This window comes from Planococcus citri, chromosome 2, assembly GCF_950023065.1.
Source record: "Planococcus citri chromosome 2, ihPlaCitr1.1, whole genome shotgun sequence".
NCBI lineage: Eukaryota > Metazoa > Arthropoda > Insecta > Hemiptera > Pseudococcidae > Planococcus > Planococcus citri.
In genome coordinates, this window is record NC_088678.1 from 45,084,076 (window position 1) to 46,093,932 (window position 1,009,857).

The 1,009,857-nt window shown below is 33.2% G+C and overlaps 79 protein-coding genes and 3 long non-coding RNA genes across 141 annotated transcripts; 44 read left to right on the forward strand and 38 right to left on the reverse strand.

Moving 5' to 3' along the window:
• Positions 1-6,028: 6,028 nt before the first annotated feature.
• On the forward strand, positions 6,029-7,318 carry LOC135834082 (uncharacterized). Its single transcript, XM_065347919.1, has one exon. It carries the CDS (start codon positions 6,029-6,031, stop codon positions 7,316-7,318), a length of 1,290 nt encoding a protein of 429 aa, XP_065203991.1.
• A 6,301-nt stretch (positions 7,319-13,619) lies between these two features.
• LOC135836018 (serine/arginine repetitive matrix protein 2-like) lies at positions 13,620-18,404 on the forward strand. Its single transcript, XM_065350582.1, has 2 exons — positions 13,620-15,370; positions 16,596-18,404. Exon 1 carries the CDS (start codon positions 13,671-13,673, stop codon positions 15,366-15,368), a length of 1,698 nt encoding a protein of 565 aa, XP_065206654.1. The 5' UTR covers positions 13,620-13,670; the 3' UTR covers positions 15,369-15,370; positions 16,596-18,404.
• Positions 18,405-28,872: 10,468 nt separating this feature from the next.
• On the forward strand, positions 28,873-45,328 carry LOC135836029 (atrial natriuretic peptide receptor 1). Of its 2 annotated transcripts, XM_065350597.1 has the most exons (23): positions 28,873-29,139; positions 34,865-35,030; positions 37,672-37,749; positions 38,548-38,704; positions 38,797-38,919; positions 38,984-39,093; positions 39,165-39,353; positions 39,425-39,560; positions 39,758-39,994; positions 40,077-40,161; positions 40,274-40,391; positions 40,739-40,846; positions 41,344-41,421; positions 42,102-42,278; positions 42,851-43,007; positions 43,130-43,288; positions 43,355-43,523; positions 43,642-43,788; positions 43,873-43,996; positions 44,082-44,150; positions 44,236-44,410; positions 44,497-44,595; positions 44,876-45,328. In XM_065350597.1, exons 1-23 carry the CDS (start codon positions 28,931-28,933, stop codon positions 45,109-45,111), a joined length of 3,306 nt encoding a protein of 1,101 aa, XP_065206669.1. In that variant the 5' UTR covers positions 28,873-28,930; the 3' UTR covers positions 45,112-45,328. The 2 variants fall into 2 exon arrangements, with proteins under 2 accessions (XP_065206669.1, XP_065206670.1); XM_065350598.1 differs by lacking the exons at positions 28,873-29,139; positions 34,865-35,030; positions 37,672-37,749 and adding an exon at positions 38,319-38,454.
• A 391-nt stretch (positions 45,329-45,719) lies between these two features.
• LOC135834083 (uncharacterized) lies at positions 45,720-46,451 on the reverse strand. The gene has a single exon (XM_065347920.1). It carries the CDS (start codon positions 46,449-46,451, stop codon positions 45,720-45,722), a length of 732 nt encoding a protein of 243 aa, XP_065203992.1.
• A 6,198-nt stretch (positions 46,452-52,649) lies between these two features.
• Positions 52,650-53,784, forward strand: LOC135836033 (histone H1-like). The gene has a single exon (XM_065350607.1). It carries the CDS (start codon positions 52,755-52,757, stop codon positions 53,415-53,417), a length of 663 nt encoding a protein of 220 aa, XP_065206679.1. The 5' UTR covers positions 52,650-52,754; the 3' UTR covers positions 53,418-53,784.
• A 2,817-nt stretch (positions 53,785-56,601) lies between these two features.
• LOC135836034 (histone H3) lies at positions 56,602-57,471 on the reverse strand. The gene has a single exon (XM_065350608.1). The coding sequence runs from the start codon at positions 57,062-57,064 to the stop codon at positions 56,654-56,656; it is 411 nt and encodes a 136-aa protein (XP_065206680.1). The 5' UTR covers positions 57,065-57,471; the 3' UTR covers positions 56,602-56,653.
• Positions 57,472-57,904: 433 nt separating this feature from the next.
• Positions 57,905-58,700, forward strand: LOC135836038 (histone H4). Its single transcript, XM_065350611.1, has one exon. The coding sequence runs from the start codon at positions 58,247-58,249 to the stop codon at positions 58,556-58,558; it is 312 nt and encodes a 103-aa protein (XP_065206683.1). The 5' UTR covers positions 57,905-58,246; the 3' UTR covers positions 58,559-58,700.
• Positions 58,701-59,755: 1,055 nt separating this feature from the next.
• On the reverse strand, positions 59,756-60,828 carry LOC135836037 (histone H2A). Its single transcript, XM_065350610.1, has one exon. It carries the CDS (start codon positions 60,765-60,767, stop codon positions 60,393-60,395), a length of 375 nt encoding a protein of 124 aa, XP_065206682.1. The 5' UTR covers positions 60,768-60,828; the 3' UTR covers positions 59,756-60,392.
• Positions 60,829-60,854: 26 nt separating this feature from the next.
• LOC135836036 (histone H2B) lies at positions 60,855-61,739 on the forward strand. The gene has a single exon (XM_065350609.1). The coding sequence runs from the start codon at positions 61,222-61,224 to the stop codon at positions 61,594-61,596; it is 375 nt and encodes a 124-aa protein (XP_065206681.1). The 5' UTR covers positions 60,855-61,221; the 3' UTR covers positions 61,597-61,739.
• Positions 61,740-62,135: 396 nt separating this feature from the next.
• LOC135836032 (large ribosomal subunit protein mL62) lies at positions 62,136-64,006 on the forward strand. 2 transcript variants are annotated; one of them, XM_065350606.1, is made up of 6 exons: positions 62,136-62,272; positions 63,098-63,179; positions 63,256-63,301; positions 63,367-63,509; positions 63,595-63,770; positions 63,859-64,006. In XM_065350606.1, the coding sequence occupies exons 1-6, from the start codon at positions 62,166-62,168 to the stop codon at positions 63,938-63,940; spliced, it is 636 nt and encodes a 211-aa protein (XP_065206678.1). In that variant the 5' UTR covers positions 62,136-62,165; the 3' UTR covers positions 63,941-64,006. The 2 variants fall into 2 exon arrangements, with proteins under 2 accessions (XP_065206678.1, XP_065206677.1); XM_065350605.1 differs by lacking the exon at positions 62,136-62,272 and having other exon boundaries at positions 62,918-63,179.
• Positions 64,007-64,151: 145 nt separating this feature from the next.
• Positions 64,152-66,802, forward strand: LOC135836031 (multiple inositol polyphosphate phosphatase 1-like). Its single transcript, XM_065350604.1, has 9 exons — positions 64,152-64,586; positions 64,678-64,794; positions 64,868-65,049; positions 65,120-65,233; positions 65,402-65,546; positions 65,641-65,741; positions 65,821-65,930; positions 66,026-66,241; positions 66,341-66,802. The coding sequence occupies exons 1-9, from the start codon at positions 64,400-64,402 to the stop codon at positions 66,564-66,566; spliced, it is 1,398 nt and encodes a 465-aa protein (XP_065206676.1). The 5' UTR covers positions 64,152-64,399; the 3' UTR covers positions 66,567-66,802.
• On the reverse strand, positions 66,419-74,036 carry LOC135836030 (uncharacterized). 4 transcript variants are annotated; one of them, XM_065350599.1, is made up of 25 exons: positions 73,802-74,036; positions 73,417-73,680; positions 73,104-73,174; positions 72,785-73,015; positions 72,418-72,689; positions 72,148-72,316; positions 71,800-72,039; positions 71,504-71,691; positions 71,170-71,374; positions 70,843-71,090; positions 70,584-70,728; positions 70,278-70,415; positions 70,041-70,188; positions 69,771-69,950; positions 69,362-69,477; positions 69,094-69,270; positions 68,722-68,970; positions 68,452-68,639; positions 68,131-68,295; positions 67,867-68,034; positions 67,614-67,781; positions 67,412-67,535; positions 67,173-67,331; positions 66,860-67,096; positions 66,419-66,774 (listed from the first exon to the last, which is right to left on the reverse strand). In XM_065350599.1, the coding sequence occupies exons 1-25, from the start codon at positions 74,034-74,036 to the stop codon at positions 66,619-66,621; spliced, it is 4,641 nt and encodes a 1,546-aa protein (XP_065206671.1). In that variant the 3' UTR covers positions 66,419-66,618. The 4 variants fall into 4 exon arrangements, with proteins under 4 accessions (XP_065206671.1, XP_065206673.1, XP_065206674.1 ...); XM_065350601.1 differs by lacking the exon at positions 70,278-70,415; XM_065350602.1 differs by lacking the exons at positions 73,104-73,174; positions 73,802-74,036 and having other exon boundaries at positions 73,417-73,644.
• Positions 74,037-82,629: 8,593 nt separating this feature from the next.
• LOC135836055 (transcription factor Jun-like) lies at positions 82,630-85,004 on the reverse strand. Its single transcript, XM_065350635.1, has one exon. The coding sequence runs from the start codon at positions 84,672-84,674 to the stop codon at positions 83,922-83,924; it is 753 nt and encodes a 250-aa protein (XP_065206707.1). The 5' UTR covers positions 84,675-85,004; the 3' UTR covers positions 82,630-83,921.
• A 748-nt stretch (positions 85,005-85,752) lies between these two features.
• Positions 85,753-88,973, reverse strand: LOC135836042 (peptidylprolyl isomerase domain and WD repeat-containing protein 1). The gene is made up of 14 exons (XM_065350617.1): positions 88,832-88,973; positions 88,638-88,743; positions 88,445-88,547; positions 88,177-88,373; positions 88,014-88,101; positions 87,825-87,930; positions 87,527-87,745; positions 87,319-87,437; positions 87,037-87,229; positions 86,827-86,963; positions 86,670-86,755; positions 86,408-86,593; positions 86,177-86,328; positions 85,753-86,080 (listed from the first exon to the last, which is right to left on the reverse strand). The coding sequence occupies exons 2-14, from the start codon at positions 88,729-88,731 to the stop codon at positions 85,937-85,939; spliced, it is 1,824 nt and encodes a 607-aa protein (XP_065206689.1). The 5' UTR covers positions 88,732-88,743; positions 88,832-88,973; the 3' UTR covers positions 85,753-85,936.
• Positions 88,974-89,255: 282 nt separating this feature from the next.
• On the forward strand, positions 89,256-90,700 carry LOC135836049 (deoxyribonuclease TATDN1). The gene is made up of 6 exons (XM_065350623.1): positions 89,256-89,412; positions 89,498-89,683; positions 89,771-89,957; positions 90,015-90,215; positions 90,295-90,498; positions 90,578-90,700. Exons 1-6 carry the CDS (start codon positions 89,256-89,258, stop codon positions 90,678-90,680), a joined length of 1,038 nt encoding a protein of 345 aa, XP_065206695.1. The 3' UTR covers positions 90,681-90,700.
• Positions 90,701-90,837: 137 nt separating this feature from the next.
• Positions 90,838-92,918, reverse strand: LOC135836059 (uncharacterized). The gene is made up of 5 exons (XM_065350640.1): positions 92,585-92,918; positions 92,390-92,486; positions 92,164-92,314; positions 91,951-92,093; positions 90,838-91,696 (listed from the first exon to the last, which is right to left on the reverse strand). The coding sequence occupies exons 1-5, from the start codon at positions 92,673-92,675 to the stop codon at positions 91,573-91,575; spliced, it is 606 nt and encodes a 201-aa protein (XP_065206712.1). The 5' UTR covers positions 92,676-92,918; the 3' UTR covers positions 90,838-91,572.
• Positions 92,919-93,108: 190 nt separating this feature from the next.
• Positions 93,109-94,161, forward strand: LOC135836058 (proteasome subunit beta type-2-like). The gene is made up of 4 exons (XM_065350639.1): positions 93,109-93,346; positions 93,427-93,620; positions 93,693-93,855; positions 93,929-94,161. The coding sequence occupies exons 1-4, from the start codon at positions 93,256-93,258 to the stop codon at positions 94,090-94,092; spliced, it is 612 nt and encodes a 203-aa protein (XP_065206711.1). The 5' UTR covers positions 93,109-93,255; the 3' UTR covers positions 94,093-94,161.
• An 85-nt stretch (positions 94,162-94,246) lies between these two features.
• Positions 94,247-98,469, reverse strand: Eb1 (microtubule-associated protein RP/EB family member 1). Of its 5 annotated transcripts, none has more exons than XM_065350630.1 (7): positions 98,271-98,469; positions 97,826-98,003; positions 97,638-97,744; positions 97,209-97,443; positions 95,528-95,652; positions 95,193-95,339; positions 94,247-95,109 (listed from the first exon to the last, which is right to left on the reverse strand). In XM_065350630.1, exons 2-7 carry the CDS (start codon positions 97,983-97,985, stop codon positions 95,044-95,046), a joined length of 840 nt encoding a protein of 279 aa, XP_065206702.1. In that variant the 5' UTR covers positions 97,986-98,003; positions 98,271-98,469; the 3' UTR covers positions 94,247-95,043. The 5 variants fall into 5 exon arrangements, with proteins under 5 accessions (XP_065206702.1, XP_065206699.1, XP_065206703.1 ...); XM_065350627.1 differs by lacking the exon at positions 97,209-97,443 and adding an exon at positions 96,550-96,790 and having other exon boundaries at positions 98,271-98,452; XM_065350631.1 differs by lacking the exon at positions 97,209-97,443 and adding an exon at positions 96,559-96,790 and having other exon boundaries at positions 98,271-98,451.
• Positions 98,470-98,869: 400 nt separating this feature from the next.
• On the forward strand, positions 98,870-102,728 carry homer (protein). Its single transcript, XM_065350621.1, has 8 exons — positions 98,870-99,091; positions 99,235-99,391; positions 99,466-99,597; positions 99,671-99,955; positions 100,034-100,182; positions 100,271-100,452; positions 100,526-100,671; positions 100,744-102,728. The coding sequence occupies exons 1-8, from the start codon at positions 99,066-99,068 to the stop codon at positions 100,927-100,929; spliced, it is 1,263 nt and encodes a 420-aa protein (XP_065206693.1). The 5' UTR covers positions 98,870-99,065; the 3' UTR covers positions 100,930-102,728.
• A 255-nt stretch (positions 102,729-102,983) lies between these two features.
• MED20 (Mediator complex subunit 20) lies at positions 102,984-160,884 on the reverse strand. Its single transcript, XM_065350638.1, has 5 exons — positions 160,675-160,884; positions 160,304-160,449; positions 103,781-104,034; positions 103,580-103,690; positions 102,984-103,503 (listed from the first exon to the last, which is right to left on the reverse strand). The coding sequence occupies exons 1-5, from the start codon at positions 160,686-160,688 to the stop codon at positions 103,402-103,404; spliced, it is 627 nt and encodes a 208-aa protein (XP_065206710.1). The 5' UTR covers positions 160,689-160,884; the 3' UTR covers positions 102,984-103,401.
• LOC135836044 (facilitated trehalose transporter Tret1-like) lies at positions 109,694-158,339 on the forward strand. Its single transcript, XM_065350619.1, has 4 exons — positions 109,694-110,052; positions 135,157-135,261; positions 152,137-152,565; positions 155,875-158,339. The coding sequence occupies exons 1-4, from the start codon at positions 109,972-109,974 to the stop codon at positions 156,910-156,912; spliced, it is 1,653 nt and encodes a 550-aa protein (XP_065206691.1). The 5' UTR covers positions 109,694-109,971; the 3' UTR covers positions 156,913-158,339.
• Positions 160,885-161,062: 178 nt separating the features above from the next.
• On the forward strand, positions 161,063-161,882 carry LOC135836061 (nuclear receptor 2C2-associated protein). The gene is made up of 3 exons (XM_065350644.1): positions 161,063-161,244; positions 161,333-161,423; positions 161,543-161,882. Exons 1-3 carry the CDS (start codon positions 161,216-161,218, stop codon positions 161,843-161,845), a joined length of 423 nt encoding a protein of 140 aa, XP_065206716.1. The 5' UTR covers positions 161,063-161,215; the 3' UTR covers positions 161,846-161,882.
• A 703-nt stretch (positions 161,883-162,585) lies between these two features.
• Positions 162,586-170,711, reverse strand: LOC135836039 (dystroglycan 1-like). Its single transcript, XM_065350613.1, has 16 exons — positions 170,384-170,711; positions 169,842-170,076; positions 168,438-168,638; positions 167,913-168,041; positions 167,676-167,792; positions 167,424-167,579; positions 167,114-167,338; positions 166,917-167,033; positions 166,615-166,841; positions 166,394-166,534; positions 165,959-166,301; positions 165,490-165,723; positions 165,235-165,405; positions 164,827-165,156; positions 164,488-164,759; positions 162,586-164,417 (listed from the first exon to the last, which is right to left on the reverse strand). Coding segments are annotated over exons 1-16 (3,231 nt in total). The 5' UTR covers positions 170,386-170,711; the 3' UTR covers positions 162,586-164,086.
• Positions 170,712-170,948: 237 nt separating this feature from the next.
• On the forward strand, positions 170,949-171,645 carry JTBR (jumping translocation breakpoint protein JTBR). The gene is made up of 4 exons (XM_065347921.1): positions 170,949-171,004; positions 171,081-171,223; positions 171,304-171,397; positions 171,483-171,645. Exons 1-4 carry the CDS (start codon positions 170,949-170,951, stop codon positions 171,643-171,645), a joined length of 456 nt encoding a protein of 151 aa, XP_065203993.1.
• LOC135836043 (glutathione S-transferase C-terminal domain-containing protein homolog) lies at positions 171,521-173,844 on the forward strand. Its single transcript, XM_065350618.1, has 6 exons — positions 171,521-171,661; positions 171,757-172,065; positions 172,139-172,915; positions 172,994-173,206; positions 173,279-173,389; positions 173,470-173,844. Exons 2-6 carry the CDS (start codon positions 171,760-171,762, stop codon positions 173,731-173,733), a joined length of 1,671 nt encoding a protein of 556 aa, XP_065206690.1. The 5' UTR covers positions 171,521-171,661; positions 171,757-171,759; the 3' UTR covers positions 173,734-173,844.
• LOC135836050 (acyl-coenzyme A diphosphatase NUDT19-like) lies at positions 173,832-176,395 on the reverse strand. Of its 2 annotated transcripts, XM_065350625.1 has the most exons (4): positions 176,224-176,395; positions 174,534-175,163; positions 174,257-174,455; positions 173,832-174,151 (listed from the first exon to the last, which is right to left on the reverse strand). In XM_065350625.1, exons 2-4 carry the CDS (start codon positions 175,146-175,148, stop codon positions 173,946-173,948), a joined length of 1,020 nt encoding a protein of 339 aa, XP_065206697.1. In that variant the 5' UTR covers positions 175,149-175,163; positions 176,224-176,395; the 3' UTR covers positions 173,832-173,945. The 2 variants fall into 2 exon arrangements, with proteins under 2 accessions (XP_065206697.1, XP_065206698.1); XM_065350626.1 differs by lacking the exons at positions 173,832-174,151; positions 174,257-174,455; positions 174,534-175,163 and adding an exon at positions 175,239-175,852 and having other exon boundaries at positions 176,224-176,378.
• Positions 176,396-176,714: 319 nt separating this feature from the next.
• On the forward strand, positions 176,715-180,922 carry Herp (Homocysteine-induced endoplasmic reticulum protein). The gene is made up of 7 exons (XM_065350620.1): positions 176,715-176,902; positions 177,236-177,420; positions 177,495-177,705; positions 177,778-178,030; positions 178,869-179,047; positions 179,148-179,319; positions 179,410-180,922. Exons 2-7 carry the CDS (start codon positions 177,268-177,270, stop codon positions 179,747-179,749), a joined length of 1,308 nt encoding a protein of 435 aa, XP_065206692.1. The 5' UTR covers positions 176,715-176,902; positions 177,236-177,267; the 3' UTR covers positions 179,750-180,922.
• Positions 180,923-181,959: 1,037 nt separating this feature from the next.
• Positions 181,960-185,070, reverse strand: LOC135836048 (cellular tumor antigen p53-like). Its single transcript, XM_065350622.1, has 7 exons — positions 184,766-185,070; positions 183,994-184,164; positions 183,715-183,919; positions 183,420-183,648; positions 183,087-183,342; positions 182,858-183,008; positions 181,960-182,382 (listed from the first exon to the last, which is right to left on the reverse strand). The coding sequence occupies exons 1-7, from the start codon at positions 184,799-184,801 to the stop codon at positions 182,375-182,377; spliced, it is 1,056 nt and encodes a 351-aa protein (XP_065206694.1). The 5' UTR covers positions 184,802-185,070; the 3' UTR covers positions 181,960-182,374.
• Positions 185,071-185,262: 192 nt separating this feature from the next.
• On the forward strand, positions 185,263-186,648 carry LOC135836056 (BOS complex subunit TMEM147). The gene is made up of 4 exons (XM_065350636.1): positions 185,263-185,763; positions 185,828-185,966; positions 186,049-186,270; positions 186,347-186,648. Exons 1-4 carry the CDS (start codon positions 185,687-185,689, stop codon positions 186,575-186,577), a joined length of 669 nt encoding a protein of 222 aa, XP_065206708.1. The 5' UTR covers positions 185,263-185,686; the 3' UTR covers positions 186,578-186,648.
• A 147-nt stretch (positions 186,649-186,795) lies between these two features.
• Positions 186,796-190,307, reverse strand: LOC135836040 (DDB1- and CUL4-associated factor 8). The gene is made up of 11 exons (XM_065350614.1): positions 190,132-190,307; positions 189,290-189,998; positions 189,104-189,211; positions 188,821-189,029; positions 188,486-188,747; positions 188,147-188,385; positions 187,856-188,051; positions 187,619-187,778; positions 187,409-187,536; positions 187,212-187,340; positions 186,796-187,121 (listed from the first exon to the last, which is right to left on the reverse strand). The coding sequence occupies exons 2-11, from the start codon at positions 189,953-189,955 to the stop codon at positions 187,017-187,019; spliced, it is 2,202 nt and encodes a 733-aa protein (XP_065206686.1). The 5' UTR covers positions 189,956-189,998; positions 190,132-190,307; the 3' UTR covers positions 186,796-187,016.
• Positions 190,308-191,072: 765 nt separating this feature from the next.
• Ak3 (Adenylate kinase 3) lies at positions 191,073-192,487 on the reverse strand. Of its 2 annotated transcripts, XM_065350633.1 has the most exons (2): positions 192,329-192,487; positions 191,073-192,206 (listed from the first exon to the last, which is right to left on the reverse strand). In XM_065350633.1, the coding sequence occupies exon 2, from the start codon at positions 192,117-192,119 to the stop codon at positions 191,463-191,465; it is 657 nt and encodes a 218-aa protein (XP_065206705.1). In that variant the 5' UTR covers positions 192,120-192,206; positions 192,329-192,487; the 3' UTR covers positions 191,073-191,462. The 2 variants fall into 2 exon arrangements, with proteins under 2 accessions (XP_065206705.1, XP_065206704.1); XM_065350632.1 differs by lacking the exon at positions 192,329-192,487 and having other exon boundaries at positions 191,073-192,322.
• Positions 192,488-192,877: 390 nt separating this feature from the next.
• On the forward strand, positions 192,878-194,701 carry LOC135836054 (palmitoyltransferase ZDHHC7-like). The gene is made up of 5 exons (XM_065350634.1): positions 192,878-193,253; positions 193,373-193,512; positions 193,588-193,717; positions 193,808-193,966; positions 194,084-194,701. Exons 1-5 carry the CDS (start codon positions 193,132-193,134, stop codon positions 194,307-194,309), a joined length of 777 nt encoding a protein of 258 aa, XP_065206706.1. The 5' UTR covers positions 192,878-193,131; the 3' UTR covers positions 194,310-194,701.
• On the reverse strand, positions 194,695-199,971 carry LOC135836060 (mediator of RNA polymerase II transcription subunit 29-like). Of its 3 annotated transcripts, none has more exons than XM_065350642.1 (5): positions 199,750-199,971; positions 195,459-195,589; positions 195,312-195,373; positions 195,147-195,231; positions 194,695-195,067 (listed from the first exon to the last, which is right to left on the reverse strand). In XM_065350642.1, exons 1-5 carry the CDS (start codon positions 199,787-199,789, stop codon positions 194,855-194,857), a joined length of 531 nt encoding a protein of 176 aa, XP_065206714.1. In that variant the 5' UTR covers positions 199,790-199,971; the 3' UTR covers positions 194,695-194,854. The 3 variants fall into 3 exon arrangements, with proteins under 3 accessions (XP_065206714.1, XP_065206715.1, XP_065206713.1); XM_065350643.1 differs by lacking the exon at positions 199,750-199,971 and adding an exon at positions 196,008-196,128; XM_065350641.1 differs by lacking the exon at positions 199,750-199,971 and adding an exon at positions 195,678-195,778.
• Positions 196,204-209,205, forward strand: LOC135836041 (ATP-binding cassette subfamily G member 4-like). 2 transcript variants are annotated; one of them, XM_065350616.1, is made up of 14 exons: positions 196,204-196,487; positions 200,428-200,555; positions 203,823-203,940; positions 205,765-205,954; positions 206,260-206,405; positions 206,496-206,734; positions 206,838-206,999; positions 207,325-207,354; positions 207,431-207,693; positions 207,781-207,949; positions 208,041-208,141; positions 208,226-208,381; positions 208,473-208,658; positions 208,747-209,205. In XM_065350616.1, the coding sequence occupies exons 1-14, from the start codon at positions 196,459-196,461 to the stop codon at positions 208,903-208,905; spliced, it is 2,076 nt and encodes a 691-aa protein (XP_065206688.1). In that variant the 5' UTR covers positions 196,204-196,458; the 3' UTR covers positions 208,906-209,205. The 2 variants fall into 2 exon arrangements, with proteins under 2 accessions (XP_065206688.1, XP_065206687.1); XM_065350615.1 differs by lacking the exon at positions 196,204-196,487 and having other exon boundaries at positions 200,102-200,555.
• Positions 209,206-212,091: 2,886 nt separating this feature from the next.
• LOC135836063 (ATP-binding cassette subfamily G member 4-like) lies at positions 212,092-249,455 on the forward strand. Of its 2 annotated transcripts, none has more exons than XM_065350645.1 (12): positions 212,092-212,510; positions 237,169-237,376; positions 244,746-244,863; positions 246,331-246,520; positions 246,986-247,131; positions 247,207-247,445; positions 247,702-247,827; positions 247,914-248,041; positions 248,125-248,293; positions 248,375-248,475; positions 248,594-248,749; positions 248,876-249,455. In XM_065350645.1, the coding sequence occupies exons 2-12, from the start codon at positions 237,172-237,174 to the stop codon at positions 249,290-249,292; spliced, it is 1,995 nt and encodes a 664-aa protein (XP_065206717.1). In that variant the 5' UTR covers positions 212,092-212,510; positions 237,169-237,171; the 3' UTR covers positions 249,293-249,455. The 2 variants fall into 2 exon arrangements, with proteins under 2 accessions (XP_065206717.1, XP_065206718.1); XM_065350646.1 differs by lacking the exon at positions 212,092-212,510 and adding an exon at positions 213,398-213,707.
• A 1,115-nt stretch (positions 249,456-250,570) lies between these two features.
• On the forward strand, positions 250,571-292,257 carry CdGAPr (GTPase-activating protein CdGAPr). Of its 5 annotated transcripts, XM_065350648.1 has the most exons (19): positions 250,571-250,881; positions 256,321-256,523; positions 279,997-280,161; positions 283,487-283,729; positions 283,828-284,052; positions 285,634-285,821; positions 285,945-286,087; positions 286,167-286,269; positions 286,347-286,577; positions 286,657-286,889; positions 286,966-287,091; positions 287,173-287,378; positions 287,624-287,873; positions 287,964-288,073; positions 288,147-288,362; positions 288,465-289,622; positions 289,849-290,263; positions 290,808-291,693; positions 291,795-292,257. In XM_065350648.1, exons 2-19 carry the CDS (start codon positions 256,437-256,439, stop codon positions 291,892-291,894), a joined length of 5,085 nt encoding a protein of 1,694 aa, XP_065206720.1. In that variant the 5' UTR covers positions 250,571-250,881; positions 256,321-256,436; the 3' UTR covers positions 291,895-292,257. The 5 variants fall into 5 exon arrangements, with proteins under 5 accessions (XP_065206720.1, XP_065206723.1, XP_065206722.1 ...); XM_065350651.1 differs by lacking the exons at positions 250,571-250,881; positions 256,321-256,523 and adding an exon at positions 272,758-273,222; XM_065350650.1 differs by lacking the exons at positions 250,571-250,881; positions 256,321-256,523 and adding an exon at positions 274,885-275,270.
• Positions 292,258-293,200: 943 nt separating this feature from the next.
• On the forward strand, positions 293,201-294,836 carry LOC135836065 (small RNA 2'-O-methyltransferase-like). The gene has a single exon (XM_065350653.1). The coding sequence runs from the start codon at positions 293,332-293,334 to the stop codon at positions 294,460-294,462; it is 1,131 nt and encodes a 376-aa protein (XP_065206725.1). The 5' UTR covers positions 293,201-293,331; the 3' UTR covers positions 294,463-294,836.
• On the reverse strand, positions 294,666-296,707 carry LOC135836066 (tubulin-specific chaperone C-like). Its single transcript, XM_065350654.1, has 4 exons — positions 296,464-296,707; positions 296,333-296,377; positions 295,564-296,242; positions 294,666-295,470 (listed from the first exon to the last, which is right to left on the reverse strand). Exons 3-4 carry the CDS (start codon positions 295,965-295,967, stop codon positions 294,840-294,842), a joined length of 1,035 nt encoding a protein of 344 aa, XP_065206726.1. The 5' UTR covers positions 295,968-296,242; positions 296,333-296,377; positions 296,464-296,707; the 3' UTR covers positions 294,666-294,839.
• Positions 296,708-298,223: 1,516 nt separating this feature from the next.
• On the forward strand, positions 298,224-387,897 carry LOC135836067 (uncharacterized). The gene is made up of 8 exons (XM_065350655.1): positions 298,224-298,422; positions 345,415-345,487; positions 375,291-375,376; positions 375,933-377,211; positions 378,003-378,325; positions 379,536-379,736; positions 379,848-379,979; positions 385,069-387,897. The coding sequence occupies exons 4-8, from the start codon at positions 376,009-376,011 to the stop codon at positions 385,865-385,867; spliced, it is 2,658 nt and encodes an 885-aa protein (XP_065206727.1). The 5' UTR covers positions 298,224-298,422; positions 345,415-345,487; positions 375,291-375,376; positions 375,933-376,008; the 3' UTR covers positions 385,868-387,897.
• Positions 387,898-392,602: 4,705 nt separating this feature from the next.
• Positions 392,603-420,831, forward strand: LOC135836075 (synaptotagmin 1-like). 2 transcript variants are annotated; one of them, XM_065350668.1, is made up of 11 exons: positions 392,603-392,847; positions 406,534-406,701; positions 408,892-408,990; positions 409,088-409,230; positions 409,314-409,412; positions 409,507-409,701; positions 410,258-410,434; positions 418,281-418,389; positions 418,474-418,607; positions 418,705-418,907; positions 419,000-420,831. In XM_065350668.1, exons 2-10 carry the CDS (start codon positions 406,545-406,547, stop codon positions 418,894-418,896), a joined length of 1,305 nt encoding a protein of 434 aa, XP_065206740.1. In that variant the 5' UTR covers positions 392,603-392,847; positions 406,534-406,544; the 3' UTR covers positions 418,897-418,907; positions 419,000-420,831. The 2 variants fall into 2 exon arrangements, with proteins under 2 accessions (XP_065206740.1, XP_065206739.1); XM_065350667.1 differs by having other exon boundaries at positions 392,604-392,847; positions 418,272-418,389.
• Positions 419,074-430,957, reverse strand: LOC135836072 (multidrug resistance-associated protein 1-like). The gene is made up of 32 exons (XM_065350664.1): positions 430,774-430,957; positions 430,016-430,192; positions 429,446-429,571; positions 428,860-428,997; positions 428,592-428,717; positions 428,315-428,505; positions 428,022-428,228; positions 427,762-427,936; positions 427,470-427,638; positions 427,210-427,361; positions 426,978-427,115; positions 426,764-426,910; positions 426,576-426,660; positions 426,291-426,487; positions 425,902-426,078; positions 425,620-425,787; positions 425,357-425,531; positions 425,183-425,264; positions 424,988-425,078; positions 424,680-424,893; positions 424,394-424,614; positions 424,210-424,299; positions 424,019-424,109; positions 423,783-423,891; positions 423,305-423,431; positions 423,132-423,230; positions 422,858-423,007; positions 422,604-422,762; positions 422,362-422,528; positions 422,081-422,275; positions 421,833-421,982; positions 419,074-421,644 (listed from the first exon to the last, which is right to left on the reverse strand). Exons 1-31 carry the CDS (start codon positions 430,801-430,803, stop codon positions 421,868-421,870), a joined length of 4,488 nt encoding a protein of 1,495 aa, XP_065206736.1. The 5' UTR covers positions 430,804-430,957; the 3' UTR covers positions 419,074-421,644; positions 421,833-421,867.
• Positions 421,071-422,096, forward strand: LOC135836077 (uncharacterized). Its single transcript, XM_065350671.1, has 2 exons — positions 421,071-421,182; positions 421,277-422,096. Exons 1-2 carry the CDS (start codon positions 421,132-421,134, stop codon positions 421,673-421,675), a joined length of 450 nt encoding a protein of 149 aa, XP_065206743.1. The 5' UTR covers positions 421,071-421,131; the 3' UTR covers positions 421,676-422,096.
• A 297-nt stretch (positions 430,958-431,254) lies between the features above and the next one.
• LOC135836068 (multidrug resistance-associated protein 1-like) lies at positions 431,255-456,251 on the forward strand. 3 transcript variants are annotated; one of them, XM_065350656.1, is made up of 30 exons: positions 431,255-431,632; positions 431,999-432,175; positions 432,560-432,685; positions 432,760-432,897; positions 434,596-434,721; positions 434,892-435,085; positions 436,076-436,294; positions 436,566-436,740; positions 436,820-436,988; positions 437,071-437,222; positions 437,294-437,431; positions 437,508-437,654; positions 437,742-437,823; positions 437,899-438,095; positions 438,179-438,355; positions 438,434-438,601; positions 438,695-438,872; positions 438,953-439,061; positions 439,224-439,332; positions 439,408-439,630; positions 439,861-440,081; positions 451,828-451,917; positions 452,716-452,806; positions 452,884-452,992; positions 453,083-453,209; positions 453,309-453,557; positions 453,657-453,815; positions 454,070-454,236; positions 454,320-454,514; positions 454,612-456,251. In XM_065350656.1, the coding sequence occupies exons 1-30, from the start codon at positions 431,597-431,599 to the stop codon at positions 454,721-454,723; spliced, it is 4,560 nt and encodes a 1,519-aa protein (XP_065206728.1). In that variant the 5' UTR covers positions 431,255-431,596; the 3' UTR covers positions 454,724-456,251. The 3 variants fall into 3 exon arrangements, with proteins under 3 accessions (XP_065206728.1, XP_065206730.1, XP_065206729.1); XM_065350658.1 differs by lacking the exon at positions 439,861-440,081 and adding an exon at positions 442,934-443,154; XM_065350657.1 differs by lacking the exon at positions 439,861-440,081 and adding an exon at positions 450,520-450,740.
• A 1,449-nt stretch (positions 456,252-457,700) lies between these two features.
• On the reverse strand, positions 457,701-496,789 carry LOC135836079 (uncharacterized). Its single transcript, XR_010556993.1, has 3 exons — positions 496,707-496,789; positions 467,404-467,642; positions 457,701-459,729 (listed from the first exon to the last, which is right to left on the reverse strand). It is a non-coding gene; the product is annotated as an uncharacterized LOC135836079 (long non-coding RNA).
• On the forward strand, positions 458,153-478,198 carry LOC135836070 (multidrug resistance-associated protein 1-like). Its single transcript, XM_065350659.1, has 30 exons — positions 458,153-458,288; positions 461,129-461,305; positions 461,499-461,615; positions 465,903-466,040; positions 466,147-466,269; positions 466,445-466,623; positions 466,715-466,903; positions 467,194-467,371; positions 467,449-467,617; positions 467,697-467,848; positions 468,065-468,202; positions 471,390-471,536; positions 471,637-471,718; positions 471,811-472,007; positions 472,088-472,264; positions 472,359-472,526; positions 472,601-472,799; positions 472,878-472,977; positions 473,077-473,158; positions 473,252-473,486; positions 473,578-473,798; positions 473,903-473,992; positions 474,111-474,201; positions 476,347-476,455; positions 476,530-476,656; positions 476,722-476,961; positions 477,066-477,224; positions 477,347-477,513; positions 477,612-477,806; positions 477,893-478,198. The coding sequence occupies exons 1-30, from the start codon at positions 458,259-458,261 to the stop codon at positions 478,035-478,037; spliced, it is 4,521 nt and encodes a 1,506-aa protein (XP_065206731.1). The 5' UTR covers positions 458,153-458,258; the 3' UTR covers positions 478,038-478,198.
• On the forward strand, positions 479,869-489,259 carry LOC135836073 (multidrug resistance-associated protein 1-like). The gene is made up of 31 exons (XM_065350665.1): positions 479,869-480,006; positions 480,525-480,652; positions 480,771-480,947; positions 481,044-481,157; positions 481,253-481,390; positions 481,712-481,843; positions 481,949-482,139; positions 482,223-482,399; positions 482,838-483,012; positions 483,086-483,254; positions 483,324-483,475; positions 483,563-483,700; positions 483,768-483,914; positions 483,981-484,062; positions 484,131-484,327; positions 484,405-484,581; positions 484,671-484,838; positions 484,914-485,082; positions 485,279-485,342; positions 485,425-485,509; positions 485,601-485,814; positions 485,885-486,105; positions 486,177-486,266; positions 486,374-486,464; positions 486,987-487,095; positions 487,183-487,309; positions 487,423-487,668; positions 487,768-487,926; positions 488,002-488,168; positions 488,255-488,449; positions 488,578-489,259. Exons 2-31 carry the CDS (start codon positions 480,617-480,619, stop codon positions 488,687-488,689), a joined length of 4,419 nt encoding a protein of 1,472 aa, XP_065206737.1. The 5' UTR covers positions 479,869-480,006; positions 480,525-480,616; the 3' UTR covers positions 488,690-489,259.
• Positions 490,284-498,373, forward strand: LOC135836071 (ATP-binding cassette sub-family C member 3-like). 3 transcript variants are annotated; one of them, XM_065350660.1, is made up of 30 exons: positions 490,284-490,498; positions 490,860-491,036; positions 491,158-491,280; positions 491,375-491,512; positions 491,776-491,901; positions 492,298-492,488; positions 492,559-492,750; positions 492,845-493,019; positions 493,106-493,274; positions 493,371-493,522; positions 493,601-493,738; positions 493,833-493,979; positions 494,068-494,149; positions 494,228-494,424; positions 494,506-494,682; positions 494,764-494,931; positions 495,014-495,188; positions 495,277-495,355; positions 495,446-495,518; positions 495,599-495,821; positions 495,891-496,111; positions 496,190-496,279; positions 496,359-496,449; positions 496,533-496,641; positions 496,722-496,848; positions 496,950-497,198; positions 497,278-497,436; positions 497,529-497,695; positions 497,768-497,962; positions 498,030-498,373. In XM_065350660.1, exons 1-30 carry the CDS (start codon positions 490,454-490,456, stop codon positions 498,160-498,162), a joined length of 4,488 nt encoding a protein of 1,495 aa, XP_065206732.1. In that variant the 5' UTR covers positions 490,284-490,453; the 3' UTR covers positions 498,163-498,373. The 3 variants fall into 3 exon arrangements, with proteins under 3 accessions (XP_065206732.1, XP_065206733.1, XP_065206735.1); XM_065350661.1 differs by having other exon boundaries at positions 495,014-495,158; XM_065350663.1 differs by having other exon boundaries at positions 495,014-495,128.
• A 721-nt stretch (positions 498,374-499,094) lies between these two features.
• On the forward strand, positions 499,095-500,691 carry LOC135836076 (uncharacterized). The gene has a single exon (XM_065350669.1). It carries the CDS (start codon positions 499,287-499,289, stop codon positions 500,562-500,564), a length of 1,278 nt encoding a protein of 425 aa, XP_065206741.1. The 5' UTR covers positions 499,095-499,286; the 3' UTR covers positions 500,565-500,691.
• On the reverse strand, positions 500,678-503,122 carry LOC135836074 (spliceosome-associated protein CWC27 homolog). The gene is made up of 9 exons (XM_065350666.1): positions 502,950-503,122; positions 502,607-502,816; positions 502,319-502,519; positions 502,088-502,236; positions 501,794-502,006; positions 501,590-501,718; positions 501,329-501,507; positions 501,105-501,237; positions 500,678-501,033 (listed from the first exon to the last, which is right to left on the reverse strand). Exons 1-9 carry the CDS (start codon positions 502,989-502,991, stop codon positions 500,853-500,855), a joined length of 1,437 nt encoding a protein of 478 aa, XP_065206738.1. The 5' UTR covers positions 502,992-503,122; the 3' UTR covers positions 500,678-500,852.
• A 1,119-nt stretch (positions 503,123-504,241) lies between these two features.
• Positions 504,242-504,868, reverse strand: LOC135834085 (uncharacterized). Its single transcript, XM_065347922.1, has one exon. The coding sequence runs from the start codon at positions 504,866-504,868 to the stop codon at positions 504,242-504,244; it is 627 nt and encodes a 208-aa protein (XP_065203994.1).
• A 4,088-nt stretch (positions 504,869-508,956) lies between these two features.
• Positions 508,957-509,379, reverse strand: LOC135834086 (lipopolysaccharide-induced tumor necrosis factor-alpha factor homolog). The gene has a single exon (XM_065347923.1). The coding sequence runs from the start codon at positions 509,377-509,379 to the stop codon at positions 508,957-508,959; it is 423 nt and encodes a 140-aa protein (XP_065203995.1).
• A 6,564-nt stretch (positions 509,380-515,943) lies between these two features.
• On the forward strand, positions 515,944-521,386 carry LOC135836090 (serine/threonine-protein kinase NIM1-like). Of its 3 annotated transcripts, none has more exons than XM_065350689.1 (7): positions 515,944-516,041; positions 519,141-519,300; positions 519,757-519,868; positions 519,963-520,119; positions 520,355-520,463; positions 520,557-520,799; positions 520,869-521,386. In XM_065350689.1, exons 2-7 carry the CDS (start codon positions 519,150-519,152, stop codon positions 521,228-521,230), a joined length of 1,134 nt encoding a protein of 377 aa, XP_065206761.1. In that variant the 5' UTR covers positions 515,944-516,041; positions 519,141-519,149; the 3' UTR covers positions 521,231-521,386. The 3 variants fall into 3 exon arrangements, with proteins under 3 accessions (XP_065206761.1, XP_065206760.1, XP_065206759.1); XM_065350688.1 differs by lacking the exon at positions 515,944-516,041 and adding an exon at positions 516,048-516,381; XM_065350687.1 differs by lacking the exon at positions 515,944-516,041 and adding an exon at positions 517,817-518,816.
• Positions 521,387-522,151: 765 nt separating this feature from the next.
• LOC135836091 (7SK snRNA methylphosphate capping enzyme-like) lies at positions 522,152-523,668 on the reverse strand. The gene is made up of 4 exons (XM_065350690.1): positions 523,289-523,668; positions 522,808-523,213; positions 522,522-522,737; positions 522,152-522,449 (listed from the first exon to the last, which is right to left on the reverse strand). The coding sequence occupies exons 1-4, from the start codon at positions 523,402-523,404 to the stop codon at positions 522,288-522,290; spliced, it is 900 nt and encodes a 299-aa protein (XP_065206762.1). The 5' UTR covers positions 523,405-523,668; the 3' UTR covers positions 522,152-522,287.
• A 154-nt stretch (positions 523,669-523,822) lies between these two features.
• On the forward strand, positions 523,823-531,694 carry LOC135836081 (lysine-specific demethylase 4A-like). Its single transcript, XM_065350675.1, has 17 exons — positions 523,823-524,131; positions 524,339-524,489; positions 524,556-524,642; positions 524,719-524,937; positions 525,017-525,201; positions 525,274-525,424; positions 525,500-525,813; positions 525,889-526,121; positions 526,198-527,628; positions 527,701-527,825; positions 527,908-528,141; positions 528,798-528,947; positions 529,039-529,203; positions 529,282-529,434; positions 529,522-529,626; positions 529,964-530,141; positions 530,222-531,694. Exons 2-17 carry the CDS (start codon positions 524,346-524,348, stop codon positions 530,233-530,235), a joined length of 3,888 nt encoding a protein of 1,295 aa, XP_065206747.1. The 5' UTR covers positions 523,823-524,131; positions 524,339-524,345; the 3' UTR covers positions 530,236-531,694.
• Positions 531,695-532,246: 552 nt separating this feature from the next.
• On the forward strand, positions 532,247-538,070 carry LKRSDH (lysine ketoglutarate reductase/saccharopine dehydrogenase). Its single transcript, XM_065350676.1, has 18 exons — positions 532,247-532,567; positions 532,653-532,799; positions 532,879-533,055; positions 533,138-533,290; positions 533,394-533,521; positions 533,651-533,748; positions 534,270-534,397; positions 534,498-534,775; positions 534,891-535,062; positions 535,202-535,272; positions 535,354-535,484; positions 535,566-535,806; positions 536,311-536,560; positions 536,636-536,807; positions 536,891-536,985; positions 537,066-537,261; positions 537,355-537,531; positions 537,659-538,070. Exons 1-18 carry the CDS (start codon positions 532,514-532,516, stop codon positions 537,772-537,774), a joined length of 2,784 nt encoding a protein of 927 aa, XP_065206748.1. The 5' UTR covers positions 532,247-532,513; the 3' UTR covers positions 537,775-538,070.
• Positions 538,071-538,195: 125 nt separating this feature from the next.
• Positions 538,196-555,000, reverse strand: LOC135836085 (uncharacterized). Of its 2 annotated transcripts, none has more exons than XM_065350681.1 (7): positions 554,657-555,000; positions 550,404-550,654; positions 549,109-549,227; positions 548,336-548,590; positions 541,245-541,382; positions 540,403-540,679; positions 538,196-539,318 (listed from the first exon to the last, which is right to left on the reverse strand). In XM_065350681.1, the coding sequence occupies exons 2-7, from the start codon at positions 550,594-550,596 to the stop codon at positions 538,477-538,479; spliced, it is 1,824 nt and encodes a 607-aa protein (XP_065206753.1). In that variant the 5' UTR covers positions 550,597-550,654; positions 554,657-555,000; the 3' UTR covers positions 538,196-538,476. The 2 variants fall into 2 exon arrangements, with proteins under 2 accessions (XP_065206753.1, XP_065206752.1); XM_065350680.1 differs by having other exon boundaries at positions 541,245-541,387; positions 548,332-548,590.
• A 5,124-nt stretch (positions 555,001-560,124) lies between these two features.
• On the forward strand, positions 560,125-579,099 carry LOC135836083 (tyrosine-protein kinase transmembrane receptor Ror-like). The gene is made up of 15 exons (XM_065350677.1): positions 560,125-560,422; positions 573,141-573,231; positions 573,789-573,829; positions 573,942-574,259; positions 574,390-574,462; positions 575,369-575,480; positions 575,568-575,692; positions 575,766-575,874; positions 575,943-576,099; positions 576,167-576,394; positions 576,474-576,616; positions 576,689-577,223; positions 577,291-577,426; positions 577,514-577,646; positions 577,720-579,099. Exons 1-15 carry the CDS (start codon positions 560,353-560,355, stop codon positions 578,020-578,022), a joined length of 2,574 nt encoding a protein of 857 aa, XP_065206749.1. The 5' UTR covers positions 560,125-560,352; the 3' UTR covers positions 578,023-579,099.
• Positions 579,100-579,177: 78 nt separating this feature from the next.
• D1 (D1 chromosomal protein) lies at positions 579,178-581,166 on the reverse strand. Of its 2 annotated transcripts, none has more exons than XM_065350697.1 (4): positions 580,968-581,166; positions 580,376-580,483; positions 580,175-580,300; positions 579,178-580,108 (listed from the first exon to the last, which is right to left on the reverse strand). In XM_065350697.1, the coding sequence occupies exons 2-4, from the start codon at positions 580,439-580,441 to the stop codon at positions 580,004-580,006; spliced, it is 297 nt and encodes a 98-aa protein (XP_065206769.1). In that variant the 5' UTR covers positions 580,442-580,483; positions 580,968-581,166; the 3' UTR covers positions 579,178-580,003. The 2 variants fall into 2 exon arrangements, with proteins under 2 accessions (XP_065206769.1, XP_065206770.1); XM_065350698.1 differs by lacking the exon at positions 580,968-581,166 and adding an exon at positions 580,742-580,887.
• Positions 581,167-583,999: 2,833 nt separating this feature from the next.
• On the reverse strand, positions 584,000-587,450 carry LOC135836093 (histone-lysine N-methyltransferase trithorax-like). The gene is made up of 5 exons (XM_065350692.1): positions 587,128-587,450; positions 586,684-586,884; positions 586,398-586,613; positions 586,168-586,317; positions 584,000-586,080 (listed from the first exon to the last, which is right to left on the reverse strand). The coding sequence occupies exons 1-5, from the start codon at positions 587,225-587,227 to the stop codon at positions 586,073-586,075; spliced, it is 675 nt and encodes a 224-aa protein (XP_065206764.1). The 5' UTR covers positions 587,228-587,450; the 3' UTR covers positions 584,000-586,072.
• A 1,158-nt stretch (positions 587,451-588,608) lies between these two features.
• LOC135836095 (uncharacterized) lies at positions 588,609-590,052 on the reverse strand. 3 transcript variants are annotated; one of them, XM_065350695.1, is made up of 5 exons: positions 589,915-590,052; positions 589,708-589,751; positions 589,423-589,585; positions 589,184-589,327; positions 588,609-589,070 (listed from the first exon to the last, which is right to left on the reverse strand). In XM_065350695.1, the coding sequence occupies exons 3-5, from the start codon at positions 589,573-589,575 to the stop codon at positions 589,011-589,013; spliced, it is 357 nt and encodes a 118-aa protein (XP_065206767.1). In that variant the 5' UTR covers positions 589,576-589,585; positions 589,708-589,751; positions 589,915-590,052; the 3' UTR covers positions 588,609-589,010. The 3 variants fall into 3 exon arrangements, with proteins under 3 accessions (XP_065206767.1, XP_065206768.1, XP_065206766.1); XM_065350696.1 differs by having other exon boundaries at positions 589,921-590,044; XM_065350694.1 differs by having other exon boundaries at positions 589,708-589,999.
• Positions 590,053-590,173: 121 nt separating this feature from the next.
• Positions 590,174-593,253, forward strand: LOC135836086 (uncharacterized). Its single transcript, XM_065350682.1, has 9 exons — positions 590,174-590,379; positions 590,501-590,597; positions 590,673-590,729; positions 590,808-590,908; positions 591,068-591,337; positions 591,611-591,747; positions 591,814-591,862; positions 591,943-592,571; positions 592,657-593,253. Exons 2-9 carry the CDS (start codon positions 590,529-590,531, stop codon positions 592,902-592,904), a joined length of 1,560 nt encoding a protein of 519 aa, XP_065206754.1. The 5' UTR covers positions 590,174-590,379; positions 590,501-590,528; the 3' UTR covers positions 592,905-593,253.
• Positions 593,032-597,664, forward strand: LOC135836084 (uncharacterized). 2 transcript variants are annotated; one of them, XM_065350678.1, is made up of 9 exons: positions 593,032-593,290; positions 594,058-594,231; positions 594,296-594,463; positions 594,553-594,735; positions 594,816-594,983; positions 595,124-595,236; positions 595,426-595,528; positions 595,650-596,486; positions 596,569-597,664. In XM_065350678.1, exons 1-9 carry the CDS (start codon positions 593,032-593,034, stop codon positions 596,799-596,801), a joined length of 2,238 nt encoding a protein of 745 aa, XP_065206750.1. In that variant the 3' UTR covers positions 596,802-597,664. The 2 variants fall into 2 exon arrangements, with proteins under 2 accessions (XP_065206750.1, XP_065206751.1); XM_065350679.1 differs by having other exon boundaries at positions 594,061-594,231.
• On the reverse strand, positions 596,888-601,934 carry LOC135834088 (sodium channel protein Nach-like). Its single transcript, XM_065347924.1, has 11 exons — positions 601,801-601,934; positions 601,515-601,709; positions 601,282-601,426; positions 601,076-601,209; positions 600,507-600,591; positions 600,322-600,420; positions 600,029-600,221; positions 599,095-599,180; positions 598,074-598,222; positions 597,875-597,987; positions 596,888-597,791 (listed from the first exon to the last, which is right to left on the reverse strand). Exons 1-11 carry the CDS (start codon positions 601,884-601,886, stop codon positions 597,553-597,555), a joined length of 1,524 nt encoding a protein of 507 aa, XP_065203996.1. The 5' UTR covers positions 601,887-601,934; the 3' UTR covers positions 596,888-597,552.
• A 254-nt stretch (positions 601,935-602,188) lies between these two features.
• LOC135836088 (sodium channel protein Nach-like) lies at positions 602,189-606,019 on the reverse strand. The gene is made up of 9 exons (XM_065350683.1): positions 605,417-606,019; positions 605,112-605,315; positions 604,598-604,876; positions 603,999-604,110; positions 603,595-603,871; positions 603,413-603,466; positions 603,000-603,111; positions 602,431-602,522; positions 602,189-602,329 (listed from the first exon to the last, which is right to left on the reverse strand). The coding sequence occupies exons 1-9, from the start codon at positions 605,590-605,592 to the stop codon at positions 602,217-602,219; spliced, it is 1,419 nt and encodes a 472-aa protein (XP_065206755.1). The 5' UTR covers positions 605,593-606,019; the 3' UTR covers positions 602,189-602,216.
• LOC135834089 (ninjurin-2-like) lies at positions 606,019-606,652 on the reverse strand. Its single transcript, XM_065347925.1, has 3 exons — positions 606,439-606,652; positions 606,327-606,385; positions 606,019-606,243 (listed from the first exon to the last, which is right to left on the reverse strand). Exons 1-3 carry the CDS (start codon positions 606,650-606,652, stop codon positions 606,019-606,021), a joined length of 498 nt encoding a protein of 165 aa, XP_065203997.1.
• Positions 606,653-607,474: 822 nt separating this feature from the next.
• Positions 607,475-612,889, forward strand: LOC135836094 (ninjurin-2-like). The gene is made up of 3 exons (XM_065350693.1): positions 607,475-607,987; positions 609,842-610,024; positions 612,361-612,889. The coding sequence occupies exons 1-3, from the start codon at positions 607,895-607,897 to the stop codon at positions 612,526-612,528; spliced, it is 444 nt and encodes a 147-aa protein (XP_065206765.1). The 5' UTR covers positions 607,475-607,894; the 3' UTR covers positions 612,529-612,889.
• A 1,034-nt stretch (positions 612,890-613,923) lies between these two features.
• LOC135836098 (uncharacterized) lies at positions 613,924-663,995 on the forward strand. 5 transcript variants are annotated; one of them, XR_010556997.1, is made up of 7 exons: positions 613,924-614,477; positions 614,769-614,923; positions 615,985-616,204; positions 616,290-616,439; positions 617,791-617,902; positions 617,993-618,090; positions 663,323-663,995. It is a non-coding gene; the product is annotated as an uncharacterized LOC135836098 (long non-coding RNA). The 5 variants fall into 5 exon arrangements; XR_010556998.1 differs by having other exon boundaries at positions 663,607-663,995; XR_010556995.1 differs by lacking the exons at positions 617,791-617,902; positions 617,993-618,090; positions 663,323-663,995 and adding an exon at positions 616,530-616,763 and having other exon boundaries at positions 613,932-614,629.
• On the reverse strand, positions 616,489-663,114 carry LOC135836080 (uncharacterized). 2 transcript variants are annotated; one of them, XM_065350672.1, is made up of 6 exons: positions 662,782-663,114; positions 659,886-661,992; positions 627,981-628,217; positions 626,244-627,349; positions 624,676-624,881; positions 616,489-624,576 (listed from the first exon to the last, which is right to left on the reverse strand). In XM_065350672.1, the coding sequence occupies exons 1-6, from the start codon at positions 662,810-662,812 to the stop codon at positions 618,685-618,687; spliced, it is 9,579 nt and encodes a 3,192-aa protein (XP_065206744.1). In that variant the 5' UTR covers positions 662,813-663,114; the 3' UTR covers positions 616,489-618,684. The 2 variants fall into 2 exon arrangements, with proteins under 2 accessions (XP_065206744.1, XP_065206745.1); XM_065350673.1 differs by lacking the exons at positions 659,886-661,992; positions 662,782-663,114 and adding an exon at positions 658,660-658,880.
• A 1,260-nt stretch (positions 663,996-665,255) lies between the features above and the next one.
• LOC135836092 (ubiquitin-conjugating enzyme E2 R2) lies at positions 665,256-670,241 on the forward strand. Its single transcript, XM_065350691.1, has 5 exons — positions 665,256-665,658; positions 666,237-666,323; positions 666,394-666,491; positions 666,576-666,710; positions 669,003-670,241. The coding sequence occupies exons 1-5, from the start codon at positions 665,479-665,481 to the stop codon at positions 669,223-669,225; spliced, it is 723 nt and encodes a 240-aa protein (XP_065206763.1). The 5' UTR covers positions 665,256-665,478; the 3' UTR covers positions 669,226-670,241.
• Positions 669,910-682,157, reverse strand: LOC135836089 (lachesin-like). Of its 2 annotated transcripts, none has more exons than XM_065350684.1 (10): positions 681,981-682,157; positions 677,091-677,209; positions 675,455-675,662; positions 673,074-673,238; positions 672,324-672,452; positions 671,955-672,239; positions 671,811-671,882; positions 671,576-671,746; positions 670,949-671,017; positions 669,910-670,304 (listed from the first exon to the last, which is right to left on the reverse strand). In XM_065350684.1, the coding sequence occupies exons 1-9, from the start codon at positions 682,150-682,152 to the stop codon at positions 670,950-670,952; spliced, it is 1,389 nt and encodes a 462-aa protein (XP_065206756.1). In that variant the 5' UTR covers positions 682,153-682,157; the 3' UTR covers positions 669,910-670,304; position 670,949. The 2 variants fall into 2 exon arrangements, with proteins under 2 accessions (XP_065206756.1, XP_065206757.1); XM_065350685.1 differs by having other exon boundaries at positions 671,576-671,734; positions 681,981-682,140.
• Positions 682,158-701,020: 18,863 nt separating this feature from the next.
• okr (DNA repair and recombination protein RAD54-like okr) lies at positions 701,021-704,751 on the forward strand. The gene is made up of 14 exons (XM_065350700.1): positions 701,021-701,317; positions 701,408-701,581; positions 701,658-701,854; positions 701,927-701,996; positions 702,076-702,270; positions 702,338-702,556; positions 702,631-702,792; positions 702,870-703,131; positions 703,208-703,370; positions 703,445-703,646; positions 703,717-703,920; positions 703,991-704,154; positions 704,229-704,418; positions 704,488-704,751. Exons 1-14 carry the CDS (start codon positions 701,315-701,317, stop codon positions 704,557-704,559), a joined length of 2,277 nt encoding a protein of 758 aa, XP_065206772.1. The 5' UTR covers positions 701,021-701,314; the 3' UTR covers positions 704,560-704,751.
• A 1,264-nt stretch (positions 704,752-706,015) lies between these two features.
• On the forward strand, positions 706,016-724,986 carry su(sable) (suppressor of sable). Of its 16 annotated transcripts, none has more exons than XM_065350711.1 (13): positions 706,016-706,322; positions 719,892-720,240; positions 720,328-720,502; positions 720,739-721,085; positions 721,207-721,431; positions 721,512-721,689; positions 721,764-721,833; positions 721,938-722,284; positions 722,418-722,590; positions 722,668-722,916; positions 722,992-723,155; positions 723,238-723,565; positions 723,635-724,986. In XM_065350711.1, the coding sequence occupies exons 2-13, from the start codon at positions 719,899-719,901 to the stop codon at positions 724,094-724,096; spliced, it is 3,060 nt and encodes a 1,019-aa protein (XP_065206783.1). In that variant the 5' UTR covers positions 706,016-706,322; positions 719,892-719,898; the 3' UTR covers positions 724,097-724,986. The 16 variants fall into 16 exon arrangements, with proteins under 16 accessions (XP_065206783.1, XP_065206787.1, XP_065206785.1 ...); XM_065350715.1 differs by having other exon boundaries at positions 706,016-706,318; XM_065350713.1 differs by having other exon boundaries at positions 706,016-706,294.
• On the reverse strand, positions 724,221-730,586 carry LOC135836105 (zinc finger protein 610-like). Of its 2 annotated transcripts, none has more exons than XM_065350728.1 (11): positions 730,143-730,586; positions 729,712-729,867; positions 729,255-729,605; positions 729,061-729,180; positions 728,791-728,993; positions 728,464-728,723; positions 728,184-728,381; positions 727,906-728,111; positions 726,299-727,815; positions 725,718-726,200; positions 724,221-725,646 (listed from the first exon to the last, which is right to left on the reverse strand). In XM_065350728.1, exons 1-9 carry the CDS (start codon positions 730,281-730,283, stop codon positions 727,576-727,578), a joined length of 1,875 nt encoding a protein of 624 aa, XP_065206800.1. In that variant the 5' UTR covers positions 730,284-730,586; the 3' UTR covers positions 724,221-725,646; positions 725,718-726,200; positions 726,299-727,575. The 2 variants fall into 2 exon arrangements, with proteins under 2 accessions (XP_065206800.1, XP_065206799.1); XM_065350727.1 differs by having other exon boundaries at positions 726,271-727,815.
• Positions 730,587-732,234: 1,648 nt separating this feature from the next.
• Positions 732,235-734,847, reverse strand: Mtpbeta (mitochondrial trifunctional protein beta subunit). The gene is made up of 11 exons (XM_065350729.1): positions 734,646-734,847; positions 734,304-734,475; positions 734,045-734,232; positions 733,777-733,964; positions 733,520-733,694; positions 733,317-733,447; positions 733,116-733,243; positions 732,945-733,032; positions 732,710-732,860; positions 732,555-732,643; positions 732,235-732,476 (listed from the first exon to the last, which is right to left on the reverse strand). The coding sequence occupies exons 1-11, from the start codon at positions 734,710-734,712 to the stop codon at positions 732,429-732,431; spliced, it is 1,425 nt and encodes a 474-aa protein (XP_065206801.1). The 5' UTR covers positions 734,713-734,847; the 3' UTR covers positions 732,235-732,428.
• A 2,379-nt stretch (positions 734,848-737,226) lies between these two features.
• Positions 737,227-757,095, reverse strand: LOC135836104 (phosphoenolpyruvate carboxykinase, cytosolic [GTP]-like). 2 transcript variants are annotated; one of them, XM_065350726.1, is made up of 12 exons: positions 756,941-757,095; positions 744,207-744,336; positions 743,971-744,116; positions 739,641-739,825; positions 739,274-739,535; positions 739,046-739,178; positions 738,743-738,956; positions 738,460-738,661; positions 738,175-738,373; positions 737,933-738,085; positions 737,643-737,846; positions 737,227-737,560 (listed from the first exon to the last, which is right to left on the reverse strand). In XM_065350726.1, the coding sequence occupies exons 1-12, from the start codon at positions 756,967-756,969 to the stop codon at positions 737,444-737,446; spliced, it is 1,974 nt and encodes a 657-aa protein (XP_065206798.1). In that variant the 5' UTR covers positions 756,970-757,095; the 3' UTR covers positions 737,227-737,443. The 2 variants fall into 2 exon arrangements, with proteins under 2 accessions (XP_065206798.1, XP_065206796.1); XM_065350724.1 differs by lacking the exon at positions 756,941-757,095 and adding an exon at positions 748,549-748,859.
• Positions 757,096-807,795: 50,700 nt separating this feature from the next.
• Positions 807,796-848,067, forward strand: LOC135836100 (uncharacterized). 4 transcript variants are annotated; one of them, XM_065350702.1, is made up of 7 exons: positions 807,796-808,004; positions 808,930-809,047; positions 809,287-809,400; positions 831,801-832,063; positions 838,956-842,235; positions 843,134-844,067; positions 846,080-848,067. In XM_065350702.1, exons 5-7 carry the CDS (start codon positions 839,069-839,071, stop codon positions 846,629-846,631), a joined length of 4,653 nt encoding a protein of 1,550 aa, XP_065206774.1. In that variant the 5' UTR covers positions 807,796-808,004; positions 808,930-809,047; positions 809,287-809,400; positions 831,801-832,063; positions 838,956-839,068; the 3' UTR covers positions 846,632-848,067. The 4 variants fall into 4 exon arrangements, with proteins under 4 accessions (XP_065206774.1, XP_065206775.1, XP_065206773.1 ...); XM_065350701.1 differs by lacking the exon at positions 807,796-808,004 and adding an exon at positions 808,030-808,535; XM_065350703.1 differs by lacking the exon at positions 808,930-809,047.
• Positions 848,068-848,099: 32 nt separating this feature from the next.
• On the reverse strand, positions 848,100-849,972 carry LOC135836108 (uncharacterized). The gene is made up of 3 exons (XR_010556999.1): positions 849,715-849,972; positions 849,384-849,609; positions 848,100-849,296 (listed from the first exon to the last, which is right to left on the reverse strand). It is a non-coding gene; the product is annotated as an uncharacterized LOC135836108 (long non-coding RNA).
• An 89-nt stretch (positions 849,973-850,061) lies between these two features.
• LOC135836107 (histone H3.3A) lies at positions 850,062-851,445 on the forward strand. Its single transcript, XM_065350730.1, has 4 exons — positions 850,062-850,205; positions 850,457-850,600; positions 850,692-850,845; positions 850,923-851,445. The coding sequence occupies exons 2-4, from the start codon at positions 850,473-850,475 to the stop codon at positions 851,049-851,051; spliced, it is 411 nt and encodes a 136-aa protein (XP_065206802.1). The 5' UTR covers positions 850,062-850,205; positions 850,457-850,472; the 3' UTR covers positions 851,052-851,445.
• Positions 851,446-851,597: 152 nt separating this feature from the next.
• On the reverse strand, positions 851,598-956,420 carry LOC135836103 (protein O-linked-mannose beta-1,2-N-acetylglucosaminyltransferase 1-like). 3 transcript variants are annotated; one of them, XM_065350721.1, is made up of 18 exons: positions 956,253-956,420; positions 919,082-919,198; positions 891,285-891,357; positions 857,274-857,346; positions 855,162-855,379; positions 854,993-855,083; positions 854,797-854,897; positions 854,543-854,722; positions 854,258-854,474; positions 853,807-853,934; positions 853,660-853,730; positions 853,278-853,538; positions 852,974-853,175; positions 852,712-852,902; positions 852,527-852,635; positions 852,381-852,452; positions 852,175-852,284; positions 851,598-852,083 (listed from the first exon to the last, which is right to left on the reverse strand). In XM_065350721.1, the coding sequence occupies exons 4-18, from the start codon at positions 857,287-857,289 to the stop codon at positions 852,017-852,019; spliced, it is 2,034 nt and encodes a 677-aa protein (XP_065206793.1). In that variant the 5' UTR covers positions 857,290-857,346; positions 891,285-891,357; positions 919,082-919,198; positions 956,253-956,420; the 3' UTR covers positions 851,598-852,016. The 3 variants fall into 3 exon arrangements, with proteins under 3 accessions (XP_065206793.1, XP_065206794.1, XP_065206795.1); XM_065350722.1 differs by lacking the exons at positions 891,285-891,357; positions 919,082-919,198; positions 956,253-956,420 and adding an exon at positions 861,634-862,074; XM_065350723.1 differs by lacking the exons at positions 857,274-857,346; positions 891,285-891,357; positions 919,082-919,198; positions 956,253-956,420 and adding an exon at positions 855,446-855,680.
• LOC135834090 (uncharacterized protein K02A2.6-like) lies at positions 938,822-942,811 on the reverse strand. Its single transcript, XM_065347926.1, has one exon. The coding sequence runs from the start codon at positions 942,809-942,811 to the stop codon at positions 938,822-938,824; it is 3,990 nt and encodes a 1,329-aa protein (XP_065203998.1).
• A 4,182-nt stretch (positions 956,421-960,602) lies between the features above and the next one.
• LOC135836110 (inactive hydroxysteroid dehydrogenase-like protein 1) lies at positions 960,603-1,003,675 on the reverse strand. The gene is made up of 6 exons (XM_065350732.1): positions 1,003,178-1,003,675; positions 968,549-968,671; positions 965,258-965,368; positions 964,946-965,166; positions 961,034-961,261; positions 960,603-960,955 (listed from the first exon to the last, which is right to left on the reverse strand). The coding sequence occupies exons 1-6, from the start codon at positions 1,003,341-1,003,343 to the stop codon at positions 960,836-960,838; spliced, it is 969 nt and encodes a 322-aa protein (XP_065206804.1). The 5' UTR covers positions 1,003,344-1,003,675; the 3' UTR covers positions 960,603-960,835.
• On the forward strand, positions 974,587-981,346 carry LOC135836109 (uncharacterized). Its single transcript, XM_065350731.1, has 2 exons — positions 974,587-976,445; positions 981,069-981,346. Exons 1-2 carry the CDS (start codon positions 974,840-974,842, stop codon positions 981,077-981,079), a joined length of 1,617 nt encoding a protein of 538 aa, XP_065206803.1. The 5' UTR covers positions 974,587-974,839; the 3' UTR covers positions 981,080-981,346.
• Positions 1,003,676-1,009,857: the final 6,182 nt, after the last annotated feature.

Below are 1,009,857 nucleotides of genomic sequence, written 5' to 3' on the forward strand. Positions count from 1 at the left end.
TTTATTGAACTTCCTCGAGGCATGAGAATAACTCGTCTTCGTAATTTAATTATAAAATGCGTAATATTAAAAAATATATAGCACCGATTGTAATAAATACAAAATTAAGAATAATTATATTATTGAAAATGAAAAAACAGCACGCGAGCATCTTTCGATATCCAAATCCACCTCCAACTATGTAGTTCAATTTCAAATATCAATAAGTTGGATTTTCAATTTTTTTTATAAATTTATTATTGTTACCTATACAGACTTAGGTACTTTTTTAAAAATTTATTTTGCATGCTTTTTTTGAAGTGAGTTCAAATATACTTGATTAATGTTCGAAGTTGGTTGAAAATTTTTCCGCTTCGCTCGTTTTTGTTTTTGTTTTTAAATTGTCCTTTGGATTATTCTTAAAATTTTCACACAACGGTTACTATCAAATTATGAGACTCCCAGCATGTCTATTCTTTTGAACGAAGACTCGGCGTAGTGTATTCTCAATTTTGTTCCATACCTAGGTAAATTTTTACGTAAAAAAAAACACGAACTAATTTCATAAATCCTTTATAAATTGGTTTAAAAGATGACATTCACAACGTATAGTTGTATGTATGTACTTACCTAAAGTTCAATCTTGAACAATCATTTTTCTCGTCTTATTTTGACAGTTATTTTTCAAATTCAACAATCAAGCTTATCGCAAACCTAATTTGGTCTTTTACTTTTCAGAAGAAATGTTACATATAACAATTTGCCAAATCAACAATTTACGCTAGCTGCGGGCAATTTTTTCGTATTCGATAAAAATGTAGGTTTGAATTAAATTTGAAAACCAGTTCGAATAATACGATTCTGTTCTTGCTTGCCGCATCGTTAGATTAGGTAAAGGTACTTGGAGGGGGGGGGATTTCTCTTTTGCAGTTTTTTTGCATCGTGATTCAAACGATGCAAAATTATCTCCGTTAAAAAATAGCCGCAGGCGTATTATATGTACAACTCTCAGATAAGCCATCAGATAGGTACTCATGGTACCTACTCGTTTTGTTAGCAATAATAACCCTTCATAGCAGAAATCAAAATCGAAAAATAAGCACATTTTGTCAATTTCCGTTCAATCATCTCCACTTGAATAAGAAAAGACGCAATACTGGAGATTATTAAAGGTTTCATTTGACCTATATCAAATAAAAGAAGCTTTTCATCCTTAGTAAAACCAATTTTTCCAATTCTCTTTTCCCACCTACACTTGTACAACTTCTTACACCTAACCGAATGCTTACCTATAGCTACTTCAAAGAGATCGTTTCATTGTCAAATTTTATCTAGCGTTTCATTCGTTGAAGACTTTTTTCCCTTTCAAAAATTAGAGAACAGAAGCAACCGGTGTTACTTATAAGTAGCGTAAAGTAGCATGTTACTCGAGTGAGGTGTAGATGAATCAATAAATTTTCAGCTTCCAGGATACTTAGTTTAGAACGTGCTCAGTTGCTTATAGGGTGGGTCGCCATCGACATTTTTTTGTTGGAAAATTGTAGCGAAGATGAGATTTGATAAAAAGTTGTGAGGGTGGCCTCAAAAGATTGCAGGAAAAATTTACCATTACTTTTCTACCGGGATTTTAAAATTTAGTATTGAAAATCTAAAAAACATCAATTTTTGTTGATAATTGATAATTATGGTCATACCTACTGGCTATTCATACTTAGAAGTGAGAAAACCTTTTTTTGATTTTTTTTCACCTTTCCAGGAGTTTTATAAAAATACCTACAATTTTGTACATCTCCAAAATGTTGTATAAAATAACCTCAAAAAGATGAAAAAATTTCAAAAACGGCATTCTCTTTTTCAAGTCGACGTATATCATTACCAAGAATTGATTTTCAATACAAATTTCAAAATCTGAAATCCCCAGTAGAAAATAATTTATAGCCTAGTCCAAGTAAGTCAAGGATCCAAAGTTTTTCAGGCAGTCTTTTGATGTCTCCTCACAACTTTTCATCAAAAAAACCACAAAAGAATCCAGTTCTTTGCAGGAAAGAGCTGTTTTTTTGCTCGCAAATCCGATTCATAAAATCAAAAAATCACTCCCATTTCTGATTAGAAGAAAACCCCGGCAAGCGACATAAGCACAACCATAACACCCTGAGCATAACTAAAGGTTCATAGAATAGTTTGAAACTTTAGAACGTTGCGATTAGTATAAGCTTTAAATTGAGTTAACTTATCAGTTCGCGAAACTACAACAATAGTTATCTTACAAAAACAAACTTTTATGACTGCCGTACGATTAGGCGAAAATTTTCTAATTAAAAATTTAATCACTGTCTTAACTAGTTGTGTTTGTAACAGTGTGGGTATAAAATTTGGTGAAATTTCAATGTGAAAATTTTTTACTTATCTCAGTTTTTGAAATCTGTACCCAAGTATTTTGGAACGTTTTCTGTTCGATACACAAATATTGAAAATTAAATTTCCAACAAATTGGAAAATTATATCATCAAACATTAATTTTTAAAATGGTCACATTTCAGAAAAATTCAATTTAGGGCTTTGTTATAGTTATCTACTCATTATAACGACGAGTTTTGTATCGAGTAGCTGTAGATTATGAGTAGGTAGGTAGAGGTACCTATGTTGGCTAAGTGCTGTCGCTCGTCTCTATCAACATTACCTACCCCTTCTCACCCTTCTTACCCTTCTCACATATAGCAGCAAATTTTGATTAAAAATGATGACGAAACGGTTAATTAGCGAAAGAGTTACCCTTCATATGGAGAGATTATAGCGATTTATGTTTATTTCATTATAACGATTCTCGAGTTGATATATCCAGCTTCGCATGGGACCCCTAAACTTTATAATGGACATCTACCAGCACGAGGTAGTACAATATATATTATCTGCGAAATACATCTACGAAAATTCCGATAAAATACGTTGTAAAGAGAGCACCTTTTCGTAAACTATACACCAGTATAGGTATAGGTAAACGTCCGATTTTAATATCTACACAAAGTTGAACTTTTGCTTTGCTGCTACTTACTGTTATGTCCGCACCACTAATATATTATACTACCTAGTATCTACCTATATAAATACTCATATTAACCTTCTTCTTAATTACCTATATTTTTTAATCACCTATTTTTTAATCATTTTGTTGTGGCTTTGCCACTATTATATAATACCTAATACATACATACCTGCCCTAGACTAATTACCTATCAATATTTTTTAACCTTGCTATCTTCTTCCAAAATCCACTTTTTGTTTTCCTTTTCCTCTTAATTTCATCCTTAATGATCCTTGTTCTTCTCCTTCTCACTAATACTGGTGGTTTGTACTTTTCCTTTTTTTTAATATAAATATCGATACATTTTACTGTAAAAATCAGTCTTAAGTTATGAGACAAAAGAATACACATGTTATTTCTTATATGTTTGTTTTCGTTGTGATGTCGGTTCGTAACAATGGCGCAGTCGGTAGGACTGTGGTTCAAGTTCGTTGAATTTTTCGAATCACAGTTTCTTTTTTTCGAATCGATTTCGTTCGCAAGCAAAATGTTCAATTTTTACTACTGAAATTCATTGTGCCGTATCCAGTCGGACTCCAAATCAACCTTATTGTGCCGTATCCAGTCGGACCCAAAATCAACCTCATTGTGCCGTATCCAGTCGGACCCCAATCTCATTGTGCCGTAACCATTCGGACATCTATAATACGCCGTAACCATTCGGATCCAGCAACTCTTCAATTCTCAAATACAGAAACTCCAATTCTAATACGCCGTAACCATTCGGATCTGATCCACGCAACTCTCCAATTCTCTAAGAAACTCAAATTCTAATAAGCCGTAACCATTCGGATCCAGCAAACTCTCCAATTCTCAAATCTACTCAACTCATCTAGCATAAATCAATAATCAATACGTAAGTCCATTCTACTTCTTTCTTACTTCCCTAAATCTTAAATCATGGTATTAGACGAAACTCCAAACCAAGAACTTACAAACGAAATAACTGAACTTAAAGAGAGATTAAAACTACTTGAAGAGAACAACTCCCAACATAACTATGACAATAATACTGACACCGATAGTGATGGTAGTGAGTTTGAAGAAGAAGAACTCACTAAAGACATGAACTTTTTAAGTAGGGAGCTATCAGTTGAATTCTCTGGTCAAAATTTAGATACATTTTTGGACAAAATCCATAATGCACGCATCCAATGCCACAAAACAAAATATCGAGCTCTTTTCACTATAATTATTAATCGCATAACAGGCGAACCAAGAGAAAAATTAAGAGAACACCCAGAAGTGAATACATACAAAAAACTTGTAAAATTTTTAACAGACCATTATCGTAATAAAATACCATTTTCGCAAGCCTATCTTGAACTCACTACTATAGAGCAGAAAGGTAATCAATCAGTCAGAGAATACGCCGATAAAATCACACAGCTTGCCTACAGAGCTAAGCTAGCAGCCAAAAATGAAGTTCATTTACCAACCCAACATACATCATTCATGATCGAGTATTCTGCTATAGAACGTTTTAGATTAGGAACTAAAACAGAAATCTCTAGATTTCTCCGTGGTTTACCTACCTCTTATAAATTCACACAATTCCTAGATGCTGCCTTAAAATTTGAGCTCGAAGATAAGAACAAATCTAACAAAACTTCCAAATATTGCACCTACTGTAAAACCCAAACACATAACACTGAAGTTTGCAGGTTTAAAAACCCAAAAGAATGTACATATTGCAAAATCCAGGGTCACACTGAAGACCAATGCAGAAAAAAGAAATTAGATGAAAATCCTGATAATAAAACTATTAATTCAATCACATGCAACTACTGTAAGAAAGTTGGTCATGTTGTAAATGATTGTCGAAAGTTAAAATGGAAAAAAGAGAATGAAAATAATGTAAATGCTGACACATCAGAAGTTAGAAAAATCAATATTTTGGATTCAAAAAAAAGAGCCATAATTCAGCTTGATTCACCTGATTCATTAAAAAGTCATTTCAACACATTGATTGATACAGGTGCCGAAGTTTCTCTCATTAAATTTGAAATACTGACAGAAAAGGCTAAAGAAAAAATTGATAAGAGTAAAATAATTCCAATTTCTGGAATAGACAACATTACTAATTACAGTTATGGGAAAATTCTGAAGTGGTAACGCCCGGTGCTCCGACTCGATCGGCTAAACTACGCTATTTCTGCTACTCGCAGATTAGCTGTGTCGCCGAGTGTTTATATACTCGGTGGCACAGCATCCAAAGCAGCTATCTACCTACAGCTTCAGTTGTATGATTTGTATGTCTTCGACTTCTCTTAAAATTCATCGAAATAAAATAAATAAAAAATAAATATTTCCTCGAAATTACCTATTTATATAGGAAAAAGCTATATGTATAAAGTACCATCGAAATGTTTAAATTATTCCAACGAAGATAAATTTTGTATATTGATTATTCACTCTGTGATATTTCTTGTACAATATACACGTCTCCCACGAACCAAACCCCGAGTTTTTATTGAGTTTCTCATTATTCTACGAAAGATCTTAGTCTCTCTGAGACAATGCAAGTATATTAATTACTCTCCGACTGAGCTAATACTGGATGTACACGAGCCTAGCACGCTAAAAACGCTGTCAACCGTACACCAGTGCCTGGTACTTCATTGGCGCCTGACTCGTGCTTGAAAAAATTTATCTTCGAAAAATTTGAGCATTATTTTTTCTAAAAAATTGTTCAAAAAATAAACCATCGAATCCAGTATTAAAATAAAAAATAAATGCGACTCGGCAGCCGCTACTACGAATCAAAATAAAATAAAAATAAAATCCACGAACTCTCAGTTGTATTTTTTTCAAAAAATAAAATTACAAAAAATCTTCAAAATACCTAAAACAACAGTAAAATCTTCATCACCAGCGCGAGTATTTCCTCAGGGTATTAAACTTCGTAATCGAATTGCTCCACCACCAATTCCAAAAGTAACCAAACCTAGAAAAAGAAAGATCAAAATGATTACTCAAGAAAATCTCAACGAATTAGAAAATAAATTACAAAATGACTTAGGTCTAGCAAAATCCGAATTAAAAAACGATTTAAAAGCCGAATTAAAAGAAGAATTAAAAAATCTGGTAAAAGAAGAACTTAAAGAGGAATTAAAAGAAAACATAAAAACCGAAATAATTGCCCAAATAAACGTAGATATTAAAAAAGACATCAAAATTTACTTCGACCAATTAAAATTAAGTATGGAAGATAGCCTGGATAAAATTGAATCAGATGCACACGATAAATTTATGGGCATAGTCGATGCAAACGTTAAAACAATTGTTGAAGGAGCGAAGATGGCTTTAAATAATACGATGAAAAATGTGCAAGTCGCTACAGTTCCAGCTAGCGGATCAGATAAAATTTTCATCGACTTATTTTACAAAAATGTGACTAATTTTGAGCAAAAAAATCGATTTTTTCCCCACAAATTCTTAGCTCAATTTACAACACCGTCTGTAATGCAAAATATCGACCCAGATAATCGTAGAATGCTGCTAGCTTCCTGTGTGAAAATCGAATCAACTGCCTGGAGTGAAAAAGTCCAAAAAGCCAAGACTTTTGAAGAACTCCAGGAATACTTCTTAGATATATTCTGGGACGACAACGTGAAAACTGCAGCCGTCGTTGCTTTTGAAAAAGAAATCCCAAAACACATCACAAAAATCATCGATTTTATGGAATATATCTCTAATTGGTACGACACCTTGTTAAAAACCGATACAAGAGAAAAATTGATCATCTCCAAGGTGTACAAAAAATTCCCGAAGTGCATTAAACAACAAACCAACAGTGAAGGACTGACCAATAAAGAGTCACTGATGGCTAAATTGGAGACTGTCAAGAACATGGATACAGATGACATGACCATAGTTTGGGATGAAGAGGAAGATCAATCTAGAATAAATGTTAATTATCGTTACTATGACAGAGACAATTATCGACGAAATAATTATGACAGAAGAGATTATCGTCGAGAAGAACCATACAATAGAGACCGTAGATACCAAGAAAATAGGGAAGAAAGAAATAAGAATTACGAAGATAGAGGTAGAAATTATGACCACCAAGAAGATAGACAGCAAAATCAAGATGAAGATAGAAATCCAAGATATCTGGGTAGAAACTACGATCCCAACTACCGAAGAAATCGTTATAGACAATATGATCAGCGCGAACCTCAAGGAAACCCCCCACCCCCTCGAAACGATAAGCCAGAGGGGCAGAAAACGGACCCAAAAAACGCCAAGTGACGATGTGTGCAGAAATATCTGCAACGAGGGGGGAAATCCGGACGATAAAAATTGATAAAAAAATTTATGACATATTGGGAGAAGGCCTAGTTAATGGGCGTTTATATAATAATAGATCGATCACCGAACATTTTGAGGAAATCAAAAAAATGAAAAAATTTAATAAAAATATAATTTTAGCGATTGGCGAAAATGAACTCAACGAAAGAGACATCGATTTTAAGTATGTTGAGTATTATCTTCGAAAAACAATCGAGTATATTAAAGAAAATGGAGCCGAGCAAATTTGTGTAATTTTCCCGACCCTCCTACCCTATGTGAGAGGTCGAAAAAACGCAAAAAGCCTAAGGAGATACTTATCATTCGTCGAACTGTATAAAAAGACAACAAAACAGACTGGTACCTACCTAATTACCAGAATTGCAGACCTATTTATCGATAAAACGAAGTATCGTCAAATTTTAACAGACAGAGGGAATGTTCGAGTCCATTATGACCGTTTTCAACGATACCACAAGACTAGAAAACCCCCAGTAATCCCTAGTTTCCATAAAACCGCTCTCCGAACGCTTACAAGCGCAGTTCAACGACTAAATTCAGGAGATACCGGCCGTTGGATATTTGAGGAGGTTTATGAATTGAAAAAGTCTGCAAAAAACAACAACAAAAACAGAACATCGAAAAAACAAAACAATTTTTCACCTACTTCTACTCGATACATAGAAAATCGGTTCGACACGAATGATAAGCAAGATCCAAAAACCCTACCTACGACAAATTTAGACACGCATACCAACCCAAAATTGCGCAAAATAAAATGGAAAACTGCCTGGATGGAGAAAAAAAGAGAAGAAATCGCCAGCAATAAAACCAGCTTGGCAAATTCCAAAAATCGAATAAAAAGTAGTATCGACGAAAAAGATAAGCAAATCGCGAGCGATCGAGATACGATAAAAGTGGCGATGCAGATCGATAACAAAGGCTTGAAAAACGATAAAATTAAGTGCATCGATAAAATTGACCCAAAGGCCACTGACTTTTGGTCAAATTGGTACGCGAAATTACGAATATACGAACAACAAGCAAAGCAAAACAGGGATGCAAAAGTACAAGCGAAAAATAATAAAAATAACAACGAAAATTTTTACAAAAATAGTATACCATCCAGCAGTAATGCCTTCGAATCTGCAAAACCAAATTTCTCCTTCGCTGATTGGATGAATTCACTCGATCCGCACCTGAAAAAAGAAGAAAAGCCTATAGCAAAACATCAAGAAATAGGTAGGAACGATAAAATAAATGTCTCACCTCCGGAAATTAAGCAAATCTTCGCCATCGAGTACCCAGCAAAACGTTGGCCAAAAATTGAAGTAAAAAAAGATGTCCATCCAGTAATACCACTGCCGCCACCTGTAAAAGAAAAAAATACATCTTGCGTTAATTTCGGGATTGAAAAAGAAGATTACTATGGACTATTGGATAGTGGTGCAGAAATTAATCTAATAAGTGAAAGATTATTGAAAAAAATTGAACGTAGACATAAAAATTCAGTCACCTACGCAACACCAAAAAATAAAATTATTGTTCGAGTCGCCAATGGGATGAGCGAAGGTACCCTCCCATACATTGTAAAAATAAAAATGAAATTTGGAAAAGTAGACATGGAGATTCCATTTTATATCGTTCGAAGATTACCTTGTGGATTTTTGGTAGGAAGAGAAACTATAATGGAGGAGTATATCGATCTGCAGTTCAGAAAACAGCGAGCAAAATGTACAAAAATTCCTGGTCAAAAAGAATATGTGAATTTCCTAAAAGACAACCTCCATTTTATTCACCATGTACGTGTTTGTAAAATTGAAACTGTAATTCAAGAATTAAATGTATTTTATAATAAAACTTTTGAAGATAAATCCATCGATGAAAATTTTTCAATTATTTTAAATAACCTACGAAAAACAAATTTAGAACCAGAGCAACAATGGAAAGTTATCGACGAAATAATTCCATTTAAACATCTTTGGCGAAGTCAAATTGGGCAGTACAATGGCAAACAATACAAATTCGAATTTTCTATCGATCCTGATGCTGAAGAATGGGTAGCTAGGAATTACAAACCTAGTCAACACCAAAAAGAACAACTCGATAAAGAATTTCAAAAATTAATTAAACTTGGACATGTCAGACCATCAGAGTCCAAATATTTGAATAATATGCTGGCCAGAGAAAAATCAGATGGAAGCCTACGTATATGTTTAGACCCCCCACATTTAAATAAAATTTTAATCGACGACCAAGAAGAAGCCTCCACTATGGAACGAATTGTACACGATAATCATGGAGTGCAATGGGTATCTGTTTTTGATTTTGCAGCAGGATACCACCAAATGCTTTTACACCCTGATTTTTGGAAGTATACCGCTTTCAAATATGAAGGACGTGTCTACGAATGGACTGTAATGCCCTTTGGGGTCAAAACAGCAGCAGCATGCTTCATACGTATGTTAAGGACAGCTATTCAAGATATCTTGGGGCTAGATATATACGTCGACGATGCTAAAATAAAAAGTAAAACCTTCGAAGATCACTTAAAATCAATAGTACAATTTTTGGAACAAATAGACAAAGCAGGATTGACCCTAAATGCAAAGAAAACGAAATTATTTCAAACAAAAATTGACCATTTAGGTCACGTATTAAATAAAAATAAAATTGGAAAACAACAAGATAAATTAAAAAAATTGGAAAAATTCAAAAACAAACACTGGCAGAAGAAGAAAAATGGAGTCGTATTGAAAAATGTTCGACAGGTACAGCAGTTGATAGGGTTGACCATCCTATATTCCAAATTCATCAAAAATTTCCAAACAATTATTCGACCACTTACAAAATTATTGCTCGATGGAGGAAAAAATTTCGAATGGACTCAAGAACACATCGACACATTTAATATTTTATACGAAGAATATTGTAAAGAATTTGAATTGGTGTCTCCAGACCCCAAGAGAGAATTTTTCATCGAAATTACCAGTGACATGGATACTGTAAATGGTGTAATTTATCAACAAGACGACGACAAAAACGACAATGTAATTTTATTTATAAGTGCAACACTTAAAAAACATCAAAAAAATTACACCTACATCGAAAAAAGGGTTTTAGCCCTAGTTACAGTATTGAAAAAAGCCCAAATGTGGTTAATTGGCAAAAAATTAATGGTTCCAGAATCGATAAAAACTCCTATCGCTAAGTTGCGAGATGTAGCTCAAATCCATTTGAAAGCAGCGTATTGGATTACAATTTTAAATTCGTTCAACATTTTTTACGAAATAAAAAAAGATAAAAAGAAATATTTTGAAGCTATGCCCCCCGAAATTAAAATGGATGTAAATTTCATCGAACACAAACAATTTACAAGAAAAGACCCAAGTGAGCAATTGACAAATGCAATTTTAAATATGGAAACGATGCAAGACAAAGATGACCAGCTTAGAAAAATAAAAAGAATGATTGTATATAAAGAAGTCGACGAAAAAACAAAATTAAGAGGACCAAAAGCAATAGAGAAAAAAATGGCAAATTTAAAATCAAGATACATCGTAGAAAATGGAATTTTGTACAGAAAATTAAAAAATTTAAATTTAATTAGACTTCCTGACGACCTACTCTTCGAAATTACTACCTACTTGCACGAATTTTATGGACATCTTGGGGCAAAGAGGCTTGAAACGATATTTAATCGAACATATTACTACCCAAATTCGTCGAAACATATCCAAAATATAACGAACGCCTGTATTCAATGCAAACAAAACAAAGTATATGGCTATAAAAAACATCCTACCTACAATAAAATAACTGCTAAAGAAATAGGCCAATTGGTCACCATGGATATTTTTGGGCCCCTACCCAGTAAAGAAAATGGTCCAAAATCCATCATCGTTGGAAAAGAAATTTTTTCCCATTACACCTGGTTCCATATAGCCGACGATTCGACGACTCAACGATGTGTAGACCTACTTTTCCGAATAAAATCAGATTTGGAAAAATGGGGACATAAATTATCGACAATAACAACAGATAATGGGCCCCAATTTGGATCCGACGAATGGAAAACCGCCTGTAAAAAATATGGAGTTCGAGCAACCCACATTGCTCCATATAATGCTCCTGCAAATTCGTGTGAAAGGACAATGAGAGAACTAGGTACCCTGTTACGCCTAGCATTAAACCATCCAGAAAAAGAAGGTACCTACTCCCATGAAGGATGGCACCAATACGTGGCTGATGCCGAACGAGCAATGAATAATCGACCAACAGAATTTAAATTTTCGCCGAATGAAATTATGGGACTTAGAAATGATGAACCTCCATCGGCTCTATTTCCTATAAATGAAATAAATATAGACGAAGAATTAATTAAAATAAAAAATAAATTAATAAAAGACAAAGATTACATCACTTTGGAAGAGGCAGAAAAATCAGAAATATCTCACAAAGATTTGTTGCTCAACAAGGAGTTGGTAACAGTGTACGTGGATGGGGCATGCACCAGAAATGGTGAAGATGATGCTGTAGCAGGCATTGGAATAATTCTACGACCCTATGGAAAGAAAAATATCAGTCAAAAATTACAAAATATGCCTAAATATACCAACAATATTGCTGAACTCGTAGCAATTCAAAAAACAATGGATTTAATTTTGTCAAAAACTAAGTATCGTCGACTTGAAATATGCACAGACTCGAAATATGCCATCGAAACGATAAGCAGAGTCGAAAAATATAAAGAAAAAAACTGGAAAGTGGCTGGAAAAGAAATAGCCAACAGAGACCTACTTGAAACGATATACCTACTTAAAAAAGAATTCGAAGAAATTGAAATTAAATACGTTGAGGGGCATGGCTATGATTTTGCAAATATACTAGCAGATAAATTAGCCAAGGCGGCTGTATACGACGATGAATTGGTCGATATATTAATCGAAGAGCCTGAAGAAAGAATGGAAAAAATTAACAAATTCATCCGGTTAAAAAATTTTGAAAAAATAGTCCACGACGAAAAAGAATTTAATAAAAATGATGACCCTGAAAAAAGGGTCCAAATTGGAGACCTAGTAATGATACAAAATCACAATCAATCATCTGGACCAAAATATTTAAATAAAAAATTATTCCCAAAAAGAAAAGGTCCCTATATAATAACGAAGCAAATTGAGACCAACTGCTACCGACTAGCAGACTACAAAAATTTGAACTCGGATGATAAGCCTATCTCGAACATTAGGCAAATGACACCCTACCTATCTAAAGAACAGCTAAGAATTTTGCAAGACGAAGCTAGGTACAAATCCCCATGGGACGATCGACCATTCCACGAACGTATCACAGCCCAAAAGGCAATTTTAGACGAGAAAAAAAGAAAAGGCGACGAAGAGGCAGTATACAAAATGCTAGAAAATGAAGAAAGAAGATTAAAAGAGATAAGCGAAAGATATAGCGAATTGGAAAATCAAGAAATAAAACAGAGACAAGAATTTTTAAAAACTGGCAAATTTACAAAAAAATTACCTACGAAACAGGGCGATGAATGGCTCCAAGACCAACTAAATAGATTAAGGGAGTCAAGAAAATTAGTCAGAAAGCAAAGACAGCAAGAAAAAGCCAAAATTTTGCAAGAAAATAAAAAGAAAAAAATTTCCAAACAAGTTCAAATGGTATGCATTGCCCTACACATAAAATCTATCGATAAAATGCACCAATTCCAACTCGTAGCAGATAAAATAGGCGAAGAAAAATTATCTGACATTGCCTTCGGGGTAATAGCATCGTCGGAAAAACCAACCAGCGACTTGCTACGTAAAATCGAAGAGCAAGAGCTCACCAGCGAAGATTACCATAAAATATTCCTTTCAATTGCCTAAAAATATCGTTGAAATAATTGATAGCGAAGGTAGAAATAAATTAGACAAAAGAAAAACGCTACAGAAATGAACCAGATAGGTACCTAGCTATCGAAACTTTCCCCCATCAACGACCTACTCGAACAATAACCGAGCAAACGAACGAGGCACGTCTGATATCGAGATGCGGCAACGTATCATTCGTTTAACGTTTCTCGGTTGTGTATGGTCGTACTACCTCCTAGCGTATATAGCATCGTGTAGCAGAGTGCTTCAGTTTTGAAAATTTTTTTTTGTTTTTTTTGTAAGAAAATATATCTCCGAATTAATTTCGACATCGCCGTATAAATTTCTTGTTCGAAATAAACTGCTGTTTTGTGTTACTTGCTTCGAAATAAACCGTCGAATCTTCGAAATATCATACCTATCTTCGAAATATTCGTGAAAGCATGGCCGATGAACTCGAAGCCTTTATGAGGGCTGAAAGTAACGAACCATTTTTCGAACCTACCGAAGAACAAGAAGAAATGTTATTACTCGCTGAACGTGGCGAATCGATGGAATTTCCAGACAGTCCAGACGATCTCGACTATGAACCGATGTCATCGCCGAAGCCAAAATCTCCTCGAAAGAATTCGCCGAAACCAAAATCTCCTCGTACTCCACCGCCAAAGTCTCCGGCCAAATCGCCAAGCAAATCTCCAAACTCGACAAAGAAACGCATCGATAAAGCAGTAGGCGAAATCGCCGAAGCGGTGTTATCTCCATCACGAAACGTAGAGCCAACTCCATCTGGCTCGGGTTATGTATTTCCCGAACAAGGTAGCAAACCAACGCGACCCGCTAAAGTTACCATCGACCGTACTAGAGCTCGAAAGTCATCGCCGAAAAAGAAGGTGAGTTCGACAATTCAACCCGTCGACAATATCGAATTGAAAGGCCGCAATAAAAAGCCCCTAAAACCAGCAATAAAATCACCATCGAAGTCGCCAAAATATAAATCGCCAACGTATAAGCCACAATCTCCAAAAAAGGCAGTCTCGTTCAAAAGTTCATCGTCATCGTTGTCGTCGTCGGCGTCGTCGTTTTCGTCGTCATCAGTATCGACGTCATCGTCGTCGTATTCGTCATCATCGTCGTCGGCGAGCAGTGTCCCTAAGAGAAGAAGCAGATCCCCAAATCGTTCGCCGAGAAAATCTAAATCTCCGTCTCCTCGCCGATCGGTCTTCGAACGCCTATCGACCAACGAAGAAAATCTAAAGAAGGAGATAAGAGGGAACAAGATCACGATTACCGATCTACGATCTCAATTGAAATCGAGGAAAAATGAGATTCGCAATTTCGAGGAGGCGATTCTGGATGAGAAAAGGCGAAGGGAAGAAGACAGGCGACAAATTCAGAATTTAAATAGAAGAATAACCGAAAAAAACCGAACGATCGACGAAAACCTAATTCAAATTCAACGCCTAAGCGAGCAGGTTGGTGAGCAGGCGACGACAATCAATAATCAGACGAACACAATCTCCAACTTACAAGCCCAACTATTGAGAGCACCTCAACACGATTCTGCTCGAGTATTTTTAATCGCTTCGGATGATGCGCCATGCCAATATGTCTACTATAAAACGACCACGTTGATGGGCACTGGCCTATTCGGGGCTGTTAATCGACGCCTTTTGAAAAACTTATCGACTGCGGCGGCACCGAAGCAGTATCTGGACAAATACAGAAAGAAACTCATCCATCCTCGAGACGAGTACCTTTATATTGAGGTCGGTATGGAGGACTCGCAAAATTTATCGATTCCAGTATTCGACATAAAAAAAGAAATAGACAAGCTCGTCGCGATACTAACAGACGACGAAAGAACGACGGTGATTTTTTCGTATTTAGCTGATACCAAGAAGCCAAAGGTCGACGGACGAATCTCGGAAATCAACCATTACTTTAAGTACCTCTCGGAACGCGACGAAACCAAACGAATCCGCGTATCAAATCAGATCAGAAGACTCACGGAAATGTATGGACCTCGAAGACCATACTTCGTCCAAAATGATGGGAAGCTGGTACCGGAGTTCGAGTATATTACGTACATCGTACAGAAACTCGAGGCCGATAAAAATTGGTCACCGGACAGCCCTAATTAAAGGTAAGAGTAATTTTAAAATTTGTCATCGAAAGTAACACCAAAAAAGAACGCGAAACTAATAATAATTTTAAAACCATCGAACAAAACAAAAAACTGACAAAAAATTCGGATTCGTCGCGAAAAATTAGTACAGAAAAGATTTTTCAAAAATTTTTTATCGATAAAAATCGATTTTTAAAAAATAAAACGTCGTTGTTGAATTGGTGTATACCACTATTTAGTTTACCGAAATTTGGAAAAATTTACCACCCCTCCAACCCATCGAAATTTCAAAACCAAAAAATCTAAACATCAAACGAGAAAAAATTTCGTCAAAATGCGTAAAAAATCGTCGAAGGATAAAAATCACGCGAAATCACGAAAGTACCTCCGAAAGTTAGGGACAACGATTATCGATTATCGATTATCGACTCGATAGTCGATAAATTTATCGACCACGATACGACGAAAAAATGGACGTTATCGACTCGATAAATTGTCGACTCGATAAATTTATCGAGGATAAGCCCTACGAAAAATCAAAGGCCACATACATTCGTCGAAATAAGACCGGCAAATTCCAGCAGCCAGAGCACATTCAGCAAATTCGTAGTGGTAGAGGCAATGAATGCCAGTGATGTCGCCAAAACAAATTCAAAATTCCAAATTGCGCATTCCAAAATTAATAACACCATCGCAGTAAGTGCGAGTAAATTCAAGGGGCAAAAAATCCAAATCCATTATCCGTCAACGTGTATGTCCATCTTTAGTCTAAACCGTCACCAAAGTAGTCAAGGAAAAGTCATTCTTACCTACGATAACAAAACATCGAATTTTTTTTAATCAAAAAATAAAAATACAGAATTGAAATTAAAAATTTAAAACACACTTCGGAAAAATAGCATACCTGTTCAGCAAACGCAGGAAGTAAGAAACGAACAAATCGACGAACAAAAATATATCCAATTTTGAAAAATTCACCGAACACTTGAGACTGAAAGTACCTGTGAAAACAGAAAAATTAAATTACAAATCAAAATTAAAATCAAAAATTTAGTGGATTGAAAATAACGTCACATTTTCAAAATAAGTCAGCAGTATCCATTAAGAAATATGGGGCAAGTGTTCGAAAAAGAGAAATTTTACGTGCAAAAATCCAAATTCAAAATTGATACGACGAAAAAGGGAAAATAAAATGAAATATAAAAAATACGACGAAAAGTAATCCGAATTTAAAATTTCACAGATACATACCACCGAAGATCATCGAAGATACCGAACAGCAAAGCCGAAGAAACCGTTTCCAAAAACACCAACGACAAACAATAACAATCAACACCGGTCAATGGACGAGCAATTCCATGCGATAAAACACCTACGTAGAACGAGAGATTGAAAAATAACGCAACAAAGATGGAAAAAATGAAAAGATAATTACCTGTCATCGAAGTATCCAGCTTCCAACATACTAGCTCGGTAAATCAAAAGAAAATTATCGTGTAAAGTCGTATTTCATCCGTTCGGATAGTTTTTCCAAAAGCGCCTTCAGCGCAAAAAGTTCTCGTACTACGAAAAATCCAAAATTAAACTCGTCGAATAAAATCAAAATTATAGGAAAACAAATTACCTATTTCGTATTGATGAATCCAAGTAGTAAAAGCATCGAACGATTACGCTGGCAACATGGCCACTCTTTTTCTATCATCCAAATTCGGTGAACGCTTCAACAAATCATTTCGAACCGAACGATATCATCGTGGAAATTTATCGAAACAGCCTACGAAGGGCAGAAAAAAATTAATAATTCGAAGACAAATCAGTTTTCAAAAACGGAACTCACCTTTCATGGGTAATTCGGTATCACCGGACAAATTTGAAAAGCCTCGGGGCAAACCAAACGTTATTCTAGTCATCCATTATATCAAAATCATCGTATCTACGAACAAAATCACGAAATAAATGTAACAACAAAATTTCATCGAAATTTAATTTATTAATATCATCGAAAAATACTCACATCGAATGGTTCGGTCATTAAAAATCCAAATTTGGAAATGGTTGTTAAACTGATTACTCATTGAACAAAAACATGGCGGCCGATTGTTATATTCATCGTTTGATCTTCGAAATCTGAAATGTAAATAAAGAAGAAAAATTATTAGTATCTACGAATAAAAAGCGTTCAAGCAGTCGAAGCAGTTGTTCGAGTGTTAATTAGAAATAAGCTATTAATTAGTAATGATGTTACTCTTACCTTATATTGTTGTTCTTTTTCTTTTGAAATGTAAATGAAGATCGGTGATCGATCATAAAGTAACGGGCTTCTCCCGATAAAAGTATATAAAAACACTACGGTGTTGTTTTAACCGTTTGAAAGTTTTAAACTATTTATATTGTTACGTTTTTATCACGTTTTAATTAGTATTAAGTTTTAATTAGTTCGTTTTAAACCATTTTTAATGTAAAGAGAAGTCGAAACACAGAAACAAGCCATTTTGTCAAAAGTAAATATTTTGATCAGCGACAGTGCAGCCAGTCGAACGAGGCCGAAAAAAGCCAGCTTGCTGGAATTTTTCGTGCATCGTCCGAGGGGCACCGGGCTACCACGAAGTTGTACTTGTCGATTCGCAGTGTTGCCACACTGTGTTTCGACGGGGCAATGAAGTGGTAACGCCCGGTGCTCCGACTCGATCGGCTAAACTACGCTATTTCTGCTACTCGCAGATTAGCTGTGTCGCCGAGTGTTTATATACTCGGTGGCACAGCATCCAAAGCAGCTATCTACCTACAGCTTCAGTTGTATGATTTGTATGTCTTCGACTTCTCTTAAAATTCATCGAAATAAAATAAATAAAAAATAAATATTTCCTCGAAATTACCTATTTATATAGGAAAAAGCTATATGTATAAAGTACCATCGAAATGTTTAAATTATTCCAACGAAGATAAATTTTGTATATTGATTATTCACTCTGTGATATTTCTTGTACAATATACACGTCTCCCACGAACCAAACCCTGAGTTTTTATTGAGTTTCTCATTATTCTACGAAAGATCTTAGTCTCTCTGAGACAATGCAAGTATATTAATTACTCTCCGACTGAGCTAATACTGGATGTACACGAGCCTAGCACGCTAAAAACGCTGTCAACCGTACACCAGTGCCTGGTACTTCAATTCCCTTACGTATTCACAAAGGTCAGAATATCTATGAAATTGACTTTCATGTAGTGAAAGGAAAAGAAAATTTTGAAATTCCCTATGATGGAATCTTTGGACTTAATCTAATGGAAAATGTTCAAGGGGTTATTGATACCCATGCCCGAAAATTTACTGCAAAGAAATTCGACGAACATTTCCCCCTTCTCCAACATTATGACATACCAGCCAAAACATGTCAAGTGGTACAGGTTGAAGTTTCTAAAGACTCTGATAAAGAAGGTATACTTGAAAGGGATAACATTCCCCTGCATCAAGGTATTTCAATCAACGAAGGATTCTATCAACAAAATAATAACAAAGTTAATGTTCTCATCAAAAATATTTCTGAAAAGAACATAACCTGCTTACTTCCCATCTTTGAATTAAAAGAACCCAAATCTGTCCTACAAATTGTCCATGAATTTGACAAAAAAGAAAGATTATCTAAACTAAATGAAAATTTGCAGCTTGATCATCTATCTGAAAACGAAAGAAACCAAATTTTAAAACTAATTCACGAATTCTCTGATATCTTTTTCTTGAAAGGTGATTTATTACAATCAAAGATTCAAACCTATCATGAAATCAAAATAAAAGAAAATACACCAATTTTTGTGAAGAATTATAGGTTTCCAAATGTACATAAAATTGAAGTTGAAAAACAGATGAATGAACTTTTAAAACAAGGAGTTATTCAACCATCATCTTCACCTTGGAATGCACCTATATGGATAGTTCCAAAAAAGAAAGACAAATCTGGTGTTCAAAAATGGCGAATTGTGGTAGATTACCGCAAATTAAATGAAAAAACCCTTCCGGATAAATATCCAATACCTAATATTGACGACATATTTGATTCTTTAGGTAACGCCAAATTTTTCACTACTCTAGATCTTGCCTCTGGCTTCCACCAAATCCCAATAAAGCCAGAGGATAAAGAAAAAACTGCCTTTAGTACTCCTCAAGGACATTTTGAGTTTAACAAAATGCCATTTGGATTAATTAATGCACCTGCAACGTTTCAAAGAATCATGAATCAAAGCCTAAATGGCTTAATTGGGTCAGAATGCTTCGTCTATCTTGATGACATTATTATTTATTCATCCGATTTCAACACCCATTTGAGAAAATTACGCACCATTTTTACTCGTCTCAGAGAACATCATTTACTAGTTCAACTTGACAAAACTGAATTTTTAAAAACCTCAATTCCATATCTCGGACATATTATAACTGATAAAGGTATTTTGCCAAACAAAGAAAAACTGGAAAAGATTTGTAACTTCCCTATACCTAATAACGTGAAAGAACTCCAACAATTTCTTGGAGTTGCTGGGTATTATAGGAAATTCATATCAAATTATTCTGCAAAAATCAAACCTCTCACTGCTTTACTCAAGAAAAATAAACAATTCATTTGGGAAAATGAAGAAAACAATTCATTTCAAACCATAAAAAATGAACTCACCTCAGATAGCCTAATTTTGCAATTCCCAAATTTTGAAAAAGAATTTTACCTACATACAGATGCATCTGCTTTTGCAATTGGAGCCATGTTATCCCAGCTGGATGACAATAATGTACAAAGACCATTATCTTTTGCAAGTAGAACTTTGAATAAAGCCGAATTAAATTATGCAACGATTGAGAAAGAGTTATTAGCCATAGTATGGTCAGTGAAATATTTTAGACCATACCTATATGGTCAAAAATTTACAATTTTATCTGATCACAAGCCTCTGCAATGGCTATTTAATGTAAATGACCCTGGATCTCGACTTCTTCGTTGGAGATTGAAATTGGAGGAATATAGATATGAAATCAAACACATATCAGGGACACAAAATGTTGTAGCTGATGCTTTGTCAAGAATTCATTCAATTAAATTGACAATTATAATAAATAACTCTCCCCTACCTGAAATTAAACGTGAAGAACTTTCATATGAAGTAATTTTCACTACCACAGAAGAAAAACCCTACTTACGTAGGAAGGAAATCCAAGTTACCAAATTAGCAAACAAAACTTTCATTTACTGCTGTTTCAAAACTTACAATAATGAAAACTTCAATAAACTGGAATTTTCAGAATTATTACATACTCTCTACAATATACTCCTAAACCTAAAAATCAATTCTATTGGTATGATTGATGAAACTGATAGTGGAACTTTGAATAATAAACAGAGAAAACAGACAGAGAAATTATTAATTTCTCATCTACCAAATATTAAATTGCAGTGGATTTCCACAACAGAAAAACGAATGGAATTGATCGAAAATCTCCATTATCACAAATTGGCAATGCACCCCGGTATCAACCGAATATTTCAACAATTAAAACAAAATAATCACTTCTGGACTGGTATGAAAAAGGATATTGAAAAAGTAATTTCACAGTGTACAGCATGCCAATTAGTTAAACCTTCTCACCAAACCAATAAGCTTCCTCTAATTATCACGGATACTGCCAAAGTGCCCTTTGAAAAGATATCTTTGGACTATGTTGGTCCACTACCTCTTACTATTAATGGTAATCAGCATATCTCATCAGTTCAAGATAATTTGACAAAATTTATCTTTCTCACTGGTACACCTACTACTGATGCAGGACTAACTGTGAAAGTGCTCTTAAAAATCATTTGTCAGTATGGAATTCCCTCTAGAATTTTATCGGACCAAGGTTCAGCGTTCAATTCCAATTTAATGAAAGAACTCACGGCAGTTCTTGGAATAGAAAAATTGGAATGCAGTCCATACCATCCTGAGACAAATGGAGCACTTGAGAGAAGTCATGGAACCATAAAAACCAATCTAAAATTCTATATAAATTTGGATCGCAACAATTGGGATGAATACCTAGACATGGCAGTTTATGCTTTTAATACAGCCATCCATTCATCAACTAATTTCTCCCCTTATGAACTTCTCTTTGGTAGAAAACCTGTGATACCCTATCTCAAGACTAATGCATCTTATCAAGATTACATCACTGATTTGAAAATCAAATTTCAAAACATTCATGAAAAAGCTATTAAAGCTCAACAAATTTCTAAAGAAAAATCAAAAAATAAATATGATAAGAAAACGAATGATAAATTCCCTTATGCTGTTGGAGACACCGTAAAACTGAAGACTAGAAACACTCAAAAACAACGTGGAGCCTTAAGCAAACCCTTTGAAGGACCTTTCAAAGTGATTAAAACAAATTACCCAAATGTAACCATCGATATGGATGGAAAAGAAAAAACCTATCACGCTAATTTATTACAACCATTTAAAGTACTCTTCTTATTCAGCCTTATATTCACCAACGTATTTTCATTTGATATTATCAGAAATATTAACGACAATACAGGTCTATATCTTAACAACTTAGGGACAGTAGGTAATCATAATGCCAACTGGCACTTAATTTCATCTGTTAATATAAGTTCACTTGAACTTCAAATCACATACATTAGAGACCGTTTGTATTATTTAGATCAAATGGCTCAAAAACTTAATAAAACCTCAAAACTGAATTCCTGGAGTGGTATGTACTCAAGTCTCGAAGTTGAACTTGAAAATATAAAAACCACAACAGAAAAATTATCTAGAATACAAGAAAAAAGAAGTATTCTTCTAGCTACAGGAGCTGTCGCCTTAAGTTTCCTCATTGGTTTAGTTGCAGCTAAGTCATCACTCTCTAGTGTATCAACTGATACTGCTTCATTAATCGAATTACAGCGTAGAAATATCCAATTGATTGGAAATACTATTAAAAATTTTGAAGCTTCAACTGAAATTTTTGAAAAAAATCAACAAATATTATACAATGCAACTGAACAAATCAATTTAGAACTAAATAAACTCAGTAACACAACAGACAAACTACTTATTGAGTCCCAATACCAACAAATTGAAATAGCTGTCAATACATTATATGATGTCGCCTTTGCTGATATGAGTTCTCTACAAAACGCTATTCTTATGTCAAAACAACACACTCTTCACCCTACTATAGTAACAACTAATGACTTGAAAAAATACTTACTAACTATCAAAACTCCTTCAGATCAAATGTTCCCTATAGACATCAATAAAAACACAAAAACATCAACAATTCGAAAATTAACTGATCTTTGCACAATTGAAACGGAGTTCGCTAATGATACCATTTATTTTGCCATTTCTATTCCCTTAATAGAAAATGAACAATATTTCCTATATGAAAGTATTCCTTTTCCCTTCTCCTCATCTGTTGAACCTAACCTATATCATTTTATTATTCCTACTAAACCGTATGTACTTGTTGATTTTAAAACCACAAAATATGGATTTCTGGACAACTTATCCCAATGTAAAGAAATTGAACCTTTATTTCAAATATGTTACATCCCACAAACTCAAATTGCCATTGATACACCATGCGAAGTAAGCATTCAAATGGGAACTTCAAGAAATTGTAACCTTACTCAGATGATAGCTGATACAGAAATTTGGCACTCCCTTGGAAACAACCGATGGTTATTTTCATTAACCCAAGAAACAATTTTGAAACTTTACTGTGATAGACAAATAACTCAATATGTCATCTCAAAAAATGGAATCCTGACCATTCCAGCAGGTTGCAAAGGTCAAAGTAAGGAATATTACTTTCATGCAATATCTGACTACCATGGACATATTGCTCAAGAGCTTCGTACCTTAAACCTTTCTATTCCTGACATAGTATTGCATAAACAAAAAATCTTGACCATTCCAAAACTACAACAATTCAATGCTATGAATTTTAAAACCCTATCAACACTACAACAAGAAGAAGAAAAATTATTCGATCAAAACTTCATTAATCGTCATCAAACAACTGTTAATTGGACAGTAGTTGTCATCACTATCATCATTTGTACTTTTTTGTTTATATACTTCTACTGCAAGTGTAGAACAAGACGTATAGCCATTCCTACACGCGAAGTACATTCCCCATTAATGCTACAGTCAATTCCAGTCAACATTGAGGAAATTCCATTGAATGTTAGAGCCTCAAATCGAATGCGAAGAAGCGCAAGACCCCGCTCCGATTTATAGTCGTTTCTTCATCAGGGGGTGTTATGTCCGCACCACTAATATATTATACTACCTAGTATCTACCTATATAAATACTCATATTAACCTTCTTCTTAATTACCTATATTTTTTAATCACCTATTTTTTAATCATTTTGTTGTGGCTTTGCCACTATTATATAATACCTAATACATACATACCTGCCCTAGACTAATTACCTATCAATATTTTTTAACCTTGCTATCTTCTTCCAAAATCCACTTTTTGTTTTCCTTTTCCTCTTAATTTCATCCTTAATGATCCTTGTTCTTCTCCTTCTCACTAATACTGGTGGTTTGTACTTTTCCTTTTTTTTAATATAAATATCGATACATTTTACTGTAAAAATCAGTCTTAAGTTATGAGACAAAAGAATACACATGTTATTTCTTATATGTTTGTTTTCGTTGTGATGTCGGTTCGTAACATTACGCGATGCCTAGTACAAATAAATACAGGATAGGTTCCTTTCCTACAACAACTAGATACGTATTTACTGAACTCTAACAATCTTTAAATTAAATTTTTGTTCTCTTTTTTTCTTCTTGAATTTTATAACTGCGAGAGAAAACTTTTCAGTTGTGTGGAAATTTTGCCAAGAGAAAAGTTTGCTAGAAAAACATGTCGCTTGTACGCGCTTTACCTTGACAGTTAATTATAAGCTTTGGTGCGAGTGGTTAATTTTTCAACGGAATATACCTACGCGTTGATTTTCTTTCAACGAACAGCAGCGAAATATAAATGCTACACACAGAATGGAGTTTTCAGACGTCCATTCGCATAATGTATTCAGGTGAAAAGAATCCCGCGAGGAGTTTACTCACGCTTGAAAACTATAATGTAAAAATGTGGTCGTTGGAATGACTATAAAGAATTTTTATATCGATTTTCACGTTTTTAAGTAACATGATACGTGATTTTATTACCTTTTTAAATTGTTTTTAATTGTCGTTTTATGAACCTATTCGATGGTACTCAATGGCTATATTTTCGATTAATATAATATCGTGTTTACTTTTACCTTATACGTAATGCACGTACAAATAAGTATACCTACTTATGTTAATATTTGGTTATGTGTGTGTAGGAATTACTGTAGGTCCAGCATTGAGGATGCCATCATTATGAGGTGTCGGAAATTATCACCCTAGTATCGTCCACTGAATTTTAATCATCTTGTATAAACAAATGTGAGTGGTTTCAGGCCGTATTTTACTACATATTAGGCCTATTCTACTCTAGCTGGTAATTTATTGCGGATGAGTCCAACAGTGCAGTGTAGAAGTAGATAGGTAGGTACATAAATATGCACACGTTTGGTGCCTCCTTGCACAATGCTCATTATGTCCTATGCCCTATGTTCAATGGCCAAGTACCTACATCAAATTATGTCATAAGTAGGTATATATCTATATATGTACTTAGGTACTAATTTAAAGTCAACCAAAAAAAGGTGATTTTGAAAGTCATGTCTTTCGATTTTGCTCAATTTTTTTTACAATATCTACCCACCCAATAAGTAAGAAACCCGCAATCAGTTTGGTGCCAACTCCCCCAGGAGGAGGGGAAGGGCTTCAATTATTTCAACATTTTCTCGAGGTAGGTACTCAACTTCAGCAGCGGATATCACCAAAGCTATGATACATTGATCAAAACTGATTTCATAGTTCGAAAGGGCATTGCATTTTAAACTTTTTAAGCACTTTGAAATTTTCAAAAGTTGAATGTTGAACTTTCAAATTAAAAGTTCAAATTTCAAAATGGCGCTGTATAAGTGGCAGCTACTATTTAAAATTCTGAAAAAATTTCCATAGATGTACATTTTGATGCTTTTTCGAAATATTCAATTTTTGAGATGGGATCTTTTAATGAAGGGAAAGCATCCCCCCCCCCTAAATTTGAGCAAAACTTTCAAAAAAAATATGGGGCATGTGATATATCGAATTGTATGTTTTTGGTGACGCTGAACACGAATATGACGTCCGATTTTTGATAGACCCCCATCTACGGCCCCCAGCACCTCCTCAAATGGTGTAAAAGTTCAAAAGTGTTTTGTTCGTACGACACATGAAATAGTATGTTTTTGGTAACGCTGAACACGAATATGACGTCAAGTTTTTGATTGAACTCCATCCACGGCCCCCAAAGTGAGGCCCTAAAAAAATGGTTACATTCGTGTGACACATGAAATAGTATGTTTTTGATATCGCTGAACTCGAATATAGCTATAGTTTTTCAAATTGACCACACCTGTGGCCTCCCGAACCTTCCCCAATAGATAAAAGTCAAAAAAAATTGTTGGGGGCCGTGGACGAGGTCCAATCAAAAATCTGACGTCATATTCGTGTTCAGCGTCTCCAAAAACATACTATCCCATGTGTCGCACGAACAAAACACTTTTTCAAACTTTCAACTCCTTTGGGGAGGTGCTGGGGACCGTGGATGGAGTCCTATCAAAAATCTGATGTCATATTCGTGTTCAGCGTCAACAAAAACATACAATTCGATACGTCACATGCCCCAAATTTTCTTTCGAAAGTTTCGCCCAAAATTGGTGGTGGGGTGCTCCCCTCCATTAAGAGATCCCATCTCGAAACTTGAATATTTCAAAAAAACATCAAAAGGTACATCAATGGAAATTTTTTCAAAATTTTAAATGGTATATAGCTCCCACTTACAGCGCCATTTTGAAACTTGAACTTTCAATTTGAAAGTTTAACTTTCAATTTGAAAGTTTAACTTTCAACTTTTGAAAATTTCAAAATGCTTAAAAAGTTTTAAATTCAATGCCCTTTTGAACTGTGAAATCAGTTTTGATCAAAGTATCATAGTTTTGGAGGAATGCGCTGCTGAAGTTGAGTACCTCGAGACAATGCGAAAATAATGGGAGCCCCCCCCCACCCGCCACCTGTGGGGGCTGGGACCAAACTGATTGCGGATTTCTCACTTACTGGGCGAGTAGACATTGTAAAGAAACTTTGAGCGAAATTGAAGTACATGACTCAAAAACGTTGGTTGAGTTAAGGTGGAATGACCCTTATTTGGATGCAATTGTCAAGATTAAAAAAACAACTTTTTTAGGTTAAAAATTTTGAATGATGGTTTTCGATTTCTGAACCAAGAAAGTAGACAAAACTTTGAGAAAAATGAGCCCAACATGGGACACATATTTTTTCAATTTTTTGAAATTAGGTAAGTAGAGATACCTACATAATTAATGACCAAAAAATTGGCTCCACTGTATTCCAAAATATTTACCCTGTTTCAGAAATGAAAATATTTTCACATAGATGTACATAGTTAATTTTAATATGAAATCTTGTAGAAAAAAATCTCAAAACACAAGTTTATTCAAAAATAAACGAGATTTGCACAATTTTTCAATCGCTCAGCATTCAGCAGAACCCTAAAGTGATATTCGATTTTTATGGAAATGGCCAACATAGAATATCTTTTGTAAATGGACCGTTTCTCTCAAAACAGGTTAGGTATAGACGAAAAACCACGATGTTTGAACTCAATTAAGTAATCAAATTTCTTCGACTTTTTTTCAGAAGATGCTGAACAGGAAGTATGACTTTATTTTCCCAACCCCACCCTTTCCCAGAGCTTCCGGAACTGTAGAGAAATGTTTGTTTAACTGCCTACTAAATAATTAATGAATGTGACGCAAATAATAATGCACAAATTCTTCCAATATAGACTGTAAAAATAAAAATGGCACTTTAAATAACCACATGGTTAACAGCATAGATACAATTTTTGAATTTGCGCCGCAGGTCATGGAGAATACACCTACCGTGACATCAATTTCAGTCGCAGGCTACCCCACAATATGCGTAAGCAAGTGCATCTCCTGACGCGATGATAAATTACTCAATTTCAATTAAAACCTCGAAGAAATTAGAGCAACGGGGATCGTTACCTACAGCCTAGCACCTAAACCTATCTACTGAGAAAATAAAATGTGTGTCTTAATTAAAGGAGCGAAATTGGCAAATTATATCAACTCACGACTTGCAAGAAGGCCGCAAAAATTTTCAACAACTTCTTTAGGGAACTGTGATATTTAATTTTTCAAGTGTTCCCCGCCAAATGTAATTACAGTTGTCAGGTCTGAAAGATTAAAAAAAAAAAAAACTCGCCTTCTTCAATTCGAAAAAATTTTAGAAACAGAGAAATGAAAATTCTTGCAATTACGTAGATAAGGTATCTACACATATTTTTGAGGCTTGAGCAGTTTTAATCATTTATACAAGAGTACCTAAGTATTTAGGTAGATTCCGGAGTTGTCCTAAATAAATTATATTTAACTTGCACTGGTCGTTGCTGAATGTTTTTTTAATTTGACGTAACTACATCCACGTATAGCTCACCGCAGTACAGTACTTAATTGAAACTCACTACAGGTACCTTTGCATCTGTGTCAAATAGACAAACCATCAAAGATAGACATTTTTAAAAGAAATGTCGATCTCTCAAAAGCATTAAACAGAAACGTTCGAAGAAAAATATAATATAGACCTCTTTAACTCAATAATAGTTAGGTAGGTACCTAATCAATTCAAAAATTAAAAAATGTTTTAAATTGCAAAACATGTTGGGTGAATATGCTTACCCAACATAAAAATATTTGAAGCAAAACCAACATTTTAAAAGAAATCAATACCAAAAAAAAAAAAAAAAAAAAAAAACAGTGAAGAAAATAGAAAAATTAGAAACTAACTTACTGAAGTACAATAATCAAAACAACGTACTTGTTCAGTATATCGGTGCCTACTTTTACTACGTAGTACCAGAGTGTTTTTTCCCCTCCTAATTTAATAACAAAAATTCACCCAAGATTCAAAATAACCCCTTTCGAGGAAAACTTACTTCACTTTTAAACACATTTATTTTTCATTTCTTCAACCTCCAAAGAGACACGTCTGCTATGTAACTGCTATACACTCATCGTTGCTCAAATAGGCAGGTAAAATAAAACCCCCAATCAATTAAATATAAATCCGAAACCGTTACATCATTTTTTTTTTTTAGGTACCTAGTACCTACCTCCTTCAATTCAAGTCAACGTTATACCTAAAAAAAAAAAAATAAATATAACTCAACAAACTCCACCGTATGAACGTAAAAATTACCGAGCAACAAGTGGATTGCTTTTTTGCAACAGTATTACGAGCCCTGCGCAAGTTCCTAGCATTTCAAAACTCTTATATACCAATCACCAAAAACTCGAAATTTCAGTACATTTCCAACACATGGCAAACTCGGCACCGCAACGTCAGTCAGAAAATGCTAATTTCCACATTTGTAGTTCTCAGTGCGGTATCTTTCGCCGAAATATTTCCGGTTTATTATAACGTCGGCGTTTTGATGACTACAAAATTAGATTCACCCTTTGATCTCGAACGATGTGGTCCAGCCGTAGACTTGGCGCTTCGTGATGTTAATGAAAAATTCTTAAAATTGCATAACGTGCAGTTGAAAAAAGTGCAATCTAGGTGAATTTACATATCATTACAATTTTTATTCACTTTAAAACGTACTATATTATAAATGTAGGCTTTTAATAATCTTAGAGCTTTTACTTTTGAATTCAGGCCAAGTAGATTTTTACAGCAGCCGTTTAATCGAAATTAGAATATTAAATTATATGATACGTGCATATTACGTATAAGCTTAATAGGCATACTTTCTTTACTGCTTATGAAATAGCACAAAGCTCATTATTCATTTTTATTTTTTCTGTCGGCTCGATCTAGGTGTATAATTCATTTCTAAATAATGTCCAAATTTTCGCCACACTTTCCGTATAGTTATTAATTTTAATTTGGCAAAAAATATATACCTAACTAGGTATAGGTGTAATTTGACCTCGTTAAGACGAGCATGCTACGATACCTTACTTTTTTGAAATCACTGTTGTAAGTATTTACTTAATTCCAGGTCATAGTCGAAATTTAGACATTGTTCTTCTTTAATAATTAATCCAGTAGACGTGCTTTCTTTAAGAATTGATTTATTTCCAAAAGGATAAAGCCGTAGGATTTAAGGTTACTTTGCCAATACGATATTTTACCATTATCTTTGAAACTTTGATGCTCAACAGTTTTGTTTCACCCTTAAACTTTTTTTTTCACGTAGGTAGGTATACTCGTAGGTACATCGTGGCCTATATGTGTCACTTTTTGTTGTCACACGTAAGTCGTATAAATTAAAATGAAAAAGTAAACGAAACTGATCACTTACCGCACACAAACAAAACGAATGTTGATAAGGATTATATTTGAGTTTAAGGAATTAGTTTCGAAACTTTTTTCTGGCCGAAACCGTGGGTAGGTTGGTATTAAAAAACAAATTATGTTTATCTTTCAAACAAATAATCAAGATTTAATTCGTTACCTAGTTTTTTTTGGGGTCGGTGAAATTAATTTTTGAAAATGACGTCGAGAGACCATTTGTTTTGCAAACTAAAACGTAAAACGTTATATTCAAAAATGAAATTAGAGTACTTATTCTTCCGCTAATGAACATTAACACTATGAAAATGTGAGAGGTACCTACGGCAAACAATGATATTTTTGGGACCATTAAGTTGATAATGTTAACATTTTAGGCGTTTAAGTTTAACTGATGTAAACAAAATACCATACGGTACCCTCTACGTTCTTCTCATGCTCGAAACGCTGCTTTTCATACGGTAATGCTTGAATAATTGCATAACCGGCTGCGTCTAGGTATCACTCAAATCGCAGCATGCCAACGGATTTTTCTCCAAGTGGATTGTTGATAGAAAATTACGATTCGCTAGTAGAGTGGAAGGAAAAATGGAAAATTTACGAGGCTAAAATAAAATCGCGCGTAGCATATATTTTTGAAAACCCAACGTTCAAAAAAAAAGCTGAACTTGAAAGCCGTTCGATGTTTTGTGTGAATTTATTGTTCAGGGTACTCGACTACTTCAGAGCTTTAGAAAAAAATTTGGAGGATGTTGTGCGAAAAAAGATGAACGAATTGATCTAGAAAATTTCAAAAATTTAGACACGATGAGTACCTAGGTAAAGTAAAGTAAGATACGCAAATCCGCTTCGAGTGTTTTTTTATTTAAAAAAAAAAAAAAAAAAAAAAAAATACTCAACAGCGTTGATGACTAAAATGATAATGTCTTCGTGATAAGTTTCACTAAGAATAATGTAACAAATTAGGGGGAAAACGTAAAATCTTAAGTAATTCATTTTTGTACATCGTTCGTAACACATCTCGAGAGGCAAAGGCTAATGCGTACTTACGTTCTTTAGAACGATGACATCACGAAAAAATCATGTCAAATGAGAGTTGAGAATTTTTCAGAAGAACGCTTTAAAAATTAGGCTACACATTTGTGTGGTTGTGTATGAGAAGGATAATAAATGAGGTTGGGTATTTTCCATTTGCTTTTATCAAAAAAAAAGTCGTATTTTTTTCAATACCTAAACCAACGTAAGTTAATTATCACCCATTTGTCGTGCGGCGATTTCATTCATTCGTGTTAGTTCGAGTTTTTATTCAAAAATAGTTTATTTCATGTTGTTATAAGGAGAAAAGAATTAAAATACAAAAACACTCTACAGACTTTTTCTGTATCAAATCTTCAATTATTGTTTACCCATTATAAAATTAGATTAGTAACCCGAGGAAACAGATGCTATTACGTAATCTCGATCGAATTTCAATTTATTCTCCCATAGCTGCGGTTTTCGTACACGATGGAGAAGTTTATTCGCATTCGCATGCTGCATTTAAAATGCGCGTACGAAAGCATAGATTCAGAGAGGGTGGTTTTACACTTTTTTGTTTTGTACATCGATCAAGACTGAAATTGAGATCAAATAGAAAACGTAGGTATTGAAAATAAAAATAAAAATTCTCAGTATAGGTTAAAAAAAAAAAAAAAAAAAAATTAAAAAGGATAGGTACTTTTATTACTTGGGTATCTATCGTCGAATCACAAAATTAGCAATAAATGAAAATAGATTGTAATTTGAATACAAATTTCAACAAAGTATGCGTAATCTTTAAAATATATTTTAAAAAAAAGAAACCGTCAAAAATTTTGAAACGAAATGGATAGGTGAATACCTTTACTGCCTTGTAAATTTTAGGAAACTTGTTCTTTTCATTTTTGTATTTTTTTCGGTACTTTGCTCCTTTTCTCTTCCCTTATCTGACCCAAAATTCAAACATTTTAAAATGGATCTATTCAGATTTATTTGGATCGTGTTTAGATTTGATTAAAGTATATTCTGATCCAAATTGCGTTACATAGATCAACATATGAACTAAAAATTATTCTTTGACTAAGTAATTAGAGTTGTACAATCTCCATTTGAGTAAAAATTTTCTTTAAAAAATCTCTCGCGTTTCTTTTTATTAAGTAGGTACCTATAATGAAATATGTATGAAACTATGACTGATGCTTGCCCACATTCTTTGAAAGAAAAGCACATAAATGAAAAATCTTTAAATGAAATAATCCTTTTTACTCACGTCTTACATCCTAATTTTTGAAAACAGCTTTATGTAGGTAGGTACCTAATATAGGTATTAGCCACCTAATTACTTCGTTACTTTTTCCAATTTTAATTTCAATTTGTTAGAAGTTTTCGAAGATAGTTTCAAATGTAGGTAACCTATTTGTACAATCTATACCTACTCATCAGTTTTGATATTTTTATTTGGATAAAAGGATTACAAACATTTTATACTAAGCCCGCAGCGTCAAGTTTTATATGATTTAAAATTCAGTTTCGAATTTTCTTGGAAATAATACACACCGATATTTTCATTTCAATATTTTTATCAGTCGACTATGATCGTATTTTAATGATAACTTAAAAGGAAGAAAGCACAAAGCGAGTTATTCTTTTCACTAATATCAAACACTTTTAAACCGTTACACTTCACCGGATAGTTTTGTGTCCTGTACGAAAAAAAAATTAACAATATTCTTCAAACATTGGAATAGGAAAACATTACATTTGAGGGCCTGCTTTAAGTCTATAAGTAACAGATTACATTCACGCGGGAAATTATTGAAGGAATTTTAATATTATTTTAAAGTATTCCTGCTGCAGTGGCAGTCGAAAATTTCAAAGTTTTTTTTGGTCTATTTTATGGAGAGATTTTTTTAAAATTTGGTTAGTCAAGTTCCTTGTTATTTTTTAGTAGGGGAAATAATTTTTATGTGCCAAATTACAAAAATAAAATATCACACCTGCCTATCATATTTCTTATTATTTTTTCAAAATATAAAAGATTTTGAAAGATAGTTCAGTTTTTTTTCATAATCTTATCAAGACCATTGAACGAAGGAAAATATTTTAATAAAAGAGGGGTCAAGCATTTTATTAACGTCTTCTTTTTGAAGTCTTGACATAATAGGTAGCTTTTACATCCTGCCATACTTCTTTCGAAAAAAAAAAAAAAAAAAAAAAGTGAAAAACGATCACCGCTGGTACCTACGTTAAGTATGTTTGGTAAACAGATATTCAATCAACATTATTCATTCCTACGGCCGACAAGAAGTGAAAATGTACATAAAAATATATTATAAGTACCTAGTAGGTACCTCTACCTACCGCTGTAGGATGAAATAAGTCGAGCATTTTTCAACTCATTCTATCCCGTTGACAAATAAAAAAAACGTCGGTCAGTTTTACCTTTTAGAAAAAATTAAATTAAAACGCCCTTTTTAAATAAACTTATTTTAAATAACTCTAGGTCCTTTTTTAGTTGAAATTCTCGAGCATTCGATATTTCACAATGCTTACGCCAATTTCTAAATCAAATAGGTCGATACACTCGCATACATATAGGAATATTGAAAAAAATATAAAATAGTATTTGCATTACGCTTTCGGCTTTCACCCTTACACTCGAAGAATTTCAGCCGAGAATTACTCGCTAAAGCGAATATTTACCATTCTACAGAAACACAACTAAAAAAATCTAATTTTCTCGCCTAATGTGTTGCAAATATCGAATCGAAGACCTATACCCCATGTTCAGTGTGGCGAACAAATTGAATTGTAAATGACGTAATTAACCTGGTATTTCGTTTAACGTTGATTTTTAAATAATACGTTCAAATCGACGCCATTGTAATGTTCGTCGGACGCCAAACATAATAGCACTCTTTGATTGCAGCATTTGTCTCCTAAAACGATGCTTCCTTTCAATTTGTCCTAACGCTGGTGACGGAGGTATTTCCATGTTATGGCTTTTGGCCTATCTTTTCGATGGTGTAAAAAAAAACTCAGACGCCAAAAACAAAAAACACATCGATTGTCCACATTACTGACATTCTTAAGCGAAATTTCTTACTGTGAGTTGGTGATGCGTTGTATTACGTATTTGTATTGGGTATTGATATGGTTTACTCGAAAAGCTTGTGATGATTTGTGTCAGCTTTCAGGCACGTGTAAATTCACCTACAACGTGTTGTGTAATGTATTGTATTGTATTGGATTAATTTAAGTATAGGTGCCTATTTAAAATGTAGGTACATATACATCTGTAACATAATATTCAGTCAATCTCATATCTATTATTTACCTACCTATCTTTATTTCTATAATGCAACTTGTGCCAATGCATTTCCCTACAAAAAAAGAATTATTTTGAGCAAATCCCTACGTATATCTCTACCAAGGTATATGACGAATAATACACAAAGGCAGGCCTTTCAGATATTATTATTTTCTTTGTTTGCGAATTAACTAACATTTATCTGGAAGTTTTTCACCTCATTAAGTTTACCTCAATCGTCGTATCTACATTATATTTTACGTAAATACACCTATACCAAGCATACTATTAAATTACGAAATATTCATCGACTATTGAAGTGTATAGTGAAGGCAGATACGGAATACGAATAGGCTAATTTACATATCTACGCCTATGGAACTCTTGAGAAAAATCGCTACTGGCGAAATGTAAACGATCAAAGTTTTAATTTTTTAGAAGATTTGCTTTCGACAATCATTTTCATTTTGAATTTTGTTAATTTTAAAACACGTCGTTATACGAATTCAGTTTCGTATTTAAATTTTATACGTATAATATATGTGCATGCATCGATTTTTCCACGTTGTCTATGGGAAAATTGTACACACCGAGTAATCTGTAGTAGGTACCTACTGGCAACTTTTCCTCAACTTTTTACTAACGATAAACTTTTTGCAGCTATACTACGTGTTCAGGTAAATATGCTCCAGGTCTAGCAGCAGATATGTATTTTAGGGATAACGTTCTGGCTTTTATCGGACCAGCTTGCGCATTTGCTCTGGAACCGGTTGCTAGGCTGGCAGATTTTTGGAATCGGCCTATTATCACTGGTATGGGAGATCAGGTAATTTTTTCGTTTATTAGTTGAAATTTTAATGCTACAATTGTGCACACATGTGTCTAATTTTATGCCTGAACCTGCAAAATTCTCTAATTAAAAAGTCTATCCTCACAAAATACGTAAAATTAAGCTGGAGATTGAAACCTATATTTGAGCTGAATAATTAGGTTGAGAGACACAATTAGGTAGGTAGTAGGTACTTTAATGATACAACTAAGTCCCTTTAAAAATCTGGTACAAGGTGCTACTTAGATAAGTATTTACTTTAATTGAGTAAAAAAAAAATAAAATATCAACATTAGATAAGTACTTACCTATTTAATATTGAATTCACTAGTCTTTCATTAAAAAAAAAAATTTCACCCAAAAATTTAAAGTAATATTTTACCTAGTTCAAGGTAATTTTTTTCTGATTTTTTCATTTAATTTTCTTTAATTTTTTTCTTTTTAGATTTGAGCTATTTTATTTCATATGTTGGATCAAGTTGAAAATAATACTTAAAAATTCCAAGTTTTTCAAGTTTTCAAATTTTTTTTAGTCGAATTAGTTCCGAATTAATTAATTTTTATTTATTAAATTTTTGCAACCAAGGTGTAAGTATCCGATTTCACACTGTTGAGCAAAGTTATTTTATCTACTTGAAAAATATTTTCTTTTTTTAAAAGTTTTACTTGCATTGGTTTGGATTTTTGTTCCTGTAAATTGGAGGTTAGATTAACAAATTCGCATGAGTTCAATAAGTGCCGTATTTCATTCATTGACAGGCATTTCTTTTCTCAGGATGAATACGTATAATTTTTCGAAAAAATTTCCACTTTCTTGAGAAAATTGAATCTTTGTTCAAAATATCATTTTGATAACTATAATGGCATCGCATTATTTGCAATATCATTTATTTTCTAGTAAAAATTCTAAATATAACGCGAAAACCTATAGATTTTTACAAATTTAATTTTAATAAACACTTTTGTACGTAGATTCATTTCCTTAAAAAACCTTTCATTCATTGTATATTGATTATTATCATCAAGTAATTAGAATTAAACACTCATGCACAAAAAAAAACGAAGTTTGAAAAGGAAACCCAATAACTATCTACTTACAAAGTAGAGGTATTTTCATACTTTACGAGAAAAAATTACAAAACACACTTCACTCCGCGGTGAACTGAATAGCTTATTGAGTTTTTTAAAATGTCTTTTCGCAAAAATCCACTCTATTATTCGAGATTTCAATTACACGTATAATGAGTGGCATTCATTTGGCATAACTTTCAAAACCACACAAATGAATTTTTGATTAAAATCAAAACAAAACCATTGATACATACAATGAGAGTTAATTAGAGATTAGTTTGAAAACGGAATACCTAAAATTTCAATATCGGTGGAAATTTCATTTTACTTTCGTAAAAACACAACGTGCGCCTACGACGACGTCAATATAACAATTCCTGTATAATTTTAACACGTTACGAGATACTGCATACGTTTGAGAAATTCAAACATGCTTCGAGAGAAAAAAAGAAAAAAAAACAAGGGAAACTCTTTTTATAAATGGATTTTCTATATAAAAAGGTAAACGTCAGCTAGATAAAATAATGAAGTCTGAAATTCGCTCAACGATGTTGAATGTGACTATTTAAAATGCAGCTATAGCTTGAATGTAAATGTAGGTAAATTTAATTTTCAACGCGATTTTCGTTTGTGTATTCAATATTCATGGTGGTTAACAAGGTATATAGAAAAGTACACGAAGCCGAAAATAAATCGAGCTTAGGTTCATCTAGATGTCATCGAATCTCTATAATACCATTTTATATTATATAGGTACTTTTGTATTTGCAAATAATTTCGTTATAATCTTTAGAAATCATGATAATATTATCGATCAGGTATATAGTTGATGAAGGTAAAAAGTTGAATAGAGATTCTTTTAAAAAGTTTTTTTTTTCAAACAGAGCGGCGGATAAAATGTTTTCATTTAGGTTTTCTCGCTAATGTAATAAGCATTGAATTTAATTTATAAAATAGGTTCCCGTTGAAAGAAATTTTACATTACAAGATGCAAGAAAAATGCTATCTACCTACTTAGATGATGAAAAAATTGAAATAAATTCAACTATATTAGGCCTAGAGACCTTACGTACATCAACTATGAAAATCAAAATAGATGAAAATTTTTATAAAATCTATTTTGTGGTGGAGCTTTGCTGCTGTCACTAAACATTTCGCTATAATAATTTTTCCGTGTAAGTTAACGCGACTAAAAATACCCTTTGATTCGTTCACGCTGTGAAAATTTTTTAAATGAAAATAGGATTTTGTGTTATCATGCAGGCAAGTGTATATAAAAATACAGAAAGATTCCTGTGTGACAAAGTAGGATCTTGTTATGACTTGTGAGCTTTTATTGGTTGGTGAATGAATAAATCTAATAAAAATGCTCTTTCGTCTTTCCTCCTGACATATAAATATGAAGCGTGATGAGTGAAACTTTGTGAAAAATCTTTTTGAACTTGATAAGGCAAGATTTTCTCATTCTCGCAGTTTTCAAAACTCATATAGGTACCTACACGTCTTAGGTTCCTAATGAGAATGTTGACCAATATTAGAAAAAAGTTTTTTATTTATTTTGTTTAAGCCTCCGACAGAGGGTCAAGTTTCGTTTACCTCTGGCGCTTTGGGTAAACTTCCAAAATGGAAGAATGTATCAAATTCGGTAAGTACAAAAAATAAATAAATAAAAATAGTTTAGGTATCTAGACTTTTACGTAATTAATTATGTACCTATACCTATGTATTTTCAAAGTTGGATTTTTTTAATATCAGTTTGGACACCTTATGAAAAATTTCCATGGTAATAATTTTATTTCGGTATTAAAAAAGGGTCTACAGTAGGCTCTCGATTATCCGACTCCGAATTATCCTACTTTCGGGTTATCCGGTACAAATTTATCCGACTTCCTTTTCGCATTATCCGACCCAACAAGGCCGGATAATCCAAAATTTTAAATAAAACCCCTAATTTTCGATTTTGGAAATTTGGAATAATGTATAATAATTCGAAGAACAGCTCATAAGGCTTCTATCAAGTAGATAACCAAAAAGCAAAATGCGTTTAAACTAGACTTTTTCAATGCTGTAATCACGCGTGCTTTTTCATCTTGACGAGAGAGACGAGTGGCAATCTTTGACGCGATTGGTTAGTGATAAAAAATTGACCAATTGTGTTGAAGATGTACATAAACATTGATTGATTGCGTTATGATGAGATAAGAAATTGATTGTCGAAATTTTCATTATTTTATTTTTAATTTTTAATTTAATTTAATTTAATAGGTAAGGTAATTAGGTACTTTCAATTATTTCTATTTCATGTTCGATGTCTTTCGAGTTGTTAGTGATTATTTTACTAACTCTATAGGTACGTTAGTCTTGAGTAAGCAAAAACATTAGGTGAATTGATAACCCTTTCACCTTCAGTAATTTCTAACAATGTTTCTATTTTCAATTTCAGGTTTTATTCAAAGACAAAAGTGAATACCCTACTCTTACACGAATGTCATATTGTCAATGTCGACTGAAATTGGTGTTCTTCAGCATTTTTAGGCAATTTGGATGGAATCACGTTGCTCTGATCTTAGACAAATCAGATTTATTTTCGTTAACAGTAGGTAAGACCTATTTCGATTCAAAAATACCTGTATACTACGTATTTCAAAAATGCAATTCGTTTGTTGTAATTGCATTCATATTGCTCTAATAGGTAAAAATTTAGAGATAGGATTACGTAAAACCGGCGTGTTGAGCCATGTCAAAGAATTGGATGGTAATAACGAGGAAGAGCTATGCGAATCATATTTGGTGGAAGCCGGTAGACATTCCAGAGGTAAGTTATCTCGATTTCCTTACGATTTCCATTACAGTTGAAAATAATGAGGGAAAATTCATAGTGATTATTCTCAGCGTGCGAGGACAGCTGGTACGAAAATTTATGCTAGTTGCCCACGATCTAGGAATGACCAAAGGTGATTGGACTTTCCTTGACGTAGAAATTGTGCGGGTATGCTTACGATTTTACTATAGATTATCAGCTGTTCTTGTAAACTTTTTTGACAATTGATCAATGTTAAGGGCAAATTTTGGGATGACCATACGTGGAAAGCGAACGACGAAAATGATAGTAAAGCTCGAACAGCGTACGAAGCGTTACTTCGAGTATCGTTGCTGGAACCTACCAGTCCTTTATTTTATAATTTTTCCCAGAGAGTTAAACAAACGGCGAAAGAACAATACAACTACACGTTTGCCACCGGTGAAGAGGTAACTATCGAACGCGGGAATAAAATACGAATGTTTCTCCCAAATGATTCAGTCCGCGGTGTGACTTTCAGGTTAATTTTTTCATCGGTGCATTTTACGATGGTGTTTATCTGCTTGGAATGGTAATGAACGAAACGCTTACAGCTGGAGGTAATATTTCCGATGGTAAAGCTATTACAGAATTGATGTGGAATAGAACTTTTCAAGGTAATATTTTTCATTTTTATTCACATTTTTTACGAGCTCCTTAGCCGCGCGATACGTAAGTGTGTAGACTTGCTCATCTTTATCACTAGCAGTCGCGTCGATTGAAATGCATCTCGTAACTCTCATTACATTACGGACAATTTTCTCAAGTTCACACACTTACTGATTATCGCATCATCGTTTTGTTGTTTCAATAGGAGTGACTGGACTTGTCAGAATCGATGAAAATGGAGACAGGGATGCCGACTATTCGATCTTAGATTTAGACCCAATTACCGGAGAGTTCGAAGTTGTCGCTCATTATTACGGAGAAACTAGAGCATACAGTCCAATACCAGGAAAAAGAATACATTGGCCCGGTGGTAGAGATGGGCCTCCTGATGATGTTCCTAGATGTGGTTTCATGGGTAATCATCCAACCTGCATGGAAAGTGGTACGTTTCTCGACACGAAATAACTGATGTTTTATTTTTTCGCTATGATATTTCTTTAATTGAATTTAAAATTTTTCTACAGGTCAATACGCGTTATTTTTTTATGGTTTTGTCATAGTCTGTGCCTTGGCAGCTTGTGGAACAGCCGTCACGTGTTACACGAAAAAGTAAGCAACCAAACTTTTACCTCATGTTTACCCGGCTTAAATAAAAATAATCGAAAATATACGCTATATATGATGGTTAAAAATTTAATGCATTGGTTCAAATTTTTTTCAGGCAAATGAAAATGTCAGCCGATTTACACAACATGAATTGGAGAGTTCGGCCTGAAGAAGTATTATTAGAGGTTGGAAAACCATACACGTCGCGTTTAGCGCTACAAAAACCAGCCGAGGTATTTTCATTATTTTTATTGTAGGTAGTTGATATTTTTTACTTTTCAGTATTTTTTTCCCGCCTATACATATTAAAGTACACGCTGTTTAGTTCAAAATCGGGTACTATTACATACAATTAAGTCTTGCTCGGGTAAAATCAATAAATTTTTAGTCGAGGTTCTCGGCTTTAAATTTTCTATTGAAATGCAATACGTATGAATAGGTATAATATTTCGAAATTTTGTATTGGAGTAGCATCATGTAAATTATTAAATATTAATATTATATAATTTGACGAGACGCGAAAATAGGTATAAGCTACCTACCAATTATTTTCATTTTCTGTTGATTTTTTTTCCAACAGATTTTTGAACCAGCGTTACAAGAACGATTAGTGTGTAGACGTAGGTCAGATAATTCCAACGGATCTTACCCTTCAGCTCAAGTTTACACAACAGTTGGTATTTATAAGGTAGGTACATAAATAGGCATACGTATTGTTATAATCGAAGAATTTTCCCTAACTAAGAGTCAAGTATGCTTTACTACGTTCAATTATAATCTCTTCATTTCTGAATTCGAGATCAAACTCGCCATGAAATTATATTTTCTTAGACAGTATGTTTAAATTCGAAATTAAAATTCATTTGCAAAAGCATAGATGGTAAAATGACTGCGTTGAAATTAAAAAATACATAATTTATAAAGCTCGCCGGCAGTTATCTAACGTTTAACACGGTTTGTGTGTGTGTAAAAAAAAAGGGGGAAAATGGGAAGGAAAAAATTGGCGAATAATTTACATTCACAATACTTCTCTTTTCTATTCCTACTTCGCTGAAAACAGGTGATGAATTAATACGATTCCTTGGGGAGTGCTTTAACAAATAAATTTCAGAAATACGATGCCGTACTGTTTTATTCAAGCTTTGTTTTACTAGTATGTATTTATATTACTGTGAAATTTTTCAGGGATCCAGAGTTGCTATTAAAAAAATTCTCAAGAAGAAAGTCGACATAAATAAAAAACTTCTGTTGGAAGTCAAGCAAGTAAATCCTACTTTGAGTATATATAAAACGAAATAAGCGAGGATATGATATCGACTTTTTAACATTACGATAACGCTGCTGAAATTTTAGTGCCTATTTTAAAATATACTACCACCGAGATAATATGTACTCACAGAAACGAACAACAAATCTTTTGAATGATTGATAAGTGAAAAAAATCTGACGTAGGTATATAGTTCAAATTTTCTAATATCCGTTCACTCAACGATGAAAAAGGAAAAAAGAAATCGAAAATAATAGGTATACCTATATAATACATACGCTGAAATCATACTTTTTTTACAGTTAAATTGGTCAGACAAAATCAAAATTTCCACTTATTATTTCCAGTTTACCAAGTACCTACGTAATATAAAATGCGTATCATTCGAAAAAAATTTACCATTGATCAATAAAAGGGTCATACGATGAAGTAAGACATACACTAGCATCTAATCAATATACAGCTTATGCACCCATCAAGTAGGTTGCATTGCATTATAACAAAGTTTTATTCAAATAAATTCGTCAACGCGTTTATACCTTCAAATAGATTCACCTGCAACTTATTCAGCATGCGTTACCATTGAAACGCCATATCCGACAACTGCACGGCATTTCCTTTCAGAATATTACAAAACGGACTGATAACGAGTTGCTTTCTGTATTTGAATTTATAGGTCAGAGATGTATCGCACGAAAACACTGTCAGATTCATCGGTGCTTGCATAGAATGTCCCACGGTATTAATTTTAATGGAATATTGTCCGAAAGGAAGTCTCAAAGACGTACTCGAAAACGAAGAATTAAAATTAGACTGGAATTTCAGAATGTCTTTGATACACGATATTGTTAAGGTAATAATATTTTGCGTTTCGAAGTAAATTAAAAATCAGGTTTAATTGAAATTAGCCCAAAAAAAAAAAGAAAATGCAATTAGGGAAATGTAATTGGAATTTTAATTTAAAATTTTTCAAAAAGAAAAGAAAAAATCTGATGAAAACTATTGTAAAGTAATTTTAATGAAAAGTTTGCTCAGTCTTCGAGACGTAATGTAGGTACCTAGTTACCTACAAAGCGTTTCAGTTTTCCATTTTTTTGGTTTTGATACGAAAAAAAATTAATAATTATAAAGTAATAGAAATATGATGTACTTCAAATTTTTTTCTAAAGAAACTAATTTTCCTAATTATCTATCTTTTCTACCTTTTTTTTTTTTTTTTTTTTTTTGAATCAATTTAGGTATCTATAATCTTTCACTCAATCACGTCAGAATTTCTCTCCAAGACCCACAGGTTTCTCTAAATAAAATTGGAAAGTTTTCACTTGAAAAATGTTTAATAACCTATTTTTTCATTAGTAAGGTATAGGTACATATAAATTATTTCTTAGCGAGCAAAAATATAATTTGTAAAATTTTAATTCACAGGGCATGGCTTACCTTCATAGCTGTGAAATAGTTCATGGAAAATTAAGATCGAGAAATTGCTTGATAGACGGACGTTTTGTTCTAAAAATCTCCGATTTCGGTTTACAAAATCTAACCACACCAACCGAAATCATTAAAGATCTCAATTATTTTAATAGTAAGTTAACGATGGTAAAAGATTACCAGTTTAAAATGCGTTTTGCATTTCAACGATCCTTTTTTCAAATATGTATTGCAGTCCACTTATATTTATACGAAAATTGATACACGTATGTGCAGAATTACTTTGGGTAGCACCTGAATTGCTCTCAGAATACAAGCAGAATAGCTACGCTGCTTCTTGCAAAGGAGACGTGTATAGTTTTGCTATTATTTTAGAAGAAATTGTTGTGAGAGGAGGTCCTTACGAAAACGTGAAAGATACATTAACTACCGAAGGTATCTTTTGTTTTAAAAGCCGCGCGGAATCGAGAATAAGTAAATATTTACTTTTTTCGTTTTCAGAAATACTAGATTTAGTGGAAAAGCAAACAAACCCGGCTTTCCGGCCCGATGTTAGTGGATACGATTGCCCCGAAGATTTATTAGAATTGATGAATAAATGTTGGGCTGATAATTTCGAAGAAAGACCTTCTTTTGAGAATATTCGTGATTTAATTAGACGGACCATGAAGTGAGCAGTGTACTTAATTTTAACCAGGAAAAATAAAGATCGAATTATATTTAAATAAACAAAATGGGACGCTTCGAGTGATTTTTTTTTTTAATGTGTTTCGTTTATTTTTTTGCAGAGGTTATTGCGAAAATTTAATGGACGATTTGCTTAAACGAATGGAACAATATGCCAATAATTTAGAAGTTTTAGTAGAAGAAAAAACAGACCAACTTAGCCAAGAGAAGAGAAGATCCGAAGAATTACTTTTTCAAGTTTTACCAAGGTACCCATTTTAAATTTACTGTTTAAAAAAAAAAACAAAAAAAACGAATATGAATTATTCACTTGATATTTGCATGTTCCACAGACCTGTTGCTCAACAGCTGATGGCCGGCGAAATGGTAAAACCAGAACAATTCGAATGCGTCACGGTGTATTTTAGTGATATTGTAGGATTTACTGCGTTATGCGCTCAAAGTTCACCGATGCAAGTAAGTGAAAGGATTAAAAATTGAAAGTATTCATCTGTCATGTTGTATTGTATCTCATCTTACTGTGTAATTCATCGTTTCGTAGGTGGTGAATTTATTGAACGATTTATACAGCACATTCGATCGAGTTATTGGTTTCTATGACGTATATAAGGTACCAAAAATAAAATTCATAAAAAGCTATAAAATTGTTGTAAAAATTCAAGTACTTTGACGAGGATTTATTTTTCCTTATACAGGTGGAAACGATAGGAGATGCATACATGGTGGTCTCAGGTTTACCAGAAAGAAATGGAGATAATCACGCTAGAGAAATATGTTTAATGGCATTGGCGATCTTGGATGCAGTTCAATCGTTCAGTATACAACACCGACCTGATGCTCAACTCAAAGTTCGCATCGGAATACATTCTGGTAATTTGGGATTTTTTTCTTCGAAAATGTATGCGACATGAATAGGTACTTTATAATTACCTACTTTTTAAAAATCCGTTTGTTAGGTCCTGTATGTGCTGGAGTCGTTGGTCAAAAGATGCCTCATTACTGTTTATTTGGTGATACTGTGAATACTGCTTCGAGAATGGAATCTACTGGACAACGTAAGATGATACGATAGTCATTCGTGTTATACCATTTTTAAATGTATTGAAAATTGAGGGTGCACAACTTGCAAATTACCATTTTCGAGTAGATGAACCGTAGCTGGTGTGAGAATACCTCATTCAAATTTTGATAAGCTGACTCAAGTCTCTCATTCAACGAGTCAACGATATTGACTAATTTTTCCATCACTAATGTATTCTCAGATTACTCTTCAATTTATTCATCTGTAGTGTAGGTACCTACTGGGAGATTAATCGTGTGGTATTTCATTTACAGCATTACGTATACACGTAACACATACTACAAAAGATATCCTGGACACATTCAACTCGTTTCAATTAGAACTTCGAGGTGAGGTCGAGCTCAAAGGAAAAGGCACAATGATAACGTATTGGTTACTCGGATGCAACGAATATGATCCGAGACCCCCAACTCCGCATCATTGTAGTGATACTACAGATACAAATCCTTATCCTCTCATTTTTCCCGAATTAAGCTTAGCTCCTAAATAATGTAGTGTTAATTAATTATTGATCTTCACTTTTGTATTTTGTACAAATAAGATGCCTGCATCTGCGAGGTTACCTTTTAAATGCGTTTATTGTTTTGTATTTAAATATTTTACTGATTTTCTTGTGTGTACCTACTTATTTTTCAATTATTCGAACCATGACTTTGTTACTCGTTTTCAATTTTCTTCGACGTCTAATAAATGTTTGTAATTCTGTTTTCGTATGTAGTTCATTATATTTTGTTTTGTGAACTGATAATAGTATCACCTTTCCAAGGTTGTTTAAATATTTATGATAAAATCCAATACTACTCATCAGGTTTCAATTATCTTTCAACATCAACGCTGAGAAGATTATTCAAAAAGAGTTTTTCTTTAAAAATGAAATAACAAACAACAACAGAGTTACAAAAGTATTGTAAATAAAACGTAATCAATTTATTCAAATAAACACACACGGAAACAGTAGATATTACGTACCGTTTTGGTAATATAACTTAAAAACGTATAGGTATCAAAAAATTTATAGAAAAAATATTATCGAAATTCGTGAAAATTCAAGCGACAAAACGCCAACATATAGTACATACATACATATACATAACACAATTATTTTTCAAACATTTTTAATAACGTAAAATCTCGCGTCATAAGAGTAACGCGATGGGCATGTACCGCGCACAACTGACCATTCTCGAACTTTCGAACCAGATGCATTTCCGCAGCTTCTTGCAAAGCTCTCAACGCTTCACTTTGAATACGATAATCGATCGGCGAGTAATCGTGAAGAACTTCTTTTACGAGTCGTTGAAAGCTTAATTTTGGGATCAACATACCAGTTTCTTTTTGATAATGTCGGATTTGCTGCAAAGCTAGAACGCCTGGCTTACGACGACGATGCACACGTGTTGCAGCAAATGAACGCGAACGGACTGATTTCTTAGATTTTTTAATAACTTTATTCGCATTAGTCTTGCTTTTTGAAAGTACGGTAGTGCTGGGCGTTTTTTCAGTTTTTTTGTCACCATCAATACCTGATTGTCGGGTGCTTCTACGTAATGGTCCGCTAGAAGGTGTCTTTTTTGGTAGTGATCTTCGTTCCTCTTCGTAAAAACTTTTTCTAGCGTAAAATTTACCCTCAAGGTCTCCGCTATTTTCTCTGGAAGCGTGAGAATTTTGGAAAGATGCATTCCCATTTACAATACTTTTTCGCGCAGCATGAGCCGTAAACGCCGGTAGACTTTGCCTTTGTGAAACATCGCCACTTTGATTCAAGTTACCGGCATTCCTGATGGAATCTCGTTTCGCGGATAATCGTTGCTTCTGCGTGTATCGCGGCATGTTCGCAAATATCAGTATTTACTCACTCGAATTCGCAAATGTCATCAACAAATTAATAAAAACACCGCCGCGCCGCGCAATCGATGAATCGAATAAAATTAATCAAGCGCACTATACAGTAAAATAATATTTTACACTTGTGCAATAAAAAAAAATAACGGACAGAGGAGATCGTTTGGTTTTTTAAAACATCACAGTCGAATCACATGTATCGCAAACCACAACACCAGCACCAGCACATGCCTTGCTTCGGCTCTCCGCTCTCGAACTCAAACAAAACTCGAATTAAAAATTAACGTTACGAACGTCATTGGCCAAAGTAAGAAAATGCGCACCTATCACAAACAACAATCTCTGAAATCTCGTCTAAAAGGTCCTATCACAACATGTGTATATTACAATTGCAAAGGTGCAAAGCATTTGTGTGTGGAAGGGGAAGAGGAAGGACAAGGGGCTACCTTGAAAAAGACTAGACTGTGGGAATGTGTACCGCGTGCCTGAAATGGTACATTGGTTCCTATGTATTTGGACAGCGTGCACAACCGACGGCGACGACGGCAACGTGTCGACACGCTAGGGGATAGGGGATAGGGGTAGGCGACACCATGGGCGATACAGAACACGCAGAACATCTACTACAGACCTACGATATTGTTGTTAACAAAAGCTAACTAAAACTATACATTAATGTTTCTATAACACTTAACCTAACTAATGCATCTTCCTACCTAAGTTCCTATATTTTAGATTTAGCAATATTTAAAGCAAAGCGAAGAGCGAACAGCGAAGATCTCCTAGCTGATTTGTGAATTGCCAATTCCGCTTCAGAATTAGACAAATTCAATTCATTTTACAATTTCAAAAGATCATTTTGTGGTACTTAAGTACCTAATAACTTGCATAACAGTGGCTGGAGTATAAAAATTTATTACAGCTTGTTGTTAGTAAGCACTAAGCAGTAGCGTAACTTGACACCCCTTGGGGGGGGGGGGGTATGTCAAAGTTGAAATCAAGATACAAGATATCGTACAGAAAAAAGTGTATTTTTTACGCAATGGTGCGGCCTTTGCGAGCGAAAAATTAATATTTTCAGGGTTTCGGGGGGGGAGGTTTGCCCCCCCCCCTACTTAAGCTATTGTTAGTAAGTAAGTATAGAGTGTTCTGGGAATCTTGTGCCGAAATTCGAGTAATTCAAACAATATTCTACTCGAGGAGCTGAACAAAATACGTCATCATGACTGGTTGCCTGTCTGGTAAGTTGAAGGAGTTACGACATCTACATACCTACATAAATCAAAATATGCCAAGTTTGAAAAATTCGTCAAAAATGTAAAAAAAGTTGAATCATTCAAATAAATAGTAGCACTACTAATCGTAACCGATTGTATTCGAGTGAACTATCAAAGATTATGACAAATTGCCCATTTTCAAAATTGTGAGGAGAGGGGGCTTGATTCAAAATTTCTAAATTGGACTGGAATTAATTTTGAAAATTTTAAATTTTCAAATTCTGTTTGCCCTATTAATTTTCAAGATGGGTAATTAATTTGTCATAATGATACTTTTTGTTCGTTTGCTCGAGCATTTTTTATAAATGAGGACCGAAGTCATTTAAATGATCCAAGAATTTTCTTATTTTTTGCGAATTTCTCAAAATCGTTGAATTTTAGCTCAAAAAAAATGATGCGATCTGTTTAAAATTCTCAGAAGGTGGCCGGATAATGTTTGGTTAATTGAAATGGCTTACTTTAAAAATGGAAAGGGCGAACACAATTTGAAAATTTACGCGACACCGCAAATGTACATATTGATGAACAATTTGTCATTATAACATATTTAAATGGTTGAAACATTTATTTATTTTTGACGAATGGATTTTGATTTTTGTAGATGACGCGTGACGTAACTCCTTCAACTTACCAGATAGGCAACCAAACATGATAACGGTTGGGACTTCTCGACATTTTATTTCGAGGTAAGTTGAAGGTATTTCTATCTAGGGGTAACGGTCCTATATTTTTACCCTCCTAAAGACTTATCTTGAAATTTCTTTTGACCTAATGAAGGAAGCTAGAGAAAAACTGAAAAGTGCATTGAAATCAGCAAACATTCGTTGACAAGATTCAGTATTTGCCAAAAGTTTATTTTCATATAGGTTCGCCAAAAAAATTATTTTTTGCAAAAAAACGAGTTCGCAATTTTTTTACCCTCATTCGCTATTTTTTTTTACCGTCCAATTTTTTCTGTGTTTTCAGGTAACAACATAGATTCAACGTTTCCTAACAAATTATTAATTAATCATGCCAAAAAGCGCCCTTTCCGTTATCATTAGTGTATTCATTGCTTGAAAACATAATTGAGAATAAAATTGAGAATTTATAAAGATTATTTGTGCAAATTTTCTTTTTGGAAATTTTTTGCGGATATCTGGTGGTGAAAAATTGCTGTGAAAGTTCCTGCTCCAATTTTCTGTTTTCATGTTACTGCTATAAAGTCTTCAATTTTGTACCCGTTTTTGTTTCATTTGCTTTCATAGAAAACCTATATTAGAGGGGTACCTATCAATCATTTATTCCATTTTTTTGGTTGATTGTTTACATTGATGTAACCAACAGTATTAGAAAGTGTTTTTTGGACAATATTATTTACAAAAGTTCAGAGCTGTACATTCAAATTCTTCCCCTAAAATGAATAAAATTGATATCACACCTTTAAATGGTCGTCAGCGAGCAAAAATTCTGAAAATAGGGGGGGAGGGGGGTAAAAAAATTAGAGAACAAAAATTAATATGGATTTTCTATTTTTTTTACCCGGTAAAAAAAAAAATAGAAAACTGCACTGGGCTTGATTCGTTCCCTATTTTTTACCCCCTCTAAAAATTTTTAGAAAACAATTTTGATGAAAAATGAATAGGTAGCTCATCTAATAGACCACAGTGTGTAGAATTCAGTGATGTACTCATGAACTCATTTTTATGGAAATTAGTGCGACCCATTCGTAAAATCAAAACTCACTTTTTAAAAACTTTGTTAAGAAAATTGACTAAAATTCACATCGCATTTTTCAAAGTCTCCTGAACCATGAACATTGAATGGAAAATGCAGCTTTTCAAGGGCATTGTGTTCCAAAAGAGGTACAAAACATGTTAATATGGTTTTCAAATCGATTCATGACTTTGGTGGCTTATTTTTCAAAAAATTCTGGGGGGGGGGTAAAAAAAACTAGAGAGGGTAAAAAAAAACTGGGCCGTTACCCCTTTAGCTACAGCCAGGTAATGCAAACTTACTTTCATAAATTCAAAAAAAAAGAACACGTAAAAAAATGTTGAACTGGACATCGCTATAGATCAAAAGATCATGCAAAAACACATCACTAAACGAGCTAAAATTCTGGGAGCTATAATAAGTACATTCTTCGATTTTTGGCGAATTTTTAAAAATCAAATTTGGATAAAAAATGAGAAAAAAGTCAAAATTTCACCATATTGACTTAAAAAGCTGAAATTTTGAATAGATGTAAGTATCCTTGGGGTCTGCATGTAGATTTTTGAAACTTGAAATTCCACAACATTTCTCCAAATAAAGTTGGAAAGCCGAAATTCGTGGTGCAGCATAGCTTCAACATGCTGAGTCAACTGCAGGTGATTTCAAGTTGTTTTGGAACGCAACTTGTCGGAAATTCCAATTTTCCAAAAAAAGTAATAAAATTATTGTAAATCATCTTTAGCACGTAGGTGCGCTCAAATGCTCAATATTGGTCCCCACTTGTTCGATCATGCCCCGATTTTTAAAAAGTGCAGAGTAAATTCTGCCTGTTACGCTTTTATGAACATTTTGAAGAAGTTTCAAGTTTCAAAAATCTTCTAGAAACCCCAAAACAGCTCAAAACGGTTCGAAACCATTACCGATCGATTCGGATGGATCGAAAATAGGACACGATCCCAAATTTCAGTTTTCTAGGTCAATTTGGTAACATTTTGATTTTTTTCTCATTTTTTTAATCCAAATTTAATTTTTAAAAATTCGTCAAAAATTGAGAAATTAATGCACTTTAGTACCTGAAACTTTGTCTATACTGATATACTCGTATTTTTGTATGCTCTTTCGATCTAGCTTGTCCAGTTCAAAAATTTATATGAACTGACAATGAGCTAAAAAAGTGAACCAATAGGTAGCTGGTAGGTACCTATCTATCAAATCAAAGTTACGATCCATTCGCAAAATTAGATTTTAAAAAATTCAAAAACCAATGTATAAACATCAAAATCAAGTTACAGAAAATTTCCCATTTCAGTCATCCTATGGCCTCTGTAAAAATGGCATAATCGTACAACTAGGTAGTAGGTACCTTTCAAAGTCTAGGCATCGTCCTCAGTCGAAAGAGGACCTATAGAAATTAATCGTTTTTCTTCATCCACTCTAATCGGTGGCGTTGCCAAGATTTTTTTAAGGAGGGGCAGCAAAGCCAGATTTTTATTTAGTCATGTAAAATCAATATTAAAGGTAATTTTCTGAAAACCTTTGGTAATGCATGATGATTTTATCATTTTTCGAAAAAATGGCTCCCAAAAATGAAAAAAGTCCATTTCTGCATGTTTTATTTCAAATTTTTGCTCGCAAGCGGGGGGGGGGGCAATGGCAAATTTATGGATCATTCGTTTATATCTTAATCTGACGTGAATAACTATTTGGACTTTTTATGTTGATACTCATCATGCTTGAAGTTTTAGTTCTCGATTTGTACGTTCGTATTCGTATCGTAATTTTAAATAGATAATATTATAGTTAATACCAATACGTTGAGAATGGACCAAACTGACCAAAGGCTAACATTGTAATGCTTCAAATTACATATAGGTACATTAAATACCTACATTAATAAAATGACATTGCTCGAGAATTTTCAAATAGGTAAACAAAATATTTTTCGATGATGTCACTTTTCTATTTGAACTCGCCAATGTAATTTAAAGCATTTTTTGAGAGAGTAGAACTAATTCTATTAAAAAACATCAATTTTAAAATTTTAAAATTAAATGATTAGTTTTATATTCGATATTTTAATGCAAAACTTCAAACAAAAATAATTTCAGGTGATTTATAGGGTTGTCTTGATTGATAGGCCTAAACAGTGAACAAGAAACATTTTCGAAATCTGGCTTTTCGAATTTAACCATGGTTTACACTTTCACGTATATACCTACTTAGGTAGGTACTATAAGTATTTATCAACAAAAGTCTAATTCAGTCTAAGTAGGTACGTGATATTTTAAAAAAACATTCCTTTTTAAAAATAAACAAACGTGAAGTCCGAAAGTATCATTCATTGAATGTTCCAACTAAATGCGTGTATAGGCTAAAACTGCATTGATAAAAAATATCCAGGTAATTAAAATACCACTTGCAAATTTATCTAGATTAAATTACGTACGAAACGAAATCAAAAATATAATTTTGTTGAATTTTCGAAATCAGAAAAAAAATGATTTTGAAATAACTAATGCGATGTTGCGTTTAACATTGAGCAATTAAGGATCGCGCCTACTGCACTAGGTAGTATGAAACATTTCACTTATTCAAAGGATAAAGATGTGAAGCTTATGTAGTTATGTATTTTAATGTTATTTCGAGTATATTGGGATTAAATGTGATGATAATTTTTCAAAAATTTATAAATTTTCGGCGCAAAATTATTTGCAAAATGTAGGACAAACAATCACGTATACGTCGGAATGTTGAAAAATTTGTGCTAAGATGGCTTTGAAAAACTCGGATTTTTTCAACCTCTGTTGGACGAGGATACATTATAAATGTAATTTCACGAACAGTAATGTTCTATTTTTAAATTACGCTGCTCGGAATTATTAATTTTTAACGGTTTAATATATTTTTAATGGTTTTTTCATAAGTGAGATAGTAATTTTGTAACAGTCGCTCTGAAAAATAGCTTATTTTATCGATTTAAACGAAGTTCAGTCGATGAAACGAATTGTATGTATGTGATGGAAGGTTTCAAGAGTCTAAAACCAGAAAAATATTTCCAAAAAAATCATCAAATACATGACAATTTGTAATCAATTCGATGAAAGAAACACGAAAAGAGATATTTGTCGTTTACAAGTTCGCCGCAGCAGACCCGTTTCTTCAATACGGTATTACTTTCGAGTATATGAAACAACGTTGGCCCACCATACGGTATTACTTCGTCACATATATAGTCAGGCAACGTTCCGTCATCTATTCACTACTTTTATTTACGTGTTACTGTGCGTTATTGTGTTCGCTACTTTGTACGTGGTCCATTATGACTGAATCCGAAGCTCAAGAAACATCTGCCGCCCCTGCACCGGCTTCCGCTACCCCAGCGAAAAAGAAGAAGTCTACTGCAGCTGCGAAGCCGAAATCTGGTTCCAAAAAGGCATCGCCTTCTCATCCACCGACCGCTTCGATGGTAAACAATGCCATCAAAAGTTTGAAAGAACGAGGTGGTTCGTCGTTACAAGCCATCAAGAAGTACATCACCGCTACTTACAAAATCGATGCTGAGAAATTAGCTCCTTTCATCAAAAAGTATTTGAAAACCGCCGTCGAAAAAGGTACCTTGGTTCGCACGAAAGGTAAAGGCGCTTCTGGCTCTTTCAAATTGGCTGCTACCGCCAAGAGCGAAGCTCCCAAGAAGAAGAAGGCTGCCCCTAAGAAGAAGAAACCAGCAGCAGAAAAGAAGGAAAAGAAAGCCGCGGAGCCTAAGAAACCAAAGGCCGCTGCCAAGAAACCAGCCGCTGCTAAAAAAGCACCAGCTAAACCGAAAGCCGCCAAGCCGAAACCAGCTGCTGCCAAAAAGGCACCGAAATCTCCGAAAGCGAAGAAACCCGCCAAAGCCCCAGCTGCCAAGAAACCAAAATCCCCCAAACCGAAGAAGGCCGCAGTCAAGAAAACCGTGACCAAAAAAGCTGCACCCAAGAAGTAAATCAACTAAATTGACTGGAAGTTGTACTTAAAACGGCCCTTTTCAGGGCCACCATTTCTATTTCTTCTACAATATTGATACACGGAGTGTTCTTTCGATAATTTGAAGTTGAACTTGTCGAATTTATGCATTTCGAATTCGAAATGTAGATAATACCTACATTGTTCGAACTCGTCATTCAAGGTGAACGTGGTAATGATCTGAAATGCATCGAATCGATTGGTTTGATCGAGGAAAGTGGATTAAATGAAAATCAAAAAATCGCAATTTCAAAGTTTTATTTGGTACCTATATTATCTATTAACTACCTTGATCCTTGATAATGTTTACTGATTAAAAACGAAAAAGTATCGATACTTCTGGCAAATTGGTATTGCAAATTTCTGAAAATATACATCGGTGCAATCTTTGAGTATATAATATACATCATGTATATTATATACTCAAAGGGTGCAATGCGAATTGTCGCTTAAAAACACGTACAAACATATGTACGTAGGTACCTACGTGTTATTATTCAATTGGAATCTTGAAAGAACAGCTGAGTATAGTCCAAAAAAAAAAAATTGCAGGTTTCACGAAAACAACGATGAAGTGATCAATTTTTTTAAGTTATATTATTTTTCTTCATTGCTTTTTTTCTGCAATTACATAAATTAGGCACCACAAATTTTTAGGATTTTGTTTCAAGAACAGTTATATAGTTCTCAAATTTTGAAATATTTTTTCGCCTTTTTTTGAATAAATACTTATTTAGAAGATTTTGAAAACGAATATATTAATATGAGAACAACCGAATATAATTTTCAACTGTCAAATGTGTTTGGGTTCCGGGGTAGTTTCGTTTTTTTCGTGAAAACCACCGCAAAAAGGCTGGAGGCGGTCGCACTAGGTTCATCGGTGAGGACTTTCATGTTATTAAGAAGAGTCAATAAAACATACCTATGAAAAAATCGCTGAGATGGGAATTTTTTTGACCTACTGGACTATTTTGAATAAAAAAACAAATAAATGAGCTCTGCCATCCGTTCAGAGCTGGTATTCAAAACTGTCTTTGATTGTCTATCTACCTCTTTTTTTTTCAAAAGAACAATCCAACCAACATGAGGCTTAAAGGAGTACCAATCATATTAAGACCAGCTAAATAAAAATCACTAGCAATCATTCTTATCACAATACAAAAACAAGTATTATAATGTAAGTAAAAAAAATTTAAAAAAATTAAATAGGTAGTTTTAAAAAAGTTTTTGACTTATTCCTCAGTTTTTTGGGCACTCTCCGTGCTGAAACAACACAATTTTTGGAGGAAAAAGCATCGCTAGGTACTTATTATTCGAAAAAAGAAGTCAGTATCGATGTTAGATTTTTTCGTGATCAAATTAGAGATCACAAAAAATACAAAAACTGACCTACGATTGACTTTAGATACTCGTAATCAGATTTTCCGAACTTTTCTGGGCTTCAACGATCCCTACCTTGAACATGATCGATATTATCAAAGGCGCCACCGACGTAAAAAGTAGAAACTCGGTTTAAAAAAACAACCACAGTCTCAGAAAATTAATTCTAAGTGATAGGTGAAATTTTACATTCGGGCAGTGAAAATTAAATTTAGGGTAGGTAAGTACATATGTCAAATTATTTACAAAAATGTTGAACATGAACGAAAATTTTGAAGAAAAAAAAACAGACTACCTACCTACACGAAAAATTGAAAATAGGTACTCATTTACTCCACTAATTTTAAATGAAAAAAAATCTGACAAAGAACGACCATATTACAATGTGTCGTAGATGCGTTTAAGTTGTTTTAAAAAATTACTCTCTGCATACTTTCCCTTCCAAGTTTGTCTTTAAAAAATATGTAAGCTACCGCCAATGGTTGCTTTATAAAGATCATTAAATATTACGTAATTGTATTCAAAAAAATGATTTGAAAATCAATATTTCTTCTGAAATTTCAACTGAAGATTTTTCGGTTGGAACTATTTACTTGCTTCTGATTGGGTAAAGCTAATTGAAATTTTCTTGCTGAAGAATTTTCAACGCTTTCTTTTCCACGAAATCTCATCAGAGCTCAAAAATCCCAAAATAGATTTCTAGGGTTTCACTTTCGAAATTTCGAGTGGATAAAAATTGTACATCCGCCGATTTGAAATCTTATTTACTCAACACTCCTTTTTGATTGGTCAATGAATAATTTACGATGTTTTTTTTGTCATGCACTTTTCCAACATTGAAAAAATGTTATTAACCCTTAAATGCCACACTTATATTTTTTTCAAGATTTTCTTGCACTGGACTGACGAGAGACTTGATATCATGGCTACCTGATACATGTGCGTAAATGTTCACCCTTTCATTTGGCATGTTTGACACATTGCCTACTTTCATATTTTAAGGGGCACAATTTTTTGAAAAAAAAATAAAATTTTTTCATATTTTTTGATAGTTTTTTGTAGCCAATCGACAGCGACTGGAATGAAACTACCGCCTGTTAAATATTTATGTATCCATGCTCTACTAATTTATGTACAACAACTTGCCTATTTTTCTCATTTAAGGGGCAAAAAATTCAAAAATAATTATTATTTCACTCGTTTTAAAAAATTTCTGCCCCTTAAAATAAAAAAGTATGCAATATGCTCAACAGCGGAATTGAAGCGCAAGACATACACACACATGTACCAATAGTCGTTCCCACCCGAGCACTCTTTCCTGCCAGCGTAACGCATCGAAAAAACTGGTGTGGTGAAATTCACCACCTTGTGGCATTTAAGGGTTAAATTCTTCAACCCTGAGTACAAAATGTCAAAATAGCAAACCGAAGTTCATTTTTTCAAATAATAAGAATAAATACACATCAAATTTAATATCAGCGTTATCGTCAATTTTTCATCACAGATCATTCGTGATTTCGTGAATTCATTCACTTCAATTCTAGGGCTGAAATTATGACAAGTTGATCACATCTGCAATTGTAACTAAGTACTTAAACTTAATTATTCAGGTATAGGTAGTAATTCTGATTAGTAGAAAAGCCTTTTTTTCTTCAGCTGTAAAAAAAAAATCAAGATAGACAGACAGTGGCGGTTTTGCAATATGCAGGCAAACAATTCAGTTTAGCATTTTATCAAAAATACGCAACAATCAACATGAACCACATACATTGAAGAAATAAATATTTTGGCCCTGAAAAGGGCCGTTTTATTAAAACAATCGAAGAAGAATTCAACTTAAGCTCTTTCTCCACGAATTCTACGAGCGAGTTGAATATCCTTAGGCATGATGGTTACACGTTTGGCATGGATAGCGCACAAGTTAGTGTCTTCGAAAAGACCTACCAAGTAAGCTTCGCTAGCCTCTTGCAGAGCCATAACAGCCGAACTTTGGAATCGTAAATCAGTCTTGAAATCTTGAGCGATTTCACGAACTAACCGTTGGAATGGCAATTTACGGATCAGTAGTTCAGTACTTTTCTGGTAACGACGGATTTCTCTCAAGGCGACAGTTCCAGGACGATATCTGTGGGGTTTTTTCACTCCTCCGGTAGCTGGCGCGCTTTTACGGGCGGCTTTGGTGGCAAGTTGCTTTCTCGGGGCTTTTCCACCAGTGGATTTACGGGCAGTTTGCTTGGTACGAGCCATTACGAATGATTTCGTTAAAGTCAAGACACGAACGTATCGTTTAGGTGCAGGATACAACAATACTAGTTTCGATCAGTCGCGTTGTATTTATACTATTTCCATAGCACTCCTGCAATTCTATTGGTTGGTGAGGTACTATGTTTCCTTCCAATGAGGGTTATCGTTTTTATGAACGTGGTTCGCGCGTTTTTATAATGATTGAGAAGGATTTATTTTTTAATTTTAAGTAACGGTTTTTCTAATACGAATGAATTGGGAATTTATAAATTATGATTAAAAAAGGAGCCATTTATTCAATTATTTGAATTATTGATTGGTACATTACTGTATAATTGTAATAATCAGGGCAATGCATTTGCATTTTTTTTCGCCATTCTAGATAGCACATATTACCTATTCAAAAGTTTGATAACATGGCATGAATTGAAATAAATTTAGAAAGTATTACTTAGTTTCAGGGGAGAATTTATAGAGGTCAAATCCATTGGTAATGATCATGATGAATCTTGAACCTATTTTTTCAAGTAAGAAATTTTCAAACTTGAAGTCAACTTTTTAAGGTAATGAAAAAAAAACAAACTGGTAGCAACCATCGATCTCAAAAAAATTTCTGGGAAATCTAAAACAGCAATTTTGAATAGCTCAACTCCAGAACAATTGAGTGATTTTTAATAAATTGATGGTAAATGAATCTACAGCTCGTGATAGATTTACCTACTTTAGAAAAACTTCATTTTATTTTCAAATTCTGAATTCTCTCAAATCTTGTTAATATTTCAGGTTTGGTGCTAAGTTCAATAAAATGATGAAAATTTTAATTTGATTTATGAGAATGAGATTTATTTCCAGTTCAACTTCAGGTGAATTCGAATTCGAGTAAGGTTAGTAGTCTGAAACAAGATGAAAAAATTATTTCGCGCATTTTCTATTTTCATCATGCCCTGATAAATTAGCATTTTTTTCAATAACACGAAAGCAACAATTCTATTGGTTCAACATAACTAAGAAATCGACCAATGAAATGTATTCTTTCGTTTTATTTCCATACCGAAGCTCTCGTCCAATGAAAATCGTTTATTCTGGCTGAAAAATTGTATATAAATAACGTTCTCGAACATATCGGAATCATTGTGTAATTTAGTTTCTACTTGAAGTCGTGTTAAAAAAAATCATCAGTTCAAAATGACTGGTCGCGGTAAAGGAGGTAAAGGACTCGGAAAAGGAGGCGCTAAACGTCATCGTAAAGTCTTACGTGATAACATCCAAGGTATCACGAAACCAGCTATCCGTCGTTTAGCCAGACGTGGTGGTGTGAAACGTATTTCTGGATTAATTTACGAAGAAACCCGTGGTGTCTTGAAAGTCTTTTTGGAAAACGTTATCCGTGATGCTGTTACCTACACCGAACACGCCAAGAGGAAAACCGTCACAGCTATGGATGTTGTGTATGCTTTGAAACGTCAAGGAAGAACTTTGTACGGTTTCGGCGGTTAAATTTGGATAATCATCTTGTTACTAAAACGGCCCTTTTCAGGGCCACCAATTTCAATTTCTTCTCAATGTGTTGAAAGTGTTGTTGAATGTGTATCAGTCTGATATCTGATATGAAAACGAACATTATAAATGATTATATGGGCGAGTGTGAGTATTGATTTATTGATTGAATATTGCAATATTGAGGTAGGATTAGGATTGTACAATAATTCCAATATACCTCATGTTGAAATTTGAATACGTTATACGTTCATTTTCATTGACATGCAAGTTCATTCTTCCATTTTATTTTATTTATTTATTCCTAATTTCTTTTCATTCATTTCAAAATTTAGTATGTAGGTACGTGACTATTTACGCAAGACAGAAAATATTTCATTCAGGACGACAATATCGATTTTCTTTATTTTCTTTCTTCATTAGTTCGAAACAAAAAAAAACCAAATACATGAATAATTCATGGTCATGAATGTATACATCCTTAAACGCCAGCTCTATAGCATTGCATAGCGCTGTTTCACCATATGGAGTTATAATTACTCATTTCATATCAACTAGACAGAAATTACGAACGAATATATGCCGGTCGTTTCAAGAATACCGATAAGGTGTATCAAAACCGATTTTTTTTTAGTATAATGCCAATAACACATAATAAATGATAATATATAATGCAATGTACGTAACATTCAGAACAACTCTGTGTGCACTGTATAATGTCTTCATCGATTAGAATCTACGGGCCAATGGCTAAAATATATTTTGTTATACTCGCACATAATCATAATTTTAATAGAAAAAATAATACTATAAAAGCTGAAATATAGATAATGAAATCAAAACAACACATTTTTCACCAAAAGGCAAAAGCATGTAGCAGTTTTGAGACGAAACTGAAAGTGAACTGTCTTGATATTGATTGGTGTATAATATTTATCAAATCAACCAATCAGAGGCTTTCAATATGTAAATGAAGTAGTGAACGTGAACCTTTGAAAATGTCAAAAATCAAAATGAAATAAAGCTGTTTTTCGATAAAGATTTGGTGTTGATTTCAAAATTCAGTAGTTAATTTAAGGATTGACAACTCCATTTATCAACTTGCTGCTGTTTTCAAATATTCAGCAAATACATAAGTCAAGAGTGTTTCTCTATAGTCCTAATGATTGATCACCAAAAATGAGAATTTTCAATACAAACGCAGTGGATAATTAATTTCATAATATTCGTAAAATTCAAAAATTACATAAATGCAAATGAAATAATAATATGCATGTTATATAAATAGATTACAGAATGGCCGGATCGAGGATAGAATGAGAGGATAGGGGATCGGATGATCGGAATCGGATAGTTTTTCAAATTTTCATAGCAAGATCAAAAATTTCAGGTAATACCTATTTCATACGGGATGTCAAGTCTTAATAAAATTAATAAATTGAATTTTGAAGTTGGACTGTGAACCTTGATCAAAATTCAAATTTGAGAAAAATTTGGGACTTACCAAGATATATGATATACATAGAGGAATAACCTCCCTAGAGCCGGACAGTATCAGTATTGTCCAGCTCTAGAGCCGGACAGTATTAATGTTGTCCAGCTCTAGAGCTAGACAATACAGTATGCTGTTAATGGCATTCCTACGTCCCTAAAATTACGTCAGTTATGGTACACTTACGGGACGAATGCAATGTAAATTATTATTACGTGCTATTTGATACACCGATACGGTTTTATTCAACGTATTAAGCTGTTAGTTGTACACACATACTGTAGAAGAAATTAAATTGGTGGCCCTGAAAAGGGCCGTTTTATTGTAGATGAGTGAAGGCGCTTAAGCTTTCTTTTCGGTTTTTTTTGGCAACAATACAGCTTGAATGTTGGGTAAAACACCACCTTGAGCAATGGTAACTCCAGACAAGAGTTTGTTCAACTCTTCGTCGTTACGGATGGCCAATTGCAAATGACGTGGAATGATACGAGTCTTCTTGTTGTCACGAGCGGCATTACCTGCCAACTCCAACACTTCAGCAGCCAAATATTCCATCACGGCGGCGAGGTACACTGGGGCACCACCTCCAACACGTTCGGCATAGTTGCCTTTTCTCAACAAACGATGGATACGACCAACAGGGAACTGAAGTCCAGCTCTTGAAGAACGAGTCTTTGATTTACCTTTAACTTTGCCACCTTTACCACGACCAGACATGATGAATATAGATAGTAACACAGGAACTCAACACAGAAAACGAAGTAAGAATGATTGAAGAATAGAGCAAATTCAAGTATATATTCAAAAACTTCGAAATTCGATAACCAATGAGAATTACAGATTATAGTAACGCGTTTTGATTGGATAAAACATCTGCATCGCAAAACCGCGTTACGATAATGCAAGTTCACATTACGTAAAGTAACCTGATGATTATACTTCAAGTCAAACGAGTTTCGAAACCGAGCTCTGTGATTGGTCGATAGAAATACAACGCGAAACAACGTTAAGTACCCATGAATATGATAGTTTAGCAACATTCAATTTATTCTGACAATACTGAAACCTGATTGGTAGTTCTTTTTTTGGTGATTTCGTATATATATTGATTTTACTATTTACGGACATCATTTGTGTTTATTGCGTGTACTAGTAGTACGTACTATTCACGATGGCTCCTCCGAAAAGTACCGGTAAAGCTGTGAAGAAAGCGGGTAAAGCCCAGAAAAATATTAAAAAGGACGACAAAAAGAAACACAAGAAAAGGAAAGAATCCTACGCTATCTACATCTACAAAGTGTTGAAGCAGGTTCATCCTGATACCGGTGTTTCTTCTAAGGCGATGAGTATCATGAACAGTTTTGTTAATGATATTTTCGAACGTATTGCCGCTGAAGCTAGCAGATTAGCTCATTACAATAAGCGTTCTACCATCACTAGTCGGGAAGTTCAAACTGCCGTCCGTTTATTATTACCTGGAGAATTGGCGAAACACGCTGTATCCGAAGGTACTAAAGCAGTTACCAAGTACACTAGTTCGAAGTAAACTGCTAACTTCAAGCAACTACTTAAAACGGCCCTTTTCAGGGCCATCAATTGAATTTCTTCTCAATATGATGTACCTACACAGGATTGAATGGAACCAACGCTGTTAAGTGGGTAAATAAATAATTAGTAAACTTTTCAGAAGTCATCACTTCAGTCTACAGTCCTCAAAACCCAAGACTCAGTTCAATCTGTAATATCTAAAACGAAAGAGATAATAGATAAACATATCGCTCATTCTAGCTTATTATTGCGTCATTTAGCTTTCTAATTCTCAAAAATGAGCGCATTTATCCATTTTCCTAATCTATCAATCCAACATCAATTACGTAAATTGATTCAAAAATTATCACTTTCAATTATTACTACAGTTCAAGTATTTTTATATGTACATACATACATATGTGTTCAAGTTGTAGGTACCTATTTTAATTTTTAACAGTGAACAAGTGGGCTAAGAAACCGAATGATTCGAGGTGGCTTGAAGAAATCATAAAATGATAAAATAGGCGTGCGTGATGTAATCATTTATTCATTCAATATTTTCAATCATCATTAAAATGAAATAAAATGACAGAATCCAGCAAATTTTCATTCAAAATTACCCTTGTAATTTTGAATAAATTTAGCATAAAACTTTTAAATGCTATGTTTCTATGTATTTACTTCGAACGAACGTAAGTGGTTTCAGTCTTTTGAATAGATTAATATGCTACACTTATTAATTTTATATCTACCTAATCATACAGAATACAGCTGTCTTTGCCAAGTTCATTAGAAAATCACGTATCTCATTCTCATCTCATACATTCGTTTGAGTTTGAAACTTTGAACTGCTCCATGAAAAATACTTCAATAATTTCAAAATTTGTATTTGTTTTCGTAGCTTGAGTATAAACATGAATAATGATGAGGATATTTACTTAGGTACATAAGGTACCTACATTCGATTCGAAATATCATGTTTTTTGTTGTACTAACTCATAACACTGTGCTACTGCGAATTTGTAACGTTTCATGAATACGAATATCTCAGTTAAGTACTTGGATTATTACAAAATTTTCAGAGCTTGCTCGTTCACTTTACCTGCTTCTGTAACAAATTAACAATCAAAATTCAAAAGTTCATTAGAAAATATGAAAAATATGTGAGAAAAAAAATGAAAAATTTTTGCTGTCTGTTTTCGTAATGACGTGATCAATTTTGTTGATTGGCTGATTACTGTTTATTGCAAAAAACCTTAACCAATCAAAACGCAGTAACGAAGAATTTTTTGCCAGTCGCCATACCGCATTCCAACAAAAATATTTCAGTAGCTTATCAATATTATCAAAACAGATTTCATGCGATTTGCGAATTATAGAATTTTACTAATTTTTACTCAACATTCGTTAATTCAATTCAATTATATCATTATTATCTCCATAATGTTTCCTGTTAAACTTGTTAATCGTTTATCAATCTTGAGCAATAATCTAACTCGTCTGGTAATTTCCCAAAGAACTGAATATTCCAGCGCTCACAGTTTGAAAAATCTATACCCGGAAAGCTCTTTAAAAATCACTACACCGAACGAATCATCGGTAAGTTAAATTTTCAACATGAACCTTCACTTCATAATTTACTGAGGTTAATTATATTTGATGAATATAATTTCAGGTCGTTGAAAAATGCTCGCAAGTATACTCTGGATATATACCATTAGGTAAACACTTTTCCTGTAGTTTCACATTAGCACGATTCTTGACTAATAATTTGTTCTTTATTTAGATAAAATAACATTCAAATATTCCCGTAGTCAAGGACCAGGTGGTCAAAATAGAGATCATACTTACTCAAAAGTGCAATTACGAGTCAAGTTGTCCGACGCCGATTGGATTCCAGAAAATGTGCGACTTAAATTGCTCGAAATGGTAAAACAATGGACATTCGTCTTCTCGAGTGAGTTTAATGTTCGGTAGTTTAAGTTTTTGTTTTTATTTTATGTTTTTCGAATAGAAAAAAAATCAGTTATCCAAGGACGGATATTTCATAATTAAATCGGATAAAACGCGTTCTCAGCAACTAAACAGAGCAGATGTGATGCAAAGACTTCGATGTATTATTTATCATGCTGTAGAACAATCCACTTCTACTGAACCTTCTCCGGAAACCATCGATAAAATTAGAAAGAGGTGAGTTTTTTTTCATGTATGATGAATTATTTTCAAAATGAAACAACCATCCAAGAAATTATAGCATTTTTCACGTATCTTACTTCAGACAAGAGAAAGCTAATCGTGAAAGGCTACAATCAAAACGACTCCGTTCACTGATCAAGGAAAATAGAAGAATTGTAGAATAAGTCGATTTAACATTAAATATTCATGTGATTGTTGTAAATATTCAGAATGAAGTTGCTGTATTCGTTTCCTTTTATTTTCATTTCGATTAATGTACCTACTTCACACAGCAGACAGATTTCGTATGAAGCTTTTTGAAATATTGAAAATTACCGTTTGATTTGCTGATTGTACTTCGAATTACTTTTCAATTTTGTAAAACCGACAATTTAGTTACCAACGTACTAATGTTACTCTTGACGCAAATGTTGTCTGGTTGTATCGAATAAATTTTTGATTTAGTAATTTGAACAACTGCGAAAATATATTTTGATGGTGAATGTACGCAAGACTAATCACCGAGTGAATTTTCGAATTTTAACATCGTAAGTGCGTAGCTGAGTGCGTGTAAGTATTGTCTTCTCAAAAAAGATACTTCAGAGTTGGTATTTTAATTATTTTTTCGATCGAGTTACTTGAAAATGAGCTGTAATATTATTTATTTCATTCTTACGATATGTTTAAATATTTTGGGATACTGGTGTCAGTCACAAGGGCAGAATAATAATTATTGTTACGCTAAGGACGATGTCATTCATGCGCTGTTCAACAAGTACACTCCTTACGAGTTTGTTTATTATAAAAACAAGCTTGGAAAAATGATCGACGGTATGAAACTTCCAATTTTCTTGTATCGATCCTATGTGAATTGGGTAAACAATTTTCATAGTAATGTACCTATCTATTTTATTTCTTTTAGGATGCATTCCTATACATTTGACGATGATCTCTCGGTCTGGAAATCACTATCCTGGTGCAAAAACAATGAAAAAAATCAACGACATTATTCCAACAATTAGAAGTAATTTGCAGAAAGGTAAGCGCTTGGATTTTTTAGCATAAAAGTTGCAGAGTTGCAGTTTATTACCATTGTACCATGTAATCCGCAGATACCGATCACCTATGCCCTGAAGATGCCAGTTTAATGAGTGATTACGATTATGAGATGGATGAAAATAACGCTAAAAAATTAACTCCTCAAGGAATTAAAGATTTCGTCAATATGGCCGAGCGCAAGATACGAGATTTTCCCGAAATTTTCAATCGTCCGTATTCTCCTGAATTATTCAAGGTGAGCTAAGTTTGCATCCATGTTCTGTATGATTACGATGAAACTCTTCTCTTAATTGATTGTTTTGTAGTTTTATGATGGTGGATCTAGAAGTACCAAAGAAAGTGCTCTTGCGTTGGCTTTAGGATTTTGGAAGTCTTCTGATATTATTATAGAAGAATCTGATTCGCTCCGATTAAAGGAAGTAAGTACCTATGTACAATAACTATGCTTCCAGAAGCAGAAGAATGAATCAGGTTTTATTCTAGTGTTGTACATGTGATCTGTGTTTTTGGATCCTGATTTACACTCGATTAATATTAATATGTCAAAGTAATCTAATTTGGAGTTCTTTAAAATATGATTTCTCCAGTTGAAGGAAACGTGCCGCGGTTTTAAACATTCCGACGATGTGATGAAACAGTACAAGGATTTTTTCAACAGTGATATTGTAGCGCAATCTGTTTCAAATATCAATATAAGACTGGGATATAGTCAGAATAATGGCCTCACTAAAGGTAAATTAGTACATACGTACATGCGGAATTTTCTGAATTCGTGTTCATTGATTATCATATATTTTTTTCGCTGTCGCTGTCTTCATCAACATAGAGGAAGTCAATACACTTTTCAAGGCGTGTGGATTTGACACTGCTAGAAATTTGAATGGAAAAAGTCCTTATTGCGTTCCGTTTACGCCACAAGATTTAGAAGTGAGATTTTGAAATTACCCTCATGATTGAATATACTTAGTAAACTTCTACATTCGCTCACTTCTGATATAAATTATAGATATTCGATTATCTGCAAGACTTGCTGAGATATTACAGATACGTTCGTGGCAAACAAGAAAGTCGTACCCTAGCTTACCCTTTGCTATCAAAAATTTACAACTGTTTTCAGTAATAGGCTATTCAAATATTCATTGTTTAATTTATCTGATACCATTCGTTATAATTTCTACTTATCTGAATTTACATTTTTTGATTATACGCAGAAAAATCGTATCGCAAAATGGCGCTGACTCGAATAATCCGATCGCAGAATTCTATTTTCCATTTTGGGGCGTGAGAAATTCAATATTGGCCACTTTGGGCCTCATAAATACAGACACTGCGATAAATTCCTCCGGTTACGCTAATGAAGTGCAAAGAGAATTTAAATCATCTCAATTGGATCCGTATTCGTCTAATATTGATGTCATCCTATACCAGTGCGTACCTGCCAAGCTACCTACTTTAGTTTCATATTTTTATTAAAATTTAAATCTGATTCTTTTTTGATAATTTTGCTGAATTTATTTCCCTACCAGATGTGAAAATGGCGAAAAATACAGGGTTATGATTCGCCTACAAGAAAAGCCCATCTCCCTGATCATTGACAAAGGAGCTGCGAATAGTAATGGTTTATATGGTTGGCAAGAATTCAGTACATTTATTCAATCATTAACCTATTCCGGTTCAAATCAGATAGCTTCATATGTTTCTACTGGTTCCAGTCAACTTGTTACTTACCGTAAATACTTATTGAAATTCTAATTTCAACAATTCTGCGCAGCAGTAAGAAAATATTTTTAGGTATCTTATTAATTTATTCAACTAATTTAAATTCTTCTTGCAATGTCTTCAAATTGTTTTTGATTGTTAAAAAGAAGTCGAAATCAAACGGTGCTATTTCGTAGCAACTTTGCACAATTTCTAGTTGTTGTTTTTCTTCGAATAATTCTTCGCATTTTCCGTTATAATCCTATAAAATATACCATGATTTACCCTTAGTGAATTTTCAATATACATTCAAGTGTTCCGCATCCATTCTTGAAAATTTCTCTTACCAATATAAAATTCACTGATGAATCAAAATCCACAGTTTCGAAGTCTGGTTTCTCTTTCGCATATCGATCAGCAAATTTTCGACACGTTTCAATAAACTGTAAAATTTTTTGCTTCATCGATTCGGTTATTGAATTTTTAACCGATTCTAAAGAAAATTTTTTGTATAGCGATTTATTGAAGAGTTCTTGCCAATCGAGATAAACTTTTTGAAAAAACTGTCCGTCGGCTTGGCTCAACTGAAAAATAATAGGCACCTTTTAGCTTAATACTTTCGCGTTTAATTTTCTTACAGCGAACATTTTATACGCTTACGGTGAAATCTTGCATGACTAACTCGTGGTAATGTTCTTCAATTTTATAAAATTGCAATTCCATGTCGAACGCTGTACTTTGAATTTCGTTGATTGTTCGCAGTACTTCGGTTAAATGGGATTCCGTTTTAATTTCTTGTATTAAAGATAAATTCAATTTCTGGGGGTAAAAAATTGACAAAATTATTCGAGTGTAATTTGTAAAAAAAAAAAAGGGAAATAGGTACAATGTTTTTCTACTTGGATTGTTCTGTGAATTTGATGAACGCAGTGGCGCGTATCCAAAGTTAATTGAGCGCCAAGATTATGTTTCCATTCCAGGCAATGATTTTTAAGTTGTTGGATTAATTCGTCGGTTTCCACGCTACATGTACAAATATTCAACGTAAACTTTCTTATTGAACGCAAGAAATATTATGTTTATTCGGAAAAGCTCTCGTACTTCACGCAAAACACATTTACTATAAGTCGTTCTTGTTCGATTTTACTCGCGACATTCTGGTAAAAATCAAACCGCATTTCGTAATCGCCAAGTTGAGGGTTTTCATCCGCGAACTGCTTGATGGTAATTTTTTTATCGTATTCCCATAGAATTGAATAGATCAACCATCTGATTTTTTGAAACGAATTGTTATTAGACGTGCTACCTACTTACCTATGTGTTCTTTTCATCTCACCTCAACCATCAAACTTACTTCGCCGTGGATGTTTTTAATGCATCACATAAGTTTTGAATATTTTGTAATAACAGTTCACATTTTACTTTGACATCTTGATCTAATATTACACGCACATAGAACATTTCTGCTGAATTTTTTCCAACTAAACAGCTTCCCGGTTCCCACTGTTTCAGATTTCTTAATCTGAAAAAGTATACAATGCAAAAAAAACTATAGGTAGTCAATTCACAATTGATTTAATTTTATATTTTAGACCTGAAAAAGCCGCGAACATATTACCGAGAAAATGCTCTTGTTAATGCAATTTTCATATACTGAAAAAGTTCAGCGCAATTCGGACTCAGCTTTACGTCGTTGTTTCTCAAAAATATTTTTACGTGAAAGTATGTTGGCAATTCTCCGCATATTAGACTATTCAGATCGAAAATACTGTTTAAAACTGACCTATACATAAAGATGAAGAAATATTTTCAATTTCAATTACACAAGTAAATTCATGAATTTGGAACAATTATTTTGCATTTTTTAAAACACATCCCGCTTTTTAGGGATTTTCTGGGTTTTTGCGCGAAGTGCGGAAACCCCGATTGTTTTCATTACTTTATCAAAACTGAAACAATTTTATCGCTGTAACTCGCGTAATAATACGTCATCAATTCTGATTTGCCTGTGCTCGTGAACAGTATCAAGCTTTCTATTTGAATTAACGTCATCGATATGGTATTGTAAATAGTAACACATTTGTTTGCTTCTCTTTTTTGTAAACTGTCTATTTCGTGGAAAAAATTCTGTAAAAACAAGAGGCGTGTGATAATCTGCTGTATGAAATTCGTCGTAATATTTACTTCCGTTTTAGGTTTTCGAGTCTACCTCGCATTTGATATTCTTGGTAGTGATTTGTTTAACGGGCAGGAAGTTCAAATTTTCTATTGTTTCGATAAACGTGTCCAATTTTTTGAAAATTTTGTTCGTCTGATATAATAAACACGAGAGTTCTTCCAGCGTCGTTGTAATTTTTTGAACATATTTGTCCAAAACTGTACATTTCCAAGTGTACAATCCTAAACCTGGTTGTATTGTCATTTCTACCTCCAATAAGTATCTCTTCATTAAAAGGGTCTGATAAAAATGTGCAAAATATACATAATAAATGTAGAATATAGGTAACTAAATCACGTTTATATTTTGTACCTATCTATTAAACTGTCCAGACTCCAGACACGAATCAACTGTGCGTCTTACTTTAGCAGGTTGTAACTTGTCCAAGATGTCGTTATATCGCGTCAGTATTCCATTGATGGATTCTGTGTGCTGATGAAGATCATTCTTAATGATTAATAACTCGGTGATTTCGTTTGGTAAACCGAATCCGTAATTTCTCAAGTTTTCTGATTCTTTTAAAATTTCAAAAATATCGTTCTGTCGTAAAAAAATAAATCGAATTGTGATATTTTATAAATTAATGATTAATTAGGTAGGCCTACATTAAAAAATATTCGTGTTTAATTACTCGAAATTTCATTCTAAATCTGAACCCTTTTTCGATTAGTAATGAATCGCCAACGAACTCTAACCAAGAAATTTTATGTGCTTGCTCAATTTGTTTTAACACCTCTAACCTTTGTTCTGCAATTCAACATTATGTAATTAGTATATAGAATCATGGTAGAACTACACGAATAAGCTAGGTATTTTATTAAGTGTCAACAACATATTTTTTCAAGCTAAGTTTCCTGTGGCTTGATGAATAATCTTGGAAAGAGGAAGGCGGATTGGCTACAAACCTCAAGCCTGATTTTCATATTTGAAAAACCTTTTCAGAATTTAGGTGTCACCCTCCTCTCTTCCCTTAGTCGATTGACCGTAAAAATGTCCAACACAAAAATTTTAGTTAAATATTTAAGTAGATAGGTACGAACTCTTCAAAGCAGTTTCAGCCATTATTTTACTTCTTGCGATCCATTTTAAAGTTATACTGAGAGCTCCAAAACCTACATCTCTATCTGTTGATAATGCTTCATTTCCGGTAAAAATTTCAGAATTTTTTTCTTCTGTTGTACATTCATTTATTTTAGGTTTTTCGATAAGTTTATTCAAATCTAAAAAATAAATAGGTATATTTTCTAACGGGCGATGCCATTTGATATTTATATTTAGCTTCTTTTAGATTGAACCTGATTGGACCTTACCTACAACTTTTTCAGCCTCTTCTATTTCGATGACGTTCTCATTTAAAATATTCTTAATTAGTGAAACAACTATACTACACCATTCTTTAAAAATTTTCTTTTTATAATTCTTAGCTTTGGTTAAAAAGTTCTCTAATAACTCTGAAACCTGAAAAAATGCCAATAGGTAAACTTTTTTGTGGAAATCTACGTTCGAATAAGATAGGTAATTAATTCCTATTTGTAAATTATAATAACCTCTTGAAATTGTCCCATCGCGGATAAACAATCAACTGTTTGTAGTGATTCTGTAGTTTTCTGGAGGTTCTGGGATAAACTATTCACCCACGTAATCGAATCATAAATCTTCACCGTGGCGTGCACTAATTTATTTTTCTAATGGAATTCGTTCGATGATGAAAAATGTTCGAGCATGGACAAGTTAGCCATTTTTCATATAATATAGATACTTCGTACTTCTCTCATTTTTACTCAAGTAGGTAGGTAGGTTGGTAGGTAAGGTTGCCAAACTGTTTTTCTTAATAATTTTACGTAGGTACTTACTTCGAAAAGCTTATCAGTTAGTTTGATTTCTTTAACGAATTGCGCTATAATTTTATTACACATGTATGACACACTTTCGTGAACCGTGGGTCTCGTTTGAATTTCGGAAATATTTTGAACTACTTCGATTCCCTCTTTAATCGATCTAAAATAAAATTCACCCAACTTGTAAATTTTTCAAACCCTATTCTACTGTGGATTGGTAAATTGCAGTATGAATAAAATAATCGTCATCTGAATAATGCACGCATCTACATACTTGATTTGTGAAAACGTTTTGATAATGAGTATTTTTAGTCGCTGGTCAACTTCGATTACATCTTGTTGAAAAATTTCCAGAATTTCATTCCATTCGTCTCTGAATATTTCTAAATAGATATCAAAGTCGACTTTTTCAATTGGAAGCGTCAAGTTTGAAACTTTTTGTTCTAAATTTTTGAATTCGACGGTTTTTTCTGCCATTTTACGAAATTTTGAACTGAATAAACAATGGAAGCTTTGAACTACCTGTAATAATTTGGCATTTTGTGAGCGATTAATCCAAATGATGAAAAATTGAGCATAGGTATAAGTATTCAATACGAACTTCAAAGATGACTTTGATATCTTCAATCACTGTGCTAATATAGTCTGTTTCAGAAAACAGTTTTTGTTTGTTGAATTCCCATCTAGAAACGAAATGGTCTCTGGTTGATTCAATTCGAGTTCTCACTTCTAAATACGAATTTTTCCATATTTGTAACATTGAGACAGCATAACCTACATCATCTTTCATATCGGACCACAATTTTCTAAGGAAGTTACATACAATTTTAATTTTTTCACTTGTAAGTAAGTACTAGGTAGAAGTGTAGGTACTAGGTACCTATCTAGTAGATAGGTAGATACTGTTTTATCAGCAACGAATTACTTATACGTACTTGAATAAAGTTGTCACATCAAATGCTTCTTTAGTTCTTCGACAAAGGGTGTTTTTTATATTATTGAGTATCCTTTCCATATTTTTTTCCTGGCCATAATAATCAGATAAAATCCAGATTGATTGAAGAGAATCCATCAGCGTTGGAATACGGTTAGAAATGCTTTCAAAATTACTGTACATTAAAATCTGTTAAAATTAGGTATTAGATAGATTTAGTCTTATTTATAATTTATACGACCAAGGTACCTATCTAGAAAATTAAATTAACGTTGCATTAATTGACGATATGATTACTTTGAAAAAATACTGCAAAGTTTGTAATAAGCTGGCATTTTCTTTCACCGATAAATAATCATTGTACAGTGTCGAACGTTTCGTTTCAAATGAATCAAACAAAGATGCGTGGTGAATTTTCACTATTTCACTGATTTTATTCATCAAAGGTGAATTCAATTCATCGAGTACCGTGCTCAAATTTATTTCCATGTTTTTCCAGTGTTCGTACTCATTCATTAAATTATCATTTACTGGATCCTAAAAAAAATTTAATAAAATGCGCTGCTAAATAAATTGGTCTAAAAGTAGGTGATTCAACTTGAGAAAAAATAGGCCTAGGTAAATAAAAACCTAAAAGATACCTACGTAACGAAGATTATCACTATATTGAGATTCAATTTCATCTATGCAATTCTGTAAAGTGATTTTAGCATTTTTTATGATTTCTTCCGTGACATCCAAAGTATCCCAATCAAACTCATAAAATATTTCAGGTATTTCGAACAATTTTCCAGCGTATAATTGGGTTTGTGCCCTGAATGAAGAAAATATTTTCCTCCGATGAAATACTTTTTTACAAGGCAATTACATATTTATCAAATACTTATTAATGAGCATTTGTGACTATATATTTACCATTTCACAACATCGAGTAACTTCACCAACTGATTATAAGATTCTTTCCATTCTTGTTCTGGCTCAGGTTTCATGAAATTTTGGAGCTGGTTGTATAGTACAGAATCACTCGGGGTGATTGATAATTCATCCTTCATTATGTTGAAATTATCGACGTGCTTTTGCAAGTAAAAATAAGACGGTCTTTTTTGCAAACCAATTTCATCGTATTCTACGCTTTTTACGTCTTCGTTTGATGATGAGCAGTGGTGATGAAACAAAGGAATAAATACCTGTAATAATTATGGCGTATAAAACGTAATAGGTATCAGCTTACATGATACAGGTGTCACGAATACGCGCATAAATAAACAGATAATAAACTTACTAGATTGATTATTTTCTCCAAATTTTGAAATATATTACCAGTGATACTACCAAACGTGATGTATGTGGGCATTTCCTCGTTGGCTTCTTCCATTGAAGAGAAGAGTGGTATTTTACAATTCATTTTTTTAACAAAATATACGTAGTAATTCGTTGATTCAAACTTATCGCCATTAAAAATTCCAAAATGACCTTGAAATTGTGGAACTTGGATAACTTTTTCAACTTTTCTCTGTAAATATAGATGATAACGTAATAAAATTAAATTCATATAGGTGTTCAAATTCGAGTGAAACTTCGTAATATACAGATAACCGTACTTTAACAGTTATGTAGGCAAGTGCTCCCTTAGGTTTGACGCTTTGTTCTTCCAATGGTAAATTTTCCACCACTTGAATGAACATTTTGAAGAAAAAAAACGCATTAAACTGGTACTTCTACTACAGTAAATAAATAAAATACTTAAATGATCGATAAACAAATTAAGCATTGCATAATTTTAACAGCAAAAAAATTGTTCTGGCTGCGACCACGTAAAAAAAATAGGTATTCAATTGCCTAATTCCGATGTTAGATGACAAAATTTCAAGTTTATAAGATAAACTATAAAAAGTAGGTACATAAAATACTCACTCGTGTACGGGCTAATTCTTCCACCAGACTTGCCAGTTTTTTTACTTTTTTTCTTTTTCTGTTTATCATCTTCATCGATATCGTCGAACTTGACACCATCAACATTATAACTTGTTTCGTCGTCGGGTTTAATGTATTCTTCAACTTCGTCGTCTTCTTCTTCTTTGATATCTTTTGATTTTTTACTTTTCTTTTTTTTCTTCCCTCGCTTATCTTTTCTCTTATCATCTTGCGAAAGAAATGACGCCGTTCTTTGTTTGGTAACTGCAACAGTTGACCCAAATATTACACCAGGAAAACCCCCGAGAAAAACAAATTGTGGAAAGGAAAAATAGTTGAGTTGAGTGGGTGCCTATATACTTAAAAACGTGCGAAAATTCATTACCTTCTTCCTGTACTTCAATTTCTTCGTTAACAATTTTACTGTAATATGTTTTGTAAACGATGAATACTTGAGTGTTGATGTTCACTGCATTGTTCGTTTCGTTATCTAAGAATTGATGTAGTTGATTCGGCACCGAATTATTATCATTTTTTAGAAAAATGTCGAATAAATCCGACTGGCTTTCTTCGAAATAACTCAAAATTCTGTGTTTGAACCATTCTTTTCGGAAATCCATGCTGGATGGGGTGATATAGATTGAGAATGAAAACTGAATGTTATGTAGGTAAGTTGATAAAGGGAGGAGAGGGGGATTTGAGTTGCTATGGTATAATAATAAATAAAGTACCTATACCTACCCATGCGTTTGTTTTACGCGGATTCTCAAAAATCTGGTTTTTGGACGTTCATTGCATCTCTTTTTTAAACCCTTTTTAGATCCCATATAATTTTACTAATTGGGCCTCATATTGTTTTATTTCATATTTCATTGCATTTGCATTCATGGGTCCATATAACCTTACCTCAACAGATGAGCAGGTTTTCTTATCATCTTTCACGAAACTAACTGATCGAAGCAAATTTGGTAGAAAAAAATTGTAACCCCGTTGAAGTACCTACCTACTTATCAGTATGTACTTCTCAAAATGCTACCTAACAATTATTTACATAGGTACATGAAGCGCTGAAATCAGCGAAATCACGGCGTGGGTGAATTGATTAGAAATTAAAATTTTAAATTACAAGTGAGCCTATTATATGTACCTACCTGGATCAATTTTTCCACATTTGTCGTCGTATCATTTGCGCGCAATAAAAAATAGTATGGTTATGTTTGCATCGTCAGGGCTCGGGGATTCAGAGTAGGTAAAGGTGCACTACAGTACGTCGTACATTACCTACATAATTTTTACATGTGTATTGTAAGAACAGCTGTTACCTACACGATTGTAGCCTAAAATCTACGTCAAACAACGTAATCATTTCAACAATATCTGGCCTGTATTCAAAATTTGAGCTGCAATTTCTGTAACCGACAATCATCGAAATAATGGAGGCAGCATTAAATCAGACACACACGTGCGATTATTATACATACATACAAAGAAGAAGAAAATGATTCATTCAATGTGCCTTGAACGCTGAACGTACTCTATCCACAGATGAACAGCCAATCTAAGATCCTCTTTCGTTTGCCAACATCAAGTTAACGAACGAGCGTAAAATGTGTTTCATTTTTGATTTCGTATAGTGGTAGTAGAATATTTACCAATTAACTTATTATCTCAATATTTCAACTCATCAAAGTCTTTTTAAATATTCACAGGGATGATTTCTTCTTATTCTCAGATGAGTCAGAGCTTAGTCAGAAGCTGCATAATATCGAAGATTGCAGTAAGTAAAGTAAAAAGTAAAAAACTCACTCCGTAATTTAAGAACAAATGAAATTTTAATTCGAGATTTGACTGAACGACTTAACTTCCTTTCTGAAGTCTGAACGGAAGTAATCACGCTGCTACTATAGAGGAAGCAATAGCATTGAGTAAGTGTTTTTTAAAGTGAATTATTTTCAATGGTAGATCAAGTATAAAATTATTATTTTAGTGAAATTGAGTAAGTACTCGTACATGAAATGAATCGTTGGTATGCTTTATAGATTGTATAGCATAGTTATTGGCGTGTTTCAAACATTACAAGTGCGATGCAGCTTACCTACCCACAAGTAAACATCCATACGTAAGTACTCGTACATAGTAGGTACTACGATTACCACGAAATTTCAAGGTCGCGATAAATTTTGTAGGTGTTGTAATTTGTAATCTCTACAATTTCGTATAGGTACTCTATATGATTGAACGCTTGACTATCGATGAGCTGTTTTTCTATACACTAGTATATGTATCGGAAGTACCTAATTATTCATTACATTTCATATCATAATTTAATAAGAATTACTGATAACACGGGGGGGGGGAGGCACTAAAGCTTGATCGGCTGAAGAAAGATCTACTCTCAACAAGACGTGACCGAAGAAAGCTTCGTCAGCGAAATTCTTTTACGTCTACGACTGCAACTCACTAGGTAGTAGGTAGAGGTACTCAAGCAACAAGTCACCAGATGTGTATAAAAATGCTTACTTGCATCAGCGAACCGCACAACGTGTACCTACCTATACCTATACGTACACGTAATCGTAGAGATTAATGTACTGCGTATAATAACAACAATGCCAATAACCTAAACATATATAGAAGGCTTTTTTAAAAGATATACCTAATTAAAAGAATTTTATTTGGTAGGTATTTTTAACGATAATCGATGCCTTCTGAGTATGAAGTCACCAAACCAGATCACTGTACATATATATACTACGAGTACGTAGGGAATACCCATTCATGCGAAATCTACACAGGTATCTGAACGTGTTCAAACTTGGATTCTTGGATGCTGATTCTGTGTTGGTAAATCCAACCGATTGTTGACCTCCTTCACGCTCTGTAGTATTACGTGTATGTTTGTATAGGTGCTTAATTCTTACGATTTGCTACAAAAAATTATAAAATTTACCAAAGCAACTTGTCTTTATTTATAGCAGTAGGTATCTTATATACTTCATTCGTGGGAACAAAAGAAAGATTTCTTCACTGCAGAGAGCTTTCGATTCGAAAAACCAGTTTACTTACACTAGACAGTCACAAAGACATTAAAAATATAAATTAGGATTTTAAGTCCGCTCAACTAACTGTTCACAAAAAAATATATGTTTTTACAAGGAAATAATACGCGTATATGCGAGATGACTCATTCGATTATAGCAAAGAGAAGTGAGAACTGTGAAGTGTGAACGAGTGGTAAGTTATGATAACCGAGTAGGTATATGGCGGTGGCGCGGTATGCGGTGTTTCGTCTTCAATATACATACGTTCAAGTTAGGTACTTTTGTAGACATTGTACATGTACATGTTTATCGGGTTTTCGATGAAGATGAATTTTAAAAAAATCGATGTTAGCGTAATTAGGGAATAAGTTTTCTTGGTGGTTGAATAGGTGCAGTCAGTAGCAAGTTAAAGGTATAGTAAAGTGAGATATTTCTGAGAAAAATAGGTACCTAAATAGTTCAGAATTGAGGGAAAGTTGAAGTGTAATTTCAGCCCTTCAACGTCGGAAAATTTTATCCTTCGACTGAAAAAAATTTCAAAAACGTGATTTCTCCTCACAAATTTTGAAAAAATTGGCCACAATATCTAAACTTTGAGAACATTTAATTATTACCAATTTGCAAAACTGAAACTGGCTTCTGAAATCCACATTACGACAGCTCCTTCTCTGCCTACCCCTTCAATAATACCCAAGCCTATGATGTACGTACATTATTTTTCCTTCGCGAATATTCGGCCATGTGGTTGGCTCGGTTGTAACTTGTAGTTCAACATCTGCGATATTAGAAAAAAGTTGTGAAAATCAAAACTAAAAAAACTCAGCTACTTACAATATTAGATAACCCAAATTATGTACTGCATATCGCTCAAAAAATTTAATAAAGTGCTAAAATTATCTAATTCCAAACTAATGACGCCAATGATGGACTGGGATTAGGGATTTACGGGTAAACCCTAAAAGATTATCTGTATAATAAAAATGTTATCGTATTTTCTTTATCATCGAAAAGTTGTTTCCGGACCACATGTGAGTAAATGTTGTAGGTACCATACTCTGTACTTATTAGACTGTATGTACATTACATACTTACTTAAAACTGTTTGGTAGGTATAGGTACATACTCGTACATTACATCTGAAATAGTGAGAAGGATTTCCGTATTCAATTTATTTCGTACAGGCGACTATCATCCCTAATTACCTAAATTAGGTACCTACTACGTACTATTAAGCACAATATGTATGCGTATTTATCGTTCGAAGATTTTTCGACAATTTTTCTTCCATTTGAGAATGAAAAAAAAGAAGAAAAACATTTTTAATCGTTCAGTAAATAAACGCAGTTTCAAAAAAAAGAACATACCTGTGAGAATTATACGTGTACAAAAAGCCTAATTTTTACTTCCCAAGTATTAAGAATCGTTTTGTTTATTATGCAACAGGTTTCATATGCCATGCAATTTCTCTTCTACCCGGATCTAGAGTTCTCTTGAGTTCTTGATGACTAATGTTTAAAAACTTATTTACATTTATTTATTATATTGGATTTACTTGGTCTGAATAAGTAAAAGGGTAACAGACATTCGTCGATATAACCTCGACATAATACACCTAATATTATATCTACATAGGTACGTATTTACGTACGTAACATGAAACATTATTAATTAATAATTTTTTTTGAGAAATTCATTTTCAAGTGAAGTAGGTACCTTAACTTCAAGTAAGTACCTATACTTAGGTACCTATCTAGACCTACGTAAGTATGAAGTATGAACCATAAATATTTTATTCCTGTGTCTATTGTGAAAAATTAATTTATCATCAACGGTTCATTTTTTAAATGAATTTTGAAAGTAACATATGTTTATACGATTGATAGGTATGTATTTCAGGCCTTTCATTTCTCAATCCTTCTTTAGAATCGAGGCACGGGGAAGTTGCCTTTGTTTTCTTCATAAATTCCTAATATAGGTATGTACATAGGTAGGTAGAGGTACCTACTCTATCTAAGTGATGAGTGGATTTTTTGTACAAAAAATAACGTTATCAGTCTCGTGAAACATAAACTAACTAGCATTTTGAATTTTGATCAAGTTGGAAAAAATTATTTTTAAAAAAAATTGATGCACCTATTTCGACTTTTAGTTTTTGAAGGGCTTGCAGATTATGTACTGCTAAAGGAAGCTCAGATTTTTTCAGTATACGTACTGTCTTCAATTCGAAACTCTCAAAGGTAAACTTTTTTGTTAAAGTTCGTTAAAATTCAAGTCAACCATACTTCTGTATTGTGTGTGTGTGTTTTTTTTGCTCCTCAAGTATGTACTTCTTACGTCAGTAGGTATGTGTAAATACACCTGTATCATTTATTATCATATTAGGTATTTAAAAACTGCGACTGGAATAATTCAAAAAATTGGTAGGTAGGTAGGTACCTAAGAAATTAAAATATAAATCTAATTGTAAGTAAGTGAAAACGTTTTTACATTTCATTAAACATGACCTTGCTCGGTACTGCTAAGAAAAAATTACGTTAATTTTTTTGTTGGATTTTTTTCACTCAAGTACTTATTTAACAAAGGTGTAACGTTGAGTGAACTTCGTTAGTATGAATGATGTCTTGAAAATCGTTTATTGTTTGACTTAAAAAAAAAAAAAAAAAAAAAAAACTTATTAGGTTAGATGTTGTTTATTTATTCATAATGAATGTTTCCTCCCTATCTAATATCTATACAGAAATTTTGCACCATGTGCTTTGTTAAAAAATTCCATTCACGAAAATCTGGAAAATTTTTAATGAAGTTTAGCGCTTAGATAAGGAAAATAAAGCCTATTTAAATAGGTTTTACGTGTGCTTAGTTATCATCGGAATAATTTTATCAAAAATTGAGTTCATCTTATATTCCAATGCAACTTGTTATAATAGAATGCATACTTAACTTACCTAGGTACCATATAGCTAGGTGGTAGATTAGATAGATAACAGGTAAGTAGAGGTAAGTGCCACCGCCACTTTCACTGCCGAACGCATTGATCACCTGTACCCCGAAACTCTAAACTAGATGTATCGGATCGGAATTCCCAGAAATATTCATACGTAAGCGTACCTCAGTCTATGTAGTGTACCATGTACCTTACCACCTTATCTATATACTTAGCTATTAGCTAGGTAGGTACTAGGTACCGTACACTTTTGGCACGAACGTGGTTTCGAACATATAAGTATTATTCTCGTTCATTGGTATTTCCGTTTTGAGAAATAACTCTTATGGTACGAGACAATAAGCATGTTAATTCAGTAAGCATGTCAAGACCGACGACTACATCACATCTTCGGTAGTCGCTGTACGGTTTTTCAACGACCGGCGACGGTACATTAGAGAAATTTATTACGATAATTAACACTCCTACGAATTATTTGCCTATATTAAATGGGTTCTTCTGAGATACACTATATTATTTTTGATAAGAGGTGGCCCTACATAGAAACTATTACGATACTCATAGGATGCATACAATATACATACATACCTACATATATAAGTACCTATTGGTTGGTTTATGCAGTTAACTTAAGAAGGAATTTTTTTCAGATGGTTTTGGCCTACATATTAAACCAATTTGATGACTAATATTGAAGGATTTACATAGTTTAGTTACCAATATTGAAATGTAAAATACATCGAAACTTAAATAAGAAGTACCATCCGAAATTTTATTTCAATCAGGAAAATAGTCAATAAGTTATACCTACCTAGTGAAAAACTTTGGGTGGGTTAGGTGCATGCATGGTACTCGTAGTAATAATTTATGCCTATTTATAGATCCTTTCTAGGAGAATTTTGATTACGTTACTTCGTTCCTGCTAACCGTAACAGATGGGTAAATAATGAAGAAAAAATTCGACATAAATGAAATACCTATTACACGAATCGCTTCCATCAAACTTACATAAAGCTGAACAAATAAAACACGTTCTGTGTTACACGAGTGCCCATACAACACCTAGGTAGGTAAAGTATCTTTTTCTCGAATTTAAAAACAATAAAAGACATCAAATTTGCAGGTACTTACTTTAATGATTTTCTATTCAAGTTCTCACCGCTAGCGATAAAAAAGGTAATGGAAAAAGAATGTCAATGCTTTAAAGAAACACATAAAAAGAATGTAATACTTATATCAATTACGAAAACAAAGCTTAATTGCTAGGAAGAAAATCGGTAATTATTGAAACGATCGTTTAATTGTGCCCACCTATTATAATAATTTTGAACTTCAATTCATTTATTTAAAATTTACGTAAATATGTATGTTCTATAAGCACAAGCATATTGAGCAATCTAAACGAAAAGGGAAATTAAGGAGTATTACGCCTACACATTTTAAAACGTAGCAATGCTTCGGTCAAGTCATACATCACGATCGAAGATCAAGATTATACTGTTGACTCGTATGTAAAAGATGATTGCCGATAATTGAAGGTTATGAGTTGGGTATTTTAAAAATAACATTTCCATGGCCGACCGGCTTCTTTGAAAATTGAAAAAGATACCTTACATTTTATACCCACCCAACCCAAAGTTCAAAACTGCAGGTAGGTATAAAAACCGAGCTTTATTTTCGACTTTATGGTTAGTTACATATTCTCGTTGGTTGACAAATTTTTCAACGTAAAGTATTCTACCTAAATCGTAATCGATAGGATAAATCGTTCAGTAGGTACGAAAGCTTGTAAGAAGCTTTTGGAAGACGTCTCCACTTGCTTAATTCTAACAAAATTAAACAATGAGGTATCATCCAATCCAATAATTACTTTGTAAAATTTCGAACACATATCAATCAAAAGAACATAGCTTCACATATATGTGTAAATGTAATTAAAATGATCTTAAAAATATTCGAATATGCACTACAAATGTGCATAGAATAGCAATGAGAGATCCATTCGTATTAATTGCATCGACCTTCAAAATAAAAGCTAAAAGAACTTTAATGTGGAAATTAATTATTTTTATTTTTCGACGGAGCAGTAGGTACGTTGTGACTGTGAGATCTATCACAAGAATTGTGAATAATGTGCAGAATGCAGAATTAATGATTGCATTCAGGAAGAAGGTTATAAGGAATTTTTCAAAACGTGATCAACTCTTTATCACCTGTTCATTAACTCACTTCATACGAAAAAATAAACGTATGCGTAGAAAACTCAGCATTTTACCGCAGATGATTGCGATTTTATACAGAAGACTGTTGACATTCTTTGCTGCTTCTGCAATTCATCGTAGTTTTTCAAAATGTGTATAGGTAAGGTACCTACTTACTTCAGCGTCTGGAAAAATGAACAACGATGTACGAATTCTCTAATCGTGACAGAGTTTGCAAACCTTCAAAAATTATGTATTTAGGACACGAACAAATATTAAGTGGAAGGTCGCCTAAGGTTTACATTTTCAAACGTATAATATTCTTCACTCATCATTAGAATATAAGTAACACCGCATAGCATTGAATGCAAAAAAAAATCTTACACTACTCGATGAACCATTTAAATAAAATGCCTGCAACCATATAGCCAAACCTTTTCTGTCCTATCAAACATTACACTACACCCACGACATTAGAAAATTTTAAAAACTGTTTTATATGCAAATTTAAGCAACAGTGTGAAATTTGAGCAGCGTGATTTAATTTTTGAACTGGAAATTCGTGTCAAATTGTTGATGCTTCTTCATGTTCATATTCACAACACTTGCGGTATACCTATGGAATATTAACTCGAAAATTTGTTTATATTTTCAATCTACGCTCACTCCAGCTTTATGAATAATTCAACTTTGGCTGTACAACGATTATCATAATTTCTGTTACTCTTTCATTAACGAATAGTGGTGCCGAAATCTTACTCTTATAATTGAAATATTTCATCATAACGAAACCTAGTTTAATACAGCTTTAATCAGCCAATTGTGCTGACTTATTTTTAATTTGAGAAACGGTTGCTCTAAATTCACTTCAATCAATCAAATTGTTTCAAATTCGAAAAAATACTGTTTCGGTCGAAAATAATCGAATATGTTTAATCAGTCTTCATTCATACAGTTCTAGGCTAGAGCAAAACCAGGATTTCGTACCAATAGGTAAGTAGGAAAAAAGAGATACTATTACAAAAAATTTTCTAAAAAAAGTTTATTAGAAGAAATAAAATCTATGATTGTTTTGAAAAAACTTATCAAATACACACAAGCTTACGACGTAATGCGTCAACATTACAATAAAAGATCACAATAAATAAATTATAGCTAAAGAAAAATAAAAAAAAAGTCATTGTATCACAATACTCTGGCACTTTTTATTCCAATACAAAATCTTCACGTTGATGAGCTGATTGAATAAAAAACAATAATGCTACAAAAGCAATTGAAAAAAAATTCGTCACACAAAATAAAAATATATCTTATCCTCAAAATGAAAATACAATCGAAATAAAATTACATCATCGACTCAATTTATAATCATATTTACAAAAAAACCGAATATAAAAATTGAAATTTATAAATTTTTCAAATATTTCACAGGAAGAAATCAGGCTTCATCTCAAACAGTTTACAAAATAACACATTTTAATATTAATTCAAAATAAATTGACATTCAAATATAATTAATTTAAAATAGTAGGTAACTAAATCTTTCTCCTTTGTTCGAAACTAACTCACGGAAATAAACTCATGATCGAAAAATTAAAATTAGCCAATTGATGTTACAATATATTATGGTAACGATTTCTTGTTTGTTTATTTTTGGTAAAAGTTTACGGCAAACAATTAAAATATAATTTGTACTATTCCTTTCAAGTTAAAAGAAAACAAAAATAAATACCCTGTACTAGAACTTAATTATTCATATTTTCGGTTTCGATAAGAAAATAAATACATATAACCCGTTTGGAAAAGATCTTCGTAAAACTCATGACTTTCTTCAACTGTTTGGAGATCTGTTTTCATACTGAAGTAAGGAAAACAATAGTGGTCTAAATACAGAGATTTAAAAAACCCAAACGTAATGATTCATCTTGGTCAAAAATCATCATTATAGCTTAAATTTAAATGCAATTTCAATATCAAAAGTTGAACAGAATAAATGCTACTTTCAATACGAGTTACCAGCCACATGGCTTCTGACATTGATAAAATTATCAGCTTGATCTAATTACTGTATAAATGCAATACACAAAAATGAGAAGGTAACCCCGGCAGTTGAATACAAAGTAATTAGCTGGACGGTATTGTTGAGCGAATAGCTCTCAAAATGAGACAAATAAACTTCAACTATATGAAAAATGTTACTTGAAGGCTCACTCTTCAATATTACATTGATAATCAAAACATACATACAAAAGAAGAGGGAAAAATCACTCAATTATTAAAAAATCAGGAAAAATACGCACATATAAAAGAATAAATACTTCAAAAGTTTGCTAAACCGTTCACCTTACATCCATTCTCAACGTGTTTCATTACACGTTGTTTTAAGGAACACACTTCTTCTCTTAATCTGATAACTATTTGGCCAAGTTCACCATTTTCACCTTTCAACAATTTGACTTTATCTTCCAATTTGGCTATTCTTTCGAGTTTCCTTTTACGACATTTTGAGGCAGCGACACGATTCCTCATACGTTTTCTTTCTAATTTGATACGTTCTTGAGATTCCATGTTGATTGGTGATAGAGGCGGCGTAGAACCCAGACTTGGTACGGTTTGAGGTTCTTCTTTAACCACAATGCTACCGTCTGAAGGAGACATCGTCATTGAATAACTACCCGACGATACGGCCGGATACGAATCCAAATTCATAAAATTGTTAATTGAGGAATTACTGCTACTGCTGCTTTTAGGCAATTCAACTTGTAAACGACCGGAGTCATTATATTCATTGAGGTCGACGAATTCCGTAGGATATAACTCTTGATCTTCAGGCAATGATTTCGGGAACAAAATTGGATTGGCTGCATTTGCAGTTGGTGTTTGGAGTATACTGGGATGATGATTCAGGATGAAATTCTCGATTTCTGGAGTAGTCAATTGGAACTTCTTCACGTCCGGAGATGATAATATCGCTGTGCCCAATACTCCGGGGCTAAATTTTGTCCGTTTGTTATCATCCGAATGTAAGTTCAAAGTTAGAGAACTCCGTTTCGAATGATTAATGCTCGTCATTTTGATAATCTTCTTATTCGTAATAAAACTGTATTATTCACTAAACGGAATCACTACGTACCGTTTGAGAAAACAAATATCAATGATTCAGAATATATTTCGCGTTACTAAAGTCTTATCACTACTCAGTACTTATCTTTCGAACTTTCGACACAAAGATAACACAAATGTTCAGAGAACACAACACACATATCTCGTTACTCGAAACACACGATCAAGAAGAGTACGCCACTTCACAACCGTCTAACCGAATAACAGACACACTTCTTTACTTTACAATCGCGAAATCACAACAGGCGGACACGAATTTTGAATGATTATGAGAAACTTCGCGAGACTGCTGTTTGCTTGTTTTGTTTATATTCCGATGAGTCATCGAGTTATTTTTAGGAAATTATGTCACATTTGAGCTCACCTATTGGTTCATTATGACATCATTTACTTGGAACGTGATTGGTTCATTTTTTTCGAGGAATGAAGACTTCGTAGTTTAATCTTTGACTATATATACATGGACTACTATCTTCATTGTTGCCGATGAAGCCGAAGTAATAGAGGTACTAGATCGGGAGCATCGGGAATTTTCATGCGCGCGCAGGAATCCGAACCACCCTCGCACCTTCCAATCACGATGAACCACGGAGCGACGAACACCCTCCTACGTCCCAACGACCACTACGCTCGTTGCAACGAAATCTCGCGCATGCTCAGAGCCCATGTCCCGATCTAGTACCTCTATTGCTTTGGCTTCACGATTCCCGTTCAACAACAATAGGAGATAGCAGTCCATGTATATATAGTCAAAGAGTTTAATAGTGATGCCGCGTGAAACAAAAAATTTCGACCACGAAGTTTATTTTTAATTTTTTTTCCGCAGCTTTTTTTTGGAGCAGTATTTGTTTTCAATTTAATAATGTGAAAGAAAAATAAATTCGTTTCTTTTTTGTTTTTCTCCATACCCGTAACTATTACTAGTTTTACTCCTACAGTCCTACTCCACATATTGCCTGAAAAATTCAAAATTGAAAATAATAAAACGACTGAACAGTGAACACCAACCAAAATAATATCCTTCAAATTTTCACTAATGTTTTATTAAAATATCAATGCACGAATTTCAAAAGAAAATACAAAACACATACTAATACTTAACCACAGTACTTACACGCATTTTCTCCATCGAGACATTCGAGACGTCTAAAGAAAAAAAAAATCAGAAAATTGAGGATCTGCTCAAAATACAAGGTCTTTTTCAGTTTCGGTTACTTGACTGTAACGCTAATTATTTGAACTTCGTCATACGGTTTATCATTTTTAGGGTTGGTTTTTAGATTGCTGATGTTCTGGACCACTTCCATACCTTTAACAACTCTTCCGAATATTGTATGTTTATTATCCAACCATGGCTGTAAAAGAATGCATACATTAATGAGAATAATACTCACTAAATGAGAGTAATGAAATGTACATAGGTCTAACAGTCTTATTCGAAATTCACTTACCGAAGGCATCACAGTAATGAAAAATTGACTACCATTTGTGTTTGGACCTGCATTAGCCATGCTTACTGTATACGGCCGATCGTGCTTCAAATTTGGCCGGAATTCATCCTCAAATTCTCCTCCCCAAATACTTTCACCGCCAGTTCCAGTCCCTGTTTTCAAAAAGAATTATGATTCATCTTTATTTTCAGATAAGTAGGTACAGTAAATTCGCTTTTTTGCAAAAAGTACCGGTAGGATCTCCAGTTTGTATCATAAATCCTTTAATAACACGATGGAATATGTGCCCATTGTAATAACCATTTTTACTATGAACGCAAAAGTTTTCCACAGCACGAGGACATTCTTTGAACAAACTGATATGAACATCTCCCATTGTAGTGTGTAAGATAGCAGTGTCATATAAACGTTGAATTCCTGTGTACAGAAGATTTTGTGATTTTAGAATGAAAGAAACACGAACGAATATCGCTAATAGATGAAGTTCTATTACCAGATGCTTCTGTTGCAGAAATGATGTCTTCTTTTTTGGGTTTTTCGTTGAATATATCACGATCAACATCTTCATCTGGTTCTCTTCTACAAACGTATCAAGACGATTGATAAAAATTAATTAATTAATTAATTAATAAAAAAATCTATATACATACTTCGTAAACATATAAAATCGATCCTTTTTGAATGCTGTACAATATAATGTAGGGTCTGGAAAAGACGATTCTAATGTCGGATTTTCAGAAGCTTTCATTTCGATGGTAACAGCAGCTTTAACTTTATTAATACACCCCTGCGAATGAATTTAAAGGAAAACTTATGAATATTCTGCCTAAAAGAAAGCTAGCAGAAGAAAAATTACAAACCTGAAATAGGGCTACTCTTAGAATTCGTAAGTTTTCGGTTTTTCCAATAATTTTTACGAGCTGATTAGTGTACAAATTCACAATTTTAACACCTAGCATAGTCGGAAATAGTAGGAAATATCCGCTTTCATCAAATAAGATATTACTTAGACTCAAAGTACCAGTTCGGTCTATTTCTCTTTCACGGTCCATTCTGTAAATTGAAAAAAAAAAAAAAATAGTGAAAATTGATATACCTACTAAATTTTACAATTAAAAATAAAAAAAAATTTCAAATTTTACCTTCTCGAAAATTCTGCACTTGGGATTTGTTCTTTTACTTTTTGCAATTCCGCGTACACCGGTAACGTTTCATCTAATACTCGCAGAAGTTTTCCGGTCAAAAATTGAAAAACTCTAACCTACCGAAATAAAATTTTGTTTACTCGTATGAAAGTTGCATCTAAATTTATGTTCAAAGTATTTTTCAAATTATTGAACTGCTACGTACTTTTCGATCTAATGAAATAGTGGCAAATTTGCTGCCTTGTTTGTTGAAACATAATCCAGTTATGCGAGTCTTACACTTGAAAAATTCGTACAAGTCCGTGTCTAATTTGGACTCAAATTTCACTTTTTTGGGAAATTGAAAATCAAATCTGACTCCAGTCCAATACTCCAAAATTCCGGATTCGTCCGAAGAAATGGCAATATCATGTACAGGGTTAAACTATCGATAGCAAAATTTTAATAAATAGAGCTAATTTGAATTCATCATTATTCATTGATAATTAGGTGTTTGAACTCACTTTCATTAATACAACAGGTTTAGAATGTAATTTCTGGAAAACGTGAATTGGTTCTTCTTTGCCAGTTCCATTAAAAACATAAATTTTATTACTTTCACTATCAGATCTGTAAAAAGCAGTGGATTTTTAGATCTTTCTAATTTGCATTCGTGAAAATATTTTATAATAGGTAATATCACCACTTCTTACACGGCAACGGAGGATATTGCATCTCCAGAAGAATGTATCCAACAAGCACATTTTGGCATAAAATCCAATTTAATCATATTTATCATATCTAAAACACACATAAATAACACATCAACTGTATGCAGTAATGTCAAACAGTGAATGAAAAAATAAATGCGCTTACCAAAGTTAATAACATCGAAAACTTTCATAGCTTTATCGGATGCAACGGTGCACAGTAAGGTACCGTTGTAATTACTCGCCATGTCATGCAAAGCTCCTAAATGGCAACGAAAATGTTTAACAAACTCTATGGAATCTTCTGTTTTCTTCCAAAATTTTACGTGACCATCGCAACTTCCAGTAATGACAAATTCAGTCCTAAATTACAAATTCGAATTAATTTTTTCAAACTGATTGCGAGTTTTGGAAGTGAACACTTGAATACGTACTGAGTCACCAAAACATGAGTGATTACATCTCTATGCATCAAACTTTTTTCATAACACTCGGCAGTTGGTAGATTATCCAGGTATAATTCTTCATTTTCTAATACTGAAACATGTTCAATAAAGTATTAGTAATATGCGAGATATTATGACTCCTGAAATAATGAAAATTGAGGTAAGTAATGAAACGACCAACCTTTAATCTTCTTACGAGGAGGTTCATCTTTTGGAGGTAGAGGTCCAATACAATCGTCGTCATTTGAGGCATCTTCAGATTTACTGCTTGCCATGGTTTCTTAACGCTAAAAAGATACGATTATTCCGAAATATTCCATCATAAAACTATATATTCTGTACTCGCGATACGAGTGATGCCGACTGTTAACTTACCGTATTCTACAGGGATGAAACTTCCACAAATGTTCAAGAATCCCGAGTATTGAATGAAGACTACTTACGTCACAATCAAGTCCGGGATCTGGGTCTGAAAAAACTCAGTTTCCACTCACATTTGCAACTAAATTATCCTCAAACCAAACACCAAGTCCGGCTTTTGTTTTCTGTTATCACTCATTATCAATGTGCAGCAAAGACAACAAACATCAAAGCATGAAGGCGGGAAAAAAATACGAATTTTGAAAGTTCAAGTTTGGATGCTTTATTAATTATTTTATTGCTTAGCTTTCTTTTATCAGCGATAAAATCTGATAAAATTCAAATAAAATTGTAGAGGCTGATCAAATTAAGCAAATTGGAGCAAAGAGGCAGACCGCTGACGGCGCTGACCGTGAATGGTTCTAGTGGTTCCACTTCCATGTTGATGAAAATGTTGATGACCACTGTGGTTACCGGTTCCTCCATTTTTTCAGTTGTTTTATCAGTCCTCATTACTGATAAGAATTGTGATGAAGCTGTTCTTGGTTTTGAGTATAGTTTTGAGGATAAAATGAGTGTAAGACGAAAATTCATAGGTACGAACTGATGGTTGTATTTCATTCATATCGTTGGTAAAACCTTTTTCCATCTTCTTGATGTATATTTCAAATTTTATTGCAGATATCGGAGCCAATTTGGCTGATCCTGTTTTTCACGGCTTCTATCATCAATCAGCAAAACCCAAACATCCTCCAGATCTGAAACATGTATTAACTCGAGCTTTCAATAATGGTTTAACAAGAATCATAATTACCGGAACCAGTTTAGAAAGCAGTAAAACAGCTATAGAAATCGCCAAAACTGACGGTATTATGTTTATTAATATCGTAAGCAAAACGTTTCTCATAACGTACTCGACGAGTAAAATTTTCATTTTCCCTTTTACAATTTCAGAACGATTATTTGCCACAGTTGGTGTTCATCCTACTCACTGTAAAGAGTTTTGCGAAAATGATCCCGATGAATACACAGAATCGTTAAAAGAGCTGATTAGAAATAACAGTGACAAAGTAGTTGCCTTCGGCGAATTTGGTCTAGATTATGATCGGCTAGAATTCTGCCCTGCGGAGATACAAAAAAAGTAACACGTGAACTAGATTTTGTACTTTGAATCGTTTTATAATTTGAGTATTTCTAGGTATTTCTTGCACCAGTTGAACATTAGTAAAGAATTCAATTTACCGTTATTCTTACACATGCGAGCGTGTGACGAAGATTTTATTCAATATTTAGAGAATGAAGATGGAAATATCCGAGGAGTCGTTCATTCTTTTGATGGCGACGTCAATGCTTTAAATCGTCTTCTGAAAATTGGACTTCACATCGGTATTAATGGTTGGTAAGTAGCAACTTCACATTTTTTAGCTACGGTATCGAATTATGACAAGAATTAATGTAAATTGTTTTCCGTGTTACAGCTCAATGAAAAAAGATGACAATTTATCAGTAATTAAACAAATTCCCAAAGATAAATTATTAATTGAAACTGATAGTCCTTGGTGTGATATTAGACCATCTCACGCAAGTTTCACTCATGTTAAAACAACATTTCCATCAGTGAAAAGAGAAAAATGGAATGAAAATTCAATGGTGAAAAGTCGAAATGAACCTTGTAATATTGTGTAAGTTATATTTCATGTATTTTATTACTTTGCTATTGAAAATCCAATTTCGCCTATTAACACTTGCAAAAAATTTCAGACAAGTTTTAGAAGTGATTGCTGCAATTCGTGAAGAAGATCCAGATGAACTGGCGAAACAGATACATGAAAATACTGAAATATTGTTCTTTAATTCTAAATAAAAATGATTGCTTTGTTTTCATCTGCTTAAAAGATACTTCACTTGCTCCTCTAAATTTCACTCATCGTAGAATGGATATTCACGTATTTTTGGAATATTCGTAAGCAGAATCGGGTAAATTGGGGGTGAAATTACGAATGAAACTTGAAACACAAACATTCCATACGCATCCATATATTGCTCAAAATATAACAACTATATCCTAAAATACACAATTATGATACCGATATTTACCATTGATTATATTAACTAATTTCATGATACAGTCATTCCAAATGAAATACGAGCACAATCAACACTTCAAATAAAAAGAACATTAATCACAACATAAAATAATATACAAAAACTGTAATTTAAAAATGAAGTATAATAGAAAAAATAAATAAAAAGCTACCAAAATAATATAAAATAAAAATAAAAGCGAACACAAATTATACAAAGGTACCGAAAAATAAGTACAACTTTAAGCTACATTATGTATACAAAACCACTTAATCTAATCTTGCTTAGATTTTTGTGATGAAAATGAGATACTCATCATTCGTAGAAAACAATAATGTATAAAAGACAAAGACACGTAGAAATGACATTCTAGCGACGGCGGACTAAGAAATTATAAATACATCACCGTGTACTACCAATCTAAAGAGTATGAGGTCGATGGTAGCATTTTCATGCAGTTAGACATGGTTCGTACACAATGGAATGATTGATAATTAAAGCTATCATTACTTACAGTTGGAATGCCCTTTTCCTATCAGGTTATCGTATCGCACAAGCGATAAACAATTAAGAGTAAAGCAATTAAACTGACTATAGTTTTAGTTCATGATACAGTTTCTAAAAAATACTCGAACAATAATATAGGTATGAAGCGAAAATCCGAATAAATTTTAAGAATTAATCAAACAAGTGACTTTTCTTCCGACCCAACTTGAAACATTGGTGTAGTATAATTTAACTTGCTGAGCGAAACTGAAATACGCTTTCTCAAAATTCTCCCAGGTAATATTTTCGCTGAAAATGAAAATTATAAAATGAGTTTTATGAATTAGATTTCTAAGTCATAAATTTCTACACAAGCAATGATTCGAAACGTATCGAATAATGATTGGTCTAACCATTTGCTCAACACATGTGTTTTGAATAAACACACGTCATTGTGAAACTTGCACTTCGATAAGCAATCATGCGTCCGTCAATAAATTTGTTAGAAAACTTGTCAACAACATGCCATAGGAAAAATTCGACACTACTCCTCAAACGCTTACCGTTTAATATTTTGCGCGCACCATTTTGATGCTTTCGTTGTCGATTGGCCTATTTTGTTAAGTGCATCGGCAACAGCATTATATCCATTGTTCAGAAATTTAAGCACACCTTCCGAAAGATATGGTTTAACATTATGTGAAACCTGGAAAATTTCAAATATTACATAAGAAATCTGTTCACAACAATACGAAATTTCTAAGTAAAATGTTTACCCATTCAAAGACAAATGTACTATATTTTTTGATGTTTGCTGAGCTGTCTTTGGTAAAGACTACTACTTGATTGGTCACCTTTTTTGAAATTTCAATGGTTTTATTTTTAACTGCGCCGTATTCTTCGTACGGGAAATTCTTCTGGCCCCACCTGAAATGAGATAGAACTACAATAACAGACAGAATCACACATAATATCAATTAAATACAGTAAAATTTTACATACTTGTATACTGAAATAGTCTGTTCCTCGATTACAGAATAATACGGTTTTACGTGAATTAATAATCCAGCTCCTTTCAAGTAACGACCAAAATAGGAAGCTGAAATTCGAGTAAATAATTAACATGAAATATTTGAATACAATTACTAATAGAATAAAGATTGATTTATAATCTTTGAAAAGTGATGAAGTACTTACATTCTAGACTGCCATGAGATGTGACATCATATCCTATGACGGCAAATGCGGCAAAAGTTACCAAAAAGAAATTTAATATTACTCTTCCCATATTTACAAACTATTATAGTTATGATTAGGTATTAAATTTATCACAAGAGCTACTCTCATGAGCAAACACGAACGAAATGGAAATGCTCTCTTTGAGGGCGAATTATTGCGTCACAGGGGAATTAACAGAGCACCCCGAATCAAAATTTGAAACGCATTTAATTAAAACTTTTCCACCTAATCTAAATCTAATTCAAATAATAATTACATGCAGTTGACACTTTGAAATTTTCTAATCTAAACAAAACACAAAGAATTGAGAAACAATCAGCATTTTGATTGGTTCTTTAGGTTGGAGTGGGAGAAAATCGTTGAAGAAAGTTTTTTTGACTTTATGAACTTTCAAAGACGTTTTTACCAAAAAATTTGTGTTTTTCTGTTTCTAGTTATTTTTCTGTGCTTTTTTGTTTGAACTTCGAAAGTTCTTTCGGTTTCAAGACTTCAAGTCAACAAAATTTATGGATGACAAGAAAAAAATAAATAATGAGCGAAGTGATACGGTATTTTTATTTTATGGAATAACTTGTTAAAAATTGAATTCAAACGTTAATTTTGCGTAGCTATTCTCAAATAATTTCAAAATGGAAACTTTAATCGGCATCGCTTGTAATGATTTCGTTATTTTGGCCTCTGATATGACCCATGTCAACAGTTTATTCGTATTGAAAAACGGTAAGAAACACTTGTTCATTCATTACTGTATGTAAATGTATCAATTCTAAAAAGAGAATAACACTGAATTATTAATTTAGACGAAGACAAACTGTATAGAATTTCTAAAAAACTCATAATGACTGTAACCGGAGAAGCAGGAGATACCGTACAGTTTGCCGAATACATAGCAAAAAACATTCAGCTCTACAAGATGAGAAATGGCTATGAATTGTCTCCGAAAGCCGCCGCTACTTATACCCGCCGTAATTTAGCTGAATATCTTCGTAGTAGAGTAAGCATGTACATGAAAATTCATATTCTATTTCTTTAAACTTCGAGCCTAATGTCGATTTTGTTCCCGTAGACTCCGTATAATGTAAATTTAATGTTGGGAGGATACGATGAAAAAGAAGGAGCTTCGTTGTATTTAATCGATTACTTAGCATCAATGATACAAGTTCCCTTTACGACTAATGGTTATGGTGGATTAATCACGCTCAGTATCCTCGATCGCTATTACAAACCAGGTATGATTATTTTTTCGTATTCTCATCGTTCGTATGCTTGCTAGTATCAATTGCATCGCTGAATATGTTACAGATTTAACGGAAGATGGCGCGTATAATCTAATTTTGAAGTGCGTTCAAGAAATCCATAAGAGATTAGTGCTGAATTTGCCCAATTTTAAAGTCACAGTTGTGAACAAAGATGGCATTAAGAACCTGCCAGATATAACTCCTAGAACAGAACCAATTTGCAACTAAGTTAATTCGGTTTTCGGTTATTTTCTTTTATTCTACATTTGTATCGTCAATAAATATATTTAATTTTCACATCGTTGTCAATTCACCAATTACTAAGAGATGATGAGATGAACACCCAGCTGATCTGAATCAATTAATTCAGAATATAGAACAATAAAAATTCAATACCGTATATTTGAACAACACTACAAACATTTCACTGTACTTAAATAAAAAAAGAGGAATTAAAAGTAATATTCTGTAATGAAATATGATTTAATATGTAAATTAATTATGTTAAGTGAAGGTTATTTTGATGAATTTCATGACGACAATAAGTGCGAATGCGAAATTCCTTCTTTTTTCTGGTCATTTTCAAATCTCAATTCTTGATTTCAACACGTTCAAAGTCTTCTCATCAATTTGATATTCGAATAAAAAATAATTTTTGGTAAAAATCACCGTAAATACAAAGCCTAATATAATTTGATAATTCACATTTTAAACAAACATCGTAATGAACCGGAACTTTAAAAAAAATATACATTACATCAACAACTTTTTAAAAATTACAAAATACATCAATACTAGTTTTTTTTTTCTATCCTTTACATACTAAAAACAGAAAGAGCGGAGTTGAATGAGCATTTTAATATCGCCTTTTGATTGTAAAAATCGACGTCAATTTTTTACTACATCATTTTCAGCAAATAATTACAAACCCAGCCACCGAAAAATTTGGCGTAACACGATAAGAAATATCGTGTTACATTTTAAAGGTTTATAATATTTTATTTTAACATGTAGTGAAAATTAATTCATCTTATATTTTAATAACTATAAATATATATATACGTAAACATATCATATTAATACAGTTTTTTGCAGGTAAAAAAGTAATAAATAAACGAACATCACAACGTTAAGAAGCATATAATTTAAGTTTCGTAAAAACTTCCTCAGAACCAGGTCTTAATATTCTTCCGCATCGTGATTGTTATTACCAGTTTCCAATTCTTCGGGCGGAGCGAATCCTTCCTGTAATTCAATCATTAATTTCAGAGATCAGCACAGATGGTTATACTTTTATTCAAAATTTAATTATGGAGGAAAAAATCTACCTCCGTCGCGTAAAGAATTTCCAAAATTTTTTGTATACACGGATTAGCTTCTTCTTCTTGGCAAAGAACTTCGATGTCCCGCAGCTTTCCAAAATAAAAATCTCTTTCTTTTTCTAATCCATCGAGAGTAGTTTTCAACTCCATTAGCTGACATAATGCAACAAAAAACGAAATTATTACCACACTTCGTTATAAAAAATTGAAAAACTTGTCATTTCAAATTCTAAAAAAAAAAAGTCGAATAGGCCAAATTTGGAAATACAAAAAAAAAAATTCAGATAATACTCAACATAGGTATTGGCTTTTCATTATTTTTTATGACAAGCATACATTACCTGCTGCGTTAATTCGTCAGTTTTAGCATCTCCTCGACCAGCATGTTGATTAGGAGGATGTCTAGTAATGGACGATGACGTAGTTGAAGCAGCCGGTCGCCCTGCTGGCGTTGCTCTAGCCATGCCTATGTACGTTAATACTGTTTATTAGTTTCGTCATAGCAACATACATTCCCAACATACGGCAAATATGTACGTGATTTACCATACATTGCAAATTCAACGATCGTAAATCCCCAACAACTTTCTAGGTTCACCAAGCACCTACTTGTTGTATTCATTTTATTCAAATGTCTCATCAAGATTTCTATCTTGAATGAAAATCCAACATTAGTTGAAAAATCGAATATTTCCAATTACGGAACCTACTTGGAACTCGAAGTAGGCCGGTCCGAGTAGTCGTGCTAAATTACTAGCAATGTTTCAACTTACCTCCGAAGTTCAAGGTCATTAAGTAACCATAAAACGACGAACGTAAATTTTTAACGAATTCGGCAAGTATACTCAGATTTACGAACGTTGAATGACTTAATTAATTAAAAAATATGAAAAATAATTACGTATTAATATAATCGCATTCTAATTATTAACTACGCACTCAAGCACTCAAGCAACTATGATTAAAAAGTCATCTACCGCAACAATTACATATAAATTCATCCATTGAAACAAAAAGAACGAAAATTCATGTTATGTTCATTAAATTAAAAGAAAATTCAACAAGCTAACATGCGATTTTAAATTTTATAAAAAAAAAAAAAAAAAAAGAAAGAAAGGTAGGTAGGTTAATGAAATCTTAGGACTAAAAATGCGACCTAACGAAGATCTTTCCTTACATTTCCCAAAAACATACGTCTGGTTTGAAAAACACAGTGATTTTTCGTTAAAATTATAGCAGGCAAAATAGTATGCGGAAAGTTACAACCTCCCAGACTCAAACAGCATTCCAAGTTTCCACTTTCCGCAAACATTCGGTTAAGTTTAACTTATGACAAAACAAACAAAACATTAAAAAACTTCACCAGTTCTACCAGTGGGTTTGGTCGCATGAGGAGCATCCAATTTAGAAGCGGAAAGTTTTTTAGCAAGATTGCTCGTGGATTTGGATGAACCGTCACCGCCGCCTAATGGTTCTCTATTTCGCGCAGCAAGTGCGTCATAATCCTCAAAATTGGTGTTAACATCGTAAAACTTTTTAAACCATTGCAGAAATTCGAAATTATCTTGAAATCGACCTTTAATGAGTCTGTCTATAGGAATTATCTGAAATACGCAAATTGTTTTACATAAAATCTGGCTACAAAATAGCAAAAACACAAAATAGATAGGTATGCACTTCCATTTCTATAAAATACGCCATTACGTAAAATAAAAATTGAAACGAAATTGGTAAATGCAAAAATCTTCAATCATGTTAAACTACTGCCCATTTTTTTTCTAATAGCTAGTTCAATACGACCGTAAAATTCCGAAAATACCGATAAACCATGCAACAAGTAACTACAAAAGATTATTAAATTAACGATTTATAACGTAGGTTATGACGCTTGTGATGGTATTTTTCTTAACGAAGCTCCAAGACACTGACCTACAAATCAACTACGAAGTGCAAGCCTGAGTACAAAAAAAAGAAGCATCAAAAAAGCTACAGTTTTTCACCTATGATTGATTACAAATTTACCAGATGGTCTCGTCGCTGGTGGTCGCATACTTTTGACGGGGGGTTTCGGCACAGGGGGTGCATGAAACCCTGCTTCCATGACAATACCTTCAGAACCTAATAAAATTCCGTCTCTCGCTTCTAACGCGTCATATTCTCTTCCGTCGTAATTGACATCAAAAAATTTTTTAAACCATTGTAAAAATTCAAAATTATCCTGAAATCTACCTTTTATCAATCTGTCCACAGGTATTTCCTATAATAAAAGCGAAATGATTTTCAGATTGATTTCATCAACGTATTTCGCTTCGGTGTTATCAATGTTGTTGTATATTCTCGGAATACAATACGTATCAACATACAATTGCGATAAAAATGGGCTCGTTATAACTACATTACGTTATTATCATTATCAAGGTAAAACATGCGTCTTAGACGCAGTTCACTTACTTTATCAACATTCATTTTTTTAAATGCCGCTTGTAAAATCTTAAAATTCTGAATGTACTCGTGTTCTAAGTTCGTCCTAAATTTAACTCTTTTCAAAGCAATGCTACCTGTAATCAAAAACGCCACCGTACATCAATAAAAATATTACTATCGAAGAACATCACAAACGAAGCGTAACTTCAGCGTACCTGGGAATAACATGTCCATAAATTGGCAATACGCAGCTCCGGTACATAATTCTTCAATTTTAGTAAAATTCGACTGTAAAGCGTTATTGACCCACGCAAGCATCTCGTGCCTGCTGAGATTTTCTACGGTGACATTAGTGGAATATACGTTAATAGCCATAATGTGAACTAGAGAGACCTGAAATCAAATTAGATAGTGGCCTAAATTAACCGGCAATGAACCTTCAAGATAAAGTACAATTATAATTTTCTTATAATTACACACGTTGGAGTAAAGAGAAGAAACGAAAACACAATTTTACACGATATTTTGATCGAATAATCGAATGACTAGCGATGAAGTGTATTACTCACAAATTTACAGGGAAATGGAAACACAGAAATACACGATGGTGCTTACAATGAGTACAGAGTTGAATTCCTCTAGAGAATGTCATTAACTTACTTCTTGAGATGATAACCGATTAAATAATCAACACACGCATTTACAATTCAACATTGGTTAAACATAATCTCAAATTAATAATTAATTATTACAATTTCTAGCAAGATCTGAATTCTACAAAAATAATCGACATCGACAATGTTCGTTGTCGCTTGTCGAAAAAAATCCTTGTTTCGCCTTTCACAGATCACAAGATGAACGAACGAACCTTTTTAATTTGGCAAAAGACACGACTACGCCACGAAATAAAAACGAATTCAAGTCGAAAACTTTAAAAACCATTAATCGTTTTCATTTTCAATTTTGAAACGACAAAAAAGCTGAGCTTTAATTACGCGAACTGAAAATTTCAACTTGAATTTTATTGGAAAAATAAGCTTAACACTTTTTCAACACTTTTGAACAATTTTGGTTGTTTTTCAAAAATGGAATGTTTGCGTTACACGTTACGTTACATTGGGAAATTATCAAATCATTTGGCGCCTTGTTGCCTATTTGGGTCATAAGGTCGACTTGTGTTTATTTCGGTCGTTGTAATGCAAACCGAGCATTCCGTTCACTCCATAAATTTATGTCGAATCCCCGGTCAGGTGCCAATTGGTAATTTGTTTGCTAAATAATAATTTTAGATAATTTCAAAATAAGTTTATAAATTTAAAATTATTTTAGATGGCTGTTTTGTGTTAAATTAGAGTTATTAATTAATCCATCGTTGGTGTAATTATTCATCTTGTTTGTCTACTAGTACGAAATTTCACTCAATTTAGCAGTAATAATTCGTTTATTTTCACAAAAATGACGTCTGGAAAAGAAGCTGTTGGGTAAGTTTGTTTGATAAAAGCTCTACTTTCACGTTATTAATTGTGAAATCTCCCATTTTATAAACCAATGCTTCGCCGTGTTCTACCGGAAGGTGTTTCATTCATCAAATCTCATCAACACAATTGTATTTCTTCTGTTACAGGGAACAGCCTATATTTACGTGTAAGGCTCATGTATTTCATATCGATCCGAAAACTAAAAGATCGTGGTTACCGGCGTCTACAGCTTCGATAAATGTGTCATTTTTCTACGACTCAACCCGTAGTTTGTATCGTATCATCAGTGTAGAAGGAACCAAGGTGAAGAACAAGTGTTTTGTAAACACATGCCAAATAATACATGCGATGTTTTTAACCAATTCGTACGATTTCAGGCGATCATAAATAGTACCGTTACACCAAATATGACTTTTACTAAAACATCGCAAAAATTTGGTCAATGGTCAGATCTTAGAGCTAACACAATTTACGGACTCGGATTCAATTCGGAGTTCGAACTGAACAAGGTGCACTATTGGCTCAAATTATCGTTGAATCGCTTCATTGAATTTGTATTTAATCTTCGCCTGTACATTTTAGTTCATTGAGAAATTCCAAGAAGTAAAAGAAGCCACTCGTATTGCCGCTAATGCCGCTACCAGCAATGGAACTGCCACATCTAGTTCAGGAGGCGCCGTAAATAATGCCAATGCTAGCCCCGTTACCTCTCGATCCGTGACGTTTTCCGATCCAGGACTTATAGATCCGCCAAACATGCAGCCAACAACGCCAGGTACCACTCCACCAAGCACTACGATTCCAGAAGATGCTACAGATGGGAGTAAAATTCCACATCAAAGAAATACTTCGCTCTCTGCTACTCAGGTTTGGCTTTGGCAAATCTACTCGCCCAGTATTCTGAATTGTGCGATTTGAAAATACATATTTTTACGTTTCAATCAGGTTGAAAGTCCCAAACATCATGCCACAAATGAACATAAACAATCTCAGTCTCCAGCACAAAACCAGAATACTTTAGTTACCACTATCGCAAATACTGATTCTCAATTAAAATACGAAAACGATCGTTTGAAATTGGCATTAGCTCATAGGTAAAGAGTAATACTAAAATCAGAAGTAATATCAAATTGATCTTTTTTTTTCTAATGCGTTTTATTTTATTGTACCTGTAATTTTCAGTTCTGCTAACGCCAAAAAATGGGAAATTGAGCTTCAAACATTGAAAAATAATAATCTCAGGCTAACAAGCGCTTTACAGGAAAGTACTGCCAATGTGGACGAATGGAAACGTCAATTGCAATCGTATAAAGAAGAAAACCAACGATTAAAAAATAGATATATTGAATTGGAAGCCACCAAAGGTATTTCTTGTTTTGTGCATTTTCGAATATTATTCTACACGAATATATTCAATTTTTTTTTTTTTTTGCGAAGGTGGTACCGAAGGAGCAGTTGAATTACGGAAAGAATTGGCCATGTTACGCCTCAGAGTCGAAACTTTGGAAATCGAGTTGAAAACAAAAGACGAAGATATTAAAAAATTAACTGGCCCAAAAACACCTCACGAAGAACGATGCAAAGTAAATATTCAAGATTACTTGTAATGCATATGAAGAAATATTCTTCGTAACTAAAATTATTTCTTTTCGTAGATTTTGATGCAAGAAAATGCAGAACTACAAGCTGGTATCAGTTTGGCACAAACTCAATTGGAAACAGCTCTGGCAGCTCAAGAAACGCAAAGAAGAGTGATTGACACGTTAAACGCTCAGTTGGCAGCTCGTATTCAAGAATTAGTTGGAATTCATAAAGAAATCACGATGGCACTGCAGACATGAGGTCATCGACAGCCGGAATGGCTTTAAATAATTTTCAGTATTTACGTTGTGTATATTGGTCTGCGGATGTTATGCGAACGCAGCTTATAATCCGTACTGTAAATTCTTATCTTCCAAAGTTAGAGGCGAAGTTAACGCAAGATTCGAAAAGTGAAACCCCGATGAAATTTGTGCATTTTTTTATTCCGTGTGTAGATTAAAGCAATACGCTCTTTGGATTAATTTTAAAATTACATACCGCATGTCATATTTCATTTTACCGAATCTACGTATTATTTTTTTTCTGCGTTTCTTACGAACAAATTTTTACGCTTAATTATTTTTATTTGGTTAATTTGGTCTCGAAATTACTCATTTTTACGCTTGCTTGAAAGTATGTATTAGCTTTTTTTCTTTTTTCATATTTCTTCATAGAACTTCGCCTGTTTTATTTGGTAAAATATGTATCGTACTGCCCAATTTGACTGAATTTCGTGTGAAAAAAAATCTGCTAAACATTTAGGTTGAATGTTGATATTCCCTTTACAAAGATAGAGGCATTGGTAATGTCGTGTTTTTATAATCTGTGATGGTGTAACGTGTAACATTATTCTCTTAATTTTTCATTCGCTGGTGACGATTTATATTTTATTATTTTTCCCCCGTTATCATGTGATATATTCAACGAATTAATTGTTAAGAAATTTGCATTTATTAGATCTTCATTTCTTAAGAATTACGAATTACAAACAAAACTTGGCGTTATTTCGTTCGTATGAAAATTTCATCAAAATTATCTGTTTACTGATGACGTTACGTGTAGTAATATTGTATTTTTTTGTTCAGCTCATGCTCGACTAAAGAAAATTTAATGGTAGAAAAATTTTCATTTATACAAAATAACCGCACAAAAGTGTATTTGTAGGTCTTCCAGTTAATTTGTCGAATTTCACTTGTTATGATTCTTTGAAATACTTTTTTATATAAGAAAAAAAAAATTAGAATAGAATGTTGTTTATATCTAAGTTAATTTTACCATCTTTTCGCACATTCGATATGTTACATGAGTTGGATTGAACTTCAGGCAGCTTTTTAAAACGCACACCGATCGAAATACTTAAATACTCAGAGATTCAAATCCAAATGATGTGTTGAACTAGTCAATGCCAGTATTTTATGCTTAACTTTCTTATACTTAGCTTTTGCGTATACCATGGGGCAGCATTGGTTGTTTTTTGTAGCATCAATAGGCTCGTCGTAATTACGTAAAACATTAATATATAGTTTTTTTTTACATTATTTTAAAGCAAAACGGTTGTACATTTTATTTTTTTTTATACTCAATTTTTTTCATTAGCTTTTACAATTTTAAAATGCTAAATATGGCCACTAATACGTAATTTTTCTATCTTAATTCTCCGACTCTTTTCGTTACCTTTTTTTTTTTGTTTTTTATACTTTTTCTTACAATTGATTTGTTTTTTGATTTTATTTATTCAACATCACAACTTCATTCTTGCATTTAATTTTTTTGCCTTTTCTTTTCTAATAACCGTAGCAGCTAAGTGTAATTTTTAAAGAATTTTATATACAGTAACACGCTTGTAGTTGATAAGTGATTTTTTCTTGCCATATTTGTAGTTATTATTTGTAATTTAAACGGATACGTGTAGTTTTTGTTAACAGCTTGTATTAACTATTTTTTTTCTATCTAATTTTGTTTTTCGATACTTGAATATTTACGCGCTAGAAAAATGAAGTCTTACGTTGCTTTAGGTGCTTGTATTTTTCTACGCGAATAAAACATGGCGTGTGAGAAATTGTGTTTAGTTAATTGTTTTTTTCTTCTTTTTTACGAGTTGTTTGGAATACATGTTTGGAGGTGTTTTTTTTTTAACCTAGTTTCGATGAATTTTGTTGAAATAAGAAGAATTTACCCAGTTTCTAGTGAAATTTTGACACTTCGTAATATTCAAATCTGATGTTAAAAATTGTGATTACCTATGCATGTTTGAAAACCCCTGAATGAAAATTAGAATATTTCACATATCGATACAATTGAATGCTTATCGAGATCGAGAATAAAAGCCACATTTATTGGAATTTATCGCATGTTACTTTTTTACATAATTTTCAACTTAAAATAGATAAAAATAGTGTAGAAAATTTATAGTAAACACCTCTGAATGATTAAAATTAAATTTTAACCTATAAAGGATTTTTAAAAAATCATAAATAAAAGATTTTTCATTATATTACTGTAATAACGAGATCTCTAAAACATTCCATTATATTTTTTTTTTTTTATAATTCGAAGATGGATTCTTCATCAAAGGAATGTTGTTATAATATTGCAATATATATTATACGATTGTATTTTTCTTCAAATATACCACTTATACCGTAATGCTCTTTCTTCAGTATGAAGCGTTCGCAATAAAGCGAAGTAGGTAAAAATATAAACACCGATGATACAAAATGTAATATACGAATTCATTGGTATTGTAAAATTCCAGTAGTTTTCCTAAACATATTGAAATGTTCTAAGTATTGTTGAATAGTGTCAATTGGTTGATAAACTTGATCCATTCGATTCTACGAAGAAATAAAATGTAGTTAATTTATTAGGTAGGCAGATGCGCATAGTTCGAATAGTTAAAATGAAAATTACCTGGAGGTATTGTGGGACAATGTTTAAAGCTGTGTTACCCAAAAATCCTTGAATAAATTCTTTCATAAAATCCCAGCAACTGCCCGGAATTACGCTTGGTTTATATTCCACCTAGAACAAATTCACATTATCAAATCTATCCAGCAAGCATTTTTCAGCTTATATTACTTCTAACGCACGTGTAATTATTTTACTATTTACCTCTAATAAAACACCTTTGAAATTCTGCCCCATCGTAACGCTACCAATTTTGATACAAAAGTCGCAAAGTTCATATCTGGGACCTCTGGTTTCAATCCTCTGTCGTTTAACTAACACGGTATTCAACTTGACGATAAGAAAATCGAATAGAGTATCAGCCACCACAGGTATGGTTTTTGTTCCGGTGTCCAAAATCGAAAACACTGAAGCCGGTTGCTCCGAGTTGTGTAGCACGTGAACAGTACGTTGAGTACCTGAAAAAACAAACAAAATCATGAAATTAGCAAATTAGTAGCTAATTGGGTTGAATGATGTTGACTAATTAATAGTAACGTATGCGGGTATGCATTTAGCTATATGCGTAATTTCACGTGTAATTCATCTATGTACACATTGTCCGATGTACAATAATATTGATTCAAATAAATAAATTCTCAAGTTTGTAGCGATTAATCAGAATGAAAAAAAATCAATAGTCGAGTGACATTTTTAAATGTGTACCTATTATTCTTTTTCCGAATCGAATACGAATTAACCGATCTCGTTACACCATAATAAATCTATGAAGTAGGTAAAATACGTATTATATGTGTAAAAAGAACACAGTCCTATGAAATCTGTTTCAAACAATAGACTTAACTTCAATATGATTTTATTGTTGAGTAAGCTCGTTACAATCAGCTGTTCTGTTCGTCGCATAAGACCCATAAATATCTATACTTACAGGGTGTTTTAAGTTTCAACAAAAGAGTGAAGTATTCCAACTAATAACTACACAGCGTAAGTACACTGAACAGCGAGTTGATTGCCCAACTCCTACAAACGCCCCTAAGGCGAAACAGTTCTTATTGAGAATATTTTTTTGAATTTTCAAATCGGTTTTCTCGATTTTTGAATTTTATGAATCAATTTCTTTCAAAATTAGAGTGGCTAGAAAGGGCACTGAAAGGTCCAATCCAAATAAGTTATGAGTTAGCTTTATTTAATAATCAGTGCCTTCGAAAACTTTTTCCAATTTTTTGGTGTTTTGACCGCTTCTAAGACACTGTAAATGGAGAAAGGAGATCAATGCGGATGAATCTAAAAATAAACCAATAATTAAACTTAGGACCACCGAATTTAAAAATAAGTCCTGTAAAGATGGTTTAAAATTTTTTGAATTTTCAAATGGGGTTTCTCGATTTTTGAATTTACTTATTATAACAAATTGAGCTTTCACTGCGAAAGTTTTCAAACTTTTCAAATGTTGATTATTGATTCTGAATCTACCATGTTTGTTGTCTTCGAAACTCGAGAAAAGATTTGCTCTCAGTTTAATCAGTCTCGAGATACATATGAGCTTCAAAAATTTGGCAACTTCGAAAAAAAAATCAAAAAATACGTGAAAATTACAAGGCTCTCCCCCCTTATGATCTTGAATAGGGGGAGAGGGTAGGACGGAAATGAAGGAGGTTATTTTATAGATAAATCATTTTTAAAATGAATGAAATTAGTACATACATAATTTCAGACGTCAACTCACGTATTTGCGGCAAACTGGTTATGCAATTCTATTAACATGTTTGATCTCGTACCACGCTTTGCATGTAATGGGGATTCGAAGGCAAAACAACATTTCATTGTTATGTTGGCTGAACACGATTTTGAAGCAACGTAACATACTAATAATAAATTTTCACGTAAGTTTGTAATGTCGTCGGTACGGCGTACTTTAAAAATCGACATTCGCAACGGAAAGGAGCATCACAGTGATTCAGATGAAAGATTTAATTGGACATGAAAAAATTACCTCAGCACTTTGCAAAGAAAATAAAACGTTTTGTGCCAAATATGAAGGTACTTTTCTTCCAATTTGTCAGTTTTCGTCCATTTTTGTCCGTCTTCGGGAAAATAGGGGGGATTGTTTTCAAAAATGACCTACTATAGAAGTAGATTGTTAAAGATTCAATGTGTGTGGGTATCGAATTACAGGTTTTTAAGAACGCTGATTTAAATTCCATCAGCTATTTGTCTCGTATAGACTAAAAATAACCCTACTAAGGTGAGAGGAGGAGGTACAAAATTCAAAAATTTTTAAAAATGCAAAACAGTATCGAATACTTCATAGGTTTTTGAGGACGCTAATTTTAAATTGGGATCAAATGGTTTTCTAAAATGAATTCTTCGCACATAAAAACTCAAATTTTGATGACGATAATTGCTGCACTTCTTGAAAATTTTTAATTTTGAACCTTGCCTTTCGACCCGTTTTGGGGTTTAAGGTCAAAAATATTCTACAAAAAAAAAAAAAAAACGCTAGTAATTTTGAATATTCCCTTTTGGAACCATTTTGAGGTTTGGAATGGTCTTCAAAAATGAATTCCGCGTCCTTAAAAATCCAGATATGTATATGCTCACATCATATTGTACTTTTTGTTGGAAATTTTTTTTTGCACTTTCTTCTTCAGGCAAATTTTGAGTTTTGGAGCCAAACGGCAATCAAAAATCAAATGGACTATGGATTTCATGAGCTGCACACATTTCTCACGTCTCCCCTCTGTCAACCCACGGAAAATTCTACATCACTTGTAAATCAGCATAAACTACCAGTTGTTAAATCCCTATTTTAGGCAATAAAATTGCTTCATTTTCCAAAGAAGGAGAATGAACTAGGGAACCTAAAAAAAAAGAAAAAGAAAAAAACACTTTAGACCTCAACCTCCTACCTATTACAATGGCTTACACAGAACTACCTACCATCGTTATGTTAAAAATGTCAACAGTAATAAGGAAAAAATTTTCTACGATGGCAGTTCTGCCTCTGCCGTTAGCAAATTAGAATGTAGATCGACTCACCAACACAGATATAGGTTATTTAGTTACTTAAAATGCTTCATCTTCGAGTCAGAACACCCTGTATAATGGCATGGTTGGTATATCGTATCACATCGAGTATAGTTTCGCATTGAAAACGAATTTCACACTCCGCTCGCCTGCATATTGATCAAATGGCAATGTGCCATACGCTAGTATTAAATAAGACACATACTCGCAATGATGCGGGCTGTATATTCATACCTACTATAAGGTAGGTAGTAGGTAGGTACCCGTTTTGGATAAAATGCGGGTTTTCATTCAGTTTACGCGAACGTCTGTCTTTGCATTTCACCAAATTAAATAAACTTATGGGGAGTTACGCTATTATACTGTATAAGAGAATTTTCTCCCAGAATTACACCAAAGTTATCTAAGTTATTTTCAAGTTGGCCGAATTCGTTTCTTCCATCAAAATTACGCGCCAAAGATTATAAATTACTGTAATACTTATTACTCTACTCAGCGGTTAAAAATAACAAAACCACGATGAATATACTCGCAGACAAGCTTTGAAAGATGCGATGTTGTTGAACTTTGAATCGATACACAACTCAACTTTCCTTTCTCGCGCTATAAAGATATACGAGTAGTAGTACATACCTTCTTCGCCAAAGTTTAACGTTATATATTATTATAACTGCGCTTTAAAATATCATCGTTGAGTTTTCCTAAATCTTATTTACAAAATAGTCAACCGAGTAATGAAATTTACCTAGATACTTGAAAAGGAAATGTTGACGGAAGTGCAACCGTTACAACAAGTTTATCAGCTTGTCTCAATAGTCAACGTGGATAGGTAGAAAGATTGAGAAATTCTTATACTGTAATCCCCCTCCCTCTCAAAAAAAAAAACAATAAAAACAAAGAAATGCAGAACTAGGTAATTTTAATAATTATTATTTTTCAGGGTCATGCGAATAAGGGTCTAACTCTTAAGCATATAATTGCCCATTATGTAAGTCAATACTGACAGACTAATAGAAAAGCCAACAGGCTAAGGCTAACTTGAAGCTGAACAAAAACTAAGCCATAGAAAAATCATGTAAGTACATACATTAGGGTTGATCATCCCTCAAAAAAAGTCGACAGATTTTGACCAAATTTAGCGAAGACTTTCATTTCAAGTTGAAAGTTACTAGAGGAAATATATGGGGCCCTCAGGCCCAAAGAGGGGATATTTTTAAAAATTCGTCTTTTTTCATTCTAGCTGATAAATTACTACCAGCCTAATAATTTTTGATAAATTACCTGTAATTTTTTGGAAAATTACCTGTAATTTTTGGTATATTACCTGTAATTTTTGGTAAATCACCTGGTAAATTACTTGTAATTTTTGGTAAATTACTTGTAATTTTTGGTAAATTACTTGTAATTTTTGGTAAATTACTTGTAATTTTTGGTAAATTACTTGTAATTTTTGGTAAATTACTTGTAATTTTTGGTAAATTACTTGTAATTTTTGGTAAATTACTTATAATTTTTGGTAAATTTCTGGTAATTTTGAATAAATTGTTGATACTAGTATGTAACATTTTGAAATATTACTGGTAATTAAGTAATTTTAGGTAAATCACAACTTACAAGTAATTTTTTATAAATTGTTGGTAATTTTTTGGGGGAATTGCTGGTAATTTTTGGTAAATTATAAATAAGTAATTTTTGATAAATTACTGGAAATTTTTAGTAAATTACTGGTAACTTTTTGCCAAATTACTGGTAATTTATGGATAACTACATACTTACAATTGTTGGTAAATTTCTAGAAAATTTTTAGAAAAGTGTTGGTAAATTAAAATTACTGGAAATTTTTGGTCACGCACTGGTACATAGGTAATCTTAGGAAAATCACCGGTAATTAGTTTTAAATTAGGGGCATTTTTCAGTAAATTACATAAATGTACAAATGATTTTTGGTAAATTGAATTTCTGGTAATTTACTAATAACTTTTAGCAAATTATTGACGATTTTTGATAAAATTTTAACGCTAATTTTTAAATTATAGGTAACCTAATGTAATATACTAATAAATAACTTCAAGAAGATAAGTACATAAAGTATTGGAAAATCTTGGCAAATTAGATACTCGTAATTTTTGGTAACTTATTGGTCGGTGGTCGTCGGTGTGACGCTAAATTTGGAATACGAAGAAAAAATCGTTGAATTTTTAATTTTATGTAGACTTTGAGATACTTGGCGGATAAAATCTGACCAAATTCTAATATTTTTAGTATTTATAAATTTACAATATTTTATCTAATTTTCAAGAACTTGGTAAAAATTACCAATATCTGACACTTTGAGTATAAAAAATCCTGTAAGAGTTCCTAGCAAGTTCCAAGCAATCCATGATAAATGATTTAAAACTTTCTTCGGAGAAGAGACTTTACCCCATTCTCTTGAAGAATGTCTCAAAATTCCTATATACCTGCCTACGCTACCTAACTACGTTCGGGTAAGTCAAGCGATCCGATGGATGACGCTTTGGATAATCATATATTTAAAAATTTGAAGTTCAGCTCCAAAGCGGGTAGGTATAGATATGTAGGTATAACGCCGAATCAGCGTTCTATCGCCCAATTTAACAAATATAAATCCATATAACACTTCTGAAAACGCCTTCGGGGATACAAAAAACATTTAAAATTCGTAATAAATCTTTCGAATAGAAAATTTAATTCGAAAATTGAACAAGTATTCATCGACATTAAAATTTATCCCGCGCGCATGCTATAATATAGGTATATAGATAGGTAGGTGAGCTTTTCAAGTAAATTGAAAACAATAAAAGACTCTCTCGTCAAAAGCTCGAAATTTCCAAAACGTATATTCGTGCGTTAGGAATATAGCATAATAGGTACTATAAAAAAGCACCATAAACATATTTTGCGAAATTTAACAAAATCAATTTCATTTAAAATACTATAACTCAAAATACTGGCATGGCACACGATTCAGCCTGTCCCCGTAGTCGCGGCGCAAGTACAGACAAAAAGGTACGCCTATAGTTACTGGAAGGGTAAAGAGATGGAATCACCGTCTCCGAAAACGCGAATATCAATTGAAACCAACTTTCAGTGTATACGTGTGGTGCACTGAAACGCACGTGGTTTTCAATATTTCGCTGCTTCTTGATTTTAATTTTTTTTATCATTTCGTTGCACGTTTTGTATACTTGATTTCTATGATTTTAAATTTTTTTTTGTTATGTTATTGAGCACGCGTTCGACATATTGCACACTTTCGTTGTATTATTTTTTCGTCAATTTTATTCCATCATTTTTTTATTTATTCGTATTTGATTTTCAAACGCAAATAATTTAGCTATCACCAATGCATGTCACTTAAAAAGTCTGCACATTGCGATAAAACTAAAAAAAATTCTAAATCCAACATGCATTCTCCTCCACAATACATAGTGAGTAATTTTTTGCAAAATAAGACGAATATGTACATTGTACGTATTCGTCTTTATGGATTTTTAAGTACATACGTTATATGGAAGATATTTCTAATGTGGTTTATTAATCGAGGATGTTTTTATTTATTTTTTTAAAATTAAGTAATAATAAGTAATAAGTAGGTAGGTATTTTTTATGTATACTATCATCGTATTGCACCGCTCTGATTTTTTTCCCGCTTTTTTTTATCATTCTCATACATATTTTTGCTACTTTTTTTTTTGTCTTCAAAGTACGAATCAAACTTAATTTTTATGATCTGTTTTACAGAGGATTTGTTTTTCTCGTCATCAAATATTTTCGGATTTTTGGTACTTGCAATTTTTTTAAACCGGTTTATTTTACCATTAGGTACTTAATTGAAATTATTTATACTGCCTACTTACAATTTCAAATACCTAATTCAATTTAGACTGATACTAGAAATGTTACCAAATGATTTTTGTTTTTGTTTTTCTACATAAGCAATGCAGGACGAAAATTAAGTTTATCAGAAAAATTCGTCGAAAAATCATCATAGATCGCAGTTGATTATTATTTGATGACGACAGACTTGTGTCTCTAGAGCTAGATTCATAATTTCAAGCAGATGTAAAAATTGTAGTGATCAAATTGAACCCCAGTTAGAAAAATTGAAGAACGAAACACTAAGAATCCAAGATACAAATATGATTCAGGAGAAAAGGTAAAAATATTGAATCACAAAAATTGTAAAGAACTGCAGCACTAGAAAATCTAGATTAGGGAGTTCCTTGGTTAAATGTTTTTTCCCCTTTGATCATTTATGGAAAAAGTTTATGAGATCCAGATCGATTTATTTTCTTGGCGGTCTTTTCCTTGGTTGGATAAGCACGAGGACGACATGTCATCAACGTTTTCCTACTGATAAATATGAGAAATGAAGCACCAAACGACATGCTCGTATAGTATAAGTTCCTTCCTCGCAATCTATAAGAGGAGGGGGAGGGGGGTTCAAAGCTCCACATCATTCTACCGACTATTCGCGTATAATTTCTTTGACCTAAAACTTTTCTTTTTTTTGCTCTGTCCTTTAATTCATTACATTTTGAGCTAATGAAAGTATCACTTTTGAGTTTATAGATGGTTTTGACCATTTTGTTTTTTCTAACTTATTTTCAAAAGAAACGAGACCCACAAGACATTTATCGCCCAATTTATGAATTATGAACTTTCGCATCAAAAAATCAAGGATTCCATACAATTTTAAAGGCTACAAAATAAGACTTTTATGGGATAACGATCATCAATGTGTTGTAAGTAGGAACCTATCAAATTTGAAATTTAAAATAAGTCAGCTCATAGTAAGTACAAGTACATATAATTTGAAAAAAATTGAAATACGTTTATCAACATAAATTTCAATACTTGAAAATTTTGAGTTCTCTATATTATACGAGAATTAAAATTCGGTTTTTAGAAATTCAGATAACGTTGCCCTTTTGATATCCAGAATTTGGGCAATTTTTCTAAACGAGAATGATCTTGACCCAAAATTTAATTATGCCCAAATTTTCAAGAAAAGCCCTGGTGTTAAACAAACAATATACCTAATGATACAAACGTAGGACAAAACAATTTTGCCGACATTTTTTTTCGGATCCCTACGCAAATTTTAAAGCTCCCCTCCCCCACAAAATTGACGTATTCGAAATTTATTTAAGACACATTTTCAAGTCAACATTTTTCCATTTTCAAAGTACACTAAAAAATAAAGAAAAATCAAAATTCTATAAATGGAAAATTTTATGGATTTAAAATGGAAAGAAGTAATTCGCAAGTTTGGCTAAAAATTCGTTTTTTTTTTTGAAAGTTTAAGCGAAGAAACATTTTTTTTTACTTTTTTTTGCAAGTTTGCCAAAAAAAACTTATTTTAGCAAAAAATGTAAGATTTTTTGTCCATTTTGTGCAAAAAAACCTTTTTGTAAGTTATAGCAAAATTCAGTTTTTTTTGTCAGTTTATCGTAAAAAAGTAAGATTTTTTTTGTTAAGCCAAAAAACAATTTTTTTAAAAATAGGATTTTGAATTTTTGCAAATTGGACAAAAAATTGTTTGTTTTTTTTTTGGACGAGTGTACCAAAAAACAATTTTTTTTGTAATTTTGACGAAAAAGAAAGACTTTTTGGTACATTTCCTCGAGAAGGAAAATGTTTTTCAGTTTTAACAAAAACATAGTATTTTGTAAGTTCAAGGTGAGAAAACATAATTTTTTGTCAATTAAAATTTCGGAAAAGAATCCAGAGTTTTTTAATAATTTTTTCCAAAGAGTTGTATTTTTAAAATTCTGACAAGAAGTAGAGTTTTTGCCAAACCTAAAATTACCTTTTTTGGCGAGTATGCCGAAAAAAGTTTTTAGCGTCATTTTATCAAAAAAGTAGGATTTTTTGTTCATTTTGTCAAGAACCAAAACATTTTGTAACTTAATTTTTAACAAAAGAGCAGAATTTTTTGCAGGAGGAAAAATTTTTTCATTTTTGCAAGTTTATGGCTAGAAATCAGGATTATTTGCAACCTAAACAAAAAAGCAGGGTTTTTGCAATCTTAGCAAGAAAACTGGACTTTGGCCATTTCGTCCAAAAAAAGTTGGACTAGATATACAGTTTGGCAATCATGACGAAAAAGCAGTCAGCAGCACGACAAAATTAGTGAAAACAGTATAAGCAGAAATTTTAAGCAGCCTGCAAGAACAGTTCAAAATGGTCAAAAAAAAAGTCTAAATAAGAATTGATAGAAAAGAAGTTCAAAGTTGTACATGTAACATGTCCATTTTTTGCATCTCTGTTAACAGATTTTGATTTTGTCATCGTTTGAGCCTACCCAAATTCACCTTTAGGATTAAAAAAAAAATCATTGTGAGTGAATTTTTCTAGTCAACCTGTGCAATTATTCCGTGTATCATTCTGCAGTGTGTACACCCTGATTACTTGAAGTAGAGTTTTAAAAAAAGGAATTTCTTCATATCTCCGCTAGTTTCTACCAACTCATAAGTAACAGAAAAAAAACCCTCATTGTAGTATTTTCAGAACATCTCACGAATACGCTTACTCGTACTCAACCATACGTATACGAGTATGTTCCAAGACAACCATTAGAAGAAAATACAAAACTCACTCGCACAATTTAATTCTAAACGATTTCGTCTGGGGGATATGGCTGACATAGCACACCATATAACCTCTGACCTAAAGAAAATGCCCTATTGTCGACAATGGGAAAGTTACCCGGAAAAAGTTTTCTTTACCTACGTATCTCAATGTATAATGATTCGCGTTGAAAACGGTGAAAACTTTTCTTCGGTGGAAATGAACGGTGACGTTTCTAGGTTAAAATGCTTTAATGCCAATATACTCGTCGTATATGTGTACGTTACGTATAATATTTTACTTTATAACTCCGTATAGTATTGCACGAGTTTAACGCACTCTTCAAAACATCTATACGTATAATGTACACAGTTTTAAATATCAAATTGAAAATGATAAGGAAACAGACGAGTAGGCTACTGTTTTATCTAATGGTTAAACACCACAGCTGACAGTTTAACCGCGGGTCATTCGATCAAATTATCACAGCCATGCGTGTAATTTCGCAATTAAAAAGCCGGACTGAAGATACCGATGGCCCCTTACTAGTTGTTCTTGTCTAATGTTTTGTACTCGTGTAACATTCCTCACAGTCGCAAGCTAAACAATTTTTTAAAAATAGAATAAAATATCATTCGATCTAGTTACGTAGATATGTATGTACAAAATAAGTCGATCGATTGGCTCACATTCGTGTCTTTATAAAATTGGAGATTTTTTCGGACGAAACGTTTTTATGACTTTTTTTTTCTTTTTTTTTTAGTATACTAATAAAAAAAATGTGCGAAATGGATTTACGATACTGCCGGTATCAAGTTTTCATAGAGTTTTGCAAACTTTCTAACTACGTGATTTGAAAATATAGCCATAGCGGCTTAAACATTCAGCCCGTTGGCTCGACACGAGTTTCGTATAAAAAAAAATGGTCGCGTTTAATCTTTTGCGAAAATGCTAGGCTATCATATTACGCGATAATGCCAGACATGAATTTACTTTTTCAAAGTGTAGGTATATAGCTAATTCTAAAATCACATCTCATTAACATAATACAGCATTTTAAGAAGCATTAAAAGTGTACACTGTGCACGAATGTAAAGGTAGAGAAGAGATATACTTTACCTATAGCTATTCGTATTAGTACTTAGGTAGTATAAGAATATAAAGGCAACGCTAGAGTATAGGTAGCGGCTGCTTGGGATACAGATGAAATAAATAAAAGCTTTTTCGGTCAACTTTATACGTAATAGCGATAGGTACCTAGCGTATATAGATTTAGAAGTAAAATTTTGGCTTTTCGTTGAGTTATAATGATGTTGTAGCAGGCAGCAACGTAATAAGACCATTTTGCGAAAACTTAAATGCCGCCAAAATGAGCGTATCCATACTCTTTTCTCTCGTCTCTGTGTATATCGACCCCTGCGCTTCGTGTGCTTCGACAGAACTTAATTGTTTTAACCAACGATATTAAACTTATCGAACGTTTTCAAGGAAACGTTTATGTAGGTCGTAAAAGCATTTAAAGTCGAAATCCAATTTAACCGCAGTACCATTAAAATCAAGTAACATTACCAAACTTTCAAATACGCCTCAATATTCAAATTAAAAGGTTCAAATCGATCGCGCTGTTATGACATTATAATGGTCGACTTGGTTTCTCTCTGTTTCTAGTTGTTGTTTAATTATTAAGGCTACTTAAACTCGTGTTTCCTATACTCGTATAGATACATATCATCTGCTGTACGACTAGGTACAGTGAAACGAATACTATCCATACTCATCATCATCGTTATCCATGGATGGAAATATTCTTCCGTTAACCGTGACATATTTAAATTGTCCCACTAGCGCCAAATTCCAACAATTTGACGCATAGTACTTTATTCGTTTGATTGATAACGCCAATTAAACATTCGCGTAGATTTCTGCGAGAAAACAAATTTACGCTGGACGGGATAATTGCCGATGAAGTTTTATTATTCCTCCGTCAGATGATGGAATATATTTCACAATTGAGATCCATAAATGGATATTAGGTAGAGAGTTTCTGTTCTGATGCGTAAAATATCTAGGTACTTATTTTGATTATTTGAACAACTGCTCAACGATGAAAAGCAGCCAATTCAAAATTTTGTCAAGGAAACAAATTTCTCAAATTGATCTACCTATTAATTATTGATACACACAGCGACGGAAAATTATTTGGGACCGTTGAAACGCTCAGGTTTAAATTATAAATCTAAAAAAATTGAGATCCAAAACAATTTTTAGAAGTACCTAACTAAGAGTAAGAATTCAAGGTTTCATTTTCCAATACTTCTAATACATAGAATTTCTATAACAGATTGTTTCCTTCTTTTCAATTCAAAGCATTAACAAAGGAAACATCCCAACCAGCAGAAAATGTTTGGTCCAAACGAGGAAAATTGAAACGAGCATTCAAGAATTCAGGTACAACGTGAAAAATATGAAAATTTGATGAAATTAAAGCAGACAACTAAAATTTGATTCAAAAAATGAAACATTTTATCATACACTTAAGACCGCATGTTGAATTTCAAGTGATGTGCCGGGGGGGGGAGAGACTGAGGGTTATCCAACTTTTCTCGACAGATTTTCTATTTGCCTTACTGCATCTAGGTGAATTTCAGGCTTATTTTAGTATTCTCCCTGGACCTTTCAACTCAAGCTGGACTCTTCACTAACAATAAGCGTAATTTGTGAACAGAAAAGTGTGTCAAAACAGATGGTGTGAGAAGAGAGTATAAACTTTGTAAACTTCGGCCCTTAGTGGATAATCTCTTTGCAACAACATACCTAGCTATTACCTACAGTCTAGATATTGCACTACAAATGAGGAGCTCATTGCAAAAATAGCCCTTGTCCAAAATGAAAATAAAAACCAAGCAAGACAAAAAACCACTGTAAAGTCCTGATGAATTGGTATAGTGTATTCAAAGTGATTTTTTTATCAACTTTAGTAATTCCTGTTACTCTCAGAAAAACTTTTAGAGGGCTATCATACTGATGCATACATACAATGCAGTGGAGAAAAGAACCTCCCCAATTTTTTTCCAAGTGACGAGGGCTATTTTTGCAATGAGCTCCTCAAATGCTTAGCGAAATTGTATTTTTTTAATTAGGCTACTGATGTAAGGTGCACCGAGGAAGTCAGAACACCTGCTCTAGCGTCTAGAGGTTTATATCTGCCGAAGTGCTACTTAAGGTGACTTGAGGGTACTACACCTACTTCATCTCCGCATGAAAATTTTTGCAGTCCTGTTTAATTTTGCATGTCTTTTTAGTTCAATTGTATTTTGTTGTTATTTTGAATTTGCTTTCAAATACATACAGACTTTCTATCTTTTAGTTTTTCACATATAGCGGACGAACCGTGCGTCCTAGTATAAATCTGATGGCAGTAATCTGAAAGAGAATTGAGGAGCTGGATATCAAAACGCCGTAAGTCCATTTTTATGAAAATTGAGATAAGAGTGTTTTCCTATGTAAAATTCAACGGGGAATCGATTGCAGCTATCGTCGTAAATCCATCTGCCATGCTTCACCTCGAAAATCCCACTCAAAGTTGAGATTTACTTCAAAACGCAGTAAAAACCAGCAATTTTACTTCAAAACGCAGTAACTACACTATTTTTAGCGTTTTTTGTGTTTTAAGGTTGGTAAACATTGATTTCAGAAGGTGGTTACTGTTAGTAATGAAACGACAGACTTTTAAAAAATTTCCAACATATTGTTCAATCATAATCACACTTGGCCTGAACATAAAAAACAAAATCTTGTGTCATGACTCACTCACTATGGCAAACGGCGCTTCAATTTTGAATATTTTTTTTACTATTTAATAGATAATAATCATTAAAATGGTTCTCTACCCATGTGTTTTTATTTCAGTAAGAGAGTGCCGGTGTATTTACTGCGTTTTGATATACTAAAATGTGCGTGATTTTTGTAGCAAGTTTCAGATCAAAACGCAGTAACTGTCTTTTTTCAGATCAAAACGCAGTAACTTTTTTTCTCCTCCTTCCCACGTTCCCCCCGGTTCTCAAAAATTTGGGCACTTTCATGTTTTGAGGTCATGGTGACTTCCCCTTTCCTCTGATACCACATTTGACCCCCTTTGACTCCCCCCGACCCCCCCACAGTTTTTCCTCATTTCTGAAAATTTTGCAAAATGGACTTACGGCGTTTTGATATCCAGCTCCTCAATTCAATTCTCTACAATTTTGTTTACATGCAATTTTTCTAGGATGCTCTGTTTGTGAACTAAGTACACCTCTGAAAGTCGAGCCTGTTCTAACTTCCCCCAAATTGGGGGAACTCAGAACAATTTATAAGCTATTTTATTCCACTGTGCGAAATCTATTGAGACAAATCACGCTCAAACTTTTACCATAGGTAAACAACCCTTATGGGAACCTACATAATAAATTTGATTCATATAGGAGAGTAACAGCAGGTCAAAGTTGAAATTGTGAAAAACCCATTCTGACTTACCCTGGTGCACCTTTACACCTTTAGTATTGTCAAAAATTTTTGAGTGTCTGTTTCAAACATAGGTCCTAACTTGGGTCTGAACACATCGCCCGAATGAAACAGTGTCTGTCTGAAACACAGGTCTTAAATTGGGTCTGAACACACCCACTGATTGAAACAGTGTCTGTTTCAAACACAGGTCCTAACTCTCAACCACAGTTGTTTTTAATTCTGATTGTTTGATTTTGGCCAGAATGTAGAGTAGGTTTCTTCTTCGTTTTTTGAAATTTTTGGAAATATTGAATTTGAAACTCTCACTGTGTTTGTCTCAACCACAAATCCATACTTTGGTCTGAAAACACCCACTGATTGAAATCATGTCTGTTTCAAACACAGGTCCTAACTTGTGTCTGAACACACCCACTGATTAAAACAGTGTCTGTCTCAATTGATTTTGAAACTCTCGCTGTGTTCGTCTCAACCACAGATCCATACTTAGGTTTGAACACACCCACTGATTGAAACCATGTCTGTTTCAAACACAGGTCCTAACTTGGGTCCGAACATACTCACTGATTGAAACAGTTTTGAATGATCATTCTGACATTTTGACTTTCTTGAAAAATATGCTAGTTCTATAATTTCATTCCTGTACAGCGTACAATAATGTTCTTGTTCTTACATTTCAACATAAATATTCAGTTCATATGAGCTTCCCCATCTCTTCTGCATCTTTGTTGAACTACATGATACAATATTCTGCATTTTGCACCATTCCCTTTGCATTTTGCACATCTGTACTCCTTAGTCTGCTTTAGTGTATCCTCCATCACAATACCATCTGACTGAAGTTTTTTCCACTTCGTTTTTCTTTGATCAGCAACAATGCCTCAAACTCTCTCCGTCGCAGCCTGCTTCCATATGACATCAAGGTCTTAGTTTTCCATATCTAGCAGTTCCACGTTGACCTTTTTCACAAACTCTTTCAGTTCACTTGTCAGTGTGGTCAGAGGTGCCATGCCTCTCCTTTTTTGACATCTTTTTGGCAAGTAGTCTTACTTTGAGCCTAGCTACTTAGGGCTAATGACGTGGTTCTGCATCCGCACCAGAATATGTTTTTACACCGCTGATTGGTGCTTCCATCTATGTAATGTATGTATTATCATCAGTGATGTAAACAGCTGAAACTTTTCCCAACTACATTTATCCAGAAAATACCAGCTAGATTCTCGGAGTTTGATACTTTGGCTGGATTTAAGATTTCAAAAAGGTTTCAATAATAAGGATGAATAAATTCCTATGGCCATCTATTCTTGACTCCCTTTTATTATTAATTCTCTGAATCCGAATATCCTCACATTCAACCTTTCTCAAGTCTCTCCCTTGTGGGATTTTGATTTTCTGCATTAATTTTCAAAATCCTACCAAAGACGTAGAAATTAATAATGGTCAGTTTGAAATTTAATACTCTCAATAAACTGAAATCTTGCATAGAGGCTTCATATCTGCGTGCTTTTGCCTGATGATGGAAAGTTGTAACTTTTTGAAAAGTACTTTGCAAATAAAAGTTTGAATAAGGAGAGAGTCTTTCTGTATCAATATTATTGGACTATAGTTAAGGTTCACTTTTACCTATAGATTTTCAAATTATTCATTGGATTTCTGTTCGACTATTGAGGCCTAATAAGAATTACGTAAGAATTGATAAAAGCTGTGCCAGCGATGTGCTCACGTACGTACATAGCTAGGAAGGCAATCGTTCATCAACCAGAATAGACGAAAGAGAAAAGCAAAGTCGATAGCGTATGGAAAAAATTCATAAATAAGGATAATTTCGCATCATTAAGAATAGCTTTCAGACACATCAGTACGATAGTACCTATATCGTATAGCAGAAGCATAGAAGAAAGTCATATAGAAATAAATGGCTTGCATAGAGTAAGAGCATAGCACTGTATGCGCTATGCCAGATTGAGACGTAAATACCAGAGAAACGTGATAGCGCTTTAATTTTCTCAGGCGTAACAGCGCGAATCTCTAGCTCTACCACGCGACTCATTTAAGCTGTGAGAAAATTCCGCGCGCCGGAATTCTAAAATGACGACGGGATACGCCACGCCATCCACGCCGCTCCATATAAACTGTAAAACAACAACAGAACAGACAAGGTGATTTCGCCGTCCTAATCCGTTATACTACATAACATAACTTATTTATCGGAGGCAAAGGACCGTATTTTAGGAGTCGTATCCAGAAATTAAAGGATTTTTGCGCGCGTTCCCGTTATTATCTTTTAACCTATTTTCTCTTTTGTTCGTGTATACGTTATCTTTTTGAGATTTTTTCCTCCTTTTTTTTCGCCTCGTTTTAATAGCCTTTACACTGCGAGTGTAGTTTGTCGCAGTGTGCTTTTATAAGCGTTTTTTTTCATTCTATTGCGCTAGTTTGCAGTAAATTTCACACGTTTTGAAAAAAAAAATGAACAGCTTCCGTCGTCGTCGGCGACGATTAAACGAACTCTTCTTAATAATAATATATCCTAGGTATAGAACATCTAAAAATTAAATATTGTCGACAAATTTGAATAACGAATCGATCACGCGGTATTTATAGGCCGAGACTAAGAAACGTAGGTAGGAAATTTTATCTCCGGTCTCGTGCCTTTTTTCCCGCTTTGGTTTTCTATACAAAAGCTCGGCCATGTTCTTCTTATATATAAATGAAAGTAGAAATTTCACTCGTCGTTGAAACGTTGATAGTGTCAGGGGATTCCACCGGATATTTTTTTCGTTGCTCAATTTTAAAAGCTGCCAGCTTCTTAATTTGAAAGGGTCAACGACTTATTAAAAATAAAAGCAGCGCTTTCCGGATTTTATCAACTTTTATTATTAGTGTTGCGCTATATTCGCGTGAGTCTTATATATTGTGAAAATCTGTTAGGTTTATATAATTCTACTGTTTTATTGTAGGATACTAACGTTAGAATAAGAGAAATATGATGGGAGAGTCTGAAATCCATAATGCACATCTGCAAAAAGGAAATAACTGACAAAGGAATGGTCAGCAAAAGCGACAGAAGGGGCCTATCGCATGTAGAGGTATTCGAAAGGGTAGCAATGGTAGCAATAACAGACCACGAGTACCTTATATTCAGTTTGATTGGAAATTGAAAGGATTACTATTCCATTGTTAATAAATGACCATTTATTCATAAATATCCAAAATCTTAATGTGTGATTGGGCAGCTTTAGTCGCAAAATCTGATAATCTTCTATTCATGCCATCACCTCAAGGAGAGAGACGAATCTCTCCCAAAATTCAAAAGAGCAATTTTATTTCAAGTGCGGGATTTATTTAACGTGTACAAACACTAAATGCAGTTCTATCGAAAAACTAGGATAAAATCAAAAAATTTTCAGAAACGATAACCCTTTTTCTAGAAAATGGTTCTCTTGTCCCCTTCTTCGCAACGACGAAGCCAGGATTTCAACACGGTGAGGGCAGAGAGAGAGAGAGAGAGAGGAAACAAATTCGCAACATTATTCGGTATTTATATTCACGCATTCATCTTCCAAAAGTCAAGCAACGAAACAAAATCGCTTAATTCAAAATAAAAATGAAAAATGACCCGAATACAATATAAGTAATTTATGAACGAGTTATTACGGTTAATTTGTTTACATTGTACGCATAATACAACACAGTACTCCTCGTATACCGCACACAGAGAAGAAAATTCGTACAACGAATGTGTGCTCTAATTTTCAACGTTGACATGAAAAAGAATTCCTCATCTCGAAGCATTTTTATAAAATTGGTAATATTTTCAACTCGATAATAATACGGTGGTCTCGGCGAAGGTCGAATAGCAGCTTAAAGGGGTCATTTCAACGAGCATATATTTTTTGCAAATGCTTATTGGCTATACACACTGTCATAAAATGTACCCCCCTTTTGCGATGAAAGTTGTTGTTTTTCTTCGCCTTATATATATACTTATGTACTATAAATATATGGCATACGAACAAATGTGCCGTTGCGTGTGGGGGTATGACAACGCAGGACTTGTACGCAAATTTCTGGCGCGTTAGATTTTATCGCATTTATGATTTAAATACCGCGAAACGACGACGCATATATATGTTAGCTTGTTTAATTTTATTGAAGTCGTTATAATTTTCAAAGGCGTTCCAAATGACTGCGTGTTTTTGCCTAATGGAATCCCGTAGTAATTTTCAAATAAGGCGGAATCCGAATACCAAATGAATTTTTACGTGATTTAATTTCCAATTTCACCGCCTCACTAACTTCGTAGTATGTCCGCCAATTTCCACCTAGATTCTTACGATATAGTTTCAGCGCTGCTTTAACACTACGATAAGGGAGGTTTTCGACGTAAAAAAACGAAAAAAACGCCCCCGGCATTTCTTTTCTCATTTGCAAAACTCGACCAAAAAGTTGCCAGAGGTTTTTTAATGCAACAGTTCTCAATTATTTTTTTCTTAGGTATTTTTATAGTAGGTATTATTGCGAGAGTTATCAACATTTTGCGTGTTTAACGAATTATCAACTCGCAAAAATGCTCACCAAAAGAGAAATCCCTTTTTGTTGCGGGCTCGCTTCGAATCGTCTGAAGTAATTCTTTTTTCAATACTAAAATACCGAGATTTACTCTCGAAAAGTGTACGTACAACGGCGTATGTATTATCTTCATAGTGAATTTATTTTCAATTTTCGTCTTTCTCTTTATCGCGAAAAAAAAGACGTTCATTGACGTTAATCTTATAGCTGCAGTATACGTACCATTCGACTCGAAGGCGCGCATTTTCAGATTTTTCAGATGGAAATAATCATTCGTGAAGTGAAAACGATTCTGAGAAAAGAAACTAAATTTGTAACCTTTTTAATTAATCATATTTTTGCCAACCAACGACATTTTTAATGTAGAATTTCCCTTGTTGTTTCGATAGTTTTCATCGCTGGATTTTGAAACTTAATCCGTCGAAGGATCGTTTATTATTCAGCGAGAAAACCCATCACGAAAAACTGATGAAATAACACATTCATTTAGTTATAGTTTTTACTCTCTAGTTTTGATTTTGATGTTAATTTTGACAATAAAATGCCTTTCTTTTTTTTCAAACGCTAAATGTAGCTTATTATGAAAACCTCTCAGTTATTTAGTCATCGATTATGCTCATTTTTTTCAATACAAAATGACAATTTAGAGGGTTCTTTTAAAAAAATGAAAAAAATTCTAGTTTAATCAAAAATTGAGGATCCTAGGAGAGGGGGGGAGGTTGCAATTTTTAAAATAGGCAGCCCAAAAATTCCATACAAACATAATGATGAAAAAATCAAACAATAACCGCTAACTAGCGACTTTGGAAAACGTTATTTCTTGTCCCATTTCAACCACAACCACATTTTGAAGCCTTTTAACATTACCTAGGGTTTAAAAAATAATTTTATGGGATGGAGGCAATGTGTAAAATGATGAAAAATTTTATTACTCATTAGTCATTAGGTAGATAGTTGAAAGTGTGAAAATGATGTTTTTCATATTTTACCTACGTATGTACAAAGGACGTAGGTAGTCTAGGTACCATTACATTTTATAGCCAACTTTGGACATGGGTTAATAAAAAGGGGGAATATAATAATTATCATTGGCACAACAGAAAAAGTGATTTGAACGACAAAATAGGGTATTTCAACGACAATTGTTGACTACGGTTCAGCACAAAAATTTAGGTAATACAAAGACAATTCGATTTCATATAACGACAAATGAAATGTACCTAATCCACGTCCAAATAAAATTTTGATCGCCAAAAAAAATTTTCCAGAAAAATAATTCATTTTGTAATAAAGAATTTTTTTGTAAAAATGAACAAATAAATTTTACGAATGAGAAGTCCTTCATTTTTTTGAAAAACTTCTTTTTCAAGTGTAATTTGAAAAAGTTTGCTTTTCAAAAAAATTTGAGTTCTTGCAAAAATTGCTAAAAATTATGAAAAAAACTGTGGTTTTTCAAGTTGCTGAAACTGTGTGTTTTTTTTAAATTATTTATTTACGGAACTGATACAGAAATCAACAACCTAAAATTATCAGAGCTATTTACAATACTATTTAAAAATTATATTTAGTTTATGGTAATTGCGTAGTGCACTTAGAGGCTGATAAGGTCCAATGTGTGGAGTCTGCTCAGCCTCCTTGTGTCATCACTTTGGTCTAAAAGAATCACAGCCTCACAATTCGGGTGTTTATGGAGCCAGTTCACTTATGCATTTGCTTTTCAGTGAATAATTATGTCTACTGGTTCGAGCTGGAGATCACTGCGAAGTTGCTCATTTGAGACAAACCAAGGAGCCTTAGTTATGGCTCTCATGAACTTATTTTGGAAATGCTCAATGACAAGGCGATTTGACTTTTTAGTAATGCCCCAAATTTCACATCAATATCACCACCCAGGAAGAAATATGGTTTTGTAAATTAGCCTCTAGTCAGCTAAGCTCAATTTTGAATGGCTTCCAATTAACCATTAAAATTTTTGAAATTGTAGGTTCATATGAGGAGCGATATTCCAAAACGCCCTTAGTGCATTTTTTTCGAATTGCGTTTTTAAAAATAAAAAGTGTTCCAAAACGCACTTTGTCCATTTTTATTGAATTTTTTTAGCGGTATCTGGTGGATGAAGTGTATAGCTACACTCCTAACATCATAAATCCACACAAATAAAGTTTTAAACCCGCCTAAATGGCCAATTTACCAGACTAAAAATTAATTTTTTAAAATGGACATAGGGCGTTGTGGAATATCGCTCCTTATAGTCACATTTCTTTCCAACACCCTACTAACAAGAAATATGTGGTGCTGCATGGCGCAAAAATGACTGTGTATTTCATGCAATTATATGGGACTACTCGGTGTTTACGCCTTCGCGTAAGTGTGTAAACGCGGTCTTTACGCGGTGACAGTGTCGCAGCGTAATCACGGATTTGCCCTTATCCGCGATCATTTGCTTACTTTACTGCGTAAACCTGACAGTAAAACACATTTTCAGGGGCATTTACGCCCGCATAATCGCGGATTCCTTGTCAGTAGGGCATGTTCTTGCCAATTCAGCTTACAATCTAGGTGTAAGTCCAAGTAGCAGGTATGCTGTGCCACAGGGACTGGTTTGCTGTTGATGATAGTAGGAACATATCCATGCTTGCAGAGCGCAAAATCTACCCATGCTGATTTATTTTCATTCAGCTGGATCTTCCATTTTCTGGCCCATTTGACAATATAATTTACAGCTGTTTGAAGACAACTTACAGCTTTCTCATAATTATCATTACATGCAATGACATCAGAGTCATCTGCAAACAGCATGGCGACAGTATTTTCAGTAACTGGGAATTCACTTGTGAAAAAAAGAAAGAGTATAGGTCCCAGCACACTGCCTTGCAGAACACCAGCGGCAATTGCTGTATCTTGTGATGAGCCACAGCCCCATTGAACTCTAAAGGTGCGATGCTTCAGATAAGATATTGCTAAAATTGTGAAAAAGTTTTGTTTTCTGGCCAAAATTTTCAAAAAGTCTTTCTTTTTTTCAGAATTTTAAAAACATTTTGCTTTTTACAAATCTGCCAAAAATCCAGTTTTTTTTTTTGAAAAACTGCCATAAGTTTTCTATTTTTTAAAAACCTTTCCTTTCATGTTTTTTTTGTAAAATTTCAAAAAAATAGTGCAAATCGCTAAAAATTGATAAGAAGTTCTATACTGTTTTGTTTTATTTTTTTTTTCTACTAAAATTGCGAACAAGTTTTGCTTTTTTGATTAAAACCACCAAAAAAATCTTGCTTTTCATCTTCTAAACTATCAAAAAATCTTACTTTTCGTTAAAACTGCCCCAAAGTGTGTTTAAAAACTCTCATAGTGAAATTTTTAATCCTCCAAATTACTCCAATCTCCTCCTGTTGCCCAAAAAAGCAAAAAAAGCACTACTTGTGCTGTAGATGAACTCTGAACTGTTTTTTTTGACGTACTACTCGTATTTATCAATTTTTGAGTGTGTAATTCGTATTTTTTGATGTCGTCCATCATTTCATTTCTTTGGCGCGTACAATTTGTTGTTAAATGTATTGCTATAAAAGTGCATTAAATTATTCTGTCAGGCAATACCTTATATCGTCTTTCAAAAACTTTTTTTTGTCGTAAAATGATTCTTTTCCCAAGCAATATCATTTTTTGTCGTTAAAACACTAATTTCTGTCGTGCCGATAAATGGTACACCCAATAAAAGGTATTTTTGAGGCCCAAGATTTATTTGAACTTTCAAAAATCTGCTATAGGCTCCAGAACTGCTCGAAACGATTCAAACCCGTCTTCAATCGATTGCTGTGATTGAAAATGGCGTGTTTACCAAACTTCAGCTTTCAAAGTCAATTTAGCGAAATTTTGATTTTTTTCCTATTTTTGGTTTGAAGATTTTCAGAAATTCATTAAAAAACGAAAATGCACTTTAGCGCCTAAAATTGCGACTGGTAATGTATTTTTTGTAAAATTTTTCAATTTAGCGTTATCCAGTTTTAAATTAGTATTTCTACCAGTTGAGATACCTCGCTTCTGACTCATCTGAGGGCGAAATTAGGCTGAAAAGTAGTTTTTGCAGGATTAATATACCTACATACATAAAATGAAACTCGAATCAAACCAAACAAGACCTTCAAATTGATGTACGAGCACAAAAGCAATATTCAGCACACGGAATGGAAATTTCGCCGTAGCGAAAATTCGGTTCGATAATTTTTTCGCTTTTGTACAGGGTAAATTCTGGTCGAATTTCGATACGTGCACTGTACTTCCCACTTCGCTAGTCGCTATACCTTCGAATAACGCGAACAAAAACAAACAAACCTTTTATCACACGTTAAACGCAGTTAATCTAGCGTAGAAGTAAATTTACGAGGCGTCTTTTGATGACGTAATAAGCGAACTTGGCATATAAAGTTCAAAGAATCAGTAAAGTTACATCAAATGTTACAGGTACAAACACATCGTTCACTCTAACGAACGAACGCACACGGAGCTTCGCACATGAAACAGTCATAAAATTTAAACTTGGACCGCGAAAGTTTAAACATTTATCAAACACGAAAACGGATGTAGGCGCTTAGGTGTCAGGTGAAGCTTGCATATTATCACGGTGAAGCTTTGAAAACGGACACGGTTAGAAAGGCAGGGCAGGGTATGGAAATAGTATAGCTGTTATATTAATCATTCGAGGTTAAACGGTTTGCATAAGTACTTCGGATGTTGACTTCTTTTGCAGAAAATTGTGTACGAGCTTCGGTCATCGCCTATGTTCGTATAATACCTAGACCTACGTAGACGTACGTTTGCCCTATATTTTTCCTGCTGTACTGTACCAAGTTAACCCGTCGCGTCCTTTTTATATCGACGACGAAATGAAATGGAGAAAAAAAACGGAAAAAATTCAATCGTATCTCGACATCTGTTAAAGTTGAAAACTTTTTTGTCAATTTTCAACATCGCGTCAAGTTTAACGTACTAAGCTTCTCGCTCGGAAATTAATTTTTATCGCGAGAAAAAAGATTTTTCAAACGTTTTTCGTAATTATTTCGCAGGTACCTATATACAGAGACAGACTGCAAAAGATGTACGTGATAAACGGATTAATTTTGCCTTTTTTCTCGCAAACTGATCTGAATTATAAAACAGCGAGACGAACTAATGAAATAAAATTATAATAAATACACCTGATTCGAAACGAATATCTGTAATAAAAATTGCATTCATTTGCCACAACAAAAGCAAAGAAATACGAGTAAAAGAAAACCTTTTCATCGAGCTATACGCACAAACGTATTATCGCCAATCAAACCTAATGGTTCGTTAAATGTATAAAAAATCGTATGTATTTATAAAGGAAACCCTCGAGTAATTTTTTTTTACTCCATGCGTCATTAATTTTCCACTACTGAAGAAATCTTTTTAGATTCGTCACCACCTTTTTTAACACCTTTCTTTTCAATTTGAAAATTCTCCTCGAGATGTTTTCTCTACAGTTCGGTACGTTTCAGTCTAGAAAAAACAAAGAAATCGTTTTTATTTGTTATAACAACTCTCGGTCCTCCAAAAACATCGTATAGAAAGCGAATGAATCTTTACGGCTTTAAAAGTACGATAGTAGATTTTGTTATTATTTAAAGAAGAAGCTGAGCAGCATAATTGGTTTCTTTTTCGTTATAGGCATTGGCGTTCCGTTATACTCGTATTATTAAATATTTTTTCAAAAGCTATCGTGTATCTTAATATACGGTTTAAATAAATACATCCACGTAGAATATTTTATTTAACAAAATTTCTATTCGTGCAGTATAAAAAGCTCGAGTAGCAAAAATTCAAAACGTACGGATACTGTTATCATACCCGCGAGCTCGGTTTGTATGTTTGTACAAGAAAATTATTCTTGTAATTTAGAGCAAAGAAAATATGAAAAAATAAACCGACGTTTAATTAAATCCGTAATACCGTTACATCATTTTAGATGAGCTTTCCGAAACTTAAAAGGACATAATATGTCTTCTTAACACAGATCCAAATTAAAGCAACGAGTAAACAAAGCCGCGCAATACGGTTTCCATGCATAATATTAATAAAACCTACGCCACCACAGGGGTATCACAAAGTATCGCTGTCGACGTGTAACAGTCTTCTTTTCTTCTGCTCGGTCAAATTTTCTCTTCATGAAGTTACGGCACGCCGCGCCGCGCCGTCTGCTTAAAAGGGGACTTTGAAATTTGGCCTTGTTTGCGGGATTTTCTTTATCGTTATTTCGCCAAAAAGAACAGATAAGCAATTACCACCTGTCACTCTGAAGGATAAAGAGGGATGAAGAATATAGAATCCATTTTCACTTTCATGTTCTTACAAACAACCCTTTTCAAGCATTACGGATAATTTTTTAGAATTCGGATTCCACAAAATTTAAATCTCAAAGGAAAAAAATGTATTGCTCCAGAATGACTCCTTTTCATTCTATTATTTTCATAAAAACTCGTCAATTGATAGTTTTGATCTGTCCCAGTCACTGAATTATTGACAATCCATTTTATCGGTTCATGCAACAATTTAAAAAATTATATCTCAAAGGCATAAATTCCAACAAAAAGTTGAATTGTGTTACAAGCTCAGAGTATTAGGTACATTTTTTTCACTATTTGATATTTCATTTTATTTTTTCCAATTTATTTGGTCAAGTACTTATTTTAATGATTTTTTTTTTTTTGTTAGCCCACGCGAGAAGAATTATTTGATTTTTTCATCGAAGTCGGACTGCCGGGAGCTCCTGCTAATTGAAAAATGTGTATTTTAAAAACTTTTTAAATTAAAAATTACCCAACTATTTATGCGTTAAAATCCTTCTAAATGACCTGCTCTTCAATAAAAACGCATCTTCAATCCTCCGAGCAATTTTTGACCCACCTATACAAATAAGCCTTCAACATTAAAAAATTATAAAAATAAAATGAGTAAAAAAAAGTTGACGAAACTTTTCAATTTTTTTTTCAATTTCTGCATCAGAATTCCTTTAAACAATAATCCACTTTTCATGAAAAAATATTTCCCAGTTCAGGGGTAATTTTTGTCTCTCTCTAAAGTCCCACAGTTGAAAAAAAAATGAAAAAATGAAATGAAAAATACTTTTACCAATAGTTAACCTCTTTTCAAGGCGAAAAAAACTTTCCTGATGGTCTCTGACAATATTGATCTTCCTGTATGGAGCGCATAAAAATCAAAAAATCAACAAAGAAAAAAAAATTAAACAGAATTTTTAAAAAAAAATTTTGGAGAAGCGAGAAAGGATTTTTTCTTTGCAAAAGAAGTTATAAAATGTACTCGTATTTACTTAGAGCAGTCTCAATTGAAAATTTCTACTTCTTTTTTTCAATTTTTTGGAAGGGAAAGGAGGGATCCACATGTGGGAGACCAATTAGGTTATTACTTGGGAAATGAGGCGAAATTTTTTCAAATTTTTGAAAAATTTGCCTTTCCCAATTTGTTTTGAACAAACCAGCAAGCTTTCGAAAAAAAAACAAGCATACTCGATTTTCCTTTGAATTTCGCTGAAAATTTCAATACCCGACATCCTTATCAGATTCCAGATGATGAGTTATTTAAGCAAAGAAATCAGAAATTTTCAAGTTTCCTTAACATTATGCTACAACTTCAACAACTTTCAAAATTGATCAAAACACATCTCACTGTATTAAATATTTCAAGGTGAAAAAGTTTCATTCCAATCACGAAGAAATGCCTATTCGTTGACACTTCAGATGATTATTTACACAAACGTGAAGAAATTTCATTCGAGGTTTCAACCTGATTTCACACCTGAACTAAAACTCGAAATAAATTAATAATACAACTTGTCAGGAAATTTTCAACAAAAAAAATGTCACGTTATTTTGTAATGAACAGCTGCTATCTACGAGTAAGCCCAAAGAATATTAAAATACGTAAGTAGATATTTTAATTCGAGATTTTACGCGGATTGGCGGATTAAAACGTATACAGCTTTGCGATCTATTTCGTGTTTGTGAGATTATAGTTATACAAACCGAGGGAAAAAAAGAAGTCCGTTTTATAAAAATGAATGGGTTTGTTCGACGACGAAGCAATATGCGATTAATACATTAACACGTAGAATGATAATTTCAAAATTACTCGTATACGGATGGTATTTCGTACGTATTTACCTAAAAATAGCTGAAAAGCGTCGAAGTCTTTCAAAATTACAATCGATGACCGAGTTACGACGTATTGAATTTAAACGATACAAGATACTCGTAAAAGCAGCCTATCTGCCAAGATAGGTACCAGCATGAAAATCGAGTGGAAAATAATTACAATTGTATCTCGACGATATGAGAGAAAAGGGTTTTCGGGGAGTTTGCTCGTACTCGCGAGAGGTAGAAAATTCGAAATGATTTCGGCGGCGCAAAAGGGAACACGTATCAAAATATGTAGTAGGTAGGTAAGGTACTATACATTATACTACTCGTACATATAAGATGCGTATGGGTTTGAAAAATGACGAACATCAGGAATTCATTTCATGTTCGCCGTTGTAATATAATCCGTGTGTACTGATGGTGTATAGTAAAGCGTACTACTCGTATACCGAAGACCTATCCAATCTTCTAATTATACAGAAACGCTGATCTAACCTAACTCGCCTTTGTTTTGTACTCGTAGTCGTACTATACGAACGCATAATGAATACAAAATGCTGCGTGTAGTATATCTATTTTCATTAAATTACACGTAGCACATAGATAGATATATACTCGAAACTCATATATCTGCTTTGCGCCAGTACAGTTGTTCCTATCCTATCCTATCTATGCACATACATACATACATACAATTCGAACACACAATTCGGATCGAATTTAATGGCCAACGATTGTTAAAGTGATTTATGCGTTTGACATAGAAATTATTCGAAATGTTGGCTTTTAAACTAGTTGTAGCCTAGCCTAAATGCACTATTGGTATAGAGAGGCGATCACTTTGACTAATTTTATGCTCGGTGTCGGTAGTGTCGAAGAGTCACGACTTTATGGTGGCGAGATGGCATCGATGGCATGGCGTCTTCTCCTTTATGAAATATTGGTTGGAGTATTTTTGTCGGCTATCACGGCTATACGATAATGAAGAATCGTAATTCGTACACTAACTCTCTGCAGGATTAGAAAATTTTCCAAGTCACGTGAAACAATCCGAGCCACTTATCTGCTATGGTCTATTTTTTGAAAAGATATTTGAAGCACGTGTCGATGTACATAAGTTGCTTTGTAATTCAACGGTTGTATATGTGTATGTACTTTAATAACCGCATCACATCCGTCTGTTGCTTCGAAGACGTCCAGACGTTTGAAAAGTTTTCTTTTTTTTCTTCCTCTTTTTTTTATCTTACCACTACCACCTTTCTCGCACGAGGAATTATTTTTAGATTTATCTAATATGTTTAGTCGCAAGTCGCTTCTCTATAATGTACGAGTACGAGTGCAATCGCTATCCACAAAAACGATAAATTATTCATCGGCCAGCCAAAATATTATCGTCTGCTTTGCAGTCTCGATATACGTGTATTTTTATATAACATTCCATTTATGCAATTCAACATTCAAGTCATTGTCTTTTACAAGAATTTGCTTACTATACGTATTACGAATAAGTTTTGTCGACGAATCTCTGTTCGTCAGCAATTGTATCGAATTACGTACCTACTACGTGTCTCTTGAGTTGTTAGATTTGTAGAACATTTCATGCAATCTGTCATTTCGCATCATCAAGAAGTGCCCATGCCAAGATAAAATTGCCAGAAAAGTAACCTTTCAAGTTCAATGTGCAGTTCGAGACCTATATTTTTAAGGGTCAGACGTTTAACCTCCTTTTCAAATGTTCATGAATATGGCATAAAATCTTATAGGCATAAATATTTTTTGGGAAAAAAAAGTTTTCTCATTTCCATCAACTTACGAGTGTATTGTTTGATTGCTCTCAACATTTTTTCAATGAGTTCTCTTCGATGATTTCCAATTTTGAAATTAAGCAACCTTGTTTGTGAAATTTCAACGAGAAATTTGAAAAACTCGAATTTAAACTTTCAAGATAAAAGTTCAAGTATTTATGAATAATTGAATAGTATACGAAAAATGAAAGCTCGCTCTTAAAAATCTGACAAATTACAATGAGGGCATATTTTTTTTGCAAAGAACAAATTTTCAAAATGGGATTTTAGCACTCTTCGGAGGGACAAGGGCTTCTAAATTTGAACAATATTCGAAACAATTTTGAAAATGAAATGACATATTGATTGTTATAGATTTAAAGACGCTTAATTCGACTGTTGGCTTATTTTTTCGATCCAACTTTTCTAAACCCTTACCCCTCTCTCATCAGATGCCTTTAACGTTTGAACATACTTCGAGTTTCAAAAATTGCAGAATGACGTGCGACGCATTGTTTACTAAATTATTGATGACGTGAAGTTCGAATTTTTAAATCTATTTTTCGGATATAGCCGTCCTTCAGCCCCCTCAATTTCGAAAAAAATGATTTGTTTTAAGCTTTGAACCCTCGGCATCCTCCACCTTCAATTTTTTCTCAAAATTGAGAGGCTAGACGCACTTTGAATTTTTTTCCATTTTTTTTCAAAAAATTTTGACCTCTTTTCTTTTCATCTCAATAAATACTTCAATTTACCAGTTATTTACCAAAAATAAAAAATAAAACATTACGAATTGTACAATCATTTTTTCAAGTTTTTGAAAGTCTGACACAAAAAATTCAAAAAAAATCCATGTAATTAATAGTCAACGTATCGTGGATCCGCGTTACAAAAATTTCGGACACCCCCCCCCCTCCTGCCACAAAAAACACACCCATGCAAACAGCTAATTTGGTACACATTCTTCAAAAAACAATTATACTATAACGCTAGAATAGATAACGTTTTTGTTCTGTTTCCAACGTCCCTAATCAATTTACAGTGTTTTCGAATCATTCTCCAGCCTCAAGAAAATTTTTGTGCTTTCCAGTTCTGGAAAAATGGTGTTAGATGGGCTACAATGTAATTCAGAACAGCTCAAAAAGACCACCAATACATTATGGAGATGGAAAAAGAGTGTAAAGCGAATTTTAGCTTATTACGTTGAAATTATCATAAAAATAGTCAATCTACGATAATAGGTGCTCAATTTCACTTTGACCTCTTTTTATGCTAATTTTTCCGGAACTTGAAAAAAGCAGAAACCCGCTGAAGGTTCTAGAATGACTTTAAAGTTTAAACCGCATGCCAATCGATTCGGGAGGTCAAAAGTAGAGTAAAAATCAAATTTCAGCTATGGACCGCAACTTTATCAAAATTTAGATCTTTTTTTTCATGGAAAGTCGTCAAATTACTCGAATGTTTAACAATTTGCCGACACGAAAAATGAAATTTAACGAAGGAAATTTGCCCCAGAGATGTGCTTTTCAATGCTCTCTAAATTTTTCCGAGTCCGGTTCAAGAATTTTTCTGCAAAATGGAATACTGGAAAAATATTTAATTTTTCAATAACGATTTTCTCCAAGTTCTGATAAGCTTCTTTACCAGAAAAAATTGGCTAAAAAACCACTGCTTTCGTATTTAAAATTTCAAAGTCGTTTTTGTCCCAACGGAGCGATTCTGCTCGACACTGAATAGGTATTTAAGTGATCTCAAGAAAAGGAACACGTATTGACTAAAACATGCAACCTTTCTCCATTGAAAAAAAAAAATCCCGCTATTCGTCAACGTTAAAATCGTGGTACATTTTGAAAAAATAATAATTTTCAATAAAATATTCCATTGTAAATATACCACAAAATCACCAGAAAAGACACGTTCATAAATCGCTTCAGCTGCAAACACCATTTATCAGCCTTTTGAAATACGAAAATCGTTGACACAAAATCAGCCCATCAACTCGAACATTTAATAACGAATAAACATACATACGAGCCATGCAAAGGCGATAATTGAATTTCAAACTGATTCGCTTTTAATTATATAAACGAAACCGCATCCGCACACGCCAAGGTACATACATGCACGAGTATATATAATTTTTCAAGTACACTTCAATCAACCATTTATCTCGTATTTCATGGAAAATCCCATCAAGTGGAACGGAAAAGCTAACTGCAACAGGGTGCGGTGCAGCGGGGTTGGCACTAGGGGAAAAAGCTCGAAACAGATAAATACTCTAGAAGGAAAAATTACGATACCCGAGCGAGCATTTCCGCGCGTATTATCAACAATACACAACTGAATAGAACCCGGAAACACTTAAATACGAAACATATGCGTCCAGTTTTTAATATTACAATAAGTCCGTTGCTTCGCTTTGCCTTGCCTCGCCTTGCCACGTATAGACTTAATGCCAAGTTTCTCCAAAAGTACGACGATTACAGCGAGTATTGTATTCTCGTTGTGTATTAAAAACGGCATTTTGTAAAAGCCGACCACATGTCAAAACGCATTTTGGTCTTAAACTTATTCACCTGTGCGCCGCGCTGCACGTTTAATTGGCACCATTTGTATGGTTTAAATCGCGCTCCTCAGAGACACATAGTCAAAAGTCACTTATAAAAACTACCACGTTTAAAATTTTAATGTACCACATCCGGCTTTTTTTCCCATTACGAGAATACGTCTATCTCTATAATGTAGGTAGGTCTAGGTACATATATTTTGTCTACTTGCCCTCTCGTACACTGATACCATAGTACTGGAAAATGAATCCAGATGCGAGCCAAAGGTAAAATTCGTATAGCATGAAGTAGAATAAAACGCGTATCTTACCCATAGCTATGTATTTCATTATGGTAATTTCTCGACTTTTTTTTTCTCTGTTGTGTAGGTGAGAACTCATGCCATAAGTGGTCTTCAGAGTACCGAACCTAGGGCAACTGTTGTTCACATACAACACACATCTGCATCAGATAGACACAAGTATCTATCTCAGGTAAATCGTTAATTATTTTTACCTTTTATTTTTATTTACTCGCTACCTATCTATGTATGTAATTTAATAAGGTACATTTTTTAAACCAGAAAACAATCTGGTAGGGGTATTACGAAAATTCCTGATACAGTAAAAACTTTAATCTTACATGGTTAGTATCATTTTTTTCTTTTGATGAAACCCAGTACCATGAACAAAATCATGGTGAAATGACCTTAGAAAATCAAGATAAAAATTTCAGATCTTCAAGTCAACTCTGACCCTACCTCAATTTGATAAAAGCTCAAACAAAATTCTATGAAAAAAATGTCAAGAAGAGCAGTTCATGAAGTAAACTCGAAAATTGTTTCTAATTTATTTTAATTTTAACCCTTTTTGCGAAATGGAGGGAGCACTGAAACTGGCATAGGTAGGTACCTATCTTTTAAAGAAACATTTTACACGATGAAAAAAATGTTTCGTTTTTGGTAAATTTCCTTCATTTTTCGTTGAATTTTCATGAGAAAAATGTCTTCTATTTGTTTCCTCAAAAAGGGAAGTGAAGTTGAATCAGCTTGACTCAACCTAACTTTTTTTGGGGATCAGGGGAGGAGAGAAAAAGGGGTTTCTAATTTCAAACGTCAAAGTTAGAAAAGGGTGCATTTGATTCTAGTTTCAAACTAATTCAGTAAAAAAAATTTCATCGCACGGAAAATTTAATTTAGTATGCAATATGCACTTAAATTCTTCGTTAATATCGAAGGCACGAAGTATACGAAATTTCTCCATATTATTGAATACGAAAAGTTTAAGTTGGAAAGCCAATCTTATATATCTACGAATTACTTGGCGTGCTGAGAGAACTTATACAACATACGAACGTAAACTGATGAATGAAATTTAATATAACGATGATGAGATAGAAAACCAACAGGCAAACTTCAAACAAAGATGATGCAAAAATATGTTTTTAATTTTTCGAAATTAAAATTGTTTCCCGACGAATTTCTTTCAAAGTATACAAATATTATACATAGGTATCCAATCCAAGTTAGTTTGTTATTAAAGTAAACACGGTAAAGTTATATTTGAAAACTCTAACACAGCCTTATATACCACGTATCTTTTTATTTAATCGTATAATTAAAAACAGTTCGTATAAATACAGCGAGTTTACTTTAGGTAGGTACTGAAAACGCTCAGATGCGAGGGCGTTCACCGCGCCACTATTTCACAAATAAACATTTGAAGAGTGATATTCCAAAACTCGCTTTGTCCATTTTTATCAAAGTTGGGTTTTCAGTGGTACCTGGTAGATGAAGTATTAACTCACATTCCTACATCATCAACCTACCAAAATGAGGTGTTAAATTCACCTAAATAGCCAATTCACTAAAAATTTTAAAAAAAATAATGTTCCAAAACGTGCTTTGTCCATTTTTATTGAAATTTTTTTCAGCAGTATTTAGTGGATGAAATGTATACCTACACTCCTACATCATAAATCCACCCAAATAAAGTGCTAAACTCGCCTAAAATGCCAATTTACCCGTTTAAAGGGAAACTGTTTTTCCTCTCTCCTGAAAAGTTGTGAAAATGGACAAAGCGAGTTTTGGAATATCACTCTTCATTTGGAAAATACTATTTCCGATTAATATGAAAAAATTTCCAATATGAGTACGTGTCAACGAATAAATTATAGAATATAAAATAAACTCGGAGTTTACTTTTCGTGGGCGTCTGGGCGGAAGTCCATTTACACAAAAAAGTTTATCAACGGGGGCGAAAATTTGCAGATTGGTGAACGGAGACAGTGGACCAGGAAATATAAAATTTTGAGGTAATCGTACACCGAAGAAAAGGTGTAATGTAGTAAGGCAGATATTCAATTTCCTTGTTCGATAAGGAATATAATAATGGAAATCGCCAAGTAAGCTTATCGACTTGTTTCAATGTTTCAGCAAGTTTTGTGCAGCGACAGACAAGGTATGAAAGTTATTCGATAACAATTTTGAGGAAGCAGGCTTTAAACAATACAACTTGATGTGCTTCGAGCATGAGTTGAAAAATAAAGAAAAGTAAAAAAACGTACCTATTATTGAAAATTCTGACCATTGTTTCAATAGTAGCCCATAGATTGACCAAGAGAAGCTGCAGGGATATCCGTGAGTTTGAAAATAATGCAAAAAATAAATCAAAATAGGACAGTTTTTTAAGAGCAGGAATCAAAAAAATTTACAGTTTAGAAGGAATTATTTTCAAAATCGTTGTACATACTTAATGATTTTTCTTCTAAGTAAAAAACACTCCATTTCTATCTCAGGTTTGAAAAAAAATGGTTAGAAATTCGTGTTACATTAGCTTTGAGTTTTGAATAATTTCAATGCCAATAAAAATTTACTTGGTTAAATCTTTTTATAGTCCCTTCAATTCAATTTGCAAGATGGCCAAAATTTTTTCTGACTGATCAGCACACCACGAAAATACGAAAAAAAAAATCTGAAATGACACATTTCTGCCTGAGAAATCAGTCAAATGAGTTCAAAATCAGGCTTGTTAACCGGTTTTTAACCATTAACCGTAACCGCAAATTAACCGGTAAATTAACCGAGAAAAAAATTAACCATAACCAAAAACCTTTTTTTTTTTGAAATATCTTTAACCATAACCGTAACCGTAACCGTTTTCTGAGATCAAAATAAACCGTAACCATAACCTTAACCGGAAAATGTTTAGAAAGAAACCGGTTACAAAATTTTAAAATTCATTTCTTTTTATCTGAGTTTTTTTTCAATGTGATTTGAAATTTTAATCAAAAAAATGATCAGAAGATAAAATATTACCAGTTTTCCAATTTTTTAAACTTCAAAATTTCGAACTCCGAAAGAATTTTTGGAAATTTTCAAATTTTCAACTATAATTTTAACCATTAACCGAAATTTTCAGCTCAACTGGAAAAATTACCACCAAAAACTGTAACCTTAACCTTAACCATTAACCGAAAAAAATGGTCATCAATAACCATAACCTGAACCTTAACCGTAACTTTAAAAAATGAATAACCTTAACCATAACCTTTAACCGAAATTTTGAATTTCTTGTTTAATTTTTAACCGTAACCTTAACCGGAAATATTTTTTTTTCGGTTAACAAGCCTGGTTCAAAATGCCAAACCATCCCTTTTACCAGTCATAACTTGAGACTCTAAAAAGGGGCTCCAATAATCAATATTACGAAGCATCATTCTCTTCAGAGTTCAGATCTACAACAATCTTAAATTTTTACGCATCAAACATTTTAAAACATTGAATAATACTCCCCCTTTTCAGTTTTCGATGTTGAACTTGAACTCGTACAATTAATTATCATTTTTGTCTATCAAAATCATTCGATTTAAATCAATCAACTTCGTATACTCGTATATAGACAAAACGAAGGCATCTGGGCATGTTGATAGAAGAAAGACTTTAATTACAATTGTAGCATTCAGCTTACGCATCGTAACAATTCATTTTATGACTCATTACTTGAGTTAGAATAGTACGGATAATGTTACCCACTTTTATACTCTTTTTTTTTTATTGGTGAAATTTATTAAATTCATTACAAATGCATTAGCCACAAACATCCCTCTCGTTATCCGTTTCTCGGAAAGAACCACGTGCAAGAGGAGCTAGAGAGAGAGTTGGTTTTCGTTTTACACAAAACAAAAACATAAACGATGAAATTTAATTTCCGTTTTTCTAATCAATATATACCAACATTACTACATAATACACAGTGGTACTCTAGATTATCTCTACTGAAATGTAAATACAAACGTAGCTGTAACTTTAGTCTGCATTTTTATCCACATAAAACCAGCAAACCTTGATTCTGATTAAAGTCTTGCCTTCATTAAAAGTTATACGTTTAACCTTTGTACGAGAAAATAAAAAATAAAAAAAAGGTTTTTAACTAGGTTAGGTATATATGTATAGAAGAAAACGGCAACTGCCAAGTTTTTTTTTCAATTTATACGGAATAAAAATAAAAAAAAAAGCTGCTAAAAAGTTCAATCTTTTATTTGAAACCTCGGTACCTATTTCGAGTTCAACTTGGAACGGAAATAAAAAGATCACTTTGGTAAATAAACAAAAGGGCTGGGTAATTTTCGCTTTTGAAAGAGGTGTTTTGGAATTCGTTAATTTTTCATAATTACGCCGACGATGATTTCTCTCGCTCTCTACTCTTTGCATGCGCCGAGGAGGTATTTGTATTATAAATACGTATTCCGCGTACCGATGCCTTTGTGCATAGATATAGTGGTATTTTCTTTTAAAACGTTCAGCATTCTAATAATACCTCGAGTGATGTTTCAGACATAACAGAAATGTACTATTTCAACTTCCCAAAACGATATATCATATTTTTAATGAATTACATGCTCCAAGTGCCAAAATGCTCTGCTAGAGTCGTGTAAAGGATTACGATTTGTTTGTAATAAAATATATATATTGTTCAGTGAGTAAAGATAGATAACCACCATACGATAGCATGAGGCCTGCGAGTATAAATGAACTTGTTTGAAACCAAATAATGCACCTACCTAATCGTTTTTTGAATAGAAGCTTTAGGTTTTTGGAGTGCTGTTTCCAGTCATAATGAAAGATTAATTCCTACAAGCTAATTAAATTGATTTTTTGTAACAATAGCAAACAATAATTATTTTTATAAAAATTTGCCTTTCTATAAAAATCTGCTTGTACCAAATGGAGTAGGTAATTCTCTTGGTCCAGACTGTCTTAAAATATCTGGAATGTTTACAATGAATTGAATTTTCAAAAATTTACCAAAAATTCAAAAATGAATTTTAGCTTTTAAAATTCATTGTTAATACAAAGGAAAAATTCTGAAAAATTATCAAGGTTAGAACACTGAAAAACTTGAACGTGATTTTTTAGTCTTTTTCCAGAATTTGTACAACCTCTCCAAAAAAAAGTTGGAAAAAATTCAGATAGAAAAAACATTTTGGAAATATTACCCCCTCCTCCTCGAGTGGTGCATGGAGACAAGATAAAAATACCCCATAATGCTCGAGTGATGAACAAAATTCCATCCTAATCAGCGACTATCACTTCTGGAATTCCTTCGCAAGATCTTTCAAAAGTTTATTTCTTGTCCCCCTTCTACCATCTTTCTCACATTAATTAATCATAACTGAAATATGAATAAACTTTATAATGATTTAAAATTTTAAAACAGGGACATAAAAATTTTTCAACTTTTTCTTCAGAAATCAACTCGAACTTCGCGATTTAAAAATTCAAATTTTTCAACGGAAATCTTTGAATACCTACACCTCGAACCATCATACCAGATCAATATTGAAAAATTTTAATATTCAACCCAACTAGAAAAGAGTTACAATAAAACCTAATTATTATTTTTTTTAAAATGCGAAATATGTACGACAGTATTTTCACAAATTTCCTTTGTAATTTCATCCGAGCCATTTACATTTGACCTGTTTGGCGTTTAAAATTTTTGGCCATTTCTCAACTGCGACGTTGGTGAAATTTGCATCGCATCGAGCGTTAATTTCACCCCAACTATGGCGAGAGCTTCAGCTAATAACGTTTCATAGTCGCACGAACGTCGAAATTTTTTCAAATTTAGTTAACGAGTAAAAAATTGAACGGTAATTAGTTAACTTGTTTTCGATGCAGCGTTACAAATTAACTAATTAGCAGATTCTCTTCCCGAAGTGACCCTTTTGGTGGGTATAAAAAAAAAGAACAGGCTCGGTGTAATTAATACGTTTTCATGGCGGACGTACTATAACACTACCCTTATTTATCCGCTGGCTTTTTTTTTCGCTCTTCGAATTGAAATGAGAGAGTTTTGGACTTTTTAACTATGAACATACAGAACTAGCGGAAAAAAGGCTAGCCAGTCTACCTAATCGATATTGATTTTCTTTATGGAAAAGTTTAAAATTTGCGACGCTAACGCTCCGTATAACGGCGTTAGTTTTGACGTTTTAATTTTTCTATACAACTCGCGTGTAATTAAAGGCTTTAATTGTACACGAGTTTGTTTTATATTCGAAGTATTCTTATTTGAAAAAAAAAATCGAAAGAAATTTCATTTTACGAAGATATTCATTATACAAGCCACCAAGCAAGTAGAAATTTTAACACAAATGTTTGAGAAAATTTTATCTAATCAATTTTAAAGAACATTAGAAAATATAATAACGCGTGTTTTTATTTTAGCTCTATTATAAAAATTACGATAAAGATTTAATAATTATTATAAGATTAAAAATTTACGAGATACTTTTACGTTGGGGGAAAAAAATCATCGTTTAATCGTTCAAATTATGTATTGTTTTTGCAAGCTAGTTAATCGAATTTCAGTGAAATTCCTTTACCCTTCGAGTCGGTTGCACTCGTACCCATTAAAACATTTACCACACCATTCCCGCGCTTTCTGGCGACCATAATCGGTTGAGTTTTCCGCACGGTCAGCATTTTAATCCCTTCGTATTATTATTTCGTTCCATTATCGCGAAAGATAACGCAGAATACATTTGATCTACAATGCAGTGCATTATTTAGTCAGCTTTCAGTATATATATATCGGCTTTTGAGAGACACAAGTTTCCAAAATGTGTGTGATTTTCTCGTATTAAAGGCGTCATTTGATTTGAAAATTAGTTTCAAACTCAGCACGCTTGTATGGTTTGATATAAAAGGACAATTTAGTTCGAACAAATGTATTTAATCGTTTGTTTCACCATTGACGCGTAATCTTCACCAACCTACACCTATTTCAAAACAAAAAACCACCCCGAAAGTTTTGTTTTCTCGATTTTCGTATTAATTAATAATTTTTACCCTGCCATTTTCATTAATTTTCAACGTATGTTTATAACGTACACACTTATATGTAGGATAAATGTTTGCCATCATTTTAGAAAAATCTAATAAATCATTCGAGCCTGGTTGTGGTTGAAAAATAAGATATCAGCTTTCATTCGGGTTTTCGCAAACAAAATAATCTTCCAAAAATTAAATGGCCAAGCGTTTTTTTTTATTCGTTGTATTTTTTATCCGCACCATCTAACCCAAATTTCAGCGCTTGTTTTTACTCCATTGTAATCTGATCAAAGTGTGAGAAAATTTTTAATTTGAATTTTGGCGCTTTTATTAAATCCATCAAACTAAAATGATGTTTTTTAATGAGATTTTTAATTAGAGTGTCACATGAGACGTGTCTGTTATGTATTCCAAATTCGTGGGCATTGCTCGGTATATTAGGTACCTACTTGAAATAGTAAATGAAAAAGTGTTTGCCAGGATTGAGAATTGAAGTGATATGTCATACTATAATTTTATAATTTTTCGAGATTTTCTTTAAAATGGGGGTGCAGCTAGAGGAGGATTGAGAAGTCAAATCCAAAAAATAAGCGGATAAGTATTCGAATTCAGCATCTTTGAAACTTTAACGAACGGCACGGCACGTCATTTCCAATTTTTTTGCCATATATTTGAGAGAAGAGGCGCGGAAGGAGGATTAATTTTTTAAAAAATGGTGAAAATGATTCATTTTTGAAACTATGAATAAATCCAAGTCGGATAAATCAGAAGTTCGAGGTCAAGAAACATCTCGTGCAAATGTTTACAAATTGTATAAAAATCATATTCAGTCTAAACAAATAACGGATAAACTGATCAACGACCAACATTTTTACACTTGTTTTAAAATTCTTTGAAACCAAAACGAAACGTGACCATTTCGACGACAGCGTCAAGTGTGTTCAGTTCAATACCAAAGGAAAATACACACAAATGTTTGTATATAGAATCGAAATAAAATCTTTCCAGTATATTTCTTGTGCGAAAAAGAACATCGTATATAAGATAAACAAATACACGAATAACACCGTCGGTCGTCGTCGAAATGGTAAAAGGAAAATCGCGAGTAAAAACACATTTCATAAATCCAACACATAAAACACGAAGATGTTCGGAATTATTATTGATGTAAAGAAAAAACCCAACGTAAAAAAATTCCAATTTGGTCATAATACATTTTTGATTCAATTTTGTTATTTCAACAGATTTTTGACGGTTAGGATTTGGCCTTTGTTGCTTTTTATCATGTTTTGATTCCTCGTTGTTTCGAAAGAATTGATTTTTATTGTACGGGATTCGTTTTGTCGTTGTTTCTCGGCGCGGTTTCGTAAGATATGAAAAATTTCTACGGTATCGCAGACGACCGCGACGAAGACTCCCTTAAAGTGAAATTTATTATTACCACGTTGGACGCTCGATATTATTTTTTATCGATTTTTCCAAGAATTTTTAATCCAATTAAATTTGCTTTATGGAGTTTGAAACCGCGTATACGCGTGTTTCAATTAGGTAGACCACACGGACTTTGGAAGAAGAAATTTCGCGTTTTGGTTTTGCAATATAGATACAGGGTGTTCAGTGAGACGTACGTTTGCGAAGAAGTTGAAATGAATTTTTGATCACAAAGGTAGAAAGGGAAGAAATGTGAGCTAAGAGAATTTTCTACTCTATTCTAAAATTTAGGAAATCGTGAAAATTCTTTCCATCGATATTAACCCATACATGTCCGATGATTTTGCGCTACTGGTCTCTAAAATATCAAGTTTTTACGGGAAGGGGAGCTGAAAATTTTAGTACCTCAACTGAAAATCAAGTAGTGTCAGAAGTCTTCCTCTTCCTACTTCAAAAAAAATTTTAAAAATGCAAAAAACAGCCTTTTATTAAACATTTTTAATAATTAATATCTCAAGCAGATTAATTCTTCAAAATTACCTCTCTTTCAAGAAAAAATCAACCCCAGTCCTTCAAACAATGTTGGCTCTTCTATAACTATAACATCTTTCAAAATTAAAAACAAAACAAAATAAACAAATAAATAAAAGAGAATTCGGGGAACATTTTTTAAAAAATTTACAATTTCTGTCCCAGAACTCCACTACGTAAATACCCTCATTTTTGAGAAAAACCCTTAAGACACCCAAGTAGTTTTCTTTCCTTGGCACAAACGCCTCCTTTTCCAATGTTGAAAAAAAAATTTTTTTCAACAATATTCAACTTCAGCTTAAAAAATTTTCCACCTCTTTTTCAGAAAAAAACATCCTTGTTTTCTGAAACAACAATGTTGGCTTGGGCTTCACTGAACGAAAACCTCACTTCATAGTTTCAAAAAATTAGGCAACGTGAAGGAGGTTTTTTCGTGAAAAGGCGAGAACTTAGAGAAAATTTTAAAACAGAAATTGAATTAAACTTTTAAAAAAATGTCCACTGAATTTTCCGGAGGGGGGGGGGGTTCATATTAATATTTCATTGGAGAGTTTGCAGCGTTTTTTTTTTTTTTTTTTTTTTTTGGAATGAGGTTGTAAATTTTAGAAAGAATGCTTACTGACTTCATTTTTACATTTTTTTTTGAGGGGTTTTGTGCAAGAAAATCACTATTCGTCAATCTTTGGAGGACTAAAGGAAGTTTTTCCTTGAAAAATAAATGCTTCAGAAGTATTTTGACGTATGGAATCACTTCATTTTCAGTTGAGCGAGGAAGCTAATTTTTTCAGTTTTTCCCCCATTTTTGGAAAGATTTGACAGGGGAACCATCATTGCTTTGATGGAAGATCGGGGAAAGCTTTTTTTGAAAAAGGTGGTACTTGGAAAAGTTTTATCCCAAATACTGAAAATATTCAATGAAAACTTTTTAAATGTTTTTTCTGGTCAATGGGCTCCCAGCATCATTTTTTTTTGGTCTAGGAGAAAATAAATGAAATAAATAGAGAACTGTTTTCTCATTAAATCCAACATCTTTCGAGGGCAGGAGCATAAAAAAGTGAAACCTCAAAATCAAAAATTAAGTAGGAATTTTTTGAAATTTATTCTCACTTTAAGTCTTTCTTGAAGGGGAAGAAAGGTACACGGAAAATTTCACTTGTAGTGTTTTTACGTAATAAAAATTCTTTTTGTGAATTTTTCTTTCATCTCTTTTATGCGAATACAAAAAAGTCGTTCCTCCTAAAAATTTATGAAATATGAAAATTTGAAGAAAATAATTTTCAAATTCAAATACGAGTATTTGACATTTTTGAAACGGTGAACTTTATGTTGTGAAAATCTGTCAAGTGAAATTACGTCGAGTGATGTATTATGGAAATTTCAATTTTTTGGAGTAGTATTTTCTTTATTTTTCAAAAGAAATTTTATGCTCGATAAGCATTGCGGGAATAGATAAAAGATGATAATGTGTAAGCATTGCATCGCTTTGAAGTCTAAGAAACACAGCTATAGAGCTAATCTCATACTGGTTAAAATCGGGATACCTGTTTATCAATTTTGAATCATCAGATTTAATTTAAATTATTTTTCAACCACGATCCTGAAATTGTTTGATGAATTATCATTTCTCAATCAAGTATTCATTCGCAAGATATTTGACCTCTACTTTGAAACACTTTCCACCGCATTGGCTGTAAAAAATTTGTATTTTTTCGGCCGAGAAATTCCAGACGTTCGTTTGCTGGGAAATTGAAGGAAATACACGAATTCTCTAAATTTCGCGTAAGTATAAAAAGCATTATTTGCAAGTTTCAAAAGTGTACGAATATTTTAGTAGATAAATATTTCTCTCATCTTATCCATTACGGTTTTTAAAGAAAATCGCGCGTACTTGAATAAAACTTTCTACTTGAAGTAAAACAGAACAAAGAAGAAGTTGATAAATTTCGAATTTCACAGCTCCTTTAATTTGTAATCCGCGTAAATTTATACTTTTAAATATTCCGACGGCGTTGTATTATTATTTTATACGTTTAAACAAAATCTAACGAAATTTTTTTAGTCGAATTTCCATCATTATTTATGAAGGTAGGTATCTCTTCCTACATCGTATACGTATTACGTACAGTGAGACTGAGAATATAATTGAAAAGGAAATCCAAAACTGCTCGTGCTTGTAGCGTATTCTTTAAAAATTCCTAATGCAATATTGTTAGTTACAAAGATTCGAGTAAGTATAAGATATGATTTGTACGATGCGCGGAGAGGATGAGGAAAGGGGACCGGGATGGGGGGGGGTGTGGGGAAGGAAAAGTGGAATATAAGTTTTCCGTATCGATGAAACTCGCTTTTTTCTTTCGTATATAGGTATTCAACGAAAAGAGCGGATACGAATTATTTTAGCAAAATTGCACGACTATAGTAAATAGTAACTCTTTATATACGCTATATAGCTGTAAGCCCCCTTCTTTTTTACGAATAAAAGAAGACGAGTAGAAAAAAAATAAAGAGGAAAAGAAATTACGTATTATTATAGAAGATTGCATAATAAAGGCAGTTCGCCGTAAGTAATTACATTCCAGAAGATTTCACGCAAACTACATATAATAACGACTTTGGCTGAACACAAAATTGAACTTACAAACCGGCAAATGTTCTCTGTTGGTGTACAGAAATGCCTGGTGTACGTACATTTGAAGCGCAAATGCTGGCGAATTAAAATATTCCAACGACGAATAGGAGGTACCTAGAGTGAGCTAGAACGACGTACGAATATGGGATATTTTTTCGAATTTCAAGCAATCAATTGGAACTTTCACCGTTGCGCGATGGTTAGAAACCATTAGGCATTGTTTCGCGAGAGCATGTTGCTACCTTTGGGAAAATTTATGTTGTACGATTTTGGTTTTTGAGAGGACGAAAGGACAAGCAGGCAGGCAGACGGCGCACACGAATTTCATGTCAAAAGTACTCGTACCTATTACTACCACTACCACTACTACTACTACTACGAGACACGAGTACCAACTTAATTGGAAATATGTACGAACGATATAGCGCGGCGACTTAATTTATGACACTGGTATCGGTTTTCAAAGTATATTACCTCCCTGGCGTTTAGTATAGTTTCGGTGTATACTGTACGAGATATATCTAGGTATACATTCATTATACATTATCGAACGTCGTTCGAATACTGTTATTGTAAAAATATATAGACAGCAGAGTAGGTATTCTGAGTGAGGTGTTATTTGTTAGGTATAGATAGATACCTACTCGCGTTATCGAACGAACACGCGAGACTCGGAGAGTTTAAGATGTTAAAATTCAAGACCATTGGACCAGAGAGACGGCCGCTGATAATTTAAACCCCTGTAAAGACCTCCTGCGAACCTATAATTTAAAAATGTTCTACATTTAAACAAGTTGTTAATCTTATTTAGGTATATTTATACCTACTGATGAAGAACGAGCAAAAATGATATACTATCTCGAGGCCAGGCCTCGACTTGCAAGTAATTTCTAACTCGGAAAAATACTCTCGTTGGTAATAAAGAGTCGTTTACAATGCCACGAAAATCATTTACAACTTTAATAAATTTCTAGCGATAAATTTACTCTCGAGAATAAGTTCACACGCATGCTCTGGGGGTACTATTTTCTCATATACTCGTATACGTAGGTAATACTTACGAGTACCACACATTGATAAAATCTCGGCAAATCTTACGTTATTTACAAAGCGTTTCTTTGTAACGCTCGAATGACGTAAATCTGGAGACATTATTTCACTCGAAGAACCGCAAAAAACATTCCCGAATATGCGAATCAAATAAGTATAAAATGTTGAAGGGAGTAAAGAAAGAAAGAAAGACAGAGAGAGCGAGGCAAAAAAAGAAAAAAGAAAACAGTCGATAAACGTAAGTATATAGCGGAGGAGAAAGCGTATAAAAAGTTACATAAAATCCATTTTACATTCAAAATACCAAAACGCGAATTCATCCTCAGACCTTGAGCAAGGATTAGAGGTTACATGACCGAAAATATTTCTTTTAAAAACCTTTTCCATTTTGTATCTCTTATAAACAATTTAGCAGATTTTTCCAATATATCATTCGTATCTTGATGACTTCATATTTAACGAAGAAATTTCGCCTTGTCTGTGTAGCAAATTCATCTTCGGGATTAGATTTTCAAAAGGTTAGAAAAATATCGAGGCAATTTTCTATCGTAAATGACGCCTTTCTTGCCGCTTAAGGTGTAGGTATCTGCAAAAATGATGCAAAAAAATTGAAATGAGGGATGTTCATTTTTTTCGCTTGAAAAACACCTCGAATGGTTTTAGTGTTTTTTCTTCTTCTTGTTACTTTTTTTTCTTTCAACTTCATTTTTGGTTCGAAGTTACGTAGACGTCTCGTGGAATTTCACAAAAACTACAAAATCCAAAAATAAACGCTAGTGGCTCTGATAGGGCTGGAAATTGGCAACATTTGATTTAGAAGGTCAGAACTGTGGTATAAACTAGATTTAGGTTCTCTTCTGATCCAATATTATATATTTTAAAAGCTGAAAAAATATTCAAAATTCGAGTATTTTAGGACGTTTTTCAATTTTATTGAGTCTTGGCTCGAAATGAATTTTCTAAATTTGAACCAGACAAGTCAATAATTTTCAAGGTCGAATTAAATTCAACCGAGGAGTAAAAAAATGTGGTCAATTTAGATTTTGAAAAAAACTGATTTTTTGTTGTAAAAATGGCCTTTAAAATAGAGGAGGGGAGAGAAATGAGCCGAGACCAAATCTGAGGCAAAAGGAAGAAAATTTCAACATTAATAAGTATTTAGAATGCGAAAATTTTTGATTATGTCATCATGATGATCGATTTTCATCGAATTCAAGTTGTTGCAAAACACTAATTTTTCGGTTTTTGCTTGATTTTTTCAAGAAAAGAGTGACTTTTCAACTCCCAAGTTGCGTACCTATCTCTTTATTTTTTTCTATTACGCCTCGATATGTGTTTGTGAGATGTTGTGTGATATATTTCCAGTCATTACTTTCATGAAATTCTAATTCATTACAAAATTAGAATCTAACGGTTTTTTTTTGGAAAAATCACTACTTTTTTCACTGTTTTTTTTTCAACCAAATTTTCAGAAAGCTATCCACTCGACTTCCCCCCCCCCTCCCCTACAAAACACAAAAAAAATAACAAAGTCAAATTTTTCACAGGAAAATTGTAAAAAAATTGAAATTGGAAGAAAATTTGTATACAAACAAAGTATTTTTTAATTTCAAACAAAATTATTTTTAAAAAACAATACCTACAAATCGCACCTCGGGAGTAATAAGGTTACATCTTAAAAAAATCGATTTTGACATTTTTGGGGTTTGTATCACTCCCCCCCTCAACCAAAAATAACACTTCGAGTTGGGTACATTATGTAGATCTGGTAAAAAACGCAAATAACCTAACTCAAAATCCCAACAACATTGCAAGTTGTTTGGAATTATAAGGGTAAGTACATCTCAAAAAACTCCACCTTTTTTGAGCAAATTTCATACATACTTACAAAGTGTTAACAAACAGTTCTGATTGTTTTGAATGTTTGTCAGATAGAAATAAACACAAGAAGTGCATTTTTCATTGGTTTGCACCAAATGGAAAAAATTTTTAAATTGATCACTTTTCAGAAAAATGAATTTGCATATATAATGAAATTTTAGTTTTTTGAGAATTACTCAAAAACTAAGCACTCTAGAAAAAAACTAACGACATTATGTCGATTAGAAATTTAATTCTCTACAACTTTGTAAACATGAAATTTTGTTTGGACGCTTCCTTCGCCTCCGCATCAACTTTAATGAAAGGTCATAACTCAAAATGTTTTCCAAACATTGAAATATTTCCTGTTTAGGATTTTATTTTTCAAAGTATTCTTATGCTAAATGAAGATAAGATACCCAATCTTTAAAATGAGATGCTATTCATTCCTCACAATCAATTATAAGTTGATGAAAATAATGTATCAAATTTAAAAAAAAAAAAGAAAATCGCTCTCCTGTAAAATTTCACTTTTTTGAGATGTAATCTTATTACTCCCAAGGTGCGAAATGAACGCATTACATATACGTTATAAAACAGGGTGTCTAACAAAATTTCAAAATAAGAAAGCAGGACTTTAGCAGGACATTTTTTAAAACACTTGAGATTTTACAACAAAGGGGAACCGGGGGGGGGGGCGAGGCAACATTTTACATTGGGATTTTTCGCTTTTCCAATGTCTTCAAACATCCCAAGATTTTTTGCGGATGTCAAAAATATAATTTTATCATTTCAATTTTTGGTTTTATTTTCACCTTTAAATTGAGCGAATAAAAGTACAATTTTTCCTAATATTTATACAACGTATAAAAATTTTTACTTCTCCTTCAAGTCTGGAATTTTTCAATAACGGAAAAGAGAAACAAACTGACGCTGGCAAAGCAATTTTTGAGAGGAATACAAAAGGCTATTTTTTGTATGATGAGTTAATTATAGGAAGTTTATTACTTTGCTTCAAAATTTTAAGATTCAAACCATGATTTTCTTTTAAAAACTTCAAAATTTAAAAAAAAGCAAACGAGCACGAGCGAAGCGAGGTCAAAAGATTTCAAAAATTCATGTTTTAAGAAGTAAAAAAAAAGAGTTTCTTCATGCAGACAGGAGTTTATTTTTCTGAGTAAAACTTTGAATATTTCTTGAATTTGAACAATACGTTTTTCATTTGGAAAAAGAGCAAATAGCCCGAGCGGCGAAGCGAGGTCAAAAGCTCTCAAAAATGTGTAATTCAAGTTCTAAAAAAGTCGACAAATTACGGAAAGAAGATCGAGAAAGAGGAACGTATTTGAATTTTTGCATTTTTTCACTACCTTTTTAACAAAATTCACTACTTTCACTACTTGTTACCTGTTCACAGCTCAGAAAAATCCCAAGTTTTTCTTTCACTTCACGAATGAGAAAAAATAATCAAGAATTACAAACTCGTATTGCGCTTCGTATAATTAATAGCTATACTAAATTGAAAGATATGTACCATAACCCTCAAAAATAATTCATTATCAATTATCTTCATCCATTCTTAAAGCATGCTTCGGATTTTAAAACCATCAACTTGCACAGCCTTCCAACCAAAACTGACATCTTATCAATTCATTTTATGAACGCTCTTAACTAACTTGAAAAGGTTGAAAATGAAACTTGACGAAAATAAACAAACTCAAAGAACAAACGTAAACATAGGCGGTGAAAAAGTAAGACAGTAAAGCCTCTAGGTTCGACACTCGACACACCTTAGCTAAGGTAGCAGGCTACGTATATAGTATTGTAATTATAATAATCTAATCATAAACGCCTTCCATTAAGCACATTCTCACCGCCATGCATAATAATTTTAATCCTTTCTATAAAGTCAGATATACCTACATTTGATTCGTACAATACTGCCAAATGAACCGCCGCTGACGCGTTAAATGAGTCTAAAATATATCAACCATCGATGATAAACGACAGACGAGATCTACGTAAAACAGGTACCTAGAAAAATGAAGGAAAAGGTACAGCAGCGTGTTTCTTTTTCTCACTCTTTCGCTTCTTTTTTTTCCACGGAGCACTTTCATTTAGAAAATATAATTCGTGTCTTTGACGCGATACGATACGATAACGTACCATACGCCGTCACGTTGAAAAGCCAAGTTTTTGCAACTTTATTTCATCTGTCGACAGAAACTACCGGCACATTTGTAATAATATTACCGTCATTGAAAATCGATTACTCGTTTCTTTTCACCAATTTTCGCGCAATCCTTACACAGAATCTAAATTGAAATTTTAACAATAAAAAGCCAATTTATTGGAAATTCCAATACGCGCACGATGCAAAAATATCACTCAAATATACTCGCGTTCTTTCGCCAAAGGCATCAGCGTGCTAAAACCCTCCTTTAAAAATGAAACCTACGATATGTGTTGTTTGAACGTGTGACTGTGCGCGTGATTTTCCACACTGACCGATGGTTTTTCATATTAATTTTACAGATTCTAGCTACTTTGGCAGTATCATTGGGACCTTTCGCAGCGGGCTTGGGAAAAGGATACAGTTCGCCGGCTGTAGCCTCGCTTCAGGACCAGTTACCAGTATCGTCGACCACTTCGTCGTTACCTCAGACTTACAAAATGACATCGTCGAATTTCAGCGCAGCTCACGATACGATGAATGTGAAAATTTTCACGGTGACAGATCAAGAAGCTTCGTGGGTAGCCAGCTTATCGCTACTTGGCGCTTTGTTCGGAGCCATTTTCGGTGGTCTGGCTATGAAATTCGGTCGACGAAACGTTTTGTTGGCCACCGCTGTACCTTTTTCTGTATCTTGGATATTGACCGTTTTCGCTGTGAATGTACAAATGATGTACGCTACCAGTTTCATAGCTGGATTTTGCTGCGCCATTATCCTCACTGTTTCGCAGGTTTGTTGAGAGCTCGTATTGTTTTTTTTTTCAATCACTCAACCCCCCCCCCTCCACACCCACTGAATTTTTCACATATCTTTTTGAGCCGAGCAATTTTTCCTTTTCCTAAAACAGGTTGGGTAGGAGATAGAGCTTAAAAACTACGATTTTTTCAAAAATGTTCCCTCTTTGAGGACCCATAATCTTCCCTTCAGCGGCACATCCACAGCTAGAATTTTTTCTGAGACGTGATTTTCAACTAAAAATGAAGATCTTGGCGCACCCTGTCTGATAAGTGTTCGACTTTCTTAAATTAATACAAACGAATACTTCAAGTAGTAATTTTCTAATTGAAATTCCAAAAAATTCAACGTTCTTATTCGAAAAATAATTTCATTTCACTAAAAACCTAATTTCTAATCGAAGCCAGCTAAATTGTAAGATAATTTCTTCAAAGGATCAGTTAACAACTTGAGCAGCCAGAGAAACGCCCTGAATTCAAAATGTTGATTGGCTTAAATTTTGCTAAAGCTACTTTTTCACGAGCAGAAGAGCCTTTCCAAAAAGAAAAAAAAACTCATCTTAACCAAAAGAAAGAAGAAACTAACAAGAAAGAAAATAGAAGAGATTACGTAAAAATAAAGCTCGTAATGTAAATTTTATTTTACTTTCTTTGGTGGTTGAAAAATAACGAAACATTTTTCTGAAGAAGGAAATTTCAAAATAAAACCGACAAATTTTTCTAATTGATGTCAGCCATTTTTGTTAAACTGCAAGCGACACTAGTCCTCTTCTTGGTATAACGATACTTTCACGATATTTCATAACTTTGAATGTAAATTCAAGTCGACGCTGATTTTATATTCGTGTCACAGCTTTAGTTTAAAGTTTTGTTGGTGGATGTTCTTTTTTTTTTTTGTGTGTGTGTAAAAAATTTCTTTCGCATCATACACTCGATATCAGTCGTCGTTGTGTAACTAGAACACTTATACACTAACTGTGCTACCTAGTTTGGCCTTTTCTAAAAACTAACGCATCTGAACTGCTGTATAGTTATACACGTAAAAAAATCAAACAAAATGCGAATACGATATTATAGATAGTACAAGATACTGATTTTGAAACAGATACGATTTTGATTTTGGTCGGTTGCGGTTTCGTGTTTTAAATTATGCTATAATGAAGCGCTATACGAAAGTATATTACAAACTCCGTATAATATTTTGACGTGATGTTTGAAAATCATTTCAAAAGATTGTGTATTAATTTCCCGCGCCTAAAATAATCTATCCTTACGAAGCTGTCTTACACGTATACGAAGATTAATGAATCATATATACAGAAATCGTGTTCTTTTAGAAAACCATTTACGTGCAGCTGGTGATTCTTTCATCTAAATACATTCAAGACATTCGAGAGTACAGTATGTATATTTAAATTGTACGAAATGAACTCGTATTACGTTGTTTATTTTGGAAAATAATCCAAAAACTGAGCAACTTTTGTTTTTTTTTTTAATTTTTTGTTTGTTGCAAATTACTACAGGTAGGTACATTTTGATGTTGGGTAACAAAAAACAAAAATGCCATAAACCACACATGAAGAGAAAATCGTAAAAATCACATGAGCCTGGTTAAAATTAAGAAAGGTTTTCAAATCAGCTTTCAAAGTAAAAAATTCAGGGTCCTACAAGGTTTTGATTTTTTTTTAAATGATCCAAAAATTACGTAAACAGGAAGAAACAAGTAAATCGCCAGATATTATCACAGAAAATGTATTACTGGTCACTTTTCGGTCCATTTTCGAAACGAGAAGAAAAAATTGTACTTTTCGAAATTGAAATATTTACCACGTTTTTTGAAAAATGAAGACACTAGACACCAAAAAATATTATCCCCCCCCCCCACTCGCGTCAAAATCGGCGCTCTAAATGTTATTTACACATTATAATTTTACTGTAACTAGAAAATGTGAGGTTGAATTTTAAAATTTCCAATTTTTTGTAAACATCATCATAGTTTACCCCCAGCTCCATTAAAAGAGGGGAAAGTTTTGTAGGTTTTCATAATGTAATATCTCCTAATGCTCACCTTTGAGAAAAGTTTAATTTACAAAACTACGGTTTTATTAAAAATACTATTTTTTAAAATAGAAAATAATAATCGTTAAAATACGAGTAGCTTTAAAAGGTATAACATCAAAACTGAAATTCATTTTTTGATTTTTGGCGAATTTTTGAAAAATCAAATTAGCTTCGAGTTTAGGTAGGTACCTATTTCTTATGAAGGAAACTTAAATTTTTATCAAATTGACAAATAAGGCTGAAATTTAGGTTGTATACTATTTTCGACTTCTCGAGTCGATTAGTGATGATTTTAAGCCATTCTGGAGTCGCCAGCGAATTTTCGGATTTTTCAGTTTTCGAAAAAACGCTGTAAGTAAGCACATACATAGGGTGAAAATGGAATTCAGCACGTATTACCTCGGATTTACCATCTATGAAACTCTTTCGATCGATTTTAAGCACATATTTTCAAAATCTTTTGAGTCGGTTCAAATTCAAAATTTTTTCCAACAATTATTTTTTTTTAATAAAAAAAAATATAAAAAATTTTGGATTTCAAATAACACTAAAAAAACTTTGGAAATATGAGCCCAAATCGATGAAAAGAACCACAAAGATAGTAAATACAAGTTTATAGGTGTTACATTTCATTTTATCCTAGGTACTTATAAAATTTTTTCGATAATAGGAAAATCTAAAAATTCATTGAAAACTTCAGAAGGGCTTGGAACCATCACCAATCGACTCGGAAGATCTAAAATAGAGCACAAATCAAATTCCAGCTTTTCATGTCAATTTGATCAAAAAATTTTTATGAGAAATAAGCCAAATTAAATTTTTAAAAATTCGCCCATAATCAAAAAATGAATTTATAGCTGCTGAAATTTTCACTCGTGGTGTCCCTTTTATTTGGTTCAAAATTTTTCGTGCAGATTTAGCTGGTTTTGAGGAAATGGGAAAAAATGAAAATGACAGAACGTGACGTTGGAGGAAAAAAAAAATCATCGAAATTTTAAAATACCATTCACTCTCGTGGCCAAAAACTCGTTAAAAATTGATGTTTCATCAGTTTCAGTGGCCATAATAGTTCCTTTCGGTGTCACAGATAGGCAACATATGTAATCATCACACGTTCATTGTGAGCCCATCTGTTATCCAAATATTGCAGCTGGAATTCACCAATCTGTCATTTTCCATCTGAAACTCTCAATCGAGAGAATTCGATCATTACTTTTATTGAATTTCTACTGTCGTTTTTTCAGGTATACATCAGTGAAATATCAGATCCTAGTATACGAGGATGTTTAAGCGCGGTTCTAAAAATTTTCGGCCAAGTAGGCGTATTGATTAGCTTCATCATGGGGGCATACTTGAACTGGCGTCAACTAGCCATGGCCATAAGTGTCGCCCCTATAGCTCTATTTTTCACTATTCTGTACTTGCCGGAAACTCCAAGCTACCTGGTGCTAACTGGACGAATCGAGGAAGCTGCCAAATCATTGCAATGGCTCAAAGGAGGCACTTACTACGAAATACAAAAGGAACTGGCCACCATCAAGAACAACGTGATGAAAAGTCGTCTATCGTCGTGTCGTCGAAGACCCGGGCAGTACGGTAATCTGGGCGACATTGTCGATAAACTTTGGCATCCGATAGCCATAACTTGCGGTCTGATGTTTTTCCAACGATTCTCCGGCGCTAATTCGTTCAACTTTTACGCCGTGTCCATATTTCGACAAACTTTCGGCGACATGAATCCTCACGGCGGTGCGATAGCCGTCAGCTTCGTCCAGTTACTCGCCTCGTTGCTGTCGGGTTTGCTAATCGATAGCATCGGTAGGTTACCTTTGCTGATCACTAGCAGTATGTTTATGTCGATCGCTTTAGCAGCTTTTGGATCTTACGCGTATTTCGAAGAAGTCAACGAATCGCTCAGAAGGTACCATACACATACGCAGGATTCGTCCATCCAATACGACTGGATACCTTTACTTTGCGTGTTGATTTTCACAATAGCTTTCTCTTTGGGTATAAGTCCCATATCGTGGTTACTCGTAGGCGAATTATTCCCCCTAGAATATCGTGGTTTGGGCAGCGCCCTGGCTATGTCTTTCAGCTACGGATGTGCCTTCGTCGGAGTCAAAACGTTTATCGATTTCAAAGAAGCTCTCGGGTTGCACGGAGCGTTTTGGCTTTACTCGGCGGTCGCTGTAGCTGGACTCTGCTTCGTCGTCTGTTTCGTTCCGGAGACCAAAGGCAGAGATTTGCAAGAAATGGACCATAATTTTCTAAGATCGTGATATCTAGTGAGCATTAACACCATCGTCGCCACCGCTGCCAGTGCCACCTCCTCCTCATCCGATATGCTGAAAGTCGAAGCTGTCAAATTGTCGATTATTTCTCGAACTTCTTGCTGAGCACTAGCTTGGTAGGTACCTATCGCCATTCACAATGGCCTCGAAGAGAAGAGGATAACATATCGCGAAGAAATATCGAAATATATATACAAACGACATATCTGTTATATCAAATTCAGACGTGTTACATATGAAAGAATGTCAATTTTAAACAATCAGTAATGTTTTATTATTATTTTCGGCTGCATCGATAAGCGTGTATCGTAAATTCACTGCCCCAATGCTCGAAATTAGCTCGTACAATTATAAATTTTCGAAATTTAGAAAATAATAATACTCGTAATTAGGTCGAATATTTTTCGCCATCCTAAACACCAGTACAATATAGGTTGACATCAAACCTCTTTTTTTCGTTTATTTTTTTTGACATTTTACATGCTTCGTTGACAATAATTTTATAACCATTATTTTTTTTCTCTTTTTGTTTTTTATATAATAAAATAAAACCATTATTTTTAGTTCTAAAAAAGTCTTCCAGTTTCCTAAAAAAATTCTTTTACTTTACCGCAGCGATATTTTCAATCACTCGTGCCTTGCCTAAGATTCGAAATAAGTATCGCAAAAAAAATTCTTAGATGAAAAAAAATTAAAGATCTTTGATTAGAAATTGGTGTACTATAAATATTAAATTTTAGAAGACTGAAAAAAAAATGTAGAAAGTTGAAAACTTTTAACCCTTTTCTAAAAGATATTGCTACGTATAAACTTCTTTTTAATTTTAATACTTTTTCGTATTAGTACAAATTTTATTTTAAGGTTGATTTTTTTTACTGATTTTTATAGAAGCTTATATTTTTTTATACTTTTTTCTTAATTAGTGCATTCTTGACATTTATCACTGATAATGTTTCTTGTATAAGGATTACCTAAGGATGACAAGGTCGCGTATATCTGTATGTGGAAATACCTATTGATTTAAAAGCTCTTATACCGAGTGATTACCTATTAACATTTTTCTTCTCAACACTTGATCTACCCCGCTGTTATCCAAATCCTATATGTACGTATACGTAATACGTATTCTCTCTGTTAACCATTCTAACGTTAATTTCGCTATTATACGATTTCTCTGTCTCTCTATCTCTTTCCCCCTCTCGATAGCAAATGTACGTCTTATAATAAATGTACTATTTTATTAGTATTCCGCTGTACCTATTCCGTAAAACATGATTTTCTTTGTTACCTAACAATTTGTTGACAATATTGACAATACGCTTTATCGAGTGAATATTATAAGTTCAAAGCTGATTAAATATCTCTGTTAATGTCGGAAAATTTAAAAGAAAAATATTAAATGTATTTTTCAGGTTGTTTGTACATTTTTTACTCAACTTTTTTTTTGGAAAAAATGAATGGAGTTGAAATTTTCCACTTTTTTTCCAAATATCTCAAAAACAAGGCCTTACAAAAATGAACTTATCGATCGTTCTCTACAGGTGAGAAATTTTGTACTCAACAATTTTGCTGCAGTTCGTTTTCAGTGTTTTGTAATAAAAAACTGAAAGAAATTCCAAGTTTTTCTTCACAAAAAATTAATTTGGGAAAAAGCTTAAGGGTCTCCCACAAAAAAAAATGGGAAATCCCGTCAACTCTGTAGTTAGGTAAATTTAAAAATCAAATAGGCATGAGGATCTCATTTCAGTTGACGACTATCATTTTTGAACACATCTTTCTGATTCTACGAGTAAAAGAAAAACTCAAAAAACCAAACCCGTTGTTATGAAACGAACACAAAGAATTATTTTTCCATAGGATTAGCAACAACTTTAAACGGCATCTTAGGCCTAGATAATACCTATTTCATATCAGAAAATCACCTCATTCGTAACAAGCAAAACGTGTTTTTTTTTGTTTTTTTTTTTTAAGCTCGCCCCTCTAATTCCTGATTAAATATTTATGGTTCAAACATTTCTAGATTCCCTTCGCCACCCTTATAGGAAATTATTAACTTTTCTTCCAAGTTAACAAGTCGTAGGCGTAATCGTAATCTTCAGTTTTGTAAGTAAGGATTATGTATTTTGAGATAAGAAAATTATAACCATTTTCAGCAACCAAACTTGAAAAGTTTATTTTCACGAAACTTTTTCACGATAAGGAAGAAAATATACCATTTTTTCAGCGTTTCATTCTCATTTCATCAATTTATCAACATAGCAGAAGAGAATTTTATTTTAGAAACGAACGCGTTGAATTTGAAGACGTTAAATGAAAATCAAATGGAAAATTCGAGGGAAAAAAATGAATTCGATAACATTAACATGATTGATAAAGTAAGTAACCTATAAATTCGGCGAAAAAAACGTACCTTCGCATTGAGTAACAGATATTTATACGAAAAGTAAGAGAGAAAAATGCATGTTTTTTTCCTTCTCTTTGAAGCAATAACGATAAAAGATTACAAGGGACAAATTTCCAATAAATGCATATACTAAATACAGGTTGGTGAACTATTCAAGGTTAAATTACACTTTCCTGACCTAGTTTCTACTTTAAACAGTTTTTTTTTCTTTTTTTTTTGGCTCGAAATTTAGCTTGCAATTTAGAAGGCTGGTTGTTTCTTATACATTCGTCGAGTGGGCGGAAAAACTATGACCTGGCTTTTCTCTTTTTACCCACTTCTTTAGATTTTCCACGTTGCATGCCGCGAAGCTTGGGGATGGAAATAGTGTTCTCGACGTACTCACTCTCTCATTTCACGAGCTGATGTGCATACTGCTTTTGCACGCCAAACTGACGTTGAATTACGATGTTTGTACGTAATGTATTGATTGAGAAAATATACATACATAAATTTCGATTCTAATGCAATGCAATTGATAAAAGCGCAAAGCTTGGTAATTTATTGATATTCGATTCGAACTGTTAATTTGACTAGAGAATTAATTACATCGTCGCCTTGTATCCGTTCATTTTTTTTTTTTCAAATGTTTTCATGTGTCAATTATTTTACATTTCAAAAAGCAGAAATTAAAAAATGTATGTACGGGGATGTTTTCCAGCATTGTTCAGTATTATTCATCATTCTTTTTTAAAACGAATAATTGATGCAGACTCCCAAGTTGTAGCCTTTTTTTTTTACACCTGCCGAATTTTTTTTTGCCATTTTCATTTTCTTTTTATGTACCTACCTATTTTTTCATACATTTTTCTATTTTCTTCTGTTCTACTTATTCGACAAAAATCCCTCCTAAGTAACGTTAAAAAATCAATATTGTTCCAGTTGCATTATATACTTCACAATCAAGTCATAAAATAGGAATATTAATTTACTAACCTCCCATTTGAGGCGAAGATGCCACATGAGTTTCACAATCAACAATGAATTGTCCAGTTTGCTTGGCTCCTAAAGCTGTAATCCGTTTGGATAGTAACTCGATGGTTTGAGGACCCGTCTTATCTTTCACCGGATATTGCTGCAATCTAAAAGTATATAAAGTTTAGTTGACTGAAGCTTTGAAAGAAAGGTATTTTAAAATCAAGCATAATGCGGGTAAGAAATCGCCAGCCAATCGGAATATGATGCGCTTTCGATGATGAAAGCTCTCAGGCTGAACTCATCAAAATTTAAAACAAAAAGCCAAACTTATTCAGGAAACGATACTGTTTAAATATAATATTGAATATTGTAAATTTAACACAGCTTACATTGTTACTCCCATTTCGAAGCTTACAGGACAGAAGAAAAGTTCTAAAACAATGTTCGGACACACAACGAATCGAACAACCACCAGAATTTTCCGCGCGCACACAAAATGGGTTTTCCGATTACTCAAACGCGAAAAACTCCAAAATTTTGGAACTACCGGCTAAAAAATTTATCAACACTATTTTCTTATCATTTACTCATATACCGTTTTTTAGTTTTTTCATGTCGACGTGTGTGGTGAGCGGATATCGACTCGATACAGAGCAACTTTACGTGTTTTTGATTGGTTAATTACTACGAAAAGATTAGTTTTATTTTCTTAACGAAGAGTGCGTTTTGGTTTCATTTTGAATTTTATTTTTATCAAAAAATTTGCGCCGGTTGAATGTTGATAAGAAAGTTTCCAATTTTAATTTTAGTTCGTTTTTACCCTCTTTACTGCTAACGAGAACAACAGCTATAATATATGAATAAAAAATATAGAACATGAATGATAATTTATGTGAATGACGTTCATCAGAAGGTTTGAGTTTGATTTTGATGGCTATTTCAGTTCCGTTCAAATGCAGGTTAGTACTTTTTTCAACATACAAGTAATCTTCGAAAAATATCTTCTGCACTTTCTCACTTTTTTTCTACGTGTATTGATTGTTTCAGAGTGAGTTCCACTTTGAATGACGATGTTCAAAACTTCGGCAAGAACTACATGTTTGACGAGAATGAAGAAACATGTTGGAATTCAGCAGAGGTAGGTACTAGGTACTTGGGTAGTTATAGATCTGGAACAAATTTTAATACGTAATTTTGCGACTAACAAACGTCTAAGCTCAATCTAATACGAATATTTATTCTTTATTTTTTTATTAGGGCTCTCCTCAATGGATAGAAATACTGTTTAAGGAAAATCAACAGGTATCAGAATTTCAATTCCAATTTCAAGGAGGGTTCGTTGGTCAAGACGTCGAATTTAGGTTTTTTAAGGAAATACCGAGTAAAAGTACAAGTCCTGATATCATATTGAACGAATTTTATCCAGAAGATGTGAATAGTGTCCAAACGTACAATTTAAATGCGCCCGCTGATGCGCGATCAATTCGTATTCTTTTCAATTCTAGTACAGATACATACGGTCGTGTGATAATTTATAAACTCTCTATTTCAACGAAATGAAGTATACTTTTAAAAAAAGAAATTGAGAAGTTTTTAATTCGTGATATAAAATTAATCTAGAATAATTTTCGCAATCATCTAACCTAACTGAGATGTGTAAAGTGTTTTGTTCGAGTAGAGGAAGTGAAATCACTGATGTGTTTTTAATCTGAAAATTGATACCTAAGCACGATCGCCAGCTGTAACACATTTTACTCAGCTGAATGTATCAGTTTTGTAGATTGATGTACCACATACAGGAAATGAATAACATTTTTTAACGATGACGCACTTCCTTTGATAGTTGCAAATAGTTTATCATGAACGAAAAGGAAAATCGTCTGTCATAGACGTAATGGTTGGAAGCTAATTATCAGCATTTTATTATACTTGAATGAATCGAGACGAGAGATCATTCGTTCGTGACTGTGCTACAGATACGTTGTTCTTGCATATTATTGTGTCGAGAAGTCCATCGCTCTATCCGTCATTTTTGAACTTTTTTCGGTTTCGGTATCTCACATATTGTATGCCAAACTACTCAAATAGGTAGTGATTTTTTAGATACAGTTTTACTAGTGAAGTGAAGTGTCAATGAATCCTCCTCCTGAAAGAACAATAAACAGGTAAATGTGCCACAAGCATGATCTCGCCCGTCAAATTATACTCAGGTAGGTGACGAATAAAATACGATTTCTCCTGCACCATACTCTGATCTTTAGCGTTGTTGTGAGAATAGGTACTCAAAAATAATATGCAGATCATTTTTAAAAATATATTAGAAAAATCTACTTCCAAAGCTCCATTATTTGAGAAAAATTAAAATATACGCGACCATTAAATACAATATCCTTTGATCTTAAAAATCTTAACCTAATGACTTGTTTGGCTGCATTCACATATACTTTTTTTTCCCAACGCATAACGCATAAAAATTCGCCAAAAAGAAGAAGCAACAGAGCGACGAAATTTTAAAAGAATAATTTTTGATAGGTGATTCTCTTGTGGCCACATTTACTCAATTCTTAGATGTTGTGCGATGCGTTTGGAAAAAGTATGTGAATGGTTAATTTAGGTATCCGTTTTTTGAATTTGTGACGCAGTGTAAAAATTACAAGAAAAAAATAGAAATGAAACGCCAATCTTTTAAAAAGACTAGTTTACACTATACACCGATGTACATGATAAATAATATTCGATACTGATTGAGGATAGAATGTTAACATTAAAACTGGATATGAACGTAAAACTTTCACCTATGTTATAACTACATTTTAAATCACAACATGAAGATGAGTTTTGTGCAGTCAGCTGCGATTATACAATACAAAATTTAACAAAGGAAGACTTACTTAAACTCAGTTGCAACATAATTACATTGATCATCAACAATAAAAACATAAAATCAACCAGTGAATTACAGTATTGTTTCTTTAGAACTCTGATATGCCTTAGATATGTTCATAATACTTTTGACATTGGTAAAATAAATAAAATCCTTATTCCTCTTATAAATGCAACATGTACATATTTTAAATTGATTCATAAGCACATGAATTTTCAAGATATGTAACATTATTTGATAGATTACGTAAGAAATTGGAAAAATTATTGTTTTACAAATCACACTAACACAATAAAAGAAAACAACCTAAAAAAATATCCAAGTTGACTTAAAAATAAAAAATAAATGAAATGCAACAAAGTTCAATTATTGTTTACCATACCAAATTCCAAGAATAAGTCACTAAACTTGATAATATTTAACATCTATAAAACAAAAGAAAAATAATACCAACATTTCAACACGTAAGACTCACAAATAAAATTATAAAAATAACGAAACACCGATTCACAAATATAAAACGAAATGAACACGTAAAAAATCGTTAAAATTACAATAAGAGAAACTCGAGAAAGAAACAAAACACCTAACTACCAACCTAGGTACCTGGTACCTACTAAGTACCTATACAAATAACTACAAAAATTAAAATTGAAAAATCAGTAAAAAATGAAAAAAGTTGATAGAAAATAATTGAAATAAGAGGACCAATATAATACAACTGCAATCTTTGAAATACTGTGGTAAAATCAAGGAACGAATTGAATAACTGTTCGTATGTTGGAGAAAAAAAGTCTACATTTGAACGTTTTTCAAAAGGAATTTGTAAAGTTTATACATCTTAATCTATGGTTAAAAGAATGCAATAATCTAAGTACAGAATAGGAAACAAAAAAGCACAACAATTTAGATGAAAATTATTGTGGAACATAAGGAGGTGGTTTTCGGTAATTGGGCGTTGGTTTGGAGCGTCCATTACGTTCCATGCTACGGGAATAAGTTCCGCTTCCTTGTTGACGTGACGAGTCATCGAAATCAGATAACAAAGCTGTTGTGGCAACAGGAGGAACTTTCTGATAATCAGGAGGTGGAAGAGGTGGTTTTTCTCCTTTTAATATAATGGGGCTTTTATTGGTGGGTTCCAGACGTTCTTCCAGTTCGTCTTGGAATATAACAGGAATGCCTTTATTGCGATACGTCCTTTTTTCGTCATCGCCCAGAGTCCATTTTGCAGTACTGCGTTGACTTCTATAATTGAATAAAACGTTTAAATCTGATATAAAATTAGCAGAAAGAAGTTAGGTTGAAAATAGCATACCTGTACAATACGCAAGCGATCAAACTGGCAACCAATATCATAACGATGATAATGGCTATTGGAAGGACTGAGTTGATGAAATAAATGTTATCAAAAATGATAGCATGTATTTCTTGAGATCCAGTATTAACTTCAGGCGGTTCAATATGATGTTCTGTTAAGCTACCTTCACAAATACCAGTGGGAGAGATATCTATGGAAACAGCTTCGAAGTCTGGCTTCAAAACTTCATTCACATTATTTTCCAGTTTCATTTCATCTGTTAGAAGAACCTATAAAACAAAACAAATTACCGTACAAATTCAAATCATTTTTTAAAGATAAAATAAAATGACTCACTTTTCTCAAGTTGGTGATTTCTGGTTCATCACAGGCATTGAATGGTAACGATTTGTTATGCCACGTAATAATCAGAGAATTTGACGACAAAGAATCAGGAGAATAACCGCTAATCACAACAGATGAAGTGTTTTTATCATCAAATAATTTGGCCAGTTTTTCGACGAATGTCCTCTTTAAAAGTTGTGATTTAGCGAACTCATCGTATGATTTCTTAAGCTTCATTCTGAATTCTACGTTGAAATTATTTTTGGCACCTGGCTCCACAACTACTTCAATGACGTGCCTGACTTTCATAATTTCCGTGTCTTCTTTATTGTCATTGCACACCTATAAAAATGTTGAAAATTTTTAATATGTATCATTTCAGCCATTAATTTTGAGTTTGTGTTCGAAAAAGTACCGTACCAATTGATATTTAACAGATCCAACATTATTAGACATAGGTAAACCGTAGAATTCTTGATTAGTTGTATCAAACTGTAACCAATTATCAGCACTGATTGGTTGGTTGTCCACAGTGTACACATTCAACTTCAAATTACGACCATTTGGTTCGTCAGCATCGAAAAACGTATCCTTGAAAAGTGACATTTTCAAAATTAATACACTCAAAGTGGGTGTATCACTTAAGCTAAGAAAACAAAACAAAATATAAATTACCTCAGGAACTCTCAATACCATCAACTCGCCTACAGTTGCGGTAATATTATCAATTCTGTTGCGAAGAATTGGTAGGAAATTGTTCCTTTCTGTCATAGGAATCCGCGGAAGTGGTATTTCATTACAAAGTGTGATTCCCCGCCAAGTTAATTTTTCGACGATGATGCCATTTCTTTCGAAAGCAAGATAAACATGTTTTTGGACATCCATACTTGAAGCTTCCTTGTTTAACACCTGTAAAAATGATTCCAAAGTAAAGACATAGAAACAAAGAGCGTGAATTATTGTTTATAATGGCAGTAGGCGCATCAGAGGTAGAGGACTTTCAACCGAAATAAAAACGAAGCTGATGAATTCGGTTTCCAATAAACGGAGCATTAAAATTTTTAGGTAGAGTCCGCAGCTGTTCTACACCACATCCATTATAAACAATTTTTAAACAAATTTAAAAGAAATTTAGTTTACTAACATTAATTAAATTCATAATTGTTTTGTTATCACAGTGATCTCTGGGTAACGTTGTATTGGCCCAAGTGAGGACAAATGGATTGCAAGTGACATTGCGAATCGTAATTTTCCCATAGTCTGCATCGCTATAGAATCCAGCTACTATATTCAAAACATCAAATAGCATAGGCACTGTCAAGTTTTGATTTTCATGCAACTTGAAATGAAGGGAAATTTCAAAATTGATGGTGCGAGCATTTTGTGGGTGTTGCACGTTCACAATTATACTCGTATTAACGCTCATATTATCCGAATCTTTCGCTTCCAATGTTAGCTCGTGCTTCGAAATTGTATCCAAAGAGGTGCTGAAACAAACATTTAAAAAAATCATAAAATCGTCAGGCTCATTGATTACTTGATTAGATAGAAATACAGGGCAAATTACAACTCAACGCACAATATATGTAATTCTTGATTTTCAGTTAGATCAATCCACGGTGCATACACAACACATTCTTCCGGTTTATAGAGTTTTAAAGTAAGATTGCGTGTGTTTCCATCTTCAGAATCAATAAAAATATCCTCAGGAATTGAAACTCTGTAAAAATAACACAGAAATCAAGAAATCATTACTGCATTCCTTTTATCCATTTATGTCATCAGCAACGAAGCAATTACTTGAGAGGCTTTCCAGCTTCGACGAGGATTTGCTCAAAATTACGTTTAACCTGTGGCGGGTAACGTTTCGGTGATTGAGTTGTGCTTTTTTCATTGCTAATAACGTTTGTAGTTGAGCCATTAGAAATAGGAGAATCCAAGTTATCTTGCACTCCTCGCTCATCAACACCAGACGAATAGTTTTGTTTGGTCCAGTTGATTAGGTCGTCCAAATTCTCTATGGCTTCCTACAGTAAACATGAAATATTTAATGTAAATTGACTTCTGAAGCAATAAGTTGTTTCCAATCTATCTTCCATTACCGTCGTGTCTTCATCATTATCTGTTTGCTCAGATGATAACAAAAAACTCGTTGAGTTGGGACTGATTTTAAGTTTAGACAATGTTTGATTTGAAATAACGCTATCAATAATTGGTATCTGAAAATGAAAAATAATATCGAACTTATTTAACATTTCTTCTTTCTTCACAATATAAAATGTATTCAAGCAAATGTAACCTTATTTGAACGTGGATTAGATGTTTTAAGTCCGGGTTGATATAGTTGAGTATTAGTTACTTCGGGATACACAGGGGATGCCGAACTGGGTAAAATGTTTTCAGATTGAGAATCATCTTCATCCAATTCAGGTTCATCATCAACTTCATCGTCTTCATCTGCATCGTCATCTAAACCAGCATCGTCTTTATCATCGTCTTTCAGACGATTATTATTTTGTTCAGTCTACAATTGAGAAAAAAATCAATATCCTTTAAAGTAAACTCAAAAAATTAAGCTGACATTTTTTTTTTTTTTTTGAATTACTTACATGTCTTCGTGTTCTGAAAGGATTAAAGCTCGAAGCAATTTGCCAACGCAAGACAGGCAATTGTAATCGTTCAGCTAAGGTACCATCTTTCATGTAGTTCTCAACTATCTCTACGATCTGTAATTTTTCTGCCCAGATCTTCTCTTTGCAGCCAATCTAATAATTAAGAATTTAAACAAGAAAATTGAAAACAACGACAAATCACATATCAAAGGCTTAAAACTTACTAACTGAAACAAAAAATACACATACCTGCCAGGTAATGACTGATGTGTTTTGTTCCTCCTTTTCATTAACTTCATTACCAAACACTGACGTTTCAGAATTACTCCCCAAGTTTTCTTTTGAATTTAAAAATAGAAGCGTATTCTAAAAAAAAAGTATTTTTTACACTCAAAATATTTATGGGTAACTGTAAGAAGTATGTTTATTTATCTCGAAATAAAACAGTATCTACCTATCTTTGCCACAAATACCAATTTAACTTACCACAGGTAAATGCAAATATTTTGCTAAATTTCTCAACGCAAGTATTTTTTGCCTAGGCGTAATATTGTCAAAATTTTCATTAATGATGAGAGTTATCATCATTACTCCTTCTCCTTTTTTACATTTTCTCTACAAAACAGAATAAGTAAGAGAGCCCATATTAGTGAATTTAGAATTAAATTATTTGATTAGATAGGTACCTAATTCCTGATAAATATTTGCATGCATTTTAAACACTTATGATGAAGGATATAAAACCTAAAACTATATTAAAAAGCAATAAACAGAATCTATAAAATATCGTAAAATGATTAGATTTGCGTTTATATTTAGCAACCTTTATAAAAAGTCTCTCCGCAGACTTCACAGCAAAACAAATAGATCAAAAAATCAACAAAATAATTTTAAAAATAACAAACAATAAAAATAATTGTTTGTTCAAGAGCCAAATTTCCAAGTTGAAATTATTAGTACACAAATATGTGTAAGGAAGCCGATAAGTACTTCCTAAAGAATTTTAATTACCTTATTATTAGTGTTAGTTTCCCATAAAGGGTAAACTTCGACCACAAACATATCACTGACAGATTGTCCTTTATTATCATAGGCTTTAACATTTATTCTAGTATCTCCAACATCATTTACTGACGGTACTCCTTCAAGCACTGCGGTTTTTTTGTCATAAATCATCCATTTTGGTAATGTGGAATTTTCATCACCAACCACCTGTTAAACATTATACCAATATTATCTTTAGATATATTCAATATTACCTATAATTACACAATAACGCTGAACTGGTATCGATATTCGTGTAATTGACTTTTGAAATTAGGTAATTATAATTTTATTCGTCATTTCGTTAATTTTCCCGCATATACTTGATTTTCAAACTGCTGTTTCCGGTTAGACAACATTTTACAGCAGACGCCGAAACTGTTCTTTTTTTTGTAGGTACTAGGTAGGTAGTAGGTCTAGGTACTTGATATTTTTTCGATTCAAAATTGGTAAATCTACTATGATCTCCACCTCTTACAGTTATATGCAAGTAAAAATATAATTTAAGAGATAATTTCACTTCTTTAAAAAATAATGGGTAAGATTTACTAAGAAGAAACTTATCTACGTTCTGTAATTATCTGTACTCAGACCTACACCAGCGATATTAAGCATCCTATCATAAATTTATTCCAGGTACGCATACAACATACATTTTAAGAACATACAGAGTTATCAACATATCAATTATCTCTCATGTTAACTAATTCGATAGTGTGATAATCAGAAAATTATGAAAAGTGTAAATTTATGAACCTAACCAGAGATGGTTTGTAATCATGACCTTATGAGTCACCATATATTGCATGATAAAGAATTACTGAACATTTCTATAAAATTCAGTCAAATGGTTCAAGTTACTTTTCATGAGACTGAGAATGATAGACTTGAGCAAAGACACAAAACTGTCTTATAATTTCAATTTTACGAGTACACTGTAAACTTGAAAATTAGTATAAATATTCTGATTTCAAACAACAAAAACGTTTGGTGAAGAGATCAAAGAGTGAAACATTTCTCTACTAATATTGTATTTTGGGCAAATACAAGATACCTATTTTCCAATTCAATTTTCATGTACAACATACCTACATACAACGATAACAACGTGAATGGTGTTACTTTGGGAGTGATCAAACTTCGATTTACAAAATAATTATTTTCCGCTGAAGAGTATCGCAGAATTCAATTACTTATCTTTCATAATTTGATAATATTTTACGGTCAGTTGCATTACAGGTTCAGTGTTAATTTTCAAATTAATCAAGCAATATTGGAATGAGAAATTTTATCAGTGGAATGAACCATTATATTTGTGCAAATACATATAATGAGAAAGAAATATGAATAAGGGTGGTAGTTCAAACTCACATCGTAGTATAGAATGGTCCCTTTGAATGCATCATTGGGCACCTTGTAGTAAAAAAGTTTTCCAACTGAGGTGGTTACATCTTGAATACCCCAAAATTTACGTAGCATTTGATCAGATGATTGAAGAAATTCGTCATCGTATACATCTTCATGTTGAAACTGTCCTGGTTTCGCCAAATTAAGTAGAACGAAGATGATGGCAAATTTCAGCATTCTAAAGTTTAAGTATGCACACCTGAAATGCAATCATATAAAATATCAATAGGTAATTCATCGCTAAAGATGAACAAATAATAGATTATACCAATGCAGTAATATAACGTGCATTGCAGTTTGAATAAACATAATTGAACAATTATTGAAAAATACAAACGAAGTGCGATAAACACTTTTTGAAAATTCATGAAAACTGAAAAATGCAACTCCAGTAACTTTTATCAAGCCGGGCGTCAAGTTCTATTTTTATTTTAAAGGAAGGTAAAGTATATTAACTTACTATTTATTGTACTAGTAATAAAATAAAAAACAGTTATTGTACTCACATTATTCATTTGAAGAAATTCACAACTTTTTCAGACCATACCTCACAATTTTAACCGAACACCAAACCTGGAAACGAAAAGTTCGACCTCAACAACTGGCGTTACCTCATTCTGCCAAAAGAACACAGATGGTACTGAACATTGATACAGTACTGAATGAAAATTGAAATTTGTGATGGTGTTCGACGTTCGTACTTCACAATCACATTACGGAAAAGGAATAAAAGGATAGATGCCCTTTCCTGCTATTTCCTTCCCATCAGCTGATGAATTTATTTATCCGAATCAAATTCCAATTTTTTATCAGCGAATCCTTTCGAGGAAAAATGATTGGTGCGTTCGCTCCCTCCCACTTTTCTTTACTTTTCTTTGTGATAAAGGTTTATCAATCAACGCATTTGCATGTGCACAGTTCTTCCTTCGTAATTTTCTAAAAATCATCTCAAATTTCTTGAAAATTTGTGTGTTAGATCATAATTTAGGCGTCTGTTATGAAATTCTCGTAACTTCAAAAACATTTGTTCTATATAAGTAAATAATATGGGCTGTTGCATGTGCTTACAAAATGATTGAATCGTGTTCTGCCAAACGTATGTTAATCAGCATTGTGTTTTTAGGAGGGTGAGCATTTTACTATTATTATTAAAACCTATTTTAAAAAATACTATGTAATTCATCGATCTTCCCGTTATTTCAGTTTAACATTATTAGTTCTGATTATTGAAAGTCACTGGACGGATAATAATACTCATTTGGTTGCCACAATTAGCACTAACCAGACATCCAATTGTTGGCTGAAGGAATCATTCAGAATAATTGAACAGTGCCATCCATGTACAGGTAAAAACGAATTGAAAAAGTAAACGACTATTTGGTACATGTATTGTTTATTAGTCATGTAAATCCATAAAAATTATTAGATTTTGAAATCACAAGTCAAAGTAATCCAGCTTGTAAAGAAACACGTTATAAGGAAGCTGTAGAATGTGAAACGAGTGGCAAAGTTTATAGAAGGTATGCGTTTTTCATTCAAAAGACGAACTTTTTCCATTGAACGAACACGATTTAAGGATTATTTACACTGTTTTTCTGTTTTCAGTTGTGCCAAAGTTAGCTGGATCGAAGAAACCAAGTTTTGGAAATTCGAAAGTTGTATGTTTGGTTTAGCAGTTGTATCGACAGCAGTAGCCTATTTCAGAAAAGCTGTTCTAAATAGACGAGTTATGCTCAGAATTCAAAAACAATTATACAACTACGCGTAGAAATAATTATTAACCGGTGAGTGTTTTATTGGTTGTGAATTCAACAACTTCTGTTGAAACTTACGTGTTTTAGTTATTTTTTCATTTTTGCGTATATCTTTTCAATTTCAGATCATGACGACGATATACGTTAAAATATTGAAAATAGATGGTACCTGTGTAACCTGCTGCATAGAAACAGCGGTGTTACTTTTTATTTACAAATACCTGCAGTATGAAAACGATGGAATTCTACCATTATATTTCATCATTGATCCGGAATTGGAAGAACAAGAAACTGTCGTCGTTGACGTCAGCGATATTAATTTTCAATGTAAAACTGACGATTTTACTGATGTATCTTTGAAAAATTGTCACTTACCCATTTATTCTTTGAACGAGCATTACAGTATTTGTGGATTTTGTGCAGTGATACGCGAAGTAAGCCTATATTATTTTAATGAAATTTAAGAATGAAAAATACTGTATAATTTACTCAATGTGTTCATTTCAGATGATCAAAACATTCGAAGTCTATCAGTGGTTACTTGGTTTCAGAGGAGCTTGTCTTTCAGTTTGTGCGGAATTTTCCATTTGGACCAAATTCTGCGAAGTTGATTTAATAGAAGCAGTTAGAAGTATTCTAGTCCGTTCCAGTGCGACGATACCCAAAGATTTGATTCGATTGGAATATCACCTACTGCAGCCTGTGCGAACGCATAATATTCGAAAAATGGCATCTTTATACGCCAAGAAGAATGGGAATGTTGAGAAAGACGGCGCTACTATTGAGCATTGTTTTGTTGAGGGAGCGGAGTTGTTGATTTCTGATTTAATCGTATTTCCTCTAATTCACATTTCATTCGCGTTGTACGGTATCGAGAATTTGCGATCATTAATACCGTTAACGTGTAAGTGGTATGAATTGATGTGTTCGCAGGAAAAAATATCGCTGTGTGCGAAAATTTTATCAATACAAAAGTCGTTTGCTGTTCTACCGCTTAGTATACCAACTGTGAAAAAAGAAAGCATGTACAAATGTGATCCCAAACGATATAATCCTGACAGAAGATATTTCACGAAACAAGAAAAAATTGACAAAGTTTTAAAGATAGTTGATTCAATGGATGTTCTAAAAAATCGCGATTATCACGATAATTCGATATTGTATGAAAATTTTACGTGGAATGATGTACCACATGATGCGAATCCAAAAGGAGGCGATCTTCCCGATACTAGACTATCCAGAAAACAACATCAGATAGAAAATATCGTGAAAGCAGCTTTAAAGGTATATTTTCTTCTTTAGCTGTTCACTCTAACGATTGTAACGTATCATAAATAATCGTTTAATTTTTTTGTTATTTAGATTGTTGGAAAAAATGATATCGTAGTTGACTTCTGTTGTGGAGGAGGACACATAGGAATTTTACTAGCGTACTTATTGCCGAGCTGTTCAGTTATATTGCTAGACTATAAAGAATTTTCATTGAAGAAAGCATACGACAGAATAAAACGTCTGGAACTGAAAAATGTGCATATAATTCAGTCGAATATTGATTATTTCAAAGGAGATTTTCAGGTATTGATTTAGAGCTACAGTACTAGAAAATCTGATTTCTATGATGTGATTCTAAAATAGGCGTTTTTCTAGCTTGGAGTTAGTCTGCACGCTTGTGGTGTGGCTGCCGATCTTGTAATCAATAAATGCATTGAAAGTCGAAGTAAATTTGTGGTGGCTCCGTGCTGTTACGGAAAAGTACAGGTATGATGGAATTTAGTTTTGTGTACATCCAAGTGTCAGATGTCAGAAATGATTTTTATTAAATGAAGTTTTTTCCCTAGGAAAATCACGTACTTCATTACCCAAAAAGTAAACTCATGTATGATTCTGTATCACTTCAAGATTACTTGGTATTGGGACATAGCGCCGATCAGACTCATAAAGATGAATATTCAAAATCAGATCAGGGTGAAAAATGCATGAAAATAATAGACGCTGACCGTTGCTTTCACGCTGAAGAAAATAATTACCGCGTCTATCTTGCAAAAATGATTCCTGTAACGTGTTCTCCGAAGAATAATTTTATAGTTGGTATACCCGAGTGATATAGTTCATCTGTGATGTAAAATTTAATTAATGTCCTGTTGAGTTGTTTTGTTTTTGTACCACTATCAAATTCTGATTTTTCTCTAAATTAATACAATTTTTCTGCATAATGGTTAATTTATTTACCAATACAAACCCATTAATTAACGATAATACGGTGACATAGCATTCATGTCACGATTTAATTTGACCTAGTATACTATCACATTGTTCATAATTTACTTTGTAAATGTGTATCAGTCAAATTATCGGTGCCAACATTTTTTACGATGGCTTCAGCTTTAGTCGCTTTAGATCCATCTTGGTATTTGTATTCGACTCTGTTCATTATTTTTCCACGAAATCGAACAATCTCATATTCCAAATCGATTGTATTTCCAGTCAACATATTCAAAAATTCTTCATATTTTTCATCGCCTATAAACGTTGTTGGTAAAAATAAAAATAAATATCGAAATCATTAGTATCAAAATATAAATAATTTATATATGTACCTAAATTATAATACCCATTTTTTTTTACCTGGTAGTATCATAACAAATCCATCTGATGTATTTACATGGATTGGTAAGTAAGCTTCACAAATAGTATTGTCTAATTTTGTGAGGAATTTGCATAAGACATCGAAGTTGGCAAAATTCCGTAGTCGCATTAATTCATATACTTGAGGAGGTGGTAAAAAAATGTTTTCATCGTTTAGAAAGTAATTAACTGGGCCCCACTGGAAAAATAATCTCATCTGAAAATTTGTTTACGTATAACTACATACCTACTTTGAACGATGAAAAATCTGCATTACCTTAACCACTTGAATTTCTTTGTGATCAGCTTCACTTTCAATTTCATGATCTACAGCGGCAATGAAGAATATGCTGTTGAAGCGTTTCAAATACGTAATTGGTGTGATCCAGTTGCTCAAAAGATGCAAACATTTTAAATTGGGAAAACATTTATACGTTTGACAAAAATTGTAAAATTCAAATGGATCATTGCGTATTTTCTCTCTCCAGATGTCTTTATTTTCAAGCTCGTAATTTTTTGCCAAAAATTCTATCGAATTAGTTTCTTGTTTGCATAGGAGTATTCCACATTCTTCAAATGTTTCTCGAATCGCTGTTATTCTACGCGATACTGCTTTTGGTAGTACTGAGTTACTGGAGGACTCGGGAAGTTTTTCCTTCAAATTTAATTGAACATTTAATTCCGATTGTGGAAGGACTTTCAACCAGTCAGGATTTTCATCAGCTGGGTCGCAATATCCGCCGGGAAAAACATACGAGTCCGGAAAATGAGAAGCTTTTTGACTTCTCCTTAGAGCTACTGTACTTATGTCATTATTTTTGGCAATAGGATTTTTTACCAATCCATTCCTTGTAACCAGTATCAAAGAGGATGCGTGACGAAGTTTACTCATGATTATTTTCAATATCTGAAAACATAATTACCGACGCGTGAATTTTCTTAGTTTTTAATTTTACAAACAGAAGAAAAATTGAAAGTGTGATTTTTCACTTTGAAAGCTTTTATTGTAAATATTAAGGAATCAAAACTAAAATAAAGATACGAACATAACCATGATACAAAATTAATGAAAAAATAATGCAATATACAATTACCTTTAAAAACACAATATTGAAATCACAAAAAAAAAGAATACTTGAAAGCGCAAAGAATAAAATTATTGAGCAGTTCTATCAGCTCCTCTCGCTGCACGAAACATATGCGCTTCGGCCAAATTAGCGGCGCTTTCATAACACGAGGCTAACATAATAGGTCTTTCATCTTTAAATCCTAAAATACTTTCAACACACGGGTACATCCAGTCAGTTTCTTCGAGAAATTTAACTTCATTCAATATCGAAGTCATTCGTTTTTGATGTAATACTTCTTCGTAATCTTCTCGATCTCGCTCAACAGCTTCATTAAAGGTAGCTCGGTCTTGAAATTCAGCGAATAAGTTCTTGGTTTTGTCAGTTTTCTTTTGCCCGGCAGTTGATGGCGTAGCAGAACTGTGAGATAGCGATGGAGTGGAATACGCCGCAACGTTGGTAGATGGTGTTTTGGAATCTTTGGATTCTTGATCTTGATTCATCTTCTGCAGGTGTTCTTTTGATCAACCTTTTTTACGAATATAATTATCAATACTTTATAGAATGGCATAATGTTACCTACTGACAACTGTACATGGTTTACAAAAAATATGTCAAAATAGAAAATTTTCAGGAAAAATCACACTTCCATTTTTTAGAAGCCAATTTTTTTGAGTACTTTACCGAAGGAGATTTTTGATTTAAATTAAACGTATAGGTATGCACCTTGAGGCTTAATACGATAACTGCTGAAGATGAAGAGAAAGAAGAGTTTATACTCAGGTAAGTCTCCATTTGGTCAGTATGTACTCAAAAAATATCGTTCAAGGCAGAAATTCAAAATTAAGACTGGTATTTTGGTGTACCCAAAATATATAGTATAAAAATTTCTACACTTACTAGTCAATTAAAACGATAGCGGTTACGTTGAAATATTTCTTCACTGTTTAGAAAGACTGCATTTTCAATCAGATTTACGGCAAGAGTTTTTCTCCATGATCACTTCAAATTCTATTTTGAAAATGAAATTTTCCACTGATAAAAATTTTCTAGAGTTCAAAATCTGAATCAATGTAGCCTCTGCAACGTCAAAAAATTAATTTCATGTTGACTGAATGATCTTTGAATTTTCTAAAATTCACTACTAACTATAGTGATGCTGTTTCCTCTGGACACTTTTCAATTGACTAATAATTCATTAAAATAATTAGTTAATTACAATAATGATCCAAATACCAATTTTATTTAATATCAAAGCGTTAGAGGGATTTATAGTTTGCAATATTGCCAACATTACATTTCATTTACAACAACAACAGGCATTCCATTATGATTGGTGTTCGTAATCATTGGTAATTGAAAATAAACCAATGAAAAGCATCCAAATATTCTGCTCAATGACAACATTGCATGATGTCCGAGATAATTTAGAAAATCGAGAAACTACTTCTTTTAGCAGAAAAGTTTGAAGTCTCTTTGAATAAACGACGTTTTTAATTTGCGTGTAAATTTTCGTGAAACCTTATTACCTTTGGCACAAATTTGCTCGAGAGATACCGTTTCCCTAACAACTTTAAAGGTAATAATTTTCAATAATTTTAAAATGTCGCAGTTGATTTATTTAAACGTATGTTTGCTGCGTTTTAGTTCTTGATAAATTCTTATCAGTGATTTCATTTCAGTATTTCAGTATCTCCGCACATTTTGTTTTACAACATATTAAAGTTTCATCATTTTTTTCGTGTAGTGTTCGACACATTTTGTGTTGAGTTGAAGTTTATTTGATGTCGGAAGATTAATTTTTTCATCTCCAACGAACCGTTCGCGTCAATTTAATATCACCCACAATTAAAACGAACCAGTTAAGACGGTATTTGTGTATGATTTATAAAGACATCATTGTTATTCGCAGGTTTATGGTAGGAAGGATTTTCAATATTCATCATGGGAAGTGTGGACACTTCTTTATCGGATTTCGTTACCATAATTGTTAAAGCACCCAATCAACAAATAGCTGATCAAACCATAAAATGCCATTTGAATTGGTCCATCAAAAAGTTAAAAGATTACCTATCTCAAGTTTATCCTAGTAAACCAGTAAGTACTTTTAATCTCTATTACGTATGGTTAGAAATTCGAGTAATTAAATTCATGATTCAATTTTTCCCCAGAAACTCGAAGAACAGAAACTCATTTATTCGGGTAAATTACTCACGGATACAGCCATTCTTAAAGATGTATTGCGTACGTACGAAGGACAAGAAAATCACACAGTGCATTTAGTTTGTGCTTCGAAAATGAGTACGCAAAAAACGGTGAAAAAACCTACGCCTCGTTCTGATTCCACCGATTCGACTTCGTCTCACAGTTCTAATACTCAAGGTAAATGTCCTATACATATTTATGAGTACATTTAGACATCGCATATTTGAAAAAAATCAATTTCCGTCGCAGCTGTCAACCAAGAAAATGATCATACCCAGTCTCAGACGTCATCCCAGAATACACCAACTTTCCCTTTTAATGGATCAAGTGCGCCGTTCTTCGGATCAGTGAATCCAAATCAGTTACCCTCGATGAATAATTTTGATACGAGATTTATTTGGTCCGGTGCAAACGCTTTTGGTGGCGTTAATGATATTAACGCGAATCAATTAGCGATGATGCAGCAAGCTTATGCTCAGTATATTTCGCAGTATATGCAAATGTAAGTTTTCATATTTACAAAATAACATCTCCAATTTTATGTTAGTTTTTATATTGTGTTGAAGTGGTTTTGGAGAATAGGAATCTACAAGTTTTCAATGCTCGATTTTTAACAATGTTATTTGTTGCGATGTACTTCTACTTACGTAATTACTGTGTTTAGTAATTAGCGTAATGAAATTATAAAATCATTATTTGATTTCGTTTTTATGTGTAATTAATTTTTAAATTCTCATTGCTTGAGGTTATTTTCTTTCTAGAAGTTTTCTAGAATTATAAAATATGCAGCTAAACTACTAAACCATTCAACATACTAGATTTCATGTTCGAGTGATTTTGATTTTTTTTTTTTGAATGTTGACGGTGACCTTACACGCGATGAAATTAACTATCGGTCTTGACTTGGAGCAACGTTTAACCGTTAATTTTATATTAATGAATACTTTTTGAATAATCGATTAATCTTCAGTCTTCGCAAGTATTTAAAAATGAAAATTGAAAAAATTGAACGAAATGAAAGCAGTAATTTAATAAATCTAAAATCATAAAATTCAGTTTTAAATGATAAATTCAATACTCTTGTGGCTTATCAACGACTGCAACCGAAATACGTAATATGATACACAACTGAAGTGTAATTACTGTCAACGTCATCGCGAAAAAGTATTGCAAACTGTATTTATCTATTTATACGTATTTATTACCAATACAATGTACTTCATCAGCTTACATTGCATAATTTACCCACCATTCTTTTCGCATTACCTATACTTTGTTTTCAACTTTACGTTATTTAAAATGAGAAAACTTCGTAACTTTGTATTGTATGTTTTTTTCAGGATTGGTCAACCTGGTTTGGGATATATGACTACTATGTCAAATCCATTATCCAGAACGCCAAGTCAATCTGCAGGAATACTGTTTAATAATGCGAACAATAACGTTAATAATTTCAATAATTTACCGAGAGTTAGGCCTCCTCTTGTTGAGGAAGATGTACCTGATCCTCCGGCTCCAGGTACGGTTATTTTTTTCGTACGAATCTCTGGTGTTCTGGTATCAAATTGAAGTATTAAGGAAAATGTAGATAATGTTATGTTTTGTTGATACTTTTTCAGCGGTTGGTGCTGTAGGAAATGACCTCGATGATGATGAAAACCGAAATAACAGAGACTGGTTAGATTGGTTTTATGTACTGAGCCGTGTTGTGGTACTTTTCAGTGTAGTTTATTTCTATTCGACTCCGTTACGTCTTTTGGTTGTATTGGTACTTTTGTGTATGTTTTATTGGTAAGTTTTCATCGTGGAACAATTTTTTCTTATTTTAAATTCTACTTCGCTGTATTATTTTGTACTTGACGATTCATTTCTGATTTTTAGGCATCAAAATATGCGTCTACAAAACGATCAGTTCAACGCTAACAATAACAATAACGATAATAATATCGCCAACCATAACAATAATCAGAATAACGATAATGTGAATAATCAGCAAAACGATGACAGAGTAAATCCACCTCCTGCGACAACCCCACCATCAACACCGGAAGACGCTAATGGCGCAGCTAATGAACACCCACCTAACGAGACACCGGCAACCGCTACTACTCCACTAGAACCTACTCCTCCGATTCAAGAGCGTTTATCGCCAATCGCGGTTGCTGTGCTCGCAATACGTACATTTTTCTTGTCATTGGTACCTGATCAACCCGTTGTTTGAAGCAGTTAATTTATATGTTTTATTTCGCTTATGTATTTATCCTTCATTCCTCAAATTTTACGATCTGGAGTCATACCTCGTGTGATTTTAAGTTCGGAACAAAAGTTGGGAAATCATGTAGTTGTTCAGATATCTTGTATTGGCAAAGCCTACCTAATGTGTATCGATGGTATAAATATTTCTATATTTATACTGTACGGTAAAAGTTAGTGCCATTATGTCATTATAAACTACAATATCATCGTTGAAGTATTTTTTAAAAGTCGTCATTTTCCGGTTTTCATTTCTTGAAGAATTGCCGTCTGGCGTTTCATTTTACATAATCCAAAGATTAAGTTGTACTTTTAGTTGTCTTTTTTTCTTTTTACTTTTTTTTTGTATGTGTGTATGCGATTTATATAAGTCTAAATTCAATGTAAATATTCATTTGTTCGTTTTTTCTTCATATGTTACATTTTCACTCGAAATTTTACGGAATTTCATGAAATATGCGCGATAGATGATTGTATGGAATCGAAACAGTTCGATATTAGTTACCGTAAAAGGCATAATATTAGCAACACAACGCATTAAAAAATATTACATCTGTGTTTAATCTATATATTATTCATATCGAAGTTGACAGCTAACGCTTGTATTCGTTTTTAAAGCGTTTGTTGTTACAACAGTTTGTTATATTTTTGAAAATACCGTGAATTTATCATTTTTTTGTATCCGCTGCGGTGGCTTAAATGTTATCTTTTTTTGTGAATAATTCTCGAGCCAATGGACTAGTCAAACCAAATGACCTCTCAACGTGTTAATTACTCTTTCGATTGCTGGATCGTTCGTGGTTCTAGCTTCTTTAGTTGTTTGTAACTTCTTGTGATGTAAATTAGCTATGAGAATAAGAGCTGGTGAAGATATTTGTTCAAAATTTCAAATAATTGAGCCAATCTCTTTGCGAGCACTTATTGTGATTGAAATAACAGCCGAAGCTAGTACAATAAACATCCTCGCAATTACTGAAGGAGTAACGTTTTACTCTACTTGTCGAGAGGTTATTCAACTTGGTCGGCTTTCCGGTTCGAAAATAATTATTTACAAAAAATTCGTTACTTATTGAACCATCTTAGTATAAATCGTGTCTAATTAAAAATATTAAGACATTAAATTGTTTGAAAACTATTAAAATTGCTATTTTTATTATCAGTGTGTGTACATGCCTGTATGTTTTCTTGTACATATAAATTATTTACTACAAAAGATTGGTGTTTGTTTCGAGACTATCGAGTCTGATGTTGAGAAATTACTTCTTAAATGAAAAGACAAATTTTCAAGTTTAATTTTTATTACAAATAACATATATTACAAAGATCTCTCTCGTAAAGTAAAATTAATTCTTTACTCGGTGAAAAAACTAATAATTTACAAAAATAAAATTACATTATAAATCTAATATAGGAAGGTACTCGACCGTTTCAACTACGATTTCGCATATGTATTTCAAAAATAATCGATAGATACGTAGAAAAATGCAAAATATACGAGACGTATCTTAATTTCATTTCTCGATAAAAATCTAATTTAGTACATAACTTAACATGATCAGACACCGCCGAGATCACAACGACCAAAATGTTTAACATTAAGTGGTAACCAAAAGCAAGGAAAAAATTATCAGAAAAAACTATGTTGAAGATTCAAACAAAAACTCCAATTAGACTTCGTTTGGTATATTTTACATTTTCAAAACAAAAAAAAAAATAATTTATAGATAATGGTTAATTGATGTCATCCATAACCTATTTTGGTAAAGTGATCAAAAAAATGCTCAAGAAAAACTCCGAAGCATTAGAATTGCATTATCAACACGAGAACACAAATAACTAGAATTTAAACAATTCAACTCGTAAAACGCAAACGATAAAAATTCAATTTCGCTCAACTCGAAAACAATCGTTTAAAATAATCAAGAGGTAAACATCAAACTCACTGAAAAAAAATCGACAGAAAAATAAGGAAAGCTGTAGCTCAAAACTATTTTACAGCATATAAGACTACGTTTAGTAGCTTAACTAACACAAAAATATGGACATACGATACTTCAAACGAATAAAAGTAAACGCTTCTGTTAAATGAAAATAATTATAAATAACGAATGAAAAAAAAGAGAATCGAATAATTAAATTAAATGCAGAAATTAACTCGATACATAACTAAACTATATCTTAAAACAGATAAAAAAAATTCCATGAAAATATCGGGAATATTATACAAAAACAAAAAAAAAAGAAGAAAAATTAAAACTTGATTAACTTTTAAAAATGTCTCAGTAGTAAAACAGTAGTTAATAAAATAAAAATCTCGTTCATGAAAGTAATTCATAGCGTACGAAGTTATATATCCAAACGAAATATGAAAATGAAAGAAAAAGTGGAAGATCTAAAAATTACACGAAAAAAAAATGTTTTTTTTCCCAAGGTATCCGTATCCATAAAAATACCAATAACACTTCTGTTATCTCAAGGCATCTAGCCCAACCATAGTTGAAAAAAATCGAATTTAACAAATATTATAATTAATGGTGATTGTTTCGTTAGGGTTCACGTGTTCGCACTTACTGTCGAAAACTTCCATTTTTAATCAAGAACCTAAAAACAGAAATGAAAACCATGTTATTTGATGTTTACCAAAAAAAAAAAAACATCACACACATTTTAGAACAGAACATTGGCTTAAGCATCTTTCTATGCGAATGCTATACTAGTCAACAGTTCATTTAGATACAAATAAGCTCTTATCAGAGTTCATCGCGATAAAGAAACAATACACTCGTCGTCAATGGAACGTCGTCAAAAGCTGTTGTAGTTTTAAGTATTTGTTTCTTTTGAATAATCATACGATAAAAAATTCGTGAAAAAAAATGTGCCAACTGCACGTAAAAAATACATATGCTCTACTTGATGATAAAATTCTACCATTACGATTGAAAACGAAAAAATACATCTATCAATTAGTTATCAATCAAGCGATAATATACGTATTACGCATAGTGTTGATTTACTTTTTTTTTAAAAAAAAAAAAAACCTTATGAGGTTCAACATGAGAATATAAACATCACTTACTTTCATTCTTAATTTTATCGAGTAATTCTGAAATATGGCTAATGTTAGGATGTAAATCGATCAAAGCGTCATTGCGTACAGATAATCCTAGGAAGTGTCCATGTAAAAGTTCCAGAGTTGAAATATATTGTTGTTTTCCCATTACGGTGAACTGAAACCACAAAAAAAAACATAATAAAATTTTGAACGTTGAAATTTTCAAAAATAAATAATTAAATACAATACCAACCGATGGAATCGTATATGGCATATTATCATCTTCTACGGTTTCCTCTACATCGAGGTGTTCCATTTTGATTTCTTTCGTAGCTGGTGAATATATTTCCATTGATGAGTAAGCCATACTGTTATCTACTTCTTTGACTTTTCTTTTTCTACCATTTGCATCTATTTCAGTTTTAGATACTATTTCATCCCTATGTAAATCACGTTTCGGACAACTGCAAACTTTAACCAATAGTTTCCTCCTTCCAAGTATTTGACCTCTACACAAAAATTAAATAACATTATTAAAATAATTTTTCAAATTTCGAAATAAATAAATCACATGACGATGACTTACTGAGCATTCTCCAGTGTAAATACCACATGAACAGGTCTACGATTTAAACCAAAGGCGCAACTCGTTTTACACGTGAATTTATACATAATTGTGATGAATTCAGAACCCAAAGCTGGTGTATGCAAGGGTACAACCACACTGTGACGATTACTTTTACGGTTAATATGATAAACAGCTTCATGATGCTCAGCTCTAAGAACGTGGAATAACCATGGAACGTTCGAATGACCTGTAAAATTTCATCGTAGTTAGAAAAGGTAAATCAAAGTGTACAGTTGAGAGATTTTTTTAATACCATTTGCTTTATCTGTCATAACATGGACTGGACATCTAGTGACGGGTTCTTGTAAGAATTCAGGCGCTGCGTAAACAGGTAATGCTCTCACAAATAAGCTTTCTTTGCTACTGTTGATTTTACCACTCTCTGGTTGTTTCAAGCGAAATTGTACACAGACTACTTTGTTTATATCGATGTATAATTTCTTCAATACGGAGGAATACTGAAAATGAATATTCGTGGATAAAAAATAATATTAATTTAATCACCGTGATAACGAAGAGTAAAATAACTCACAAGCCACGATTTCTTTGATTTATCTTCATTATTCAAAAATAATTGAAAGTTTAAGCAGCCAGCGTGATCGTCAGTACCCGGTAATATCCCGGTTGGATGATTATAATCATCCCCATCTTCATACACTACTGAAGTGTAAGTCAGATCGCAATCGGAAAATGACGGCTCTTCCTGTGAAATGTAGGGAAGAATGATAGTAACATTACAGAAGGTTATTTACTGACAAAGCAAGAAATCATTTCCCACTAAGTAAATTATAACGGGTGATTTTTAAAAATTTGAATTTTATTCAAATTTAAACATTTTCTAAATAGTACAGAATTCAACATTGAAACATGACTAATCGTATTATCAGCATAATGCCGCTCCATGCGGTAACGCAATCTCACCGTATATTACACGTGATTACGCATCATCGAAAATAATTCGTCGAAGAAATGAAAAATTGTTGAAATTATTAGAATTTGGTTATCATTCATAATCAAAAAGATGGATATTTAATTGCAACGGAAATGAAACGCATTGAAATGAAATCCATTATGAAAAAATTAAACATTGTAATAACAATGCCACACACCATGTAAACATTAACATGATTATTAAAATATAGATGATAAAATATCAACTTGTATTATCGAGTCGTATATTCATTTTCAATAGACTCAAATTGCAAAAATCTTTTTTAATAAGACCATTATTACGGCAAATTTACTCATAACCACGTTCGCGTAACTAATATATAAACAAACGCAATTAATAATTGAACACTTACATTGGACACCGACGTTACCGAATTCTGATACTCCATTCTGCGCGAATAAACTTGGAAAACTTATTCAGCAACTAACTTTCGAGTAATATATAGATTATTTCACCAAAAAGAGAATAAATTATGAATATTCACAAAATGTACGCCGAAATTTATTATTATGAACGATAAACACGCCCAAACAAAGCACTGTAAACACGTTTTTGCAGTTTACACAAGACGAAGCAAAATATAACAGGATAAAACAAAGATTCTTTCAACGATTACCCCGAATGCCCGCTCGATTTTCAACGAACTCCGGTCCCTCGCGGGACCCTCCTCTCTTCCACCATTTTGTCACGCAAAACTAATTTTATTTTTTGTGGGGAGTGTTTTTGGCTTTTGAAGTAGAATATCACTGCTGCAGTCACAAAAAAAAGTGACGACAATTAAGCAAAAAAAAGGCGCACACAAAATGACAAACTATCGAATAACAAAAACACAGAACTAACACCTCAAAAGTGATGATAAGATAAAATTTTTTAGAAGGTTTATTGAAAAATTTGAGGTTTTGAGTTTTGATCATTTTTGTTGGAATAAATTTATTCGACTATTGTCATTGTCTAAATTTTTCACGTATTCTTGTTTGCAATATCTAAAAATTTATACCAAATTCATGCCCAAATTTTCTCAAATCTGCTGAATTTTGCGGCTTACTTTCTTATCAATTTTCGTGGGATCGGCTCGGCGTTTCTTACTCATTCTTTTAAAAATTGAAAATTGAAGCGTAAACGTTGCTATTTTATTGAAATTTAATTAAGCAGTCGCCTTTCAACAACGGTGATTCTGTATTTTTAATATGCTGCAATAATTCCATTTTGTCTTCTGTAAATACATTGTACTAGTCTATCGTATCACTTCCTAATAATATTCAAATAATTGATCATGACTTTGTATCATTTTGGAAATTGTGTAGCTTTGATCTATTTGCCGTATTATTTTGTGTACAAATACTCAAGTTTGTAAGTATTTCATTCAAAGTATGCTATTGAATTTCCAGCTTTTCAAGAATGTCTTTTATTGCAGATCTGAGTACGGTGCGTTTTGGAAATGTATTCAAGCAGGTGTGATTTACGCGATAACACAACTCTGCAAAATGTTAATCTTAGCCACCTTTTTCCCGGATGGTAGTGTTACTGGATTTGGCGGATTCGATGTTTTTGGCGTAAGTATGCAAAATAGAACTTGATGAATAAGAGATTTTACTAGTTTTGATAGTTTTTTTGTAACTTATCAATTTGTTTCAGGAATTCCTAAAGAGTAACGTCGACCTAATTGATTTGGTTGGCTTATACGTGGTACTCTGTGGTATACCAGGACGAGGACATATAAAGATATTGACTGCAGGTCTTGGATGGGCTGGAGCTGAAATTTTACTCACTAGGTTTTTCTTGTTATGGGTAGGCGCTCGCGGAGCGGAATTCGATTGGAAATACATTCAGAAATGCTTAGAATCCAATGTTAACGTGGTAAGCACTGATTTTAAATTAAGTATTGTATTTACCGTGTGTTCAAAATTCAAACGGTGAAATGGTATTGTTTTAGATTAATCATATCACTGTTGCCGCTCTAGTTTGGATGTGGTCTAGATTTGACGCCAAGAAAAACTACTCTCAATCTATTTCTGCCATGTTATTAGCGTGTTCTTATAAATCCTACGTTATTGATTTGATATCTTATTGGTTAAGAATTGATACCGTTACCAGTATTGCGTTCAAGACTTTCATAACTCTCATACTGGGATTAAGCACTTTACGGCTGTACGTTCAAATCTGATTCAAATGTAATGTATATTTATTTTGGCGTTATTATTCAATATAAATGTTTTTGGTTAATGTTTTTATAAATGTATGTGTCATTTTTGTAACTAAATTTGTTTTGGAATCAAAATTTGAAATTTTTTCATGAATATTTTGGAATGTAGGCTCCAGGATAGCGCTTTAAAATACTAATAAACATCGATTAAGTTGATGAAAACAAACATCATCTAGGTATTCAGTAACGATACATCTTTATTTTATACAAAAAAAAGTTGACATTTCAAACTTGACTACGACGAGTTGTTTGAAAAAACAGTATGCCAAGCTCTACGCGTGCTCGACAAAGCACATTTAATTTTTACAAAAAAACAACATAATACACGAATTACAAAAAAAAGAAGTAAAAATATTGGTATACGTAGATGAATACAGGTATGCTTTGGTACAGAAAGTAATCAAGCTCGCCTGGCACTAAACAGAAAATAAAAGAAATCAACTTGCGCTTGATCACTAGTAGTAAATGTGTTATTACGTTTATAATACAAATTCTTTTTCACGACCTGAAATTCAAAGGAAATATGAATATAAATCGTCATTACTTCGTAAGTAAAAACATATGTATTCGATAATAATTTCAGCATTCAAATTACTTTTTGAAATTCTTTCTTGCTAGGAATATCTTCACATTCCGTCGATAACGGCATCCATATTTTTACATCGGAATCTAATCCACTAGTAGCTAGTACAGGAAATGAAGGATGAGGTTCCAAACAATTGACCTGAAGAAGAACATAATGAACATACCTCTAAAATAACAAGATAACTATTAAAAAAATTCGAAACTCACAATATCTTTATCCCCTTTCATCCACTGTACAACCGCTTCAGATTTTTTATCCCAAATGTATATGTAACCACAGTCAGATCCTGAAACCACAAATTCGCTCCGAGGCCCAAAGAAATTCACTCCTTTAACTATAACAGAGAATACAGTATGTTTTACGATGTAATCTCGCATGGCACCCAAATGAAAATTTAGGCAAGAAATGCCACGTACTTGTGGTGATATTACGATGTCCGTCGTAACGGAATGCATATTTGGAAGGATCATTAGAATTGAATAAAAATACATCGTTATCGTTGTACGATGCAAGGATTTCTGTGCCATTGTGGTTATACACAGCACACGTTACTGTTGTCAACGTTTCTTCTTGATCCTGACAACAAAGTTAACAATAGAAATCGTCGATTATTTAGTTCGGCTTGCGCAAAAAAGCATTGCTACTATACTCACTGTGGAATCACAGCCCACGCGAAATTCTTTCACGGGTTTCTGTCTTTTCGATGAAATGTTTCTTTGGTCGTAAAGACGAACTTTATCGCAACTTCCACCTACGATGAATTCATAATTTTTAACTGGATTACAGTGTATACTATACAAACAGATGGTAGCCATCGGATTCAGGCGATGTCCGTGAACTTTTAAAAATCTGAAAAAAATCATGTTTCATGAAATGTGATCAATTTTCAGTCTCAGGTACGAAACATTGGAACATCTACTTCGCCATGATGGAAAAAACCGTACTTGGAATTAAACGTATCGCTGTCTCTGAGATCAATAGAATAAACAACTCCATCTTCTCCAGCAGTGAGAAATGAATCTGGCATTTGTGGTTGCATAGCTATCTTGTGAACCGGTTTCTCGTGTTTCGTTATCTTTGAGGTACTTTTCAGACCGCATCCATCGAGTAGACATTGTCTAACTTGCTTGTCTTGACCACAGCTAATTAACGTTCTATCATTGCTGTTTGGTACAAATTTTGCCTGTAAAAAATGAAAGTAAATTAGGAATATTCAAAACAAGTAATGAATATTAACTAAATTCTACACGGATAAACATTGTTAAGTTACGATAGATAATTACTTGAAAGACATTGGCGGTATGGCCACTATCAAAATGTAACAGATTTTTGTTTTCAGCCCAATTCCACAAACTAACGTGTTTATCGTCAGATGCACTGATCAATATATTTCCGATATCATTGAAGCTGAGAGTGTTTACGCAACCATGGTGTTTTTTCAAAGATTTGAACAATTCTAAACGCTGAACCATTCTTCGGGATCCATAAGCTTTACTCTCGAAATTTGAGCAATGCCTTCGTTTACCATCTCCACTATTGATTTGTCTACATTGACCAAAAAAACAGCGATATAATGATAATAATAATGAACGAATAAAACTATCTCAATTTTCCTCACCTGAGCAAGATTTCTTTTGGAAAAGAAAATTTATCAGCAGGCAGAGTTTTTTTTAGCACAGGTGGTGGTGTATCATCGTCAGTTTCAGAATTCTGTTCATCCTCACTATTGATTCCTTCGTGAGTTACTAAACCGAAATTATCATCATTCTCACTGAGAAAATCACTTGAGGAGCTTGAACTATCACAGCTACTAGTATCTTCTGAACTCTACAAAATGAAATTGGTAGATCAGTATTGGAAATAAACGAAACAAATACCAAGAAACAAGTACTACAACTTACATCATCATCGCTAAATTCTAGACTCATTCTTTTTTTCCTTCCGAGATTTAAATTAAAAGGATTCATTTTCTCCTTGCACGATTTGGATGCACTTGACGATGGCTTATTCTATGATTCAGATTTGAAAATAGGAGCATTAATCGACTACATAAACAGACGAGTTTACAAACCGAGACTGAAAATTACCTTAGATGATTTTTCACCTTCAGAAGTGCTCGGAACAGGTTCACAATCTACGGAAATTGAATCTCCTGAGACGACATTAGCGGTGGTTTGAGCACAACCATCAGTGGAAGATGACGCTTGTTCTTCGTTTTCTCCTTCAGATGAATTCCCATTCCTTTCCTCAGCTGAATTTTCATTATTTTCTTCGGCTGAATTTTCATTCTTTTCTTCAGATGAATTTTCTTTTTTTTCGTCGCATGAATTTTCACCTTTTTCTTCAGATAACATTTTCTCGTTTTCTTTTAATGAATCCTCGTTTTTTCCTTCAGATGAACTTCCAGCATTCATCTTCGATTCAAGAGAACATATATTATTTGAAGCATCATCAAAGTCAAATAATTTCATAACTTTATGGGATGTTTCCTCAGAGTTTGATTCCATTTCACCAGAAAATTCTCTCTTCTTCGTTTTACTCTCTGAATGCGAATGAGCAATACTTTCCACACAAGAAATAGATTTCTTTGTGTTTGATTTGACAAAGTGATTGAATTTTGGGAATTGATCAGGTTTTAAAGCACCAGTTCTCTCCAAAATATCAACTCCAGTTCTCGACAAGTTGTCCTTTTTATTTTCGTTGCCCTTGCTTTCATTCATACAATCAGCTTCCGAGTTCTCAGATAATTCCATATCTTAGAAACGTGACATATTACAGCTCAACAAAACAGTCATCCTGAAATTTGTTACGCAAAAGATCAGATAAACTTTTCGGCAACCACTATATAAAACATTAAACATCAACAAAGTAAATGCGTATATGAGAAGAAGTATCTATTTCTTCTTCTTGCTGTTTCAGTTTCACTCACTTGAATGTTTCAGAAAAATTTCATGAACTGAACAATTTTGAACAAATTAATCATAACCTATCGATAACTTTACTTTTCACCTTTCATCAAAACTTTCTGTTCGAAGTCGAACAACTTGAAAAAATTCCATCACAAAAAATAGTACAAACGTAAGAGACATTAGACAAAATTGGAACAGAAAACAACAAAAATAAACCAATCCGATTGTGTCGATTCAGTGTAAGTACATTCTTGAAATTAAAAAGTAATTTTTTGTCTTGCTGAAAATTTTGAATGAAAAAAAAAAAAAAAAAAAAAATATGGTCCGATTCAAACTTGAATGATCGTATGATTAATGGTACGATTAATTTAATAATCATAATGAATTTATAAAAATCAGGCAACATGCTAGAAATAAATATTCCGATAAGCTTCAATTGAAAATTCTTTAACGTTAGATGGGTTACCTCTCTGGACATCTAAATTCGTAGTGACAAACGTAAAAATTACGATTTACTGAATTGGATGAGCCAATTGAAGAAATTCAGACATATTAAAAGACAATAGGAGTGTTCAAGTGCTCTCCAGAAAGTTGGAAAAACCTCCAGCAATTACAGAAAACGTAAAATTTTTTTGCAGCAGTCTGTAGTCCATTTTGAGTCCATGAGCGCTCAAAACCCCTAATTTTTTACGGTTTCTCTTTTCTGTAAATTCTGTAGAGCGCTCGAAAACCCTTAATAATACGGAGTTATATTTTTGTAATTTTGAATTTCCTTCAGAGTCATCCCAGATTTTTTTCAATTGATATAAATAGGATACCTAATCAACTTTTGAAAAAGAGAGCACAATACAGATACGATACTTAAGCAGCACAGTTGCGGTTCATCAACATTTTTCTATTTTCTACACGTCGGTGATTTATTTGGTCTCAAGTTCCAGTGAAGTGAAAAAATAAACACTCATTTCATTTTACACGCATCAACGGAAAATGTATTTTATCGCATATAAATAACAAATATATATGAATAACTACCTATGTATAATTATGTTCTAAGTAGAGACGAACAAAATTTTTTTAAAATGAAGTCTTGAATAATCACATCATTATACTGATCACAAAACAACTGAAGGTTTTTGGAAGACATGAAGAATAAATCCGTAAACTAACATATAAAGTATTAACATATTTTTACAATAATAATAAGATATTTCCATGCATCAAAATTGAACGTTCAACCAAGTACCTCTACCTACCCAATAAAACGAAATTATTACTGAATAAATTTTAAACAAAAATCGATGATAAACGAATAATTCCACGTGAATTTTAAACTTCCAACATTCAAAATTTCTTAGTTAGGGTCGATTAATTTAATTTTTTTGAGTAAAAATTGAGATAATTCACTCCAAATTTCTTTAGACGTATTACCTTTAAATGTGTGTAATACATCATTTTTCTTGGAATAAAAATCTATCACTGGATTGATAGTGGCAGAATAGGTGTCTAACCGCTTTTTAACAACATCGGGTTTATCGTCTTCTCTTTGTGTCAGTGGTTCATTCGTTATATCATCGAATCCTGGGGTTTTTGGATCGTTGAAACCAATATTATACACTCTGCCACTCGGTAAATGAATCCATCGACTTTTCAGTCTTTCAATAATTACTTCGAAAGGCACTACCAAATTGAGGACTAAATTGATGTCAAAATCTCGCGACAGTTTCTCAGCTTGAGGTAGGGTACGAGGATATCCATCTAGAAGCCATGGTAACGAGGTTTTATTCAGTTCGCTTTTGATTAGATCATTCATCACATCATCCGACACTAATTGTCCCGACGAAACTTGGCTTTCGATTTTCTTTCCCAGCTCTGTTTTATTGGCTATATTGGTCCGCAAAATGTCTCCGCTAGAAATGTAATTAATTATGAAGTTTTTTCTAATTTTTTCTGAAATAGTACCTTTTCCAGAACCAGGAGCTCCAAGAATAATCGCTCTGATCGAAACCATAGCGGGATCAGCAGATGATATATTGACGAACGATGAATATTTAGCGAGTCGTGATGTATTGAAGTTGAAATCACTGAATTCTTCACACTGCACAGCAATGACACAACAACAGATTATAATATTTCTAATCATTGTGAAAACTTATTATTACGCGATTATTTAGGATACAAGCAACACGGGTAAACTTGATCTTTGAAGTTTGTACTTACAAGAATTTATTGCATTCCGTTTGGTGTTTTATATACGCTGGATTTAATCAAATTCAACTTAATTAAATCGATAACGAAATTGAAATAATGTGAAAATTGTGAAAATTAACAGAAGATGATAAGACAAGGATAAAAATGATAACGAAATTCCTTTTTCTTTCATTTCCTTTAGCACCATAAAAATGGCAATACTGTTTATGCAAAGTGATTTTAAAGCTCTTTAATACAAGTATGGAAATAGATTATGCTCTCAAGAAAGTCTTAGCATTTTACGTATGTATTACGTACTGCGCATGGCAGGTTGGTGTCGTCACGCGGTGGAGGTGGGTGGAGCAACCAATGGGGTGCAACGTTGTACGTGAACAGCTGATTTGATGCTTGCTCGCGCACTGCGCAGTACGTAAAACTTACGTAAAATCCTATGACTTTCTTAAGAGTATAATCTATTTCCATACTTGTATTAAAGAGCTTTAAGTGATTTTAAAGTGATTTGATTGGCTGTCGTGGAAGGAGTTGGGCCAGGGTGAAGAGGGGTGTTTTGTTAGTATTTTTGATAAAAAAAAAATATGGGAATAATGTATGATTACGTTTTTTAATATTTTATCCCGTTTTTGTATTACTTAGCTTCGAGAATTTGTGTCGTTTTAAATTATTTTTTGAAAATGAAATAAGTAACATTTTAAAATGAGATGCATTCGGTTGAATTCATTCGCGAAAATTCGTATTTTGCTGTTACTACCATGTAGCTCGTGAAAAATACATGAAAATAACCTGATGCATTTGATATTACATAATTACATAATATGTCTGTTTCCCTGAAAAAAGATCCTTGTGGCTATATTTGCATTTGTTTTACGTATATGTCTCTTATATACGCAGACTATGTTGTCATTAAATGGATAGTTCTTCAGACTATGCAAGACAGGTATCGTCATGTGTGTTAGATCATTTTTTGGGCTGAACAGCGGAACTTATTTCCATCTATATGTATCTTAAGACTTTACTCTTCGTATGAAATAATAATAAACTTTGTAATATTTTCAGTTTATGGGGACCATTCAACGTGGTATTATTCAATAGCTTAATACTCTTATTGACTCTATCACATTTCAGGGCTATGTGCTCTGATCCTGGTGTGATTCCTTTACCTCAGACTAAAATGGATTTTTCTGATATCTATGCTGGTAAGCTATTATTTTTAAGGGTACATTTATTGAGGTAATATCATCTGAATTTAATGAGCAATTTGCTCCGAATAGCTAGTAAAGAACCGTTGAATCAAGATGATTGGACGGTCTGTACCAGGTGTGAAACTTACCGTCCACCAAGAGCACATCATTGTCGAATTTGTCAAAGATGCATTCGTCGAATGGATCATCATTGTCCTTGGTAATTGGCAAATGTACATCATGTACATGTTGGTCGCATAGATTTAGTATTATTTCAGGTTACTTATTGTAATTGTTTGACGGTTTTCAGGATCAATAATTGCGTTGGCGAATTAAATCAGCGATTCTTTATTCAATTCCTAATGTATGCTGGTGTTTTAACTATCTACACATTGCTTTTGGTCACTGCTTCTTGGCTAAAAGAATGTCCTTCGTGTAGTCAAGAATATAGTATTAGAGAATTACGCGTGTAAGTGGGGGAAAAAATGAAAATTTCATTAATTTATTAAAAGTTATTATTTAAAATCATTACTGCAGCTTTTATTTTACGTGAGCCCTGTTTAATATAATGCTTGTAATTTTTCAGATTTCACAGTATTGCTTTGGTGCTGGAGAGTATTCTGTTTGGAATTTTTGTAATTCTGGTTCTGCATGATCAGCTTCAATCACTTTCCAATGACGAAACATTAATTGAAGAATTTTATTCTGAAAATCGAAGACATATCGCTAAACATAAACTACTTTTTTGGAAGTTATGCAAAAGCCCTAATATTACAAGAAACTTCATTGGAAAGCAGTTGCACAATGTGTGAACGATAAATAACCTCGAGGAATTTCACAAACCTGAAATTTATTGCTAAATCAAGCTTTTTGTTTCTATTTTTTATCGAATTTTCGCATCTTTGAAGCTTTTTCCTAAGAGTGATAAAGTTACCATACATATATTCCTGTATATGTAATTCCGAAAAATAATTTTTAAAACTTATGTGATCACTGATCAGTGTGCGAATTGTTAGCTTTTTTAAATTAATTTTTATTCGAGTTTTTATTTATCATTTGTGAAGCTTGTTTGATTTTTTTTCGTTGCGCGCACGATAACTGATGTTTCCTACTTACCTATATGCAATGAATTAAGATCACACATATCGATGTCTTCATTTTACTGCGGCATTATTTTTATAATAAAATTATCCCGTGTTTTTTATTTTTCTCATGTTTATTTCGAAATAATGAGCAATAACGAATTAAAACGCACAGAATATGTATAAAAAATAATTACAATGAACCCCTTATCATGCAGTAAATATCACAGAAGTACGGTCGGTGTAGAGATAATCAACCTCGAAGAAATTTCATCCTATTCGTTAGGACCGATATTTTGGGAAGCATTCAAAAGTAAGTCATGAACTTCTTTTAGGTATGAAATCTGAGAACGTATAGAAGTTACATATTGAGGATACGATAATGCGTTATTGTCTTGAGGATGCGGTTCAATCCTATTGGGCGCCACCGGCAGAGGCAAATACCGCTGATTACTAGCACTCTGTTGATAGCATTCCATAGCTGTTTTCTGAAATTTAAAAAAAACTATAGGTTAGTCATGAGTTCTTGTAAAATCCAAGTAAATGTAATACACAGTTGAATCTTACCAAATTGTATTCAATTTGATCGCAAATAGCAAAGAATTCTTCGATAGATTTATCAAGACGAGGTATCTGAGCATCGTTCGCTTTTCTAAAATACATTTACTAGTTTAATAAAATGATAAATAATGGAGAAATGAAATGTAAATTACCGCTAATCAATGAACGTACAAAGATCCCGAGTCTATCAAGTTGTTGGCTTGGATTGTTTGAGCAGCTGTTCTCAGTGTACTCTGAAAATAATTACAGAAAAATTATTTCTCAAGTCTGATTCGTAGCATTAATGAATGGATAATATGTACTATAAAAAATACTTACAGCTAAAATATCTCTCAGTTGAGGTGTGAGGATTTTTACTTTGCTTACGTTATCAATTTTATCTTGTTGTTGAACTGGATTAGCTTGCATGATGAAAGTTTTTCTGCAGGATAGGATGACTGAATTGAAATCTACAGAGTGACAGTTGAATAATTGAAAATAACAATGTAATACAATTTACATTCGAGCTAATTAGCCTAATTTTTTCAATATAATTACAATTTATAAAAATTCTTAAAATTCGATCTTGCGAATCTTGAGCCTGGGACTCAAAAAAAAAACGAAAACAAATGATCGAAATTTTATTGATAGTATTGTACATTCAAGTGATAAGTTTACGAGTCAGCATTATTTTGTATGGATTTCATTTTTTTTTTTTTTTTTTTGACAAAAAAGTGGCATGGAAATTGACAAAAAATATTAAATAATAGTTTTGTTACTTTTGTTCCGGCTGTTCCGGCATATTGCAATAAACAGTGCTTTTTAATTTCAATTAATTATTTAAATAATATCAGCTCTTCTTCTCTTCTACAACACAACTCAACTTACAAAGTTCACAAAATTACAATTTGGGAAGTCCTGCGCAAAACAGTGTTTCCAAATGCTACCGGTTTTCCTCGTGCCCGTTTCCCCCCCAAAACTGAAAAGTAGGGCAACGAACGATCAAAACAAAAACAATTGGTCATGTTCATGTATTTTTGAAGATGATTAAAATAAATCATTAGTGTTTTAGTGGTTGTTGAGTGAAGGTGGTCATAAACTCGTGCTGGACTGATTGTGATTTTACTGGTGAAGTGGAGATAATTTTGTCCATCGTGGTGCATTATTTCGTCCAATATTTCCTCTGAATTGAATAATTTTTTGCTAAATTAGAACATTTTTTTTTCATTCAACATGAGTACGTTTATTAATTGGTTGAATTTGGAAAACTGCGAATTGTGAATTAAAGGTTATTTGCTCGGTGATTTTCCATTGACGTTCGTCAATCTTTCTCTTAATCATGGATTCTTTCCTCTTGAATAACAATAAGTAAGTGTTTTTCGCTTTCCTCTCGTATCGAATCTCTTATCACTTAGGTATCACTTATCAGTGTGTTTGCGAACTTTCTGAGTTCATAAGTCGAAAATGGGAAGTTAGCCAGTATTACTCGTATTGCTAGGGTTCGTATTGCATACTTCGCATTTTTGTGCTTATTGTATGTCTGTGAGAACCAAGAGTACCAAGTGCCACTTGTTGGTTACGATCGAAAAATAGGGTCATTAACCTCTTGAACTAGGCATCCAACTATGGAATTGATGTTTCTAACAGTATCCTATAAGTTCAGTATGATTAATATTCCACTCCGGAATTCAACTTCAAAGTTGGTTATTTTGACTTGTAATATTTACACGAAAAGAAAATACTTCGAAGGTGGTTTTTTGATTTTTGAGCATTCGGTCATTAATAGGTAGGTACTTATCATCGCCAACTTTTCTCGCAGCAGAAAATGACTTTCCGATTTTAAAATCGCCACCTTGAACGATGGATGTACTATAGTAATGAATATAATCTAAAATTATAACCTGTGAAAGAAATAATTAACCTGAACATCAAACATACAACTAGGCCTATTCCTCATTTCGTAGTTCGCTGTTATTATACGATTTTCTTATGACATTGTCCGCGTTGTCAATGATTTCTAGATTTTTTTAGCTCACTAAAAAAATATTCGAGAATATTCAGCAAATATCTGAATTTGAAACGATATTATCTACTCGCATGATTTCAGTACCTACGAGTATTTCAAAAACTTTTTATGTGAAAAGTTCCATAAGGCAAGTTGTACTCGTGTCGTTTTCACATCATCTATGATCAAGTGTATTGTCTGTGTGGAAATTTTAGAATACTTAATGTTGTTTTTGAGCTACGAATTGTAATCTCAGTTAATTGACGATACCATGAAGCAATCAGATCATATCTTTGAAGGAAATAATGCCCATATGTACTACATAAATCCACTTCCATGAAATATTTTAATAACGAATAGAGCGTACAGTATTTATACTTTCGCTGTGATTAGAACAGTGGCTCTGTCTACTCTGTCGTAGTCTAGAAAGTAATTTTGCATGTTTTATATAACGATGGTCGTTGGATTTCGTAAGACATGTAGTCAAAACCAGTTCTGTAATATTACAACATCTGTAGGTACAAAAAATGCTGTGGTACAAATTCGCTACGATACCACGAAACAAATTATTTCTCAATTGGGAAACGACAAAATAAAAATTTGACGTTTGAGAAAATACTATAAATGTAGGTACCATTGTACCTAGGTAGGAATATTTTGGTGTGGTACCTAAGTTCATTTTTCCTGTCATCAATTTTCACTTGTGATGATAAAATACTTCAGAAAATGGGAATTCTTTGTTTAAGTTTAAAAATTTGAATTCAAAACCAGTAGGTAGTAGGTACTAGGTAACCTAGAGATATTTTAAAATATTGATTTCGTTCTTATTTGAATGTGTTTGTTAGTGAAAAGTAGAATACTATTGCTGACGTCAATCGAGTACCCAAAATTTCGTATAATCGTAGGTCCAATGCCAATTTTTAAAAGAAGTTTCTCAAGCGAAATGTTTTTGAACTCGTATTGAAATTTTGATCAGAAAAAATAACTAACAAGAGAACTTCTTGACTCCAAAATCTTCCATTTGAACGAAACTTGAATAGGTTGAAAAATAATCTCAATGAAAAACGATCTTCCAATTTTCTGCTGCAGCAGTTATTTTTTCGATTTTTGGTGAATTTTTGAAATTTTTGTTGTACGGACTGAATCCGGGATTCTAGCGAGCAAAAATTTTTTAGATTGAATTTACCGATTATGTATGTACATTATTAGAAAAGTAGAAAAATAAATTATTTGTCCAGAATCTCGGATCTGGCCATATAATGATATCGCAGTCGATACGATATCAGTAACACATCCTTTTGGCTAAAATTTCTGCTACCAAAGTACATGGTCGAGAGGTATGGCAATTTTTCCAATTCAACAATCCTATATGTGACGCCGCGTACGAAAAGGTGACCCCGAGCAAAAAAATTGATTTTTGGTTTATTTATTATTTTTATGTAAAATTAGCCGTACAATCCGATAAAACCATCGCCAGTTCGCTATCTTGACGTTTAACCTGTGAAAAATGGCTCTAAAGTGAGGTAGCTCCAAAAAAAAATCGGCAAAAAAATTTTTTTTTTGTTTTTTTTTTCAATATACGTTGAAAAATTGCTGATGAAAATACTTTTTGAAAAATGGAAAAAATGTTTCAAAAACTTTTAAACGCGTTTTTCTCAAAAACTACGTTTTTTCTCGGGGTAACCTTTTCGTACGCGGCGTCACATATATCATATAAGTATGTATAAGACAGCAGTAACTATGTGGAACAAAAACTTCAAAAATCGAAGAATTCACTTCAGCAGGATGAAAATTGAGGCATGGAGGTTTCTTGAGGTCCTCTTTCGACCTATTCAAGTTTCATTCCAATTGAAGATTCGAGTACATTTGAAAATTTGATTGCAATTTTTACTCATTTCAAATCGGTTTTACTCAAAGGGGAGGGGTGGCGATTCGTAAACAGTCCTCTATAAATTAAAAAAAAGGGTCTTCCAACGTGTTTTTTTTTTTTTTTTTTCATTGATATCTGATGAATTACAATGCTCGTCTTAGCTTCAGTTGAGCAATCAAACATGTGGATTGCGATATTAATGACTGTATGCACGAGGTACATAAAACGATATTTCTTTTGAGGTCAATATTGCCATTCACTTTTGCTCGCTCAGGCTGGATGAATGCAATTTTTCTTGTTAACTAATGTTAATGAATAACTGCAGGAAAAAAAAACTTAGCTGTAATTCTGTAAAACGAAAAAGTATGATTTTATTGCCTTTCGAAAAATTAAAAGTTTCCAGAAGAATTTTTATTAAAATTTTTGTCACATTTGAATTTTTGAACATTAATTCTGGTAGTATCACGTTTAAAAATGAATAGGCAAAAAAGCTGAAGAAGTCACATGCAATATCGTCTCTGAAATTTGTGTCTCACTTGAATTTAAGCTTTGGTAGGTATAGATATGGTATAGGTAGCTCTTTTTATTTTGAAGTACCTGCATATGTTTATTATTGTTTGGTCTACCTACCTACCTACCTACCTACCTACCTACCTACCTACCTACTTACATATGTAACATAAAGTCACAGGTATGCAATGTAACTGATTACGATAACAAAAGCATATTAGTTACGTGAAATTTATGCACCTTACCTTTCAACGAATTATAAATTCGTGTTTTTATTCTAGCCATTCACGTTAGGACAAAGTCCACTTCGAAAGCTCAAACACAATTGAAAAATTCAAACACAACACGTTCACTCTTCTATCACTTAGTTCAATTACTGGCGTTTGTTTTTTTTGCTTTTTGTTTTGAAAGTACATATAAAAAATGTGCAAGTATAGGAAGATGCAAGGATGGCAGCTTCTTCGCGGTGAACAATTTTTTCCTATCGTTGTACGAGGTTTTCCATAAGTAATAGTTGTTTTTTCGCGGTCATTTTTCAAGATCAACTCTTTTACATACATAAACACTAGGATTTTTGCCTTCCTGGTTAGCTCGTTGATTGGAAATGATTTTTAGTCTAGCTCCGACAGGCAAACGATTACCGTGAAATGTAGCGTTTAGTTTGTTTATTTATTTTATTTATTTATTTATTTATTTATTTATTTTTTCGTATCACGGAGCACTACCGAAATTTGAGTTTTTATTTTTCAATTACGGAGTGAATACGGTTTCCTGTAAAATTCTACGTCGGTTATTCCTTTCGAAGATTTAATTTTCTTTTCGTATACCTATACAAGTCGAGTCAGAAAAATGGTCTTAGAAATGCAGAACAACGTTAATGATGCCTCAAATGTCAACTTATTGTCGAATACCGTTGGTTCTAGGGGCAGTTCGGTCAAGATCACCATTACACCATGTCAACCGAAAACGTTGACCCATCTGCCGAAAAGGCCCCCGGTCGATATTGCCTTCTCAGATCTCAAATACACGGTCGCAGAAGGACGCAAAGAACGTGAGTATTTTGATATTTTGATTTGTTTTTCATCATTCTAGACTTGATTTATACGTATAAAATGAGAATACACATATGGGATACGAATGCGTGTATATAATTGATATAATCATTGCGAAGGTCGTTAAAGCAATTTTTGATGCGCTGCATGGATATTATTTAAGAATGTTGAAGCTTCGAGATTCGGGAAGATGGTTTTTTATATGTTTTGATAATTGGTCGACTAATGTACACGCCACTAATGAGTATTTTTGCTCTGATTATTCTTATATGTGGTTGTGGTGTCATATTATGGATACGAAGTGATAGCTATATAGGTGTTGTTATGGCGTCATTCGATTGTTTGGAATTACGTATTAGGTAGGTACATAACAAACTCTTCTGAATCACACAAAAAAAAATTGAAAGAGCATCCAACAATCTACCACCAGACCAAATTTCAAAAGCTGAATTTCATTTTTGAATTTTCAACAAAGTTTTAAATATGCCAATTTCCAAGGCAAAATCAAAATTTGATAAACTTCGAATGGAAAGTAGAAAATCAAGTGTAGCCTGTTGTCGATTTTTGTATTTCCCTCAGGGATAAGGCCCGGCCCAGGACCAAGACCCGAAACTCGAAAAAGCCCCGATTATTTCCTTGAAGCTCGAATGTCCAAGCCCCAAAACCTGAAAAACTGTAACCTACAAATCCCTAGCCCGAAGCCCGAATCCTTTTCTTCTGAAAACCAAGCCCAGAACGTAAGCCCTGAAACCCAAACTGTGATCACAAAAAAAAATTTACAACTTCGACAAAAAGTTTAATATTTCAACTTTCAAGGGGTTTTTGGTACATTATGTATACTCCCAAGCCCAGAAGGTGAGCCCCGAAACCCAAACTGTGATCAGTGTGATTTGAGCTTTTCGGGGCTTTGTGAATTTTGTAAATTTCTATTGTAATTACCGTTCAGTGCATCTCAGAACTTCAGCAAAAAGTTTAATATTTTAAGGGGTTTTTGGTACAATATTCTGTAGATAATTCAGTGTTCTTTGAAAAATGATACTTGAAAATATGAAAAATTTGGACATTAATTGAAAATTCCAAAAAAATTAAATTAAATTCTGATTAAATAATAATTAAAAAAAAATAAAAAAGAACAGTTCCAAAAAGCAATCGGAATCTGCCCAGAAAATCAAATACGATTTTACTTTATTCTTCAATAAAATTGCAATTTCAAGCCCCAAAGAGTCCCGGAAAGCCCTGAACACTTCATTCAAGCCCTGGACACTAAGCCCTGAAACTCAAACCCAAAGTTTCCTGGGCCCCAATCCAAGCCCAAGACCTAATAAATTTTTGATTGAAAGCCCAAGCCCCGGAACCCGAAAAAAAATCGTTCGGGGCCGCATCCCTGATTTTCCTGCGCTGAAAAGATTCTGAATTTTATTTTGGCCTTTTTTTGTGGCACTTTCTCCAAAACTAAAAATACATATAAAAATTTACTGAAGGCTCTAAATGGGCTGAGAGACACTATAAATTGATTTAGGAGATAAAAAATAAGGTATAGACCAAATTTCTGCTTTTGACTTTAATTTTAATCAATTTTGATGTTTCTTATGGGAAATGCATCACATAAATTTTTCAAAAATTCGCCAAAATTTGGAAAATAAAATTCAATAATTTGAAGTATGATTTCATGGTGTACCATATAATAGAGGTGATATAAAGACTCTTTGTTCTCTGCATGAACTACATACACGAGTAGCCAAGCTTTTCAAACACCAAGTATTCATCATCTTTTTTTAGAGGAATACGACGAGGATTTTTGTAGACTGCATTACTGCTGTCTGGGTATTAATGTCCTCCAGGTATGGAAATTACTTGCATCAGAGGTCAACTACCTTAGTTGTAGACCTTACTTTATGTTCAGCCTCTTGCTCTAGGTATTACTTCGGACTTTGTAAGTTATTTTTACTCCACGCTCGAAACCTTGAGAAGATGAAGGGCAAAAGCCATTTTTTTTAAATGGGAGGATAGGGAGGAGGTGCTAAAACTTCTTCTAAAGAAAGCAAATTTGAAGAAGAAGAACGAGATTATGATACTTGCATTTAGTAAGCTTTTGTGGAAATTTTAATTTTGATAATTTTTTTCTTTCATGAACGACGTAGCATTCAATTTCAAAAATTCGCAGTTGCCCCGATGAATTAAATTGTTATAAAAAATCTAAGATTTTCTAAATATAAGGTAATTAAATTACCTACCTATGTGGATTTCTGAAAAACAAATCTGAAATTTTAGACTACCTAAAGCAAAAAGTCTAGTTTTTTGTTATGAAATTGCATCAAACAAAAATTTTTCAATCCCACATCCATAAATTTCTTTAGGATCCTTGAAAGATAAAAATGCCCTAAAACATGGAATTCATTTCCCTGTGTTGATCACTTTAACAGTCGCAAGAATGAATTTTTACATTACCTATGTACTTGGGTAAGTCGAAATTGGGCCAAAACGCAATAAGATCTCGAAAGGCTTTTAATTTTGAAAAAAAATTATTTTAGAATTTGAGAAAAATTACGAAAGTCACATAAGTAATGAGTACATTAGATTGAGGCAGGCTTTCATTTATCAATCTATTCATGTTGATTTTTGTTTGACTCCAGTTTTGAAATGAAAAAAAATTGAAAAAATTTTCTTGCTTAGTGAAAGTTGGTTAAAATATGTCAGCTGTAAAATTCCATTCGTGCTTTGAGGCAGTTGAGCTCCTTTTTTGCAAAAATTTGAGGATCAAGAGAATGATGGATATTTTATGTATTATTTATATTCAAGTGGGTACCTACTACCAGAACCTTTCCTATAAGAAAAAGACCCTGTCGGTCATTTTGAAACCAATTTCAAATTTACAGTTTCTTTACTGTTTTATTCTACTCATACTTAATTACACATTGTTATTAATTCTTCGAAATTGTCCTCTGGGTGTGCGAGGCAAGTGAATTAACAAACTAGGTTATTGACACAGTTGTAGTTCGTAGTCCACTGGCTGTGCTGAGTACTTGTTTTGATGAAATTCAACATCTCTGGTTATTATGTAATCAATGTCGTCTCATTATATGGTTCTAAGATGAGAATGGAATTTTAGTTTTCACTGAACAAACGTCTAAATGCCATCTGGCAAAACACCATCTGCATAATGAATAAACTTGCTAATTTGATGGAAAATTCACGATAAAATTTATTTATGTTTTTACCATGTACGAATTTCAACATCTTTTTTTCTTTTTGACTTTTTTTCACAGGACAAAAAACAATCTTGAAGTCTGTAAGCGGTCGTTTACGTTCCGGCGAATTGACCGCTATTATGGGTCCTTCCGGAGCTGGAAAATCCACCTTGTTGAATATTCTTACTGGATACAAGTGAGTTTTACTTTTTACTAATCGAATCTATGACGTGGGACTTATAGATCCCTACGAGTACGACTACATAATACCTACGTTCCCATATACCTAGTCATAGACGTAGTCTACACACGTTCAAGTTCCCGAATAATTAATCAACATGTTATTACGTTAATGAAGTTCGGAATTATTTTGGCATGAGTCGTGTAGTTTGTATTTAAACACAATCATGAAATTTTTTAGGAAAACGTATCGAGGTACATACCTAAAAAAGTTGAAATAAATCAATGGTACATCACAAACTTATATTTATGAACCTACTTGATGTGGTATTTGTTAGAGAAACAAGGAGAAAACGTATAGACAACGATGCATCGTCGTGAAATAATGGTTTCTAAAAACATTTTGTTGCGACGTCTCTCCACGAGACTGATCACAACCTTGCATCAGGGGTAATTAGATCTCTATTGATAATGATTTTGGCGATGGCGATGAGGATAAACTCGGACGTGTGTGTTTGTGTGGAATGGAAGTAGGTACTAGGTAGCTGTGTATTTTTCCCTCTAACATTGACCCAATTAAATGTAAAAATTCAATGACCCAAAAATATATCTACTACCTGTATGAGAATCTATAACCAACGTAGATATACAGGTATAGGTTTATAGATATGAAACTGTCTTCAAGTTTTGTTATCACTGTACCGAGTACTTGGCGAGAAGATCTTCGTAATTATTTAGACGCTTGATGTAACGATAAAAATACATAGGTATCAGTTTTGAAAAGTTGTCGTACTTGTTAGTTCATTTGCGTACCTGCTAAGTTTATATTCCCTTCCGACCTATCGAATGTATATTTCCTTATTTAAATCTATGCACCTACTGTAGATATATCATGTCCGTAATTAAGGTACTAGACGAAAACTACTGCATTACAAAAATTCTTGTTTAATTTAATCGTCGCAGAATCGCAAATTCAATGACATTGACTGTTTTTTTCCTTTTTTTTTATATATATATATTACATATATCGAGGCCTCGTATTTATAAAATTCTTGCGATTTCCTCATCTTTTTTTCAAATTATATTGTAATTTTTTTTTTCTTCATTTTCATCAATCAGGAAAGAAAGATCACTTTTTGGTGAACATTCTCACTGCTACCTTATACTGATCATTTTTTCCCCTTCGAAACCTTGACGTTTTTTAGATTCTCACGAGTAGGTAGTAGGTACACTTGAATCTTAAATTAACAAAAAATTGTAGGTACCTACCGGTTGGTTCCTTAAAAATAGAAAATTAGTCAAATTTCAAATTTTACTTGGTAAAATTATTATTTATCCGTCATTGAAAATTATAATTCCTTTTCAATATTTGGCAGAGACGTTTCGAAAATTAACAATTTTTCCACTCATATGTATGTCTTAAGATGTAAATGGTAGTAAAAAAATACCTCAACCTTGAACCTACCAACTAAAAATAAATCAAAAGAGCGATCGAACTTCACGAAAAAAAATGTGAGTAGGTAAGTCTTCATAAATCTCAGATTTTGAGCGTTCATTTTTAAAATTCGACCCCTGGGATCCCCTAGTCTCCCAATTTTTGGAAAAAGTACTGAGCTAAGAAGATAACATTATCGAGTCGAATCTATAAAATAAATAGATAAGTATTTCTCCAGAATATTGGTAGGAATCAAAATGCCACACCATATTTTTCCAATTTTTTGAAACTTTTATATTTTTTCCGAAATTGCGGGGGAGTCATATCTGAAAAAATAATCTCATGCAAATTCATCACTTCAGTAATAGAAAAACAACTGAACTCGGCCTAAATTATAATTTTCAGAACCTCCGGCATGGAAGGATCTATCACGATTAACGGATTCGAAAGAAATTTGAGCCATTTCAGAAAATTATCATGCTATATCATGCAAGATAATCAATTACATGGAAACTTGACCGTTGAAGAAGCCATGAAAGTTGCCACATCTCTTAAGCTTAGTTCAAATTTGTCTAAAACACATAAAGAAGAAGTTGTAAGTATCTGTCTCTTTTTACGTATTAACATTTAATTTTTGTAGTAGGTACCTATTAGTACTCCGTATTACGAAGTGCCAATATAGGTATTTGGTGTTAAACGAGTAATCACGGTTTAAGGCCGACGTCCCCGTTACCGTACTCATTATTGCGAAGTAATTATCGTAAATAATGTTGTACCTACCTACGTCGAGCAAAATCAAATATTGTTATTGAAATTGGAATTATAATTATAAATCATCCAATCATTGAGTAATTTGTCAATAAACTTTCATTTTTCTCATTGTACCTACGCTTATTTCAGATTCAAGAGATATTGGAAACTTTGGGGCTACAAGATCATAAAAAAACGCTGACTAGTAATCTGTCTGGAGGTCAGAAAAAACGTTTATCGATTGCTTTGGAGCTAGTAAATAATCCTCCTATTATGTTCTTCGATGAGCCAACTAGGTAACGTACCTAGCTCTTTTGAATTTTCTCCGAACTATATCGAATGATGATACTGATGTACGAATACCTATGTCTTTTTACTTTACACAGCGGTTTAGATAGCTCATCGTGTTTTCAATGTATCTCATTACTGAAATCTCTTAGCTGCGGCGGACGTACCATTATCTGTACGATTCACCAGCCTAGTGCTCGTTTATTCGAAATGTTCGATCATTTATACACCTTAGCTGAAGGGCAATGCGTGTATCAAGGCTCGATCCAACAATTGGTACCATTTTTGGGTACTTTAGGTCTAAAATGTCCGAGTTACCATAATCCAGCTTCATTTTGTAAGTACACGCTTATCTGTCGAATTGAGAAATAAAACTATGTACGTAGGTACTTTAGGTAATTGCGAGCTCGTTTCGCGAATTCATTTTTTGTTTGTTGTAGTAATCGAAGTGGCGTGCGGAGAATACGGTGATAATGTGAAGACATTAGTTACTGCTATTGGAAATGGCAAATACGACGTTCAAAATGGTAAGCCATTCCCGAACCAAGAACCTAACACAGAAGCATTAAATAATCAAAATGTCAACGACACTCCGAAAAATGGTAACTATTGTTCTTACAGGTACCTACTTACTTACTACTCTAGCGAACCAATTTATAAATGATTTTTTTGCTTTGACTGTACTCGTACATACCTATCCAACTGCTACATTTTTATTGGATTTTTTTGAATATTATTCGATGCTAAGGGATCTATTTTACTAAATAAATGAAAGATGGATTAGATATTATAAAAAGTAAAATTCAATCAAGATTTTATTTATATGAAAAATTTTAAAAATTTTCTGTTTTGCCCGTATACCTATAGGTGTATATTATAGTAGAATACGTACCTATTAATGAAATCATTGTTTAAATTTTATTTCAGGGGAACTGATGAAATATAATAATGACAAAGGTATACGCTCATTATCATTTTTTTTCATAGCCGTACTTGCCAGTACTTAACTAATACCGAATTATTTTTCATTTAGCTAATGAAAAAGACATCTCAATCCTCATCGATTCTACAGGAAATGGCGACACCAAAAAAGAAAACAAAGTAAACGATAAAATAATCAAAAAAGAACAGAAAGAATTTGAAAAACAACAGAAGAAAGAACAAAAACAAAAAGACAAAGCTGATCAATCGTTACTTAAAACACAATCGGGTGTTAAACGAAGATACGCTATATCTGAATTTACCCAGATGTGGATTGTTTTGAAAAGAGCTTTACTGTTCAGTCGTCGTGACTGGGTGAGTACTAGTTTTCAAAAACAGAATATTTTCGAGTTCGTGTTCAAATGCAAATTATTTATTTTACTTTTTTCTTTTCTTTTTCAGACGCTTATGTACTTACGATTATTTGCTCACATTTTAGTCGGATTTTTAATCGGAGCTCTTTACTACGATATTGGTAACGATGGTGCAAAGGTTCTCAGTAACTTAGGATTCCTGTTTTTCAATATGTTATTTTTAATGTACACCTCCATGACAATTACGATTTTATCTTGTAATTATTATTTTTTCGCTACCTATTCATTTCGATTAGAATCACTTTAGAACAGAATTAATTTTTGCGCATTTTTCATTTTTTTTTCAAGTTCCCTTGGAAATGCCAGTCTTGGTAAAAGAACATTTCAACAGATGGTACTCATTAAGAGCTTACTATTTGGCTATCACCATTTCTGATATACCGTTCCAAGTAAGTATAAGTAGTACCTATCAGAAAATACCCCAAAAATGAAATAATTTCTCATATTTTATTTTACATTTTTTATGTTTACAGACTATATTTTGCGTGATGTACGCAAGTATCGTATATTGGTTGACTTCTCAACCGATGGAAATGTTCAGATTTGGTATGTTCATATCAACTTGTTTACTTATATCATTCGTCGCTCAAAGCGTTGGTTTGGTGGTTGGAGCTGCCATGAACGTACAAGTGAGTTGGCGCAATATTTTGTGCGAAGTTATTTGAAATTGGACAAGATTTCATTAAAGATGCTCATTGTTTTATACTTACGTGTTTACAGAATGGAGTGTTTTTGGCACCAGTTATGTCTGTTCCCTTCTTACTTTTCTCTGGATTCTTCGTCAGTTTTGATGCAATTCCAGTGTATCTGCGATGGATAACATATCTCAGTTACATTAGATACGGTTTTGAGGGTACCGCGATCGCTACCTACGGATATAATAGAACAAAACTGAATTGCTTCCAGGTACATATTAAGAAAAAATATGTTTCGTTTGATTAGGTATACTGCGTTCTAATTTTGGAATTGTTCATTTTTTTATTCTTATTCGCAGGAATATTGCCATTTCCGTAATCCGACGACCACATTGAAAGAATTAGACATGGTTGACGCGAAATTCGAATTAGACATCATCGCCCTGATAATCATTTTCTTAGTACTGCGAATTGCAGCTTTCATCTTCCTCAGATGGAAACTGATCTCTGTACGATGAAGATCAACATTATTTTAAGATCTCATTCATAACTTCACGAAGTGATATGTACCTATTGTATATTTTTTAGTTTCTCGTTTTGGTATTGTTTTAACCTTTGCCTTGAGGTTTATTTATTTATTCATTTTTTAAAAATATTTATGTGTGTTTGTGGAAAAATTTTTATATTTGTTATGATCGAAAACTTTTCCTACGTTTCATGTGTGTCGTATTAGTACACTCCAATCATTGCAATGAATTTTTACGACAAATACAAGGAATACTTTTATGGTTACCGCGGAATAAATTTCGTTTTCTTAACGTGTTATTCAATTTATTCTTATTTTTGTATGTACTTATTCTTATAGGGTGTTCCGCCACAGAATGACTTTTTTTTTCACCAGTGACATGGACGACGCGACCCATTCTGAACACAAGTATACATGTTTGCCTTCCCTCGGATTTGAAGGGGCTGCGCTATGCTCTCATATATTTTTTTGTTGTTTTTGATGTTTCAGGGGCAATTTTGACTTTGCACCGTTCAAGAACAATGATAAATCGTAAACCGAAAGTTGCGCTTTGTGACGCTTAATTTCTAAATTTGTTTAAAATTAGGGCTATCTAACAACAAAAAAAGGTGTTCAAAATTCGATTATTATTTTCACTATTTTTCTCAATTAGGCTTAATGTTTCTGGAAGAAAATAGTTTTTTCTTTATAAAGAGACCATCTTTACTCCTCTATTTTGATTAAATGAAAGCTACGATTGTTTGAATTCTGAGAAATTATTTCCAAAAGAGTTCAGAAAATACTTTATTCCTTGAAAATAGGGCAAAATTCATAAAACTGCTGGGAGTACTAATATTTTACTGTCAGTAATGTGTTGATGTTGTTTTATTTCCAATCAAGAAAGTTTTCCTGCATTTTTTTGGAAGTACCTAATTCTACTTGTTTTTTTTTTATTTTAAAAAGTTCATAAAAATATAAATTAGTCACTTGAAGTAAAAAAATTTCATTGCAGGTACCTATATAAATTTTTAATACAGAGGCAAAAATAATGACTCGCTTCAAATGCTATTTTTGTATAAAAATACTTATCTTAAAGCGTAGCTCAATTTAAAATTTCAATAGAAGTTTCCCTAAAAGAATAGGCGAGTGAGTGTTTTCCAATCACATACTTATCGCACCTCGGGAGTAGTACGGCTATATCTAAAAAAAAATCGATTTTGACATTTTTGCATTTTTGGGGTTTGTATGACTCCCCTGCAACCAAAAATAACACTTTGAGTTGGGTACATTATCTAGATCTTGTAAAAAACGCAAATGGCCTAACTAAAAATCCCTACAACATTGCAAGTCGTTTGGAGTTATAAGAGTACATCACTCAAAAAACTCCACCTTTTTTGAGCAAATTTCGTACATACAAAGTGTTAACAAACAGTTTTGATTGTTTTGAATGTTTGTCACGTAGAAATAGTCACAAGAAGTGCATTTTTTATTGGTTTGTATCAAATGGAAATTTTTTTTTAATTGATCACTTTTCAAAAAAATGAATTTGCACATAATGAAATTTTATTTTTTTGAGAAAAATTCAAAAACAAATCACTCTAGAAAAAAACTAACGACATTATGTCGATTGGAAATTTAATTCTCTGCAACTTTGATAACTAGAAATTTTTCGGAAGCTTTCTTTTCGCCTCCACATCAACTTTAATGAAAGGTTATAACTCAAAATGTTTTCCATACATTGAAATATTTCCTCTTTAAAATTTTATTTTTCAAAGTGTTCTTATGCTAGACGAAGGTAGGATACCAAATCTTTAAAATGAGGTGCTATTCATTCCTCACAATTAATTATAAGTTGATAAAAATAATAAAACAAGTTTTTAAAAATTTCACTTTTTTGAGATGTAAACTTATTACTCCCAAGGTGCGATATGGAGCTCAAACTTTTTACTAGATTTTTTTTACGTCATTCTGAAAATTTTCTCTGATACTTCCTCTCAAATTTCTTTGATTTTTCATTTGTACCCAGGGAACAGTCAAATTATCAAAAAAAAATATATATTATTTTAGTTTTGACAGAGTGGATGGCGAACTGCTGATTGATTTTGTTGGTGCTTAAAAATTCAACTTCATAGGGAAAAATTTGAAGACAAACCGTAATTGTTTGCTCATTCATTGTTGAAAACAGCTCAACTTGCGACTTATGTACATTCAATTTGTCCAAAAATGAAAATTCAATGAGATATTGTTTCCGACGTAAGAATGATATACAAATAGGTCTACGAAAATTCATCCTGCGAAATTCATCCCGCGAAATTCATCCTGTGAAAATTAATATTGCCGAAAATTCATATTGGGGAAAATTAATATCGCGAAATTCATCGTGTGAAAATTAATATTGCGGAAAATTCATAGTGGGGAAAAATACGAGTGAGGCGGGTTCATTTCATTCATATCCCCAAGAGCGATCGAACTCAAATAAGTTGCATACTCTAGACAATGGAGGCAAAAATCTGAATGAATTTGTTGACATTAACTGGACGATGTAAACCAAACCACAAATAATAGGTTCTTTCTGTCTTTCTGTTACAGGTGCGATAAATTATTTTACTCCTGTTTTTTGACACTTGACAGATGTACCTACTACCTACTTTTGACTCGATAATGAAAGATGATTTTGTTTTGTAACCTTATCTTATTACATAGGTAATATGTGTTTGTTTCTTCTTTCAATTTTGGAAATGTTCGATAGAATAATGAATTTGAAATATTTACTAAACAAAACAGATGTGTTCATTTTTGAGTGAGCTAAAAGGTAGACTGGTATGGCGAATATTCACAATCAGAAAGGCGTTCATATAAATACCTCGAGTGCTTTTTTATTCTTCTTTTACTAATTAACCTAAATCAGCCTGCCTGCCACCGTTTTCTGTTATTTACTTCATTTATGAAAGATCAAAGTTGTATTCAAAGGGCGCCATACGAATTTTAAATCGACAGCATTTCATATTCGCAAATTACATTGGTTTCTCTCATTCTCTGGTTTTATTTTTATTATTTTTTACCCAGAAAATGTCCATTAAAAGTTCATTTAATTTAGCCTATAATTTTTTTTTTCGTTTAAAATTCTTTCATATAGGCAACACTGCTTTATATCAACAGGGTCTCGAACGGCTGTAAACAAAACATCATGCGTTCGCGACTGTGTAGTAACCGCTAAACCCGTTAGGAGGGGTGTTGAAAAGGTGAGCGAACTTCGTCGATTCAACTTCAAGCGACCATACCCTACAATTGGGGAAGTAAAGCGTAGGATGGATTTGTGCCATTTCGCCGGTTCAACTGTTTAGCGAGCGTGTGTGTGCGGTTTTTTTTTATCAGCAACTGCAGTTTTATCGTGTGTTCGAGTGTGATGCATTGATTGAATTAACTCTGACCAATTGTTTAAACTTTTATTACAAAGTTTTTTAAAAACAAAACGTATTTTTAAATTTTAATTTATCGCAAATTTTTTTTTCATCGCACCTTATGGACTTGTTAATCTACTTTGTTTCCCAGAAGAAGATGTAAGAACATTGAATCCTGTTTGCTTTTTATCATTGATAACGGTATTCTTCAATTGTGGTAAGTTCAAGTACCTAGTTATTACTTAATAGGTGCTGGTAAAATGTATCAGTACTACACTGTTTGCAGTGGGAAAAGTAGCTCAATACCGGCGAGTTTTACCATACAGTATTTTAGTTCTTTACCACACAGTTTTAAGACTTTACCCCACAGTTTTGACACTTTACCTCACAGTTTCACTCTGTACCACAGAACAGAAGTAAATCATGTGCCAATCTGCTAAATACCGAACATCTTACTGTTTTGCATTTAGCGCGTTCAAAATTTCGATTATGTTGAGAAAATGTTGAATCAGTGTAGCACTGATACTTTTACCAGCATCTATTAAGTAAAGTATCTTACTTAACTGTTCGGCAAAGTGCAAGAACACCGACTCGTGTACATTACAGCGCTCGCCTTCGGCTCGCTCTGCAATCTGTACACTCGTCGGTATTCACGCACTTTACCTAACAGTTAAGTAATATACTATTACTTAGTTTATTCAGTTAATTCATAATTGTAGTGTTGGTCGTAATGTGTGATAGCGTGATAGTTTTCAATATTTTCTTGTCGTGTAATAATTGTAATATCAATTAAAACTTCGAGTCGTACAGATTGTTCTTCGTGAACTAAACGGACAGTGATAACGAAATCGAGAGTAGAACGTGCTCGAATATCTAAACAATTATTTATTTTTATCCTACTAGTAGAATAAAACACTACTTTATTCACTCTCGCTAGTCGCTCGAGTGATCAAATGCGCGTTTTCTTCCCACGTTTGGATAAAATATGTTATTCAACTAGTGAAATAAAGTGATTTTCGACGATTTTTAATTACTTCCCTCGCTCTGCTCGGGAAATAAACCTCAAAAATTCTCAAAAATCACTTTATTTTACTAGTAGGATAAAATACCATTAAAGATTCATGTGACGTTGGTGTTGTTGGTGTTTCCTATCGAACTAATGTACACAAAATACGCATTGGATTATTATGTGAAATCACACATGTGTTCTTGGTTGATTTGATAGTGATGAAAAATATGCTTGGGTTCTGTTCGTAGAAACACTTCATCCACCATTCATTCGTATTATTTTGAAATTCGGAAAAAGGTTCGCGAATTTACGATGTGTTAGTTTAATTTAAATTTTTCTTACGAAGAGGACCTAGTACCCTACCTACCTACCTAAGTTGCCTTTCGTGAAACACGAAAACACTGTGTGAGTATTAAACTGCATCTTTTCAATAAGAATATTTTTACAGCATTTTTTAATTCGAATCAATTTTCTCAACGATTCTGTTCATTCAATCTAAATATTATGATGACTCATACATTTCAACCCAAAGAAGGGCAATAGCCTCTTATTCATACGCACGACGATAAGCTGTATAATATTCTTCTAAATATCACCTAGTACCTATGTAACTATAACGACATTGTTCATAATCTCTGAAACAAAGAAGAAAAGTTGTTAAATTATTTATTATTCGTGCAGTGTTTTCTTTTTTGGAAATGAGCTGAAAGAATAAATGTACTCGAACGTACTTGAAATGCGTTAATTATTCCTGTTCAACATTTTAAAATCATGAACTAACCTACTGACGATTACTTTAATGACTTGAGACTTTCCGTTTTCAATTTAATTTCCGTAATGAAAACCTTAAACAATAGGTTCCCCTTTAAAAAAGCTGTCCTGTACGTAGGTTAGGTAGGTAAGGTGCATAGTAGTTAGGTACCTTACCCTCCTCCTACAATGATTATTGCGTTTTATAGTCCTATTAATCACGAGTTAGTGAAGGAATACCTGTGTGCGCTATGCCGAATTGAATTATTTTTTGATAAATTTGTACACATATCAAATCATAAATATGATATTGTAACAAGAGTTTAAATAGTGTTCATAAATATACGAAATGATATTGCGGCGAAATGTTTGTGTTGATGAAAATTGTTTTCAAGATGAGCATTCCTTATCCTTTGATATAGTCTGCTTTCTTTAATCACAGTGCTAAGTAAATTAATTTCAAAAGTTTAGCGATAAGATTGGTTTAAGTAGGTACCTCTAGATAAGTTAATTTACTTTTGTGTGATGTAAAATTACTCGATAATTGTTATAGATTTGAATCGGATTTTAGTCAATATTTGGATTAGACATTCTAGGGTAACTCACTATTAAGGTCTTGCAACAGTTAGGTACCAAAAGTGAGGGAAAAGTTCAAAGTAGGTACTGGGTGTAGCTATATTTTTTAAGAAAGTGGTGTCGAAAAAAAGGTGCAACATTTTATTGAAATTCATTTCTTCAAGTACTCAAGTTCAGATCATTTTTACTTTTTTTTTGCCTGGATGTAATTATTTGCGAAACGGAAATGAAAAGAAAAAGAGACTTTGAAAATATCTCGCCAAAAATTTCATGAAAATTTGTTATTCAAGTACCTAGGAACTACTTTTACCGTCTCGATAGAAAAATTTCAATTACGTAAAAAAAAGATTTTCGAAAAAACTTGCTCCATCCAAATCCACTGTAACCTGTAACCAACATTTCCGTCATCAAAGTCAATTTTTTTATTTTTTCAAAATTTTGTAACTTTGACTTCTGCTGTCTCCGTAAAATTTTGAAACTCTTCTTATGGTGAAAAAATTCATATAGACAGCTAAAAATTACATGTTTCCGTCCACATTCGAAATTCCTCATTAAAAAAAAAACAAAAAACACAGTTTCAGAAAATTCCACCATTTGCGTATCTCAATTCCGATTTTGAAGACGAAATTATTGAAAATTATCAAAGGCTTATCGTCTTTTTTACTGGAAACTTCAAATCTTCTGGAAATGGTGACATTTGGTTTTAGTCAGTCTACAAAACGAAAACTTTTTCTTTTCGTCTTTACTCGTATTTTCATAATTTTGTTTTTGTTTTTGTTTTTTTTTTGAAATTTCGAATCTGTCGGGATATGTATAGGGTTGAGAATTTAGATATTTGTCTGGGATTCGATAGAATAGTGGATTTTGTGTTGGACGCTGGAAAGTAATCAGAGTCGAAATTTCCAGTTTCTTGAATCAATTTTTAAGCATAGGTAGGATTTTGTAAATTTATAAGAAAAATCGAAGTCTATGATGGAAGCTTTAAGTTAGCTGGAAATTTGAAAATTTGTGTTTAGAGTGCGATGTTGGCGTATAGAAAAACATTTTCGTTGAACTTACTTTAAAATTTTTCAACTTTCAAAAATTCACCAAAAATTAAATTGAGTAAATGAGTAAAATTGATTTTGTGTAAGGGGTTTTGAAACATGTTTTTTCTGACGATTAAATTTTTGTTGACATTTGGAGTCCTATCGAATGAAGTATTCCAACTAGCAAACAAAAAATTGTGGACCAAACAAAGTGAAACCAAAAAAGCATTCAAAAATAAATTTTGCTCATTTCCTGTTTTAAAAAAGGAAATTTGTGTTCACTCTTGTTTTTCAATTTCCAAAACGATGTTAAAATTTGCATAAAATCCAAAAATGAAGTTTTTTTTCTCCTGTTTGTGGTTCTGGACTCGTACATAATTCCTTCGAATTTTTCTTTGAAAATTTAATTCGGAATAAATTAATGTTTTTATTGCTAGAATTATTCAAGTAAAATAATTTATACTACAATTACTTGTATTTTAATGATTGCAAGCAATGTATACTTATATGTACTATACCTAGCCCTACTCAGTAAGTACTCATAAGCATTTCATTAGTCGGTTGAATACCCACAAGATGGGTACGAAAAATTTTACAAAAATAGCTAATTTTAACGCGAGCTTCAGATTAATAACCAAATAACCACAACATAAATTGTTTTTTCCTCTCTTTTTAACGGCCATTAATTTAATTTGCTTTCTTAATCTAACCAAATTTTAAGGATACATATAGATGGAAAATGCTCGAGCTTTCAATTCGGAGCAGAAGGGACTTTTGTTCTCTTTTTGAAATAGTATAGTGAAAAAAAATCATTTTTAAATCAGACAATACAATGATATAGCCATGAACTTGGAATGCACTATTTTTAATACATTTCAATTTTTACTTTCGATGAAATGATGATAAAAATTTTAGCGGGGGACAAAAATTAGTTACCTAGGTACCCTGTACGTATTTTTACCTACCTACTTGATTATCTGAATCATCAGTGGTTCATTCATGTCCGCATAATAATGTCAATATAACGGCAACAAACGTGTTTTTCATTCATCATAAAATTTCCCCCTGATAATTGTTCACACGTGTACTGTACTTGCATTTATTTTATTTTTTATTCGTAAGAAATACCCGCAATTCGAGTAAAATAACCGCGATTTTCGTTTATTTTACACACATTATTTTTATTTGATAATTTATTAATACGAGTACACGTAGGTTAGGTACTTAAATCATCGGTTAAAATTTACGTAAATTGGTTAATAGAAGAATGAGATTGAAGTTTGAATAATTGCGAGTTTAAGGAGTACTTACCTCACCTAACCTAACCTTGAATTATTCAATGATTCGGTATACGATTGCTCGATGAATAGATTCAACTATGTATCTGGATAACTGGTTTGCGGTCGTGAGCTGAGTAAATTGCAATTTTGCGGTAATTTTTTCTAGATTATTATGTCTGTGAAGAGGAGCCAGTTTTTTCGCGAACGAACGTATACTAGGCACATTGACTTCAAATTAGTATTATGAACTTTTTTCTCGAAAGTTGACCTTGAAACAACAAATTCGCTGTTTTATTATTACCTATGTGTAGGTATATATTCGTATTTTCGTTCTCGATCGTAAGTAATTACGTAAATTTTTCCGATGGAAAATTGTATACTGTATGAGGACTTACGTATATCCAAGTTCGTCATTTTCTCATCATTAGATTAAATTTCGTCATTCTTTGCTAAGGTATCGTATTAAGATTAGAATGTCTTTTCATCAAATAATGACAATTTCATCTTAGCCTAATGCTTACCTATACGTTTACGGTTGATCTTACGTGTTGTACACGTGTTACCGGTTTTCAGTTTACGAGCTATGCAGTGCGGTTTAAATCCCGTTTTTTTTTTCTCCTGCTCTGTCTATGCGTTTGATTCCTTGCAATTCTACCTAAAGTAATTCCGTTCTGTTTCAAGGTCTCCTACTTGTCAGAATTTTTACGAAATATGCATCATCGTGCAGATGTGCTAAGAAAGGATATCAGTTTCCAATGTCCAGTTTGTATAACATACTTTCAATGTATTATTGGAACTATCATACATAAGAATTCTGAATATTTGTATTTTAGTTCGTTTTTATTTACTTTTGACTGAGAATTTTGTAATTGAAAATTTTTTTTATTTAGTTTAGTAACATTTTTTGTTTTTTTCGACAGCAGAACTAGATTTTTTCCAAGTCATTTCACTTTTTTCGAATCTCCCCTGCAATAGTATAAGTATACTTATTCAAAAAATTAAAACATAAAAAGCAACCCATCTTCAATTGCACTTTTATGATTTCTTGAAGGAAGCGCCAGATTCAGCTAGCAGGGAGGGCAATTTGTTGCCTGTAGGACTTGAGAAATGAAAGGTTGAGATACAGATGTAAAACTCTCAAAATTGAGTGAAACATTTCAGTTTTTATATTTTTTAGGCGACTTATAAGTGGGTAGCTACTTCAAATTTTCCATTTTATCATTTTTTTTTCCTGGAACTCTTTTACTCAAAGTATGGATTTTATACTTTCCATAACCTTCGAGAGCAAAGGCAGGTTAAATGGACTGCGTGTTTAATTTGCAATATTCGTACCTCGTATAAATGCATTCTGCAGTTCGTAGGTATACCTGCATTATGCAGTAAGCAAATCTACACCATACACGAACTATCATCAGGACTTGTGATCGCGAGTTGGACAGGAAAAAAGTAAAAGTAATAATTATTGTAATTATGCATCGTTCATTTGATTCATGTAAATAAACCGCGTGCTGTATAAGTTTCGCATTATTCACAGCGTAATTGATGACGACGTGTTGGAATAGGTACGCTTTTGAAATTTAAGCTGTATACGTATTGGAAATACGAGGAAAATCTAATTTCACTTTTTATCGACTTGTTTATATCGTTTATTGATTTTCGTACTTCGGATAAGTTTGCTTAATCGTCTTCGTCAATAACTATATTTTTTTATAAATCAAGGTTACTATATGTACTATTTCGACCCGAGTACCTGGAGTCTATATTTGAGTATGTTTGACGAGGATCATTTTTACGTCAATTCCATCTGTTTTTTTCCTTATTCAATTCACGAACGTATTTAAATGTTTATTGCCGACTTTAGACGCGTGATCAACTTCGAATTTATATACTCGTATATTTTTTTACCTCTGCAGTACAATATTTCAAACATTTTCGTTATTGTATGTGTGCGGACATCCTTCTGTATTTTTACGATGCCTTAAAGCGACATTCTTTTTTACGGAAATTTAAAGTACATACTTTTACTTTGACATCGATTAGCTACAATGTCAACGAGTTGAATACTCGCTACGTTTAAGGATTATTGAAAAAAATATTCTAGCTTGTATTGATTTGCCTAAAGTAGATGTGGAAGTGTACCCGGGTAATTTGTTTCAATGGTAAACATACATTATTATGCCTTCTCGTACTGCGAATTATGGTTTTGTAATCGTGTCAAGCGAGGTTGGTCACATCAAATGTGATGTGATGAGATGATGTGATGTTTTAGTAACATATTTTACTGCATTTGTTAATTTGTGGTGTTAGATATCGTATCGTAAATGTCACAAGGTAGAAAGCACATTCGTGTTTGTTTATATTATGTACATTGTTAGGATGAGAAAATTATGTAAAATGTTCCTATGTTTGTATTTTACATTGTTTTTTGTGTCTACCTGTTGATGCAATGACTTGAATGGAATATAATTATTTCTGCTGTCTAGAGTCTTTAAACTCTTTAAGCTCAGGTGTTGTTATAGTACTGTGCCTATACTTACTTCTTACAATGTGAATGTTTTTTCCTAATTTACCAATAGTATACCTATCATGATTGGTAAACAGGTGCATTGACCACACCTGTCTATTGTTTTCATTTCGACCTCAAAATCAGATTTTCCAAGTTGAGCAGAAAAAATGAATTGATCTGTCATGTTCCTTGAACTTTTCCCCCTTCCTGTGTTTTTTATGGAAATAACTTTTGGAAGTCAAAAATAGAGGATAATTTTCAGGCACAATACTATAATTTTGGCTATTTTTAACTTTTAAAGATGATTTTTGACGACAAAAATACGTCATTACTCATTGTTAAAGTTTCGCTATTTCATTTTTCGATTTTACGTGAGAGCTCATATGAACAGACAAAAACCGATATTGAAAAACTGCTGTGTAATCGATTAAGTTGGGTCACTAATGAGCACCAATCGAGCTTTTCAAAGTATACTCGCTAAAATTAATTTTTGACAGTTTTGTGGCACTTTTTGAAAATCTGGAATTTCCAACCTACGCCTGGAGACTCCAGAACGAATTGAAACCATCTTCAATCGACTAAGAAATAAATTTTAGCTTTTCAACTTCATCTTTCAAAAATTTTCTAGAGGCTTCAGAACCATTCAAAACGGTTCGAGACTGTTTCCAATAGATTCAGAAAGGGGGAGTTGTTACATTTCAAAATTCAGCTTTGTAGGTTAATTTGGTAAAATTGTGTTTTTTTCACATTTTTTGGCCAAATTTGTTTTTTGAAAATTCAGCAAAATTTGAAAAATGCATGTAAGCAACTGAAATTTGTGATTTCAGAGTTCAGTTCAGTATGAAAGAAATACATATTATTATGAACTTTTTGGAAGCCTAAGGAATGAAAGATTCAGGCAAACAAGGAAGAGCCTCTCAAAAATGACCAGTGATTTTTAAAGGCGGTAGTAAAATAAGTGAAAAATTAGTGATTTTCAGCAATTTTGCTGAAAAGATAGTGAAAAATGAAAAGAAGCGGAAAATCCAATTTTCCACACATAAAAAATATAAAAATCACTGCTAAAAATGAAAAAAATCCTCAAATTTTCATATTTTAAAAAATGCTATTCAGTTTCTTCCCTCTCTTCAACCGTGAAAATTACAAAGCCAAGCCAAAAAAAAATGAAAAAATTGGTGGGAGGGGGGTTGATAATATTTTAGAAGGTAGTGATTTTTTTTTTTGAAAGGTGGGTAGTAAAAAGTGAAATAGTAGTAATTTTCGGTCAACAAATTCCTGTAGACACCCCGCAATCCCACTTGAGGACCTAAGAAATGGAAGATTTGAATGAATAAGTACATACTTAAATCTAGCCTCATGATGGAATATTGCAAAATGAAAATTTCCCCCTATTTAGGGATTTGTCTTTAGTCTAAACCGAGAAGATGAAATGAAAGTGCCAATACACCTATTTTTCAAAAACTATCAATTTTTGTCTCATTGGGGCAAATTCGGGGTATCTTTCTTGAACTTTTGAAAATCATGTTAGGAGAATACTTAATTATGTTATCACCCTTCCTTGATGAAATCTTCAGTTGTTATTAGTCATTATCATTAATAAAAAATTTACTGAATTTTTTTATCAAAAATGTTATGAGTACATAATTTGTTACAAATACTTCACCCAACTTTATTCTTGCTGAAATTGGGTGGAAATCTCGTCCGAAATCCATTAATAAAGTAATTTACATACGTTAACTTATTTGTGTAGTGCAGGTGCCAGGCATGTGCGTAAATGAATAAGTAGGTACTGTACTTACAATTAGTAATATGTTATGTGAAGCAAAACATAAAAAATTCAAGTGCTAGATACCGATGGTTTGTTTACGAGTTTTTAACCATTTAATTAGTAAGTAGTAAGTACACGAAGCTATGCTGTAGCCGGATTAAGTATATTTATTAACGTCATTAAAAATATACCCATGTAAAATCCATGTACCCTGCGGAATGAAATCTACCTCGATTCTAGGTATTTTTTCTTCAATGTAGGTACCTCTACCTACTATTGCAAAAATTATATTTTTAAAGGTACATAGAATTTTTAAAAATTATGTTCATTTGTATATAAATCAGCGCTAAATTTGTTCTTATTCTTGCCCGTTTTGAAGGTCAAGACTGCGCTTCTCTGTAAGTGTTTATTAACATTCTTGTAGGAGTACCTAGATGAAAGAGCTGCTAAAGTTGCGAAGAAAAGCATTATATTTTGATAGCTTACTTATAGACCTAATTACAGTTGAGAAAAACCTTGATCGATGTTGTTTTAAAATAATATTTTTATGAAATGTTGTATGGAAATTCCAAGGCTGGATTATACGTAAACTACCTATTCAGTTGAGTTTTAAGTGAAAAAATTGGTGTAATATCTCCTGCCCTTTAATGTAGAAATAGTGTTCTTCCGTATAAATTGATAAACTCAACCGGTTCGTGAAAGATTTTCTGTGAGAGGTGTTTATATTTACAGGTGTTGAAGTAACACGTGTTGTAATTGTAATCGATAAACATACTGAATACAATGTTGGATTTAAAGGTGGTAATGCATGGATTGATGTTGCTGTAGGTATATACTTTTCCGAAAAGCAAAACCAGTGGAATAGAGAACATCGAAGTTGTTTCTTGCTGCAGGATAAATTGAGCAATTATCACGAACAATAAGGAAACACCATTGAAATTTTAATAAACAGAAGTTGAATTCAGTGAAGAAATCACAAAAATTTCCGTGGTAGAAGACAATAAACTGAAAATGAAGTTGTGAGATTAAAAAAAATGGATTCCATTCTCAGTTTAGGAAGAATGATTCTTTTAAAAAATGATTTCTTTATTGTTATTTTCTTTCGATTTTGGAAATTTTCTTAGCAAATGAATTTCCTATAAGTGCAGTATAAATGGTGAAATATTCGATTATTTTTTTTATTCGAAAAAATTGGTTCAGGTGTACCTGTTTCTTATCAAGGCAAATTCTTCAAAGAATTCGATAATGAGACCTAGTTTTAAAATGTTTTCAAATTCATGTACATATGTACACGAGCTGAAGCATGGCATTCGAATTTATCTGTATCTTTTCTCGCTCCGCATCTATCAGACTGCTGAACAAAAAACAAACCATTCAAAGTTCATGTATCGGGCTTGGCTTATACTTCATCTCAGCGTTTAATTTTTTAATCAGAGAGGTGAAGATTGTAATGAGGGCAATGGAACATAACGTTCATGTAGGTACAAGAAACTATCGATGATGTCATGGTTAGATTTATAACATATAATTATTCTTATACTCATAGATAGGTCTGAGGTACTGCAGTTGCTAGTTGCTACATAGTTGTAATTCCACGTTTTTTCTTCTAAATCGGCGATAGAAAAGATGCCTACGACAACACGAAAGATTCTGTTTTAAAAAAAATCGGTATATGCGGTAATTTTTGAAAAAAAAAAAGTCGATAGATAAAATACTCAGTGATAGTTATTTGAAATGATTCAGTGAAATACTACATATTAACAATTGATAACTAGATTTAAGCAAAGACATAGTAAACGAGTTTAGTAAAAGGCATCTACAGCTGGACGTTGAATGTAAAAGTACCTACCTACCTATTAGCCAACTTGCTGCTATTGCTACTGATTGTCGTGCACATTTCATATTAGATAACAAGTAAATGGGTGAACTTACATACTAATCGTGCTTTCTGCGGGGTTCAGTTTTCTAGTTTTTTTCCTCTTTTTTTGATAGCCATTAAGAAAAATTAGAATTTAAATGAAATTTTATACGATAAAATCTAAAAATCTACGTAAGTTGGTTAATTGAGGTCAAGTTTAACGTAACAGGTCCCGGAAAATACAAGTTACTTATACTTACATGTCATGGTCCAGGGAGTTGGCCAAAATTGCGATGAACTTTCGTTAATTAGTTTGTCAATATTAGCTTCTGTTGATAGGACGCCTATTTTAACGCGGAAGGTGTACGAAACCTGTTACGAGTGTCTTGCAAAATGGAAAAAATTCGGCCACTAAATGCATAACACGATGAGGCACCTATGGTGTTGAAGAATATTCTACCTATAAATGATACCTTTCTATTATTATTACATTACGTGCTTAATGAAAAGGTATGAAAAATAATGCCAAAGAGGAGCTTGTTATAGTTGAGAATTCGGTTTGAGTAAGCATCACGATGAATATAATATTATTGCGAAATCATGTGTGTGTAATTTTTTTCGGTTTAAATTCTGATCTGTCATTACTCAGATGAAGAGATACAGATACAGAAAGCGTTGAAGTACAGGTACTAGTATGTAGTATGAAGAGAGGTGCAGAGGATTATGATTGAAAATCATTTGTTACGAAAATAAGTTTTGCTGAAAGAACAAAAAATTGTCGAAAAGTTACTATTTTTTAAAGCTAAGCTAAAAATTTCAATTTCGAGGTCAAAATGAAAATAACCGTTATTTTTGGGTTCAGCATGGAATTCTAACTCATTTTGATAGATTACAAGGATAATTTTTGTTGCGATTAGGAAAATTTATGTACAGTTTTTTATTTTTGGCATCAAAAGTTGAAATCATTATCATTTTTGAATTCCGCGCGAAATTTGATCATATTTTGATGAGTCGGAAGTGTATTTTATTTCAAATACCTAGTTCAAAAATTTTTGAAAACTAATAAAATCCACTCAAAAAATACTGCAAAAAATTTGAACGTCCCAAGTTAATATTTGCCTCTCTTCTTTTCTTCTCCTCTCTTCACAACATCTCACAATTCCAGAAATTTTACTGATCCAAATTTTGAAAAAACTAAAAATAACGGATTTTATGCTTGAGCATTTTCTTTTCAATTCTATCCTTTTTGTAATGGGATGACTAAAAAATTGGATTTTTTAGCACTTTTTCAAAGGAGGAGTCCCGATAAGGCCATTTTTTGGCCCCAGACAGTTGTCGACGAGACCACTCTTAAAATGTTGTAATAAATCTCCAAAACACTGCAGAAATACATTACACGCAAATTTTTTTAATTGATTAAGAAATACACCGAACGTTTCGGCAAAACTTCTACTTCTTGTATAAATATTCAAAATACGAATCCGTGGTTAGTTAACCTAAAATGTCCATTTTTGGGCTCCAGGGGTTCCCAAAGTTGTGGATTACAGAAAAAATTTTAGGAACCATATTATTTTCAAAACCTTTTTTAGCGTAAAATATCTGTTTGAACCCGATAAACGTTATGCGATGTGATTTTCCTTTTTTCGACCCTCGGGGGCAGTAATGAGGGGGGGTTATTTTTGAAAAATGTTGGACCCATAATTTTGATCCTACCCCTTTGAACCCCGCTAAAAAGCTTTTTACAGTTTATTAGTATCTAAAAGGGCTTTCATCCTACCAAATTTTGAGCTCAATAAAATTTTCCGCTAGTACTCAAAAATCCGCGATTTTCCAATTTTTCGTAATTTCGATATTTTGGTAACTCCTGGAAAACTAGAAATCTGCGATTTGCGCCAAATGTAACGTTTTGAGGTATATATTCAATTATCCACAAGAAAAGTTTAGTTAAGCTTCCTTTATGTTCGTGATTTTGAACACTTTTTTTTAGAGCCCCCCCCCCCACTTTAGGCACCCCTAAAAAAGGCGTTTGTGCATATTTTTTCAAATAAATTGAAGAATTTGCATTTGAAACACACTAGCAAGTGCTCGATAATTTTTCATATGATTTTTCGTGTAACTTTCAAAATTCAGCTTTTTTGGGTCAAATTCCGGAATTTTACTTCGTTGAAATCATGAAAACGTGATTTTAACGTTTTTTCAAAGAGAAAAATTTCAAAACTACTCTGTTAGGTATAGTAAGTAGGTACCTACCATGCTTAGTAAAACCTATTTTTTCAAAATCGTTTTAAACTACGTAAACTAGATAGAATTTCCTTCCTTATTCCCTTCCCTACCCATGTGGATCGTTCCGTATACAATGTTCGGAGTGGCGGATCACGGTTCTATCCCTTAGAAAACGTGACGGTTTTAATTGGCGAGTATTTCTATTTCCTTCGTCTTACAAATTGTTTTTGTCTAATGCAATTTCCATTGAATGCAAATTTTCATGTGCCATATTCGAACGTTACAACTCGACGCGACCAAAGTATACTCGTAGTTGATTGACTTGAGGAATAAACTAACACATGGCATTAATTATAAGTTGGTACTCTACGAATCAGACTAGTGAACACGAGAATTTTATTAATGGCGTGCTATGTTTCGGAGAAACCTGCGGTGCAGTATTTGTATTCGTATGAATTATAATTGATTCTGTACCTTGACCAGTATGTCTGTATTATTTGGTGACATGTTTATCAACTTGATAAATGTGACCTATTGACTCGTGTATATCTTCGCTAATGTCTTGACAAAATTTTCCTTTCGCGAATTATTTCGTAATTACATTTTTTTGGGAAAGGGAAGAAGACTGTTTTATTTTTTACGAATAATGCAGCTTGCACATTAGCGAAAAGGACTAGGCATCTGATATCGTGCTGGAATTAAGTGCAGAAAACAAGATCGTAAAAGTTGTCTATTGGCGCGCATCTTTCAACATTTTACTTTGATAACTGTTTAAGTAGGTTGGACGGCGTGTAGGAAAACCAGTGGTTACTAAGTTGGCGAATTTATGTAAAATTTTCTTCATTGAAATTGATTGATGCAGATTGCACATACTCACCTATAAATAAACTACCAATAAGCTACTCGACTTGATGAATCGATGAGGAACTGCTGTGAATTGTTTGTTGCTTCAACGAAGGTGTAGATGGAATTTTTTTAATAGTATGTTTTCACGAAATGGTATTCGGCAAATTTGTAAGTATTAAACGAATTGGAGGAAAAAAGTAATTACTTACCTAGGTTATTTTTTTTCTCTTCGGTTATCTAACAAACTGGTTGCATCTACCTACCTAGTATTCATATCTATACCAAGTATAAGTATTTGTGTAAGAAATCGACTTCAGTCTGGACTTCAAAAAATACTACTTGTACCCGCTAAGTATTTCAGAACATACCGCTTATATCACAAAATGCGAATACGAGCACAAATCTTAGCCTAGGTATATGGTAAATTTTATCCAAACTTGGATCACGCTGCAGGGAGGGTTTAACTGGCGATGAATGGCGTTGAGTTTAATATTTCAGGAAGTGCTCGAGTGCATCGAAATGCATAAATTAACCCGATCGGCTTGAGGTGTAGCATATGGTGAGAAAAAATGTTCCCTGATATCTTTGAGGATTTTTTTTTTGGAATCGATGATCTAGTTTTGAATGTTTTATTTGAAAAAATGGCCTACAAACGATCGTTATGTAAGAAAGGTGATGAGAGTCTTTCTCTGAAGCGTGCCTAGTTCGCCTGTTCGGCTATTAAACCATATAAAGCTACCGATAGTTGCAAAACTGGATATCTAATTAAAATTTAATTTATCAATTCGTAAACCATCGTGTACACAGCACGTAAAACGGTTATATTTACCTTATTAATAAATAGGTCAAATATTCGGTGTAATATTTGTACGTATTATTTATCATCATCCCGCGAATTATCCGGCCATACTATACTTGGCAGAGTTTTAGGTGCACACGTCGTCGTCGCGCGTCGCGTCTTTACACCTGAAGCGATTTGGCAGAATTTACCTTGTTGCATATTGTTTATGGTTCTGTGAAAACTGGATGGTCATCGTGTCTTCATAAACGCCTAGCATCGAGTTACCAATGAACTCGCCGATCAATTAGTTGCTCGGTGAATTTCTGCGAATTACGAGTACAGGGATCCGGCCGGCGATGACGTCATGTTCGAGTGTTTTCTCCTATATGTTGCGGTTGCAACATTGTTGAGAATATTGAACTTGAAATTTTCCGCTGTTGTGGGTACTTATAATTTTTTATTATTAGGTACGTAGATTTTATTTGTGCATTTGGACGATTGTCGTTTAGGTAGGTACGTAGTTTGAATTAATTGTTTCTTTTCAAATGTTTTCGAGTTAAATTTTACTGATGATTATCAACTCGGAGAGTTGTTATGCTCGGCTGGTTGAAAAGTTATAAACACAAGTACTTCAAACTACCAGTACATTTTTTCGTTGTAACTTTTGAGCTCGCGCTCCCGCAATTTTGCAATTACAACCTAAAACAGTATAGAGGATACCTATAATACTTGAGGAACTAAAGTTAAATTTTGTCCTCTTCAGAGTGATGATTTCTGGAGAAAGAAAACTCCCTAAAGGCTTCAAAAAAGTCAAATTGTGATTCTTTTCGAATCGGATGATATATGTATATCTTGCTGAAAAATTCGCTCTTTATGTAATATGTAGGTACCTTCTTTAAGAATTTGGCTTTTCCCCATTTTCTGGAATTTATTGGTCAAAAATTCCCTTTTGAACTTACATTCCTGGAATTTCCCGGTTACCACTTGGAAACTGTCGAGATGGTTCCCAATAAGCATCGATCTGAGTTATCGCTGCTAAAGTTCATTTTTGGCCTTTCCAGACTGATTTGAAATTTCTAAAGCAAATTGAAAAATCGCCGGAGGCTTCAGAATGCCCCAAAATTAGTAGTTGTTAATGAGTGGCAGTTGAATTGCAGGAAGTAGGTATTCATTCACATTGGTTCTTTTTGCTCAAAAATTTGTATTTTTGATGATAAAGTTCAAAAATCGCACTCGAAACACCTCTCATTGAATTTTTAAAATTTTCAAAAATTCCTCAAAAATCCAAAAATGGACTTTAGCGCCTGAAATTTTGGTTATTAGTAGGTACATATTACGGAGTGGGGGTTTAAAACAAGCTCTTTGGATCTGACCAGATTTCGTTCAAATTAGGCAGTGCTACATAGTTCAAAGAGTTCACTTGTAAGAAAAAAATGGGGAGGGGGGCGGACACGAAATTCTAGAACATGGCATTTTTCACCGATAAAGTGTAATTTTTTCCTGGGAAGCTTGTTTTTTTGAATATTTTCAAATTCAGCACTGAGAATTATTTATAGTGTTGAAAATTTAGATTTTTATAAAAAGCTCAACTTTCAACGAAAAAGTTTGGAAGTATTGATTGGAAGAAATCGATAATGAGAAAAAAATTAATCCACTTTCGCATTTCTCTTTTAAGGGGAAAATTGATGTGATTTCTGAATTGATAGATAGGGTGACATGACTCCATAAAAATATAATTTGCTGAGCAATACTTATAGGAGAACCCAGTGCTTGGGACACCTTGTATAAATGTGATGTGCTCTGACCAAAGGGACCTAGTGTGCGAAAAAAAAAATTGAGAAAAACGCGTTTAAAGTTTTACTACTGTGAATACACGTTTAGATCCACTCTTAAGTCAAAACTCATTTTTTGACGCACTAGGTCCCTTTGGTCAGAGCACATCACAAATCCTGAAATCTGTTTTCATTGTGTTGTGTGTGGAGATTCGTGTAGGTAAGTACATAATTCAAGTTTGTTTATTTTGACTGAAGTAGGTAGAGGTAGGTATTATTTTTATTTTTCGTCGAATTTGAAAAGTGTGAATTGAATCTGAAATAATTTTCAACTTTACGAGTGTCTAATTCTAATTGTTCAATCGGTATTCATGTAGTGTTCTTCAAACGATTACAAAATCTGAACGACGTTCATTCGATTGTTTTTTTTTTACAATTCTACATTACGAGCATCATGTAGAAGTGTTTATTGCTGACCAAGACCCCGACGTCTAGCACGCAAAATTTCCTGCCAATTGGATAGTTCAAGTAGTATTTTTCTGGGAAGCTTTGCATCGTCATAATTCTTTTCAAGACGAAAAACTACTTACAGGGATATTTTCTTCACTCGAGTCCCCTGATTCTAATACAAAATTCGCTGTGCACGATTTTTCGTTTTCTCTAGGTAGAGTAGATGTACCTATCTATCATTTTTAGTGTCGGTATTGGAAATTCATCTTCTATACGAAATCCTACACCATTTCGCGAACAGATTTTAGTATCACATCGTACTTGAGTTGGGTTTCGAAAATTTTTAGGTTAGGTATTCAGTACATCATCTTGTAACATAATATGAGATGCTGAGATGTAAGTAGGTGTGGATTCTGTGTAGTAAGTAGGTATCTATTTGACGCCATTATAGTACAATTTAGAAGATACCTACGTCAGAATTCTTCCATCTTCAGTCGCGAATATTTTAGCGCAGTCAAGTTACGCCTGAAGCTATATAAACTAATTTTTTCAATAGATATAAAATCGAGCTTACTTTTTAATGAAGTATCTATGCATGACTAACCTGAACGAGTCAATAGACGAATTGCCTTATTACTTCAACGCAAACACTACACCTATATGTATGATACATATAATTAACAATATGTGTACCTAAACGTGATGGCATTATGATATACATTTATGTAGTATGAAGCCAAAGGATATATCTATACCTAAGTTTAAGTTTTTAGAAAAATTGCAAATAAGCGTGCGTCATTCATCGCATCAGGTTCCTGGACTACCTAACTCGTATTTAAGGATGTGGATCTAACTATGTACTATTTACTGAATATCGTATAATGAAGTGTTATTCGGGGGGGGGGGGGAGAGAGAAGTATTACAAAATCTTTGGGGTGTTTTGTACATTGAAAATTTTTCATAATACATACCTATTCAATTTTTCTTGTAATTTTTTTCAAAAACGTATCATTTTTTCGTTCTATAGTAAACTGAATAAATTATGAAATACGTTTATGCATCTGGATAGTTATTTGTAATACCATAAATATAAATATAGAGTAAGCTATTTTATTCAAGGGTACACATTCGTATAACCTTCCGGTTAACTTCATCACATTCTGAATGCGCTAATATGGTCCTATGCTACTTAAAGTCACATCTAGTGTTTCCCATAAACGTCTACTTGTTAAGTTTAAATGAATAGATAGATCTTTGAACAGTTTTCTCAACGAACGTTTACTATTCTCGAATATTTTCGTATAGTTGGGAGAGATTAATTTTTTTCATAAACGTTCGGCGCTCACGTGTGTTGTTTCAGTGGTACATAAAAGTGTGTTATGTCACTATAGATGCGATTCCTATGGAATGTTTTATAATTAGAATCTGCTGGCGTCCTACTATCGCAATACCTTCGAACTAGTTTTTTTTTCATTTCGTGCGGTTTTGTGTACGCACGCTTGATTCGACAATCGAGGTCCATGTAATTGTTTTAATTCAAATTTTCAAGTTGAAATGAAATTTATACCTACTAGGTAAAATGTAGTAGGAAGGTCTCCTAACGAAAAATTACATATCGTCAGGTAGGTATTTTGAAACTGATAGCATGTACTTATGGAATTGAGTTACTAAGAATTTTTCAATGTGGTTGTTGCCACTTGGATACTTACGTCAATTATTAAACCAGCTGTAGCAAGCAAGTGTTTTCGAATGATAATTTCGTAAAATGATTCATGCCTATTATCATTTGAACTATTGGACCTAAATGGATGGAACTTGTTATTGATTTCTGAAGTAACGAATGTTCTCGATAGGTATACGTCTCTTTATTTGGATGGAAAATTTTCTTTGTCAGTATTTTTTTGACTATTTAAAAAAAAATAAATTAAGTAGATATTTACTTGTCTACTTATTACATTAAAATACTTTTCTTTATGGAAATTATTTCACCCTAACGTCAGCAGTGACGTCAGAGGATTCTCCAATCTAACTGTAAGATAAAAAGACGATGAGGTGAGTAAAAAATTAATTTCAAGCTGCATTTTGTGACGATAATGGGAATTGACAGTGTTTGGAAATTGACGCAAGATATACACGTATGTGATGGTTTTTTACTCGGTAAACATGAAATCCAATTGAGTCACATAATGATTTCAAATTACATAGTTGTTCTGGAAATTTATTCATTTGGTATGTTTTTTTGTAACTACAATTTTTTTAGACCGATGAGGCTAGCAGAGCATAACAAAAATCTAAAATGCAAGGGAAATTTTCAAGTGCTGAATTTCTTTTTTTTTTTTTTTTGATTTTCAGAGAGTTTTTAAATACATATTGTTTTTAATTTAGGATTTTTTCCACGAGATAAAAATCGAATGTTTGAAAGTAAGGATTTTGGCTAAACATATTTGCTAGTGGTTTTCGGTTTTTTTAAATTCAAGCAAATCCTGGATCTTCCATGCTTTTAAAAAATGTCTCGAAGTAACAAATGAACCTCTCGATCAGTTCGTCGCCGATTTTGAGGGATTTTAAAGTTTTTCTAAACAATCAAAAACTGCATAAATTGGTGAAAAAAATCAAACATCCTATCCTGTTATTATTTCAAATAACCACATTTCTGATCATATCTAAAGATTGAACCATTTAGATGCTCAATTTTTGACATGCATATATGTAAGTGGAGATGGCAATAAGTTATTTTTTAAAGAGTTCAATTTTACGAAGAAATTCCTTAAAACTCCAAAGTAATTCTGTACTCCAGAGCCAAAAGAGCTTTCCAATGATGTGAAAATCGAAAAATTGAAAAAAATGGACTTCCGAAAATCTTTTCAAGAGGTCGTAGTTACGTTTATAAAAAAAAATCATGTATGTATGTATGTACTTGTACTATCATTATTGTTATTCATTGTGACCAACCAAAATATTCAACACTAATTTTTTTTTGGAATTACTCGATATTTCTCTGCATGCTGTATATGTAGATGTACTTACCTACTTATCTATTTTTATTCGCAAAACATGAGAATTTTTTCCTTATTTTTTCTGTACGTATTCCATTATTAATCATGTAGATAGGTACTTGATACGTAAATAACAATTACGTATTATTAGACGAGGTAATTTTCAAAATTCAAAACTGTAAATTAAATATTCGTTTGGGTGTGCGAATTAAATTTTTCTTATCAAATAAATAAGTACACAGGTCTACTAACATATAATGTGTAGGTACTTATATGTATGTAGAGTTCCTAAAATCAGACAAGCTGTCAAAAAAAACATTTAATTTCTCTAAATACGTATAATTTGAAAATAGTGATAAAAATGCCCACCCATTGGTTAGTTTGTATCGTTAGCAATCTATGAGCAATATCTATACCTACCTGATAAACACAAAAGAACTACGTATTACGAAGTTGTCGAATAAACATGTAGTGATTATACGCGTGATTATGATTTAGTTAAAGCTTGTGAATATTATCATTTATGCCGTTCATTTAAGGTAATTAACCTCTTGACGTACTAGGTTCCTGAATCGATAGTAAGTTATCAGGTCATTTCGTTTAGGTTTTAAATAAGTACGTGTACGAGTGCGTTTTTTTTCCTTTTCTTTTTGATGTAGGTACTGTTGTGCAAGCCTAGGAGATAGCGATTAGTGATTATGATTTCTCTGACTTGGTTATTTACTTAATTATAGGATTTCGCTGAAAATGAAAATTATTACGTGTGTTATCACCAGATTACCACGTCTATGAACTACATCATGTTGTAGTTGTTTGAAGAATACTGATTGATTTGGATTCGTATGTATTGAAACAAAAAACTCTTGTTTGAATAGGGTAGGTGATGGTGAGCCTTGCTCAAATTCGTGGTTCTCTACGAAAGATTGGTTCCTTAAGTTTATGGAAAATTAATGTGCTTGTAGTGGTATATGTAGTTGCTGTTCTAGGCGAATAGGATATTTTGTGGAGAAAAATCTCCTATAAACTAAGTATATGGAAAGATAAACATTGAAAACTAGTCGAATGGAAATCCCCTACATTCGTAGAATTGATATAATATATGTTACAATAAATTCCGATAAAATGATACCCAGACTCATCAGTCATCACCTTATTGACCTTTTATTTGCATTTGAAAGATGGTTTGGTCTAAAAATTCTCAAATATCGTCGTGCGTGATAATGGATTAAGCTGAAGCACTTTAATGCGAGGAAACTCAAATTTCCAAAGTTTCGCTTCACCCAGTTGGAAAATATGCTTACATTAGGTTAAATTATTCCAGCAACGGAACTCGTTCTATTTGACTAAATATACCTGTTGTTATGGTAATCTAGGTAAAGGTTAATAATGAGCAGATTAGTGGAGGTTATTAACTAGGTACCTATAAGTTTAATTACATTTTTGATTGTTCCATAATCTCGTGTTAACAGCAGGTGAATCGTAGACGTTTATCGTTTTGTAATGACCCAAATGAGCGCCATGTATTCGTGTCGTCTTATTGGCGAGAACTCTCGCGAGTTGAGATTTTAATCTTTCATCGTTGTGATTTACGAGATTTATTTAAGCGAATTTGTATTTTAAAAAAGTGCAATGTACATAATGTACGTTTAGTGACGTAATCGAACCGGTGTGGATTTTGATAACGAATCAACTAGTTGAATGACCGTAATAATTACTCCAAGTAAATCAGCATTAAAAATAAATCCCATATCTTGTTAAATGAGCATTCGCGTGTAGGTACCTAAATCTATGTGTTTCTTTTTCTTTGATACGAACATGTGTAATTACATTGCTCGAGTAAAGGTCAGTTTTATTTGAGAAGTTGGTATCATTAAAATGTTGGTATTCGAAGAAGTTATTGCAATTTTTTCGACATCGTAATTCTTAAGACGTTTATCTTTGTAATATTTAGAAGAAAAAAATATGGAATCGTTGAACACGCTGAGCAAGCATATTAGTGAAGTCGAGGTAGGGATCCTAGGTAAGATACATGTGCTTTGTATGACGTAATGATGTAAATAACTCGTATTGACGTCCGACGACCAAAGGTCAAATGTAAATTTTTTATTTGAAAAAAAATAGTCTTGAAATTTTTAAAAAAAGTAAAAAAAGGTAGTGACGTTAGACGTAAACCTTACCTTACATTTCATACCCTCATCCCCCCGCCAAATTTTTTTTTGATGAATTCGTGTACATATGTATAGTAGGTTAGGTACATGTACTTGTATACCTTCTTTTCTTAATTTGAGGTGATATACCTATGCATCATAAATAAATACAATTTTTACGCAATGTAATTATCTTACAACACGCGAGTGATTTATTATTTTCATACATAACGCGTGCAAGTTGCAATGCCCTTCAAGAAATTTGAATTTTTTCAAATATGTGTGATTTTCCAAGATTAAATGTGCTTTTAACAACTATGTACTATTTTTGTTTTGTTTTAATTATACCTACCACTATGCACTTTTTTAAAAATTTTAATAATCAATTGTGTCAAGTTTAATTAGCATAATATATGTGCATACTATTATATGTATGTGTATCTCTCTTACCGGTGATTTAGATAAATAAGTACATTTTGTAAGAGTGCGAATTCTTGAAAAAATTCTGTCATTATGCTTTTTTGCAACCTGGAAAGCGTGTTGTACGAACTACGAAGTGTCTAGCTATCTACGTTTGAATCGCATCGGTGGTTTTAATTTTAGCACGAACTAATAATTATTAAATCCGATGGAATTGTTGGGTGCATTTTTGCCTTAAATACGAAGTTGAGGTGTTTATTTTGAGAATGTTTTAATTATGTAGTAAAATATTGAGTAGTGATCACTAATTACGTATTTATTTTAAATTAACACCCACTAGTCGTTGAATTAATTTTTGGAAAAGTTGTCAGATATTGATATGACATGGACCCTTGAGTGGGTTTACCAATGCTTTTAGGGACAAAAATTGAGATCCTGAAAATTTGTATTTTTAACTGATTGTAGGTTGCTCTTCAGAGCAGGGATGGAAAGCTGAAATTTTTGGCTTTAGCCTTTAGCTTTCAAAAATCCTAAACTTCTTCAGCTTTCAGCTTTTCAAATTTTTTTAATGAGGTGAATGGAAAAGAAAATGGAAACTCACAACCACAACAAAAAAAAAACATGAGAAAACTGAAACTTGAGAGGTAAAATGTGAAAATCAAAAAAGAACTCAAACAGAAACTGAACCAGATGAATTTTTAAAAAAGCTGAAAGAAAACTGAATAAATAAATCTTCTGGCTAGAGCTTTTAGCTTTCAAAAATCCCAAACTTTCTCAGCTTTTAGCTTTTAGCTTTCAGCTAGCTTTCCATCCCTGCTTCAGAGTCTCTTTTTGAAAAATTTTTAGTCGACCAATCAGTAGGTACTCAATATTTTAAAATTGATACCTACACTTGAAGTACAAATGGCTCAAAATTTGAAAAACTGATAAATGCCAAAATGTATCCAAAGATTATTTGAATTATGATGAAAATTTATAGAACATTAAGAAAAGTTTCATAAAATATTGCAAAAGTATTGGAAAAAAAACGCTTAAAATTGTCAAAAAATTCAAAAAAATCAATTCGTAAGTGAATGGTCGAAAATTTCAAAAAATATAATAAAATGATAATTATCGAAAACCACGAAAATTGGTTGAGTGAACGACCAAAAAAATTGAAATATCATCAAAATTCATAAAAAATCAGATTTATTTACATAAAAATAATTGAAAAAATTCACTTGTATTTACTGTTTTTAATTTTTACGGATTTTCAAACATTCTTATTATTTCAGTTTTACAGATTTTTTCACACTTTAACACAAAGTTCATAGGTATTCTATGAAATCTTTGCAATATTTGACAAAACTCATGCATTACTTCACAACTTTTCTTGTGTAAATTTAGGTACAAATTTTCTGTGCGAAGAATAATTTTCTTATTTTAATGTCGAATCGTAACATTTTAAAAATCATTGACAATTGAAGATGATTCGTTTGTGAATGATTTACTCAGAGGTGAAAAAATCGTTTGCGAATACAAATAATTTGAAATTTTGTAAAATTGTTCTGGACATGTAGGGAAAACTATTCCTAAATGTTTAGAAATTTTGGAAAAATTTGGGAATGGTGACAACTTCTTCAATTTTTCCAAAATTCATCTGGTTACATGGCAAGTTTTTTTTTCATTTTCAAGATTTTGTTTGGAAAAGCTAGCAAATTTTTGTTTTCTTTTTTGCCACAAGCGATTTTATATTGTTTGGAATTTTCTGAACTGTTGCTGAAATTTTGAACTTTCAGATATTGCCAACATTCATTTACAAAAATTTTTTCAGTTTTCTGTTTTTCTCAAATTTTGGAAAATGAGCCATAATGATTTACTCAGAGGTGAAAAAATCGTTTGCGAATACAAATAATTTGAAATTTTGTAAAATTGTTCTGGACACGTAGGGTAAACTATTCCTAAATGTTTAGAAATTTTGGAAAAATTTGGGAATGGTGACAATTTCTTCAATTTTTCCAAAATTCATCTGATTACATGACAAGTTTTTTTTTTCATTTTCAAGATTTTGTTTGGAAAGGCTAGCAAATTTTTGTTTTTTTTTTTGCCACAAGCGATTTTATATTGTTTAGAATTTTCTGAACTGTTGCTGAAATTTTGAACTTTCAGATATTGCCAACATTCATTCACAAAAATTTCTTCAGTTTTCTGTTTTTTTTTCAAATTTTGGAAAATGAGCCATACGAGGATCGTTTCAAAAGCACAATGCCTTTAGCTTCAACGTTAATTCGGCAACACTGCAGTTTAGAGATTTGAAATTGGGAGGGATTTTCCCAAGTTTTAATCATCGCAAATTTTTAAATTTTTTTATTCCGATCAACTTTTAAGCACTATAGATATCATAGCTTAGTTACCTACTCATTCTATATTTTGAATCGTTAATGAAATAAGGTTTTGCTAATTCAATATCTCTGATTGTGTTACAGATCATGGGGTTGATAACGACCACCACGACGACCACGACGACCATAAATGACACTGCGATATCACTGCAGGAAAAACAATACTTGAATGAAAAAAATTGCAGTGCTCATGACATGGATCAGCATGAATCATTGGTTACATATCAAGGGTGCCCTCCGATCGACATTGAATTCGTTGATCTTACGTATACGGTGCCTGTCGGAAGAAACGGTCAGTGAAAGTTATTGCATGTGATGATAATTAAACTACGAGTAACATTCGCATAGTTCGCTGGAACATTAAACAGCGAGCTGCGCGGCCGCGACTGGTGTTCCAACGAGTTCGACATTCATGTGCGCTGTCGCGTGCCAAATGTCAATGTACTATAGTTGCTGCAGTTTTGCTTGTGATGTGATCACTGATCAGCAGTTCGAATTGCCGAATCACGCGAATTGGCAATTCTGGGTCAGGTTGAGAGGTTGAGGTAGCTTTTCTAATTCGTGGAAAATGTGTGCACTCCGAATTTTCGTCATCGTGTCGGCGGTGTTTCCCGAAACTTTTGATATTCTGTCGCACGATTTCGATTTGTTATCTCGTTACGAACGAGCTTAGGTACTATGATGTTCTTTTTATTCACGTACGCTTGTGAACCTTGCTCTTGATCTAAAGGTTACATCGCAATGATAATCGCAATGCCGAAATTTTTTTTTGGACCTCCTGCTGGAATATAAATTAACAAATTACTCGTGATTTATTGAATTTAGCTTGCTTTTTTTCACTCCTTACAATGTCAGCGGTTTTACTATTTTTAATACGACGAACCGTCGCATACTTAATTAAACCGACTTCGCTGTAAATTTGTGTTTCATATGCACTAAATAACTTAACGAGATGGCATGTCTTTGGCTATGGTTTATTGGTAGTTATGGGTACTCAAACGACCAAAAGCACTATGTCAGGGTTATGCGTCTAACATAAACTTGTTCCTTTTACTGATTCGATGATCTGATAGGTATAATTTACTCGAATGTTTTTGACCGAATTCAAATACAGAGTAAGTACTTATTTTTTGTGTACCATGCCTAATAATGATGAACGAGATTTCTGCCAATTTTATTAGTACTCGTAGTCATAACTGTAGGGATGGTCGGTACTCATTATAGGATTTATTTTAAAATTATGTGCATCGATGCTAAGTTTTTCGGCTTGCTCGTAATCCATCAATAGATCTATAAAAACTTTGAATATAAAATTTTTAAAAATATATCCAATTACAAAAATACAAGTCCCACCCTTTAAATTTTGAAGGTCAAGATTATCATACTTTTTAACAAAATAATTATGTTGAATTTACGGTTGCGTAAATTGTAAGATAGGTACATACATAGGTGAGTCGTCAAATGAAGTGGAAATTTTCATTTCCGAGACTCAAGTTTTTCAACATTGTGAAATAAGAAGCTTTACTTTTTTTAGACTTTATGTACGTATTATAATATCTAATTCTTCTGTCTTCTTAAAATAGAGTAAATCTCAGTATTTTTGATAATCTTCGAATACAAAATTATTAATTAATCGGCAGGTAGGTAAGTAATAAAATGGGTACCTCTCATAAATTTGGAATTATTCCTTTTGAAAGATATTCAAATGAGAATTTTGGTCAGATTGGTAATTAAGTGATTCCTGTTGTAATTCACTTTTTGGTGCAAAAAAAAAACAGATTTAGGTGAAAAACCGATTCGAATTGTATTTTTTAATAAACATCTAATTTTCCAACTAAAAAAAATCCTTACGGAGCCTGTTTGATAGAATAAGCTTCGATTTATAGAAAGAGTTTCTTAAAATACCATCTTAACAAGCATCTGACCGAATAAATATGATGAAATTGGTCCCTGCTCTGATTTTCTTCCAAATACTTAATAGCATAAAATAATGCCCTTTGATAAGAAAAAATTCTCCTCAAAATTTTTGATTCCTCACTACCACTTGTTTTTGCATTTTTAGCCATTTTATTGTGTTATTTTGAAACAATTTTCATTTTGGTAAAAATTATGGGATTTCAAAGGACATTTTTCGATCTTTGGCGAATTTTTAAAAAATGAATCAAAGTCTGACCAAAAGCGGGGTGGAGGAATCAAAATTTCACCAAACTAACTTAAAAAGGTGAAATTTAGTATAAGGTAATTCTATCCTATTTTCGTCCCGCTGAAACGATTGGAAACAGTTTTGAACCGTTTAGGGCAGTTCTGGAGCCGCCAGCAGATTTTTCAAAGTTGAAATTTTCGAAAAATTTACCAGAGTATAAAGTAGTACTTGAACGAAATCGATGCACGTTAGTCTTTTTTTTTGATTCCAAATCGTTCCAGAATTTCAGATAAATTTTCCATTCACCCAGTAACTTATTTTATCACGTGTTGGACTGGAGAAAAGAGGTGATGGTTGAAAGCTTAGTATAGGTACCCCAAACCTGAACAATTTGAGCAAACTGTGAGCGGAGTGTTTCAAAACGTTGTACGTAGATACGTAAGGGGGAAAAGCAAAAAAAAAGATATCAGTTTTTAAATTTTTGAATCGTGAAATCAGAATGAATTTTTTATATGTTTTTATCGCTCGTTTTCTTGTTGAAAGCTACAGCTACTCGAGAAATGACTCATTTGAAAAAAATTGACCTCATTTCGCTCACGCGATTAACTCGTATCTACTTTGTATTCACAACTCTGTCAAAGTTTCGAAGCATAATAACAGGTCATGCCAAGACACAATCGAAGAGACTGATATAAACGGGAAAAGGTTTAAAAGACTGAAATATCTCCCATTTTATGAGTTTTCTATACTGTAGGGGAGTGAAAGGGAAGGGAAACGTTCAGCTTGAGATGTCCTTAAAATTGCCAAGTTTCAAAAATTGAAAAACTAATGACTTATCTACTTGACAGAAAAGAAAATGTAATTGTTCTCGGAAACGATTGCATAAGTATTTATCGTCTTCGATGTATCGAGTTGCGGAGAAGTTAAGATTGACGGGCCATAAATGGAATGACAGAAATTCATTTTCTAAATTTTTTTTCGATACACAAAATCTTGTTTGGATAATAAAACGTAACTTGGGTTAAAAAAAAAAGAGAAAAGAAAAATATTGTAAAATCTTCAAATTCGTAGTGTACTATGCAGACGTTGATACATAATTTAGGAATTTGATAAAATGATCATAGAAAGGAAGGAGATTCGCTGGATCGATCAGGATGATGTAATTCAAATATGCACGAGGAAATATTCTTAAAAATTTGGTAAAAGAGAAATTACATTTTTGGAATTGTATAGTTCAAAATCAATAACCTCTCTCCCTCGGCCACTTACCGAGTAGATATTTGTACAAATAAAAATGTTATCTGATGTATGTAACTCCGGGAAAAAGTTTTGTACCTAATTCATCGTTTTTTTAAAATAGGTACCCCCCCCCACATATGTGTGAGTACTTGAGTACCTATATGATTCAAAATTTTAATACCACAGTGGCTAAAAATGAATTAAAATATGGTTTTTTAAAGTAAAAAAAGGTGTAATTACATCGCAGAAAAACTAGGTAATTAACATCAAAATATATGACAGCATGCCAGCCGTCAGGTGATTGATACTTATTTTTTTCTAAGCTAATTGGTAAATACTTATTAAATAAACGAAATGAAAATCAGGCAAAAATGAGCGTTTTTTTCCATCTTCAAGGTGATCTAATGATCTAAGTAAATCAAAATGTGAGTTATCAAGCCAATATTTGATTCGTACTACGAACTACATACATACGTAGCTAGGTCAATGTATAATTATATTGAGAATCGGGATCAATGTTCTGCTGTAGGTATTACAAAATATCAAATTGAAAACGACCACGTGATGCGGGATTAAGTTTTTATTCGAAAGTTCTATAATACCTATACCTGAACCTAAAAACCTATCACCGATGGAGAATATTATAATTTCCAAAGTATTTCCATTCGCGTTGTGCTAGTTTATAGTGCATATTTAAATGATGTGAAAAATTAGATAATACGACCCAGACGAACGAGAAAAAATGAGACTCTGTTTCGCAATTGAAAGTTGAACGAACTATCGTAAACTTGTCCGAATCGAACATAACCTTATCTCTTGTTGTGTTTTGATGTTATAATTACGAGAGAACAACTGTACCTATTTACCTGAAGTACGTTTGTGTGCGTTAAGCGTGTGAAAATCTAGTAAAATATGGGTGAACGCTTCGATAACTGATTATAGAAGAGAAATATAGGACCAAATATTCGCATTTTTAGCACAAATTAATCTGGGTTGTGTAATTCAAAACACTACATATAAGCAGGAACTTGATTAGATTTGTCGGAAATTTCTTTATATTATTCATCGTACGTAGAAATGAAAAATTGACCTATTTAATTGAGCGATAACGAGGCGTGTTTTTTTTTTGAAATTTTATCTCAAATGTTCACAATACGGTTATCAATACCTACCTCATTTAATGAGTCAATATGGAGCGTAGCAAAACCATCGAACATATTAAACTTTCGTTTGTCGTCACCTTGGAATCGCGAGTTAATAATCCTAGTCACGAATACCGTTCATTTGCTCGCTTTGAAAATGGAATTTTTTTAATATAAAAAACTCTCGATTATTCGTATTACATCTTCTACATGTACATGCATATATATGCTGGGTGAATTCATTGTCATTCAGCGGAGTTCACGAGGCGTTATATGAAATCGTTCATGATCATGAATGATTTCCAGATTACGTTTATGTAATATTGCAGACGAGCGTATTGTAGAGATAGGTACAGTAAGTAACAGTACATTGATGTCTGTGGTGTGTAAATTGGTTCAAAGTCAGCGGTTACGTTGTAGGTTTTTTGTGGAGTTTGAAAATGCAATTTTCAAAATTTTCATCGAGACGAATTTTCTACTGTATTTATTGAGGCCTTTCAAAGGCAGCAAAAACAATTTGGCTCAAAAATACTTTTAAAATTTATAAAATTTTCGGTATCTAATCAGACCTTTAAAAGTCAAGAAATATTCAATTAGGCATTATTAATTCACTAAAATGATGTCAAACTATCAGAAATTGAGATAAAATTGAAAACTGGTAAATTTGCGAAATTACAAGAAAAAGGATGGGTAGGTAAATAGGTACAGGTAGGTAGGTACCTATTGGGTTATACAAAAAAATTTGTCTGTTTTTTTGTACGTAGTACGTACCTACTACGTACCTACCTTTCAACGATTTCATGTCTGGCTTATTCTCAAAAATGTGAATTTTTTTAAATTCGTACGTGTAGGTACACTTTTAACGATAGATGCCAATTTACAAAATTTCAGTCATACCTGGACAACTTTTTTTTTTGGTGAAGAGGGGGGAGGGTCAAATCTTTTAGACTGTTTTTTTTTTTGGTAAATTTTGAACAATTTTTTTCATTATCAATTTTAATGAAAGATCTAAGTACAGGATTTTTTCACTTTTGCTAGTTTCAATAATTTCAAGTCAATTGTATGCAATTATAACCTATTTTTTTTACTAACATCAGGCAACTTTGTAAAAAATTCAGAGTAGGTATTTGTGAAGAATTTTCGATTTTTGTTTGGTCATTTTCTACGAACTGAATGCAATTTTACTGTTTTCTTATTTATTTTGAACAATTTAATCAATTTGTACTTCATATCTAGAAAAAATTGAACTTCAGTCTTCTCCAATAATGTTTGGAGGTGAATAAATTTAATGTTCTTTTTTAGGGTGGGGGGGGGGGTGAGTTTTCCTCAAGCAGAAAAACTTTTTACTCTTCGTGTTACTTAGAATTTTTAATTTTTTTTTTTTTCAACCACCAGAACTTCTTGGCAAAAGAAATTTGATGTTTTCCAAAATGAATTGGTGATTCTCGCCATCTTTTTGTCGAAGGTTCGAGATTAGGATATTTGAAAATCAGACAGATATTCAAGTTTTTACTGATTTTCAATGACGCGTTGAATAATTTTCATGAAATTAGGTGGTTTTTGAAATCAACTCAATTCTTACAGTATTGTAAAAAATTTCATTTGAAGAGCATCACGATGTGGCTTCTGCCTCAAATTTTGAAAGTTCCTGATTGAAGTTGATCCTTAAGGGCTGAAACTTTCCTGATGAAATTTTTGGCCCTCTATGTGCATTACACACACCTTCTTAGTCGTTCAAGAACTGATTTCTCGTAAAAATTTCCACCTACGAGTATTTTTTGTGATTTCCAACTAAACCTTTTGAAATTTAAAAATCTGTTGGACCCTTTCAATGGGCATTGGCATTATGTAGGTGAAAAATCATAAGAAAGACAGAGAATTGAAAAGTGTTGACTCCAAATTTTTTATTTTCCCTGTTTCAAATTAAATTGTTACCAATTTTTTTGTCTGATGCTGTGATGAGAACCAACGAATTAAAGCTCTGTATTAAAAAATTTAGTTCTTCGTGTACTCGTCTTATAAACCACTTTAGCTTAAGGAACCCCGATTTATATGGATCAAATTAATCAATTTTACAAATATGTATGTACATACTTGGTGTTATCCGGTTACTCAAGTACAGCACACTTTGTGGTATATTTTTCCCATTTCCATTTCCACTGAAAAAAATCCGGTATTAAAAAACCTGAAACTGCGGAAATTTACGATGACTCTTGTTGAAAAAGAAAATTTACATTCCAGTAGCCCATGGCAATGATACTTGATGGGTTAGTGTACGCGATGTATGTTTTCTCATCCATGAATCATATTATACTTATTTATTTAGGTCCATACTTTTTCCTTGATGCGTTCTGTTCTGTTCTGTTCTTAAAAAAGTCCCATCCAAACGCTGGAAATTTTCCATCATTATTTCAGAGTACCTACCTATACCTATTACCTACGTGGTATATTACCTGTGTCTCCAATTTAGTGCACAAAATTCCCCATGCGCATTTTCACGTATATTTATACGCAGGTATATGGGAAAGCAAGTGTAAGTACTGTACTTAAGTACTTACATATACGTCGTACATTCGAACCTATTTGATTGAAATGTGTACCTACTCGTGACACAACTGATTAGCAATTCCAATAAGAAAGATGCTTCGTGTAGTACATACATACCTACTCGTTGTATATTCGCGAAATTACGAGATCTGTTTGGAATTGTTTTAAGAAATCGTTTGCGCAATGAGACAGAGACACTTAGTTTTTTGTGGTGCGGAATATTTAATTAACAGTCGATAAATCCGGCCTTACATAATATCTTCAAGTACTGGATAAAAGCCAAACAATTGCCAATTGTTGGTACTTGTACTTTTCGATTTATATGGTCTGCTGCTTAGGATAATTACAGGACGTTCGATATCCGAATTTAAATTATAGGTGTATCGAGTGAACCCACGCGAGAATCATGTCTTTATTTTTGGAAACTTCACGTTTACTTGTTAATAAAATTATGAAATGAAAATGTCATGAGTCTATCTGCAGATTCTTCTCTCAAATTACCGTGAAAATGACCTAAATTAAAAACTTACGAAAACAATTGTACAATACATAAATATTAATTCTATTATTACTTATGTTTATGATTACAGACTCGAAAGTACTTTTAAGAAGTGTCAGTGGCTTATTCAAGTCGAATCAGTTGACCGCTATCATGGGTTCATCAGGAGCTGGCAAAAGTACACTACTAAATGTTCTAGCTGGATATAAGTAAGCATACCTATAATTGCTTATTTAAATATTGCGATAAAAATAAGCACCTCTTGCCTCTTCCCTAAAAATAATGGCAATTATATGGTCAGAAGGTGATAAATGTGTTTACCGGAAAAAATCGATTACTACATTAGTCGTGAATTTTTTTATTTTTTTTTCACAAAGAGTCTATTAATTGCATAAATAAATACTTTACCATAACGTATTTGATTGATACACAATCAAGGATAAATAAATAGAATTATTTCCGGTTTGTTGGTCTTTGTAGAATTGCAGATATTAGGTAGTAATTAGTGAAATAAGAAAAGGTGAAAAAACTCGCATTTAAATTCAGATTCGTGGCCAAGAAATTCGAAAATTTTCCACGCCAAAGATTAAACTATACGATAAACCATGTGAGGTGTCAAAGTTGAAAAATTATACTAAAATATTTGTTGAATTAGTTCGGATTATCTCGTTTGATTTTTTTGTCGGTTTACTTCACTGTTCGAGTACCTATACTACCTGCCTGGTACCTATGACGTTTTTCTAGCACGTTGATGACGAAATACTTAATCTTAGAAACCAGCCTCTAAAGATTTATTCGCGATATGCAACCGGTTAAATGCATCCAATGAACAAATCCGCATCTGTCCAGTTCGCAAGCATTCTCTTGCGCAGCTACATTTTTTTGGTGATGGTGTTTTTGAAATAAATACTGTGTTTGATTTACGTAATATAGGATGATTGTGTGAAGCGATCTCCTCGATTTGTTTGCATCCTCTGAATCTATACGTTCATATGTAGGTACAAAATATTGTGTTGCAATTTGTAAGTAATACTCAACTGTTCCTTGTATGTACGTGTAGGTTTGACGAAGAATACACGATTGGTGATTTAGGTATAATTTTTATACGTGATTGGTGTTGGATCTCTGCCCGATTGGTGGGTAAGCTGCGTTTATGGCATCCGAAATAGACGTAAATAAACGATTCCAAAAGAAATTCAGTGTCTAAAAATATTTCAATATCCCACTTTATGTATTTGTTCAGATTAGCGGTGCTCATTGCTCACCGCAGTTGTGGGTTTGAAGCAGCAGTGTTGTAGGAACTCGACGTATGAAAATTCTTATTCATGTGTGGATATGACTTGTGCTAAAGTGCCTTCAGTTTCTTACTATGCAACTATTCGTACATACAGATGATCAGATCATCTGCAACAGGTTTTTTCGCACTAGCATTAATCAAACTTGCATTGCGTTATCGAGATGCTAGATAGAGAAAGATGCAATTTAGGTAAACCAATTTTTTGGATGTACATAGAACAACCGTGAAAAATTAATATTTTTCATCCTAAGAAAGCAATTTTGGAAGTTTTTGTGTGGTTAGGTGAGGTTAGGAGGCTTTCATTTTTACTCGGAACAAATTATTTGTGCCAATAAACAACAAAAAAATAAAAAAAATGATAACGATTTTTCATTTTCAGAACCGGCCAATCAAACGGTACGATATTAATCAACGGAGAATCTAGGGACTTGAATAAATTTCGTAAACTTTCGCGTTACATTATGCAAGAAGATTTATTACAACCAAAGATGACAGTATTTGAAAATATGAAAATAGCAGCCCACCTGAAACTAGGTACAACCGTATCATCCAAAGAGAAGTACAGAAAAGTAATGAATCCACGATTTCTTGCGTTAATTATCGCATGTAGAACGTATGACAGCGTAACTGTTTGCTATTTGAGTGAATTACCTAATTAATAACCTACGTGTTGCTCGAATCAATGGAAATATACGCTAGAAATGTTCACATTGCACATAGTTTACTCAGGTAGTAACAGTGTGTAGTCTTCAGAGAATTTCATATTTTGAGCAGGTATAATATCGATGCATATGTCGAAGTAAGTTCTGTTTTTAATTTAGCCGATTGAAACAGAATTAACAACACATTTGTATAGTGGAAAAAGTACCTACCTATTATGAAGACTAACATCGCTGTAAATTTGTGTAAATATTGTAATATATGATCGTATATTATGTACATACATAGGTAAAGGTATATTTGTAAAAAATGTAGATAGTGTGTAGGTTTATGGGTGTTGGATATACGATACTAAATTTACTTTTATCACGCAGATTGAAGAAATAATGACTATGTTAAGATTAACCAAAACCAAAAATACGATGACCCATTGTCTTTCGGGTGGTGAAAGAAAACGACTGTCAATTGCTTTAGAATTGGTTAACGATCCACCGGTGTTATTTTTAGACGAGCCTACTACGTAAGTATAGTAAACAATTAACTCGGCAACGTAACGTATTTTAACGAAAATATCCTACGCTTTTTACTATTTCAGAGGTTTAGACGATGTTGCCAGTGTGCAATGTATATCGTTGCTGCAAATGATCGCTAAAGGAGGCAGAACCGTGATTTGTTCTATACATACGCCAAGTGCCAGGATATTTTCTACCTTCGATCATGTTTATATTATGGCTGAAGGGCAGTGTGTATATGCTGGCCTAGGAGATGACGTTGTTCCTTTCTTGGCCACATTAGGATTGAATTGTCCAATTCATTATAATCCTGCTGATTTTGGTAATTAATTTTTAGTATATCGTATCAGCTTGGTAACTCTTCGTTTAATCTAAATCGATGACGAGTTTGAATTTTGTCGATGCCTTGTAACGTTCAAGGTATGCAAATCATTCGACGTATTCGTCGAGTCATTGTCTTTGGACAGTTTTACGGTGCTATGCATTTCACGCTGTATTTTATGTCTTTCTTAATGTCGTGCTGTTTCTTGAAAATTAATTCGAGAATAATTACGATGGCTGGTATGTTTTTTATACAGTGATTGAAGCTATTAATAGAGAATATGGAGACCATACTGAAAGAATGATAATGGCTGTTGAAAATGGTCGTTGCTATAGATGGAATAAACCTATATCAAGCTACAAAAGTGCTCTTTGTGATAATGGTGAGCTACTGATGATTCTTCTCTTCCAAAATTGAAATACATACAATATACATTGATTAATATTTTTTTTTTTTTTTGCTCGATAGATTCAAAATCATCAGCTGAGATGTTGAATGATAATTTTTCAAAGCATTTATATGATTTTAACAGTTCTGGGTGGTTGCAATTTAACATCCTCGTATATAGGATGTTTTTACAAATGTGGCATGATAGAGTGAGTAGAGTTTATTCATGAAAATGATCTATTAAAAATGTCTACATGTAGGATTACATGGTGTGTGTGTGTTTTTTTTACAGGCTTTCATTTTACTTAAAGTGATAATGTACATATTTGTCGGTGTTGCTATCGGTGGTATGTATTTTCAATTCGGAAATGATGCCTCGAAAACAATTTTCAATTTTGGTTTCTTTTTTGTCACTAATATTGTATTTTTGTACGTTCCAATCCTACCCATACTTTTAAACTGTGAGTATTTTATTGCTTGAAATTGAAAAACAAAATCATAAAAAAATGTATTGATATATCGAATCACGTTTTAATTTTTAGTTCCTATGGAAGTTCAGCTTCTAAAAAGAGAATACTTCAATAGATGGTATGGCCTGAATGCTTATTTTTGTGCACTCACTTTTTCAAGAACAGCATTACAGGTATCTTGAGATATTTTTCCTTTATTCAAAAGTTTGAATAAGTACCTCTACCTACTACCTATTATATCAATATACTTACATAGTACATACCTAATGTTGATTTTCCAATTTTTTTTAGGTATTATTATCATCATTTTACATTGTTATCACGTATATAATGACTGACCAGCCGTTAGAATTTGGTAGATGGGTAAAATTTTGTATAATCTGTATTCAAATTGCTGTCATATCCGAAAGTCTTGGTTTTGCTATATCAGCTCAATTGAACGTGGTGGTTAGTATGATTGATTAGCTTACCTACTTAGTACATATATTTTGTACTTTTACCTATTGTTCTTATTATTCAAGCATATTTAATTTGAACAATTAAAACTGATCTTTTCCTATTTTTATCTCACAGAACAGTATATTCGTTGGACCAGCGTTATCAGTTCCTTTCATGTTACTAGCAGTTTATGGCTTAGGAACCGGTTCGGAGCATATACCAATTTTTATCCGAATAGCGATGTACTTTAGTTACCTGAGATACGGCTTAGAAGGCTTAGTTATGGCCGTTTATGGTAACGGCAGGAAAAAGATGATATGTCCACCAACGAAATCGTTTTGCGAATTAACGTATCCAGACGAATTACTTCGTCAAGTTGGCATGGAACATGTTAGTTATTGGATCGATGTTATTGCTTTGACCGGTATCTTTATCGGATTTAAATTACTGTGTTATGTTTTATTGAGAATGAGGTTATCGACCACTCCGTCCAAAATTGCATTGAGCTTTATCGGTCGATTTGTTAAAACACATTTTACATTGACTAGATAAATAATTTTTGTTACTTATTTATTTTATAAATACGATCTGTTTGCGTTAATGTTGATCTTGTTTACCATTTAAATTTTTATTTTCTTTTGTCAATTTTATGTTATTTGAAGAATACATTTTATCTTGTGTACTACCAATAATAAACGAAGAATCATTTGTGTGATTCGATGTTTCAAGCGTTTATTATTGAAAGAGGTTTCTCAAACAGGAGTCTTATATGTAGCTGGAGTTGGCCGCTGGGACACCTACCTACTTAATATCTATTTGTAGTTCTGAAAGCAGAAATGCCATATTTTAGTAGGATACGAGTTTCTTTATTTTTGACTTGAAGTTAAAGACTCGTTCATAAAAAATCAAGTTTTGGAGCAAAATAAGCTTTTGGAGATTTGTTGTTTATTATTCTACGATAGCGAAGGATTCATCTTACATTTATGGGATAAACATTTTGTAGCTTCACTTGTCTTTTGCATGGTTAAAATTAGTTTCAGCCATTTGATTTGAGTTACAGTTCGTCCAAAAGTGATAGACTCTAAATCTGATAAATAAATAATTTCAAAATCAAAGTTGATTTTCTTTTTTCTTCGAAAGATGCTATAGTAGGATAATATTGATTGAAGTAATTATTATTGACGACTTGATTACAAAAGTAGCCCTTGTGAATGATGAAAATATAAAACAAGGAGAACAAAACAAACACTGCAAGGTTCTGCTGAATTGGTATATCGCGTCCAAAGTGATTTTTCTATAAACTTGAGTAGTTCCTAATACTCTCATGGTTAGAAAAAAGGTTGGTTGGAGGGCTACATACTGATACTGATGTATCTATACCATACAGTGGAGAATGCATACCATAGCACTTTCTCAATTTTTTTAAAAACTGACTAGACCGACCAGGGCTATTTTTGTTTTCAAGTTGTCAGTTGATTAGTCAATTTGTATGGAGATTCTATTGATAATTTAATAATTAATAATGTTGAAAGAACGGTAATAATTCATTTAAAAAAATGAAACACCAAATTTGAATCAAACAAGTTGATGAAAAAGAAATAAAAACAAAAACACAACTGTTGAATTTTTCGAATAAAAGTCACATAAGTGGTAGCACTGATTTAATGAAAACGACCAATCAGAATCGCGGAAACCACCTATCAAAATGTCCTACATTGTGTTACGATATTCGATTCGATGTTGATAATCGACTGTTCATGTTCATAAAATCGAAACCTCGAAACGGTGGTCGAGTTTTTCGTTTACGCCTTTTGCATTGCATGCAACTTCAGTTTACATCATTACATTACATACAATTGTATGATTTCATTGATTTCGGTCGGTTCCTGTTGTGCATCCGACTTCCAAGTGACCGTTTGAATTTTTAATTTATTCTATTTATGTGACATTTGTGCGAGTTTTTTTTACATGTTGATCGTGTATTTTTTCTAGTACGTAGTTTAATTGAGCGTATTATACATTTTATGTGATTGTGTTTGAGTGAATCAAGAAACCTTTATGCCATCGTTTCCTGTTTGATAAAATCAAATGATAAATTCTCCAGATGTAAACAACATGGTTAAATTAGAACGGAATTTATGGTTAGTTTTGTTTTACTTTGTTTTATTATTTTAACGTGTAGTATATTTTATCGACGAAATTACCATTTAGTTGTGAAGATGTACATAAATCTACAGTTTTTTTTAAGACGACGATGAATTACTCATCTCACGAGTTGACTTCACCACTTAGTCATATGCACGAAGTTTCATCAATTTGTTCGATTGCTAATGATCACCTGGGTTAGTTGGAATAATTATTCACAAGTTGAAGATATTTACGGTATGAGCTGAGCATAGAATACGAATGTTAAAATAGTGTTTCGTCGATGATTATCTTTTGCATTTATGCATTCGTTCAAGTAGCTTGTCCTGTACTTTCACTTACGTTATGGTTTTATGATTGTGTTAAATGTGCATTACACATTCATAATGCGGTGAATTATGTACATCCCCCGTTGGTTGATTTTTTTTCCTACAGTGTTTCGTTTCAGGTTCGAAATTTGACGCAGATCGGTGTTGACTGTCGAGGTTCCAATTTCGAGTATGCTAATGTTATTAAAGTGGAGCTTTTCTGCTTTTTGTTTGTGTTTGAAGAGTATTACTTTATCGAGAAGCTTATCTACGTTATTATTATGAAATGGGTAAATCGTAATAAACTATGCCGTTGCAATAACACTGCTGCGAAGTAGAATAATAAAAATATCCTCGTTTTTATGAACCATTCGTCGAACGATGTGTATAGAAAAAAGTAATTATGCATAACGATGTATTGGAAAATCAGCTTTTTAGAATTCTTTCTTTTGCGAGAAAACTAAGGTAGAACGACGTCGTCGATGGGATTGGTGTTTGTAAAACGATCGTTATTGTCGCCGGCTCAGGATGTTGAAAAATCATGATTGGAATCTGGCCTCTATCCATCGAACACGTTTTTAAAATGTTAAACATGATCGTATATTCTACTCTCTTGATGAAAATTATTATCGACGTATTAATTCACGTGTAATTAATATTTCTTACTCGCGTTCGGTAATCACATTGCCCGCATGTGCTTTTTTAAAAAGATAACTGTGTGTATTTTTTTTCTCTGTTTACTCGAGCAATCCCAGTAATAACATTGTTGAACGGTGAATGATTTCAGCAAGTAAACGGGTTTTAACGGTCGAACTAACCCTTTTATGCAGCAGGGTGGTCACGAACGCGTGAAAAATTGCATTCTCGACCAATAAAACTGTCGTATAAAGTTGGGTCGTTTCGTTGGCGAAAATTTTTTGTCTCGAGAGAACGAAAACAGGTCAACTTGAGCGTCAGAAATACTGGAACCTTGTGATACAGCCACGGTTGCGATGTTCGACTTTTCAACTTATACCAATGTAGATGAGTTTTCATAGTTTTATACACTCCTGTTGATATCGATTTTCGAATTATCTCCCCGGATAGGAAAAAAAATTGGCGCCAAATTGTGTAATTTCCAAACGTAAGGAGTTCTTTGAAGATTCCCATTCGGAATTAAAAGCGGAGCACTTTTTTTCGAACGGATGTTTGTTATAGGAAACAATAAACTAGACGTTCGGTTCATTTATTCGTTATGGTCAGTTCATAAAACCTTTTGTGATATTATCGGCCTTATTGCAGGGGCACAATGTAGACGTGGAATGTGGTCTTTTGCACATCGTGGGGTCATGGGGTGTATCACTACAAGTTGGGGAAAAAATCACAAAAGAGACCGGTTACATGAGGTAACACAAGGTGCAAATTGTACGCATCGAACTGTTAACAGAATCCGAATACTTATTCAAAAAGTTACATCTTCTTGTCGTTGCAAAAATCTCACTCGTCATTGGTCCATCGTCGAAGGAAAATCAGCATTACTTGGCGGAATATTATCGCGTAACTACTTGTACCTATTTTAATCGTCGAATGGCAAATTTAGAATGCAATCTGATCGGAATTCGTCTATTTACGTAACCTCTCGAGTTGAACAAAAGTATTTTAAGAAAAAAAAAGACACAATCGTGGCGAAACTGTTATAGGCATTAGGTATATTGTTACGATTCGAATGTATTGCTCATTCTTCAGGAACGTAATCCCGTTGTAAAGACGTTGCTCTTTTATCGATGGTCTTGTCGAACGGTAATGCTCACAAAAGCTCGACCATCTAATTGATTAAAAGGGTTTAAATGTAATAAAAAAAAAGTGTTTTTTCTTCCTCTTTTTTTCATAAGGGCGGCGTTATATGGAGCATCTCTATGGTCGACTTGATTTTTATAGTATGTGTACGATGACGTGCTATGTATGGTCTCTTTCTATACGCGTACACGATTCATAAATGAGTTGTATTATTTACGAGATACACTTTTACGTCGCCTGCAGTTATGTATTCTCGCAGAGTGTTTTTAATTAAGAAGTACACAGTACACAAAACGCTTTACGCGTAATTTATGCATGTTCCATTATGTTCGGTTATCAAATATTAAACCGGCCATTTAAACGAGTAGATTAGCCGCCGATAAAGTAGAATTTTTTACTTTGTAATTAATATGTACTTTTAATTCGCAGCTCTGGGACTTGGTCGAGATTTTTCGCTTGTCAGTTTCAAATTTACCGTATGCATTAATAAGTATCATATTGTCCTACGTGTTTCTACTACTATACATACAATGAGAAAAATTTAGAGCAAAAAAATTGCCTCTTTAATGTTGTAATATGCTACAGTAAACTGGAAAACATGCGAATGTACCTAAAAGATAGCAAATTAATTAACGTAATAGCCACCGTATTGAAAAGTAGTATAAAAATTGTAACTATGGCAAACATTTTTTTACGTGTTGTTTTTTCATGTTTTTTTATTTATTTTTATTACAATCGCGTATGCGCGTTTAGTATCTTATCGCCAATTTTCCGACAAAAAAATTAATTATTTTTTTTTACAACGAGGTTATAATTATAGGAATATTTGTCCTTCTATACAACGTACCTATCATATAGCTACCCTAACTTGTTTCATGCTGTTGCGGAAAATTTAATTAATTTACAATCATTTTTTTATCGATTAGTGTTACGAAATATCTACTAGTCCAGATTGTGCGTGTAAATAACTAGATTTTGTGAGTTGAAAATTTCTCAATCGTGATTTTCTTAAAGACTGAAAATGTGCTAGTTTTTATTGAGGATTCCTCTGGGCTAAGAGTGAATTAATTTTTTTTTTCACCTGATATTTCAAACAAAGAAATTGACTGTTGATTTACTCCGCCCCCTCTCGGTATCCGTCCTTTTCCAGTTCTATCCTGTTTATAATTTTTTGTTTGATTGTTTCTTATTCGATTGATTGATTGATTGATTGACTATTGAATTGAAGTAAATTTTGAGTTCAAATTCTGAACATCAATTGATGTCCAGAAAATTTCTAGAAAATTTCTATGTATTTTAATTAGGTACTCGATGCGGAAATCGCATATTATTTAAGTGAATAATTTAATTGTTGGAGTTATTAAAGACTTACACGCGATAATTTAGAATCCATAAACTCCACCAATTGACCTGAAATTGGGGTTATTAGAATAGCATATCACCCCAGAACAAAATTTTGAACTGTCAAAGTTAATTTTTCGATTTTTGGTAAATTTTTGAAAAATTTTGAAAAATTGGTAAAGTTATTGTGAAAAAATAATTAAAAATTGATTCATGCACCAAAGTGGACCCCTATCCATAAATCGATTGACATCACTATCTAGTCGACCTATCTCTCCAACAAATAGTCCAAGAGCTGTACCTACTGCGATTGCACCCAAATAACTGAAAGCTGGGACTGGTCTCAAAAGTCAGTATATATAAATAGACATACCCCTATTTTAAAAGTACTCGGTCTGCCAATCCGCAGCTGCTGCTTTAAAGCTCAGCGAAAGCTCGAAAGTTCACAAATGGCTCGAATTGGTGCCAAATTATAGCATTTTTCACGCTGAATCCGAATACACAGGTCTGCCGACCCGTAAGTGCTGCCAAAGCCCCGCCAGACTGAGTGAAAGAGAGGGCAAATTTCGCAAATTTCATGTTTTTGGGCTAAATTCTCATTAAAAGCTATAAAATCGGGTTAAAAATTATTTTCAAGCAGATTAACGAAATGCTCTATAGCTAAAATGATTTTTAGGGGCGAAATTTTTAAAAATTTTCATTTTTTGTGGGGTGGGGCGTTAGGGGAGTATTCATAAATTCACCAAATATGGCTTTGTGATACATCAAAATAATGTTTTTTAGGCCGCAGAATTCAATTATAGCAATATTTTTCACATTGGAAGACAATACGGTTAAAAAACATATATTTTGATATACCTAGATCACAAGGTCATATTTGGTGAATTATTGATACACCCCTTAGCCCCCCCTCCCAATGAAATTTTTTTAAAATTTCGGCGCCTGAAAATCATCTTAGCCATAGAGCATCAGACTTCAATTGTGTGAAGTTGAAATGTATTATTTTGAATTTTATTTCAAAGGGTCATTTTTTCCCCTTAAAAAAATTCAAAAATATCACAATAATGTTTACGTATCTTCTAGCATAAAATTATTAGACATTTTTTTGCAACTTTTGAATTTTAAAAACAAGATCAACATTTTCTTTAAATGAGGTTTTTTGTGTATCAATTCTTTCTATTGTGATTATTTCATCATCTAAAAAATACATATATTTGAGGAAGAGGGGAGCACGTACGTGTTCAAAAGTTCTACTCTGATGAAAATTCATTTGGAGTTGAAAAATGTCGCATATTTTTTACTATTTTCCACTTCAATAAATTACAAACATTTTTTCATTTTTTGATGATTTACCTTATTGTTGAAAAATTGAAAATTGAATGTAAATGCTCAAAAATTCAAGAAAAAGCCTGGGGGTTGTGAACATTTTGAGAAATTGTGGAAAGGAGGAAGATAGAATCCTTACTTAAAGAGCTACTACGTAGTAGAAATTACTGAAAAATTTAGTAAAGTTGTCCCTTAGTCACCTTTTTGGTATCATTTACTAAATTTTATGAACCATGCTGCTAAATGTTGTAGATAATTTGTGTTTACCACGTTTCTTCCAGAGAAATTTGCAGTCGTGTTAATTTTATTCGATTGAAATTCGTATTTTTTTGCTCTTTTTATGTGTACCGGTTGAGTGATATGATGAGCTTTGCTATCAACATTATTTTATCGTTATCGTTCTGTCCATATGAAATTCTACGCCGAAAAGTCATATCAGAATAGTGTTTTGTTATCTCATAGTTGAACGATATCAACGAACTATTTCCGCGTATAAATAGGAGAAAAAAAGTCTCTCGCAAATGTATAAATCCGTCATTGTACTGTGCGTTGTTAATAATTACAGATTAATTATACAAGTGTACGTATACTGTACACAATATCTAATGTAAGATTTCCTGCACAGCAGACTAAAAAAAAATAATAATAATAAACGTTCGTGTTTGTTTGTTTTTTTTTTCGCAGAAAATGCCGACCAGATGTCTGGTGGCTGGATTGAAATCATGAGCCGGAGCCATGGGGTACTTTGGTAGAACAATTGGCAAATATCTTGACGCTGTGCTGACGATCAAATCGATGTTATGACATCGTCACTGGGAGGAAGTATCAGACGTTGCAGAGGATTAACGGATATCGTTCCGCAGTACGATGACAGCCAGAGTGATAAGGTAAGTAGGTCGATACCGACGTATTGTTTTATATTTTATATGCCGGTGTTTTTCCTACAAGCGTTTGCACTTTTCTAATGATAATTGATATGATTTTTAATAAAACGAATGCATCAAAAAGAAACATACGAGTGGGTTGGTACCCGTCTATTTATATTTTAGGGTGGGGGGGGGGAGGCACGTGGAACTACGTATTAAAACGTAAAATGGTGTTATTGGGTGAAGTTGAAAAAATTTGAAAAATGTGTTACAAGTCTTACCTACAGACAGTGCAGATGTTGAAAATTCGAAATGCCTCTCCAAAATCCCATTTCAGTAATGAATTTTAGCTACATAGACACCTCCATTTTGAGGTTTTTTGACCTGATTTGAATTTAAATTTCGATTTTAGGTAAACAAACCAAAGTAATCATTCGAATTATTTTTTTATTGTGGCGGACACTGGACACAACCGAGAAGAGAGGGAATGTAGCGAAGAAAGATTAGAAAGACTTTCGTTTCACGTTTCAAAGAAACACATCTTCAACCGTCAAAAATGATGCCAATAACATCTCTTATCAATCTCGAATTTCATTCCATTTATGAATAAGGATTTGAAAACGTCGATGATGGAAAAAAAAACGATTTAATTTATCGTATTTTAACTGCCAAACATTTCGAAAATTGAGAATTTTTTATTTCGTATCTGTAGATAGATGTTACAAAAATTCATTATTGTAAAATTCATGACACATGATCATTTCGTCAAAAAGGAAAGTGTGAGAGGTAGAAAATATGTAACTACGGTATTTTTTTCTTTCAATTTGTTGTGTTCTTTTCAAAGAATTGTGATCGATTTTGAAAATTTTTCAATCAGAGTGCAATTTTCTGTCTACTTTAGAGGAATGATCTGCTTTCTACTTTCATAGTCCTTTTCTGAATCCAGCACTCTTTCCTTCCTTCGAACTATTGAATTGTCCATCTAAATCACTTTCAAGTCGAATAAATCTATGCCCAAGTATCAAATCGAAGGATTACGTGAAAAGAAACAAAACACCAATACAATATTTTCAATTGATTGTCTATAAGGCGTGTAAAATGATTGATTTGCTTTCGAAAAGACCGCCTTAATTGGTAGAGTTTAACTTAGGTGGCCGTGTAGCTTCTATCGCTTCGGATGAGTATTAAAATTGAAAAATGATACCAAAAATAAGAGCTACGAGTCGAGTAGGTATAATAACGACGGATAGAGTAGGTAGATGGTCATGATTCATCGACCAAGGTAATTTTATAAAAATATTCCGCTTTTTTGCCTCTGGTATTACTTGTTGAATGACGAACGTGCACGACGTATTACAGAGAAAGTGTGACTTATTACATGAATTTTTAAACATCTTACGGAAACATTTTCAAAGAAAGCATTGTTTTGGGTAGTAAAAAGAGGAACTGTCTGGGTACTCGTTGTTTCTATCTGTCAAGTTATTTGTTTAGTTAGGTTATCCACTTGATCGTTGTTACCTTCTTAGATGGTTTTTAGCTCTGTAATTGGGTCAAATTACTACAAGTAATACATTTCAAGTAGTACTATGGCAATGTACATAAATTATGCACTATTATTTTCCTGTCGTATTTTTAAAAAAATATTGCCGAAAGGAAAAAATTATGAAAAAAAAGATTCGAACAAAATTGCATAGTCAGAGACTTTATTTTCCGATCCAAACGAAACGTATCGTATCGCGTCTGTTTTAGAAAATTCTGCACACCCGGTAGACCTTGATGATTAGACATTAGTTTACTTACTATATAGATACGGTCGTTGACCTATTAAATGCGGTATCAGTGTTTTTATTTTACGCTAATTTCAGTTGCCCGCGTATACCGTTGTTATATTGTTCGGTATTTTTATTTTTTCTTCTGTCATCTTCGAATTCCCTTTGTATTAACTAGCCTATGTATCGAACTATGTACCTCTCGTATTTGGTATCCGGTTTTCGTTAGGTAGGTACAAATATTGTCCCGTTGTTAATTGAAACAGGTTCGGTTTTTTTTGCGCGTATAACCAAAAATTAGTTTTTAAAAAAATCAACGCGTAACAAAAAAATTAAGATAACGCGTATTCCAGTCGAAATTGATTTTAACGATGTAGTATTATTATTATGATTACGGATTTAAACGTTGTTATACTAATAATAACACACAAGCTGCGACATAATAATAATTGTGAATAATTCAATGTTAAGCTCGTTAACAAGTTCAAGCGTTTTGGTTTTGTCGACTCTGCCCTTCTCGCTTCCCATCACCATCGTGGCTTTTTTTTCACTTTGCTTTATAATCACATCACTTCGATATGTGCGAGTCGAATAACCGGTAAAATAAAATCGTAGCGATTTTAGAATTGTATAAGGAAAATCGTTATGTAATCTTTGCTGTCGAGCATTCTGGTTGGAAGTCGAGAGGCGCCATCGTCCTATTTCTATTACTCATTGTAACTTATATGTACTTATTTCTTTCCGCGCTCTGCAACAAATGAAGAATTTATTTGTTAAATGTATTTCGAGCTTATTGTTATCCTCATTACTGTTAGTACGCATGCCATTATCACGTTGTCGGCCTATTCATCGACAAGCCGAAGGCAACGACTCCGTGACAAATATTAGCAAACATCTAGTTAAGTTTTTAATTTGAAATTTTACACATTCTTTTTATGGTCGATCGATCGATATACTATATTATACCTAATACCTATGTAATGTACGTGTGGGTACGGATATCAGGATAATCGAGCTTGGAGAATGATTGTTTCTCGATGTACTACAAGGTTTCCATCGTATATACCTAGACCTACCTGTAATGCACTCGGATCGGGTAAAGGGTTAAATATACATGTATAGAGTGGAATGTACGCGATACTGTATGAGATACTCTGGTGCTGTAGAAGAATTTTTTCTGTATTTATACGAGGTGTTCTTTCGAATGCATCTGTTATGCTAAAGATTTGTGTGTAATTTGGTAAGCAAGAAGGCTATGAAAAATTGAAAATTGCGGGAATGGATTTGTGGAAAAGCTATTCAAGATGAACAGAAATTCTTTCACAAAAAAATTGAAGAATCCCTTGATTGTTTCTTTTATTCATTTTTTTTTCATTTTTCAACTTGAAGACTGATTTTTATTCCTTAGTTTCTCAATTTTTTTAACTGAAAGAAGTTGGATTTTGCACCTAGAATCCACAATAAAGTTTTCAAGTTGAAAAACAAAATAAGAAACGGAAAGAATTACGCTATTTTGCGAAAAATTTCCGAAAGTTGTAATTGTTTTTCAAAGAGTTACCCAAAAATCTTACTCGTTTACCTAAAAATTGAGAAAGCCTCGCTTATCCGAAAAAAATTGCGAAAAAGTATTATTTTTTTGCCAATAATTGCCAAAAAAAATCGTGCTTTTTGCTCAACTTATCAAAGTTTTGCTTTTTTTGCCAAAAATGACTGCGTATTAGCAAAATTACTGAAAAATCTCACCCCTTGTATAAAAATCGTTCATCGACAAAAATTGTGAAAAATATTTTTTTTCTTGTATCTGCAAGAAAGTTCTGATTTTTTCTAAAATTGGCACCGTTTTGCTTTTTTAGCCGTAGTTGTCAAAGATGAGCAAAACGTATCGGTTTCTTACCATCAAGTTGCAAAAAAACCTTCATTTTTTTGACAGTAATCTTCAAAAATTGCTACTTTTTGCTAAAAGTCAAACTCTTGCCTTTTGACTAAAAATCTCACTTTTTAGCAGAATTTACTCAAAAGTACATATCACTTTTTTGTCAATATTTTTCAAAAAGTACTGCTGTTTGCTAAAATTGTCAAAGTCTTGCTTTTTGCCAAAAATTGCTCAGAATTTTTATTTTTTCAAAAAAACAAAAATTTTTAATATTTAGCAAAATCGTTGAAAATTGTTGATTTTTTTTGAAAAAAAAAAATTCCAAAAAAATTTTACTTTTTTTTAAGAATGGTTCAGAAGTGTTGCTTATTTGCCAGAAATTGCCATAAAACGCTTTCTTCTGCTAAAATTGTCGAACTGAAATAATAAAAAAAAACATGAAAATGAAAAAGTGATTAATTGCCATAGAGTTTTTCTATGAACTGTGAATTTTTCCTTCACTTACCTTTCATCAAAATTTGTATGATCCAAACTGAATGAAATATCATCTGGAATGACGATTTTTTTAAATGGCATAGAGAAAGGAATCCGTCATGTACTCCAAAATTTTTACAGTGGTCTGTAATAATAATAAACTTTACTAATCAAAAAAAAAAGAAGAGAAAATTAAAACTTTTTCATCACTTTGAAAAATTGTTTTCCCCTTCAATGTTTGTTAGGACATCTTGTATAGTGTCCTTGTACTAGTTCTTATAAAATGACAAAAATATCGACTACATATTTATTGCTGAAATTCGACCTTGACAACACTAGTTAATAATGAAAAGAGATATAAATATTTTCCGGAAAATTTTAGTCGCATTTATGCCTTCATTAAGAGAAAATATGATAATTAACGCTGGAACTTTTTTATAATTATCAACAAATATTAAAAAAATCCTATTTAAAGTTTTTTAAAAAAAATTTCAACAAATTTTTAACGAATTATTCGATATGGTTTGAATTCAATTGCCTGTATTTCCTGAAACGAAAAAAATAAATTAAAACGGTAAAAAAATAAATTCTTTATTAATTTTGGTCTGTTGGAAATTTTCATGCTGTGTTGGAGTTTTGTTAATTAGCAGTTCGTACCATCAATGAATAAATACGAAATAGTGGAAAAGTTGCTTATTTTATCTCTCTACAATATTCTTTCACCCTTTTTTGTTAGTACGGCAGACTCAATGCTTTGAGTTTTAAAAGTATATCGCATGACTTTAGGTCCAGTGAAAAATGTATTTTACTGAAATTTACTTTCAGCTTGTTTTCATTTTTCTTCTGAATTCATTTTTAAAAAGTTTGAAATTATCTACCTACCTATTTCTTTATTTCAATCACACATGTTGGTACTTACAATTTTCATTCAATATGAACGAAAGAGGAAAATTTTTGAAAAAAAAAATGTTGAACCACTCGTGAAAAATTTAGAAGGCTTCTATGTAATTATAAAGCTTATTTGTCATTAGTTATTTCAGAAGTGATTATTTCACTGTTTATCACGACCCTTTTCACTCGATCGTATTTTCGAATAATTTACATCCAGCTGAGGTGTGGTGATGCTAGACTCTTATTCGTTTGAAATTTAGCCAAATTAGGGATCATGATTTCAAAAATTGTAACGAATGAAACGCTTCAGAATTTTAGTGAATGTGGGCTTTTAATGATTTTATGTATGTAACTTATCATCATTCAACTATTTCTATTCAGGTTTTGTTTGGTGAAAAAAATGAGATTGAAGAATCATTTTTCACAAATTTAATGAGCTTAAAAGTGTCGACTGACTACTCCACGTGTGTTCATAACTTCAGATCCGATATGGATGTATAACATTGATAGTTAAAGTGATAGAATTACCGCGAATTATCCAACAATAGATCTACAAGTATACCTAACATATCACACATACTCGTACACATTAATAACACTCACTCCGGCTCTTTGAATTCGCCTTTCGTGGTAGTGGAAGAATAGAAACGAGTTTACTCTCTTAATTGCGTGTACCATTTTGAAAAGAATTTTCTACAGTACGTACGGAGCTTTTTTTCCACAAAGTACATAACTTTCATCAACGGTTTTTTTTTTGCGCCAAACGTAAACACTCGAGACCGTGCACTTTTTTTCCTCTTTAAGACCCAGCTGTGATATAGAGCGACGATAAATTTAATTTAATGAGCGGTAGGTTTCGTATTAGCTTTTATTAAACGCCCTTTATTCATTGATTTAGTCCGGGGATAAAATACCAATGGAAAAAAATGAACTCATCCCAAGTTGACGCCCTGTTTGAGGGCTGCGGTACCTTTTGATTCCGTATACTATTTATAAATGTGTGCTCGAAATGCACTTTACGTGAAGGTATCTAGGTTAAGCGCAATACTCGACGATATATTGAGTTTTCGAGCTCTGCATCGACATACTTATGTACCTATGTACGAGTATAGTTTCATTTTTACTGAGAATCGTTGGTTTTCGTATCTTCAAAGTAGCAGGAGAAATCTTTCGTATGCTGTGTGTGTGTGTGTCGACTGTAGAGTAGTCTAATCCATATAAATGCATTATGGTATGTGTGGAATAAGTTTTGCGAGTATCGAAAAAAAAAACAATAACAAGAGCATTCTGTACCTATAACGAAATCAAAAGGATGTATTTTTCATGGTATTTTTAGAGATATAGGTCACGCCCGCAGCATCCATATACATATTGTAGGGATAAATGTTTATTGCTCGTAAAAAGATATACGACGAAATATAAATGGTCTATCGATATTTACCCGATCTTACCTTATGTATATCATCTAAAATGTATACCAACTATATATCATTATGAAGATGAAAGAAATGCTTTCAAAAGAGCCAAGCGAATTTGAGCTTAACAAGGTAAGAGAAACAAAACACCGACGACGACGCGACGGTGGATTGATCGTCTATGAGTTGAAAGTGCAAATTTGGCTCACGATTGATTTTAGAAATTGATCCACTTGATACATATAGATATGTAGTTGGAATTCATTTTTGGCTTTCCGAATTTGATTGTTAAAGTTTAGAATCGTTCTGAAATTTTCAAAAGAACATGTTAGAAATACTCCAGTATCAAATTTTCAGCTGCTCAGATTGATTTTTAGATTTTCGGCGAGATCATTTTTTTTGAGAATTTTAAAGCTCATAGATATCTGTAAAATTTCAAAATAGGTTAACGCTTTAGGAACTCCGGTGACATCTAACAATAAATCTAAAGCATATCAGACGTCTGATGAGACGCCCTGTAGTTGGTCTAGGGACATCAACCGGAGCACCGCAAATGTTAACCAGCCATGTTTGACACTGGTTAAGGTCAAACGATTATAGCATCTGATACAATTGAAAAATGGAACAGGGCGTTTTGAAATTTCACCGCATCGTTTTTATTTTCCATCGTGTAAATTTTGATCAAATTATTTTCTCGAATCGATGTTGGTAAATTGTATTTTCAAGTGTTCGGATGCGAGGTCGAGTGATTAGATTTTGTTTCGAAATTGATACACGTTCGATTAGCAAGTAAATGACCTAGATTTTTGAAAAAAATTATCCTTTTTCAAAACGTGCTTCTGCTTTTCACGAAAACTCGTGTATTGGAAGAAGATAGTAAAAGTGTAATGCATAATTTGTGGTAGCTCCCTTAGACTACATAATAAGGTTTCATCTTACCGATGAAAATTTTATCATACGTGAACGAAATTTGATTCTAGTCGTTTGATATTTACCTACGAAGACGAAGAGTGTTTTTTTGAAACGACGATATTAGGCCGATAATTACGGTGTTTTCAATACGTTCACGATATAGTTGAACTGAATAATGAGACGTGTGATATATTAGGTTTTGTAATAAGCTGAAACGTGAATGATACCCGAGTTACATAAGTGAAAGAATTCATAGAGCACGATGTATTTGTCATTGATGGATGTATTACGTTTCATTTTTCTCTTTTTGTTTCGTGATTGTTCGAGTGTAATTTAATTTGTATCGGTGGATGACGCACACAAGTGTAAAAATTTAATTCACTTATATGTGAAAATTAGTCGACGAACATGCCCGTATCCGGCGTGCGGTAATGGAGTCTGTTTTATTATGATTTTGATCAGATTTTATCCGCGATTAATCGACTAAATACCTAAGAACTTGTATGTGCTTGGGAGAACTGGAATTGGAGCCGGTGGGTGGAAGTACCAGGAGAGTTGATGCGACTTTTTCTTTTCTTTAGATGTACAACGTTTGCTATTATTTTTCGACGTGTTTGCGTATAGTTTTAATTTTATTTTGAAAAATTGTAGGAGTTCGGTTGAGTGAGATTTTATGGGGTTAGAATACTCGTAGCTTGAATTTTGAGTTTGAAGAAATACGATGCCTATCTTATTTTTTAAGTAGGTACAAATAATTTTTCTTTTTTTTTCCTGAAGAGCAATTATCGATCGATTACCATTGACAAGGTTATCGATGAACACTTGAAAAAAAAAATAATAATCATTGTCAGTGTATTGCGATTAAAAATTCTTGAAAAATTGCGAAGAAATGAAAGTTTCTGAAAAAAAAAACTGAAATGAATTTGACTAATAAAAGTTTGTATATTGTTAGATAATTTTGCTCTCGCTTCGCGATTGGTTCATTTTTTTTGTGCTCAAAATATGATCTTATGTTTCCAGAATTTTAAACAAAATTTCCTCGCGTAGTTCGAATCGACCAACACGCAGAAAGCAGTTCTATAAATTTTTTCATTCCAAGGGAGGGGAAAAGGATATATTTTTACTCCTTGTACAAAAGTAACCATGATATTGTCATTTCACTAATCAAAGATTTGTTTTGATTTTTGTTTCAGGTGAGCATAAATTTTTGTCATGATAGTGGAAGGAAGGTCATGGTGATGAGTAAGTTGATGGTCGATAATTTATGCAAGAATTTATTATTCATAAATGAAAATTTACCTAATCATCCAAGTATCTATCTATTCTCCCTTAAAATTAGCTGGCCATGCCACCTCTTTAAAATGTGCACCGATTCCCAGTAAATTCTAACTACGTACGTAAAAGGTGACTCATTTTGCTGAGGGTTTCAGTCTTTTGCAAATCGAATCATTTTTAATTTATATGTACTTCACTTTCAATTTTTATTTTCATGAAAAAATCATCAATGTATTACATATATTTTGAAAACTATATTTTTCAGGATACTCGTACATACTTTTAATCTGTTTGAGTCGGGAATGATTTGAGAAAGACGAACTCCAAGCCTGAGTGAAATGAAAATTGATGAATTTCAAAATTTTCAGTCTTTTGCAAAATATTTTGAAAACAGAGCATCTTAGAAGAAAACTAATGGCATTTGGACAGTTGAAAATTTTACTTTTTTCATAAATTCTTTATGCACTTATGGTCAAAGGAAAGAATCATTTGACCATTTTTCTCATTTATGAGTGATGGAAATTTTTCAACCATAGTTGTTTGGCTTGATTGCTTGAATTTCTACTAGGTCATTCCTAGCTTCTTTCCGAAAGCCTTCCCGTCCCATCCCGCCTCTCCCTCCTGTATTTATGATATATGATACGGATATAGTTCATCTGTTATTCGGAAGTTCAGAATTCGCCTTTTTGCAAGTGAATTTTCATCAGGAGTGGTTTTAAAAAGCATTGTATCTTCTTAATTAATTAACGTCAATTTCAGCTATGGCATATGAATGCATGATATTCGAAATTGTCAAAAAAAAAACCAAACGAACAAACATAAAAATCCATTTTTTTCAGAGCAGGAAAGGAGTGGAAAGGATGGGTGCTGGAAAAATAAAATTCTTATGAGGGACGTGTTTGAGTTACGTTTCTAAAAGGCTTTTCAAGGTCAAAAAACTGAGCTTATTTCCTCCCGATTGCTCAAAAACAAGATTGTTTTTTAACAATTTTTTTTACTCCTCGTTCATTCCATTTTGTTACTATGGATCCGAATCCGACTGAACAATAAACTGACAAAAAAATTTTGACTCTATGAAAAAAAATCAGTAGAGCATCCAAAAATACTTGAAGCACCAGATCCAATTTTAGTTGCCGAATATAATTTTTAGACGTAGGTATTAAAAATTTTCAAAAATTTTAATTTGGGAGATTTTTTGTAAAATTAGGAAAAAAGGTAGAAATTCAGTAAAATTAAGGTAGAGAGTTGAAATTCCATTATATGTACTGACTCAATTTTTTTATGAAAAAAGAGCCAAAGACTGTCGTTGAATTCGTCAAAAACCGACAAAATGAAATTTTTTTGACAGACTTGAACCTTTTTTTCGCTGTTTAGGAAACCATCCCCGTAAGTATGGAGAAAAAAGTTGTATAAAAATGATGGAAAATACCTAAAATTTGATGAAAATAGACTGAGATCATAAAACTGATTTCACGCACGTCTCTATCGAAAACTCTTGCTAGTAAACAGAGCAAAATCTAATTTTGATTGGGCAAAAAATGATGCAACAATAACAAACCCCTAGAAGAAGTTTATTATTCGACTCCATTCTGCATAAATAATACGCAATTTAAAATGTGCCATGCCTGATGAGAAAAAAATTATTCGTTTTTTGAATTGCGAAATCTGAATCGTTCAGTTATTAGAGTACCTGCAATGTACGTACTTGGTATAGTTTGTAGATCGTATCGTAAAATAGCTCATTTCACTTTTTCATGTTCCTTTATGGTTTTCAATCATGTGGTAATTACTTGGTAACATTGAACGAATTTTTTATTTAAAAATCAATACACGAGCAATTCATACTCTGCGGATTAGTCATTCATACGTGCAACATAAATTTCGTAATCCTTCAGCTCGCCATTTTTCTTTTCAAATTCTACATTTACGAGTTTTTTGCCCTATTTAACAGCGCTACGCGCCGAAAAAAATATTTTCAGCCGCGTTTATTACTCTTGTTTTCTTCTCTTTTTCTTTAAGAAATCGAAAGGAAACGTAGCTAGGGTAATACCCTGTAATACTTTGAAAATTAACTTTCTCGTTTTGCGAGATTTGAATCGTCGCCTATAGTATAGAATTCATCGAGATAGAAAACACACCTTGAGAGTACAGTGTATATATATAAAAAAAAGATAGAAAGAAGAAGACAGGAAAGGGGCTCACTTATGTTTTACACGAATGTAATATATGTTGGTAAGCGTCGAGCCAGCCGGGGTAAAAAGAATTTACGAGTTGAAATGTTTCGCTACTGGAGAAATCCCCAAAATGTTCATTCGTTCTTTTACGCCTTGAATTACCTTATGGCAAATTTATTAATTGTGTTGTGGGGTTTCAAGTTTTATTACCTAGTCGATCTTCGTGTCGAAGAATTTATTCATCCATACGGTATACGAGTACGGCAATAATTATTGCGTTCATCAAAATTCTAAAATTTACCTAGGTTCGTGTGCACTGTGCAATAGGTCGATGTTAAGTTTGCTATTCATGTGGGATATACGAACTGGTTTTATTCTTATCACGAGTTTACTTCTACGTACACATACGTGTAAAGCACGTAAAAATTTTGCTCAGCTTATTTCGATATTTTATGGTTAGCTTTTGGTATTCATTTGCAACCCTTACGTGTACTCGTACGAGACTCGACTGGGGTTTCTGTTACAACCTCTTGCGATTATGGTTGCGTTACGGTTACGGTGTCTGGAATTTTATTCAACGTCGTAAAATTTATACGGTTTTATTTTTCTCGTCCTATTTTTTTCATATTCGAACTTAGGTATGCGGTAGGCTATGTAGTATGTATACGTATTTGTTTGAGAATTTTTCCGAATGCCTGGTTGTATTCTTCGTTTGTATGTACTACGATGGACCGTGCCATTAACCGAAGAAGACTAATTTGCGAGGTTATTACTCCCGGTTATGTTTTAGTCTATTAAAATCATTCGCGAACGGTAAGAAATTAGAGATTTCCCAAGGGTGTCAAGCTGCGGTGTATCTGATTAATATCAATGGGCCGGTGCGGCGTTATTTGCGTGTTGAATAGGTTAAATTAAGTTCCGGTAAATGTTGGCTGGTCGACAAGTCTATTTGCATCGGTTTCATACGCACACATTGTACTGTACCTCTACCTACATAGACGTGTACAGTGCCTAGCTACCTTTTTGGTGCGCATTTGTCGCCATAAAGGGTTATTCATTCCCCTTCTTGCTGTCTTTGAAGCGAACGCGTGGCTTTGATCATTTTCACGAAAGCTTTTGCGAAATGGTCGCATTGAAATATGGGAAATCCGGCGAAATGAAAGTGCACGGGCGTACTTTTTTTCTAAATGAGGTTTCGCGAGTAGGTACGTATACTTTACCTATATGGTAGCTTTGAGAATTGTCTAATGTGTGGCAGTTGAACACGCAGGCATCACGTGTATTCTCCAATCTGATACGTTTAATCGGTAATTAATATTTACCGAAGAGAGTTGGAGTTTTTTTTCTTCTATTTCAATCAATCGTTTGGCAGGTACGAAATTTAAATAAAAAGAGGCGCGATCGTGAAAGTACCTAACACGTTTACGTAACCGGATTTTGAATTCGACTTTCTTGCTAATTGTCGTCGTCGTCGTCCACTATGACTACATTGCTGAGTACAATTTATAGAAAAGTTGCTTTACTTGAGGATCGTACTGTATGCAGTATAGAGGTACTATACAGTATACTGGATCAAACACGCGACGGCCTTTCAGATAAAAATAAATTACTTCGAGGTACCTTACCTGCCTGTAGAGAAGTCTATTTGTAGTGTGCAGCACATTTCGCATATCGAATTTGCCGCATTATGGTTAATGGTTATCTCGTGTTGGAGAGATGATTCATTCGAGTGTGCTGCTTTTCTATGTGTAGTTCGTTGATTACATAGGAGTGTCTTCGAGACTTATACGGTCGAAATGTAAAACAAAAGACAATTTACGAATTGAAATTGATGTTTATGATATCCAAATTGATTTGAAAATGTCATTTTTTTTCGTTTGTGTTACGAAATCTGGTTGTTAAAATTGATGAATTTTACGTTGGAGTATTGGTCTTGTTTGTGGGAGCTCTAATCGCAGGGGTTTTTGATACAGGAGTTCGATTGATTCCGATTTTAATATCGACCTACCTGGAATATCTTTTAGCTTGCAAAAAGTAACTTGTGATTTGTTGGAAAAAACATGTGTTTTTTTTTCAAATCTGCGTTATTTTCATAATCAATGTTACATTATATTTTTTTATTTTGGATCACAGAATTCTTATGTTCCAAAAATTGAAAAAAAATGCAAAATTTGAGAGATTTTTACAAATTTTTAATACATTAACAATTATATTTTACTATAATTTTGCTGCAAAATTCATTAATTTCCTCCATAGAGAGCACCTACTAATTCTTATCGATTTTGCCCCTTCAGCCTTTTCCTATCGTATATTTCCTTCTCAAAAAAGCATTCAAAATCCTTTTTGTTAGATGTTTTGCTTTTTTTTCTGATGTTGAAAAAAGTGGTTGAGTATTGCAAATAGAATGGCTATAAAACGAGTTGATTTCATTAACGCTATTACAGAACTGAAGTGAAAAGGCTTGAAAGTTTAGTTCATGCCAAATAAACAAAACTCTTGTAAAAAATTTCTGCAGAAGCCAATGCCAAATTAATCAGTGTAGGTTGTGCTTTTACTTATCCCTTTCAAACTTACCAGCCCTTCATTTCCTCACTACCTCTTTCTAAAAAAGAATTAATTTACGTTAACTTCTCCAAAAATTAATACTTATTGATCCTTTCTGAAACCTTCAAGTACCTACCTCCAAACAAAAGAAAACTCTTAATAAAGAAACAATCATTCGGTGCGAAGTAAACAGCACATGTTGTGTTGAGCGTCATTTTAAATTAATGACGAATTATAAAACGTGCAAAAATTTTAACAAACCTAAATTCTCTTCAACTTCTACGAATAAGTCAGTCCAGCTGTTCACGTATTCATGATTCGTATTATGCTTCGACTTCGGCTAAATACGAGTACAATATACTCGTACTACGTACCACAGGAATGGAAACAACATAGCCTATAATGTAGGTACTCATAGCATCGTTCAAGGAAGTTGAAGGAATCCACCAGTCTCATGTTGAAATGTCAATTTTTGACGATTGTAATAAACTTTTACCCCTTGTTTTTAATTTACGTGGTACGTTCGCGAAGATCATAAATTAAAAAAGAAAGTTATTTTTAATTCGTTCTTTTGCTCTGTACTTTTTTTTTTCGGTGGAACAACTAAGTAAACGTGTTTCTAATATGTAGTTATGATTATCGTGTTATTTTGTAGAAAAATTCTTGTAGACATGTCGTTTCCTGCCATGCGATATGGTTCTCGTTTAAATTAATATTTTTACGTAAGTTGGTCTGCGGTATTTATAGTGCTCGTCTTCTTGTGATATACTTTTTAATTGTAATTTTAAACAACGTAGGTTGTTTGACGTGTAAATGACTCAAATTTGTAGGAGGGATTTTTTTTTGATGTGTTGAAAAGGAGTAATATTCGATTCGAATAACAAATTTCAAAAAAAAAGAACAAAAACGGTTGAAAATTCAATGATAAGATAATCGACTGTGAAAATCGGTGTTCATTGGAAAGTCCTTCATTGTTTTTTTTTTGTTTTGCTAAAATTATGGTGGAGAATTCCTACTTTTTTCAATTTTTAAAAATTAAACTTTAAAGTTTTTTATTCATTATCATTTATCTTATTTTGAAATTTAAATTTTGTTCCTTACTTTTTCTGTTTGCTTTTAAAAGTATTAATTGACTGAAATAAATTTTAAACTCTGCCGTTTTCCTCCTTCAGATTGAAATATTTTTTTAAAAAATCCAAGCTCAAAATCTTGTTTCTGGCTAATGTTGAAGAATTTTTTTTCTTTTTTCTTTTCTGCCAAAATTGCAAAAAAGACACTGTTTTGGTATTTTTGAAATCAAATTTTGAAAATGTTGATTTATTCTTTTCTTTTTTTTTTAGAATTGTACATAAGTTTTTGTTCTTCATTTTTTCTAGTCTTTTAGAAAATGTGAATGTTGACTCAAATTTAAGCTACTAAAAAAATTCCTGCTGTGAGGCCTATTCTTTTTCCTAAATTAGCAAAAAGTCTTTGTTTTTTCAATTTCTTCAATCAAATTTTGACATTTATTATTCATCTACCTACATCGTCTTTCAAAATTTTGAAATTGAGTTTTTTTTTTAGAATTTGAAAACATTTTCCTATTTCTGCATTTTTTTCTGTTATTTAGACACCTTGTAGATGTACCACCGCAGAACGCATTAGCGGTTTTCTATCCACACTCTGGCGGTAGTTCCTTCTAAAGTACGTGATTTTTCTGGGTTTTACATCTCAAACTGTTTTGAACGGGACTGGGTATGAAGTAAATGGCAATGATCCTGAATTTTTTCAAATTTTTTTAACCTCGACGATGACCTTGAAATTCTATCCCCTCCCTCTTTCTAAGTGGGAATCGATTATTCTGGAGCTTCCAGTAAGTTAAAAAATTCACTCCAGGAATGTCAAATTGTGTTGAAGTGGCCAAAAATGGTTGGGACTTGATTGGCAATCCTTCCGCGGTTGTAGCGGTTATCACTGAATTCCATATGCACAGTTCGAAATTAAGAACAAATTCCAGCAGTTAAATTCTGGTAAAAATTTTGAAAATCTTTTTTTTGGAAAAAAACGTCGGCTGTGTTCATACAGCCATCAAACTCGAATACAACTAATTATTGTAAACTAGTTTTAAGACATTCCAGAGCCTCCAGCGATCGAGTGTTTTAACAAAAATTTTCTGCCAAAGTACAAGTACTTCAGTTCTGCTTTTCCATGTTATCCTGCTTGTTGGGCACAGACGAATGAAAGTTTCTCTCCAGCTCTCAGAAAAGTCGAAAGAGCCGGAAAACTAGAAGAAAACTGCATTCATCGAGAATAATTTACAAACCCAAATACTTACTCATAATTTGAAAATGATTTTTTAAATTTGAAAAAATTACCATAGTTCTTCAAATTTTAACCGTCAAATCCAGCTGGATCATGAGTCCGAAATTTTCGACGCGTTCATTTAAGTCCGTTTCGTCACCTTTGAGTTTCTACTTTTTTGAAATTGAAAAAGAAATATGCAAAAACGACTCAAGTAAAAGTGATTATCAATGTTTTCAATTTACTAAGTAGACAAGTTTTAAAAAAACTGAAGATAAAGTACAAGTCTCCCGGCTTCCCCTCAAAAGTAGGTCATGTTGTCTAGTGGTTTCTCGATGAGGAATTTCCCCACTGACCATGTTTTTCGTAAAGTTAGTTACTAGGTACCGATTGATAAGGCTTTAATTTCAGTATGGTTTTTGTTATTTCTTTTTTCTTTATCTATCTGATAAAAGTGGAACTTGATTACGATATCAATCGATAATAAATGTCGATTGGATAGATAAATGACTGGTTGTGTGGTTGAGTAGTTCGATTGATCGCTAAGATGACAGATGTTTTTTATTTGTAAACGCTGACTCAATGAAATTCTTATCGATTATCTGTCGATTGCTGCTCATTTCTTAGTACAGTAAGATGACTTATGCAGTCTCTCGCGTATTAAATGAATGGATAATTTTAACCTTTGCTATTGGGTATTTTTTGTGGACGTTTTATCAACACTAGGCGGTTATTACTTTGAGATGATTTTATTCGTTATCGAAACACATTCATGGGTTTAGTTGTATGCTCGTGTTTATTTAGTGGTGTTGTGTTCTTGTTTTGTTTCATGGTGTACTGTATATCTACATCTACATACGAGTATTAAATGCTAATGAATGATTTGGCGTTTTTCCACATTATATGGGTACTTATACTTAGTGATAGGTATGATGTGTAGTTGCACGTTTTAGAGCGACAAATGACCCGTACTCGTATACGATCAAAGTATTGTAGCACCAAAGTTTGAATGAAAATTTTCATTAGTTTTTGAAATGTGGCCAAATTGAAAAAAATTCACTCGTACCACGTATATCAAATCGAATGGAGGAAATTCCATTATCACTTTTTGTAGTAAGTACTTTTTTCGTACCGTATGATAATCGTAATCATGTTTATAACAAATTTACTTTAAAAAAAAATTAATTATCGTTATATGTATTTTCAATTTATATCGCATCTGTTATCGTATGCTATCAAAGTTGCATACAGAGGAAGTGTTAAGAGTAGATACATAATGTAATATCATTGTGAATCTCGACTAGTATACGCTGCGAGAGTCGTACATCTACATATAATTATTCATGATACCGAGCTCTTGGCGACCATATTTGGAATAATTTTCTAGCCTGCTGGTATTCGGCGAGAGATGGTATATCGACGACTGCACCGGCATCGGCACAGCATAAGAGCGACTGCGCTCCAAATGGTAATACAGCTGCGAAGGAGAGCAAGAGAGATAGAAACAGAGAGAAGCTAAAGCTAAATGTTTCCCAACTTAGCGGACGTGCCATTTTCTAGGTAGAGAGCTTTCTTCATGCCGGTGTTCGAGCTTTCGTGTTCTGTATTACAGCTGTGGAAAAATCAATGTGTTTTTGTATCGTTCGTGGCTGATGCTGATGATGGTATTGTACTCTACCTGGTCTATGATGCCGGAAAATTTGCTCGCTTATTAGATCTTGTGTCGCGTTGGCTGCGAGGAAGTGTGCTCGGTTCGGTATTTTTTTGCTGTAATTTTTTAGACGAGTGTGCGGTGTTTTTCTTTTTCATCTTCTTAATTTATTCGATACGTGATTAACGTAGTAGATATTACGTAAGCATTTCAAATTCACGTAGGTCGCGAGAGATTTGTGTGTAGGTTAATAGGACGAAACTGAAACTGCCTGCGATGATGTTGACGACGATGGTGTCTTTGTCCAGTTGAAAATTTCGTATTGATGTCTCATCATCGTCGTGTACTGTTCTGTTCGAAATAACCTAGTAGCATAAGTATTGTCTTTATGTACGCTACTAGTACACATAGTGAAATTTTCACGTTTCATTTACCGGCCGGTTAAACTACACGTAATTAATACTAATTTGAAAAATTTCAAACTCAATATGGAAGCTTGTTTGTAATTATAATTACTCTAATCGTTAACGTCGTAAATTATATACGAGCTTTTCTAATTAATTAACGCGACCGCGTGAAAATTATCGTACGTATGTGGAAGTGAAGTGAATATGCGGTGCACGTTGTTTTTTTTAGTGTTGTTGTTGTTGTTGATTGGCCTGACTAATATTTTGGAATTTTAAACCGTGTTAATTTTATTTACTTTGCTTGAAAACTTGCCTTACTTGTTGGTTGGTGTGGTTGTCGTTACTACAGGTGGTCAATGAATTTTACGTTGAGCAATCGTTTATAGTAATGTGCAGTAGTATATGTACATTATGTAGATAGGTACTGTATAGTATTTTGTTATAAACATAGACCTACCCACGTCTACGAAACCACCATTTATATTTTTAAAATAGAAGAATTTTTTATTTTATTTTTTCTATTTCATCGAATGGGTGCGCGTACTGTACGACTATATCACGTGTATCAGTGCTTATTTTGTATCGGCTTGTTGTTGAATTTGTTTTAAAAATAAATTTGTCCTTCTTCGCTGAACTATACACATAGTTATACATTCGCCGCGTTCAGACTGTTTTTTCCTCTTCGTATAGTTTGTTATTACAGAGTTAATTTATATACCCTCGAGAGTCGAATGATTAATTCGACCGATGTTTTCCAAGATAATTTTCTGCCAGTCGATAAGATTCGAGTGTGCATTGTTTGCTTTATGTTCGTCGTCGTCGTCGAACATTTTGCAGACAAATTTTTCTTTTCGATCATGTAAACTTTTTGTGCTTTTCTTTTATGGTGATGTGTTTTGATAACGAAGATTCGAAAAATTACCTTCGTGTTTTTCTTACAGAGGAAGTAAAATTTTCACGAAGTTGTTTGTATTGTTGTCGATGGTAATTTTGAAAATTTTAAATTGATTAGACTCGATGTTCTGTTTTATGCTCAGTTCTTTCTTTGAAATGACCAATTACTGGAAGAAATGACCGAAAATATTAATTTTTGGTGTATTAAGGTTAGCAAGGCTGATTTTTTATGTATGTACTTTATTCTTTCATTCTTTCATCCTTTCGTTGGTGTTGGTGAAAAAAAGTATTTCGGTGCAGGGATCAAAATTGCAATTTTTCTCTAATTTTTTCTGCTTTAGTGTACAGTACCTTCCACTTTTTTTCTGGAAGAAATGTCTTCATTTTTGAGGGATAGTTTTGACTCGTCTACCTCTCCAATCGTATTTGGAACGTAGTGATGCCAATTTTTTGATCATTGTTTTGTCAATTTCAAAAATTGAAAAAATGTCATTGGCTTTTAGCTACTTTTTCGATTTTTTAAATTGGCAATGAAGATGAAAAAAATCAAAAATGGCATCACTGCGTTCCAAAATATTTCCCAAGTTTCAAGAATAATATCTGTAAATATGTACCTATTTCGGCATAATTAATGCGAAACATTTGTTGAGAAAAAATTTTCAAAACACAAATTTATCCAAAAATAAGCGATTTTTTTTGTAAATTTACAACCGCTCAGTAGAACTCTGAAAGTGGGCTTGGATTTTGACAGAATATCATAGATCGACTCCGAATCTCAAATACTTTTATTTGAGACTGTACCATTTTTCTCAAAACATGTTGGATAGGAGCTAAAGTGAAAAAACTTTGGTGATTTTTTTAAAAATGCCCTTTCTTTGAGGGCCCGAATCTCCCCTCCAGGAATACCTCTGGGGCTGAAATTTTTTGTTGGTAACTTTTGACTCAAAATGGAAGTCTCTGCTGAATTTGGTCAGAATCCGTCGACTTTTTTTCGCAGTTGAAGTATATTTTGAAAAAACTTGGATTTTTTCGTTTTTTGAAAATGCAGGAAGAATTTTGGGATATAAACTTTTTTAAAAATTCTAATTTCTCTTAGGTATTTTCATTACACTTTTTTGAAAACTTCATCAATAGTACCTTCTGTACACATTAAAATTCATTTTTATACTGCTTTATTTTTTTTCTGTTCCTCCAGCTGTGTACGATTTTTTAAGAATTATCGGTCATCATTTGTATTCATTTTTAATTGTTTCCACTGCTTTTTATTTAAAAACATGTCTATCAAAATAAATTTCTATAGGTACATGTTTCACATCGTTAAAAAAACGCCGTAATTCCTGTAAAACTTGACCTAATTGATGGTAAGGTGGGGGTAGGGAACGATGATCAAAGGTATCAAATAGGTATCGATTACGTAACCATCTTATGATAATATTTACGTTTCATGAAGATTTTTTTTCCTCGAGTCGATAAATATTTCTTATTCGTGGATTCTGATTTTAATTTCACAATTGAAAATAAACGAAGAATTTAGGTACTTTTAATTTCTTTTCTTCTTAAAGTGTAGAATAATATGCATGATATATACGTTTCACGAACTTATAGGAAGTTCGTTGAGTCATAGTGATTAAATTTTATACAGGGTGTCCATTTTCTGTTGAATGTCTGCCAGTAAGTAAATTGGATAAATAATTCAAATAGTTTGTGGCTTTTGCGAACGAAGGGAGCAAGTTATTTTTCAATTGTTTTTTCATCTGTACGTCGTTTTAAAAGTAGAATAGAAAACCAAATCAACTATAAATTTGCTAATGTTTTCGTTTGATAAAAAAGTTGATAATTATTTTTTGAAAAAGTGAATTTTATATGAGTCTAATTTTGCAGATTGTAAGTAAGTATCTCTACCTACTCAAAAAAATTATTTTATTTTTGAAACGTCATTTTGGGCATTTTATTACGTATGGTTTTGCCTATTTTTCTTGTGACACCCTGTATGTGTGTAAGTGTATGCACAGCTGATTTATATTACTTGCATTTCAAATACCGATTACATGATTTTCTAAAAGAAATGTGTTATCTTTGAAACACGACCAATTAATTTTAGCTTAATTGCTGATGAGATTATTCAAAAAACCATTTCCTTGAAATTCTATTGATAGGTACACGAATAACCTGGAAAACTCGAAAAAATATAACATTTGACCGTTGCTAACGATATAATATAACTTTTGCACGTAGGATGACTACAAACAGATAATCTCCAAAGAAATGAAGAAGAAAATAAACGAAGTTGATTTACGATAAATAAAAACCACAAGCACCTTCAATCTTTTACCCAACTGTATATAAAAATTTAATCCGAAGTGAAACGTGCCAATGGATTAAACGCTCGTTTCCACTTTCCAGGAATGGGGAAAAAATCGGCGAAAAACTTTTTCACCCTTTTGCCCTTAAGGTCACTGATGATTGAAAAATTCCACTTCGTTGCTGCTTAAGTGAAATTCTAGACACTTTCGTGTAACTCAGAAACAACTACGAGGAAGGTACCAAGTATTTTTCGCAAATCTTTTGTGAATTGATTTTTTTCCCTAATGTAATAACAAAAAGGTGCGATTGGTACGTATTTTAACTCTTTCGTTTATTTTCCCTCTGTCTTTTCTATACTTAGTTGTTTTTTTTTTGTTTGTTTCGAGAAAATCATGTGAACTAAACGTGTTACGAGTAGAGTGAGATTGAGAAAAGATTTAAAGCTGCGGCGATGCTGGCGAAACCATACGCAGTAGATTTTTCTTTTTCGTAATTAGATCAAAAGGAAATTTTTCGAGCTCGTAAAAACGCCGCATTATCGTTCAACGATTTCAGCTTTTTTTTCCTTATTGTAGATAATAATTATACTTCTATTTCATCGTGTGTAAGAGAATTTATATAGGAAATCTCGAAGTGTATGATAAACGAATAATATAGGCCATTTCGTTTGCATAGGCTGAGCTGCGTCGTTGTTCCTCGAGAGAGAGAAAAAAATGAATACTCGTAGTATCTATTCGCTTACAAGAGCTGCAGCGTGATTTTCGGACCATATCTTGACGCGTGTGCTCTGGTTAATTGAAATAATCACGTGGGATGCGTAAAATTAAAGAATATTTTGATCGCGAACTTTCACCGAAATCGTAAGAAGTGGCGTTAAGAGATTAACACGTCTCGTAGGCGATTTGATTGACTTTGACCTATCTCAAATCTTACATTATTAGCTTCGTATGCTTGTACTACATTATATACTTACGTGTGATAATCTCTCGTTAATTTTATACCTACTTAACCGGTGTACTGCGTGGTGTGTGGTGGCTGTTTTTTTTTCGTATGGCAATTTGCGAGATTATTTTAAGCGCACTACCGAGCCATTGTGTCCTGTAATATTCCGAACACGTTAGAGAAAGTTTTATCGTACTAAAAGAACCTTATACCTTATAGTAAGGTATACCTTTTTAGCCGAAATTAACTCGACATTCAATGAGCTTAGATGCAGGCTTGTGTGTGTGTTTTTTAATGGCTGCCATTTATCTCGGACTCTGTCGTGACGAGGGTTCTTCGTCCATGTTAAAAAATTTACGACCTTTTTCACGCATTTTATGCACGTTATAACCAGAGCATTGGTAATTTAGTAAATGTCGCTGTTAAAAATCGAAAGGTCGAGTACATGGAGTGTTTTTATACATACAGGGTGTCCTAACTATATCTGGGTCGCTTCATATTTGGATGTAAATGATAAGTTTAGAAAACAGGATGCCCGAAGAGTAAGTGACTGTACTCAAGATTTGAATGCAACTAGGCATGCCTTGGAAAAGAATAGTTACATAGATGAAAGTGTTGCCGATTTTCAAAATTGAAGGGGAAGAATAGCGAGAAGGGAAGGGATGGGTTAGCTTTTGAAAGTACAATAGGTTCTCGTGTGTTTTTTCTTTCACCACTTACTTTTCAGTAGACTGAATCATGTTGTGAAATTCATTTTCTCTCCGGGCAGATTCAAGTTGACTAAAGTATAGTCTGTTTTATAGCATTCGTTTTATAAATAGGGCTGGTATCATATCGTCATACTGTGGTGGAAAAATATATTCAAATTAGGCTGGGCAAAAATTAAGCTCACCGTACCTTCGTAAAACGAACTTCGAATCATTCTGATTCGTTCGTAGTTTCGTACTTAACATGTGATCGAACGTTCTGGTTTTGTTTTCATAGTTACGGGACGAGATGACTCATTCTATAGGTAATTGAATTTGATCCTTGCGATGCAATATAATGAAACTTTCATTTTAATACGTACTCGAGTGTACGAATTTTCAACAATTCTCTTCTGTCTGTACTGTAGTACTACCACAACAACAACAACACTAAAAATGAGTTTTTTTTTTTTTTTTTTTTTGAGATTACACCGCGTGTAGTGTTGCGATGATAAATTACTCGCTATTGTTTCAATGGTCGAGTGATTGTTTTAACTAATAACGTTGGTTGTTTTGGTTTTTTATCCTAGATGATATTCGTTTATGTATTCGGATCATGTAGTAGTAAACTTAGAGACGTACTGTGCTTTTCGTGGCTACCACAAGCGCGGCACGCCGACCATAGCGGCGGTGGCGGAGGCTGCATCGCGTAAAAAATGTACTCGTATTTTTGATGCTATTTTCTCGCGATTCGATAAAATGTTTACATCGGTGCCGGATTTATGCTCGTACTTGTTATCGTGTTGCGAACACGAGAAATCGGTGGTGGCGGTGGTGACCAGTGATAGCGAACCATGGGTAGTTTTTATTAATAACTTAGTACTAGTTGTACATGTTAGATGAGCTGTATTCATTCTAAACCTATAGAGCAGTGTATAGTGATGTATTCGAACAATATGTGAAAATAGAAGCTGATTGTTTTTTTTCCTTTTATTTGTTGCAGTCTCAAATTAGCAGCGGGTCTGGCGAATCCGATCATAAAAATGGATCTGGTAGCATCAAGATACAACACTTGACGGGGTCGTGCGCTCTTGGACGGTCCCGGTTTCCCAAGTTGGAAGAATGCGCTCACTTTCACTACGAGCATGTGGAGTTGGGCTCGTTACAGGTAATGAATATGAGGCAGCACTTTTGCATGCGTTTAAAATTATTTTTAAATTTTTTTTTATCGGTGCAAGTGAACTGTGACCGCGATGAAAGGTCTTCTTTTGATGCGATTTTTTTTTCATAATGAGTGATGAGGAAAATTTTTCGAGGGAAATTTATTCATGTACCAACGTGACTCATATGGGAAGATGTGCTTATTTAAAAATGGTCGATTATTTTGAAATTAGTGTAAGTTGTTCTTGTTCTTGGTTTAAATTATTGAGGGGCAAGGGAAGAGGAAGGGGAAAATGATGTAGATTTGTGTATTAGGTAGGTACTGTAGGTAGGTTTAGGTACGCCACTTACATGTATATTATACATATGTGGATAATTCACAGTTTGAGTATGAGTTGCCTTTAGAGAAATAAGGCTCGCATTTTAGTTTCGATTTCTGCCTAAATCTCAAAAGAAACTGCAGACATATTTCGACAAAATAAGGGTATATTCAATTATTCATTTTCTGTTAAGGTAGAAATTTTGATTTTTTTCTGAGAGATTTTTATATTTAATATGTGCTTTCGATGGACTCGTGAAATTCGAAAAGTGCCACTTCAAAATTGAATTTTTAACCACTTTGTAAATTCCAGAAAAAAAATGAAAGAAATATAAAAAAATGGTTTTTAAATTATTTTCGAACCTTTCTAGATCAGCTGGAGATTTGTAGAGAAAATTGAAAACTCGTTAGCGAGGTGTTTAATCGGCTTTCCAAGTCCTGCCTTTTTTTACCGTCATCAAACTTTGAACTTCCATTTTTATATCTCCCTGTGTAGAATTTTGAGAAAATTTCATTGCAAAATTTACGATTTTTAAGATTTTTCGAACTTCCCATTTTAACGAATGGAAAATCACAAAAATTTTCAAAAAAAATGTTTCGCACTTGCTTCATTAGGACAAAAGCACATTGATCTACGAAAAACAAATAAGTAATTGAAATGGTAAAGGTGTTTTTTTGATGCATCCTCCACCACCACTTCGAGAAAAATCTTCAAATATCCGATGAATTTGAAAACCCGAGACATATTGACCCCCCTCCCCCTCCCCTCGATTCCTCAAAAAATCAGGACCTGTTAAAAATAACTTGCAAAAAGTTCTGCTTTTTCATTTTGAAATTTTGTTGAAACGTCGTATTGGAGACAGCGGTGAATCAGAGGAGAGGCATTATGAATATTGCTGAAATAATACTGAATTTTCTTTTTGGAACTCTGTCTGTATACTTGAATTTCTCGGTTGAGTCGATTTTCAACTTTCTTTGAAAAATTTTATTGATTGGAATTTTGTCAAGTATGAAATATTCGACGACCTTTGAAAGACGTAGTACAAATTAAGAATTTTCAAGACCGTATTTCAATTCTTTCATTTCTTTAACGAAGAAAGCTTAGTTACGTACAAAACTAGATTTGAAAATATTTTGCAAAAAATCTCAGTAAAGTGAATCTACGTAATTACTTGTAGATATTTTTATGTGTGTATGTTTTTCAAAGTTCGAGAATTTTTTTTCATTCAATTTATCATCAATTATCTCCTAACAAGATGTTTTTCGAATCAACTTCACTATCTAACATTTTTTAAAAGTGACTTTTTTATAAATCGTAAAAATCCCATGAAAGTTGAATAAATTGGAAAAAAAATGATCATAAATAAAAAATGAAAAGGGGAGGAGAGGGTCGTTCAGAATGAGCTCATTGGTCGAAAACAGATTTACAACGATAATAATACATTTATGTAGGTATACTTGGCAGTAATTAAAAAATTAATAAATAAATCAGTTATTTTTGGAATAAGGAAAAATATCATTTTCATTTTTCAAGCAAATTGTAAAACTGGAAATGAATCGAGAAAAATTTCAGAATAAAATACCCACAATTTTATTCAAATCTATTTTAGTCATTTTTTTTCAAGGTTGTGAAAGGCTAAGGGGGTAGAAATGGCTCAGCATTTACTAAAAAATCCAATAATTTTCACCGCGTTTTCCTGAAGTTATTCTACCTACAACAATTTTCTGCTAGATTTTGTTTAATCTGAGTTGACAATTCACTCAGCTTGCTAGTCACCCTGTTGGTTAATCATTTCAGTGCTCGAAAGGTTCACCAAAATGAGGGATTATAATTTTTATATTCGATTTGTTGTATTTAAAACTTGAAAGGTTCGTAATACACCTTCAACCTTTTTGATTTAGTTTTAAAATTACTTTTTTAAGGAATAGATTCTTTTTACCCTCCGAAGCAGCTGATTATAATTATGCTAAATGCTATTACCTAAATGTCCTAACAATCGTAACAGTCGAAAATGAATTCATAAATTACACGAACTCCCTCTCATAATAAACCTTCATCACCTACATGTATGTAAAAGGCTAATATCTTCGTCTTATTATGCAAACGTCAAATTGCTGGTGGTAATTGTTAAAATTCGTATTGTATAATGAGAAAATACGAGTGTTTCGTCGTATATATAGTTATATGTTGTGGTGCTTATCTCACACACATACGAGTATGCATAAAATAATGAAACAACGAATGATTTCTTATTTAATTATATGAAACGTATAAATGAGACCTTGTTGCGTGTAAAAATCGTATTTTAGTTTAAAATTTGAGGTGGGTGCCTATTCGCTTTTATGTTGCGTAACTACAAATACGTTATGAGAATTGTTAAAACGATTTTTGAATTTGTTTGCTCACCTTTCTAGATCGTATCTAATATGTAATTTGGTGACATTCGGCGTGAATTAAAGAAAAAACTTATCAAAACATTGAAGTACACGTGTTTCAATTGTACTCATGATGTCTAGTCCATGGTCTAATATACCTACCTATTTATGCATGTAGTAAAGTATGGTTGTATTTGGTACGATAACTGAACACGATGCAAGTACTCAAGTACATACAGTACACATACGAGTATTGAGAATAGGAGTTGTTTATTTATGTATGTATTTTGCGGTCGTCGCACGATATCACGAGTTAGAAATTAGAGCCGGCTAGGCAGAGGTTATTTTATGAAAAAATATTGGTCAAAAGATAAGCTGCAGTCTGCGACTCTATTTGCATACACATTGCGTAAGGTTAAATTTTTCAAGAAAACGTTTATTTTTATTTGGCGTAATAAATTTGAAAGTGCATACGACCAACGGAGGTAGACTATAATTCAAAAAATTTATTGCTACCAGTTTTGACAAGGCGACGCGGTTTTGCTAATTTATAAGCGAAAAAAGAATAAGAGAAATTCTAACAGTACTCTTTTCACGTTTTATACTAACGGGTGCATTTTTTTATATTTTTGCGTAGATCTCGTTATACGAAGAAGAAGACTTGAAATCTTTATCTAGTCTAGAATATAACGAAAATTCGGAAAACAAATGGCTGACGGTGAAAGTGTCCTCGCAAGGGCAAAGCTGGCTGCTGCGAAGAACGTACGAAAATTTTCGTATGCTAGATCAACAGCTTCATCAGTGCATTTACGATAGGAAATTCAGCTCGTTGCCGGAATTACCTCCTTTGGAAAATTTACCCGATAAAGAAAATCCTCAGGTATGACTGAATTATATCATTTTTTGTACGTGGAAACTTGCATTATTTTACGATTAGGTACGTTTCCTATTAACACGTGTGTGTTTTTTGTGTTACAGGCGTATATTAAAAATCATCTGAGTAAATACTGCGAACGATTTTCAGAAATTGCCGGTAGTCTAATCAATTGTGGTCCGGTGCTGAGCTGGTTGCAATTAGATAATCGAGGTAGACGGATATTGGTCACCGATGGTGACAATTGTCCGATTAATACTCCGGCTGTTGCAGCTGCCTATGCTGTGAAAAAATACCAAGCTGTGGCCGCTGATGAAATATCATTCGACGTGAGTGTAAAATTACCTTGTAATATAGGTAACAATTATTAGTAAACGATTAAACCATCGTTTAGATTCGTTATCTGCCAAGTTTTTCTCGAAATTGGAAAAACATAGAGATTACTTGTTCTTTCTTTCTAGGAATTGAATATTATTTTTATGCTGCGTATTCTATGAATTTTTTCTCTTCTGGTGGCAGTTTTTTTTCATGATGACTTCGAATGATTACTAGTGTTGTTACTGTTATTGTTTTACTACCGCTCCCTCTCCTCTTTGAGAAGGCTGCATTCGTTGAAAAGGTCGCAAAAAGACGTCTCATTCGAAATATCTTGGTTAAAATTGAACGCCCCCGCCCCCGCCCCCACAGGCTTCGAATTCGAAACGCCTAGTAAAAAATATTTATCAAAACTTACTAAACTAGGGTTTCAAGCTACCTATTAAAAATTTTCTACCATTATGTTTTTGAATTCTGAAACTTGAAGTCTTTCGCAAATGATGAGAGAGGTCAATTTGGAGATTTAGTTGGACGTTCTGCTTAATTTTGCTATCGAAGTAGTTTGGAGGAATTCAAATTTTCGTAACAATATGATGAGAGATTTTTTAAAACAAGAGCAGGTAGAGACTAGAGAGAAACTCTTTAGAATGAATTGAAATTTGGGGAAAATTGATTTTTAAATTCGAAAAATGCAGCATTTTTTTTTATATGATAGGGACTCCAACAGAATGTTTGGTAGGTTTAAATCGTTCGGAAATTTTGAAAAAGTTCATATTTCTCAAAAATGTAAACGAGAACCTTCCTCTATCGGGTTTCAAAGCCCAATTTTTATGTACTCAAGATTTTTAAATTATGTTTCTTATTTTCGGATATGAGTTTTGAGCGATCTCAATAATACATATATTGAATTTGGTTTGAGTATTCATTTAATTTTTTATTTAACAATGTTCAAAACATGCTTTGTAGTGAGAGTTTTGAGCAAATGTTTTCATTTCTTATGGAAAATTTATATCTTAATACCTATGATAAATTATTGACCCTAAGCAATATTATAGATACGGTTTTGTTAAATTAATCGTGTACATATTGACGATTCGTACTATCGGTTCTCTTTTGTTTACATTTCAATTTTCTTTCGCAAATTAAATTAATAAATGAAGTGCAAACATAGGTGATTTCTTATCTCGAATAATTGAATTTTAAAAGCTCGATTTTAAATGAATTGCGAATAGCTCAGACGAAACACTGATTAGGAATTTTTGGATACGTGACCGAGTGATCGCTTGATGGCGATAGTGTAATTTTATTTCGCTTATGACTTGAAAAATTTGATGCGCTCATTCATAAATTTATTTCACCGAGCTATTTCGTATTCTATTTAGTCGTGTGTCGAGAAATGTGTGTTGAAGTCCACAAAAATCTATTTTTTTTCGAGTAGTGAATTTTCATTATTTTTTTTCAAGTCTCATGGATAACGAGGTATACTACGTATTCGTATTTGTTTTTTTTTTTAAAATGTGTAAAATCCTAAACATTTCTTGTATAAAATAGTTTTTTTGCTTAAATACTTAATTTCTGAAATTTCTGTTTTACAGATCGGAGATATGATATCTGTGATTGATATGCCGCCTCCTGAAGACAGCATTTGGTGGCGAGGAAAACGTGGCTTTATGGTAGGATTTTTTCCTTCTCAATGCGTGGCTGTTATTACCGATAAAGTTCCTCGTAATTTACAACTTAATCAACCTTCAACCATAATCGAACCTTCCAAACCAGTGCTCAGGTAATATTATCATTATTATCACTCGATTGAGTTTCGAGGTGAATAATTAATACTCAAGTATGTGCTTACGTACTCGAGCAAATTGCCAACTCATTTCGTAATTTCGATTTTCTGCTTATACAGGAAACACGGCAAGTTGATAGCATTTTTTCGGGCATTTATCCTGTCCAGACCTTCGAAAAGGCACTTGAAACAATCGGGTATCTTGAAAGAGCGTGTTTTTGGTTGCGATTTGGGCGAGCATTTGTTGAACAGCGGACGAGATGGTAAATAAATTATCTTCCGAGTCGAAATCGCGAGGATTAAAACGATAATTCAACAAATTATTTATTTACCGTTCTCTAGTACCGATGGTGTTGAAATGTTGTTCGGATTTTATCGAAAGGTACGGAATCGTCGATGGGATTTATAGGCTTTCAGGAGCTACGTCTAATATTCAAAAATTAAGGTAAGAAAATCGATTTTTTTCCTACTGTACGTGTATTTTGAAAATTTTAATGGAGTAAGTATGTATTTTTGTTTCAGGACTACTTTCGATGAAGATCGAATACCAACATTATACAACGACGATTCTATTTTACAAGATATCCACAGCGTAGCGTCTTTGTTGAAAATGTATTTTAGAGAATTACCTAATCCATTGTGTACTTACCAGCTGTATAAACATTTCGTCAACGCTGTTCAGAACGCCGATCCAGCCGAAAGAGTAGCCTCGATGCGAGAAGTAGTACAAAAATTACCTCCCCCTCATTTCAGGTACGTCTATCCTGGTTCAGCGGTCTCATTTCAGCATAGGATTGTATTTATATCGCGAATGTTTTCACTTTTGTTGTAGAACTTTGGAATTTTTGATGAGACATTTATCTAAAGTAGCCGAGCACGGTACCAGAACAGGAATGACTGCGAGAAATATCGCCATTGTGTGGGCTCCGAATTTATTGCGATGCAAAGAATTGGAATTCGGTGGCGTCGCAGCCCTTCAAGGTGTTGGTGTTCAAGCTGTCGTTACTGAGTTCTTAATCTCGAATGTTGACTTGGTGTTTTGTAACGATCATATTTCGTTTCATGGTACGGGTTTTCGAGTACGTTGTTTATTTATGTGTTTTCGACGTGATACTAATTTTTATTTACTATCGATTGATAGGAACTGCGAAACGAATACGTCCCAAATCACTGTCACTGGGAACGCCTACAAAATTATTATCACTGGAAGAAGCTCAAAGTAAAAGATTAGGATTAGAGCATTCGCACGAAAATTATATTGAAGTTGGTTAGTATTTTGAATGATTGTTTGCTCGAACGAACTGGGTACAGAATACTTTTTTTATGAATTCGTTTTTGTCTCTTATAGGAGGTGGACCGTCGTGTTTGCCGAAAATTTACCATACCGTTATCGAGCTACCTACACGTAAAAGAATACCCTTGAAAAGATCACCGATGGGTTGGAAATCGTTTTTTTCGCGAAGTAGCGGCGGTACTAGTCTGAGAAAAAGTTCTTCTACGAATTCCGGCAAAAGAAAAACCTCCATTCCGAACGAAATCACCTATAAAATGACGGTAATTGGGAAAATTTTATTCTGCATCAATTCGAATCAAAAATGAAGTTCAATTTTTTTCGCGAGTTCCTTCGACGGTTTCAATAAAATAACCATCTTCAATATCCAAAAAGTAGAAGGCGTCACACTTCGTTTTCAATTTTTCCGAATTTTGAATGTGTTTACGAGAAAAACTCGTTGAAAAAATAGTGAAGTCTAATTAAAAAATACGAGTAGAATAACTGAAAATAATTTTTGAATTCGCAGGATTCGCTTAAGAAGAAAGACACTGAAGCTAAAACTCGCCTAAGAACTGTTAAAAGTGCAGAATCATTGACTTCCGGTGTAGGTAATGGGTCATCAGTACGTAATTCAATGTGTTTGGAATATTTATCACCGCCATCTCCAAAACATTGCGGTACGTCTGGTCACAGCAGGTCTGTGTCCCATGATTCGTATTTCGATCATCTATCTGAGAATACTCCAATGCATTCGACGTTACGTGACGACGATAAAGGTTTGTTAAAACTTTTCATCTTCAGAGAATTAATTTTTCAACTCTGCTAATTCTTGCGGTAATAAAAATTCTTCTTTTGTGACTTTACAGGGTTGAGTGATCTTCAAGTGAATTTTGATTTAGACGAATCAGAAATGAAAATATTTTCCGAAGAATCGTCTCAATTGTTTAGCAACACTTCGAGCTCGGAGCAGTTGCAGGTAAATTTTTGAATTTTTTCGAATGTAAATACCTACAGATTTATTTTTAATACGTCTTATATTCGAATTTCAGCCTAACATGAAGAAAGTTCCGATTTTGGCTAGTGCTGAAAACACCATCATCGTTGATCCATCGCCCAAAAAGCATAAAACCAGTTGCGACAATAGCTCGTGCAGTTCGGCTACTCTATCTGATGATATGACGGCTGTATCGAATAAACGTTCACGTCTCGAAGAACGTTTATTCGACGAAGACCTGGCTTATATCGATAGTCAATGCACGGATCGCGTAAGTTTGCTGAAATATTTCGTCGTAATTTAACGCAGAACACTGTATCGTCGAAACGTGATTTTAATGGAATTTTTCCTCGTGTTTACCGATTTTTCATAGTTGGTGGTTGAAGTAGACGTGCATCATCGCGAAACATCACAAATCTCTTCACCGATGACCGATACAGCATATTCGGAGAATGAAAATGGTTGTACTGTATCCGATACAACGATCACTAATATCAATGTTCCTTATACACCGTTGTCGGAATGCAGTTGTACGACCAGTTCGAATTTCGAATTTAGTTATCAGCGGTTGTCGTCGTCTATGTCGTCGTCGCAGTTGCCGCGCAGCTCGACCGATAGCATGAAAACGAACGATGGGAAAAAATACGAAAATATACCAGGAAACAGACTGAGTTACCAAGGTGAACTACGCACCGGTGTTCCGATTAAGAATAATAGGTTAAGCTTGCAAACGTTGACTCCAGGAGTGGAGGGTGATCATTTCGATTCGACTAAAACCACCGCCGTCGGCCAGAACGAAATAAAGTCCACCGATAAAGCGTTCAATAAAAACGTTTGCGAATCTAAAATGTATAGAAACTCCTGTGATTCAAATTATTCCAAAGATGTGTTCAACGATCAGGTGAACGGTACGTTGCACGAGGATGACGAATGGAAATCAGACAAATGCGATGAGAATCAAGCTGATTGCCACTCGTACGAAAACGTACAAAAGCCCAAACTAGTTTTAGACGATAGAGAAATGTTTAGCGATTCTAAGAATATAGAAGCGTGTAACGATTCCCCTTACGAACTGGTCACAATGGTCGGTAATCGTATGACATCCGTTTCGTCGAACGATATCATCGTGCCGAGAGATAACAACGTTATGACTGATTCGAATTACGAAGAAATTCAGCCGGTGTGTACAGCTCGTTGTCTCAATAACGTCGATCATCATTCCGAAGATGATAACTATGAAAAAATGTCATCTTCGGCGTACTCAGAAAACGATCTGTATAGTTACGAAGGAAGTGTCAGAGATAAAACGAAATCCAATTACGAAGAAATTTCCATCCTCGGTGATGATCTGGCCAGCATGCGAGATCTGTCGTCTTCGAACGAGTCTTTGGAGAGCTCCGCCGACGAAGCAATGGTGGAAAACAATTTATACGAATCATTGGTGGCTGATGATTCTAGTCCTGATCAAGCTGCCAAGAAATTCTCAGTCGCCAAAGAGACCGAAATCGTCGCTGATAATAAAGAAAACCAGGTAAAAGCAATTTTTCGAGTTGAATAAATACAAGTACAGTGTGCCTCGAAAGAATATCTCGGTTGTCATTTTCTGATCTGATGAAAAAAATGAAACCAATTTTGCTGACAAAAATATTCAGTCCGTTTATTTTTTATGCCATACTGTACTTGTAGGTAAAAGTAAATAATGTTTGATCTCAATTCGAATTTTTTATTTCTTTTTTCTTTTTTTTCATGTCATTTAGAATGTAAATGATTACAAGAATTTCGTCATGATTGTGGAATCCCCGGAAAAAGAAAACACTCAGGAAACGATCTCAAATGACGAACATCCCCTATTGATATCGGAAAATCCCTCTCCATACAGTGATTCGGAGCCTTTATTCGACAAGTCAGAGCCTTTAAACGACGAACAAAATTCCGAACAAATTTCTTCCAAAGAAAACGATCTCGATAAAAATGATATCCCCATGAAAAACGATAACCTGGAAACAAATAGCATCAGACCAAATACTCTAATTATACCAAATGAAAATGATAACTCGGAGTCAACCAAAGAGCCAGATTCGAACGAGAATTTTCCCAACAACGAAAACACGCCTGAAGAAATCAAAAGTAATAAAAATGGCGAGATTGAAATGAAGAATAATTTATCCTCCGGTAATTATTCACCATAACTTGGTTGATGGCTTAGTAGTTAGTTGATGAATGCATGCGTTATATTACATTTTTTTTTTAATTTGATAAAATATATTTATTCGAGTTTTGCGTTAGTTGTTAATAATTTTGTCACTCGACGACGCCTCGCTACAAAATACTCTCTTATCTTATCATCCATTACGTAAAAAAAACAACGAGGTGGTTAAAATTTCACGAATTCAAGTCCTGTTATTGCTTATTATGTGTCATCTTTGCTCTATGATTCAGCGATACTTGAATCGAACTGGTGATGGGGAATTTCTATACCTATTACCTATCCTCTTAATGACACTATCGATAGTACTGAAGTGGTCGTTTTTGCTATAGAATTGTTATTCATTCGTTCAAATTACTTTTGTTTCATTTAATAAAAATTTTGCTAAAACGTCTTTATTTTGAATTTTTTGTTCGCTGTTTGGTGTTTATATCGAGAAATGATTAGTAAATAATAATTGTATTTCGCGTATACTGAATTGAACCGTGTCGTTTTTTTTGTTCTGTGTAGGGTGCACGAAGAGCGTTCAAGATCTCGTATCAAGATTCGAATGGTCTGCCGAAAATGATTTTTTAAACGGACGCAAAGACGTAACGCAGAGAAATAAAAGTTTGTCTCCGGATTATCACGAAGATAAGTATCCTTCTTCTAGAAAAGAGTATTTCTCATTACCTCCCGTTCTCGTGAAACGAAAACCATCTGGTGATTCTTCGAGCACCATGCAACCGTCGGACGAGAAAGACGATCAAACGGTCAGAGATCGCATCGAGAAGTATAAAGAAGAACGACGATTAGCTTTAAGACAGAAGTATCAAGTAGACGGTGATATAAACGATCAAAAAGATGAGGAGATGATACGTAGAATTAAGCATAAAATCCAAAAAAATGACAGAAATAGTCACGATTTTGATTCTAGTCCTAGCGATGATGCCAGCAGCATAAACAGCGAATTAGTCGCCAAAGATAAACCGGCAGCTGTTACTACTATAAGTATTCTTTATACGTCGCGTAGAAAACGAGACTCCGTCGATGTTGATAAACTAGAAAAAAGCAACTCAGATACCAAAGATTTAAATAACGATGGGTCTCCGAAACGTACAGAAGATGTTTCTTTGAGATGCAAACTCATTACGAATAACATTTGCGGTAAAAATGATAAAAGTTTCAAACCTGGTTCGCTATCGAAATCCTACAGTACGGATAGAATCGAACCAGTGAGAGAGTGGTCTTTGAAACAAAATGCGTGCGATGTTAAAAAACCATTTACCGCTAGTTTGGAACGCAAAATAAAAAATAGCGGAAATGTAGAGAGCTTGGTGGCTAAACGTGTTAATCAACTTTCAGAAGCATCCGAATCTTCGGAAATTTCTCGTTTGAGAAGAAGCGGAGAAATTGGGTGAGTTATGCTTTTCCATTGTGATTTCTTGGTTTCATGTAAAATATAGTGTAGGTATTATAGATGTTCATTAATATTGGTTAAATTTTGTTTTACTGTAGGTCCATGCGTCAAAGAGCTCATAGCACTAGTGGTCCAGTTGCTCCTTATTGTATTCGAGATATTGCGGCGATTTTTGAAACTAAAGACAATAATAAATAATGAACTGTTTTTCAATTCAGCCGTTATGTTAAGTATTTGATCAAGTTTTCAGTGTTATTTAATTGAATGAATGCGCTTATTTTTCATGTTAGTTTATCGCTTTTTGTATAACTTTTTTTTTCTCTTCAAATGTACCTTTTGTAACTGGTTTACAAAAAAGAAATTGTTAACTACTAAAGTAATATTCATTGTGCTTTTTTTATTTGTATAAAATTTAATTTTGTTGATTTTATTTATAATTTTGTTGTAATTTACTAGATTTTTCATACATTTTGTACAATTATTTATAAACGTTTTCCAGCTAATGAATATTTTTAAACTGTTGTATTTAAACGAAGCTATTAAAATTTTTATTTCTTCGAATATTTTTTATCAAATTGAAAATGTGAATATCCAGGATCGATTAGTGAATTCATGTAAGTTTATTGGAATTTTTATTTTTGAAAAAATAGAAACTGCGGAGGACGAAAAATCTAAGAGAAAATGAAACAAAGTTGCAAATACATAGGTACATATAAACCTCTGGATGTGAATCTTTCTATTCCTCCAAATCTTTTCTCTATCTTTCGAAATTACAGTTTGGGTTTATGCAGAGTCCTTCACTCCCTCGAAATGTCTACCTCAGCCTGAATTCAATCAAAATGCAATATGCAGAAAGAGCTGGCAGAACTTATGAGATGGACCGAAACTCGAAAGTGCTTAGTAAATTTCAAGAGACGAATCATTTTATAAAATCCCTGCCAAAAAATTGATTATTAAAAGATGTTTGTGTAAAAAATGAAATGTTTATTACATTACGAAAACAACTAAACAAGTTGCTTATTTTATTTTCAAATATAATTGTAGGATACCTACCGATCTCACATGATCTGTGTCTGTACTCAGTGTTTTACTGTCGTATCTCATATCCAGTATTTGATTTGTATTAAAATACGTATTTTTTTTCGATTAGGTAACTAGAGCTTTTTGCTTTTTACGAAATTCAAAATTCAAACTTGACGGACAGGTTCAAACCAACTTCAAAGTTCAAACTAAAGCTCTTTAATACAAGTATGGAAATAGATTATGCTCTTAAGAAATTCTTAGAATTTTACGTAAGTTTTAGGTACTGCGCACGCATCAAATCTGTCACACTTTACAACGTTGCACCCCATTGGTTGCTTCACCGCGTGACGACACCAACGCGCCATGCGCAGTACGTATCACATACGTAAAATGCTATGACTTTCTTAAGAGCATAATCTTTTTCCATACTTCTTGTATTAAAGAGCTTTAGTTCAAACTAGAGCAAACCTGTCAGTTTTGCCGTCAACAACAACAAAAATGTGATAACAAACCAGTGATAAGAGAGGAAAATCAGATCGTTTTTTTTCATTTTTTTCCACCAGTTTTTAATTTTAATTTTTATAAGTTTAGTCAAAATGTGAACTGCAAAAAATGGAACAGATGAAGGATGAAGAATTGATGAAAAAATATCCTACAGATTGTTTTTTTTCTCCAACTACTCGGAATCTTTCTACAGTTATCAAATTTTCTCCTCGACTTAGTCTACAAAGATACATCACCGTTCTACAAGTAATCAGAGATATCAATGAACGACGCTCTATCAGCGATGTAACAGAATTTGGTTGCGGTTCTTTCGTATTTTTCGACAACTATTTATCCAGGTGTGATTTCATCAATCATGTCAATCAGATAGATATCAACAGAGAAAGACTAGCAGGAGCTCTGCATATGATACGAGCAAACGAGTGTAATAAACTGAGTAACACGGAACGCGAACCTCTGAAAATAGATATTTTCGAAGGAAACGTTGCTAAAAAAGATAGCAGAACTCAAAATACCGATGTAGTTGTTGCTATCGAAGTCATTGAACATTTATTCGAACAAGATCTTCGTTTATTTCCTGTAACCGTTTTTGAATTCATTAATCCGAAAGTAGTCATAGTAACAACACCGAATCACGATTTTAATATTTTATTCGATAACGGAAATAAGTTCCGCGATGATGATCATAAATTCGAGTTCACAAAGGCTCAATTTAAACAGTGGGCAACTGAAATCATTGACAGATACCCCGAATATGATGTCAAGTTTTTTGGAATCGGAGAACTACCCAGTGGATGCTCAGAAGAAATAGGTTATTGTACTCAAATGGCAATTTTTGAAAAAAAGGAAACCCACACTGCTCTTGAAACAAGTGTAAATGTACAAGAGTATGTTTTAATTGGCTCTTTTGCCTATTTCACTCAAATCGACGAGACAACTGACGAAGAAAAATTATGGCAACGAATCGATAATTTAATAATCAATTATACCGTCGACGAAGAAGATTTATTGTGTATTGATAATGAAGAGTGCCAATGGGGATATCGATTTCTATGTTTACCATTAGATTTGTTGTTGAAAAATTGTCAAATGAAAGATATTAATGAAGACGATCTAATAGCTGTTATAAAAAAATTCGGTAGAATGTATTCGATAAAATATTTTGAAAATTACGGAAATTTGTTGATAGTTACCGATGAGTGTGAGCAACAATGTGGTATTCATTGTAAAGAGATTTGACTTTTTTGTTTTTCCATCTGAATACTTAGTATTTGTATTTTGTACGAATTTTATTCATGCTTGTTTCTTATACTCGTTGTTACCTACTTAATTTTTTATACCTTTTTGTGTGTTAATTGCATTTTTCAACATGATTTTTTTTTTATTGAGTTGTTTGCCGTTTGATTACAACACTAGGAAAGTGTGTGGTAAAATCAAAAAAATTCTGCGAAATAGGAAAATTTTAATTTGTTAAAAACACATTCATTAATTTCATTTTCATTACATATTACGAATGTTAACGAGTTTTAAATAATAGTGGCAATTATGTTATATCAAGATTCAGTGTACTGTGGAAAAATAAATTACTGAGGTTGAAAAAGTGCTCTAAAATACGTTCAGCTCCATTCTGTTTTTCTTTCATTTTCTTCGATTATTTTCCAGTTCGGCGAAGGTACCGATGAAAGCCAATTGAAATCATTAACCAGATTCCAATTATTCACAGCCTTATCTAAATTTACTTTTTGGAAATGTTCATCTATGCCGTCATAATTCCAGTTATAAGGAGCGAAATAAACCGTTTTACAATCTTCAATTATAGCACGACTGGTAACGTGAACGTAAAATTTCGTATCAAATGTATGATGCACTCGGAGCTGTTGACAAGCAACGACGAATGTACAGTTTGTACATTTATCTACGAATATAGACGTGGAAACTGGTCCACAAAGAATCAAACAGTCGGTTAAAGAAACAAAATGAACTGTATTCGCTCCTCCATCAATTCTGATCTGGCAGGATTTCAAATCACGAAAAGTGACATCTTTCAGAAATACTTCTTCGTGTTTCAGCATTAAGTTCTCATTTTCTCGTTGAAAAAAGCCAAATTCGTCGTCCAATTTCAGGACGTACTTCTTGGCGGGTTTTTCAATAACGGGAGTAGCGTCGGGCTCGTCTTGAACATTACTTGGGAATAATTCCTTATCGCCGGTTTCATTTTTCGCATTCTTGGAACGTAGTTTCGTAAAGCTAAAAAGAAGGAGTTTCATTAGATTAGTTACATAGGTATAAAAAAATATAACTGAAACACGTGAACGATGTAACTACAAACGCAACACATACCTGAATTTTTTCTGAGGAATTAAACTTTGCTCCAGTTTTAACCGTTTATCATTCATCTCTTGGTATTTTACTTGAAACTGCTTCTTATGATAAATCCTTAATATGTGAGAAGTTAGTGAAATCATTTTCTGCCATTCTTCTAATTTACAATAGCTGGAATCGAATAATTCGGGTAACGATTCTTTGGGGACATTGGCATCTTCGATTTGGGTTAGACAAGATATTATTTCTTTCTCCAATTGTTCAAATTTATCCAATACGCAGTTGATATTTTCTTCTTGTAAGCTTTGCATCGCCTTGCTTTCTTTTCGTTTCTCCAATTTCTGTTTACGCTCTTCATTTTTCTGAGTTAATAATCGTATTTTGCGCTCTTTCATGGATTCCACTGAATCTTGATCACTCATTTTGAAAATATATAACTCTACAACTACCACTAAAATTTGTGAAAAAATTGAAAATATGACGATAATTTTACAATATTTACGTACAAACTATCTTTTATCACTAACTAGACTAATCACTTCAATCAAAACAGCCAATTTGCATAATATCGATTGATGGTATATAACCAAATATTATTTCAGTCATTTGATTTTGTTTTCAAGCTTCCACCGGCTCAAATCACTCTCGTATGTAATTGGAGGATCACACTTTGATAACTTATAAACTGAATAGAATGCTGGAAAATAAAATGAAAAAAAGTTAGATCAGCTGAATGTAAATGATGCAATGATGCATGCACCTTCTTCGAAGAAGCGGCTTAGCTTACCTTTTAAAACAGGCTGGCAACGGTTATGAACGGCAAGTCTAAAATCTGAAACATAAATAAGCCGGAAAATTACTATCAAATGAAATGACAAGCATTTCATTTACATCAACAGCAGGAAGAAACCAATTTACCTGAAGATCTTAGCATGTTCGTCCATATGTAGTAAGAAGTAATAAGCCCGCCAACATTTACAATCGTGTAATAACCGAATAATGTTTTACCTTTGATGAAGGAAGTCACTTTGATCGGTTTAGGATATTTTTTCATCCCGAAAATATGATCATTCGGTAATAAAATTGAAAAATTTTCAGAAAAACTCCCAAATTTTTGTTCATTTTCTTCTCCTCAGACCTTATCATTTGTTATCAATTTTTTCAACAAAAAAAAATCAAAAAATTTTCATCAGTTTTCGCTTGTATGTCGTTTCGATTTCAAAGGTGAACAAGATTTTTCGAAAAGTGTCGATTTCTAGTTGTATTTTTTTTCAGTATACTTTTTTGGGAGGAGGTGCCGACGGATGAATTCTGAATTTCTGTCTGATAAATTATTTAATTTTTTTTAAAAAATTATTAAATAATGTATATTAATTGATATGTATTTTCACTATTTTCAGCTAAAAAGTGAAAACTGCTTAGGAGCTGCATGAGAGCAGAAGGTAACGACTAACGAGTGATCAATTCCGATTATAGGTACAAACAAAAAGTAGATGACATCTACTTTTTGTTTTTCTATTTCTACTCATGTACTCAAGTTGGTAGAAACTATGTAGAAACCTAGAAATATGTAGAAAGTAGAATAGGTGATCAGGAGTTCAGGACATCACTGATGGGGCTGTACATTAAAACATTATTTTTTCCAAAAAAATTTCTCGTTGGGAGTTTTTTTGGGTTGGATTTTTTACTCGAGTAAAATACCCATGGAGAGGCTGGGTTTATTTCAAACTCAGTGACCTCCATTTAGTAGGGAGACCTTTTTCGTATTAATTTTCTGGTTGAATTCAGCTCACAAATCACAATCGATGAATTTTAATGGTGAAGGGTGGGGGGGGGGTGTGTGTTTGAACTTTGAAGCTTTGAAGAAATTTAGGGTTTGCAATTTAGATTGCCTACTCTCATCTGTTGATCTGTAGTCTGTAAACTGTTTACCCAACTTGCAGGTGATAGAGAAGATGGGTATGATCATATCAAACACCCTTTACTCCTTGAGAAACCACTTGAAATGTCCGCCTTTGATTTGACCGAGTCGACGATTTTTGGAAAAAACATGGTGTGAAACTCCAAAATTGACCATTTTTGGCGATTTATACCTAATCGTACTTACCTTGAGAAAAATAATAAAATCCAAGTCAAAAACCAGACCGCCATCTGTTCATTCTAGGTCTAGTACTGACTATACACAAAATGAAATTAGCAAATCGAGGTTGCGATCGAGTCTGAATAGTTGATATAAAATTTGTTCGGTAGGTATTAGATAAGTTTCAAGTGCGAAAAACTTGGGTGATTATTCTTATTTAGCCTAAGTATTTGAAATTTGTTCGATTTTTAAACTACCTATAATTTTTGTTGTTTGCCTATTACGAAATTCGAAAAAGGACCCCATTGCTAGTGAAAGTTGATAAAGCTTGGAGAATTAAAAGTAAAAAAGATTCTGGAATTATTTGACGGACTCTTGCGTAAAACACATTCAACGTTCGAATTCCATTATGAATAATTTTCAATTTTTTTTTACAGCCAAAGCTTCGAATGGTATTGCTCTTGCTACATGATAAAACTTGGCAGTAACTTTCAATGCTTCTCAATAGTTCGGCTGCGTAAAATGTACGTATTCGGGTAGTTCCGGCTTAATTCGGGTAAAAAGACAGGTATACACTTTGAGGTTATTGTAACCCTGGCAATTGAGCACTTTTGCTTATGCCTGTTTTAAGAAAGGTTGTGAGTGTTTAGTGGTGGAATTTCTGAAAATTTATTCTCGTAATTCAACTTTATTTACATATCGTTACTTTAACTTTTCGTTCGTTTATCGTCCTCTAATTAATGATAATTATTGTTGGAATATTCGTCGCAGTTTGTTGAAGTACCTATACTTACAGGGTGAGTTCATTTTTTTAAAATTAATAATTTGTAATCATACTCTTTAGCATCAAAGGTTACAATATCCAACTCGTATGTTATTACGAGTATAATGAAAATACCAAGTGGTATAAATTTCCAAGTAAAATATAAGCTTGTGTTCACGAAGAATGTATTTCGGAAAGTGTTGGCAGTAACACGAAGGGATTAAAATTACCCGATGTGAAAATATTTAGGCAGGAAATAGTCGCAGTTTATTATATCCTGTTCGCTATGTTTACCGCAAATTCTGGCCAAAATTGGCGAAATCTCAGCTTCGTATTCTGCGATTGGAAATTGGTATTCGAGTTTATTATTTCAGTATGCGTGCGAATCTACGTATGATTAATATAGGTAAATATTGTTTAAATAAATAGGTACTTGATAGGTTAGATTCGAGTTTTTTTTTTTTGAATTTAATTCTAAATTCAAGAAACACAATGTGCTACGTACCTAATTTTATCAACCCCCCCTTTTTTTTACTTTGATATAGGTAGGTATCTATAGTCGTATTATTCGGTTGGGAAAATAAAGTTTTTCGAGTTCGATACAACTACAAGAAGTGTTCATTTCTAGATGTTAGAAAGTTTTTAAATGTTAGATTTCTTAGTTTACAGTTTTGTGTTCTTCTCAGCACGCCGAAAGCTTTTTGGAAAGATACTCATGAGATAGATAGTGCTCGATAAAAGATGAATGTTGTTTTGTAAGGGGATTTTAAAATGTAGCAAAGTTTACAATTTCGGATGGCAAAAATGATTGCTTTTACGATGGGTTTTTATACTTGTGAATTATTGAATTAGTTTTTCTGTTTAATCTGCGTGTTTCCACATCTACCTAAGAGTTATCTTTCTTCTACTAGAGAAATACTCGCGTTTTATGTGAAGGAGTTTGTACTCTTTACCTTGCCTGATGTTCTTCGTCTATATATTTTCTAATCTGTAATGTTTTGTGTGTACCTAACTACCTAGAGCATTTCACTCATTTTACAGCGAAGAAGTAGCGAATGGTAAATAGTTTTAATAAAAGAGTAAAAAGATTCGTCGTCGTGTTTCGTAATGAAAATATTTTGTTACTATGCGGACTGACTAAACTCTCGTCATGTTGCATTTGCATATTAAAAGAAGTCTAATCTCGAAGACATTTAAGAGTATAGAGGCAGATTTGTCGTCTTTAAAAGTGTATTATCAAGTGCAGCGAAATGTGGTACACTGGGTATTACTCAACTATTATAGCTAGGTAATAATTAAGTAGGATTTCTGCTAATGAAATATTTCAAATTATTCACTCGTCAGACGAAATCCTACTAATTTTCTCATTTACCATTATTTCAGTTTCTATAGAGAATGCTTACCCACCTACCTACTCGTTAGTTTCAAATTAGTCGACTTTAAAGTAGGCAGCTTCCATTATAGGTAACCTTATTTCGATAGGATAAGTTTGAATATTTTTTCACTCATTTGAAAATTCGTCTCGCGGATCGATTACTTTGAATAGAATAGTTTCAATGAATTCCATTTGAAATTATTTGATCGTACCTACTATGTGAAAGTTTCGTCTGTTCGATGTTAACTTTTAGCTTGCATTTCGATGTTTAAGTATATTTATTCATTAAATATTAAAACGACATACCTAGAAGGATAACATTTGGTAAAAAGAAAAGAACGGAAATGAATTATTTTTTTAGTACCTATCTGTTTTACGATGCTACCTTTATAATAAAAAATGGAAAAGCTTTTGCGATGTATTTAAAGTATTAGTCTGTGTACCTAGGATACCATTATAGTCTAATGCTTATATTTCCTGCTTCTATATTTCACTTTTAAATATTATTTTGTATTTATTTTGAAAAATATCGTCTACGATGGGTACCTACTTATTCTTCGTTTACTGTCATTTTCAAAGTTAAAGGTACCAATATACCACTTACCTATTCAGGCGCTTTTTTTATATGAAAATAAAAGACGTCGGTCGTAATTAATGGAATCTTTCAGCTTTTTTGAAAGTGGTTAAATTCATCAACGTTAATTTCTGAAACCAGCATGTATAGTCAATGACTAGGTACCTTACCTACAAACTTTATTTTTTCACATTTTAAAGAATTTTTTTGATAACATCAAAAGATTGAATTAATTAAAAGCGTTGTCAAGTTGAATGCATCGGATTTTTTTTATTCGACGAAGAAAATTGCTAAAAAAGTTAAGAGGCTTATAAATTACAGAAAGCTATGTGCATATAGATTGGTGTATTTTTGTGGGTTTGTTTCATTTTTTTGTCATTTTGAAAAATTAAAATGAAGAGTTTAATTAAGTACATTTACCAACAACAATGGAGACATTTTTAGCTCAGCACTAGAAATTAATAGCTAGGTAATAGTTTATTCATCCGTAAATCGAAGTTAGTATATTTCAATAGGTAGATAGATGTTAATTTATCGAACGTCGTTGTTGGAAGTCAGTAAACGATATGAAGTTTACAAGCCACGATACCCGTCAATTTGTTTCCATATAATTATACACATGTTCTTGTTGTACCTACGTGTCGCGATGTTTCAATACCAAAGGCGTTTTATTGAACAATTTATGGGATTAGCTGCGATGATATTGCAAATTAATTGCGATAACTTATATACAGATAAATAAGGTACCTATCTCAAAATTACCTGGATAACTACATAGCTACTTACCTATCTTTGTTATAATCAGAATCTTATTTCATTTTGTTAATGATTTTTTTTTTCAATTAATATGTTGACTTTTTTTTATCTATGTGAAATTTGAAAATGAAAGATGTTGCTTGTTGCATAAAATTCATGTTTTGTTTTGAGTGAATTATGTATTAAATATTTTATCAAAAATATAGCAATCAAAGATTTCGTATTATAAAAAATATCATGATAGAACAATGCATTTTCAGATAAAAGCTGGTTTGTCATAAAACTATTTAAAATACTGTTTTAAAAACACCTAAGACAGAGTTGTATTAAAAAAATAGAAAAATTTGAAACTTTTTTCATTTAAAATGCCTTTTTTCAGCAATGCAAAAAAAATGTTTTTTTTTGTTGTTATTTTTTGTGCCTTTGAAAAAATATTAAAGAAAATTAATCATCTAATCGGCAAATTTCGCATATTTGTTACCATACAGCTGTTTTATAATTGTGATTTAAAACTTTTTTTTTGCTTACAAATTTTTTTCTAGTTATTTTTTTATTTTAAATCAAGAAAAAAACAATAAAAACACATTTTGAACAAGAAATTTGTTTTCTGTTCTTTAAAAAAAAAAAACATTAAAAAAACTTGAAAAATGAAAAAGTTTCATCATTACAACGTTATGCAGGTTCTATTAATAATGTTTTAATGATGTTTTATTATTTTTTTTACAATTTTTCATAGTAAAAGTAGATTTTATAAGCCAGATAAATAGAAACAAAATTTCAGGATGTGAAATTGCATTCAAGTACAGTTTCATTTTTTGTGGGGGGGGGGGGGGAGGGAGGGACTTAGTTCTGGGAATGAGAAGTTGATTCATCTTTACTTGGCTCTGGAGGAGAAAAAACTAATTGAATTTTATTTATAGCAAATTTCACCCTCTACTAAGTATTTAATTTTATTTCCATTTTTTTTTTTTTTTTTTTTAGTTGAAAAATAATAAGTAAACTTCTGCGCCTAATTTTATTTCTGAGATTTCGAAACGATAAATTTATTCACTCTTGTTACCTATATAAATTTATTTTAAAAGAAAAACACCGGTTTTACATACCAATAGGCCTACTTGGGTGGAACATTTGTTTGGAATTCACATAATTTATGTGCATAGAAAAAATATTTTAAAAAATTTGAATCAGAACATCTTATAGTATGATGAGATTTGACCTTTGATATATCTACATTTACAAGAATACGAATGCATAAGATACAAACAAAGTTCAAATAGGTAACATAAATTTATATCAAAGCATTACGTCCATCTCGGTGTAGGTGTATCCGTCTAAAGTAGCCTTTATACCTGCTTACTTGCTACATTCGTAGCACAAGTAAGGTCAAAATTTCTGTAGGAAATATACATACAAATGTATAATAAAAAAGCTTTCACACGTAAACTAATTTGATATATATCCTTACAGTGTATAGTATAGTTATAATAAAAAATACATGAGAACGATACAATATGGCGAACCTTTACATATATGTGTGTATGAGGAAATGTTAGGTATGCATAGAAAAAAAAAAAAAAATGTTAGAGGTAAATGTACTTCGGTCACTGATCCTTGCTGTCTTTTCAAGGAAACCTTATACTATACATACTATATGTATAGGTATGAAAATACGAACATTATACATGCCTTGTCGATCAAGTCGGTATTATTTCTGTTTGTTTTCAATATCTCTGGTCGAATAAAACTGTCACGAATACCAACTATTTAAATTATCCAAACGTGTTCTTCTATATTTTTTACCAACTGATCAATAACAAAAATAGAATATTAAATTAAATCCGACTTGGTAATTAACAGATTGAACTCCGTTGTTTGAATCAATAACACGCGAATAATGTTACGTTATTTTCGATAGGGGGAAAAAAAGCTTTCGAATAGGAAAAAAAGAACCTTAATCAAATCATTTTTATAGCGCATAATACGCGAATCTATTACGTAATATTTTTTCCCTTATTGCCTACAGCAGCGTGGAATTATTTGTAAATATTTTTTCATTCAATGAACGAATTAAGTTTTATACTCAATGGTGCTGTGGTCGTTGTATTTGATAGAAATGTGCTATCGACTAACTGATGGATTTACTTTGGTTTACCGAAGTAATTTTGTAGCTTTTGTATTGCTCGATGTTCTTCTAGATTTCTATCGGTTCGAAACAGCTGTTACTGAATTTTCTTTCAAATGTAAATTTTCTAAAGCAACAGACACAGATGATACATATAAGAAGGTGTTGTAGAATGTCTCGGACTACGAGTAGATTTATTATTGTTTAATGAGAAAATTTGGGAAACATTTGATTGGCCGAATGTTTGGATTTTCAACTAGAAGCCTATGGCGTTTACCTATAGACTCGTACATAGGCTACCTAAACCTATACCTATAATATTACTCGGTGAAGCAGAAAGATATAAAGATTTGTGGAATTTCCAGCGTACGAGAACGACAATGTAAACATACATAATAAAGTTTTCCGCTCACACATGCGATGGAACGAATGAAAATGCTAGGTAGGTATACGTTAGTTGGTGTTTAGACCTACAAGACAGCAATTCGCATCTCCGTATATATTGTACAAACTTTACGAGATATGCAGTCACTTTGTAAACGTTTCGTAACAAATATTACACTTAGAAAATGTGTTAAGTTGTCCGAGTGTAGAACGTGGATTCGTAATTTGCAAAATGTCACACTATACCTACCTACGTTTTACACGTGTGTGACGGTGCTTCGTCGTATAGTTGGTATATTTGTGGTTTGAAAATCTTGGTGTTTTTCTTCATCATCCTCTCGTACGCAGGATACTATCACTATGTATCTTATACGTACATAGTACGTACATACATACTGTATATAGACACACTAGACACGCGTTAAAATAAATAAAAAAAAGGGAAGTGAAACACTTTTTTTATTGGTTTCTCGTGATCGGAGGAGCTTTTTACGTGCATTTTGATACGCGAGGGTATAAAAAAAATAAAGAAGTTTAAGTAGGTGGAACAGAGTACGGTGGTATGTGATGAACAGAGGGGCCATGAGGGATGATGCTTTTCGAAGAATACTCATCTCGAGATGCCCTTTTGTAACCTTTTCTACTTCATCTTTACACTCTTTTGTTGAAATGCTAAAAATCGATTTCGTATACGACTGTGTCGTCTTGTTAGGCTCGTTAATTTTTTTATTATCGTTATTATTCGTGTGTAATGTAGGTACGTGGGTACTGGGTACCTACTACCTACTGGGTATCTGCTTAAATAGGTTGATACTAGTTATACGAGTATACGAGTGTACTTTTAATAGGATATCAGACCTAACAGTCACGTATAAAATTAGGTATAATCGAAGCAGCGTGGTTTTAGAACGCGATGCGTGCATTTGACGCACATGCAGAATATTTTACGATGATGATGATCGAATGTTTTTGTTTCAAATGCCATATATATACTAGGTATACATATTTACTCATTGTGCTGATTCTAGCCTTTGTTTCGATTGTGTTGTGTTGTGCTCCAGATACCAGATATTATGCTTATTGACGTACCTACTAGTTTACTCGCTATGTGTCTTGCAAGTTTCATAACCGTTGAAATTACCCTTGCAGGGAGTTCCATTTGGTTATAGACTGAATCGAAATGGTGGGTATCCAAATGATAGATGACAAGAACAATAATTACCTATTATTATAATTACTATTAGGTATATGTATATCTTTGTGATAAGACTGATAGGTAAATCGAGGATTATTGGAAATGCTAATAGTTTTGTACTAAAGTTCAGAGAAGTTCTTGTTCTGATGTTTCTTGAAGAAAAAAGTTTGGTCTTTCCAATGGTGCAATGGTCATTTTTCTATATCTAGGTTAGTTTGGAAATCATGCGTGGATTTGAAGTCAGTTCGGTTGAACAGAAATCGCAAATAATTTGTTCTTTAAAATTCTTGAAAAATACAAAATTTATAGGAGTTACCTAGGTAAAAATATCTCATTGTAAAATGCAATTTTTAGAAAATTTAAACAATTTTGAAGATGAAAAATTGTTTTTGAATTTTTTTGTGAATTTTTTGCAGACCTACTACTGAGCTTTTTTTTTGTCAAGAAATATTTATACAGGTGAGGGGTTCCATGGAAAAGGGGCCTTAGTCAATTTTTTCCTATTTATTTTATTTTTTTTTTTTATTAATTCCACCATATTTAGTGATACTTATTGAAGTGTTCTTCCATGAAAATAAAACGAATTGGAAAATGCTCATAGAAAAAAATTTTAAAGTCTATTTGAACTTGTAAAAATCAGCGGAAAAAAATTGACTAAGCCTCTTTTCCATGAAGCCTCTCATGTTGTTTTATACCTAACTGGTTTGACTTCCTTCCATCTAATAAGTAGGCAATTCATGCTGAATATAAGTCGGTATGTTTGCCCACCTTTTGCATTGACGTGGTTGGAGTTAATATGACCATTTGATGATTTTGATCACATGAAAAAATTTCATTCCTAAATTTTTTTAAGGCAATTCTAAAAGCTTTTATCATCATTATAGTTGATTAGGAAGGGAGGCATGTACAACAAAACATCTGAAAAAACGTGTTCAAAAGTCGAATATTTTAACCACTTTTCTTGAAGACCTCAAACATCGAGTTTTCCTCTTTACAATCTTCATTCTCGAAAACAAAATGAAAACTTCATTTCGTTTTTGAAGAGATACCTGCACAAACTTTTTATTTAAAGAGAAACTGTAGGTAGGTAAATAACTTCATTTTGAAAAAGAATATAACTTTCATATTAGAAGAAAAAAAATGAAAACTCCATTTTTGAACAGAAAATACACACAACCTTGATTTTTGATTTTTTTTTAAGAAAGTGAAATTACCATATTTTTTGGAGGAGGAGGGGGGAGGGGGGTTCCTTCGCACAGGAAAACTTGTGGAAAAATACTGTTTTGTAAACGACTCATTTTGGACTTGACTTTTCGGGAAAAAAACATACTTACTTACCTACTTTTGAGGAGGAAGGGGTGCAAAAAATTTTCAAAAGACCTTAATTTTTTTGCCCCTGGCCTATATTGACTCTCTGCGGCTCTATCAATGTTTCTTAAAGAAAAAGTTGGGTTTTTTCAACAGTACAGTCCCCATTTCTGTGCAGAAAAAAAATTCAAATTTTCTTTTCAGTTTCAAAATTGTTTAAATTTTATTTAAAAATACATAAATACCTAATAAAAATGAAAAAAATTCTTTGCAATAATTTTATTGGACGGTTTGAAGATATTTTTCTTAGGATAAAATCTGTACGTAGATTTTTCTACTTGCAAGTTGGACAAAAGGTGAAAAATAAATGTAATTTTGTTCATTTTTTGACGTGCTACCATGCAACTATAACCGTAGATTAGTTCTGAATGGTAAGCATGTAATATTTTCCCCCCTTAAAGGCAATTTATCCTTTCAATTTTGGCAAAAATTTGGGATCATGAGGTTCATATTGTGACTCTGAGGAAGAAATAAAGGCGGTTTTCCAAATTCATAAATAACAAAACAATTTGTAAATACATTTTTATCATCTCTGAAGACATCAGATGGAGTCACTGGTGAGGGGCAGAGAGAGTCATAAGGGGTCGGATGGAAAAAATTAGGTTATATTCGTTATACACACATTTGAAAGCAGCGATGGTGTTGAATGGAGAGGGCACTGGGAGTTTTGAGATAATTCGGATCTAAAAATCACTACCTCTAAAAACATATGTATGTATTATAGTCGATATAATGTATTGAATGATTCGATATTTTTTTTCATCTTGCCTCAAAATTGGGAAATGGGCGCTACTTTCTATTGAGAATGTTTATTTTGAAAAAACGATATTTCAAATCATCATGAAAAGCGATAATTTTGAATCAAAATGGTACTTCGCCTTCAAAATCACATGCAAACCGTAGTATTTTGAAGATGTTAATAAAATTGCATAACCAGTTTGCCGTAAATACGCGAATATTCTTTTCGTGGCTCATTTTCTTGTGAATTACATAGAATCCAAAAATAAAGTCTTGAAGTCTAGAATTTTAATTTCATCCGTTCTTTTCAGGATTTTTTTTTTGATAGTCCAGTTTCCACCACAACTTTTCTGGGTATGGGGATTGAGTCTCGGAATTTTCTCGCAATAGCGATGCTTTTTGCCGAACCTTGAAAGCTTGTACTTCAAAACTGATTAAACTTGGAGTAAATATGTTCGTGGGTTTTCAAAGAGTATAGATTGTGGTATGATCGTGGATTCAAAATCAACAATCAAAGTTTGATAAGTTTGAAATTGAACTTTTACTTTTAAACTCAATTTGATCCTTATTAAAGTGAGTTTTTAACAAACTCATTTCCAAAGTGAGATCTCAACGATTTAAATCCTTCGAAATAAGGACATACAAACTCTCCTCAATCTTTATCAATTTTCAGAAAAGAAAAAAAAAATGAAACATGAAGTAGGTAGCATGTAGCATATCTATTGATTGTTGCCAATTTAAACGTGCCATGTTCAAATAATATTTGCTCGTTTTTTCAATCCGACTTCATCATTTCTCCCTTCTGCCTCCTCTCTTTTTTCCAACGGTCTTCTAAACGTTGTCAAAATGTCTATAAATACTGAAAGAGGGGAAATTATAGTCTGTGAAGGTATAAGTATATTTAATTATCTACTTACTTTTCAAAATCGGAAAATATTACTTCGATGAAAATAAGTAGAACAATCTCGCTGAAATTGCGATAAAAATGTTCGGATTATGAGATGACACTTACAGGATGTGTAATTGAACCGGGACCATCGAGATGAAGAAATCCCCAAAAGATGTGAAATTGAAAATTTTAATCAATTGAAATTATTTGTGATTGAATGGTCGAATCATTTTTAAAATTTATTTGGATCAAGAAGATGTTTTCTAGAGCTAAGCAAAATACTCACATTATGGAATTATTTTTCATTCTCACCAATAAAAAATATATAGGTAATTTTTCCTGTATCTTGAGACATGAGTCCAGCAGGTCACCTGAAAAGATCGTTAAATGGTTCCCAAAATTATGAACTATTCCTTTTTTTTTCAACACGAAAATTATAAAACGAAGAAAAAACCGACGAGTTTGCAATTTTCGTCCATTTCCGACCTTCCTCTTTCCATTCAGGACAACCAAGCAGCAGCTTCACATAACACCCGAGTGAAGTGAAATCACGCCGATCCTCGTGAAATTCGACGATAGAATTTTGCAACCTCGTCAAACGACCACATATTGCAGACAAAAAGCCTCCGAATAACGATTTCACGCCGCGAATATGAAATTTATTGCGGTAGTTTCGTTTCGCATTCGAAAAGATATCCTGTTTTCGAAGGCGAGCTTTATCTGCAACATTTAACAATTAAGCGTAAAATGAAACTGTGGAAATTCTCGACAGCTTGACAGAATGCCACGTAATTAGGTAATTAGTTATTGACACTTGGTACAGAAACCGATAATGCCTCCGGTATTAACCCTTAAAATAACAGATACCGTAGCGAGCGTACGTATATGGTATATGGAGCCATTATTAAGTATATGTACCTATGTATACGAGTATTAGGTAGGTTTACAAGTACAAGTATTATACCAACGCTTTCATATTACGCAGGTATACTTTTTTTGTCGCCAAGTAAGGCATTATGGTGGTTCTATTTCGTTAAAAATGATTACCTACTCGTGGTAGGTAGGTATATAATTAGAATTTTTATCAACGCTTTGCTGTGATGAAGATAGACTTATGGTATGTTCTTGTTCACTGTAGATGAATGAAAATAGAAGGACATTGGAAATGAATAAATTTTGTCACCCTCATCGTGCTTATAAATCTCGGTATTTTCCGTTTAGGTATGCATTTTCCTTATCGCCAACTATATAAATCACGTTAACCACCCACCGACGAAGAAATTTTCACTCCATTACTTCGCGAATGCAGAGCATATACCTACCTAGCGCGAGCAAAGTATTCTCGAAAATTTTACGACTACCAGTTAAACACAGAAGAAAACGGTATCGTTGTAGTTTTCCTATACTTACCTACTCTGAAATTCGAGCGAAAGCGAAAAAATTGCGAAACGTTAACGAGAGACACGTAGAGAGACGTTTTGAAAATCGAACCGACAACTCGGCTAAAAATCAAAAAATATAAAGTGAGCAAACGACGTTAAATTAAAAACACCGCGATGAAAGAAGTTTAAAAAGGTTATAATGCTTTTGAAAATTCAATTAAAAATGACATTATATTAAACGGCCTCGTCGTATTCGAGATACGGTGAGTCGAGTCGGTGACATTAAACGAAATTATTTTCACCGCAATTTCCAGCACCAATTTTCCATCATTTGCGATTCTAAATCGAGTAAATATACTAAAGCCTGTTCGACTCGAGCGAAATTTGCACTAGATAGGCGAGAGAAAACTTGCCATAACCCGAAGACAATTATTATACCTCGTAAATATTACAGCATCGATGCGACAAAAAAGAAAGTCACATCGACTTAAATCCATCAACGATGGTCGATAATACTCTCGAGCTTTATACATATTATTTTTCTTCTTCCATATCTACCAACGATGCGATTTTTTTTCGCGAGCTTTGGCAGATTTTCGACGATACTATTTAAGTTCCTACCTATCGTAGAACTACACTCTTATCTGACCATTTTTTCGGCTTTCGTTTTTGACGTTTTTTTTTTTCCTTCTCTTCTTTACTTACTTCCTCGCTCATCTTGGGTTCGACTTTATTCTGTTTATTTCTTTTTTTATCCTCTTAACGATATTCCGGTCACGTGAATTTCTGCTGTACCGTTTACTCTTCGTTAGTTTGCGCCAATTTCTTCTTCTTCGATTGCTCTTGAATTCTTGTATAAGCTTCGCTTCATCGAAATTACAACGGCCCGTTGTTTTCGAATAACCGGCTCGAGTTTGATTTTATTTATTTTCAACACGTAAAATCACCATCTAACCTCCCATAATCTCGATTAAATGGCGATATCGCTTCGGCGGAAAAAAATTTTAAACTCGTAGATAACGGAAATATGTTCATTATTTTTACGCTAAATTGTCGAATTAATTTCGTAAAACCGCGGTGATTGCCTTTTTTTCATCATTTTTTTTGCTTTTCTGCTTTTTAGCTCGTTCGGGTGTTTTTTTTTTTTAGAATCGATTGCAGCTGAATTTCGTAATCGTACGTTTTCTTCCGACAACGTATAGATAAATTAGATTTCTAATGTTTTAAAAAAAGTTTTAAAAAAATGTTTTTTTATTCTTGAAAAAGCTACAATCGAGATGAATTTTTTATATGTGAGGGAATCAGCAAAGAATATTGATGCAATTAATTAGGTAGAGCTAAGATTGTGGTTATTTATTCCAATATAGGTATACCTACTTATCTGAAATAAAAAAGAAACAACAACTTGAGAATTTAGAACTAACTACAAGCACACCAACAAAAATAAAAAATAGCCAAATTTGCCCCACAAATACACAATTATGAGTCCTAAAATCACGAAGATTTCATCGGGTTTAAAATTAATAGAAAACGAAGCACATTTACCTCAAACCATTGTATAAGAAGCGACTGAAATTTGGAGCTTATAAGTATCTTTCAGTTAGCGAATTTCGATAAAATGACTTAACAGCTCACCATCTCGCAAAACAGAACGACATCCTAAAACGGAAAATTGCCGCAAAGATTTCGCTCGAAGAAATTAGAAAAGAGCAAGTTCAAAGTTCTCTTTAAATCTTGCCTGGTAGAAAGTACATCCTTTGAAATCACGCGATACGCCATAAAATACAGTAAATCTCGAAGCCCCAACATTCAATTAGCATCGAAATCGAAAAATACCCACTTCAGTTACCCCAGAACGTTGCCAGGTTCGTTTTGATAATTACTTAGATACGTTATTTTCATCCGGATTACCAATACGTTCGTTTTCTTTCCCTCAATATCCATTATGAAGAACGCATTACACGCGTCGACCTAACAGAACCTAGAAATGCCTACCGCAACAACTCAATATACCACTATTTTTGTATTATAAATATATGTACTTATGTGGTAGGTGAGGGTTGAGGGTACCTCTACCTATACCTATTGTTAGTCAGGATTACACGATATTAGAGCTTTGTTATAGAGCATTTTTTAATGATAAAACAAATCTAGTTTTTCATTTAAACAATTATGTACGTAGCATACCTAATAACTAAATGAAATAAATTCTATTGTTGATTGGATTTGAAAAAAAAAATGCAAACCCTGTGAAGTGTGTATAAAAACTTATCGATTTTTGATTTTTTAGTTATGTATAGTAAAATGAAACAAGATCATCTACAATTTAGAGACCCATTCATAAGGCAGATGAATCGATCGGAATGAAATTTTAATAACTTTTTGAGCAACTGTTATGTCTACGTTTTCATTGAAAGGGATGCTGGGTCACCTCAAAATTTATTTATCAGGTACGCATAGAATGTTTCGATGTACCTCTTGCAAGAAAATCTAAAGATCAAGTTCATTTTGGAGGTGTTCGATTCATATGAAAACGACACCAATATTACGAAAATAGCTCAACTTTACATATAGTAAAAATATTAAGTGGTCGCAGAGGCACCGGAGGGGTGTGGATAAGGGTAGCATAAAATATTTGACTTCATATTCGTGTTCGGGGTGTTTGATTCATATGAAAATGACACCAATACATTATGAAAATAGCTCAACTTTTAATATAACAGTAAAAATTTGAGGTGTGGCAGAGACACTGGAGGGGTGTGGTTGAGGGTAGCATAAAATTGGACGTCATATTAGTGTTCGGGGGGTTCGATTCATATGGAAACGACACCTCGTTTGTCGTTTACCAAAAACAATAATTTACACCAGAATCCATTTTTACCTCCCCCTGTAAGTTTTTTCAATTTTTGACCACGACCCACTACAATTTTTTTTTGTTGAAAAAATGTATGTTTTTTAGAGGTCAAAAACACACTTAAAAATGCTATTCCCATTTTTGTGCGGAATCATGGTCATCGCTAAAACAGGCAAACAAAGCTAAAAATCGCCATTTTGAGGGGAAAATATGGGGGAAGGGGGGGGGGTGAAAATGTTTGTGGGGATACCTCTTATAGATGTTTACAACATACCAAAAAATTAAAAAAATCGGTTCACATGGGGCTGAGAAAAAAAGTTGTATTGTAATTTCAAAAAAAGGAGGTTTCTCAAAAACGGGGGAGGGGGGTCTGGGGATCTGGAACTTTCAGGACGGAAGGTGCTCAATGGTACCCACCTTCCATGCAAATATCAACCCTGAAGCCCTCGGGGGCAAATTCGCCATACTTATCCACCTATAACCTTTGGTTTGTTCCTAAATTCGACCTCTCGAGTCGATTGGTAATGGTTTCGCAATTCCGCTGGAGGCTCCAGAACGGTTCTAAATCGTTACCAATTAACAATTGGGAGGTCAAAAATACAATTTTAGCTTTCCTCATTGGCACGTTCGCGAACGATGAATATCCAACTTTTTTTTGTGATTGCTGGAGAAAGTTTGGGTTTGAACTGACATAAAAAAATTTTGAAAGAAGTGTTTAAATCGATCAAAAGGGACATTGAAATGGTAAATCCAAGTTAATAGGTGCTGAATTTCATTTTTACATATACAGCGTTTTTTTTTGAAAACTGGAGAATCCGAAAACCTGCTGGAGGCTCCAGAACGGTTCGAAACCATCTCCAATCGACTCGGGAGGTCAAAAATAGGGTACAAACCAAATTTAAGCGTTTTATGGTAATGTGATTAAATTAAATTTTTTTTTTCATAAGAAATCGACCAAAGAATATTTTAAAATTCGTCAAGAATAGAAAAATAAATTTCGGTTCCTGAAATTTTTGCTAACGGTGTATTTTGAGAATTTCTTTCGAGCCTCCTTTGTCCAATTCAAAAATTTTGATGCAAAAATAAAATTATTGAATTGATGGTAAAAAAAAAGGAGATTGTGAATAAAAAACGAACAAAATAAAATGAAAAAAAACAGACTTAATTTTAGATTTTAAAGCGAAGAATATAAACACGAAAAAAGAATTCGTGTATTTGCGGCAAACTGATTATGCAATTTTATTAACATCTGCGAAATACTACAGTATGCATGTAATTTTGAAGGCAAAATATGATTTTGATCCAATTATTTAAATTATTTTAATGATTTTATTTTATTGAATTTCATTTACAAAATTTCAATTTGAAGTGTTATTTCTATTTATTAAAAAAATTCTGTCAGACGTATTTTAAATTATAATAATTATTTTGTTTTGTTGTTGTTGCTGTTGTTGTTGTTTTGAATATTAATTGTAAATAGGTAAGCAAAAGTAAAATTTGAAACGTTGGAAAATCAAAATAAATATCATTAACAAAAAACAAAAACAAAACAAACAGGCCTGAGCCAAAAATGTGTTTCAAGCTCCAAAAAGTTGGCAATTTAATCCCTTTATCAAGACTACAAAAACAACATAGAAAATTTTAATATAGCTTTAATCAATTTTTGGATTTTTTTTTGATACAATAGTACTGAGATTTTTAATGGGGAAAAAATCATCATATTCAAGGTGTCAATTATGGTTTTCGAAAATATGGACCTAGTATGCCTAAATCTTATAATACCTATTAAAATAAGCCTTGTGATGTAGTTGACTATCTTCCATACCACCTATGGCTGTAGCATTATCTTCATTTCTTCATGCGAATTACTCGATGCGGACTGCAAATTATCCCATCAAGTCTGCAGATACGAGTACTAAAATAGTTTATCCGAGTGTTAAGTGGAATTGGGTTTCACTAGCATTGCATTATTGATTAGTGTAAGTATCAAGCTTGAAGCATTAACGCGTTGAAGGTTATCCTCTTCACCAAATTTCCAAATACGAGGTAAAATTAAGAAATTTTTTCACTTACGTCGAAACTAAAAGTTTTGACTCGCAAATGGAGCAGCATTATCAATTTATTTCACCGAGTGAGATCGACTTAATTATTAATTTCAACAAGTTCAACGCGATAGCAAATAACCTGTATAATCTTTACCAAATGATGTGAAAATTGGTACTCCTATATCGCTATAAAATTCGAAATTTTGAGTACCTAGTTACCTTTATACATATCTACTTACTTCGTCAAAAGTTGCTTATTTCTTAATTCGCGATCTGCTGCGTGAGGTAGCTATATGTCGAAAAATAACTTACGTAGGCGAATTAATAAAATACTTACCTTCGCTTTTTTTCAAACTGCGTTTAGCGAATTTGCTTAATCTTAGCAGTTTTATAATCTGAAATTCTTCATCGTCTAAATTGCAAATTGTTATATTATAAAAGGGATAAACGTCGAATATCCGGAGATAATAAATGGTAATTTATGAGCTGTATTCTGGGAACGGACACAGCTTTGGATTTTCAAAAGTACCCTGAAATTTGAAATATTATACATTTGCCAGAGGAAATAATTGCTGGATTTCATAATTTATTTGCTAGCCTATAATTTTAGCTATTTTTACTGTTTTGTTGGATCCCATTCCCCCCCTCATCTTCATCTAAACAAACACGCGGGAGAATTTTTTTATTGATGTTTGAGAGAAGGGCAACAGATAATATGGGTCATATGAATTTCCCACCATTTTGAATCAAAAATGAAACGGAACGCTATTTTACTCTCGTAAAAAAGATCAAAGATTAAAAAAAAATAAATGTTGATAACTTTTGCGAAAGCAAAATAGTTAATTATAAAATTCAGCTCATTGAATTCTTACATTTATAATCAATCGAAAAACCTATATAGGCATTCAAAGTACATGCATCGAAAATAAATGAAAATTTTCTCAAAATAATACAATTTCACGCGAAATTGAATTATTATTTCGATCATTTCGATAATCGAGAACGCATTATCAGTAAAATATCGACAATCGGGCAATTCCACCTATTAAATATTTTCGTTTTACGGCGTAACATTAGGCAAAACATTAGTCGTATTCGTATTACACATAAACACTAACGCATTCTCTGGGGAAACATTAAAAAATCGTGCGTGCGATGCCTGTTTAAATTAAGTTTTATAGTTTTTTTTATTGGATTTAAGCCAGCACTTTGGTGTAAGATGTTTGCGTCGGTTCTTATATAGTTTTTTTTTCTTTCTAAAGGCATTTCACACCATCGAGCTGAAATTACCTACTCGGATTGGTGAAAATGGTGAAAAGTTGTGATCCTAACGACGATTTCTATAAGCATTTCAAGGTAGTACCTACAAAAATGATTTTATTAAGTGGGGTTGCTAAACATTTTAAAACAATTTAATTATTCGCTTCTATACCTACATAAGCTTATTATAAGAAAAATGTTTCTTCGTTATTGTTTTTTTTTTCTTAGTGATTTTTACTTTTTTTCTCCCTTTATCGAGCAGATCCGAGTTCGCTTTTTTATTTTATTTTTTATTTCAAAGCTATGCAAAAAAAGATCGTAAATTTTTATTTATAGAGTCGGTGTATATTTTAACGATTACATTTGGGGATAAAACGTCGCAAAAGCAGACCCTTTATGACGTATGTTTAAGGGTAATATTTCGTGTACAATGTATCCGGTGCTACGTCTGCAATATGCTAATCTACTCGTATGTACCTATAAGTATTTGAAGGTAGATCGAAGTATCTATTCGTTATAGGTGAAATCACTTGGCTGACAGTTTTTTAAAATTATAGATAATGAATCGCTTTTTACAGGAAGTAGGTAATCATTTTATGTGTGGGTAGAGTGTTCAAGAAATAATCTGTCAAATTTGAATCGAAGATATAGCTTAGAGAAAGCAAATAAACACACAAGAAAAATAAGTTGTCCATCTCGTGAACAAAATGAGATATTGCTGGAGGAAGAGTCCACACTATCTAGTAGAAATTTTTTGGATCGAACGAAGAAAAAATTGAAAGAAAGGAACATAAAAACATAACACCACGCTGAATTTTATTTTTCAATTTTTGGCGAATTTTTGGTTTAAATATGACCTAATTTCTTATAAAAAATTCGAATAAAATTTAGTAGTGTAAAGAGGAGAGTGAGAAAGATCAGAGTTGGTAAAAATTATTATAAGTACTGGGTAGGGATTTTCCAAGAATTATTTCCTAAAGAGGGAATATTTTTCTTCTACCTGCCAATCCCAGAGAGTAGACTTTTAGATCCTTAACACTCTACATCAGAAAGAAGTAGTACTAACTAGATTACGAATTGGACATTCTGCCTACACCCACTCTCCACTTTTCAAAGATAAGAAACTAGAACAATGTGACCCTTGTGGAGTGCCAATCACCATCATGCACTTGATAAATTGCTGTTCCAAATATGAGGAAGACAGAGAGCAGATTTTAAGGGGGCTTACTTATGAAGACATTCATACAGATGATGAAGATATTTGTCAAAAATTTTTCACCTTCTTAAGACATATTGAAATTTATGACCTTATTTAATGAAACTTTATTTATTCATTTATTTATTTATTTATTTATTATTTTCAATGTTATTGGTTTGTGAATTGTTCTTCTTTTTACTTTTGTTATCTTTTTCATTTATTATTTGTTTATTCGCCTACTTATTTAATTGGTATCTGATTGTCTATTGGTGGTTTATACATTTTGCTCTTTTGAGCCACTATATTACTATTATATGTAAAAAAATTTTGTGAACAAACTGTGGACGCTAAAAGGCCTAGATTCTAAGGCGTCCTTAAATAAAGATTTATTCAGTTCAAGGTCTCAAAGTGAAATAAAACACCTTGACAGAACAGTTTATACACATTTAATGATGTAATTATTAATTACTTATAAGTAGTTCAGCAAAATTAAACTAAATCAATACTATAATAATAAATATTTATCTCGCGTGTGAGCAAGGTGAATACTACCTTGCTTCTATGGTCAGATGCCAATCTGACTAGATCAATTAAAACATTCACAGGAAAACCTGGCAATTGCACAAAAAAGGTATGGCAGATCAATCAGAGATACGTTAAAATCATATCCTCACCTAAATATCGAATTAATGACTGTTAAACACTCACCATTTCAATATTTACCTGATAGATTAAGGATGGGCAAACGCAACTCGTAGGAAAGGTATCTCAACCTCCCCCTAACACTGTACACGCTGACTGCTGCTCCCTTGCATCCCTTAATACTAGGTGCGGTGGCAGCTATTGGTAGAAAGGCGAACATAAATATTGGGTACATCTTCTTCGTGTCCGGATAATGGATAGATGATCCAAGAAGCCATAAATTAAATCGAAATCACGTTAAGTAATTTATGTTAATTCAAACACACATTGACCAATAAATGGAAACATCACTATTAGGGTCCGGGGGGGGGGGTAGCTTTCGCCTGCCTTTGTATTTTCTCAGTTGATAAAAAGCATTAGCTTACTCGAGTCGCTAAAGTAGAAGTGGTTCTCGTTTGTTTTAGATCTTCGCATTGGACCGAAGATCTAAAGAATTTAACACATATAGGTACGTACTTACCTGTTTTTCCCACTCTTATGGAAGAATTACACTAATATTTCCCATAGAGGAATTACGTCACAAACTGCCTATGGTGGTTAAGGCACTCCTGCTGTCCTGCTCATCTCAGTAGGTATTTGCAGAGTGTTTCATAGTGACCATGCCTCCTTCCCCCTGAGGGGTAGGCAACTCATGCTGAGCAGAAGTTTGCATGCTTGTTTACGTTTTGGATTGAAGGAACTAAGTTATGCTTTATCGCCATTAAAAATTAAATTTTTATATTGTCTTGGAAAACTTTAATCTTAATCACCATTGAGAAAATTCATTCATTGAGATATCGCTCATTCTAAATTGGCACAAGAAATTCATTTGGAAGCAAGCACTACGAAAAAATTCATTTTGAAATCACAAAAAAGTTCGAAAATTAAATTTTGAAAATGAAATTTTAAATCATCCTCTTTAAGTTTGTTCTGAAAATCGTCAAAAAAATCAACGAAATCACCTACAAAAAATTTATTTGAAATCACAAATTCCAAACTAAATTGTCCCCAAAAAATGCATCCAAAATCAACTCGAAAAAAAAACACGAAATCATTTTGAAAAATTTGTCAGGTACTGCAAAATAATCAATTTGAAATTACAAAAAAAAAAAAAAAAAAAAAAAAAATGGAATCACGACACAAAAAATCTATTAAATTCTAAATCACTGTCAAAAACTTTATTTGTGAATTACCGTGGAAAAAAATCATTTAAAATTCACACAAAAAAAATCATTCTGAATCACTACGCAAAAGTTCTTTACTAACCTGATTAAATTCTAAATCACAGTAAAAACTGTACTCCAATTCACCATGGAAACATTCATTGAAAATTTCCACGAAAAAAATTATTAGGAATTGCTACAAAAAATGCATAAATGATAGGTACCTCCTATTAAAAATTTTCACCAATTTTTAATTTTTTAAAAAAATTCTAAAACTACATAGTATGTATTTACCAGATTTACCTACCTAAATTGGATGGGAACAAATCCAGAAAATACTGTCGGAGATTTTTTCATTTTATTTTTTCAACTTAGGAATTTGTTTAAAAATAATATGGGAGAACTTTCGATTTTATAGATCAATCTTTCTATTCTGTTTTTCGTTTCAGAAGTGATTTTAAACCAATGCATGAAAAAAATGGCAACGGGTTTCATTCATTGAACAATGAAAAAAAAAACTTTTGAGCATTAAACAAACTGGAAAACCTCAAGCACAAATCCTGCATTGTAAAATTAATGTTTTTTACGTAAAAAAAATTCAAGCGCGGAAGATTTTTTCTCTACGGTAAAAAATAGTTCGGCTCTTTGTGTAAAAATATATATCGTAGGTAGGTATATAGCTATATGGAAAATAAAAGGGTCATAGAAATAACCGGAAAAGCAATTAAATTACATTCTATTCCTTTCCGGATAGGACTTCAAACGGGGTACCTTTCGACCGGAAATTACGCAATAGTGAATACAAGAAATCCCCTATGCGAAGAAATTAACCATATTTAAAGCCATATTAGTCTCATATATCATCCTAAATCCTTCTTGAAAATTTTTCATTTTCAAAACAAACACTACCTAACGCTACCTACCTATAGTCGCAGGTAGGTATTATTTTTTCCTATTTTGTAGGTATATTATTCGATCGCGGAATCGAAAGTATGCATTATTTTCTCAAATATTAGGTAGTTACATGTGCATCTGATAGGTACGGAAATATTCGTTAAATAGTTACCGGAGGCGTTTAACAAACTTGGTAAAATTTTCGTCTATTTTAATAGCCGGAATATCGCATTTAATAGCTGTTCGTTTTATACTCCAAAGGCACAGCTGCAAAAAAAGCTACATTATAACGAAGCGCAGTTCTTTTATTTCGTTAAAAAAAAAATGAATCGATATAAAGAAAGTAAGAACAATCGAGCCTATTACGTTGTTCTTTTCTTCGATGTTTCTTTCATAATTTATCGATGCTTAAAGTATAAGTTTTTCTATAGGAATTATTATTTTCAAGTTTTTAAGTACGAGTTGTGTAAAGTTATAAAAAAAACAAATAATATTTCCAATATCGAATTAGTATGCTCGATATTGTCGGCTAAAATCTGCACCGCCATCGCCATCACCATTGTATAGGGTATTTCCACCGCAAAAGCATATAGTTTTTTAAAAGCTCGCCGAATATTCGACGTAAAATATTCACGGTATGTGGTTTTCTAGCCGAGATTCTATTAAGATATTACTATCGCCGTGCAAAACATATATTATGTTAGGTATTTAATTGGAGAATGCGCGCGGTTCTTGGCACCTACGTCAACATCTTAATTACATCGAAGCTTGTTAAATTAATAACCACTTTGCCAGCGCAGACTTTACACGCCGAAATTTAACACACGTAAATGAAAATCCCTCTAATAACCAAGTGACGTTTTTCACAGTTGCAAAACAATTCGAAAATTTAATGAAGCTAGTATTAAATTCTTAGCGTACAAATTGCAAATACCGAATCGCGTAATCTGGACTCGAACCACTTGTAACGTATCCTATCCAGACATCCGGTCTTAAATTTAATTACTGAAATTCATCTACGGTACATGGTGTAAGGGGGGGGGCGGTGGACTGTCACATTTCAACCGTGCGCAGTGCTGCCAAAATTGAACAAAAATGTCATTAAGAAGGATAGGAAGATGGTATATTTTGAGAATTGAAGGAGTTATGGGAACCTTTTTGGATGTAATAGCTATATTTTGAAGATCCATACCTATTTTAAGACTGATTGACCTTGGAGGAAACTTCGCAAAATTTTTAAAAAGATTTCAAAAATGTTCTTTTCACTTTTTCTAGATTAATTTTCAAAATGGGATTCAAACCCCTTGAATAAGGCAATACAGGCCTTAAAAAGGTAAAGATGGGAAAATCTTTTTTAAAGGGACTATTGAAGATCCAAAATGATGCTTCACTAGAATTTTAGAGAATGTATCAAAATTGGGGTTCCTGGACATTTCTCCGAATACATGTTCTTAAATGGAAAAAAACTTCGAATCGCTAGTTTTTCGAATGATCAATTTTCCGAACCCACTTTCCTTGAATCCCATAGTCTCGAATGCAGAAAAGTAACCAAAGGTTCAGTTTTTACCAAAATAGCAAGAAAATCCTGGTTTTAAAATCAAAATTCCAAAAAGTCTAGTTTTTGCTAAAATTGCTGAAAAAAAACTTTTCGATCAGCATTTCTAAAAACTCTTGCTGTTCTGTCAAAATTGCAAAAAAATCACATTTTTTCAAATCAAATAAAGCAAACATTTTTGCCACAAAATTGCCAAAAAATCTTGTTTTTCTTGCCAAAATTGCAAAAAAATGTTCTCCTCAAAATTTGCAAAAACTCGTGTTTTTTTGTTTTTTAAAAAAAAACACTGTAAGGTAAAAAAAACAATCCTGCATATTGAAATTCGTTTTTCAATAATGCAATAAATCCTATACGCCTCGAAATTAGACAAGTAAGTAATTTTTAATTAAATACCCCAGCAAGGTACATATCTACCAACTAAAATACATAATCTCAACGAATAAAAATTCCTTCGAGTGAAAACGTTTACTACATTTTTTCCATTCCATTGGTCCGCTACTCGGTATCTACGTGAGCTGCTTATCTTTCACAGCCGCGTATGAAAATCCATTCGCAGGCAAAAATTGGCGTCCATGTGCCTAATTTAAAACCACCCCGTATTAGAAAGAAAAAGTAATTTCCAACGCATGAGAATTCCGCTAATCTCTTTTATAATTAAATCGACTTTATTATTGAATTGTCATCTCGGGGAAGTATATGGCCATAGTACCAATTGCATTTTCAGCCATAGGGTACTACAAGTACATACACTACGAGTATTTATGGTAATATTTCAAACCTGCGTGTGCAATATACTTCGGGGGGTTGAAATGTGCAAACGGAAATTATTCGTAAATACGATTTACTTCGATAGAAACACGAATAACGTTTGTACTTTCGATTGACTGTGAGAGGATGCGAAATGGATTTTTTTACAAATACCAAAGCGAGTAATATGAAAGTTGGTAATTTAATGAGAACAAGAAAATATGATTCGAGAGAGAAAAATTCACCTCACAGGAAAATAACATATACGAAAAATACTTTCGTCGCAATATTTCACCAATGCAATGTCGAGTAGGTAATCAGTGATGCTTTTACATCATTTCAAAATACAAATTCAATGTAGGTAGGTATCCACTTTTTTCGTTCTATAAATCATATTTTGAAGAAGAATTTCTATCCGTAATATTTTTATATGATACGAAAATATCTCGTGAATTTTTTTTTCAGTACCTACCTAATTTTCTTCTTTAATTCCTAACATTTTACTGAAACCATTGTTGGGTTTTATTCGTGCTGATGAAAAAAATTTATGTTTTTTACACCGGAAATATTTTTTGAGAATGATTTTTCCACCGAACAGATTTTTTTGTAGTAGTTCCATTTACCCTCCTATTAATTATTTGAGTTAGGTACCTATTCATTTTTTATTTAAAAAATAAAAATAAATGCATGAAAACTTACACAAAACTTTATCCGTATTTATTTTAGAAAAAAAATGGGAATAGTTACGTAGACACGTTGTCCATCTTATACAGTTGAAAGAAGTCATCCTTGCAGTAGAAAAATTTCTATATAATTTTAAGTAAAAACAAACACAAGCTTCGCGTGTCATTCAAAATGTACCTACTTGTAACTGTTCAACATTCTCAATGATATGAATTAAAATTTATAAGAGAAGATAATTACATGTAGAAAGTACGTCAATTCTTTTCATTTTATCATCGTTCAATTCTAAAGAATTTTTTTAGCTACCCTTCCTGAAGAAGGTTCTTAAATTTCCCAAGTTGGATTTTTTTCTTTTCCACTGCGATATCAATTCAATTTTGATAAAATACCCGATTCTTCGAAGAATAAAAATACTCGCGATTTAAACACCCTACACAATACCGTTCTAAACTGACCTCCATAATTAAAAAAAAAAAAGAGTCCCCGTGAAAAAGGTTTACTCTCGAATGTCGAACAAGATCAGACTACCTACTTCATTTCTTCGAAATCAAACACAAAGCACGAAAAAATCAAGAACAATATTCCCAGGGCGAATTACGTTAAACTAAATAACAAAACCGTAACGGACGATAGACGATAAATAATAACTATGCATGCCATTCAACTATTCGTTGAGCTTATTCAAGTCACACTTTTATAACACAGCTTTTACATCAGCCTTTCTTTTCCCTTTCGCAGCAACGTTTTCCATGTATTTTCTATGTTCCAAGTAAAATACCGTAAATCTAGCGAGTAAATCGTTCATTTGTCAATGATTTCGATTAATTTTTTATTTACGTTTCGTTCAATCGGTAGAAAATAACTCCGAATTGTGGAGTCGATCGTTTGGAAGACCATATTTCAAACGTATGTACTGTACGGTTTCGTTTTGCATTCACTTGAAAAGAATTCAATTGGATGACTATTAAATGAAGAATTACTAGGTATGGTGGGTATGGTCGGGTATACATTGTACATGAATAGCAAATCGAGGCTTTTTTTTTCGGAGTGATTCAATTTTCATATTGTAGATGCCAAGCATTCTTACGTCTGCTTGATATTTTTTATTGTCAATGTAACGTATGTACTTACCTATTTACTTTGTATTTTGTGGTGTCCAAAAAGTGTTCTATAAATGGAAATTAAAAAAAAAAAAATTGTAGACATTTTCATGGAGTTTCTATCACATTCCTTTTCTTTGTACGATTGCCTAATAGTTTACTCATACGTACTCTTCACACAGATATGTTGGCAATGAGACAATAAAGAACCTAGCTGAGGGCCCCTTTCAGGACCCCTTTCCTTTTTTGGGAAAAAATCCAATAAACCCTTGAATTGAATTGTCTCTATTATTTCCGGAGCATCATGGTTAAAAGTACCAACATGCCAATTTTGGACCTTTTCCAGCACACTCTGGTCAAGAGTACTAAAATTGGAGGTTTCCCGCAAAATTTTTCAGATTTCATGATACAATTGAAGCATACATTTCCAAAACACACTAAGTCCAAAAAAATATTGATAAGAAATTCATGGTACTTAGTACAATTTGGAAACGTAGAAATGGCCCAAATTGGCTGATTTTTAGATATGTTGTAGCCAAAACCCTTGCGCACAACATATCAAAAAATCAGCCATTTTGGCCCGCAACATCATGCTAGATGGCCTTGCAACCTCAGAACCTTTAAAAATGGACTTTGGAAACGTATGCTTCAATTATACATTTGAAGAAAACATAAATAAAAAACTTCTGGATTTGACTAAAATGGTCTAAAAATAAAATTTTAAATATTTTTTTTGGAACTATTGACCATCATCAATCATCATCATAACATATCACCCTGCACACGTGTATTGTGACCATTCCAGTTACGTAAACCTGCGGGTAAGCGCACGTCACTGCTCTCTGTCCTGTGTGCTTCTCACACATTTGGCAAAGCTGCAGCCTGTTGCTTTGCAAATAGAGTCAGTCCACCAGGTCGACTATCATCCTTTAGCTCTGGCTCCTTCTACTCTGCCTTGCACAAATATAGTCTTCATAGCATCTGCTCTTGTGAGCTGTCCAAAGTACTTGAGTGAGTATCTGACGAAGGACCACTGCAGATGGCTGTTTGGTCCATTGATTTTTCAGATATGGACTGCTAGTGGTGCATAAGCCAATGGTCTTGAACATAGTTAGTTCATCAGTTGGTCGAGGTTTGGCTTCCACAAATGCCCAAATCTGAAAAATGTGCAGAGTCACGTTATATCTACCTCCTTCCATCCGTCAAACCATACCACAGAGGTATACCATCATAACAGCAGAGCTGGCGCATGCGCAGATTGCAACCCTCCACTCTCTATGTTCAAGACAATGGCTGTACATTAGGCTTATGGGCCGCTAGCAGTCCATATCTGAAAAGTCAATGGTTTTGTCACACCAATTTCACTCAAAATTGAGGCGTTCATTAGTTCTTTTGGCCATCTTAAGAAACTCTCAGCAGACACCTTCAGCACCACATTTTTATTGCGTCAATCCATCACCAATCCCCTTCACAAATGGTCCAAGTCTCTGATGCATACAGGAATACAGAAAAGACCAGCGCATTGACCAGTCAAATTTTAAGGGTCCTGCTTATCGCTAAATCACCCCATATTTGTTTCAAACAAGTCATAGCAGTTTTGGTGAACTGACAGTTATGATGTATCGCACCAGAAATCCCCCTTCTTTTAATTTTTTTCTTATGGGAAGACCCTATTGACAAGAAATATGCGTTTTAGTCTCACTTTTCAGCTATTATGCCCATGTTTTTTCAATTCCGCTACCTTTTTTCAAATCCGCTGTTACTCTGTTCTACCTGAAACCGGTTTTGTTGAATTAGACCACGTTTTTTCACTGCATCCGCACTGCGTTTATACCATTCACACTCCAGGGGGTCTTTCATAAAAGCAATTACACACTGCGTTTACGCGATAATGCCGGGCGTAAACACACCAAAAAACACAGTCTCAGTTTTACCCGTTTAACTGCGTTTTTCTTGTCAGTAGGGGACAAGCTTTTTCAGACCCATTCTAGCCACATCAACATACCCTAAAGCTCTTTAATACAAGTATGGAAATAGATTATGCTCTTAAGATAGTCAATGAATTTTACGTGCATCAAATATGATCTGTCACAAGAAAACCAGGTTAGTGTCCAATATGTAAATATAGGATGGGCATTTGAAGTTTTGAATCTACGTGTTCGGCGATCTATGATTTGTAGGTCAGTGAAACTTAGACCACTTTTGACCACAAGGGGTGCCAACATAACCTGCCATTTTTTTTTTCAAAATTAGGGTTGCCAAAGGCCGATAATCAAAATTTCCTCAAATTAATTTTTCTTGTTTTTTTTTTAATTTTGCGCCAAAAATGTTGCGAAAACTACTAAGAATGAATAATTAATATAAAATAAAGTTATTTATTGAGTTTTTCAATTTTTTCAAAAATTTTGTTTAAGGTGAAAAGAGTTGATTTTTCCAGCTTAAGCCTCATTCAAATTTTAATAAAATGGCACTAATCCTCCAAAGTCCAAATGTGGGCCGATTGCCCCAAAAATTTGCATATCGGCTCCCCAGAACGTACTTTTCAAGAAAATCACAAAAAAAAGTTCAAACTTTTTTTGTAGTTGCTCTATTTTATTAACCTTGAATTTAGGGTCAAAAGAATCGTTCGCAAACGTTTTAACCACCACAGGCGAATTCTGCACACTGAGTACTACCAAAATTCATAAAAAAAACCAAATCAATTTTTTGGACGCTAACGTGGTTTTCTCGTGACAAATCACAAATCTGTTACATTGTACAACGTTGCACCCCATTGGTTGCCCTACCGCGTGACGCCACTGACCTGCCATGCGCAGTACGTGAAACATACGTAAAATGCTTTGACTATCTTAAGAGCATAACTATTTCCATACTTGTATTAAAGAGCTTTAAGAGACCCTGAGCTCCTCAGTGTTGCCCTCTATAGTCGCTAAAACCAGTTTAGCTTATTGATTCTGTTAATAGATGGTGTGCATGATCTTTTGTCCAGTTTGCACCTACAGGGCGGTTAAAACATGAATTAAAATTTAAATTGCTCAGCAATTACCCTAAAAAATTAGTTCTCTCAGATCAAGACCAATAATACCTACATACTACACACACTGAAAATATTCACCAAAACTTTTAAAAGTTTTGTGCTGGTTTCAAAAAATCTTTTCATTCTTCCTTTCAAAAATCTAAAATCCTTTTAGCAATCAGAAATAGAAATAAATTTTTACCAATTTTAAACATTTTACCTTTAAAAAAAATATATGTTACCTACTTATACAGATGAAAAGTGGCATTACGCAGCCCATACTAGATAAACCTCAGACTTTTTGCGGCCCATCTGGACTTTTTGCAGCCCAGTACCGGGCTGCAAAAAGTCTATTCTGTTTTCACTCGCTACAGACATTTAAAAACAAGCCAACCTAGAGTGTATATGAGGCAGAATACCACTAAAGACCTGCATTATCCGATTTTATGAACTTGGCGTCACATGCGCGAGCTATTCGAGTTCCTCACCTCTCCGGAAATGAATGAGAACATTTTTTTGATGGTGGAAAAAGTCTGGGGAATATCTAAAAAACATACACTTGAGTGGGGAGCCCTCCTTAAAAATTGAAAATTGAATTACAAGCCTAAATATAAGTCTTTCTCCAACCTGATGGAGTATATACCTTCTTTTCATGGCCCAGCAGTGAGCTGCTTTGAGAACACATGGAAAAAATCAAGCGCGCCCCTGCTAGTGCAAACCAAACGTTGGTCCGCAAAAAGTCAGTGAAATGTCATGGGCTGCGTAATGTATGGGGGCAATCTATATATACATATACATATTTTTCTACCCTAAAATCTCTTAAGGGAAAACTTGCTGAAATTTTTTCAGTCAGCAAACAATTTTTATGTAATTTCTACAACAATTTAAACAAAACCCCACCTTTTAAACACTTTATAGCGAATTTTCGCCATTCTGTATTTATAGTGCAGCGTTAATTAAAATTTTTCCAAATAAAATTTGCGTGAAAAAATTCAAAAATAATTAGTTGCGGCGCGAATCGAGCAATTATTTCAAATTATTTTCTCTTTTTCGCGATATAGTCTACGTAATACAAAGCACGTTGAAGATTTAAAAGAACAGCCTGTTAGTGGCGTTTTTATTATCAAACTTGGTGTTCGCAATCAAGATAAAAACAAACGAGTTTTTCGTAATCCGGCATGGCACCCGGGACGCGTACACTACGTATAGTTTAAAACTCACATTCGTCGAATGTGGTAAAAAAAAAATTACCACTATAATTAGCCAAGCTTGACTGAAAAAGGTCCAGTATAAACACGTACACTCTTCCAAGTTGATTTTACTTTCCGAATTAAACAAAAAAAAAAAAAAAAAAAAAAATGAAACTTTAAAAGAGACACGATGCGATTAGTTTATAGGTAGGTGTGCTACTTATAGGTAAGTAAGTAGTTAACAAAGTTATATTGTCATGATGGCGAACTAGGCCAGGCCACCATCGCCATGTACTCGTATTTAGGTATGATATTAAAGCGAAGCTCAAGTTATTCCGTCTCTGACAAAGGTATAGTAACTAACTGCATTGTTATTAAGGTAGCTGCTTGATTTTCACTAAGAAAATTTATTATATAAATTACAAACCCCAGTAACAATCAACCCTACAAAGTAAATATAATTACCATAACGGCGAATAGGTTTCCACAAAGCTCGGTACAATATACGTACCTACTATATCTATATGTATACGTTAAATTATACTGTAGAATTTGTTAAACGTTCGCGAGCAAATATTCAACCTAGCTACCTATTCTGCCAACGCTGTACGAGTTATATACCTACTATAAGTGTAAGTATATATGTAAAAAAGCACCCAACAAAACTTTCACCATCGCCAGCGTCGTCGTCGTCGTCCTCGCTTGATTCGCATGTACGTAGGTATATAAGGTAACTAACCTAGCAGGCTCGACGAGCTTTTTCACCTACTAAAACGAAATCGAAAACTTCATACGCCCGTTTTACACAATCTCTTTTCTGGTGCAAAAATTTTGTTTACTTAGGAAATTTAAACGCCTGTCACATAAGAAAGATAAACACAAAGTTTGTAGGTACAATTCTTAAATGTTGCTCTACGAAATGTTTCGTATACATTTTTAATATTATCGCGTAAATGTATTCGCATAATAAATAACATTAGAAAACACCCATTTACGTTTGACGTAAAATCCGACATCACCTTTTAAAAAAATTAGCTCTTACATATATTATGGGACTATACAACCCGGCCGCGTATATGCATACGAAAGTACTACGACGACAGCGAGCAATGGTAATAAATGTATCAATGCGGAAATACCCTACAACAGTCGAATTACCATCAAACCTTCCGCGATAGATAGATACTTATTTTTCATCAAAAGCTCGATACTTCGCTTTTTTACGCGTACGTCGTACTTATCGAACCAGCTGCGTTGATGCGAATTCTTTTATCATTCTTTTCACTTTGAAATACGCGTACATCTCGACACGCGTGAATCCCCAAATTGGGAATAAATGAAAATTTCCGCCTACGTTTTACGCTTTTTCGCTTTTTGTTCTCACGGCGAGAGGGAAATGCAGCTCTGTGAAGAAAAACGAGATAGCGAAATTTTCTCTGACGAAACGATAAAATTCACGTATTACAATATCGCCTAGTGTATGCGCAATTTGGTTCATTATTCATGAAGCGAACAACACTTATATACATATTCCCCAACAGGGATTCGGATACTAAACTTGAACATTTTAATTGAAAAGCCGCAGAAAGTCAACTACTTCGGTTGAATTTTACACCTCAGTGGAATCGTCTCCGACGAGGAAATTTTTATAAATAGATATTTTCTCAGCTACAATGTAAAATGATTCGGTGTTTTGTAGGTAAATTAAAGTCATCACTCGTTTCACCGCAGATGACTATAGTACACATATGCTTTCAAAAAACAATATACGTACGTATGTAAGTCAAATCGAAGGTGAATGGAAATTCAACCTCTATAAGAATAACCATCTTTATAACACAATCACGTATTTTCCATCAGTACCTTGTATTATTTGGATTTCACTTGAATTGTTTCTAGAATTAGATTCACTTGGAATATGATGTAGGTACCTACTCGCATACGTGTATTGTGTGGTATCTACGAATAAGGTTGAATCAAAATTTCTTATCAAAGGGATCATTAGGCACATCTTATTTTAATTTTATATAAAAGTAAATAGGTATGGATCCGGATTTAATGAAGTTTCCTGTTATACCGAGACGAGCTTCATTTTATTTACTGGTATACGATAAAAATATCTATTATTTAAATGTCGTTTAAAAATACCTACCTACTTACCATGGGCCTACGGAAAATCTGACAGCAAATATGGATGATTTTAAATTCGATTTTATAAGACTTAAGTCGCTATAGATTTTTGTACAAAAGGCTTAATTTTTGCGTGAAATCCCAAAAACACTTGTTACAAAAAAATGAAGCTGTTCTGCAAACATTCGTGAACTTGCAGGGTGGGTTAGCGGGGTAACAATCAGAAAACTAATCGTACGTACAAAAACCTTCAGTGTATCAAGTTCAAATCGTACCGTTTCAAGAATGAGCCTGTCAAAAATAATAGGAACTTTGATGTCTAAAATAATAATGTTTTTTCTCAAGTGGGGTATTATGGATGTAGGATACCGTGGTCCTTGACTTTACCCCATCCCCCTCAAAGCTTCACCGAGGACTTGGAAATTTTTGTGGTGAGTTTAAACTACAAATTAACTGATCCATGATAAACATTTATTCCTTATCAATGAGCATGGTAATCGCGGTGTTAATAAAATTGCCTACCCAGTTCGCCGTAAATACATACATACATACATACATCTTACGAATAATGAATTCCTGCTTTTCTAACCATATTAGTTCGTTCAGCTTCTGATGATGGTTTATTCTCGACCTTCAGGTAATTGAAGAGTGTGAAAGGTGATGGGAGAGGAGGGATTCGTAATTTTTGCTATAGTTATTTCATGTAAATTCAAACAAAGTTTTGAACTCGTGTCTATCGATTTATTAATTATTTTTTCATTTTACATATTTTTTTCAACATCTACTCACTCATCAACTCAGAAAAACAACACGAGTTTGCACTTAGCTTCTTCAGAAAGAGAGGGGCGAGCCAAGTTGTTTGTTTTTACTGATTCTATGACGTTTTCTCTAATGTATTTTCTCTAATAACAAATTTTTCTATTGTCATTTTTTCGAAAACTGTATTCACTAATGATGAATTTCCTAACGCCACTTTCTCTAACGCATTTTCTCTATAACACAATTTCTTTTAAAAAACAAAATTTGCAATATAATTTTGTATTGCCAAGCAGAGAGGAATTTTGGTTTTTTAAACATGTTTTTCAATTTTGGGGATCTTTACACAAGAGGACCAAAATTACGGGCAGGGGTCCGAAAGAAGCTGTTTATTGAAAATGCGAAAGGGGGGGTACTCAGAAATGTTTTGACCAGAAAATGAAAAATTTTCAAAAATTTTTATCAACCTGAATTTTGTATTTTTAGGTACCTTACCTACATTTATTTTATTCTTGTTTTTCTTAGGGGGGAGGGGAGTGTTTGGGATTGGGATTGTTACACACATGCAGAGAAGGTTTTTGATTTGATTTATCAGGTTGATATTTTGGATTTCAAAACGGTTGTTCTTTATTTATTCTAATTTTGGAGACCTCTGCGAGAGACCAAGGGAGGGGGTTTTCTTAAAAAAAGAAATTATATTTTGAAAAAACGGTAAATTTTCATACTTTAAAATGCATGTGTTTTGGAGGAATTGATGTTTTAGAGAAAAAATAACGTTAGCAAAATTTTTAGTAGAAAATATGTGTTTTAGAGAAATTGACATGGTCAGTTTCCAAACAGTAGGGCAGTAGGTATCATCTTTACAAGGGAGGTATTCCAATCCAACTGGCAGAAAAATTTTTGAACTGAACAAAGATAAATCGAAAGAGCACCCAAAATTACAACACTAGCCAAAATTTCAGAAGATACTTACGATTCATCAATTTTTGGTGAATTTTAAAATTTGATTGGTCTACTAAATCAAATTTTAATGCATTTCAGAACGGCGAAATCATGAGTTATTCCAACTGGAAGAAAAATTTTTGAACTGAATGAAACTATATAAATTTTACAAAGCATGGAAAAAACATCACTAGCCAAAAATTTTAGGTGTTGAAGTTTAGTTCATTTAACGATTTATTGGTGAATTTTTATAAATCAAATTTTAACCAAAATTGAAAAAAATCAAAATTTTACCTAATTCATTCAAGAAGGTAAAATTTCGTTATGTATTCTTTCTTCGACCCGCCTGAATCAATTACGAGTAAAAACAATTTCAAACATCAAACTACATATTTTGAGTTGTTGCTAAATGCGTCCAGTGTCCAGTAGTGTTTTGAAAAGTGAATCTTTGAGCAAACCAATGGAATTGTTCCTGATTCTTATGTCGATGAATGATCTGGATGTCAAATATTGCTAATTGTTTTCTAGGACATAAGAGGTTATAGATAATAATAAAATATAGTCATTATTTGGTAGGTACCTCTGATCAAAATTGTATTCAATTTTTTTGTAATTCTAATTAGTTATTATTATTTTTAAATAATTCAATTTTTAAAAATGCCAATTTTTTCATTATATTAAGTACAGAAATGCTTTGGTTTTTAGACACTCCGAAAAAATACCGAATTAAAAAAAAATATGTAGGTAATTTTTTCAACTTCATTTTGCGAGGTCTTTCGAAAAAATAACTAAAATAATTATTATTGTATGTACATTTTTCAGTCTTCAAAAAAGCTCATATTTCAATTTTAAATGTGATAAAATTATGTTTGGTTCTGTTTTTTCCGCATTTTTTTAAAGGCTACATTTCAAATTTTTCTTTCAAACTACTCTCAACCCCCCCCCCTCCCACAAACAGAAAAACGATATCTAAAAGTATGTTCCTGCTTCGAAAAAAATATTCTGATACCTACCTACATCAGAACCATATCATTACTCTCGTTCTCAGATTTATTAAATATTTCTAGTTTGTTATACTTTAGTGTCATCGTCGTTACATTTTTCAAATCACCATTTTCCGCCACTTGAAAAAACAAAAAAACAAAAAAAAACTCGACGTTACAACCGGAATTTTTAAACATTCGAAAGGGATATTTTGAATAATCGTGGGCCTTTTCCTGTTATTTAATTTCCACGACGAGACCGGCAAATTAATTTCTTTGTTGTGGTAAATCTTGTAATGTCTTGATCTGCATAGGCCGTACTCTTAACGACTTTATGGTACTTTTGAATGTAACTCGAACAACAATTAAAAAACTACTTAGTCTAATGACCACGTAACTCGATCGTAATTAAATTGCTGCAATTTTGAAAACGCTGCGGTAAATTTAATTAAGATCTAAGGTAATAACAGTTTACTTTAGAAACGAAACACAGTTAAAATAGGCAAATGAATGGGAATGGGATTGATTTTACAAAATGCAGTTCGTAAGTAAGTAGGCAAGTATAAGTCGATGCCTATCTAAATTTGTTTGATTCATGTTTCCAGATCTTCCAACGTAGGTACGTACGTTTGCATAAGGCTTATATATTTGTATAGTCTATATTATCATATGGATAAGTAGGTAGGAAGATAGGTATAGGCTATTTCAGGAAAGCTGGGGAACAATGCAAAACGTAATAGAGTCGGTTTACAATAAGCAATGTTGTACAGATTATCTCGCAGTGTATTTGTACAAATTCGATGGTGTATATGAAACAAAACGATGGAGAGCCGATTGCATCATAGGGTTGAAAATACATAATGAAAACATACATATATATATAGACAATCGACTAGAATAAAATGAAATTTTACACTTTACACGTATATGTGTATGTAGCTATTTTATGCATACAAACATGAACGCTTGTTAGCGGAGAGAGAACAAATCGATGGCGAACAGCTGCCCTTACGATAGTATTTGCCAAAACTTTCAATCGACTTATTATTCACACGAGCCTGAAATTTTCACTATCTATCGATTAGGCTGAAAAAAAATTCCTAATTTCGTCGTATGCTCAACCACAACCAGAGTAATTATGCGGCAAAGCTTATTATATTCCGTCGAGTAAGTATTTCAAAAGCGGTGGGACGCGAATAAGGATTATCAACTTTGAAAATATTTGCAAACTTGTAAAATATCTTAACCGAGTGTTGAAATATTAAAAAGTTTACGCCGCGCCGCGGCTAAAAAGTTACACAAGTTTTTGGAAATCTTGAAAGCTTTACCGGCGCGGTGGAATGATTAAAAATATGACAATCGTCGTCGTCGTCGTTGCGTTGTTCGAGCTTGGAAGTTTACTCGCCATCGGATATTGAAGCGTGCCACAAAATTGAGAATCACTGCGTTCAACGTGGTTATGACAAACAATGAAACCTTTGTGGAAATCGTAAAGCTGGTACTTTCGGCATTCGTGTTCTTATATTAAAATATACGACGCGGAGACCAACATTTAACCGGGTACTCTTTGAAGATCGTAAGTTAGGCCTATACTCTACTATCTTCTACACTTTGAGTTTGGAAAATGTGCAAAACTGGGTTATGTGGAATAGCGTGAAGTGAACGTATAACGTAGTGTATTTGGTGGTGGGTAGCTGGGGTACATGGGTATACTCGAAATTCGGATAAATTTCTCGATGGCAATAAACCAACGCGTGGCGGTCGCGTTTGTTATTCGGCCAGTATTTAATTATCCGCGTATAATTAGGTAGGTACCTGGGTATAACTTCACATCGCAACTGTAAGCTCTCGACATTTTTCTCGGCTTCTTCGCGTAAATAATGCCTTGCGTCCGACGTATGGAAAAAAGGTCGCCATTGTCTGTTCCGCGTAATCAATTTTCCTTTTACACAAGGGTTCGAGCTGTTTGATACAGAAACACGTGTGATGTTATTATTTCACACCTCTCTCTACTTTTGGTATATCGTCGTCTCGTCTACACTTACCTTTTCGTCGTACGTATAGTACGAACTTAGGTTCAAGTTTCAGTCCTCGGTTTAGCAAACGCGAATCAAACGTTTCCACTTGAACCATTCCATCGATAGTGCTGCTGTATGTGTGACACAAGTTTATGAAAGCGCGAAAATAATGTGCTATATTTAACGTGTAGGTACGACTCTCGAATCCTTTTGAAGATGTTTCATTTTTGATATAAAACGCAATCGAGGTAACCAGCCAGCTCAGCCAGCTCAGTACATTAAGCTTTGTAGGTACGTGTGCACGTAAGAAATAATTTTATAAAGGCTATGAACTTCATAGCTGATTTCGAAGTTTTCTGAAAAAAAAAAACAAAAAACAAAAAACAGTGGGCTAAGAAGGTAGGTACTTATTGGTTAAATCTGAAAAATAAATATTCAAACTCATCGACCTGACATTTATAAAAAATCAAAACGTCACAATAAAACACATTTTTCTATATTTTTTTGTTTTAGTAAAATTGCTAAGTATATTGGAAAGGCAATGAGGGGAATTATTTCAAAAATAAGGGAAATTTCGATCTTAGTATCCTCCACGTTTCATGTAATTAGAGCATCAAAGGGATCAAACTGAAAAAACAAGCCAATATTGAAACTCAGCGTTTCCAAATTCGCAATAATCAATATGACCTTGAGACTCAGACTTGAAAACTTGGAAAAAAATTAAGCACTGATTTTACAATATCACATCCAACTTTTCAGAACTTGGAAAAGATTTTAAAACATTCTTTACATACCTAATGTATCTGGGTAATTCTCAAAAAAAGGTAAAAATCGTGTCTTACATGGCACATTTCTCAAAGGTTTTAGCATGAATTTTTTTTTTTTGGTCCATTCAAGGATCATCCCCCACACATTTCACATATGGTATTGAGATTTTTAGCCCCTCCTTTCATTGGTGTACATTCGATTTTATACCCCAAATGTCCTTCGACTTGGCTGTCACACGCCATGTTTTTGAAAATGAATGTTATAAAGTGTCATGAACTTCATTTTTTTTTTTTGGGAAAAATTAACACATTCTCATTATCATAGAACATGAAGGTCCATTATTGTGCAAATTGCAATTGCAATAAGTCCATAGGAAGCTCACATTTCACATTTGAAAACTGTCACACACTTTTTGCGCAAATTTTAGAGCAATTTTCAATTATTTTTGCTAGCTTCCCAATCCAACATTTTTTTCTGGTGAGTGGCTGCACTGGTTCACTGTTCTCATGGAAATGTTACCCCGCACCGTTTTTTTAAAAAACTACATTACAGCTCGTTCTGATCGTACTTATCTGTGAAGTTTTGATATTTCGCAAAATCTGTGTCCTTCGGCTTGCCTTTTTATTTACCCTGATGAACCCGCCAAAAACGATAATTGAGAAAGGGAAGTTATTCTAGTACATGATAAGTACACATTTATTACGTGTTAAAAATCGAATAATGTCCAGTAGGTAAGGCTAGAAACGAAAAAACGTTGAGATTGTCCTTCGGCTTGTCCAGCGCCCATTTGTCCTTCGACTTGGCCAAATTTCAGAGAGCTGTACTTTTATCGCGCTAGTCGACATATTACACGATAATACAAGCAAAATTTTACATTTTCTCCCTCCCCACACTTCACCACTACCCCTACCAAAAAAATAAGTCCAGATTTGAACTCTGTGGCCTGAAAAACATAAATCGACATATTACACGATAATAAATAAGCAAAATTTGGCATTTTCCCCCTCCACCTCTACATAAAAATAACTCCAGATTCGAATTCTACGACCTCAAAAACATATCAATCGACATATTACACATCGATGAGGGTCGAATCCTAATTATCGCCGTTTTAGGGGGGCCGGGGTCCACAGTGGGGGGATTGAATTGAGGCCAACACTAGAAAAGGGATCTGGGACACATATACAAATGATTCCCACTTGAAATTTTCCAAAAAAATGATTTTTGTTTTTCAAAATTATGCACATCAAAATTGACCTTTTTTTTGAGAATTACCCACCTACCTAAGACTTTAAACTGAAAAATGACCTATTTCTGATAGATGAGTAGCTACCTAACGTTGAAGTTGACTTATTAATTTTGAGTCTAACCAGTAAGAAACTTTGAAAAAAAAGGTGTAAACTGCGAGGTCATTCAAGATTTCAAAAAGGATTGACTTTCTTGAGTAAATTTCTGGTATTTTTTTTTTGCCAAAAATGACTAGTAATTGAAGTTATAGTTTGTATTAGTGAATCTGATGGACTTTGTCATCATTTTTCGCAACTTTTTTCAAAAATCTGCACCTGAAAAACACCTTGATAAGTTGAAAATTCAGACGACAGATTCATGAAATGCAGCATCCCTCCCGAAAAGAAAGTCGGTCAGTTTCATGACTAATTATTGAAGAATCATCTAGGAAAAAATCCGAAAAATGAAACCTGAGCGAAGCGTTCTTATAATAGAGTGATTCAAGGTTAATTTTAGCAGTCGTTTGTTGAATGTCAAAAGATTATGTACTTTGAGTGCTTATGTTTGTTATACATACACGTTCTGACACGAATTAGAATGTCTTCATCCAGAAATTTCTACTTTGTAAACCTACTCTACCTACGGCGTGTTCTGAGCAAATTTTACCAAATTTCTCACACATAACGAGAATTTCTAAACTTACCTATACGTACTTACTTGTCATGGTAGTGCACATTTAAAAAAAAAAACAGTCTAGATGGCACATATACTAATTTGACATTTTTTAAAAATTGAACGTACTGACCTAGATTTTTTGTGGACTATTATAACAGAGCTTTCATCATAAAGGGCCTTTCAAGTGTGAGCTAAACACGATCCGTTGTGTGTTTTTAATTACTGTTACCTAAAATCTAATGTAATGAGACTTTTCATCGTCGATGCGAAGCCGTGAAAGTGCTTTGTATTTTTTTCTGAAAAAGGACCATGCTTGGTTGCTAGTTGCTTCTATAATGGCTATTCCTGTTAATGTAGGTGTGGATACCTTTGAATATTACCTATATGCTAAGTTAAGTAACTGATTTGTATGCTTGCTCCGAACTTCGATTTTCGAGGATTACCTAGACCTATGTATCTATACAAGTTGACCTGTATTTTTTGAATGTACCTTTAGTAGAGGCCGATGTGTAGTTGATACCCACTTATTTTTAATGCGAATTTTGGGCGCTCGTTAATGTGAAGTATTCTTGAAGCGGAAATAATAGGTAGGTAGGTATTTCAATTTGGAATTCACGTTTTGACCAACATTTCATTAAAGTCGGTGGGGGGGGGTGAACCGAAGCGTTTTAGGTATGTGAAAAATGCGTTGAACCCAAGTTGTAGACAATGTTTGTTTGTTTGTTTGTTTTCAGAATTCATAGGTTTTGAGTTGGTCATCTATTCACCTTCCTACTTGACTGTAAAAAAATTGAAATTTTTTGACAGTGACAAATTTCACTTTTCTAAACTGTGATAAGTTTTCATGTTTTTTTTTTTTGTTTTGTTAGTGCCTTTGTCATTTGTGTGTTGTATTGCGCGGGCATGTTTATGCAGCTTGGTGCGCATGCATTTTTACGCGTTGAGGTGCGCACGCATTAACGCACCAAGGTGCGCACGCATTAACGCACCAAGGTGCGCACGCATTTGCGCATCGAGGTGTGCACGCCTTTACGCATCGAGGTGCGCACGCATTTACGCAACAAGGTGTGCACGCATTCGCGCGTCGAGTTGCGTACGCATTTGCTCAAACGTATACGCGTTGTATCGCACAAATTATTTCAGGCATATACATACCTACACGCTCGTTTTTTTCTTCGAAAATTAGACTCACAAAAATTTAAAATCGAGAAATTAGTCATTTGCATTCTATTGTAAAAGGATTGGCATATGAAATGATTGCAAAGCTTTCCACGTGACTGAAATCAACGTTTCGCTTTATTTGACGCAAAGAAAAAAGTTAAATTAAATTAAATTAAACTCATTTTTAAAGAATGTGCGAATAAATTCTAGGGCAGCAGGCCACAAAATGACGACCTTGTTATACTTTACACATAAGAGTCGCATGCCCACATCTCACCAAAATTGAAAAATATGCTACTTAGCCGAGATGAATTCATATGTGACATGTGCGACAGCAGGTTTATGATGCGGCGGATGCCTTTATACTGCTCAGATATATTTCATCAGAGTAAACTGCAGCACGTGGTATGGTTTTCGACGAGTTGGAATTTTACTTTAACACCTGCGTTCCTATGTAGCACCGCAGCAATGAGCAAGAGTAATGTTAACGTTGTTGCTCAGCTCACTCAGCTCAATTCAACTTGTCTCGTCTCATCTCGCGTGTTGTTTAGAAAATGAGTTGCTCGAAGAAGGTGTATTTATTTGCGCAATATGTACATATAACTTGTAACTGCAACATTTAAAGCTCGACGAGAGACAATTTAACTGTGTAGCGTGTATAGGTATTTCTCGTTGTCGCGAGCTCCAAAAGAATTATTAAATAAATTGAGCTTGTCTAAAAACGTAACAAATTAAACGAGTCGTTGCCTCGCATGAGTACATTGTTCCGGTCTATACCTATAGTTATAACTCGAAGAGCTTTTTTTCTTATTTCTTATTTGGCTGCAAAAAGTTTTCTACACTTTCAATTGAGTTGGGAAAAATGGCACCATTTGCCGTTAAATTTCTTTCCAACAGTCTACAGTCAATAAGTGGTGAAAAAGTAAGTAGTGAAATAATTTTGAAAAATTGCCTTGTTCCGGTTAACTGGAGAATGCGTTTATTAACAGTCGCGTACAGACAACGACATCTCATAAATAATATACCTAGCTCAATATTTTCGTTTAAAATCGAATCTATTTTTTTTTTTTTTACAGAGGTGTAAAGACGACTCGTCCTACTATAAATAATTTGACGTGCAATAGAAAAATATCGTTTTTCAATACGTACGTCCGTCTAGGTATTAGGCTACCTACTCGTATATATAGTGTATATAATTACAAAAGCGTGTCAGAAAATCATTATGGTTTTTATCGCATATTTACTATATACTTTTTACAACCGGTGCAATTGAAATGGGTTCATGTACCCGCAGAAGAGGGCCAGGGTGGAGGTTACGTATCAGTAGAAAATATGGGTCATAATTTTAATCGTTGATACCGAGAATAGTACAACGTCAGTGATTGTAGGATTAATCAATATGGCAACGCTGCGTGTCTCGGAATAACCGGAAAATTACGATTGCGTGACGGTTATTGGTACTTTGAGTTTTCTTCTATGCTCAGGTGGGGATGAGGATCAATTTTTTATGCTGCCTTCAAAATTAAAGACGATTGGCCTTTCGCCTTCCATGACGAACACGTTTATTATAGGTCTCTAAAATGTTCAAAATAGAGTCGTATGTTACTGGTACATACTTACTGAATATAGTGTATATGTATTTAGTATTCCGTGTTGTCTTCGTGTTGTTACATACTTTTGACAATGTTGAATTATTAATAAATACGTATACAAAACTATACATAGTAGACATACTAAAATAGTGTTATAATTTTAGACCTTTACAAGCGCTCACGATGTATACTTAGACCTATCTACGACTATACGGTGTCTGGGTATTTCGGGTTTATAAATATTAACCGAGTAGATATACAAAATTCTTCTACGCACATATGTGCATTATTTTCACAAACCTAAGTCTTTTTTTATGTGCTCGTTCAATTTATTTTTGCGAAAAAGTAATATACGTGGAAAGCTCCGCTAGTACTGTTTTATATCTTCATACTCGTATAATACGTAGAGAGAACTTCTTTTATATGTTATCGGCATGGTTAAGCATTTTTACTCTAGTGAAAAAGCTTATATTTGAAACATCTTTACGTATATACTACGTACGTATAACTCGGTGTACATGGGAAATTTCAAAATACGAATTTAACGCTAGTGTTTTGCAACGAGATGGCAATTTATTTAACCTTGTTAACTTTTCTTTACTTCGAATAGTCCAGACTCCGGAACATGCTTTTGTATATTGTAAAATGGAATTTTTAATCAGAATTTCCTTCTGTCCTACGGTTCTATTTTGTCTTATTTAATATAGGTCTACTGCTAACTATGTTTACTACTTACCTATTATTTGAATGCGGAGTTTTAATTGAGCTTGGCAATCAACTAAAATTATTTCACTCGCAGCAGACTTTTTAATTATGCTAAAATTTAGTTCAATAAGAGAGGAGCAAATTTTGAGCTGTCAACGATTATTTTTTAATTTTTTGAGGGATTTTGTGGAGCATTTTCCAAAATTGAGGAAACAACTCATTGAAGTTCGAATGAGAAGAAGGCTCTTTTTCTATACCGACCCTAAAAGAATGCCTCCAATGAGCACAAGAACCCCTAAGTTTCAACAATCACAATGACTCCATGGATCGAACGAGCCCAAAAACTTCACGAGTTGATTTAAACAAAATACTACAACCGGTGCACTGACTCTAACGAGCCAATCCACTCTAATTAGTACTTTGAGCCTAACAAGCTCAATAAATTCCACGAACCCAACGCGACAGCTCTTATGAGTCTGTTAAATTCAATGATTCTAATGAGGTAAACAACTGCAGTGCACCTAAGAACTTCGGCAACAAGCTCAGTAGCTATAATGAGTCCAACAGAAGCCCCATAAGTCCAATTACTCCAATGACCCTCATGAGTTCAAAGAGTCCAATGATCCTAAGAAGCCCAAAAATCCTAAAGAGTACATCTAACTCAACGGCTTCGATAATCCCAACAAGTCTATGAGTTCACCAACACCAAGGACTCCAACAATCCTAATGAGCCTCACAAAAGCCCAATGGCACTTATGAGTTCAAATAGTCCAAGGATTCTATAGAGCCCAATAATTCAAATGAGTCTTTCAAACCCAATGGCTATAATAATGATCCCAACATCTCTAATGAATCCATCAACACCGAAGACTCCAATGATTTCATCGATCCTAGTAAGCCTCACAGAAGCTCAACGACTTTAACGAGACTAACAACTCTAATGCGTCCATCAAGCTCAACGACTCCAAAGATCCCAGCATCTCTAATGAGCCCGCAAACACCAAGAACTCTTAACAAGTCCAGTGGTTCTAATAAGCCCCACAAAAGTCCAATGACCGAGGTTCGATCATGCTACCCATACTATAAAAATCGGAATTTGCATAGGAATTAGTCTATTACTGAATGGAAATTAATCTCACATCTACATATGTACAACAGATTTAGTACAATTAAAAATTCCCGAAATGAATTCAAAAAATTCAAAATTGTATGACTGCTCATTTTGCAAACGGAGTACGGACCATTGAGACTACACGTTTTCCATAATTTTCGCAAATAGATTAAAATTAAAAATAAAAGAACTCGGATAAAATACTTAAGTACTTATTTAAATTTAAATATTCTCAGTAGGGAAATTCATTTTCAAGATTTGTATTCAATTCATATGTCAACAAACTGGAATTGTAAATTCTTTTTTTACTTTTTTGAAAATTCGTAAAAATTAAAAAGTTGAGAAAAAGTCTGACTGGAAAGAGCACGTGTTAGCGAGAATTTAAAAACACCCCGAGGGAGAGAAGATTGTATAAAAATCTTTTTCTTCAGTGTCTTGTACGGTTAAATTATACAGTTGCAGGTAGATAAGGTGAACCGAAGTTTGCCTAAAGTTGGGTGTTCGTCTTTTATCTCATTTTCATATCAAAGAAATTCGTCGTTCGGTCAACTACGCCTACGCTGCTACGAGTTGTTGAGTAAACTTTGCCAGGTAAGCAAAGATTAAAGAACAGCCGAAGAATTGTCGAAACGTAGATAACACCGAACTACCTCCCGTTACCACCTCATCGCTAGTCGTCGTTATACGCGGAAGAAGTTTACTTACCCTTTCGCTGGCTGCTACCCTTTAATCTTTATTCTAACATGCAATAAAGCATTTACCCAACTACCTAGTTAATAAAAAATAATGCTCCAAATGACCAGCACTCTCGCCTTGCCACTTTTCCAGTTGTAGTATGTTCCACGTGTCATATAAGCTAATAAATCTCTTCTTTTGCCGGCGGATTATTATTTTTCGAATATTAAGCAACGTGTTCAATCGTCTTAAAAGGTCTTACACGGAGTGTACGCGTTTTTACCTAATTTTCAGCCGAAGATTAATGTGAAAATGTATCGCGACAAGTGGTTTATATCTGACTTCAGTTCAATGAATTATACCTTCGTAGTCGGTAAACAGATTAAGATATAAATCCGCTTGATTTATCACCTTTCAAAGCTCGTCGCCTGGTTATCTGTTAGTCATTAGCGAAGGTATGAAGAATAAACGATTTATCGTCACCACATCCACATCCCAAATACTTGATATCACCTCATGATTAAAATTTTCATTTTGTTTTCCCCTCCTCGCGAAAAATTCGACCACTAGGTAAATGTAAATAGCGATTACTCTCCTCTACTTGTACAATGCAACGTACGTTTGTTGATAGGAAAAAATGTACCTACTCGGTCACGAGTACAATAAGTTGCCTACTTCATTCGCCGTAAATATTTCAACGCTTTGGAATGTTCGGTGTTACATAGAACGTGTGGTTGTGGTTATAGGACACGAGAATGTTCAAAAATTACTTTTTTTTTCTTGCAAAAAGCTCTGAAAATTATTTGACGCGTCACAGTTGTTGTTTTTTCAACTTGATTACAAAGTGCTTCATTCGATCGGTTTCGTGATAACACGCATGACATGTTTTTTAACCTTTTTACATGCAAAGTGTTCGAGATTTTAGTGAGTATACGAACGCAGAGTGTGGCATGTGTTACGATTGCGTGGACATAATATATTTCACTGCATTTCGTGGCGATCGCGATCTTGCCTTATTCGCAAGTAAACGATGCGGTATACTCTTTGGTTTTGTTAATTATATTTGATATGAAAAAGTTTAATTGATGGAGGACTGGTCGTAATTATCCAAAAAGTGATTATGTTAAGTATTGTGGTGGATTACGAAAAAAGTCAGGAAAATTGGATACCGAAACTTCACGGAGACCTCTATTTTGAATTGAACGTTACACATGAAAATTTGTGGACTTGAGGGTATCCCTAGGTGGAAGATATAGATCCTTAAAGATGATGATTTTTTTTTTAAATCGCGGTTTTTCAAATTGAAAGTCATTGGTTTTTTGATAGACAATCAGACGTTCAGATTTATGCCCAACTTCAGCGATGAGATGTAAAAATAAAATGAAGCCGGAAGAAGTTTTTCAAATATGTACATTCTACATGATGGATACTTGCATCAAAAAAGGCAAAAGGCCAGCAAGTAACCAAAACTTTGAAAAAATTTGTTTGAAAAAAAAACTTGTTATCACATTTCTAGTTCAATAAAATTTAAATAGGTATGGCACACTTTCAATGCCACTCAAACTTGCAACTTGGAAAAAAATTGAAGTTTTTTCCCTACAGAATTAATGAAAGAAAAAAATTCTAAAATTTTTTCGATTTCATTTCACGGTTCTATTCTGCACTGTTATTCGTGCAAATGGCCATTTTAACACGAGTTGATGCATAATTACACACGTATCAAGCGCCCAATCAAAAAACCAAAATGCATTCCTCGCCTAATTGGAATTGCAGTCGCGCGTGTGGTCGGAAATTGAGGAAATGAAAAGGGTTTATGGCATAGCGAAGTGATTATACAATGGTAATTGTGGTTCGGTATACAATTCAGTGGCTTAAAACTGCCATTATTTTGCGATATTACGGATTTTGAGATTACAAGTGAAAATACTAATTATCCTACGTTCCTGTACCTTGTATATCTTGTACCCTACGATATTCGATAATTACAGCTACGTGAATATGAATTTATGTAGGTATTGAGAATAAACTACAAGTGGGTACAACCTTACCTAGGCTACCTATCAGAGCTTACGTAGTGAAATCAAAACTTTGGGTTATAATGTACTTACCTCGTGGTTGAATTTTTTGCGCGGAAAATCACTTCCTTGTTTTTTTGTTTACTTCGAGCAACTTGGCCTGGAATAAATTACACGTTAAGCTGAAAAATCGAATACGCTCGCAGTTTTGATTTTTTTCCCTTGCCTCATCGTAACTCATACGTGAGGGTAGACTGCGCATTAAAAATTTTCACGTAAAAAAAAAGAGGACACGTAGCATGTTTTTCTAGTCACACACGTTGTGCGCGGTGTGTGATATTAATGTGATTTCTATATTCTGTATATTATACTTTTCACACATTTGGGGTTAAAATATTTACTAAAAATGTTTTCTCATTTATCAACGGTATTTTTTTTCTCGTCGCGCATCCCGAACATAATTAATCAAAGCTTTCTACAGTTGACACGATTTTGAAGTTTATTAAAAGTTAAACGTGTAATTGAAATATTGGCGCGAGAAATTCGAAACGCCGCAAATATCGAGTATAATTTAAATAACAACAGAGTATGCACTGTGAACTTTATCGTATGCAGATTAACGAAAGTCCTGTCGAATATGAATGAATCTTTTGTGATGATAAAATGCTCGAGGATCGATAATTATTTGCTATTCCGATAATGCATAAGCACGATAGCCTACTTTTTATAGGTACCTATGAAATGAACTTCAACACGAATCGTGAAAAAATTTACCACTTTTAAGAATCTCCGCTGCGCGAAAGTTGACGCATTATTAAATATTCATACAATTTGAAACGGCAAAGTTTTGTGAATTTAAAATTTATTTGGGTAAAAAACTTTTCTTTCGAATGGCTTATACGGATGAATTTATTTATTAAAACCTTTCCCGAGTAAAACGATTGTTTTCGAGTGACATGTCAGAACGAATGGACATCGTGATTAGTCTACAGACATGAAAACTTACATTATGAATTCATCTTTTTTTTTTTTTGCATGTACAGTAGTTGCTATAAACATTACCTAAGCATCTAATGTAGATTTTAATTTTTTTTTCAGGTGTGACTGCGATGAAATACTCATATTATGGAGAATTGAGTAGTTGAGAAAAATATCATTCTGAATTTTAACAGTAAGTTGATTTTAATATATATACTTATCTCTATACTTATAAAGCTGCAAGAAAAATAAATACCCAAAAAATCAGAAAAAATTCCCAGCCCGATCTATGCCCTATTGACAAGAAATACACGTTTTAGTCTCACTTTTCAGCTATTACGCCTTATGCCCACGTTTTTTCAAATCCGCTGTTACTCCCCGTACGGAAAAATACTATGGTTAACTGTATAGTATTTTCGCGACTATAGTTAACTATAGTAAACATGAATTTTTTTTCAATATTTTGGACAATTTATTGGCTTACAATGCCTGAAAACACACAATTTATCATTGCACTGATAAATTGTTCATTGTAAGCCAATAAATTGCCCAAAATATTGAAAAAAAATTCATGTTTACTATAGTTAACTATAGTTCGCGAAAATACTATAGTTAACCATAGTATTTTTCCATACGGGTCTGTTCTACCTGAAACTGGTTTTGTTGAAGTAGATCGCGTTTTTTTACTGCATCCGCACTGCCTTTATGCCATCTCACACTCCAGGGGGTCTGGCGTAAACGCACTAAAAAACGCGGTCTCAATATTATGCGTTTAACCGCGTTTTTCTTGTCAGTACAGTGGCACCTAGAGAGCTAATTTTTTTTAATCAACAGCTTAACGTCTTTAGAATATAGGAAAAATACGCGGAGGCAAACATTTTGGAATCAAAGGGGCCAAATTTTGAATTTAATTGGGCTGTTTTTGCCGTTTTTTTGATTATTCTCAAATATTTATCAAGAACGAAAAAAGCTAGAGAGGTGGTTAATATCTCATTTTAAAGAGCATTAAATTCTGAACATTTCCCTCGCTTACATTACCCTTCTAGGGTTTTTAGTTTTTGAGCTATTTTGAATCCCAATTTGAATTAAATCCAGGGATGGAAGAACAAGAAATTTTGTTCTTCGTTCTTTGTTCTTTTGTTCCTGAAATGAATTTCACATTTTTGTTCTTTTGTTTGTTCTCAAACCTCATTCAAAAACTTTGTTCGTTCGTTCGTTCTTTCGTTCTTTCGTTTTTTAATTTTTTGGTTCTCCGTTCCCAGTGTTCTTATTCTTTTGATCTTCATGTTATTTCCTGCATGTGGGCCAAATTATTGCACCTTTTTTTCAAGTTTTGACTCAAAATATCCCAAAATGATTGAAAAAAGTATAAAAAACCAATTTTTTTGTATGTTGGTCAAATTTTGGCCTTTTTTTCTCAAGTTTTGACCCAAAATATCCCAAAATGAGCGAAAAAAAAATTAAAAAACTAAAAAAACAATGAAAACATAGTGAAAAGAAGAAGAACGGGAACAAGGTAAAAAATCAGAAGAACGGTTCTTGTTCTTCTGTTCTTCAAAGGCAAATAAAAGTTTTCGTTCTTTGTTCCCAATGGTCTTTACTGGGATTTTTCCAAGTGTTCGTTCGTTTGTTTGTTTGTTCTTTCAAAAATTGGATGTTCTTTTGTTCTTTCGTTCTTCGTTCCTGTTCGTTCTTCCATCCCTGATTAAATCATCTCGAAAACTAAAAATGCTAAATGGGTACTGTAAGTGAGGGAAATGTTCAAGATTTCATGCTCTGTGAAATGGTGAAAACAGATCAGAAAAAAGTTGATTTGATTGTGCGATTTTGATAGTTGTTTGAGGCATTTTAAAACAAAAATCCGTTAAGAGAATGCACGCACTATCATACCCACACAAGCACACACACAACCACGAACGTACTGGACGACGCATCGCGATGCATGTCGTTATACCAGACGAGATATGCGCGCGCATGCAGGCATCCCACTCCTACAAAAAATAAATTCTTGCATATGCAAGATTATGCAAATGGATTACGGAATTCGGCCCTGTGAAGCTGGAAATTGATGATTAAAATTATCATAATTCGTGAATACTTCTTCAGTGCTCGGGTGAAGGTTGAGGAATGAGCAGGCGAGCGTCCAAGCGAAGCGAGGGCGTGAGCCGGGGGTTGCGGCCCAGGGGCTACAGCCCCCTAGTACTAAATAATGACATTATTAACATAAATATTTTGCATAAGATGACTTCTTGAGGACAGTGGAGTAAGTATGCGATCAATTCTCGTCATTCTCATTAAATAGGTAGGTAAGATATTGAACTTTTAAAAATAAAAATGACCAATTTCTGGCATTTTGAAATTTTGACATATCATCTGACATCGCCAGACAAACGGGTCAATGAGCTTAAAAGGACTGATAGACAGACTACCTTGAAAAGTCAAAGAAATGGTCCAATAACCTTTAAAGATCGAATAGGAAGACAGACAACTTTGGGAAGCCAGACAGATGGGTCAATGACCTTAAGAGGTCAGACAGACAATCTTCGGGACTAATTTTCATGACTTAAAATTTTAAAAATTTATATTATAGTACTTAATATTTTTTGAACAAAAGCATAAGTCACCGAGCGTAGCCAATTTTAAATTTTTTTAAACACACCAAAAATCAAAAAATTATTCTAAGCAACTGAAATTTTGATTACGGAAGTCTCAGGTCAGAAAATTGTGATCCTATTCAAATCGGAAACGGACACCTCAAGAGGTTTCCTTGCAAATACAAATCGAAAAAAAACTTTTCACCCATGCAACCCTGTACTCAATCAATTAGAAAAATCAGACACCTGAAGTTACTGTAGATGTATTTCTGATATGTTGGTAGAGTAAATAAAATTTTACAGATACTTGTCAACGTTGTTTGTCTCTCATGTCTGGTTTCCTCTTCATTCATCATTGGAATTCCTTGTTTTTGAAAATATAAAACTTCACGAAGTGCAAAACTCCAATATTCATCAATCTACCACGAACCATAGTAACCTTTTTCCTCTTCCAGTCTCTCTATAAAATAATGCAAAAGTCACGTTACAAATTTTTCCTTATTTCATTAGGTTCCCAGTTACATGAAACTGTTGTAAGTCTATTCAAAATCCATTAGTTCGTTCGGCGGCGGTGAAAACATCAATTCTCATTCCGAACGAATCAACGCTGCGATTGTTAATGTAATTGAATACAACCTTGATAGATATTCAAACATCTTTTGTTGGATGCTTGCCACTTTTTTATTTTTTTTCAACGCGATTCTGTTGTTATATAACATTTCTTTCGTACGTCTCTAATTGGCTCGTGGAAAGATGTAGACACAGAGACAAAAAAATACTTAAATAAAAATATCCTGCTTCACTTATTTGCTTCCAAAGTGTCACTGTACCTGTCTGTATAGGTACATTGTTCGATGTGTGGTTCGAAGTTCGTAGTACTCGAATCGCTTCGTTATAAAATTTATCGAAGAAGAAAAAAAGTGCTGTCGTATTCGTTTTTTTTTTCAATTTCTGTTCGACGGTTTGTTTCATGTTTGAAATTTATTGCGTTTGTTTTCCGGGAAAATGCCACTTACGAGGAAGCGAGGGATCGGGTGTCTTTAATCAATCATGGTTGTGTGAAATTATGATACGTAATAATTTTCTATGGTACATTTACCTGCTCGGCATAAATTACCTGGTTTTCGTGTTACGATCAAATGCGTGCGCAATGTGCTTAGAAGTGGTCAAAAGCTTGAAATAATTGGACTCACGAGGGAACGGTCAAAAAATGTACTCGTATATACGAGTATACTGTCAATCCTCGACCTATTCGCGTATACCAAATTTACTCGAAGAAATGACTTCGGAACCTCGTTTTTTTGAGATAATCTTTTGCAACAAACAAAAAAGACTTTGTGGAATAATAATTGGCTGATCTTCAAAATTTAAAAAGTTGTATACCTATTAAAATTTTACCAATAATGAGCCTTGATTTCTATTTCCTTTGACTGATTCCATGAATTTTAAAAATTATTGAACATATTGTGATTTTTTGACAGTTTTTTCCTCACTAAAAAGCAACACTTCTCTCTTCAAGATTGTATAGTACGTGAGCATATTCATAACACGTCTTCTCAATAAGGTAGTTATTTTCTTCGAACAAGTAGGCAACCCACTCAAACCCATCTATTTCACAATTCTCCCGAAAAAATTCGTCGAAAGATTTAATTTTTCAATAATTTAAAACGTTACGAAAAGAAAAATTTTTCAATTAAAAAAAGAGGAAAAAAATTTATGTTTTTCCTTATTGTAGTCGAGATTCGTTAAACGTGGAATGCTGAGAATGTTGAATTTATTCGTAATTTTTTAATAATATAACAAGGGAAAATCGACTTTACACGAAAACGACTCGAGCGAGTGAAAAAAAAATAACGAAACGGCCTTATCTAAGGAATAAACAGTTTATTTTCTCGTTTTACTTTTTCTGCGCAAATTACGAACAGAGCGTCGGTCACAAACTTTCTATATATATTTTTCCCCAAAGTACATCTTTAGACTTTCCAGGGATAAATACCATTTTGAAAAAAGGAATTATATTTTTTAAGTTAGCCGTGAGAAAGATTTCGAGAGAATTTTTTTGTACTTCCGAAGGGGTTTTCTTGGTGAAAATTCAGGCTTATTTGTTGCGGAAGCATAAAAACTAGATTTAATCAGCCTTTTAACAGCTGACGTTTAACGTTTTTGTAATTGGCTGTTGTCACGTTATGCGTTCAACATTAGTTGACCTAGTTTTTTTTTTTTTTTTTTTTTTTTTTTTTTTTTTCAAGATAAATTACGGTGTGCACTGGAAACTGTGCATTTTTTTCAAACGGATTTCTTAACTAGATTAAACCGGAATTGTATAAGTATTATAAATATTTTTTCAAAACATTTCACAAGTTGAAAAATTTTTGTTAGGTACAACCTTGATAAAGGAGAAATATTTTTTCAACATAGAAAAAAAAACTTTTTTCCAGCTGTGTACAAAAACAAGATACATATGAAAATACCTATACATATTATAATATACTTCGTGGTGATAATTTTATTAGGTAGGTATTTCTTATAAAGTAACCAGAAAGTTGGGATTAATGTGTTGCACATCGAATGAAGAAAAAAATCGCCTAAAAGAAAGTTTTCTCGAGTTGAACATGTTAGTCATTTCTCATACCGAACTTAAATATAGATTTTCACAAGTTTATTTATTCTGTCTGTCTGATTTATTCGTGCGTCGTTTTTCCTGTTTATGAAAAACTCATCCATTCGGTTGATATTTTTTTTCAACACCGTTTTTGGATTCAGCGAGTCAAATTATCCCAATTTTCACTCTTTTCGTCCGATGCAACCACATTTTCAATATTCTCTAAACTTTTTCACGAAAATTCCAGTCAAAAATCAAAGATCTTCTTTAGGCCATCCTCTGTTGAAACACAACATCGTATTTACGGCAAATTGGGTAGGCAACTTATTTCACATCGTTTTCTTGCAAATGATTTTTCATTAGAATGAATTCAACTTTTTCCCCAATCTTTCGATCGAATTCAACTGAAAATCCATTTTTATTAGCAAAAACGAACGTCTGGAAAAATAGCTAAAACTGATTCATCATCAACAGCAAAAGAAGGCCTGTATCAAACTCTGAAGTAGGTTGCTGGTTCTTGCAAATTGAACCTACACTGGTAAAAATTTGATTGATTAGAAAAAGTTGGCGAATTTTTTCACGATTTCGGTTTCACATTTTGTACGTAGGTGGGTATTACGTATGGGGCAGAATGAATAAAAAATCCCTTTGTGGGAGGTTTCTCTCTCTACACAGCACATATCCTTACTCGTAGTCATCTCTATTCCGACACAGTGTGAAAATAAAATTAATAAATCTTCATCAATCGTTGTTTATTTTGCACAAGATACTAGTTACAACAGCGTGCATTAGCGACTCGATGGGTTATACGACGTCGGCGTCGACGATAAATAAATTATAATCAAATAAAAATTCATTTATTCTGTAACAGTCGTGCATTGAGGTCACGTACAGTCTGCAAACAGAGCGTATTGCTGCTATCATATGTATCTCGTTGGTATTTCGAATACATTCTATTAGCGCAATAATTTCGCATTCAAAATATCAGCAAATTTCAACGTAGCAGCTAACCCAAAACGTAAACCCATTTACCGAGTAGATATCGTCGAGACCGGTATACGAGTGTTGGTACATAGAGCGAACAATTTTACACGGGTTTGTACCAGTGGGGAATATTAAGAGTGCAATAAAAGAATAGCTTTTCACTTTCCATTCGAGACCAATAGAGGTTTTCCAAACAGATATAAAAACTCAAACCGATACCAAAAATTTCGACGACAACGTAACTACTAGGTATACCTAAAGGTATTGGAAGAAAAAAAAAGTACCCGTCATAGAAAACGAAGTGGATTTTTCAAACATTCGAGTAAAAATCTTCGACTTTTCGAAATTAAATTATCATTCGAGTAATTGTTTATAAAGTTTTTATTTTTTTTTCTTCCAAGATAACATGTAAGAAACACGAAGAAATACAAAATTAAAAATTTCTATTCAAGTTCATTCTTCGTTCGAGTAATTTTTTTCGTTTTTTAAAATAACGAGCTTCGTAACAATAAAGCTGCAGATTTATCAGTTTAATTACACGCCGCGTATAGTCTCCCGAGGTACTACCTACTTTCTTTTTAAGTCAACAAATTTTTAATTCGGCTCGAAATTTATACAATACGTTATCTTCGAGCGTATCCTCTTAATTTAATCATAGACCAATTTTTTTCTTCTTCTTTTAAAAGTTAACCACGTTAGGAAATTGCGTGTTTGAAATGATAAGAGAAGCAACTTTCGTCACAATGGGGGTATTTTTTATTCTTTTTTTATATCGCACGCTCTGCATAATTACACGAATTAAGAAACGCTGTCATGGAGAGCATTTCTGGTTTAAAAATATTCTACTCGAATACCTATCTTTAATTATTACCTTTCTATTTTGCTTTAATCGTTTTAAATTTCGAGTAAAATTCTCACTTACTAAGAATAAGTTTTTAAAAAAAACACAGCAGAGAATTTTGATGGAAATTTCTTCGTTTAGTCAACTTTTCAAAAATATCTTTACTTAAGCTATATACGTATTCATTTAAATTTTTTAAGCTATAAATTTTTTTGAAATATTCATTTTTTTAAATGTGAAATTTTCTTTGTTATATTCTACATAAATACATTAATAATGATAATACTTCTTTATATATTAAAAAAAACTACACAATCTAAAATCTTGAAAAATGGAAATTCTGGCAATGAAAGCATTGTTTGAGAAAAAAAAACTGCTTGAGAAACCATCGAATAAGTATACATAAATAAATTCAAACGTCTTCATATTTTCAAACTCGAGAAAATTACCCCAGTGAAAAAATCTTACTTTCAAAAATTACCTACCTCTTTTTTGTTCATAAATATTATAAAAAGAAAACTTTATAATCCTCAACGTCAATCTACCCAGCTATGGAGCTTGGAAGGTAAAAAAATTCTGAAAAAATCAAGGTGAATTCGTCTTTCTTTTCTTTTCTTTTCTCCTTCATGCAAAACTAATTAAAAAATGATTTTAATCTGTTTAAAACGTATTGTTGGGTGTATGCAATAAGATTAAAAATTGAATGGTCGAATTGGAAGCGTTTACCCGAAATTAGCTTGTACCGGTAACATTTGTCATTATTTATTACTTTTTAGCCTTCGGGATAGATTTAAGTAATCCATGTTTCACTAAAAAAAAAAAGAGTTAATGATACTTAATGAAAATGAATAAAATTATTTTAGCCATTATCAATGCTCTCTTGCATCAACATTTTTTATCCTATAGTGTATCCGTATGCAGATACTTTTAGGGAATAGACTAAATAGGGTCGCTACGATAGAATAAAATGTCATTGTAAATCCCAACTGTCAAAAGCCAGTGGCTGAAGCTTATGGTAGGTACCTACATATAAAGTAGTGTGTATAATGCGCATACAATATCAGAAGATCACGATTCCAACTTTCTAACAAAATACATGAAAAATTATAGCATATAATGCTTAGACTCATGATTCAACTTATATTACTACCTATCATGCTAACAAAAATTTTTCACCATCATTTGGGGGCAATGACCCTGAATTTTCTCAAATTTTTTTGATACCAACAACAAACTCGAAATCAACTTTGAAAATTTAAAATCAGTACATGGAAAAAAATTCAAAATCTGGAAAAATCCCCAAAAAAAATTTATATTTTTTTCGATTTTTTACAACTAACTGGTCATTTTTTCAGAATTTTTTGAGTGGTAACCGCTGCTCCATGGCCGCATAAAACCATTTGGAAACGCGTTTTTCCTCTCCTAAATAGGTCAATAGGTCCTAACTTGGGTCTGAAAACACCCTCTGATTGAAACAGTGTCTGTCTCAAACACAGCTCTTTACTTGGGTCTGAAAGCACCTACTGATTTAAATAGCGTCTGTTTCAAACACAGGTCCTAACTTGGGTCTGAACACACCCACTGATTGAAACAGTGTGTCTCAAACACAGTTTTTTACTTGGGTCTGAACACACCCACTGATTGAAAGAGTGTCTGTCTCAAACGCAGGTCCTAATTTGGGTCTGAACACATCCACTGATTGAAATAGTGTCTGTCTCAAACACAGGTCCTAATTTGGGTCTGGACACACCCACTGATTGTCTCAAACACAGGTCTTTACTTGAGTCATAAAATATTCAATGATTGACATAGTGTCTGTCTCAAACACAGGTCCTAACTTGGGTCTGAACACCCACTTGAAAAGAGATTTGTCGTTTAAGCCGAAACGCCGCGCCGGGTGATTTTTGTAAATTTGGCATTAAATAGGCGCGCAAAAATGATAGTAAATTTGCCGTAGAAAAAACGCCGGTTAGAAACAACTACTTTTTATAAAAATAGCCATTTAAACAGCCGTTTTTGACCAGCAAATGGCAGAATTTTTTATTTGCGGAACTGCTGGTTCTCGCAAGTGAAAAGTCGCTCGGCTACTTTATTAAAATTATGTAGTTGTTTTAATCAGCTGTTTTTTATTCACTGATTATAGTGCACATGCGCAATGGGTATTCGCAACTTCTTTTTTTAAAAATTGAATAAAAGTACGAAGTGGGGTACATGTATACCGCTTGAAAACAAACATATTCATCTTGCAATGATAGCTGTGTGGTTAGGGAATTGGATCGGCAAGCGGGAGTCCTGGGTTTGATCCCCGCTCAGGCTAGAAATTTTTTGTAGATTTCAGGTTTTTATTCGGCGATTTAATGCATTAGGTATTTAAACAACCAGCTGATTTTTCCCTGGCGTTTTTTTAACGGCAAATTTACTGTCATTTTTGAGCCGGCTTTTTCACTGTTTTTTTTTTTTTTTATCGGCGAATCTATTGTCAAGTGGGCACACCCACTGATTGAAACAGTGTGTCTCAAACACAGTTTTTTTACTTGGGTCTGAACACACCCACTGATTGAAATAGTGTCTGTCTCAAACGCAGGTCCTAATTTGGGTCCAGACACACCCACTGATTGTCTCAAACACAGGTCTTTACTTGGGTCTGAAAATATTCACTGATTGACATAGTGTCTGTCTCAAACACAGGTCCTAACTTGGGTCTGAACACACCCACTGGTTGAAACAGTGTCCGACTCAACCACTGGTGTTTTCACCTCTGATTGTTTGATTTAGGCAAAGAATGAAAAGAAGACTGAATGGAAGAAAGAAAGAACAGACGAAACGACGAAAATATCATATCTAAGACACCGAACTACAACATCAACCTGAATTTCAAATTCGTCAATTTTTTCATGTTTCGTCATTTTTATTTGAAAAATTGGACTACGCCATTTTGGGACTCTTTGACATCCCTTCCGGATGACACACTCAGCTAAAATTCATGTCCGAACTGATATCAACTCGAAATATATCACTGATTTCAATGTTAACAAAATTAGAAGTACGTATTTGATTTTTTTCAAAAATAATTGCTGGAAAAAATTATGGATTTGAACGGGCACAACAAGATTCTGAAAAATATAGTAGGTACCTATACGCCTAAATCGAACGAAATGATGATAAATCCGAGTTTTTAGGCGCTGAATTTCATTTTTATCCTTAGCGTTTTTTCGAAAACTGGAGAATTCAAAAATTTACTGAAAGCTCCAGAAATCAAATTCCAGCCATTTATGTTAATTTGATATATTTTTTTTTTTTATTATTAAATGGAAAATATGAGCCAAATTTGAATTTTTGAAATTCTCCAAGAATTGAAAAATGAATTTCAGTACCTGAAATTTTCACTGGTCGTATATTTTTGGGTCCACTTTCGTTTTCCTTTTTGTCCAGTTCAAAAATTGCGTGCCAGTTGGAATATGTACTCCCTTTTTATCAGGAGAAAATTTTCAAATTTATGATTGTATTACTCTCATTGAGATTTTGTTCTCACATTTTCAAAATCTTTCAAAACTGTGCCTACCTTTGAGAAAAGGCTGAAGACCGCTACACTTGAACATACTATTTTCTCATCAATACACATCATCTGACGTCAACTTATTTACATTTTTTTTCTTCAACTCATTCTACAGCGAGAAAAAAAAACTAACGATATTCTCGAGGACCGTGTTATTAGTCGAAGGAATAAACGTGTTGTAATTTTCAACACCTGCCAAGTTTCGGGTTGGAAAAAAAATTACGTTGAAAAACTACGCTCAAGTACGCCTAGCAACACGATAAATTGGCAAAAAATAATCTGTTTTCAACTTTAAAAATACCTTTCAACCAATTAACCAATAATCAACTCGACTACGTGATAAATTCGAGCCGCTGTGAAAAACGTTTCAAAACTGATAAACGATAAACTTTCGGCGAAGTTGGAAAATGATGGAAAAATTGACGAGTCGGCAATTCGCCGATATAAATTAGCGCCGTATAAAAAATCTAACGAAGACGGCGTCTAGATAATAATAGGTGAAAAAAAGTCGTCGCTCGGTGAGACTTGACGAAGTCATCTTCAACTGCGGAAGCTTTAAGATTAAAGAAACGAACGGATGAGGAAGAAAAGGAAATTCTCTTTAATGGCGATCGTACCGATACATTTTTCAACAAGATTTTTCCCTGAAACAAGGTGAAAAAATAGGCTACGAGAAAGTATACCTATATACCCGAGAATGAAATCATTTCAAAGTGAAATGAATTTATAATTACCCAGAATGTATTCTCGTATGCATATTACGTAATTCTGCTGCTGTAGCTTACAAACTACGTACCTTCAAGTATTTTAATCATTTTAAAAATAGCTTTTTACATCTACTAATACCAACCTTAGGGCCTACTTGCTTTTTGGAAATAGGAGTACATAGATATCTCAGTTGGATTCCATAGGTAACGCATCAAATAAAATGAAATGCGGAAATATCTACCGCATTTTATCTTCCACCACTTTTAAATATTTTATTTCCAAGTAATTTTTGCCTGCTAAATCGTGCTCAGACCTAGGAAGTAAACATTTTTCACGAATTTCGCTATTGCTTTTCAAAAGCCCTACCTGCTACGTAAATACTCGCATTAAAAAGTCGAAAAAAACTCGCCTCTGCATTAATTTTTTCTTCTTTTTTTTCGTCGAGTGACGTGAAACTTCATACTTTAAAATCCATACTGAGAAAACGACATAAAGCAAACAAACTTCAGATGTCATCAACGAGATCAAGAACAAAAAAAAGTCTACGAGCGAGACCCCCTAATGGATGTAATGAAAGAGCGCCGATTTCAAAGTGCCTGTACTGCCTACCTTACTTACTATATGTATAGGTAGAGGTACGCAGGCTGCAAATGAAAAACACGGCAACGATTTAAAAGCAGTGTAAAAAGTAACGTATTACTAGGCCTACCTCGTATTACCTATTGACATTTCCGCCACCTTACGCGTATATGCGGTTAGATTAATGCTCTTTTTTCGCATCTAGAACGCATGGAGAAGGAATAGCTGAATTGGTTTTCGCTTTTCCGCAAATCCCAATGCCTTTTCTTCTCTGGATGTCTCGAACGAAGTATAAAAGAAATATCAGTTCGACTTTTAGATGTGAAAAAGGGAACATTTTTTAAATTAACGAAAATTTTTTCTCGTGTGGGTAGAGGTATAGGTAGGTACTTGCAAATGTTGCATTGCAGTAGTATGATCGTCGATTTCGCAGATGATGGAAGACATGGTGGTGGGGAGGGGCTTATTTTATACTCCAACCAGGTTTTTCGTTTTTGCAAGGGGTTCTTCGATTTTGCACAAAAACAGTTTTTATGAGGTCAAAAACCACCACAATTTTTTTTCTGATTCGCATAAGGGACATGGAGGAGAAGAATTTCATTCAGATTTTCGATTTCTAGTAAAACTTTCCAAAATTTAGGAGCCTGCGATTTCCAAGTCAATACTTGAGTACCTACACTGTAAATTCCCCAATCGACAGAAAAATGTTTAAAACGGACAAAGCTACATCGAAAGAGCGCGCAAAAATACATTACCAGACAAAATTTGAGGTGTAAAAAGTGCATTTTATTTTTGGTGAATTTTTCAAAACTAAATTTGGGCAAAAAAATGCTAAAAAATCACAAATTTTCCAAATTGACATAGAAAGCCGAAATTTGGAATTTTCCCTATTTTCGACCACTTGAATCGATTGAAGATGGTTTCGAACCATGTTTAGCAGTTCTGGAGTCTCTAAAGAATTTTTGAAAGTTGAAAATTTCCACAGAATTTTACCCAACGAAGAAGAGAAGCTAAAATTTACTTCATATCTTAAATTCAACATGCTGAGTTGATTGAATTTGGTTTCAAGCTGTTCAGAAGTTTCGTAACTATATTTTGGAAATTCCAAATTTTCAAACAGTACCATAAAAATTGTCTAAATTAAATTAGAATTGCCTATAAACACAATTAGTGCTGGTTAGTGAGCCACTTGATCAATTACACACCACTTTTTCAGTAAAAGCTTTTCAACTCCATTGGGTAAAATTTTGTGGAAATTTCAACTCTCAAAAATCTGCTGAAGGCTTTAGAACTGCTTAAAATAGTTCAAATCCATTTTCAATTAATTTAGCGGTTTTAAAATAGGATAGATAATTACTTACTTATTTTCTGCTCTCCAAGTCAATTTGGGGAAATTTTCATTTTTTTTTTGCATTTTTGGCCCAATTTTAATTTTGAAAAATTCACAAAAAATCGAAATACCTTTGTGGGATAAAACGCCTGCAACTTCTCTGAAAACCTTCGACTGACAATCCCCTCTCCCTGAACGTTAATATTATCAAAAAATGTTTTCCTCGAACGTGTTTTTTATTGAGCTCAACATTCGAGTTTCAGAATGTTACAAACCTTTGTTTTTTCCACAATAATTCTGAGATTTGAAAACCTACGACAATTTTTTTTTAGAAAAATATTTTTGGTTTCCAGTTTCGTTTACTTACTTATTTGATTGAAAATTTTGATAGGTAGTTTATCCGTTTAAGACTTACAATTAGGTAGGTAAGTACAACATTAAGCCTACATATTCTACAGAAAAATCGTATTATGGTATAAAATTGATGAGAATTTCTCTTCATTATTAGTACGTATAGCAGGCAAATTCGCCTCTACTGATACGTACATTAATGAATAACGAACCCTGCAGCAGATGAATTGTCAACTACAAGAAAACTGGATTTTCTTCCATTAAAACGTCATAATCTGATGTATGAGTCAAGCTGATGCACGATGTAAAAAAAAAAAATTAGGTAACGAAAAGCGAGAAAAGGCGAATTTTTTCATTTCATTCATCTCACAGGCTCGTTGAAATAACGCAGTGAAAACTCCAAAAGACTGCGAAATGTTCAAAATTCTTCCACAAAGGTTTTTGTTTTCTCTAAAACTCAAAAAAAAATCGAAACTTCATTAATTAAAGTGCCCTTTGAAAAATATTTTTAAAACATTTTACGCTACGTATGTTTCGCCTTTTTTTCATAAAAGGATCAATGTAAACAACTAAACACAACCTGAGCAAAATTATTAGTGTTTGTTTTTGGTGTAAAATAATTAGAGCGGCAAATTCTCGCCATTTTGTAATTTTTTACTAAGAGTAGCTTTTTTGTACACTTCATTTCATTTAGTTTAAATTTAAGCGTACCTATTCGTTTTTTGAAATGATTTCGTACTTGTATACGTAGGTACCTACTTACTCTTTGGTGCAGCGTCGAAAATGTCGTATAAATTATCCGAATGTAATAGCTTCTTTGTTATAGTTGAGAGCTTTGTGAGACTAGTTTCCCTTTTTTTTTTTTACCTCACTCATTCCTATGTGATGTGTGTATCCTTGAACAAAGCGCAAAAATACAAAAAGTGAAATTTTATCAAGATGAACATTTTTGAAGCGGAAGTTGGTTTCTAAAGCGAAAGCAGTTTCTAAGGTACCTATATGTACACTTCTATAAATGATTGCCGTTTTGTATAAGGAAACACATGCGTACAATGTCTATTTTTTTTTTTTTTTTTTTTTGAGGAAAAACTAAGAATAGCGTGTCTTAAGATATTGTCTGGTTCCAGGAAAGAGTTATATGCTTATAATAATATATATAGGTGAAGTTTTGCCTTTCTTTTTTTTACCCTTTGTGAGATACGGAAGTAACCTTTTACGTGTTTGATATAAATAGCAAAAAAAAAAGAACAGCTATTTAAACTTCTTAATTGGCTCTTGAAGTCTTGAACTAGAGAACTACCTATCAGTATCAACAATCGATTAGAGCGCGAACTCGCTCGCGGTTTTGTTTTACATTTTGTACTTATTTTTGACACTGTAAATTCATGTTTTCTAGTTTGATAATTATTGTAATTTTAATTAATATTTCGTCGCTAGATGTGTATAAAAGTTTTGCAACTCATTCAAAAATGATGATCACGTTTTATATCAGAAGAAAAAGAACAGGCGTACGAGACGTGCTTTATGTTTTATCTTTTGTATGCTTCATCTTATTTGAATGAAGTGAAACGTTATGCTCGAGGGAATTATATTCTCATTTTTTATACTCGTGATAATGTTACAACGTCGGTTGATTTTTCAAGAAAGTTCTACTCAAATTGAATTCAATCGTCTTTTCGCGATATAATCGATACGCGATGATGGCCTTTATGGGAAAATTTTATCTCGAGATCAGTTTTAGTGAAAATGGAATTTTTACCGAAATCTTTCTGCTATAAGTCAACAGATAAAAGTAGACTTGTGTGTGGGAAAATTGAAAAATTATAGGATTTTTGTCAGAAATTTTGTGCTTGTTTTCTTGAAATCTTTTTCAAAATTTTTTGTGAATCTTTGAAAATACAAATTCAATACCTATCTATACTTTTTGCACGAAAAAAATCAAAATTTGATTAAGTGGGCGTAGAAAGTAATACCTACCCTATTTTTGATCTCTTGAATCGATTGAAAATTTTTTTCAATATCTGATTTGAATTTCTTTCATGACCTTGTTGAGGAACATTTCTGTACAATAGTGGTTTTTTTTCCACAACGAATTTCTTTAGAAAATTGGCATTGGTGATAAAACACTAACCTAGTGCTGAATTTTAGTGTATGAATTTCGTTTTTTTTTAAATGTTGATAAAGTTTGAAAATTTTAATTTTGCTGATGAACAGAATCAAAATGCAGCCCAATCGAATTAAAAAGCTGATGTTTGAATTAACATTCATTTTTCAACCTTCTGATTTGAATGGGCGGTGGGGTTGGGCAACACTAGAGCATTTAGTAGATTTATTTCTGTATTCATTTAAGTATTTAGAAAAGTCTCTTCAGAGTGGCCCAAATAGAATTTTAATCAAACCTACACACTTAGATTGAGTACCTAATTTGAATCTATCATTTTAGGAACAATTTCCCAAATTCTGCTTCTACTAGAACGAGACTAAATTCATATTTTTCTCAAATACCCAATTAAATTTCTTGGGAAAAAATAAAAATATAAAGTATGCTATGTTACAATGGAAAGAAAGGGATTTGGAAAATTTTTTCAAATTAAATTTTAAAAGAAGTGGTCGCGAATACAGTTTGGTTGTCACCCAGAGTGTTTTTATAAATGGAGGGTAAATATCCGAATTTCATTTGTGTTTTTTTTTGCAACAAACGAACAATTTTTTTCAATTCCAGTTTGAAAATTGCAGGCATGGATTTTCAGAATCCTTTTTTGCAGGTCCAAATCCATTACTTTAGGTGATTGTTTTTTTTTTCTTGTGAACTAAAAAATCCACTGAATAAGCTCCAGAATATGGGTTGAACTGGACATTTCACCTAAGAAGATTTTTCATGTCTTGCAGTTATTTCATCTAGTAGATAACTATTTCATATGTAAAACTGGAAAATTCCACTCGAAATTAGTTTTATGTAAATTTTATTCGTCTGCAAGAGGTGATGTAGGAATTACAAAACGTGATTGAGTGACTATAAGCCTACTCTTTGAAACTGTAAAGTAGGCAAAAACATTTACATATGTGCAGCTCGGGTTGTTTTCTCACAAAACGGAAGGTGAGAAACTGAAGATCGAAATCAGAATACTAGGCACCTCTATACCTACGTATGTATGCTTTAGAAGCAAATCTAGCTAGGTAGGTACCTATATCTGCATTTCACTCATAAATCACTGCTTCGGATGAACTATTTGTAAGACTTAAGGTATACATCACCTTCCAAAAATCCCAAACAGACATGTGCGTTGCATTAAAGAGTCTCTGCGCAATCAAATTTACTTATAACGTACAGCGAGACAGTCTTTTTTTCCTTTTTTAGACAAAATAACCAGCACATACTTTTTCAACAGACGTTAACTTTTGAGCCGAGTTTAAACTTCGAATAGAAACACAATTTCCCAAGTCGATGCGCAAAAACGACGACGGTATTATGATCAGATAAAAGTAAACTTACCTATGCGTGCAAACTGTACTACCTATGTATATACCTCTGTACTTACCTTCTTGCTTTATGAAAAAAGAGAAACTCTAAAGAATGCTATTTGCCGCATAAACTTTGCAAAATTTCAAGCTGGTCGTATTTAATGAATTAATAGTAGGCACCTAGTATAGAGCGTTCATCGAGATTCGAGTCGCAAAAAATGAGAGAAAAAATTCGTCGAATAAATCTTTCAATAATGAAAGACGTCGGAAATTTCTCGAATATTTCGACCAACGAGTCAAAATTCGGTTGCGAGAACTCGGCCGAGCTGAGCCCAAGTATTTTGCGCAAAGTTTATTTCTTTTATGGCTTCGTAGAGCGTCAAGTTGTGAAACGTTATTGTGGATTAAGCAGACGTAATTTATTCCATCTTCCATCGTATAACTATACGTCTTTTTATCAGGCGGACGCGGACGCGGACGAGAAAAGTGCAATGCGAAATTAAAACGAATACGAAAAGTTTAAAAACATAAAATTAACCAACATTGAGCTCTCTTTTATTTGTCGAACGATATTTGAAAATTGTTCGAGTGGAAATGCTGATAAATTACGTTAACCTTTGGGAATCTGCGGCCTGGCGTGTCGCTTTCAAGATATTCAATTCGAAGGTTTTGTTTTGTTTTTTTTTTTTTTTTATTTTATTCTGTAAGTTCTCTTTTAGGCACGATTTAAGAATTTTTCATACTCGTGGCTCGTGGCCGCTGCGCCGCTTTCGCATTGAATAATGAAAACGCTTTGTTTTTTAGACGCCAACCGAGCCCAGAGCCGAGGAACAGGGGTAAAATTCAAACTAAGTTAATTATCAAAGTAGGCCGTTTTGGTTAAGTTTAACGGATTATTTGAGGAGAAGTAAATATGATAAATGGTTCTGTTCTACCTTGCGAGTTATTTTTCAGCTTATTTCGATGTGTAATATGAATTCTAAACTCGCCCTTTAACGATCATCTTCTTAAGAAACGCAAACTACGGAAGATTTTGTTTTCTCGACGATGACGTGCTTTCTCTTTGCCTACCTCTCTCTCTGTCTCTAGATGTTCGGTACCTTTTCTACTTACCTATTTACGTTTTTGCTCGTTCGTTTTGGTTTTATAAAACATGAAATTTTAATTTCCACGTAAAATTAATTGAAGCATTGTTATTTACCTTCTGGTCTCACTTTTTTCATCAAATTTCAACGAAATGACAACGGACAACCTGTCTTTTTTTCATTACACGTTAATATCTTATTTACGAGAAAACTTTTCCCAGCGGGTGGTTTTTTGCGTACTCGAGTTAGGTACGTCATATTTTCATAGTTTTCACTTTAGAAAAACTTGTTTTTTGCTCGGGTAGGTATTTGAAAAGTTGATAATTTTGTGCTCAGATAAGTAGATCAAAAAACTTCGCCACTATCAAGAGTTGAAAATAATGACCAACTTTCACCGAGATTATTTATCGTTCGAGGGTTTAGATTATTTTGTTGAATTTATCATGCAAAATATTGGAAATAATTCTCGTATCATTATAAAAAAGGTTTCTGTTTTTCGAATCGATGCGGTTATTCTGATGGCTCGAACTTGGATCAACAATTTTTTTGGGAGTTTCAATAAAGGTGCATTTTAAATATAATTTCAGCTTTTTATGTTAATGAGTTCGGGAAACGCGATTTTTTTCAGAAAAGTCACTAAAGAAAAATTTGAGTTTGAATCTATGGAGAAGGATTTTTAAAATTTACTACACAATTCAACATTTGAAGCATTTTTTTTTCTAAATGGGCGTAGGGCATTTTTTAAAAGAATGGGTACTAACAGAACTATAGTCTCAAAATTTCAACTAGGATGAGAAAAATTTTGAACTTTCTGCGCAATTATTTTTGGAGTGGGGGCCAAAATGTTATTTTATGAGTACTTTTTTTTTGTTCACCAAATTGAGATGAAGAATTTCTTTCTTCTGGGATGTGTTTTAGCAGTGATGGGAACCTATGGAATTTTTTTCAAACTTTTTTCATAATTTTTTAGCGACTTGTATTTTTAATTTTTTAAGCAGCCATTTTGTGAGGAAGTTTTGAAAATGCAGTTATCATTTTATTCACAGAATATTAGTGCTGACGTAATTTATCCTAAAATATCCCATGAAAATTCTGAGAGTTTCCAAGAGGTGCAACATTGTTTTATAAAAAATAAAAACCCTGAAATTCAGAAGAGCTTCTTGATCAATAAATAAATTTGGATGAAAAGAGAGCTAAAATTCCAAATTTGCTTGCTTTAAGAGTTTACTTTTCAAAGAGATTTTGAATTTCCTCATGTTGGCATTTCTTATTGACTTCCATGATGAAAAAATTTAGACAAACTTAAAGTTTCAGTGTTTACCTTATTTTATTATTTTTTTTAAGAAAGAGAAAGACTGGATAAAATTAAAGATCATTGAGAAAAAATTCAGAAAATTTTCAATTTTATTTATTAATTTTTTATGTGTTTGAAAATCATGTTTTTGTTTCTCTTCTCCTGTAAAATATGATTCCATCTTTTTTAAATTCATTCCAAACAGGAATCTCCTGAAACCAACTGGAATGAGAGGGAGGTGAAATGCCCTCAAAATTTTGATATCAATGATTGCTTCACGTTGACATCATCTTCAACGTTAAACCTATAAAATAAAACGATGGAGTAAAAAGATAGATATCACTTTCAGGGGAAAATATGGGAAAGGGGACTGTACATTTTTGATGGATGCCCACCACACAGATGTCCACAACATTTAAACTGAGTTTTTTTCCCTCGAACATATTGAAAATAAGGACGAAGGGCTCTTTTCTTGATCGTTTGCAAGTCTAATTTTTTATTCCTGACGCAGAACCCGCTGACTCTTTCTAGTCACAATTTCTCATCACTACTCTCTCTAGACACACATGCACTGGAACCAGTATTACCTACAAAGAAGGTTTCCATTGGTTTAGCAGCCCCAATCGCACATTTCAAGATTTTAAGCATTTTTTAAAAGAAACTTTGAGCCAAAGATACATGCATGTTTTTAGTTATCTTCTAAATCTCCAGCAAAAATAATTTTTTTCTCACAGTCAAATGTCAAATGTCTTCTCTCAAATCGTTGGTTTTTGAAACATGACCTAAAACGAAGATTCTTAGAATTCTTGTGGGAATTTTTTTGGACAAAAATCGTGCCCAAAAAGCAAATTTTTTCCACTCGTGTTGAAAGTTATTCTCAAGAAACGATGAGAATTGGTACAGTTATGATCCAGATAGGAGATTACATTTCTGCATTCAGGACATTTGTTTGGAAAAGTTACGTCTCCCCTCGCTCCAAAAAATACACGTGTCAAAATAAAATCTCCATTTATGAGATTGTACCTATAATTGAAATGTGATCAGAAATAAGCGTTTCTGTGATATAAAATTCAAACGCCTTTATACGTACCTATTTCTAATATTTCTTTTATCATACGCTCCAACACTCTGTAAGTAAAACGGAAAAATTATGGAATACCAGCTTAAGGAGTTGCTCACACGTTTTGTGAAAGCTTGTTACGTGTCGATAAAACGTTTTATTTTTATGGTACTATCCTTTTAGAAAAACGATTCGCAAAGATAGGATTATATCGATGTTTTATCAGAAAACAGCAGATTTCGAGTCGACAAACGGGGTTACTTACTTTTTATTTATTCGTATTAATATTCTTATATTAAATCAACACCACTTTTTACGATTTTAGTCGAGTTTGTTTTGTTTAAGAGACATAAAAATCGAATAAAGTACTCGTATACGTCGTCGTGGTGAAGAAACGTACGCTGCCAAGTAACGCGGCTAAGCAGTTGTTTCGTTTGTTCAGATTTGTGATCGTTTTTAGTTCTCAACGATTGTTTGGTTTTGTGCGTGAACATTATTTATGGTTTTGTTGCGGAATTTTGTTGTCTTATCTTTCATCTTTACTGCCTCTTTTTGTGTAAACGACATCTTTATAAGATTTTCCAGTAATCCCACACCTGCTACTCTATAAAGTAACATTTCCTCTTTTCATAAGTCTCATTTTTATATGGTACCTACCTTTTTCTTGCTTCGCCATTTTGGTATTTTTAGTTTCATTTCATTTGTATACTAGGTATTCGCTTTGTAGTAGAGAAAAATTCAAAAAATACTCTATACAATCATTCATTCTGCGTGAAAAAAATTTTCCATGAAAAAAAAACTACACTCCCTCGTGCATTCTGGTAATCTGACATATCGAAGAGCGCATTCTCACCTCGGGGACTACACGAGCGCGAAATTTACTGTACGTTTATTTTTACACATCCTCGCGTATATACCTTCGATGACGCTTTGTCGTCGTCGCCCGACGACGACGACGACGACGCTCTCGACTAAACAGAATATTTAAAGAAATTGAAGGGAAAAGAAGTCAAATCTAACACCGTTACAATTGACGATCGCGCGCTGAAAAATGAAAAAGCAGAAAATTGAATTCTATAAAGTTTTTATTATTTATCATGCTTGATGTCTTTAAAAGACAAACTCGTTATTCGCAATTTACCGTTGACCTCGTTCTTTTTTATCGCAAAGAAAAGCCATAAATGGAGCTACTATTGTATATTAGTACGCTTAAAACTAGTGTATTTTGTTTACAGAGTTCATTATTCTTTTGAAAATCACTCTTGCTTTTTTTCCAACTTTTTGTTCGTCGCATATATTTTTTTTTCCAAACCACACAAGTCAAACTTATACTTACATACCTACTCAAAAAAAAGGGGGAAAAATGAAAAACGAGTGGAACTGTTATAGTATTTTATGCGATATCTCTCGAAAAGGTAGACTTGCGTGAATTTTTTCATTTTTTTTTTCAAGATGTTGACACGAACCAAGTATACTCGTAGACGTGAGCACATCTCATTCGGCAAACAAATTAGTACGGCTCGAGTGTACGAATGCACCGAGATTCACCGTTTCAAGTGCAGACTAGAGTTTCCAAAACCACGTCTAGTGAGATGAATTTTCTCTATCATGTGAGAAAAAGAAAAGCATTAATTCGAAAGTAAAATTTTCAAACTGTCATAATATACAGGGTGCGTATAATGAGATTTAACTCATATACGTGCACGCTCGAAATACTCGAGTCTTGCTATCTGCAGCTTGATACCTACCTACACCTCTGGCAAAAAGTTAATCAAGATAATAGAAAATTTTTCGCATCGATTTAAAAACTTTTTTGCGAGAAAAAAGTTGAGTTGAATATTAATAAAAAAAAGAGAGCAAACGATTTAAAAATGTTGCAAAGCTGCGTAATGTCTTGTCATCGCGAACATAAAAGAAACTGTATAGGCTACTAGGCTTTTCAGTGTTTTTTTTTTCTGCTTTTCTCTTCTGAAGTTATACTTACTCGTATTTTTTTTTAAAAACGTAGGTACCTACCTAAAATACACGTTTAGAAAATGCTTTGACGGATTTCACAAAAATGTTGCTGTTAGGTACTGTTTTTTTTTTGTTTTTTTCCCCATTTTTTCATTGTGCTCTTACCAGTATACGAGAACGTATCTAAGTAGGTATGGTTTTTTAGATCGGTGGTTGAAAAATATTTGTTGATAAGTACATAAGCCGAAGTAATGAATATTGATATGACCATTGAAGTAAATACAAATGGTTTAAATGTTAAAAGTTAAAACATTGAAAAAAAAATTAATACGATTGTGTTGAAAAATGTACATCAAAAATACACTATAGGTATCACAAAACGACAAAATATCAAAGAAAAAACTTTTTTGGAAAGTGTGACGGTACAGAGAGAGGAGGGGGGGGGGTGTGTTGAAAAATTCAAATAAATCATACAAAAATTGACACATTTTTTACTCGTATTTTTTTGCACGCATGACCTTTGAACAAAATGACGATACCTAGTACCTATACCTATACTTTTTTTTAAATAACTACGACTAGAGAGATATGTACATACTTAAGTAAATCGTTTAGCAATTGGAAATGGATATGTAGTCATTGTCTTCGAATGACTAAAGGTACCTATGTGATGAGAAATTCTGACTAGAAATGCGAGCGGGTTCTGCGCCAGGAATGAAAAATTTGACCTCCCACTCACCTCAAAACGAACAGAAAATGAAAGCGAGTCGTTCGTTCTTCTTTTCCTTATGTTTAGAAAAGAGTCTTCAAGTTGAAATTTTGTAGTTGGTTTTTTACTACTCCTTCATCCCTTCCTTTGACGATTTTTTGCCTTTAAATACTGGTGTAGTTGCAAGTTACGGTTTCAAAATTGATAAACATATTATTTTTAAATGGTTTTCAGCCAATAGTTAACGTATTTCTGAAGAGTAGCAATAAGAAATTTTGACTAGAGGGTCATTCCACGTCAATTCGACCAAGAAGTGTTAAGGGGGGAATCGGCGGTTTTTTTTGAAATTTTTCCTGTGGAAAGTCTTTTCGAAGGGATTACCAATGGCGCAAATCGCAGCCATCTAGCCCTTTTTTAAAAGCTGCTAGGGGGTGTCAAAGTTTTCAATGAACTTGAAATAGCATCCATTTCAGCAGTGGATTACTCGATAACTGCGATACTTACCAAAATGGAACTTTTTCCAATAGTTAGAGGTTTTGAAAGGCTTTTTGAAAATATCATAAAAATCAGTATTGCCACTTTTTTTCGTACGAAAAATTTGCTCGAAAAGTTTCAAAACGTAGTTTTCGTATCGTTCTGACTCTCAAAAATTCTGAAAAAAGTACATTATGGACAACTTTTTATGCTGAACAACATATTAAAAAATTGGGCTGGCATTATTTCGTAAAGTCGATTTTAAAAAATTGAAAGTTTGCGAAAAAATACGATTTTTTAATTTTAAACATGAAAAAAAGTTTTGATTGGTGAAATTGACCTATTGGACCCCTTTTTTTACGTACCCGTTGAAAAAGTTGAAAAAACCCTTTCACTCGATGAAATGAACTCATTACAAAAAAATCAAAATTCTGAGTGAATTGAAAAAATAAACGAGTTTTAATTTTTTTGCTATGAGTGTAATTTTTATCAACTTTTTCATGAAATACGTCAGAAAGAGGTCAAAATAAAACAACTGAATAAATTTGAACTTTTCTGAATTATGTACTTTTCAAAAATTGAAAAAAAAAAACGAACATTGCGGGAGGACTAAAAACGGAGTTTCTCCAAAATGTTTAAAAATTTTAAGATCGCTGTATCACCCTGTATCGTGTTTTTTTGTTTCATGAAACCGTTTTGTAGCTTTTTAAAAAAATTACCAACACCTGTATTACCGAGCATGTCACTAATCCCAGTTGACCACATGCTAGCAAAAAGCTAGCGTTTTGTTCGCGTTTTGATAAGTTGCTAGCAATTTACTCGCTTTTTGTAGCCAGCAATAATTGTCTCGCTAAAAGTAAGCGATTTTCTTGCAGTTTTTCGCTAGCAAATTCAATTTTAGCAATTTTCGAGCTGTTTTCCAGCGACTCTCAGCTAGCTTTTACTTCACTTTAACATGCTCGCCTTATGCTAGCGTATTACTGGTGGATACTTGCTCGCAATTCTATGCTAGGACAGTTCAAGCAATATTCTCGAATATCTCAGCTAGCTTTTACTTCACTTCATACATGCTCGCCTGATGCTAGCATATCACTGACGGATACTTGCTTGCAATTCTATGCTAAGAAAGTTCAAGCAATATTCTCGCATATCTCAGCTAGCTTTTGCCTCACCCTATACCTGCTCGCTTAATGCCAGCGTATCACTGACTAATAAGTACTTGCTCACAGTTTTATGATAGGAAACTTCAGGTAATATTCTTGCATCTCTGAGCTAGCATTTACTTAGCCATCTGGCTACAGAAAAATGTAAGCATATCTCTAGTTTCTGCATCTGGTGACTTGGCGTTTTTTTCATAGTCAAATGATAGGAAAGTGCTACCAGATCTTACGCATTTCTCACCAATAAACCTTTTTCTGCGTTTTATTGTAGCAAAATGCGAGCAAGTATCTTCCATCCCTCGCGCGCATACAAAAATCATTAAAAATAGTCCGGCATATGACAATAGGAGCAATTGCACCCCCCCTTTCGCCAATCTTCCGGGGAAACTTTTTTCTTAAAGGGGACAACAAAATTTCATCAAATGGACATGGAAAGCTGTAATTTACTCTACACTCCAATTTTAACACCCCTGAAGACGACTTCAGGTGGGTTCAAGTCACTTTAGAGCCTCCAGTAGGTTTTTGAAACTTGAAATTCCCACAACATTAATTTATCAAATGGAGTTGGCAAGCTGAAATTTACTTTGCAGATTTCAAATGGTTTTGAAGCTTCCAGCTACCTTTAGGAAATTCCAATTTTCCAAAAAACGCCATATAACGTTCAAAAAGTCGCTGGAGGCTCCAAAACGACTTGAAATCCACAAGCAGTTGACTTCGTAGCGTATTAAAATTAGTTTGCAGAATGAATTTCGACTCTCCATCTCAGTTTGATGAAATGTTGTGAAAATTTAAAGTTTCAAAAATCTGCTGGAGGCTTCAGGAATTTTCAAAGAGTCGCTGGAGGCTCCAAAACGACTTGAAATTCACCTGCAGTACTTCGTAGCGTATTGAAATTAGTTTTCAGAATAAATTTGAGCTTTACAACTTCAATTTGATGAAATTTTGTGGGAATTTTGAGTTTCAAAAATCTGCTGGAGGCTCCAGAACTGCTCAAAACAGGTTGAAACCGTTTCCTATCGATTTGGCATGTCAAAAATAGGGTATATCCCAAATTTCAGCTTTCTTGGTCAATTTGGTAAAATTTTGATTTTTTTCCCTCATTCTTGGCCTAATAAATTGAATTTTCAAAAATTCACCAAAAATCGAAAAACGTACTTAAGCACTTGAAATTGTGACAAGTGATGAATTTTTGCATGATCTTTCGATCTACGTTTGTAAGGTTTGAAAAATTTCGTACACGTCCTATGTTGAAACGCAAAATCAGCGATTTCGGCTGACCTGTCAATCAAAATGGCCCCCATTTTGTAAGTAAGGCCAATTTTTTTTTGAGCAAGTTTGCTTTAAAATGTTCCTTAGGATGTCCCCTTTAAGAAAAAAGTTGTCCCGGAGGATCGGCAGGGAGGTGCAATTACTCCCATTCATTTTTTATTATTACTTAATAAAGAGATTTTTCAACCTAAGCGCTAGCTTTTTTTTCATTTTGGCTACCTTTAACTTTGAAAAATAATTTTGAAGAATATTCCATTACCTATTTAAAAATCATTCAAGTTGTTTAACTTCACTTTTTATAAAGTAATTTTATTGTTCATTAAAAATGTTGTTCAAATATTTTTGAAATTTTTTATTTTCAGTTTGTTTGATATTTAATTTAAAATTTTAAATTTTGGCAATTTTTCTATAAAAAAAAAAAAAAAAAAAAAACTATTTTTTATTTAATAAAGAGATTTTTTAACCCAAGTGCTAGCATAATGCTAGCAAATTGCTAGCGTCGATCTCTCTCATGGTATACTTTGCTACTCTTAGATAAAGAATGTCATCAATGTGAATATAAGCTCAAGGTGGTATCTTGTTGAAAAGTAAGAAGAGTGACATCACTCATCTTACACTATCCCAAGATGCTAGCGTTATGCTAGCTCTGAGATAGCATACTAGGCCAGTCGCCTAAATTTTGGAATTTCCTGAAAAACTACCACCTATTAAAGGTAAACACTCAGAATTTTCAAAAATTAACAAATAGTAATTACTTTACTGATCAAAGTTTTTCTACGCCAGCAAAATGCTAGCTTCTTGCTAGCATAATTTGCGCTAGCGTAAATGGTGCCTGAATATGAGACACTTTTTGCAAAAATTGCTAGCAAATCAGTCGCGATTTAGTCGCATGTACGTAGCAGAATGCAGAGCAAAGTGCCAACAAAATGCTAGCTTTTTGCTAGCTTTATGCCAGCTACGCGCTAGCTATTTGTGCGCAATTCTGCTACGCTAATGCGACCTAATCGCAACTGATTTGCTAGCATTTTTTTAAAAAAGTGTCTCAAATTCCGGCACCATTTGCGCTAGCGTAAAATTTGCTAGCTTTTTGCTAGCGTGTGGTCAACTGGGATTATTTGCCTCAGCTGCGTATTTAATTCACCTGTGAAATAATTTTTGGCCAACTTCGACCCAAATGTCTTCAACAGCTTGAGACGCTTATCAAAACCTCGTCATGTCATTCGCATCTTGCATTTACTAATTTTTTATACCGTTATTGTCGTAATTACTCTGGGAAAACAAACAGAAAAAATATGTAAATTACAATTTCATTTTAACCGTAACATTTCGCATTAAATAACAAAAAAGAGACTGCTGGAAAAAATATTACGTGCGTTTAGTAAGTACTAGTACGAAAGTGGTAATGTTAATCTGATACTTGGTTGGTTTTTTTGCGAATATATTTTAAAATGGGTACAGTGTAAATCACATTTTATAGTCAGATTACAGTTCGCATGCAGAATAAATGGCGGGGTACGAGATCGAAGAAATGCTCATTTGCTTCCATTGCTCTTCTATCTTTTACCCAGCACTATAAACTTTCAATGCGAGCGTACACTTATTTGCTTTGTAAATTTGAATATTTAAATGTGGCCATTTTTTTATATAACTTAGATATATGTATTTGAAAGAACATATTTTATGCATGAGCATATATTTCATTATTGCTTAAATGGTCTTCGAGGAATATTTCAGTGAAATGACACCACACGCTTGTGGTACTTTGGGTTATAAATTATGATCGAATAACATTTCTTTTTTTCTTATTTTTTTGAATAAACGTGATGTACGTTCTACATCTCTTTCTCTCTCTCTCTCACGCTATCTCTCTTACTCTTTTATAAAACCTACGCAGCTTTTTTTGCGGTATATTAAGTCTAGTGAAAAGTTTTGGTACATTTCTTTACACGTTTAAGTGCTTTCTGTTGTTGCTCAAGTTCATAGAATTGTATCAATGGAATTGGAATCTGGAGATTTTGCTTTCTTTTCTTGAAATTTCGCGTCTTTGAAATGAAAATAATTGTCTTAGAAATGTTGCATTGGTCTACTTTATGATTCATTAAAAAAAGCATATTAAACGAATGTCAATGCTGCGCAATCCCGGAGGATTATTCGTAGGAAGGTAGTTACTTTTTTGTATTAATGAAAAATCTTGTGTACAGCCTACCGACGTTTTGTATAAGGTTCGCATTGTGAAAATATTTCGAGTTTTAGTTCTTTTACGATGCGTTGATCCAACTAATAAAAATAATTACTGAACGAACTGCTTTTATAACTAAGTAATAATTCTCGCGAATAAAATGTATTTTAATGAAATGAAAACAACTCGCGGTAATTACGCAGGTATTGTCGATTTCTTGACGCAGAATTTCGGTCAGTTAAATATAAATACTTACCAAGTGAAATTTGAGCGTTGTTTGTCGAATGAGTCAAAGTGAGAAATTGCAATTGAAATTAGTAAAATAATTGTAACGATATAGCGTTCGTTTTGACGTAAGGAATTGAAATAGGTACCTAGTTGAAATGGAATAATAAAAATATTGCAAATTTAATTTATTTTCAATCGTAGTCTACTTGATGTTCTGGGTATCTTGGAAAAATATATCTATATGCAGGTAAGGGCATTAATTTCTCTTTTGAGATACAGAACCACTCTATTTTTAGTAGTACATATACCTACCAAAAAACTGATTGGAATCTATATTGAACAGTTTCGAGAACGAGCAAAAGACTTCATATTCAAGGATTAGGTAGCCTATTTTTTTCAGCTTTAATATTCTTCGTGATAAATTACGAGTACAAGTTTCAAAGCAAAAATATATCTAGATAGGTACCTTACCTATTTCAAAAATACCCCCAAAACATGAAAGGCTTGCTCGAAAACATTCCCTTATATTCGTAAAAGGACAACGTATAGGGCACTTTTAATATAAGTTTTAGGCAAAATAAATACTATAGGCTACATTCATTACGAGGGATATAAGAGAGAATTTCCAGTTCCATCGTTTTACTATCGTAAATATCGCCACCAAGTATCACATAATCGTACTTTCTGATCCGTCGCAGTCGGTAAATATTAAGCTTCCTCGTAATGGATTTCGATGGCGAATTTTTATGGGTTTATGCAAAATTGATTTTTTCTTTCACCTCGTAGAATACTGGCTAAGTCTAGGTTCATTCAAAGAGAACTATGACGTCACATCACCATGATGAACGAATAATTTTTTATTTTAATTCACGTACCTACCAAAGTATTTTATAATGCTTTTATTTCATAAAATGTGTAGCGACGAGTAATCGAAAATTACATTTCGAAAGATGTAGGTACCTATCTAACTTATTACATTATATCGTTGTCTGTGTGTTTGCTCTCATCTCATACTACTTGATGTGAACCTATTGTAAAACAAACAACGAATAAATATAGTTCGCCTGGCATTAAATCAAAACGAAAATGTCAAGTAATCGAAATTGGAAAATGGAGCATTGGTACTCGTTTGAAGGCGCCCGGCTTTCCTTTTTTTCTCTCATTTTCTTTTTTCGTAAATCCCGTACGCGTACGAAATATCAAAATGGAAAAACAACAAAATTTTTATGAAGCCAAAATTCACCATCCAAGTTTCATAAATACTTTCTTCGCGCGTACATTTTCTCAGTTATTGGCATTTTGGAAATAAATAATGCTTGTTATGGAAAATGTTCCTTTCGCTTCAAAATTTCGACAGAATGAGTAAATGGTGTCTGTGTAAGGTTTTCTCTGCTTCCTTCCTTGTTATAATAGGTCTGAAAAAAATAAAAGAAATATCGAGAAATGAACGTATACAATTGGAAATTTGTAATATTTAGATATTATATGTAGTAATACCTACCCAATTCCCATGTGTGTTTTTCTATCAACATTTTGAAACTAATGAAATAATTTTATGTTTTGTTTTATTTGCAGATATGAATGAACAAAAGTTTTGCTATTTCAAATCATGATTTTTAGCTCAAATGCTTGGATCTGTTCGTCATCGTTGTAAGCAATATGTAAGCAAGAATTCATTTTCTATAATTTCCATTTTTTTTTCTATGTAACACACATATTTTTAAGAGCTGCCTACACTTAGATAGAAATCGAATATCATTTGTACAATGATTTCAAATTTTATCATCATACTATTGTTCAATAAGTATTTCGAGTTTTTCGACTAATTTTTTGATCTATTAGATGACTTTTGATGCTACCCGAATGTACAAATATGAATTTCTTGATACCCATTTTGATTAAAAGTCTACAGAACTACAGCATTGATTCATATTGCAGCTATGAAAAAAAAATATCACATGAGAATAAAATTAACACCCCGTTTTGCTTTGATATTAATTGGTAGGTATTTTTTTCTCCCCTCAAATTTAAAATGCTGATGACATACTAATTATTCGAAAGAGATTAAACGCTTATGTATAGCATAATAGTTGGATAATAAAATGAGGTAGTTTATTAATACCGAAGACACCATTAAAATATAATTTACATAATTGGTTATTTTCATGGTGGCGATTGCTATAACGACGACGCTAACTTCTTTGAATGGTTTTGTAGGTGGTTTTACTCCGTTCTGATGTTTATCGATCATGGCTGAGATGAATGAACTAAAACGGATTGTGGCGATTGCGAGATGAAAATTTGGTTACCAAACCATCGCAATTTTAGTGTGAACCGGAATTTTTTATTAATAATTCATCATCTTCGAATAATTTGCATCATGTGTTTGGTTGTGAGCTTCTGCGAAGCCAGTTGTCCGGGTGCTTGCGATTGTAAATGGAAAGATGGGAAGGAGTCGGTTATGTGCGTAAATACAAATCTGACTACCATACCGTTGAACTTGGATGGCGGCATATTGGTGTTTAATTTCGTCGGTAATTCTTTGGTGAGACTGGATGACGACGTTTTCGAACGTGCCGGATTATTGAATTTGCAAAAATTGCATTTGGTACGTTGCAATATCAAAGTAATCGAAAGATACGCGTTTCGGAACCTCAATAATTTAGTCGATTTGGATTTGAGTTATAACGCTTTCAATGTCGTACCGTCTCAGTCATTCGCTCCCATTCCTGGCTTACGTGAGCTGAAGCTAAATGGCAATCCGATCTTGAAAATTGGCAAACAAGCCTTCGTTCACGTTCACGAACTTATTCGATTAGAAGTAGCCGAATGTCGGATCGGGTACATCGACGAGAACGGTTTCCAAGGCTTGGGTCAGACGCTGGAGTGGTTAAAATTGAGCAATAATCGTCTGGTGAACTTGAAACCTCAAACGTTCACAACGCTGCGAGCGTTACACGGTATCGAGCTGAACGATAACCCTTTGAATTGTTCTTGCGATGTGAGACCTCTTCGAGACTGGATGCTGGATCGTAGCTTATCGAGTAGTGCGTCGCCGGTGTGCCGATATCCGGCTCATAATTTTAATAAATCGTGGGAAAAATTGCAAGACGACGATTTCGCGTGTTTGCCATCGGTACACGCGCCGTTCAAGATAATCAACGCTTACGAAGGCGATAACGTAACCTTAGCGTGTAAAGTCGGCGGCACACCTACGCCGAATGTCAAGTGGACGTTGAGAAATCGAGTTCTGTTGAATGGCACGTTCGGCCATCCAGTAAAAAATAAAAGATCATATTTAATTCAATCCGTATCGAATAATTATAGTAATTTAACCATATTGTCTTTGGAAATGCAAGATACCGGAGAGTACGTTTGTATAGCGGAGAATAAAGCTGGTAAAGTGATCACCGATATCGTATTGACTATTGAGAAATCACCCATGGGCACTATTCTTTCGGAAAGAGTCGTCTTGATCGGCATTTTATTAACTGCAGTGAGTATCAAAGTAATTACCTATACTCATAATTTAAATATCCTATGTTTTATTGGATGAAGTAAAAAAAAAAATTCCTCTGTAAATTTTGGCCTTTTTTTGCAAAAGACTAGGTTCATTTTGAATTGAAGCTTCACCTTAATTTACTCTCATATACTCAAGTATCAAAGTGAATAACAAAAATTGCATACAGCATTGAATTGCTTTATCGCTATTCGCTATATTTTACTTTTTTGGAAGGAATATGAGAATGGGGAAAGAGTCAGGAAGAAAATATTTACTGGTAATTTTTTTTTGGTAAATTACTGGTACTTTTTTGATAAATTACTGGCAATTTGTTTTTGATAAATTACTAGTCATTTTTTTTTTGGTAAATTGGTAATATTTTTTGGTAAACTACTGGTAGTTTTTTTGGTGAATTACTGGTATTTTTTTTGGTAAATTACTGGTAATTTTTTGGTAAATTACTGGTAATTTTTTTGGTAAATTACTGGTAATTTTTTTGGTAAATTACTGGTAATTTTTTTGGTAAATTACTGGTAATTTTTTTGGTAAATTACTGGTAATTTTTTTAGGGTAATTACTGGTAATTTTTTTTAGTAAATTACTAGGAATTTTTTGGTAAAGTTGTCTCTTGTAAAAAAAAAAAGTAAAAATTCTAGTGGTGTTCCTCTTTTTTTCCTGCTCCTACCTCCCTCTCCCCCCACAGTCTGTCTGTCCATTTAACTAGCATTTTATTTACGTTATTTATAAGTTTACAAGTAATTGACTTCGATCATTTTATTTTACAGGTGATTATAATTTTTCTTTGTTCTGTGATACTATTCATTCGAGTAATGTACTGCAAACACGACACGCAAGCAGATATCGAAAGTAAACGTCGCATCATATCGGAGAAAATTGAAATGAAAAGGAATTCAGCCAATTTAAAAAGGTCATCTTCTATTCTACCGTATGCCAAAACTGCTGATAACGCTAACAAAATTTTAAACGAGGGAGAAAATCAAAAACAAAATAAATACGATCTAGATTCCGTTAATGAAGTAGATGGACAGAAACCAGCTCGCCCCAAAGATTTCAAAGAGTTGAAAAACAAGCCTAATGCAGAATCCAAGTAAGTCGTATACATAAATACAGAGCTTTTTGGCTCGTTTCGAATAAAATTATGTTTTGGCAATGATACCTAAACCTATTTTCGTACAGTTATGAGCATTGATTTGAAACCCATTCGGCGTGTAATTTTGATTGGAAAGGAGTGTTAGAAAATGTTTGTCAATGGTGTGGAGCGGATAAGGAACGAAATACGTCGTTGATGATTTTTCATTTGAGTCGAAATTATTACCTAAATTATGGAAAATTCCCATTTATTTATTCGCATTTCTGTGTACCTAATTTCTGATATTTGAAATTTCCCTTATTTTTTGCTACATTGATGTCAGGAAATGAGACAAAAACGCAATTTTTTTCTTCTACAACTTTTATGAAAAAGTTTTAAAAGTTTTAAAAAGTAATCCCAGCTTCTCACCCTGCTTCCAAAAAAAATCCTAAAACACTTTAAATTTGACCACTTAATTTTTTTAGAATAAAATAAATTGTTCAGCATTTTGGGGAAATAATTGGGAATTTACTCGAATATCGTCTCATTTTCGAAGCGGTGGAGGGGGAGGGGTTGGTGTTTTGAAATTTCGACCTACACACATTTACTCTGGCCGTACCAGCAATTTCCGTTGATTTTCTGTACTATCGTATCAGAAATTTTCAATGATTCAAAAAACCTGCATCGTATTTACGGCGAACTGGTTATGCAAATTTATTAACATCTAAGAATATCAATTGGAAAGAAGTTTATAGAAGGCGATTGTTTCATCCCCAATGTAAGTTTTTTGAAATATGTGTGGCAATGGAGTGCAAATGGCCTAGATACGACAATCTTCACTCGAATATTGAACTCCTACCCTCCTCTTCCCCACCAACATAAAAAGTTAATGCTCTAGACTTTTTTTTTTTTTTTTTATATTCTTCAATTACAAAGCAATGTATTTGAATGATCAAATTGAGCATTTTAAATCTCGAAATGAGTTTATTAAAATTCCTGGTGACATTTTCTGTCTGTTTATAAGGCTGCGATAAAACTCGAGCCCTTGAAAATTCCAACTTGTAACTAAAAATAGGACATGAAAATTTTTTTTATTTTTATCGTTATCGTTCGCGTATATTTTATATTTTATTTTAAAAATATTATAATTGCGTAGTTTAAAGCAGCGAGTAAAATTTTAACCAACAGGTATTTTAATAAAAACATGAAATAATTTTTCTCCATAAAGGGGCAGTCCAGGCTCGAGCATTTTTGAAAGTCACATCGGTGAAATAGCCTTACAACACCACGTGCTTCATAAAAAAGAATTACCCAGCGGAAAACTTTACACAACTGCTATGGCATTTATGACTGATGATAGTATGGTGAACTACCAAAACGAGCCGGAAAATAGTACAAAAAAGAAAACTCGTTACAATACAATGCCTAGGTAGGTAGTTTTAACGCGCTATATTATTCACTCTCACCGGTTGTCCTACAACCTACCTACAAGTACTCGTATCTCTCTACTATATTGTATTTTTATTTTATTTTCTTGCAGAAATTTCTCATCGTCCAATCACAATCGAAAAAATATGTCAACTTATCCTCGAGTATCGGAAAGTCAATCTCCGTTATTGAGGAGTAAATATTACGGAAGTAGTTCCGAGTCTGTGAATTCAAATAGTGAAAGGTGATTATTAAGCTTATCGATTTCTTTTTCACTGCTTTATATTTCGGAACATACCTACTCGTACGTGGTTGACTCGTTTGTGGAGAGTAACACGGTGTTTCATGAATGCTTGAATTCGAGAAACCGACGTGTTTTTTTGCTGGGTTTTTTTCTTTCGAAGAACTGCATTAAGTGGACTTGTCTACTTTATTTGTAATTTTCCACCACAATGATCAAAAAGTAGGTACATAGGTACCTACTCGTACTTTTTTTTCGTAAAAAAAAACGCATTTAGAAAGATAAATTTTTTCAAAAAAAAAATGAAAGGTTGACGTTTTTATTTTTATGAAAATTAATCCCTTGTGGCAGTTACACGATTTTTAATTAATTTTTAAAAATCGTTAATTTCCCATAAGATTAGGTACACGTATTTTTCGAATTTCATATTTTTTTGTCAGTCGCCATTTTTGCCATTAGATGAAGATTACTTTGATGTCAGGTGCCAATTGGACGAACGTAATAAATGCTGGTGCGCTACGCTTTCCATGCTGGCGTAGATTGTAGCCCATCTCTGCCTCCCTCAGTTGTGATATAAAAAATTAGAAATAATAGGTAGCAAGATCGATTTTTTTGTATGAACGTTCGTTTACCTCTAAAATTCTGAGTTCGTATTGTGTGTAGGTACTTGGGGCCGGATATCTGTTTACACTGGATCGAAACGTATAATTTTCTTTATATTTTCCTGAAGTTATCAAAGAGTACATTTATGGTTTTTTTTTTCAAATATGCATATGGCCGGTATTCAAGTTGTACTTGATTTTTTTTCAACTTGAACTGTCTGCTTACCATAAAATAAAAATAAAAATGGTTGAATAAAGATTTTGACTCCAATTTTCTTACATGAAATTTAAAATTTTGAAGTATCGAAACAATTTAAAGAGATTGCAGCTACTCGTAGGTATTAGAAAGTGTCTCAAAAATTTCTAGATATGTGTATCGAAATCGCATCCAGACAATTTGGAAGGTCAGGAATAGTGTCAGTTAAATTTCACCGTTTTACCGCAAGATCAACCTTCAATAATCTTCGTAGATTTTTGATTCGTCGAAATCACTAAAATCAAAAAATAAAGTTCAGAGCCCAAACTATCAAATGACGATATATTTTTCGACATTTCCAACTTTTTTTGGGAAACATATAATCAAACGACAGAAAAAAAATGCTCGATAGGCAAGCCTCACTACAAAGTGTAGCATATTAACGAAAGATTCAAACGACAACCCCATAACCTCATTTTTGAGTCCTGAGAATGACAAATACATTGCAGCTCGAACGAAAGAGGAAAAAAATTAGACAGAAAGTGACTAACACCCGTCATATGCGAATGAATGATAATTCATGAACAGATCTGGCCGTTCTGGGTCACCGAAGGTCTGATCAGATCTATTCAGGTCTAAGCAGATGATTTGACTACCTATCTATATGATTAGATCAGGTCAAATCTAACCAGGTTAAACTGGCAGCCCGTTCGATGAATTCTTTTGTCGTGAATTGATAATGTTCCCTGTTAAATTCCAGTTTTTTTGTCGTTGAAACATTCGTTTGTCGTGTATTAATTATTTTTCTGTGTATTTTTTGTTTCGTTGTAGTCACAACATATCTCTGTCATGTTACACCACTTTTTATTGTAACTGTAAACGTCATCCATTTTTTTCTCTTCGTACCATGTAATACGTACTTTTCCAGTCTAATTTATTCGGCAGGTCAAAAATGGAGTTGGAATCCAAATTGCAGCTTTCTAGGTATCTCAATTATGGGTCAAATTTTGATTATTTTTATACCTAGGAAATAGACCAAATTTAATTTCCAAAAATTCTTCAAAAAATTAAATTCTACTCGCAATTTTTTGAAAATGGGAGTAAAAAATTCGAAACAATTTTTATAAGCACAAAATCAGAGTCAGATTCCATCCTGTAGAAGTATCTAGTACTTCACTTATGAAACACCCTGTACTTTCCGTTCTCATAGCAAGTAGGATCGTAGCATAGCGTGTATTGAATGGAACATGTGTGTTAAATGAGTTGCGTAGCCAGATTTTTGTGTTTTCGTTTAAATCACAAGGGTGGTAGAGGCAACGTTGATTCTATTTTCAAGTGTTTTGTTTTTATTATTCGTGAAATTTTTACACCATCGTGTCGTAGGTCCTATTACTTATAACTTTGTTCAAACCGTTCTCTTCTCATTACGCCAGTTTGGAAGAAAAAAGTCACATACCTATTTGGATTTTTTAAACTAATATTGAAAGTTCTAAACTTGATTTTTTTTACATAGGTACGTAGGTAGGTAAGGCACTAAGGTAACTAGATACACGGTACATTTGGTATTTATGTATTTTTTACGTGAATGTAGGTAATTTTTTTATTTACCATTTCGATTTAAAAATGAAAGAAAGAGAAACAGAGAAAAAAGTAATATTTTAATGTCATAAACAAAACCCACTTCAGAATACTATGAAAAGTACAATTCAAAAAAGATCATACCCTCGCTTGTATTCGTGGTTTAAAATGAAAACAAAAAAAACCGCCTGCATTTTAAACAATGCGTTTGCGGTACATCGTTGTTTCCCTCTTTTTTTATTATTTTTTTTTAATAGAAAATTTATTCGTCGATTCGTTTTGAGAATTTTAAGAATAGCGCGGCTGGGGTTTTTTAAATTCATAGACTACCCCCGTGTAGCTGGCGAAAATGAGCATTTATACTCGTAAACGATGTACCTACTAGCAGCGTAAAGGAAAATGGCACCGCTTTTAACGCGTTTTTCTTCGTCATAGTTCGCGTTAACGGTTATGACTTTCACAGTTTCCAGCCATCGAATATCACCTCTTAGTTCGCAGTTATTGTACCAACAGTTTATCTTTACAAAACGCTGGTTAAATGACGTTAACGTCAGAAACATTTTCAACATTAATGTATCATCTTTTGTTTATCTTTATCTTTCTCGATTTACGCCGTTTCGCGATGTGTACTTTGTATGATGGTCAGCTTGTTCGCCCTCGTTCGTGGTAACTGGTCATTGGTCTATATATTTATTCGAATTAGATATCGAAGCGTGATTATGGCGTTTGTTGAAATACCATCATCCAAACTTATAAGTAGGTATCACACTTCATAGGACGGCATTTTCTCAAAAACTTAGATACTCGCCAACGAAACAAATGAGCGTTGATGAATAATGTATAAAATCTGCAAACGCACATAGATATAGCTACCTACCATACCTCAAACTGAAGGTAATTGTTTAAAAATTTATAAAAAAGCGCAAACTTTTCCAATTCTTTCGGTTGTTAAAAAATTAATGTACAAGTAAGTTTACAAAGAGAAAAAGAAACTAAAGTAAAACGTCGTATTCGAGGTAATTTAAAATCGAAAATTATATATAGGTAGGTAAGTATACAGTTAATAATGCGCGTTCTTCCAAGTTACTTGCTTAGTTCTTCAACGTCTCATGAGACTTGAGATAAATGTCTTTTTCGAGTTTTTTCTCTTCTTTTTTATCGTAATTTAATCGAATTCTCTCGGCGAATTAATCCTATAGCATTTTAAATGTCAACCAGCCATGAATCAATTCTGTTTTATAATGGTTTGTTTTCGACGCCATGCACCGCCAACCTGTACACTTTTATTTTTCTCAATGTTTACGTGGCCGAGTAAATTAAATTAGCGTTCATGTTGTCGATTCAAAGTTTATTGAACGTTGTGTAAACAACAAAAACTGTTGAACTTTTTTTCTTAGGAGTTAGGGTGAAGAATTATTTGAAAAGTTGACCGTAGAGTAACTATGTGCATTATGTACCTACTTTTATTGCACCGGGCGGAAAAAATGCTTTCGATATAGAATGTAAATCAGACAGTGCCATCGATTTAATTTTAATTTAACAACGGGGATTGAAAAGCAAAATTTCTATCAACCTTGAAATAGGATTTTTGAGGGTTTCTCTAGAAAGTCTTGTCTTCAGGTTCCGTAAGCTACTTTTTTTCAAATCAAACGAATTTTTCATCCCAATGGGCTCAAAAAATTCTGAACATTTGAAATAAGTACGTTTTTTTCGTTTTTTGGCTGATTTAAAAAAATAAAATTTCGGCTAAAAACGGAGAAAAATCAAAATCTTATCAAATTGACCTAGAAATCTGAAATTTGATATGTATCCTATTTTTGATCCACCAAATTGATTGGAAAAGATTTCGAACCGTTTTGAGTAGTTCTGGAGCCTCCAGCAGATTGAAGAAACTTGAAATTTCCACAAAATCTCACCAAATAAAATTGTTGAAAGTCAAAATTCGCACTGCGCCTTAATTTCAACATGCTGAGTTCGACTAGAGGTGATTCCAAGTCATTTTAGAGTCTCCAGCGTTATTACAAAAATTTAAATTTTCTAAAAAATAGAGGAAAAAAACATAAAATTTGTCCTATGCACTGATCTTGTAAAAATGGTGTGTAATCAATCAAGTGGGTCACCAACAAACACCAATCATGAGCATACGTATCAAAGTTGATTTTGACAGGTTTTATGGCGGTTTTTTTTGGAAAATTGGAATTTCCATAAAGTCACCGGAGGCTTCAAAACAACTCGAAACCACCTCCAGTCGACTCAGCGTGTTAAAATTAAGGTGCAAATGGGTGAATTTTGGCCTTTCAATTCCATTTGTGGAAATTTCATTTTTCAAAAAACTGCTGGAAGCTTCAGAAAAGCTCAAAACGGTTCAAAATCAGTTCTAATCAATTTGGTGGGCTGAAAATAAAGTATATCCCAAATTTCAGCTTTCTAGGTCAATTTGGTGAATTTTTGATTTTTTTTCTCACTTTCGGCCTGTACCTATAGCTATTTTAATTTTCAAAAATTTGCTAAAAATCGAGGGAAAAAACACGTATAAACACTCGAATTTTTTTCTGGTGCGATATATGTATGTACCTACTTATTTATGTTCATTCAAAGTTTGTACGTTAGTTGGGGTACTTTCCATGTTGGTGTAATAATTGTGTTCTTTATGTATTTGGTTATCAACTTTACTTATGATTAATTATAATACGTTCTCTTTTTTTATTCTTCGCAGAATATCCAGAAACGATTATCAACAGTCCGGTTTCCAAAAATCAGCCACACCGAGTTCGATACGTCGATCGAAGAATAACAGCAATTGGGCCTATCCTAGTCTTCCAACAACTCCAGATAAGGATAAATACTGGACGTATTCTGCAAACTGCAATTCAACCAAAGAAACGCCATTGCTCAATAATATTTATAAAAAAAGTAAAAATCCTCATGTCAATTACTCCACGTACTCTCAGCCTAAAAGTATAATCGAGCCGGTTCTATCGACCACATACGACTATCACGCCGCTCAACTGGAACGTTTTCTAGACGAATACAAAAAATTGCATTCAGAATTAACGAAAATGAAAGAAAGCTGCGTTAAATTCAGCCGCGAGGAAGACTTGAATAAATGCCTATACAGCTCGAGAAATTTTGACCGAAGGTATCGTTCGAGAACGTCCTTAGATCAGCCTTTCAGCGCGAGCTCATTCGAACGTAGATTCAGTTCGAGGAGCTCTTTACACAGATCATTGACCCCAAAAAGCACCTCCTCGTTTCATCAACCCCTTCAATCGAAAAGTTGCTCTTTCGAGAGATCGGTGAGTTTTGTGCCCACTTTGAAAGATGTCTCGTCCAAAACTACCGCTTCAGATGACGTTATTGTTCCAAAATCTATACTTAAAAAGAAAAACGAATCGTATTATGGATATGATCGTAAATACGACATAGACGTGCCTTATAATTCTAGTACATTACCATTAAAAAAAAGTAGATTTAGGAGGTTCAGTGATTCGTCTGTTGAAGGCTTTTTCGATTAGTTCTCGTTGTGCGAAAAGACTGCTATTGTTTAACTAAAAAAAAAAAATCAATCCTGTAGGCCTAAATTACATATTTCTTCTTCGATCTAAAAAAATTATTCTGTATTTTCAACTTAATCCAAGTTTTCCATTCTTTTTCACAGGCGAACACGTTTTTATTGCGATAAATGCCATTTTGTTATTTCGATTTTTCTACACACGTCCGTCATTGTCATCGTCGTGTTAATTCAAATTTTAAGGTTGACAAACATTTTAAAAGGTATCCAGTGATTTTTAAACGCTGAATCTGAATTTGAAACTATACCTCCGAGCAATCAAATAACTTACGAGCAAAAATTAGTAGTTAAGTATCTATCTACCTACCTACAGCGAAAAAAAATGATGCATTATATTTATTTCAAAAGTCATCTTCGCCTTTCGAATTTCTACCCGAAGATCTATCTATTTTTTTTTTCGAAAATTTTTTGGAACTATGACGATCAAATAATAATCCTCGTATTTGTTGTACGGCTGAAATATAGGTATGTTCATTTTATAACCTATTTTAATCATCAATGTTTGTACCTTTATCGAATGGTCTATAAACATAGGTACCCATCCTATTTGTGAAAGTGTTATTGTATTGAAACTCGAATATCCATATGAATGATGATTAAGGTGTAAAAATTAAAAGGAAAAAAATCTAAAATCATCATCAAGCTTAATTAAAGACTAAATACAGTATCATTATCGTCGAAGCATTTATCTTTTATACCTAAAATCTAAAAAATAATACTACGATTGTATTTATCTACTTAATTTTTCGAAACGAAACATATCTTGTGTTATTGCATAATTTTGTATAAAAATTTTTTATATTTTTCTGTACATTATTTCGATGTTGTAAAAATAATTTCGAGTAGTTTTCCATTTTATTTTTGAGCCTAAATTTTTTTCACTGTTTTACAAATCGTCGCTCGTCTGCACTTTGATTTCGTGTGTGATATCAATTAAAAAATTATTTAGCTCCAGATAACTTACCTAGCAAGTGTTTTTGTGCATTAGTTGATTTTTTCCAAATGCTTAAAAATTGTCTGATTTGTATCGATGAATTATTACCGATCATATCACATTTATTATTTTTTTCAAACTTGATTATTTTTCGTTTCATGTTCTTTTAAAGGTTTGAAAGACTCCTATTTATTTTGACCAAATTTTTTAAATAAAATTTTTTGATATTTTTCCAAAAAATAAATCAAATTGGAAAAATTCTTGAGTGAAATCGCAATACTTATACATATTTTAATTCACCTAAATCATATCTTATAATTTGTACGAATAATATTTCGTTTGATCTTTTTGTGTGTTTTTACCAAAAATCATTTTTCATAATACGATACAGTTGTCTACCTACTACCTACGTATGCATTTCAAATTTCAAAAAAATTAAAAAGTAATGACATATCTTCCAAAAGTGATCCTTCGAAACATATCTTCGTGCTTGGAAAATCTCTTACGTTTTCACTCGAAAGAAAAAATACCTCCTGCATGCTGCATTATACTTACTTACCTACTACATTTCAGAAGATACTCATAAAATGTGATAACGTGGTGATTATTCTACTATAATTCGAATCAATTTAAAATGATCGAGTGCAATCAGATATCATAATATAGGTATACTTTTAACGTTAGTAAGCTTTTGCTCATATGTTTGATTTGACTAATTTTAGAAGTTTTTTTTTTTTTAGTTGATATGTATTTGATCGACTTGTCAAACAATTCGATTTATAATGTTTCAAAGTTGATTAATATTAATTATAAATTTAATTATATTTATAGTAGTTACCATAGTAAAAATACATGTATCGCTGACTTAACGCAATATAATTCTGTTATGTGGTATTATTCATTTCGGAGAACTCCTGATGTGTTATGGTTATGTGATTTTATTAACACGACTCGATTTGCAAAACTGCGAGAGACCACGCGGTGTAATTTGTATAATAAACCTGAGGAGATTTGAGTTAATAAAGGAACATGATATTATAGTTGTTTTTATGTGCTTACATTTTTATTGGATTCCTAATTTTCGGACGGTTGCAATGAGAAATTTTCGCAGGTTTGCTTGACTAAAATGCTTACTATGGAAAAATATTTTCCAATTTAATTTCGTTTTGAAATTTATCGAGTAAAGATAAAATGACCTTTCGAAGTCAAACTATATATAAATGTGGACTCATACAGCATTATATATTCATTGAAATTGAAATTAAATAAGTATACCTACGAGAGTACGAGTATATCTACATGTTGTATCATCCCTTCAAAACTTTACTTATAGAAATAATATAGTTCATTTGCATTCATTTTAGGGAATTATGACGACTCACGTTCAATTAAAAGTAAAAATTAAATTCTCAAATTAAACCACTACCTACCTACCTACTGGAAAAAAACTTGCCAGTATTAAATGGGAATCGCGTGTACCTAATGGAATTTTTACAGAAAATTACAAAGATGGGTTAAAGTAATGGTATAATGATGTAATAGCACTTTAACGCAATTATCATTGAAACAGAATAAAATCAGGTACCTATATTATCAATACATAGCATATTCTACCGATACTTTTTTCAAATGCAAGCTTCGAGGTTGCCCGTTTCGTCAAATGATAGCGCTGCTGAGCTTGAAGTCTGAAAGTGGCGTTTGTTCTTTTATCAAAATGCTTTAACAAGAAAAAATTAATTTAAAAAATATAGTTAGTCTAGGTGTTTGAGAGCTGTCTCCATTTTGTATGAAAATTTAGAATAAAATCAGCAATGAAAATAGAATGTAACTTGGAAATTAAAAATATGGAAATTCCTGAAATTGAAAATAATATCTTACCAGTAAAGAGAGCTGTTGCACCGAAACGTTCGCAAGAAATGTTAAAAAAATTGACGTTGTGAGAGAATTTTGAAAAAAAATCAATATAAAACAAAAATGAATGCAACATGAAAATTGTTGAAAAAAAATTAGTAGGTAGGTAGGTACCTACCTCTATTATTTTTAATAAACTTACGTTTAGATAGGTACTTGAAAAATGATACAAAAAAGTGATTGCTTATTATCGAAAATTCTTATTTGATCTTGCTCAAAAAAAAAACAGCCGAATAAAGAAAATTACTTCCAATGACCTTAGATTCTGAAATAAGCAGGGATGAGCTGCGCAGATCCATTCAAATGAGGATTTTTTTCAAGAATAATTTACCAATAAGTTTTTTTTATTGGGTGTTTCGAGGCAGGTGTCGAATATTGGTAACGTGGATTCCAAAGTACTCAAATGTAAGTTTCATTGCCGACTATAAAACCTGAAAAGGTAATTATGAAGAATTTTATGTTGATTGATCGCTCTTTAAGATTGAATTATTCCTTAAATATACATGATAAATTGAATCTAATAGCACCATGGGGCAGAATTTTGAAAACATCATTAAAAGATCATCGATTTTAGCCTACTTTCAAGATGGGAGGAGCTAATACTGGCCCAAGAAAAAATATATGAACATGATATTTTTTGTAAAGCATTTCAAATTATAAGTTGGATTTCATTTATTTTGTCTAAACTAAAAATAGACGGCGCATGAAATAAGTCATGTGACAAAAGATAAAAAGATAAAATTTTCAAAGCATCCATTTCATGTGTTTTAGTTAACAGTGAGATCTATCAGATAAGTAGGTACGTTTTGAGTTTACAAAAAATAAGAACGAACAAAAAGCGCCCAACTCACTGAAGTATCTTAGTTGAATCGTTAAATCTACAAATATCTATACTCATTAAAAACCATTTTAATTTGATAGGTATTAATGAAAAAACATTTAAAAATATCATAAGAACATACCATCATACTTTTTTATAAGTATGTACTTTGAAATAGCCATACACTCGCATAAAAATCAAATTTATTAATTGTTTTCATTCATCAGCCCTCCCTTGAGCTTTCTAATGATCCTCGAACATTAAAAAATGAAACCCCCAGAAAAATGCTGAAGAGACGACTTGAAACGACCTTTCAAGTTTCAACGGACATACAAGAAAATGCGCAATCGAACAAACGAGCTTAAACGAGCCCATGAAAAATAATTCAGGTTAATTTTGTGAAGGTCAGTGAGAAGTTTATTGGACCGATTCCATGTGGTTTTATATTAGGTATACCAGTACTTTTATAATGTACACTTTTTATTCGTACCTCTACCTAGTACCTATATATACTCGTAAGTATTTTGTCAAAGGGAAAAATCGATGCGAATAATGACGGTGAAAGGATGTAAAAAAAGAATATGAGGTTTTTAATGTCCTAAACCGATATCTTTATTGTTTAATGACTACCTGTAGGTACACTGGTGAGGGTTTTCCCTTCGAAGATGTGTGTTTTTCCCTCGAGCTAGCTATTTTGTTGTCAACTCAGCATCATATGCACGAGACTCAGGGGCGCCGTTAGAATGCTCATCAGCTGGGTGCAAGTTGAGAGATATGAACCTGGATTTTATACTTTTCAGATTTGTTCAAAAACACTTCAGAGAAGCAAAGAAAATGGCTTGCGTGATCCGAAGTGAGGGCAAAAGTATTGGAAATTTGGTAAAAAAAAAAAAGTAACTTTTGAGATATAAAAATCCTTTCAACATAAGAATTGCTAACATTTTATCCCATGAATGAATTAAAAAAAATCAAAAAACCTAGATGGTGCAAGTGCACCCAGTTGATGTAAATTCAATGCATACAAAAATCATTAAATTTGATGTACATAATTTGATGATGTGAAATTCAATTCCTTCACTTTTTTTTGAAAAATAGAAATTTTAACCAAATTTCTTCGATTGATTTTATTTAGAAAACAATATCACAAAATTTTGTTTTTAAACAATGGGAACGAAAAATTTACCTACCTATCTATTTTCAGTGATTAAAGTGGTAGTGTGAGTTCTGAAGGGAAAGGGGTTAACTTGAAAAAAAAAATCACGTGAAAAACAGAAATTATTTTCTCGTATTAGGCCTAAGCGAAAATTTGGTTGATTGAGAAATGAAGAGAAAGCCACAACCCTAACAGGAATCTTATAGAGCAGATGAAGGGTCTATTCATAGTTTTAGGAAAGACTGGACTTTTATGAATTTATGACTTGTTATTTTGTCGAGATACCTACCTACCAACGAGAAAAAAAAACATTTTGAAAGACCAAAATTTTTCCAGAAACCGTCATTTTTATCTCACATGAAGAGTGAAGAGTCGCTTTCTAATAAGAAAGATAAGAAAGCATCCCTCCCATAATCCAAATTATGAGAAAAAATTTAGTTTTTCCGTTCATTTATCGCTTTTATCAGCTGAATTAAAATAACTGTTGTTGTTCGAAGTTATCTCCGTATCTGAAATTAGAACGATTGATATAACATAAATGTGTTATCAAAGAAACATTTCCTCTATTATTTTTTTATTGACTTGTTTTGTGACAATTCTTAACAATAACATATTATTTTCAAGCACACAAATTCTTATTGAAGGTTGAACGTCATTTTGGGAATTTAAAAATTTCATTCAAGAAGAGTACATCGTCTAACAAATTGGCATGAATAAGTTTTGACAAGTTCCATTCGAATTTTTCAATTACACTAGGGATGATATCATCTTTCCTAAGTATCAACCAATTCGACAAATAAAAGTTGGAATTTCGATCAGAAGCTTTGAAAAGTATTCGAGGAAAATTTGAGAGAAAACTCGATGTTCCAAATTTCCTATTTGATGTAAGAATCAAAAAAACACTCCACTTTGATATCGTAAGGAGGTAACTGTGAAATAAAACATTACATAAATTTTCCCTTTCAATTTGCAACTCATCGAAATACGAAGTGCCTACCTTTGAAGTACCTACGTTGGTATTTTACATAGAAACAAAAAAAAGAGAGAATCGAAGAAAAGAAAGGCAAATATAAACGTAAGAGAAATGTAAATAATTTTTTTATTTGAAATGATGAATTTGATATCAACAAAGATACAATAGCTATCTATTCTTTTGGTATTTTAATGTCTTCCCGTGTTATAAGTAGGTATCTACTTGATAGGTTGGTAGAAGTAGGCACCCAACTATTAATACTGCAGTATTTTCATTTCAAATACAGATGAAAAAATACAAACCGAAGATAATATTAGATACAAATCATCGCAAAAATTAAATTCCTTCCATATTTTAATAACTTTATTTTCCATAAACACGAACAAATTCTGGGAAATCAAGGTAAAAGAATGTAAATTCCACGCTCTCTCGTCGAGACGTATTTAATTAAGCAATTTCCTCTTATAGCAAACAAAAAATAATATTCGAAAAATTTTCCATCTTATAACATGCGTATATAAAATGAAACGAAAAGTGCTCCGGAGCAATTTTGAGCACTCGAAAAGTAATTAAGGCACGAGTCGGGTATGGTTTTCGATAATGCGCGTTTTTCTTCGTTTATTAATTTTGTTTACGCGCCATATACTGTATAACGTGACGTAATCTTATCAAATGTAGTAAAGGAAAAAAAACAAAAACAAAAAGACGAAAAGGCTACACGACACGATGTACATAAGCCGACGGGTTATTTTTTCGAATTACTATTTTAGTGGCCCCTGGAATACTGTTAGTGAAAAAGTGAGGGGGCCAATACGTTTTTCGAACGCATGCTCCCCAGTATTATCTCATTCAAGCTGGTATTTATTGATCCACAGTGTACGGTTTGACATTTTTACCCTAGATAGGCTGGTTGAGTATCAAGTGCTGTATTCACGCAGAAACGGACGCCATTATTTTGTTCTTCCTTGTGCTGCGGTTACGTGGGCGTTTTATTTTTTTACTCGCAGAAATACGATTAATTCGCGAATACTGTAACGATGGCTATATTCGAATTTCGAAGGCTTTCGTATGACTGAATAATTAGCGGGTGTTTTTTTCTCTGGTTGGATTTCACAAGTAACAGGAACGCGACGGTAAGAGAATTGATGTTTGTTTAAATGTAGGTCAAGTATAAAATAAAAATTATGTTACTAAACGTGCTATAGATATAAGCATATTTTATACTATTTCGAGACAACTTTCGATTCGTACAATATGTTTGAGAATTCCACCACAAGTTAGTCAATTAGAAGCAGGGTGGAGTAATATAAGAAAACTTGCAACACGATGTGAGTTTCTTAATTTTTAAGATAACATTGGGCGTTGTATGAGAATGCGTGGCCTTGTAGTTTTTTCTTTTTATGCGGGTGCTTAAAATTTACGTACAATTTGAACTTGATATTCGTCAAATACGCTTCATCACTTTACGCTGGAAAGGAAAGTTTATCCGAAGTAAGACATTTTCTCATTATACGAGTGTAGATAAGCATGTGGTATGGCATACCATCGAACAGGTAATTATTTATCAATCTTGTCTGGCGATATACGACGATCCTTCGTGATTATTAAGGAAATATTCGATTGACACATTCCTATAGTTTTGTGCGAATCGTCTGAGAATTTAATTTAAATCTTAGAAGAGCTTGTTACGATAGAAATATTCATCGATTTGAGTTTCATTACTGCTTCAGTTCGAAAGAGAAAATGAAAAGTCGTACTTACGCCATGCGTCTGTTCAACCTTGTGTGTTCTTCATAAATTCGCTGCTCTTTTAACAGAGGAAATCGTTTTACGAAAGAATTCTCGAATAATTTGAATTTTCACGTATTTTCTCTTTTTGTCATATTCTACTCTCGTAATATCTGTCCCACGTATTTTTTGATTCTTCGTGAATAAAAATGTAAATTTGTTCGATATATTTACAAGAACGTGAGTTACCAGCAGTAAATTCTCATATTCGTAATAGCTTATAACTATATATTGTATGTTGTAGGTATTGATCAAAGTAGACTAATTTTTGCTTTTGCAATTTTTTAAATTCAGTAGCTTTTGTTTCCTAAAGCATTTTTATTCGAGCAATGAAAAAATTAGTCGGTATAACTATCTGTGGGAAATTTTCATGATTCAGTTTTATAAAAACAAATTTAATTCTTCATTTTAACGATGCGCACGTTTACTCGTAAATTTACGACCTTATATATTGTAAATGAATGTGGGTAGATATGCAGTAAAACTCATCGTATAGGTATTATTCGAACCAACCTATCTGAATTTGAAACAAATTTTCATCGCCTACATCAGACCAAAACAGAAATCGTTTCAAATTTATGTAGTTCAAAAAGAATAAGGTACCTAATTTAATCGGTTGTCGTTCATTGATATTCGTTTTCGTTTTCTATTCCATTGAATGTATACCTTTAGTTAATTATTCATAAGTCGGTGCAATGTACCGATGTATAACGTGGTGTTATTTTTAGTCAAGGGAAATTCCGGTGGATTTATTGTACAAAAAAAAATACAAACATATGATCTACCTACTCGTGCTGCCTACTTAGATTCACCCAATCGTAGAAATGGAAATCATAGAATAAGTGTATGTACTTATCTAGATGTGTTTTTGGAGTTTACTTTTCTGAATCAATAGTGGACATTTTCGACAGGTGCCAATTATTATAATTTTTTTGAAATGTAATGATGAGTGAGCTCTCAACTACATAGGATATTATTTTTACTAAATTATTTAGAAAAAGTATCCTCAATTTTCATGAAATATTGCGAAATTCATGTGCAATTTCTTAGTGTAAAGTACGTCGTCAAAATAAAACCGTATTGTAGTATAATGCCATGAAATATCTCCATTAAAATCATTTCGGTAATAAAACTTAATTTTTGTTTTATGCCTTGTTTTTGATTGTAAAATCTTCATTATTGCTCTAAATTTATCAATTATGGCGAGATAATTTTTTATGGAGGTTTTTACAAAGATGACATTGAATATTGTATGTAGTTCTATTTTTCATCGATCGACACGTAAACAATGCATATCTACCTAGATAAAATGAAAATATAATTTCTAGATGCTTACAAATAAAGTATGAACATAAAAGTGAATTTTTTGCAATTACATACACCCCTTATACCCTCAGATAGAGAATCGTGCCTCTTCTTCCGAATTATTATGTACACTTCCTTCAGACAACAAGAACTTCAAGCCCAATTGGAGTAGCCAGCACACGTTGAAAAAAGTTGCATGATACGAAAATCAAAGGTTTTCTGGCTCAAAAATGGGAAAACTCGACTTTAAACACAAAAATTTCATCCATGGATTCCAAAAATTCGTGTTCAGCGAGTCAGAAACGATTAGGTACCTAATACCTACCTACTTATTTCGTAGGAATTTTCAGACTCACCAGTTCACACTTCGACCAAAGCTTTGAGCTGAACTTCGATCGGCTAAGTATGTTTTTTGTTATCGTTGGTTTTTCGACAGATTTTCATAGATTTAAAAATTTTTTAAATTCTTACTGACTACTTTGAAAAACATAGTATGAGGTTCAGCTCGAGACTCAGCCAAAGTACTTGCACTTACTACCTACATAATGAACTGAGTACATACAAAAGTGTGAAAAGGTGAACTCTAAAATTTTGACTTGCTCTGAATTAAATTTACAACCGCACAAATGCTTTCCGTTTTTTTGTTTGTTTTTTTTTTTGTGATAAGAGATTGTCCGTTTTAAAAATCTTGAAGAAAATGATTAGATCAGATTGACATTGGTACCCTCCTACCTATCTACCTACGCTGATCTGAAGATATGAAATCACATTATCTATTTGCCTGTCAAGAAGAGAATTATTGAATCGAATCAAGCCCGATTAGATCTGATAAGACCACAGCGAAAAATGATTGGATTTGATATGATCACATCAAGTCGGATTCTGACTTTCCATTGATCCAATTGTACCTCGATCAGATCTGGTCAGATCAAAGATTTGATCGAATTACATGTGTTCACATCATAACCAGATCCAATAGAGGAGACCTGATTGATCTGACCAAATCTGAATAGACCTGTTCAGATAGGATCAGATATTGAAAAATTTTGTATTTAAGATTTAAGATGCAAAAAAAAACACCAAGTTTGAAAACAATCCAAAATGTGGTGGTCTATGTTCTTGGACAAGTAATCTCTTCAACTCTCAAAATGAAAAACAATCACATCCAAAACATTTTAAAACGGGAAAAAAATCTGAAAAATTTGATTTAAAAAAATACGCGAGTATATGAGTGAAATTGCCAGAGCTCATTGCTATGTTTTTTTCTATAAATTTTTATTAGATAAAATCATATTGTCTTTCATTAAAATTTAATCAATGCGAGAAGAAAATATTTAATTTTAAACATTATTTTAAATGTAGGATTGCCCAGAAATTGAAATTGTCAGTACTTCCATTTTGAAAGAAATACCTGATCCAATAATTAACAACTGCAGTTGACAAATTTATAAAACCTACATATTCAGTGAATTTATGAATTTTTGCTGAATTGCAACGAACGTGATAAAATAGAAAAGACTTCTCAGGTGAAAGAGATTGATTCTAATCAGATGTGGACATTTCTGAAATCCACCTTATGACCTCAGTTGACAGTTCTATTCGGAGTAGGTACGTAATTCCTACGCACACACATTTGACCTCACAATTAGATCCAATCATTTCCGTCAAAGATCTGCAGATATGGACCATTTTGTTCCAAAGTAGCTTGAGTAGGATTTATCGATTTAAAGCCAAAATTCACGATTCCCCCCTCCTTAAAAATACACCTTCTGTGAGAGCCCTTATCACTTTTTGAAGTACATTTGTGGGGCTAAACAATCTTTAATGGCTGTCAAATCAAATCAACTTGAAATGAAAGTCTTCATGAAACTTAGTAGAAACCTCACGATTTTTTCATACACCTTATCCTCGACTCTCATCTACCCATCCACCAATCCATTTTCTTATTTCATAAATTATTTTCCATTCACAGAACAATTTCTCCCCATATTCATGCAGATATTGTCAATTAAGTAGGTACTTTGCCTGTATCTAAATTAATTACTGAGCTAAAAGTGTTATGATCATAACAAACATGTACGAGTATACCTATCACTTTATCAGAAAATTTCAAGAGTGTGTGGATGTTTGTTCCAAGTTTGACATGTGATCAGAACATCACGAAGTGTCAATACTGGTTTGAAGTATAGGTACCTATATTTAAAATCACTTTTAATCTGTTTTTTTGAATTTATTCTGAAATGTTTTTTTTTTCAATTTAACCCTTTTCTAATAAAGTTCCTATAGCTGATATTATATATTTCGTCATTCGTGCTCATAAAATTGGAAAAGTGACTTCTTCCAATTATGACTCAATATAGGTTCTTGAACAATTTGAGTTTGGAAAATGCAGACAATGAAACACTTGCACTGTCCTAATATTATTACAATATTTTTCAGACTTCAAAACATATAATACTTATGTACATACCTAATAATTTTTCAAGCTGTTTAAAATTTAGGTGGGGTAGTGGGTCTGAGAACATATGCTTATTAAACTATAAGCACGGACAGAAACGTTCATTATTGAGAAATTCGGGTACCTACCTAAAGCCCACGAAAAACAAGATTATGGTAAGATAACTTGAAAGTTTCAAGTTTCCACTTCATAAAAACTTTCATATAAGTACGAGCAGGTGCAGATATACGTAACTTACCAGCAACTTTGATATACGTAAAATGTCGCCATAAAGACGAATTTTATTGATGAAAATGATGAAATATGGAAAAGTTTTCCCATTTTTGGATTTTTACATAGTACCTACATACCAATAGAAGAGTACCTAATGCCAGTAATTTATCCTATTTCATTTGAAATATTTCACGTATGTATCAATAAATAGAGTGGAATCACACATCTGTAGATGGTGACTGTTGCCCTGACCTTATCGTGAGAGGGAGGGGGTCTGCTCCTAGATACCTAGTCTTATTTATTCAATCATAAATTTGTCAAATAACTACGAATGTGTTTTCTTTTTAATTCAATCATTAATTACTCACACCTAACCCTATACGCGATGCACGTGTTTGGTATTCAATCACGTTGGAAATTATTTCTCCTCACTCTAAAACCCTAAATATACGAGTAAGTACGGTAACGGGTAAAGCCAATCAAAACACCCGACATTCTGTTCGTAAATCTCATTAAATGACATTTTAGCCAGGTACTGAACAACGTTGTTTGGTGTGTTGTGCTGAAATAACATTAAGGTTTTCACGTTAATCGACACGAAAGCACGAGATAAATTTACCTTATTACCTTTGTTAGCACCTTACCGCGTAATGTCAACGATGCGATTAAACAACCAAGCTTTTGTAACGAATTTACAATTTATACCTACCCTTGTCAATAATGCGATAAGTAATATCTTTATCTATACCTATCTGTAGGTAGCCATTTGCGTTACGAAGCGTATAAATCCAGGAAAAATGTACGAAAAAGTAGGTAGGTACTAAAGTAATGAATACGATATGGGCTGTTTTAAAAGTTTAATATAACTACCTTTTTCATAGAAGGCTGGTCAATTCTGAGCCAGTGTGCTAAAAAAACAGCAGCTTTATCCGAGAAAAACTCGTACTTTTTTCGTTCTTGTTTTTTAGAAAACTAATGATGATTTTCTGAAACGGAAAATCACAATTAGCTATAGATATGTAATGAAAATTGAACTTTTTTGTATTTCCGTGCATGCAGCCATGTTCATGGGAGCTGATTTCATGGAACTAAAATTCGAAATACTGAATAGGTACTTTTAATGGGACACTCTGTATAATCGATCAAAAAGTGAAAATGAAACACAGCTATAGCCTTATTGCCAATTTAAGACCAAAAAAAAAGGCCTCCCTGTTCTATTTTTACTTCGTTAGGCACTTATCGCAACGCACGATAGAAATTTCTTCTCAGAAAAATAGTTTAAATGTCATTAATCATAAAATTGAACAATGTTTCGTCTTTCAACTTTTAGTTTAAAACCATAGAACTACCTTCTCGCAATAACTTCTTAATCACAAATGGCATTTTAAAACCTTTCGAACTTTCTTTAATTTAACCGAACAGCTCAAAAATTCGTACAATTCCAATACAACAAATCTCTCGGACGTCGTCGTCGAGTTGATTTTTATTTTTCAACGATTAAAACTCCGACGATAATACGAGAAAAGCTTTTCATTTCAAACATTATAAGCATATAAGAATAATCTGTTTAAAAACTTACCTTTGAAAATGTAGATACGTAGGTAGATATAAGTTAACGTTGCAATAACCTTTTTACCAAAGTTTACCAGACTGAAATGTTTTCTCGAAATTTCAATTCGCATGAGAGCAAATAATAGGTAAGATTTTGGAAAAGGTTGGTGAGTAGATTGTTTAACATTGTTGTAGGCATTTTGCGAAAAAGTTAGGTATGCTTCAAAAGTTGCTGTTCGAGTCTGGATAACTTATGGAATGAATTTTAAAATGAAATGTGATTTAATTAATTTTAAAGGTAGGTTTTCGAGAAATCAGATGTAATAGACAATTTACGAAGATTTATGAAATATTCACAAAAGACGAGATGTAAATACATATGTAGTACCTAGCTAGGTTGATATTTTCGTAAAATCGATGACAGTAACAAACAAAACTGAAAATAAAAGAGTTTCTTAAAAAAATGTTATAAAAAGGAAGAATTTAAGTATTTCAGTAGGTACCTACCTGGAATATGCCATAACATGCAAAAAGGGGGAAAAAGACAATATTATAATAAAATAATTTTCTAAAATTTTTCGACGAAAACTGTAATTTTTTTTACCTTATCTACATATTTTCAAACTCAAACGCGATGTTTCGAACTTGAAACGATGATTTTTTTTTTAAATTGAAAAATAAGACTACGTTCATCGCATTTGCTCTATCTTTAATTTTTTAATTTTCAAAACGAAAAAAATTGCTCATTATTTTTTAAAATTTGATGCTTTTCTAAAAATTTGTAGAACAATTGTCACCTAAAATCTTGCAGTTGACACCTGCGAGTAAATCTACCCTGTAATGAGTTACAAACGACAACCTAAGCACTGAGTGGGATAAAAGAACGAAAAAAAGTTAATTAGAGACGTCAAATGATTGACACGTGTTCTGTAATATTCTTTTAATGAAATTAACTGAGAACCCTAAAATCTTAAGGTAGGTAGGTATCTTTTTCAAGAAATTTGATTTTACACGTTTTGGAGTTTTGGCGCTTTCTTTTCTCGACGGAAAATTGAAAAAGAAATACCTACTATAACTGGAATCTTGTTTCTTTGAAAAGAAAATTGGAAAACGAGATTTGAAATGACTACCTACGAGATTTTAAATCACAGAGAAACTCATAACAAAATACTCTGGTAGGTTTCTTCGTCCAGTTTAGGTTCAATACACTTCTAGCATATTAATGTTTGATTATCTTACTTTATTTTTTATACTTACAGAAAAATCCATAAGGTTTTTTTTTACACCAGTAATGAGTTAATAATCTATGTATTGCAGGTATTAAAGAAAACATTGTTGGATAACATAAGGAGATAAGGAGGGAGGTTGAAGGAATTATATCCTAAAATAATGCTAAAAACTGTCCCAGGTACATAAATGGTTACTTGGCTATAAATTAGGTACTTACGAATATTATACTCAAAAAATGTTGAGTAATATGAGTTGATGGAGGGTGGAAAGTAAAGTTGTGGAAATGAAATTAAGCCATGATAATGCATAATTTATCGATATATTGTATGAAAATTCCTTCAACTCTGAACGCAAACAAAATTTGTCCACCATTAAATTTGTGGAAAATTCCTTCTTTTGTAAGAACAAAATTAATACCTACATCAACTCATTTTATGTAAGTATACTTACTTATTTTACAAATCACATGTTGAGATATTGACATTTGGAAACTCAAAAAATTGTTCCTACAATTTTGAGGATCTGCAAATCTTCATACATTGGTTTAGTTTAGGATACCCTAATATCAGGCAGAATATTCAGAACCTTGAGTGAGACACTCTATATACCTACCTACCTAATAGAAAAATGACTCGACACTGCTCAAATACGAATCTGCGTGCACCAAAATCCGTCTCCGACACGAGGCAGACGTTTGATGAGACAGACACCTTGTAAGTATATCGTAAATGACATCAACGACGATGTTAAAATTTCCATCTTTAAATTCACTTTAAATCACCTACCTACGTCACACATCGTGTAAGGTTTTTCATATTTAAAATTAGGTTACCTCTCTACGTCTTTTTATCATTCGCATGCCTGAAAATTTTAAAATAACGTCTTGTCAACTCGAGGTTTTTTCTCAGCAAAGGAATATGGATACACCTACTACCACAATTTTGGATTCTTTGGTTGTAACGAGGATTGAAAACGTTTCACATCTTGCCGGTTAAATTGCGAAATAATGTTTTCCCACGTGGTTTAAGCGAATGTGTGTTATAAATACCGTACTCTCTGTATCTTGCACCTTAAGCTTGACAAGATGAAGTGATTCTGTACTCGTGACTTCTTTCTTACTTAACCATGATAAAATGAAGACTTCACTTATGAAGCTACACGTTAAAAGGATACCTACCTATCAAGCTAGTGCGAGTAATTACTTTGATTAAGAGAACAAAAACTGATTTTTTAAAATAAAAAATCACGACTCGAGAGCGAGAAAACGAGAATGAACCGGGGACAGAGACAGAGAGAGAAAGAAAGTTCAGACTGTACCAACATTTTTCACATCGTACTCGTATATCAACCTACTTCATGAGAAGTGTCAACACACTACAGCTGTGTAAGTTTACCTACACATATATGTAGACTCAAAGCTCTTGTTTTTCCACCAAATAACCAATTGAAAAAAAAAAGGAAAAAAGAATTTTATCGTAACCGTAGGATGAAAATTTTGCCCTGCACGATGGGTTCAATTTAATGACGTCAATTTCAGATGTATCAATGGAAGGGTGGTTACTATAGTAACAGAAGATAGGGTTATGTGTGTTGGGTGCTGCACGGTTATTCATGTTTTAACTTCTCGTACACGTCATCCTTCGTCATGTACTGATACTCAAATTTTAACACGTATAGGTAAAGGTACAAATACCTAAACCTATCCTTTCTCTATCGTTTCCGTGAAATTATTCTCTTTGTTGTACCCACAATAACATATACATTTGAGATAACTCGATCGACTTCGACTTCTGTTTACCTGCCTTATTTTATTTTTTAACCAGACTGACTTTTGGTTTTGTCGAAGTTTGAGGTTTTACCTACATTTATTTTCAAATGCAGTGTTCAATACGAACGACGCATCAATTGTATGTACATACTACATATTCATGATGCTCCTAGGGTGATACATTCGGTGATAAATTATATTTAGTCTCGACTATAGACTGGCATAATAACTCTCGTCATAACCTTAGGTATTCGATCTTTTCGACTTGAATAATAATAACTTTATTTTTCTACCTATAAATACCTACAATACATTGCTAGGTACCACAAATTCATGTTTCGTTTGATTTGCTCTCTATGTACTTATACAACGTGTGCTTGATTTTTACTAAAAATACTCGTGTGTACGTTGTGATTTTTGTAGTGTTAAGCTTAAATAAAACACTCGGAACGAGCCATATTGTTGATATTGGAGGTATCTGTCGGTTGTTTGTAGATGAGATTTATACCTAACTGGTGAAACACTACAGATATAGGTAATGTTGACAATAACATAGACCTTCAAAATTTTATAGTCGGTGATCTCATGCAATATTGGCCAAATTGAAGATAGGATATTAAATTGAAAAATAATCAAATCGGTTTAAATTTTAAATTTTTTGTGAGATTTTTAAACGTGTGGAAAAAATGTGCAGAGATTTGCGTAGCTGAATGAATGTCCGGACTAACGTGGCGAAAACTGTAAATCATTATGGTGAAAATGGAAGAAAAAATAAAAATAAACAAGGAACTATTTTTAAAAATAATTTCAAAACAGATTTTCCAAGGTATAAATTAAAAGCAGAGTTTCGATGCTTCCGAGCTAAATATTCTACCCACCTTTGGTAAAAGTAGAATTGAAAAATGAGATTTTTAAAATTCAACATAGGTATGGAATTACGGTTTTTCATACCTAATGATGAAATGATGATGATCAACACCGAATTTTCATTAATGCGTAGGAATGTATCAAAGACGAAGATCTATATTAGTAGTTACCTATTTAATTTCAATCAATCAGCTTTTTTATACTGTGTTACTCATCTAATATTTCAACAAAAACAACTTATTGTGGTGAAATGTATTGCAGATTGGGTTTCTGCTTTGCTTGAATAATTTCAAAAATAGGTAAAATGATACGGGTGATTATATTTTTATGCAAAAAAATAATACTATTTACTGTGGATTAATGTAATGAAAATTCTACACCATTCAGTAGAAATTTTGTGGTTATTCTAAAAATTTATTTTTCAAGCATTCTGGTTTAATCAATTTTACATCTCCAAATTTATAATTTTAGTGATCAAATCAGAAAGTTAGAAATAAAAACTTTTGCGGTCAGACTTATTCATTTTCAAAAATTTTCAATTTTACTTACTCTTTCGTGATGACATTTTTTCGTAATTTTTTAATTTTGCTACTCCCTCCTCCTCCGCCGTAGCTATTCCTTTTTTTTTGTTACGGTGAATAATGTGAGTACAATTCTTTAAGTTAATTTTTTTCACTGTTTTTCTTTTACTCTTTTACTTTTTTTATTTGACGAATTTCTGAAATCAACAAAATTATTGACCTATCCCATTTTGATAGAAACATACTCATAAATAAGATACACATTGATTTTTTACAACAAAAAAAAACAGTATTTTTTTAATTAGTTTATTTTTGAAAAATTTTATTTACTTTCATTTTCAATTCAATTTTTATGATGAATATACATACTTATAAAAACTGAATTCAAAACTGGATTTAAAACTGAAGTCAATTATCATCCTCCTCCTCACTCCCTCAATCAATTGTAACTATTTTGAAGCCAATATATACATGGTCGCCAGAAAAAGCTGGATATTCTGGAATACCTACATTTAAATTGCTTTGAAAGCCAATATAATCGACTTTTTGGCAGCTGAAAATTTGTATCATGAATTCATGAGTTTGACTTTGAGCTGGATTTGACTTACTAGTTCTTTTCGTGTACACATCAAACAATTCAAAATACAGTGTGTGATGAACTGGTACCTAATAGGTACTGGTACATATAAGATGAAGATGGAGAATTGGAGACTCGAAAGCATAAAACACGGCAGAAGTTATGCAACTTTATTAACATTAATGTTTGAATATTTATTATTGCATAGAAAAACTTTCTTGGGCGTTTCTTTTTTTCAATAAGAATCTACGTTCAATTTCTTCTCACAGATTGTTGTATGTATTTGGTCATACTAGATCCCTTTCCTTCACCTGAAACATTCAAAAAATATTTTTAAAATGGACATAGGATAGGTATTTTTGCTATATTTTCATTCTTACTTCTCTTTATTCTCAATCAAAAAGTCTGTCAAGGGTAAAAAGTTATCCCAAATGGTGTTTTTCGAGTTGAAATGCCCACGTAGGCATAAGTATTACGCAAATAGGATCAAATCATAGACCTACGCTTTTGACTCAGTTGTTTTGACGTCATTTAATGAAACGCTGTCCACAAACTTCGTATGAATGTCCATTGTTCAGACCCGTGTTAAACTCTCGTACAATTCTGGATTAGTAAAAATATCCACAAACTTTTTTTTCGAGATGAACGATTTTAAAGCATAAAAGCGAAATTATCGAAGATAAACCGAATAAAAATTATTTTTGGGATAGAAAAGTAAAAATTAGCAGCAAAGCCCGGATTTTAGGCCAGAAATTCAATTTTTCAATTATAATTTTTTTTTTAATCTTGATCAATTTCCAAATAGAACTCAAATTTTCCAATTTGAAGACAGTTTTGCCAGTACCTACCTAAAAAGAAAAAAAGCTGTCCCTAGCCTCTGGCTCACGAAAACAATTAGTTATATTATACAACGTTTGTATGAAAATGTATCCATTTCTTATCGAATGAAACTATATATTTCGGAATTTTGAGGAAAAAATCTGCGTATACTTACGTAGGTACGTATTTTGATTCTTATAAACAACATTCGCGAAACATTCATCTTGAAATTCGACCTTTATCGCAGTAGTGAGTAACCGTGGGCGTTATTTTTTCGGACACATATCTAAAAAATTATGGCTTCCAGTAATTCACCAAAAAAAAAAAAAGGAAAAAGAAAGAAAGAATAGAAACAAGAAATACGTACACAATGTATGAAAAGGAACCACTGTAAGACACATTTTTCATTAAAAATTCTCTTCGAACGAAAATAATTTATTTGAAACTTCAGTACTTCTCAAGACTGGACTGAATTTGAAATTACTTACTTGGTGGATACAGCGTAGGTATAATGTAGCAAAATCAATAATTGCGTTGTTTTTCACGTACAATCGACTCTCGAGAGGCAATAATTTGGAAAAACTGAAAGAATGGAGAAGCGTTTTTTCCCTTGAACAACAATACCTAGGTACCTACTACCTACGCTGAAAAACTTTGGAATTCCGCTGGAAAATTATTTTTATATATTCTCCTGTAGATAACTGAATATTTTCTTGATTTTTAATTCTATAAATTGTCGACATTTTTAAACTTGGAAGAGCTTTTATTGAAATTTTTTACAACTTGTATCTACCTACTTGCGTTTCAAAAACTTTTTTTTTTCGTTATTCATTTTTTTGTTATCAGAACAGTGTACGATTTCGAAGATGTTACGCTCTTTTATATAAATTTTAGCCATTGTCTCACACGAATGTACTTTTATTTTCTCAATGACAATACGGATGTTCGTAAAATTTTTCGAGAACGAAAAGTAATATCTTTAAAGCCACCTCACCTTACGTTAGATTAAGTTTCAATTTGAAATGATTCGTAGGAAAAAAAAATCATCTAAAGGGATAAGATATCGCCGCGCGCGTTAGAATTAAGAATTTCTTTTACGTAGGTATTCGAACACCTCCGCTTGAAATCTAACGTAGGTAGGTAAGCAAAGGAATTTTAGAATCCAGATTGATTATAAAACGTTCTCATTTAAATGCTACAACAGATTATCTGGTGGGTACCGAGAATACCTATAGTAATGGAAGTAGAAACTGTAATCTATTCTTGAACAAACTAAACACCTTTAAACTGAAAAAGGTGTAAGAGAATTACCTTCATTTGATGTACCGCTTGTAAAAGTAGGTAAAACAGATCTTCTGCAAAGGTGTTACGTGCTAAAGTTATCCGTCGAGAGAAGTGTATATATGTGAGTTTTATGTGCTCGCGTTTATTGATTAATTATGTAAAATAACTTTACTACGGTCATGGTATTGCCTACCTTTTCCCCCTCGTGTCTACCAACCAACCTTTGCCGCCTTTACTTTTGAGCCGTAACATGTGGACATCGCACAGTGTGCTATTTTCTTTTCAATATGTTATTCGCCATACGCGTTGATTTTTTTTTCACCAACTTAGTCATGCTTCGGATGACCTTGAATAATTTACGAATAGCTTGTAATTATTCTTTACGCTTATATAGTGGGTAACGTTTAACATTACATATTTTTTTTGTGCGTTTTTCAGAAAGTAGAAAGATGGCCTCTAGCGGGTCCGATGATGCATCGAAAACCACCACTCCCCTTAGTGGGAGTACAAATTTGTCCTCCACAACCTCCGCGACTGTTATTACATCTACCACTCCGCTTACATCTACTAAAATACTTCCAACGACTGAACCATCTAAACCTATAAGTACGTATAGTGTTATTTTATGCATTCGTTAAAATATTATTTTATATTTAATTAATAATTAATAATTATGCTCGTATGTACCATGGAGTGATTGTCAAAAATGTTCATCGTGGATAGAATTTTTTGTCAATTATGATGAGGGTTGCTCATTCATTCAAAAAACTTCCAAAGTTTATTTCAGCTGACAAATAGGCTGTGTAAAAATTGAAATGGGTATAAAAAAGGGAAGAAAAACTTTGAAAATAATCATGTTGGATAACTATACAGGATTTGAATAATTTTGTTTAAAAAATAGCGACATTTTTGTACAAAGGAGGAGTCCCTATAAGGCCATTTTTTGGCCCCACGACAGTTATGGACTGGACCACTCTTAAAATATTGTAATAAATATCCAAAATACGAATCGGTGGTTGGTTAACCTAAAATGACCATTTTTTGGGCTCCAGGGGTTCCCAAAGTTGTGATTACAAAAAGAATTTTAGGAACCACTGAGTATTATTTTCAAAAACTTTTTTAGCGTAAAATATCTGTTTTGATTTTCCTATTTTCGACCCTCGTGGGCAGAAATTGGGGGGGGGTTGATTTTTGGAAAATTTTGGAACCACCATTTTGAACCTACCCCTTTGAGCCCCCCTAAAAAGCTTTTTAGAGTTTATTAGTATCTGAAAGACCTTCATCCTACCAAATTTTGAGCTCAATAAAATTTTCCGCTGGTACTCAAAAATCCAGTTTTCCATTTTTTCGCAATTTCAAAATTTTGGGAACCCCTGGAAAACTAGAAACCTGCGATTTGCGCCAAACGTAACGTTTTGAGGTATATACGTATTCAACTATCTTGATGAAAAAGTTGAATTAAGCTCCCTGTATATTCGTAATTTTAAACCCTTTTTTTTAAAGCCCCCCACTTTAGGGAACCCCTAAAGAAGGTTTTTAAGCAAATTTTTTCAAATGAATTGAAGAATTTACATTTGAACCACACTGGCAAGTGCTCGATAATTTTTCATTTGATTTTTCTTGTAACTTTCATATTTGAACCATTTTGTGCCGAATTTTGAGATTTTTACTCTTCCAAAAAACGTTAAAGTCACGTTTTCACTATTTCAATGGAGTAAAATCTCAGAATTTTGCCCAAAAAATCTTTAAGTTACGCATTTCCATCCAAAGCATCTCTCCTTCATTCAAATCCTTCAAAAACTATCTAGGGTGTTTTTTAAACATCTAGTAAATTTTGGTGCCCCTCCAAAAAAATTGAAAAATCTCAGTATGAAATGTTCAAAAATGAACTTTGAATCCAGGTATCAGTAAATTTTTTTTCAAAATGAAACATCGAATTCGAACTAGAGTTGGTTCTTTGTGTTAAGTACATATTTAAATTTTAAACTTCGAATTTCATTTTTTTTTTTTTTTTTTTTTTTTTTTGAAGAAACGAAAAACATTTATTGTAGTTGTAATTGAATCTGAATACATACCTACCTATTTCCCATCTTTTTTTGATACATAGTCGAATTGATTTCCAGCTCAAGTTTTTGACCAAGAAAACGAACATGCTGACACGTGAATTTTTTTTCCATTTGGTTTTTATTTGACAAAATTTCAAAAAATCTTGCCATTGTCGATTTTTTTTTATCAAATTTTGGAATGTCTCATTTATTTTATTTTTCATTCAAAATTCTGGATTTTGTTCTTCATTTCATTCTGCTTACTTCGAAAATAGAATTTCAACTTGAAAAAATGTTGACACTTTCTTTTCTCCAAAATTGGAAAAAAATAGGTACTTAACTCTTCCATTGGCGACTTTTGAATGTAATTTAGTTATTTCTTGGTGGAGTATTCACAGTATTTTTTTCTTCATTTTTGGTTCATATTTTGACGTATTTTCGGCGATTGAAATTTTCAAACATAAAAACCACAAGTAAGCCAAGGAACGACCACTTTTCAAAAAACTCCTTTTCAATTTAATTGGACACCAAAAATTCCAAAAAACTGTGCTGACCTCTATATTTGTATCTAGTATATTTGAAGTTCTACGAATTAAGTTCAGTCAAGTTAATTGTTTTATCTCATTTCAAAATTGAAGGAGCTAAGGCACTTGGAAAATTGTGATCCTTTTACCAGTCAAATTATTCGAAGCCTGTAGCAGAATACCTAGGAACTTACATTTAATTCGTTGTTTTTTTTCCTCCAATACAGGTACAACACCAGCTGAAAATGCCGTGATGGAAATTCTCAATAAGGGTCAGGATATATCAGGGGTAGAATCAAGATGGGTTTATATGACTATTGTAATAGGTGAGTGGAAAAATTACACACTTACCAGCCTACAATAAAATTGGTAAAACGTATATTTAATTATTCGATGTTACTAAACTTGCGAATTTTCATTTAGGAATCACGCTGGTTGTATTTGGAATATGTTTTTGCTGTATCAGAAGATGTTTCAGAAAGCGGAGAGCGAAAGATGCAAAGAAAGGCAAAGGTGTTGTAGATTTAAAATCAGTACAATTATTAGGGTCAGCGTACAAAGAAAAAGTATGTAAATAAGATCTCTTATTCGGTTACAGAATTAAAATCGGTGTGCATGTAGAATTAATTTGCAAAATTTGTGAATTTAGGTACAACCGGATATGGATGAATTAACGGAGAACGCCGAGGATATCGCAGAAGAAGGAGAGAAAAAAGAAGAAATAAAATTAGGAAGACTGCAATATAAAGTGCGTAATGCAGAATAGACGTTTTACCCAGTATTGATCCAAATTTCGGGTAGATATTTGGTTCCATTTTACATTCGGTTTATTTTTTCAAAAGATGGAGTACGACTTCAACGCAAACAGCTTATCAGTGACTGTTATTCAAGCGGAAGATTTACCAGCTCTTGATATGGGTGGGACTTCCGATCCTTACGTAAAAGTTTACCTGCTTCCAGATAAAAAGAAGAAATTTGAGACTAAAGTGCACAGAAAAACGTTAAACCCTGTATTTAATGAAACATTCGTCTTCAAAGTATGTATCATAACGAAAATCCCAATACTTATAGTTATACCTTAAGAAGGTTTAAAATATTGCCACCGATTCGCGAGCTATAGATTTACTCCAGATAGGTACCTTCTATTTATACGACCTATATACGTCGAGTTTAATAAAATGAACCCCCGTCACTTGAAATTTACGTCGAAAAGTATTTAAAAAATGGAAAACGTTTTGGTACTTTAATTCTGTCGACCGTCTGTTCGACAAAGTGATTAGTTATATACTTGTAGGTACAATATCGATCGAATATATGTATAGTCGAGTTACCTCCTCCTACGCGTATCCACAATTTTCATTTTCGTATAAAAGAAATATCGATGCTTGGTTAAGCCGTGTTTCGTCGATAAAACGATAATACAGCGAGTAAAAATCATTAATATTAGAACGGCTCTAGACAATACGTAATTTATCAATTTACTCGTCCGGTAATTAAAAAACAAATCGAGTTCAAAAAAAAAAGTTGACCCTTTTTAATATCTGTCTATGTTTGTATGATAGATGATATTTTGGAATCTTTTTTATTCAACAGGGTGTTCCATACGCCGAAGCTATGAATAAAACGTTAGTATTTGCAATTTTCGATTTCGATCGGTTTTCAAAACACGATCAAATTGGCGAAGTGAAAGTACCCCTGTGTCAAGTAGATTTAGCTCAAACTATCGAAGAATGGAAAGAATTGCAATCGGTGGAAGGTGAAGGCGGACAGGTTAGTTTGATTTTCATTCTTAAATTCATTCAAATTACAAAGGTTTTAGTATAATTTAATGCACACTTGGACATATATAATTTTGTCAAAAATACATAAGCCTCAAAAACACTTCACTATTTTTTCTTTAAGTAGGTACTTTGTACCTACTCAGTTATTAATTTACTAACGAGGTATAATGGAATCCTCGTAAAATGAAAAAATTCACTCGAAAATTTCGATACGAGTGGTTCTTATTTTTAGCAGAACTTTTTAATATCCGCCAAGTTTCTCAAAATTATTATAAATAAATTAAATGAAAGCTTTTCAGAAATTTTCCATTTTTTTAACACGAATCTATATTTGATTTTTGAGAAATTTGGTTGTATTATTAATTTATATATATTTTATTTTTAATTAATTTTACGCACAAAATTATTACCTATATTGCGTTTTTTTCAATTTATTACACCGAAAAAAAAAAAAAAATACCTATATTTTCACGGTTTTTATTTTTCTTGAAACATTCGAGCTTATAGTACCAATTTTTTTCCAACCATTTTCCCACCAACACGCATCACATTTATCATTGGTATTGCGGTATTTTTATTTATTTTTTTACAAATATTTACGATATTATTATTTAATTCATCAGAGCGCAATTGGCAGAAATTTTAATTCATTGCACAGCACCGCTAATTATTGATCTTACAATTAATTTATATTTCAGCTTTATTTTTTGGTAATTTTATTATGGTATTTAGTAATGTTGGCACCTTTTTTATATATCTTATTATACGTAAAAGCAGCTTGAACCGAAATTTTTTCCGAAAATTACCTGATCGCACATTATTTACCGCTAAATAGCATAAAAATTGCGCATAAATTTTTGAGCTTATAGCAATAATAATTTACTTTTGTGGCAAAATTATTTCAATTTTGAATAAAAATTCACCGAGGTACAAGTACGAGTCCATCAGCAGAGATTGGAGTTTCGAATTTTGATATTCGTATGTGCGGAAAAACGAAGTATATTTTAATTTATGTACCTAATGATTCTCTGCATTTAAGTAGGTTTAATACTTTATAAGATTAGTTATTTAAAAAAATAAAATACAAAAAAAGGACAATGATGGCATAAAACCACTATATTTTTACTCGTCCGCAAATCGTATCTACCTTCTACGTAGGTATTATGTGGAATTTTCCATTCAACGAGATAAAAGCAACTCTTAAATGTCAAATGCAGTCTTACTCAAGTTGATGATTTTTTTTTTCTGCGTAAAATTATGTTCGAGCTGCTAACTACCTATAACTATTTTTTAAAATATAAAAATGTTGAGATTTGGAAGGTTACCTGTCTACCTGGTAAACTTTGTCGAGCAGGTTAATCATATTTCAAAACAAAAGTTTAAAAGTTTGTAGCTACCTAACGAAACGAGAATAATCGAGCCTTTGAGTTATTTCGCGTCAACAATATTACTTCGAAAGTAGATAGGTATACCCTAAAATCGAGTGAAATGCTGAACAGCATAAAATCTGTCAGTTTTAGTGTTCCTTTATATAATTCGAAGACTACATCTACACTCCTCTCCCATCACATCGAAGCAGGTGTATTTATATGGCCGATAAATTGAATCCAAATCTGGAAAATTTTAGAGATATTTGTAACTAGGTAGGTGGGTATCATTTTTATCTTATCTCGAGTCAATTGAATGGAAAATTCACCTGAATTTTTTCGCCACATTTTTATTCGAAAAAATAAATTTGTTTCTTCGTTGAAATTTTAAAATAAGCATTTTAAAATTTCTATACGAAAATTTGGTCGATAATTTTTGTATAAAAATGTGTTAGATACTTTCGACGTTATCGTCACCCGGACGGTGTGAAATTATAGTGGTTTTACGATGATATTTTATTTTTTTCTGTGAACGATATCCACAGTTCTACAATGCTATTTTAATTTTTTTCCATTACGAATACAATTTTTTTAAATTGATGTTTTTCTTTTTTTGTGATTTCTTTTTACACCGAATTTTTCTTCGCTCCGCTTTTCGCCTATGTTCTATCTTGGATTCGAATTTGCATGTCATGTTCGCTTCCACTTCATGTAAGTATTAATATAAATGTCATACGCAGCACAAAATATAAAAAAATAAGTTGAGAATAGAAAACAAACCAACAAATATCGTGTGTTAATCGTGTTTCGTTCGTGTGTGCTATAATGCTGTTGCTGTTGCCGCTGTATTTTCTTCGCATTTAACAAATTTAAGTTAGGTGACTGGAAGAATAAATTAAAAGGTTTCTAAAACGATGCAATAATAATTTTTATAGGTAGAGTACATTATTATGTACTGCATGAACTATAGTAGTGATAGTCGTATTGTCAGAAATTCGTCATAGTCTAAAATTCTTCTTCTCCTTCTGACCGTATTGTTTTCTGCTGTTGAAAAGGTTTGTTTGTGTTTGATCGGGGGGAGGGGGAGAGAAAAAAGCGATGGAGGATTTATCTACAACTATTATATGTGTGCAGTGTGTATAAGTGAATTTCGATCTACTTTTTTTTAAATTCTGAAGCTGGAATTTTGTCTTGATTTGTCTCATTTGGCGTCGTGTAGTGAACTGACAGTTCTGTGCAGTACGAATGAAGTGAAAATTGAATGTTTGATCATCAGACACCATAATTTTTTTAACCTGAAGCAGTGAAGCTTCATCTCCAATTCTCCATCTTCGTGGAATGTTTTAATTGCAAATGTACCGGGTATTACGTTTTTTTTTTGTATGCTGATTTAATGTTCTCATGAGTTGAACTAGATACGAGTGAATAAGTTTGCCTACGTTTCAATCAGAAGGCTCTACGTACGTTTCAGTTCAAAAATTGTTTTTATCATTTTTGGTTTCCAGTTTCCGTTTTATTGTATACCCAGTAGCATAACGAGAAAATGATGAGAAAAATGCGAGGAAAAGTACATACTTAATAAGCTTGATTGATTGAACGCATAAGAGAGGAATGGTAAACTGAACCCTCATTTCGTACTGTCGAATCATTTTTGAATTCTATTATTTGATCTTGATTCAGCTCATGTGATTCATCCTGGTCTGTTTTGTTCTTGAACATTTATTTTCTCATTTGTTTCGAGGGTCTGTCCTAATTCATTGAGTTTTAACACAATTTCGTTCTATTTGTCTTGCTCAATAAGAAATCTGGTTCTAGAACAATTTCTTATTTGAATTCTTTGCCTCTGGTTTGGTTTGTTGTGATTCGTTCTGTTCTGTTGAGTTCCTTTGTAAATGCAAAAAATTCTGTTTCACTATTTGATAATTATTGTACACATTTCATTCAATCCGAATTATTTGACGACGATGAAGATTGAAATATTTTAAAGGTCACTGTCTCCTCAGTTTGCTGGCTTGAATTACTATTAATACCCGGTGTAGGGTGTTCCGGGACAGGTGTCAACCCCTGCGACTGATAATACTCCAACCCAAACTACACAGGTGTAAGTTGATTTGCCGATCCTTAAAAATTGAAGGGGCAAAGTTATGTGTCATGTATTGTAATTCCTCGACTATTATAGATAGCTTCAATCTGATTTCGCCATGTTATAGAACTCCTCAAGGAGTATAAAAAAAAGGTTATTTAAAATTTTTGCCTATCTTCAAAATTGAAGGAGCTGTGATCACTTCAAATTTTCAATGTGCTCTAGCACCTTCAATTTTAGATCTAGGCAAAATGTAGTTATGTTCTTTTTTGAAAAACAATGAATGTGCTACAACTTATACGTTGCATCAATTGTTGGCCTAAACTCAAAATTGAAGGCGCCAGAGCATTTCGAAAATTTTGAGCGATCGTAGCTCCTTCAATTTTGAAGATAGACCAACAAGTGATATAACTCAAGTTGTAGAACTTTGAATGTTCTTCAAAAAAGAACATAACTACATTTTGCCTAGATCTAAAATTGAAGGTGCTAGCGCACATTGAAAATTTGAAGCGATCACAGCTCCCTCAATTTTGAAGATAGGCAAAAAATGAAAATAATTTTTTTACGGTCGTTGAAGAGTTCTACAACATGGTGAAATCAATAGTTGAGGAATTGCACTACCTCAAAGAATTGACAATAAATGACCTGTAATTTTGTCCCTTCAATTTTTTGGGTCGGTAAACCAACTTACATCTGCGTGGTTTGGGTTGGTGTATTACCAGTCAAAGGGATTGACACCTCTCCCGGAACACCCTATATAATCATTTAAACGAGTAATTTAGAAAAGTTTCCAGTAGGTACGTTGAACGTACAGCTATTTCTTTTTCAATACCTACCTATTCTGATACAAGGGGAATGAATAAATCTACTGGAAGAAAAGTAGTATTAGGTTGAACCAAAACTGTCCCATAATAGGAATGAAGATAAATGAGATAGTAAATCAATCGAAAGTATTGAGAGCAGAAAGTATCTACATTTACCAAGCATTTATTTGATGAGTAAATACTTACTTTAAAAAATGAAATGTTATGGAGTGAACTAGTTGTAATAACCGAGAACATTCATTTCCAAGTACATATATCACTGATGAAAACAGTTGGTATATTTTTGAAAAAAATTTTCTGAGGAAAACGGTCGCAGGTTCTTTTGAAACAGCTGTTGATCTTGATATAGGTACCTAATAATTATGTAGGTAATTATAGGTAGGTAAAATACATAGAATAGATACCTACCTATAAATTATCTAAAAATAATAGGTCTACGTCTCCTTCAATAGGAATAATTCTATGCGTACATCTAGCCTAGAACTTTTAAATCTTAATCTAGGAGTTTATTTGATAAACTCTATAGAAATTGTGAATAGAATACAAAGCATTAGCGACAATAGGTTTTAAAAATTGTGCTTTCGTCATAAACGAAACAGTTTACATAGCTTTAGTTGTCCGAACGTTCAGTGTTATAATGTGTAAAAGATTGGTGTTTGTTTTGATATTTTTATTGTATATCGTACTCGTAGGTTAGGGGTCCAGATATATACATACATAGACTTAGTAGATTCTGTGGTTCTGTTTGATATAATTCTTTATACATAATAATTGGTATTGGAATTTATATAAAATATGAATTGACGATATTACATGCATGAAATTCGTTAGGTTTTCGAACAAAGTAGCGTATAAAAGCTTGAGTGTATGAATTATATACTACAAGAAACAAATCATCAACTGTGTAAATACTTACTGTGAACATCGCACCAAATGTTTTTTCCACGTAGAGAGATTTTTTTCGTTTTTGATTTTTTATACGATGAATTTTTTGAACGGTTTTTTTTTCCTCACGATCACTTTTATACATATTTTTTTTACGATTTTTTATGTTTTTTTGTTTCCATCGCAGGAATTTTTTCACCGTTTTAAAGATATTATAATTTTTTTGTTTGCGTTATATATACTTACTTATGTATGAGTTTCAAATTATATAATTTGGATTTTTCTTCATGTTCTTCGATGATCTGTAAGTTTGCATATATGTTTATTTATTTTCATTTTCTCCGTAGGCATTTTTATATCTCTACCTTTATAGAAAAAAGTACCTATTGGTGTGATTTGCTTGAAACGTTAAGCTTCGCTTTATGGTTGTGTTCTTTGTGCTTTGTATGAACAGCATGTACTTATAGTTTGTTATATAAATAGATAGGCATGTATTGTGCTATTTCAAAAAACCCTACAGTTTGCATGCGTGATAATTCGATCGAATATTTGTAACTTATTATACGTAAAAAATCAATCGCGTTCTAATTCTTCATACCTGTGTATCAATGCACGATTAAAAAACTGACCACAGATATACACAATTTACAATGACTTTTCTTTGATTAACAGCGATAAGCTATACCTAATAATGAAAATTTATAAATAAATCATATTTTAATATCTACACAATATAAATTAACCCAGAGACTGATTCGTTAATGCTCTTCTCAAAATATTTTTAAAAAAATGTAAATTGCATAGTCAGGATAGTCAGGGAGGTAATTTAAAAAAAAATAAAATAGATAGAATCCTAAATTTTTGGAGGTAAATCAACATGTCACACCTTTACGATTTTTTGAGACTTTTTTTCAAAATTGGAGTGGAGGAAATGAAAAATGGAACTGGGGATCTATTTTCAGAAATTCAGTGGATGAACTCAGCGCTTTTGAATTAAAAACAATCAATATGCCACTTCACTTTCAAAAAATTAGAGGTCTGTGCCTGCCCCATCCGTTTTAAAAATTTCTTTGTTGTAAGAGAGGGTGAAAATGACCTTGGATAAAAAATTTCAAATTTTTACTTACGGTATACAGCTTTCTATTTTTGACATCATTATGAAAAAAAGTCAAGCTTTTGTCTTGAAGGTTCAATTTTGAGTTTTTCAGAATGTGATGACTGAATTTGATTTTTCTATTATACGAGTTAAAACTTCACAAACAAAATTTGCTCTAAATGCAATCTATCTTAAAATTCGATTTCGATCCCTCATAGTTTGACAGTTTCTTATGCATCGCATAGGATGATATATTAAATGAATTGCATACTCAGTTTGTCGTATTAAATACTAGCGTGATATTATTTACGGCGGACTGAGTATGCAATTCTATTAACATCAACGACAGCTGATTATATTTAAATCCGTCCCATATTTGAAACTAACGATAAGATACATCGGATGGGTGGTATTTTTCGAACCGGATTGCTACATTATTTTTTCTTCAACATGTGAAGCCAATTCCAAAAAAAAAAAAAAAAAAAAACTAGGTATCTACAAATAAATGATTATTTTTACTAACCATTTTTTCTTTCAAAATGCATACTTATAAAATATTTCAAACTTTTTAGTTCTAAACTGCATTTTTTTTAGAAGGAAAAATCCTATCAAAAAAATCCCTCCATGTACAGGTACAAGGGTACACATGCTAATAATCTTTCTTATTTGAATTATAATAAGTCTTTGTAAGCAATAAATTCTCCTGGCATTTGAATTAATAATTTGATTAAATTACCTACCTTTATAAATTTGAAGGGTCCACGGAAAGAACCGTGTAAGTCCACTTTTTCAAGTTTGAAGTTATTGCATTTTAACAATTTAAAACGATGCCTTGCATATACAATTCGTATCATCTGTGATTGTAATTATTGGAAATTTAAGATGAAGTATTTAGATACATAAGGGCTATTTATTTGAAGAGTGAGGTGCACATGGTGCTCAATTCTTTGTGCCATCAAATTTTTGAATCCAAATTGATAAAATTATCGAGTTTTTTGATAAAATTGTAAGTCGTGGGGGTTTTCAGAGACAGAAAATCGTAAAGTCTTTCGTCAAGGCAAATCCAAAGACACCGATATCTCAATTTTGAAAAATTTGGACTGTCTCTGATTTTTTCCGTGGACCCTTCATTTGTATGTAGTCATAGGCTACGTATAACGTATATTGAAATAAAAGTACGAGTATGCCATTTAAAAACTTCGGCTTTTCTACGAAGCTTGCTATAAAAATTTGTGCTATTTAATTCTCTACCTTTAAATAACGTGAATTTAAACTTTCCAAAGCTTTGAAACATCCCGAAAACTTGAATAGCATGCTTATTCTGAAAACCGTGAAACCGGATTACAAATACAAATACTTAATTGATCAATTTAAACAAGACTTTGTTATTTAAACACATGCTTCTTAATTATAATAAGCACAATTGTAAATACTACATAGGAATTAAAGAAGCAAAAAAAAACCTTAATATGATGAGAATTTGACATACTACCTATTTAGCGGATAGATTCGTAAATAGATATTATTATTTTTAATGATCATTTACTCATTTGGGCTCTCTGTCGTCGTAGGATAATAAGTTGGGTGATATTTGCTTCTCATTGCGCTACGTACCAACCGCCGGTAAGCTGACTGTAGTCATTCTTGAAGCGAAGAATTTGAAGAAGATGGACGTCGGTGGTCTTTCTGGTAATATAATTGTGATTCGAGCGATTATTCCTCGTATTAAATCCGGCGTATATTTTCACATTAATCGGTGAATTTGAATTTCAGACCCTTATGTGAAGATAGCACTCATGCAAAATGGCAAACGATTGAAAAAGAAGAAAACCAGTATCAAGAAATGCACACTAAATCCCTACTATAACGAATCTTTCACTTTTGAAGTTCCATTTGAACAAATACAGGTAAGAATATTTTGCATTTCAAAAAGCCAAGTCTATACTTTCTAGTTCATTCGTTGACCAATTTCTTAAATAATTTTTTTTGTTTTTTGAATTGCAGAAAGTTAATTTAATGATCACTGTGGTTGATTACGATCGTATTGGAACATCAGAACCGATAGGAAAAGTTATATTGGGATATAATGCTCAAGGTACTGAATTACGCCATTGGTCTGATATGTTAGCTTCTCCACGTAGGCCTATTGCCCAATGGCACACACTTAAAGATCCAGAAGATGATAAGAAGGATTAAAGTATTACGAAGTGAGTTTCTTTTTTACTCCAAAATTAGGTACCTAATATGTACAAGTAAAATTTGAAATATTTCTTAAAAACCACACTTCTCTCACTTCTAGCTGAAATTATACTCATCTACCTAAAAAATTCGTGAAATTTATTGGTCTATAAAAAAATTCACACAATCCACGCATCAGCTGTGAAATGCTTGCTGACTTGAAATGCGCACAAAAACTATATATACATAATATAAAATGTACCTATTAATTTACCTCTGTACATTATTTGTTATACGTATTTACCTACCTACCTACCTACCTATTTACCTTACGTATGCATGTGAATATAAATACCTACCTACTTTTGCATACACGTTTTAAACGCAAAAAAAATGTTGTAGTTTAAATACACGTTACATTTATATTAATTTCTATCGATACTTATACGCTAAAACAGCTAAAAAAAAATCGCAGTACCTATTTAATACATAGAATGATCTTTTACAGCTTTCACGTGAGAGCTGATTATTTAAAATTAGCCTTTTTTTTGTAATTTCCTTATTATTTATTTCCTATTGTTTTATTTATTTACGATTTCGTGTTTCTTTTCTTGTTATATTTGTTATTGTTTTCCTCTTCTGTGTTGTTAATATTTTTTTTTAAGTTGTTACGAAAATGTTAAGATGTTGTTATTATCGATTCGCATATACCTACCTATGTATTATACCAGGTGTAATTTATATAGTTCTGAGAAGTAACCTATTAATTGTTATTTCATAACTTGAAAGAAAAAATTCACAATTTTCAGTCCAACTGGATTCGTATTGAAAGATTTTATTTCATAAAGTATGATATTTTCCTCCTCATTTTCAGCATTAAGTATGATTTTTAGCAGACATATATTTTTAATTTTTGTCTTTTTGTAATATTCTGTAGTCCTTGTTGACAATAAAAGCGAATGTAAATAAAAAAAATGTTCTGACTTGATATTGTAGAGGCGAGTGTTTTATATAGAAGATTATATATTATAATTTATAAAGTGTACATAATTACGAAGCTTTTTGAAAAAAAAACCACCTTATATTTATAACGAGTGATTTTTAAGGCATATGATGCAACATTTTTACATATATGACATCATGGATACTGTAATTATAAATTTTTATTAAAACGGTAGATGGCCGTCTAAAATTACCAAATAAGATGTTGCAGTAAGTGACATATCTATATCAATCTATAATATTACGCGTTGGACGAGTTTATGATATACTTAAACACGTACTTTTATACATAGTATTTTAATTTGATTTTTTTTTCAAATAATTTATAATTTGTTTATATTATTTTAATCGTTAATTTTTTTTGATACTATAAAATAGTCGGTTATGTAATGTCAACCAGTGATCAAAAAAAAAAAAAAAAAAAAAAAATACAAGCTCCTGAGGGTGTCGTCGACGCGTTTAAAAAAGCTGGTTCGTGATGAGAGGTTGAAATGAGAGAAATAATAGTGATATTAAAGCAATCAGGATGAAAACGAAAGTAGTGTATCAGCTTTTGCCATTCATTAAAAATGATATAATAATTTTTTTTTTATTTTAATATCTATTCTTTATGTACATACATTACATATATACTTTATAAAATCGGTACCTATGCTTTCATTAAAAAGAAAGAAGATTCTTACCTTTTCGTTTGGTTTAAGCACTGCGAACGGGACTCGAAGTTTCGATGTAGCATGTGATTTGACTCATTGGCTTATTTCCTATTATTTTTTATTGATATTTATTTTTTTTAAGCATTAGTTGATCTACCTATATTTCTTTGTGACTAGTCGCCCCGTTACTTCTTTATCTTTTAATTTTTAGCTAATTTCCTTGGACTTTACATGTAGATTGTTATTCGAAATTGGATAATCTATCTTATGAAAAATATAAACGATATGAATGTTTAAATTATGTGTTTCATTGCATTTTTCATTCCTTCACGGAGACGTTTATTCGTATTTTCTTAAATTCCTTATAAAGAGGGAACGTTTATAAGCCATCATTTACCTCGTCAATGAGGTAGTAGGTAGGTAATAAAATTTGCATAATTATCGACGGATGTGTCGAGTAAAGCAGAATCAAATTACTCCATTTCACTTTTTCTTATCAAATGGTAGCTTTCGAACCTATTCGTAATGACTATTCAACGCGTGTAAGTCTCAACTTCTCGTGATTTTTAACTTTTTTTTTTTTTTTTTGAATCGTAAAATGTTATTAATTTTATACGTGCCACTTTTACTTGCAGCATCATTTCAGACGGTGAGTTTTGTAATGTTTTTTCTGTTTAGGTGCTAAGAATACTTGAACAAAATTTACAAATGCTTGCTTTTTACACGTAGCTATTCATTTTTAGGCGACTGCAGATGAAATAGAAACAGTGGTGGCAAACATTAACAAAAATGGCTTTACGGAGTCGCTTTTATTCGATGTGATCAAAGTAGACAAAAAATCTTCCAAGAAAGATTTAATCAAACAATTAGAATCACCCAAAGTTCAAGAAAAACTAATTGCAACTGCTCTCAAGTACGCTACAGCGAATGTAAATGATGCAGCTAAGGGAAGCATAGGCAAAGAACGTAGTTCTTGGCGTGATTATTGTTCGTATAGTTGGGTACGATGGTTATCTTTTATGAATTGCAAAGATGATTCTTCTGGTTCTACGGCTGAACTCGATCGAGAAGAACATCACAGTTTTCAAGTGATGAAAGAAAGTCACCGATGCTATAAACCATCGTCTGATTTAGATTGGTAGAATTTACACAATATGAATTTTTAAAAAAATAGTTAGGTACCTCGTAATATAATCAAAATTAATAAGCTCAAATATTTTTTTTTTTTTGAAAATTTTAATACCAATACCTACAATTACATTACTAGGTTAGATACCCAGATTCACAACAAATAAATACCTGAATATTTGTGACGTTGGTAAATAGTCTACATTTTATACCACCAATCCTGCATCTTTCGCCATACCATAAAACGCAGAACTTCTGTCATTCAAAAGAATTTGAGGCGTATCAAACTCCTTCACTAAACCATTATCGAGCAATAAAATCCTGAAAGCAAATAAACGAAAATTAGAACTCTCCATCTAATGTACAAGTATACCTACTCAGCGACTAGGTAAGTAATTATTAAATAAAATAAAATTTACCTATCTGAATCCATAATAGTGTTTAATTTATGAGCGATGGTCAAAACAGTGCAATTTTTGAACTCCGAACGAATAGTTTTTTGTAAAATTTCATCAGTTTCAAGATCGATAGCTGCTGTGGCTTCGTCTAAAATCAGAATCTTTGTTTTTCTCAACAAAGCCCTAGCCAAACATATCAGCTGACGCTGCCCAATGCTGAAACAATATTAAACATGAAGTTTAAGAAAACGTCGAACCTTCATAAATATGTAGATACTCATCTGTACGAGGAGCATAGGTACCTGACGTTACCGCCATTTTCAGAAATAATGTGATATAATCCTCTTGGTAAAGTTGCTACAAATGTTTTCAAATGTGCTAGATCCAAAGCTCGCCATAGCTTTTGATCGGAGTACTCGTAGAATGGATCTAAATTCATTCTCAAGGTTCCAGAAAAAAGTACAGGATCCTGTACAGAAAAATATTAATTGCATTTCAAAAAATTTGATTCAAAATGAAGATCCAGTTAGGAGTTGGTATTCACTTGAGGAATGATTGTAATTCTTGATCTTAAGGTATGTAAATCAACAGATGCGATATCAATATCGTCTACAAATATTTTCCCTTCTGCAGCTTCGATTGTTCTGAATAAACAAGAGGTCAACGAAGATTTTCCTGCTCCGGTTCTTCCAACAATTCCAATCTATGAAATAAGTAAGTAATGATTTTGTATTAACAAAAAAAAAAAAAAAAAATGTTCATTAGGAAATGTTGGTTGTTTATATACGAGGTAATTACTTTTTCGCCTCCTTCAATATTTAAATTTATTCCTCGCAAAACTAAATCTAAGCCTTCACGATACCGGACTTTGAAATTATCAAAGACTATTTTTCCTTCATTTGGCCAGGAGTTTGGGACGCTGCGATACTTTTCGGACGAAATGGGTTCCTATAAAGAAGTAACAAAAAATACAGCGTTAATAGGTTTGTTAATAAAAATCAATAGTAACCTCTACTTGTTAAGAAGAAAAAAAATTCTGAAAAACAAGTAGGTATGTTGTATAGGTAGGTACTTCTGGAGATTCATTAAATTCTTCGATTCTTTCCACAGATACAATATTTGTCTCAATATCGGTTAAAGTACGTATAACCCAATTTAAAGCGCCGGTAATCTATTAAAAGAATATTTGATTTATTTCGTTTATCAAACATTTTGAGCTACTTATAAGTATTCCAAATTTTTTACCTGTAAGGCATAGCTCACAGATAATCCAATTAATCCCGAATTGATTGATCCTCTCTCCCATACTGCAAACAATGCTGCACTAAAGATGACAGCATTTCCTATATTGTCCAGTCTCAAAGAAACCCATCTGCGCACAATAGAAAAATGAAATCGTTTATTTTGCACAGAGTACCTATGGTAATGAACTTAATGCAATTAATTTTTAGTCATCAATCAACAAAGGCACCACTTAAGGTATTCTCGTACTTGAGTATCGAAAATTTTAACGCATTTCCTTTTCGAGAATATGTACAGATATCATTCAAACTCTGTCAAATGAACTTAGTGACATTTGTGTTGTTTGAGTTGCATACTAATTAGGCAGAAAATTGAAACCTAGAGCTGGAATATTGACGAGTGATTCTTCATCGAGTTCTCGCTCGTCATATTTCAACCGGTGCCTAAATCCTTGTACGCTTGGGTAAATATTTCAACCTACTTCATTCCTTGTACACTTGGGTAAGTGTATACTTGATTCAGGTATGTGCGTTTTTCTGATTCTGATATAAAAAGTTCTTCCATCCCAAATGCACGTATCATATGAGCCCCTGAAAAAATTACGTAGATATTAAGGAATTAACTTGAGGTACCTAGGTGTTCTTGTTACAAAACCGTCCCCCATAAATTCGTAATTACATAACTATTCAAAAGTAAAGGATTGTATTAGTATTTTACCTGTTACAGTTTCACTAAAATGAGAATATATTGGAGTTCTCGAGACTGCTTCGTTTCTTTTAAGTTGTCTCATCACCGCAACATAAATTTGCTGAGAAATAAATGTGATTTTAAATTTTTCAGCTATAATCATATATATATGATTGTTCGTAATCATACGAGTATAACTTAATGAAAATGCGTCGTATTACCTCGATAAATATATAAAGTACCGCGATCGGAATAAATACTACTACGAAAAGAGGACTGCTGAACACAATCACGTAGATAGTCGATGCCATCTGAAAAATATTTCCAATATTACCACATAAAATAAAAATCACGAGTTTATATTTTCCAGTCGCGAAATCACAATAATATGCATAGATGAATAACCTGTCCTCCTAGCGTGAGTAGTTGCCTAATTGTGAATGGGAAGGTATTATCAATGACGTCAATATCGTAAGAGAACCTATTCAACACCCTGCCTAAAGGAGTCACATCAAACATGTATGCGGGCCAGTTGAGTACTTTTTTCAATAAATTGTTATGAAGATATTCGGATGATCTGATAGTTGCCCAATACATGGCCCAAGTTCCAATCAAAATTGACAATACTGTAAGAATAAATACCGTAAGTAATACCTAAATGAAATGACGAAGGTATACGGACAATACCTACTCTGTCCTAAACCATATAGCGCGTATATTCCAAGATAATAATATTTTTTGAATGAATGTTCATTGTTATTAATCTCAGGATCGGTGGACCAATCGGTAAGCCACAAATTGGCAATAATAGATGCAGCTTGATAGAATAAATTGAATAGAATTGCAACTAACCAAAACACAACTCCTCCTGATTTCACGTACGACCAATACGTGGATAGTTTTATCTATATATGTACATATTAATACGCAAACGTTATAAATTTAATAGAATAATTAGGTACTTGAAATCAAAACATTACTGTTGTGTAGGTAACTAACATTTCCTTCGTTCACCAATTCATCTCCTGTAAGTCTTTCATTTCCGGTCAGCGTAGAAGGAGGCTCTTCCTCTGTTGCAGTTGATACAAAACTGCAAGAAAATATGAACGAAATTGTTAGGCACCTACCTACTTAATTGACTGTGTTTTGTGTAGCGTGAGAAGTACCTAACAGAAAACCAAGTTTGCTACTTACATGTTAGTCAAAGATGAATAGTTCACCTCCTCTGACAGTGATCGTTCATACTTTTGAGTTTGTTCAGGCAAATCTTCCTTATCTGCAAACATATTGTTAGCGCATCAACTGATAGGTACCTACTTCAATTTTTTCACTCAATGCCTATTCAATATTATTTCTGTCGTTAGCTACCTCTAATTGCAGTGTGGTCTTCTTGAGAATAGGTCATAATAAAATCGGAAAAGTCTCCTTGTTTTTTCATTAGTTCGTTGTAGGTTCCGTTTTCAGTAATACAGCCACCTTTCATTACAATGATGTAATCAACTTCTGATAAATAATTAGTTGCATGGGTCACTAAAAGACGTGTCTGCGAAAATTTGAACGTGTTAAAAAATCAGCCAAGTAAGTAACTAGCAACTATTCAATTCGCTCGATCGTGAAAATCCGACGCATACTTTTTTACGAAGCATTCCATGTGGTCCGATAACATTCTCGAAAATGTGTTTACCGACATGTGAGTCGACCGCACTGAGAGGATCATCAAGAAAATAAGTGTCAGCATTATTGTAGACAGCTCTCGCTAAACTTATTCGTTGTTTTTGACCGCCGCTCAAGTTGACCCCCTGATTTCAAATTAGTACCATAATTAGCTATATCAGAGTGGATGAAAAACTTGTAAGAGGTAGGTCTAGGTACCAAGAAGGAAAGTAAGTACCTAATGTGACAATTCAACGTACTTTTTCTCCTATTTCTGTCTGATCTCCTCCAGGTAATACGAGAAAATCTGGTCGAAGTGCACAAGCGTCTACAACTTTATTGTATAAAGGTTTTTTGTAAGGATTTGTAAATAATATATTTTCTCGTACAGTCGCATTTTGTAGCCATGCTTGTTGAGGAACATAGGCGATGGTTCCCTTGAGAACGATAAAAACAAATTAATACCTCCGGTATTTTTCCAAGTATTTCAGTAAGTGAGCAGACTAAAGATATTATTTTATCGCAGAGTACCAACATCGTTCTAGTTTATTTCTAAATCAGCAAAAATTAAATTTAGAAAGTCGAAGGTGCATATCATGACCTTCAGTTATCTGTGTTTAGTAGGTGAATATTGAAAATAGATAGGTACCTTGGTATTGACGCGACCTTGAACTTTATTCATTTCACCGAGAAACGCTGATAAAAGTGAAGATTTTCCACATCCAACTGGGCCAACAATTGCAACTAAATCACCGCTTTTGATTCGAACATTAATGTTAGTTAATGTAGGTCTATCGCGATCAGTGCCCCATGTGAAAGTTCCTTTTTCGGTGATTATAGGATCTCCTACAAATGAAAATAATTTATATGTAGGTAAATTTATGTGGCATGACTGTTAGTAGAACTAGGTGTGTAGGAACATATAGATTCATACTTTCAGTTGTATCATGCTCAACAGCATCAAAATCCAGTTCTCCTGAGTTGAGAAATTTATTGATTCGTTTCGTAGCCACCATTGCCTTAAATTTTTAAATAGGTAGGTATGTAGATGTACATAAAAAAGTCTACGGATTTTGTTCTGATTAAGTAGTTCAAAAAATCTAAAAATTGACAAACATTTACCTGAACGGTATTCGTTATCATTCTGGGAATTAAGGAAATCGGTAATTTTATAATGTTAAACAAAGATAAAGACACAAAAGCAATTTGGGCTGTTAAAACGTTATTCGGATCAGCAAACGTGAACACCGCGAAAGTAATCAAAGATACCTAAAAGTTATAAAAAATTTAATTTCGAAAACTATCGGTAGATGAATTTCCACAAAATATTATTTACCAAAAAAGGAGCAGATGTCCATAGAAATGAAACCGACGTGTTTATGTTGGCGATACTTTTCAGCAATTTGATCTCTTTTTCACGTATTTCCAATATTTTTCTTTCAAAACTCGTTTCCCAAGCGTACATTTTCAATGCCTACGTTAAATGTTTTACAAATAGGTAGGTATATAACGATTGATAAATCAGACCTTTAATATTTTTTGTCTAAAAATAAAACCACATTACTTACCTTTATTCCGCTTAAAACTTCGTTTGTAATTTTAACTCGTTCGTCTTTACATTTCATTTGTTCAGTTTGTAGGGATTTAATTCTTCCGGCAGCGAATCCATTAATGGGAATAATTACAAGCATTACGAACAGACCCGCAAATGCACTCCAGCCTACGAAAATTTATTCGTACAAATTTACCTAAATACCTAGGTATGTATAACATTTCTGCTGATGATAATACATATTTATTTAATCCAGTCAAACTTGCAAATATTTACCAACAGTTCTCCACAAGAAGTATAAGGAGGCGGAAATGGTAAATGGTGCGGATATCGCCATGTTCAGATATAGATGTACATCATAAAACCGCTGAGCATCGACTGACATTAAATTTGTTATGTCGCCCAAAGAAAATGATTTTTTGGCGTTATTTGAAATACGTAAGGCCTACAAAAGATCATACATTAACACTTTTAATAGGTACCTAGATAAGCTTTATGTAGGTATTGTCAAAATGTTGCTGAACATGTAATAAGTAATTATGTAGGTAATGTACATATCACCACTTACTTTCCTATAAATTACTGCCATTAATGTCGAACGCATTTGAAGGCCCATTCTGAATATCCTGAATACATAATTATTTAAGAATATCATTTGAAATATACCCAAAATTAACAACATGACCGCGTACAGAATTCCATGCCATAGTGGCTCGTTGCTGTCCTCAAATCCAATCAGCAAGCTGAAAAATGAATTCGTTAAAACACATCTAGGTACCTACCTATCACGAATTAAAAAGTTTTTTACCTAATTAAAATTGAACTTACTTTAAAATTTGCGGATTTGCAAACATCATTACATCAACGAGAGCTTTAAAAATTGTAGCCGAAATATACGTCCATCCAAAACATTTCCATAAAATAGGTATAATTGATACTGGTTTAGGATCTTGAATTTTTTTGTAAGGAATAACTGAACTTTGATATCCATTGAATTTTTCTCTGAGTTTTACCATATGTTGTTTTCTTTTTTTTCTGATCGAACCGTTCGAAATTTACTAGATGATTTTTAGGAAAACTTACGAAATACAATAGGAAATAAAGTAGTTAAAATTTATTACTCATTTTCATCTTCCGCTGCACTCCAGTAGCTGGAAAACATAGGCACTAAATAATCCAGTCTATCTTGGTTTTCCAAATTCCATAAATCCTTCAGTTCTATACTTTGTCTGAAAGCTCGAAAAGCAAAAGAATCGTACCAAAATCCGAACAAATTATTGAAGAACGACACTCTGGTATTTGGAGGTAAATTCTGCAACAAAAAGATGATTTACTCATAGGTAAATCCAACAGAAAGTTTTTTTTTTCAATTTAAATTTTTTGCAAATAAGTTCGTACTTTGATCGGTGGACAAGATAATAATTGAGGTGATGAGTCAATGAACAGTTCTAGAATAAACATCGACAGAATCATCGGGAAATAAAAAATATTGCTCACATATGGATACACTCTTAGACTTTCTCGCTGAAACAATAGAGATAGGTGAGCACATGACATTAGGTAATGAATGTAGGTACATATGTACCCTTTTTGATCTTAAAATAAAACTTATTAGTGCTTCGCTTTTCAATGATGTATGTACTTGATCCCTACCACCTATACCTACATCATATAACGCCGTCTTAATTTCAGTGATGTAATGTGGCCAACTACAGATAACCAAGGAAAGCCAAAAGAAGAACATGAATGGTGATGTTCGAAGTCCCCTTTTCTTATTCAATACAATCATTCCTCCGACCAATATCTATATAAAAAAAAAATATACGAATGCTTAGTGGTGAAATCATTCAGCACTTTGCACTATTTAATTAGTTAGAGGGCGGTACAATATTCAAATCCCAATCCCAAAATCGTTTCACCTACCGGCATCACACGGAGTCTATAAAACCTATTTTTGAAATTAAGAAAACAATCATATCATGCCATGCCCACAACCATCTCACACGTGCATATCTAGGCAGAAGTTATATGCTCGAATGTAGAGACAAATTATGTTATCGTAACTAGGCACATTTTATCTGTCACAAAAGCAAACATTGTTCAAAACTTTTGAACTATTGTTCATTTTGTTTACAGAGTAGGTACCTCGGGCATTCTTCATGAAAAGATAGGTAGGTAAGTGTAGAGCTGGCAAGTTGGTAAGTAAGAGTAAAGTACACAATATGTGTATAAATGTGATATGTAATGCTTACAAAATTAAGGTGCCTAATTATTGCATTGGAATAATCTACTGCATACATTTTCATATATGAAGGATGCCACGAAAACGCATAACCAGCATCTAAAAAAGTAATGAGCAGTAGAATTCCGATTCCAACCTAAAATCAAAAAAGAAAAATGTGAAACTTTAGAATTTAGGTCATCATATTCTTCAAGAAATTTTCCTCGACAAATTCTACACAGGTTCATAATCTAGAAAAAAAAATGAGGTGGGTAGTTATATTCAATGTACATAGGTATAATACACATCTAGAGTTTATCTCTTTGAGACAACTTTTTAAAAAAAAAATACCTAATAATTTTACTCGAGAGATAAAATCTAAGTTATGTGACGCAGTTTTATCGCTTGAAGTAATAAATTATAAGTCATGATACGGATTATTATTACAAAGTGTAACTATGATAATTTCATTTTAAAATCCTGCCAATTTTACATTGAAATTAAAAAAAAAAGTTAATTTTTATAAAAATATGATACCTAAAACGCATGAAAAACGAAGGCTTACACTTGTATAAAATATATTGGTTTTTTAAACACTTACCAATTTCCCAATATTCAGCCATCCCCAAGGAATATCTCTTGCTTTACTCTGAAATCCGCTAAGAATAGCTATTATACAAGATGCCCATAAAATACTGCTTGGGATCCATACCAGAACAGTTTCTTCAAAACAAGGAGTGAATTTTGGATTTTCTGTGAACCATGTAAGGTTCCAATCCTAAACAAAATGTTGAAAATGAGTAGCAGTAGCACTTTAATTGTCACTTACCTACTCGTATAGCTAATTGAACTTTTTCATAATTTGTGTTTTTCATCAAATTGAGAAAACGAAAATTCTTTCTAGTCGGAAACTCGGAGCTAAAGCAATATATTAGGTACCTATTTTAGAAATTAACCCTATTCAGTTCTTGAAAACAATAAAAACTCGTCAGAGTGAACGTCAAAAAGTTGAAAATCTCAAACAAAATTCTACAGTTGATGATACTTTTTTTACGATTTTTTGAAAAAGTAGATACATTCTATTAGATTTCCTTTATGATGAAATGTCGAAATACGGAAATATCACTGAGTGAAATGTGAATGGTAAATAACTAAATATGTAAATTTTGTAAGATCAGATTAAAGAAGATAGGTAAGTGCTACATATGAATGTGATGAATGGTTGAGCTACATATAATAGGCGTACAACATCATCAACATGTTGAGAAAATGAGAATTCTTCACTGTTGAATAAAATATTGAAAATTGATCAAATTATGATAGTATTATATAATTATAAAGTAAGATTTAAAAATTTACCCAAAATTTGGAGCCACAAAATTTGTCCATTGTATACTTGATCTTTTTTCAAATAAATCGGATTGAATCAGCTTTTAATGGTTGTTGACTGTTGAACATCTTCCTCCACACAACTTGAGGCACTGCACGGCAATGCAAGCAAAGCAACACCACAACCACAAGGCACAATACTGTTGAAAATGAATTGAAAATATATGAAGAAAATATTTACCTATCTGTATTCTGTACCCACGTTGCACATGAGATGATAACCCCCTCTCTTTCTACAGGTTTTAATTTTCTTATTTTTAAATTCGAAAAAAATTGCCGCCTTTTTTAAAATTCATCCTAGAAGTAGAAACGCCGCAACCACAATGCCTTGTCAAATTAAGAAAATCTTCTGGGAAAAATAAGTGCTGCGCAAAATAAATTTTCACCAAATCATTATCAGTGACAATGACATAATTTATCCCCTCCACGGACTACCACTGAATGCTTTTTGAAAGGCCGCTACAATAATTTTCTGTTCCGCTATTCCGCTAGAATATTTTCGTTGAGGTTTACCGAATAAAAAAATAATTATTATTGTATCTGTCATCACACTTATGCGTTGAAGAGTGTTCAGTGATTTATAATTCATTCATTACGATGCGCTACTATAACGAGAAATGGTTTTTCTATTTGCTATAATGTCGCAATTTGAAGCAATCTCTTATCTCGATGACATACCACTTCTGGTTCTGAGAAAAGAAGAAAATCATTATATTTGAAAATTGCCGTAGTTTGTGTTGCTGTCAGGTATTAGTTCGTGTGAGTGCAGTGTGCTGATATCTTCGCAAACACCATGGACTTGACTGAATTTTGTGGTTCTACATTTTGGGTAAGTGGATAAAATTTATGTAGGACGTATTATTTATAATTACACTACTCGATCAAAAGTGTTTCATCGAGTTCATCGAACCCTATTTAAAATTTTAATCATCTCTATTCATGGGCTGCAAGAATGCTAATTAGGTACGTGAACTGGAAGCTGTAAAATTACCGGTGGATTATTTACCGGTATCGTGAACGAGTGAAAGGTGAAACACTTCTTTTTTTCATTGATGAATATTTCAATTAATGAAGAAACATTTCAAGGAAATACATCCTACAGTCTTTCTAATATTTTTTTTTCACATTATTTGATTTATTTTCCGAACGAAATTGAAGAAAACTATTATCTGATGTTTGTTTTTTATTTTTTCAGGATAGCAATATTACTTGGGACACAGAGTATCCTGATTTAACGTTATGTTTCGAAAAAACCGTCCTTGTCTGGGTTCCTTGCGCATTTCTCTGGTTACTTTTACCTCTGGAATGGTATTACCTTCGCCATTCGAAAACATCCGATATACCCTTGAACATCTACAATGTCGCCAAATTGGTAATAATATTATTTCTATTGCATAGGTATCACGCTTAGTTCAGCGGAAATGCTATACCAAAAATTTACCTATTTTAAATCCTGAATGGTTGAAAAATTCTCCATATTTAGTCGTGCTTCGTATAATTACACTTGATATTTTTTTGTATCACTACTATGTAATTATACATTGGGACGCTATATCATTAACGATTCCAAGCTAACAAGTTAATTGTACGAAGGTTACAACGCGTACTAATTTGTTGAACTCGTATTCTTGTGATGCGTTTATTTATGTAGAGCACGTGGTTATTAAATCGTAACAGATATACAGAAAAATAACTGCAATAAGCATAGTTGCGTGTAATTTTCAATTATTGATCTCATCTTTGGAATATTTTACAGATAGCAATAGCCATTTTGGCAACCCTTGCCCTTACGGATATCGTACATCATGTATTCCTCGATTATTCCTACGATCCGCCTTCTCCGGTTAATTTTTGGACGCCGTCTCTTAAATTCGTTACATTTGTAAGTACACAACGAATGAAATAATTTGCTGGGAATAAACTTGTGATGATGTTCAAAAAATTATATTTTTTCAGGTTTTATTTTTTGCATTAACATATGCGAATATAAGACGTGGTATCCGATCTTCGGCAGTATTATTCGTATTCTCATTTCTTCTGGTGGCATTCGGAGCACCACAATATCGTACTGAATTTCGATTAAGATGGTCAGCGGTAAGTTCAAAGTGTGGCGAATACCTGAGTAATAATATGCAATAATTCAGATCTTGCTTATCTTGGGAAAAATTATGATGAAACTTCGTCTTAAGAAGTGACGTGTTGTATTAAAATTACACGCGAATGATGATGCATTAAAAATTGTTTCTCAACCTTTCGAGATAAACTCGTTATCTTTATCTTTTTAGTGCAAAAATGTATTTTTTGGTTGATTTTCTTTTCCAAAAAAAAGATGGTAATTTCATGTTTAATTCAAAGCAAGTGTTGTTGACACTTTTTTTCAAATTTAAATTTATTTGTTCAGAATGATAAGTAGAAGCTCATGATAACGTGATTTAATTCAATACTGCGTAAAACACCTGACTGCCAGAATTTACCTTAATACTATGTGTACAAACGGTTCATTTTTGAATTGCGGTTGTATAAAAAAAAAAACACAAATTTAATTATTAATGGCGTAAAATTTTGCCAATTATCGAATTGATTACATCAGAGTACTTAACGCGATAATGTTAGAAATGTACCATTAAATATTCCCACTTCATGAAACCACGTCGTGATTGAAGATCAATGGCCCGTATCGTACTTGAAAAATAGAAATTTTTTTATGAATCATTACTAGGTTCATTTCCAGTCTTTTGTGAAAAAAAAAATTTCAAAAAATCTTTGTTTTGATTTATTTTATGAGGTACGAATAGACATAGGTGAATTAGCGGTACGTAGTTGAAATTTCAAGGAAATCCGCCTCTCTTTTGATTTGATTTTTTGTTTTGTTTTTAAAAGTACTCCAGTAATTACTACCGTTCGGTCCTATTATAACATCGTAATTCATTAGTTTCAACAATATCGTTAATAGCTCGAAAGATTTTTCAAATTAATGATTAAACGAAAATGGAAATTTATATTCGTACGTTTCATCGTAAGTTTTTAAAATCAATAAAAAAAAGTTAGCTTAATTTTTTTCCTAGTATAACATATAATATCGATTAATTATACATTATTTAAACGACGTTCAACTCTTCGTATATCGGACAAGCTTCCTTGAGGCCTTGAGAGGGAAAATATTTGATACGAATGTGAAACTTTTGTTCTTCACACGCTATCGTACATTGCAATCGGTGTAAAAATTCAGATAAAATAATTCTAGCCTCTTTTCTGGTTGTGCTGGTACCTTGTCCTTGACTGTGAGTTTGATTCTATTTTTAAAATTTCTCATGGACATGTCAAACTCGAAGCGATTATTCTCGTAGGAATTAGTAGCGAGAAAAAATTTGCTAAGTCATCAAAATTAGCGAAATAATTTGCACGATCATCCGAACATGCGTTTCGTGTACCTATTTCAATCGAGCTAAGTCAATGACGCCTGTTTTTCTTTAATACGAGTGCCTACCTTCAATGAAATCTCATACGATTATGTTTACGTAGTTACGAGATGATTTTTTTTCGAGTTGTTTGGCCGATCGTTTTCAAAATTTTAGTCGTGGTATTTTTTTAATGATAATTTTTATTCTCCAAAAATGAATTAAAAGTATGAATGGAACTGAAACACTACGTAATCGTAATTTACTTCATTTTAGCCGACCAGGTACTCGACTTAGTGTTAGATGTTACCTTGATGACACTGGCGAACTTCCGAAAATATTAATAAAATTATATTCGACCATTCGGCGTTAATTATTGAATTTTATTTTACAGGAAAAAAGACACGAAACAATGGAATTCGTTTCCTACGTAATTTACTATCCTGTCGCAATCATGGTGCTTATAATGAATTGCTTCGCTGATTCACGTCCTCGAATCGTCACATATCCCATCGATAAAGTTAGTGATGTTTAGTTTTATTTATGAATCATTAGAACCGGCCATTCGGTCAAGTTGATAAAAATTTTTTGACAATTATCACGTGGCTGGTGTTGTTTGTAATTTCCACGAAAGCGGCCGCTGTTTTTAAATGAATTTGTTATGATTTATTTTATTTCCATTCTTCGCAGGATGTATGCCCGGAAAACCAGTGTTCATTTTTATCACGATTGCTCTTCGCATGGTTCGACGCTTTCGCTTGGAAGGGTTACAAGAAACCGTTGGAAGACTCAGATTGTTGGAGTTTGGATTATTCCAACTCATCGGCCAGTATTGTACCTAAATTCGAGAAACATTGGAACAAAGCGTTGGAAAAAGTGAAAAAGTAAATTATTTTGAAATATGTCTCTGACTTGTTGGTTTACCGTGAATTTATATCACGAACGTTACCTATATTAGTACAGCTCTGATTATGCTTATTTGGGATGTCCTTGGTGGTTTGGTCGACGAACTATCGATTACCTATATTATACTTAACGTTCAAACGCTTATTGGAAAAATGTTTCCTTTTGTTGAAAATTTCGTAATGCCAAGTGCCGATTCCAGAATTAGAATAAAGAGGTGCATATTGATTTTTCAAGGTTTCAAGCAAACAGTAGTTTTTCCTCTAATCTAATCACGAACATATTCTGTAGTGATCTGAACCGAGTTTTTCCTGAACGAAATTATGAAAAATCGATTTTCTAAAAAGGACTGGATGAAATTTAAAATTGGTTAAAAATGAATCGAATAACACATAGGTATCTTATTAGTAGGAGGGAGAGGAAGGACTTGTTACCATGTCGTCAAAGCAACGCGGAGGCATTGTTACCTGACAATAAGTACATAATAAAATGAAAACTGTTGCTTAATGAACGTTTTGTTTACTTTGAGATGGAAAAAAGTTGGGCATGTTTCTGCCAGATATGTCAATTCGATTGGTATTTTGAAGAAGTGGGGCTAAATTGATTTTTTTAAACACGATCTGGTTCTGATGTGAAAATTTGAGAGCAGTGTAGGCATTCATTTTTCGCTCCAACATTTCAGGAAGTTGGCCCGGAGCCAGTTCTCCCATTTCCGTACTCTCTGGCTTGAATAGCTTTTTGAAACCATCAAGGTGGTTTTTTTCGTATTTCTGTTCGGCGAGAGTTCTGGTCTTGATGACGATGATGTTTAAATCACATTTTTGTTTGCAATTTTCTCGTTGGAGAATACGTTTAGCTGTACGAATTATTATAAAAACTTCGTCATTTTTTCCCTAATAATTCAGAATACTTACTTATGAATGATATTTTTCTGAATTCATTATTTTGAATATCACGTTTTATATTTACAGGAGTCCTGATGTAGAAATCCGAGTCAGACGTGAAAACGGTGAATTACTAAGAAACGGAGGAGAAGATGTTGGCGGCATCTCGTATAAAGTCAATAAAAGCACTAAATACGCTTCCATTGTACCGGCTCTTTGTCGAACTTTTGGTGGCACTTTTGCATTGGGAACGATCCTTAAAGTATTTCAAGATGTACTAACCTTCGTTAGTCCGCAAATTTTAAGGTGAAAACAAGAGAAAAAATTACTCCAAAAAGACTTCTATAGTTTAGAATGACGAAAAGACATAATTTATGGTGGTGGAATTTCTGGAAAGTAGTGTCGAAAGTTGATAAGCAGAATTAATTTTCGGCACAGCTGCTCCTTCGAATTCGAAACACACAACATGCTGAGCTACTTTTTCGTTATTTCACTAGAATTCTATCACCTGACCTGAGTTTGTGGATATAAAATTGTGAGAATCCTAATTTTAGATTAATTTTATGTATTTTAACAGTTTATTAATTGACTTCACCGGTGGAAAAGAATACATGTGGAGAGGATATATGTACGCCATAGCTTTGTTCCTCGTTGCCTTTGTTCAAACGTTATTGCTGTCGCAATATTTCCACAGAATGTATATCGTCGGTCTCAGAGTTCGAACTTGCCTGGTTTCGATTATTTACAAAAAAGTAACTCCCACTTCATTTTAATATTTTACATATTAATGCGCTTGAAATCGTGTATTAATTCGCATGACCACTTTCACAGGCTCTTACCATATCGAATGGAGCTCGAAGAGATTTTACAATGGGTGAAATCGTTAACTTGATGTCGGTAGATGCTCAACGATTCGTCGATCTAATGGCATACTTGAATATGTTATGGTCTGCGCCGCTACAGATCGTATTGGCTTTGTTTTTCCTATGGCAAATTCTTGGTAACTTGACGAATCTACTTGACTATTGAGCCAAAGTCCGTGTACTAAAATTTTTTTCAATCATGATTTCTTTTTTCACCAGGTCCCAGCGTGCTAGCCGGTCTCGCCGTCATGATTATCTTGATCCCTGTCAATGGATGGGTCGCCTCTAAAATAAAATCTTTACAATTTAAGCAAATGAAAAACAAAGACAGTCGAGTTAAATTAATGAACGAAATATTATCCGGAATTAAAGTAATGATACTTCTTGCTATGATGGCAAAGGTTTTTAGAATTGGAAGTTTTCACAACTTATTTTTTTTCAGGTATTGAAATTGTACGCTTGGGAACCCAGTTTCGAAAAACAAGTTTTGTTTATTCGTAACAAGGAAATCAAAGTGTTGAAAGAACAAGCATACTTGAATGCCGGAACCTCTTTCATTTGGGCTTGTGCACCTTTCTTGGTGAATTGAATATTTGATGAATAAAAATGATTCAAAATTGGAAAGTTTTACTCAAATGTATGTTTTTTTTTTGCAGGTATCACTCGTTACTTTCGCTGTATACGTGTTGTCCAGTGAAAAAAATGTATTGGACGCAAAAACTGCCTTCGTATCTTTATCGTTATTCAATATTCTCAGATTCCCCTTGTCAATGTTACCAATGATGATATCTAATTTAGTCCAGGTATTTATTTTATAAAAATATGTACCTAACTAAATTCTGTTGAAATTTCCCGTTTTTCTGAAATACTAATTAATGATGTAATTACAGACAAGTGTTTCGGTAAAAAGAATAAACAAATTTTTGAATTCCGAAGATTTGAATTCTGGCGATGTCACTCACGAGAACAGACGTTAGTTTTCAAGTACATAATTGTGAATTTTTTGCAAAAGGTAGCGATAGTAATTTTGAATTTGAATTTTTCCAGCCGAAGCTTTGGTTATCGAAAACGGAACATTTTCGTGGGAAGGAACTAAAGGATCGCCTACTCTACATAATATATCGTTGAAAGTCAACCCAGGAGCTTTAGTAGCTGTCGTTGGACCTGTTGGTTCTGGTAAAAGTTCGCTGATTTCCGCATTTCTTGGTGAAATGTATAAATTATCCGGTGTTGTGAATACGAGAGTAAGATCATGCAGTGATACGTTTTGATTACGAGATGTATTATTTCAGAAAACTGATTAATAACCAAGTATTTTTTTCACCAGGGAAATATCGCGTATGTTCCGCAACAAGCTTGGATTCAAAATGCCACTCTTAGAGATAATATTACTTTCGGCGAAGGTGTTAATAACCTATATTACGATCAAGTTTTGGAAGCATGTGCTTTAAAACCAGATTTGGAAATATTACCCGCTGGTGATTTGACAGAAATCGGAGAAAAGGTAACAACCCAGTTTTTTTGTGCAACGTAATTAATTGAATCGTGCTTTTATTCATTCCATGGTGTGTATTTAATTTAGGGCATCAATCTAAGTGGAGGTCAAAAACAAAGAATCAGTTTAGCTCGAGCTGTTTACTACGGAGCCGATGTTTATTTTCTAGACGATCCCTTAAGTGCGGTTGATTCGCACGTAGGTAAACATATATTCGAACATGTCATCGGTCCTAACGGATTACTCAAAAAAAAGGTAGGTATCTAATATGTATTACGAAGAAATTAGTATTTATGGTTCAATTTCTATTTTTGTCTCGTTTAACGACAATTTACGTTTTATTCGTAGACTCGTGTATTGGTCACTCACAGCGTCACGTATTTATCTCAAGTTGATTTCATCGTTGTTGTAAAAGATGGATCGATATCCGAATCTGGCTCGTTCCAGCAACTTTTAGACAAAAAAGGAGATTTCTCTGAATTTTTGGTTACGTATTTGAAAGAAAGTTCCGAAACTGATGAAGAAGGTTTGTGTTAAAGAAATACATTGTGCAGAAATAATGTCTGTAATATTAGGTTTTTTAAATCATTTCTTGTTCGTTTGCAGACTTAGATAAACTAAAAGAGATTCTTGGAGAGAAAAAAGTAACTGGAGAACAACTGGTTAGACAGAAGTCCAGATCCAGCGAGAGTGATTCAGTTTCGTCATTTAGCAGGTACGATTATCCGCCTGTACCCTGCTGTAGATATGTTTTTAGACAGGAGGGGAGGGGAAGTTGAAATGTTGAATGACTTGACTTTTTTTTTGAAATGAAACATTGCTTCAATTTTTTTCACGGGTAATTTTCTCATTTAATTGTGCAACTTAATTTTTGTAGACAAAGATCAGCCACAAGTGACGAAGGATCGCTTAGAAAACGTACTAGTGCAAAAGAGAATGCTGTTGGACAGAAATTAATCGAAGTCGAACGCGCAGAAACTGGAAACGTAAGTAATTAAATCTACCTTTTGGTGTTCTGAATCGAAAATTGTATTTTTTTTATTAATTCAAACATATTGTAGGTCAAATGGAAAGTGTACGCGTATTATTTAGGATCAGTTGGAGTTTTCCTGACAGTTTCTACTATATTCATGAATTTCCTATTCCAAGGATTTTCAATAGCTTCGAATATGTGGCTGTCGAAATGGTCTAGTGATATGAATGCTACCACCGCAGAAGGAACTCAAGATACTGATAAGAGAAATATGTACCTTTCGGTATACGCTTTGTTGGGATTAAGTCAAGGTATGAAAATTAAAACTAACCGTTCATATGCTTACAATAATTTATATAGCTTCGATTACACGTGTAATGACTCTTGTCTCCCTGAAAACCAACCATTTAATATTGGCAGCGAACCAATTCTACACGAATACGACCCGTTCCAATATTTTTACGTAATAATCTAATTTACGACTTGTGTTTTTCCTTTTTTTTTTTTTTCGTTCTATCTATTCCACTTGCAAAAATATCAGCGATAACGACGCTGTTAGGATCGTTATTACAAGCACGCGGAATGATAGCCGCTTCCAAATATCTGCATTGGCTTATGTTGGCTCGTATCTTTAGAGCTCCTCTGAGCTTTTTCGATACGACGCCCAACGGAAGGATTGTCAATCGATTCGGAAAGGATATTGACACCTTAGATAATGTTCTACCTCAGATCATTCGTTCGTGGCTCATGTGTTTCTTCGGGGTAATGAGAAAACTAGTATTTTGTAGATTTTGAAATTTCTCTAATTTTTTTGTACATTTTTTCCTTCTAATTTGACCTTCTGTAGTCTTTTTTTTTTTTAATTTTGCGCGCCAAAGTGCCGTGTTCGTGTATTTTATTTAAAGATTATCGTCGTGTTTTTTGGTATCGGATTGTAAAACAGTAAGATAAATACAGGTGGTCAGATCTATATCTTGACGTAATGCTGTGAAGGTGTCGGAATCAAAAAGTGAAGTGAAAGGTGAAATGGATCCTATATCAAAAAACTCGACTAAAATTATTCTCTAAATAAAAATACGTTATCGGCGAAAAATTTCCATAGCATGCGCTTTTCGTTTTTCTTTTCTTTTTAGCTTTATATTTTGCCTATCACTTTTTCTAATCATTAGTCCAACTTTTGAATCGCAATCTATCCCACGCTGTAGAGTACGCTGAACTATTTCAATTGTCAGACTAACTTTTCCAATATTTTTTTTCTTCCTTCGCCGCATATCTTTCATTACAAAAGGTGTAGGAATATTCACTTCTAACGTACACGTTCTATTGATTGTGTATAATATGCCGGTGGAAGATCGTCGCATGTAAAATTAGGGGAATGGGTTAATTCATTTGTTTCGGACACTTTTTTGAAAAATTCATTTTTCATCTTCAGGTGGAAGTTTTGGGCTCCGTCAATGAATTCTCCCATTTTTGTGTTTCATTGGGCACTTGGTGTCCAATTATTTATAAAATGCTCCATTTTGTGTCCGAAACCATCATCACACAGGGGTTATGTTTCGAACAGCCCCCTAACAGTGCATTTTTTTTGAAATCCTAAACATCCATCTACGTCATTTTTTACGAAACTGGTAATTGCTACCGTGTGAGTGAATATTTTCAAGTCCGGTTTATGTAATTGGTTAAAGATGAGTAGCATTGATATCAACAAATTTTGTTCATCTTCGATATTTCAGTTCAGTTTGGTAGCCAATTGAATGGGGTTGATGACTCGAAATTCATTCATGTTCAAATCTTCAAGAAAAGGGTGAATGGAAGTCAAAATTTGAAAACAGTCGAAAAAGAAACCAAAAATCAGCGTTTTAGCGCATTTGCTCTCTCTGAAATTTGTCCGCTCTTGTTGACTTAAGAGACTGAAAGATAATGTACATTGGTAGGGTAAAAATTTTGAATTTGGAGAGAGCAGAAATGTATATTGTATAGTGCATATCTATTATCTTTATGGGTTCTCAGCTCCCAAGATTCGCAATTTAGTGTACCTAGATATTGACTTTACTTATTTACAATGATTTTACTCTTCTTTACAGCTATTACTAAATTCTGTTTTGGTCTGAGCATTTATCTCGGGGCAATAAAGGCGTCTTTATTGCTTCATAATAATTTATTATCCCACATACTACGCTGGTCAGTTGGTATGTTCGATATTACGCCAATTGGAAGAATTGTAAATAGATGTGGATATGATATAGATGTGGTCGATAATATAATAATTCGCAATTTCGAAAGCGTTCTCAATCATGTTGGAACGGTAGGTGTAAAAAATTGTATAAATTCTGTGGGAAAATCTAACGAACGGTGATTGGAGAAGCCAAATACTACACGGCGTGTTTATCAATTCCATTGATTTTTATTGATTCGTTTGGTATGTTTGTTTGCGTTGTAATTGACCAGTCAGATTGTGAGTAAAAATCACATTGCACCTATTTAATTTGGGAAGAGGAAACTTTATATATAGATACCAAAAGGCTGATTACTGAGATCAACCTAGAGCTTCGCCTTCAGAGATCCCTGCTGATTTCTGTTACTGCTTGATTTTAAATGTTTAAAACAATATGTATTGAGAGGATATCGTTCTTCCCAAATTAAGGAGGAAAGTTGCAATTTGATTGGTCAATGTTGTTTGATTATCTACTTCTTAACGGCGAATTCTACACGTATTTGTTTGATTAACACGAGGGTATTTGGTGATGTCTTCATACTATAAAGTTAGTTGAAATTCGATTTGGGAATTTGACGTTTGTCTTATGCCTGGTAGGTAATTCATCCGTAATTGGTCCATGAATTTAAAAAGAGATTCGCTTCTGATCGTGTAACCCGTAAATTTAATATTCAGGTGGGAGATCATCGCAAATGAAAATATCCAATTGTTTTTGATCTTCTGTTTTTGAAAAAAGAATGCAAAAAATGATTTTATTTATTTTTAATCATCCTACTTTACAGCATTAATCGTAGCATTGTATGAACTGACCAGTTTATTTGGTGGAATTAAAGCATCTATTAAGAAACATAATGAATTACTTAATCGACTTTTACATTGGCCTATTAGTATTTTCGATATGACTCCCGCTGGAAGAATTGTGAATCGTTTTGGATCTGATATAGATGTTCTCGATAATATTCTAGTACGACGAATCACCTTTTTCCTTGACGAATTCGGAACGGTTTGTAAAAGTTATATGTATTTGCACGGTATCGGTGGCCAGTTTGTCCTATTGTTCTTTTTTTCGCATTCCCGTCTTGCTTTTGTGAGAGTTCAATACGTGCAGTATGGAAATTGGGACCCTAAAATGTAGGAGCATTAGTTTAATTCGGAGAGTAAGATTACCCTTGATGAGCTTCTTGGAGATAATGACTTTTTAATTCCTCCTCACCTCTATTCAACTTTAAAAATTAAAAGAGTATAGGTTTGTCCGAAGTTTTGAATTTGAAGGAAACAGGAATGTATACTTACCTAGTATAAATTATCATGTGTACTTTGATCTTGAGATTCACGATTTATTCCTAGGTATCCATTTACTTTACGTATTTACCTACAATGATTTTACTCTTCTTTACAGCTGTTATTAAGTTCTTTTTTGGTCTGAGCATATATCTTGGAGCTATAAAAGCATCTCTATTTCTTCATAATAATTTATTGTCCCACATACTACGCTGGCCTGTTGGTATTTTTGATATCACGCCTATCGGAAGAATTGTAAATAGATTCGGATATGATATCGATGTGATCGATAACGTAATAATTCGAAATGTGGAAATGGTTCTCAATCATATTGGAACGGTAGGTTAAAAACGGATAAATTCTCTGGGAAAATCTAACATCGGTAATGAATAATGAATGGAAAAACTGAATGATATGACGTTTGTTATCATCTCTATTGATTTGTAATGTTTTATGGGTATGTCTGGCTATGCTGTAATACAGTCCAGCCAAATTGCGACCAAAAATCACGTTTTCCTGCCTAAATTTTCTGCAAATGAATCAATTTTCTTAGTTGTTGTACAAAAAAATATTTGTGTTAATTGGGTAAATAATCTGAGAAATCAGTTTTCTTTGATGAAGCGTACTGTTTTGGTGAATTTTTCAAATACTCTTCCTAAATGCTTCGCTCCACCAACGACAGTAATTCATGTAAACTTTTTTCGAAGTTCTGCTAAAATGTAAAAAAATGGATGTAATTATTTTATTGTTTTAAAAAAAATGAAACAGAGAATTTCTTTAAAAAACTGTTGAAAAGAGTTTTTTTGAGCGAAAAAAAACAATTCAATGTCAAAAAATTGGGGAAAAATGGAATGAATCAAAAAAAAAATTGAAAAAATTATGACTTTTTGACATTTTGATAATCCTCGCAACATTTTATAAAATTGAAGAACTATTCCAATATTTAAAAATACAATATGACAAACTATTAAAATTCAAAAAAATACAACATTTTGGCTTGGAAACTTTTTTTCATTAGGTACCCAAAAACTGTAAAAAAATGAAATCAAAGATGACAAATTGAAAATTTTAATGCAAAAAAAAAAAAAGAAATACCCAGTACCCACCTTCTGAAACACTTTTAGCATATGGCAAAATTTGATTGTGTCCATTCTGTTAAAGTTGAATGAAATTGTTGAAGCATTGTTCCGATATGAAAAAAAAATAACTGCAACTGTTACAAACAGAACAAAACTTTTGAAAAAAAATGAAAGTGATCTAAAAAAGGTTGAATTCAGGCAAAGTATTTTCTCACTTTTTCAAACAACGAGAAAATGAACCTCATTGGCAAAGGTTTTGTTCAATTTTTATTTTTTTATGCAAGCTAATACATATTTGCTAAGGATATTCTAAAAATCACAATTTGACTGGACGATGATATCAAAATAATATTATACATATTACCTACTTATTATATACCTACTTTTGAATGGGAAATTCCTCTACTAATTCTTTAATTTATACGAGGTTGTTTAATGTTGTGTTGTCTTCTTTACCATAAAGTGAGTGGTAGTTCCTTTTGAGAACTACAGTTTTTTTGTCTCATCTGAATGTTCACTGAGGAAGCTATTGTTTCATGAAGTTTCAATGGACTGTGTGGTGCCTTTTGTATTAATCCTTCATTTGTTTTACTTACCTACCTACCTACCTACCTACCTAGGTACCTACCTACCTACCTACCTACCCATAAAAATAATAACCCAATAATTTCAATAAATGAAGACGATGGTTGCTACACAGTTGTCTCTTTCAAATTTCAGATCAGATTATTCTTAGCTCCGGTATTTCTTTGATGTTATGACTGAGAAAACTGACGTTTAGTAAATGTAGAGAAATTTAATGGATGCATGACGATGATGAAAGAAATATTCTCACGATAGTGGTTTTTTTCGAATTAAAAGTCAGATTGCTCTTAGATCTCAGCTGTTGTCATTTTGTAGTATCCTACGATGAGAAAACCAGTATTTTGTAGATTTTGAGAAATTTTAAGTAGATGATAACTAAATTTTTATTTTAATAGTTTAGTCATTTGCGAAATTCCTGTGTCTATTGCCATTTAAATAATGTCACTCTTATTTACAGCTGTTTCTAATTTGTGTTTCGGTTTGATTGCATACCGAGCTGCAGTAAATGCGTCTTTCTTGCTTCATAATACTTTATTGTCCCATGTACTTCGATGGCCAGCTAGCGCTTTTGATATCACACCTATTGGAAGAGTTGTTAATAGATTCGGATATGATATAGATGTAGTCGATAATAGGATAATTCAGAATATAAAATCTTGTTTGTCGACTCTCGGAACGGTAGGTGAAGAATTATCTTTTATGCATCTGCATCTCATTCGCATGTCTGTCTATATTTTGTAAGTGAGAATTCAAATTGGCGGTGGGATACTTACCCTCGGATTGAAAAATGTATTGCCAGCTTTATCATTCGGCTCAAGATTATTCAAATATTAGCTGTTTTGGTGGGAATTTTACTGACCTAATACCTATACCTACTTATCCATTTCTTGTTAATTTTTTTAAAGCTCGAAATCAAGTTTGGTGTAAGCAAAGCCTACAAAATAGTCTATTTAGGTACCTAATGGAAATAGATAGAAATATTGCTAGGAAGCTTAATAATAATAATACCTACTTATCGTAGTGCTTGAATGAAATTGTAGTACCCAATGGATGAATGGATCCAATTTGACCTGACCATGATCTAGTCATGTCAGAATTTAGATTGGATTCTATCTGTTCAGACCTGATCTGATCTTGTTTTTTTCCCTTGGGTATGCCCTTGTATAATGTGTACTGTTGCGACTAAAAATTGTTTTGTAAAGCTCTTTCTGTAGCCGTAACTAATTTTTGCTTTGAAGTTCGATATTTTATTAGGTAACGCATGGCATCATTAATTAATGATTTGAAGGCTACTTATATGCAACTTTTTTCTGTGTGGTATTAATTATTATTGTTGCTAACCTACAGAATACAGTTTTCTTTGTTTACAAAAATATAAATTCAAAATCTTCTGTTTCAAATTGGAGATCAAATTATTCTGACCTTTTTTTAAATTTAAAATTGCGATTAGAAAACTTATATACTTAGGGGTATTGTCGTATGTGTAAAGGTAGAGAAATTTCCATCAGGTATCTTATCTTCATTTTCATTGTTTACCCAGCTGCAATGAAACTCCTATATGCCTAATGCATTCTGCCATCTAAACCGCTTCTCTTTACAGGCATTTCTAATTTCTGTTACAATTTGGCTGCATTTCAAGGAGGAATAAACGCATCTATATTGCTTCATAATAATTTATTATCTCATATACTTCGATGGGCAGTTGCCGCTTTTGAAGTCATGCCTATTGGAAGACTTGTAAATAGATTTGGATATGATGTTGAAGTGATCGATAGTAGGATAGCTCCGAATTTGAAAACGTGTGTGATGCACGTTATGAAGGTAGGTGAAGAGATTATTATCTCTCAAGCCTCTGTATTACATACAGATCTCAGATCCAATTTATTCAGTGTAACGGAATACGTACTTCCAAAATCCAAATAAATTCTTTAATGCTGTAAAATTGATGTACGGTGATACCAGCTGTTTTGTTTTTGGTTTTGGTTTTCCATGTTTTCTAACCTATGAATTGGTTTCTGGTTTTGGTTTGTTTTTTGTTCTCAACTAATATTGGTTTTGATTTCGGTATGGTTTCGTTTTTTCGTTTTCAACATGGATTACGTTTTTTGAAGCAGGGATCTGTCTAAAATGTTGACACTGATATGTAAGAAGTTGAATTTTTAAAACTCGAAAAAAATATTCAATTTTCAACCCATCAAAAGCTTAGATATTTGTAAAATTTTCAAAAAAATTACTGTATGTACGATATTTTATAAGAAAAATACAGTAAAATTCGCTTAATGTGATTGTGTTTGTCCAAAGCAATAATGATGACTTCAACTGAATGATAACAAAAAATAAAGAAACTAAAAAAATTGAATATCATATCATAATTTCAATTTTAAAAAAATATATGTATTTATAATCTGCCTCTTAGAAAGTGTGTAATTAGAATAGGTAAAGTGCACCAGGGTAAGTCCGAATTTGGGAAGTTCAAACACCTGCTCTAGTGCCAAGAGGTTTGCACATTCTGAGCTACCCAGCGGTGACTTGATGGTACTCCTCCTTCTTCACCATGACGTGAAAATTTTTGGAATTCAGTTCCATTTCACATGTTTTTGGTTCAATTGTATTTTGTTGTTGTTTTGAATTTGTTTTCAAATGCAGATTTTCTATCTTTTAATTTTTCGCATATACCGGACGAACCATAATATTATGTCCTAGTAAAAATCTGATGACAGTGATCCAATAGAGAATTGAATTCTCGACAATTTGTGTACATGAAATTTTTCTAGGACGCTCTGTTTTTCAACTATATATCTACAAAGTTGGGCCTGTTCAGACTTATCCTAATTTTGAGGAAGTCCAAACAATTTATATTAGAAATGGCAATTAGAATATACTTTCCCCACCTACAGAATGTTGGGATTGAGGTCCTCTGGGAAAAAAAAGGGTTAGGAACCCTTATGGGAACATTGGTCAAAGTTGAAATTGTGAAAAACCCGTTCGGACTTACCCAGCCCCGGTGCACTTTATAGTATTTGTAAATCATATTGCTAGTTAGATCATACTTTACCTACAGTACATATTTTACTTGCATAAAAATATTTTATGATGGAACTTTGTTTCATGTTGCTGTTTGCTACATTTTTATAAGCGTCTACCTAATTGACTTTTTAAATTTATGGTAACTATCAAAATCGCCATCCCCTTTACACTGTACAGTTCTTCTGAGAACTGCAAGATCATTAAGATTTCATTTTTCCACTAAAATTATCGTTGGCATTTTTGTTTTCGAGGCTCGTTTCTGTTTTGCTTGTGCATGGTTTTGCAGCCCTATAATTTTTATCTGCTTTGTAATTCAACTCCTAATGAATGATGACGGTTTCTAGAATACATTTTTCTTCTGATGCTATTTCTGTCGCCATATATTTAACTAGGTTACTCTGATTTTTGTTAATTATTGAAACGATTTGCCTGTTCTACTTCTTCACATTTTGCTATCTACAAATGACTATACCTACAGATGTTTATATAAAGTACCTGGATGACCAGTATAAGGCCATGTCACCACCCAGATTCTCTGTTGGTACCCAACCCGAGTAAACTGCAAAATTGTAATGGTTGACAGAAGACCACTCTAATTTGACCTCTCATTTCTGATTTTACCTTTGAACAAAATATTTGGTCAGGCAGTATTCAAGTTTTAGTACAGTACTTATTCAAAAAACACAACTGCTCAAGTGGTATTGTTGTTTTTGTGTAGGAAAAAAAATAGCCAAAGTAAATGCAAACATTTTATTAGTAAATGAATGTTGCAGAAAATGTTAACATTGTAAAACACATCCGGTGTAATAATTATAGTGTGTGTTCCTAATAAGGCCACTGTAAACAAATGGTGAAATGATTCCAAAAAACCATCTTCGAAGTCTTTCACGTCTCCAAAAGGAATTATGATTTTTTGTATTACGCAAAAAAGACTACCAAACTGGTATTCTACCTCAGCACTGAATTCGGATGTACCCATATGCAGGCCCGGACCTACCCACCGAGTTACCGAGAAAATCTCGGTGGGCCGCGACGTTTTTGGGCCGATAAGGTAAAAACTGGGCCACTTAAAAAAATTCTGAATGAATTTTTATGCTCAGTGTCTTGCACTTTAAAAAAGGGGAGAAAAAAATTTGGCAGATTAATTGAGGAACCCAAAATCAGGGGGCTGAAATGGGATATCTCGGTAGACCACGTGTTCAATGGGTCCGGCCCTGCCCATATGACGTGCCTTAAAATTTTCTCCAAATAAAGGTCCCTATTAGGCACTCCTACCTACTCGTATAACTCTTATTATGTTGCAAAAAAGCTATAATTGTTGCTGAAATCTGATACAGCTATGAAAGGGAAGATGAAAGATTCTTACTTATTCGAATTCATTCTCATGAAGTGTTGAGGTGGTTTACTTTTGAGTTGAAAGTGCCCCATGGAAAGTTCAGAACACTCTTCTCAAAAGAGAAACTCAAAGTTGAAGACATTAGGTACTCTCTAAATTTGAAACAGTCAAATTTCACTGCTTAGCAGTCACGACATTGGTTAATAAAAAATCATTTTAACTGACCAATTCAGTAGATTTTCTACTGTTTTGCAGTTAAAAACTACTGCTTTTAAAAAGGCAAAATGTCGTGACTGCTAAGCAGTGAAATTTGACTGTTTCAAATTTAGAGAGTACCTACTACTGAAAAGTTCCTCATAAAAACCTTTATTTCGTAGATTACCTAATAGAAGCTTCCAGTTGCTCTTTTTTTTAAATTTTTATTTTGTTTGTTGTCCCAGCTTCTGTACCTATAGTGTATACCTAGGTAATGTTTATGTTGTTTTAATGGTTTCGCTCTTCTTTACAGATATTTGTCATTTTTGTTACAATTTGACTGCGTTTCGAGCAGTAGTACACGCCTCTTTATTACTTCATAATAGATTGTTAGCCCACGTTCTTCAGTGGCCAGTTAGTGCTTTTGAAATGACACCTCTTGGAAGAATTGTAAATAGGTTTGGATATGATATCGATGTGATTGATAATAAAATTGTTCCCAATCTAAAATCTACATTGGGGAATTTCAGTAAGGTATGTGAAGAACCATCTGTCGTATCTGGGCTTTATCTACATTCCATAATTTATCGCCGCAAATTCCATCCGGCAATGCGATATTGACTTTCAAAATCCGAATGAGCAGCCGCCACCCATATTATTTCACTCCACTTGCTATTTATAAACATAAGAATCTACGACGTATTTGCAGGTTTTGCCGGAATTTAATTTCTTCTTATTTGCTATGATCTGTTGCTGCAATTGACTAATGCTGGGAATTTCTTTTTGGTGAGAAAAGCGATATGTGTGAGAATTCGTGCCATACTGCCATAAGCGATCTCTCTAGAATTTTTTTAGAAATAATTATTCACGCTTGTAGAAACAGATTTTAAATTTTATGATTTTTGAGCTATTTACAATTATGATAACTCACAATCAAATCAAATTTTGGTGCAAATTTTTTGATAAATTTGTATATGTAGGTATAACAATTGTAACACATTACCTTTTGAGCTCAATTTTTTCTGTTTGAGTAACATGTAGACCCGATTTAATATGTACCAAAATTAATTGGTCTTCAAACTGTCACTTAACTATTTTTGATAAAGGTTATAAAACGATTCTCGGACTTTACAAGTAATGTTTTTTAGCGTTTATCCAACTGTAAATTTGTATATAATACCTATTGCATCTAATCTGTTTGTTTATTCGTTTGTATTTAATACGAGAAATAATTTTGAGATAGCATTCCGAGCACTAATCTACAAAATACGGTTTTCTCCTAAAATAGAAACAAAGTTTTCCTTGAAAGAAAATTTACTCATAATCATAATTTTCTACACGGAATAAATAAAAATGAATTTCGCTATCGTAAATAAATGATTACAATATACGATTCGACATTTACTACCTTAATATTCGAGAAAATAAAGCAGGCAAAGTGCAATGCCATTCTCAAGAACTTGTGTAATGATTTTATTACAGGCATTTCTGAATTTTTCGCCGATGTCGCTGTTCGTCTGGGATGTTGGAACAGTGCTAAAATTTTACATGACATAATGCTATACAATGTCTTTCGTCTGCCGCTTTCATTCATGGATGTGACGCCCATTGGACGTATTTTATCTAGATTTTCTAAAGATATCGATGTCGTGGATAATTCGCTTCCTATGCAAATTAGCGATTCCATTTACTGTTTGGGTGATGTATGTAATTTCATACATTCAATATACCCAATAAGTACATTAGGTATAAGGATTAATGTTGGTTTTTGTATACTATTTTCTTCGGAACTGTTTGAGCATTTATGTTATTTTTGGGGGACTTTTCGTCTATAAGTAATATGGTCTAGTTTGAAGTTATGCATTATGATATTTTAGGGGTATTTTATTGCAATGAGATATGCTTTAGTAGGCGTATACCTAGAAAAATACTGTATGAGTTGTGCTAAAAAGTGGAAACTCAATGTTTTCACCGAAGTTATCTTTCAAGACGATAATACCTACTGAATATAATATATTTTATATTGAGACGGTATTCTCTAAACTTCCAATGCTCTTTTAAAATTCTAATCTATGGTCTGCTTAAATTGGTCACCTGTAGATACGTAGATATTCGTAATTAGTCATATTGGTAACAAAAAAAAAAAAATCACTAATTAATAACCACAAATGCGATGTAGTAAAATAACAATATTTTGGGCTCTCGTAATATTATATTGTTGTAAATCTAACCTTTACCTGTTTATTTCATTCTTGATCTATCGAATACTCTCAAAAGTACGAATAACACTAATTTTATCAAATGTACGAGTATATTGGGTATTCTGAATATGGAGTATAAGCTTCTTCTCGACATCATTACTTGGAAGTTCATTCTATTTGATGAGTTTTGTTGAATCTGCTTGAACTTTGCTTAATCGTCGATGTATTTTTCTTAATTATTTTCGATATAAATGGAAAAAGTAACGACAGATTGAATGGGACCCATCTGGTATTAAGTAAATGTGTGTGATGTAACAAACTAAAAATTGCTTGAATTGTTCATTGAATGTTGTTTGTGCTTGATTATCTTGCCTTAAATGGCTTTTGCTTTGGTGTTTTTTGTGAATTTGAAATGTGCTTACTTCATTACCTACATTGCTTTTTACAACTTCTTACCTATACTAATCCATAATCTTGCTTGTAATGGTACCTAACCTAACCTAGTTACGATTTTTAATAATTCATTCGAGTATATTTCATTTTCCATACAATCTTACTAGGAAATAATATTGAATTGATTTTCTTTCAGGTAATTTCCACCTTATTCATCATCAGTTACAGTACTCCGATTTTCGTCACAGTTATTCTGCCTGTGGGTGCTCTGTATTATTTCGTTCAGGTGAGTTTTAGAAGTAACTAATCATGTTTGTAGCAGAGTAGAATTCTGATTCATTATTTCCAAGTAATATCCAGTACCTGGAATGTGCCCAAAAAGTTGATTTCATAATGCCGATTCTAGTTCTTTGAGCTACACTCTCAAAAAGACCTAAGTTTGTGACATGTTGAAATGGGCCTTTGACTTACATTGAGCCAAAAATGGTTCAAAAGGTTACTTCTGATGTAAAAGCTCTCTCTACGATTTTTTGACCTTCTCTTTCAAATATTGCCCTCTCCTGGCTCTCCTCCAGATCAAATCAGCGTTTTGCAAATAACGAAACCCAAACTTTAAAATATTGAAAATTGATCGTGTCTCAAAAATCAAAATCACTATTACCATTCAGTTTGACCTATCAATTTTGTCAGACTTTTCCACCCCCCCCCCCCAATATCGGCGGATTTTGACTAAATTTCGCAAAGACCATCATTTTGAGTTGAAGGTTTACACATGAAAAATGTTAGCTCCGGAGGTGGCCCTGAAGGGGAGTAATGATCCTTCTTCGAGGGTCCATTTTTCCCGTTCAGGAGCATCTCCGGACCTAAAAAATTTTTTGAGTAATTTTCAACTCAAAGTGAACGTCAGAGGTCTCTACGGATTCGGTGAAAATCCGCTGAATTTTTTTTCGCAATCCACCCTAAAATCTGCATGCGATTTCGGCGTTTTCCCCTTTAATTGAATCATCAGGGTTTTACTGCTGTGAGTACTCAAGTCCCCACACTCAATTTTATTAACCCTGCTTGTTTTTTTCTGTTGAAATAGAGATTTTACGTTGCTACTTCGAGACAGCTAAAGCGATTGGAATCCGTATCAAGATCTCCTATTTATTCTCATTTTGGTGAAACTGTCGCTGGTACGATTCATATTACGTGAATGAAGGTACAGTTCAGCATGATATGAAAGTTTATCTTTACTATCCAATTTTTTCAGGTGCTCAATCTATTCGTGCGTACGGTCGTCAAGAAAAATTCATCAAACAATCCGAAGAAAAAGTAGACTTCAATCAGAAAAGTTATTACCCAAATATTGTATCTAATAGGTAAAAAAAGAACCATAAAGTACCTTGAAAACGTTGAATAAAATACGAATTTATTAATAAAAATGCGAAATTAATTTATATTTTCATCAGATGGCTCTCAGTACGTTTGGAAACCGTGGGAAATATCATTATATTTTTTGCCGCCCTGTTTGCTGTGTTAGGAAGAGATACCCTTAGTCCTGGTCTTGTTGGTTTATCTGTCAGTTATGCGTTACAAGTAAGTTTTTTCATTTCCTCATATTCAACTTCCTCAAACTCACGAATGCTTTTCTGTGTAACGTACAAGTAACTAATTCGGTCTTTTTTTGCTCTTTAGATCACTCAAACATTAAATTGGTTAGTACGTATGACATCGGAAGTAGAAACCAATATTGTAGCAGTAGAAAGAATCAAAGAATACGGCGAAACTCCTCAAGAAGCTGCTTGGCAAGTACATAATGAATCTGTACCAAACGATTGGCCTACAAAAGGCGATATCGCTTTCCAAGATTTCAAAGTTAGATATCGAGAAGGTCTAGACTTAGTTTTGAAAGGAATCACATTCTTCGTAAACGGCGGCGAAAAAGTAATGATTTCTGATTTTAATTCAAAAAACATCAATTTAGGTACATTCCAATATAAAGAAAATATTTTTTACGATTTTTATTTCATTTTATTTTCTTAGGTCGGTATTGTTGGTAGAACTGGCGCTGGAAAATCATCGTTGACTTTGAGCTTATTCAGAATAATCGAATCTGCCGGCGGTAAAATCTTGATCGATAATATCGATATTGGTACTTTAGGGTTACATACAGTTCGGTCGAGGTTAACTATTATCCCTCAGGTAAATTTACAAGCCATTTCTTTACTTGGATATTAATTTTAAAAGGATATTGTTGAGGAAAAAATTGATGATGTGCTTCCATAAAATTGCAAAATAGACATTTTTCTAATACTTAATTTCCTGGTTATTAATTTTGATCGATCGTCTTGTGTTGAAATTTTTTTTTTATTATCATTGATGCATTGTTCAATCTCCTAAACAATTTATGATTTCATTCGAATTATAAATCCTTTATTATTTATGTCGTGTTTTAGGATCCAGTACTATTCTCTGGCTCGTTACGAGTGAACTTAGACCCTGTAGGCGCATATTCCGATGAAGCCATTTGGCGTGCATTAGAACTAGCCCATCTAAAATCGTATATTGCCAGTTTGGCGGTTGGACTCCAATACGAAGTTACCGAAGGAGGTGAAAATTTCAGGTACTGAGCTCATTAGTGTTCGAATACATGCAAAATTATGTACCTACCTACGTTTCTAATCCTCGATGAATTTAAAATTACAGCGTCGGTCAAAGACAACTCATCTGCTTGGCCAGAGCTCTGCTACGTAAAACGAAGGTCCTAATATTGGACGAAGCTACAGCTGCTGTCGATTTAGAAACCGATGATCTGATTCAAACCACTATTCGTAACGAGTTCAAAGATTGTACGGTTTTAACCATTGCCCACAGATTGAATACTATAATGGATTACGACAAGTATGTGCCTGCTTTGGAATTCGACTCGCAGAATTAATAACTATCTATTAATTTTTGTCAAATAACTCACTCGATTTTTTTTTTAAATTTCGTACAGAATCATCGTCCTCGATAAAGGATATATCGTCGAATATGACTCACCTCAGGCTTTATTGAAATCGAAGACTTCAGTATTTTATGGAATGGCTGCAGATGCTGGTTTGCTGTAAAGATTCCGCATCTTGTCTGATTTTATCTTGCCAAACACGTTTTATAATTTTATACGATCTTAAGTTTTAATTAGAATGGATTTGTTGAATGGGGAAAATCCCTGCGTACAAGCTACAAGGTAATTTGTACGAAATTTTGTTTGTTAGAAAGGAAATTTCTTCTTCTGACGAAGAGGTCATTTTACGTAGACGTTTTATTCATCGAGTGCATTTTCTACGGCGATATGTATGGGAATACTATGTGTCGTACGTTCCCAGTTCACTCAATTTTTTACGTTGTGAATGGGAAAAAGCCATTGCAGCAATCAAATTTATATTATTATTATTTTTTATTTAATTTTTTTCATTTAAAGTTGAAAATATTTACTAAGTACTTATTTATTGTTGATTGATCGACGTATATGTTAATTACTAGGTAAACATACGCATTTATGCGATGCAATACAATCAATCATAAAACATAACGTTTATGTACTTAATTTAAAATAATGAATTGTGATAGTCATTGTGATATTGTAATTTAATGCGAAACGCATACGTGTGCGCATTTTTACCATATAAACAAAAAAGTGAACCGAAAAAAATCAACTTTTACTTTTACATTTTGAAACGATTCGAATAAGTTATCCGCGTATTATTCAATTATTTCGTTATATTCTAATCGATGACTATACATAATTTATCAACCGCTTAATCGGAGTCGAATTTTCATAATTTTCTTTTCAACTCGAGAAATGTTTTAATCGTTTATTTATCAGTAATCTAAGTTTTAGTCATTTTTATTCGTAATATTGCATTTTATTTCAATGTGTAGTAAAACTTATCGCGCCCAAGTTGCCTTATAATATATTTATTTATGTAGCAGAAAAACTGTATGGAAACTTTGTGTACCTTTTGCTTGAGCACTTCAGCAACGAACCCGTTTGGTTATCTTTAATGTGTTGTACTTACCTACTTACTAATGCATCATATTTTTTTCACATTTCATCGCTAAGTTCCTCTTTTTTTATTATTTTTTTTTCTAATAGAAAGTGTTGTATGGGGCAATACTCTATGATTTAGGATCATTTTCGTTTAAGATTATATTCTCGCTTTAAAGAATAATATTTTTTCGGACCAATTGTATAAAGATGCCTATGAATTAATATTGTTTTATTTCGATTCGTGTAACTTTCGAGATGAAAATCAAGTTTAATTTTTGTAACAATTTTGAAAATTCGCGTTTACCTATCGTACTTTTTTTAAAAAGAAATATTATGTTGTACTTATCGAGAAATTTATCTACCTATTTATGCGAGTTTCACTGTGAATAGTTTCCTTGATTTTGTCCTGTTTTTTTCCTTCTTTTTTTGTATAGTTTTAGTACTTGCAGTGATTTTAATAATATTTAGAATTTTATATCTCATTTGTTTTACCATTTTTTCCCTTCTTTTCTTTGTGAAACATTTTGTATCATTGAAGCGTTGATGATTTTTTGTGTTTTTAATTAATTTTTGTGAGGAATTTTAAATATACATTTTCGTTATGATTTGTGGGTACTTTAATTTTGATTTTGAATTGAAATGAAAATTCACCATACATATAAGTAAAAAGTCGTGAAAATTTGGCCCAGTTTAGTCGCGAATCAATCACGTCATAAAAATTAGGTCAACATTTTAATAAATTTTGAAGAAAAAAAATGTAATTTAATTTGAAAATAAAAAATCACTTGAAAAAATCAGTTGAAATTTGATTAGTTTGTATTAATAAAATCATCTGATTTGAAAACGAAAAAAAAATTGGCTCAAATCATATTCGATGCGGAATTTGAGCCATTCATTAAAATCAAACGCGAGATTTACGTTCAAGGACTAGAAAGTGCCTTCTAAAATCGCAGATATGCAACTTTAAAAGCAGAGAAGCTTTGATAGCAATTCGAACGATTCTGATTGGCAGTTCACATAATTAACGAATATCTTCGATTTTGTTAAAGAAAAGCATCCATAAAATCAGCGATGAGGCGATGACTACCGGAAGGCCTAGATTGGTCACAGCCCAGCAATCACTGATTTTTGACAAACCAGTTCCTGATTTTAAAAAAAACAACAACTTGATTAAGAAATGGATTGGATCGAAATTGCACCTAATGTGATTTTTTTTTATACAGCGATCTCATTTCTGCAAACATAACTTCAAAATAGCGAGCGATTCTTAGAACAAAATTTCTTTTTTTTTTTTGAGCTCAAAATTGAGCTGAACTGTGAAATATGTTTTCAGCGAAAATTTACATTACTCACTGAGCACAAAAATGACTTGGAGTTGGAAAATGAGACAATTTTTTGACTATGTATTTTTTTAGTGACATCGATCTGGTTTTTTGATTTTTTTTTTAAATATAATTTAATAAATCAAAAAAAAATGCGAAGACTATTTTTTTGAGAAAAATTTTAGTCGCTAAATGAGTCCAAATTTTGGACACGAAAGTTCCTCGACTCGGACACTCGGACAATATAGCAGTACCAGTACCCCCCCCCCCCATGTTAGGGTAAAGCTGTACCCGAAAATACCCAAAAAATTGTTCGGGTAAGGATACGGGTAGAGGTATTTCTTGTATCATTTTTTCGGGTACGTATACAAAAATTAGACAATTTTTGTTCGGGTATTCGGGTATGGGTTTGAAACCCTTGAAATCCGGGAGGGCCGGTATTTATTTGAATAAAGGGTCCATAAATTTTTTTTACACCGGGGCTAACGCTCGCTCTTGTTGGCCTTGTATCTTACCTACCACACTTGGGTACCTACTTCTGTTTTTTTCTTCCAAAAATAGGAAGTAATAATCAAGTAGGTATAGGTACCATAAAATAGTATTCGCGTCATGGAATTTTCTTAAACCATGTATTACTCAGCATCATACGCACTGTTAACCAAACCAACCTAATATTATAAATAGCTATAATTATATTAATGAAGGAGGGTAAACAAAAAAAAACAAGAAAACGATGCTAAAATATTAGTCTAATGTAATTATAATACGATACATTGTGTACATGGCCGCAAGTGAGAAGTTCTCGTATTTCGTTAACATAATGTCTACATTAATGCAGTCTACGCGGTATTACGTATGTACGAGTAATGAGTATAATAAACTCTACGTGATATAAACAATGATCGATTATTAGCGCACCACTTTTGATTTCAATATTCTCGAGCTAATGTACTTTTAATTTACACGATGCGTTATCATTTGAAATATTTGAAACGCACTTTAATTCGCCAATTTATAATTATACCTACAATACTTTCATTATAAAGAGATAAACGATAACTAACGCGAAAAAAAAACTGAAGCAAGTAGGTATAATCCCTTCTTATGGGTCACATGTTCGCGCGTTATCGTTTCAGTATATTACAAACAAGTTTTATAATTTTATATTTCAACTCAACGTCAGTAGAGTGAACGAAATTATTTAATAAACAAGTGTTCGCGAGTACCGGGTAAAATTTTAATCATAACTTCGTTCATCGATGAAATTTCTTAGCTCAAATCGCCGATATAATGAAGAATTTATGCGATTCTCCTTTCTGGGTGAGTGAACGAAGAATTGAATTTAGATCTCTACTTATTAATACGTAGATATTAAAATTATAATTACAAATTATATTCCAACAATTAGTTAGCAGCATTTTACATATCTTTGCATACGTACTTTTAAAATGTTTATTCTTTTTGGTCGTGAAATTATCAAAAATTAAATACTCGTTTTTCCTTGAAATTTGCAAAATTACGTTTAACGGTGTTTATTTATACTGTGATTTTTATGGTATCAACTGATTAACCCTCCCTTACCTCTACCTCTTGTCGACAAGCCAAAACGTGATTTCGTTTTGAGACAGTTATGATAGTGATATAAATAAAAAGCATTAAATAAGCAGAATGACTGTCGTTTCTCCTATCGTAAAACGAACGGTTCCACTTGTTTTTTTAAAAACTGTAGGTATCTACTTAGAGTGAGAAAAAAAATAAAAACTTGATCATTGTCTTTATTCAGGTGGTTTGATTGATCGACTTTGAATCATAAATAAGCAGGTGCCTCCCCCCCACCCCATATCGTATACGCAAGAGTAAAAATTATACTTAGGGTGTGTATGGTAATAATGTACTCGATTACGCACTAACTACGTAAGCTTATGGTCCATGTGTTTATCTTAATTAAAAAATCAATTCGTTATTGAAAATATTTATTTTTTGTAATCAAACTACGAGTATTTGAAAGGTAGGTATGTATCTTCCTACACAAAATTAAAAATTTCAAAATTTACTGTACCTAGTTGGAGACATAATTTTTGTAAAGAAACACTTTTTTTTTTAAAAAAAAACTTTCAAATTATTTAGGTACACATGATTTGAAATTTTTAGGATAACATTTTCATGCTGGGAAACTCGTATTCAAGTGATAACTGATGCCCAAACTCAAAGATACGGAATATAATTTAGATAGGAACTAAGAAGTATGCTTTGCTGGAATGCAATTAAGCAACAGCAACATTTTTCTTTTCATCAGGAAGTGTAAACTGAGAACTGTATCTTGTATAGATCAATCTTCTCCTCATCCTGACAACACGTGGTGGGTTAAAACATCTGGTGGAATCATAAGTGGAATGCTTTCCTTCATTATTATTGACTCTACTTTTCATTTCAATTTTGCTACATGTGCACCTATTTTATTTCAAATGTCAGATTCCTATCTAACTATTGTGACAAAATTCATGCAAAAAAAAAAAAAAAAAAAAAAAAAACTTGACTATGTACCATTGTACCAACCAATATGAGTCCACAATTTTAACACATTTTTTCAAAGCTAAAGATATCGCGAGTTGTAAACACGAGGTTGTACAAGCATTTTACTAGTTCCTATTCACATAAATAGGTACTTACGATAAGTAACTCTGTTCAACTCATGACCGACTTTTTAAAAAATCCGAAGTATTTTTCCATTGCGATAAAACTTTTGCAGCTAGCAACGAATCTGAAAAAAAAGTAAAAAGAATTAGTGACGTGAAAATATAAGCACATCAATTTCTTGACAAAGCAATGAAAAAACAATTTCAACTGCATGTTTTGTAAATCAACAAATTTTCAAATTTCTATTTAAATCCAAAAAATTTTACAAAAAATCGGTTCATTTGTCAACTTGAACAGAAGCAAAAAATTAGTCATTTTCAAGGTTACCATAAATTAATAAAAAATCAGATTTGTGAAAATTGCTCAAAAATTTGTTGAAATCTCATGAAAAAAGGTAAAAATGACTGAAATTGGATGAAATGTCTCAGATTTTGCGTGAAATATCGCAAAAATGTCCAAATATTGAACAAATTCTAGAAAATTACTAGACATTGATTGAGTATTATCAAAATCGTATAAAATGTTACAAAAATAGCATTATGTTCAGGAAAAAAAGCAAAATTTGCAATAAAGATGTTGAAAATCGCCAAAAATTGATTAAATTTTGACAAAAATTAGCAAAATTGCATAAAACAACGTTGAAATTTTTGAAAATAACATAAAGCAATTGAAAGTGATCAAAAGTTGATAAAATATCTCGGAATTTCAACTTTCGTGAAAATTGCAATGGTAAAATAATTTATGTAAAACATTACCAATAATGAAAAGAAATCGTACATGAGACAAAGTTCCAATTCTAATCAAGAAACCTAAACATTAATCCCTTTTCACACCTGTTTTTTTATGACCTCAGAGTTCAATCCGTGAATTTGGCACCCCCTGATTAAAGTATTGGTATTTTGCCAAATCCAGACTGGAATTCGTTTCTTTAATTTAATTTCTCAGAAATTTTGAAAAGTAGATTCATGAGACACGTTGGACTTAGTTTAGAATGATCCTCATTTCAACTTTTTTTTTTTCAATTTTCGGACGCGGCTTTAATTCATACCATATTGACAAAATATTCCCTCAGGCTCCTGATTTTGAGAATAGTGAAAGGCATCGGAGGTTGATGTCAATTCAAAAAAATCACCGATGCCCTCAAACTATAAAAAATTGACACATCGCATCTCATTTTCATAATTTTTTTCAAATAGGAAAGGGGAGGTTAAAGGGGCACTAAAATATCAATTTTGAGATTTTCAAATTTAATTAATTTTATTTTGAAACTCGTAAATATTTTATGTTGAACCAGTCTTGAGATATGAGTGAGCCTTCTAAGTGTGAAAGTTCTTTAAGAAATCATAAATGCATGAAAATATGTAGTAAGCCCCTTCATAGATGTAAATTATGGTCAGGGAGTGGTTACTTTACCAGCTCATCAAGAAAGAAAAAAAGAAAAAATGACTTTAACTTGACTCAATTTTTAATTCAAAGTATTTGTAGATGCAAAAAACCCATTTCAGCTGTGCTTTTTCTTGCAGGACACAAACATCACTTGGCACAGCAGCAATCCTGATTTCACCGAATGTTTCAAGAAGACTGCTCTACAATGGATACCATGCGCTTTCCTATGGATATTTTTACCATTGGAGTTGTACAATTTGAAAACAAGCAAAACACCAAACATTCCATACAACAAATTGAACCTAACGAAATTGGTAAACATATGTACCTATTTTGCGTCTAGATGTAGTCTACATAAATATGCACTACCTATAATTAACCACGTGAAACTATTTTTATTTCTTCTTCAAACAATGTGCACTTATGGTATTCTAAGTACCTCTACCTACGTAAGCAATATTTATTTGTTGGTAGGTATCTCATGATAATAATTGGTTAAAATTACAGATAGCAATAATATGTACCATCGGAACAAGTATCGTGGAGTTGGGTAATAATGTGTGGATACACAACATCGAAGAGCTAGCAGATATTATTACTCCAATGATAAAAATTTGCTCGTTCGTAAGTTGAAATCATCTCATTTTAATTTTATTCCACGTAAATAGGTACCTAATATCTACCTACCTATCTGTACCAACGAATAAAGAAACTTTCATAGAAATTTGAAGATATCAAATTTCGTCTGAATTTTATAACTGAGCAGTAAAATTTCATTTCTGAACACATAGGATAGTACAGTTTAGTTTTCTATTCCTACCTGTTTATATGTATGAAACGAAAGAAAACCTCGTAGGTAAATACGGATGCTTTACCGGATACTTCACCCATACGCTTATCTCGAGTCTGCGATTCATTTTGATTATAAATTCCATATCTCCGACAATATTGGATCTTGTCCAGGAATTTTTAATTGCTAATCAAATTTTTTTCGTCTAGTCCTCTAGTCCAGCATGTTACTTAATTATACTACACTGACGTGAGAAGCAGCGCCAAACACAAGGACGAGGTGATAGTGAGAGTGACTAATCTAACATCATACACATAGTGGTACAATATATTTATTAAGTAGGCAGTTAAACACACATAGATAAAGTCAATCATCTAAACAACTCGACTTTACGTACGGTAAAATGAATTGCAATTTTAAATGAAACGAAAAAATATTGAAAATTTGAATTGACTATGTCTGGATTTTTTTTTGAAATTTTTGCCACCATGATCATCACCATTCACTATAGGAACTTTTTAACCGGCTTCTGGATTCTTGCTGCGTAGTAAAAATTTATGAAGAATGTAAAAGTAGATACGTACATTAGCAACCTTTATTATTAGGAAAAAATACATAATTCATTTTTGATTAATTGGATGGAGTGAATAGATTATGTGATGTAACTTATGACTTGAAATGTTCCAAAGATGGATTCGGTTCGAATTAGGGGGTATTGACCTTTTACCTACATTTCTTATTTTTCTCGAACTCTTTCTATTTCGCGGAAGAATAAATAAATCAACAAAAAAAATTTGAGAAAAAAGTAAGTGAATACAAAAAAATAAATACAAACCAGTTTTCAAAATTTGTGAATTTTTAAAACTTCGAGAGTTTCTGCCGGAGGAAAGAAAGTTGAATGAACAAAAACAGTGAATTGTCGATAAATTTTTCACGAAAAAAAAATCAAAAATTTCATCTTTAGTTCTGTTAATACGTTGAATAAGAATTATTCTTTTTAAAATGACGCATACAAAGATGAATGTAGAGGTCATTATACGTATTCAACTTAAACCATGTTTAATGAAATGAAGTGCCTTACTCGCTAATTTGTTTCATACCAACATCTCAATATTCCTAATACATACTAATAGCAGATATCTACTAACTTAGTTGTATTTCGTTGAAGAATTAACCCGAATAAATTAGTAGGAGTAACATTTACATTGTTTCCCATTCCGCATACCAAAATATTCATCAACAGAAAGCTCGTTTCTTTGAATGACTTTTTTTTGAACTGGAAAATTCTGCAGAATTGGTCAAGTTGGGAAAGTTGTTTACTATACATACTCATACACACATTTTTTTGCCAATTTAGCTGTTTTATTCATGATTTCATGAATCTAAAAACTCAATTGAAGGTCTTGGTGGAATAAGGGCGTTAGACAAAAATCGATTGAAGATTTAAACCTACGTGACTTAGGCAATACTTCACTTAGAGCTTCGCGGTTACGTTTTTTTTAAAGCTTGAAGTGTTACCTTTCATTTCCGTTACTCAACTTTGGCACTCGGTTACGTTAACCCTTTCAAAAAAGCGATTTTCTCACATCGTCATTTTTGTCTAACGCCCTTATTCCACCAAGACCCTCATTCATGAAAATAAATAATAAATATCTCACTTCGAAAATTTTGAAAAATTCAATAGATACTTAGGGATAATAAAATATGTACATACCTATCAAATCAAATCACATTTTTGAAGACTTCCAACAGACAGAAAAATTTTCGAACCAGGCAAAGCTAAATCAAAGGCGTAGGTATGCCAAAACAATAACCAGCCAAAATTTCAGATGCTAATGTGCATTTCGATTTTTGAAGAAATCTTGTAACCTCAACCTAGGTAGTAGGCTAGGTACTGTATACCTACTTTTACCCAACTGATGACAAAAAAAATTCTCATTTATAGCACACAAAAAAAAATGCACAAAAAATTTGAAAATCACCACCCAAAAAAATAGTCTACGCATAAAAAATTACCTAAAAATGATTTTTCTGAAATTTTTTGCAAGGAAATTTTCAAACTTTCGATCGTTTTTGAATTTGAACAGATTATCAACTCGAATACATATTTTCAACTTGCAAATTCAGACTTGTGTAATATCCATCCGCCATCCTTCTTCAGAGCCCCTGAATTACAAAATTTCTGAAATAGTGATTCTATTAGGATTGATTGATCTAACCATGTCCTCTTAATTAAATCATAGGATAACCCACCTTTTTTTTTCTTAAAAAAGGAGGAGTATCGATAAGGTCATTTTTTGGCACCAGACAGTTATCGACTGAACCACTCTTAAAATGTTGTAATAAATGCCCCAAATACGAATCCGTGATTAGTTGAACCTTAAATGACCATTTTTTGGTCTCCAGGGGTCCCCAAAGTTGCGAATAAAAAAATAATTTTAGGAACCACTGAGTATTATTTTCAAAAACTGCTTTAGCATAAAATACCTGTTTGAACCCAATGAACGTTATGCGAGGAGATTTGTCTATTTCCGCCCCTTGGAGGCAGAAATGGAGGGTTTCAAATTTTTGAAAATTTTGGAACCACCATTTTGGACCTACCTCTTCGAACCCCGCTAAAAAGCTTTTTAGAGTTTATTAGTATCTGAAAGACCTCCATACTACCAAATTTTGAGCTCAATAACAATTTTCGCTGGTACTCAAAAATTCAATTTTTCAATTTTTCGTAATTTCGACATTTTGGGAACCCTTGAAAAACTAGAAACTTGAGATTTGCGCCAAACGTAACGTTTTGAGGTATATATTCAATAATATGAATGAAAAAGTTTAATGAAGCTCCCTGTATATTCGTAATTTTGAACCCTTTTTTTAGAGCCCCCCACTTTAGGCACTCCTAAAAAAAGTTTTGAGTACATTTTTTCAAATAAATTGAAAAATTTACATTTGAACCACACTAGCAATTAGTGCTCGATAATTTTTCATTTTATTTTTCCTGTAACATTCAAAATTGAGCTTTTTTGGGCCAAATTCTGAGATTTTACTTCGTTGAAAATTGAAATCATGAAAACGTGATTTTAACGTTTTTTCGAAGAGTAAAATCTAAGAATTTGACCCAAAATAGCTCAATTTTGAAAGTTACAGGAAAAATCGAATGAAAAATTATTGAGCTCGAGCTAGTGTGTATCAAATGTAAATTCTTCAATTTATTTGAAAAAATATGAATAATCGCTTTTTTCAGGGGTGCCCAAAGTGGAGGGCTCTAAAAAAAGGGTTCAAAATTACGAACATACAGGGAGCTTAATTAAATTTTTTCACCTAAATAATTGAATATATGCCTCTAAACGTGACGTTTGGGGCAAATATCGCAGGTTTACAGTTTTCTAGGTGTTCCCAAAAATATCGAAATTACGAAAAATTGGAAAATTGGATTTTTGAGGCGAAACTATCAAAGTTCAAATTTTTCAAAAATTGAATGACATCGTTGTGAGGGAATCCTCGACCATACAAAAAATGCTTCTTACAAAGTCTTCGAATCAACTTTTATAATCATGAAGTACAAAAATGAAGCTGTTCAGTGTTCAGGGAAAAACAAATCACTCTTTTCAAATGCGAACCTTAAAATTTCGTTTCTGTTCATTTTTTTCGCAAGACCGTGAGATTTTTCCAAAAAATCAATCTTTGAACAATAAAAAATTCTACTTAAAATACTTATTGAGAATTTTCAGTTTCTATAAAAAATCAAGTGTTCTACGAATACAATGAAGAGAAACAAATTTGTAGAATATAAAATTCTTCAAAAATTGTTGTGATTCATTTTTTCTAACTTTTTATCGCAATATGATATTGATACCGAAAAATTTCGTATCTAGATTCTAGATTAAATTTGACTTTTCTTTAAACAGTTCTATTTTTACGTTGAGAAAAAATTAGATCGCTCAACTTTATTGAACAATTGAACAATTATTTTTGATGATCATCCTGTAGGTATTTCCACAATTTTCCTCTTCAACTTTATAATATAATACGATGTACAGTACTACCTACTCTTTATTTTCAGAAGCTAATATTTATAGATCTTGAATAATATACCTACGTATTCCAATTTTGTCTCAATTTTTCAGACCTTATTTCTGCTACTGACATTGGGAAAGATCAAAGTGGGGATTAGAACATCAGGAGTTTCATTTTTCTTTTCTCTTTTGTCAGTCGTTTGTGCAATACCAGCAGTACGAGATATCTTCCAAATTAATTCGGAAAAGGTAAATAAAAAATTAGCTAGAAAATTTCTGGATTAATTGCCGCGGATTCTCGTTATTTCGTTAGGTATTTGTATTGAATTACTCTATAATATTTTTAATCACACAGATGGATACGAAAATAACGCTGGATTGCTATTTATTCGCTGTATACTACATATCGACTATTATAATATTCGTATTGAATTGTTTCGCGGATCGCAAACCTTCGTATTCATTAGCTGATAAAAAAGTTAGTACCTAAGTATCTACTAATTTACACATACCACTATACTTAGTATTATTGGGAGCGTCGATAAAAAAATACCAAGTAATGCACCTCCCATATAATATGTCTGTACAGTTCAACGTTTTACTAATTTAATTAGCCTACCTATCATTCTAACGAACGTTGGTACATTTCTTAGAAACAATGCCCGTCGCACGATTCGTCATTTTTATCCAATTTATATTTCCACTGGTTCACCCAATTCGTATGGATAGGATATAAAAATCCATTGAAAGATATTCTTTGGAATGTCGATTACGAAGATACAGCTGAGGGGATTTTACATAAATTTGACAAGATTTGGAACGATGCTACCAGGTTTGTGACACTCAATCACGTGCCTACTTGAATTCAGACGTTGATTACCAACACTATTTTTTTTTTTTGCAATTTTATATCATTTTTTCAGCACCAAAAAGCAAAAGAAAGTAAACGAAAATGAAGGAATTTCTTTAGAGGAATCTGATTCGTGTGAGAAGAAAACTGATCATTCGGTTGTCGGTCCGATTATCAAATTGGTTTGGTTTCAATTATTGCAAACCATGTTCTGGAGAGCTCTAGATATCTGCATGACTTTAAGCTCACCGTTGATCTTCAGGTAAATATGTTTTTCAGTACCCGCATTTTTATTTGTACAAAAAATCACCTGATCATAAATAACGGCGTGTTAATTACGATAATACGGAATTATCTACCAATTTTGACGATCGTTAATACATTTATAGAGATTACCTACTTCAAATGTTTGCCTCTATTATCGCTTTAATCAATTAGCAATTTAGGCGATTTTTCATTATCATTGATGTTGAATATTGAAAAAAAAGATACCTAATTAATTTATGCGATGAAAAGGCGAATAATTTCTAATCAAGCGTTAAAACATTACAGCCTGTTGATATCAACCATTAGAAAAGAAAAAGATCATATTTGGAAAGCATATCTATGCGTTTTTTTGTACTTCATCAGTCCTCTAATAGTAGTAGTAATTTCGAGGAAGTATTTTGAAACGGTTTTGAAAGTACAAATACGTACTAGAAACGTCATAATGTCTCTGGTATATAAAAAGGTTCGTGATTTTTCTACACTGAACTTACTTACTCATTTGTTTAAATTTGATCACCGAGTTGAAATTCGATCACACAGACGTTGAAATTATCCAATGAAGCTAGGAAACAATACAGCGGAGGTGATATAGTTAATTTCATGTCCGTTGACGTCACTCGAATATGCGAATTCATCAAACAACTCAATCATACTTGGTCAGCACCAACACAGATCATAATAACTCTCTTCATCTTGTGGGGTTACTTTGGTACGTTGATTTTCATTTCAAGTTTCTGAAAATATCAACCAAATAAAAAAAAGTTGTTTAATACGTTATTCTTCTACAGGAACCAGTATAATTGCGAGTATTATTACAATAGGAGTGATATTGATGACGAATAGTTACATAGTAAGGCTTTCAAAAAAGTTACGTATCCAAGAAATGCACGCAAAAGACAAACGTTCTCAATTTCTTCAAGAAATTTTATCTGGTATCAAAGTAAGTGGTATAATTTTGATCAAGCCCTTATAATATAGCTGATAATAAGTATACGATCAGCACACTCGTAAATTTTTTTCATAACATGATAACGGTGTAACGTGACTTACCCAACTACTCGTTATCAATCGCAGGCTAAATAAGTCTACTTTATTTTTGCAACGTTATTATTTTAATAGTACAAGTATGTACATATGCTTGATCCATTATTATTAGGTGTTGAAAATGTACGCGTGGGAATCAAGTTTCGAGAAAATTGCCAACAAAATGCGACACGTAGAGATGCAATATTTGAGGAAACTCGCTATCTACCAAGTGATCATGGCCTTATTTTTCAGCAGCACTCCTTTCGTGGTAATTGACTTAGTTTTTTATGTCAAATTCGAAAGAAAGTCATTAAAATGGGTATCTACAAATATGTTATAAATTTGTTGGGATCTTATCAAATCGAAAATACAACCTCATTAAATTCGCTGACCTTTCTCATGAACCAATACAGTCAAATTAAGAGAAGGAATTCCGCTGATGAGCGTATTGTTTTTAATGGAAAAACCGCCGTTGAAATTAGAAATAATCTCACAATGCATCGACATTTCTTTTTCGTCTTCACAAGCCAGGGAACCGCTTCAGAATTGATTTTTTGATTTTTGATTAGCCCTAAGTATTTTAAAATTGAAAACGAAAATGACCAAAAACTTACACTTTTTTTTGAGTTTTGGAAACCATATTGAAAAATAGATTGGGTAGCCACAAAAGCCAAAAATTAGGAATTTTCCAACGAAGGCACAAAAATTGAAAAAAATGGAATAAGCAGGGCTAGTACTCAATTTTTTTCAAAAAAAATGTACGTATAAGGCTTTGATGACCAAAACACTAAAGAAATCAAAAAATTAACTTAAAAGTGACAAAACTTGAGCAAATCATTCAAATTTTTAATTTTAAAAAGATGGACTAACAATAAGAATTTTTCAACTTTTTCAATTTTTGGCAATGAAGTAAGAATTTTTAAAAATTTAGGCAAAACCCCACGAATTGAACAATTTTGACAAAAGGGCGAAACTGTGGAGCAATTTTTGGGGAAAAATGGTTGAAAAGTCTCCTCTCCCGGAAAAGTTTTAAATCATGAATGAATATTTTTTGGTCAATTCGATTTAATGCTGAATCAAACGTGATCCACGCCTGAACTCTATGCTGAAATTTTCGACAGCCTGACGTCCGGCTCCGGTCAGATTTGTGTCTGTCTCTGTATGGACGCGGGTCATCTAATTAAAATTTGATCTGATCAGGTCAAGTCTGGTGTGATTATCCGTGCCGGGTTTTCTGGCTCTTCAAATGTCGTCTGTCTATCTGGCTTCTAAAGATCATTGCCCTGTCAATATGGCTTCCCAAGGTTCAGTCAGCCTGTGTGGCCTCCAGAGGTTGGCTGTCTCAGAGTGACGCAGATCAGCGTTACGCAAATTTCTAAAAGATCCTTGGCCCAAAAAATATATCCATGTCATTTGTCAGACGTAAGACTTATTAGAATCTTTCGCAAACAGAACAGCTAACATTTTCTGCAATTTTGGCAATAATAACGAGATTTTGACCATTTAGACGAAAGGCGGGACCTTTGATCCGTTCTTTTTGCACGCAACTGTTGTAAAAGTTGCGTTTTTTTGAGGGCCACTTGTACAATGTACAACCCTCGTTCAAATTCTTATCTAATTGTTTTTGATTAGTTAATCAGAGTTCAACGTCTTGACCGAAATTCGTACAATCCACCCTTTGTTGTACAACGTTGCGACAAAAAGAACGGACCACTTGTTATTTTTAGCAGAAAACGATATTTTGACAGTAATTTTGACAAAAGGCAAGGCTTTTTAGCAATTCTTGGCAAAAAAAACATTTTTTTGTCGATTATTGAAAAAATGTGAATTTTCAACAATTTTTGGCAAGAAGCGAGACTCCAACAATTTTAGCAGTAAACAGGAATTTTCAACAATTATTCCCATTACTGACAAAAAATGATGCTTTTTTGTAATTTTTATAGAAAAAACAAGACTTTTTGGCAATTTTGAGCAAAAAATAATGCTTAAAGAAATTTTTAAAAAAATTGACTTTTTGGAATTTTTAGCGAAACAGCAACAACTTTTTATGAAAAATTTTTAAAAAATTTTCACAAATCTGAATTTTATACCTATTTTTAGGTACCTTACATACATATTATGTTTTTTTTTGGGGGGGGGGAGGAGGGTGTTCGGAATTATTACACACGCGCAGAGAAGGTTTTAGATTTGATTTATCAGGTTGATATTTTGGATTTCAAAAGGGTTGTCTGTTATTTTTTTCAATTTTGGAGACCTCTGTAAAAGACCAAGGGAAGGGGTTTTCTTGAAAAAAATTAATTATTCAGAAAAATTCAGACACAATAATGGTAAATTTTCATACTTTGAAAATATATGTTTTAGAGAAAAAATAATGTTGGCAAAATTCTTAGTAGAAAATGAGTGTTTTAGAGAACTTGCAAATTGACGTTAGATATCCTATTAGAAAAAATTGTTTTAGAGAAAATGAGTTGGAGAAAAAGTCGCAGTACCAACCGGAGTCTTAAGTTGTACCTCATGGAGTACGAGCTCTGCATAATTGATTCTACATACATGCACCCTTCCAAAAAAATAATAACTTTAGAACATTTCTGAGAAATTTTTAAAATTAAAGAGCAAGGGTCTTCAAAAAGAAATGAAAAAATAATTCAGCTTCAAGGCCGCAATTTTTCAGTATCATTAACCGAGTTATCTGAGGACTCAATGTAGCCTAAAATTGCCTGCGATATTGCCATCAACGGTAGATAATTTACCAAAATATAGCATCTTGAAGATCTCCCATCAATATCCAATAATTTACATTCAAAATAACATGATAAAATTTTCTAGCAATAAATGATGTAAAATAGAGTTTAAGGAGTATTATCAATTAATTTTCGATATACCTAACATCGAAATTACTTTTTTTTTTTAGAAATTAGCGTATTTGATGCGTTATTTTTCTAGATAATTTGCGTATTTTATTTTTCAAAGAAACTACCTAAGTATTTATAAAGAAAGTTTCAACGCTACATCAGTAATAAACGAAATTTCCTACGACGAAATTACATAATATTCATGTATGTACATAGAAAATGATTTCATTCTGTATAAATCACAACAAAATTGAATAAGTTGTGTATGCAAGACGTGCATTTGTACACGACGGAATTTACAGATTAGGTAATGGGAAAACATGATCGACTCTTCATTTATGATTCACAATTTATTATCTGAAAATAAGTTTGTTTTTTTAACCGAAAAGCGATTCATTTACGTAGATACATTTAGTTTTACAATGGTTTTAAAGCCTTTCATATAGGTATTGATAACGTGAATACTGAGTACGTACTTTCAGGAACTTTATGTCAATTTTAATGAATTTCTTTCGAATCTAATTTTTCGTAACCAGTTTACGAAATTCAAATAGATACCTATTATGCATACAATATTGTTCACAAATTGAAATTTCCCCACAGCTACCTTTGATTACGATCGCAACTTACATTTTAAGCAACTCGAGTAATGTTTTGGATGTTGAAAAAGCCTTCATATGCATTTCATTTTTTAATACGTTTCGAATGCCAATGTATCATATGCCTAATTTATACAACATGGCTTTACAGGTAAAATCTTTTCGTAATCACGAGCTAGCTTTCAAGTACCTTGTTAAGCTTAATATCTAATCCATCTATTTAAATAAAATTTTATAATCTTTATAAATAGGCTTTTGTTTCCATTAAAAGAATAAATAAGTTCTTGAATTTGGAAGAAATCGACCCAAACGAAGTAACTCACGAAAAAGGAGGTAAAAAGCTATATCTCAAATCGGGACAATGCAGCGTAATAAAACCTCTAAAAATTTGACAATTACTACAGTTTAAAAGTGTATTTCAACAGAAGAAGCATTGGTGATTGAAAATGGAGAATTCGCGTGGGAAAAGAATCAAAAAACGCCAACGCTGAAAAATATCAATTTACGGATTAAACAAGGAAGTTTGGTAGCCATCGTTGGACAAGTTGGATCTGGGAAAAGTTCGCTGATATCCGCGTTTTTGGGAGAGCTGCCTAAAAAATCCGGACGTGTGAATGTAAACGTAAGTGAAGAACGAGATTTTAGGTACTTTTCAAAAAATATTTCCCAATAACGAGAATTTCCCCCTATCATTTCAAACAGGGTAGCACAGCCTACGTACCCCAACAAGCTTGGATATTGAATACAACAGTAAAAGAAAACATCACCATGGGCGAAATCGTGGACAACAAATTATACACGAAAGCATTACAAGCTTGTGCTTTGAAATCGGATCTTCAAATAATGCACGATGATGACCAAACTGAAATTGGAGAAAAGGTTCGATTTCTTAAACCACGTTCTTCGAATTCATTTTCATTTCACTCCTTTAAAAAAATAAAATAAAGATCAAATAGATGACGATATTTTTCAGGGCATTAATCTGAGCGGAGGTCAAAAGCAGAGAATTAGTTTGGCTCGAGCAGTTTGCAGCAACAAAGACATATATTTTTTCGACGACCCTCTCAGTGCTGTAGATTACACCGTTGCTGAACATATCTTTCAGTATGTCCTTGGTCCGCAGAGCATTTTAAATAATAAGGTGAATACATTAAATTTATCTTAATTAATTTTAATCGACAATTAACTGAAAATATTATCGATCACCTACCCCAGACTCGTATCTTAGTAACCCACAGTACAGATTTTCTACACAAAATGGATTTCATTGTAGTTATGAAAAATGGAAGCATAACGGAAAAGGGCACTTATGAGGAGATCATGCGAGATAACGGAAAGTTTGCCGAATTTCTCAAATGCTACGGTAAAGAAACGGATAAAAAAAACACCAATATTGAAGATGAACTCGATAGAGGTAAATTTATCTTTTGTTGCATAACGTTCTTAATATTAATGAATTTTATTACGTATAATCATCCTTTTTATTTTTCAGACATAAATAATCCCGTTTTGAGGAAGCAGATTTCTGAAGCAAAAATCGATTTGAAAAATTCAATCATCGATTCAAAAAATTCAATTAATAATCTCTTTAAGTTGGTGTTTTCAAGTATAATTACCTACTCGTATTTTCAGCCAGAGATCATTCTTATTATTTAAATCACAACCTGGATGGCATGTTTTAATTGTTTCAGGAGTAAAGAAAACGATTTAAACCTACGTTACAATTACGAACCGAAAAAACTCATTCAAAAGGAGCACGTGGAAGTTGGAAATGTAACTAAATTACCTACGAAATAATGATTCTTTTAAGTGTAATTTGTACCTGGATGACAATCTGCTAATATTCAAACGTTTGTTCATTTTCAGATTAAATTCGACGTTTACAAGTATTACTTCACAATAGCAGGACCATTTTTCGTATACAGTACTTTCTGCTTGTACTTAGCTTTCCAAACTTTTTCGGTTTTATCAAACTTGTGGTTAGCAAGCTGGTCAAATAAAGAGGAGGAAGAGGAGGCCATTTCTAAAGCTGATACAAGTCAGCTAAAAAAAGATAACCCGTTGAATTTGAGCGTTTTTCTAATTTTGGGGATTTGTCAAGGTTACATACTTTGGTTTTACGATAGAATAAATCACCGGATATTTTTTGGTAGGCAACTGAAATGTGAATTAAAATCTATTTTACTTTCCAGTACTGTCAATCGTATTGGCGAATATATCGATGCAGAAATTCCTGCTCAAATCATCTGTAACAATTTACAATAATTTGCTAGAGAATGTTCTTCGATGGCCAATGTCGATCTTCGATAGCACACCGGTGGGACGTATCATTAATCGATTTACTGTCGATATGGATGCCATTGATAATAACCTTGCAGGAAAGCTCGCTATGCTCTCACTGTTTTGCAGCAGGGTATGTTGATTCGATTTGTTGATATGATCATAATTATTTGATATGCCTACGTATAGAATACCTACTTAACGAATAATTAATTTCATTAAATTTTTTCAATCAAGTTGATTGCGGTATCGCTAGTTATTATGAGCCATACGCCAATATGCTCGATATTTCTCATACCTGCTGTATTTTTGATATTCGTGATTCAGGTAGGTATTTTTAATTCGTTCAAGTGACGACATTGATGACCTTTCTTTAACATTTTGATTTATATGTACGCGGAAAGGGAAACATTATCGAGTAAATTGTTACGTATTTTGTGTACAGAAATTTTACATGGTGATATCTCATCAGTTGAAGAGGATTGATTCCATTTACAGATCACCTCTGTATTCTCACTTTGTTGAAACAATGTCAGGTAAATTCAATAGGTGTAGCGATAGAAAATCACAATATGAAAGGGGTAGAGTTGAGAGGGAAGTACATAGTAATTTCCTATTTTATTTTGAAAATCAATTTTATTATATTGGTAATTTTTTCAACCTGTATAGCATATGATTTTCCCTCTCGATTTACCTATACCTTTTTTCATAAAAGAAATCTTCAATAAAAGGTTCTATTGCACCCCCTTCCCCCCGTCGATCCTCCGGGACGACTTTCTTTTTTCATAAAGGAGGAGTCCTAATGAACATTTCTAGCCCTTATCCTCAAAAAAAAGTGGCCCTACATACAAAATGGCGACCATTTTGATTGACAGGTCAGCCAAAATCGCACATTTTGCGTTCCAACATAGAACTTGCACGAAATTTTCCAAGCCGTACAAAGGTAGATCGAAAGATCAGGCAAAAATTTATCACCTGTCAAAATTTCAAGTGCTGAAGTGCCTTTTTCGATTTTTGGTGAATTTTTAAAAATCAAAAGGTCAAAAATGAGAGAAAAAAATCAAAATTTTACCAAATCGACCAAGAAAGCTGAAATTTGGGTATACCCTTTTTTCGACACGCCAAATCGATTGGAAACTGTTTCAAACCGTTTTGAGCAGTTCTGGAGCCTCCAGCAGATTTTTAAAACTCGAAATTCCCACAAAATTTCATCAAAAATGAAGTTGGAAAGCCGAAATTTATTCTGCAAACTAATTTTAATACGCTACGAAGTCGACTGCAGGGGAATTTCAAGTCGTTTTGGAGCCTCCAGTGATTTTTTGAAAATTACTGGAGCCTCCAGTAGATTTTTGAAACTTTAAATTTCCCAAAATTTCATTAAATGGAGATGGAAAGCCGAAATTCATTCTGCAAACTAATTTCAATATGCCACAAAGTCGACTGAAGGTGGATTTTAAGTCGTTTTGGAGCCTCCAGCGACTTTTTTAAAGGTTTTATAGCGTTTTTTTTTGGAAATTTGAAATTTCCAAAAAGTAGCTGGAAGCTTCAAAACCATTTGAAACCACCGGGTAGTCGGCTTCATATGTGACCGTGCATATTAAAACAGACCTTAAGCCAAAAAACTGTTTTTGAGAAAAATGGGTTTAAAGTTTTTGGATTATTTTTTTGCGCGGGGGGCTCCGCGGCTACCCGCGTAACATTCGGGTTGTCCTGGTGGTGGCAGAGATTCCAAAGTTGCTAACAATTATTGTTTTACTGTGTAAGTTGAAACCAACCTAACAGAAAAAAGTTTTTATGCATGAAAATGTTGTGCAAGTTAAAAGCGACCTAACGGAAAAACGTCAATGTTTTGCAAACGCAGCCAACAAACATGCATGTTTAAGGTACTAAACATGCTCCATTGTTCTTGAGACCAACTTTTTTGAAAAATTCTGCATTTTTTACATAATAATCCGTATTTAACTCAAAAGTGAAAAAAAAGTCGTAAGGTCTGTTTTAATATGCACGGTCACATATGGTATTGAAATTAGTTTGCGAAGTAAATTTCAGCTTGCTAACACCATTTGATAAAATGTTATGGGAATTTCAAGTTTCAAAAAGGTCACTGGAGGCTCCAAAACGATTTAAAATCCACCTGCAGTCGACTTCGTAGCGTATTGAAATTAGTTCGCAGAATGAATTTCGGCTTTCCATCTCCATTTGATAAAATTTTGGGAAATTTCGAGTTTCAAAAATCTGCTGAAGGCTCCAGAACTGCTCAAAACAGTTTGAAACAGTTTCCGATCAATTTGGCGTGTAGAAAATAGGGTATATCCCAAATTTCAGCTTTCTTGGTCAATTTGGTAAAATTTTGATTTTTTCCCTCATTTTTGGCCTTTTGATTTTCAAAAATTCACGAAAAATCGAAAAAAGGCAGTTTTCGTGCAAGTCCGATGTTGGAACGCAAAATCTGCGATTTTGGCTGAACTGTCAATTAATTCAATATGACGGCGACTATGTAAGTAGGGCCACTTTTTTTTTAGGACAAGGGCGCTAGAAATGTTCCTTAGGAATCTCCCTTTAAGAAAAAAGTTGTCTTGGAGGATCGACGGGGGTGGGGGTGCAATAGATTCTTATGCGGGCTGCCCGACTGTTATGCAGCACTTGTGATACAAATTATAATGGCAATTTATCGATGACAGGTTTGGAATCAATAAGAGCGTACAATTTTCAAGAGAAATTTATCAAAAATACGTACCATAAATATGACCTATGTTCTGCGACTGTGTATTCCATTTTTGTTTGTTCGAGGTCGGTAAAACAAAAGAAATATCGTTTTACTATTTTCATGCCTACTCATTACATGACTTGATTTTTTTATTCAGGTGGTTAAATACACGTTTGGAAATTCTCGTAGGAATCATCATTGCTTTGACATCATTTTTTGTGATATCCGGACGAGACATGTTCAATGAAGGCGTATTGGCTTTTATAATCACTTACACGATACAGGTAAAAATTACAATGTAAACTATTGACTACTATTACTTAATAATTGAAAAATTGATTATTTGCAGATATCAAAAGAAGTGAATTTGATGATAACAAATCTAACAGAGGTTGAAAACGTGATCGTATCCGTCGAAAGAATCAAAGAATTCATCGATAATCCCCGAGAACCTGATCAACGCTCAGAAATTCCACCAGATTGGCCGGCGAAAGGTGAAATTAAATTTGAAAGTTATAAATTGCGGTATAGACCTGGCTTAAACTTGGTTTTGAGAGATGTTAATTTTCATATCCGAAGTAAAGAAAAGGTGAATATTTGACTGATTGCAATTTACAATATACGATGTATGCATTTCGATAATTTCGAAAGAGGAATATTTGTAAACATATGTACAAACAAATCATATTTCAGGTGGGTATAATTGGAAGAACAGGGGCTGGAAAGACATCGATAATATCAGCTATTTTTAGAATCGTAGAACGCACCTCTGGAAAAATTTATATCGATGGAATAGATATATCTACACTAAACTTACGCAAATTACGATCAAAGTTGACGGTTATACCTCAGGTACCTACCTATTTTGCACTTTGTAGAACGTGTTTTGAAAATACACTCGCAAAATATAGCTTAGATATCTATTATATAGGTAGGTAATTTTAGCACTAATGAGTCTACACCGTGTTATACAGGATCCTGTGTTATTTGCGGGGACTTTACGTTTCAATCTCGATCCTTTTCAAGCTTATCATGACAGCACTTTATGGGATGTTTTAGAAAAAGCGCATTTGAAAGATTTTGTACGAAATTTGCCAGACCGTTTGGAATATCAAATTAAAGAAGGTGGAGGAAATTTGAGGTATTAACATCGAAATATAGGTTTTAGTAATTATTATACTTCATAGATAGGTACTTTTAAACATCCTGTTTTGTAATTAAACACCTATTATTTTTCAGCTTCGGGCAAAAACAGCTCATATGCTTAGCCAGAGCGCTATTACGTAAAACGAAAATATTAATATTGGACGAAGCGACGGCTTCTGTTGATCTAGAGACCGACGAACTGATTCAAAAAACAATTCGTAAAGAATTTTACCAATGTACTGTTATTACCATAGCTCATCGATTGAATACCGTTCAGGATTACGATAAGTAAATGCAATTCTAATATTTTTAAGTCATATGTACGCGTGAATATCTCATGAATACGTTTTCTTTTTTCAAATCGTCTCATATAGGATACTTGTAATGGAAAATGGCACCGTCAAAGAATTCGATACTGTGGAAAATTTACTCAACAGAAAGGATTCGATATTTTACAAGCTTGCTTTGGATTCCGGAATACTACCAAATGAGATCAGAAACACGAAAAAAGATTCGTGAAAGCGTTTTGCGTTTAGTATTTGTCTACTTATTTTAAAAATAATTTTTTCGTCTGTGATTTTTCGATTTACCAATTCATGTTCCTGTAATTTCAATTTTTCGATACTTAATTTTGATATAGAAATTAATGTTTTGTACAAATAAAGTTGATATTTTACCTACTTCAATTCAATTACTAAACGTTTACGTTTCAGTTCAACTCAACGAAAATACCCATTTTATTCCTCTTCACATCAACTTCGAACTTGGTGCCTTCCAGAAATACGAGTAGAATCGAACAGCTTTAAAAAATTTTGAGACTTTTGACTTCCGCTTCCCTCTTCTAGTATCTGCAAAACCTATAGAAAATTATATTGAAACTACCATTTTTGTAGTTGAAACGAGTCGTAAAAAATGATCTTGTTGTAATTTTTGTTTTCGATTTCCTGTATTCATCTTGATCATCTTGAAAAGTTGAGCTTTCACAGGGTGTCTAACAAAATTTCAAAATGAAAAGTAGGACTTTAGCAGGACTTTCAGCAAGTCATTTTTCGAGCACTTATGGAATTTTTTAAGGTGGGGGAAAGTCAAAATTTACATTCAAGTTTTTAGCCAAATTTTTGTAAAAAAATGTTTGCTTTTCTGATGTCTTCAAACACATTATGATTTTATTTAAACAAGTAGACGCCAAAAGTATGAAGTTTCAGTTCAATTTTTCGTTTTATTTTCTTCTTATCAATTTTAAAAATTGATGAATATACGTAACTCAAAAACTCAAATTCTTCAATTTCGATTGTAAATATTTCATATTAAGTATAATTTGCTTCAAAATTTTGAAATTCGAATACCTAGTTATTTTTTGTTGAAAAATTGAAAATGGAAAAAGAAAAGGAAACGGACTCGAGCGAAACGAGTACAAAAGCTCTCGAAAGTCAGTATGGTATAAAAAACGACTGAGTGAAGCGAGGCCAAATGCCAAAAGCTTTCAAAAATTCAATCATGTTTTGAGAAGTAAAAACAAAAGGTTTCTTTATGGAGAGAGGAGTTGATTTTTCTGATTCAAACTTTGAACAATTCTTGAATTTGAACTTGAACAATAAGTTTTACATGAAGGAAAAGAAGAGCAAATAGCCCATACTGGGAAATACATTTTCTTCGCTAATACATATTAAACACTTTTGTATTAATAACAGAATTTTCGTCCTAGATGATGGCAATATCATTGAATATGACACGGTTGAAAATTTATGAAGTGCAGAAGATTACATATTTTATCAGTTGATGCATAAATAAGGCCTAATAAAGAATAAAAATTAGATAAAAAACTCCTAGATTTTTTTAAACTTTTAAAAATATGTTTAGGTTTACAAATAGGTAAGTAGGTACCTACAACGCAAGTATGACATGTGCGTTACATGAAGGCAAAAATATGCAAATTGAATAATAAAGATTACGAGTAATTTTAATCGTTTTTGAGAAAAATAGATACTTAATTACGTTTCCGGTTATTGATGTTTTTGTTGATCATTGATACATTTATGCATAATACAAGAACGCGTGTTTGAAACTATGACGTTGTTTTCATCATGAAAATGTATCTATCTACTATGTATTGCTTGTCATAGTATAGTTATACGAGCCTATACATAGCACATGTAGATAGGTGTATTTCCTCTTAATGGATACATTTCAACTTTTAAGTACTTATGCACGTGATTTAAATTACTCTGAATTTCTCGATAATTCATCAACACATGCGAGGTAACTGAACTTGTCATTCGTACGATTAGATTATGAAATAAAGTACCTAATCACACACTTTGGTGATTTGCTTCTTTTTCTAAGACACGTTCCTGAGTATTGCTGAAAGTTTAGAATGTGCTAACGGAAAAATTCGGCCGTAAATATTTTGATTCGCTGATTATAATCTATGTATTCAACCCTAAAATTTAGATCACTTGAAGGAAACGTGTGTTTTGAACGAACGTAGGTAAGTATTATTTCAATTAAGGATATTTCGACTTGATGGTGGTCATTTTGAAATGATATAAAATCTTCAACTAACGCATTTGTACAAGCTTACTAATGAAAAAATTCATCAAAATGAAAATTAAATTTTGCATGGTTAAATTTTGATATCTTAAAAAATATGGCGATCACGTGCACTAAAAAACTTACACAGAAAATTATCTTCCAAAATTCTAATGCCTACAGTTCTATCAGATACCTACCAATTACCTACACGAGGAAATGTGTGACACTTTTTCAAATTTTGTTCAAATAATGTTTAATTGATGACTTCTATAAAAAAAATAAAATAACAAAAAAAAAGTAAATAAATAGTAATAACGTCCACTGCATCATTTGCACGTCAGTTACGATTACTTTGCAGTCTTTTTTCAGTCAAAATTTGTTCTGACTGATCAAGACTTTCGAATCACACTGTATTTTTTTTCAATTTAAAATTTCATTAGTTGCATATAGCAATCTCAAATTTATCGGTTTCAGATTATACCCTATCGATTTGATATTACAACCCATTCTATCTTCAAAAAATCCTTACGTTGACCAGACTGAAGTAGTACGAGTAATGTTCAGAAATGATGTTTAATATTACTTGCGGCTCACCTTTATGGGTAACTATTTCATTTTTACCTATTCTATAGATCTTTTTACATCAGGGTCAATCACTTCACGAAGTTTAACGTAATTTTCTTCTGTAAGATGAATGCTCATACTCATTTTGTTCGACAGGATTTAGATAAATTGTGGTACACCAACAATCCAGATTTCACGCAATGCTTCAAAGATACAGTGCTAATATGGATCCCTTCGATTTACTTATGGCTTCTAGCACCGCTGGAGTATCACTACCTCAGAAAGAGTGCATCTCCAAAAATCTCATTAAATGCGTACAACTGTTTCAAACTGGTAAAAATATGCCTAAATCAATTTTTCACGATGCTTATTTCGCAATGTTTGCGTATCATAATAAATTACCTATCAATAATTATGGTGTTTTTGCAGTCTGGAATTATTATGATGATTTTCATATCTCTAATTCAAATAGTTGGCAACGAAAATGAGAATCGACATAATTTAATAGCCAATCAAAAACCAACAGTACAATTCCTCTCCTACGTAAGTTCACGAGTTGATATCTCGATGAAATTAAAAGGTCAAATAGACATTTTCTGATAAATGAATTTACAATCTTATCGATTATTTCTCTCAAGGTATTATTTTTATCATTAACATGGGCGAACATAAGGATGGGAATAAGATCATCGGGGATCTTATTTGGATATTCTGCATTACTGGTGTTATGCGGATTTCCAGAATTCCGTTCCACTTTGAATCATAACCGCGTTCAAGTCAGTATAAAGAATACATTCATTGAAAGAACTTACCTATCGTCTTTTGGTTTTACTTGGGACATGGTGCATAAGTTTCTATTGATAGATGTCACCCAACGCAATATTTGTGCCCAAAATTCTACTCTTTCGTTTTCATTTTCCATGAAAAATCGTATAAATTTAGAAGCAGAATACCTCTACCTATCAAAAGTAAAAAGAGAAGGGAGAAAGTACAATTTTTTCAAGCTGCATTTATCTTGAATAAGATCAAAAGACGGTATAGTTAGGTAATATACTTTCTATTTATATTCATTTTTACAAAGAATACATCATCTATAGTACATGGAATACGTTCATCTGATCGTTTTGCAATTCAATTACCACACTTTACATTGGATAACAGCGGTCATCGTTTTATTAACGAATTGTTTCGCCGATAGAAGACCTGAAAATGTCAAACGTTCTGAAGAGGCGAGTATCGACATAAAATTTCAAAAATATACTCAATCATTTCCTTTCAAATACAGAGTCTTGATCATTTTCTTATTTCTAATTTATACCTATCTAATTCCATAGGATGTCTGTCCAGAAAAGCATGCCTCATTTCTATCCAAGCTATATCTTTGTTGGTTTAATAAATACATTTGGTGGAGTAATAAAACCCCGGTAACTGGAAATTTGTGGGACATGGATGAGGAATACACAGCGGCATACAATTCGCCAATGTTTGAAGAAACGTGGACAAAATGCCATCAGCCTAAAAAGAGGTATTTAAATTTCAAATTGAATTCCTTTATGTAAAATATGTCTCTCACGTGTACCTTTACCCATACTGATTTTAATTTTGTAGCTATTACGACATCGATGACGATATTGATTCTGAAAAATCAACGAAAATTAAACCAAAGGGAGCAACGAAATCTATCATCTCGCCTCTGATTAATCTTTACTATAAGCCATTTTTGGTTTGTGTGTTTTGGAGATTTGTTGACACTTTGTTGAATCTTTCATTTCCCATGATTTTCAGGTAAGCAATTCAGTACTTATACAGTAACTTGAATCACACAGGTGTCAATTGGTTTACCGACTATAGAAATTGAAGGAGCAAAGTTGCAGGGTGTTCGGTGTTGTTTCTTCAAAATTTTATAACATTTGAAATATTGTAAATAGATTTGGTAGTTATTTCCACGTCAATTTGACCTGAGTATGTGGGACATTCGAATTTTTTTAATCAAGTCACATTCATATTTGTCTCAAGTTCAAAATTCAATTAAAAATTACATTCGTTTATACGACACAGCTCCTTCAATTTCAAAGTTGGGTCAAAATTGAAAAAATCCTGTGTAACATAGTGCAATCGCATTCAACCCATCTGCAACAACAAAAATCACGTTGACTTGTTTTGGCCCCTTTCTCTCAAATGGCTAGTAATTTGAATAGTCTGATTTTATCTTGCTTTTTACAGTTGCTTCATCACATGTATTCAACAAAAAGATCCAGCCTGGAAAGCGTACCTTTTCGTACTACTTTTCATATTGAATAGTCTTACACAAACAGTCATTATGGCCAAATTCTTCTGCGGTATAACCCAAGTCCAGATGCGAGTGAAAAGTGCTTTAATGTCAACCATTTATAAAAAAGTACGAAGTCTCATGTCATGATAATTTTAATATCCAACTTGTAAAACCTTAACCACATTATTCTCTTCTACAGACTTTACGTTTATCGAGCAGAGCGAGAAGACAATATACATCGGGAGATCTCGTGAATTTAATGTTGATCGACGTTAACCGAGTAGTGAACATTATTTACTACATGAATAATATATGGGTTATCCCCCTACAAATCGTACTAACGTTTTATTTCGTCGGGAAATCTCTGGGTAATTGACGAAATTTTCCAAATAAATTGTTAGTTTTTACAATTTTTGACATTCTGTCTGTGTTCATAGGTCCGAGTATAATACCAGGGTTAATGGTCGTTTTAGCTTTGATTCCTATCAATTACTTAATAGCCAAACTGAAAAAGAAAATGCAACTTCAAGAAATGTTCCACAGAGATAAATGTGTGAAATTTATTCAAGATCTTCTTTCTGGAATAAAAGTATACCCATTGGCATTGGAATTGATAAATTGGAACCGTCATTTCATCAGTTATCAACTTTTTTATTAATATCATTTACAACCTTAGGTACTGAAAATGTATGGTTGGGAACCGAGTTTTGAAGAAGAAGCTTCTCGTTTACGCAGCTGTGAGATCAAATTATTGAAAATGTACGGATATTTACACGGAATTCTGCAATTTATATGCGCTTGCGTTCCAATTCTGGTGAGCTTCAACACCTCCTTCGTAATAAATCAGTTTAAAATCACGCTAATTGATTCTTTTCGAACAGGTATCTGCTGTGGTATTCGCCACTTATGTGATTTCCAGCGCAGATAATGTGCTCGATATTAAAAAAGCCTTTGTCACGATTTCGTTCTTCAACACTTTACGAATTCCGTTGGAAACAATTCCTTCGCTTTTGTCCAACATTATGCAGGTTCGTGCAGCTTCAATGGTTTTGATTTTTAGCATTCTTCAATCACTAAAGTGTTTTCTGTCGTAGGCCATAGTATCGGCGACTCGATTGAACGAATTCATGAATTTAGATGATCTCGATCCTAACGCCATCACTCACGAAGAATTAGGTAAACTTTTCATACACCTTTAACGCAATTTGTTTATCTGATTGATTATCAATCAATTGTACATGTAGGTAAAGCGATCATTGTAGAGAGGGGTGAGTTTTCATGGACCGAAGACGAGGGTTTATCTACTTTGAGAAACATCAACTTGAAAATCAACCCGGGAGAACTGGTTTCAGTTATCGGTTCTGTAGGTGCTGGGAAATCATCGTTAATTGCTGCTTTATTAGGAGAAATACACAAAGTTTCGGGTAACATCAACATACAGGTTCGTATTGAAAATTGGATCATTCTTCCTTTCTATAAATTTAGGGGCAAAAATCTCATAAATGTCGAAATTTGCAGGGTACAACAGCATATGTACCTCAGCAAGCATGGATCTTCAATTCGACCGTTAAAGAAAACATCACAATGGGAAGACCTGTCGACGAAACATTGTATCAGAAAGCTCTAAGAGCGTGTGCATTAAGAACCGATTTGGCAAACATGGCGTATGGTGATATGACCGAAATTGGAGAAAAGGTGAGAAACATACCTACCCTTTTCCAAAAATAAAAATTCGAGAAAATGTTTGAAGAAAGAATCAAAGCAATCATAGATTACAATTTTAGGGAGTTAATTTAAGCGGAGGACAAAAACAGAGAATAAGTTTAGCCAGAGCTGTTTGTTTCGATGCGGATATCTATTATTTGGATGATCCTTTAAGTGCTGTAGATTATAACGTCGCCAAACATATTTTCAACAACGTTCTTGGTCCTGAAGGATTGCTAAAAAATAAGGTAAATTTTAATAAAAATGGTGATTATGCGATTATTTAAGGTTGAAAAATTGAGACAGTGGTTATATTTTGACAGACTAGAATCATCGTGACTCATAACATCACATTTTTATCCCGATCTGATCTCATCCTATTGCTCGAAGATGGTAAAATAGCCGAATCCGGTAGTTATAAAGAGCTTATCGACAGGAATGACCGTTTTGCTGACTTTCTACGCACGTGTTCGAAAGATAATGAAATTAAAGGTGAGTTATTTCAGCAGAGTTGAGTAATTTTTCAACTTCTTATATAAAATCTGGTAGATCCTAGCAAACGATCAACTTCGCAAGAACTTCGCAAGAGTTGATAGAATTTCAAAAAAGCAAAAAAACGACCTAGTACCATTTTGAATAATTTTCTCAAATCGTGTATGCCTGCTTATACTTGTTATGTACTTCACAGATGACATTTCCGTGGAAAAATCTGAGAAAAGGAATCCAGAAATCAAAGAACCCAGCATGGATCGGTAATTATTAGTCTGCAAATATTCTTGTTAGACCAAATTGTTAATTTTTATCCAGTAATAACGCAAAGTTTTCCAATAACAGGGAACTGGGAACTACCAAAATTGACCCGGATGGCGATTCAAGTCGATCAAAATTAATTGAAAAAGAATACCTCCAAACTGGAACGGTAAAAGCATTCTCAAACTTCGAAAAATAGTTATTCATACTTTTAGCCACCACTATGAATTCTTAAAATACACCTGCAAAACTGTTTTCAGGTCAATAAGAAAATTTATGCATTCTATCTTACCGCTCTCGGGACCTCTTTAGCTTTCACGATAATGTTAATTTTCACAATTTATCAATGTTTCGCAATGTTAACCAACATATGGTTATCGTTATGGGCAAGAAAAAATCAAGATTGTGAAATAGATCAAAAACATGACAGATTTTTTTACCTATCGGTTTACGCAGCATTAGGTTTAGGAGAAGGTATTTTTATTTTTTCTCTCATTTCACATCTTCAAGAAATCAAATTTTGATACTAATATTTTTTTTTCAGCTATTTCCAGTTTAATTGGCAATGTAACTTTATTTGTTGGTATACTGAAAGCCTCGACAGTTCTTTACAATAAATTACTAACCAGCGTTCTGAAATGGCCGATGAGAATATTCGACTCGACACCAATTGGCAGAATCACCAACAGATTCACAATCGACATTTATTCTTTGGATTACGAAGTTGGGCCAAAAACAGCTTCGATTTTAGCTTTAATTCAACGAGTAAGGGGTTCAAAAAAATGAGTGAATTTTAATAAAAATTCCTGATTAAATAATTCTTGCAACTGTTTTAGTTCATCGCCATCTTCATCGTAATAATTTATACGACACCTGTGTGCGCCTTCATTATAGCTCCAGTGCTAAGTGCGATGTACATTGTACAGGTACAAAATCTAAGTATATTATTATCATAATCCAAATAATTATTTTAAAATTAAAATTATTGAAATTGAAAAATCTAATAATACGACCCTTTATAATTTTTCACCAGAAATTCTACGTTAAACTTTCGCTGCAATTGAAACGAATTGATTCCATCAATAAATCACCGATGAGTTCGCATTATTTGGAAACGATTTCAGGTAACACACCATAAAACTTATTAAGGGGCTTGACAAGAGGGGGAAAAAGTATTCCATTGATGGCACTATGGGTTTTATCAACTATGTTCACATTGTTCACCACTGAACTGCGAACAAATAACATTTCATTTCTGAGTACCTACCTACCTACCTACCGAACAGTTTTGCTTAAAATTTACTCAAAATCGACTACAGAAAATGAGCTCGAATTCAAAAATGTAATTCAAAATGACTGAGATTAGAGAGCGATAGTCAAGATTTGTTCAGTTTATTTCGCTAGCCATCGTTCAGATAATTTTAAAAATCGAGACAGCTAAAAAATTGTTACCTGTCTGACAGAAATAGTGGTGGGGGAGAGAAGGTGGGAGTACACAGGAATTTGAATTTTTCAAAATTCTTCAAAAAATGTTTCTCAACTCAATTTATACAGCGGTAGAAAAAATTTAGCAATGTCAGCAAAAAAAAAGGGTGAATGAAATCTGCATTTTTGTTCTAATAAAATGAACTGTTTTCGTAACGCAGGATTACAATCTATCCGAGCTTATGGACTACAAGACAAATTCATCGAACAATCGTACCATAAAATAGATTTACATTCGGCCACTCAATACATCATCATCGTGTGTTCCAGGTACCTATCTAAGTTATTTGAAAATTGAAACCCTATTTTATAATGTAGATTACCTAACACGATACTCATCTTTATTACATTTTTAAGATGGCTTTGCATCAGAGTAGATATTTTGGGCGGTATAATAGTATTTTTCGCTACATTTTTTATGGTGCAACAACGAGACATTTTACAAACCGGTTTAATCGCATTTGCAACGAGTTATGCAATTCAAGTAAGATTTTTCCAACCATAAGAAATATATTTACATGCGCTAAGTGTAAAAGCATACTCATTACTCACGCCTCTACTATGAAATTCGCACTAATCTGTGGTAAATGTTTCCAGATAACGAAAGAACTATCGTGGCTATTAATGTACTCGGTGGATGTGCAAAATAGCTTAGTTTCAGTAGAACGAGTGAAAGAATTCATGGAATACCCTCAAGAGTCACAATGCGACATAGAAAACATTATACCAACCGAATGGCCAGAAAAAGGTGAAATCGTATTCCAAGATTATAATTTACAATATCGCGAAGGCTTGGACTTGGTACTGAGAGGGTTAAATTTCACGATCAAAAGTGGAGAAAAAGTAATAAATATATACAATTTATTCATTGGTCTTATAAGTACAAAGTAAAATAGGTAGAGAAGGTAGGCTAATTGAGCATTGCAAATAATCATCTCACAGGTAGGCATTGTTGGAAGAACTGGAGCTGGAAAATCATCGTTAATTTCTGCCTTATTTAGAATAACGGAACCACATAGTGGAAAAATCCTGATAGACGATATTGATATTTGCACGATTGGTTTACATTCGCTACGATCTCGCTTAACTGTTATACCACAAGTAAGTTTTTCAAAATTGCATTAGGTATGTGTTTTGTGGATTTTACGAGTCAATCTAAACGATTAATTTCGACAGGATCCAGTTCTATTTATAAGCACCCTAAGATTTAATTTAGATCCAACCAACGATCATTCGGACGATGAAATATGGAATGCTTTGGAAAAAGCACATCTGAAACAATATGTGTCTTGCTTACCAAACGGATTATATTCAGATATTGAAGAAAGTGGTGGAAATCTAAGGTCATTTTTTAATTTATCTGCACTTTGATAATTTCTATTGAAAATGTAAATCGTGTGATTTAAATGAAAATATTATTACGTTATAGTTTTGGTCAAAGACAACTCATCTGCCTGGCTAGAGCGTTATTACGAAAAACGAAAATTTTAATACTTGACGAAGCAACTGCATCGGTTGATTTAGAAACCGATAAACTAATTCAGGAGACCATTTGCACCGAATTCGCTGACTGTACAGTGATGACTATTGCGCATCGACTGAATACCATTCAAAATTACGACAAGTATTATTTTTCGAAATATTTCTTTACATACTCGTACCCACGATACCTAATTAGTTTTAATCACCGATAAAATTTCTGATTTATTCATAAAATTAATTTTTACGTTATTTTTTTCGTTGTTTTTGCAGAATTATGGTTTTAGATAAAGGAAGTATAGTAGAATTCGACAGTCCTGATAACTTATTCAAATCTGATAATTCGATATTCCAACAAATGGCAAGCGATGCTGGACTAATCTAATGACTACGAACGTTTACCTACCTTCTTTCCAGCAAATGGGCATAAGCGAGTTGGCCAAAAGTGAAATATAAATCCGCTCAATTTTTTTGTATTATCGTCTGTCCTTTTAGAAATATTAATGATGTTTAAAGAAATGTAATTTACTGGGTAAATTTGCATCATGACCAAGTTTTATCTAATCTCAATTCAAATGAGCGTATTATCACTTCAATTAATTTACACAAGTACTATACTTATGTAATTGTTTGGTTGGCATTTTTATGATACGCTGTATGGTAACTAAGTAATTTATTCATTAGTTATCAAGAAATAAGCAGAATCGCAAAATAAGACGAAATTTTTGAATGCATCAAGAATTTTCCTGGAAAGCTTCTTTTTTTTCTTATATGAAAATATTTTATTGAAAAGCATACTAGGATGATGCTGACTGTATGTTAAGGGAGTTCTATTTCATTCATTTTTTTTTTTTACTAAAGCTTGGGAATTAATACTTGAAGTTATATACGAGAAGAAATTGTTGCAAGAAAATGTGTGTTTTTTTTTAAAATAAAAGTTGTCATGCTTTGAAGACCCCTGGCTTCGCCCATTTTGACACAAGGATCTTAATTTTGCCATAAGACATCCCTAAGACTAAAAAAAACTTACTGATATTTTGTAGTTGAATTTATATGTGAAGAAAAAGAAAATGCGTTTTAAAAAAATGATCATACTTTGAATACCCCTGGTTTCATGCTCCTTTCCCCTGGACGCTTGTTTGTCAGGGGACATCCTCATATCAAAGTAAACACTTCTGCAGAGTTTTGGAGGATGGAAAAAAATAAAATAATGAAAATTGATAAAATCTACAAATTTTTTCTTCGATCTGAAATTATGAATCCTTTGGATTTAGAGATGCAGAAACTCAAATTGCATATTTTCGAAGGTGTGTCCGTTTTCCTACCCAACGCTTTATGGGGTCAAATTGCAAAAAACTGCGTTTTTCTTTCAAAAATGACCTCACTTCCTGGCTGCACCCTCTTGCACCTAGGAGGCTAAGAAAGTTTATGGGACACTTTCAACTCGAAGTTAATTACCTCCGTGAATTTGGTCAATCCCCAAGGTATGTTTTTTCGACCCAGTTCGCCTATTAGTCAGGTCAATGCTCATATCATCAACATCAAATTTAAAATTGAGGAGCTCATTGCAAAAGTAGCCCTTGTCACATGAACTTTTCGACCCTTTTCACTCGATTGCACCTATTGCCAACTGCGGAGATCATGTTGTAATGATGAAATGACCGTCAAGTTGGTCTACCCTGAGTAGCCCTGAGAGGAATTTGCTTTATAGAGTTTACATTCTTGATACTGGGTACGCTCAAGGGAAAGCTTTGGAGATTGCATAGATTCATGTGACAAGGGCTACTTTTGCAATGAGCTCCTCAATTTAAAATCCGAATTATTTGTAAAAATTGCGATGATATTGCGACTCATGCTGAAATACTACGCTCCGAATGCTTCCGAAGTCCGAACGTCTTTCCGAAGTGACATCGAAGTTGGTCGAAAATTATCGAGTTGAATAGCCTGTGATAACAATCGTCGCGAAGGCGGCGTGAAGGCGAAATAACATTCCAAGTCGCGCGCGTGCTATCGCCGTGTGATAACACTTAACGCGTTCGAAAATCCGCTCGTAAACACATCAAAACACTCGTGAAACAGTTTTCGCTAAATTTTAACAAATCATTCTGCGTTTACTTCAATTATGTAAGATTTTTCTATATTTTTAAAAATGTCATTTGTTTCACTCGACGAATCATGCGGATCTCCATTTTGGGTAAGTAGGTACCTACGTTAATTGTGCTGAGTAAGCAAACAGATAAGCATAAGCTTTATTCAAGTTTTTCTTCGAAAAAAATATTTATAACATCAACTTTATTCTTCAATAAATCGAAGGTTCAAATGAACATCAACTTCGAAGTTTTTCAATGTAACAAGAGACTTTTTGTAAAAAGATAAGATAGGTATTCATTTTTGAAAGTTGAGTGTTTAAACTGTAGCCCGGTAGCGAAAGCTTTAATACCTAATATCAAATATTTAAAAAAGTGAAATATATTTTGAATTTTGAAACAATAATAACAACATGATTTTGCTTTAGCTTCATCAATTCACCTCGATACTTTGAATTTATTTTATAGGATTCGAACTTGACATGGTACGCCGAAAATCCAGATTTCACCGAATGTTTCAAAAAAACAGCACTGATATGGATCCCCTGTATTTACTTATGGATATGTATCCCCTTCGAATTCTATTTCCTGACAAAAAGCAACTATCGTGAGATACCTTGGAACAGATATAATATTACTAAACTGGTCAGCATTTACCTAATTCAGTCGAATCTATTTTCAATTTAAAATGGCAATTTCAATTCGTTACCTCGTTCAAAAAACGCAAATTAGATAAACGAGTATTTTAACTTGTAATTTTTTTCAGACATTCATATTCCTAATGATAGCTGAGATGTTAATTGAATACGTTGAGAGTGAAATAAACGAAACCTCTCAGTCTCAACCGCCCATTTACGTTTATTCTTCAGCTTCCAGGCTTTTATCTCTGGTATGTAATGTACTTGCAATTAACCAACACCCATAATAATTTTTCTTTTGAAACATAAAAAACACACGTTAATGGCAAATTAATTCATAATTAGATACTGTTCGCCATTCTTACTGTTGTGAATATTAAAATGGGAATAAGATCTTCGGGAATATTATTCGGATATTCTGTGATTTTGACGCTTTGCAGTATACCAGAAATTCGAACAATTGCATCGAACAGAGAACCATTTGTAAGTTCATTCAAGTACTATTATCTTTTTACGATTCGGATTTTACATCAATTAAAAGTTATCTTATCTATTTTGACAATGAACTAATGCGAGAGGCATTGACAATATTTCATATTTGTCACAACATTATTTTGTTTCGAGGAAAATATTTGAAAATAAAATTCAAAATATCTGTAATCATGTCCCGTTATCTCTCTAGTGACCTAAACGAATAAATTTAGAATATTACATAATGATATGTTCCCATGCTTTACCTATTTCAGAAGCAGAGCTCAATTTTTTTTCAATTTTTGCACTCGGCGTTTCGATGCATTCCACCGATAGTAATTGTCGTACTGAATTGTTTCGCGGACTCGAAACCAAAATATTCGTTATGTGAACAAGACGAAGTAAGTAGATAAAATAAAATGTCTATTGTTAATATTTTAAATTATCAAAAAAAAAAAAAAAACACACAAATTCCAAGGTTGATGTTATTAGTCAATGGATTACTACGTCAGAACAATTACATTGTCAACGAAATGTTATGAAGGTCGAGGTTAAAATAGTCACGTGCTCTTCGAATCTCATCAGTCTCTCGGTCTACGAACCTGTTCGACACTTGAAATGAAGCTAGTACATACAAAGTAGAAAATCTTCACAGAATTAAATTTTCGATCATATTTTACTCGGATTAACTAACAACAGTTCGAGGAAATCGACCACCTCATTCTACCTATTTATAAACCGCAGACCTGCCGACTTAGGTATAGGCAATTTTTCTGATTAAATTAACATGTTTTCAGAACCAGTGCCCTGATCATGAAGCACCTTTCATATCGAAGCTGTATTTACATTGGTTCGAATATTACGTATGGAGGAATTATAAAAAACCTATACAAGATGTACTGTGGAATGTAAAAGAAGAAGATAAAACATGCAATCTTTCGTTAAAATTTGAAAATTATTTTTACGGTTCCAGTGAACCGCAAAAGAAGTAGGTATTCTTAAAAGCGTGATTCATTTTTCAATTATTTTGAAATTTTCTGAACAATGTCGATTCCTAGTACTTACAGTAAGCTAAGCAAAAAAGAATTCGAACTGGTCGAACTGGATGAAAAAATCGCACACGAAACGAATGCCAGAAATCCGTCCATTGCAGTTCCTCTTTTCAAAATGTTTTGGTTTGATTTCCTCGAAGCGATGATGTGGAAATTTTTGGAAATGGTGTCTGTCATAGCATATCCGTTAATATTCAGGTAGGTACTTACAGACGTGATTTTTCCTAAAATATTATCGCATTACAAAAAAATATTTAAATGAGGAATGAAATTGAAAAAAAAATGTTTTCAGCTTATTTCTAACTTTAATGGCGGACAAAGTACCATCTTGGAAAGGATACGTGTGTTCTTTTTTATTTCTGCTCAACGGCTGCTTACAAGCTGTAGCATTGAATAAAATGTACATCAAGTTGACTGCAACTCAGGCAAAAACTAAAAGTACTCTCATGTCGGCTGTATACAAAAAAGTGAGTATTTCAGCTTATAGAATCGGTCTGGAGTAATTTTCGAATTCGCAGAATTAACTTAAATTCAGATCTTTTACATATTCTAGTCTTTAAAAATTTCCAATGATTCGCGAAGAAAGTACACCAGCGGTGAAATTGTGAATTTAATGGCAGTGGATACAGAGAAAGTATCATCTGCCCTCAAAGGTATAAATCAGTCTTGGACATCTCCGATTCAAGTGGTTTTGTCGATATACTTCATTTGGAATATTTTGGGTAAGCAACCATTTCAATTTTGTATCAACCCCAATAAAAAAAAATTTCAAAATATGAAGCCGAGCTCTCCCTCTGTTACACGTTTTATTTTTGAAGGACCCAGTGTACTCGCAAGTTTCGTCGTCATCATTATACTGTTACCGCTTATAAATCTACTGATCAAAAAAATGAAATTATTGCAAAGAATTGAAATGAAGAATAAAGACAAACGAGGTAAATTCATGCAAGAAGTTCTGGCTGGAATTAAAGTGAGTAGCAGACACGTAATTTCTATTGTAAACAATGTAAAAATCACGTACCTATCGAATGATTCGTGATATTTTCAGGTTTTGAAAATGTACGCTTGGGAATCATACTTTGAAAAAGAGGTTTCTAATCTGCGTAAAAAAGAGTTAAAGACGATAAAAACAAATTCATTTTTCAACGCGTTTCTAATATTCACTTTCACCTGTATTCCTTTCTTGGTAAGTTTTTATAAAAATTGGTCGACATCGAGATAGATTTAATTGAATTTAAGTTCGTAATAGAAATAAAAACTCTAATATCGCCATTTTTCAGATCTCAGCAGCAACATTTGCAACTTATTTAATTTCTGACGTGTATCACACTTTGGATGTACAAAAAGCTTTCGTGACGATATCATTTTTTAATGCTCTTCGAAATCCATTGCAAACATTACCAGATGCTATTTCAAACATGACTCAAGTAGGTACCTAAATGTATTATGCGCATTAAACATTTTTATCGAATATGATGATTTTTAAAACGTTATATTTTGTCCTATAAATCGTAGGCATTGATTTCAATAAAAAGAATAAACGTTTTTTTGAGCCTACAAGAACTCGATACAGACGTCATCTCACATGACAATACTGGTACGTATTTTCTATTATTTTTTTAAAAAAAGAAAGATTTTTTTTCGAACTTTACTGATTAAACGTATGAATTTACAGAAGAGGCAATCGTTATCAAAAACGGTTCGTTTTCTTGGACAGAAGATGCAGATGTACCCACCCTGAAAAATTTGAATATCAGAATTAAAGAAAGCAGTATTGTTTCTGTGATTGGATCTGTAGGATCGGGCAAAAGTTCATTAATATCAGCTTTATTAGGCGAAATGTACAAGATGGAAGGTTACGTAAACACCAAAGTAAATATTTCTCAATTATTCTACACTTTACGTTGGAATTCATTCAACGTTAAAAAATACTAATTGAGTGATTTTTCTCAGGGTAAAATAGCTTACGTATCTCAACAAGCATGGATACTCAACGCGACCATAAAAGACAACATAACTTTGGGAACTCCAGTAAATCAATCGTTATACGAAAAAGCTTTGGAAGCGTGCGCATTGGAAACAGATTTGGCAACAATGTCTGATTATGATCAGACAGAAATCGGAGAAAAAGTAATAAACTGCGTAAAAATTCCATTAAAATAAAGTTCGACGATGTTGAAACCATTGAAGCTATAAGAGGAACATTTTTAGGGTATCAATCTAAGTGGAGGGCAAAAACAACGCATCAGCTTAGCAAGAGCGATATGCTACGATGCTGATATTTATCTTCTAGACGATCCACTGAGCGCAGTAGATTCGCATATAGCGAAACATATTTTTCAAAATGTGTTCGGCTCAAATGGCGTATTGAAAAATAAGGTAAAAATCGTCATTTTACAGCGAACGAGGCAATTCACAGAATAAAAAATTATTCACGATGCTGTACGTTCTGTATTTTCAGACTAGACTATTGATCACTCATACAACAGCATTTCTTTCACTGACTGATTTCGTAATAATTTTGGAAAATGGCAGCATATTGGAAAGTGGAACATATCAGCAACTTTCAAAAGACAGTCAGCATTTCAATGAATTTTTAAGAGTTGGTTCGATCGATACCGATACAATAGATGAGGGCACTAATTTAAATAATGTCGAAGAGTAAATTATTTGTAAGTAAGTACACAATTGAATTAATTAACGACGAAAATCTTGTGTTCACAGATGAAGCAGAGATTATAGCTCCAAAAAGGAATGAAACCCAAATAATTAGACGATATGGAAAATATGGAGAACCATTCGAGTAATTATGAAACATTTTAATAATTGTTGACGAGTAAATAATCTGACCATAGAGCGTACCTCATTCAATAAACAAGTGAAAATTGTACAGAAATTCCAAACCAAAGCCAGCCGATGGAAATACGAAAAAACTAATAGAACGAGAGCACTTGGAATCAGGAAACGTATGTGTCTATTTCTCGGTTTGTTCTCGAAACACTTTCAAGTTTTTCAATTTTTTTTTTTTTTAAATCTGTATATTCAGGTTAAAAACGATGTTTACACTTTTTATCTTTCATCCATCGGAGTATTTTTCGTATCCGGTTCATTATTTATGTACGCTCTTTGCCAAGTACTTTCCATTTCATCAAATTTATGGCTTTTAAAATGGTCGAGAGATGGGAGCTCATTAGGAACGAATAACAGCCAGAGCACAGCTGATAAATATTTCTACTTCGAAATTTATTTAGCCCTGGGTATTTCAGAAGGTAATAAAATTTTTTTATTTTTGTTATTTTGAAGCGAAATGATATTAATTTTCCCTACTGTATCCACAGCTTTAACCGTTCTCATGGCAAATTTGATAGTATTCCATGGTCTTCTGAAAGCTTCTAGCCTTTTTCATGATACTTTAGTGGCAAGCATTTTGAAATGGCCGACGTGGTTATTAGATTCGACTCCGATTGGTAGAATTATTAATCGACTGACGGGTGACATATATAATCTCGACAGTAGGATGGGAGCAAAGATTGTCAATTTGATAATTTTTTTGAGCAGGGTAAGTACATGGTAAATTAGTAACAATTTCTAAACTGTCGTTCATCATCTAACTCTGTACTTCGATTTCTGATTCTAGCTTATTTCAATTTGTCTTGTAATTATTTACACAACCCCCATTTGTATGGTCGTTATGGTTCCGATTTTAATCGTTATGTATCTAATTCAGGTAATATCTCGTTTTAGTAGGTATGGATTTGCAATTTGAAAACAAATTTAAGTAAAACGTGAGTCATTTATGTCACCAGGTATTTTATTCACGTATGGCTCACCAAATTACCAGAATACAGGCTGCCCAGCAATCACCCTTATATTCTTGTTTGGTTGAAACAATCTCAGGTTCAATAAACTCGATATTACGTATTTTAATCGTAATTCTGAGCGGTAGAGGCGACTTTTTCATCAATATTTTTTTTCTTCAGGTTTACCGTCAGTAAGAGCTTATCAGTATGAAAATACATCAATCTTACGAGCTTTAGATAAAATGGATCGTTTTTCGGTAGCATATAGGTCTTACTTTATATGCTGTAGGTATGTACCTATCACTGCGAGGAAACAATTGCTACTAGGTAACAAATTAGTTTAATAAATTTTACCTTTTTTCTTTTCAGATGCATTGCAACTAAAATGGACATCCTTGGTGGGTGCATTGGATTTTTCGCCGCATACTTTATAGTCTCTGAAAAGAACAATTTAGACATCGGATTAATAGGATTCTCCATGAGTTACTCAATTCAAGTATGTATCATCAATTCATCATTCATCAGTACCTACAATGTAATTGTAAGATTAATGGCATGTGAGAAGCTAAACCATTCGTAAATTTTTTTTTTATTCAGATGACAAGAGAACTTACATGGCTACTACTTCGTTTGATAGAGATAGAAGACGGTATAATAGCGGTTGAACGTATCAAAGAATATTTGGAAAAGCCACAAGAAGCAGCTCAAAATTTACCAACAGATAACAAACTTGAAAGCTGGCCCGCTAGGGGGAAAATCAATTTACAAAATTACAACTTAAGATACCGCCAAGATCTCGACATTGTATTGAAAAACATATCTTTCGAAATCAAAAGCGGAGAAAAAGTAATTTTTGTAAAACTATAAGCAAATTATCTTTGAAAATAGACTATGTATTACAATTGAATAATGAATGAACGAACAGGTGGGAATCGTAGGAAGAACTGGTGCCGGAAAAACATCGCTCATTTTAGGATTGTTTCGATTGATAGAACCAGCCAGTGGTAAAATTCTTATCGATGATGTGGATATTTCGACCATCGGTTTACATTTATTACGATCTCGTTTGACATTAATACCTCAGGTACTTTGTATAAAAAGTGACGAAAATGGAAAATTTGATTCAAATTTCGATTGAAAATTATTAAAGCGGAATGACTGCACGTTTGTTTACAGGATCCAGTATTATTTTTGGGAACTTTACGTTTCAATATAGATCCAGTTGGAACCAGTGATGATGAAACTTTATGGAATATTCTTGAAAAATCGCATTTAAAGAATTTCGTACAAAATTTACCAGGAGGTCTTCAATATCTTATTGAAGAAGGAGGGGGAAACATCAGGTAAAGTGTCGACATTATTCTTAAGATCATAGTTTAATAATTTTCATTTCGTAATACTTAATCTTATTGCAGTTATGGGCAAAAACAATTGATATGTTTGGCGAGAGCTTTACTGAGGAAAACCAAAATATTAATTTTGGATGAAGCCACAGCTTCAGTTGACTTAGAAACAGATGAACTTGTCCAAAGGACTATTCGAACCGAATTCGTAAACTGCACCGTTTTAACGATTGCGCATCGATTAAATACAGTTCAAGATTACGATAAGTACGTAAACGGTAAATGTGAGTTTTTTCCTATTGGATGCATTTACGAGCCTTTAAAATTATTTCAGGATCCTTGTGATTAATGAAGGTCGAGTGGCAGAGTTTGACACCCCTGAAAATTTGATGAAATCAGAAAATTCAACATTTTATGGAATGGTTCATGAGCAAAACTCAGCACAAATACGTAAAAAGTACGCGTGATATCGCAAATCGTAGTACTGATGAGTGATTGCGATTATTTCTGACTTATGATAACAAATTTCAAGTCAATTTGGTCCCGTTGGAGTAGATACATGGGACATTATGTGATTTAAATTAACAGAAAAGAAAACAAAGAAAAATATGTGCACTTTTTTTTTCTTAATATACCGAGTTCAGGTTGATACTTTCATAATAAAAATGTACAGATACACGTGAGTTCCATTCATTTGAGATGAAAATATTATTTATGACTGATTGGTGATAGGAAAGAAGTTCATTGGTCAAGTCATATATATGTAGGTATACATTTGTAATTTTTTGCACAATGCATCATGATTTCAGAACGAAAAATTATCAATAACTAGGTACATCATTAATTGAATGAGAAATTGTTAGACTTGTAATTTTCCACCCAGGTGCTGAATTGCTGATCCTGTTTGGAACGATGGATTCAGACTTGGTAATACAGCTCACTCATGTAACATACAGGAGCTTCATGCAGCACTTCAATTCATAAATATTTCAGAGTACATGCTCTAACTTCATGCTAATTGCTAATAAAATAAAGTTCTTAATGAAAACGTTTAGACACTTACCAACACAACGTACGATGAATCGACCATCAGATGCTGATTACAGCAGCACAGAAATCACTTCAATCAACCGGTACCTGCTGATTTCACCGATAACCGAACGTATTGTTACTTCGGTTGATTTGGACCGTACAAATAAACACATTTTTATAACGAAATTTGAATTTTGGATTAAAAACCTCTTTGAATTTCCAATTGAAATGAGAAATGAGCTGCGATTTCCACGAGGAAGGAGCCGAAACGAACCGTTGCGTGTTGTGTGTTGTGATTTTTTTGGAAAAAAAAGTAAATAAGTCGTATCTCTCACCTGATTGGTTGACATTGTTGACAGACAAAATTGTTATCATTTTTCGGATTGTGATAACAAAGCGGCTAATTTTAGATTTTTTATTTAGATCGCCGTACACCGCCGTACTGTTTTTGCTCCTTTTAAAATGAAATTTTTATAAAATTCTTTTTAATTTTTGATCATGAGTTATCGGTTATGATGTCGTATTTAGTCGAGTTGAATCTTCCATCGAATTGCCCAATATGAGGAAATATCAACAGTTGTTATTGCTTATAATTTCAATCGTATGTATCGTCACACTACTTTTCTACAGACACGAATATCTGAAACTGAGATCGGTATTAAGCGTATTAGATTTTTTCGGTTCTGCTGCTATTAGCAATTCTAGTTGTTTAATATTCAGTAATAATCTAACGAAAGATATCACTTCGAAGTACCAGTTTTCAGAGCCAAGAAGTGTTTGGAAAACACTAAACAATCATTTTGTGTTCTCGTCCGTATGGGAAGATCACGATGATGGTGGTTTTATTCGTACCTTGGTAATCGGACCAAAATCAGCGTTTTATGATTACGAATGTCGAGTATGGTTCGAAGTAGGAGATATCATTGTATCAGAACAAGGCCTCGTGAAATACGAATTGGACGCACGTTCGTTGAATAACACAAGAGCTAATAAGTACTTTTTGAAATGCTTTGTACAGGATAAACCGAGTTATGGGGTACCATATGGAGTTCTCTGGTATACATCGCACTCGAATAATTCCGTGTTTTCTCCCATGTTTCGTAAACCTAAATCTCAACTGTTGGAGACGGCGGTTTGTGTTCTACCGGATTATTCCGGATTAGCGAAAACAAACATTATGGAATTTATAGCATTTTACAATACCATCGGCGTTTCTGATTTCATCATTTACGACTCGGGAATCCAGCACAGTGTTTTTCCTTTCTTGGAATCTGCATCCGGTCGCAATGGGATAGTTTCCAGTGTTTCTGTTATACAGTGGAATTTTCCTATGATCAATCCGGCAATAGAACGTTTGGCTATCGAAGACGATTGTTTATCGCGTACTTTAGGCAAAGTAAAATTTGTCGCCATCGTTTCGTGGGATGATTACATAATACCGAAAAAACGGAAACTTGATCAGATAGTATCACCAAATAACATAGTAGATCTGCTTCATTTATCAATGAAACGGCGATTATGTTGTACGAATTTACCAGATGATAAAAGTACGAGCAGCGCTTGGCCATTATTCTTGAGGAAAAGACAATGTGTCGAAGATAGCAACGTCGACAATATGCTTTATGTCAATTTTAAATCCTACGGGAGTATGAATAAGAATAGAATATATGAAATTTCCGAAGATTTAGCTGTTATTAATCGATACGTTCTTTGTGATGAAACGTTACAACGACGAGCTAAACCTACACCAGTGTCAGATTATTACTCTCGTGTTAATACTCATAAATTATTGACTTTGTGGAAATCTCATTTGAATACCACAAGTATTTTTAATTAGTAAAAAATTATCAGAGAGACTGTGCTCAGAGCTTACCATTTTCTAATCTTTTTTTTGTACAAATTGTTCTTGTGTTAGTGTACTTTTCATACCCGAATTTGTAAAAATACATCTTATTAGAAGGAAATTATACTTTATTTATTTACATTTGGCAGCACTAATATCATACACATGAAATTAATGATTAAGAAAATCGATGAATTCAGTATCTAAGCATGTAAATCAAATTAATTATTCATAACTCGGTCATTATCACAGATGAAATTTTAGATTACACACAAATTATTTTTATAAGTGATCTTTTGCTCTTCCTTTTTCAGATAGCTGCTTTTTACTCAATTCCCTTCTTCGTTTATTGATAGGATTTCTAGGATCGTAAATTTCGTACCAATCATCTGCTTTGGTATTGGCATCTTTTGCCAAAACGTCATTTGAATCACATTCTAAACGATGATTCAGTAGATCCGTCCTACAACAAACAAAATTTGAAATTAATACATTCGATGAAAAAAAATCATTTTAAAAAAATTATTCAGTCACCAATCGTCAGCAGGTTCACTTCCTTCGGCTTCTTTACTTTCGCTTGGATTTTCACACTCTTCATTCTCAACGGTGGCCAGTTTTTGATTGAACTTCTTGAGTAATTCAGCTGTAAGATCTTCCCTTGATTTTCCTATTCAATACAATTTCGAAAGCGATGAAAATAAAAGAACCCGCGCAGAACAAAGAAAAATATACGTAATATCAAAAATGTCAAAAGTTACCTTTCAATTTCACCGTTTTACTTAGTTGAGTGTACTTTTCTTTTTCCTTTTCGTAAGAATCGAGAATTTCACTTTTTTCCAATTTTTCTTTCTTTTCGGTTTCTTCTTTTTCAACTTTCTGTTTTTTTTCTCGGCGATTCTCTCGTTGAAGACTTTTGATTTCAGACCTAATTTCTTCTCTAAAGAAAATATTTTAAATTGATATTACACATTTTGTTGATACAAATCGCATAGAAATATTCAAAAAGCGAGAATTATTACAATTTTCTTTTTTTTTCTTTCTTCACACTTGACCATAATTCGTCTTCGTCAGATGATTCTTCCTTAGGTTTGGGAGTGTCTTTCTTTTTTGCACCTTTCAATTTATTCTTAATATCCTCTAAACGTAGTCTTGAAAATATGAAAGAAAAAAACAGTTGAATTCAATCAATCACGCTTAGATAATTAAAAATGGTAAATACTCACTGAGTTTCTGTCGTCTTTTCTTTTTCATCGTCATCGTCGGTATCATTAGAATCCTTTCCTTTTTCCTCGTCACTTAACGTTTTAGAACTTAATTTAGGATCATTTAACACATCGTGAGTAGATTTACTTTTTCCTTCAAATTTCTTATTTTCTATTGTTGTCTCCAGTTCATCTTCTTCCGCTTCGTCGCCGAATGATAATAATTTGAAATTCCTAATGAAAAAAATTACACGAAGCAATGATATTTACATTACGGAACAGCGAAAATACGATAGAATCATTCGTTATAGTTACTTTACTCCGCGTTCTTCTTTCTTCTTTTTTGAATCAGTTTTTTCTGATTTTTCTTTCTCTTTTTTAGTAACACGAGGAACAATATCATCGAACGGATTATTCAGTATTTTGGTTTTTATTATCTTTTGCTCATAAACAGGTCGATCACCCTGCAATCATCAACAATCTATTCAGTAATACGAAGAAAACTATGTAAATTTGAGTAACAAAATTTCGATCAATCTACAGTACCTCATCCACCATAGCTTTTTCCAGATGCAATAAGTTATATACAGTATCACCGGCAACTTTTCCAAATATAGTGTGTTTTCCTTGAAGTTCTGGTGTGGCTGCAAAAGTGAAAAAAAACTGCGACCCATTGTCATCTTTACCTGCATTGGCACAAGCAACCAAACCACGTCGAACAAACCTCAAACGAGAATGAATTTCGTCCTAAATAAAATCACAAATATGACAGTTGGGCACTTTGTTTATAATTACCTACGTAGTATTTAGCTGAAACAATAACTCAAACGTTACTTTAAAAGGTGTGCCGTAAATCGATTCGTTACAAGTGCCAGTGCCCGTTGGATCTCCTGTTTGAGCAATAAATCCTTTAACAACTCTATGGAATATGTTACCATCGTAAAACCCTTCCATGCATAGTTGCACGAAGTTTCGGCAAGCCTTTGGAGCTTCTCGAGACCATAATTCGATGTCGATGTCGCCGAAAGTGGTTTTCAGCAGAACCTATGGGAAAACAGTACAATAAGTAAAAGTGTTCTTATTTTCTAAGTCATTGTAAAAGAGGAAACTCTGTTAAGTTAGTTTATCATGAGAAAGATGTTTAATTCAGATTGAATAATGCGAACGAAAATATTACTTTGCCAGTGGTGGATGGTTCTTGAATGTATATATTACTCATCGCTGCGATTTAAAGTTGATGTAGAAAATATTTTAGAAAAAAGAAAGTTAATACCACAAAACAAGAACATTCAAAGTACTTTATTCTTACATTTCACCACATTATCAAAATTCAAAAGTTCAAATCACAAAACTATTCAAAACATAAATAAACTGATAGCGTCAACATCATTTTCATAGATGGCGCCACTTTCGGAATTTTCCAGTGTATGATGTATGATTGCCAGTGCCTGATTAGTAGCAACCATTACAATTGAAGGCAAAATTACAAATTATATAATTTACGATCACCGGTTCACTAGTCAGTGTCAGTAGTCACCAGTCACCACGTAAATATTATAGTCTACATAGAAAATAAAAATACATTATGTAATGCATTACCTACCTACGCAATTATGATTTACATAAATGTATGTATGTATGTATGTATGTATGTATGTAGGTAGAGGTACCTAACCTACCTGGCTATGAGTATGAACTGTATGAACACTCTGAACACTCGTAGAGTCGTAGTCTCGTAGATCTTTACAAGCTCCTCAGAAAATGTTTTCTTTCTCAATTTTTGAATTTCGGAGCTGAATAATTACTTCGTGAAACGTAAAGATTCAAATTGCAATTTTACAAAATTCGCTTGCTATCAGTATCATCTTACTAAGTACCATTCTATCAAAATTATTTTGGCGATGTTAGGTAGGCAGTAGCCCGAGTAGTCATATTCAAGCTGAAATAAAAACACGAACATGCTTTTTGCCTTTCAGTTGCAGTGCATGTAGCACTAGTAACGCGACTTCCGAACTGTCGAGATTCCAGTAGATAGGTTTAGGTTCCTCCTACCAACAACGTAAGAAAAATATCTATCTACGTAAATTACTGTCGATTAAAAAGAAAATAATTTCGTGAAAATATTGTTTTAATTCAATCTGCCTGCGGTAAAGACCTCCAAGTAAAAAAGGTACCGTTAGAATAAAATAAAATCAAAAAAATTCGAGATTCCATAAATCAACAAATGAAAATTAAACTCAAAATGCTATAAGAAAAAATGTTGTTTAAATTTCAACCATTGATAAGGTAATAATAATAAAGATCTCCAAAGTAAAAAAATATAAAACGTTAAAATAAAATCAAAAAAACTAAAAATTCTTAGAGAGTAGGTACACACGAATAAGAATTAAATTCAAAAATGCTCATTTTAAAACATACCATCACATTCATCCATGATTGCCACTAAATTCGTGTAAGTAATATAGGAATTCATGGGTAGTATGATCCAATATGCATGCGACATCTCGGACACGAATGTCTGTACCCGCAATCACCATAGCAGTATGGCAGGCAGGAGTAAAGCATACAAAAGCCAGCTGTGAAAAATCCGCTCACAAACAGGAGCAGAGCTATCGCGTGCTGCTTCTTTGTACACCGAGTTGACACTTTCGTCATTATTTCAGCGTGACAATGCGGACACGTCATACGAGCTGAACTTTTACCTAAGTAGGAGTAAGATGGAGCTAAAACATGCTGAACTTGCTGGGATTGATTATTCATCGTGATATTGACACAAGGTTGAGGCATCTGCTGAAAAGTTTGAGACACCTGCTGAATTGGTTGAGGCATCTGCTGAAAAGTTTGAGGCATCTGCTGAAGTGGTTGAGACATCTGCTGAATTGGTTGAGGCACCTGCTGAAGTGGTTGAGGCATCTGCTGAATTGGTTGAGGCACCTGCTGAATTGGTTGAGGCACCTGCTGAATTGGTTGAGGCATCTGCTGCTGAAGTGATTGAGGCATCTGCTGATTCAAATCCGAATAAGGTGGTGGAACATCGGGTTGATATGCTGAAGGGTTGAATGCCGGTTGAGAACTATACTCAAGTTGATTCTTCATTCTGGTATGTATGCAGATGTCTCACCTGCAAGGGGGAAAATACATTAAAATGACAAACTCTTTGTCGTATTTTTTGTTTTAAAATCAAGTGTAGGCGCGAGTACATTCAGGTGAATGGTGATAATTTCATTGTTGAATGTTGGTTGCAATCTGACTATCATTTACTTGATATTTGGACACGTAGAATAAAGTCAGAAAAGTTTAGATTCATCTTACCTATTTGCTCTAAGAATGATTGATTTGTCAAATCAAGAAAATGAACGACCATAGCACAAAACTGTGTCTGACAAATTAAGCTGATTTCAAATTATAGATTGGAAATTTAAAAAAATAAATAAGAGTATAAACCGAAAGACTCAATAATTCCTAAAAACACGGAAGTTCTAATGACAACCCCAGCTGCAGAAAAGCTTCACCTACAAACACCCAGAAATAAACCTCAGTTTCAATGAAAATTTCTCTATATGACTCATTTATTGGTCGGCATTGGTGGAAAATGAGCAATTGGGCTTATTTATTGCACTTTGAGACCAATGAGACCAATAATTAGAAACCACGTTGTATGTAAGTATTATTCCGTGTGTTGGTGAGTTCATACATAAATTGAAATTGCTTACCTACAACAAAAATTCATGGCACAAGTTTTTCATGGCTAATGGAATAAGATGAAAATATGAAACACGAAGTACGGAGTCGAGTAGAATGTATATACTATATACTTGGGTATCTTGTGACCAAATACTGAAATACTGCAAACTATGATTCAATTTCACGAAAAAAACTGTGTGCGGTGCGCTGCATCACAGGTATTCAGAACTCAACGGGGTCTAATAGTAATTCTTCATCGAAGAAAAATGTATTTTCAATAATTAATTTTTACGACAATATGACACATATGACATGTTCAGTTCAGACACATTCGCGCTTTCAGTCTACAGAAAGAGAACCGCGGATTACTGATTTCATTTTGAATAAGATTTTTGCAAGCTGTTGAGAAATTGAAAAAGTAGACCATTCAAATCTGCTAGCTCATATTTTCAGCTGATCACCATAACGCTAGTCGCGGGTTTCATGAAATGTTGAATGCGGTCATTGAGGTCTAGCTGTTGTAAAAATTATGGCAAAAAAATCAAAAATACGTATTTGGAAAGACTGACGAACAATCACACCAGCAAAGTAAACGTGGCCATTTCAAAGAATTTTGTTCCCTGAAAATTTTGTAGCTACCTACCTAACAAAAATTACCTAGAGCATTAGTGAATTCATAGTCAGGTGAGAACAATCACATAAGATGGATTGAAAAACGATGAGGAAAAAAAGGAATCGAAAAGCTAACTGCGAAGGTATAGGTCCCAAGACAACATTACTGAATAAGTAGGTACAATGCATTTACTTACGAAGTTGGATGATATGAATTATGATGAATCAAATCAAAAACAATCCAAGTCTCCCAAAAAAGTAAAAAAAAACCACACGTGTACAATTATTGCACACCGCAAAAATTATAAGGAAAATTTACACTTTACTGTTGAACACACGTCTATACTTCAATTAGTTCAATTGATCAAGATGAATCATAATTCATAATCAGTCGGTGAAAATTGTATCAGTTTCCAGGTACTTGATGATGAACGATGCTCCCCCACTATTGCAACGTAAATTAGGTACTGGATATAGGCTAAACCATTACCAACGCCACACCGCCTGCTGCGCCGCCATCCCCATGGGCAAGTAAAATTATAAAATTTTCACTCGAATGCAAATTTTAATTCTTCTCTTGGTACTTATTGGTGACAACAGTTTTCAGGAAGATACATGAATTTATTTGTCCTGTGTCTTGAAATATTCAATTACAGTCACCTATTACTTATTATACGATACTGCTGCGCAGGGCTTTTCAACTGTCAGAGTCAGACGGATTTTGCATGCCAGCGAGATGAGAACAAATCTGAAATTACTAAACAGAATTTAAAATTATGTAATTAATAAACTAAGTGAGCAAACGTTCCTCGCTGGCAGGCTAATCCGCCTGAAGCTATGCAATCTGAGTAGGTATTTATGGCGGTTACCTACTAATCGGCGTAAAGACGAAAAGACCAATCATTTCCATGATAGTGATGATAATGAACATTATGAGTAATCACTAATCTCATTAAGGCGATACCGATTCCGGCCGTCTGATTAATTACGGATTCCCTCTTGTTTTTTCATTATTAGCCAAATTTTGTTCAGCTTCGATTTTACGCAGAAGAAGCGAGTCATATTCAATGTAATATGTTTATTTCGACGAATTATTTCATAAACTATGAAAAAAAACCTGGTGTCATAATTTCTCCCATTCCCTTTTCTCCCCCCCCCCCCCAAAAAAAAGAAATTGAAGACTAGCTTGTTTTGCACAAGGTACTACCTAGGCTACACGTTTTGTTTATCAAAATTTATCATTTTTAAATTCACATTTACTCGTACGTTATCGAAATTTTCATTTCCGCTTCAAAGAAGAGCGAAATTGAGAGAAATGTGTTGTGTATGTTGTACATACATATGTCCACGTGAATCTATTGCTTGACTAATAAAACTTGTGGGGAAATTTGTTTAATTATGCTCTCATATTTCTATTACGTATCTCACGTTGATTTGATAACATCTGAAATGTTCCAAAAACAATTCACCATTAAATGAATTCGAATTGCGTCACAGTTTTCGAGAGCATTGAATACAAATGTATAGGTAGGTAGGTAAGTACGTAGGTAAAGGTGTACGTATTGTCTATTTTTTTTTTTTGGACTCGATGGCACAGTACTTCTTAAGCTCCATAATTTTGAAAAAAGTGAGTCACTAGAATGGCGCTTGCCATTGATACTTGATAGCATATTCGCCCACCTAATCATAAGGGTGGAAAATACTAGGGTAGATACTAGATAGGTAGCTAAAAAAATACTTGCATGCTAATTCAGCTTCCAAATTGCTGTTGACATTTCACAGTAAATAGGTCACTAGCATCTCTGAGATTATTATTTTCACTGCTGAAGATCCATACAAATCGATTTGGCTTAATGCTGAACGAAAAAGTAACCTGCGTACGTAGCTAGCTAGCTACCTACCAACCTACGTAGCACCTCATTATCAAATTCAGAAGTTCAAAACCACTTATTCAAAACATAAAAATATAAACTTATAGCATTTCCAAGTTTCAACAATCTACTCATGAATATGTAAGTGGCGTGGCGCAACTTTTGAAATTTATTTTCTAGATTCTCTAGTGTATGATTGGTAGTAACCATTACAATTGAAGGCAAAATTTACGATCACCTGTTTACTACGCGCAGCACATCCGAATAGAAATAATACATTGCCTACCTACGCAATCATGATTTATGTATCTGGCTATGAGCATGAACACTCGTAGATCTCATGAGCTTCTCAGAAAATATTTTCTTTCTCCGTTTTTTTTTTAAATTTCGGAGCTGAATAATAATTACTTCTCTATCGTAAAACGTGAGAATTCAAATTGCAATGTTACAAAATTCGCTTCCTATCTGTATCATCTTACCATCCTATCAAATGATTTTAACGATATTAGGTAGGCAAATTCAAGCTAAAATAAAAACACCAACATGTTACTGTCTGATGCTTTTTGCCTTTTGGTTGCAGTGCATGTAGCAGATAGCGCGACATCCGAACTGTCGATTCGATTCTATGACAATAACCAACAACGTAAGAAAAATATCTATCTAGGTACTGTTGATTAAAAACAAAATAATATCGTGAAATTATTTCAATTTAATTGGCGGGAAAGAGCATCAAATAAAAAAGGATATCGCTACAAATATGTACAATAGAATGAAACCAAAAAAATGCGAGATCCTAAAACAATAACTAAATCTACAAACTCACGACGCTCAATGAAAAAATATTAAATTTCAATTTTCAATTGATAATAAAGATCTCCGAGTAGAAAAAAATATATCAAAATAATTCAAAATTCTTAGAAAATATATACGAATAAGAATTAAATTCAAATGCTCATTTTAAAAAATACAATCGAATAAAATGCATAGATGATTACTAAATTCGTGCGATGTACGAAATCACGGGCTGTATGATCCAATATGCATGCGACAGCTCGGACAGGAATGTTTGTACAGACTGCAATCATTGCAGCAGTACGGCAGACATGAGCACAATGTGAGCATTCCACTCAAACACATGATCAGAGCTATTATGTGCTGCTTCGTCGAGCACTCAGTCGCCACATTCGTCATTATTTCCTTGCGGCAATTTGGACACACCATACGAACTGAACTTTCACCCAAGTGAAACGGTGCTAAAGTATACTGAGCCTGAGCTGCAGGTTGTTGATGGAAACCTGGTTGGGGTTGAGTACTCATCGTGACACTAGGTTGAGGCTGAGGCATCTGCTGATTCGAATACGGATAAGGTGGCGGAGCATTGGGATTATATGCTGATGGGTTGAATGCCGGTTGATAACTATCCTCAAGATGATTCTTCATTCTGGTATGCAGATGTCCTACCTGCAAGAGGAAAAATAAGTTTACATTAAAATGACGAACTCTCTGTCGTATTTCTTGTTTTAGAAGCAAGTGTAGGTTAGGGTGACAATGAAATACATGGGGAAAATTTTTTTCCATTATTTTTTTTACAGCACACCTGAAAAATGTGCTATGAGGTGTCAAAAAATGATCCCCAAAGTTTCATCTCTCTAAGTTGATTTTAACCCGTGCCTCAAGGGCCCCAAAGTTTGGAACGTAACGTCCGAGCACGACCTTCCGAGTTCCACCGCGACGCGTGGTGGAGAAATTGTTGAATGCGCGCTACATGTACAAAGTGCAATGAAGTAAGGATATACGGTATTTTTTGATTGTTTTTTTTTCTCAGTCGCACGTTGGCTTGAAAACAATTTATAAATTATATTTTCTTTGAAAAAGCACAATTTTTTCATTTTATTCCACTATGGAAAAAAATTGAGCTTTCAACACACTTCAGTTCACGTTTCTGTACGTTTCTCTGCACTTCTTCAACACCTGCATAAAATTCAAAACGTTACAAGGATATAAAATTCACTTATTATATTAATTCAATATTTTTTCACTCGCTATCATGTTCAATGTCCATCAATTACCTTATGAAAATCTGATTTTCATTAATAAAGTCATGTTCATTCAATGGAAGTAATTTTCAGCAAGGATATGAAGTAAATTATGGTCATTGGACATGGATAGTGAAAAAATATTGAATAAATACATATAATAAGTGAAATTTATGTACATACATATATCCTTTTAACCTTTTGAAATTTTTGCCGGTGGTGAAGAGTACAGAGAAATGTACAAAAACGAAAACAAAAGTGCGTTGATCGCTCAGTTCTTTTCCATAGCGGAATGAAACGAAAAAATTGTGTTTTTTCATAGAAAATATAATTTATAGGTAAATTGTTTTCAAGTCGACTTGTAATTGAGAAAAAAAATTGGATCAAAAAACACAGTATATTGTTACTCTTCTGCACTTCATATAGGTAGCGCGTACTCAACGATTTCTCCACCACGCGTCGCCGTGAGACTCGGAAGGTCGCGCTCCGGCGTTACGTTCCAAACTTTGGGGCCCTTGAGGCATGGGTTAAAATCAACTTAGAGGGATGAAACTTTGGGGATCATTTTTTGATACCTAATAGCACATTTTTTAGGTGTGCTGTATTCGAAAATCCAAAATTTTTATTTCATTGTCACCCTAGTGTAGGTGGGTACATTCGGGTATAAATGGTCATAATTATTCATTTTTGAATGTTGGTTGCAAAATGCAATTTGACTCTAATCTACGAGTACTTGATTTAAATTTGAACACGTAAAATAAAGTCAGAAAAGTTTCGATTCATCTTATTTGATCTGACGAGAATGATTGATTTATGTCAAATCAGGAAAATAAACGACCATATAGAACAAAACTGTGTACCTACTCAAATTAGGCTAATTTCAAATTATAGATTGGAATTTTAAAAAAAAAGTTAAAGAGTAAACGAAAAGACTCATCGTCACTTCAATAATTCATAAAAACACTGAAGTTCTTACGTCATCACCAGCTGCAGAAAAGCTTTACCAACAAAGCAACAAACACCCAGAAATAAACCTCAGTTTCAATGAAAATTCTCTATGACTCATTTTTCTTGGTCGTCATCGGAGGAAAATGAGCAATTGGGCTTATTTATTGCACTTTGAGACCAATAATTAAAAACCATACGTATCACGTGTGTAATTCATTGCACAAGTTTTTCATGGCTAGGTAATGGAATAAGATGAAATGAAACACGAAGTACCGAATCGAGTACCTAACATAATAGGTATTGTACATCGTATGACCAAAATACTGAAATACTACAACTAGATATTCAATTTCACGAAAAAAATGGTGTGCCGCATCACAGGTTTTCGGAACTCAACTAATATAGGTACAAGTAATGGTAATATTTCATTGAAGAAAATACACCTATTTGTCTTCAATAATTAATTTTGACAACAATTACACACTTGATACGTTTAGACAAACTCGCGCTTCAGTTCAGTCTATAGAAAGAGAACCGGATCACTGACTTCATTTTCAATAAGATTCCGACAAGTTTTTGAGAAATTGAACATGTGTGCTAGCTTATATTATCAGCTAATCACCATAACGTAGTATTTCTTTTACGGTGTCGGCTGTCCTGCTCCGACGTTTGACGTACTGATGATACTTATCGCTGTTGTAAAAACGGTGGCAAAAAATCAAAAATACGTATTCGGTGAGACAGATTTTTGTTACGAACGACCACACCAGCAGAGCAAACATGGTCATTTCAAGAATTTTGTTTCCTGAAAATTTTGTAGCTACCTAATTCACTGAAATTAGAGCATTCTAGTAAATTCATAGTTAGGTGGGAACAATCACATAAAATTTGATTGGAAAACGACGAGGAAAAATAAGAATCGAACAGCAAACTGCGAAGGTGTACCCTAAGAAATCATCACTGAATAAGTACAATGCATTTACTTACGAAGTTGGATGATATAAATTATGGATCAAATAAAAAATAAAAAAACTTCTAAAATAGTCTTCCGAAAAAGTAAAAAAAACACACGTACAATTGCACAACGCAAAAATTAAAAAGGATTTACACTTTACAGTTAAAAACACGTTTACACTTCAATTAGTTCGATCGATCAAGAAAAATCAAGAATCGTAACTCATAATTCATTTTCATCTGTCATCAGTCGATGAATGAATATTGAATGGATGAAAATTCAAAATTGCATCAGTCAGTGAGACGAGCCGATGAGCGATGCCACTCTGCCACGTTCCCCCACTACTGTAAATTACTGGATTATAAACCATTACCAACAATGTCTGCCTCTGCACCGCCAGCACCCAGCACCGTCGTGGGTAAGCAAAAGACATGTTCCAACCTGTATGTATATGCAGTATGCAGTGATTGTATTGTACATGTACAGGGTGCCCAGAAATATCGAGCACCCCTAAGAAAGTTTTTCATTAAAAAAATAGGTTGGCAACGTGAAATAGACGCATAATTATGATTGGTGGAACGTTATCTCTCCAGTCCAACAACCAATCATGTGCTATCATTATTATCATTCACTGTGACCAACCGAAGTATTTTAGTAGAAAACTTTTTTAGGGGTGCTCGATATTTCTGGGCACCCTGTACATCTTCTACATACTACATAACTTACAAAAATTAGTTATCAGGAAGATACATGAATTTATTTTGTCCTATGTCTTGAAATATTCAATTACTCGTACATTGCTGTATTGTAACATGTTACTTATTACGAATTACGTTACGATGCGGCTATGCAGAGAGTGCAGAGAGTCAGACGGATAAGAATTTTGCTTTTGCATGCCAGCGAGATCAGAACAAGTCCGGAATTGAACAGAATTTGAAATTAATCATTAAACTAAGTAAGCAAAGCAAACGTTCCTCGCTGGCAGGGTAATCTGCCTGAAGCTATGCAAATTGCAATCTACATAAAGTCGAAATTCACTTTTTTCACGAAAACAATAAAATTGAAAACAGAACTAGCGGTTTTGCACACGGTACTATAAGTAAGTTCTAGCCTACAGGGTGCCCAGAAATATCGAGTACCCCTAAAAAAGTTTTCTACTAAAATACTCGTACTTTGGTTGGTCCCAGTGAATGATAATAATGATAGCACATGATTGTTTGTTGGACTGGAGCAATAACATTCAACCAATCATATTATGCATCTATTTCACGTTGCCAACCTATATTTTCAACGAAAAACTTTCTTAGGGGTACTCGATATTTCTGGGCACCCTGTACCTAGTACCTACCTACATATATGTTTTGTTTATCAGAATTCATTATTATTAAATTCACATTTACGCTATCGAAATGTTCACTTTTATCAAATTTTTATCCGCTAATATCCGCTTTAAAGAAGAGCGAAATGGAGAGAAGGTTGGTGTGTCTGTGTGTGTATGTCGTAGGTCGACGTGAATCTAATGAATCTATTATCTATTGCTTGACTAATAAAACTTGTAGGGAAATTCGTTTAATTATGATCTCATTTGTCATTATTACGTATCTCACGTTGATTTGATAACATCTGAAATGTTACAAAAACAATTCGCCATTAAATGAAATGCACACACGTAGGTATAGGTAAAGGAATACTTTGTCTACTTATTTTTTTGAATTCGATGCCACAGTGTTTTCTCAGATCCATAATTTTGAAAAAAGTGAGTCATTAAAAAGGCACTGAAACTTGAGACGTTCGTTAAATCTCAACGATCAAAAATTGAGAAATTAGCTTAGAAATCGGCACGTCATTCACATCATATTTTCATTCTTGAATTAGAAACAATTGATATACTTAGTGTTTAGGTGTTTCCTCATCATTTGCACATTTTTTTTTTTTTTGGATTTCGATCAAGATGGGAAGGGCAATATGCCTCCCAAAATTTGTTTGTTGAAAAGAAAGTTAAAAAGGTTTTCATAATGATTTTTCCACATTTTTAAATGATAAGGTAGATTAAGTATGTTTCAAGTTTTGTACTTGTCATAAAAAATTGATCTTTTACCATGAAAGTTCTGCTTTGAGCTGCTCAAATTTCAACTACCAACTTTAAATCTTTAATTTATTAGCTTCAAAATCATGTGAACAGATTTGCCATAATTTCAACCAGCCATGAAGTGTTAGCATTCTCAAGTTGCCATTTTTGCAAAGATCTCCAATCCTGAACACTGGACTGATGGGTCAAAACGGAACAGGGGTTGTTATTTTACAAAGGAACTCGTAAAAAAAACTCGAGCGAAATCAAGGAGGCTTGAGTAAATCTTTTGTCGAGTTGATATGAAATAGGTCGCCTGCTTTTTAAAGGTTAGACAAACGTTATTAAATGGACTCAATATGTGTTGCATAGTTTGAACACCTTCATTCCTTTTCTCAAAAATTGATACAGATTCGTTGGATGAAAGATGAAAAATTATGTAACTTCTTTATTTTTTTTCGTTGCCTAAATGTTCTTAAAACTGCAAAAGTTGAATAACATAGCATGAAAAAAATAACTTTAAAAAATTAAAATAATAAACAGAAAACAAAAAATTAAATTAAAATTCGAGTAAATAAACTCAAAAAAAGATCAAATCGATTCATGAATGAATGAAATTGTTTGAAGTTGAAATGTTAACGAATCGATTCGATTTCAATTTGTAATTAAGACAATCTTGATGCCATTGAGACTTGGTAGCCTATTTATTAGCGCACCTAACTAATCATAAGGGTGGAAAATACCAGGGTAAATGCCGAAAAAAATACTCGCACGCCAATTCAGCTTGCAAATTGCTGTTTACATTTCAATGTAAATAGGCCACTAGCGTCTCTGAGATTGTTATTTTCACTGCTGAAGATACAAATCGATTTGGCTCAATGCTGAACAAAAAAGTAACCTACGTACTTAGTCCTACCTACGAAGCATTTTTTTCTTTTTTTTTGTTGAAAATGCCAATATGTGCCTGATTTTGTTTCAAATATGAAATTTTAAATATCCAGTTTCATTTTAAGCGTCAAAATTATTTTTAAAAAACTTATACTTACGTTCTACCTACTCCAATTTGAAAACGTTATTGTTAAAATAGGTTTAATAAAAATTAAGGAATGGTTACCTATATTTTAATTTTTTTTCTAAACTGCATTGGTGTTTCTTTAAACAGTTCGAAAAAGGTATTTTTAATCTAATTATGAATAAAGAGCTAAGTTGATTTCTCGACACATGTCTTTCCTGAAAAATAGAGTAGTCTATGTAGAGTGAAAAAATTATCAATGCTCGGTATTTTTCAATTAATATACCTGATTCATTATTTATTTTATCATTTCTAAAGCATTGAACCTACTTCAAATTAAAATATTTTGTTATTTTAGCGTAGGTAAGTTCTATTTATGAATCATGATGGCAGTCATTTTTATGAACGATACCTACCTAAAAAATCATACCAGATAAAAATATTAAAATCGATGGATTAAGGTGCCTTTTTCAATAATTGTCATTAGATTACGTTGACAATAAGAAGATTTCAACTACGACTATTCCATTGACTTGGTTTATTATGAAATATAATAAATGACATTGACCTATTAATAATCCATATTAACAGGAGGTAAATATCCGATAGGCTGAGCAACGAACCTCAGAGGTCTTCATTCGTTTATTACTTTCGCGTTTTAAAAATCAAATATTTTTTATCTATGCCCAAGCCAAATACAGTGAATCGTAAAAATACGCGCAGCTTTCAAAATGTACGAATCCGCGAAGTTGTACGATTATACGCCTATTTCAGTAACTACTAGGGTAAGTAAAAAAGAAAAGTAAATAGCAATCGCCGAAATGTGTGGAATTATTTGCGAAATATTCGTTCAAGCGCATCGCCACCTACGTGCAGGTATGGTAAAGGTATTTGACCCAAAAAAATTCGGGAGACGAAACTGCGAGATTTCGAACGGGGGTTGATCTCGATTTCGATGTAACAGGGTTACAGCTTACAGTTCTTTTTCGCGCACATCAATACCCTCTTCGAATTATTGCGTGTGCGTCAATTCCATGCTCTCCTACCCGAACATGTAAGATATGAGAGGTGCTTTGAAAAAAGGTAGACTATCATTCATATTTATTATCATTTCTTAAATTATTTTCATTTTCATCACGCAACTGTATTACTTGTAAACAGATATTACACTACGTTATTCGTGATAAGTATTCGTAAACTTTCACTCGCGAGGTAATTTCGTATCAACTTGAAAATAAAACGCGTTCTAGTCAAAATTCTAAGATGTTATACAACATATGTTTAACTATCCGCATTCTTACCCGTCGTGTCAATTAAAAATCTTAAAAGTTTGCGCGCTTAGATTTAAAATGATCTTTTTAACCAGTGTCTCGAATTAGTGAAACATATTCCCGTTGGCCTATCCGAATTTCAACATAAGCAGGTACGAATTCAGTTGATTTAGTTGCTTAAATGCTTAATTATTATCCCAACTTTAATTTCATTAATGCTGGAGTCGTCTGCCAAAATGTGATTTTTATTTAATTTTAATTTTGCTGAATTTATTGCTCCAGGGTTATGAAAAACCTCCGTTACAAATTCAATAGCAAATTACTTTCGATTAAGCGAAATACCGAAAATGATATACAAAATTTTTTTATAAAAATAAATATTATTTTTACAAAATCAATTGAGCATAAATTATGTCAAGTATTGCATCTCTATAATAGCGCAACATTTGTAAGTGTAATTTTAAATTTCAAAAATGCATTCCGATTTTAAGTATAGCTAAGTACAGCTAACTGGATAATTTTACTAACAACTACATTGCGCATCATGTTTAATTACCATCTAGACACACGTTAGCGCGTATGTCTCGAGGGTAGAAATCTACAGGTAAAAAACTACCTGATCAACTATTTAGAACGAATATCTATGGTACTTTATACCTGCTCCTTCATCAGTTTCTGGAATTTGTTAAGAATTTATTCGCAAAGAAAGTAGATTACTATGTGGTACATCAATCATAGTGTTCATACAGAAAAGTGTTTTGTTTTTTTTTCCTGCATAAAACAAATAACAATGGTTGTAATTTTATAAATAAGTAGATATGTACCTACTTTAATACTTTGCATACAGGCTAAACTTTCAAAGTGTGTCTTGAATGAAGTTAGGTATTAGTACACATTATTTAAAAGTATTGAATAATTTTTTTTACTTTCAAGAACGAGTAATTTTTTATTTACTATTTTACTGACGACTGGTTTTTTTGAAGAAGCGATTAATTTTCTATTATTTAACCGTTTGTCACAGCTACTAAAAAATAGATGCACTTGCACTGTGTTTCTAGGAAGTAATGGAACCCTTTAACGATTTCTCATCATCAATAATTAACTACAGTACCATCCAAACACATTTACAAAAAAAAATTAATTTTTTCCCCTTAAAATTCATGAAAACACGTATGACTTGAGACTAAACTGTTCCAACTATAAGGCAATGTTAGTCAAGTCATAAAATTATTTTTCCTGTAAAAAGAAATATATGTATAGGTAGGTAGTAGGTACCCAAAATTTATTAAGTGGGTACGTCTACTTGCAGTTGCAGCAGTACAGCGAGTTGAGGCTTTTTGAAAAATGTTGAAATCTTTTTTCTCCTGAATATGTTCTGTGTTGCGATTGAAAAGTTCTTTTGTAATCATGAAATAAAATCGTATTAAAAACACTAATTTAAAAAGTAGGTACCTTACCTACTTACGCTGCACTACAATTTCATCATTGAGAAAAATTATTTTTTTGATGTAAAAAACACTGCGGAGCTAAATTCAATTCCAGAAATATTTTCAATCATTTTGTGTTTTCTTTTGTCTTTATTTTTTTTTGACAAAAAAGAACAAAAAATGTCAATTGTGGAGTTATCTACGTTGAAATAAGTACATTCTGTCAAAATTTCGAGATGGAAATGAAACGAAGTAAGAATTTTCATCACAACATTGGAGGGTCGGAAAACTAAACCGATAGAACAATAAAACATGGAATTGGTTAATTTTTAACCCTCAAGTTAGGTACATCATATGTGAATAATAAATGAAAATTCGCGCCAAGAGAATGGACAAAAAACGAGGCAGATGTTACAATGAAATTCCAAAATATCTCACCTAAGTAAATATTCCTCAAAAAGTGAAAATAAAAATGATATTTTTTGGGATAAGATGGCTGCAAAAAGCTTTAAAATGGCGCACACAAAAGTACAATAAAGAGGCGGAAAATGTAGCAAAACGAGAAACATTGTTTTCGTCGTCGTCGTATTCTCAGTTTTTTTTTTCAAATAGTACATGGTCTCCCCCAGTAAATGTATTAACTTGACACACCCACGTAAAAATTTCGTTGGTGTCTTTGTAAAAGAATAATTTATTTTGATTACGTCATCAAGATGATTTCATAGTTTTCTACATACAAAAAAAATAAAATAAAAAAATAAAGCTCACCAACATTTTTTTTAAAAGCCACTTTCGACGGTGAAAAATTATTTCTGAAATAGGTACCTACCTACATACATATGTGTATAGATAGGTTGGGTACCTACCGTATAAAAAGGCGGCTATTTGGTAATATTTGTGTTTTTTGTGTAGATGTACGTATGCCATATCACAATACAATTCTCAGTTCTGATGAGGTAAACGACCACCAAATCCTGTTGTTGACATCTTATCGAACATTGTTCACTATTTACGTAATGTTTTTCAGTTTTTGGGGACAGATAAATCTCTAAGAATTAGCGTCGCTTGAAAACGTCGCCTTTTATAGCACCATGTTTAATTCACGTTAGGTACCTATTTGGTTCATGAAAGAAACAATAACGAAAACTGAAACTGGAAAGGTAATTTTTTAAATGTAAAATGAGTGGTATCTACACTTGTTTTCAAAAGAATTTTGCGCCTGTTTGCCATTTTTCGACCGTAAGGCTACCTATAAGTACACCTATACCTATGTTATTAAGTAGAAATGAGTCTGCACAGGAGAAGCAATTTGAGGATGGAAGAGCAATCCCTCGAAATATTAAACCAATGGGATGGTTGGGGTTTTACAAATGAAAAATATTGGACAAAACTTCAAATGATGGACAATTGATTAGAATAATTTTTCATTCGTTCATACTTCACAACAGTAAATACATTTTTTTGTGTACTTATTTGATTGACAGATTATTTTAATGTCCCCAAGTCAGTTTTCGGCTAAGGAACAAAAATGGTGTCAACAATCCACAATTTACAAAAGAAGTAAATCGTTGTACAGATTACAAACTCAAATCGGCCATGGAAGCTATTCTATTGTACATGTAGGATTTCATGAATTAACAAAAGGTAAATATTCATAGCTTAATTTTATTAAAAATTCAATTTTTTTCATACACGTTATTGCAAACACATATGTATGTAATTATATGTATGTAGGTACCTGAGTGGGTTATTCATTTTTAAACTAAATGATGAGGGCTCAGACTTTCTCCCAAAAATCGTATTTTATTTTATTAGATATGTTTTTACCCTGATTTTCTTTGGAAAATTTTGTGGAAAAAAATGAAGAATTGGCCAAATACAGCACAAAAAATTTAAATTAGATGAAATATATTCCCTAAAAACCCGAAACTCCAACGAATTAGGCTCATTTTTCTAGGAAATAAATAAATCGTGGAAATGATTGAAAAATGCCTTATCCCCTTTGCAAACAAAAAACATGCCGTAGCATAAAAATTAAAAATCTGAGCCCTATAAATAATTTATCTATCGATTTAACATTTTTTTTTTTTTCTATTGCAGAGAAAGTTGCCATAAAAACATGCAACAAACAAACCCTTACACCAAGAGCAAAGAAAATGCTGCTGAGAGAAATAGCAATCATGGAGACTGTTTTTCACCCGAATATCGTCAGGTTGGTACCCACTGAGCTATGTGAACGAACGTGAATTTTAAAAAATCCATTGATTATTAAGTTTATAAAAATAACACGAGTATTAATTTTGAAGGTTGTACGAAGTACTAGAAACACCAACCAAATTGCATTTGGTAATGGAATACATGTCCGGCGGCGGTCTGCATACAAGGCTACTGTCAGAAGGAAAAATGAAAGAAAGCGATGCAAAAATCATATTTGCGCAATTATTATCGGCTGTGAAGCATTTAGTAAGCATCGCGTAACATACCTACACTTACTTACTAAATATACAAAGTATTTATAGTTCTCCACGTGAGAATTAAACTTTTAACGTCACTGAACCTGTATGCCTATTATAATCGAAAGCATGCAATATCTGGCACACAAACATAATCTAGCTTACCTAATTAATTATAATTCTCCCAGCATTGATCACAGTCAATACACTATAAGCTATTTATTTTTATACCATCTTTTGTTTAGCACGAAAGAAACATTATTCATAGAGATATCAAAGCGGAAAATGTTTTTTGTGGAGAGAAAAACCACGTCAAATTAGGAGATTTCGGATTTAGTACAGTTTTGGTAAAAGGTAAGCACTAAGTACTAAGTAGGTACTTCATAAATGAAACAAAACACTTGAGAAACGTATGAGAATTAATTTGATTCATTTTTTAAAATTTAGGAAGTAACGAAGAACTCTTCACGTTATGTGGCTCACTACCTTATGCGGCTCCAGAACTTCTGCAAGAAAGAAGATACCAAGGACAGCCGGTGGATATTTGGGCTCTCGGAGTCTTACTTTACTTCATAACCACCGGTCAAATGCCATTTTCTGCTATTTCAGTGGCACATTTGAAACGTAGTATTTTATTAGGAGTAATTCCTATGCCGGCTCATTTGTCGCATTCTTGCATCACTTTAATAAGTGAGTACATTAGGTACCAAAAAAAAATTATATCTACTTCGGACATTTCTAAACTAAGTTGTATTTCAGGAGGAATGCTGAGAAGTACCCCGAGCAAACGATTTACTCTTCCAGAAGTCAGAAATTCTTTATGGATGTCTGATATTATGATCAGTGAAAATACCTACGATAGGTGGTGCATAATACCGACATTAGATAGAGACGAAAAATTAGCTGAAATCGAAATCAAAGCCAGGAAGCAGCTGTTAGCTTACGGTATTGATGATAAAATGTTGGAAGAGCACGCATTAAAAGGTATTAAAAGCGATGTAATCGCGACGTATCGAATAATTATTCATAAATTATTAACTTCGAATCATATCCCGGCGGTTACAAGAATTACTGCTAAAAAACTCAATCACGCTCGTTCACACCTTTGCGTTATTACATGAAGAGTAATTAACTTGAGGTGTGGGCGTGAAAAAACCTAATAAATTTTTTGTCTGATTTTACAGAATGTTGCATTTATTATATTAATGTTCTTCTACTGATAGAAATATTGAATCAATTTGTTAGTGAAATAAATATTACAAATTTTCTACTTTTCACGAATGTGTTTCGTTATTTACGCGAGGATGAAGAATTTCGAACCAACTTCATTTTGAATGATTATTTATGTAGGTTAAAGGTTTTTTTTACTAGTAGGTAACGTATGTAAATTTTTTTAGCCGTGAAATCGTCGTACCATTTCGATGCGTTATCTAGCATTTAATTGATCACACAACCCCCGGCTAATAAATAAATAATCGCAATCGTATAACGCAACGAATATTGGCTTGAAAGCATTTTCATTAGTAACGGGGTATGTACTCGTACTATACGTTTGAAGGGTAGAAAAATCAATTACTTCTGCAACCTTGATATTTCATCATGTAACTGTTTGGCGAGAGAATAAATTTTTCTTTACAGAGGTCAACATTTTTAATAATTTGATATTCTCCATTTTCGATTAAGGCACGCAAAAGGTAAATAGGAATGATACCTCTTATGATCATTATAGTTTTAAGGGTTCAATTTATGCGGAAATACTAAATTTCAAGATGGTTAGATTATCGTTCATAAACCTTAAATTCTCAAGTTTTCAGTGCCTCGAGATTGTTATCATCGAAATGCTATATGTTTACACTATGATAATGTTTTTAAATTACGTTTCCGAAACATAATGGCGAATTTCATTTGCATGAAATAGCGGTGGATGACCTATTCCATTATTTTACAATTCTGTATAATAAAACTGTTTTAACGATTATTCATATCTTCAACATGCTTTAGAAGAAAAGTGAAAATTTTCAACATCGAGGGAGTAATAGATAATTATTTCAATGTAAAAAAATATAATTATCACAATCGCATAATTTTACAATCTCCGTTTGAAACGTAATAAGAGGATTAGTACCTTGTACCAGATCCAATAGTTTTTATAACAATAAAACACAGGACTACAAACCATCATCTTTTATAATATAATCCAATCGGTCGTTGAAACCCTTTGGAATTGTGATTTGGAATTTCCAAGATTTCATTTCTAAGGAAACCGATCTCAGAAAGTAGATAGTCTTTGAACATGCGAGGGTAAAATGTTATATCACGACAATTCGATTTCAGTTTAGCCTGTAAATAAAATAAATTGTAATAAAATTCAAAAATGAATAGCTAAATTTGAATTTATTAAACGGAACTCACGCTTAATTTCTTTTTCCTGTACGATTCCCAAGGTTGCGCTTCCAAGATGAATACACCTCCAGGACGAAGCTGAGAGTAAACTCGCTTGAATACACGTTTTAGTCCATCATCTCCCCAGTTTAACTGTATCCATTTAGTGACACTCAAGCATAAAATTACATCATATTGTGGCTCTTCTAAGTCGAGAAGATTATCATGATCGAGAACGTAGTTACCCTGAAAATGAAAATGCATCATGTAAAGATATTCAACGATAGAGATGTTTAATGATAAAACACATACATACGTGAATGAAAGAAATATTATCAGGGAACTGTAAACATCGAATGGTACTCTCGTTAGAAAGAGCTGGAGTTGGTGAATCAGTTTCTTTTTTCATTAAAACGTTGCCATTTTCAGAAGATTTTTGAGAATTTTCAGATTCTGGCACACTATTAGGAACACATGTTGACGTTGATGACAAATTGTTGCAATAATGTCGACGATTTTTTCTCGCTATATTGATTAATGAATTATCTATGTCGATTCCGAGAACTGATTTAGGATTTAGATCCCGTGCTATAATGTAGGTAACATGACCAATATTACAACCGATGTCGAGAACGTCCTTATTCTCGAAGAGTTCCTTTCGTCGATGAAAAGCTGCTATTCTGGGATCAACGCATTCGTTAATATTACGGTAACCATAGTATCTGAAAACAGAATTTTTGAAATTATTTTACAATCAGCGATACATTTTTGATTGAAAATTAGATTGAATTACTCACTGGTTGTAATTTCCAAATTCAAAATTTGGTTTAGTTTTAGGTTTTTTACCATGGTGTTTTTCAGGAGCGGTGTTTTTTCTTTTTCCGTTCCTTTCTGAATTGGTTTCACCACTCATATCTGTATTTCGTACCGGTACTTGTGATTTAAATTCTAAAATATGGTAACTGAGTTACTTGATGTTTTTCTCCGTATACGGTGCTTTTCTTCTCTAAAAACAATCTAGTTATCGTAACCATTTAACTTTTCAGATTCAATTTCATTTCAAATTTTCATCATCATGCTTCGAAAAAAAATTCAAATTTCCCGAAAAAACTGATAAGAAATTTTGTTTGTAAACAAAAAAATTGTAAAAAGCTTCACGCAAAAGTGCACATAAGCAGTACTCGATCGATGATGTCTGTTGTAATTATCCAACTTTCAGTTTAGATCCATGCTTCTTGTTTGATCTTCACATTTTAGTTTGCTTGTGTGAGTGTGTAGGATACACATGTGGTGTTATTTTCTATTCTAATGTATACGCTGAAGTAAAACATTCGATAATGGCGTCAACTTTGGTTTGCACACAACAAACCTTTCTATATTAACCTGAATGACGATATATGTCATATAACTTTTAAACTTTGTCGCCGGTTGTGAATTTTATATCATCATTATGCGTTTTGAAAACTGCTGTGTTCGTCATTAGTAACGAACGTTCGATTTTAATTAAGTAATTCGCCGTGTATACTGTGTTTTCATTTTGTGAAGAACTCGATACAAATGTTATGAAGTTTTCCTCTGAAAACTATTGAAAACGTACTCGAAGAAGAGTTTCTTATTTTCAAATAAATGATCCTTGATTGGTATGCTCTTTTCACTAATAATATGCGGTTATTATAAGAAATCTTATGTATTTATTTCAAGAGATCAATTGAGGCTGTTTTGTGAAATGTAAAATCCACTGTACAGACTCGTATTGATTCGTGTTTATTGTTGCTTGACCGTATTTTTGTAGTCACGAAATTTTAATTGAAGCTATATTGTGAGTGCTTTTCATGGAACTGTTACAGATTAAAAATGGGTACCACAGATGATAACAATTCAGCCAATGGCACCCCGAAGATTATGGTATTTCATCCTACGTACGAAGAATTCAAAGATTTTTCAAAATATATCGCCTATATCGAATCTAAAGGAGCACATAAAGCTGGTCTTGCTAAAGTACGTTTGAATTTTGTACTTAGAGATATTCTGCGGTCATTTATTATCAAATTTGTGCTTGTTTAGATCATACCTCCGAAAGAATGGGTGCCCAGAAAAGCTGGTTATAATGTAGAGGACATAAAAGTTACGATCCCAGCTCCGATATGTCAAGTATGATTAATTAGAATTGTGCTATGTAAATTTTGTTAATGGTTGTTACATTTAATCTATTTTGAATTATAACTAGGTTGTTACCGGTAAACAAGGCTTTTATCAACAAATAAATATTCTGAAAAATGCGATGACAGTTCAGGAGTACAAACAGATGGCCGAAAGTAAAGACTACGCGACTCCTAGTTTTTTCAAGTACGAAGACTTGGAAAGGAAATATTGGAAAAACATAACTTACGCAGCTCCGATCTACGGCGCAGATGTATCTGGCTCTATTACCGATCCCGATTGTGATGTATGTTTGTTTTCGCGAATTTTTCGAATTTTTTATGTTTGCGTTACTACGGTAAAACCATTTGTTCTCTGTTTTGCAGGTTTGGAATATAAATCGTCTTGGAACCATTCTAGACTACGTTAATGAAGATTATGGTATCAGTATCGAAGGTGTAAATACCGCATATCTGTACTTCGGTATGTGGAAAACAAGTTTTGCGTGGCACACCGAAGATATGGATTTGTACTCGATTAATTACTTACATTTCGGAGCACCGAAGACTTGGTGATTACTTGCATTGCTTCGATTGTCATTTGATTTGAATTTTAGTCACTAATACGGTTTGTTTCTCAACAGGTACGCCATTCCACCGGAGCACGGACGCAGATTAGAACGACTTGCGCAAGGATTCTTCCCGTACGCGACATCATGCCCAGCCTTTTTACGACACAAGATGTTTATTATATCGCCTCATATTCTGCGACAGTATTCGATCCCTTTCAATAAAGTAAGCGTGTGATTTTGTAATCTTGAGAGTTTTGATGAGATGCTTTATTTATTCAAAAACCTTCTCCATTCACAGATCACTCAAGAAGCTGGTGAAATCATGATTACATTTCCTTACGGATATCACGCTGGGTTTAATCATGGTTTTAATTGCGCCGAATCGACGAATTTCGCTACTGAAAGATGGGTCGAGTATGGTAAAAGGGCAACTCAATGTAGCTGTCGCGACGATACGGTGAAAATCAGTATGGATACGTTCGTTAAACGATTTCAACCAGAAAAGTACGAATTATGGTTACGCGGATTAGATATCGGACCTCATCCCGAAGATCCTACGCGTCATTCTGCTGCCCCTGCGCCTTCAGAACTCGACATCCTTTGCAATAAAAAGTTCGTACCGGTTAGATTCATTCTTTTAATTGTATCACTCGAATATGTTACTAAACGTTTGTTGTATTTTAACAGCAACACAGGATTACCGGTCGATTACGCTGCGAACAAAAAACGAATTCCGCTAACCGAGAAGAGACAAGTATTGAAGTCGGGTATAATGGGTTCTACTGGTACAATAGATGTTCCTAATGAAGTGAAGAGAGCTCTGATGGAGCACTTTGATACAATCGAAATTTCAGAAGAAGAACCAGATGAGCAAATGTTGGAAGTTTTGGAAGATTTGTACGTGAAAGCTGGAGAAATTGGTGAGTGTTTTTCTTCACATGCCGCATCGTTGTAAAAAACATAGATTCTTATCGTTCGTTTTGATTTTTTCCGAAGATGCATCTCAAGCGTCGATTGCTGACGACGGAGCCATTGACGGAAGTAAAAAAGCTAGACGTAAGAAGAAATTGAAAACCAAGCCGATAGTTCGACTGGTCGATTGTTTGAGTAATCCAGAAGTAAAGGGCATGTACAACGCTCCGGCAAATATAGAAAACATAAAAACTGAACCTGATGAAGATGCAGATTCCAGTCCTCAGAACAATTATTATTCGAGTAGTGACGAAGAATACAGTTTATCGAGTAAGAAACGCAAGAAGAAGAAATCGAAAAAAAGTAAAACGTCCGGACCGAGAAATGCGAAAAACAAGGCGAAAGAAACTCCGAAATCAAACAACATCGTTTTATGGAATGCCAGCGATGAATCACCTATCAAAATTGAAGACGAATGTATGAATAATTTGCAGTCCTTTTCGGAAATATGCTGCAAGGCAGATCCGCTCGAGATAAAAGATGAGAAAGACTCCGACGGGCAGTGTTCGCAATCTCAGTTCCCTTTGAATAACGAATCAGTCGAAGTAAAGGAAGAAATCGAAAGCGTTGACGATGCCCGAAACATTGATAGCGAGCGAAGTAAAGAAATCTTGAAAATGAACTCATTCTATCAGAAATTTTACGCCAAAAACAGTAATTCGGATACTGCTACGCAGGAAGGTGCCCCTATTTCATCGCAACCCATTTCTAGTCATAAAGATAACACTTCCAAAACTAAAGATAAGAAACACAAACACAAAGATACCTGTCATAAAAGCAAAAAGATTCGAACCGATAATGGAAGCAAATTGAAAGATTTACTAACTCGTAACCAAAATATCCCCGAAGATCCACTTCAAGCTTCTGACAATTTATCCGTTTATAATAATAATATTTCGTCCAACGACGAATACAAGGTTAACAACATCAATGATATATTTCTAAGCAGTATAAGTGCCCCAGAATACGAAGTAGAGTTGGAAACGACGCCGTTGGATCATCTCACTAAGCAAGATCAAATTACAGTTTTGAAAGTCGAGTCTTCGGAACCGTGGAATCGTTATCCACCGCCGTTAAAGCAAGAAATTACGTTGGAGAGTAAAATGGATAATAAAGTTATCAACATAGATGTTGATAATTTGAAAGCCATCAAGGAGAAAATGTTCACAACCGACACAGGATCGAATTTCATTGAAATCGTGCATAGTCAGCCGTACAGACAATCTGTCGATCAGTCTAGTGCTTCGCAAATTTTGAGGAATAAATCGCAGAATAGGAATTATCTAGCAAGTGTTACGAATCAAAGTGATGATTCCGATTCAAGAATTGAAATTACTTCCGATGTTCGCGCTGCTGGTGATGATGAAGAGACGATTCTTTTAAGTGAACCAATTCCCTACAGACCGCCAGGTCTCTGTTCGACTTCCTCCCTCCCTGTACTGAGACGGAAAGAATGTATGTATTTTTGCTTTAAGTCAATTATGCGTTTGTTGAACTGTTGCTTATTGATCATTTGTCTTATTACAGTCATTAGAGACGCTGTCATCGGAGGCGAGAAAAAAATGAATTTCGAAACGGAAGTAGGGTTGAATTTATTTTGCAGTAGAAAAGAACCGTATTGCGCCCTATGCTCGGTATTTACTACAAAATCTGTAAGTTCGACATAACTTAGTGGAATTTCAATTGGCCTGATTTCGTTAAAATTAATATATTTTTTTTTCGTCTGATTCGCAGGAAGATAACGTTTTGATATCGACGTGGAAGCATCACGCGAAAATTAATCATAATTTACCAGAACAAAGTTTAGCCGTTTTTTATTCCAAATTTACTTTCAGCCAGCCGCAGTTGGCCACTTTATTAAAATGTAGTCAATGTTCCTTATGTGTTCATGATACCTGCTACAGTGTGAAAACAACCAATCCGTCGAATTGGTTGTGCGATAGATGCAAGGGAAATGAACTTACCAAAGTAAGTCTACTATAAATTCACGTTCATGACCCGAATCGATTTAGGTATTTTTTCATTTATTTTTATCGTCGAAAAGATAAGAAAGGAAGTATTTGATAAGGTGGCGAGAATTTTTTTTCTGTGTGACTTGTTTATAAATAGAACACCTGACGTGTTTGTAAACTATTTTTGAATAACGAGTATAGAATCATGGAAAGCATTAGTCAAAATCATTTGATTCAAATTATCGATGATACTAGACCAAAGCTGGGGTTTTTTGATAAAATGCGTCGTTTATGCAGCTCTCCCATTTCTTCGAGTTTTTAATGAATTATAAATGGTGATAAAATGATTCTAACGATTTTACTGCATACTGCATTTTTTCTGTTCGTTTAGACATCTTGTGGTTATCATAGTGCAGTATTTTCATCGTAAAATAAAAACTATCAATTATCCATTACAGAATGACATTTTTCACATCTGTTCTAATAAAAATAAACCATGACGTTACGATAAACCGCATGCCTTCTTTAAGCTTAAATCTTGAGCCATATCTAGATTATTTAATGCCAAGCATGTGAATTTCTCTTTCATGAATTCCTGCCATCTGTGTCAACATATTGTAGAGGTCTTTTGCGTCAAGATGGTTGGTTCAATGTCTTTCGTCTGTGTTTCAGAATTGCGTCCTATGTTCGATTCGTTGTGGCCCGTTGAAAAAACTCAAAGATGGTAATTGGGTTCACATTCTGTGTAACGCAATCAGTTGTAAATCCGCCGCATACCGTCCTAATTGTACCTTTCAAACCGTATATAAAGTTGCCAAAATAGTAAGCTAATTACATTGCCTCTTCCTTTTACAAAATGACGAATATGTTTCGAGCAAAAGTAAGTCTGCAACTCGTACTTTTTTTTTTACAGTGCCATATATGCAAATTGAGTATGGGTTCGTGTATCAAATGCACCCACGCAAATTGTAAAAAATGGTTCCACGCATCCTGCGGTGTTTTGGCTGGTTACAGATTCAACTTCGAGCAGAGGAAATTAGTATCTTTTTGTCGCATTCATCGACATGATGCGAAAAAAGTAGAATATTTGTTTCCTGAACGTAGTTTATTTTAGGAATATGGCAACGATTATTTAATAATTTACTAAATTTTTCAGCTCGATGATTTCGAGGAATTGAAATGGATCAAAAAAGGAGATAATAATAAATATTATCGCGGTCGTATTCTACAAGAGTATCGGCAACATTTCTTGGCCGTATGTTTTTCCGATGGTTCGATCAAATGCGATGTTAAACCAGATGAAATCAAAGTAAGATTTTCATGTGGTGGAATGACCTGTGTTTTTAACATTTTTATCTTGTCAATTTTTTATTTTATTTTATATTTTTTGGAACAGGCTTCGGAAAATGGCCAGCAGCTGAATATTAATGACGTAGTTGTCGTATCTAATGCCGGAGTGGGTAATTTAATCGGCAGTATTGAGAAAACTGTTTCGTGCAAGGTATGATTCTGTCGAACATTACTCTTATTTTGTAGAAGGAAGAGAAATAAACGTAATCGTATTCTTGTGCAATGCCTGGCGTTGAATTTTCACTGGAATAATTTGAAATTTTATTTTAAAACTAATCGTTGACTTATTTATTCATTTCAAAAAAAAATGGTAGTTCATACTTCTTTTTAGTGATGCTGATATTATTCTGGAAATAATTAAGAAATCTGAAATGATCACTGTGAAAAATTTTAAATCGGCAGTGCTTTCAAAATTCCTCAAATTTTACTCATTGCTCATGCTTTTTGTAACTCTTTTCTGATGATCTCATTTTTGTGTTTTCAAATAGGTGAAATTCGAAAGCGGAGAGGAAGCAGTTGTACCAGTTGGTTATATTTTAACCGATACCGTTAAAGAGGTAATACCGTGGTCGTCGGATGTAACCCAAGTGGTATCCCCGGAAACATCCCAAGAAGTATCCGAAATAATCAACTTAGATGATGATGACGACGACGACGATAATAGTGGTATGATTTATGAATCAAATCATCTTTCTACGGAATTTATACGTCGATGTGAAGCAACAATATGATTATTTTTTTTACAGATACCCAATCTTAAACAGGAGGAATAATCGTTTTAAAAATCGTTTACCAATGTAATATATGAGATCTCCTATAGTAACAAAAATACGAATAAGTGCAGTTGGCTGTGTATAATATGTTTGATTAATTAATTGTTTACCCGCGTAATTGAATCGGATATTCGATTTTACGCGTCATATATCTCGTAAGTTTTAGTTTTTATGTTTTTCATTTCGTCGTTGAAAAAAATACCCTCGCGCCAACCTCAATTTTTGAATAATGCGTTGACGTGTGACGTAAATCGTATGTTGTTTTAATCGCGATTATTTCAATAAAAATGTGTATCTTTAGAATAAATTTGCAGTATTTCCACTCATCGCAGACCTAATGCCACACGTATCCAAAAGGTAAATATTTTTTTTGATCCAAAGTTGTAATTTAATACCTTACTCATGAATTTCATTGTTTTTTGTTTATTGATTCTGAAAATCGATATTTTCAAACTCGCTGGCGACCACTGGCATATTATTCCTCCTGAATGATTTTTGTTGTTGTTTTTTTTAAACAATAATTCGCATTTTTCTACTTGAAATTTAAGTAATTTGTTATGGAGTGAAAATGGATGAAATTTTCGAATTCAGCATTCCTCTAGTAATTCGAAAACTATCCATTTTTTCTTTACTACAAAAGCTTACTGTCGGCCAGTCTTTAATATAATTTTTAAACTATCGTTTTGTTCAATTTTTAAAATTTTGTTTCTCGTTTCCGTGATATTTTAAACAATGAAGAATTATAATCCAGTAGTACCGTGTCATTTTATAATTCGTATGTTCGATTCGATTGCGCACCTTTGATTGATATAATATTCTTCTTTTTTTTTCACTTATCTTAAGGGATTTTCTCTTCGCATAACTTTTTATATTTTAGTAATTTTGTTTTCGGTTTTTAATTAATATTGACGTAATTATGCTTTCATTGTGTTCTTGATTTTTTTCATTTTTTTGTTTTCGTTTTTCTTTGTCACATTCTTTTTTTATTCTCAAGTTTTATGGAATGAAGTGGTTCGTATTGTGTGAAGTTTACTGGGATGTGAATTTTTTGATTTAATGGTGTCGGGGATTTATAGAAGCAAGCAATTTTTATTTGAGAAAGATTATTTTTCTCGTTTCGTGTTTTTCGTGTTTTAATTATAATTTATGTAATTCACTTATGAACAGTATTTTGTAATAATTTCGTCTTAGCAAATTACTAACTATACGTATTTTTTGATGTAGTAAGTTTCGTTAATTTGCATTATACCATATTTATTACGTAGGTAATGAAAAACCCTATTCGAATCTTATTTTTAAAAAATGCCATGTACGTGTATTATAATTTTTTTTAAGTTGGAATATTGTTTCTCTTGTAGGCAAGGTCTAGATTATGTTTCCCTTCCTGTAATTTATGAATAGCGTGAAGAATTTTACTAGTAATCAGAATAAATTTATTCAGTTGAATTGTTAGTTTTATTGTAGAAATTTAGAAGTTAGATTTTTTTCCAATTGGAGTTGACATGATGCTGTCAAGCTTCTAACTCAAAAACGAAAAAATATTAATGGAAAATTTAATAACCAATCTTTCCCCACCCTACGTTCCTCAGAATTTACGATAGTTTCTTATTTGTTCTAAAATGAAACTTGTTTGAGGGGGTTGTAAAAGTTATTTTAAAACTCACTATCAGCAAAAGAATAAATAAAGCCACCCTTTATTCAAGTAACGTATTTATTAATTGCTTCGGTTACCTTACATCGCATTTGGAATTATGTATAAATTTTACGAATAAGGTCAAGTTCAGTGGTGAATCTCGATTGTTTTTTTTTTTAATTTTTGAAAAAGTATGATGAAATTTATTTAAAATTTTAATTAGCTGTCTGGAGTACTTCATCTTACGTTTTTTTTTCTTCAAAATTTGCTTCCATTGACTGCATTCATGTACCACGTTCTGTTAATTTCAACACTAATAATCACGTGATCATCTTTTTGATGGTGAATAAACATCAATCGTACGTTATGGAAATGAACCATTTAGATAAACTCGTGTTAAAGGTCAAACAGCATATCTATTGTAGGTAATTAACCCATCATAGTTACCTACCTATAGTGTAACGCTAATTACTTTATAGTGTTCGGATCTAAATCGGATCTTCATTTATAATAAGTAAACCACAGCAGTGATGTTATTACATTGTTGAATCATTTTTATTAAAAGTGTACGAAAAATATGAAGAAGGTTTAGTGAATTTTTATGGTTTTGAATTTGATCGGTATAAGGGACCATGGGGCTCCAAATGAAAAATACGTTTGGATTCGTTAGTCGACGAAATAAACACGTAAGGTGTTTTTTTATCTTAATGATTTTTTTTTTCTATTCAATGTTGATATTTATAAGTATCTAGGTATGGACTTTTGTTATAGACTGGAAAAGTTATAGCGATAAGGCGCGAAGACCAATCAGTATGGGAAAGACGTGCACCACTTGCACCCTCCAATGTTTATCAATTAACGAAAAAAGGAGTAAAAGTGATCGTGCAACCATCTAACAGAAGAGCCTATCCCGTTCAAGTGAATAATATAATTTAATATATTGGACTGAATCCATGCAGTCCACGACAAAATTTCCATTCGTGATTCTATCTTATAGACTTATTTAAATGCTGGAGCGGTGATTCAAGAAGATATTTCTGAAGCTTCGGTTATTTTCGGTGTAAAGCAAGTTCCTATGGAATTATTAATACCAGATAAAACATATTGTATGTTTTCACATACGATAAAAGCCCAAGAAAGCAATATGGGATTGTTGGATGCAATTTTGCAAAAGGTTTCAATAGCCTAAGATTTATTACTCGATGAGATCATGAATTTTTAGAATTAATTTATTAAAAAAATTGTTTTTTTTTTAGAACATAAGATTGATTGATTACGAAAAATTAGTCGATGAATATGGACAGAGAGTCGTAGCATTCGGGAAATACGCTGGAGTTGCTGGGATGTTGAACATTCTCCATGGATTAGGTTTGAGACTGTTGGCGCTGGGACATCATACACCTTTTATGGTAAGCACTTTTGTGACAATTGAATAATTTTCATGATTGGTTAACATTTGCTTAGATGTTAATTATTGTAATAAATGCTTACCTATCGTGATTTTTATCGCAGCATTTAGGTCCGGCGCATAATTATCGCAATTCGATGATGGCTAGGCAAGCTATTCGAGATACTGGTTATGAGATCGCTTTGGGAATGATGCCTAAATCAATCGGTCCTTTGACTTTTATATTTACTGGGTATGAATGACATTTTTTTGTAGGTAACATTTTAGTAGGTAGGTATATTTATCTCCGTAGATATTCGAATTTAAATAAAAAGTGGTAAATGATTTAAATATTTCTCATCATTTGGTGATTTTTTTTCAGTTCTGGAAATGTTTCTCAAGGAGCCCAAGAACTTTTTCAAGATCTTCCTCACGAATACGTCCCGATTGAGATGTTGCAAAAAGTTGCTGAACACGGATGTGAGTATCATTCTCATCAACTTTCTAAATTAAATTTCTTTATTTTTTTCAACAGCTAAATAGGTAAATATTTTTCGTCAATTTATTATTTTATAATTTTGTTGTCAAGCGACGTTAAATAAAATCATTTTCAAAAAATCGGATTTTAGGGTTGGTTTTTCAAAATTAAAAGATTATAATCCAATTTTTTTTATGCTAAAAAATATGAAAATGAAAAATCTGGGTTTTCAACAAAAATAAAATAAGCATTAAATTTTAAAAAAATATCCTCTTCGCATTTTTTTCAAGTTTCTGACTATTTTCCTATTTTTTTTCAAACATTTTTTGTAATTTTTTAAATAATAATTTTCGACATCTGCCACCGCAAACTTGTGAAATTTAATACTGAAACTACTTCCTTATTTTTTATGAACACACGAACTGCAACTTGCCAACATCGCAAACATGCGGAATTCATTATTTTTATGCAGAAATAAAAACTTTCAACGACGGATATTTATTGCTGATTTTACGATTTTCAGCTCGAACAAAATTGTACGGCTGTGTCGTTCAGAGACATCATTATCTCGAACGCATTGATGGCGGTGGCTACAACCAAGAAGAATACGAACAATTTCCTAATCTTTATAAATCAAGTTTTAATAAAAAAGTAAGTAGGTAACCTGTCTGCAGAAATTTTCCAATAGGCTACCTAGTATACGAAATTGGAAAAAGAAAACTAGCTTTTGAGCTATGAATTTATGTTATAGATAGCACCTTATGCGTCAGTAATCATTAATGGAATATATTGGGCTGTCGGTTCACCAAAATTGTTGACTGTTCCGGATGCGAAAAATTTGCTCCGTCCTGTTCACATGCCATGGCTACCTACTTCTGAAGGTGCCCCAAAGTTACCTCACAGATTATTGGCAATTTGTGATATTTCAGCTGATCCTGGAGGATCGATTGAATTCATGGACGAGTGTACCACCATCGATAATCCATTTTATATATACGATGCTGAAAGACATACAACTGATTGTAATAGGTAGGTACCTATGCCTATCAGATGCAATCGAAAATACATACACCATCCATGCGCTGAAGTATTTTTGTATGAGTTATAGAACATTGAATTGACTTAAATATAAAATATGTTTCAGTTTCAAAGGAGACGGCATATTGATTTGTTCGATTGATAACATGCCAACTCAATTGCCCACCGAAGCAACGGATTTCTTTGGTAATCTCATGATGCCTTATGCTCTCGACATATTAAACTCCGATGCGACCAAACCTCTCGAAGAAAATGATTTTAAACCTTCTGTTTTTGGAGTACGTGTTTGTTTTCTGAATATCATCCTATTAATGCGTGTTTTTATCAAATATTCGACTAGATAGCCTAGGTGGTTTTAATCCGAGTTGAAATTAGATAATAAGGCGTTAAATTAACCTGTATGTGTTCTTAACACAGGCTATTATCGCGAGTAACGGTAAACTTACGTCGAATTTCGAATATATTCAAGAATTGAGGAATCTAAATAGGTAAGCTACCTACCTAATTACCTAATGTGTTATTGTTTACATTGTTTTTCGAAATCATTGTTTTTAATTTTTTCGCAAAAGCAATCGTAGTCGTCATAAAAGCGGAATTACAAGCAGCAGTATGCGTAAAGTTTTGGTACTCGGTGCTGGTTACGTATCTGGCCCCTTGGTCGAGTATTTGAATCGGGACGAAGCAGTGCAGCTTACAGTTTGTTAGTTTTTTGAAAAAAATTTCAATCTTTTTTAAAAAGTATTTGGACTAGGTAATAGTTTTTCAAATTGTTTATTTGTAGGTTCATCGATTGAAGAAGATTTAAGAAATATATCGAATAATCACGATGGCGTTGATACAGTTTTAGTGGACGTCATGAAAGATCCCGAACAATTAAAAATTTTGATTAAAAACAACGAGGTTGTTGTTTCATTATTACCTTATCAGCTGCATCCTTTTATCGCCAACTTGTGTATTGAACTTGGTGTAAACATGGTTACCGCGTCATATTGTACCGATGAAATGATGAAATTACATGATAGGTAAGTGATTTTAGATCAGAGCGACTTTAAAAATCTGACAGTAGTCAAAAAATGTGGAAAAATTTTGAAAAAAAATCATTGAATTTTATTTTAAAATTTTTCTCAATTTGGGTTATCATTTAGGCAAACTCATGAAAAAAAAGTGATCGAGTGTTGAAAACCACCACAAATTATATTTTTTGGTAAAAATATCTCTATAAAAACTATTTTTAGATTTTTTTTTTTTTTTTTTACCAATTTTCAATATTTTTTAAATAATAGATAGGTATAGTCAAGTCAGATTTTAAAGGTCATTTGTTGGGGTGAGGTGAGGAGTAATGTAGTAAGTTGGAAACTTAGGTAAATGATTTTGAAATCTAGGCAACCCCTGATTCAAGTTTTGTTAGATCTGCTGAAAAGAGAAGAAAACTAATCAGCCCAAAGAAACAGATACCTTCCTATGCTAAATATTATCCTCCTGATGAAATGTCTTTTGACTTTTACTAACACTTTATCTTCCTACAGAGCTGTTGAAGCAGACATAACAGTTATGAACGAAGTTGGATTAGATCCTGGCATTGATCATCTCCTTGCCATGGAATGCTTCGATAGTATCCACGAAGCTGGTGGTAAAGTCGATTCATTCGTATCCTATTGTGGAGGATTACCAGCGCCGGAATTTTCTAGCAATCCTTTGAGATATAAATTTTCATGGTCTCCAAAAAGTGTCTTATTAAATGTTACCGGATACGCGAAATATTTACGAGAATCGAAGGTAGGTATTATAATTTTGTTTTCAAAATTGAAAAATTCATTCACCTATTCTGTATCATTTGGATGGTCAACACAGATAACTGAAATTCCCATCGGAGGACAACTAATGAATCACGTAGAAAGTCTCGACTTCTTACCGGGTTTCGCTCTGGAGGGAATTCCAAACCGAGATAGTGTTAAATACGCCGATCTTTATGGAATATCTGCCGAAGTTCAAACTATTTTCAGAGGATCTTTGAGATATCGCGGTAAATACATTGTCTTTTTTCGTTAAAAAAACTGCGTTAATTTGATTGATTCAGTACTCATTTTTTTTTTTTTTTCAAAATAGGATTTATTGACATGATGAAAGCTTTGAAAGAAATAGGTTTAATTGATCCTAATCCACATCCTTCCCTTCACCCACAAGGACCCGAAATTACTTGGGTAGGTAAAAAATTTCTCACTGTGCAGTATTCAATATACATATAATTTGAATTAATCTTTATGGGATTTTTTTTTTGCAGAGACAATTCATTTGCACATTAATTAGCTCATCTTCCGATATATTTTTTGAAAACTTGAAAACAAAAGTCGCTGATCGAGTAGGATATTTGGTTAATGGTATTGACGAACTTGGCCTATTGGAAGACGACTTGATTGAAAAATGCAATACTCCACTGGATACATTATCGAATCATTTGCAGAAAAAATTGAAATTGGGTACGACTATAAATCTCAATTTATGATAAATTTAATGGATCCCAATAATACCTAAGTACCTACTACCTACCTAAAAATGTGAAAATTTTATAGCTAAAGAGGAAAGAGACGTTATTATTTTACATCACAGTATTGGAATTGCATGGCCCATCGGTCGAAAAGAAATGAAACACATTACATTAGTTGAATATGGACAACCTGAAGGTAAAACAGCTATGGCTCGAACTGTAGGTTTACCCGCTGCAATCGCCACAAATATGTTATTAAAAGGTAAATTACAATATATCAATGTACCTATTACCTACTCGTATGATATCCTGGCATTATACGGGTGCTTTGAATATGGTTTAAGTTTACATTTATATTTTCAAAATGTCCCTAAATGTTTTATTCGCAGGTGAAATACAGCAAAAAGGTATGGTATTGCCTCTTACACCCGATATATACAGACCGATGTTATCTCGACTTCGACTAGAAGGATTAAAAGCTATCGAAAACACATTAAACTTTTAATTAAGCCAGGGTGACCGAATGATTAAGCCTCGATGATGGAATAATACCTACCGTAATAACTTCTGTTTTGATTTACGAATATATTACTGATGAGTTTGCAGCAAAATCAAATTGAACTAAAAATGACAATTAATTAAAACAGCTCTTGAAATTTTTAAATTTTCTACAAGTTTTTTTTCTTGAAATCATTCAGGAAAAAAATCTGTGGTATTATGTCTTGGAAAATTGAATTTTAAGAATTGAAAATACCTATTTAATTAAGTACCTACTTACAATAAAGGTGCTTATTTGTTCAAGTTTTTTTTTTTTTTTGCTTCTGATTGGTATGTACGAGTAGGTAAGTTATTTTAACGTTGACATTGAATAAGTTTTCAACTTATAGTCACTGATAGTCCTGAATTGTTCAAAAATGTCGATAAAATAATAAAAACAATAATCATTTGTATATTTTAGAAAACACATCTAACATAAAAATTTTCCTATTTCTTAGATCTATTTTGTTTTATCAAGCAATTTTCACTTTTGTACTTTACCTATGCAGACGCAGTCTCTCATCAAAATTCGCTACCGCGATGGAGGTCATCATCCGTTGCACAAATCCATTTACTATTCACGCTTCATTTTCTACTCGAACGTGGCATTTACCGCATTTTAATTTAACCATCGCCTTCTTTGAGAAGGCTACAACAATAAAATCAAAATTCAACAACATCCGATCCCCCAACAACCACACCATGGGATTTTCGTACTCCCTTCGTGTCCTGTAACGCTTAATTTTCGCCTGCAAATACTTTGTCGACTACTCGCATCGCTCGCACTTCGTTCCCTGTTCAGGTAACCGGATCCGTATTCCGAGTACATTTCCGGAGACCTAATTCGAGAAGAGGCTTCTCCGTTATTCCGGAAATTCACCGAAGATTTTCGTACCATTCTTGGCGTACCTTGGCCTTGGAATGGTACCGGAGAAGGTGGTTGAGAAATATCGATGTTTTTACGCCCGCTGTTATTTCGTCTCTGTGAAAATTTTCTAAATGCTGAAGGAGATTCGTTGGACGATTTGCTCTCTTTGTTTACCGACGTCGGTGTACTCAGCGTTGATTTCTTTTTGGCTGAAGAATTATTATGATTTTGAGTAGGAGCTGGAGTGCTGGGCACCGGAGTCGAGGTTGGAAATTCGAATACGTTGGATTTTTTATCGACGTCTTCGACGCTTAAAGTGATACCGGTTGATTTAGAAAAAAACGATGGTTCCGGTTTAGGGGCATTTTCCACTTCTACGTTAGCGCTGATTGGTTGGTCGTCGGATTTTGTCGAAGGTGTTTCAGTTTCCGAATCGGGTGGTTTTAGGTTAATGTTTATTTGCGAACGGAATGATTTTCGGCGAGAGATGTTGTTGGCGATAGGAGTACTACGAGGGTATACTACGCTGAGATCCAGACACGTTGAACCGAATAGTAATTGGCCTGGAATGGCTTCTCGTGATTTAACCTGAATGAAACGTTCTCCTGTATCGAATCCTTTGTACGTTTGCCTTTCTATGTTACCTGAAATAGGGAAAAGTGTTGCTAAATTGTTTTTTTTTCTTCTAAAGGACAACAATTTTACATTAGGTACCCAATTTAATACATATTTAAAAATTTCAACATCAACATTTTTTAAAGTACCTACATAGATAACCCTAAGTGTTTTTACGTTTAAAATGTACACAATATTTTTTACAAATTACGGACAACTTTTCTGATATTCTAAGTTTTTTTTTTTTAAATTTCATTTGTCATTTTGAAATAATTTTCGTGATATTTTAGCATTATGTATTTTTGAAATTCAAATTGAATTTTACTAGAATTTTAAAAGTTTTTCTTATTTTTCAATTAGTTATTCGTCATTTTAAAATGATATTCATAAAAATTTAAACGTTCCACAAAATATGATATTGCTTCTGAGGTTAGAGGTTGGGGAGTGGAAGAACAGTGAGAGTCGAGGAGGCTGTATGTGTTTGCAATTTGTATGTCAATTCAAAGGAGTGCTCAAAAAATAATTTTTTTTTAGTGGACAGATTTTCAACTTTGATCTGTGACAAGACTGAATAAAATTAATAGGTATTAAAAAATATTTCATTTGAGGGTATTCGAATTTTTTGAAATTGTTATGAATTGCAAATTTATCAAAAATTTACTCCAATTTCATTTCAGCATTAATCTTTCAAAAAATAGATACCTTCTTACCTTATTTATTTTCTTAAACCTGCTTTCAATACTTAGTGAATAATTTCAACATCATTTCTAAAAAAAATTCCAATGTTATTAAACCTTAACTTTTTTTTTTTTTTTTGTAAAATTCCGGTTGAAAATAGTGAATGCATTTTTTAGCATAAAAATTGGATTGAAGAAAAACTTTATTTTTCATACGTACAACTCTCATTTAACTTCGTTTTTTTATAATCATTTTTTTAGAAAACTTTTTTATGCAGTCCATATAACAACAAAAAATCATCTTCAGTCTAATGAATGAATTTTAAGAATTATAGACTGTACATATCAATCACTAGGAAAAAAATTTACCCAATTTTATCGAAAAAAGGTGCAAAAGAATTCAAAAATCGAACAGAGTAAACAGACAGGTACTCACCAATAACATCAGCAAAACGTGAGATAGCTGCAATAATTTGCTCATCTGGAACATGCGGTGGTACAGCGGACAATTGCAATATGGAACTCTTTTCCCATATATTATCGAGCGTGATGGGTTTATTTCTTATTTTTAATCCAGAATTTACGAGTGTTTGACACTGATCCGAGCTATTAACCGTAATAAAAGCGTTTTTCGAAGTCAAACGAATCCCTTTGACAATATTTCGACAGTTTTCTTTCAGCTGTTGCTCCAATTCATCGATTATTTCTTGGACCTATGACGAAAATAAGCCAATAATATAACGATACTTCCACTCTAACACCTGGTAACCCATAAAAATTAAAAATTTGTGTGATAAAATCTGTCTATTTCCGTCACATTTATATTAGAATCGTTACATGCAAAAAAAATTATCATTTTATTTTAATCATTTTTTTTTTGTTTCTTGAAAAATTTGGTGTTTGTGGCTTATTACATGACGTGTTCGAATTGCTGGTATCGATAAGCAAGTTCTTATTATAATGAATCATCGAGATAAATGAAGTAAATTCTGTAAAAAGATTCACAAAGAAAGGAATCGTCATTACGTTTTAGTTTTTCGATAGTGACATTGGTCACGTCGCCAAACCACCCACAATAAAAAAAAAAAAAAAAAAAAAAAAAACGAAATAAAGTGTGGAATTACGTGTCACAATCTAATGTTTAAAAAGTACAAAGAAACTGTGAACTTTGCAAGTAAATATTTTATTTGATCGATGTTGTAGAAAAAACTTTCAATTTTCAAGTACCTCGGATAGGTAATAAAATCAACGAACTATTAAAGATAGGTAGGTACTTACAGTGAGATTTTCGAAAGCTTCGGTAGAAAAAACCAACGTGTGATATTCCTCGGTGTAATTTTTGAAAATACCTACGAAATCGTCGCACTTTTTCAACGAACACATTTTAGACGCTTCATTTTCGCAAGACGAGTTCAACTGTGCTGAAACAAGAATCGCGTACTTAATATCCGTTGAAATTTAAATTTTTCACCGTGAAGCCAAAATGTGCGCATTTTTGGCCACTTCTACACATACACACGAACGCACTGTAAGGTAGGTACGAATAGTATAGTTATACGTAGCGAATAAAGCACGCGGAATCGAAATTTAATTTTTTATATCGCGTGAAAAATAGCTTTCTCAGTGACACCTAACGATAACAATGAATAAATTGAGACACATAGACAGTAGCTAGCATCATCTCATCAACATTCTGCTAATTTTTGTGCCAATTATTATAACCACTCTAAAGATAGTATATGTAGCCTTATTACCTAGTGTTTCCCAAAATGCTTTTTTAAAACGTTTTCAATATTTTGAAAAAAGTCACTCATTTTCGGTCACTAGCGTGAACAATGTATCCGTGCCAAAAATATGATGCATTATTTATCGTCGTCATTTGCGTACCGTCGGTTCGTTATCAATTTTCTCATTACACGCTTCAACGGTAGGTATTAATATTCGAACGGAATGAAGGAAGTGCGAGCACACATTCTGTTCCGTTTGTTATACTCGTACGTAGGCATGTAAAGTACGTACTATTGGGGTAATTATGAAATTTTATTGTCTTTGGTAAATAATTTGCATTTTTAATGTGTTTTTGAAAAAAAAAGAGTACATGTGAAGAGTGAATCCAGCTGTAGAAATCAAATTGACATGCCCACTGCCCAGCACCTACCGATATTTTCAATCATCTGCGGTTTTTAAATTTAAAAAAAAAGGGAGAAAGTTCTTTTATACTGACGAATGAAAGTCAATATTATTATTACTTAATCAAAGTAGGTACAAACACTCGTGCATCGTCGAAATCGAAATGAGAAATTGAGTTCAAAAGGGTTCCGGAAACTCAATGAAGGATCGTAAATATCGCACACAACTTTTTCAAAATTTCTCGAATTTGAAAATTGAATGGAGTAATTGTTTGAATTTATTAAAATGAAAGTTTTGAGTTTGGTTTTTAGCTTGATTTTTCAAAACGAGCAAAAAAGTTTTCTCTTGTGATGATTTATCATCGAAATCAGAGGAGCTTTTAGCAATTTTTTTCAGACATTACGTAAAAAAAATTAAAAAGTTGTAAGATTTTGAAAATTTCCGAAATTGTAAATCTAAGTCTTCTCGAGAAAAACTAAGCATTCGTAAAATGTTTTTTGTAGGTAGTGAAATTCCTCAGGTTTTAATTTTCGAGAAATACAGGGTATGCTGTAAATATTAAAAGAACTAATCCATAAACTTTTGAGCATGAAACACCTGATACATTTGATTTTCAAAAAAGACTTGGGTATTGAACTTCATCTTATGCACTATTGAAATACTCCTTTCAAGCTGGGGGTTATGCAATTTCTTAAGCGTTTGTATACTGCATTGCATAAAATATTTTTACAAGGCACAGACCACAATTGAACGCTTTATGTCAAAGTACGGTGATCTTCGCAATTATTTTGGCTGACAACTAACAAGAGTGAGGTATTTACACTTTTTAACTGGACAAAGCTAAATCAAATTAAAAAACATGTAAAAATACGTCACCAGCTAAGACTTCAAGTGCTGAAGTGCGATTCTCAATCTTTGGTTAATTTTTGGAAATCGAAGGGCAAAAAATTCAAAAATTAGAAAAAAATCAAAATGTCACCAAATTAACCTAGAAAGCTAAAAATTGGTATGAAGCGTATTTTTGATATGCCGAGTCGACTGAAAAATGGTTTCGATCGTTTTGGAGCGTCCAGCAATTTTTTTGAAGATTCCAGTTTTCCAAAAAAATGTCATTAAAATCAGGCATAGCACAGTCAAATATGTAGCAGAAAAAAATAGGTGAACCCAAACATTATTGCGATCAACGATTTTTTGGTGAATATTGTGTAGGGTGGTACGCTGAACAACATACTAAAAGTCCCCGCCCCTACCCCACGAGCTAACCCCCCCCCCCACAGTGGATCAAAGCCCCCCAAAATCAGTTTTTCGTCAAAAACTCCTGAAATATTGAATTTTGAGTAAAATGAGCTCAATGATCGTTTCATCTCCTCTCCAATACCTATAAAATGAGCTATCGATCAACTCCCTAGCCTTAAGGGGGGTGGCGCTACGACCCCTCAAAGTGACGTGATTTTAATAATTTTACTTTTTATGACTTGGGACTCGTAACCTGTTCTAATTGATAAAATGAAGTCAAACTTGGAGAATGGGATTCTTTTGGAAGCTAGAGTTGACCTCTGGAGTGGGGAGGGTCAAAATTGAAAATTACAGAAAGGTAATTTTTTTTGAGGGGCATAACATGACCCCAAATGGATGATAAGAGTCCAAAATCATAACATCGGACAGTACCCCCATTGTGATCAACATATCCAAATTTCAGCTTCCTAGGTCACTCCCACTCCATTTAAAGCGGAATCAAGGTGAAAATCCCCTTATTTTGCCCCTATTTTCGGCTTTTTCCATCTTAAAAGGAGTGGGGATGACCTAGGAAGCCTTCATCCCATCCATTCACAGTTGCAAAGAGCGAAATGGCACTCTGTATTTACTTATTTTTGAATTTTCGTTTTTATGTCCATATAACTCCGAATGTTGCTTTCCACAAAAATCAACGCGTTCAATTTTGATTTAATGTTGGCGAAATGTCATATCATTAGTATCTAGGTAGGTAGGTAGGTAGGTAGGTAGGAAGGTAGGTTAGATACAGTCGTGAAATTTTTGTTCAGTTTCAATTTGAAAAATTAATTTATTTCATGATTATTAAATTATTTATCAGTCTCATTTTCAAAGGGACTGATCGTACACAAAATTTGTTCCATAGCCCAGGGTGGTATATGACATTATTTTTTTTTTACTTTCTCTTCTCCCCCCTCCAAAAAAAACCACAAAAAACTAAGAACCAATTGAATTTGGAGCCATATAAATTACGTATAAATTCCTTCTTGAAAATTGCAATTTGCATTCCCAGAATTGTATACAAAAAGAGGAAGTATAATAAGACAGTATGACAGTAAGTAAATAATTTTATCAATTTAAAAAAATTGATCAAATATTTTTTCCTCTCTACCCTTCATCATTATGACCCACATTTTGCACCAACTTGTATAGGTTCTATCTTTAAAAAATATAGGAAATTTTCTTCGTTTATTCATTGCATTTTTAATCTCTTTTTAAATGATTTTTACATCGTTTAATATCGTTTAATATTATTATTGCATCATGGCGCGAATGTACATTGTACATACGAAAGTATTCAAACTTCACCTTTATGGATACTTTTTTTTACTCATTTTTCAAAGCCAATTTAATGAGGGGAGGGTGCGTGAAACGCATAAGAAAATCAAAACGTTTTCCCGTCATTATACAAGTTTTTTTGGCACAGAACGTAAAATCATGACTCGTTCTCTGTGGCAATCTGGATATTTGGAGTTGACGTAATCGTAATAGTATGATCCAAAATGGTTAAAAATGATTCGCTATAGCAACTTATTGAAAAAAACCAACTCGTAGTTTTTATTATTTATGTGGTAACACTGTTGTTTTAGCATGAAGCACGTGCGTTCGGAAATGAAAAACTTTCAACAATTTAGCGTTGAGATATTTGCTCAAAATTTTTTCATCGCGAGAAGAATTTTTTCGAACTCTTATATGTACGTATTATGAGAATTCCATTCAGTACGTTGTATATGCTTACTTATTTTTATAAAAATCTTGAAAACATACACTCAGTTTCTAAACACTTGCAATATGTCAATACTTCGAAAATATGTCACTTCGCTTTCGAAATTTGTTTACTTTTTAAATACTCGAGGAAAGTATAGACAAAACAAGGCAGTAGCAACGGCGATGCCCATACATGTAATTTTGGCAAACGTTTGAGAAAAAAATACGTTTCAAAGGTAGGCAGGCAGTTTGTGATATGAAATATTATCAAAATATCAAAGTATCTGGAAGAAGGACGATCTTAAACTAGTTGAATTCTATACGTTCGTACTTCGTAGTATGGGTATTCGAAATGGTTCAACTATATATTTCAGCTTAAGAAATGAACAAGAGTACGTTAATGCGTAAAACGTGGTTTGTTGGCATTGGCACTGGTTCAATAAATTTGATGATTTAAAAAAATATATATCTGCATATATTATTATGAAACAATGGTCGTAGTATTTTCCATAAAAGGGATGGAAAAGTTGTATACTTACTTAATTATTCAGTGACAAACTTGTGAGATGCCCATTAAGTTACAAAGATACTATTTTTGGAGCAACAATTGATGGCACATGTCGCCCTTAAAGACGTATGAAATTCAATAGTAAAATATTTAGAAGCCTTTTATAATCGGTAGGTATATGCCTATGCCTATACTCGTCTACTCGAAAATATATTAATTGTAAGAGCACCCTGCATCCCAATGCCTGCATATGCTGTCAATGTACACAAATAACCCAAGTAGTGTACCTACCTTAAGAGGCAGCTCAAACCTCACCTAACAGTCAGAAAAAAAGCTTTTCAGATTATATACGTCACTTTATGGCGGCATTATGGGGGTGAAGGGTCCCGAGTTTTTACGCGTTTTTATATTTTTTATCCAATAAATAATTGTGACAGACGATTAAAATGTTTTGTTAAATTCGAGCACGCAATCAAGTGAAACGAAATGCGTGTCAAGTGGTTTTTCTACGGCTTGAGACGCAGACTTTTTTTCTCCTGCACGTAACCACGCGTTTTTTTTTTGTAGGTACCTATGTAATAAAAATCATCAGATTTATAGCTTTATTATTATCTGTGTTAGCGAGACTAACTTTTAAAATGTAACTATCGAATTTATACATTTACCTACTCAAGCATACACTTGACCGGGTTATTTGAATGATGGTGCCAACATGTGCTCGATCTTTCAAGTTTACTTTGCCTATACCTTCTATGGTACCGAAAAACTTTCTTGAAAATATGGTATAAAGGGGAAAGAAAAAAATGCCTGTCGAGTTTTCGAATAAACTTGAGGAACTGTACCTCTCTATACACTTCGTTAGTACCTAACTTTTTCTTTTATAATTGGCTAATGAGACTTGTCTCTGTGACGAAGAGATTAAAAAACACCCTCTTTTGAAACAGAAAAACTTTTTCTTTAGCCATAATATTTTCAAAAATTAATCTTCATTTTGATGTTTTTTGAAAATTTTCGAATATTTTGTTTAATTTATTAAATAGCAGAGAATCTTCGGGATCAACTTTGTTATTCTTTGTACCTATAAGACACTTAATTAGATAATGTTTCCGATTTTTTTTTTTTTTTTAAATTCAAGTTTTTGAATAAGGAATATAAATGAAATGAAAAATATGGTGAAAATCTTATCCTCCTCATTACAATTTCAAACTAAAATTGTCAAAAGGGTCATTCCACGTCAATTCGACCAAGATGTGGTAAGGGGGTCGGCGATTTTCGGAAATTTTTCCTGTGGAAATGACCTTTCGAAGGGATGACCAATGACGCAAATCGCAGCCCTCTACCCCCTTTTTTTAGAGGCTGCTAGGGGGTGTCAAAGTTCTCAGTGAACTTAAAATATCATCCATTTCAACAGTGGATTACTCGATAGCCGCGATACCTACTAAAATGCCACCTTTTCCAGTAGTTAGAGGTTTTTAAAGGCTTTTTGGTGATATCATAAAAATCAGTGTTGCCCCTTTTATTCGTACAAAAAATTAGCTCGAAAAGTTTCAAAATGTAGTTTTCATATCGTTCCGACTCGTAAAGTTGATTTAAAAAAATTGAATGTTTGAGAAAAAAATGCAATTTTTTAATTTAAAACACGAATAAGAGTTTTGATTGGTGAAGCTGACTCATTTGACCTCTATTTTTACGCATCCGTTGAAAAAGTTGAAAAAACCCTTTGACTCGATGAAATGAGCTCATCACAAAAAAATCAAAATTCTGAGAGTGAATTTTGAAAAAATAAACGAATTTTGATTTTTTGCTATGAAAGTAATTTTCATCAACTTTTTCATGAAATACATCAGAAAGAGGTCACAATAAGACAACTGAATAAATTTAAACTTTTTCTGATGTTTGGAATTGAAAATTGAATTTTTTCGTGATGAATTCATTTCATCAAGTCAAAGGGGGTTTTCAACTTCTTCAACGGATACGTAAAAACAGGGGTCAAATGGGCAAATTTCACCAATCAAAACTTTTTTTCATGTTTTAAATCAAACAATTTTTTTCCCCGCAAACTTTCAATTTTTTCAAAACGGTTTTACGAAATCACGGCAATCCCAATTTTTTAATATGTTGTTCAGCATAAAAAGTTGTCCATAATATATTTTTTTCAGAATTTTTGAGAGTCGGAACAATATGAAAACTACGTTTTGAAACTTTTCGAGCTAACTTTTCGTACGAAAAAAAGTGGCAACACTGATTTTTATGATATCACCAAAAAGCCTTTCAAAACCCCTATAACTATATTGGAAAAAATTTCATTTTAGTAGGTATCGCGGTTATCGAGTAATCCACTGCTGAAATGGATACGATATTTTAAGTTCACTGGAAACTTTAACACCTTCTAGCAGCCCCTAAAAAGGGTGATAGAGGGCTACAATTTGCACCATTGGTCATACCTTCGGAAGGTCTTTCCACAGGAAAAATTTCAAAAAATCACCTACCGTCCTTACCACTTCTTGGTCGAATTGACGACTGACGTGGAATGACCCAAAAATTATTTTCAGAAGAGGAAAGGTTGAGCTACAGGGGTAAAATTTTATTCTTTCATTCAACTATCTCACGCCTTCCCCCAAGCAAAACGATCACTCTGGATTTAATAAAGTCGCATTTTACCTATTCAAAATAGTATAGTAGCAAATGATTCAATAAAACTGAATGATGCTGTTAAATTGTAACAAGATAATACAGAAATGTACGTACTTACATCGTCGTTCTTCGGACGTGTAACAAGTTCTATGATGGTACCGACATTAACTTTATGAGGAAATTGTTTCAACATGTCTTCAATTTCAGAATTTGAGCAAGTATCTGTCATTATCTCGGTACAACAGTTTTCATTATTTTCATCTCCAATCTGACTGGTGATTTCACTTTCGTTTTCTTCTTCGACTATACTTAACGTTTCTTGTTCACCATCTTCTCTTTCTGAATCACCTCTTTCTAATTCTTCGATGATTACCTATAAGTGATCGGTATACAGAATAGAGATAAAGATATACAAACATGACACTGGTGTACGAGAACTAAGCTGTTTGAAATTATTGCAGGTGCAATTGCATTATAACGCGTTAGAACATGTTTGTGTTACACGGTGCGAAGAAACAGGTCAAATTAGAAATAACTTGGCAGTGACTCAAAAGGAGAAATTCGTATTCAAACAAAATAAACTTTGATAAAATATTTCCATCTTTACAATTTTGAGTAGTACCACCTATCCTACGCTCGAAATGGTAATAAATGAAGGTCGAAGAACGCGCTCGGGTGAAAATAATTGGGAAGGGATTGTCGCCTATATAAGTGAATGGTTGGTTGAAATTCCATGTAAGAAATAGTTTCATTAATTACGTTGGCGAAAAAAAAAACTTAAGTATGCCTATTTTGTAAGACCCTTTCAAATGTACGACGGAACGACCGCATTAGGGAGTGATTTTTATCGTAATTTTTAACGCATTTAATTTAATTAAATTCGCTATTTACCTGCTCTTGTTCGTGGGCTTTTAACACATTTTCCAATTTATCGTATTGATCACGGAGACTCCATATTTCTCGACGTAATTGATTGTTCTCACGACGCAGCTTCTTTATGTATTGTTGGCCTGTAACATTGAGATATTTTAAAATCTTGAACATTGAGAAGCAGATTGGCTTTATGCATTATTTTGAGTGGTTAGTAATTAAAGTCAAAATAACTGGGCACATTTAAGGCAAGAGAGAAAAACATAAGAGGTTCTGCGGCAGGAGTGGCAAAGAAGTTCCAACTATATTTCAACAGAATGACGAAAATAAGAGGGATTCTGTGCCAGGTGTGGTAAAAAAAATGGTCCAGATGCTTCAATATAAAAGATAAGAGTATGGGAGGTTCTGCGCCAGGAGTGGCAAAGAAGTTCCAACTATTTCAACAAGAAGTTGAAAATAGGAGGGATTCTGCACCAGGAGTGGTAAAAAAGGTCCAGATGCTTCAACAAAAAAGATAAGAGTATGGGAGGTTCTGCGCCAGGAGTAGCAAAAAAAGCTACCTGCTCGGACAAAAAATGAATATACGTTCGAACTCAGTATCCGGAAATTTTTATGCAGGAAACGTGAGACATCCTCCACCCCCTCCCTTTCCCACCACCGCCAAAAAATATGCGTTTTAAGTTATCGCATCTCCTCGGTTGTGAATTCGGGTTTTATAAAGTGAGAAAAATCTTTCTAAAAATCGAAAGTTCTATCTGAGGTATCTTTTCAAAATTCATATCCAGCGAGATCTTTGACATAATCAAACGATCATTTTGTTTCAATTTTCAGATTTAACTTTTTCTCTTTTTCAGTATGAATTGGAAACATTTTTACGAAGGAAGTATGCTCATAGCCCCCCCCCCCCCCCGGCTTGAGCGCGTAACATAATTCAGCAAACTATACGATTTTTTTATCACGTTGGAAATATCCCTCACCCAGTCACCCTTCTTTCTTTTCACGTCGTCATTCGAATTAAAATATGCTCAAGTGCTCACATTGATTCGATTCGTGCTTCGGATACACGACAGCAAAGGAAAGAAAAAATAAGGAATCAATCTTGAAAAAGATTGCACGACATCAAACAAATTGAATACTCCGACAAGGAAATCAAATTAAAGGTACATCATCGTAAGTAAAGCTTAGAGGTATTGCTTTTGAAAGACTCTTATACAAGACCATATCGACCGATTAAAATACGATAACGAACCCGGAAGTAAAACTACCCGTTAAAAGCCAACTATCGCATTTCAAAGTGGCGAATTTTACTTTCTTACCTTTTTCTAAATCCGCGTTGATATTAATTGTTCTCAATCGCAGGTCTTCGTTTTCGTACAGCATTCCTCTGGACGCCGTTCGATCCAGATGCCTATTCGGCTTGACATCTTTATCTTTGCGGCGTGCACGTAGCATACTATTGGACCCAGGCGTCATCATCAGGACGGAATTGATAAATTGTGCAGCTACCATTACCTTACAAAGCGATTCTGCACGTTTTTCCGATCGATACTAGAATATTCTGCGATTTCTGTATACGAAAAAATTAGCACTTTAGAATATTAATGAATCTTAATAATAAGCAAAACATTTTAAAAGGGTGAATTATTATTCCAAATGTTGCACGGATGCGGTAGAGGGGAGGAGGGGGATGAACGCGATTTGGTGTATTTATTCGTCAGATGAAAAAGTAAGTAGGTATAAGACGACGGACGTATTTTTCCTTTTCTCGTCAGATTATCAGATTTTCTCATAAAGAATCGCATCCATCATCGTCTAAAAAATGAGTAGGTATCTAAGTAAGTATAAAGATGTAATATTTCGTGCGAATATCGCGTCGAAACCCTTTAAATCAGACCGGTATGAGGACGATGTGATAACTGCAACGAGGGTGTTAATGGTGTGTAATACCGAACACCTTTTACCATTCTAATTTCGAAATACTTATCCTGAGAATCTGTCAAGCGAAAAATCTATTTAGGGGAGAAAATCATAAATACTTTGTAAAGGCGGCGAACTCGTGGTCGATATTGATTGATAACTTCGTCGAATTAACAAAAAACAAGAAGAAATAAGTATTTACTCGTGTATCAACTTCTATGTAAGTATAAATACGTCACCGAATATGTATGTTCTTATGGTACACAAGTGTTATAATTTTAATGTAAAAGTCTCTATTATTAACAACGTATAAACGAGAGCTCGATATAGAGCAGCCTATTAAATTCATCGTGCCGACTGGAATCTTAAAATAGTCGATAGTACATGAAAAAAAAAAGGGTTGAGAATGACCTCCGTTCGTCAATGTTCAAAAAAAGTATTCCTACTATAAGAGAGTTTTAGTTATAAATGATACCAACACATGTCAAGGTCATGAAACATTGGCAAATTTTAATTACCTACATCAATGGTAGCCCAACACTTTGTTTACGTAAATCGAGGAGATAAAATACTAAGTAGATGCTAGGTATGTATCATTCGGATTTGCTCATATGAACAAAAATATGCGTGTGTTTTTTTAAAATGATATGCAAAAAATACGTACAACAACACTATTATTAATGTCAAGAGCTTAGTTGAATTTATGGTGAAAAATTTTGATTATGGTCTTTTACTTATAAACTGAAGTGAAAAGAGTGGATCAAATGTGATGTTTTTATTTTTGAAATGTTTATTTATTTCGTTGATTTTTTTCATTTTTTTCGACATTTTTTACGTAGTTGAATATGTTTACATTAGTCAAGGTTGATAGTTTTACTGTATTTTGCACAAAACAAAAAATTAAATTAAGATCCACTCCCTCGAAACTTCTGCGCTTGTAAAAAGTTATTAGAAAATGATGCAAACGAGAAGGACGTATACAAGTAGAATGTGACAAAAATAAATAAATTGATGAACATCCTCCCTCCTACCTCCCAAATAGGTAACCTACCTGAAAATGTAATTTTTCTTTCAATTTTTCTCCAGACACCAACAAATAATTGAAAGAGGTGTCTGGCAGGGAGGCACGAACCTCATATCCATTAGAGACATTTTTCTTCATCACTTTTTTTTAAGGGGCCCTAAAATCTTCATATTACCTTACCTATTTTTATATTAAGTAGACTAGCCATTTCTTCAAGACTTTACATCCATCAAAAAAAAAATACAGCTGAAAAAATACGTTCTTTTAATCTAATTTTTTTATAATGCATTTTTTTGCATTTCTTCCACAATTTGAAGCACCTATCCCTACACGGGATGCCAAAGGTGAAAAATTACGCTAGAGGGGTTTCATACGAGGTGAAAAAAATTGTTGAAAATTTTAATCATCACCAGAATTCTGATTTCATCCTAAGGACAGTTTGGACGATGAAAGGGGGGGGGGGATCTTGAACGTGTAAAAAATTCTGCTCAAGATGGGTACCTTTAATTAAGTTGCTGTTCAATTAGTGTTATTATAGGTAGTTCAAATTTCAAAAAATGAATAGGAATCACCAATCTGAAAAGGTTGAAAAAATATATTTTATAGATCAGAAGTGGAGAAGAAGAAAAGGAAAGCCTCCTAAATTCATTGGATTGCTATTTTACCACGTGTTATTATGGAAATGATTTGACGACTTCTGCTTACTCAAACAAATTCGTCATTTTTTTACATTTTTCCCCTTTTTTTCAAAAAAAATTTAACCTTAGAAATACACATTTTTTGAACCTCAAAAACTTGAAAAAGATTATCTAGCTGTTCAATCAATGTTTCCGTTCTAATTTACAATTTTTCAGAAAAGTAGAACCTTAGAGAATTTTTTATAGGTTACTAAAAATAGACCTTAAAATTTTTTAAATGACGATTCCAAAGTTCTAAATTTTTACTGACGTTTTTCGCTGTTTTTTCAATTTATTTCAGAATAATTGAACCCCAAACTGCATTTTTGGTTTCCCAAATCAGAAAAAGGCATTGAACCCTTAAAAAAGACGATTTCTGAGCTGTATAGTTGTTTAGTGCTGATAATCTCGCACATATTTAAGATATACGTAGGTAGGTATAATCAAATTTTTCTTCATTTTCTGCAATATTTTAAGAATAGGTACCTACCTAACCACAGAAATAGTTCAAATTTTTTGTTTCTCATAAACTTAAAACTCTGGATCAAAATTTTAGCTTTTTAATCAAATTTGTTTATTTTCAACAATTTTTTTAACACAGTTGAATCTTAGAAATAGGTACCTATTTAGTTACACTTATGTAAAAAACGATCTCAACACTCAATAAATGTCATTCGAAAAGTTGTGCCCGTCAAGTAACTGCTCGTTTAATTTTTCGCGAAATTCGTGGATATTTTTCAAGGAAATCGAATCACTGAAATTTCTTCGTGAACTGACTTATATTAAAAATGACTTTCAAAAGACCGATGAAAATCCTCATTTCCAATTTTAAAATTCTTTTGAAATTTGGGCAAAGAATAAGGGAACCAATACCAAAATAGGTACTTGATATGAGCTTACAAACGGTACCTATTAAGATTCTCTTATCATTTCTATAGATTATTCATTGGGGGTTTATATTTTAATTTTAATGCAGCATTATCGGCATGCCCAGACTTCTTAAAACTGAGTCAGTTTGAAATACCTAACACAAAAAATGACCACAAATCTTGAGCGATGCAGAACTGAATTGAAAACTTGAGAATTGCATCTTTGATGCTCACTCACTGATCCAATTCCAGTGATTCTTCGTACTTGCACAAATCTAACGAGCCTATCTTCTTTTTTGAAGAGGAGGAACAATAAGTCTGTCAGTTCATTTTACACCTGCCTACCTTCAAAACTCATTCATACTTGGGAGAGATTCGTTCATGATACATTATTGGAAATGATTGAAAAAAAATTGTTATGATATCTAGATTGACCTTAAGCGAGCTCCAAAAAGTGAAATGAACTTGATAGCTACGTACTTGTGGGGGGGGGGGTATAAAAAATGAACTAGATAAGGAGATGATTAAAATTACTAGTAGAATGAAAAGTACCTATACAGAATGTTCAAGCAATAATTTTTCAATTGTATAGAATGGTTTATGCCCCTCTTGAATTCAAAATATTTGCCCTAATTTCAACTGTAAGCTTTTATTGATTGTTTTGATTTTGATTTTCACTTTCAGATATCTACTGCCTTTGGGCGACCAAAATTGGAGGAGCACTTTTAGATGCATTACAGCTTGATTTTCTCTAAGGAATTTTCATCTTGGCTTAACTTATTATGGACACCTACCTATGTGTTATCTAAACAAAATCCTAAAATGGGTTTACGCCTTTTTAATAAAAACTTCACCACACAGAAATGCAACAATATACTCGTATGTAAAAAATGCATTAGGTATCTGTACAATTATGATATGGTGGTAATCCAATAACCGAATGAAACAAGCTTTCGTTATATAACCTATTTTTATCACGGCGTACACCTACAGTAAAAAATTAACATTTTGGAACGCACGTAGACAGATTCGATGATAATTTTCGAATAAACTGATAACAAAAATAGAAATATAATACTTACACGTGAAGAAATGCAGTCGACGTCACATAATCAGAAATCAATTAGAAAAAATAACTAATAATTGTTAGTTGGCAATCACTTACAAACATATTAACGAAAATTTCAAAACAAGGTGTCGCGGCCAAAATAATAACAAGGTGCCAAAGACACGCATCTTACGTCCGCAGTTGATAATTTTAGGTTAATGAAAATAAAAACTTTCAGCGAAGCGATCAAATTAGTTTTCTTTTTCCACGTTAACGTTATACGCGTATTCTAATTTCTAATCAAATTTTTCACTCGAGACTTATCGAAAAATTATACGCTCAACGGCAACGCAACGTTATACAACTCCGAACGTTGCTAATGTTTCGACCATCTTTTCTCAGCATTTTATTTATATCTCCTACTCCTAGTTTTTTCTCTTTGACTTTTATTTACATCATAACCTTCATAATAAAAATTAGATGTGGGAGATTCGGGTGTATAATTCCGAATGAATTCTTTCATCGCGTGCATTACATCTGTCATCGGATAAATCTCTCGGAAGTAGGTATTGTAATTAAAAATTTGCGAATAAAATATTCGTCTTCATTTTTAATCAACGATTTGATAGATACGAGAGAACATACGTCGAGTAGGTATGCCATAGAACAATTTAATAAAAAATATACATATGAGCGTTGGTAAGATGCGTGTTTTGCGAATTGCAGCACGTTGTTTTTTTTAATCGAGGTCGGGATTTATGTCTGTTTTTTATTTACGTAGGTAGGTGAGGTATCTTGATCTATGTATATCTGCCACAATGTCTTTAAACCATGATATAATGTGAATTTTATGATAAAGATGCTAAAATAAGCGCCAATAAACTTATAGAAACTATTAAAGCTTCGTCACTTTGTCTCTATACTTTTGAGAACATTTATGAACTTGTAATATTAAGTACCTATCTACTTTTTAAGTAGTAGGTACATCATATTAGTGCAATTTTCGAACTAAAAAATTTATAATACATAGTAAGTAGGTACCTATGTGATGCGCAATAAAATACAGCTTACTTGTCATTTGTTGGAAAAATATAATGGGACAATCACCAAGTAATTAACTTACAAAATATGACTTTTGATGTTATTCGATTTTTAGGCAATAATTTTTCAGATTCTTAAGCGATTTTTGAAAGTTTCATCATTCATGTCAAATAGTTTCAATGTGTTGATTCTACTCAAAAGCATGCGCAAGATTTTCATCTTAGCCTCCCCTCCTCATTTTAGGGATTTCAGTCTCACATTTTATATGTAGTAGGTAGGTAGGTAGGTAGATAGATAGATAGGTAGGTACCTATTACCCACATTCATCATTACGTTATGAACGAGAGACTAAGGGAGAATTAAAGCCAAGAAAAAATTTTTATGCAAGTAGGTATTTTAAATATCAAAGAGAAAATTCGATAAATGAGTTTAAAAAATAAAGGCAGGCATTTCGCTGAAATGGTTTAAACAAAATTAAAAGAGACAAATCAGTTATAAAAAAACTTGGACCTTGATTTGTGCGATTTTCAATTTTTGTTCCTACCATTAAAAAAATGTAAGAAATGTTGGAAGAACCTAAGTATTAAGTAGGAAGAGCTACATATAAAAAAAGTTAAAATATGAAAAAACCATACCAGATAAGCTTTTGAGCTGGCACTCTTCGATTCAAACCAAATTGAAAGAATTCGTCCTAAAACCTTTATCATCAAAATTTCAAGTGCAAAAGTTCATTTTTGGACGAATTTTTTGAAAATTAAAAAAATTCCAAAAAGCTGTTTCAAGAGGAATTTTTAAACTTTCTCGTGAAATATAAAATTTTTTGGCCAATGTAATCATCATCAACGTCATAGTCGCAAGCGACTAGTGTGCCCCCAACAACAACCGCCACTCATCTCTGTCTTGAGCTAGCGTGGCCGCATTTGCAACTGAACCAGCTATTTTCCGGACTGTATCGGTCCACCTTGTTGGAGATCTCCCTCTCCCTCGTGTTCCGGGGACCTTGCCAACGAGAATTCCCTTTTTGATGTTTTCCAGTCCTCTTCTGGCTATGCGTCCGAAATAACTCATTATCCTGGTCTCACATATTTTATTCAGCCTGGTTGGTTCTTGCAGTTGTTCCACAATTGATGCGTTTGTTTGGTGCGCAGTGTATGGTGTCCTCAACATCCTGCGCCATACCCACATTTCAAAAGCATCAATTCTTCTTCGATCATCTTGCTTCAATGTCCAGGTCTCCGCTCCATACAAGAAAACTGGGAAAACTAGCGTCCTGATTAGTCTCTTCCTTATTTTTATGGAGATTTTCCAGTTGGTGGTGACTTTTCTCAACCAAGCCCGTATCCAGGATTTCCTCCTGGGGGTTGATGAATGACTCATAAGTAGGGAACAAAAATCACAAAATTCCCAACAGGCTCATAATGTATAAAAATTTCAATAGTAGGCACATTTCAGACATTTTCATGCTGAATTTCAGCTTGAAAAACGTGTTGATCAGAGTGAGGTTTTTGAAATATATCCAGTAAATTGTTTATACCTATTTATAATGAAATTCAGATAAGCACAAGCGAAGCGAGGGCAAAATTTTGGAAATTTGTCAATCCAAAGAGTAAAAAATACTACAAATTCTGATTGTAAAATTGATTTTTCTGGATTCAACTTGACACTCCTCACGTCCTCAGACTTGAATTAGTAGTTTGTTCAACTATAGGGAGCGATAATGATTTTTGAGGATTTTCGAGGTTTATTGCCCAAGCGTCGCGAGGAAAATAATTCAAAATTGTCGAAAATCATTTTTACTCCCGAGTCGGATAACATATTTTTCGTTATGAGGGAGAAAAATCCCAATACCTATTCAATTCCAATAATGATCAGTAAGCTGGAGCAAAAGGTGAGCACTTTTTCTCCAATAACGAAAAATATGCTTCCAGAAATTTCAATTTCAAAAAGGAAAGCAAACAAAAGCATTGGAAATTCATAATTCAAGAAACAAAAATAATTAGTACATAGATTATGCAACTACCTAGGGAGATTATGTGATTTTCAATGAATTTTGAAGTTTGTAGCAAATTATCTCCCTAGAAACGTAAAACAACATGATTTTTTCCTGTGATTCAATGCAAGAAATCGTAGGAAATTATATTAACCTAAGGATTTTTTGGCCCTGGGGGTGATTGTACCCCAAATCACCCCCCCCCTGAATACGCCCTTGTTCTCAACCAAGACATCGCTGCTTTCCCAAGAGCTATTCTTCTTCTAATTTCCTTGGCTGATCCTCCATCAGCATCCACCAGTGAACCCAAGTAAATAAATGAGTTCACTTTTTCGAATTCATTCGAGGCTTCAGATTCTGGAGTTTTTCAATTTGAGTTGTTTTTGTGGTCAGGAGAGACTGTCAAAGTTGATATCGGAGAAAGTAGTTTACTAAAAAGTGTGTAGAATCCGAAAATGACCTTGATTTTTTTTTCGCAAAACAATACGAATGTCACCACGAATTCTTGAAGTAGGGCCAAAATGGCCATTTTCGCAACTTTGACAGTCCCTTCTGACCACAAAAACAACTCAAATTTTAAAAACTCACTCTGTTTTTTGTTTTAGGGTCTAAACTATCGATTAAGCCCATTTTCAACCCAAACACAAAAAAAAGTCAAAGAAAGTTACCTAGTGTAATTATTCCTCAAATCAACTTTCACATATCAATTATGCTACTAACTTTGAGCCAATCTGCAGGAGCCTCCAGAAATTTTTCAGTTTTCTTTACAAAACTTCAAATCATTCTGGAAAGGCCAAAAATGGGCTTTAGTAGCCATTGGTCACCGCATAGTAGCTGAGAATCGAAAAATATTTGAATAAATATCTATCGAAATTGATTGAATCTACAATGACATAGAAAAGCAATATTGAAAACGTTTTGCAAAATTTGCACGGAAATTCATAAATTCTGTAGGTAATTAAGTTATACAAGTTTTGAAAAGTATAGAAAACACGGATGAAGTTTCTTAAAATAAGGTAGGGCGTACAATTTCAAGAAAACAAGCGAAATAAAAATAAAAACAATAGAAAGTTGAGAGAAAGTAGGTATACCTACCTAGATTAAATATCCTCAAAATATTTTCAAAATTTATGAGTTTATCAAATTTATGTTGAAATTATTGAAACTGCTTTAAATTTTACCTACCTACCTTCTTCAAAAATTGCACAAAAAAACCTCACAAAGCGACAAACATGTGCGTAACCAATTATTGAAAATTAGCTAAGTATAACCAACTTAATAATTGAAAAATTATAGTTTCATGATTCTTGAACAACATTTCGTTATTAATTGTCAAAAAGTAAAATCACAATCATGTTTACGAAGAGAACAGCCCCTTTATCATAGATTTAGCTGATTTCTTCACTGGAGCATGGCGAGATTTATTCGTGCTATAACTCAGAAAAATTTCAGCTGCTCTGCGAGAAATTGAGGGTCCTTATAGGATTTTAAATTCAAACGTCAATTTTTTTTTTCAACCCACCTTTTTTCGCTGAGAATAATATGGTCAGAATAAAACAGTAGCTGCTCAACTATTCTTTCAAACATTGGATTTAAAAAAAAAATCAGTTTCAATAATAGGTAAACCTACATTCTCAAAGCGATTCCAATAGCTACAGTTGCTCAATCAGTTACACTAGATAGGTACTTGAAATTTTACACAGTTTTTTGCGAAACTTTTCCCAAGTTTCTTTTTTTTTTCAAAATGATAAACGCTCTCAGCTCAAAATCATATCCGCATTAAAAAAATTAAAAGACAAGAACTTTCAGACAAAAGCTATCTTCGTACACGAAATCGAAAAAAAAACTCCAGTAAAAGTAAGTCTTCCAATATTATCCGAGTCTATAATCTAAGTCGTATAAAATCGGCTAAAATAGACCAAAAGTCATTCGTAAGATAGCAAAGTAAAAGCGTACCCCTAAGAATAAACTTTCTCCGTAAATTACGGATGCCTTCGTAGTCTCGTATATACGACCATTTCAACCTCTTGATTAACATTTCGAGACTTTCTAGACGTTATACATACGAGTAGTTCTACATTATATTCATTATCTTTTCGTAATTTGGTAAATTTTCGAAACAAACATGAACATCATCGAGCAATAAAAACACATTATAAAACATTCGGTTCATTTTAACGATATTTCCGCAGAACAATTATCCATTTACCTTTTAGTACGAGTAAATCATGAGACTTGAAAGTCGCTCTAGCAGACCTTTTAATGTACCTACTAACTATACACGAGTACGAGACAAGTACAACGCAGACATTATAGTTCGCACGTTACGTCTATTTTACGTCGAAAAGTGTAAACATAACTTGACACCGCATCGCAGACTTTTACACTTTCTCCGCCTTTTCAGTTTTCAAAAGCACAGCAAGCATACTGGAATAGTAGAAGCGAGAACTACCGGGACCGGGTAACTTGACGACGATGCGTGCATAGTGCACTAGCACTACTCGCGAACGTGGCAGTGGCAGTGAGTCATTGCTCCTCGTGCGTCAAGGTTTTGTCAGCTTTCGTGGTTAATTTCGATACCACACATTAACGCGTATAGTATACGTTCGTTCGATTTGTAATAATTGTGGTAATTAGGCCTACGTGCGTTACGTTTTTATTATTAATTTTATTTTTATCAATATGTAGAAGTTCGGAATATGTATCATTGGTTAATCATTATCGTTCATGTGGGTAGCATTTTGGCGCGAAATTTCCAATTACCAAATGGTAAGTACGATTTCAAGTCTGAGCACCTATACATTTACATGCGTAGGTATGGTTCGTTTCAAAAATATTCGTAATGGTATTTGTACACGCGTCGTCGTCGTCGAAGCACATGTTTGCATTTTTATTCTTAGTCACATCGTGTAATATGTGGGTTGGTTTATTGTTGGAGTTTATGGGTAACTATAGGTGTAGGTACCTTCTCAAATCGGTTGAATCTAATCGATTAACAATGAGATTTTTTTGAGAAAAAATATACTTAAGAACCTTTGAATTTTTCAGATTCTGAAGTGAAAACTGTGATTACTGATTTCAAATCATCCCTTTTTGTCTTTATCACTCATTTTTTTCAAAAAACGATCTTGGTGAGTTGGTTATAGAAACTGTTATTTCATTTTATGAAAATCCCTCCTTCTCCAGGACTCTTCTTCCAGCCATAAAATTACTTCAAATAAGTACAGAGACAGGATTGAAGTGCAGATTTAGCATTAATCGGGTCAAACAATTTGATTGAGGAGGATGGATTTCAGTATCTGAAGGTTTTTGTGGTTTAATTCTATGATAAATGGTTTAGAAAAGCGAAGAGAAATGTCTCACTTCGCCGCTCAATACAGAACCCTCTCCCTGTTAAAAAAAAAAATGGACTGATTATTGAAAAATTACCTAGGTACCATATCAGTTGTTACCATAGTCAATTTGCCATATTACATTTTAGACTTCAGGTTCACACTGATCAAGCTTTTAAAAAGTGGCGAGAAGCCCATTACTTACGTTGAAAAAAAAGATTTTTTGAACATGTTGGGCCATATATTTATTTAATTGTGGAAAAATCTCTCAATTTTATTGACCATCCATAACACAAATGAATTGATCGATTACTCTCTACACGATTATGTAAGATCTGAAAATCAGGATTCACTCTTCTGAATATACGTAGGTATAGTACATTTTTTAAAAGTAGGTAAGTAAATTGTTCATTATGGATAGGGTTTTCACCCCAGTCCTCATGTCTTAGATTAACAAAAAATAAGGAATTACTAATCGCTATATTTCAAAAATGTTCGAGTAATTTCAGTTTTTATGGGATTTTAAAATAAACTTCCAGCTTGTAATAATAACGTTTCCAAGCGCCAGTTTCTTTTTTTTTATGAGGGGGGGAGGCTCCAAGTTCATAGGGCTCTCAAATTCTGACATCGAGCTTTATTTTATTTAGGGAGATGTCTCAATTGACAGAAAATTTCTGGTGAAAGATGAGACTAAATTTAAAGAAGAAGGTATCCGGAAATCCGAATTAGGAACACCGTCGATCGAGCAGACGTTGAATCATATTTTTAAATTTTAGTGAATTTTTGAAAAAGTTCAGTGGCAAAATGTATTTTTTGGGCGATAAACGGCAAATTATGATAAAGCTTTGAAATTTGGTATGATAGACTCCCACTTCTCTGAGCCGGAACACTAAAGGTAATTGAGAGAAAAAGATTGATGTATGTACATGGCGACTTCTTGTGAAAAATTTCATCCCCCACCTCTCGAATGCTGTATCACCCCTTTGGATTCGACCCAAATGAAAAATCGATAGAATTTCTGAGATCAGCATCCTTGAAAACCTACATTTCGACATACATGTCCATTTTAGGTGAAAAATTTCATCCCCCACCCCTTGAATGCAGTATCATCCCCTTAGCTTCGACCAAAATGAAAAACTGATAGCATTTCTGAAATCAGCGTCCTTGGAAACCTACATTTCGATATACATGTCGATTTTTTGTGAAAGATAGACCTACTCCCCTATATGGTCTCACCCCCCCCCCCTTGAAATGGAAATTTTTTCGCAAATTTGGGTTCGACGATACAAAAAACATTGATACAACCATTACTATCTCGGTAGCAAGAAAATGTACACTTACGTTGATTACATTTCTAAAATTGATTCGACATAAGCAAGATAAGGGTCAAATTTAACCCCCTCTACTACCTTCCAGGAGGGGTGTTGAAAGTGCCTCCGAGTCTTATTCGATGGCATTTACTTTGTAGTACTCGAAAATCGACATTAGAACCTTCTTCCGCTAATTGTATCCGGTGCACAGTTCAAAAACACGATTTTTGCAAGAAAATGCCAAAAAAAAACGTCAATTTTTAACACTTTTAGACCCCTCTGGCTTCTGTACACCCAGGGTACAGGTATGCGAAAGTATTAATGGTCGATTCGCATTGTAGGTAATTGACCTGTAGAATCCGAAAATGACCATTAAAATTGTCGATGGAAGGTCAGCGTGTCGTCTAGGGTTGAAAAACTGTAATTTTGGGGTATTTTTGAGAAAAATGCAAAAACTTCACTCAGAAAATCTCAAATTTGAGGCATGCCTCTTCTTCAGATTTTGAAAGTAATGGTTTTTTCGAACTCAGCGGGGTTCAATCATGTCATCATGTGGAATTGACACCAATATCGCCCCGTTAGCTCCATTTGGAAAAATGGGGGGTTGAACCCTCCCCCCAATCACCCCCATTCCCCTCCTATGGAACTTGGCGATTGCCTCCCGGGCTTAAAAATTTTCTTTTGGTGTCCTTGTTTATCAAACCAAATTTCAAAGCTTTATCATAATTTGCCGCTTACTTACAGTTTGCCACTAAACTAAACGTAACTCTCTTCTACCTATGTCATGCTTCTTGAGTACTTGAATGACACAGCATCGAGGGTCATAGTTATTGGGTTAACCCTGAGTGGTGTATTTCTATTCGTTTTTCTAGCAAACCAGTTCTAATAATGGATTATTTTTCAAAAATTTCATTTCGCTTTCAAACACTGCTTTAAATCAAAATTTTCTGCTTAAGCAAGTGATTTTTAAATTATGTTCATGAATATGGCCCTAAAATTTCAAAGTGTGGTTGAAAATTTTGTTTTCATAGTTCCTTTATTTCTGAGATCTAATACGATCATTCCGTATACTAAATTTTTCATATTTAACGATACCAAATTTTAATTTTTTGAGAAAATTTAACGAAAACCAAGAAAAATTTTTAATAAGTCGAAAATTTGCTGAGAATAGGAGTGGAAACTTCATAAATGATTTTCTTTTAAATTGTGATTTTGCAGATGTGCCTTCTCTTACCGCAACTCCTCCATTTCGATTTTCAAAAAGTTGTTAAAATTCGTTTTAAATACAGTTTAGCATTTGAAGTTATGTGCAACGGCGTGTATTTTTGAAGTTATGTTTTTTTTTTTAAAATCATCACCCAACATTTTCTACTTGTGAGACAGATGCCTAACTTCCTTTATCAGAATTTTCTAACACAAATCATTTAATTACCTATGGAGGAAAATCAATCCAACCAAATCACAGCGAAAGGAAGTAGATGGGAAGGAAGGGAAGGAAAGGGCAACTGAAATGAAAAATTTAAATGTTGATTGTCAATACTTTCTTATCCTTACATCCATCACCATGTTTAACACCACTTCACAAAACAGATCCTGATCCTGAACTCAACATACTTATAAGACATTGGAGAAAAAAAACGGCCCCTGTTTGAAATTACATAAATATACATGTGGCAAGAACACGCTTCATAAATCATCTCAGTGGCGTATTTTTTCCTGCTATGATAAACTCTTAGCCTTTGAATAAAATTTATAAAGCTTATTGGGAAATATCCGCCGCGAAATGATGACCGGCTTAAAATTCCCTTTTGCTTGTTTTTACCCTTAACAAAGCTTTAAATTATTTCATCCTGACATTGCACTTTTCATTTCGTTAAGTCAGCGTTCGTAAACAATACCCGAGTTTAGAATTGAAATGGAACAACTCGAGTTTCGAATTGTGCACTTTGTCTGGGAAACATGACGATATAAAAAATAAAGTACGTATACATATAGGTAGGTAGAGGTACGCTCTACGAATATGAAAATTACCGTAAACACGACAGCGAATTCCCCCAACTTGAAGTGTTTGAAGTTGATTTTAACAAGGCGGACAAAAAAGTTACATTTTTATTGTATGTCATGCACCTTTTTCTATTTTTTTCTGTTCGAATTACAAAATAGAATAGAAGTAGGTACCTACCTACCTACCTACATATCTAAAGCGCAGGCATGCTTTCGTACATATAAGCAAAAAAGGAGTAGAACTTTTTCAACCTGCCATATTTGTATACTATAATATTTTTCTCGAAACATTTTACCAACATATAGGCGTATAAAGCTATAAGTATAATTATATTTGAAGAAAATTAAAAATACGTATACGTACCGAAATACAATACTTTTATCATGTTGCATACCTCATCAGCTAACATATCACGAATGAAGATTAAAAAGCACGAGAAAAATAAGTTTCATTCACATAAAGCCTTTCAAGTTCTCGAACTCAATCCATTTAAGTTATGAAAAAGAAAAAAAAAACTCATCATTTAGGTACCTATGTGGAAAATATAGCAAAGGTGTAGGAAGTTTCTACCCCTCTCTCATAAAAAAGAAAGAGAAAAAAACTTTCACCCGTACGAGATGGCGAATTTATACGTCGAAAACATTTGCTATTACTGCAAAAATAATACACTCCAATTCAACGACACATATCATAAACTTTGTTGACGTCTAAAGAAAGATCCCTTTTTAAAAACTTCGGTTAAGCTGTCGTATCGACGAATTTTTACATAGAGATGTGTTCTTTTAGATAAACAAAAACAGTCAATCACACTTTTTCCCCTTATAGAAAGTCGGATGTAAAATTTTAATAAAACAGAAGGTAGGTAGCTTATTTTATGCTTGTACCTACTTGTGTCGTATATTCATGTCGAAATATCACTTCAGGTATTATGTGTACTTTTTAGAAAATAATATTTAGATTTTAGAGAGCATCTTACAGTATATGTAGGAGTAGGTAGACTTGTATAGAAATATATTTGATCATTACTCTTTTGATTTTTTTCCTTAATATATATATTTTGCAATTGATATTACGGGTAGGCTTTGAAGCAAAAGCAACGATATACGTACGTATACATATTATATACCCCTATCATATTTTATAAGAAAAAAAAATTGTATCTCGTAACAGATTTCTTATTTAAAAAATCGTTATTTAAAATTGGATACCCGAGTAGACGAATATCATAAACGATATAATATTTTACACCCTTCATTCGTTACTAAATATGCTGCTCAAATAGGTATTGGCGTAAACTGACGAGAATTTTTATAACCTTAGGTCTCTGTTGGATTTTTTTACAACGTTAAGAGATTTACTGCTCGTTAAAAATTTTATACGGTCAAGTGGAGTAGATTTAATGATTCCTACGTTTATGCTTGGAGAATCCGAAACTTCCTCGGGCTTCAGGCTGATAATTCGAACGGTAGCAATAATAAATTTTTCAGCTTATATAGTACTCGTGAGGAGGTGAGTGAATATAATTGACCTTTTATCACGCCATGAATCTTATGCACCACGAACTTTAATCCCATGATCCCCTAACACTTGGGTTTATGGCTTAAAAGTTATATTTTGATAGGTTTTTATATTGCATATGAATTTCTTTATATTTTGTAGAACTTGGTATTTACCTAGTTCCTATACTTTATAGTTAGGTACGTTTTTTGAGAAAAAGTAGACGTGCGATGGTGCAGACTTTCGTTTTGAAACAGTGTTGTACATACATCATTTTTTGCAATTTTCGTAATTTTTAATTATTGAAAAGCAGATAAATACCGCGAAATTTCGGGAGTGACAGTTCAAACGCAAATTTTTGACCAACCTGTAAGTATACATCCCAGAATAAAAAGTAAAAAAAATCGAATTTTCAAATGGTGTGTAACGAACAGATTTTTCGGTACGATATCGTCTGATTCGTCTACACGATCGCTCGACTCGAAAATAATCTCAATTTGATGTTCATTGAAGCCTCCAGCGAGTTTTCTCTGGAATTTACAAATTGGTCAAAAATCCGCAAGAAACACCTAAGTAATCGAGAGGACGCCAAATATGAGCTTCAATCAAAGTTATAGATGATGAAGTTGATCATTTTTGGCCCTTCCAAAACAATTTGAAATATCTGGAGAAATTTGGAAACTCGCTGGAGGCTCCAAAAAAGTTGAATTCCGATTGTTTTCGAGTTGAATGATCTTGTATGAACCCCGCTCGTTATATTACTTCTTTGAAGATTTGATTTTTCACCTTTTCTGGAACTCACAAGTTGCCAGTTGGTCAAAAATTTACTTCTGAGCCGTCACTCCTGGAATTTCGCGGTATAGCCACCTAGCCACCTAAATGGTTAAAAAGGGGTCCCATAAGCGCTACTAATGTTCTTATAGGTGTCGAAATTCATGTTTGGCCTTTCGAGAGTGATTTGAAGTTTCGGGATACAATTATAAAAATTGCTGGAGGCTCCAGAACAGTTCAAAAGTGGTAGTATTTGATGTGTGGGAGTTGAATTGAAGAAATTATTCGCATTGATTCATTTCTCCAAAAGAAATACATGCCTCATGAAAAAATTTAAAAGTTACCTACCCTTTAAACAGCTTTTTAAAAAATTTTAAAATTTGGAAAAATTTCCCAAGAATTTAAAAATCTTACAATTTTAGTTGCGGGGGCTTTACGACATGCTCTTCTGATCCAACTGGATTTGTTTCAAATCATGGCCCCGTTTGGGGGAACAAGCAGTTATGTTAGGTTAGGTTAGTACTTACAGTTCGCTGAGAATTTGCAGTTTGAATAATGAAATTTTCGGAGTACCTACACTTACAGCAATGCATATCTATTCTGAAAACGTTTTAAACAGTGTTAAAAGCTATAGCTTATTTGATAGGTAATGTTTTTTCAACTTTAGGTATAGGTACCTACATGTTTTTCAATCTCAGTTGCAACTAGATAGCCTACACACTTTAATAGGTAATTACATTTGAACTTTTTGAAAATCTGTCCAAATATTTGAATACCTATACCTCAATGAATTTTTCTGAAAAAGTTCTTCGTTTATTTAAATAATTTTTCGTCTCATTTTTTTTTCTTTTGTATCATCACTGGTAACAGTGCTTCCAGATTTTGCCAAAGAATTTTTAAAAAACAGAAATTTCGGTCTCGGTCTACCCCACACTATGCAATCTTGCTTGAAAACGAGCCAAATCGATGTAAAGTGCAGCAGTAGCCTACATCTCACATCTTTCATTCGATTCTCCTTCTCGCACCAGTTGGTATATTCGATGATGGATGTACAGTAGACAATTAGACGCAATTAAAAATTTTCTTATAGTTTTGATTTTGACGTTAGATAAAGGTTCGTCTAATGCAGCACAGTAAGCCATGTATAGGGCACATATCAAGCCCATATATGTACTAACTCCCCCAATTGTTTTATTCCTTTGTGCTGTACGCGGTGATGCATTTTCGTGAAGATGTTTCAACCACATCATTAATCTTCTGCGATAGAATAAAATATATGGAGTTAGTTTTCCTCTCGTTTATTCGTATTGGCCAATGCCATCTTTGAACAAAGAACATAATCGCATTTTCGTGAATTCCATATTACATTTGTCAACTTTATGAAAAATGAAAGCATCCGAGTTTTTTCATTTTATTTTATTCGCTTTTTGATGTGTATTTATGTTTGAATATAACTTGAAAGGTGCATCGATACTTACTAAAAAATTGATGTATCAATTGCCCAAATATAGGGCTAACTGATTTTCCTTCGAGAAAAATACTAGGTAACTTATTTTTGACAGTTTCGCTTCAAGTTTGGAGAACATTTTTTTTAGACTTGCGCGTAGGGGATTCTTTGAGACTTTTTTCGGATGGATAGATAGGTAGGTAGGTAGGTAGGTACTAGGTAGATAGGTATACGTTACGTTTCTATAAGATATGTACACGAGATGCACAGGTAGTGGTAGATTCTAGATTAGGTATAACCCTTTGTAATAGACACCTACTTTATTCTATTCAAATGCAATATCTTCGTTTCTTCGAGAGTAATCGCATCATCTAAAAATCAAATTAACACTTCACAATAAAGGAGATATGCAGTCAGCTCCACACAAAACACGAACGCCCTAACTTTTTTAATATTCTATGAAGAATAATGCATCTGTCATACAATCTGATTTTTCACAGCCAGAGGAAAATTATGACACCCTCCCCCTCGTTACATATTGAAAAAAAAAACAACAACAGAAACTCGAGTGGTCGAATTCGATAAACTCACGGGCATTTTGTTAAATAGTAGACAATGCATCACACGTGAATTTGATATCTTTGATGTGTGTATTTATCCAAGTGTCCAATTCGCGGGCACTTTGTTTGCATTTCGAGATGAATGGCGAATTCGTTAAAATTGTGTGTACCTACTCGACTTGCGACCGAATAAAATGAAGCTTAATAAGGGTAGCGACAGCGAGGGAACTGTCAAGCGAAAGCATTATCAACATCCGACCGCGTCTTCTCGTTATTCTGTCGTAGTACTCGTAGTATTTTCTTCATGCGGACCATGGTGCAATGTGATGGATGAAGTTTTAATTTAGGCTTTATCTCATGCACCCGAAACACGCCAACCACCGCGCCGGTTAGAATGAAAATAGTCGATTCGTTGTTCGTTGTTAGGCAGCAAACAAGCGCCGTACTGCTATACCAAATCAACATGCCAGCGCTGAAGAAAAATCACCCACTAGTTGCTTAACGAGGCAATTGCACACGCTGTTGCAGAGAGTCTGAGAAAAATTTTATCGCAGTTAACCTTTTCGAAATTGATCGTTGTTGTTCTATGTCGAGGTACCTAATCGAGAAAGGTGGGTAGTTAATTGATGAAAAATTCAGCGATTGGTCAAGACTGAAAAATAGGTAGGTGGGTACCTAAAATGTTCTGAGATGGGACGGAAACTTTCAGAATTCAAGTTCCTCATTTTTCGATCTAAATTATACCTGCAGAGGGTGTTTCAAGGTAAATATATGTATTGCATTAGGGTGGATGGGGAGGGGGGAAGTTGGAAGATTTTGACGAAATTCAGTAGAGACGTTCATTTTAAGTTGAAAGTCAATCAGAAAAAAATTCAGCTCTAGAGGTGCCTATGAAGGGGAGATATTATGGAACTTGAAAGAGAAGGAAATTTTGAAAAAGACATGGTTTTTTCCCTCTAGTCCCTACTCAATCTGTTTTGAGAGAAACGGCCCATTCCCAAAAGATAGTTGAGATTCTGCGTTCGACCTAGGCCATTGTCATCAAAATCAAAGACCACTTTTAGGGTTCTACTGAGCTGTTGAGCAAATCGCTTGTTTTTGGGTAAATATTTTAAAATTTTGAGAAAAACAGCCAAAAAATTGTCAATCTTTTTCAGCTGCTGACAAGGGAACCCTCCCACATGATAATCTCGGATTTGAATGAAACTTGGTCTGGTGGAAAGAGGACCTCAAAAAACCCCCCTCATCCTTTGACTCGATAATATCCAAGTGAGCACCACAAGTGCACTTTTTCGACCAGTAATACCAACATAGGTATTTTCAATGATAATTATTTAGGTCAGAGATTGAAAGATGAAACTGCTTTTCAAATTCATAAAGTTTTCTAAGGGCTAGCTTTTAGCTTTCATAAAACCTTTGGCTTTTGCTTTTAGCTTTTGGCTTTCAGCTTTCGGCTTGACAACTTTTTTTTAAAAATGAGGTGAATTGAAAGGAAAATGGAAATTCACAACTACAACGGAAAAAAACGAAAAAACTGAAAGAGGAGGGGGAAAAAATGTGAAAATTGAAAAATAACTCGAAGAGAAACTGAACCAAATAAATTTGCAAAAAAAACTGAATAAATAAATCTTTTGGCTATAGTTTTTACCTTTCAAAAACCCCAAAACTTCCCCGGCTTTCAGTTTTTAACTTTCAGCCAGCTTTCCATCCCTGATTTAGGTACTTAACTGGAGAATTCTGGTCAAAAAACGCCCTTGAGGTGTTCATCATGAACTCAGCTCAAACTTGGATACTGGTTAACATCTCCCAAAACAGGTTGAGAATAAGCTACAACTCGATTTTCAGCTGCTCAAATTGATTTCCACGTATTCTGGAGAAATTTTAAAACTCTGGAGGAATTAAAAATTGCGCTTGAGGCTTCAGAGTGACCGTTAATGGTGAAATTCAATTCGAAAGAGTTGATATTAATTTTAGGACTCATTTTTACTATGTAGATAAATATTTAGGTTTTTTTTTTCTTCAAGCATATCTAATACCAAATATCGAAAAATCCATTTGGGCAACATGAAAAGGTGCGGACCATGCTCTTCTGAATTTTATTTGAGAACTTTTTATGAGATTTCTTGAAAGTGGAAAAATCCAAACATACGTTGAAGGCTCTAAAACGGATCGACGCCATCAACAATTTACTGATCGAGAGGTTATACTTGTACCTAATAATTTCAACTCAAAATTCTGTCTCATTCCAGTCTTGAAATCAACTCTACCTTCTTTTTTTTTAAAAGTTTGAACACGTTTAGCATATAAGTTTCAAACTACATAATTAAATTATTACCTGCGCTCGAGTACTCGTAAAATTATAATTTTGATCAATTGAAATATGAAGTCGTTAGAAATAGTCAAGAAGAGTTTTCCGAGATCATAAAGCGTATTTTATTCGTACCTTCTACATCCATAATAAATGTACTTTAATAGGCTGGTATCCTATAATCGTGGATTTAGTCTGCAGATTGCCTTGGTATTTCTCCCCCCTTACAATCGATACTCGAGGGGTATGCAACCTTACATACACTTGTGAGATTTAAGTTACCTAACCTATGGATTAGGGGTGAGTACAATTTGATACAAAATTTGCACTTTGTGTCTCCTCCAGGGACCCCAAGTGTTGGTACTATAGGCTGAAAAAAGCGTTTCTAAATAAGCGAATATAGAATAGACTTGATATAATTCTGTTTTTTGTTCAAAAAAAAAAAAAACTTTTTCAAGGGATGTAATTTTTTTAAAAGTACACCTTGGTACAAAACGTTTTTTAAAAACTCGGTAGAAAGTTTCTTTTAAAAAGTACATCAAGACATGGTTAATCTGGATTTCTTTTTTCCGTCTGCGTCGTTTCACGAATGACAGACATTTGCTGGCTTTTACAGTTCACACTTAAATATTAGGGGTTGCTGTTCCGACATAGGGAAGAGTTGGCTCGCGTATTTTCCCCCTATTCATCACTGTCATCGCGTGATTCACTTCCCCTGCGTAACGGCTACTTCCTACATATAATATGTACGCGTATAAGAACTGCGACGAAATTTAAGGGTTGGAGCTGATTGGCAAAAAGGTAGCAAGAGCAACTGACAGAAGACCGAAGGCAAACTTTATGTTCAAATTCTGATCGATAAGCAATTACAGCGGTGATAGAAGCTATTCCACAACAAATCTAATACCTACTACATGTATGAATCGAATTGGAAATACGATTCTTTTTTTGCTGAATTTTACCTACCATTTTAGAAGCGATGTAGACGTACATGTATATCGAATATCCACATCGAACGCTATATTCAATTCAGTTTCGTTCCGTTGACGGAAATTACTTTTCAGTTTAGGTACAGCGAAATGCAAATATGCCGGTATAATTTTTTTTTCTGTAAATTTGTATGTTTGGTAAACTTTATTATCGATGTATCGAGGATTAAAAGCTTCTGTTGAAGTAAAAATATAATTACGAATGGATATCTACAATTACCTACCTGCATTATTTAATGTATTTCAATCATTACGAATGCATATTCAAATACGTCTATCAACAAAGCCCGAAACACATAAAATCAATACACATACGTTAGATACATATCCTAATTATATACTTTTTTTTTATTTTTTTTTTACCTATGTTGGATACTTATATTATTAGGCTAAGGTTCATGCATCGTAGAAAACCTAAAAGGAAATTGAAAGTTCCCTCGAGAGTAATACGGAAGAATTTATCGTTATCACACTCGTACAAAATTTTATCATAACGCAACAATGCTCAATAAAGTGAAACACATTACGCTATGTTCATTAAGTTAATGCAAATTGGATTGATAGACATCTGGGGTAGGTGGTAATTTTCGATCAAAATTCACGATTCCAATTGCATCATGAACTTCACTCACTCTCGGGACGAGTAACGTACCTTTTTCTTCTACTTCACTCACGCTAGTTTTTTTTTATTTTTTTTATTAGACGGTTGACCCGAGAATAAAACTTTTGTGAATGGGAAACTTTAGTTTTAAAACTTGACATATTTTACTCTCCTAATGATTTAAGGTATGAAACGAAATTATGTAGGCAATTTTATAAACACAGCAAAGTGAGTGAACCTTTTTGCGAGGTTTAATCTTATTAATTCGTTAAAACTTTGTACTGAAAATATTGATTCGAAAATAAAATGAGAAGTTAAAAAGCCTGTTTCCCTAAATATTTTTATAACCCTCGTAAAAATGAAAAATTCATGGTACATTGTCATGATATTATTTTTATGTTACCCGTTTCCATTTTTGTTAATCAGTAACAATACACGAAATAAAGTCGTAAACTTCAAAGCTCGCGTAGCTTACCGTTGAAAAAATAAAATGGAAGAACCAACTGTGTAGTAAAATTTACTGGTATTTTGAAATTTTTATTACCTACCTGGTATTTTTCGATTCTTGCAGGTGCTTATTTTAAATTAAAATATGATTAAATATGCAAGATGAATGCATGCTCTGGATTAATTGTATGCAATCCTAATTACTTACCTTCTGTTTCAGATTTCTCAGATTCTGATGATGACGAAGTGGCTGCTAATATTGATGATTACGGGTCTGTGGATGAATCAGAAAATTATGATGATGATATTAGGTAAGCTCTATGAGGCAAAACAAAATTGAATGTGTAAAAAATACGTGACAAAATAAAAATGTGGAAAAGGTACACCTTAGGTTACTATCTTGTGATACATAGATGTAAATAGGTACTCGTATGAAATACGTGATAGAACGAGCTTGCATTACGTTAAAATATGTATGTTGAATGTTGAACTCCTTCTTTCGTGGTAGGTAAGCCTAAAAAAATAAATTCTTCAACAATACGTACCCTCGCTTTTTAAAATCGTTCTTATAAAATATTCACTAGTGAATTTTACCCTCACAATATTGAAATATTTAAATGAAAACGGATATTTATTGTTCCTTTATTAATCTTACAAAAAATATTCGAATTTTTGAACCTATATTTTTATAAATCGAACAAATGTGCAAAAAAAGTTCGCTGCAACCATAATTATATAGGTACCTACCTTACCTACTTACTTCGATACCTACCGACCTAATTGAATTTATGAATCTCTAACGAAATGAGTAAATACTAATTCGTAATAAAAAAATTCTTTGTTTAATATTTTGTTTCAATTTTTTCAGGCTACACAATAATGAAAATACCACATCACAAAATATCTCAGGTAAGCTTAATGCACCTTATTAATCTGAGCTATTCAATGAAGAATGGCATTTACCTATTGGATAATATAACCAAAATAGTAGGAATGATATAATTTGCTTTATTTCTCGTAGATTCATTACGATTTATTCGAGAGCTGAAGAATATTACCCGCACTTCTGGTGAAACGGTGAAATTAACCTGCGAAGTGCACACAGATCCATTATTAGTCGAAATCAGATGGTTCAAAAATGACGTACCAATATTAATTAAACGAAAATCGAGAATCACAGAGAAGAACACGATTGGAAAACAAAGGACATCTCTTATATCTCGTCTCAAAATTGCAAATTTAGAAGTTCACGATAGTGGTTTTTATAAATGTACTGCTACGAATAATGTTATTTCAAAATCTTCTACAGGGATTTTGAATGTTAAACCTGGTCAGTGGGGTGAGTACCAGATTCTCATTATTATATGGAGTGATGAATGATGATTTGGCAAATACATATTAACGTTTGATTACTTTGATTTGATCAACTATTTAAAAATGTACATCTACATAAGTATTTTATTTTTCAGGACAGAATTCTGGATCTCATGATTTACCGGACTTTGAACCGTCGATTCCAAATTTTCAAACAATCCTGAAATCGTAAGCATGTCAAAATTTTTGCATTTTCATTTTATTATTAATTAATTAACAATGGGAAATCAAGCTTTCTTTTAGTTTCAACTTTCAAGTTTCAACTTGTACGTAGGTAGGTCTGTAGCCCGCCCCGGGTCTAGGTACATTTATGTACTATAAAAAAAATTAAAATTTTGTAATAAGTTGACATATAACGTGAAACTGGATGGAAAAGTTGGTAACGAAATTTTTTTTTCTTTCAAAAATATGGCACTGGAATTACGTAGGTTCACTTTTTTGGTTCAATGAACCAAACAATGAACACTGAACAGTGAACACTGAACAGTGATAGTGAAGTTGAAGTGAAAAATAATTGACAAGATAACACACTTGAAAGAAAAAAGTTCTAATTACTACAGAGGAAACTAATTAATTTATTATAAACACAATGAACACCTATAAACACACAGTAGAATATTGACTGATATGGCGATTTTCGAGCTTCTCAGTTCTCTGTGATCAGCTGTGTGGCTGATGTTAGTGTATTGATTTTTCTCTGTAAATAATTTCAATTTGGACTATGGACTCTTGAGTGAATGAAAACTTCAAGTTTTGTTACAATAATCTTTCATTGGCATAAATCCTCATTCGAACAGCATCCATATTTTTCCGCCCGAGTGCTTCCATATCTAGTGAAACCTCAAGTTGTGAGGAACTAATTTCATCTGCCGGCTTCTCTACTGTAAGATTTTTCATTATGACTGTTAACATTGATACGTCTTGACCTTATTGTCACGAAACTAAGCTCTTCATAGTGATGAGAAACTTTCGAAACCATATTTTTAAATATCCATACAATTTAAACATGATTCTGATTTGGTCAGTTTCCATTTTGTATGTTAGTAATGTTTCTTAATTTTGATTTGATTACAGACCAAACATCAATATTATAAACAAGAACTTCAACTTGAACGGTAACATGGGTGCAAACGCAGCTCCTCCAAATTTCAATATTGGGCCCATCTATCCTTATCCTGTATGTGAAGTAAGTATACGATCATCTAACACATTGTAACACTTTTTTGTTACTTATTTGAAGAATTACTCAAATTTTAAATGTATCGTTTCGTAGCCGTATCGAGGAACATACTGTAAGAAATATCTCGGCGAAAATAACGTATTTATACCAGCCAATGTATCCCAAGTTCTTATAGAGGCGAAGATTGCAGATGCCTTCAAAGTCATCAACCACTCGGAGTAATTTTTCTCATTACCTAGAATCGCTAGTCGAAAATTTATCACCACTAATATATTTGAAATTAATTTACAGCGATTTATCAAAATCGTGCGAAATGTTCGCTATCCCAACGCTTTGTTATTTTGCTCTTCCTCTTTGTAAACATTCGAAAATACCAACGCCAGAATTCATATGTCAGCAGGTAAATGAATATTTTTATCTTAATTATGTAATGTTTTATGTTAGTTGTAATTCGAGTGATTATTTCAGGACTGTAAAATTTTGGAAGATGACATTTGTAAAATAGAATACGCTATAGCCAAGCGTCATAATTTAATTGGTAAAAGATTTGCTATGCCGGATTGCGTTGGACTTCCGTTATTTGATTGTCGAAGTTTAGGATTACCCCAACCAGAGCAAAATAAAAGTAACTATACGGAGTTTGAGTGTTTTATCATCCATAGTGTAAATTATTAAAATATGGTTGTTTGTAGACGATCATTGTTATTGGGGCGATGGTTCAAAATATCGAGGAGTCGTAGACGAAACTGAATCAGGAAATAAATGCATACCGTGGAATCAAGCTGCTCATCGTATTACAATCGAGACTCCTGAATTAATCGGTGGCCATAATTATTGTCGAAATCCGGGTCAGGAACGTAAAAGACCCTGGTGTTACACGGCGGATAAGAAAGAAGAAGCGTGTAACATTCCTGAATGCAGTATGTTCATTTTATCGCGTAACTCATCCTCGTATCATTATGAAGTTCTAATGGAATAAAAATCTGTGCATGATTTCAGTTGATAATACCAGTCTTCAAAATACGATAATAGCTGTCTGTGGGTTGGTGACTTTTCTATTTTTCATAATATGCTACGTGTGTTGTACTCGAAGACGAGCGCGTAGAAAGAAACGCGAACAAATTATCTCAAATAAATTCAAGGTACGTATTTCTCAACCGAATGTTTCCTCTTTATCACCATCGATTCTTTTAATTACCATTTTTATGTTGCAGATGTCTCCTGGCAAAACAAACATCGTTAAAATGAAACCCGGAAGCGATTGTAACGTCAACAGCAGTAAACTAGAGATGTCTTCTTTGATTCCTACATCTGCGAACTCTAGTCAAAAATCAGAACGTCGTCCTCCAGCTGCCAAAGTATTCGAGTTCGACTTCTCCGCCATTAAATTTGAAGAAGAGCTCGGCGAAGGAGCTTTTGGTAAAGTATACAAAGGAGAAGTAATCACACCAACTGGCGACAGGATGATGGTAGCGATTAAAACGCTTAAGGAGAACGCGAATTCTAAGACTGTTGGCGAATTCAAAAGAGAAGTCGAACTCATGTCTGAGTTACGTCATCCAAATATCATCAGCCTTTTGGGAGTTTGCATGTCGAAAAGACTCTGTATGTTGTTTGAATTCATGTCGTGTGGTGATCTACATGAATATCTTATTGGACATTCGCCTAATCAAGACGTACCTCGTAATAACATGGAACCTATTCTAGAACAGGAGGATTTACTCAATATTGCTATTCAAATAGCAGCTGGTAATTATATTTAATGGGCGCGATTTTCTTCTTGTGAAATTTATATTAATTGGTATTTTATTTTCAGGAATGGAGTACCTTTGTAATCAACATTTCGTGCATAGGGATCTGGCCACTCGTAATTGCCTAGTTGGTCATAATTTAATGGTAAAAATATCCGATTTTGGACTCTCCAGAGATGTGTACTCGTCTGACTATTACAGGTTTGTTGAGCAATCAACATTCATGCGTTGAATTTGAATTCATCTGTAGGTATAATTAATTACTTACATCAACATTCTTTATTTCAGAGTTCAAAAATCAGCATTGTTACCAATTAGATGGATGTCTCCGGAATCCATTTTATACGGTAAATTTACCGTAGAATCGGACATTTGGAGTTTCGGGGTTGTCCTATGGGAAATCTATAGCTACGGATTACAGGTATGTAAACACGCCTCAACTTACTCCCCTCATCGTGGCATCAGGTTTTTCTAAAGATCTGCTTCTTTTGCAGCCATACTTTGCGCATAATAATCAAGACGTTGTTGATATGATTCGATCTCATCAAGTCCTGTCTTCGCCAGAAGGTTGTCCGCCAAGAATGTATGCTCTTATGATTGAATGCTGGAATCAAGTACCTAGTCGAAGACCTCAGTTTGCTGAAATACATTCTCGACTTGTTCAATGGCGTGACACTTGCAGTAGCAGTGATAAAACTGATTCTACTCAGCTGTCTCATAATCCGCATAAGATTCAACATCACCATCATCACCATCATGGTTACCCAGCCTCTGTTCATGGTATGATAATGAAATAAATATGAGAGTGATTTTTAATTTTTTTTAATGTGTTGTGTAAAATCAGCGATAAGACTATTCTCGACGTATGATTTTTTTTTAATTCGATTGTGTTGATAAATTATGCCTATTAAGTTCCTTAATGATTGCATTTTAGTTTTTATTCGCCCTATCTGGTTATAGGTTACGATTTTTTATTTTAAAAAATTGGTGTTATTGCAAGCTTTTTGTCAACGTAATACGTAGATTTGTATATCATTTTTGATATTTTTCCAGACAGCTCGATTTTAAATGGTACCTACTCCGTAAATTGCACTATTTTTTAGTTTCAGTTACCTCATCTCTTTGTGTTTTTGCATTATTTTTTATCATTTTGTGAATATTTTTAACGGTTTTTATCTTTATATTTTTTTTATGTTTTCATATTCATTTTTTTATTCATCGGACGAATGAAATACTTCATTATTTATATACTCGTACTTTTGTGAAATACTTTCGTTGTTAATTCAACTTTCGAATGTGTTCGTTCTCGTAAAAACTCAATTCAAATCAATGCATCTTCATTTTTATACGTTTTTATATATTAGAAAATAATTAATACGTGTAGATCTTGTATCATGTTGCTGAAGTAACATTCGAACTTTCTAAAAAAAAGAAAAATCTTCTATACTGATTAATCATACCTTTAGTTCATAATACTCCGCAAAATTGAGTATCACTTTGTTTAGTTGTTCACTTTCACAGTTTTAATTTCAACATTTTTGTTTCCTGTGAACGTGATTTTCCTATAGGTTACCAAAGATGCATTTTTTAAATACCGAGTCCATCTCGTGAGATCATTATTGGAAATCGTCAAAATTTTTCTCATCAGTCGATGTGGCCAATTACAGAGTTTTTCTCTTTATGTTAATTGAATAAGCTAAGTATATTTTAAAGCAGAAACTCGATGGTTGAAATCATTTTTTTGTGTATTATTGGAATAGATTTTTTTGTTTTAATAGTTTTTTCGATAATACTAGTCAAGTGTGGCCATTTATACGATATTACCTATAATTATGTGTAAGCAATACTTTTTAAATAAAAATTGGACAGTTGTATTTCTTTCTATATGATCGATATTTCTGAATAGGTCCGCGTAATTCACAAAAATATGAAAAATAAAAACAACATTCACCTCAATGAAAATTATAATATTTAATCATCTTCGAATAAAACTCAATTTACATAATGAATTGAATAATACATGATTCATAGTACATATTATTGTTATTAATGTTAAAATGAGATTCTAAATAATAGGTATATGAAAAAGTAAGCATAAATATTCTCGAAGTGTACGTAGATTTACAGCAGACGTATTTTTGATTTTTTGAAACTAAAAGAAAAATGAATGAAGCTTTTTGTACTGGGTTCCTTATAATTAGAATTTATCTAGGTACAATAGAGATGGTTGAAAAGTATTAATTCACAAAAGCGGTTACAGAACATTGGTTCAATTAATCTTCATTATATAAATACACTCGATACAGTCAAACACAATCTAAAATTTTGTCACGATAATAAATATCGCGTCTACATTGAAGAACATAAATAGTGAAAAATGGATTACTTAAATCTAATATGGGATCTGCCAGGTATAAGAATGCGCATATTTTATAACAAATATGAGCAAACTAGAATATTTTCGTTTAGATGTCACACATAAAACAAAAATAATTTTGATCCGTAACACATTTTTTTCTTCTTCACAATTCAAATTCTAAACCTGGAAACCATTAGAGGAACCAGTTTTGGCAGTGCAAAACTATTCAAACTCGTAGAAAAAAAGAAAAACAAACGAGGAATTTCTCAAATTTACAAAAGAAGATAGGAAAAAATCGAAATCACTAATTTAAATTTGGAACTAGAATTGAAAACAAAATATTTTTAATAATAAGATTAACTATCATATAAAAAACATTCCCTCGAAATCTCTCTTACAGGCCAATAAATATACCGAAATTAATCGGTATCGTTATCATTTTCTTCGGCCGAAGATTCTTCAGCGGGTTTATCGGCTTTTTTGGGTCTGCCTCGGCCACGTGAGCCTGACGAACTAGATTTCGCCTACAAAAGTAAAATCATAATTAATACCGAATCCATTTTTTCCAAGCTGGACAGAAAACTACTAACCGCTTTTGGTTTATTTAGACCTTTGGGACGGCCACGACCACGTTTAGTTGCTGGTGCATCTTCATCAGTTTTGGTTTCTTTTTTTTCAACAGGGGCCTTCTTCTTTTTTGACTCTTTGACAGAAGTCTACAAATTTATAATCGGTTAATTGGCGGGAAATTACGTACGATTAAATTACTTTTAATTTGAAATTACACCAACATTATTCGTTTCGGCTGCAGCTTTTGCGGGCCTTCCTCGTTTCCTTGTACCTGCTGAGTCTGACATTGTGAATAGGGATTATATATATACCGGTGAAACGATGAACACCTGGAACAAAATCATACGAATTCATTAAAACATCGTTGATGCATATGTACGTCCCCGATTACTATTCTTTGAAAAAAAAAAAATTCATATATATTTATAGAACAATGCTCAAAATTCATTCAATTGTTCATTTCCGAAATTTAGGTGCAAATCATAGGCACTTCACTTTTCAAAATGAATACCTATTAATTCAAATGCATGCAAATTGAGGGTAAAATTTTAAATTCAGCATAAACAATTATTTTAGTTCTAACGTACAAGAAATCAACGTTAAATACGAGATATTCCAAATTGATTTCGAATATCGTAGCAATAATTCATAATGAAATTCAAAATTTTAATGAAAACCCTCATAATAATTGAAATCTAAGCCGGCAGACGCCATCTGTATAAACCATAAATAACAGTAAATTAATAATAGAACAAAATACAACGCAAAACCAGCAAACATACGATTAATGAGATAACAAAATGATTCAGTTACCTGAGAAAATATCTAATTAATTAAAAATACTGATGCAAAGAAGCTATTAATAAACAAAAATTCCACCAAAAGGACAAAAAACAAACGAAAAACGAATTAATGCGCGTTGGAACGATTGTTTGAAGCGTAAACACACAACAAAAAATAACGCAATGTGACCATGTGAGGTATTTTTATCTCCGAAATGACCATTCGGAATTTTTAAATCGCGAAGTTGACTCGTTAATTTCACAAAATTTTCGTTGGAAAAATAAAATTTTCAAAGGTGCGTATTATTAAATAGAAAGTTTTCAAGTTTGATGCAATTTGCTCATTAAATTCATTGAAAATATTCGTGATTCAAATTGCATCAGTGTTACCAAATATAAAGTAAAATCTCAGAATCGAACTTTTTATTAACCTTGAGGAAATTCAATAATATAACAACCATAAGCGTCATAAAAATCGAACAAATCGAGTTGAAAATCCTTATTATTAACAATCCCTGCAAATGGTTTTTAAAATCTTATATTTGAGGAAAGGTAGGACTTTTTGAGAGTTGAGACTTGAGATTGAGATTCATGGATTCATCGATCATTAAAAATGTAGGTACATACTTTTTTCGACCGGACGTACTTATTTCCATTGAAAAAATATTTAATTCGGATTTGTTAAGAAACTTTTTCGAGGTTACTTAGTACATAACGAATGTTCTAAATAAAATTTCTCATGTTCTTAGTTTGTTGAAAAATTTAAATTTAATTCTCATAATCAGAGCAACAAATCTATATGGCAATAATTGTACAGAAACAAAAATGTGCATGCAAAAGAAGTATTGAAAATGAAATAAGGAATCTAGATTAAAACTTGAATTACTTTTCACTTTTGACATTTCTTGGGAAATTATTTCTGATGAAAGGTCTTATGTGGGACATGGAATTCAACATACGAGATTACGAGTATTTTAATGAAAAAGAAAATGATTGTTGAAACGGTTAAAGGCTGTTTTCTACAGAAACTTGGCAAAATGTGTACCTATTTCACGAACAATTTATGAAAAAAGTTTTCCGAGTATGATTTTGAAATGCGATTTGAAGAAAAAACGATGCACGTGGTTGGTTCTCAAACATCAAATTCAAAATCATGTTCAAAATTTTCCATATGCCAATAGAGTTCATAGTAGATCTAGATCAAAATATTCACATTTTCTTTTCTGGTATTTTTTTTTTCAAATGTGAGTTACAATTTTACACTTAATGTTTGAAAAGAACATAACACCAGTTACTTCATCATTATACTTTCTCAACAAAATACAAGCACAGGAGCAAAACCAAAATTTTTTTCCAAGTCTTCAAATTTCAATTTCACATTTGCTTCATCTTGAAACGAAAATACATGACTTGAATTTTACGGAAAATGATTTTAAAAACATGAAATCGCTGAAACTGAAAAACCCAAATTACAGCATTTTTTTTTAGATATTATGCAGCAAAGGAACCAAATCAAAAGAATTTTATAACTTTGTAGACAAATACTCAGCTCCCTTTTCGACTTATTTAACATTTGTTTTATCTCTATCTCAACACGAAATATATATGACGTGAATTTTAATTGAAATTATATTTACTTAAAAAAACAGTACAAATATATTGCGTGTGCATTCAATGTTTACATTCAATCGAAAAAATTCACTCGCGCGAAATCTACCGCACAATAAATAATAATTTCAACAGTTAACAGGCACAACACAATCCACAATTCTAAGTGCTACATACGTTAATAGTAAAATTATAAATATAATTAACAAATTAGAAGGAAAGTATAAGATCTCAAGAATTTAGAAAACTGTCAAGCAACGCGAATTGCTTATATACATAAACATGGTTATAAGAAAATCGAGAGCAGAATTTACACATCAAAAAAAGGAAGTATTCAACGAAGACTAATTTAAAAATCAACAAAATATATAAAAAAAATTAGCGATCCCCAACACCGGCCGGCTAATTGAAAGCATCGACAATTTCATTTTAATTTCAAAAACTCGATATTCTATAAATCAATGAATAATACCTGTATTATGTTAACGCTAATAACAGCTTCCAGAACAAAACGAATAATAAATTAAATTAAAGGAATAAATACGCGTACAATTAATTAAAAAATATTACAAAAAAATTACAACGTAAAAATTTTTTAAATTAAAAACCTGTAAACATAAGTAAGGCACAAACTCAGTGCATCCGTATAATAAAAATTTTAAAATTTCAGCTATAACACAAGTCACTTATACACTAGGTATGACAAATAGTATACTCTGATTGGTGGATAACGAAAACTGCGTGCGCAACTTCTCCGCGGAGAAGTTGTGCACTCTGTTTCGTTTTTAGAAATTACTTTTGATAGGTATCTGTGTAAAATAATAAATAAATAAATAAATAATCGTATGAGTATTTCGTAATAATTATGTACTATACAAATATTATACAAAATTGTTCGTATATTTTAAAACAACCACGCTGTCAAAACTCAAGACCCGTAAGACAAAAATTTTAAAAGTTCGAGCGAGAATTTTTTTAAATAGGTAGGTATTATAATAAAATGAATTAAAAATAGTACCTACGTTCTGCAAAGCCAATAAATAAATAAACAAAACAGCTCAGCTGTCTGTTATCAAAATTTTTAACTGATTAGAGAGAGACTTGAAAATCTTGAAAATTTGGAAGGGAAAAATTCGAAAAAGTTCAAGTATTTCTCCGACGAGAAAAAAGTATACTTATGAAATTATATGTTAAAATCCTTAGTTCCCTTCAGAGCTCAAAACGAAGTATTTCAAGCAAGATATTCTACCAACATTTTTAAATTACGAGAAAAAATACTGATAGTGATAAGACGATTGAAAACCCTTCGCATACTCTCATAGTAACACTCTTGTAAAATATTATCCTCAAAGTAGATCTTGAATTCTAATGGATTCTCCAATTCCTGTTCAACTTATAAATAAACACCAATAATATTAGAACATAATTTGAAACATAACTTTAAATTGAAACAGATTACATAATTATTTTATTTATTTTGGAAATTTCAAACACAATCGTTAATTCGAAATCAAAATCCAACAATTATACAAGTTTGTTATCACAAAATGTTCACCATAACAAGAAAATCATCGTATGTACTTTAGGAAAAAAAATAGAAAATAAAGAACTATCATACTGTTACCAAATGTCGCTTCCTAATTTTTAAATTACAAAACGAAGAATTGACAGTTGTAACGTTTTCTTCTTTGTGAACGATATTCCATTGCGTAAAGTACTAATTCCATTTGGTAACAATATTTACTAAATAAAACCTTACACATAGAAAAAAAAAAAAAAAAAAAAGTACATATAACACTGACTCGCATAATTAAATAACTAAAATGGACCAGAATATTAAATAGTAAAGTGACCGTATTTTACGTAAACAAAAATGGCAAGAAATATTGCTTTCGATTTATAAGACGTTTTTAAATCGAAAATATTTTCCGAAGTGAAATTATGGTGTGTCTAGTTGATTGAATTTGCTTGCAAGACTAGAGTATCACATCCATCTATCTCAACATCGGATTTTTATGTAAAAGTTCACATGTGAACTTCAACTAAAAATGATTGGATCATTTGTAAAGTCATGCCATAAGATGTTAAAAAACAAAACATGATGTTCTTTTGAGATAATTCGTAACGAGAATTCTTTAAAGAACGTAATGTTTACGTAATAAAGTCACTATTCGCCCTCAATCTAAAAAAACACTAACAAATACATCTACTGAATAACTCGAAATTCCTATAGGCGTGTTTGCTTTCATTACTGTCAACACATTTTCGTTTCGTTAAATTTTTTAATAATTCAAAAAAAAATGAAAGACATTACAAAATAAGTGAAAAAGAAAGTTTTTTCTTTTTTCAACACAAAAAGCGACATTTATCGTGTAGACAGTAATTATCAAGCATTTTGAAAAATCCGATTGATATATATTCCGACATCTCAACCGAGACCGTAAAATAACGCGAAAAAAACCAAACGCACTCTCACTCTTCTCGGTGATAAAAATAATAATTTTTTGAACATGAACTTTCAATTCAAATCAAAGAACGAAAAAAAATTGCGGAACGAAATCCAGCCGCGATTTATTCTTAGCCCTGCTTTTCACGAAAGTTCACAATTTATATGTAATTTACAATTAATGACTTCAGTTAACGTTCAATTACACGACAAAAATTCATGCAAAGCTTTCAAATGTAAAATTATTATAAAACGATCCCTAAGTTCTTCCTATTTATAGAAAAATTATTACATACGGTATTTAAGAAACAACCCACTATTCACTTACAGAATTATTAAGCCTGACTGAAGATCGGTTCATGCCGCACTAAATTACGAAACTCGGTTAGACGATGGATTCGAACGTATCAATAGATTGAAAAACTTCGGTATAAAATCTTTTACGAACATAAGAAAAAAATAACAAAAAAAAAAAAGTACAAAAAGCAGCGTATATAAGGATAAAATAAAAATTTGTTAAATTAGACACGTCGCGATGTCTAATCAAACGCAGTCTGTTATAGATTTTGATATATTAAAAATGACCTCTTGACCTTTTGAAAAAATCAGGTTTGTCCGTATAACATAAAATACAAATAAAAATATTCGTTTGGTAACGCAACAAATAATCGAAAAATTCGTATGAAAGCATATTCTGCAATCATTGGATTTTTTTTTTGATCACATATTCTTGAAGTTTATATGATCGCGTTTCAAATTACATCCTATCAGTCAGTTGCCACAGGGGTAAGGTAAAATTTCACTACCTCGGGAACACTTCGATATTGGTTCTACGCTTTAAAAAAATACTATAACTAACATGCTAATTACAATAAAACTGACAACCAAACTTCCAATTATCCACACCCTCGACATTCACCATCGAACCTAAATTTTCCTTCTGAAATTGTTTTCGTTACGATTACGAAGTTCCTAAAATGTAATGATATTCTTAAAATTAAGCGAATAAGTTGATTTTAATATTATCTAGTTTACAACTGAACAGGAAATCCATATGTTTTATCCGAAGGAACTATTTTCTGTTAACATTCTGTAAAAAAGGTAAAAAAAAACAAAACATAAACGTGTCAATATTCCGAGTATAAATAATATTTCTTGTACTATATTAGCTACATACTGATTCGAAGGATGACAATTTTCTTAGAATCTTCTGATTCGTCTATACCCACACTCTTGATATAATTCTCTGATAAGACTTGCATACACGATTTTACTGGGTCTTCTCTATAGCTTTGATGAGATCTTCGTTTGGATATGTTTTTAAAATCTGCAGAATACGAATTTTAATAATTACTTGATCGAAATATGACGTAGAATATACATTAACTCGATGTATCAAAACTTTACCTAATTCGCAGCCGTCTGAATTGATCAAATCGGATGGTCTAAAATCCTCGGTAAGAAATTGAGCAAGAGATTTCTTCAGACCAAGCGGCATCTCGTATTTTTTTAAGCATAGTAACAGCCAACATGCCTTACATCGGAGATTGGAAAGTGCATCTTTTTTTGACCTTGGAGTTCCATTTTTTGGAACTGTTTCTGATATAACGCAATTTTCCGCACCTAAACTCAATAATAGCACGTTAGATACGAACATCAGAAACCGGGTGCACCGGAACAAACGTAAGTTTACCTTTTTTAGCACACTTCAGAAGTACATGTTCTCTATTTTTAACATATAATATCATTGAACTAATGAATTTACGACACGGTTCGCAGCTATGCAGACCGAATTTACGTGTCTGTTTGATGAATTTATAATGTCGTTTTATTCCACATATAGCGCAAGTTATTACGCCGGATTCTGAAGCGTTTTTTATGGGATTTCCTCCATCTGTACATAAATAATACCGAACGTTAACCAGTTACGCCGCATCGACGATACGTATGTATCGCTTCGTTCAACTACAAGTTACGAGAAAACCTTTGAAGGATGGAAATAGTATCTATTTTTGCAAAACCATATGTAAGAACGTTGCGAAATTCGCGCGGAAAGAATCACCACAAAAGCATCTTACAGTGAGCGGGCTAAATGAAGACAGATTAATTGCACGTATACATAAAGATAACTTCGTACCTGAGTTATAATTTTTTTTCCAGCAGCTCCTTTTACGCCCAAATGACATTTTACTCATTTTGTTAGATTTATTGACGTTTTTGGATTTATTTGGTTGCATTGGTTCAGTGAAAATTATCAATGGGTAGCGAATGGTCGCAGAGTCACACAGTGTCCGGCAAAGTTATATTATTCATTTTGAAGAAAAATCGTCATTAGTTCGCGATCACTAATTTAACAACGAGCCATTGTAAAATAAAATAATGGAAACGCAAGAATTTCAACACAATTTACCTATAAACAATGTTGGGGATTTCTCCGACTCTCCGCCCATTCGTTTCGTTTCGTTGTTGGCCAGTGTTGCCAGATAATAGGGCAATAACCGCTGTGATAAAATTGCATACTCTTTGCCTTACAGGTCAATCGTCTTATCAGTGTCAAACATTCAAAATTTATACTTTTTAATTTTTAAAACGTGTTGAAAACGCAAATTTAGATATTCGAAATTGTGAGTACTTCAAAAAAGGGTGAAAAATCATCATCAATAGAACCTTACCCTTCAGTTTTGAGCAACAGACTTATAAAATCATTTTTTAACATCGACGTTATCAGTCATCAAATAAAAGTGTAACCGTAACTGTAACCGAACTCAAAAATAAAAATAAAAAAAAAATTTCGTTGTTATTGCGCGCAGAACTCGCAGAATTTCAAATATTTTTTAATATCCGATCATTCATGCATAAAAATTAAAATAATTTCTCATGCAGTCATCCTCATCCTGAGCTCATCTGATCTGACGATCTGAGAATCTGATTTACTAACGTAAATGAAGTGCAGTCACCTATGATGTCGGGAAAACATTGGTAAATTTCTGAGAAGACTTTCTTTCTCTAAGAATTCACTAGATAGAAAAATATAATTCATACGCATGATATTAGTAACTTCTTCAAAGACTCTATTTTCAACTCGCAACAAGACTACGACTACGATGAGCACAAAGTATGAATCACAATTTTGTTTGCTTTTGTGGCGAACATTATTCAAAATGATTTCAAAAATATTTCGGCATCACTTTTATACACACTTTTTTTGAACAGGTAGTAGTTGATGAAAGATCAATTATCGTAATTCCTGGATCAAATGTTCATCAAATGATTTTTCTTCAACGTTCGTCTGTCGCTATGTCTAGTTGCGCAAAGACCCAACTATACTATATTCAATTCTTCTGAAATTGATCCTAAAAACGAACTGAAAAAACTATTTACCATTTTCACTTTTTAAATCTTATTTTACTTTAGTTAGAAATTAATTTTGTTTTGATTCACATTTAAAAAATACGCGCGATTCAAAACGTTTCCTAATTATGAATTTTTCAAGGTAAGGTAATCGGTTTCACTATTATCGTTAAAAAATACATTGTTGATTGTTTTTCAAAATTACAAATCATTTAGGTATAAAATGTAGGTACATTTTTGGAAAACGAGTGAATTAAATACGAATAATCATCACTATACTACGATATTATATTTAACCATTCCATAGTACTTGAAAAATTAATTCTATTTTAATGACATGATAATTACAACCATTCAGTGTTATACTTCTGACAAAGTAGAAAGATTTACAGCCATAGAAAGACTTTGAGATGAAATTTAAATAAAAATAAAAATAACAAAAAATAAGGCACTTTATGCTAAACTTAATTTAATGAATGACTAGTAAAAATTAATTCATAATCCTTCATTTGGAAAAGGAAAAATGAACACATGTAAAATTTGTGATACGCAGCTTAGTTTTCAAAGTCATCTCAAATAATGCATCAGCATCGCCGAAATTACTTCGAATATTCTTTTTTGGAAGACAAAATGATAAGAAAAAAATAATCCAAGGGGTTACCAACTTGACTATCTCAATCTGTTCATCAATGAATCGTTGTCTTCGTTAGTACTGATCGAATTATAATCCTAAAACAAAGGTTATGATTATAATTATACAGCTGTTGATTTTTTTTCGACCAGTAACACAGCATCACAGAAAGCAAACCTATTCAACATTAATGTATTTACATTTTCTTTACCTGAGACTTTTGAGAGATGTCACTTTGATCTGGGTTCAATAATTCAGATTCCCAATCATCTTCATCATTTGGATCAAAAGTATATAATGGTATCAAACGATGTCGTAACTCCCTCAATCTTCTTTCTTTGATGAACCATTTGATCTGAAAATAGTTTCAATTATCAGATACAATTCGTAGAGCAAAAACATAAAAAATCAACAGTGATAATATTTTGAAAAAATAATAAAACACATTACCACGCTCATAATTATTATCATTAGAAGGACTACCACAATGATAATAACAATTACGAGGAAGAAGCTGGACGAATTTTGATTTTTCTCAGTGTTAATATCATCCGTGCCATTTCGATTAGCATTTCGGGGGGTAAATGATGGCATTGATGGCATAGTACAGAAACTGAAAACATTTCCAACCATTATGGAGTATGAACATATGATGCATTAAGCTAAACTATGCATGTAAAATATAATATAATCGATTGACTGTAGCAAAGCTGTAGTTCATCTGATTATATTTACCTTGAATAAAAGCTGCATCAGTTGTTCTTGTTACTCAATCAACACTTTGATATTCAACGGTGAAAGGACGGCATAAAATACGTTTGAATGGCATGGAACGGAAAAATAAAACGATGCGAATATAATTAGTATGTTTTCACGCTTCAACTCATAAACTTTCAATTTTAACTAAACTTGCACTACTTGCACTTATTTTTACTTTTTTACCTTTACCATGAGATATTATCATCAAGTCAAAATGAAATCGCAATTATGTGTGTGTGTAGTCAGGTCACATGTGTGCTCTACAACTTCAACTACAACTACTACAGTCTACATACGTAATTTGTGATAAGAAAAAAAAACAAGCTTCGGGCATCGGGAATCGAGTTGGATTCGGAACTGTTCGGTTTGATCATGTAAACGCCGACTGGCGAGTGGCGATAATTTTCGTCTGTCAAAACACTAGTTTGAATTTTCCTATCAGATTTTTGATTTTTCACTTAATTTAGTTAATTTAAGTTATTCCAGTTTCTAAATTGACAAATGTTCAGTACGGTTCAGTTTCCTTTTTTGCATAAATAATCATTTTGTAATAAGTATTCAATTTTTGCATGTGAGAATCGCCTCGCGCTAATGGTCGAGAAAAGTTCATAAAAACTGCAAACATAGTTCATCTACAATAGTGAAGAAGTAACGCACATTTTCGAACAGTAATACATACATAACTTGCATAAGTATTTGATGAGAATATCAATTGTTCCACAGTAATTGTTATTACTGCAGTTTTCATACCTATTCGTCATTTTTGTAGAGAATATAGGTACACTGCTAAAAAAGAAATGAACCCGAACTACTTTCGATCCAAACTACCCAAATTCAAAACATATGCTCATCCGGCAGATCAACAGGTAATTTTCATCGAGTGTCTTTTGAATTTGTAGTGCGTTTATGCAGCGATCTGTTTATATTTCAATTATTTATAGAATCAAAAAACCAGCATGGCTAATTACCGAGAAATTATTCCAAACAGAAAACTAACGGTAAATTCTAAGCTTTGAGATTTTCATTTTCCATAGTACCTATAATATTTCATAATATTTTCTTTAATTCTTAAATAGGTGAAGAGAGGCGTGTTTCCTTACGCAATTCACGCTAATCCAGTTTCAAAACAAGAGGTATTTGGAAAGGACCAACATCTTTCAAATGATCAGAACGATAGGTAGGTATTGTACCTCATTTTTAGTTGGAAAGGTGTACTCGAATGTTTACTAAATAAAATTTTCTAGGAAAAGAGAAGAGATGAAAATTGCAGGTTACTCTGTTGAATGCTTATTATCTTTCCGTACAGCGCACCTACTTAAACCTTGTTTTTCCACAGTTTTCAGAAGCAGAAAAATGTTTTCAATTTATTTAATGAGAAAAATCCTAGTGGAGAACCACTATTCGAAAACAAAACTAAACCAGCAGCATCGACTGGATTTTTTGGATCGAATACACAGCGGCAGGCAACTCCAATTCCATCAAAATCGAAGAATCCAGGAAACGAAGATGTAACCCTTTCGAGTTCCAGTAACACCACGAAGATTAATAAGAAAGTTTTATTAGATCAGTATCTTACGGAACAGTACAACGCCGTTGTTAAAGCCAAGTATGCATTATTTCTTTCGAGTTTTTTTCCTTCATGTATAAGATACTGCAACGTTCCGTGACGTAGTGTTAGTCGATTTGTATCCTTTCTATTTTTAGGAGGCTTGTTCGTTCTTCGTATACATTGCTCTTCTAATCAAAACACGTACATTTTACTTACCGTGAAATTATCTTTTATCAAAAATGAGAAATTTCCATTACTTTTCTTCAACAAAATAATGAATTCAAATATCAAGTCGAATACGAGTACATTTTTCTATTTGTATTTTTACAGAAATTCTTCCACTACTCGACATAAATTCATGAATTTTGATGCTCAGGAGGCGTTTCAAATTTGTACGTACAAACGAATCGGTGAAGTTATGAATGAATCGATAATCACAGCTAGTTCGAGATTCAAATGCTCCTTAGGTACGTCGTTCTCTTTTAAATTGTTAAATTCTGAACTTCAGGTACAATTTACTCAAATATTTACAGAACTGACGTCAAAAATTCGAAAGAACTTGTGCAAACTACACATAGAAAGGTAATTGATCCAACATTTCGAAAATTAGACTTTATAGGTGACATTTTGAAAAGACGCACTCTTGTTCACTTAATTTTTAGAAAAAATGAACAAAATTTGGAAGAAACTCGTGCAGAGTTTCCCGACTGCCCAGCTGATAAATGCGAACCTGCTACTCATAAAGAAAATCGACCTCGTGAAAATGTGTTCGCCTCCTCTCCCAATAACGTATTTCCGGAGAAAAAACGTGCAAAAAATGAAAATAAAATGGACTTCAGAAATGGCGGATTTCGATTTGATGATTCAACTATCGAAAATGATAGGCTATCGTATTGGAAAGGAAACAATATGCGTAATCAACTAAACGGAGGAAATGATAGAAATTATCAACGTTCTCCTCGTCTATTTGGTGTGCCGGAAAAAAGCAATGGTTATAATCTGACACCTTCGTCACCGCCAAATATTAATCGTAATTTTGAAAAAGAACTACGTACGCCAGTTTTTTTGGGAAAAGCGCATAATCGCGATAATAAAAATATACCTTTATCGCCAACCCGCGGAGGAAACTTTTCACCGAACGATCATTTGGAGTCTGGATGTAAAGCTGTAAATAGTCCAACGTTATTCTTCAGTGATACAGTTGATTCTCCAATTACTCCGAAAAATGATGAGAATATGAATGCGACGATGCCTGCCAATAACAAGATGTTTTCTTTGGATTCTGCTGTTTGTTAGTATCACTATCAATGACTTCAAACGTTTCTATCAAATTTTCGAAAAATTTTGTTGCTAATTAGGTATACGTTATGTTACAGTCAAGAGAAAGTTTAGCCCGGAATTAGCTAATCCTATCGAAATTTTGAAATGCTCTCGCAGAAAATCAAAGTCGAATAAAAAGAAAACGCCGCGGGAGAAAATAATTACACCTAATCCTTCGTATTCTGATTCGACTTGTCATGGCGCTCGTTTCAAACATTACAATGGATATCGTGATGAAAAGTTTCTTACAAGACGTTATAAATATTCTAAGTTTAATTTAAACGAAGGAAAATATTTTTCATAACTCTATGAATGGAGGTAGCCTAGTTGTTATGATGTTTAAATTGTTCCAATTTCATTTTTGGTTTTATAATATCAGTGTACCTATCTATATGAATGTACTTATCCGTAATTGAGTATAAAATACAATAATGTTAAAAAATCTAACAAAGATGCATGTCAACAGTCAAACATCTACTGTTGAATTCTATGCCGCTGATAAAGATATCGGTTGTTCAACGATTATTGTTCCTGTGTTATGCGATAGTACTATTTTAGTCTTTAGATTAGTTTGTGTTCTAGTACATAGAAGAATATTTTGTTATTTTTGTGTTCAAGTTTTGAGTGAATCTAAAATGTATTCGAAAATATTATTTAGTGTTTTATTGCTCGGTAGTTTGGACTTAATTGGTGAGTCACAAACAGTGCGATTATAGTTTATTTTAATGGTACAAATCTCTATTTAGAAGTACTCGTACCTACCCGTAGTTATTATTTCTCTTTGCTCCCTTAATACGTTTAATTTGTATAATTTCAAATTAATCTGAGACTATGTTCTATACAGAATGGGATAAAAGCACGATAAAAGGGAAGGTGTAGGTAGGTACTAGGTACATATAGTGTTACACCAAATTCGCGCAATTTTTGTTCTGTAAAATGAGCTCACTAGATGAGTGCAGACTGGTTACCAATTTGTGTGCTTTTCCCATTAAAATATTTTTTACGGGTAGATTACAATCCAAAAACAATTCCCCTTCATCCTATCTTAAATAGGAAAGTAACTATGACCATGCGCCAATACTTCTTGTATGTGAACAATTCCAAAGAGATTTCAAGTCAATATCTGTGTAGGGATTTTTTTTTCAAGTCAGGGTATACCTTACTCAAAATTTCCACTTCGAATAAAAATATTTCAAAGGTTTGTTTGACCATCCATGAGAACTAAAAATACGATTTTGACAACAGGGTTACCTACAACGCGATGCCAGAGTACCTACGAACATAGTAAGTAAGTAGGTACGAGGTACGTATTTTGTTTTTGAATACGTTCACTCGTAGACGACAGGCGCGGCGTATGTAGGTACCCACTACCTAATTTATATTTTTAGCTTTTCGTGTCTATGCGCTAGTGCCTAGTTTGGTATAAAAGAACTGAATTTTATTTTTCCTTGTTATAGTAGATGCTGTATTTTCTCAATGCCCTGCAGTCAGTCTTTCACATGGAAAAATTCGATATTTAAACCGTGGAAAAAAAATAAGATTTACCTGTTTCAGACCTTATACTTTAATTGGTAACCCCAGATTGGATTGCAGAGATGGCGAGTGGAACGGCGCACCTCCTGTTTGTGCAAGTGAGTGCATCGAACGAACACGGGGTTTCTCCAATATTTTCTTAGTTAATACCTATTTTTACAGGTAAAAATTGTGACTCATTGCCAAAACTTCATCACGGAAAAATTACTTACTATAATGATAGAGCTGTAGCAAAAATACAGTGCGATCCGGATTTTACCTTGATAGGACCTTCTGATTTACATTGCGAAGTGCAAGGGTGGAATGACACTACTATTCCTGAATGTCTCGGTGAATTTTTTTCTTTAGATACCTATCTATTCAAGGGAAATTGTTCGAGATTCGTAAGCGCTAAATTAATATGTTTATATTATTTTTAGCAAACTCGGTTCGTCAATTTGGAAGCTGTCAGTTCGAATCTAATCAAACGCAGCAATGTAAATGGATTTCCAAGAGCGGTCTTTTCAACTGGACCGTAATGTCATCAGATCCTAAAGATAACAGTCATATGCCACCGGATAGTTTTCCAGCTCGTGATCATACATCGTTATCAAATTCTTCTGGTATTTTCAGAGTACACTCGTGATCAGTCATTTCTTGCGTATTTTTCATTTTCTCATACTCTGCGAATTTTTACCTATAGGTCACTTTTTATACTTGGAAGGTTTATTTGCACCAACGAAAGCGTGGTTGCAGATGATGGATACAAAGAATGCACCTGCTAGGTATATATCACCATTGTTACCACCGATTGATGATGAAGAATCATACTGTTTGATTTTTTATTTGTATGCAAATGGAACCCATGCTGGTAAACTACCCCATAATTTATCTTACTATCCCACCTAACTACACCTAACAATGAGTACCTAGTTAGTCTACATTAAATTTTAAAACATTTTTCGACATCTCGGCATATAAAACGATATATAACTAATGCAACTATTGCAGGAATCATTGAAGTGTCTGCGAATGGAGACAGTCTTTGGAAAAGTAATGGCAGTCTAGGAACGGAATGGAATAAAATCAAGCTTCCATTACATAACCGAACAACTCAATTTCGTGTAATTTATTATCTGAGTTAGCATATAATCTTTTTTAATTAGTTCGTTTTGACACATCCACAATTTTTAAATTACTTATGAAATTCAATTTCTGATTTACCGACGATAGATAGGCACTTATTTTCCACTTTTCCCCAAATATAGGTACCTACTTATTTATGACATTTCAATCTTCAACTTTTTTTCCAGATAACCATCGCAGGAAAAGGAGAATTAGGACAGTACACCAAAACAGCTATCGATGATTTGAGAATCGCCGAAGGAGAAGAATGTCAAGATGAAAATCATCAAAGTAACTATCATTCATTTAAGTTGCAGTTTATTTTATTTTTCGTACTTACAATTTTCAACTGGACTTGGAACATTACAATTTTATTTTGATACGTGAATTTTTCGATGATTTAATTTTACAGCAGAAGAGTCGACAGATGACGTGGTTCAAACAAGTACAAGCGAGGCACCCGTTCGTGTAACTGCAATAATTGAAAATACTTTGGAAACTGAGCGCAGCAACGAGCTAAAAAATCACCTACTCAGCTTCACCACTTCCCCGCCACACGAGTCAAATAAATCAATCGTTATAACTACTCCAAGTACTTCAGTGTCAATCTCTACAACCGAATTGAATTTCGATAGCAATAATTTAACTGTTGATAATTACACCGGAACTTCTACTCGCCCAATTAATAAGAATGACATATCTGAGGAATCAAATGCTCCCTCAAAAGCCGAAGAAATTCCAACGACTACTAGCAGTTACGAAATTTTAATGACGGAAAATAATTTGGTTTATCACGGTCTAGATGAAAATAAAAGTAACGATAGCAATAACATCATAGTGGAGGAAGAAGTTCACAACTATTCTCCAAAGTACCATGAAAACAATAATGAATTACACACAGAAATTTCCACTACTACATTACCACCTGCCATGAAGCGAGAATTTCAAAGAGTAAATCAAGCTATATTAAGTGATCTATCTGCTCTTCAGCAATTCAATTTAACGAAAGAAAATTCTGGAGTGACTGAAGTATTAATTACAAAAACCACTCACTCGACTACAGTTTCAAATGATGCCGTCGTAGAATCGAATGATGCGAAATACGAATATGATCAAGAGGAAGATAATCGCCGAGATGAAATATATCACGAAGGAAACGATCCCCATCATTCTGAAAACACTGAGAATGTTCTGGAAAATAGCCACCATCAAAATGAAATTAATAACGATTCGCCATACTCGAATAAAAGTAATGCGCAAGTTTATTTTACTAATTTTAAAGTTAATATTTTTGATTTTTATGTTTCCGTTTTTTTTCTACGTTTCCACAGGTAGTACAGATCAAATAATTAGCAACAAAATATTCTGGGCAATCTTGATAGCCATTACCTGTGTAATGTTGTTGGTGGTCATCTCAAGTTATAAAAGATATCGCAACAAGAATACAGGAAAAGATGATAGTTTCATGCAATTTATAAAAGATGATAGCGGTAAGAGGGGTTCATCTCGTGGTAAAAAAGATGATATTTTGATGATGAAAATGAACTGCAAACCTCAAAAGTAATTTCATTCACCTACCTCTGTTTTTTTTGTCTGGAAGTTGTTGTGATGACTTAGGAATCCATTTTTAATTTTTTTGTTCTATACGAATTTCGAATTTTGAAAAATTTACTCGTAAACCAACAACCCTTACATTTTAAATTTGCGAAGCAAATAGCATCAATCGACGCTGCTTATCAGGTTCGTAAAATCAAAATAAACATGTTTTTGTTACGATGTGATTTATGCAATTTTTTTCTGGCTTTGATTGGTTGTAAGAAATCAAAACAATTTTAACAGAAAATGCCAACCAACTGTAATTGGTGGAAATAGTATCAAAACATCAAATTTTGTATCATTTTAATTTTTTATAAATTTTAGCACATTTTTTACTGCAGAAATTTAATAATACGAAGAGGTGAGAAACTTTCAATTCAAGTCTTAGGGCCTATACTCAACGTTATGAATACGAATAATAATAATTAAGTACTTATCAATTCAGTCATCATCAAGACAGATTCAACCATCAAAATGTAATTTGAGTAGATGATGAGTAAGATTGTGTGTACAATGTACATGTACTGTACAGTATACATCATTTGTACCTATTGTGCTTGCGTACATATTAGATAAGAAAACGCTAGGTACCTATTTATCCACCATGATTTATACTTAGTTTATTTTCAATCGTGATACCATTGTAAAAATTAACATAATATGAGTAAAACCATTAAGTGGGTACATAGAAATAATAATAAATAACATGGCAGTTTCCATCATCTGCTGAAATAATAACCGCCAAGTTGTTGTGGCAATATTAAACCAGAGGTTGTAAAGATAGGTCTCTTAGGTTTATCAAATATATTATCAGCTGAGTTTTTTTCCCCATTACGTCTAATCTGTTTCAGCTCTTCCATATTGAATGAATGCATTCTAATGAAGATGTAATACAATAATTCTACAATGCTCAGTATACTTGCTCCCAAAAATAATCCTACAGTTCCTCCAACAGACACTGTAAAAAATACAGAGTAATTAATGCCATTCATCGTCAGGAAATTTCGAATATGGAATAATTCACTGCATTTATATACTCACCAACTAAATCTAATCGAGTTCGAACCACGTTTCTTTTATACCTTTCATTCGGTAACCTATCCAAGCCGATGCTTATTTTGGTACCAAATGTTGCTCCAGTAACATGCTTTGTCCTGCATAAAATTGGAAAAATTAAGAAAAATTTGTTCCCATGAAAAATGAAAAGTTTTTGACATAAAATTGACCTAAATATATTTACATTTGAATATCTGATAATATTATATTGTATTCTGGTTCATTGCAACTTGATATACAACGACATTCCACTCCTAATTTTTTTAAATCTTGCAATCTTAAAGCTCTGAGTGTTTCTGTAACAAAAAAAAAAAAAAAAAAAAAAAAACATATCTGCCTTGTTCGTGCAACTCAACCTATTGAAAGCAATAGAAATTGAGCTCGGATGGGATTACTTACGAATACAAATCTCTATCTATCGATTTATTCGGATTTCTAACGGTAGGTAGGTATCCCTAAAATACTTATTCCATATTTATCTTGTGAATTTGAAATCATAATAAGTAAGTATTTTTATATGAATATAGATGAGTAGGTAGATTTAAGTATGCAAAATATGCTAGCAATAATCTTGCTGTTATCCATCGATATGGAAATAATCATGTAGGAACAATTTTATATGTAGTAGGTAGGTAGGTCTAGGTATGGCAATGAGATAGGCATTCGTAGGCCTACTCATACAAACCTGCGTAATATGTTAAACATCCCAATCCTGCAACTCCACAAGTCGGCGTTTTTCTCTCTGAAATGTTAAAACAACTCCATCAATAATTGCTCGTTGACATACGCATAAAATTATTTTCATTTCAATGCTCAAAATCGATGGATTCATTTTAAAGCTTTTTGAAAAACAAGAAGACACTCTGCTGTTTTTTACTTGGAAATATAAAAATGAAGAATTCGTTAAAGAAACCAAGTAGGTATTGCTTTCGGTTTATTTACTTTGATCAATTGAATTCTTTCTAGTATGAAGGAAGCCGTTCATTCAAAATTTAGAATTATTCAAGAATTGGTGATAAATTGTGTTTATGATGACAGTATACCTATTCAATTGAACGTTTAATGGGAAAGTTACTGAAATTGTATTTTTTACGTATAGGTATTTCAACGTATTTTGAAAAGTTCAGGATACGAAATACGATTTGGTTTTTTGAAACAGCACACGTATGTGGCAAACAGAAAAAACATATAATGTTGCATTTTACAGTTTTAGTTATTTTATCAGTCGTTAATGTTTCTTTGATTTCAAGCAAGAAAACTGATATGGCCATGATATTAAGCCCATCAGAAGCTGTAAAGGAGTATTCAAAAACAAAATTTGATTTATTTCACAATCCGATGACAGTATGTAAGTATCCAATAGGTACATGGGTGCATTTTATCCACTTATTAATTTTGCAATAATAGAATGTGTAAAGTAAGTATACTTATGTACTATACACCAAAGTAAAAATGGCAGTCTAATTACATAAAATGATTTTTTTGTCTTGTTCGTTGGAATTTGAAAAAAAAACTCTCGCGTTTATCTTGTGAAATTTATCAATGAAGGTGTGTAGGGTGTATAGGTAGACTAAACTTACTTGATAGGCAAGTATTTTGGTTCATATTATCATCAATGTGTATAATGTTTCAGTTTGGAGACTTGGATTGGAACCAACGTGTATGCATTTTAAGAGAACAATCCGCACAATTTGCATAAAAATTTATCGCAGAATAAAAGAGAAATTGGATCTGATAAAGCTGGACGAAAAAAGTAATAATTTTGACTACGGATGTTACAAATTCAGAATTAAAGATGAAAAGGGTGCTGATCAGATGCAACGAGTTAACCGCTGCCCATTCGCATTGAAGGAGAAGGAGCAGGGCGAATCAAATATTTTCATATCTCACTGTTTCACCAAGTCCAACAGTTATTTCTTGTATGCAGCGAAAGAGGTTACTAAAAAAGCGATGAGAGTGAAAAATGCGGACGTGAAAGATGCTAAAATCATCGCACTTGTAACTGCTGATGAAAAAGCGACGTGGGTTTTGGAAAAACCTCCCGACTTTTAATAATTCGCGCGATTGGTTTAATTTTGAATTTAATGGAACATTAACAATAAAAGCTGTCGTGTATATTCGAGAGGTGAAGTTACTTACCCTTATTTTTGTATGGAATATAATGTGAGGTACAATTACACAATGCCATTTGCGCTTTAGCTCGACAATTCACCACACAGGTAGAATAGCTGTAAAATTCGTAAGTGTCTAAGTAATTTTCTTCTGGTAATCGACAGTTTCTCTGTTCTACACCGACCAATGGTAAATTACGATCGTTTTCAATTTCCTTCACCTTAAATTCCAGACAGTTTTGAATCATAAAAATAAGAAGATGAAAAAGAGAAAAGCACCTACCAACGAAAAAATATTACTGAGGCAACCGATTCACTTACTTGAATTTTCATATTGTAAGTAGATCCCCAATTTAAAAGTGCTTTTTCGTCTTGCGGATGGTTAACATAAGGAACATCTTCGGTGGCGTGCACAAACACCTAAAAACAAGACTTATAGATAAGTACCTAACGAAGAATTTTGTAGGCAATTGAAGTAAGATTTTTACGGATGAAGATTTAATTACTTTAATCGATTCGTATGCTTCCAACTGCAAAGTACCAGGACCAGTTTTTCTGTTTGATACTAGTTTTGGCATGCTATTTTTTTTCCTTTTCAAGCATAATTTATTTTTAATTGAGAACAATCAAAAAGTACGCATTTTAATAATTCATATTTCTCGACTATATTAATTTTTCTGAGCAGAAGTAATGACCTTCCATAATCAAGTTAAAAATTCCTACCTACTGAGAATTGTGATAGATAAGGAGTTACTTTTTAAAATTGAAACAGCTGCCTTCTCTTAAGATTTGACTGACGTCATTCATCATAAAAATAAACATTAGTTCACATCCTAAACTAAAAACATCAGAATAATCAGAGGTCCCTAAAGCTAAATTTTCCTCTTGTCGTGCACATGAATGTGATGAGAAACAAAACACTGATAAAAATAGCCTTCCTATACTCCCGTTTTCTAAAGATTAGGCAAACATACACGCACGAACGCAGTAAGTATGTATAACAAAATACAGTAGGACTTTATTTCTGCCCAGCTCTGATCCCTGAAACATTCTGTATGTGCTTTTTAAATCTTACCTTTTCGTGTGTATAGAATTTATAGTATAACACAATCCATTTTCTGTAGGTAAAGGTAAGAAATTATCGCAACATTCAAATGGTTCGCCATTCCAAGTACACTTCTCAATGAGTTCTTCGCAATTTTCTCGTATCTGTTCAATCAAACATCATCGCATGAAATTTTTCGCAAATTTTTCACCTTGAAATGTGTATACTTTCTTTACCATCCCAATCAGTAGATCGAAATCCTCAGTGCAGTTCATGTCACCATTTATACAATGAGTAGAACAGGAGTAACAAGATCCATCAAAAAAAGCAATATCTCTGAGATAAAAATCCAAATTCATATCTCGATTCTTTCCGAATAGACTATAAAAATAATATCATCGAGTTAGAGGTGTAGTCTGAATACCTGGATAGGTAGGTTCATCGTTAAAATTTGAAAATGAAATCTTACTCATTTGCAACATCATAAAGCTTATCTGGAGATTCTTGTTCGCAAATAGATACCGCTGGAAAAGTAGTATTCCAGTCTAGATGATCCGTTTCCATGACAAAGCTTACTGCATTATTTCGAAAAGCGTACCAAGTTGCATTCAAATACATCCAAGTGTAAAATCCCGACAAGCAGCACACAGCTGTCCAAAATATTCTATTTTCGAAAAATGTTACTCAAGTTTATTCCGAGCGCTTTATTGGCAAATTAATTGCATGTTGCACTTATCTGTACAAAGATGAGTTACCTTTCTGTCCAATGACGATTTGGTTCTGTTATGTAACGAAATCCATGAATCGAACTATTTGTAATGTACTGCTTTATTCGAAACATGACAAAATTACGACCGCATAAAAGTACCACTTCTACATATTCTGCTGCAAAAAGAGTCTAATTTTTGAAAATTCATTCGTCTAATGTTGCGTGTTTCTAAATTTTATCACTGTGATGCCTAAAAGCTTTCTATTATACTTAGTTAACGACGTAAAAAAAGATATTTCGTCATGGATAAATTTTCCATTATCATTATCATTTGATCGATACATTAACCGCAATATAAAAACCACTGTCTATACACAAAGAAATGAAAAAACAACCATTTTAAAATCAAGTTTTAATACGTGCTCTGAAGTTACAATTTAGTCTTACTGCGATCGCAGAAATTCAAGATTGTCTCATAATGTACAAATAAAGACGCAATGTGAAAAAATACAAAATCTCCATAAAACTCAAAACGCTACTTCCCAAAAATAAACCAAATGTTCCGCCAACCGAAACTGCAAAATGAAAACTTCAGTTAGGTACATGAGTTATCGCATTGAGAATTTATTTTGAAACCTAAAATAAAATATTATGTATTAGTAAAAAATTATATAACCTAATACGTCGCTGAATCCAAATAATATGTCTCGTTTTAATCTCATCCTCGGATATTTTGATAAGCTCCACTTGATGTATGTTCCGAAAGGCCTGAAATATTAAAAAGAAACATCCCTTCAAAATACGATTAGACAATCAGAATTAAAGTAATGTTATAGGACTTTGCATACTTACTTGACATTTAAAAACTAAAAATGAAAATAATTAAAATTGAACCAAAAATGAGCGCTGAAACACATTTTTCAACTTTTGATTTTTTTATTTTTAAAATTTGAAAAATTGACTCTAACACGTTTTTTTTTATTTTATTTATTTTTTAATTAAATGTTTGGTGATTCGTAGGCAAGTCTCTCTGTGTATTTGTGTACTGAATAAACATGCTTTGTCCAAAATTTGAAATAACTACTTTCACCCCAAAAAACTGAACCGGAAAAATCTTGTCCCTACAGCTCAATGGTTTGGCAACCATGCCAACGTTAACTCAATAAGTGTTGTATAATTTTTGTGTGGAAAGTGTAATTTTTACAGTGAAACGATCTGTATCAAGGATTGTGGATAAATAATTACCATTCCATATTTTCTTCCGTTTCCACAACATAAATAGTATATTCGCATGGTAAATGACAAGGACATTGGATTTTATTATTTGTCAGCGAATCTTTCAATTTTACCAGCAATTCTGTACGGATAAAAAATTTGTTAGAAGAATGAAAACTACATTGCAAGTAACAAACCATTAATAAATGATCCAAAAACATTGTCTTGAACAAAATTAGGTCTCAAATCTCTTTTCAACATTGTCATAAATACCTGAGTGATTGATATAATAACATAATAAACTCTTCTGTTAGCGCATTTGAAAGCACAGATGCCTGCTCATTTATCAAAATGCAAAAACTCGGTCACTTATCGATTTCGAAAATTATATTTTTATACCTATATCTAATACCTACCTTATCATGTCTCAAATGTATACGTACCAGAATATTGGCCAAGGCAATGCATTCCTTTGACATCGCATATTTTGTATTGATCTGAAAATATGAATTCAGGAAAGTGTTCAATATAATGTAATTAATCATAAATGTACCAGCTTTCATCGTGCATGTATCTAAGCTAAGTGCTTGAAAGGAGAATCTATAGGTATTATTTTCAATCTTACACGAAGGCCGGTAAAAATGAGGAATACAGCCGCATAACTTATGGGCTAATTTCATTCGACATTCATTTCTACATAATCGATAGGCGTACACTGGACTTGTAATGAGATTGGATTCGTTGAAGAATCTGCATTTACGTTGCTCGATGTTCAGATCTTTCACTTTACTCGTACTGTAGGTGGATAAAGCTGTTAATTCAATCGATTTAAACACATAGCTGGGAGAGAACAGCATGTAAGCTGCGATATCTGGAGCTTCCATTGGACTGTGAATAAATCCCTATGGAGGAAAAACAATAAATTATTTGTACGATTGAATGAAGAAAGATGATACCGATTAGCAATAAGACGTTGTTTGATTCGATTTCTGGTGCAATGACTTGAAATAAGTATCTGTATCTACTTACATAATAACCACTACTCATGTTCATTATTTGACCAAACATGTCGCCATCCAGAGGATTCCTTTCTATCAACTTATCACTGGATAAAATTGTCCAGTTTTTTGATAACCAATAGCTGAAAAATTACAATACAGTAGGTAATACATGGAAAATAATTTAAATGGTAGGGTTTTGATCGCAGTTTTCAGTCTTTTTTTCTCACAAATACGTACGTAGGTATTTTTTTTTTTTTTTGAAAACTGGAGAATCCGAAAAAGGACTCCAGAACGGTTCAAAACCATCACCAATTGACTCGGGGGGGGGGGTGTCAAATATGGCACAAAGCAAATTTCAGCTTTAAATTTGGTACATAATTTGATTTTTTTTTTAATTTTTGGCCCAAATTTGAATTTTAAAAAATTCACCAAAAATTGAAAAATAAATTTCAGCACCTAAAATTTTGGCTGACGGTGTATTTTTAGAGTCCTCTATCGATTTCCCTTTGTCCAGATCAAAAATTGATGTACCAGTTGGGATTTCTCGCGTAAGTTGAGTATGTAAATAAAAACTACAACCAAACACCCTGAAAGCTCAATAGCATAATCTGATACAATTTAATTTACCTGTATGAGTTATAAATGGCTACACGACTATTGTAAGCGTAGCAAATACCAAGCTCCGTGATGGTCAAGTCCAAGGTACTGATGTTGAACAATTCCATATTGCTGTTACTTAGAACGTATCTCAAATTGAAACGAATCCTATATATAAATTCTATATATCTGGAGGGTGGTACAATGTTCGTTCCGATTTCTGGTACATTTATAAACGTGAAGTAAGTGGCGTTTGCGAGATGAATCAAAAAGTTGGAGATTTCTTCCTTGTTAGTGTAATTTTTGAACCTGGTAGAAAGAAAGAGTTCACATTGTGAAAATACCTACCTATAAGTATTAAATAAATAGAGGGTACATCAGAAAAGGTTCAAACTCAAAATACATTATTCTCAGTGATGTTTTTAGCTATACCTAATTTATTTTATTATATCATTGTTCTGCAATTCCTCTCATCTTGGAGATCGAGTCGAAATCTTATCCTAATTTTCGAAAGAATAATTAAATAATAGGGTAAAAAACATACTCGGTATCTATAAGTTCTTGCAACGCCAATTCGTCATACTTTTCTGTAGGGCATATAGTAATGGAAGGAAAAGATGTATTCCAATCTTTCCAGTTTCTTTCCATTGATATGACTGTAGGTGTCTCCTGATATCTTTTCCAAGTAGATAAACTTAAAATTGTCGCACCATACAAACATAATACGAATGAAATCAACCATAACATTCTGAAATTATAAGATACGAGAAGGTGTAATAAAATAGGTAATCAAAATTATAAGTAGGTACCTAGGTACTGATTATTAGTGTTCATAAAATTTCAATCTACCGCTCAATAAGATGAATTCTTGGTCCTGTGAAGTGAATCAAGCCATGAATGGATGTTGCAGATACGAAAATTTTTAAAAATTTTATTCCTTCGTTGATGAACTTTTTAATGAAAGATGTCGGTTTTCTTCGAGCTTTCTTCATGGCAAGGATTAAAACTAAACGCGGTGTCCACATGCTCGTTATTATGCCGCAAGCATTTGTGTTGATATTTGATAAAATGAGTACCTACCTATCTTGTGTAGATATAATATTGGGCATTATGGAAGTCGTTAAATTTGATTTAAATCTTCATTAAAAATTCAGTTATTTGTGTGACAATTTGGTTAAATAAATGAAATAAAACATCAAAGCATAACAAAGTAGGTAATTAGGTACATATGTATTTATTCTTTAATCAAAATACTTACCTAATACAAACATTTACAAAAATATTTTTACTTTAGATACCTGGATTTCACTAGAATAAGAACTAATTTCGATTTCGATAGGTAGGTAGGTCGTAGAGTATGAGTAGGTAATATGTGTGTATATGTATAGAGTTATTAAAGAGTACGAGTATCGGTTATGTAGGTAGGTAATAATTCTTCAACGGGATGATCTTTATTTATCCTTGGTCTGCGATGACGTTTGAACAGGTTGCATTGTTGGAGAAGCTACATTCACACCGAAGGCCGCAATAAATACGTTAACTACGGTGATTAAAAATACTCCCACACCTACACACTGATTCAATTGAATATCATGTTTGGTTTTTTGGCGACGAAAAGTAGATCGTCTACGGAAATCTGATCGACCTTTCATAATCAAAATTATTCCAACGATTACCTAAAGTATTAACACATGAAAAATAACACTCCTTCAGTATAAAAGCTAGGTATTCCTATATGATAGGTGTCTACTATACCTACTTCTTTTTCACCTTTTAAGTAGTACGTACTTATCATTAAAATTAACCCGCGATACCAACCTGTAAAAACAAACTGAAGATTATCAACAAAAAAAGACAATGGTAAGTAGCACTTCGGGGACCATATTCCATCAAATATCGCAGCTGGTTGGCGTTAGAAGTCATCAAAGCAACATCCATCATCCCTTGAGCTGCGGCTTTTTTCAAAGCAAATATATTGAACAAAGTTCCACTTCGTTGACTGTTACGACTACTTGGATAGACCTCGGTGCTGGAATTTTCATCTTTTTCGATTGATTTTTCCATTTCAACTATTTGATCGGCCATTTTGAAAATAACTGCACACTTGTAATTTTTATTCAAAAATAAATTGATCAAGTTAAACTTTACACCACGAACTATTAGAAAATTGACTGACCGTGAAATGGTAAACATTTTCGATAATCCTCTCATATCGAAGATATTTGTAACCGCAAACCGAATGATATCTTACTTTATCCGATACTGCAATCGTAGATAATTTCTTGCATAATAGAAAGTGTCACTCCGACGTAGACTTGGGGAGTATGTGGAAATTTACTTAAAAGTAGGACAATTTTTCATTGCGTTGCATCTGCAATTTTCCGGTACTTTTTGTAAAAATAGGTATAACTGAGAAGAAAAAAAATTATAGGTACGAGTTTCTTGAAATTTTATCCTCCTTTCTGCCTTTGCCACTGACCGTAGTTATAGTCGAATACAGCTATACCTACTCATATCTACATATACCTACCAAGTACATTCATTTGAAATTTTCCCACTTAGAAAAAAATTTTTAATTACGAAATTTTCAAGTTTATTGTTTTGAGAAAAGGAGAGGGCGTGTACTGAGTTTTGTTTTTGTTTTGTTTAATTTTATTACTTTTTACTCTACTATAGCTTAAAATAAAAATAAAAGTCTGAGTAGGTACGTCTGGGTAGGCATTTGACACCATACCATATAGATGCCTATTACCTATTCATTTGTTTAATACTTTGCTGGCCGATTTTTCCAATAGGTATTATTTAAACCTTTATTATTAACGAAAGCGCAATTGCGTGCAGTTGTAAACAATAGACTCCTAAAACTTTACGCTTCCCTTAATGCAGGAGTCAATGCCACTTCGAGCTCGAAGCGATTCCAACCCAAATGATTACTAGATCGTCAATTCTTACGTAATAGTTTTCGCTTCGGAATGCTCGTTTTTGCACGTGTTCTTATAATTAAACCTAATTAAGTATATTTTTATTTGACGCTCAAATGTTTAATTTGATTCCGTGAAGAACGGGAAACTCGACGAAAGAATTAAATTTTACTCATTTACAATCGATTAAACACGCACCCCACCGTCGCGAATCATTTTCAATAACACAATTGTAACTAGTACGAACAGTTTCCAGCTCTTATGGAGAGTGTATTGTTGTTCGGCTGCAGAAAGTTTTCTCGTATGCGTCAATATACAATGTTTCATGCGCGTTTTTTTTTTCTTCTTCTTCGTGTTTGATCAAGATTGAGAATTGAAGAATTTATCCAGTGCGAGTATATTTTAAATGCTCGCCAAATATTTTCAAAAGTTTTTCAAAATGTCTAATTCTTCAGTTGCACCGGTGGATACGTTGGTAGCCGAAAATGAAGCCGAATTAGTGAGTGGAAAATTATGTGGATTTTATTTGTAGATTTTTTCATTTTATCGTGATTAGGTAGGTATTGCAGATTTATTCTCGAATTGTTATGGGAAAAATTTCATTGAAATTGATTTTTATGGTGTCATGATAAAAGTGTTGGTGATTAATGAACAGATCATCAGACACGTGTTAACAATTATGTGTCCCTTCACTTCGACTTTTCTTCTTCTGCTATTTGTATACAACACCTGCATACCTCGTCACAAGTATAGATGAAACTACCTACCAAAAATATGCTCAAATGACGGTAATGAAAATATAGTACAATTTTTTTGCCATTAAACGTACCTACCAACCTGACGATTACACGTTATGATATTGCTGTCGAGCATTCTCAATCAATACCATGGTTATAATGATATTTCTCTCGTAGGTACGAGTAAGTATACTTATTCATCATTCATTAATATTTCATAATGAATATTTCGATTTACAATCACCTTTCCATCTGTTCACCCAAATAGGTACATACTTACTTACCTATACATACTTATCAGAAAATGATAGATATGCATCTTCTACATGTATTTTATTTTATTTTTAATTTTCAAAAAAAGAACAATTATTCGAATCTGTCCATCAAAAGACCTACTGGAAATTTCATTTTGTAATAATTTTAATTTTGTCTCGTGGTATTACCGGGTTTAGTTATCTTTTCGATTCTCCTCTTTTCAGTGGTTCTAAAACATTGGGAATACTTGGAAATTTTAATTTTTTTCAAAATACAAAAAGCCCTAAAAATGATGTGCTGCAAAAAAAAAAAAAAAAAAAAAAAAAAAAAAACAGTAAAAATTAGAAATAGTAACCTGCATAATACATATACATAGGTAAAATATCAAGAAATTGGTATCCCCTAAACAAAAAAGCATGTTAAATTATATGCAAACGGTCTCAAGTAGCATGGGTAGGTAAGAGAAAACGATGTATCCTTTTTCAATCAATAAAATTCTAAACATTTTTGTATAAAAAAAAATTAAAAGTCGTGTGTTTTGGTTACCCCTAAAAATAATAGGGATTGTAAAAAATCATTTTGTAAAAAAGAACTCTTCGAAATCAGATGAATGGGCTCAGTACTGTTGTCGAGAGCAAAAACGAGCTGCTGGCAGGGCAGAGCCGGCAGAGGGAAATGTTAGTTTTCGGCACACTTCATAGAACAATTCATTTAAATTTTTAAAAAAATCAATTCTTTTTTTTTTTTAAAAACTAAATTTTGATTTTTTAAATGAATTTTGAAAAGTTTCCCGCATAATGAAAGGGTAAATATAGGTACCAAAATTTGTCACAAATGCCCCGGTAAGTAAAAATAATTATTTGAATGTGCTTCACTGAATTTTTTTTCATGGTTAATAATTCTTATTTATTCATATTCTTCATTCAGAAAAAACAAAAAATAAAAAAAAACGATGAAATTTGAAGCAAAAATTTCCCAGGCTAAGAATGATACTTCGGAGTTGAAACACCGTCAAAAATCATAAGTATTTTTGGAAATTTGTCTCGCAAATTCTTCAATATTCAATGAACAAAAGTCTCAATTCAAAATCCTCGATTAGGAACTGAATTTTTAAAAATGTTGAAAATCCATGGTTATTAATTACAAAGCAATACTTAAATTCTAAGTACTGGTACAGAGGAACTCACTTTTTAAATTTTTTCAAAATTTCAATCAATCAACTTTTTTTTTGCTTAAGTACTTGAGGTCAAAAAAATGCTCCAAATTGGAGTCTGAATGAATCAACTACGAGTTACCGTTACCTATATTTATATTCTCTTGTAAAATTTCATTGATTAATACCATATGGGATGTTTTTATAGAAAAAACAAGGAACAATTAACATCAACCAATACACAACGAAGAAAACCGTCGCCCAAGGAATGTTAGATATAGCTTTGCTAACCTCAAACGCAAGTCAATTAAAGTACATTTTGCAAACGGGCGAAAAAATGCAGTTTTATCACATATTGTTATGGCTGATTAGTAGTTCCATAATCCTTCAGGTACGTACCTTACCTACTTCCCTACCTACATGATAGGTACTTATGAAGTTTGAGTGTACCTTACATTTTTTTAAATACTTACACTTTCTTAATATTTGGGTTCGTCACTAGGTGGTGGACCAAAATTACATGGCTTTTAGAAATACGTAGACGTACATACAATACTTATGCTTGAAATCTCTTCGATACCTATTACCTACGCCGCCGACTCATTTGCGTAAAAACGCATAGACATAGACCTGTTAGGTATCGATATTCACATCAGTGTTTCATAAATTCATATTTCGTGCAGAAAAATACTGTCACGTTATATGTGTATTATATATAGACCTATCGTTGACAAATATTTAAATTGAGTGTAGATAACAGCACATATAATTGCGTGTTGTTTACATCACCAGTAACCAGGCAACATTAGATACAATTTACCCCTCCCCCACCTATGCTCAATACTGACCAATGTACATTTTCCATTTGTGCCTAAAATGAGTGAGCTTAATATATTATTTCCAAGATATTACCTACGCGATCACGATTTGTTTTGATTTCTATGCTTGTATCTTACACACACTTTATTTTTCCATAAAAATTATCGTTGTCTAAGAATACTAAGGTGATAGGTTTAGGTATATCCATGACATTTTTTTCCAAAGAATTTGAAACAAGAAGATTATGATTCGATATTAATTTTGCACGTAGGACTTTTGTATTGTATCAAAATCAGTCAAAACCCCAAAAACGAAAAAAGTGGACATATCATCTCTGTATTTTTAGGCGACGTTATGAGTAGGAGTAGGTGTAGGTAGTTCTTTTGAGATTTTTATCCGAGATTTTTCCACGCAGCTAACAGATCAATTTTCATAATTTTTGCAATGATATCACTTTTCCTATATTATGGCTTCATTTTTTCTGAATTTTTCATTTTTTTGGTATGAGATTAACGATTGAATGATATTTTAGCTCGTCTTGGGCATACTGTACATTTCCATGCATGGTCTTCGAGAATTACATTTGCAAACACCCGGATATAAACGATGGGCAAATATAGTTAATCAAGTTGGTCTATATATTTGTTACGTCGTGTCGATAATTAATCTGGTAGTCAGCTCATTTACTCCTGCGCCAAATTCTGGTCCACCAAGAACAAGAGAATTGTAAACTTAATACGTTTCTTCTACGTTTAGGTAATGAATCTCTAGTGACGTTCCCATTCAACTAAATCTACCTATTCCTAGAATCACAAAATGTGCAAATTCGAAATTTTTAACTACCTATGTAAATCAGTAATTTTGTGGGTATCTCCTAACTCGTACATAGACGATAGAATAGCTTACCATACCTACTCACACATGCATCTGTGAACATTCTTACACATATTTTATAGAAATTCGAAGACGCGAAACAAACCCCGATTTTATTTGGTACCTAGAATGTTTGATTTTGTTATTCAATTTGATGGATGTGAAATAAGTGAGCTTTCCAGACCAAGATTTGACATGAGAAAAGAGATGTGCCTATGTATGGGGTGTTGGTTTTGATTCATCCATGTCCTTACAACTAAGAACGAAGTAATCCGGGAAGAATAAAATTATATATATTAGAGTGACATAAATTCATATAAAAAAACAATTTTTTGTGTAGGTAAATTTTATTCATGAACGGATATCAAAAATTCTAACTGTAAATTTGTTTTTTGAGGGTTAAGAGGGGGCTATCATAGTGTAATAAAAGTTGGTGGGATTTTGAAGATTTCAGGCTTGATCATCATTATATGAAGCAACCCTTTTACTGATAGAAATTTCAAACTTCCCGCTATCGATATTCTTATGGTGGAAATTTCAACATACTTCGATGGAGTAGGTTTGTAGCTTTCGTACTTCATAATCATAAGACTTGAAGAATAAAAATTTACCGTATTGTTTTCGAATTACGGGTACTTTTCAATTGAAATATTTCTGTTATTGAACGCTTCTAGTCAATAGTGCATAAAAACGTTTTTGATCACTATGGGTTGCCTAAATTCATTTGCAGGGGCATAATTATTTTGACATTTGAAAGTAGGTCTAGGTAGGTACGTCTACGTACGAGAATGATTAATTTCGCATTCGTATTGTACTTTGGTACCTACATCATATTTTGAAAATTTTTAAATATTCGACCTTGCTGAAATCTTACAGATTTTGTTTTGAAATGAATGGTTAATCGAACGATAAATCCTATCTTTTTGCTTCAATTTCGTTAATTTTGACTCATGTTGTGATTCTAGGACTCGAAATGGTGATATAATATTTTTTACATTATAAAATGTCAGGCATTCATTAGTATGTTTTCTCCAGATTGTTGTAGGTGGTTTATTTCTAATGATCGGCGGATTAAACCTTAACGATAAACCGGATCACAAAAGAGCAACTTTACTCAACGACATTATCCTATTATTCATTTTCCTGATTACTTCTGTAAATGTGATAATTTCTGGATTTGGTCTGAATTCAACGGTGGCATGAAAAACTTGACTCAACTTTGGAGTAGATTCGGAAAAGTTCAAATTCAGTCAATTTACAAATGCAGATTGTTATTTTACTGCAGGGAGAAAATTAATTTAATTTACATGTGAGGAGATAATACTTGTAATGAATAAATATGACATGTACATATTTGTAGAGCTTTTTCCCCTACAAATTATTTTGTATTCAACTTCAGTATTAATATATTTACGTATGTCTAATCTGAATTTTGTTCAGTATTTTGAATTTTTTTAAAAATCCTTAGCTACCTATTATACAGTTCCTTTGTGTCTTGTTATACCATAAAATAAAAATTTCGATATTATAAATTAAAAAATAAAGTGAAGTTCTGTTATCATCATTTTTTGAAAATGAAAATGAGTTGTCAAAGTTAGAATCACAACAGATAGGTACCTACTGTATTGGTATTAAAATAATATAATTAGTAATTTCATAAATAGTTCCGTCTGCTAAGGATAGAAAAATCTGCATCATTTTTTGTAATTAATTTGTCTCAAATTACAATAAAACTGAAATTAATGAAAACTTCACTTCCTCTTTGCGAACCAAGTAACACCGTTTCATTGTGTTTTTTCTTCAGTAATAAGAAACGCATCGAGAAGACATTTGTTGGTATGTAACTAACAAGTGTAAATTATGTAAGTACATGGCTATAAAATTGTAAATGCGGATTTTTATTTTATGAGTACATAGGTAGGTACTGAATACTGAAACAAAGAAAGCTTGTACGGTTACTGGAAAACCAGGAGTACTCTACACAGTCTTCGGGGAGTGGTGGTACAAACTTTAGATTTGGATACAAGCGGGTACGACTAAGAAAAGAAGTTATGTGAAGGTGTGGCCTATATATATTCAAAATTGAAGGGGCAAAATACGTTTTCAAAATCCAATTTTGATCATGAGGGAAAATAAAAAATGAACAAAATTACCACTTACCAGCCTATTACGACTTGTTGCCCAACTTGTAAATTTTAGGGGTCACAAATGATTTTCAATTTTAAGAAATCGCGATGAAAAAAATAAAATAAAAATAAATGCGGAAATGAACACAAAGTCGAAAAATGATCAAAAATTTTGTTATAGGTAACTAGGTAAGTAATCATTTTTTTTCTTACACTGAAATTTAAGAAGTTCTTGAAGCTCAAAAATTGTAAAATTTAATGAAATTTAATTTTAATAAATCAAAAATTGTTGAACTTCTAAAAATTAATTATTTTGCAGCAACTGCAACATTTCGAAAAACGATTCCTTCCTTCAAAGGGTACCGGGTACGTCGTCGCGTCCGTCAGTCGCGTCGTCACAAAGGTCGTCACTGACAGTGGCCCTGGCGATGGCTAAAGCTCTTTAATACAAGTATGGAAATAGATTATGCTCTCAAGAAAGTCTTAGCATTTTACGTATGTATTACGTACTGCGCATGGCAGGTTGGTGTCGTCACGCGGTGGAGGTGGGTGGAGCAACTAATGGGGTGCAACGTTGTACGTGAACAGCTGATTTGATGCTTGCTCGCGCACTGCGCAGTACGTAAAACTTACGTAAAATCCTATGACTTTCTTAAGAGTATAATCTATTTCCATACTTGTATTAAAGAGCTTTAGCGATGGCGTCATCGGCATCTTATCAGTTTATCACGTGTTATCAGTTATAAACGGTATTAATAAACGGTGTTATTAGTGTTACAGAAATTACAGATGTGTGAGATGTGAGATGGTAACGACAAACTCAAAATGGATGTGACATGTAAAGCTACGGTACCTACGGTTCACAATATTAGCGAAGTGAAATTCTACACAATTCCATCAACCTGACTAGTTTGCAAAGAAGATTCGTTCCATGCATTGAACAAGGAACCGAAAAACGACAACAGATGTAGGAAATGCACTGGAATGACACTCGTACTAGCAAAACTTCCGCTCCAGTAGTCGAAAGTGAGATTGGTTTAGATAATATAATAATCTACTGTATGTTAGGATATTGTCCGCGGACGAATATTTTCGCGAACGTGTATTGTTTCAATTGTCAATATCTCAAGTTTGTAAACACCGACAGCCGACAGGTAGTTCACTGGTTATTGTCGCCTGTAGGTAGATATATATGTATTATTTCGTAACTAATATCTTATTTCCTTGTTGCTTTCGTGATGTTGGATGTAAATTTTCGCTCATACTTATTCGTTATCAAATCCAAGACATATTATAACGGCAGAAACGTGTTCACAGATTCGAGCTCCTCACGAAGATGAATTTTATGATGCAGTGGATGAGTGGAACCGAGTTTAGAATCTAGTGATAACAAAATGTCAACGAAACCGGATGAAAATGAGAATGATACCTTGCCCCAGATCAACCGTTTGGAACATCGTCTTTCGGCAGAGGTGAATACAATCATTTAATTATTTATGATTGCAGTGTTTTTGTCACCCTGAAGTGGAAGGAGAGAATCAAGTTCATGGTTTAGATATTCATCTAAATGCCATTTTGAAATTCTGTTCATTTGGCTATTTTTGAGCTCTATTATCGATAATTCTCAAGGAAATTTTATTCCGCCGAAAAAAGAGTTTGAAAATTTGCTGTGAATCAACAATGACGTAAGGCATTTTATTGAGAAAATATGCTTTGGCTGGCAATTTTCACAATTTTTCAGTGAATTTGAACATGTGCAACGAACTCATCAATTTTCTAGTATCTTAGAGAGGGAACGTAGGGGAGTATTTTACGATGTTTTGCTGCTCTTTACTTGTACGTATAATTACATGTTTTTAAGACTTGCTTCTAGACCGATTTTGTAAACCTTCAAACAGTTCCGAATTTCAAATGAAATTTTTCTCGACTGGAACCAACATTTCAAAGATGAAATTTCATAAATCTGTGGTCATTGGCACTAACTACGAGATGTTGAAATTTGCATTCATTTTTCCATATTGTAATGGTCTTACTTATTAAGAGTATTGAAATAAATGTGAAAAAGTTCGGTTTGGTGCACCACACCTATCCCTATTCAAGAAATGAGCAGTTTTCATTTTTAGAAAGAACAGCTACTTGAGAAATGGGAAGCCGAGTGAATCTAGAAATTACTTTCATTTAAATCATGAAGTATTCTTGGGAGGAAATGCCGAAAAGAATGTTGAAGTTAAAATCTGAGATAAGCTGTTCTTGGAGTCATGCACAAATTTTAAAAATTTCTATCGATGTTCTACGTTTTGATTCAGAGATTCTATGAGACACACAGTTTATTTGCTTTTTTTGAAATAAATGTTGATTTCGCACATTTTTAAAAACCGAAAGAATTGAATGGAACAATTTCCTTTGATTCGAGTGGAGGAAGTGAAATTACTGGAAAAGTATAAATACACCTCTTGAAGCATTATTTTTGCTGACCATCTCTTCGTACTTGTAATTCTAAATTCAACTTTTAACTATTGCTTTTATAATGTAGCTACTTTGGAAGCAAACGGCATGGAAGTAATGGAAAAATTATCGGATGATACGTACGCTTATTTTTCATCAAAATACATAAACGAGTCTGGCCCACACCTCAAAGAGACGTCGTGTTTTGGTCACATATGCGTCATGCACCAAAAGATGAACAAGATGACCAATCTGTATATAATTCTTGCGTAGTCGTTAATAATTCCACAGATGTTATATCTCATCCTGTAAGTTTCACGAATACGTTATTTATATTGTTGTAATAACGGATATGATATTTTTCTCTAAAATATGTATATATTTTTTTTCTAGCCCAATTCTGGCAAATTCGTCCGAATTTTTATGACGGTATGTTTAATGTGCCTGAGACCATTATCTTAAATCCATCCAAAGACGTGTCTCAACTGAATAGCTGAATAGAAACGAAATAGTTAGCTTGTGAAATTACGTACTGTTCTGTTGGTGAGTGGTTATTTTTTATTCCAAATGCCATAAGTATAAAACATTGTGGTTACCCGTGTTTTTTTTTTTTTTTTTTTTTTTTTTTTTTAGTGAATCCTGGAGGATGGGTTCCTTCTTCAGGGTTTCGTATGGTTTAAAAAACGCGACTATCCTCGATTTTTGAGAAAATTAACTAAAGGCAAACCGATATCATTTTGATTGTCAACCTGTTCACACGTCAAATTATTTTTTACTCTTATAATTTTTTACAAGCAAAGAAATTTATATCAAATACTTAATCCAATTCGTTTTGTGTATTCTTAAAAATTATAGGTACCTAATCAATATGGTGATATTTTTTTACATTTTGCATTTTGCATAATAATTTTTTAAGTTGTATTTTCTTCGAAAACGAATCGTTGAAATATTCTACTTACATATTATGCATTGCGTTCAATTTCACAATACACCTGGAAATTACGGATATGTATAACTTACCTACATACTTTTTTTTTTTGTATATGATACAGTTTTTTACAATCTTCCGCAATGCTCAATAGTTATATTTTATTTTTTCAATTTTTATTCATCTTTTAATTTGTTAATTTTTTTTATAAATGAATATTGAATTGTTTTGGTCATTTTATTAATTTATGGATATTTTTTTTGTAGTGATAATTGCTTTATGAGATTGGCGTAAGCAGTTTCGAGTGACCTGATGAGTGATCTAGGCTCTTAAAGGGATATTTTCGATTTTTTCTAGTTGATACAGTGTATTTAATTTATATGTATAGATAGAATCCCATTAATCCGAGTCTTTTTGAAAAAATTCTCATTTGCAGAATGAATATCATTCACTCACAAAAAATTGTAAGTAGGTAATGTTTTGAGCGAATTTTTATTTTGAATGTTATCCGGTGCCTACTATTTCAAAATTGGTTTGAATATGATCTGTTGCAAAATTAGCGCTTTACAAAATTTCATTTTCAAACTTCAGGATTTTCAACTCCTTATTTGACAGTTTGAAGATTCTAGAATAAAATATTTTATCCCCCCCTCCCCATTGCTCACTTTATGTTGTATTCAATTAAGCATGTTTTCAATACTATTGTGGTTGCTAAATTTGATGAAATTATTTATATGTACTTATCTACATTACCTGATGAATTTTCATTCAACTGATGTTAAGGTAAGACCTAGTGAAAGTGCAGCTGATCTAGATGCATGCATCTTCGTGTAAATACATGTTGACACATCTACTTGAGGATTTTGATTGCTGCATGTCAATGAACCTACCACGTGCTAATGTTTCAAATTTTTCTGAATGTAAAAAATTAATAATCATACTCTGTTTTTTCATACGAATTTGAAGATATAAAGCCATGAAAATATCCAGATTTAAAGTGGAATAATAAGATTGTGACTTCAAGAATCTCTCAGATTCGAGAAATGTTCATTTTGATCGATGATCGCCTATGAATAAGGTAACGTTTTCGTTTTGTATTTTATTAATTTTGATTTCGTTTTTGTATGGAGAAAGTACTAATATTCGGGTTTTTCTTTCTTTGGTTCAGTGTGAAGACCGACGAGTTACCAGTCCTGTACCAAAAATCGTCGCCTCTTTGCCAGCATCACAATTATTTGCAGAAAGACTTGCAAGAAGGAACAGCAGGTACTTCTTCAAATTTAATCCTTTTCATTTCTTTTTTAAAAGCAGTTCCTTTAAAATTACATATCTTTTATGAGAAATGTGGCAACATTCAAAAGCACCAGTGCCTAGGTAATAAGTATATATGTATGTGAGCTACCTGAGAAATGAAATGAAACTAAATATCAATAATTGGAATAGGTATATTAGAAAAAGCAATTTAAAACATACTCCTAATAACAGAGAAAAAATTATTTAAAAAATAAATATGTAGGTACTGTACTACATGATAATAAGCTAAATAAGCACATTTTATTTTTATAATTAAAAAAGAACGAAAAAAACAACACTTGTGGGTTGCAATATTATACAGGTAGGTATGTAAATATTTTGTTTGTGAAAGTAAATGGCTACAAAAAATTAAATAATAAATTTAATGACATCATCAAAAAAATTATCACATTTAAAATGGGATTTCCCAGTTTGTAATTTTTTAAGATTTCAAATCCATATACAGGTATTCAAATTTTCAATACACTTCAAAATGAGAAAAAAATAAAACATGACATGTGAGCAAATAATCTAAACAATCTAGGTACCAAATTACTTCAAATTACTTTATGAATTACTCTCACTATATGTATAAAATTTGTGTGATTTGGTATCTCTTGTATGTTTGAAAGAAATTGGTGCTTGGTTGGTAACTATTGATGCTGCAGGGCATGGACCTATCACTCTAGGAGTGAATTCTTTGCGATATGATGAATGCATATTCTGTTTGGAATAATCTGCTCCGAAGGTAATTTGGGAAGTATTGTGGCTTTTAACTGTTTTAACTTTTTGAGATTTGGCAAAACCACCATAACCTGTTGATCCAGATTCATTAGCAAAATGACTAAATGTATCAACAGTCAAATTATCGTTTTGTCTTCTGCTGTAGGTGTGAGTGTTATGAGCATGACTGTCAGGAACACCTTGTCTGTGAAGGGAACTCAGACTTTTACGATCTGATTGTTGTTGTGAACTAAATTGACCATCAATATTTTGTATACTTTTACGTTGAATAGCTGCTGTGCTGGAAATGGTGTGAATTCCAGGTTCAGAAACATTTACAACTATTCCTTTTCTATGTAGCACTGAATTACTAACATCTTCTGATGTTGAACTGATTACATTTTTACGGTGGTGTATGCTAGATAAGCTTTCTTTGGATGATCTCTCTGTGTCTGATAATTTAGACTTTGATTGTAGATTTTTTGTATTTTGGTTTCTTGTACAAATAACTTGATTGGTAATTGGTATGTGTTGATCAGAGATGTGTGTTTTTGAAATGAGCTCATGGGTAGCATTGTGAGAACCTAAATTATTAGATTGACTGAGGCATTGTCTATCTGCTCGAGTTGTAGTGCTAATTGCCAAAGCTAGGTTGATCTTAGAGCCAACTTTTTCTTGAGTACTTTTTTCATTCATCATCTTTCGATTTGTCTGGGTTGAGTTTCCAATATTTAGACTATTTTGTGTAGTTTGACCATTCACAATGTGACTGTTACTGGATTTTGTATTGGAAGAGATTTGAGATGTTCCTCCAATAATGGAACTTGTAGAACTATTAGAAGTTGTTCTATATGATATGTCTTGCATATCACCTTTTACCATATATCGATTCACATCCTGCAATCTTTGTGTGATTTGATCAAGATTCAATTTAGATGGTTTGACTGTTTGTAGAGTGCTATGTTGTTCACTAGTACCAACCTTATGTTTTACAAATTCTCCTTCTACCCTCAGGTTATCCCTAGGCCTTATAACAGTAACTCTATCAGGTTGAATTGATGTGAAATCTTTCTTGGGTTCTATTATCATGGGACCATCAGGTTTCAATGTGCTTAGGTTTTTTGGTACAGATCTTTGTGCAGCTTTGAAGGCTTCATTCTTTATATTATTAAAGTGTCCTTCCATTTTTAAATTATTTTGATGCTTAACAGCTTGTACTTGTTTGGTTTGAGTTTGTACATTTTGTATAGGACACCTCACAAAATCTTCTTTTGGTTGTATATTATCTTTGGGTTTGACTGTTTTGACAGGTTCCACTACATGTGTTGGATCAAAATGTTCAACTCGACCCTCAAATTTACCTTTCACTCCCAAGTTATCAGTTTGCCTAATTGTAGAATGTCTTTCAACTTTTTGTTGCTGAATAACTTGCTGCTGCTGGACAATGTGCTGAGTAACTTGTTCTCTTTCAATTCTTAAATTATCTACTGGTTTTATTAGTTTGCTTTTTTCAACAACTGGTTGAGATACAGTTTCAGTTTTTACTTGTTTTGTGAATTTCCCCTCAATTTTAAGGTTATCCACAGGTTTTATTAGTTTTGAGCGTTCTTCAACTACTGCTTTAATAGTTTCCATTCTCACTCGTTTTGTGAATTCTCCCTCCATGCGGAGATTGTCTGTGTGTTTGATTGGTTTTGTCCTTTCTACTTCAACAGCAGTAAATGTATCAGTTTTGTCCTGTTTGGTAAATTCACCCTCAATGTGAAGGTTATCAGTGTGTTTAATTGGTTTAGGCCTCTCAACATATACAAATGAGGTCTCTTTTGGTTTGTGGAAGACTCCCTCTAGTTTTAAATTATCTATAGGTTTCACCGGTATCCGTCTTTCAGAAGGTATAAATCTAGTTGATTTTGGTCTCTCAAAATTGCCTTCTGGTTTCAAGTTATCAGAAGGTTTTACTTGCTTAGGACGTTCTGCAGCAATAAACTCAACTGCTTTTGGTTGCTCAAATTCTCCTTCTAAATGTAAATTGTCCTTAGGTTTAATTAGTTTGGGCCTTTCAGCTAAAGTAAAGCCAACTGGTTTCCTCCTTTCAAAATCACCTTCTAGTTTTAAATTATCTTGATGTTTAATTGGTTTTGGTCTATCTGTTGGTACAAATTGAGCTTTTTTGGATTTTATAATATCACCTTTAGGTCTCAAATTATCACCTGGTTTAATTTGTTTGGTTTTTTTAGTACATATAAAAGCTTTTGGTTCAAGACATTCAAATTCTCCTTCTAGGTGCAAATTATCACAGGGTTTCTTTTGTTTAGGCCTTTCAGCAGGGACAAATTGGCCTGGTTTAGGTCTCTCAAATTCTCCCTCTAGATGAAGATTATTTTCTGGTTTCTTCTGCTTAGGCCTTTCTGCTGGAACAAATTGTGTAGGTTTGGGCCTTTCAAATTCACCTTCAGGTTTGAGATTATCATTTTGTTTGATAGGTTTAGGCCTTTCTGCTGGAACAAATTGTGTAGGTTTGGGCCTTTCAAAGTCACCTTCAGGTTTTAGATTATCATTTTGTTTGATTGGTTTAGGCCTTTCTGCTGGAACAAATTGTGTAGGTTTGGGCCTTTCAAAGTCACCTTCAGGTTTTAGATTATCATTTTGTTTGATAGGTTTAGGCCTGTCTGCTGGAACAAATTGTGTAGGTTTGGGCCTTACAAATTCACCTTCTGGTTTTAGATTATCATTTTGTTTGATAGGTTCAGGCCTTTCTACAGATACAAATTTGGCTTGATGGGGTTTTTCAAATTTACCTTCAAGTTTGAGGTTATCACAAGGTTTGATTGGTATTGGTCTTTCAGCTGGCACAAATTCTTTAGGTTTGGGTCTCTCAAAATCTCCTTCAGGTCTAAGATTATCATGTTGCTTAACTTGTTTGGACCTTTCACCTGGAACAAATTGATTTTGTTTTGGTTTTTCAAATTCACCTTCCATTTTTAGGTTATCTGTTGGTTTAATTGGTTTTGGGCGTCCAACAGGCACAAAATCAACCTTTTTAGGTTTCTCAAATTCTCCCTCAAGTTTAAGATTATCTGAAGGTTTTGTTAGTTTTGGCCTCTCTGCTGCCATATATTTGACTTCTTTTGGCTTCTCAAATTCACCTTCAAGTATCAAGTTATCAACTGGTTTCACAGGTTGTCTCATTTCAGCTAGAATAAACTCTTCAACAACTCTGCCTTCAAAAATGGCTTCTTTTGTTTTCAAGTTGTCCTTATATCTTATAGTAGTTTTCTCTGCTGGAATAAACTCAGGTTTCTCAGGAATCTCAAGTTTTCCTTCAAGTTTAAAGTTATTAGTTGGTTTCATTAGTGATGGAACTTCAGCTGTGACATATTTGTTCACTATTTGTTTGCCTTCAAAGATACCTTCTGTCCTAAGATTGTCTGTATGGCATATAATAGTGGGGTTTTCTGCTGGTATAAATTCTAATTCTACAGGCTTTTGAAATTCTCCTTCTAGTTTCAAGTTATCACATGGTTTTATTGGTTTAGGTCTCTGTACTGGCACAAACTCATTCACAACTCTGCTTTCAAATAGACCTTTAGTTCTCAAATTATCTTTATGTTTTATAATAGTTACTTTTTCTGCAGGTTCAAACTTTGTTTGTTTTGGTTGTTCAAATTTGCCCTCTAGTTTTAGGTTATCATTTGGTTTTATTGGTTTAGGATGTTCAGCAGGAATAAATTCTTTTGGCATTGGCCTTTCAAATTCACCTTCTAGCTTCAAATTATCCTCTGGTATAACTTGTTTTGGTCTTTCTTCAGGTGTGAATTCACAAATCTCAAATTTATTATAGAATTCTCCTTCTAGTTTTAGATTATCTATTGGTTTTACTGGTTTAGGTCTCTCAGTAGGAATAAATTCAATTTCTTGTGGTTGTTGAAATTCTCCTTCAGTTCTTAAATTATCTAAGGGTTTGATTGGCTTAGGTCTTTCAACTGATACATAATACTGCTCTACTCTTTTAGTAAATTCCCCTTCTATTTTCAAATTATCAATAGGTTTCACTGGAGTTGATCTTTCTGCAGGTGGGAATAGTTTTTCTTCTAGTTTTTCGAATTCTCCTTCAAGTTTTAAATTATCTTTTGGTTTTATTGGTTTTGGGTGCTCAACTAGAGTAAATTCAGGAACTTTGTGTGTCTCAGAATTACCCTCTAGTTTAAGATTGCCATTAAGTTTTATAGGTTTTAGTCTCTCTGCCAAAACAAATTCTTGTTTTAATCTCTCAAAATCACCTTCAAGATGAAGAGTATCTCCAGGTTTTACTGGTCTTAATCTCTCTACCAATGAAAATTCAGATTGTTTATGCATTTCAAAGTCACCTTCTAGTTTAAGATTATCACCAGGCTTGTTAGGTTTGGGTCTATTAGCTGGTTTGAATTCAGTTTGTTCTAGTCTTTCAAAATCACCCTCTGGTTTTAAGTTATCCCTAGGTTTGATTGGTTTAGGTTTTTCTGTAAGAACAAATCCTAATTGTTTTGGTCTTTCAAAAACCCCTTCAGGTTTGAGATTATCAACAGGCTTGATGAGTTTTGGCCTTTCAGCAGGAACAAATTTCACTAGTTTGGGTATTTCAAAGTTACCTTCTGATTTAAGATTATCATCTGGCTTAATTGGTTTAGGTCTCTCTACTGGCACAAATTCTACTGGTTTTGGTCTTTCAAAGTCACCTTCTGGGTATAAATTATCACTAGGTTTAACAGGCTTAGGTCTTTCCCCAGGTGTGAATTTGAATCTCTCTAGTTTTTCAAATTCACCTTCAGGTTTTAAATTATCACATGGTTTAATAGGTTTTGATTTTTCCACCAGTTTGAATTCAATCTGCTTGGGTCTTTCAAAGTCACCTTCAGGCCTAAGATTGTCATGTGGCCTAATTGGTTTGGGCCTTTCTACTGGTACAAATTGAAATCTTGTTAGTTTTTCAAATTCTCCTTCTGGTTTCAAATTATCACAAGGTTTGATCGGCTTTGGCCTTTCTACTGGGACAAATGCAGCAGTAGTTGGTCTTTCAAATTCACCTTCTGTTTTAAGATTATCTTTTTGTTTTATTGGTTTTTGATGCTCTACTTCTAGTACTTTTTTAGCTTTAGGTCTTTCAAATTCTCCTTCTAGTTTAAGGTTATCTTTTGGTTTGATCAGTTCAGGTCGTTTAGTCATTTCAATTTCCTCAATTACTGGTCTATCAAATTTACCTTCAGGTTTTAAATTATCTTTTGGTTTCTTTGGTTTTACTCTTTCTTCAGTCTCATACACTTGATAAACTTCTTGAGCAGTAGTTATGCAATCAAATTTTCTTGTGCTTATTTCAAGATTGTCTTGATGGATTGTTTTGGATACTCTTTCTATTACTTGAGCTTTAAATTCTTTAGATGTTGTAGTTTCAAAGAATTGTTCACCATCTTGCTTTGTCCATGTTCTTCGTCTTTGAGGTTCAATATGTTCAGGTAATTTTTTAGTAAAATCAGTCATTGCAGAAGTCTCTAAAATCATTGTGCCTTCTATAATCAAATTATCTTGTGGTCTTTTGATTGTTTCTCTTGCTATGATGTCTTGATAAGCACAGAAATCTTCTTTTGTGCTAGTAGATGAGTAAAATTCTCCACTAACTTGTAAATTGTCAATATGTTTTCTTGGTTTTTCTGGTTTAACAATCCACCTCTCAGGATAATCATCACGATTTTGTGTGGTGACCTACAAAATGAATGTAACATAAATTCAATTACTATAAACTTACTTCTTTACTAAAATACTAATGAATAAGTAGCTATTGAAAATAGAAGATCTCAATACCTGTGATGTTTCATCTCCTAATAAAATATTGTCTTCTCTTCTTATAACTTTTGTAGTTCTCTCAACATTCTGGTATTGTCTAAAATCTAGGGAACTTGTAGTTTCAGTAGTTATGTCGCCTTCAAGTTTTGTAAATGTGTTTCTTCGAATTAGCTTGGGTCGCTCCACTTGCACTCCAGTAAATTCAGTTTGTTGGGTAGTTTTGGCTGAAAACATCACAAAAATTATGAGTTTCCTCTCCTAAAAAACGTATATCATTGATTTAAGTAGGTATATGTATGTGTGTGTTTTTTTGCTAACATACCTACACTACACACAATGTTGAGAGTTTAAAAAAAAAAAAACTGTAAAAATATTAGCAAGTCATCTGTGAAACCTTTGCACTACCTGCGGGGGGGGGGTGGAAAAACAAACAGGAACAAAGAACAAAAGAACAACCAATTTTTGAAAGAACGAGCAAATGAAAGAACAGACAACTGGAAAAATCCCAGTGAAGAACATTGAGAACAAAGAATGGAAATTTTTATTTGTCTTTAAAAAACAGAACAAGAACCATTCTTCTGATTTTTGATCTCTTCTTTTTTTCACTCTGTTTTCAGTATTTTTTCAGTTTTTTATTTATTTTTCAATCATTTTGGGATATTTTGGGTCAAAACTTGAGAAAAAAGTGCCAAAATTTGGCCAATATGACAGAAAAATCGAAAATTACAAGAATAAGAACACTGGGAATGGAGAACCAAAAAATTGTTTAAGGAAAGAACAAAAGAACGAACGAACAAACAAAGTTTCATATGAGTTTTGAGAACAAACAAAAGAACAAACATGTGGTAATTCATTTCAGGAACAAAAGAATGAAGAACAAAATTCCTTGTTTTTCCATCCCTGGCACTACCATAGCAATTTTTCAAATGTTATTTCAATGTTCTTAAAAGTCAGATAAACCATTTTAAAATACTGACATATGACATAAGTTTTAAACATCAACTTAGTTCTTGGATTTTTTTTGTATATTATACCTAGGTACCGCCAACCAGTACAAATGTGTCAACTGTTGATATGATACATATTATATTAGAATTTAGAACTAAGTAAAATTTTCTCAAAGTTTTCAAGTCAGCATTAGAATTGAAGATCTACAAATTGCTAACAACCCCCCCCCCCCCCCTCAAGTTTGTATTGCTAATGGTCCAACTCAAAAGTCCACTTTGCTTAGTATGGAATAAAAACCAATGAAATTCCAGAATGTACTATACTGAGCTTGAATAGGTTAAAAGAATAATGTAGGGGAAGAATGTCCTAACTTGTTTTTCTTGCAAATTTTATTAGAGAGAGTTACCTATAATTATAAACATTGAAATGTTCCACTTAAAACTTGAAAGCAACTATCATTAATTGGCTTGAGTATTCTTTCAAAGTTTTAAAAGCATTATTATGGTCTATCCCATTATTCTGAGTATAAAAATATTAAACTCCTGCCATCTTCACACAAAAATACCTATGTCAAAAAGAACTTCAATACTTCATAATGGAAAAAACTAATGAATTGTATACAGCTGCAAAATTCTTACCATTGAATTTTCCACCTATGACCAAGTTATCCGTGTGTCTATGAACTTCTGCTCTTTCTCCAACAATATGTTGAAATTCCTCTGTTATGACCCTTTGTCCAAAGAATTTTCCTTCTGGTTTCAAGTTATCTACAGGTTTTATAACGATAGCATGATCTGGTATACCAGGTTCACTTTTTACAGGATGTTCAAATTCCCCTTCTAGCTTCAAGTTGTCAGAAGGTTTCACTGGTTTGGGCCTCTCACTAGTGGCAGCTTCACCTAGCTTCAGATGTTCAAAATCTCCTTCAGGGTATACATTGTCTTCAGACTTTTTAGGTTTTGGCCTTTCAGCATGGACAAATTCTTTTGGTTTCGGTCGTTCAAATTCTCCTTCCTGATATAAATTATCAGTGGGCTTTTTAAGTTTGGGTCTCTCTGCAGGAACAAATGCAGTTGGTGCAGGTTGCTCAAATTCTCCTTCAGGGTATAAATTATCATTTGGTTTTTTCTGCTTTGGTCTCTCTGCTGGCACAAACTGTACTGGTATTGGATAGTCAAATTCTCCTTCTGGATATAAATTGTCATCAGGTTTTTTCTGCTTAGATCTTTCAGCTGATTTAAATTCAGTTGGCTTTGGGTATTCAAAATCACCTTCAAGATGTAAGTTATCAAATGGTTTGATAGGGACTGTTCTTTCACCAGGTATAATTTTGATTGGAGAAGGTCTTTCACATTCTCCCTCAAGTATTAAATTATCGGCTGGTTTTATTGGCTTTGGACGTTCACTGGGCTGCACTTTTGTAGGAGTTGGTCGTTCAAAGTTACCTTCAGGTTTTAAATTGTCAGCTGGTTTTATTAGAGAAGGTCTCTCAACATGAATGACTTTTTGGTGTTTGGGTCTTTCAAAATCTCCCTCTAGTTTTAAGTTATCAGAAGGTTTGATAGGTTTTGGAGGATGTTCAGCAGGTAAAAAGGCAGGTCTAGTTGGTCTTTCAAAATCATCTTCAAGTTTAAAGTTATCTGTTGGCTGTGTGGTGATTTGTCTTTCATTATAAAGAGCTGTAAAGTCTTCTTGTTCAAGGTGATATTCTCCTTCAAAATGGAGGTTATCTTCCACATTAATTCTGAAAATGAATGAAAAAGACATTTTCAAAAAATAAAATGATGTGAGGGTATGTGGAATAGGTGAACATACATACGTATATAAGAATAATATTTCAGAAAATATAAATAAGAAAATAAGTAAATATGTTCTTCCATGCCTATTGTTTTCTTTAAATTATATATGCCTACTGTTAAGTTTCTGCTTACAAATAGAACACAAATCTAATGTCATGAATTTTACTCAAGTTTCCTCCTTTTTTCATTCAAAACAGCTGAATCCTAAATAAAGGAAACTCATTTGATAAAATTGAGAAGAAATCCCCAAAACTGTAATTTTCTATCTAGTGTGGAAGTTTTTCATTTTTTTTACTGAATTGATGTATGTATTGGTTTCTCTAATTTTCATTTTGAAAATTTATACTTATTTTATAAATTGTCTTTTAAAATTTCATCTCTCCTACTTGGGAAGTTGGGAATCTGTTTCACCTGTTTTGAAGCAGAACAGTGCTGCTCTCTATCTCCCCCCTCCCATACCTCTTTCCTACTTTCTCTAGACGCCTGATTCTTTCTCATTTTTTGTCAAATGTTTCTCTTATTTATGTTTTTATCATGAAAATTTACATTTTTTTTTTAAATTGTGAGGTTACTTACACTTCCTGCTTTTCAGCATGTTTGTGCTGGAATTGAACTTTAGAATCAGTCTGTATTTGAAGAGAATCATTTTTTTGCAGTTGTAGGTCAGTATGCAGATGCTGCAATACTGGTCTTGAAATTTTCTGAGATGAAAACGCTTGATATTCTTCTTTTGTTAATGTTTTGGTGGTGATTTCATCCTGATAGGTTATGATAGGACCTTCATTGACAGGAGTGTGAGGACATCTGTGACGCCTAAAAAATAAATATATTTCATCAGTTTTGAACTGTAGAATCAATCTTGATTAAAAAAGCTAGGTAAATTTTTCAAATTATTCAATCGTATTGAGTATTGATGCTGCCATAATAGAAAAGAGAGTGGAAAAGAATAGGTTAGTAGGTTTATGATACAAGGTACCTAAGTATCTTTAAAGAAATGTCGATCGAAAATATTTGAAAACCCTTCTAAAAATTTGCGAGTTGCTGGGACGAATGTTAGGAACTTTGGTATCATGGTATGAATAATCGGCGTTCTTCATTTGACCGTCGTTGGACCCTAAAATAAGACGCAACTTACAACAATATTTCATTCACCAAACTCTTCTGCTTCTTACATTAAAACATCATTAATATCTTTCATTTTTGATCTTCCAGCAGGATTATAAGTTTGGGTATTTTGCCTGTTCACATTCAAAAATTAGTGAGTTCTCATAGCAACATTGTTTTTAATTTGAATAGTGCCATTGTTATGTTTACCATTTAACTACATAATTATACAAGTTACGCAAGCGTGATCAGTTGTTGAAGAATACACACTCAAGAGTCTTCTTATATTGAGTATGACAGTTATGCTTTTTCAAATCGAAATTTCACTGACGATGAGGTAGTTAGGTACGGACCTCATTATTCAGGACTTCAAAATATTTTTTAAAATGCCACTAAAACTTGAACATCAACGCGAATACAGGTTATGGTGGTTTGCTTTGAAACTTCTGTGCAGATTGCACTTTTTTTGCTAATATAAAAAAAGTTGTTTTAAAAAAAAATTGTTGGTAGGTAAATGTAGGTACATTACATATGTATGTATATGATGCGATACAACTAATGTGATCGTATAAAATTTAGGTAAGATGTGTACCATCATTTCACATGTCATTCGATCTCTAATCTGTATTAAAAAATCGGACAACAAAAAATATTAATATTAAGAATATCAAACCGGTGCTGTGCGCCTCTAACCGGTCTCACGTTCAATTTAATAAGCTTGTTTCAACGTACATTGCAATTCGATACCTATGCAATACTTGTGGGTTATGGGTGGAAGTACAGGTATCTTATGATTCTTTTGCAAAAATAAATACCTTAGGTACCTATACAAATTTGGATGTAAGCAAAAAATGAAAAATGAAAAATTAATGACCGAAATCGGTTCGCCAGAAGTAAGAAAGTTATCAGGAACAAATGAAGAACAAACAGCATTGCGAATATAAGTATTATATTATTATGTTATAGAATTTCAGTTCAACTGTTGCCTTTCTAATTCCACTTTCGGTTTCATTTCTCGCAACTGCATGTTTTATTTACTTATTTCCTCTTTATGACTGTGCGAGCCCTTACCCCTTGATCATTATTTAACTATAAGCTGGTCTATATTTACGTTTCGTTATGTAAAATGAATTATTTTATTCGCGAAGTGATGCTAAGAAGCGACTCGCTACGTAGAGGAATCGAGTGAATGTTGAGGTTCGATTAGGCTATACCTAATCCATAGGTAGTAAATACGAGTAGGATTCATTATTTATTTTGATGCATGGCACATTACATATAATTGCGATTTGATGAAGAAAGAGAATTTTCAATGTCGTGCTGGGTGGGTGAACTTTGTATGTATGTATGTATTTAGGTATTATTTGAAGAAGAAAAGTTTTCGACAGTTCACAATTTCGAATCAATTTTATACTTCAATACATGACTACAGCCCATGTTGAAAGTCAAAATGGCAAAATACTCGTCACAAAATAACAAACCATTTCTGCACTTCACTTTAAAAATTGCGAGCCCATGGGAAAAGTGCATGATAATTACAACCCAACGTAAATTAAATCTAATTAGATCTAGTTATTGGATCAGATCTATTCAGACCAGGCTAGATCCTATGAGGTAGACATGATTGAATGAGATTTGGACATTCGCCGAATCCAATTAGATCTGCCCAGATCTAGTCAGATCAGCGTTTTGATCGGATTAAATTTGTTCAGACTTTGATAAAATCTAATCATTTTTTCGGTGGGAAAATGTATTTTTATTGAGAGATTCGGGTGAAAAGTGCACACACTAGCGGTTTTATGAACCATGCATAGTTGAAACCGGTTCAGTGGTTCTCAATCAGGTAAGTATACCAATAACTCAATGAAAAGTATAAAAATTGAAAAAATGCAGCAAGTAGGAGTACATAGTACAGCATCAGAAATGGATCTTTTTTTGTACCTATCTCTACAGAATTATATAGATGGGTCTTGTTTGAAGAAGCTGATAAAATTATATTTACCTTTTCTACAAAAAGAAAGGAAAAAAATGAGATCAGTTCAATGATTTAAAAACAAAATTTTAACGGATTGTTCAAATTATTTCTCTTTTGCTAACTCCATAGAAATTCCCCTTTCATCTAAAATGAAAAAATTCTCTCATTTAAAAATGTAAAAAAGTTACCGATTGAGTAACCACTGAACCTTTTTAAAAATAATACATAAATTAAAAAATAGTATGTCCTTCCCATTCGGATTTTCAAAGACGAAATGTGATGTTCAGTAGGTACCTAATTTTTGAGGCACCTGGCGTACCCATTGCAAATTTTTGTCTACATCTTACACGTTATGACGTTAATCACTAGTATAGGTAACATTTTACGATATTTTTTATGTATTTCTATGAATTTCGTGCGCTCTTTTCGTTTACTTGAATTTTTTCACTTTTCTAGATTTTTTTTTGCTCCGGAATACTAAACGAAAACTATTTTAAGTAGGTACTGCAATTCGTGAATATAGGTACTGGTACTTAAAATAGGTAGATACTTACATTCCAAAGGAAATTAATGTTTCACCTTTCTTAAAATTTCCTCCCCACCCTCGTTCAGTTCGCGTTGATGATCGCTTAACATTTTTTTCTCTGCTGAATAATGGTTCAACCATTCTCAGCTGACTGGTACTTAATTCTGAGATGATTTATTGTTAGGTATTTGCGTTCACGTATTTATCAAAGCAGTTGAAATCTCACCTCTTGTAACGAGTTGTAATTCGCAAAAAACGCGTTACTTATTATGTACCTAGTACTTCTGCTAAACCACATGCAACATGTAATTATCTTTGTTGAAATACATAGGTAGGTATACGCCGCAGCCTCAAGTGTATGCAAATCTTAAGAATTTTAAATGGTAGTAAATTCTCTCGTTTCAGTTGCTTCCTATACTGATTGAACCGATTTTGAGATCTAGAAAGGTAAAATTTTACTGCAGGGTTCACCTATAGTATCTCGGGCCACTTAATATTACAGATGGTTCTCTTCAATGGGAGATATATCACGCTAAATAAAAGTTCAGGATGTGTTTACATATGTGATATGGCTGTGGATCGTGACTGAAATACGTATACTTATGTCTTATGGTCGTATATTTCTTTTTTGAGCTAGCAAGTAGTGGTGAGAATCGATCGAGATAGGTAATTTCATTTTTATTGATTTGTCAATTAATGTTGGTTAATGTTAATAATGTGCTCATTTGAAAGATAAGCTTATAATATGGAAATGTTCTCATGAAAATCTTTGTAACTGTCTCACCTATGGGGAGTCTGCAGATGAACGAGAGAAGTTCGAAAGCTTCAGAATAGGACAAGAAGATCTGAAATAGGTATGCAAAAATAGGTTTCCAAATGTGAAAAAATTGGCAGTCTTTTTTATTGTTTCATTCGCCGAAAAATAAATAATCGAGTCATTTGCATATTGTGTCTATTTATGCATGTCTACATATATGCACCTGACAATACGAGAATCTAAATTTAAATTCACCAACACGATTGTCGAACCGTCCAGTCTCATCCATCTAATTAAAAAATTACAATAAAATGTTCCAAGAATCGAAAAAACCTTGATCAAAAACAAGGTTTATTAAAATGACCGAACGTGGTCTATCTAGATTCATGCTTCGGGTGTTCCAGTGCTCATAGTACGTGAACAAATAAAAAGAAAAAAAAATACACACAAACTCTACCAGAAACAATAAATATGTCAGTCACTGTGTCACCTATTATTCATCGGTCTGAGATTATTTTCTTTTACCTTCAGTTACGTAAATCTTTTCATCACGTTAACATTGAACCTATGCTAGTATGTTTATGTAGAAGGGCCAAGTGTATGGCATGGCATAGGCAATGGCAATCGCATGGATTTTTTTTAGGTATTATAGAGAAACGCATTCGCTACTCTTTTTACACTTGCCTCCTACTAAATATTATTTGTGCACTTCCGAATCATAGGTTACCTACTTCTGATGAATCTTTCGTAGGCTTGTTTTCGCGTACCTATTTTGATTATTCATGGCTTATGAACGGTTATTAGCTATGAATTGATTTAATTTGACGGACCCGATTATTTAATGTGGAACAAAAGCGAACTTAAGTATATTATATTACCTACGAGATGTATTTGTTACTATCAACTTTTTCGCCAGAATTACTCGCTAGAATATTTTTTAGCCTGGTGTAGGTTGTCATGTTTAAATAGCACTTTCAATTCGCTTGACCTTGACTTTTTCCTAATCGTTTCAGCAAATACCTAATTTTATCGTAGCATTATTTCAGCGATTATAGGTAGACTAGTGCCTACTTGAATTTATTTAATAGCAGATTGTGTTAAATTGTACAGTCGTCGGCTGATTTCATCTAGGATTCCTTTCTTTTAAAACCTCCTCCTAATATAACGACCCATCTGTTTTCTTAAATTTCTTGACCTTTACGGAATCTTTCAGATTCGAAATTTATAGTAACCCGGCGATAGTTCAGAATTGACCAAATGAAACAATAAAAAAAGGCATCCTTAATATTTTGGCCAAAACAATTTTTCATTTTCAATAATTCAAAAAAATTAGAGATGGATAAATATCATTTACGTAGTTTTATTCTTAACTGAAGGATCTGAATATTTTTGGTAGGTAAGTGTTTATTATTAGTTTTGAATTTCGATGGAATTAGCAAAAATTCTCTAAGCCCACTGCTCTTATTGTCATTTGAAAACTATACGAAACACGATGACATTTTCAAATTAACAAATTTCGACCTTTAGATTTATCCTAGTCTCCAAGGAGTTGAACAAATGAAACCATAGCTGATTTTTCTTTTTCATTAGATACTCGTATCGTTTACTTTGACTGAGTCATAAAATCTCTTTGATCCTATAATAACCCATCATTTCCCTGCGAGACCACTCATATCTATATTAGCTAGTAGGTACATTACTTGCTATTAAGTTCTAATTTCGATAGATGCTCTTAATTTCGTAACCGATAAAGTGGAATTTAATTGCAGGCTTTGAACAAGTTTAATTCGAAAATTTCCTAACACTTCTGGTCTCATTTCCTGCCATTGTTCCAGGATTATTTATCATTACTGGCCTACTGATGCGATATAGATTTGAGCACGAGTGTGTACAATAAATTCTTCATTGGTGGGGTGACCTTGGCTGTATACAACCTCAGGTTTCTTGGTTTTTGTAAAATGACGACGACGACGACGACGCGCATTATCATAAATACTTTAGGGTTTTCAAAAAATGACGTCCAAGGTGAAAACACTGTCGGTCGTAAAAATTACTTTGTACTCATGTACATGTTCATACTACATACGTCTGCACTCTGCATACCTAATCCATTCATGTTGTAAGTACAAGTACATTGTTGTGAATTTTGTATGGATATCCAGAATGCAATTAAAAATGAATTACCCGCCATTATACCTATACTACGTATTGTTTCTAGTCCAGATCATCTTGATTAATTAGCTTAAATCAAGTTATACGCATACTACGTAAAAAGTATCGTACTGATGATCTGATAACATTCACGGTTGTTGATTTTTAGTGTAGCGTAAAACGCCTCATTTACCATCACTGAGAGCTTGCTGATTTGCGTTTCCTCGCCGCCTGTCAAATTTGATTACGAAATAAATTATCGCACCTTTGAACATTCAAGATGCCAGATAGTTGGGTTCTCGTGTTTTTCGTATGTACGTCTATTTTTTATTTAGGCTACATGACGCATAATAATCGAGTCTCGAGAGCTGACACCACTAATCAATGGCGTTCTTGGTGATTTTTTTATTTTTTTCAAAATCAGTACCATGATAGACTTGCAAAGTTTTCTCTCCGGAATTAATTCTTGTAAGTGTGCTTTTCTCATAGTCTGTCGCTTCGAAGAAACTGGTTCGAATTTACAAAAAACGTATCACGTAAACATGATGAAATGGTGTATGGCAAAAAAAAAAAATCCAATACGTAGACCACCGTATGTACTATTATCATAAATGCTGGCTACATATAGGATGCTGTATTTACGAGTACATTTGTGATTTGATCATTAAATATGGTTGAGATCAAGAGTCGAGACTTCGAGCAGTTGATTTCTCTGGTAGTACGCTGTAATAGATTTATCGATAGATTGAGTCAGATGTCAGATTGTAGATGGTTTGAATTTTTTTTATTCAAGTTCAACTCCTTTTATACATTTCTTTTAAAATTTTGCGAATTTCAAGATTTTTTTGGAAATTTTTATCATTTCTTTCCCTAATTTGAACTAATTTTGTAACATTGATATGAGGAAATATGCCTTCATCGCCTAAGCGATGATTAAAGTAATCATCACCATAGAGATGATGAATAAAATAACTCCCTTAAACTGCAAGTTCGGTAATGTGTTAACTCCTACTACTGTGCTACTCCTACTACGTAGCTATAACGTAATCGCGCGCAGCAAACGCATAGAACGCATCCGATGCACCCAAAAATAGTATAAATAGAGCAACACGGACGCGAGCCAAACTAGATGTATTTTAATCAAGTTGAACTTAAACAAAGCTCGTCGCGAAGAGTGGTTCTTGGTCAAAAAGTGTACTTATGTAGATACGAGTAGATGAAGTCCTCTATAGGGCGTTCATCCCTTTTATTCAATCTTCGCCCACTTTTAGTGGTTAATATGTTTCTCGTTTTCGTGATTTACATTATCGTATACATAATTAATCGCGTTCACACCGGAAATCATCCGATTATGCTGGCCATCGATGATTATCCTAGAAGAATAGGTACCTCGTGTAATACATTGCTGTCGACCGGCCTAGTATTAGTGAGCCACCCTGAAAGAGACAGTAGAAGCGGACATTATGTGAGCCTTGGTGAGTAACTTCACCACTATTTCCGAAATTGCATGCAATTTCTAGGGTACTTAATTACCCATCCTCTGTAATTAACTAACGCGTGTCGTATGGTATAAGCTTGTGCATGTACCTATTATAAAATAACTCTATAGTTATTCTATACTCTTTGATCTTTATACCCATTTTAATATGTATTTGATTTCATTATTTCTGATTAACAATAAACATATTATCACTTTAGTGTAATTAATATGAGTTTTATTGGTAATTAGAGATTATTTCTGTGAAGAATGAGCTGCATGACTGAAACCTCTCCGATATTTTGAGCTAACCTGGCGAGGCGTAAATTCACTACCTTAGGGAATATTTCTTGACTCAATCACGTAGGTAGGAATTATGATAATAACCATCTATATCATTTATGTCAGATCTCACTCTATCATATTGGCGCCTAACTTCCGCGTAATTCTTCCGAAAATTGCAAAATTTTCAGTCCGACTTACTAAAATACCCACCCTTAAAAATCTAAATTTTTTCCAAAATCTTCAAACTTTTCGATTTTTTCAAATTTTGTCAAACTCGAATTCCAAATGGTTCTCCTAAAGAACACAATTCGAGTGAAAAAACATGATTTTCCAAGATATGTTGCATGTCAAAATTGACTAATCACTTAGTCTGGCGCCTGACGTGGATGAACCTCTCTAGAAAAAATCATACATGCCACAAATCTTCGAAAACTCATAAACTAAAAAATTTAAATTTACCAAAAATTAAATTTTGATCTTTCTTGAATCCAAAAAGCTCGAAAAACGAGCATAATTCAAGCCAAAAATTACGTTTCAAGGATAAGCCTTTGACCTTTGAATCTCAAAGGCCACAGTGTCTTACAAAAATTAAATTTTGACCTTTCTTGAATCCAAAAAGCTCGAAAAACGAGCATAATTCAAGCTAAAAAATTACGTTTCAATGATAAGCCTTTGACCTTTGAACTCAAAGGCCACTGTATCTTAAAAAATTAATTTTTGAACTTTCTTGAATTCAAAAAGCTCTTGAAAAATGAGCATTATTCAAACTAAAAATTACGTTTTGAATTAATCTAAATTATAACCTTCCAAAATTTTTGATTTTTTTTTCGTTTTGATTTTTTTTAAACTCTTGTACTCCACTAAAAATACGTTTTTTGCCTCGAAGTCTCGTAGATAGGTCTTTAGGTAAAATGATAGCTCATATTTTAGTGAGAAAAGTTTCAGTACATAATGCTTACTAACACAATGCTAAAATAATGTAGTATATTTCTATGTACATAAAATGAATTTTTCCAAACACTCTTTCGTGCATAAATTGCGAATAGGGGCAGGAAAAGATTCTAAAATACTTTTCGATTCATGATTTGTAAAAATACAAGTCCGAGTCAAAATAATAAATTCTTTTAAAAAACGAAAGTGGTTACTACTCACTGACCTACATGGTGGGTAGGGTTCCGCGGCTATATCATGCCAACCGAGAAAAAACTCCCTGCTGAGCAAGGTGTAAAACCTGACTAGTCTCGAGGGAGATAATTATCTCGAGAATCATGGTAGAATCGCGGTGCCCTGGTCACTGTGTGTTTCTAAAGAATATCATTCATAAAACAATAACCAAAATAAAATCTACGTAAAATTTTGGCTTTGTAAAAAATTAATCTCTGACTTACATGGTGGGTAGGGTATTGCAGCTATATTGTGCCAATTGAGAAAAAACTCCTCATGAGCAAGGTGTAAAACCTGACTAGCCTCAAGGGAGACAATTATCTTGAGAATCACAGTAGAATTGTGGTACCCTGGTTACTGTGTATTTTCTGAGAACATTAATCTCGAAATTATCACCAAAGTTTCATCTAAATAAAACTTTGGCTTTATAAAAATTGCTAGTCTCTGTCTCACGTAATGAGTAAAGGATCGCAGCTATATTGTGCCAATCGAGAGGGCTTCCCCCAATGAGCAAGATGCAAAATCTGACTAGTCTCATGGGTGATAGTCATCTCGAGAATCACAATAGAATGGTGATACCTCATTCATTGTGTACTTTTGAAAAGTCTCAAATTAAAATTCTAAAAAATTGCTACTCTCATAAGACTCTCATGAAGGATATTTTACCCACAGAGAATCATGGTACTCCCCATGAGCGATTGGTAAGTTTGTCTCCTAAAGTGGATACTCTACCATCATGTGGGTCTAACCTTGAGAAATAGCAACCTAAAAATTTCCATAAATAACATAAAAACTTGAAAAACGTCTATATAAACGATAGAACAAATTTTTTCAAACACCTTTGTGTGCAAAAATTTAGAATAGGGACTAGAAAAAAAAAAAAAAAAAAAAAAAAAAAAAAAAAAAATTCTAGATAAGACCATTTGACTCGCGATTCGTAACAGTACAAGTCCGAATCGAAATAGTTTAAATATTTTTAAAATCAATTTACTTGTTTCTGGACCTAACTAACACATTTGTGGTGTATTTTCGGACATTTCTATGAAAGTTACGATGACGAAAATCTGAAAATACAACACAAATAAGAAAAAAAATTCTTCCGAGGCTAATTTTGTTCCAAATGGAACAGATTAGCCATCTGACGAATTCGGACCTAAAATCAGGGCAAAATTGCTATTTTTTGCCAAGTTCGAAGATGAAAATCTGACAACTTGGCAGAAAAGTGCAAAATTACCCACAAAAAAGCAAAGCATAAAACTTTGATCTTTTTATGCTCATAGCAAAAGTGTTCAAAATTCCGAAAACGTCAGTATAGTTAGGTTGAGAAGAAATTCACTCAAACTCATTCCTCCCATATGGAGTACAATGACAACTTGAGTGAGGCCAACCAGTTTTAAACTCATCAAAATGTCATAATTTTGATGAAAATTTTTTGGCCACTTTAATCTAGTTATTCTATGTACCTAGTAACATTTTAACAGCTTGGTGTATAGGTAAAATAAGCAGTCTAGCTCATTTTATTCAAGTAGGTACCTAGAAACGAATTTATTTCTTCCTTTTTACAGACGAAAATCTGTAGAAAAATGGAATAAGTTCAGATTATAAATAGTTCGTTGATTTTCTTTCTGTAAAAATCTTCTCAAGTTACCAGTGAGAAAATGATCAAATAGCCTGCATGATTTGGGTCATTTGATCGAATTCCACACTGGCTACGTTTTATGTAAAAAAGTATCTATCTGCTCACTCTATTTTGAATCTCTGTAAGTTCAAAATTTCGAAAATCTAGCCCAAAAAGATCGTTGCAAAGACTCGAAATCTCCGAGGAAACTTTTTAAAAATCATAGGATAAAAAATATCTAAGTTCTCAGTAGAAAAGAGCGCGATCTTTTTCCATATAAAATGCATAGATATCATACCTATAGAGAATCTTCTTTGTATCCAGCTCATATAGCCGCATACACGTGCCATGGCCTTACAGAGCCTTTACTTTTGAATAGAATTCTTTGTTTAAAATCTCCGAGCCGAAATATTCTCACGAAATCATAGCGCCAGTAGATAGTCATAAAAATTAATAAGCAAGAGACTCGAACATCTTTCGTTCAAGGCGTTGACATTTATTGCTTTAGCAATAAAAACTATCACTATTTGGTCACTTTATTACACCTATTTAACCAAAACATACAGAATCTTCTCGGATACCTGAGAACACCTTTTTGATATAATAAAAATGTCATCATTTGATTACATTTTTTCTTACCTATTTTTTGGATATAATAAAAACGTCTAGATTCAACTACTTTATTACACCTGGTTGCTGGAGCATATAGATGCCCGGCAACGAATACGTAAACGACTACTGTATACAGCATAGATACATAAAGGCTACCTTTATTTTCTCGCATGTAAAAACTAACCATACTAATAGCCATATAATTAATTGAATTAACGTTTTAATATTTTTTGCTTTTCTATACTGATCACATAGGAGACTGGAGAATATTAACATGCAATAATTCAAATATTCTGCTTGACATTTTGACAGTTTTTTACAATTTATTACCATTCAATATTTTTCTGACATTTTTATTATTCTTATACCTACAAGTATAAGAAAACGAAAACAGACATAAATACAGTAGCTAAATGCTCCGATTCATTTTTCAAAATCTATTAATTCAATCATTAATCTGTCAGCCTGATTGTTCTATGCATGTGTACATACTAACAATAGACAAATACTCCGAGTAATTTTTCCAAAATTCAATAAATCTAGCCATTAATCTGTCAGCTTCATTGTTCTATGCTTACACATATACTAACAACCCTTAAAATAATCCAATTAACTTCTCAAATTTATTGATTCTGTCAGTCTTTATTTTTCTATACTTACAAATAGAACCAAATAGAAATCACATACTAACAATAGTTAAATAGTCAGATCCATTTTTTGTGCAATTAATTCATATTTTTGATTGTTTTCTGACAGATTTATGTTTCTTACAATTCAGCCAACTTACACATTTACAATATTCTTGCTACCATAAATTGCAGATACCAGACATTAATTGCTACTATTTCTGACAAAAATACAACATCTTGACGGATTTATTGGTCAAAAATAGGGATGATCCAATATAAATCAAGTAGCTAAATGCATCAGAGCTATAAATTTCATCCAAAAATGAGAAACATGAGCTTGAAATAGACTTTTATAACCCAAAGCGAGAAAATTTAGCGTGAGAAAGCACATAGAGCTTAATTCTCACGATCTTTTGTGGGAAAAGGACTACAATGAAGTTCCCACCAAACCTCCAGATTTCCACTTCTCTTTTTTGTCAAAATAGGCATCCAAAAACACTATATAAACTCAAGCTATTTGATCAGTTCAACTATTCTCTGTGTGACTTTTGAACAAGTTAGACTTTCGCGTTGGACTTTCGTTCGCACTTAGTATTTCGTGATTCTATGAACACTCCTCCAGCTTTGAACACACGCAGTAGGGTGAGTAGAAAACCTTGTAAATTTTTCGAATTTCGTAAACGTGATCGGAAATCGGTTTTAAATAACATCAGTGAAATGGAACAGGAAAATAGCCAAAATTCCACTCACTCCGTCTTTAGTGATCATTCTCAGGCATATGCTAAAGAGCATGTATATGAGGATATGAGTGACTTACAAACCCCAAGTGACGAAGGGATAGGTACCCAACAGTACTCTCGCCCCTTTGAACCAGAACTTTTTAAAGATACTACCAACGAGCAAGTATTTGCAATTTTTCAAAAAACTTGGGACTGGAATGAAAAAATTGATACCGAAGTGAAAAAGAATTTTGAAAATCAAAAAGATAAAATTCAAAATGCCACAAAGGTAGCATGCGAGGCAAAGGGAATTGGAATTTATGTCAACTCTAAGCTTGCTGATCTCGCGACGCAAGCTCATAACAACCTAAAAGAAGCAGGAACCTGGGTTGATGAGTTGAAAGAGAAATTAAAATCTACTCGCGTTGCTCTGATCGAAACAAATAATGCCACGAAAGGGAATACTTTGGACTTGCAACGAATTTCTGAAACAATTGACAAAATTTGTCAAGAAACTAAAAAGCGTGACGAAGGTTGTGCTCAAATTGTCGAAGAAATTAATAACATCAAAGAGAAAATCCAATATACTCCCTCGGCAAGTGGCTCAAAAGTTAAATCTCTCGCGATTGATGCAGGATCTATAAAAAGTGCAGGTATTACTTTCACAGACGACCAACTGCACTTTCCGCATGAATTCTTAGACGAATTTGATGCGTATTTTTCGGAAACAAATGTAGCTGAAAGACATAAGATTCTGGCATTTAAAGGGGTGATTAATACAAAAACTCGTAAATCATTTCTTGAGACTGTACGAAACGTACGAAATTACCGCGAATTGAAAAATAAATTTCTGGACTTCTACTGGGATCGCAGAGCTCAAAATGAAGCAATGAAAGCTTGCAGATATGAGTTCAACTCTGTGGAAGACCTCAAAGATATGGCGAATAAAATGGCCAGATGGGCGAAATCACTTCGAAATCATCGCCATAGAAGTGAGGATGAAATTATCGACATCCTGATAGGGAAAGCTCCAGAAAATTACCAGACTAGACTAATGGAAGAGGGACAGTCTATGGATGATTTTCTTGAAAAATTGTCCAATTTGGCTAGAATTCAATACGATCCTGAAAATGAAGTACCTGTTAGGTTTCAACGAAATTATAGACGTAAATTTGATGACCCTCCCGTACCCGCGCCTGTAAATAATTCGCGATACACTAATAAGGGCACACCTTCAAATGAGCAGTTACTGGCAATTTATAATCTCATCTCGCAGAAGGGGATTCCGAAAAATTTTAATGAAAATTTCACCAACAATCGCCAGCCAGTTCAAAATGAAAAACCATTTACGTTCTCACCACCAACTTCGTCGAATCTTCCTGCAACGACTTATCCTCCGAAGGATAAGCCAGAACAGAAAACGATACTTCAAAACCCCAATCAAGTAAAAAACCCAAATACGACTACTTCAAATCCAACACCCAAGCCATTTGGTATTGATAAAAATGGCAATTTGACAATTAACAGATTTAGACCAAAAACTCAATCTAACACACCCGCGGCTGCCTTACAAGCAGTAGAATTTGATCAAGATTTGGATGAATATGTTGTAAACCAACCACCCCCAGAAGATTTAAATGATCAGGTGGCGACATGCAACATGTTGAACACAATCTTCGCAGATGCGCCGGAAGAGTTAGATTTGCAAACGATTACTGCTGCCTTGCAATTAATGACAACCTCTCCCTCCGATGATGATGAAAGCTCTGCTTCGGGAAACGAAAGCCACTAGGTAGCCGAGGGGCAACTCCTAGTGCCTTCACAGCCCCCTCAGAATTAATTTTGGAAAAATATATTTGGGTTGGTGATGGGTTGAGCCATTATATAGCACGCGGCGAAGTAACGTTATCAAACCATTTACCTGACTATTTACGCGATCAATTAGCCCTCGAAGAATTACACCGTAGGTTACAGAGGGCTAATTTCCCGAAAAAATCTCACTTTATAGTCTCTGCAGGTCAGTTAGAATTCAATTTTTCGCGCAAACCGTATCACATCATTGAAAAACAGCTACACAACATAACCGACTTATTACTTGACAAGGGTGCACAGAGCATAATTCTATTATTCCCTCTGGTAAAACCACGCACACCAGATGAATATGATATAAAATTGTCTCGTTATGTCGACTTCAAGAACATATATGTACGTGTAGCCAACAATCCTAAGATAAAATTCTTACGTATGCCAGCTATGAGCTTTTTGGAAACAGAAATTATTCATAGTCAGGGTAAACAATACACCAGACCCAGAGTTGGTGCACGCAAAGAATTACTGCCAATAGAACAAAAATTTCACTATGTCTCCGCAATAAAACGATATTTCCCTTCAATCACGGAATACCACGACGTCCGCAATTTACTCATCTCAGAGATAGCACGAATCGAATCATTCAAAGAAAGAATGGCGACACTTCCCACTCAAGCAGAAGTAGAATACTTGGGAAGTGACACCAATGAAAACACAACAGAAGCTCCAATTTATCAAATTTTAACGCTCAAAATCACAGATTTAGGCAATAGACTCAAACCAGAAAGAAAAATTAAGAACGCGATTCGCAATCTCTATAACGACCCTGCAATTCTATCAGATTCACCAACAGCTATGAGTTTGGGTGAAATATTAGTCGCAAAAATCAATGAACAACGTTTCCATAAAATGAAGAAAAAACAAAATATCAAGTTCATTGATGCGATAGACAACACTTCTCTCAAGAACGAGGAGCCTGACCCAACAACTTCCTCTCAACTTGTGACTCAAAAAACTAATGACCCTGCGTGTGTCATACCAGTCACCATTGGCGCAAGAAAGGTTGCGTTACAACTTGATACAGGGGCACTTCCCAATGTGCTCTCTCGTTTAATGGTCAAAACATTCCTTGAAGAGGCTCCAAATTGGGTGAAATTCATCAAACTCAAAAAACAAGTCCAACTCAGATTGGCCAATAATTCGCTAATTCCATCTGCGACACATATCATTGAACTTCAAATGATACTTGGAAACGAAATGATAAAGGTGCCATTTTACATCATTGACGCACCAGGTCAGACATTTATTTTGGGCAGAATTACAATGGATTACTTAAAAATGAAATTGAATGTCCCCAAACGACTCGTAAAATGTAGACCAGAATTTTGTGAAAGATTCACAATACCGTTCATGCACACTGATGAATTTCAAAGTGCATTGACGGTATTCTCGTTGGTTACTAACGAACAAGAATATGAAACATTTTCCGAAGATATGTCTGACACTCACTATACAATCATTGAGCAAGAAATTCATGAAGAGTGTAGATTGGCTCAACGTACTTTTAAAGAAAACCTACGGGCTGATCTGAATATGGCTCTTGAAAATGGATCAATTACATTACAACAAGCGATCCGAGGATTCGATAGACTGCAGCACTTTGCCGATATTTTTGACCTCAACCCTGGTAAATACACAAGAGAGCAGGTTAAATTCACGTTTCAAGAAGGAAACACACACCTGCAACCATGGAGAGGGGAAAAATTTCGACCTAGCAAAAAATTATTGCCTGCTTTACGCAAAGCAATAACTAAAATGCTCGCTCTCGGTATCATCGAGTATTCACACTCATGCTATATTAACACCTTAGCACCTGTAGTTAAGAAAAATGGAGATATTCGCTTATGTCTCGACGCTGACGAACTCAATAAATTCCTAGTCAATGTCTTAACTGAGCCAAATACAATCGCAAGCATGCTCTATGACAATGCTGGCGACAAGTTCTTTTGCACCCTCGACTTCACCGCAGGCTTTTGGCAACTTGAACTTGATTTGGAATCACGTAAATTTACTGCTTTTCAAGTTGAAGGGCAAGTGTACGAATTCACCAGGCTACCTTATGGGCTCAAAATCTCATCAGGTGAGTTCGTACACATGATTAATCAAGTCATTGAAAATGAGGACGGAATTACAAAATACGTCGACGACATAAAAATATCAGGAACAACTTTTGAGGAAACTATCAAAAGACTTGAAAAAGTCTTTCACCTCATAAGAGAGCACGGTCTGAAGCTAAATCCAACAAAAACTCAATTTTTCAAAAATTGCGCTGATCATCTTGGTTTCGTAATTTCAGATAAAGGAATTGGAAAACAAAGTGAAAAAATTAGAAAACTAGAGGAATTTGAAAAGAAACACACTAAACGAGGAAAATTCTCTCTATCCAAAAAGAACGACATTTTGGCTTTAGTTGGCAATACCGGCCTCTACAGGGATTTTATTCCTGAATATTCCCAAATTGTAAACCCCATTTACCATCTTACGAAAGGTGATGTACCTGTCGAATGGACAGAAAAACAACAAAAAGCCTTTGAGACCTTGAAAGCTGAATTCAAGAAGGACTTCAAACTACAACAAGCTCCAAAGGAAGGTGATCTGTTCTTGGACACCCAACTCTCTGATGACTCGATGAACGGAGTACTATTTTATATGGTCGAGAATGACAAACGAATCATCATGTTCATCTCGATAGCATTTAAAGAGCACCAGAAAAACTTCACCTTATTTGACCGAGAAATTATGTGTTTGGTAAAATGTGTTCAAAAATTACAAATGTGGCTACATGGTCGACGAGTCCATGTCAGATCTAACCTTTTACCAATAATCAACCGATTTCGAGAAATTGCTCAAACCCACCGAAAGGCGGCTCACTGGGTAACCGTTCTAAATTGTTACGATATTATTTATGATATGAATTTTTCAAACAAGGCCCTTTATAAAATAAAGGCACCTGAATTAGAAGTTCACAATGTTGAAATTCCGGATGACTCAGATCCAACAGAGCTGGAACCATTTGAACCTCAAACTGAGCCATTGGAACCTCACTCACAAGAATTTGAGACAGGAATTGCACCCCTGGAAGTCAAATTTCTTGCTGAAAATATTCCTGAACTTCATAAACGTCTCAGAAACATCTCGTCATATCAACAGACAGACACGACGTGTAAAAAACTCATTGAAATTCTTGAGGAAAGTATCCCGGCGAATAATAAAAAGCAAAGAGATGCTCAGAAAAACAAACTTTCGAAATTTGAAATATTCAAAAATGTCAGAGGGGAGAAAATTCTCATGAAAAAATTAGAAAACGGTTCAAAAGTGCCCTGCCTGCCTAATGAGCTTTTCTATGACACTGTTGATTACCTACATTGCGTATATGGCCATGTAGGATCTACCAAACTTGACGTAATATTTCGCAGGATATTTTATCACAACAATTCATTGGCGTATATTCGCGAAATTTGCAACGTATGTATTGTCTGTAAGGTCAATAAGAACTACGCAAATCATAAGACTATTGAATATGCACACATTGAAGCATACGCACTCGGAGATGTTCTATCAGTCGATTTGCTTGGACCTTTACCTGCAATGAAAAATGACCCAAAATACCTCTTGGTCACAAAAGATGTTTTCACGAACCGGACGTGGCTACGAACATTATACAATATCAAGAAAAAATCAGTCTGCCAACAAATGGCTACGGTGATTTTTGATATTGAAAGCCACAAGGTAAACATCAAGAAAATAATAACAGACAATGGCTCACAATTCATCTCCAGTTCCTGGTACAATTTACTCGAAGAACACCAAATTCAAGCGGCTCACACCAGTACATACAATCCACAATCTTCATCCGTGGAAAGGACGATGCGCTGGATTGGAGACAAACTACGAGTAAAAATTAATAAGAACCACAATCCTTACCGTTCACATCTTGGATGGCAAGATATTATCTCTGAAATTGAGGATGAATTGAACAATACACCAACTTCATTTGGATTTAAACCCAATGAAGCCTGGGGCATCGCAGATGTTATTGGATTACAAATACCCCAGACGTGTGTAAAGTTCAACTTCAGGAAAGAACTCATCAAAATTCATGAGAAAATGATCAAACGCGAAATTCCATCTGTCTCGACTGAAAAATGTCTCGAGGAAACGTTAAATCCCGATATTGACTTGATATTTGACACAGATGGTTACGTCCGTGTTACAGCGGATGGAGCCTGTTCAAAAAACGGTGACGCGAATGCAATTGCTGGAATAGGTATTTGTTTTGCGCCAGACTCAATTTTAAATATTTCAGAACGTATAACGAGCACTCAATACCCAATTTCGAATAATCTTGCTGAATTAATTGCAATCCGTACCGCTTTGCAAGTACTTAAAGAAAATGATATCCAAAAAGTAAAATTATTGAGTGACTCGAATTACGCAATAAAAGCGCTCAACAATACCTGCTCATTATGGCAAACCAACAACTGGAAAAATTCCCGGAATAAACCAGTTCACCATGAACATCTATTCAAGGAAATTCTCGAACTTCGTAAAGAGTTCGAAAAAGTCGAATTCATCCATGTTTTTGCAAGAAAACATGAGTTTACCAACATCATCGCTGATTCATTAGCTAAAAAGGCTGTCTATACTATCGAGCAAGACAACCAAAAGATAAATGAAATGACCCCCCGTCAATTAGTTGAGACTTTTATTCGAGAAAAAAGAAGGCTGAAGAAAATAGAAGAAGAGTACGCCTTCAATAAAAGTCACCCCGACCCAACATTCTTTAAGAAAGGAGATTGGGTTTTAATGGCCAATCACAAACAATCATCTTTCGCCAAACAAACTTCCGGCAAATTATATGAAAAGAAAACTGGACCATACATCGTTGTTCAAAGAAATGGCCATAACTGCTATCTTTTGGAACCAACTGATGACGATGAAATTAACAGAGTAGCAAACATTCGCCAATTGACTCTTTTTATTACAAAAGAGAACTTAGAAAAGTTGAGAAGCGAAGTTTGCCTTAAATCTAGCATTGACTCTCGCTCATTAGAGCAAAGAATCAAAGAATTTCTTACTGACTATCGAAATGAATCTGAAATCGACAGTGAAGATGATGAACTATACCTCGATTCAGATCAAGAAGATGACACTGAAATTGTAATCAGTAAGAAAGACTTTCGAAAAGCGTCTCAAGTGGTCTTACAAGAAGTAGCAAAATCAGCTCGTGAAAAACGTGCTGAAGCACGAAATAAACGACCTGAAAAGGCGCAAGCTACAACACATGCGTCTCAAGACTCAATTCTTTCGCAATCCCAACCCTCTACTTCAGGGGCACAGGATGAACCCCCCAGCGTAATAAAAAGAGCAAGAGGTCGTCCACGTAAGAATAGGGCAATTGAATCTTCGTCTCAAGAGACTATTTCGACAATCGATGATAGCCAAGACAGTCAGGATAGCCAAGATTCTGACGATGAAATATTTTTGGATGCTCCTATGACGCTCCAAAATTCACCTGATAATGACCTCTCCAATGCTCAAAACCCATTGGACACCCCACCTGACTCTGTAATTCCAGAATCGCAACCTAGCGAAACTTCAAACGTTCCTAGGGCAGGGGCAAGTGCTCAAAGGCCTACCTCATTACCAACTAGGACACGATCTGAACGAGTTCTCGCTAGATTACGGACGAAACCAGCGACACACTGGAAAAAACAGCTCGAGACAAAATTCCTAAATTACGTATCTGATAGCGATCAAGAGCCTATTGCTCGTTTTTATGAGATGGTTCCTGATGAAAAATCAGACGATGAAGGAAACCAACCATGGAAAACCTAATGCTTTGCAGAAAATCCACCACTTTATCGTTGTGAATTGAAAGATGTACAAAAATTCCCCTATCATATGTCCTGCTACATCTTTCGACCTCAACAACAACCACTCATTAAGACTGAAAAGTGTACAAAAACCCCAAGATCATATGTCCTGATACACTTTTCAGCCATAACAAAAACTCAAGAGATGAAAAATAATCTCACCAATAGTTAATCATTGCAATTAAAAATGCGCAAGATCACAAGATCTATGTCCTGTGACATTTCTTAATTACAACATACACCCAACAAGCAAAGCATTAAGGATAAGTCAGTGTAAATATTTTTTTTTTGAGTCTTATAACCCTTTCTACTATCCTATTGTGGTATGTATACTTTTACAGATAGAAAATTACAATCTAAAATTGCTTGGAAGTACACCAAAAAATACCTTATCATATGTCCTCGTGCATTTCCAAGTGAAAACATTTTCTTTTCCTCTAAATTCAAAATTATATTCGATCATTAATTCATTTTTTGTCCTCGGTACCTTATCTATAAGTAAGTATTCTAAGACATTTACCAAGATCGATGTTTTGAACTCGTAATTTGGACACTAAGTAAAATACTTATCACAAATACACACAATAACCGATTCCTTTTTATGTTAATCGTAGTTCTAGCCCTTGGTAAAATACACCACGGATACGTAGCAGGTAGACGAACCCGGAACCCAACTGTGTCGTTTACGTACACAAACATCAACAACGCATCTTCACACCCCGAGTTTGTTACTCCAAAACGGTCAGCGAGTGTGACATTGACCCTACTACATCTCGTCAACACAGAGCGCAGACACCCGCATATGACAGCTGGAGAAGAATACGCAAACGAACCCAAATAAACATGTACACAGATTGGTCCGCGATTTGCTACCCGATGACTTGGGAAAAGAATACGCTTATCAAGTAAATTAAATACGATTCACGAGTATTCCATGAAATAATTCTCTTCGCAATAGCCCATATACCTATCTTCTTTTCATAAAATACAAATTCAAATACTCGCAAACATACCTAGATCTAGGTCCTGGTATGTTATAGAATGATATTTCTCCTAAACATATCCATATAGTACACCCTTGTTCAAACACACCTTACAATATACCTACTTCCACTCAACCCAGAAATCATTTTTTTTTTTTCCTTTTCCTATTAAAATCTTCGACTCGTAATCGTAGGTATAATATAAGCTGTACATATATGTAACCTTAATTAAAAATCTCTCGCACACAGCATTTACTGCCCAACAACAGTAAATGCCCTTACGTAATATTCTACACAGTGTGTTTATTGTTTCAGTATACGCCACAATATGTAAATATCATGCCACTATAGGATACTGTACCATGTCCCCTAATAAAACCAGAACGATCTTCTCTAAAAATTGATAACCGCATGGTTCCCAGCGCAGCACAGAAGACAATTTTGGTCAACGGCGCGAGTAAATAGGATTGCTAGCTGCTCATAAAAACGTCAAATAAGTTAGTACCTCGTTAAGATATCAAGTAAGGTACAAAAATTCGAGCAACACCGGCAGCATTATAGATGAAATAATCGTCTACAGTGCAAGCGATAAGCCTGCATTACTTCGACGATTCATAGCGATCTCTACGAATTCGCTACTTTGAAAACTGAACGATGTGCAAAATTCCATGCATTTTATTCGTCTGGCAATCTTGATTTTTTTTGTATAGTCAGCTTTTTTCGGAAAATTCAGTTCATAGAAACTTAGAATGAAGTCCAGACGAAGCGCTACCACATCCAGAGAAACCATTCGATAAAATAGTCAAAAGCCATAAAAACTTCAACAGACGGCGATACTTGTCACTCATATTTTTCTCTCTTATATTCGATTATTTTATTTTTTGATAATTACCTCGCCTTCTTATCTACTTCTCACACACAAGTGTTCTTACAATCATATACGCACCAGAATTTTATGGATTTGGAGGTGGGGACGATTTTTTTCATCTAGCTGTATCATCCAAAAAGATAGAAAACTGAAATAAAGGTGCTACCTTTTCTCGAATCTCACCTCATTATATGTAGTGCTGGGATCCACACGACACCTCTCGACTTAGCTGTGGTAAGTTTTGACTTTACTTTACCTATTCGATCCGAGTTTGCTTTATATCTCAACTTGATCTAGCTGGCTTATATTTAAGTAAGTTAGTTGGATCTTTTGCATCGAATTCGCGAGTGATTATTTGTATCTTTGCACCAAAATATTCAGTCTTATTATTTTTTACAATCTTTTCCTCAAAAATCCAGATTTTGAACACAATTTCACCTGATCAACTATTCGATCAATATTGTCAACTCCTTGTTGACAATCTTTCGTTTCAATCGAATCATTCAGCGTGATTATAATTTTGTATCGAACCTCCTTCGATTAATTCTTGAATTTTTCAAATAGAGTTTTCGGCCATCTTTCCAAAAATTCATTCGAATCTTCGAATATTTCCCTGAACCGCCTTCAATTCTTTCAACACCACAGTTCGATTTTTTCCCTAGAAATCATGTCGTATTGCGAGATTATTTGCGACCAGTGCAAGCTATCTTTAGCACTGCCCGGACCATTTGCAAGGGCAATTCATGACGATATCTACATAACAGCATGTAGGCACCTTTTTCATTTTGGATGCCTATATCGCTTGTATATAAATTCCACTACTAGAACAGAACAAGGTGCACAATGTGTCCCCTGTCCTCATCCGTCATGTAAGCAAATGATCTTAGGATCTGATTCTTTCTTTGTGGATCAATCCTTACGAATATTCCAAGTACTCAACACTGACTCTAGAGTCCAGTCTCTCGTAAATCAACTCGCATCACAACGAGATTACATCACACGTATCGAGATGGTGATGATTAACGAGAATATTGAACTAAAAAATCAGCTAGAGGAGTATCGACGAGAACACTTCAATTTAATGACTCGATACAACTTGCTCCTAGATCATCAGATAGGCAATCTATTTTCGAATATACGTCCGAGAATAAATTCCTCAAACAATCCTCAACCTTCTTCTTCTCAAACTGTATCCGTCATGCCACAATCTTCGACTTCAAATTCCGATGTACCGCAGTTTACATCTCCCCCACCACTGTGGCGACAATTTCAAAACTCAGCACAATCTTCTTTCGCAAAACCACAAGCTTCTTGTGATTCTGCACTGATTCAAAGACCAGAGCCTGTAGAGACCCCAATTCCAACGATTGTCACTCCTCGACAACAAACTGTACACGCTGGTTCATTAACCCAGCCCATAATCTCTCAACTCAAATATGTAGACGTAGTTGGAACACCTTCCACTTCGTCAGACAGCTCTAGAGCCTCAGGTTCCGGCATTAGTACGACTTCGGATCGCGTAGCTACTACGACACTACGATCCAAAATTTTCCCCCCAAAGCCAAAAAAGGGCACTTCTGCTGACAAGCGCCTTTTTCATAAAAATTATAGAGCCCGGTTCGGCTCCGATTCAGCTGAAATAGAACCTTTCTATCCCATTAATTCGTACCCGCATGGCTTTACGGCAGCAGGATACGAAATTTTGGACGATGCTTATATCATCGTATTTTTGGCCTATAATATCCTAATTATGGGGGATGGACACGCTGATGGTATCGCAAGATACTTAAGTGTATCTAAACCCTATGAAAACCTGGTTGATATAGAAATGTACCGTAGAGACCTTCTAGCTTCTGAATTACTCTTATATCTCGAAACGTTCTTAAAACTCCCAAAACGAATTATGATGTCAATTGGGAATTTTGACATACAAAGAGGTACGTCATACGGACAATTCTTCAATATATTCCAAGCTATTATTCTATTATTCAAAAAACTAAAAGTGCAAGAACTCATAATCCTTCCACTCATCCCGCACAAGAAAGTCAACCAGGAACAATTTTCAGAAATTAACAGAGCTTTAAATTACGATTGGGAAAGAACTCTTGGAGCTAGAATAACTAGAATTCCACATATTTTCGAAGAATTTCATACAGATAGGGCAGGAATCGACCAATATGGCCCATTCTACCCCTCCAACCAATATGCCAACGTACTTCTAGCCCTCAGAAATGAGCTTATCCCAGACGTACTTCCCAGACACTCTACAAGCCAATCTCCCAGACCCCCTACACCTGATGTTGAAATCCCTCCAAATAATATTCTTCCACTACTACCATTGGACCTCCGAATTCCCAGAATTTGCTTGACCCCTGTTAAAATAGATCCTCCTCCTACCACGACTTCATCTACTAAATTATCCCAAACTACAATCCTTTCCACCCCCTCTACCTCTTCTTGTTCAAGCAGAACAGATCTAGTGGTGCAAAGTGTACAAATTTCCACCGAAAAGAATGCAAATAATCTCGGAAAGAAAGGTAAACCACGTCGTGTAGAACGTCGTAAACGCGAGGAGGAGGAAAGCTTAGTTCGAAATGTAAGACGACGCACCGATCCCATCGTGCGTATGGTAGAAGAAGCTATAGAGCAGGTGGAAAAAACCAGCATGCCGCCAGTTAATGTGCCACGCGACCGCGCGGCTCGTATGTTTGCTTCTGATTCCAGGTCATCTCTAAATGATCATCGAACACCATCACGAGATGATGAGATAAAGAAGGAGGAGGCTGAGAAAGAGACCAATTTGTCAGGCCAAAACCAGTAGAGCTCTGGACCTCTGGGATTGGATCGCTGTTGTAAAATTGTATTTTCTATATACTTATTAATTAACTATATTTAACCCTAGATTTAAATATAAAAGTAGAACATTACTAACGTTTCAGACTCTCATCTATAGACAAACTCCAACAAGTAAGTATTTTTTGAAAAACATACTAATAGTTTGCTTCCCCACAGAATTATTATGACTCAAAAACAACGCAGTCCAGAGTAATGATCCTATGCTAATTGACGACTTTGAGAGATGTTTGACTCGAAAAAAGCTGAGATTCATTGATAATGATACTGTCGGTGACTAAACAACTACAACTTCTCATCATACAATACCACTACTTCTTCAACAGAAATTTTCACAAACCAACATTATTCAATAGTTCATATTTTTGCATTCTTTACAATATTTGTCTTTTATATGCATTCATATTCAAATCCTGCATCATGTGTCTACTTTTATACATATAGTTTTATGCCATGCACATATATTATCCCTGTAGAATTAGACGAATATCTTAGAATTACGCAAAACAATAGAATTAAGCAAAATCCTAGAGTTAAGCAAAATTTTTTCTTTTCTCCATGAAACTTTACGCAATTTTTTATATTACTTTTTACATTTATTCTATGTTCTCTACAATGTTAGATTCATGTTTCTATGCATTTATTTTCATGCCATATACATATAGTATGCCTTTAAAATTAATCTTAGAATTACGCAAAAACGGTAGAATTAAGCAAAATTTTCGAAACTGTATGCACTTTCGGAAAGATAGGGCCGCATAATGTACAAACTAGAACACAAAGTGACATTAATCAACTTTTCTTAGCTTTCGAACTTTTTCAACTTTATACTTTTGGTCGTCACATCTGAACAAAAATTAGGGAATTAAAATTTAAAATCTGCAATATGACAATTGTAAAACTTTCCATAAAAGAAGCTAGCTTTTCGTCGCCGTCATATTTGCAAGGAATAGGAAATCTTCATAAATTTATAGGCCAAATTAACATAATGCTACTTAATGACCAAGAACCACTCTCGTTGGCAGAGCACATACTTCGCGTATTTATTCTATCCAGTTATAAGGAAAACCTTCTGTTCATACCCATTAAGGCATTTAGGATACATTTGGCTACATAACAAAAAGAGAAGGGCCATTTCGGAACTCAAAAAATTTTAGAATTTTCTGTAAAACACATTACCATCTTTCGATCCTGTTGATTGGTTATAAATTTGAGTAAACGATCCCTCATTATTGACTTCAAAAAATTATAGACACCTTTAGTAGTCAGGAGCATATTAACAACTTTTCCACTTCAAAAATCCCACCCTCCGACCCATCTCTTGAAAACCTGTCACCTCAAAATAGTCTGCAGATCAACGCAGCAAAGTACGGAGGGGCAGGGTGGTGGAGCCTCCCTTGTCTTGGAAGGGAGGGGAAAGCGGGGTTACGGCATATTTTTCCTCTTATTTTTCGTGATCCGTGCTTCCCCCCGTGACCTGCTGTAGGGGTCAACCCCCGGAAGGGCATATGATATGAGGAAATATGCCTTCATCGCCTAAGCGATGATTAAAGTAATCATCACCATAGAGATGATGAATAAAATAACTCCCTTAAACTGCAAGTTCGGTAATGTGTTAACTCCTACTACTGTGCTACTCCTACTACGTAGCTATAACGTAATCGCGCGCAGCAAACGCATAGAACGCATCCGATGCACCCAAAAATAGTATAAATAGAGCAACACGGACGCGAGCCAAACTAGATGTATTTTAATCAAGTTGAACTTAAACAAAGCTCGTCGCGAAGAGTGGTTCTTGGTCAAAAAGTGTACTTATGTAGATACGAGTAGATGAAGTCCTCTATAGGGCGTTCATCCCTTTTATTCAATCTTCGCCCACTTTTAGTGGTTAATATGTTTCTCGTTTTCGTGATTTACATTATCGTATACATAATTAATCGCGTTCACACCGGAAATCATCCGATTATGCTGGCCATCGATGATTATCCTAGAAGAATAGGTACCTCGTGTAATACATTGCTGTCGACCGGCCTAGTATTAGTGAGCCACCCTGAAAGAGACAGTAGAAGCGGACATTATGTGAGCCTTGGTGAGTAACTTCACCACTATTTCCGAAATTGCATGCAATTTCTAGGGTACTTAATTACCCATCCTCTGTAATTAACTAACGCGTGTCGTATGGTATAAGCTTGTGCATGTACCTATTATAAAATAACTCTATAGTTATTCTATACTCTTTGATCTTTATACCCATTTTAATATGTATTTGATTTCATTATTTCTGATTAACAATAAACATATTATCACTTTAGTGTAATTAATATGAGTTTTATTGGTAATTAGAGATTATTTCTGTGAAGAATGAGCTGCATGACTGAAACCTCTCCGATATTTTGAGCTAACCTGGCGAGGCGTAAATTCACTACCTTAGGGAATATTTCTTGACTCAATCACGTAGGTAGGAATTATGATAATAACCATCTATATCATTTATGTCAGATCTCACTCTATCAACATTTTGATCGTCAATAATTGTGCATGATGATTATTTTAATGCAAAGTTTTTTCACTTTTTCGTAAATTTCCGATCAAATTATGAACTCTTCTCATGTACGAAATTATTTAATTTACTTTCACAGATTACGATATAAGACGTGTTAATCGAATATAAAGATTTTTTCAAAACATTCAAAAAATAGTAAGCAGGTAAACGAAGATCATAAAAATATCATCTCCTGATGTTTTTAAGACATGCAATAACCTGCCACCTTTGGGTCATAAAGTTCATAGTATACCTATCTCTAAGAATGCATTATTATTTATCTACTCTACACCTACTCATGAACACGAGACCATGGTTTTTTCAATGTACCTATTGCAATTTTTGTGCTTAATTGAAAAATTTGAATGCATAGGTAACGTCTGAAAATAGATTTCGGTTATTAATTTAATTAAGGCACCTGGTTCGATGATTCGTGTAAAAGTAGATATTCTTATCGGACGATAGTTTCTTAAGGTATTGAATTTCATCGTGAAAATGTTGGTAGGTAATTAAATGAACACGCAAGAGTTGATCATTCTCGACATCTCTGCCAATTTATGGTACCTATGGATGTTTTTTTTCTCTATTTTTCGGAATATTTCAAAATTTTTTATATGTACCTGTCTATTTAAATTTTGAATATTAAATGTGTACTTTTTTGATGATTGTGATTTTTTTAAAAAATTGAAATAACCCTGAAATCATACATTTTTTTACGTCAACACCAAATTAATTTATTGCAAATAATTTTTCGTTATTATGAATTTCATTAATGTCAAAAAAATTATAAAATATCTATTTCAATTCTCACGAACATTAAAAAAATACATATATTTTACTCACTTCGAATATAGATAGTAATCAATGATGTTAACACAAAATAACACTTGAAATTAAATATCGATATTATATGCAAAATACCAAGACGAAACACTCAGCATTTCTCAATTAGAAAACTTGCAAAAGTTTGTAAAAAAAAAACAAAAAACGAACTATAGGCACTCGACTTTTGACTTTTGATAAAAGCAGGTATGTGAGTCAGCAACGATACGAATGTAAACAAAAAACAAGCCAACGAAACATGCTCAGAATCGATAAAAAGGTACCAGGTTAATAGCTGAACTTTTATTTTAAAGTACAATAAAAGCTAATCTGGTTGAAGGTTCTTTGAACTTAAGCCTACTTATATTATGCTAACGATAGGTTTATAACTTCTTGGCGGCTAAATTAATTTGTCTGCTATACCTTCCTTTTATCCACTCGAACCTTTTCAAATAGGTACATAACTTCGTGTGGGGTTAAAAATAGAGAAATTCTTCGCATACCGAGTAGGTACCAAAGTAATTGAAAAATCTGGCATAATTGAATCATTAGGTATGATTTACGATACGATCGAGAATTTTAAAAGTCAGCCTTGATTCATTTTCGAAAGAAAACGAACGAAAAAAAGTACGTAAGTTAGTGAGATTGCAAAAAAAACCGCTCCCAAAACTTGTCCATAAACAAAAAAATTCGACAGCAGTTAATTTCGTATTAAGTTCTTAATTATTCTTTAAAATAAACCGAAAGCCACACAGTCGTAAAATGTAGGTCGTGCTATGTACTTCTACACTTAATGAGAAATATGGTCGAAAATCCTTCTTAACGAGAAACCCAAGATATTGTGCACGTTGATGAAAATACACGAACCGCCGCAATATTAAACAATGAGGGTGACGTAAATTATACTCGTACGGGAGTGCTGGTGTAGCATAATAAAACACTTAAAAACTTTCATATCAACTTGAAAAGCTCCCTTGTTTCAGGATTCAGGCTATGAAAAAGGAAATGCAGTAAAGTGCAATATATCTACTCGTGACAGTGTTTTTGTGTAAAAGTAGGTGAATAGTAAAAAATATCTTCTGGATTTTTTCAAAAAGATATCAAAAATAATATTTTCTTGAATAAATGTAGATCGAGTGGAAACCCTATCCACGTTTTTACTGTTGAAATCATCTGATTATATAAATTTAACCATAATGAAGGAATGACCCGAAGTCTGGGCATCGTCGATCAAAACAATATCTCGACTTTGTAATTAGTAATTACCTATGTTCCACGAGATAATTTGCATCCCCATCCATGTTCAAGATCAAGTTTCACCCAAATCAGTATTGTTTCGAAAATGAATATTTTGGACATTGGTTTCCAACGTAGAACTTTTCAACTTCACGACAAACATAAAAGTTTTCTGAGTTTTGTAATGATCTTGATTTCATTCTCCCTTATCTTCTCTTCTACGTACGTTCTCCAGTGGCTCCAGGTGATTTTTTTAACCGAATATTTCATGTTTGCAGCAGGTGTATTTTTTTCAATTTGAAGAAATAATAGACGCACGCAAAGAGTCATTTTTGGATTTAAAAAAAAAATTCTAAAACGTTTCTTCTTTTTGAAATGCTGACCTCTGGACTTTTGGAAAGGTTGTTGAAAATTACATATTTTTAAAATGATTGTGAAATACGTAAATATTTTTGAATAGGTAATAGAAAAAAAAACAGACCCTTATCATTGATTTTTATTTTATAATATTTTAAGAAAGAGCGAAACATCAATGAAAAAAATTAAGAAAATCAAAATGTATAAAATCCTTCAATTTTAAAGTGTAATTTAAACCATCGACGTTTTAAAATAGCTATGATAAAACTAATTTTAAAAAAATGCAACATATAATATGCAAATGAACGAAAATATTTTTCAGCATTGAAAACGTTTGCAATTTCCTAGGTGTATGTTGTGTTGACCTATATATTTTACCAAAAATGGGTTAAGGGGTGTATGTATTTTGAAATTATTAACGGAAAACGTACCTACTGCTGAGCTGCTGTGAGAATTGGTTAAATGGATCGTGCTTGCAAAAAAAAATAAAATTGAGTTGTCGCAGTGTCAATTGTAACTACGTAAGTACGTAATTTGTGAGAAGAATATCTAATTCTTTCATTTTTTTTTTCAAATTTCGATACTCATTAACGTTGGAATTAGGTAAGCACCTATATCTGAAAAAATAGGTACCATTTTAATAAATTATTTTTTTCTTATTTTGATGGATAATAAATTCTTATTTTTAAAAAATTTTTAACGTTAACAAGTTTTCTGTTTTATTTATTCACCTAATTAATTTTTTTTTAATGGCCATGATTTTTTAGCTCTAGAAATGCATAATTACTTGATACAGAACTTTGAAAAAAAGTTTAAATATTTAAAAATTTACCTCACGCGATTTTTCAATAGACGTTTTTTCCAAGCAACATTATAACATACGTAAGTCGACTGATAAGGGAAGAAAACTAATTGCGAAATTTTTATTCGACTCGGAACAACTATAATACACATGTCACGTAAGAAAAAAATTTCAAAAAGCAAACCGCCAAATAGTACGAGAACATGATGCAGTTCAGGATGAAAAGCGGAGACTGCAGATATCCTTTATTGAGGTAGATATTTTGGGTTCGTACTGTGTAGGTTTAGGTACATTTTGTTCGCCAGATAACGAAACTTGACCTGCGTTCTAGTTTTTCGTTATTTTCATCCCTTGAACCGTTAGGGAATACCCTATACATGAGATGGTTAAAAATTTAGTATTGCGGTAGGTATTGTACTTAGAAGGTATGTAGCCTGAGATGGTTTCAAAATTTCAATTTTTAAAAGTGTATAATGGTCGATGTAGGCAACTATCGTACTCGAGTGGTGTAGTTTTCTTTATACGAGTTTGATGTACAAAATATACATATTTGTGTGTGAAATTGGACGAGTCGTTTACATATTAGACGTAGACAAATACCATCTTTATCGTTAAATATTTACTCGATGATAATACGAAGGAGTCACCTGTTTGGCTTTATTCGCACTGAGTATATGCAATGCAGGTTTACGCTTGGATGTTGCAAATCCCCTAATAATTTGGGTATTTAATTTCTAATTTAACATTTCGTTTACTTGTTTGAGTTCTTGAGTAAAGCTAGGTAATAAAGATTGAAGTAGAAAGAGATTTCATGAAAAAATTAGGTAGGTAACTGCTTCATTTTGAATCTTTTTTCTTGTTTTGAATTGATAAGGACCAAAAACTAACATTATTAGGTAGGTACTAGGTACATTATAACGATAAACAAGATCGTATGTTTCTGTTTTTAAGGTTTCAATATCTCAAGGCCCTCTACAATATTTGTATAGCAAAAACAAAAAATCATAAATGGAAGAAACCTTTTCTTTGCTTTTGGTTATGTTTTCTGTGACGCCTAGACCAAATAGATACCTATACCTAATTACCTACATAAAAATACCTATCAACTTTTTTTTGAAATACATTTCCTTTCCTGCAATCCCTTATGTCCTCAAATTCCATATAAAAAATTGATAAAATATGGCTCTAATTGTGTAGGTAGGTAGGTAGGTAGGTAGTTAAAGGTAATAAATGTTCATAATATTCATTTCACTCACCCGCAAGTACAAATTTCACAAATGCATTGTTCCTTTTGGCTGGTGGTTCTGGTATCTTCGCGCATTTTGGTGACATTCTGCTGAGATAATCTTTCGTCTATTGGTTTGATGGCTGCTTTTTTCTGAATAACCCTCTGGTCTGCAAACACATCTGTACTGGTTGACAAAGAAGTTTCGTTGACATTGGTGAAATCACGAGTAAAGTCAACATTATCATAAGTGGATTGATGGACATCGGTATAATCCTGCACAAAGGTTTCATCAGCAAAGGCATTTCCGTTAGTGGGAATCTGTTCCATAATTCTTTCATCAACAATGGTACTGATATTAAAAGCCTCTTGGATGACCTTTTCGTTGACAAAGGTGTCAACATGAGCTGTTTCCTGAATAATTTGTTCATTAATGAAAGAATTCATATTAGAGGATTGTTGAATGATGGAAGCATCTTGTACAACATGCTCATTCATGGAGGTGTTGACTGATGATTGATCCGCAGCATTGGTTGAGAAGTTCCCAAACTCTACATTGTCATAGGTTGAAGATGTGTTGGAAACTTCTCGGACTACATGTTGGTCAACTTCTTGGATAATTTGGTCGTAGAATATATTCCTATCTGTGATGGAGTCATCGATGATGTAACTTCTAGAGATATCTGTGTTGTCAAAAGTGTTTGTGTTGATAACAGATTCATCAATGATATAGCTTCTGGAGATGTCAGTGGTGTTGATGGTGTTTCTATTCTCTATGATGTAGCTCCTGGAGATGTCAGCAGTATCAATTGTGTTACTATTGTCAACTATGTAGCTTCTAGAGATGTCTGAAATATCTAAAGTATTACTGTTGACCACAGAATCATCAATAATGTAACTTTTGGACAGTTCCGCGTTGTCAAAGGTTTGTCTCAAGTTTGAAACATCTTCAATTACTTGCTCATTTATATTGTATATTTGTTGAATATCTATAACCTCGTGCACAGCCCTTTTTTCAATGATCATGTTCGAGTTGGACACATCATTCACAGTGGAATAATTCCTGCTATCATAGGCTGAATCTTGTAGAGTATTTGTTGAATGTATGAATTGATTTGAATTGGTGGTATTAGAATCTTGGGGGATGTTCATCCTATCAGTAGTTTCTTGTTGAACTTTCGATGAATAAATAATAGCCTCTTCAGTGGTGGAATTAAAACCACTATCATGATTAATTTGAGAATTTTTTACATCATCTGTGTAATCAATGTGCAAATTATTGGCATAAGATGACGACTGCGCATTATCTGCGGTTTCATAATTATTGTAAAATTGGCTACTGGAGCTGGAAGTTTTATTGGTTTGTTTACTCGAACTTTCCTTAGAGCTCTGCTGTTTAATGCTTTTGGATTTGACATCTGTTTTATTCAATGTTTTGACTATTTTCCCACCAACTAGTTTAACCTTGTAATCGCCATGTTTATTGGTGAATTTCTTGCCACTAGGTTGGCTGCAGGTGGTGGTTTGTGTACTAGTCTTTGTGGTGATTTTAGAATAGGGAGTAGAAGTTTCAGTAATTTGTGAGCTTTGAAATTCTACATGTTTAGAGTTTCCATTCATGTCAATATCATTTTTGTATGCGTTACTTGACGTAACTTGCTCAGTATAAATGAAGTTTTGACTTTGATCATGATTTGAACTGGAGACAACATTTGAACCATAATTTTGATTGTAAGTGGCTTGAAATTCGCCGTCAATTTTGTTCAAAAAATTATGTATTTCGCGTCTCGTCTCGTTTGATGAATTTCCTTCTTCTTGTTTGTTTGAATTCTTCGGAGCTTTGCTGGAGTAACGAGAATTAGATGATTCAATTTGAGATTTGGAAGCTGCGTCAAAATCAGATGAAGTTGAAGTTATTTTGATGTCTTTTTGAGACTGCGATGATTTTTTAACTTTACTGCTGGTTTCAGTGATTTCGTGAGAAATTGTGTATGTTGTATCAGAGACATTTTCGATGCTTTTTGATTTCAATTTTTCGGGCTTTTTTTTCGTACTCGATGATTTTATGATTTTTGATCCTACCAGTTTCACTTTTTCCTTGGGCGAAAATGTGCTCTTTGGAGAAGCGCTTGTTTTGCCTGCGAATACAAAATTCATCCCGATGAAATTTTTCCCTGATAAATTACAAAGGGAAGAGGTAATGAGTATGTAAATTTCATGCTGTTTTCGATTTTGAGAGAGGGTGGGTATTTTTTAAAATCGAAATTGGAGAAAATGTTATTGTTCAGACGTTTGACCAGACCTGACAACATTTATTTTGCATTCGACCTGATTGTTAGTATTTTACAGCGTTATTTAAGTGAGTACCTACTGTTGAAAAAATTCCATCCAAAAGTGGTAGGTGGGTAGGTGAGTAGGCAGGTAGGTACCTATTTGAGCAAAAATAAGTTTTTGTTGCAACAAGTGAAAAGTCGCAAAATTCATCGAGATTCGCTATATTCTGATTTGTGTAGTTTCCAAGTGATGCTGATAATTTAGTAGATAATAATCTGCTGAATATCGGCCTCTCGTAGAGGTATTCTGCTGTGTCAGAAATTTTGCCACTATCACATGAAAAAATTAACGGTGCTAGAACATTTCTTATTTGGATCAAAATTTTTGCTAACACAAATTTTTCTGCCAAAATACCATTTTTGGACAGTAGGTACTTTATCAAACACACTTTATGTACTAACACAACAAACGTGAATGTAAAATGAATTTTGTCAGGTCTGGTCGAATGTCAGAACTGCATTTCCTCCAATTTTAGTAAAAAAAAAAAAAAAAAAAAAAAATACCCACCCGTTCAAAATCTAGAGTGGCATGACACTTACACACTGACTGCCCCTTGTATTTAATTCGGCGAAACAAAAAAAAAAGAATCCTACCTTCAACTTTGGTCGTCACTGTTTTCGTCATATTTTACCGGTATCGCGAAACATTCACGTTCGTATAGGTAAATACAATGTAAATAATTAAAAGGAAAAAAAGAACTAAGCACTAAGAACGGCACCATTCAATATAACGTTGCTCGTATCGGTCGAAACTGGTTACTGGAGGTAAGTTGATTTGTGCGGAACCGGAGCGAAAGAGTTAGTTGAAAAAAAAAGACGTAGCTCTAGGTATACTTACAGTGCTTTGAGCTCGGTATTGGGAAGGCGCGCCCAACAATGAATGGATCACGCTATTGTACCAATAAAATGAGAGGAAACTAGTTGTTTCGAAAACTTACACGAATTTGTTCTAAAAGTAATGACGTTACGAATATTACCGCGTGAGGTTGACAATTGAAAATATTTGGAAATGAATGAAGATCATATGAGTCTTAATTTGTATCGAAATGAATGGCAGGAGGAAGGAAGGGTAAAGTGCCTATACTTGTTCGTCCTGAGAAGTTTATCGTGATTTTCTTTTTTTTGATGTTTTCAGGCGTGAAATTTCAACTTCGATATTCGCTTTTTAGTGGTACCTTAATGAGATGCGAAAACTACTCAACTTTTTTCCTATCGTTACAGTGTGCAATTTCTTATCAGAAATGGCTTCAGATAGGTCTTAAAATTACAGAAAATACATTTCAGTCCTATTCAGACGGATGCGATTACAGTTTTAAATTTCTTCATAAAAAAGAAACTAGCTCTTATAGTTTTTTAAAGGAACTGTTCTATAAATTTCAACTAGTGGCCTAACATTTATGGTCTTTGATTGATTTTCAGAAATAGCCTACAGTTACGAGCATTTTGGAACTAAAATGTAAATACTGGGAAAGGATGCGGGTTGTAACCGTTCATCAAATTAGACTGTTGTATCGGCACGAAGTATTTTTATTGCCTGTTTTATTTTATTACAGTTTTTTTTCACTCATGTGGCGAAAATTTTTCTCATGCGTCATATTTTTATTTTGTATCGAAAAGTAGCACGTTTATTACTTTGTTAATACGCTCAGTAGAGTCGACTGCATACCATTTCTGTTGAAAAAAAATCATCATTCGTATACATAAAGTACAATAAGAAATGGAGGTGCATTGTCTAGCCATTTTCCGAAGTTGATGTTCAATTATTTTCAATAAGAAACATTTTTCTGAAAAATAAAAAAATGCCTACTTATGTTATTGTTTGAGTTTTTTTTAGTAGAAGACGAGAATTCTCAATACTCAAAATAAGTACCTATCTAAGATATTTTTTTAAAATAAATAAATATGTACGCCTACTTACAGAATGGAAAAAAAGAAAAACACATTTTGTATTCAGAGAGGCAGGATGCATATTTTTCTATTATTCGAATTTCCTCCTCATCGAGTGTTCCTATCTCATTCTCTATTCACAAATTCGAAAAAAATGAGAAATGGTACTATTTTTTAGCCCTTATGTATCCAATGAAATAAAAAAAGTCTCCTCAAAAATCACTATAATGGTATTAAAAAAATGTGATTCTGGCGCTCTGGTGGAGAAAACTGAGTAGTTAGGTACCTACAATGGAACAAAATATAATCTCCATCTTTTATCACGCCCGTTAGAAGCAATTTCATCAAATTTCAAAACAAGTAAATATTTTATATGGAAATCTTTCGGAGACGATGAGATGAACAAAAAGGTGCAAGATGGGTAGTCTATCTTATACATTCAAGGAATTATTCGTTTCAATTTGCATGTTGTATCGTTCGCGTTTGATCTCTGCAGTGAAATGAACGACTCGACATAACTCTTTTAGTTTACATTTACAAGAGGCCATCCAATGTGAATTAATTCGACAGATCATTCCCAGCTTGGATATCATGGGTAATTTAAGGAAAAATTCTTGGTATCGGATTTATTTTTGCATATTGTAGAACCATTGATGAATAAGATGGAAAATATTGATTAATTGCTCAAAATTCTGAAGTCGACGTTGTATTCATGAATGATTTCAGAACATTAATTTTGCTTCAAATCTTCAGAAGTTTCGGAATTCTTGATATTTTTTGATTTCTTTCTAGGAAATTGGAATTTGAAAAACATGAATCAAGGCATCAACGCCTCAAAAAGTTTTAAATGTCTGAATCTCTTGATGATATTCTTGAAATTTTTTTACCCATTTTCTATTTCTTCGGCAATTTGGATTGGAATTATTTTTTTGTTTTTATTAATTTGTCGTTGAAGAGTTGTGATGCAAAATTTGCAAAATCATTTCATCGCAGGCTCAGTAATCATATTTTATAATAATTTAAAATTTTTTTAAAAAAATTATTTTGAAGAAAAAAAGCTAAAAAGATTGAAAAATTTAATTACTTTCTTCGCCGTTAGAGTGCGTTATATTCTCAAAATACAAATAACGGCAACACCGCGGTGTTATTGCTGCGCTATCATTCTATCATGTCTTCAACTTTCGTCAGCTGTTGTCTTTTATGTCAGTGTACTGTTATACGTTTGTTAATCGTAGCTATGTGGTGCATAATATTTCTTTGTTTAAATTTGTCGTCTCATTCGATGTGATACGCTTTTAAAAAGAAAAAGATTTATCGTTGAACTGTATGTTACCTCGTAGTGTTTAAATTACGCTTTTACTATAAGTTTTCGTGGTGTTACGTTTACTTAAGATATCTGTAGAAATGATGGCCACTAGTCCAACCACCAGCGCTGTTCGCACACTTTCTATGGAGTATAAAAGTTTACAAGAAGAACCAGTTGAAGGATTCCGCGTAAAGCTTGCCCAAAATGATAATTTGTTCGATTGGGAAGTGGCTATTTTTGGCCCTCCAGAAACGCTTTATCAGGGAGCTTATTTCAAAGTAAGCATTATTGTGTATAGACCTTGATTATAACAAGTAAGGATTACCTACTCGTGTCGAGAGTACCAAAATATCACACCAACTTTCTACGCATTTATATTTATAAATTTATGATAATTCGTCAATGGTACGCTAATTTTGAATTTTGTTGATATTGTTGTGATAACCTTTACACGAGGATAAGTTCACTATACTAGTGCTCTCAAGGCAAACAACTTTGCGAGTATTTTTCTAATCGTTGTGCATCTTTGTCATGTTCGATGTACTTCCGCTATGTCAACGTGTGTTTTTGTTTTGCAACTTCCTCGCAACTTTTCGAATCTGAAATAAGTAGACAATATCAATAATTCCACCAAAATCAACGTTACTCATTTTCTTTAGTATATGAAAATTACTGGAGCATGTCGAGAGAAAGTTTTTACTCAGCTCGTCATTTAACCGTTCTACTTGATGAATACATACGACGACGTTGCATCAACATAGATGCGTCATAGTGGTCGAACTGACGTCTTCTCTCGCATAAGATGAAAAAAAAACACGAACTTGTTTTGTATGTATTTTTTTGTATTAAATTCTAGGCACAAATGAAGTTCCCGTCAGATTATCCTTATTCGCCGCCCAGTATTCGTTTTCTCAATAAGATATGGCATCCAAATGTCTACGAGGTTCGTATTATGAAATTGATCACGGTCGAATACTCTTGAAAAAAAATTACCTCTTGTATGAATTTTCTAGAATGGTGATCTCTGCATATCAATTTTACACTCGCCTATAGATGACCCACAATCAGGAGAACTTCCATGTGAAAGATGGAATCCAACGCAGAACGTTCGGTTCGTGGAATATTTCATCATTATAATGTTACGTAGCATTCGTTATCGAATGGATTAACTAACGTCGGATTAATTATTTTTCAGAACAATATTACTCTCTGTTATATCGTTGTTAAATGAACCTAACACCTGTAGTCCAGCCAATGTAGATGCGTCGATTATGTACAGACGTTGGAAAGATTCAAAAGGCAAAGATACAGAATACGAAAATATCATAAGGTAACTTCAGTTTTTTCGTTTTTCTAACCTGATATTAGTATTAGGTATATCCTGAAAACTTATCACGTACTCCACGACGAAATCAGTTTAAATTCAAAAATAACTTATCGATTTTACTGCCGCAGTATTCTTAATTTATTCAAGTCAAACTAAAATTATCATTTCGCGAATCCCTCCATAGATGGCTGATAATGCGTAGTAGGACACTACATTGAAAAAATCTTGTTCAAGGAAATACCTGTTCTGTCAATATTTTTTTCTCTATAATGAAGAAAACTGTCTCCTAAACAAAGACCAGCAAGTACTCAAGGTTGAAATACATACTTGAGAATTACCTACTCTTGGAAAATTACTCACGTTTAATTTCCGGTACCCAGCCTTAATTATTATCGTTATGGTTCCTTCTCAAATGCTTATAAAATGTTGCAACGTAAATTATTAATCTCGCATTGTTCCCTATCACTCTTACTGCGTTTAATTATTACATATCGTAAATGTTTGCTTATCGTCTTTTCCCCACCAGATAAATAATAGATACGTTGATGTGTGTATTCCTGGGCAAAATTTGAATCACACAATTCGGTGTGTTTTTTAGTTGAAATTTTCCGCTTTCGTTCCGTGAGTTATTGAGATAATATGTACATTGTACATGGTATCTAAATTTATTTTCGATTGATTGTCAACGTTCCTGTGTTTATAGGATTGTTCAGTCGTTTACCCAGTTTACAGGAGTTCTGTGTATTTTTGCTACTCAAGAACTGAAAGGCGATAGGGAGAGACTCTTATGATTGTTTGTCTCGACTTGAACAATTGAACATTCTTAAATAATGAAAATTTCTACGAAAAAATAGGGATCATTATTCATATGACTAGACTGAACCTTTGTTTTGGCTGGTCAAGTTATTCTAAAGATTGACAGGACAATTCATTATGTTTCCGCTTTCTACCAATATGGCCGATCGGAAGGACTAGTCAGGACACGTCAGGAGTAAAAAAAAAGACTGCGCATTGTGGTAGTTGTATTGTTCATCAGGGAAACCAGGGGTTCTCAGAATATGGCATTGTAGCAAAGCACATTCTTTTCCTCTAACACTAACAGTAACTCATTATCTCTGTCATGGAGAGCTATATTTTTTGCTAGTGATATGTACTTGAAATATGACATTGTAGCAGAGCACATTTTTTCCTTAAAATTAACTCGTTATCTTTGCCATGGAAAGTTGTATTTTTTGATATTTCAAGAGCTAGAAAAAATTGAAATTTTACTCTTTGGTTCAAATTATGTAAGTTGAAAGTTTCAACAAAAATCAAAAGACAGTGACAGTGGCGTAAAACATTTGTGTTTTTCTGGAGGAAAGAGGTCATTTCTAAACATTTGTGCGAAAGAAAGAAAAGACCCTGCTTTGCTACCAAAACATATTTTGACTCATGTATCCCTGGTTTTCCCCCGTTAAACTAAGGTTATTTTCTGCTTCTTTCTGTCAATTCTGAATTAAAATTAGTACCCTCTCTTTAAACCCCTCCTCTACGCAAAATTCAAGGCAGTAAGATTTTTGAATTTGAAAAAAATGAATTATCGTGCTTTTGCAAACCGAAAATGGAAATAGAATATTTGCAGTCTTTTCTGTGTAGTGTTCGAGTCCCATTTGCGATGATCATAATATGTATATTTTTGATGATCTTAATAATATTCTTAAAATCTGTTTTTTTTTTCTTGAAAAAATTACAATTAAGATTGAGCAATTAAAACTCTGCGAATGGAAAATTCTGTTTTTATGTGATGAACCCTAAAAGTATAAATTTGGTTGCTTGCTCACATCGAATGTTGCTTCAACAAACGAGAACATTTCTTTGGTGAATTTAATATTCTCAATTTGAGAACTGTAACTACTCCGAACTTCAAAAATTTCCAAAGTGTTGATACCTAATTTTGAAATTTGTTATCTGAAATTTTTACTCTTGAGTCTTGACCATCCTATGGATGTCCCAACTTTTGAAATTAAAACGGCTCGAATTCAATTATAAACTCACGCGAGATTCCTTCGTGAGTAATCGAGAATTATGCTTTATTCGTATTCGTTCATTAATGATACCAAAAAATGGAAGAAATTTAACGTATGTACATTATACAATAACGTCGTCGAGTTTACGTTCATAAAAAACAATAAATAATAATATTAACCTTATCGATGCAATCCAATCTCGATATCGTGCAATTAATACTCCTTTCTCTGTCGTAAAATTACAATACACTCGAGATTCATTAATAAATAAATGTTTTAATTTGTTTAGAAAACAAGTATCAAGTACTCGACACGAGGCAGAAAAAGATGGCGTTACTATACCCATGACATTGGAAGATTACTGCGTGAAAACGAAAGTACGCCCGCAAGACGAATCTCTCGATATGACCGATTTTTACGTCGATGATTTCGATGACTCCGATGACTGCGAGTCAGATATCGATGATGCCGACGAAGCAGACAAAGACGATAGTGGAAACGAAGAATCGTAATGCATTTTTCTCGTTTATTGTACCTATGTTCCCCATGCCGAGGTGGAGATGTAAACGTGATGCAAGTATTTTGAAACAAACCCCAAATACCAATGGGGGTATTTCTCCTCCTCTTTTTTTTACTCGTTGCAAAAACAAATTTAAATTTACTCTGTTAGGGTCTTTTTTTTTTTTTTGAAAAAATTTTCCTCTTGTTTTCCTAATTCTTCATGTAACACATTATTAAAGTGACTATGTAATTTCGAATCAATCGTTGTAAATCAGTTTTTTTTACCAGCTTCGAAGTAATAATCGTGTTATTATTGTGTAATTTGTGTACAAAAATTTCAATGTAGAGGTATTTTTTTTTATTTCTTAATTTAGTAAATATTTGGCGTGTAAATTTTGTATTTTATACCTTTTTGAATTCGCTCGTAGAGGTATTTGCGTGTAAAAATTTGCAAAAAAGGAAATCCAGAGTCTTCTTATAGATACAAATCGATGTAGGCGTAAACTTAATTAATCCTCGCTTATTAACGAACGTAGGGTATTTGTATGATTTTTCAGTTGCTTTAATATTTTGCATTTGTTCGATTGCCGGCAATTAAACAAAGGCTCCCTTTATTTTAATCAAGACGTGATCGTGATTATTTCTTGACGTTCAAAATGTTCAATCGATTCACGCTATCGCTAAAAATCCGCTGAGAAAACTGAAAAAGGTTTTATTATAAACGGAAAACAGTTATTTTATTTACATGAAGCATTTCCTAGCGGTTTTCTTAACATAACATTATTTTGTTCATGGCGTTTTATAAAAATGGCAAAATTACAAGAATGAATTGTCGTTGAAGTTCTCATTTCATGTAGCTTAAATACATACACACAAATGAAATTTTACTAACATCCTCCCGATAATACATATTATAAAAATAATATAATTGTACTGCTGTTGTTCCTGAAACATTTTAGTATCGTTATACAAAACCACTGTACGTAAGTTGCATATCTACCTCTTCAAATATAAATATTTTCTTATTCACGAGTGTTTGAATTTCCATCTTCGGTTTATTTTTTTCATGTCGCTCTAATGATCCGAATTTCTGAAAAATAATAGTTTCAAGTATTTTAAATTATCGTTGAATGGCGCAAAAACGTGAAGGAATGTTAAAGTATGAGCCAAAGTGTCTCGATGAAAGATATGGACTAATGTTGATAAGAGGTTTTCGTGATTTAAACAATGTAATTTGTTAATGACCATGAAAATTTTACTCAATATCGAACTGGGCTATAAAATAATATAAATCGAGTGTTCAACAATGAAAATATAAAATAATCTTTTGTGAAAAAAAAGTTTTTTTTTGCGTCGCACCTGAATACTTTAGTACACTTTCTTATCAATACTTAAGTAATTAACCACGTGAATTTGATTTGAACTATTATTCTGAACAACGAATTTCATTCATTAAAAAAATTATCTACCGAGGAGTTGTTATAATGGGTGTACTCGTATTCAGCATACCGGTTAATCTTACACTAGGTGCACTGCGTGCTCAAGTATAGAGCATTGCTTTGATATCATTGATTAATTATGTCAAACCTCAATATTTATTTTTGAAATTATGATAGCTTTTTATTTATTTTGTTATTTTATAACTTTGCCTGTGGTTTGGGGCTATACTTCAAAAAATTGCATTATTGAAACCACACCAGTGTATTTGAATAAAAATAATTTATTATTACTTACTTCACAAATATTTAATGATGATATGAACGTAGCCAAAAATGAGTAAATGAAGATTCCATCTAGTATGATCTGAAAAAAATTTCAAAAAATGAGCTTTATAATATACATGAGTAAAATAGGTACAAGTGCAAGTGACAGAATATTTTCCAAAACCTTCAAATTCAAGTGATTTTAGAGAAAAGATCTCATACTTTTTTGTACTAGAGGATTTTTTCGCGCGTTCTATTAATAGGTACTTCAATTATTTGTTATAGTCTTTTTTTCCTTTTTCAATTACAGATGAGTAATTAAAGTAGGTACCTATGAGTAAATAATGAACCAAGGTAATGAAAATGGCGAACGTGACTCGAATATTTCATTATTCATTTCATCAAACATTTTCGAATTGTTTTTTTTTATCAACCCATCGATTAAAATTGATAATGGAACTTTTTTATCAAACCGTGTACCTATAAACTTTTTGTCTGTACTTAATGTTGAAATTACAACGTTGAAATAAAGTCGAAAACTTTTTAAAACAGAATCGACGCGTTACGTAGCTACCTATAAATAATTGATTCTTTTCGTACAAATAACATCTTAAGTTGAAGAAGACTTAATTTATCGCCTCCTGTGTCAGAAAATTACCTGCGGAATTGGTAATTTTTTTAGGAAAAAGAATTTCATTGATGTTGTAGGGCGGACTATGTAAATTCGAAGATACGTTGAATTTTAAGCTGCTTTTGAATAAATGATTTTTTTCTATTTTATTTTGGATTCTGTGATGAGGTGAAGTGTCCGTTGTTCCTGTAAACAAGACTAAAGTTACAATTTAAGAAACAATAATGACTCGAAGAAACCTGAATAGACGAATAAACCGTACCTTTATGAAATATTGCTGAATGTACGGTGGTTATTTGAGCTAGTGATTCTATCGTAGTGGAAGTTATGTATTCTGTGAATAAACAATTGAGAAAAATTATTAAACGGAAAATTTTATCAATATGTATCTTATGTGTTTTCTTACCGTATAACCGAACTGTGCCTTCTGTTTCCCCCAATGAATTTTTGGATAAACATCGATACTCGCCGAAATCACTTTTAGTTATATTTTGTATGATCAATTTGGTGTAAGTACGATAACTATTGGAAGTTGTACGAATATTATGTTTGGAACTTTGTGAAATATAATCGTCATTCAGCATCCAGTAAGTCGTTGCTAGAGGATTTGCTTCTGTTTGACATTCCAAAACAACGTTTGATCCTAACGAACTGGCGATTAGCTGATTGGTGACTATCACAATTGGTGAAACTAAAGAAGAAAAAACGTGAAATTATCGTGATGTTGGATTTAAAATTTTGAAAAGATTTATTTGAATATTAAAGGGGTATTTACATTCGACATTTATGAATATCTTTTTGATAACAGCTGGAGGAGCTCCATTCGCTGCTATGCATAAATACCCAGCTATATCAGTTCGACTGATTCTTTCAAAGTGTATTTTTTCACCAGTGAAAGCAGGACCTGCAAAGTAGTTCTTGGAGGTCAAGTTCGAGGTTCTCGATGAGTATTATCGTTTAAAATAAAACAAATGTTCAAGGTCGTATCAGTAGATAATGTCAACAACAGGCCTAATAAACACGATTTCTTGGAATTGTAGGTAAAGTTTTGGTTTCAGTGAAGTAAGTGGGCTAGATAATACAGGATAAAACTTTTTAACAGAAATAATCCAACAATCGCTGTCATTCTCGAATCCCTGAATAAGAAATTCCTTTATCTACACAATTTACGATTGAAAAAACGCTTCTGTTCAGGATATTTCTGTGACCTATTTAGAATTTATAAATGTTTAGTTCTTCAAGGTCCCTCAACTTTGACGAACATCACGTCAATAATTGGCATAACTCATCACTGAGCAATAGATACCTACTCACGAAATGATTTACAACAACTGCCACTAGCTCTCTTCTCATCAGAAAATACATATCATTCAAAAATTATTTTTACAACAATCTATGTTGCAATAAACCTTTTGATATCGTACATCTACGTATTTCGATGCATTTTTTAAAAATTTCTCGATAAAAATATCATGCTTGAGTATTCATTAATAAATGTTGAAAATGATTATTACATCTTACCTACCTTTAGTTTTTTTATTTAAGACAATATCCCCTGCGTCTTCTCTTTTCCATACAATTCTGGGAGGTGGAAAACCTTGAGCTTTACACGTCAATGTTAAATTTTGATTTTCTCTTACAGCTACGGTGGCAGAACTTGTTGTGCCATCTTCAATGAAAACTGGAGGAACTGAAATTTTAAAATGCAATGAAATACTTACGAGTGTAAGTAAAAGAGAACGTTGGCCAAAATTCTAAAAATGAAGGATTCATTTCAGTTTTTTTTTAATTTACAGAAAATTATGATATCAAAACTTGAATCGTGACAAACAATAATTTTTGTGGGTGGTGGCAAAAGGGATAGGAAAAAATAACAATTTGGGTTGAGAAACTGGAGAACAAATTCATCACATTGTATTTTGGCAATTTTTACCATCGCTTCTAAATTTTTCGTTTTTTTTTTTTTTTTTTTTTTTTTTTTTAATTTAAAAACCAAAACCCGGCCACAATACTTTTCTCGCTTTATTTTTCACAACATTTTTTTTGTGGTGTTGAGCCACAATTTTGAAAAGTAGTTTGTTGCAAAGGAAATGGGTAATTTTCACAGTAATTTTTTCAAATTTTTTTTTTTTTTTGGGTGTTTGTAATTACCTACTAGATTATTATTTATTACACCCGTCGTATGAGATTTAAATCGAGTTGGTAAGGTCAAGTTTTTTAATTAGGTCTAAGAATTTTTTAATTTCGGAAGGGTCGTCTGGTATGAATAGGGATCTTTCATCTATTTGTAGGGACAGTCTGTGCTGATGTAAGGAGGATTGTTGGCTTTCACTTTTTGTAATTATTATGAAAATTTGAATTTTCATATTGAAAGTTCAAATTCGATCTCTCCAAATTCCGATTGCTGATTTTGAATTCATAATTTAATCTCTTTGAAGCTTCGTAAACAAATTTACACAAAATCCATTGAACTCGTATTAAAAATCAAGTGAAATTAGAGAACCCGCTTCTTTTTCGTTCCAGTATTTACGGCAAACTTGTTATGCAATTTCATTAACGTATGTATTCTACGATTGCATAACCGGTTTGCCATGAATTTACATCAACGAAGGATTTTCTGGTCTAGCTTTGCTTGGACCCGGAATTTTCTCGCTAATTCGTCTTGTCGATAATAATTTACAATAAAAAATATAGGTACCTATATACTTAGTACGTATGTACTGTAGGTACATATAAAATATATCTATGACAATTTTTCCATACACAGGCAATTTTTTTATTGGTACAATTATTTTGTCATTAATTTTAACATAGGTAAGTCATCAAATGATTGAATTGAATGATGAGAACGAGTGAATTTTATTCTTGTCCATCATTTCTCAATATCACAGTACCTAACTGTAGTCTTCCCATTCATCAATTTTTCATTTCATTCAACGGAAAAAAAATTTTAAAGAAGATATTCGCATACCTATATCCAAATTACAATAGAAAATATCCACGTAATCATGACTTTTGTAAACACAAAAATTATAATTTTCTTGTTGCGTTGTCATTGTCAAAGAGTGAATGAAGTAGGTATACACGCTTCATAGATGATGAGTATTTTACGAAACGCCACATATTTTTCAATTTTCTATTTACCTTAGTTAAATGAAATTTAATTTGCATTCGTTTACTTTTAAATGAGAACTTTTAAAGTAGAGAAATATTAACATATTAACAACGTTTCTACGGTTTTGTCGACACAAAAATAAACAAATTCGTTTTGTCGTCATTTTTGCTTACAAGCGAATGAAAAAAAATTAGGTGTAGAATCATACGCGAGTATACCTAAATGAGTGTAAAATATCCCCTTTTTTTCACTCCTAACATCGGGATGATTTTTTTTTTTTATTTCACGGTAACAGAATAGTTATTCATACGGAACTTCTTAAGTTTTGCCATTTTGAAGGGAAGCGTTGAATTAAAGATGCGAATAAAGTTAATGGTAAAAAATATCTCTCGACTGTATCAATAAGAAATGAAAATTGACAATAGCTAGACGTTTTGAAAACCATTCGAGAAGCGCGGTAAGAGGTTAATATTTAATTTGGCTGGCAAAACGCGAGGGTGGAATTTAAACGCGGTGGAAAAGAGAAGCATAAAAATTCATCGGTAATTACGAATACAAATTCACATGTAAAGAAGGATAAAAATGTTGTTTCGAGTAAGTAAGCGAGTATAATTATATTCTAATATCGATTCCATTCTTCTTCTTTTTTTTTCGAGCACATTAAGAGGAAAATTTATCATAATGTCATTAAAATTATAGGGTGTGTGAAGAGTAGGCATCTCTACGAAATTAAACAGAGTAGGTACAAATAATCAAAGCGTCATCGTGCGTAGAAGGTGAAAAAAAATTACCTATAACTTGAAGATATCCTACTTGACTCATGATAGGATTGGTATTCACTTGACACATGTAATATCCACGATCCTCTTGTTGTACTCTGGTCACGTGTAAAATCCAGCTGTTTTTATTATTTACCGAAATACTATAACGGGGTATTCGCGATATGACGTGTTTATGCATTGTTACTACCATTTTTCTATCGATATGTATCCATAGGACCTGAAAGAAAAGTCGAAATTCATGCCTATTAGATACATATAGGTATTTTAAGTAAGATACGCACGTAGATGTATCTACCTACTCGTATTCGTACTTGTATATGATTCTTCCCTTTTTATACCAAAATACTGCGTTAGTACAGCTCGAAAAAACCGAGCATTTCTTTGAATCCCTACTGAAGCCGGGAGCTAATTCTTTCATGTTGAATCTCATTATTTCATATGCCTCGTATTTAATAATTAACTAGTAGCTTTGAAAAATGTTAATGTTATATCTTTGTCGAGTATCGTGATATTTAACAAGACACGTTTGTTAAACTATGTGCAAACATATTAGTGTCTTTTTTTTTTGTATTCGCAATTGTTTGTTTATCGAACTAATGCACATTGCCGAGGACCAGACGAAGGAATTTTACTCGCTTTGGCTGACTTTTTTTACGATTTGAAGAAATTGACTGGTTTGTTGTGTTTTTAAAAACGGTGCTTTCAGTTTCCGTAGGAAATATGTAACTATTAAAATTCATCAATTTATTTAATTTTTCCCTTTAAACTTGGAATTCTGATTCAATTCATATTAGGTAGGTATTGTCATCAAGAACTATCTGCATGAGTGTCGAAAATCTAGCAATTAAGTCAACTTAAACACTATAAATAAAAATAAAACAAAATCACTCGTTAAGAATTCAATTTCAAAATGAAAACCTAACCACTTTTTTAAAATAGGATAGGTATTCAGAAAGTTCATCGATAAGTTTTAATTGACTTGACGAAATATTGCAACATTTCAAGTAAATATAAATGTGTCTAATACGCGTAGGTATCTAAAGTTTTTAGGGTTTTTTTTTTCAGATTTTAAAATGAGCTTTGCACAAATGTACACATTCTCTGAATCATAAATATTAAATGTTCAATTAAATTGTAATAAAAATTGAATATTAAATTTGAAAAAAATCCAATTTAATGATAAACTCTTTTATAAAATTATGATGAGAAGACTTTTTTTTTTTTTTTTAATGCATATTTACAGAAAACTAGGTAGGCAACTTGTCTTACAATGGTCGTGGACTAAGTTGAACATCTTCATTTATTAATCCCTGATGTTTTTTCAAGTTTTGAATTATTGTATTTTTCTTCGTATTTTTTTGCATCTTTAAAAAAAGGTACCTACAGGGTGCCCAGAAATATCGAGTACCCTAACGAAAGTTTTTCATTAAAAATATAGGTTGGCAACGTGAAATAGATGCATATGATTGGTGGAATGTTATCTCTCCAGTCCAACAACTAATCACGTGCTATCATTATTATCATTCACTGTGACCAATCCGAAGTATTCGGCAGAAAACTTTCTTTGAGGTACTCGATATTTCTGGGCACCCTGTATGTAGGTACCTACTTAATAGAAAAAAGTAATTTATAACTAGGTACCTACCTTATAGGTTCCTAAATTATTAACAACACATGGTAAAGAGGCATCTCGTCCCACTGTTACTGTAACATTTGGAATTGGCTCGACAAATTTGGGCCCATTTTCTTCTCCATCGGTTGTTGCTACCCAAGAAAAAAAAAAAGTATAAGTATTTTTATATTTTTATATTACCTACCTACCTATAAAAATGTATATCTACAGGCTAGAAAGCTAAAATTGAAAATTGTTCATTTTTTATTTAATTTTAGGTAAAATACTTATTCTTATTCCTAACAAAATTAGCAGATGAACTACAAGTTGAAAACTATGTGTATGTTCTCTTTATATGGATATATGATGTGGATATTTTCGTATCGTCAAGCACTGAATAAAATAACTTATTGACATCCAAATTATTATCATCATAATCATCATAATCATCATAATAATAATATGTGCTTGTGTATGAACTTATACTTGTATGTACCTCTACCTACATCTCGACATACCCACGAATACGGATATGAACACACGTAATTATATAGACGCGACATAACGAACTGAAAACTTCTTCAGCAGCTGAAAACTTTCAAGATCAATTCTGCTTTATCTAAAACTTACCTACATAAAAACATTTTCGAGCTAAATTAGTTCTTTTACACTTGCCATCGTCTCAAAGCTAACTTCAAAAAATTCCCCCGAAAAACTAATGAATCTAACTTATATGTAGAGGATCTAATTTTCGACAACTTTTGCCTTTGCTGGCATTAGAAATACATAGGTATCCACTTCCTACAGAAACTGGTACATATTTGAGATACCTATGTTTGTACCTACTCGTACCTACCAACGCTACGTAAAAGAAATGGGAGGGGATGATTTAGAGATCACTTTTTTTTTTTTCAAAAATGTCGCCTCGCCTAGTACGTACCTATGTATATACAATCAGGTGTCCAGAAATTGATGGATAAAAGACAATTATCCTTTCATCTTCTCCATTGAAATTATTGTTTTGTAGGTATAAATCCGAACAAAAAAAAACTAGGTATATATCTACATAATCGCATCAACTTGGAAACGAGCATTAACAGGGAATCGAACACAGAAAAAAAAAACTTTTCATTTCACGCTAAAGTTGTATGTACCTACTCCCTGCGCTGATTTTTAGTTAGCAAAATTATGCTCCGCGTCGAGTAAAAATCAAAGGATTAAATTTAAATTAAAAACGGGGTTTAGAAACTGTCATCGAACTTCCATTCCATTCCATTCCACTCGTGCTGATCTCGTCGATATAGTATCGAAAACGCAACGCGGTAAAACCATTATCAAAATGTAATAATAATTAAAAACTGGTGTTTAGGATAACACCTTTGCCGAGCGGATAAAACTTACAAATATTATCTTCATATAACGAGCGAATGATGTGAGCTGCTGGGTTTAGTTGGTTAATCCTTCATTTACTGTGGTGTTAGCAACGGAAATCATAATCAAAATTTTTCAATTAAAACTCTCGTAGTGTAGAGTGTAACTATGGGAATTTTTAGATATCCATTTACAGCGGTATGCAGGACTGATTTTCAACAAATCAAAAGATAGTATTGTTTATTGAATAGGTTGGAGTGGAAGTAGAAGTAGGTATTGTACCTATTGGTCTGTATCTTAATACTCCTATTGGCTCCTCTCGTATAGGTACTTTTGTGTGCGCTTACTTGTCTTCCTCTTCTTTTTTATCCTCTAATGACTAAATTACATTTTAGATCATACGAGTATGTAGATATTTTACATATCTTTTTTGAAATGTTTAATTTTAGAATCCGCATAGGTATTATTATTAGATAGGTACTGAAAATTTTTGAGTTGGTGCTTGCATCTCACCAAAATTGAAGGAAAAATAGGTTCCATAGCATAAGTTATGTTCCAAACCGGTATGTTTGGAAAATTCAATTGGAAATTATCTGCACTTGAGCTAATTGCATTTTACATTACCTTTTGAGTAATTTCGTTTAAAAAAATTGCGAATTGAGCTGAAAATTCAAGAAGAAATTCAAAAATACTGTGAATGTGATGAATAATTATTTATAATCTTTTTGAGGAGAGAAGGAAAGAGGACGTAATGCTGGTGCTGGTGTTGAAGTTTCCTCAATTTTCATTTCGCAATTTCCGCAAAATGAGAAATCTTTTTCAGCACATTTTGTTCAAATGTGATCATTTTCCAATATGACAAAAAGTATAGGTATACCTCTTTACTATAAAATAGAAAAAAATCGAAGAAATGAGAAAAGTCAATTTTACCCCTTTTTAGAGGGGCTATTGATGATTATTGATCAGCGATCTGAAAATTATCACGAGAGTTTTGGGCCACAAGAACCAACTCCCTTTGATTAATTTCAAAATCCCAGTCGGTGGCCGATTCATCCAAGGTGTTGACTTTCATTTATCGATTTTTGGTGAATTTTTGAAGACTTCGCGATCATGAAAATATCGGAATTCAATCTAATTGACGTTAAAAGCAGAAATTTGGTTCAATTTATTCTCAGATTTTAGACTTCAAAAGTGATTAATGAAGGTTTTGAGACATTCTAAAATTTACACTGAGTTTTCAAGTTCCTTATTTTTTTTGAAAAATTCCTTCAAAAAGGTCAGTTTGACTTTGAATTTTCAAAAATTCGTCTCTACCTTAAAATGTTAAAAATGACATTTTTTTAGTTCCAATAAAGTATCTAAGGATATGTTACTAGCTCACAGTTATAAAATTCTTTGAATCATTTTTTTTTCAGTTTAAAATTTTTTTTACCATTTTCACTTCCTCTCTCCTTCTATTTCTTCCCCTACCTCATCAATTTCTGAGAATTTTATAAAACTATAGTAAATTTTTCAGCGGGTTTTCTTACCATTTTAATATTAGAAAATTTTAAAAAGAACAACTAAAAAAGTAATCTTTTGGGCATTTAAAAAATGAATTAAAAAACTTTTTCAATTAATGAGGAGATCCTCATCAAACCTATTTTTATAAGTTTTGTTTTTTCAAATTAAGTTAGTAGGTAAAGGTATACTTATAATTTAGCTTCTTTTTAAAAATTAATCTTTGAAAAAAATAAGCAATAAATTTTGATATGTACCTACTTTATTAAAATGCTTATACCGGAAAAGGAGGAGCAGGAATCAAATATTATTATGTACCAAATTGAAAACTAAAAAAATCTTTGTTATTTCTAATGGTGTTTTACCACAATTTTTTATACCTAGCTTCCAAAAATTTTCGAAAAAATTTAGTTTATTCAGAATGCAGTTTCCTTTTGTAATAAAATAACTTGAAGTATCGGAAATTTCCATTCTCCTTCAATGTAATGGAGTTTATTTCACTCTGTGTCAATTTTAGTAAGAATTATAGTCAAACAACAATTAAAATATCCTTCACCATTTGACATCATTTCTCTCCTTTTTACGTACTTAGGTTTTATTCATTTCAGGGTGAAAATTTTCTTTTTACTTTATACAGCAATAACAATGAATTGATACGTATACCTCCCTCAGACTTGAGATGGAATTAGACATGCTTAATTGTCTAGCGGCATTTTTCAACCTTGATAAAGATTTTACACCGTTGAATTCGAAAATTGAAGTCGAATAAGCTTTTTTTATTCGATAAGTTAGGGTCAAAATAAGTACGATATTTTATCTAAACGTAAGTACTCTGCGAAAAATAAAATATTTACAATACTGAAATAGTAGATACGTCTTGAACGATTTCACCTGGGATTACATATTGGAAAAATTTATTAATTTCGAGATTATTTTAAATACGTGTAAAGCATACCTATAAGTAGATAGGTATTTATCTCAAGCAGCAAATTTTCATTTTATAAGCTAAAAATGCAGCTTGAAAATGTAATTTTTTGACAAGTTCTCGAACATAATCAATCACTGGAAAAGTAACTAAATGAGCCATGGTGATCCTTAAAATGCCTGTGATATCCTTCAAGTGTTGAGATACCTAATTGAGCCAAAATTTAATGCACTTTTCAGAACGAACAAAGTTTGGTGGGTACTCAACTACTCGCCATCAGTCCTTTTTACTTTTTTATTGTAAAATTATTCATATTCAAGGAGGGGTGAGGGGAAGTACCTACCCAATGCATTACACCCAATCATTTTCATTGGTATAGGTTCTTAAAAACTTGTTTAAAAAACTTCTCCGTATTGAGAACTAAATTTTTTTTTCTTTTTCAATTATTATCACGACACTAAAATATTTACCTATAAATTTTAATTTTTATGCAATTAGATGACGAAACCTAATAAAATTACGATGAAAGAAATTCATCTTGAATCAACGTTCCTTTTTTCTAATTAGAAAGAAACAAAAATAAACCACTTATGAGGTGCAATATCCCGCATTATTGCAGTTGTTCGAGGAAAACTCGACCAACGTAATGAATACCATTGTTTCAATTCACTAAATTCAGCAGATTTTTTAGCCGGACGAAAATCGTGGGAAGAATTTTCTCCATTAATTCATCAGGGTGAAGAATAGGCTTTTATCGACTTCTTTCTATCTCGAGTAATATCTAATCTGAAACCTAATGAATAATTTATAAAAATATGTGTGCCTATTTACATTTTAAATATCACAAAAACAATGAGAAATTCATTCAAAATTTTAAAATATTTCTTCAACTTATTTACACATGGTCGTTTGCTTTCAACACAAATTTACCGGCTCGATTTATTTCCATGCAATAAAACAGCTCTATGAAATATGTAAATAATTATAAATTTTAAACGAATAAAAAATATAATTAGAAAGAAACTAATTATCAATTTTTCAATATCAACCTTCGTATTAAAAAAAGCAAAATGCAAAAAAAAATTAAAATACGTTAAAAATAATGTAAAAAAAATAAAATGAATTACCTTGGCTAATAATCAAATAAATATACGACAAATCGAGTAAAAAATTTTTCGAAGACTGTCGAATCACGCGCTTCATCTTCCAACGAACCCGGTACACGTTTTTGTTTGTAAATGATACGATTACTTTAAGTGAGAAACTGTTAAGCTTTAGAAAACAACCTTTTAAGTTCATTTCTTTACGGTCCATGCGCGTGTACAATTTCACACGAATAGAGCACTGTACTCGTAATTTTCAAATTCTACTTATTGAAATTTTTTTAAATTAATAATATTAAAAATACACATGTACCTGGGTCTGTATATACCGGGTAATGGGTTGAAATTTTCGCAACATTATTTTCCTCCCTATAGACATTAGAGCATGTCAAATTTTGCATTTAAAACTTTTTTAATTAGGACTCGGATGTTTTTTAAGGACTCGTGTGATATCGTGGTTGATTTTTTTTTTATAGTTCATTTGTTTGAGTATGTTGGCGATTCATTATAATGGTGGAGTTATTTTTACGAATGTTTCCGCGGTTTTTGAAAGGTGGACTATTTTTTTCATTTTAATTGATGCTGTTGAGATTAGAATAACTGAAATGTGTATTTTTTACCGTTGTCTGAAAATTTATTTTTTGAGTAGATTTTTTGAAATTATCTACGCTTATAGGTACCTACCTACCACTAGAATGATTCCTAATTAATTCCAATATAGATAGGTTAGTGGGTAGACGTATTAGCTTACTTATTAATAATTTGATATTTTTGTACTCGAATAATTTTTTGTAAAACAAGTCGATTATTTTTCACATTCTTTGCGTTTTAATTTTTTCATTTATTCTTTTTTTTCATTGGCAAATTGCTCGGTTTCATCTTTCATAATAATTTCTCTTCGGACAAGTTTAAAAGTCTGCAAACTTGTTCTAAACTTATGACTGATTTGTTAAGTCTGACATAAAAATATTTCCAACAAATTGTTTATAAATTTTAAATTCCGTCATTTTTTTTCTTTCTTGCTTTCTTTGAAACTTTGTACCTAACATTTTTTTCCCAGCTTACCTTGATATTGACGAAGTTTGCATCCATTTAAAATGTAAAAAAAACCACATCGAGAATTTATAAAGTTTTTCAAACAAAAGGTGTAAAATAAACACTTTTATAATTTTTAAAATTACTCACTTTCGAATTTAATTCCGCGAAATTACCATTGAAAAGAAAACCAACGATACACCTTTTGGCAATTTTTTTCCGAAGAATAATCAATTTTTCACAGACTCGAGTGAATCGAATAGGGAGAGATACTGGATGTGCCTATTATTTCTTTGGTTTTTTAAATAGTTGTGCACTTTGAATAAGATCTGTAAAAATAATCTCTTTTTTTTTATTTTGAAAAAAACAGAACACTGAATAGGCACATAATTTTCTTTTGAAGTGTGTCCACGTGGACAAATGATTAATATTGAATGATCAAAAATTGAAAGTGAACAATAAAAATTGTAAAGTTTTTAACAATAAAATTCATTTCTGACCAAATTATCATTTTGGACATTTCGTGAATTCTGTTTAACCAGACTTAGACTAAGTCAGATCGAAGTTTTTATCGGATTAGATCTGTTCAGAGCTGATCAGATTCCAGGGCAGATCTGATTCTATATTGTTTTAAATATTTATTGCAAAAAAATGAACGTATATTAAGTCTCCTCTTCCAGGATATATTTTTTACTTAAGCCAATTCATTGTTCGGTATTCCAAATTAAAAAAAAAAAGTCTGGCAAAACTTCAGAAAATCATTTTTGAGTTTGACGCGTAATCGTATCTTTTCAATAAAGGTTTCCAACTTTCTGGAGATCTGATTGGATCTGACCAGATCTAATCAGATCAGAGTTTCAACCGAATTAGATTCATTTAGACTCGATCAGATCCAATTATTTTCTCCTTGAAATATTTTTGTTCCAAAAAATTACGAAGAAAACGAATTCCCTTAAAGTAAGAGGTACCAACCCATTGCAAATTCTAATGGGAAAAGCCAATGCAACATTTTTACAAGTCACAAATTTTTATTCATCAAGATTCTTGGAAACTGTACCAAGATCTGATCAGATCAACTCGGATCCATAGAATGTCCGACTCTGATCTGATCTTACCAAATTTAATTAAGTAAGCACATCACATACCTACTTACTCGTATATTTAAAATGGATCTATTCAGATCCAACCGTTGATATCTGGAAATGTTGACACATTAAAGAGAAATCTCTTCTAACGTAACCAATTTTTCATAGCAAAGAATTTGAATTCACGAATCCATTTTATCAATTTTACATTTTTGCGAATTTTGAAAATGTTTCGAGCTGAACTGACTGAATGCCTTTAACATCTCTTTTTCCTGCTCCCTTCTGATTTCTTTTCGAAGAGATACAATTCTACCTATCCTAGTAGGTTAGTAATACCTATTAATAGTGCAGAGAAAGATAAAAGTACAGGTAACTGACATTAGGGGTATTAAAAAATCATATGCTTATGGTGTGTACTCTAAATTGCATCGAATATGTGAATAGAAATACTTCAGTATGTTTGATGATAGGTGGGTACGTCAAAATTGTCTATTTTCGTTTGAATCTTATTTTAAATTTCAGGTTGAATGACGTACATGCGATTATAAACGTAATTTCGAAATTTTCGATAGACTTTATAAATTCCATACGAGTAAGGTAGCAATTAACAGATAGGTACTACTTAGTTACATATTTTTGAATTAGAAACACGATTTCGTAAAATATCTACAGTAATTCTTAAAATAAACTTAATTTATAACATATGTAGGTATCAATTCTAAGAAAATGTCCTACCTACCTATTTCTTTCAGTAGGTTAGATAAACGTTGCGCCAACGATTGCAAAAATTAAGATTAAATTTCGCGTAAAAGTCGTTCATCTTTTAAAGCAGCACATTGTTGTGATACTCAGTATGCAAATTTACTCGATCCTTTAAATCTTTAAAAGGCCACACACAAGTTAACAACTTTTCAAAATTCAAAATAAGAAGAAAAAAAAGAATACCGGTAAAAATGCGTTTTCTCATGTTATCGATTTAATAAAATATTAAGCAGGCGATAATAACAGCGGTGTCAGCACACATTTATAAATAATGAAATTGTACCCACATAACATTTAGAAAAAAAGTTTTTTTTCGCTCTCTTCCCTAAAACATGTTAAACTTACAAACATTCGTATTAAAAGTAATGTTACATCAGTTTACCCAACGGTATCGCGTCCTCGCATTAAAAATTCATTATCTTAAGAAAGATTCTCCAACGCCTTATACTGCAGTATCTACATATAACACAGGGTACCCGTAAAGGAAGATGACTGTGTTTTTTTCCTTCTTTCAATTTCGATCAAATTTGACACGAAATTGATGGAATTTTTAACGCGAATACTTACTTAGGTATGCGGATCTATTTTTAGATCGGGGTAAAAATTTATCTTGAAAAGTGAATGCTTCGTTTTTTTTTTTTTTTTTTCTATTCTTATGGAAGAGCGATTCAACGACTTTTTAGGTGGTTTTTATCTACCAATCTACTTACTGAAAGATCAGATTTTGAGGTAAAGTAATGTTACGAGATCAATAGAAAGTTGGTAGTTAGTAGGTACCTATCAATAATATAATTTCACATGGAAGGAAACCGTTACTTAGAGAGAGATTTCTCGGCTAACAAGAAGTGGATTTCTCTTCAATTATTGAAGATAATAAAGGAATGAATATTTCCCTCATTTTTTAAATATTCAAAATAATACCTACTTCAGGGTCCAATCACCACATTGAACAATAATCTGATTTTCAAAAATTTAATTTCGGCTTGAAAAATTGCTTCTAAATTCATTACTTAGCCTTGCAATTTCTAAGAAACGTTAATATTGTAAAAACACCCAAGTAATCCGTCGCAGTTGGCAGTGAATTTTCCATATGTTCTCAATTCTAGACTCACTGACGTTGCAAAACAAAGGCCATTTCATGATTGACGGGTTTGCGTTCCAAAAAAAAAGTTTTTTTCATTTTGCAGCAGTTCTACATGTCACATTTACGTCTAAAAAAAATCTTGATGACTTGGAATTGATGATTGACGCGTTCACATTCTTAAGAAAAATGTTAAGTAGGTACCTACCTATGTTTTTTCATGCGGATTCTCAGAAATCTGGTTTTTTGGACATTTAACCGACAAAGTTCAACTCTAGGTGATGATCCGGAAATTCACGCTGTTAAAGTTGGCAATAAGTATTTTATGCAAATTTATTTGTGACGGGCATGAATCTATCATAAACGTTAAGCTTGTAAGGTTTTTTATTTTCATAAATTGGTAACAATTTATTGAGTGTGACAGGTACAATGGTACATACATACATTACCTATAACTAAAAATGGATGCAAGGTACTTTTTGATGAAAATTATGTTGAAGTATACAATTTGATTTATGATTTTTTATTTTACTCAAATGAAGTTGATAAAAGGGAAAGGTCTTATTGATTTTTACTCTAATTTTGTCACCAATACATCACATTGTTTGTTCCACTGACAATGATTGTGGATTGTGCACGCTAGTATAAGCTGCTTGAATTTGGTGAGAATCAAGTAAATTATTCCAGGAGTCAGAAATGAATTGCGAACCATTATCCTTAATTACTTTCTTTATTCTGACTTTATGATTCTCAATCAGGGCTTAAAACCATTTGGATTTTATTGGTTGTTGTGGTAGATGGTTTTTGAAAAACTCAAAAATAATGGTTTTTGGTTATGGTTTCTGAATTGGTTTTGCGATCACAAGCCATAATGGTTCCAATTGGTTTTAAGGTTCAAGTTTCAAAGTTTTTCTGGTTCTGGTTTTGAAATGGTTTCAATTTTTTTTTAATGTGGTGTGGATGTGGTTTTGGTTTTGGTATTATATTTTTTTTCTGGTAGTTGTGGTTTTTCATATCAAAAACCATTTCAAATTTTCAATTGGTTTTGGTGGTTGTGGTGGTTTTTACATCAAAAAATTTACCAAAAAACAAATTTAAAGTATGATTATATAAAGAGTACTACTAAAAGTCTGATTTGAGACAAAAAAAAACCAGAAAATTTGCATCACTGGTCTGGAAAAACCGAAAAAATTGCAGAAACCAAAAAGAACCATTTCATGAATTGGTTTATGGTTGTTATTGGTTATGGTTACATTTGAAATTCATTGAAACGGTTCTTGTGGTTGTGGTTTTCTCCAAAGAACACAACGTTTTGGTGGTTTTGGTTTTTTCAATTCAAATTTTTTTTCCAAATGGTTGTTTTTAAATGAAATGGTTTTCATTTTTTTCCAACGTATTGGTTTTTTGTTGTTGTTGTTTTTGAAATTTACAAAAAGAAGTTGAAATGGTTGTGGTAGTGGTAAAACCAATTGAAAAACAATGGTTGTGGTGGTTTTATTTGGTTTTGGTTTTGGTGGTTTTAAGCCCTGTTCTCAATATCATGAATCACAGTGGTCATTTGTTGACAGACCGATTTTTTCTTGATATTGTACAAGGTTCTCAGCCATGTATGATTTGTAAAAACATCTTTTACAACTAAAAGATATTTTGGGTAATTTTTCATGGCAGGTAAAGGTCCATACTAGAGCTGAAAACAGTACTTGCTGACAGCGGGTAACTACTGTACCCATACCCACTTGACAATAGATTCGCCGGTTGAAAAGCCGGTGAAAAAGCCGGCCCAAAAATGACAGTAAATTTGCTGGTAAAAAAACGCCGGCCGTTTAAAGTGGCTGTTTATTTCATTAGAACGCCGAAAAATCTACCAAACTACAAAAAATTTTGAACCCAAGCGGGGATCGAACCCATGACTCCTGCGTGGAAGTCCAGAGCGCTCACCATTCAGCTATCACAGCAACGTTAAAATGTTAGTTTTCAAGCGGTATACATGTACCGCACTTCGTACTTTCCTTTAAATTTTGTGAAAATGAGTTGTGAAACATACGTTGCGCATGTGCATTGTAATCAGCGAATCAACACGCGGCTGTTTCTATAAAAGTAGCCGGCGACTTTTTACTAGGGCTAACCGGCGATTCGGCAAATAAAAAAAAACTGCAATTCGCTGGCTGTTTAAGTAGCTGTTTTCTTAAAAGTAGCTGGCGTTTTTTTCACCGGCAAATTCACTGTCGTTTTTGAGCGCATTTTAAGTGGCAGTTATGCAAAAACAACCGGCGTTTCGGCTGAAAGCGGCGAATTTATTGTCAAGTGGGATCGTAAAAATGTCGCACCGGTTCACGTTATAACTAGTAGTACATTGAATGCATAGCCAGTGTACCAGCATGACATCATCATTGTCATCAATCATGTCAAACATCAATCACACATATGAACGACAGGTGTCAAAGCATAACTCCTCCCACTTACACATTATCAAATTTTGGGGTGCGTGCGCAGACCAAGTGCAAAAACATTCGGGTTGTGCTCGCTATACGCTACTATCAATACCCGAATCAACCCGATACAACCACTAGCGGGTTTAGCCGGTATTTTAACCAGATACCAGTTAGCGGGTAGCGTGACTGTTTTCAGCTCTAGTCCATACAAATCAACTGATAAAACATCACCTAGTGAATATGCCTCTATGTGTGCGTATTCAATAGTCTTGTAAGCACATCACAAAAAAAGTCACTTCATGGCTGACGGATTTAATGTTCCAAAAAAAAGTTTGTCACTTTTGGGCAGTTTTGAGTAAGTAAAGTTAGATTGCATCTGATCCAACAAGGTTGACAAGTATTTGTGATAATTGAATTCAAACAATTATGTACCTAATTCTAGTTTATAATCCTCCATCATCAAAAAAGATGATCTGAGATAGAATTTCAATATGTACATAGCCTATACCTATTGTTTGATTATAGTTATGCTTGAGCAGAACCATACAAGTGTTTCCCATAGGTAAGCAAAACTGAGTGGTCACCTAGAATAGGATGGTAAAATTGAAGGGCTGTAGAATTTTTAAAATTATATTTGAGAAGCTCATTGCAAAAATAGCCCTTGTCCAAAATGAAAATAAAAAACAAGCAAGTCAAAAAACCATTGTAAAGTCCTGATGAATTGGTATAGTATAATCAAAGTGATTTTTTCATCAACTTGAGTAATTCCTGTTACTCTCAGAAAAACTTTTAGAGGGCTATCATACTGATGCATCCATACAATGCGGTGGAGAAAAGAACCTCCCCAATTTTTTTCCAAAGTGACAAGGGCTATTTTTGCAATGAGCTCCTCATTTGTTTATGTTTTTCACTAGCCATTATACATAGAAATTATATATCCCAACTAACAGAAAATTTCGCGCACCAATTCGGTAAAAAAAAAAGTCGGACCATCCAAAAATACACTACTGGATGCTAGGTAAATTTCGGGTGTTTCATGTGTTGAATGATTGTATCTTTCAATTTCTGACAACATTTTCAAAAATTCAAATGGTTTATGTTCCGCCATTAAAAATATCAAAATTTGATAAAATTATTGTAATAGAACGCTGAAATTTAGTTCATGCTTTATTTTTGATCTTCAAAATCAATTTATGTTGGTTTTGAAAATTTTTGAGACCTGCTAATGCTAGGTTTTAAATTTTCAATGTTTGGAAAAATTGTCATAAAAAAATTCAAAATGAAATTCAGTACAACACAAGATGATAGAGAAATCTGTAGAATGTTTTTGAAATGGTGTGAAAATTTTTAAATGCATTTTTGTACCTGAAATTTGACTTACAATTCCATCGATTTTCTGTTCTTCGATCAAAGAAACTTCCCGCTGGCTGGGACATCTCTTCTCTTAAATGGAAAGAGGGAACGAGTAGCAAAAAACGCTTACTTAAAGCAAAAAATACAACATTTTTTTCTGGTTGTTTTGTTTTTGTTCATTTTGGTTGTTTTTATTATTGGTTTTGTTCTGTTTATGCTCATCATTCCTCTTTTCTGATTTGAACTATTCATGAGATCTCATTTCGGAATTGAACTCTCATGATCATCTATAAAATGAATTTTCTAAAATTTGCGACAATTTTAATTTTTTCCCCCTTTAAAATATTTTACTCGTGTGCTTCTGCGGCCTCGAGAATCCTAAGAGCATAATTCAGGAGAAATTATTTTACACTTTGAGAGGAAGAAAGAGAGAAAAGTCATATTATTCGATTTGAAACTCAAATCAAAATCATACTCGCAATATTGAAACCGTTTACCTAGACACCTACTTTTTGAAAAACTTGCCACAATTTTCGCCTCGAAACCCAGATCAAGCGTATAGATATTCGTAAACCGAAAAATTTTCTACGCATCTCGAAATATACGCTGTTAGGATTTGAAACGTGATAATTGTGAAGTTCAAAGTTGGAGCATTGACGAAATAACAGAGGCTATAAGGTCGATGTGTATTGCTTTAAATACGTACTTTTTACCGACTTTTATTGCGCTTCTGGCTCGAACGTCTTGAAAGTGAAATTGAGTTCGCCAGTGGTTCACGGTAGAGGTACCTACCTATATCTATGTACTTGAGTTATAGGTTAGTTAAAACGGTATACCTATCTAACTATCATTAAATTGTGGTTCTCTGTATAGTCGAGTCGAATCTTACAAACAATGTTGAAAACATTTTAAAAGCTCGATAAACCGAAATGGAAAGGAATTTTTGATGGAATCCCTCGCAGCACGAATAAGGAATCTTTTATAAGCAATTAGGTACTCGTAGTTTCAACTCCAAATATGTACCTACCCCCTGCAATAAACAACAATAAACCGCGTCGTCGTATGATGAGGTCTGAGAATATATAGGTATAAGGGAAGAATTCGTCATTTAATTTTTATAATAATTTCCCTCCCACGAAGTACTTTTTCATCATTTCCGGTTCCGCGTAAGTATCTAGGTACTTGTGTAATCATCTTTATTGTTGATTTCACGCCGAAGGTTAATTATCCGAGCTTCGTAACACCCCGAAGTTGGACAATTTGCCTATGCTGAGCCGTAAATTCGACTCGTTCGAGATGTTAATTAAATTGCCCAACTTGTTGCCAGAAATACGAGTACGAGCGTCGAGCAAAATCTACTTACATCGCGTGTATTACTCGCAAAAGAGGAAGCGAAGCAACACGAGATGAAAAAGTATTGTCGCGATTCTGTCGTTACTTTCAACTCGTCGGTTTATTAAATTCGAAGACGACGCCGATATCCGGAATACATTGAAAATCACCAGCAACTCGTTAAAATACGCATTTTTCATTGTTTATCCGAAGTTTATAGATAAGGCTTTTAGAAATTACAAGAGGTAAATCCCGAACGAACAGATGGTTGTTAAAGTAAAGCTTTAGTGTTTAACCAATAGCGCAGCAATCTTAAAACTTTTCTCAAAGTTTAACAAAAAACGAGAGTAGATAATTTCCAAGTTTAGTTACACTACGTATACTATACGATGTGTTGCGAATTCATTCATGTTTATTTAATGCGCTCATTTTCATTACGCTTTCCTTATTTTTTTTTTCTCACCTAAAAAATTCGCTAAAAAATCCATTTAGACATTAGGTCGAATTATTAGGTAGGTAGGTAGCGTGTTTTTGTATTCTTCCAACACGTTAGCGTGAGCTGAAAAATCTCACGAGTAAACTTTATGCATTGTTGTGGTATTAAAATTTAAAAATTGCTGCGATTTGTAACCACTACGCGAAATATCATTATTGCTTCTATAAAACTTCTTCTATACGGATATGAAGAATATAAGTAGGTAGATAGGTTACCTACACTTACATCTATTGGAAGGAATTTTACATTTGGAAAAATATTACGTATATGCATGTGTCATTATCGAAATATAGCTATATGTACCTATCTCTAAAAACCAGAGCTTACAATATTATACTACTAAAACGGTATACCTATATGTGAAAAAGCCCGCCATTTACGTATTAAATTTCAAACACCGTTCGCAATATAAAATTCTAAATGAATTGAACATAAAAGTAGCAACAATATTTCATTTTCTTCAACCTCTGCCTTTGAAAATATTTAGAACGCGTGTTGGTTTTTATACGTTTTCCTCCTCAAAGTTATGATTACCTTTTTTCAGCTCAAAATCTTAACATTCGATTTAATACATAAATTTCTCAGTAGACGAGCCAGTCGTTAAAATACGCGACTATCCCGGACATACTCTCGTATAAACGATTCTCCTTTTTAGAAGAATTTTCTCAAAGATGTTTCAAGGCTATTGGCTGCATTAAATGAAGTGATTGTTGAAATTGAGGTGAAATTAGGTGGATGCGAAAGATTTTTTTCGAGCTCTTGGTTTGCAGTAGACTCGTCGATGATTTTCAGTTCCAAAAAATCGAATGAGAGCTCAACTCTGATAATTGATAATTCAATTCAACTTGAAAAAAAAAATCAAATTGATTCCAGGTTCATTCTAATAAAAAATCCTTCACAAAAAAAATTCAAAAACATACATATTTACGGCAAACTGGATAGGCAACTTAACTCATTGCACAAGTAAAATAAGTTGCCTATTCGGTTCGCCGTAAATACGAGTTTCGAAATGATGTTGGATAAATTGCCTACTCAATTTGCCGTAAATACGCATTGCAATATTTTATGTTTGAATTTGAATAAAGAATATCCCCCTCCCCCACCCCAACCCACCCAAAAAAAGAATTGAAATCGTGATTTTTCAGCAACAATTGGAAGTCTGTAACGCCTTTCCTCTCAAATTTCAGTTTTCTGTTTTGATACACGAACCATTTCAGCCTCATAAGGTTCACCCAACTAGGTAAAAAAAAAAATGTATGACATGGTTTGCTGGATTTTTATATTCATGCTTATTTTGAATCCCTAAATTTCATAAAATTGAAACCTAAGCTTTGTTATTGTTCCGGTTAGTGAAAAATAAACTCTCAAGTTGTTTTTTTTTGGGAGAAGAGAGGGACGAACTATTAATTACAATGAGTAGGTAGGTACCTATCTAACTTAACTAGGTATGAGAAAATTCGGCATTCAACTAAGAGAACGTCGTAACATGGTACCATGTTTCTTTTTCTTTCTCAAGTTGAGTATTTACTTACATAAAAATATTGAAAAACTCTTTTTTCAAAACATTTCCTCGAAAATGCAGTTTAGAAATAGGAAATAGCTAACCAGTGACCCTCGTTTTCGCTAAAGATGTAGTACTCGGTTACATTTAGTGGTAAGTTTTAAAATACGTCCAAACCGAAATTCTAAAACGGTGGTTTTTTAAATATTCAACTTTGAAATTTCGCACAACCGTAAAATTGAGAGAGGATTTCATTTTTGGCTGAAATAAAGGCTCAGGTTTTCGAGAAATAAGCATTTAGTTAATTCTAAAACGGTGAAATTCTTATCATTATCTACTCGTAATAGGGTCAAGAACGTAATAATAGTACTTTTCCGAGGCCTCTAAATGAATTTCGTTATTCATTAAATAAGGCACAATTTTTGCTTTTCGAAAGAGTGTTTTTATGGTAATTTATAATTGTTTGGTTTGAGAAGGAACTTTGAATTGAAATGTTCAGAAATGAATGTTTGAATTTGTTCATCGAAATTGAATCTATAATGATCACGTTAGAGTACCTATTTTATAAACCCAATTTAATTCGTCAGATTTTTTGTGAACAAAATTTAGTATACTCAAGTACCTATAATTGCATACAACTTTACATATAATAAAGCGAGTTAGGTTTTATATATGTATGTAGGTACAAATGTGCCAATGCGACTAATCTGAATAAAATTACTTCCAGTTTAGTAAATGAAACTTGATAAAATAAAAACTGTAACATCATTTTTGTTCACATTGAAGAGTCCATATAGGTACGTAAGTAGATAGCCTATGATTACCCACCCCGAACATTTTATTGAGCTTCGGTAATTCCAGCTATAAAATGTTCCAAGCTCTCGAGTGAAAGCTGTAGGTACTTTTATGGCCACCAACTTTAAACATCTCGAGCATTTCAGATGAATTTTGATCAAAAATTCGATCGATATTCCTTTCGAGAGGTGAAGTTGGTAAATGAGCTATAAAAAAAATTCAGTTCTGTAGGTAGGTACAATAAACAGGCATGTTATAATAAATACCTTCACATACATACCTACTTACAAGTAACGAATAGAAGAATATTCTTTCATAAGGTACAAAGAATTGCGTTCATTAATAATTAAAACGGTTTTAACGCGTTGATATTGCCTTTAATGAAATTATTTTCCCGCGGGTTCCCCAACTCTAAACAATTTCACATGTGTACTTACTTAGCTCACATTTTAACCTTCCATTCCACTAACTAGTTTTCAAGTAGGTATAATGACAACGTTTCATTCGTTTTAGTTATGTTCGTAACATTGGCGCAAACCTCGTTATTTTTGGGGACTTTCCCCTATAAATACAACAAGTGTGCAAACGTACTGCAGTTTTCGTATTTTGGTGCTGTTATGAGCGTAATAAGTTGTTGTACGGTTTAATTTTTTACTTTGTGTAGAATATCTTTACATTGAACTCTCTATTTAGTTACCTACCTACGTCGAATTCGTTTAAAATATAGGAAGTATTTGTGTAAAATGCTCTAAAATAGGCCCTTGTTGTTTAACCTAAGGTTAATCAATTATTTAAAAAAAGAAGTTCAAAATATACCTACAGTTTGTGATGAAAATAGAGTTATTCTAGCTTCTTGTTATTTAGTATGATTAAGTCCCATATAAAAATTACTCTCGAGTGCAGTATCATCTACGTTTGTAAGTTTTAGGTACAAATTTTTCTCATGAGAAATACCAACGAGTTTCAACTGAAACTCGAATTGAAATTTGTCGAGCTCTGTCTAAATATTACATAAGTAGGTATACCTGCTGTTTTGATGAAGAGAATTAGTAAACTATTTTGTCCATGTCGAGTTATGTTGTACTATTTTTTGTTTAGGAATTTTTTTAGTGTGCCTAGCACACTATTACTTACTTTCAGTACCTATATAATACGCTGAAAAATTCTTTGGCTCGAATATTCTCTTGGGGAAATGGACCAATTTTCTTCAAATTTTCACTCATAAGTGAGGCGTAACGTGAAGAAGTGTACGCCGAAATTATATTGCAATTACTCCAATAGTTTCTTGAGTATAATTACCTACGATTAATTGCGAAAATTTTAACCAAAAAAAGACAAAAAAAGAAAAGAGCCATATCAAAAGGGAAGCAGATATCAGTTTTATCAATTTTAAAACCAGTTAAGGATAAATGTTGAATTTTCAAAATTAACAATAAAATATATTAACTAGAGGTAGAATTTTCAAATTTTTATGACCCATTGTGTAGAGACATATTTGCATTTTATTGTGTGGTGTTGAAGAACATTAAATTTTTTGGTAGCAATTTATACCTATTTTAGAATTCTGGCAAGATTTCAAATCAACTTTGTCGTAGTTATTTCTTTTTTTTTCTAATGTTTTTTTTCCATTATTTTAAAAATAAATTTTCCAGTAGAAATTTTAAATTGCATTTGGCTGAAAGATTGAATATTAAAGATACTTACTTTAATTTACATAACCCCAATGCAAAGATGTATAATAAATTTTAAAAAGTGAAATAAGTTGCCTATCTAGTTTGCCGTAAATACAAATCATTTTCTACCTTCTCGTTACAAACTCATTTTCAACCTCGTAGAGCATTGCTCCTTGCTCTTTATTAATTTTTACTCATCTTTTCAGGTGTGAATATTTGGCTACTCATAGACCTATTCATCAAAGTAGCTCGCGGAGAGTACCAATTCAACCCTCAATCATGCGTGTTATCATTCATATTCAGCAGCATCGCTATTATAATAATCTGCAGGATATGGCGACGAAACAGCATACTGAAACTATTCGAAGAATTACTCCAATATTACGATACTCAAAGACCCGAGATTTACGCCAATAATAAAATCTGTCTACGATTCATTATTGGTTACATCTTTACAGAATGTATCGCTGTACTTTGCAGCATGACTCCAAGAACCCGCATTAAAGATTTGAATTGGGAATATGCTCACAGAATGCTGACTTTTATTGTACCTGTAGCTTACATGATAATGATTCCTAGCAGCTTAGAGAACCAGTATTCCGTATCTTGTACCATATTGACGAAGGAAATCAGTAAATTGAATACACTTCTGGATAATATGATCGAGAAATACAGTCCGATCAACTTCGAAAATGAGTTGAATTGTTTTAAAAAGAAACATCGACGAGTGATGAAAACAATGAAATTATTAAATCGAGAATATGGAGTCGAATTGTTCTTACTATCTAATACGATTCTTTTAGTTGCCCTTTACGCTTGTAATGATACAATATTAATGGTAAATTACTTGGACGTGAAAAATGCGAGGATGGTGTATAAAATGATTTTTGATTTATATGCTCTGGGAGGGTTGGCTTGTCGATTGTGTTGGATTTGCTATTCATCAGAACAGCTTATATTGAAAGTAATGTTGCCACTTATTTGAATAATTTTTGTTAACTGTGGCTATCGTAACTAGAGAATTGTTTACAGATGAAACATACCGAGAAAATTATTCTGAAATATGATATAAATTTGCTACCAAAAACCTCTTTTGTAATGGTAGGTATGGATTTATATAGGTATTTGATAAGTGTATCTGGTGTATTGATACTTATTCATCTGCCAATTCTTTTCTTTTTTTTAATGTTTCGGTGATCTTTTATCGTGTTTTCATTTTTAGCTAGAAAAATATTTAAAACAACTTCACATATCACCAGACGACACAGCTATTTGTGGTTTTTTCCATTTGAATATGGAATTTGCATTTCAAGTAAATGTTCAATGAAGACTAATTTCTATGCCCTTAATCTGAAAATTCACCTGCACCAATGTTTTCAGACTTTTGGAACCCTGACTGCTTTCGTAATAATTTTTGCTCAGTTGAATTTTTCGGAAAAATGGATACAATAGAAACAGCGAATGATGAATAGGTAGGTATGTCCTTCTTACCTGTAAATGCTTAGGAAGTATCATGTTGGATAAAATTAACTCATTTATAAATGATTTATAAGTATACTCGGATTAATCTCATAGACCTTTTATGTGAGACTAAAAACTAGATCATTTATAATGAAAATAATAAATAGAAAATTTGTCTTTGGTAACTTTTTTAACGCCTTGTTTTATATAATTTAAGAGGTGAAAAATAAATATAAATATTATCCGTGTGAGGAGATGCAAGAATAAATAACAATAAAAATGACACAAAAATATGAAAAATGAACGATACACCTTGCACCTCGTAAAACGTTTGCCCATAAGTTTACGTTACCCAAGAAGGAAAAAAACAATAATTTGTTTATTTGATAGTCAACGGCTGCCTGAACAATGGTGGTTTTCTGAAACAGTTAAAATCCGCACGTTCGCTGTACTTTGAATTTTTCCATATATCATCGCTTGCTTTTTGTATCATTGCTACGTGTTTAGCTGCTGCTGTTTTATTCTTACGTAGGTAGGTATTTCAGTTGTGAAACTGAACAACCTGTTTCGAATATCTACGCGAAATTTGTCATGATCTCTCTCGGTCTCGACGCTAGTGTGGTATGAGAAATGAGAATTTCAACGTGAAATTATTCCTTTTGTTTGAGATTATGCGCTTAGAGTAGATAATGCGTTTTTCATATTCAATTCATATTATAATCAATGGTTTTAAATTTCAAAATTGTCACAAGAATGGTAGGCTCACAGCCAGTCTGTAAATGTAAATGTCTCTATGAAGTTCTATCATGGCAAGAAAGTTGTGCGGATGGTTTGATTTGAAAATTTGAGGATGCAAAATCAAAAAAAGTAAAGGAAACAAAATGCAAAAATCCACTTTTTTAGTTTTTTTGTAACTGACAAGCAAAAGAAATCCCATAATTCATAATTCAATCGTATAAAACTTATTTTTGTCATTTTAGGGTTTCGCTTTCTTCTTCGTTGGTTAAAAGGAACTCAACCATTTCTTGAAATTACTCCATGAAGTTAACTAATGTTTATTCAAATTATCCATGCCCGTAAATTTCAGTTCAGCAAGTTTGTTCAAAAGTTTTGCCCATAGTTTTGTTTAATCGGTTCAAAAATGAAAAATAAAAATAGGCAGCTGACAACTGTCAAGTGTCCACTGTCTAGTGTCTAGTAGTACCTATATAATGAAAGTTTTCTTTTCAATTTTTTCAAGAAAATCTTGAATTTTTAGATTCGTTTGAAAAATTTACGTAAATTGAAGAGGGAAGCGCACAAAGCGAGACCGCTAGTAAGAGATTTGATTTTTGAAGGAAAAAAATGGAAAAATAAAAAATTTAAAATTTTCAATTTCAATTTTCTCATAAAATAAATGCAGTGAAAATTTTTGAATTTGATCAGCTTAGCTTGGATAATCGATTGTTCTTGAGGCAATAAGAAGTGTAGATTTTCTGGAAGAGGAATTCGATTTTTGAATTTTGTTTTGACTTTTCAAACTTTTAACTTGAAAAATGTATCTGTAGCACATTGCATTTGAAGTGGGATCTTTGAACAAAGTGGGATCCAGATCCCACTTTAGATGAAAATTTTGTTCATAAAGTGGGATCTTTTCACAAAAATAAAATTCTATTTAAAGTGGGATCCATAGATTCACACTCATTTGCGATGCAGCCAATCTTTTTTTTGAGGGTTCCCCACATTAGTCCTCAAAATCGAGCTTTTCTCTTCATCGCCCAGTAGCAGTGTAGGCGATCCACAAATTATCTCGGGTTCTGTATGCAAACATTTTAAAATAATACATTATTTTCCAAGAAATGAAGCTCAATGTGAAATATTTCTACATTAATGCTTGTAACTTTTGTGACAAATGTATTTTACGCTTTAATCGACCAAGTTAATGAATTCGAAAATTGTTGATGGGGCTTTTTCATGTATTGCCTGCATTTCGGACTGCATGATGACGTGATAAGAATGTTTGGATCTTGAGAAGTGCTAGAAAACGATCAAAACTGTTTCAAAATAGAAAATTACGACTTATTTTCGATTTCAATTTTATCTTCGGTTCTATCATTGAATTTTAGAGATCCCACTTTATACGCAAAGGTTTTATTGTTAACATTATCGAGGATCCTAGTTTGATGTGAAAAGAAGGTCCCACTTTAAATGCAAAATCTAACGTGAGAATTTGATGTTCATTTAACGCTCCCACTGTAGTGAAGAAAAAGTACAGGGTGGCCAGAAATATCGGGTACCCCTACAAAAGTTTTCTGCTAAAATACTTTGGTTGGTCACAGTCAGGGATGTGCCTTTACCGTAAAGTATTATTTTTTACATAGTTTACTTTACATGTAAAGTAAAATGTAATGTAAATTGAATATGTAAAGTAAAAGTAAAGTAAACTATTCTTTGTTTTTTTCGTTGGAAAATCAAAATTTGGATTAATTTCTCTTCGTTTTTGCGTTCTCAGCTTTTTTCTTTGCTTTGTTTTGGTTCTAATGATGGCATAATTGAGGGGTTTGGTTCCAAAACTCACACTTTCTAAAAAGGACTTTTTTCAGAAACCGCAAAATTCTGTGGTGCGGCAATGAGCGAGTGTTTTGAACTGGAAATGATTTTATTTTGTAGTATAGAGGTAGGTTCATCGTTTTAAGGTGATTCGAACACGCGACATGCCGTGGTATAGTTTGCACAGATGATTGAAAATGGCAACTGTGAGTTTTGACTCCAACCTGACTTTTTTCGCGTTTTATAGTGCGAGTAGTGAACTTTTTTTCAAATTTTGGGTTAGTGAAGGTCATATCATGGTATATTGAACACCAAAACATATTTGTTTCTACAAGAAACCACAACAATCTCTTAATGTTGAATTTTGCATTTTAAAAAAATCAAAAAATCAAAAAAAATGCAATTTTTCAAATTTGAGAATTATGAAAGTTGAAATATGTTAAGTAGCTTCTTATTACGCACGTTGACATACACATATCGTACAACACTCAAAAATCAAAATTACGAAATCAATCAGGTCAAAAATATCATGAGTTTGTGCAAAACTCACAGTTGCCAGTGGCAAGTGTGACTTTTGACTCCAACTCCTGGCTTTGCACGGCGATTCTGAGCCGAACATAACGTTTATCGAGTTAGTGATACTGTAGGGTTATAGAGGGCGCTCTCCTCTATCCGAAACCGTATCAAACTCATTCTAGCTATTTTTGCCAAGTGTGAGTTTTGGAACCAAACCCCTCAATTACCTATTTTGTGTGATTATTGTTATTTTAACTTTAAATTGAGTGTCAGTGGGTCAAAATTGAAATCTGGCATGCAAAACCCTAGGGTTTTGTACTTTGTTTACATTGTTTTTTACCAAATTTTCATTTGTTTCGTCTTTTGTGCAAATTCATTTCATTTTTCATTGATTATGAACGCAGAGATATTCAAAATGTGTTTTTAGGAACTCAGAACGTCAAAACAGTACAAAAACTGACCAAAAACACGAAATTTTACAAAGTTTACCTGTTAGTTTACTTTACAGTAAAATAAAAATATTTTACTTTACAATTTTACATTACATTTTACTGTAAACTATGTAAAGTATTTAGTTTACGGCCAACCCTGGTCACAGTGAATGATAATAATGATAGCACATGATTGGTTGTTTGACTGGAGAGATAACATTCCACCAATCATATGCATCTATTTCACGTTGCCAACCTATATTTTTAATGAAAAACTTTCTTAGGGGTACCCGATATTTCTGGCCACCCTGTAGAAGCTGATTTTTGATTCTTTTTGAAGTTTTGAACTTTGAACAAAAATTTAAAAAAAATTTCAAAATGAAAAAATTGAGCGAATTTGAGTCCAAAAAAAAGGCAAAAACGGATTCCGATTTCCTAGGGGAAAATATTATTTTTGGGGACCACTACCAAATTACCAATTGAATTTACCACCACCACTCCTAGCGGCAGACGAGCGCACCGCACACAACAGTCCAGCTGATCAGCTGACGGAGCACAAACATGAAAGTTCAAGTAGAAAGTCAAAAAAAGTAGCATTGTTTACATTTTTTTATCTTTCGCGCCTTCACTCTGAAGTCTGAAGATTTTCGCAAAGAATTTCAATTATTAATAATTAATTAATTAATACTTATTTCCAATTGTATTACCATTATAAACTTCGTGACGTGCTGTTTCTGAAACGAATCAACAAAGTACAATCGTTGAAGGTTTCAAGTTTTAAAACCATGAGCTGAAAGATTACAATAATAATATGAACTTTCAATAATCCATACGGAATTGAAAATCGTTGGTATTTTTCGTACCTATGCTGAAAAAATGGTGGGTACCTTCTATTAGTATACCTTCTTTTGATAATTCCGTAGATCCAACTTTATATATCATTTGGTACAATGATCTTTTTTTACATAGCGTCGCAGTCAAGCACCCAGTCGAGTACAGAAAAGAAATTTTGACGAGAAAGATTCTCCACCAGATCCTAAAAAAAGATCTGCAGCGAATGCTTGTATGAGAAAGATTAAATCGATTGATGATGTTTTCGACGATGAGCAGAAAGTAGAAACTCCAGTCTCAGCATCTATTCATGTGAGTCATAAATCTGCAGTCCTTTTGTGTTTCATGTTTTGCCGGTTCCATCATCGCTACGTTTTTTAATTTACAGGAAGAATTAATTCGATCTATACTCTCCAAACCGTTCAAAGTTCCTATACTCAATTATAGCGGCAATGGAGGATCTAGAGCTCTTGGTATTAAGAGAGATGGTGTCCGAAGAGCTTTACACGATCCCACCGAACCCGGTGCATTGGTTCTGTACACTCCGCCACAACTCAGCGCTCATGATTTATTGAAAATTGATAAGTATGTTTTATTAGCGTAATATTTTTCATTCAACTAGTCCATTAATAAATAAAGAGCGTATTTAATTTACAGAGATAAACAATTGGTTCACGTTGTTGTCGATCCGATACTTTCGAATATTTTGAGACCTCATCAAAGAGAAGTATGAAAATATTTCAAACCTTATTAGAATTTTACTAAAAATATTACTGAGTAATACATAATTCTTTGCAATTCTTCAGGGAGTACAATTTATGTACGAATGTGTAACTGGTCAGAGAATAGAAAACGCTTACGGTTGTATAATGGCTGATGAAATGGGTCTTGGTAAAACTTTACAATGCATCACATTATTATGGACATTGATACGACAAGGTCCTGAAGCTAAACCTCTTGTTGATAAAGTTATTATCGTTTGTCCAAGTTCATTAGTAAAAGTAAGTTGATTATTTGGTGTTTAATTTATAATTCCATCAAACACGCGAATAAACTAAAACATTGCAGAATTGGTGCAATGAAATAACGAAATGGTTGGGAAATCGAACATCGGGTTTACCAATTGATGGCGGAGGTAGAAATGAAGTCATTAATAAGTTGAATGGTTTCGTTCAGAAAAGATACGGTCGAATCATGCAACCAATTTTGGTCATTTCCTATGAAACGTTTCGAAGTTACGCAGATATACTACGTAAAGGAGACATCGGTTTGGTATTATGTGATGAAGTGAGTTGAACACATTTTGATGAAAATTGAATAATTTTATGGTTCACGTACTATTCATAAAATTCCTTTTACAGGGCCATCGTTTGAAAAATTGCGAAAATCAAACATATCAAGCTCTCAGCAGTTTACCAACAAAACGACGAGTTCTACTCTCCGGGACGCCTATACAGAATGATCTGTTGGAATATTTCAGTTTAGTTCATTTCGTCAATCAAGGAATTCTAGGAACCGCCGCAGTAATCAATTCTTCCTATACGTTGTAATTTTAGTTATGATTTAAAAATAGAATACTAACAACAGCTGCATCTCGTAGGAATTTCGAAAGCACTATGAAAATCCTATTTTGAAAGGACAAGACTCGTGCGCTACTGAAGCTGAACGAAAAAAAGCCGGCGAACGTTTAGAAGAATTGATCTCTTTAGTGAATAAATGTCTCATTCGAAGAACATCAACTTTACTGTCGCAGTACCTTCCACCCAAGACGGAGCAAGTTGTTTGCATTAAAATGTCAGCTTTGCAGACTTCGTTATATCAACACTTGATGAAATCTGATGCAGTTCGAAGAACCGTCAAAGGTACTCGTATTTATAAAATAGACCCATTGTTTAAAAACTTGGATAGTTTTTTAAAAGTATAATTTATTTTTTATAGGATCAGAAAACAAGGTGTCTTTAACTGCGCTTTCTATGATCACTTCTTTGAAAAAACTATGCAACCATCCAGATCTAGTATGGGAGAAAATGTCATCAAATTCTGACGGCTTTGAAGGAGCTACAAAATTACTTCCTAATGAATATGCTAGTTGGCAAAAGAAGTAATACTCGTGAAATTTTCCCTATCCGTTCGACAAATTACTTACTGATCATTAAAATTGTTATTTTCTTGCAGAAATATTCTGAAAATTGAATTATCGACAAAACTGATGGTGCTGGATTGTATGTTAGCTGTAATTAAAACAACAACGAATGATAAAATTGTATTAGTTTCCAATTATACGCAAACACTGGACCTATTTGAAAGACTTTGCCGATTGCGTAACTATAATTACGTCCGTTTAGATGGTTCTATGACTATTAAAAAAAGAGCGAAGGTAAATGATTAATTTATTTACATTTATTAACAAAAAATACGAAATTAATTCGATTTTTTTTTCAATTCAGGTGGTCGAATCATTTAATTCATCCCCATCTGAATTTATTTTCATGCTGAGTTCGAAAGCTGGAGGCTGTGGATTGAATTTAATTGGAGCCAATCGTTTAGTAATGTTTGATCCTGACTGGAATCCAGCCAATGATGATCAAGCTATGGCCAGAGTATGGCGTGATGGACAAAAGAAACCCTGCTTCGTGTATCGATTCTTGGCGGTAACACCCAGCATATAAAATGACTAGAAACCTCATCTCGATAAATTATTAATATTTTTCATAATCTTAGACCGGAACCATCGAAGAAAAAATGATGCAACGCCAAGCTCACAAAAAAGCTCTAAGCTCGACAGTCGTAGACTGTGAAGATGATGTAGCCCGGCATTTCAGTTTATCGGAATTGCGATCGTTGTTCCAATTGGAAGAAAATACCATCAGTGATACTCACGATAAGTAAGTTTTTGTTTCACTTTCAAAATTTTTATTTGCAATTATTAATAAAATATTTTGTGTTTTTTTTGTCACAGAATCAAATGTAATCGTTGTGTGAACGGAATACAAACCAAACCACCCCCACCGGACAGTGACTGCACCAATGATCTATCCTGCTGGCATCATTGCTCAGATAAAAGATGGCTGGTTGATCCGATTTTAAAACAGTGCTGGAGTGCTGGAATTTCCTTCGTGTTTTATCAACATTCGTACAAATACCACGAAGTAAATTTTTGCTCATTATAAACATTTTCAACGTTAGGTTATTTGAGTAAACTTGATTTTGTTTTACAGAAAACGCAAGCTCTTCAAAAGGAAAGTAATAAAGAAAACGAAGATTGTAACGGTATTGAAGAAGATGCGTGAATATTCAACTAAGATGACTAATTTTAATGTTTTTAATTATCTATTATTTCTTATTGTGTGAATTTAGAATAGTTTTTGTTCGTAACTTCTGAAGATTTTTTTTAATACAAAGTTACCTGTATGATGATTCTCGTGAACCCATTAATTTATGTTTTAAGGAGCTAAGTAATAAATTTTGTGATGAATTTTTTATCAAGTTGAAAGTTTTATTCTAATAATTTACTTCTTGGCTTTTTTGCAAACAATTATGTGAGTAAGGATTTCGACTGAAATAGGCGCCTTTTTATTATAATGTCAGTTTTAATGATTAAAAATATACTTGACTTGTGAAGGATTTAAAAAAAAAAAAAAAATGAAAAACCAAAAACTCATATTGAGACGTAATGAATATTGAGAAAAACATTTGAGAAAAAAATAAAAATCAAGTGGTATTTCCGGACAAAGTCATGATATGTTTTTGAATAATATCAAATGGATTAATAAATTTTATTAATTGTTCAAAATATGTAATAATTAATATGGCATTTCATTAAAATGGGCATTTGATGATTCGAGTATCATATCATTTATCAAACACAACACATGAAAATTGAAAATATGAAATGGAGAAGCAGAATCTTATTTTTTTACGTTTTTCTGACGGGCTTCCTCCAGCTTGAAAGTACATATATTTTTGTTGAATAGAAAAATTTTGCGTTGCGTGAAATTTTATTTTTGAAAAAATTGTGATGATGGTGAATGATTCATTCGCGACTGAAACAACCTCATTGGTTGCGCATTGTTGCCAGTCGTGTGACCCTATTTAGAAATGAAAACGAGAATTTCTCTCTGCGTTTTCTTGCACACTCGCAGTAGGTTCCAACAAACATCTTTAACCCTTGCAATGAATTGAATCTCAAAATGCAATTCATAGTACGAGAAAAATCATTTCCATCGTCAAAATGAAAATTATCAATTTTTTGGATAAGAAAATTATATTTTAAAATAAAAATTCTCGATAATCTTTGCGCAATTTCGACACTTACCTACCAAACAATAAACTGAAACACCACAACAATTTGCATTCAATTAACTTAATCCACTTTTTTTCCACACTTATGGAGTTGCTGACCAGCTATAAAAATATTATAAACAATTCAGAAAAAAACAAAGTCGTACTCGTAATACGAAGATTTTTATTTTCAAAATTGAAATTTTATCAACGTACGAAGGTATTTTTGAAAACTGGTAATAACAACATTATTTATCAACCTAACGAGTTCGAAACTTGAAAAAGACATAATTGAACAATTCAAAATCGTTCCAAAACCATATGAAATTTCAAAAGTGAAATCTTCAATTCAAAAAACCTATGGAAAAGAAACCAAAAAATACCGCGTCAATATGCGAGGTAAAATCTATCTTCAGATCCTGGCAACATTGCGGCCAACTAGGCGAACCTCGTCTTGTTTCATCATACGCAAGCATCCATCTAATAATTTATAATTCAATTTTATATTTATTATATCGAGTGAATTCGCGCAAATCATATCCAGAAACTCCTTAATTGCTAATTAAAAAGATAACCCGTGTAATCTACCGCACCTTTAAAACCTCGGATATCGCGTATTTATTAGTGATTTAGTAGAATCAAAACAGCATTTTCTGCTTTTAAATTCAACACTAAACGGTAATAATGGCGCCCGAAAATTAGCGCTAATACATTGCCACCTAGCAACGATAATCTTACTAGAAGGTTTAGTAACATTTAAGTAAATAAGTAGGTAAAGAAAAAAAATCAAAACCGAAGCATATTTACGTCGAAAACATCACCGCTAAACTTAAAACTAAATTCAGCGTTTCTTTTCACACGCAAATGAAAAGTAAAAACTTTGAAATTAAAAAAAAAAAAAAAAAAGATGGCGTACTGTAAACTTAGTAATAATGTAAGGAATAATTTCCTATGCAATTGGCTTATTAACGCTTGAGATTATTTTCAAAATTTTGATTAGAAGTAACAATATTATGTATAACGGCGTAAATGTGCTACGATATTCGATAATTTTATTTTTTGCATGTAGATATCTAAGTACGGAATACGTAGGTATATGTATATTTTTTCCATTATTTAGGCCTTGTACAGAACGTCATCGATGTCGTACCCGAGTGTGTACTTGATAATATTTGTTTTTATATTCGATAGGTTAACGTTGTTGTGAAAATGCGTTAAAATTATCGAGTGTAATTTTAATTCTTTTAATCTTCATTGAGAGAAAAAATTAAGGTGTTTCCCCCCTCGCCCTCGTAAAAGTTGAGTTTTCACCCAAGTGTCGAATGCAATGCAACGCAGACGTGAGTGCCGAGTAGTGGTGTTGATATATCGATATCTTAAACGATATATCGATATGAGATCCAATATCGACATATCGATATGAAAAATCAATATCGACGATATATCGTATTGTCAAAAATTGAGGAAAAATGCACGAAAACAGCCAAAAATATGAGTAAAAATTGAAATTAGAAAGAAATTTTTAAAATTTTTTCAAAAAAAAAATTTTCTCACTTTTTAAAAAATCTATAAAAAAACGTTTTGTCGTACCAAATTTTTTGCAGTTGTTAATTCGCAATTAAACTTAAATGACTGAGTATACAAATGGGAAAAATAGGTACTTTCAAGGCAATATTGAAGATATCGATATATCGTCGATATATCGATATCTGTTGGAAAAATATCGTGATATATCGATATAAAATTTTTCTAAATATCAACATCACTAGTGCCGAGTGGAGCGAGAGGAAAAGAGAAGAAAGAGAGGGTTTCATTAAATTCCATTCCGGAACCACTGATGACGTCATCAGCCGACCTCGTAATTCTTTCGCTGGGCTTGATATTGCGTCTCATGTCGTTTATTATTCTGGTATCGGCGACCATATCGTTCTCTAACTAATAATGATAGATAAAAGTTCGAATGAATCGAAGTTACAGCTAATTTTGTACACTAGCATAAAATATCCTCGTTAAATCATTGATTGAAAGAGAAAAGGGTAAAGTATAAATACCAAACACTACAATCTTAAACAAGACGATCGCAGTATTTAACGTTTAGTTTAATGTAATTTTAGTGTAAAGAAATTCGTTTCTTAATTTTATTCTGCCCGTTAATCGTACTCGTAATAATTTATCAAAAGAGATATCATTTTTGCCATCAAATTCCACGTCATCTAATTAGTAATTTTTCGAGAGAAAAAAAATCGAGTCATAATTTTTTGAGCATTGGAAAAAAATGAGCGCATGCACCATAGCGTGGAAATTTCGAAAACTTCGCCTCTATCGGATGAAAGACGAACGTTGATTTTGTTGGTCACCTTCAAGTGCATTGGCGTGTGTTTTTCCTGCTGCTGTTCGATTCAAACGCCATATTTCTTTGTTCGTATTTTACGTACACATTAATTCTCGACGCTGAATAGCGAGGTATTGTTTTAAAAAATTTCGAAATTTTCTCAAAACAAATTTTCTTGATTGTACCTAGTAGAAAAGCTAAAACAATTATTCTCCTATTGATTACGACGTCGTCGTTGTCGTGTCTAGACACGTTTTGAGAACCACTTTGTAACAAGTTCCTTTTCAACAAACTGGTTTCTTTCCATTTCCTTTTCGTTGGCTATTGTAATGAATTATGAATACTGAAAAAAAAAAAATGTTAACGTAAACTGCTAGAAATGAAATTCGTAATTTCATCCGAGTCCCTTACGTTAGAATTTACAATCGCAATTTGAATATTGAGCTTATAAACTTTCGTCAACTTGGCGTAGCTACAGAAACACTTTATACGCAGCGATCATTTTACACGTACAGGTTTGCCAATTATTAGATAACGGTTCTTAGATTATTTTTTCAATGGTTTCAGTTTTTTTAATTACCTTTTTTTAGTGTGATTTTTCAAAGTTATACACTTTGGTGTGATTTTACTTTACCTTGCCTTCAGGTAAGGCTGAAGCGAAACTTCAATCTACGTAGGTTGGTCTGTACTTTGTATTTGACCTTCATTCAGTACATGACGAGGTTTGTTTTCTCGTCGATTAGTTTCTTTATTACGATTGACAATTTAAACTTCATGTATTAGAATCGAAGTGCGTATTCGTGTATCGTAATTTCAGCGTATGTATGCAATGCATTGTTTATTAATGTAATTGAGAGTATGGCACATTATTGACGTTCTCTCTCGCGCAAAATACTCACATCTCATCTCGTAAAACAGATCGATAATGTAGTGAAAAATTACGCGAAATACCTACTCGTAGAATGTAATGTAACAGTTAGCCTAGCTAATAAATGCAACTTCAGGTTGTCAATGTTCATAGATGAGTTTAGGCTATCGGTATCAACCCTTTTAGCTTTTACGTTGCATTGAGGAACTTCTCTGTTTTTTTCTGATGCTTGAAAAATTCTGTATTTCTGCAATGACTCATACTTATACGTATCTTTGTTTAAGAACGGTCACAAAATTCTCATTGAAATATGTCAACGACCTGCTATTACAGTATAACTGGTTACTTTCACGCTCGAAGAATCATTTTCATGATGAACTCGTCAGATGAAATTTTTTATGCTGGAATGTTTTCATGGATTAATTTCTTTACTATACCTACCTTGTTTTTTCCATCGTGTTAGACCAGATTTGAATTATTTGGTTGGTGTTTCAGGTTCTATTTTTGGGTGGAAATTTAAAATCTCTTTGCTTTCATTTTTTTAAGGGCTGATTTCGTTCTGCTTTTACAAATTGCATTTGATAATTATTGGAATACAACGCTCAAAACTCTGGCAAAGTATGGTAGCGAGACTTCGAAGCCCTTAAATTTCGTTTTGTAATTCGTAACCTCGAAACCCCCTGTTAGCTTCTCTTTTGCTTTCTAAATTCTTAGTACCTACTTATATACCTATTTTATTATGCAGGGAGGAGGGTGTTTTTCCAAATTGGAAATCGTCACCCTAATACGTAAAATATCTAACTCCATTTTTGTAAATTGTTCAGGAAATGCGAAAAACAGCATTATCAACTATTGACGGATGTTACATAGTTAAGGTTATTTATTATACTAAAAAAAAAATTCTGGTAAAATTTTTTTTCACTTGACACCTTTCAAGCCACTCTGAGTGGAGTTAGATAGTTTTCTCGAATTCAAACGTGGATGGTACACCAATGAATTCACCTGAAGTAATTTTCAACATCGGAAGTTCCATACGAAGTGTTCACCTTTCAAATGGTGTTCATAACTCATTTTCATGTAACGTAAAAATGAAACAGTTTCATGTAGCTAAATAAACAGTGCGTTATCTTTTAGTGGAGTTAAATAATTTTCTTGACTTCGAACGCGAATTGTACACCAATGAATTCGCCTAGAGTAGTTTTTAAGGTCGGAAGTTCCATATGAAGTGTTCACCATTCAGATGGTGTTCATAACTCATTTTTGAAAAAAAGTGGAGTTAGATACTTTACGTATTAGGGTGACGAAATATTACGTTAACTAACCAGTCTAAAATGAATTGACAAAATTTGAAGATTTTCAATCTCGTTGCTTCATTTTATGATGTATTTTGTGTGGATTCTTGTCTAGGTAAACATGTGTTTCAGCTCGATGAGTCACCTGTGGTAGGGTTAAGGGGTTCACAAAATGGTGTAATCTGATTTTTTTCAAATGGAAATGTTGAACATGGAAAAAATTGACAAATTCGGTGTCAATTGTGGTCGATGACGTGGTTGTATATCTTTCGGTTTCATGATCCGGATGTTTGATGAATTGTGAGCTCCCCCAGTACTACTTTTTGTTGCGATTTTGTAGATTGTCAACGTGTATCGTGTATCGGTGTATCTGACTCCGACTCATCTTAAACAAATGGGTTACAACTTACATGTTATCAAAATCTCAATTAAATACTCTAGGGAAGCCCACAATTGATCAGTCACTTGGTACATAATATTGACAAAAAAAAAAATGTTCTAACCAAAACAGATTTGACCATTTTGAATGAGAAAACTATTAAAAAATCGAATTTTGTATTTTTAAACCACTGAGAAAAAAATGAGCACCTTCTACCGTTTGGAAATTGTATGCTATTTTTCTCAAAAATCGACTTTTGTGATGAAAAATTTGGAATATTATCTATTTTTACATTGTAAGAAACAAATCAATTCCAAGTTCAGCTTTCCAATTGTCGCTCAAAATATCTATTTTAAAAAAGAATTTTTGATTAACTATTGAGGATGTGTAGTTGACACTTGAATCTAAATCTTATATGAAGGATTTTACACTTTACGGCTTTGTTTCTCTTATTTTTTTTTCTTGACGATTGAGAACGTTTTCAAATTTTTCATTTCTGACAGTCATACCCAAGCAGAGGGACAGGAGAAGTGAATAAAGAATTTTCCAGGGATGTGAATAATTAATCAACTTTTCCGAAGTACCATGATTGATTTGATTCAATTCATGAATGATAATGATCAGTGATCAGCTGATCACGATAGATCGTGTTTCCTCATTTCCACCGCTAGAATCGCTAGTTTACGTCAAGAAATTCACGCTAAAAAGTGGAGGGAGGTTGTTTTGTTTTGCAAGTAGGCTTCACCCACAATTTTGATTTGCGATGCGCAATGTCCCATTTTTTGAATTTATCAGCAATTCTTGCGAAAAATAAGGCAAGTTGAAGTTGTTACTACAGGGTGCTCAGAAACATCGAGTACCCCTAAAAAAGTTTTCTACTAAAAATACTTCGGTTGGTCACAGTGAATGATAATAATGATAGCACATGATTGGTTGTTGGACTGGAGAGATAACATTCCACCAATCATGTATTTCACGTTGCCAACCTATATTTTTAATGAAAAACTTTCTTAGGGGTACTCGATATTTCTGGGCACCCTGTATGCTATCGTAAATCGTATCGTTTCATGATCATGGTCGATGTGTCATCATTTCATCGGATTCAACTTATCGTTTTGATAATGTCATACATTGGCATCGGCATCCCTGAAATTTCCTCATGATCGTTCTTTTTTGAAGCTCGCGTGTCGACTCTTTCAGGGAAAATGACAACCAAAAATTAATGGGGATCTCCTTATTTTTACCATTGTTCGAATTCTCTGTACACGACCCTGTTGACAATCGTTTTCAATTGATCAGTTCTACTTTTCAAATTAGCCCAAAAAATTTCAATATTAATGAATTCTGGGGAAAACTGGTAGCACTTAACAGATGGAAAATTCTTCAAAAAAAAGAATTTTGTATGATAAATGGACATTTTTTTCAAATGTTTTTCATTGTGACAAAAATTGATTCTTTTAATAAATCAATCGTCAGCATAAATTTTGCCCCCTCATCCTGCACATAGCTTCATATTTTGAAGACATGTACGCAGGATAGGTTGTATAGGTACCTTACCTACATGATAATATAATACTTGAAAATCAGCTTACGTTAGTTTAGTTTTCTGTGTTATTTCAAAAATAATCCAGTTTGGATCATCGAAGGTCATTCTTCAGCGTCAGCTTTCATTTAAAATTAGAAAGGAAAAGAGTTGAATTGAACATGCATATCGTAAATCCAAGTTGAAAAAGTATCGGTTTAGGTAATAATTTTTTTCTACGTGTTTGTTTCTCATTGTTTTTACACAGCTTCGTTGTTTTTATTTCACCGTTATTTAATTCTTTTTGAGTAAAAAATCTGACTACAGATATCATGTTTCAAATAGGTAAAGCTATTCTATTTATATTCCAATGAGACAATCGTCTATGGTTTGACCGTTTTGAGTTTGGTAATGAAACAAGTCCATGTATTTTTAGATCATGCTAAACTGGCTTGTGGCTTCTCTCTGTCCCTACGTAATTTTACCTGACATAGGGATTACCTACCTATATATGCCTACGTTTGATTCTTCAGTATCAGTATGATTCATCTTTGTTTGTAGATACGTGTTTACCCTAATGTATCGAAATTTTTCGTTTTCGAAATTTTCCTGTTGAAAATTCCTTCTACACGTTGTACAATTATAGTAAAGATTTGATCGTTGGATACCTACCTTTGTACTTGTAGTTTGCATCAAAATACCTAGCTAGTTATTTATCACGGAATACGCTTGTTCGTGACCTAATTATACGCGGTATAGATTTCCTTTCATGGGATTGTTTGCAGGTTAGACCGTAAATTGATATTTACTTACCTAAATAAAACCTTCTCTGAAATTTAGGTTAAAATTTTGGCTACTCGAGTTGGTAAATCTTTACCAAAGTTCTTTATATGTAGAGTACTTACGTTAATCATTTTTTATTCTGATCAAATTGCGGCTGAATGAACTGCTTGAGTAGGGAAAGTGTATGATTACAGGAAGGAGATGTAAAAACTAAGAAAATAGGTATAAAGCATGGAAGCGATTACGTATAACCCTAGCTTTCGTACTAAGTATTGCACTCGTGGTAGCCTATAATTTTTTTTAAATCAAGAATACAAGTCAATTAATATGTGTGTATGATGGTATCGTTGTACAATATTCGAGATTTCGAGTGATTTTAGCATCTTGGGAAGGTCTAAATAAGAAATGGTGAGATGAACTTTCAAATTTTTCTGTTACAATGTGTGAATTGTGTTGACAATAGCCAAGTTCACTCTTATCGAAGTTTTGCTTATTTAAGCTGGAAAATCGATAACAATAACTAGGTATAACAAAAACGTTGATTAGATTATTTGTCCCATTACGACTACTTGGTAGTTGGTAAACAAACAACATACACGTCGAATTGTCGATAAATTGTTGGTAGTATTATTGGATTATGGATAGAATGTACTGAGAAGGATGAGAGGTGGAATTTCATCGCTGGTGACGTACATATGAGCTATCGTATCGGTTATGACGAATGGAAATTTGTTATGCTCGTTCTTGGTAACGTAGTTGAGTGGAATGAATAAGCGTGTGCATTCAAAAGGAAGCTGCAATTGGTCCTCGTGTGGGTGTTGATTTTATAGTTGTCGATTCACCCATATTTTAATGTACGAGTAGTACAAAGTAAGAGCCCGACTCTTCTAATAGTTCCACTGCACTTTACTCTGTTCGATGCATTTTGATTTCAATTTTTTTTTTCAACGGTTGTTCTTATCTACAGCAGTTGAGCTTCAAACTTGTGCATTATTGCATTTTATACCATCTTGATATTTAATTATGATATAACTGATAAGAACGTACTTATCGATATTTGTATACGTCAGTTTTATCGATCATGAGCCATTTTTCTTCTCTCTCTCTCAATAAAATGCTCCCTATGGTAGATGATATTTCACGACCTTGAACGATGTTACGAATATCTCTGGCAGAATGGCAGATAAAATGATTGAGAGCTTACTAACTGCAAAGTACAAATGAAATAGTTTTCAAATTCAAAATTCAAATTGTAATAATCGAAAACTGATGAGTATTTTTCAAATAATGCTGTTGGAATTTCACACTGATTAAGGGAAAATGGCGAATAATTCATTATAAATTATTATTCGCATGGAGCTTTACCTAAAAAACAAATTTTTTATTCGAAAATTTTAGCAGTAAAAATCGATTTTCAGAGCCAACCAACAAGCATCCTATCAAAAAATGATGTAGGATGTAGAATTTCCTATCAGGTGACTGCGATTACCTACATTTATGATTTAACCTCTAGGAAGCTTAGTTTTCGAAATAATTTTGTTTCAAGCTGAAAAGTTCAACGTTCATTTTTTGCAAATGTCTTAAAAACTAAGCTTCCAATGTTCCGAACTAAATTGATAAGAAATTTCCCCGTCTGTAATTTTGTTTCTAGTAATTTTTTTCGTAAAACCCTATGGTTATCTAGAAAATTGATTTTTTTATGGAGAAAAAGTGAAAATTGAAAAACAATTTTAAAAAGAATGAATTATTAGACAATGTTGATTTTCTCTTTATTCTGAATAAATCATCTACCTATTGGCATCAGGGTTTTTAAGCATCATATTTTTTTTACTGGCTAGGAATCGTATATAACCCTTATTATTGTGTTCAAAATGAAGCATTATCCACTTGTGACCTCATTTTAAAGTTTTGAAAAGTGAATAGTGATCATCACAATCATCAGGTGTAACGAGGATGAACTTGTGAGAGAGGTACTATGAACTATGATTCTTCTTTTATTTGGTATACTTTATTCATAACACGTGTATTTTTTACACATTAAAAATTTAGGTTACTCAATTATGAATATACAATACTTAGACCTTCTCAATCATACAGTTGGCTGATACAGGTACCTACCTACTCATTTTTTTGAATTTTCAACTACATGTGTTTTAGAATTGAATATTGATTGATTCATGATTGCAATTGCTTTTTAGGAGGTTTGAAAAGTGATTGACAAGTTGATATTCAGACTCTTCTTTCCTTCTTCATGAGAGTTCCTTGAACCATGAATCTGTCGCCTCAGCAACCCTCAGCATGAAAATAAGCTACAAACTGCTAGGGACCGAGTGAAGAAAAGTCAGGGCAAATGGTGGAAATTACCATTTTTAAATGAGGAATGAAGAGGGTACCAAGCAAATGGGTGATGCATTGATGATTAATAATTATTAGTCATAGGGAATTGCCAATCGTCTTTTTTCTGGGAATTGGCAATATTTATTGGGAATTTGAGATGAAAATTATAATTTTATGAACTCCGTCCCTTTATACCTACTTATGTAAATCCTAGCCCTAATTATTGTGTACCACGCATTATTGTATTGTCATAAGTACATCACTTCATAGGTTTGGTAGTCCATTAACTTTTCAGAAAAGTATCGATGCGTTGTTTACTGAAATTAAGGGACTAGAGTCGCCTGCTCCCTTACAGTAGTCCATACATACTTGACATTTTCCTTTCGTTTTTTTTCCTTTGTCCTTTGTATTGTGATATCTCCCGCAGAAGTCTAGACAAAGGAATCACGCGTATTGTAGTATTCAAGTATTGTGTACTTTAGATAACATCATAGATAATTTTTAGACAGTATCAGAATTGATAACCGTATTAGATGCTACCTAAATTTAAAATCTTCAACTACAGTGTTACGATAACAGTGTGTAGATTTGTAATTTGTAAATGTAGCCTAAACAACTAATCCAATTCCATGAATTCTTCGCACCTGTGCCACCATCGCCATCCCCATTCCGTCAGCCAGTCATGTCAGTTGGAAACACATGTCTTTTTTCATGTGATTTATACATTGGTAACCACTGGCTCAGGTAACTTTAGGGTACGGGAAGCCTAATTCCAATTTTACTCGCACACATACTCAGACACTCTTCAGTCCATTGAGAATCATAAAAAATTGTGTAAAATGTAAACGCGAATATACCTTAGATCGATCGTCGGTCGCTTTCTACTTGTAGCGCATACACGAAGTTCGTTCCTCTCTACGTAGCCTCTCCGACCCCTGCCCCTTCAACCTGTCATGTTTCACCTCGCTTCAGCACCGCAACGTCCATTTCACGTCCTACATTCATTATTTGTGCGACTGTGTGTGCTTGTCAATGTAGTACTTGCTGTACACAGCTTCCCCTTCCGATAAGTTGCCGTAACATGGGCAAAGCGAAGCCCGAGCTCCCACACGACGGCGTACGCAGGCAGTTCGAATCAGCGATGGTAGAAGCAATGTAACGTACTACTTTTTTCATTTTAATTCACCGTATAATTCAGTCTCTCTCTCTCTTTTCACTCAAAGTGATACGAATACGATAGTCGGTATTATGATTCAAACGCCACTCTCAGATCCAGCCACGGTATTGATATTTGATGACGCTGCTCTGTTGCCGTTGTTTGATGCTGCATATTCGTCTAGGGGCGTTCTTAAGCATTGAAAATACCCGCTTTTCTTTTTACATTTTTTTTAAACCAGTGAATTAATTATTATAGTTTAATGTAGGCTGACGAATGACTTTTTTTGCACAAATACAACAAAAATTGGTCTTAATAACAGCCCGGAGTTACTCTTCATGCATTTAATTTCTACATCAGTTCGGTACGAGTATTGTAGTATAACGATTGTATAATATTTATGTATTATCGCTGTTTATTAATCTAATTTTATCGAGTAATGATCGTTTAAACGTACGGTATGAAGTTCGTTCGATTTCGAGTGATGGTTTTGATTTTGAATCGTAACGTAAACGAAACGATGCATTAGATGTTCAATTTAACGCAATTTGGTAACCATTGAAACGATCTTCGCGTTGCGTTCGTAATGTTTCGCACGTACTCGTCGTTGAAGTATTTTCCTTCTCTTACTGTATGTACTTCATTTTCCGAACCAAACTTGTAAGTCGTAGAATGAAATGAATGACGGTGAATACGCACGGTTTTCCTTAGATAGGTTTCTCGTCGTCATTCGCCAATTAGCTCATCATTGCAGATGAAATGAGCAGCATATTAATTTTTTGTTTTTCGTGTACGTACGATGAATAATTAACGAAGGAAATGTGTTCAATTATGAGGTAGATTATCGTAAATTACTATTTTTTCCTAAACTAAACGATTATCGTATCGAGTTTCGTTCATCGTTAGTCGAACGAGTAGTACGAATGCGAAATGAAATCGCAATCGTATTCGTATCTTTCGAAACACGAGAATGGCGTAACGTGTGACGTCACGAAGGCGGTGTCGGTGTTCCAGATTTGAGATTGCGAATTTACGATTAGTAGTTGTAATCCTTTGGTGTGACTTATCATATCGGTATTAATTTATCGAATTTACCTCTCGTGTGCGGTTTATTTTTAAAAAGTTGAAACGAGTAGGTAGTCGAGTAACGAGTGACTTTCAAAGAGATCGCGCTACTTCGTTCGAATTGAATCCGATGTAGGTACCTAGCGAAAGGGGGCGAAAATTAAAATTATGTTGTACTTTTTTCGAAGGGAGTAGGTAAACTGTTGAAGCAAAGTATTGTAGAGGAATTCGAAGTCGCCTAATTGAATTTCTGAGATCAAAATGTACTTACCATTGTGGTTTTTAGTATTGAAGATACAACATTGTGTTAGGGTTGACCTTTAACCTGAACCTCGAGGTCGATGTTGACTGATCCGTTTTCGTTTCGTTCGGTTTAAGTAAGGGGGATGGAGGAGTTATTTTTGCTACGTATGCGTTTCTAATTTGATTACTAAGTATGGCTGAGAGAGTGAAATAAAACGTACACGAGTATCATACTAGATATAAGTATGAACGTAATTACGTATTACGTAGGTTAGATTTATATACTGCATCAGTTTCCTATTCTTCTTTAATTTCCTGGTTTCAACTTTACTACTTTGAGATAATTGTTGATGGACTTGGTTGATTTCGTATGACAATTGACATTGAAATAACGTAGAGATATTTTCGTGACGGGTGTCTTTTTATTTGGTTTCTTCGCGGTTATTTTACTTTACGATCTGAATATTGTTTTGAACGGGTTAGGTCCTCTTCAAAGTTACTCTTTGTTGTAATTATTACAGTCCTACACTTACCTACCTAGTACCTAGTACCTACCTATTTGTATCGTATTATTACGCGTACCCACCTGTTTTCTTTTAACAGGATCGAAATAGAAGTTTTTGTGACTTGCATTGGGAATATCTTTGCCCATAAATCATGTAGGGTTTGAGTTCATTCAGTGGTAAAAAAAAATTGGCGTTAATGGGTTCAAAATTCAAATATTGTGCTCCATTAAAATAAACGTGTGTTTTGTCGTATAAGTAAGCAATTTTCAGGTTATTTCTCTTTCATCATTGTTCATTTGTTGCAACCAAAAACTTTCATATTTTTGGAGTGGATTCATTCGTGAGAACTTGTGTTGAAAATTCGTTCTATGATTCAACTTTTTCGCTCGGGATTGAACTAACATTTGAACAGCACCTTCCTCCCCTCTTGTACTACAGGATAAAAATTGATCCAAAATACTTTTCAAAAATTGAAAATTTCTCAAAAGTGACTGCGTTTTGTTCTAAATCTCGAAGATGAACCGATTAGATGTTTCTGATTTGCTTGTTAAAATTAAGGAACAAATTAAAATTGATGTTAGCTTAATTGCTGCGAAGGAAATAATGTTTCTAAAAATACGCATGCACCTACTATCTCCATTTTTCGTAACCTCGATGCGTTCGTGATGATTATCCAATCTTGTTATCCTACTAAAAATGCACTTCGAATTTGCTCCACGAAATTTGCCGGGAAAAAATGAACTAGAGTAGTGCATGTTTATCTACCTGTGCCTACCTGCCACCTACCTACTTAACGAAAGAAAAACTTTACTTGATGGATTTCGGTCACCTTGAAACGTGAAATAGTAATTTTTTTTCGGTCATCTTTTTCAATATTCATTGGAAAAAATAGTGATTTTGAAACACTCCAGCCAAGCAGCCAGATTAATAATCCGTGAAAAAAGCTCTTAGTTTTACTTAATTATTTTTTAATGATTGAAGCAAACGTCAATGATCGATTGCTGCTATATTTTCGTATAAATTCTCCTCACACTCCGTTGCCTCCTAGAGAGATAGCAGTAATCCATAAGTGGCATTAATCTCGTGTACGGAATCGTGCGTTTTAAATCAAGTAATGTTGAAGTTTCGTAAAGACCTGTAGGATTAAAATGGTTTTTATAATTTAAATAAAAATCGAGTGACTTGTAAAGAAACACTTGAGTTACATGTACCCAAGTTGTATTAAATAGGTTCACTTCAAACGCAAAATTTCTGAAGTTGAAAATCGAATAACGGAATGTAAGAAATAGGGATCCTAGGAGACGAATAGAGTAAAATGCTGGTTCAATAGACCAACCGCTGTCTGGTGGTTTGTCGAGTTCGAATAAAAAAAGAGAGTAATAATGACTTCCCCTTTTATTTCACTTCTCTCTCCCTCTCACGAATAGAAGTTTGATTTTACCTAAGAGAGTCTTTCTATAATTTATCGACCATTTGTTATTTTCAATGTAAATGTTTTTGGTATTTAATTTGACACGTATCTATTGAAGTATTCATCGCAGTCATACAAAATGATAATGATGTTAGGAAATTAGCTATCTGTATTATTCATTCTATCAAAAAGCAGTATTGATTGTGTAACATGTTCTTTTGTCAGGAATTTTCTTTGAACTTACCCCTTCATTTTTTTGGAACAATTTCTCGAGAGCATTATTTTAAAAACAAGCTTTAAGTGAAAAATGTAGTAAATATAAATGCTAGGTAATAGGCTTATTGTAAGATTACGTAGCAGTTTATTTTTTTTTAGGTATTGATTTTTAAATTTAATCATTAAATTTTATGTCTTCTAACGAGATATGTTTTGAATTCGATGTTACAGTAAAGAAATGGAAGCCGATGATATCGAAGATGGCGAAATATTGGAGGATGAAAGTAACGAGCCAACCTTCCCAATCAAAGAATGTCCTAACAATAACGAGTTCCCAATCGTAAATAAAGACTTCCCACATTTTGAAATTGAAAATTTCGAACAAAAACTTCACGATGAGGTGAAGAACTCCTTCGCAGAATATTTTTCTCATCATCTCAAAGACAAGAGAAACCATCATCATGAATCTCATAAAAATTCGAGACGCGATCGATCGACGTATTCTGATATACCAAGAAAACGCAGAAGAATGGATGATGGCGATGGGTGTATCAGAAACGATAAAACGTATTACGAAAAAGTAAATGACAGTTTTAAAATTAATTTTTGCTCGTATTTCCTGCGGAAGTAACGTTATAATTTTGTGCGTCTTTTTTTTCTTTTTCAGAATAACAAGTCGAATTACGAAGTTCCCAGTATGAAGAATTATGACGAAGAAACCAACGATGATGATATGATTTATGTGTTAGGAGGTTCGTTGAATGATAGTGAAAAACCGCATATGCCTATGAAAAATGAAATGCCGTATGATTTAAATGATTCGATGATGTACCCTAATGAAGGTGGGTTAATGGGTTTTTATTTTTCCTCAAGAGATCGTAAACAAAGGTGGTGATCTGACGATAGGTAGGGTAAAAACAAGAAAAAATTGGCAACGTGTATTTCTGATCATATACTCGATTTTTTTTTTTTTTTTTGAAAGTAGACCGCCTATTTGCTTTTTATCTCTGCATGCAATTTTAGCCCATTCTTCGGATTTATCACAAATTAACAAAAAAAATTCAATTTGAATTTACAGATGAAAACGACGATTCTCGACCGTACCATAAACGATCTCCTTTACGAAGAGACAACTATAAGAAAGATCGAAGTCGTCCCCGTGGTCTTTCAGATCGAGGCCCTGACCGAGGTTTCGATAGAGGATCGGATAGAGGACCGGACCGAGGATTTGATAGAGGTCCTGATAGAGGCTCCGATCGCGGGCTGGACCGTGGACCTGATCGTTGCAACGTAGGCATGGCCAAAAGACGAGGTAGAGGCGGCGGTGTCGGAGTGCGCGGAGGAGGAGAAATGCACCGCAAAGGAAAACCCAGAGATAGAGAAGATAATAATGACTTTTATAATAATCAAGGAAAAAATCAGAGGGTAGGTATCTCAAATTGCGTCATTTGAAAAATTTTATTTTTGGTGATTTTTTTCAATGTTCTGTGTTATTGATTCCGTACAAACTATTTAGAATTGATTAAATTTATATATTTTTTTACAGGGGAACGAACCTATGTATTCGCATCAGTACAATATGCCTCGTAAACTGGAAGTTTGTAAATTCTATCTAAACGATTGCTGTACTAAACGAGATAAATGTATATACATGCACAATGATTTCCCTTGTAAATATCATCATACTCCTGGATCAACTTGTCATCTTGGCAAAAGTTGCAAATTTAGTCACTCGAAATTAGACGAAATTCAAAGAGCTGTTCTCAAAAAAGTAATTTTAATTCCAAAAGAACGAGATAGATCCTCGAAAGTATCGTAACGTTATTAACTGTCGTATTTTTCTTTCTCCAGTACGCGGATATACCTTGTAAAGAAATCGATGATATGCAACGCTTTCACCGAGAAAATAGCGGAAGTTCTACATACTCGGCTCATAAAGAGAAGAAAGAATCAGCTAATGCGAATAATCAAAATTCTCGAATACCGTCTTTGTTCGACGTGAAAATACCAATACCACCGGAATTTCGAGGTACGTAAACGAAATTATGAAGGATTTTTTGTAGATATTTTTGTGACATTTCCGTTTGTTTTCTGTTTTTAAAGACGAAGAAGGTAGTTCCACACCTATGCCTTCTCCTCAGAGCGGTTCTCAAATCTACGACGATGATGAAAAGTGAGTTCCTCTTATTCAGCATAATTGAAAGAAGGTCTCCCAAAGGCCAAAGTCCTAGTAATTATGTTAAGAAAGAATCAACTGATGAAATATTATATTTTCAGTGACGAAACTATTTATAATAAAATGAACCATGATCATAATGACCGACACACAGAAACGACAACAGATGGAGAAGACACCGACAGAAAGCATAGCAATGAAGATACTGCGCACAAGAGTCATCATAGAAAAAAGAGTAAGAAAGGCGACGATCACAGCAGCGATAGCGAAAGAAGAAAACATTCTGAAAAACGTAAAAAACATTCGAAAAAAGAAGAAAGAAAATTCGACAAGAAGAAAAAACACGAACAAAAACAAGTCGATGATACTTATTCGAACATGTTTCCTGAACTGGAAGAACCTCCTTGGGATGCAGATTTCGACAAAGAAGACGAACCCCAAGAACAAGGTGAGTAAACGATCTTATGAATAAAGTAGGTTCTCCATCAAATTGCTAGAGAATGCCGAATCGAGTGATTCTCCTTATTTTTATTCTTTGTAAAATTTTTTGGAATTCAATTGATTTTTCGGTGTATTTTCAGCTCCAGCTCTTGCACTTACTCCAGCTGTTGTTACTCCTGCCATTGTAGAAGAACAACGAAGTCCGAAACACGAACAAAAAGAACCATCGGACGCGTTATCTCATCTACCTAAAAAACAACAAGAATTATTTTTAAGGATACAACAACATCAAAAAGAAGCCGAAACCGGTCAAGTATGTACTGAAAATTATTCTAGGTACTTCGGATTTCTCTGTTGAACGACTAATTGTATGGTTTTTTTCTCCATTAGAATTCCAATATTGATGAAAAAGACGACGAAGAAGATGGTAAGGCAGACGTTAATTGGTACTCAAGTGATGAGGAAGAACCGGAGAAACCCGAGAGTTCATCTCCATTAGCTACTATTTTGAGAACAATTCAAACTAATTCAAATAACGTTCCTAGCAATGAGAAATCAAATAATTCTAATCCTGTAAATACGTATTTGCCGAATACTTCTTCGTCTAGACCGGCACCTTCTCAAGAGACTGATTCTGTGGTACGAAATCGTTAATATTTTAATGATGGATGTCTTACATGTGAAGTAATTAATAATTTTCTATATTCTTTACAGATGGTTGATCCCTCGCAATTAGCAAATATCGATCTTAGCGACGAAGTCACTCAATTACTAAAGTCTGTTATGAAAACAGATGCTTCCTCAAGCAACCAACCAGCTTCTACGGATTCATTACCATCGAACTCTGATAGAGATGATCGAGTGTTCTCGCATTCTAGGTAAATATTTTCACAATTTAGCTTCGTTTTTTGTAGAAAATATTCATGATTGTGTTTTCTTATTTCCTTTTTGTTGCGTTAGCAGGAGGTCTTCGGATGATAAAAATTATCAAATTGATCAAATGACGAGCAATGTAGCTAAGCCTTCTCAAAATGAAGACGTTGATCTGCGTTATTTAAATGCTAATAGCATATTGAACACCGCTTCGTTGTTTGCTTCTAATAGTCACGAATCTAATCCAAATAATGATATCGATTTTCGAACGTTACCATTTAAACCTGTTCCTATTCACGATGCTGCCACAGAAATAAATGCTTCGATTACTGCCCATCCCCCGATGGAGTATAAATTAAAACCACTCTCGTTTATTCCTCGTGTAAATTACGCTTCCATGACGGACGTGGCCAAAGTACGTATATTTCTATCCGGTAAATTAATCAGTTTGAATTCGGATTATAAAAATATCATTTTTTTCCAGATGTGTGTAAACGATCCTCGCTTCAAAAAGAAACTAATGAATCCATCGAGTACAGAAAACGTAGAAAATGCTCACTCATGTCCACCATTCATACCGCAAGATCCACGTCATGCTTTAGCTGTCAAATCTATGAACGAAACGCCACGTATTGATCCAAGACTAGCAGATCCTCGTAAGCCTCACACAATCGATCCACGATTAGATACCAAGAACGCCGTTCCTAATTCGAAACTTGATCAAAGACCCGATCCTAGAATGATGGAAGCAAAAGTACCAGATAAAGAACCAGTTCGTCCTATTGTCGATTTTCGTGATCCTAGACTTAAATCTTGTAAATTTCCCGAAATTCCTATGCCTTTCCCTATAATGACACCTTTACCTCCGATTTTACCTGAAATGGCAGCCCCTATGCCGGTTAGGAAAGAAGATCCTAGGTTAAAATACAGAGCTAACCAAAAGTAAAGTTGTTTTGTTCGGTTTTTCTTTTCCTCATCCAAAGTTATTTTATTCTTTTTAATATGTTTCGTGTAAGTTTTAATGTACAGATGTCTACATTCGTTTAATTTATGTATCTTACTTTGTAGAATTTTTCTTAGTGGTTTTTTTTTTTTTTTTTTTTTTTTTGTTTATGATGAGAATGTGTACGATAGTTTTGTTTGTGTTCATTGTATATCGTTACGTTGTTATTGTACGAGATTTTTGCATTGTAATTTCAGTTTCGAAAAACCATACGTGCCAATGTTATGGTTCTAGCTGACACAGAAGTCAACATTCCATTCAGGAAATTGAAAAGTAAATTAAAAGTTTTTTAAAGCGAAGACTAGAGAGTCCGTTATTGTTTTTCTAAAGCAAGCGCACCTGCATTTTGCTGTTTATTTTTAAAAGTTTGAATATAGATAAATTTGTATTCATTTATATTCCTGTTTGAGGTTATCTAATTCGGTCTTATTGAAATATTCCTCTCATTTTTTTTTCTCATTTCACTAACGTAATAAATTTATTTAGGTCTAATCGTAGGTTTAAAAATAAGAACAGAAGTAACGCGAATGCCATTTTCAAACGTCACTGTAGATTTTTTGCATGACGAAACTTCATGTCTTCTGCTGAACAATGCATATTCGTCAATGTATTGAATGCTCGTGTAAACTTTATTTTTTTACGTTTTTGATTTGACTTTTTTATGCCTGGAACATTACGTTGCTTGTTGATATTAATACTTCAATTTTTTTTAGGTTGCCAACTTTTTAGTTCTTGTTTAAGTTTAATTTTATTATTCTTTGTTCTGTCCTCTTGTAATTTATTAATTTATTGCGATAATTATTTTTTTAAAAAGAAAACTGTTATTTCTCATATATATATATTTTTTTATTTGAATATTTGCCACTCTCAAGGAATGAATACTAGTAATCGTGTTTCGAAGAAGTGTGATTACTGTGAGGTAAAGGTATCTGCGTCATATTATGTAAATGAAAAACGTCAACTGGATGAACGAATAAGGTGCAAAATGACCGATGAATGATTTCTTCATAAAAAAAATTTTTCTCATTAATATGGAAGAAAATTTATGTTAGATTGAAATCATTTTGCAGAAAAGGCAGCGACTAAACATGTTTTTCAAATTCACGAACAAAATGAAATGTAGATGCATGATGCAGAATAAATGACAGAATAGCGATACATATTTAGAAAAATTAACGTATGTATTAAATTACAAAATAGAATATCACTGGTGACTACAAATATCGCTTCGGTGGTCCACAACGTCGCTTTAGCAAGCTTACTTCCGCTAATTCAGCTTCATCACTATCACTGATGACGATTTCGGACCCCAAAGGCAAGACTTCTTTTAATATACAATTTTTACGTTTCAGCGGACGATCTCTTCTCTTCGGCAAACCTGCTTCAGTTTCTTGATTATTGATAGATTGTTGAGCTTCGTCACTGTCACAGGAATCCTCGATTACTTTCGATAGATTCACGCGATTTTTCGGTTCTCCAGATTTATCGGGTTTCTAAAAAAGAAAAACAAAACTTTACAGTAATGAAGGAAAGAATATACCGATGAATTCTACAAAATACTTACACATTCAACTCTGTAAACTTTTGGATTGTTAATTACACTACACGTCCCTTTATTTGCAGCCATTGCCGCATTCACGGTGGGATTTCTTTGCAAAAATCCATCACACCAATCTGCACCCGGTAAATTATCACGAAATCTTGGAACAACTCTACCGATATTAAGTAAGTAGTCACGAACGAACGATCGCATCTCAACTTTACTTATAGAAAATCCAAATTCTGTAACTGCGATGAAATGTTGTGCGAGTTCTATTTCTTCTTGTTTGCTGAATACCGGCTGCCCTCCGTATTTTTTGGGACTACCATTTGTACTTCTTTTTACATAAATCCTGTTGTACAAAGTTCTTCTGGGGATATCGAACATTTTCGATGCTTTTACTACGCTTAGAGAGCCATTTTCAACCAATTCTAGGCAGTGGTCTAATTCTTCTGACGTATAAGTGACATACCGTCGACTATCTGGCTTTCGAATGTACTTTCTCATCTGGAATGAAAAGAACAGATCTTAGTTGCTTCAGAATGCTACGATGCTTAATTAAATTTATCTTACTTACGATAGAACTGGAAATTATTCAAAAATACCTTCCCTAAATCAAATCAGATGGTACGGCGTTTTCTTCGGCTCCTTCCCCTAGTGGTTACATTGAAAAAACATCGATCAAATTAAATTTTACTTTTTTATCTCGAGGAAAACATTATATTAACTAAACGAAGGTTCATTAGAAAATGCACACATGAAACAACAGTAGTCCATTTAGATACATTCAAATCCGAGCACTCAACTGAATCTGAATTATCAGTTCGTTATCAGTTGTGAACATAAAAAAAATAAACAACTTCAACTTCGTTCTTCAATCAGATAGCTGGAAAATATACACGTGTTTTGTACCGGGTGTTCCAACAGTTCCAACGATGAAAAAAAACTTGGATGGGCTCGGAAGCTCGGATGAACATTAAATTTTGTTCGAGCCCTCTTACAGTTTTTTTATTTCAATTTTTGAAATATTTTGGACAAAAGACAAGCAAGCATGGACACGGCTCATCTCATTGTTTGTTAAATATTCGGGGAAATAACTGAGAATAATGTAGGAGTCGAAGGAGGCCTTCGTACGAATTAAATGAGCCAATATTTAAAAGTAATTTTTTATTCTTCTGAAACAAACGCGAAAGTAACACACTTATAAAATTAAAATACCCATTTACTAACGAAAAAAAATAGTAAAGACTGCAATTCAAATTAAATTTGAAATCAAATATTCCAACTGTACTATGGAATTGATATGTAATTCCTTTAAAAATGATTATTATTAAATTAATCCAATTTAATTTGTACTCAAAGTTGAAAAAACAATGATTGTATCAATTTTTTTTTTAAATTCATGTTTAAAACTTTGTAGAGCTGAAGAAGTGAAGACTGACTAGATTAGATCTAAATCAAATTAAAAGAATGCATGATTGCTGAGGAGTGTTTTTGGCCATATTTAAAACGAAAAACAAAATTTTTGAGATCCAAATGGCACGAAAAATAATTAAAATTTTTTTAAATACATATACGCATAAAAACAAAGTACACGTTTACATAACACAATAGCTTATCTAAAATCAAAAAATAAAATGCTACACTGCTATACGCATAGAACACAACAAAAACAAGAGAAAAAACATCCGACTTAGAAAACATATGACCAGATAAAATTATACCCCAATCTAACTACATCATATGATACACAATATTGTAATTTAATTATCTGATATAATTATTGGTTTGTACGATATGTTCAGTACACAGATAATGTCCCATAAATCTAATTAGTAAATTGCTGATTTGCTGACCAAACAAAAGCGTCGGCATTTTATAGCTAAGATGAAACAGCAGTTGAAGTCAGATGACAATAATTTTCCAACAACTGAGTTTCGGTAAGAGCAGTGGAAAATAAAGGAGTCTGCGTAGCAGTAGTTGTATTCGAAGCACCCGTTGCAGTCAATGTAAATGCTGATGGTTGAGCTGATATGTATATGGTATCAGATGCTGTTTGTTGTACGATGTTGGGTGATAATATAGCAACCGAGTTGATAGTCATCAAATCATTTTCTTCCAGCTGAAATTACACGAAATTAATCAGACATGTTTGATAATTTAAAATAAGGATTTTGAGGTTTCAGTTTCAAAGTTGAAAAAATTCACGTACTTGGGAAGTGGTCGTGATTGTGGATTCTGCAGCGCTTACTTGAGGATTCACGCGAACTCTATGCCTAACTTTATGACTATTTAGGAATTCTTTTTTAATGAAACCTTTTTTACAGATTTCACATTGGAATGGTAGTTCTTCGTTATCGTCGGTGCCATGGTTAGCTTGATGCATCAAGAAATAATGTTTCACGATGAATGATTTACCTATAAACATATTAAAATCAGCGTGTTTTCACTTCATAAGCCCATGCAAGCGAATCGGTCTTAAAAACCTACCACAAATCTCGCATTCGTAAGGACCATTTATGCCATGCGTTTTTTGATGCTTGTGCAGATTATCTTTACGACTAAACGTTTTACCACAAATATTACAGGAATGTGTTTTTTCTCCGGTATGAGCTAACGTATGCCTAAACAAATGCTCTTTCCGACTGAAAGATTTACCACAACTGCCGCAAACATAAGGTCTTTCACCTGAAAGAAAGTTCGATTAATGACTAATGTTCAACTTCTTGAAATCACATTTTACAATAATTGAGGTCTAATATGTACATACCAGAATGTAATTTTCGATGCTGAAAAAGATGCTCTTTCTTACGAAATGGTTTTTCACATACATCACATTTGAAAAACTGATCACTATTGGCTGCCTTTCTGGAGGGTTTTGTTGGTGTAAAAATGGAATTCACCGATTGTATAACAGAAGTAGCTGCGTTTTGCTGAGGCATGTTCGATTCACTTGAGGTAGCAGGCCTAACGATAGTATGATTACATATTTCATTCGGATCGCTCAATATTTTACCACAGGTGCCACAGCTGTAAAAAAAAAGTTTCAATTTAGGCCTAGCCAACATTTCAACGAGATATGGTTGCGTTATTGTACCTTTTCAAATTATTAGAGTCATCTATGGTGAGGTCGACCTGCATCACGACATCTTGTGCGGTAGTATTGGAGGTAAGCCCGGTTTGCGACGAAGCTACTATCGATACTGGTATTGATGCTTCGCCATATGACACATTTCCAGAAGCTGAATTCGATTGTATTATTTTGTTCAGGTTGATATTTCCGTCTTCGTTTATTTCACACTGAAAATACGCTTACTTTGGCGATCGCTGAAGTTATGACCCATTCAATGTGAGGTAAAAAATTCACCTGTAATGATTGAATAACGTTCGTGACATCTTTTTGATGAATAACTGTATCACTATTGCCAGTAGGTATCGAAACATTGTATCGTGTATTATTAGCATCATTTACAACTGCCATTTCTGTCTGTAATTACCAACAAAGGAATTTTTAAAATACAGAAGTGTTTAAATACAATCAGACATTCAAAAATTATATACTTGTAAAGGTAACTCGAACTGCTGTATGCGAGATATATCGTTATCAGGCACTACTTGCATAAGACTAGATAAATTTTCCACATTCACTGGGACGACCGACGATGGTACACCATTTAATTTCAACGGTGCTGAACATTGTAAAGGCATCTGTCCTGTTTCTTCGCCGATTCTACTCGGCAACGTCATTAAAGCTACCACACGATTATCTGATTCATTATCGGTGGTGTTTTGAAACACATTAGTAACATTTGGAACTTGTACTGAGGAACGAATTTGGGTTTCGGGCTGCTGTACTGGACTTTTTTCCACTAAGGTGGCTTGTAGTTGCACATCTTTAACGTAAACTGGTAGCTGTAAAATAACATTCATTTTTTTATTTATCAATTTTTTTTTTCAAAAAATGAAATCGTATCACTTGATGAAATCAGAATCAAGTATAGGTAGGTAGGTAAGGTACCTTGTCTGTTTCCTTGCCGGTACATTTCAAAGATAAACGAAAGCTCTGTAGCATTGATTCTGCTTTCAAACAAAGCTGTCGAAAATTGTCGTATTCGTCTAGTTTATTGGCGCAGTTATTGCAAATCATTTTCGGAAGAAGATCATTGTCCAGTACCTGAGCAACATAATGAGAATAGTCATGTTTCATTTAAAATAAAATAGGAGAAGATGGGGACAAGGTTGCAGATCAGCGGGCCACACCAACATGCATTACGCTGATAACAATTGAGGGAATTTCGAAATCTTCGATTCGCTTTAAATTTCTCAAAAGTGAACATAATTAATAATGAACATTACAGCCATCACAGGATTTCGAAAGTGTACAAGTAGAATAGAAATGTAATAAATTGAAGAGGGGTCGTTATTATTATACTGAAAAGGAACCCCTACCTTTAGAGGGAGACATTTTTTTATCTTAGTGGGGAGTTGTCTTCGGCTTCCTTCTTCTTTATAAATGTGTATTTTAGTTCCTTCCGTTGAAGTGCAAAGGCGGCAAAGCTCATGGTAATTTACTCGCTTATAACCGGACATAACGAATTATACGATTATAAATATTTAAATTAAAACACGCAATTTTTATAATAAATTAAGTTATCAATCACATATCACATCCCACTACTTCACCCCACTCCGTCGACAGAACGAAAATTGTTTTGTTTGTTTTTTTTTGGTGGTTTTAACTTTTATATTGAAATTAGCGAGCTCTAACGAGGATTCGATTTAATTACTTTTTGAATAATCTTTATTCATGTAGAGAGTAGTAGAGAGCGCTTCGAACCATTTGGGAAAATTAAATTTTGAAGCTAAAATTAATCAACTTCGGTCCCTTCGGCTTCGGCTTTTCAACTTCATGCAGATCCAGATCGCTTCGCTGCTGCTGGATTTTCCGGCCAGCGGGATAACTAGTGTTGGGCAAATTCGCGAATATTCTTTTTTTGCTTGCGCATGCGCAAGAATATGCGCAGATTCTTGCGCATATTCCGCAGATTCGTTTCAAAAAATTAGAACATTATTGCTTAGTTTAGAGATAATCGGAAACTTTCCAAATTTCCATTGAAAAGGTTTCAAATTATTAAGGAAAATTGGAAATTTATAAAGAAAAGTTGATGTAAAACTTGTAAATTGTGGAAAATTGAAGAAAAATCTTCAATTTTTTTGAAAAAAGTCATGATTTTTATTTTTTTGAGAGAATATTCTCCAAGCATTTGAGAATATTCGCGAATATTCGCGAATATTCTCAGATTATGCGCATTGAGAATATTCTCAGGCCAACACTAGGGATAACGGATAAAAATGAATTGTAATTAGTTTCGAAAGTTGAAGTGTCAAATAATGTTGGAAGGAAAACAAATGGAGTGATGCATTTTTATTTTTCAGTCCCAGTTTTTTTCATTAATTTTTCTTTCAAGATTTGGAGCCTATTCTGTAGTTTGTACTTCAATGAAAACTCTTGTCCAAAGGAGAAGATAGGATGCTTCTCGAATAATAAAGTAAAATGAAAAATCACAATCGCTCAAATAGAACTCGATAAAAATCTCTAAACTGAGTAAGTATGCTCAAAAATTAATCCAAAGAAAAAACGAAAACTCGTAGCAAACGATTTCTACTAGTGGTGTTGATATATCGATATCTTAAACGATATATCGATATGAGATCCAATATCGACATATCGATATGAAAAATCAATATCGACGATATATCGTATCGTCAAAAATTGAGGAAAAAATGCACGAAAACAGCCAAAAATATGAGTAAAAATTGAAATTAGAAAGAAATTTTTAAAATTTTTTCAAAAAAAAATTTTCTCACTTTTTTAAAAATCTATAAAAAAACTTTTTGTCGTACCAAATTTTTTGCAGTTGTTAATTCGCAATTAAACTTAAATGACTGAGTATACAAATGGGAAAAATAGGTACTTTCAAGGCAATATTGAAGATATCGATATATCGACGATATATCGATATCTGTTGGAAAAATATCGTGATATATCGATATAAAATTTTTCTAAATATCAACATCACTAATTTCTACGATTGCACTGGCACCTTTTATTCGCGAATTCACGCAAAGTGGCTGACATCTGGCGGATTTTCGCATAACTTCTGAAAAGGGGGAACCGTGCAAAATTGTGATAAGACATTTTTATATTGTGAATATTTTTCAACTCAAATTTGCAACTAAATGCTTCGAATTTGAGTAATTGAAGAAATTTATGGTGCCAGAACTCATTTGCAAACGTATTTTAAACAAAAATGAGAAAATCGTGTATCAGCAAAAAGAGTCGTTTTGATGTCTTTGAGTAAAGAAAAAAATTGTTGGCCACTAAATTATTAATTTTTGTGTTGTGAATTGTAATGTGATTGGTCAATGGTCTCCAGTTCCCCCTTTTCAGACAATAACAACAGCGATCCAAGCGATTCGTGAATTCGCGAATTTGATCATTTCTCCATCAAGAGTAGTCGTTGGAAAAAGAAATAAAAAATACATAAAAAACATACCTATATTCTCGAACACGAACCAAAAATTACATAAAATGATATTAGAATTGGATTAAATAAAAATTTATAACCGGTAGGTACATAAAAACGTATTTCTGAATTATGGTAATACTTAGAACATCGACATAATACATTAAAATACAAAAAAAATATACGAAGATCCCAATAAATAATCTATCTACGAAGCTGTAGCATCAGGATGTCTCTCAACTATCATACCAACACCCTAAAAAAATTCAAAAAGCATATTACACATCAAATTTTAACCCCTTTTTGAGAAGTAAAAAAAAATGCGATGGTTTACCTGTCCTCCAGCAGCACAAGCTGTGATTAATCCAAATTGCCCATCTTCTCTTACTAGTCTATGAGCGGCGTGAGCAGTCAGTCTAACACCTAATTATCGTCAAGAATTAGTAAAAAATCGAATTACAATAAAAAAAAATTTCTAGTTACACTTACCAGTAGCAGCAAACGGATGCCCAATACTCAAAGAACCACCCCAAGTATTAAATTTACTCATATCAGGGGCTCCGACTTTGGATTTTCGACCCATATAATTTTGAGCAAACCAGTCGCTATCCATAGCTTTGAGATTCGCTAAAATTTGACCCTAGGACAACATAATAACGTGAATGGATTTTTCAATATTGTAACTTAACATACACAGAATTTTTTTTTGTTAATAATAACTTACTGCAAACGCTTCGTGAACTTCCCAGACATCGATGTCTTGGAGGCTTAGACCGGCTCTCTCAAGAACTTTTGGAGTGGCATAAGTTGGTCTGACGATAAAAAATGATATTACATTACAATTATTATGATACATCAAAAACATGAATAAGTATCACGTTGAAAAGTAGCATACCCGAGCAAAAGTTGATCTTTGGGGTCTTGTGATACATAGATGAAATCTCTGAGATATAATTTAGGTTTTAATCCTAATTGTTTAGCCTTCTCCTCGGTGGTAATTAAACAAGCTGAAGCGCCATCAGTCTACAGCAGAAAAAATCATAATGCATAATTCACAGAAAAATGATCACGACACGATCAAGTAACGAAAAATTACCAAAAAGGAAGCATTAGCTGCGGTAATAGTACCATGAGGTTTTACAAATGCAGGCTTCAATTTGGCAAGTTTGTCTGGAGAAGAGACTCGAATACCATTATCCTTCTTTACAACTGTAGTCGATCCTGGAACTGAAAAAATTGAATACGAGATTAGTACACGCACTAAATTTACGATAAACATATGATTTTGCCAATAATTACTTTTAAGAGGAACCAAATCGGTGAAATATCCTTTTTCGTAGGCTTCTTGAGCGCATTTATGAGAACGTAAAGCATAGTCGTCTTGTTCTTGACGAGTAATCTTAAATGCAGCAGCTAATCTATCAGCGGAATGACCCATGGTTTCTCCGGAACTAAATTCCGCCACAGCAGGCAACTAAGACAATATAGGTAAGATTACTATATGAAGTTATCGAGAATTAAAATTATTTCAAAATACAATAAGAATAATCGAATACCTCAGGAGCGAGGAAGCCTGGTCTAAACGTAGATAATAACCTCAATTTATCAAGAGGGGATTTCGCTTTATTTGCTTTCAACAGAAGACTTCTGAATTTACGATTTAGGCGAATAGGTACATCGGACATAAATTCTACACCGCCAGCGACTATTACGTCATAAGCACCAGCCGCTATTAAACCAACGCCTAGAACGAAACAAATACGTATTAAATACACAAAGACTCAAATTCCAACAAAAGATTTGAAATTAAAATATTTAAAATACCAGTAGTGATTCCTTGGTTAGAACTGATGCAGGCCATGGTTACTGTGTGTGCTGGAGTGAATTCTGAAAAACCTGCACATAAGGCTGCTTCACGAGCTATATTGCTAGTTTTTACTTCTTGTATGACTGTGCCGTAGATTATATAGTCTATTACTTCCTTGGGTACGCCAGTTTTCTTCAATAAAGCTCTGAAAATTATGACGTCAAAATCAGAAAAATTACTCAAAAAGAAATTCGGAATTCTATGTGTGATACATACGAAAGAGAATTTTTCGCTAAATCATGAGGCATCATTTTAGAATAATCGGTGCCAGAAAGTAAAAATGGAGTACGGACTCCATCGACGAAAACTATGTTTTTTCCTGTTTTGTCTTTGACACTTTTACGAGGTGAATATAATCCGTTTCCAACGCATATCGTCCTGTACAAATCTGAAATGAACAACACATAGTTAAATCAAATTGGCTCGATTGGAAATAGTACATATATCATTGATTGACATGTCATTCGAAATGTAACCTTCGACATGCAACAGTTAACGACTTGAGGTTTAAGATCAAGAATAAAACCTTTGTCAAGTATTTGAAAATGTTGTACTTACTTTTATTATGCAAGGCATTCAATCCCAAGTTTTTCAAATAGTTACTTTTAGCTACGAACACAGCCATTTTTTCAAATTATCACAAGAACTAGACAAACGAAATTATCTATAATATAAGAACAATTCCTATTCAGCTTTTAGAAGTCGAAAGTTGACGTTTCCAAGTTCCACTGAAGTGATAACGCAATACAACGGAAGTAAACAAGTTGGATAGAGTTGAACAGAATTCAAGCAAAAGGCCTTGAATATTACCTTGCACAAGTGCCAAAATGGGTAAAATTATTTGAAAATTCTGAATAAGATGAAATTATGGGAAAATATGCTATTAAATTTAAATAAAGGAAAGAAATTTTCAAAAATTTGATGTAATCAATCAATAAAAGAAGGGGTGAAAGGGAAAACAAAACAAAAACACCCACGAAAAAAAAAATCAAAAATTCAAAAAGTAATCTGAGTGTAACTAGCACTTCTATCGGCCAGATTCATACATCGAAAAAAAGCTCAAACCGTGTTCCAGGCTGCGCTCTGTGGTGTGATGCTTTCATTTTACGAGGTAAAATTTAAAAAAAATATTTTTTAGAATTATTCGAAAAATTTGAAGCAGGAAAAATTCAATCTCATATCTGATTTCATTGAAATCACAATTCTCTGTGATTTGAATTCAAAGAATTGGAATCAAAATTTATTGCAGAATTCACAATATGTAGGTAATTCATTCAAATAAAAATAATTGGTCGAAAAATATAAGCATTGCATCAATAATCGGACATTTATTACTTCTCTTCTATAACTTATACTTGAAAGTTGAAATTGATACCTGACTACAGGCAGGATGAGATAATGAGAACTTTACTGAAATAAAAAATCAACAGGCCTACCAAATAATGGATGAAGTAATTTAGCACTTCTGAACAATCATGAAGAATCAATTTTTGCTCTAATCAATGATCCAATTCAAAACATTGTGAACAAAAAATGAAATTATTAAAAAGCATAATAAATAAAAAATAATAAAACAGATTCCATAAAACATGAAAAATAAAAATATAAGGAATATCATATTATTTTTGCTTTCGTTTCCAAGAAGATGCCTTATTGAACAGCTTCATCTTTTGAAAATCTTTTCTTCTGTTAGCGAATAAGTTTTGTTAAAGGATGGAAAGATCGAGAAACGTATAGTCATCTTCGCCTAAGCTCTAGAAAATCTGAAAAAAAAGCGAAGTGTAAATTATCGAAGGAAATAACTAGAAGTAAGAAAAATTAAAAAATAAACAAAACTGAAAACTGAAATAAGAAGCATTTTTTTTCAATGATAAATAGTGTGAAAAATGATTCAAATGTTCAATGTTGAAAAGTGGACTTGAAATTAGGTAGAAGTACCTTACCCTTACCCATGAAACGCTGTTTCTTGACACTATTCATTTACTTGTGATACGACATCAATAAAATAACTTTTCGCATCATTAATTTTTCTATTTAATTAAAAATTTTCAGTCTTCGAATTTATACTTTGAAAAACGCGAGAAACGTTTGAATTTCTGGACGTTCTTCACATAACCTACGCCTAAATAGAGTCTTGCTAGGTTTTTGTCTTCGTCGACTTTTTTTTTTATTTTTCTATGAAATGAGTCAACTTCCTCACAACAATAATATTCGTTCTTGAACTTAATATTTAATTTAAACATGAGCGTAAGTAGGTATACCTTATGCGCGATTCAATTTGGTTAATATTTAAAAATCTTTGAGTAAATAAAGTACCTACTCGGGTTTTTATTCACGTTATGTAACAAATGTTCGTACATTATTCTAATATGAATGTCAGTTTTAAGCCAATTATAGTTTAGATTAATAGCATTATTTTGCCGGCATTAAATTTCTACTTTGAAGGATCTCTGAGAAATTCTTAATGAATGCGATATTTTCCAAATATCACTTCGGTTTTTACTTCTGGCGAAAGAAAAAAAAATCAAATACAAGGTCGCTCTCTTTCTACACGATTCTAACGACGGTGATCTCGCATTTTGCAAATTTAAAAAATTACACTCCACGTCGCTCATAAATTTTTAAACGTGAGCGGTTGCCAGGGCAACATTATCCATCTCAACAGAAATGCCAAGGCACGTCCTTATTTTAAAATTACGTTCTGCATTGACAGTGGTAACAGCTCTTGTCAATAGAGTTGTCTAAGCATGACGATGAAGGCAGTGAAATGTACTGAATTATCTTTACGTTTTTTAAAAATTATTATTATTTTCATTTTCAATGTTGCCCGTTTTACAATGTAACCTACCATTATTTTTGCTAATATTTTTACGATCAATTTAGCAATAAAATTAAAATATGTACCTACAGAGATTGGTATAAAAATCAGTAAAGATTGGTAGATTAGATAGGTACCTATCTAATGAATTTAATCAATTCATAGAGTAATATTTCGTTATTGATTCAATTGCTTTGAAATCGGTTTAAAGTAATAAAGTAAAGTTTAAATCAAAAACACAGAAAAACATATCAAATAAATCAAGATGAACTCGATCGTAAACTGCTTATTGAAAATGCTTATCAAATAAAATCCAACAAATTCGACGTTAATTAAAATTTTTATTTTTTCGTACAAAAAAAATGAACATCCATAAAATGAGTCAATGACAGAAATAAATAAAACAGAAATCATAAAAAAACGAATAATAACACAAAATGGTTTTTAAAAATTAAACGAGGAAAATATATACTGTACAGAGCAGATGAATTTTATAATGAGTGCACACTATTCACTTCAGATAGCAATCCGAACTACCCTAATTCTGGTCCTTACGTTGTTCGAGCCTAGCTCTGATTCCTTCGATTTCTTGCTTAATTTCAGCAGGAAGATCGCTTTGAGTATGATCCTCCAGATACTTCAGTACATCGTCACACTGCAAAATAAAATTAGATAGGTAAGTGACGACTGACGAGCGTATAAAAAATTATTCTCGTGAAATGGTAATTGTAACGTACTTCTTTTTTCCAGAAATCATAATCGATATCGAATAATTGATTATAATCGATATTTTGCGAGAGTTCAGTCAAGTTTAGAGCATCTTTCGCAGGCACGATACCGAAGGGAGTGGTTTCTTCGATGGATTTCTCACCATCGAGACGACGGAAGATCCAATCTAGGACTCTGGAGTTTTCTCCGTATCCTGGCCATAAGAAGTTACCCTGATTTAAAAAAAAAAAAACGTAGCATAATGTAATAAAATAAAAACAAAGAAATACCCACAGTTGCATTAAAATTAGAAATTTACCTCTTTATCTTTTTTAAACCAGTTAACGTGATAAATTTTAGGAAGCTTTGCATTCGGCTTCTTTCCAATATTGAGCCAGTGACGTAAGTAATGACCGAAGTTATAACCGAAAAATGGTCTCATCGCAAATGGATCATGCATAATAATTTTACCCTGAAAAAAAAAATGAAAAAATCAATATCATCAATCAGTTCGATCACTTATCGCGAAAGGAATTAAAAATATATCTCATCCCATCTTACCGTGTGTTCAGCAGCTGCAGTAGCTTCGGATCTCATCGAAGCACCCATATAAACTCCGTGATTCCAACTTAAGGATTCATAAACCAAAGGTATACCTTCCGGACGTCTTCCACCGAAAAGTATCGCGTCGATGGGTACACCTTCGGGATCTTCCCAGGCCGGATCCATAATAGGACAATTTTTACAAGGAGCACAAAATCTACAACAAACCAAACGAGTGTTATTCTCAATTTAAAAAAATGTTTCTTCATACACTTGCTGCGAATGGAGGAGGAGATGAATTACCTAGAATTAGGGTGAGATGAAGGAGTTTTGGATCCTTTGGTCCATTCGTTTCCGTGCCAATCTGTGATTTTTAAATCATCCGAAGTTTCTTTTTCTAAACCTTCCCAATATATACCACCATCGCTGGTCATGGCAACATTGGTAAATATCGTGTCACTCACTATTGTTTTCATTGCATTAGGATTGGTCTTATTGCTGGTGCCTGCAGCAGAAAAAATCGATTACAATGAGGTCCATTTTACGTGTTTTTTTTTTTCTAAATAAAACGCGCCATATTTAGTACCTGGAGCTACGCCAAAGAATCCATTTTCCGGGTTGATAGCTCTAAGTTCGCCTTTATCGTTGAATTTCATCCAAGCGATATCATCGCCAACACAGGTAATTTCATAACCGGGTAACGTTGGGTTCATCATAGCTAAATTGGTTTTACCACAAGCGCTGGGGAATGCAGCGGCGATGTATCTTTTCTTTCCTTCCGGATTCGTAATACCAAGAATCTAGAAAAAGAAATTTTTTTCATTCGTATTGATTTGAATTATAATATCCACACGCAGCAGCTGACGATTTATGGTCAAGTTGAACTCACAAGCATGTGCTCAGCTAACCATCCTTCTTTCCATGCGATATGAGAACCTATCCTGAGAGCCATACATTTCTTTCCGAGTAAAGAATTACCACCGTAGTTACTTCCGTAGCTGATGATTTCTAGAGTATCGGCTCTGAAAAAATCATTACATATTTTTTTACAGATAAGTATCCAATTTTAACTACTAATTTATCTCCTTCTCATACTGATATAGGTAGGCCTACTCACTTATTAAATACAACTACACGTTCTGGATCACAGGGCCAATGTTGGACTTGCTGAACGCCGTTAGCAGGAGTACCAGCAGAGTGTAAAGCTCTAACGATTTTATCATCTTGTCCTTTCATCTTTTGTACTACAGAATCACCCATTCTAGTCATCGTTCTCATTGATAACACAACGTAAGGCGAATCGGTCATTTCGACGCCGAATTTAGCAATAGGCGAATTAATTGGACCCATACTGAACGGAATCACATACATCGTACGACCTGTAATTAAAATAGTCAATCAAATTGGATTCAAACGAATCCATAAGATAGGTACCTTGATAGGTACTGTCAATTATTTGAATTTTCCAGTTGCCTAATGCCTACCTTTCATGCAACCAGGAAAACGCTCCTGTACAGCCTTTTCCATATCCTCAGGACTCATCCAGTTACCCAGCTGAGGTACAATACCATCTTTAGGAGTAGGTACGGATTCTTGTTTAGTTTTACTAATCAAAAACGTTTTAGATTCCACACGAGCCACATCTGCTGGATTAGTTCGGGCTAAATAACTGAAAATCGAAAATTTCGTTTCATTGTTTGACATCAGTCAGCGAAGTATTCAATTTTTCTAAATTTAAGTAAGTATAGATTCTATTCTTTAAAAATAGTTTTGGTTTCATCTCAAAAAAACTGTTCAATATAATCTAAAATCAACTCAAAATGTCACAAATTGTTTATTCGAACAATAAAGAAATATCGAGTAGAGTTTCCAAAAGATTAAAAATGGAAAACTAACCTAACCTAACTCAATCACACCGGCCTCGGGAGGTTTGTCGTGTTCGAAATACAGCGATTCGCGCAAATTTCGAAAATTTCATCGAAAACGGGAAACTTTTGATTTTGGATATGTATTCTTATTTTGAAAATAGATGGTCAAAAAACCACTCTTGAGGTGTCCCTCCCAAAATCGGCTCAAATGTGGATAAACTCGTTGAACAGATCGAGTATATAACACACAACTCGATTTTTAGCTGCCCAACTTCATGTTCACGCCTTCTGGAGCAAATTCAAAATTCTGGAGAATTTAAAAATCGCGCTGGAGGCTCCAGAATGGCTGGAAATGGCGGAACTCAGCCTCGAGGGGTTTGTTGTGTTCAAAATACAGTGATTCGCGCAAATTTCGAAAATTTCCTTGGAAACGGTAAAATTTTGATTTTTGTAGATTTCTTATTATGAAAAAAGCTGGTCAAAAAACCACTCTAGAGGTGTCCCTCCCAAAACCAACTCAAATGTGGATAAACTCGTTAAACAGATCGAGTATAACATACAACTCGATTTTTAGCTGCCCAATTTCATATTCACGCCTTCTGGAGAAATTTAAAAATCGCGCTGGAGGCTCCAGATCGGTGGGAAATGGCGGAATTCGGTTTCGGGAGGTTAGTTGTGGACGAAATACAGCGTTGCGCGCAAATTTCAAAAATTTTCTCGCAAACGGGAAACTTTTGATTTTTTTTGATTTTTTATTTGAAAAAAACTGGTCAAAAAACCACTCTTGAGGTGTCCCTCCCAAAATCGGCTCAAATGTGGGTAAACTCGTTGAACAGATCGAGTATAACACACAACTCGATTTTTAGCTGCCCAACTTCATATTCACGCCTTCTGGAGCAAATTCAAAATTTTGGAGAAATTTAAAAATCGCGCTGGAGGCTCCAGAATGACTGGAAATGGCGAAATTTGGAGGGGGGGTAATATCAGTTTTAGGACTTATTTTGAACATTTTTACTGATCAAGTACATACTTTTTTTAAAAAAGCATAAATCATCAAAGTAGTCAATTTTGGATTTTCAAAAATTCGCTAAAAATCGAAAAATGAATTAGGGCAGCTGAAAATTTGGATTTGGAGGTTTTAGAACATGCTATTTCCAAAAATCGCGATCCCGTTCAAATCGGAGGCGGACACCTCAAGAGGTTCCCTTGTAAGTAAAACAAAATCGGTATTTTTTTTTTGAAAATTTTCTATTTCTGTATTAGAATTCTTCTGAATTTTATCCCTTTTTCAAACAGAAATCTTCTTTGGTACTCCAAATAACGTTGGTTCCTTTGTATGGAGCTTCTCAAACTTGAAAAAAATAGATAAAAATTGTAGTCTTAACAAATTGCTTGAAGATTTTTCATTTTTAGGCAGAATGCATCTAATTTGCTTTTTAAAAAATTTGAAGAATAAAAAATTAAACAGGGTGTCTAACAAAATTTCAAAATGAAAAAAAAGGACTTAAAAAGGACTTTTAGTAGGACTTTCAGCAAGTCATTTGTCGATCACTTATGGAATTTTTTGAGGTGCGTTCGGAGGGGGGGGGTCAAAATTTTCCTTCAAGGTGGGAGGTTCAAAATTTTCATTCAAGTTTTTAGCCTAAGGAATTTTCCTACCTATATTTTGCTACAAAATCTTAAAATTTAAAATAATGATTCAACACCCCAATTCAAAAAAAGAAAAAATTCAAACTTGAAAAAGAAAAGCAAACAAAGCCAAGTGAAGCAAGGCTAAAAGTTTTCAAAATGTCATGTTTTGCTGAGAAGAAAAAAAAATCTGTAAGGAAGGAGGAGTTTATTTTTCTGATTCAAACTTTGAACATTTCTTGAATTTGAACAATAAGTCACTTATTAGGTAAATAAAGAGCGAATAGCCCGAGCGAAGCGAGGGCAAAAGCTCACAAAAATGTGTGATTCAAGTTCTAAAAAAGTCGACAAATAAGGCCTTTTCTACAAGTTCAAAATTCCGGAAAAAAGGGGAAAACATTGAAAATTTGAAAAAGTCATTTTGGAAAAAAAAGGACTTTTGGATAAAACTTTCGAAAAAAAGGACACTAAAAGGACAAAAAGGTGTCATAGGCAAAAAAAAAGGACTTTTGTAGGATAAATAGGATAAATAGGAGTGTTAGACACCCTGTTAAAGTCCGTGATTGTTTTTTATCTACCATTTCTAGTCAAAAACTGCCTATTTAAAGAAAACCCTTCCTCGTTCTCTCAAAAATGTTAGTTCCCTCGAATAAAGTCCACAAATTTAAAAAAAAAAAGATAAATATTGAAGTCTGTACAATTTTTTGAAAATTTTTCATTTCTGGACCGAATTTGTAAGAGGGGGCGTCGAAAATATTACTTGGAGCTTTTCCGATGAAAAGTGAACCACATCCAAAGATTATAATGTAAACATCTAAAGATTTTAATTTTCAATCCTTCTATTTTTTTTAAAGATGAGGGACCAAACTAGAGAGTTGCAATCAAAAAGTTTGCGAAGTGAAAGCAAAAAAAAACATCTCCTGTTTGACGATGACAATTTGTTAGTACGCGCTAGTTATACTTTCAGATTTTGACTGAAATGACGTATACGTGAAGACCGAAAGGGTGCTGGAGATAACAGGTCTATTTTAATTTGCATCTGACATTTTCAATCAATGATCTCACGTACATACATATTTTAATTTTCAATTTTTCTGAAATTTTACAACAGCATGCATAACAAAATTTTCAGAAATATTTTTCTTATTTGAGTTGGACTTTTTAGGGGAAAATGGCGCCAAGTGAAGTACCACCCTAAATTGCACATTTTGTAAGGGTGAAGAGTGTTTTGGTTCTTTCAATTCCCTCCCCTTTAGAAAAGCAATTTTAGATTCCTGGAATCATGCCAAAAAAATCAGCAACTGACTTGCCTTTTTTTTTTTTTTTTAAGGAAAGAAATATAATTTTTTTCTAATTGAGAAAAAGAACCATTAATTTATGGAATTTGGTTAAAAAAGCATCGCAGTTTTTCCCTCCATCAAATCTATCGAATAAGTTGAAATGTTTTCGCGAAGGTACCTTTTAACACGTAACGGTTGTCAAGGCAACGTTCGTCATCTCTATAGAAATGCCAACGTAGGCATTTTCCCGTTGAAAATCTTTCCCCCACTTTTAAACCATTGAACGCAATAAATTTACCATTTTGCAACGTTTTCCCCATAAGCATATAATAGTACACCTTCTGTATTAGATACTATCTTCGATATATCCAAATAGGTACCTACGTCTAATCTCATTGTAGATATTTACGCTTCAATAATACAAGGTCTTTAAATCAGTTCAAATTTCTACACTCAATTAGTGAAAAAAATCATATCACGAGAAAATACGATAAATGAAATTTAATTATTATCGTTACATTTACACCGGTACATTTGGTAGACTAAATACCCAATCAACTCTTATTAAATTTGTTATATTACGTCACACTAAATCATTAGTTTAAGGAAACGAAGCGATACATTAGATGAGAAGTCGTAGTATAACAAAAAATTCCCACATTAAAATCAATACAGCTACCTATTTGATTACGATTTCAAAAATGTGTTTCATTTTCATTTTTGTAAACTCAAAAGCGCGACTAAGAATTGCATAAGTAATTGGATGGAAATTGTCGATAGCGAAATTTCTTAATTGATTGCAAAGTTATCGATGAAATACAAAAAAGATTCAATATTTATAGAATTTCAAACACGATTAATAAATAGCGATTAATGTAGCGTTCAAATTATTCATAAACAAGGCTAACTCTAAGTTAATGATTTGACGTAATGTCACACCTTGTTATAATATACCCTCTGAACAATGTATCGACGTTAAATCATACTTGAAAGTTACGCGATCTATGAAAAATAGAAATTCAATAAGCTAAACTTACCAATTGTGGTATTTCGGTAAAGGAATCAGGACTTTCTGGTCTACCATTAAATTGGTCAAATAACGTGCTTCCTGATCCGTTCCATTACACACGTGGACAAAATCAGGTTGACAGAGTTTAATTTTTTCTTCGATGTATTCCCTTACCTATCAAGTATTGAAAAATTTCAGTAATTCAAATTATCTATTTTATTTTCAAATAGATGTATCGTTTTACGAAGAGATTTTTTTTCTTACCGTTCGGGGAAAAGCGTTCAGGTTTCCACTGGCGAATTTAATCGATGAGTTACGGATTTCTTTGGACGGAGTTGGAGGAGTAATGCCAATTGTCGAGAAAGCATTTCCCTTCGAAAATTGGCAAACTTGCCTGTAAATTAAAAGAAAAAATTAATTATTAACGCGTTATTAAAACTAAATAGGTACAATTTCTGGAATAAAACAACCTTACTCATCAGCAATTGAATCATATGAAATAAAAGCCCCAAAAAATACGCAAATAATAAACTTCATTTTTCAAAAAAAAAAAAAAAACGAGCAACGTTAAGCCTCAAAATTTCAAATGAGAATGAATCCGACCCTTTTTTTATATCCAGATTTCAACTGATTCAAATTCGATAATCGCTCGGGTGATCGAATGAATGGCGTGTTCTTCCCACGATTAGATAAAATATCTCATTCAACTAGTGAAATGAAAAGATTTTCAGCAATTTTAAGTCATTTCTCATTTCCCTTGCACCGTTTAGGAAATAAACCTCAAAATTCCTCGAAAATCTCATCATTTTTCTAGTTAAATAAGGTACCTATCAAATGATTTTTGGCGATCATTTTATAAATATTTTTGACTCAAATAAATATCAGTCACTTTTGATTCAAAATTACTTCGATTCTTGAACCATATAAAAGTCACATGCAATAATTTTTCATAATGTTTACATGAACTAATTTAATTTTGAAATCATTCACATATGACCATATTCATACATCATCAGCTGATTTGACCAAATTGATATGGTAGGTACGTATAGGCTACATTAGTACGTAGTTATAAGATTGGAATCTATGTAATTGTAAGTAATTATTACATTTCAAATACTGTTAATATCATTTTTGAAATGAAATTTTATATCTAAAGGTTTTTGAAGTCTTTCATTGATCTTAGCATATTATACATTTTAATCAAGACATGATAAATTATATTTCATTCGTAAAGGTAATTCATGGTTGGGCAAAAAAGCTAATTGATTTTTTCGTAATTCTTATCTGCAAATATCTAATAATTTTGATAACTGTCGAATGATTCCAATTTAAGGAAATGTATAAAAAAAATTGCATCACCAAGCACAATTTTTATGGATTTGTCGTAATAAATACCTGCCTACAGGGGGTAGTACATAATTACAAAAAATATAAATGTTTTCTTTTTGTAGCATATTTGGCTAGCTTTATACCTACTGAAGATATCAAAACGAAAGCACAGATGAAAATAATCAAATCAAACGTAGATAAATATTTGCTGGAACAGCTTAAGAATTCATCATGGGAAAGGATTTAGATGCTTTACTGCACATCAATTCATTATTTGGGTTTGAGAGTTGATAAAACGTTTGAAAAAAACGAATGATACGATTTTTTCATACTCTGAACACTAATCATATACCTACTATCAATTTGAATGGAAAAATTCAAAGCTCTGGCTCAGAAAAAGGAAATAAATTTTTAAAAAAATAATAATTTTCCTAATTCAATGAGACATGAAGATAGTGTCACAGCAGGAAAAACTCAACGAATTTAAGAATTTGAAGATGGGGAACAGACTGATCGGAAAGAAGAACACAGAAAATATTTTGAGTCTTTGATTCAGCAAAATAATGAAATTATCACGAAGAAGTAGGTTCTCATCAATTGACATTCCATGTCTCATATAAATGGCAACTTTCGTATCTCCCCTCCTCCAATAGGAAAAATATGCCTCAAAAATTACTTTCCTAACTGAAATTTTATTTATTTAATTGTTCACCCAGTTTGAACAAACACGTCTTGGAGTTTTTATAGAGAGAACATAAATAGAGGAAAGGGTGAGATAAATTCAAAAACACACACTTACAATAAATGTACTCGTTCGTGCTACGCTCATCTGCAATCTTTTCTATATTTTTTTTTGTTTTTTAACAAAATGTCTTGAAATAAAAATTTCAAGGCGAGTAGTATTTTTTCATACAAAAATTATAAATTGTTTCCCCTTCCTTTTCTTACTTTAGATGCTCAGAAAATATCCATTTTGAAACGAATAATTGCTTTCATAATTATCATATCCTCATTGATATTATTTTATATCGTCAGAAGAAGTATTTTTAAAACCTTGGGGTTAATGACCTGCAGGTAACTGGAATCTCAACCGTCATCATTTTATTTGAATAAATTATCATGTGTTTCGTCGTTTTGAAATTATTGTAATCTTTTCACGAAATATGAAGCACTTTTACACGTAAAATCCCTATCAAGATTATAATTGTGATGTGCAATCAAATTTTCAAGAAATGTTACTCAATTTGTGAGCCCATCGCATTAATTAGGTAATTAAAGGGTAGGAGAAAGAGGAAGTTTCTCATCTTCTTCAGAACTGAAGAGGCTAGGGCCAAATTTTGGGGTCTATTTTAATAACTTCATCATCTCGTCTATAGCTCATTCACTTGTGAAACAGAACTTTTTTATTCGTTTTCGAAAGAGCTCTTCAGGGATTTTGTGTTCAAAACCAGGAAAAATTGCATTCAAATTTTTCATAAATTTTAAATAGGTTTATTAATATTTTCAACGGTTTTTAGCTCCTTCAATTTTAAAGACAGGTCATTTCAAAAGAAGACATTTTTTCGCTTTCGAAAGTTACCAAATTCTACATGTTTAATTTCATATTCGAAATTTTGAAATACTACCCCCTTCAAACTTTAAAATATTGAGCAATTTTAAGACAATTGAGCCGTTCTCGTTTTCTTGAAGCGACCCTCGTTCTAAACCATTTTACTTAAATACAAACAAAGTTTAAGTTCGATAGGGTGAGTCAAGGGAAAGATGCCTAATTCGCCTATAACTTGAAAAATGCAATATTTTTTTCAATTTTTTGGTTTCATTGAAAAAAAAAAAAATAGAAAAAAAAATGAGGAAACGAAACGTAACAAATTTGAAACGTCTCCAAGTAAAGTATTCAATTTTTTGGAAAAATTTATACATAATTTTTGTTTATTATTTTTCATTTTTTTGAAGCATCATAGAAAAATGTAAGGAAAAAATAAAAAATAAAACTTCTGCGATCAAAATCAGCTGTGGTCTAATTTGAAAACAATACGGAGATGATATTTTTACCAAGTTTTTTTACAATTTCGATTTTTTTTTTTTTTTAATACAGGGTCCACAGAAATATCGGGCATAGCTAGCGAGAATTTTTGTGAAAAAATGTGGGTTGGCAGCTGAGCCACATCAAAACACATTGATCAATGCCACCAAACTCATATTTCGTTAAAGAAAATTCTCGCCAGGTATGCCCGATATTTCTAAAGACCCTGTAATTTAATTTTTTAGATAGGTAACAAAAATAAGTAAAAACATGAGAACAATTTTTGGAATATGAAAAAATTGCAATTATTTTTTTGGTGGAATTTACAGGATGCTACATATTTGTAGTAAAATTTAGACCCTCCAAGAATAATAAAATTTAAGGAGAAACGTTCCCACAAAAAAATGCCTAAAAAGCTAGATGTTTTTCTTCCTTTTTTTTTTAAATTTATTATTTACACATAAATTGACAAGTTGATGTGTAATGAAAAATTTAAAGTTTTGTACAACAAATTCCGGGGAAAATACATCACAAATTAAACAAATGAACACCATTTTTGAAATAATTGGAAAATTTGTCAATAAAAAAAAAAACAAAAAATTAATAAAAAAAGTTTACACTTTGATGTACTTAGAAGGTAATCATTATTCAGCAGGTTGAAATGTAAATTTTCGTTGATTTTTACTTCGATACAAAAATAAATCGGATAAATAGAATGCAAAATAGTTACCTGCATATTTTTCAAAAACTATCTCAGGCAGCATTTTTTTAAAAGGTTTAAAATTTGAACCAAACCGTTAAAATCAATAAGCTACATTATTTTAAAACATCCAAAATAGGTAGATACCTATTAGATAGGAAATTTCGGTATTCCACATTAAATAGGTTAGATATACATTATTGAATATTATAAAAAGATATCAATTTTCTTTCATTTTCCAGTTTTTATTTCAAAAAATCATCCAAAATTGATACCCAACAGTGCTTTTAAAAAAAACACCAACCAAAAAAATCTCACGAATAAAATTAAACCCACATTTTTTCAACTTCCTCCGTCGATATCTTAAAAATGAATTTCATTAAAAAATTCAAAACGTAAAATTGCAATTAATAAACATTTCAAATTACAGACGAATTAGAAAAAATTAATTAAACCGGACACAAAATCTTAATCAACCCGTTTTTTAATATCCACCGAAAAAAAATTAATCTCAAAAAACCAAATAAATAAATAAATTAAAAAATACTTACGCGAATTGAAAACTGCTATCTATTATGGTATATTCGGGCATTTTGGAAAAAAATTCAGGAACGTCGAAAAAATTCACGAAAATATTATACGAGAAAATATTATTATAGGTAAAAATATTATAGGATCGAGTATTTTATTATGATCGAAAAATTGAGTAAAACGAATAAAACAGTTTTTCATTACACCGGAAATGATGCTCGAACTAGACGCGAAAAAAGTTTCGGCTAAGCGCAAAATCTGAAATGATACGTTAGCTCGGTACGAGTGCAGATTTATATACAAAGTGGCCGCTTTATCTATTGTAAAATAATTTAAACCCAAAGTAAATAAAATTAAAAAAATTAATTCATTAGTATCTGAACAGATGTACGTCATTTATCAATATTTTATATCGAACAAAAGTTCGAAGTAATTATGACTTAAGTCGCATGACCTTAAAATAAGTCATAACGCGTTATTCATTGCCAATTGCCACGATTATTCGTCGTTTCGAGTTCGACTTCTCAGTAGACGTTACGCAGGTAGAAGGTACGCGCTGCTGATGGTGAGATAAAAAAACACACATGATACGCCAAAACAAATTTTCAACTTAGCCAAGATGTGTTGTGGTTTTCCCTTCGTTGTAGCTGATCTCTAAACTTAGCATTTTGCAGCATTTTTTTTTCTTTTTTTTTGATAAATTTCTTAATTTTATGACGTAAATATGTTCTTTGAGCAATGTACATTTTTTTCCAACGATTTTATTTAAACAAATTGCATTTTTCTCCCAGACAATTTACACCCCAAGTTAATTAAGAATGACTGAGTAAGATTTTAAATTTTTTACCCTTTATACTCATGATTGGAGTTGTGATATTTTGGATTTTTTTCCACGTGTTCATTTTCTTTTCCTATTTATATATTTTTTTGGTAAACTACAATTCTATATTTTACTCTAATCACATAAGCCCAAGCTCTTGATCTTTTATAGCGATGTAATGCGTGTTTCATATTGAAATAAAAACTTTAAAAATTATTCCCTCGCATAGAAAATATTTCAATTAAACTCTAGTTTTTCAGAAAATTTGAATCAATTTTTCCGAAAATTAATAAAAAACCAATTGTACGGCCACTCGTACTAAAACAAAATTTGCACCGTATCAAACTCACCACAACAGAAACACCGAAGAAAACGTTTCCAAAGTTGGAGTGCAAATTCAGGACTCAAAATATGCCACCTCTATAACAACATTTATATGTATAACTCACTATAGGCATTCGAATAAACTACGTTTTCATCATCTTCATCTAGAAGATAATTAACGAATAAGGAAAACATCACGGCTATTTGCCTGAAATATTCGTGTATTTTCAATAAAAGTCACGTGCTTGAGAGGTTACCTCTATACTTTGAAAATACAATTTCGCAACACAGCCTACACCTACCTTCTTATAAATGGAAGATATAGGCATTTTGTCGATACCCTGCTCTCAAAACAAGTTTAATATACTCACTCAAATCAACAAGATATAGGTACGATAACAAATTTGATGAGAAAAAGGAAATAAGGTCGCTTTTTAAGATATCATCATCTGATCAATGAGTAAATTGTTTCAAAGACTTAAAATCTAGATACGGTAAATGTTTAACTTGCGCAATATCCTCATTTGATACGCGTGAATCTATTCGACTCGAGCTTATTAACAGCTTCCTAAATGATACCACGGTTGAAAGACTAAAATGTGGAATTTTGTACGCATTTTCGTATCTTTATACGTCTGATATCTATTAACATATACATTGAAGCATTTATCGTTTTACCTTTGCTCTTTTTACTTTTTTCGCTTGCCCTAAACATTTCAAATGATTCGTGAATCTCGGTTCGAGTTCCGAGAAAAAAATAAAAACAAGTGAACTTTTGAAAGGCGTGTTTTCTCATATCGAAGAATACGTATAATTTTTCTATCTCATCACACATACCGAGATGAACTTTCGCACATATTTTAATAAGGTCCGCGAATATGACGTCATCGAACGTTTGTTTTGATTTGCAATCGCGAATCTTGACGTATTACGTAAAACAGAACATGTATGTCTAGATATGCTGCATAAAAATTTACGAGATTATTTCGAGGAAATTTGTCTTCGAAAGAATTTTATTTTCAAATGCAAACAATACGGAAAGAAATATGTATTTATAACGAAGTGGAAAATTTTAGCACTATGTTAATTTTTGTACAGGAAATAGAAATGGAATTTATACCTTTGGAAGTGTGATATGAATTTAGAGAAATAGGTACACTGATCACATATTTGCTCATCTTTCCCGCAAAATTAAATAAGAATTAACAATTGAAATATTTTCGAAATTGCTCAAAAAATTTATTTCAAGTAGGAATATCACCTCGAAGCTGGAGCTTGATAATTGACTTCTAAATTAAAGAATTTGGTACCATGCCAAAAATCAAAACCTTTTTTAAAAACTGCAGAAAGTTGTACGAAAAATGAAAATTTTTCTCAAAATTGAGAGAAAAAAATCTAAAATTCGAAGTAGGTAAAGTCCATATTTCCAAAATTTCATAATAATTTGCCAAATATTGAAAAATTGTCTCAAAATGGTAATCACATTTATTCAGAATCGAATACACCTCCTTTTTCCCTCTCTCTTTCCCTCCTTCCTTCACCAGTCCACCAAATAGAAATGTATTCATTTTTGGAAAATTCATTTGAAATGTTCATGGAAATTTCAAATTAGGAAAGTCTTCCTAAAATCTTCAGCGATTTGATAGAAATAGAAAGACCAACTTCTTAATTGACAGAAAATCAACTGAAATTTCATTCTTCAAGATCTGCAGATTTCTTTTGAACCCATGTCTCTTTTCCTCTGACAGAAAATTTTTGCAAAAATCGATTCAATGTGAAAGTATTAATTTTAAAATTGCTTGGAGATTAACCTCATCCTTAATCGTGAGAAAATTTGTCCAAAATTGACTGAAATCGTTTTATTTTCTCCCTGCAACTTTTTTCTCCGCCAGCTAATCTGATTAAAATTCCTTCAAGCTACAAAAAATTCTTCCAAAATTGTTTAGAAATTTATCTTCTAATTACAAAAAAATGTCATCCACAATCGACTAAAAGTGATTATCAAAATCTGGAAATTTTCCCCTCTTCCTCGCCCTCTTACATCGGTAGTCTGTGATGATGAAAATTTATTCAGACCGGACCTACCGGACCGAAAAATTCCAACAAGAGAGGCCGAGTCGATAACTGTCTAGACCTGGGCCCAAAAAATGGCCTTATAATCGCATCGCCTCCTTTGCTGGAGTCTCCAGAACTGCTCAAAATGTTTGAAACCGGTTTCCATTCGATTTGAACTGATTGTTAGGTCAGTTAGGTCCTTCAAATTTGCTCAATTTTTTTACGACTTTCCTACTGTTGGCTAAATTGAATTCCAAGGCTGAGGGAAGGGATCTTCACGTAGTTTCAATTTTTTATTCCAATGCGCAAATTCTGAATCGGATAGAATGAATTTGATTGAAATAGCAAAATATCAGTTTCCACAGGTTTGAAGAGTATCAAAAGGAGATTCAAAATCATTGCTTAAAATTTTTGAAAAATCATACGTAGTTGAACTTTTTTGCGAAAATTCAATTTTTAACCACAACCACGTTTGAAAATTTGGAAAAAATTCACCATGCACAACTTTTCGTATTAAATAAATAATTATGAATATGCTTCCTTTCAGAGTCTTATACAATCCATCCCACCCCTCCCACCGTTTTGACCAAACCTCAAGAAAAAAATCATGCGGTATATCATTTGTTGTTTTCAATAGCGATGGTTTCGAATTTGGGCATGATTTATTGATACAACTCTCCTAAAATCCACAATTCCTAAATCCCAAAATTTTAAAAAATTGAAAATTTGTGAGACTTTTGTTTGGGGGGGGGGGGGTAAAGTACCTACTGTCTGATTTAGAATTTTAACTTACTTTTTCGACACAAGTCACCAATCCTATAATAAGATTTGAAAAAAAAATATATAAATTTGTGTGACATGGTATAGGTATACGTAGGTAGGTAGTACATTGTTACCAAGTTTTCAGGGGTGCTGATTTCAAATTTCAATTTATTTTTCTGATTCGAGCCTCCTGTTCACTCACGACTTTGAGAAAACTCTTCTGCTACGCTCCACTAAAAAACCAAGTACGAGTACATAGAATTTTATCCCAAAAATCTTATAAAATTCCAAAGAAAATACATTTCCCTCCTCTTTTCGAATGAGTATTAAAGTAGTTTATTCCTCTTCTCGATTATGAACAAATTTCTTCAAAAAGTAAAAAAAAAAACAGCAAAAAAAATATACTAGGTACCTACAAAAAATGATGCAAAAAGCAAAAATGAAAATACTTTTCTAAAAATATTGGCCTCTTGAAAATTCTTTTTGATACAACATCAAGATACATTTCAGTTTCGCCAATTTATGTTTTGATCTGTATTCTGTATTTGATCATTCAAACCTCCACTTTATTTTTCACAAAAATTTCATTCACATTCATCAATCTCATGATTTCACTCGAAGAGATATACCTGATCACAAAAAAATTGAAGCTCATTCCAACGAACAATTTACAATAAAAAAATGACATTTTTCGAGGAAAAAAATTTAAAAAACATAGCTTGTTCTATTTTTAAAGCATTTGAGTCATGTAGACAAATAAATTTTTAAGAACTCGATCTAATTGTAAGACTTCGTTGAAAAATTATCTCAATTTTTACTATGGGCCTATACTTATCTAAACGCAGGATTCTTTTCAACTCGTAGATATCTTAACCAGACTCTCGAAAAATATTCCATCATCTGTAATATCTTTCTTCCAAATTCTATCATCGAACCGCAACCAGCAAGCTTAACCTTCAAGTTCCTCAATTGAAGCCTATTTATCTCATGAATTAGATAGGTACTTGTATTTCTCAGATCAATTCGAATGAATTCAAAGGATTTAATTTTTTTTTTTATCGATCATTTGCTAATTTAAATACACAAATATTACATTATCTACCGAGTGCTTTACTCAGCACTTCGTCAGTATCTCAAATGGGAGCCATTATACGATTCACAGAGTACACAGTACACTTTGAAATTTACAATACTACATAGACATACATGTGTAGAAAAAATGACACACGAGTATTAAATTGTCATGAATCAACTTGAAACCTGTTACATTATCTTTGTACCATGTTCACGATATCACATCACTCCTATTGCAAATGATCTTCTGTGTAATGTAATTACTCATTATGGATAGGTAGAGAGAGGTACACGACTAGAATCAATGTGAGACGCGTGACGTAATATTGTTCCGAATAGTGTTAGCAATCTTATCCTCGTATATTGAATTCTGTACTTTTTTTCGCAATCTGTTTATCGAAGTTTAATAATTTCAAAGTAAATACTCAATAAAAGATAAAACGGGTGGAATTTTTTAGTTTGAACCGACCGAAGACTGATTTCATATTAGAAAAACCATCTCGAAATATTTTGGTTGGAACTATCAAGTATCTACGCTTATTCGAGATAGGTATACTATACTCGTAGGTATTAAAGATGTAATTTACACATTTTGTACTCGATGTACCCATAAGTATTAAGTACAATGTGATTTTTAATAGGCATTTTCAATTTACCGTAAATATTGTAAATGATACGATAAAAAGCAAGAAAACTTTCTTTAAGCACATGAAATTTCCATATCGTACAACCATTAATGAGTCTTTACGAGATACGTATAGTGGAATTACTATATCTTATGCATGCCCATAGTAAGAATATTAATTTAAATTGCATCATTTCATTGGTAAAATATTAATGGAGCGAATTTTTTTCAAAGCAGTTTTCAACTTTTGCACATTGCGTTAATCTTACATCATTATTTTTTCCCTTTCGTTATGTTGTAGTACCAATACCTATCTAATACATACAATACATACATACATACATACGAGTATCTTATATGACGTATAGGATACTTTTATTACAAATAAAAGTACGGTATCTATCCTGTCTGTACTTAATGCCACAATAAACAAAAGTATACAGGTACTTGTCTTATAAATATCAGTCATTTTGAATGAATTTAATAAAAAAAATCATGAAGGGGGCACGAGTCTTTTTTCATTGAGATATGACAGAAGATAACAAATGAGAAATCCACCAATTTTATAGGTACTCGAAATTTACTCAAGAGGAAAAACGTAATTTTCAAGAAATACAAACCCACCGGCCAAAATTTCAGGAGCTTTGAGTGCATTTCTCAAGTTTTGGTGATTTTTTAAAAATCAAATAAATACGAAAAAATCCAAATACCACATAAACTAAAAAAGCTGAAATTTGGTTTAGAGCCATTTTAAGAAATTCGGGAGTTGAAATTTCCACAAAAACATTTACCCAATATGTAAATTTAGAAAGCTAAAATCTAAAATTTAATTTGTAGTTATCATTTAAAGATGCTGAGTTTGATGAAGGTGATTTCAAGTGGTTCTGGAATCTCCAGCTTTACTAATGTAATTCGGAAATTCCAGATCTTCATTCCATTTTCATAAAATTCTGCGGAAATTTCAACTTTTAGAAATCTGCTGGAGGCTCAATAAATGCTCAAAATGGTTCGAAACTGAGTGATTTCAATCGATTCGATGGGGGAAGGGAGAGGGTTGAAAATGAAGTAGGGGGAAGTATTGAAATAACGGTATATCAAAAAGGAATTGGAGAGGGATCAAAATTTTTGAATTTTGAAGCCTCCATGGGTCCATGCTCCCTACTCAAGTACAATTTTTTTTTGGTCAAAGGGCAAATGATTGATGAAATTGATATCAGTATCCTCAAACATCTATCATTTGATACAAATATTGTATTTTTAAATTTTTTTTCAAATATCAGGTTTCTAGATCAGTTTGGTGAAATCACGATTTTTCGAATTTTTGGCCCAGATTCGATGTTCAAAAATTTACCAAAAGTCAAAACATGCACTTGAGTGCGGTGAGTGATGAAAATTTTGACTGGTGATGTATTTTTTCATGCCATTTCGATTTAGCTTCATTCGATTCAAAAAATTTTTTTTCGGATGTCTTTAGCCCTCTCCCTCTGAAAGCTACATGATCGAAAAAAAAATACTAATAAATCACATTCTTTAATCAAACAATTACCAAAAAAGAAATAAAAATAAAAATGAATCGAAAACATTTTCAGAGTAAACTTTCACAATATTTAGTTTATTTCTACAAGAAAATTTCAAAAAATTTACTCAAAATGATTCAAATTGTTGGAAATTCTGACGTTTTATGCTGATCTGGAGACGAGAAAGTAAATAGGTATGATTCTCAAGAGCTGAGATTTTTACCACCTACCTTTTTTTTTCTAAGTTCATTCAATAAAGAATGTTTGCTCCTCTGGTATAGTTTGTCTAATAGACGATAGAACAAAAAATTCAAATTTAATGTTAGTTTAAATTTCCTCACTCCACCTACGAGCTACTCAATAATCATGAAAAAACGCCAATTTAAAAACTTTCAGCCAAAAGTTGCATTTGCATACAATTGGGTATATCTAGATATCAAAAAAACATGGTCAAAATTTCAAAATTTCATTCCTGTGACTCAGTTTTTCATCATGCACATGTTTATAAAGTTGAAAAATCAAACAAATTTTGAAGCAACTTTCTCTTGTTGAAGATATTCGAGTCTAAGAAATAATGGGTTTAGTGGTGATTTTCGATTTTCATTCCTATCATAGTGAAGGGATGAAAAAAATGTTATTTTCACCATGATTTTTAGATTTTAATCGAAAAATAGACGCATGAAAATCGTCAAAATGTAGATATTTTTATCCATCAAGTAAGCTAACTCATTACACTATGAGTTTTCCTGCCAGTCCCCCCCCCCCCACCTAAGCACAATTTCAGAGGATCAAACTCATCAATATTAAAGTTTGAGAAGAACGAATTTCAATTCTGCTTAAATAAGTAGATTCTTGATGAAATTCATTTCGTAGGTAACAATCATATCAACGATCTACGTCAACACAACGTACCTCGCTACCAACATAAAAAAACTTGTCCCATTGCATATATGTAGTTGATCTAAGATGATCACAAAATTGAACTTTTAACTATGCGTATAGCTACAAAGAAATTGCATTATCGTATTACCTACGTTATTTAATTAGTTTGCGAAATAACAAACAGAGTACGTCGAACGTTTTTGAATCCAGAATTTCAGGCAAAAAATTCCAAACGTTGTTGTAAACAAACCACAAGTTTTACATACGGGGACGAGATGCCTCGGGGAGTTGGATAAAATGAAAATTTACTCGTTAATGAAAATGAATATAAAAATGAAGAAATTTGTACATACCGAAACACCTTGATAATGACGATCCGCATCTTTTCTTTGGCACAGGCTCAGACACAGACTACTTCACGACAAAAGCATAATTTTTCTCCTTTATTTTCTTCCATTCCCACGTATGTATTCATATTTTTACAGGACGTAAACAATTCACGAGCTCGGTTATCATCCGATGATAAGAAATACTTTTTCTTGATATTATAAGTAAATATTGTTCCTGTCTTGCGTCTAAAACAGTAAAATGAACCGAGAACTCTATGAATGTGTTAAACTCTATGATAACGAATAAAATATAATAATGATTTAATGAGCATGTAAAAATTGTACGAAATCGTAGATACTACACCATCGTATTTTTCGTAGGTTTTGTACCTATACGAATCTTAAAGATTTAGGTATAACTAGGTACCTATAGTTATCATTATCAGTGTTTTAAGTTACATAATATGAAATATTTGTAAAAGAAATTATTAATTGGTTTATAATTAATGTGATTATGTTACGGACTGATAAAAATATTCAAGCGGTTGAGAAATGGAGTTGAAGCTGCATGAAATTTTGATCAGATAACTGACTATGGGTGCATTGTCAAATTAGGCAATTTCAAATAACTTCAGTTTTGTATTTTCAAATTTTTAGATTTATTCACAGTTGAAATAATCTCGACTGCAATAAAATTTGCAAACTGGGAGTACCTATCAATAAATTTGTTCATTGCAGAAAATTACAGATATAGGCAAATCATCTGAAGAATGAACAATAATCCCAACGATAAACGGTAAGTACACTTTTATAGTTCAGAAACGTAATTATGTAGATGTATGTACCTAGGGAACGGAGCCCTTCCGCATCAAAATTTGAAACTTAATGAAAAATTAACTCGACTTGTTTTGAAAAATTGATACTTTTTAGAAATTTTCTCAAGTAGTTGATTTGGCTGGATTCTCAAACGATTTCAGAATTGTATAATTTTGATTGGGTTTCCAGATCATTGAAAATGATCCAACAATTTTAATAAAATGCTGTGATCTTTATAGAATTTCCGCATGATTCAAGTAGGCTAGGATTTCTGAAGGATTCTATACATCAGCAAATTTTCTTAAGATACCTAACAAGAAAATTTCCATCATTCCATGAGACGATTTTTGGAGAATTTTTTGACATTGAAATAAATATCTTAATCATGAAGGACTGGTATAGATTCAAAACAATTTTTTTAAAAAAAATAATGCTTTCAATTTTTTGTGGGACGCGGTAGCCTAATTCTGTAAATTATTTAATTGACAGAAAAATATTTTTACGACTCTTCGCAGGACAGGTATTGCAGTAAGTTCCATAATGCTGTAGGTATGCCTATAATTGCATGAAAATTTGCATTTGAATAAACAAAATGTTCACGTCAACATTATTTTATCGCAACGTCTCACTCTCAACACAGGGCATATTCTCACATCTCCATTGGCTGAAAAATTTTTCCACCAAGTTTAAAAAGTACAATTTTTGTTGTACCAGACCATGGTTCAAAATCAGCATTTTTAAAAACTATCGATATAACGCAAAAAAAAATTATCGATGATAATTTTAAAGTTAAACAATCGTGACTGAAGTCACTAGATAGGTACGATTCATATACTTAGGGGCAGAAGGCAGAACGTATGTAAACAAAAGTTGCGAAATGAGATAAACGGAAAATGGCAAATGGCAATTATTGCACGAATATGATACGTATACAAATGTTCATGTGTATAGGTAGTAGGTACGTCTTGCAAACTCAAATGTTTACTTCAATTCAAATTTATACAGAATTACAGATAAATTAAATTGACCTACGGATCTCGATTTGTTTTTCCGCTCGTAAATTTTCAAACAAGAATATGGTATCTTTTCGATCCATATTTCGTTGCTGCAGATAAAATGTTGACCTTTTACGAATAACCCGAAATTAATTTTACTTCAGCTCGATTGTGAAATTACGTAGGTACCTATACCTACCTATACAATACGGTTAAATTCATCGTATTCGAAATTGGCTGTGACCGCAACGATTAAATTTATTTACCAAATTATACCAAGATTTCTAACTAATGGCAGCAAAAATCCTAAAAATTAATTCCACGACGTAATTTCATCTAGGTAGGTACTACTTTGAAGTCCATAGGAAAAATTTGATGGATGGAATTTGAAAATTTATATTTCATCATAATATGTACATGGTAAATATACGATTGAAATTAGAGCACGAGGTCATTTTTATCATTAAGGATTGAAATTGAAATTACATTTCACATAAGAAATAGGGTCAGTTTATTTCAATTTCCAACGTGAAGTTTTCTGTCAATTGAAAAAAAAAGGGGGGGGGGTATAATTCAAGATGTCTAACAAAATGCCAAAATTAAAAAGCAAGCTTTTTGACAGGACATTTTTCAAATACTTCGAACACTTCAAGTTCTGAAAAATTAGTAAATTTTTAATTTAGAGTTGCGAGTTGGCATTTTGCTATAAAATTTCATCACTTGAGAATTTTGGAAAGGGGGTAGATCTTCCAAAGATGAGGGGGAGGAGGACGTATTCTCTTTAGGTGTAGGTAGTTTTTTCTTTTGATTCTGAACAACTTTTATTCTCTTGAATGAGGTTCTATTTGGTGTAGTTTTGATGAAAATCACAAAAAAATGAATTTCGGGGTTTTTGCGGATCTAATTTTTGAAATTGGAGGGAAGTGAGGGCTGAGATCGAAATTTTTTATAGAAACTACATGTTCGCAGATACACAAGTTTTGTTTTGAAAATTTTCCGATAGAGGCCATAGGTATACAGAGGCATGCACTATTTTCTGAAAAGAGGAGCGGACCCTCGGGAAGGGGAAGCGTAAAAACAAGCCATCAGCTATTCGCTGATTACAAGAGAGTTTTTGCTGTTTTCAAATTTATTTAAATGGATTTAATCGGAAATTCACAAAACAAAATACTAACTATAGACATCAATACGGTTCAAACTTTAAAATTTTTACACTTCCAATTTTTGTCGATTCATCAACATTTTCTTCTTTGTCGTCAAGTAACTCGTCCTCATCTACCGTTCCAGCCATTATAACATCGTAAATTTTTCGCTTATATGTATACGTTTTCTTTTTGTTGCTAGCATTGCACTGTTCTTGTAAGAATTTAAACATAGCTCCATTATTTCCCTTTTCTATATCCATTTGTTTTATTAGGTATGTCTAAGAAAGTGTTGCGCAGCTTCGTTTTTAAAGTAACATCGGTTATCTGGTTGTAATGAGACTTCAACAATTCAAACAGTGGATCGTCGTCACCTGAAAGTGGTTCTTTATGAACCACTGACAATAATTGAGTCATTATTGGCGACTTTTGGGTCTCTTCGACGTCATTTTGGAAAGTGGTTTCCAAAAATTCGAAGAACCCGGCATCAGAATTTTTTGCATATTGCTTAGCATTTTAATAATTAAAATGCTACGACGACGTTGACGACGACGACGACGACGACGACGTTGACGACTATGAAAAAGTGATTACAATAGAGTTTTTTCGCGCTTCGCGCAAAAACTCTAAAAATGAAATACCGGCTTATTTTTTTCTAAATACGTCCTAGATTACGATTCAATCTTAAAATCGCTTTTGACCTTCAAATCGCGCGGAATTGTTTCCCCTCTTGCGACTACACAGTACACACTAATGTTGTTGTTGTTTTTTTTTTTAATTCTATAAAAGGAGGATATGAATTAAAAAATCCCAAGTTCGAAAAATAGTACTTTTTGGTAAAAATCAGTACAAAAGCAGAACATGCAGGATCAGAAGGACCAGCAAGACTATTTGAAACCTTTTTATTTCATAAAGTTTTGATTCAATTCGAAAATTAACACAGGAATTCACCTTAGGTATAGGTAACTTTTAATTCTGAAAAATTTTGCATCACAAAAATTAAAAAAAATAATGAAACATTTTAGCCGGAAAATCAAGTAAACTTTTTTATTTGAAAATTTTTGTCTGTTTTTTTCATTGTTTTTCATTTGAAGGAACCATCAAGAATGTAAACTAATTGTATAGCTAGAAATTTTTCATTTTTTTCTAAAAAGTTTAGTTTATACGTAGATACTATTTTCTGCTTTAAATTCAAAAGTTTGACTTTCATTTCCATTCGCGAATGTCTCACACTCTACAATTTTGTTTCTTTTAAATTTTCACGTAGAGTTCTTGGTAGGATCAAAAAATCATATTTTATGCAAAAGAAATGAAATGAAAAAAATATTTGAAAAAAAATCAAAAAATTTTCCCCCTCGCTGGTCTTGGCAGAAACATTTTATTGATCTTTTTAGAAATAATTTTTGAAGAACTTAGCATTCTTGAAACCAATACTCGTAGTCGTATGTACCTCTACCTAACATGGAAAGTCAATTTTGCGCTCAAGTCAACATGTGAGATCAGTTTTTTGGTTTTGATGCCATTGAATTGTAAATTTCTTCCTCATTATTGTAGTTATAAAAATATTTAAAAATTATTCATAATTATAGAACGTCCTTCCTTTACCATCCTTTAAAATCTTAGGTATTAAATTTCTCACCTTCGAAGCAGTATTTTTATGGCCTTGTGAACAAGTGTCCCTGTTCGTTTCAACTTCTGCAATACCGAATGTGTGAATGTTACTTGAATTATCTACCTGAAACATACAAGGCGAAATATCAATGCGAATAACAGGAGTTAATAAAATTGCATATTCGTCTGCTTTAAACGGCGATAACTGATGAAACGAATAGGTACTGATACAATAATTTTTTATTCGACGAAGTTCATTGAACATAATTTTATTTTTATAGTTGCAGCGAAAATCATCAAATTAAACGACTTTCTTCGTAATAAGAATAGCTCTAGGAATTGCAAGAAAGGTGAAAAAAAATTGACCACCAAGTAAGTAATAAAAATATGCTTGAAAAATAATCCACCATCATTTATCCGCGTTAAATGTTAAATGGTTACGTAAATTAATTTTTGAAATTTTTTACACGCTAATCTATTTTATTTACGTCATCCAACCGACGTCCACACATACGGTTCGTCTACGAAGGAAAAAAATTTCCATAATGATGAAAATTTATGCTTTTGATTAAGGCAAATACACGTAAACACATCCTAATAAGCAACCCGCGATGAAATACGCGTATTATACTCTTTTCACCATCTCATCTCTCGCGGAAACGAGCAATGTCAAGGTTAAACAAGATTTTCACTCAGCCTTGAAAAATTTCAAGCTCACAGTACCTACCAGGTACATTCAGTCGTGTCAATAAATTTATCAAATTTAAAACTACCTACAACTAGCTTCCTACGGCGGTCGTCTCTCGTGGCTCGACAATCCGACGAGCATGAGAAACATTTTAAGAAATTTTTTTTTATTAATGTAGGTATTACCGCAGTTGTTGCTCGCTGACTAAACACAAAGGTGACGAACAATGCGAAATAATTCGTGTTCTTAACGTGATTTGCTTTTAAGCTCGGTTTTATCGGCTCGAGCTAGAAGAAGCCGAACCAGAAATACGTCAAAATCACGTTAAATTCATCAGCCAACACAATGGGCAATGAAACTTCCGCTGGCTAACAAGATTTTCCTATTATCACAGTGAGTAAGACTATAAGATGCTGGTCAACAGCCTTCCTGCGTGCACTTCGGTCTGCGCCATAACCTAAACACCGCCATCCCCATCGCCATCGCCACCGCCTCCCATTTCGTCGTTAATTAATATTGTGCAATATTTTTAAACACGATTCCATTGTTAAGAAAAGAGTGTATTTGAAGAAAAAAAATCATAATAGAATGAACATCGAACCATAAAATACCAATGAATCTGTAAGTTCGTACGCATTGGTCATACTTATTAGACCTTTTTTTTGTCTGGAGGGAACTGAGAACGCCCTACCAAATCAAATTTCAGGTACTGCATTTCATTTTTCGATTTTCTACAAATTCTGAAAAATTCAAATTGGGGTAATTTGACATTAAAAAAATTGGAATTTGATCGAATTGACGTAAATAGTCGAAAATTGGTTGTATACCAATTTCGACTTCGCGAGTCGATTAATGGCGTTTCCGATCATTCTAAGGCCTCAATGTGGATTCATTTTTCAGCTATGAAAAAGCTGTCGTAAAAAAGATCGAATTTAAATTCAGCATCTATAAACTTAGATTTGGCGTCTTTGTGAGCGTTTCGTTCGAAATTTTCAAAATAGGTTGTGTTTTTGCTGTTTCTAATCCAATTATTGTATAAAAAGAAGAAAAAGAAAAATTCCTGGTTTATGGACAGTTACTCAGACGCATCAACATAAAAAGCCGAAAATTTGATTTATGCTTCATTGTTCGCTTTCAAAATCAATTTATAATAATTTCGAGTCATTCTGGAGCCTCCAGTGAATTTTTTAGGCTTCCAGTTCTGAAAAAATGTCACAAAAAGGGTCAGAATTAAATTCGGAACTTACAAACTCAAATCGATCCTCCTTGTGACTTTTTCGACCAATTTAGGAGAAAATTTTCAGAAACAGTTTATGCCAAATGGAATCCAATATTTTCTCCAGAGATTTTTTGATTTAAAAAAATGTAAGTTCACAAAACATACAAACAAAAAAAGCTGAAATTGGTTTCATACTCATCTCTATACGAGTAAAATAATTAATTACTGTAAGTAACTCAACAAAAAAATAATGAAATTTTCAGCATCCACGAAAATGCATGAAAAAGAGTTAGAATAATATAATGTAAAAATAGGTACCTATACTCAAAAAACCATAAAAATCAGTAATACAAAAAAAAAAATATACGTTAAAATTTTAGTAACCTTTGCTCACTCATGTAAAGCATTAAAAACAATAGGTATAAATCGCCCAAAAATGAGAAATTTTTCGTAAAATTTAAGAAAAAGTGTTGACGTTGGGTAAAAATGGTATAAAAAAATACTCAAATAAGCTTTAAAATGTCGAAAAATTACCTAAAAATAACGAAGTGTCAGTGAAATTTGTCAAAAATTCATGAAAAAGTACTAAAAACCGATTAAGATGACGTAAAAACACTCAAAAAATTGAAATAACTGTAAACCGCCATGAAATTATAGGAAAATTGATCAAAAATGCATGAAAAGGGTGTTTGAAAAAATGTTTCAAGTTAAAATGATGTAGAAACCTCAAAAAAGCAATAAAATCAACAAAAAATGACAAAGTTTTAGTGAAATTTGCCAACAAAAAGGCATAAAAAAAATTAAGCAAATCAATTGAAAATATTGAAATTACTAAAACTCATCAAAAAGTGATAAAATTTCGAAGAATTTGTCAAAAATGCATGAAGAAGTACATACTTATTAAAAACGTGTGAAAGTAAAAACACTCAAAAGAGTTGAAATTCAGAAAAATTTACTCAAACTGCAGAAAAAAGTGTTGGGTAAATGAAAGTGCTACAAAGAATAAAATTAGATTTGTAAAAACATTTTTTAAAAAAATATTGAAATCACTATACTTACCTACCCTAAATTAACGAAAAATTATGAAATTTCAAAAAAAGATGACAAAATCCGAATTCATAGAAGCAATAAATTTCATATTTTGAAAATAGTTTTCATAGATTTAAATAGCCTATGTAGTATGTACATAATCATTTTATGATTTTAATAAGTTTGTTCGAAAATGGAAAAATTCAGAGATTTGCTGGCGACTGTAGGCAGCTCAAAAACCCATCAATCAATTTTGAGGAATAGAAATAATATTTTCAGCATTTTGTCTTCGTACGTATCAGAACGACACACCTTTTTTTTAAAAATACGCATAGATAGAAAAAATTTTGGATGTGGATCAGCAAGATTTTGAAAATTTTGTGCTGAAGTGAATCCATCGAAAGTATAAAACAACAACTCCGAGTTTATAGGGGTTGACTTTCACTTTTACCTTATTATAACAATTTTTCCAGTACTTACTGAAAATCCAAAAAACAACTGGTGGAGTGGTGGCTGCAGAAGTAGCACGACACCACCAACAATTTTGATCCGAAATTAAGGTTAAAAATACAATATCAGCCAAATTTCAATTTTCTTTAATTAATTTTATAAATTAATCATAATCCTGATGGAATTTTGATATAGTTCCACAATGCATCTTTTCCATGGTCACTCCAGATTGGCTCGGAAATGATTATAATCTGATTGTGAGATAGAGAGGGGGGCAACTTCATCAAGTATAGCAAGTTTCAAGTAATTTTCTACAAAAATTGGAAATTATAAATTTTCTATTGAGATATTAAGTAATTCAAAATAATTATTCAAAAGCTTCATTGCCAAATTTTCAGAAAACAAAATAAACAAAACTGAAAAACATCAGAATTTCTTGGCCAAAAAATCGTAATTTTTGACCAAAAAAAAAAAGTGAAAAAAATAAAAATCATTTTTAAAACTGATAAGATTAAAGGTCGGTATAAATGGTAACGATAGTGTTGATTGATATACTATTTTCGCTGAAAAAATAATATTATTGAAAATTATTTCAACAATGTGTTGAAAATTTTCCTCAAGTTTTTTTCTCAATTTTCGTCAAATAGGCCTATAATATAATTTTATAGCCATTGTTTAACGATGTAACGCACATGAAATACAGCAATGAGCAATTTAGACACCAGGTATAGGTACAATACCGGTTTCCTGTGTGAGGTTTAAAATTTCGGAAAATACCGCCAAATTTTATGCTCATAAAACGCAGCATGAAAATTATGCTTAACATGAAAATCTTTTAAAAATTACCATAAAATCCTTTTCAAAACCTGAAAAGACTAAAATTAACAGACATACGTCTAGACAGACACAATTATATCTCTACTACGTATACGTATTTTATGTATTTGAATGATAGGTAGGTCTTGTTTACCAGATACATGCTCCATTTTATAGGCTAACAGCGAAGTAAGACTGGATAACCAGATTCCATCTCTATGGAACGTACGAACGAGTATATAAAAGTTTATATTCTCGCGTTATCTATAGCACGACTTTCGCCTCCAAGAGTGTAACAAATGTATAAATTAAAGTTAAAGATGCTGGTTGGATGGACCAGAAATATGTTTCCGCCCACGCTAAATCACGCCCAATCTCAGAACGACGAGGGAAGATTTGAATAGTACTATAAGTAAGCTACAAGTGTATACCAGTGTTCTGTATAATACTACGCAACTCCCGTTTCATTTATTAAATGTACTTTAGGTACCCACTCGAGCAGCTACATTGAATTTTCCAAATGGTTGATAATGACTTTACAAATGAATAAAGATGTTTTTTTTCATGAGATATCTAAACCAGTTGTTGTATAATTCTGTACTCGTATAGGTCATGAATTCAAAGGAGATGAAGGAGGTATATAGCATGAACATACAATGGTATAAATCACAAAATACAACTCGTAAAATAAAATGGAATAATTTTCATAGCGTTCCTGGAGAAGAATCAGAATTGATGAAAAGTAAAGAGACTTAAAAAACCTTAACACGCAAAAGGCAAAATGGAGCATCGATGGTTGATACAATACAACTTGAGTCTTGAGAGTTGAGAACTCATCGTTTTTGTAAAGTAAATACTAAATATCTACATAGATTGGGTGATTTTTCTTAATTATAATATTGTGTGACATTATCTCAAGAGCTATCAAAAAAAAATCAAGACTTGACGGAAATGAAAATAAAGAATATTGATACTCGAGTTTTTCTAATTTTATAAAATGACAGGTATGTAAAATAAACAGACCAAGTTACACTATACATTTTTTATCAAAATATATAGGTAAACATTTCTTACTCAGATTCCAAAAACAGGTCCAGTTAAAAACTTTCAATTTGCACGAAAACTGTTGGTGTTTTTTTAAGTGCAGATAGTTCATAAATTCAAATACAGGCTTCGGCTTACTTCAAAATTTAAAATTTGGTAAAAAAATTCCATCTTGAGATCCCCCTCCTTCTGCCCTCACCCAGAAGTCACTAGAATAGAACAGTTATGTATTTGAGTTGGATACCTGGAAAGCTGCATGGGAAATGAATTGAAAAGCACAATGAATTTCTGATTGGTTCAAGTTTCTTCTCTTGATTTGGTTCAATTTTTTAGGCAGAATTTAACTGCTTTTGGGCAAGTTACAAACAATTTTTTTAAAATTCCTTTTAGATCTGGGGGTAAGTTATTGATTTGTCCACGTTGTTTACTCAAAGAAATGGATTTTTAAAAACTTGTTCAACTTTCTAAATAGAGACCTTTCTTTTTACATCACCTGATTTACGTTCCAAGAAATTCACCTAATAATGTACCTATACAAATATGCATTGTTATGTATATGTACTTAGGTACTTCGAAAAAACAAAACATATTCTTTAAAAAAAATACTAGGTACCTATTAAATTTAAAACATGGGATGTTTCTATACTTAAGTACCTATATTCTTTCTACACTTATGCCTTAGCTAAAAATCGAGCTTATCGTATGAGCATTTGCGTCATTACAATTCTCAGCAATATATCCCATAGCGAAGTTATCTCAAAATTTTCTACGTTTCCAAAGTCGTGTACATGTAAACTCACACTTTTATCGCTTTTAAACTTCAGCTGTCTTCGCTTTTTAAATTATCAGTATTTTAAGCGTAAAATGTTTACCCTTTAATAACTATACTATACTACTCTTGGTGCTATAATTACAAATTTTTGAACCGTGTATGCTATAGGTACTCGCAAGTTATCATTTAACAGAGCTGGTGAAAACCACACGTTCAGAGTTCAGATAAAAACATTTTCCAACTCGTGGAAAATATTTATCTGTTTTTTTCCCTGTAGTGAATCAGCAGACGAGCAGCACATAAAAGTAATCACTTTCGCAAGGATACCTATAGGTACCTACATCTACATACTCGTACATGAAACATAAGTTTTATCTTTAAGAATGGAAAACAGCAAGGAGCTTTATCTGTTGGGTTACCTATTTTGTTGATATGGAGGTTGATTTCGAGTGCAAGTGTGAAAAGAAGTGTATCTAGGTAATCGTTTTGTGAGAATTTTAAACTTTCTTCGTGGACGATGAATTTTTATAATTTTTCAAAGAAACAATGTAGGTTAATTGTTTCGTCAATAAACACGAAGCAATATCTATTTCTAATTTTTTAGGAGAGTTGGGTGGCTGGTAATGGCTAAATTATCGGAAAATTTCTTGGGAAGAAAACTCCTGAATTTTTTAAAAATATTAATAAATTTAATTAATTGAAATATTGACAAGATTATTTTTAAAATGTCTGTAAAATTGTTCAAGATAACTTATAATGGTGACGTTAAAAAGGTTCAAAATTAATATTTCGTATCAAAAAGCGATGAAACTGAAAAAAAAATGCGAAAAATGTACTGAGTAGGTAGGTATTTGAATCATGCATGAAATTTTCTTTTAATCTGAAAAAAATGATAGGTAGGTAAAATGTCATAAAATGAGAAAAAAATTCAAAACGTTAAAAATTTTCAAAATACGGCGATACACAATTTTTTTTAAAATTCTATAGTAGGTACTTAATGCTTTGTAATTTCATTGATTCTTTTTTATCAATTTCTGCATATTTTTTCAAAAAATTCTAAACTTTCTCAAATTTTTTTTTAGCAATATGAACAATATTTTGACATTATTTTACCAAACTGTGATAGCTTTAACGTTATTTTCAATGACTTCATAAATGTCTGTAAATATCTCTTTGAGTTTTGTGGAATTTTTTGACATTTCAAACTATTTTTAGCCTGCATTTAATCAACTATTATGTCACTTTTGGCAAGTATTTTTTTTACTAGAATTGCCGTCGGTCATTTTCATAAAACACAAAAATAATTCTAAAAGCAATCAAAAAGTTGTAAAAAATCGTGCAAATGTGTATTTTGAAGTCAATGACCTGGAAAACATTTTTCCAAAAATGTATACGTTGTAAAAAATTGGGCGGGGTAATCAAAATTTAAAATTTAAAACTTATGTGGTCATCGCAATTTTCAAAATTAAATTTTTTAAAATGAGTTTCTTCTTTATGAAAAATGCGTAAGTACTCACTTCACAAGGGATGCATCCTCATTCAGAATAATTTTTTTAGTTAGACTTAGACCAAAATAAAAACCGAAAAAGCATTTCAAAAAATCATGCAAAGTTTCAAATGTTAAATTTCTTATTTCGAATCTCGAAATTTTTTTAAAAATTCCTTCAAATTCAGCCCATAAAAAATATCAAAATTTAGTCAACAAAGAAAGAAGAAACAGATAGATTTACATTCTTTCAACTTCCCTTTAATCAATTTTCAGCGGGTTTGAGCCGATCTTGAGCCCTCAGAATTTTTTTTATCTTCATCTTTCAACAATTAATTTTTGAAAAAAGTCAAGTTTGGCTACGAGTATTACGAAAAAGTTGACGTAGAAAACAGAAAACTCGATTCTACGCCATTTTTTTTCCTATACCAATTGATGGTGGTTTCAAGGCTTCATTTTGAAGTCTTTGACGTATTCCTGGATTCTTTAGTTTTTGAAAAATTCCACAAAAATATGAATTTTGAAATTTGGACCAACAGAAATGAATTATGGGAAACTGTGCCCAAGGTCAAATTGACTGAAGAGTTTACGAGAACGATAACTCCAGTATGACAAGAGCTCTTTTTTATGGATTTTTTCTTTAAAAAATGAAAAAAAATCCAAAATCAGGTATGCATAGAGATGCTTTAAAACAACTCGAAACCTTTACTAATCGAATTAGAGAGGTTAAAAATAGGGTGTAAACCAATTCTATCTCAATTAGATCAAATTTTAACATCTTTTGTAAACAAAACTTAAACTCTGTAAAATTCCATAAAATTTGAAAAAAATTCAGCACCTGAAATCTTGCATAAAATTTCAAATTCCCTTCCACGGTCTTGTATGTAAAATAATTACCATCAATTTGTTCCTGAATTTTATATCTGGGAGGGAGGGATTAAAAGTTGAAAAACTCAAAATTGAACTTTTGGAAAAAAGATTTTTTCATTATGAGTAGGTATGACACAAGAATGAAAGCTATCTTTTAAGAATAGAAAAAATATCAGTGGAAGCCTTTTTTACAATATTTTTGACAAAGTTGTACTTAGATCTCGACATACCAAGGAGTAACTACAACTGTATAAGACTCTCAAATGATCAAATTTTTTTTTAAATCTTCGAAGAATGTCGTTAATTTGAAGGTGCGGAGTTCGAAATTTCAAATATTGGCTGATTTTTCGATCCAGCTCTTCTGATTTCTACTCCATCTACCAGTCCTTTCCATCATTGTAAAAAAACACAAAAAATTAAAAAAGACTTGTGACGTGTCATTCGTTAGGTTTTCGAGGGTAGGTAAGCTGTAAGTTCGAATATTCACAAATTTTTTGGCACGACTCACCAGTGCCCTTCCAGACACTCTATTTTGAAAAAAGTTCGAAAAATGGACGTTTTCAAAAAGTCAAGCATAATGTCAGAAAATTGACCGAATTTTTTTTCTCCAATTTTTCAAAAGTCAGCATGACGTGGATTAAGAATCATCAGTTCACATAAATCTGTCATCGAATTTTCAATTTTTCTCAAATATTCGACGACCTTCTCATCGTACCCCCCCCCCCCCCCAACCCCTTACATTCAATTGCATCATCTACCGTCTCTGTCTCGGTGACGACGAGCAGACAATCATTAGACATTAGACATCGATCTAAGCAGAAAATTGCCTAAATTACCGAAACGTGTAAGTACATATTATTTAACATCATCTCCGGTAAACCGGATCCTCAAAGTCAAACATGAGAAAATCCGACGAAAATTGCTTAATAACCGAAGAATGACCTTTTCCACTTGTTGTATGGAATTGAATTATATGAAAAGGGCGCATGTCTACGCGGCCCGTTATCAAAAACCGAATACGAGAGACCTGAGAGTAGCAGGTGGCTGGAGCATAGTTCATATCCGGAGCACCGGATCTTCACATCCTCTCAGACAATTCCAAGAGTATATGTATAGGTAGCATAGGTACAGGTACCGTCGCCGCCGCTGCTGTTGTGGTGAATTAATAAAAGGTATTCGGTAGGTACGTTATTTTAACGGACTCGCCGCCGCGTCCAAGAGCTGGGGCCGACCACTGAGAAGTCGAATTGGTAATTTCGTTCTGTTTCAAGATTAGTATCGACATCCGTATCTCATACAACGATAATTGGTAGCACTTTATCGGCCACTATTTAATTAGGATAAAGCGTTAATTTACCATTCACGAATGATTTGCATTTGTGTATAGTAAGCAGCAACCATGTTTTCTCAACGTCAAGGTACTCGTACACTACCTTACGTTAGTATGTAGGTAATTTTCACTTGATCAGCTTTGATCATCGAGTCGTTTAACAAAACATCTCCATTATTGGCAACTGACTTGAGACAGAGCGATGAAAAGAATTGCTATGGAAATGAGGTCATTGTGAACCATCATATAACGTTCTACATAGCGTCGTCTGAAACATGTCCACTGTCCAATGTCCCATTGTTACCGACATTCTGGGAATATTAAAATGTATAATCGTGTTTATTTCTGGAGAGTTGACTCAGTTGACTGATTCGCTAGACACGATTATTTCAATTATTCCTTATTTTGATAACTTTCTCAATAGATTTCTGCGTTTAATTACAACTACCTCTACCCTATACCTGCCTACGAATAAGTGCTTTATTTCGGCGGCGTTATATAATCCTATACTCTCGAACAGACAGGGGAAGGAAAAGAGCGGGGCAGCCAAACGAGGTGAACGTTTGCGTACATACATACATATTTGTAACAACCAAGGTGGCGCAATAACTCTCGCATGCAGCTTCACCTGTTCCAATACACAATACACGTTCAAATTACATCTGTTTTAAGATGAACCCAACATCCACCTAGCCCTTCATCATCATCTAACCCTTTCCGCATCATCTCAGTACCTATATGCATCCTATCTGCATTACGGTTCTAGATTCGATCATCGAATAGGTGTGTGTGCGTTGTTCGTAACAAAAATCCGTACAACTGTGCGTGTTGAAAAACAAAAACCTATTTTTTTCCTACCTTCATGACATTTCGACTGTTATACGGGTTCTTGGCGGTGCAATATTATAATATACGAGCATAATTAATATGTATGGGTAACTAAACGCAGAGTACACGATCAATGAACCGACGAAACTTTGATGATTGCGAGTTAGGTAATCTTCTAATACAGCGTATGGTATTGTTTCTTCGTCGTTATACAGTTCCTGTTAGCGCACACTAACAACCGATGGAAATTTAATACTCGATCTTTACCTTGGTATGGTGTTAGGATGAAATGTGCTACCTTATCTATCGAATTTTGATACAAACCTAACGAATATTTTCTTTCTCGATGGAAACGTATTACCTGTAATTAATTTGTACAAACTTTTGTTTATACTGGTAATTTACGTACCTATAATTTCAATGCGATTGATCCATTTTGAAATTAGGCCCCCACCCCTCCCCCTCCAGTTCATTCAGAGCATGACTCGAAGCAATTCATTTTAAAAATTGGTAATCGCTATACAGGGTGTTCCGGAAATCGTCCGCTAAAATTCAACAGTTGATATACAGGGTGTTAAATAAAGCGTGGGCAATAATTTCACAATAGATGCAACTCGAGCAGACGAACAAAAAACGTTATTATGATAAGTTGTCTATCTTGTAAAATGAAGGCGCTACGTGCTCCGCAAAACTGGAAATTTACCAATTTGAAAAATTCATCAAAAATAAGAAATCATTTGAATCATTCAAGTGATGCCTCTAACCCATAGTACTCGAGTGGACGAACAGAAAAAGTTATTATGACCAGTTGCCTATCTTCAAACTTGAAGGGGCAAACCTAATTCAAAATTTCCAAATTTCCAGTGCCCCAAATTTGAATTTAAAAATTGTGCTTGCCCCTTCAATTTTGAAGATAGGCAATTGGTCATAATAACTTTTTTTGTTCGTCCACTCGAGTACTATGGGTTAAGGGCATCCTTAGAATGATTCAAACATTTTCTTACTGTCTGCATATTGAAGAAATTACCCCATTTTTGAACTAAAATTCACCAATTTTGAAAAATTCATCAACAATGAGAAGATGTTTGAATCATTCAAATGATGCCCCTTACCCATAGTACTCGATTGGACGAACAAAAAAAGTTATTATTTGCGGAGCACGTAGCGCCTTCATTTTACAAGATAGACAACTTATCATAATAACGTTTTTTGTTCGTCTGCTCGAGTTGCATCTATTGTGAAATTATTGCCCACGCTTTATTTAACACCCTGTATGTAGTACTCTAGGAGACGAACAAAAAACGTTATTATGACTGTTTGCCTATCTTGTAAATTGAAGGAGTCACATACTTTACAAAACTCGAAATTTACTACTTTGAAAAAATCAAAAATAAGAAAATGTTTGAATCATTCAAATGATGCCTATAACCCATAATACTCCAGGGCACGAACAAAAAATGTTATGAAAATTGTCTATATTCAAAATTGAAGGGGCAAACGTGATTCAAAATTTTTCAAATTTTTTATGTCCTAGATTTTGAAAATTTTGAATTTTAAAATCGTGTCTGCCCGGTGCCCCTTCAATTTTGAAGGCAAGCAGCTCGTGATAATAACTTTTTTGTTCGTCTACTTAAATAAAATTGGTGATCTGGTACGTTTTAATTGGATATTCACTCGATTTACTCGCTAAATTCTCTTTTCTGCGGTGATTTTTTTCAAAATTAAAATGAACTGAATTCCTGGTAAATTTAAAAGGACAATAGAGAGTGAGTTACCTTCTTTCTTCTCCGCTCTCGCGAACAAAATTGATTTTTAAGCATGAATTCAGGTATAAGTAAATGAAAAGTGTTCGGGTCACAAGCCGCTCTAAAATTACCAGCTAAATTTCAATATTTTTCCAGTTTTTGAAAAAATATGACGAAAATACATAAGTTAATATGAATTTGAACTAGCAAAAATGTATTTCGAAAATTATGAATTTATGCGAGAGTAAAAACAAAAAACAAATTACGAGGGAGTTTTTGAAATTTTGGTTACAACGGTTTTAGGACAATATGTTCTTTGAATCTAGCTTGGTTTTGTTCAATTCGGAGAGAGTGAGTTCAACAGGTTTCTTTGTTAGCACTTGAATTGTAAGATCTTTGTTCTCCCCCCTCCCCCCGAGATGGGTAGTTGTTGCTGTATAGCGATGTGCCCAATTTACATCTCCACCTTGTGTCCAATATGCATATATGCCCCATAATTCAAGTTTTTGAGGGTACCGAGTTGGAATATTTACTCATTTTTTGGATAGGACCCTTTCAATAACTTCTATTTCTTTTCCCAATTTTGAAAAAAAAAATGTGGTGTGATATGTTGATGTCTACTATTTTAAAATGATTAATACAATGAAATTCAACTTTCCAAAATGAAAGCACAACTTTTTACTTTTTACAATGAATGCAGAAGCTGGATGCTGTCATAATTTGATAAAATTAGAATTGATACCCTTTGATTTTAATCCTCTATCTCAACAATCCAATTTCGAAAATGTTATCTAAACATCCTGGCATCAAACCTGAAAAAAATGAAGACCGAACACAGAAAAATTGAAAAGGGTAGGTATTCAAAAATACACCACCAAGCCAAAAAGAAATCTATTTTGAGATTTTCATTTCAATACCTCGCTTCTTTCATTTTTATAAAAAATCAATACCTACCTAAAATGCTAATGAGCTGTTCCATTACTATTTTCAAAAATTGCCAAAAATCAAAAAAATCACTTTTGACAGCTCAGAATTTGATTCTGAGGTATAGATGACATGCTTATTCAATGAACAAAATTTCAGCTGAATCAGATTCGACGATTTTATTGAGATTCCCAAGTAAGATAAGTATCATAAATTTTTAAATAGGTACCCAGAAAAATGATCTTAATCCATGCCACAGTTTCAAAGCCAAAACTGAAATATATATACATATGATGAGGGGCGAAGCAAACCAATTTTACTAAGGGGGCAAAGATCTTGAAAATGCCAACTACAAAATTGCAAATTTTCCAACAACTTGGCTAGTTACTATCAACTTTAATAAGCAACTGAGTTGAATTCAACTTATTTTTTATTAAGAAGTTGGAAAAATTGAAAGATATACATGAAAAATGATTAAATATAACGTGATTTTGATGAATTTTCCGAAGTTTAGAAACATTAAGAGAAGTTTAAAATATGTATTGCTCGATCGAAGCGAGGGCGAAAATTTTTTGTGAAATTTTCTTTAAAAAGTGTTGATTTTTGACAATTTTAAACATAATTGGCAAATTTTAGAGTTGTCAGTTCATTATTGAATATTCAAAATTGCCAACTCGCCAAACTTGTCACTCAAAATTGCCAACTTTTATTACTAAACTCCAAAATGACTGGGGGGGGGACAACGCCTCCCAACCCCCCGATCGCTTCGCCCCTGTTGATAATTTCTTTATAATTAATCCTGCGAATTGTTTTCATCCCAAATCAGTATTATGATGTAAGTATTTTGAAAAAAGTAAGTAAAGTTTATTTCCTTCTGAACTTAATATGCCAAGAAAATCTAAGAAAAATCGTCGTTGACGTAACAGTGTGCGATAATCCGGCTCATCGTTATTGTACTTGTATTTTGCGAACCACTAAATAATGCAATAAAGAATAACGACGCAGACTAATGACATCTTTTAAAAGCCAGGTAGATGCATTAAAATTATTAAAAACGGACAACCATCCATCCATCCGAATTTTAGTCGAAACTTTTACTTCTCAGTATACTCAGTATACACAGCAATCTTACTAATATCCAATTATCATACAAAGAGATTATTTCGCTTTAATTACCGAATACAATGAATACAGGACTTTTAGTTACTGGTTAGTCACCGTCGTCATCGTCGTAGTCGTCAGAAAATAAGAAAAACCAAATGACCTTGTCCTTCTTGCTCTGCCCCCGTCAGTAGCAATAATTTCCCTCTCTCTATAAATTCTTCATTTTTGTATCACCCTTTGCTCCGCTATATGAATGGGCACAGGTTCATTTACAATTACACTTTATGCTATGGCAATGTTACTCTTCTGAACAATCTCATTATACGTTTTAGGTTTCAGTCTTATGTCAAGGATCATAAACAAATTATTCGTGATGCGAACGCAATTACCTGGCTTTCATTTTAAATACAAAATGACAATTCCGACTCCGAGTCCGACTCCGAGTTGTATATATTTTCTGGTTATTTAAAATTCCCACTATTAGATGCAACAATAAATATAGGTATTAAGAATAGGACGTTTTGTTCTACGTGCTTCTTTTTTTCTCTTTCTCTGTCTTTAAAGGTAAATCTAGCCAAACTTAATCAGCATTCGTTTGGAACTAATTCCCGTATAACATCTTCCTGCATAATTTTTTTAGCCTCTTAATTAATTGAGTTGATTTGTTCCGTAAATAGCGATACGGTTTGAATTCTATTTGCATAGCGTTTATACGCTACTAAGAAAGTAATTTAGGTACCCTACTATTTTTTTTTATTATTAAATTATTAAATTTTGTCTTTTACAATTATTTCTCGTTTCCTTTTTCTGTACCATCGACTACCGTGCAAAAAAGTTACGTAGAATTTCTTATAGGCTACCTTCTGATAAAAGTCCCATTTAGTTGCTAAAAGTACTTTCAGCCTATACGCCTTCTTCCCTCATCAATTCACACACCGTTAAGGAGATGATAAAAGCGAAGAAATTTTCTCATAGAGTCGACTCGTAGGTATATCTACGTATTGAACCGAATCATAATTCACGATAAGTGTACATGATGCGCTACCTCATTTGACAAAACAAAAGTAACCGGTCATTGTTTCATTCGTATGCCTAAAATTACTCGCTACACGATGTTTATTTTAAAGTTAAATTACTATTTTAAATGGATAATTCGGATGAAAACGTGGCCTTATTTCCGTTCTTATTTCCCTTTATCAGAATTTACTCACACTATTTAGAGTTGACGCGGTTGACGTACCTAGCTTCTCCTACCCACCTATAGCTGGTATTTACTTCTTTTGGAATAATCTTAGATAACTTATCATTTTTCACGACAGAACACAGAAGCTATGGAAAATTATCAGATTCTCTCTGAGTCCGAAAAGAGGCAGACGAGACGTGAGAAATACTGAGATATATTGATGTGTGGGCCGAAGTAGTCAAAAATTCCTTGGATTTTTCTTTTAAGCGTATAGTTCAGAAATCGTCTGCACTTGTACCTATCATAAAAAAATGTATTCCAGGAAATTTCATCTAGAAATTATATTTTTTTGTCATCTCTTGATTTTTATAATTTCAAAAACTGACCCGAATAATAATAACTGGTTGATACACGTTTCCTATATGTTATTTGAGAGGTTATAAACTTCCCAGCACGTGCCTATTTCGACGAAATATGATAAAATTTATAACTGTACATTGTAGAAAAAAATAATCAGCAGTCACCTAATAATGTGTTAATTGAATCGGATTAACTGTAAAGACGAATATAGACGTGATTTCTGATGACAGTACTTTTAAAAGTTACTTTGAAGCGACAATTATGCATTTTAAATGAAATCTCGATCCCCTCGTTTTTGCTGACTTACCCAACTATCAAATTATTCCAATTCATTTCATTGTGATTTCTCTGTTCTTCAGAAAGATTTACTTATACATTACATATGTACTATAACGAACATACAGAGTGAAATATTCTGAATGAGTACCAAAACATTTGTAATGATGATTGATGGGAGGGAAGAGAGGTACAATTTTCCATTTTCACTTTCCCAACTATTTGTTTCAAAACTACATAATACATAGAGCGATCTAGTATCTAGTACTCGCACTCAAAAAAATTCAGTACTATTAACTGCAGGTAAGTAAATGGCATACCTACACATCTCAAAAGAGAACCTTTTCAACTCACACTCTCCGATTTGAAAGAAATTAAGCTAGGATCGAGAAACCCTATTTTAAAACATCCATAACCAAAATGTCAGGTAATCGCCTTCATTTATGGATTTTTTGAAAATTTTAAAAGTTGAAAAAAAACAGTTCTAAGAGGTCAATTTTTAAACTTTTGCATGAAATATATTTTTTTTGAGAAAAGTCAACCAATGTAAAGAAAATTAAATTTTCAAATGTGGTATATTAAAGCAGTTTTTTCGAAAAAATATCGTCTGATGTGTCTACACGCATTTGTGACCCTTCCAAATCGATTTGAAGTCCCTGGAGAAATTTGAAAACTCGCTGGAGGTTTTGAAAAGATGGAATTTTGACTGTTTGGTGTCGGGCGATCCTGTAGACACACTAGATAATATCTTATCGAAAAAAAACACTCGCTACATACTTTCTTTAAAAATTTGATTTTTCCTCAATTTTTTTTGAAATGTTACAAATTGGTCAAAAATTCACTTTTGAACTCACATTGCCAGGATTTTGCGATAACCACCTTAAACTGTTGAGAAGGTACCCAATAAGCATCGACTAAATTGTTATGAGTGCTACAGTTCATTTTTAGCACTTCCAGAGTGGTTTGAAAGTTCTGAAGAAAATTGAAAAATTGCTGGAAGCTCCAGAAAGGCCCAGAACTAGTAGTTGCTGATAGATGGAAGTTGAATCAAAGAAATTATTCGCATGGTTGTATTCGATGAAAAAAATTTATTTGCTCAAATCGGAGCGTGTGAATTCAAAAATCAAATTTTAAAATGCCCAAGTTGATTTTTCGATTTTTTTCAAATTTTAAAAAACTTTCAGAAATAGCTCAATTAGTACCTACGAAATAATTTTTTTTTCGAAGAGCAGATATTGATATAAAAATTTAAAAACAGATTTCTTTTCTATAGCCGACCTATCACCCCCCCCCTCCAAAAAACCCTCCATTTTCAATTATCCGGGTCGCGTCTTGACGACCATTCTGGTGGATTCAAGCAGAAATTCTCAAAAAAGAAATTTGCCCGTTCAAATCCAAATTTTAAGAGTTTTTATCAAGAATCGAAAAAATTCAAAACCACTTCGACGACTCCAGAAAGTTCTAGAACGGCTCAAAACCACCGAAACCACTACCAAATACCATATCGATTCGGAACAATTGAAATGAAATAAGCAGGCTAAGGTATACTTATATCAACTGAATCTCACAAGGGAACTTCATGAGTTGCCAATCTCCGATTTGAACAGACCTCGATTTTTGGAAAGGTCGTAGTCTAAAACCCCCAAAACCAAATTTTCAGCTGCCCAAGTTCATTTTTCGATTTTTGGTGAATTTTTGAAAATTCAAAATTGACTGTTTTTGGCGATTTATGTTTTTTTTTCAAAGTACGTACTTGATCTGTAAAAATGGTCAAAATAAGTCCCAAAACTAATATTAATTACCCAAATCCAAATTTTACCATTTCCAGCCATTCTGGAGCCTCCAGTGCGATTTTTCAATTTCTCCAGAATTTTGAATTTGCTCCAGGAGGCGTGAATATGAAGTTGGGCAGCTAAAAATCGAGTTGTAGATTACACTCGACTTGTTTAACGAGTTTATCCAATATCCACATTTGAGCCGATTTTGAGAGTGACACCTTAAGAGTGGTTTTTTGAGGTGTCACTCTCGCTCCAAAACGGCTGGAAATGGTAGAATTTGCGCTCGGGGGGTTAGTTCCTGAAGAAATACAGTGATTCGCACGAATTTCAAAAATTTCCTCACAAACGGTTATCTTTTGATTTTTTGGATTTTTTAATTTTGAAAAAAGCCGGTTAAAAAACCACTCTTGAGGTGTCACTCCCAAAATCGGTTCAAATGTAGATAAAACTCGTTAAACAGGTCGAGTATAATACACAACTCGATTTTTAGCTGCCCAACTTCATATTCACGCCTTCTGGAGCAAATTCAAAATTCTGGAGAAATTGAAAAATTGCACTGGAGGCTCCAGAATGGCTGGGAATGGTAAAATTTGGATTCGGGTAATCAATATTAGTTTTGGGACTTATTTTGACCATTTTTTCTGATCAAGTACGCACTTTAAAAAAAAGCATAAATCGCAAAAAACAGTCAATTTTGAATTTTCAAAAATTCGCCAAAAATCGAAAAATGAACTTGGGCAGCTGAAAATTTGGTTTTGATGGTTTTAGACTATGCTCTTTCCAAAAATCGCGGTCCCGTTCAAATCGGAGTGTGACACCTCAAGAGGTTCCCTTGTTAGCTTTATACGAGTAACCATATCTTTATTTGATCAAATTTTGATTTTTTCACAAAAAAATGGGCGTTTTGTATTTTTAATGTAAAATTCGTCAAAAAATGAAAACTGAAACACAAGGCTTGGAATTTGGCCCAGAGGAGTATTTAGAAATCCTTTTTCAATTTTTCTTTGTCTGGTCCCTGAAATTTTCCTGGCACATAGAATACCTCTCTTGTGAGTGAAATGGGGGGGGGGATTAAAATTCTACGTTATTCGATTGTTACAAATCCGGAGGTGCTGATTTAGAATTGACTCATTTTTCCTCCGACCCCTCTAAACCTTTTCACCATGGCTCCAAAAATGGTTAAAATTCCAAAAAATGTAAATAAGTGACATGTGGGTCGTGATTTCTCCAGTTTTCAGAGACGCCGACCTGAAAATTTACTTCTTTTGGATACGAATTTTCAGTGACCCTCCCTCCCCTCCCTAGGTAGGCAGGTGCCTTTGAAAAAAATTAACGAAAATAAGGTTCAAGAAAAATTCAAAACTGAAAAAAAATTTGAGGGAAAAGGATGAAAATGACTGATGATGAACTACAATTTAGAGCTCGAACAACCCGTAGCTTGTCAATTTCGACAGCTTCTCTTCTCCTCAAATTTCCAACAAAAAAAAATACACTCCACCGCCCACCCTTTTCTTTCTCAATCTATCCATCAGCAGCACCGAAACATCTTCAGTTCGCACCTGACACATTTACCGGTCCACTACAGCACACTTTGAAAATTTTCAGAATAAACTATACAAGCTAATTTGTATATCTAAACCGAAAACATTCATCTTGCTACACACGCGTTATCTTAACTTCACATAGATTAAAGATCGAGCAGGAGCAGCACACAGCCACCGCACACGCTAAATCATTAATTTATAGATTCAAAGCCGACAATTAATAAAACATGAAATTACCGCATCTGTGAACTGACGACGTAAGGAGAAACTGGTTTGGGAAGAAAATTAAATGTTGAAATGATAGGTTAAGCGCGAGTGGTATACTTAGCTATGTATAGGTGTACTCGTATAGCTCGTACTTATGAAACGGCAGCTGCACTGGTTGTGTGTTCTTACGAGTATATAAAAACTAGATGTATGGCACGTGCCTTTAAGTTTTGCAGCTTCCTTTTCTTTCATCAGTAGTTTTTCAAACATCACAACGGATCATTATTACAAAAATATTATTGTACTTATATATTCTGTAGCGCCAACATCTGCATTTTTAGAAAGTACATCTTGACTTCGTGGGCCAGTAACAAATTGACCGAATACACGAATTATTATGGTAATACGCGTTCATAGATAGACGCGATGCCATAAGAGTTATAGCCTCGTACATTTGTCTTTTTCTATGTCAACCTTTTTAGAAAAGCGAGAGAAAAAACGCAGGTAGGTAACTTATTTCGCTCGTCAAAAAAAAAGGTCACATATTTTACTCAGCTCAGGCCAAGGGAAAAAAATTTGCTACACAAAGCTTATAACGTATTTAAAAGATGAACGTAGGTATATATAGGAGGTACCTATAATAAAAGTTCATGCTTTTCGTGTCGGGATATGGGATTAAAATGGGCTGTTGGATCAATACAGCGAGAGGAGTCAAGAGTCGAAGACAACAACTTCGTGCTAAAAGTCGCGAAAGGTGAGGGAGGAATACAGCGAACAGAACGGATTCAGCGGAGGTACCTCCACCTGGTGCCCTTATGCTGCTCCTACTCGTAGTCCGTACCATAATCTTCTGGTGTGTTCGTTACAAACAGTGGTTGCTCTGGGATACACCCTTCGTCCGTTTATCCAGCATACGTCATATTTTCTGGTATTACTTTATACCTTTGGCGAGCAGCAACATTTATCATAATCTGTTTTGCACTTCGATAGGCATAGTAAAAAACAGAGGCATAGATTATAGTACCTAGGTATTATAGGGTACATAGATGCGTTGAACCATCATCGCGACAGATACGTACGATTAAATTTTTGATATTTTTCTTGAACTCGTCAAGTACGTATAGCTATAGGATGAAGTTTTTTTTTACTCGAGTTTTATTTGTGCATGTGTTGTTAACACCTTTTATTGCGATAGGTATGTGGGTGAACGTTGCTAATAGAAAATGATACATTAATGTACCTATGCTACGTAGTACGTAGACGTACATGCTCGGCTCGGTTCTAGGAGTACAATGATACTCGATAAAATATAGATCGAGAAGCGTATCCGAAGCATGTACCTGGTTTACTTTTATACACCGTGCAAATGCAAACTACCACCACCTCTAGCCCATAAGTTTTAGGTACATGCATACGCAATCGTATACACCTAAACCGCAATACGAGTTAAACTCATGTTCAAGTCCTTCCCATTATAAGATCTGAGCGCCGAGATAGGTATTATTTATTCGTGATGTCCAGCCATAACGATTATTAATGAAGGAAATGAAATAGTTAACCTTTGATTACTTGTTATTGTAAAGCAAGGTTAGGAACAGTAAGTAACGATCACGTTTAATCGCTGTTAAATGAGCTCAGAAAACGTTAATGAAGAATTTGAATTTCAGACTTCTTTACACAGTGCAGCGACGACGGCTCAGTGGCCAGTATAAATATATGTATTTACGATGGACCTGCCTCATAGCTGCTGCCTCAGCGCCGAGGAAGTTATTTCTCGCGTTCGTCGTGTGGAAGTAGCCGGTGTAAAGAACCGGAAGTTAAACTGGTTACCTTTGAGGAGTAATGCGAATGAGTATGCTATCTCCTCTTCTTCGTCTTCGTCTTCGTCTCATAAGACCGAAAATGAAACGTTTATTGTTGCTCGCAGAGAAGAAAACCCTATAGTACTGGAACTAACGTGTCTGACTAGATTAACTTCAGTCGTTATGAGGATGCACCTGTTACACATTTTCTTGCTCTATGTATCCATCTTTCCGGTGTATAACGTCTTATACGCGAGTATATATCTTTGATATTATTATCAGCGAGTTACTATTTATGAAAATACGGGTACTTAGCCTCTTAACAACGGCTATGGACTGGGTGTTTCCTTTGTTTCTGCGAGGTCTGATGATGTATGCAGTAGCCGGACTGCGGAAGATCGCAGGCGAATTTGCAATAACGTGTCTCAGTCCACCACAATGTATAGGGGTATGATCACCAGAGGACAAGATACAACACAAGATAGGTTTCTAAGGGCAAGAGGTCTTTACACCAGAAACATACGTTAGAACTTAGAAGCAATGCACTGTAGGTAAGGCACCTATCTCGCTTTTGAGACGAAGAATAAGTGATGCTCTTGAAAAAACACATTGCTCTAAAATCTGTTATTATTCAATTTTTGAAAAACACGGGAGCAAGTTTTCTTGGAGGGAAAACGTTGAAAAGAAAAAAAGGTTTAAAAGATGCACTTTTTTTCAGAGTCTGTTTTTCTTCTCTTTTTAACCAAAAAAATAAGTACATACCTATTTTAAGTTTAGAGATATCATTCATTGTTTTGTTTTTTTTTTTTAGAACAAAAAATAGGTTTATATTCTGACATCCCTTTTAACAAAAATCAAAAAATTACTCTGTCAAATAAGTTAGCATTTTTTCCAACTTTTCTAAAAATGCCAACTTCAATTTTTTAAAACGTTCGGCTTCAATTTTTGGGACATTTTCTAAATTAAAAAAATGCTTCACTTTGTTGAAGCTTTTCTTTCATAAGATGATTTTTATTTAAAATTTCCGAGGTTTTTGATTCTTTATTAAGTATATTTTTTATTTACTTATCAAAAAAAAAATACGCGGGCCCTTTTAGACGTTTAGTCTTCGATTTTGACTTTTTTTGTCATCAAAAGGGACTCAAGAAGGCAGCTCCCACTCAGAACAGACAGAAATGTGAAGAAGAAGATCCTATACAGAGTTGGGACATTCAACTTGTCTAGAACATATACATATACATAAATTGATAAAAAAATTGAATAGCCAGTTGGTATTCTATGCAACCACATTGAGAGGCCCAATTCTGACACGTTTTGGGATAATGGTATTTTTGAGTTTAATTTTTTCTTGGTTACCTATATTTCGATAACTAACGCGTTTTAAAAGAGCTACTTACGACATGAGTGAGAAAGAGTAGTTTTCAACATTTTATTCCATAAATACATTTTTAAAAATTTGAGACCTCTAAAAAATATCGAGGTACGTATATTACTTTCCTCACTTCATTCGAAATTGGACCTCTAAACATGATGTTAATTTGAATTTAAGAATATTTTTCAACGATTTTTCTTCTTCATGTTTTCAATTTTTATAATCCTTATAGGTATGTATCAACAAAACACAAAAATATTGCTTTTTTAGAAAAAATATTTTTGAAATTTTTAAAATTATTTTAATTTGTGTTTTCTTTTTTTACATTTTTCTAATTTCAAATACTTATCTTATCAGAAAATGCTTCAATTTTCAGACATTTTGTTAAAGTATAAAAATTGGTACTTGATCCAATAAAATCACTTTCAACTAACTTTTTTTTCCAAAACTTTGTATTTTATATTGGTCTCGTTTTAAAAACTGATTTTCATGTTTTTAATCCCGAAGAAATGTTTTTTTTTTTAGTGGGGCACTCCATAGAAATATGAAAATAATGCTCTTTAAAATAGTTTTTTCTATTTTTTTAAAGTTTTTCAGAAATTTAAAAAATTTTTTCATGAATTTTTTTTACAGTTTCCACAATTTTTTTTTCACCTAATATTTTTGAGTTGTTTTTTTGCATATTTTTAGCAATTATCGTATTTAAAATTGTTTTTTAAAGAATATTTTTTTTTCGTTATTACATTAGGTATTTTAATACCTACTTACACGTTGAAAAATGGCTATTTAGATTCAATTTTTTACACGAAAATTTACAACATTCTCCTATAGAAGTCAGAAAATAAATCAGTACCTACAAAAAATGTCAAGACTGACAACAGGGATTGCGGAAGGGAAGGAAATCGTTTTTCTCTGACTTTATTTTTCAAAAACGATGATATCTTTCTAATCAATTTTGAAACTAATTCCAGTAGTTTGCTATACCAGTTTTCAATAATTCTATGAAAATTAAATGAACAAAAAATTTAATTTCATGATTTTCAGTTTCAGTTTTTTGTTCTTTTAATAAGTATCTAAAAGCGAAGAAGAGAGTGATATATCATTGAAAGCATGATTGTATTATTATGGTGACTGATGAGAGCATGCTATACTGGTCCACTATCTGTCTTCCAGTCGCCCTTCAAAGGATGGCGTGCGTGATCACGAAGGATGATTTTCAGGCCGATGTTAACCTTACAACGTAGGTACGAGTATAATAGTAGTGCACGTATAATTTACGATAAAGGCGCCTTTTAAAAATGACAATTTTCACGCGTACCATCATTTTAATGCGGACTCGTGCGCGTTAGGCAGCTGTTACGTGTATCAAGTTCGATGAACTCAGCACCTCTATGTACCAAACCATCGCAGGAATATATCTAGGTATCAATACCTGTGATTACATTTACCTTGTCTCTGTAAACCGAATATGTGAATATTTATTTTCTTTCTGTACATATAGCCAAGTTTCTAATGTAACAGTGGTCCAGAACGGAAAAAAGGCAGAGCTCTTGTATGGTGAACGCATCGTTAAAATACTATGAAAATTGCGAAACTTCTTTTAAATTCAAGAAAACTACCTAGCACAAATAAGTACATATTTCATACAAAACTGTGGAAAATGAGATAATAATTTTATAAAATATCATCATTTATTACCTAAAGTCATACACAATTCAGATCTTTTTTTTCTCTCAAATCGACTGTTTGATTTAAGAAATTTTAATCATTAATTTAAAAATTTGCTCGGTAAGTAAAACTTTAGGTATATGGTCGAATTACATATCTAACCCACGTGTAGCAATTTGAATATTTTGTAAATGGTGCCTTTTTTTCAGCACCAAAAAATACGATGGCATTTTTCAAATAAATTTCAAACGCATAACGCACATATTTTCCATACAGATGAAAAAGCGACACGCGTATTTAATATCGGCCATCTCATTCCCCTTAAAAAAAAAAAAGTTCGCATTATAGATTAAATTTTTGCGAGCATGAGCTGAATCATCCAATATGTTCGTCTTGCATTTAGCCGACACGCGATCTGCAGGCGCGCGCCAGTCTATCACGCGTTCATGGTGATCTCATATCAAAAAGCACTAAGCTAGTAGTCCAGCATGAAAAAAAAACCGCTCTGTACAAATAGGTAATAGATTTAGATACTTTACGTAGGTACCATTATTTTCAATTTTTCTCCATTTTTGCTAAAGACATTTCCGTTCAACGTATAGGTACCTATAGTCATCTGGTAATATGTATACACTTGGAGAACATGTATCGCGTGACGACCCATATTTTATGGAAATATATACCCAACTTATATAAAATCGATCTGACGATACCGTGGAGAGACATATTCAATTATAGGAAATTATGGCTTAATTATCTCTCTGAGTTTATAGGCATTTAGTGGGTAGAGGCCAGTTTTATGGATAATTTTCACGATCGTTTTCGGCAATTTATTACACGAAATTCGTTCGTGAGCGATAGTTGAACATATGTTTTGTAAATTTCAGGCAAATGATAAGTGAATGTTACCTATAAAGCACTGAATGAAATAAAATGAGATCTCGTAAATATGCAGATTCGCGATTTAATACATGAAAGGACGAGTACGCCCGGATGAAGAAACAGAATCTCATCGAGTATACACCTATCCAAGTCGATTTCTCTCAATATTTTGCCAAAGCCTTGAAAATTAGAAATTCGACACCCTTCATCTCAATAGTCCAGTTACTCCTCAGCGACTTGGAGAAAATTAATTTCTTCAACACTTCCCATAAAACTACCCCAACATCCATACACATCTGATTCTCTTTTAAAAATGAAATTATGGCACCCGTGACAATTTAACTGCGAGTTGTGATTTAGCCAGAATGGATGGCATGTATCGAATTGATGAAAATGGAAAACAATATTAGAAACGCTTCTTATAATACAAATAGAATAATTTTTATGAAGGGTGTGGTACGGCAGGAAAAGTAAACCTCCAGAGAGATAATAACGATAAGATCAGACAATATGGTTATTGTAATATATTATACTGGCGCTCGTCTGCCTCGTATTTTTCGGCGATGTTAAAAAAGGGAAACAGCGCAAGGGTTCTCCCTCGTCGTTTGTTTAAATGTCAGTTAGTCAATAACAGCTTTCGGCCGGTGTGTTTATCATTCACTCATTCTCTTTAAAATGGACCAAAATGTCATCACTTTGATTACTCTGACCTGCTGATGTAATTATTTTTATATTAATAGGGCGGCGCCTTTCTTATTTTTTCTAAATTGAGTAATATAATATAATGATCGTGTTTATTGGTGTTTTATTATTGTTATTGTTATTGTAACATGCATTTTTTGCACCTGAAAAACATACCTAAAGTAATTTTCACACTAAATTTTTAATGGGTTCGAAAAGGTGCATAACATTACCTACGTACCAACAGGAATTTAAGCAATTAAAGAATAAGATAATTATATTAGAGGTACAATTATTCCCCTCCTCCAAGTGAGTTCCTTCTAAAGTTCTTTTGTTTTTACCAAAGATCCAATCATTAAGAACAAATAACAACTTTTTTTAAACCATATCTTCTTGGATTCAAAAAAATGTAATCATATGAAAAAAATTCCTGGTCTACGTTTTTACTTAGGTCACCAAAAGATAAACTTCCACATTAAAAAAAAAAGCAGGATAACACCTCGTAATCGTACCTTGCACTAAATACCCAAAGCATGAATATCATCGAACATGGAAATTTCTTTTAATCACTAAAACTTGGGTACATTTTACGTTTTGAAATTATGAAGTAGGTAATAACTATCAGCAATAGACGTTTCCAATTCCAGTTTACATGTTCGCAATCAACACACCTGTTCGGTATGGCCAGTGATGATTATTTTATCATTACCGATGATTTACAGCGAAAAAAAAAGGCAAAAAAAGTCGAACACATTTTCCAAAGAATAATGTCACACTTTCTCGCTCGTGGCTTCCAAATTATCCTCGTAAATATTTTTTATCACCTTCAACCACGTCAACCAAAAAAAGCATTTCAATTTTTTAGATCTTTGGATTTAGAAAATATATGTATATACCACATAAACGAATATGATATCTACCTAACTGTATGTTGAAAAGAACAGGAATTTTTCCGGCAGACGAAATATGAACGTTACTGGGGTTTTTGCCTTCATACACGTAGGTATAATCCGAGATGCATCGATAAACGAAAATGCAAGGAGCTAAATTGCATATTTATTTCCTCCCGTTATACCACATAGACAAACAATTGAAACACGAATTCGTAATTTTTGATAGTCATCAATTCGTTTTGATATTTAAGTAATTGTTCGGATGTATTAACAAATGCTGAAATGCTGATCGTAGGGTAATACGATCTGGATGTTCTTCCAAGATTGTCTCATTTTAAAATAAACCCGTTATATTCTATAATGCGATGCGATGGTCATTGCGGGGTGCGTAATTTGCAAGGACGTTTCAGTTTTAGAAAAACCTAACGGTTCTCGATCGTTGAACTTATTAATTATACGCTACCAACATTCATCTTTTTTATTTCTTTACGATGAATCTTCGTTTAATGAAATTAGTCCGTTGAAACAATAACGTTGCAATTTCTGCAAACGAGGTCGAACTAGTCTGAGCTGAGATTATAATACTGTGACCAAATATGAATTGTATTCTTTACCTGATTCATAGAGAGAGAGAGAGGGTGATTGTTACTCGTTAGCTCCGATTGTCTTCGATAGTATCAATTGGGATCGTATAAACATCATCATTAAAGCTGGACACGGCGACGTATAGATCAATTATCACATATTTAAACCGGTTTATATCTACTTCAGACACAATAAACACTTTTTTGCACTTCAAACTTCATCTTAGCTAAAATCTTCACTACTTTTTAGCAAAAATTTAAAAAAATTAAAAAAATCATTCGATTAAGTGATAACATTTTTTTTGATAAGAAGATTACAATGACGTCATCCGTTTTGTGTTGACTTTTGTGGTGTTGGTTCAATGCGGCAACATCGCAACATGGTGGTTGTGTATTTTGAAATTTGAAAATTGAATTGAATGAGATCGTCGATTATTCGATTAAAAACTATTGAAAATCAATCAAAATTTTGACTACCCAGTCGGATAAAGAGCTACCCTTCAAGTATTATATTCCAAGTGCAGTTCTATTTAGTTTGAAGTTGTGATCTGTGCGAGAAAAGTACTTACTGGTTCTAACTTCTAATGTTTAAGACATACTTGGTCTTGAAGCTGTATGTTGCTCTATTTCGTATTCAGCCAAATTTTGGGAAATTAATTTCGTACTAGCACACATAGTGAGTATTACTTAACATTACAATTTCTTCTAATCAATCATTGATTATTGGGGACAACGAGTAACCAGGTATAATCTTTATGGTGGTAATATTTTCGCAGATGAAAGCGCCCACTGCCCATCCAATTTCAATTCCGTAATAAAATTGAAGCGAGACAGAAGACAAAACGTTGGCACAGATGGTTCGTTGAGCTAAACGGCGGCATAAATGGTAATTTGATACTTTCGTGAGGTTAAAAGTTTGCTATTAATTGCATTAGGGTGTGAGTTGTGAACACCGGGGCCACCGTTGGCTTTGAATCATACAGCGTGCTCTTTTATGGATACAGTACGCGATACGTATCGCATTTTCCAGCATCAGTATTGTTTTACGGCTTGATCTGTATCATTTATTAGAAGATATCAAGTGAGTTGAATATCATTCAAAGGATTTCAATTCAGTGTATTAGATAAATGTCCAGTTCCCCTGAGTGTACTCTCATCCCGTATCTATTGATGAACTAAGTACTCCTACTCGAGTTTCCAATTGTACTTGTGGCTGAATGTGATTTTATTAAATTTTTCAGGCGTGATTTGCTCTTAACTCTCAACTTTGGTGATGTTTCAGTAACCAACTGAACTGCTACTTGAAATCGCCTTTTGAAGTGTTGGAAATTTCAAGGTATCAGCTGTATGTAATTTGGAGCATCGATTGTCAAATTCGTCAGGTATTTTATTAAATAAGTAGGTACCTATTAGTGTATCAATATTAGTTGATCAGAAATGAACTTGCCCATTATTTCTAGGTGAGCTTTATCTCTGAATTAATGTTGTCAAATTCCAAATATTTGAACCCAAGATTTTAATTCAGACCCCTTTACGATAAATTGCTTCATTAACTTATTTTTCATTCGTTTTTCTTCAAACAATACATCCCTTCTGATTTCGGTTTCAATTGTTTATATAATCGTATATAGAATGACAAGAGGATCGAGTTCTCAAATAGGTATAATTTGGTGAAATTGTTGCAGTAGCACACATAGCACCATGACTATCTAGAACCATGGTTACTAACCAACAACAAAAATGTTAAACATTGTGGAAATCTTAATTCAAAAACGTTTCCACGGTGATGGAAGTATACACGGGATTTCTTTTTTAGGATTGTATTCTGTCTAATTTTGATGGAAATTCCGTTATAAATTATTAACGTTGGTTTTATGCGCTGGAAATTGGGGTGAATCCTTAGATCAATATTCGTATAGGTATTTCTTATCGTGCTGTCTATCTCAAAATCCAATGGTTATTCTTACAGCGCTGCGGTGTTGGGTGGATTATACGAGCAGAAAGAGTTGCTGTAATAGGTATCTCGTGTATTAGTTTTTAATTTCGCGCATGTATTAAGCAGCAATTACCGGATACAGTTCGAAGAAAAATTATTAATTATGTAAATATATGATCATAGGGAAAATATTTCGGCGACATCAACATCGCGAATTTTTTGTTTAGACGTATCCTAAACGACTCGCCAGTTCAGCACTTTCACGATAGTTCCAATAATTTCGTTGCACATTACCTATAACGAACCGTTATAAATGGTTGGAAAATGTACACGTCTCGATGGGTTGTAATTTTTTTCTTCTGTTTTCAATAATTGTCTAGTTTTGATACGTTTGGTACACTGTATAGGTATTCATCATTTGAATATCTGTGTCATCAAACTACGACGACGACGACGACGACGACAATATACGTTTCAGAGCGTATTGTAATCTTTGCAACTAGTTTTACATAATGCGACTGCGTGTAACACTTGCGTTTAGCTATTTTGAAAGTATAAATTAATCGCAACGTATTCAAGTATGCGTGGAAGCAAAAATAGCGAAAATGCATTGTTGGCATTTCAATTCCTGGTTCGAAGTTTTATAACGCAAGATATCGATGCAACCGTTTTGAAATCTCACATTCGTCGTGCCGGTGCCAAGCGACGCTTATTTCAAATTTTTTTTCCCCTGACGGAGAAAATTGGTTTAGAAAAGTTGCGAACACTAATCACAATACGGCAGTAGCGTTTTTCTCTTTTTTCAAATGGAAGAGAAGAGAAAATTGTTAAGTTGCTTTGTAATTTTAGACTCTTGAAAAATACATGACACCTGAACAGATGTTACTTATGAGTAGATGATACATTCTACGTAAGCTGATTTTACAGCGTTTGAATGGAACGATGCGAGCTTCGAGGTTCATTTGTCAAATTTTCCACATGCGAAAAATTTTCACCATTTACTTGTTTTTCATCTATAATTGTTTGGCACATACATCTGTGAATTAGTAAATTCACGTAACGATATGAAAATGCGACTCAAATTTGACTCGGAATTCTTTTCACAAACTCAGAAAGTTCATATTGTTGAAGAAAAAGAAAAAAAATGTAATTACCAATGTGTAGATGATAAGTAGATATTTGCAATTAGAAAATTTATAATTCTAATGAGAGGAAAGAAAATATGGGTAAATTTGAGATTGAAAATTTTTTCGTTTGTTTGTTTTTAGTCAACTATAGAGGTACCTACAACCTAGAGATAGAGAAGGCAATAATTCGGAGGAAAGAAATTACGAAACTATCTACGCAGCTTATGGTTTTCACAGAGACATTTGAAAAATATCTTGTTCCTTCGCACGAACATATAAAACCGTTTTGAAAACACGCCATGTTGGGCGTCTTGCGTCGGATACATAATTTTATCACGATGGTAGAAAAAAAATCAATCTTTATTGCTCTGTTGAGCTGACATTCAAAGTAACCATAGAAACGAGTGTTCGTTTCCTGTTTAATACACTAACATATTGATCAGATATACGATGATTATGCTCTCCCTTTAATATCTGCTGTATACCTGCAGTACCTTTCGCAACTTAGTGCCAACAATTACACAGCGAGAATACTGCGCACGGTTCGGCTTTTTTTCAACGCAAGGGTTCAATCTCGTATTACCGCACGAGATGTAGGTTAACGTAGAACTTTGCTCTGTTTGTACCCAGTCAGCAACGATGTGCTATAGCAATAGCTTTTCAATTTCACGTTAATCGAAAGCTGTGTAAAGGGTTTTACAGTAGGCATGTTTTTGTTGGTTGCTAACCCGCCTCGTGTTACTTCACTATGCTGGAGACTTGAGAGCAACTCGGAATTCAGAATCAATATCGTTAGCTATCATTGTGTTGATATCAAAGTTGCTATGGCATCCAGCCAAGAAATCTAACAACAATGAAATTTTCCAACCGAAACGGCCTGCTTGGGTGTAGGCAACGAACTCAAAAAATTTCCACGGTCCGAGATAAATGTCCGAAACGAACGCTACTTCAGCACCATACCTTGGTGTATAGCTTTTGTTTTGAAAAAAAAAAAAATGTCTTCATTTGTTTATTTTTTGGGAAAAGATTCTTTCCAGTTTCACTGCTCGTATGTTCTTTGGCTGATAACCAGTCTTCTTAAGATGTAAAGTGTCATTTTCTCACTTTTATTTTTTTGGACAATTAAGAAAGAATCGATGGTTTCATGACCTTTTTTTTTCGTCCAGCGTTACCTATTGATAGCACATTTAGGTATTTTAATTTTCAAAAAGTCTTAATTCTACGAATACAAGTCGTTTCATCATCGAAGAACAATAAGGTTAATACCTGTCCAAAATCTAGACTGGCAAACCTCTCGTGGAATACAAAAGCAGCTGACTAAAGGATACTGAAAGTGAACGTTTTTTTTTGTTTTGCTGGAAAAAGCTGCGAAATGAAGAACTATTCCGTTAGACTAACTGGCTCCAGTTCGAGGATACCTGTCAATTGTTTAATTTGTTCTTACTATGGACAATGTCACAATTGTCTTGAGTCCTATTGGAAAAAAAGAACCATGTAGTGTTTCACACTGTTTTGTAATCCATCGTCCAAATCATTTACTGGTTTATTTTATCACCACTTGGAGATATTTTTCAACTGAAAATATATCTATCCGTTGCGGTTTGCCATTTTCGATTTAAACGGCGTTAGAAATAAAGGTTTACATAGTGTTGATGTTGAATTTTGGTTGTGATGACTGATAAATTTTAGAGAAAGTTAATCAAGTCAAGTTTGATGATTTTCAATTGAAACATTCGTTTTTGGTTTGCTAAATTTTGTGCAATGGAGCGAGCATTTATAATAATGATTAGAAATTCAACTTTTTCGTTGATTTTATACTATAATTTTTAATTTCTGAAAATTATTTTTTGAAAAAAAAATAATCGATTAGTTTCTTCAATAAAAATAATAAAATTCTACAATTTTTATTTTTGTCAAACTTTCTAAGAATCAAATAAAATTAATTTTGAAAGATATCTAACCTTGTATACGAGTTTATATTAATTATATTTCATCTGTTTTTTTAGCTTTCCAATCGTAAACTTCTGAGTACTATAATTTTTTGGGTTTCCAAAACAAAAAATGTCATCACAATAATCGCAAAAAAATTGTTTTTTTTTCTGAGCAGCTGCTGAAATTTTATATTTCAATTTTTCTATAGACTACCTACTCATTTTGGTACCCATGAAAAAATCTAAAAGAATTGTCATCTTTGGTAGGATTAGTTTTCTGAATTTTTGAGATCAAAGGAGAGCTTTTAAAGTTTTTTTTTTGAACCAAGTATTTCGGAAAAATTGAGTATGTACTGTACTGATAATTTGTTTTGGAAGTGAAAATCATCTTGACGGATTGATGCGATTATGCATCTCTCTTTTTGTAATACCTACTTCTTTCTTCGTTTAAACAATAATCCGAAAGCCATCAATTTTTGTTCTAGTTGTACTCTTACACTGACCGTTGCACACGGTCTTCATCTAATGATGATAATTAATGTTATACAAGATGTGTAAGCTTAACCCTATTTTAATGCTCTTATAGCAACGAATGCAATACACATAAGTTAGGTGCTGTGTAGATAGATAAACCCATAAGAAGTACTCGATGAGTATTCTTTACATTTTTTTAAGGTTTCAGAATCTCTTCCCTTTTTACCTTCTACAATACAAAGCAGACTTACGACAGTTCTTACATGAAAGTATCTAAGTACAAAAGAAAAGTATGTTAAGGATTCACGCGTAGCCGGTGACTAAAAGAAAATCACTCGCACATCGAACTCACGAACTGAGACTCGCTATCTGTATAGATCTATACATCCATACATCCAAAATGTATAAAATATTACCGGCTGGGTTTTTTATAACATATCGTAAAAATGAAACAAAAAGCCACTTTTCTCCATGTTCCAGCGGAAGTCAAAATTCAATTGATGTTCGAAACTGAGATAGAAAAAGGAGCGCAGAAGAGAGTTTGTTTTTTTCATTTCTCTCTTTTTGCATGTGTTTTTATTTTTCTAGATTAGGTGTGTCTTTTGTTGTGATGGTTTCTTTTGAAAAGTTATAGTACTTACGTATCTGGGATATGTCTTTTATTGTCGAACGTGCCGATGTTGTTCGGAAGATCAACGTTTATTTGAACTAAGTAATTGAGTCATCGAGTGGCGATTTTTTTCTTATCCTTCAGGCGCCGGTAGATGGGATATTTTTTTCGAGTCTGCTTGTGGGTGATCTATTGATGAATGATACCGAAAAGACGTAGGGCGGATGTTCTAATTTACGTTACCTATCCTGGTTTGTTCCACTTTTCGATTGAAATGGTAAAGTTTGTTGATCCCAACAGATTTTTTTCATCTTGGAAAAAAAAATAAATGGATAATAGGTAATCGGAAAGTGCATAACTCTGATAACTCGCTCGCCAAAAAAATTGGTTTTTGATGCAAAGGTCGTTCGACAAGGACTGATTTTACCGCTTTCAATACTACCTTTTTTGAAATTTAAAATTGCAAAAATTCTCGTTCGAAAATGAGATGTTTGATTTGAATTCTCTATAATTGTGGATCTTCGAAATGAGCCCCTTGGAAACTGCGGCGGGTGGCGGCATCCATTTTCAGCTGTTCTAATCAAATTTCACATCTTCAAGGAGAAATATGAAAAGCTTCAGATCAGCTGATCAGCATAGATTAGTGAAATGTAATTTTGGTGGTCATGAATGTTTCTCAACAGATATAAAAACGACCCCCCCCCCCCAATTGCATCATTTCTATTAAAATATAAAATTTGATTTAAAACAGCAGAGTTGATGTGTTCAGGTGGAATTTACTGAATTACCTATAGATTTCCGAAAATCAATTAGCTGCCTTAATCGATTTTTCCCTTTTGGGAAAGATTCAAAAATTACGAAGAAAATCGAAATTTTGTTGAAGGGCTTCAAATTGATTAGGAATGGTAAAATTTGGCTCTGGGAAAGCCCACCCCTAAAGAATAAAGTACCATAATTCGTAGAAAAATAATTGAATAACGATTTCTCTGATTAGTTTTTTTAAATTGGAATTGAAATCCAGGAATATGGTGTTGACCCCTTCCTGCCTCGTCTATCTGATAAAAAAGTAATTTGTGATGAATCTTGAAAGTCTCTTGATAATTGATCACGTAATTGTTTATCCTTGGTTATTTAGTTCTCAGGTTTTCCAAGAAATATCCAGGAGACTGAAGCCAATTGCTCCTTCTCCCTTCCCCTTCCTCTCTAAGAAAACGTAGATTTTTAAATTGTCAAAAATTTCTGAAAAATTGAAAAATACCTAAAAAGGGCTGCAAAAATTTTGGTTACATGAGTTTTTTTAGTATGTTCGTTCAAAAAATACGATTTCCTGTTGAAATTAGGGCCAAATATCTTTGATGCTGGCATAAATTGGTACCTACATTCTACTCTGATCGTCGAGCAGATTGGCTGCATAGCGATGCAAAAGTGCATATGCGAGTATAACGGCGTAAAAAGTGCGTTATATTTATCAGGTTACAAAATCGTTATGGTGTGTTCAGGTAGTATCAAAGATTAATTTCCCCTCCCAGTACTGGACATGAGTCGAGTCCGGTTCCTATATTTATTCTTGTTACTAACCTTTTTAACATCAAACAGGTAGAAATATGTAAATTTATTTCGAATTACAATAAGGTCGTTCAGGTTAGGCTCATGCGCAGGTAAAAAATTATCCCTTTATACGAAACGACCCTTTTGGACGTGTACAAGGGCCACCTTAGAAAACTTCCGGACGTATGAAATGATAACAATATTTTTCTTTGATACAGAATGACCAGTGATCTAATTCTCGAGGTGACCGCGTTTAAATTATTTAACGTACGTGTAAAGTAGATCGTCCAGGATCTTCAGGTAAAAAAATTTATCGTAAAAAACCGTTAAATCTTCATCCCTTCTAGTTTTATTATAAAGATTAAGAAATGACGATACACATTCGCCATTTCCTATTGGTCGATGGACTCGTCTTAGTATAGGTCTAGGTACCACCGGCCCAAAAAAATTATACCAAAATGAAAACGGTATCGGTACAGAATGAAGAAAAAAACCGTTGGTAAACACCTAATGACCTTATAATCGATACATGTGTGAAATACCGGAGTATCTTGCCCAGTTTTTTTCTTCTTCGCCATTACGCGAGTATAGGATCAGCAACGGATAGGTAGGTACCTAATTCGTATTGCGCTGATTTTCTTTATTTTCACCTTTGGTACCTTCGTATAGTTAGGTTGTTATCAGTAATATGGTTGATGGTTGTGGGCACCTTCTAGAATCGTCAAGGATTTCTGTACGTTTACGTGATACTTAGGAGTATTTCTCGAGTAGACTCTTCTAAGTTGGGTTTTATCGTGTTGCCGGTAAATTAAAGAATACGGGCTAGCGTATGACTTGTCATACGTTGTAATTTATCTTCTTTCTAGAAAAGCAACGAGCTTTTTGTGATATCACTTTTAGCCTCTTTGCATAAATTTATGAGAAGTAGTTATTCGTAAATGGAGGTAGATACGGTTTGTATCTACGTGTCCGTTAACGCTTCTTATCTTAGCTAATGTACGCGACAGTATTGTCAAACTGTTCTTAATTTGCGTCAGTTGGAAAATATTCTAATACATTTCGTAACTCAACTTTGCATATGTACAGATATACCTATACTATAATACGAAATACTCCATTTCCATCCAAAACCCTATACGACGATTTCGTATCCTATTCTCTCTGCACCTAGGTAGGTATTACGTGTGTACGTTTTGTACGTACGTAAATTTGTACACATGAGTCAGCATTCAATTCGGAACAATGATAAAAAAATTTCATGAAATGTTCCATTTGAACGCCTACGTAATCACTTTTCTTATGTTATGCCAAATAATTGCCCACGGTGCTTGCTACGATTAGCTTGGCCTTTTAAAGTACATAGGTACCAACTGTTACCTAGTTTTCGTATTTTTTCACCGGTTTCCACGAAATAAGTCCCAGTAAAAAAACTCGATAAGAGAAAATTTCACCGTATTCGGCTTTGTTTTTATCTAGATTCGTGTAAAGCTCCGGAGTTTTCACTTTCAAGTATCTATAACTTATTTTTTTCAAAAACCAAACTCTTGTAGATTTTTTTCTCGAGGTTATTCGAATGTTTTTTATCTGTTATTTCTTTTCTGTTTACGTCTTTTTATTGCTTTTTTGTCACGGTTCATCTACTTAAAAGTTTTTATGTTTTTGTTTCTGGAGTAGTGATGACTTATTTTTTTTCTTCCTATCTTTTTGACCTTTTATTCCTTTCTGACGACATCTTTTTTTTTCTACGTACTGATTATGTATTTTTTTTATTGTTGGGAAACGTCCATGAAATTAGTTATCATGAATCGGGAAAGTTGAAAAAAGTATCAACTTATAGTAAAATTGTCAGAATTACCTACTCGTAGTACAAATCTTGAGGAAAAAAAGTAAATTGAAAACATAATACATTTTGTGAACGAAAATTTTGCCTAATTTTGGTGGAAAATTTTGCCTAATTTTGGTGGAAAATTTTATGAAAAACGAAAGGATTAGGGTTTTACATGGTACAACGTATAAAGTCATTTTTTTCATTCTCCTTTTTCCAAGGTTTAATGAGGATTTGATATGATATTGTTGAATTACGTGTTTTATGAATATTTCAGCCTCATAATTATTTTTCAATTTTTTTTTCTCTCATTCAGATGATCAGCTGATGGAAAGTTTTATCGATTTTTAAAAACTTTTCATATACCAACACTTACGCGTATTATCAATTAAAATGAGAAAAAAATTCCCTCGTTTTTCATTGCAAAACTTGTTCTTCACCCTTCATCGTCTTTTCCTCCTCGGAAAATCAAACTATGTAATAATTTATGTACGTTCGTATCATGTATGTACATAGGTACTTGTAGGTTTCTGATGTTTTTTCCTTCCATTTGACAGTTCTAGGTTTGAATTTCAACAGTGGAAGGAAAAGGGATGAGATAGGGGCGTTAAGGAGAGAAGAGGAGGAGGGGAGAAAGATTCGAAGCCAGATTGGTGTGCGAATTTTTATGTAGTTCGCCTAATATTTTTCCAAGTGATGCAAGAACAACGGGGCATGGGATATGTATGCGTGGATCAGTTGTACGAGTATGTACACTGTATAGACAACCGTTGTCCATCTGGGTCCACCCTTTGATGCCAAGCCATCCTTGAAAGAGAAGACAAATTGAAATGATGATGGAAGTTGATATGTATTTATGATTTTTTTTCCTGTTCACAGGAGCCATTTCCCCTCCACTCTCTAAAAAGGTCAATCTTTTGATTTTTCGCTGGTTCTGTTCAATAATTTTCATCATTTATGCTTGAAAAAAATGATGAAAATGCGGATGGAAGTTCAATTATTGGTTTTTGGTCATTTTATTGACTTCACTGTTTCAGTTTGTCAGTGATCATAACTTCATGAGAATTTCTTAGCTTGTTTTTAGGATCCTGGGTCTGGGCATTTCGGGAGGGCTTCTATTGTGGTCGCAATACCGCAACCCCCTGCGGGCGCCACTGCTGTGGGCTGTGGACTGTGAATAAGTGAATGCAATAGAGATGTCGAAAAATCAAATTAATGGGAAAATAGCTTTTGTGAAGATATTTCCCTATCATCTGTTATTGCGTAGAGATCAAGCAAATCAATGAGAATATTTTTCGAAAAATTTGTTCAAGAAGGCAATTTGAAAAGTGGAACCCAAAAACATAATTTTTTATTTGGGTTTTTGATTTTAGGGAAAATTAGAAGTAAATGATCTGTTTATACTATAAACAAATACCAACTTCTGTTTGTTTTTGAGAATTTAGTCTTTAAAAATGGATCAATTTTTGGTTTTTGTCCATCTTTTTTTTTTTTACATTTCCAACTTATTGAAATTTAGGCATTAATTTTTGAAATGGGTATTTATGGGTGTAAGGCAGGGAGCAAACATATGGAGGGGAGATGTGTGATATGTTGAAAAATTGACGAGCTCTTCAAATGCTCAGGAAGATTATTACACCCCTGGTGTTGACATTTTTTTTCACGCACCAATCTTCTATGTTGCTTTAGATGAAACTAGGTCAAAATTATTACCTCCGTGAAATTTACATTAGCAAAAAAATTTATATTAAATTAACAGACCTTGAATTTTTTTCACTATTCAAATAATACCTACAACGCGATCATGAGTTGAAAGACTCGTTTTTGTTACATTTTTCCTCTTCTCCCTACTCTCCCTGAAGATACTCGTATTTTAGGTTTTCGGCCTAGAATTACGTATTATTACCTTACCCGCGTGCGTAATTTAATGTATCGTCTTTCTTTTGCATATTGTCGTCGAGTTTTGACTTTTGAGTTAATTTAATTCTATAACTTTTAAAATTCTTCAAGTTTGGAAAAAAAACTCTATAAAGTGGGATAAATTTGCATTTTTATTTGATCTCGCATAAATTTTTAAATGAGCTTAGAAGCTCATATTCATCACTTTTCGTTCTCGCAGACGTCTTTCTTTTTTTTTCTTGGTAGATGACCCTCAATTTCCTCTATTATAAAAAATTAAACAAAAAATTAAGTTGAGGTCGTCTTGATAATTAGTGCTGTAAAAAAAAAAAAAAAAAAATGGTTAAATTTTCCATGTTGAAGGTAAATGGTGTTTTACTGATGCGAGTTTGCTATATTATTTCAGATTAAAATAAAATGCGAATTCTTTTTAACCGCACTTATCAGCCGTCTTTTTTCAATTTTTTAAAAAAATTTTGTTCATTTAGGTATTTACATTAAATATTTCCTGTGCCCAGACTGTACCTATACCTACGTAAAACGTGTCCTTTTCACGTTCGTATACGTATATACTCAGGAAAACCTTCTCGTTAAAAGATAAAAAATTCAAGTAGAACCAAAATAAACCAATACGTGATGTAGGAGGTAAAATTTTCGTAATTTTTCACTTATTTACGTAGTATTTGCCATAAATCAAAATTACGATGTGGTGTATATGACGTAACCTGATGGTTCATTTCACCTTTTCTTGTATTTTTCTTACACGTGGTTGACTTGTAATTCGGCAGAAGGATATTTCACCCGTATTATCAGTTCATTTAAAACGAAAGTTTTATCTGCTGAGTTGGTTCTTTTTTATTTTTTTTTATTTGTCGCAGAATTCACTATGTAAGTGGGTACGTGTATGATGTACGGTGAACGTAACCTACGTAATTGTATATTTCCATAAACGGGTCGTTAATTTTGAAACAAAATTATGAGACGTATTGTAACACATGATTTTTCACACATGGCTACAGATAAAACTTTCTAACACGTGGAATGAGCTTTATCGTTTACAAGGTGGTTGGTTTTCATGTTGGTTAAAGGTCGAGGGATGCTGGTTGAGAGATGAAGTGTCTTCAAAGGTCATTGGCTGGTATGTGGTCTGAAGGAGGGCAAACTGTAGAAGAAAATCGATTAAAATTGGAAAATTCATGTCAGAAAAGTAAAAAATTTTAACCTTGAACCTCGAGTTTTCACCTTAAAATTCCTTTTTTCCATTTTGGTAAAAAATAATGTTGCATTTAGCTCAATAATCATTAATCATGTACCTTTTTCTCATGAAAAATTGGCTTTCGATTAATTATGAGAGTTCTGAAATGTTCAAGAGAAAAGGCTGGATCGAGAAGGAAAAGGAAGGAAGAATTTTCTGGTTGAAGTTTTGAATGATGGTCTTTTTTCACGAATGTTGAAAAAAATTGTTGATGGTGTTTTTATTTTTTTTTGTCTTTGATTGAGATGAAAATTAAACTGGAGGTAAAAGATAAAAAAACTGGGTTACCTGCAAATATGCAAGATAAGGATAACCGCACCTTTTGCCATTCATATCTATTCCTTTTAGGGAGATTTTCCAATACTTATCGAACAGACTTGACGTATTGTAAAATATGAACGTTATATAAAAACGGAATTAGTCCTAAAAATCCATAATATGCAAATATTTGTCGGCGATATCCTCTGTTTTTTTACAATGTTTGAACTGTCACCTTGCTTTGCTGTACTGTACTGTGCTGGCTAGATTAGTCATCAACCTCATCACCTCATCACCTCATCATTGCATTAAAGCACAGTTAAAGTGAACGACTGAGAGAGTATTACACTCTGTGAGTACGTATACGTATAGTACACGATTATCGCATCACTTCCGCTATAGGTTTCGAACCGTATTGCATATGTCTTAAAAGTCTATTAGTACTCTTAACAATACTTAGTCACCTATAGCCTCTCTATATACAAGATATAGGTGTACACGCGTTTATCGCATTGCTTCCGCTGCTGTTCCCCTCATTTCACCTGTTCTTATTGGAGCGTACATCAACGTTCGAGCAACAGACAATAAATGGTTATGTCTATGAAGGAGTTATTTTGTATAATGATATTCATAGCATGGCTCGCGTCTGGTTTTATTTGTACGTTTGGTTACTGTATGTAGCCGATACTGGGTACAGTTCTCTTACATACAATATATGTTTCCCAACCGTATAACCGTTTTCGATCGCGGTTGATTACCTGTGTAAGAGATGTGGGTGCTTATTGTATCCTAGCAGGAAGATATTTCGTAGAATTACGACCAACTTGGCGGATCTTCCATTATCGTATTCGGTATTCCTGCAATAATCGAAATACAATACGTGCTCTTGATAGGTCTTCCAAGTATGCTGGGTAATTCAGTAAATGACTCTATAGTCTTCCGTACTCGTAAGTTGACAGTGTAAGTCCAAGAAAACAAAAAAGGCTCTGCGTCTGCGCATCTTGATGATCATACGGTATCTGAAGTGAGGCCATTTTCCATATCTGAATCAGCAGATTTTTACTGATTGATCGTATATTAAATTGCTGGAAAATCAGTGAAAATTTCTCTCTAAAACCAGTAAAGAATCACTGAATCGCATAGATGCTACACATACATTTAAAATGTACAAGGAAAAGTGAAACCAGAAAATCAATCAATCTCGACAAATCGTGTCTCTCACGTATTTTTTGGGAAATGAAGGTTGTGAATAGTCAGCTATCGGGAGGTGAAAACTCCGATTGGTCGATTTTTCGGGAGATGAAGAATTGTGACTTCACGAGTTTCCGACCCTGTTTATAAGTAGTTAATATTCATATCTAGGCTGAATCATTCAGTTATTTAATGAGTAAGCTGCCCTCATTCTGAATAATGGAAAACTGCAGCTGAAATTGGAAAAATCAAGAAGTTCACAGAGGAAATCAGTGGTCAAAATCATCTAAAAAAAAAAAAAATGCTCACTACCTAATAACATTAGTGAAATTGCTTTTTTTTTACTATGTGGCACTTCCTGTCAAATCTCAAAGACTTTTCACTGATTCATAATAGGATAATTATAACTGCCGATTCAATTGATTAAATCAGTGATTACATATTTACCAATTCGTTCAGTACCTACCGTCTAAAAACATTCGAAATGCCTGATGGTAGCAGAGCACCAGAAACCAGAAGGCAGTTTTTATTTCTGTTTCAATCATGGCTGATTTAAATTTTCAAAAAAAAACCACCGCTCTGCTACCATGTGACCTTCTGGGCGCCTATACGGCGTCAAAGTTGGACATGGTGATATCAAGACAGTTTTTGTTTTTGTTGGAATTCGATTAGTTAGTTAAGATGCAGAATAACGTTTCACAGTTGATTTAAATCGTCAAGAAAACCCACTGCTCTGCTACCATGTTACATTTTCAATCCATGTAGCTCGTTTTCATCACAAGGCGCTAAGCCTTTTTCGTTTCTCTCGGCAATGTGATGAAATAATGGGAGAACGAATCATTCTATGCAAGAAGTTGAAAAATGCCAACAGAGCGAGTAACAAGAAAATTACGAGTACTTTTTCCACTTGAGTTTAATTTTCATCGTTTACTCTGTACTTAGATGCGCGCAGATGTCTATACGATAAATATTAATCTGTTGCTCCTGCAAATAAGTTATAGTATAGTATACGAATTGACGTAAATTAAACGTTTTTTGGTTCGTTAAATACGATGCCAGACCATGAAATAATTCTACTTAAATTGACATACGATTAAGTCGCTCTGTATTCTTCATTTCGAAGATCCGTGAAAAATTATGTTTACGTTTGCACTATACTGTACATATAGACGATTGCGGACTGGTTGGGCGGCTGGGTACCCGTCCGGTACGTACCGTTTTAATCGGAACTGGATTAAATCTCGGTGCTTATGCCTATGTATGCGGTTAAAAGAGTGTTAAATGAACCGTGATTCTTAACGTAAAAGTATAATATCACAGACGTGAACAAGATAATTATACGTTGTGGCGATTATGCATAAATTAAATTTATGTATATTATGCGGTGCTGTGTTTTACCTTTACCTACCTATGTTGTACGCTGATGATTCGTTTTCGTTAATGTTGATATAAAGCCAAATTTTCATTTCGTGTTTGCACGAAGATACGTTGTACCTGCCTACCTATTCATATACTATTTATTGACAGTGCATGCTCGCGTCGTCGTCGGCGCGGAGCTTGACATATTTTTACAAGTACACAATCAACAGACCTATCTTTAATTTATGATTGTTTTAATTCCATCTTGATGATTATCGAGAGGTGTACAGTATGTAATCTTGACGAGGAAAATGTGTTCGTTTGTATAATTTTCGATACGTGCACGGTGCCTGGTAGTGATACTAAAATTGGAATATGAACGGGTGTTAATGTACCCAAATATCAGTTTTTACATTTTGGTTGTGTCTCGATTGAAAGAGATTTAGATCTTGCTGTATTGAAAAAAGTTTCGAGAGGTCAGAATTAATTGCTTGATAATTTTGGAAAAGGTTAGCCTAACATCAGAATTGGATAGGACACATCGACTCCGGAATCTCCAATTAGAACCAAACTTGGATAAATCGAGAGAGAACCTCAAAAAATCCCATCCCTAAATTTTCAGATGCTGAAGTTCATTTTTTTGATTTATTCTGAATGGCCAAAGTTTGTGCTATTTTTGGAATGCGCGCATTACTTGTAGGACAGTAACTTCAAAAATTCGCCAACAAATGTTTTTTTCCACCTATTCATAAAGGTTCCAACTGGAAATTTCGGTGTTGAGGATGATTTTTTCAATTTTTTTCAGTTCACCGCGTACAGTGGTAAAAAATGATTAAAGAACTCCTCCAGAGAGAGGGGGGGGGTCTGACCTCAAAATATAGGATTTTCACTCTTTCAGCTGGAATAGCTCGATCTTTGATGTTGTTTGGTTAAATGACACGAAATTGGGCACGTTTAAGTAAAAGTTTCCGGTATACAAATGCCACCAAATTTTGAAGCTCTTGCATGGATATTACATGTTTTGCATTCGGGGTCAGTCCTAAAATTTTTAAAGCCCTGATCAGTATTACACAAATTTTGGAAAACTGGGAAGTTTGTTGAATTCTTGGACTTTGAGAAACTTGTCAAATTATTTGAAACGATTTGATTTTTCTCTATTTTGTTCAAGTCTTGTAAGAATTTGGGAAAAATTGTGATGGATTTTGACATTGTGTCAGACTTAAGAGAACTGGAGAGGGACGCAATTTTTCACCTTTCGAGATAGATTGAAGTAGACTTTGAGATGTCAAAATTCCAACAATTACTTTTTGACATTTTGTCTAGACTTTCGAAAACGAAAAAAAAATTGTTGAATTCCTGAAATTATGTCTGACTTTTATTATCAACTTTCAATCAAAAAATACATCCATTATTTAAAACGTTCATTTCTAGAGAGGACTTATAACAACTATTTTTGCAGTGTTTTGAATTTTGTCTTCCGAAAGATATCTTAAAAATTTTGAATATTATTCCAGAGTTGATCATGTTGTTTGCTGATATTTATGAATGTTTACTTCTCTTTCAAGCTAATTTTGAGCACAGAGTAGCAGAACCTACCTACACAATAAAAAAAAAGTATTTTGGCAAAATTTCTCACTCTCATCTGGGGACAATCCCTTTCGATTGAAAAAATTTTTCATCGACATTTCCGGATTCAGGGAGTCACATTATCCCAATTTTCACTGTTTTCTAGGTGATTTGGCTAAATTTCAATAATTTTTTTTCAATCTGAAATTTTTGATTTCTCATAAAAAATTGATGCATGGTTTCCTTTTTATACGTATTTGAAAAATCGAATTTTAGAAAATTGAGTAAAATAAGCACGAAGAAAGTGCATCAAGGGGCAATTCAGATTACTGAATGTTGATTTTTCGGTGAAAAGATAAGTTTTTCAATTTTTCCTGTGTACCGTGCTCTTCATTTACCTAATTTTCAGTTTTTCAGAATGAGCCGCAAAATTTTTCATTTTTAGTTCATAACTCGACTTTTAATCCCGAATTCATCATGTTCAAGAGGTGAAACTGCCCTGCAGTGCACCCATTTTGCGATTAGAATTACATATTTTGTTCAAATTCTCAAAATTTTATATCACCCATTTTTAATGGGACCCAAATTTTTAGAAAACTATGAAAATGTCGAAAGATGTGATTGAGCAGCTGTAATTCTGGAAATCATCCATTTTGGCACTGCGCTTTGAAGACCATTTCTGGCTTGAATGATAAAAATTTTTAAAAATGAAATCGGGCCCTGAAAATGCATATTTTTTCCCAAACATGTTGGAAGAGGACCTCAATGCGAAGTGTGGAGGTGATAGTTGAAATGTGACTTAATTTTCTTTCCCTTGTGTCTATACTAAAAATGGATTTCAAAATGAGATGATAGTATGGGATATTTCTGAAGTTATAATCTGATCATTTGGACTTTTTTTTGAAGATTTTATAGCATTCTTTAGAAAAATTTGAACTTTGAAATTATGTACTTCTGTCGATGGGGATCATAGAAATAGATGATTTCCAGTAATGTATCTGTCTAATTACGTTTTTCCGAATTGAGCACCATTTTTTGAAAAATTATATGTGCAATAATTTGCCTCACTATGATGCCAAAAATTGATCACGGAACATGATTGACTGATTGTATAATATAGTTAGAATGTCACCAGAAAATCGAAATGGCGTTTTTCGGGATGATATCTGACTTACTATTCAATTTTTTCATTCAATTTAGAAATTTTTGGACTTTTTATCGGAAAATTTAAACCTCTTCAGAGTGCAGATCCTTCAGTTTTTCAGATGAGCTGCTGAAATTTTCATTTGTTAGATTCGAAATTGAAAGCATCGCAGCTTCCTGTAGAAATACTCGATGTTTGCCTACCTAATAAAATTTATCACTGAATGAAAATTTTTCAAAAATTTTCTGGCCGGAAAAACTCGAATTTGAAAAACAAAATAGGAATCAGTGTCGTTTAAAGTTTTCCAAACTTGGTTCTATTTTTACTACGATGACGAAGTTTATAGTTTACGAGTAAAAATGGTGGCGAAAAGCTCCCTGTGCTTGGAAAAGCTAACCATGAAAGTTCACCACAGTATGTAGATGAAACGGTAGCGGAGATTTTATCCGAAACATTTACCACTCCCCTTGACGAAGCGATTCTGCATCGGCGTTGATTTGACGCTGTTTTCCAAACGAGTATTTCTATTGGTCCGTAAGTTCACTTCGCAGATATCAAAGAAGAGTTAACTCTCCCTCCACCTACTCCGTCTTATCTCCTACTCTGCCGTATGCACGTTTTATTAGCAGCCGGTACAGCACGGTAATATCGGCGGCGACGTCGGATACCGACAATGAGATACAAGCTGGCTCAACTGTAACAGTTTTTTTGCGGCTGCGTGCATTGTTTTGTTGCTTGAAAGTTCGCTCCTCGTCGTATCTTGAATTCATCGTGCGTGTAAAGTATTCGTATTGTTTTGGTGATCAGTGTAACCACCGTTCGAGATTCACTTTTCACTTTTTTCCCAGTCTTAATAATTTGCAAAGGTACATATCGTATTCCACCGCCTATCAGCTTATTCTCGTAATTTCGCGATTAGATTGAAAATTCGCTGCTTCAAAGACTCCTACGCTGGGAGAAATTTCATTTCACCTGCTCTCTATTTTTTTTTCCTACAATGTTTTTCCACACCGATCGAGCTTTTCCGTTGAAAATTTATTACCCGTGGTATCAGCAAAAGTCTTATCAATAAACGTTCCACGGACCATAACTCGAGGGTACACCTTCCAGTGTTTTTGCTGGGGAGGGGTTATCAGATCTCCTGTTATGAAATTATTTAAAATTTCATATTTCGAACCAAAATCGTTCAGTTTTCTAGTCAAAGTGGAATGTTGAGGTGGTCTACCTGTCTCTTGGTATTCCATTCTTAGTATTCAGTTTTTAGTATACTTTGAGCTAATAATTTGAAGTAATTTGCGTTTTCTTTCAAAGTCAATTCTAAGCTTTTAAAAAGTCAACGTTTTGTTTTTTTCTTGTAAATTTCTGTTCTTATACACATTTACCTATGGCAGCCTCCGGTAAAATATTTTATTTTTATTTCAAATATCATTTCTATTTTTTAAAAAATATTTTCGTATCAAAATTTTGATTTTTTTACCAAGTAGAATTTTTTCATTTTCAAATTTTCTTCGATTAAATTTTTTGCTTTTTAAAATTTTTCCATTTTAAACATTTTTCTCGAGTAAGTAAATTTCTTAATTTAAAAAATTTCAACTCACCTCGAATTGGAATATGGAAAATTATTTTTCTGCATTCCATTCTGAAAAAATGTACCAACTAATAAAATTAATTTTAAAAAATTCGCCTACGATACGAATAACCGTTCGGATTTAAAACGAAAAAGAAAAAATCTCACACGATTCGCACTTTTTTTCAATTTCAGCCCACTACATTAAAAAAATCTAATTTCAGAAACACCTTCAGTATATCAAGCTTGGCAACACTGTTGGCTGGGTACATACTCCAATAGGAGGCAGGAAGACGCATGCGTCGCGCTCACCCTCCCAATTAGATCATCCAGTTCAATTAGGTATCTATCTGCATTTCTTCTTAATACTTCGGTGACTATTCTGCCTGAAGAAAATCGTTATCTTCGGCGTTTCTTAAGTTATCAGTCGTTTTTTCTCTATTTTCCTTTTTTTTTACTTGTATTTTTCCGAATTTCGTTCTAGTGTTAGAAAACTTTTTGTTTAGCAATTTTTTCCTTTTGTTTTAATATTGAAGAATTGAGTAAAATTTGTTTTTTTCTATTTTTTTTCATTTCCAAAGTTCGCGCTATTTTTTGAACTTGTGCCCGTTTTCCGGATTGCGGAAATCGCCTGCTGGAGATTGAAACGAAGATATTGTACCTGCTTTGCTGTGCTATTTTGGAAACTTCAATCGGTGAGTTGAATTTTTTTTTTCAATTTTTTATTTATATTCTGTGCTGTTAAATTTATTACGAGAGTTTTGTGTGCTGTGTAAATATTTAAACGTGTCGATTCGCGTTATAAATTAATTTTTAATTTGAAAAATTGTTTCGGAAATGCTCTCATCTTGACTATTGGGTAATTTACGGCCCAGATTTTTTTCTATTCTGTATTTTTTCATATAAAAGAAATGGGCGTAAAATTAACTTTATACTTTTAAACAGTTTTTTTTTTATGCTCTCGTAATTTATTCTACCAGCATTTAATAAGGTGTAGGTACTTGGTAAAAGGAAATATTGTCGTTAGTTTTTACGATCAATTATTTACTTTTTTTCTCGTATAATGAACATAATGTATCTAATCATTGATGATGGGGTCAGTTTTCACCGAGTTGTGTGCTTTAATATGGGTTAAAATCGACGTTTTTAATTTTGATGCAATTTGTACGTCCTTGATTCGTTTGATGATACCTGGTTGTGGAAAGTTTCTGTATGTTTTAGTGACCTCTAAGAAAATAGATACTTGCTTTATGAGAAGTTTTCATCGGTTGTTTTTGATGTGAAATTTGTCATAAAAATTATCCACGATGAGGTTGAGATTTCTACATGTACCTATTTGTATATTAATTATCAAAAATTAGTAGAGTTTGACGGAGTTATGCTCTTACAAGATATTTACGTTATGTAGAAAGTTCAAAAGCTCTAAAAAAAAAATTATTCAGTGTTAGGTAGTTGGTAATTGCGTGGAAAATTTTCCATTTTCCAAGTGAAAAATTCTCAATTTTGATTTCCACGTTACCTCCATAAAAAGCTCCATCAAAAAGTCGAAAAATTTGAGGATTTTTTTTGAAAATTGTTCATGAATTGCAGTCTGTTTTATTTCACAGATCCCTCTCTTTCTCTCTCCCCACTCATACTCTCCTAAAAGTCCTTGAGATATTGTTGAGATCAATTGATTGATGAGCAACTTACTGATTCTGTTTGGGAAATGGAGATCAAAATTTGATAGGTATACCTATATGGCTATATCACAGGTGATAATTTTTCAAAAATACTAAATGCCTTTTTCAAAATTCTCTATCATCAGTTTTTCAAAAGAAGGATTAGTTATGTGGATAAATAGGAAGGGTGAAAAATATTTTCCAACCGTTGCATGAGAACTCAGCTCGTTTGATGTTTACTTCGTGAAAAATTGAAAGAAAAAGGTATGTAGGAGGAAAGAGGACAGGAAACAAGAAGTCGTTACTTCTGAGGTGTAATTTTGAAGGTCGAGAAAAAAATTGAGAATTTTTCATGCAATTGAGACGTCGTATGAAATCATTAACAATCGACTCGAAAGATGATTGAATGCCGTATTAACGAATACAGGTGACGATGAAATTCGGATTTCGTGAAATTTTTCTGACATCGAAGCGTTTGTCTTTCGAGTCTCTTAATTTTTCGAATCGTTGATTACGTAGTTTTGCTCAATTAATCTCGCGTTGTTTGCGTAGAATTTACGCTTATTGATCCCACAGGTGAGCTTAATTTTCAAAGCATCATCCTTTCAATTTTTTTTCGTGAAAATTAAAATTCGAAATTTTACTCAGGGAGAGGGGAGCTTGTTAAACCTTCGTAAAGAAACTCAGCACCACTGAAAATTTGTTTGTTGCTCGTATGATGTATCTAGAAAAATAAAATGATGGAAAGGATAGGAAGGGAAGGGGTTGAAAAGCGACAAGTCATTACTTTCAAGGTTCATACATAATTTATTGAAGGTTCGAGAAAAAAATTGAGAATTTTCTTCGCAATTGGATGCAATGTGAGATCAATTGCAATCAGCCTAAAAGGTGATTGAATGCTGTTGACGAAATTCTGCAGGTGATGGTAGAATTTTGAATGAGTGAATTTTCTCTTTGTCAGATTTCCAGCTTTTCATCCGCACAGGTTCGTACATTTTCACGAATCAAATCAAAATTCAAAGTATTTACTAGGACGATCTCTTGAGAATTCATTTCAGCTCTAGTAAGGAAAGTAAAGAGGAGTGTTGAATTGTATCAAGTGCTGAATAAAATACGTCGTCGAATTATCCTACCTACTCATTCTGTAACATATTGTGAAATCGCGAATCAGGTTGCCTACGAAAAGCAGCATCGAGTACTCATCGATAAAATTCCATTCCATTGAATTTTTCGTATACTTAGATCGATCGTAAAAACATGTGCAAAATGGTGCTGAAAATTTTACCTCCGTAACATTTTCGTCATTGGTACATTGACACAGTTCCTTTTTTTGAAATCTGACGAAAATATGAGAAAAAAACACGTCAGTCTATACAGTCGTACGTATTGTAGAATTTTCGCAGATGCGTTCGCAGATTCGTCATGTCTCGCGATACTTCATTTATTCGACTTTATTGAACTAGATGCTTTTTTAAGCGCATATGTTTCGCGAGTCTCGATTAAATCAAAATCTTCGCGATTTGTAGACATTTCGATATATTTTTAAAATTTAAAATAAATTTCGCGACGATCGAGTTTGTATAAACAGAGCAGCATGCGTCAAGCGTTCAGGTATTCGTCTGTGTAAATTCCGTTTTTACACGTTTTGTCTGTATAAATACGAAGTGTTTCACTTTCGATGGGTTTTTCGTTTTCGAATTTGACATCTGGGATAAAGAGTAATTGTCTGTCGTCGCGAAACGTCAGTTTTTTGTGCGCCTGTGTACCGCTCGTAGGTATATCGTGTAGCGTTTAAAAATTTCGACTTTCAAGGTGAAAACGAGGTACAATTTCTCGAGTTGCCGGATAAAATTTACCGTAATTTTACGCCGCCGTCTTCCGTCCGTCTCACCAGTCTTGAGGATATCGCAAAATCCGCGATCTCGGATAATTCGAAACGTATTAACTGCACTGCATCGAGTGAGTAACGTACCTATTATTATATGACAGACCGATTTCCGCGAATTTTTCTATATTTAATTCAGCATTCGGATGAGCATCGATCGACGATGATGAAATTTCGTAATATGATCGAGCGAATCTCGAGAGTCGGCTGTAACCTATTTAATCGCTGAGTTATCGCGATCCGTTCCCAACATAATAGACGATACTAGACTGACGTCACAACATGGCGGATTTGGTCTTATCAGTACATTTTTCATCAATTGTGGGCCAAATATCGCGTAAAAGTGGCACTTTTCGAAGAATTCTCTTTGAATATGTGAAATTTTAGAAAACTGACCAGAAAAAATGAATTCTCCGTCGAAAATACTTCAGTTTTGCTGCATTTTAATCTAAAATTATATTTAACCGCGGAAAAAAAAGCAAAAAGTAGTACTTTTTCAGGATATTTGGCCCGGAATTCACTGATAAGAAGCGACATCGGCTCGAAATTGGCCTCTTTTTTACTGATAAGAACCAAAAAAAGCTGTCCGCCATTTTTTCCTAGTATCGTCTATAAAGCACTCGATATCGTTCCTCATTCGCGTCAACGTATCGATAATGGCAGATTTGAAATTGAAAAAAAAAATCGCTGCGAAGGCGTCGTCATATAGGTGCTCTTGGGAATGGCTTGGAAAACGCAAACTTCCGCGAGCATATTGCAAATACACCTCGTTGGTAATCTTACCTACCTCTCTGTCTACACCTCTTCCTATAACGCGATTATCTCGTCATTGTCGATATTTTTTCTCTCTTATTTTTTACGGCGAAATTTATTTTCAAGTGTGCTATTCTTCCATATGCTCTCAATATCTACGCTTAGGTGTATACAAGGTGTCCCAGTTCGATTAGAGGTGAGTTACGAAGGTTCAAAGAATTTGTTGAGATGAAGGAGGAGTTAATTCAATTTTATTACTTACCTGTTTCGAATTCGATAGGACGCGACGTGGGTAAAATTGTTCGATATGAATTTTGGCGCAATTTTTTATTTTTTTCTGGACGGGGGGGGGGGGGAGTTGTTAATATGAATGAACGTAACGTTTTACTGTTCAACTGGGCTAGAATATTCATCAGTGATGTTCGACGAACCCCTTTTTTATAATTTCGGATTCAGGAAGTGGTCTGGCTCAATTTTGATTTTTCGACGCATCCAAAGAGGGGTGATTTAGGATATACGTATGTATTTCGTGAAATTTGAAAAATCCATCGACTCATTTTGAATTTGTAAAAATTTTTTCTTGGGGAGGGGGTGGGGGAATTTAAGAATGGTTGAATATGTGTTTGAATCTAATTATAGAACCATTGAAGCAAATATGATTTTAGTATCTGTGGATGATTCATTTCAGAACAGAACTGATTCAACTTGGTGTAATTTTGAGCTAGGTAGAGAAGAATCAGCTGATTCAAGTTGAACTTGTTCTTGAATTTTGGCATTTGAGAGCCTAAAATAAAATTTTTTCGAAAAATTTGAATTTTTAAAAACTGAGTTTAAAGTTACGGATTTTTCACGTGTGGGGGTGGGGCGGAGGAATCACTTTTGCTGGCAGCTCGCTTTGCCTTTCAACGATCCTCTTGGTGAATGTTGATTTTTCTCTGATTTCAACTTTGGTTGCTAATTTCACTTTGATTGCATTTTTTAACATAGTATTTCTCTCTGAGTTTAAGTGATATTTTTGTGATTCACAAGAAGAGAGAAAATTTGGCTTGGAATTTAAGTGATCTTTCAATGAATTTTTTCTGTTTTATCTATTAAATAAAAAGTTATCAGAGTGTCTACTGGCAAGAAAAAGGCAAGAAAGTTAGAAAAAGGCGAGAAATTCGCATGAGTGGCAAGAAAGTTAGAAAATAGTATAGAAATTCCTTCGAAAAGCAAGAAAATTTCCAAGAATTCACATCAAAAATCTCTGAAAAATTGAAGCTATCCCACCAAAATTTCAAGTTTTCATTTTGTTAAAATTGATGTTGTTCTACTTTTCGAATTAAAAATTTTACAAAAATTTTGCCCTCGCTTCGCTCGGGCCATTCAAGATGCTATTTATGAAAATTTTAAGAATTCAAAAATTAAATAGGAAATTTTTGATTTCCAGGCAATACCCAAATCATTTGAAAAGTGCAAATTTTTATTTTCTGAACAGAACAACTAACTTCTTAAAATTGTTGATATTATTGTTCTCGGGTGAAAATGTAAAATAAAGCATACAAAATAGTCGTTTTTTCGTTTTTCACACCAATTTTTTCAACGAATTTTCGCTCTCGTTTCGCTCGAGCAAGTAATTTTATTTTCATTTCAATAAAATGATCACTCATTGTGAAGAGTTTTCTGAAAACAACCTAAAATGCCGATTTTTGGTGTCTAAAATTCTGATTTCGCTCTCCCCTCAATCACAAATAAAAATATAAGCTCTTTCATGGTTTGATCCTGTACTATGTCACTGGTATTCAGCACCTTAAAATTTTGATTTTTGTCGGAAAAATAACAATTTTTTGTTGAAAAAATGACATCATACACCCCCTCCCCAAAAAACATGACTTCGATCCGCATTCGAGTTTACTACGAGTACTTTTTGTTTTGTTAGGTACCGTTATCAGAGAATTGAATTCACTTCAGTAGACTTGCCTCAACGTTTGTTTTTATTACGTTTTTTCAATACTATTTTTTCATTTAAGAAATTAATTCACTTCTCTGCTTTGAAGAATAAATTTTTGAGAAATTTTGTTGGGTGGGGGGGGGGTTAGAGGCGTTAGCGAAGATTATCTATGCGTAAATATGAAGAGGGGTAAGAAATTTCATTTTTGGAAGCAAGAAAAAAGCAAGAAAAAGGCGAGAAATTCGCTTTTTTGATTTTAGTAGACACTCTGGTTATGGGGAACAAATTTATTAGTCACCTCCAACTTTGAAATTTATTTTTTCGTTCTAAAATATCGAATCACATGTTCCGCTGCAGCAGCATCGATACCAGAAGTATGAGAGGAAAAAAGAGGTGGGGAGGTCGTTTGATGAAATTTATAAGATCTTGATATATTTTTTTGGGATACAATACATGATTATAATTTTGAAAATAGAAGATGGACCAAAATATGCTCGTACAAGTTTCATTTTTGCTAGCTCAACTCCTCATTGGGCTTTGCGAGTCAACCTAGGACACCTTGTATACAAATCAAATACTCTCCTCATTCGGAGTATATGACGAAATGTACAGATAAAGAACAGGTATGTGTACGTAGAGTTCGTCACCGTGAAAATACCCACGCATACTCGCACACACAGCCGATGATATTGGAGAAAAAAAATCAACATGAGAAATTTTTTCAAGAGTTATTGGAATTGGGATGGTAATATCGATATAGCAGAGGTAAAGAGTTGATGAGAGAGGAAGTATGTTACTTAAATAAAATGTAAACTCAGGGCCGCTCGTTCGCTCGCATTTACAACAAACAACAGATAAGAAGACTTCGCTATCTTTACCTATAGGTTTATATTACGGGATTTTTCTTTTTTTCGAAATCGAACTCCGGCTAATGTTTCGAATACTTGGGTAAATGCGAACGGTGCAGGTATATCTATTGAGATCATTTCATCTCGGTAGGACTAGTATAGTTCTGCTTATCTCGTTCCGAAGTCGAAGATAACGTCCTCAACTCCTCATCATCCCAGGCACACCTGTGTGAACCATCCATCTACAATATAGCCAATGTGACTCTTCTAAATTCGATTATAACGCGTTAATAGCATAAATTATATGCTCGTCTCTTTGTTACAATTCTCTCTCTTTCTGTTTTTTTGCGAGTCTGGTTGATTGTCAGTGTATGCGTTGTGTTTTTTTTTCGCACACGTAGGTTCCCCTATATCGCTGCAATGCGGTAAATTATCTCCGCTAATTGTTCGAAACGTATTGGAAGCAGACTGCTGTGGAAACACTCATACTCTTGGTGAAATATATGTATACTTATAATCTATCTGTCTGGTTGAAAGTATTACTAAAAATATCGTTGTCGCGTGTACACACCACATATACAGCGATGAGGTTGAACGACGCAGCATCCTATCGAAAGGTGATTAATAGGTGACAGATGATACGTCTGTCTATGCGTAAATATGAAGAGGGGTAAGAAATTTCATTTTTGGAAGCAAGAAAAAAGCAAGAAAAAGGCGAGAAATTCGCTTTTTTGATTTTAGTAGACACTCTGGTTATGGGGAACAAATTTATTAGTCACCTCCAACTTTGAAATTTATTTTTTCGTTCTAAAATATCGAATCACATGTTCCGCTGCAGCAGCATCGATACCAGAAGTATGAGAGGAAAAAAGAGGTGGGGAGGTCGTTTGATGAAATTTATAAGATCTTGATATATTTTTTTGGGATACAATACATGATTATAATTTTGAAAATAGAAGATGGACCAAAATATGCTCGTACAAGTTTCATTTTTGCTAGCTCAACTCCTCATTGGGCTTTGCGAGTCAACCTAGGACACCTTGTATACAAATCAAATACTCTCCTCATTCGGAGTATATGACGAAATGTACAGATAAAGAACAGGTATGTGTACGTAGAGTTCGTCACCGTGAAAATACCCACGCATACTCGCACACACAGCCGATGATATTGGAGAAAAAAAATCAACATGAGAAATTTTTTCAAGAGTTATTGGAATTGGGATGGTAATATCGATATAGCAGAGGTAAAGAGTTGATGAGAGAGGAAGTATGTTACTTAAATAAAATGTAAACTCAGGGCCGCTCGTTCGCTCGCATTTACAACAAACAACAGATAAGAAGACTTCGCTATCTTTACCTATAGGTTTATATTACGGGATTTTTCTTTTTTTCGAAATCGAACTCCGGCTAATGTTTCGAATACTTGGGTAAATGCGAACGGTGCAGGTATATCTATTGAGATCATTTCATCTCGGTAGGACTAGTATAGTTCTGCTTATCTCGTTCCGAAGTCGAAGATAACGTCCTCAACTCCTCATCATCCCAGGCACACCTGTGTGAACCATCCATCTACAATATAGCCAATGTGACTCTTCTAAATTCGATTATAACGCGTTAATAGCATAAATTATATGCTCGTCTCTTTGTTACAATTCTCTCTCTTTCTGTTTTTTTGCGAGTCTGGTTGATTGTCAGTGTATGCGTTGTGTTTTTTTTTCGCACACGTAGGTTCCCCTATATCGCTGCAATGCGGTAAATTATCTCCGCTAATTGTTCGAAACGTATTGGAAGCAGACTGCTGTGGAAACACTCATACTCTTGGTGAAATATATGTATACTTATAATCTATCTGTCTGGTTGAAAGTATTACTAAAAATATCGTTGTCGCGTGTACACACCACATATACAGCGATGAGGTTGAACGACGCAGCATCCTATCGAAAGGTGATTAATAGGTGACAGATGATACGTCTGCTGTGCTGTGTGCTATGAATATTGTTTCACAGAAGTTTCGAATGTATAACAAATGTTCGACAGTAACAACAACGGGTTTTACACGCTGTTCTCTTTCTCATCTACCTCCCCCGTCCCACCTCCAATCCTTCTTCATCTCTTTCGTTATGTCTATCCGAAGATATCTGCTGACGGTAAAGGTTTAGTGGTTTTCGGAAATTGCTGCTGATATATTTGAAAATATTGCAGCTGCGAGGTAATGAGATTACTCGTAGATATAGGTACGGTTATGACTGTTATGAGATTAATAATTTTTTCGTATTTTTTTTTTTACCATTTTTCAATGAAAATTTGTAACTATTTCGAATTATTTCGTTATTCTGGCGAGCTGATGATAGTGAGACTAGGTTAAACATTAACGTATTATGCAAGAGAAACGGTCATCGTGCACCTGTCCAAGTAACGAAGATGCAGATGTTAGAGCACACGAGTTCAACGACGATTATTTTGTATCTTAGGTATTAATTCGACTGTTGGGATTATTTTTGCGGCGATATAGTCGAGTGAAGTGGTGTGAGATAAAGTAAAAAATTTTTTAGCTCGAAAAAAATGACCTTGTTGAGATGATTTTGGAAGTTTTGATCATTTCGTGGTAGAGAAAAAAGGTTTTGTAATTGGTATTGAGAGCGAAAATTAATTCAATAAGGGAAGAGGAAGGGACATGCCTGATCTAATAATACCACTATTATTCTGGTCTAAAAACTTTTTTTTTTTTAAATCGAAAAATCAACTCAGCAGCTGAAAATTAGGGGATGAAGTTTTTGCAAAAATTCACAAAAAATTGTGCATTTCGCTTTGGGAATTTTATCAAGACATCTTGACTCGTATAATACTGCATAAGTGGAAAATTTTCATAAACGATTGAGATCATTTGCTTTCTATGCCTGTTGAAGAAAATCCGCTACTGAATGAATTGTTCTTCAACCCTTAAGTATACGATCATTTTTCACTTAGGATTGTTTTTTCACCTCGAGTGTCACGATAAGGAGGCAAAGAAATGTGATCTACCGCGGTGTAGTCCATCTCTTTGAGAAGTTATACACCTGCTTTCGTTTGTGGTAAATGATGAGCTGATGGTCCTTGCTTGATAACTACGTGCTGCGTATGTTTGTTTTTGCTAGACGTAGGTACTAGGTACGTCAGTCTCTCTATGTACCTCTACCTACCTACCTACCTACTTATACGAGTATTTAGGCTAATCAATTTCGCGACCGTTATTTCGTATCATTAAGGGTCTGGAAAGGGCAAAATTGCAGCGAAAGGCTTAACGTTGTTGTTTTGTTTTTAGTCGAGGATGTTGCGGACATTATTGTTAACAAGTTTCTTTTATTCTAACCTATAGTAAGGTACGAGTGTATGCGAAATAGAAACGACACCGACGCGTCAGATAGGTATTTATTTAGAGGTTAACGAGATTTCGGCGAAATCCTATAGTATATCGAATGGACCTTGACAGAGAGTCCTCGAAGAAGTCTAATATACTTGTTCGTGTATGATTTCTGATTAAAATTATTGCTTGTTTGAATAAGTACGCTGATATTAAAATTAGTCCGACAAAGCTGCGTAGCTTGGGTAGGTAGGTATGTGTGTTTCGGTATGTAAAGAATGGAGGTCGATATTGTAATGTTATGGATGAAGATTCCGAAGATTTGGCGGACGACAATGTATGAAAGTATAATAAAAGGACGGATGGGATGGAATGGATGATACATGGCTGATTTGCTTTCTCGGATCGTCTCTTAGATTCAGGCTGCAGTATAGGTATGGGTATGGGTATGGGGGTATGTGTGGTGTGTATATGGGAGAGTTGAAACAACGGTGAAATCAAATTAGTAATTTAAACGCAACGAAATAGAACATGATAACCGATTTGGAAGCGAATACGATCATGCGCTGTGGCGCGTCCGTGCAAAGTGAAAGAATAAGAAAGACATAGGTAGGCAGACAGAGACAGAGAGTAAAAAACCATATAGCCATCCGGTTAAATAAACGATGAAGCAACGGAGGTAAAAACGCGTAAAGCATCGTAGATGATCTCCCGAGTATATATTTTCTCGTTTCTTCGGATGACTGTGTTGACTGCCTCTTAACTGTTTAATGCTTTGGAAGAGCGGCGGCGCGCGATACGTGCAAACGACCGTACGCGCCACCGCGGTATTTGTCTACTCGTCTTGCTGGCCGTTGTCGCTGCGCTGTCCAACTCCAACAGACGACAACCAAGACGAGATATACTTGGTGATGGGATATGATAATCATATTAATATACAGATACACATTATACTGTGTACTATATGAAGCGAATTGTAAAACGCCGGTACCTACGGTCCATTTCGGTAAAAATGACGAACAGTCTTCACCCATAAGACTTAACCTGTATTAGGATGCGACCTGGCATGGGCATCGGTAAACAACGTGTCTTGAATATTCGTTTTACGCGCGGCGCGGCGTCTTGAATTATATACCGTACGATGTGGTGCCTTATACCTCTATCTACTACTCTATGGTCCATACGCCAGCTTGTATTCTTACACTATTGGATATTCCTCGATGAAATCTTTCGAAGACACGTTCTGAAATTTAAAACGAGAAGCGAGAAGCGTCACCAGAGCTGCCACGTACTTGCGAGATGCTTTCTAAACAAAATTTCCACATGGGTATGTAGTTGGTTTTTGACGCCAGAGGATCGTGATTGAAATATCAGCTTCTGGGGTCCATTGAAGGTGATGAATCCAGTCACGAATTTTAGATGGCAATGTCCCTCCCCATCCTTCATTGCTATTCCAAACTAGGTCAGATGTATTGATAGAATATGGCTAAAAAAAAAGAGCCCAGTTGGCCTCTTGGGACCTGTAATGGCCCAGGTAGAGGAAAAAGTCCTGACCATGGGATCCAATTGGATCCAGAAAATGTCTGTCTGGATCCTCAAATCTGATTAAAACAGGTCCGAAATGACTCGATAAGATCTAATCAGATCATATCAGATCAGATCAAATTCCCCTGGATAGATTTCCTCACTGAAGTCAGTCCTATTGGATTCGTAGCTATTCCAAGTGTTTGACTGAAACTTTGGTCTTGGTCAATTATCAATATACTCCATAGTGACAATGAGGAGAGAATGCAACATAGGTGTTCTCATTTATAAGAATTCATGTTGAAACTGAAAGGGAGTTTGTGAAATATTTCACAGTAAGTAAATGGAACTAAGAAAAGATACATGGCCGTATTATCCGCTAGTAATGGCTTCTAGCTCGAAGCGATATCCTCGAAAATCATTCCATTAGAATATAGGTATCGTAATACTCGTATCTCAGCACGTATGATAGTTTTACATAATTTCGCATTCGTATATTGATTAACTAATTAACACTAACGCGTTACTTGAGTTTCGGCGGTTAAACGTTAATCATGCCGGAGATACTTGTTGGTATGTTGATTCATCTCCTCATAGTATCTCATCACTCTCTGTTTTTCAAAGATGCTCGTTCGTGTCATTCATGGTACATGCAGCATTCATAACAAGAGGTATCTTCTTTTTTTTTTTTTTTTACTGTTGTTTAGGTATCTTTCTTCATGTATGATCAAAGGGTAGATAGGTAAATGGTACATTGGTGGGTAGGTTGCTGCAGATTCCCCTTTGATTCGTCTTATTCTAAAACAATACCTGTGCTAAACCGATACCGGTTATTTGATGTGTGACGTACCTATACAAGCAGTAGAAAGAATAATTGTTTCATTTGAATGCCAATGTATGAGAAAAACTGTTATAAGAATTGTCCTTGCCTTGGTAAATTAAATAGTTAGGTACCTGGTTTGCACTGCTGCTGAATATATGCTCGCGCTCGCTGCAGCGTTTAGCTCATATAGCATCGTTTATATATAGGTATGCTTACTGTATTATTATGCCCTACCTACTTGAACATCAATGATGATAAAAAAAAAATTTTAAGTATACAAAATTCGAGTACCCCTGATGAATTAATGTTTTGTAATTCGGATTTAGCTAACGGTTGCGTTGTCGTCATTCGCAGTCGAGACAATATAATGCGTCTTTGAAGAAATTTCATCGAGTATCTGTTCTCTAGAATGTACTTTGTGATAAGTCAGTTCCTAATAATAATTTCTACGTTGATGAGCGTTAGAATAAAAAAAAATAAGAGCATCGATTATGGTAATTTTTTCTTGAATGTTTAATATTGCGAATAAATTTACTCATATCAAGGAGGCTAGATGGAATACTCAGTCGTTAATTAAGATTCGAAGAATGAAAGGAAGTGTACTTAATGTCTTGTCTATAGAGATCAATTTTCTTCATTGACCTTTTGCAAAGTGAGGAGAAAATTTTCTACAGTTTGACGAAACGGTTGTTTTATGCTGAACGATGGGTACTTAAGGCTTGGCACGTTGAAGAGATGGATTTTCATGAATTTTAAATTCGAAAGCATAATGAGAGATATTTCATTTCAGAATATTAGTTAGGTCTTTGAAGAGTGTATGCGAGGTAGCTCACATATGCAAGATTCAGGGAAATATGAATCCACGTTTTTCTGATGGAAAATTTTACGCTGCAGAATTTTGATTTTCTTTATTATTCTTCCGGGACTCTCAGTTTTTTCTGAAAATTGATTTCTTTGTGACATGAAGTGGTAGTCGAAACAAAAATCTAAAGTCATCGACAAATCTATTTTTAGAGAACCCGATTTGAGTTAAAAAATAATTCAGATTTTTTGAGAATCAGCACGTTTTTACTTTAGAAAGTTTGTTGAGAAACTGTGTGTTTGATGTAGAAACGTTCACCTTCTTCTCCTTCACCCTTCCCCACAAAACTATATGATCCAGAAAATCTGAAAACGCCAGTGGAAATGATTTCCTGCGATGATCCGACAACCTTGAATGATTTTTCCTCATTGCTTAAAACCTACACATTTTAAATGGGCCATTCCATTTCAATTCAGCTCGATTTCTCGATTTTAGGTCCAAGTTTTCCAATTTTGCTGCAATTTTTTTTGTGGGTTCTTTATAAAGAAAGAAGGAAAATCGCTATCATTGGTTCCTCAACCTCCTTTGGAGTTTCAGTGACTGAAATTTTAGTAATAATGCCCTTGAAGCCTTTAAGTTTCCGAAGCTCAAAGTTGAACCTTTTTGAAACTTCAATGTTCAAAAGCTAGAACAATTTTGGAGATCTAATTTAAAAATTTGAATACAAAATCTCAGAAATCATACATTTTTATGATATTTACAATGATAAACTTTTCGTGAGCCTCCAAAATCATTTCATACATTTTCAAAAGCGTTGAGTACGAATATTGACTTATTTTTTTGATTTGACCCTCCAATGCCCCTCATTGATCCCACGAATTTCCTTAAAATTGGAGAAATCGTGTGACATATGGTCTCGTACTTGAGTTTTTGGTAGCGCTGAATACGAATATCAGCTTAATCTTTTTGATTCGAAACGTCCCCCATCGACCTCCAAACTTTCCTGATTTTCCAAAAAGATGAAAGTTTATGTATTTTGGTTTCATAAAATGAGTTATTCTCCATTCGTGTTGACGTTACTCGCATTGTAGTCTCAATGATGACTGAATCTATACATTTACCTTATCGTATGTAATTTTGTAACCGTAAACGAATTTCCGACTCGAACGGTGATAATTTTAGAAGTGTTTACACAGAAGTTTAATCTTAATTGAGGTTTTTTTGCGCAATAAGCGTATAAACGGTCGGGATGTTTCATCGACAGGTGTTATTGATGTTACAGATACGAAAATAAAGAATGTACATAGAAAAAGATTCGATTAATTTATAAAATGTCACAATTTATGAAAGGACCAATTATAATAAACTAATCTTTTCACCTCGAGGCTCGAATCTATCCAGATTATGTTGATTAACTGAGAGTTTTGGTTTCAAAATCAGACACTACAAGGCGTATTTATTTTCATAAAAGTACTCTAAATTGAAAAAACAAAAAAAAAAACACTTCGACAATGGTACCATTTTATCGATACAGTTCGAAAGCTATTCGATTGTTCCACACGATGATATCATCGGTTTAGTTTCTAAAAATTTACAGAAGTATTCGGGCTAATAATCTCGCAGATTTTTCTTCACTGTTTACTCTATCGAAAATCACACTTGACGCATTTATTATAGGAGTGTCTGATCAGTACGATTTCATACCTGGTACCTATAATAATATGTGTGTATTGCGGATAGACGGGATATCACAGATAAGATACCGGAGAAGTTGACAGCAAGAATGATTCAATACGTATGATGATTGTATATAAGGCACCTACCTATAAGTAGAATTTCGTAATAAAATTTTCCTTTTTTTTTATCATCGTGTCGCGAAATCGAACCTCGAACGTATAGGTATAAATGATCGGGAATGGTTTCACTTCCTGGATTTATCTTCGTACGTATATAGGTACTCGTGAGATAGGTAGGAGACAAGTAGAGGTAGACTCGAAAATTCTTGGCTTGGTTGCACTTGATGTGCTGATGATTCGTACTACTTTTATGCATTGTCGACTTGTATAACTGCATTGCAATCCGAAAAGGAAATATTTTCATCGTATAGAGACCTAATAACAAAGAACAGCTGACACAGAATATATTAATTAGGGTAAACAGTTTACGGTATAGAGTATTTGTGTACAATATACATACGCGAGAATTTGCCTCATTGCTACATGTATGAAAAAACCGGTTTCTCATCGTCTTCGTGTATGATTAAATATCGACATCGTGTGATTTTGCGACGAAAAAAACTTGGTTGATTGATACAATTTAAGCATATTGACGATGTAGGAAAAATAATTGTCTGCTTTATTTGTAAATTCTCGTCTTCATTTATAGACCGTTATATGGACGATGATGGCGATTACCCTCCTCCTATCATGGTCACTTAGGAAATGAAAATGTGCTTCGAGAGAGAGAGAATAAATATTTGTCTGGGACGTTATACCTACCGAGCTGACAAATTAGAACGATTAATTTTCCATACTGTGCAAGAAAAACAGAGATAGGAAGATTGAGATAGAGAAGACGAGAAGAGACATTTTTAATACACATTATCGAGGGAAGAAAATCATCCAACGTTCATTGAACCGAGATACTCGTATACCTATTTTGCAGGTTGATCTTTGCTCTGGGAATAATATTAATTGATAATGTCGTGACAATTGTCTTATACCTATGCAAAGGAACCAATGTTATCGGATCGGATGTGAAAGCACGAGATAAGGATGAGGTACTCTTTGGTAATGATTTGTCGATTAGACTCGTCGCCACGATTTTCAGGATAAGCAATAAGTATAATAAGTATCATCACATTCACAACTCTAAAGGTTATTCTGAGAAAGAAAGCTCTGTCGACGTTCAATATGTTATGATGAAGATACCGAAAGGTATATGACCCTCGTAGATAATAAAGTATCAAAAGATTGCTCTTTTTTCTATTCACAAGTTTTATCAAACGAGAGCAAAATAAATATAGATTGTGTGAGATTTTATGGCCGGTACAAATCGGAGCCTGGCTTTATATTCGATGATATTATTCTTCTGCTCTGTGGAGAGGATGACGTATAAAAAGTTGTTTTCTCGAAGTGGGAATTTATACTCCACCTCTTGTACTCGATTCAGATACGATGATTGGACTGGGCTGTTAATCTGTGCTGTAATCCAGTCAATTCGTATTCTTCTGATACGAACATCAAAAGTTATATGTATTATTATGCTTTTCAACGTGTAGGAAATTTTCCGTTCTTGTAAGTGTCACCGCGAATGTGTCTGTATGTGCGACGTGGTTAAATACCTATTACGACGAGCTGTACGCGAACGCGATACTTGAAGTCTTCTAAAATTGAACGATGACATATTGATAATTCTTCTTTTCGTCGAAGGTAATGAGGTTTGTCTGAATGCTGCGTACGTAATGTATAGTTTTAGGTATATTTGTAGCCTGCGCTTGTCTCGAGAACTCATATGACGTGCTGGCGAAACGATTACCTATATCATTGTAGAGTTATAAGATGCTCTGTATATGTACCAATGAAAGCATTATTATGACTGCTGGTTTTGAGAGAAATGTAGTTAACAGATTTTCTTTTCTGTGTTCGCGACGACGTAGACGACCATTGAGATGGCCGAAAAATATTTCAACATCCTTTTACGTGTAATTAGTCGTCGTTAAACTCGATTGTATCCGGATGTAGGATTGTAGGAATATTTACCATTTATAATCTTGGATCGTGTGGAATTTATACTTATTTGGATGGTATGCCAAAATATTAAGACGCCAATTTGTTGCATATTTTGTTTTTGTTTTTTTTAAAAATGTGGTACGTAAACTTAGATCAACAGTTCAACACCAAATTTTGAGCTATCGATGTTGAATTTTTGATTTTTAGCAAATTTTCCTGTAAAGGACAAGGAACCACGACGACGAGCAAATTTTTAAGAATTATGGAAAAGCTCTTTAGTAGATAAATTAATTTTTTGCTAAAAAAATCTTGCTATAAAAATCTGAAAATCGATTTATACTTCAAGGTGTAGCCCCTCCCGTCCCCTCGAATCATTTGAATCAATTGAAGACTTTTTCTTAGCCGAACTAAAAAATTCAGCGAAAGTTGAATTTTCTCAAATTCGATATCAAAAAGTTTCAAATCGATGTGGTGTTTCCAGTGAAAGTGATATTGATAGCGATTATAGTGTGTCTGACGAAAAGTCAACTTTTGCTGGAAACACCAGATTGGTTTAAAAGTGATTGAAACCGAGAATTTATTCAAGGGGTAGGGGTCAACTTTTGAACTTATGACAGGATTTGATTTTCAGTTGGCAAACGTAATTGGAGCAACTTCTAGAGCATTTCCAGGATGCTGGACAAAGGCTGACCTTTGCAGGAGGCTCTCTGTTTTTGAAATCTTTCTAGCAAAAATTGAAAAAAAACAATTTTTCGAACGACTTTTTGCCACCATAATATAGAAAACTGTACGAATAGTTCCGCCACCTTCATCCAATAAATAAAAAGAAATCGGCCGAGACTTTACAGAACACACTGTACATAAAAGATTGAATTAAGATGAAGTATAAAATTCACATATATTTCCAAGAGTATAAGTATATCGTATCAAAACGCAGCTCAACCAAAACGAAGAAAATTTCGTCTGAAAATCGTGTAATAGTTTCCGGCGTACTAAAGGAAAACAGACGAGATGGAGAGAAAAAACTGGTATTGTGTGCATGGTATATCATATTCGTATACTTGGTACAATTTCGTGTGTATAAGGCATCATTACGATATTCGAAGCTCGAAATAATCCGGTTAATTGTGATATTATATGGAAGAAGAAGGAAACAGCTGCATTATTATGTGGTCCAGCCCTCCATGAAGAGCAAATTGCACACGTCTAAGTTGTATTAATATTAAACCAGATCTTTAATCTTTGATCTGTGAACCCTGCTGAGTTCCCCCTGCGCGCGTACAGAGGTCTACGCCGCGCCAAACTACCTGCTAATTCTTCAACACCCCTTGTCGATTCGGTGGTCGGGCATATGTTCATTGTGTTCAGTACCGGTAACATCCCCGGAGTCTTGTTTTTACACTTGATTCAACCAAAACTCGTCTTAATTTTTACTTCCGCGTCTCATCTCTCTGTAACACTTTCGATCGTGCCTTATAGTCGAACAATACAGGGTCAAAGACTCGTAACCATCAGCTCACGAATGGGTTACAATTTCAACCCTTAAACGAGATATGACCATTTGGGGTTTTCGAGGAATTACATGAAAAAAAAAATTGTTACCTGCTTGAATTTTTTTACGTACCTATATGTAATAAGGAATTAAAACGTAACCGTTAATATGTAAAATATTTGCCCGACTGACGAGAAGCGTTTTATAAGGAAAGATAACATAGTTTTATTATTTGATGACCTTTAGATCTCAATAGTTTCCTTATCTCGGATCAACTCAGCTTTATATGTAGAGGGAGGGGGTAGGGTTGAATTCAATGGTAATCGCGGAAAAACGTACGTTAGGCTTTCTTTATTTCCTCCTTTTACCGAGTTGAGTATTTTTGAGTGGTTTATGATTTGTTATTTTTGCGCAGACAATTTTATGGTTGTATCAAAGCAATTTAGTTTTGTCTGCTCTCAAATTGAACTAACCTAGGTACCTACGTACATGAAAATTTTTTGTCAATGGTTCGTAAAATACACTCTTATTGTGAAAAATTGGTGATTTCGAGAAATTGAATGTTCGACAGAACAAAAGTATTCTTAAAATCAATGTAATGTCTGAGAAAAAATTTTAAACTAAAAAATTGAAAAAAAAAACACATTTATAATTGATAAAACGTTGAAGCAGTATCTATCTAAAGAGTTTTCAAAAGTACTGAAAACTGAAAAGCACGGGAGAAATTTCCATAATCTAGACTTCTTGTCAAATTTGAACAAAAAAAATCGAAATTATTTTCAAAATACGATTTTGACTTTAAAAAAGCTATTTGAAGGATTAAAGGTCATTGAACGAAACACTAAATAGTTAGTAAGTAAACAAGAACAACTCATTATTTAAAAATAATTTCAATCACTCACCTATATTTTTTCGATAAAAATAAACACTAAGAAAAGTAATATTTTTCAATAACGTAAAACTTCGTGTTATTAGATCGAGTAAAAATTACGAACAGCACAAAATGATCTCAAGCCGTCAAACCGAGTGTAACAATAACGTATTTGAAATTGTCACCTGCAAGTTTGCATACCATAAAATCTGACAGTGCATTCTGCATTGGTTTAAATAGAGAATTTATTTTTAAATTGAACCACATAGTAGAACTTATACTTCTCTTGGTACTGTTTTTTTTAAGTATGTACATACGTTGAATCGATGATGTGTTGAAAAAATATTTGAAAAATTCGTAATGGATAGGTGGATATAGGTACCTTCCTAGTTAGCTCAAAGTGTAGGTGTGAAATTGCAATCTTCTTAAAATTAATTTTTGATTCGTTTTTCCTTAGATGCTCGTTGATGTGCTCTTAACACATAAATATATACGTATATCAGTCTAGGTATTCATTTTAGAGGAAAATCTCCATTCTTTGTATGCAGGTACATATTGTCGATATGAAAAATGTTGATAAAAAAATTTCTCCTTCAATACCATCATTTTGACACCTTAACTGTAATCTAATGGTATAGGTAGATAGGCAGCTAAGGGGTGAGGTGAGGTACACACACACAACGTACATAAGCATCGAGAATAAACTTACGTATATCAAAGCATCGACTTGATAATTTATTCATCATTTCGCGCACCCTTTTATTTATTGTCGTTACCGTCCACACCGTATAATAAAGTGAAAATAAAAAAATAAAAAAACCAACGAAAAGAATTCAAATGCTAACTACCCCTAGCATTTCGTTGTTAAGTAATAAGTATATAGTGTGGCTGGCTGGCTCGCTCGATTAGCAGTTTACCTATCAGGTGTTTGTTATGTGTGGCGGACGCGGTGTTGAAAGCGTGTAAAACTGGACTAGCACATTATTAAAGTGTCGAATAAAAAGTACTTATTGCAGAAAAGCGCGTGTTAATGTTAACGAGTAAACAACACCGGTTATTAGACATACATATTATGTTACCGGTTGGAAACTAGATTTAAATAGAGGAAATATATTACCGCCGTTTAGGTTTTTTATTGAATTAGATTCCAACATTGTTGTGATGCTAGGCTAGTTTTTTTTCAAACTTTTGGTGACTGGGATCAGGTGTACGAAAAGATGATGGATTGGATGAGAGAGTTCGTGATTAACTAATTAATTGAATCATGAGCAAATAGGATAATACTTCGTATAGATTTATTTAGGAGTATAAATGGATATACCTATCGAAATATTATGTTACCTTATTTCTGAGTGGAAGCGTCAATTTTTTTGATGACGAGATCCCACGAAGTACCAGATATCGATTCGGATTGATTTTCCATGTCTGGGGTGTCAAAAAAGTATAAGAATTTCCGTTCTTTTTGACCCAGTTCTTTTTTTAGAACTTCACGATTTTCGGAATTTTACAAATAAGCATCGGGTATTTTGCTCTTTTTTCATCGTACTTTTCTGTATAATTTATCGAAAACACGCGATCTGAAACGGAAATTGAATATTTTTTTTGGTTCTCTTCTTGAACAAATCATTTCAAGGTCTTGGATCGAAGTGGAAAATTTTTCATCAATAATGAGTTACTTTCAGAAATTACTTCAATGCAGGATTTTTTGAGAAGGAATGGGGATGTTTGTGAATTGAAAATGTAGTCAGATTTTTATTCATGTTTCGTTTTTTGAAAATTTATCAAAAATTTGGTATCATGCAACCAATTAAAATGGGCCGAAATTTCACAAAAAAATTCAAATATTTCAATAAAAATTATTTTTTGGACATTTTTGAAGAATTTTTAGGTCAAAATTAGGTCATAATTTTTGGGATTTTCGAAAAAGATGTAATGTGACTAATTCAAATGTGTTAAAATTTCACGATAAATTCAAATATTTTCACTACCAAGTCCCCCCCCCCCCCGAGGGGTGTATTGAGAAGTTGTGTATTGAAAGAAGAAAGAGGATGAAAAGACGAGGAAGGAGAGGGGATGAACCTGTTTGAGGGAAATATACCTACGTGTTTTTTTTTTAGTTTCATTAAAACATTCTGAATTCTGCTGAAATTTTCAAAACTTGTTCTCAAGTGTTAGTGATCATCAGATCAGTGCAGCAACTCAACAGAAGTACAACATGAGCTCCTGTGTAGTTGTTTTTAGATTTGAAAAATAAAATATAGGTAGAGGTACTTCATTTTTGTCAAGTGCTCTGATATTGATTTTTTTCAAATCCTGGGTCAATTGTACCTACCTACATACATAAGAAACTTTGAAAATTTGTAAAATTATTCTGTACCTGGTCGATATTATTAAGCATAAATTTATCGTCGGTGTATAGCACCTTGGATGCATTTCAATCAAAATGCTCATTAGCAGTGTTGCCTTTATTTTAAACTAGAAATAAAATTTTTGAATGCATACAATTTTTGTGTTCATGAAAGTCTTAATTGATTTCAAAATTGATTTCTTGAAAGAATTTTGTTGATTTTTACTGACAAGAAAGAATGCGGATTTAATTTTTGAGAATTTTACGATTCCCTTCGCTTCCCCCTCTCTTCCCTCCCATCCCTTTCCTCGTTGTCTAAAAAACTTAAAAGAGTAAAGACTATGGTATCCTCGATTATTAAAGATTGTTCGTTGGTCCAATTCAACTCCCTATGACAATGGACGAGATGAACGCGATGTGAAAAAGGAAATATTAAAGAAAAGATTACGAAATACCGATGTCCAGCTATGGAAAATCATAGTGCAGATATACTTAGATGGATGGATGTCGAGGCAAATTTTTTTTTCACATATGAAAACGAATTAATAACACGAATCTAATAGACAATATTTGTTAATAATTTTACCCTCTATACTCGTAAGTACACACGTGTGTTCTCGACCTTTAAAGGAATTATTATTTTTGCGAATTACCCATAACATATTGTAAGAGAGCCATCTATCTGCACAGAGCTTTAGGTATGATATATAAACGGCCAAATGTAATTATTATTTACGTTCGGAAAAAAATACTTATACGTATTTTTAAATCGTATTTTTCTTCAAGTTTTTGTCGAAGACCGTGGTCGCGTCGCGAGGTTTCTCATTGACTTTTCTTGATTCTTGGATGTAATAATTACAGTGGTTACATAAAATACGACAAACCGTTATTATAATTCATCATCGTTACTGTCTACGTACACTTATACTACAACATATCTGACTACATCATCGTATGTTCATTGTTATTATATTATTGTTCAGCATCCGCCATCTTCTTTAATAATAATTCAGTTACCATTATTTCTATTATCATTATATAGTATTTTTTCTTCATTTTTTTCTTTTTTTTTTGTTCATTCTTCAGGTTTCTTCTTCTGGGTACACAACACACATGCGGTGTGGTCATTGGTGATGTTGGGCTTCGCGTGTTTGCCGGTTCGCTGAAGTTGCCGTTTGCATGCGTGTAGAATCTTTTTCTTCATCGAGTGTACATCCAGTTTCACAAAATTCCTTTTCCACCTTCTCGTCAAAGCTTAGCTAACCTACTGCTACTGCTGTCTGTGTTCGAGTATATACGAGTATATGAAAAATCGCATTAGTCTTCTTTCTCAGCCGCGCTCATTAAAGGTATTTTATATTTTATTTTCTTTTCATCCGTCCATGAACATCTTAACAAATTTTTTTTTCTCCTTTTGACGGACATTAGGTATTAATTAATTTTACGCTGACGCTCATCTTCCGTTTAATCTTGTTTGATACTATACGAGTCGAGTTCGGCTGCAGCATATAGGCAGGGACAGGGGCGGGGGGATTTAACCAGATTCGCTCTCCGGTATCTAATACGAGTATCTATGTACTTAGGTACCTCTACCCAACTCTGCTGTAGAGCAAAATATGACCGTGAACGGTTTGTTTGCGTTGTAGGTGGATTACTTACAATAGTTGTCGATGAATTTGAGAAAAAAAATTCTCGTGGAAGATTTCGAAATATGCGATGATGTTTGTTTGGTTTTTTTTTTTTTTTAGCTGGCTGAGTTTGTTCAGAAAAACCATCTTAGGATGTTACGCTCTATCAATCTACCGGAATTTTGGGCGGGATTAGGCACGAAATCTGTTTCATGGTCCTAGAAGTCCATTTTCGTAATTTTTAGGCTTGTCTGATGATGTTTTCAAGTTTTTTTTTCGACACGTACTTTTGGACTTCTTAGTTAGTTGGAACCATGTCAACGAAATTTTCTCAAATGACTGGAGATATTCGGGTCTAGTTTGGTGGCAGATTAGAGTAGTGTGAGTGTGGATGTCCTTGAATCAACAATTCACACAAGTTCATATTTTTGAGAACAATTTTTTTGTCTGAATTAAAAGCCCTAAAAATACCCAAACCTTTTTAGAAAACTTTTGATCGAATTAATTTACAATTGAGCTGACGACCCCCCCCCCCACACTTCAAGATAACACGAGTAATGACTAATGAGAAATAGATAAACTGTAGCAATGAGAATGAGTACCTCTGTACATAATCATACCAATGGCTCGAGATCAATTCACCCAATACATCGACTAAAAGGAACCCAGAGGCTGCGGTGGCCCAACCGAAAATAATCCATAGGTGTTATTAAAGGTATTCGAGAGACTCGACGACGAGTAACACGTGCCCGGTCGATCAGCTGTTTTTTTCGAAATACCAAGCACCTATAAACATATAATGTGTACTCGTATCTTGAAAAATCTCTCAGCTGCTCTAAAAAGTGCGGATAGGTGGGTTAGCAGACGAACGCGTTAACACGTGGATATTAATATTATAACAAAGGAATCGTACGTGTGTGTGTGTGCGAGATTTATTCTTTCATTGCGTGCTTCATTATGACTTTGAAGAATAGTCGGAAACGATGTTGGCTGATTCTAATCCGTTTTGTCTGCATCGCGAAATTATCAACGATGTGGAATGTTGCGGGGGCCGGGGGATGGTTTGCATTCGAGAGATGAGAGGATGCTGAAATGACTGTATTTGATATGTGTATAGGAGACGTTTTGCTAGGTAGTTACTTTTCTGTATGGTAATCTTTTTGGTATTTCGCACGAGTTGCAGATTCGTAATGCGTGATTTTAATTACTTACTCGTAGAAGCGATATGAGATTGTTTTATGAGAATGTGCGCTTTCGTTGAAAAGAAATATGATTTACTTAGGTGTATGTGTAATTATTATGTATCGTTATCTTATTGGTGGGTAGTAGGTAGCTAGGTACCTAATGTGGAATATGAGAAGTAGATCCAGACATAGGAAGAGGCTTATCTTAGCTTATGACAAATTCCAAGAAATTCTCGAGATGGTAATTTATTCATTCCTGTGTCAAATTACCTTCTCGTACCTGATTGCGTCTCAATGTGAGGTATGATGGACGATTGATCAGACACCCTGTATGCAACGTCTACCTAAATGCATTAACAAGTTGAGAAAAACGTCTTATTTTTCTTCTCGCATATATGTATCTAGCAAATGTAATTTATAATTGAACGAGAAAAATTTGATATAAACACAGGAAACACGAGAGTCGTTCCGACGAATATTCGTTTCTATAGTCTTCGGAGGGTTTATGTAGCGGTGAGAATAGCAACCTTGAGATAAGTGGTACATATAATGGTACAACTTATTTGACCAAATTTCCGGTCTTGGATTTTTTTTTTTTTGGAAAATTGATCTAAATTATCTATGTTTTTTCATGACTCGTTGGAAATTTTATGATGAAGTGAAACTGTTTGTGATTTTTCTTCGCTGGTTAATTCTATACTTGGTGAAAACAAAAGTTGGATTGTAATTTGAAAGGTTGAGTTTCTGCTGGACTGAAATTTGGTCTTATAATAAAATTAAACATTTTGATTAAGATCTTTTTCGAAATTAAATTCTGAAAAATTTGCAAGGTATGTTTCTGAGAGAGTAGACGTGAAAGTCATTCAAAATGAAACATTTTTTCATTCTGAAAAATCGTTTGAAACGTGGTTTATTGAATCTTGAAAATTTAAATCTCATTTTTTAAAAAATTCCACTCTTCTTCATTTGGACCTAATTTCTTCTGCAAAGCTGACAGTTAGCAAAGCAATTTCTTCTAATTATTTCAAAAGTATGTTATTTTCACGTTGAAAGTTTTGAGTCTCTCAAAATTTTTCAAAATATAAAAGTCCTTAAAATTGGGTATAAATTGTCCAAAGTGTTGTGAAAATAACTCGAAATTTCAAAAATAATTATCAGTATCTCAAAAATTATACTTAATTTTAAAGCATTTGTATTAAAGAATTAAGAACTCTTATGACCGACTAAGGCCCAGGTTTGTTGAAACATGCTTAACTTGTCTCTATTTCACTGGTCAATTACCTTGTACTTTTTTTGAAGAGTGGAGATGGGGACAATTCTCATGAACTGTCGGTTTCATGTTTAAGGGCTACAATTTAACTACTTTTTCAGCTGTTTGGGCATGGGGAACTTTTAAACATTTGAAAATATCTGTTCTGTAGAGACTTCTGATGATTAATAGACAGCTAATAATAGAAAAATTATATCCGACTCGAAGGACCATAAAATCATTTTTCCGGCCCGAAGGACCATAAAATGTTAATACTCATCAAATGTTCGTAAATACTGTGGATTTCGGATGATGAATCTCGTGCTCAATTTAAGTAGAGGTTTTTTTTAATATTTGTATCATCATTCACAAATTTTTCCGGAGAGAAGCCTTTTCTTCTCAATAATCCAGTCAAATTCAATTTTGTTTCAAAAATCAACCGAATTAATTGGAAATGATGAAATATTTCAACAATCGAAATTGATCAATTGACTGAATTACCTACCGGTTTAATAATAATTAGTTTAAGTACACCAAAAATTTAAAAAAAAACCTTCGCAATCGATGGTAAATCTCACATCGCAAAAATTATTCATTAAAATATACATCTTCATGAATAAAATAAAACTGTCTAATTTCCGGTAAGTAGACTAAAAAAAAAAAACAGTAAAATTATCGCCAAAAAATGTATATCTTTTTATACCTATCTGAACGGTTTATTTTTTCTCGAGATTTGTAATCGAGCAGACAATCGTTTAGCATTAAAATGGTATAATTAAATAACTCGAGGCAACGATGCTCGAGTTATTTTTCCATTTCTGTCACCCAACGCAACGTTGTGCGCTATTTCGTAATAAATTAATAAGAAAAACTACTCTTAGAATGAATAAACATGGTTAAACTTGAAACCTGTGTGTAAGCGCGATTTACTCTCGCATCGTTTTAATAAGAATTTTACGCCGCCGAATAATACATATTCATGTTGGTATAATTAAACGGCTTATTATAAACGACAAAGAGAACAAAACAAAAAAAAAAACCTTCGCTAGTGTCCACGAGACGTATAGGTAGGTAGGTACTTAGTATCATATTTTTATAATTACGGTTAAACATTTACGCAATCCGAGTCCGGAGTCCATTTAGAGTATCCTTAACAGTTATCATTATATGAGCTGTGTTTCTTATGTTAGGCTAGGTTCGAGTTTTTCTAACCAAATACCTGTTCAGCTCAGAACTCTCTGACAATTATTTCTACCGAGGGAAAACTTCTCGATTATTGAACAATGTAGCTACTTTATTAACTCTTATAGCAAGACGCTGACGTAGTTGCAAAAAACAAAAAAAATCAAATTCTGTAACCTAGACTAGACTGTACAAGCGCACAAGTGGATAGGTAGCCAGAGATAGGTACACGATGTATGTAGAAAAAAAATCATGTACATATGCAAGGTTACTCTTGTTCAGGAAACATACTCGCGTTTTATTATCTTCGCGAGAGCACGTTAGGTACATGTAAAAAATATACATTTGAATATTTCCAGCGTTCGAAGAGAATATATAAGAATTCAATGACAATTGAACCCGCGAAGGTTGATCTGTAAAAAGTGCACAAGGTGTGTACGAAAACTTGACCAAAAAAAAAATATACATCGTGACCCTCTCGCTCGAACGATTTTGCCATTTACGTAATTAAACGAGTTACCTACCTCTGCTTAATATGTATACTCTTTCATCTTTACGTTTCAGGATTTAAATATAGTCGATGATTCGAACTCCCAAATACAATCAAAATTCGTACAGTTGGGCTTTGTGAATTTTTTTTTCCAAATTTATATGGTTATTGACCTATAGGGCATTGTTGAGTTTTCACATTGGAAAAAGTTTTGTTATCTTTGACTATATCCATAGAAACCTAAGCAATATAAACACCAACAGCAGCAGATATTGAATGGCAGATGTGTTTTGATACCTGGTCGTCATGGCGACGGTACCTGCTGGTTTTTTATCATTATGCTAACACCTATTGATGCAGATGTCACGTTCGAAATGTAAAACAATAATTATTAGTAGTGTTAGGTTTTCTTCGCCCAGTCATATACGTACCTACGTACATCTACGTTTATAGACACTCTGTACCATCATCGCGCATCGTTCGGAGGAAAAATTCAATTGTAACGCGTACATTATGACGAATGGCATATTGGAAAGTGCCTCACATGCTACCTAGATACATTTCAAATGTACCCAGATTACACGTTTCTGTGTACTCTTCATGAAGTACAGTGCAGATGACATTACCTACATATTCAATGTAGGTACTTACATATGTGTTCTGTATACTGCTGCACTGCACTTTATACCTGTGCCTGTATATGATTTCTTTCACCCCTATTTCAATTCTTTTTAAATGACAGGAGTGCAAAAGTCAAATTTCGAATCAACTAAATCACCATAAAAAGCCCTCTTTCGTCATCATCACCTTGCTTAGTGGCGGAAATCGATCTGACAAATGATTTGTGTGTAGCCAAATACTGAATACAAAATATAGTATAGGTGGCCTGTGGTACTACATTATATGAAGTACCTACCCTCACCCTCTTTATTATTCTTACGCAAAGTAATCAGTTTATAACGATAACAATCGACTGGAGAAAGATGCTAAATGATGTTTATACATCACGCGTCGTGTACCACACACGTACTTGATGTGCATTTATAGGCCTGTATGAATGTGTATAAAAAATAATATCAAGTTAGGGGTGATTTGCCACCGTGTTGCGAGGGATTGCACGCTTTTTTCATTCACTCTGTCTGTGTTTGTCCCTCTTTCTCGAATCCCTCGTTCCAGTACGTTGTTAGTAGATCTATTAAAGCTGATAAAAGCAGATTACCGAGTCGATTCGGTGGGTAAATTCAATTATCCGAGTAACTCTCGTATTAAATCGTTAATTAAGTAAACCCGCGAATTAGTACGCTTTGGAATTTATTTTGATTTTGAGTTTTTTTTTCTTACCTGCTGAAATGCGATTGTAGTAGAAGGCTTAGAGAGGGTATTAGGTACCTAATCGATTTGTGTTGTTTGAAGATGATTCGAAGTGTGTCTAATCGATTATTTTTAAAGCTAATTGGTTCCAATCGTGTCAAGAGGAGTATGGAATATTGAAGGGAGGAAAGGGGACGATTTTTAATTACATATTTTGAAATATGCATGGAGGTAGCTATTTGCACGTAAAGTGAATATGCGTTTGATTGGGAGGGTGGATGGGGGAAGGGACAGTGGAATATATTGAACGTTTTTTATTATTGAGATTTTTTCAAGAACTGAATGAAATTTTTTGGCATTATTTCCATGAAGCTGGTGGAAGTCTTTTCTTTACGTTCATTTTTCTGGATTAATTTCTGTCCTTTTAGATTTCCCCTCTTTCATCATTTACGAAATTTCTGATTCCTAATCAAAAATAATTTGAAAAATGGTGACAATTATTTTAATGCAAAATTTTAAAATTCACAAAAATGTTCTACTGGGAATTTAATCTGGCAAAATTTTTTTAAAAAATTATTGTAGGTATATACTCGTATACAATGAAAACAAAAACATTTGGTGACGGAAAAAAATGCGATCACTGAGTTGAATTTGAAAAAAAATCCGAAAAAGTTCTGTTTTTGAAGGTGAAAAATCGATTGAAAAAAATAATAATGAAACAATAGATAAATAATATTTTAGTGAGTGAACTCTATTTATTTTAAAATTTGTCCTTCCTCTAAATAAAAAGCTTTTTTTTTCTGAAATTGTTAAAGGTTTCGTTTATGCCAAAAATTGACAAAATGTCTTGTTTTTACCAGAAAATTGCGAAAGGGGTAGGAAATTGGATCAGCGAACCCAGGAAATGTTCCTATTCAAAATCCTCTCATTCCCTCAGTTCATATGGCCTGATTTTCTGAAACATTTTCAACCTACTGAATTTTTTGAAAAAAGTTGGCTTTGAAACATGTGGAATTTGGATTTTCAAAAACGAAAAGAATGCTCCGAGTTCTGGTCAATCTGTTTCATGAAGTTTTCTTCAACGATTAAATAAAGATCAATTTTACTTGAACTTAGATACCTACCTATGTAAATTACCCGATTGTTCTATTTATGAATTTGTTTCTAATATTTTCGTTTTTTTTTCTTATGTTACAGTTACCTTTGACAATCGAAGTCGAAGTAATGAACGCATCGTGATTATGACGACGAACAGTATAACATCAACTACAACAACAACGACGACCAAAACGACGCCGAAAAATTTATAAATGAAAATCGATAGCGTAGAAATGATCCATAAAAATGGTAACGTTCTGGGGCAGCCTGTCGCGTTACCTTTGAAACGTAAATCTTTATTGATCCTGAATAATAATTCGGTTATCGTCAAAAAGAATCCTAAAGTTACCGAAGACGAAATAACCGCATCGGAGAGCAACGACGATAACAACAACGATTACGTAGACCACAGCAACGACGAGGACGACGACGGCGTCGCCGGCGAGACGAAATTCTACGACAATGATTTCAAGTGTCCGGTGTGCTCGGAGACCTCGTTGACCGTCGAAGCGCTAGAAGAACACTTGAAACAGCATCCGAATTACAAGCCGACGTGTAATCAATGCGGAGAAGTGTTTGCCGATGTGGAAATATTGATCAAACATACCGCCATGCACGTGACGGATAAATGTGCCATACGCAATAATCAAATAAATTTGAAGATATTAAATTATTTAGAGAATAAGAATACAATTTACCAAAAATTAGCCGAAACTATCGATGCTAGTCAATCGTACAGATGTAACTTCTGCAACGAGTTATTTATCGGTAGTCACTTCATGACGCATTGGAAACAGTGCAAACATTTCCAATCGGACGATTCGAATTCCAAGCTGACCAATTCGGACGAATCGTATAACGCCGACAAGTCACCAAAAGACGGCTCTTTGGCTGACGAGAACGAAGAAGCTGAAGAAATGAAGAGTCATTTTTTAGCCGGATTAAATCTGCAGAGTAAAAGCGATCGATTATCCGACGATGGTAGTTCGCCCGAAAAATGCGATCTAGTCGCTAAATTATCCGGCAAAGATGTCTCTTCGTATCCTAAACATCCGGCTTTCAAAGACGACGACCTAAACGACGACGACGATCCGTTCAAATTAGAAGTACGAGATATGAAACGAAGAGGCGAGTTTCCCTGTCGAATTTGTAAGAAGATTTTCCGAAATTTACGAGCTCTCAAAGGTCACGCTCGTATTCACATCTCTGGTAATCGAGGCATAATGCCTTACGAATGTAACATTTGCTCGTTCACCACGTCCGATAAATCGGTGGTCATTCGTCACATACGTAATCATAACGGCGATCATCCGTACAAATGTCAGTTGTGCTTTTCCACCTTTACCACCAAAGCTAATTGCGAACGTCATCTACGCAACGCTCATCGTAAAACATCTCGAGAAGATATTAAAAAATTGCTCGTCGATTTGAACCATAAAACGCCAAATAACAACAACAATACCACCTCCGGTCCTAACTTCAATAACAAACTTCAGACATTGCTGACGAATAACAAGAAACCGAATATTAATAAACTGTTGGCCAAAAAAATACCCGAAGAATTCGCTCAGAGTTTCTGCCCCGAAGACTTTTATCGAAAAGTTAACGAAAGATTGGAACATTCCGAAGATGAAAAATCCGTTCGAATGTACGACGATGGCAATATCTCATTCAACGATCGTAGTGTAGCTCGTAGCGACGCTGACGACAGCAACAATAGCAACGACAGTAATAACAACACCAATGCTGCCGGAATTATGAACTCGTGTAAAAAAATGGAAGATTTTGCAGCCGTTAATCCAATCCTGCTGGCAGGTTCGGATTACAAATATCCTACTTTCCATTTACCAGGCGGATTAGATATGCGTTTATCTAAATCGGAGAAACAATTCTACGAGGCTAACTACAAATCGTATAACGACGCTATTGTCGGATCAGGTCTAATACCGACTATTATTAAAGATAACGGATTTATTAAAGTTCCTTGCTTCGAGAATACATTCGTACCGAATGGCGTCGGAGGCTGTAGTTCCAGTTCCGATCACGACGAACCTCTAGATTTGAGCGTCGACGTCCTAGATTTGAGTAAAAAGAAAGACGACGCCGGCGGAGACGATTCAGCCGCCGAAGATCTCTCGGTGAAAACATGTCGCGAGAGCTTCAGCAGCGAGAAATCAGAAACCACGTCTCCGATTCGTAAACCACCCGCTGCTGTTAATCCTTTACTGGTCGGCAACATGAACCAAAGCTTGTTTTTCGCCAAAGACGATTTAAGATACAATTTCCCCAACAACCACCAAATGGTTACCAACTTCTCATCGTATTTTATGCAAAATCCAGCCGTCAATTTATTCTCGAATAATTTGAAACTCGAACCCGAAGACGACCACGCTAAAATACGTCCTCTTATATTCAGTCATCTTGTCGCCAACGCAGCCGAAAGATACGAAGGCATAAGACCAAACGTACCACCGTTCGTAGACTTCACCAAAAAACCAGATCCTTCAGTCAACGAAGAAATTAGTCACCACCATAATGAGAAAATCGCGGCAGCCGATAATGCTAAATTCAACCATACCAAAGATATGCCGGTCAAACCTCGTAACAACAAATCATCGACCGTGAAAATGGTCATGAAAGATGGCGTACTCGTCGAAAAACAAAAACAACGTCGTTACCGTACCGAAAAACCATTCTCCTGCGCGTACTGTTCCGGTAGATTCACTCTGCGCTCGAATATGGACCGACATGTCAAACAACAACATCCCGGATTCTGGAGACAACGCCAACGTGGCGGATCTACCAGGCAACAACGAACAAAACATACCAAAGAAGAGTCGAACTCCGAATCAGCAGCTTTTCCTTCGACTCTGACCTCAGACATCGTATCCGAACAAGAGACCACCTCGCACGACACCGATTACCCGATGAACCCAATCGTCGCATGTGGTAAACGATCTCCTAGCTACGCCAGCGATCACGAAGCTGACACCGAAGATAACGTGGAAAAGTGCAAGAAGAAGAAATCCGCCGAAGATGTCGATAACTCGGTTTGTGACGATGACGACGACGATGACGAAGAATTGGTCATAGATGAAGAAATGGACGAGCACGAGAGCGAAGAAAAATCCTGTAGCGAACCTTCCACCGCTAATACTTCCTGCGAGAAAGATACCAGCAGTTCGGTCAAAGAGGAGAATCCTGATTTGGCCAGCGTTAGAAGTCTTCTTGATAACGTGTCCACCCAAACGTTCAGTCAGTATTTTCGCCCCGAAGATGATCCGAATAATAAAAACGGAGATGGCAGCGATGATGATGAGGAAGGATTAGTGGCCGGTAGCAGTAGCGAAGGCAATGGATCCGGCGGAGAAGAAAATAGGTACGTTGAATTTACCTAATTTACGTTGCGAAGGAAAATTTACGCTTAGTATTTTACTATGTAGTCAAACGGTATCATATCTCCGGATTTCCAGTTACACTGAAAATTTCACGTACTGGGTTTTTCAGTGTAGAAGTATAAAAATTTCTAACCAGGAACTAGGCAACACTTACCATCTGCTACGTAAGTTTGTACGTTTGCCTAACTCCTGGTTACAGGGGCATGACAACATGCTCGCTTAATTTTTTCCGTTATAAATGAATGAAAATTCGTTAGTTTTGAATTCTTTTAGTCGATAAAATTTGTGTGCATTGTATTTTTACTCATCTCAGAATGAGTCATTGAATCCCAAATTTTCAATCCAATTCACGAGTAGTTCCTAAAATAAGAAAAATCAAGAAATTGAAATACATAAATAATGCAAGTCACTGAAAAAAATGATAATTTTTCGATGAGTTTGAGAACTTGAACCTCGTTGAAATTCAAGTATAAGTATGGTTCAAAAAAAAATTTAAACATTTCAAAAAATGTTGAATTTTTCCAACTTGAAAATTTTTATATGATCCCAACTTTAAAAAAAAAATAAATGAACAATTAAGTATAAATATTGGTAAATGATTCATGTCATTTTTAATTTATTTGAATCATTTCACGAGGAGGGGGGATATTTAAGTGCCTAGAATAAAAACAATTTTAAAAAATGGCTGAAAAATGTCAGATTTAAGAAAAACTATATGGTAAACTATTGTATGTATATATTTATTTGAACATTCAAACACTTAATCCAATTTAAACTTTTTATGAGATTACACATAACTAACCCTAAGTAAGATCACATACGGAAATCCCTTTGAAACTACTTAATCCTTCTAACAAGATGATAATTATTTTGTTTCAGAGCTTCGAACGAATCGAATTCGAAAAACGCCAACAAATCGACCCCCGGAGATGGTACGAAGAAGAAGAAAAGCGCATATTCTTCTGCACCAAATCGAGTCCATTGCGATTTCTGCTACAGATCGTTTCCATGGGCATCGTCGCTGCGACGTCATACTCTAACCCATACCGGCCAGAAACCGTACAAATGTTCCAATTGCCCGCTTTTGTTTACAACGAAATCGAACTGCGATAGACATTTCCTTCGGAAACATCGTTCGCAAATGAACGATTCGAATCAACCGAGCACGGTGACGGTGATTAGTAACGCGGAAAACGACGCTTCATCTTCCAGTACTAGATTGATACCGAATTTTTCTATGCGAAATGTACCCGAGCGACCGTTCAAATGCAGCAATTGCCCTAGTTCGACATTCTCCACGTATAATAATCTTAAAAAACATATCATCGAGAAACATAACCAAAGCGACGAGAAACTGGTGATCGATAATGCGAAATCACCTTCGTATTCGAACGATTCGCCGACCAAATGCAGCAAAAAAGAAGATATCAGTTTATCAGATACTAGCGACGTTAGCGTTGTCGAAAAACCCACCCAGGGCGAATTACCCAAAGAAAAAAGTAATCCGGCTACGGTGGCAGGGGCCGCTGGATATGACCAAGCTGGCTTCTTCAACCACGTATCTTCCGATTTACCATTCAAGTGCCATCTTTGCGATCGTAGTTTCGGTGAAAGACAAGAGGCGCTGGATCACATGGGCGAAAGCCATTCGGTCGAGTTTCAGCATCTCATTTGTAAAGGAGCGCTCGACATGAATGTCAAAATGGAGGATTCCATTAATCACGAAGACGGTATGTTCATGAGCTCCGCCAATAGCGACGAAAACAATGCCGAGCAATGTCGAGGGCGTTTTCCCGATTACTCGAGTCGAAAAGTAAGTGTAATTTTATTCCGTAGATGATGATAATGATGATGATGCTGTTTGCTATGCATTAGAGATGTAATTGTACCCTCGAATACTTATATAGATATGCCGAACGAATTTCCTTATATCTATTATTTCACTCGGGTACTTTACTACTTATGCTTTTTTTTCTTTCTTTCTTTTATATGTATTATTATACCTACCTACCTAGTTCATGTTGCGCTTGCACGAGTTTGGCTATGTTTGCTGATGTGTAACTATACATTTTGTTTGCATTTTGTATGTATTTAAACGCTATGAGAATTATTTCCCGAGTTTGGTGTAATGGGAATGAGATATTCTGTATTGAATATTGATGTATTAAAAACGGGTTCCAATCGATTTTTCCATTATGTAGTTCAGACGTCGTCGGTGCTTTGATAAATGAAAGGATCTCAGATTTATCAGGAAGGGAGGGTGAGAAATGGAAAAATTCAACTCTAGTTGAATAATGCCTAGATCTGTCTATTATCAAGTGAAAAAAAATTGGGCAAATTGCTTTGTGTCAGAAAAATTTTCATGCCATTTTCTAACCCCTCTCTCGAATAACAAAAATTACCTCGTGAAAAAATCACCTAATTACGAAGTTTAATTTTTTTTTAGCCCTTTTTGGTCTGAAAAAAATTTACTCTTAATTTTTTTAATTAGTAGCTCATTAAAATTAGAGACTATCGAAGAAATTATTGAAATTCTCTACAAAACATGTATATGTAGGTATAATCAACAGAGGAGAGGGGTTGTAATTTTCTGGAAGGGTTTGAATTTTCATTTTCTGAAATTGATAGACACTTTTTTTTGGTCGTAAAGTTTATTTTAAATACTTAATTTTCACTCATTTCTTTTTTCTCATGGGCGCAAAAATGCTGTTCTATTGTGCTTTAATCTTCTCCTCCCCCTTCTGAAATAATTGAAGGATTTTTTTAAAATTTAAATTTAATACTGATTCCTGAAACTGAAAATATTATTCATGTCATGTAGGTTAGTTTTTTTTTTTTTTTTTTTTTTTTTTTTGAATAAGAAAATGGTTAAAAGTCGATCAATTTAAAAAAAAAACTCATGTTTGACTGTAGAATTTACGTTTTTTATTTTAATTAAAATCATTATCTTACCAACACGGTTTTATTTAAACATAATGTAGTGATAGGAATAAATTTGAACTTATTATTTTTGAAATTTTGTACGAATAAGAATTATATTTTGTTATGTAGTTTGCAACGCCTTTTTTTACCTAATAATTCTTAAGCTAAAATATTTCGTAGCATTGTAATAGAAAAATTAATTAGTAGGTAAATTAGTTGATAATTTTTCCTTCATTTTTCGTAGCTAGAAGGTATTTTAATACGTCTGTAATGAGTATTACATCAGGTACTGGATCGAATATTTAATTTTCCAGTGCTTATGTTATGCTCGTTATATGCGTATTTGATAAATACTGATTTTTCCATATCATCGTTACCCGAATGATCAGATTCCAACTTCTGTGCATGAAAGCTTCGCATTGGCCTATTTCATATTGCTTCGTTGGTCGTGAAAGAGCATCTTATTAATACGCGTAATTTGTCTTATTAGTTTATTAGTTAGTTCGCCTGATGTATGTTTTATTTATTTCATTATTAGTACAACTGAGCTTTTTTTTTGCTATCACAAATGTTAATCAAAATTTTGGCAATTTTTTTACAATTTTTAGTTGTAGTTTTACGATAGATATGGTATGAAATTGTAAAATAGGTAGAGTTATTCGTACAATGTAGGTAGATTTATGATAGATAGTGATGTAGGTAGAGATAGGTAGGTAGCGAAAAATGTACGACTATTGTAACACTTTACCCATAGCTTTGATACGTAAATTCTGTTATTGGCTGATTTATTCGCTTGAATTTCAGTTTCACATCGCAAACACGCCATTGCTATTGCTATCTATTAGGTATTTTTGAAAATAATCCTCACCATTGACGATACTAACAAGTTTGTTTAATTTTCAGGTAATTTGCGCTTTTTGTTTACGACGTTTCTGGTCAGCGGAAGATTTACGCCGTCATATGCGAACTCATACCGGAGAACGACCATTCGCATGCGATATTTGTCAACGTAGATTTACCTTGAAGCATAGCATGCTTCGGCATCGTAAAAAACACTCCAATAAATCGTCCAGCTTCGTTTCAACATCTGGTGAGAATTCACCGATCTCCGACGATGAAGAGCCACCTTCGCCTGGATCGTTCACACAAAGTATGAATCGATCGAGTGATGAAAAAGCCTCCGAACTAATCTCCATTTCGCACAAGTTGATGAAAAGCTACGATTCGCAAGATGCGAACGACGTTAATTCGAATTTTTTCCCTAATTCGGACAAAGAAGCTAAAACTACGGAAACTACGAGTAAATTAGCCAGCGTTAAAACAAATCTATCCAAAGAAGATGGTGTTGATCTCATTGCTAAATTATTAGATATAGACGATAAGTCCTTGGTCGATGAAATGTTAACCAGTAAATCGGCCGATGATGTTGCCAAATTATTAGGAGTTAAGAAATAATTCAAGTGTCTTAAAACTGAGCACCGTAGAGGCTGATAGCTTTTTTTTGTTACACTTTTTATTTTTTCGATTGATTTATTATTTGTGATTTCCAAAAATGAGCTTATTACCGTTTATTAAGATACGACTGTAGGATTGTTTTTTTTTTCTAGGTTATTTAACTTGTTTCCTTTTTTTAGTTGTTGTTCTTTTTTATACCTAAATAATTTTACAAAAGTTTTATGTTTTCGATAACGTATGTAATACGATGATTCTATGCCTATTTAAATTTTGATGCCGGATAAGTTGCCTATACTTGACCCCGTATTTTTTAAAAGTCGAACTATGCGTCACGATGATTTTCAACTTTATGTTTTTCTCTCTCTCCTTTTATTTTTTAAATTTTCTTTTCCAATGATTTTAAAATCTCTTGAAATAATCTTCAAATCTCTTATCATAATTTGAAGATTATTTCAACAGCGTTGTTTTGTTCGATTACGAAATATTGTCGAATATCTGTTATCGCAGATTACTCGATTCAAATAACAGATATTTGACGATTGTCTCCGTTATTTTTCATAATTTTAAATTCAAATGGCGCCTATTTTTTTCCAATAAGATGAAAAAACACTTGAACTTGGCTATTGTTCGACAGGAACTATCAAGAATACTACATACTCGTACTTCAATTCGAATGTAATCAGTATTCTTAACAGTTATTGTCTGCATATTCACAGCGAACTACCAAATCGTGCCTCAATTTTGCCTCGTTAAGAGTTAATTTGAAATTTATACAAAATATACCTACGAATTATAATTTTTTTCGTGACTACGAAGATCCATTCTTTTGTTTTTGTCATTGTTTTTTCACTTCGAGTTGAGCGTAGAAATTAGTTTAGGATTCTTATTAATGACGCATTCGTTTTCTCTCCTCTATTAATAAATACAAATCGGTAACGAAGGAAAGAATAACTATAATAATGTTTATCATACTAGTCATTTTGTTTTATAATATTTGTATAAGAAAAATGTAGATAAATTTTGTTGCAAAGTATTTGAGTTTTGCACAGATTACCGAGAATTTAATTTATTATTTAGCACGAAATTACCTACCTGTACAGAATCTTAATTTTATTTTGTAATAAATTATATACGGGTTCGTTAATAATTTAGTTTTATTATGTAGTTGTGTCATAAATTGTATTAAGTTGTAATGTGATAAAAAGATTAACAATCAATCGAAACAAAAACTTTCTGTAATTTATAATCTGTACATAGAATTTTCGGTTTTGGAAATGTACAACATTTTATTTACCTACCTTCTCAAAAATGAAAACACAGCATAGAGTTTAACTTTTGTCTATATAAATTTATTATTCAAACTCTGTAGTGCTTTCGAAAAAAAAATCAATTTGTGCAGTTCTTCAAATTTATTGGTTTATTTTTATCGCTTAATCGACTCATCGTTGTAATATTTTGCTCCTCCATGAGATATTTTTCTAGAAAATGGCATTCCTATGAACTGTCTACTGGGATATGCAGCCATATTGCTTTGATCTTCGGTAGGCGTTATTATCAAAACAATGCATTTGATCTTTGGAAAATTTTTATTCGAGAGTCTTTTATTGTGTATGTTTCGAGATAGATATTTTTTTTTCTTTTTCTTTGTATATTATATTGTGATACAATTTTGTTCAAAAGTTGTATTTACATACTTGCATTGCCATAATGTAGTTGTAGATTATTAAATGTTGTAGTTGCTACGAAATTCGACAAATGTATCATTAAAAAAATAATAATTGAAAATCTTGGTTGTTATTAATTGAAATGAAAAATTCCAATATCGTAACGTTTAAAGAATGAGTACAAGAATGGTTTTCAAAATGTTAGCCCCTCGGAACATAAATGTAGGCAACACACCTAACATTGTAGATGCATAATTGATCATGGCCATTGTTATACAGATTTTTAATTTGCTGGCTTTCGGACATTTGAAGCCTCCCTAGGAAGACTTTTTTCAAAATAAAACGTATGAACTGAAGTGTGTGAGTGTGACATTGCGGAGTCTGGAGTGTTTTTCTACCTACAGAACAAGTTTTCCTTTGATGAAAAGATCTAGCCATCTAATCTAGCCAGAAAAAAATAGTTGAGAAATACAAGAATAAAATTACTGTGTAGACAAAATGTTCCCAAGCTCACGTCAGTTCTATTTTATAAATATAGTTAACATTTTACATCGATAAAAAATGCAATAATTTCTAAATAGAGTTTTCAGGGTCAAAGATTCACTTTGAATGCATCCAATAATATAATAAAAGACTGAAGTACTCGCTTTATAGGTACTTTTTTTCATAGGTCATCAACTCTCTTGGCAGTTCATCTACATAGCTTATGAGTTATGAACTTTCTCAACTCTTTTTGAATCTGATCAGCTCATATAACATTTGTACGCTCTGTTCGTAGCTTATTAACTCTATTCTTCGATTATTATTTATTACTCGCTGGGTGGCTCAATGACTCTCTTTCAAGTTGATTAGCTCTCTTGGTTTAAAGTCTCTCGGCTGCTCACATTTTTGGGAGAAAAGAAAAATGATCATAATTTCCTTTTAACGTGAAAAATCACCAGCAAAATATGCGAATATTGACATCAGTAGGCCCACGAACATAAACTCTATTCTGACGGTTTCTGAAACAAAAAATTCCTATACTGATAAAAATCGGACGATCATGTAATTCATGATCGTGTTTGCTAAAATAAAATACTCGTACTTACCTACTCACCGATATTAAAAAAACAGAGGTCACAGCCCAGGAGACTCAGTCGCATCTTTGCCACAATCTTTGAAAGTTTAAAAACAGCATACTGCAGTCTGCAAGCTATCGTTTTTACCTCCACTTTGGAGAAATCTCGACGTCGACGTTTAGCCCTCGCATTCAGCCGATATCTAGTGCATGAATCAGCCAATTTTCGCCGATACAGATACACCAATTTGAAGGGTCTAAAGGCAAAATAATACATTACAGAAGCTTTCAGAAAAACTTGGGGCTTGGGGCACACAGATGGATGTTATCAAATACATAGATTTCGAGTCGAGTATGTTTACCTTGGCAAATGGATTTGCTGCCTCGTTGAATACTGAACCCATGGATGATACACATTTTGACCAAACGAGACATTATATTTTTAATAAATGATGCGGGATCTGTCCGCTTCTGCTTCATTTTTTCAAAAAAAAAAGTCTACAAAAGCAAAGCAAAACATTTTTATTTACATTTTTTTATCTAATCAATTGAGCATGGATGAATGAATGAAAAAAAAACCTGGATAATCGCAATGACTCAAATAACCAAAACAAACAACTTCCACAAGCGATTCAAACGCAATGTTGTCAAACAAACACGCCGCAAAGCCATTTTCTGGAATGTTGATTGGCTCCCTACTCTTTTACTTTTTTGAGGGAAATTGAAGAAAATTTTTGTTTGAAAGAAAGGGAGGCCATCTTGTTTCCTTCGCTTGAACCTTTCCTATCGTCGCGTTTCGCATTCGTGTTTAGTGTTGCATAATTATTTGTTTTGTGTTGTGAATTTATTCAAGGTAAGAAAACGAATGAATTAGATTTCATTTTAATGTTCAACTATCAATTAGATTCTGTCTTTTCATTAAAATCTTGACGTTTGCATTGATTTTACAAAATGTAAACATCGAATGTTGATGCTAACATTTTGTTTCTATATCTAGGTCAACCACTTGATAACTGATTAACACCTTTCTATTAACGAAATATTAATACGATTCTTACTTTGTGTGAACTTTCTCACATGTTATTCTTATTTATTCGATTTCAGAAGTTGATCTTTTGAAATGGCTCGTACTAAGCAGACAGCTCGTAAATCGACGGGAGGTAAAGCTCCCCGTAAACAGCTCGCTACCAAAGCAGCCCGTAAAAGCGCGCCATCCACTGGAGGAGTAAAGAAACCCCATCGTTACAGGTAATAATTTTTGATTCTAGTTGAATTTTTGAATAAATTCTAGATGTGTATCTTGTGTTTGGCTGAAATAACACCAGCGTTTAAATTTCAGGCCCGGTACCGTCGCTCTTCGAGAAATCCGTCGTTATCAAAAGTCTACTGAATTGTTGATCAGAAAATTACCTTTCCAACGTTTAGTTCGTGAAATTGCACAGGATTTCAAAACTGACTTGCGTTTCCAAAGTGCTGCTATCGGAGCTTTACAAGTACGTCAACGTCGAGTGTTGTGAGATTACGAATATGTCGAATGAAGTTCATATTTCATTCTATTTTTCTCTTACAGGAAGCAAGTGAAGCTTATTTGGTCGGTTTATTCGAAGATACTAACTTGTGCGCTATCCACGCCAAAAGAGTAACCATTATGCCAAAAGATATCCAATTGGCTCGTCGTATTCGAGGAGAACGTGCTTAAGTGTGTGTTTTATTTTATTTCCCTAAATTTTAAGTTGGCTAGGAATTATGTGTTGAAGAACTAAGGTTAGGTAAACCATTACAATTTATTTTTATTTTTCTATCGTCTTATTCAGCGATTAATTACTTTAAGAGCAGTTCCTAATGTTATTTACGAAAATTCAAAATTATCTTCACTTTTAATGTTATTGAAATTCCGATAGTATTTCAGTCTAAAACTTGGTATCTTATTGCATTTGCTGTAAGTTTATTCATTATTCGTTAATTTATCTTCGGTTTTTACGGACATTTTTTAATTTTTTTAATATCGCTTCGTAGATGACTTTATTTGATGTGTTGACTACGTACTACGTTGCATAATGTAATTGATCACAATAAAGTTTTAATATGCTTTAGTTTAGGTTTTTTTTTCGTATGATACAGGCGGTGGTTTCATGCATGCTATTTATTTAATTTTTACTCACGATCGAAGTTATCATCAACGAAATCAATTCTTTCACGTATGCGATTGCACGTATAAGTTTTCGTATTTATAAAACAAATGAAATAAAACTGACAAAATTTTATTTGGAAGAACAGGTACAAAAAACAATGTATCACAATAATACTACAAAATAATTTATAAAATGACATTTCAAATATACTTTTCGTAAAAACGTGGACTTTCCACAACGTAGCAGGATTACCAAAACAAGCGAGTAAGTTATATAAAACGTTATAATGAAACAATATTCTGGAAATCCCGCTAAATAACGCTTCGATTCGTCATAGAATGAAAAAAAAAGTGCGCATATAAAAAATGTAAGCGTATTTAATACGCAATAAAAATTGAGCATTTGCTTTGTCAATTATATAAACAAGGTGGGAAGAGACTTGACAAATAGACTAGTAATTGGATTCATATCTTGAATAATTTTTAAAATATAGGTGGTAAATAAATGGATCATTGATGAGTTTGAATTTGCTTCAATGCCGAAGTTTATTTTTCATTCCTTGCATGTAAATTGGAGTTACGTTAGCTGGTTTGTATTGCCTTTGAAACAAATCAAATGAATATTTTAATTAGTTTCATCCAAAACTTGACATTAAATTACATTTTTACTTCTTTAAAAAATAGAACTTACGAGTAATCCGAACTAGGAACACCAATCACAAGGACTTCGCTGGTTTTCATACGTAATCTCCACATACTCCTGTGATATCCTCTAGCGTCCAAGTCCCAAATTCTAAAGCACTGTAAACATAAATTACACGTAGGACATAAATACGAGGTGATAATTTTTTTTATTTCAACAAAAGTAATGTAAATCCATTAGCTAGATTAACATACCCTTGCAATTTCTAACCAAGTGGAAAAATCTCTCGAATGCACCATCTTGATGTAAACTAGTAACGTTGTATCCTATGAAACAATCATTTCATATTACGTTATCTATTTTCGAGTATATTTATCCAATTAAAATTTTTTTTACTCACTTTGACATCCGGTATGAAGTCTTTTTCACAAGGACTTTTGCTATGATCGACCACTTGTCCATTTTTTATCATATTACTAATCAGTGTTTCGTAATTGTGTTTCAATAAACTGTAAATTGAAAAACAATGCCATTTAAAATAAAAAATTACTTTTTTATTCCAATTGAAAATTTTCTCTATTTTACCTATCAACATTTTTTAGTTTAACTTGTTTCTGGACATTGAAAGAATGACTCTTGAAATACATATCTTGAAAAAATGTATTCACATTCAGTCCTAACGAACCAAAATGATATGTTCGAGAAACTTCCGGTACAATACATTCCCTGTCCTTACGAACAGAAGAAGAACGCATCCACATATCCCAATCCCAGTACTGGAAAAAGTCGTTATATTATTTAACTATCCGGTATAATGCATTTTCATTTCAAATCTCTAAATATGCACCTTGTCAACGGTTGGCCAATTAGGTTCGAGTTCTTCTTCAAAAAGAGATCTTTTCAACATCCATCCTAAACCTGGCATTGTCTCCACGCGGTATAAAATGCTTGGATCAAGACTGGTATGCTCGTAACTTAAATCATTCCATGCAGAGATACAGTACAAAGTGGAATCATTTTCTAACAAGTCGACTGTTTGATTGAAGTAACTGTGGGATGGAAAAATTTTAAAATCACGTTAGCCATTCGTTACTACGTAAATGATTGATATTGAAAAAAAAAAAATAAAATATATGCAAATAAATGATTACCTAAAAAAGTCTGGCGATACGTCCAAATCTTCTTCCAAAATTATAATATATTTCGAATTTGGAAAACGTTTGAAAGTCGAAGCTATCGATGCCTTGTAATGTTGGGAAACTCGAGCATTCTTTCGACCAATTGGCATATGTTGTACTCCTTGAATACCAAACAATTTGGTAACATAAAGCGGTTCTTCAAAAAATCCATCAATGAATACGGTAACCATGGACGAATTAACTCCTGTGGCTGATAATAATGATTTCAACATTCTGAAAAAGAAAAAACCAAACATATAATCTATGTGAGTATGTACGAGTAGGTACTTTCTTAAGTGTACATTTTTAGGGTCCAGAGTAGGTAATTATTGTGTATTGATAGAAATTTTCTCACCTATATAAATACTGAGGTCTATTACTAGCAATAATGGATACAGGAACATCAGCGATTCTAGAGTCTATAATCTGGAAAATTAACAAAACATCATAAATAATATCTGATTTGAATACTTTGTGATTGAATTAAATATAATTCACGTACAGGGTCAGGGTCAAAAGAAACAGGCGAAGGATTCTCACAAGAGCACACATGACCATATCCTTCAATTTGATTACAGAAAGTTTTTCTTCTTTCTAATTCATCACCGTCAGGCCAAATACATTCGCTTTCTGTAACAAAAATTACAAAAACAAAATAAAAAATAAAAAATTGAACAAATTCATACTTTTTTGAATATATTTAAAAATTACCTGCTAATTAAAAGATTAGGCGATGAATTATATTTTTTGAACTAAATAATTTTTTAAATATTCGTTTTTTTGAAAATATACTTTAAAAAAATAACTAAACGGAAATATGAAATACACATCAAATATGGCCTGATTTTTCTTGAATATATTCAAAATATTTATAATCTTGTTCCTCTGAAAAGAAAATAATCTGTGTGTATTTCCTGAAAACAGCCATATCAAAGGTATGTTTGGATATTCACCTTCGAATGAAACTAGAGGAACTTCCACCTTGAGTAAAACAGCCGATCCCCACGTATTGAAACCAGCACTTTTACTGAATGATTCGCCGTACAATTTATCACCCTTTTTGGTCACCATTGCCCACATATCTCTCCATCCTAAAATTGCTGCTTTCTCGGATCCCATTTTTTTCAATATTTCGCGAGCGTGACGTTTCATTTGAAAAGTACCTTCATCCTAAAATAATAATAATTATATTCAATTGCCAAATAAGCAAATTAAAAGAAGACTATTTGTACGCATACTTTGATTGCGAAAACTAAAATTCGACCATCTGATATCATATTGAGGAATAATGTCATAGCATCGTCTTCATGAGGTGAATACGTGTCGAACGTTCTTTGAGCCATCACGCTGCCGGAAGCTTGATTTAAAACTATGACATGGATTCCTCGACCATGGGTTTTATGACTATCTTCAAGAATCTATTTTCAAATATAAAAATTACCTTGAGACGTGAATTTCGTTTTGAAAATATAATAATGATATTGATACTTACAGTAGTACCGTCTACAATCACAGAAACTTTGGACTGACTTGAGATCACTTCGATGGATAAAATCTTGGGGTTATGAATGGTCATATAATCATCTAATTCATCTGTGAATATTGAAATCATTAGTGATCAATTGATTATTATAAGAACTAGGTACCTATAAAAGTTAATTGCCAAAAAATTGTTGATTATAATGTACCTTTGGGTAGCTCTTTGAAACGACGAGCAGATATGTAAATGAATCCCACGTTAACGAATAACATCACAAATAAAATTATTACGATAATCATCTGCAAAAATTACGGCAACAATGAAAATCAAGTAACAGAGCTATTCATTCGGATATTGATGGGTGAGAGTTTACGCACCTTTAACGATTTAACTAAAATTCGTCTTCTAGAAACTGGCTTCGGTATTTTGGAATTTATATGTGGAATGTAAATGCCAACATTTCCCAAATCAATACTTCCTGGACCAAATTTTTTGCTGAATAGTAAAGGAATATTGTTGAAGTTCTCGGAGAAGGGGTTCATTCCCCCAAAGATGGCTTTCAGGTGCCTGGTACTAGCGCTTTCAATGTCATATTCTGTAACAGAAATAGTAAATTATTTTTACCCTTTTGTTTTTATGCATCTTTATTTTTTACACTTACAAGAATAATATAGCAGGAAGAATATTTGTATTTGTATAAATAGTATTGTGCCATAGTGCGAGATGAAGAGTTGAGGTTTAAAAGCGGAAAGCTCGAAGAATGAAAAATTGGACGGCAGGACGGCACCGGTGCTTAATAAATAAAATTTTTATGGTACATAAAATCATGATTTTCCTTAAACTTTGAAGAAATATGAATTCATTTTCGAAAATCAAATCAATTTTAATTTAAAATTTAAGTAAATTTAAGCTAAGCAGTTGATAAGAACGGGAGCAAAAAAATGTGATAAGAAAGTGTTTGTACTTTGTTTGTCAACATTGTTGACGTCATTGATTCACCAATCACCAGCTGTTTGAACTGTTTCGTCATTCAGTTCAGTTCAAGTCTACTCATTTGAATATTTTTTTAAAATTTAAATAAAATTATTAAAAATTTGAAACTTTTATTTTCGTTGCAATTTATTTTGAATTTTTGAAGGCTACGAATGAATGAAGCATGAATCCTGATTTCTGGCAGCAGAATTTTAATTTATTTTCTCGTTTTTCATTCAACTTGAGTGCAAGAAACAAAAAAATAACCTATCTTGCTGCAGTTTTTGCTTGGGGATGAAAAAAATGAAATCTATTTCGCAAAAAGGAAAAAAGGATGAAAACGAATTTCGGAATAAACTTCGAAACTAAACTACAGCATGATAAAATTATCCCATTTGTTGAAGGAAACTCCTTCCCGGTCTCGTTTTCTCTTTTGGCCTACCCTCCTGCAAACAAACTTCGAAAATAAAACAACTAATATGCTGAAGAAGAAGACAGAATAGATACCTATTAAATATTGAAAACTATGAATATGAAAACACGCGAGCCTATCATAATATTGTTATTAACTTTTAACTGGGATAATTTTGATTTTCAAAAATGAATAATTTGTTTGCATCAAAGCGGTTCTCGTGTTTCCTAAAAGTAATAGTAGGTACTACATTTTGCCGAATTATTTTCATCGGTAAAACATCGATGAAAAAGTATGGGACGAATACAAGTAGGTAGGTATACCATAAGTACCTCGCTTAGAAGTATACAGAAGCATTTTCTACAATATTTGCTCTCATATAATCATTTGTTTCGTATGACTAGCTCGAAAATGAATTTTCACCCCTGAGAATAACCACGTCTACGTCTATGTGTGGAACATATCGAGTGAAAAAATTCGCAAGCATACGTTTCCACGAAATAGCTGCAAATTCTTCCCACTAACGCCAACGAAATTCATACATCATTAATAATAATACCACTTATATGGTAAATTTGTCTTAAAATTTCATCTTCGTTTCTGCTTCAACTTCCGTTTTTAAAATTAACGGAAAGCTATATGAATTATTTCTACAAACTTCTTACAAGAATTTTCAGACGTCATGCGAGTAGGTAAGTATAAGTATACACAAGCTATAGTTAGTCAGCGTATACAAGCAACAGTTTGATAAAATGTTTCACCAACGAATTCACAAACTAAATTCATTAGTCAAAAATGAACTCCTGCTAATAATAAAACTTATACGGAGGATATACGTTTCTCTATTACATTTTCACTGAAAACTTTACTAAATTGAAATGAAGTATTTACACGCCACTCTGTATTATTCCTTTAACGATTTCAATTACAGAAAGGTACTTCTTGGGTCGATAGTTTTGTAAGACATTAGCCCATTTTTATATTTTACTTCATTTAGGTAGGTAGGTATGTAATGTATGTAGGTTACTCACACATGTAAAAATTTGATTAATAAATCGAGTCTTTCGGAAAATTACTTATCTTGTATAAAGATGCACGAACTCACCTTTTGAGTTAGTCATTCCTTTCAAGTATCATTGAATTTCCCATCCAATGGTTTGATGCTTGAATAATACATTCTGAAACAGCAAAATAGATGGAAATTGATTACAAACCATATATGTACACAAGTTTCGATAAATTTTTAATTCAACTTCTATTTAACTATTTATTAAATTTTTCTCCAGGTGTTTTGACGATAAACAAGTTGCGATAAGTTTTTGTCGTTTTCATTCATAAATGTCGATCTAGCTTTCTCATTAAATAACTTGATATGAAATATGTATACGAGTACATCTACGATTTTACACAGGATATAGTTTGCAGTTTCGTTGCACATCTGGAGAAATTTCCTTTTTAGATGAATCTCACCTTGGGTATGGTATGAGTAGGCTATGTAGCATGTATAAAATTTTCCAAATTACTATGTAACGTAACCTTAATGCACTGCCTCTAATTACAACTCAACGTGAGCTTCGAAAGTTTAATAATATCGTTTGTTACGTGTTTCTTCCATTTAACTTTACTAGCCTAAGGTAATATACAGTGCAACTTCTGGTCGTAATAAACAATAATTAACGGAATTGATTACAAATATTCTAATACCTCGCGAAGTTCCAACTATTAATTTATTATAATGCAGGTGCATAGTATTGAGGTAATATGCCAACACTTTAGGATGTTCTTTGCAAAACGAAAACGAATTTCTCCCTTTTAATGAATTTGTATGATTATTGCATCGGAAGATGAAAAACTTTTCTTCTAGTTACATGTAGGTAGGCAGAACTATACGCAACCATGAGGGTTAATTTACCTACCTATGTTCTTTTACGTATTATACAAATACTATGTGGAGGTATCTTAAAGTGTAACTTAATGGCGCTAAGTGCTTTAAGATTGTAAACGGTGACTCGCATTTTATGTGTTGATAATATTTACAAAAGTCTGAAGTTGAAAATGTTAAAATTTATATGTATTTTGCTGTAAAAGCAAATACGACGACGACGTTATAGCACAAAACTTCTTTGTTTTCAACTTGGCAGTATCCCGGTTCATGAAATATGACGACGTCACTTTTTAAAAGTAAACTTGAATGTAACTCCGAACACCAATATTTTTCACCGGCGCGGCGTGGCGATGAGCTATTTTACAAATAAAGGATGTTCGTAATTTTCATAACCCAAAAGGAAATCTCTGTTTTTTTTCCGAGAAATTTCGACGAAAAAATTTTCAACATCATGAGAAGCTAGAGTTTTTACTTCTATATAGTAAATTTTCTTTACTTTTCCACAAATAGGTATTTTAATCCCTCCAGGCTGATTTGAGTGGGCTTTAAAGAAGATTGTTTGTAATAGAAGTAATCGTTGTAGCGAAAATTCGTTCGAAAGGTGTTACAATCTACGGTCAAAAAACTCTATCGATTTACAAACTCATTTTTCTTTTATCACACTCTGTATCTATCTAAATTTGTAGCATGAACGTACCACCATACTGCAGCATAGGGATATTCAGTGATGAGTGACAGTAACTATATAGTCCTATAGTCGAACGTTTCGTCGAGATTAAAGGTTATCAGAAAATGTCACAGTCTGTATAAACATTTCGTCGCGGATTTTCACCAGCACGTTATTTCTATACTAATCAAAAAAATGTCATTTTTTTAGCTTACCCATACCCGCATCTACCTACTCCTTCAAATTCACACGCGGCAACTTTTTTTGCAGCTTCGTATTTTCGTCTTTTTTTAAAATTATTTCGCCATCACCGCGCTTTCGCCACTGCATCGTGATCCAGTTACGTGAATTTGGAAAGTTGAATAAAATTTAATTTTTCAAGGTGCGTAATGATTAAAAGAAAATAAATTTGTGACATTTTGGAAAATTAATTTTCAACCTTTACCTAACCAAAGTTTATCTGTGTTGATACAGCTCATGTATTCGTATGATAATTTTTCTTGGCATTTTTTTCCCTCCTGTAAGAGAAAGTTTTTATATGCACATAACTTTACTCCAATATAAGTATTATAAATGGAAAATTTAGCGTTTATTGGTGCTACGTACGACATTTCGCCAAAGTTTTTTTTTATTATGAAATCAAAATAACCACCGACGCGAGGTTTACTTATCACACGTAATACGTAATGTAATGTTGGTGCAGCATAGCGACTAGCGAGTCGTTTAGCACATACAATTCTAAACGTTCGAATATTTGATTACAGTTTGCTCGGTAATAAAATCAAATTTGATTTGAACTTTGTCATGTGCTGTGTACTACCTACGTATCGCAATAGCAGCACAGTACCACTGGATGCATAAGTAATTCGCTTACGAGATATTATTATTTACTCTATAAATGTATTTTTGAAATGCTAATTTCAACTGTAGTATACTACGTTCAACTTGGTAGGAATGGGAATAATGAATTTAGAGCGTGGATTTTGAATATACTGTGATAGATAAGTAATTCAACACTTCGGAGAATTTTCTTGAAAATATGAAAAAATTTCATATGAAAAGTGATATTGAAAGCAGAATAGAATTAGATGGAGTAGATTGGCACGATGTTAAAAAAAAACACAACAAATAAAACAACAAATGGAGATCCCAAAAAGTTCATGATTCAAAGCAAACTATAGGTTTCGATTTTAGCAAGAAAGGGCCAGAGAGACTGGAGGGGGGAGGGTTAAACATAATCTATTCGTAAATCGTGTGGCTTCATCAATGCGAATCTCATTCCTAGAATGAAAGTATTATTGAAAAAATTGCAAAGAAAACTTTTAAAAAAATTGAAAAAATATTTCAAGAAATTAAAAATTTGAAACTTCAAGGAATTTATAACAGTAAAGAAAAGAAACCAAACAATCGTAAAAAACACTAGAAAAAAAGTCGAAAATGTGATTTTTTTTTAATTCAAAAAAAAAAAAAAAATGAAGAGAATGAAAAAATTAAGCACAGATGCAAAAAATGTGAAATGAACGTTCATAGAAGAAATACACGAAACAAAGTTGAAAAACAAAAAAGTTACACAGAAAATCTGTTGAAAATGTAAATTTAAAGTAAACGCAAACAAGCTAAAATGAAAATTACAAAAAAGTTGAAAAGTTGCAAAAACTCCTAAAATTTATTTTTTGGAGGCGGAGTGGGGAGGGGGAGGGGGAATCGGAGAAAAATTGAATTTATTGTATCGAGCTTCAAGAGGGATTTTTAATATTTATTTTTTCACAATATAATTTAGGCAGGTAAGTAGGTAGTTCTTCTAAGAACATCTAATCAACCTCGAAAAAATTACCAATATTTTGTGAAAAGTACCTACCTACTTATCCCCAAAATAAATTCATGAAAATTCCAAACAATTGCGGCTCATGTTCTCATGTTGTAACAGAAAAGCATTGACATAGAAAACAATAAAAATAAATCAAATTGACTGGAAATGAATTCTGAAACGAAAAGGTTACGTGAATATATTGCCTACTCGATAAGTCATTTGTTCAAATCCTCAATTTGAGGGCTCATGTGACATTCAGTGAGCTGACTTCTGAAAATTTATTCACTTCATTTTTAGACTCCTTCAATTTCCATGTTTGGTAGGATTGTATCATTACAAGATTTGCCCAATTTTCGAAGTGCTCTCCATTTCCACACGGTAAAAAACTTGTTTTAAATTCTATTTAAGCAAATATTAGTAGGTAATATTCACACTGAGATATTTTCTGAAATTTGACCTAGCTTTAAAATTTAAAAATCTCAAAACTTTCATTATTTCTGAGAAATTAACAAAATGTGAAGGTAATGAAATTATTTTCAATTTTTCTCTATCTCTAACATTAAATTAATTGAATAGCAAATTGAAGTTTCAAAGCTCTTCTGTCTCTTCAGATGTAGCAGTTGATCGAACAAAATATGCACTTGATAAAATTTGAAGCTGAAATGCGTTCTGAAAACTGGCATAAAGAAAATTACAACTTTGCAAGTTGTGATTCTAGAGTGAATATTAGATCAAAAATTTGTTGGTCAAGTCATAATAATTAGTTACCACCTTCAGAAATAACTTATTACAGTGGTACCTACCTACATATCTATCCATGTAAAAAAAATTCAGCCTTTTTGGGAACAAATTGAATAAACTTGGTAGTCAGGATTTTAAAAAACGTAATTGAATCAAGTATGTAATGTAGGTACCTAAGAGTATTAATTTGTGCTTCTATTTCAAAACTTGATTTATAATTTTTTTTAGTCGTTTCCAACATTTTTTGAAAATTTTTTCATGGGGCAGGTATTAGAGCAATTCTGTTGAAAGAAACATATCCAGCTGTTCAATAAACCACTTTTTAAAAATGTTTACAAACAAAATTAACACTTTAAACTTACTCGTATTGGTTTACTTGACGTTGCGATCCAGTTATTTTGAAAATTTACCCTCACAATACAATTTTTACCACACAAAACACACAGATCCAGATGCATCTACGAATGCACCCGCGAAATCACAACGATACTATTAAAACTGCACACAGAATAGTCGAGATTTTTTTAACGCACAAGGATTATGACATGTAATATTAACGCGGACATCGGTTCGCTGTATCGTATCTCATTAGCATAATGCAACGATACCAAAATGCCATTAATTCGTCGAAAAGCCCGCGAAAAACAACAATTTTCAGCCAACGTGAGATACCGACGCGCGTGTTATGATTTTAACGCCACGATAGCGACGTCAACAATTTCCTACGATTTGAAATTTTTCCAAAAAATCGCCAAAAGTCGAGCACATGTTTACGATAGAAAGTAATTTGTTGATTATCGTAGGGGAATCCAGGTAAGTTTTTAAATCCAGCCGTGGGTTGATAGCCGCGGATAACCATCCCAAACCGGTGTCTCGGACTAGACATCCCACGCGTGTTATTTGTTGTTTTCGAAGAATCAGGGAAGATTCGTTCGTTTAGTCATGTATGTAAATCTACTCTACTACTCGTACAACATATAAATGTAGCATAGAGCATAGCATATGCCATATGGCTGCATAGGTTTGGTTTACCATACGTTTAGGTACAGAAGAGGTTACCATACTAAACGAATGTTAGTAATTAGGTACAGGCAATACCAGATCGCACCGCGGATCGATGATTGTACGCGAACAAACCCAACACTTTTCTTAGGAATGTATGAGTGTGTGTGATGATTTAATTTATACGTTTTAATGGTACTTTGACGGCTTGATTGATTTTTTTCTACTTTAAAACGCTTTCGGGAGATTTTATTAGGTGTTTTAAAACTGAAATAATAGAAAGGTATGCACAAAGGATACCATTTGAGCATCATTGTTCCATTAGGGAATTGAGTTGGTGTCCGAGGTATGTTTGCCTAATGATTCTACCAGTTCGTATCTTTTTTTAAAAGGTTAATCAACCAATCTTAAAGAGTTGATTATACACAATACTTATTTTTTGGAAAATACATAAGTGGTAATTTTTGGTACCTACGTATAATATTTCTACCTTACTTACTGAATTTTTTGAGGATTCGTTCATACTGCAATACTCACAAGGGAACCTCTTGAGGTGTCGTCCTCCGATTTGAACGGGGCCGCGATTTTTGGAAACAGCATAGTCTAAAACCCCGAAAACTAAATTTTCAGTGCCCAAGTTCATTTTTCGATTTTTGGCGAATTTTTGAAAATTCAAAATTGACTGTTTTTGGGGATTTATGCTTTTTTTTTAAAAAAAAGTACGTTCTTCATCAAAAATGGTCAAAATAAGTCCCAAAACTAATAATAATTACCCAAATCCAAATTTCACCATTTCCAGCCATTCAGGAGCCTCCAGCGCGATTTTTCAATTTCTCCAGAATTTTGAATTTGCTCCAGAAGGCGTGAATATGAAGTTGGGCAGCTAAAAATCGAGTTGTAGGTATATTACACTCGACCTGTTAACCGAGTTTATCCACATTTGAGCCGATTTTGAGAGTGACACCTAAAAAGTGGCTTTTTGAACAGCTTTTTTCAAAATTCAAAAATCCAAAAAATCAAAAGATAACGGTTTTTGAGGAAATTTTTGAAATTTGTGCGAATCGCTGTATTTCTTCAAGAACTAACCCACGGAGCGAAAATTCTACCATTTCCAGCCGTTTTGAAGCGAGAGTGACAACTCGAAAAACCACTCTTGAGGTGTGACTCTCAAAATCAGCTCAAATGTGGATAAACTCGTTAAAAAGGTCGAGTGTAATGTACAACTCAATTTTTAGCTTCCTAACATCATATTCACGCCTTCTGGAGCAAATTCAAAATTCTGGAGAAATTGAAAATCGCCATGGGGGCTCCAGAATGGCTGGAAATTGTAAAATTTTGATTTGAGGTGTTAGTTATGGACAAAATACAGCGATTCGCACAAATTTCAAAAATTTCTTCAAAAACGGTCATCTTTTGATTTTTTGGATTTTTGAATTTTTGGTCAAAAAGCCACTTTTGAGGTGTCACTCTCAAAATCGGCTCAAATGTGGATAAACTCGTTAAACAGGTCGAGTGTAATATACAACTCAATTTTTAGCTTCCTAACTTCATATTCACGCTTTCTGAAGCAAATTCGAAATTCTGGAGAAATTGAAAATCGTGCTGGAGGCTCCAGAATGGCTGGAAATTGTAAAATTTTGATTTGGGGGGTTAGTTTTGAACAAAATACAGCGATTCGCACAAATTTCAAAAATTTCTTCAAAAACGGTCATCTTTTGATTTTTTGGATTTTTGAATTTTTGGTCAAAAAGCCACTTTTGAGGTGTCACTCTCAAAATCGGCTCAAATGTGGATAAACTCGTTAAACAGGTCGAGTGTAATATACAACTCAATTTTTAGCTTCCTAACTTCATATTCACGCTTTCTGAAGCAAATTCGAAATTCTGGAGAAATTGAAAATCGTGCTGGAGGCTCCAGAATGGCTGGAAATTGTAAAATTTTGATTTGGGGGGTTAGTTTTGAACAAAATACAGCGATTCGCACAAATTTCAAAAATTTCCTCAAAAATGGTTATCTTTTGATTTTTTTGATTTTTGAATTTTGAAAAAAGCTGTTCAAAAAGCCACTTTTGAGGCGTCACTCTCAAAATCGGCTCAAATGTGGATAAACTCGGTTAACAGGTCGAGTGTAATATACCTACAACTCAATTTTTAGCTGCCCAACTTCATATTCACGCCTTCTGGAGCAAATTCAAAATTCTGGAGAAATTGAAAAATCGCGCTGGAGGCTCCACAATGGCTGGAAATGGTGAAATTTGGATTTGGGTAATTATTATTCGTTTGGGACTTATTTTGACCATTTTTATTGATCAAGTACGTACTTTTAAAAAAAAGCATAAATTCCCAAAAACAGTCAATTTTGAATTTTCAAAAATTCGCCAAAAATCGAAAAATTAACTTGGGCAGCTGAAAATCTGGTTTTGGTGGTTTTAGACTATGCTCTTTCCAAAAATTGGAGTCCCGTTCAAATCGGAGAGTGACACCTCAGTTACCTTGTCAGGATTGTCTGAACAAAGCGATAGTACATACATAAAAGCTTTTTCAATTTTATAATTCTGGAAGATGAACATAATTTTTCGTGATTAATAAAATAATAATACATATTTCAATGTGTACCTACTTTGATTGTATTTCTAATTATCTACTACCTACCTATATGTATTACGCTTGCAACAAATCGTTTCGAAATTTAGATCATCAAAATTCCACATCTTTCCTCTTTCTGGTACCTATACTATAATCTATGAACCTACCCATACTTTCTCGTATAGTGTAAATAGGTTTTATACCTACATTAAGACACTCTCAAAGCAGGCAGGGGCGGTTCCTTTCTTAGATGGGAATTCACAACGACACAATGATATTTTCTTGAAATGCCACATCAAAAGAATTGATATAAACGCAACTTCAGCCGTATAAAACACTTATACATATAACGACGAGCTTAAGCAGTCGAACACGCCGAAACCATGTCGAGCGTACCGATTAAATTGATTTTGTGTACAGCAAGTGAGAAAGACAACGAAAAGCAAAGACGAAGACAGAAAGAAAAAGTCCACACAAAACACAACTAGTGCTAAACTGATTGATTCCGGGGAATAAAATTTCAGCCATAATGGCAGGAGGTAAATATCGAAGCTGTAAAAGAAAGTTGTCCAAGTTGGCGAAAGTTTGCCGAATTGTATAAGTTTATTTGGAAAACAATCGTCGCAGCTGTTGGTGGTCTTAAAAACCTCACAGAAAATATATAAAATCGATAATAAAAATATTGAATTTTAAATACTTTTATTTGCTCGAGGATTATGGCAACTTTGTCATACCTAACTTTCCAAGACCATTTCGATGATTAAAAACGGATAAGTATAAAGCTATTCAGAGGTGTATAAATATTTACCATCGAAGTTACTTTTCGCAATCGCTATTTTTCCCACGAGCAAATTAGACTATAGCTACTTTATCGCGAGATATCCGTCAATTTGTAATTAATTTTTTCCTTCGCCTTTTAACGGGTGTATTTTCATTCATCTGGAAAACTGCGAAAAGCGCAATTTTAATTTTTTTCTCAGTGCATAAAACAAAACAGCGACGAGAAATCTTTCATAAAATTCATATCAAGCAATAGCCACGAGTAGGAAATATTTTTCAATTCTTTGTATTGTATCTTTTTTCCTACCGTTGTGAATTGCCGCGAGCTTTTAATCGAGCTCCCCCTTTTTTTTTACTTCTCGCGATTTTTTCCGCCGCATCAATTATTTAAATGAGAGCAATTGTTAAGGGATGGATATCTTTTCAATACGTATAGAAAGGTATTTTATCCGTTACCCTGTTGCTAACAAAAAAAAAAGCAACGTTGAAACGAAATTAGGAAATTGTATGTGAAATGTGTACCTATATATTTTATACGTGTACCTACTACCTACCTATGTTCTATACACAGCGATAAACTAAAGGCATATTTTTGAAACGATATTTTTATCTCAAGTGCTCTACATCTCATAGGTACTTATTCCTCGATAATGTATATGAAAGTGTAGAAAACCCATCAATGGATTCTCGTTGTGTCATCCGATTCGATGTAGTAATAAATATTTCCACTTTATTCTGATGTAGCTATATTGCATTTTTTTTTTTTTTTTTTGCAAGATTATACCCATATTATTGGTTTTTAATGTTTGGTGAATGCTTCATTTAATATTCCATTTTACTTGTTGATATACTTACTTATTTTACTATGTATTCAGTTCATAATTTAATCCTACTCGTATTTATTGTTTGCATTGTATTATTTCCGTATCTCATACTTATTCTTTCGTCGGTTCATATTTTTAAGACTTGTTTAGTCATTTACCATGCCTTACTTACATATATATTTTGGCTCCCGACCCATGTCCATAATTAAATTCAAAACTTGACGAAAAGAATCTTCATGGTTGATACAGGTGAATCAGTTGGTGGCTCAGATTTCAAAATATCCTTACCTTCCAATAATCGAAAAACTTCAGAGTTGGAGAAAATTTCGTCATCCAAACAAAGAATTCGTAATTTTTGCATAAAAAAATGTATAGGTACCTACCTACATATTCGTCATCAAGTTAACCAAAATTTTATTCGTCCTTAGGAGAAATAGAAAGCAATTTCTTGGAAATTTTCAATACCTATTTTTCAAGCGTTGCTGAATTTTTTTCCATTTTTTTCCTCCAAGATATTGGCCTCAAGCCCTAAAACTATTTTATTTTATTTTTTTCTAATGATGATGCGTCAAAGTAAAAAATTTAAAAAACTGATTTCTTGAAAATCTTTTCACCAGTAGAAAAAAAATTCAAAAAAATTTCAAAGAAATCTTTTCACCTTCAAAATTGTTTGAAATTCATAATACAACATTGAAAAAACCGAACTTTCCTCGTCGAAACATTCATAAAATTAAAGAGGAAAACTTTTGGAGATTTTCAAAAAAATAGTAAAAATCATCAACCTTTTTGAACATGTTTTTTCGGATATTTTATTTTGTTTGGCCCTCTCTGGTCAAATACAACGATGATCATCTACATGGAAAAATTCCAGACAAAATATTTAAGCTATTCAGGGCCACAAAGTGTAACCTTTTACATATCATAATTTCCAAATATCTGAAGCTAGGTTGAAATTTCTGAGAAAAATTGAAAAACAAAATTTTTCATATGGGCTGATCCGTACCTGTAATCCAAAAGGTAGGCAAACATACTCACTAACGCTCAGCATAAGTTGCCTACTCACCGGTGGAAGGCGATAGGCCACTCATGAAACACACTTTAAAAATATGCCACTCGATGGATGTCCTTTTCGAGGCTTTTCAAAACCAAAAATACGAATAAAAATACATCTTTTTGCAGAATTGAGAATAATTTAGCGCAATTTTCAAGGAAAATAATTTCACGAGTTGTTGACATTTTGCAAGAAAAAAAAAATGCGTAAGTATCCACCCGCACGTAAAACATTTGCACGTGTTCTTTTTAGCGATGAAGAATTGGTAAAATTATATGCTCTCAATAAGTCTCCGAAGTACCCACGTAATCGTAATTTGCGACTCATATTCGATCATCATTTACATCTCTATTCATGCGATGGAAAAATAATCGCATCTTGATACGCTCTAATCATACTTACGTAGGTACCTATATAGCTACCTTTCTCATTCTGAAACTTTCCCCACACTCGAAAACAATAACTTATCAATCCATCAGTATAAAATTAACCCCCTTCAGGCTAAACAAGCGTCATAAAAAAAAAAGATGGCAAAAACGTCAACGACAAAAGTTGCACCAAAGTTAGCATTCCTGGTGACTAGTACACGGTAGGTATTTCAGCGTTGAAAAGAGAATGTAAAAATGAGGGTCGTAAGTGGTGCGAAACTGAAATGATACGAGGATGCAGCAGATAAAAGTGAAAAATTATTACAGTAAGTTGAAATATTTCTCACAAAGCCCTATAACGCAGAAACAAAATCGTTGTTATTCTTTGTTTTGCGTTTCATTTTCCAAAAGCTAATTGGTCGACAACGCCATTTTTTTCACCGTGTAAAAGTTTCTCTATAAATTTCACTCGTATATCAGCAACTTACGAAAAACACAAGCGAAAATTACGTACGAATATTTCCACACAAATGATGCAAATTTTTCTTGGTTTATTAAATCATCGAAACGAATTATTTATATGTATCATTTTTACGCTCGTTCGGCTACGTTTTTATTTTTCAAAATGAAGTTTCACGGCTATCACTATCGCATCCGCGTTTGTACAATTTAAAAGTAAAATCTTTCACGAGAATTCCAACTGGAAGGAAGAATGCATTAGCATTTTAAAAAGAATAATAAAGTGTATTTCGAAGCGAATTTCTCGTCTTGAAATTACTGAAGAGAGCTAGGTGCATATACGTAAACGTATATTTTTAAATGAGTGTACAAAGTACAAGTAGGTAGAACAATTTGACTCCCTTCTTAATTTTTTTCTTATGAATGTGGGGAAAATGTAGTATGTGAGGTTTTTTTTAGTAAATTAACCCATAAAATTTTTTGGAAAATTACCTACTGGTGATTTTTGATAAATTCATAAGGATTGTTGAAAGAATACAGACGTTTCTGAGCAAATTACCAGTAGGTAGGTAGGTAGATAATTATTTTGGTAAATTACTAGTCCTTTTTTTTAGTAAAGGATCGGAGTCCCGATAAGGCCATTTTTAGGTACCAGACAGTTATCGACTGGACCACTCTTAAAATATTGTAATAAATGTCCCAAATACGAATCCGTGCTTAATTAACCCAAAATGGTCATTTTTTGGGCTCCAGGGGTTTCCAAAGTTGTGAATAAAATAAGGAATTTTAGGAACCACTGAGTATTATTTTCAAAAACTTTTGGTGGGGTTGATTTTTAGAAAATTTTGGAACCACTATTTTGAACTTCCCCATTTGAACCCCGCTAATAAGCTTTTCACAGTTTATTAGTATCCAAAAGACGTCCATCCCACCGAATTTTGAGCTCAATAAAATTTTGCGCTGGGACTCAAAAATTCAATTTTCCAATTTTTCGTAATTCCGATATTTTGGGAATCTCTGGAAAACTAGAAACCTGCGATTTGCACCAAATGTAATATTTTTACGTAAGTACTCGTATACATTCAATTATCCTGATGAAAAAGTTTAGTCAAGCTTCCTCTATATTTGTACTTTAGAACCTTTTTTGTAGAGCTTCCATCTAAGGGTAGGTTCAAAATGGTGGTTCCAAAATTTTCCAAAAATCAACCCTGTCCTTTTCTGCTCTTCGAGGGTCAAAAAACAGAAAAATCACACGGCATAACGTTTATCGGGTTCAAACAGATATTTTACACTAAAAAAGTGTTTGAAAATAATTCTCAGTGGTTCCTAAAATTCTTCTTTTATTCACAATTTTAGGAACCCCTGGAGCTCAAAAATGATCATTTTGGGTTAACTAGTCACTAATTTGTATTTGGGACATTTATTACAACATTTCAAGAGTGGTCCAGTCGATAACTGTCTGGTACCAAAAAATGGCCTTATTGGGACTCCTCCTTACCAGTACTTTTTTTGGCGGTTAACCAGTAATTTTTCTGGTAAATTACCAGTAATTTTTCTGGTAAATTACCAGTAATTTTTCTGGTAAATTACCAGTAATTTTTTTGGTAAATTACCAGTAATTTTTTTGGTAAATCACCTGTAATTTTCCAGGTAAATAACCAGTAATTTTTTAATTTTTCTAGCAAATTATCAGTAATTTTTCTAGCAAATTACCAGTAATTTTTCTGGTAAATTACCAGTAGGAAAAAAAAATTTGTTTTGGTAAATTACCTGAAATTTTTATGGTAAATTAAGCGTAATTTATTTTGGTAAATTACCAGTTTTTGGTTTTGGTTTTGGTGAATTACCAGTAATTTTGTTGGTAAATTACCAGCAATTTCAAATTTTCATTCAACATTATTATTACAAGACAGCTTATGTACTACACAAATTAACGACACCCCTATGCCTGGGCGAGCGGGGGCCGGTAAACAATAGATCAACAATGATAGAAAAAAAGACACAGAAACAAGCATAAAAAAAATGCAAATATTTCATATGAAACCAAAGAAAGAGGTAATATAACGTAATGGTAAAGAGACAGAGAGAAAAAAATAAAACAGAAAAAAAACAAAAAAACATACAAAGTAACATCTGAGAGGAGGTGGAGAGTAAATGGTATCAAATAACAAAATTAAAGTAAAAATAGATGAGCCAATGCAGCAAAAGCTAAACTATACTATTTCATGAGGTATTTCTTTATGGCCCTGTCCCTCAATCTTCCACTAGCTAACCCCCCCTAATTGAAGCCGGTTTAGCCGGTAGCGAATTGGTAAATTACCAGTAATTTTGTTGGTAAATTACCAGTAATTTTGTTGGTAAATTACCAGTAATTTTGTTGGTAAATTACCAGTAATTTTGTTGGTAAATTACCAGTAATTTTGTTGGTAAATTACCAGTAATTTTGTTGGTAAATTACCAGTAATTTTGTTGGTAAATTACCAGTAATTTTGTTGGTAAATTACCAGTAACTTTGTTGGTAAATTACCAGTAGATAATTTTGTTGGTAAATTACCAGAAAATTTGTTGGTATGTTGGTAAACTACCAGTTATTTTGTTGGTAAATTACCAGTTATTTTTCTAGTAAATTACCAATGGGAATTTATTTTGGTAAATTACTAGTACATAATTTGTTTTGGTTTTAGTGAATTAACAAGTGATTTTTTTTGGTAAATTACCAGTAATTTTTTGTATAAATTACTGATTATTTTTTGTTAAATTACATGTTGTTTTTTAGTTACTTATAATTTGTTTACTCTTGGTAACTTTTGGAAAACTTGGGAAAAAGCTTTTTCCATTCTTAAAATTATGCCATAGGTACTTAGGTACGATTAAAAACTTGAGAAGTGACTAATTTCAAACATTTTTGGAAACATTGACGTTGATTTTTTTTAGATCAGGTCTGATGTTGAGAACTTATGAAAGAAAAAAATCAATAAACTGTTGAATTTATTCATGTTAAACTTTCATAAATTAAAGCGTAAAAAATCCTGTAGAGTTTCTAACAATGGTACATATTTCAATTTAAAACTTCCTTCGCTCGAGAGAATTCACCCAAATTTTTATTGGAGCTTGTTGGCCATTTTAGAAGTCTCTAGATCGTTTTAAGCAAATTCTTTAACAATAACGGATAAATTAAAAAAAAAAATGATTTTACAAAACTAGGCAAAGTAATTCCAGTCGTGACTAAAACGAGTTAATAAATAAACAAAACAAACACGAATTTTGCGTGCGGGTGTTAATTACAACTACTTCAAGTACTTACTATGACTGAATATCGTGATCTTACGCGTGAAAATTTTCGATTTCAGATGACATAGTAATTTGTAGGTACATAGTACATAGTAAGTCTGGGTGCATAACTTATCTTTCACGAGAGAAGAATATCATAGCTGGTAGCTAGGCACGCGCTGGAATGCAAATTTTTCTCAAAGAACGACGACGTAAATAAAGGATACATTTTCAAAATACCTATCTACGCACTGGTGAGGGGGAGGGGTACGGTTCTGTTACGTGTATACGTAAAGCTAGACGTACTACTGGTATAAGAAGGAAAAATTTAAGGCATAAGGAAATTCGATGGAGTGAGAGGTCATTACGCGAGTATAGCTTTTCCGACTGTTATTTACGTTGTTGTTGGTTTAGACTATGTAATTTCCTGGCCATTGTTGTTAGGTTTGCTTTTAGTGTTTTATATATTTGAGAGACGCGGCGCGAACAGTTAATAGGAAAAATCTTCCGAGACAAGGGTCATTACTAACGATGGAATTAATTAGGCTTAATTTTTATTGTATAGATGGTGTTGGTGTAAAACTAGCCCCGTTGAAATTACCGTTAACATTTATCGTGTTATCTCGCCTCTCTCGTATACTATAGGCTACGTCGTCATTGTTTCGCGAATTCCGGCCTATTTACGTGTCACTTGGCTCGGCTCTACAACCCTATACACAGATATAGCACCTTGAGAAGAGTTTTAAATCGAAGATTAATTACTCTGCGAATATCATACGTACGGACTGGAGTAACGAGCGTGATTTAATATCTCGTCGAATTATCAGTTGATAAGAAGAAATCCCTTCTGTCTGGCGAAGTATTTCAAGTATTTTGTCCTCTTGAAATGGCCAACTTGGTACACGCTACGAGTATACTACAAAGTCCGTAGCGAAAAATATTTCCAAATCGACTTGTCTAAAATTCCTTACGAAATGATCCCATCGGCTTGTTTCGTCGTCTCTCGTCGTCGTATGCTATTACGTATAGAACCCGGAGGTTACGACGAACGAAAAATTAAACTTTGAGCTTATTTTATAGATATACCTAGGGTTTACTTTTATTGTCTACAAATAGAAAGGTATTACAAATATTTGGTCATGTTTGACAGCAGACGACGTTTTTGTAATATTTAAAATACCGCAACCGACACAACACAACGTTAACGTAACAAAACGATCTTATAAATTTCATACGTAGGCATAGCGAGAATTTGTCAACGCAGCACAAACAACAACAGACAGCAATTTCCTCTTCCTATTTTTCTCTAATGTTATACGTTTGACGCATTTTTCAAAAGTTTAAAAAATTTTCAAAACCTATGTTTTCATCGCAATAAATGGATTTTCCGTTGTTTTACACGGTAGGTAGAGGGTACGTCTACGTCGTCGCAAAATATGGTCGAATGTGTTCTTTTTTTCACGTATAGGTACGTTTTGTTTCGCTGTAGGAGCGAGAGTCATTATTTATTGATCAAAGTCGGTGAAAAGAAAGGGACCGGAAAAAAGTCGTATTTTTACGAATTAAGACAGGTTCGTCTTTTTTTGCTCTTTTTTTCGAAACAATTGCCGTCATAATTTCTAACGTTGCCGATTCGTTGAAGGCATGAGTATCGTGTTTTGTTGCGAAACCCTCTTGAATTTATTGTTCATTCCATGCGACATCGCTTTTCGCCATAAATGAGAAGTTTTAAACAAGACGCGTTTTTCCGCATCGCGTATAAATTCTTGCGAATTAGTTCTTACGATATTTTTAAGTTTAAGACGAGACGAAATTAATTTCATATTCCAAATGAATAATGTGTCGTCTGCAATAACTGTATCAAGTTTTTATTAGCTACTACGTAAAAGTTGAAAAACAACGTGATTCGCTTTATTTTGGATAATGCGAGCGAGAAGAAAATATTAATGAAATTAATTTAACGCTTGGTAATTCCGCAAATTACCGTAAAATGTCGGTCGGAGTATAGGGATCGGGGTATTTTTCAAATATTTCATTCTACTGCGAGAAATGTTGGATAGAATTTCTTGTAATTGGCTCTCATCATTGACAGATAAATAAGCATTTCGAAATTAATTTCATACTAATTATCGAGTGGTTGTTTTGATTTTTAATGAATCTTTAACCAATGTTTGGTAGTTAGCGTTACGTTGTGGAAAGTCAAATTTTCACCCAATGTCACTGAATAGCGTCAAATAATAAACATCAAATGGCACTCATGCAACAAAAAAATGTCACGAAGATTAAATTTTGGTAGCAAATTTACGACGTACAGGAGACATGATTTGGCTTCTTTTTTTTGTGAAAAACTCATTTTTGGAAATCCCCCCTCAAAGTGGGGTCTTTAGGAGGACCCATAATGTGAAGCAAGTAGCTTTACATTCATATTAGTAACGTTTCTGTGTCCCCGCGATCAAGGTGAGTTGGGTGGGAAAAAATGTTTCTATATAACAAAAGACGTTTCAGGTGTTGAATTTGATTTTTCGATTTTTGGCGAACTTTTAAGAACTAAAATGTTGACCCTTTTTCCACGAAGAACTCAAAATTTGATCAAAGTGAGTTGTAATAATTCACGAAGATGGAGCCATTTTCTTCTCTATAAATGTTCTGGATGGAACTAAAATTTTTCATTCAAAATACGTACGTTGAAATGTAGTTTTTCTTTTTCGAAAAAAAAACCAAACAGATTTTTGCCATTATGATCAAAGTGACTGGAGCTGGGAGTGCCATTCCACGTCACTTGGACCAAGAAGTGGTTCCAAAGAGATGACCAATGGCGCTAATCGCAGCCCTCTAGCCCATTTTTAAAGGCAGCCAGGGGGTGTCAAAGTTTTCAGTGAACCTAAAATATCATCCATTTCAGCAGTGGATTACTCGATAACCGCGGTACCTACCAAAATGGAACATTTTTCCATAGTTAGGAGTTTTGAAAGGCTTTTTGGTGATATCATAAAAATCAGTGTTGCCACTTTTTTCGTACGAAAAATTAGCTCAAAAAGTTTCGAAACGTAGTTTTCATATCGTTCCGACTCTCAAAAATTCCGAAAAATATACATATTAAGGACAACTCTTCATGCTAAACCATATATTAAAAAATTGGGATGGTAACATGTTGCAAAGTTGATTTTAAAAAATTCAAAGTTTGCAAAAAAATGCGATTTTTCGATTTAAAACATGTAAAAAAGTTTTGATAGGTGAAGTTGACCCATTTGACCCCTATTTTTACGTATCTGTTGAAAAAGTTGAAAAACCCCTTTCACTCGGTGAAATAAACTCCTCACAAAAAAAATCAAAATTCGAAAAAATTCAATTTTCAATTTCAAACATCAAAAAAAGTTTTTTATTCAGTTGTCTTATTTTGACCTCTTTCTGACGTATTTCATGAAAAAGTTGATAAAAATTACACTCACAACAAAAAAAATAAAAATTATTGATCAAAGTGAGGTAGAAAGATGAAATCTGGCTTATACCCGATTTTCGACCTCTCCAAGTCAACTGAGGGGGGGGGGGTGTCAGACAGAAATTTTTTGGGTTCAACTGCTCAAGAAAACTTATCACAAAAAAGGAACAACATACATACAATTCAATGCCTCTTAACTCTGATTTTTCCATATTTGTGAACTAGGTATACGTATTTTGATTGATTTAGGCACAAATTTTTAAATTTCATCTTTTTTCTTGGTCAAATCTAGAATTTCCTGCATTTATTTTTGAAAAAAAAAAGAATTGAAAATCACTCGTTCGCAAATAGACAGATACATCAGCATAAAATGCTGAAATTTAGCAAAATTGACCACCGAACACAATTTGTGGTTATTTTTGGCGAGAAAGAGATTTCAACCGGTAGAAAAGTTTTGAACCGGATAGAACTAAATTTCAAAAGAGCATGCGAAAACATAAACCAGACTTTCACATGTGAAAGTTCATTTTGCAATTTTTGGACAAATTGTCGAAAATCAAATTTGGGCTAAAGATACGAAAAACTCAGAAATTTTACTACATTAACCTAGAAGTTTGCACCTTATTTTCGACCGCCGCAAATCGATTAGAAAGACATTTCGAATCATTTTGAGCAGTTCTGGAGTTAACAGCAGATTTTTCAAAATTGGCTTTGCCTCAAAATTTTATCCAATGAAGTCGAGAAGCCAGAAATTTGTGTCGATGTCCTTATTCCAACACGTTGAGTCGATTGGAAGTAACTTCAAGCCGTTTTAGAGTTTCTAGCTATATCATGGAAATTTCAGATTTTCAAAAAATACCATTATACTGTCGAAATTAACTCAAGTAATGTTGATGGCTCACCTGATCGATTAGGTACTTATCAATTTTCATCGAGTTTAAACGCACAAAAGCAAAATTGTGCATTTTTTATGGCACTTTTTGAAAATCTGTAATTTTTAAAATACAAAATGACTATACAGACTTCAGAACCATTTGAAACACCATTAAGAAATTAGGGTGTGAAGAATTTCAGTTTTCAACTTCATTGGGTAAAAAATTGTAGAAATTTAAACTTTTCAAAAATCTGCTGGAAGCTCCAGAACTGCTCAAAATGATTTGGGACTGTTTCCAATCGAGTTGGCTGGTCGAAAACTAGGCACATGTCAAATTTCAGCTTTTTAGATCAATTTGACAAAGTTTTGATTTTTTTGCATTTTTGGTAGATACAAAAATTTTCAAAAATTTATCAAAAATTTTAAAAATGCACTTCAGCTTTTGAAATGTTTACTGGTGATGTATTTTTGCATGCTCTTTCGATGTAGCAGTTTTCTGTCATTTGGGCTTGGGATACTTCTCTTGTAAGATATCTAAGTAAAGCCTCCAGTGGATTTAAAAATGTTTCTGTTTTTGAAAAAAAGATAGGTGTTCACAAAAGGGATTTGGTTTTTGAAAAGTATTCAGATTGATTTGAGAAGTCGCGTGCGGCTTTCGAGAGCTGACATCAAATTTCAATTTGACTCTTTTTATTACAGTATTTCCTAAACTGTAAGATCCAAAAAATCACTGAAATCGCAACAAATTGATTGGATAGGTCAAAAATATGAGTTCAAATAGGCATCATAATGTGTATTTCGAAAATGAACTTTTCGGAAGAAGGGACTCTGTGGGTAGACAGAAAGCACATATATGCCCTTTTCCGATTTTCATATCATATTTCAAGTATGGTTTTTGTACATACGTTGATGATATTTTACAAAACCGCTAAACACCCGATCATAAAGTTAATGTTATAAACCGTGTATGCCATACTCGTGTTATTATCCGCGAGAAAAATTTTCCTACGGGTCGATGAACCTTCTCTGGCTAGCAGCTAGCAATATTATTAAATGATTCGAATAGAACAGTATGAGACAAAATTTTGGATACGTGTATGTAAACGATAAAGTCTTGATTCATTGCAGCAGCATCCATCTATCGTCGTCGTGTTGCTTTAAATTACATCATTATTCCTTGTTATGTGATTCGGTTTACCTAACAACGATTTGAACCGATGAAATGCCCCGTTTTCTCCACACCCCTTCAGCATTCAATTAAATGGCCAACGAAATCGGCGAAAAATTACCAAAAAAAATACGGTCGCGAGTTAAAAAGCGACTAATGACCGGCATTAAATAATGGTCGGAGTTTTACAACGGATACTATATAGCGATATTTCGAGAGACAGAGAGGGAAAAAAAATCTGTAATATATCTACGTTGAAGTATAAATGACCATGCATAGAAAATGGTGAAATACCCCGAGCCAGCCAACGTTTCATGTACGAGTATAGTATATTATATATTATACGATATATCGAATACACTACTATGTATAGTATTGGTCTGCATTTCGAATGTTAAAAGCTGCGAATAATGCGGTATATAAAGGGATAATATGGTATATCGTTGGCCTGCCGCACTTAATTAATATTCACTCGGCATCAATGCTGTCACAAACACAACAAACGAAATAAGTGTTCCGAAACGCACATTTTAAATGCGTACAAATAAAAGGTTGAAAACAGAATAATCGACCTTTCGACTACATCGCTCGGCGACGAGCTACTTGCTACAGTATTTAATTAAAGGCGACACTCGCAGCTTTTGTTTGAAGCTACAGCTACGAGTACAACTACTCGTACACCGGCTGTTTGTTTGTGACGCGTTTAAACCGCTATTACTACACGATGAAATTCTGTAGGTACGAAGTTGAGACTTTCAAGTCGATATGCAATCGTTTCGACACCACGTTTACTTAATGTATCGCCTTGCTCTCGAGTTAAAGTCAAATTGCTAAAATCTTATATCGTTTGCATTGATTTCAATTGCCCCGCGAACTTGTTGGGTTTGTTTGTTCAATGGATTAAGTACATGGTTGAAATTCTCTCTCATCGCTTTCTGCGTCTTCTTATTGCCAGTTGCCTTTCTATCTTTTACCTTCCTCATCGTGGCTGTCCTTTAATAAATGACGCCATTGATCATTTCGAATTTACACTCTTCTTTCAATAATGTTATTTCCTATAGCGAGTATCTTGTATGTAATATATCGTACGAGTAATAGTTTCAACTTTTAACTTATTGAAAAGTAAACCAATATATCGAATGGATGCAGACAACAGTGTTTATTTCCAGATTTGCCAGAAGGCTTTTCATTCATCGCAACTTCGCAAACATGAAAAGTAGGTTAGATGAAAGGCCTGATTTGTTATAGCACCACCTGTTGCTGCGTGAAGGTTCGCGCGTTTATTACCTATCCGTTTTGTGTACATTACGAAAAGGTTACCAATGTATTTTTATAGAATTTGCATTGTTTTCAAAGTCCCAAGGTGCTGGATTTTTTTCTTTAGGAAAGTTCATTAAGTATATGGTACACTACCTTTTTATTCTATGCATTGCCCAGTTGAAATTTGCAATGACCTCCAGATTGTTCCAAACAAAAAATTGAGAATTTGTTGGAAGAGAAAATAGGTAGGTTTAGGCAGAAAAATTTTGAGTCGAGACAATAAAAATCAAAGGAGCATCGGTATGTTATGTTCTGAATTCAAGATCAAAAAAGCCAATGCAATGGAAAAAGGTACAAAACAATCTAAAACATTGATTTTAAAATTTTTGATGGCATTATAACCCTTGCCCTCATCATATCATGTCGCAAATACAATTGCTGTAAGTATTCTTTTCAATATTTACTAATCAAAAAATTCTTAAATTACAAAAGGTACATCTTCAAGGTTTACAAAATTTCTGGGTTCATAGGCATTCTCTGGGGTAAGATCTTCGAAGTTCACTTCCCTACAATACCTAAAGAATACGAACTACGCATGCAAAAATTGATAAATAGCACGTAAAAAAAAAAACAAAAAAAAGCAGTTCATCTACAGCACAAGTAGTGCTTTATCTGCTTTTTTGAGCAACAGGAGGAGATGGGAGTACCTAATTTGGAGGATTAAAAATTTCACTAGAGAGTTTTTAAACACACCTTCGAGCAGTTTTAATGAAAAGTAAGATCGAAAATTTATTTGGTAATTCTGGAAAAAACAGTTTTTTTGAATAAATTATTTTGGAAACCTCCGAACTTGAAAAACATGAATTTTGAGATTTTTTAAGCCTACACGTAAGGTTATGTAAGTTCCAAAGACATCAGAAAATCAGCAACACTAAAAAAAATCATAAGATTCTTTAAAAGATTAGAACATTGTTTTAAATTTTCTCAACGTGAAACTCTTTGAATTTTTTTAATGTCTTGCTGAGCTCATTTGGCCACAGCTTTTTGCTATGCTCCATCAAAATTCGAAAAAAAAAATTGAAATAGGTACACTCACCTTAATACCATCAAGTTTTAGCGCCAAAAAACAATTAGAATTTATGCAGAAATAATTTTTTTCTATTTTAATCTGAATTTTGCGGAGCCTTAGCTGGGCACTTCCATCATAACCACATTTCGGATTCAAAATATACATTGTGACGATGTATGAAAGATGATTTTGGAATTAATTCGTTTGCAAAAAAAAAATCATAAGGAAACGGGGGCTTGAGACATGAGTTAATTTTTTTTTCCAGTAATATAAATGAATTGATTTACCCAATGGGATCGATAAAGTTCGAAGTTTAATTAAAAGAATGGTGGTAAAAATAAAGGGCTTTCAAGCATTGTAATTTTCCTCTTTGCTCAGTGACAGAATTCTATTTTTGTTAGATGGTGTTGAGGAGAGAGAGGGAATGGGAACGACAGGGAAGGGAAGGATTGCTGCTGTCAAAAGAATAAAATTTACAAGGGTTCGAGGAATCATCTGCCAAAATTTAACTGTAGATATTAACTACTTACTCGAAAAAACGAGTGACTGATTTCCTATCCTCAAAATTAAAGGTATTATGTTATGAGCTCCACATCACTGAAAATTTACAAATTTTATTGTGTAAGTATCTTTAAAATTGAAGGGACAAACTGGATTCAAAATTTAGAAATTTAGATGGCCTTGAATTTGAAGATTTTTCTGTTTTCAATCTGTGTTTGTCCCTTTGAATTTGAAGACAGCCAGGCGTTTTTTCGCTATTGTGAGCCAGAAAGGTGGGGTGGGGGAATTTTTTGGCTCCGACATTTTTTCTAATTGTACCCAACAATGTTTCATCAAAATTTCAGAAATCCGAGAACAGGAGCATTTCACCTATTTTACCTAGGAATATTACCTTTCAGCTATCTTGATATATAAGCACAAATACTTCTGTGCTTGTAGTTTTACGATCACGTGGTATAAATGAATTTTCAATTACACAATTCTGAGGTAAAATTTCACGCTGAACAACCTTGTTCTCTTCGATTTTCGCCATTCGTCCATGTTTTTGGAAAAAAACGTAAAAAACGTGGTTTTTTGAGAGTTTTTTGAGCTTTTGAGCTTGACTCATCACTCCAAGTGGCTGGGTGATGACTTCTATAGAAAGTAGACCTAAAGATACATATTTGACGAAAAAATCGTTTTGGTATGTTTTTTCGTTCCGGAGTAATGTTGATTTAAAGTTTTCTTTGTCCCCCCTTCTCCCCCCATTAGATGAAAAATTCTGAAAAAATTCAGGGAGGTGCCCCCATGTATTCTCTAACTATATTCGTTTACAGAATAAATTTATCTTAATTACGCGCTGATACAGAATTTTTACCCTGAAAAACGCGTTTTTGGCCCTCTTGGCTGAGGGGGGTGAGGTGGTGAGCGGGCTATGAGCCCAAAATTATTTTTTGAGGGTACTAAACATACCCTGTGAGTTTCATCGAAATCCGAGGTTAAGGGCATTTTGCCCATCTTATCCGGGGGTACCATCAAGTTTGCTCTTTCAATTTTGAAGATAGGCAATTCGTCATATAACATCACTTTTTGTTCTTCCACTCGAGCACTATGGGTTAAGGGCATTATTTAAATGATTCAACCATTTTCTTATTGTTGATAATTTTTTAAAAATTAGTAAATTTTCAGTTTTGCAGAGCACATAACTCCTTCAATTCACAAGATAGGCAACCAGTCATAATAAAGTTTCTTGTTCGCCTTTTCGAGTTCTACCTGCAGTTTAATTTTCGCGGACGGTTCCTGGAACACCCTATACATATAAACCATAACCAATCGATAATTTAGTAAGAGTGATTTACTGATGCGATTGATAAATGTAGGTAAGTACCTACCTACGTCTGAAGAAGGGCAAGTGATTTTTTTCTGCTAACCAAAACAACAACAGGTGAATATATTTTAAAACGTTGCATCGAATTTATTCATACCACCATCTAATTAATTTTTACTTATAAATCTACGTTGGGACGTGTATCACGCGAATTACATTTTCAAAAAGTAAACACACTGTAAGGTTTCCAAATAACTGATACCGTAGGTGTTGCTACAGCAATATCCAATCAATCAGAACAGCAAAGAAATTTAAAATATGTTAACTAATTCAATAGCAAACTTTGGCTAGTTTACTTTGTAAAATCGACATTTTCGCGCTCCACAGTAGAGATTGATATAAAATTTACATTTTGCCACTCGCACGATGTTCGAACCTGTACGTACGAGTATATGGTGGTTGTGTTTAGACGACGACAGTCAAAACGAACTTATCGATCTAAAAGCTGGGAATTTGATTCTTTTGTGCATGGTTGGTTTCCGTTTACTTAAACGCTATGAAACCGCGAACGATTTAAAACATCGCTGCTAAAATGTAACTAACATAAGGACAGCTTACACGACGAAGAATGCAATTAACGAAACATGGTACCTACTACCTACAAAACGCAAACAACAAACTTCTTACTTAGTTTTTTCTACTTTATTGCTAAATTGGTATATGCTGTATGCATTTTACTCGTAGTACTTATGGTATGTAGTTTTGAAAATGAGCATTTTTATATCGCAACTTCGCACATCATCGTGTGCAAATCAAGTTCCTCTGAAGAGTAAATATTTGACTAAAATTTGCACGTAGGTACTTGGTAGTGTATGTGCCAGGCCATATACTTTTCGAAATACTCGTACATTGCATTTATAGCATTTATGTGTTTGTAAAACGAGGTACCTACGGAGTACAAAATAATGTGGCTATATACAAGATAATGTTATTTATCTCCCGTTTTATCGATGTTTACCAAAGTGACATATGTGTACATTTTGGCAACATATAAGTTGAACGAAAAGCTTAATAAATAAAATTTACCCACGAAGCAAATTATGCGCAAAATGTGTACCAAAAATTGTCGCAACGGAAATCTTTTAACGTGTTATGGTCTGTTCCCTGGATGGCAATAATGTCTCTGTTTCGTAGATACCGATCTATTTCCTGTCTACCTACCTACCTACATACTTCTTCCGCGACGACCATAAGTATTATTTTACATTCGCTACTTTCACAGCTGATTTTCACGAATTGAAAATATTCACCGGATGTTCCATAAAAATTTACTTACTACTTAATTTTAGGGCACTGCACGAATTGCGTCCCGAAAGTACGAAAAGGCACGAATTGCGTCCCAAGTAATATTTTGCTAGGCACGAATTGCGTCCCAAGGTTAGGGTGTTAGATAGGTTGGATGGTCGTTTTTAGAGAAATAAGAAGAATACGTACAAATTAACGTATACGAATATGCGTTGTTCTGACTTCGATGGGACCTTTTTGCTTTTCATTTGTGGAGCTGAAATTTCTAAAAAAAAAATCATTCAAATTATGAAAATTTTGAACCGAAAAAATCAATCTCCTCCCATGAAAAATAATTGTTCTTTTACTTATAAAAATACAAATTTTCAAAAGCTTTTTCCCCTGCTACGCTTGGGCCAATTTGTTTATATTTTGTTTTCATTTTTATAAAACGAAAAAATTCTGCTTGAGGCTTCTAAAAATTGAAAAATGAACATGCAAATTTTCTATAAGTCATAATGGGCTATGAATATACGTAACTTAATGGCTACTACCCATCATATGTGTTGAGTACTTACGAGTATATCTAGTGGCAAAATTGTCTTCTCACACTTCATTTTACATTAAAAAGTTCAATGTTATAATCGGCAAAATAGGTATAGGTATTTTTTTGTCACATCAGTCGGCAAATTTCTGATCGAACACCCCCCCCCCCCCCAAAGAAAATGTGTTTTCAATTCTTTTAGAGTTCAAGCGTATGGATGTCAAGTTATTTGAAATAACATTGGTAATGCATAGGGCTAGGATTTTTATGCAAATGCTTGTCTGAATGCACTGCAGTAGGTACCGCATAACAATGTTTCTTTTGCGATTCATGCATTTTTAAGCCGAATTGCAACATTTTTTAGCGCATAATTTTGCTTTTTTAGACCATAAACGCTTAAAACTGCTTATTTTCAGCAAAAAATGGCCGATAACCGCTTTTTTAGCGCTTTTTCAAGTACTTTAGCGCATATTTCGAAGAAAAACGACAAAAAATCGTTCTAAAAACTCGAATTTTCGTTGTTGTCAAAAAAATCACTTTCAAACTATTTTAGTTGAAAAAAAAAAAAAAAACATTTTGATGATTTTGATCTCTGATTTTGCATACGAACGTTTGAATTTTGAATCAGTTAGTTTTTATTTACCTAAATCTTGTAATCTGACACTTGTAGGTATATTTAATGTTTTTGTTCAAAAATTAAATCTAAAATAAATGATTTTTGATATTTTTCTGATTTAAATAATTCAGTTTAAACTTGATAGGGAATCCAATAGGATTTTTGCATTCTGCTTATAAATACCTGCATTTTGATATGCCACATGATGCACTTACAAACCGCTTATTTTCGCTTTTTCAGATTTTTTGGCGCATAATTTTGCTTTTTTTGGCCATTTCAACTGCTTTTTTAAGCGCTTAAAACTGTTTTTTTAGCGCATAAAAATCCTAGCCCTAGTTAATGCAAGACGAAATGGTACTCCGAATGCATTTTTTTTCTATTTTGACCCACTTCTTTTGTTTAAAATATACCTGCCCCAGCGGACGCAATTCGTGCCTGTTTGGGACGCAATTCGAGCCTACCCATTTGTACCACCCGTGGCGCGGGACGCAATTCGTGTCCAGCCAATTTTAGATCTAAGCAGCACCTGTAACTTGACTTAGATTCGAATGGAAATAATGCCCATGAAAACTAAAACAAGCACTATGTTCTTTTCCGTTTTTGGATACCCTGTATATATACTTTATATCAACCATTTTTCATATCCGATTTTTCTAACTGAAAACATCTCACAAAAAAGGTAAGTAGGTAACTAGATTCGGTTGCAACGAATTAAAACTATTTCCATTATTTAAAGTTGAAAATGCAGATCAGAAAATTTGAAATTAACTCATTCAGGTTGACGAAATAACCCAGCGAGTTATAAATTAATCCGTTAACCTTTCAGAAATGCTTTTTATAAAGATAAAATTATGAAATGCTTATTAAAACCCAATTTTCTTTTATGACTAAGATGAAAAAGAAGTCGAAAAAAATGTTCATCTCGGGCTTTTTTTTCTACTACCGTAAAGTTATTTTTGGTCGGTATTTTCGCCTGAAAGGAAAACCAACTTTATTAAATTATAATAAAGTAAAAACTTGTGTTTATTGAAAAAATACGAAAGTTGTTTAAATTTTTAGAGTTATATTTTCACAAATAAACGTATTTGGTGCGAATAAAAAGTAAACTTTATCCCCTCGATAATATAAGTCTTAAATATTTCACCGACCTTAAGTTTTTATTTGTCGTTAAAAATGCACGTCAAGTATTTTTTTTCTTTTTTTTTTTGTGTTATCGAAGATGAATTTTTTATGTAATTTTCGGACATAATCAAAATGCTCGTATAACGTATGGGGATTTGGTGGAAAAGGTTCCAAAAGTTTGTACAGGTAGGTAGGCACCTTACCTACCTAATATGTTGAGGCACCATCGCGCGAATTCAGTCTATTTCAAAAAAATAAAAACAAAATCCTCCAAGTTTCCATTCTTCTTATTCATTATAAATATTTAATGTTTTTATTTTTAAAAAGGGTTCATTTTTTTTTTCATTCTAGATTATCGCGCAAAAGTGGATGGTAAAACTTGGTAGGTGATTGTTTTCAGTTTTAATGAGTAAAATGCGGTGTTTTATCAAAAGAAATAAAACGGTGAAAGCTAATGCAGCTCGTAGTTTTGAAAGAAATTATAAAATTAAATTTTAAAGTAAGCTACTTTGCCTGCAAGTAGGTACTCGCAAAAAACTTGCTAAAAGAATTTTCCATAATATAAATAGGTACCTACCTATTTGACTAATTTAAAATTTGTTTTCAGAATCTTAATAGGCTATAGGTATGTAATGCTATAGTGTATTCAAAGTGCATTAAAAATACGCTGTAATAAGTAAGTTGGTAAATATACGTATTGTACACCAGTTGTGTTTGTAAACATAATTTAAAATTTCAACCAATGAAATTGTTGGAAAGTTTTTTAGTCCAGGTAAATCAGCTCGGAATCATGTGTTTGCTTGCAATGTTTTGGGGCAAGCTGAAATTTGGTATACACGTCCCCCACAGTGTGCTGAACAACATACTAAAAGTCCCCAAGAATCCCCTGTATGCGTCCACCTCTGCTGTGGATCTTAGCCCCCTCCCCCAAATGCCAACACCTCCAATTTGACTGAAATTTGGTTCATTGAAGGTTCATGTCACCCACACCTCAAAACCAAATTTTCTGCAGCCTAAATTGATTTTTGGTGGACTTTTGAAATTGGCTGAAAATGACCGAAATATAGCCTGATCACTGATAAAAATGATACTTCGTGCCCAAGAAAGAGGAATTTTGATGTTATCAAAAAGGAGAGAAAATTCCCTGCCTGAAAATTGGAAAATTGAATAATCATCAAAAAATGGGCGTTTGAGTGATTCTTAACACGAAAGAATCTTTCATTTTGCATCGGAACAATAATTCAAAAGCATATTTTTCGATTGTTACTCAATTTTTCAATTTTTACTTGGGGATTTTTTTTCTCTTTTGGCTTATCAGAACATGTCAAAATCCCTTATTTTTGGACACTCGGTAAAGTTTCCACAAAAATAAAAAACCAGGAAATATAATTCTCAAATTGACTCCCTGAATCGATTGCGACCATTTTCAAATCAAGCTAAAACCTTCAGCAAAAGTTAGTATTTTTCTAACTCGGTGGGATCGCTCCAGAAAGCGCTGTAATCAATTTCAGCAGCTAAAAATTTAATCCTACCATAAATTCGATATTCTCAATCAGTATATTTTTCCAATTTTTTTCTTAATTTGTTTACATTTAAAATAGGTACCTACTTTTTTATTTTTTCGAATATTTTTTCATTTTTTAAAACATTATTTTAATGTTTTGATATCTTGAAATAATTGTTCAGATTTTTTCAAACCCTCCTAGCAATTTCATCAACTTTTCGTTCTTTTGAAAATTTTTTCCCAAAACGATTTGAATCTTTGTGCAATTTTTCCATTATTGTAATTCTGATTTTTTTGTTTTTTTGAATTTTAATTTATTTTTTGAGTCTTTGTAACAATTTTTTTCGGAAGCTGGGAAATTCCAAAATTCACCCGAGTCTCCAGAACGCTTCAAAACTGTCATCAATCGATTTCGGTGGTTTCAAGGCATGCACTAAATTTCAGCTCTTGATGTTGGTTTGTTCGTGAACGAAAGATTATTCATTTTTTTCAAAATAGGTATGTACCTATCTAAACAGGTAATTGCCAGAGAAGGAAATTTTGGATTTTATAACTAATAGAAATGGATTTTGAAAGTTGTGCTTAAATTAATCAAAAATGATCGAATTTCATTTTGATATTTTTTGTGACAATTTTTCCAAGGCTGAAAGATTAAAAAATTTACTGGTGGCTAGAAAATGGTTCGAAATCAGTGGTATCAACTGACTTGGGTGACCTCAAAAATAGGGTGCAAACCAACTTCCAGCTTTCTATGTACCTTGAATTAATCAAATTTTGATTTTTTTTTAAAAATGGAAAATTCGCCGAATTTGAGTTTTTGAAAATTTAACAGAAATCTAAAAATGAAATTTTTCATAGGTATACTATCTTTGGTCTGGTGGTGTTGGTGTATTTTTGAGTTCCGTTTCGAATTTTATTTATCAGGTCCAAAATTTTTTTCTCAGATTGGTACTCCCTTACAATTAATAGCGTGATAAAAGATGCATATAGAATTATTTGTATTTTCACTCACTTACTTAATGTTTAGGTAGGTACATATAGGTAAGTACCTACCTATATATAACTGCACGATGCAAAGGACTAGATTTACTCTCATACACGGATCTATCTATAATACCTATATGTTTTCTAATGAGAAAAAATTTGTTTTCAGATCGTATTGAAAATTCTATAAATATACCTACCGACGCGACTAAAAAAGCTTATCGACACCGGCACGGTATGACCGAAAGATTGCACCGTAAGCCTACATGGATAGGTGAGTAATTTAAACGTAAATCATGTTTATATATCGCCCAGGAAATTTCAGATCAGATGTTAGGTGGAAATTGAATGTAATGGTTAGGGACGAAAAGCCATAAATGTCAGTCCGAATGTATAAAAAATTCCTTTTAAACACCATTTGGCAAATATTCCTGCGAACCGTACGAGACGACCTAATACTTCGCCTTAAACAACTTTCCATTATATGTTGGTTTCTTTTTTTTCTTTTTTCTTTTTTTTTTGCGACGTTAAGATGTAAAGGAAAAACCAATATCATGTGTATCGAAGTTAAAACCCTTTGAATGAGTGAATCTCGCTTATAAAAAAACCCCTAACGTAGTTTTTTCCTAGTTCACAGACGGGTTAGAGGTATGTAAACTTACACACAACTTAGATGTACATTAATTTAACCACGATCAATAACTAATTAACTTTTTGCCACTTGATATGATTGTTTTACAAAAGGTTGAATAAAAAAAAAAGGTGTTCCGTTTTATATGCTGTTTTTTTGCTTTCGAATGTAATTTTAAATTAAGGGTAACATATGTACCGAAGAAAACATTGACCTGTAATAGAAAAAAGGGTAAAATAGGGAATACTTTCGTCGAGCTAGCAACCTTTTTTTTTTCTTTTTATTTAAGTAATACTAACAGCGAAGAATATTTTAAATTTTATTTTCTTTCGAGTATAATCTCCGATGTTATACCTCTTAAAAGGATTAGCGTACGTAATATGTTTCCGCGCTGAGAAAAAAAAAGGATGCGGAAAAGTTGGTTAAATTTATTTTTTATTGATTCTTTTGTAACATCGTATTGTATCATTTTTTCCCTCTATCAACGCGCATTTATTACACGATAAAATCACTTTACGAGTCCTCTAGCTTAACGTTTTTCTTCTTCAACGTCGTCTCACCAGGTAGGTACACAATATACTCGAATAAGATCGCAATTTCCGCGATAAAATATCTAGCTTTCAATTTTCATCAATATTAATAATTGATGTTTAAAAGTTTAGGTGAAAATTACCTCTACTTGTACAGGTACACTGCAAAGGTCGTGTCGCGTCGAGTCCAACCTTTGACTTGTACGAATCGAAAGAGCAGGGGCATTCGGGCAAATGTACAACGTAGACGTACAGAACCAAACCAGCGAATGCTTTTAATACGCAGCTTGTCCGGAATATACTCGTACGCGAACGTAACTTCCTAAAAACCTCTTATATAGGAAACGGAAACTGGCAAATTTATTAGATGGAACCATCGAGCACTCATCGAAAAAGGCTACAGACAGGAACGGATAAGGCATATATATCACCTATCGTAATGATCCTTGATTTCATGTTTTCTTTAAAGGTCTCTTCGCCTTACACGAGAAAAACGTCTGCGAAAATTTTCAAGTAAGTATTTAAGATCACACCACGGTCGAGAAATTTTTTATAAAGTTTCCCAAAATGTTATACCACTACTTAGATATCCTATACCCATGTATAGACCCTATTAATTTTATCGATCCTCGTACAGACGTAGCTATAGAGTGAAAATTTTATGAGCTGATTTTATATACACCGATTTTGTCCAAGTATATACGAAGGTGTTTGAATTTTACACTTCTTGGAATTTGTTATCGTAGTATAACCGTAGGTAATAACTCGATAGACGGTATAACGTAGTAAATTGGAAACGAAAGAATTAGATAGGTAGGTAATAGGTATTTTCCAAAAATGAGTAAAAAAATGCTAAAAAATGATGCATATAGTGAGATTTATTATTCCTGGCAAATATTATATAGTTACCTACTTAAAATTAATTCAACTTCATTACCATACAAAAAAATGAAATAATATCGTAAAGCAAAAGTGCTATATATGGCTCAGTTATAGTCAGTCAGTGCTCATTTAAACATTTAGAAAAAAAAATTACCTAGTGTAAAGAGGTGACTGATTCGAATGTAAAAAACCATATTCGCGTGTAACACGCCAACTACGGTTACGAGTGTATCTACCTCTACCTGCTTAATTTATATAGGCAACAACAGAGAGAAAAAAGAAGGGAGGGAAAAAAGGAGGAAATTATAGCAACTTTTTTTAACAATACAAATAACCACATCTTAATAACTTGAAAATCACTTCGTGATTAAAATGTATTGTTTTTTGTAACTTTATATTGTGGAAAATAAAAATCAAATTTTATGATTTATTCTTCTCGAAAGGGGTCTTTAAAGAAAAGGTGAAACGAACGATGAAATTCAAGGGGGTTTTCTTTTTGTTCCGGAGAACCGCAGCTATGCAGTAAGAACGCAAGTAAAACGCTATAGAAATATGATTAATTTACAGACATTTAATGAATTTTTGTTTGACGTTGAGAAAAAAGGCGTTGCGTACGCTGCTAGTAGGGCCGAATTTCTAAACGTGGCAGTTTCCAAAAGGGGAATGCACGTGGTGAAATTTCGAATTAATAAGTTTCTTTGTTATTATTGAAATTTGAAGTACCTAGGTATCAAACTGGAAGAAAATTCTGAGGTCTAATGGACAAAACTCATCTCAAAAAACAGAATCACTCAAATTAAAACCAACGTTCCTAATATTCAAGAACATTTTTTTTCAATTTTTGCCAATTTTCAAATCGAATTCTACGTTTATTTGGGGAAAAATGTCATAAATTGATAAAAATTCAATAAAATTGAGTTTTGTTTGCAAGAATTGTTTATAAAATAAAGTTACCTACCTACTAAAAATTTCAATGAAATCCACCAAAATTGAACTAAACATTATCAAAATAAAATTATCCGAGGGGCGGGGGTGGTTAGGTACTTATTAGTTCTGATCAGATCAGGAAAATGTTCATAGGAGCAGATTTAGTTCATGATCAAATCAAACCTGCGTTTATTTGAATAGGTAGATAAAATCATACGAGTATATCTGTCTAAAGGAAAGTGATTGGATCTGATTCCAATTCCTTCTATCGATTTAGAGTGGTTTGATCAGAAACCTGTTTGGATCTGCTTGGATATGTTTGATCAGATCAGATCTGATCATATTATGATTTTATCTGTCCAGATAAGAGCAGTTCTGATGAGATCTAAAAATCAAATGAAATAAAGAAAATGTCCGAATCTAATCAGATTTGATTAAATATAATCAAATACATATATGTAAATTTAAACAAACTTTCTACCGTCCTCGAACTTCCCCCTCCCCCCCAAAAAAGTTGGATTGCTTTTAATCAGATCTGGTTAGATCTGGACATTTGTTGAATCCAATTTGGTCTTGGATTTGATCAGATCTGTGCTCATCTGAACAGATAAAATCATATCCACCTGTAGAGGAAAGTGATCAGATGTGATTAGATTCAATCTGAATCTGACCGGTTTTCTATGATTAGACACTCTTTGGAACCAATTTGGTGTTACATCTGGTCAGACCTGCGTTTATCTGAACCGATAAAATCATATCAGTCTAGAGGAAAGTGATCGGATCTGATTAAATCCAACCCAACCTATTTAGATAAGTTTGATAAAATTATGTCTATTTGGACCTAGCGGATACTCTCTCGATTCAATTTGATCTAATATTTGGTCAGATCAACGTTTAGATCGGACCACACGGTACCTATTTGGTAAAACTGAAGGTTACCAAGACTTCTATTTGAAACAAATTCAAAGCGAACATTTTTTTTAAAATGTGAGACTTGAAAGTATTTGCAAGTTTGCGAACTTTTGGTACTTACCACTGATTGAACCTCCCAAGAAAAGTGACGCGAAAATCGGATACTTCTCATAGCAATGAAATTCTCGATAGCCCTGAAAAAAAACAACACAATAGTAGAAATGAATAATTATACTACTTAAATTGCCTTGAATCATTTAGAGTTGGTCAATGGATTTTTTTGGAGAGGGAGGGGCGGCGAAAACCTCGAAAAACTGGTATCGAAAAAATCAAGATGGGTTGCCTGTGTTATCAGTAGAAGGGGGTTATTTGAAGCAGGACACCCTATATATACATATAAGGTATTATGTAGTATGTATACATCTACCTACTTACGTCTGCCTTTCTTTTTATTTGTTTTTTTTTAAAATACGTAAATAATGATTTTACGTTAGGTAGGCAAATAAAATATTTCATTCTGTTTTTAAAATGAATTTCAACTTAGTTTTTCAGTATTTTTAAATAAATTTTTCATTTTTTTCTATACGTACTTCAAAAATTTGCACATCATTTTAATTTCATAGCATTTCATCATAATGTCATTGTTGAATGAAAGAATTGAAAACAACAACAACAATAACAACAAGAATGTATTAAAAACATTTCTCCAAACATTATTTACGTTCATTTCATTTTTTTCAAAATCTATGCCTCATACCTATATAAACTTTTTTTACTCCAAAAAATTCATCTAAAAACAATTTTCCAATTTGCCTAAGGCTAAAACCTTTGAAAAATATCGACAAATATCGCGTAGCACGAGAAGGAAGCTCGTCGATTCGAAATTCGCGAAAACCATACCGGTATCGTTTAAACGACGAAAAACAAACGCGAGAAAGGTATTTGCTCGGGTTATAAAAATGTACTTTTTTTTTTTACCAACAGTTTATGAATTCAAAAGTGGAAAAAATTACAATATTATTCGGCGAGCGAGGCACTTATAATACCGGCGAATTTAATTCAAGAAACATGAAATAATTTAAAGGAAATGATCCATTTTGGCGAAACATTATTACGACGAGGTAGAGGCACACGTTTCCTCTGCTTTTTCGTTCCACTTCCTACCATCGGGCGAGAAAATTTAGTCGCCATAATAAACGCCTATTAATATTATACCATATTTAAATATAATTACACTCGGACTAAATCTACGGTAGCGATAAAAATATGCATTCTGAGGCTTTGTTAGGGAGAGAGAAAAAAAATTAATATTTGCGAAAGTGTGTAGCTTATGCAGTGCGTTAATGGAAACTTGGCCTGCGATATCAATCTCATTTTAATCGGTTATCCTTACGTTATATTACGTACTCGTACCTCGTATACAGTGATGTGTGTATTCGAATAGGGGTACTTATTAAAGGAAAAAATACGTAGAAAACGAGATAACACGTTGGCTCTGTGTAATGTGCCCCATCATAAAAGCTGTATTTATTGCGTCCACTCGCGATTGAATATTGATCTATTAAAAAAAGCAAACCCTCCACGATAAAAAATTCGTTTAAAAGATATGCTTATGTACCGGACAATGGCGAAATATTTCCAGAACACTCGAAATTTCAATACCAGATATGTATAACACAATATAGGAAATTGGCGAAGTGAATTCGGTGGTTGTGGTTGCGGCGACAATGGTGGGTTTTTTTTAGGAGGATAGGTACGTAGGTTGGTTTTTTTTTATTCGTTTAACCACGACCGATCTGAATCAGGGTGAACGCATTTTCGTCGCGACCTTTTATTCCCCTATATAGGTATTCGAAAGAGATTCGCAAACAATTGCCAATGAGTATACAGGGTGTCCTTGTCCCGTCTTAAGTTGAGAACCTCTCTCTATAGTATAGGTAAGTCTGACAATGAGTATCAATAGGCAACATGTACGCAATTTGTGTTTGTGTGTTTGCCTAACCTTTGGATTGAAAACATGAAACAAGGATCTCTTTGCTTTTAAATTATTCACGTGTTTTGGGTGGAAAAACTGATTTTTTTTGGTTAAAATATCAGAAACAAAAAAAAAGTCGTACCTATACTGTATTGTATTATATAGGTACCAGGATTATTGTTTTGTTAAGAAAAATTTAAATAAGTGCTCGTATATTGGTTCAAAAAAACCAAACAACCGTAGTTTAAAATTCAAGAAAAAAAGTTGTACTCACTTCAATCCTTATTTAAAATTTTATGAAAAAAATAATAAACTGATAATGGTACCTGATGTCAATCTTAACAAATGGGTGGGCAGAAGTACTTACGTTATTATTTTATTTTTCACACTTTTCTGTTCTTGAGAGAAAAAAAGAATTAGGCACATACTTGAAAATTCAACAAAATATCATTTTTGTCAGATGTTGTCGTACTCCTACTAGTATTTATTCGTTTTTCAATTATTTGTTTCATTTTTATGACATTTAATAACTTTTTGGAATTGGTTGAATTAAAACAAAATTACCCACTTACAATTTTTGTAAATGGCATTCTTCATTTTCTCCTCGTTTTGTACATATCAATTATCTATAATAAACTAGGTACATTTAGAATTTTAATTTCTCGCATTATAATTACTTTTTAATCCTGGTTTTGAGGACCACACAATTTTTGGGTCATTTTTTTCTACTTAGAAATGTATTTTTGTAAGGTTTCAGAACAAGGTTATCAGAGCAATAATAAAATTACCTACAGTTTGACAAATCAGCACAAGAATTTATTAAAACTGAAAAATTACAATTTTCATTTACTGGCCCAGAGTAAAATGATTGTATCTGATAAGGTCTGAACAGCTACATATATCTAAATCTGATCAAAATTCATCAAATTATTATCGAGTCAAATTTATACCCGCACGTGATCAGCTCTGATCTGGCCTGATCAATTAGATTATGATCTGGTCTAATCAATGAAGTCTGATCAGATCTATTCAGATATAATGAGAGACAATAAAGTCTATTTTGGATCTTATCAGGTATTTTGATCTGGCCCGATCTGATAGAATTTGGTCAGATTTGGTTTAGGCCCAATTGGATCCATGGAATGTCCGGAGTTGATCAGATTTGATCACATCTAATAATTTTCCGCTGAGGAAAGAGTAGGTAGAGGTACCTGGTTTTAGTTCAAGTGCACGTTTTAATTCTGTTCAAAAGGTAAGTAGGTACCTATTATGCTGAAAAGTTCCTGTTCTAAACCTTGTTCTCTTTTAGTTCTAGCTCCAAACTGGATAATTCTTGTTCTACTCCCAGGAGAAAATGATTAAGATCTCATCATAGTTTTTTTTTACTTCAGTCTGAGAGAACTAATTTTTTTATACTCATCTGAATGTTCTTTCAAACTATCCGATTGTTTCTTAAAAGTTGGATAGAATATATGTATAAACATCATTGAGATGGGAGGAGGAAACAGATTTGTTTTCATTCAATTTAGATGGGTGATCGCAGAGCATTTTACATTTTTAGTTCTTTTGGATAATTTCCTAAAAAAGAAAAAAAAGGGCCCTTTATTAGTTAGGTTCTTTGTTGTCTTGCCATCTATCTTGATGCAAATTTGTGAGGTTTCCATCGAAATTAGAATTTTTGTCTTTTATTACCTGCTGATAGAATGCTGCAAGATTTTGAAACATTTCTTTTGTTAACATTTTTGATCACTCATCTTTTTTACCACCTACATACATCAAGCATTTCTTTTATTACAATACACAATTTTATTTTTTCATTTTTTCTGACCATCATTGTGTCCTAAGTCGTGTTTGGAATTCATTTTTTGGTAGAGATTGAATTGGTTTTTTTTTTTGGTGATGACTTCAGATTAATTTTTTGTAGTAAATTTTGATGAATTTTTTGGTGATTTTTAGAATAAATTTTCCTGCTGTGATTTAGAATACCTGTCGTGTTTTAAATTGGATTTTTAATGTTGATTTTAGCTGAATCTTACGAATTCTTTATTTTTCTTCCACGTTGACTTTAGAAAATCGGAGTAAAGGTACGCACTGCTTGAGCAATGGTTTTACTTTCATTTTATGAAAATATTAATAAGGATTTTCAAAAAGCAACCTGAAATTGACCAATTTCTTGACCTGATTTGATCCGATATTTTCCCCCGATGGTTTTGGGTTTTCTCTTTTACCTAGCTCATTCACATGAGCCCAGGCCTAAAATAATCCCAGATTTGGAAATCCAAAAAACAAAATTGCTACATATAACACTGCCAGAAAATGTTTGCCAAACACGAATCTGTTCCCTGTTTTGAAGATTAGGCAACCCACATACAAGACACCAACACAGATTGCCAATGTGTCTGCTGAAAGGGTATCAATCTGAGACCGGACACCCTGTATGCATAGACAGAAAGTAGGTAGAGATTTGCGATCCGGAGCCGAAATTATCATATCGCGTTAAATGGTTCATTGGTCATTGCGACAGCGTCTCTTATGTACTCTTTAACACTATTCTCGATTCCATCATTATCCTATGGCGCACTTTAACATGGACGCTTGAACCGTTTCATTAACAGGGCGTATAACGCATAATGTTTATGTTATAGGTATATGAGGGGGTAGATGAGCGGAACAAGATTAAAACGGCAGCTTTAGTGTTCTGCGCCAGGAAATTGTATGAGTAATGATATTCCGCGACATTTCTCTAAACCCTCCGCTTCGCAGCCTTTCGTTGCAAATTGAACCTTTGATGTGATTAAGTAACCAAGCCGACATAATGTAGGTACCGTGTATGCGTTATATTAGGCTCTTGTATATAGTATAGTGTGTATATGTGTATAACTCGGCGTTCGGCTGCTCATAAGATAAATAGATTCTAGTCTTCAGTGCGACGACTTGACTTGGCCGTTTAGCTTTATATTTGCAGAAATATGCCCAATCGGCTTAATAATTTTCATACGCGCGTTATACGCTCCAAGAAATTGTACACCGAAATGTTTAAAATAATTTACATGGCTCGTACGCCCTCTTTGCATCATCTACGTAGGACGTGTAGTAGGTATTATTGTTCAGCGCTGCTCGCAGAATCTACAATATATAGTGCTACACGAAAATATGCTTTTGACGCTGGGTATCTTTACTCTGTAGTGTGTTGTGTATGTGCTGTATACGTATACTAAAATGCCAGTAAACCATATCAGCGGGGGATTAAATCTAATCAGTGCCAAAAAAGTTTCTCTTCACTGAGATACCCAAACAAGCCTTTTGCAGTGCATCAGCAGTAATGCTGGGTCCTTATGAAAATGCAAAATTGTACACGAAGGATTTTATTCCTTGGTAGCTACAATAAGAAATGAAAAGCAGGAGCAAGTTGACATCTTGTTCTTAAAAAATAGACAGAACTGATTGGCAGAGGGAAAGGAGAGCTTTCAGGGAGCGACAAAGTACTTCAAAACTTCGTCAAATGGGACAGAGTTGGAATATTTATGACTTACCTATTTTTTGAACCTCTCAGTGTTCCCCCAAACCTATTTTAAAAACAATGAACAACCTACTCGACTTGAAATATTGAATTACGTTTAAATAACACAATCATCACGATCATGATTAATTCATTGGACACATCCGCCACTCTATCTACCAAACCGATCAAAAGCTCTTTAAAAATTAAACTCAAAATGTGATAGGTACCAGAAATAATACAATTGGAAACGAAAAAAAAATATATTATTTCAATAAAACTCGCAGAAAATTTATCCCTCGAGGATTACTCATGGCTTTTCAAGGTGTATTTGTTCGAATAGTAAAAATTCTCCGCGATTTTTTCTTTTTATTCGTGAAAAAAAATACGCTGGAAAAAGTAGGTATTCCGCTGGGATTACGAGACGGTCGGGTGTTAAAGTCGAATTAAAAAAGAAACTCGAAAATGCTGTAAATGAAAAGTTGAATTGAAAAGTTATAATGTTTATGTAAAATTCAACAATGCGAAAGCTATTCAGTTTTTTGTAATGCCGATATTCTTTTTGGGTTTACGTACTTTGGAAAATACTTATATCTACCTACAGAATTATATGAGATGAATTACTAACGTGTATATTTTCAACGTACTTTACCTTTATACGACGTTCATATGTAGATGTGCCTGAAGGTAAACTATGAAATTGAATTGAATGTTTCGAGATGTGATATCCTTGTAAATTAAGCATAGGAACCTCACGTGTATGTACTATTCCAGCTTGACACACACGAAACATCAAGTTTCAGCGGTTACTGACCGTATCTTATAAAATATTCGAAGCTCACTTGGATTCATAAAAAGTACTTCTCCAAGGTACCAAGTAAACGTAGAGCTACCTAATATTCATTCGAGTAGTTAAAAGGATTGCTGAGAATGTGAAATGGCTTCATTTCATTGACCTACCGTCCGCGGAGTAACATGTGGAGATTTTTTTCAATGTGGAAAAAGGTAAGGTGGGTGAAGGGAAATCAAAGAATTTGCCCTTTTATTTTTCAAACTACATCTTGTTGCTGTTTGAAATTAGGCATCATTGCGTATTTTAGCATACCTAAATGAAATCCAAACTAGATCCTATTTAATTCGACTGAAAAGCTTTTATGCGGTTAAATGATACTAACGAGGGGACTACGTATCTACCTACTTTAAAGTTTAGGGGCTTGCAATCGAACGAATGTTGAATTTTTGGAAACAGTGTGCAAAGAAAAGGCAGAATCCAAATTCTCAGATGATAATGTTGATTTTTTGGCAGCTTTGGAAATTTTGATTTCGAATGGAAAAAACACAAAATTGTAAAAGTCAAATGAAAATTGCATTACCTAGATCAAGTACCTACCTACCTACATATGCTGGTTTTTTGCTTGACCACAAATTCCAAAAGAAAATAAGCGTTGAAAATTGGGATTAAAGTTTAAGGTAGGTATCTACTAAGTACATATAAAGAAATCCTTTTCCATGGAAAAATAATCGAATCTGATCAGATCAAATTTGGTCTTGAGAATACTAAGGATCTCATCTGATCCGGTCAGATCTTATCAAACAAGTCTAAATGAGGCAAGATTTACTTATTCTAACAAGAAATGGTATCCCAACTGGCACAACATTTTTTGAACTGGGCAAAGCTAAATTGAAAGAGCAGGCAAAAATTGAGCACCACCCAAAATTTCAACAGCTAAAGTGGATTCTTAAATTTTTAGTAATTTTTTTAGAACGACCAGAAATAGGGAAAAAATTAAAATTTCATCAAATTCATCTACAGAAAACTCAAATTTGGTATAATAGCTTATTTTTAACCCGCCAAATCGATACCTTTGGGAATTATTTCCAGCAGTTCTGATTCTGAAGTCTTCAATAGATTTCTGAAAGATGAAATTTTTACAAAATTTTACCAAATTAAGTTGAAAACCTAAAATTTGCTCCACATACTAATTTCAACATGTTGAGTTGACTGAAAGTAGGTTCAAGCTGTTGTGAAGCTTCCAGCAACATTTGGAAATTCCAGATCTCTAAAAAACTCAGTAAAAGTTTTATGATTTAAAAATTTGAAAAATTCACTGCTGCCTTCCAGTTTGACCTAGAAGGCTAAAATGCAGTTCACATCCTATTTTTGATATTCCGAATTGATTTCAAGTGGTTTTAAGTCAATTCGGAACTTTCAGAAGCATTTTTGGTTTTTTAATTTACCTGTCTATTCTTTTTTTGTTCTTCAATGAAATCGCTGGATAAAATATGTTTTTGAACTGGTACATACCGATTTTGGAGACATGGTGTGTAATCAACCAAGTGGGTCACTGACAAGCACTAATCACGAGCATACGTGATAAAGTTGATGTGGTCGGATTTTATTACGTTTTTTGGAAAATATGAATTTTTAAAATGTCGCTGGAGGCTCCAGAAATTCTAGAATAGTTTGAAATCCACCTTCAGTCAACTAAGCACGTTGAAATTAGTGTATAGAGTGAATTTTAAATTACCAGCACTTCGTTTGGTGAAATTTTGTGGGAATTTGAACTTTTGAAAATCTTCTGGAGGCTCCAGAACTGCTTTTTTTAATCGATTCGGCGAGTCTAAAATAGGGTATGATCCAAATTTCTGCGTTTTAAGTCAATTTGGAAAGATTTTGATTTTTCCTATTTTTGGTCCAAGATTTGATTTTAAAAAATTCACCAAAATTCGAAAAAATGCACTTCAGCTTTCAAAATTTCAACTGATGATGGACAGTTTTTTTTTATCTATCTGTGTTTTGCTTAAAAATTACTCAATCATCTGGGTTTTTGGGAAGGGAGGATTGAAACAAAGGAGCAGGGAAAATTTTGCTCAATTTAGCATACATCGTATTTCTATCCTGCAATTAGTTCAAAGTAAAGATTTTGTATTTATTACTTAATTATCAAGGTAGGTACGTACAATCACTTATACAACTTCTATCAAATTAAAAATTTCAAAGACTGGAGAGATGATCCGCCCCTTTCACTCCCAAGAGAAAAAACAAGTGACCTTTTTCAATCCTCTTAATTTTTGTACCTCTTTCCCTTTCGCTGCTTTTTCGTTTTTTTCTATCACTTAATTCCTTTCTTTATTTCCCTTCTCTTCCCTTCAGTCTAAGCTACTGCTTTGAGCCCAGAGCCATTCACGTAATACAAACTGGCAAAAAAAAAAAAAAAAACGTAAAAAAGGTACCTATCACAAGGTTGAAAAAATTTACGAAATTTTCTGCCTCGTCTTTAACTTTTTTTCATTCTTTCGAAATTTATACAGAATAAATGCGTCGCCTCGTGTCTGCTGTTTTTTTCGAATAGAATTTCACAGCAATTACCGCAACGGTCATAACTCCAAGTTGAACTCACCTCAGTATCCTTCACATGGCCGGAACTGGCATAACGCGAACGAAAAACCTAATAAAAGTAGTTGAAACGTGTACGAAATGTTAAATCGCTCGGTAAGACAAGGTAGAAGGATTCATCCTTCATTAAACGCTCATTACAGTCGTTTGCGTGAGCAAACGCGATAAAAATTATTATCCTGCAAAAATTTGTACTATTATTTCAAACATTTTCTCGTTTTTGGTTAATTACACCGAATTAATACTTTAAAAAGTGGTCTTTCGCTATATTAACTAAGTAAACAAATAGGCCTGTTACTTTCATTAATGTAAAAAACTTTCCATTGCAAAAGAAACTATAGGTAAATAGACGAGTGCAGGCAGAAGAGTTGTGCAGTGGAGGAAGGTATTCGTCGTAGATAGAGATACATGTAGCAAATTAAAACGTTTAATTCCAAATTCAATGTAGGTAATCGTATCTAACGAAATTTACGAGCTGAAATGGAGAAATTTTTTTAAAACAACAACAGCAAAAGTTTTTATGTAGTTGTTTTATTTTCCACAGTATTCGTAGCGTTAATAATTTAATTACAAAGATAACGACGAGAAAGGGTGTTGAAATTACAAAACAGAATAGTACACAACGATATTATAGGTCATCGCGGTGTTTTTTTCTTTTTTTTTTCAACTCACAACGCCTAACATTAATTATAACTCGTATAGCTAGTTGCCGGTCGACTTTTCAAACAGCCTGTCAAAATCTGTCAATAGGGGCTTTTAACATTTCATGCGACGATGGCGCCTTTAAACGGATTTAAATTTCAGATAATCAAAGAGGCCGGACGACAAAAGGCTTGAAATCCAAGTTCGGCTTCGGCGTTTCCAGATGGTTAATCGAGTTACCGAGATGAAATACGCTAATTTCCTCGCCACATCCGAGAAGTCATTCCGCGTGATTTTTTCACCTAATTTACATTTCATTAGAGTAATGAAATGCGCGACAAAATCGCTCCCTTATGTGCTTTATACCAAGTGTACTTAGTTAAACTATACCTTGAACCATACCACAATAACTCTCTGGTGATTCATAATACGTTTAATTTAATCAAGTCGCGATAATTTCTCAAGTACTTTGGCATGAGTGAAGTGATCTCAGAACATTTTCTAAAAATTTTTCAACTAGAAACGTATTTTTCCAAGCCAAAACGGAAACGAAACAATCCACGATCCATTCCTTTGATTTTTCTTACAGAAACATGTTTAAAAAAATTAGATTTTAATAGCAACTTCCTTTTCACTATATAACCCTTCTCTAATAGGTACGAACCTCATCTCATCTACGTCAATGTTCACTTCACCTAAAACTACATTTTAATTCATCAAACAAGGTAAAAATGGAAATCTCGGCGATCGTGACTTTTTTCTCTCTCTTCGCAAAGGTTCATTCAATTTGGTCATTACATTAAACTTTCTGCAATTAAGAAAATGAACCGAAGTTTTTCTTTCGTGTCCTTGTCGTAAGTATTTAAACTTGAAAAAGAACCTCTCGATAACTGATGCAGCGAACAAAAAGAAGATATCTGCTTTTCTGTTGAAATCTTCCCTTCGTCGCGCGTATAGTAAGGTACTAATGGTATTCGTAATTCTCTGGTAAGATTGAAGGAAACTTCGCTCTTTCTTAATTCTATTAATGAAAAAAAAAAAAAAAAAAAAAAAAGAAGAAAAGAAAGAAAAAGAAACAGAAAGAAAAAAAATCTGAGAAAGATTATTATGTTGCTTATATACCGTATACTCGTACATACGAGAAAGCGGACAACAGAGGGAGAAAACTTTTTTCTAAATTTGAATATCTTGCAAAAAGCATCTCTGCGAAAAAGTCACGCACGAACAGAAAGTTTTTGAATGAAAATATAAAAGATAAGGAGGATATTTATAAAATGCACATGAATTGTAATGTGATACAAAAATCTTCAATTTACTTTTACCATTCTTTTTTCTGGTGAGAATTTTACCAATTTAATTTTTTTTGTCGACGTTCACAGGTTAGTATGTACTATATCGCGTGTACTTCTTTTTTTTCTCTCTCGTCATTTTCGTGCCGAGAAATGTTAAAGACGCGTTGATTGTGAAAAACTCCTACGTGAAAATTGGTTCAATTAATTTCTGCAATCGGTCTACATTGTGATGGCCTGATGGGGTTTTTATTACACCGAGCATAGCGTAAGAACCAAGAAGCCAATAATGAATTTTTTCAAATTAAACTCAAGTTAATCAGGGTAGTTACCTCTCAGTCTCGTTGATTGCAAGTTGTAAAAATAGAGAATGTACAATACCGCAACTTGACGTTGATTTCTCAATACATGAATTGAATAGCAGAATTCCGACGAGGCAAAAATAAAATTTAAACACAGGTTAAACTTGCTTATAGGTGGAAACTGCTCAGCCTCGTTGTTGGGGCTTTTTAAATTGAATCTTTCTTTTATGAAAATTGTTTGCTTTAAAACTCTCTCAATAACTTGCGTGTATTCATTCGATGCTAGGCCTATTTACCTACCTATACGTTTGTACATCTCTCAGCAATATTACTCGTAGGTAGTAATTATTTTTATGGATTTGTATTTTTTCCCCCTGAATCCTTGCTTATACATGTGTGCGAGTATATTTTAAATGGGCAGGTACCTATTTTCTTGGGTACCTATTTATTTAGTTGAATATCTACCTATTTACTGTACATCTACATATATATAGTCTACTCTTCATTCGAGCGGCAGTAACATATCGTACAATTCTACTTAAATTGATTCGTTATTATGTACATTGTACATACATGATTATAGGAATCGTTTTGAATTAATTTTCTCCCCTCTTCGTCTCTCATCATCATTCTTACGAAAAAAAATAATCGCACAGCCCAATTCAGCCAAATAATACGTGTCTAAATCGATCTAAAGGGTTGCAAAGATGGCAATAGGGGCTGAATTTCATTTTTGCCCTATTTACAGTGTTTTTTTTCGAAAACTGTAGACACTGAAAATCCAATCGACTTTTGAGCCAAAAATAGGGTACCTATAAATCAAATTTCAGTTTTTTTCGTTCATGCGTTCGCAAACGATGATTTTTTTACGTATAAGGTAATCGTTGGAGAAAATTTTGGATTTGAACCGGCATGAAAAGATTTTGATAACACGTGCCTAAATCGATCGAAGGGTCGCAAAGATGGTAAATCCGAGTTTCTGGGTGCTGAATTTCATTTTCACGCTATTTACAACTTTTTTTTCGAAAACTGGAGAAACCAAAAATTTGCTGGAGGCTCCAGAACGGTTCAAAACCATTACCAGTCGACTCGGGAGGTCGAAAATAGAGCATAAACCAAATTTCAGCTTTCAAGGTCGATTTTCTAAAATTTTGACTTTTTTAAAAATTTTGGTCCAAATTTGAATTTTTAAAAATTTTTCAAAAATCGAAAAATAAATTTTAGCATCTGAAATTTTGGCTGGTGATATATTTTGGGGGTCCTCTTTCGATTCCTCTTTGTCCAGTTCAAAATTATTGTGCCTACTGCCTGTTGGGATACTTCCCTTGTAAGGAGTTGAAATTTCTAGGCATCCACTCATCCACGTGAGGGTCAAGGCGGTAAGAAGAGTGGTACTTGTTACTGGATCATCGAGGAGAAAGCATGAAAAAATTGCTCTAAATCGGAATACCATGCTTCAAAAGTTCAGACGAAGAAATAAGGCGCAGGCGAGGCGTGATGAAAAATGAATCACGTATTTACGGCAAACTGGTTATGCAATTTTATTAACATTTAAAAAATACTACAATTTGCGCGTGATGAAGATTCTAAAGGAAAATAACATTGCACAGCAACATTTGTCGAGTACGATTTTGAACCAAAATCATCATTTTTCAGATTAGATTGAAACGTCCTACTTTCAAAATAGACATTTTCAACGAGGGGTATCCCTCCTCAATTCTGGAGAAAGATGGAAAAAATGTCGAAATCGTGCGATATAGGTATCAAATTTACTATGTTGGTTTTCAAAAATGTTGAATACAAAATGACCATATTTTTTAGATTTGATTTATTATGATCCCTTCCCTTGTGCTTTCTTCATTCAAGCTAGTGCTCTTTAAAAGACTATTATAATGTGATGTAACAAAAATTGGCTTGTTTTCAAAGATATTTATGACGAATTTATGATCTGATTTTTTTTGATCCGGTCCCTACCAGTGCTCTTGTTCGTGTCTTCAGTGAGAGCAATAATGTATTTATGATTTATTTTATTACCCTCAAACTTGAAAATTATTGGAGTGGTTAATTTTCTATATAGTATCTCAATAGAGTCACAGAGCAGCCTTGGTATTTGTTTTTTTTTGGGGGGGAGGGGGAGGGGGAGAATTTGATAGAAATGTCGAAGAAGTTATATAAAATAACGTAAAAAATGTGTAGTAAACACTTTTAAAATTACAAAAAAAAATTACTGCCAAAAATTATTTTTGAGTGAATTTTTATAAGACCATTTTTTTCAAAATGGACTTTTTTTAAACATTGAGGATGGCAAGTGATTTTTAAGAAATAAAAACTTTTTCTCCCAAGTTTCAGTTGTTGATTAACTTCATTTACGTAGTGCTTTGAGAAGAACTCGTACATACATCCGTAATTCAAAAAACTAATGTTTTTTTTTTATTCAACATTAGCGCGTGGAAAAAGAAAAAGTAAACTTTATGCATGTTCGTCTTTTACAAACTCAATTTTTATTTCACTCTTGTAAGTAATCAGCTTGATTGTCTGTTGTGTAGAAAAATTTTCCAAGGTTTTTACAACTAAGTATGTTTTATCAATTTTCATTTTTCCGTTGTATGTATAGCTCATTCTTTTCATAACAAAAGTTGTACTACGAGTAAATTTTTCTATTTCAAAACGCAGTATTATCTTTTATTGTGTGTACTCGAATAGTGTGCCAGTAAATTGGCTATATTGAATTTTTTTCTGCAAGTTTAGAAAAAAAATACACGATGGAAATGTAATGAGCTAGTCAGAGAGAAATAAATAGGTAGTTGTAAAAAAAATTTGAAACATTTTGCGAAGTAAGTATACTTTATATACGAGCGATGGGTAATTTTTCAAAGCCAAAATGATAACGTACCTACTTTTTAGTTTGGTCAAATAATAGAGGTACTCGTATTTTCGCGACAAGACGATCTCCTTGTACAAAATAGAAACCATTTAGAAATATCCTAGGTACCTACCATGTGCTTAAAATCAACTCAAGGGCCAGAAGAAGTTTGATTCGAGTTTCTAGGTAGGAACTGAATTTAATTTTATCTTTTTTTATGGGATTTTTTCAGTACTGGAAAATTCAAAAATTGGCTAAAAGTTCCAGAATGACTCAAAAAATCATCAACCTATAGAAGATTGAAAATAATTAAGAGTTGAAATCAAAAATCCATCCAAAAAGACACTCAGTTCATGTTCATAAAGTGAAACCGCGATAAGTGCAAACTCAAGGGACCGGGAAAATTAGTGCACTTATTGAGTTTTTCACTTAAAAGGGTTTGCACTAAGCAAGGTTATTTTTTCGCAATTTGCACTCATCAAGGTGAATACATTACGGGACAAGTAACATAGGTACCTACTTTTTTTTACTCAATTTTGATGATTTTTCATTCGATTTTACGTTACCTACATCCATTTTATGCCAACTTTACCAGTTTTTCAATTTTACACGATTTTTTTTCACATTCTACTAAGTATTTTAGTGTGAATGTTGGAGGATTTTTTAGATATTTTCTACATTTTTTACTGTACATATTTTTCAAATTTTTAGATACTTTGGTTTGAATGATTTCTAATAAAACTTCGCCAAGTTCATTGTACTTATCGAGGTACTGTTGCAGTTATTGAGGTGAATTTACTCGGTAAATCGACTGTAGGGACCGAGGATTAATTTTGGTTGTATGTACTTAACGTGCATTTTCACTTATTGAGGTTGCACTTAACGCGGTCCACTGTACCAGCTTACCTCTCTCGTACGAATCCAAAGACTTACAGACGTTTTTCGAGACACCCTGTGTACTTTACTCAACTTGGCAGAAAAATATGAATTTCATCTGCAAAGTGTAGGTACGCTTTTAGTCGTAGTTGCAACAACGTGGCCCATTGCTACACACCTACCACCTTATATAGCGAGCGTGAGGTGGCATTTTAATAATAAATTCTATCTGTATTACGACGTAATAGAAACAGCGAGGTGCACAGAAGGTCTTTTAATGGTCAATGGTTTACTCTACTCTATGCATCCCCTCATCGTTTCATAAGAAGAGTACTCATTTCGTCCTTGTTCGATAATGGAGGGTGACTTCATTAAATTCCATTACGCTACGTTACCAACGTTATTTTCACCCTTTCGTCCGTCTCGCGGGGCTTTTTCTTACACTCACAAATATCGTCTACGCTAATCAAACTCGCTTATTTCTTTTATTCTTTCTTATTAGATTTTTTTTATTATTTTTTTATTACCGCTATTACGCGACGAATAAGCTACGCGGAAAAATTGAAAAAGTAAAACGATTATGAAAATTTTTTCAGATTTATTCTCACTGCTAGCAGACAGTTCGGCCCGTCGTTTTCAAAAATAATGTTCAATTTGTTTAGATACTATTAAAAAAATTTTAAATGAAAAAAGTTTACGATAGGTAATTAAAAAAGTTTCATTGTTATTCTTTGGATATACTTTAAAGAAACAATTTTTTTCTAAATTAAAGGTTTCCGTTTAGTGAAAAAAAATCTCAAATTGATATTAGATATGGTTTATTATTTTTTTTTTTGCAAAATTAAGTAGGTACCTGGTTATTTTTACCGCAAAAGGTTTTCGAGGAAATTATTTTTTGTGTGTGTAAGTATTCCTAAAGAGAAAGCCGCTCTAGGCCTATCTGAATGGTTCCTTCTTTTTTGTTTAAAAAGTGGAACTTGGATGAATAATCGGGGTGTCTCAAATCTCAAAAAGGAAATTCGCAGCTGGTGCAGGATTTTTGATATGATTTTAACACGCTTATTAAGGTAGGTAGAGTTTAATTTGGAAAATGGGAAATTATGATGCAAAATGCGTCCTTTACAACTATTCAGGGAATGTTGATTTCAACTGATTTTTTTTAGAAGGTGATTGTGAACCTATTCTGTCCATACTTGAGTTCAACTTCAACATGCCCTTTCAGCATGTCAACATGTATTTCATGCATTCTACCACCAGAGTGCAACACTTGTTTGTCAACTCTGAATTTCTTTTTAAAGGCTTGTTTATATTGGCCACAGAACGAGACTGTAAACTTTCCACCGAAAATCAAAGCTGCAGTAGTTGTAACGTAATGTAGTCGTATATGATGGCTATGGACAACATTCTGTAGTTTCTTACAGATTTTCAATTATTTTTGAAAATCTGCTAATTTTATGGAACGGATCCAGAGTTGTTCTGCTGCCAATATAAACAAGCCTTAAAACTTGTTTTTTTGAGACCTCGTTTTTTTTTGTTCTTTTCTATTATTTTGAGTTTTTGACCATAGAATTATCAAGAAATTTTAAAAAATGATTGTTTTTTTTACACAGATTTCACAAGAATCCACAATCTGAATTCTGGGACCCTGGCTGGATTGTCAGTTCATTTCTGATAAAGTAAAATCTAAAATCCATTCCTATAATCTACTACCCCAGTAGATTATGGATTTTCAATTTTAATCTGTTTACAATCTGGTAAAAAAGAGCAGCTGGATTTTCAAAAACTAGTTTTATATTATTTTTTGTAAAAAAAAAAGAAGGATTTCAACAATCCATAATCTAGATTATGCAAAATCCGTGTAAAAAAACATACTTTAAATCACTTATTTGATATCATAATATTGAAGAGTAAAAAAACGAGAAAAATTGGTAGATTTTAACTTGATAAGAAATTTTTTATTTTTTATTTTCACGAATTTACACACACAACGTTTCGGCACACAGTGCCTTCATCAGGTGATGAGAAAAGACTAACGCTAGTGGAATAATACGAGTACGATGAATCGAGTAAACGAGATAAAAATATCAATTGAAATGTACCAGAGCTTTATACGAGTCGAAGCCTGCCACATCGGTCTTTTTGTTGATACAATTCGGATTACTTAAAATATGTAGGACTTCGGTAGTTTTTCTCTTTTGCAAATTCCCACAACCCTTGTGTAGAATTTTAGCTTCCTCAAAATTAAATTTATGATTGTATTTAACAGCATGTTCCGAGAGAGCAGTATTAGTTTTTCCATTTCTAACATCCAAATTGTGCCTATAGAGTCTGTCACGTAGATGCTGTTTTGTTTCACCAACGTAATCAACATTACAGTTGTTACAGGTCACTTTGTATACAATATTACTCTGGCTCATGGGGGGAATTTTATTTTTAGTGTTAGAGAAAATACGTTTACAAAGGTTGTTCGAATTTTTATAAGCAAAAGTGATAGCAGAATCCTCCTGTCTACACAACATTTCTATTTTTTTAGACGTTTTTCCTGCATAGTTAATACTTACGAATTTTTTTGGTTCATTGACAGAGTGAGTAACAGAGGGAGTTTTTGGTTGAAAGAAAGCCTTTATTTGAGACTCTATCATTTTGAACGGATAATCGTTGGCTAAAGCTACGTTGTAAATTTCATCAATTTTTTCTTTATAAAAACAGGCATCGGAGAGACCAAGAACCCTGTCTATGAGATTTTTCAAAACGTTAATTTTTTGTTTAGCCGGTTGGAACGAATGAAAATTCACTAATCTCCCACTTGCTATGGGTTTGGTGTAGTGTTATAATACATACTTGATTTTTTAATGATTTTTTTAATCGTTATTTGATATCTGTCAAACATATAAAACATAGGTAGGTACCTCTAAAGGCAATGTACTTTTTGAATTCTATTTACATTTTTTCACTGAACAGAACAATAAAATCTAACAAAGTTACAAAGTACCAAAAAAGTCTGAAAAAAACAAAAAAAAAAACAAAAAAAAACAGAATCTGAAATCACATTCAAACATTAAAAAAAACGAAATTTGTTGTTTTAAACATGTTTTAAAAACGTTTAAAACAGGTCAAATTTTACACTTGAATTTGTTTAAACATACAAAAAAAAAGAGTTTTTTTTCCAACACTGCATTTTTGATGAGAGTTAGTTTCAACCCAGGCTGCATTGTATTTCTTTGTTGGTATCTATATTTCAAACTCACATACCTATATGGTACCTGAAGCCTCTGCTAAGCATGTGCGACGGAAAATTTGATGCTGGGGAAGATAATAAGCATTGCGAATGTCGTGGACTTCCAATAAGACCAGTATAGGGGTAGTAGGTAAACAATATTTCATAGTTAGATAATTACATATCTGTATTTTCTGAACTAAATTTTCGAATCGTCCTTGAAAAATGTTAATTAAAAATTCTTATAAAATTGTACACTATGGTTGCCTTATACATAAATATTAAATAAACAATCGATAATCTATCACGAGCTAGCATATCGATTCATAATGAAAATAAATAATCCAAGTTCGCGCCATTTGTTCTACCTATACTTATACACCATATTCGACTGTTTAATTATCGTCTTCTGGAATATAAAAGCTACGAGTTAAATTATTCAAACACCATGAAAACCTTGTCGATTAGGATATTTTCGAATTAATTCTTTTAAACGAATGAATCAATTTTAGGGCGCGCGACGTTAATAATTCAAAGGTGTTCTATGCGTATTAAGAAAAAGCATCGCGCGTACATAAAACAATGCGACAAAATACCAAGGGATGAATGTGAATACTTTATTCGTTTGATAATCGATCGAATTTTCACAATGAATTCAACAATATAGTTATTGGGCTGAGCTGGTCGGGCGACGAGACGCGAGACGTGGTTTTTATTGAAGCGCCGAGATTGAGATCAAATTGGCGCGAGCCATAAAAAGTAATTCACTTAACGGCTAAAAAACCGATTCATTTAAAGAGAGAATATACTATAAAACAACTGTCGCCGAATAAAAGCGATACGTTTGAAATTTATAAACACGGTGAAGCATTTAAAAGGAGAGAAAAAAAAATAAAAAAACGACGTGAAAATAAGAAAATGAGCTTTGAAAAGAATGCGTTTTTCTTTTATGTAACCAACGAATATAACGACTTTACGCGCCGGCAAAAGTTAGCTCGCGTATTTGTTTTCGAGCCGCGTAACGTCGATAAATTATGTATAAAAAAAGCTAAACATCGCCCCCCTATTATAATAGCGAATATAAAGTATGATATATAAAATTTTCTTGTAATAGAATGTCGTTATCAAGTTTTAAAACAACGTGTTATTTAACACAGTCGCTGTGTTATGCTAAGTTGAACATTTTCGCCTCCTCATCGCAATGCCATGCTACTTGCTACACTCTGCTACTATACACCTACTTCAATATAACTTCTGCGTATCTTCGCCAAATTTTCGTCATTTTCTCCTTATGGCGATGGTTATTGAAAAAATTTCCAGATTTTTTGCGTGTCCCATTATACGAAATGTAATAGGTATCACGATCCAAGTGATTTGTCGTTCGAAAATTGACTTCAAAATGAGCAAGATTTAATATATGCTAATAGGCTTATAAGAGTGTAGACTGTTACAAGTTTTTCCAAAATGAGCCTGAAAAAATAACGCGTAGTAGACGATCCACTTCCCTGCTTTAGAGCCGAATTTTTTCTTCTAAGAAAATTCGTTCGAGTATTTGCAATATATTAGAGGTACCAGAGCCTATGAAAAATGATTGGAGATTTCTTCAATATTTGTCATCATCTTACCCGAATTTGGAACCTATCTTACACTTGTAAATATGTAAGCATAAGCCAAATTAGCCTTTTCTATTCCAATTGCCCATTGTTCTTCCAATATTGGACATTTTCCCGCACCAATCAAGCCAAAAACCTACTCAGAATTCCATTATATTATATTATAGACATTTCAAAAAAATACAACTGAATCAAAAAACCTTTCCACATCTATAACCACAATCAATTGCGGAAGGCAATATTTCGCTATCTGAAAATTTCTATAAACAGATTATAATTTCGAATGAACACGCCAATTTCCACAAAACGATTTTACCTTAGGGAATCACAGTTATGTACTCTCCACCTTGTGCAATTCTTCTTTGGAACACGTTAAGTCGTCCACCATCTCCAGCTATTACGTCGGACAAAACGATTTTCACAACCCCATAATAATACTCGTACTGTGTAGAAGTGCACGACAAAAACGAAGGGAGACGTTAACGTCCAAAAATTGAATACCTCAAAACCCCTATAATCCCCTTAGCAACAACCTCATAACATATCGACATGCACTCGAAAAGCTTTTCAAGAAATATCAAAGCCCAATAAAACGGCTAATAAAAAAAAAGTCAAACTGCTCGACAAACTCGTAATAGAGCGGAGATTTAGGGATTTACAAAAATATGTAAAGTCATTTTCGCCACCATAAAAAGGTCGAATAAATATGCAAAATAAGCAGCTAATTCAAAATATAGAAACTCCCGAAAAAAAAGGATAACAGTAAACGGATTCGTAAAATTTGTAACTCGCAGATAAAACGTATTTATTACCCAAATACGACAGATCATTTCTAGCTCTTTTGATAAACATTTACCCCGATGAGATGATTTTTATACAGTACCTACTTTTATTTTCAGTGGGTGGGAAATATTGCGATCTTTACGCAAAGTGTTTTACTTTCTTTCTATTTATATCAGCGTTATGATCTGAAAAAATGCATAATGATTCAACTTATTCGAATTTCTCAGTTCGTCGTAACTCGTAAGTCTTTAAAAAAGTGCCCGAAGCGTGAGTTGGAAGTTCAGTTCTTCTTGGAAAAATCTTTTGTTTAGATAATTATGCATCACGTTGGCGTAGGAAATGAAAATCAACGAGTAGGTAACTCCTCAAGTCTCTCCTTAATAAGCTTTTTTTATTTGGAAGACAAGTATAAATACCTTCCCATGGTCAAAATTTAGCATGATAAAATTTTGTGCTGAGATTAAAATTTTTTTGAGTTCCTGAAATTTTGAGTTCCAGATTGAATTACCTAGGTACTTGACAATAAAGCTTGTTCAAAGGAGAAAAACTTCTGAACAATTTTTAAAAATTGCCAAAATTTTGGAAAGAAAATAATTTGCAGGAGATTCCTTGAACTGCTTAAAATAGCTCGAAACCGGCTTCCAATAAACTTGTATGGTCAAAAGTAGGATACCTCTGGTCCTCTGTGTTAAATTTTCCAGGAATACCGACAACTTTAGGAAGCTATAGACAGGTAGGCCAGTTACTCGCTAAGAGTCCAGATAGGTGGGTCAATGACAGTGAGAGTCCAGACAGACGGGCCAATGATCTTAAGAGGCCAGAGAAGCAGACAGACGATCTTGGGAAGCCATACGGATGAGCCAATGACTCTTTAAGAGGCCAGACAGGAATACAGATAATCTTGCGAGGGGTCATAAAGACGGGTCAATGACTTTAAGGAGCCAGACTGGCAGACATTCGACCTTGGACAGCCAGGTAGATACTCATACAACCTCAAGAGGCCAGACAGGCAAACAGATTACCAGAAGAGGCTGGTTTGGTGGATCAGTGAAAATTTCAGCTTTCTATAATAATTTGATCAGATTTTGATTTTTTTCATGGAAAATATGCCAATTTTAAGTTTTTGAAAATTCGTCAAAAATCGAAAAATGAAATTCCGGATCTTGAATTTGGACTGGTGGTGTATATATGGATGCTGTTTCAATCGAATTTTATTTTCAAATTTCAGTCCCTTCGATTTTAGTATTGGACAAAGCCCCTTCAATTTTTGGGACCATCAACTTGTTTGTCTGATTTTTTTTAGCTTCTTAACTTAAAGGTATCTAACCTACCTAGATAATGACCTGTATTTATATCTCAAGTTGACAGACCACTCATTAAGCAATGTGCATAAATATATTCTGCATTAATGTTCCCAAAATATCTATGCAGAAAATTTAACAATTTCGAAATCAAACCTACCCCAGTCCTCAGTAGTAAAATTTTTTCATTCGAATAATTCACCCAACAAGTAAAACATAAGTTCAAGTCTTCAGTTTAATCGTCTATTATGCAAAAATCGTAATCGTAAAACATTCTCGAATACTTAATTAGATAAATCGGTTATAAAAATTTGCACCCATAAAAGAAAATTCAATAATTTATAAGACACGAATATCACTTGAGATTTATTAGGCTGTAAAAATGAAATTCTCCTCTTTACTACTTAACCTATTAAAAGAGAGAAAAAAAACCTAAAAAATTTAAAACTTTTTTTCTTCTTCTTCTTCTTCTTCTTCTTATGACACATCTATATCATAAAGTTGAGTTTTTTACGCCCAAAAATTTATTACCCACTTGCAAGGATGTTGCCGATTTATATGAGGTTGGATACAGAAAAAAAATGAATGCTATGTTGCCACAATAAACGTATAATTTTGATGATAACGTAAAGACGTAAAAGTTTTTTTTTGTAAAAGTGGAAGCTTTTTTACAACTTTTTGCTTTGGTAAAGTGAAAGGGGCATCGCATCGCAATAATTTGCAATTCGTCAAAATTATACAAAGAAGCATTCTGCAGATATGGAGGAAAATTTTTCATACTGAAATCTATGTGCTCTTTCTCTTTCCAGAACGAATGTGTGAATTGTAAAAATCGCAGCATTGAAAATATGAGTACGAGTAAGTCACATTTTCCGCATTTTTACGTACGTATCCATAAATAATGGTAATTTTTACACGTCGTTTTATTTCATTACAACTCAACGTTGCGTGAATATGACATTATCTTTGAATTTTTTTTTTTTAGGTACCTCGAGTAATTTTATTTTATATGCGCTTTTTACCGCAAAATTGTTTTAGATTGTACCCTCTCAAGTTATACAGTGCGGATTTGATATTTAATAAATTTCAAATTATGCGCTTTCGCAGGTCACAGAGTTTTCGCCTGAGTACCTTCGTATTATCTCATTTCATTAATATCATTCCTTACGCCTTTTGTGGTTACAATTTACTTTTTTTCCCCTCGTTTTTTTCACGTATGAACTTTGATTAAAAAAGGAGTCACGGTAGATGAAAAGTTTCCCCCGACGTTGAGAGTTTTTGATTCGTATGATTATATTTTTTATTTGAAAGAAAAAAAGTTACAAGAATGGTCAAACTAATTGATGAATTTATCCGTCGGGAGAATTTCTACACCTAAATGATATGATTTTAAATATCATTACGAAGGGATACCCTTGTAAAAGGTATTAATTTTCCAAGTTGTTCGAGATTTAACGTAATAGATGGTGATAAGTAAGGTTTTTACGACCATGGAGTAAAGCCAAAAAATTAGCTTTAGCTGTAACGTTGTACAAATATTAATGGGACGAATTATACCGGATCTAAGAAGCGGTTTTTTTCTCCAGGCCTTTAGGATTCGTGTGTAACGAAGTATATGTCAGATATAAAATCGATTAATGAAATTGGCTGCATGGTTTTCTATCGAGGATACTTCCGAGTAATACTAAATGAATTGATACCTACATCATAGCGAAGCGTTCGTTTCCCTTTTTGAAAACCCATCATTTTGAGCCTTTACGAGAAAAAATTTGATACAATTTTTTTACTCTTTGAAATTCTTAAGCTGAACTACGAGGATAGACGATTGCTTGGATTTTGGTCGAATTTTCTTTCTGACATTTTGCCAGAAAGGAAATACGCAGAGTTGTTACAGTCTATGGACTTGTTACAGAGATTGGGGGGATTACGCGGCATGAAATTTACTTTGTGGTCATAGGAATATATTTAGCAATTTTCATACATTTTACTCAATTTTCATTACTCTTGAGAGTGTTTTGATGTCCAAATTCTCAACCAAGCTTATATACGTAAATTTTTTCTTGATGTGTTTTTTTTAAGCATTACAAGTTACAGTAAATTCTATCAGAATTCAGTACCCTATACCTTTTTTCAATAATTTCCTTCTACATGTTATTATCAAACCAAGTAGGTACCTATATAGGTACATGAAATAGCAGAACATTCCAAACACGCGGGTCTCCTAATATGCGATGTTTAGAGTAGGAACATCGAATACTTACACAGGTATTATCTACTAACATAATGCAGACCAAAGTTATAAGTGTTGTAATAATGATGGCATTAACATGTTCCAACATAGGCTAGCTTCATTAAAGAAACATTACCGGTAAATTTGAATCGTTAAAGTAACGTTTCTCAATTATCTACACTCGTAGCAAATGAGTAATTATGGATAAAATTTTTCAAACACCCGTCCATTGTAAATATAGTAGGTAAATTTAGCTACCTACCCCTACAAAGACGAAATTTTCTTTGAAAACAGCACACTATCGCCACTTTGTCGAAGACGCGCGGCACCAAGGTTGCATGTATTAATTGTTTTTACGTCTTCCCGTATCGCCTAAGTAAAGGTATAAAATAACCGAAGTAAGTTTACAGAATATACGTGCTATTTAGGGTGCACCTGTGGTGTCGTAAAGTACGCGTAAAATAACGTTATGTCTTTTTTACACTCTAATTTTGTTTATTTTGTACCTATAAATGTTCTCTATTCTATATAAGAGTACTCTGATGTGTAAGTCTAAGTACAGCTAAAGCTTTACTGCGAGGTGATAAAAATTGCCAATCATTTTATCTAATAATTGTGTTGTCGTCTTGGGAATTCATTTTTTTTTTCGGTTATTGTGTAAGTAAGTAGGTATTATGACAGGATCTTCAATCGAGACTCCCGGGGTAATTATATAACTTAATCGATTATTTAAACTCATTGATGCGTAAGTTTGTTGATAGTTTAAAGCTAAAAGGAACAATGACGTTCATGCAGAAAACTTTCTCAATTCTAATAGTTCAAAAAGTGTAAAACATGGATAATTTTTTCTGCATTATTTTCATTGATCGTTTCGTTTTTTATGCTGTTGCACAATACAGCACGGTTGGTCATGGAGGTAAAGATGAATAATTTCTTTCATGTGGAAATATTATGCGGGGTGAATTTAGAATTTTCATGCCCATATAGGTAGGAAAAAAACTGCTGCCCCCGCCCCTAAAAAAGAATCGTTTACCAGATTTTTAAATTTTAGAATGCACGCTAAGAACTTTTAAAAATGTTGCTATGTTAAAATTTTTGGCTTTTTTCCATTATTTCATTTGAATTTTAAAAAAAAACAAGATGCAAAGACTATTAAATAAATGTTAACAGGAGAGGTGAAAGTGGATGATGATACAATAAGTCAATTTAACTATAAGGTAGAGTGGGGTAATTGCAAAAACGGGGTAATTGCAAAATTGTGACCTCATGCTAACAAATATCAATTTTCTGGTTGTGCCAACAAGGGGGTGTCGAAGCAACAACCTTTACCGATATATTCACCTGGTCACAACTCGCGGGGTTCAACTTGTCGCTCCGTAGCAAACACTTTTATCAAAACATGTTGAAACCACTCATAAGTAAAGTGAGAGGTGTTTTTTTTATAAATGCATGTGAAATAGAAAAAACTGTCGATTTATCTGGAATTTTCACGATTTAGGGTCATGAAGGATTAAAGTTTAAGGTGAGATATCGCAATTTGAATTTTTTTTTTCATTTTGGCCGTAAATTGCGTTTTTGCAATTACCCCAGAAAAAATCGACTCGGGGTAATTGCAAAAACGATTTTTTTTTTTCATTTCTGCACTTACCACAAATATTTTTTTGCCCTAAATAATTTGAAAATGGTTCGAAATTACAAAAAAAATAAACTTCCACGGTCACTTGATGATTTACATGTTAGAGAAGTGATTAACAGTTTTACTGAATTTTTAAATTATTGCTCCTTTTCAATGTTTTACTAATATATTTGACGAAAAATGTATTTCTATGACAAGTTTTTTACATAAAAAACATCAAAAATGATCAATAGTTGATTTTTTGTTCATTTTAGCGAGTTTTTAAAAAAATAATTTTTCAACATTTTTTCACTCCCCTAAAAATTTTTTTGGGAAGTGGAAAAGTTATCGAATTTTTTACCGAATCAAGACCACGAATAGATCAAAAGTTAGCAAATGACACGTAGAATACAGTGAGTGTGTTGAAAATTCAAAAAAATAAAAAAATAAAAAAAATATTGCCCACTTTTGCATTTACCCCAACATGGGGTAAATGCAAAAGTCGATTTTCAAATTTTCAAATTGCAATTTTCTCCACGATTTGTGGACCAAATTGTACCAAAATTTTACCATTGATAGAGAACCCCCTGAAGTATAAGTGGTACAAATTTCAGCTTCATCCGTGCAATAGTCTTCTCACAGCGCCCTCTCAAAGTGTCACTAATCAAAAAGTGCTTTGCAATTACTCCACTCTACCTTACAAAATTGTATCTATTATACGGACTGATTTTACACCTACTAGTTTTGTCATTTTCAAATTTCAATAGGGGGGTACGTAGATCTATAGATAATCTTGAAAAAATGACACTGGCATTTTTTCTAGCGTTTGAAAAGTGCAACTGATCTATCTATGATTTTTTTTGGAAGATATTGTTCAGTCAGCATTTTTTTTTCTGACAAAGCTCTTAAAGAAATTTAGGATTGTGAAAAAATATCACGATACTATAAATTTTTGGGTCTGACTGGCGGGTGTGAAGCTGAGATATATCACCTCTGCTAACTCACCAGTACTGGGATGATTCGTTTGTAACAAATATGGAGCAATTCAGCAATAAGCACAACCCTTAAAATTCGACTGTTGAAAGCGCTGGTCTTCTCAGTGTTCCTGTATGCATCAGACTCTTGGAACATTTGCAAAGGGGATTGGCAACTGATTGATGTGATGGAAATGTGGTGCTGGAGGTAGCTGCTGAGAGCCCCTTGGGCAGCAAAAATAACTAGGTAACACCTCAATACTGAGAGAAATTGATGTGACCAAAATACCATCTGTGGCGGTCCTTACATTAGTCGGATACTCAAGTAAGTAGGTACTTCGTACAGTTTAATAAGAGTGGATGGCATGAAGAAAATATTTGTGCAAGACAGAGTAGAAGGAGCTGGAGCGAGAGGTTGATCGTCAACCCAGTGGACAATACGTCTCACCTCCCCCCTTTCCGAATCCCCGAATAAAAATCAATCAGTGGAATACCTGTACCAGGGCTGTGGGTCCAAAACGACCCCGAAAGTGGAACCGATTAAATCTGGATTCAAATCCAATTCCAAAACCAAAATCATCATTTCTCTTGATCCTGAAAGGCCAAAACCAAAAATCCCCGGAACAGATATAATTTTGATTTTTGAACTCAAAACAATCTTGAAACTGAAACAAAATCGTTTTGGTTTCGTGATTTCAAATTTTCTCCCAATTTGATTTTGATAAATTGTCATTTTACATCTTTCATCATCTTTCATTCCGATTATAATAAAAATTACTAGACAAATTGATTAAAATATTCATTTAAGACACTAAACTAATTAGGTACCTACACCATCGGATTCCCCATGTCAAAACCTCACATTTTTTAGACTCCTTGCAGCCTTCAGGGTTCATCAGTCAATTTGGGTTTAAAATTGGTTGAAATGAAAATCCTGAAACCGGAACCAATTCATCTATTAGGAACCGAAACAATTTTTTCAATCCCAAAACCAACCCCTAAACTGAAATAAAAACTTAGAAGAACAAAACTAAAACAAATCGAATCCAGAATTGAATAAATTTTGATCCTGAAACCGAAACCTATCTAATCCTAAAATCGTTTCGGATCCACAGCTCTTAACCGTACCTACCCACAGTCCACACCTATACCCAATAAAACTATTTTGAACCCATCAGTCTCCCAGTAGATCAGGTACTAGATACAGGTATCCCACCTGTACCCGATTCACTGAGAAGCCGTACCAATACCCATACCCAAAAACGTTCGAACTTCGAAGCCCTGAATGCATCAATAAGTTTAAAGTATGTACTAGTATAGTAATGAGATAACTCCGACTTACGTTTTACATTTTGGCATCAGAATATTGAAAAGTCCATCTGTAAGAAATGAGATCTGCTTTTCCAATTCTTCAAGCGATGAAGAAAATTCAGGATCGCTTGATCAAAAGTTTGAATACCTGAAAGCACCAAGATAAATACCAAATTGACATATTAATGAAAGTATGTCATGTCAATGTCATGTCATGTCACGTTACAAATATGCCCATAAAAAATTATTACAGTGGCAATAATTGTCAAGAAGATTTGAAAATTTCATTTTTTAAGGCTGAGGGAAAATACGAGTAGATGTGGGAGGTGAATTTCTGTGACTCTGAATAACTCTTCTAAAGATTACTCCATTCCTTAAATCCTCTTCTCATTGACAATAAATCTCTCATTTCTCACCATATCACTAACGCTTCAGGTATAATTATGGTTAGTATAGGCAAGGCAAGATACCTATATATCCACATTATGTCTTCGTTAACCAAAATTGAACTGCAGAGGTGTTTTTTCCCCATTTGGAAAATACCACCAAAAATATTTCAAACTTTAAGTGAGTAGGTTTGTTCTATCCTACGATTTATTCTTTTTTAAAACTTGATGTTTGCACTTGAGGAAAAATTTACACCTTGTAAACAGACAAAAAGCCATAACGTATCGCCTACTTATTCGCTTGAAAAAGTAAACAGAATAAGTCCCCATTTCGGAATCGTAAAGGCGAACAATGAAGAAAGCAAATTACACCACATAACATCGATCCTTTCTGTAGACAATTTACTGCGTACATATCTTGTATACCTACCTAGTACCTACCTACTCTTTACGTTGTACAAAAATCACCTAAAAAATTCTCCACTTCGAGGACTTCTTATAGGGTACTTATGATTTCGTGAAAACCCTCCAATGTAGGTAGGTATATTTTTTATTTTCGATATAATATTGCTTCTTTACAAGTCACCTATCACACTTGTCAGTAAATATAAGTCTTCATTTACAATAAGTAAATTATTTTTAAAAAATACATTCGCGAATCTTCCCTCTTTTCCCTTGCTTTCAACTACATACATTACCTCTTCGACATGGACATTTGATTGGAGCCAGGAAATATACTTATAGGTACCTACCTACATATTAAATATAGACTCGATTTAGCACAATACCTACGCGCTAATATACCGGTAATGAATATCAGTGGAAAATAAATTGTTCACAATTAAAAGGGAAACACTATATTCTAATCATTTTAGGTAGTTTGGGCTGTTAATGCAGTAAACTATTCACCCATTGGGGGTTTATTTCATTAGGACTGTCGTTTATAAGTACGCTAGATTGATTGTTATCCGTCGTAATGTAAAACGCTCGTAATTAACGATGTAGAAGTTTAATAATCCCTCTAGTTCTGAATCCTCTCACTCCTTATATATATATAATTTCAACTTATACACTACACCATCCTATCGTATCCTATCGTCCGCGTCTTTGTGTATTAATTTCATTTCACTCTTTGGCGCTAATAATTCTGCGAGAAATCTTTATAAAACTGAAATTAAAATTTCGTCGGTTCCGTTAAAAATTAGTAATTCTTATCAACATTTAAATTGGAAAATTCAGCTGGGTTTATCTACAACAGCATCGTCGTCGTCGCGATGAATATGCAACGAAGAGATGAAAATCCTTCATCGCGATGCTGATGCTGTGTGTGTGTTGTGTTGTGTTCTGTGATGCGGTATTTTGTGCAAGAAAATATACATACTATTTAGGTAGGTACCTATCTATGTAACAACGTGCTACAATGTGACGATTTGACGGTATGCGTAGGTATGGTGGTTTCAGACAAATATTTTGATTGAAAGGTTCTACATCTACATATGTTTAACCCTCAGATGGGGGTTGTTGAACAAAGTAATTTTTATTCCTCGTGTATAACCAACCGTGTACGATTTGATTCCGTGTTAGCAAGTAGTGAGCTGAGCACATCTCGTGTGGTGTCGTATAGTACGAGTAGGTAGGTAGGTAGGTACGTACGTACGTATATTCCTACACAATGTCGGGTGCGTAAAAATTATACATCATGACGTGTATCGTATCTTTAGATATAACTTTTGGGGCTATATTTCATATACGTACGTATTTGGCGAAAAGGCGAAAAGGCCTGTAATTAGGGTGTTCATTAACTATGCTACGCTTTTTTCGCCTGTAGACCTGAATATTACATAGTTTATATTATCAAACCGTAACATTATTGCGAGCACCTCTAACCTACCTAGCAAACCTGTACAACGTCGCAAATATCTTTAGTACCCGAAAATTATTCGCCGTTTTAACCTTTCTTCGTGACGATGGTGGCGTATAACGATAAGAAATTAGGATATATTTTTCAACCAAGTGGAGGCGAAATGAAATTGTGGAAGTCTTAGATATAAGATAATTTTCTCTTTACTTTTAGCAAGACAGATTGGAGAGGATAGAGAGAGGGTTACGTGCGCAGTCGGATCATCAGTACACGTCAGTTAAAATGATAGATTTATAATAGAAATGGAGAATATTTAAATTATTCGCGAAACGTAAACTCAGCCCTCAGTCTTTCTCACTCGAACTCCATCATGCGTGCTTTTATCTTATTTTGGAAGATTTTCGAAACGATAATTAAATAAGAACGCAGCCTACCAGTTCTGGGTTAACCGGATGTTATTACGATGTTCCGAAATTTGTCGGAAGAATTAATTAACTCAGACGATTTAACGCGGCCGCATTTATGTGTATAGTATTATTAGTCTACATCTTTGGTTTTGTATTATGCCTAGGTACATATAAGCAATATAAGGGATGTTTCAGGGTGGAAGTGTAAGGTCTTCTATTCATTAAGACTATGCAACACTTGCTGAATTTATGTATGTGTGGTTGTCTAACCTTCATGTTGCAGGAGTAAAGCTGTAAAGACAGTTAATTTCAGTTTCCATTTCTCGGTCAGTATAGAAATGAAGAGAATGGTGTTTGATCATACAGAAATCATTTAATATCTACTCGAACCAAAAATTAAGTGGCATACTCGGATTTTCCTCAGTTTTTTTTTCATGAGCTCTCTTTAATATGGTCTACTTCACTGCGTTAAGGACTTCGATCTCAGAATTACTTAAATTTGGAGTTAATGTGTCAAATTAACATATTCGAAAAACTCAAAATTGATTTTTCGTATTAGAGCTTATTAATCATCAAATCATCATTATGAAAACAAAATTTGAGGGAGATCATTTAAAATTTCGAAGAAATCCAGACGAGGTTTCTTTTATGCTTCCTTTTTAACAGATTATAAAATTTTAGAATGAGATCTAGATACCTTTAAGGGCTCAAGGCCCAACATTTTGGTGAAAATTGAAAAAATTGCCCAACTCTATGTCGACATAAAATGCCTTATTTATATAGATATGAATGGTACCCAGTAAAATGAAACAATTTACGACCATTTCGAGTTATTTCACTCATAATTTTTAGTCTTCATGTTGTATAGCTTCAATTTTTAATGCTTCTTATACTTCCTAAACAAGTTTAATTTTATAATGAAATGATAATTTTTTTTCCAAGTCAAAAAATTATGCCAAAAGTTTTCCATACTTAGTTGAAAAAAAAGTGAATGAATTTTTTCCAATTTTTCGGTAAGAATTTTTTCAAAAAAAAAAACAAAACTTCCTCAATCCTCATGCATGCCAGCAATGCCATTCTCCCTGCATACAGATTCCACAGTTTGAAAAATCATAAAATCAACGCTTTTTTTCAAATTTTTTAAATTTCTGTGCCAAAATACCGTAAATAAACCAATTTTAAAAAAAAACTTTATCCCCTTTGTTCCTCAAGCATATTTCACCTGAACAAAGCACTCTCAAGTTGAAAAACAGAAGTTGCATACTTTGCTTGAAAGTTGATTTTTATGTACGAAATCATCATCGTCCACAAATTTGTTCACAGGTACCCGGTAAGTATATCTATCAAATACTCAGAAAGATGATAAAATTTTCTCATTACAAACCTTTCAACGACTACAAGACGACTAAACCCCGAAAACTTAATTTATCCTCCGAAATAAAAACATTCGGGAAGTGTCTAAACGTGTATCTGTTTTCATAAAGCAGTTGACAAATTACAAATACAGCTCTTCGCACTCGGTGTCTTGACGATATATGAACGAGACGATCTAGCTGCGTTCAAAATAAATACGCCGGATTATTAATTTAAGACGCGAAACTTGGCAAATTGTATTATGTACGGCGACATTGATTAATAAAAACTTAATACCACGTACTTTATATTAAATTACAATTTTCGAATACACTATATATACTCCTATGTACATTCATCCGTATTCTTTGATAATATGTACCACGTACATGTACATACACACTACACAGCACCTACTATGTTTCGAGTAAGATAAGCGAGTCCAATAAACCCCCTCCCCCTTCCTTGCACCCACAAACAAGTCGAATAACACAAGAGGGGGAAAAAAAGAAAAGAAGTTCACGTCTCGGTAAATCCATATTTGTAATATAATAAAAAGTTTATGCGTGGAATTAGAAAATGTTTTAAAAAGTAGTTATTCTTGTAAAAGTTACAAAAACACGAAAGTTTCCCATTTCACAAGCAAGAGACGCCGAAAGAAACAGATACATACGCAGGTATACGTAAAACGTATTATACTCGGTACGACGAAGGAAGCTGAAAAAAGCTTATATTCTAGCGTTCGTCGTCGACTCTGGTTTTACGTATACTGTGTAAGTAAGTATATGAAATATATCTACGAGAAGACCACCAGCGTATATTATACTTTTTACGAGGGTGAAAATTATAACCAAGGTTCGGCGTTATTTAAAAAAAAAAAAATTACCATCGAAATTTTTGACCGTTCGAAAGCTAGGGTTACGTTAAATGAGGCCAAAAAATATGTACCAACGAGGAAATTACTTTTAATCATAATATAGTAATACCTACATATTGCGGAAGTCTACTAGCAAACGTTATTCATAATTTTGAAATTTCATTAAATGGCGCTGGATGATATCATTTTCCCAAACCAGTATGAGTGCCTGTCGAGTGCCTAATACAAATATATCTACACCAAGAAGGATTGAATTATGGGGCAACATTTAAAAAATTATTTTTGATTAGGTAGGTGCCTAAACACAAAAAAATAGATATTTATATTTTTAGACATTTCCAAAATTAAGACATTTTGTGGCTCCTCAGGCGAATTTATACATTACAGGTCGTGAAGAAACAGTTTGTTTTTTCTCCATTTATTCTCGTACCCAAGTTTTCCAAGCGGTTTTTATCAAGAAAAAATTCATTTTTTTTATTGAAAAACACTTTTTGAAGTAGGTATTCCAACTTGGGAAAAAATTTTCTGAGGTCAAAAATATCCAAAAAGATATCCACTAAGCCATCAAATAGATGTGTATAAAATTCACCCTTCGATTTTTGGAAATTTTAAAAAAAGTTAAAGCTCCCTTTTTTTCTGCAAAAAATTAAAATTTGATCTCAAATTGAAGTAAAAAGTTAAAATTCAGTTCATACCATTTTTTAATCTCCCGAATCGATGAAAGGTGGTTTTGAATCATTTTGAAACCCACCGTGGATTTCTATACTTAACAGTTTTGAAAAAATTGCCACAAAAAAGTTCTAAATAAAATTCAATAATATCACACAAATTCTGATTTACGGTATTCGTGATCATTTTGCTCATTTGTGGCGATCATTTTGCTAAAAAAAATCCGCCTGTAGTCCCCACAATGCGACGGTTTGAACCACCAACAGTCGATTCAAGAAGTCGGAAATTGGATGAAATCAGATTCATTTTACCGACTTTGCCGTGAAACGGAAAAGTGAGGTATTGTATTTGTCATGATGGTTCAAGAATTGGGTGGGGGTGGGTTTTCTTGACGTTTTGGAGTGTGCTGATCACGATAAGACGTATGGCGCAAAACGAGATAAGTTTACATATATATTTATTTATACAGGGTGTTAAATAAAGCGTGGGCAATAATTTCACAATAGATGCAACTCGAGTAGACGAGCAAAAAACGTTATTATGATAAGTTGCCTATCTTGTAAAATGAAGGCGCTACGTGCTCCGCAAAACTCGAAATTTACCAATTTTGAAAAATTCATCATAAATAAGAAAACGTTTGAATCATTTAAGTGATGTCCCTAACCCATAGTACTCGAGTGGACGAACAAAAAAAGTTATTATGACCAATCGCCTATCTTCAAAATTGAAGGGGCAAACTTGATTCAAAATTTCCAAATTTCGAGTGCCCCAAATTTGAATTTTGAAATTGTGCGGGCCCCTTCAATTTTGAAGATAGGCAATTGGCCATAATAACTTGTTTTGTTCGTCCACTCGAGTACTATGGGTAAGGCGCATCATTTGAATGATTCAAACATCTTCTTATTTTTGATGAATTTTTCAAAATTGGTGAATTTTGGTTCAAAAATGAGGTAATTTCTTCAATACGCAGACAGTAAGAAAATGTTTGAATCATTCAAAGGATGCCCTTAACTCATAGTACTCGAGTGGACGAACAAAACAAGTTATTATGACCAATTGCCTATCTTCAAAATTGAAGGGGCCCGCACAATTTCAAAATTCAAATTTGGGGCACTCGAAATTAGGAAATTTTGAATCAAGTTTGCCCCTTCAATTTTGAAGATAGGCAATTGGTCATAATAACTTTTTTTGTCCGTCCACTCGAGTACTATGGGTTAGGGGCATCACTTGAATGATTCAAACGTTTTCTTATTTTTGATGAATTTTTCAAAATTGGTAAATTTCGAGTTTTGCGGAGCACGTAGCGCCTTCATTTTACAAGATATGCAACTTATCATAATAACGTTTTTTGCTCGTCTACTCGAGTTGCATCTATTGTGAAATTATTGCCCACGCTTTATTTAACACCCTGTATATAAATACACGTACCTAGTACCTTGTGGTGCCCGGGTCTTTTATGGTAATTGTGGTGCCCGCGTACATAGAGGATCACATATATATGTATGATAAAGGTGTTTTGGTGCAGTTTGGATTTTTCATCATAGTTAGTCATAGAGGTGCCCGATACATAAACTTGGTACTTGTGGTGCCTACCTCAAAAATTTTTTTATCACCTTAAAGTGCATTTCACTCGATTCTGCATCGTTTTATATAAAAAGACCTTGTGGTGCCCGATTTGGGCGCCACAAGACCAAAACCGGGCACCACAATGACTACGTATACTTAAAACGGGCACCACAATGACTAAGTTTAAATCTATAGATATATAGGTATATCAATTTATGTATAAATTTGTGTCACGCTGAACTCAAAAGCTCCGAACTTTAAGTCGAAACTGATGATGGCAAAATATTGCTTTGATACTGAACTAGAGAAATTTTTAATTTGGTCGAAATCGATTCAGCCGTTTACGAGATATGAACGTTTAAGTGTGTTTCAACGTTATGGATAAGCAGAAATTTGTGTAAACCCTTATATCTCGCAAACGGCTCACCCCCAACAAACAGATGGGGTGGTTAGGGTGTCTAGGTTGCAGATTGGTGCGCCGGAGGTCGGGTGTTCGAATCCCGCGTGAGTCAAGAAGTGAAAATTTTTTGTCGATTTTTTTGTTAATTTTTTTGTTAATTTTATCCGTCCAAAATTTTTTTGCCATAAAAAATCAAAATTTTTCAAAAATTTCTAGTGTAATTTTTGTTTCAACAAACAACATTAAGTTTTTGGTAAATATCCAGTAACTTTTGATAATTTTTTTTTTTTGGTAAATTAATAGTAATTTTCAGTACATAAATAAAATGATTAGTTATTTTTGGTGAATTACTGGTAATTAAAGTTGGTCGAAAATTTTGGTAAATTGCTTGGGTAATTTTTGTTTTGGTAAATTAATGGCGTAATTTTTGGTAAATTGGTATTCCAATTGGTAAATTTTCGTAAATTGCTGGGGTAATTTTCAGTTTTCCAATAAAGTTGGTTGAAAATTTTGATAAATTACTGAGGTAATTTTTGGTAAATTGGTAAATTTTATTAAATTGCTGTGGTAATTTTTGGTATTGTTAAATTAGTGGGGTAATTTATTTTGTTGAATTGGTATCAACCTTTGGAAGTAAATTACTGGGGTAATAAAAAATTGGTAAATTAGTGGGGTAATGTCTGGTAAATTACTGAGGTAAATGTTGGTAAATTGCTGGATGCTGGTGTTATTTTTTTTTTTTTTTGGTAAATTGGTAAATTTTGGTAAATTGGTAAAAACCTAGTGCAGTAAATTACTGGGGTAATTAACATAAAAGTCGGTAAAAAATTGGTAAATTAGTGAGGAAATGTCTGGTAAATTACTGAGGTAAATGTTGGTGAATTGCTGGGGTTATTTTTGGTAAATTGGTATAAATTTTGGTAAATTGGTATAAACTTTGGTAAATTGGTATAAATTTTGGTAATTTGATAGATTCTGGTAAATTTTGGTAAATTTTGGTAAATTTTGGTAAATTGGTATAAATTTTGGTAATTTGGTAAATTTTTGGTAAATTGGTATATTTTGATAAATTGGTAAATTTCGGTAAATTGGTAAATTTTGAGGTAATGTCCGGTAAATTACTGAGGTAAATGTTGGTAAATTGCTGGGGGTTATTTAGAGCAAAGTCGGTTGATCTTGCGTACTGCGCAAGATGTTTTTTTTATTACTTATTATTTTTTTTTCTAAAGTAACAACCTAATTACCGTGAAAAATTTTGGGTTTAAACAGTTTTGAAAATGTCTTGGGGGGGGGGGTGTTCTGTCAAAATCAATATGGCCATTCAAGTTTACAGGGCACTTGCTTGAAGCGAGCTCTGGGCTATACGTCTCTTCTACATTATAAGAAAAAAAGGCACTGAATTTGATTTTGGATTTTTTCTACAACAATTTTCCTAAAACTAGAAAATCCAAAAGTCTACCGGAGGCTTCAGAGTCGCTCAAAATTATCTATCAATTATCATAAATTTTGGAAGGTAAAAATAGATCACAGTTGAACCACATTTCTCTGTACTTAAATTTAATCAAATTTCAATTTTTTCATGGTATTAGTAGGGGTAAATTTGAATATTCAAAAACTTTCCAAAAATCAAAAAAGGAAATTTAGCATCTGAAATTTGATCTGGTGGTGTATTTTTGGCTGTTCTTTCGATTTTTTCGTGTCTCTTAAAAATTATTTCCTGGGAATCAAGACACTTTCTCCGTGAAGTACAAATATTTTAATATAAAAATTGATTCAATTGAAAGCTCAGCAATTTCACAATTTTTCTTTGTCTGGTATAGATATTCGTAGGTACTATTTTTGCAAATTTGTATCGTATTGTACATATGAACACATGTGATCTAGGACAATAACGTAATGGTTCAGTTCGCACGGATGTTTATAAATTCACCAAGATTGTTCCCTCTCGTCTTACGTTAGATACATTACATTTCAACGCAGCATTCTGTTTCCTTAGATATTCGAAATATTTTAAAATAACCAACTCAGAACACAGCGCTGTCGTTGCAGTATCTCAAGAGTGATTTTAACCTCCTAAGTAAGTATATAATACCGTAAATTTTTTAACACCGACATAAATGCTAAATTTTTGTTTACTTAATTATAATGCGGATTTTGAAACCGGCGTTAATTCTGTTTGGTAGGTAATTTATTGCAATTTATGTACGTGTAAAGGCTTGTTTTACAACGTGTTATTTTTGGCTAAAATTACGATCATGGAGATTATAGTGTGGTATGTTTTTTTTTTTTATTGATATGACGGAAATACTGGGACATTGAAAAATGACTACGTTCGCGAGTAATTATAGTTACGTTCTTGTTGATTGTGAATTTTTTTTTTCACGAAAAGGCTATGCTTCTATAGGTCATTTTTTGAATTATTAGGTCGATTGAAAATATAATTATGTGTGTGTTCATTTTGGATTGATTTGTAAGATAAGGTTGAATTTAATAAAATTATATGTAGGTAGTAGGTAGGTACCTAATATACGCGTGCTTCTAAAGCAAAGTTAATGGTTCAATTATTCGACCAGCAAGCATCAGAATTAAATTTTGTACGTGTTTATAAATTAAAAAAAAAAAAAAGTCATGTCATATAGGTAGTGATTCTTTACATGCAATATTAAAGTCCAAGCCTCTGAGCTTTCAGCAAGCATATATTGTATAAAAATCAAATATTCTGCTGTTTTTCTGAATATCTACCAGCAAATCTGACCATATAGTCTACAGTCCAAGCGCAAAAAAGTGTCATTTGAGTTGACCATTTTGGGGGGGAAAAAAAAGAGTTGGCATTTCGTTAGTATCTTATTAACATTCAAGAAAATGGACATTTCGGATTTTTTGACTGGCACAATAGGGAGCTGGAGCCTCAAAACCCCCATTTTTCGAAGTTGGCGGGGGAAAAAAATTTTTTTTTAATTTGGTAGAGGACACTCTCCCGAGTATAGATATATACTTTTTTTGAGTTGGATTCCGGCACAGTTGCGTTCCAGAGCTGCATAAAGGCAATTTTTTGCCAATTTTGGCACTTTTTCACATAAAAACGACTCTGTAGAAGCAATACGGCCTGGGGGGAAAAAAATACGCACCTACATGATTGCATCCATTCATCCCACGCTGATAGAGACCAACTTTGTGAAAAACGGCCGGCACAATGACCCGCAGTGAATTTTCAAAGTTACGCATCCGGGTCATTTCATTAAAAAAAATGGACGTATGACATTTTGACAACGTGACCGTGCGACCAATCAAAGTGGGTTAAAATTTCGCGAGAAAACCGAAAATCTCAATGAAAATTTTTTTTGAGCGTCTCATGAAAATTTTGAGCTAAAAAATTGTATGAATAATTTCTCAGATAGGTACTTTTAGTCTGTTGTAACATGTGACCTATACATACAAAATGATTAAAATTTTGCGAGGAAACCGAAAATTTCAATGAAAATTTTTTTGAGTGTTTCATGAAAATTTTGAGCTAAAAAAATTGCATGAATCATTTCTAAAATACTTTCAAACTGTTGTAACAACCTAAGTATATGGAAGGGTTAAAATTTCGCGTGAAATACAAAGATTTGAATAGTTTTTTTTTCATGTATAGAAAGCAAAGCTCAACAATTTTGAGCCCCATGAGTCACATTAATTTTTCACTATTTATAACGAAGTAGGTACGTAATCCGACTTCTGATATAGGGTTGGAAATTCCATGTAAAACAACAAGATGTTGATGAAATTTGATTTTACTGATTTTCATAGATAGGTACCTAATATTTTTACTTTTATACTTATCATATTCCAAAAAATACCTACTAATTGTAGGAAAATGCAGACATAATGATTGTGTAAGTCAAAAGGTTGGCGATTAGGAATAGTTGGAGTAACGGATGATGCAATACGTGACTTTCTTGAGTGGTTCTTGTTCGTCAATGTTCAGAGCATAAAATAACATATAAACTGGACGGCACCAGTGCCACCTAGTGAACTACGATTGTGCCTGGTGGGGGTATCAAATTCGCCAAAATTTTGTGTCCGTTTTGTGTTGAGTTTACCAAACTGAAGCGATCTTGAGGATATTTCATTGAAAATACTGAACAATGTACCAGATTTTTGAGGCTCAAGATTGTTGAGATAAGCCTTTTATAAAAATCTATCCAAATCTTTACTTATATTTTACCCAAAACTTCAACCATTTCAAATAGGTCGCATGTTACAACAGACTGAAAATACTTGAGAAATGGTTAATACAATTTTTTACTGCAAAATTTTCATGAGATGCTCAATAAAAGTTTTCATTGAGATTTTCGGTTTTCTCGCGAAATTTTAATCCATTTGCATAGGTCGCATGTTACAACAGACTGATGGCATATGTACTTGAAAAATGATTCATGCAATTTTTTTAGCTCAAAATTTTCATGAAACACTCAAAAAAATTTTCATTGAAATTTTCGGTTTCCTCGCAAAATTTTAACCATTTTGTATAGGTCACATGTTACAACAGACTGAAAGTACCTAATTGAGAAATTATTCATACAATTGTTTAGCTCAAATTATTCATGAGATGCTCAAAAAAAATTTTCATTGAGATTTTCGGTTTTCTCGCGAAATTTTAACCCATTTGCATAGGTCGCATGTTACAACAGACTGATGGCATATGTACTTGAAAAATGATTCATGCAATTTTTTTAGCTCAAAATTTTCATGAAACACTCAAAAAAATTTTCATTGAAATTTTCGGTTTCCTCGCAAAATTTTAACCATTTTGTATAGGTCACATGTTACAACAGACTGAAAGTACCTAATTGAGAAATTATTCATACAATTGTTTAGCTCAAATTTTTCATGATATGCTCAAAAAAAATTTTCATCGAGATTTTCGGTTTTCTCGCGAAATTTTAACCCACTTTGATAGGTCGCACGGTCACGTTGTCAAAATGTCATACATCCATTTTTTTAAATGAAATGGCCCAGATGCGTAACTTTGAAAATTCACTGCGGGTCATTGTGCCGGCCGTTTTTCACAAAGTTGGTCTCTATCAGCGTGGGATGAATGGATGCAATCATGTAGGTGCGTATTTTTTTCCCCCCAGGCCGTATTGCTTCTACAGAGTCGTTTTTATGTGAAAAAGTGCCAAAATTGGCAAAAAATTGCCTTTATGCAGCTCTGGAACGCAACTGTGCCGGAATCCAACTCAAAAAAAGTATATATCTATACTCGGGAGAGTGTCCTCTACCAAATTAAAAAAAAATTTTTTTCCCCCCGCCAACTTCGAAAAATGGGGGTTTTGAGGCTCCAGCTCCCTATTGTGCCAGTCAAAAAATCCGAAATGTCCATTTTCTTGAATGTTAATAAGATACTAACGAAATGCCAACTCTTTTTTTTTCCCCCAAAAAAATTGAACTGTTTTCGGTTTCTAGAGCACTTTTTGGTGTTTGGACTGTAGACTAATATGTATAAGTACGTGTAGACTGTAGGTCTATTAAGTGGGTACTATAATTCGACGAGACACGATTTCCAACCAGCTATGGTACATACTACATACATAGGTAGTTGGATTGTATTACTCTGGAATACACCGCTGCATCGTAATCGATGGAATATTTCGTATTATACTGGAAATCTATTTTAAGCTCGCAATAATACCGTCGAAGTGAAAATTTCACAATATTGTTTCAAATGATAAATCTCGTTCGTTAGAAAGCTTTACTTAACACCTACATTTTAGTGTAAAATATCCACACGTTCTAAAATTCTAATCTACCGCACATTTTGTGCTGTTCTAAGCTATTCTTGAATTACTAGGTACCTACCTATATGCTTTTTCTAGCGCCAGTTAATGGTTGAGTTACGTTTAATTTTAAAAATCGTCGAATGTCTCCAAATTGTTAAGATTTTATTAATCGTGTGAATATTTTTGAGAAGCAGAGTTGTATATACTTGAGTAGGTACGTATATGAACAGACTACAATAAAGATAGCCCACTCTACGTAGGTTTATGCATAATCAGCTTAAAGCTATTGTTACTCCGTATTAATTTATTTTCTTTCAAACGTATTGTTATCGCTGAATTTGCAGATTTTTACGTGTTATGAAAATAGCGGTGATACCATTTTGGATCAAGGAATGATATTTTTAAATACCTAGGGCGGTAGGAATTGGTTTTTATTTCATTATGATTAGATAAACATTGGCGTAGGTAGTTCTGTGACTATATGACGTTGCTCTGACTTGAGAAATCAAAAGGTAAGCACGTTTAATATGTAGTATGATAAAAGAACTGTTTGAGCTCTCCGACTTCAAACTGTACGCATAAAACATAAATTTTTGGAAGTCTACGCGAAAATCTCTCAAACCAAATTTTTAACCATGCAAGTTGAATTTTTAAAAATTTGTAAAAAAAAACCGAAAGGAAAATCCTCAAAGGTCTATAGGTAAACATAATTTTTCTTTGCGGTCCCATGATAAGTGAAAAAGTTCAAATATCGTTCAGAAAAGTTGAAATTGATTCTCATTAATAATTCTTCAAATTGTACACTTCCCCTACACTGTCCTTCTCTCCCAAATACTTCGAGCTAAATTTTTTCGGAAATAGATTACTCATCTCTTTTCATACCGAAAATATTGCCGTTGATTACTTCATTGTCTAGATCTATTTTAGGTTGAAAATTATAAAGGAACCATTTTTATTCTGCTATTCATTGCTCGAAAAATTCTTTAGGGAAATGTTGGATGTACAGTACTGGAAAATGGTTTGCTACATTAAGGATTTCTGTCGAATTTATGACAGGATCCAATTTTCATGGAACCGAGTCGATAGCAACTCCTTCTGAAGCAATCTGAAGTTACTGGAGAAAAGTCTATATTTTTGCTGGAGGCTCCCCGGGTCATTTTGAAAATGGTGGCAATCAATTCGGTGGGTCAATCTTACAAGGGAACCTCATTTCAGGTGTCACACTCCGATTTGAACGGGACCGTGATTTTTAAAAGGGGCATAGTCTAAAACCCTCAAAACGAAATTTTCAGCTGCCCAAGTTCATTTTTCGATTTTTGGCGAATTTTTGAAAATTCAAAATTGACTGTTTTTGGCAAGTTATGCTTTTTTTAAAAAAAGTACGTACTTGATCAATAAAAATGGTCAAAATAAGTTCCAAAACTAGGTAATATTAATTACCCAAATCCAAATTTCACCATTTCCAGCCATTCTGGAGCTTCCAGCGCGATTTTTCAATTTTTCCAGAAGGCGTGAGTATGAAGTTGGGCAGCTAAAAATCGTATTGTATATTACACTCGACCTGTTTAACGAGTTTATCCACATTTGAGCTGATTTTGAGAGTAACACCTCAAGAGTGGTTTTTCGAGTTGTCACTCTCGCTTCAAAACGGCTGGAAATGGTAGAATTTTCGCTCCGGGGGTTAGTTCTTGAAGAAATACAGCGATTCGCACAAATTTCAAAAATTTCCTCACAAACTGTTATCTTTTGATTTTTTGGATTTTTTAATTTTGAAAAAAGCTGGTGAAAAAACCACTTTTAAGGCGTCACTCTCAAAATCGGCTCAACTGTGTATAAACTCGTTAAACAGGTTGAGTATAATATACAACTCGATTTTTAGCTACCCAACTTCATATTCACGCCTTCTGGCGCAAATTCAAAATTCTGGAGACATTGAAAAATCGCGCTGGAGGCTCCAGAATGGCTGGAAATGGTGAAATTTGGATTTGGGTAATTAATATTAGTTTTGGGACTTATTTTGACCATTTTTATTGATCAAGTACGTACTTTTTTAAACAAAAAGCATAAATTTCCAAAAACAGTAAATTTTGAATTTTCAAAAATTCGCCAAAAACCGAAAAATGAACTTGGGCAGCTGAAAATTTGGTTTTGGGGGTTTTAGACTATGCTCTTTCCAAAAATCGCGGTCCCGTTTAAATCGGAGTGTGTCACCTCAAGAGGTTCCCTTGTTAGTATAATAAACAAATTTTCAGACTTTTATCTCTATATTTACCATTTTTTTAAAGATTAATATGCCAGTAAGGTTTTCCCGCCATTTTTTAAAATCCGCCAAAAATTGAAAAAATCAACTTAAGCACTTGATTACTAAGCGTGATAGATAAATATGTAAATGGAGCCAAGTGGTTAACGAGAAATAGCTTACACATTCCATAAATTATCTACACAGTCATATGCATTCTTAATATGATACGTACATATTATGCTTTCATCTTTTTTACCATCCTCAATGATAAATATTGTTGAATCTAAATGGCAGGTCGGAAAATTTAACGATAGCCTAAGTCAGATTGAAATAAGCTATCTATGTATCATGGGCAGAATTCATTAGCAGTATTATTCTAAATATTTTATTTTTAATTGTACGTAAGTAAGTAGGTAATTACGGCAATTTTTCCAAATAATTCGTTTACGTATACTAGGTATAGAAACAGTTAAGTAGCTACTAAAAAATTTTCATCCTAGTGCTAATCAAACGACCGAATACCTACAGTAGACACTAACGAAAGTTCATTTACCTACTCGTATTTCCTTTTTGAGAGTTTCTAATTAGTGATGTAGGTACGTAAACAAACGGGTCATTGTCATCGTATTACGACATGATTTAGACGACAACGACAACAACATACATGCTTTTCGATCTCCTGAACTGATTAGTGAAGGTTTCAAGCCGTTTTGGAGTAAATTATATTGAGCTATATTAGACCTACAACAAATTCAAATCAACTATTCTGATAGCTTTCTTCGATACATTGAGACTCAAATTTTTGAATCCAATTTCTCCAGTTCAACTTTTAAAATCAAAAAACCGTTGAAGGCTCCACAGTCTACAATAGCTTGAGATAAAGCATTAAACTGATTATGGACATCGAAAAAAGAATATAAAATTCGATTTGGTCGATTTTTTTTTCAAAAATTTGTCAAAAATCTAATAACGAAATTAAATATTAAAATCTTGGCAATAAGTACGGCAGATGATATGATATGTACAATTTCTAAAGCTCTGAAAACTTAAAAATTTTCCTCAAGACCTTTGTAAAAAAAATTTTTTTGAAACTTAACTCGCTACAAGTCAAATTGTTCATTTTTCAAACATTGCATTATTCCCAAATCGGAAGCACTTGCCAGAGACATTTGATAGGACACCCTGTATAGCATAAGAACATACGTATGGGTACTTAGACTTACACGCACAGGCTTCAGTCGTAATTCCAAACCCCCTAATCACCTTTATTCAGCAATCTCATAACTAGAGAGAATCCTCAACATAACAATAAGGCATAATTTAAAATCACAAATTGAAACACTTTTCTCCGCAACCTCTCATCCGAGACTTGAAGAAGGGCAGTTTTTTTGTACACGAAAGAAAAAAACGGAAGTAAATTTTAGCATAAAAGTGGTAAAATTTGAACTAATGTACTTTTTTTTCAGCCTTATTCGCCTAAACCACAGCTTGGATTTAAGAGTTGTAATACTGTACATGCGATTGTATAAGATTTTAAAAATCTGGAAAAAAAGAAAGAGTAAGAGCAGAGCCGCGAGGTGTTTTCCCTAAGGCTGTCGAGAGACTCTCGCACGCGCTAAGAAAAAAAGAAATGAACATAAAGTATTCTTATTTTTTTAAAAATTCATTCGCGATGATCATTTAAAACGCTCTTGGAAATATTTTTTTAACGATCCCCCGCAAGAAAACATTTTTATTGCTGACACGGCTTTTAAAAGAAAGAGAAAAAGAAGCAAAAGTAAAAAATCTTAAAAGTAACATTTTAGTATTTTAATCATCAAAATTGTTTTCCTCATAGCGAGGAAACTCTTACATGGTGAAATATTCGTTTGAATGTGAAATATAGCGGCAAGTTTTGCCAGTGTACAAGTTTTAATAGCACTTTCGGTAACTACCACGCGCCATTCTTTTATTCTCTTTTCCACAGGTGAAAATCATACAAAATATTATAGGTACAATTGCAATAAATCGCATTAAAATGGCATTATTACCACCGTTGTGAGTTATACACATACATTGAAGCTGCGTATTCTCGCTCACTAAACAACTTAATATTATGATATATTATTCGGTAATAAAATAAACACTCTGTTATTAAATGCTATTTAGCTTTAAATTTTACGACAAAGGTGCCACCTTTGAGTATATAGCGCCATATCCTTTCACATTAAAAATGTTGGGGAACATTTTCTCAACGATATCATTTTCATATTGCGAGCGAAAAAAACGTTTCATTGTGATTGAATTATTATTATATTATTAAAAAGGATAAAAATATGCGAAGCTGGTTTCCTACCTAACACGTTAACGGAATAATTAATGAATTTTCAAATAACAAAAATAAAGAACTCGCCAGTAGTCTAAAGAAAAAAGAAGAAAAAAAAACAAAAAACACCAAAGTAAGTAATATAAACTCGATGATTTATTTAATAAGAACTAATGCTTGTAATTTGAAAATAAAAATATTACTTTAAAGTAGAAGTTTTTAGTCTAAAAATAAAAAGAAAACCGAGTCAAGTCGAGAGAAAATACTTGCAAATATATTCCGCGCTATAACTACGGTCTATACTGTAAAGTTTGTACGATTTTCTGAATTTTAAAGAATTTTTTCGCCATTGTATAAGTTGAAAATACGGTCCTAACTCGGCTTTTAAATATCCTTACGATTTTGCCTGAATGTGTAAGGGAAAAAAATCCCAAGTGTCGTGTAAGCCTCTGATTTTGTTGAGCAGTCCGATAAGTCCTGTATAGTTAAAAACATATTATCGCGTTCTACGAAATTCTTCCTTTAAACCTGCCGCCCCATACAAATTCACAGTATACTCGCGAAACTTATGTACCAAAACTGATTCGATGAAAGCGCAGATTTAAAAGATAACGCCACCAGAATTTATTCTTGTAACGTCTTTTCCACAAAACGATTTCGATTTTTTTTCCTACGCACTTAAATTTAATAAGTATAACGTATTTTTGCTCGGCATCCCCTGCTACAGACCTATTTAGGATTAGATAATTTTTTTCTTTTTCCAGTAACGATTTTCAAACGACGTGCATCGTACGAAGTGCTTGTTTGGGAGCCCAGGGGAGATGATAAATGGTTGCAGACCCTCGCTTCCTTTTCCAACCCTGCATGTATCGGAAATACGAGTACATACAAGTGAGAAGGTATATTTTATTTCTTTGCAGTGCCTGCATGATGATTATCTATCTATTGCATTATGGACAAATTTTATTTTATTTTATTTTAAATTGAAACTGAAAAATGAAGAGTGTGAGATGCTTGGCTAAATAGGATTAAACATATAGGTACCTAGACCTACTTAGTGGTTTTTTAAAATGAACTACATATCAACTATCATCGATTTAAAAAATTGAGAATCCGAAGATTTTCTCTCAAAAAAAGGTACCTACATCTCAGGCAAAAAATTGAGGCAGCTACAAGGATTTATAGTGACAGAATAATATCGAAACTAGCATAAATTTTAAAGGATAGATCGCGAAAAAAAACTCAAAGAATTTGGACTTGATTCAAAGGAGAGTTTTATTTTGAGTTGAAAGTCTCTCAGAAATAAATTTTAGCTCAGAAGATTTCCTCTGAAAGATGATACAAGCCCTCTAAGAGAGGAAATTTTGGAAGAAAAGTGGTCAACAATTTACAACATTTTTTAGAAGTTTTGAAGTTGGCAATATATAGCTCATTTAATGCGAAATTTCGAAGAATAAATATTTTCGATGGGTACAAATTAAAAATAGGTGCCCAAAAATAAACGAACGGCAAATTTTCAACTACTTACAATTAGTAGAACACTTGAAGTGGTTTCAGGTTTTGACGAAAATAGCCCAGATCGACAAAGAATCCTAAATCCCATTAAATGTGCAACTTTTTTAAAAACACATTTTTTTTTAGAATTTCAATTTTGAAATAAACAAAATCAAACAGGCATGGGGAGCGATGCGAGGGGAAAAGCTTGCAAAAATTCATGTTCAGAGAAAAACAAAAGTATATTTTTTTGGTTTAAACATGTTTTGAAGTTGATAAAACGTACTCGAAGAAAACGGACAAACGAACCACATCGGAGATGTTTATTTAAGCAAGAATAGTACATGACTGATTTGATATTTTTAAAACTAAGATACGCCATACGGCATGAGTAATCTAGCTAAACTACTAAGATAAGAATATGCTGACGACATAACAACTCTTCCCCTCTAAGAAGGCTGAAACCACTGGGGCTGTCGACGAATACGTGATGATCGACGCACTGCCGGCTGAGGCTGGATGGGCAATTCGGGCTCAGCTTGATCAGGTATAATTGGTGCAGAATCAGGCGCAGGATCATCGATCAAAATTGCAGAATTGAATTCATCCAAATTGGTTCGGCAAAGATGATTTATATGACGGCGATGAGTTTTACCGCCAGATATAACGAGGTAAACTACATTTCCCAGTTTACCAGAAATGGATCCAACTTCCCATTTTTTAGGACCACGAAATAGGCGAAATTTAACTTTTTCACCTTCACAAAATTCTCTTTTCGACAGTTGAGAATTTTGCTCAAATTTGGAAATCGGTTTGACCGCAGAAATTACAGTTCGCATTTTTCGCCCAAACATCAATTCGAAAGGCGATTTTCCATTGGACAAAGGTGCACGGCGATATGAACGTAGGACCGCTTGTAGACGTTTGAAAAAAGGACCATTTCGGGTGCATTTTAAGCCTTTTTTAACAATTTGCACGAATCGTTCAGCTTGCCCATTTGACTGAGGATGATAACTCGGAGATGTCAGATGATGTATGCAATTTTGGCGAAAATATTCCCTCAGTTCTTCTGAAACAAACTGAGGCCCATTATCACTGACAGCAACCTCAGGTAAACCAAAACGTGAGAAACATTTCTCAAAACATTCGATGACTTGAGCAGAATTTGTAGACTTGACAACGAAAACTTCAGGCCATTTTGCATAGGCATCAACGATTATAAGCAGATTGGTATTTTCAATTTCTCCAAAATCGAAATGAATACGTTGCCATGGTTGGGAGGGGGGCAGCCACGGATGAGAAACACATTTTGACGGATTTTTAGCATTTTGGTCACAACTGGCACAAGATCTGACCATATCTTCGATGTCATGATCTATACCAGGCCAATACACATAACTTCGAGCAAGACTTTTACATTTCACCATACCAAGATGACCTTGGTGCAATTCGGTGAGAACACGTTGACGCAGTTTTTCAGGAATGTATACTCGATCATTACGAAGAATACAGTTGTCTTGAAGTGAGTATTGAGCCAATTCAGCAGTTTTCATGTGGCAGGGCTCTTCCCCTCGTAACTGGCGAAGCAGGGTGGCAGATGATGTCTCAGCTAACGTTTCAGCTCCAATTTCAGCTGCTTTGACAGGAAGCGAATGTAATAAATTTGTATAGCACCAAGCGGGGACATCAATTTGATTCGAATTTGCAATTTGGCAAGGAAACCGAGATGCGAAGTCAGCATTTTTATTGTCTTCACTTCGGCGATAACGAATTTCGTAATCAAACCCTTGCAAAAATAGTGCATAATGCAACAAACGAGTAGCACTCAACGATGGCTTGGCAGCATGAGCAGCAAGAATTGAAGTTAAGGGTTTGCAATCGGTGAATAAAATGAATTTTCGTCCAAAAAGGTAATTGAAAAAACGTTTAACAGCCCAGTAAATTGCAAGACTCTCACGATCAAGTTGAGAATATCGGCGCTCTGTTTCTGTTAAAGTGCGAGAAACGAAAGCAATTGGGCGCTCACCTTCGCGAAATTGATGACTCAGCACAGCTCCAATAGCGTAAGGGGACGCATCAGTAGACAAAATTAATGGTTTAGCAGGATCGAAGTGGCATAAAACACGTTCTGAGGCAATTTCTTTTTTAATGAGCTGGAAAGCTTGCTCACATTCGTCTGACCAATCAAATTTTGCATTTTTCCGAGTCAGAGCATTTAGAGGTGCGAATTTATCACTGAAATTTGGCACAAAACGAGAATAATAACCTACTAATCCTTCAAAGGACTTCAATTCAGTGACGTTCGTAGGTCGTTTGGCATTCAAAATTAGATCAATTTTTTCAGTGGTCTTATGGATTCCATTTTTATCCACAACAAAACCCAAAAATTTCAAGTGATCTGTCAAAAAATCGCATTTTGATTTATTCAAACGTAAATTATTTTCTCTGCATATTTCGAAAAATTTACGCATTCGCGCCAAATGCTCAGCAGCAGTTTTTGACGAAATTTTTCCATCATCAAAAAACCATTTACACCATTTTAAACCTTTGAAAATACTTTCAATAAAACGTTGCCATTTAGCAGGGGCGCATTGCAAACCATAATTCAAACTTGTAACGTAAAAAAGACCTTTCGGAGTATTGACAGTCAATAATTTGGAACAAGCCTCGGAAACACCAAGAAGCATGTAGGCTTCTTTAATATCGAACTTTGAAAAATGCACACAGTTCGCAAAATCTTGAAGTATTTCCTCTTCTATATTTGGTATAGGATACTCTTCAGGTATTATGGCTTTATTTATCGTTACACTGTAATCGCCAACTAATCTAATCTTACCATTAGATTTGATAACTGGTACAATCGGCGTTGCCCACTCGGATGACTCAGCAGGCACATATATACCGGCGGCAACTAGGCGATCAATTTCTTTATCAACTGCCTCGCGGAGAGCAAAAGGAACAGTACGTGCGCGACAGAAGACTGGAGTTGCGTCAGCTTTCAATTTAAAGTCAGCACAATAATTCGGCACTTTGGTTATGTTATCAGAGAACAACTCCGAGAACTCTGATACTAATTTGTCAATTTCGCTTTTTAAATTTAAATTCACAGAAACGCTTATCTTGTTTGTTTCTATGAACTCACGAATATCAATATTCATAGGCAGAAGCCAATCGCGACCAATAACGGAGTCATAATCGCCTTGAACGACGCGCAATACTTGGCGATATGATTTCCCTTTGAAGTTAACATGCACTGGAATATATCCACGAATTCGCACTATACCACGATCATAAGTTTTTAAAACGAATTTGCATGGTCGCAATTTTTCACTAAGATTGAGCTCACGAAATGTTTTCTCCGAAATTAGAGTGAAACCAGAACCGCAATCTGCTTCAAATTTGACAGCTTTTCCCTCAACTTGCACATCGATGAAAATTTTGGGAGGGGGTGGATCATCTCCATCAGCAATTGTAGGTAAATTTTCTTCACCAAGCTGCCCAATATCAACTACGTTACATGATTTATTTTCAGCCGCAGGTTTTTGAATTTCTAATAATTCTTTCCTACTTTTTCCGCAAACAGTGTTGAGATGACCAACCTTTTGGCAGGAACTGCAAACAGCATTTTTATGACGACAATCCGGAGCTTTGTGGTTTTTCTTCCCACAACGGTAGCAGATAACGACCATATTTGGAGTAAAATTTGATTTCGACGAATTGGCATGAGAAGCACCAGGATTTGTAGAATTTGAATTGGAATTTGAAGCATAATTCTTTGAACCATTCGACTTTTTCTTCTGGAAGTGTTTTTTATTAACTCGTTCATTGACTCGATTTACAGAAGATGACTCTGAGGCTTTGACATTTGGTGCATTAAAATGGTCAACGCCTTTGGTAGCTTGTTCAGAAGCAACAGCTTTTGCAACGACATCTTTCAAGGCCAATTTTGGAGTAGCAAAGCAATATTTTTGTAAAGTACCGTCATTGGTACCACCAATAATTTGAGCTTTCAATTCTTCATCAAGACGCGTTTGATCAGCAAAATTGCAGTCTCGAGACAATTCCTTCAATGAAGCATAAAACGAGTTGAAAGACTCACCATCTTTTTGCTTTCTGTGGCGAAAAATATGACGTGCAACGTCCTCCAAAGGTGCTGGATGATAATGATCGGTAAGCAATTTCGTCAATTTATCATAATCCAAGTCCTTTGGATTTGCGGGAGCTGCTAAGCGTCGGGCAAGGGCAAAAATTTCGGCACCAGCACTTGCAATGAAGAATTTTGGCTTTTGAAGATCAGTAATTCCTAGGCAATCGATGTAGCAGTTGAAACGATCGAGGTAACTTGCAAAATCCTCAACCGCAGCATTGAATTCGGCAAAAAGAGCAGGAAAACCGTTTGTAGCCATAACTTTTTCAGCACGTTTTTTCTTTTTAGTCATTTATCATCACGAACAAATAAAAAAATAATGCGCAAAATCGCGAAGATTTGTAAATTAAATTGGGATACACGCACTTGAGGATCCCATCCTCGTCGCCACTAAAACGTACTCGAAGAAAACGGACAAACGAACCACATCGGAGATGTTTATTTAAGCAAGAATAGTACATGACTGATTTGATATTTTTAAAACTAAGATACGCCATACGGCATGAGTAATCTAGCTAAACTACTAAGATAAGAATATGCTGACGACATAACAGTTGAATAATAAATCTTTAGACAGTCGAAAAAAATCCACAAAAGGTATAGAAAAATTCTAATTTATTTCTTTATAAAACCACATCAAGAATAGGTAGGTATACAACTTAAATCTGTATACCTACATATACTTAAGTATTATGAATAAAACCAAGTTGATAAAAAATTATCGAAATCGTACGAAATGGTTCATATGAAAAGTTTGCCACTGCATAAAAAGTTGCTAAAAAATATGACGAAAATGTTGTTGAAGCATAACTAAGTGAAATCTGTTTGAATTTTTTGGTCCAGTTCATAAATTTTTATTGGGAAAAAAATCTTGACTTTTTAGTAACGTGAGAAGAGATGAAAATAACAAATATCTAAGTAAGTTATGAATTTTCGTTAAATTTGAAATTTCTGAAAATGCTCCATTTCTTCGAGATTTCAAATACCTAAATGTCATCATTTTTTTTCTTTGTCACTTTAACAATTATTATTCTTACAAAAAGGTACACGTTTCGTAGCCTATAAAAAATTTCATTCCTCCATCTTTGCGATATTTTCGTTTTCGAGTTCTTTTTTTTGCTCGAAAATTTTTTGCCTTCAATTTAATTTATTTAAGCAGGTATCATAAAATTTTTTCTAACTCAAAACTTCACACACTGCCTAAATTTCCAAGCTTTTAAATATGACATTGTTACCAGTTACAGGTGTTTTTTGCACTTCCATAGGTCTAAAGATGTAATTATTTTTCTAGAGAAATGATCATCTTGAAAGTAAAAAACTATATTGGCCTAAAAAAATCGGGAATTTTCAAACGTGAAATAAAAATCTTCGAGGTACACTGTCTTATTCGATTCAATTTTACACGACATGAAGCGAATAATACAAGCAGTTTAAACGAAAAGCACATAAATCTGCAACTTTTCGTTAATTTCGTTGTAATGCAATTAAGGAAACGTATTTTCGGAATTATTCATTTTGTCATGTTTTCGCGAATAAAATTCTGCAACGTTTAAAATAATGTGCGAAATTTTCTTCCTGTTTGTATGTTAAATTTCTTCAACTTTTGACACTATACGGAGGAAGCAAAAGTATCACCATTTGTACCAAGTAAAGTAGATATACGCGCATATAAAATGACGTTATTTAAATTACGTAAGTTTTGTATACTTAAACAGATTACCATCAAATTAGAGAAATTTTCAACCGGGTTGAAAAATTTATCAGGCGACATTAACGAGTAATTTGCCTACCATTTGCGTTAAGTATGCATGATTTTGCCATAAGTGGAATGAATTTAAGTTTTAAATGTAGGTATAAGTGTGCGAATAGTGTACGAAATATTTCAAGGTAGGTAATATGAAAGTTCAAAGTCCACTTTCATCACTCGAAACGCCCCCGATGACGTCACGATGTCGTTGTTTTTTTTTGTCGACGTTACGATGACATTTACTGACCGATGATGGAGTGGGAGGGACGGGGAGGGGAGGGGAGGAGGAATTTTGGCGGGAAATTATTTTTTGAAATTCCTTACCTGAAATGTCCCTTACACTACTTGTAGGATAGGATTTCTGGTGTAACATTTTGTGGTACCCATTTAGGATTGAAGAGATTGAGGGGGGAATAAGGAGATCGACTCAATGAGCACGAAATTCGGACAATTTGAGGATTGAATCAGGCCTGTATTTAAAATTTGGCAATTTCTGTAAACAAAGTGAAGATAACTGCTCAAATGGTTCATGTCTTGGGATTTGCAGTAAAAAAAAAAAAAAAAAAAAAAAAAAATATGGTAACCAACGTTATAAGAAACATTAATGATTTTTCAAGAAAATAATTTCCTTTTCCAAATAGTTAGGTCAACTCCACTTTTCGCTCGAATTATCTACCGTACCTTTAAATTCATTTTCTCATTCAATCCATTGATTCATCACTTCGTAGGCAATTACATAATATAATTCTCCCCCCTCAATCATAACTAATGAATTAAATCCACATCTGCAGTATAACTATAGCATGAATAAATAAATTATTTCGTTCATGTTACGCATCTGGAGAAAAAAAAACCAAACAACAACAAATACGTAGGATAGACTTGTTATTGCATAACCTGTGTAGGTGAGATTGATTTAGGTATCTAATCATTCAGTTGTGCGTTTTTCATCAATAAGGAAACAATATCAATTGTCATCGTTGAACTCGAAATGGTTTTCAAATATTTGCCTCTGGTTCTTTTAAATGGTTAACGAGTAAAATTAAACGGATTTGTTTACAATAGTGGACTATACCTACCTATTACATGGTAAATATATATTCTTCAGCGTGAAATAAAATTCTAAACTTAGATAACCTGTTGGTTCTCACAGTGAGCTGTAGGAATAACGTGCAAAATGTCAATAATTTCCGAGCATTCGTCAGTAAGGTATAAGGTTGGAAGGTAGGTATAAGTAGGGTAAGGTAGGTACACGCATTTGAAAAGAATTCATAATGATGGTTTACTGCGCAGAGTTGTATTTACATACACATATGTATACGAGAAATGAATCGTTGCAAATGTTTGTTGCTGACATTTATTCGAATATCTACTTATGTAGGTATTGGATCAGATGAAAAAGGATAGGATAAGGAGACATTTTCCCACTTAAAGCATATAAGGAAGAACTGCTACTGAATACGAGGAACAATATTTATACGCATTTTAGATTTTAAAACGTTTGTACGAATGTAAAGGAGAATTCTAGATATCTACTCGTATGAAATTTATCCTCATAACAATTTTCTTTCAGTATTTGAAATCAAAATTCGTTTCCTCAGATGAATTTCTTGGCTAATGAAAACAAAATTTTGAAAATTCATTATATTAATTATTTGTCAGTGTATGGTGAGAATCCCTCAATTCACAAATCTGAGGATTTACGAGACACCCTGTAGCTATAATGCTTTACTATGTATTTTGAAAGTAAGCTCTCTCTTTCCAACAAAAAAATGGGTGTCTAATAAATTTACAAATTAAATGTTCAGCAAAGCAGTTGAAATTTTCAGACATCATCATCTCCAATTCTTCTTAGTCATGGTTTCTCGTTCTTTTATGTAATAAAGTAAAGGACCTGCCACCTGTCTGATCAATTTAAGGTAGGTAGATATTTATAAAATCTTCATCAATCTTTAAAAAAATTTTAGTTTTGCAAACAATTTTGAAATTATTAATTTTAAATGCATACGATGAGCTTTTCTTGAGGTCAAAATAATTTTGTTCTCTCAAAATACGTAAAATAATTCATTCCACCAAAAAATCTGCAAATGTGCTTCCAGTTGGATTGATTTTCATATTCAGCTAAAATTTTTTAAAAATTGTAAAACAATTTTGTTTGAATTTTTAAAAACATTTTTATTGTCAGTCTTCTTCTTTTAAATGAGAAGAATAGAACATAGAAAATACTACCAATCTTTAGAGTATGCTAAGGTAGTACGGCCGAGGGAGTGTCAAATATAAGCACTGATCAAAGTAATAGGCTCTAAGGTTCATTTTTGGCTTTTCCAGAGCATAGGTACTTACACCTACCTAATTTGAAGTTTCTGGAAAATATTGAAAAATTGCCAGAGGCTCCAGAATGGCCCCAAACCACTAAATGTTGATGTGTAAAAGTTGAATTTAAGGAATTTCATTTCGTAAAAAATTTAAAAATCACCTTCATAAAAACAGTTTTTTTTTAAATTTTCAAAAATGCTCCAAAAATGAAATTTGGGATCCAAAATTTTGATTACGGGAGTTTTAAAACATTCTCTTTTGATCTAGTCTGGTTTCGTTCAAATTGGAGAGTGCCAGTTCAAAAGGATCCCTCATAAAAATGAGAAGAAAATTTGTAATAATTTCATTTTTCAATCCATTTCCCCCTCCACGTCCACTCCTTTTACTAAACTGAGCAATCATTTTATATTTTTTCGCAAATGTGGGTACTTAGGTAGACATCACCTGCATGAATCCCGATCTTATAATACCTATAAAAGAAAGTATAAAACTTGACCTTACAAATTAAAAAAAAGAAAAATGTATGTACCTACAACACGCCAACTTCAATTTAGTTCACAAAACACATTGTGATCGACTGATCGAATATTATTCGTGTCAAGTAAGAGTAAAATTCAACTTTATGATCAAACGAAAACGAGTACTTAATTATCGGCGGATTATTTTATGAATAATAAAATATTGACACCTACTTATTGAACTCACGATTCCACGAAACAGAAGCAGTGATGCTAGGTAGGTATTAATTTTTCCTCGTTTTAAATACGTAGGTGGTACTTAACTAAGACGCATACGTTTAAATTAGGTAGGTACTCCAATTAATACAATATGTACATAATATATAAGTCATATATCATCGTATTCGCGCAGTGTCTGAAAAATCTTTTGAGAGTAAAATAATGAAGATTTATGCAACTGAGGAACTACAAATCTTTGATATGAAAGTATTAATACGAATGCTTGCGCGAAGGGAAATTTTTTTCGGAATTTGAAAAGCTATGATGGGGAGTATGTGAGAAGTACCTACTACATTGAGAATTCAATTTCCTTCGAATTGGCGAAAATAAATCGACTACCTACCTAATCCAAATACAGGCTGTTTTAATTTCATTTTAGTTTATTTATCAGTCGACATGATAGCTTTATTAATGAGAAAAACTTTCCTTCTTATATATTTTCATTCAAACGGTTTAACGCGTGTAAAGAGTTGTATATCTCGTTCATCATCATCGTAGTAAGTACCTATAAAAAAGAATTTCCTTCAAGAATTGAAAAATAGCGTGTCACCTTTCAACGTTCGATATTACTCTTTCTCAACTTGTAGAAAATTACAACGTCGTCGCGAGTATTTCAAAATAAATATTTTCATTGCATTATGGTATATGTGAAACGTGTATGTGAGAGTATAGTATGTGTACATTGGACGTATATGGCAAAAGATATAGCATACGATTTAGGACGAGAGGCGAAGAAAAGAGGAAAAAACTTGATAATAATCCTTAGCATGAAAACTATATACTTTATCGACCCTGTAACATAAGGAAGTGAAAAGTCAACTATACGTGTGCCTCAAAGTTACAACTTTTCAAAACCTAGCCATAGCCAATGAAAGAGAGAGAAAAAAATTCAAAAACATAATTAAGTAGATAGGGAGCGAAATAAAAAAAAAATGTGATTTATGTATTCTATGACATTGCGTTAGCAGTCAAAGTGAGAAAAAAAAGAAACTTAATATTGATTTATGAAAATAAATGTTGATGAGTTTCATTTTTTGTTGAGCGGTCGTTAACGGTGCAAGAAAGTTTTCCAGCTACCGGTTCATTGAACGTGCATAAACAATGTGCAAGGATAAAAGAAAAATCTACGTCCGACACAAGAAACAAGTCGAGAAATTTGGACATATTATTTTCTATCTGTTTTTCCGTTTGTTTTTTTTTTCAAGCCGAAATTTACGCAGGTACGAGGATACAAAGGAATAAAGTTTTTGATAAAAAATGATGCAGCCGGTGATGTTGATTATTGACGTTGGCGTTAAAAACGTTGCGAAAGCGCGACGTCCGTTTAAGAAATGTTACAAAAATATTTGCATCGTATTTATAAAAAAATCATTAATAAAAAATTTTCATTTTTCATGTCAACGGCTGACTTTTCAATTTCGTCAACGAGAGAACGCGAGTTTTTCCAGCAGCAGCAGTATGATGAGGCTTTAGCATACGTATACCATACCTATAGAAATACATAGATCGACCTACCTATAAAGACAGATGGAAAAAATCACCCGAATGAAAAATTATATAATGTAAATAATTTCAGAGACGATAAAATCGCTAATCAACTTCGAAACGCGATTAACTTATAATAGGTATGTATCATTAATGTTTTCAAAGAATGGGGCATCATCGATCGTTAATTTCAACCAATTATTCAAACTTTAATTCGATAAGGAAAAAAGCTACCTAATGAACTGGACAATTGTTTAGCCCCCTATATATTTTTTTATTTTCTTTGTTGAAAATTACGTTAATTTGAATCGAATATTTTTCTTTTTAATCGTATAACTTCGAAATCGTGGCGGTGTCTGCGTATTTAATTACTGAAATTATCACGTTTATAAATACAAATTAAAACAAGAAAAAGGCAAAATAAATCTGCATAGATTCTTTCATCGATGTATAATTGAATTTTATGCTGAAGAAATCTGATTTAACGCTTCGTATTGTGCGAGAACGATTTTAATTAAAATATTTAAACGCGAATTACAATCGTTCAAAATGCTTAATTGTATGGTTAATGATCGATTTTAGATACGATTTTATACAAGGTGTCTCATAATTTATTTTATCAAATTTTTAGGGAACTGATCTAATTTTTTGAGATATTTTCACTGGCAAAAACTCGATTTAAATAATTAATTCACGAAACAGTGAAAATCAAAAATCAAAAAATTGCATTTATACTTAAATCACATGATCTCCATTCCTTTAGAAATGACTTTCAATTTTTTTATTCAAAAAACCTGGAAATTAATTTGTGATTTATATACCTGAAAATTTAGTCTCCTCTTCACGTAATTCATCGAGTTAATTACTTAAAAGTTATCTCAAAGAATGAATAGGCATGTAAGTCATTACAAGAAATAAAACGTAGGATTTCAAATTGAAGAGTTCATCAAATCCAATATCTACGACATAAATCAGCCCTTAGGGGTAGGAGAATATGCGAAAATAAAGAGGTAGACATTATACCCTCTTAATCAAAATTTTAAAGAATTGACAAATTAGGATACTCATTATGAGAAATATTGGGTGAAAGAAATGCTCACGAGAAAAATGGCTAGGTACATATAGAAAAAAAATTAACAATTTATAAATTTTCAAAAAAATGAAAAAAAATGTGAAAAATTTTAAAATTTTGACCAGAAAAGTGAAAAAAATGAAGGAATTTTTAGATTTTGAGTACCTATACCTACCTAAAGGTTAAAATATTGTCTTTTTTTAAAAAATACTAAGCAGTTTTTTTGTAGGTGTCAACATTTTTAAATCAGCAATTATGATGTTTTCTCATATTATTTTTCTTTAAAAAAATCAAAAAATGGATCTTTATGGATACTTTTTTGCAATTTGAAGTGTGATAGACATTTTATGGACACCATGTAGGTAGGTAGGTATTTTATTTGACTGCCACTAAAAACTTTGTTTCTACCTGGTGTAAAGTTATTTTAAAATTTTTACCATGTTCCTGCTCGAAAAAGGTAAAGAATAAACCACCAAAAGGACCCGTTAATTGAACACTTTCGTAAACGAAATACACTGCGGTTAACCCATTTTACCACATGGGTTTTTTCATCGCGAAAAAGATTTACAAATTTAAATTATAAAAAGTGATTTGTGCTAACGAGTATTGAAACGTTTCCCGTTGAAAGTTTTAAATAATTTTTCCCAACTTGGCGAATTTTTCGTAAGCAAAAACTTAATTCGAAATGTTATCTAGAGTTTCTAAATGATGTAATGTTTTCGACGGTGAAAAAAACAACAACAAGAGTACCTACCCAACTACATGGTATGGTACATTTGAAAAATTCGTTACTAACACTAAAAAAAAAAAAAAAAAAAAAAAAAATGCAAGGAACGCTCTCTCCATTAGAATAATTCCGCTAATACTTTGTCTCGCACTTTGAAATAACTCTTCTTTTTTAAAAATCCGATCGAAGAAATGTTTAAAAATGCATATTTTCAAAGGGAAAAATGTACTTATATAAATTCATAGAAGTTGGAATGGTATCATTATTCATTTGCGGTATACAGTATTGAATTTAATTGTACGCTTCTTATTACGGATACTCGATTACGTCTTTCTTTTCTTTTTTCCGTGTCCCATGAAACTCATTTCGTATCCGTTTACAACTTGGCGAAACCTTAATGACAGTACAATAATTTGAAAGCTTTGAAACAAGCCGCAAGAAATTGAATTTAAAAATTATCTTTGAAGTGAGCGATTTTTTTTCAAACTGGGATAATTCGACGAGACCGTAGAAATGTTTCCCTTACATTTCGATATTCGATTCAGTATCATTGATGAGTTGATATAGGGTGTTCGAAAAATGCAATTCAACATGCAGACGACATTCGAGTATGGAGCATTTTTTACTCGAGGAACGCCCATTATGTGGCCGTATTGACGATTCTAATGATCGAATTTGAATGTCAGCGAATTCGGTTCCAGCCTTTTTTCTGTTTTTTGTCTAAACCACGTTTTTTTTTTTCAATTCGACAAATCTTTACAACATCGAAGTACATGTTGGAAATTTATCGAAAGGTATTTTTATCCGTCCAATGAGTACCTACTATGAAAGCAACTAAGCTTTTATAATTTTTTTTTTTTTGCAAATAACATTGACTCGCCCACTACTTTACTAACGTAGGTAGAGGTACCTACCTAATTCAAGTGATGTGGAAAACTTCCCTATCATTTTTAACATTCAACCAACTGAAGTTATGCAGATGAGCAGAAGATGGTTATTTTGAGTTCGTAGTTTTGTTTTAGTGGAATTTTTTTGACGGCTTAAAATTTCATTTTATTTAATTTTTCGTCATTATTGTTCTCACTGCTTTTGTCTTTTCACGTGAAAAAAGTTGTGCTGTTCGTATTTTAAGGGAGAAATTTGCCTCGAAAAATCATTAAGGAAAATGAATTCGTATTACTCAAAATACAATTTAAATCTGCACCAGGTGAATTAACTTGGTGATTAATCGTGTTTCGTAATTTGTATTTTATTTGATTGGCATTTTGACTTTTCTTGTGAGTTGTAGTCGAATTCAAAAAAACTTTTGAGATCTCTGAGCTCGTCATTTCAGCAGATTCCTGCATCAAAACAGAACCCGAAGGATTTAATTATGATTTTTCGAGCATACAAGTAAAAAGTGAAATCAAATTCACTTTGAATTTTATTGATTCCGATACCCACATTTTTTATAACAATCAGTCTGGTTTTTGCATTCAAAATGTACGCGAATAAATTTTATGTTTTTATTTTTATAACCATCGCGATAGTTGTGGATTTATTAAATTACCGGAAAATCACGCCGGTAATAAGTACAGTGTTAATGAAGCCTCGAAATGACGAACTGGGTTAAATATAACGGAAAAGAGCTGCTATGGTAACTTGTTCAATTTTCTCGCCTTCATCATTATATAGGTATGGTATAGGTATTCTATGTATGTACTTCTACCTACGACAAAGTGTGCGTGTGTTGCGCGCGTATGATGGAAAATTGTGTAATCTTTTGAAGTGAATTTAACAACTTTATCATTTCGTTCTACCACCTTTTCTCTCGATACTCCTACAAAATTTCACCCGAGTTTACAAAAACTAATATATTATGTATATGATCACAAACATAATACATCATTTTATATACCAACCTATTCCCTGTTCTCTTATTATTCTTTCAATTCGCATCAACCTAATTAATTTTTAAATTCATTTCGTTACAACCTAATTTATGTGAAACCGACCGAAAAATTATCGACAAAATGTAAACGTGTTCGTATGTAGGTACTTATCTAATGAGACGATGCGAAGGAAGAAAAAAAACTCGAATAGTCGGTAAATTTTAAATAATTCGAATTTATTGTGCGTTTTTTTTTTTTTTTTTTTTTTTATTTCTTCAAATGTCGTTTATCGTACACGTTTAGATTTGTTTTTCTTAAAAGACGGCCTCTGGCGTGTAGATTGTGAGAATTTTTTTCATTTTAACTCCCAGACAAGTCCAATTTTTATTCATTCTTTTGCTTCAGGTTTTATCCTATGACATGATACCTACACGATGTTTCTCTTTATTGTTCTGCTTTTTTCCTGCGAGGTTAATTTAACACCGTGTTCTCGGGGGTTTCTGCTTTCAACTTGTACAGATTGTAAACTTGCACATTTTCAGCTCATTTATGTAAATCATTTTCCATTTTATAAACCAATAAAAGAAGATTAATTTTGATAATTAAATTTAAGGATTTGGATGATCGGTTAGGAAGTATAAACTGAGATGATATGAACAAAAAATTCAAGTGAAACAAAAAATGAAAATTATTAGGACCTATCTAATTACCAACCTATATTAGTACCTACCTACCAACAAATATCTCCAACTGAAATCGATTAACTATCAACGTAGAGCGACATTTTTTTCAAATCTTCTCAACGGAAAATCAATAGCTGATACTTGAATATACCTACACATTATTATAATGCATCATTTTTTTTTTTTTTTTTTTTTTTTAGTGAAAATGCAAGAAAAAAGGAGACGAACAAAACAAAAGAATAATTAAAAAGTGCAAATTTTGGATGGAATTTCAAAAGCTCCCTATAAGTCTACTTAATTTAGTAAAAATGATGAAAATTAGCCCAGTAGGTAGCTAATATGTACCTATTAGCTCCCAAGAACCAAATTTCACCGTTTCCAGTCATTCTGAAGCAACCCTGGCCGCCTAGCACGATTTTCATGTGGATAGTGAAAAATCGAGTTGGGTCCTATTTTCGACCTGTTTAAAGAATTTGTCCACATTTTCCCCGATTTCCAGCCTTTTTTGACCAACATTCTCAACTGTCCAAATTAAGTTATTTGCGTGACTCCTGGAAAAATATTAAAATTCACAAGAATTGGAAAATTGCGCTGGAAGTCTCAGAATGGCTCGAAATTATGAAATTCAGATTCGAATGGTTTGCTTTTAGACAAGATACTGCCATTTGTTCAGATTAAAAAAATTTCCCTGAACAGAAAACTTTTGATTTTTTGAATTTTGAAAAAATAAATTAAGTAGGTATGTCTACTCTGGTCAAAAAACGCCCCCGAGATGTTCTCCAAGAAATTGACTCAAAAATTGGGAAGTCCTTTAAACAGGTAAACAAATAGCTACCACTCGATTTACATTTGCCCGAATTGATTTTCACGCTTTTGGAAAAATTATTGTAAGATTCTGAAGAAATCAAAAATCGTGCAGTATGCTACAGAATGATTGAAAATTGTGAAATTCGATTCGGGAGACATGATATTAGTTTCAGGACTAATTTTCATCATTTTTATTGAACAAATATCCATTCATTTCTTCTTTTCTTTTTTTCCAAATATACCTAATTCATCGAAAATGGTTAATTTTGAATCTTTAAAAATTTTTCAAAGATTGAAAAATCATTTTGAGCCGCTGAAATCCTGAAATAAGACCACACTCTTTAAAATCGTGCGAGGATAACTCTCGAGAGGTTCCCTTGTTAGTTTCAGAGTTTACCTATTTAAGAATATTAGGTACCTATACCTACTTGAATCTCAAATTTTGACCAAATTCGCACTCAACAGAATTAATTTACGTTGGGTTTCGATTGTCCTATAAAAATTTCGAGACCTCCATACCTCATAGCCTAATTTAGGGTCCGGCAATTTTCGAATAAACACAATTTTTCACGATTGTGCCGCATACTTTCATACGTATGGATAATGGAACCTCACCTCTCTGAAAAAATTAAATTAAAGTTTCTACCACTGCACTCCCCTGCAGAAACCAGAATTTGATTAGCGATCACTTTTAGTAAGTACGACTACGTATACGAGCTCGTTGAAAAGTGGCTGATCACAATGAGCCCCCCCCCCCCGATCAAAGCTTTTCGGATATAAAGAAAGAGAGAAAAATATTTTCTCAACACAAAAAATTCTATGTATTGTTTCCGGATTTATTTTCAGTTGAATTGCTACTTTTGATCTAGGTTTATTTGAGCAACTATTTTGTCTCATTTTACAGATTTTTTTTGGAGAAGTCTTGGATCGAATTTACCGTTATTGGAATTGGAAATTAGAAGAAAAAGTATAAAAAAATGAACTATGAAATTCTATGCAGAATAATCATTCAAAAATTTATCAAAAAATTACTTCTTGAAAATTGAGATTTTAAAAAAATGTTGAAGCTGGTTGAAGACTGAAGAGCTTAAATTTACAGGAAAAAAATTACCTCAACAAAATATCTAAGTACTTACTCGTAGATCTATCGTTCGCTCACACTGCTCAATATAATAAGATAGAGATTAGAGGAAACTTGATGAATAAATTAAATAAGCAGTTTTTCAAAAAATTGTACAATTCCAAAAAATACGGATACCTATAGCTGAAACTCTAGAAAACTTCTTTTCAAATTACGAACTAAAAGCTAGTGGGTCCTCTGAATATTTTCACATTTTGAACCCCATTTGCTATCCAATCGCATTCGCCAACAATTTATGATAAATTTCAAGACGAACTGTTTAGTATAAATGAGAAAATGCGAATCTTTGAAGAAATTCGAGTAAAGACGAAGTGACGTCATAAAAAGATAAATTCTGAAAATTGCAATCTTTCACGAATAAAAACTTACTTAAACATTTAAAAAAATGCAATTTACTCAAAAATGAATCAGGTTTTTCGCATTAAAAATTATTCCACCAATGCATAAGTTCTCAAGGAAGTGCCTCTGTCTGCGTGGCTTTCGTATTTACAAATGAAGTAGGTAGCCCCATAATACATACATAATGATGCTTCAGAATGGCTTTAAGTTTTGTACCTACATATTATGTACATACACATACTACATACATAGTAAAATATCACAAAAAAATGTTATAGGTACCTACATAAAGGAATCAAAGTTGAACGATCGTGTTATAGCTTGAAATTACGAAAAAAAAAACTCGCAACAAATGCTATAAGCAAAATGAGGGATGTTTGACCTCTTATAGGGTTCGGATATGTCGTACTTTACTTATCATTCATACGATGCAATCAGCTACATCGTGTTAGCATGCATGTTAATGGCCAACTACGTGCTTTTGTAAAATCAGCTAACTGGAATAAAGCTTTTGAACAAATGGCACTAATTCGTTGTATACATATTTATCTATCTGCGTACAGTACAAATAAAATTTATAATTTGATACACGTATCTTCCCACTGCATCGAAATTTCCAAAAAAAAAAAAAAAAAAAAAAAAAAACGCACACTATAGAAAAAAGTAACCATTTTTTTCTTTTTTATTTCACCGGAAATATTTTTTGTTTATTTTTTTCTCAAATAAACGATGTTACGTAGCAATAAATTAATGTAAGAAAAATTTTTGGCAAGCGTTCACGTGTAAAAAAAAATCGCAAATACATTACCTTAGAGCATACCGGCGTTGAGCGTGTGGTTGACAGAAGCACGATGTTGTTAAAATGTTGAACGTGTACAAACTGGCCGTTTTGATATGACAGCAACGACGAAAGAGAGAGGTGAAAACAGCAAGAGAAAACGCCGCCGCGCCGCCAAGTAAAGTAGCACTAGGTGTACGTACGCAACGTAAACACACTTCCACGCTAAAATGCTCTCTTCGCTACTTTTCCAAAATTCTCGCTTTATTACGCAGACGCCATTATCTACACTTTATTGTCGTGATCGTTTATTAAATTTGCATCATATACGATTCACAACTAGGTACTTTAAACTTTTGAATCGAATAGGTGTTTGCGGAAATGTAAATTTTCGCATGTACCATCAACCAACTCCACCAACTTGCCATGCCAATGCCTTTTCTCTACCTCATCCTCCACCTACTTCCGCATTTCTAGTCATTTTTGCGGTTAATTTTATATGAAAAGTGTATTCCATAAATTCACGCGTGTGTTTCGACTTTGGGTCTCGGATATTAATGACAGGGGGTGATTTTACCAAATTAGGGTGGTTTAATGTTTGCCTACTGTTTTTAAAGTGTACATTTTTTCTTTTCTGTTTTTTTTTTTTTCAGTTTTGTTTTGTTTCAAACGTGTTGTAGAATGATGCTTTCCTACTGGATAATGCGTTTTTATAAAGAGAATTACTCGATTTTTTTTTCTTTTTAGGGGAAGTTTTTTTTTTCTCGCGAGTTCCTTCCTATGGTTTTTAGTAGGTATGGGCTTTTCTACTCTAATTTGGAAAATTTCGGAGTGCATTTTCATAATACTTATGTTTAGAAACTCTTCTTTTTCCCAAATGTTTGATTATATTTTACAAGGGATAAGAATAACGTTTACTTTTCCTGGCTTCAAATTGAACGAGAGTTGGGTTTTCAGAAAGTAAGTAGGTACACACTACACACACTTAGGTATATACTTGGTGAAGAAAATCAATTCATCAAATTATTATCTCGAAATAGCACATTTTTGGTCACATTTGAATTTATGTCACATATAATCTATACTTGTTCCTTCACGTTTTACAAGGTTTTTTGAAAAATTTGGGCCCCCCTGAAAATCAAACAATACTGTTTTCCTGACACATGTCAAAATTGGACGTTTCAAACGATGGTTGTAGGTATTCAAAATATGTGACAAGAAATGAACTTTTTCAGAATAATATCTGATCATTTCGATTTTTTTTTGTTAGCTTGTGCGATTTTGGGACCACTTATTTCAAAAATTTTGATACCTGGTGGGGCCCTTAATTTTTCGTTTGGACAGTTGAAAATTTTTTGGGAGCTCATTAAGCAAATCTTACGAAAGAGAAAAACATAAGTTTATGAAACCAAATCGGTTCCACTGTATTTATTGCATTTTTCATAGACCATTCACCAATGAAATCTCAGCCCAATTTGAAAACACCGCTGTGATATCGGCTCACATACCTATATTACGCCTATAAGTACATAGGCTGATATGTAATTTGAAAAAAAAAAAAAAGGAAAAAAAAAGTAGGCGGATTGGTTAATCATCCTAAACTCTCAACCATCTCCTGTGCTTATAGATATGATAGAAACGAACAAAGGCGAGTAATGAGTATCAAAAATCATGTATTCGAAACGCGTAACACCGAGTTGCTATTTTTTATCAAAAAAATAGAAAAAAGTATCTTTTAAAAAGGCCACAACTCAAACTTTACCTCAATATATCTACCATCGCCTTTACTTCCCTTTTAACTTTATGTTGCTTCATTGTCTTCGACTTTATAGGGTTAATTCATAGACCGTGAATCTAAATTGCTATAACCCACACGCAGAATGCTTTTTATCGCGTCAAAGAGTATTAATACAATTCGCTATATAATGAAGTGAGATAGAAGGGTATTAGAGATGAAATAATTAACAAACGAACCCGTATTAAAAGCTGCTATCTTAATGAAGAAATGGAGTAAAAACTACACTCGAAAATTCCATTACCTGTACTCGTACTACTATTTTTCGTGCACCCCCTATGAAATTTGATAAATATTAACCGAGTCTAAAAAGTCGGTGTAATTATTGCCTGGATTTGTTAATCCTCCATCAATCCTTGAAATATTCCAAAAGGTTTACCTAGTTTACTTTAGTAGGTACCCCAATAAATAGGCTCATATTTGTTGAATACGATTACATTAACTTACAGTGGTACTGTGGGTAGGTATAGTTATACCAAACCCAGACATTTTTATTTTCGTATTTGTGAAAGAAATCGAGCTTTAGGAATTTTAATGCTTGAAATGTTTCAAAAAGCGAAACGTAAGTAGGTATTTTTTTTACAAAGTTGGAAATTTTTTGCGTTTTTAGATCAACATTTTTCCGCTATCATTCTCAACAACCGACCTGAAAACAAGTCTTATTTTAAGTACCTTTGAGAGAATGTTTGAAAAATCGAATAAATTCCAGTTAGTTTCAGTTCTTTTTAAGAAGTAAATTATAAAGATTGAAAATGATACTTTGAAATATTCGATACTAATTAATCGAGTGTTCAAAGAGAAATGAATGTTTCTTTGATAAAAAAAAATATAAGTACTTATTTGTCAAAAATATTATTTTCATAATGATTCCTTTGGCAATTGCTCTTTTTAAAATTACTTATTCGATCAGCGTGGGATTTCTATTGGTGAACCTGAAAAAAAAAACACAACTTGAATATTTTTTCATGACGTGATTCTGATTAAAGCTTATTTTTTCTTTTCAGGACATTTTTCAAATGGAAAATAAAAATTAAGTATTGTTTCACAAATTCATCAAGTGTATCAAATTATTGATACCTAATACTTCGAAACTTGAACATTTTTCAAGAATGAAAACTTTTTCTTAGGAACCTGGGTACCTACTTTGGAAGATGAAAAATTTGTTAGCTCGAATATATTTTTGCTACCTGCACATTTTCTACTTTTAATGTAGGTATAAATAAACATTTTTTAATTTTCATTTGTCATTAAAAAAAAAATGAATACTGTTTTGTTTTATTATAAGGTAGGTAGGTACCTATCCAATATTTTTAATGGGCTACAATTCCCCACTCTCCAATCTCCACCCAGTTTAATACTTTTCTTTCGAATTCAATCAAATATTATTTTGAATGCAACTTTTCAAATTTTCCATAACTCCGTGCGCGCGTAATTGATATTTAAAAATAGGTACAGGTTGTACAGGTAAAAATTATATCCAAGGTTAATGAATTTTTCAATTAGCTCAAATTGAATATTTGTCGACGTACAAAACATCGAAAAGCTTTTACCGAATTGAAGGGATAATATTTTATTTTCAACGACTTATGTCTTTCTGAGAATATTTAGACGAGGGAAAATCTTAAACCCTCTTTGCTTTATTCCTTGGCGTTAGGAGTTTTTATGGGATATTCTCTGCATTATTCTTCACGACAAGAACGTGGAAACGAAACGTATAGAAAATTTCATTGTAATTTCTTTAAATGTTTTTGACGAGCATTTCGCGCAAATAAATCGTAAACATTTTCTTTATGCGAGAAAAAAGCTGCCCATCTGTTGATCTGTTCGTTTAAAATTTTCGTACTTAAATTGAAGTAGTCTCGGTCTCGGTTTAAATTTTGAATAAATGAATTTTCAACTGAAATTGTGGTTTTTAGAGCCTATTTGAAATTGTTTTTTCGACTGCTAAAAAAGTACAGGGTGCTTCGAGAGAATTCCTATTTTTATCGGAACAAGGCTCCTTCATTTCATGATATATGCAACTTATCATTATTACGTGTTTTGTTGGTCTGCTCGACAGTTCCAACCATCAAAGACGGAAATTTAAAAAAATTGCACATTGTCTCTTTTGTCTCTTGGTACCTACTTAGTATAAAACCTAACTATTTTTTCCTGTACCATGTATGGACTGATAAAAATCAGATTTTCTAAAAGCTACGCCAACATTTTAAATTATTAACGAAAATATCTAGAACGGGATATTATTTATACGTAAATTGCATGTTAAAATCAAGTTTATCTCTTGTAAAAACATATTTTTCGAGCGAGCTGAGTAATAGCGTTTGGTAATTAGGCACTAATTCTTTCAAATATTTTAAAAATAATACTCTACCTATGTAATTATGACGTAATAATTTGGTACAATGTTGATTATACGATGATTAAAGATCGTTTAGTTTTTTTTTTTCAAAGAGTACCTAGGTACCTACTTACAATTAATTTTCTATTAAACTTTGTTCCTTGTAGGTAGTTAATGAAGTTAATGAAAATGAACGAAACAACAAGTGATATTTTTTCAAAAAAAAAAAAAAAAGTAGGCAGTCTAATTGTAAGAAAATAATAACATAGATATTTATTTTCATAAAAACTAAAAAAAAAAAAAAAAAATGGCCACATTAAATTACAATCAACATTATTCATATTGACTATTTACTTTTAAATCACAATTTTACATTTAAATTATGGCTTAAAGAGTTCTTTCAACAAACAGAAAAATAAATTAATACAAAATTAAAATTATAACAAATGCATTATTCTATCATATAAAATTATTAATTATTTACATAACAGTTTTTTCGAGTTTTTTATTTTGCGAGAAGTAGTCTTTTCGGAAAATTTGATTCATAAATCCGCCTATCGCGGTCCGCATCCAAACCGGAGACATGACTATGAAAAAATACTGCAAACAAAAAATTTTTCAGTAGGGAGGGGAAAACTCTAGGAAGAAAAATCCAAATGTACTAAATTTTTTACAAACCTGTACACCGTGGGCCCAATATCCTGTCGAGTGGTCCACTACGCCCAACGTATTTACAGCGTTTTTAGCGTATGTTTCTGAATCTGGCACAAATAAACTGGTTTCTTGTAAACGGTAACTAAATGCGTTCATTTTTGTATTTATAAATAACGGCGATAAATGCTGCACGGTAATTCCATACTTTTGGTACTCGAAGCGTAACGCTTCCGTGAAACTTTTCACGAATACCTGGATGAAAAAAAGAGATGCAATTTAGTTTATTCTTATGAACCTAAATATAGGAATGTATCTATCTAATTTATTGTCAATGACACTGAACCTAAAAGATCTAAAACTGTGAGTGAACGGCGAGAGTGAAATTTTGTAAGCTGGACTATGTACAGAAATTTGACGTCAGTCTCAGTGCCATGATGTAGGCGAAAAATCAAAAATGGTGTCCTTTACTATATCGACTCTTCAACAGAACATGTTTTCCCTTTTGTAATTGGTGGGAATTTTCGTATCCGAAGCAGTATCCGTTATCCTTCGAATAGCCAACAGGTACAGAAATGTGAAAACTCGAGATTTTATGATTGTATGGCAAGTTCAGCTTTAAGTGATCTTTGTGGTTTAGTTGTTTCAAAACCAACGAGGAAATATTTGAAAAACAACGTGAATGCCTAATTGAGTTTTCTACTTCACGAGGAAATGTTCAAACTTAAACCGGTAAATAAAGTAGGTAGGTATTTCAATTATTTTCCCTGCAAAACTAGCCTTTGTTGTTACTTTTGTATGCCTCCTCTGCATTTAAAAAAAAACCAGCTTATCAGTTTTTCAATGATTTTTTGCTATCAAAAAATGATGAGTTCCATTTGACGCTTTAGAAAAATAACAACCATAATTTCTACCCTAACCTCCCATAATGGATGGGGGGGAGGATCATTATTTCGCAGACTCACCATTTTTTGCGAAACTATTGACCTTTGATGAGTCATATTTCAACACTCACTCATAAAGTAAGTAGGAACTTATTTGACATTTGAGAATCTAAAAATTACAATTTCGAGCTGAACGCTCAACTTTGTATAAAATGAAAACCCCAGTTGAAAACTACGGTTTACAAATTTGAAAAAATCTTAAGGCACCTTCTTGATAATTTTTTTTTGCTTTTTTGCTTTTCAATACACTACCTCTCAAAATTAGATTGTAACAGCCTTGCGGTACAAGAGTCTCTACTTTGAACAAAATTTTAAAAAATTGCGAGTAAAGTGGCATATTGATTTTTGCAAATTTAAAAACGGTGAGTTCGAATCCCTATACCAGATAATTTTTTTGATCTCTCCTCTCTAGCCAACCCCTCTTCCCAGCCTTCAAAAATCTATAATGACATAATGAGGTGTCATTTAAGGATTTTGAGGTAAATGCGAGTTTCCATTCATTTTTGAGGTAGGTACCCAAACACAATTCTTCAATTCCTCTCTTGCAACCCCGAAAAATTTGAAAAAAATTTGAAAATGTTTGAAAATGCGGTGTAACTTGTCGATGAGGTTGCTGAGGTTAAAAATATATTCACTTTTTGAAATCGACTTCTCATTTTTGTTTTTTGTTCTTATCTTATTTTTTTCTCAAATTATTACAAAAAAATACCTATATAATATACATTGTAAAATACAAAAATATCAGAGGAGACTTTTATTTAGAGTTGAAAGTCACTCAGAAAAAATTTAGGCTCCAGAAAGTGCCTCTGAAGGAGAAATATGGGTCTTTAAAGAAGGGCATTTTTGAAAAAAAAACATTATTTTTTTGAAATGGTTCCTCTTTCTTCGGACCTGAAAAATTTTCTGAGTGACTTTCAACTCAAAATGAATCTGTACTGAATTTGTTGAAATTTTCCGGCATTTCCCTCCGCAATCCATCCTAAGGTACGAGTACTTCCAAAAAAATAAGAAATTACAAAATGCATTATCTTGCACGTTTTTTCTGACATTATAAAATCATTTATAAATTCCATCAAAAAGTTTTTGAAAAAAATAAATAAATTACCCTTATTATGACAAGTAATTAGGATAATGTTCAATGTTCAATGTTGACAAAAATACTCGCATAAAAAATTTGAAAATTATAAGAACCCACCTAATCGTTAAATAGGCTCAAAGTTATAATTACCTAGGTACTATAATTAAACGAAGTAAAGCCATCGATCCGTGAAATTTTGCACGTGGGCTTGTCTACTTTAAACTTTCTGAATCCATTGGTGGCTGTTTTGAGATTTTTTAAAATAGGTTTTCACAGAATTTTAAAATGTTTTAAATTTTGAAAAAAATTGAAAATATGGTCCACATTGGATTTATGTATTTTCTAGAAAAAATTTTGTCTACTGATTTGGTTGTTTTTTCCAAAAAATTTCAAAATCAATTTCTGTCGGTTAGAATCTGAAAATTAGAAATTTTCTTAAGAACTGAAAATTTTTAAAAATCTACTGAGAGTTCTAAAACAGTTCAGAACTACAAACAAATGACAACCATGTAGGTATAGGAACCTACTTGCTTAACTAAATTTTAGTTTTATATTTCAATTTGATCAAATTTTGATCCTTTTTTTTGCTTTGAGAACTTAAACCTTCATTTCATTTTTCAACAAGTGGAAAAATTACGTATGTACGTGAATCAAATGCGGCGAAAATCAGCCATTGATGACGTTGCGGTGGCTTTTTGTCAAAGAATTTGGTTTATTTTATTTTTATCGCATTCCCTACCTACTCATTGAGTAAAGTATAGTATACCCGTAGATGATTTCTACAGATAAACTGCGAATGGATACCGACTCGTATAAGCACTTAATTGGAGAATGTACACATATGGGGTGCCTATCAACACGATACAATACGATACCGCCATTATACGACAATTTATGGTCATAGGTAGCAATAATGTTACACAGTGAGGAACATTATACTATACACATTACGCAATTTTATTTTAAAAAGCATTTTCGATATCTAGATAAGAACATGGAATAAAATCATCCAAAGATTATACCTACGTCCCTGAATGCATCATCAATCATATTAGGAAAGTATAATACAGTGCGAATAATTAATTGGAGAATAGGTCAATGAAAGAAACCGAGATAATAATTCCGACAAGTTCGCATTTGTTATTTACAAATTGGTATAAATAAATGTTTTTGATAATGTACTAGGTATCTATTCCTACCCATCTAGCATTACATTAGAGCGATAATAAATTACTTTCGCAATAACTCGTTCGTTAACTACGGGAGGTACTTAGTTTTAAATCTTACAAAGAATAAAATTTAAGCAATGTTTAGTAACATGTTTATTGTTCACCTTGATTAAGACAATTCGCGTTTTAGTGGGTAGCGAAAAAATGTCATTAAAATGGCGAAAAAGACGATGACATTAAAATGGCAATCGCTTATAGGACATACTTTCATGTTTAGGCATATTGTGTAGGTAGGTAGGTAGGTAGGTGAGTACCGATGTACATTTCATTGGATTTGAAAGCATGGAGATTTTTTACGCGTGACAGGATTATTTCGTATTTACTCGTATACCTACCAAACTTACTCATTACGTGGGTTGTAAAGTTTAAATGTAGGTACCTACATGTTGTGTGTACGATTCGGTAATAATTTCATTTGGTTTTAGAGGACAATGTGATTATACAATTGTACATTTAATAAAATATACTTTTCTTTTGGTTAGATACCTTTGTATAGGTACCTCTACCTACCTACTTTATGTTTCCATACTTATGTAACACTCTAATCTTCACAGAGAGTACCTAATCGGTGAATATTATCACCTTCAATTTACCCACCTCAGATCGAAGCTTTTCGAAATTCATAAATCTATTTTATCCAATTATACGTATAATACGAGTAATGTACGATAACAACACAAATTCTTACCTTAGAAGCTGCATACACAGACATGAGAGGTAACGGTTGTAATTCTGAGCTAGATGATACATTTACAATAGCCCCTTTTTGACGCTTTTGCATCTGAGGTAATATCATCCTAGTCATCAGAGTGGTAGCTCCGCAATTAATGTTTAAAATATCCCACAATCCTTGAGCCGGACTCTCGGTAACGTACATCGGATAAGAGAAATTCATTCCGACATTATTCACTGCAAATAAAAACGAATACACGTGAGTTTTTCGACATGCATCGGTTTCTATTAAATAAAAACAAGCTAGATAATTACAAATCGTACGTACCTAGTATTCCTACCGGAATATCTTTTAATTCTTGTTCTATGTGTTCGTAGACTGTCTGCCCTTTACTGAAATCAGCCACGATAATTTTCGTTTTCACGCCGTAATCAGCTTCTGTGAAAAGAACGTGAAAGGTTGGCCTATTATTTATTTTTGTTTTTTGTAAGATAAATCTCCAATTCGACGGCAGTAATGGATCGGGTTTTAATTTGTTTCACGAATTAGTGTTGTCGGGGTGTAAATGCATAGACACTGAAAAGGGTTGCTGGTGCTAGACAAAGGCCTCTTGGAATATTTTTTCACATTTGATTGCGTATTGTTGAGTAGAGAGAGGAATCTACTTGTATTTGGTGAATCAGCGAGTGGATTTTAAGGAATTTTTGGATGAGTTGCCTAAATTTTCAAACAGTTTCATTTTCATGTTCTCTCTCTTTTTTGCAAAAATTTCCAAAAAGTTCTGGTTTATTTAAACCATTTTTTAAAGGGTATATTCCTGGGTGAAATAGGTGAAATTCCTGTGTCCTCACAATCAGATTTTTGAAATTTTAATGAAACATTGCTGGGTGCCTTTAAAAAAATTGCTGGAGCCAAAAAATTTCCCCCACTCCACCCCCTTGTCTCCAAGGTCGAAAAAACGCCTTTTTCGAGGAAAAAATCATAATTCCAACGAGTTTTGAATAAAAAATTTTGAATTCACCTATAATGACCCAAACTATATTGAGGATACATGAGTCTAGCTACGTGAATTTTTTCAAATTTTTTTGGCCCTCGGAGGGGAGGATATTGACAAAAGAAATCGAAAACATCAATTTTTGGGGCATCTCTCTCCCCCAATGTGACCCTTGGGAGGTCCAACTGCAAATTCAACTTCATATTCATGTTCAGCGAGTTCGATTCATGTGATAACGATACACATATTGTCAATCTAATTTCGCCCCAAAATTGGGGGAGGGGGTGCCTATGACTCTAAAATTGGGGTTTCTAAAAGTTGTTTGATTTTTCTATTGTCTTTGGCGGCCCCATGCGAAATTGCAGAATTGTGTCACTGGCTTTATCGTTTTTTTTTGGTGGTGCCGTGACACAAAAAACACATTTTTGAGTTTTTGAAGATGACCCACCTGGAGAAAAAATTTGAAAAAAATACCAATTACGGTACATACTTACACAGGTGTATTTTTGAAAGAAAAAAAATTTGTGTACTGGAATGAGGTTTTGAGATACGGTGGTTTCAAATTTTCTTTTGGGGAGAATGTCAACAATTTTTGAAAAATTCACGTTGCTTAACTCATGTCTTCTCAATATATTTTGGATGAATTCAAAATTTATTATTCAAAACTCGTTGAAATATGATTTTTATCCCGAAAAAAACGTGTTTTCGACATTGTGGGGTAGGGGAAATTTTTTTGGCTCCAACATTTTTTTAAAAGGCACTCAACAATGTTTCATCAAAATTTCAAAAAGCCGAGCACAGGGGCATTTCACCTATTTTACCCAGGAATACCCAGGTACCATACCTAAACTTTAAAATCATCTTTTAAATTCTTCCCGTTTTAAAAATACCTACCTAAAAACACTTCAGCCGAAAATTTGTTTTTTGAAAAAAAATTTTCCCTCCTCGATGTTGGTAGAATAATCACCAGAATGTCCCTACAGCACTTGAAAAAAAATGTGACCGTCTGGTGATCTTCTTGGTGGCAGATTTACCAAGCGGTGACATTGACAACGAGTATCGATTTTTGACTTGGTCACTTGGTGGTGAAGCTGTCACCAAAGAGTCACCACGTAGGTTTTTGTCATTATTTTGGCAAATTGTTGATCAAGTAATCACCAGCATGTTCCCACAGTACTTGAGAGAACTTATTTCGACTGCATGGTGAATTCGTGGTGACAAATTCACCAAGCGTGACCACGAATAATGGATTTTTGACTTGGTGACATAGTGTTGAAGCTGCCAACAAAGAGTCACCACGCAGATTTTTTGCAGATTATAAATGGCGAGTGGTTGGTGAAGTAATCACGACTTTGGTTGGAAGAAAAAGTGAGTGTTGGAATAGAACAAATTTTTCGAATTCGCGGAAGCCAGTTTTCAACCTTGAGGTATCAATTCGATGTTCTAAAGTTTTACAATAGGCACCTAGTATCGGATGCTATCATATTTTTTATAAATTCGTAACAATCAGTAAAAATGACTAAATATCAACAGATCAACTAATATTTCCGAAGGTAACTGTTTACACATAGGTATACCTACGATAGTAAGTATGGTTGAGATTTACCAACCTACCGAAGATGAAATTACTGGCTAAGGATATTCATCTCTCATATTTTTGATAATTTTTGAACAGTTTGCAAGTGTCATTTTTTCCCAAAAGATTGGAAAATTTGTGGATCAACAGCTCTGTTAATGCTCCAAATAATCGTATTTATGATTCACTATTCACCTTCTATCAAATCCTATAATCTCATAAACCTATACAACTATAATCTACTAGGTAAATAAACATCTTACCCAGTAACCTACTAGGTTTAGTACGTAGACATACGTGTGTTAATCAAGCTGAAAATAACAATCACGCGGATCGTATTCCCTATAGAAATGTCGACGTTGCATATGAAGTTATTCCAATTAATACAATCGCCGTCAAAATGTACCCATTCTCCTAATTGCATGTAACACATTTAGTAAAAGCCTGTACAAATATACAATACAACCCTTTGCAAGTATATTGGTTAAGTGCTTATTTGCATGTGTGGGAAATAAGGGTAGTATTGAGACGAGATACACTACCACGAGTAATGCTATGATTACAACTCTAATAGAAAATCATTGCACAACGAAACGTGTTCTCTATCTCTTTGTAGAACCCTTTTTTTTTACATGGATGCGAACACAGCGAAGTGTTACGTGTATCTTTGATAATTGCGTCATTTTAACGCTAATTGTTTCGCATTATTGGTATTTAAAAATGCTGCACCTAGTAGTGCATTATACACATTGGTGGTCTGTTCATCCATATGGTGTAATTTTTTTCTCACTAGTGGCGTGCGGTTTGTTGTAGGTAAGCTCGTAAAAAAGTAAAATGACTTGCAACATTTTGAACGGAAATTAAATACTTGGCTAGGTAGATACATTATGATTTGTGGATTAGTTGAACTTGGAGAATATCATCATCACTCTTCCCTTCTCCTATTATACTTTACTCTCCCTAATACATATAGCTATAGGTATGAGATAGGCATATAATGTACATAAACATAATATATTCGAAGGAGAATGACGTGTGCTGAACTTACGTATTTCTGAAGCCACTTTCATTAACTTTTCAAAGTTTCTGCTTATTAAAACGATGTTAATTCCTCGTTTGGCCAATTCTTTCGCGTATGCTTTTCCAATACCATCGGTTGAACCTGTAACAACTGTTTAAACAAAAACAAAATTAATATCACCAGGTATAATAGATTTTACACTTCGTGTTTAGAAATGCATCATCATCACGTCCTTCGATCAATGTTTATGAATTTTTGTCATGTATGGAGGAAAATTCTGTCGGAAGAAGATTTAAACTGTCGTAAATTCACGAATGAGCCGAATATGCGTACGTAGGTATATTAATCATTTGAAAGAAAACTGCTGAATAATGGATCTTATGTTTTTGAAAAATGGGTCCAAGTGTGGTCACCTTGGTAGGAAGTGTTTTCGACCAGACGTTACGTAAGACTTTCCCCTCAGGTGTGAATTGTAAATTAACGGTACACTATTGTAACAATTCGATAGTTAACGGTTCACAGACTTATTTATCCTTCGGCGAGAAATTCGCAATTCATCATCTATACCTTGTTGATCTACAAAACTCGCATTTTACTGTACAAGGTGTCCTATTTATGAACTGGATATGCCTATATCGGCATTTGAAGGTTTCAGAGTCAGAGTAAATGTTTATAGCAGGGACGAGCCATCTGAGAATGAACCATTTTGACATTTTTTAATTCTTTTGATCATATTGTCGTTGAAAATCAATAAAAACCCGCCTTCAAACCCTAAACTGCATTCAATGGTTATGAAAATATGGGTATGAGTTGCTCAAATAACTTACGAAAAATTTTCGAGGAATACAGTTTTTAAGCAGACCTGAAACTAAAAACTGAAAACTGAAACTGAAATGCAAAATATTTTGCCATCAATGCAGATTACTGGTGATTTTTGGTAAATTAATGCTCAGTAGTTTTTGATAAATTTTTGATCATTTTTTTTTGAACTCCTGCTTAGTGCTTGATAAGAAATTTTTGGCCAATTACTCGTACATATTAGGTACCTACATAATATGATAATTTTTGATAAAATCACCAAATGATAATTTTTGGTAAGCAACAGGTAATTTTTTAGTCAATTACTGGTCATTTGGGTGAATTGCTGAAAAGTATGGTAAATCAGTCACAGGGTAAATTTCTAGTAATTTTCGGTAAATCAATTTTTTAGAGAAAAACTGGTGATTTTTTGTAAATCATTGGTATTTTTTTTTAAATTTTTGAATTCATTTGTGAAATTTCCTTTTGAAGCCTGAAAGTACAGTGTTGCCTGTAATACTTCCAAAAAAAAGCCCTAGGTAGCGAAATTTATTTCAGTACAGTTGCCCACTTTTCAAATCTGATAAATACAGGGTGCCCAGTAATATCGGGTACCCCAAAGTAAGTTTTTCATTAAAAATATAGGTTGGCAACGTGAAATAGATGCATATGATTGGTGGAATGTTATCTCTCCAGTCCAACAACCAATCATGAGCTGTCATTATTATCATTCACTGTGACCGGCCAACCGAAGTATTTAGCAAGAAAACTTTTTTAGGGGTACCCGATATTTCTGGGCACCCTGTATGTACGTGTTTCATAAAATTCCAACATGAGCAAACTCCAAATTCGATACATAATTATGGCAGGCGTTTGAAGGCATACCCTGTGTAAAATGTAAATAAAATATAGGTACATTGTCACACCAGCTCCGTTTCGATAGGTATTCTGGATTGAGAACAAGAACTTGTTCTATAAGAAAAAAGGAGAGTAAATATTCCTATAGCGTGATCGAAAAGATCATCCGTAGGCTGAAATTGCATAAAACACGCTCGAGTATGTTTACCGAATCGTGTACCTACCTTTACCTGTACAGTGTACACGCTCATCGGGGGCACCAGACTGTGAAAAATCTCCGACCGTCTGCAAAAATCGCGACCTAACCTAGCAGCTTTTGAAAAAGTAAACAAGCGAATAATACACAGCTCTTGCATCATAGACATACACCTTTTTACCTATGCAGACGAATATAGGAGACTGTAGCACCGCATTTACGTAACTGGCAATGACTTTCACAACAGTATAGTAGAATTTTTTTCAAATCTTTCTCGACAGAGAGAGGCCTAGATCATAGTGAATCATTCATCAGACACATATGCCAGCTTTGTAAACGAGTCGCCTTGTGCGATGGATTGTTTAAACGATCCACTAACCGCAGCGCATGAGGCGAGAAACCAGTTCTGAATGCAATAGTGCAGTTCTAATAAGATTACAAGAAGGACTTTGACATTGCTTGCGGTAATTATAATGGAACGGGTCAACTTATTCAACTCTGTTCGAGTACTCGCCCGTGCTATTGTCACGCTAACAAATTAACTTGAGAGTCGACGAGACAGCAAACCATAAGCCAAATTTTATCATTGGAGTGGGAACATGTTGGCAGGAGTCAGAAGAAAGATTCGTAGAATAATGGAAAATTTTGACCATATGAATTTAAAGATAGGCCACGGTGATTCATTTTTATTACCAACTGTGTACCTATGGCCGGATATTTATGTCATTGCATGAGTACCTAGTACCTATGTTTATACTGAGACGAAAGTTATGGGTATTTTATGGTTTGCGACCAATGTTGTGTGTTACAGGTCTTCTGATGTACGATGCACTCGAAGAGAAAGTTCTTTTAATTAATAGTAAATTAAACTACTTAGACGATTAAAAAAATAACGCTTATGATGGCAGGTATTATGTTTCATAACACTATTATCGCGATTTTATAAGGGATCATTTTCTCGTTATAAATCTGTTAATTTCACTATTGTAGGTAGATATTTAAATACCAAACCTCTTCCCCTCTCTAGCAATTGTACGAATGATTTATTTGCATATACCTACGTATGAGGTATGACCATCGATAAAGTTAACTTATAATTTTCGTTTCACTTCTCCCTGAATCAGATCAATTGTCGAGCTAAAATTTTCCTAATTGAATTCACGAATGACTAGACACATTTTCAACTTGTATTCATTGTCATTTAATAAGGATATACAACTAAGTTAAGATTTTAGATACTCAATCTGCCAACTGTTTTCGTGGAAGCTAAATTAAACCGTTCGCTTCCACGTGTCCTAGACCTGGTAAGCTCATGGGTGGTGATTTTGCAAATCATGCATATCATCTTCTCGTTTGACACTTATGGTTTGTATGTTTCACGACCAGAAAAAATAATTATATTTTCTAACAAAGCTGCAATGGTTGCCGGCCGATTTTCTAATCAATTTATTGAACTGCGGAATTTAAATATCTCTTCAGTTTTATTTGTTTTGTAAAAATAACGCCTAAGTATTTAAAATTTTGAAAAAAAAATAACAATCTGGATATCTGGAAGTTAAGGTTTTGGAAGGTTTTGGAAGGTGTAAAGTAGACTCAAATTTAATTTCTAATTTTTGCCAATTTCTTGAAAACTCAAATGGTCTAATTTTTTTTATACTTATAAAAAAAATCAAAATTTCACAAAACTTAGATATAGGTATGTAGAAAGGTGAAATTTTGTTTATGCCATAAAGTGACTTTTGATTTTTCGATCTGATCGGTGACGATCTTCAGCCTTCTCACAGCCTCCAGCAGATTTTTAAGTATGGACTTGAAACTATCATGAATCTATTCGAGAAGTCAATAATAAGATAGGTACAAACCAAATAAGTACGTAGGTATAGCAGCTTTTTCATAAAAATTGGAGCCAAGGGGGTTTCCGGGTAAAATGGGTGAAATGCCCCTGTTCCTAGATTTGTAAATTTAAGATGGATGTTTCGTACCTCCTAAAAAATTTTCGAGCAAAAAATTAGCCCCCCCCCCAGTAAGATGATTCGAATCAACTTTTTTGGTGGGAGAGATTCTTGATTCTGATTCGAATCATTTTTTGTGATTCGTTCCAACCTGGGCTATCATCTCATTATCTGTCCTCTAATTGGAGTTTTGCTGACTACGAACTCAGTGAAATTCAAGCCAAAGGTTCCCTCTACCTAACGCATGGAATACAATACGTTGAGCATAAATATTTCACTTTTCTGTATTGCCTATCTACCTATACCTACCTGATTTTTTCATCTTCTCATCTTCCTAATGTGTACACTTTTAAATCCAAAATTACATTCTTACTTCATTTCAAATGGGTGTAGCCGTAGGTAATGCAGATGCAATTTGAGATTTCTTGGAATTGACTGCTAAAAGTTCCATCCCATTACATGGTGCGAGTATAGGTTTCTGTTTTATGAGACTATTTACTCACAGACCTTGAAATCCTTTGAAAAAATAATTCCAAAATATGGATGATCGTGTTTACAGAATCAGACGAGTGAACTAATACCTATACAGTACACATATAAATGGAAACAGGATGACGTAAGCGTCATATTTACAGTGATAATTGACGATAAAATAAAATGTATTTACGCGACGCAGATGTTAAAATCATTTGCACATTTCTCTGATAAATTGTTTTTAAATTATATAGGTAGGTATAGGTACACGTACCTAAGTGTAAACTAATAACGATTTTATTTTTTAATCAATAATTTTTTACAAAGGGTATTGAAAAATTGCGTAGTTGGACGCGTAATTTTTATAGACACATCATAGGCATTTTAAACACTGACTCCGAGTAAGTATACCTCCCTAGAGCATAGCTGCAATTTATAAAGTCATGTCTGCCTTTAATTTGTTTCACGTTTTATGTACAATTTCTTTGGTATCTGCCATAAGTGTACCTATAGGCTATCAGAGACTGCAATCTTGAACATCCTTCGTTTGTATGGTGCACACATTTGCTTTCATATTACTTTCACTCACGTTATTATATTCATACTTATACTAAATACGAGTATGTGATACGTTTTTATAGCAAAAGTGTTGTAAAATGTAGGTATATTTTTCTTGTCATTCGGCCATATATATATTTTTTCTGGATGAATTGAATGTCTTAACAAGTTGACAAAATCAGCTTAACTGTTGAGAGATATGTTTGTAAATCGACGACATTTTTTAGATGGCCTATATGATTAACCCGATGAGGGTATCTAATCTATCTACCTAATTAATTAAGTAAGTTTGGTTAGAACAGGACCGACAGGACGTATTTTTATGTTTATTATTTTTTTTAGAGATCAAAGTCGGGTTTCGTAATTGAAGGGAAAATATCTCAATGCCAACAATTTCAGACCAAATCAGCCAATATAGAGATAGAACTTTATATCAATTTGTGACGTTCTCTCTGACGGAATTTTCATTTTCAGATTCCTAATAATTTTTTAAAAAATATGTACCTAGGTACTTATTACAATTTCAAAAAGTACCCGACCTGTACATTTGAAAAAATTCGCTCCCATGTTCGAACGAATGCTTCATATACGTAATTTCAGAGCCCCCTCCTACCACCTCTCCATTTCAGACCAATTGATGAAAACGATTGGAGAAGGGGAACTGAAAAATTGTTTACATTGCACCCGCCCCGTAAGTGTACCATAACTGACGTAATTTTAGGGACGTAGGAAGGCATTAACAGCATCCGGCTCTAGAGCTGGACAATACTGATACTGTCCGGCTCTAGGGAGGTAAGTAATCCACCTACCTCCCTCTACAAATTAGTTCAGTAGTTCTGAATTTCTACTTTCTTTACTTTTATTTACTTATCTGGGATTGCTGAACCCTTAGCATTTCCTGCTGCCTGACGTAATTTTGGTGGTGTCCGAAGTGCCATGAAAATATCTTCAGTTTCGCTACTTGACATTTTGAAATGAAACAAATTAAACGTTAGAAAGAAACAAATGATAATAAACGTTGGAAAGTGATTTCTCCCATGAAATTTTGTGTAAACAACAAATTAGTAACCATGTATTTCTTTTAAAGATTCATTTCGCACAAGACTATAAAGAATCCAGCTTTCTATAATTGATTTTTAAATATACCTACTATTTCAGATTCCGTCATGTTGGCGTTGGCAGTACTGGGAGTAATCTCAGCTTCGATGTGATACTTACCTGGCTGTTCTTCTTATCCGGGTGCTCTCCTGTTTACTACCTCCTTGATTTAGTTTATAGACGCGACTTCGATGATATTCTTGATTGATGATATTTTTATACTTTTATAACGAATATATTTCCGTTTATTTCTCGATGTGTTTATTATTATTCGAATATACGATTAGTCCTACATGGTAGACAGAAGCGTAGGTTTCGATTCGTTGCTTGTTTTTTAACATTTCGGTAGTGATTGTGTACTTGTGTAAACTTCATTCGGACAAGATGGAGGCTATAATAAATCCTATAGTGGATCGTATCAAAGCTGAGCTGGAAAGTTTTATGCGATCGACAATCAGTGTTCCTGTGAGCAGCTCAGTAAGTAATCAGATTTCTAATCCGATTTCGAATGCGAATCTGATTTCGTTAGTGGGCAATTTGCCAAACTACTTTTTCATGCCGCCACCACCACCACCTCCGGTGACATCTGCTGTTCCGGTGACTTCGGCAGTTCCGATATCAGTATCAATTACATCCAGCGCATCTGATATGCCGCGACTTACGGTGACAACGTTTAGTAAACCTGCTGGTCGTTATGTGACAGCTCATAAATTGGTGAATTTACATACCACTGCTGCAAATGTGGTTTCGAGTAGCACCACATCCGCATCTTTAAGGCAACCTATCATGTCAACGGGTGCCTCCGCAGTACCGATGCCACCACCGGTGGGAAATATTGGATGTGCTCCGCTAACCTTCAATTCTATGTTCCCGAATATCGATTATAAGCTGACGGAGAAAAGTAGCTACCGAAATTGGCGGCAGATGCTGTTTGACGAATTAAGAGTACGCAGACTTAATGATATTGTGGATGCTTCAGTTCCGCGACCGAATACAAGATTCGATGACTCCATTCGGAAAGCGACTACTCGTTTACTCATAGTAGGTCGCCTTGACGAACACCACCAGCGTTTAGTCGAAAACATCAGGGAACCGGCCGAAATCATAAAATGGTTGGATAATGAGAAACTGCCAATATCGGAGAACTTACGAGAAGCTCTCGTTCAGAAAATCACGAACTTACGTTTTGAACCGTTTATTGACGAGCCGTCGAAGTTTACCAGGCAATTGGAGGATTTATTCGAACGAAGTAAAGAAGCAGGCATGGTGTGGACGGACGATTTCAAAAAGAGTATACTGTTACATAAAATAAAGAAGGCGCGCAGCGACATATCGATGTCCAACCGAACGAGTAAAACCAACTACCAGATGATCAAAAAATGGCTATGTGACGAAGAGGCGACTGAGAAGGAGCTCAAGGCAGTAACCTCAACGGCGGCTTCAACAGGGGTTCATTTTGCCTCTGCCAATTCTTCGAACTCGAATGGAAGAGGAAGAAATTTACGAAACAATCGACGTGGCGATAGACGTGAACAAAACAACGATCGACGTGGGGAGCGACGTGAACAATACGATGATCGAGATCGACGTGGCGATAGACGTGAGCAATTCGACGATCGACGTGGCGAGAGACGTGAACGTGAAGACAATCGACGTGGTTCCTATCAGCGCAATTACGACTCGAGAGATTCCTATCAGAACTGTAACTCATCCGAAGGCAACCATTATGGAAGGTGTCGAAAATGTAACATGAGAGGTCATGCGATGAAAGACTGCAAGACGAATGGGTCTTATTGCTACTGCTGCAGAAAAGTAACCGATCATATTGCGAAGAACTGCCCCGAGCGTAAATCCGATGAAAAGTCTGGTAAATCTGGGTCCGGTCAAGGGAAAGGCGATAGCGGTGGAAAATCTATGATGGTCCGAGGCGATAGAAATTTCGAATTAAATTCGAAGTATTATTATCCTGACGACTGCCTTAACTCGGCGGGTAAGTGTTTCATGACAGCAGTACTGTCAGTCAATTTTATAATCGACTCTGGGGCAAGTTATCATTTGACAAATGAGCGGCGAATTCTCTCCAAGGTAAGAAAGTTGAGTAAACCAGCGGTAATAGATTGCGCTAAGAAAGGACAGGAGTCTGTTCTGAGTATAGAGGAGTTAGGTGAGTTTCATACTTACACTGCTTTAGGTAAGCCAATTACTTTTACAAATGTCTTATATTCTTCAGAAGTTTCTGAAAATCTGCTGAGTTTACGGCAGCTGGTACAACAAGGTGCGACATTTGATGGAAGTTCGCTATATTTTTATATCAGAGATGGAAATTCTGGTGACATAATTATTAGAGCTCAGTTTCAATCTCCATTCTGGGTCAGTGATCTGCGTGTTCGTAATCCAAATGAAGTGGCTATGTTAGCTAATGCTGATGGAGGAGGTCCAAGTCCAACGCTTCCGACGATTCGTGAAAACTTGGGTCTTCTATGGCATACGAGATTGGCGCACGCTTCGCTAGGTTATCTTGAACTATATAAATCGAAGATGGCGATTTTGAAAAATGTAACTTTTGGTAAGGATATTATGGATTGTCAACCTTGTGCGTTAGCTAAGGTTCACAGCAGAGTTGGCGCGATTCCTCGATTGGTCAGAATCGGATTCCTGAATTACGATTCTCGTACATGGGAGAATCGCGATTCTCTAGTCTCGATTCTTTCACAAAGCGAATCCGGTTCTGAATGCGATTCTTTAGCAGTTCTCGATTCCCTCCGATTCCGATTCCCAAATACTAATTTTTTTCAACTTCGGGACTTGACAAATGAATTTGAAATGAAATTAGTAATTTCCCCAACTAGGTATATGATCATTTTGCATGTTCTATTCTTTCATTTATTGCTGTAAGCACGGAATCGCAGGGAATCGCGAAGGCGCGATTCTCCATTAAAGAGGATCCGATTCTTTCATTACGCGATTCTTTCACTGCATAGAATCACTGATTCGCAATATTTTCACACAACAGCCAACCTTTAAAAAAATGTCATCAGTCCCGAACTACGAAATGCAAATGCATCAGTAAAATCCATTAAAAACAGTACATTTTACTGTTTTAACACCTGCAAGGAATCGCAGGGAATCGAGAAGGTGCGATTCTCTATAAAAGGGAATCGGATTCCTGCATTTCCCGATTCTTTTGACTTGGGGAACCGCGATTCGAATCCGATTCGAATCGTGAGAATTGGATTCTTTCTCGATTCTTTCACGCGATTCGAATCGCGCCAACTCTGGTTCACAGGAACCCTTCGAAGAAGCGTTAGCTAAGGTTCACAGCAGAGTTGGCGCGATTCCTCGATTGGTCAGAATCGGATTCCTGAATTACGATTCTCGTACATGGGAGAATCGCGATTCTCTAGTCTCGATTCTTTCACAAAGCGAATCCGGTTCTGAATGCGATTCTTTAGCAGTTCTCGATTCCCTCCGATTCCGATTCCCAAATACTAATTTTTTTCAACTTCGGGACTTGACAAATGAATTTGAAATGAAATTAGTAATTTCCCCAACTAGGTATATGATCATTTTGCATGTTCTATTCTTTCATTTATTGCTGTAAGCACGGAATCGCAGGGAATCGCGAAGGCGCGATTCTCCATTAAAGAGGATCCGATTCTTTCATTACGCGATTCTTTCACTGCATAGAATCACTGATTCGCAATATTTTCACACAACAGCCAACCTTTAAAAAAATGTCATCAGTCCCGAACTACGAAATGCAAATGCATCAGTAAAATCCATTAAAAACAGTACATTTTACTGTTTTAACACCTGCAAGGAATCGCAGGGAATCGAGAAGGTGCGATTCTCTATAAAAGGGAATCGGATTCCTGCATTTCCCGATTCTTTTGACTTGGGGAACCGCGATTCGAATCCGATTCGAATCGTGAGAATCGGATTCTTTCTCGATTCTTTCACGCGATTCGAATCGCGCCAACTCTGGTTCACAGGAACCCTTCGAAGAAGAAACGTCAGCGGAGTAAGATAGCTTTACAACGAGTTCATTCTGACGTGATGGGCCCTATAACACCTCTATCATTCCCAGGTAAACGTAGGTATGTGATAACATTTATAGATGATTTCTCGAGGTTCGCAATGGTATTTGTGATGTGTTATAAAAGTGATGCAGCTGACTGCTTTAGAAAGTACTTAGATGAGATGCGTAGAATGTTGGGAAAAGATGTTAAGGTACGGTACTTACGTACGGACGGAGGTACCGAATATTCAGGTGAGATGGGAAGGTTATTGAAACAGGAGAAGATTGAGATAGAGGTAGCTGAACCGGATACCCCAACTCATAATGGTGTTGCAGAAAGAATCAATCGGACTTTGCGCGAAAAGACAACAGCGATGCTGAGTGATTCGGGAATCCCAATGTCCTTGTGGGACCATGCTATATCTCAGGCTGTTTATATCTACAATCGAACTCCTCACAAATCGAACGGTTTTAAGACACCTTATGAAGTATTTTGTGGTGAAACTCCTGATTTATCGTTTATACGCCGGTTTGGTTGTCTGGCCATTCCGAAGAAAACTAGAGAGGATTATGAGAAATTTGATGAAAGAGGTATTAGAGGTGTAGTTTTGAACAATACTAGAAGTGGTTATCGAATTTTGTTACCTTCGAGGAAAATTATAGAACGTAAAGATGTTGAGTTTATTGAAAATATTACGTATAGAGATTTATTGAAAAGTAAAGATGTTGTTTTCGATTTTAGTTCAGACGAAACTGAAACTGATATTAACTGGCACGACACGGTAGAACGAGAAACTACCAACGAAGAGGTAAGTGTAGAAGTACCCAGCAAGACTTCTGGTGAATTGAATGTTGTCCCAAGTACTAGTGGTCAAAACGATGACTCTGATGAATTTGACATTGAGAACGTCGAAGAAACTGTGATTTTTGATGACTCGTCTAACGATACATTTTTAGCTTTTGATCGTGTTACAGCATTACGTGCATGCTTACTCGAAGATGAAAAGGATCCAATGACTTACGCTGAAGCTTTAGACCGTACTGATCGTGAGTATTGGATAAAAGCCATGGAAGATGAAATGGCGTCTTTAGAAAGAAATGATGCGTGGGATTTAGTTGTACCGCCCAAAGGGGTGAATATTTTAGATTCTAGATGGGTATTTTGTAGGAAAACTAACGAGAATGATTCTTCAATACGATATAAGGCACATTTGGTTATACGTGGATTCAAAGATAGAGAAGTGTACGATATAGGAGATGTGTACTCTCCGGTGGCTAGTAAACACACAGTTAGGGTAATTCTTGCGCTTGCAAATAAAGAAGGTTGGTCGATTATTCAATTAGATGTTATTACTGCCTTTCTTAATGGCAGATTGAAAACTACGGTATATATGCATCCGCCTGAAGGAATGGAAGTTGATGAAGGCCTGGTTTGTGCTTTAAAATGTGCTTTGTATGGGCTCAAGATTAGTCCGTTAACTTGGTTTCGTAGGTTCGATGAAGCAGCCAAGAAAATGCAGTTTACCAATCATCCAAATGAGCCATGCGTGTATATCTGGCGAAGGAAACATTTGGTGGTAATTTTAGTACTTTATGTAGACGATTTCCTAATCACAGGTAATTGTAAAGATAAGATTGTTGAGACGATTAGACGTTTAAAAGAGGAATTTCAAGTAAAAGAGTTAGGTTCTCCTAAAAAGTTTCTTGGTTTGGAAATTGCTAGATCAGAAGAATATCAAACGTTGACTTTGACTCAAACTAGTTTTATTAATTGTGTGTTGAAACGCTTTAACGCGTTGAATTTGCCAGCTGTTCATACTCCAGCTTTAACTCGAAATTGTGAAAAGAAAAGTAAGTCAGAGAAGAAAACACCGGAATGGAATCCTGGTAAGCCTACGCCTGGCAAGTCTTTGTTTAGGGAAATTACTGGCTCGTTATTACATCTAGCCAACGGTACTAGACCAGATATTATGTTCGCTACGAATGTGCTATGTCAACATCAAAGTAATCCTCAGCCCGAAGACTGGGAACGTGCTCAGAGAATTCTTCAGTATCTGAAAGGAACGGCAGAGCTAGGGCTAACTTATAGAGGGGTGATTAAGAAAGAAGGTGTATTTGTAGATGCGTACACCGATGCGTCGTTAGGGACTGGAGAAGAAGGTTGCTCTATTACAGGCTATTTTGTGCGAGCGTACGGTGATCCGGTTGTTTGGCGTACGAGAAAACAGTCGGTACCAGCGGGTTCCTCAGCTGAAGCGGAATATTTCGCTCTATCCATGTGTTCGAAGGATGCTGTCATTACGGTAGATTTATTAGAACGTTTAACGAAGAATAGACATGGACCAGCTCTCATTCATAGTGATTGTCAGCCTGCTCTCACTATCGCTAAAACAACTGGAGCTCCCAAGCTCAGGCATATAGCTAAACTCAATTATCACATAGTTAGAGATTTTGTCAAGGGTAACAAGATTATTTTGAGATTCGTTAAGTCGGAAGATCAGCCGGCTGATGCCCTCACGAAAGCTCTTGCCTCAGGTCGATTTCAAGAACATTGCAGCTGTCTGCTCAATATGTAACATAATTTTTGTATTTCAGGCCATTATTAATTTGAAGACGATAGTTCCATTAGTTCCTATGTTTACGATGTACGTTATTGATCTCCGCCTCTCCGCTAAGATTAAAGGGGTGTGTTGGCGTTGGCAGTACTGGGAGTAATCTCAGCTTCGATGCGATACTTACCTGGCTGTTCTTCTTATCCGGGTGCTCTCCTGTTTACTACCTCCTTGATTTAGTTTATAGACGCGACTTCGATGATATTCTTGATTGATGATATTTTTATACTTTTATAACGAATATATTTCCGTTTATTTCTCGATGTGTTTATTATTATTCGAATATACGATTAGTCCTACACGTCAGCTAAAATCACGTCAGTTATTTTACATTTAACGGGACGAATGCAATGTAAAATATCTTACAATGTAAGGAACGTAGGCAACAATGACTGCCTCGAGCGATTGCTCCCTCGCCTTCGGCTCGTTCGCAATCATTCGCTCACGGCAGTCATGGCTTGCCTACGTCCCTTATATAGTAATATAGGTACTATAAACGGAATCTAATTTTTTCAGCTAAAAGATTAATTTGGTCAACTTAAGTTAGACGAGGGAGGTTATTTCTCGGAAGTTTTATTATATGTTGTCTCCATTGTTTTGAGAGGGAATACTTGAAGCACGAGCAATTTTTTCTCGTGTATATTTCATGAGATCACCAGATACGAGTATCAAGACTTTAATCGTAAGCGACTAACCAAACAAAAAATTTAAAAGAATTTTAATGGATACCTACCTAGAGGTACTTATAATATTTTTATACGAATAAATACATAACACTATTTACACTGCTCATGAATCATATTGTCACTCAATATTTATAAAGAAAAAGATGGACGATGATTTTTTTCATTTTCTGTTCGCATCCAATTTTTTTGGTCAAATCTAACATAATAATTCAGTCTTTGTACCAAAACCTCCTTTAGAGCTAGAAAACTGCAGTTAAGACTTGGAAATTTAATCCATATCCTACCTCAAGGATGCTGATTCATGAAATTATTCAAAAAGGGAAGTAGAGGATGAATTTTAGAAATCATTAAAAAATTACTTACACGCTCACATCACAAAAATGATGAATTTACACAGGGCACATCATTTACAATCTCCGGTATTGAAGAATATTTTTCCAATAATTTATAAACTTCTATATTTTATGGAAAACGCAACGGAATTACTTTTATACTTATAACTTATAAGTACCTATATAATAAGGAAAATGTCAAGAGAATTTCATAAGAATTTTTAAATTTTAAAAAAATAGCTTTATTTTAGTGATTGTGAAATGAAATTTAAATTGTGACATTTAAATTTTAATTCAATGAACATTAATGATCCTATGATTTTTTTTCTTTTCATAAAATTAACTTGAGATGACTTCGGCTCTTCTCTTTTTAGACTTTCAAAACTAAATTATCGGAATCTACTTCTACACGATTAATTTTTTGATGAATTTTTGAAAATTGAAAAATCAATTCAATTTTTATTTACATTTTTCAACCATTTTAAATGAAATCTCCGGAGCTAGATTCATTTTCTAAAAAAGTGGCTTTGTCAAAAATGTAGCTATCAGTTTTTTATTCAAACAACTCACCGCATCCAATCATGAGACGATGATTCCTGGTGCGTTGTACACGTCATACTATAAAGAGATATTCGCAGATTTAGAATATTATATAATAAATGAGGGCGCATTTGTTTCATAACAACCAGATTATTGGAAACTGGCTTTCTGGTATTCGACTTTAATGTAGTACAGAGACTATACAGACATCAAACGCACATACTCGTCCATATGGTATCGAATCAACAAAGATTATTAATGTTTTGCACGAGCGTATACCTAGTCATGAGATTTGTAAGGTAATTCCCTTCAGCGGTGTATTTACCCATTTAGTAAAGCTTGCGCATTCATAATAAGATTAATCAAGTGATTCTCATAAGATTTATTATGTCTGTACCTTATCAATCATATCATCATGAAAGAAGACCATTTCGGAGAAAAAAATTTTCGGAATGTGAATTTTCGTTCTGAAAAATCAGCTCAAAATGCGAATTGTTTCTGAATTGAGATTTCGATACGACGAATGGCTAAAATTAACGTCAAGTTTATGGTGGTTTAGTACGATTACGTCATTTAAATGGGTGCTATAAATGAATAGGTACCTACCTAGCTATCAAATGGTACTAAATTCTGTTTATTATTATAAGAAGATTTTATCAAGGTCTTTCCGCACACGCGTGATATCGATACCCACAAGTTCATTTCAGTAGAAAAAAATCAACACGTTTGAGGAAATTACGATATACCTACGTAAAATGATTTCTAACGACAAATTTTTCAATTCAATACTTTCTTTGGCAGGAATAAATACACAGTAAGTACTAAGTACCTGTAATTGATAGGTAATGATTAGCACTTTACACGCAATGGAATATTTCCTTCGTCTTTATTCATGAAGTAAATACTACTTATACTCGTATATATGGTACTTACTTATAACTAAATGAAAATCATACCTAAATCACCCGCAAACATACGCGTATAATTAATAACCAGATCCGATGACTGATGTCGACATGTGCGTTTATGTACCTACCTACTCACTGCCCATTGCATTGTTGAATTTCGCATTTTATGCGAACAACGTGCACCTTCTACTACCTAGAGCGATTGGTAATTCGACGTAAACATTTTATCGGCTAGTTGTTCATAAACTGGTTAAAAGGTCACCGGAGTAACACTTATTGAAATTCACAAGTCAAAGAACTCAACCACCGACGAGTCATCAGTTTTGCGAAATATTCATTCAAGTTATTAAAAATGCTGTGCTCGTATCTCTGAGCAGGAGTGAAATGGGATAAGAATAAGACGCGACGCGACGCCTTCTTTAAAATTATATGAAGACCCTCGTCTGATGTATTTTACTTTACGCGGAAATATAATGGCTAGAGGCATTTCAACACAGATTGAAAACTTGTTGGGCTAGATTTTCTCTACACTATATAGTTTTTTATTCTGTAGGCAAGTCTGATGACATGTTTGTTTTTATTTAATTTTTATGTGGCGGAGATTAATGCTGATCTTTTAACTCTCTAAAAATTTCGAGAAAAATAGCCAAAAAATGATCAATTGAATCTCAAACACTTACCTACATACTATCTTTTGGGACTGAGTCACTTTTTCCAAAACAGGTTGGGTTGGGGCTAGAGTGAAAAAATCATGATTTTTTCAAAAATGCCATCTCTTTGAAAATCCATATCTCCCTTCCAAGGTCACTTTTGGAGTCAGAATTTTTCTGAGTGACTTTCTACACAAAATGAAAGTCACTATTAAATTTGATCAAAATCCTCCAAAAAAATTTTTTCATGATCACCTCAAAAGGCACAGTTGAAATCTTGAGCTATTAAAATTCTTGAACCCTAATATGATACGAGTACTTCGTAAATTTCAAACGAGAACTATACCTCATAAGTACCTATTACAATTTCTCTACCCAAGTAAGACGAATTTATTACTGTGAATGATCAACTGCCTTACTGAATATTTCACTTTCTCAAAAAAATAATCTGATTTTCCTGACTAATCAATCGAATTTAATTCATTGTTAATTTGTCCAATTTTTCAAAATTCATTGAAACATTTTCATTTTTTATTTAAAGGAAATAGGTACCATATAGGTAATTACTTAGGCAAGGTGCTTATAATTGGGCTAATTGTCGAAAAAAATCATTGAGTAGGTATTTGGTAATTTTTTTGCGAGAAAAATTCTTGTAGAGGAGCAAGGAGGAGCCAAAATGACATTTGCTATGGCTTTGTTTAGACTAAAGCCAATTCCCCGAATCCAAGTTTCAGTAATTCAAACAGTTCTCGAGCCTCCACCGCGATTTTAGCAGCTATACAAATCGAATTGTACATAGCTTATTTTCAACCTATTAAACGAGTTTATCTCCATCTGACCCGATTTGCAGGAAGACATTTCGAATGTGTTTTCTAACCAAAATATTTTCAATGATAGTATAGGTAACTGGAGGATGCAGGTCGAAAAACATCCCAGAAGTTCGCCTGGAAATTGCAGGAAATTATTCGAAAATAATTTTTAAAAAGTCAAGTACGAGTCAAAAAATCGTTTAGTAAATAATCAAAATTGATACCCACTTATGGTTATGTAATGATTAAGTAAAAATTTAAAAAAATATACATCCAAACAAGAAAATTATAGAAAGTGGAGAGGTATTATCTATTTTTTGATGCTATCAACCGATCTTCATTTTGATCTTCTTGAAACTTTTTAGCAAGTGTCTTGTAAAAAAAGGTCAATTGATCATCAATTAACTGCTTATTGTGAGAAGTATTACTGTAATTTACTGACATATAATCCATTTTTATTTTGAAGAACCGTTTTTTATGAAACCATTTTCAAAATTAACTGTGTCTCAAAATTTTATCGTGGGCACCCAGTTGCCCCTTTTTTCATAAGTATAACTATGAAGTTCTTTGCTAAGTGTAGCTGATTACAAGGTGAAAGGCGTATGATTGTGCGCCTCTTCTTCACCCTATGCATGCACCTGATGCATTTTGAACTTGCAAATAATGCAAGCTGTCTGTTATGCCCATTAGGTAACGTGCTAGCGGAAAACTTGGCTAATTTCTAGTTCAACTTTCTCACGAGGAAATTATCGCTCCTATACAACCTTACCTACCGACGCGACGTATTTATGTAAACTGTTACGTAGACAATTAATTATTCGTAATCAGATATCATAGATAAAGAAATGCCAAGGTAAAAGAAACGATTCAATGGCCATGACTGTTCAGTAGGATCTGAAAGTAGTAATAAGTACATTATTAAGTATAATATCTGATATTGATTTTACCGAATATTAAAAACTTTGAACTTGAAATTGAACGAATCTAAAATATGTATTTGATTGAAATTGACGTAGGAAAAGTAAGTATAGGGCTAGGTAGTAGGTACCTATACCTCAGTAAACTTTATGCATAATTAATTAGGTTGTTTTTTTCTGAGCTCATAATATACCTGTGTCCTGTATACTTTCTTAATATAGAGTGTTTTAGTGCTTGGTACTACATGAACTCATATGCATGAATGACCGCTGTTAAAATGTAAACATTCGTTCAAAAAGTGCGGCGAAAGTGTTATTTTAATTTCGTAATCAGTTGCAAAAATAACCATATTGTACGATTACGAAATCTGAAAAAATACGTTTACCTAACTAGGGTTTTTTCATATATGTATTTATATAAACGCGGATCCATGGGCTGTTGATATCGAGTAGGTATTGTTAATTAAATTAAACGTGTCGATTGTCATTGTATACGCAACTACATTATAGATAGGTATGTAGGTCTACACATCAAATCCAACTATTCCGCTATGCTAAAGCACATCATTGTAGGTATTTTGAAGGATGCTGGGAAAAAAAGCACCACTGCAGGCTACATTTTTGATTAAATTTCTTTTTAATGAACAACTTTAAAAGGTACAGCCCATAAAAGCCTGGTTGGTAGGGTAGGAAAAAGGTGTTGAAAAATTACTCGCAGCAGTGCCTAATTACTGTGCAACAACGAAATTATGATAAAAGCTAGTTCATGTGGCATATGAAAAAACCATTATTATTTTGCGTTTATACTGAGCGAAGCGTCTAAGCTGGAATATGTACGATGTATTTTTTTCCTTCTTTGACAATGATTAAAGCATGAAAGTTAATTTCTTCCTCAAACGACGCGCAAGGTTTTTCCTAAGAATTGTGTAATCGACGACACATTAAGCCCATTCTATCCTTATAAGCATCGAATTAGATAGGATATCTAGATTATACTATTGTGTGTACTTCTGTATAGTCATAATTATGTAGTGCGATTTGAATTTAGATATTTGAGAAAACAATACCTACCTACTAATTTTAGAAATGTTAAAGTTTGATTACTCAGACGTTAAAATTTGTAAAATGTGCATACCTACATACTACATATATCCTTTCTTAATAAGTACATGTATATACGTATAGATACTTTACAGCATCGTTAAGCACGATGCAGACATTTAAACTTGATTTAGACAAAAAAAAATTATTTAAAATATAGTTGTTGTAAGTATTTTTTTAAATTTCAAATTGTTTTAGAAAATATACCTATTCACTTGTAGCTTCGTTTAATTGGGGTAATTAGGCAATAAAGCCAATTTCATCAAATATGGTCCTATGTTTAAAAAGTTTATAGCCAAAATTAATTTAAATGTAGGCAGATAATTAAAATTTGTTTATTAAATTTTTTCAGTCATTATGCTCTTTAAAATTTCAAAACAGACATCGTAATTCTAGATTTAAAAATACCTAAGTACCTACCAACAAATTTAAAATTTGACATAATCAGTTGTTTATGAAATGGTTTCACCCCCTAGAACTGTTTTGAAACAATTTTTTTGTGTGTATATATGTATAACGATCATTATAAAGGCCGTATAGAGTTAGTAGGTAAGTAATCAACTTTGAACATGATCTACGATGACGAAAGCTTTGTCGGTTGATACCAACGACAATATTTGCTGTAATTTATTCGTTTGAATTTTTAAAACATGAGCGTATACTCGTGTCAATATTGACCATTGCTGATTGCTCTTCAACGTTCAAAATAAACACAAATATTGGTTACCTGTTTTTTGTTTTATAATTTTATCCCTCCGATGGACACGTACAGGGAAATCTTGTATATGCAGGCCGGATAAAACGTGGCGTCGCAATAATTGTAAATTTTGAAACAAACCTACGAGTACTACGCCGTTTGTGTAGTTATAGGTACCTATGTATTATGGGAATTTTCAGGGTTTTATTGTAGATGCAGGCCCGTGGCGAGTTATTTTTGATAGGGGGTGCTTATAATTCGCCAGAGGGTGGTCGGAAATAGATATCTACTTACATTTCAATTTCAATTGGGAGCACGGGGTAAAAATCTCAAAATTGCCATACGCATCATCTGAGGATTCCCAAATACGTGTTCAAAAAATATTGTAATGCATTTCAGGAATTTTAAAGTCGAATATTTGCAATCGACTTTTGACATCCGCAACTTGCAGAAAATACGTTGATTGTAGTGAAGAATTAAAGCTTCGGATTTACACTCCAGGAAGTGAAAAAAACATAATTTTGATGAATAAGTTTTTTGGACTGGATTTTTTCAGATTTGATGATGAAAAAATTTTCAAAATTTTGAATTTTAAGAAATGGAAGCAAATTGATCCGAGCAAAGCGAAGATAAAAGCTTTTGAGAATTCATATATTTAATCATTCAAGAAGTAAAACAGCATTGGTTTTGACTTATGTAAGTTAATTTTCTCAGTCTAGAAATTTTGTAAGACTCGATTTGATAAAATATTGTATTTGCTCACTGTCAGTAAAATAATTTTGAAAAAAAATGGAGCGGGGTTGAAAAATTTCGAAAAAATTACATTCACGGACTTTTATTGTTTCTATTTTGATTTTTCAATTATGTTTGTCGATATTATATATTTTGTGCGGGTTTTCAGATCTCTTTGAACGATTTCCAATTCCAAATCTTTCTCAACAATGGAAGGAGGGGAGAGGAAGTTCAGCAAAATTCTTCTAATAGTAGATCCAATTAATCTTAATAGTGAATATAAATAAGTACACAATAAGTGCAAGGTTCAGGTTTGAGGAAATCATTATGAAATATTTTTCAAAACAGGAATTTTTCGAGACGTTGAACATCTGTAGGTATGTATGTATTCTGAGCCAAATTTTAGTTTACACAATGATTTAATGTACATACCTTTATGCTTACCCTAACAATCTTTTTTTTGTGTTTTTTTTCATTTTTTTCGAATACCAGAAATTTTAAATTTCTTGTTTAATAAAAAACTAAAATGTAATTATCGTTCGAAACACGCGGATATTATTTCCTACAACGTGTTAACCTTCAACTTGAATCTTGAAATAATATATACGCATACATAAGTGTATCTGGTACCTCTACCTACCTATCTATTAAAAAAGCAAACAAATCTGCTCGCTCACAAGTCACACTTGACCGTAAATTAATCAAATATTTAGGTACCTAGGAGTACCATACTTCGTAAATAAATACGTAGATGAGTACTTTACTTAGGTAAATAGGTGTCATGATCATCCGTTGAGATACATGGACGCGGAATGAATCTATGTTTCGAATTAAAATTTTAATATAATAATAATATGAAACCGAAAAGGAAATCATTAAACTACCTACTACGATACATTTATGTGGTTATGTAGTATGACGCAGATGTTGGCTCGTGTTAACTGTTTATTTGATGGAGTTATACCACATGTGCTTAATGCATAAAAAATATCAACATGTGAAAAAGGTCAACAAGGTGCGAAAAAAACTTCCTATATTCTCTGAATGTAACTTTTCCGTTCTTCCTTTAGTGAGATTTTACTGAAAATGAATCACAAAAATGAAAAATATCAATCAATTAATGCAGGTAATAGTCAGGTCTCAATTGCATATCCGCTCGCTATTCATGTTGAAAGCAATTTTATGATTGATTCTTGTTCTACACACTAGAGCGAATAAATTTAGCTTGTATGCCTATTTCCCCCCCCCTTTTCCGAGGGTCCACCCCCCCACATTTGAAATTTGTGTATCTCCTAATCTATGGGTCGTACAAAAAAAATTATTCAACAAAAATTGTTCCTTGACATCAGATCTACAATTTGAGCTCATCAAAATTTGTTTTGGAGCAACCCTTCCCCCTCAAATTTCGTAAATACCCCTCCAGAAAACATAAATTTTACGTTTTTCACATTTTTAATGAAAAGTTTCAAAGTTGAAGAAAAGTCTGTAATATCTAACATAAATTGTTCAGAATTGAATTTATTTTCCAACGAATTATATTACGAGCATTTTTCCATTCCCCCCCCCCGCTGCTATGGTGGACCCACCACCCCCCTTGGTTACAAATACCAGACAACAAGCGAAACAATCCAACGCAAGTTGTTTCGGGTTAAAATTTGCATGGTAGGTGGGTACCATCGAAAGACTTACGCGTGGAAAATTGCAGACCCCCCGGACCCCTCCCTTTTTGAGAAACCTCCGCTTTTCTGAAATTACAATAACAATAATTTTCTCAACCCCATGTGAACCGATTTTTTCAATGTTTTAGTATGTTGTAGACATTCATAAGTGGTATCCCCATAAAAATTTTCAACCCCCAACCCCCTCCCCTCATAATTACTCCTCAAAATGGCGATTTTTTGCTTTTTATTAATGAAAATTGGTATACACAATTTTTTAAAAACAATTTTCGGATGTATTTTTGACCTCTAAATATCATTTTATTCAGGAGGTTCGATTCATATGAACACGACGCCAATATTATACAAGTAGCCGTATTTCAAGAATAGTGAAAATTGAGGGGGGCTGAGGCCCTGGAGGGGCTGTATGAGTGTAAAACAAAATCTGACGCAATATTTGTGCTCAGGGGATTCGAATCATATGAAAACAATACTAATATCACCAAAGTAATTGTTTTCAAAAATGGTAAAATTTGTGGTGGGGGGTCTGGGGGGTCTGGAGGGGGTTAGATGAATGTAGCAGAAAATCTGACGTCATATTCGTACTCAGCGGTATCGAATCATGCGAAAACGGCACTCTACTCGTTAATGGTTATTTTCCCCCAAAACTCTCATTTTCAGAAAAGGGGAGGTTTCTCAAAAAGGGAGGGGTCTGGGGGTCTGAAACTTTCCACGCGTACATAAGTCTTTCAATGATACCCACCTACCATACAAATTTCAACCTGAAGCAACTTGCGTTGGATTGTTTCGCTAGTTGTCTGGTATTTGTAACCAAGGGGGGTGGTTGGTCCACCATAGCAGCGGGGGGGGGGGGGGAATGGAAAAATGCTCGTAATATAATTCGTTGGAAAATAAATTCAATTCTGAACAATTTATGTTAGATATTACAGACTTTTCTTCAACTTTGAAACTTTTCATTAAAAATGTGAAAAACGTAAAATTTATGTTTTCTGGAGGGGTATTTACGAAATTTGAGGGGGAAGGGTTGCTCCAAAACAAATTTTGATGAGCTCAAATTGTAGATCTGATGTCAAGGAACAATTTTTGTTGAATAATTTTTTTTGTACGACCCATAGATTAGGAGATACACGAATTTCAAATGTTGGGGGGGTGGACCCTCGGAAAAGGGGGAGGGGGAAAAATAGGCATACAAGCTAAATTTATTCGCTCTAGTGTGTAGAACAAGAATCAATCATAAAATTGCTTTCAACATGAATAGCGAGCGGGAGCTTTTTTTTGTGAAATTGAGACCTGACTATAAGTAGGTACCTAAGCACTTTTTTTGATAATACATATTTTTTTAAATACTCAATTTCACCTAAATGTTTATGTTCATTTCATAAACGTCTTTAATTAGATTATTTTTTAATGGAAAATTTAATACTTAATTTGACGAATCTTCCAAGAATAAATTTCTACATGGTACATTTTAATCTCCCATGTTGCGCTTGAACTCCTGTCTGGCTATAGATACGAATATGATACCTAAAATATTTTGCAACATAGTAGATACATCACCTATCTATCAAAGTATCTACGCATGGGCAAGGTGAATGGTAAAATTTGTTTCTTGCTGATAATGAATAAAATGAGCGATTTCTTGCAAAAAGGACTAGGCATTCGCTTAATTGTGCAGCATATACTTACTTACACATTTTAATAGGTAGATAGGTATAGTGCTTGTTTTATTAAAAGACAAATTTTTTTAATTAGATAAAGTACAGTAGCTCTTGCAAATAATGAACGGATTTCGTTTGTTTTCTCCAACCATAGGCCTACCTAATATGTCTACCTACCTACTGATGAGTCGATGATAAGCATGGTATAGATTTTTCTCAGAAGTAAAATCTATGTTGCCTTTTGTATCTCTCCTTCTCCCCCCGTTATTCGTTTAGTGAGAGGAAAATTTTTCAAGATCTCATAGAAGATTATTTGCAGCAGTTTTTTTTACTGTCACTTCATTTTCATAGATTTCCAAGATTTTTCATGTGCAGTGTTTTTCTCATAGGTACTTATTGAAATTGAAATTTTGAGAAAAATAGTAAGTATAGGTGCAGTACTTTTTCAAAATTACAGGTTGGATCAGGGTATATTTCAAGGATTTTTTGGAGCTGAAAAATTCGTGCAAATAGAAAAATATTTTATATCTACTTGTTAAAAATTTTCAATCCTCCCTCCCCCTCCCCACCGTAGAAAACAACGACTGGCTACATTTCACTCATTTATAGATACCTAATTTTTTTGTCATGGAAACGAAAGCGAAAGTTCTGTTTTTGACACAATAAGTAGGTACTGTGAATTATTAAGTGAATTAAATTAGCGATTTTGAATCGTTGGGCAAGTGACGGATCCTTTAAACGTAAGTAGTTTTCAATTTTTTTTTCTGTTTTCAATCTTGTTTTCAACTTTTAATTTTTATTTTTTTTAAATTTTCAGAATTTTCAATTTTAATTTTCAACTTTTGATTTTATCTACAGAGTGTACGATTTCAATTTTCGTTTTTGAATACATTTTTAGTATTTTCAATTTCGTTATCAATTTTTGATTAAACTTTCAAAATATTCTATTTCACTTTAAATTTGAATTCTATTTTAATTTTTTTTTATTTTTTGATTTTAGTTTCAGAGTTGGGTATTCTATTTTACTTAATACGATTCAATGTTTAGACCTTTTGAATTTCATTTTCAGTTTTGATAATATTATTTATTATCCAGTTTTTTCTTTTTTGTTGTAGTTTTATTTTCACATTTTTTCCCAGAGTTTTCTGTTTCATTTTCGATTTTTAATTTTTTATATGATTTTACAAATTTTCAATTTTACCCAATACTTTTCAATTTTATTATTAATTTTTGATCACATTTTCAAAATTTTGAATTCAATTTTTAGTTTTTGATTTCAGTTTCAATGGCTTATTTTACCTTCAGTTTGTGATTCCGAATTTCATGTTTAAAGATTACAACTTTATTTTCAGAGCTCTATATCTCTATGTTTCTGCACTTTCGGAGTTTGCGTTTTCTCTCTCAGTATCTATTTGATTTGATTTTTTTGGGAGGAAGGAAGGGATGGAGGGGGAGGGGGTAGTGTTTTTAATCGCGAGATTATTACACCCCTACATAAGTTAGTTTCGAGGTGTAGGCTGTGGACAAGACATATCTAATGAGTATTTGCACAAATCTATACTTATACTTAATTCTTCACCGCAAAACGATTTGGGGTTTCCTCAATAAGCTACGTTGAAATAATGATTATCTAGAGTTTAGCGTGCAGATGCAGGAGCAGAAGTACAAGCTCGACAGTGTTTTTACGGTGGGCTGAAAATTGCATCGCTGGAACACATCAATGATCGATCATTTCTCTATTTTGAAACTGGTTTCTCGTTTCTTTTTATGTCTTACAATTAGACGTAATTTTTCATAATATGTATTATCGCAACCAACACATTTTTACCAAAGTAATTTTTAATTTCAGTCGGTTTGATACTGTTAAAACAACGAATTGAATGTTTATTCAGCAATCAGCTTTTGCGTTGATGTTGAATATGGTATTTCAGTTGGTCACAGTGAATATAACAATAATGATAACACATGATTGATTATTAGGATTGGGAGATTACAAATTTCACCAATCGTATTCATCTATTTCTGGTTGCCAATCTACATTTTTAACAAAAAACTTTCCTAGGGGTACTCGATCGTTATCAGGGGTGCTGTAATGGGGGTTTTGTGATGAGTAACTCATCAAATGAATTTTTGGGGGGGAAGTAAAAATTTTTTCATTTTTTCTCTTCCCCCCCTAAATTGATCTCATTCCCCCCCCCCCCCCAGTGAGAAAAAATATATAATTTACTATGCAAAAATTTATAATTGCTCGTAATAATATCAAAAAATTTTCTCCCTCGCTTCGCTCGGGTGAACCATTGATTTTTGCTCCTTGAAATAAATACCTATTCAAAACCTTTCGCTCGGGCTAGATCACTTCCCTTTCCTTTGACCAAAGTAAGGGGAAAGGGAAAGAAAAATTGACTTCTCCTATCAAAAATAATGATGTTTTACTCTTGAAGAATTGCAAATTTTGAAAAGCTTCAGCCCTCGCTTCGCTCGGGCTTTTATATGGTATTTGATTTACTCTCCCAAAGACAAAAAATTTTGAAGCCACGAAAACAAAGTGTATACCTCGTACATCATCAGAAATGGTATTATTTTGCACCTCATATTATTACTTTTTAGCGGCTTTCGCCCTCGCTTCGCTCGGGCTAGATCATTCTCCCTTTCTTTTTTCTGACCGAAGTTGGAGGGTAGAAAAATTGACTCCTCACACCAAAAATAATACTGTCTTACTTCTCAGGAATTGTGAATTTTTAAAAGTTTTTCCTCTCGCTTCGCTCAGGCTTTTACTCCTATTTTTAAAAATATAGATAGGTACCTAAGTATATTATAATGTACATCATTTTTGAAAATTTTGAAGCAACGAAAATCAACTGAATAAAATATGACTTTGTTTTACATGTTGAATTATTATTAATTTTTCACAGCTTTCGCCCTCGCTTCGCTCGGGCAGATTTGAATTATACTTGATACTCTAGTTTTCAAACATTTTCTAGAATGGAAAAAATTAACCCAAGAAATTTTAAAAACATATCTACTCCATTATTGAAAAATTTCAATTACACTTAAATAATTATTCAACATTTTTTTTCCAACTTCCGTTTTTAAAAAATGGTTCGAACAATCTCTGACCAATTAGTTGGGAAAATTTTTGTGAAAGTATAGGGGGTAAAGTTTTACTGAGAATAGGGGGGGACTCATCAAATGCTCAGGGGGATCACAGCACCCCTGATCGTTATTGAGTTTATTAGATAGGTAGGTAGTTACTAGTTAGTTTCAAACAGTGGAATACGTAATTTAGAGTTGTTTATTCTAATTTTCCTTTTAATGTGTACTATTTCAGTAATAATTAAATGTTTTTGGTTGGCTGCGTTTTAGTTGGAGCGGCAAATCTTCGCGTTAGAAGCATAAATTGGTTATTCCTTACCTAGTCACTGTTCATTGTAACATCGTAGGTACCGAATATTATCGCTTTTAAAGCAGTCACGTGTAGAATAAGAGATTTCGAAGAAAAATAGAATTGTAAATGACCAAAGAATAAAATTTTCCATCGTGATTATTCTTTCCTTCAAATCAATCCGATGCTTATGTATACGTACCTACACTCGAATAGCCTATAGTTCGTAACCCGAAGAAACTTCAATGCACACCTGTTGCATTACATGATACAAAATCTCACCAGTAGGACGACCGTAGACGTTTCATTACACCACACAATGATGTAATTAGCATGTATCAAATGTACCTATGTACACAATGTCAATCCGCGTACTGCATTTTAACGATTATCGGTTAAATATGAGTTAATACTATGACTAACCGCGCGTGGTCATGCGCTTCCATACGACTTAGAAAAAAAAATCACCATTTCATTATATTTCGGAAATCGGGTCAAATATCAGCGTTCATGGGTCAGTAACATGGAGGTCTGGTAACGAGCCGACTAAATTAATTCTATTTATGAAAATTTTATGATAATTTTGTAATCGATTCGAATGCTTTGTTTCTTTCATTCTTTCTGTATATTTTTTTTCCTTTCGCGTCAATCACGTTGCATAACGAAATCAAGATTTTTCTCCATGGTGCAGTGACACTAATAAATGGAAAAATTAACCTGACGTACATATAAGTAATTTGTATGTAACTTTGTTTAACTGTAATGATGCAGCTAGTTTAATGGTTCTATGCAATTTTTAATAACGTATCTGGGTACCTTGAAATTTATGACCGAGGCAGGTTGTTGACTCGTTCCGATAAGATGGATTCCAGACAAATACAGTAAATTTCCACACATCGAAATGTGAACAGGTGGGTATATGTGATTGAGGGATTGACTTTTCGGGTTGATATTTTACGTCAGTGAAATTATTATTATTATTATTATTATTATTTGAATATATTGGGAGTGAATATTGAGTTTTTCGAAAAATTTAGTATTTTGGATTTTGGATTAGGATTCAAACTTTTCTTATCTGAAAATTTCCATGTGCAAAATTTTGATCTGAAACATTATGGACTGGCAAATGGGATGACAGATTTTAGGAATGATTTCCACGAGTCACAAAAAAGAATCAAATCGAGAAGTTTGCCTTCTTTATAGCTCCACAATTTACATTATGAATATGCATAAGTTGTGTATAAAACTTTACACAAGAGGAGTATACTCGTAGGCAGATATATGTATACCCATTTTGTTTCACCTAATAAAAATTTTTCGCATAGGGTACCTATCACTGTGAAAAAGACATTAAACGTGGTACGATATTTCAAAAATTTATATACTTTTCGCCATCAACTTAAATACCCATCGCTGAAAAATATTCTTCCCCTCTCAAATTCCGTTGATGCCTCTAAATATGTATGGTAGGTATTTATCGTCGGGAGTTCAAATAATAAAATTGTTTATTTTCACGACTACACGTTTCCTCATTGGATTTTATTGTGCTATTCAATGCCATTACGTTTAATGGAACTGGTTTAATTGATAAAATAAACGTTATTTTTATGGATATAGGTATTTTTTTCCAATATTTATTTAGATCATTTCGCAAAATTTCTTTTTAATACGAGTGAGTGAAGAGTAAATTACACAATCTAGCGTATAATGTTGATAAACGTAACGCGGATTATAAAAACCTTTTAACGAGTAGTAAGGTACCCACGGAAATGAGTTGTGAAAAATTATATTTCGAAAGTGTTTTCATATAAAAATTGGTAGTATTGCCAAGTTTTATGCACGTTATTGTAATACAAATGTACGCTGAGCGACCATAAAATTCGATCATTTCAATATTAATGTTGATAATTTTCAAGTGTTGCATACTTACATTTTTTTAAATTTAATTTTCGATTTCAAATAAATATTTTGAAATTTGATAATAATTTTTTACAAGCTATAAAATTGAGTTAATACTTAGTTACCTTGATTAATTTGGGAAATATTTGAGAAGATTTACACTCAAATAGGTACCTATCTTTTCAAGTATGAGTAAATAATGCATCTTTTCAAAATATAATTTTAAAAATAGAGCGGAAATTAAGCAAAAATTTAAGGAATTTCAGTTAAAATAGAACAAAAATTGCTCAAGATTTTGTTAAAAATATTCTTAAATTAATTAGAAAAATTAAAGATTATCACGCAAAAAATGCCCAAAATAGGCTACCTATCTAATAAAATTTTGCAAAAATTGCTTTAGTTACTCACTCATTATGAAAAATGTAAAATTACAGCATTAAAAATGACTGAAATCCATCAAAAGTCGATGAAATTTCGATAACTTAAAATTGAACGAGATCCAGCAAATATTAATCAACCATGTAACGTTATTCAAAAGAGTCAAAATGACATAACTACCAAATTTGAAAACGACTAAAAATTTATAAAAGAGGTACCTATCTCAAAATTTGAAAGAAAATAATATCAAAATTGCTGTAAAAACGATGCAAAGCATATTTTTCGAAACTTTTTTATAATAGGTGCATCTAGGTGCATTATAAGACTATCGAAAATTAAAGAAGCTGATTTTTCACGATTTTTTTCTACTAAAAGATGTGGTCAATTTTGATCTAGTTTTTTTTTCACGAAAGACACTCCAATATTCCATCAATCTGAATTTAGACCAAAGTCAATTTTTTCCACGTTTTACATTTTTAAATTTTAAAAATTGAATCGTGCCATTTTGGAAGCTCTTCATTGTCTCCATTTTTGGACAACCCACTGGGCTAAAATTTATTTATAGATTAATTATCAACTTAAAATACCTACTAAGATCATATTAAATTTCAGTAAAATTGGAAATCTCGGAGGTTTTTTTCCATACGCAGGGAAGTACATTTTTCCGAACTGAAAAAACCTTACTCAGACTGAAATTCTGTCAGGGATAAGATTTGAATGTTTATGACCGTAAAAATAAATGTTCACTTTTTTTTAGATTCCAAATTTTTCGTACCACAGGAATACGAAATGCCAAGTCAGCTTGTATCGCTGATGGTTGCAAAATACCACCAGTATCATACTCGCACATTCGCTTACAGTTACAAAAGGATACCTAGACTTACCCACCACCCAGTTCTTCTTTCGTTTTAATTTTTCCTTCTTATTTTTTTCACCGCACGACGGAGCTGAGTCGGGACAGAGAAGAAAAATGGATACGAAATTGTAAACCCGTACAGAAGAGCAGATGATTCCACTGATTGGTAATCCATTTAATCGATATTGAGCTCGTAATACGTGAAACGTGAAAATCAAATTACACATCGTACATACGAGTATACTCTACTCCATAAGTCGTAAGTATGGTGTACGTAGTACAGACGTACCTCTACCTACATGAAAACTGTAAAACACGCTTTTCGTTTTCGTGTATGGGACATTTGAACTCTAGCTTTCTCTCGACGAAGCAGCGTAATTCACGTGTATGTCAGGTTTTCTCCATCCATGGTTTTTATACACAGAAATGGATACCTACCTCACACATCATATTGCTATATGTATAACCTGAGCTGCAGGAGTTGTTCAACGCAATATCTACCGAGCACAAACACGTGAAATATCTGTACTTTATAATTGTTTTATGTAAGCAAATGAACGAAGTCGTTTAACTAACATTGAATTAAAAACGTATTTAAACGTCGTCGTGTGTTTTAAAACGCTCGTAAGTCGTAATTCGTAATTCCAAACTTGTATCGTATTTCATAAACAATGTAAAACATTACGCAAGCTTCGCAAAGTGCTCGTCTTGGGTTCATTCGAAAAAGCACCGAATTCGGATTTGAAATAGTACGAAGGTAGGTACCTATAAAAATGTCGTACAGTTTCCAGATTGTGAATATACACTGTTAAAATTAGCTGGAGCGTGTGAATTAGGCAGGATTTAGATAGATAAATTGTATCATTTCATCACGATGCGATGATCATGATCAGCTCCGCGAACATGTACCTACTCTTACTGCACCTTATATATATTCTTGGCAGATTACTCAGCTATGGTATGGTATGTACGTAACCAGCAGATTTTGTTACTCTACCAAACCAAACCAGTTTATCGAACGAGTATATAGTTTGGTAAAAATAATTCCTTACAGACGTCTCTCGAATCAAACGATATACCTATCTGTATCTAGCTAGCTAGTAGCTACTAGAGCTGCGTATGTCGTGTTCATTAACGTGTATTTTATTCAAATTTTGAACTCATTCCCCAATCGTCCCAATAAGTATACGAGATACAACTTCACAATAGTTTGCACCATCATCTCCATAATAAAGAAAATACCCAAGTTTTCATTTCGATTGAATGGCTACATAACCTTATATCTACCGGTCCATTCCATATATACACTGCTCTCTAACAAATCGTTTTCCTTTAGGTAGGTAGGTAGGTATACGTTGACATTTGAAAACTGGGCACGTCTATGTAATAATCGTTGTTTTTAGTTCTTATACGTTGTATGGCATGAATGAAGTTCAAAAAGGATAAGAATATTGTTTTCTACAAGTTCTGAATAGTTATTAGTAAACTTGCAGCTATTATGCTGCGTACCTATTTTTTGACGTCGTAAAAAGTCCCTGTAAGTTTGTCTTACATGAGCTTTGCGATTGTGTTAACATTCCCTGTAAACGGTTGCTCATTTTAGCAGGGTTTTATTTTTACACCGAAATAAGACGTCGGTTAATTTTTTTATTGCTTCGAATATGATGTTATTTTTTCATTTTTTTTCTCTCTCTTGACTCTCTTTCTTTCTTTTTAGGTGCCTACTATTTTTTTTCTTAAATGTTAAAAAGAGCTTAGTTAGTAAAATGTGCTTTGATGAGTTGGTATTTTCAGTGTAGGATTTATCAATGTATTTTGGGGATTATATTTAGCATTGAAAAAAATGTTTGAAATATTTTTCTCGATTCTTTTATTCAGCATAAGTACATACCTACTTACCTACCTACGTTTCAAAATTTCGCCATTCTCTTTTTACTGGACTTGAGAGACTACGTTTTTTCCTTCTTATTGTAGGTATAGATACCTATGTAGGTATACCAAAATATAAATAGATACTTATTTTTTCAATAATAGATAATACCTAAATAAATTCAAAATCTATTCAAAAATCAAAATCAGTTTTTGAAAATAAATTATAGGTAGATATAGGTACCTAATTATAAAGGATGACTAATTTTTATGGCAAATGATACTTACCTAGAATGTCCGACTATAACTCTGTCTACCTCCTCCTGTTATTTCAGATGCACATTTTTAGTTTCAAATTCCGATTTTCGGAAATGTTAGATTTTTTCACTTTGATGCGTTTCTAAAATAATTCTTAAATAATCTTTGATTTTCGGATGATATGACAATTTGAGCCATCACTTCTGTTTGAAAATTTATTTACACATTAAAAAATATATTTACATCGATGATTTACCAACAGAGTAAAGCAATAAGTATGTATATTGGTAGTTTTAGGTACTTGCCTAACCTACCTACCTACCTACCTACATCCAGATTTTTTAAAAAACTCCCTGAAAAATGAGGGAAGCAGTACGTTTTGTTCGGTAACGAGCCAGCAGTCTTCTTTCATTAAAATTACAGATGGTATTTTTTTTTCAAAAAATAATTTAAAAATTTCATTTGAAAGATTTGCTTATAAAACTAAAACACTTTTTTTAAAATTTTAAATACGGTTCTGAAAAAAAATTGAAGAAATTTTGATGAAAATTATTTCTAAATAATTAACATTTTTAAGACTGATACATTATACATTTTCTTTTCAAATTTTGATTTTTTAAACAGTGTAAGAATAAAGAAAATATTCGGCTTTAGCCAACTGAAGTGGATAAAAGCCATAAAAAATAAATTTTTACCATATAATTACCCAAATCTTACAAAAAAAAAAAAAAAAAAAAAAATTTAAAATTGTGAGTACCTGACTCATTCTTTCTATGCATGTCATTATTAGTTTTCAGAAAGAGAAAAAACACTCCTGGAATGACCACATTGCATTAGAATGACTGTAGAACCACCTCCTCCAATTGTCAAATTGAGATACCTTCCCCCGCCACATTTCACAAATTGATTTTCTTTTAGAATTCACTCGTTCAGGCATAAAGGAGGTATCTACATAATAATTATTTCACCGAACTTTTTTTTGGAAAAAACCATCGAGCCCCCCCCTCGTACCAGAAAAAAGTATAGAGTGAAATTCAATGTTCTGAAATTTTTACAATAAAGAATGTGATACTTATTGAAAAACATGAATGAAATTGGAAATTTCCTAAATAATTTTTCGTAAGATCTTAAGTCAGAGAAGAGGGAGTTTAAGACTTTAGAAGGCACCTACCTATTTGGTAAAAAAAAAGAGTAAAATTTGAAGATGGATAATTTCATCACAACACTTTTTATCGTAGCCATAGGATCAATTTTTGAGTGAGGTGAGGGGGGTGAAAAACTCGACCACCTTACTTTGCCTCATATCAATGCTGGTTATTGACAGCTTTTGTCATTTGGTTCAAAATTTTATTTTCCATCGTTTTTGGTTTTTGGAAAATCTTGGTCTACCATTCATCTTTGTGAAAGTAATTTTTCCATTGTATTTTACATAGGTGCCTAAAATAAGTAGGAAATGATTAATTTGGAAGTATGAGGATCAGTTTCTTAAAAATTAAAATAATTTTGCTGGTAGATACATACTTTTTTTTCAAATTAAGACGATCACTAAACAATCGAATAAAAAACGATTCCATTCTCGCCGCAATTGTATGAAATGTCCTCAAATTGTTCAAATAAATTACATCTGAAGTTGTTCTTCTTTTCAACATTTAGGTACCTACATTTAGTATTTGATAATGATTTCAAAATATGCCTTTTTTCAAGTTAATAATTCAATTTGAAACAATAGAAAATAAATGTGGGAGGAATGGGAGGCTAAAAAGATTAAATTAGGTCGATGATTTGAATTTTTCAATCATTTTCACCCAAATGCTTGTGCCAGTGCCTTTACCTTAAAAGATTAAAGATCTTCAAGTACCTATTTTAAGTTGCAATCATTTTTTTCAATCAAACTAAACGCGTCAGAGTGGTGAATTTTTTGAAGTGAAGAGCAATAAACCGAAAAAATGGCATACAGAATAAAGTGCAAGTGAATGACTCGACTGACTAAAAGTAAAAGCAGGATATTCATCCAATGAAATAATTCGCCAAAAAAAAAAGGCAAACTGTCTGACCCCTGCGCCCTCCTCCCCTAATCAGGTCCTCTTGCGTTTTGCAGCATCCAACGCCTCCAACGGTCTCGAGCCCATAAAATGGTGTTTTGATATTAGAACTACATACCTTCAGCAGAAGTCTTTTTCAAGAGTTGTTCATCGTTGAAATGACGAATTGCAATGTGTTTTTTTTAACTTTTCATTTGAAAAAGAAGTTTGCAATGTGTTCATAAAAGCTTAAGTTATTTCTTTGCAAAAGCAAAATAGGTAGGTATACTTATCAATTAATCGAAACTTTTTTGAGAATGTTCTGATTGTTTTTCGTCAAACAGATTCTTAATAATTGGAAAAACTAAAGCTGTGTAAGTAGATATGAAAAAAGTTCGAAGATACCGGGTGGATATGAATTGCACCAAACAGCACAAAAAAACTAATACCTACGTGTATCTACCATACTCACTAAGAAATAAAAATCAAATCAATTATAGGTATTTGCACTCGTCCATAAAAGTAATTTTGAACTCCGCAAAAACTTTCACAAAGGACCAACTTCCTTTATTCTCAGAAAAAGATATCATTCTAGCGATTAAATTCGAAAGTTCGTTGCTCAAAATACGAGTATACATCATCGTACGTACCTTCTCGTACATAATAAATCCCAGGAAATAAACCAAGCAGAAAAAAATCATTAAAATAAAATCAAATTACCTGCCCACGATCCAAATTTAGCACTCAAGTCGACAGTGGCAGATTTCAGGAATGGTAACACGTGCGCTTTTAATCCAATCAAAAGCTCCCATATGATATCCGTTATCAACCACAAAAACCACGTGAAGCCAACAGCCGCAAAAAATACTAAAGCATGAGATGTCATTTTTACACGACGGATTTTTAAAAAATATTTTTCGAATCACATACACAAAACTCAACACTTCATATCGTTAAAAAAGGAACACAGTTTAGGGTATTCACATCCCTTAAAACTTTATTTTTTCACCGATCAAATCGAGTAAAAAATTTCACGATGTGCGAACAATTGAAGCGAGTTTAGGTATTAACGCGCACATATCGGTTCGCGGCCACTAACATCTGTACGGGAATTAAGAAGTAAATTAATCGCTGGGAGAGTGGTGAGAGAAAAGTAAGTATATTTACGTCCGAATGTTGTCTAGATCCGCGTATGATCATAGCGGCTATATTATCGCGGTAATGAAAGAGTTCACGGTGCATGCGAGTCGCTTTAATGCTTTTAATTTATTCTTTATATTCCGGCAAGTGGATAGTTTACAAGTTACAATGTGATAATCAACGTTAAATGGTATCAACTTGACTATAAAGGAATGGTAATCCGCGATCCTCATTCTTTTGAGAATAGGAAAAAATGATCACAAAAGCCATCCTGAGGCAGTGTTCATATTTGTAGACAGTAGGTAGGTATATTTATCAAGTGTTTTGAGCTGTGTAAAAAATTCAAAGGGCAGTTGCCAAACAATTTTGTATAGTTTTAAAAAATGACATCAGACATTGCAATATAGGTATATAGGTACAAAAGTATTAAAATTTACTTTCACAAAAAATATCAAAAAATCACAAATCTACCTACTCAGGAAATAGGTACGTATCTACCCAAAGACATTTATTCTTATTTCCCTGTTCGTAGAGAAGTGATTGCTCGCAAGACATCCTCACTTTTTTCCACTTCTTTGATAATTTTTCAAAAACATCTGTCTCTTAGCCTAATACTTACGACGAATTGAGGGCGAAAAAAGTCAGCCTCGTCTTCACTTTTTAATTACCTCTCGGCGTATTTCTATTTTGTCCGAAAGTTGAACTCGAAGAAAAGAAATTGGGGATAGCAAATTTTACTTATTCGATGATAAGTTCTGTGTATTTAACGATTTTGATACACCATATGTTACAAATAAGTTCACCATAGTGTAGACCTATGAACGTCAAAAACACAAGTTAAAAGAAATAATATATTAAATTTCATAAAAGTTGGAGACGTATTGCAACTTCCTACGCGCCATCGCTTTTCAGTTTTTATTTCAGTAGTTCTCTGTGTGTGTATTAAGAAATTATTAGCAGCCAAAAACGTTATAATTTCTCAACCATGTGGCAAAACAGCTCAGAAAATTACCGTTCGTCGAAGTATCGATTTTGGATTGAATTGTGCCCCGAGACGAGTATTTGTCAATTTTATACCAAAAGAGTTGGTATGGTATTCGCCGCAAATAATGCGAATAAATTGCAGTTGAGGGAAACATTAACTTATACTTGGGTATTTTATAACCATTTCTTAAATGAATGGTAAGCTTAATCGATTTCTTAAAATTTATAATATTACCTACCTATTAAATTTTTTCATTTAAAAATTCAATAAAGGTTTGAAGAATATGATTACTAGATTTGAAAAATTTCAAATTTATTAGCTTTTGGACATTAAAATATATTTTTATTTAACAATTTGATTTTGTATCTGATATTTTAGCAAAAAATTTGAAGGTATTTACTTATTTGTTGGACCACGTTTGTAGCTATAGGATTTTTAATCCAGACAAATGAAATTCTAGTCAAGGAAAACTGAGAAATAGAAATACATAATGATCAAAAACAGAACATCTGCAAAACTGCCCAATTAAATTTTCTAAAAAATACTTACCCCTTTGTATGAAATTTTTCCAAGAAGCAACATGAAAATTTCAGAGGTCTTGAATTCCTTGGTTGAAATAGGCAATTACATTTTTGTTGTGGATAAGTAACCCTGTGAAATCCCTCACCCTCTTCGAAAAACCTGTGCTCAATTTTAGAACATGAGTTGAAGGTGGAATACTTAAGTATCCATGCCTAATTTTCTACAATTCCATGACTAAAAAAAAAAATAGTTTTTCTTCAATCACCTTGTATAAATATTTTTCATTTTGAACAAAAAATCTGATTTTTGTTTTTAATGAAAAAAAAAAAAAAATACTTAGCTGGTTGAGTTAGGTGAGTTGGGTACCGAAGCACATTTTTTTCTGGTTTTAATTTCTATTTAAGGACATTTTTTACCCATATTTACTTTTCAAAATTTATTATTTAAATTTCCATTAGAGCTTTTAGAATGAAAAGTTTTTCGTTTTTGTTTTCAGATTTTTTTTAATGAAAAAAAGAAAAATTTACAAATTATGCTGTGTACGAAAAAAAGATGCTCTATTTTTTAAAAGCAGGGTTAACAGGTTATTCTGGATACAAGCATAAACTGATCTAAAGTAATCTGAGAGGACATGTTTAAACTCGAGACTTTTCAAATTAGGTAAGGCGTTTTTCTATGAAATGCTGCAATTGGTACATATTTCATTTGTCTTGTACGTCCCCCTAATCCCAATTAAACATCGTCTATATTTAAAGAATTTTTGATTTTGCCAAAATTCGAAAGTATAAATATAGGTAGGTAAGTAAAGGTATATACCATTCTGTCCAACATCTTTCGTTAACCCTCTCCCCTTCCGCCATGTCTGCGAAGATAATCGTCCGATTCTGAAGCAATTTTTTTTTCTTAAAAAATAATGTTTCCAGGTTGATGAGCATCAATTGTTCAACTATTGAAGTCGGATTTTGAACTTGAAGACAATTTTTGCTCCTAGTCTTTCATTTGGTCGTCTGACTCTGGATTTAAGGAAGCTTTGTCAGCTCCAATTGACAAGGGAACCCATTGACTCCAGAATCTCCGATTGAGATGAAACTTGAATAGGTCAAAAGAAGACGTCAAAAAACCTCATCTGCAAATTTTCAGCATCTAAACTCGATTTTGTTGATTTTTGGCGAATTTTTTAATGTTTTTGTTCTAAAGGTGACGCCGTTTTATATCCTAGGGTCGATAATAAGTTGAAAAGAACTGCCAGGTACCTATATCTCTTTACCATATGAACTTCAGCTGCTCAAATTGTGGCCGAAGTGGGTGTGTTTAATACCTACCTGATCGACTGATACCAGCACTTCATTTTTAAAACACTTGGGTACCATTCAAAAAAAGGGAGGGAATCAGGAAATACCGAGAGGACGAATCCAAAAAATAAACAGATATTCGAACTCAAAGACCCCAAATTGAAAAGAACTAGCTTTTTTTTAAAAAAAAAACACTGAGGGATTGGCTGAACATATAGATGTTCGAATGAAATACACTGGAAAACTTGATAAACAACATTTACGTCCATGTTTGAAAAATATTGAAAAAATTGAAATTTCAGCCAAAATACACGACGGAACTTTTTCTGCAATATCAATGACTTACCTATACTTGAAACAAAAATGTTTACAATTTTAAGCAGAAAACTTTTTTATTTTGAATAAAAATTTTAGTAAAAAAATGTCACAAAAGCAAGATTTCCATGCAATTTTAAGGGAAACAGAACTTTTTTGCAATTGAGCAAAAAAACTGACTTTTCTGCAATTTTGACAAAATACAAGACTTTTTTTGCAATTGTGATAGGAAAAGAAGACTTTTTTGATTAAAATTTCGTTTAAAATACTTACAAAACGAGACCTTTTCTGCATGAATCGACGATTCGATATTCAAATCCCGTGTGTTCAAATTAGTATAGTAATTCAATTTGTTACTAATTGACTTTTGATTTTTTTAAAATTTTGACTACCAAGATTGGGAGGACTTGTTCTTCAATCGAAAATATTATAATTAATATTTTAAAAATGGTTCGGTTGTAAAGAGATGAGTGAAGAAGACTCTTTGTCGATATTTTTTTCATATTCTTGGATGATAGCTCTCAACTGACGAACTTACTCATCATGAAATAGGTGTAATAATAATTTCAATACATCGAGCTCAATTAAAAAATAATCTTAATTTCAGGTTAATAAAATTTTTCTGAGTGATATAAGAAGAGAAATTCGTCATGACCCAGCGTTAAACTACACATTTGGTATGTACGATATGTAGGTACTTGACTCGTATAGGTATAAATCCGCTATGCCACCCACCGCCAGCTGAAATAATTCGACCATATTCGACAGTTCATTCATTTGTTTTGGTTGTATCATTAACTTAGCAGTTAGCTTCATCTTAATTTACTTACTCTTGGTAAAAGTACCGGTACATTACACGTGTAGATTGGTGCAAGTCTGGGTAGAAATACAAATCCGGTTAGTTTACTTCATCCGTCCATGATGCAATGTCAGTAATAGTGGGTGAATCGTGGAAAAAGTAAATAAAAATACTTATACAATATCAACATACAAGTATAGATACCTATATGCACACTACGCCTATGCATTTAGACCTACCTAGGTACCTAATGTACGAGTTCAAATTGATAATAATCAACGCTAAGTATTGGTAAATTATAATGGTAAATTGCAATTGAAAATGCAGTGGAAAATTTCTTATTACGTAATACCTACCAACGAATAAGTATACCTACACTGTCACGGTCAAACATCCTATGCACACTTATAAAGGAAGGCTATCTTTACCTTCGACAAGTCATGCACCTCTACACGTGCTTGCCTATATTTTATAAAATATTGACCAATCAAATTGATGTAAAATTTATCTTTCACTAAGAGTAGGTAAAAAGCTTCGCGGTTCGGATAGGTGCCATAGGTAAGTACATATTTCATTATAATAATAAAACAACGCTAAAGTTGCTGCAAAAGTTTTTGTTTTCTGGTTTAGTAACATAGTATCATTTTGACATACTGGTAACACGAGTAGAATTCCACGCACATGTAAAAACTTCTAGCAACTTTTAATTTCTATTAAATTATTTAGTAAAATAAACACCATCAGGTATACTTTTGCGAGAAGATAATGTAGGTAGGTACCGCCTATATTCTCTTACAATGTAGATACAAGTTGGAAAACTGTGAAATGTTGTGGTATACTACCTACTTACACATCTCCCGTAGATATACATAGAACTATACGTAGTGCTACCATAGATTAGTATGCGCGCCAGATATGTTTTAATATCTTCAGATTGAAATTCATAGCTCAAGTTTACCGTGTGTTTGATTTCTACGAAAGTAAAAACTTTTTTAATAATGGCTAAATTACAATTTCAACTTATATACCGAAGGGTTATGTAATATAAAACTATTTTCATTTTCACAGTCAAAATGAAAACGTTGGTTTAAATACGTTGTGTAATTTATAAATATTAACTTAGAAGCTGCTAGACATTTTAACTTGATTTGTGCTTTTTCGCCGATTTCTTTTGTAGGCTTTCAAAAAGTAATTTAGAAGTATTGTGGGAAACGATGATTTGAATTGTAAATTAGCCTCAAGTTCATATTAACGCTAAGTCACAACTTTATTAAATACGAGTGCATTTTGTGGTAAAAATTATTCCTCGTACTTCTGAAGAAATGCATTAAGTATAAGTATCTCAGCTCAGGTAAGTAGTTTTTCCCATCTACCTACCTAACTTTTTCTTTGTAAAATCATGAGACGTTGGAATATTTTACCTATAACTGAGTAAGTATACAAGTTTGGATAGGTAGGTAGCCCTTTTATTCCAGCATGAAATTCATCTTTCCTCTCTTCCGACCAATAACATGACTCGACTCTATTTTTATCAAGCGAATATTCCCTAAAAATCCTATTCCAGATTGAGGATACCTAACTCAAGAAACTTTCCTTGACTTCTTAATGAAAATTTCGCTCGTTTTTTTAAAACCAGATCCTGGTGGCTTTTGGAATAGCGTACTCAAAATTTTTTAGTCTCTGAATCCAAAAATTAAGTTCCATAGGCGTTTGAATTTTTTCCAAAAATTATCCAAAAATGATATTATGTACTAATAACTCGAATAAAAGAAATCAAGTGATTACTTTCGTCAAATTATATTATATCTATCATCATCTTTTTTAGACCATCTTTTGACACAAGTGTGAGAAATCAAAAAAAAAAAAAAAAAAAAAAAACACGCCATAAAATCTCAAACAGTACAATTGGACAGTTTCAACATTCAACATTCTCACGAAAAAAGAGTCCTCAAAAATGCTGCATTTACCAAACAGCATTAAAAAATAAAAAATTAATGTGAGACGAAAGAGTTGCCTATCTTCAAAATTGAAGGGGAAATACCGTTCGAAGAAAAACGAACTACAAAGTTGAATCGAATTTTTGATCTTAAGGATGAATAGCATATCGAGCAGTGGGAAAGATTGGAGAAAATTTTAATCTAATTATTTTTTGCCTACGACTGAATTTTAAAAAATTCATTATCGCTTAAAAACTGATGATCAAGTTGGAAGGGGAAAAATAAAGCAAAAACTGCAGATTTGAATGCATAGAGTGTAATATCGATGTTCGGATGTTACATAATACGAGTACCTATGCAAATATTTATCTAATTATTTTTATTCATTTTAAATTAAAAAGTCTGTAAAA

Excerpts from the sequence above, each read along its gene's own strand:
- LOC135834082 (XM_065347919.1), top strand. The coding sequence starts at position 6,029 with ATGATTACTCAAGAAAATCTCAACGAATTAGAAAATAAATTACAAAAT.
- LOC135836018 (XM_065350582.1), top strand. The coding sequence starts at position 13,671 with ATGGCCGATGAACTCGAAGCCTTTATGAGGGCTGAAAGTAACGAACCA.
- LOC135836029 (XM_065350597.1), top strand. The coding sequence starts at position 28,931 with ATGCTAATTTCCACATTTGTAGTTCTCAGTGCGGTATCTTTCGCCGAA. Across the intron at positions 39,094-39,164 it reads TTGACGTAGAAATTGTGCGG|GGCAAATTTTGGGATGACCA; the intron begins GTATGCTTACGA and ends ATCAATGTTAAG. Across the intron at positions 43,789-43,872 it reads CTTTTTCAAGTTTTACCAAG|ACCTGTTGCTCAACAGCTGA; the intron begins GTACCCATTTTA and ends CATGTTCCACAG.
- LOC135834083 (XM_065347920.1), bottom strand. The coding sequence starts at position 46,451 with ATGCCGCGATACACGCAGAAGCAACGATTATCCGCGAAACGAGATTCC.
- LOC135836033 (XM_065350607.1), top strand. The coding sequence starts at position 52,755 with ATGACTGAATCCGAAGCTCAAGAAACATCTGCCGCCCCTGCACCGGCT.
- LOC135836034 (XM_065350608.1), bottom strand. The coding sequence starts at position 57,064 with ATGGCTCGTACCAAGCAAACTGCCCGTAAATCCACTGGTGGAAAAGCC.
- LOC135836038 (XM_065350611.1), top strand. The coding sequence starts at position 58,247 with ATGACTGGTCGCGGTAAAGGAGGTAAAGGACTCGGAAAAGGAGGCGCT.
- LOC135836037 (XM_065350610.1), bottom strand. The coding sequence starts at position 60,767 with ATGTCTGGTCGTGGTAAAGGTGGCAAAGTTAAAGGTAAATCAAAGACT.
- LOC135836036 (XM_065350609.1), top strand. The coding sequence starts at position 61,222 with ATGGCTCCTCCGAAAAGTACCGGTAAAGCTGTGAAGAAAGCGGGTAAA.
- LOC135836032 (XM_065350605.1), top strand. The coding sequence starts at position 62,940 with ATGCGATTTGCGAATTATAGAATTTTACTAATTTTTACTCAACATTCG. Across the intron at positions 63,180-63,255 it reads CTACACCGAACGAATCATCG|GTCGTTGAAAAATGCTCGCA; the intron begins GTAAGTTAAATT and ends ATATAATTTCAG. Across the intron at positions 63,510-63,594 it reads GACTTAAATTGCTCGAAATG|AAAAAAAATCAGTTATCCAA; the intron begins GTAAAACAATGG and ends TTTTTCGAATAG.
- LOC135836031 (XM_065350604.1), top strand. The coding sequence starts at position 64,400 with ATGAGCTGTAATATTATTTATTTCATTCTTACGATATGTTTAAATATT. Across the intron at positions 64,795-64,867 it reads TAGAAGTAATTTGCAGAAAG|ATACCGATCACCTATGCCCT; the intron begins GTAAGCGCTTGG and ends TGTAATCCGCAG. Across the intron at positions 66,242-66,340 it reads ATTGATGTCATCCTATACCA|ATGTGAAAATGGCGAAAAAT; the intron begins GTGCGTACCTGC and ends TTTCCCTACCAG.
- LOC135836030 (XM_065350599.1), bottom strand. The coding sequence starts at position 74,036 with ATGGATTTCCGAAAAGAATGGTTCAAACACAGAATTTTGAGTTATTTC. Across the intron at positions 71,091-71,169 it reads ATATCAAAGTCATCTTTGAA|GTAGTTCAAAGCTTCCATTG; the intron begins GTTCGTATTGAA and ends AAATTATTACAG. Across the intron at positions 69,478-69,770 it reads GGCTGAAACTGCTTTGAAGA|AACAAAGGTTAGAGGTGTTA; the intron begins GTTCGTACCTAT and ends GTTGAATTGCAG.
- LOC135836055 (XM_065350635.1), bottom strand. The coding sequence starts at position 84,674 with ATGACGAGCATTAATCATTCGAAACGGAGTTCTCTAACTTTGAACTTA.
- LOC135836042 (XM_065350617.1), bottom strand. The coding sequence starts at position 88,731 with ATGGCAAGCAGTAAATCTGAAGATGCCTCAAATGACGACGATTGTATT. Across the intron at positions 87,230-87,318 it reads AGTGCAGAATTTTCGAGAAG|AATGGACCGTGAAAGAGAAA; the intron begins GTAAAATTTGAA and ends TTCAATTTACAG. Across the intron at positions 86,329-86,407 it reads ACAAACTGGAGATCCTACCG|GGACTGGAACTGGCGGTGAA; the intron begins GTACTTTTTGCA and ends TTTTGAAAACAG.
- LOC135836049 (XM_065350623.1), top strand. The coding sequence starts at position 89,256 with ATGTTGATGAAAATGTTGATGACCACTGTGGTTACCGGTTCCTCCATT. Across the intron at positions 89,958-90,014 it reads CCTGCGGAGATACAAAAAAA|GTATTTCTTGCACCAGTTGA; the intron begins GTAACACGTGAA and ends GAGTATTTCTAG. Across the intron at positions 90,216-90,294 it reads CACATCGGTATTAATGGTTG|CTCAATGAAAAAAGATGACA; the intron begins GTAAGTAGCAAC and ends TCCGTGTTACAG.
- LOC135836059 (XM_065350640.1), bottom strand. The coding sequence starts at position 92,675 with ATGGGAAGAGTAATATTAAATTTCTTTTTGGTAACTTTTGCCGCATTT. Across the intron at positions 92,487-92,584 it reads ATCTCATGGCAGTCTAGAAT|CTTCCTATTTTGGTCGTTAC; the intron begins GTAAGTACTTCA and ends CTCGAATTTCAG. Across the intron at positions 91,697-91,950 it reads TGCGCGCAAAATATTAAACG|CGAAAATATTACCTGGGAGA; the intron begins GTAAGCGTTTGA and ends TTTCATTTTCAG.
- LOC135836058 (XM_065350639.1), top strand. The coding sequence starts at position 93,256 with ATGGAAACTTTAATCGGCATCGCTTGTAATGATTTCGTTATTTTGGCC. Across the intron at positions 93,621-93,692 it reads CTGAATATCTTCGTAGTAGA|ACTCCGTATAATGTAAATTT; the intron begins GTAAGCATGTAC and ends TTGTTCCCGTAG. Across the intron at positions 93,856-93,928 it reads CGATCGCTATTACAAACCAG|ATTTAACGGAAGATGGCGCG; the intron begins GTATGATTATTT and ends AATATGTTACAG.
- Eb1 (XM_065350627.1), bottom strand. The coding sequence starts at position 97,985 with ATGGCTATTAACGTATATTCCACTAATGTCACCGTAGAAAATCTCAGC. Across the intron at positions 95,653-96,549 it reads CAAACCCACTGGTAGAACTG|GCATGGCTAGAGCAACGCCA; the intron begins GTGAAGTTTTTT and ends TAACGTACATAG. Across the intron at positions 95,340-95,527 it reads CTGACGAATTAACGCAGCAG|CTAATGGAGTTGAAAACTAC; the intron begins GTAATGTATGCT and ends GCATTATGTCAG.
- homer (XM_065350621.1), top strand. The coding sequence starts at position 99,066 with ATGACGTCTGGAAAAGAAGCTGTTGG. Across the intron at positions 99,392-99,465 it reads TCAGTGTAGAAGGAACCAAG|GCGATCATAAATAGTACCGT; the intron begins GTGAAGAACAAG and ends GTACGATTTCAG. Across the intron at positions 100,672-100,743 it reads CTCACGAAGAACGATGCAAA|ATTTTGATGCAAGAAAATGC; the intron begins GTAAATATTCAA and ends TTCTTTTCGTAG.
- LOC135836044 (XM_065350619.1), top strand. The coding sequence starts at position 109,972 with ATGTCACTTAAAAAGTCTGCACATTGCGATAAAACTAAAAAAAATTCT. Across the intron at positions 110,053-135,156 it reads ATTCTCCTCCACAATACATA|GTGAGAACTCATGCCATAAG; the intron begins GTGAGTAATTTT and ends TCTGTTGTGTAG. Across the intron at positions 152,566-155,874 it reads TTATCCTCACTGTTTCGCAG|GTATACATCAGTGAAATATC; the intron begins GTTTGTTGAGAG and ends TCGTTTTTTCAG.
- MED20 (XM_065350638.1), bottom strand. Across the intron at positions 104,035-160,303 it reads ATCTTCGCCTCAAATGGGAG|GTACTCAACGTACTGTTCAC; the intron begins GTTAGTAAATTA and ends TTGTTTTTTCAG. Across the intron at positions 103,504-103,579 it reads TTGTCCCACAATACCTCCAG|AATCGAATGGATCAAGTTTA; the intron begins GTAATTTTCATT and ends ATTTCTTCGTAG.
- LOC135836061 (XM_065350644.1), top strand. The coding sequence starts at position 161,216 with ATGGCTATTTCAGTTCCGTTCAAATGCAG. Across the intron at positions 161,245-161,332 it reads TCAGTTCCGTTCAAATGCAG|AGTGAGTTCCACTTTGAATG; the intron begins GTTAGTACTTTT and ends TGATTGTTTCAG. Across the intron at positions 161,424-161,542 it reads CATGTTGGAATTCAGCAGAG|GGCTCTCCTCAATGGATAGA; the intron begins GTAGGTACTAGG and ends TTTTTTTATTAG.
- LOC135836039 (XM_065350613.1), bottom strand. Across the intron at positions 166,842-166,916 it reads ATAATGATGAAGACACGACG|GAAGCCATAGAGAATTTGGA; the intron begins GTAATGGAAGAT and ends TGTTTACTGTAG. Across the intron at positions 166,535-166,614 it reads GAAGCTGGAAAGCCTCTCAA|AGTTTCAATTCCTGAGGATA; the intron begins GTAATTGCTTCG and ends TTATTTTTACAG.
- JTBR (XM_065347921.1), top strand. The coding sequence starts at position 170,949 with ATGATTGAATCGTGTTCTGCCAAACGTATGTTAATCAGCATTGTGTTT. Across the intron at positions 171,005-171,080 it reads AGCATTGTGTTTTTAGGAGG|TTTAACATTATTAGTTCTGA; the intron begins GTGAGCATTTTA and ends CCGTTATTTCAG. Across the intron at positions 171,398-171,482 it reads AGTGGCAAAGTTTATAGAAG|TTGTGCCAAAGTTAGCTGGA; the intron begins GTATGCGTTTTT and ends TTCTGTTTTCAG.
- LOC135836043 (XM_065350618.1), top strand. The coding sequence starts at position 171,760 with ATGACGACGATATACGTTAAAATATTGAAAATAGATGGTACCTGTGTA. Across the intron at positions 172,066-172,138 it reads TTTGTGCAGTGATACGCGAA|ATGATCAAAACATTCGAAGT; the intron begins GTAAGCCTATAT and ends TGTTCATTTCAG. Across the intron at positions 172,916-172,993 it reads TCGTGAAAGCAGCTTTAAAG|ATTGTTGGAAAAAATGATAT; the intron begins GTATATTTTCTT and ends TTTGTTATTTAG.
- LOC135836050 (XM_065350625.1), bottom strand. The coding sequence starts at position 175,148 with ATGAGTAAACTTCGTCACGCATCCTCTTTGATACTGGTTACAAGGAAT. Across the intron at positions 174,456-174,533 it reads AAGAAATTCAAGTGGTTAAG|TGGGGCCCAGTTAATTACTT; the intron begins GTAATGCAGATT and ends TTATTTTTCCAG. Across the intron at positions 174,152-174,256 it reads ATTTGTTATGATACTACCAG|GCGATGAAAAATATGAAGAA; the intron begins GTAAAAAAAAAT and ends CAACGTTTATAG.
- Herp (XM_065350620.1), top strand. The coding sequence starts at position 177,268 with ATGGGAAGTGTGGACACTTCTTTATCGGATTTCGTTACCATAATTGTT. Across the intron at positions 177,706-177,777 it reads TCACAGTTCTAATACTCAAG|CTGTCAACCAAGAAAATGAT; the intron begins GTAAATGTCCTA and ends TTTCCGTCGCAG. Across the intron at positions 179,320-179,409 it reads CTTTTGTGTATGTTTTATTG|GCATCAAAATATGCGTCTAC; the intron begins GTAAGTTTTCAT and ends TCTGATTTTTAG.
- LOC135836048 (XM_065350622.1), bottom strand. The coding sequence starts at position 184,801 with ATGGAGTATCAGAATTCGGTAACGTCGGTGTCCAAT. Across the intron at positions 184,165-184,765 it reads CGGTAACGTCGGTGTCCAAT|GAAGAGCCGTCATTTTCCGA; the intron begins GTAAGTGTTCAA and ends TACATTTCACAG. Across the intron at positions 183,009-183,086 it reads TGCCATATACGATTCCATCG|TTCACCGTAATGGGAAAACA; the intron begins GTTGGTATTGTA and ends TTGTGGTTTCAG.
- LOC135836056 (XM_065350636.1), top strand. The coding sequence starts at position 185,687 with ATGACTTTGTATCATTTTGGAAATTGTGTAGCTTTGATCTATTTGCCG. Across the intron at positions 185,967-186,048 it reads GCGGATTCGATGTTTTTGGC|GAATTCCTAAAGAGTAACGT; the intron begins GTAAGTATGCAA and ends AATTTGTTTCAG. Across the intron at positions 186,271-186,346 it reads TAGAATCCAATGTTAACGTG|ATTAATCATATCACTGTTGC; the intron begins GTAAGCACTGAT and ends GTATTGTTTTAG.
- LOC135836040 (XM_065350614.1), bottom strand. The coding sequence starts at position 189,955 with ATGGAATTATCTGAGAACTCGGAAGCTGATTGTATGAATGAAAGCAAG. Across the intron at positions 189,030-189,103 it reads TAGAATTTAGCGATGATGAT|AGTTCAGAAGATACTAGTAG; the intron begins GTAAGTTGTAGT and ends TTCATTTTGTAG. Across the intron at positions 187,122-187,211 it reads GCAAGAAAGAATTTCAAAAA|GTCGTGAAAAAGAATTTGTA; the intron begins GTAATTTGAATG and ends TTTGAATTTCAG.
- Ak3 (XM_065350632.1), bottom strand. The coding sequence starts at position 192,251 with ATGATTAGAAATATTATAATCTGTTGTTGTGTCATTGCTGTGCAGTGT.
- LOC135836054 (XM_065350634.1), top strand. The coding sequence starts at position 193,132 with ATGTCTGTTTCCCTGAAAAAAGATCCTTGTGGCTATATTTGCATTTGT. Across the intron at positions 193,254-193,372 it reads CTTCAGACTATGCAAGACAG|TTTATGGGGACCATTCAACG; the intron begins GTATCGTCATGT and ends TAATATTTTCAG. Across the intron at positions 193,967-194,083 it reads AGTATTAGAGAATTACGCGT|ATTTCACAGTATTGCTTTGG; the intron begins GTAAGTGGGGGA and ends GTAATTTTTCAG.
- LOC135836060 (XM_065350642.1), bottom strand. The coding sequence starts at position 199,789 with ATGGCTAGAATAAAAACACGAATTTATAATTCGTTGAAAG. Across the intron at positions 195,590-199,749 it reads AATTTATAATTCGTTGAAAG|ATTTCAATTCAGTCATCCTA; the intron begins GTAAGGTGCATA and ends GTCACTCTGTAG. Across the intron at positions 195,068-195,146 it reads ATCAAATTGAATACAATTTG|AAAACAGCTATGGAATGCTA; the intron begins GTAAGATTCAAC and ends TTTAAATTTCAG.
- LOC135836041 (XM_065350615.1), top strand. The coding sequence starts at position 200,354 with ATGGTCTTAGAAATGCAGAACAACGTTAATGATGCCTCAAATGTCAAC. Across the intron at positions 206,406-206,495 it reads TTCTTCGATGAGCCAACTAG|CGGTTTAGATAGCTCATCGT; the intron begins GTAACGTACCTA and ends TACTTTACACAG. Across the intron at positions 207,950-208,040 it reads GACAATTACGATTTTATCTT|TTCCCTTGGAAATGCCAGTC; the intron begins GTAATTATTATT and ends TTTTTTTTCAAG.
- LOC135836063 (XM_065350645.1), top strand. The coding sequence starts at position 237,172 with ATGGGGTTGATAACGACCACCACGACGACCACGACGACCATAAATGAC. Across the intron at positions 246,521-246,985 it reads CCAAAGAGAAGTACAGAAAA|ATTGAAGAAATAATGACTAT; the intron begins GTAATGAATCCA and ends TTTATCACGCAG. Across the intron at positions 247,828-247,913 it reads AAGTGCTCTTTGTGATAATG|ATTCAAAATCATCAGCTGAG; the intron begins GTGAGCTACTGA and ends TTTGCTCGATAG.
- CdGAPr (XM_065350647.1), top strand. The coding sequence starts at position 279,753 with ATGTTTACATCGGTGCCGGATTTATGCTCGTACTTGTTATCGTGTTGC. Across the intron at positions 279,852-279,996 it reads CCAGTGATAGCGAACCATGG|TCTCAAATTAGCAGCGGGTC; the intron begins GTAGTTTTTATT and ends TATTTGTTGCAG. Across the intron at positions 285,822-285,944 it reads CCTTCCAAACCAGTGCTCAG|GAAACACGGCAAGTTGATAG; the intron begins GTAATATTATCA and ends CTGCTTATACAG.
- LOC135836065 (XM_065350653.1), top strand. The coding sequence starts at position 293,332 with ATGGAACAGATGAAGGATGAAGAATTGATGAAAAAATATCCTACAGAT.
- LOC135836066 (XM_065350654.1), bottom strand. The coding sequence starts at position 295,967 with ATGAGTGATCAAGATTCAGTGGAATCCATGAAAGAGCGCAAAATACGA. Across the intron at positions 295,471-295,563 it reads ATTCCTCAGAAAAAATTCAG|CTTTACGAAACTACGTTCCA; the intron begins GTATGTGTTGCG and ends CCTTCTTTTTAG.
- LOC135836067 (XM_065350655.1), top strand. The coding sequence starts at position 376,009 with ATGAAAATTTGGTTACCAAACCATCGCAATTTTAGTGTGAACCGGAAT. Across the intron at positions 377,212-378,002 it reads TCGGCATTTTATTAACTGCA|GTGATTATAATTTTTCTTTG; the intron begins GTGAGTATCAAA and ends TTTATTTTACAG. Across the intron at positions 378,326-379,535 it reads AAGCCTAATGCAGAATCCAA|GGGCAGTCCAGGCTCGAGCA; the intron begins GTAAGTCGTATA and ends TTCTCCATAAAG.
- LOC135836075 (XM_065350667.1), top strand. The coding sequence starts at position 406,545 with ATGGCCTCTAGCGGGTCCGATGATGCATCGAAAACCACCACTCCCCTT. Across the intron at positions 409,413-409,506 it reads TAGGAAGACTGCAATATAAA|ATGGAGTACGACTTCAACGC; the intron begins GTGCGTAATGCA and ends TTTTTTCAAAAG. Across the intron at positions 410,435-418,271 it reads TGGAAGGTGAAGGCGGACAG|GATAATAAGTTGGGTGATAT; the intron begins GTTAGTTTGATT and ends CTGTCGTCGTAG.
- LOC135836077 (XM_065350671.1), top strand. The coding sequence starts at position 421,132 with ATGTTATTAATTTTATACGTGCCACTTTTACTTGCAGCATCATTTCAG. Across the intron at positions 421,183-421,276 it reads TTGCAGCATCATTTCAGACG|GCGACTGCAGATGAAATAGA; the intron begins GTGAGTTTTGTA and ends ATTCATTTTTAG.
- LOC135836072 (XM_065350664.1), bottom strand. The coding sequence starts at position 430,803 with ATGGACAAATTTTGTGGCTCCAAATTTTGG. Across the intron at positions 426,079-426,290 it reads AAGGTCGCGTCAATACCAAG|GGAACCATCGCCTATGTTCC; the intron begins GTACCTATCTAT and ends ATCGTTCTCAAG. Across the intron at positions 423,432-423,782 it reads CCAAGTGTACAAGGAATGAA|ATGGGTTTCTTTGAGACTGG; the intron begins GTAGGTTGAAAT and ends TATTGTGCGCAG.
- LOC135836068 (XM_065350656.1), top strand. The coding sequence starts at position 431,597 with ATGGACTTGACTGAATTTTGTGGTTCTACATTTTGG. Across the intron at positions 432,686-432,759 it reads CTCTTAAATTCGTTACATTT|GTTTTATTTTTTGCATTAAC; the intron begins GTAAGTACACAA and ends ATATTTTTTCAG. Across the intron at positions 437,655-437,741 it reads TGATATCTAATTTAGTCCAG|ACAAGTGTTTCGGTAAAAAG; the intron begins GTATTTATTTTA and ends ATGTAATTACAG.
- LOC135836070 (XM_065350659.1), top strand. The coding sequence starts at position 458,259 with ATGAAGAATTTATGCGATTCTCCTTTCTGG. Across the intron at positions 472,265-472,358 it reads AAACTGAAATTGGAGAAAAG|GGCATTAATCTGAGCGGAGG; the intron begins GTTCGATTTCTT and ends GATATTTTTCAG. Across the intron at positions 472,978-473,076 it reads TCAATTAATAATCTCTTTAA|GAGTAAAGAAAACGATTTAA; the intron begins GTTGGTGTTTTC and ends TAATTGTTTCAG.
- LOC135836073 (XM_065350665.1), top strand. The coding sequence starts at position 480,617 with ATGATGTTTAATATTACTTGCGGCTCACCTTTATGG. Across the intron at positions 480,948-481,043 it reads CGTACAACTGTTTCAAACTG|TCTGGAATTATTATGATGAT; the intron begins GTAAAAATATGC and ends GTGTTTTTGCAG. Across the intron at positions 483,255-483,323 it reads TTTCGTCGGGAAATCTCTGG|GTCCGAGTATAATACCAGGG; the intron begins GTAATTGACGAA and ends CTGTGTTCATAG.
- LOC135836071 (XM_065350660.1), top strand. The coding sequence starts at position 490,454 with ATGTCATTTGTTTCACTCGACGAATCATGCGGATCTCCATTTTGG. Across the intron at positions 490,499-490,859 it reads CATGCGGATCTCCATTTTGG|GATTCGAACTTGACATGGTA; the intron begins GTAAGTAGGTAC and ends TTTATTTTATAG. Across the intron at positions 497,437-497,528 it reads GTTTGACATTAATACCTCAG|GATCCAGTATTATTTTTGGG; the intron begins GTACTTTGTATA and ends GTTTGTTTACAG.
- LOC135836076 (XM_065350669.1), top strand. The coding sequence starts at position 499,287 with ATGAGGAAATATCAACAGTTGTTATTGCTTATAATTTCAATCGTATGT.
- LOC135836074 (XM_065350666.1), bottom strand. The coding sequence starts at position 502,991 with ATGAGTAATATATACATTCAAGAACCATCCACCACTGGCAAA. Across the intron at positions 502,817-502,949 it reads AACCATCCACCACTGGCAAA|GTTCTGCTGAAAACCACTTT; the intron begins GTAATATTTTCG and ends GTTTTCCCATAG. Across the intron at positions 502,237-502,318 it reads AAAAAGCTATGGTGGATGAG|GGTGATCGACCTGTTTATGA; the intron begins GTACTGTAGATT and ends TGATGATTGCAG.
- LOC135834085 (XM_065347922.1), bottom strand. The coding sequence starts at position 504,868 with ATGAAGAATCAACTTGAGTATAGTTCTCAACCGGCATTCAACCCTTCA.
- LOC135834086 (XM_065347923.1), bottom strand. The coding sequence starts at position 509,379 with ATGAAGAATCATCTTGAGGATAGTTATCAACCGGCATTCAACCCATCA.
- LOC135836090 (XM_065350687.1), top strand. The coding sequence starts at position 518,781 with ATGAAAGAAACAATAACGAAAACTGAAACTGGAAAG. Across the intron at positions 518,817-519,140 it reads CGAAAACTGAAACTGGAAAG|ATTATTTTAATGTCCCCAAG; the intron begins GTAATTTTTTAA and ends TTTGATTGACAG. Across the intron at positions 520,120-520,354 it reads TATCGGCTGTGAAGCATTTA|CACGAAAGAAACATTATTCA; the intron begins GTAAGCATCGCG and ends TCTTTTGTTTAG.
- LOC135836091 (XM_065350690.1), bottom strand. The coding sequence starts at position 523,404 with ATGAGTGGTGAAACCAATTCAGAAAGGAACGGAAAAAGAAAAAACACC. Across the intron at positions 523,214-523,288 it reads GAATTTGGAAATTACAACCA|ATACTATGGTTACCGTAATA; the intron begins GTGAGTAATTCA and ends TTCTGTTTTCAG. Across the intron at positions 522,450-522,521 it reads ACAGGAAAAAGAAATTAAGC|GCTAAACTGAAATCGAATTG; the intron begins GTGAGTTCCGTT and ends TTTTATTTACAG.
- LOC135836081 (XM_065350675.1), top strand. The coding sequence starts at position 524,346 with ATGGGTACCACAGATGATAACAATTCAGCCAATGGCACCCCGAAGATT. Across the intron at positions 529,204-529,281 it reads ATCGACATGATGCGAAAAAA|CTCGATGATTTCGAGGAATT; the intron begins GTAGAATATTTG and ends TAAATTTTTCAG. Across the intron at positions 529,435-529,521 it reads TTAAACCAGATGAAATCAAA|GCTTCGGAAAATGGCCAGCA; the intron begins GTAAGATTTTCA and ends TTTTTGGAACAG.
- LKRSDH (XM_065350676.1), top strand. The coding sequence starts at position 532,514 with ATGGGGCTCCAAATGAAAAATACGTTTGGATTCGTTAGTCGACGAAAT. Across the intron at positions 533,291-533,393 it reads GACATCATACACCTTTTATG|CATTTAGGTCCGGCGCATAA; the intron begins GTAAGCACTTTT and ends TTTTTATCGCAG. Across the intron at positions 534,398-534,497 it reads AATCAAGTTTTAATAAAAAA|ATAGCACCTTATGCGTCAGT; the intron begins GTAAGTAGGTAA and ends TTTATGTTATAG.
- LOC135836085 (XM_065350680.1), bottom strand. The coding sequence starts at position 550,596 with ATGGTAGCTGCACAATTTATCAATTCCGTCCTGATGATGACGCCTGGG. Across the intron at positions 548,591-549,108 it reads AAGCCCACGAACAAGAGCAG|GTAATCATCGAAGAATTAGA; the intron begins GTAAATAGCGAA and ends GATCACTTATAG. Across the intron at positions 539,319-540,402 it reads ACGTTTTGCTGATGTTATTG|GTAACATAGAAAGGCAAACG; the intron begins GTGAGTACCTGT and ends TCCCTATTTCAG.
- LOC135836083 (XM_065350677.1), top strand. The coding sequence starts at position 560,353 with ATGTATCATTGGTTAATCATTATCGTTCATGTGGGTAGCATTTTGGCG. Across the intron at positions 573,830-573,941 it reads CACATCACAAAATATCTCAG|ATTCATTACGATTTATTCGA; the intron begins GTAAGCTTAATG and ends TATTTCTCGTAG. Across the intron at positions 575,481-575,567 it reads ATCCTTATCCTGTATGTGAA|CCGTATCGAGGAACATACTG; the intron begins GTAAGTATACGA and ends ATCGTTTCGTAG.
- D1 (XM_065350697.1), bottom strand. The coding sequence starts at position 580,441 with ATGTCAGACTCAGCAGGTACAAGGAAACGAGGAAGGCCCGCAAAAGCT. Across the intron at positions 580,301-580,375 it reads CTGCAGCCGAAACGAATAAT|ACTTCTGTCAAAGAGTCAAA; the intron begins GTTGGTGTAATT and ends ATAAATTTGTAG. Across the intron at positions 580,109-580,174 it reads GTCTAAATAAACCAAAAGCG|GCGAAATCTAGTTCGTCAGG; the intron begins GTTAGTAGTTTT and ends TTACTTTTGTAG.
- LOC135836093 (XM_065350692.1), bottom strand. The coding sequence starts at position 587,227 with ATGCAACCAAATAAATCCAAAAACGTCAATAAATCTAACAAAATGAGT. Across the intron at positions 586,885-587,127 it reads GAAAAAAAATTATAACTCAG|ATGGAGGAAATCCCATAAAA; the intron begins GTACGAAGTTAT and ends ATTTATGTACAG. Across the intron at positions 586,614-586,683 it reads TCTGAAGTGTGCTAAAAAAG|GTGCGGAAAATTGCGTTATA; the intron begins GTAAACTTACGT and ends TATTGAGTTTAG.
- LOC135836095 (XM_065350695.1), bottom strand. The coding sequence starts at position 589,575 with ATGCCATCAATGCCATCATTTACCCCCCGAAATGCTAATCGAAATGGC. Across the intron at positions 589,328-589,422 it reads TGATAATAATTATGAGCGTG|ATCAAATGGTTCATCAAAGA; the intron begins GTAATGTGTTTT and ends AACTATTTTCAG. Across the intron at positions 589,071-589,183 it reads ACATCTCTCAAAAGTCTCAG|GATTATAATTCGATCAGTAC; the intron begins GTAAAGAAAATG and ends CCTTTGTTTTAG.
- LOC135836086 (XM_065350682.1), top strand. The coding sequence starts at position 590,529 with ATGAACCCGAACTACTTTCGATCCAAACTACCCAAATTCAAAACATAT. Across the intron at positions 590,909-591,067 it reads TCAAATGATCAGAACGATAG|TTTTCAGAAGCAGAAAAATG; the intron begins GTAGGTATTGTA and ends GTTTTTCCACAG. Across the intron at positions 591,863-591,942 it reads TGCAAACTACACATAGAAAG|AAAAAATGAACAAAATTTGG; the intron begins GTAATTGATCCA and ends CTTAATTTTTAG.
- LOC135836084 (XM_065350678.1), top strand. The coding sequence starts at position 593,032 with ATGTTAAAAAATCTAACAAAGATGCATGTCAACAGTCAAACATCTACT. Across the intron at positions 594,464-594,552 it reads TACTATTCCTGAATGTCTCG|CAAACTCGGTTCGTCAATTT; the intron begins GTGAATTTTTTT and ends TATTATTTTTAG. Across the intron at positions 594,736-594,815 it reads ATCGTTATCAAATTCTTCTG|GTCACTTTTTATACTTGGAA; the intron begins GTATTTTCAGAG and ends TTTTACCTATAG.
- LOC135834088 (XM_065347924.1), bottom strand. The coding sequence starts at position 601,886 with ATGTTTCGAATAAAGCAGTACATTACAAATAGTTCGATTCATGGATTT. Across the intron at positions 601,427-601,514 it reads CTTTATGATGTTGCAAATGA|TCTATTCGGAAAGAATCGAG; the intron begins GTAAGATTTCAT and ends TTATTTTTATAG. Across the intron at positions 600,592-601,075 it reads AATTCTATACACACGAAAAG|GAAAAAAAATAGCATGCCAA; the intron begins GTAAGATTTAAA and ends ATGCTTGAAAAG.
- LOC135836088 (XM_065350683.1), bottom strand. The coding sequence starts at position 605,592 with ATGTGGACACCGCGTTTAGTTTTAATCCTTGCCATGAAGAAAGCTCGA. Across the intron at positions 604,877-605,111 it reads CAAGAACTTATAGATACCGA|GTTCAAAAATTACACTAACA; the intron begins GTATGTTTTTTA and ends TCTTTCTACCAG. Across the intron at positions 602,330-602,430 it reads TGGATTCAGCGACGTATTAG|TTTCGGTTGGCGGAACATTT; the intron begins GTTATATAATTT and ends TTCATTTTGCAG.
- LOC135834089 (XM_065347925.1), bottom strand. The coding sequence starts at position 606,652 with ATGGCCGATCAAATAGTTGAAATGGAAAAATCAATCGAAAAAGATGAA. Across the intron at positions 606,386-606,438 it reads GATGGAATATGGTCCCCGAA|GTTGGTATCGCGGGTTAATT; the intron begins GTGCTACTTACC and ends TTGTTTTTACAG. Across the intron at positions 606,244-606,326 it reads ACTTAAAAGGTGAAAAAGAA|GTAATCGTTGGAATAATTTT; the intron begins GTAGGTATAGTA and ends TTAATACTTTAG.
- LOC135836094 (XM_065350693.1), top strand. The coding sequence starts at position 607,895 with ATGCTCGCCAAATATTTTCAAAAGTTTTTCAAAATGTCTAATTCTTCA. Across the intron at positions 607,988-609,841 it reads CCGAAAATGAAGCCGAATTA|AAAAAACAAGGAACAATTAA; the intron begins GTGAGTGGAAAA and ends ATGTTTTTATAG. Across the intron at positions 610,025-612,360 it reads GTAGTTCCATAATCCTTCAG|ATTGTTGTAGGTGGTTTATT; the intron begins GTACGTACCTTA and ends TGTTTTCTCCAG.
- LOC135836080 (XM_065350672.1), bottom strand. The coding sequence starts at position 662,812 with ATGACGAAAACAGTGACGACCAAAGTTGAAG. Across the intron at positions 661,993-662,781 it reads AGTGACGACCAAAGTTGAAG|GCAAAACAAGCGCTTCTCCA; the intron begins GTAGGATTCTTT and ends TTGTATTCGCAG. Across the intron at positions 624,577-624,675 it reads TAGGAGATGAAACATCACAG|GTCACCACACAAAATCGTGA; the intron begins GTATTGAGATCT and ends TTCATTTTGTAG.
- LOC135836092 (XM_065350691.1), top strand. The coding sequence starts at position 665,479 with ATGATGGCCACTAGTCCAACCACCAGCGCTGTTCGCACACTTTCTATG. Across the intron at positions 666,324-666,393 it reads GGCATCCAAATGTCTACGAG|AATGGTGATCTCTGCATATC; the intron begins GTTCGTATTATG and ends TGAATTTTCTAG. Across the intron at positions 666,492-666,575 it reads AATCCAACGCAGAACGTTCG|AACAATATTACTCTCTGTTA; the intron begins GTTCGTGGAATA and ends ATTATTTTTCAG.
- LOC135836089 (XM_065350684.1), bottom strand. The coding sequence starts at position 682,152 with ATGAACTTAAAAGGTTGTTTTCTAAAGCTTAACAGTTTCTCACTTAAA. Across the intron at positions 672,453-673,073 it reads CTTAAATAAAAAAACTAAAG|GTCCTGCTTTCACTGGTGAA; the intron begins GTAGGTAAGATG and ends ACTACTTTGCAG. Across the intron at positions 672,240-672,323 it reads GATATTCATAAATGTCGAAT|TTTCACCAATTGTGATAGTC; the intron begins GTAAATACCCCT and ends TTTCTTCTTTAG.
- okr (XM_065350700.1), top strand. Across the intron at positions 701,997-702,075 it reads TGAGACCTCATCAAAGAGAA|GGAGTACAATTTATGTACGA; the intron begins GTATGAAAATAT and ends GCAATTCTTCAG. Across the intron at positions 703,647-703,716 it reads CTATTAAAAAAAGAGCGAAG|GTGGTCGAATCATTTAATTC; the intron begins GTAAATGATTAA and ends TTTTCAATTCAG.
- LOC135836105 (XM_065350728.1), bottom strand. The coding sequence starts at position 730,283 with ATGTCCGGTTATAAGCGAGTAAATTACCATGAGCTTTGCCGCCTTTGC. Across the intron at positions 728,994-729,060 it reads ACGTTATTCAATCATTACAG|TGTGAAATAAACGAAGACGG; the intron begins GTGAATTTTTTA and ends GCGTATTTTCAG. Across the intron at positions 728,112-728,183 it reads TTACGAATGCGAGATTTGTG|GTAAATCATTCATCGTGAAA; the intron begins GTAGGTTTTTAA and ends ATATGTTTATAG.
- Mtpbeta (XM_065350729.1), bottom strand. The coding sequence starts at position 734,712 with ATGGCTGTGTTCGTAGCTAAAAGTAACTATTTGAAAAACTTGGGATTG. Across the intron at positions 733,965-734,044 it reads TAACCAAGGAATCACTACTG|GCGTTGGTTTAATAGCGGCT; the intron begins GTATTTTAAATA and ends GTTTCGTTCTAG. Across the intron at positions 732,644-732,709 it reads GCATCCGTTTGCTGCTACTG|GTGTTAGACTGACTGCTCAC; the intron begins GTAAGTGTAACT and ends GACGATAATTAG.
- LOC135836104 (XM_065350724.1), bottom strand. The coding sequence starts at position 748,589 with ATGCCCGAATATACCATAATAGATAGCAGTTTTCAATTCGC. Across the intron at positions 744,117-744,206 it reads TGAACGCTTTTCCCCGAACG|GTAAGGGAATACATCGAAGA; the intron begins GTAAGAAAAAAA and ends AATACTTGATAG. Across the intron at positions 737,561-737,642 it reads ATGATTTCTGGAAAAAAGAA|TGTGACGATGTACTGAAGTA; the intron begins GTACGTTACAAT and ends TTTATTTTGCAG.
- LOC135836100 (XM_065350702.1), top strand. The coding sequence starts at position 839,069 with ATGAAAATCGATAGCGTAGAAATGATCCATAAAAATGGTAACGTTCTG. Across the intron at positions 842,236-843,133 it reads TCCGGCGGAGAAGAAAATAG|AGCTTCGAACGAATCGAATT; the intron begins GTACGTTGAATT and ends ATTTTGTTTCAG. Across the intron at positions 844,068-846,079 it reads CCGATTACTCGAGTCGAAAA|GTAATTTGCGCTTTTTGTTT; the intron begins GTAAGTGTAATT and ends TTTAATTTTCAG.
- LOC135836107 (XM_065350730.1), top strand. The coding sequence starts at position 850,473 with ATGGCTCGTACTAAGCAGACAGCTCGTAAATCGACGGGAGGTAAAGCT. Across the intron at positions 850,601-850,691 it reads AAGAAACCCCATCGTTACAG|GCCCGGTACCGTCGCTCTTC; the intron begins GTAATAATTTTT and ends TTTAAATTTCAG. Across the intron at positions 850,846-850,922 it reads CTGCTATCGGAGCTTTACAA|GAAGCAAGTGAAGCTTATTT; the intron begins GTACGTCAACGT and ends TTTCTCTTACAG.
- LOC135836103 (XM_065350721.1), bottom strand. Across the intron at positions 853,731-853,806 it reads TTTCTTTTGACCCTGACCCT|ATTATAGACTCTAGAATCGC; the intron begins GTACGTGAATTA and ends TTAATTTTCCAG. Across the intron at positions 853,176-853,277 it reads GTATCGCCAGACTTTTTTAG|TTACTTCAATCAAACAGTCG; the intron begins GTAATCATTTAT and ends TCCATCCCACAG.
- LOC135834090 (XM_065347926.1), bottom strand. The coding sequence starts at position 942,811 with ATGACTAAAAAGAAAAAACGTGCTGAAAAAGTTATGGCTACAAACGGT.
- LOC135836109 (XM_065350731.1), top strand. The coding sequence starts at position 974,840 with ATGGAGGCTATAATAAATCCTATAGTGGATCGTATCAAAGCTGAGCTG.
- LOC135836110 (XM_065350732.1), bottom strand. The coding sequence starts at position 1,003,343 with ATGACATCTCATGCTTTAGTATTTTTTGCGGCTGTTGGCTTCACGTGG. Across the intron at positions 965,369-968,548 it reads GAAAGTGGCTTCAGAAATAC|AAGCTGATTACGGCGTGAAA; the intron begins GTAAGTTCAGCA and ends TTCTTTTCACAG. Across the intron at positions 961,262-964,945 it reads CTGTGTATGCAGCTTCTAAG|GTATTCGTGAAAAGTTTCAC; the intron begins GTAAGAATTTGT and ends TTTTTCATCCAG.